General features: G+C 41.6%; 18 protein-coding genes and 1 non-coding gene across 58 annotated transcripts; 10 read left to right on the plus strand and 9 right to left on the minus strand.

The window, feature by feature from the left end:
• The first annotated feature begins 101,496 nt into the window (after positions 1-101,496).
• On the plus strand, positions 101,497-599,573 carry LOC119647771 (probable serine/threonine-protein kinase DDB_G0272282). Of its 8 annotated transcripts, none has more exons than XM_038048970.1 (15): positions 101,521-102,943; positions 277,715-279,190; positions 535,887-536,046; positions 536,217-536,455; positions 536,599-536,762; positions 553,412-553,548; positions 553,618-553,755; positions 577,494-577,589; positions 578,833-578,982; positions 590,051-590,127; positions 590,195-590,506; positions 590,587-590,681; positions 590,745-590,833; positions 591,013-591,326; positions 599,075-599,573. In XM_038048970.1, the coding sequence occupies exons 1-15, from the start codon at positions 102,870-102,872 to the stop codon at positions 599,211-599,213; spliced, it is 3,660 nt and encodes a 1,219-aa protein (XP_037904898.1). In that variant the 5' UTR covers positions 101,521-102,869; the 3' UTR covers positions 599,214-599,573. The 8 variants fall into 8 exon arrangements, with proteins under 8 accessions (XP_037904932.1, XP_037904898.1, XP_037904885.1 ...); XM_038048957.1 differs by having other exon boundaries at positions 101,522-102,943; positions 535,887-536,058; XM_038048964.1 differs by having other exon boundaries at positions 101,522-102,943; positions 553,412-553,554.
• Positions 599,574-608,370: 8,797 nt separating this feature from the next.
• On the plus strand, positions 608,371-636,513 carry LOC119660896 (inactivation-no-after-potential D protein). The gene is made up of 11 exons (XM_038069833.1): positions 608,371-608,570; positions 626,857-627,008; positions 627,064-627,445; positions 627,507-627,795; positions 634,928-634,994; positions 635,058-635,213; positions 635,272-635,343; positions 635,469-635,741; positions 635,813-635,974; positions 636,032-636,163; positions 636,233-636,513. The coding sequence occupies exons 1-11, from the start codon at positions 608,549-608,551 to the stop codon at positions 636,407-636,409; spliced, it is 1,884 nt and encodes a 627-aa protein (XP_037925761.1). The 5' UTR covers positions 608,371-608,548; the 3' UTR covers positions 636,410-636,513.
• An 18,742-nt stretch (positions 636,514-655,255) lies between these two features.
• On the plus strand, positions 655,256-682,082 carry LOC119661080 (fork head domain-containing protein FD3). Its single transcript, XM_038070272.1, has 2 exons — positions 655,256-656,020; positions 680,452-682,082. Exons 1-2 carry the CDS (start codon positions 655,797-655,799, stop codon positions 681,626-681,628), a joined length of 1,401 nt encoding a protein of 466 aa, XP_037926200.1. The 5' UTR covers positions 655,256-655,796; the 3' UTR covers positions 681,629-682,082.
• A 69,034-nt stretch (positions 682,083-751,116) lies between these two features.
• Positions 751,117-791,826, minus strand: LOC119646345 (protein artichoke). Of its 2 annotated transcripts, none has more exons than XM_038046779.1 (16): positions 791,521-791,826; positions 769,307-769,462; positions 769,086-769,246; positions 768,836-769,005; positions 768,627-768,779; positions 768,352-768,554; positions 759,918-760,019; positions 759,710-759,854; positions 759,394-759,648; positions 758,731-759,342; positions 758,582-758,676; positions 758,306-758,495; positions 758,044-758,239; positions 752,021-752,287; positions 751,722-751,959; positions 751,117-751,643 (listed from the first exon to the last, which is right to left on the minus strand). In XM_038046779.1, the coding sequence occupies exons 2-16, from the start codon at positions 769,408-769,410 to the stop codon at positions 751,205-751,207; spliced, it is 3,330 nt and encodes a 1,109-aa protein (XP_037902707.1). In that variant the 5' UTR covers positions 769,411-769,462; positions 791,521-791,826; the 3' UTR covers positions 751,117-751,204. The 2 variants fall into 2 exon arrangements, with proteins under 2 accessions (XP_037902707.1, XP_037902708.1); XM_038046780.1 differs by lacking the exon at positions 791,521-791,826 and adding an exon at positions 776,182-776,617.
• Positions 791,827-811,131: 19,305 nt separating this feature from the next.
• On the plus strand, positions 811,132-827,119 carry LOC119650808 (DNA-directed RNA polymerase III subunit RPC2). Its single transcript, XM_038053949.1, has 14 exons — positions 811,132-811,280; positions 811,344-811,964; positions 812,024-812,211; positions 817,563-817,695; positions 817,753-818,004; positions 818,059-818,677; positions 818,735-819,003; positions 819,080-819,224; positions 819,281-819,462; positions 819,533-819,622; positions 819,685-819,847; positions 819,913-820,208; positions 826,589-826,752; positions 826,811-827,119. The coding sequence occupies exons 1-14, from the start codon at positions 811,212-811,214 to the stop codon at positions 827,022-827,024; spliced, it is 3,405 nt and encodes a 1,134-aa protein (XP_037909877.1). The 5' UTR covers positions 811,132-811,211; the 3' UTR covers positions 827,025-827,119.
• On the minus strand, positions 827,100-853,095 carry LOC119650820 (mediator of RNA polymerase II transcription subunit 16). Its single transcript, XM_038053958.1, has 14 exons — positions 852,889-853,095; positions 852,689-852,823; positions 840,096-840,383; positions 839,675-840,033; positions 839,445-839,614; positions 839,244-839,384; positions 834,516-834,696; positions 834,241-834,448; positions 834,044-834,177; positions 833,797-833,978; positions 833,530-833,725; positions 827,557-827,666; positions 827,269-827,498; positions 827,100-827,202 (listed from the first exon to the last, which is right to left on the minus strand). Exons 1-14 carry the CDS (start codon positions 852,951-852,953, stop codon positions 827,169-827,171), a joined length of 2,433 nt encoding a protein of 810 aa, XP_037909886.1. The 5' UTR covers positions 852,954-853,095; the 3' UTR covers positions 827,100-827,168.
• Positions 853,096-853,216: 121 nt separating this feature from the next.
• LOC119650828 (metaxin-2) lies at positions 853,217-859,151 on the plus strand. Its single transcript, XM_038053970.1, has 5 exons — positions 853,217-853,376; positions 853,444-853,550; positions 858,288-858,527; positions 858,583-858,759; positions 858,825-859,151. The coding sequence occupies exons 1-5, from the start codon at positions 853,331-853,333 to the stop codon at positions 859,050-859,052; spliced, it is 798 nt and encodes a 265-aa protein (XP_037909898.1). The 5' UTR covers positions 853,217-853,330; the 3' UTR covers positions 859,053-859,151.
• Positions 859,152-864,889: 5,738 nt separating this feature from the next.
• LOC119654262 (coatomer subunit alpha) lies at positions 864,890-877,438 on the minus strand. 2 transcript variants are annotated; one of them, XM_038059539.1, is made up of 9 exons: positions 877,253-877,438; positions 877,026-877,173; positions 872,440-872,707; positions 871,099-871,545; positions 870,527-871,038; positions 866,209-867,379; positions 865,741-866,147; positions 865,529-865,682; positions 864,890-865,469 (listed from the first exon to the last, which is right to left on the minus strand). In XM_038059539.1, the coding sequence occupies exons 1-9, from the start codon at positions 877,330-877,332 to the stop codon at positions 864,982-864,984; spliced, it is 3,675 nt and encodes a 1,224-aa protein (XP_037915467.1). In that variant the 5' UTR covers positions 877,333-877,438; the 3' UTR covers positions 864,890-864,981. The 2 variants fall into 2 exon arrangements, with proteins under 2 accessions (XP_037915467.1, XP_037915458.1); XM_038059530.1 differs by having other exon boundaries at positions 872,413-872,707.
• A 401-nt stretch (positions 877,439-877,839) lies between these two features.
• Positions 877,840-878,739, plus strand: LOC119657937 (60S ribosomal protein L23). Its single transcript, XM_038065130.1, has 4 exons — positions 877,840-877,945; positions 878,078-878,161; positions 878,233-878,360; positions 878,504-878,739. Exons 1-4 carry the CDS (start codon positions 877,933-877,935, stop codon positions 878,699-878,701), a joined length of 423 nt encoding a protein of 140 aa, XP_037921058.1. The 5' UTR covers positions 877,840-877,932; the 3' UTR covers positions 878,702-878,739.
• A 7,899-nt stretch (positions 878,740-886,638) lies between these two features.
• Positions 886,639-932,262, plus strand: LOC119650258 (protein daughterless). 6 transcript variants are annotated; one of them, XR_005249249.1, is made up of 13 exons: positions 886,639-886,783; positions 906,354-906,406; positions 906,469-906,732; positions 906,791-906,985; positions 910,610-910,864; positions 911,698-911,769; positions 911,860-912,091; positions 916,826-916,907; positions 917,016-917,120; positions 923,976-924,121; positions 924,185-924,303; positions 924,365-924,500; positions 930,979-932,262. XR_005249249.1 is itself a non-coding variant. In XM_038052880.1 (13 exons), exons 1-12 carry the CDS (start codon positions 886,702-886,704, stop codon positions 924,407-924,409), a joined length of 1,650 nt encoding a protein of 549 aa, XP_037908808.1. In that variant the 5' UTR covers positions 886,639-886,701; the 3' UTR covers positions 924,410-924,430; positions 930,979-932,262. The 6 variants fall into 6 exon arrangements, 5 of the variants coding, with proteins under 5 accessions (XP_037908808.1, XP_037908785.1, XP_037908795.1 ...); XM_038052880.1 differs by having other exon boundaries at positions 924,365-924,430; XM_038052857.1 differs by having other exon boundaries at positions 924,365-932,262.
• Positions 932,263-938,054: 5,792 nt separating this feature from the next.
• LOC119654431 (ankyrin repeat domain-containing protein 13C) lies at positions 938,055-959,391 on the minus strand. 3 transcript variants are annotated; one of them, XR_005249821.1, is made up of 11 exons: positions 959,051-959,391; positions 958,853-958,894; positions 958,692-958,796; positions 958,498-958,629; positions 958,280-958,434; positions 958,027-958,215; positions 951,382-951,549; positions 951,170-951,319; positions 944,981-945,228; positions 943,694-943,826; positions 938,055-938,877 (listed from the first exon to the last, which is right to left on the minus strand). XR_005249821.1 is itself a non-coding variant. In XM_038059839.1 (10 exons), exons 1-10 carry the CDS (start codon positions 959,172-959,174, stop codon positions 938,865-938,867), a joined length of 1,326 nt encoding a protein of 441 aa, XP_037915767.1. In that variant the 5' UTR covers positions 959,175-959,391; the 3' UTR covers positions 938,055-938,864. The 3 variants fall into 3 exon arrangements, 2 of the variants coding, with proteins under 2 accessions (XP_037915767.1, XP_037915760.1); XM_038059839.1 differs by lacking the exon at positions 943,694-943,826; XM_038059832.1 differs by lacking the exons at positions 938,055-938,877; positions 943,694-943,826 and adding an exon at positions 944,648-944,907.
• A 3,623-nt stretch (positions 959,392-963,014) lies between these two features.
• On the minus strand, positions 963,015-969,479 carry LOC119659288 (charged multivesicular body protein 2b-B). Its single transcript, XM_038067301.1, has 6 exons — positions 969,440-969,479; positions 969,289-969,380; positions 969,113-969,229; positions 964,265-964,445; positions 963,334-963,440; positions 963,015-963,262 (listed from the first exon to the last, which is right to left on the minus strand). The coding sequence occupies exons 1-6, from the start codon at positions 969,477-969,479 to the stop codon at positions 963,164-963,166; spliced, it is 636 nt and encodes a 211-aa protein (XP_037923229.1). The 3' UTR covers positions 963,015-963,163.
• A 383-nt stretch (positions 969,480-969,862) lies between these two features.
• LOC119646685 (phosphatidylinositol 4-phosphate 5-kinase type-1 alpha) lies at positions 969,863-1,036,969 on the plus strand. 18 transcript variants are annotated; one of them, XR_005248792.1, is made up of 19 exons: positions 969,863-970,185; positions 998,844-998,890; positions 999,247-999,411; positions 999,481-999,678; positions 999,735-999,877; positions 999,982-1,000,569; positions 1,000,621-1,000,725; positions 1,003,073-1,003,205; positions 1,003,273-1,003,360; positions 1,003,505-1,003,567; positions 1,003,926-1,004,006; positions 1,008,645-1,008,710; positions 1,008,962-1,009,192; positions 1,010,703-1,010,853; positions 1,010,981-1,011,016; positions 1,019,495-1,019,670; positions 1,019,744-1,019,838; positions 1,035,234-1,035,380; positions 1,036,789-1,036,969. XR_005248792.1 is itself a non-coding variant. In XM_038047995.1 (18 exons), the coding sequence occupies exons 1-18, from the start codon at positions 970,077-970,079 to the stop codon at positions 1,036,798-1,036,800; spliced, it is 2,487 nt and encodes an 828-aa protein (XP_037903923.1). In that variant the 5' UTR covers positions 969,863-970,076; the 3' UTR covers positions 1,036,801-1,036,969. The 18 variants fall into 18 exon arrangements, 17 of the variants coding, with proteins under 17 accessions (XP_037903923.1, XP_037903361.1, XP_037903515.1 ...); XM_038047995.1 differs by lacking the exon at positions 1,035,234-1,035,380; XM_038047433.1 differs by lacking the exons at positions 1,035,234-1,035,380; positions 1,036,789-1,036,969 and adding an exon at positions 1,020,942-1,021,951.
• A 2,955-nt stretch (positions 1,036,970-1,039,924) lies between these two features.
• LOC119657709 (protein phosphatase 1 regulatory subunit 42-like) lies at positions 1,039,925-1,045,705 on the minus strand. Its single transcript, XM_038064753.1, has 6 exons — positions 1,045,490-1,045,705; positions 1,045,131-1,045,433; positions 1,044,949-1,045,072; positions 1,040,452-1,040,562; positions 1,040,187-1,040,387; positions 1,039,925-1,040,127 (listed from the first exon to the last, which is right to left on the minus strand). The coding sequence occupies exons 1-6, from the start codon at positions 1,045,604-1,045,606 to the stop codon at positions 1,040,018-1,040,020; spliced, it is 966 nt and encodes a 321-aa protein (XP_037920681.1). The 5' UTR covers positions 1,045,607-1,045,705; the 3' UTR covers positions 1,039,925-1,040,017.
• A 127-nt stretch (positions 1,045,706-1,045,832) lies between these two features.
• LOC119657697 (BUD13 homolog) lies at positions 1,045,833-1,057,233 on the minus strand. 2 transcript variants are annotated; one of them, XM_038064743.1, is made up of 5 exons: positions 1,057,073-1,057,233; positions 1,056,389-1,056,936; positions 1,054,319-1,054,408; positions 1,054,179-1,054,262; positions 1,045,833-1,046,569 (listed from the first exon to the last, which is right to left on the minus strand). In XM_038064743.1, exons 1-5 carry the CDS (start codon positions 1,057,177-1,057,179, stop codon positions 1,045,875-1,045,877), a joined length of 1,524 nt encoding a protein of 507 aa, XP_037920671.1. In that variant the 5' UTR covers positions 1,057,180-1,057,233; the 3' UTR covers positions 1,045,833-1,045,874. The 2 variants fall into 2 exon arrangements, with proteins under 2 accessions (XP_037920671.1, XP_037920662.1); XM_038064734.1 differs by lacking the exons at positions 1,045,833-1,046,569; positions 1,054,179-1,054,262; positions 1,054,319-1,054,408 and adding an exon at positions 1,054,586-1,056,328.
• Positions 1,057,234-1,057,556: 323 nt separating this feature from the next.
• On the plus strand, positions 1,057,557-1,067,088 carry LOC119646709 (protein FAM98B). Its single transcript, XM_038047287.1, has 8 exons — positions 1,057,557-1,057,720; positions 1,064,937-1,065,069; positions 1,065,123-1,065,344; positions 1,065,412-1,065,708; positions 1,065,779-1,065,991; positions 1,066,047-1,066,181; positions 1,066,240-1,066,492; positions 1,066,626-1,067,088. Exons 1-8 carry the CDS (start codon positions 1,057,677-1,057,679, stop codon positions 1,066,811-1,066,813), a joined length of 1,485 nt encoding a protein of 494 aa, XP_037903215.1. The 5' UTR covers positions 1,057,557-1,057,676; the 3' UTR covers positions 1,066,814-1,067,088.
• Positions 1,067,089-1,073,455: 6,367 nt separating this feature from the next.
• Positions 1,073,456-1,090,456, minus strand: LOC119647246 (ATP-dependent zinc metalloprotease YME1L). 4 transcript variants are annotated; one of them, XM_038048120.1, is made up of 12 exons: positions 1,090,344-1,090,456; positions 1,090,249-1,090,288; positions 1,089,742-1,090,181; positions 1,089,590-1,089,684; positions 1,075,668-1,075,783; positions 1,075,517-1,075,612; positions 1,075,381-1,075,463; positions 1,075,013-1,075,326; positions 1,074,724-1,074,953; positions 1,074,507-1,074,667; positions 1,074,001-1,074,350; positions 1,073,456-1,073,933 (listed from the first exon to the last, which is right to left on the minus strand). In XM_038048120.1, the coding sequence occupies exons 2-12, from the start codon at positions 1,090,273-1,090,275 to the stop codon at positions 1,073,599-1,073,601; spliced, it is 2,247 nt and encodes a 748-aa protein (XP_037904048.1). In that variant the 5' UTR covers positions 1,090,276-1,090,288; positions 1,090,344-1,090,456; the 3' UTR covers positions 1,073,456-1,073,598. The 4 variants fall into 4 exon arrangements, with proteins under 4 accessions (XP_037904048.1, XP_037904051.1, XP_037904049.1 ...); XM_038048123.1 differs by having other exon boundaries at positions 1,075,381-1,075,451; positions 1,075,517-1,075,606; positions 1,090,249-1,090,451; XM_038048121.1 differs by having other exon boundaries at positions 1,075,517-1,075,606; positions 1,090,249-1,090,450.
• On the minus strand, positions 1,082,210-1,082,282 carry Trnam-cau. Its single transcript has one exon. It is a non-coding gene; the product is annotated as a tRNA-Met (tRNA).
• A 301-nt stretch (positions 1,090,457-1,090,757) lies between the features above and the next one.
• Positions 1,090,758-1,120,289, plus strand: LOC119647245 (WD repeat-containing protein 7). Of its 3 annotated transcripts, none has more exons than XM_038048117.1 (26): positions 1,090,758-1,091,112; positions 1,102,464-1,102,818; positions 1,102,871-1,103,002; positions 1,103,065-1,103,294; positions 1,103,356-1,103,446; positions 1,103,510-1,103,678; positions 1,103,738-1,103,980; positions 1,104,043-1,104,263; positions 1,104,319-1,104,538; positions 1,104,597-1,104,708; positions 1,104,764-1,104,924; positions 1,104,987-1,105,081; positions 1,109,191-1,109,257; positions 1,109,379-1,109,447; positions 1,117,163-1,117,258; positions 1,117,316-1,117,479; positions 1,117,535-1,117,842; positions 1,117,899-1,118,047; positions 1,118,100-1,118,359; positions 1,118,451-1,118,589; positions 1,118,641-1,118,694; positions 1,118,747-1,119,056; positions 1,119,115-1,119,301; positions 1,119,446-1,119,572; positions 1,119,632-1,119,802; positions 1,119,905-1,120,289. In XM_038048117.1, exons 1-26 carry the CDS (start codon positions 1,090,976-1,090,978, stop codon positions 1,120,075-1,120,077), a joined length of 4,440 nt encoding a protein of 1,479 aa, XP_037904045.1. In that variant the 5' UTR covers positions 1,090,758-1,090,975; the 3' UTR covers positions 1,120,078-1,120,289. The 3 variants fall into 3 exon arrangements, with proteins under 3 accessions (XP_037904045.1, XP_037904046.1, XP_037904047.1); XM_038048118.1 differs by having other exon boundaries at positions 1,090,976-1,091,112; positions 1,117,902-1,118,047; positions 1,119,905-1,120,077; XM_038048119.1 differs by lacking the exon at positions 1,109,379-1,109,447 and having other exon boundaries at positions 1,090,976-1,091,112; positions 1,117,902-1,118,047; positions 1,119,905-1,120,077.
• The last annotated feature ends 33,144 nt before the right edge of the window (positions 1,120,290-1,153,433 follow it).

Consider the following 1,153,433-nt stretch of genomic DNA (forward strand, 5'->3'; position numbering starts at 1 on the left):
TTTAGTCACAATTTCATGGTACCAAACCACGGGAACTAATAATGGATTACTCGTTTGAATCCTAGAATCTACCAGGCTGGATTAGATCTTAGTCGAAACTTTTCTCGAAAGGGTACTTTATACAAAGTAGTAAGTACACAGTGTGATAAGGGACATCATTTACTACTCAACCTCCATATACTACTGGGATAAAAAAAATAGTAAAACTTTTTAAATAAAACAAAAACGGTTTATTTATTCTTCCAAATTTTTTCGTCACCTTCAAAGTAATCCCCTCCGGATACAATGCACTTATGCCAATGTTTTTTCCAGACATCGAAACAGTTGTTAAAATCAATTTCCTGAGTCACCTTTAGGGTGATGCGGTTTGTTTCTCCTCAATCGAGTCAAAACGATGTCCACGATGTGGCAATTTCAGTTGAACAGCTTGAGGTCAGGCGGAGCTAAATCAGGCAAATAGGGGGGCTGCAGTACGATATGCGTTGAATTTTTGATAAAAAAGGCACGGAGAATCAATGTTGTGTGCGAAGGTGCATTGTCGTGGTGAAGACCAAACGAAATGAGACGTGCCTGAGGCCTAATTGGTCCTTCAAAATCGATTGAATTGAGCCAGTTGATACGTGATGTTAACAAGGTCCTTAATTGACAATGGACGATTTCTGATCACTAAATCCCTGATCTGGTTGACGTAGTTCTCATCGGTAGACGTGGAAGGACGACCAAGATGCTCCTCGTCTTCAACGTGTTCTTTGCTTTCTTTGAACAAACAACCAACCAAAACCGGTGGCTCTCGACAAAAAATTATCACCAAATGCCTTTGTCAACATTTCCAATGTTTGGGTAACCGAAAAACCATTTTCAAAACAAAATTTTATTCAACTTTTGGTTGAATTTTTTCGTTTATTGTTAAAGTCGAAAAAAGTTATTTGTTGCTGGTTGAACTCATCAACCATTGACGGTATGGTCTTAAAATTTGACATAAATGTCAGTTAAGGTACCAACTTAAGGCCCGGGAGATTTCAATGCAATTGCCTCACTACTTTTTGATCACAGTAGTATATTATGGACTTCAAACCGATCGATAAATTTAATAAAGTTTAAATGTATACCATTTTTTTAGAAAATAACTCCTCAAAGTGCAGGTTCCCAACAAAGGAGGCAATGATAAGGAAGTATATAGAGAGCATAGCAGAAGTTAAATATTGTTACTGTTCCTACTGGGACTGTTCGTTTTGTTACATTTACATTTGTACATCTATAATTAAATTCCAACGAAAAAAAATCGGTTAGCTACTTCTGCCAACATGCAGATTCACACAGTTATTGGCGGATAATGCACATCACCCTAATAATTTCATTTGTTTTTTCATTGCATAAGTTCAAAATTGCTGATTACGGAAGGAGGAAGGGGAATAATTCTGCTAGTACTGCTTTCTTGCTTTTAAGAACCGATGGTGCCAAGAAAATTGAATGGGTCCTTCAGAATAAAATCTACAAAATTCTAAAATAACTCCAAAGCTGCAGCTACCAAATCACACCGTCATGCTATAAAGAGGCGAATCAGTTTAGATTCTGATACCGAATGATCCCCGGAATGCACAATGTGGCATTCAAACCACTAATCTTGCATAACCACGTCACCCATAACATTTTTTTGCCTGCTACAACTGTTTCTTTTCAGGCTACCAATTTGGCAGACCCGTGCAGAAAGAGGGTTAACTGAACTTTTCTTACACCAAGGATTCATCGAGTGAATCTTACAATAGAATCGCATTAAGGTGCGCAGACAACAGGGAGACAAACGTCTGTGCATTTTTCAGACATAAGCCAGGTAAATCTCTGTCTCTATCAACGATTGTTTCAGACAAACATCGCCGATGGGGTCAGGCGAATGTCTATGTGTGCTTCAAGCAGACATACTAATGTCTGCGTTAGGCAAATTTCTGCTCCAGACAAAACCTTTTTCTGCCTTCTGTGTTTGCTATCTCACACATCAGGCAGACATCAGTCAGACAAATGTCTGAGCCTGCTTCCGACATCAGGCAGACATCCGTTTGATATCTGAACCACACCTAGACATTTGTCTGAAACAGAAACAGACTCAATGAAGCAGACGTTTGTCTGACGTAGGCACAGAAATTGGTCTGTCTGACGTCTGAGTCCCACTCAGCCGTTCGTCAGACTGATTTCTGTCTGATGTGTGGGACAGATACAGACATTTATCTGATGCAGCAAAATGTTTTGTCTGAAACAAACATTTGTCTGTCTGACATAAGTTAATAACAGTGTTTTCAATATGTATTCGTAGCAACTACACTAGGCAATATTCTGTCGTGTCGTCCGCAGTGGGCGTTAGCAAAACTGTGGTGTCGTTCCAGTTTGTGCACTACTTTACTATGGAAATTTCAATTAATATCACCGCCTTCAAAAATGTTATTTACAACCAATAAAGAGATTGTGTCTGTATCGTTTTTAAGGTTTCGTGTGAGACAATGTGTCAATCTGTCGATCACATGCACTTTTCATAGAAACGGCGGTAGCGATTAATACGAAATTTGGTGGGAGGGTTGGAACTGTAAAAGCGAATGTTTGCAATAAGAAACATCGTTATACGTAGAGTCTAAGGGGAGGGGGACCCCCACACATGCAAAAGGCAGGCGTACAATTTTCTTTTTCCCGAATATAGTCCTCTGCAGTATCAAATTAAATTTTTCGAGTAGTACTCTTTGAAGCCGTTGCTGGTTTGACATTGGTGGTGACGGGGGCTCGAAAGTGATCATTTTTTTCACGGACCCATCCTCAGAAACTACTCAACTGATAAATCTGAAAAAAATCATGAAGCTGCCTTTATATATGGTCCAGGGAGCCCCCCTTTAAACTCCACATAAATTCATGTCAGTCACTGTATGCGTGGGATTTCATAGTATCCTATGTCCACTACACTTTGTTCGGATCGGTTTAGCTGTTTTGGAGAAAAATGCAGGTAACAGACAGACAGACTGACTGTGAACCGATTTTAATAAGGTTTTGTTTTACACAAGATCTTAATATAGGTACCAAGAATTTCTCGATCTGCGATCTTTGTGAAAAGCAACAGAGAACATTATGGGGATATTTAAAGCTAGTAAAATTCACAATATCATCAAAGAAATGAAGAGATAAGGTGAAATTTCAAAACACATAAATGTTAACATCCTGCATGTAAGTATGCATAGCGAAGCCAGGTTAGAGCTCGTTTTCGATGAGGTAAGTAACGTTTTTAAACAGGTTAAAAATAACGAAATGACAATTCTAATGGGCAATTTTAATGGTACGCTTGAAGAAGATGCACAAACAATATGAAACCGCGATCTTGGGGTGAGGAATGAACAGGACGGCAGAACAGTACAGATTCGTGTTGGAAACAATCTAATCATAACAAAAACATTTTTAGATTACCGAAACTTTCCCCCTGGCTTGAAACGGGAACATAATACGACACTAAATTGACTTCATAGATAGATATAGAAACGCAATTAAATTGACAGCTGGCGCTAACGTTCCTTCAGACCAAGAAAACTGAACGCAAGACATTCAACTTTCATCCCATTGTTCGAAATTGTATGATGAGGAAACGTCATTGCGCATGTTCGACCGTCTACGGTAAATGTGTGAGAAAAAATGCGAGCACAGCTGTTTTTGGTTTCCCATATAGGATGTGGATGGATCACACACATGAACCATAAAGCCCACAGGTCAGTTAGCTACCTCGTCTCCACTCCACTGATACGCAATGACATTCCGTGTCCCTTGGACACTTCATTTCATCATCATCATCAATGGCCGGTCTTAATAAGGAACTTCACACATCCTGGTTTTGCCCCGGGGTTCCAATTTGATATTTCTAAAAGCTGTCTGGCGTCTTGGCCTACGTCATGGTTTGCCTCGTCTTTTCACTTCACTTCATTTGCTCCACCTGTACTCAATCTTCTTGCTTCAAACCAATGCAATGCAAGTTATTATCGAAACCAGAATCAGCCTTAAACACTTCAAAACATCAAAATGAATAGCTAAAACAGACCAGAAAAGCGGAACTAGACGCTTTACGTATGTGTCTCTTTATCTGAGGAATGATTAGTACATGACAGTTCCGTGTGTACATAGTTAAAACATCAATTGCCCTCTTCTTTTTAAAAAGCCATTTACACAAATAATTTGATCTGAAAAACACTGTATTGATAGCAGTCAACCTCGTTCGTATAACACTAGGAGTTCAATATTATTAACAAATGTGAAGAAGATAACCTACAACAGACACAAACAAACAGATACAAAAGCACTACAGATAAAAGGTTTTGTGTTCATCTTATGTGAGCAACTCTCTATGCACATTTTTCCATTCTTATGTAGCTAACAATATAAAATATTCCTTCACACACATTCCTTCCGTTTTGGTACTAAAATTTGAAACAACTGTAAAGCTTACAAAAATTTATTTATTTAATCAAAATAGGTGCCAGTCGATTCAAAACACTTCTCCCAGCGAGATTCAACAGCATGTATGCCAGTTTCGTAGAAGTCTAACTGTCGGGTGTTGATAAATTTGTCGAAGGCAATTTTGACAGCCTCTTCGTTCCTAAATTGTTTTTCCGCCAAAAAATGATACAAATGCTTAAAAAAGTGGTAATCGGTTGGCACAAGGTCCGGTGAATATGGTAGGCAAAGTTTCATACTGCAATTCGTTCAACTTTGAACAGTTGTTCTGGGACCATGAGGTCGTGCATTGTCGTGAAGGAGTATCACACCATCTCTGTTGACCAATGTTGGCCGTTAAATACTCAATTTTTGGAGCATTTCCTCAATTTGGGCACAGTATCTGTGTGCATTTACCGTTTCTCCAGGTGCCAAAAAAAGAATAGTGGATAACTTCAGCTGTAGACCACCTTGGCTCGGTTTCGGCATATGCTTCGGTGGCTCATCAGCATCTAGCTATTGTGCTGATCGGCGACGATTGTGATATAATATCCACTTTTCTTCACATGTCACTGTTCTGTGCAAAAAGGGATCGCTTTTGTTGCGGGAGAGTAAAGAACAGCAAATTTCCATTCGAAACGTCATGTTTTGCTCCATAAGGGCATGCGAAACCCATTTGTCGAGCTTTTCCACCTTTCCAAGTTGTTGTAAGTGCCCGGAAACTGTCGAATAGTGTACGCCCAGTTTCTTTGCAATGTCTCTCATAGACTGACGTATGTCGGATTCAACTAGCAAAAGCAGCTCGTCGTTGTCAATCGATGGTTTTGGATGTCCACGTGGCTCAATTTGAAGATTTACGGTGCCTGACCGGAATTTTTCGAACCACCGCTGTTTGGTTCATTCGCTTACCGTATTAGCTCCAAATACGCTGTTAATCTTCCTGGTCGCCTCCTTTGCTTTATAACCAAGTTTGAACTCATACAGAAAAAGTATACGTTTTTGGCTCTTTTTAATCTTTTCTTCTTTTTTATTCACTGTTATCATAACGATGGTCAAAACTGAAATGACTCGTTGATTAAATGTAGGAGTATCTATACTTTATTATCCGACACCAACAGCGCCAACTGGTGGTAGTTTGATACAGCAAAATCGCAACTAACTTCACTTGATTGCCAAATCGGCCATTTCATATGCAACAACCTAATATAATAATAGCCGGCTTTTCATGAAATTTGGCATGCGAACGTGCGATACTGTCCTCTATGTCGGAAAAATTTAGTACTCCTAGGATGAAGTCAATGGGGTTTTTTCAGTCAACTTCTAAAAGCTGATAATATACTATTAGTAAGTTTATTGGACAAGATATAGAAGTGGGACATATTTTGAGGCCTAGATTTCACATAACTATTTACACAAAACCTTAAAAAGGGCTGGAGAGAAGTAGATTTTTCATAAACAGGACTTTAATATTTCACGCAAATGTCAATTATTTTCGCTAATTGTGAGTCAAATCAGGACACTAATACTCAGGTGAGCGCAATGCTGATCACATTGCCTCTTATAGGGTATATCCTAGGAGTATCAAATTTTTCACCAGCATAGAGGACAAGTTTAATGGAAGTCCAGACATTCGGGCAAAAGTTATAGCAATTCAAACTTATCAATTTCGCGCGAATTTACTGCATCTGAAGCCATGCAAATAAGAATCTGACGTCATAATTGCTGAAAATAATTGACACTCGACGAGTGAAATGATAAAGTCCAATATATGAAGAAGTTACTTCTCTCCAGTTCTTTTATCCTTTGCTGCTATTAGGTGAGCCCGTTTTAAGGTTTTGTGTAAAACAAAACCTTATTAAAGTCAGTTTACTGTCTGTCTGTCTGTACGTTGGTCTGTCTGTCTGCCTGTCTGTTAAAGGCATTTTTCTCGGAAACGGGTATAGCGGTGGACATCAAGTTTAGCGAATTTAGTTCACAAATACACAGTTACATCATTCTACGTTGAAATTAATTTTTTTCATCATATATAGTCATGTGGGGTATCAAATGAAAGGTCCCAGTTAGTACTTTCGGAAGTTGGTCTTAGTTTTGACATCTGTTTAAAAGGTGGGGAGTGTGGGGGGTCGAAAGCGATCATTTCTTTGACGAAATATCAGAAAAAAATCAAGAGGCTGCCACTATATGTTGCCTAGGCTCCGAAATACCCTCCATACTGATATCTCTTCAAATAAAGTTAGAATCACGAAGCAGCAATGTAGGCTATAACATACATTATGATCCCACCAAGTTTCGTGGAAATCTTACTATTATTGACAGTGAGTTATAATCGGTCAAAATTGTCGCTTCTTTGCAAATTCAATACTGTGGATATTCTCACATAATATATGCATTTATTGGGACAAATGTCCACTCCAATGTTTTTATGAAAAATACACAAAACTTTTCATACCTGAAGCGTCCAGCTTCCGGTTTCTCGACTTGTTTATTTAAGGGACGTTTTTACTCGGAGCCATAATGATCACGACTTTCCTTACCTAATTTTACGGACCTTCTTGGACTGCGTTAAAGTTTTCATATGAAGCTACTCTTGTCTTTCAGAAGTAGCTGTTGATGCTAAAATTTGTGCTATTACCATTATTATTATTCTATTAAGGGAAAGTCGCACCGCGTCCTTAAAGAACTGTTGTGCCCCTTTTACTGGTTATAGTGTATCTATTGAGCATAGTATCTCAAGCAGGTCTATAACCGTCAAGAACTTTAGTATGTTCCCTACTTCCAGATCTTTCAGCTTTGCATCTGGTATTAAGTGTTCTCCCAGATGCCTCGACCTACTTTGCCCAAATGCCGGACACTATCTCAGGACGTGTATAGAGGTTTCGTCATATTTCTCACAAAACCTACAGGCAGTGTCCGTAGATATCCCTAGCTTCCCTAGGTTCAGCCGAAAATAACCAGTGAGATTTCCCATTATGATTCGGAGGTTCTTTTTGGTGAGGTTTAAGCAATCCTTTGTGCGCATGGGTTTGTATCCCCCAATAAGCACCCTGGACTGGCCCATCCCTGGTAAGCCCACCCTGTATAGTTCCCTCAACCGTTCCTCTTCATTTCTTAGAGTCATAGCCATGAAACCGTTTCCGATTCCACAGAGTTCGGTTTTTTTTGCTGCTATTACGATACTTATTAGTATTCGTCGGAATTTTGTCTGAAACCTACTCCCAGGGGATGAGGATGCCTTGAGGTCATTAGCATCAGTCTGAAGACGTTCTGAATTCAAGTATAAAAGTACAGAGTGGATAGAGGTTTTCGTCAGGAGTTAGAGAAGTCCTGCCATGGAACCAATCTTTGTCCTTATACGATAACCCAAGGTTGTATCCCACAGATTTGCTTTTATTTTAGGGTGGAGGAGGGTTGGTTGAGATTTTATGACAAAAAAAATTCAAAAGCAGTTGGTTTTTACTTTACAAATTTTTATTATCTCATTTTTGTCGTCTTTTATGGCAGGAAATATTGTTATTAATATCTGATTCCCAACCTACAGAGGAATCATTTTTCACGGGGGTAACTGACACATTGAGGTTAATAGCGCTTACTAGAAGTTGCCTCCAGATTGCCCAACCGATATACATACTGAATCGAATTAGTTGATTCCCGGCACTCCTGCATTTTCAATCAGGCTTCGAACCTTACTTAGCCACGTACTATATGTGCATGAAAAGGATTCATTCAAACCCAGTAGTGCTGGAGGGAAGACTATTTTTATTGAGACGCATTTAAAATCCCCATAAGTGGAAGAATGTATTCTTAGATATTCGCAATTGGCAGCCGTCCATACGAGCAGCCAGCTAGCTACCAATCAGTATCCACATCGACGCTAGTTGATACAAAGTATTTTCGATATCCTCAGCCATTTAGGCTATGCTAATTGAGGTGGTTGAATTCCACTGAATCAAATTACATATATTCATGTACATCCGAAAAATGGAAGTCATTGTTCCAAAAAATACAGGAAGTGTGTTAACTCGAGCCGCGCTCCGTTGAATAAGAAATTAACGTCAACGGATTGCATTTCCTTAGGAACTCTGTGAAACCGGTGAGAGGCTATCAACACCCCGCCCCGTCAGCCATTCACCCACACTCCTACGCGCCTCGTCAACACGCTCGAATGGGTGAAATTGAATGTTTCACTTGTGTAATTAAATTATTGTCATAATCCGTTTGAAGAATTTCATTGAAGCGAATTTATATTCAGGTGACATTGTCCCCGAGATAAATTTATAGAAATACCTAAATATCATAGGCGCATATAAAAATTGTTCAGCGTTGACTGGCTGGCCAAGATGGTTGCGTGGTCGGTGTTTGTGGCTGGCAGGCGCGGGTCTCGTACGTCGCACACATGCGCTCGGCGGATTGGGACTCATTACGCATGTGGACCACGTCCAGTCACTGTTGAGACTTCCGTTCTTTTGTTGTTTGTGTTTTTGGTTTGGTTGAAAATGCTGCGTTTGTTACTGCCATTGCTACTGCCAGTGTATTTCACGGTGGTTTTCTGGTGTATTGGGGCATAGACGGGTTGAGATTGAGAAAAATAGAATTGTTCAGCTATGCCAACAGCACTCGCGAAAATTATTTGTATCCAGCACAAAAAAGTACTCAGAAGATAATAAGTAACAACTCCTGAAATCCTGCCATCCAGGAAAAAGAAACTGTCTGCAGGTAGAGTCACCTGTCGGGAAGGGTGGTTCCTGGGTCCTCCTCGGGCCGGGGTTTTCTGGAGACTAAGAATAGAAAAACTTTAACAAAATTAGAAATTGCATTTCAATGTTAATAGAGGAAACCATTATAATAGCGCTTAAATACGAAGGGAAGAAAGAGCTGCCTTCAGTTTGGTAATGAATCAATTCAGTAAGATCCTCCAGGAAGGATTCATCATAATTAACTACTGTTAACCGAGTCGGAAATTCTGCTAAAATTGGGTCACAAGACAACAAATACGTGAGTATTGCAGAAGTCCTGTATCGCATTGCCAGTTGATTAAAAAGTTAGTGCTTCCTCATCAGTTGCTGGCTATTGTATTAGGTCGTTGCACATGAAATGGAATACATACAAATTAATATAATATTGATAAAAATCAAATGTATTAGGCGAATAAAGCATTAATGGCCTCAATATGTTGCTCCCAACGTGCCTTTATATCATTTTTATAAAAGTCTGAGGTTCCGGAAGCGATGAATTCTTCAGAAACAATTTTTAACAGCTGTTCCTTCAATGAATATTTTCTCAGCGACAAAGCGGTCGTCCCGTGTGTCCAAACCAAGATAATTGCGATTCATTGGGCCGTTCTTTTATACTTTAAAAAAGGCGTGAAAAAAACACCACTTGGCTTTAGCATGTGTCCTGGTGCTTGATCGGCGTCAAGCTATTGAGCAGATCGTCGGCGACTATCGTACAGGATCCAGTCTGAGATATATTCTCATGTGGCATTCTACGTTTCTATTCTACTCAACTTCAAAAGGAACTGAAACCTAGTTTTGGAATGATTCAGACGATAATTGCACTAGGTACGCGGTTTCAAGTAAGATTCTGAATGCAAGAAGAGTAATGTGTGATATGAATAAAAATCATGAGCGTTTTTAACTTCATAAATTGCTCGTTATACGAGATGAGATGCCTACCACAAATATCTTAATTCGGACCATGAACGAAGTTTTGAGTAACTGAAATCATTTTTATTCACGGCAAATTTTTTACTTTTCCGTTAAATGCAAGTATGGCTTTGATCATGAATTATAGACAGTATGCTGCGCTAGGTGGTCAAAGAGTAGCATAGGCCTCAGGGCGAAACGTGGATTGGTACCCACGATGGAGTATAAAACCTGGAAAACGCTAGTTGAACCAACACCAATAGCTCTACTACCAAACCCTATCTCCACCTCCACGTGGTGACCGCTGGGAGCTTTTTCTTAACCAAAAGCTGCAGCGAGTGAAGAATGAAGGCGAGTCTACCGCGCCTAAAAACGGGACAAACTGTACCAATTGGTCCTCCAGGTTATGCGTTGTGTAGGGCTGACAACCCTTGTTATGAAGCCACAACAGGAGTTTCGGAATGGACTGCTAATAAAACGACGAACCCGGCAACGACACGGAATAACGATTTGTGCATTTTCTTATGGAGCGTGCGCTCCCTTTACAGAGAAGGAGCTGCCAAGCAGCTAGCCGATACCGTGTCCCAATATAGGGCTGATGTAACAGCGTTGTAAGAGATGCGTTGAACAGGGACCGGTTTCCTGGAGAAGTGTTACTACACCATATATTATAGTGGCCATCCAGTGAACCATGTGCTCGGAGTAGGTTTCTTAGTCAACCAAAAAATGAAACCTGTTGTTTATCGGCTTTGAAAACATAAGCGAACGGCTGCCCATGTAGTTGAAAATCTCTTTTTCACTGGTGAGTACAAGCAATCTGATTTTTATATCATTATGGAGGAACTTGTATCTATTCCAAAAATTGGTATCTGCCCCTCATATTTAGTCCAAAAATTTATCACTGTCAACGGCTTGGGACGTCGTATGTTGGTATATCACAAATATATTCTCGTTTTAGCCCCCTGCAGAACGGGCGGGAGCGACGTGCAGTATTAATTCTATTTCGGGGAATTATCACCGCCTTAGTGGGATATTTTACACAAGTGTACCAAGGTCCTTATTCAAACTTCCTTTCTACACTTAACTTGTGTAGAAAGGAAGCTTAACTTCAGCGATTTCTCAGAAAATTAAGTAAAAGTCACCTCTATGTGAATTGTTGCCATGAGGACATCATATTACCGTCGTTTCTGATCGAAGATTGAAGTGTTCTCACAATTAGGTTTAATACGAGGCAGTACGGGTTGACTGTTCAGTCTACGTTCGTGTTGGATTGAAGACCTATCTAACACTACTATCTTGGTTAAAGGGGACGGCAATTTGTTCGAAAACTGTGTAGCCAGGAGAAGCTATTTCTGTGATATTAGCCACAACAAAGAATTCTAAAACATTTCTGGAATTTCGGGACGAATCGTAAATAAGTAAATTGTATGATAATTGTTCCCATTGCAGCTTCATAGCAAAAAACGAATACATCCTTTGGAAACGCAAGTCTGAACGCCTTCAATAATATTAGGTACAGAGCGATACAGTATAAAGTCTAATGAACACGGAGAATAGTTGCATAACCCCCCTGTTTGCTTCTTTGGAGAATTTGTAATTGTTCTTCCCCCATTTTTATTTCCAGTGAGATTGTGGTTTAGTTCGGCTGTACCGCATAGCTAGCTTTGAACAGTTTTCCACTTTTGAACTTTTCAGTTGAACAAACTGATGGTGCCGACAGATTGTTAGATAGGTTGGATGCCAGAAGTAAGTTAATTTCCTATAGCTGGACCCGTATTATTATCAGCCAGTCTAGGACCTGCTTTGCAAGAACGTGGTCGAAAATGAGAGTGGCAATGACATCATCTGCGAGTACTACAAAGCTCTCTATAGTACGCGACAAAACAGAGCTTCCGAAGACACGGTCAAAAATCCAGCAAGCTAAGGAAGGCGGCATTCATGCACACAGCTGCTATGCTGTACCAAGTCTTATGGGGGAGGAAGCCAGCTTCCGATGCAAGGTGTCATAAGATAAAAAGAATACCAGCACATTTTATTGTTGGAGAGTCCAGATGCGCTAGTGGTTGAAGCACTAAGCTGCCTCAACGGAAGTTGACACTTTTCGAAAATGAGTGAGGATGTTGTAATATATGATATATATAACCTTTTTTTGGTGATACATATATTGGCGAAGAACTTCCAACTGTAGGTTACTAATGACTACAACCATTTTAACCGATAATCGGAGGTGGAGATAAAAGCTGAACAGTTGAAGAAGGCGGTGATTGTGATGTGGACACATACATGGTTCCCATAACCCCTTTATACATACATACCTACGCATCTCTATAAGTCAGGGAAGAGAAACCACTGCTACCCACTCTTCGGCCATCCTGGAATAGCGGGTACCATTGCATGGCATAGTCTGCAATGGAGTCATCGTCCTTTCTCAAAGTGTTACGTTTCCACTGCTACTTTTTGTTACTATCTGGGGCTGACGTCGGCGAAGTTTTTCGTTCAATATTCTTTCAGTGTAGATAAAATTTCAGATTTTAGAAAAACAGCGAAAGCGAATTTAGCATTGTTAACGCGTCGGGGAACATCAAGTCTGGTGCCGCCTTTAGTAGAAACGATGTTCTCCAGATATACGGGTTTATCTGCTTTTTCAATGTTCTATCCGTTAATATAGATAGGAAGAATTACCAGTTAGACCGAGGACTCTGGTTTTGTTTGTGTTTATCTTCAGTTTGAATTTGCTTTCTTTCTTCTCCACATCGTGAGTATGAGAAAGATGTCATCGTTCATTGAAACACACAGCCAAAGCAGCAAGAAGGAAGGAGAAAGTATCGGCAACAGATAAAAACCCTGGAAAACTCTCTTTTGGAATTCAAGTTCCTCTTACCTCGATGCATGTGACATTTTGCCCCATTTTTTATTTTTACGATAAAATCTTTTAATTTATTCAGTATGCTTATTTTGTGTAGAAAATTTCAGATATATTTTCTGTAGACGCTCTCGAAAGCCTTCTTGAGATCGGTAAAAATCAGCTGGAGCGATAATCTAAATTCTGCACACCGTGAAATGTGTGGTCGATACAGGAGAATCTAGAGCGAGAACCAGCCGGTTCCTTCAGGATAATTTTAGCTACTATCTTTACCATGGCGTGAGGTCCGAAAATACCCCTCCAATATTCATACTCAAGGAGGGGCACTTCTTCGAAATCTGAAGGATCGCGGTGTTACTCCGTTGAGCTATTGATGGCAATAATGATTTTGCTTTTGTTTGGTTGAGCAATTGGTATCTGCATGTTACCGTGGCTTATTATATCATCTACAAGAGGTGCAGGATGTTATATAACTGAGAACCGTTCCTCCAGTTGCATATCAGCGTTAATGAGCAGTCTACCGTTAATGTTCCTCACAAGACTATGGAAAGTGCTACAACCCCTTGCAAGTTCCTACGGTGAAGAACTCATAGTTATTTGCGGCAGCATCGATTTCTCTGACTAATGCCGGTGTGGAATTCCTTTCATCACGAAGCACACGGCGCTGTACTTCTCATACTTGTCGCTCAAGCGGGTCGCGTTCTTCAACGTTTCTGTAGTCAGCCAGGTCTTGTAAAATATGACTGACAAGTTAATTCGCGTTGGAGATAAAGGCACGTTTGAAGGCGGCCCGCACCACATCAATATTTCCGATCGGGTTTTTCAAAGTTGGTGTCGTTTCCGCAGCAGGAAAGTTTTTCCATTGTTGGACAATAGTTAGATTGCGGAGATGCCTCGCTTGTCTCCTGCGGACAGATGCAGTAATGCCAAATTTACAACAATTTACAGAATAAATTACATTTATTATTTATTTATTTTAAATATTTCATAAATTATTAAATCATACACTTTATGGAGGAGAGTCATTCTTCTCCTTGCGCTCGTCTGTCTACAACTGACACAAAAAAACTATATTAACGCTGTCAAAAATTGTTTTCCGATATCATGGGCACCACGATTCACACTTTCACAAATGGGCTCAGCTTGTCGTGATCGGTTGCGCCATCTTCTTCTGTCAAAAGCAAGACCTGAATGCAGGCGGGCGCGAGGCTCTCAAATCTCGGCCGGCATTTTGGTCGCTAACCATCGACTTCGATGTTCAATCTTGGCAAGTGAATTCTCGTTAGCACCAATTACATGACCATACCATCGAATACGCCAGAATCACAAAGGGCGAGAGGGCGGACGACACTGCGGTAAATTTGACATTTGAGAAGTTCGTTGATATGACAATCACAATGAACACCAGTTGTGGAAAGCCCTTTTATCCAGGTTGAACTAATGTGGGAAGTAATTTCATAATACACTTCTCTGTTAGCTGATAGCATTAACCCCAGATATTTAAATCGCTCAGGTCTGGATAGGGCACTCCCACTAGCAGTGATAGTGCCTGTTTCATGGGGATTCTGTTTTATTCAGATTCAAACTGAGACCGCTTGAGGCGATCATTCCGTTTTTTAACACGCTCAAGCTCGGGACAGCTTTGCTATTAGATGTTAGGAAAACATCATCTACATAAGGAAGAGTATGGGGCGCTGGACGTTGGATGTTGCGTGTGACAGTGTCCATAACAAAAATAAAAACTATTGATGAACACCGATAGAGACACGAAACAATTTTGATATACCCGCAACAACTCGCTTTTTACTTTTGGGATCATAGTAGCAATTTAACCCAGAAACTCATACTTCTGGTACTAAATGTTGCCGTAGAGCATGCAAGATGAGTTTGTGTGGCACAAATCATCATTACAATCATAATGACACCTTGAGAAAGCCTCTCCTTTCTCCTTCTAGTCTATATCGGCAATCTCCGTTGGTGTGTAACACTGCACAATTATGATTTACTTAATTTAGACTGGCATCTCGAAGGCAAAGTCTTATCAGGAAGGTTATGAGAGTGCGTCTTATGGTAGACGTTAGCAACAATCCGACACCGAATTCGTACAAAATTACAGTGCCGCAAGAGACAAGTCCCACTTATCACTTGATCTTTGTTAAGACAAGGCAAAGGATGGTGTATAAGAGTTCTTAAAAAATATGCAAAGAGCTTAGGATGCTTCTATGTCGGGTCACATCAAAAACCAAATCGAAACCAATGTTCGAATATAAGTCTGAGTATAAATAATAATAAAGTCTCTGATATAAACGGGGATGGAATTTTTCAAATTTGTGGAAAAGACTGCCCAAAATAAAGTTTTGGGCTTGGTTGGCATCTGGAACAAAGCTTTATTTGAGTACATATCACTGTTTCCGGTTCAGTAGCTTCTGAGAATGAGTACGAGAAAGCAATGATCACTTTCCAGCCCCAGCAATCCCCTTTTGCATCAAATGTCAAAATACTAATCAACACTTTTGATACTCCATATGAAAAAAGTGAACACCCCCTTCCGTATGTATGGGACCACCTCTTGCACTGAACGTAGGATGATGCCACTTATTGGATGCGTCGATTCTTACTCCTGTATGCACACACGCCTTTGAAACACGATAGGAAGAGTATAATTTAGAATACAGTTTTGTCAATTGAAAAAAAGGGGGGGGGGGTTGCAATTTGGATTTCAAAACACGAAATTTACAGTCATGACGAGAAGAATACTTTTTAAGGAGCAGACTCTTAACCAGAAAAGTTACTGTCAAATACATTGCGCGGATTATCAATCAACTTAGTGGGCAGTGACAAATACTTTGGTGGCCATTTTACCTCTCATGAATATTTTTTAAACAGGGAAGAGGGAAGATTTGAATCCTCCTTTGATTGATAATGACTTGCTATGAATCGTTAAAGGTTGAAGTTGGAGGGAGACATAAAGCCTTTTAGCGCGATTCAGGACTGTGATTTATCTATGAAAAAGCCTTTTATAGTCATGCCTTGAGAGGGTGTTTTTTGACAAGTCGGTGAAGCTGCCCCATCGATAGAGCGGTGTAAGCCGATTTGAGTACCCTCCTGTGTTGCCCAGCACCTGTTTTGGGATATACCCTATTCTTGGACATATCCATTTACCCCTATTACTGACTCAAGTTACTTCGAATGTACCAATTTTGCGAATCGCTTCTACCACTATCAAGTGAAGTCCATTTCAAGCAGTAGTACAACTACTATTAAACGTTTAGAGTCCCAAAGATTCGATTAGTATCTCATTTCCGCCGGCGATCAAAAGTGTAATATTCCATGTTGAGTCCATGATTACCAATAATTTTATCGCGAGCTGTAACCAGAGAAAAGAAGATGTGACGAATATGTTGTCACCCACCGCGACCTGCGGCCATTTCAACAGTAAAATTATTTTCGTTTTGGACAGAGTGGAATAATCGCGCAAGCGAAGCGTCTAAACATGGCCACTTTGGAAATAATAAGTTCTATACAAAGTACAATACCCACCATATTCGGCGAAAGGGGAAATCGAAGATAACAACAAGTGATACTCGATTGGAATTTTGAAAATTCAATAATAGAAAATGCGGCAGAAAAGGCGTGATTCATTTTGAATCAGAACTGGTTATCCAAATGAAAGGAATTTTTGGGGTGGTTTCGTCAGCTTGGAGAAGGGGATATGCTCAGTTGATTATCCTTGACCCCCAATTGGAGGAAGGTTTTGATGTAAGATCGGCATTTTTGTTCGACACACCTTCATGTTATTCAGATTTGTCTATTTTAAGAAATTAGTTTTTGGTTTGCTTTGATTTTGGCTTTTTTGGATGGGGGATGAATTTTTATACTTGATCGAAACCATACTGTCTAAACTCGAACGGTCTGTTGTCAACGTCACTCACTTACTTTGTTTTCATTGGAAGTATCGACGGATTTAGCATTTCCCGGAATTCACTTATGGGTCTTCGTTCGGAACACTATGGCAGAAGTTCTTAGAAAACCTTGGGTATGGTAAAACGCTTTATCCTTTTTCGATGCGGTTGTATACGTTCTAACGAAGAATATTAATTAGCTCAGCTCATCTATAACGGACGTGTTCAATAGACTTCCTTTTCTTCGAAAATTTAGAAGGAACGAAGTATCCTCCCGCCTGGGAGGAACCCCAAATGGTGTATGTACCCTCTTCCATCGATGAACCAGTGATCCCAATTAATATTTTCCAGAATGTAACCTGGACAGTTATGAGGTTTTGAGATGATTCTCGATCTCGTTAACAAACCGTTCATTTCTATATGTTGTTTTCAATTTTTTCATTAACACCTAGTTGTCAATTGGCGGTTTGTTGTTGGTGTCGTTTCCAAGTTTTGGCTTGGTTACTTCCATAGTTCAAGTTGATATGTTCGTGGTGGTATGCGCCGGCAATGCCAGTAGTTGTGTAATGTATTTGTATCTTTGACGGTTTCGGTATCTTCAATTGCTATCGGTTTGCTATTACTTTACTAAGGGGATGTGCACGAGAAGTTTGGTATCTAGTAATGAATACTTTGTGGTTTTTTAATGGTCTTCGGAAAAAACACTGCATAGGGGCCATTAAAAGTAAAAGTTTTTTCTTGTTAGCGAAAAACCGAAGGTCAGGGAAAATGCATCAGAACCGCTAAGCCCAACAAAGTGGTTAGAAAATATAAGATGTATTTTATTTTCTTGCCGCAATTTTTATTGGCTGGAAAGAAAGACTGACACAAGAAATTGCCATTTCTCTTTGAAGGCTTAATATTCTTTCTACATCCTGTAAGTCATTATTAAATGTTTTGCCAAAGTCATATTGACATATCTTCACGCCAGTTCATTAGCACAGGAGGTTCCTTACTTTGTTCCTCATTAAACCGAATTCTACACAAACAATTCTTAATGCCTTTTTCATCTTGCTTCAAGCGATATTACCCAGAACAAGGAATGTAAGCAAAAACTCCGCGTGAATAGTGAAAAGGTCTCTAAAATTGCCTAAGTCTCTTAGTTTCTGTTTCCGGGACCGGGAGCAATTGGTTCGTGAAACCTTCTTTTTTGAGATACTTTTTAATTTCTCTTTAATGGGGATACAATTAAAACTTCAGAAAAGACTTCGCGAAGATTTTCTTCCTTTATTGTCCTGATCTCCAAGTCTTTATAGAGACCAACGTTACGGAAATACCAGGGAGCATCGGATGTATACCTCAGAATTTTAGATTGAAACCGCTGAAACAGATAAATGTTGGATGGTTTGGCAGATCTGCATAGTTGAATTCGATAAGTCCATACAGGTTGGCAGCAGAATCTGGAGTAGTAATTTTTCGAATACTTTCTATTTTGTGTCCGGATGGCTCAAGTATTTAGAACGTTGGGCTGCCGTAGCGGAAGGTCGCGGTTCAAATCTAATTGGTGGCAGCGGCATTTGTATTGTGATTTGACGTCGGATACCAGTCGACTCAGCTGTGAGTACCTGAATCAAATCAAGGTAATAATCTCGGGCGAGCGCAATGCTGACCACAATGCTCTAACACACTTCAAGGCCCTGATCCATTATGGATTGTTGTGCCAAAGATTATTATTATTATTATTCTATATTGTGGAGGAATACTTATCGGTCGGTACGATTTGATTTGAGGGGCATCCATTCCAGGTTTTGGAATCATTGTTATCCCGGCCCCATACGCTTGCCACTTGCCGCAAACTCAAAACCTCCACAAACGTTTGGCGGGCGAAACATCGTCATCCACACATTTACAAGTTCATTAATATTATCCACACATCCGATTCTCAAAATTGCATTAAAGATGCAGAACACAGTAATTTGACGGCTTTACTGGCGTTTGGAGATTGATTGGTTGAAATATTTCTTTCAAGTGGGCTGCGACTGCATTGGTTTTATCTTCATTACTTTCAGTCCAATCTTCAATTTGTGGTAGTTCTTAGTTAACCTATAAACCTTTTCAGCTGCTTTCCACAACGAATAGCCATTGGACTCAGAAGCAGACACCGGGAATTGTTGAATATCAGACTCCACATCCTCTGGTGTTCTGAGCTGGCGGCGATGAAAAAGGGGCAGCAATCCTGTTGCCCGGACTAAAACTAAGACGTTACTCCTTACTCTATATAATAATAATAATAATCGTTGGCTCAACAATCCATGTTGGATCAGAGCCTTGAAGTGTGTTAGAGCACTTCATTCAAGACCGTAACGGTACACTAGGAGGCAATGTGGTCAGCATTGCGCTCTCCCGAGATTATTACCCTGATTTGACTCAGGTACTCATTCACAGCTGAGTCGACTGGTATCCGACGTCAAAATCACGTTACAAATTCGCTGCCACCAGTGAGATTTGAACCGCGACCTTCCGTACGACAACCTTGCGCTCTAACCACTCAGCTATCCGGAGACTTACTCTGTATAAGTTCCATTTTAAGCTGTTTTGTGGTCTCATTGAGTTTGCTTCTTGTTTGAGGAGACTTATGTAGTTGCCGTGAAAAAATTTAAAATTGTCTGTGAATAAACTTCTTTGGATTCCAGTATAATTTTGTTGAAACGCTCAATCACTTGATCGATACCAGGTTTGCTCCTTCATAGAAACTTCAGCGAAATTATATTGTTGATTTCCTTTTTGAATGTTCGTTAATGTGGATTTGCTCGTAAAACCAGGTCGAAAATTGTTGTATTTGGCTTATTATGTACTATGATGATTACGGGATAGTGATCTGGCAATAGCTCTTAGAGTGTTTGCACCATTCTACATTTTTGTGGTATTCCTTTTAAAATTCCAAAGTCGATTAGTTTTGCAGTTTTGTTGATATCAGCCTGTCGGTAAGTGGGCTATCCTGCTCATATGTGGTTATGTTTGCTGCCTAAGGCCACCTAATACAGTTTTTTACCTTTAGGGGAGAATAAGCTTGAACCTCAGTGGGTATCATCATCGTCATCGGCCCAACAGAACCTGCCTTTATAAGGAACTCCAGACACCCCGGTTTTGCGCCGAGGGTCACCAATTCGATATCTCTAAAAGCTGTAGCTTGCCAGAGGTAAATGAAGCTTCTACAGCTGAACCAATATCAATACTAGACTGTCCAGAAATTGGCTGCTAGCAGTGCGGATATCTTTATGGTAGTAAGATATCGTAAAGAAGTGGCAATTTGCATCCGTGGAAGTAGCCACCGAAAACATGGTGAAAAATCCTGAGCGCGGATACACTCGAATTAAGATCATCATCATCAACAGCGCAACAATCCCCCTCCCTAAAAGCTGTCTGGCGTCATCACCCAGTTCCATTTCAGGCAGGGTCGGCCTTGTCTTCTTTTTCTACCGTAGATATTGCCTTATAGACTTTCCGGCCTGGGTCATCCTCATCCATACGGATTAAGTGACCCGCCCACCGTAACTTATTGAGCCGGATTTTATCCACAACCTGACGGTCATGGTATCGCTCATAGATTTCGTCGTTATGTAGGCGACGGAATCGTCCATCCTCATGTAGGGGGCCAAAAATTCTTCGGAGGATTCTTCTCTCGAACGCGGCCAAAAGTTCGTAATTCTTCTGGCTAAGAACCCAAGTCTCCGAGGAATAATTGAGGACTGGCAAGATCATTGCCTTGTATAGTAAGAACTTTGACCCTATGGTGAAACGTTTCGAGCGGAACAGTTTTCGTAAGCTGAAATATTCTCTGTTGGCTGACAACAACCGTGCACGGATTTCATCATCGTAGTTGTTATCGGTTGTGATTTTCGACCCTAGATAGGAGAAATTATCAACGGTCTCAAAGTTGTAGTCTCCTATCTTTATTCTTCCCGTTTGACCAGTGCCGTTTGATGTTGTTGGTTTATTGGTTTTCGGTGCTGACGTTGCCACCATATATTTTGTCTTGCCTTCATTGATGTGCAGCTCAAGATCTTGGGCCGCCTGCTTACTTCTTGATCTGGATGAAGACAGTTTGTACATCTCGGGTGGTTCTTCCCATGATGTCGATATCGTTAGCATAGGCCTGTAGTTGGGTAGACTTAAAGAGGATCGTACTTCCTGCATTTACATCAGCATCACGGATCACTTTTTCGAGGGCCAGGTTAAAGAGGACGCACGATAGGGCATCCCCTTGTCGTAGATCGTTGTTGATGTCGAATGGTCTTGAGAGTGATCCTGCTGCTTTTATCTGGCCTCGCACATTGGTCAGGGTCAGCCTAGTCAGTCTTATCAATTTCGTCGGGATACCGAATTCTCTCATGGCCATGTACAGTTTTACCCTGGCTACCATACGCGGCTTTAAATTCGATGAAAAGATGGTGCAACTGTTGTCCATATTCCAACAGTTTTTCCATCGCTTGCCGCAGACAGAAAATCTGATCTGTTGCTGATTTGCCTGGAGTGAAGCCTCTTTGGTATGGGTCAATGATGTGCTGGGCGTATGGGGCTATCCGGCCTAGCAAGATAGCGGAGAATATCTTATAGATGGTACTCAGCAACGTGATACCTCTATAATTGCTGCACTGTGTGATATCTCCCTTTTTATGTATGAGACAGATAATGCGTCTTTGCCAGTCGTCAGGCATTGATTCGCTGTCCGACACCTTGAGTACAAGTTGATGAACCACTTGGTGTAATTGGTCGCCTCCATATTTAACCAATTCGGCTGTAATTCCATCGGCTCCTGGCGACTTATGATTTTTAAGCCGATGAATTGCACGGACTGTTTCTTCTAAACTTGGTGGTGGCAATATTTGTCCATCGTCTTCAGTTGGCCGGACCTCCAACTCGCCGATGTTCTGGTTGTTCAGTAGCTCATCAAAGTACTCGGCTGGAACCAAGTATGTTTGCGGCCGTATCAATGCTTCATCTCCAGGTCCTCTTTTGACTGCGGTTATCGCGGCATCCATTTCCTTTTTATAGGTGTCGCGGGGAGCTGTGTTGTGGATGGCTTCAGTGTTAACTCTCGCCTGATTGTTAGAGGGGATTCTGGGTGGTGTTATTGTTATTCGAGCTCGGAGCACCATGCCAACGAGATAGAGATCCGAGTCTATATTGGTCTCCCTATATGTTCTGACATTCATCATGGCTGAGAGGCTGCGGCGTTCGATCAACACATGGTCAATTTGATTGAGAGCGGTCCCGTCTGGAGAGGCTCATGAATGTTTGTAGACCGCTTCCCGCGCAAAGCAGATACTTCCAACAACCATTTCGTGTGATACTGCCAATTGAATAATCCGCAGTCCGTTATCGTTTGTATTTTGGTGTAAGCTATGAGAGCCAACGTATCGTCTGAATATGGGCTCCGTCCCTACTTGGCTGTTAAAATCCCCAAGTACGATTTTGATATGATATCTGGGACAGGCTTCGAGGGTTCGTTCTACTGCCTCGTAGAAGGTATACTTCTCCGCCCCTGCAGTCTACCCTGTAGGGGCGTGAACGTTAATGAGGCTTATATTTCTAAACTTGCCTCGCAAGCGCGGAGTGCATAGCGGTTCGCTTATGTTTTCAAAGCCGATAACAGCAGGTTTCATTTTTCGGCTGACTAAGAAACCTACTCCGAGCACATGGTTTACTGGATGGCCACTATAATATATGGTGTAGCGGCTCTTCTCCTGGAAACCGAGCCCTGTCCAACGCACCTCCTGGAACGCTGTTACATCAGCCTTATATTGGGACAGGGTATCGGCTAGCTGCTCATCAGCTTCATCTCTGTTATTCCGTTGTAGTTGCCGAGTTCGTTGTTGTGTAATCCGTCCAGTCCGAGGCTCCTGTTGTGGCTTCGTAACAGGTTGTTTTTCGTGTAGGTTTGTCAGCCCTACCTAACCACCCACCTGGTGAACCAGTTGGTCCTTCTCTGTCTGCAGTTTTTCGTTAAGAAAGAGCTCCCAGCGGTCACCACGTGTAGGTGGAGATAGGGTTTCGTAGTAGAGCTGTAGGTGTTGGTTCAGCAGGCATTTCCCAGGTTTTATGCTTCATCGTGGGTGCCAATCCACGTTTCGCCCTGGGACCTATACTACCCTTTGACGACTTTTCGAGAATTACTGAAATTATGGATGATTTTTGTGGCCTTCCCGTGGAACATTAGAATATTACATATATTATGTGGATAAATGCGAGGATCTTTCTCTTCTCTTCATTCTAACTCGTCAAATAGCGCAAATTATGCAAGCCATAGTATGCTGAAGAAGAGTGGAGCCCCTAGGGGCTACACTTTTTGCTCCTGAAGGGAGAGTGGCTCTATTGCAGTTTTCTCTCGTTAGTTTGTGTTATTCGAGTTAGTGAAATAATCGGCTCCCCGCGCCATAATGCCTCTTAGTTTTAGAATCTTTTTCCACTTTCAGGTCGAACTATGTTATTTATATTATAGTGCTGGTTGCTGTTTGGGTTTTAAGGTCCACGCCGGTTCAAATCCCGATGTGTTGGGTTAAAAACGGTTGAATTTTTAATAATGACATGTGGTGGACTTGAAATTGTCCACCTTTCTGAATTGTCACTATGGCGTACAAGCGGATGTCGAAATACTGGAATCTACAGAAAATCATTGATCTTTTTTTATTCATCTTGAAAAATTTAATTTCTACAAATAGTTATTAAAAACAGAAATATAACTTCGAAACACGAAATTAAGCTAAAACAAAGTGTTAGACGTTAGACGTTAACTTCTTTCCATTTCCAGCTTGTAGTTATGGTCCTCAATGTGTTGCAGTATTCTGCAAGGGCCTTCTTATGAAGAGGTTTCTTTACCTCAGCTATGCTGCAGAAGTTTGAGTGGAAGTTGAGGAACCATTGCGGTAGGGTGTTGTAGGTCTTCTTTGGAGAATTTCATATTTGGGGGTGGGTCCTAGTGCACAAAGAATTCACCTGCAATTCGTAAGATTTTTTCATAAAAAAGTCCAGGGGTTGCCAAAGTTCTTCTTGATTGGTATTCATAGTCAAATTGTGCGATCCTTCTACCATGCTATTCGAAACGAGGTGATAGGATGTTGTCCGAATCTTCGTAGGGCTGACGGGATGGGCCAGCTGGAGAATAAGAGCCTCAATCGGTTGGCCTTTGCAGTTGTCAGATATATTGGTGTGCTGAAATGAGAAAAGTAGTTCCCACAGAAGGTACTGCCTATTGTAATTTTCTGTAATATGTCTACCTTCGGGCGGCGTGTGTCTGTCATTGTCACTAGATATTTGCATATATTTTCCTAGATTCTCAACAATGGCGATTTTTCATGGAGCGAATATATATGCCGACAAATCTTGCTTTCGAGGTAAGCGAAATCAATAAACTCCCCCCCGATCACTTTTATTGTGACTCGTTCGCTAGGTTGGATAAGGCTGTGGGCACGTCGATAGTTTCGACCATAGTATCACAGTGTCAGTATTATACAGTTATAGTGGTTGCAAGTTGGGCGGTCCGATTCTCTAGAAGTTGCAATAATGCAGTCCCCCAGAAAGCATTTGCTGCGCCATTGTCGGTTTCGGTCAATTAGACTATCTTTTAGGAAAACTGATCTATGCATTCCAACCGTTGCTGGCGAGAAGAGATTTTTTCGAATTGTTGTCTAATTACAAAAAGGAATGGACAGTATGGATAATAAAAGAACAGGCCTCGATCATGAATCAAAGTACCGTATAACCTCGAAGATTGCATAGCAATACATAGTTGCGGGTTTGCTGCATTGGAAACAACTTTTTCACGGAGAAAGTTTAGTGCCTTCCAAGTGCATCTGCTCCATTAAGGCTCTAATGGACCGAACCGTAAATTCCATCATGCACTGAAAGGTAGTTTTTAGCTTGATCAATTTTACAGGGAGATAGCTTCTGTGGGCATTCTGTTAGGGGTTTGTTTACCTTCAGATGGTATACGTTCACTAGGATTATGAATTATGATTTCCTGGGAGCGACGATCTCGGACAATTCTTATAATCAGGGATCTCGCTTTGATTGCGCATTGATGAGAATTTGATGAATGTGAATGATTGAGAACGAGAGAGAAATCTGATGCTGTTCTCTACGAGTTATTTTCCCGACAGGCCTCCGAGTAATTTGAAGTAATCCAAGAAAGCAGCTTCGAGGATGGGTTGTAGAACATCAATGGGGAAACCTATGGCTGCGCCTAAGGTCAAGTAAAGATAGTTTTTCCCCAAGGGTATGGATAGGGATGCTGCTGGCAGCATATTGTTGGTCCTCAGCAAGTGACAATAGTCTTTTCGCCAGGGCTCCAGCTGTGATTGAGACTTTGATATTACTGTGTTGATAAGGAGCCTCAAAACGGAAGATAAGATGTTTGTTGTCTTGTCAAAAATCTATCACCACCTCGACAAGCTTTTCCTATTTTCTGATTTGGATGTTTGAGATTCCTAAACCAGCCAGATGGCTAAGAGAAGGGTTTGCCAAATGTGTAGAGATGGTGTTAAATACCGCCGATCTTATGTGATGGAGGCTTAAAACCCTTCTGGCACGTTGACATTGACTTCGATGCCTTTGACGTCGGGATATTTTGAGTTTCCTGATGCATACTATGACTTCGGCATCTTATTCCCAAGATCGGGTCCCTGCTGTTTACAACCCTTCTGACTTGACTGCTATCTGTGATCCGGGCTGTATTTCGATGATACAGTCTTGCACAGGTGATGGCATCCTCGCAAAGACGACATATCGAATTTATTGTGGCAGCTGTTTAATAGAAATTGGTTTGAACTCAGAATCCAAAATGTGATTTCCTGCAGGGAGGAGAGGAGGAGAGGAGGAGATGAGATGAGCTAGCTTATGTTGGTAGAGTTCAAGAACTACATACTTTATAAGGTAGTCGACCTTGCCTTGGTCAATGGCTATGGCTGGGTTCCGTAAAGTGGAATATACTACTAGAAATGCCAAGTTCAAGGTATCTTTGTGGAAAGTAGGAAATTTTGAGGTACGGGCTGCTGGAATAGTAGTTACATTTTGAGCACTGTGGTGCTGTTTAAAGTCGTTAGTCGTTAGTTCAAAGTCGTTGGGCTAGACTGACTCATGTCTTGGGACGGATGCTTCAAATAGGGTTGCCTTTTGAGAGGCGGTACCACTATATAGTTTTGGCATTGGCTGCCTCCTGGAGTGACTTTGTTAGTGTTTTCAATATAAAGCGTGGGAATGGTTTAAGGTGAAGGACATTATAAGATTTAATGAGTGATGAAATTTTTCTCAAACGCTACGTTAACGGCGACCGAATTCATTCGATGCTTCATAAAGTAATCGCCCTTTGTAAGTACGCACATAGATGTTTAGTTGGCATTCCTTTGAGAAAGTTATTTAGTAATATTTCTTGATTGCGGGTTTTAGTCCTGTTTAGTCCTTCGAGTTGTAGTGATTTAATATTAGAAATTTAAAGTAAATTTTGTGCAGTATGGGGCAATCACCAGGGTTGTGTTAACTTTTGAATACCAGGGAATTTCGCGTCTCGGTTGCTCGAATTTTTATTAGGTAATATGGAGAGTTTTCTTCCAGATGCATTTTATAGTCCAACGATCTGACATTCAATGAATGTAATCATCAGTTTTCACAGAATATTAGCGTTCTTAATATGTTCTGCTTCTAAAGTGATCGTTCTTAACGACTTCGCCATTTAAAATGATCAGAATATTGGATCTAACTTTTGCAACTGGGGTTTTCCTGGTGCATTTTTTGTATCCGATTTGGTTTTTCTACAAACTCCTAATATTTTCAGAATTGCTTGTTATTGGTATGCGGCTCGGTGAAAACTCTAAAAGCATTTTCTTTAGAGAAATATTGCGCGTATAAGTATTTTTTTCTTGAACCTAATGATACCATGTTACTGAAAATGGTTATCGCTGTAGTACCCAGAATTGAATGAACGTTCATTGTACTTCCTTTGACTTTCTAAATATAAAAATATTGTTAATTTTATGGTCGCTGGTATCGTTCACTTCAACTCGCAGGCGGTTTGCTTGGCGTGAATGTTTCCTAAGCCTTTTCTTCAGACTCCGTGTATGGAAGAGTTATGGGCGACCACGGTTCCGTCATAGCACCCATCAGCACGTACGTACAATACCACATTTACTCAATGGTGGTGGTTTCTGAGGCATTTTTTATCTTCTTCATTTGAATATCTTAAACAAGTGATAAAAGTATTGAGAAATTTATCACGAACATTGTGAATACGCTCTAAAATGAGCAGTCGGTGGTTGATAGTTGTTGCCTATGAGGTTCTTCCATATCAAGTACAGTACAGACTTTATCAGGGTGTTGGTGTCACATGACGTTTACTTCGGTTCATTTTCGGACTGGGATACTTTAATGGTCACATTCGAAATAATGGGTCTCACCTGTTGGCATCAGGTATTGTGGTCAATTTCAATACCACCTTCAACATTAGTAGTTAACGAGCTGTCGAGAGGTTTAAACGTTTAGTGTTAAAGTTTTTTGTTTGCCAGTTGGTTTTAAGTTAATAGCAATTTATAATAAGTATTAATAACGCACGGATAATTGATTGAATCAACAGTAGATCCCTGTCGTCTCTGAACATTTGGCACTGTTGGTGTATTGGCAAGATGTCGGCATAGCTGATATTATTTTAACAGTGCGGCTATGCTACATCCAGTCAATTTTCCCAATAGATAAACATCTTTTCTTAAGGAGGCGGAATCCAGAAGAATTTAGTGAAAAAATTGTTAATTTACCTGTGACCAAGTGCTGGTGTATTCTATACTTATCCTTGCTAAAGTGGAGAGTTTTCATTACGTATAGCAGTTGATTTGGGCTCAATTGTAACGGCTTTGAATTTTTAAAAACACAATACTACACTTGCTAATCTAGAGGTTCATAAATACTTATTTCCTGTTTGCTTATACTCTACTTTCAATCCAACTTTCACAAGTTTGGAATTTTTTCGATTCTATACTAATTAGCAATGATGTTCCTTAAAATCCAAGTCACCGCAACATTTATGCCATTGATAATCTGTGATAATTGGCTGAATCATTACGCCGGTGATTGGTTGTTTAGTTAGCAACCTAAAAACTTCTGAAATGGAAAAACGTGGAATGGCTGAGTAACTATTTTCGAAAGTAATATGAAAAGGCAATAATAAAATACAATTGTTTATTCAGATAATGTGGAGTATTTGCTGGTACGCTCTACATATTTCCAAAAAGTATTAATATAAATTTCTTAAGAAAATCCACTCTGTTTTCATATTTGCTGCTAAAATTACATCATTTTAGGAATTTTCCGACATTCTGTTCAGAATTCGCAAGTGTATAACGAGATTTGCAAATGTTTACATTATGAGCCCTGAACCAGCATGAAATCTAAATTTTCACAGAAAGGTATTTCTAACAAGGACTTTCTTGGTATTAAAAAGATTCAGGCGAGGAACTTTCTTGTCTGATACCGGAATGGAGCATATTCCACGTGCAATGATCATTTGCGCGTTTCATTTTCGATCTTGTGAGCCGGGTTCAAATCCTGGTCTGGTCATGGGTGTTTTCTGTGTCTATCTCAATACTATAAGTTAATTGATTCTAGGTAAAATTAGAGAAACCTGTGGATGTCGTATAGTCCATGAAGGGATTTAACCTGTCGTTATTTGAGCAATATCATTTGCAACTAGTTCTTACCTATTAGACTTGAATTTATGGCTTTTAAAATTCGTCAATTCTCGCTCCGAACTAAACTAATTAGTGTCGCTATGCTCATAGTCATTTCTTATTGACTTTCATTTTAAAATACCGCCACTATTTAATTTTTGCTATTATTGGCAAAACTTTCCAAAATGTTAAAGAAAATGAAAGGCCCTTCTGTGAGCTGTCCATTAGTAGAAGCAATCACGATCTAGTATTTTATATGAACATTTTTGGTTGTTGGAGAGATTGGTTTTTCTCCTTTCCTTTCTCTGATTTACTTAAACCTAATGGAGATGGCCTTAAGTGCCTCTTCTTCATATATCGCTGGGCTAACCCTTCCAGTTGACACTATAGATGACTTTTCAGTTGCTCTTCAGTTCAAATTTTTGGATTTGCTTGAAGTAGTTCTTTTTGTTTGTTATTGGACCAACAATAGCGCATCAAACATTTTTATAAACTTTCTCCATGTATTAAATTATCTATTGCGCATTTGTTTACAATTTGATTTTCCTTCAGGACATTTCCCATTGACCCTTTTTTAAGATCTCTCCATCACCAGATTTCACTATTCTTATCGCATCTGACACGCGTTTGCCCGTGCTGCACCATGTGATTGGTGCATGACTTACAAAAATGGATTCCTGTTCATAGTGGTGCTTTGGTGATGTTTACACCCCACCACTTCTTGATCAATCTGTGAACTAGTGGGAGAAACGATCCAATAACCCCTCACAATTTGCTTCTCTTAGTATTAATTTAATATATTTCTTTTTGGTATTTTTCCAAATTTAGGGTCATTTGATGTGGAAAAATTGAGAATATGGTGGTAGACACCATTTCCATTTCTGAGAACTCTTCCTTGCACAAAAATTTGGTTTCGATGGTAGAAATTTTGAACATATTTTAATCTTAACATTTAATCATATTACGTAATAAATATTTTTTTTCATTGTATTTAATTCAGGGCTGTATTGAGAAAATCCGTGCTTGGGGTGAAAATTATGTGCAAAACGGTGCTCGGGGTAAAAATTATCTGCGTTTGGAGTGACAATTAGGCAGCCCCCCATTATCTCTAGTTTTTATTGAAATATCTGTTCCGGGTCTCCGAAAAATTACGCACCCAGGAAGAATCCTCCCCTTCCACCCACTGCCCCTCGCTTCAGGCATGATTTCTTTTTATACTCTGTTACCAGCGGTGGGCTCTGGAGGAATATTAATTTTGTATCGGCCAATGTTGATACATTTTCCATTTTTCTTTTCGTATTAACCATAAAGCTTGCCTTTGGTTTCCTTCGAAGAGTGAATTTTGAGAAAAGGTTGCTTTGTTCTTTTTTCTCCCGGCGCATTTTACACCCTTTCCTGGTTAGATATTGGGTTAACGACCGCGTTGGTTAGTTCCTTTTTTCATTAGTTATGCGCTAGGCGCAAAAGTTTTCCTTTTCACTTGTTTTCTAAATTGCCGTATTACCACCAATTTTTCACTGAATATCCTTCATACATATTTATATTTAAATCATCTTTTGTAAGTGATCAGTTTTCTTAAACTCTTAGCGTACCAAGTTACGGTCGTGAACATTGCTCATCAAAACGGAGTCTTATGAGGAACAAATGTTTTTCTTCCGAGAGTACGCTAATTGTTCGTATAATAAAACCTTTCCGATTTATTATCGGTTGATATCGGAGGAGACCGGGCAGTTGAATATGAAGTAGAGGGTCGCTTCCTTTTCTTCCTCACATTGGTTGGATATAGTTGCATCCAACACCTGATTTTTCTACCATTTGGCAGTTTAAGGAGCAGGATTTTCGTGTCTCTCTTAAGGGACAACAAAAATCACTCATCATAGCAGATCTTACAGGGGATGGCGGGGGGTCAAAAGCTGACTCTGCTTCCACTATTGTGGGTCTAGGCCCTTGTTGAACCAATCAATCAACTTTCACACTACCCGACATCCAAGTGCCCTGGCACCCACATCAGGAATGTTTTGTTCAGTTGATCAACTTTCAGCAGTAACTGGGGCAACTTCACACCAACTGGCTTGATATGTCGTCGTTGTTTAGTGCTGATAACATTATCTGACTTTCCTGGTGACTTTCGAATGGTGCCATCTCGCCAAGCGCCAAGGAATTTCCAGATGGACGCATAACCGTTTAATTGGCCGCCTTTCCACCCACCAATGATATCAAGCTTATATGTGTCGCTAGCTGCTTTCCGATGCACATTGAATGGGATAGATTTAGGATAGATTCATGTGCCGCGGTCGGCGTAGTACTCTTTGCTAGCGTAATACTTAGGCAACCTTGTCTTTGAATCTGCGCTGGCAGCTTTCTGTTGTTTGCAAGTTCAGTCTCCGTCTCCAGACGATGTAAGCATACATCAAAGTTGATTTCATTATGGATCTATGCATATAATGAATTCGTTGCGTTTAAAGTCCCCAGGTTTTACCTAGCTGGATTTCCGTCCCTGATAACATTCCTAATGAACATATCTAGTCCAATCTTCCTAGCGTTCTCAGGGAGTTCATTGTGGAGGCAGCACAAGTAGATTACTTGTTGCTCGCAAATTTGCCGATAGTTATTATGGTTACATCGGCTGCAAATGTTTGTGCGGAGTCGTAGCAAGTATTACCACGAGCCATAACAAAGGAGAAAGAACCTTTTCCTGTGGGCAGCCCCAAGACATCCGGCCTTAGTAGACTTCCGTCTGATGTATATAGAATATGTGGATATGTGGAAGGGTCTAAGCGATTAAAGGCGAATGCGCCTGAGGCGTGCTTTTGTTCGGACATCGCCTTCTCGATTTTCGTCGTGAGGTTAAGAAATGCTGTCTTCGTGGAAATGCCTCTCTGATAGGCATGTTGCCTACAGTTAACTGGCCAGCAGTTCAATCCCTAATAGATAGATCATCAACGGCGTAAAAACCGGTACCCACCACCAATCTGATATCTCAAAAAGCTGTCTGGCATTGTGGCCTACGTCATCGTTCCATCTCTGGTAGGGTCTGCCTCGTCTTCTGTTTCTACTTTCCGGGTTGGATCACCCTTTTTGCATAATGAGTAAGTGACCGGCCCGCCGCAACCTATTGAGCCAAATTTTATCCACAACTAGACGATGATGGTATCGCTCATAGATTTCGTCGTTATGTAGGCTACGGAATTGTCCACTTACATGTAGGGCGCCAAAAATTCTTCGGAGGATTCTTCTCTCGAATGCGGTCAAGAGTTTACAATTTTTATTGCTAAGAACCCGCCTCTCATGAGCACTGGACGGATCACTTTTTCCAGGGCCAGTTTAAAAAGTGTGCATGATATGGCATCTCCTTGTCTTAGACCGTTGTTGACGTCGAATGGTCTCGAGAGTGGTCCAGCTACTTTTATTTCACGGTGTTTTTCCATGAGTAACCGCACAGCGTGTATTACGTCAGTAGTTCTGCAATTCTTGGCAAAGCCATCTTGATTCACTATTATTTTAACGATTTCATGAATACAGTTTTTAAGAATGCGTTCAAAAATCTTCATGGTATAGGACAGCAACCGGATCGGATGGTAATTTGAACATTCTGCTGGACTACTTTTCTTTTTTTTGGAACTGTGGTACTTTCCTCCCGGTCAGATGGTGTTCCACCTTCCTCAATAACCCTATTGAGCCACCGTGTTGGGTCCCAGCGCTGACAGCTGGATTGCTCCAAATGTCGATAATGTTTATAGAAGTGTTGGATTAACAAATTCTTCAGTTGAAATCTGCTCAAAATATTCTCGCCATCTATCCATCGCAGCTCCTCCATTGGCAAGCAAAGTACCGTTCCTGTCATTAACGCAACAGAAGCGTTCGATATCCTGGGTCTATGTCGACTTTTGACAAGTCGATAAAGATCTCACTCGTCATCCTGAGTATCCAGTCTATCACAAAGATCCTTGTGGTGGACCGTTCGGGTAACATCGATCGCTTCCATTGCTTCCCGATTGACATTCACGTAAATTTTCCAATTGGCTAGCGTTTTATCGCACGGATCGAAACCCATCTATCATAAGTTTTTCGATTATGGTAGATGCGTTTCTTTTAAACATCGTCATTCCAAAGTCAGGTATCTCGGCTGAAGAACCGCATACATGGTTTGTTGGTCTTGAGGGTTGCAAAGGTCGCGTTGCGGATCATCTCTTTAACTTTGTTTCACGATTCTTCCACATTCGTAATGGTTAGTAACCGCGTAAGTGAGATCATTTCTTCTTTCTTCTTACGAAATCGCCACCATTTAATGCCCGGGGGCCAGTTTGTTCGCGACGTTGTTTTATCGGTGCACAGCAATCAACAACCGATGTTAAGGTACGATAGTCTCTTAGAGAACGGCTTTGCAATCAGTGATGGTGATAAAATGTCGGCGTCTTATGAGATTATAGTTTATTTTCGTTTAATTGTTCCCACTATAGATTGTAGGAAGATGCGACAATCGTTTGATAAACCATGCAATGACAAGTACAAGGTCGAAAATGTCCGTAAAATTGACTATACGCTCGCCACCGCCATTGCGTCCTTCAAACCCTTTCCGCCGATGATACTTGTTGCCGTCTTCCTTTTCACTCATATAACCATTAAAGTCGCCGGCAATCATGATATGGTCATCAGCAGGCATATTATAGGTCTTTGCAGCGAGAAGTTGCCAAAGAATGACCTGGCTATGGTGCGTACGCGGTGAAGAAGTGAATAGTGCGATCAGCTGATATATTGGTGCGTTTCATCAGCCGGTCATCAAATCGTTCGATTTCTTTTATGGTATAACAGAAACCTCAGGGATGGCAATGCCAACACCTTATTGAGTGTGTGGCTACCTAAGTTTATTGCGTTTACGTTCTACATCGGGTTTCTTGTAGAGGGTAGATGTCAATTCGAAGAGCTCTTGCAAGTGCCACGGTCTTTGCTGTGAGGGTACCAATATTTAGCGTGCAGGCACGTATTTCTTTTGCTCGGACTAATTTGCTTACGACCTGACGCCGTCCATGCGTCAAGAATCCTTGTCCATTTCTCGGTCGGTCGGCTTGCTTGCCTGTGGATTTAGCAGGTTTTAGCTGTGCACTGATATGATCATGCTAATTTGCTTCGGTGTGTTCGCTTGAAATTCCGTTGGAAATTGTTTTGTCATATGGGAGTTGACAGAGAGACAGATCCCAATTTAGAGGGTAGTGAGGTAGGTAGGTATTACATATAGTCGCAGTATCGTTATTTTTTCCGGTTTTTTGGTTTGCTTGATTCCTGAGATTAGACCGTCATTTATAGCTTCACGTCATTCCTCGCTCTCCTTCTTCTTTCAATTGAACTCGTATTGTTAAGAATTAATTGAGACTTGCCATTTGATACCCCATACGACTTTACTCGAGCAAAAATTTTACACACACCCTTAGATTTAACGTAACATGATGCCATTCACTGCATACATGGGGGTTCGCCTTTCCACCTTTTCACTGAATTTCGTTTCAGTTGATGTAATAGTTTCCAAATAAATCGCGAATGACAGACAGCCAGACAGAAAGATGGACAAATAGGAAGAGGGACGGACGACAGTAAGCCCAAGGTTCCATTTGATACAAGACCCCTCCTTTGGGGGTTAGCATGCATTTTTTTTCAAAAAAGGACTACCGACGGTTTTGTTCATGGCAAAGGTAATCCATCAGATGAGGCCTCACTTCTGCTTCGGGAGCAGGGTGACCAAAAATGGTGGTAGTGGAATAAAAGCTATGGCATCAGGAATCCTTAAAAAATATTCGCATCACCGAAATATACCTTATATTTATACGCTCCCGCGGCAAAATCATCAGCTCGTCACAAACTTATATCTAAAGATTACTTTGACAACAACCTAGCTTTCATGAAGTATCCCCTTAGACATTCTGTCGAGAGTGGATCCCTCGCTTTAGTGTCTCTGGAGTGATCATCACTGACCAGGGAATGCAATTTGAGTCCACCCTTTTTTCGGAAGTTAGGCAAACTTCTGGAATTGAAACTCCAGTGGACTACGGCATACCACCCGCAATCCAATGGGATGCTAGAACGTTGGCACCGGACGCTAGAAGCCGCCATTATGGCTCGCGACGGTCCGTCCTGGACTCAGGTCTTGCCTCTCGTCTTACTTGACCTCCGAACAACTCGCCGAAAGGAATTTGCTGTCAACCCGGCGGAGCTGGTATACGAGGAGAACCCAAGGCTTCCAAGTGATCCGGTCTTCGACAAGAGATCGGGTCTCACAGACTCGGGACTACTGTGCCTGCTGAAAGACAATCTCCACCGCCTCAAAACTGCACCTCCCTCCCGACACACATCCGTATTTGCCTGCGCTCCCACCCCTGCATGTGCACGCAAGTCCTGGTCAGGACGGATGCTGTCCGGAAGCCGTTGCAGCCTCCATACGAAGGCCCGAACCGTGTTCTCGAGTGGGGAGAGCATTTCTTCCAGCTCGAGATCGGGGGACATAAAAAGGCTGTCTCCAGGCTGAAGCCCGTTTGCGCCCCAAATCAACGTCGTGTTCGCCTCGCCGAATGATGGAGGACGCAGTTCCGAGTTCAGTCGCTGAAACCCCTAGGTTTCATCTGGGGCGGAGTGATGTGGCGCGAAATTAATTTTGAATGTTGTTAATTCGACTGACAGATGCCACCACTACTTGGCGGAGTAGGCGAGGTCTCGATTAGTACTTTTCGAAGCCGGCCCTAGTTTCAACATTTTTTCGGAAAGACGGCAAGTATGAGGGGTCGAAAGTCATGATGTCTTTAATGGACCCATTCTCAGCAACTATCTCACCGAAAATATATCCCAGGGTTATAAAAGCAAGACAGACTATAGTATGAAGCGAGTTTGATCATTATTTCATTGCCAAAGTTGCAGTAACTCAAAATTGTCTTTTCTGTGTAAACTTACTGCAGCTAAAATACTTCTTCTTTTTCTTCAGCCTTTGTACCCCCAAGGGGTCGGCGCGTCGTGATCGGTTTCGCTATTTTATTTTATTTGCATGTTCTGGTTGCAATCGTGAGGCTTTTAAATCCCCACCCAGTGAATTAAGCCACCGTTGTTCCGACCGGCCTTTTGGTCGCTTACCATCGACTTCGATATTCAGACCAACCTTAGCAAGTGAATCCTCGTTAGCGCGAATTATGTGACCATACCATCGCAGACGCCTGTCTCGCAGTTTTTCCAAGATCGGTACAACCCCACATCTGTCGCGAATATACTCATTTTAAACATCCACCTGTCGATACTTTCGGTCACACTGCTTTCAGGGCAGAGGTGAGGCAGCACCTGATGAGTTGTCTCTGCCCTAGACGAAACCATCAGTAAACTTTTTTTATGTGTTATTGTTATGTTTGCGTTTATCTATTATATAGAATTTAGAGTTGTGGGAGATTCAAAAGGCTTAGATGGTTTAAGCGAAAATATTGAAATGAAGCTAATACGATGAAGAGGAGTTAATTTAATTATGGATAAGGAAATTGAAAATGGGATGATGGAAATTATAAAAATGTTAGGTAGTATGAAAACGGAAATATTACCAACAATTAAATAGACTTTTCCAACAATTCGACACAAGTCAATAAAGAAACAAATTAGATTCGCAAGCCTCGAAACCGGTGGATAACTATACAAAGTCTGCAGAGCACTTCTCTTTTGCATATTATACTGTGTTGTTATACTCTGCTAAGCCTTCCAAAAGTAATTACGATTACGTAGTTTGATTGACATTGGTAATGTCGATCTTAGAAAGTGGCCAGTCTAGAATTTCCAGAAGAAGGAGAATAATCTTGTAGATCAGACAACAGAAACATGCCATAAAGCGTCAATGTAGATAACGCTTTATGGATGGCGCAAGAATAAGTTGTAGGATTTAACTGTCTGCCGCGGCTACTATTCGTTCATTTTGAGAAGACCTTTCGCGGTAATAGCAAGGAAAAATTCAGCAAATTATACCCAGGAGGAGTACTCTGGAGCAACTTCCAGCATGTGCCTTATGACAGTATAATATGATGCACTGAGGTTAATTTTTACAGGAATCTGAAGCCCGAGAAATGGTCTTCAAAGCTTTAAGGAGGTCATCCCGTGTGTCGGATCCGCGGAATCGATTTTTTTTTCTGTAGAATATATGGGTGAAGTTATTTTTTGATGTTCGGAGTCGTTGGGAAATTATAATGTTAAATACGTGATAAGTCACATGCTAGATTTATGTCGATCGCCGTAATAAAGCGCGTATCGGTCCGAATGACGTTCAAATGACTTCACTAAAAGGACAAGAATTGAAGCCAAGTCTGTACATGTGTTTCTTGCATAGCAGATTAATGATCAGATAAGATTTTATGGCTAAAAATCACATTCTACTTTTTAAATGCATTTTTCTCGAAACTGCATATTGAAAATCGGCTGCCATCATAGCTCAAAATCTATCAAACGTAATTCTTTCAAATTTTCAGGACTTATTCAGAACACATTTCTACGGTCTGCAAACTAGGATAATTGTGATTCATTCAGTAGTTTTTTTTTATTCAATAAAGAAGCCTTAAAAAAACACCAAAATTCACAAAAAAAGTTAAAATGCCGCCAAAAATTTAGCTTTCCATATTTTTGCGGACTATAGTTAAGTCTCCACGTTAAAATTCCGTTTACTTTTTTTCGTTAAAATTATAGCAGCCTCCTCCAGCGTGACAGCAGAAAAACACCTTTTCTGTATTTCAATAATGAACAATGCCATTGGGCTGGAAAAATTACTACGCATGCTCAAGATATTAGTAAATATATGGTGAAAGATTTGTATTTGTATCTTTATCCAGTTCTTAACAAAAAAATCTGAAAAAAGCGAAAAAACTGCCTTCACACAAGATGTCCCCCTTAAACTGCCTCGCATAAAATTTCTGATTACCGTCATTAATAAATTTTTCCTTACTAGCCAACCCCTTTCTATCGAAATGGGAGTATAGCTCCGCCGTCAGCTAAAAGCAGCAAATATCAATGAAGACGACGGTTACCTATAGCAGAGCCTTCAACTCTACTAATCACTAAGCTACTTGATTGGGTCTTGCTGCCTACTCTCCAGGTCGACTAAGAGGAAAATTTTAACTACCAACGGATATTGGATGTATTTCTGCAACCACTTTCTCAAATTAGATACGCGAACACGCTCTGGTGTAATTACTTTTCCCATAAATTTTATAAATAAATATTAATCAACTTCTCAACTTATTAGGTGTAAATATCAATTAGTATTAATTACCGTCAGCTCTTTGCGTTTTATTCTTACAGTCGTAAGCCTAATTTGTCCGCCCCTTCTATTTATTCTAGTATAAAAAAAAATCTAAATAAGATTTAGTTTAGTCAGTTAGTAGCGAAATATATAGTCATGTAATGGAACAACATACAAATATACCCTAAAATGTGAGCTATTCTTTTGCGTGCAAATCAATTTGTAAATTATCTATTGTGAACAGTGTTGGACTTCCTCCCCCCAATTGGTTCTGTTCTTAGTAGATGAATAGTAAAATTTTCTTCGCCAACACAAACTGTAAGAAACATAGGATACGAATCCATCAAAAATCCACCCGAGTTCACTTTTATCAACTGCGACAAATAGTTTAATTTCGCTCGCACCTATGTAAGCCCAACTTCAAAGTATGCCATCATACTGGTTATTTCGAAGAATCCTGTCTCTTTTTAGTAAAATCGACTGGAGGTGGAAATTTTAGCTTGCAGTCACCGACTAAAACCACCACCATTTTCTCCTTCTTCCCCCGCGGCTATTCCGCGGGGAAGGCAGCGCTTATAGCGACCAAGCCTTCTGTTCTTCGTGTCTCCTTGCGCGCTCAGCTTTTCCAAGTTCCGCCTAAATCCTTTTGATTGTGGAGTTCACCGTACACCAGTTTCTGCGAGCTTCTACTGATTTTCAGAGAGTCTTCCAGGCTCCTCTTCTCGAAATAAAATCGTGGACAGTAGAACATGAAATGGTTCGGGTTCGGCACGGGAATGACAAGGACCCCGTTGGACATCGCATTCCACAGAATAGAATCCAACACTGAGCCTTGTGGTACTCCTGCTATGACGGTGTACTGCTGTAAGCACCAAAGTATACTTTCCAATAAGTAACTTTAGAGGAGTTCGGTCAAGTAACTAGGGATACTCGTTTTAGCCAATGAGCTTTTCGTCCCCTCTCAGCTAGCTGATTTGAACGCGCTTTGGAGTCGAACGTTATCACGGCACAATATTTATTAGACGGCATCACATTTCGAGCCAGCTTCAAAACCACATCTGCGGTGACGATTGTTGAGCGGGTTTATCGAAGTCCAAATTGACGCTCTGATAGGCTATCCTTATATTCAATAATAGGGAGAAGTGTTTTATAGAGGACCCTTTTCAACATCCTTCCTGTGGGCAAGGCTTTTCTAAACACTAAGCATTTGTTGTTGGTTGCAACGTTCCGGCAGTCGACGCCCTGTTTCCCCTTATAAAGCCCTACTTTCAGGTTCAGCGTTGCACTCCACGAATGTAAGACCTTCTCCCTCCATTTTCTGCACCTGTTTGACTTATCACAATCCCCGGTACATTTCGCCGCTATGTGACCAAATTCAAAGCATCCAAAGCGGCGCTTGAGTGACACCTGTTCCCCGAGTCGACAAACAGCCCAACCTACTTTTACTTTATCAGCCGCTAGTAGTTTGAACGCTACTTCAGCTGTTAAGTTTATAGTTGCTGTTTCCGTGCCTCCATATGCCTTCTTCAGTGCTTTGATTGCGGAATCTTGCAAACTGTTTTTCTAGGGTCTTGCGAATATCCAATCCAATCTCCTGATTTTTTACTTGTACTTGTACCTCCTCCCCTAAGGTCTTCTCCACCTTGCCGAGGAGATTTTCATTGTTCATTGATTGCTGGAGACTGTAAACAGGATTCGTCCAATGTCGATTGATAAAAAGCAAGACATTTGGTGAAAAAGCAGATGACTTTTCGTCAACTTGGATTATTGACCTTATCAAGGGAAATAGGCAAATGGACAGCCTGCATACATGAGAAAGGAGTGTAAATTTTTTTTAACGAATATAGCACTTTTCAAATCTGGCCTCAGTTCTAATATTCAATGCAAAAGGGGGAGCGCAGGGGCGGGAAAGTGGCCATTTCTTTCACTTTCACGTTCTCAGAACCTACTCAATCAAAAAATCTGAAAAAATGACAATACCGCCACTATATGGTACCTAGGCTCGGAAATACCCCCCATACCAATATCTGTTTAAATAAAGTTAATAATAGCATATTACCACAAATTTTAGTAAATGACTGTAAAACTCACCTTAAGTTATAATTGGAAATCGTAATATGACTAATAAGGTTATAATATCATCATCATCAACGGCGCAAGAACCGGTATCCGGTCTAGGCCTGCCTTAATAAGGAACTCCAGACATTCCGGTTTTGCGCCGAGGTCCACCAATTCGATATCCTTAAAACCTGCCTGGCGTCCCGGCCTATGCCATCGCTCCATTTTAGGCAGGGCCTACCTCGTCTTCTTTTCCTACAATAGATATTGCCCTTATAGACTTTCCGGGCTGGATCATCCTCATCCATACGGATTAAGTAACCCGCCCACCGTAACCTATTCAGCCAGATTTTATCCACAACCTGATGGTCATGGTATTGGTCATGTGAATGCTCCTCGGAAAGCTTCTCGATGTATATCTCAGAGTCACCGAAGGACATACTGGATTGCTCTTATCAAAATACGACCCATCGTGGAGTCCAGACAGTATCGACTTTTTCATCTACATTTGGGTCTCATAGCCTATTTATTCCTCTTGAGAGAGCTTCTAAAAATTTGCTTATGTTGACAATCTATTATGCAGATGTTTATTTACACCAGAGGGTTGTGGCCTTGAAGTTTTTTCTAATTAGAAAACTGTGATCCGTATTTTGGATCTTATCTTTGTAGACACCAAGCCAATAATTGGATAATACTTGGATTTAAGTCCTAGTTCGTTACATTTGTTACAAAAAAAGCTCCCCTCTTACGTTTTGCATATCCCGATTATGCGTCCATACGTTCAGCCCATGAAACACCGAGCCACATGCGCTATTTTTTTTATCTTGCCAATAATGCACTCTTACTGTACTTTAATTTCCTGCCAATGATCTTCGTTTTCTCTGCGGATATGTTGACAATGGGTGGCTTCTGTTCTTTGGAGCTGACAAATGTGATCTTGAGATTGCTTTATTTACCTCATTTTTGTCGGCAGCTCTTAATTTGTTTTCATTTTCCTGATTAGGTCCATTCCATCTAGTGAAGTAACCCCATGTTGGCAGCTGGTTGATGACTTGATCAACAATTTTTCTCGGTGCAACACGCTGTTCAGATTAAACCACCCTTTTTCCTCGGTCTTTTTCCAACCTTCACTGCAATGAGATTGCTCCTTTTAGGGCTGGTACTATTAGCGGTGCTATTTCCCTCCCCCCAACCCCCTCGTTATTAGCTCCACTACCCCCTGTCCCCTTCACCACTGGGAGAGTGGATTTTGTTATCTTTTTAGAAGAAGGCCAAGTACTTCCTGCAAAGGTGTTTGTGATTGATAGAATCTTGTAGTTTTGTTGTGAGAACTGGTGAGCGCGGTATGATGCCGCACCAGGTACTTGGTATGAACTGACCCACTATATCTATATATTTTACCTTCTAGTAAGGATGTTTCCGCCCCATACAAAACTAATGGAGATTCGGATGGGCTCTCACGTGCTATCATCCTGAGGTGAATTGCATATCACCCTACGTGACAGTCGCCAGAAATGTTATTATATTACTTTCGCTTCTAATTGCGATAATAAGTTCCTCTTTGGGAAACCTCGAATTAAATCTGCGGACCTTCTAATTTCGGACAAGCACTGGTTTCGAAGGGTCGGAAATTGTAGAAGGTTTTGTGTCCGCGGATTTCTGTAACTTGCAAGGTACCTGGTTGGATTATGGCCTAATTTAGACTATGTTTGAATGGGACGGTGTACATACATTGGTAGACTTTTTATCAGATATTCTCAATCCGATCTAGAGCAGGGCATCGCCTGTTCTCAGAGCTGTTTATGGCTAGGAGCATCCACTTCAGTAATTCCAGAGATGTCATGTGTGGCATAGTGACCATGGTAGGCGGCTGACTCAGCATGACAGGCGGGAACAATCTGAAGTCCACCCCAATATTTATTTTTACTTCCGTTATAGAAAACTTCATTAGTTGGAAGCTCTACTCAGTTTTGTTAAGTAATCTGAATAGGCTCCCCTACTCCCCTGCTAATTTTGCATTCTGGACACGTGTGGAGCAGCTTCCGCCGTACCGTTCCAACCTGTAACGTATGACAGAAAGTTTCTGTTTGAGTAGATCCGAAATTTCAACCACAGGTGTTTCATTAGGTATAGCAGAGTTTGGGTTCTGTCCGTCTAAGTAATGTAATGTAATGAGTAAAAAGAAGCAGGCACTTACGGCCATCCCGGTTCAAGAGTAGAGACCATTTTGGATGCATTTTTGTACCAAATGCAAGTAACAAAGGTACATTTTATCAAATCTCCGATCATCTGCTAATGCGTCTAGTACGCGTTCATAAGTATGTGATGCCTCGGTGTGAATATACATTTTCTCAAAGAAAATTGTTTTTTGGTAAAGATATTAGCTAGCAGCACAGCTTGGAACCATATCCAATGCACAAGAAAATGCTAGTCCAATTCTATGTTTCTATTCAGCGTCTGAACCAATCGTCCAATCGTGTGCTCAGTATCTGAGATGTGTTGCTTGGGTGATTTCTGTTCTACATATTATTTGGATGATATTTATTTATTATTAGGCGGGCATGCACTGTCTCCGAAACGTAGGAATGGAAATGCAATATTAGAAGGAATTATTTAATTTGAAATAAGGCCCCGTTTAGAAGGTAAATTATATTACATTTATGGTGTATCAAATATAGATACGGATTGTAGCTTTCTGTAGCTTTGTTATAAAAACGTAATTCTATGTATTAGTTGTAGTTACATGAAAACTCCACGGAAGCTTTGCGATTCCTTCCACCATTTAAATTGTTGATTTTCTTCTGATGCATATATTGTATTACATTACTATAGTCGAAAAAACACAACTTTTGATACTACAAGAACTAATAATTGCAAAGTTTAGCGTCAATAGCTGATAAAAGGATGGGTAGTAATCGATGGAATTATTCATGTTTTGACGAAACCACTAGCTTTTCATTTGAATTGACTCAAATTTAGTTAAAATTTGGTACAAAAGAAAAGACATTCTTATGCCGGGTAAGCAAAAGAATGGCGACTTTCTCCTTTGTTAATTGAATTTGCAAAGAGATGGAAACCACTCAAGAAAAGGCGGACGAAACATGGTGGTTGTATTGTTAAAATCCTCATTGTTGTTTGGATCTCTTATGAGGTTTTGTGTAAAATGAATTCAATTAAAGTTGGTTTTAGTTGGATGTTCTGCTGTCTGGCTTTTACTCATAGCTGGATGCAGAAATCTCAGAAACATTTTTCCGATTTCCTCTCATATCGAGGCAAATTAGAGACCATTTTCCTTTGATTTAACAGTCTCCCCGATAACGTTTTCCGGGATTAAACAGTATCTTCATCCCACTATTTTCTGAGTTTAACTGCAGAGAGTAGAAGACGGCATGCTTTTGGTTTTCGGTTGTGTTACCTACTTTAGGCCGAGCACAGACTATTATAAAAGCGTATCGTAACGTAGGGTAGCGAAGCGTATTCTATTTTATCCTATGAAAGCTTAGCCACAGTTGAGAGGACGCCCGCACTCCACCTCTACTGTTCTGCACCAAGTGCCCTTGGGGCGATCAACTCGTCGGTTATTTTGGGAGAGTAGATTCCACTACATGGGGTAGCCAGCAATGCAATTGTCGCTATCCCTTAACGTATGACCTATACGCTGCCACTTCCGTCTGCCAATCACATCGCGTACGACTGACGTCAAGTTCTCCGTTTGTAAATGTATCAGGCCAGTGTACCCCTGATGATGTCACGCAGCCAGGTATTGACAGAGGCTTGGAGTTTTCGAGTGACAGGGGGGGCACTTTTCATATGCTGCTCCCATATAGAACAGAACAGAAAGAACACTCGCACAAAAGGTACAAGTTGATCTTGTTGTTAAGATAATTGCAGTTCCAGATTTTAGACAAGATGGCGAAAGCGGATCTAATTCAGTATGGTGTCGTCGTCAGCAGAAACCACGCTTCCTACATATATGTATATGATCGATTGTTACGCCAATATAATTTTCCTGCCCGTTTTTGAGGTTCTAAATTCCAATTTGAAATTAAAATTCTAAATTGCAAATTTGAATCTTAGGACTTCTATCACGGGAAATTTGTCCGTGTGGCGCTCTGCTCTGCTTTGCCGCGCTACATGGCTGAGGAATTGTTTTTTTTGGGAAGAAGAAAAAGGGAAAAAGAAGAAGAGGAGGAAGGTGGCAAGTGTGTCCTGCACGGTTTTTTTTGAGGTTGTGATTTTGAAAATTGTAAGGATGGGAGATAGTTGGTCGCTCAGGGAGAAAATTGACGAATAGTAAGCTCCGCCGGATCAAAATCACATAAATGTGAAAAATGGATCGCGATTGTGTCAGACATATTCTGTTTTCCTATCGAGTGCGAAACCAATTGTTGCCATTTCCATTCTTGGTCCCTGATTATTAGTAATAAGCTGTGCGTTACGAGCAAATAAATGTGTCTCGCGGGCGCTCTCCTCCCTTATCACGTTGGAAAGTGTTCGGCAATTTCCCATTATAAACTCAAGAAAAATCGAGAAATTCAACCCTCGAGAGATAAAAATTCGAAATTTTTATTCTACATGACAGCCTTTGTCATCGTTATGTTACCTACCTTTTTAGGTCATGGCGGGGGAGGCGTTGATGTGTGCCTCAAAAGCGTCTTGACCGTTTGTTGCGAATCGTAAGGATGCGGTACCTGTGCAAGATGAGGATGCTGCCATGTCCGCGGTGACAACATCGTCCATCGAAACCACCGCGACTCTGACGCTGTCGAGATTGAAGGCACAATGTCGACGATAAGGTCAGCCATATGAATGATGAAGTTCTCCAATCGATATATGAAAAGACTACATTATTGTAAGTGTATAATTTTGCACTAAATGTTGTGTACTTCTTAACAGAATAAATGCGCCATGGTGTGTATACTTAGAGACTAATTTAATCCAAACGAGATTACTATATTTAGCTTATAATGGAGCGATTTTTGATGTGTTAGCTACAAGATCAAATTCAGTTCATCCTGATGGGCATGGGTATAAGTTTACTACTATTAATTTTGTTGTGTAGTTTATTAGTATTTTCAGTGGTGTATAGTTTAGAATTTAAGATTAATTTCCGTGAGAGAATGGGACTATGTTCCTTTGTTTTTCCCTTGCCGCGAAAGAGCTGCTTGCGTTGATATCTATTGTTTAGATCAGTTGACTTGGACGAAGGATATTTGAGTTTTAAGTCTAGCATATTTTTTTTTCTATTGACAATAATTTGTATTTGTGAACAAAACAAGATTCGTAAATAAGGAATGTATATTACAAAAACAATGAAAGAAAGTACGTTTTCAGAGGAGAGAATATATTTGAATAAAAACGAAGAGAGCATTAAAAAAAATAACACAAAAATTATATAAGTAGGAAAGGAGGAGTGTCGTTCTATTATAAGGAAGCTATATCTAGGTACAAATAATATTATGGATTTAAATAGAAGAAGTCAAAGTATATGGACAAAAGAAAATTAAAGATTTGAACATATTTTGTTTGCGATAGACCTAAAAATTTGTTTGTTGAGGATGTTGAAAGCCCTGAGTCCACTTCCACTTGATGACGGACTGGACCATTTGGGAAGCAACTTACCACCTCTCTTGTGGTCCACGGATTCCTCTTTTTGGGTTAAACACCCTAGCTAAAAAAGAAGAAAATCTTGATTGACGGTTTCGTCCAGGGCAGAGGTAACTTATCAGACGCTGCCTCATCTCTGCCCTGGGAGCAGCATGACCGAAACTGGCGACAGGTCATATTTGCTCCGCCAATTTCGGTCACGCTGCTTCCAGGGCAGAGTCTGATGAATTGCCTCTGCCCTGGACTGTCAATCAAGATTTTTCTTCATCTAGTATTGTCTGCGGCAGAGGAATTGGGATGCTTTTGCCAAATGTCCTAACGAGGAAGAAATGTCACTGAAGCATTTTTTAAAGACGATTAATTTTCAGTCTAAGCAGAAAAGGGCAGCCGCTAGCTACAAGAAGCAACGATTTTAAACAAAAAAGAGGAATCACCCATGACCATAAAACCGCTTATCTGGACAATAAAAAATCCCGGCCGACCTTCGAAAGAAGTTAACGAGTCAAGTTTCCCAACAAGTAGGCGCAAAGTAGTACAGATATTAACGCAAACATTCTTCAGAGTTCATTTGCTCCCTTGCGGCCCATATCCAAAATTGGTGGTCAAAAGATTACTTGGCCGAACACAATAAGACCTTCTACAAAATATTGTCTGACGTACTGAAATCTTCTGGTGGTATGCTTTAAATAAAGCACACATTGGTGACTACGATGATCGACGCATGGGTGTTTGCAACAAACAGATTATCAACAATGAGGCGCTATATATGCGGGCGAATGTCAAAAGAATTCAATAAATGTCAAAAGAATTCAATAAATCTCTCACAGATCCTCAAATTTCTGCCCGTATTACATGAGCAACATCAACTTAAAAAGTGCAATATAATTTAGGAGACGTTGTCAAGTGGACGTCAAATTTAGAAATTTACAGAATAAACTTCAAAAATTTATATTGGGGTTGTACCCAACGTTTCCGACAAAACATGAAATTTTGAGGCATGGTGCCAGAATAATTAACCACGCTATATACTGGCAAACTATGGGAACAGGCGGCTGAGATCCGAAATAAAAACTTTCCTATTTACTGGCAAAATTTTGTCATAAAGTTTTCTTAGGAAAGGTGCAATATGGACATACTAAATAGATTTCTAATCAGTTCTGATTGCTTGCTAAGCAGAATAAGAAAGAAAGTCCAGAAAATAAGGAAATCTCTCTCCAAAGTGACCCTAAAATAAGGAAATCTCTCTCCAAAGTGACCTATTGCTACTGGAAATATTCGATGTAACTCAAAACAATAATGAAGATGGGGAAATAAAGAGAGAAAGCGAAGAAAGAAGAATTGGTCCACTGCGATCCAAAAAGTAAAATTTAAACTGTGCTGGTATTTCCGAGCCGCTTCTTCTCTCTGCCGGAGTTCATGAAGGAAGGAAGGAGTTTTTGACAACTGATCTGTCTGATCTGTCTGATCTCAAAGAAACATGTGCGATCGCGGACAGTGGTAGCGACCTGCCCGGAACTGAGCGATTTGAATATCCTGGACCAATGCTATCAGCTAATGGTAAACTGCGTTATGTTATTGCACATATCAGCGCAACTTGGATGCAGTGGTCATTCATAACTGGCGTTTGATTTACCAACGAATCTCTCAACTCCAAAATTTTTCGAAGTGCCGTTTGTCTTGCCGCCCTCTGTGGTAATTAATAAGAATATGTTGCCATGAATGCCGATGGCGGGAAAATTGCGAGAGGGACGCCCTGGACGGTATGCACATGTAATTCGCGCTGACGAGAACTCACTTGTCAAGATTGATCTGAACATCAAAGTCGACAGGAAACAATTAAAAGCTCGGCCGACACAACGGTGGCTTGATACGCTGGATGATGATTTGATAACCTCGCGTCTCTATTCAGCTCAAGCCTTTTACCGAGCAAAATGGCTGAGAACCCTACACGGAAAACAACCTGTTACGAAGCCACAACAGGGGACTCCGACTGGACGGATAATACAAAGACGAAACCGCAACGACAAAGGAATAACGATTTGCGCATGTTCCCATGGAACGTGCGCTCCCTGTATAGAGATGAAGCTGATAAGCAGCTAGCCGATACCCGGTCCTAATATAGGGCTGATATAATAGCGTTATAGGAGATGCATTGGACAGGGACCGGTTTCCTAGAGAAGAACCGCTACACCATATATTATAGTGGCCATCCAGTAAACCATGTGCTCGGAGTAGGTTTCTTAGTCAGCCAAAAAATTAAACCTACTGTTATCGGCTTTGAAAACATAAGCGAACGGCTAGGCACTCTGCGCTTGCGAGGCAAGTTTAGAAATATAAGCCCCATTAACGTTCACGCCCCTTTAGAGGAGACTGCAGGGTCGGAGAAGGATACCTTCTATGAGGCAGTAGAACGAACTCTCGAAGCCTGTCCCAGATATGTTATTAAAATCATACTTGGGGATTTTAACAGGCAAGTAGGGAAGGAGCCCGTATTCAGGCGATACGTTGGTTCCCATAGCTTACACGAAAATACAAATGATAACGGACTGCGGTTTATTCAATTGGCAGGGTAACACGAAATGGTTGTTGGAAGTACCTGGTTTGCGCGGAAAGCGGTCCACAAACATTCACGAGCCTCTCCAGACGGGACCACTTTCAACCAAATTGACGACGTGTTGATCGAGCCTCCACTTCTCAGCCTTGATGAATGTTAGAACATATAGGGAGGCCAATATAGACTCGGATACCTATCTCCTTGGCATGGTGCTCCGAGCTCGAATACCAATAACACCACCCAGAATCCCCTCTGACAATCAGGTGAAAGTTAACACTGAAGCCATCCACAACGCAACCCTCCACAACACCTATGGATGCCGCAATAACTGTAGTCAACAGAGATCCTGGAGATGAAGCATCAACAAATGATCTTCACAATCACCAGAAGAACGTTATCACAAATACTGCCACAAAGATACTTGGCCCCAGCCGCAAAAAGAGTCGGAAGCGCTGGTTTGACGATGAACGCAAGCTAGCAACGGAACGGAAGAATTCTGCATACCGGGTAATGTTGCATTCTCAAATGACGCGGGCATGCGCGGAGACTTAACACGAACTCCGGCGAGCGGAGAAGCGACTTCACAGACGGAAAGTTAAGCCTGGGAGAACCAATAGGTCTGTGAACTCGAAAAGTACAGGAAGCAATCGCACCAGGCGCGGAAATTTTACCAGCAAGTCAGCAGGATGAAGCCTTACACACTCCGATGCTCATCCTGCCGAGACAAAGAGGGAAATCTGATTTCCGACAGAATGGGCATATTGGAGCGATGGGTAGAGTAATTTGATGAGCTACTGAACAACCAGAACATTGGCAAGTTGGAAGTCCCGCCAAATGAAGAAGATGGAAAAATACTGCCACCAACAAGTATAGAAGAAACACTCCCTGCAATTCATCGGCTTAAAAACTATAACTCGCCAGGAGCCGATGGAACTACAGCCAAATTGGCTAAATCTAGATGCGACCAATTACACCACGTGGTTCATCAACTTGTGCTCAAGGTATGGGCCAGCAAATCAATGCCTGACGACTGGCAAAGACGCATTATCTGTCTCATACATAAAAAGGGAGATATCACACAGTGCAGGAATTATAGAGGTGTCACTTTGCTGAGTACCATCTATAAGATATTTTCTGCTGTCTTGCTAGGTCGGATAGCCCCATACGGCCAGAACATACCAAAGAAGCTTTACTCCAGACAAATCATCAATAGATCAGATTTTCTCCTTACGGCAAGCGATGGAAAACTATTGGAATATGGCCATCAGTTGCACCATTTCTTCATCGACTTTAAAGACGCCTATGATAGCATAGCCGGGGTAAAACTGAACACGCCCATGAGAGCGAATTCGGTATCCCGGCGAAATTGGTAAGACTGACTAGGTTCACCATGACCAATGTGCGAGGTCAGATAAAAGTAGCAGAATCACTCTCAAGACCATTAGACATCAACAACGGTCTACGGCGATATCCTATCATGCATCCTCTTCAACCTGGTCCTCGAGAAAGTGATCCATGATACTAAGGTACATGCAAGGGGTACGATCCTTTTTACGTCCACCAAACTACTGGTCTTTGCCTTCATCCAGATCGAGCAGGCGGCGCGAGATCTTGGACTGCATATCAATGAAAGTAACACAACGTATATGGTGGCAACGTCAGCACCAAAAGTCAACCAACTAACAACATCAAACCGCACTGGCCAAACGGGAAGAATATACATAGGAGACTTCAACTTTGAGACCGTTGACAATTTTTCCTATCTAGGGTCGAAAATCACAACCGATAACAGCTATGACGATGAAATCCTCGCACGGTTGTTGGTAGCCGACAGTGCGTATTTCAGCTTACAAAAACTGTTCCGCTCGAAACGTCTCAACATAGGCTCTTACTGTACAAGACAATGATTTTGCCAGTCCTCATGTATTCCTCGAGGACTTGGGTTTTTAGCGAGAAGAATTGCGAACTCTTGGCCGCGTTCGAAAGAAGAATCCTCCGAAGAATTTTTGGCCCCCTACATGAGGATGGACGATTCCGTAGCTTACATAACGACGAAATCTATGACCGATACCATGACCATCAGGTTGTGGATAAAATCCGGCTCAATAGGTTACGGTTGGCGGGTCACTTAATCCGTATGGATGAGGATGATCCAGCCCGGAGAGTCTATAAGGGCAATATCTATTGTAGAAAAAGAAGACGTGGCAGACCCTGCCTGAGATGGAGCGATGGCGTACGTCAGGACGCCAGACAGCTTTTAGGGATATCGAATTGGTGGACCTCGGCGCAAAACTGGAATGTCTGGAGTTCCTTATTAAGGCAGGCCTAGACCGGATACCGGTTGTTGCGCCGATGATGAAAATGGCACAACCGGCACAACAGTTGTGCAGTGCTGCAAGAGAAAGAAGAGTGTTTCTCAGGGCTTCTACTATTTTGTATCAGAAAGGTCCTAGCCGAAAAATCAGTCCATTTCCTTCGCTTGCCTAGTTTACAAAAGAGTCAAAACTTCATCGGAATGGCACATATTACAGCAAATACCATCCTTGCCGTGATGTTTTAGGCAACCTGACTCGATTTGGTTGACACAGGGCCCTAAAGCGAAAATTCGGGCCGAGGTGAAAATTGTAACTTGACATCCGCGATGGGAGCAGGAAACCTATCAATACTTTTCGCAATTTTCTAAAATTGCTAGCATCTCAGGGGTTGAAAGCTTTTTCATCATAACGTTCACATTGCAGCTGGTTTGTCCATGGATAGTTTTCTTCTTCTTCAAATCTCTGCTGATGCACAGCATTGAATTCATCGGTGCTAATTGGTCCGGGGTGGAATTTCCATCATCAATATGCTCATAGGAGCTAACTTCCAGGACATTATAACATACAATGTTCAATTTCGAGTAGGATATCTATCAACCGTTTATCGGAGCTTTTTCTTTCCTCTTCCTTCCAGGATTGCTTGGCTGGTGATTACAGTGGAGCGTATACTTCTGCAACTCCTTCGGCAATGGGGATGTAAATCCTCGACTGTAATGCTTCATGTAGGTAGGCTTCTGTCAATGTTTGGTTTTAATCTTCATAATCATGCTCTCGAGCGAAATAATTCACATTAATATCTCCTAAAAGCAGCTCGTAAACAGCGGAGCATGTAATCTTTTCGTGATTGTTCTAATTTATTCCAGGCCGAGATCCACCATTTACAGGAAAACACTCTCATTTCTTTGGCATAATACAATTATGAAAGTTATTCAGCAAATCATATGCTGATAGCTCCGGAGAAATTTATTTTTCGCCTCAGAATCCGAGTCGACGGGAGAAAGTGGCGGTTTAGTCATCCCCGAATAATTGGCCTCGCTTTAGTGGTTCAGAGCGAAAATCGATGAAGCCATTAGTGCAAACATCCTCACGAGCAGATTAGCACCAGCAACAGAAGCAGCGGCAGATTAATGATAATAAATTAGCCACGTGTACAAGGACAAAATGAAGGAATCATGAACGTAACGAGAGGAGATGCTTCCGCACAAGCACGGGAGTCCTCATACGTGGTTACGTACGGATACCTATGTTTGGGTCCGTGGATGGTGTGTGGGAAAAATTATTATCGCAGCGAAATAAAATATTTTATTGAACAATTCAGTGGTACGGAGTGGAATATTTATTGTCAATTGCGACTAATTTCTCTAAATTAAAAGACGATAAATTGCATTCACGTGATAGTAAAAGTAGGTTGGAGTTCATGCACGTACGTATGAGCATAATAAATTCCGGTGGTTGTAGTCAGATACGTACGTGGAACGGATGCGATGAGGGTGGATTGGATAGTTGGTTCCTATTTATTACACCTAATTAAGAATAATGTTACACAAGTTTCCGTACATGCATATGTGTGTATCATGTTGTCATCGAGTTTGGATTTAAGGGGAAATGGTAAATAAAAGAGGAAGAGTTAGTTGGATCCCTTTTAAGTAAATCTATGTTTCAATTTTAAGATGACCAGAGAAATGGGAACATAGATCAATGTTCTGTGAGGACAAAAAGGAGTTGTTAATTCAGCGTACTCCGTCCCATCTGGTCCCTCCGCCGGCCGAGTTTAATCTTCTTCGAAATAAGAAGAGCCCGAACATAATGCGCAACACGACTCCAGCTGCCAACGCTCTTCAGCATCTCTCTGACAATGTTGTTTGAGGAGAGCTCCCCCGTGTCTGCATAAAGCCGCTGACGAAAGCCGTCCCAACTTTCGCAAGAGAAAAAGGTGTGTTCAGCGTTGTCCGCCACGCCATTACAAAATAGACAAACAGGGGATCGCGCCTTCCCAATCCTGTGCAGATAGGACTGCAAACCTCGATGCCCGCTTAGAAGTTGGGTAAGGAAGTAATCAATCTCATCGTGCGTTTGGTTCAACCATGGATTTAAATTGTCGATGAGCCGCACAGTCCATCTGCCCCTCGGCTCATTTTGCCAAGAGAGTTGCCACTCGGGTGCATTGACGTTCTTCACGGGTAACCACCTCTCTTAAGTTTTCTCCCTTACAACGGTAGACGGCTTTACGTTCCTTGGCAAGGAAGGCAACGGAGATCACTCCCGCGATCACCATCACGGCCGGTTCTGAGACTGTGCGATAAGCAGACGCCACTCGCACAGCTCCCGTCTCTGCACTTGAGCAGGGCGCTTACGATGCACCTCCTTGTCAAGGGCATCAGCGCGCCATAGAGCAGAACTGACTGCGTTGCTCCTATAAGAAGACGTCTCCTAGTAGATATAGGGCCCCCAACATTCGCCATTAGCCGACTCAATGCCGAGAATCCAACTGCAGCCCTTTCCGCTGCTGCTTTGATTTGCTCGAAGAAGCTAATCTTCGAGTTGAGCATTGAGCCAAGGTATTTCACCGCTGGTTTTGACTCCATAGTCAATTCGCCGATCGATTTTGGACGCAGGGTCGGGATTCTCTTTCAGGTCCGCGAATCCTGCCGCGCCATATCACTCCGCCCCCAGATGAAACCGAGACGTTTCAGCGACTGAATCCTTAACCGTGTTCCCCCATCAGTCCCTGAAGCGAACGCGCCGTTGTTTAGGGGTGCACACGGGCTTCAGCCTGGACAGGGAGGCTGCCTTTTTGTGTCCACCGATCTCGAGTTGGAAGAAATGCTCTCCCCGCTCGAGAACGCGGTACGGACCTTCATAAGGAGGCTGCAGCGGCTTCCGGACGGCATCCGTCCTAACCAGGACGTGCGTACACGTGTCCAGTTCCTTGGGCGCACAGACAGGTGCGGACGAGTGTTGGGTGGGAGGAGTGGCCTTGATGCGTCGGAGATTGTCTCTCAGCAGACGCACCAACCCCGACTCTGTGAGACCCGATCTTTTGTCGAAGACTGGATCACTTCGATTTCGAATGCCGTGAATCCTGCCGCGCCACATTCTAATGTGCCTAGCATATCTGTCCATCTTACGGAATTGAAGACATTTCTGACATCAAGCGTTGTGAGGAGCACCATCTGTCGCGATCGGCGGCTGGGAACTGCATCCATGACCTCCATAACTGCATCTACTGTCAATCTCCCTGTTTCGAACCCGAACTGCCTTGGGGATAATTTCCCGGCAACGCGGATCGTTTCAGCGGGTCTACTCCTGATGAGCTTCTCGATCATTTTCCCGGCTATGTCAAGTATACACAGCGGTCAGTATGCAGGTGGGAGCTCCGAATTTCCTTTTCCCTTTCTGATCAGCACGAGTCTGGCTTACTTCCAGCGACAAGCAGTTGTCTGGCCGTTGGCGGAACATCAGTTTGTAAACTTTCGCCGGGCCTGGCGCCTCCTTGTCTTTCATAGTGAGAACCGCTTCTTCGAGCTCTCTGATTATGAAAAGGGGGCAATCGTCGACGTTTTTCGCGCTATTGACATCAACCCGTACGGGATGTCTGAGGATTAATGCTCGTACAATCCAGTGCATCTGGTCGGTATTTAGTATTCAGGGCTTCGGCAGAGCCCCGATTTTCCGGGTCACAAGCTTATAACCAAGTCACCACGGGTCCTCATTCATCTCGTTGACCAAGTTCTGCCAGCCGCGAGCTTTGCGTGTATTTGTCAAACCGCGGAGTCTCCTTTTTGCTGATCTATATCATGGCGCATGCGTGTAAACGTTGTGTCAAACGGCGAAGCTTATGACATTCTTTCCGTAGGTCGGCATTTTCTGCTGTCAACTAGTACATAGAAGGCTTACCACGATTTTACGACAGTGCCAGCTGCCTCCCCTCCCCCTGGCGCGTCCTCCAGCGCGGATCTGCCTGCTCCAAAAGCTTTGGCGAACTTCCGACATTCCACACGCAGGGAGAGCGTCGGTTTTGTGCACGCTGGCAAGTAGCCAGAATGCGATTTGCTGGTGATCACTTGCCGATAAGTCTTCAAGGATCGCCACCCGTTCACCGATGGTGCCAGAAATTCCGACGCAAAAGTGATATCAGGGATGCTTTCTTCATAGCCTGGGCGCCAAAACGTTGGCGTCATTTCCATCTGGAGCCTGAATGAGGTATACCCCATTTCCTGGGCCCTAGCATAAAAATGCCCCCTAAGAGGAGTTGACCGACTGTGCAAGAAACAGCGTCCTCCAGAATATCAAGCTGGCACCGAAAGTCCGGCATTGTCTGATTCGGCGTTAGGTAAACGCTTAAAAACCTTAAACACCGAATCCAGACGAACCGATTCCCTCGATCTTGGGCAAAAACACGAAGTCGGACGTCATCTTGAAACCAGATGGCAACAGTACCCGGACTATCCACATTCGTACCCTGCATGCTACCCATCCAATTTTGATTCTCCCGCTGCTAAGGAGTTTCCTCACATATTGTTCGGGGACTTTCACTACGCGAGTTTTTGGCCTCGATCATTTACAGAGATGACACCTTTCCGGGCATTGGTTACCAGGGGACATTCACGCTTTATCGCCTCCTCCATTTCGACCTTTTCTGTGAGGCGTAATAGTCAGAGACGGGTGCACCCTCGGAGACACAGCCCTACCCTAGTCCCCTGAGGCCTGACTTACGCTTAGTTGATGCCAGAATTCACGGGCGGAGTATGAGCGAATGTTACAAGAACTGATGTTAAACGTAAGTGTACGATCGCCAATTGCCATCGCAGGAGACATCAACGCATGGTCTATTGGCTGGGGGAAGCAAGGTTTCTAATAAAATGGGCTGATAGTACTGGAAGCCTTTTCTTCACTGGACAGTGTTTTTGTTAGGATAGGTTCAGTGATAGATATTGCCTTAGTTAGCAGTGCGTTAATGAGGGATATTACCTTGCTAGTTAGCGAACACACGTATAGCGACCATCAAGGTATACTCTTAAGTGTAATGGAGAGCAGGAGAGTGGGGTATCCGAGAGATATAAAATCATGCCAGTCGAAGCAGTGGAGTTGAAAGATGATTCACACGGAAATGTTCCCTGAGATATTTAAGGATGGAGACACACTCATAGGTACAGCAAAAGAAAAATCTAAGCCAATTTTCAGAAACGTGGTGGCAGTCTGTAATGCCTCCTATGCTAAGGCGCAGAAATAACGTTCACAGAAACCATCATTGAATGACGCAATAAAACGACGCGTCTGCAAGCAAGAAGAAATTGCCAACTCGTGAATTATGAGCAGGAAATTGTACAGAGAAAGGCTAGTTACAAAACTAGTCGGAAGCGGAACTGCGGAACTTCTTTAAAGAACTCTATGAAGAGTACGATATCAACACGTTGGGAAAAACCTGTAGAGCGGTAATGGATAAGTTGAAAGGAAGTAGAGCCCTGCAGATCAAGTGCTCAATTGTATTGCGAAAATTAGTGACTACTCCACTTTCACGGCAAAGCAAATTCACTATTGCGGTTGAAAGAGAGTATCCTCCAAAGCATACCAGACGTATAACAGAGAGAAAAACACCCGGGCTTGAGGACGGAATACTATTAGGTTGTTGCAAATGAAATGTCGGATATTTGAGTAAAATTTCAAAAAACTATAACTTTTATGAAAATTAATTTTATTAGTCAAAATAAGAACCAGCAGCTTCAATGCACTTCTCCCAACGAGATACAAGGGCATTTATTCCAGTTTCGTAAAAGTCTGGGTTTCTAGAGCTAAGAAATTCTTCAAAGGCACTTTTGACAGCTACTTCATTGCTGAATTGTTTCCCCGCCAAAAAGTGATCCAAATGCTTAAAAAAGTGATAGTCGGTTGGCGAGAGGTCGGGTGAATATGGTGGATGAGGAAGAGTCTCATATCGTAATTCATTTAATTTTTGGACCGTCATTCTGGAAACATGAGGTCGGGCGTTATCATGGAGCAGTATCACTCCGTCTCTGTTGACCAATCTAGGCCGCTGAACACGTAATTTTTCGTGCATTTCATCAAGTTGGGCACAATATTTCTCTGCATTAATTGTTTCACCACGCTCCAAAAACGAATAATGAATAATTCCAGATGCAGACCACCAAACAGTTACCATTACCTTCTTCGGGTGAAGGCTCGGTTTTGGCATGTGTTGTGGAGGCTGATCGGCATCTAACCATTGCGCTGATCTGCGACGGTTGTCGTACAATATCCACTTTTCATCGCATGTCACTATTCTGCGCAAAAAGGGATTGTTCCTGTTGCGGTTGAGTAGAGAACTGGATATTTCCATTCGCAGCGCCATGTTTTGCTCGTTGAGTTCATGCGGAACCCACTTATCAAGCTTCTTCACCTTTCCAAGCTGTTGTAAGTGCCGAGATACTGTAGAATAGTGTACGCCTATTTTCTCTGCAATGTCACGAATCGATGATCGGGGATCAGATTCCACTATCAAACGCAACTCGTCGTTGTCGATCGATAGTCCTGGGTGTCCACGAGGTTCACTTTGGAGGGTCATGTCGCCTGATCGGAATTTTTCGAACCACCGCTGTGTCGTTCGTTCGTTTGCTGCGTCAGCTCCAAATGCTCTGCAAATGTTTCTGGTTGCCTCCGCTGCGTTGTGACCAAGTTTAAATTCATATAGAAAAAGTAGACGTTTTTGACTCCCTTCCATGCTTTTTTCTTTGAGTTTTACTTGGAACTTCAATGACGATTGAAACTGAAATGACTCCTTGATCGAACGAACGACTATTTATACTCAATTATGCCATACCACCAGAGTCACCTTGCGGCAGTTTTAAACATTAAAATCATAACTAACTTCACTTCATTGAAAAATCCGACATTTCATTTGCAACAACCTAATAAATGTAGCTTTGAAGGCAGCGATAAAAGCTACACTAGAGTAGTTCATTTCCACTTTTAATACCTGGAAGAGAACATGTTTCTGACTAAGTGGAAAAAGAAGATGTTGGTGCTGCCATTTGTTGGTATCACATGGCTTTGAATTGGCGGAATACAAAACTGAAGCTGTACTGGTCAGCAGCCGCTGTAGGATAGCATGTGATAGAATCCAAGCCAAATACCCCGGTGTTATGTTGGATCATCGTTTGACCTTCAAGAAACACTTGAACTACGTAGGCGAGAAAGCAGGGAAAGTTGCTACTACGTTAACTGGTATGATGTAAAATATTGGAGGGCGTAAACCACCAAAGAAGATGTTGCTAGCCAGAGTGTATTCATCCATTTTCGCATGATACTGACATTCAAAGTCTTAAATTTGCCCAGAAGCGACAACTTTGACCTCTAGGTTAATAATAGTCCGATTTTCACGAAATTTGGTAGGATCGTGCTTTATGTTTTAGCCTATATTGCTGCTATTTTGTGATTCTAGGGCGAACTTAAGGAGGGGTTTCGAAGTCAATTACTAAAAATTATAGTAATATACTATTATTAACTTTTTTTGAACAGATATCAGTATAGAGGTTATTTCGAAGCCTAGGTGCCATATAATGGCAATCTCCTGATTTTTTTTTTAGATTTTTCGGTTGGGTAGTTTCTGTGGAAGAAATGATCACATTCAATCCTTCGCACTCCACATCTTTCCAACAAATGTCAAACATAGTATCGGCTTCGGAGAGTACTGTGTGACAGACATACAGACAAAGAGACGGCAAACCGATTTTAATAAGGTTTTGTTTTACATAAAATCTTAACAAGCAGATCGTTTTTCAATTAGGAACAGATTCGGTATATTTATTGCAATGTTGTGCAATGTTTCGGGAGCCAGTTACATTGTTCTTTAGTGCTTGTATATAACTGGCTCCCGAAATATGGATTGGGCTGGACATCAATGAGAGCAAGACAAAGTATATGGTGGCAACGTCAGCGCCAAAACCAAAAGAACGAACATCATCAAGTCGCACTGGTCAAAAGAAAACAATGAAGATAGGAGAAGGTAGGACAAGATATCTAGGGTCGAAAATGACAATAGATAACAGCTATGACGCTGAAATCCGCGCACGGTTGTTGGCAGCCAACAGAACCTATTTTAGCTTACAAAAACTATTTCGCCCGAAACGTCTCACCATAGGGCCAAAGCTCTTACTATTACAAGATTATGATTTTGCCAGTCCTCCTGTATTCCTCGGAAACTTGGGTTCTTAGCAAAAAAAACTGCGAACTTTTGACCGCGTTCGAGAGAAGAATCCTCCAAAGAATCTTTGGCCCCTACATGAGGATGGAGGATTCCGTAGCCTACATACCATGACCGTCTGATTGTGGATAAAATCCGGCTCAATAGGTTACGGTGGGCGGGTGACTTAATCCGTATGGATAAGGATTATCCAGCCCGCAAAGTCTATGAAGGCAATATCATCATCATCAACGGCGCAACAACCGGTATCCGGTCTAGCCTTGCCTTAATAAAGAACTCCAGACATCCCGGTTTTGCGTCGAGGTCCACCAATTCGATATCCCTGCCTCGTCTTCTTTTCCTACCATAGATATTGGTTTTATGCTCCATCGTGGGTACCAATCCACGTTTCCCCCTGGGTCCTATACTACCCTTTGACCGCAATATCTATGGTAGATAAAGAAGATGAGGCATATCCTGCCTGAGATGGAGCGATGGCGTAGGTCAGGACGTCAGACAAGTTTTAGGGATACCGGGGTGTCTGGAGGTCCTTATTAAGACAGGCGTAGACCGGATACCGGTTGTTGCCCGTTGATGATGATTTCACGTCAAAAAATTCTGCACCGCGGTCATTTCGTGAAAGGCTGGGTGTTTTGATTTTTTTCACACCAGTCACATCTGTCCGTCATCTGGCCGTCAGCAGAGGCGAATTCCCTACGCGATGCGCTCGTGGTTCATGCCTGCGCTGTGCCACCACATCACTGTGCCCTCAGCTGAAACCGTGCCAGTTTAGCGGGGCAAGCCGACCATGTGATCCCGCTAATGGGGTTACTGAGCTTCGCTCGTATTTTTTTGAAGCGTCTGCCGGCTCATCGAAAGGTTTTACCTAGACCAGGAGACCCACTTGGGAACGCCCCGAACGTTGAGCTTGAAAAAGTGCTCATCTCGCTCCAGAATTCTAAAGAGGCCCTCGTATGGTGGCTCCAGCGGTCACGTTTTGAGGTTCTTGGGAGTGTCGACCTCCGTTGTCGTGTGTGAGGACGGTGGAGTCGGTCGCAGTTTCGAAACCGCGTCTCTGAGCAGATGTACTATGCCGGAGTTGCTCTGATGTCCAGTACAGGGTCGGCGGGGAGGTGCACACTCTCCTCGTACACCATCTCCGCGGGGCTAGCCGTGAACTCCTTTCGGTGGGCTGTGCGCGCACCATGAAGACCGGCACCCCCAGGAAGCTCGAGTCGTGCTCAAAAGTCGATAGAACGTTCATTGATGTTACAATCCTTTGTTCTCACCATATTAAAGTATGATGTTGGTTTCGGGGATGACATCACTTCAAGGGAAGATTTTTTCAGTACATACGTCGAAACCGAACAGTGAGCTGATTAGGAGTCAGAGGAAGCATGGAAGAGCATAAGTATATGCAAGTATATGCAGGAAAAGAAATTCCTGGCAAAGATGCCCGGAGGTAAATTTAGAAGTACATACATATACAATAGCAATTGCATATTTTTTGAGACCTTCTTCTAGGTACTTGGTGATATGAGAAAATATTTGAGAACTCCCAGGTTTAGCACAGATTGTAAGGTTGTTTTTACTGTTTACTATGTACTTAGAAGGAACGATGAGGAGAAATAATTGTTTGAGGTTAGGATAGATATTTTTATCAGTTAAGTGGCACTGGAGTCTCCTGGACCCTTCACTCTGTGCGATGCATATTTTGGGGATTTTGTTTTTTATTTAGTGGTAAGGTTTGTTTTAGAAACTAGTTCATACCATTTGCTTTGATGGATTTTCTGGCATAGCTACCATTTTCAAGCCTTAGTGTCGCGTAAACTGTGCAAATATTGAAAAACGCATGCTAAAATCAGATTGACAGTTCTCTAATTTTTTTCTACACGTTCACCTATAAAAATTCGTCTAAAACAATTGACCATGGACTGACAGCCCACCCGAAGAATAAATTAACAATTACAAAGCATGGACATAAGGTGCTTCCCACAAACTTTCAACACGAGAAAATGTCAGATGCGCTACATATTTATCTAAAAAGGATACAATACATGTGCAGTTCGTCTTGTTTCGAAATGTTACAAATTACCATCTTCAGCAGAGGATCCCATTAATCAAAATTAAGATTGAAGAATGAAATTTTGACTCTTAATTTCCATCTGGAAAATCCTATTTAAAGCCATAATTTGCAACCTTTGCGTGCCATCTCCACAAAACAAAAACCTTCCATAATGAGTGACTAAAGGATTAACATACTCGTCTGACTTTTGTTCAATGAACTGGATAAAAGACAAAACGTGTGTACATTGCAAGAGGAGTGGGAGAGGGGCGGAAAATCTTCTATAATGTGTATAGTATAAATGTTACATATATACGTATCCACATATAGTATATGTACTTATACATCCACGCTTAATTTGTGTACTAAAAATATGAAAACGGCGCTCTTTCAAAGGCTAGTGGACAACGTTTTGGGATGGTCTATTCATGTGTGTGATATGTGAACCATATCCCGTCATCATCCCAGATTTTGTTAGGTTGGATATTTGGAAGCATTTGGGGTTTGGATAACTTCAAAGGTTCTTGGGGTTCGCCCGTTGGTCTTTGCTTTTTGGTGGGTTAGTTTAAGTTATCATAGTATATTCCAGGATATACTTTTCCAATAGAAGCTTCTGGCTTCATGGGGGTGATGAATTGGAAAGTATAGTAAAAGGTTTAGGAAATTTGACGCGAGCCAATGAACTTAGCATCGTTGGAAGATAAAGTGGAACTTTAAACTACAATTCCAGTTCTTGTTATGAAATATAAGAAACGAAAAAGTTTTGACCTAGTCCATTCAATGAACGTTGCAAATAGGCGCATATTTAAATATTGCTTATGTATGTGTCAATTTTGTTTGAAAATTTCAAAATTTCGAAGAGTGAATGAAAATATTCGGTGGATCTATGAAACCAGGAGTTACACAGTAAACGGCAAGGAATTAAAAACCAGGGCCAGAGAAAAATACTGGTATCAGTGGGATTGCCCCAGAAAGTGTATATCAAGCGATTTTATGGAAACATTGTGAACGTGAAGCTGAATAAAGAAAGTATAATAATAATATGGATCGAAGGGAAAGTTGTGCAATGGAATCCACCTTCAAACGATGCCTTCCCTGTCTCTGATGTTAGTGAAGTTCCGTCTTCATACCAAGATATCTTCCTACCGTTGTAACTTGAAGATGGAGTTGTAGTAGCCGCGCCCTTATTGGGCTTCAGCTACCTTTCTTCGAGCAGACCTCGAAAACCTAGCTGCCCTATAGTATTCGCCGGTTTCATAACATGTCAGTCAGTTGATTTTTGTTTTTCTGTCGCCCTTCCTTATCTCCTTTTTTAATTTTCTAAATCCCATTCGCAAATTAACGTAATTTGATAATCTATTTTAAAGCAATATTTTTGCTATTTACAATTTCCTTGCAAAGTGCATCCACATTAAAATCTTCCGAAACTCTAATGCTTATTCATCATCATCATTATCAACGGCACCACAACCGGTATCCGATCTAGGCCTGCCTTAATAAGGAACTCCAGACATTCCGGTTTTGCGCCGAGGTCCACCAATTCGATGTCCCTAAAAGCTGTCTGGCGTCCTGACCTATGCCATCGCTCTATCTCAGGCAGTGTCTACCGCGTCTTCTTTTCCTACCATAGATATTGCCCTTATAGACTTTCAGGGTTGGATCATCCTCATCCATACGGATTAAGTGACCCGTCCACCGTTACCTATTGAGCAGGATTTTATCCGCAACTGGACGGTCATGGTATCGCTCATAGATTTCGTCATTGTGTAGGTTGCGGAATCGTCCATCCTCATGTTGGGGGCCAAAAATTCTTCGGAGGATTCTTCTCTCGAACACGACCAAGAATTCGCCATTTTTCTTGCTAAGTTTCTGTGGAATACATGAGGACTGGCAAGATCATAGTCTTGTACCGTAAGAGCTTTTACCCTACGGTGAGACGTTTCGAGCGAAACTTCTTTTTAAGGTTTTGTGTGAAACAAAACCTTATTTGAATCGAGACGGTGTCTGTCTGTCCGTCTGTCCGTCTGTCTGTCTGTCTGTCTGTCTGTCTGTCTGTCTGTCTGTCTGTCTGTCTGTCTGTCACACCCGATTTATTCGGAAACGGCTGGACCGATTGTCACGAAAATTGGTGAGAGTATGTAATCTGGTGATCCCTTTACATGCAGTAAGTGGCGCCATCTTGTGTTAAGCTTAAGAGGGGGCTCCCCATACATGTGAATGGAGGGTGCAAATTTTTTTTTCACAGAATGTAGCCATGTGGGGTATCAAATGAAAGGTCTCAATTAGTACTTTTTGAAACTGGTGCAATATTTGATATTGGGTGAAACATGGAGGAGTGAGCGCTCAAAATATGACCCCCAAAAAGTGTAACAGGTCTCGTTCTCAGAACCTATCCAACCGAAAAATCTGAAAAAAATCACAGTGGTGCATCTCTACGAAATCTAGGCCTCAAAATATATCCGGTTCCGATATCTACACAAATAAAGTTAATAATAGTATATTTCCACATTTTAGAAATTTACCCGGCACCCCCCTTATGTTCATCCCAGAAGTACAAAATTTGGCATGCGTATAACGAAGAACATAATGCACAACTTGGTCAAGTTTGAAGAAAATTAAACTATTATTAACAAAGTTATAGGGGGTAAAACTTTACAATTTTTTGTGAATTTCGTGCACTCTACAACCTGCATGACGTCATCATCACATATCAATTCGTCAATACCACAACGAAATAAGTTCTTGTGAATTGGGTCCCAGAGAATTATTTTGTTTTAGTTTTTTTAGTTATTTGCCAGCCAGACATGTGTGCATGTAGGTATATAATATATGCGTAAAAGTAAATCGGAAATGTGGGTACGATCAGTTTATATACGTGCATATATGTGTACAGTATTTGGAAATAGGCAGTTTGTTTGTTTAGGGTGAGCGTAATATCTATGGCTGTAATATGTACGAGTTACTTGTAGTTTGGAAAAATATGAAGGATTATGTTGAATTTGTAGCTAAATACGGATAGAAAAATATGCGTTGAAATTTTTTACATAAGATGAACACAAAACCTTTATATCCGAAGCGCGAGCTTCCGGTATTCCGACTTGTTTGTAAGCTGAAATAGGCTTTGTTGGCTGACAACAACCATGCGCGGATTTCATCATCGTAGCTGTTATCGGTTGTGATTTTCGACACTACATAGGAGAAATTATCAACGGTCTGAAAGTTGTATTCTCCTATTTTTATTCTTCCTGTTTGACCAGTGCGGTTTGATGTTGTTGGTTGGTTCATCTTCGGTGCTGACGTTGCCACCATATATTTTGTCTTGCCTTCATTGATGTGCACCCCAAGATCTCGCGCCAATCGTCGCCTGCTCGATCTGGATGAAGCCAGTTTGTACACCAGCATAGGCCAGTAGTTGGGTGGACTTGAAGAGGATGGTACCTCTTGCATTTACATCAGCATCTCGAATCACTTTCTCCAGGGCCAGGTTAAAGAGGACGCATGATAGGGCATCCCCTTGTCGTAGACCGTTGTTGATGTCGAATGGTCTTGAGAGTGGTCCTGCTGCTTTTATCTGGCCTAGCACATTGGTCAGGATCAACCTAGTCAATCTTATTAGTTTCGTCTGGATACCGGATTCTCTCATGGACGTGTACAGTTTTCCCTGGCTATGCTATCATAGGCGGCTTTAAAGTCGATAAATAGATGGTGCAACTGTTGTCCATATTCCAACAGTTTTGCATCGCTTGCTGCACAGAGAAAATCTGATCTGATTTGCCTGGAGTGGAGCCTCTTTGGTATGGGCCAATAATGTTCTGGATGTATGGGGCTATCCGGCCTAGCAAGATAGAGGAGAATATCTTATAGATGGTACTCAGCAACATGATACTTCTATAATTGCTGCACTGTGTGATATTTCCCTTTTTATGCATGAGACAGATAATGTCTCTTTGCCAGTCATCAGCCATTGATTCGCTCTCTGACACCTTGAGTACAAGTTGATGAACCACTTGGTGTAACTGGTCGCCTCCATATTTAACCAATTCGGCTGTAATTCCATCGGCTCCTGGCGACTTATGGTTTTAAGCCGATGATTTGCACGGACTGTTTCTCCTAAACTTGGTGGTGGCAGTATTTGTCCGTCGTCTTCAGTTGGCGGGACCTCCAACTCGCCGACGTTCTGGTTGTTCAGTAGCTCATCAAAGTACTTAACCCATCGCTCCAGTATGCCCATTCTGGCGGAAATCAGATTTCCCTCTTTGTTTCAGCAGGATGAACATCGAGGTGTATAAGGCTTCATCCTGCTGACTTGTTGGTAAAACGTCCGCCTTTTGTGCCTGGTGCGGTCGCTCTGTGTACTTTTCTAGTTCACAGACCTGTTGGTTCTCCCAGGCTTCCTTTTTCCGTCTGTGAAGTCGCTTCTCCGCTCGACGGAGTTCGTGATAAGTCTCCGCCCGTGCCCGCGTTTTTTGAGAATGCAACATTGCTCGGTATGCGGCATTCTTCCGTTCCGTTGCTAGCTTACATTCATCGTCAAACCAGCCGTTCCGACTCCTTTTCCGCCAGGGCCAAGTATGTTTGTGGCGGTATCCATGATAACGTTTTTCAGGCGGTTGTGAAGATCATTTATTGATGCTTCATCTCCAGGTCCTCTGTTGACTGCGGTTATTGCGGCATCCATTTCCCTCTTATAGGTGTCGCGGAGAGCAGTGTTGTGGATGGCTTCAGTGTTAGCTTTCATCTGATTATCAGAGGGGATTCTAGGTGGTATTGTTATTCGAGCTTGGAGCACCATGCCAACGAGATAGTGATCCGAATCTATATGGGCCCCCGTATATGTTCTGACATTCACGAAGGCTGAGAGGTGGCGGCGTTCGATCAACACGTGGTCAATTTGGTTGAAAGTGGTCCCGTCTGGAGAGGCCCACGTATGTTTGCGGACCGCTTTCCGCGCAAACCAGATATTTCCAACCACCATTTCGATGACCCTCTAATTGAATAATCCGCAGTCCGTTATCATTTGTATTTTCGTGTAAGCTATGGGAGCCAACTTATCGCCTGAATACGGGCTCCTTCCATACTTGGCTGTTAAAATCCTCATGTATGTTTTATATCATATCTGGGACAGGTTTCGAGAGTTCGTTCTACTGCCTCGTAGAAGATATCCTTCTCCGACTCTGCAGTCTCCTCTGTAGGGACGTGAACGTTAATGAGGCTTATATTTCTAAACTTGCCTCGCAAGCGCAGAGTGCATAGCCGTTCGCTTATGTTTTCAAAGCCGATAACAGCAGGTTTCATTTTTCGGCTGACTAAGAAACCTACTCCGAGCACATGGTTTACAGGATGTTCACTATAATGTATGGTGTAGCGGCACATACTTGAAAGTAAGCCTTCTGATGTGGTTTCCCCTTTTAATTGGAGCTAGCTCGTGGCTTTCCATCTCGGTCAAGTTTAGACCTCATGTTTGGATCAGACGAAATGTATCTTTTGCACTTTAGATACTTGCTGTTTGCCTAGAAAACTTTTAATTTCTTCCATGCTTCTTTAGTTCATGCATTTCTCGATGAGGGAGGTGTTATATCGTTGATATAAATGTAAAATTTCGGACGCCAGAAGCAACATTTTTTGGTCATCAGTTTCTCATAGTCAGAAAGCAACACTATTTCTAGTAAGTACAAAATGCTTCTTCCGCCCGTTCAGAGGAAAAACTTTCACATCCAATACTTTACAATTGTATCGGCAATCTGTCAGATACATACGTTACCTTTGGAATTGTTGGTATTCCAAGCTGTCTGTCTATAGTTGTTCCCACCAAGTTTTTATTTGCAATTCATCCACATCTTTTATCTCTCGCCAGAGTTCTGCCCTTGATTAAGTTGTCTTAGAAACCAATTTATGTGCTGCATGGTCGATATAGATTTTCCTAAACTACGAGAATTTGTTGTAAGGAATGCAAAAAGTATAGTATGTGTTCGAATGCATACTCCATCGTGCTTTTTACAGTGCACTGTGCTTTCTTTGGTGTTGATGATACTAAACTTATACCTCTAAGGAAACCATCCTTTGACGAATCTTTTGATGAAAATGTTAGTTGAATTTCTGACTTTTAAGAGGACTTTTTCAAATAAAAACAAAGGCAATACTTTGAATTTTTCCAGATATTTTCATCGTGTATGGTTGGTTTGTCTTTGTATGACTGCTGGAGAATATATCGTTTTTTGCCATTTTCATTAAGTCAAATTTTCATTAAGGTTTTGTGCAAAATAAAACCTTATTAAAATTGATTCACTGTGTGTCTGCCTGTCTGTTTGTCTGTCACACGCACTTTTCTCCAAAACGGCTAAACCGATCCGAACGGAATTTGGTGCCACGCCACGCATACAGTGAGTGATATAAATTTAGGTGGAGTTTAAAGGGGGGTTCTCCATACATGCAAAGGTGCTTAGATGAAATCTAGGCCTCAAAATATGTTCCATTCCAATATCTGCTCAAATAAACATACTAATAGTATATAACGCTTGATGTCAGAAATGCCTTCAATTCCGTAAGATGGACAGATATGCTAGGCACACTAGAGAACTCCTTTCACGTGCCAAGCTATCTCTTACGGATATTGAGGGATTATCTGAAAGACCGCTCCCTGTTCTATGAGACGCTAGAGGGCCAGAGGAGGATGGAAATCACGTCGGGAGTAGCGCAGGGATCCATCCTAGGGTCGGACCTCTGGAACGCTTCCTACGATAGTCTGCTGAGACTCGATATGCCTGAATAGTCGCGCCTGGTCGGTTATGCAGACGACGTTGCGGCACTTGTTGCCGGACGCACTGTTGAACAGGCGCAAAGCAGACTTGGCATATTGATGCGATGGGTAAGCGGATGGATGACTGCTCACGGTTTCAACCTTGCGCTGGAAAAAACCGAAGTAGTCATTCTGACCAGAAGGAGAATCCCGACCTTGCGTCCCATATCGATCGGCGAGTTGACTATAGAGTCAAAACCAGCGATTAAATACCTTGGTTTAATGCTCGACTCGAAGGTGAGCTTCTTCAAGCAAATCAAAGCAGCCGCGGACAGGGCTGCAGCAGGAGTCGCGGCCTTGAGTCGGCTAATGGCGAATGTCGGCGGCCCTATATCAACTAGGAGACGTCTTCTCATGGGAGCAACGCAGTCCGTCCTTCTCTATGGTGCGGAGGTATGGGCTGATGCCCTTGACAAGGAAGTGAATCGTAAACGCCTCGCTCAAGTGCAGAGGCGGGGAGCTTTGCGAGTGGCGTCTGCTTATCGCACCGTCTCCGAACCGGCTGTGATGGTGATTGCGGGAGTGATCCCCGTTGCCCTCCTTGCCAAGGAGCGCAAAACTATCTATCGCTGTAAGAGCGAACACTTAAGAGAAGTGGTTGTCCGTGCAGAACGTCAACGCACCCTTAACGAGTGGCAACTTTCTTGGCAAAATGAGCCAAGGGGCAAGTGGACTGGGCGGCTCATCGACAAATTAGACCCGTGGTTGAACAGAAAGCACGGTGAGATTGATCACTTCCTTACCCAACTTCTAAGTGGGCATGGAGGTTTTCAGTCTTACCTGCACAGGGTTGGGAAGGCGCGATCTCCTGATTGTGTGCTCTGCAATAGAGTGGCGGATGACGCTGAACACACCTTTTTCTCTTGCGAGAGGTGGGACGGCCTCCGCCAGCATCTTTATGCAGACACAGGGGAGCTCTCTCCAGACAACATTGTCAGAGAGATGCTGAAGAGCGCTGGGAGCTGGAATCGTATTGCGCATTATGTTCGGGCTCTTCTTACTACGAAGAAGATTGAACTCGACCGGCAGAGGGATCGGACGGTAAGGGGTTCCCTGAGCTAACAACTCCCTTCCTCCCCTCCCCTCCCGTTTGTGAAAGGAATTCCCTGACTTGAAGGCTCCCAAAGCCGGGAGAGCGGGAGGGCTAGCCCGAAGTAATGTGTCAAACGGTTCCAGGCTAGTTCTTTGATGACAGGGAGGTGTTTAGTTGGTGGTCCGCCAGCGTGCTGTTGCGGGAGTCCAACACTCTGTGCGTAAACGCATTCACCTACCCTACTCCCAAAAAAAAAAAAATAGTATATTACCAACTCTTAGAAATTGACTGAAAAACCCACCGTAAGCTCATCCAAGGAATACCAAATTGTTCAACAGCATAGAGGACAACATTTTTCATATGCATGTTAAATTTCATGGAAATCTGGCCATTAACGCCAAAGATATAGTAGTACAAACTTATCAATTTTGTGCGGATTAACTGATGCAGTTAAGCCATGCAAATAAGATCATAATTAACAAGAATAATGAACATTCGAGTGAAATATTCAAATTCCATTCCTGGTTTTGTGTGAAACAAAACCTTTTTAAAATCGATTCAATGTCTATCTGTCCATCTGCTCGTCTGTCCGTCTGCTTGTCTGTCATTTTTTTTTGGGTGGGGGAAATCCATCATGGATAGGCATCCGGAATCTAGGACACGCATGCCAGAATCTTATCGACTAAGACCTCCCATATTTTCTACACACTTTCCCCGCGGGACCACCTTTCCGGTATTGCTTCGCGGAGCTGTTCACTTCTTAGCTGTTCACTCTAAACGAGCTGCTACTGCTTTGTGTGGCGTTAATTGCAGTAGCTCCCTTTCTATGTCTCCGCTGTACTTTTGCTGCTTTTAGCTGCTGGTCGATCCGTTTCACCATCAACCGTTTTACCATCAACCGTTTCACCACCAACTACTGCGTCCCGTGCTGTATTTGATTGTACTATGTACCTTATTAGATTTTCCACCGTTAAACGGGTATCTAGCTCTGCTCCAAGCTGTCTCCTTCAGCTTTTAAATCTTGGGCAGGTGAAGAAAACGTTTTTTGCATTTTCGCCTGCACCTTCGCACGTAGGACAATCGGACGATTCATCTAGACCGAACCTATAGCGGTAATTCCTGTATCCACCATGTCCGCATGCAGCCAATAACCGCATATGCTCACTTTGCTTGTTTAGGCTCGCTTCCTGATTTTCGTACAGGCGACTTGCCTCATCGGTTAGAATATCTACCATGTTCGCAGAGCGCTTAATCGATATGCAGCTTGAAGCTGTCTGCGATTTTTTCCGATTTTTATCGCCGGCGCCCACACTGGTGCAGCGTATATAACTCGGGATAAAAGTAAGTAAGTAAAATGTGTCCGGATAGCTCAGTGGTTAGAGTGCTAGGCTGTCATACGGAAGGTCGCGGTTCAAATCTCACTGGTGGCAGTGGAATTTGCATCGTGATTTGACGACGGACACCAGTCGACTCAGCTGTGAATGAGTACCTGAGTCAAATCAGGGTAATAATCTCGGGCGAGCGCAATGCTGACCACATTGCCTCCTAGTGTACCGTTACGGTCTTGAATGAAGTGCTCTAACACACTTCAAGGCCCTGATCCAATATGGATTGTTGCGCCAACGATTATTATTATTATAAAAGTAATCGTCGACTGTGCTTCGGGCCGCCTATATTTGGAAGCATCCTTGCCAGTGAGCGCTGAGCGCTTTCTGCCCAGTAAGCTTTAAGTAGGGTTTAAAGCTCAGTTTGGAGTCGAATATTACTTCCAGGTTTTTCAGCGATGACTGAGAGCTAACAACATGTGCCCCGAGCCAAATTTCAACAGTTTTCTGTTTCCGCCGCTTTGTAAAGAGCACCAACTCCGTTTTGTGTTCGACAAGCTTCAGTCCGTGGTCTTTAAGTCAAGACTTGATCGTCCGTGTAGTCTCGTCCGCATATATCTGTACTTCGTTGACGTGATTGGATGTTATGAACACTCCAACGTCATCTGCGAATCCGACGACAACGACTTGTTGAGCTACTGGAAGCTGTAAAACGCCATTATACATTAATGACCATAGCAGAGAGCCCAGAACAGACCCCAGCGGAACTTCTGCCGTTATTAAATACATCTTCGACTCTTCGTCCGTATTATAAATTAGCTTCCGCTGTCGGAAGTAATCGAAGATATTTTATATATATTTTGGCGTTTGGGCCGTGATGGGCGCTTCGATGATATGGTTTCATCTGGCAGAATTGCACGCGTTCTTGATGTCAAAAGTCACCAGTGCGCAGTATTTTCCTTCGTCGTAGGCTTTTCTGGCTATTTCGAAAACTAGTTTGGTAGCATCAACCGCTGACCGAGTCTTCCGAAAGCCAAACTGCCTATTCGATAAATAACCGCCACTAACAATTAATGGATATAGCCGGTTATAGGTTACCCGCTCGAGGACCTTACCTATTGTATTCAGAAGACAGATAGGTCTATAGGATGTTGGTTCACCTATCGGCTTACCTGTCTCCGGATCAACGCAAGCTTTTGTATTTTCCATTCTGCAGGGAAGGAACCTTTAAATACCCGTGCCTGGTGCCATTCTCCTTGCCAATTTCAGCACCTTATTGAGGATTCGATCAATGCCGGGGGCTGCGGCATCCCAGACCCTTTTCACGGCGTCTAAGACTACGTCTGTGGTTACTAGAGCGCATTGGTATCATTGGGAAGATTGTTTCCGGATGTTGGGGGAACGATGTCGAAACTATCTCCCACAATAATCTAGGGCACATAATAGGACTGAACCTTTTGAATCATTGATCTGAGTCTGTCTCATCACAGAGTCGCTTGAAGAAATAATTTTTACTTTTCCTGATGGCCCACTGCAATTTTTTTCGTGCCTGTTTATATTCTAGGTACCGCTAGTAGTTAGGGTTACGCTGCCGAGATTGTGCACGTCTTGGCATGGAAGGGTCATATGCCTGACATATCTGCTGGGACGGCCGCGATGCTTTTTCTAGTTCCAGTAAACTCGGTGTTCCACTGAAATACCTCGAGAAATGTATCCTGCATCAAGTGGAATATGGTAATGTGGGGTATCAAATGAAAGGGCGCGATTAGTACTTTTCGAAACTGATCTTATTTCTGATATTAGGTGAAACATAGGGGAGATAGGGCACAAAATCTGTGCTCCAACAAGTGAAACAGGTCTGGTTCTCTGAACCTACCCACCCGAAAAATCTGAAAAAATCACAGTGATGTAACTATAAGAAATCTAGGCCTCAAAATACAGCCGATTTCGATATCTGCACAAATAAATTTAATAATCGTATACAGTATATAATAGTAACATCGTATGTTTTGTAAATTTACCGGTAAACCCCCCTTAAATTCATCCCAGAAGAACCAAATTTGCCATTAGTGTAGACGTCTCTGGGCTTGCATCAGTACACTCCTCTTTATGTGCACTTTTGGATAACACCTTAGCAATATGCCCGTGAAAAATCTTTTGAGGGTGGCTAATACAATAGGTTGCGTTGAATGGGTTCAGCTATTCCTTGGTGAATTCATCCCAGAAGTAGAAAATCAGCATAGGCGATAATATAGGGCATAATTCTGGAAAGTTTGAAGGCAACCCAATTATTATTAACAAAGTTGTAGAGGGTCAAAGTCATTTCAGGTAAATTTAATGCAGCATAAGACGAATATGACATCAACATCATATAAAGTGAACTTATATGCACCGCGGAGTCCATAGGGACACTTCAGTTTCCCTTTTTTGGCTTTTTTAGTTATTTGCATATCAGTGTCAATTACTTGAGGGAGGCATGTGCATGTGTAATAAGTTTCCGGGTAGTAACTAATATAATAGACATTTGTGTACCTGGTTACTAGCAGTTTTTAATTTACATACGTCCTTTTGTGTGCGAAGTGAATTGGAAATGCGTGAAGATGCGTCAGTCCAATTTATCAATTCCTTGTAATATTTATTGATTTAGGATGAGTGCAGTATTTATGTCGTTAATATGTATATACATATGTGTACCTTGGAGTTTGGCAAAATATGAATTTTTTGTTGTGAATTCGGGAATGACGGTATGTTTTGTGTCCTTAGCTATGTACGAAGGGAAAATCGTGCCTAGAGAGTTTCTCATATAAGATGAACAGAACACCTTTATATCTGAAGCGTCCAGCCCAGCCCAGATCAGATTCTTTATTTAAAAGGCTTCCAAAAAATAGAGGGCAATGGAGTTTTTAACTATGTGCACACGGAACTGTCCCGCTTCTCGTTTCTCACATAGGCAAACACAAAACCTTTTATATTTGAAGCGTCAAGCTTCTGGTGTCCTGACTTGTTTTCCATTTAAGTTAGTGCCCACTTTCCTTTCGCCGACTATCTCTCCCGATAAAACAAAGTCAACATTTCGGTGGCTATTAAATGCACAGTCTGGAATGTTAAATGATGGCCCCCCATTCATTTGGTTACTATTATATTTTGAACCATTCCAACCATCTAACCCTAAACTAAGTTCCGCAGTACTATTCTTTGAATGAATCCTCGGAGCTATAAATTACAATATTGACACCTTACTCTTCAGTCAGGATTAAGAAATGTCGATATCGGCAGTGAGCAGTAAAAAGGTAAGAGGAAATATGGGAAGATTTCCAATTCTGGCATACACTGTTCATTTACGATATATTTTCATTCCTAGGTCCTAGGGTCAATTTGTGTAGGGTCTTTATTTAACCAGGATGACCCTACTGATTTGGTAAAAGCTTTAAGACTGATTCCATTTTTTGGTTTCCTTTTTAAGGTTTTGTGTAAAACAAAACTTTATTAAAGTCGATTCAATGTCTGTCTGTCACACGCATTTTTCTCCAAAACGGTTAAACCGATTTGAACGAAATTCGGTGGCCAGGTGGGAACTGTAAAATCCCACGCATACAGCGAGTTGTGGTGGAGTTTAAATTGGGGCTCCCCATACATGCAAAGGAGGGAGTCAAAAAAATTTTTGCTGATGTCATAATTAACGAGTGAAATATTAAAATTCATTCAATTCAAGAAGAATCTAACTCTCCTTAGCCTTTTTAAGGTTTTGTGTGAAACAAAACCTTATTAGAATCGAGACGGTGTCTGTCTGTCCGTCTGTCCGTCCGTCTGTCTGTCTGTCTGTCTGTCTGTCTGTCTGTCTGTCTGTCTGTCTGTCAGTCTGTCTGTCACACCCGATTTATTCGGAAACGGCTAGACCGATTGTCACGAAAATTGGTGAGAGTATGTAATCTGGTGATCCCTTTACATGCAGTAAGTGGCGCCATCTTGTGTTAAGTTTAAGGGGGGGCTCCCCGTACATGTGAATGGAGGGTGCAAATTTTTTTTTCACAGAATGTAGCCATGTAGGGTATCAAATGAAAGGACTCAATTAGTACTTTTCGAATCTGGTTCAATATTTGACATTGGGTGAAACATAGGGGAGTGTGGGTTCAAAATATGGCCCACAAAAAGTGTAACAGGTCTCGTTCTCAGAACCTATCCAACCGAAAAATCTGAAAAAAATCACAGTGGTGCATCTCTACGAAATCTAGGCCTCAAAATATATCCGGTTCCGATATCTGCACAAATAAAGTTAATAATAGTATATTTCCACATTTTAGAAATTTACCCGGCACCCCCCCTTATGTTCATCCCAGAAGTACAAAATTTGGCATGCATATTATGAAGAATATAATGCACAGTTTGGTCAAGTTTGAAGAAAATCCAACTATTATTAACAAAGTTATAGGGGGTGAAACTTTACAATTTTTTGTGAATTTCGTTCACTCTACAACCCGCATGACGTCATCATCACATATCAATTCGTCAATATCACAACGAAATGAGTTCTTACGAATTAGGTCGCAGACAATTATTTTGTTTTAGTTTTTTAGTTATTTGTCAACCAGACATGTGTGTATGTAGGTATATAATATATGCGTGCTAATGAACTTTGCGGGTAGTGCCTAATTCAGTTAGATATAAGACGTAAATCGGAAATATGGGTACGATAAATTTAGATACGTACATATATGTGTACAGTAGGTAACAGGCAGTTTGTTTAGGGTGAGCGTGATATCTATGGCTCTAATATGTACGTATGTCTCGTAGTTTGGAAAAATATGAAGGATTATGTTGGATTTGTAGCTATATATGGGCAGAAAAATGTGCGTCTCTTACATAAGGTGAACACAAAACCTTTATACCCGAAGCGCGAGCTTCCGGTATTCCGACTTGTTTTATATTTGATGTAGGTTACATTCTTGGCATTTGCTAATAATATTAAACTCAGAGTGTAAAGTGTATGAGTTTGACTATTATAAATACAGGGCTTTCCATCAATCATCATTTATTTAAATCGCTTCCTAAAAAATAGAGGGCAATGGAATTTTTAGCTATTTGGCACGGAGCTGTCGTGCACTCGTTGCTCGTCACATATTTTTCTTTTTCTTTAGCCTTTGTCTCGGCTTTTTGGTTGCTTACCATTGATTTCGAGGTTCAGACCAATATTGGTAAGTGAATTCTCGTTAGCGTGAATTACGTGACCACACCATCGAAACCGCCTCTCGCGCAGTTTTTTCACGATCCGTGCAAACCCATATCGATCGCGGATATTCTCATTTCAGACGTGATCAAAACGTGTCTCGCCACCAGTGCAATGCAAACATCTTCGTCCCCATTACCGCAAGATGCCGTTCATTGTATTTTATAGTCGGCCAACACTCAGAACTCAGACAGCGGCAGACGAAATTGCAGTAAATTTTAGATTTGAGACGTTCGCTGATACGTCGATCACTAAGAACACCAGTTGTGGAATACCACTTCGTTCAGGTTGCGTTAATGCGTGAAGCAATTTCATTACGTAGTTCGCCATTGGCTGATACCATTGATACGGGATATTTAAATCGCTCAGTTCTGGGCAGGTTGCTGCCATGGACTCGTTATGCTCCTCACGTAGAGAAACACAAAACCTTTTATACCTGAAGCGTCAAGCTTCCGGTTTCCTCACTTTTTTTCTGTTTTTCAAAAGTAGACATTTTTTTCAATTCCTAATTTTAGAACAATTTTGTACATAAAACCTAATACGGAATCTGATAATGTGTCTCTTGGCCTTAAAAATACGTTTATGAAACCCCTACCCTTTCCTTGTTCCATATTCTTTGATAAGCCTGATTGCTTTGCTATGATAAATATTGGTTTTCTATTTAGTAAATGGAATCCGGTTATCTGACTCTAAATTTAAATGTTTAATTCAGTGTTAATAAGCCCTTCGGGACGAAACTCCCATTAGCACTGCCAATTTCACCGTCCAGTGAGCAGATCGCGGCCACAGTCAGGTTCCCAATCCCATTATTTTATAACTACATAACTCACGCTCCATTACTTCTGAAACCCCTGGAGCCAATTGCAATTACATCACGCAAAAATGCCCATTGACCGAGGTTCACACCCGGGATATGAACTAAAGGGACTAATTGACGATTTAATTCTAATTGCTGCTATCTATCGCCATGGAAATTGACTGTGTCAAGCGACTCTTATCCTGGGCAAGGAACAACATTTGCGCAATTATTCGAAAGCAGTTGTACGTTATGACATGGCTGCAATGGATTGACATGAAAGCTTTTCGAATCAATCTCGCTTTGGGGAATGGCCTCTATGTCTAGGCTAAGCCCCGAGGGAAGCACCCCCAGGCAAACTCAGTATTGTTTATGGCATAACCTTGTCTTTGGTTATTGTTCAGAGCGTTTCCATGCACATTGTTCGTCGTGTCTTTGTGTTTGTACCAGTGTTATGCTTGAAAGTCCTAAGGGGATTATAGTGAGATAACGTGCGCAATTTGTGCAATTATCTGGAGAAGGATAATATGTCTAACCCACACATTGAAATTTAATTTGATGCTTGTTTAAGCGATATGTGATACCACAAATCGGCTTTCATTAACACTATTAATTTCACTACAAATTTAGAGACCTTTATTTTCACACAGATGACCTATAAATAGCTGGAGTGCTACTTTATGAATTTTTGCCATTCAGACAATAAAGAAAAAATCTGGGGTATGCTCATCTAATTGGCAAGGATCTTTTCATTTGCTGGTCATGTTTTTGGGGCATGAGAATCCTGGGGGAGCAGCGTACGTCGAGGGCTTGGTGGTCAGTGGGGAGCTTGGTATTTGGAATGGAGATTCTGAATACCTTGTGTAATTTGTTTCAAGTAAGATCCTTACTCATCGGAGGAGAAGCTGCTGGTATCCAAAAAGGAGGTAGTATCATTCAGGGGACCCAGAAAGAGGTGTAATGATAGGAGTGGAGATAGGAGATCAAGTCGATCATCCTGAGTGGCCGATAACGACCTAGAGGGCAGAGCTATCCCAAAAAGCTAAACAAATTGGCAAAATTGACCGTGAAGGTCCGCCCACAAAGATTGAAGCTCTATCAAAGTGCTCGGTCGACACGTTCTTGCACGCCTCTGTGCTAGCCAGGCTCGGGAATGTGGGGGGGGGGGGGGTCCCTTGAACGCTTTGATCCCTCACGCTTCATTACGTAAAACAACGTGCCTTGTCCGATGCGTGGGTCCGCACCGGATTTTAAAGTCGATTTTACAAGGAATTTCGCGACGGCATATCGATGGACAAACAGAACGCGAGCTAAATTGGAAAATAAAAAAAAAACCGGCTCGACCGCGCGCGTGGAGCCGTAAGTCTCCGGACCCGAGTGCCGCGATCAAGGAGGGGAAGATCCACGACGGATCACCGTCTCAATTGCCGTCTCTTCCGCCTCAGATCTTGTACGAGGCGCGGCCTCTGAGGTTCCCGCCCTTCCTCGACATCCTCCGGCCAGTTATTCGTTTACAGGATGTCCCTTTAATAGGAACTCTGCGGGAGTAAGGAGGAACTAAGGGGAGGAAGTCCTCAAACCACCATCACTCTATTCACACTTCATTGTTTATCCAATTCTATAACATTAATCATAACAAACAAAAATGAAAATAAAAATAAGCAATTGGTCAAATTCAAAGAAGAAAATAATAAAAAAATGAAAAATAAATAAAAATAAAAAGAAAATAAAGAAAAGAAAATCAAAACAATGACTCACTCAGGTCGTCACGCCGAGCTCGGTTGGCGGCTGGTGTACAAAGTCTAAAAAACCAAAATTTTATCAGGAATATGATTAAACTATTTACATGCATATATCAATAACACTTAGTGCAAGTTATGCAAGTAGCAGCTTTGGCCGTTGTGCATGCTCTGTGTCCTTTGACGTTACTAGTGATAATATACACGAAATATTGAATGCATAAAAATCTGATCGCTATTTATGTCACAGGACATCATCAATATCTAACGCCCTAATTTTTACTCTTGTGTAATGTGCTTGTGTAATTTTAGATTTATTCTAATTTATATTTCAAATATTTCCCGTTAGAGCACTAACGAAAGAGTAAAATCCACTTAAATATTAATTCTATTAGTTTTCTACTTCCACCTTAATGCAACTTCAAATTAAGCATAAACCTAGGTTTCTTTCACTCACTTTCTTATTTTCTGTTTATAATTTAATTAATTTTTAATATATTATATTTTTTTATCGAAACAAAGCACTCCACTTTTCGTGTTCAAAACTTCACTTCCTTTGTCGCTTCGTCTCCTACACTCCAAAAGAAAAGACTCCCTTCTTGCTCTTCCTCCGTTGCTCCTCCAATCTTTCCACTTCCTCTTTTTCTTTTCCCCAACTTCTCCCAGTCTTTCCTCTTCTTGCTCCTTCAACCTGTCCACCTAATTTCTTTCTTTTCTCCAACCTCTCCAAGTCTTTCCTCTTCTTGCTCCTTAAACCTGTCCACCTCCTCCAACGCCAAATCGAAAACTCTTCCACCCAGCAACATTCTCGCTGTACTTTGTTCGTGCACCGCTTCTATTCCCGCTACATAGCCTTTCTCACTCGGCAATGTTGCGGCAACATGCGCATGCGCCTGCAGATGCGGCAAATCATTCGCCTCCTGTCAAGATCAATTCGCTCGAATGCATTGAATAATGTGCAATCTGCGGCGAACATTAAGGCAATTGCACACTATTAAATGCATTGTTTAAGCAAATTAATTAAGAAAGAGCCGAATGAAATTCCGCTCCCGTCGCGCAGCCGCGGTCACTACAGAGGATCTCATGTTTGAGCTGAAAAATCCAGCGTGAGAAAAACTGACGGCTTTCGCAACCAATTTACAGACTCATGTGGGGTATGTCGCAGTTCGTTTCCAAAAACATAAGATCTATATATAGTGCAAGGATCTGAATGAGGTAACATCCAGTGAAGAGATCTGCGCTGCCTTGAAGTAACAATTCAAGGTGGAGTAATTCAACAAAGAACCTACCATGAGCCTAAGAAAAGTTTACGGCGGTACTCAAACGGCCACGATGCGACTGCCAGTGGAGTCAGCGTAGAAGTTGTTGACCGTGGGGAAGGTTTGGATTGGATGGGTTGTTTGCCGACTAAGGGAACAGATCTCTTTAAAGAGGTGCTTCAAATGCCTAATGTTTGGAGACTTTGCGAAGGCATGCACTAGCGGCATCGATCGTTCGAATCGATGTCAAAGGTGTGGGAAGAAAAGACATATTGCCAAGGAGTGCAGTAGAGACCCCGAGTGCATTTTTAGCGAAGGAAAAGAGGGACGGGATAACCGGCATGTTAACGGAAGTGGTAAATGCCCGAAATTTAGGAAGGCGTTAACTGCAGTGAAAAAGTGAGGTTAAAATAAATAAACCTCAATCTTTGCAGGGTGGCACAAGATTTGTTTGAGCAGATCGCTTACGAATCCGCGGTGGAAATTGCTGCCATTAGTGAACCGTACAGAAATCTTGACGGTGGTGTATGAGTCACAGATTCGACTGGTGGAGCGGCGGTCGTCAAGCCATACAATATTGCATGGGTCAGGTGGTTAGTGGCTTTGTGTGGGAAAGAATAAGCGGTATATTTGTATACAGCTGCTACGTCCCACCGAACCTTATACTGCCTGAGTTGGAAGACCTGTTAGACGATCCTGTTCATGACGCAAGGCGGCGAGGTCCAAAGGTGATAGTCGGTGACTTTAATGTGTGGGTCATAGAGTGGGGCAGCAAAGAGACCAACGCAGTCGGTGTTTATTAGAAGCATTCGCTCAGTTGGATGCAGCGCTGCCAACGACGGTGATGTAAACACTTATCGGAAGGGGGGATCTTTTTCGATTGTAGATCTGTTCGGAAGCGGACATAAATCCGTGGGGTAACGCCTATAAAATCGTGGAAGGACGAGTCAGAGGTCGATCATCTCCGCAGATCACGCGTCCCATGCTCTTGTTGAAAATAATTCAGGGGGTTATTTCCTCAACAAGAAGGGGGTACTGACACCTTTCAGCGTTCTCTGAATGTGACGCCGATTACACCAGTCACCATGGACGAGCTGCTGGAGATATGCAGTCGAATAGGCGACAGGAAAGCCCCGGGTCTGGACGGCATACCGAATAAGGCCCTCAAACTTGCCGGAAACTGTAGACCGGAAATGTTCGCGGAGCTGTTCGAATCGTGCATGTCTAGGGTATTTTCCCTGCACTATAGAAACGGTAGAAGCTGGTGCTGCTGCCTAAGGCTGGCAAATTTCCTGGGGAACCGTCCTCATATAGGCCCATATGCCTTTTAGACACTATGGGGAAAATGGTGGAGCGAATAATTTATAATAGATTACTCCCAGTCGTCGAGAGCCAAGGAGACCTTTCAGATAGGCCTTTCGTAAAGTCAGATGAACCATTGATGCCATCAAAATGGTTACTGGCGTGGTCGAAAATGCAATTCACGGAAGGGGTTGTACCAGCAAATATTGTGTGGTGGTGGCCCTGGATGTGAGAAATGCATTCAACTCGAAAGTCTTATACGAAAATCTCTTGCGACAATTGGTGTTCCCATTTACCTCGCCGCTATTATTGATAGCTACTTGCAAGAGCAAAAGCTCTGCTATAATGCCGATTATGGACCCAAGGAGAACATTGTCTCCGCGGGTGTCCCACAGAGCTCTATATTGGACCCACTTCTGTGGAACATCATGTATAATGATGTACTTAACTTTCCAATTTCGGAGGAGGTCGCGGTGGTGGGTTATGCCAACGATATACCACTGGCCGTGTTCGCAAAGCATCTCGAGGATGCTGAGTTGCACTCAAGGAAAGCAATCAGTGTTGTTAAGGCTTGGTTAGAGAGTGCTGGACTGGGACTCGCGGAGGAAAAGATGGAAGCGGTCCTCATTACTAAGCACCGCAAGAAAAATTAGGCTTGCATTAGAATCGGGAATCGTATAATCACTTCCAATCCAGCCATCAAATACTTGGGGGTGATGATAGACGGAAAACTCAATTTTAAGGAGCACATAGAGCATACTTGCGACGGGGACCGCCGCATACTTACAGGCTGCTCATAGCCAGGGTGGTGAGTTCTATCTTACTGTATGCAGTGTCAGTTTGGGGAAAAGCGCTGCCTGTTTTAGGCAATGCACATAAACTGGGTACGGCCTACAGAAGAACGGCCTTACGGGTGTATTCTGCCTTCAGGACCGCCTTAAATGATGCAGCGGTCGTCATCTCGGGAATGATGCCGATTGGCATCCTGGCAATAGAAATTATGAATATTTATAACATCAGGTCTATCTATCTCTTATCGCAGGTGAAAAAAACCGATAGGGAGAGATCCATAAGCAGATGGCTACAGCGATGGGACCAGTCGGGTCGTTGAACTTTCTGGTTGATCCCTTCCAACAGGGAGTGGCTGGAGAGAAAGCATGGGGAGATCAATTCTAATCTCACCTAGTTTCTCACCGGCCATAGAAGATACCGTCAATGCATGTATAGGTTTAAATTAGACACTTTATATGAGCGCACGTATTCTTCTAATGTCCTAGGTGGAAGAAAGGAGGAACCTAGGTGAAATGCTATCACCAGAAAATTTTGTCTCAGGCCAGACTATTTTGAAGATTTCCAAACAAACAGACGGACAGAGAGACAGACAGAGAGTAAACCGATTTTAATAAGGGTTGTTTTTTACATAAAACCTTAAAAGGAGAAGAGTGTATGTAGAAGGACTTGGACGCCAAGCAACCTCTGTAAAAAGTGAAGTTGCAATGGAAAGTGGGCAGGAGGCATTTACTGGTGACGCTGGCGGATGGTAACTTCCGAAGTGTGGATTAATGTTGATGCCAAGGCTACCGAGGTAGTCATCCAGTATCTTTTCGGTAGCAAGGAGGAACAGGGGGATATATTCCCTGCTTTGATTCCTCCTTTGTAGTCCGTGGGTTATACGTTATAGCATGCGAGAGTCATTTTTTCTTTCTCAGTTAATGCGTCGCTAAAGTTTGTGATGGCTGGGAAGACGTTGCCCCATATATCGAGATTCCTTGGAGACCGATTAGGTGCTGATCAAGAAAGAGGAACCTCAGGCGAACCAGCAACACATTCTACTCAGTATAAATGGAAAGTGCCTGGAGGTACTGCAAAGTGCGTTCGTAGCCCATATCATTAAAGGCTTCTAAATTAAATATTACAATTAATTTCATTGTTCAAGGGACACTTATCGGGACAGATCTAGACTTCGTATCCTCGCCTGAGAGAAATTGCAAGTTTCTCTGCGTCCCGACCTAAGATCCAGCGATCTAACCGAGCCAAACTTGAACAGGCTGCAGGGGAGAACGTGTATATCTGCTCGCTTACATGGCTTATGACTGATCAGCTCCACGAGAAGAATTACAATATTTGGCGTCCACCATCGCAGCAACATCGCGCAGAAGGTCAACTTGTTGAACGGTTACTACGCCAATGAAATGCATACGCTTCGGGGTAGACCGGTAATAACAAAATAGCTAGTACACCGATCTTTCGTTTCTACAGTTCAGGCGACTGTGATGGTTGCAAGGAGGTTTTTGATATCAACCTACTAACCGACAATAGTATTTTCAGGGTGGAGAACTGAGAGTGCTTGACCAGAGATCCTTCTCAGATCACAGGTGAATCAACTGGAAAAAGTTTGATCAAGAACAAAGTCTCTAGTCCACGAAATGGTAACATTACTATGACAGACGAACTGGAGACAAAGATCAAGGCTTTGGGAAGGGTATTCGGAACCGCTTTCAAAGTCTCGCGCTCAACAACCTTGGTTTAACAATAAAAATCTGTCTGAGCTGAGCAGGGAGGTCTTCAACTGCAATGACAAAATGTATTGGCGATGATCAGAAGGCCGTCGTTAGTGGCCGGAGAAGAGCAAGAGTGGAAAGCTTTCTCAAAACCCTTAAAAAGATGGCGAAATTGATGGTGAATGGATGAACTTTTCAAGTTCCGTCGAAGTAGTCCCCTTCACCTTGGACTACTGAGGATGGTCTTTTGACCACCACCAATCACATATGGCATTACAACATCTGCTACAGACACAAATACTGGAAGTCATACGATGACAGGCAGGAAAGAGAGAAGGAAGGCTTATAAATATTTGCTGGAGCTGTATTTCTTTCAAATATGTATCACACCCTTGAGCGGGCCGGCGTGATTTTCATACCGAATGCGGGCAGTTGCGACCATGAGCCTGGGATGGACTTTCGGGAAATTAGTCAGTGCGTCCTGGCTCTCCTTTTAGGAGACTGGCCAGTCCAGGCGTAGTCTACGTTCCGTAGGTCACTGCCAAGTGTGGAATCTATTTGCATTGCTTACCAGTCGCTAACTTCAGATGGCGAAGACTCGCCACTTGTGCTAGAGCAGCCAGCATGAGTACTGGTCTATAAAAGACCATGCCACCAAACTAAGCGTCCCATACAATTCATACTGCCGAAGTTGCAGAGAGGAGGGAGAAACTTTCTGGCAGCTCCTTTGTGATTGCCCAACTCTGTTAGAACCAGGCTGCGGCTTTATGTAAACAATTTTTTGAAGACCTTAAAGAGATCTCTAGTTGGAGGTTGGAGGAGCTGGTATCCCTCCTGGACATTTGGATATTTTAACCGCATATTTTGATTTTGGGGAGCAGGCAGATTTAGTGTTGTTAATCTGTCGAGGGCCAACAATTACAATAGTTTCGTGCCTTGTAAGGTAACTAGTCGACAGCAGAGGTAGATTCTGCGAAAAAAAGGCGATTTTTTGGGGAAAGAGGACAGGAGCATTGCTGTACCACTAGGTGTGGCGAAATACAATGAAGTCGCACATAAGAAAGCTTAGATGGTCAAATTAAGGAGAGAGATCCCATTGAAGCTACTCCCCTCATAGGAAGGAAAGAAGAAGTATGCGTAGGCGCTAAACTCGTTTCTGACCATTGCCAGCAAAGTATCTGACACTAATGATAGTATATCTGACACTAGATAGTATGGTACTGGCAAACAATTTTAGCACTAAGTTCAGGAATTGAACAACGAGCTTAACTAAACAGAGTATCAAACATTGTTGGATACTTAGCCCTGGAAGGAAGGTGGGAAATGTCATCCATATGTTTGGTGAACAGAACTCGGCCATCGATCTCGGACGTTGGAGTGTAAAATTTATGTGTGCTTTGAAAAAGGTGCCCATAGACGTGGAGGATTGGTGGGCCTAAGGATTGTGGTGATGGATAATAACCTAATGAGGATGGAGACACTACTAATCATATAATAACCGTTGACACAACAATCCATATTGCATCAGTGAAGTGTGTTAGGCAATGTGGTCAGCATTGCGCTCGTCCGAGGTTATTACCCTGATTTGACTCAGGTACTCATTCACAGCTGAGTCGACTGGTAATTGACATGTAAACACTGGTGCACTATCAATTTCAGAGAAATCAAGCATAAGGTGAAAGAATCTTGGCAGTAAATTGTGAGGAAAACTTGGTGACCCCAGTAGGGTCCGCACTGATCGAAGCATTATAATTATTATTCTGTGAGGGCGTGTTGCACTGCGTCCTTGAAGACCTATCGTGCCCCTTTTACTGATTGTAGTGTACTTATTAATTATAGTATGTCAAGTAAGTCTACAACCATCAGGAATTTTGATGATGACCCCGGCGCCCGCTTTCTTTTCTGTGAGCGATCCGTCAGTGTACCAAGTAATCAGTTGCTGCTTAAAGCGTTTTTCATAGCTTCGCTCTCCCAGTCTGATGTGGTACTCCAACGTGTTTCAAACTTCGTTGTCATGTTATCGCTTGGTATCAATAATTTGGTCTGTTATCTAGAAAGGACATCAATTTTCGTTCGATTTAAACAACTTCCCGCCTTACTGATTCTGCCGGCCATCCTGAATATCGCCCTACTTGCCTGCTTCTCTATGTGCAGAAGGAGAGAAGTTAGTCCCACCAAAGCATGCTTTTTTAACTGTTTTTCATCATACAGTATGCCAAATCTACCTACTTTCTAGTAGCAGAAAAAAGTAACAAAGTTACTGAACTGCAAATCGAGTGGAACATTTGCAGACTTCGAGCCCTGTTGGATGTGCACTATCTGGGATAACAAATAATAGAACTAGACCGAAGTGCAGTAGATGCAGGAGTTGCTAGACCATCCGTTGCGGATTTGAAACCATCTGGCACGGATAGCATCTATCCAAAGATCCTAAGGGAGGTCACAGAATACGACTCATAGGAAATATTTTGCTAGCATGTTCAGCTGAACTACATACTTACTTCCTGTCTAAAAGTTAGGGACGTTTACATACCAAGATCCGCAAAAGATGACTATTCAAATTCAGCTCATTATTTTCACTGAAATATTTGAAAAGGCTGGTTCACATTTGAAAGATGAAAGACCCTGCCCGTTAGTAACATATTTATCAGTTAGAAAATCCTATGAACCTGCTTTTTATTCCTTGGCCTCCAAGATTGACGACACATTTTTGGAGTAGTAGGATCCAAAGGAGGAGGGAGTTTGTAAACATTGAAGTTGAGCGCTAAGTGCTTTTCCAGAAACCGGTGGAGATTGTGGTGTCTATTTTAAGGGCATCTATGCTATGTTAATGCTGAAATTTCTGTGGGTTGGCAACCTGGCGCTACCAAGGAGGCACATCACAAAGGAAGCCTGCATCATTGTTCGAAGGAGAGAGCCATCGCAACCTGAAGCGATGGCATTGAACAGATCCTTGATCACCTTAAGGAGTGTAAACCTCGTTTGACCCTATTTCTACATACAACACGGTGGAGCCACTCAGGATACATGGTCACCGTTGTGTGAAAGGAAATGCAGTACTTTTTATGTTGGGAGGGAGTGCCTTGGGTAGTGAATTCACTTTTCCAAAGCGATAAGGTGAGAGGTTATCGGTATCAATGTGGCATCTCCTGATATGGCGGTTTTTGTCGGAGAGTGGATAGGCACACTGATTTTATAACAGGAATGGATTCTCTTTCTAGTAGTCCATTTCAGAATCGGCGGAAGACGATCCCTATCAGATGATCAGATGATGGCCCGAGTGTAACAGAAGCTTTCGAAGAGAAAGGCCCACTCGGTGTGACAAGAAGGGTGAAAAGCAATGGAACTGGGGCACTATGTCTTATTGGCTGCTCAGGTTGGAGGAAGTTTTTTTCCTCTGTTATACCCTATCTTGGCTCCAAGAAGAAATAAGAAGTTGCGAACACAAATTCAAAGCTCAAACATTACTGTATGTAGTGTTGAGTACTACGCCGGTGTGGTCCTCGAAACCACTCTAAATCTATCTCCTATTGCATTCGGAGATTAAATGGAACGCAGTTATCGACCTATATCGGATTGATAGCATTGGCGCTTGTAAATACATCCAATATCACGGTCATGAACCAATACAGAAATCTTTGGACTAATATCAGTGGGAAGGCGGATCTCGGAAAAACAATTATGGAACTGCCCGCGAAAATGACGATCATATCCCAGGCACCATTTTTTATCATGTCTACGATAAAAATAGCGGGTTTGAATCTGTTCCGACAGTCGGGCAGTGCTGTCAGCACTGGTAAAACCATATCAAGTCATTTGGTGTGGAGTTGCCACTTGTCGTTACTGCAACTTTGCGGACTGACAGAAATCAGGATACTCACATATCGCTGATAATGAGGGCGCTGACAAACTCACTTGATGAGGGTCTGGTTCGATAATTGTGGAATAGAGCCAACATTTGGCGTCAAACCATCCACTATAAAAGCGGCTTCTAGAGCGGTAGTTTTACTGTTCCTTAAGAAGGGGAATATGAAATCCTTAGTAGGGCTTTTAAGGGGGCACTGCTCTTTAAACTTTCACTTAGCAATAATTGCGGTGTGGTGGACTTGGCCAAAAGTAGCTAATGTGAGAGAGATGAATAGAGGCACAGCATTTCATCTACAGCAGCCCAGCCTGCTAAGATCTTAGACGAGGATACCTTGGTTTTCTTCAACGGTGAACCTGTCCCCTTCCTGCTTGCCATTATAACATTGTCTAATATTTTAAAGGTTGCAGGCTTTTAAAGGCTCATAAATTCCCATTTCCTCAAACTGTGCTTCGGAAAATGGAGTGTGAGTAAATTTTCGTTCCTCTTTGTCAATAAGTATTCAAGGATATATATATTTTTAGGTGAATATGAAGTTTCCCTCAACCTACTCTCCCCTCCAATGCTCATACAATCTCCTTTCTCCTTCAACTGAACTTGGAATTATCTTTCGCTGAGTACTCTGGATTTTTCAACAAGGATGTTTATTCATTTGGCCAGTTTTCTATGTTGAAGGGTGCATATCGGAGTATTTTCTAAAGTCAGCGGAGCAAATAAGAAACAAAAAGTTCATTTACAGAACTCTAGATGCTGCTCGAGAAGGTGAAGGTTTTTTTGCTTTCCTGTTGCCTGTTGTTTCAGGATTTCATTTTCCAATTTAGAAGCATTCATATTTGACAATGGGTGAGGGTTTTGCTAAGAAATATCCTTAAGTGGTTTTGTTTTTCAGTTCTCTCGAATAATATAGATCAGAAACAAAACTTAGAGCCTAGAAAAGTTGACTAATATCCTAAGAGATGTGAATTACATCCCACGCTCATTTTATGAGTGATCCATAGTCCTCGCTGTTGCAATTCCAGCCCACTCCTCTTGTGTAAAGTAGTCAATGCTGCGTTGAAATGAACTGTCTTCATGAAAGAATAATTTTTTTTCTCACGAACAATGCACATTTTTTCCAAGAATCCTTCATTGTATTTCAATGTCATTCACTTGCAGGAGAAGTTAGCAAGCTTTCTCTTCCTAAGTGCTTCTGGCTTTTCCATACAGTGCGGGACATGGCACATGACACACATATGCAGTTATGTGGTGCGACCTTTATAATTCAAGCAACACACGTACTCGTTTATGTATGCTCAACCCCCATATAGAATCGCAGCTCCACTTAATGTTCTCGAATGCAACTTGTGATCCTTTGTCTGCCATTGCCAATACACTTGAAGAGGACAATGAAAAAGGAAGTTTTTGTGGGTCAGGTAAAGTGAGAAACGCGACCAACTTTCTCTCTAGGCCAGCTCTGAAGAAGGAGCTGGAGGGGCCCTGGAAGGCACTAGTTTTCTCTTCGAATGGAAACTATTGAATATTTCAAGGACTGTGGTGGTGTTTCGATTGTACCTACATTTTCTAATCTCGACTGGTTCTTTTACATGATGTGGTGGCGAATGTAGCTGGAATGGAATTCCCTCCTGTGGCAATTTTTTGAGGATGAATGCTATGCCGAGTGGTTTAGTATTTCTTTAACTTGCATCAGCTACGCTCTAAACAATGGATGAAGACAATTGACCTTATTTTCAATACATTTTCTTTTTTCCGCCTGAAAAGAAACACTTAACGTGACAGAAACGTGCTACCTTCGCTATTTCGTTGCCTGTATTTCATGAGCATAGCATTCTGTGATTGCTGAGAAGTATGGGGAGTGTGGTGGAAAGAGCAGGATTCGCTTGCGGCATGACTCCATTTGTGGGTTCATATGATGATTGCTTAGTTTTTCCACTGTGAGGAATTTGGCAAAGCATCATTCTTCGAAATAAATGGGAAATCGACCGAAGTGATAGTTTGATTTCAGTCATTGCAAGGAGTGTTGAGTGGAATTTACTAGCAAATACGTATATACATATGCACAAGGCCCTAAACGATTATATTCAACAAGAGATATAATAACTTTCAGGCAACATGTCCAAAATTGGGAATTTCCTTTCGCATTTAAATTGGAGGTCCTCAGCCACAGATACAGAATGTGTTAATGTTGCCTTTTGATCAATCTAGTCGCAGTACGTCCACTAACTTTCATCGACTATATGTGACAGGGTGAGCTCAACAAGGACTCAAATGGTAGTACGAGTCTCTTGGGATTTTGCAGATTCGTAACTGCCATCCTATAAATATGGTTGTCATTTGGTGTTGTATAGCCTGTCAACCACACTTATGTGCCATCGTCTGCGGTTGCCTGAACTGCCATTCAGCTCCTCCTATAATTGCTCGAGATGCCCGCACTCCTCCTCTTCTGTTCTGCGTTAATTACCCTTGGGACGACCCACTCGCCGGTCATTTTGGGAAAGTGAATTACACAGCATGGCGTAGTCTGCAATGCAATTGCCACCCCTCGTTAGGTCACACATTAATGAGGGGTGGCAATTGCGTCCACTGTCACCTCCGACCAAGTTTTTCGTTCCAGATTTGTTACGCCAGCGTACTCCGATGATACGACACAGACGGGGGTTGACAAAGATTTTGAGCTTTTTGGTAACAGTGGAGTTCACCTTTCATGTGTCACTAACATATAGGAATACAGAACTGTGACGGAGCGAGCCACTTGCGTGTCAAATGCACGCAAGGGCGAATCGCTGGGGCTACCACATTGAAAAACATTTTCTGACAGAACAGTCTCAACTTGATTTTATGATGAGATATACGCATTTCCAGATTTTAGATAAGACAGTGAAAGCGGATCTAGCGCTGATGCTGGGTCACGCGACATCCAGTTCGGTACCACTGTCGACAGAAATCAAGCTTCCCAGATAACATACAACATACAACAACAACAAACATACAACGCCTACGATGTTCTGCACATTAATGCAGATAGGAAAAGTGCGATGATCCGTCCACTGGGAACCTTGGTTTTGTTGGAATTTTTTCCAATCTATCTCTGCTTGTCCCTATTTTCGAATATAGAGGCATTCAGTCAAGGTCTATGACCCGGTGAGGGAGTAAAAAGATGTCATCAGCGTAGTCCAGGTGTTGGAGGCAAGATGTTGTCGTTTATTAAATTCCTCCACATTCTCCCCTGATATTTTAACTCAGTGCAGCACGTGATGTTTCTGCGCCATCATATTGGCTATTAGTTTTTCCGGAATGCCACTCTGTGTAGAAAACTCCAGATGCACTTCCTGCTTACGCTGTTGAAAAATTTCCCCAAATCGATGAAGAGTGTATAAGGCGAGTATCTAGACTCCGTTCACTGTTCCAAAACGACCCGTAGGCTGTTGATGTGGTGAATGCAGGAGAATCTGGAGCGGAAACCAGCCTGCTCTCTGTCGATCATGTGATCGAGATAGTGTGAGATTCGCTTTTACATATTTTTCGGGTTGCGGAGTTTCATTTTAGTCGATTTGTACTTTATAATTCAGTCGCATGGTTCTTCCTTGGCGTTTGCACGGTGTGCTATACACTTCGTCCACAGGTCGATAATGCACGCTGTGCACCCAGAATATCGCGGCTCGGTGTCCGCCAGTCACAGAAGTTCCGCAAGCTGTCGTTTTTACTCCCATTGCTGAGCCTAACTCTGTCGGCTCTGCGTGTTTCAAGATCTTCGACGAAGCTACCAATGTTCACCTCAGCAACGTTTGACGCCCAGGGAGAGCACCTGGGTCAGTGTACACAGGGAGGAAACGTCGCTCACTTCAAACGCGTTTTTTGATGATTCTTTGCTGAGAAGTCTTCCGGAACTCACCTCTTCTCTACCGATGACTTCAGTAATTCCGACGCGTGGGTTACGAAAGAAATGCTTCCCTGAAAGCCGGAACGTTGGCGTGGATAAAGTGTTCAAAACTACGGGCCCCAAATTCAATGCTATCTCCACAATCCATTTGCCTCTGAAATTAGAATGAATAAGCTATATTCAAGTGCCTTGGCATTAACAGCTCCCCCAGCTAGGATCTGTCTCTTTAGGGCAGCAAACCTGGTGTTTGAATAGAAGCTGAAAAATGTCTATAAGGAACATATTGAAAAGATGAGTCTACCGATGGCCGTCAAAGTGATTAAATTACCTATTAATCAGGCCTTAAAGATGCGCTCTGACGAATTTTTTGTTAGTTCTTTTCTGAAGCATATGACATCTATACAGTTTGATTTCACCGCATGCTATATAAACATAAGAACAAACAGAAAGGTTAGTATAAACAACAATGAAACATATGCGATTCACTCCGGAATGACCAGGTATTGCATTGTCAAAAAAGTAAAATATAATGCTGATTACTACGGGCCGCGGAGTGGCTCCAATTTGGTCAAAACGATTTCGGTAATGGCGATATAAAGGTCAAACGAGCTCTCAGTAATTGCACCAGGATTCCTGCAGAGAACCAAACTTTCCTTTTCACTGCAAGGCTACCCTTTAGTAGCTGCTTGCTCGTATTTAGGGCGGATTCGCGGCAAGTTCTCTCTGCATGCTCATAGTCCAGTTAACCCTAATACTCTGCGGGGACTGGCTGTACCCGTGTCCCACATACGTATTACTAGACTAACCCAGATTTTTCCGCCCCTACAAGTCTCCTCGTGTTTTGTTCAGTAATTTCCATTACAGCGAGTTTTTGGTCTTGAAAGATACCAGAGATGATACCAATTTAGGGATTGGCTGAGTGGCTCAGGTGCTGACTTTTGATGGACTCTTCCACTTCGGTCTTTTTCTGCCAGATAGCTTCCAATTTTCGAATTGTTTTTTTTTTGTTGCTATTTGTACTGTTTTGACTCTAGGTAGACGTTGTGCGGACTTTCCCTTATTATCCTTCTTCACCTTTCGGGGACTACCTGCACCAAGCCATTTCTTGGTGCGTTTTTCTCCCTCCGTTTTTCCCATAGTTCGCTCTAAAACGGAGTATCTGCAATCCATTTGTTGTTTATGGTGCTTTGAGTTCGTTTTACGATCGCTTCCGGGAGGCTTCTGTTGCTATTGAAAAAAGGGAATGCGATCCAATAGCTCTTCTAGCTCACCAGCTCGTTTTTGTGACGGTTGACGGTTACATATGCTTTAAAACTGCATTTCCAAGTAAACCATTCTCTTCATCTTTGGGAAAGACCTTAAATCCTCCTATCTGCTCTGTTTCAGTGACTTCCTCTTTTGTTTCTGGGGCAGAAGCATAGCATGGTAATTGAGTTGCGGTATCCGCACTGGTAACCGTATCACTTCGGGAGGCTTCCTTTGTACTTGGCTCTGCGTACATCAGATTCCAGAATCTCTTTGGGTCTTCAACCGTTGATATGCTGCGGCGAGTACCGCATTTTCCAATTTTGATTTAATGCAGCTAGCTTTTTCTCTTTTTGATTGTCTCTTTTATTTAATGGAGGTTATTCTAGCGCATCGTGTACTAGGGAGCATGCTTCAATAGTCAGGTTAGGAGATATCTGTACTTCTTCGGGAACAAAGCCCCTATCTAAGCTCCATGAGATATGATCTGATAGATAAGTACTCGTTCGGGGCGGGAATGCTCACTACTGGTTCGGGGTTCGAAAGGAGCTGGCATCTGATACACACTACAATTACCACTTTCAAAGAAGCAGTCTCCGAGGACTGACGCCGGTCACTCGCAGTTCATTCTTTACCAAGAAACTCTCTCGAAGCTAGCATCACTCCAATTATGGGACTTAAGCCACTTGCTCGGGCATCTCGGCGATATCGCTCTCAGTATTAAGAGCGAGCTGTTGAGGATCGCAAATGACTCTTGAAGGTACAATGTTAAGTAGGAGGCGCCACGAACCTATTGATTGTCAGAAATCATAAAATATCCTGGAAGTCATGATTTTACATCGAGATAATATTTTCGATCATCCAAGTCGCAGGATATACACTCACTGTGTAATTCATGAATCCTTGGGTCATTGGGAATTTTTGAATTGAAGCTGGTCAAAAAAGTTTTCGGAATAATTGGTTGGTCTTGAGCAAATTATTGGCAAAACGGCGTCATTTAAGACTCTAAGCGTCATATTGAATGTCTTGGGAGGATTTGAGTTATTTATTGACAGTTTGCCTACCAGGTTACGGTCCCGCTTTTTGGTTAATAGTAATGAAGTATATAAGGGTAACCTGATGGAGATACAAAACTGTTTATTGTGAGTTGTGCATGTTCACGCGTATAGAGACTTTACAGTCGGTTGTGTTCGGAGGAGCGAGGGCTCAGCAGTGCCAAACAAGACAGTAGCGAAGTTTGAGCAGATAATGGAATTCTGGGGTTTCCCAGAAGGCCGTTCAATGAAAATCTTGCAAACACCGCTATCATTTTCCCACTAAGCAACGAAAATTCAAAAAGTCATGCTGCTTCTACCTTGGTATTGGAAGGTGGCACTGTTGATATTGTGAAACTTCGACAAAACTCAAGTGGGCAACTCAGAGCTGAAGAAGAGTGGGGCACAAGTACTCCTAAAGATAACCTTCACCTGCATGTCCCTGACAAAATGTTTTTCTCTTTCCGAAGTTTGAGTCAAGATGCTGGTACTCATTCTCCCCCTCATAGAGCAGTCCACTCGAAGGCCATTGACGGATAATGCATTCCACTGCATGACGTAGCCAGCTATGGAGCTGTTGCCCTCCCTTAATGGGTGACCTATCCACTGATACTTTCGCCTACGAAAAACTAAACATAAAATTTTGAAATTACACTAAAGTGGATAGTATGGATTTGAAATGCATATATAATATATTGCTTGCTAGGTATAAATAGAACAGCCATGCAACTAAATATTCTTACATAAGAAATCCACAAAGTCGATCGGTAAAATTCAAGGATGAAGTTTCATAGAAGTGATGCATAGGGTGGAGAATATTTGTTTGAGAAAATGCTGTAAGATGTCGGAATTAGACGGAACCACCGTGGTAATTCCCAAATGTTTCCGTTTTGTTACATCCTTACTTAGTCCTTCAACGTTTCTGTTGTTTTCGAAGTATGCATATTTTAGAGAAGTTGCCTTTTATTAAGTACTGTTTTCATAATTGATTCCCTAATTCAATCTATCATAATTGATTGGTATTTACAATTCATAATAATATTTAATTGTATATGCCTGCGTGCTAATTGTCACCTTTCTGCATGTCTGAAACACTTTCTTTTTTCTCAAGAACAAAATCGTTTTCCTTTTTTCTTATCATCCATTTCAATCATACAAACAAGGAGTGCAGACATCAAGAAAAGTTAATTCATCAAGGATTCGCAAAGGCGTTACTGGTTCAATGCAACCAGCCTAAAATTAGCCATTGAAAGTAAAAAGCTATTTTCACTGTGATAATAAAGCTCGACAAAACTGCCTTTCTCCAAAGGAATCCGTACTTTGGAATGCCTCAATACTCCCTTTGATCCTGTCTGAAACATTAGAGAAGAAGTGAAGGACTTTTGAAGAGCACTTCTATAAACCATTAACTCTATTCATAGTTACAGATGTCGTCGGTGCCGTTGTCAGATGTTTAGATAAAAGGCAAATTAATCAATTCTAGTGAATGAAAATGACTGTGACTCAATGAGATACGGGACACTCGAGTGTTTCCTTGATTTCAAGGAAGCACTGCTGCCGATTCCCTTACTCCTAGTATTGTGTTCGTTAGTCATATGGTTTGGCTTGAGCTTTCCTGAAATGGTATCAATGACTCGTTGCCGGTGCGTTCCAGACTACGCATATTCCACTTCTGTCGGATGTGACTTCGACAGTCAGTGAGGAAATCAATAAGATCTCCAGAGGAAAGCCTCCTAGGAATCCGAGTCGCTTTTCTAATAGATTCCGTAAATGACTCCCGTGGGCAATCATTTGATTGCTTCTGTGATGACGTAGTTTCTCAATGGCATAATGCATTGAGAAATTACATTCAATCTCTCCTACATCAATTGCGGTTTTCTCTCGAATACATACGCAAACATAAACGGTTGAAGAAATCCTAGCATTTTGTCCATAACATATATGAATGTTTATGTAGTGTACAGTGGATAACGTTGAGAGTGACCCGATTGATCCATTTTTTTGCGAGGACCACATCTCATTTACTGTAATCTGAATAAAAGTAAGATAATTAATTTGAATGAAAAACATCTTTAGGGACTGTTCGACAGATTTTGGCAAACCCTTCGATGGTCTCTGGAAGGAGGGGTTGATTTGCAAACCGATTAAGATGAATTGATCCTTGCCGACCGTCAGATTATGATAGATTTCTCTCACAACAAAACGTTCCACATATAAATCAGAGGTCTGTGCTCGGCAGATCTTCCGGCTAGACTGGAACCTCCAGGAACACACAACCCGTAATCAATAGGGTACTATCATATTTCCCACGTCAAACCCCCATTTTGCAGTTAAGCAACATGTACTTTTTTCAAAGGATAGCTTCATTGGGGACGGAGAGTCAAATACTTATCTCTTCAATAAACAACAATTTCTGAATTCTTGGAGCCGTCCATGTTCACACTTTAATCCCGAAGGTTTGCCTTACTTCGTACGGTGCGTCCTTGGTTCAAAGTTAAAATTAAAATCTCTTTATGGGTTGTGAGTCATGCTTACATTCCACTAGATAGATTAAGTTAATCTTCGAAAATTGCATTTGAAGGTTAATCTGAATTTTTCTTGTATGGTTGTGCAGATATGTTGTCGAGAATCTGATTGAGTTTTTACAGTTAATTACTAATCCTAGTTAATAGATAAGTGATTAATGTGTAGATTTTAAGTAGTTACAGTCACGACGGACTTCTTTGACTCTTATGAAGATCATCATGCTATACTTGACATCCAAGAGGATCACTGAATAATACTGTTTAATCTCTACTATGTTGCTGTTCGATTGTTCGATGTTGCTCTTGGAAGTCAACTTGATACTGGAGGATTATCTTGATTACGAATAGCAACGGTATATTTTTTGAAAAAAGGCATTTTTGCAGTATATAAAAATAACTAAACAAATTCCCTTATGTACGTACGATGGCTGCCGGACCCGCAATGTGTTTCAGCCCCCATAAAGACTTTTCAAGAACCCTGCACTATTCCTCCATTGCTCAGCTTCATATAGTTCTAGGGCGACCCACTAGTCGGACTACCTGGAATAGCGGGCCCAATTTTATGGAATAGTCTGCAGTAGAATTTTTGCCTTTTCACAATGTGCGGCTAATCCACTGACATTTCTACCTTTACATCAAGAAATCCACAGCATCTGTCTGGTATATCAGCGATGTTCTTCATTTGCTATTCTCTTCGGCCAGATGATATTAGTTGATGAAAGCTTGGAGCTTTCGAGTAACAGCGGTGGTCGTTTTCAATTTCTCGCTCCCAGAAGCTGCTGCGAGAGAAGCGTAGAGAGAACATTCGTGTGGAACAGCCTCACCTTGATGTTGCTTTGGAGATACTTGCATTTTTGACAAAACAATGAAGGCGGATTTAGCGCCATTAATGCGTCGAGTGCGAGTGATTAGTCAACGCTTTTGATATCTTGTCCATTAGTGCAAATACGAACCTATGAACCTTATTTGGCAAAGATCCATGATTCTGTGAGAGAGCAAGCAGGAGTCATTAGTGCAGTTGAGGCTTTGAGGATCATTTTTGAGATAACATCGCCCATGAAAGCCTCACACTTCCTCCAGGCAAGGCATCTTTCAATACCAACCCGATAACGAAAGGAAAAATGATCAATGACAAAGTGCCATTCCGGCGGGCTGATTGCTTTTTGGGCTTCTGAAATCCTTCTAAGATTTTACGTCAATGTGGAGGGTGGCGTCTTCATATGTCACTCTGATGAGCAGGTTACTTAATCTGCATGGGTGAGGATGATCCAGCTTGGAAAGTCTATAAGGAGATATCTATGGGACGTAAGGAAGGAGTGGCAGAGCCTGCCCGAGATGTAGTGATGGTGTAGGCCAGGACGCCAGACAACTTTCAGGGATATCAAATTGGTGAACCTCAGCGCAAAATCTGGATGTCTGGAGTTCCTTATTAAGGTAGGCCTACACCAGATAGCGGTTGTTGCGCCGTTAATGGTAATGATGATGGTTAGAACCCAAATTAAAAAAATATAGACGGAATACGGTTATATTTTTTCTATTCATTTTTCAATCTTCGTATTACCTGTAATTATTTCTTGTCAGTAAAATGATTTTGGAAACTAGACTATTAGGTTGAGTCGCAGGAGTTGATTTGCTTTTAGACGGGGCATCTGTGAAAATTTTGTTATTTTTTGTCATAACCTAGGATAGGATACTACAAAGTTTTGTGCAAGTCCCCCATAACAAAGTTATAAGAAATCAAAGTTGCCATTTTCGTGTTTACCGGAAAACATCATAGAACGCGTGAAATTAAATACATAACACTTTACAAATACATAATACTTTTCATACTTGAGACGCTCAGTTCCTTTTTCGACTTGTATATTTTTTCTGAATCGTCACAATCTCGGCAGATGCCGGATTTTACCTCATACTTGCATTAAGTGCCGAGCGTTTAGGTTCGGATGGTTCTACCTACTTAAAAGATAAATTTCCGCTGGCCGGCGGTAAGCTAACAAAGGAATCCTTCGAGAAATCCCCCCACATCGAGCCCAGAATGGCGTGTTTCTGCATGGTTTGAACAGGCTGTGTGAGTGTCCCAGGACATCAAGCGAAGCCGTGAGGGATCTAAGTACAATATTTGTAGCTGGAAATATTATTGGAACTACATCCAGCCGCTCGAGATGCTAACTTTCTTTGATTCTCCGTGCAGGTGGCTTACAGTTCTCCTTCTTCCCCACCTATATTGGTTCAATGTTGCAATGTTGTTCTCAACTAACAGCACATCACGCTTGTTGTGTTGTTTATTCCGATTAGTTTGTCGATCCCACTACTATCGAGTATTGCCTGCAGCTCACACCGGTAAACCGGACCTGTTCCCACGAACATGCAAGGTTTTGACTTTGCACATATGCTGGTTCGTGTGTTGTAATAGTGGCATAACAATGCAGTCAGAAATGAGATGGTGCAACTGTGGCGCGGCAGGATTCGCAGCATTTGAAATTTATTTCGAATGTTGCGAGTGCGAGCGAATAGATGGCGCGGATCTATCCACTTTGCGTAGCACGCCACGGGAGTGGAAGATCGGAGTAAAGTGTGCCATGAGTTTGAAAAAACGAATTAAAAAAATATTCCTGATGTCAATTGAAAAATTTTGTTAAGAGAGTTGAAAAATAGAATTAGAAAGTTTTGTTATAAATAAATAAAATGAAAAGTTAAAATGTAATAACCAAAATATAAATGTTGTTGAAACTATAAGTTAAATATACTAATTTTGAACAACTAAAAATAATAAAACTAATCAAGTTTTGTCAACTTAACAACCTCTCTAACACCGAACCACACATTCTGCACTGGTCGTTCTCCAACCACTATTTTATTATGAGCTTTTTATAAGCTCGGGTGGCGACCACGCCGTCCTGAATGGCACACATGAATCCCTCCGTCTTAGCAAAGAGCTCCCCAGCCCACAGCCATCAGTTCGACAAAAGCAAATCGACAAATTGCTGCCAAGGACAATTCACGTGTTTACCGTGCATTGCCTTTGATTTGCATTCATCGATCCGCGCTTGGTCCGACTTCACCCCACTCAGAAGATTAAAAGATAGATCCTTCAAGTTAAGGGGAGTCAGTTCACAGTCAATTTGGCAGTGATGTTGTGCCACCACATTAACCACGCCTCTACCTTTGATATCACGGGGCAGGTTCATTCGGTCCTCGGCAGAGTTTGGATGACGCATTTGAAATTTGGACATAGTAGTCCATAGCCGACAATGGACGTTTCCCAGATCAGTTTTTGCCCACGGTAATTCCGAATGCATACGCCCGTGAAAGGATAGTGAATACGTTCAATGCGCTTAACTAATTCTTCCTCGAGAGATACGAACCAGCTTTATTCGTCGAATTCGGATAGCAGAGCGTCCTTCAGATACACAACTCGAGCATGGGTTCCTTGCAGAATTCCTAGGTACTGATGGAAGTCAGTTTCGATCATACCTGGGATGTGGAGGTCACCAATGCTATGTCTGGTATGTGGCTCGTGCTGACCTTTGTGAATAGTTTGGATTCGACACTTGTCCACTCCAAATTCCATTCGCATATCACGGCTAAACATGTCTACTATACGCAACAAACTTCTAAGAAGGTCAGCGGTACCAGCATACAGCTTGGTGCATCAAGTGTATCAGCTCGTACTTAGTATGTAAGCCACATTTGATTGCAAAACCATGCCCCCCGCTACCCTCTAGCATCATTTAGTAGCCATCAAAGAGGGTTCAGTGCCATGCAAAACCAAAGGAGATTCAACGAATCCGCTGGAAAATGCTCCTTCGAATATGGATGGGCTCTGAGATGTTGGTAACCTCAGATGAATGCACTAGTAAGGTGGTATTTATTTGTTTCGGATCAATGTGGCACAAAGGTAGGACATTAAATATTTAGGTGTGCGGGACGTTGTCTAAAGCCTTGGCATTATCGACATTGTAACTAAAGAGATTTCTTTGGCCTTTGATTCCTTGTTATATAACTAGAAAGCCGATCATGAGATGCTCTTTGTAACTCCTTGATCCGACTCGGCAGCCTTACCTTTTGAAAAAATGTTATTGATCTCCAGATGCGCCTTAACCTTTCCACTAAATGGACGTTATGAGTTTGCAGAGGGTTGCTAAACAAGTAATCAGTTTTCTGTTTTCGGTGTGCTGCATCGTGTTTCTCTTAGGGATAAAGTAGGTAATCCCCCCGTGACGAAGGGTGAAAATTCTGCAGGCCGACTAATGACTTGGTGTGTACGAACCGACTATGTATACTGGTGAACTTTTCATACCAGAAGTTCTGTACTCGATCCAGATTTGGGTCCCTCCAGTTTTTCGAACCTCGTTTTTGGTCATATTCCTAAAATTCATACCAGGCATAGTGGTATGGCGGTTGCCTTCAGCGGTAATCCACTCAGCATGCTCGGCGGGTAACCCTCAATTTCTGTCCCCTTCCGTTACCGAAAACTGCACTGACACTACTGATCGGCACGCGTCTGGAAGAATTATCCAGAATCTCAACTGCACAGGGGATGGCATAGTTCCCATAAACCCTTTGCATTTTATTCTTCACCCGGCTGCTGGCATTGCGAGTGCTGGATTCAGTCAGTGAGTTCCGTCGACGTTGCTCATGAATTTTCCATGTTGGATTTCTTCGGTCACTCAAACCAACAACGCGAAAACTGATCATTTGGCCGTGCAATCTGGCAGTCGCAATTGCACCACAATATAGAAGTGATTTTAGTTGCCGCAGCGACACATCAGTATAAAGCCGAGGTGTAATCTCATCATTGATTTGAGGTTGAATTTTCGTAGTTTCTGGAGATGCATAGAGCTTGGGAAGACCTGGTTTATGCAAAGGATCCATTTCGGAGAATTCTATTCACGATTTTTGGAAATCGTTCCGAACCTCAGCGGAGATTTCAGCCGGACTATGAAGCAGACTAATGAAACTGTTAGCTACAGTGCGGGGTGGTATTATTGATACCACCGCGTCTGCCCTCATCGACTTTTGGGCACCAGTCTCCCCGTCTTTATTTCGCAGTAGGATTGGATGAAAAAGTGGTTCATATCCCCAGTCCATTTTATCCGCAGTCTACGCGAACTTGCTGAAGTGGTCGCCACACATTGTAGCGAAACAGCTGGAGCAGATGGTACCATACTCCTGATCATCGTAGCGCCTAGATATCGAACCGCCCCACAATTAGCGGTTTCGACGCGGTGCTGCCCATTACGGGAGCCTGGCCCAGTCGCCAAGTGAGACCACTCCTGCCGGTTATCCTCACCGGATCTCCTTCTCCTCATTGTTGGATTTGCATGTTATCCCTAACTGCTAGGTGTTGTGGTACCTCAGCAAGACTGTAAACGTACGTCACGTACCCCCTGGGATGCTGCGGTGGCGTATAGCCATTCATAATGTAGCTATCTATCCTCCTCCTTTCACAACCGGGCTTGAGACTAGCTATGGCGGAGTTGCATTTACATATTTTTAAATATTTTTTTTCACTTCCATGCTTATTTGGATAAAACAAACGCTTTATGTAATATCAGTGGAAATCTAGATACCCTTGTTTGCATCTTATTTATTGTAAAACATTTTTGTTTGTGCTATTTCGTGTTCATATTGCCTTGACTGTACATGGAACCTGTTTAACAAGAGAGTAATTTACACAAACAAGGCCGTTTATGTGAACTACATAACTTTTTGAAGCAAAACAAGATTCGTTGCTCATTTCTGTCAAAATAAGCAAAAAAGGACAACATTTTAGTTGAAAGGAATGCAATTCTGCTTGAATTCCCATTGCAGAGCAATTACCTATTCGAATACTTTTCGTCTGCTCCAAATGCTGTTTACGTTCGGCACTTCGTTGCAGAATCTCATCTGTTAATCCCTACACACATATGTGCTGTGCGAAGCAGCGCCCAACATGGTCGTCGGTACTTCGTTGCGCGCTAGATGACATTAGAGTATCTGAAAACTCGGTAATGCTCTCTCGTGCCTCCTAGTGGTGTCGGCTTGTCAAGTTCCACAAGGTCCTTGCTCAAAGGATACCATCGTGACCGTCAATGAAGATGAGGATATGCACATGGACTACCTCTACCTAAAGCACGAATACTTGCACAATGCCAGAGGAAGTCTGAAAGGGCGCTCAGTGTCAGGACACAAGTGCTCTCGTTGTGTCTTTGCATGTGCCTGTGCCTGTGCTCGCGCGAATCCTGCCTAAGGCGGCCTCTAAACTCTCAATGACTCTTGCGAGATATTGATTTTCTCAAATAGTCGATTCGCTCCCATGGAATATTTGGGAAGCACCAGCACGACTGTGCTCGTGCTCATGTCCTTTCGGACGTACACTGTACGTAGAACGACGTGGATAGGAGGAAGCTTTTAGCCGTGAGAGAATCGGCTGATATCGGAATAAATCGCAGGAATCGCTTTTTTGGGAGTCCCTTGTTGTATGACTTTTTAAAATGAGAGAGAGCCAAGAAGTGGTATTACACCGAAGTTCCAGGCTTGTCATTTAGAGCCACTTTAATTTTTGTTTGAAACCATTTTGCGTGTTGTTTAATATAAATACATTTTAAATATTCCGCTCTAACTTTCGAAACGGTTCCGTTAATTCCGTCAGAGGCGAATTTCCATTGAAATCAAGTGGCTTTACTCTCGTTTATCGGTTTTCCTTCCGTTCCTTCCTATTGCTCGCTCGTTTTCCTTGAGTCGGTCTGTGATAAAGTACGAAGTTTTCAATTACGAAGCAGAAAGGATACTCAGCCTAGCCGAAGAATTGAAGCTGAATTGTTGCGAGTTTTTGTTATTACCTAGTTGAACCAGTATTAGATAACGCTAACCACTAACCAGCCCATTAACAAACGTAAAACGCTACATATTCGTGAATTAGACGTAGTGCAAAAAGAGTTTCAATGCAACACTAAAGAGAAATTACATAACTGTTTTGTAACCTGTCCGAGTAAGAAAGTCGAGCCCATCGAAGCAAATCGCACGAAATCTAAAGGCGCCCGAGCTTTTAGATCGCAAAGAGAATAAACGAAATGGTATACTATTGTTAACTAAATAATTATTAATAACGCATATTCGTATATAACTGTTTCCGTATAAATGAGTGCATTGATAGTACCTAAATGTATCTGTTATACACCTGCAAAAGGCGAGCCCACGATATGCCACACTTAGCTATATACCCGAGTACATGTGTAGCCTGTTAATGTTGTTATTCACTGTAGTTGGATGAAACCTATAAGAATATTTATTAACGAGCCATCTGCAAAGTTGTTGACGTAGCCAAATTAGTGCAAATCCGAGGAAGGATCGTTCTCTGCAGCTGAAAATGTCCTCCTGAACACTGGAAACTAACCTCCTAGTTGTGCCTATAGTGTCCTGTACATACATATATAATATCGAAACAGATAAAGCTAATAAACAGCAAATAACGTAAGCGTTCGTAGCTGAACAGCAGAAAGAACTGAGTTCAGAGCTGCAAACTGTAGAATTAACGAGCATTAGTTGCCCCCAATGTGCGTGTGTGTTTATAACGATAATAACCATTTGAACCGTAGATAGTTCCTCTAGTGAGCACTCCATCTGCATCTGACATCCGCTTCAGAAAGCCACCCCCAACTGACCGACCCAAGTAGCCGTCATCCCCCAACCGGCCACTTGAACTCTTGTAGCTTGGACGCTTGATAATAGCCGAAACTATCTAGAATCTGTTGCCATTACTTAACTTTAGAGAGAAAGCGATCAGTGTCTAATTATGCCCGTTAAATATTTTCAGAGGAGAGTTAGCGGACCGGGTGCCTACGGGACCTCCTCCTGCAACAATTCGCTGTAAGTACCATTTGCATTTCCTATTACTCTAGATACTCGTATTTCTTCCTGAATTTTTTAGCTTGGCTCCACAAATCTACCTGTCTATGTGCAATGGAGTGCGATTACGTGCACTCGGAATGCTTTCTCTCCGCACCTCCACAGTTCCTGCTTGCTTGAATGCCGTTGCGTAATTCCGCCACCTGAATGAACGGGGTTGCCCGTTCGACTTTATCCTATTTTCCGCGGTGGGTCGCTGGCAGAAATGGTCTCGCTTCTTCTCGCATTCAGAAAAACACAAGTCAAACATTTTACACACCTGCCATTCTGTATTTGGGAGAAAGCTCCAAACGATTCGCCATCCGCTGCCGCCATGCCCTCGAGTACACTCAAGCGGCGAAATATCCGAACAAATCTACAATGGGATTGCTGAATGGGGCGCAGGGTTCGCGGTTGGTGGCTGGGTCGAAACTCTGCTCCTGGTGGAACTAATAAATATGTAAGTCATGCAAAACAAATTTAAGGGAGTTTTTCATAGTTTTGAGCGTTGCTTGCCGTACTTTCCACTTTAAAAGTTTTCCGTGCGATCAACTCTTGGGCGTAGGCTCCCTGGCTTTGCTTGTTTATAAATTTCTCCAACCTACATCGGTTGCAAAAGTCATAGGCAAGAAGTTTCCACATAAAATCCCAAATGCAAAATATTTATCTCTGGCCCTCCGTAGGTGAACGGAACCTATTCGCAGTGTTTGAGTGGGAAATATCCATATGGTGTGGTGGAATTCGATTTATGAACTGTGTGGGCACTTTTCCAAAAAGCTTGTCAAATAGATTTCCCGAGAACCGACCAAGTTGTCCAACTATCGTTGGGATTGATGTTTTGATTCGAAGGGAGCTACATGCATATGTTGTTTTTGATGATGATGCACTTACATATTAAATTACACATCTTTTCCCCCCAATCAACAAAATTTTTTATCAATATGCACCTAGGAATCTAGCCGGGTATATGTCCTGGCTTCTGTGCCCTTAATGTGACCCATTTCTATTCTTCTTGGCTTCAGCTTCTTTGGAATGAAATGTAAATGTGTCTTAATTTAATCTTTTCTGTAGTATCTAGTCGTGGTATTGAAATGGCTACTACCGACAAAAAGGGCTGTGACGTACCCACGAGGATAATAGTCAACCCCTTGCAGTAAATGCTGCCCAGTCGGTGCGCGGCAGACTTTCTAATCTTGTGCCTGAAAGATACAATTGCGCGCACCATTATTCTAAGTTAAGTAAAAGTAATTCTACGTGTCTGGGTTGATTTGTCCGTTCACAATAACGTTACTATATGCACCTTCATCTTGTAATGGTTAAAAGCGAATGCACATAGGATAGTAACTATGTATATACATACAGGGAGAGCATTCTCTGTAAGGTCCTTTTTTTAGGGAAGAAGAGTGAATGGGTTACGTAAAGTTTTTCGGGAGATGTTTTTCTATGGTGAAGGTGGACATTTAGAAAAGTAGGTAGGTAAGTATCAGTGGTCGCTCCGACGAGCCCAATTAGCGGTCTGGTGCACCATTTTGATTCCACACACTATTAAGACCGTGACTGCTGTTATGAGAGCAGGGAAGCAGAGTCCAGCCGGCTCAGCTAGCCCGTAGCATTCACCAAAGAAAGCAGCTCTCCTACCCTGCAACTAGAAACCTCTCTGAGGTCCCTAAAGAATGGTCTACCCAGTGTCTGTAGCCTGACTCTAGCTAGAGCTGGTCAATTTCTTCTCCGCAGCCTCGGTAATGTGAATAGTATAGTATGCCGAGCCTGGGGGCATGGTCTCATATGGAAGCCTTTGCACGCGTCTGGCACAGGAGCTGATGGGGCTATGTTATAAGCGGGCCGCCTCCTCCTTGACTTGGCAGAGCTGGTAAGCCTTCGCCATCTAAGGCCCGTGCCTGCTAAGTACTGCGAGTAGGTACTGCTCCTAACAGCCGCCAGCAAAACACCGACTGTTTTCACCAAAGGGCTGCCAAGAGCAGAGCCTGGCCTTGCCAATCCGTTCGCCCGCTCATGCCCCTCTATGTTCCTATGCCGGGAACCCAGAGGAGGGTGACCTTGGAGCCAGCCTGGAAAATGTCGTCGTTGAGTACAAGGACTTGCTGACCGCTTGGCTGTTGGTCGGATCTCGCTCCAACTATCGACAGACTTCCAATATCGCCAGTACTTCCGCTTGGAATACACTGGCAAAACCTGGGAGACCATACGACTTGGATATAGTGTGTATTCGAGAAAACCCCCGCGTCGACTCCACAGACCATCTTTGATCCATCGGTAAAGGATACTGAATCACTACCTTGCAACACGTCGCCCGTCTTCCGCTTTACCCTGGTTAGAAAGTCGACATCAATGTTTCTCGTGAAGTTCAGCTTGCGTGTGACATAGTCCGTGGGGAATGCTCATATTTTGTCTAGGATGTTACTGTGGCCATAGGACTTGCTGCCCAGCATCTGGTCTCACGTAGTCCGGCGCCACTACACGCTACAACGTATTTAATGTGGAGGTCTAGGGGAGGAGATGCAGGAGTACATGGAGAGCATCTGTTGGACAGGACTGCAGAGCCCCAATAGCACCTGCACACGCGGTTCTTTGAATCCTATTAAGCTTCATCCTATTGTATTTTTTGGTTAAAGCCTGCCAGCATACAATATAGCCGTACGTTAGGATTGGACGTACTACAGCGGTGTACATCCAGAGAACTATCTTCGCCGGGCGGTTTCTTCCCTAATTGAATTAGGCACTAGCACTGAGGAAGAAGGCACGTGGTCTCCGAAACAATTATATGCGGAAGAAAAATAAAAATACTTACTGTATAAGGAGCAATACCTAGTTCTTTTCGTAATTTAAGGATGTACTCTTATGTTCCTTGGACAGACTGTTGAGCCTCGCGGATTCACTGGTGCTTTCGATGTTCTGACAATAGTCAAACAAGACCGCTTCTTGACCTGTAGTAGACGTTACAGATTTCCCTGGTCAGCTTCCACCACGGTGGTAGTTGCTACTTGCTGTACCTAGTAGGGCACGAGACGTTAAAGGTGGTAAATGCCTTTTCCAGAGCCCTGATTTTTGACTCCAGTTCATCTGTTGTGCCAATTTTACTAATTTGTTCTTAATTACTTAATCGCCGGGGGTTCGTCAATCTTCGTCGGAGCATCGATCCTCATCTCCTCCAACAGCTCGTTAGCGGCGTCGATTGGATCTAGGTCGTCGTCCCGTTTTGCAAAGAGGAACATTTTTACCTTTGCGTTCGTCGACCTTTTCCAGTGCCTCCAGGCACTCTCCATTTATACGGGGTAGAAAAGGTTGGCTGTTTGTCCGGTTGGCTGTCGTCTTTGATAACAACCCAGTCGTCCTTGATAACAACCCAGTTCTCCATGGGGATCCTAGGGTTTTTAAAGCGCAGGGATTGGACGAGCTTTCCCTACAGAATTGGTCCTCCCAAGCTATAAGGGGAACTCATGCACCATTTCAGAGGAACCACGTATTTGCCTTCGGTGTCCAGGAGATGCTCAATGGCCATCTTCGACAGCCTGGCCTCAACACTGATCCACACCTCCGTAAGTGGCTCCTGGCCACGTCGCTGAAGGGTTTTGCATCTCGTGGCTAGTCGGCTGACTGTTGCTGCGTACTTTTCTTCAAATTTTGCTTAGCATCTGAGCAGCATCTCTCTCTCCGGATAGCTGAGTGGTTAGAGTACAAGGCTGTCGTACGGAACGTCGTGATTCAAATCTCGCTGGTGTCAGTGGCATTTGCATCGTGATTTGACGTCGGATACCAGTCGGCTCAGCTGTGAATGAGTACCTGAGTCAAATCAGAGTAATAATCTCGGGCGAGCGCAATTCTGACCACATTGCCTCCTACAGTGTACTGTAGTGTACCGTTACGGTCTTAAATGAAGTGCTCTAACACACTTCAAGGCCCTGATCCAATATGGATTATTGCGCCAACGATTATTATTATCATCTGAGCTCTTGCCCACTTTGTTCCGCTTGTGATCTTGCTCGACCTTGCCTTGAGATCGATTGCTTTGCAAAGCGATGGGCTTCACCTTCTGCTCATCTGCCAGGCGTTTGCTGTTGTATTCCTCAACAATCGCCTGGTATTTAGCGAAGTCTTTTTCATCCCGCTCGTCGACTGTACCGGCCTTCTTCTTCTTAGCAATCTTGTTGAGAATATGCATGGCTTTCTGGTACTGGCTCTTGAGCAGGACATCAGTAGGCCATGGCTTCTTAGTCAGTTTGCGGTGACCGACGTTATTGTCGGGTTTCACTTTTGAGCGATCCCTCGATGTCAAGGCTGTCGGGTTAAGGTACTATGTTTGGTACTCGCTACCCTCAGTTTGACAGCAGTGGATTCCAGGCTGGAAACCACCAGTCCGTCTGCCACCTCGCTCCGGGAAGTTGGTTTCAGCACAGCTTTCGGCGGCTGCTGTCTCCTCGCTGGATGCTAGCAGCTCCTCCTTCGATGAAGTGCTGAGCATTACCACCTCTTCTTCTATCCTTGGTTTTTCTATTTTTAAAATTAAGTCCATGTCTTGGTCCCACGAGTAGTCCTGGAAGAAGGTCTATCCTGGCTAGCCCGACCACCAGAGCAAGGATCTTATTTGAAACTCGGGTCCTATTGGCACCTTCTCCAGTGCAGGGAGCATGACCCTCGGGTTGTTACTTCGGTCCATCATCCCGCCAGATCTACTTGCCCCTAACACATGACCAGCAGCCAAGCAGATCCTGGTCAGTTGGATGCGCCTACTTCTAGCTCGGCCCTACACACTCTTGGCCCGTCCGAAGAAGGTTTCCAGCGGCCACCACGAGGAGGTCGTGTGAGGATTTTTCTTATTATGCATCTTTAACATGAAGCATAATCAGACCAGGCTCATTTAGAAAGACTACATTAGGTAGCAGTAAAACTACCCCCACTTTGCCCATGCTGTCTCGCTGGACTCCGCACTAATCTAAACCAGAGCTCAGGAAGTAATATTCTACATTAACTTCACGGATTCTCGTTTTGATCAGCATCTCAGGCCACAGTACGCCGATAACATGGCACAGCTGAAAGTTGATGAAATTATGGAGCTTCATAGTTCAAGTTCGATTCGGATGGATTCTTTGTATGTCAATGCAAGCAGGTAGAGTGCAATGACTCATTAGTCTAGAAAACTTGGTTAAGTTGATGTTTATTTTTAAAGTGGACCTATTTGCCTTTTTCTCTAAATCCAGGGCCATTCGACCAGGGTCCATGACCCGGGAAGTGAGCAAACAAATGTCGCCAGCCTAATAGAGGTGTTTGAGGAGGAGTGACAAGTCCAATGAATCCCTTCACATCCTCTAGTTAAGGCTATATCCCGCTTATAGTAGCTACTAGTTTATGCGAAATTCGATTCCTAAATAGGTTACTCTAAATGCCTTCTGTGGACTTTGCTGAAATCGTTTTAAAAATCGACAATAAACATGTGCAACGGGGATCTAAATTATAAGATATCTTCTTTTTCTTTAGCCTTTGTCCCTGCTCACAAGTCAACTCGGCTCATCGTGATCGGTTGCGCCACTTTACTCTGTCAAACGCTTGATCTGGGTGTAGTTGCGAGACTTCCAAATCTCCATCCAGCATATCAAGCCCTCGTTGTCTCGGCCAGCTTTTCACGATCGGTGCAATTCCATGTCGATTGCAGGCATGCTCATTTCGGATGTGAATAAGGCGCGTCACGCCCCTAGTCTAGTAACATCTCCGTCTTAGCGAGACGATAGTCAGCAGATTTTATAGTCAGCCAATACTCAGAACCATAGAGTCGATCACAACGAACTTCATGAGCTAATGCGTGAAGCAATTTTATAACGTACTTCACCTTTGGCTGTTGACATTGATCCGAAATATTTAAGTTGCTGAGTTCTAGGTAGATCACTGCCACTGACAGTGATAGTATCTATTTCGTCTTTACCTATGTAAAGCAGTGTATACGTCACTGACGTTGGATGTCCCGTGTGACAGTGTCCATAATAAGAAAAAAGAGGAGGGGTGAGAGGGCATTTCCTTTATGAACACCGACAGGCACACAAAGCGGTTTTGATATGATCGTGATAGAGCAATTTAACCCAGAATACAAGTTTTTCAGGTACTAGGTTTTATCGTAGAGCATACCAGATGAGGTCGTGTGGCACATGGTCAAATGCCCTTTTCAGATCATGAAATGGAACGTTAAAGAGAGCGATGCTTCTTATCGTATTTCTCCATGGGAAACCCACTAGCGTGTATTTCGCCAAATACAAATGACAAATCCGGCTTGAATCGCAGTTCTTTGTACTATGTTGCGTATAAGGTTGTCAAAAGTGCGTTTAAAAATCTTTATGGTATAGGAACTGGGTAACTGGGACGGACGGTAATTTGAACACTCTGTTGGACCACCATTATTTTTCCATATTTCCACTTTGGCAACATAGTGCTTCTTGCCAGTTGGATGGTGTTCTACCTTCCTCAATAACCCGATGGAAAAACTCGCTGAGTCTCGGCTCATCGGTAATGCTTGTGGAAGTGAAGGACGAGTAAACTCTTCAGTTGAAATCTGCTCCAAATATTCCCGTCGTCTATGCATCGCAGCTCGTCTGTAAGCAGAATATATAGAAGTGTTCGACATCCCGTCGTTTGTCGTACTCACTGATTATTTAAGCCAATAATATTTTATGACGTCTCCGCGGGTGGGACACTAGTTTAGACCAGTACTCAATGGTGAAGAATGGTGCATCCGTGATCCGTGTTTTCGGCTCTCTCCACAGTTATGCCGAACCTACTCTTCTCAGGTTCACGGATCACTTTCGATCCAATAGCGGAAGAGTAAGAAGGCAAAACTTACAAAGCAACTAAGTTCTATTCTCCAGAATTTCAAGAGGAAACCTATAATCGCTGGAGAAATGAATGGTTTGATAATAAATACCAAGAACCGCTTGACAAGAAAAACGAGGCATATTGACGAAATACAAAGGACGAAGAGAGAAAATTACGAAAATTTTTCGAGGAGCAGTTAATAAAATATTAAAGCAAAAGAAATGAGAAATTAAAGAAAATTGAGAACAATATTGCGAGCAACGAAGAACCTCAAGTGAGAGTATCAATCCAAAACCAGCTCCAAAATCGGGGTAATCATTGGGGCGAAAGCGAAGAACTTCTGAGGCAATAGAATACCATCGTAAAGTCAGCCATCAAATGTCAAAAAAGTAACAAGGGGATAGTATAGGCCATAAAGATTAGTACTTACCATAAAGTCTAGCAAACGCCTGCTAACCAACAGTTCCGCTGCCAAACCCTATCGCCACCTTCACATGGTGATCGCTGGTAGTTCTTTCCTGCATGCCTAAAGCGCCTAAAAATGGGACAAATTGTATCAACTGGTTCTTCAGGTTGGGGGTTGGGTAGGGCTGGCAACCGTACATGGAAAAAACTTGTTACGAACCCACAAATTGGGTGGATATGACAACGACGAACTTGGCAGCGAAAACCGGCTAACGATTTGCGTATCTTCTCATAGAACGTGCGCTCTCTGTACCGAAAATGTCCCAATATAAGGCTGGTGTAACAGCATTACAAGAGATGAGGTGAACAGAAACTGTTTCCTGGTGGCCATCCATGAGGTCGCAGAAAGTTTCGCGCATCTGCACAAGAGACTGTAGAGTCAGAGAAGTGCTGCACTCTTAAGGAATGCGGACACGCGTGTAGAGCTATTATGGACTTCACCAAATGGAGAAGTGATTTCATATACAGAAAAAGAAGCCTCGAAAAACTAGGAGGACTGTAAACTCGAAAAGTACAGGAAGTCGCTTCACTGGGGTCGGAAGTTTTACCAACAAGCTGTGCGGTTCATCAAGTGATGAATTGTGGAGCAGTGAATCAATGCCTGATGACTGGTACAAAGGCATTATCTGTCCAATAATTAAAAAGGCAAATAACAACCAGTACAACAGCTGTAAATGTATCGAGTTGCTGACTACCATCTAAAAAAAATTCTCAATGTATGAGACCAGATAAAAGCAGTTGGATCACTCTCGAGACCATTCAACATTAAACAGCGGTCTAAGGCAAGGGGATATCCTATCGCCATCTTTAAGCGATTCGCGATGCTGAGGTAAATACGGGAGACACCACCCTCTTCAAGTCCACTCAAATACTGGCCTACGCTGTTGATATTGACATTACAAAAACTATTTCGCTTAAAACGTCTTACCATAAGGTCAAAGCTTTTACTGTACAAGTCAATGATCTGAGCCAGTCCCCATGTATTCCTCGGAGACATGGGTTCTTAATAAGAAAAAAAAATGGCTGAGGATGATGATGTTCGAGGTCCTAGATTTAGGGTAACGAAGAAAGCAACTCTCGTCAACTTTCCAGGCAACCTTTCGGTAGTACTAATCATGAAGCCCACCGAAGAGGTTGAACTTTACACAAGAGAAACCACTTACACCGTTCAAATCAAACCAACACGGAGGTGGTCGTTATCACAAGAGAAACCCTATTATCGGTCGCAACGAGGTCGCCTGGAAATCGTTAATTGAGAACCCGGTGGTGATGATCCATATCAGGCTGAATTGATGCCTAAAACCGGGTACCCAAAATACAGTCACCGATTGATCACGGCCGGGGAAATACGATTTCTTTCCTAAAATAAAATTCCCGTCTGGAATGGAGAGTCGACTAGTGCCATGAACCTGAGAAGGGTGGGTTCAGCATATTCTCTAATTGTGGAGATTTTGTTGAAATCAAAACTTGATTAAAATGGGATCACTGTCTTTTTGTCTAGAATACTTTTTTCAGAAACGGTTTTACCTATTGACGTCAAATTTGGTAGAAAGGTGTCAACTGTGAACCTCCTTACAAACAGTGAATTATATTGCAACACGTTGAATTTATTTGCAAAATTTTCCTATACGAAATGAAGACATGTGGGGAATCAAATGAAAGGTCTCGATTAGTATCTTCCGAGGGAGATGTTAGTTCTGATATTGGTTGCGAAGGGGAAGAGTGCGGGAGTACGCAAAAGCTCAATTACTTCAAGGTACTGTTCTGAGAAACTACCCAACTGAAAAATCTGAAAAGAAATATAGTGGTTCGTATGGATGGTATCTGAAATGATACTAATAACTAACTAACTAAATTGGAGTAATCTAGGTTTTAATAGGGAGCAGGATACCGGAAAGTTTGGTGGAAATCTTACTGTTACTGATAGAGTTATAGTAGGTCAAAGTTGTCTCTTTCTTGTCAGGTATATTCAACGTATTTAATGAAACCAAATGTACCCAAATATTAATTAATCTTTCTTACCTGTAGTGCGGAGTTTTCCGGTTTCGATTTGTTTACTTCCTCAACCTCGAATTTTCGAGTTGGGTCGGTTTTTATTCTGCGGGTCTTTGGGATTCGCCACCTGCAAACGCTTTTTACCATATTGTAGTCGGAGTCACAATTAGCTCCTCGACATGTCTCATGGCAAGGATGCCATCTTTTGGCGAAGAGAATGTGGTCTATCTGGTTTCATTGGTTTCTGATAAGTGATAAGTGCAAATGCGTATCATTATTAAATGTTCCTTTTCAGTGCTAGCAGTACATTGACAAGTAATCAATGCCACTTTTGTTATTATAATACAAGCATTATTGATTTCATGTTGCCTCGTCGTTCTATCTTTATTCTCCAACTTGTGCTTATTTCTGCCCACAGGCTTCTCGATGCTATAAAATACTTGTATTATACGAGAGAAGGAGTCCACTTTGTGTAATTGTCGAAGGATGCCTAGAGAGTCCTTGCATTATAGTCAAATGAAGTTGATGATTTCAAAAGAATCATCCAAGTGTGTAATTAAGAAACAATTAAGATATTGATCAATCCTTTATTGAAAGGTACTTAATTTTTCGCTGAAGTTTCCCCAAGTCAGCAATTTACAATATAATATTGCGTATTCAATTGAAGGGCTAAACTTCTAGGAGGGGATGAAATGAAAATTTAAAAGTGGATGATTATTTTACGATTTGAACAGTACTGATAATTTCATTTCATTTCGACCAACATCTTTATTATGTGTCGGAATTTGGGCCTAGATTTTTAGAAGATTTTGTTCAGCTGTTATAATAAGCATACCCAGAAAAGGTCCTGTTTGACATGTTTATTCTATGATTACGGTCTACTTTGTTGATCATTTATGGAAAGACGCTAAATAGTGCCAAATCAGGAAGTAGTAAAAATTCCATTTCATTCGCTGTTCTTAAGCTTTCGTGAAAAAAAATGGATTCAGTCATATTTTCAAAATTCGATGAGAACGTGTGACCTATGAATCCCACTACATGCACTGAGTGGCATTGTTTTGTGTTAAATTTAAGGGGGTTTCCTAAAACACGTCGAAGGAGATGCAATTTTTTTACCAAATATGGTTGTGTGGGATATGAAACAAAAGGGTTCAATTAGCAAAATTTGTTTTTTAACTAGCCTATGTTCTATGTCAGCTAGAAAGTAAGGAATTTGGAAAATGTAGGAAACAAAAAGGGTGACAGACCTACTTCTCAGAACCTATCCAACCAGAAAAAATTTAAAATCAGAAAGACGCCTTGGCCTCAAAGTACATCCCACCCTAATATCTGCTCAAACAAAGTTAATAATGATATATTGTCATATTTTAGAAATTTATTAACAATAATAATGTCAAAGGAAGTCACACTTCTTCCTAGAAGAGGTATTACTGGTTAATAGTATACCTATTAAACACAGTATGTTTTTCAACCCTATAACCTGCTGGAACTTTCTTATGTTCTCTACTTCCAAGTTTATCAGCCTGGCATTCGGTGTTCGCCCAGGTGTCCCAAGTTATTTTACGCAAGTGCCGGATACTCTCTCAAAACATGTGTGAAAATTTCGTTAGTCTCCTCACCGAATTTGCAGACATGTCTGTAAATATCCGTGGTTTCTTCAGCTAATTTAGCTTGCAGTGAGTACGATATTTCTGCTGTCATCCTGAGGCTCTTCTTGGTGAGGTTTGACCAATCTTTCAAGCGGGTGGGTTCGCATCTCACCCCTGAATTGTTCTATTTCCGGTAAGTTCGTTCAGTGTTTTTCAGCGGCCTACGATTTGACAGAATAGCTTTGGTCGGGATAATGAAGTCCCAGCTGGTTCGCTCCTTTATTGTATTCTAACCTAATGTGGCCAGGAATCCAGAGCGCACAAACTGGATTGATCCAGCCGAGCCTAAACAGTCTGCTCATACCAGTTTAGAATTCACCTGTCTGGACCTGAGTGCCTTAACAGCTAATTGTCGTTGGTTAGAATAGCAATGCTAAACTCTTTTTAGATTCTTCCAAGGTTGAAGAGCCATATCTATCTTTGGCGGATATTCTCGCCTGGAATATAGAATTGTGTTTTTTCATTGGTTCGAAATACGTTTTGTTTGGACCAATAATCCCAGTGCTCATTCCCTTTGCTGTAAGAGATCCGTCAATGTATCAGGTAATCAGTCGCTGGTTTAACCCATAAGTCATTATCACGCTCTTCTAATTTGTCCTTCTACTGGAACGTCTTTCCAACTAGCAAAAGAAGCTTCGTTGCCAAGCTATCTCTAGGCATCAGAAGTTCGAGATATCGCCTAGAAAGAATATCAATCTTACTTTGATTTGGAATTGTCGTTGAAGAAAATCTAACCGAGGTACCTTCTCTGAGATCTGAGGAAGACAGATCGTCTGCTCGCCTCCTCCTCCTCCTCATCCGAGTTGCAGAAGTAATTGGTGATAATTTCTTGAGCTGGCTTGATATGCTGAGTTGATGACGGTGCCCGACTCTCGGAATAGATTTGGATGATGCAACATCGCAATTTTTCTCGCAAACATTCTTCTGCTGCCAATAAAATGGCATATATCCCCCTTGGAATATAGTCGCCATTTTTTCAAGAGGTCGGGCTAGTTTCATAATTAGATTTTTCGCGAATACCTCTGCGCCCGATTTACCTTCTGCAACCGACCCGTTGTGAATATTATGGGGTCTGTAATACATTTCTTCTCTTTCGGTGATTACGATGTAGTGTGTCATTTCAAAGATCGATAAGGATCACAGCCACTTGATTTTTGCCAAGGAAAGATGGACCCATGACCGATTGCCTGCTTTCCGCAGTCGATGTTACCAAGCCTATATGTTTTGTTAGCAGCTTTCCGTTTTACCTTTAATGAATGGCGGGTAGATTTAGGATAGTTTCGAGAGCCGCGGTCAGTGTAATACTCATTGCTTGAATCATATTTAGGCAATGTCTTGACCGATGCATGCATAAATCAAAATGGATTTTATTATGGATATTTACATCCAACGAAACCATTTAAGTGAGTATACAGTGCTTCCGCGTTAGCTTGGAGTCAAGACAAGATAAGATAATGCGGCGGGTAGCGTGTAGTTGCTCCACCTATTGTTCCTAGTAAATATAGCTAGCCCGGTCTTCTTAGCGTACACCGTGAGTTCGCTACGGAGGCACCAACTGTGGCTTACATACATAATTACATGTCAAACAATGTGTTTACGGTGATTATTACTGCTAGATCAATTACAAAATACTTGGAAAAGACTTTTGTGCCCTGTAAGAGCTATAGCAAGGTGTCCAAAGTTCAAGGAGCCATAAGGGAGGAAAGAAAACCCCTCCTTGTGAGTAGCCCCTAAGATATTCTGCTTCAATAGGTTTCCGTCTGACCATATCGAGGAACTTCCCCCAATCTAGCTTGTGAAGGATCTTCGATGTCTACGAATGCAGCTAGGACGTATTTTTTTTCCCTTTATTTCCCTGGATTTGCCTTTCTTTTGCCTACCGTGAAGAAGACAATTTAGGATGACGCCATCCGGGCCCACAGACTTGTATCTATGGAATGAGTTAAATGCTCATTTTGCTCGTTTCAGAGATACTATTTTGCATGTCGGAGTGTATGTTGTTTCTAGGTTGAGGGCTACATGAATCAGTCCGTTCCGAGCTGCAATTTTGTATACTTTCAGGAAAGCGCACTCCAAACAAATAGTTTGGCGCTTCTTCACCGCTTTCTGTATACCTCCCGATCTATAAACGTAAATAATCTAGCTACAGGGTACAATTTGACATTGATTCGTTTCTACTTTGAGGTCGCCTTAAGAGAGCTAGTTAGCTTGCTCGCAGAAACGTCTTTATGATCATCATTTAGCCGACCTAATGTTTTTTTAGCGCCTTCAAGGCCTCTTTGTACCAGTTCCAGCCAACGCTTGAATTAGATTTTAGAGCTTGTTTGTGGAGTACTTTTGTTATTCTCCTTTGTTTTGTCAAATCAGAGCTCCAGCAGATTTTTTAGCATTCTTTGGCATATTGAGTATTTTTGAATCATTGTTTTGTTTTGCTATTTCAGCAAAAAAATTGTTGTACCCTCTAGCGATTGTAGCTCAGTTCTCAGTTTCGTCGCCCAACCCGTCCTCCTCCGAAATGGAGATGCATTCATGGCCATTAAGGATTCAGTGGCCTTGTAATCCAACAGCGTGATATCGTGATCCACTCTCCGACAAAAGCGACCATGTCAGGGGATGACACCGTGATGTCAATAACCTACCTCCTGTCCTCGATGAAGGAAGTGGACTCTCTACCCAAGTTGAGGTTTTTCAGTTCCGTTTCTACTAGGTACTCTTGTGTTGATGTTGCCAATTTCCTAGCATATATGGGGGCGTTACACATCTCATTCACCTATTATCCCCACGCGCTTACTTTGGGCATATTGGGCTCTAATATAGGTTACTGGGAATTTCGTCCACGCTATTGGGAAAATAAGCAGGGCACCAAAGAATCTCCTTCATATTGACTTTTGGTGTTTCGTTTGGCCGTTTTAGTACCGCGATCACAAAAGTCGTTAGCTAAGGTAGTTTGGAATTTTTTTGAAACTACCATGCAGAAACGGAGTCTATCACTTCCATTGGCATGCAACAGGTCAGCATATCGAAAGTTTAGGCCCCTGATCATCCTACCAACAACCCATGGTTCTTATATGAGGTATATAAATGTTGTGAAGCTATTGATCCGATGACTAATAAGTGCAGTCGCCGCTTTACAATGCTGGAAATTTATTTGAGAAGTATGGTACTTAATTTTTGCTTTAGATGAGGATGTTGTGGGTTACTTGTCCCCTTCAATGGCCTTGGTAGCCGAAACTTGTAGCGTGACGGTCCCAGGCCTCTATTAGATCCTGTGGCCCATTTGTTCTAGAAGCTTCAAAATATCAAGATCATGAACGCTGATATTAAGGATAATTTCCGGCCTATTGGTTCACTTTCTTGCTTTGCTACCTAGCAGCATCCAGGTGGTGATTTTGAGGTTATTCTGGACACCAAGTTGAACTAGAACATCAGCACTATTACACCTCTCCGCTGTATTGTAACCCGATGGATTCTCATATAAGATCCATCCGCCGGCTTCGATAGCCTTTGCAGTGAACCAATACATAGCCGGCTGAGACGTTCTAAAGAGCTGAGATTGTCAAAGGCAGCTGCCGCTTCGTGTTGCTCTTAGGGCCATATGCCCCGGACGCTCCATTTCCTTCCACCTCGGCACAAGCCAAGTTTTCCTAGGAGGCGGTTGGCTTGCAGGTGGTTTGCCCGGAGGTTGTATTCTGCCTCAAGGCGGATACCTACCTGTGTGCCTTTGGCAGTAATTTCAGCAATTGGAGCTGTCAGAAGGAGCCTTTTGGGATCGTCTTTTAAGGAATGGGTCCTAACTAGGCTGGTCCCCAGTCGAATGAATCTAAGTCTAGACTCAAGCTCTCTATCGATCAGCTCAGGGTTAGATCGTCACGATGATAATTTTGGTTTTTAGTATTTCTTTTTAGGATTTTTTATAATTGATTGCCATGGCCTTTGTTTTACCATGGAAAAAAGTCGATCATGGTTGACTCACTTTTTGCCGAAACAAGATTAGTTGAAACTGGCAGCTATTTTGCAATACAGGCATTTTTCCAACTGAAATTTCTGGTATTGTACTATTTAATATTTCCATCAGACTTCTTCTTCCATTCATAAATCGATATTATCGGACTTTTGGCCACATCGAATGGTCCTCTCATCCATGAAGCTCGTCGTAATCAATTTCGAAATCCTCTGAAGGCTCGGATATTCTTTACCTGATGCGATATTGCTCGCAAGATTATTCAAATATTGCGATAGATACCATCGGGCGACAACATTTGTGATTCTGGTTTAGTTCGTTGAAATTCACACAATTGTTGATCAGCCTTACGAACATTAGTTGAGTGTACGTCGAGTCTTCTACCCTAGTTCTGGTCTACCTAGGACGCGTGAACCTTGATGATGTAGAATATCGGAGTCCAATCTCAGACGGGTTTTTACATACGTGAATTCGCTGACATAATTTTTTTATGTGATCTACAAAACTTTTTTTATGTGATCTACAAAACTGCAACAATATCGGCTCCCATGAGGTGGAATTGACGGTGTAAGCGGGCTGAAAAACTGGGCACCTTAAGACTTTAGTGCATTACACCTTATCATAGAATCTTCATGGGTATGCAGTGTTGTCAGAGGTGGAAAAATTATGGTATTGAAAAATGTGACAGAAAGGCACTAAATAGTACTTTTATATGAGCGGACTCAGGTTCAAAGTTTTCAAAGCAAATAGAGTCGTCACGGAACATTATACAATAATCATTCCCGTGAACGGAAGGAAGTCTACTTGGGATTATTGTCCTACTGGATGACAAAGTGCTATTTCATGCCTAAATTGTGGGACATAAACACAGTACATAAGAATTTACTTCCTTTTCATGTTCTAGTAAATAAATACCAATATATTCACTTTAGCCGCTTGGAGCTTCAATTTAACTGATTATCGCCAAAGTCTAAGACTTTTATAGCATGCTCTTTCAGAAAGGCAGGCAGTTTTCTCGGTTATTTTCGGTGATACAGGGTTTTCTTCTAGTCGGACGACTATGAAACTTCGCGTGTGCTCTGAAAGTGAACCTGTCCCCCGTGTCGAGGTGGCAGCTTCTGCAGTGGGTCGTCCAATTTAGTGCATTACTTTGTATCTTTTATAGTTGTGGACTCACCGAAACCGCTAGCTTTTTTGAGATTTTGCAGAAATGTTGACCTACTTCACAAAGTGACTACAGGCAGCGTAACGTTACCACTTCGATTTTTTTGTTATATTGTCAATCAGCAAAGCGTGATCTTGAAAAGTGTTAACTTCGTTTCAATTTCTGTTGAAATGTGAGAAGTACCGATTTAACTAAAAATGTACTGAAAAATGGAAAAGCGTTGTCTACGAAGGTACTAATGAACTGTAAGAGGTACTAAATTTAGTACCTTTCGTAGTAAATATTCAACCTTGTGGGTGAGTCATTGTTGTCTCTTTTAACTAATTGTAAGTTACTGAAGCTTCCAAAAAGCAACTGAAGGTCAACAAAGGAACTATGAGAATTTTAACTTCCGCTCGGCGCCTCGAATGATCAAGTTCTATATAGTCCTTACACTCATTTGCTGTAAGGATCTGTCACTTTTTTTTATCCCACATTTGTTCTTCAAAATCTCAAAATTTTATTAAGCCCAGTTTCCGGTTGCCGTTCAAATATTTTTGAACGAGCTAAAGTTCAAACGAAAGTTGAGTCACCCATGGCTATTCCTTTTAGAATCAGAAAAGATAGTGGAAAACCAGATTTAAACTCCCCACGCATTCTCAACTTAAATTCGGGGCATAACCTACTGCCCCAAAGTTCTTTTTTTGATAACTTTTCTCCTATGTTTATGTTTCTTTTCCCTTCCATTCTGGACTCAGTGCTGTGAGGACTAGACAAGGGACTAATTTTATATTCATGGGCATTTTATTAGACTTTGGTTTAATTGTCAACTAATTAGATAATGTCTCCGAAAAGCTCTAAGATTGTAGCCTATTTTTTTAGCCTTAAGCAAGGTTAGAGCTAATGTGTGACATAAACATGAATGTGTGATAGAGCATTATTATATAAAGGACAGATTCGTGTGTAACAAAAATAGAATCGTAACCTGTGCGAACCCTACAGATATCAAAGCTTCTTAATTAGCCACAAGCCGATTCTTGTGTATTTTGGGATTGAAATGTGCTGCACTCACTCCGCTGTTCGTGTAATCTCTTTCATATGTGTGCTTATCAAATAAAGCGAGCACCTGGAGCCTACTTTCACCGAAATAGACACTTCCCAAGGGGCCTGTGTTAAAGTTTTTATGGAACCTTTTCCTGATTAGTTGTTATCGTGGATATACTATATCCTTTCGACGACATAGTCAATAAACGGTGACCTTAGAAATCCGCAAGGTGGAAATCTGACAAGGAGTTCGTCCTTTAAATATAGAGAGCAATAAAATGGTGAATATCATCGAATGGGTACAAGAAGTGCAATTAAACCAAATGCAGACAAGGAAAGATAGAGGCGCAGGTAAGGCTGAACTTCACGTTGAATTAACTAGCATTTTTGCTACTTTGAAAAGATATGGAGAAAACCTGTGCTGAACTTTCTGGATCTTGCAATTCCAACAAATTTAGTGCTCAAGGCAGGGGTAGAGGTCCACTAGGTGCATATATATATATATGTAAAGTTGAATCCAACCCTTACAAAAAATTGGGTATGCAGCGTTCCAAAATTACTATCCGAAAAATTAAATTTCATTCTAGAATGAATTCAGGGCCAGAAATAAAGATGTGGGCTATAATCGAGACAGCTTTGTAATCTCACAAGGATAAGCAAAAACAATTGCGAGAAGGACACACCGAGAAGCCAGAGAGACTTGCACACAAATAATTCGTGTAAAAGTATTCAAAATTCATTAAATTTTCTTCACGAGCACTATTTCCTACCTTTTGCATTAATCATTCTCTTCTGCGTCGTTTTCTCTCCTACTCCATTCATCCCCTTGCTTACTTGCTCGCTTGTTGGTCCCGGTTGACATAGTGGAAGCCGGAAGCGCCCAAGGAACGAGGAGTTAGCGTCATCCAATGTTTTCCCTAACATGGGAGATTTCAGAAAGCTCAGATTTGACATTGGAAGTGTTGCATATAGGGGAAGGATTGGTACGTCGGATATTTTCCTTGCTTTTTGACACTTGCAAAATTGCATGCCTTTTCTTTATTAAATTCAAAAAGGGATGTCCGACTTTTTAATATTGCTTTCGTTAATATTTGCTCAAGCCGCGACGTGTTTTAACCACAAAAAGGACAAAAGGTAAAGGATTTTTTTCACTTATTCAAAGGAAGAGATTGTTAAGTCTTCTGAATCTGCTGACGCTAGTTATTTTGCACGTTTATTTTAAGTCATCTTTCCGAATTTGCCTTTTCTTTCGCGGCTTACAAATTTTCTACACTGTTTTTTCTTCAATCGATAAATTTTCATGTTTCTCCTTCCTCGCTCTCTTTTAAGTTTGAAATTTAATATTTTCTAACGATAAATTGTATCCGGCAGACCCCGAGTTAGATCCTTACGCTGAGTCGATCAATCGTATAACCCATAGGGTTTCGCGTTATTTTTAGTTCCTATTTCAGCTTTGCGCCTGGTATAAAGTATTCTTCTAGGTGTACTATTCTGCTTTGTACAAGTGCCAGATATTGTCTCAAAGTATGGAAGTTTCATCACTCTTCCCGGAAAATTTGCAGACAATGTCCGCAGGTAGTAGCTTGGTCCATAATAAGTCGTAAATATTTCCATTATGATCCCAAGGCTTTTCTTGGTGACGCTAAAATAATGATGTGAATGCTTTAGTTGATACAATTCTACATGAGCACCCGGGACTATTCCACTCCTGGTAAGTTCGTTCAGTACAGTTCTCTTAATCGTTCCTCTTCTTTTTAAGGTTTTGCGTACAACAATTTGGTGGAAAGGTGGGAACTGTGAATACCCACGCATACAGTGAGTTACATCGTTGTATTTTGAATTTAAAGGGGTCTCCATTCATGCAAAAGGGGGGGTATATAAGGTTTTTTTTACCAAGTATAACCATGTGAAATGAAAGGCTCCGATTAGTACTATTCACAGCTGGTTTTAGTTCTGACATTTAGTGTACACAGGGGAAGGGCGGGGCTGAAAACTGATCATTTCTTTGACGAACCCATTCTCAGCGCCTACCTACCCGAAAAATTTGAAAAAAAAACACAAACCTTCCACTATATGGTGTGTGGACTTCGAAATACCCTCCATACCGATATCTTTTTAAGGTTAATAATAGTATATTACCATTATATTATATAATTTTCAGTAATTGTCCGCAAAACCCCATTAAATTCATCCAACAAGTCTCGTTAGCGCGAATTCCGGAATCTTGACAGCCTCTGGCAACTTTCCTACAATCGGTACAACTCCATATCGGTCGCGGATATCCCCATTTCGGGCGTGATCAAATCGCGTCGCGCCACTAGTCCAGCGCAACAGTTTCGTTTCCATTACCGCAAGACGTCATTCATTGACTTTTATAGTCGGTCAACACTCAGAACCATAGAGAGCGACAAGACGGACGACATTACGGTAAATTTCAGATTTGAGACGCTCGTTGATACGTCGATCACAAAGAACACCAGTTGTGGAACGTCGCTTCATCCAGAACGCGGTAATCCGTGAACCAATTTCATAACACAGTTCTCCATTGGCTGATAGCATTCATCATCATCAACGGCGCAACAACCGGTATCCGGTCTAGGCCTGCCTTAATAAGGAACTCCAGACATCCTAGTTTCGCACCGACGTCCTAGCCTACGCCATTGCTCCATTCCAGGCAGGGTCTGCTTCGTCTTCTTCTTCAACCGTAGATATTACTCTTATAGACTTTCCGGGTGGGATCATCCTCATCCATACGAGATAGGTGACCCGCCCACCGTAACCTACTGAGCCGGATTTTATCCTCAACTTCACGGTTACGGTATCGATCATAGATTTCGTCGTTACCTAGGCTACGGAATCGTCCATACTCATGTAAGGGGCCAAAAATTCATCGGAGGATTCTTCTCTCGAACACGGCCAAGACTTCGCAATTCTTCTTGCTAAGAACCCAAGTCACCGAGCAATACATAAGGACTGGCATTGTCTTGTACGGTAAGAGCTTTGACCCTATGGTGAGACGTTTCGAGCGGAACAGGTTTTGCAAGCTGAAATAGACTTTGTTGGCTGCCAAAAACCGTGCGCGGATTTCATCATCGTAGTTGTTATCGGTTGTGATTTTCGACCTTAGATAGGAGAAAATGATACCATTGCCCCGAGATATTTAAATTGCTCAGCTCGGGGTAGGTCACTGCCGCTGATAAAGCAGTGTATAGTATAGGGTGCTGGAAGTTTGATGTCCCGTGTGACCGTGTTCATAACAAGAACAAAGAGGAGTGGTGAGAGGGTGTTTCCTTGATGAACACCAACAGAGATACGATGCGGTTTTGATACCACGCCAGCGTTTGAACTTTACTTTACAATAACGTACATCTCTGTCCTCAGTATACTGGTATGTATCCCCGTTAGTTTCAAGTACGCTTTCCAGGCACTAGTCACCCCTGCAATGTACTAGGGAATCAATTCTTGGTTTGATCAGTAGGTCAAACTTCAAATTTTCAAACTTCTTATCGAAATGAAACTTGATTATTGATGTTAACGAAATAATTTTAATCTCCATTCGATTTAGGTAGCTTTCGACCTCGCTCTGGACATTCTGAACTCCTTGCCTACATCTATATGGGATTCTGTTGGGCATGATCTCATATCCCTAGTGCTACCACATGACAGTTTTGGAAGTTTTGCAACTCCCTGTACCAAATTTGCTTCTGCCCGCCTAGATTAATTCCGCATAAGTAATTATTGGCCTTGCTATTGGGACATATATCCATTTACTGGGCGTCATTCCATTCTTCCTCTACTATGGATCTGCGAGTCAAACTTTTATAGTTTTCTCAGATATATATGCGTGTGCGTATTTCAGAGTAGCTTCACGTCTAGTGTAATTCCCAAATATTTGACCTTTGTTTATAGCTTAATTGATGTTCGGTCTCTGCACCACTTATTAGTACCTCTCAATGCCATTTCTGCCACATACAGAGTTCTCATACTTATACCTACAGATTAATGCAATATCTCCAGGGTAATCCTGCATATTAATCCATTAGTTCCTCATCCTTTTAAGAGTTCGGGATTTTATAGTATTCCACATTATTGGTGGTAGTACCCCACCCTGTCTATTCGTTTTATTTATGATAGTAGAATCGGACTTATTGTTACTTCTAATTGACCTGACATTGATACGGAAATCCAGGGTGTTCCCGAGTCCTTTTATGGATTAGGGCATTTCGTATCTCTGCATGCGATGTGTTAGCAAAAGAACTTTCAATATACGGGTTATTTCTTTAAAGTTTATTGCATTATACAATACACTCGTCAGTTGATACAGGACACTTTCGGTTGATTTTCTTGGCCGGTAAGAATGTCGACATCAATGTCGGCGGACGTTAGTTCCAATGTAGTTGTTCAAGATCTTTCTCACTGTTTTCAGAACGAAGAGATCTAGAATGGCATCTAAGCTTCTTTGGAGTACTGCTGAATAGCATTCACTGTCAATGATTCCAGTGGTTTAAAAGTACCCATTGCCCATCCTATTCTAGCTTCTGTATTTTTTGTTATTGTCTAGCTATCTTCTACCGTGGGATAGAATTCCAAGCAAGGGTTTCGAGAATAATGGTATACTCTGTCCACCATATTTTCCCTTTTTTAGACAAGGAGGTACAAGCTTTTGCGGTTTGTTAAATCCTTTCGCAGAATTTCGGAAACTTATTTTGGTTTACTTTCCATATTACGTTACTGAACATCGTCAGTTTGTTTTGGTACCTTGGCCAGTCACCGGTTTGTTTCGGCAGTTGAAGATTTCGGAGCTTTACCATTAGTCTGGTTGGTTTCTATTCCACCATATTACGTCATTTGATGGAGTGACCGGGCAGCAGGGTCTCAGTTGATTTCATTGTGGTCTTCCACCATTGACTTTAATGGATTTTGGGCAGTCTCAAGACATTCAATCAGAAACTCTGAAAGGTTTATATATTTTAACTTGAATTGAAAAATAATGAATTTAGGAAAGTCTTTAAAAGGTCATTCTGTCCTACATTTGAGCAAAGGGCTTGGTAAATATCCTTTTACTATCGATGCTTTACACAATGAATCTAATAATGAGATATTAAATTTACATACTTGGCCCCAATCGATACAAGGTGGGTCATGATTTCATCACAGGTAACATGTTAAAGTGGACTTTGGCAATGTAGCATTCCCGCGTGTCCTTAGCGGTATATTGCGTTTATTTACTTATTTATTGAACGCCGAAAAACACATTTCTAGTTAAATGTTATCCTTAGAAAGATGAGCAAGAAAGTGGCATAACTTACACTTGAAACTAAGGAAAGAGAGCCAAAGGAGCCGAGCCGTAGAGCATTGTAGGACCGGCATAGTCTACAGATAGCGCAGTAAAAGTAGATATCGAGCACTGCGGAGGGACTTCAAAAATGTCAGCATCACGTGTACTACAGAAAGCAATTCATATTCCTCCAGGCAATTACAGAGTTTGAAAAGTGTACACTTATCAAGATGTTTCAGATTGTAGCAGCTTTCTCTTCGAACTGGAAAAGCCGACCCCTAAGTGCCAGTAAGTTTGATACCCACCCTTTCTAAGATATATATACTACCCTTTATTAAAATTATTCCAATAGCAATCACAAATGGAATACTTCCTGAGCACCAATTCGGGGTCAAATTTAAGCACAGTTCAATCCAGCAGGTATATAGGCAGCAAGTTCAAAATAGCACTCGAGGACGAGAGGTAGATACATTTAAGGCCTTTGATAGGGTACGACATAAAGGATTCATGCACAAAATCGAGCCTTTCTTTTCACTTCTTCAGTACAAGGTAGAGGCTGCGTCCTAGGTCCTATACTCTACCTTTTATACACAGCAGATAGCCGAATAGTAGCTTAGCCTCCACTATGTATATATATATATAAATCCAATGGTTGCAAATTGAGTAATGAATTTGGAGCGGTACTGAATGTCTTGCTCATTGCACCAATAATACCCCGACATATATTTTATATTTAGGCTAGTTTACAATGAAAACTATTTTGTTTTATCCATTAAGCACTTCCGATGCATAAGTGGAAATCGTCCTAGTGAAAGCAATATCCGCGTTACTACACGAGGCCTAAGTCCCCTTTTCATTTCATTCACGACGCCTGCCTATTTCCAATTGAAATACGAAAATACGGTTAACTATAGGTATAGGCCCCGATATAGAAAAGCTAAGGGCCATATAAAAAAAGACGTTCAAATGGAACCAAGTAAAACCAGCAGGATTACCAATTTAAATTTCACGTGACCAAGAAAATGGCAATGCCGCTATCTTAAGCATGTAGCTTATTGCTAGATCGTCATGCTGGTACTCCTAGTGAATATAATTAGTGCATTCACACTCTGAATTATCTGTTGAATTACGTTTAAGCGGCCACATCCTGTGTCCGCAAACCTTGCGATAATTATTATGGCAAGATCGTTCCGCCAACATCATAGTAAGGTGTTTTTTAGCAGAAGCCATAGCAAAGGAGAGACAGCTCCTAAGACAACTTGTCTCAATAGAGTTCCGTACGACCAATGTGTGGATCTTTCTAGATTCCAGGATGGAACTTATTAACGCATTAAAAATTACTGTAAACAGGACATCTATGAAGTCATTTTCGAAGTTCCAGAATGCTCTTAAGGGGTATTCCTTTTCGGATGTCGCCTTATCATTTGTGTGTGGGTGTCTGAGGTGGGGGAGAGCAAAGCCTCAGAGTACTTAGACCCTATTGGTCGATTGTTCTCCATTCCCCCGTCTAACGGAAGATCCTGGTTTTATTTATGTATCGTAGGATTTCCGTTAGTGGGTGTGTGCTATCAGCACCAAAAAGCTGATGTCAGATGCGTCCATAGGCCGGACACTCAAATAGAAAATGTTCCGTGGATTCCGCTTCCTCATTACAGAATGGACACAAATCATCTTGGATGATTCCTATTCTGAGCATATGCTAGTGAATTATGATCTGCCAGAATGTCCAAATTACTTCGGCAAGTTTTTCTGCTTTTCGACACGATAAAGTTTGCAGTATGTTTGTTTGGTTCTGACAGAGAAAGTTTGATATGTTTAGCAGCATTAAGGTTTAGCCACCTGTCACACGACAATGAACCCAGAGTACTTCCGCCGTATTGAATCTAGAAACAGAGTTCAATCAATTTCTACATTCCCGAAGGTTTTTTGAAGTGATCAAAGGACTGCTCAACACCCTCAATGCAGCTTGGCTGACTATAGATTGGAATGCGCCTGCGCTTCAACCGCTCGTCAATTATCCAGGTCTCTATTACAAAATCAAAAGTCAATCAAATTAGTACATGCATTAAATTGGTAGTAATCACTACTAAATTAGGTCTATTCTTACTCTAGTGGCTCTTCCTTTAAGCTTCTCCAAACCGCCTAATAACATACAGGTTTTTCAGTTGGCATAGTATTGACTCGGTTAACATACTCCACAGAAGTGATTCTGTAGTCAGCGCAGACTTCAACGAAGTCACGGGTCCCTTCAATGTCGACAAGGTATTCGTCGCGTACATACCTTTCAAACTTGCGTTCTCTATCTTTGAAACCATAAATTGAAGAGCGGATTTACAGGACTTTCCGCACTGATTAGCATGTTGGTTTTCATTTAATGGATACTACCCTTTCAGGACATTTTAGCGACAATGACATTAAGCCGATCTGTCTGAAGTTCTTTGGGTTTATATAGTGATCTTTCCCGGCTTGGGTATGAAGACAACCTAAGCCTTCTGGCAAGAAGTAGGCACAGAGCCAAGAGCCAGATATGCTAGAAATATTTCTTTCAAGCTTCTCTCTCTCTCTTGCTCTAAGTGGACTATGTCCTCCTTTGTCATTACTGGATAGATCCCACGCATGCCAGGTGCTTTGATGTGGCCGAAAGACCATATAGAATCTCTCTCTTTTTCGTTGGCAACCAGCAGTCTTGCGGGGTTCCCATTCCTCTCCCAACACTTTCGTGTTTCTAAGAGATTTTATACCGACTTAAGTGTGGAGATCGGTTTTCTAAGAGAGTTCAACTGGACCGACCCATCCCTTTTAAGGACTCTGTATAGAATTGAAGGGAAACTTCAGCAGCAGCATTCCAATTCCACAAAATATGCTCGAATGGAGTGTCACTTCGAATGTTTTGCGAGCCTCATATATTCACGCAATGAACTCTTGAAGTTTTACCGCGATTGCCTCAGATAATAGGACAAGCCTCTTCAGAGTTTCCAGCTAATCTCTAAGGGTCTGTCTAGGGAGGTGTATTTTGTCACCAAAAAATTCATTAAACTTGCCCAAAACATTTTCCTAGCAGTTTACCTCCAGTAGTCAGATTGAAGCAGCTGAAGGTATGACATTAGACAGCTTCCCCTTCTAGGATTAGGTTTACTATTTCCCCAGCAAATATGAGTGTTTGCATCGCAACCAATTAAGAATACAATACCACTTGATTCTACATATATTATAAGATCGCATAGCGCTCGCATCAGCGGAGGACACAAAGAATTATGGCATAAGCAAGGCAGCTATGGCGGGTCCCCTCATGCCATTAATTCGGTATTGTAAAATGACCGCAACTACGCCCTGGGAACAAAATTGTCACGGCATTGTTGCCTCTAGCAGTTTTGTAATCAGTACGCAGACTCTTAGTTTCGAAGATCTCGATATGTGAACTCCTATTAAACTCTCGATTCGCATAATACCCTGCTCTGACTGTATTACCATGATTTCTAGCACGGCTTTTTAAAGCGCGTATAACGCAGAAATTTTCGGAATGCCCTTGGCGAAGTTTGATCTCTACTTTCACTCCCTGATTACGAGACTATGTCGGTTCTACAATGGAATGAGCTTGACAGTCCATTGTTCTTCCTTAGGTTTTTACTATATTTTCCTTCTGAGGGTATGGTTGTACCAGGACTATATAAGAGCAGTTTTGCAAACGTTTCTGCTGCTAGTGAAGAGTAGGAGGCTTTGGTATGCCGCAAGTTAATTTTACTAACTGCATCCAGTCTGAGGTTACCAGCTTATCCTTTCCTTGCACTGAAAGTTCCACTTCTTTGCGTTCCATTTCTTTAGATATTTCCATACTTCATGGTGCAGCAACGCCCATGACCTCATTTTGAAGAAGCTTCGCCTTCTTCCGCAGTACCTTGCTTCCCGGCGGTTGCGTAGTTGCAGAGTCTTCCCCGGTTGATTGTGTCCGGTTTGCATGGATCCGTCTCCGCATAGCAACATTAGACTAGTTGCATTCACGTCACTAGCTTTCACTTCTTCCGCTCTTCCTGGTAGTAGAGATAGAGAAGGTTCTGACAGGTAAGGTTTAGTTTGTAGTCCCTCGTCTGTGGGATCCAAGATTCCTTATGCCGAGCTTTCTGGAAGAATTAAGCAACAGTGCCACCTACAGCCTCATTGCAGCCGGGTTTCCAGTTAATCTCATCGTGGAAGTGACTGGACTCTGTACTTTTTAGCTAATCGCGCTGTAGGCTTGGTGCCCGCTTTCCACTTAGGTGGAGAGTTTGTCTTTCACAGATTTCTCCGTTGGAGAATATGACTCCAAAAACAATGTCTCGGCTCCGATTTGATTACTCCAAGTTCAAGTCTCTGACTCCATACCACCGTAGCTTCCACCTTCGTGTCTCCTGAACACTCTTATTGTAGTAGTGAAGTAATACAGGCTTCACCACCACGACAAATTGGTGTCCGAGAGGAGAACCGTATGTTGCTATATTTTAAAAATTTGGCTAAAAATTCCTCCCCATATTGTCATCTCAGGAATTCTTTCATAAAAAAATAGCTCACGATTTCAGCCAACGTTTATTTCGAGGGTATCACTCTTCTCTTTTTGAACCTGGGTGATATCCGCTTTCGGCTGCTTTCGTAAAAATACCGAATTTACGAAGTGGTTGCAACCCATTTTGCTGAATAACGAAACGCGTTACGGCTACTCGTCTTAAGTACAGATGAGATGATTCTCACCTGCAGCTCAGGTAGTCAAAGGTGGAAATTAAATCATCAACTTATTGCGCATTCTGAATTGTTGGTGAAATCTTGTTACCCCCAAACCCAACTTCATATATATTTTACATCCATCTGCATTCACCGTCATAAGGTAACTTATATCCTTCTAAAGACATGGACACTCTCTAACAGTGCACCAGATGATGCATTCCCTGTAACATACAAAAAAGTGTTTGCTTGTTTTTAATCCTTTCACCCACCTTCGCAGTACGATGTGGCTTCAAAACAGAGGAAAGGAAGCCTTGCACATCTCGGCGAAATGGGATTTTCACGTAATCTCACTGCAAACACTACGTAAGCTCAGTGGCCATTCGATATAGGGGCGAAAGGTCGAGGAAGGTGGCATTGGGACGGGGGAGCGTGACACGGAAGGGAATACAAGAGGCGAACACGAAGGAAGGGAGATCAAAGTCCTTCATGCCAGATCACCCACAATTTCACATCCCAAAGCTCGCTAACGGCATAGTAAAGCTCGACGAGATTTTCGTTGAAAAGGATTCCATTCGTCAGTCTAAGAATGGGTTGTTAGGACGTTGAGTGCGCTCCGAAAACCGTTTTTATTTCTAGTTTCTTCGAATTTAGTTTTTAGTGTTACGAACGACCAATATGAATGTCCTTCGGCTCGTACGAGTACCAATGAGCTTTAATTAATGTAACACACTGAGTTGATGCTGAAGAAGTCAGCGGAGCTGGTAAATCTAAATTCGTTTGTAAGTCAAGTGCGTTAAAACAAGCGGGAATCAATCATGCAATCAATCAAAGTGTGATGTGTGACCGACAATCAACGGTGCGCGATCGGGCGCGACTAACTCAGGATCGAGTGTCTATCCCTGCTTGGTCCCTGTAGGACGGTGATAAGGTAAATCCTTGAACATTTCTTAGTGCTGTTCCGGAAATAAGTGTTGGGTCGGGATTAGAAAGGTTGGGATTGAATGGGCGATAAAAACCTCTGCGTGGGTTGAATGCAAAATGCAGAAGAAAGGATCTGACTTTGAATTGTTTCTTACTAAATACCGGCAAAGATGCATTGGAGGACCCTTTTGTATTAATGCTTTGAAATCTCTTGGGAATTCCACACACGGATGACAATTGTGAAGCAAAATATACAGCGAGAAACTCAAACCATAATTTATTGCACATACATAGTAAACACTTCAGAGATATGAAGATGTCAGTAACGAAGTTATACACCTGAAAGCGAGTGCCATGTTCCTGGGTTAACCCCAGCATCGTTGGTGTATGCTGAGCTATGTATGACAGCACATACCGAAAGAGTAATCTGGGGCATTATGGCACCCTCCGTCAAGTTTACCATGGCACGTTGTAAGGATCCCGCTTTACCTACATTTACCGACAGATTTGAATAGTGTAAATGTATACATATTCATGATTCGGCATTCAGTCAGTCAGGTCGGCCGACTCGCTCCTCAGGCTCTATCCAATTCTCGCGCAAAATCGATCGAAAAAGCTTCTCGATTTGTTGTTACACAATAACATTCAAATGGGATTTCCTCTTCCAATTTCCAGCAGTCCTGCGAGGCGGTAAGATTGCCAGATGAATATTTGATTTGGGCTACAAGCAATTATAATCCGTTGGCATTTCGGGGGTTCAACTTTAGAGCCTTATGCAAATTTCAGCAAGACCAGGAAAATCGGAGGTGCTACAAATTCAGAATCGTTTGGAGTAAATTGGCCAGAAAGTCCCTGATACATATGAATGTATGCAGATTCCAGGTGATAGGGAGGAAATCATAGACTTCACCTGTACGTCTGTAGGGCTGCGTACACCGTAATGATAACAACGGGGTGAAAAATGTAGGTCAGAATAATGTCTTTGAGCCTCCATATTAGTGTTAGAAAATAAGAAATATGCGGAAGATTATTCAGCGATGGAAAGTAAACATACCGAGGTCTGATGTAGGGTGGATTCGGTTCGGAGGAGCTCTCAAGGAACGCTCCGACCAGGACGTTGATATATCCCCAGCATAATTTGAATAGTACGTTTTCAAACTGCGCGAAATATGTATAACGTTTAAATTTAATGGGCTAACGTGCATAGTGTAGAATGGCACTTGCCGTTCATATAACAAGTATTGATTTTCTCACAACGGATGTCGAAAATGTATGCATAGTGGTTTGCGGAAAATTGGGAGGAGGAAATACTGAGGGCTCCAGTTGAGAGATATTTCATGAATACAAGACTTCGCTTCACTTCCCATTGTACAGTGAATTATTCAGTTCGAGAAAAATTGGTAGTGGATTAAGCAGATATGACTTTTTAATACTTTTATGGGATCATATTTATTAGTATGAATTAGTATATATTTATTTGGAAGTGATTTCGCATTGGGCTCTCGTTGAATGGAAAGCTGGAGAGACCATTGTAGCATTGCTTTGGACTGAATGATTCCCCGAACTTTCCAGGATGCGGTGGTATACGAAGGAACCAGGGAATGTGATGTGATGTTCGTAATGGAGAGAGGGAATCTGAACTAAGGGTCGGGAAGGAGCATGAGCCCGGAAGTAATAACTTTCGAGATACTGAGTTTGAGGAATAACTGGCCTACGATTTCCTTCTCAATTGTAAAAATCGCAGCGACTTTCACATTTTCTTGTACAAACAAAAAAGTACTCTCTATGAGTTGGTCTACAATCCAGGTATATCTCTCTATTCATTTAGATACACTAACCTTCTCCTTCAGTTTCTTGGTTTTATTTTACGTTTTCCATGGTTCTTCGAAAGATCAACTTCCATGAATTTTCCCATATTTCTCGACTGCTTATTAAAGCATATATAACATAACCCTTAACTACCTACCACAAAGTTCGTAGGCTAACACACAGATGGCACTACTAGAATTAAATTCGACAGCATACGTTACAAATGTGGCGAGCAGCTGCAGCGATTTTCAAATTGGACGCAACACACGCCCTCTTTACATTGCATTTTTGGATCTGGAGAACGGTTTAACTGTGTGCCATACGAATTCATCTTGTATGATCTGCGGCTACACCGATCCGAAAAGTCAAGGGTGGCGACCATATCAAAACTGCTCTGTGTCGCTGTAGGTGTTCATCAAGGAAGTACCCTCTCACTTCTCCTCTTTGTTCTTGTTATAGCTATTGTCACACAGGATTTCCAACATCAAGTGCCCTATACACTGCTTTATGCATATGAAGATTTCCTAACGTCTTATAGTAAAACTGATCTGGAGCAACTTGTTTAAAAATGGAATGATCGCCCCTTCTAACACGATCTTAGAATGAATCTGAATAAAACAGAATTTTTTACGACCAATCCCCATGAAACAGGCATTATCACTGTCAGTCTCAGTTAGCGATGTAAATATTCAGCAACCCGAGTGAAGTGCCCTTCCACAACCGGTGTTCTTTGTGATGGAAGTCTCAACGAACGACTCAAATCTGAAATTTACCGCAGTGTCGTCCGCCCTCTCGCCCTCTATGGTTCTGAGTGTTGGCCGACTATAAAAGACAATGAACAGCGTCTTGCAGTATTGGAAGCAAAGATGGAACGTTACACTAGTGGCGTAACGTACCTTGATCGATATGGGGTTGCCCAGATCCTGGGAGAATTGGAGAATTGCAAAAGAGGCAACTTCCATAGTGTGGTCACGTAATTCGCACTAACGAGAATTCACTTGTCAAGATTGAACATCGAAATAGATGAGAAACGACCAAAAGGCCATCTGAAATAACGATGGCTTGATACGCTGAATGGTGATTTGGAAGCCTTGCGATTGCATTCAGATCAGGCTATTGACCGAGCAAAATGGCGAAATCACTCAGGACTAGCCAACCTCGCTTCTGAACGGGATAAAGGCGGAAGAGGCAGAAAAAGAAGAAAAACAAAAAAATAGCAGATACTGAAAATACTGATTTTTGCAGCCCCATGTACTCTATTTTTTAGTCTAAAAAAAAGTGAGAAAAATTTACTTAACTATCCTCTGAAATGTTAGATAGTACTCTATTATCATTATCATCAGCGTGTAAAAATTGCCCTCTTAAGTCCAAGGAAGCTGGCCAATTGCAGTTCTAACGTTGCCGACAGGTAACCAAGTGTGTTAGATTATTTCATCCGAGACCGCAACACTACACTAAATGATTACATTACCCTGAAGGCAATGTGGTCAGCATTGCGCTTGCCCGTGATTATTGCCCTGATTGGTATCATTCACAGATGAGCCGGCCGATATCTGACGTCAAGTCACGATATAAATCCCAATGCCACCAGTGAGATTTGAACCGTGACCTTCCGTAGAACAGCCTAGTGTTCTAATCACCAAGCTATCCGGTCGCGGAATGAAGCTGTGTAAATAAAAATAATCAATCTTATTATGATTTTGGTGCAGTCACGGAGATGAGTCCCGTATTCCATTTGTATCTTGACTCATTTTGCAAAGAAAGGTGTGACTCCCGGACACGTTGCGTGATGTTGAGTCTTCTCTTTTACTTGTTGATGATTTTACGTTTCTTAGCAAGAAGTGCAAAGGAAATCAACCTTGTTACAATGACACCATCACCTGAAGTGCCCTCCAGTGCGACTCTGCCTGTTCCAAGACCTTTAACGAATCTGCCTATGTTCACCCTTGAGACGTTGAATGCATAGGAAGAGCCCCGGGCTGGTATACGCCGCGAAATAGCGGCAATTACTTCAAACGCGATATGTTTATGGTCGCCTGCTGAGAAGTAGTTTAGACCTCGCCACTCGTACACCGACGATAACAGTGATTCCGGTGCGAAGGATATATCAGGGAATCTGATCGCGGAACGATGGCGTGAATCCGATGTTTGAAACTAAAAATACCGTTCTTGTCGCCATTTCGAGGACCCGTTTCCGTCTTGAGGGTGCATGAGGCACGCTTCAGTCAATTGCCCTAGCGTTGAAGTCTATCCCGACCAGGATCTGCCTTTCCTTGCCCAAGTGAATCAAGCTGTCCGAATCTGAAGCTTCCTTCAAAATTCCGGGAAAGTGTCATTCGCTATTAGGTAAAGGCCGAGGAACATTACTCAGAGATCTTCTCTGGGTTTCTTTCCGTGAAAACATGAGCACTGCAGGATACTAGGGTTGCTGTCCCGAACAGGCAGCCACATTACTTTTGCGAGACATCCTTTGTATTTGGCTATACGCACCTGGTGTCTCCTGCCTCCTTCCCTGGATCTAAACGCAGCTAACTCTTCCCCCTCAGTTTTATTGTTTTTGATAGTCCATGGAAATGGAAATAATGCATCGTGCGCAAAGAAGCGGGTTACAGGTATACCTTCATTTAAGTTCGCTGAGGACTAACCTATACTTACCTCATCTAAGAACTCGCAGATCAGCGTCCCGGGGGGGGGGGGGGGACCGCGGTTACATAATATCAGTTCAATGAAGACGACCCGACCAGGGCTCTGAATGGACGGGCTCCTGGTACACGCCACAACTACAACTTTGGCAGAGTTAGGGTCACATCGGTCCCTCGATGTGGGAAAGAACTGTCGATGGGACCGCGGACCCTAGGTGTATCGCCACATGTACCGGTTACTCACGGTTCGCTGTTCACCAAGAAATTTTTTCAAGACAGGTATAATGCCGGATAAGGTTCAGAACTATTTACTCGTATGGATCGGGCGCCATTCTCTCTATATCGTGAGCAGCCCGTTAAGTATCGCAGACAATCCTTGGGGTGCCAGAGCATAGATGACAGAAAAATTCTCAGGCGCTTACTAAAAGGCTAAATGGAAGGTAAAGAAAGACCTGGAAAACCCTGAAACAGATGGAAAAACTCAGTAGAGGAGACTCTCTTGCTCAACCAAAAAGATTGGAGACGTAAGTTTCGGGATGGTTAAGACCGATGTCGGACTGTACCATCATAGAATATTAAAGGGGATAACAAGTAGTTGAAGACCTCTCGATGTTCCGAGTCCGTGACCAGGGCAGGGGAGTATTACTATTTGAATACTGCTTCCTCTATGTTTCCTGTAAACTCCTGGTGCCATGTCTCCGCGGATTTGCTCTTCTGGGAGGCGTGGTGCAATGAAACAACCGCTTAACAATTCACGTATACGTATGAGCCGGTCTATAAGGCTTCAAATTCTTTTAATAAAAGTAAGCTAGAGTAATAAATAATAAATTGGCCTGAAGTTGTGATTTTGGTTGTTACCTGGGAAGTGAAGTTCACTTAGCACCTAGTTTCCTTATCACGTACCTCCCTCTCTGTAAAAATAGGTTCCTTCGTTATTGATAATCGACGGCGTAACAATCCAATTTGGATCAAAATAGTAACGAAGCAGAAGGCGGCTCTGTCCTCAATATTACGTTCGGCCAGGGTTATCATAATTTGACTGAGGTGTCATACCTGAATCAACTGGTAGCCAAGATTTAGTCACCATGTTAATCCTGTCACTAATGTGATTTGAACAGCGTTAAATTGTTTAGTTGGTAACTACACCCTTCAACTGGGATCCGGTTTAATTTTGACTGCATCTCGTGCGAGTTTACCTTTTCGAAGACGTCTCCTTGATAGCCATTAATTTGGAAATTGTGCAATTCGATTTGAGTTCCATGTTCATTACATTCATTGGTTATTCTTCAAGAGGAGTTGCTATACCAGGCGATGTTTCCATTCTGTTAATGACTTTTCGGTGGTCGCATCGGCGGCTCTGCTTGGAATCTCCTCCCCTCCCCGACTCCGGGACATCAGCGGGGTACTAAAAAATCGTCCTTATCTTCAAATCGCATCTTTATGATCGGCTTAATTATTGTGGTCTTTTCGTCTCCTCGGTTGTTGACTAAGGTAGGTTGATGGTTTTTGAAACCACCAATCAAGAACTTCTGTCTAATCCTTCTGTTGTCATACAATTATTAAAGATTCCTGGCGATTAAGTTTCTAATTCCTCTGATTTATGGGTAACGTAAATAAATGTTTGGCAGCAATTGATTCAATGACAGATAGGGGCAGTGGCCGCTTTGCAGTGCCGCGAATTAATTCGATATGGTTTTTAACGTATGTGTTATAAATGGGTATGGGGAGCTCATTTATTTAAAGACCTTATTCAGATCTGTGTCAAGGATACTGATAATCTGGAAAGCTCCAACCATGTCAGATCAATTTCTCAGTCTTCTCCTTAACGGTGTTGATATTTTCCTAGATTCCAAACTAGCTTAAAATGGATTGCGTCACTCGCGTCAGCATTTAACGGCGTAAACTTAAAAGTTTGATATTTGACGACTTGTGATAGTGCAGTCTTCACAAGTAAGAAACATGCGTCGGAAGGTGTTGCCGATTGGACCCCCAGGTAACCAATCTAGCAGGAGGGGCTTGCTTGTCCTCGCCTAGTGAGGTTTAGATTGTAACGTCATGAGCGGAATTAATTTTCAATTGTATCTGAGCGTAGGCTCCATCATTGAGCCGATTAGCTGCCTTAGTTTTGTTGCCCGCGACAATGTCTTCTTTTTCATCATCATCATCATCAACGGCGCAACAACCGGTATCCGGTCTAGGCCTGCCTTAATAAGGAACTCCAGACATCCCGGTTTTGCGCCGAGGTCCACCAATTCGATATCTCTAAAAGCTGTCTGGCGTCCTGGCCCACGCCATCGCTCCATCTTAGGCAGGGTCTGCCTCGTCTTCTTTTCCTACCATAGATATTGCCCTTATAGACTTTCCGGGTGGGATCATCTTCATCCATACGGATTAAGTGACCCGCCCACCGTAACCTATTGAGCCGGATTTTATCCACAACCGGACGGTCATGGTATCGCTCATAGATTTCGTCATTGTGTAGACTACGGAATCGTCCATCCTCATGTAGGGGGCCAAAAATTCTTCGGAGGTTTCTTCTCTCGAACGCGGCCAAGAGTTCGCAATTTTTCTTGCTAAGAACCCAAGTTTCCGAGGAATACATGAGGACTGGCAAGATCATAGTCTTGTACAGTAAGAGCTTTGACCCTATGGTGAGACGTTTCGAGCGGAACAGTCTTTGTAAGCTGAAGTAGGCTCTGTTGGCTGACAACAACCGTGCGCGGATTTCATCATCGTAGTTGTTATCGGTTGTGATTTTCGACCCTAGATAGGAGAAATTTTCAACGGTCTCAAAGTTGTATTCCCCTATCCTTATTCTTGTTCGTGCTTGTGTTTGACCAGTGCGGTTTGATGTTGTTGGTTGATTCGTCTTCGGTGCTGACGTTGCCACCATGTATTTTGTCTTGCCTTCATTGATGTGCAGCCCAAGATCTCGCGCCGCCTGCTCGATCTGGATGAAGGCAGTTTGAACGTCTCGGGTTGTTCTTCCCATGATGTCGATATCGTCAGCATAGGCCAGTAGTTGGGTGGACTTGAAGAGGATCGTACCTCTTGCATTCACCTCAGCATCACGGATCACCTTCTCGAGGGCCAGGTTAAAGAGGACGCATGATAGCGCATCCCCTTGTCGTAGACCGTTGTTGATGTCAAATGGTCTTGAGAGTGATCCTGCTGCTTTTATCTGGCCTCGCACATTGGTCAGGGTCAGCCTAGTCAGTCTTATTAATTTCGTCGGGATACCGAATTCCCTCATGGCCGTGTACAGTTTTACCCTGGCTATGCTATCATAGGCGGCTTTAAAGTCGATGAACAGATGGTGCAACTGTTGTCCATATTCCAACAGTTTTTCCATCGCCTGCCGCAGAGAGAAAATCTGATCTGTTGCTGATTTGCCTGGAGTGAAGCCTCTTTGGTATGGGCCAATGATGTTCTGGGCGTATGGGGCTATCCGGCCTAGCAAGATAGTGGAGAATATCTTATAGATGGTACTCAGCAACGTGATACCTCTATAATTGCTGCACTGTGTGATATCTCCCTTTTTATGTATGAGACAGATTATGCCTCGCTGCCAATCGTCAGGCATTGATTCGCTGTCCCATACCTTGAGCACAAGTTGATGAACCACTTGGTGTAACTGGTCGCCTCCATATTTAACCAATTCGGCTGTAATTCCATCGGCTCCTGGCGACTTATGATTTTTTAGCCGATGAATTGCACGGACTGTTTCTCCTAAACTTGGTGGTGGCAGTATTTGTCCGTCGTCTTCAGTTGGCGGGACCTCCAACTCGCCGATGTTCTGGTTGTTCAGTAGCTCATCAAAGTACTCAACCCATCGCTCTAATATGCCCGTTCTGTCGGAAATCAGATTTCGCTCTTTGTCTCGGCAGGATGAGCATCGAGGTGTGTAAGGCTTCATCCTGCTGACTTGTTGGTAAAACTTCCGCGCCTGGTGCGGTTGCTCCCTGTACTTTTCTAGTTCACAGACTTGTTGGTTCTCCCAGGCCTCCTTTTTCCGTCTGTGAAGTCGCTTCTCCGCTCGACGGAGTTCGTGATAAGTCTCTGCGCGTGCCCGCGTTCTTTGAGAATGCAACATTACTCGGTATGCGGCATTCTTACGTTCCGTTGCTAGCTTACATTCATCGTCAAACCAGCCGTTCCGACTCCTTTTGCGGCTGGGGCCAAGTATATTTGTGGCCGTATCCATGATAACGTTCTTCAGGTGGTTGTGAAGATCATTAGTTGATGCTTCATCTCCAGGTCCTCTATTTACTGCGGTTATTGCGGCATCCATTTCCCTCTTATAGGTGTCGCGGAGGGTTGTGTTGTGGATGGCTTCAGTGTTCACTCTCACCTGATTGTCAGAGGGGATTCTAGGTGGTATTGTTATTCGCGCTCGGAGCACCATGCCAACGAGATAGTGATCCGAGTCTATATTGGCCCCCCTATATGTTCTGACATTCATCAAGGCTGAGAGGTGGCGGCGTTCGATCAACACGTGGTCAATTTGGTTGAAAGTGGTCCCGTCTGGAGAGGCCCACGTATGTTTGTGGACCGCTTTCCGCGCAAACCAGGTACTTCCAACAACCATTTCGTGTGATCCTGCTAATTGAATAGTCCGCAGTCCGTTATCATTTGTTTTTTCGTGTAAGCTATGGGAGCCAACGTATCGCCTGAATACGGGCTCCTTCCCTACTTGGCTGTTAAAATCCCCAAGTATGATTTTGATATCATATCTGGGACAGGCTTCGAGGGTTCTTTCTACTGCCTCGTAGAAGGTATCCTTCTCCGACTCTGCAGTCTCCTCTGTAGGGGCGTGAACGTTTATGAGGCTTATATTTCTAAACTTGCCTCGCAAGCGCAGAGTGCATAGCCGTTCGCTTATACTTTCAAAGCCGATAACAGCAGGTTTCATTTTTTGGCTGACTAAGAAACCTACTCCGAGCACATGGTTTACTGGATGGCCGCTATAATATATGGTGTAGTGGCTCTTCTCCAGGAAACCGGTCCCTGTCCATCGCATCTCTTGCAACGCTGTTACATCAGCCCTATATTGGGACAGGGTATCGGCTAGCTGCTTATCAGCTTCATCTCTGTACAGGGAGCGCACGTTCCATGAGAAAATGCGCAAATCGTTGTTCCTTTGTCGTTGCCGGGTCCGTCGTTTTAATATCCATCCTATCCGAGGCTCCTGTTGTGGCTTCGTAACGGTTGTTTTCCGTGTAGGGTTGTCAGCCCTACCCAACCCCCAACCTGGAGGACCAGTTGGTACAATTTGTCCCGTTTTTAGGCGCGGGAGACTCGCCTTCATCCTTCTCCGTCTGCAGCTTTTCGTCAAGAAAGAGCTCCCAGCGGTCACCACGTGGAGGTGGAGATAGGGTTTGGTAGCAGAGCTGTTGGTGTTGGTTCAGCAGGCATTTCCCAGGTTTTATGCTCCATCGTGGGTACCAATCCACGTTTCGCCCCGGGACCTATACTACCCTTTGACCACCAGAGACAAAGACAAAATTACATAAAATGGGAGTAAGACTCGTCCTCAAACCATTCAGCCCTCGGTAAAATTGTTGCATTGACGATTGACAACTACTTTTCCTCCATTTGCCGCCTTCCCCTCTCCTTCCTCAAAGTTGGCACCTCAACTCCTTTTGCGTTCTTGTGCGGTGCAAATAAGAATCCGGAATAAGGATATGTTGAATATTTTGTTATTGAAGTGACAAAGGCTGCAGTATTATAAAGGAGTTCCCACATTATCGAGCATGGTTAACATGCGGGATTGCAAGCGTATCTCAACGAAACAGTTGACTAGGGTTACATTAATGGAGGATCTGTAGCGTCAAGTTTCATGGGATTTCTTCCGAGGAATCGTTATAGCTTGATTTTATAAGCCTAGCCCTGACTAGTGACCCTAATGACAATGGGTTATAATTTCTGGAAAAAAACTATTGAGAGCTTCACAGGAATATACAAAAAAAACTCTATTATCTTGAGATATAGACCCTTTTACAAAATGTCTTTTCTAATCTTTAATACGACATTGAATCTAATTATAAAGAAGTATCGTGCACTTCCTATCATTCACTTTGATAAGCATTACAATATTATCAAATGCCATTCAAATACTCTGGATAATTTGAGGTACTTGTTATCCCTCTTATTCCTCTCATCTTGCAATTTTCGCTGTCGTTTGTTCCTCTTCATCTGGTCCAGACCCTTCAAAGTACCCTTAATCCATCAAAGTTGACCATCCATGGCATTTCAGTGCTATGTCCTTCAGAGTAGGGTAGAACCGTATACATTCCAGATAATGGAGAATGTATAATACCATATATCTGTAGGTCAAGCCTGATGTGTGCCCCAACAATACGTGTCCCGACAATATGTGACGAGGATAGTACCAGTGATATTACTCCACGTATTGATTTTCTCGCTGTGTATCACGAAGCCGTCATAAAACGCTGCTGCCTGAGCGTAAATAATTTGCACCAAGCGAACCCCCTGGCTGTTGCTTGACCAGACCAGCTGTCATATCAGCAGCAATAGCATCATCATAAATTTTTCAAATTACACTTTGTCCATTATTTATTTTTGATGAGGCAGAAAAATGTGTTTAAACGAAGTGAACGTCGGTAATGTGGATGATATCAAGAGGTTGCTCCTTTTCATTAGAACGTACGCAATCTTTGATTGTCCTTTTTGTAGGTGATGGAGGCCGTGGATGTGGAAAGATATAATTATGCTGACGAGATAAGGATGTATAGCTGATAGTTTTGAAAATGTGGTGTCCAAACAGAAAGTGGTTGTGTTTGAATTTGTTCGAGGAAGCATTATGCAGTTTTAATGATCCAAAGGTGTCATATTATTTTGCTTCGTGTTTACTTGGATTGAAGGCTTTATTGTGTAGAAGGGGACTCTTAAGTGCGGAAGGACGAAGTATTCGTATTCGCTACAATCAAAACTATTATAAACATAAAGCATCCTTTTCTTGATTTCAGTTGCATGATTGTTGGAACTTAGATAGGTAAACAAGAATTAGAGGGATGCTAGTATGAGTCCTTAATGTTCAGATTTAAAGGTTTCCTTCACATCCAAGGCAATAAGCGCACCAGACTGAGATTAAGGCAAGCAAGCATAGAGCGTTCATCTAGTACAGAAAAATAAACCAGGCATGGACAAAGGTTGATAAGGGTTAGAGTGTAGGACCACTTCCCTTTCAAAGAAATGCGAGGGTTGGCAATTGTGTGGCTGAAAAATGCATATGCGGTACCCGCACGCATACCCCAATCAATCAGGTTGCTGCCAAAAGAAGCTCTAAAATTATTAGTAGTGGAAAAAGTGAAGAACGGTTCGTTGGTCTGCTGCCTTAGAGATGTTTCAGATGCCTGTAGTTTGGCCATATCGAAACAGTATACGACTGTAATAAGGATAGATTGATAAAATGCAGGAGAAATAGGAAAAGAAAGACATATACGGAAGGAATGTGGAGAAGGCCTGAAATGTAGCAAGAATAAACCATATCACGAACAGCATTAGTTGTGTTATTTTTTAAGAGGGACCTGATATTCGAAAATAAGTCTATGCAAGCCAACTTCAAACATTGTGGGATATCGCAACACGTGCTCCTACAACTAGATGCAGTTGCGGTAATAAGTAAATTTACCTAATTTTACAGAAGAATGTTCGAGTGAACCAGCACGGTGGCAAGCTGGACTTACGGTAATTAAGCAGGACGATTTTTGAGAATCAACGTCTATAATTAATTCCCAGAATTACGATGATAGAGTTCGAATATATGTTAAACAACTTAGTTGCCTAGAAGGGAGTTCGAATCTACAAAATCATAGGCGATGATGTCATTGCATCGGGCACAGAATGAGGAAGCAGAACGACGAGTGCGAGAGGTAACGGCCATAATGGTGGCTAGTGTTGAAAACCCGCTAACTTTCCGATAATTGAGGTTAGGTCTGGTCGTTGATATAAAATATGTGAGTGTCACGTTGGTGAGAAATATGGTTTGGCATTCCTTCTACGGTTCGGAAAAGAAGTGGAGAGCGGATGGTTCCCTGACAGAAAGAGGTCAAGGGGCTGTATTTAGACCATTGAAGTTTGGGGTGCATATTTTCCCCAAGCTTACATACGGCAAATAAAATAATATTTGATACTTCCGTGATTACTATTATTCGCACTTTCTTTATTTATACTAGGATTGTACATGTTCTCACTTTACTTTACGGTTATCTCGGTTTTTGTCAGCTCAGTTGTTACTTTACTGTTTTTATGTATTATAAGGATGTTGACAAATGTCTGCTTTGGACATTTATCACCTCAGCCTCATGTCAGTGCGTCAGCTGTTTCTGCGGCCATAGAATGCAGCGGTGGAGGCGAATTCATAATGGTGTCTAGGTTCGCGCCTCCGATGTGCCGCCACAGAAGCTTTCAGTGGAGACCCCCTTCGAAATGCTGGTAGTATTTGAAGGATGCCATGCTCGTTCAACAAGACATTGGCCATATATTAGCAGTTAACCATATAAGCACTCGAACCGAAAGATCAGTCAATTAAATTCTGCTAATTCATGGTGAGCCAAAACAGGAGCAGAAGCAGTGCCTAAGCACACCGAAAACTAAAGATAGGGTAAGTGCGTCAGACAACCATGCATACAAGGGGATGTCAACCACTAAGAGAGAGTATAGTATGACGAAAACTAAGAGAACAGGGGTCCCTTCGAACTTTTTACAAAGATTTCTTTGATGAAGGAAGAAAATAGCATTTCGTTTCAAATATCTTTCGACGCGATCATTATACCTGCATTTACAGAAGAGGAGCTAGTGATAATTTGCAGAAAAATATGCAATTACTGTATGAAAGACTTAGATGCCTTATTACTTAACTTTTTACTTAAACCGCCTAAATAAGCTGTTAGAATAATACAGGAATCATCTGATGGAAGCTGCGCGTTGAAGGAATATTGAAGTTCTATGGCATACTGCCACCGAAGTCCAATAACAGTTTGAAGAGGTTATTGTTACATCAGCTTAAATGCCTCCTAAACTTGCTAGGGAAAAACTTGGAGAGTCTTATCTATGTACAATATAATAGAATATTGCCCACCAAGTGCAGATTGATTGTTAGGGAACCAATACGAATTTTGTCGAGTTCGATATACAGTCAGTGTGGGGGCACGGTAATTGATGAGCAAAAAGGCCGATACCTGACAGGGAATGCAATGTGATGGTGACAACGGGCTTAAACAATGTCTTGAATTCAACAGAAAGGAGCATATCAAGGCTGCGCTCGATAAGATTAGAGGTCTTAGCTATTTGGTCAGTCTCGTAGAGAGCTCCCTTTCGAAGAAGATTCTGCGTTATACTACTGGCAACGGACATGAGGAGCCCTTTATCAAGGCAGGAGTCCAAAAGGGCTAAGTACTAGAGCAATAAAAGCAAGATCAAAATTCAGGTTGGAGACTCTAATATCAAATGACTCGATGCTATAACTGATACCAAGCTCAACTCCAAGATATATTACCGGATGCTTGTGAAAAGGTAAGAATTTCTAGCACACACCTGGCAAGGTTAAAAAGAAGGTATGGTTTCAGGCTACCCGCTATCGTTGGAGCTCGTTCCACTCTGCTGTGTTTCGGTGAAACCATTATAGTTATAAAAGGCTGCTGTCTCTTCTGAACCACATTCGAGGAGGCATGTACTATACGTTCTATTAAGTACGGTCTAAATCGATCTTCTCCCACTACAACTACACTATTTGCATTAGAGAATATAATCTACCAAAACTAAAGGCAAAACACCAAAGGACAGCAAGGACAGAGACTTAGAGAAGATATAAATAGCGGTGGAAGGAGTCACAAAATGGTCAGCTGCTTTCTCAGACTCATTCCGGTTGAAATCAAATCAATCAAACTCATTCCGGTTGAAATACGACACGAGGAGGTGCATTATGATCTAAACCAATTCATAATGGAATATAACGAATGTAAGAAGAATCATTTGCGTGGCTTTGCATCTGATGTTGCCTTGAGTTGCCACCAATGCGTCCATATACTTGAAACATGCACTTTTCTATTAGACAGACTTCTAAGAAAAAGAGAGATGACTCTAGTCTCTAGTCAGAGGAGAGTTACCTGTCGGTAAACTCGGCAAATAAGGAGTACGAAGATCTAACAACATGAAAGATTAGGGCCAAGGTAACACTTTATAGGATTTTTTTTGTTTAAGGATCGAGTATTCCTGAGTCCGCTTACTTCATAACAGTCATGAATTTGCCTCTCTCCTCACGAAAAAAACTATCCACAAATATTTATTTTACTTATCAGGACAAGAGTGGAACGAGGGATTTTATGAGTGGCTGCGCTCTCCTAAGTTTTCCCATCGCATCCATGGGGTGTACGAGAAAATAATGCTTTCTAAGAGTTTCCCCAGTAACTGAAGCTAACATGATTTTGTTTGACCGATTTCCATTTGACTAGCAAAAATGTCTTGTTTGAGGCAATTGGTGATAGTGGCCTTGTTCTGAATGCCACCGTGAAGCTATGTGGTACCCTAGTAGTACCTACTCTCCTGAGTTGCCGGAGACAATCAGCAGCCCAAAATCCCTCTGTAATGTTAATGGGCCAGCGCTTTCATGCGGACCAGGAGCTGGTTGCCAATCAACAAATATGTTGTTGAACTCTCATAATGCAGCTCGAAGAATGCGATGAAGGTGTAGACACGATTCGCTGAGATGATAGTAAACGGTTGTACCTGGCATCCTAAATGCGTGTCGTCATTGTCCGATTCGTCATATTTACACATATAGTCAGCTCTGAATCTGTTGCTATGTCTGTCAAATATAAAATGTATACGCGACACGAGTTGAGACAGGTCGATGTTGCGTGGGCTGATGCGCTAGATAGGCGAGATCGAGGGTCGACGCGTTGCCAATTGCTCTTAAACCAATCAAACCTTCAACCCGTAGGCTGTGCCGCCCTTACTTATTATATAGAAGAATAAACTCAACCCACGGGATCTCTGCTCGTGGCCCCGCACCACTGTCAGTCAGCGCGATGCGCCGGCGATTCTGACTCAAAAGAGCCAGAATATCCTAGTTGAAACGTAGGAGGATAACCTTGGTTGTTTCTCAAGAAATCTCCATGTACCATGTTTATGTGGCTTACAGACGACATGCAGTTACCTCAATTCGAAAAAATCAAACTCAAATTTCTAAAACGGAAATGAGAATGTATAATGAAAAATAAGAATTATCTTACACTCTGTGACGGGAACCAACTCCGTAAGTACAGGGTGCGGCAGAATAACTTCCTTTTTTAAAATGCGCGCCACTCAGTTAGTTGATGTCATAGCGGAGCGCTAGTGGTCTCGTTCAAGAGGGGATACTGTAAAGTTTTGTCCCGACACGGTTCAGTCGCTATCATGCGTTGGAGTAGTGAGGAGCGTGCCTTTGCCGTTGAGGTTTACTTTTCAAGCGGATGTTCGGTTATTGCAACACAGCGTGCATTTCGGAATCGCTTTAATTTAGCCCCGTTGGCTCCAGTCCCAGACCGCAAATCAATTGTTACATGGATCACTACATTCAGACAAACTGCAAGTGCGACAAAAGGAAGAACTGGAGTCCCTCGGCCAGTTAGATCACCTGAGAACATTGAAGCAGTGAGAGCGTCAATGTTGCGATCGCCACGGCGTTCTGCGCGCAAACACGAATCTGCCCTTGGACTATCCAATCCTTCTGTGAGAAGGATTCTTCGTGATGATCTTCATTTTCATCCCTATAAGATGGCGATAGTGCAGGAATTTTCAGAACGTGATTTCAATTCTCAGATGAACGCGTGTGAGCTTCTTCTTGATGTCGTTCCCGAGGGTGCTATTGTTTTTTTAGCGATGAAGCCCATTTTCATTTGTGTGGGTCGGTTAACAAACAAAACATGCGCTACTGGGCTAACAACAACCATTGAGAATTGCATCAAAAGCCTTTGCATTCACCCAAAGTCACAGTGTGGTGTGCAATTTTCTCAGCTGGAATTATTGGCCCCGGGTTTTTTGAGGAAAAGTAGGTTACAGTGACAGTGAATTCGGACTGGTATGTAAACATGCTACAGAATTTTTTTTCCCACGGCTAGAAAATTTGGATTTGGGGGACACTTGGTTCCAACAAGACGGTGCAGCAGCACACACTTCAAGAGCATCGATGGCTGTTTTGAGGCAACACTTTCCAGAGCGCCTTATCTCAATTAGAGGCTATTTGGAATGGTCGGCACGCTCTCCCGATCTGTCCCCTTGTGATTTTTTTCTCTGGGGTTTTTTGAAATCCCGTGTTTATGTGAACCGTCCAAGAAGCCTACAAGATTTGAAGACCAACATCCAAGAAGAAATTGCCAACATAACACCTGCTATGCTAACAAGAGTCATGACAAACACCAGAAATCGGTTTACGCAATATATGGAGAATGGGGGACGTCACCTAACAAATTTGATCTTCAAAACAATGTAAATAAAAACTTTAGACATGTACCTACATTATAAAAAATAAATAAATATTTTCCGATGCATACAATAGTTTTTATTGGGTTTTGAAAAAAGAAGTTATGCTGCCGCACTCTGTAGTTTCCATTTTTGGGTTTTCTTGATCTTTAGGATATCTTCGCCCTGGGAGGTTTCTCTGACAATTGAGTTTGGGTGGAGCTTCTCATGCTTGATTCGTTTTATAGTTAGCATCTATAGCACTGCATTGGCATTGGTGTGGACATTTTTGGCCCAAGATTCTCCCTTTTCATCCCCGGCTTCTCTTCGTTGCTCCTCTGATTTTGCATTTCCGGCTTACTTGCATTGCCCACTCCATGTTTTTAGTAACAGAATGCATCTGCAGTAGCGGAGTTCCCTAGAAAGTTTGAAATTCACTCTTATCCGCTCTGGGTTAGAATTCAGTTCGTCTAGGAGTTTTCGCAGGCGTCCTTAAATTTTAGCACCGTTGCTTCGATGTATTATAATAGATGCCGCCAAGCTTCGGGATAATGAGCTCAATGAGCATGTTGAATTTCATCTACTACAATGTCCAAGTAAACCACCTCTCTTGTGTTAAGGTAGAGGAATGTCGAAGGCTTGCCAGCTCATTCCCAAAACCCAACGGTACTGAGTTTTCGAGCCTATGCACTATAGAACTTAATCCCCTCCTCCATGTTGGGTTTTTTATGGATTTCTTTGTCATATCCAATATGGTCCCCATACTAAAAATAAACAAATTTTCACCATTGGGATGACTCGAAAATCAGCTCACACGTCCCGATCTGAATATTAAGAACAGCAACAAATTCTCCGAATACAATCGTGTGGCATATTAAATTGAAATTAGTTGCGAAATAGGGAGCAAGTGCAAAATTAAAGTGAAACGGAACTTATTTTCAGAAGCTACCCCATGCGATTTATAAAGTTAAGCGTAGCTGAAAGCGGCTACCACTTCGATGGGGAACCCGTGAGAACGTACTATTATTTTTATAGCTATAACACCGGGGCTGATAAAAGTTAAATTGAAATGGAATTTTTTTCGCGTTTGATATCGACTTGTTCATTACACATGCTGAATGTAGTGTTTGGCACCTCCGAATTTTCAGCATCCCAGTTTGAATCGCATCATCCACAAAATATGCGAATAATACCAACCTCGGTTGATACCCAAAATCAGAAAACCTCCTTTTGCATTGTAAATTCGCCAACATAATCAATGGCCATTACCGAAGCGAATATCAGGATGAAATTCGGATGCATTAAATGTTCAAGCCAACCTTCATATGTGAAATCATAAAAGTTGAATTCAAACTTGAACTCGTTTCACCTTCGGTACAATAAAGTATTCATTTCACCATTAATAAGGGAGCTTTTTACTTGGTTCCGCTTGGCATCAACGCAAATGAGAAATTTTGGAAAAAAAATCCCAGTGCTGATCCCTGAACCGAAAAGGACGAAGACTTGATAGTTACGGGGTCATGAAGAATGTGTGCATACCAAACTCCCAAACTACCGGGGCCAATGTTAGTAGGGAGCCAGCGGGGTTCAGCTCTTCCGCTTTCAAAAATTCCATTTCATTCGAGCAATTACCACGCATAGGAAGCGCATGTAGCTCAGGTTGATGAATAATAAAGCGGACAAGTTGAATTTTCCAAGCAAGCCTGCACGGAGCGTTAGAAGGTACCATCGGGAGTCTTGTTAATTGCCACATTCGCGGCTGACACAAGTTGAAAAGTCTTCACTCCGACATTGGCCCACTTTCGTGTCTGACACTCTCATTCCTTCCATTCGATATTAATAATGTAATTTTCCGTAATTGACAGCTAACCAGGGTGTTATAAAAATAATGTCCATGTTGAATACAAAGTGTTGCGATATGCTCCTTTTCCTTGCCACCTTTCCCGCTTCCTTTCGTTCCACGAAAATGTAATTTTCTTCTCGTGCTCAGGTCAAACGTGATGCGATATACATGAAGGTTGCTATTACGTAACGGGTGATGGCACCTTTCAAGGAACTGACAATCTTTTGTGCAATATATTATGTTATCTCGGGTATAGTTTACGTTATGGCTATCATATTTCACATTTTAAATGATTGCGTGCTATAGAGTGGCCTCTGTACGGGATTCGGTCGAATTCAGGCACGGAATTGAGAAGGTCACATATGATATATAATTGTTTGCGAACAAAATATTGCGGATGTTTTGTTGGTTTGAATAACACACTCATATCAAAGAAAAGGAATACCAGTTTCTGATTGGCAACAGTTGGTTATTCTCTTCTTCGTTTCGGCTTAAATACTTTAAATTTATTTAATCAAATTTCCTCCGAAAAAGGGCTTTGGTTGTCGTATAGGCAAGTTTACGGGTGATTTTTTATGGTAACATATTGAGTAAAATGTTATGTTCTTCTATATAATGATATGTTTTCCCTGTTGTCATACTTATTTATCATAGTCCCCGACATTTAAAGGTTTTATTCAACTTTCTTGTTCTAAGGTGTCTTAGGCCTTCCTGTAGCAAAAGATCTCACTGTGGAAGTATCTACATTTCTTATTTACCTAACCAGATTTATATTGCTATTTTCAAATCAATTGGTTATTTTGTCAGCCCAAGTTGTTCCCTTTAGGTTTAGCTTTTGGCATTCGCACCATTTAAGATGTTCCGTCACCGGATAATAAACACAATCTGAAATTATATGATTCCACTCTGCATGCAGGTCATTTCTGTTTTGTTTTTAAGGTTTTGTGTAAAACAAAACCTTATTAAAGCCGATTCACTGCCTGCCTGTCAGTCCGTCTGTCACACGCACTTTTCTCCAAAACGGCTAAACTGATCCGAACGAAATTTGGTGGACAGGTAGGAACTATGAAACTCCACACATACAACGAGTGACATAAATTTAGGTGGAGTTTAAAGGGGGGCTCCCCATACAGAAGGATTTAAAGAAAATTTCACCGGATATAGTGTAGGGTATCAAAAGAAAGGTTTCGATTAGTACTTTCGAAAACATTAGTTTTGGCGTGAATTGCAAAGTGCGCGAGTAAGAAGTAAAAATGTACGGACTTAAAGTGAGACAGGACTGATTTTCGGAAACTACCCAACCCGAAAAAATCAGGAAAGTGCGCTTAGATGAAATCTAGGCCTCAAAATATATTTCATTGCGAGATCTGCTCAAATAAACTTACAAATAATACATTACCAGCTTTTAAAAATTGATTGAAAACCCCTCCTTAAGTTCATCCTAGAAGTATCACACCGACATAGAGGACAGTCTCGTGCATACACATGCCAAGTTTCATGGAAATCCGACTATAAATGTCAAAGTTATAGCAGTTTAAACTTATCGAATTTACCGCATCCTAAGCCGTACAAATAAGATGCTGATGTCATAATTAACGAAAATAATTCGAATGAAATATTAAACTTCCACTCATGACGAATCTACTTCTCCCTGGCCCTTTTTTGTATCTGTTGTAGGTTAAATTCTTCGCATTTGCTAATAATATTAAACTCAGAGTGTGAAGCGTATGAGGTTGACTATTATCAATACATAGGTTTCCATCAAATGATTTATTTAAATTGCTTTCTAAAAAATTGAGGCCAATAGAATTTTTAACTATGTGACTATCGTTGTTTCGGCCGGTCTTTTGGTCGTTTACCATGCATTTCGATGTTCGGACCAGTCTTGGAAAGTAAATTCCCGTTAGCGCGAATTACGTCATCATACCATCGAAGACGCCTCACTAGCACGATCGGTTCAACCCCATGTCGATCGCGGGTATCCTCATTTCGGATGTGATCAAAACGTGTCACGCTATTAGTCCAACGCAATTTCTTCGTTTCCATTAGCGCAAGACGTCGTTCATTGCCTTTTATAGTCGGGAAGCACTCAGAATTATAGAGAGCGGCAGAACGGACGACATTGCGCTAAATTTTCAATTTAAGACATTCACTGATACGTTGATCACCAAGAACACAACTTGTGGAATGCCACTTCATCCAGGTTGCGTTAATGCGTGAAGCAATTTCATGTGGCTCCTATATTTTTGCATTGTTTTGAACAAAATATTTTACACAGATTATTTATTATCAGACAAATAAGACCCTCTATCAGAATTTTAATTTACTTCATTGTCAGCTGAAAAAAAAAATCCCAACATAGCTTATTATTAGTCCGCTAAAGTGGTCAAGACTTGTCTGACTGATTGTATTCTTTTTTTTAGGGATTAGGGAGTCCCAAGTCTGGACCAAATGGAGAGCAACTTGCTTCCATTCTTGATGGTCCACAGACTCTTATTTTTGGGTTTAACACCCACGGTTCTAAAATTAAAAGAGGGATGAAAACTCATCCGCTCATCTGCCGTGCGAGCAGCGTGACCCAGGCAGCTGCTCCCAGGGCAGAGGTGAGACAGCCTTTGATGAGTTGCCTCTGTCCAGGTAAGAAACCGTAGCTGTCTTCGTCCCTTTTTTAATGATTCACAAAAAATTACGCTGTAGATCTTTTCCCAGTTCTTTCCACTAAAACTCCTCCTTTTAACCGTCAATGTGGCTGACATTTAAGTACTCAATCACATGGAAGTATATATGTATCAAGCGCTGGGTGTTTGTTTAGCGGATGCATTTAGGCGTAAAATTGTCGTCCTCTTATGCCCCAGGATTTGATTTTGAGGGTAAGTGGAAAATGACTTTCAGTGAAAGTAAATGAATTGTTGGCTCAGTAGTAAATGCAATCCCACAGGAGAGAAGCTATTTGATTTCATCACTTCGGCTGGTCATGACAGGAAACATGCTCCCCTACGTGCGTGGGACCGAGAGGAAGTGAAGTGGTACATCTAATAATCTGTACTATGAATGTACTACTGTACTATACTACGAGTTGATTACAGACTGGCGGGTACTGCACGAAGTCCCATTGTCAGATCACTGATGCTTAGAATTCAATCGGACTATTGCGGGCGAACAGGAACACCTAGGAAAACGGATTGGGCAAAATTCAATAAATTTCTTGGCAATAAAGTGCACCTACCTAGGCGACTAAGGTATCCTTTCGCCCTAAATGATGAATTTGAAACTCTGAATTGCACGCTTTTAGAATAATATGAAGAGACCAGTCCTATTTGCCGAGGTCAAAGTGGTCAAACGGTTCCTTGGTGGAAATGAAGACCACAAAAACTCAAGGAATCAATCAGGCGACTTCTGAATCGTGCTTGTTAAAGCAACAAGAATGAAGCCTGGTTAAACTTCCGAAATACACAGTGTGCTTATAAGAGGAATGGAATGGGAGGAAAGACTTCAACCCGTGCATAGTCCTTAAAAAGGGTGATTCGGTCAAGTTGGACTCACCTAGAAAACCGGATAGCACTTTTACGAAATCTCTTTTAGAAGTACACCACCCGAAAGAACTGGTGGGAGAAGTGAAAGGGAGAGAGTTGGCAGTTCCTGCAACCCCTTCAACACGTAAGTGTTGCTAGGTGAATTGGAACAGTACAAAAGTTGTTGTCACTAATGAAAGGGTAAGAGCTACCATGTATGTCATCTCAATGCTGGATAGATTTGGATAAAGGAGGGTATAAATATAACACATAGAACGACTGCTAAGAGATATTTTTCTAGGACGTCTTGCCACGGCCTACCTCTTGGCAGAAGTTTAGATGCGTCATCATACCGAAGCCTGGGAAAGATGACTATTCAAATCCAAAGAACTTCAAACAGATCAACTTGATATAATTCTCGCTAAAAGGCTTGATTGAGTGTCATATTTGTTGAAAGGCGTTTGGGTCGCACCCACTAAACGAAAACCAACATAGTTACCAATGAAGAAAGTCCAAGGGTGGAGGATGCAACTCTGAAGGGTGAGTACACGATGGGAGTGTTCGTGAACATTGAAGAGGTGTGTGATTGTGCGCCTTTTCAAAAACTTTGTGATGCCCACAGAGTATATGATACTTAGATGTAGAGATTGCTGTGTGTTGAAGTGTGTGTTAATTGCTATTTAATAGTAGAAGCGGCAAAAACTGCCCCCAAGTAAGTGTGCTATCGCCACTTCTGCGGGATATGCTGATCGACTCTCTACTATGCGAACTGCAAAATTTGCTAATACACGCTCAAGTTTATGCTGATGCCATGGCTGTGCTCGCTATTGAGATCTCGGAATGTTCTGTAGAAATATACAACGTGAACTGTGTTTCCGGGTATTACTGGTACCATAGACATGACATCTGGCCCAGCTCTTAACACATATCTTAATTTGCAGCTCCTCGATATATAATATTTAACCAAGGTACTGCAATGAGATAAGTTCATAACCTAATTCGCTGAGATATATGGGGAAATAAAGGCTTTGTTGACTGTTAGCATAGTAGTATAGGAATTTAGCTCGCTACATATCCTTAGAAGTGATCTGCGACCTGTGACCATTGAGTCTTCACATCATTTCCTTGGTGAACTAATTTATCTTTTCAAAACAGAATTGGAAAAAAATTCTCTCCTAGTGATGCTCCGCTTTATGGGAAATTTTCTGCGTTTAGAACATGTATTTTGTTTTCGACAGGTTGACTCAGAGTCCTTCTTCCCGCACTGGTATTCCAACTATTAGTAAAATTTTCAGATATAGCATAATATTCATATCTTCTTCATAACATATTCATATCTTCTGCTTGTGCTACTAGTTCTGTGGATTTAGAACTCGCCATCGTAACGATGTGCTCAACTTCAGTTAACGATCATGAGGGTGGGGCTTGTCTTCTCCAATAAGACTAGTTCTGCCGGATTTTGGCTTAGAATTGCCCAATCTATGCGCTGGATCCATTTGGGTAGAGGAGAGCGTTTCGGAATGTACTAAACTATTGCTGTGAAGATGTTACAGAGGCAGTGATAGGAATATTTGCTCTTCCACCAATTCCGGATCACTAATTTTCGTGAAATACTAGAATCCTGTACACTATTTGGTAACGAACAGGTTTGCGTGCCTATACTGTGCCGAAGGCATTAAACAAAAATTCGGGCCCAGCGTGAAAATTATGCGGACGATCTATTGTCCCTTTACTGCCATGAAGTCATAGATTCGGGGTGAAAATTGGCATTCCCCCCCACTTCCCGAATTGAAAAACCAATATAATTATTATTCTATTCCGGATCCTAGCGAAAACTTTAGATTCGGGGGAATCATCTCCCTTTTTAGCTTTTCTTTAGGCCTATTTCTGCGAGGAAGCACTTTGAGCTTGCGAATTGTGATTGGTGAGCCTCTAATCTACCTGTATTCTTGAGATAGGAAATCTGAACTTCTTTCCGGACGAAATAAATAAGTAGCAGGCGATGAAATAACTGCTCCTCGAAAAGGAAGAACTGAAAATTGAATCGATTGTTAGGAGGTAGCCCCGTTGAGTGGAAGTGGAGTGGAGTGGCTCGTATTTTTGTCTGATTTTATGGTTCAATTTCAGGCGGGTAATAATTTTCCGCCCGAGCATTGATTTTCTTCCTACGACCTTGCCCACACATAAGTGCACCGTGGAATCTGTTTGGTGGGATAGGCTTTGAGATCTGCAAGATAAACATTAACATATAGAAGTGTGGTCCTTGTTAAAGGACCTATCAAATAATGGGCATTCTAACGGGATCGAGTGGCAGACAAGCACGTTCCACATTTCCGCAATCTGTTTCGGACCTGATCAGCAATCGCACAGAGAACTTTCAACAGAATAGTCAATGTCCATCAATATTCTGCAATCTGGGGTGACTAAAAATTGGTGCTAGCATTCTGGCGTGTGTAGTGCATCTAAAACATTGGGAACGTCAACGTTGACAAACTTGTCGAAGCTTTTCTTGAAACATAAATAGAAGGACTGTCGTTAAACGCCGTGGCTTCCAAGCAATTCTGCTCAATAATAAACGTGGAAAGCTGCTAGTCTGTCTAAAGGGGAGAGTTTACTCAGCGTTGGGACAGGAGACTTTAACAAAATTGATTGATTTTGAAATTGGGAAGTGGTCCGCGTAATTTGCAATCTGTCAATCTACGTAAGAATTGCCACAGGATTCGTCTAATATTATTAACGGTGAAGTTTCCAAGGGAAATAAAATTATTGAAGTAGCGGAACATGAGGGTATCCAATTATGACAAAGGAGAGCCGAATTATTAACCCAAAAACAAACAAAATTGTACTTCTCGTTTCAGTAATCGTGTGCAGAGTATTTATCCAGGAAGGAGAAGCTAACAGGAAATCCTAAAAAGGCTATCGATTCGTAGCCGACTGCCAGTTAACACCAGACCGCCGGCTTAATTTCCTTGCATTAAAATTTTGTTTCAAGCGGTCCTGGTGACTAATGATTAGTCACAATAATGTGGAGATTACCTGATATTTACGTTTGACACCCAAATCTTTTGGCTGGTTTTTGTCACTTTTTATTCTCTAGGCGGCTGCCAATTAGTACTTCCTCGGAAGCTTGATTTGTGGTTTGTTGCAGAGGGTCATTTTTTACAATTTAGTCTACTTCAGTCCCTTACATGTCATTATGAACACCGACAAAGCCATGATGCGATTTTAATATAATTGCTACACTTCGAACTTTACCCTTCGCATAGCGGTGGAGCAATGTAATCCAAGTGAGAATATCCTCCCTTTGAGCTCTTAGGGTAGCCTCACTTAAGAAGTAGTTCCTTGTGCCAATGGAACATTGATTTTATAGAGGTACATCTGACAGCAAATTTATTGAAATTCTGTGATTATCTATCAAGTTTTGTTGCAATTTTAATATTAAGTTCTTTCTCTTTGCTAAACACAGTGAATTGCAAAGACGGCGGAGTAAGTGCTTCATCAAGTTACTCAATCGGTGATGATGGTCCTTTTTCGATTAACTAATCCCTTTCCAGCAGTAAAGTGATTGGATCTCTGTGAAATATGTTTGGGGTGATGAGTGATCTGGCATCCAGACTGGTGCAATCAGTTGGATCGAACTGTTGTGGAGACTCATGTGGGCTAGGTGGCTCCCGATCAATCATGCGAGAGCCACAGAATGTTCTGCATAACGCTAAATCATCAACCTTGTAATGTGTAGAGCCACATAATCCAGGAACACAATTAAATGACATGCGATATCAATTATTGTTTATCGCTCATAAGCCTCAATGAAAATACGCGTAAAAATGAATTTCATTAAGACAAAATCCAGTCCTGTCATGTATTTGACGGGCTATGCAATCTACAGGAAAAACAACAACAAAAAAAGGTTAACGATTATAATTAAATAATTTTTAAAAAGTGTTTAAGGATTTGTGATAAAAATTTCAAAAGGAAATTAAAATTAAATTACTATTTGAAATACGGTTATGTATAATATGAAGTCGGTATGGGAAGGTGCAGGATAGAGACGAAATGAAACGATCTGGAAGCTGCGAAACCAAGGACGCTACAGTTCTCTGCAACCAATGAAACAATTTCAATTTTATCGATTTTCTTACGCAGCTACTCAAATACCCATTAACCTTGCAAAATGCTCAAAATATTTTACCTCTATTATTATTATTCACCTCCAATTTCTGTTTATTCAAATTTTCCAAATAAACTTTGACCCACACCAGATTGAATACATAATTAGGTTCGTCCTGGCTCCACACATATTTAAGACATCTGCGTTCCAAAGATTCGTATCCAACGGACCAAACGGAATTCAAATTAGGTTGGCGAAAACCAACAGATTGAGTAATAAAAAGTAACAATTTTTCCATAATACTGACAATATCCTTATTGGATTATTTTATTTCGAGGCATTCTTTGTCGTTTCACTTCATTCAATTCTTTCCAATAACTTGAATATTGAATTTTCGCCGTGGGTTCATGCAGAAAAAGGGACATAATAAGATTATGAAAATCCATTTAAGTGAAGAACGGTCAGCAGGGCTGACACTTTTATTATTCAACCCCCCTCGGGATTCGATTGGATTTTGTTGTATTTATTTAGCGGGCGAAGTGCTTAGCTTTAATATTCGATTGTTTAGAATGCTGGAATGTGGAATGGGAAATCAGTGTGTCTTTCAATTATGAGTTTTGGATGTATCTGATCAGTAGATGTCTGCGAGCGGATGTTCTGAGCAGCGTTGCTCCTTTCAAACTGAAAGGAAACTTGAAATCAATGGATTTTCGGATATTGTACTGCAATTTGATGGGGTAGTGGTTCAGAGTACGTGAGTGGAATGGAAAATTAGGACAATACAGAAGTAACGTGTGAATTACGTAACGGTTGGGCAGATTTAATTTATAATAAATTCGATGCCGAATAGAAAAAAAGCATAATGAAAATATACTTTGTATTTTTTTGACGTCAGTTCATTGTCAGTTTGAGGTTTGGCGAATTCGCAACATATTCACACCCACCCGTATGTCGATTTGTATTTTTTCACCCCCAAGTTGCACAATATTGTCCCCTTTACGTCAAGGTGGTGAAATATAATACATCATTTCCGCTCCTGTCTAATTTTCATATTTGGTCACACCTTCTAGATACCTTCTGTGGAAACTATTGAGGCTCGCAGCACTCCAGTGTGGTGCCTTCGGAGCAGCCTTTGTCTAAATAGATCCATTAAGCGCATACATCAAAACTTGATGATTTCTGCATTTGGAGTCCTTCACGACCGTTTGCATCCATATTCGTACACATCCAAAAACTGAGTCGAACATTAAACTTGGAACAAAAGAACGGAAATTACGAGGGCTGTCATCCCCCCATCAACATTGAAAAATGTCACAGCGCACAATGCTGCAGCTCCGCATCTAAAAATACGTACTAGGCGTGTAAAAAGATACAGATATGCAGCACAGACTGGTGACCTAGCGAAATATATATGCATATATATAAATATGTGGAGTAACAAGTTCAGCTCTTCAATTAAGTTGACCTGTAAATAATATTTCAACTTTAGTGTGCCAAGTGCCATAGACACATGTTGAATTTGTCACTTCATAAGTTGCTGATGGCAATGGCGATGTTTGCGACGATATCCATTCAGAACTCCATGATATGTTTATGTTTGAAATATCACAAGGCGTTGCATGTCATCCAATGATTAAATTCTCCAGCCAGTTCTTCAGGCCTCTGGGGATGAGAAGTTTAATATTTCAAAATTCACATTTTAATGAATTGTTTTTATCTAGTTCAAGTAGACGATGGTAGACGCTCTTCCAAGAATAAACTGGAAAAAACGGTTCGCTATGTCTTCAGATAAATTGCATTAATTGTTGGTTGTTATTGAGAATGTCTTGAAAATGATTTATTTTGAATTTTGATATAAACAAGGTTGAGAAAGGCAATTTATTACTAACTCTATTCTCTAGTTGTGACAACTGCATTTCCCTTATTATCTAATTGATCCAATTTTAACGGAATATTCAAATGAGATATTGTTTGAAATAATATGTAGGTGCTTGTGTATTTAAATTTGAATGATCAGCATCAAAATTACTGTCTGGATTCGAAGATTTTACAATTCGGGACATTTACATAAGACACAACGAGGAATGAATACAAATGCTGGGGGCAATCAAAGCTTATCTTTAGTTGACTATTGGTAACCACGGGGGGAGGGAAATTCATTCAGGTGGGGCTGGTTCTAAATGCTCGCTAGAACCTGCTTGCCCGCCCCGATGTTATCTAGAAGGTGCATATGGGCAGCTTCCTTAGTTCCTCACAAATGATTTTACAAAACATCACGTATCTTAGACCCGGCGCATCTAAGCTCGCATAGGAATCGGCCCTCAAACCCAGAAAAAATACCAACAGTTAGATCACGAAAACACGAACGAGTGTTCCTCCCACAACGATGTGTGGGAGGGTGCACGACTAACCCGGAAAAGGGCCTTTGGGCTGCCATCGTTTAAAAAATGTTTCCTCTGGCTCCCAGGAGAAGAGCGTAATGGTGCTGAAGTTTTGGAAAAACTTGCGATCAGAATAACCTCAACACCTCTACCTGGATACTGCTAGGTAGCAAAACAGGAGAGATAGGAAGGAAACTTTCCTTACTATCGGCTTTCCAGAAAGTTCTCAACAAAGGGGCTGCCGGCCTTACTACGGGTTAGGGACCATCACGTTACAAGTGTCGGCTCCTAAAACCATTGAAGGGGACGTGCAGCGATATCTTCATCTGAAGCGTAGATATGGTTTCGGCAACTGCACTTACCAGTGGTTGGATTAATAGCTGCAAGATATTCATATAGCTTATACTGGAACCATGGGTGAAGCAGTCAGGGGCCTAAACTTTCAACATGCTGACTTGTGGTATGCCATTAGAAGTGATAGTCTCCGTTCCAGTACAGTGGTTTCAAAAGACCTTTCGGGTAATTTGGTTAACGACCTATGTGAAGGCGACATTAGATACAGATATCGTTTGTGACATTACAACGGTCAAACTAACCATAAAAAGTGAACAGGGAGGTAAAGAGATTTTATAGTGTTCTGTATATTTCGACTATGACGCAGAGTAAGTTCCCAATGGAACATTCATCAGAGCTATCCAATATGCAAAAATTAACGGGGTAAAAGCAGGATGCTCACCACATATGCTGGGGAAGTTCCAACATCAATGCAAGAGGATCGAGACTATTAGAGTATCTAGTAGGAACCGATCTGCTGATCCACAATCTGGGTAATGAACCCACATTTTTCAAGGTGACAAGATAAGAGGTCATTGACATCACGATGGCATCTCCTGACATTGCGGCTCTGGTTCTTGAACCACAGGGGCATTGATTTCGTAATGGGCGTAGATCCACCTCTAGCCACTTCCTTCCGCAATCCGTGGAAGTGGTATAAAATAGAATTAATCGCTCGAGTCATTATCTCTGGGGGCGCATCAAATCCAATGCTAGAATTGAGAAGACAACTTTTTGCTTGAAGTTCATTTTCTAGGCAGCTTCCAAAATCTCATCTTGCGGCGGCAGCTGCATACATCCCTCACCCGAGAGACTGGAATCTGGCATGCAAAGTAGTATCGCTCGAGCGAGTAAAATGGGCATTTAACTAGTTCCATCGATACCAATCTGCTGATCCGGATCATTCATCATTCCTATGCCAGTAATATAGGGAATGGATGCCCTAGGTTTAAACATTCGGTATACATACCATGTTTGCCTAGCTCATGCTTATATTCCAACTAACTGGTGTGATGTGAGGGTAATATTTATTCTCAAATCAGGTAAACTCGCCCAACCCACCCCCAGTCTAATTTCCTTTCGACTAAAACTACTATAAAGACTATTAGATCGGTTGATAGGGGATACAAACATTCCTAAGTGGCCACTTCACCATAGGCAATATGCCTACCAGAAGGGCAAAAATTGAAAAGAATACGCTTTAGAAGCATACATGGACATCGAAGATGCCTTCAATCGAATCGCTGGTAATCAGTTGGATGCTTCATATGCAGGAGTGGAGAAAAGTTCACTTATTGGTGGGCCAGAAGTCTATTAAAGCAGGATGTCCTAGGGGCTGTCTGCATGGAGGGGTTCTCTTCCTTCTGTTATGGCTGCTGGTAACAGATACCTTGCAATGGCTCTTAGTGGACAAAAAAGTCTTCGCGCAAGAATTTGCCAACACTCTAGCGTAATGATTAAAGGAAAATTTGCAAACACAGTATGGACTCACGGTGGACGCTTAATAGACTGTACTAGTTATGTTCACTAGGAACGTTTGCATAATTCTGCACAGATCACATTAACACCTTTCGGATCATTGCAGATCAGTGTGCGAAATTTATATCACCGTTACATCTGTTTCTCACCGATTTGGAGAAAGCTTTCGATAGTGTGAACAGGGAGCGTTCCTGGAGTGTTCTACCCATTAGACCCATTCAGGAAAAACTAAAAGCTCTTATAAGAGGACGGATGTCACGCTACACCGAGGTAACATTTTTAAGGAATTTGAGATCTAAAGCGGAGTCAACCAAAATTGTGAAACTATGCTCTCCATTTCAATGGAAAGCCTGTACTTATCACCTGAGACGCAGCCAGCTTGAAAGTAGCGACTCCTTCGAGTTGTTTGATATGATTTCATTCCGCCATCTGATTCGCAGCATAAAAGCCAATCGATTAAGAACTCGGCAACGGTACGCACGTGGCACTACTGCAACTCGCCTAAGTTGATTAGGGACTCAATTATTTTGCTCTATCTAGCGGAATTGAAGGCATTTTTCACATCGAGTGTGATCACTGCACAGAATTACCCTCGTCAAGTGCGGCCTTAGCTGTAACTGCCTCAGTCGTGGAGCCCCCCTTTCGAAAGCCGAACTGATTCTCAGAGAGACTACCTTCCTATTCTGCAATTGGAAGTAATCTGTTATATATTATTCGCTTAGTTGAATAGTTTGTCCGTATCATTTAGAATCCATATCAATCTGGAGGATGAGGCTTCACCCAAAAGTTTCCTTTGCTTGGAGATTAGCATTGGTTTCTGCTTTTCCATTCCTTAGGAAATGCTCCTTCTTCAAAACATGTGGTAAATGCTCGGGCGAATATATGATATTTGATGCTACTTTGACTGCTGCTCTGACGCGTTGTCCCCAATTCTTTTCTTCCCGGCTTTTAGGATCTCCTCATAACTTATCAAGGGAACTCCGTTGATGTCTATCTCGTTTGTGGGAAGGTTAGCAGTACTTCCGTTTTGTGGAAAAAGATTCGTTATTATTTCATTAAGTAGGTTATGTGGAGAGCGTTTGCTTTTGGCTTTCGACATTATCTTCTTGTAGGTGCCACCCTAATGGCCAATGTATTCTTCCTTAGAAAGTTGTTTGAATTCTTTACTCTTTCTTTTAATGACAGCCACATGTAATTTCTTCCGAGCCTCTTACAGCTGCTCATATGCAGATCGATTTCTGTATCGCTGACTGCGTTTTCTGGCCTCGGGGTGGGCTTTTCGGCATTCTCTGATTTCAGAGTTCCACCAAAAGTTCAGAACGCGTTTCTGGCGTGGACGCGTCATGTGCTGGCCGTAACTTTTCCCCGATCTGTAAAGTTTTATCGTTTGCATTTCCTTCAAACGTTGTATTGTGGCGCAGCGGAGTTAAGAAGAGAAATAAATTTCTAATGTTGTTAATTCGATTGACAGTTGTCACCATCGGTCTTTTCCGCGGCGGAGTAGGCTGTGATTTTTGAAGAAATAATAATTGGATTTAGGAAATTAATATTAACAATTGAAATTCAATTAAGAAAAGAGATGATAAAAAAGTTGTGTAGTTTTTTGTTAACTTTATGGTAATAAAATTATTTAAACTATGAAATAAAAATAAAGTTTTTTAAGATTGACTTCACGTTGTGTGCTTGCTAGTATCGATGCGAGAAAATTAGTCTCGGCCGACACAAGGAGAAAATTGTGTTTTCTCAAATCGCGGAGGACTCAGACGAAGAATTGCGCGCAGCACAACGTTATTAAGTTCCTTAACCGTTCGTTTTGACGATATTGGAAGACATATCAAGATCAAAGTATTTTACTGCAATGCTTCTGTGAAGATCTTTTCGTCAAACTTATTGGCTGCCCACTTCTCTCCCGGAAGACACCAATTTATTTTTGTACGCTATAGTGTTTCAAAAACGATGGCCTGATGGTTACTGTGTGTATATTCTTCGCTGACGTACCACTGGTGATCATTAGGTAAAATATCGCCAATAAATGTGACATCTACCACTGACCCCATTTCTTAACACTCGAAATATGTTGATGTATCCAATACAAGACGTATGGAGGTACAAGATTCAGATCAGAAAGAGCTTCGAGTAGTATACGTCTTCTTGCGTTCATTTCTTGCCTGTCTCATTGTTCAGCTCATCCGTTGAAATCGGCAGCTATTATCTTGAAGTTATGGGCATTGGCAACCATTGGTGCTTCTCCACCATAGATTGCAACTCCTCCTTCGTAAGGTTTGATGCTGCATAGCAACTGTAGAAGGATATTCCATCAATTTTTGCTCTTGCCAAGCCATTCATGAGGATCTTCATGGTTTTTTCTATGGTTTGATTTCCGCATGTTCATATCGTCAACTTTCCGCTCTTATGCGCAACGCAAATTCCACACAAATTCATTGTACAGCTCGCGGATAATAGCAATGTCGACTTTGTTTACCAATACCTTCTGGGAGAGTAGGCTCACGCTTGGCAATGATTCAAGTTTAGCTGTAAGGACCTCATTTCCGCGATCGGCACTAGCCTTCCTAAACAGCCAATATGTGCTGCTATCTGGGATGTAGGCGCTGTCACATTTGCACATTGAAACATCTTTTCAGAGTTACCTCCTCTCACAGTTGGCAAACGATCCAACCAATCCGGATTTTGCTGGTATTGATTACTCTTGTCGCGCTTCAAGAGTTGCGCTTATTGACGCAGTTTGAGTGACGCCTTACGCGGTTGACACTTTTACCCAGCTCTGCCAACGGGGTGTCAGTTTTGACCTTGCGCAGAATGTCAGCGTCTGTCTGCCGGAAACGGCTATACTGATTGACACCAGTGAGTTACATCGTTCTACGAGGAATTTAAGGAGGGTCCCTATACATGCAAAAGGGGAGTGTAACTGTTTTTTCATCGAATATGGTCATGCGAGGTATTAAACGAATGATCTCGATTAGTGGAAGTCTCAGTTTTGATTTCTTAATTTATAAGGGACTGCAAAGTGGTCAGTTCTTTCATGGACCTATTCTCAGAACCTACCCAACCAAAAAATCTGAACAAATTTTCGAAGCTGCTATTATATGGTACCTAGGTTCCTAAATACCCTCCATACTGATATCTGTTCAAATAAAGTTAATAATTTTTATGAATTGAGTTCGAAACTCCCTTAAGTTCATCCTAGAATCATGAAATAGCAGCAATATTGCGTATCATATAGTGCATAATCCTACCGAGTTTCTTGGAAATCGCAATATTACTAACAAAGTTATAATAGGTCTGAGTTATCGCTTCAGTACAAATTCTAAAACTTTAAATGTCAATAGCATGTGGTGGTGGATAGGGATCGACAGATTTCAGTCGAAGGCAGAAGAGTATATGGGCTTGGAAAACCACACCATTTCCAAGGATGACATAAGATTTGTGAAACACATAAGAAGAATCGAGGAAGGATGTACGTCGGCGAGACAAGCAATCAACAGGAAGTGTTCATGGGGAATCCATTACTGACCGGTGAATGAGACGGTCACCGAAATGTTCATATTTACAAAGGATACAATTTTTTAGTGAAGTAAAAGAAAAAGGTTTCGATTTTTTAACTTTGATTTTATGTCACTTGGAATTAATCAACCTACCATAACCTAACATCAATCAAAAACACATATGTTAATGTGAGCGCATTTTTTTCGAAGGCATGAATTTGTTCGATTTATCGATTTTCATTCCCAGCGTGAATATTAGAAGAGTACATAAATACTTTAAGATTATTCTTTTTCTTCAGCCTTTGTCCCGTTCACAAGTGGGGTCGGCTCGTCGTGATCGGTTTCGCCATTTGGCTCTATCGAATGCCTGATCTGGGTGCAATCTCGAGGCTTTTAAATCCCCATCCAGCGTATCAAGCCACAGTTGCTTAGGCCTGCCTTTTGGTCGTTTACTATCGACTTCGATGTTCAGACCAATCTTGGCAAGTGAATTCTCGTTAGCACGAATTGCGTGACCATACCATCGAAGACACCTCTCTGGCAACTTTTCCACGATCGGTGCAACCCCATAACGATCGCGGATATCCTCATTTCGGATGTGATCAAAACGTGTGACGCCACTGATCCAACGTAACATCTTCGTCTCCATTACCGCAACACGCCGTTCATTGTCTTTTATAGTTGGCAACACTCAGAACTATAGAGAGCGACAGGACGGACAACATTGCGGTGAATTTTCAATTTAAGACGTTCGTTGGTACGTCGATCACAAAGAACACCAGTTGTGGAACGCCACTTCCTCCAGGTTGCGTTAATGCGTGAAGCAATTTCATAACGCAGTTCTCCATTGGCTGATAGCGTTGACCCGAGGTATTTAAATCGCTCAGTTCTGGGCAGATCACTGCCGCTGACAGTGATTGTGCCTGTTTCATGGCGATCGGTCGTCAAAAATTCAGTTTTGTTTAGATTCAATCTGAGATCGTGTTTCATGAGGCGATCATTTCATTTTTGGACAAGTTGCTCGAGATTATTTTTGCTATCAGATGTTAGGAAAACATCATCTACATAAAGCAGTGTGTAGGGCGCTGGACGTCGGATATCCCGTGTGATGGTGTCCATAACAAGAACGAATAGGAGTGGTGAGAAGACGCTTCCTTGATGAACACCGGTTTTGATACACCCGCCATACTTCGAACTTTACTTTTCGGATCGTGGTAGAGCAATTGAACCCATCGCACGAGTTCTTCTGGTACTAAGTGTTGCCGTAAAGCATACCAGATGAGTTCGCGTGGCACACGGTCAAACACTTTCTCTAGATCCAGAAATGTAATGTAAAGAGGGCGACGCTTCTCACGGTGTTTCTTCATGAGTAACCGTGCGTACTATTTTCGGAATATGAGTTTCCCTATTTTTATTCATTTGAATACTAGCTTCGCTAGGAGAACAATATATTGGTGGATTTTCTTTCATAAAGTATGTTATTAAGGATCGAATTTCTGACGATTGCTAACCTTGAACAGTCTCTCATTCTCTGCCTGGCACAATTTCAAAGGTATTTCACCCTGTATGTATAATCTTGACCCAAACCGCTTCCATCATTACATCTCTACTACACGTTCATGTTATTCTCAATCCTACTGTTATTTTAATTATCGTTATCAGCGGTTTTCATATACATTTGTGTGTATTAAACTTATTGGGTTGCGGTAGAAGAAATGTCGTATTTTGTCAATAGATGGCGACAGTTAAACGTATCTTGTGTTGTACTTATTGCATCGAGTCATACTATACGGCGATTGGAAGACGACAATCTGTGCTACTAGTACCTCTTTGACAGTGTTGTGATCGTACGTTTCAGTCTCAAGTTATAGCGTGTAAAAGATGGAGTCCACCAAGGAAGAAATTCGTCATATTTTACGTTTTTACTACCTGAGAGGTAAAAATAAAACGAAAAAATTTGTAAAGCTTATGGGCACGATACTGTAACGATTCGCATAGTACAGCGTTGGTTCGATCGATTTCGTTCTAGCGTAGTGGATGTCGGAAATACACCCCGTACTGGTAAGGCAATCGTTGAAATCATCCAAGTAGACCGGCATGTGAGCATTCGCTTGATTGGCCAGCAACTGAGTATATACTATAAAACCGTTTGGAACCATCTGTAAAGAGATTGGATTCCAAAAAAGCTGGAAGTTAAGGTGCCACACGAGTTGACTCAAAAAAGCTCTTGGACCGAATCAACACCTGCCACGCACTGCTGAAATAGCACGAATTCGACTCATTTTTTAAGAGGATGGTAACTGGTGAAGAAAAGTGGATCACGTACGACAACCTTAAGCGAAAAAATCGTGATCGAGGTCCGGTGACCCGGCCCAAATCATCGTAAAGCCCGGATTGACGGCCAGAAAGGTTTTGCTGTGTTTGGTGGGATTAGAAGGGAATCATTCACTATAAGCTGCTCAACTATGGCCAGACCCTCAACTTGGTCCTCTACTGTGAGCAACTCGTTTGAAGCAGACGATGATTGATCAGAAGCGGCCGGAATTGGTCAATAGGAATGGTGTTGTGTTCCATTAGGACAACGCTCGACGTCACTCAACTTTGATGACTCGTCAGAAGCTACGGGAGCTCGGATGGGATATCCTATCGCACTTACCGTATAGTCCAGACCTGGCACCAAGTGATTACCATCTCTTCCGGCCCATGCAAAACGCTCTTGGTGCTACTAGGTTGGCCTCAAAAGAGGCTTGCGAAAACTGCCTGTCTATGTTTGTGGCAAATAAGGAGGGGGGTTTTATAAGGGGGTGACAATGAAGTTGTCTTCTAAATGGCAATAAGTTCGCAAACAAAACAGCATATATTTGACTTAAATAGGATAATTCTAAGTATGTTAAATAAAGCGTCAAATTTTGATCACAAATACGACATTTCTTTTTCCCCAACCTAATATTTGCCGATTTTAGGGCGCCATTCCTTACAAATACAAAAAACTCTGTGAGCTTGTGTCATTCATATTCCCAAATTTTCAACTCTGAGTCTCAAAGATGTTAATTTGTTTCGGCATGAGTTTCCTTATCCAAAACGCCTGATCCCGCACTTCTAATTCTCCGTTAATTCGTCGAATTCTTTTACAATCTACTTTATCAATACCTTTATCTGTATTTCCATCGCCAGGTGGGGGGTATTTGGTACTACAGCCAATTCCAGGGCGACACTACGACCAACCCTAATTGCCCTTGCTCCATCCAATTGTCAGTTCACTACAATAGATAGCATGACAACAACAAAGAGGAATGTTTTAGAACTATTCGGCCGTACCTCCTCGTCTTCTTGTTTGCACCCTGAGTCCCATTTCCTCCTCACCTTTGGGATCCTTTACTAGGGCAATTGTCAGGATTGAAATATTGACGAAGCATAGGTTGTGTATTCGCAAAAAAAGCTTTCATGTTGGTAAAAATTTTAATTCATTACCAAACAAATTTCTACTTGACAGATTGTCATATACGCAGAATACAAATGACAGCGGCTCGCAATTATACTACATCTGCCAGGACATTGCAAAGCCATGTCGTTCCCATCGAATAATCCTCCACTTCGATTTCTTTTCAGCGGCAACATGGTATCAAAAGTCCATTGAAAAAATTAATTAGGTCAGATCAACAATTGCCACTGTTGAATATGTTTACAATAAGTAAATTTTAATTGATACTTCCACGAATGAAATCCCCATTAATTACAATCTGTCTATACTTCGCTACATTTTCAACATATACACCTACGCCATAAATTTCAGTTTAATTCATTGCAGTCCTGCAAGGAGCTGAGTAAATCGCAGAATCACAACCCCATACTTTTCGACCTGCTTCCTGCCTATGCACCTGACGTGGCATGGATTTCAAGGATACTTTTAAGCCCAGCGATCTGTGAATTCACGTACGCTGGCGAAAGGGAGCGTGCATGCAAATTGTGTATGGGTCGAGACGAGACGATGTCATCATGTAAAACGAATTGCAGCAATTAAGTTGAATAAATGTGTAACTCGGTAAGAGTTACGACCCGGTTAGTTTTTCACAACCGACAACCGTTTGTTGATATTGGGGAGCTTACAGGAAAATCTAGTGTTCGTCGAGCCTGGGTCAGAAAATGTGTCACAGAATGCAGGGAGGAATTCATGGAATTCCGGAGAATGTGTTGAAAACCTAGTTGTGTGGATTTTCTGCGGGTTCCTTCTGCGGCCTATTTAAGATTTTCACATAAGCGGATATTGAAAGGTTTTGAAAGGATCTTTCTAGCTTGTGAATGTAGCTTCCTTAATTCAAGGAGGTGGTTTCGAAATCCTAGAAACTTTACTTTCGACTTTCTTTGTACTATGAGTTAAAAGATTTCCCAGGTTCCTATATAAAATACCATTTCAGTTTAGCATTTTTCAGCTTACTTAAACTTAATTTGACTATATATGAATAGTTCGCATAATCATAATATTAGTCAAGGGGTTTTTCACTACGCCGAATTGTTGTCGAATTGTTGTGTCTCTTTGATGTTTATATATCATGTAACATATTTATCAGAACTACAGTACACCAGGCAGCCCTTTAACTGAGTTCGTCTAGTTCTAGATGCTTTAGCGTTTCACCTAATATTTAATTTCTGGCTTTGCTTGAGCGGCGGACATTATTTCAGCATACCGACCAAGACTTTACTATTTACTTTGCAGAATCTGTGGGTAATATCCTCAGAGATCTCCGGTTTCTCTAGGTGGTAGCTACTTTCAAAGAGTCTCCAATGCTCATTATGATCCTATGCCTCTTTTGGTACATATGTTATGTTACATATGTTCCATTCCCTCCCTCAGTTCCCTCAACTGTTCTTCTGAACGTGGGGACCTTAAAACTCTTTTCTTTCTCTGCTTGTGTGGCTTCATTGCACTCTGTCCCAATATGATTCCGAACCATGAATATCCAGATTTTATTGTACACGGAAAGGGTTTTCAACTTTTCAACACATTCCCGCACCAGCTTGAAGTTTAGTTGGCTCGATTTGAGTGCCTTGATGATCGCCTGACTGTAGGTCAGAATCGCAATATCCATTCCATTATAAATTGTTTCTTGGAGATTGAAGTAATTACAATTGTTTTTGGCATAGATTTCCTTCTCTTATAATCGGTACATAGTAGTTCCCCATTACTGAAAAGCATTTCTTCCTTAGGCTAAAAACTCCTTCGTTATATGTGACCCCACGGAATGCCAGGCAAACATATTTAACTGAATTCAGGATATCGTGTAAATGGTTCGCTTGATTAGGGAGAGAGAGAGAGATATCTGTCCAAAATATTGGAAGAAAGATGGGAACGATTGCTAACCTTATTATTATTATTTTGTTTGGAGAACTTGCACTACGACCTAGATCTATGTGCTCCTTTTACTGGTTTGGAAGTTACCTATTAAGTATAGCACGTCAAGCAAGCCTATAACCGAGGGGAATTTTAATATTTTCCCCACTTCCAAGTATTTCAACTTGTCATCTAATATTAAGCAGTCTCCCAGTTGCCTCAACCTATTTTGCATAAGTGCCGGACATTGCCCCAACACGCATGAATGCTCTGTTACACTCCGCATAAGCAGTACCCGTAAATACCCTAGCTTCCCCAGGTGATTGATGCCCTGAAACCTAGAGTTTCCAGACTTTATGGTGCGAATCGAGCGTGTTCAGTTTTTGTAGCTATTCGCATACCACTTTGGAGTTCACATGGTTGTACCTCGATCGCCGATTGGCTGTCAGCCAGAATAGCAACGTTCTGCCCTTATAGTTCTTTTGGAGGTAGAAGGATGCACATCTGTCTATGGCATATATTTCCGCCTGGAAAATGCTAGTGCGCTTATCCAAAGTAGGTTTTCCTTGTGCAAATCCCATCACCCACCCGAAATGAAAACTCGTTGTCATTTTATCTCTTGGCATCAGAAATTCGGAGTATCCCCTAGAAAGGATATCAATCTTGTTTCAATTTCGGCAGCTCCCCGTCTACCTGATACTCACAGGCATTCTGAAGAGTGCTCTTCTTGCCTGCATTTGTATGCGCAGATGGAGCTATTCTTGATTTCTATGGTATACCTGTTAGCGTACTATATCACCCTTAGAAGAGACCCTAGGATGATTTATGCGCCTTTCTGGAATAGTACTGAGAAGATCTCATCTACTCCGAGTGATTTTAGTGGTTTAAAGGTACCCACTGCTCCGCTTACTTTAGATTCCGAGTATACCTATTTCGTTACTTTCCAATTTTCGTTTCTCCCCTTCTGTCTGTTGTTGAAGAGTCAGGCAGGATGTTGTCGCCTTCCGCCCGGGGGGAAGAACGCCGGAAAATGAGGTCTGAGAAGAAGACGTACTCTGTCCTCCTCATTCACGGTAAATGTTTCATTTTACTTCTTCAGACAGACAGACAGAAGATGTTTCCTTATCTTTGGCTATAGTTTGTGGAGTCTGGATGCGGTTTTCTCGTTACCTTCACTGAATTCTCTCAAGTTCTTTCACTTTCCTTTCCTTTTTCCTGATCGCATTGCTATGTCTCGTCAAAGCTTTTTTGTACTTCGGCCAGTCTCCGGTTTATTTTGCCTGATTGGAGAGTTCTCGGAACTCGGTTCTCATTCCGCCCTTTATAGATGAGCCATGTTGTTGCTCAGGTGTGTTGCATAGAACTCCCAATCCGTTTTCCTGAGATTCCTGTTTATTAGCGCGTTCACGACAGTTACGTCTTCTTCAGAGATGCTAGAGGTAGGATCGGGGTTTGTCGTTTTTTTTCTCAGACGAAGACAAGTTTGTTTTATTTGTCTGAACATGTCAGGGTTTCAGCTCGATATATAGCGTGGGGGAAAAATTGCCGATTGTATTTATTTCTAATTAATCTTCGTCGGAGGGTCTTTGTGTGTTTGATATCGTAGCGGATATCATTGGAGAGAGAAATGAGGTTAGCGTAATTAAGGTGGCAGACTGGAACATTATTTCAGCCGCTGAGCATAAGTGGGACAGGCTCATACAAGGATGAGCGTTTGAAAGAAAACGGTGCAGTATATCTCAGTTTTGACTGGACCGCGTGTTGAACCAAAACTGATGCCTGTCGCTGGGGTCTTCACCGATTATTGGATTCCAGAAAGGAGCGGTGCCCGGATAACTGAGTGGTTAGAGCATAATCAGCAGAATTTGTATCGTGACTTGACGCTTGATACCAGTCGACTCAGCTGTGAATAAGTATCTGAGTCGAAATCAGGGTAATAATCTTGGGCGAGCGTAATGCATTATTGTCTCCTACAGGATACTGTAGTGTTCCGCTACGCTCTTAAATGAAGTGCTCTAACACACTTCAAGGCCCTGATTCAATTGTACTGTTGCGCTAACGATTATTATTATTATTACTAAGTTGATTTGGGACGTTGTGGTAAATGTTGGTAAGACGGGAACTTCTCGACGATAAGAATGCATGTACCAAGCCCGATGGAACGAGGATTGGATGGTCGACGATCAGTATGGAAAGGCTTGAAGGAAAAGTTGAGTTTGTACTTATAGCGCAACCTTGTTTCGTAGAAAAGCATTATGCGGGACTTGCGTTCCTCAAAGATTATTCATGCCTTCGAGCTCGGATGATAATAGAGTTGATATTAAATTCGATGATCTTAACCTCTATTGATGGAAGTCAAGATACCAACCATCACGTTGATAATTTGCAGCAACTCTTGCGATTCCGTAGCAAATTTGAGTAGAAGGGGGATGGGATACTCAGATGGGGTTCTCTATATTGGACTGGATGATGGTTTGAACGGGAGTGGGACGAGAGAGTGCTTTTAAGCATTTCTCCTCGCCACGACTTGTGGTTGTGGAAGCCGCAACTGACGCATTTTAGCGCTTGTTCCGGTGTTTTGGAGTATTCGTCCAACTTTTATCGCACGTCGGCAGTTTGTTCAACGTAAACAATGTTATGTTCAATCGCTTTAAAGTTTTTTAAAAATCAAATGTATCCTGTAAGTGGTCCAATTGGTGGATGCAAGGAAGAGTTTAACGTTATCGTTGTGCCTTCAATTATTCGCTTGCTTGAGCTGAGAAAGAGAATATAAGGTCCCATAGGACAAGTCTAGTTGTCTTTTGGGAGCAGAGAGGGTAAGTGAAGAATTAATTGTACTGTAGAGCCGCTGTCGGGAGGTTTAGTAATAACTTGGTGGAAATTACCTAACTTTGCACTAGTGGTAATTATCGAAAGGAGCACCAGAAATGTCCTGCTTGATTTCCTTGCAATTATTCAAAGGTTCAGCTTTAAATAGTGGTGGAATTCTTTGACTTACCTGCCTGCTTTTTGTTACTGGCGGTTGTGTTGCTGAGGATTGCATCACACCTCGATGCTTATTCTGCCAAGACAAAGAGGGAAATCTGATTTCCGACATAATGGGCATATTGGAGCGATGGGTTGAGTATTTTGATGAATTACTAAACAACCAGAACATCGACGCGTTGGAGGTCCCGCCGACTGAAGACGAGGGACAAATACTGCCACCACCAAGTGTAGAAGAAACAGTCCGTGCAATTCATCGGCTTAAAAATCATAAGTCGCCAGGAGCCGATGAAATTACAGCTGAAGAAAGTGGTTCATCAACTTGTGCCCAAGGTGTGGGACAGTGAATCAATGCCTGACGACTGGTAAAGAGGCATTATCTGTCTCATACATAAAAATGGAGATATCACACAGTGCAGCAATTATAGAGGTATCACGTTGCTCAGTACCATTTAGACGATATTCTCCGCTATCTTGCTAGGTCGGATAGCCCCATACACCCAGAACATCATTGACCCATACCAAAGAGGCTTCACTCCAGGCAAATCAGCAACAGATCAGATTTTCTCTGTGCGGCAATCGATGGAAAAACTGTTGGAATATGGACATCTGGCGCACCATTTATTCATCGACTTTAAAGCGATGACAGCATAGCCACGGTAAAACTATGCACGGCCATGAGAGAATTCGGTATCCCGACGAAATTGATAAGACTAACTAGGCTGACCCTGACCAATGTGCGAGGCCAGATAAAAGCAGCAGGATCACTCTCAAGACCATTCAACATCAACAACGGTCTACGACAAAGGGATGCCCTATCATGCGTCCTCTTTAAGCTAGCCCTGGAGAAAGTGACCCATGATGCAGAGGTAAATGCAAGGGGTATGTTCCTTTTTAAGGCCACCCAACTACTGCTCTATGCTGACGATATCGATATCATGGGAAAAACGACCCGATACGTACAAATTGTCTTCTTCCAGATCGAGCAGGTGGCACAAGATGTTGGGCTGGACATTAATGAAGGTAAGACAAAATATATGGTGGCAATGTCAGCACTGAAAACCAACCAACCAATAACATCAAACCGCACAAACGGGAAGAATAAAGATAATAGACTACAACTTTGAGACCGTTGATAATTTCTCCTATCTAGGGTCGAAAATCACAACCCATAACAGCTACGATGATGAAATCCGCGGACGGTTGTTTTCAGCCAATAGAGCCTATTTCAGCTTACAAAGACTGTTCCGCCCGAATCGTCTCACCATAGGGTCAAAGCTCTTACTGTACATGTTGATCATGATGATGTAAACGCGAGGAATTGGAGTTCTACTCAGATACTGGTGGAATTGCACGACGTTACTGCTTTTATTTTGGGCATAACTCTGCCCTGGTAGTTGACCAAAAACAACTTGGGTGGCCCTTTTGACCTCTTGCTACATCCATCTTTATCACAAGCTTTCAAAAGATCGAAGAATATATCTGTAGTTATAGTGGGCAATTGAATTCACTTCTCCAACTCAGAACCGCTAACATTTTGGATAGCCAACGCTGAAGGTCCAGAACATGATTGAACACCCGCAGCTTTGGCACATGTCATGGCTAACACCACCCTCTTGTATATAAAATTTTTTGATGGTAATAAAGCTGCAGTTTAAATTTAAGTTCCAGTTGTTGTTCCTGCTTGAAATAAATTAAAAGAGTATCTCTATCTTTTTTGAGTGTTCAGCCTTTGATTTTGAATCGATTGTACCAATAAATGTGCAATTGAGGTGACTCGGTGAAATGTCGGAAGGATAATAAAAAAAATACAAAAAAGAGAGATGTTCACTTTTAGAACTATTTATTGGTCACGAAGCAGATACACTGATCAACCTTCTATATCTAAAAATATGCAAATAACAGCCGTCTTGGCGAAAAAATACAATTTCGGATTTACTGTATCCAGTCGCCCCCTAATTATGCTTGTTTCCAACTTCCATATAATTTGTTTTTTTGCTCTTTGAGAATATCAACAACTTAGCACTCAAATACAGGCAACATGAATCAAGTTAAATAACCTAAATTTACAAATCAAAAAACCAGTTTTCATTTCCGAACAATTTAATGACATTTTATTTCTCAAAATTAAGTACGTATTTCACCTTAAAGACCTCGATCGAGTTGGAATACTAATTTGGCTCAAAAGACCATTATTGCAGATTATAAAGCCATTCAGTACCTTATTTCCCTTTTGTATTGTGTATTGTGGATATTGTGGCCAACATCTCAATTATGGAGTTATGAGACCAGAGGCAAAGGTACACTACCTTCGTCGCCAGAAATATGAAGAGCATGTAAGATGCGGTGATGCTGATATGTATGTTGTTGATTGGCTTCAATAAGATACTGATAGCAATCTCAATTCTGCACATACAATGTATGATTACATTTTTATTACTTTTTAAACCTTTGTTTCATGAAAGTCATCATTGAAATTGTTTGTGGAAAAATTGAGCATAATCATTATGTTGTGGACCTTGTTTCTTGGTTAACAAATATTTGTTGAGGAAGTTAATTAATAACAAATTGAAGTTAATAATAGAAATCAAAATTCGCTATTATGCCTAGCAACCGCTCTGTTGGGAAGATAACTTTATGGTGTTTTTGTTAATTAACCAATTGAATTCTGGCAATTAAATAATTAATACTTAATATGTGGCAGCTAATCAACTATATCAAACTAAAACATCTGCTTTTCCCTTTGCTTCTCTTTAATAGATTTATGCAATTGGCGGTCATGAACTTGAACTTGCCGCAAATTGCAGTGAGAAATTGTCGAATTGAATGCAATTCGTAGGTGTAATTGCCCGCCTGATGGCATTACTGCATTTTTGCAGTAATTATGGTTTTTTTTCTCGTAGAGGTTCACATTCAAGCTCCCATTGTTTAATGATATAATGAATTAGGAGGTCAGAACAATTTCTTGAAGTGGTATTTTCTTAATTATGCTTACCTACCCTAGTTCGGGAAAGTGGGAGACAAGAACACTATAATAAAAGTGCAAACAAAAAACGGCGAATAGTTCTCGTTAGTATGAATATCCTTCACTTCTATTAACTCTAAATCTGAGATTTTATTTTAATTCTAAGTTTGAGACTCTCGTCCGAAATTCCGGATAATAATATAACGGGTAAGTGGAAGGCTAAGCTAATTATTAGCAGCCCTACAAAAAATCAAATGAACATAAGAAAAGCCAATTGGAAACTTTAAATGTGTCGCATCAGGTATGACAATTTTTATGTGCTTCCTAAGCAAAAATATTTCACTGCACAACGGTTCCATTTATACCCTTGTAATATATATATGTTACATATATGCACCTAGTGTTTCAGGCTGTTCACTTTAATGTTATACATTTTATACATGGCGGGCATAGTAAGTTTACGCGACGCGTCAGCAAAAAGCTTAAATCCAAAATGTACAGCAGTAGTAGCCTTTTATAGTTTTAAGTGCTAGCTGATTATCAAAGACAATGAACGCCGCGTGGTGATAATGTAGGTAAAGATGTCGCGTTGGTTCATTAGCATGAAAAACTATGATCACATCCGAAACAAAGACATCGGCGATCAATATAACCTAGGCGTCGAGCGAAACAATGATGATTAGATGGTGATTTGAGATAACTATATAAGTTAATAGGAGCAATGTTTTATTCAAATTTTTAGCGTTATCCCCAATGTGCCCTAAGTTCCTGACAAATTCCCGTGTAGTGATAATTAAATTTGGAGATAACCGGAACAACCATCCGGACCACGCAGTCAGAGTTATCCCAAGTGTAGTGAAGTCGCCAAAAGAAATTCTGCAGGATTAAGAACAGCTCCACTGAAGTAACCAACCGATACGCCCTTGTACGCTTCTTGGTTTGTTTTGTACATTTGGTCTCATGTGCAAAACTGCTCGTCTTATGTAGAACCCTAAATAAAATATCGGCTTGAATGGATGCATGAGCCCGGAAAATTCATAAACCGAAATCACAATCGCGGAGGGAAAATGCACAATTTATAACCGACAGGAAATTTATTATGTTCCTTATTTCCAAGTATTTCAACCTGGCACCTGGTATTAAGTATTCTCCCAAGTACCTGAAGATACTTGAACAAATTCTGGTCACTGTTCCATGTGTGGAGCTTTCATCACTCTCCTCACAGAATCTATAGACAATGTCCATTTGCTTTCATTTTCAATGTCGTGGCCATGACCCCATTTCTGACACAGATACCCGTATAGTGGCGTCCCTGCTCTTTTCCTAGTCAGCTCGTCCGCTGCTTCACTGCCTTCTAACCCAATGTGATCTGGAACTCAGAGTATCCACACCTTAATGAAAGAACCGAGTGTCTTCTGTCTTTTGAGTTATTCTCATAACACAGGGGGTCATCCCGTGTGTCGGATCCGCGGAATCGAATTTTTTTTTGGCTTCAATTGTATCTAGATATTGCGTAGAATATATGAACAAAGAGATTTTTTGATATTCGGATTCATTTAGAAATTATAGTGTTAAACACGTGATAAGTCAAATGCTAGATTTATGTCGATCGCCGTAATAAAACGCATATTTAGCGGTCCGAATGACGTTCGAATGACTTCGCTGAAAGGAGAAGAATTGAAGCCAAGGCCGTACATGGATGGTTTATGGATTAGGTATAGCAGATTAATAGTCAGTTAAAGTTTTATGGCTAAAAATCGCATTCTACTTTTTAAGTGCGTTTTTCTCGAAACGGCATGTTGAAAATCGGCTGCCACGTAGCGCAAAATCTATCCAACGAAATTCTTTGAAATTTTCACGACTTATTCAGAACATATTTCTACCGTCCGCAAACTAGGATAATTGCGATTCATTCAGTAGTTTTTTTATTCATTAAATAAGCTAAAAAAGCACCAAAATTAAAAAAAAAAAGTTTAACACGGCACCAAAAATGTAGTTTTTAATATTTTTTAATAATCCTAGTTTCCGGACTGTAGTTGAGTCTGTACGTTAAAATGCCGTTTACTTTTTTTCTTTAAGATGATCGCAGCGCCTTCTAGCGTGGCAGCAGAAAAATACCTTTTTTTGGAGATGGGTGTATAAATTGCTCTGTATTTCAATAACGAACTATGTGATCGGGCTATAAAAATTGCTATGCACGCTCAAGATATTGATAAATCTATGGTAAAAAATTCGTATTTGTATCTTTCTCCAGTTCTTCGCAAAAAATTTCTAAAGAAAACCAAAAAAAACCGCCTTGGCACGGGATGACCCCCTTAATATCCGCTTGTTTGCCAGATAGAATAGCAAAATTCTGCCCCTACGCTTCCTTTCGAGATTGATTGAAGAGGGCACATCTGTTTATAATTGAAATATGCTGGTGTGTCTACCTAGTCGTTCAAAGTGTGATTTTCTTGAACCAAGGATCCCGGCTGTCGTACGGAAGGTCGCGGTTCAAATCTCACTGGTGGCAGTGGAATTTGTATCGTGATTTGAGGTCGGACACCAGTCGACTCAGCTGTGAATGAGTACCTGAGTCAAATCAGGGTAATAATCTCGGGCGAGCGCAATGCTGACCACAATGCCTCCTAGTGTACCGTTACGGTCTTGAATGAAGTGCTCTAACACACTTCAAGGCCCTGATCCAACATGGATTGTTGCGCCAACGATTATTATTATTAAGGATCCCGGCACCTGCTCCCTCTGCCGTAAGGGATTCGTCTGTATACCAGGTAATCAGTTGCTGTTTTAAGCCGTATGTCGATGTCACTCTCTCCCAGTTTCCCCAGTTGCCCCAACGTGTTCCAAACGTCAACATCGAAGTGAAACCTCGTTATTTCCGGACATTTGCCTGCATTATATATGTGCAGATAGAGGAGGATCAATCCCTGAAGGACCTCTAGGGATGTTGTTAGGCAAGTTTTCAGTGTCCCACTGATACATAAGCAGGCCAGTCTTTGAAGTGTGTTTAACTCCCTGCTGAGTTCCATCATTGAGTATACTTACTTGCTGAATATATGATACTGGATATGAACACCGGCAGCTAATGGTTTTGAAATTGTTTGTCTCGATATTGACTGTTAAAGGTGTTTTTAATTGATTTAATCTCATGACTAATGAATTCCTTAGCTTAGAAACTGTAAGAAACAGGCAGCGTACCCGCCATCTGACGTGCCTTGTGGATAACCTTGAACAATGTTCGTGCCAATAGAATTTGTGCCTGTCAGCACTTCAATTTGCCTATTCTCTAACATTCTGCCAGTTCAGGAGATAAGGGCCTTTATCACTTACTTGAGGATTAAGGCATCTCGTATCTCTGTGTGCAATGTGTTTTCGAGCGCTCCTTTGATGTCCAATGCTTAGTGTGCTATTGTGCTTGTTTCTACGTTACGTGGTACATTCGTCAGCTGTCGTATGGCAATTTCGGTGGGCTGTCCTGCCCAGTAAGCGTGCTGGCATGCATGTAGTGGATTACGCATCAAAACATTAGTTCCAATACGAATGATGTCAGGCAGATTGGTCTGGAAAATTTAGGGTGAAAAATATTTCTTTCACCCGCTTTCGGAATAAAGACCACTCCTGTCCGCCTCCATTTCCTTGGTATATCCCAAGGCTATGCTGCCCTTCACCACTCTTAGCAGAGGTTCTAAGATAATTTCAAGGCATCTCTGGAGTAACGCTGGGGAAAATGCCCTCTACTCCGGGTGATTTCTGTGGTTTAAAAGTTCCCATTGCCCATCTTACTCTAGCTTTCGAGCATATCTCTTTCGTTAGTTTCCAGTTTACCTTTTTCCTTCTTCTGTCCGTTCTTGGGGTGTCAGGTATAATGTTGCTGCCTTCCGCAGTGGGGTAGGACCCCTGCAAGTGAGTCCTGAGAAGTAAATTTGCTGTGTCCTCCACATTCTCGGTAAATGTTCCATTTTCCTTTCTTCAGACGGACAGAAGCGTCACGTCATTAGGATTCTTTTGTAACTCTGCCAGTTTCTGCTTTTTTTCCCGGTTGAAATGTTTTCACACCTCAATTCTCATTCTGGCTAGGTTCCTCTTTTACCTGCCCATCTTCTTTGACCGAAGAAGTGACTGTCTCAGACGAATAACTGGCCTCATAATAACAAATCTGATGTGACCTTCCACCACTCTTCTTAGCTCTATTTCACTCTCGATGTTACCGCCAACCTGCAGTCCCTCGTCTGTCTGTTCCCTCGGATGCCTTATTATTCTATCTACTTCCGAGTTGCTGTCAATGTCGAATCTGATTATTCTGTGGTCCGACATACTAGGCTCATCCAACTCTTGACCAAGTCGCTAATCAGAAAATTCCCTAGAGTTACGTTCAATTACTGCAGAGACAGCTTTTGCATGATGGAAGTTTACCTAGTCTGTTTTAGTACTGACCATTGCCTCCGTAAGTGCTTGTAGATTCTCCCCAAAATCGGAGTATTGTCCTTCTCCTGGCACTTACTTGCATTTCGCGGTCTGGCTTGAGCTCTAGATAGCCTAGGTGAAGATCTTTCAGTTTTTCCTCTTCTGTTGGCAACAGATCCATTTCCCTGCAGTTACGATGTTTAATTACCTCCAGGGATCGGTCCGCTATAGCGTGAGTTTGCCTTTGCCTTCCTCCTTGCTTCTTGAAACTATTTTGAATGATGAGGAGGCGTAGAAGCTTTCCCGCCTTAATCACTGGCTTTAGGAAGGTAGACCGTCACCAAGTGTTCTCCTGGAAAATCATTCCCAGCATGTATAGCAAATTCCTTCCGGTCCTTCCTTCCAGCAGTTTAGGGATTATAAGCCAGTCCGCCGTATTCTCAGCGGCGAAACATACCAGTAAAAGACCTGGTCGAAAGCGTATCAAAATAAATACGAGCTCCTTATTTCATCCTCCACACATCTTCATCACGATGAGGTCCTCAATTATTTCCTGCTAGTCAATATTTACTTCGGAAATACTTTAGGCAGTATGGTCACAGAGAGTTACGTAGAGTAGTAGCTATAGTCGACGAAAAAAGTTATACCTCTCTTTAGCATGTGCGGGGACTCGAACCGATGTTTTGTACGAAACAAAACCTTATTAGAATCGATTCGATGTATGTCTGTCCGTCCGTCTGTCACACGCGATTTATTCGGAAACGGCTGAACCGATTGCTATAAAATTTTATGAAAATGCGTAGTCTGCAAATTCCTTTACATTAAGCAAGTCGCGCCATTTTGCGTTGAGTCTAAGGAGGTAGTTATGCATGCTTTTGTGCACGAAGTAAATCGGAAATATCTGTACGATCAATTTATATACGTGCATGTGTAACTACATATAGTATTCGATTATATGCAATGTTTGTTTGTTTAGGGTGAGTAAGTTTAAGTTTTTATCCAAATGGGAATGGAAAAATGTGCGTAGAAAGTTTTTACCATAAGATGAATGCAAAGCCTTTATCCCTGAACGACAAGCTTCCCGTATTCGGACTTGTTTTCAAATTCTCGCTGAGGCTCTGTTTTAGCTTCACTTTTCAGTGAAAAATCATCCAAGTGGCGTGCTCATGACTCTTGTTCAAAATAATCGCAATCCCTTTTCCACAACAGGAAGAAAGTGGACAACAGCCAGCAGTTCCATCAGACGTCTTCTCAATCCTCGGGTTACCGAGGAGGAACTACGAGAAATCTATGGACAAATTGGGGAAAACAAAGCTCCGGGACTGGAGGGGTTCCGAACACAATCCTGAAGTTGAATGCTAAAGTTAGTCCTGCATGGCTAATAAGCACATTTGAATCGTGCATGGTAGAAGAGGTGTCCCCGCGAAAAGAGGTGGGAAGCCTCAAAAACCACCTAGTTTACTCCCTTCAAATTCCAATATTTGAGAGGATGATATACAACTGACTGCTTCCGTTAGCCTATATAGCGGGTGATGTATGGGCACGGCAGTATGGGTTTCGGAGAGCCTGGTCTACGGTCCATGCAACATTCGTGAACCTGGCTCGGAAGCATCAACCGCTAGTAAGTGCGTCGCAGTCGTGACGATGGATGTCAGGAACGCTTTTAATTCGGCCAACTGGGGTTAAATTAAAGGCATCGTCGCTAAACTGAATGTTCCTGATTACTTAGTTTGGATAATGAAGAGTTACACCTCGGAGAGGCTCCTTTGGTACGAGATGGACGACAGGCCGAAGGGCTACAAATGGTGAAATTGGACCAGGGGGATGACAAGACGGAGGTTGGCCTTATTACCTTTCGCAGGAAAATCCGGGTTGGTAATGATAAGGTCGTTTCAAAATCGATCATGAGATACCTGGGGGTAATGATCGATGTCAAGTTGAGCTTCAAGGGGCACCTGAACAATGTCGCGAAAAGGACGCAAAAGGTTACCTCATCTCCAGAGAGGATGATGCCTATTAGGAGGGTGTTCGAGAAGGATAAGTTCAGCATAGTAGACAATCGTGCTGATGGTGTGTAACGCATAGAGGACAGTATCCGGTGAAGAGGTCTGTGTCCTCGCGGGGATGATTTGCATAGATCTTCTAGCGAATGAGACACACTGTCTCTACGGGAAAAGGAGGACGATCAATCCAATCCAATTAACTACGTGCTTCCGAAAAAGCATTAGAAAGGAGCTGTTCAGGAGATGGCAGCAGCGGCGGGATAATTCCGAAAAAGGCCATTGGACCCATTCACTGTTATCGTCTATTGAAAGATAGATCGAGCCAAAAAACACGACAAATTGAATTACGACCTAACACAGCTCTTTAGGGGACGGTGGATACAGGAAGTAATTGCATGGCTTCGGATTGGATGAGTCCTCAAACTGTCCTGAATGCGCTGTTACACCCGAGGATGCCGAGCATATTATGTTCCATTACCCAAAATTCACGATTGAGAGAGGGAGGTTAAACGAGGCCCTCAACGCAGTTATTGGACACCATAATCTTGTGGTGGAGATGCTGAGGTCGTAGTGCGCTAAACGCAACAATATCGGCGATACCGGGAAAGCTGCAGTAACTGCATCGAGCCAGGAAAGCGCAACAAACGCGTGACTTAATTGTGCCGATGTAAACCGGAGATCTTCTCGCGGACTAATACTTCACGGTGTGAATTTCTTTGTATTTTAAAGCCTTACTTTAGGTAGGATTATTCCCGATTTCTTTGCGGTTAATATCTTCTTTGAAACGTGATTTCTGTCTCCTTTTGAAACCCATTTATATAGGGGAAATCGCTCATCTCTTCATAATTAAGTCATTGTTTAATCCCAGTGACCTTATTGACTTTACCTAGACTTTAACCTATAATATTTTGCATATCCTTTAGGGAACAATAAGGTGAAATCCAAATATAACTCACACGTAGATGAATGCACGAATTACATTCCGTACATGAAAAACTGAAAATCGGTTTAAAATTGGAGGGGGGTTTCAATAAAACATTATTTTCCACAGACTTCCGAACTTAGTTGTGTAAATTACCAGAGCCTTTATTTGTTTTCTAGTTCTTTAGTTTTGAAAGATACTCTCATCAAGCTTCATGCTCTCATGTTTCCACACATCCATATTGGTCAACCTTTACCTTTTTATTCAGATCTTCCAAGAGCTATGCATCGCAAATTAACAAAATACTTCAGATATTTAAAATCTTTCCAACTTTCAAAAATTGCATGAATCCTAGCGCTTACCATGCATTCTCCTGCGAAATAAATGATGAATGATGACGGATTATATTTTACTTTCGTTTTCCATTTGCTCTTTAAATCGAGGATGGCCAATACTGCAACTTACTTCCTTCAGGACTTCCTGCAGTTACCATTCAAAATTTCAAAAGTTCTGTAAGCAATGACATTAATTTTTTCAACCAAAGAAAACGAATTCAGTTTAAGATCAATTTCAGGTAGAGCCAGTCGAAGAATGTTTCGATGGGTCCTTTTTTCGAATAGCACTTCAAGGCAGTCAGGATAACATGAAAAGAAATCGATAACTCAATTTAGCTCAGTCGGACTCGAGCAGAACGGAAGGACGACTTGAAAGGTGAGGCCAATATACAGTTGCGGTATAGATTTAATTCATTTTTTTTCGTCCTTCATGATAACACCAACGACACAGAAGTCCATTCTGCGATACCGCAATCTATAACGAAAAATTTCGTTCACTTGAATTGCTTTTGTTCTATAAAAAGCACCAAATCGAATTCTTGTATTCATCATGTTTTCTGTGTCCTCTCCATTCTCTTTTTCCTCCACCTCAAACTTTTCACATACAACTTTATGTGCTGTTTAGTCCTAGTTGAATTCAGTCAGTGTAGTATCCTTGGATATATTATATTTTCACGCTTTTGGATGATGAATGTGATTTATGCACTTCAGAGAACGCTTGACTTCGGAAAATATTCAACTGCAGCGTGTCCACCTGCATACGAATTTCGTTAATTTATGTTTGCACAATAAATGGAATATTTTTCAGAGTTACCCTTAATTTGTTACCCTGTGAAGGCAGAATTGGGATATCCAATTTGCTGCTGGTGTACGGAACAGAATTTCAGATTCAAGTCCAGTTTATGTACCACACGTCCTACGTGCGCGAAGCATTTATCTATCATATTTTACAATAATGAATCCTTCGATTCGCTTTTTTGCTTCGAACGATACCGTACAATACCATAGTCGAATGCAGCTATCTGAAAAGCACTTGGGAGGTCCTTCGCGGTTTAAAAGTTTCGATGTTGGAAATGACTTTATTTTTTTTATTGGCTGGAGCATCCTTCAATCGATAGATGACTAAACTTTAGATTTTCGTGGAAATGGAATTGGAAACTATTGGTGGTGTGACCACGTTACCTTCGGTGAAATTTTGGATGATGCTTTTTACACGAAAAAAAAACGTTTGTCGAGGCCCTGGGTCAGGGTCAGGGTCGATGTCAATATGTAAGGCAAAATGAATTTCAAACTGTTTTTTTTTTTAAGTTTTAAATTAGGTCCTTTGGAGCAAGTTTTTCTTTTGTGAAATTTACTGGTACTTCACTATCTTGCTTCTTTTCGTCAGTAGCTTCCTGATACCCTATGATGTCACGGAAGGGAGCGAATTTCGCTAGAAATAATTTACAAGGAAGGACTATCAATTATAAAACCTAATTTCTTAGTTGCTTATATTCTTTTAACATTTAAATGTGCCAAGCAACTCAGAAATTGGAAATGTTGCAATCATACTTCTGGGAACATTGTGTTACCAATCATTAAGCAAGGAACAAACTATTCAAGATCAGCAATACACTATTTGAGATTGTGCAGACAAATTCCAGCTTTGCAATCAGAACTTCTTCAAGATTTAATTGTTTTCACGAATTACCAGTGTCAGCACAAATTCAAGCCTTTTGGATAAATTTAATTATTATTTATTTACGATCCCAATTCGCTGGGAAAGAAGGGAAATTTAAGTAATTCAGACAATCCTCGACTTTTTTTGGACCAGGTAAGTGTTTCTTCGGATTCGCCACTACATGTCGTTAAATTTCGGGGTGTGTCTACCGGGAATGGGGGATCGGTTCCTGGTGTCGCTCCCAGGTTGCATTCCCTTCGATGTAGTCGGCTATCACCTAAACAGGTTTGAGTAGATCAATAGGCACAGTGATGTTACTTCCGGCAGCTGCCACTTGGTCAATGGTCTGTTCTGCAGGCCACCACTAATGGGCCCTGGTAGCTTGCTGGAGTGGTTTCTTGGTCAATTTTTGTCGCCAGGTGCTTGAATATAAAAACTCGTGCACTATCGTGTCGTACGATTTGAAACCGCTGCTGTCTTAGCTCGCTGGGAAAGTTAGTTGCATATACTTGTTCGGTGTTGCATTGTGGAAATTTGCCTGGGGGTCTCATAATAGCTGATCATTCACCATGTCGTCAGCTCCTGTCAGGTTGCTGAGCTCTTAAAACAATCTTGCTTCAAACTGCCTGGCGGTAACGTTGCTCCGTATCGATAATACTTAAATGAACGTGCTCGAAAGGAACGATGGAGTTGCAAAGATCGTGACGCGTTTACACGACGAGTCCCCTTGGACCGCTGATATTTATAGAAGATAATCATGCATCCAGTTCCTGTTTGCGTGCAGTTTGTGTAAATATTCTGTTAAACTATTTATTTTTGTATTGTGTACGTGTAGCGTATGCTGCATGTTTTCACACATGGTCAATATTTTATCGAGGATGGTGCTCATGACGCCACTTGCATCTTGTTGGGGCTTCTTAGCTTCCCCCTGTCGGACTACTTCTGCAAACGGGATCCCCGAGACGATTGGTGCCGAAGGACGGTACCGTTCAATGCTGCTGACACCTTCGTCCTTTGGGCCGATCTTAACGCCTGCTGCCTTGTGATCTTAACATTGTGGTATGCAGGACATCCACGGTACGAAGCCAGATGCCCTCCTTCTCCGCAGTTTAGGCAGAAGGTTTTTCCCTTGCCCTCTGCTTCACTCAGCGAACATTCGGTTGTAGTATGGCCTTTGGCGCACTTTACACATCGCAAGGTCATTTGGCAGTTCAGTGCCGAGTGACCATAGCGGTGGCACTGCTCTATTTCGCCAGCAGGCGCTCAAAACGAATGGCTTGGTAATTAAGCGACCTGATGCCGATCAGATCGCTGCGCCGAATCTCCGGGTTTATCTGCACGAGGAAGTTCGGCAGGACTCGCTTTTCCAGAACGGATCTCCTCGTACTAAAACGTGACATTGAGAGGAACTTGATATCAGTTCCCGTCTCCCAGAGCATTTTGAACACCTCATCGGGCTCTTCCTCCGCATCCACGCCTTTCAGAAGGAAGGTTTGCACCTTCTCTTCCTTTAGAGTGTAGGTGAAGTAAGGAGCCTTCACTCACTCGAGGACTTCCCGTGCTTTCTTGTAATCTGCTATTTTGTTACATTTGACTTGGACTCTCTCGGCCCCCATCTTTTCGATAATAAAATTCGAGAGCCCCGCGCTCCCATTAAGTAGTGTGGCTAAATCTCTACCACCTAACTCATAAACGTCAATGGGGGGCATTCTTTCCCCCATTTCTTTATTTCGGGTGCTACTTGTAGCCCCCGTCGGACCATTTTTTAAATTTTCGATCCTACTTGTGTTGTTCTTTACATTAGTTAACATTTTTTCTTTAATTTTGTTTTTCTTTTTTAATTTTTTAGAAACATAGAGCAAAAACTTACCCAGTTTTCCCTTTTCACTACTACAAGCAGCCTGGTTAGCACCCTCTTTTGGGACATTTCCACCCCCGCCATTGTCGCTGTCTCTCGTACCGTCAGCTTGATTGATTTTCTATGCCCTCCATGCGGACAGATTCGCTGCCGAAAACTTGCTCCCCCAAGACAGCCCGGCTCCTCCATGTCTGCAGAAGTATTTGAAGAAAGCTTTAATTTTTTCCTGACTACCTTTGGAGACGGCACGCCCACCTCCCCAGCCATTAGCTGCTCCGTAAGCTTTGCATTTTTTTTTCATGATCGGTAATGACATTTGATTTTTAAGATTTTCTAGTGTGTTCGCCAGCTCGCCATTTCTTTTTTAAAGGTTGGCTATCCTTACTTTGGCTCTTTTGAGGTCTGGATCCTCCTCGTTACGGACTCCACGACCGATCCGAGTGCCCCTAGGCCTTATGGTGGGGCGCCGGTCTGGTCCGCCACCCGTTGGCGGCTCGCCGCTCATTTCGGTCAACAACACACAAGCCAAAAAAAACGAACGAAAAAGTAACTTAGATAACAAATCAAAAGTAAGCTAGTTTAAATTAGTTTTAAATTATATTTTATTAATTAAGTAATATAAATATCCTTTTACATTATTGATAAAAGTTAATTCAATTTAAATTTTAAATTCTTTTTATTAATAATATTAATTTGTGGACACGTCCGTTCTCTACAAATGTCAGCCTACTTCCGTTGTGACTATATGATTCTAAGCTCGTTGGCATACTATAGTATTCTTCACGTTCTGTCTGGATGAGTTGTTTTTGGAAACTCCGGTAGTCGTAGTGTACATCCTGAAAACTTTCTTTGATAGGTAAGGATAATTGTTGAATGTGGGAGACAACTGTGTTCTGGAAGAAGCCTTGATGTACTAGGAAATCAGGGGTTATCCGATCGTAGGCCGACGGTAAGTGTAAGGTTGGCGATTCCGCAATTGATATCCAGTTGGCTGCCGAAAGCTTCAAGCAATGGCGGTCTTAGGAGTTTATGGCATCAAAACGGCACAGCTCGAAGTGGGCATTGATACTTACCTACCATTACGGATCGTTAACGATACGTCTCCTTATTTAAGAGTGAACTTCCTTAAGCTTTAATAAATATTATGCTTTGCTTGTTCATAGAGGCCGATTACAACAATTATAATGAATCCTGTCATATATGATGCCCAAGTTGCATTGATATTCCATACACGTTCATGTAGTTCATTATTCTGAATCTCTGTGACATAACTGCATACATAACAACCGCACACATATTATAGAGTTCAATTCTCTTGTTGATTCGGCAGTGATGATTATGTGCTCCATTTATGGTACGCAACAATAAAGATCTAAATTTCCTCTGTTATAAGCCTACAAATTTCCATTTCCTTTTAGTAGTTTTTTAGGGCGTTCAATATCACGGCGCAGTTATGTGGATTTGGAGAAGCTGTCGCGAGTATTGAAATTGAAGATGCTAACAAAATCAAAAGTCTTTAGTTTCTCGTCTCTTCCTATATGCATTGATAGATCGGAAGTCGAAGGTAGACTTGTGCGAAACATCATGTTAGTAGGTAATGTAATATCACATCACGTCAATAATAAAAATGTAATGTACAAACTAATGTCATAAGGATCACCTCTCGCTACCCTATCCCGGTTACATTGTCTACATCACATATTACTGTACTCGGTAGCCGATATTACTACATATTATACTACCTGTCACTAGAGTAATATTCTCTGCATTTATCTCATTTGTAATATAAAATGTACGACAATGCCAAGTAAGCAATAAATGCAGAAATAAAAAAGCGAGAAATTTCTACAGGGAGTCATGATTCTTGCGGGCTAGCGGAAGTTCGAATCTGTCTAATATTCTGTATTAAGGACGGTGTGATGCATCGACAGTACTACAATATTACTTGGTGATGTTTGGTAATGTTTTGTGATGTGATATCATATGCCAAAACATTACAAAATATAACATATCACAAGAGTAACATCATTATCATTTCTCTGCCATACCCGTAAATATGATATGTTGAGTAGATTACAAAATTAACAATGTTGAGGATGGGCAACTGTTCCGTTCCGAGTTATTCCAAGTGGCGGAATCCATTATCCTAGGATTTCCAATGGCTTCTTTATCTTAGGACTATTTGGTCCGGAAAAATAGAGCAGGAGTGTAAAATTCTCACAAAGTCGGGGTGGGGGACAACGGTAACGCTGACTCTGTTCAACTTTCCACGTTTACTTATACACAATTAAGATCCAAAAAGCCTCCTCACATGTTGAGATTTCTGGAAAACAATTCGATATGTAATCGGCAGGCGATATCCGATGTAAGTGATAGAAAATAAAGTGAATAGTACGAGATGGTACAAAGGTTCTAGACTCACTTAAGAATTAGAATTGTCCGAGTTGAGCGCTAAGTCTCTGCGAATAAATTAGTTTTAATGAAACTGAATTGAAGTAGTTATAGTTGTTTGCCTCATTGTAAGAAATTTCCAAGTATAGCTCGTAACAAGTTCATTTTAATATAACTTGCGGAACTCTAAGATATATTGGTTATTATCGTCATTATCGCCTCATGTCCCCAGCAGCCAACCGTTCCTTGTTCTGTGCGAATTGATAAATCACAGAGACTAATCGGTTTAGGAATTGATATAAAATTAGAACAATTTAGAATTGTATCTCATGTTTCATATTATCCGCGAGCTAAAAATAAACTATCAAAAGTGAATGCAAGCAATTGTTTCGAATGGAATAGATTTACTTAGTGAGGAAAGCAAGATGGGGTGTTCATAGAGCATATTAGCTACGAAGTCATTAGAAGAGCAAGGGGAGCATTTGAAGCAAGGCAGAGTGAAAAGCGGAGTAATGGGCGTTGAATTAATGTCAGTAATCCTGACAGAAAGCTGCTTTCACTACGGCATTGGAAACTCGTGAGCAATGTGGAGCAGGACGATGCAGGGGGTGGTGAACTCTCGGAGCCATGAAGTCGAAATTTTTCAGACTGCTATTCGTGCTTGGGGCTCTATAACTAGCCGAGCACTCTGATTGCATTTGTACTGGACTTCCAAGTATAGCATTGTTAAGTAACTAGCGCAGGTTTCTGAATCTAAGGTTAACTTGAGTTCTTTGGTCTCAATATGTCTCCTCCAAGTAAATCTTCTGTTTAATGTATTTCTAGCTAGCTAACTAGCTTAACGAGAGGACATCTTCGCTTTTTTAAAACGAGGGTGATATGGCTGTACCTTATTTCGTTAGCTTTGATTTTCTATTGGACTAAACATGGCTCAACTTTTTTCATGTGATTCTTCATGCTAAATAGAAGTTCTTTTGTGGGAAAGTCTGCAGTATATTCTAAGTACAGTAAAGGGTCGAACGCCCAATCTAGCTATCTCCGCTTTTATATTAGTTCCTGGTGAAGTGGAGTTTTTCGTTTAATAACAAATTTGCTGGTGATGAGATGCCACACCAAGATTTTATGAGAATTTGAAACCAGCCTTTCTTTAACTTTGTATATGAAAATACTATACCTGATCATACCAAAAGTCTGCGCCACATGTACTTTCAATCCTCTAAATTAGGCTTATCTCGGAAGCCTCGGATGAAATGTTTGAGAGATTTGTGTCCGTTCCTGTAATCAAATTGTTGGAGACGAATAACTTCCCTTTTGTCTGTCTTGTTGCAGTTATAATAGTAGCAGTTTTTCTAATAGCACTGACGAAGGGTACAAGTGGTTCTCGAAACATAGGTCTTTACAAGATTAGTAAATATCACTAGCGAGTAGAAAAAAGCAGGTCTTAATTATTTCAAATACTTGCTAACGTAACGGTTATTCATTTCCAAATTCTTTGTTATCCTGCGTTCGACAATGATTGTTGCATCTTCCTTTTACAGATGCTGGATGAATGGAATGAATATCCCTTGTTGATTATTGTCAACTCCGCGGGGAAAACTGTTCAGAGAATTGAAAAAAATGTTTTATTAGGCCCCTAACAGCCGGGCAACCGTAAAAAAGGGCCGTGCATTGGTTTAGTGGGTTGCTACACAGGTCGTCGGCCACGTCTCGAAGGGGCGTCACAAGAACTGGCTGACTGAGGAATCGTAGAAGGCGAATCAATGAACAGAAGGGCTCTATTGATAGAGCGAGTGACAGCAAGCGTGATGCGGTCGAACTCTTAGATCGACTGAAATCCCGAGAAGTTCAGAGTAGTGTACGTCGTAACAAGAGAAAATTTCCTATTCCGCTGGTCAGGAAAGTGGAAGATGCCCCAGTACGCTATTATTTCATCATTCGCATCACGGAATAGTTTGCATGTGTTCTCAAATCTTTCGATGTGAAGGGCGTTAACTGTCGACTCCTCATCAATGATGACGAGCAGCTGAATAGGTGAGAAAAAGAATACTTCACTATGGTCCTTAATCGTATTACATCCGGTGAAGTCTGCCTTTTGTGGTTGAAATGACTATTAACCGTAACATGCGGATACAGACTGCTACTCCAAGTACAAGAGAAATTATCTGGTGGAGTAAAGTCTGGGCTGGACGGTCTCCCCGCAGAATTATTCATCGCTGCACCTGTGGTTATTGTAGATCTCCTACTTTCGCGCGTATGGAAATATTGGGAATCCGAAACTTTCCTAGAGCAGGGGATAGTCATTAAGGTTCCTCAAAAGGACTCATGTTTTGAGTGTGCTAATTGGAGGGGTATCTGGGTGCTCCCTGCGGTCGAGTGCATTAATGGGGGGTGCATTGAACGTGTCGATCAATTTTACATCTATGAAGCGTGCTTTCTGCCAACGGTGGCATCGAATTGGATGTTACCCGCATTAACAGCGCTAGACCCGCTTTTGCTTCCTTGTCTAAAATCTGAAAAATGCAGTTATCTCAACATCAAGAGAGTTCAGACTATTCGGCGTGAGTGTTTTTTCTGTGCGTCGGAGTACCACATAGATAGTGACCAAAAACCTTATCCTGTCTCACTTTAAGTATGTGCATTTTGTCTCTTTACTCGCACACTTTACAATTCATAAAACTAAAATCAGATTCGTAAAGTACCTATCGAGAGCTTTCATTGGACACCCCACGTGACTATATTCGATGAAAAAAAAATGTACATGTCCCCTTTACATATCTGGGGGAGCCCCGCTTTAAACTGCACGCAAATTTATGTCACTCATCGTATGCGTGGGATTTCATAGTTTGCATAAGTTCAACAAATTTCTTTCTTTGGAGAAAAGTGCGTATAACAGACAGACAGTGAACCGATTTTAATAAGACTTTGTTTTATACGGAACCTTAACCATAACAAGTTGTAAACCGGAAGTTCACACTTTAGGTATAAAATGTTTTGTTGATTTTTTGTAAGAATATTTGAGTCCATGATGGTCCCATTTATATAGCTCTTAGTCTTCTTCATTTTCTTCAGCCTTTATCCCGTTCATAAGCGGAGTCCCTATCCAGCGCATCAAGCCATCGTTGTTTCGGCCTTTTGGTAGCTTACCATCGACTTTGATGTTCAAACCAATCTTGGCAAGTGAATTCTCGATAGCGCGAATTACGTGACCATACCATCGAATACGCCTTTCTCGCAATTCTTCCACGATCGACGCAACTATATAGAGCGCGGATATACTCATTTCGGATGTGATGATTCGGTGTCACGCCACTAGCTCAACGCACCATCTTCAGAAATGCAATGTAAAGAGGGCGATGGTTCTCACACTGTTTTTCCATGAGTAATCGCGTAGCGTGTATTGGCTTCAGTCGTTCCGCAATTCTTGACAGCTCCGGCCTGATTCACGGTTATTTCAACGATTTCACGAATACGGTTGTCAAGAATGCGGTATGGGGAGGTAACCAGATCGGACTCTGCTAGACTACCTTTCTTATATATAGCCCTTAGTGTACACTATACATTCAACTCGGTACGACACTGCCATTTTATCTTTCAAAGAGTAGTGATCTGATGCGAAGAAACAACTTTCCCCTATTGTAACTTTGTAGGTGATAGTAGGACAACGGCGCAACAACCGGTACCCGGTCTAGGCCTGCCTTAATAAGGAACTCCAGACATCCCGGTTTTGCGCCGAGGTCCTCCAATTCGATATCCCTAAAAGCTGTCTGGCGTCCTGACCTACGCCATCGCCCCATCTTAGGTAGGGTCTGCCTCGTCTTCTTTTTCTACCATAGATATTGCCCTTATAGACTTTCCGGGTGGGATAATCCTCATCCGTACGAATTAAGTGACCCGCCCACCGTAACCTATTGAGCCGGATTTTATCCATAACCGGACGGTCATGATATCGCTTATAGATTTCGTCATTGTGTAGGCTACGGAATCGTCCATCCTCATGTAAGGGGCCAAAAAATTGTACAGTAAGAGCTTTGACCCTATGGTGAGACGTTTCGAGCGGAACAGTTTTTGTAAGCTGAAGTAGGCTCTGATAGCTGACAACAACCGTGCGCGGATTTCATCATCGTAGCTCTTATCGGTTATGATTTTCCACCCTAGATAGGAGAAATTATCAACGGTCTCAAAGTTGTATTCTCCTATCCTTATTCTTGATGTTTGACCGGTGCGGTGTGATGTTGTTGGTTGATTCGTCTTCGGTGCTGACGTTATCACCATATATTTTGTCTTGCCTTCATTGATGTGCAGCCCAAGATTTCGCAATCATCGCCGCCTGCTCGATCCGGATGAAGGCTGTTTGTACGTCTCGGGCCGTTCTCCCATGAGTTCCCATGATATCGTCAGCATAGGCCAGTAGTTGGGTGGACTTGAAGAGGATCGTACCCCTTGCATTTACCTCAGCATCATGGATCACTTTCTCGAGAGTCACGTTAAAGAGGACGCATGATAGGGCATCCCCTTGTGGTAGACCGTTGTTGATGTCGAATGGTCTTGAGAGTGATCCTGCTATTTTTATCTGGCCTCGCACATTGGTCAGAGTCAGTCTAGTCAATCTTATTAATTTCGTGGGGATACCGAATACCGCTGATTTGCCCGGAGTGAAGCCTCTTTGATATGGGCCAATGATGTTCTGGGCATGTGGGGCTATCCGGCCTAGCAAGATAGTGGAGAATATCTTATAGATGGTACTCAGCAAAGTGATACTTCTATAACTGCTGCACTGTGTGATTTCTCCCTTTTTATTAATGAGGCAGATAATGCCTCGTTGCCAATCGTCAGGCATTGATTCGCTATCCCATACCTTGAGCACAAGTTGATGAACCACTTGGTGTAACTGGTCGCCCCCACATTTAACCAATTCGGCTGTAATTCCATCGGCTCCTGGCGACTTATGATTTAGCCGATGAATTGCACCGACTGCTTCTCCTAAACTTGGTGGTGGCAGTATTTGTCCGTCGTCTTCAGTTGGCGGGACCTCCAACTCGTCGATGTTCTGGTTGTTCAGTAGCTCATCAAAGTACTCAACCCATCGCTCTAATATGCCCATTCTGTCGGAAATCAGATTTCCCTCTTTGTCTCGGCAGGATGAGCATCGAGGTGTATAAGGCTTCATCCTGCTAACTTGTTGGTAAAACTTCTGCCTTTGGTGCCTGTTGCGGTTGCTCCCCGTACTTTTCTAGTTCACAGACTTGGCGGTTCTCCCAGGCTTCCTTTTTCCGTCTGTGAAGTTGCTTCTCCGGTCGACGGAGTTCGTGATAAGTCTCTGCGCGTGCCCGCGTTCTTTGAGAATGCAACATTACTCGGTATGCGGGATTCTTCGGTTCCATTGCTAGCCTACATTCATCGTCAAATCAGCCGTTCCGACTTCTTTAGCGGCTGGGGCAAGTATATTTGTGGCCTTATCCATGATAACGTTCTTCAGGTGGTTGTGAAGATCATTTGTTGATGATTCATGTCCAGGTCCTCTGTTGACTGCGGTTATTGCGGCATCCATTTCCCTCTTATAGGTGTCGCGGAGGGTTGTGTTGTGGATGGCTTCAGTGTTCACTCTCACCTGATTGTCAGAGGGGATTCTAGGTGGTATTGTTATTCGAGCTCGGAGCACCATGCACACGAGATAGTGATCCGAGTCTATATTGGCTCCCCTATATGTTCTGACATTGATCAAGGCTGAGAGGTGGCGGCGTTCGATCAACACGTGGTCAATTTGGTTGAAAGTGGTCCCGTCTGGAGAGGCCCAAGTATGTTTGTGGACCGCTTTCCGCGCAAACTAGGTACGTCCAACAACCATTTCGTGTGACCCTGCTAATTGAATAATGCGCAGTCCGTTATCATTTGTTTTTTCGTGTAAGCTATGGGAGCTAACGTATCGCCTGAATACGGGCTGCGTCCCTACTTGGCTGTTAAAATCCCCAAGTATGATTTTAATATCATATCTGGGACAGGCTTCGAGGGTTCGTTCTACTGCCTCGTAGAAGGTATCCTTCTCAGACTCAGTCTCCTCTGTAGAGGCGTGAACGTTAATGAGGCTTATATTTCTAAACTTGCCTCGCAAGCGCAGAGTGCATAGTCGTTCGTTTATGTTTTCAAAACCGGTAACAGCAGGTTTCATTTTTTGGCTGACTAAGAAACCTACTCCGAGGACATGGTTTACTGGATGGCCACTATAATTTATGTTGCAGCGGCTCTTCTTCAGGAAACCGGTCCCTGTCCATCTCATCTCTTGCAACGCTGTTACATCAGCCCTATATTGGGACAGGGTATCGGCTAGCTGCCCAGCCGCATTCGGTCTGTACAGGGAGCGCACGTTCTATGAGAACATGCGCAAATCGTTATTCCGTTGTACTTGCCGGGTTCGTCGTTGTAAGATCCATCCTGTCGGAGGCTCCTTTCATTGCTTCGTAACATCGGTTTTCCGTGTAGGGTTGTCAGCCCTACCCAACCCCCAACCTGGAGGACCAGTTGGTACAATTTGTCCCGTTTTTAAGCGCGGGAGACTCCCGTCTGCAGCTTTTCGTTATGAATGAGCTCCCAGCGGCCACCAGATGGAGGTGGAGAATGGGGTTGGTAGTAGAGCTATTGGATATTATTACTTAACTTTATTTGAGCAGCTGTCGTAACGGTTCTTGTGGTCTACATACCTTGTGCATGGCCCAATATAATTGGGTTAGGGTGGTTTTTTCGGGTGGATGGTTTCTGAGAACGAGCCCATGAAATAATTATCCCCTTTCCTACCCCCACAATCCTCTCTCCTGCAACGAAAACTAGAACTAATAACTTTGTCGGAAAGTACAAATAGAGAGAGTCTTTCATTTGATACTGGGTATATTCGGTGAATAAAATTTTACAACCATTTTTTACGTGTATATGGACATGCAGTGATGTAATTCACCGTACGTATGGGGTTTGACAGTTCCACCCTTTCTGGAAAATTGCGTATCAATGAATAAAACCGTTTCCGAGAAGAGTGCATGTAACAGACAGATAGACAGTTGGACAAACAGATAGTGAACCGGTTTTCATAAATAAATCAATATAACTTTTTGCACAAGCGACGGATTGCAGAACTGTGTGGATGAGCCTGAACTTTCAAATGCATGTCGGTTTTAAGCAATCTGATAAGTGTTGTCTGATGTGTGGGCATCAACACTACATAGTGACAAAACTCCGCGGAGGCTTTTTATATGACCCAATATATATGTGTTCTCTAGGATTTTTGTGTTATTTTGTTTTCATAAAATCTGATACGTCCCTGCATCTCCTTCGATGGTAAACGGATTGAAGAGCTCATTAAAATCTATCTCACTCAATAGATGACCATCTTAAACAAAGCAGTACTGAGTACACTTATTTATCTAGCACCATGATCACTTTCTTCGGAGTACAAACTCTTCGTCACTTCCTTACTTTCCTTATCTTTCATTTTTTCCCGCTGCTTCTAATCATTGATTCATATTCTTGTACAGATGAGAGGTTTATGAAAACATAGAGGTAAAAGATAAATTGAGGAATTCACCTCGTATTGTATGCTTCAGACGAAAGTTTAAATTGAGTTTGTTTGGGTTAGTTCTCTTCAATGCCTAAAAGGAATATTTCCGTGCAATATAAATTCCTTCAAAGTAATCAAAGTTGATCATTTATAGCTGAATAACTTTATACTCCCATAAAGAAAATAAACATATTCAAGCCCAAAGACCGTAAAATATAGAATCTCCGCCGTCTGTCTTATATCAGCCACTCCAATCCGGTTAGGGATCACTTTGATTCCATGTGATATCAGACCGGCAAAAAGATCCAATGTTTTAAAAATTGTGTGGAGTATCTATGCCCATACACATAACTATCGTATGACAGTGCGCTAATCGAAAAAGAGCATCCACACTTGAAAAAAAAGTAATTTATATGCTTATCCACATTCATAGTCATCTAATCACAGTACCTACGAGTATATGCGAAAACAAGTTCTTTTTCGGATCAAGTGTTTCATTTTTGCTGACTTCTTATAACTTGAAACTCCTACCGAGAAGTGACTGAAATTTAACAGGCCTGGCTCCACGGCCATAAGTATATCATTATACAGTGGACTTTTTTTTAATGAAGCCGCATGACATTGAACATGAAATTTTGATAGATGGAGGAGACTTTTAGTCGGATCACTGAGATTCACGTCCATATTCGTTCCAGAGTGTAGAATCTTATAGAATATCCAAGTCGCGGTGCTCTGTGGACTTCAAAAAACCTCACATATACAAATCTGTAGATAGTTTTGTACTAGGACTACAATTCCTTTCGAGTACTTTATGTTACTTTAGTGCGGATGATTTTCTAATAATCCTCAAATTATTGAAATTTCGTGAATACTACCAACTGTGCTTCCAACTCAAGATATTGGTTTATTAGTGTTGTGCCTTAAATGTACAGTAAAATAGAGTAACTTGATTAAATAGCGTGGTAAGTGACCCAGTGTACAAGTCGCGTTAAATAGGCATTTTAAATACATAGAAAGGAACCATGGTGCCCATGATTACCATGCGTGAAGGACTTTTAGTACGTAAATCTCGTAGCACGGGGTAAGATCAATGTACCATTTAATTCCTCGTAGTTATGCACAGCAAAATGTCTTGGCCACTGCAAGACTAGTTGGATGACACGCACCACATCTAAACTACTGAAATCTATAAATCACAATATTGAATCAAAAGGTGAAACTAAACTAGTTGCTAGTGAGCTACGGCTTGATATTTGTATTCAGGTTGCATATCCTATTTAGGCGACATTGAAATCGGGTATTGGCAGCATCACTAGATACACGCTGCTACAAAGTTATTCGCTAATCTATGCGCTTTGTCGGAGCTAGAAATTATTGATAAAATATTAAAAAAGATTATTGAGTAGATTTCCTCGTTTCGATTTATATCACCAATATCTGTGCTCTATTTAGTTAACTTTTGTACGTACAGTAAGTTCGGATGTTCAAATAGTTCAGCGGTTTTACATAAAGTCAGTGCCATTTAAGTACTTTTTTCACCAGCGTCTCGTCGGAAGCAAAACTTCACTTATTCTATCTGCATATGTTTTCTTGGAAAAAAGATTTCTAAGATAGCAACGTGACCGGGATATAGGAAACATCCGTTTTCATGACTTCGTATGGGTCATAGTAAATAGCCGAGCGAGCTAGTGTCGATTAACCACCTCACCTTCCATTAACCGCGCATTCCAATCTTTCTCTGCTTTTCTTAGATGATGTCTCTAATAGTGCAAACAATAGAAATAATCATAACATATAACACGAAACTCCGTTGTAAGTGTCACTTCTGCGATCTTCAGCTACGTCCTCACAACACCGAATTGAATTGAGTCAGCCTGATATCCTCGAAGTGACCTGTAAGGACAATAATTGATGTATCCTCGGTATAATCCCTTATTGTGACCTGCCCGAATACCAGATAGCTTATTTCATATTATATGTAGGTATAGTCTCAGCCAGCAAAAATGTTGCATACGCTATATAATTGTCAACCAACATAGTTAATGAACTAATCATCGTCCATAATTTTTTACGTATGTTGCTTCATTATTGCCCATCCGCTTGTTAATTTTCAACAGTTTTTCCCTCGTCACTACGGATTTTAATGCTGCATGCAGGCAGAATTCTGCCATCTTGCTGAGGAAGTAAGGAAGTTGAGAAGGTGGAGGGAGACTGAATATCCCAACAAAAAAATATATTACATATTTAGGTTTATTGCACTATCCTCTAATACATGTATTTAGACGGTTGAGTGCCTAAAACCCTCGTTAACTTTTCTGAATCTAGAAAAGTCTTTCAAAAACAAATTTCTCGTTGAAAAAGACCCTTTCGTTGTGTTTATATAACTATAACTGTATAACTATGCTAACTCCTCGGATGACAAGTAAAACTCATCCAATCATTTTGTTAAAAACTTTCCGAATGCCAAAATGAACAGGCAAGATCTACGTCACATTACTATGATTACTTCGTGTGAAGTAGTTCCACTTTTTTCCATCGGCATCGTCGCAGGTTGCGCTCCCTCTCACTGCTCCTGGTATCGCTCCGCGACAGCCCTCCGCCCCCAGGAAAAACCTAGGGGTTTCGGCGAGAGAACTCGTGGCGAGGCGGCGGTCGATTGGCGGTCGACGCTCCCGCTTCCTCCCGATTTCCTCTACTTTCTGGAAGAAGGACTTCAGCCGGTCCAAGGAGATCCTTTAGGGTTGACCACTGACGTCCAACTTAAATGAGTGCTCCCCACGCTCGAGAACCTTATAGGGAACTTTCTTATGGCGGCTGCGGCGGCTTCCAGAGTGCATCAGTCCTCACCAGAAAGTGGGTACAAACTTCAAGTTCCCAGGGGTGTAGACTGCGAGTGACGAGATGGCGAATACGGCAATAGTCCCGTCTCTCCAAGACTCTTTCTATTGTCAAGGATCTGGTCGCCAGGGAGTCGAAAGTTCTCTCCGTACACCAGCTCAGCAGATGTCGAGATGTATAGTGTGGAAGCTCCTTGTCTACCTAGGGAGTACACCTACGTCCTTCCAACGAGTCTAATAACTTCGCACTTTTGGTATGTGATATACTCTTTGGCCCAAGAGTTAACGTCCTTGTTCATGGAGGGCCAGAAATACTTCCTGCGGACTAACCGATTCGTTGTCTGAATGCCAGGATGCATAAGATCGTGCACCGACCAAAATACTTCCTTATGAAAAACGGCCGGAATATGTGGCCTAGGTTTCTTTTCAGAGATCTCGCAGTAGATATAGGAATGTGAGCGCAAGATATGGAGCTCCTTGAACTTGTATCTGGAGTCTGATTGCAGGCTCTGAAAAACTGTGTTATCAAAACGTCAGCGACTAAGACATGGAGTCATGTTCTATGTCTATTGTAAACCGGCTGATGTAAGCTAAGTGCCGAAGTGGCGAGACCCGCTCTGTCGGGCTTTTCCCATAAGGCAAAAGTCAGAGGCTTATAGTCCGTGAAAATGGTAAACGGCCTGCCTACGAGGAAATAATTCACTATCATAGGCGCTGTAATTCTGTTAAGCGGGATTCAACTGTTTTGACAAAAAACCAACGGTTGCCAGCTTTGATTCACCCTTTGGTTTCAAAAGCTTATACCGTGACTGAAGCCCACAAAACCCTCGCGAATCTTTAGTCTTAGGACCAGACAAGAAGGCAGGAAGTTTACAATGCCCAAAAGCCTTCTTAGGAGTTTGGCCGTTTTTGGCAGCGGAAAGCTCGCGATCGCTTGAACCTTGTCTGTGTCGAGTTGAACGCCGTCAGGGGTGATGCAATGGGTTAGAAATTTCACCTGCTGCTTAAAAAATTTGCATTTATTGACTTTGAGAATTGGGCCATTTCCAAGGAGACGTTGAAAAACGCACTCGAGATGTGCCAAATGCTCAGATTCGGGGAAAAAAGCGACCAGAACGTCATCCAAGTAGACGGAACAAAAGTTTCGCAATACTGAGTGGATGAATCTCTGGAAGGTTTGCGCCGCATTGCACAGGCCTAAAGTCATTTGTGTAAACTCGAATAGTTCAAAAGGCATATAAATTGCTGTTTTTAGATTATCTACAGGGATTTTATGGTAGACCTTGACAAGACCCGAGGTGGAGAAAACACGACAGTTTGCGTAAAGCCTTAAATGAGTGGAATGGGGTAGCGGGCAGGAATTGTCTGGGAATTCAGGCGTCTATAATCTCCACAAGGTTGCGAGCAAAATCTCATTCAATTATTTTGCAAAGACTTTTTGAACGCGAAAATGAGCCGGCATGGCCTACTTCACACGACAATGATTATTCCGTGTGAATTAGTTCCACTCCTCCTAACTGGCCTCGTAGAATGTTGTACTCTCTCAGTGCCCCCGGTATCGCTCCGCCTTATTTATATGAATTGCCATGACTTCCCGCCCTCTTTTTCACCTTTCCTGCAGATAGCCGAACAAACTCCCCCAAACTCGGATAAAAAGCAGAGCTACTAAAGATGCATAAACTCGAATTTTCAGTGTTATGTCTAACTTGACTTGCAACTATTCAAGGTCACTTTCTTCTCAGCCTGGATATTACTAACATAATTCTAAAAGTTCAAAGTAACCCCTTTAGATAAAATTACCGCACCCTGAGGTATAAACTGTTGATGTCAACATTGAGATGAGATATATGCAAACAGCTCAAGTGTCCTAACATAAAAAATTCACAGACCTTTCATACTTTAAGTGCCGAGCTTCCCGCTTTCGACTAGTTTTCGTTTCGTGAGAGGCTTCTTCCAGTGTAGAATTTATTTTTTCCTCATAATAATGTACCAATAATAGGTTTTGTCGTTTACTATTAACTTCAATGTTCAGACCAAACTTGGCAAGCCAGTTCTCGTTAGCGCAAATTACATGATCATACGATCGAAGGTGCCTCTCTTGCAATTTTTCAATGATCGGTGCAAGCTCATATCGAATCGCGAATCCGGTTATCAAGGATGCAATGGTATGAGAAACCCAACGGATCATGCGGGAATTTGAACATTCTGTTTGACTACATTTCCTTTTCCAGTTTTCCATGTTGGAACTGAACTGAACACCAGACGCTGTTCTACCTTCCTCAATAAAATGATTGAGGAACTACAACATTTGGTCCTAGGTCTTCGCTCTCCAGAGCTCTGATGCGATGTTGTCAAGTTTTGTTACTTTCCCCGATTTTATTTGTTTTATTGCTTCCTCGGGACGGGACAGTTCTTGGACAGTGGAGGATGAACAAATTTTCCCAATACAGTCTACTTGAAACATCCTCGTTATCTATCCGTCGCAGCTACTTGGCCGGTAAGCAAACTACTATACTTGTTATTAACACTACAGAAGGGTTCGAAATCCTGTGTGCGTAGGTGTTGGCTTTTGGCAAGCTGATACAAATCCCTCTCGGCAGTCCGAGTGTTCAGGTTATCGAACAGATTTTTGTAATGGACCACTCGGGTGACAGCGATTGCGATTGGGCAGGTCACTGCCGCTGACCGCGATTGTGCCCGTTTCATGATGATCGGACGTCAAATAATCAGTTTTATTCAGATTCAATCTGAGACCGTGTTGCATGAGACGATCATTCCATTTTTGCTATGTGATGCTAGGAAAACATCATCTGCATAAAGCAGTGTATAGGGCGCTGAACGTTGGATGTCCCATGTGACGATGTCCGAATTTTACTTTTCAGATCGTGGTAGAGTAATTGAACCCAACGCACAAGTTCTTCTGGCACTAAGTGTTATCGTTGAGCACACCAGATGTGTTTGTGTGGCACACGGTTAAACGCTTTCTCCAGATCCAGCAATGCAATGTAAAGAGGGTGATGCTTCTCACGATGTTTCTCGATGAGTAACCGCGCCGCATATATTGCGTCAGTAGTTCCTCAGTTCTTGACAATTCCGGCTTGATTCACGGTTATTTCAATAATTTTGCGAATATGGTTGTCAAGAATGATATTTGAAAATTCTGCTAATCTACCTTTCTTCCATATTGGAACTATGGTACTTTCTTACCAGATGGTGTTCTACCTTTCTGAATACTCCGATTAAAGAATTCACTGACCCACAGTGTTGGGTCCCAGCTCTTCGCCTTCCATAGCTCAGATACTATGTCGCCAGGTCCTGTGGCTTTCCCTGATTTCATTCGTTTTATTGCCTCCTCGACTTCAGTTGCGCTGACAGGTGGAACTGGTGCAAATTTTGGCAATGATTGTAGAAGTGGAGGATGAGTAAATTCTTCCATTGAAATCTGCTCGAAATATTCTCGTCATCTATCCGTCGCGGCTCGACGGTTGGTAAGCAAAGTACCGTTCTTGTCATTCACGCAACAGAAGTGTTTGATATCAAGTCGTTCGTTTCGGCTTTTGGCAGGTCGATACAGATCTCTCCCGCCATCTCGAGTGTCCAGTTTATCGTAAAGACTTTTGTAATGGACTGCTCGGGTGACAACGATAGCTAGTTTTGGTGTTGAGCGGATGGGAGTATTAAAAAAATAAAACACAAAAGGAATCACTTTTAATTAGAACTTTATTGCACACAGAATCGAACTTAGAACTTATAATTCAACTTTCAACTTTATGAATACTTAAACGGGCAGCGTTACCGCGTCGGTGGCGAATACAGAACAACTGGGCGCGGGAAGCTACATGTACACCACATTTATGGAAACTGCAATTTTGCTGATTAAGTGATTTACCGGAAACAAATGAAAAAGATGCTGACGCAATGTCTGCACTTTGGAATGTTAATGTTGACCCTTTGTTTGGTCTAGGTATAGTTTTACATCTTGAAATATTTTCGCGTGTTTATTCATGTTGTTGGTATATGTAACTTCCCTCTCCTCTAGATTAGAATTCTCCTGAATTCGTTGACCTATTTTAATATTATAATTTTTTTCAGTTTTTATGTATACAATTATTCCAAAGGTCAAAAGTATGATAAATATGATGAAAATCGTGTTCAATCCATATGACACTGTTTTGTGGAATTCTAATTCTTGAATTTTTTCAATATTATTAAAATTATCTAATATTATTTCATCAAAAGTTATTTTGTTTGAAAAATTATAAGAACTTTCGTTTACAGGATAATAGAAACGTTGTTGGAATTTCTGTTTTCTATTTGAAAATTGATGATCTAGAATTTTAATTGAACAATTATTGAAATGAATGAGATTATTTTCTTTCAATGTTAGTTTTCGATTGTCACAGGTCTGATTAATAAGTATATCATTTGCATTTTTTATTACAATTGTTTCTTCATCGATCTCGATAATTTCAGTAAGTTCATTGGTTGTTAATTTACAATCTTGTTTGTAAATACAATGTTTACTCAGACTCAATTCGTTTAAAAATTTTGATTTTTCGTATTTGTATATTAGTTCATTGTATTTAAATATGATTTCTCTGGGTGAGTCTATTTCTTTCTTGAATTTATTTGGCAAAGGTAAAATTATTCTCAAATCAACTGTAATATATTCTGTAGGTACTTTAATAACAAAAATCAGTAAATTCTTTTCGAATTGTATAATTCCCAATTTTAAATTTTCGATTTTGGTTAAATCTACTTTGTAGGTTTGTATTTCTTCATCAGTTAGGATGTTAGGGTGCATAATACCATATTTTGCGGAGGCTATGTTATCTAGTATATGATCTATTTTGTTTTTTAGTAATTGAATTTTGAAAAACTGATCATAATATAAACTATTACTTGCAACATTTTTATTTAAACTATTTATTTCTCCCAAAAATATTTTTCTGTCTTTTTCAACAATCTTCTTAAGTTGTTTGAAAGTTTCATTAAAATGATTATTTATAGTTATCTGTTGATTTAGACTTGATATTACATTGTGGTTATTAGTGTCAATTGTCTTCAAATGGTTTTCTAAGTCCTGTCTGTCTTGGTCGTCCATTGTACCAAAAAGCCATTTTTGTGTACTACCTACTAAGTTTATTAAACCTCTCCTTTTTCGTTTTTCATTAGGGATCATAGTTTTGACTTTATTATTTAGATGGGATAACTCATTTTGAAGAAAGTTCCTATGCTCTTCATCTAAATGAGCTATATTTTTCGAAAAGTTGTTAATCAAATCTAGAATTTCTTGAGTATTGATAATATGAGCTATTAAGCTGGTTTTGCTAACAATATCAGCCTGATTTAATTTAATATCGGCGAACCCTGACTGTTCCGTTATCGGGTAAATGTCAAGCTGTCCTTTAACTGAAGTTGTTGCCAGTAGGAATGTTAACAAAATCATGATCATCTGTAGATTTTAAAAAAAATATTTTTTTTTTTTTGTAAGATATATATTTATATTAAATTGGATTGATTGGAAACGCGGATATATTATTAGAATATTAATTTGCCCTGGACTACTTCTAGTATCATTCTTTGACGGAGATAAGGCATTTGGCCTTGTGTAAATGTTGGTTGGCAATTTCGTGAAACATTTTCTGCAAAAATGCAACTAAATACTCCACAATCGCTTCCATTTTCTTGGAGTGGGGCATTTGAGATGTTTTCTTTAATGAATACCGAAGTGTCGAATAGTACTTGTCGTTTGTCAAGCGATTCTTCCCTCAAGTATTCCTCTAGTTTGTCTAAAATATTAGGATTTTCCTTTCTCATTGGATCATAATATTGAATTTTATTGTTTCTAAAATCAATAACTGCTATACACCAGTGGACTTCATTCACATGAACTGGGATCATTACAAGATCGTAGGAAAAAATATCTATTTTTCTGGTCCATCTGCGAACTGCATTATATCCTGAACGTAAGAGACATGGAATAAAGAATGTGTTCATTACGTGAACTTTCGGCAATACTCCTGTTCCGTTTTGTTCACTACGTTCTTTCAAAAGATTTAAGTAGAAATTTATAATTTGGTCATTCAACCATTCTTCTCCGATTAATGTTTTAATATCTCTTCTTGATATGCTGATGTTAAATTTTGATATTAGGATCTCACTAAGTGGTCCGTTATTAACTGCTTTATCAATAATTGATTCTTCTTCTTCCGTGAAAGGGATTTCGAGCTCTTTAGCTTGGTCTGTAAACTTTAGTTTACGTTTTATGTTCACTGGATGAACATTATGAAGTTTCACTTTTCGAAATTTGGGTAAATGTTTCTGCCTTGTAGCCTTATAATTCTTTACTAAACCTGTTGATCTGGTTTCAATGTAATCTTCCCTAGTTTGATTTCGCTTTTCAATCACTTTCTCTTTGGTAATTTGTAGATTTTTTCTGATTTTATCAAAATTTACTTTACGGTTTTGAACATCTATTGGCGTAGCTTTAATTGTTGAGTGAAATCGTTGGTTATAGTTGATGACGGCCTTTTGTATTATTCGCCTAGTCGAAATTTTAACTTTTTGATATATGAGAGTTCTAAACTTTTCTGCTAAGGTTCTATGTAAACTTTCTACATCTGCAATACCTGTATGGCTGTGAGCTTTAGTCAAATGTAAAGAAACGTTTTCTTCTTGTAAGAAATCTTTTATCTGGACACTGTTGAATTCGTTTCCAGCGACTATTTTTTTAGGTTTGCCAATTTTTGCGAAATGATCTTCTAACTGTTCAATGATAGTGACATGATTTCTGTCAGGTAAATAATAAGCAGCGGCAAATTTAGAGAATTTGTCTATGACGGTGAGAAACGAATGTTTCATTATTATATAGATATCAATATGAATGATTTGGTTTATGTCTGTTGCCGTTTCAGTTAAATAGAATTTAGGTTTAATGGGTTTGCGGTCGTATTTGACCTCTTGACAGACTTCACATTGGTTTATTACAATGTTTATTAATTCCAACAGTTTAGGGTAGTAAATTTTGTTTTTGATTGCTGCAAAAGTTTCTTGAATCCCTGAGTGCAGGCTTTCCCTTACATGATAGAGAGAGATTTGTTTAACAGCTTCGACTTCTGTTCGTAAATCTTGTGCTCGAAAAGAACATCTAATGAATTTGATTGTTTTATCGTTAGAAAACATTTCCCTTAGTTTTTCTTGAACAAAATTATATTTGTGATCTGAAATTTCTGAGTAGATGCCAGTTATGCCTTTTCTGATATATCGTTTGAGAATATCTTCTAACATTTCGAAGTCGTACTCAGCAATATATATTATTCTTTTCTTGTGTATTACCTCCATTTCTTTTACTTTGTTATTCGTTAAAATGATTTGCGTTTTGTATTTATTGACGATTTCTTCCTTGATCGGAATATGGTCCAACAATTCCTCTTCTGCCGAGTGAACTGTGCCCATTGTAGCGTCATTATCTTCTTCGATATTAAACAAAATTCCAAAATCAGAATACGAATTGGTTTTATCAGGTAATTCACTTGAATTCTCATTAGTTTCTTTCATAAGGTCGATTCTACTTAGAAAATCAGCAACCTTGTTTTCTTTTCCTTTTAAATATTCAATTTCAAATTGATATTCCCCAAGTTTTAAGAGCCAACGTTGATGACGTGGTGATAAATCTTTGCCTTTATATTTAGCATGTAAATATTTGATAGGTTGATGGTCGGTAAAAATTTTGAATTTGTTACCATAAAGATATGGTCTGAAGTAATTTACAGACCATATTATGGCTAGAAATTCTTTGTCGGTCGCTGAATAGTTTCGCTCATGCGAATTCAGCGTCCTTGATGCATAGCAAATAGGGTGTCCCTCTTGCGACAAGACGGCACCTATTGCGTAATTTGATGCATCGGTGGTTAAATGAAATTGTTTATTAAAGTTTGGAAAGCGTAAGATAGGATGGGAACTAATGAGTGTTTTTAATTTTTCAAACGCCTCTATATAATTCGGATCCTTAGGATTGACTTTGGTACCTTTTTTAAGAAATTTGGTAAGTGGTTGGGCCACTTTTGCGTAGTCCCGAATAAATTTCCTATAGTACCCCGTTAATCCGAGAAAACTTTTTAGTTGTTTCTCTGTCCTTGGTAATTCTACTTTTTGTATGACATCAACTTTGTCAGGGTTTGGCTTTAAGCCATCTTTTGTAATAACGTGTCCTAAAAAGGCGGTTTCTTTTTTCATAAAAGCGCATTTATCAATCTGCACTTTTAGTTTGTGACTTTCTAAGACTTTGAAAATATTGGTTATTGCTCTTAAGTGTTCCTGCAGAGAAGTGCTGAATATGAGGATATCATCCAAATAGACTACGCATGTTTTATTAATGTAGTCCCTGAGGATGTCGTTCATTAGCCTCTGGAAAGTTGCCGGAGCATTTTTCAGTCCAAAAGGCATCCTTATAAACTCATATAAACCGTGTGGAGTTACAAAAGCCGTTTTCTCTCGGTCTTGCTCCTTGATAAGGATTTGATGATAACCTTTGGCTAAATCGAGGGTGGAAAAATATTGTGCCCTTCCCAATTTGTCTAAGATAGAATCAATGTTTGGTAACGGAAACTTATCGTCTACGGTCACCTCATTGAGTTTTCTATAATCAATGACTATTCGAAATTTCTGTTGACCAGAATTGTCCTTCTTTTTAGGAACAACTATTAGAGGACTGGAATATCTAGAGAAACTTTTCTGGATTATGCCCTGTTCCTCCATTTCCTTTATCTGTCTTCTAACTTCTTCCTCGTGTTTCGGAGGGTATCTGTAGAGTTTCGAATTGATTTGCCTATCGGTTGTTGTTACTATTTCGTGTTTTATCTTCGGAGTGCTTGTTAAAATATCTCCTTCTTTGAAAAAAATATTTTCGAATTTCCTAATTATTTTGGTTATTCCATTATATTCTTCTTCATTAAGATGATTGAGGTGTAAGTGGTCTAAGTAATTTTTTTCAACTTTTTCGAGGGTACAGATTTGGTTAGCGGAATAGGGATTGTTTGCAAATTTTATCACTTGATTGTTAAGCCTAATTGTTTCCGCTTCTAGATCTATTAGAGCGTCTAGATTAGTGAGCAGATCTATACCTATGATGAATTCATAATTCCTTTTATTAAGTCTTTGAGCTTTCCAGCGGATCAAGGCTCCTTTTGGTAGCTTCAGTTCCTCTGGAGCTGATGTATGTACTTCATACTTTATGAAATCTTCACCTGTAATTGTGCTGAAACTTAAAGGTTTAATTGGAATTTTCTGAAAGGAAGTAAGATTTTCATTTATAATGCTAAATGACGACCCGGTATCTATTAGTGCTGTGTATTTGGTATTATTGATTGTAATAAGAATAGTTGGAAGATCGTCCGAGGCTAGTTTATAAAAAATTTGGACTTATCGTTATCGATATTAGTATTTTGACCAGTGTTAGTGGATTGAGTTCGGGTTACGAAATTTTGTTGATGTTCGTGCGAAACCTCATTATTATTGGTTTGGCTTTGAACATTGTCAACTTCCATTGGTTCTTCTCGTTGTCTCCTAGAATCTGAATTTTGTCTAGTTTGTCTCGAAAAATTTCTCCTTCTAGATTGTGTGGAATTATTATTTCGAAAATTATTATTCTGATTATTGGATTGGCCAGATTGGTTAGAATTTGTGTTAAATGTGTAAGAGTTTCGTCTCGTCCTATGATTATTATCAGAATGTCGTCTGTAGTGTTCTGTATTGTCTGTGTCATTTGTCTGTTGGTTTGGTGTATAATTTCGTTCATTTTTCTGATAACCACTCTGTTTCCTATTTGATTTTGAATTATATTTATTAACTTTGTCAAATTTTTTAAATTCTTTTCTAATACACAAATCTTCAAAGTTTCTACTTTGCATTATTTTAATAATTTCGTCTATATCGCTTTCGTGTAAAATTTTATCTAGAAGTACACCCTGTGTAATTTCTTTCACTTTGTTAGCTAATATAATTTCAAATGTGCTTAAATCTATATGATTTTCTCCTGAATAGTAGGTTAATAATTCGTCTCCTTTGATTTTTATTTTCTGAATTTCCAAAATAAGTTCTCCTACAGTGTTTGCTTTTATTGCGTGGATCCTTCGAAATATTTCTGCCGGTTCCATTTCTGGTCGGAATCGAAGTTTCAGTTTGTCCTTGATGAGGTCCCAATTGTCTGTCTCTCTAATGTTGATGATAGATTCTTTTGCTTCGCCGGTTATTTTCTCGAAGAAAATGGTCCTTATTGCGGTTCTACGAGTTTCAAAGTCAGAGATTCCATTTAGGTAATGCTCCATGGTATTGATGAATGCATTTATTTTGATTTCGCCGTTCCCCGAAAAATTGGACATATATTTCAATTCTTTCAGAACTTTTGTCCGTCCATTATAAATCTGTGTTTGATTTTGTGCATTCTGTTGTTGTCGTAACTGCTCAAAAGCTGCTGCTAACTGCTCTATCTGTTCATCTTTCTGTTGCAGTTGCTGCTGTAATACCGCGAGTTGTTGGTCCATATTTTCTGATTCTATTCGTCTTTCGTTATGGACACGCCTCCTTTGTAATTTCCTTCGTAGTTGCTCCACGTCTAGTAAGTTTTCAGCAAAAAATTTTATTTCTATTTAGCTTACCCCTTTTTTTTTTTTCTGCTGCTTTTAATTCGATTCGCTTTCGGCTTTTGTTCACTTTCAGCTTCTGTTCACTTTCAGCTTCTGTTCACTTTCAGCTTCTGTTCACTTTCACTTAAACGTTTATTGTTTGAGTCACTCACTTTTGTTTGTTTATTGATTTATTATAAATTTTTTTTTTAATATTTTGGGTTTCTGGCAGCCTCACCAGTCATTTGAAGAACTTAAGGCCTTACTTTCGTTCTCCCAAAATTTATAATTTGAGTTAAAAAAAGGATTTCGGTAATCCTTCGCGGCGTCCCGAATACGATTTATTAACTTTGGTTTAATTACCATTAACCTTCGCGATTAATAGTTTAGTTTTTTTTATCTTCATGTTTTTCCTTCGCGGCGTTGCATGAAGTTTACCGACTGCGCCAGTTTTGGTGTTGAGCGGATGGGAGTATTAAAAAAATAAAACACAAAAGGAATCACTTTTAATTAGAACTTTATTGCACACAGAATCGAACTTAGAACTTATAATTCAACTTTCAACTTTATGAATACTTAAACGGGCAGCGTTACCGCGTCGGTGGCGAATACAGAACAACTGGGCGCGGGAAGCTACATGTACACCACATTTATGGAAACTGCAATTTTGCTGATTAAGTGATTTACCGGAAACAAATGAAAAAGATGCTGACGCAATGTCTGCACTTTGGAATGTTAATGTTGACCCTTTGTTTGGTCTAGGTATAGTTTTACATCTTGAAATATTTTCGCGTGTTTATTCATGTTGTTGGTATATGTAACTAGCTTTCTTTTCTTCCTGGTTGGCATTCTTAGAAATTTGCCAATTGGCGAGCATTTTATCGTGGAAACACTTGTGATAGAGGCGTTTCTTTTCATGCACCTTCATTTCAACATCGTCATTCCATCGTCATATATTGACTGCTAAACAGAGCGTTGTACGTTGTGGAGACCACCTGTCCTCTTTATCTGTGAAGCAGACCACGGTTCCAGAACCTAGCTCTGTTTTTAAACCATCAGTGTAGAAGAGTTGCACACTGAGTAGTGCGTTTAGATCTGATTTGGGTATCATGTTTAGGATTTCAATAATGTCCGGACAAACAGTCTCTTGCTGGGAGGATAGCTGATAGTGAAAACTGTTGTGTCTCACCTTAACCCACCACCATTATGGATACGTAATCGAACATCGGCTTAATTATAGGTCTGAATCCCGGCCTGCCTAGCTCATAGGCTCTGAGAGCTCCAAGTTCACAGGAGCTTCGACGTATGTTACATTTTATTTAACAAAAACGTCGTGTGTGTGACGCACAACCAGTCTTTCCACAAATTTCGTTAAGCTTAGTGTAGGGCACCATCACAATTCCGGCTTTCAGACTGTGATTCAGTTTCATTACCATCAACCTTCATGCTTTGTAGGTGATATGTTTACAGCAGCAGCACGATATAAAGAAAAATGCAAAAATCCATGACGACTGAAATTTGGATTAACCATGTCGAGAGGCTGGCACTTTGGGATGTTGCAAATTTATTTGGCCAACCTTTATGTTTTTACGCATAAATGCAGTCCTATATTTGATGAAAATTCGTTACTGACCCAAGGGTCTGTTGAGCCCAGTGTGGGTCTCTCCAGGATTACCCGCTTGTCTCCACCTTCCGCCGAGGGTTCCGGCCCCTTGCGTTAAATATCTCTGGATAGTGTCACATCTGGTGGAATAGCAAAAACCGGCCTCGTCTTCTCTCGCAGTCCCTTCCGCTGCGGCCTTCCAAGGTGACCGGTGCCAAGTGCGCATGGATTATGAACATGTATATACATCAGAATAAAGCACGACAGGAATATAACAAGTAGAACCTCATCCTGCTTTTAAGTCCAGCTAACAAAAACACAGAATACAACTTTCACATATGTGAAAGCAAGATTTTGATATTTTTGATAACTTAGTCCCAGTATTTTTGTTACTGAAGACAAGAATATTTTTTCAGTTAATAATAATCAAAGGGATATAGTACATATGTTTTTACACATTTTCTAAATTTAATTGCCCTGAAGTAAATTAATTTGACCTATTAACGAACACATACTTTCCATTCATCAATCGAAGGACATAACTTTTCTAAAGCAAAATATTGGTCTGAATAATATATAATTGGCGTTTCGGGAAAACCACTATGTTTACTTCACCAGTATTAAATGCCAAAATTAAGGTACAACTATTTAGGTGGCACAAGGGAAACAGATTTTGTACCCATATCCAACCGTTCCAAAACCATGAAACATTTTGTCAGAATAGGATACCACAGTGTAAGCAACCTGGAGTCTCAAGAGTTTCATATAGTACATAACCTGGGAGCTTTAGGAGCGCAGCGGGCTTGTTAATATTCCATATCATTGTGCGATTTAACCCAAATTCATTTCCAAACGTATTCACACACTCACATACATATGTGGCAATGATAGAGGAATATGCAAAATATATTCACTCAACCTCAGGGGTAAAGTGCAAGGTACGACTGCGATTACTAAATTATTCTTCACATCTACCCACGGGTGGAGGGAAACAATTGTGTTTCCGACTATGATGTATCCACTGTTTTCCATATGACAGAACTCACTAATGAAAATGTATCCTGGAAACAGTTTATTACACCGAATCTCCGGAATTAAATTATCCAAATGTGAAGACATAAATTATTAATATCCAGAAATTGCTTTAGCGGAAGATGGGCACATCGCGAACTTATCCAACCTACCTTTACCTTGTCGAACTGTCTAGAGAACTACTCCCCTGAAGCACTCGCAAATTTAAAAGTTATTTCATCGAAATCAAATCAAGAAACCGAGGCCATGTTTGCACACATCTGTAGTGATATACTCGGTGAATGGTGACGAAGTGTTTTATATCAGTTTGATGTCGTTAAAAAGTTTCACGAGCAGCGAAAGGCCAAATTTTAGTTAGTCTAGTTTCCTCGTTAAAATTTCACTTTATCTCCTACGTCAGCGCACCTACGGAGGCGAATTTCTGATGATAGTGATTTGCTATTAATGTGAGAGTTGTGCATCGGAAAGTAAGGGTTGTGTTGATGCAAGTTGGTCGGAGTTTTAATATTTTTGAATAGAACATTGGAATGACAATTATTATCACTAATTTATGAGTCAATGTGGAAATCTTACAGAATTGCAGCAAATTCAACGTATAATGTTCTAATTAAGTCAGAGTTAATATAATATGAGGCCGTTCACTAACGATCTTAACTAGAAAGATATCCTGATTGGATCAAGTTTTTCAACCGCCCATCAACTAATAAACTGGCGACAAAAGCTAGAAATAGAGGCTACATAAGGATCATGGGCGCATATTGGTAGCGAATCTTCAAATTCCTGGAAGCGTGTATTCCTTCCAAAATTCAAAATTCGAAAAAGTTTATCATGTACTCATGCCGTACTGTTGCCAGTACCACGAGTACACCGAGCCGATGGATCCTTCATCGTATGTCGGCTGAATGAAGAAGAAAGCAACTTATTATAATTATGTTAAGGGAAGTTGCACCGTGTCCTTAAAGAACTATTGTGTCCTTTTTACTGGTTATTGTGTACCTATTAACTACGGTATGTCAAGCAACTTTATACCCGTTAGCAATTTTACTATATTCTCTACTTCCAGTCTTTCAATTTTGCATCTGGTATTAAGTATTCTCCCGGTTGCCCCGAACTACTTTACACAAGTGCCGGACACTGTTCCAGAACGGGTATAGAGGTTTCGATGCACTCCGCACAGAACCTGCAGGCAGTGTCCGCAGATATCCCGAGTTTCCCTAGGTGATAGTTTAGTGGGCAGTGACCAGTGAGAATTCCCAATATGATTAGGAGGTTCTTCTTGGTGAGGTTTAAACAGTCCTTTGTGCGTTTTGGTTGGTATCCCCCCCAGTCTTTGTAGTTTCTGTAATTCCCTCGTTTGTGTGCTGAGTTCAGTTCTTTCTGCCTAGATTACCGGTAACCATTGGGCTTACTGTTTCAGTGTATATGCAAAGTAGAATGTTCCGGATGCAACCCATTTTTTTGCGGCTATGGACCAGCAAGTCGTCAGAGCCCTCGTAGCTTTCCGACATGCGTCTTCCAGAGTAATTTTTGGTCTAGCGTAATTGCTAAATATTCAACCTCTGTTTCTCGTTTCATCTGCAAGTCATGCTACCTTATGGCTCTAAGGTGATCAAGCTTACGCTTCCTAGTGAATCTTACTACGGTGGTTTTGACTGAGTTGATATGCAGCACCGTTTTCCTGCATCAAGCAAGAGCATGTTGTATCTCTGTATGCGACGTGTTACCGAATGCTCCTTCGATATCCAAAAACGTACGCAGTGCTATTTCTTTTGTTTGTATGGCGTTGCTTAGTATATCTGACAGCTAATACAGAGCAATTTTGATTGACCGTCCCGCCCGGTGTTGGCACTGTAGGGGATTATGCATTAGAACGTTAGTTCTATGATAATATAGTTGTCTTTGACCTTCTCCACCGTTTTGAGTATGAACGATGTTAGACAAATTAGCCTGAAATATTTAAGGTGAAAAACGTCCTTTCTACCTGCGTTCTGAATAAAACCCACTTTTGCCCAGTTCAATGCCTTTGGTATATATCTCAAGGTTAAAATGACTTCTAGGCCTCTCTGGAATAGTGCTGGGAAGATGCCATTTACTTCGGGTGATTTCAGTGGTTTGAAAGTTCCCACTGCCCACCTTACCCTAGCTTCCGAGCATACTTCTTTCGCTAGTTTCCAGTTCTCCTTTTTCCCCTTTTGTTCGTTTTGAAGGTGTGCCCACAATGAGGGTTCCTTTTTTCTCTGTTATGGCTCCTAGTAATGGACACCCTGCTGTGGCTCCTGGAAGACAAAAAGTCTTTGTGCAAGCATTTGCGGACGATCTAGCCGTAATAATTACCGGCAAGTTTGCGGACACAGTTAGTGCCTCTCCAATAGACTAACGGTGAACGCTTTGATGTACGGATGCATCATCTGGTGGTCGAGATTGAGCTTTGGTGACAGCAGGAAGCTCCTAATGTACATTCAGAAGTTTGGTTGCCTAAGTATTACTGGGGCAATGAGTACTACGCCGACTACGGCACTTGAAGCTATCCTAAATCTACCCCGCATTCACTTGGAGATGAAACGGAAAGCAGCCAGCTACGCATATAGACTAGATACCAATGGAGCATGGAAAGGCGGCCAATCATAAGGTCATGCCTTTATTTGGAAATTCCTGGATAAACATCCGATAGTTCTGCTGCGGGCCGATCATATGGTTTCCAGATTCGTCTTTAAAAAGACATACACCTTCGTAATCGCTAAAAGAGAAGCATTGTCGACAAATGGCCATGAGCCTTTTCAGATCATAGACTTGATAATGTTCACCAACGGGTCAGCTATGGAGGACGGTTCGGGCGCGGGGGTGCCCTCGGGAAATCCGATTATGGAACTAGACCGACCTCTCTGAAAAAATGACTACCATATTCCAGGCGGAGATGTATGCAATTTCATTGGCAACAGAAGAATGTCTGCGGCAAAAATGTAGGGGTTGCATCATTCGAATCGGTTCCGACAGTTGGGTAGTATTATCAGCACCAAACAACAACGACATATAAAGCCAATTGGTGTGGAATTGTCATCAGGTGTTGCTGAAATTTGGCTGATTCAACGAAACATTCCTGATGTGGGCGCCGGGGCACTCAAACATCGCTGTTAATGAGAAGGCTGACAAACTGGCTCACCAAGGATCTGGATCCACAATGGTGCGGTAGAATTGGCTTTGGGAATCCGGCCATCCACTGTTAAGTCTATTCTTAAGGGTGAAATTGCAAGGATTCACGGAACCGAGTGGAGAAATTTTAACTATTGCCGGCAGGCGAAAATCTTTGTGAAAGAACCTGGGGTTGCCAGAGCGGCGTTTTTGTTGTCCCTTAAGAAGTGGGACATGAAAACCCTAATAGGGCTTTTAACGGGTCACTGCTCCTTAAACTACCATTTGGAAAAGATTGGAGTAGTGGCTTTGGCTATGTACAGCCAATGTGAGGATGAGGAGGAGACAGCTGCCCGGTCTCTTCAGATCTCAGACGAAGACATCTTGATAAAGTTTTCTTCAATATAGAATTTGCGCACTCTCTGCCTCTGGATAATGTTCTCAAATTTTCTAAAGCTTGTAAACCATTGAATAGGTGATTTACGGGGATAGTACAATGGGCGTAACAATGGCCTGAGTGCTCGGAGCTGCGGCTCCTCGCAGTAAACTAAATGAAACTAGAACTAAACTTACGGGGTGTCAGACGGAATGTTGTCGCCTTCTGCCGGGGTAGGTTCTCGGAAAATGAGTTCTGATAAGCAGGTTTCCTGTATCCTCCTCATTTTCGGAAAGTGCCCCATCTTCCTTCTTCAGACAAACAGAAGATATTGCTCCGTTTTAGGCATTGTGTAGTCTGGTCGCTTCTGTAGTTTGTTTGATCTCTTCAGAGAATTTCCTGAAGCTGTTTCGTTTTGCTTCTCTGATCGCGTTTGCTATTCGCAGTCAGTGCATTTTTGTATCTCGACCAGTTTCCGGTTTGCTTGGTCCGGTTGAAGAGTTTTCGAAGGTGAATCATGTTGTTACTCAGGTGCGGTCCATAGGATTCCCAATCACTTCTCCTGGGATTCCTTATAATTCTTTTTATTTCGGAGTTGTCCGGAGATCCCATCTAGGTGCCTCATTCGACACCCTCCAATTTCCGACCAGCCTGTTTATCAGAGTATTCTCTAGAGTTATGACTTATTCCTCTTGTCTGCCACGAATGTTGGAGTGTTTCCTATGTTACATATCTCTAGCTTATTGCTGAGAAAAAATCATGAAGGTGCTCACCTTTTCGATTGGTGCCGCTGTTTCCCCAGATTTATTGATGGGCATTGGCTCGCAGCCGAGTTGAAGTGGTCACGCCCTCCTCTCACAATAATTTACCATACCAGCGACTAGCCCCCGATGCCACGACTGCTTCGCGAGTGCTCCCCATAGATTCCAGTGAGACCTGGACAACCAGAGGCTGGACGCCCTTCTGCCTTTACTGGGTAGCAGGTCCACTTCCCTGATTGATCAAGTCCTTTCCGCCTCTATGGTCTCCGAGATTCCTTCGGCGACCTCGGTAAGTTTACCACCCGGTGTCTCGGCCTCGGTTTTTTCCTGTGCATGTGCACAGGTAGGTTGCCAAATCTATATTTGATATGGCAACTCCGAAGTTTGGTTGTTTCCATTGATCGGTCATCCACCTCGATCGAGTGGAGTCTACCCTTGCCTCACTTTTGGAGACTCTCCATAATTGCGTATCCTCATTCTGGGCGATTAGAAAGGCCATGAGATCTTACGTCTCTATCGCTGCGGCTTTAGGAAGAAACACTGTCACCGTGTGTGCTCCTGGTATATCATCCTCCGCACATGTCGACAGTTCTGCTCCTCAGCCTGGCAATTTAGGAACTATAGCCCTAAGTGACTCCACATCGTCCTTCTTCGAGCAGTCTACCAGTATTCACTAGTCGCAAGCGTCTCCCAGTGGCTTCGTAGTCCATCTCTTGTACATCGGCCTGACGACAAGGTCTTCGATTTTTTACATGAGTGAGTATTTGCTCGGGAAACGAACGAAAAAGGCAACTTATTTAGGTGTCAAAATAAAAAAGCCCTCTTCATTCTCTTCAGTCCAATTGCGATTTTTATTAAATTATTGCAATATTATATTTCTTATGGTTAGTTAGTTTTCCGCAGGCAGGATGTCAATATATACAATTTCTTCTCAAAGTGTTATAGAATAAGCAAAGTTTGGGTCGCATGGCTGTCTAAGCAGTTGGGCCAAGTTGTCCTACATCAATAGCACTACTGTCAGCTTACAGTGTTTAAACTGATTTTGACAATTACTTTGGTAGAACCAGAAGGACTTTGTCTTATCTTAAAGTGAGATTAGTGCACTCGTGTGTCTGAGAAATTGGGAAAACAATCAGACTGTTTGAATATTCGAGGCACGTCCAGAAACTGGATATGCTGGAACTCTCACAGTCGTACAGAGTGGTTTTTTGACAAGTTGCCAACACTGTTCGGTAGCTTAACTTCGAAGTTACGGCGTCAAAAATTGTTGAGCCAGGATTGTGCTTTGCGGAAAATGCCTAACCAATTTCGTGTCAAGAAAAAATTTACGCCTATATCCGCTACCTTGTTGTGACCTTAAAAGATTGAGAAAGGCGATTCAGAATAAAAAGAGAGGCATGCTGGCAAATGGCGTTTATGTGTTGCAAGACAATTCCAGACGTCATACGACCAACGTCACTAAGCAACTTGGAACATTTGGAATCACTCCCGCATACCATAAATTTGACGCCTTCAAATTACCGTCTGTTTACTTCCTTGAAGGTGCACATGCGTGGAAAAAGATTTTTGAAAAGCGAAGGCGAAGTGGGAAAGTGCGTAATGGTATCAAAAAATTGGTCCCCCGCTTCATCACCTGCATTTAAATTGACGACGACTACGTTGAAAAATAACTTACATATGCACAAATGTATCATACGTTTGGTTTTTTATGACTTATTTTTGAAATCTGCACGAATTGAGTACACTCACCATATTTTCCGGGCGTGCTTCGTAATATGTCTCGTGGTTTCTCCTCATCGTCATGGTTCTAGAACTATTCTAACATATCCATTTGATGTTTCTATCCGCGCTTGAAATCTATTGCATTCGATGTTTTTAGTTAAAAGTTGGAATTTTGACACAAGGTGTGGCACTCTTAACCTTTTTTTACTGCCTTTCCCTTGCAAATGTTGACTTCGGGGTATTTTCATATTTCCTACGCATTTGAAGTGGAATTGCCGTATTTGTCGCCCAATTTGACAGAATTTTATATAATTTCGTCCCATATATTAATCCGCTGACACAATTTGCTACTTTCGCAATTTGAAAGTAGAGTTTCTTTTAAAACCACAATTTGGCCTTTCCCACTTCTTGTAAAAGGTTTCCCCTTGCCATTTTAACTTTCCAATTTTTCCAATTGAAATTATTAGCTTAAAAGAATCCTTAGAAATTAGTTTTTTTCGAAATATTTACAAAATACTGGGAATTGAAGAAAGCTCATCGACACGACGCTTAAAAGGCACTGCGGCTAAGCAAATTTCCCGCTAAAAACCAGCTAATATCCGGCCTCCTGGCTCCTACCTTGAACAATGTCCTACCCGGGACTTCCTCCCTCTTAAAGTTGGATTTGCGTTTTTTTTGGGGGCATTTCCTTCTTGTTGGTTGATCTCCGCTCCCCTCTTCCTCGGTTCCGTTGACCTTGACTCCAGTGCTTGATTTCTCAACTTCTCTCTTTTTTGACAACCATGAACTGCATTTGGTGGAAGAAACTTACTTCTGTTATTCATTTTACCCAATAAGAATATTTATTTAAAAACGATCAATGGCTTCGAGCAACAATATCTTTTTCAGTCATCCAGATGTAACTGGATAGTGTGCAATACTAACAGAAAAGTTTGTCTTCAGAATTTTGAACTCTTTCCATTCCCATTCTATGGTATTTATTATTCAATCCAGTTTCCTGCATAATCAAAGCTTTGATGAATATTATTATTGCTTACCAAATTTTCCATAGTTATCGGTTAGATATACTCTCCTCACGTGTGATTAGGTCGAATAAAGTAACAAAAAATTAAATCTGGCAAAACACATCTATTTGGAGGATACATAAGTTAGCAAAAGTTTTACGACTGCCATAGAAATTTATTTTGGTGCATTAGTCCTTCCGCATGAAACCAATATTGTATTTTTTGCTGTTGGAAAACATCGCTAGCTGGGGATTATTTTAAGGTAAGTTTTGTGCAACTTTTATTTTTGTGGTGGTGGTCTAACAATATCTACAAATTTTAAGTAGGACTTCCTAGTTTAGCTTTAACTCCATTCACTTTGATATTCAATTTAATCAAAAGTCATATATTCCACTTTCTTCATAGCCAGTATCTTAATGTTTTGACTGTAACACTTTTCGCTCTCCAACCTAGACAAGCAAATGCACCCAGATTAAATTCTCTGAATTCCAAACTTGTTTTGTCTCTTCTATTTGACCTCGAATTAATCCGCTCTTTGCAGTAATGGAAGAAAGATTAATTTGATCTTTTTATACCAAGCAATAAACCTAGAGCCTGTCAAACCTACCAATTTATCTATGCTGTAATAAACTCACGCTATAACCAGTCCCCTCTGTGTAGCTGAAATCACTTAAGCATTAGCTTTAATGGATGATATTTGAAATGCAATATCATCTCCATCACTATCATATGACTAGAAGAAATGTGGTTCCCCAAAATGATCAAGATCGCATTGAATTCGACTTGTCAATGTTCCAACAAGGTGGCCCAATCACTGTCAAGTGCAATTTATTTACGCCTTTACACCGATCTGAGTTTGCTTATGAGTCTTAGAAATGTTCGCGGGGGGAAACCAATGGCTTTCAACTGAATTGTCGATATTAGGCCAATGATCTCAGATGAAAGTTGGAATAAACAAAATCATATGATTGTCATTGGATTGCGATAAACAAATAACAAATTAGTTTATAAAAACATTCTCTATGAAGTGTTATGGGGGCTTTCTAAGAAAAAACACAACAACCAGAAAATTAAATGAGGAAACCAATTCACTTTCATGCGACATTTACCACCAATCATTAACTTTTCTTGACAAAAGTTCATTCGAACTTTGGACACTCATTTAATTATTAATTCCGTCAGTTTTTGTTTACAGTTTAGATGAAGATATCTCTTACGTTGCATTATGAGAATGCTTTTCGGATAAACAATCAATACAAAGAAGTTGGATTTTCATTTGGAAAGTGTCATTTTCGTTTAGTCCTTAACTGAGTATGGTTATATTTGTCATTAGGGGATAAGAATTATGCCTGTAGCAAGTTCTGCCCACTTTAAAGATATCCAAATGAAATTTCGTAAATTGACCCCAATTCCTCAAGATTGTTAAAACTCCGAGTGCCGTTTTCGAGAGGGAAGATTCACGGCCGGTCTCATCCTCAATCGATGCTTTTGCTGGTTCAACCAAAAAAAAAAACAAAAATAAGAAAAAATAAAATATAATTTTTAAGGAGAAAATTAAGTAGCAAAATATATTCAAAGAAATAAAAAAGGAATGTGGCAAAAAAGTATTAAAAATCAAATAAAATAAATTCAAATAATAAGATATGTAATAAGCAAACATAAAGAAATCAAGAAATTAGTAAATATTAGAGTTCTGTGTCTTATTTTGTTATTTTGATGCACTGGCAAATTTGGGCAAGGCAGAAGTAAAATCTATTTAATTTCCGATAATGTCAAATCTATGGAGTAATTGGTTTCAGCTATTTTAAGACATAAAACGGTTCCTGAAAACTCAATGAAAATGCTTTCGAAACGAAATATTCGGGAAACACTAAATTGTAAATTGCTTGTTTTTCTGGAAATTAAAAGGTTGTTCTCTGTCCTATTCATGGTCCTAAATTGGACCAAATCATTACAACTCCACTCTCCTTCATAGTTACTCTACCCTTGTCTTTTGCCCCGATACATTTGCTATATGAATATTCAAGCCTATAATATACCATACCATATAATATACGAGTAAGTTCGCCTTGGCCAGATGGCTACTTTTTTAGATAAAACGGACCACTATGCCCTAGGGAAAGATTCCCCAACGAAATCGCTGTCTTCAGAGTCTCAAAAATATTTCCAAGAAAATATCAGTTTATTCGTGCGAATAATCAAGTGGCCACTCGCTATTATTTAAAGCATCAATCTCTTCAGCAGCGGCTCAGCTCTTCTTCTTTTAGTCGGCCTCTATGCAATAGGTTTCCCGCTATATCCTATCATTAGAAATTCATCATCATAATTTGCGCAACAACGGGTATTCGGTCTAGGCCTGCCTTAATAAGGAACTGCTGACATCTCGGTTTTGGGCCGAGGTCCAACAATTCGATTTCCTTAAAGCTGTCTGGTGTCCTGACCTACGTCATCGCTCCATCTCATTGCCCTTATAGACTTTCTGCGCTGTATCATCTGGATCCATATGGATTAGGTGACCAGTCTACCGCAACCTGTTAAGCCGGATCTTAACCCCAACTTGACGGTCACGGTATCCCTCGTAGATTTCGTCGTTATGGATGCTACGGAATCGTCTATCTTCATGTAGAGGGCCAAACATTCTTCAGAGAATTCTTCTCTCGAACGCAGTTTGCAGTTTTTTTTGCTAAGAACCCTCCGGGGAATACATATGGGCTGGCAAAATCACAGTCTTGTGTAGAGCTAGTTTTGACCCTATAGTTTCGAGCGGAACATTTTTTGTAACCTGAAATATGTTTTATTAGCTGCGAACAACCGGGCGCAGATTTCATCGTCGTAGCTGTTATTGGTTGTCATTTTCGACCCTAGATAGGGGAAATTATCAACGGTCTTAAAGTTGTAGCCTCCTATCTTTCTTCTTCCCGTTTGGCCACTGCGGTTTGATGTTGATGGTTAGACGGTTTTGGTACTGACGTTGACCCCATATATTTTGTCTTGCCTTCATTGATGTGTGACCCAAGATATCTCACAGCCTGCTCGATCAGGATGAAGGTAGACTGTACATCTCGGGGTATTCTTCAAATAATGTCAGTATTGTCAGCGTAGGCTACTAGTTGGGTGGATATGAAGAGGATGGAGCCTATCGCATTTATATCTGCATTGCGAATCACTTTTTGCAGGGCCAGGTTGAAAAAGACACATGAGAGGGCATCCCCTTGTCGTAGACCGTTATTGATGTTGAATGGTCTAGAGAGTAATCCTGCTCCTTTTATCTGGTCTCGGACATTGGTCAGGGTCATTCTAGATAGTCTTATCAATTTCGTCGGGATAGCAAATTCTCTTATGACCGTGTGCAGTTTTACCGTGGCTATGCTGTCCTAAGTGGCCTTAAAACCGATGAAAAGATGATGCAACTGATGTCCATATTCCAATAGTTTCTCCATTGCTTGCCGCAGAAAGAAAATCTGATCCGCTGCTGATTTGCTTGGAGTGAAGTCTCTCTGGTATGAGCCAATTATGTCCTGGGCGCGGAAAATATCTTATAGATGGTACTCAGCAACGTGATACCTCTATAATTGCAGCACTGTGTGATATCCCCCTTTTTATGTATGGGACAGATAATGGTTCGTTGCCAGTCGGCATGCATTGATTCGCTGTCCCATGCTTTCAGTATAAGTTGATGGACTACTTGGTATAGTTGGTTGCCTCCATATTTAACTAATTCGGCTTTAATTCCATTGGCTCCTGGCGACTTATGGCTTTTAAGTCGGTGGATCACACGGACTGTTTCTTCTATACTTGGTGGTGGCAGTATTTGTCCGTGATCTTCCGTTGGCGGGACCACGACTCGCACATATTTTGATTGTTGAGCAGTTCATCGAAATACTCAATCCATCGCTCCAACATGCCCATTCTGTCGGAAATCAGATCTCCTTTTTTGTCTCAGCAGGATGAGCATCGATGTGTATATGGCTTCATACTGCTGACTTGTTGGTAAAACCTTCGTACCTAGTGCGTTTCCTCCCTGCACTTTTCGAGTTCACAGCTCTGTTGGTTCTTCTAGGCTTCCTTTTTCCGACAGGGAAGTCGTTCCTCCGCTCGCCAGAGTTCATGCACGTTCTTGCGATATGTTTTTTGATGAGTTCGAAAATTATTTTAGCTATTATTTTTGCAACGGCAGGGAAAGCACAGATACCCCTCCAATTATCACACACAAAACGTTATTAATGCGTCGAACGGCAACAAGTTGGGTGCCTTCGTAAATATACAAATTGATGAACACCTTCAATGTTCGGTTTATTTATGCAAATAAAGAGAGTGTAATAACCAGTCAGATTGTGAACATTAAATTCCTTCGAGATTTGCCCTTCTTCGGAATCTAAAGGGTTATCCCCTTATTACACTCATTGAGAAAGACCTCAGATTCACCGCATCTACCAATGTTCAGTAGGTCATCAAGGCAGCCAGCTTTACCCCACTTGAGCATCTTGATAGCTCCTTCCACCTCTTAAGTGTAGATTGAAAACCTACCGCTAACGTTTTTCATAATCAAAAGGCTTGCGACCACCTACAGGTTCTTTCGTCATGTGCCATACGTTGGCGAAGTCGCTTTTGTGTGCGATAAGTTTTGCTTCCCTTACCATCGCAATGGTGGAATTCCTTTTGTCACGGCATGCAGTATGCTGCAGGCCTCGTACTTTTCCATGGGAACGGAGTTTCAGCAGCCTTCATCTCTTTACGTTCATCGATCTATCTCTACGTTTATGCACATTTTTACGCAGTGTTCACACAAATACACTTGACTGTGTTGAATAAGGTCTGTGTTGCTCGAGCAGCAAGGAACTTTTCCCCTTGCTGGAAAGTAGCTGTATCGTGTAGTAGTCCCTATTAAATGAGGATGGCGGACGCTTTGCTACCCTGTGATCAGACGTAGTAGCGACACGAAAGCAAAGGTAAACAACTATCGGATGTTATTCCCATTTGACAGCAAAGTTAGCACACGCAGAAGTTAATTCGGGGCCCGAAGGTCTTTGCTCGCTTGAACGTAACCGCAACCCCCATAGGAACACCAGTGTGTATATGTGTTTAGAGCACAAGGCTCTCGTACGGAAGGTCGTGGCTCAAATCTCACTGGTGGCAAAGGGATTTGTTACCGCGACTAGATGTCGGTTACTAGTCGACTAAGTTGTGACTGAGTACCCGAGTCAAATCCGGGAAATAATCTCGGTCGAGTGCAATGCTGACCACGTTGCCTCCTACAGGGCACTCTAATCTTGTAGTGTACCGTTACAGTCTTGAATGAAGTGCTCTAACACACTTCAAAGCCCTGATCCAATTGGATTGCTACACCTTCGATTATTATTATTATTAATATCGACCCCCGAGTGTAATATGTGATGTTGACTTTATTCACCCGTATGGTTAGGGTCATAAAACAATGTCACTTTTTAATATTGTATCACTTGTATCAGAAAGTGATGTGATATCCCATTACCTATTGAGGTAATATTTTCTGGATCTCTAATCTGCAGGACGAATAGATAAAATATAATGGAACCAATGACAGCGTGACCAATGCAAATAAACTGCTGTTGAACCCACGCTGAAGGTGTAAAAAAACTACAAAGCTTTTTGTCCCAAGAATATATATATGTATCTATATATTTGTGCTGGTTTTCGAAATACCAGCAATTAGAAATAGGACATCACAGCGACAACATTTGAATAAAACGGAATCAATCGAGGTCAATCGGAAAGTGTAACTCTCATTAAGAAAAATCACAACAGGACAACATTTACTTCAACCGTAATGAAAGGATCAACTTGAAAAAAGGACGAAAACATTAAATCGAGCAAGTAAAGAAAATCCACTTTTGTAGCTGGAAATGAACACTGTCATCAGGGCTGCAATTAAGCGTCAGACCGTTGACAATAAACTTTAAAACAAAAGGAAACAAATACAAAGACGCCCCCTGCAAGCATTGTGGTAGTATGGACAAATGGAAAAGGATGAGAAAACTGTACAGAGCGATTCAAAGAAAAGCAGCTGCATGAAAAATTGAAGGGCAAACAGTGTTTTAAATTCTAGTCAAACAAGAGATAAATTGTGATGCTTGTGAGCTATTAGGAAGAATGGAGCATGAAGGTCAAGACATAAAACCAGTGACCGAATCATCGGAGTGGAAATGTGACTTTTACTACCTCCTTTTTCAATTATACATGGCTCACGTTATCGAATAGAAGATAGAGAGCAAACGTGCGGAACAAATGTTCCGGTCTTTTCCCCAGTGCCATTGAATGTGTCCAAAATTGTTGAAAAATTCAATTTGGTATTCGTCTGTCGTTCATTAGGATACTCGCATAGACAAATATCCATTCACTCTGTTTATCATGAAGTCATATCATGTGAAACGACGTTTTCAGGATGTCCTTGTATCCAAGTTGTGACAATGTTCATTGAAAATAAAAGTTTGACATATTTCAATCCACTTTTATGCTACGAGAAAACTCTTTTCCTGAACAAACAGCGAAATTTGGCTTTGAAAATGTAGTTTGTTCTGGGAACAGTATAAGCTCAGAGTATTATGACAAAAAAAGGGTGAACTCAAGGGAGAGGTGTACCTAGTTTTTTAGTTGGCACGCGTAATCTGTAACAGTCCCATACACAGGTCACTTCATTATTTTTTGGATGGACGGTTCCCATCAATAGGGATAATAGGTACGGGGCATTGATGTAACAGCTGCAAACTAGATAAGCAGTCACTCAACAGTTGGAAACTTCTCCGAAAAGGAGGGTTCAATCTAAAAGAGAGACATAGCTTTACCTTATAGAGCCGAGTATGGTATTGCACATAGCCTAGTGTACTACCTTGTGGCAATTAAAGCACAAAAAAACCAACGAATGACACTTCGGATTGCAGCAAGGGTTTGAGATGTAAGGATTAAAGTAAAGAAAATCAAATGGTCGGGTCAACAGCAGTTGTGAAAATTAGTTTCAGACTGTAGAACTCGAGTCATCATCTGGGAATCCTCTTCTTTTTGGAGAGGATTGGATGCCGACGCAAAAACTAATGTCAAATCAACTCGACTATTGTATCGTCAAAGTGTCCTCGAGTTGGGTCAATGGGCCAAACTCACGAATATTATGAACGAGGGCATTATCCAAGATGACCGAGGAATGGTCGTCAGTGAAATACAAGGGCAGATTTTCAAGAAGCATAGATGCGGATGTTGGAGTATTACAAATTAAATCAAAGCTTGCTATCCATTTTTTTATAGCGACATCCTTATAAGAGGTAATCGCTGTTGACCATCGAGGAAAAGAAGTTACCAATGAATCACATAATGAATGGTAGTGTCATACATTGAGTTCTTTACAGTGGCCAGACATTGAGTTTTTAATTTTGTTTGTTGACGAATCGATAACTGACAAAGTCGTCCGAATATAGGTTACAATGTGGTACCCATAATAAATACAAGGTACGTTGGAAAATATTGGGAATTGAGTAAAAGTCTAAGCAACCCTGTCATCGGCGCTTTGTTTAAACAACATGACGAGTGAACCATACAGGGTATATTCCCGGGATAATATGACAGATGAGTACAAAATAAGAAATTGAATGGGAAATTCTAAACTATATATTGAAAATTGGAAGCTTGATTTTTCAAAACACCGCCCGATTCAATTATGACACACCGTGGAACTAGAGTAAGACACCTTGCGAGGCGGTTGTATATTATATTGACCTCAAAGCGGGAGGCCCAATGATGCACATTGATTTTAAGATAAATCAAGTTACTAGAAAAAGGAAGGAATATCGGGCGCTACAAGAATGAGGATAGGCTTATTGTATTATAATTGCCATCTGCATTGAGTTGTATGGCAAAGTCACTATTAAGCTGTTAGAACTAGACACGAAAGTGTATTGTCTTTAGAGTGCATGACGACAGAGGGCGGAGGGGAGGGCCAGAATATTTTACAGGGAAAATATTTCAGAGTGCATTATGCTACTGTTCGACAGGCTGGGTTCCTTACTTCTTCTGCTTAACAACCGGCGTATAATTTTCAGAAGGATGGTCTACCAAATATTGCTATTTTATGAATGGCACTCAATGGATGATATCTCATTTAGAAATTAAATATATTCAAACATCATGTGGTTTTATTGCATCACATCAACAACAAGAATTTGCTAACTTGGACGACAATCCTAGTGGCGATAAGCCAAAAGCCAGGGCCTAAGCAGGGTATAGCGGGCTTTCCTGCTAAACCATTCATATCAGAATCGTTGTTTACCGGTGAAAATGAGTTTGCATACATCCTCTAGTCCCTTAATCCCCTAGTTTGAATATAGGAATTTTGATGCTAATCTTTGAGTGCCCTAGTTATGGACACAAGCTAAACAAGTAGCTCCTGATTACTGCCGACTATGGCCATTGGTAAAGCACTTGAAATCATATGGTTACCAGTAATTCCGTATTGGGTTTGTGCCCCATTGCCATGCTATTGAGGGTGCTATCCCGAAAGTTCAAAATTTCCGATTCAGAGTAAAAGGAAGTTTTCTGTGAGCAACTCAATGGAGTCCGGAGGCTTCATATAGGTGACCTGAATGCCAAACCAGGCTTTGATAGCACTTTAACCGAACACAGCCTTGGGCATTGCAATGACAATGGTGAGAGGTTTTGAACTTCCTGCGGCTTCCAACGCCTTATTCGAGTACAAAGCCTGCAATAAGGTCAGTTAGGTTTACAACTGAACTGCACGATACATCAAATCAAATTGACCACATTGCAATCAATGGAGTTGTCTTCTAGATGTGCGAAACAAGAAAGGCGCTGACGTCAGCCTCTTGTGATGGCGAACTTGCCTTCGTTTACGTATCAAGTCCACATCATCTCACAAGAGGGAGCTTCAACCCCCGGAGGTCAAAATGCTTCGCTTTCGGGAACCAGCTGTTGCTCGGCAGCTAGACGAAAAATATTGATGTGTATGAGGTGATCATCAAAAGTGCTCTTCCTTCTTACTTGCTGAAGGGGAAGAATCTAGCTGGAGTCGGGACATGAAAGCGTGATGCGCTTGAGCTACTATACCGAGGCAGTGCAACGTTGCGTGTGCTGTGATAAATGGAATTTGAATCGTATAACATCTGGTAAAGTTCCACTTCTTATGGATGTAATGTATTGGATAGTAATATGTGTATGTGGACAAAAGAGAAATTATCTCGACTATTAATGCAATTTCCTCTCAGAACTGTTCATTGCAGTTCCTGCTATCTCTGCAGAACTGCTCATCTGTAAATTGTGGGAATACAAGACCATTCTTAGAGAAAGTAGTGAACTCGTGTTCAATGCAACAATTTGACAAAGATTTGCATACTCCCTGCCGTCAAAATTATTCTAATTAAAATTATACTGGAAAGCATTAAAGAAAAACATCTCAAAAGCTTGGTTGACGGTTTGGATCCTCCTGCATTGACCACATCCACGTCCTGGATACCGTTTTGGAATAGTGTTCAGAGTCCAGGTTTCCGCTTCACCTGCACTTCATCGATTATAAAAAGGCTTTCTACAGCGTGAATATGGAGTTTATCTGCACTGCTCTACGTGGGTCATTTCAAAGAAACTAATGGTTATTATCAGAGTGTATTTCGCTCTCTTACCGAGTTATGGATCTTGGCCAAATATCTCTAGATTTGAAGGAGGAGGCAAGCATCGTACTCTTCCTACATATCTGTATAAATGAGCCGAACATTGCAGGCTTTGATCAATTTGTTTATCTTGGCAGCGTTTTTCATACCAAACTTGATCTCACTCGACGCATTAACAGTGTTAGATCCACCACCATCCTCACTGTATTATCTAATATCTAGAAATGCAAATACTTAAACATATTAACACCAATATCAGTTTGAGGTTTTTCGGTCCCAATTTTCTCTCTTTGCTGTTATTTGGGAGTAGCAAATGGAAAATGACCACCACCATTAGTCAAAGGCTCGAATACATACTCAGAACAGTAGAGAAGTCCAAGTCTCCAAGAATGCTACTTTCCACACCTTTGGAAAGAGCACCTACCACCACAGAGCACCTAGCACCATACTACCTCCATATCTTATTCCTCGCCTGTTGTTTCAAAATCGTCCACAGGTTGACTGTGAACTTCGGCCACTTCATAGTGGAGGAGCAAGATGTCTTTGTGGAATAACTATCTACTGCTTCCAACTTTCTACTTTATCAGTGGCATTTGTCTCAATTTATATCTCATTTATACCGATTTTTCTAAAGCCTTTGATTTGGTCAACCACAATATTCATCTCATGCTCAACTTCCTTTCAACATCACCATGTGGCACGCTCCCTTCCATTTGAACCAACCCTGCAGAGTTCCTTCTAATTTTGACTTATCTTGTTCCTTCTCTCCTTCCTCTGGAGTTTTCCAACGTTTCATATAAGACTCGCTATTATTTCTCCTTTTTATTAACGACCTTCTTTCTTTTCACACCTGCCCGTGTTTACTTAACGCAGACGACCTTCAATTGTTTACCTTTGTAGCATTTCTATCGGACTGTGTCTGCTTACAATACAGTTTAAGTACACCGTGAACAAGATGTCAGCAAGTAACACTCGATGTGTTAATCGCTCAAATCCGCCCCAAAATCCCATTCCTTTTTTCTTGGTAAATAATATCGATCCTTTCTGAGCTCCTTTCAAGACCTGGGAACGAAGTGCCTGGTATTAACCAACGTTCTTCGATCGATTTTACTTCTTACCAGGTCTTTCAACTTACTCATTAGGGGTATCCTTGAGTTTTGGTCCGTAATTTGGTCTCCCTGCCAGAGTTATAACTTTTGAAGCTGTCCAATCTCTCTTACTTCCAAAAACTCTTCCTTAATATTTGCATTTTTTCAAGTTCAATAATTGCCTGATAGACACTCTGCCGCATCAGATATTATTTTCTGTACTACTTCCTGTAGCACACGTAGCGTGGACGATTTAGAAGCTCCCAGGGCGGAACTCGGTTGCCACTTTCACTGCTCAATTCCGAGATTATGCCAATCCGAAGTCCTACAGCTTGGTTCATTTGACTCTGTCTCCCTTCTTTGCTTAAAGCATAGAGCATGTTGACTTCCTCCTCCCTCTGAGGACCAAAAGTGGAGAACGGTGTGAGGAAGCAGTCGCCCGACTCTAAGTAAGCAGTAACTTCATTTTCTCTACGGATTTGCAAATATCTTTTCACCGAGGTTTGTGTTTAGCTATATTTTATGATTTCTTTTTCTTTCACTTTAATATCCGTAATAGTTGAAGACGGATACAATATTGAAATTACTCTTATTTCGCTTTTCAATTTCTTTCGAATATGTGTAAACAACTGTGATATCTTTGGATCCCATCGAACGACAGATGGGATTCTAAGTTACTTTTGATGTATAATATTTATTTCCGAGAACCGACATTCCAGATGTAAAAAACTGAACAAATACTAAAAAACGGAGGAGGGATATCAGAGTAACCTCTGATCAGAAATAGTTGACCTTTATTGTGTCGACCAAGTGCCCAGGGCCCTTCCCGCCACGTTTTTTTTTCAACAGCAGACGTAGCATTAAATGTGCGCGAGCCAATTTCCTATTTGAAACTTTTTTTTAATAAAGGTATTGCGTTTTTCTGCCCAACCTATCTTAAGGTCTTCTTTCAAAAAGATACGTACAAATTCACAAGACCGACCCTCCTATAAAATTGATAATCAAAATATAATTTGCATGAGGTAGTGCCGGCGCAGGAGTTTTCCACTTTGATTACTTAAAGGAAGGAAATGTCATTATCCGACAAAACCCCTGTATTGGTTTGCATCACTCCTCAGCTGAAAAGTGAGACTGGAGTAAACACAGAAGCTTTGTTGGTAGAAAGGGTTATCAACGCCCGTAAGTGCCACATCAAATAAAGATTCTATAAAGAGGGAAAAAGTAGCTGACTCCACACCAGATGTCGATTGTGAACGGAATGGAAACCGAACCTGGGATGGTCAGTTTCTCCTGAAGTCCTGGGATATATTGACATTAGTAGGCGAATTGAGTCATTCGTAAAGCCCGAGAACTGTGTGAGAAAACTGTCTATACCAAACGACCAGTGTTGAGTTTTACAGCTGGGATATACAATACAATCAGCCGATTGGAGTGAGGAGTAAAGAAGTTGATGATCTAGATTCCGCAACTATGCAGGAACCCGTCCAAGGTACTAAATAATCTAGGTATTTCTCGTTGTACCGGACATGCCAGCAATGAGGAAAGAATGGAGTTATTCATTCATACATATAGGAAGACAAAGCATCCAAATATCTCAGACTACTGAAGAATACATTATTTCGAAACTTGATTGGGAAAGCATGGTGCATTTGTAGAACTTCACAGAGATGTGCGTGACGATCAGGGCATATATTGGACCTCTACAGCGAGGATAAAGATGTAAAGGAAAAGGTATATATAACAGTAGTATATTCGCAAGCATTTGCCACCAGCGAAAACTTGTCATGTAAAATCCAGGATAGATTCTAATGATAGAGAAGTTAGTAAATCATAACCGTGCCTTCATCTTTGCAGGACGACCTTCCTTAAAAGACAGACACCACCTTTGAATGGGAATAAGTAGTATTTGGCCGCGGATAAAATGGGGAAAGTAATTCCAGTGGAGAAGTATTACGGGATATCAACGCCCAGTTTTGTTTTAGAAGAAGCAGTAGGAGTTTTGTATATGGGGAAACGGGTGCTAATGACTTTTCAACGGAAGCACCCCATTACCTTATTATAGTTGGCAGATCTCGAGATTAAACAAGTTCATGAAAAATCAACATTGTGGTATTCTACAACGCAATCTTTCGGAAAAAAGATTCTCCTCACTAAAGCAGGATATGATCTACTTCATAAGATTACGATAAATCTTTAAATTTAGTCACAAGTCCTTTTTCGCTGACCTCAAAGCTATGGGAATATAGAAGCAGGGGATATCCTTTCCTTGCGTCTTTTACTCTGTGGGTAAAAGCATTTTCATCTCCTTTCCGGGAATTCAATCATTATCAAAATTGTACGTCCTGTAATATACACAAAACTTAACGTATATTACGAATTGTCACGACCAAACGGGTATCATTTTCGTCATTTAGACGAGATAATATTTAATCCCCTACGGCTTATAACTATGAACCATTGAAGGCAAACATTTGGCAACAAACTGAATTCGCTTAGGTTTACATTTTCCAAGAATTTCAGATCTCTTCATAAATCTAACTCCGAACCTCACTGCCATTTGACACTCCACATTGAGCTTGCTCCTTCCTAATAGCATTAAAGTAGCTTCTCAATCTTTGACAATAAATCTCCTAAATTTTAACATTTGCACTAATCCCCTAAGATCAAAGGAGCAAATTATAATAAATCCCACAATAACAGCCAACTATCTGTTTCCAACAAATTAGGTGCCGGAAAATCATTCAATTCGCCAGGGACCATTTGCTTTTCTTCTTGCATTTCCAATGAATTTTCAAAGGTAATAAATCAGCTGAAAGTTTCTCCTGTTACGTCTCTGATTTTCACTCCTGGAAATTTTTATGTGATTTAGGATTTAGAGGAAAACCTGTATTTATGTTCAAATAGGATTAGTACATGCTCAGTTTCACGGTAGAAACGTCCCTCATGGCAAATACCCTTGGAAATGAGAAAAACATAAAAGAAAGTACAAAGAAAATCGATGGTACTCGTACTACACATGTTCGAGGGGATCAGAAATTCTGCTGAATATACTTGGTCAGAGAGTTGTATAACTAAAGCTTGACAATGTAAATTTAATATTTGAAAATCGAATGACAATTTTCCTGAATGAACTAAATTTTGTATAGGTGGAAGCTAGGATTCTTTAAATAGAATTTATGCACCTTATTTTTCATTGAGTTCGCTGATGATAGATTACTGGCCCGAGGCAGGCGGCATTAAAAGACTTTAATGCCGCCTGCCCGTCAGGTATGGATTTCAGAACCTTCGTGCTTCCTACGTAGATACTCCTAATACACAGACATGACATATATCTCCGCCTAAAAAGTAGTGAAATGTTGATTTAGGCGTTGTGGCAATTCGGGCCTTGGGTCGATTCTATATGCCAAAGCGCTAGTCCCACCTTCTGTTTTAAATCCACCTACATACCACAGAATGGAGAGATCTCAACTTTGGAATTGAAACAATGTTATACTGACTCAAAATCATTGATTCTGCTATGCCTGTATATCACAGGTAGCCATAAAATGTTGATCTTAAGACTGTACGTGGCAAGGCTCGCCTCTGATTTTACAATGAGGTCCAATGACGACAGTTGCAGCAGTGTTTGCAGGGTAGCGCTGTGTATGCTCGTATGGTGCTTTTGATGCAGAGGAAGCCGATTCTTTAGGGTAAAGACAGTTTCTTGACAATTTGCTTCTGCTTCACTTTTGACCACTTTACTATTACTCCACACGGATTCATGGATTTCACCATGATTATGTATGAATATTTAGTATACCACGTGTGGTCTTAGGTATACCCCTTTTTGTTTCCAAAAGTATCCGCTTGTATTTATCAATTACATACTCGAGATATTTATTCCACTTAGCTCTGTATCCAGTATCACTGCTAGACATTTTGCCTTTTTCGATATTTGGGAAAGAATGGTAGTTTGAGGTCATTATGCTTCCTCTTTTTGGTAAATGGCAGGAAACTGACTTCGTTCCTAAACTCAGGACAAGTTGTAGTAACCCTGAGATCGTATATAGGAATTTTTCCAATTTGACTATGTTGATGATAAAAGGCTACCCTTTATATTATACTCAGCCTCGTCCATATGATTAAAAGTTCATCCACTAAAAGGCCCCTCAGTGGAGGTCATTGCACTCCCCTTTGAGGACAACCCTTACATATGAATGCGTATCGCGTCTTTTCATGCAGTCGCATTTGAGCCAACCTGGTTCCCAGCCACGATTGCTGAAGTACACATCGTGCCTTAAGTACCATGCTTCCAGACAGGTGCCACCGTTGATCTAAAAGCGCCTGATATATTCATCGCGACTACCATGGCTGCCCGTCTGATGCTTGTTGTGGCCGCAGTCTTCGATGTTAGCTAATGTAGTCTAGTTGTACACAGATTGAAGCGGAAGAAAGCATAATACTAATTACTTTAGTCTGCTGATTTACGCAGGTTATACACAAGATTCTTTTGCTCAAACAGCTTTTCGTGTACTAATGTCTAATGTCTAGTTCATATAGAATGTACCATCTTGCTGTTCGGGGTTTTATTCCGGGCACTGCTAGAAGGACTACGGTTATCCTCAGGGTAGCTAGCGCTTTCTAATAGGTGTCCTAATCCGGCGAGTTTTACACCCGCATCTGGTTATTTGATAGGAGTTTTGGGGCCGTCGCCCGGGGAAGTGCTTGATTCCAATTGCCGTCTTTTCACTTGGCGCTGAGCTTCATTGCCAGCCATTTCAAACGCTTGTTTTTTGACTGATCTGATTAGAGATTTCGTCTCTTCCTGAGCTGCGCATGGGTTAATTAAACTGAAACTGTTGCTGTTGCTACGGTATATGACTAACTTGAGATTCCGCGACTTTCTTGTCGGCCCACTGCTTCACCTAGACGGTTCCATCTACTCTTTACTGGACATCTAATCAAGCATTGTAACAAATTGGTAGGAGGGAAATTCAACTTTAATTCAGTAATTGGGCCTTTTATCACACAATGTGTGTTTTGTCGACAAAGATAGGAAGCTTGCCATCGCAACACACTCTGTCATATACAGGACTCTCTCCAAGGATGCGCCTGGTATAGAGTCCTAGTTCAACCACAATTGTTTCTTTATCCATTTTTGGGTGAACAGGCACCCAATTCGTTTGCTTGTCTTTCAATTCAGAGAAGGTTGCCTAGTAATCGCTGTAGGTATAATGCTCGTTGATATTCCCAAAAACACCGCAAGTTAGTAAAAAGCCAACGAAAATGGGTTCTATAACTGAAAGAGCCCCCTTTCAAGTTTCTAAATCAATGTAATGTTTAGCTGCGCGAATGGTGGTGTGTGGAAAGGGGGGATTGCCCCGGGCCGAATGATTTTCACCTCAGACCCGTGTAATTTTCACCTAGGCCCGAATTTTCACACGGCAATACATGCCACACTTGAAGTATCTCTTCAGAAAAATAGCGAGACATCCAGTGTGGTATTTTCCTATGTCAAAGAGCTTGTGCGCTACCTTATGTCTTCCTGAAATCGATGAAACACGTCAGATGTGAAGTTGCTATCGCATTGCAGATTTCAACGTTAGAAGCAAGAAAATTCATGCTTTTGAGCAGTCATCATCGGACATTTTGGACTTCAACATGATATCCCTTTTTGGCACCTTTTTATTCTGTTAATATTTTGTCGCTGGTCTTTCAGATCAGGATCAACGTGCAGATTTCTTGGGATTTTTCATTACGTCATACTGCTTTTGATCGGGGTGACAATTGCCTCGGGGCGAGCCATCGTTTGCTTTTTCTTTCCCCTAGTTTCTTTAGGCATAACCTTAATCTAACCCTAATATTTTTTTCGTTTTGAAATGAATGCGTTTGCTTTGGACACTACTTTTCCACTTCCACGTTGAGCATTATTTTCCCACTCGAGATTTCAGTTCTTCCTTTAGACACGTCTTTTTATTTTTATGCACCTGCTAGCTACCAAGATGCCCTCGCGCTTTTCTCCAGTCCAGTTGGGTGTCATTTGTATTGATCGCATATCAATTGGGGGAGAATTTTAAGGCTTTCTTTCAGTTCTCCCATTTTTTCTCGCGATCTGTTTTCTGGCCCCCTGATTGCTCTTACCGTTCTCACCATACTCTTTGTTGCTTCGTGCTATTCTGCTTGGCTTCTATAAATTCAGACAGTTCAACAACTTTATTTTTATACAAATGAAGACCAAATCGCCCGTATCTTGTGACAGAGTTTTTTCAGAGGGATGCTCCGACCTACATCTTTCATCGCCCTAGACATTGCAGAATATTTTGCAAGCGATAAGCTTCAAGGACAGTTGCTAGGGACAGTTTTTGTCATAGATGGAATATGTGGTCTGTAAGCTCTTTCACATGCAACAATGGCATAATTTTGCGCTGGGCTTAAGGAGAGAACTTCCCATACATGCAAAGGGAGGATGTAAAATTGTTTTCATCAAATGTGGTCATGTTGGGTATCAAATTAAAGGTCCGGATTAGTACTTTCGGAAATTGATATAAGCTTTGACGTAGATTGTAAAGTCTGTGAGAAACGAATCACACACATAAAGTGAGACAGGACTCATTTTCCGAAACTACCTCACCCAAAAATTTGAATAAAATCACGGTGGTCCGCTTATATGAAATGTAACTCATCACCCCCATAGTTAAAGGGCGAAGAACAAAATCGGTCTAATAAACTATCGTCCAATAAGCTTTCTTCCCATAATGAGTAAACTATTCGAAAGAATTCTCGCCTCGAAACTGCAGCAACACTTAAAAATCAGCAAAGTTATCCCAAGTTTTCAGTTCGGCCACCCGCCAGCTTTTTAGAGTAGCTAGTGATATCCGGCAAGCTCTTCATGAAAAAAATCTGTAGAAATGGCACTCTCGACATCGAGAAAGCATTCGATTCAGCATGGCATGAGGGGCTCATATTCAACATGATTAGGTTTAAGTTCCCACCATATCTTATTTTATCTTATATTTTATCGAATCCTTCCTTGCGAATCGTACGTTCAACGTACAGGCAAATGGTAACATTTCCAGTCCATGAGAAATTCTAGCAGGTGTGCCACAAGGCTCTCTTTAAGTTCGATTTTGTTCAACATATTTTCAGCAGACATCCCAGAAACTTCATCACGCCAACTGGCAATTTTCGCTGATGATACCTGTATTTATTTATTTCATCGGGTCAGATGCGCAATCCATATAAGCAAATTTGGAAACACTTTTGGATAAACTTTATGAATATTTCTTTCGCTGGCCTATTAAGATCTATGCATCTAAAACCAGATCAAGGTTTTTCACTAGAAAAATCAAACAAATAAACTTGCAAGGAAAGAGCCTGAATTTCATTGACATGCTTAACCTTTGACACCTTTGACCTTTCATTCATGTAGAAAATATATTACCGAAAGTCTCAAAGTGTGGAAATTCATTATATCCATCATCAACGGCGCAACAACCGGTATTCGATCTAGGCCTGCCTTAATAACGAACTCCAGACATTCCGGTTTTGCGCCGAGGGCCACCAATTCGATATCCCTAAAAGCTATCTGTCGTCCTGAGATGCGCCATCGCTCCATCTCACGCAGGGTCTGCCTCGTCTTCTTTTTCTACCATAGATATTGCCCTTATAGACTTTGAGGGTGGGATCATCCTCATCCATACGGATTAAGTGACCCGCCCACCGTAACCTATTGAGCCGGATTTTATCCACAATTTGACGGTCATGGTATCGCTCATAGATTTCGTCGTTATGTAGGTTACGGAATCGTCCATCCTCATGTAGGAGGCCAAAAATTCATCGGAGGATTCTTCTCTAGAACGCGGTCAAGAGTTTGCAATTCTTCTTGCTTAGAACCCAAATCTCCGAGGAATACATGAGGACTGGCAAGATCATAGTCTTGTACAGTAAGAGCTTTGATCCTATGGTGAGACGTTTCGATCGGAACAGTCTTTGTAAGCTGAAATAGGCTCTGCTGGCTGACAACAACCATGCGCGGATTTCATCATCGTAGCTGTTATCGGCTGTGATTTTCGACCTTAGAAAGGAGAAATTATCAACGGTCTCAAAGTTGTAGTCTCCTATCTTCATTGTTTTCGTTTGACCGGTGCGATTCGATGTTGCTCTTCCTTTTGATTTTGGTGCTGACGTTGCCACCACGTACTTCGTCTTGGCTTCATTAATGTGAAGCCCAAGATCTCGCGCCAATCGCCGCCTGGTCAATCTGGATGAAGGTAGACTGTACATCTCGGGTTGTACACCCCATGATGTCAATATTGTCAGTTGTCAGTTGGGTGGACTTGAAGAGGATGCTGCCTCTCACATTCACATCGGCATCGCGAATCACTTTCTCCAGGGCCAGGTTGAAGGGGACGCATGACAGAGCATCCCCTTGTCTTAGACCGTTGTTGATGTTGAATTGTCTCGAGAGTGATCCTGCTTTTATCCGGCCTCGTATATTGGTTAGAGTCAGCGTAGTCAATCCTATCAATTTCGTCGGGATACCGAATTCTGTCATAGCCGTGTACAGTGCTAGCGTGGCTATGCTATCATAGGCGGCTTTAAAGTCGATGAATAGATGCACCATGTCAATATTCCAACAGTTTTTCCTTCGTTTGCCTCACAGAGAAAATCTGATCTGTTGCTGATTTGCCTGGAGTGAAGCTTCTTTGGTATGGGCCAATGATGTTCTGGCCATATGGGGCTATCCGGCCTAGCAAGATAGAGGAGAACATCTTATAGATGATACTCAGCCCTCTATAATTGCTACACTGCGTGATATCCCCCTTTTTTGTGTATAGGACAGATAAAGCCTCGTTGCCAGTTGTCTTCGGTTGGCGGTACCTCCAACTCGCCGATATTTTAGTTGTTGGACAGTTCATCAAAATAGTCAACGCATCACTCCAATATGCCCATTCTTTCGGAAATCAGATTTCCCTCTTTGTCTCGAGAGGATGAGCATCGAGGTGTGTAAGGTTTCATCCTGCTGACTTGTTCGTAAAACGTTCGCGCCTGATACGGTTGCTCCCTGTACTTTTCTAGTTCACAGACTTGTTAGTTCTCTCAGACTTCCTTTTTCCGTCTGTGAAGTCGCTTCTCCGCTCGTCGGAGTTCGTGGTAAATCTCTGCGTTAGCCCGCGTTCTTTGAGAATGCAACATTCCTCGGTATGCGGCATTCTTTTGTTCCGTTGGTAGCTTAAATTCATTGTGAAACCAGCCGTTTCGGCGTTTCTTGCGGCTGGGACCAAGTATTCTGTAATATATAATACTTTCTCTAAACAGGGATCCAAAGTTTCTAGATCCAAAGGTATAGTCGTTGATTGTTCCTCATGTTATTCATTGGTCCTCTATTTAATCCCAAATGGTTCCTGTGTGTGTATAGATAATAATAAGATTTGATAAAAGCACTACTATCAATAGTATTTTGGCAACCTTCCCTTCGCGATTGTGCAATATATGGGGTCAGATCCAATTGCTGTTCGGAGACACTTATTACCTTTTCATCCCCAATGCTGCCAAACCTATGTAAAGGGAAAAGCGATGCGGAACCACATTTTTCATTGCACAGGATCTACTGCCAAGAAAACTCGCGCTTCCAATTAGCATGCCGATCTAATTAGCTCTTCCCATGACTCTACATACAAAAGGCCTGCATCTTTGCAATGGAAACAATGTGACCAAAAACGACTAAAAACTCATTTTGAGAGTCAAAGTGCTATTAAAAGATCGGGAATTTCCAAAAAAAAATCCTCTTTTTATATTTTTATTTACAAATGCAACCAACAACGTGGCACACATTTATGCATTAAGTTCGAAGCCAATAATGACAAAAATAGCTGAGAGTCGTAAAATAATTAACTATCCGCGAACATGTGCTTCTGGATTCCGCATGCTCGCAAAACACCACCAAAGAACAAGTACCCAGCCCTCGATGCAGTTTGAAAACAATAATATTATCCGAAGCCAATTTCATGGGTAATTTCAGCAAACGAACCGCGTATCTGCGGATGTTGGTGTTTCAGAAAATGCTGCAGTGGAAAATAAAGGTTCAGAAGCCGTGGCCTGGTTGTGCCTTGTTTGGGAAACCACACTTCCGAAAAAAATCCAATCATCCTTCGCATATGTGTATGTATAAAAAGGACAAAGCAGTTTATTTAAGTAAATCCACGCGACATGGCTAATTCCTTTATTAAATTACTTTCCGCTTCAAAAGCCTTCCAAGTATGTATTGGAAGATGAATTTTCCACGGCAAACATTTACAATCTCTTTCCGTATTTAAGGAGCTCACGGTTATCGCAAAATTTAATACTCTTCGAAACAAATTATTACCCAAGGTTAACTTACCTGTTTGCACAGAAAACGGCATAAAACCTTTCACCTGGAGATAACGAAAGGACTTCTATTAAAAGTTTAGGAAGTGGGGGTGAAGTTTTCGTTAACTTCTAATTACTCGTGTAAATTTCAGGGGATAGATTCCGCATTTATAATGATTGCATGAAAAGTGTTCGTGTACACGGTCTCAAGGAGGTAAAAATTGAGTTTATTACGGTGGCAAGTTTTATATTGCATAATATAGCCTTATATACAGGCTTATGTGTAAGCCTGCAGACTCTAAAGAAATTATAACAAACAAGAAGGGATCATAGTAAAACATTCTGGCATTGCAAGGGAGAGATATTCTTATCATGATATGTGGGAATATGTTAGTGACCTAATTTTATCTTTAACCAACAATAAAATAAAGTCATTTGAAGATATGTACATATTTGGAGGAACTGTTGGAAAACTAGAATTTTCCTGAAAAGATAAAAACAACCTGGAAGAATATTATTACATTTAAAATATACATTCATATGTGCGTTATATGCTAAGCTTTTTCTGGATTTAAAATTAAACTATAATTTTAGTAATAGATTCCAATACATTTCATTACTTATTTTACCGTCGCTGTATATTCTAGAAATTTCAATTCTATCTGAATCTGTTCTTCTCCAGACTTTATGATAACTTCAAATCGCTTCACAGTATTACGAGGATCAGTCAAATATAAACAAGATTTTGGTTATTAAGCGTTTTTGAAGAGTTGAAAGACCCTGCATTTTTCCTACGAATTTCATCCGCGTCTCCGCATAGTATTTTTGAAGGACTCAAAATGATAGAAAATCCGAGCCCTGATTAGTGTCCTCAAACTTGCAACGTATTGACTGCACATGGCCGAGACCACCACTCCGATTTTTCCCATGTGGTAATTTAAGGAGCAGTGTCTCGTTAAAAGGGACAACAAAAATGCCGCTATAAGGGTCTCGGGTTCCTTCATATTTCTCCATTTGGCTGCGTGCATCCTTGTCATTTTCCCCTTCAGGGTAGACTTGACAGTAGATGGCCGGATTCCAAAAGCTTGTTCAGGTCCCATTGTGGATTCAGAACCTTGTCGAGCAAGTCTATCAGCTTCCTCATTACCAGCGATGTTTGAGTACCCTAGCACCCACGTCAAGAATGTTTCGTTCAGTCGGCCAAGTATCAGCAGCATCTGATGACAACTACACACCAACTGGCTTGGCATGCCGTTGTTGTTTACTGCTGATAATGCTGCCCGGCTGTCGGAATAAATTCGACTGATGCGACCCCGCCACTTTTGCCGCAAGCATTCGTCTACTGCCAACTAAATGGCACATATTTCCGCCTGGAATATGGTCGTAATTTTTCCCAGAGGTCGAGCCAGTTCCATAATCGGATTTCCAGAGAAAATTCCTGCTCAGGATCCGTTTTCCATGATTGACCCATCGATGAAGATTATTAAGTCTATAACCCCAAAAGATTCGTGGCCATTAATCGGCAATTCCTCTCTTTTAGTGGTTATGATAAAGTATGTCTTTTCGAAGACGAAGACGGGTATCAGAGCCACGTGGAGCCGCCTTTCAACGCGTTAAATAATATCAAGCCTATATTCGTCGTTAGCTGTTTTCCTTTTCACCTCCTGATGGATTGAGGGTAAATTTAGAACAGCTTCCAGTGACACGGTCGGTGTACAACTCATTGCTCTAGTAATACTTAGGCAACCGAGCGTCTGAATCTGCATTAGCAGCTTTTCACTGTTAGCAAAGTTCAGTCTCGGCCATCAGACGATACATGCATGCATCAAAATGGGTTTTATTATGAATGTGTACATCCAATGAATCCGTTTTGATGAAGTCGTCAGGTCTTACCTATCGCAGTCCTTTGCCACTAGAAGAATCTGCAGGATTTTTGGTATTGTTCCTTAATATGGTGCTTCCACGTTAACTTGGAGTCGAAATGTACTCCTAAGTACTTGACTGTTTGTACCAGTTGGATTTCCGTCCCTGCTAAGGTGGGTAACATGTAGCTGTCCCACCTGACATTTCTAGTGAACATAACTAGTCCAGTCTTCCTAGCGTTCACCGTGAGTCCATTATGGAGGCACCAACTGTTATATTAACTGTGGATTACATGCAGTGTTACATTCAGGCGGGCACATACGGCGGCCGCAAACTCGTCGATAATTATTACGGCTAGATCGTTCGCAAATGCTTATCCGAGCCCTTTATTCCTTCCAGGATCCAAAACAAGGTGTCCCTTACAAGGAGCCGGAGGAGGAGGAGGAGTGCGAACCCCTCTCTGTGGGCAACCCCTAAGACACCCTGCCTCAATAAACTTTTATTCAACTGATATGTGGATCTTTCTCCACTCTAGCATGTGGAGGATCCAACTGATTAACAGCGGATTGATTCCATACTGTTTTGCCGCGTAACAAATCGCCGCGAATGAGGCATAATTGAAGACGTCTTTGATGTCCATAAACGCGCCTAAGGCGTATTCTTTATTAAACATTGCCTTCTCAATTTTTGCCGTTAGCTAATGGAGTGCTGTTTATTGATGTGAGGGATATTGGATAGGTTTGAGTTTATAGAAGCGCTAAGGTAAATAACACAGTTCACTTTCGGTAGAAGTAGGGATTCATAAGGACAGGCTTCTAAAGTCGGAAAAGTTTTCCGGTGTCATCTTTATTCTTTTACTTTATTTCTTTCAAAATGATTATTTGACATTTTGCACAACTTTTACTGAGATTGTCGCCCTTATAGAAAGCGAAAGATTGGCTTGAAGAGATGCGAATGAAAGGAAACGGTATTGTTATACGGAGTCAAAAGTTTTCTTGTGCCAAGAAAGCAGGCTGCTCTATCTGTCTTGCGATTAATTCCGAGGAGAACGTTGATTTTCGGCAGGCTCATCTATCATTGACTGGATGGTCCCTTGGAAAATTTCAGTGGTGATTGAAAGAAAAAGTCTGTAGCCCGAAAAGGGCCGATTTTCGTTTTTCTTTAAGATTGGTGTAATCTGAACACATTTACAGCAGAAAGAGAAACGAGTGATCACCACACAATGATTAAATAATGTTGACGGAAAAGGACTGATAGATACATGACATTTTCTAAAGATTATGGAAGGGATTTCGTCAAGTTCGGTTGACATTTTGTTCTTGCTCTATTTGATGAACGTTTTGACAATTTTCGGTTTGGAAAGCGATTATAGAGGTGGTTAGTACAGAGTGTACTACGGGGAACAGCTATTTTCTAAACGATTTCCGCCATAGGGAGAGTTGTGGATGTCTTACAGAATATGGTATGCTTCAGCATTTTGACAAACCTGAATATCATCAGAAACTTTGTAATACTTTCGGGGTTGGAGCTTAGACTGTCTGGCTTTCAGGGATTGGATATTGGCTCAGACAAGAATGGTCTTTGCACTAGGAGGAAGGAATCACAATTCCCTCGAAACTACCGTTGCACTTGAGCAGGACTATTCTACCCATAAACAAAAACCATCTTGCTGTCTACACACAGACTAGCCAACGGCTTTCGTACGATAAAATTTGCACGCATGTTGGGTTTTTGAGTTAGTTGCCGTAGTGTGCTTGCCTTCGGTCACACTGTTGCGGGCAGAGGTGCAGCAGTGTCTGATGAGTTTGCCACTGGCCTGACGAACGAAATGCTGAAGAAACTTTTAAAAAAATTGAGTATTCGACCAAAAAGGAGTGGCCAGTGCATTAAGAGTAATAACTAAGTAGCTCCACAAAATTAGTAGAGTCTACCATCAAGAAGATGGAGGTTCCGGGGTTTTCTATCCTTAGGGAAAAGAAAAAGTTTTTTAAGGATTGGTTTACGAAACGACAGTTGGGAATTCTAAAATCCGATGATTTTGTGAGAGACGGTGTGTGAATAGCTTGGTCGGTGTTTACAATTTTATTTATCGTTTTTAGAAGAGCCGACAATACACACGAATGATGAAGGGCAATGACATCCCTGTCAGTGATGTCAGCAACTATTTTAAAGAATTGAACGGTGCTTTGATTTGGGATTACCTTGATGCTGGTAGTTACCAGGAAATGTTCCAGGTATGAAAAGCTATTTCTTGCATTGTTGTCTGGGCCGGCTAAATGCGAAATATTATGTGAAATGGGGTATGTGGTGAGCCGGCAATTTTGCGTGAAACAATTTTATAGCGCAATGCACCACTGGTTGATAGCAATTCTCCCAGATACTTAATTCGGTCAGTTATGGGCAGGTGGCTGCCACTGACTTTGATATTGCTTGTTTCATTAGCGTCGGTTGTCAAGAACTTGCTTGCTTTATTCAGATTCAGTCAGATGTCGTTTCGCTTAAGCAATTTTCTCACTCTTCAACAAGAAGTAAGTTTTGGGTCTGCATGTGAACTACACTGAAGATGCCGTATTGTCAGTAAAAGTAGCTGCGGTCGTTAGCTCACTAACAGGAAATTCCGCCGTATAGAAAAGAGACAGTATAGGATCAAGTACGGTCCCATGGGGAAATGCAAAGATGTTCCCGGAGCAACATAAAATCATAACAAGGATATTCCGTCCTGCGTTGACCTTTGTTATGAAGATATTATAATCTCCCCCTGCAGGTCTTTTTAGGGTTTTGTGTAAAACAAAACCTTATTAGAATCGATGTGTTTACCTGTCCGTCACTCTGACTAATTCTGAAACGGCTAAGGCCATTGACACGAAATTTGGTGAGAACATATGCTATGTGAATTTTACATACCTTTACATACAGCAAGTGGCACCAAGCTCGCGGTTCGAATCTCACTGGCGGCAGTAAGATTTGTATCGTGATTTAACGTCGGAACCAGTCGACTTACCTGTGGATGAGTGCCTGAGTGAAATCAGGGTAATAATTTCGGGCGGGCGCAATGCTGACCAGATTGCCTTATACAGTGTACCGTTACAGTCTTGAATGAAGTGCGCTAACCCTCTTCAAGGCCCTGATCCAATATAAATTATTGCGCCAACGATTATTAATATTATTAAGTGGCACCAATTTGTGTTGAGCTTGAAGGGGGCGGGGGGTTTCTCCATACATGTGAAAGGGGGGAGGGGTGTAAAATTTTCACAAAATATGGTCATGTTGGGTATCAGATGAAAGGCCTCGATTAGTACTTTCCGAAACTGCTCTGATTTTCGGCATTGAAAGAAACACAGGAGAGAGAGGGCTTAATATAAATAAAGTGCAGCAGCTGTCGTTCTTAGAACCTATTCAATAGGAAAATCTGAAAAAAAAAAATCACAATGGCGCAACTATGTAAAATTCCCATACCTGCTCAATTAAAATCAATAATAAATATACTAATATATTTCTAGAATTTATCCGTAAACCACCTTTAAGTTCATTCTAAAAGGAATTGTCATAACTAACAATGCAATACACAATTTTGGAAAATTTGAAAAAAAATGGAACTATTATTCACAAGTTTTAGAAGATTAAAATTTCGTATTTCTTGTGAATTTATTACAATCTAAGACGTCATGATCACATAAAGTAAACTCATATGAAATTCGGGGTTGGATATATAAAGGAATATATAAAGAAATAAGCTGCATAGGAAATTTACCACATAAGATGAACAAAAAACACGAAATGTCCAGTTCCGGTATTCCGACTATCTATGCATATGTGATTGCAGTTTGAAATAAAAAGTCCTGCTTTTTTCTTTCGGAATTCTTGACGTAGTCACTTTCCAAATTAACCCTAGAAAAATTTCGTTTTATTTATTGGCATAGGCTGACTATAGAAGAAATTGATATACGAGCTATAACACTTCTTTTGCTCCTTTGATATTTGATTATATTTTTCGTTCCTTGACATTGTGGTCTCCTTGCCGATCCGCTTTCTTTAAATCAAATGATGGAATATCATCAACATCGCCGGCGCAACAACTGGTATCCGGTCTAGGCCTGCCTTAATAAGGAACTCCAGACATCCCGGTTTTGCACCAAGGTCCACCAATTCGATATCCTTAATAGCTATCTGGCGTCCTGACCTACGCCATCGCTCCATCTTAGGCAGGGTCTGCCTCGTCTTCTTTTTCTACCATAGATATTGCCCTTACAGACTTTCCGGCCAGGATCATCCTCAACCACTTGGATTAAGTGACCCGCCCATCGTAACCTATTGAGCCGGATTTTATCCACAACCGGACGTCATGGTATCGCTCATAGATTTCGTCGTTATGTAGGCAACGGAATCGTCCATCCTCATGTAGGGGGCCAAAAATTCTTTGGGGGATTCTTCTCTCGAACGTGGCCAAGAGTTCGCAATTCTTTTTGCTAAGAACCCAAGTCTCCGAGGAATACATGAGGACTGGCAAGATCATAGTCTTGTACAGTAAGAGCTTTGACCCTATGGTGAGACGTTCCGAACGGAACGGTTTTCGTAAGCTGAAATAGGCTCTGTAGGCTGACAACAACCGTGCGCGGATTTCATCATCGTAGCTGTTATCGGTTGTGATTTTCGGCCCTAGATAAAAGAAATTATCAACGATCTCAAAGTTGCAGCCTCCTAGCTTTATAATTCCCATTTCATCAGTGCGATTTTATTTTGTTTGTTGGTTGGTTTTAGGTGCTGATGTTGCCACCATATATTTTATCTTGCCTTCATTGATGTGCAGCCCAAGATCTCGCGCCGACTGCTCGATTTGGGTGAAGGCAGTTTATACGCCTCGGGTCGTTCTTCCTATGATGTCAATATCGTCAGCATAGACCAGTAGTTGGATGGATTTAAAGAGGAGGTTTCCATTTACTTCAGCATCACGGATCACTTTCTCGAGGGCGGGGTTGTTGGGATATCAAATTCTCTTATGGCCATGTACAGTTTCACCCTGACTATGCTATCATAGGCGGCTTTAAAGTCGATGAATAGATGGTGTAACTGGTGTCCATATTCCAACAGTTTTTCCACCGTTTGCCGTACGAAGAAAATCTGATCTGTTGCTGATTTGCTTGGGAAGAAGTCTCTTTGGTATGGGCCAATGATATTCTGAATGTATGGGGCTATCCGGCCTAGCAAGATAGTGGAGAATATCTTATAGATGATACTAAGCAACGCGACACCTCTATAATTGCTGCACTGTGTGATATCTCCCTTTTTGTGTATGAGACAGATAATGCCTCGTTGCCAATCGTCAGGCATTGATTCGCTGTCCTGTACAAGTATCAACTTGGTGTTAAGGGTCGCCTCCATATTTAATCAATTCGGCTGTAATTCCATCGGCTTCTGGCGACTTATCATTTATAAGCCTATGAATTGCACGGACTCTTTCTCGTATACTTGGTGGTGGCAGTATTTGTCCGTCGTCTTCAGTAGGCGGGACCTCCAACTCGCCAATGTTTTGGTTGTTCCGTAGCTCATCAAAGCACTCAACCCATCGCTCCAATATGCCCATTCTGTAGGAAATCAGATTTGTCTCTTTGTCTCGGCAGGATGAGCATCGAGGTGTGCAAGGCTTCATCCTGCTGATATGTTGGTAGAACTTCCGCACCTGGTGTGGTTTTCAAGTTCACAGACTTGTTGGTTCTCCCAGGCTTCCTTTTCCGTCTGTGAAGTCGGTTTTCCTCCCGACGGAGTTTGTGAGAATGGAACATTACTCAGTATGCGTTCCATTACTAGCTTACATTCATCGTCAAACCAGCCGTTCCGAGATTTTTTGCGGCTGGGGCCAAGTATGTTTGTGGCCGTATCAATGATAACGTTCTTCAGGAAGTTGTAAAGATCATTTGTTGATGCTTCATATCCAGGACCTCTGTTGACTGACCAGTTCCCTATTATAGGTGTCGTGGAGGGCTGTGTTGTGAATGGCTTCAGTATTCACTGCCACCTTATTGTCAGAGGGGTTTGCAGGAGAGGAGGCTCGTCTGTGGTATACAAAGCATGAATCTCTCTTGTTCCAATATAAGGTTCTCATTGGAAATTTGAATTTGTTTTGAATTGAGGGATTGAGGTCTGACCAGGCCAGGTGGTTCTTTGGCGAATAAAATTCGTACTAATTTTGCATGAATGTAAGCGAGTAGCAAACACAGTCACTGAGCTTTCAGAGCAAAAACGAAGTAGAATCTGACCTGAACGAAACCGTTAGCTTAAAATTTTATTTACCACTCGATAGCTGGACGGAAGTAGCCTTTGGAGGGATTGGAGAGTTTCTATCCTTCCATTCCCCTGCTTTGGGGGTTTCGTCTTCGCATGCATGACTTGCTGGGAGGCTATTAGTTGGTCAAATGCTGACGAAATTAAAGATTGCCTTGAAAAATATTTAAAAAGCATTTGGTAATATATGCAAATACGTATTTCGAGGACCAACTGTCCTCTCATTCCTACCTCCTAATTCAAACCATGACGAAATTAGTTTTTAAATTAATGTCAATATGTGACAGGCGAAAGGTGGCTACCGGGGAATTCGTATCTTCATCTTTGAGAAAAACTGATAAATCATCCTCTTCATGTTGACTCTGGAGCAAAAGAAGTTCCGACTGAAGGTTTTTGAGCAATGAACTGAAAGAATATTTGCTGGTTCTCGATTCGAGGTAGTAGTATTGTTAAGCGCTTACTTGATAGCAAAAAATTTAAGATGAGATGAAGGCGCTAAAGTAAGTAAATTATACGATTTGTAACGAAACTTTTCTTTCGTTTCTTTCGTTGTTAGCGTTTTATTCTGGTTTTGATTTGGACTATAAAGCCCAATTCGGTAAAATTCGAACTGAGTAGGAAACAGGCAAACAAACGCGTGTCGACAGGTGCGTCTTAAAATTTCTTCCATGGATTGTAATTTTGATTACGTATTTAAAGAATTAGAGAAAACCTAATAGCATATAGTGAAGACTATCTGATGAATTCAGCTTTCAAATAAACCTAAATCATTTCTTGAGTTGCTTTGCAATATGAACGAATCATAGAATTTTTCCCATCAAATTGCTGATCTATCTCGATATAGTATGGAATCACAACCACGAAACATGTTAGTGGATTCCTTACCAACCTTAATTTGATGGAGTTGGTCTTCCCCGTCAAAATCAGCTTAGGATTAGTTTGTGCTGGTTGCTTGGTTCACAATCAGTTTTTAAAGTTACTGTCAATGACCCACATATCGATATCAATTTCTTTATTTGTAAAGTGAAATTCGGTTTACCATAAAGCATGGGCAAGGTCGTAATCCCTATGAAGTCATCAAATTTTAAATTGCTAACTCAATAGAAAATGTTTGAACCGAACTTGATTCACTTGAAACGTGTTAGTTTGAAGCATGAATGTCATCAAAACATTTGTCCGAATTTCATGTTTCGCCATTATGTGTATGTTTAGATAGTATATTGAACAGTGTCATAACAATCTAATGTAGATTTAGGCAATATCTCCAGTTGCAGAATTAATTCGAATAAACGAGAAATATCCGAACATGAAAATTGTCTAAAATCTGCTCATGGAACATACATAATTCAATCATGCTTATAAGCCTACTAAAGGCTACACTCTATATTTCCACCAAAAAACGTTAAATCCATCTACTATAATTTATTCTTAAATGTTTGCCGACTACTCATCGGAACTACAATAGATTACATCACAAAGCTCTTCAAGATGGCTACACCTATCTGAGGAGTGCCAAATCCATTATGCATGCAGTGACTTATTCATTATTGCTTGTAAATTTGTTTGTTTAGCAGCTGTAATCCTTGCTTTTCAAAGGAAATTAAGTCAACTGACCTGAGAATCGCGAATCTGAATTTGAAAGCAGTCCAGGATACATAGATCGCTCTTAAGGAAAGTGAAAAGGAAAATTGGGTCAAGATTAAACTAAATTTGTCTGTTTGTCTGGTTCATTCTTTCACTTACTTTTCTTCCTTTCCCTGTGGGAAGGAATTTAGTCCTTGTTCTGTGTAAAGAAGGATTACAAACGAAAAAGCAAATTTTATAATGTCTTTGCTAGAGAAATAACAAATTCGTTTTGGATTAAGACAAGTAATTGAGTCATGGTTGATAACGATCCGAGTAACGTTGGCGCCAGGGATTTCCAAAATGCTTACATCAGCCATCTGTTAGTGAAGCATTTTGAACATTCTAAATATAATCCCTGTAAGATAGTGCGTATTCGCGGTTTGATTTGGAGTTACATAAATGCTGAAAGAAGGCATGGAGTTTTTGCTTGCAGGTCTGGAGTGGCATAACTATGTCTTAAAATGGTCAGTGAGTAGGACCAACAATTTAAGTCGCCTGTTCTTTCTGGAGAAATACATTGAAGTCCTTCATATATTGGAAACAGCTGTATTCCACCTCAAGTTAAATTTCAATTCCAATCTATAGCAAAATTTAAGTACTTGCACGGAAATCCAGCATAACTGCACAATCTGATCACGAACTGAAAATTATTCCAATGATTTTCCTCTTCTAGCATGCATTTTGATCCATTAATGAAGTTTCCCCGCTTGCAGTACTTGTCCAGAAATCAAATTGGCATTCCTACCGACTACAACGTGAGAGATGGCATTTTCTACCCTAAAAATGACCTAAAACTGTAAGCAGCACGTGTTTAACAGGCAGAACTTGTGAAATGACACTGCTAAACTTTAGGCTTGTTCTCCAAGAAACTGAACGCTGAACAGAATTGTTGCTGTACACGAAATTATTTTCGCTTGCAATGTCAAAGCAATACATCCTGCTACTGCTCATAGTAGCAATAGCGCGGCAGAAATGTCACCAAATTTAAAATGTAAGGAAATTTGAAGAAACAATATGTTGAGCGAGTTTTTCACAATTACTTTTCTAAAAGTGGATTTTAGGAGTAGTTGATTCAGGTAGGAAATATTAGAAACTAGAACCTCGAGAGTAAATGCTGTGCTATTGGTAGAGAATACGGAGAAAAACAACACCAAAAAGCCTTATTGCTCTGTGAAAGCCGGAGAAGTGACCAGAACATTGATTGAGCGTCAGCCTCTCGACCGCGTTATCTTGTGTTAGAATCCCAACTCGTCATTGATGTTTTTGTCACCTTTGTTTTTTTCTGCTGCTGTAAACCTGTCACCTACCCTGTGTAAATGCAATGATATTGATATTGAAACACGGTCTCATTGAAAATCAAAATATCAAAAAATAATAATTTGAAGAGGAGATTGTGTAGATAACCTAAACTCTGTAGAGGAGTGACAGGAGCTATACAGTAAACCAAGTTGTCTTCTAGATGTGCGTAATAAGAGAAGCGCTCGCATCGACTTCGAAAGGGATCAACATCTGATGGTTGCTTCCATTTGCCTGCGTGGCAAACGCTGGGTTGGTGAGCTGCGACCCCCTAAGTTCCAAGTCGACCACTTGTATCACCCAGCTATCGCTCGACAGTGGGAGAGCTATCTTGCTGATCGGACGGCAGAAATACTGAGTATATAATTTGAGAATATCGATGAGCATTGGGCCGTCATCAAAAATACTTTTTTCTCGGGTGCTATCCTGGTCGTCGGCCACGTTCCGAAGGAATGTTATAAGAGCTAGCTGACTGCGGAATCGCGGAAGCGGAGAAACGAACGGAAGGGGTTACTGAGCGAAACTGAGCGAAATCCCGAGAAATTCAGCGTAGTGTACACCGTGACAGGAAAGAATTTGCTATTGTGTTGGTCAGGGAAGCGCAAGATGCCGCAGTTCGCAATAATTTCAGAACTGTATACTATATCACGAAAGAGCCTACATGTGGTCGCAAATCTTTTGATGGTCAATGAAGGAGGTCAACGGTTGACTTCTCCCCCAAGGCTGCCGACGAGGCTGTTGTCCCCAGGCACTTGACGCAGAATAGTAGAGGAGGAGTGCGAGCGGGGTTGGGGAAGTCGTTACATTTCAGGAAATCGTGAACCATTTCGCGTAGGTGTCGATGACGCACTATACCTTACCAGCGGATGAATGACAACCATATTATTATTAAGAAAACTGAAGAGTCCCAATCAATACGAATAGAAGGCAACGCTCTTGTTTAATAAGATCGAGACGGTATCCTGTGAAGATTATCAATAAATTGAACCAAGCTTTTTCAAAAATTTGAGGGGTATCAATAGCGGAGGGCTCAGTAGTTAGAGCACTAGCCTATCGTAACAAAATTTTGCGTTTCAAGTCTCACTGGCTGCAGACGGGTTTGTATTGTGACTGGATATCGGATGCAAGTCGAATCAGCTGGAATGCGTATCTGAATCATATCAGGATAATAATCATAATAACTACATTACCTCTTAAAGGGAATTGTATGTTAATCCTGTAGTTTATTGCTACGGTCTTAAAAGAAGTGCTCTAGCGCACTTCAAAACCATGCTTCAATTCGATTATCGCTCCAACAGTTATCATTATAAAAGTGACAATACTAAGCGATTTTTCTGTATAACAAAATCGTCCATCAGACATTCAGGAAGCGCTTGGTTGAAAAATACTTTGCGAAGTGTAATAAGGGCAAATTTTTTGACATTTGTAGTTGGATGGACCTCGGAACGAATATAGCATGGGGATATTATTACTCTGGATTTCTTTATTTGCGCAAAACCATGGTAATGCTTGTGTGCTTATGTGTATGGTTGCTTTTAGGAACCATGATATGCACAGTATATAAAGCCTCCCACAACAACTTTTTTCGAAAGAAACGCTAATCCGTTATAGGGTCACTCGGTCGTCGTCCATCCTGGAATAGTAGGTCGTTTAGCATATGTTGCAATAGAATTGTTGAGTAACGAGTATCTTTATAAAATTGCTATGATGTAAACCGCCACTTACCATAAGGTCAGTTGGATTTCATCTGACCGGCAACGTGCAGTCCTATCGAGCCTATCTTGACAAGTAGTAGATTTAGCAGTAGTCTTCTGGGTGTTTGGAACAAGAGATATACTAATATCAGTCTCGAATGAGGTCATCGCTTCATAATCGCTTGTTTTCGCTTGCATATTGCGTCCGCACCTTCTCACAGTGGTGCTGAGCCCCGACCCTTGAAGGTTCGGCTTCGCGACTCGGGTGTTGCTTCGTAGTGAACAAATTATCTTGCTGATCAGAGGGCAAACAGCTCATCAGAAAATATAGGTGAGTAATTGACTGCCATAGAAACCCTTTTCGGGACGCGGGAGTAACGTACTGAAGACATTTATTGCCGATGCTAGTCCGGGCGACCTTGGTGCATTTGAACAAAGCCCATTCGGAATAAGTATTTTCGGTTTCATTCCCCATTCAATGAAAAAATCTACCTTCGTCCCTGGTAAGGTTGGTAAGGTTTTAACTGTACAAGGTGACTCTCAAAGTAACCCGACAGAATCCCTCCTCTGGCAATATCTTTTAAAGAACCAAATGGAATCGTTTGGCGAAATGTTGTTTATTTCATTTAAAACTGAACTATCACCCTATTTTTGTTTAAGTATCGCATGGTCACGAGTCCGTCATTTAGTTGATGGTGGAGCATGGCAATTTTGATCAGCGACTCATTCTTTCTTTATAGTGTAAGGATCACTCTTTTTGGAAGAATACCGACAATAGAGTTGATTAGGGACATTTTTCAATGAAATAAGAAAATTGTCCACCCTACATGAACAACGGGAGATAATCCGGAAGACCAAGAGGCAAAGCAGGCCATCATGCAATTACAAAGTTTGAAAAGGGTACACATTGTTGCCGATAGATTGAGAGTGTGAAGCCGGGAAGAATAGTTCGCACGCGGGAACAGGTGAATTTGCGTGTGTAGGGAGACCACATTGCAGAGCAATACTCAAGGATGCCCCTTGGAAGAGTTTTGAAAGGTGGTAAGAAGGGCTGAATTGAGGTAAAGCCGAAAGAACAACGTAAGATAAAACCGAACATTTCGGAAGACATATGTTAAGCTTGGTATTCGAATCTTGCCCCAACCATCGACAGACTTCCAGTACCGCCAGTAATTCCCCTTGAAATACACAAGCGAACCTGAAAGACAATACGACTCGGATATACTGTGTGTCATCGAAAAAAACTCCGTACCGACTCCACAGACCATCTTTGATCCGTCGGTGAAGAATACTGTATCATAGCCTTGCAAAACGTTGTCAGTCTTCCACTCTGCCCAGATTGAAAAGTGCACAGCATAGTTTCTCGTAAAGTTCAGCTTGCATGTAGCATAGTCTGCAGGGGATGACCAGATTTCCGGAGGTACTTCGCCTAGGATGTTACTATGACCGTAAGACTTCGCTGTCCAGCATCCGGACTCACGTAGTCTGACGGCACTGCATGCTACAACGTATTTAATGTGGAGGTCTAAGGGGAGGAAATGCTGGAGTGCATGGAGAGCATCTGCCGGGCAGAAGAGCAGGGCCCGGTATTACCTGCACATGCGGTTCTTTGAGTCCTATTAAACGTCGTTTTATTCTGCTTTTTGTTCAAAGCGTACTACCATGTAATAGAGCCATGCGTTAGGATGGGACGTACCACAGCTGTGTACATTCCAAGAACCGTCCTTGGCCGAAGGTCCCGTTTCTTTTCAAAGGTTCCTTTGCAGGCATAGAAGGCTATACATACCTTATTAGCTTGCTATTTTATATTCACTCTAAAATTTAGCTTAGGTTCCAGAATTGCATCCAGATACTTTACATTGGAGGAAACCAATCTTTGTTCATTCAGCTGCGGTAGGCGGAATCCGAGTACCCTTATCTTGGTGGTGAATAGCATCAGTTCCATTTTAGTTGAGCTTATACCGAGTCCACGGCACAACATTTTTGTGCTGTTTCTGTAACACGACTGGAGCCTTCCGACTTTTTAAGAAAGATTGTCTTCTATGCTCTTGGGACAGAAACTTACTGAGCCTTACGGATTGGTTCATGCTTTCAATATTCCGACAACAGTCCAAACAAGGAACGGAATGTGTAACTATGAAAAGAAACTCTGCAGCAACAGCTTGATAGATAGGAAGAGAGCCATAAGATGATTTAGGAGGAGGAGAAGTTGAGCAGAGAAAGGCTTTTAAAAAAATAGAGTAAATAGCGTGTACTTTATGCCACGAATTAAGGCATTTAGCAACAAAGCTGGTAAAATCCTGAAGATTTGAAGCACTAGATCGATGTTTCACAAAACTCTGTTGCTCTTCCACTATGGCGTGACCGAAGTGCGCGGTCAACCAGTCACTGAGGTATCTCCTGAGTAGTTTGGAATAATTCGACAAGAGAGAAATAGGACAGTATTTCACAGCTAGAATAGAGTTTCCGCTTTTGGGGATGGGGTTAGTAAGAGTCTCTATCCAAAGATGATGAAAGTATCATCCTTCGAGAATGTTGTTGGAGGTTATAAGCACAAGCGCTCATAAGTTGCATCACCTACAACCTCCCTTTATTTTCAGAGAAAAAGTTTTTGTTAGAGAATTTCCCGTTTACTCTTTCTACTTTTATGTTTTTCGTCAATCTTCAAACTTCATAAATCAAATAATGAATTTAGTCTTTTCTTAACAGAAACCCATTTTAATTTTTTTTCAAAGATTCGCTTTACTTTTACTCTTCTATTAAATTTTTTCCATTTTTTCTGATCTTGCCACACTGATGGCAGAAAATAAAAGCTACCCTCTTTGGCAGTTTCAAAACGAAATTTCTTTTAAAATGTTTAACTCCTTTCTTTCCGAATTCCACCATCGAAATACTGCATTTTACAGTGAAATACTGTAAAAAAAATTAAGACAACTGACAGTGGACCCTATGCGAGACCGATTACTTTCGATGATTCCGCCTGCAATAGTGTAACCATACATTTAGTTGGCCCTAATGATAGCAATAACGTCAACGAATTTGAAATGTGGATTAGGGGGTAAGGTCAGTAATACATGGTACAAGACTAAATGAGGATGTAGAAACAATGAATTTTGGGTGAAGCGGATTGAAAATGCAATGCATGAAAAATAGTATGATGATTACAACTGGATATACTTGTTAGCCAATATCGGATCACACTAAAAGGATGGGAATGGGATAGGAATCTTCCGTTGACAGGAAAATAAGCGGACACCCGAGTAGCAGCCAAACGTCCCAACTCTTGGTCGTTCATATCAAAATCCATTCTTCTTCTCTCCATCTCCTCAGCTGTTCAACCTTCTTCAGCTGCTTCCTCAGATGTTGCAGTGGAGATCGCAATTATACAAGTTAGACCCACCCATCCAGGCATTTCCCTTAGCCAAGCTTGAGATGGAAATATTATCTATTCATTAATTATTAGATATTAGATATATTTGGAGAAAATAACCAAGTTGTACCTTGTTCTCTTTTTTAATCATCCAAACAAGACACTCTGCTTGGAAGTCCAGAGGGACAAATCAATCAAAAAGCCATTCCGTGAGGCTAAAATATATATGTTAGGTATACCCCCAAGATCCATGTGATATCATTCTCTGGCGCGCTGAACTGTAAAAAATTAACGTCTATATTTCGTAATGAGAATTTGTGTTGTGCGTATCCAAGAAAAGGGAAGAAAGTAAGGGTGTAGGTGTAATCTGAATGGACACCGTACATGCTTGAGGAAGAAAATTAATCATGCCTTACGGTGGACGTGTAGATTTTCCTAGTTTTCTTAGGAAAAAAAATGTCGAGATGATTTCTTCCCTTGCGAGCTAATGGACGGGTTCTCACAGAAGGCAATACAGTTATTGAACGAAATTATTACGAATTACCGAAAAGTGCTACTCCAAAATAATGTTAGGTTCCAGTATACATTCCATGCACATCCTCAATGCCATAACTGTGAAAACCACTATTAAATTGTTTGTCCTGTTTGAAACTTTTGGTATCCTAAACGGAATTTAGATGTCGAATTTGCACTTTTCTATCCCGCTACTCTAGGACTTCGTGCACATGTTTTGTTGGAGGTTGTTGAGCTTCTCTGGATTTAGTGTTTTGGCCGAATTGGATTGAAGTTATTTCCCCAATTTACATGTGTATACCAGATGGCGAACAGATATTATCCTTAAGCAATTTCCCCACGTACAGGATCGATCAAAACTTTCCAGAAAGAAATACAACTTGAACCAATTGTACAACTTTTTTTGAATAGTCCATGTCGGACCATAAAGCAATTCCAGTAAGCAAGTCTATGCTTACAAGATAGTTCCATTTTGGTAAGAGATGATTGTAATCCAAATTATCTGCAAATTTGAAAATTCAAATTTATTATTATTTGGGGAGAGCGCTACATTATATATGAATCAAAAAAGTTCAGGAATGGAAAGTCGTTTTAATCCAATATTTTGATGATTCCTCCCATTCCGTTTCTGTCAGATAAATTACATGGTTCCCAGCTCTTACAAACCAGCACCCGTATGCACCATCATCGGATTTCTTGATTAAAGGTTCCATTGTTCGCTACGTTACAGTACGCCAACGGAGCGCTCAATTTTTTTTAAAGAAGTTTCAATTAGAAGGAGCAGTCTACATTGATATATGTACAAATTTATCAACACTTCGAACCTAATACTCCCTCGTAGAATGTGTTGCAGAGTACAAGAGGAAGTTTTCCTGGAGAGCTTAGAATCGTTTCAATCTTAATCAGCAACCACTCCTCCCCAGAAGAGTTCAGATAAGTCTTTTCTGAGAAATATGTTATTTTCCACACTACTGGAATTTCAACGAGAGCTTTTCCACAAATTGCTTTCTTCTTATAACAATTTTCAAAAAACGAATCTATGGGAAAGTTCCTTTACAGTTATTTCAGTTATTTGATTTCGCATGGAATGTGGTTTTCATTTGTACGGAATAAATCCTTTCAAATGAAGTGAAGACAAGAAAGGAATTGTAATAAATTTCTTGGTTAAATACTATCGAGCTTAGAAGTATGAATTTTTAAAGTGCTGCATTCTTGTAGGGACGAAAACGAATTGCATAATTTAGTCGGAAGATTATATGACCTTTATGGAAGGCAGATCGTAAATGAAAATAGGCATATGAAAAAGGAATCTTTCATTGAGTACTTTTCTCACCTCAGTTGCTCTAGAATTTATTATGAATTGCTTGAGTGGTCAACACTTCCATGGAAGAAGAAGATGGAGGAAGATGGGGCTTTCATCTTCACATTTATTCTGTTCCATAAAATGAAACATTCAACAATGAGCATATTTGGTTCCTCCTCAATTACCGAGTGGTTTCAACGAAATTGCCGTGCCCATAGGAATGGAAGGAGAAAACAACCCTCGAATCTCCGAAACTTCAGAGTCAAATAGAATACAGACATGCCAATGATTTATAGTTGCCAGCTCTAAGGGTAAATTGAATATGATTTATTTGATCCTGTTGTTAAATTGTTGAGAGTTATTTTTTATTACGTTGAACATTTGGTATGTATCTTTAAGACAAACGTTCTATAGAATTGACATACATCTATAGCAGTCAATAATATTGTTGAAAAACACAACAACACTCATTTATCCAATTGGACATCAACCACAGCTCCACGAGTCCAACTCAGTAAGACTCCGTCCAAATAACATAGGAGCCCATCCTTTCTTACAAATCTATGGACTCCTGGACGAGATCTCCTAGTCGGACCCTGGAGTTGCAGGTCTAGAGGCACTTTCTAGCCAGCGAGGGGAACTGCGAGTCAGAACCGAGCTTAGAGATAATGCAACTCCTGTCGTTTGAGAGTATCGAATCAGTTTTCACTGAGTATAAAATCAGCTTGACCATCAAATCTTCTCCGCATATGAGTCTCTGAACCGAGAAAGAAAACTTTGTCGCGGGGCTTGTTGGAATTTACGAGAGCTTTATTTCTTTCAGGCTGGTATCGCAAACCTGAAGCAGTTCTATTGTATGGTGGACAGTAGTGAGTAAGAAATATTGTACAATAGAAGCAAATTTGATAGGATCCAAATGACCTCTTGCAGTCCAAAACTTCCTCCCCTTGCGCCTCCATATCAAACATGATATAGCGTGCAAAGCTGTTCAACTATGTGAGTCCTAGACGAAGTATCTCGAAAGCTATGGGTTTTCATACCGTCGGAAAGGAGTTCCCGAAATATTTTCAGCTAATCAGTCCCATTTCCGTTCGCCCTGAAGATGCTGGAGTGCGTCCTGAAAAAAGCCACTTAAGAGCAATTGTGGAAAGGTCTGAAAACCACAGAACGCCTGCCTTAAAGGCAAATCCGCAGAAACTACCCTTGACAAGATAATTAGCATGACTGAGTGATCGTTACACTACAAGAAACATACCTCACCAACCATCTTGGATATAGAGAGAGCATTCAATAACGTGAGAACCAAAACCACCAAGGAGACTCCGGTTAAAATAGGATAAAAGAAGTATCTTGCAATGGAGAGGAACATGCGAGGGTGGGTTGATGAATGAAATGCTATGGAGACTCGACTGGAACAATACATGCCTGTCATAAATTTAACCATAGTTGGACTCATACTATTTACTACCAAGGCAAGACTAACCGAATTCCACGTCCCTCGGCTAAGGAGACAAGGATTGGTAATCACTTCCAATGTAAAGTCTGTGGATCTGATTTTCAATCCTAAGTCGAACTGGAGACCAAACCTAGAACTGATAGTTAAGAAGGCTGGTGTAGCCTTCTTTGTCTGCAAGTGAACCTTCGCAAAAAAAAGAAAAAATGGCATCTCCAGCCAGGGATGATTTTCTGGATGTACACAGCTTTGGTTCGTCACATCCTAATGTACGGTGCTATTGTGTGATGGTTCGAAATATTGTACAATAAAACCAAACGTGGTAGGATTCAGAGAACCGCATACAGTCCTAAACTTCCTCTCCCTGGATCTCCATATTAAATACGATGTAGACTGAAATGCTCTCCGTTTATGTAAGTTTTGATTTTGGGCAGCAAAAATTACGCCAATAATAACATCCTAGACAAAGTACCTCAGAAACTCTGGATTTTCCCAACGAACTTCGCCAGATGCAAACTGCACTTCAAGAGCCAGGGCAGGGATGAAAGATTGATTCCGGAGTCGGTGCGGAATTATTCTTGGTTACAAATAATATAGCCGAATTGTACGGTCGTCCAGGATTCGGTAGTGGATTTCAAGTGGCGGTATTGACGACACTCAAGGCTTATCGTTTACTGAAGCATGATCCGATCGCTAAACGTGATGTAGTCATTCAGTCAAATAGCAATTCAGGCTTTGTATTTATTGGCGACATCCTTCCGGCTGATGGAACAGTGCTTCTTCAAGGTGATCTTTCCTGAGTTCGCAGTCATAGATATATAACATAGAGAAGAATAGGTGGACGGATGTATTGGCCAAGCTCCTTACAGTCACTAGGTGGGCGCAATTGGCATCCCGGTGGTGATTGTGAAGAGAAGAATCTACTCGCAGTACCACCAATGACTTGAGATGGCGAAGGCTCACCACTTGCACTAAGTCGAGGATGATTATTGAGAGCTTCTGCGCACATGATTACGGTGGTTTGCATGTAACACTGGCCTATAGGGGATGCGGCAGACTTGTCATACTTTACAGTTTGTATTGCTGAAACTGGGGAGATGGAAAAATCCCTGAGGCACTTCTTATGTAATTACACAGCTTTATCTACACTACGTACAATTTATTTTGGGTCTCAGCGAGATCTCTGGTTGTAGGCTAGGAAAGCTGTTATCATTTGTAAATGCTGGAGGCAGTTCCTGAAAATCTGAGCTGGGCTGTATTTGAGATTCTGTTGATCCTTCCGCAGTAGTCCGTATTAGGAGTTTACCTCATTAAAATGACGCATCACAGCGCTTGGAGCGACTACTAATAATATCCTATTTTCCTTCTAAAAATACCCAAGTACCCCCTTGCAGCCTCAAAGCACGTCTTGAGACAATTAGAAAATGTGTAAAATGCTCTTCCATTGCTCTTTCCACTCCAGTCAGCGTTAAGAGTTCGTTTCATTAAAACCTGGGTTCCTTGAAACGACCATTAATACCTATGTATTGTGTAATCTCAGCTGTCATTGTGTAATTTCAGTTTTATGGTTCCATTAGGGGTAGCTTCAAGACTATTCATCTCAATCAAGCCAGGTTTGACTGGAGAGTAATGTTATTCTGTGGACTTCCCGTTTCACGGTTAAATAATTTCAAAAAAATTGGCCCTTAAATAGAGTAGATCGGGATGGAGTGGGTAAATCCTTCGGAGTTGGCAACTGTGCTAAGGAAGTATGTGGCACAGAAAGGCCCAGAACCCCTCTTCTCCTCAGCCAACTCTTCTTGCAACCAAGCCTGCACTAAACCAGCATAGCTCTCATAAAAAGGGATGCCCGCAGCTAATTCTGAAAGGCTTTTCTTCACGAAGTGTTGAAAGTTGGAAGGAAAATTACCTGATGAGAAGTATAAACGGTATTCGTGGGTAATTTAAAGCGTTCATTGTGCCTGAGCTCAACAATCACATGGTATTGTATAAAGTCGCACCATCGACTGTTAGCTTCATGCCCTATCAAGTCGGTGCCTGTGAGAAAAAGAATATGAAGAAAAAAATGCTTACTTCTAATAAATGAAAACCTCAAAAATCAAACGAAGAAGTCAAAATCTTAATAGTTCCACCTACATTCTCAAACTAACTCGACTAGATAGAGATTTATCTTTCTACAGTTTTACAAAAAAGAGCGACAGTAAAACCGTCTACCCGATATTCAATGACTATGTCGATATCCCTAGACTACGATGGCTCAATGGTGAATTGTTTTACCATCATTACTTCCAGCCCCGCCAGCAATCTGAGAAAGAAGTGTTTAGACGGGTGCATCACTCCCTAAAACGTCATCAGCAACGGTGCAGAAGACACCCTATGGGGAGAGCTTCTGGCTACTCACAATTAGGAAATAATGTCTACACCTAAAGAAAAGATATTGCATGCATGCCAACTGATGGAGGTCTTTTGGCATGATTAGACTCATCAAATATGAATGCAAAAGCGATTTTGTTTGGAGCAGTTTCTTTGATTACTGGTCAAACCGAAAATCTTGGTTTACTTGCTGTTTACTTTCACTTGCCTCATTCTCCAAATCAAGGGCCATTTTGCCAAGGTCCATGGTCCGTTAAGAAAGCAAACTGATGTCATCGGTGAAACCCCCCGCATCGTCCCGGCAAGTCAGAATGACGAACTTCACCAACAATAAAAAGAAATAATATCAGTGACAAGTCTCAGGACAATCGGCACATTTTCGACCAGATGCAAATTCTGTCGTGATGCCGTATTCTGTTAAGGGAAAGTCGCACCGCATCCTTGAAGAACTATTGTGCCCGTGATGCCGTATACGGTTGTGAAATCTTCCGCTTCCCTGACCAGCGCAATAACAAGCTCCATTTTGTTACGGCGCACACCACATTGAACTTCCCTGGATCACATAAGCCCTCGGGTTCCATAATTTCAAGTGACTTAGGCATAAAATATCCAGGTTATATCACTGAAATCATCCCTCGTGCTAAAGAATAAAACTCTTTCGAAGACCCTCGATCAAGTCTTCCATACACGATCAGGCTAACTTACACGCCTGAACAATTCGCAATTGAACGGCGGCCAGATCCTGTGAAGGGTCCGGTTATTCTGTTCATGTGGCCGATGTTCGATTCAAAATCGATTCGATTATTAAGCCAGCCAGAAAAGAGATCTGACAAACTGCTCCGAACCGACGATCGGCGGACAGACTGTCTAGTTAAGGGGTAATGGGAGAATTGATTCCGCATCTTTATCGTTGGTAAAGGATTTATGTTCTAACACAAAAATATCTCAAATTTGCAACTCAACGCCTTCTGTGCATACTCTAGGTGTTCCCCAACGCTCAGTATGCCTATTTGTCTGCCGACTTCCATTTTTACAACAAACTTCTTTCTAGGATTTGTTTCCATTTTCTCGACTATCAAGGTTAGCCTGGCCAAATAAACAGAAAAACTTATGCCCGCCAACTCGCTTAAATTCGATTCTAGATGGCGAAGTTAAATGAATTTTTGACATCTAATGCCAACACGGGACATGAACCGCCAGAACTCATGGCGTATTTTACCAGATTTATCACAATGCTTAATGCATCCACCGTAGAGTGAGCGTGTCGAAACCCATACTGCCACTTCCACAAGTCATTGTTTGGCCGACAGATGCAAGAGATAGCTGATTATATATCTATTAAGAAACTATGGTGTAACTATGATACTAGCTGCGAAATGACGTTGCGGAACGATAGGGCTTTCTTAAGAATGAAGGTATTAATATGTAGTTAGATACTATGTTACGAAGGCGGTCCATTGTCATTGCAACTTCAAACAATCGAGGTTTAGTCCAATTATATTTGGAATTCCTCGATTACTTCTGAAGCCAGCATCCTATCGATCTCTTAATAGAAGAGCTCCCCGATAGTGAGAGAGGCTGAGAAGTGTCTCTGTTTAATCGGTTTATTTTTCTTGACATCGGCAAACTTATACGCCCTAAGTCCTCCGCCTCGAAAGGAGAAAAACTGCCAATAATAGCATCGAGCCAGGCTCGCTTAAGTTAACGATGGGATAAGGAAGAAATACATCGATTCCATCCGATCAAGAAATATTAATATTAGCCGACTTTCTACATACTGTCGAGTGGCTAGTCCCGTCGGCTGTCCTGAGATCGATGCATAATCCCTCCCGGTTGCACGATCGATATTTTTTTTTCTATTTTTTATATTTCAGTTTTAGCTCGTGTCTTGATCTGTCGGTAGGCTCGGTCCTATTTGTAAATTTTCAGTTTCCGGTGTGGACCTACGCATCAGCAAAGGCCATGTTTGTATAATGACACGTGAGAAATCGAAGTGTTCAAATGACAGCCCTCTCCCCAAACCAATTCGGGAGCCTGGTTTGCACGGAGGCAAGCACGTGTCAACGGAACACTTCGATGAAATTTTACGGCCCATTTCGCCACCTTTTTAGGCTTTTGGGATAGTTTTCCCCTTTACTGAGGATCTGGTCTTCTGACCATCGCTAATTCCATTTTGCCATTACATAATAATCCTTTGCATTAACGGTTTCGGGTCCATGGTATCGCTGGATTATACAGATCAATTGCGGTAGATGTCGGCATGGCGACAACGTTTTGGAAATGAATGTAAATCGCCTTGCTTCGCTGGAAGCCAATCAGATTATGAAATTCAGTTAGTGAATCATTAGGGGATATAAACGGGAAAAACTATTCCCAGTTCTGGAAGTTGCTAAGAAATATAGGCACTAACGCAAGTGGAGCTCCTTTTATAGAAAAAGTGCACTTAATTACTGGAACTTTAAATATTATGATGTCCACTTGGTTTGAAAATGCTAACCGCAATGCATAAATGATCTAAATCGCTGATCATTTAATGGAATAAATACATAATGCATATTTTACGCCATTTTAAATGTTTCGCTATCGTTTCCCCCAAAGTTTAATGGACTACACTTCCAGATCTTGTTGGATAAGAAAAGAAATTAAAAAAATTTCAGCAAATTCTTGTTCCAAGGAAATCAGCGCCTGAAGTACCTAAGGCAGTCGAAATGCTAACATGGGGTGTCCTAACATGCGGCTATATACATACATATGTTCTGGTAGAAAGTTTTGGTGTTCATTTTATCGTACCTTGAGGACAAATTTTCACCATCGAATCATTTTTTGTCCTGGATGGCTAAGGGTGTAGAATTTTTCTGTGAACGCAATTGATTATTCAGAAAGGGAGACCACTTCATCAACCTAACTCAAAACAGTTCCAAGTAAAAAGTCAGAATATTTTGCTGTAAACTTTCTCAAGGATTCGAAATATACCCGCAAAGGAATTAGATACTCTGGGAATACTTTACTTGCGTGACACCATTGCGTGTCAATTTCTGTAAAGAAGATAAATTTTTTCTTGGAAAATACTCCAAGATTAAGAAACGAATGGAGGAAAGTTTGCCTGAATTGCGGTAGATTGGGTTTAAAAATAGATGACAATATCATGAATTCTAAATCGAATAACATACGAATCTACCTAATTCACCTGAACTGGCAGCAATATACGAGTAAACATTCTACAGAAAATTTAATAACAATTCAGCTCGCAATCTATAAATTCTCAGTTAAAGTCGTCAGTCTCAGTCACCTGTTCACAAATAAAACATTAATACAAGTGGCTCTTCTACGAATGCATACCCTTATTAATTGCTTATCTAAGATATTTCTTAATATTCAGACTTCAATCATCTCAAACCACAAAACAATAGCTACAAGCTTTTGGGATTGATTTAAACAAAAAAGATTTCAAATTGTATTTATTAACGTTTACATTCAAAGTAAAGTGAAAACCGCGCATCCATTGGATAATTATCCATTATTTCTATTCAATTGAAAGATATTTGATTAAGCTTTTCGCTATTATGTGGGTTGCATTATTGGCTAGAACGTGGTCAGTTCAATATTAATCAAACACGATTTTTTGTAGGCAGTGGACTGCAGATCTTCAAACCATTTGTTTTCAGGGGGATACATTTAAGGCCACAAATTTAAAAAAAAAATTGAATTTTAGACAATAGGATTTAATATAGCGACTTTGATGAGGGTAGGCTTTTCATTAGCATTTATCGCTTCTCGAGAAGGAAAAGAATACTAACAAGGATTCAAGGTATTGTTATACGAATATCGAGACTCTCGCACTCGGACTGGTTATCGCCAAAAGACTGTCCTTTTACGCATATTCCAAAATCTTCGTAAAAATAGTATATAACTCATGGATTTCTATCACTGGGTTACGTGATGAAGTAACAAAACTCCGATAAATATTTAACTTTTCACAATTATTTATTCCCACTCAAATAACTTACATTTGTTTTGTGACTCAGTTTTCAAACTAGCTTGGTCCTTTTTATATCATGCCAAATATTCTACGCCACCACTCCATCAGAGGCAGGGTCTGCCAAACCTTCTTCTTCTTCAACTACCTTACACATTGCCCTTATAGGCTTTCCGGGCTGAATCATCCTCACCCATAAGGACGCAACCTGTTGAGCTGGATTTTATCCACACCAGGCGGTCGTGGTACCGCTCATAAATTTCGTCGTTTACGGAATCATCAAAGTTGTTCAGAGGACTGTTGTCTCGAACGAGGTGAACAGTTCGCAATTTTTATTGCTAAGGACCCAAGTCTCCGAGGAATACATGCGGACTGGCAATATCATTGCCTTGTACCCTAATTAGCTTTGGGTATCAGCTTCGTTAGGATCACGAATTCTCTCATGGCCATATACAGTTCTACCACGGTTTTGGTAGGCGGCCTTGAAATCGATGAAAAGATGGTGCTACTAATGGTCATATTCCAGCAGTTTTTGCATCGCTTGCCGCACAGAGAAAATCTGATCTGTTACTGATTTTCCTGCAGTGAAGCCTCTTTGGTATGGGCCAATGATGTTTTGAGCGTATGGGGTATCCGGCCTAGCAAGTTACCGCAGAATATCTTATAGATGATACTCAGCAAAATGGTACCTCTATAATTGCTGTACTATGTGACATCTCCATTTTTATGTGCGGGACATGTGTTCGTCATCTTCAGTTCGCGGGACCTCCAACTCGTTGCTATTCTGGTTGTTGAGCAGTTCACCAAAATACTCAACCCATCGCTCCAATATGCCCATTCTGTCAGAAATCAGATTTCCCTCTTTGTCTCGGTAGGATGAGCTTCGATGTGTGTAAGACTTGATCGTGCTGACTTGTTGGTAAAACTTCCGCGTTTGGTGCGTTTGCTCTCTGTACTTTTCGAGTTCACAGACTTGTTGGTTCTCCCGGGATCACTTTTTCTGTCTATGAAGTCGCTTTTCCACTCGACGAAGCTCGTGATAGAGCTTTGCACCCGCCCACGTTATTTAAGGGTGCCTCATTGCCCAGTATCGTTGCATTACTAGCTTACATTCATCGTCAAACCAGTCGTTTCGACTTTTCTTGCTGCTGGAGCCAAGTATATTTGTGGCCGCACTAATGATAACGTTCTTCAGGTGGTTTTGAAGTTCGTCAGTTGATGCTTCACCTTCGAGGTCCTTGTTAGCTGCGGTTATTGCGAGGTCCATTTCCCTTTTATAGTTGACTTCCATTTGTAGTTTGGAGCAAGCTAGTGGTCTATCCTATAGATGTTACGAAGGACTTTGTTATAGATAGCTTGAGTATTAATTCTCACTCGATTGTCAGAGGGCATTCGATGTGGTATTGTTATCCGAGCTCGGAGCACCATACCAACGAAATAGTGGTCTAAGTCTATGGGAGCCAACGTATCGGCTGAATACGGGCTCCGTCCCTACTTGACTGGTGAAATCCCAAAGTATAAGGTTTCGAAGGTACGTTCTACTGCCTCGTAGAAGGTATCCTTCTCCGACTCTGCAGTCTCATCTGTAGAGGCATGATCGTTAATGACGCTTGTATTTCAAAATTTGCCTCGCAAACGCATAGTACATAGCCGTTCACTTATGTTTTGAAAGCCGATAACGGCGAATTCCATTGTTCGGCTGATTAAGAAACCTACTCCGAGGAAATGGTTTACTGGAATGCCACAATAATATATGGTGTAGTGGCTGTTCTCCAGGAAACCGATTCCTGTCCAACGCATCTCCTTCAACGCTATTACATCAGTGCTATATTGGGACATGGTATTGGCTAGCTATTTGGCAGCTCTTTTTCTATACGTTCCATGAGAAAATGCGCATATCGCTATTCCGTTTTCGTTGCCGGGTTGGCCGTTGTAAAATCCATGCTGTCCGGGGCACCTTGCGTAGCTTCGTAACTTCGGTTTTCCGTGTAGGGTTGTCAGTCATACCCCCAACCTGGAGGACCAGTTGTTGCAATTCCTTGTACTACCCTTTAACTGGTAACGAATAATTGAGCGTTAAGTATTGTACTAGCGTAGTTTTGTAAGCAGTTCTACTTTACTGAATGGTTATTGATGAGTTTTCATAAATTCCTCTATCTCGAACACTTCCTCTGTATCCAGCTTTGGTGCCTTCGCTTGCTTCGATTCGTCATTGTTGTTTTTCATTAGTTTTCCTTTTCGCCTTGAGTGTCGACTTCCTCGGCATATTTTCAATATTGATCCAGACTCCACTTCTTTTCTGAATGGCCTTGAAGTTGGAAACAAATTTCATTAAAAATGGCTCGTTTTCAACCTATACACGTTGGTGCAAAAACCAAGTATTATGAATTTTTGGAGCCTGATTTAAACTGTCGTGCGATTATTTGCTAGGGTGATTTAGAAATGGTCACGAATACTCAAAGTTTCTGCCGGTCTATAGTCACATTATTGCACAAGAAAAGCATAGAACTGCGTTAATCAGGTATATTTTCGTAGGTACAGGTTCCATCCAATGTGTTTTTTTGAGTTCACAGTTGGAAATCAGCCGCTTAGTCAAGGAATCAATTCCTTTAAGGATTCGTTCTCAGAAACCATCGAACTGAAATTGCTGAAAAAAGTTATGGTTGTCCACGTGCATGATATTTACGCCTCAAAATACTCTCCATTACTATATCTGCTCAAATAAAGTTAATAATAGTGTATAATTATATTTTGAAAATTTACTATGAATGCTGAAAGTTCATCCCAGATCCCTTAAATTTCGTGGTAACATAGTCTTTAGTATGATGCACCATACTTAAAAGTTTAGTAGAAATAGTGCTATTATTATTAAAGTTATATTAGGTCAAATTGTCCACTCCCTCAGAGATAAAATCTGAGTATCACATCGCATTGAATATCGGGAAGATTCTGCGTATTTACACTGCGAGCTATGTACAAGTGGAACAACCATCATGTAGCCAAATATTCTTATATCCATGATCAGCAAAATCTTTTACACCTGAAGCGCTGAGTTTCCGGTTCCGCCTTCTTCCAATTAATTTCTTTGATCGCTACCAATCGTGTGAAGAAAGTTCGGAAGTAACTACTCCGTTTTTAAGGTTTTGTGTAAAGCAAAATGTTATTAAAATCGATTTACTATCTGTTTGTCTGTCTCTCCGTCTGTCTGCCTTTGTTTCTTTCTTTTTGTTGAGGAGATGGAAATCTTCAAAAGACACTGACCTGGGTACTTCGTAGCAAACATACTGCACGTTTTGCTAATAGCTTCCTCCGGGAACGGAACATTAAGTATATCGTTTCACATCAATGGGCCCAGTATGAACTCCTGTGGGACATCCGTAGAGACAATTACTCCTGGGTTCCGCCATCGGTGTCATACCAGACCTCCGTTCTTGCAAATAACCAATACCAAACTTCGCCAGGCATTTCCATATTAGGTTCCAATTGGACGAATCGAACGTTTCTCAAGTTCATATACATATTTGCTGTTACTGTCCTTTCAATGATTTGCATTTTCCGCCAAGCTAGCAACCAATTTGATAGCATCAATTTGATCTGGCTCTACGGAACCCATACTGTCGATCTGAAATGCTTGCTTGGCTCTCGAAACCGGTAGCAACTTATTGTATATAACTCGCTCCAGCATTTTCATCAAAGTGTTCAGAAAACATGTGGGTCTGTAGAAGGATGTTTCACCTGAAGGTTTTCCAGCCTTAGGTAGCCGTACTTCTACCGCTTCCGTGCCGCAGGAAAGATCTCTTCCGACATGCACGCTTCGAACAGTTCAGCGAACATTTCACGGCAAGCTTAAGGGCTTTATTTGGTGCTCCGTCCAGACCCGGGACTTTATTGTCGCCTATTCTACCGCAAATTTCAAGTAGAATTTTCAACAGCGAGTAAGGCAGGTGATTTGCGGTAATTAACGGCCTCTTAACCTTCACAATCACATCACAATTCTATAGGCACTATCCCACGGCTTTATGCCCGCCTCTGAGCAGAGCTCTTTAAAGCATTCCCCTTGCTCCGCTGAATGGTCAGCTTGAGGCCTTGGCGGGTTTTTTCATTGGCGTAGTCTTTTCGTCTCTGATGGACGTCTCTGATGGATCCTGCCTGCTGCCCTCTGAGATATTTGTCTGGTTTAGAGACAGACTGGTCGATGGCTGGCCAATTCATTACCCCACCAGCAGTTGGACCTCCTACCGAAGAATCTCCTGGAAAGCTCTTTCTACTTAACATGTTGAGTGAATCACCGCCGAAGCCACCCGCCATGCCAATTTGCCAGTTTGCATTTTGTGGATATTACCGAAGATGAGGTCCGACGAGCCGCAAACAGCTCGAACAACTGGATGGGTCAGGTCTGCATCAGTTCCGGAAATTCCATCCTTCTGCCCTGCAGGGATTGCTCACCTTATCCCTAAGAAGGACACGGTATAGGACCGCGCAGACACAAGGCTGAATACTTGCTTAGCAATCCTCTACAAATTCAGAACGTCCATTATTAGTGGAAGGACCAATAACATTCTTTCCAAAGGGTTATCGAGCTGGATTAAGGGCTTCCAAAGAGCAACTCATTATCGACTCGGCAGTTGCAGAACAAGCAACTAGAGGCCAAAGAAACCTCTTTAGTTGCTATATCAATTATGCCAAAGTTTTCTAGAGCGTCCCGCATTGATCCGAAACTAATAAAGTTTTTAGTGACAGACAAGGAAGCATGGCAAACCACCTTATCAGTGCGCTCATCTGAGGGAGTCAATACCTCTTAGCCCATCCATATACGGAGGGCCATTTTCCAGGGGGATTTATTGAGTCCCCTTTGGTTCCGCATGTCGCTGAACATCCTTTCATGGCTACTGAATGATGTTCGGGGGCATGGTTTTGCAATCGAATATAGTCTACGTGCTTAGTGCCAGCTGATATACTTGATGTACTTAGATGAAGTTGTGTGCTGGGACTGACGACCACCCTAGTAGTTTGTTACGGATGGAATTTGGATAAGACAAGTGTCGACTCCAAGTCATCCGCAAAGGTCGTCACGAGTCGCATGCCGGACATTGCATTGGTGACCTCCGCATGCAAGCTAAGACCGAGACAGACTTCTACAAGCGCCGAGGAATTCTGCAAGGAACGTATGCTCGAACTCTCGATCTGAAGGATGCTTAGCTGTCCGAGTTCCTGCGAGGTATAAAGCTGTTACTAAAATCACATATCTCGGGGAAGAATCAAATAAGTGCATTGAATGTATTCGCTATCCCTTCACAGGTTTATGTATTCGGAATATTGGTGATGAACCTGCCTCGTGATACCGGTACATCAGCGGTCTAGGCCTGCCTTAATAAGGAACTCCAGACATCCCGGTTTTGCGCCGAGGTCCACCAATTCAATATTCCTAAAAGCTGTCTGGCGTCCTGACCTACGCCATCGCTCCATCTTAGGCAGGATCTGCCTCGTCTTCTTTTTCTACCATAGATATTGCCCTTATAGACTTTCGGGCTGGATCATCCTCATCCATATGGATAAAGTGACCCGCCCACCGTAACCTATTGAGCCGGATTTTATCCACAACCGGACGGTCATAGTATCGCTCATAGATTTCGTCATTGTGTAGGCTACGGAACCGTCCATCCTCATGTAGGGGGCCCAAAATTCTTTGGAGGATTCTTCTCTCGAACGCAGCCAAGAGTTCGCAATTTTTCTTGCAAACAACCCAAGTCTCCGAGGAATACATGAGGACTGGCAAGCTCATAGTCTTGTACAGTAAGAGCTTTGACCCTATGGTGAGACGTTTCGAGCGGAACAGTCTTTTTAAGCTGAAATAGGCTCTGTTGGCTGACAACAACCGTGCGCGGATTTCATCATCGTAGCTGTTATCGGTTGTGATTTGCGACCCAAGATAGGAGAAATTATCAACGGTCTCAAAGTTCTATTCTCCTATCCTTATTCTTCTTCGTGTTTGTGTTTGACCAGTGCGGTTTGATGTTGTTAGTTGATTCTGCTGACGTTGTCCTTATATATTTTGTCTTGCCTTCATTGATGTGCAGCCCAAGATCTCGCGCCACCTGCTCGTTCTGGATGAAGCCAGTTTGTACGTCTCGGGTGGTTCTTCCCATCATGTCGATATCGTTAGCATAGGCCAGTAGTTGAGTGGACTTGAAGAGGATCGTACCTCTTGCATTTACCTCAGCATCACGGATCACTTTCTCGAGGGCCAGGTTAAAGAGGACGCATGATAGCGCATCCCCTTGTCGTAGACCGTTGTTGATGTCGACTCGTGTTGAGAGTGATCCTGCTGCTTTTATCTGGCCTCGCACATTGGTCAGGGTCAGCGTAGCCAGTCTTATTCATTTCGCCGGGATACCGAATTCTCTCATGGCCGTGTACAGTTTTACCCTGGCTATGCTATCATAGGTGGCTTTAAAGCCGATGAACAGATGGTGCAACTGTTGTCTATATTCCAACAGTTTTTCCATCGCTCGCCGCAGAGAGAAAATCTGATCTGTTGCTGATTTGCCTGGAGTGAAGCTTCTTTGGTATGGGCTAATGATGTTCTGGGCGTATGGGGCTATCCAGCCTAGTAAGATAGTGCAGAATATCTTATAGGTGGTACTCAGCAACGTGATACCCCTATAATTGCTGCACTGTGTGATATCTCCCTTTTTATGTATGAGACAGATAATGCCTAGTTGCCCATCGTCATGCATTGATTCGCGGTCCCATACCTTGAGCACAAGTTGATGAATCACTTGGTGTAACTGGTCGCCTCCATATTCAACAAACTCGGCTGTAATTCCATCGGTTCCTGGCGACTTATGATTTTTTAGCCGATGAATTGCACGGACTGTTTCTCCTAAACTTGGTGGTGGCAGTATTTGTCCGTCATCTTCAGTTGGCGGGACCTCCAATTCGCCGATGTTGTGTCTGTCAGAAATCAGATTTCCCTCTTTGTCTCGGCAGGGTGAGCATTGAGGTGTATAAGGCTTCATCCTGCTGACTTCTTCGTAAAACTTCCGCGCCTGGTGCGGTTGTTCCCCGTACTTTTCTAGTTCACACACTTATTGGTTCTCCCAGGCTTCCTTTTTTCGTCTGTGAAGTCGCTTCTCCGCTCGACGGAGTTCGCAATAAGTCTCTGCGCGTGCCCGCGTTCTTTGAGAATGCAACATTACTCGGTATGCGGCATTCTTCCGTTCCGTTCCTAGCTTACATTCATCGTCAAACCAGCCGTTTCGACTCCTTTTGCGGCTGGGGCCAAGTATGTTTGTGGCCGTATCCATGATAACGTTCTTTAGGTGATTGCGAAGATCATTTATTGATGCTTCATCTCCAGGTCCTCTGTTGACTGCAGTTATTGCGGCATCCATTTCCCTCTTGTCGGTGTCGCGGAGGGTTGTTTTGTGGATGGATTCAGTGTTCACTCTCACTTGATTGTCAGAGGGGATTCTAGGTGGTATTGTTATTCGAGCTCGGAGCACCATGCCAACGAGATAATGAGCCGAGTCTATATTGGCTCCCCTATATGTTCTGACATTGATCAAGGCTGAGAGGTGGCGGCGTTCGATCAACACGTGGTCAATTTGGTTGAAAGTGGTCCCGTCTGGAGAAGCCCACATATGTTTTTGGACGGCTTTCCGCGCAAACCAGGTACTTCCAACCACCATTTCGTGTGACCCTGCTAATTGAATAGTCCGCAGTCCGTTATCATTTGTTTTTTCGTGTAAGCTATGGGAGCCAACGTATCGCCTGAATACGGGCTCCTTCCCTACTTGGCTGTTAAAATCCCCAAGTATGATTTTGATATCATTTCTGGGACAGGCTTCGAGGGTTCGTTCTACTGCCTCGTAGAAGGTATCCTTCTCAGACTCTGCAGTCTCCTCTGTAGGGGCGTGAACGTTAATGAGGCTTATATTTCTAAACTTGCCTCGCAAGCGCAGAGTGCATAGTCGTTCGCTTATGTTTTCAAAGTCGATAACAGCAGGTTTCATTTTTTGGCTGACTAAGAAACCTACTCCGAGGACATGGTTTACTGGATGACCGCTATAATATATGGTGTAGCGGCTCTTCTCCAGGAAGCCGGTCACAAACAAAATCATGGGCCGATCACGGAAGCTCCGTTCGGTTTACCAATAAGAGCTGCAGGCAATACTTGATTGTTCTACTTGCAGATGTATTGGGACTGGGAAGTTCACTGCAAACCTGACCTGCTGTTGGTTGACAAGACGGGTCACTCCACACCTTGATGTTGCTATCCCCCATGATAGCAACATTGAACGGAAAGACGTGGAGAAGAAAGTGAACTTTGAGCCACTGGATCTGGAAATCAAAGAAATTTATTATCTCGAGCGGCTGGTTGTAGTTTCCATAATATTTTCAGCTGGAGGTAGTAAATCCCTCAGGGCTTCGCTTGATATCCTGAGACTCTGACACAGTCTGGTTCAAACCATGCAGAAATATACCATTCTGCATATGTGTTCGTTGTTGCGGGGGGTTCTCGATGAATTTTCTTCTTTGATTCTTTGATACGCAATCAATCTGTTGCTTTTGGATCCGGTGTCCACTAAATAAACTAGACTAAGTGACTCATAATAGAATTGTTGGAAATTCTATCCCAGGTCAAAAATCCTTTTCTATTCTATAGCAACAAAGTCCATTCAGGCAGAACGTGGGATAAATCTAGTGTTCCCCAATCTATGCCCAAATTTTCTAATTCAGTCCATCGCAACGAAGATAGGATAACCCTTTGGAAGCTCGCTAGAATCTGTTACTTTTTCCTTTTGAAAAGTAGCCCAAATGAAAGCATTTGGACCGAAATTATCAATTGTTCATAATACACTGCGTAAGATAAAGATTTTTATAAAATAAAAATGAAAATATGTTTCTCATTCCTTTTGTCCATGCAACTAATGCGAGGCAATCCACGCTCAATATGTTGAGCTAGTTTGGCTATCAATTCTAAGATTCATAATATTACGTTTCCTTTCTGTACTGCGATAGTATCAATAATCAAATTGCAATAATTACAAACGTAAACGTACCATAAATTTCTAAAACAAGGAGTGGATTACGGGGGCTTGCCCTACAATATTTGATCTCTTTAACGATATTTTTTTAATCCATTTAATTGCTGGACGCATAACAACAAAATTGCATCCACCCGGATGGGTCCGCATATAATATTCCAAGCAGATAAGACCAGCACAGTATATTCCAACCTCATCAATGCATATACTATATTCAGCGTTGAATCACTAGCACACCAAACATTGTACATATTCGGAATAATCAAGTCAAGACTCCAAGACTTGGGTTCTCCTAGTTCAAGTTTAAGCAATCTGCATAAACTTGAGTTGCGACAACCTTTGTAGATATGTACATATGTGTATGAATCTTCAAATTCAGTGTACGCTTTTCAAGGCTTCTTTCTTTCATTTTTATATAATACCACAAACTAAGATACAAATATCTTTCATTTCATACATGCCACATAGCCATCTGATCGTTCATCGAATCAGCCAAATCAAGCACACACCATTCACCCTTTTATCTAGAATTTTCTTATCCGGTTTTGAAGCCACTAACCCCATCAATAATTCATGGTTTCGGTGTAAAGTGTAGACATGTTGGAACCAGTACCACTGACCACACAGCATTCAATTCCTGTGAAGAAAATGAGTGGAAAAAATTGATAAAAACGTGAAAACTAGAATTATTTCAAACAACAGATGTATCATTAAGGAACCAGCTCTCACCATATAACAAGAATCCATCAGCATCCCTGGCTTATTGCTTCTTAATTCTATCAGTCATCTTCGATAGAAGTGTCCTAGCTTTACCAAAACAATCACGTTCTACGGAAATTAGATAATATTCTTAATAACTAGGTATCCAAACGATTATCAGTGGCACTAGGACAGAATATGTCCCTTTGCTGTAGCTTGGACTCATTATCTCGAAATTCCACACAATTCTTTCCGTCCAGTCGTACACTAGCTTCTGCCCTGGTGAAAGTACCCAGCATCCATTCCATTCGCTTCTGCATCTCTCCATGGAGAGCTCCCCTTAGACGAGGAATGCCGGGGCAATTGGTTGGAAGCTGACTGGAAGCTGGAGCAGCTTCACAGCTGAGGGGTCAAAGCTGGGCCGACCTGGTTGCATGTGGTTTCGAGTGTATGGAAGTCGGTCGGAATCTCGTTTGGCTGCGAATTCGCGACGTGTGTTGTGTAATGGTGCGGTTGCTCGGAGCTTTTGCTCCACGGCACGTTTGCTTTGAGACTTTTCCGTTGCTTCTGCTTTAGTTCTCCTCATCTGGATAGTATGTAGGGTAGTCCATGTATGAAAGTAAAGTAGAAAGCCCAATCTCATGCGCAACTCTCATTTCTTTCTTTTCAGCGGGGAAAATTCGAGCGGTGGCGGTGGCGGTGATCCTCAGCAACAGCAGCGACTAAGTCACCAATTACTTCGACAGTCTCTGATTAACCTCACGAGCGGTAACACAGTCCAAAGCGGTAGCGGCGGTTCAAGCGGTGGCGCTGGCGGAAGCGGTAGTGGCGCCAATTACAACCTCCTGAAATCGGCATCGTGCAGTTGTGAATCCTTCAAGCAAATCAAGACAAATAAAGTTTGTTTACGGAATGAGACCGACAACGACAGGAATAACTCGTCGAGTAGCGATAATAATATAAACGTTCCCGCGTCGTCCGACGTATGTAGCGTTTGTAACGATGACGTCATATCGTCGACCGGTACGCCGACGGGAAGTACGGGAACGACGGCAACCGCCGCTCATCACGCTCGGTACGGGAAGTCCTTATCCGCGCATTACAGTGGTGCGAACCAGCAGTTATACAGCAAGGCCAACAGCGCGATTTTGGATTACGCGGGAATCCTAAACGGAGCGGGTAACGGCGGCAGTAGTAGTTGTGGCGGTAGTGGAACCGTTAGTGCCGGTGCCGGTGATAGTTCAAGTAACAATTTCCAGAATTTGAACTACACTGACGCTCATATCTACTGCAATTCGCAGTACAAGAACATTGTCGCGCACAACCTCAGCAGCTCCGACCCAATAACGCGCTACAGCCACTTGGACGAGGCAGACCCCAATAGTTTGCTCCTCAAGAGCCACTACAGTGACTGCAATATCTACTCGAAACCGAGCCTCTACAGTAGTGGCGGAAAGTCCCAGCACGTGGTGCAAAAGACAAACAATATCTTCAAGAACATCGCCAAGAGCCCCTCGTTCCTCAACGCCAACAAAATCAAAGAACATTCGCGGAAGTTACGCAATTTCTCTCTGAAGGCGCGGAGTGGCGCGGACAAGAAGTACCCTAAAAGCCAGATAATCGTCAAATCCAACACGGTCTCCGATAACTCCCTGCAGCCCAGTGATAAGTACTTGAGTCTCTATTTGGACGAGAAGAGCGCCCACTCCAAGTCCTTGCTCGCGAACGGTAACGTGAAAACATATCCCGCCTGTCGGCCCCGTGTTAAGAGTGACTCGAAGGATGCACGCGGTAGTAGTAGGAGCAAGTACAGTAAAATCAACAATAGTTGTAACATAGGTCTCCTGAGCGATTCGATTCAGGGTCAGGTGAATCAGTCGACCGGGAGCGGACCCCTGAGTGGTCTCAAGAACAGTCTTACCGATATCCATCGACGCAAGACCGAGTTCAATCGCCAGCTCAGTGCACCGATTGACTCGACGGCGTCGCCGCGGCAACGCACCAACAGCAACAGCCCGACGAAGACTCCGCACCATCAGCATTGCTCGTCGGCCAAGCAATCCGCTTCGTCGTCCTGCTGCTTCTCTTACAACAACAGTTTGAACCGACCGAACAAGAAACAGAAGAGCCTCAGGCTGAATGGAAGGTAACGTAGCGAATCCTGATCATGCTAAATAGATAACTGTCGCAAAACTTGCACACGGTACTGTATCATGCAAATTTAGGAAGGACTTAATTACAGGTTTCTGCTTCATTTCAATTTCCGCTTTGCTCCCGGGACTGTGTAAGGCAGGTCATGATTAGAAGTTCGTGAAATGGATATCGTTTGTATCCTAGCTTCACATAGTTGGAGGTTTTAATCCCATGAGATGGCATGGGAAGAGTTCGTTACCGTGTGTGCTGTGAAAACCGCCGTTGAATGAATTCTTCGGGATTTTCTCATGTTTAGTAATTCCAACAAATTGAATTCAGTGCAATTAAAGGATAATGTGAAGACATTTACCCCAACCATTATAGCCCGCATGTCCCTCAATATTTATTGGTGCATTGCTAATAATATGTTAACAAGGATAGCCCTTGCATACCGAGCTATGTGTCCTGACAATATTGGATCCCTTAAAATATTCCTGGACATTTGGGACAGGGGTATTACAATTGATACGAGTAGATCCTTAAAAGATATTCAGTTCATTTCTCAGCTATTGATCAGGAAATCCTCCTCCTCTTGCTGTATGAAATGCAAGGATTGTAAGCAAGGATATTGGCATTCTGGTCAACCATATTATAAATGAGTTGTGCGGATTCAAATCTTTTGTGGTATGAAAAATGCATTAGAATGGAGGACATACTAGAAGTTCGGTTTCAATCTGAAATGCTTATGATAGTATCACAGTTCGAGTGGAGCACCTTCGCTCTATTCCTGGCAAGGTAGTATCATAAAAATTTAAAATAAAGTGAATCTCATGTAAGTCGGTATAAATGGGTGAATGCAATCCTCCTTACGTAGTCCATTAGCACCGCCAGCACGTATTGCTGCATTCTGTGGAAGCATTCGTACCATCGGAAAATGGAGCTGAATTAGTCACCTCAAGTTTCACGCTTACTCCAATTTCAGTCATTAAAAGATTTAAGTTAAGTGCAAGAATACACAATGGTGGCAAACAACCCTTCAATAGATGTGTTTGGTGTGATTTTGTTCCGCTTACCGCCACTTTTGCTCCTTTACTCATGAATCACAAGGGAGCGTTGAGGGCTTCCACGAACTTGCAGAAATCTAAAATCCTATTATAATAAAAGCAAGGAAGTATCTGCTCGTCTGTCGGCGTTCATGTTTTCTGTGTTACAGGCAAACTGGCTTTACTTTAGAGACGGTGACATTTCCTCATCAACTTATGTTTGGAGAATTATGTCGGGAAATGGGCAACAACCTTGCAACGCTAGTAGCAACAATCCTCAATTGATAGCACTGTTTCTTGCATCGTCTTGGTCGGATGTAAATCGTCGCACCTTTAACGGCTCGCATTGCATACCATCGATATAAGATACAAGCATCTGCAGCGCGAATATTTACACGCTTTTGGTCGATTTAAACGGATTATTATGTATTATATAATAGAACACGTGAAGAGTACAAATATGCTCAGAATTATCGTGTCATAGAAGGCAACTCAAACGGAAGAGGAAGTTCTATGACTCAAGGATTGTAAATAACATTTAGTAGTAACGGACGTGGTTTATTGCCCTATAAAAAATTATTTTTGATCCGATTTAAATTTCTTACTTTATTACATAAATGTCAATAGAAAATGACATGAGTTCATTCAGAAATTCCACACCTCGGATTTTTTCTAAATGGCGCCCAATGTGGGATAAATTCCCATAGGGCGGTTTAAGTCACGAGATTTGTGTGAATAACATGAGAGGAACTGAAGCGTTATAAATCTAACTGACCTTTTCAAATTGATTGGCAAAATTGTGAGCAAGCAGGTTGCAATGACAAGACCAAAAGACCATGAGTCGCTGTAGACGACCAAGAGGGGAGCTATCTCAGAAATATTAAAAAATGGCGAAATTGACGGTGCAGGTCCGCCCGTAAATATTGAAGCTCCATCGCAGTGCTCTTTCAACACGTACTTGCACGGCTTTGTACTAGCTAGACTAAGGAATATGGGGATCTTTTGAGTAATTCGATCCCTCATGTGTTATCATACTAAAACTCACGTGTGCTTTCCAGTGCGTGGGTCCGCATCGGATCCTGAAAGAAAAACAAAAAGAAATTCGTGCGAGCCTAGCGAGCTGAACCTGAAAATGCGCGCGGGTGAAGCTGTAAAAATTCGGGCCCGAGTGCGGCGATCGAAAAGGAAGATCCCTGACGGATCGCAACCTCGATGTTTTCCTTTCCATTCCAACCCTATCTAGGCATTCTCAGGCCATTATATTGAAGGACGCCCCTTTCAGAGTGAGATTTGCAGGTTACAAGAGGAAGAGGGTGGAGCAGAGGAAGTCCTCAAATCTAAAAGAGAATAAATCATCTTCATTGCTATAATATCATTAAATCCGCAGAAGAAAAACACATCAGCTCGATAAAGCGAAAAGAACAGAAATAAAAATTAAAAGAAGAAAAACTCAAAAGAAATAGGAAATAAATTAAATTAAAATAAAAGTATTATAAAAGAAGTATAAATAATTCAAGATGGCCGAATCCAGTAACAAGCTTCGAAAAAATGTTAGGGCGTCCACCTCAGACATTGCGGCAGGACGGCCCCTGGTTCTATCGAGAAGTGAGCAAGGGTAATTGACGCGTGGACGGCGTCAGGACGTAAGTAAGTTAGTCCGAACAAAACAAATACGTGTCTGCACGCTAAATGTTGGCATCCTAACTGGAAAGACCGAGGAATTCACAAAAGCCACACAAAAGCTAGGCCGACCTGATGCCAAGATGCCTTCTGGCAATTTGTCGGTGAAAAAACTTGTCACGTGCTTGCTGACGACTATATCATCATTGCCGGTGACCTTAATTACCATGGTGTCCGGATAGCTGAGTGGTTAGAGCGCAAGGCTGTCGTACGGAAGGTTGCACCATCTTTCCATCGACTTTAAGTCCGCCTATGCCAGCATAGCCAGGGTTAAACTTTACACGGCCATGAGAGAATTCGGTATCCCAAAGAAATTATTAAGACTGATTAGGCTGACCCTGACTAATGTGCAAGATCAGATAGCGGACCATTACAAAAATTTTAACGATAAACTGGAAACTCGGGATGACCGGAGAGATCTGTAACGACTTGCTAAAAGCCGTAAACTGCGTACACAGGATGTCGAACACTCCTGTTGCGTTAATGACATGAATGGTACTTTGCTTACCAACCGTCGAGCCGCGACGGATAGATGGGGAGAATACTTCGAGCAGATTTCAACTGAAGAATTTGCTCATCCTCCACTTCCATAATTATTGCCAACATTTGGACCAGTTCCACCTGTGAGCGCAACTGAAGTCGAGGAGGCAATAAAACGAATAAAATCGGGGAAAGTAACAGGATCTGACGACATCGCATCTGAGCTCTGGAAAGCGAAGAGTTGGAACTCAACCCTGTGGCTCAGTGAATTCTTTAATCGGGTTATTCCTGAAGAAAGAACACCATCTGACTGGCAAGAAAATACCACTGTTCCAATATGGAAAAAGAAAGGTAGACCAGCAGAATGTTCAAATTACCGTGCGATCCGATTACTTTCCCATACAATGAAGATTTTTGAACACATTCTTGACAACCGAATTCGCGAAATTGTTGAAATAACCGTGAATTAAGCCCGATTTGTCAAGAACTGCGGAACTACTGGCGCAATACACACTGCGCGGTTCCTCATGGATACACAACACCATAAGAAGCATCGCCCTTTTTACATTGCATTTCTGGATCTAGAGAAAGCGTTTGACCGTGTACCACAACAACTCATCTGGTATGTTTTACGGCAACACTTAATGCAAGAAGAACTCGCGTGCTGGGTTCAATTGGCCTACCACGATCTTCGAAGTATGGCGGGTGTATCGAAACCGCCTCGTGTCTCCATTGGTGTTCATCAAGGAAGCGCCCTCTCACCACTCCTCTTTTGTCTTTGTTATAGACACCGCCGCATGGGACATCCAACGTCCAGCGCCCTACACACTGCCTTATGCAGATGATGTTTTCGTAGCGTGTAATAGCAAAAATGATCTCGAGCAACTTGTCCAAAAATGGAATGATCGCCTCATGCAACACGGTCTCAGATTGAAGCTAAAGAAAACTGAATTTTTTACTACCGATCCCCGTGTAACAGGCACTGTCAGCGGCAGTGTTTTGCCCAGAACTGAGCGATTTAAATACTTCGGATCAACGCTATCAGCCAATGGAATACTGCGTTATGAAATTGCTTTTCGCATTAACGCATCCTCGATGAAGTGGCGTTCCACAAATGGTGTTCTTTGTGATCGACGTATGATGTTGCGTTGGACTAGTGGCGTGACACGGTTTGATCACATCCGAAATGAAGATATCCGCGATCGATATGGAGGGGCACCGATCATGGAAAAATTTCGAGAGAGGCGTCTTCGATGGTATGGTAACGCAATTCGCTCTAACGAAAATTCACTTACCAAGATTGGTCTGAACATTAAGGTCGATGTTAAACGACCAAAAGGCAGGCCTAAACAACAGTGGCTTGACACGCTGGGTGGCGATTTAAAAGCCTCGAGATTGTACCCAAATCAGGCATTCGATAGAGCCAAATGGCGAAACCGATCACGACGAGCCGACCCCGCTTGTGAACGGGACAAACGCTCAAGAAAAAGAGGAAGCTGTTATCGGTTGTGATTTTCTACCCTAAATAGGAGGAATTTTCAAAGGTCTCAAAGTTGTAGTCTTCTATCTTTATTCTTCCCGTTTGACGAGTGCGATTTGATGTTGTTGGTTGGTTGGGTTTTGGTGCTAACGTTACCACCATGCACTTTGTCTTGCCTTCTTTGATGTGCAGCTGCCCAATCTAGATGAAGGCAGTTTGTATGTCTCGAGACGTGATCAGCTTGGTTTAAAGGTTGCATTTCAATGATGGTTATTCTGTCAACCAAATTTCTTTGCGTTAATTCATGTGGCACTTAAACAAGGAACTTTTTTCAGTGGTCTGCTCTTCTTAGCATATTCGAAACTATCATGCGCTTAATGTTTGGTGTCTCCGCTATCTCTTGATAGTTTGCATACCGATTTCGTCGACCATTTGCATTATTTCATCGACTTTACCAGTAACTGGTCGACAAGATCTAGGTGCATCTTCGGTATCCAAATTTCCGGAACGGAATCAGGCAAACCACTTCTGGGTCCGGCGCCTTCGCTCACAGCATTCTCACCGCATGCTTCACAAATTTCTCGGCTTTTGTTGCGTTTTCACCTTTTATAACTTTTATTAGCAATGCATCGCAAAGTTGTTTGGATTAAAAATGTCGGCATTCAGATATATGAAATAGATGAATCAAATACTGGCTCAAGGCGATTTTAGAATTCGTCTTTTACTTAGTTGTCTTAATCTTCTAAAAAATGTAGTTTTCACTATAAATATACCAGTTCTTACCTAATATTTTCGTTTCCTAGACCTCCAAGCCATATATCTTGTACTTTGCGATCTGGTCAATAAGGGCTCTAAAAGCGGCTGTTCTGAAAGTTCGTTCCAGGTTTCAGATTCGTTGTTTTTTTTTCCGTAGCCGCAATCGTCGTTGTATTTCCTAGCTAACCTCAATTTCGGGTTGCATGACAATAGTATGCTGTTAATTGGTTATTAGCCTATTGTACAGCCCCCAACCTGGAGGGCCAGTTGGCTCATCTCTGTCAACGGGGCGAGCAGCCTGTGAAGGGGAGAGTAGGAGCTCTAAGTATTAAATGAGCGTGCGTTACCCAAACTTTGTTGAAAAAAACAGTGGTGAATCAGCAACCCTTTAGGGAAACATACCACCCTTCAACCCCCCTTCTATGTGCTATCATTATATTTTCATTACTCTTTTGGATTCTTGGTGATCGAAGCATGAATAATGATGTAAACTATTTATATAAAATCAGCTTATAGTGGTATTTGGCAATTGGGCACCATCTGTACCAATGTTTTTTATACCTTTTTAGTAACCCACTAACGTTTCAACAACCCAAAGGGAACATATACTGAAGACTAGGTCATCGCGGCATAAGCTCATGACAAATTTATGTGTGTTCAATTGGTTTAGCTTGTTTTTACTATGACTTTGAACTTTTGTTTTTAGATACATATAATTTCTGTAATAGTTATTCCATTACATGTTTCAATTAGAAAATTTTGAACCTTTGCGGTGACATAAAAAAAGTAGAGAAAATCTCTCATCATTCATGAACTTTGGTCACAAAAACCATTTTGTAGATTTTTGGGCTCTTGGTGAAGAATTGAAAGTGTAACAGTCGAATTGGCTAAAATCTCAGTAACATATGTTCTAATGCCATACACAAATTTGAGATGAGAAACTAAACAGAAATTCAAAAAGAAAATAATGAGGGGCTAGCCACATTGAGGTCTACCAAAGGGCCACAATTTACAGTGCAACCCCTACTGTGTCATGCCTCTCGAGAAGATCATCATGGGATTCATTTCATCTCTTCTTCTTTTGTTTTCAAAGGATGTCCTACTTTTTTGCTTTTAGTATCACAATCAATTTTTTTTTGTATTGGTTCACAATTTTTATTTTATGAAAATTTGAACGGACTACCATCCGTACATTGAGAATTCCGTGTTTGTGCTCAATAAACCTTAGTTACCAACTTCTGCCATTTTATTCTAGAATCGATTTGCTCCTCCTCCTTTAATTTTCTTGCTCCTGTTCGTTTCTGCTAGTTTCATTCCTCTCTCTTTCTATATTTGATGAAAAGTTAACTATCTTTCCGCCGTAACTCGGAGGGGTTGCACCTATTCACCTGAAATTCGGTAGAAAAGTTAGAATGCATACGGCGAATTCATTACACACTAAAAGAAGGGTGCATTTTCTTTCGCTGAATATAGCCATGTAGGTTATCAAATGACATGCCTTTCCGAAACGAGGTATTAGTTTTAATATTGCAGCAAAGGAAAGGACTGAGGGAACCGGAAACTACCAACCCGAAAAACCTGCTAAAAATTAGGGGCCTTGAAGTATGTTAGAGCAGTTCATTCAAGACCGTAACGGTACACTACAGAGTACTGTAGGAGGCAATTTGGTCATCATTACGCTCGCCCGAGGCTACTACTCTGATTTGACTCAGGTACTCATTCACAGCTGAGTCGACTGGTATCTGACGTCAAATCACGATACAAATCCCACTGCCGTCAGCGAGATTTGAACCGCGACCTTCCGTACGACAGCCTTGTGCTCTAACCACTCAGCTATCCGGACACTGAGTTAGTTAATAACAGTGTATTATTATGTTATTATTGAAGGTCATCTTAAAGTTCATTCCAGGTCCGTAATATCGGGTAATGTTGGTTTTATTATGAAGCATTATACTGGAAAAGCAGATCCAAGCTGCCTCTTTCGCGTCAAATTACTACCCCCTAAAAGATAAAATGTCATCGAATCGGATATTGGGTATATTCAACGTACGAACTATGAGTGTACAAAGAGCTATATATAAATGTAGCCATCGTGTACCCAAATATTCAGACACAAAACATAAAGCCTTTCACACCTGGGGCACTGCTTCTGGTTTTCATCTTGTTCTTCTCCAAATATTTAGTTTTCTCCACGGTATTCTTCATCACTCCTCCTTTCTTCATCACTTTCCCCGCAGGACTGCCATATGGCATTACGTCGCCGGGCTGGATTAGTATTTAACTGTTATTCATGATTATGACCCTCTTCCTTTCTTTCTTTTTGCCTTAGTATTCCGTGTATATTCTTCATTGCTTCTTCCACAGATGTTCTTCACGAACGCTTCGCTAATAAGTGAGTGCTGGCTCCCGGTTCCATTTCCATTCTGAATGATGCGCACCTTGAGCAATGGAAGCGTACATGCTCCGCATCCTCCGTTACGTATTCACATCTCCAGGAGTTCAATGATTCATCATAACAAAATCGATGGAGGTATCCTCGATCGTCGCCATATCCGCCTAAAAACTAAAGTCAACGCCTTCGTTTAATCCCGCTCTCCACGTTGGGTATCCATCTATATGTCTAGCGACTTTTCTTGCTTTCGTTGCATTATTTCTGCCACTCTACCAGTGATAGATTCCTTGCCGACTGCCATCGAACGGCATTTGGTTTACCATTTTCATAACTTGGTTTGTGATTACGTAGGACAGCAGTCGCCAAGATATCGGTAGGCATCATCCTAGCTATTATACATGTTTTGTCATTAGATGCCGTTCTGTGCTCTGCGAGGGACGGTCAAAAATTTTCCAACCATGACTTTATTTGCCAGAATGCTCTATTGGCGTATATTTCGACGTCGTCAATGTGGCGTGCTACAACTGTATTTCTGTATACTCCACAGGTTGTTCAATATTCTTTATGGCCCTTATCTGAGTTGAAACAAAGTCGCCTTTCTATCAGAAACTAAAATACGTGTAAAATAAATGCTCCGCCCAGCCGCCTCAATGATTTCTTTCCACCTTTGCGTTTTGTATGTTAACGGTTACCATCGCATATTTCCTTCCTTCTATGGCCAATTTATCCAGATTTCTCACCAACTTGACCGCGTCGATCGTTGATTTCACTTTCCGGAATTATATGTTCGCTATGCCATCTAATCCGGGAACCTTGTTAACTTGACTCATGTTCTTGGCGCTTCCAATATCTCTTCGTTGCTTATCTCTGGTACTTCTTCGGAATTGATTTGAACGCTAGATCCCCGTCATGGCTAATATTCTGAGGAAATAAGACGTTAATGCAGAACGCAATAACTGTCTTTGAGCTTTTGATATTTTGACCTATTTCTGCGTCGTTGACATTGCCTTCTTGCATTTAAGCATACTTTGCAATATTCATTGATTTTAACATTTTTCCAGAAATTTGTTCTTCACTTCAGCCATGATGGTGCATCTGTTCCAGAATCTGACAAATTTGTAGTTTGTAGCAATGCCCCCAAAAATATTTCTTCGTTGAGCTTTTTGTCCATCCTAAGACGGGAGTTTTGAGCTGCTTTGATCGAATGACACGCCCCATTTGGAAAATAATCACTTGACGGTTACTATGTGTATCATGCTCGCTAACTTGTTATGCCTATTATAGAAGCCATTTCTCCATTTCGAAATATGCTTCATCCTCTGGTGTTTGCCAAAACGACGTTCAGGCGCGAGAAAGCCACAAGAAAAGTGTAACAGGTCTCGGTCTCATCCAACTGATAAATCTGGAAAAATTCACAATGGTGCGTCTACACGAAACACGGCCCCAAAATACATCTCTTTCCGATATTTGCTTAAATAAAGTTAATAGTAGCAAAATACCATATTTTAGAAATGTATCCGAAAGCACCCTTTAAGTTCATCGTAGAAGTTTAAAATATAGCACTACAATACGCAATTTTTGGAAGGTTAAAACTATTGCTAACAAAGTTACAAGCGTGCACGACGCAGTTATATAAAGTGAACTCATATGAATGGTGCATTTAAATAAATAAAAATATATTTGTCAGAGAATATTTTGAATTTTTAGCTAGGAACGAATAAGAATTTTCTGAGACAAAATAAATGCAGAAACTTCATGCCCCAAAGACCAGCTTCCGATATTGGCATTAATAGTCCCCTGCCTCTAGTTTTGCATCTTTCCGAATGGCCTCTACGCATCCTAAAGCTTTGCTCTTTTCCCTCTGCCGTTGTAGGCTAATTTTATCCTACCATGGCATCAGCCCATATAGTAAAGTTCTCTGGTATCCGGCTGCTGCCATTTCAGGAGATTTCTGACAAGCCCCCATGACCAATGCTGAATGAATGAATAAATCATGCGGAAACTCCTTTCCTTAACGTGAACCCCATCCGTTCTCAGAGCTTTACGAAATCTCCTCCGCAATTTTATTTTAGTCCTCGTTGTAAGCAACGGATGTCACTCATAATTTTCAAAAGTAATTCTTGCCACAATATAATGTCATATATTGGTACCAATATTACCGCGTTCTTACCGACTACAAAAGCGTCACAATATCATTGTACCATGTTGGCTTGGGTAGACTTTAACACTTCCATATTTAGATTGATTAGTTTCAAAAGCATTAATTGAGGTTTTTCACTGAATATCTCCGCACAACGACGTTTGTGCAAAATGAATTTAAAATATATATTACAGAAATATATAGGAAATCCCCTTTAAACTGAATCAATGGCAAATGATGTCGCCCACTGCGTGCAGGGGTTTCACAGACCGCAAAGTTTAACCAAATTTCAAACCTTTTACTTCTGTGGTTTCAGAATAGATCACGTGTCAAGGTAGACTGATAGAAACAAAACACTTAACCTTGGAAAAACAGAAACACGTCCATGCAACCTTGCCTATCTAAACTTTCACCGAGCGACGAAATTTATTTTTCAGCATAATTCCAAGGAAATCTGAGAAAGTTTCCAAATATAGTATGCCTGCTTTTGCGACCAAAAATGAGTGAAAGTGTTTTTATTTCTAATTGGAACCATTTGATGTTAAGATGTAACGTTACAAAGTTTTTCCCAGTTTTTTTTTCCTGCAAGAAAAACTTTTGTGGGTTAAATTACCAAATTGGAGCATGAAACGAAAGGAAACAAGATTTTCAACTTGGTAAAATCGATTCATTCAAACTGGACCCTGAGAGTAAAAATGCTGTTTTCTATCAAGTCATCCTTTCAACTTTAGCAAGTTCCATATTATGATCAGATTTTTATCAAGAATGTGGGGAAGGAAGTACTGAAATAATTGAGGTTCAATTGATTCTATCTAAAATTTCTTGAAGTTTCCTGCTTATTAAAACATTCGTAGTCCACAAATATACATACAATTATTTTATATTCGCTGGAATACCTGATGAGACTACGGGAAAAACCACAAAGGTGGAATCGGACACAAAGATCCAGAATTGACATTCAGATTTTCTTTGAAATGTTGCTGATTTCGGGAATATTTACTGACATAGTACCTGCTATTTGTGTGCGAAACCAGTGACTCAAAAGCTACTCTGTTACCCAATCTCTGTATCTACCCTAGCTGAATTCCTTTTCATGTCACTTCCAATTCCAATGATTGCATCCCCCTACGGTTCCCTTGAAACGAAATTGCGCTCATTGACACATATTATTAATGTACTCCTATGAAACTGCATTTTTAGGGAATTCGGAAGTTTTTGATGCTTCTGTTTTGCAGTCAACAACACAATGAATATGTAGAAGGATAAAGTAGAAAATGGAGTGCATTTACGACTTCAACCAATGCAACATCATTCCTTTGTATTGTTTCAGATTCATGATTGACTGATGTGGGAATAACTCCACAGTTATAAATTTGTCAACTGTCGAATGACTACATCACAAACTTGCCGAATGCTGCACTAAGAGCAATAAAAATCGGCTTTATTACTTGGATTCAATAAAACTGAGAGATACATAGTCCATATGAGCACAAATAAAAATTGGGGTCGTAAAAGAGAATCCGAATAGCGAACAATACAAACAGCCAATGGGGTAGCAATTCAGCCTTTCACTTGGTTGCTAGTAACTATCCTGCTTCGGCTTGTATTGAATGTTTTTCTGGCTTTTTGGGTCATTTTTAGTTGATATCCGATCCTTACGTTGAAAATGGAAATTCAATGAACAATTCAACATTATAGTAGGATATATCCTATACCAGCCCATCTAAAAGTACATGTTTAATCCACTTTTAAAGCTTTCTGTGAGTTAAAACCGGTCTAGAATCGGGTTATTGTATGCGTAACTATCTATCCGTTATTTTTTAGAACGACATGAGTTGGACTTTGCAAATCACCACGCTTCAAGGCAAGATGTTTTTCGTAAATCCATTGACTTTACATTCGAATCTCGTTCAATCGTGTCATCTCTTCGAAAGAACGTTAATCGGAATCTTGTCGATTACCACATTCTTACTGTATATTCCTTTCTTCCTTCTTTTGTTATCTAAAAGCGCTTGCATCTCTAAGGACAATCTGTTGTTATCTGGCTGGATTGGCCTATGATAGCATAGCCAGGGTAAAACTGTACACGGCCATGAGAGAATTCGGTATCCCGACAAAACTAACAAGACTGATTAGGCTGACCCTGACCAATGCGCGAAGCCAGGTAAAAGCAGCAGGATCACTCCCAAGACCATTCGACATCAACAACGGTCTACGACAAGGGGATGCCCTATCATGCGTCCTCTTTAACCTGGCCCTTGAGAAAGTGATCCGTGATGCTGAGGTAAATACAAGAAGTACGATCCTCTTTAAGTCCACCCAACTACTGGACTATGCTGACGATATTCATATCATGGGAAGATCCACCCGAGACGTACAAACTGCCTTCATCCAGATCGAGCAGTGAACAGGCGGCGCGAGATCTTGGGCTGCACATCAATGAAGGCAAGACAAAATATATTGTGGCAACGTCAGCATCGAAGACGAAACAACCAACAACATCAAACCGCACTGTCAAACAGGAAGAATAAGAATAGGAGAATACAACTTTGAGACCGTTGACAATTTCTCCTATCTAGGGTCGAAAATCGCAACCGATAACAGCTACGATTATGAAATCCGCGCACGGTTGTTGTCAGCCAACAGAGCCTATTTCAGCTTACAAAGACTGTTCGGCTCGAAACGTCTCACCATAGGGTCAAAGCTCTTACTGTACAAGACTATGATCTTGCCAGTCCTCATGTATTACTCGGAAACATGGGTTCTTAGCAAAGAACAATTGCGAATTCTTGGCCGCGTTCGAGAGAAGAATCCTCCGAAGAATTTTTGGCCCCCTACATGAGGATGGACGATTCCGTAGCCTACACAATGATGAAATCTATGAGCGATACCATGACCGTCCGGTTTTGGATAAAATCCGGCTCAATGGGTTACGGTGGGTGGGTCACTTAATCCATATGGATGAGGATGATCGGAAAGTCTATAAGGGCAATATCTATGGTAGTAAAAGAAGACGAGGCAGACCCTGCCTAAGGTGGAGCGATGGCGTAGGTCAGGACGCCAGACAGCTTTTAGGGATATCAAATTGGTGGACCTCGGCGCAAAACCGGGATGTCTGAAGTTCCTTATTAAGGCAGGCCTAGACCGGGTACCGGTTGTTGTGCCGTTGATGATGATGAAAAACATGTCCTCTGTTTTTTAGTTATTCCTAGGAGGAACTTCTGTGTCTAAAAATTCCCTGACATTTACTCGCTTCCTCTACATATCCTTCTTGTGTTTTGCAAACACTGCACTAGCTATATTTTTCACATACAACATCATAATTGTCATCCGGATGGCTCAAGTGGTTAGCTCTCGTAGCGGAAGGTTGCGGTTCAAATCTCACTGGTGACAGAGGGATTTGTTATCGTGACTGGATGCCAGATACCAGTCGACTCAAAAATCTCGGGCGAGCGCAATGATGACCACATTGACCACATTGCCTTCTACAGGGCTCTGTAATCATATGCGTACCGTTATAGTCTTGAATGAAGTGCTCTAACACACTTCAAGGCCCTGATCCAAATATGGATTGCTGCACCAACGATTATTATTATTAATTGCCATCCCAAGGAAATAGAGCACTATCGCACATAATGCTTCCCAATAAAAGCCCTGCTGGAAAAATCGATCTATTTTACTTACTTCTCACTCTTCTCCCATTCTGTGATTCGTGCAACATCCTTGACACTGTCATTACCTCACATTCCCCTCTGGTGGGACTTACAACAAGATTAATTGCGATGGTTGACGATACTACTCCCACTTTGGTCTTTCAATCTGACCCACCTCCGTATAGCTATCACGATTAGTAAGCATTTTTGACGCCATGATGGTTTGTCCGTGGAATGAGCAACACAAGTTTTAGTCCAGTTTCACTGGTTATTGATATAGTCCCTTGTTATTCCCATCTGAATCTATTCCGCAGATATCGTTTTCCTTTTTCCATAGCCTGCAAAGCTGGCTCCGGTTTAAGTCACCACAGTCTTTGTGTAAAACTTAGTTTCAACTGTTTTTGCAATAGAAATTTCCAATTTCAAACCCCTATCCAGCGTATCAGGCCACCGCTGTTTCGGTCGGCCTTTTGGTCGTTTACCATCGACTTCTATATTCGGACCAGTCTTGACGAGTGAATTCTCATTAGCGCGAATTACGTGACGCCTCTCTCGCAATTTTTCCACTACCGGAGCTATGGAGCTGCATATCGATCGCGGATATCCTCATTTCGGATGTGATCAAAGCATGACATGCCACCAGTCCAACATAACATCTTCGTCTCCATTACCGCAAGACGCTGTTCATTGTTTTTTATAGTCGGCCAACACTCAGAAACATAGAGAGCGATAGCACGAACGGCATTGCAATGAATTTTAGATTTGAGACGTCGGTTGATACGTCGATCACAAAGAACACCAGTTAATGCGTGAAATAATTTCATAACGCAGTTCTCCATTGGCTGATAGCATTGACCCGAGATATTTAAATCCCTCCTTTCTGGACAGGTCACTACCAATGGCAGTGATTGTGCTTATTTCATTAGGATCAGTAGTCAGAAACTCAGTTTACACGACAAAGACACGAAACGATTTTGATACACCTGCCAATTTAGCCCAACGCTCGAGTTCTTCTGGTACTAAGTATTGCTGTAGAGTATACCAGATGAGTTCGTGTGGCACACACACCACAACAGCTTTTGGAATTGAGTACTTATCCCTTTTTCGTCCTACAACACTGACATTATAAAATCATTTGCCTTTAAGCTTCCGTACAGATCGCTTTTAATATTTACAAGGACTATCATATATTGGAGGGTGTAGAGAGTTCGATTATCCATAAGGTAATCCGCAGTCAATTTTCACTTAATCAATAAATCAATCAAACAATTGATTGTTGATCTCTGTGCTTTCTCTACTTCATGGATTGGTTGTCGACTAATGGTGAATGAAGCTGTTTATGCTTTCCGCTTACACTCTAGCTTGTCCACTTAAACATAGAAGCATCACATGACCTGGTTAGGAAGGACATTTCGTCCATATTCTCTGCTATATTACGAAGAATATTTGAAGTCTCCAAAACCACTTCCTATTCCAAACTTCCCTTGTTCCATTGCCTTTTCTTTGACTTAGGTATGTGATGGCTGAATACCTTGGCCAATCTGACTGAATGGTCTCCATGCAAAATGGTCGGTAAAAAATGGAAAATTGCCAACGCGGCCTATTTTTTCGCTTTAAATTCTTCTTTTAAAATTACCATTATCTTTTTCTTCGAAATACAGGCAATTATTAGAGACTTTGTAGGGTTCCATAGTAATGAACAATTTTATGCCGACAGTGTACCGCTAACTGCATCCATAAATCACCATCAGCAAAGTATATGAATATCTGAATTGAACTTTCCTGCTCTCCTGTATAGCAGACACTGGAGCCTTCTCTAACGTGTCCACATTTCTTTTGCAATAGTTCGAACAGCTTCGATTACTTTTGCTAATTGTAGCAAGAGCATTGTATCTCAAGCATCCATAAATGAAGAAGTAGATTATCCTTGTGTGTTCTTTTTATTCTGTTAGGCGTATACCCCAATCCCAAGTAGCCCCCAACACTTCCTGTAGGATAATTGGTGGTACACCAGCTGAGGACTAAAATCGACTAATCGAGACTGGAAAATTTCGGCCGTGCAAGTCCACGTTCATTTAAATGCAACTCTAAAAAGACACCAATCGAAAAATGCTGGCGTGTTTGCTTCCTATCCACTTTGGCAAGATGCAATGCATCCTGGTATTTGGTTCCTCACATGTCGTTCAAATCGACGTGCCATGAACCCAAATAAATTTATTAATTTCGTCAATTAATAAGAAGTCGAGGACTTCCATGCACGTATAGTCGATTATCTTATTATCCAAATTCCCTGACCGAAAGGAAGTGCGAATTGCATCCTCATCTATATTTTATCTATAATGTTTTTGAAGCCCAGCTTTTCGGGGTGAAAATAGTCAACATAAATATTGATTTCGTGCATACACATTTTTGTAAATAGCGCCCAACGTGGGGTCATAAATGGCTAACCTTTCCGAAAGTGAAACTTTGGAGATTAGCCTACTTCTGTTCCAAACTTCGGTTTTATATTGCTGGATAATGATTACATCAGCTTCTCTACGTATTTTGCGTCTAGTTTTCATGGAGGTCAGCCTCATGTTAAACAATTTTTTAGTTATACACCGTTTACCCTTTAAGGTAAGTATTCTTTCGTCGCATCCTCTTCCCTCTTTTTAAGATTTAATTACCGCATGCCATTTTTGTGTTTGGCTTCTGGTTTAAATATTTAGGTTGCTCTCTAGGAAACGAGTACTTGTGGCTATATGCTAAAACCAATTTCCCGTCCAAGAAGGAAAAGACGTTTCCATATATAAGCCTGGTAGAAGCCTCATTATCTGTTTTGGGATTCGTACGAATTGTATATCGGGAATTTGTTCCCTATGGTCAAATTGTTAAACAGTACTTTTGGAAGTTTAAAGACTTCTGCGAATTGTGCGAAGGAACACCCAGAACTTTTACAATCACGTGATCTGGGTCCTTAATCACAATAATGCCACACTTGACGTTACTAGTGAATCGTTATCTGGCTTCTCAGGGATGGTCTACCGTTCCTCTCCCTTTGTATTAGTCAGACAAAATCCCGTGCGAGTTTTTCCTGTTTCTGAGAGTGAAGAAAAATCTAAAATCTCTGGACAATATCTAAATTGAAGTGTCCGTACTTAAAACAAGAACGCAAAAATACTAATGAGCACTACTTCTACTTCTACTTCATTCACAGAATGTAGTCATGTGGGGTAGCAAATGAAATTGTTAATACTTTTCGAAACAGATTTTATTTCTGGTATTGGGTTAAACATAGGGGAATGAGGGCTCAAAATGTATGCCCCGAAAAGTGTAACAGGTCTTGTTCTCAGTAACTATCCAACCGAAAAATCTGAAAAAATTCACAATGGTGCGGCTATCTAGGCCAAAAAATACAACCCGTTCCGATATCTGCTCAAATAAAGTAAATAATAGCATATTTCCATATTTTAAAAATTTTCCGGAAAATCCGGGGCTCATGAACAGAATATGATCTACCTAGTGATGTGTCCGCCTTTCCAAAGTGGGCATATGTGGACAGCCCTTTAGATAGGGTATCATTCATTGGAACAGTGGGAAGTTTTGGTTCAAATTTGGAAAAATCCCGTCAACGATTGGTCTAATTAACACAAAGTTAAGCCTCCCTTTCGACATCGTTCAAACATCATTGCAGAAAATTTGGCAATGAGGAAGTCTGTCCCAAGCGTTTAAAGTAGTGAACAAAAAGCGATTTTCTTGAAAATTTCAGCTGACATTAGAAGAAATCCACATTTTCTCTTTAAAGTGGTTACTGACAGTAGTGTTTCCAATACGAACCGACAACGAAACGCAAAATTTCAGCTGTATTTTATTTAACAGATAATATTACAAGGAGCATAGAAAATTTACTGGAGAGTGTCTTAAACTCACCCGAGAGGTATACAATTTTCTTGCAGTGCTAGGCGTGATACCCCAACTCTTGTGCGAATCCTACACATAAGCAGTCAATATTGCAGTTTTTGTTGGCATTTACTTCTCTTTTAAGCATTCTAGTAGAGTGTTAACATCATATTATAATTACTATTCTGGTAAATTCAACGCCGATGAGAATATGGACAAGCACTCCAGAAACACTTGAAAGCATTCGCGAATTCAATACATGAAACGACATTTAAAAGAAAACGCGTTTTCATCCGATTAGCAAAGTTATACGTTTCTTGGAATGGTTAGCACTTAGTTGACTACTAGGTTTACTTATAGTTCCATTTTTTTAGTTTCTTAAACTTCATTTAACCGACACTGATTCTTGGAAATCTTTTCGAATACTTTTTATTGTTGTGGGGAGACCTTATTATTTTTATCTTGAATTTTGTTAGAAAAACCTACCTTAACTGCGACCATTAAAGATAAGCGTTATTGGAAGTGGTTGCACATAGCTGGGGCACGTATTGGGAACATGGCGTGTCACCTTCATAAAAAACAAAGTATTTTGCAAGGTTGAATAGATGATGTCCGATCATCAAGGTTAAGCGTTGTTAGAAGTGGCTAATACTTAGGCAGAGGACCATTCAGGTAAATTTTTATTTTAGTTGCTTATTTGCTCTGAATAAAAATTAAATGAAGGAAAAGAAGTTGATCATTTTCCAATACTGTTAATTTTCTCTATATTTGATCTTATAGCTTTGGCCCAAATTAAAGCTATTTTGAAAAAAATAAATTACAAATGGAGTAGCACACCTTCCTATGGAGTTCTTTCGTGAACCAAGCTTCCTTCCTAACTAAATTACATAAACCTTTATATCTGAAGCGCTTATTTCTAGATAGCATTTGTTTTCCGAATGAAACTATCGCGATGCATACGCGTCCAAAGGATTTCTTTAAAGTGACGTGTGGATGGATGACTTTGGATTACTTTTCTTTTTCACTCAGTAATCCTTCCTTGTGGTTCAAAATCCGAATCTATTATACATACATTTGAAACGGTAACATAAGTTTTCCTTCATTCAAATATGTTTGTTGTTGTTTTCATCTTTTTCTTTACTTCAGATCAGATAGGTTGGCAGAAAATATTATTTTCATTCTCACTAGTAAGGCCGCTGACTGTTGATATGATTATCTCTATGGAGTGTTCACCAAAAAATTTAAACTTTTCTATTTCCGATAAAAGACGGGAAGGTAGTTGAGTTCTTATTATACATTTTCAAAAGAAGTCAAGTTCTTTGAAACACAGTCCGCATCCAATCCATCCAATCCATCTAATCCATCTAATCTATTTTTCTTCTTTAACCTCTCCTAATGAGTTTGCTTAACTTAAATCCTTTTACGCATCGAACGGACAAAAATGTTTAATATCTACGAAAACCTACTTCAAATCCAAATAATAGTTGCTTTGTCATGAAATCATTTATTCTTTTCTCAACAGCGAATGGCCGCTCTGCGTCAAATAAATATCTAATAAAATGTGTTGCTTCATAACGAAACCATTCATCATGTTGTCTCTTGATTATCTGGCCCCATTGTGGATGAATCTTTTAAAACTGAAATATAGAAGATATCTAGGTGCACAGCAAATCGATTTATAATCTATGGGAGGAGAAGAGCCAGCTTGACCTTTTCCCGTCCTGAAGTTGAAGATGCAATCTATTGAGCTTGAGATTTATCTTGATATTGAAAAAAAAACTTGATCATTTTTGCTTTAGTTCTGACCCATACAAGTGCTGCCACTAATTATCTGCAATTCCGTATTTCACTTAAGATTTGCATGGAATATTATAGAATGGCTAATGAAGCACTTGACGCAACTATTCTAAATTAACTTTGAACACTTTAGATTTTTTCATGAGGTTTGATTTGTAGTATTTTAAACTGCATAGCAAATAAGGTTTTTTGTGTTTTTGTGTTTGGAGGAGTTACGAAACATCCTTATAGTCAAAGAGGGAATTTTCCACTGCCATTGATGAGTGTGGGCATTATATATTATATAACCCATAGAAATGGATTTTAGGCTCGGCTTAACTGACGCAAGTGAAATAGACAATCATGACCAACAACTCACTTTTTACCCCAACAAAAAATCTCCAGAACTGGTAACTATTAATTATAGATTAAGCCAGTTGGAAAGCAGTTATTTACCACACCTCGCTGCACGAAACTCTCCTCTATGGGCAGAACACCCGTTGTTCAAAACTTCAAAGATTAGCTGACAGTTTGGTCCAAGGCAGAGGCAACCCATCAGAAGTTGTCTCATCTCTCTCATAGGATCAGCATAACTGAAAACGATAGGGGATGACGTTTATATATGGTTCCCAATCCATCCAATCCATCTCATTTAAACCTCTTTAATGCCGTTTTGCCGAAATATGCTTGAGATCTACATAGGTCTTCCTGAGAAGCCTACACCCCTTCTCTACTATTTTGCGCTATCTGCTTTTATGTCGACAAACTGGCCGGCCCTTCTGGGATAGGTGATTCTACTGTGTAGCGTAGCCAGCAATGGAATTATTGCCCTTTCCAGATTTTAAACAAAGTAGCGGACTTGGATTCAGCACTGTTAGTGCGTAGAGTAAATCCAAGTTCTGTGCAGCCAACATCAGAAATAACACTACCAAAATAGGCAAATTGGTCGATGCGTCGGGTGTTCTACCTGCCAATACAGATAGTAAGAGTGTGATAACCAGTCAGACTGAAAACCATGGCTTTATCGGTATTTACATTTATTCCGACTCCTCTCACCCCTTGTCTAAATCCAAAGATATTTGGCCAAAATCCATAACTTAGTAAGATATTATCAGCGTTACTGAGTTGTTTGGGTATAAAATTCCATTGAAACCCAACACATCTTCTGGATAAGGCAGCATGAAGAACGCCTCTGATAGCAAAAGGGAATAGTATGGATGACAGAATGTTGAACTCCGCTTTTCACCTCGATGTACCATGTGACATTTTGCGCCGTCATAGGCTGCTCCTATAATAGCTGTCTGTTTCTCCGACATTGCCACCCGGCGAAGAGCGATTTTAAAAGCTTTGCCCAAATTGATGAATAGCAAGTGAAGCAGAAATATAAGCTCCGCATGCTGCTCAAAAATGGATCACGTTAATACTAAAGTGGTCAGTACAGGAGGATCAATCAGGTGGGACTTAAATTTCTTGCTAACATCGATCCGCTTCCAAAATTCGCCAGTCAGCCTGGTTTTATTACAACCGTTCATAACATGGCCGACAACCTGAGTAGAACATAAGAAAAGGATTTTTTAATGCTCATCAATATTTACAGGAGAACTATTCAAGGTATCTGACGTCCGATGAACAAGGTAATTCTATAATACCACCGTCGAGCGAAAGCTGGATCATGTAGGTGGTCAGTGTTAGACTTGGGGGCGAACTTCTCAAACCCTGCGAGATCTCTTTCGAGGCCTATATTGATGTCTCTCCAGTTTCCCACATCAGGAAGACAACTGCTAAGCTTAGTGCTGATCGCAATAGCACCGATCTGATAAGATGTAGGTTACTGGTCAGTTGACATAATTCACAGTCTGTATTCGAAAAGTGTGTAGGCAACGACGAGGCCCTTGAAGCTACAAAACCTCTCATCATTGTCATTATAATTTCAAAGACTTTGTTCCACATATAACGAGCAAGGTATTGTCAGCGTCCATTTTGGCATTCAAATCGACCATCATCGCGTTGAAGTTAGAGCTAGTCAAAATTTTAGGTAGACTCATACGCGAAAGCGAAAGGTCGTATCCGAAAAATCGTTTCGTCTCAGAGGTATGGTAGATGTTACTAAAATATAATAAAAATTCTAGATTTTCAGGTTACTATCTCACAAATCTCTATACCTTTAGTCGCCTTTCGAGACAGGTATTGCTTTGAGTGAATTCTAAGTCCGCGAGCTCACAAGCGAGTCACTACCTCAGCAAGCACCGGCTTCTCAAGTGTAATGATAAAAGTTATTAGCCCGAGTGGAATTTATTCTCCCTGAAATGGCCAGGTGTTGTACGGTCATTTAGACTATAGTGGCTTTTCTCTTCTTTTCTCTAAACGAGCTTGAAACTTGGCTTGTGTGCTTCAAAGTTTGAGGGATGCAGGATGCTGATACTTCAAAAACATTGAGAGTTTAAATGCGGGGAGACAGGTCGCAATAATATATATCGAAAATGATAGAGCTATTCAAAAATCTTTTATGTTTAGACCAAGGAAAGCCCAACTGTTAGGACATAAATGTACGACGATCCTTTCCGCTCATCCTACGCTAAAACCTATTCACCTAGCTCACGGACAAAGCGTCGCAACTTCACTAGCCCTACTAACAGCAACTTATCCAGGCTGTAATTAATCGCTTGCATATACCGCTATGCGGCAACAACAAAATTCCAGGTGGTGCGAATTGGACAGTTTCATAAACGCATACGCGTAAGTGTTCCAATTTTTCCTGTATCGAACCGCTAGCCAAAATGCATCCTCTGCAAAGCAATTTATTTGAAAAGCGCAAAAGATGAAAAATGTTCATTAGGCTAGAAGACAAGAGTAGACATAAAAGCAGAACGAGTATAGTGAAAAAGTTATCACAGTAAAACTCTCAAAAACTGATTATGGAGAATTGAAACTTAGTTAAGCTAAAGTAAAACAATGGCTCCGCAATTGGAACCTGAAAAGCATTAATGTTGCGAACATTGTGACATATATCGCGTTGATGTGTGGCAATTGTGAACGTGACACCAGAGGCGGTTGAATTCCCATCCCTCGAATGAGCCTCCGATATTCTCTAAATACTCGCATTTATGATTGGAATGAGGCAATAAGGGGTGTTCCTCCCGAAAATTTACAGGGCGAGTTTGTCGCTGAAAATCCTTTATGAAAACACCGGGAGGACAAAAAGAGTCAAATAGGTACGAATGACGCAATAATTCCAGCAGGATTGTTATCTTTTGTTAGCTTAGTGCAACAAACGGAGTCGTCCGACACCACAGTCTACCTTTAACTTAATTCATGTCATCAAATAAGGTGTCAAAAGCAATCTTCAAGACAATTATTTGAGAGGTATAGACTTAGTGCCTCGGGAACGTGTTCCGAATGCAACGTAGGCGAACCAGCAGAGTTTTTTAGATCACTCAACGAATCCCATCAGAGAGGGGCATTTCTTACAGAATAGGCCACATATAAGACAAACTTCAAAGTGGAAGCCGATGATGCGGTGCATGGATCAAAGATGGTATCTGGAGTCGATGCTGGCGTTTTCTAGTATAAATACCTACAACGTAGCCGAGTCGTACGGTCTCCCAGGATTCGCCAGTGTATTCCAAGTTAAAGTTCTGGCATCACCTTTTCGATGACCGGGACGTCATCCGAGTCCCAAGTATAATATAGCCAATCTGGTCGACAGACAAGCTTTGTACTCAGCGGTGACATTCTCCAAGCTGGTAAGGCAATGCACGAACGCGCTGAATACTCTGGCCGGCACGCACAAAGTCACCATCCTCTGGGGTTGTGGCCATAGGAACATACACTGGAACGAGCCGGCTAATGGATTGGCTAGGCGGGGCTCTGCCCCTGATTGTCATTTGATAGACACAGTCTGTCTTCTGCTGGTGACTGTCGCGAGCGGAATCTACTAGCACTACTTAGCAGTCGCGGACTTGAGGTGACGAGGGCTCACCATCTGCGCTAAGTCAAGAAAGATTTGACGCGTATAACAAGATCTGATCGCGAGAGTTCTTGTGTCAAACGCGTGCAAAAGTATACAAGACTACCGCGGTCCGCACGGAGCATTGGTCTATAAGGGACCATGCTACCGGACGCATTGCTGGAGCTGCGAACAAGAAGGAGAAATTCGCAGGCCTCTCATTTCCGATTGTCCAGCTGTAGCCAGACTACGGACACTAGGTAAATCGTTCGGACCTCAGGTAGGAAAGGGGATAGGAAAGCTCATCTCAGTAAATGCTACGGGCTCTGAAGATCTGAGCCAACTGGCGCTGCCTTCTTGATTTTATTATAGCAGTAAGGGTCTAATACTGACAACAAAACTGCACATGAAGCCGCTAATTGTGCTCCTTGTAGCGGCTACTGATACGTACTTACCATAACGATGCGTAAAAGTGAATCGGACGTGGACGTAATAGTAAGATAATTTCTTGTAGCTTTTCCGTTGAAGCCTGCTGTACCAGTGGCGAAGAGCAAGTTCCAAGAGACTATTGTGACATGGCTGTTCAATACTACTGGAAAATCTAGCATGGGCATATTCACAGATTTCACCAAGAGCTTGGTTATCGGATGTCACAGAAGAAACAAGGGGCACTCTTTTCCGTAATAAAATGTGGCACTTTGAGATATCGAAGCTATGGGCGAGCGATCGTCTCTTGATTTTTTCCTATAGGCTGTTGACCTTTGAACTTGCCCAAAGTTGCAGCTGTTCAACATCACATTCCGCCTGAATTTCGTTTCCTTTCCAGTCTTTGTGATAGCATTATTTTTTAATTCTTGTTTAATTTTAGGTCTTCATATTTTCCATTTGAAATAATATATATAAAATAGGTATTGGTTATTGATACAAAAATCTGTTTAGAATAAAATTTTGTTTAAGAAGAGGGATTCCGCCATTCACTTAATGGAGGACCGGACCAGTCTGAAAGCAGCATGCTTTCGCGGTTTTGGGTCCGCGGACCCCTCATCCTTAGGCAAGCACCCAAGATGCAAAATTAAAGCAAATACCACTTCGGTGGTGAGGCAACGTCTGATGAGCCTGGGAAGAAATCGCTGTTCAGAATATTCAAACTCAGAGATAATTTTGAGGACCTTAAAAACAAGCGATTCCATGTCATTCCTAGCCTTGTAGCTGATTCTTAGATTTAAAGAATATTAAAGCCTTGTTCATTTGCAATAACACTCGTACACGAGGGCCTCAACTATTTTCCCTTTGTTCCAAAATTAAGACAAAATACTTCTCCCGTACCCTTGTTCAACTACTGTAACCTAAATATCTTTCACGGCTATCGCTCATTTGATGGCGAACTAACGTGTGACCGCTTGCCCCAAGGACCAATTTGTTCTAGTATCTCTTGTTAGATTTTTGCTGATTCAAAGAGGAAATAATAAATCTGCTTCGTCCTTCTATTTGCCAGGAGTTCGAGTGCCTGTCATACTATTGGCAATTTCTTGCTCAACAACCCCTCAAAGTGCCCTATCAGTCACACCAAAATTATTACACCTTTCCGCAGGCTGCACAATTTACGCCTCGTCGTCAACTAAGAAGGAATCCTTTAGAAGTCAAAAGAAGAGGCCACTTTAAGTTTTTCTGAGTTCTTTTTGAGAGCAACTGCATCACCTGCATTACGTGTATGATTAGTGTTTCTTGTATGTACATATACCAAGCTGCATATCTAGAGATACATTCAGTAGGAAAACTCAAAATGTACTTCTGCTTTCCTCGTCACTTATTTCAATGTCAACGTCGGCATGTGTGATTAAGTTGACAAGTTTCATACGGGTCTCCTGTTTCTAGTTCTAGTCTTGGTTCTTGTCCTACTTGTATATGTGCTTTCTCGAAATTCAAGAGCAAACTATGCCTACCACAGGACGAGAGCTGCTCCAGCAACTCTCAACAAGGAAGTCGTTGAAATGAATGCCAAGCGAGAATTTCACGTGAATTTTCAGGGAAATGTTAATTGAAACATTTGAATTTATGGTTCACTAGAATGTGTGTTTTTATGTGTAACCATGTATTGGATTTAATGAGGACCTTTCTGGGTATCCGCAAATGTTGAATTTACAGGAATTGCAATGAATTATTTATATGAGTTGCGTCGCTGGAAGGATTTCGAAACTGTCGTAGGTGGAAGGTTTCTATTCATCCCTGATTTACAATTCATCCATTCCACGGGGAAGCTGGATGTTGAATAGAAAAGGTTTACCAATGTGTTAAGTAAAAGGTCCCTGTGGTGCTTTTATGAAACACAAATGTAAATGACAAAATTCTAAGAAAGAATTCTGTACCTTTTTAATTAGGGGCCAGAATAAACTCTCTCGACTTGTAACTCTAATGGAGTCTAACCCATGTAGATGTAGTCTTGCAAACAGCAGGCGGAAATTCTGTTGATTACATTGAGTACCCCTTAATCGTTGTTCAAACATCAATTCTGAAAAGGACCATCTTTATGTTTGTGTTCTAAATAGCAGTTTCCAGGATTTAAAATATTCTGGCCCCGATTTGGCACTTGACCAAGAATTTAAGGATTGAAATTAAATGCAAAAATATTTAGTGCATTGAAGCCACTTATTTTCCACCCTTTTGGAAATCATAATAAAAGTAGGTCAAGCGGGATTTCCAACCAAATTGAGATCAAATTTATTTGAAAAGAGCCGTTCCATCGTGCCAGAGTTCAAATTTGAACTAGCCTACATTATCCGGAAAATATAATATTTCAGAAATTTATTGTAATGCATGTGGTGTTGCATCATCAAATAAATTCCGCAACTAACTCTTTGTGGGTGCATTCTATGAAAGTTTACGCATTACCAAAAATTGAATTAAATTCCGATTCGTGCCTAAAACATACATTCAGATGTAATTTAATCCTCGCTTAGGCATTCTAAGGATAATACATCAAAAGTAGTGGAATGAAGAAAGAGTATAATGAATTAATTATAGTATATCGATCAATCGAATAACTGACAGAAATCTTAGTAGCTTCTCACTGGTGCATTAACCTACTTTGCACAAGTGTCGTATATTGTCATAGAAGATATATGAAGGCTTCACTCCTGTTTCCACAGAATCCACAGATGGTGCCGACAGCTGCCTCTAGCTTCTTTCTTCAGGTGGTAGTTTAGCTTGCAGTAACCCTTCTCTTCTTGGTGAGCTTTAAATAATCCTGCGAGCAGAATGCTCCATGGACTATTTCATTCCTGGTAAGTTCGTTCAATAAAGCTCAACCCCCCCCCCCTCCTTTCGTTCCGTTCTTTCAATGTAAGCGATGTTTTTGTTGCTTTTAAGGCTAGAAAGTCCGCTGCCCCATTGCTTTTTATATTAATATGGCCCGGGACACAACCCAGATACTATTATGTCAGCCAAATGTATTCAAATTAGCAAGGTGTTCCAATACCAGTTTATAGCAAATATTCTGCCCCCTACAGTTACTTTGGAGGCCACTGATATATCACTTATATTACCTGTAATTTACTGATATGCCTACCCATTGGTTCCGAAGACGTTTTCTTAGAGCTGATGACTCCTTCGCCTGCTCCTCCTCCCCCCACTCTCATTTGTCAAGTGTCCGTTATTCCACCAGGTATTCAGCTGGTGGTTTAAGCAGTAGGTCATTGCAATCATTGCGCAGCCAACCCTGCTTCACCATCCGAGTTTCAAAGTTTCTTATCGAAATGAAACCTACATGGCCTACTACCTCTTGATATCTATAATACGGGATACCACCTAGAATGAAAGTCAATTTTCTTTCGTTGACGGTTTCCGCCTCGGTAATTCCTCCCGACATTTTGAAGATTCCTCTCCTGGGCCGAGGCTCCATGTGAAAATGAAGAGTAGTCTATCGCAGAAGGACCTACAGGGTTCTCACCGCCCCAGTTATACACACACAACCCAGTCTTTAAAGTCTGTGTAACTCCTTCACTGACGTGTTTGGTTCGGTTTGCCAAGCCTTATTACTGAAATGCACTCTGACTTTTGCTTACTTATATACATACATATATGGTTGTCATTGATTACACATGGTAGATAGTGATGCGCACTTAAATACCATCGTTGATAGTTAGCTGAAATCTGTTTAAGCTCCCTTCAAGACTTTCGGGAAAGAATGCACTTCTTTTCAGAGTCCTGTTGTACCGTATGCCTCGTCTAAGGCTTAATTTCCTTTAAAATGGTATCTGGTCAAAGTATGCCAATGACACGACAGAGACTCCAAATTCATTAGTGTTTGAGAGAACAAGCAGATATCATCAGCGTAGTCAAGGTGTTTGAGGAATGGCATAATATTTCACTGAAACCCTCAGCGTCATCCGGTCAAAACAAAATGAAAGACGTTTCCAGTAGTGAATAGAAAAAAGTCAGTCCTGTCAAAATCTTCTCAAGATATGAATTTTCAGCGAGATTTTACTTTGATCTGGCACGTTATACATCATATCGAATTTGTATTAAAAAGGCTGTAACTTGGTCCAAAGCATTATGAAAAAGAACAAGTGAAGTAAATAATACTCTCAGAGTTTCTTTTCGAAACTATAAGATTCTTTAGAATACCCCTTTCTGGCACTCTTTGCAAATGTTGTCGAAAGCTCTTTCGAGACCGATGAAATATAATTTTAAACTCATCATAACGAATCATAATTATTCGCGGGATAGTTATGTAGTCTGCACAGGAAAAAGCTGACCGGAAAAGGACCTTTTGTTTGTGATGCTTTTCAAGGTGTTCTTCCATGATTATCTTGGTTATTATCTTCGCGAGAGTACTTCCCCCGTTATCACACTCGAAAACGGTCTCCTTCTTTCTGATGGTCAATAATTTTTTCGCTCTTCCAGGAAAGGTTTCTGATTTTGGAATTAGTAGAAATAAGAACTCTGCATAAACCGCAGAAGCTTCAAAATCCTGGTTTTCTCAACCGATAAGACTACGTTTTTGATTGAATCATCCAAAAACCAACGACCACCTACAAGTTATTTCAGGAGTCAGTATAATGCGCCGAAATCTTTATTTTTACAACAGAATATCATGATGAAGGGGGCAATTGGCTCCCGAAATAGAGTATATGTGGAAACACAATTACAGCGAATAGAAGGGAATGCTCTCCCTCAACTTGTTTATTTTGTTGACCTTTTATCTGGCCGGAAAGATGGCTCTTCCTCTATTGAATAATGATCTAATATTGAAAGTGACCCATGTGAACTGGATGGTTTGAAGCTATCTAAGCTCTACAAAGCAGTGCGCTCCCAATATTCAAAAATCGGTAAACGACTATCAAAATTGTTGTCCACATTCTGAAGAGACCTTCCAAATCTACTGCTAATCGCGATTCAACTAACCTGGCTGAAATTGAAATTTAACTGTCCTATTCTGATTTTCATAGATCTGTCCTTCTCTTCTCTTCTTTCCTCTTTTCTATTGTAGTGGATATCTGGAAAGCTGGCTCCCAGGTAACGGTATATTGAATTAACGCCTACTTTTGATAGGCTTTCAATAGGTGGATATAGCGCATCATCGTCTTGTTTATTTGGCCCAAGAGTATCCCTGGATCGGGCATTCTAGAAGCCACTGATGGTGTTACCTAGGAACTTGCCTTATTTCAGTTAAATTCCATCCCTTTACAAAATCTAAATCTATCCAAAGCCGTGGCATGGATAATATTTAGCTGGTTGGCTTCCAAATTCGTAGGTGTTAGCCTATAAATTTTTATCTGTTTTTATCAATTTTTACGCTAAATATGGAATAATTAGAATAATTATCAATCCATCATCTCACAGATACATAGATCACTATATCGATAGGACATGAAGATCCTAGTTGTTTAAAGTGAATACCAGCAGTGTACGCACAATCGCACGGTCCTCTTCGGAAACGTATTAACTTGAAAGTCACTATCAGAGCCGCCTCTCTCATTGCGTTGCTTAAGTTTATTTTCAGCGTGACGTTCACCTACACCCAGGTGTAGCATAGGACCTCATTTTCTGCGAAAATAACCCGCCATTCTCCCTCCCTCGTTGTTTGCGAACGCATTCAAAATGGCTATAAACTACCTGTTTTGGTAGCCCAGACACTCAATATGGTGTTGGCATTGCCATATTAAAAGGTTTTTGAGATGCCATGAAAGAAGTCGAACGATTTGATGACCAGCCGATAAAGCTCACCATTATGTCTGCTGATCACACTACTCACTTGTTCACCTCGTACGTACCACGGACAGGTCGAACTGATGCCGAGAGAGATGCCTTCTGGAAACTTCTGCATGAAAAGATCTGCAACGTAACCAGCGTGAGGAACGCACTGACCCGCCGCACATTAAATGATGTCTATTTCGTGAGACGAAATGATAATTTCCAATGTGGAAGAATCGTGGAAGCAGTTAAAGACACGATCCACAAAGCGGCCTTTCTAACCTCGGGGTCACCAAATCAGGTAAGCGGTACAATAACCGAGGTACTTGGCTTTGGAATGACGATGTTGAAATAAGGGTCCGTGAAAAGAAACACCGCAACCATAAGTTTCTCGACGATAAAACGATGGCCAATTGGCAAATTTATAAGAATGCCAACCGGAAAGCAAAGAAAGCGACCGCTGTGACCCGAGCGGACCATTACAAAAATCTTTAGGATAAACTGGACACTCAGGATGGTGAGAGGGATCTGTATCGACTTGCCAAAAGCCGAAACGAACGCACGCAGGATATCGACCACTTCTGTTGCGTTAGTGACAAGGTAGGACACTATCTGACTGGCAAGAAAGTACCACACTTACACCAAATGGAAAAGAAAGGTAGTCCAGCAGAATATTCAAACTACCGTCCAATCCGGTTACTTTCCTTTAACATGAAGATTTTTGAATGCATTCTTGACAACCGTATTCGCGAAATCGTTGAAGTAGCAGTGAATCAGGCCGGATTTGTCAAGAACTGCGGAACTATTGACGCAATACATACTGCGTGGTTACTCATGCAGAAACACCGTGAGAAGCACCGCCCTCTTTACATTGCATTTCTAGATCTAGAGAAAGCGTTTGATCGTATGCCACACGAACTCATCTGGTATGCTCTGCGACAACACCCAGTGCCAGAAGAACTTGTGGGTTAGGTTCAATTGCTCTACCGCGATCCGAAAAGTAAAGTTCGAGGTTTGGCGGGTGTATCAAAATCGTTTCGTGTCTCTTTTGGTGTTTATCGAGGAAGCGTCCTCTCATCACTCCTCTTTGTTCTTGTTATGGACACGTCCAGCGCCCTATACACTGCTTTATGCAGATGGTGTTTTCCTAGCGTCTAATAGTAAAAGAGATCTCGAGCAACTTGTCTAAAAATGGAACGATCGCCCCATGCAACACGGTCTCACTGAGTTTTTGATGACCGATCTCCATAAAAAAGACACAATCATTGTCAGCGGCAGTGACTTGCCCAGAACTGTGCTATTTAAATATCTCGGGTCAATGCTATCAACCAATGGAGAGCTGCGTTATGAAGTTGCTTCACGCATTAACGCAACCTGGATGAAGTGGCGTTCCACAGCTGGTGTTCTTTTGGATCGACGTATCAACGAACGTATTAAATCTAAAATTTACCGGGATGTCGTCCGTCCTGTCGCCCTCTATGTTTTTGAGTGTTGGCCGACTATAAAAGACAAAGAACGGCATCTCACGATAATGGAGACGAAGATGTTGCGGTGGACTAGCGGCGTGACACGTTTTGATTAGATCCGAAATGAGGATATCCGCAATCGATATGGGGTTGCACCGATCGTGGAAAAACTGTGAGGGAGGCATCTTCGATGATATGGTCGTATGGTAATTCGCGCTAACGAGAATTTACTTGCCAAAATTGGTGTGAACATCGGCATCGATAGTAAGCGACCAAAAGGGTGGCCAAAAGAACGGTGACTTGATACGCTGGATGGGGATTTAAAAACCTCCAGATCAGGCATTTAATAAAATAAAATGACGAAACCGATCACGGCAAGCCGACCCCGTTTGTGAACAGGGCAAAGACTGAAGAAAAGGAAGAAGAATTGGGAGCTTCAGTTTTTTTATCTACAATAAATACAATACGTAACTCTTGTTTTCTCGGAGGGTTCGCGAATCCCTCCACTGCCGCTGGTCCGCACAGAATTCCAATCTACGTCCCAGGAGAACAATTTGGGAATCGTTTGTGAGTTCTTTGGGTTGGATCATTCCAATCCGAGGCCTTGTATTAAATTATTCAGTCACCCTCTTTAATGAATTGATGGGGTTAGTGAAATTAGCTCAGCCATGGTCAGTATCCACTCATGCTTTCTCTGCCACTTTCGCTGATCTACGTTGAGAATAATGCTAGATATGTTTCCTAGAACCTTCCTTAACTTATGCTTGGAATCAGCATGCAGTATACAAAATAAGAGATAGTGACTTCATATTTCACGACCATATTAGACTCAAAAATGCCACCACATTCATTTCCTTTTCTTGCAATAAGGTATCCTTCTGATGTTTATCGATCATAAGGATTCCTTACAACATCTTAGATGATTTCTTCCAATGAAACTGTAGGTTTCTCAATGTTTGGAGTCTTCTTTGCCCGCTCCCCCATGCCGGTTATCATGGTTACCAATACATTTGGGTCGCCTATTTTTCATCGTTTTACATATTCGCTCTAAACTTATAGTTGGAATCACGTAATAAAACATTGATTGCTTTTCAGATAACAGCCATCGCAAAGTATCTTTTGATTTATTACTACATTATAACGGAAAACAAGGCCGGCTGGTTCAAAACGTAACAAATGTTAGGCTTTACCATTTCCTTAGAATAGCGGTTAAGGTTTCTTTGACACCTTTTTAGAGAAAGATTAAGATTTTAAATTAGTGTTCTTAGCTACAGCGATAGGTAAAAACTGGATTTATAATGTTTCGAAAGTATCTTTTTACGCAAAACTGGTTTAGCAAAACTCAGTTTCACTCTGGATCAGAAGAAAACAACTTCCATAAATTAGTTAGAGACAGACACAAAAAATAGATACCTCCTTAACTTTGAGGTATTTATCGGTTTCAGCGAGTCCTTCTCCTGAAAAATCTTTGCTCTCGGAGTTTCAGATAGAAATTCGAATTGGATTTGGAACTGGTGTGAAAAATATACCTATATATTGCTGGAAAAAACTGGTGGGACGTAAATCCATGTAGATGCGTATCATCAACCAAAATAGTTGAAATGAAATCCATAATTTGCAAATTACATATGTCATTACTGGGATGCTGCTTTGGTTTGTCCTTGTTTATAAATTTTTATTGAGTAATAATGAGGAACTAATCACGCTAACTAGTGAATAAACATTAGCAGGGAATAGGTAAATATTACAAACTGGAAAGTCGTGGTTATTACCAATAATCTCATCAAAACTAATCATTCTGGTCTTATTGCTTTGCCAGAGTTGTGATTAGCGGCTAAGCCATGTTTACCGAATAAATATTAAGAACGCGCTTGCCAATTAGAAATGTTGAAAATGAAACGAGAATGTTACCATCATGCTTAACACATTCACCGCCCCCCTCAATTCAGTTGCAACCCTCAGAGACTGATTTTTTTTAAATAATTGGTTTGTATTCATGGTCCAAATAATATCAGGTAATTTATTTTTAATCGACTCTGCAATTTCTGATAATTTGGTTGTACAAGTTTACAGTGAATCTATCAGTAATCAGGAAAGATTGGTTATCCAATCCTGCAACACAACCTTCTTTTCTATTAACCTCTGAAGAGGGATTGGTTATATTTGCATGCTGCTTCCCATAATAAAAACTAAGTTTTAGCTTCCTTTCTGAACTAAGCATGGGAGGACATAAATATCTTACAATAAATGAAATAATAAAGCTTATATACAAAAATTTAAGTTTCATCCACAAAACGAGCACTTATTTAAACAAGTCAGAGAATGAATTTAAGGGGGGCTTTCCAATAATTTAGAAAAATTTACGATAGAGTAAGATACCATTATTAACTTTATGTGTGTAGAGATCAGGATAAAAGATATTGTGAGGAGATTTGAAATAGAGGCACCTTCATGAATTTTTTCAGATTTATCAGTTGCGTAGGATCAGTTCTTAAGTAAGGCTCATTATGATTCTCTCCCTTTCTTGTTTTCTTCGTGGCTTTCCCTGCCTAAGCTATTAGTCAATAGCTTTCAGTTCTTCGACAACTTGGCTCCAAGCCTCTGTTAACTCCAACATGAACTTCACAATATTTTTCGGTGTTAAGCGTCTGTCAGCGACCGCGTCCAATCTAGTTCGAAACGCCGCGAACCTCAGGCAATCAACTACAACATGCTTCGCATTCTCGTCCACTTTACCACATCTTATAAATATACACATGTAGATAAACACGGTAATCTCCATATTCACTTTAGATCTGCTTTAGCGCGTAATTTAATTCCCCATAGCTTCTTTGGCTTCCATTTTCGAATATCCGGAATGATGGTGTTTGTTCAACGATCAGTTTGTGATTCGTCCCATCTCTTTTGACATTCTGCGATAGATTCTCACCGTGCCAGCTGCTGCCAAAATACGCTTTGTCGTAGAGACGCCGACCTTCATTCACCAAGTTGTCAATAGAGATTATCCATATTAGCACATATGTTGCTTCTCCTGATGTTGATCGACAAGCACTACATACCAGGAGTGCATTTAGCGATACGGCATTCCTAGTTGTCTGCAGTTTAATTTGTTTGCCACAACAGTTGCCAAAACTGGAGCTGCCTACAGTAGCATGCAACTAGCTTCCCTTAAAATAAGAAGACATCGACATTGTCTTAGCCCACCAATGTTCGGTAGTATCCTCGAGGTCGATATAGCGATAGAAGACGCTTTAGTTGCTGCGTTCCCAATGAATTTTTTTGAAGTTGAGCCTTTCATCAATCATTAGTCCCAAATATTTAACCGATAGAGTATTATTTGTTTGGCTTTGTCCTTTTCTCTGAATAGATCGGAATTTTTCAACCAAGAATTGATCTCTCATATCACCTCATTTGCGTAGACCTGGATCTCGTCAAGGCGTTTTGCAACTACTGTAATTACTATATTCTCCGCAAAGTCAGTGTCACGCTGTTAGGAAGACGTAGCATCAACAATCTATTTTACATAATTAACCCCAACAAGGTACCTAGGACAGAACCTTGCAGCACCTCGCAGGTTATCAATTTCAGTCCATCGTCGGAGTGGCAGCACAGTTTTCTCCCGAGAATAAATTCAACAACGTCTTCCTTTCCTACAATAGCAAGCAGCCTGTTGTCTATTACTGGGTCTATATGAGGAGTGGTCGTCCCATAGTTTACCTGGTTTGGGACTGAGTATCAGCTCTTGTAGCTTCCATTGTTCGGGGAATTCTTCTTTAAGCCACCCCGTAAAAACTTGGGTAAGCAAATTTGGTACTCTCCTGGGTGCCACTTTCAGGACGATATTCGGTATTCCATCCGGCCCTGGGGTCTCGTTTTCGCAAAATTTCCTTTCCGCATCTAGAAATTCCTCATTTACCAACGCAGGAATTTCGTCGGATTTGACCTTGTATGCTGCATGAAGATTCGTATAATTCACATCTTCTGGGAAGAGAGTGTCACTATATTTCGAAACGAGTTTCCGCATTTGCATTGACATTACCTACCTTTACACCCCAAACTAAGGATCACAATTAGCTTCAGTGCACATCTCCTTAAAATGCTTGGGTTTGCTTTTTGTGATAGCTGCTTGCAATTCTTTCCTCGCGTTTTGGTATTGTACGAATTTAGGGCAGTTTCTTCTGCGCTGGGAGCGTCTCCTAGCTTTGGGGCAGCACATTCCTTGATTGAATCCTAGTCTGTTTGTCTACCTATCGCAAACACGTCTTCCTAAGTCTCAATTTTTCATTCCTACCTTGTTAAGTAGAGTTTGCTGTCAAATCCTTGGTAGTATACCACAAGAACTAGTTGTTTGTTGTGTTTTACTTTGAGACTTAACCTTTCGTAGATGATTGCCTTCTAGAAGTGTCTGGATCTAGGGACCTTTGCTACTATAAGCTCAAAGTTATTGCTTGGACGGCTGAGATGAATCGTTGATGGAATACGGACTTAGTCGGCTATATGCGGTGCTCTTCTGTCATCAATGATTCATTTTTACTTTACACTCTGATTCCAAACGAAGAAGATTGAATTTTGGCGATCCCATTTGATTTGTTTTTGGTTATCTAATTCTCTGCGATGGGGAGGAACTCGATTGTTGTTTCTTCTTTAATAAGCACTGTGAGCAACAGCTATCTTGCAACCATGTGCCACACAATTTTTAAGGTTGGGATGGCATTTTGACGATGCGCGAGTTTTGCGGAAAGTTATACAAGGGGTTGAATATTAAGGGATAGAGGAGTCCTCAAGATTCATTTTTGAGTTGAATAATTACGCTTTCGATATTTGATTACTTCAATTAATTGACTAATCTGCTTATTGATATTAATTTTTGATTCATATAAATATTTTAAGGTTTTGGGTAAAACAAAACCTTATTAAAATCGGTTTACTGTCTGTGTGTCCGTTTCTCTCAATCGATATAGCTGTTTTCAAGAAAAATGCGAGTGACAGATAAACAGACAGATGGACGTCTGTTTATCTGTCACTCGCATTTTTCTTGGGAACAACTATAAGGATTGACACCAAATTTGGTGGTAAGGTGGGAACTGTGAAAGCTCACGCATATAGTGAATTACATCCTTCTACGTCGAATTTAAGGGGGTCCCCGTTCATGCAAAAGGGGGGTTACATTTTTTTTCGCCAAATATAGTCATGTGGGGTATCAAATAAAAGGTCCCCGTTAGTAATTTCCGAAGTCTTTCTTAGTTTTGACATTTATTGGAAAGGTGGGGAGTGCGGGCGAACGAAAGTGATCATTTCTTTAATGGAGCTATTCTCAGAAATTACCCAACTGAAAAATCTGAAAAAATCAAGAGGCTCTGTATACTGCCTATGCTCCGAATTACCTTCCATGTTCAAATAAAGTTAATAATAGTAGGCAACCATAACTTTTAGTAATTGGCTGCAAAGCGCACTTTAAATTCATCCTAGAACCAAGAATTGCGGCAACGTAGGCTATAATATAGAGCATTATTCTACCATGTTTGGGGAAAATCGCAGTATTACTAACAAAATTATGATAGGCAAAAGTTGTCGCTTCCGGACAGATTTAAGAATTTTAATGTCAATATGACGCGAAAGCGGATATACAAATATTAATGGAACACATGCACACTCAAATCGCTTAATAAACGAAATACATAAAACCTTTTATACCTGAAGGGTATAGTTTCCGGCTCCCAGACTTGTTTTGTTTTGATTTAATTTTCTTTCAATTAATTTAATAAATTCTTTTACTCTTGGATAGATTCACTTTTGTTATTCTTTGACGCTCTTACTTTTATCGCTTCTCCTTTTGCCATTATCGCGTTATTCTGATTTTCATTGCCTACCTTTTTTGTTCACCTTTTCAACTGCCGTCTTTAAGATTTTACCTTTCCTGGAATATAGATATCGTTCATCCCTTCTTTCTTGTTTTTTTTTTAGTCCTGGAAACTTGCAATTATGTCCCAACAAGATTACTTTCCACGTGACCAATATCGCCTTCCCTCAACGTCACCCCAAAGTCAATAGAGCTTCGCTGAGCTTGACCTTTGAGCGCACCGCACGGATTGACGGTGGCATGAATCCGTGAGCAGAAATTCCACGCAGGATGCGGGGCGGCGCACGACCATGCCGCTTCTCGATTTGAAGTACTGGTTCAAGAGAGATTTTCTGCGCTTCGCATTCAGCGCATCAGGCACCACAACATCAGCCTGCTTCAACTCGTGTCGCACATATAAGAGACAGACGTGATAATGGACGGAGTACAAACAATTTTTACAGGCAGGACTATAGACGTAATATTAATTTTTATGGACTTGACGACAGGTCCAGATCCAAGAACTTTGACGAGAGATCCGGACTCGGCTATAAAATTTAAATGATCTAAAGGGAATTGTGATAGTCGAACGACTATCCCAAGTGACCGAAGACGTCCTAAAGGGAAGAGCTATCCCAAAAATTTTAAAAAGTTGGCGCAATTGACTGTGAAGTTCCGCCCGGAAATACTGAAACACCATCGGAGCGCTCTGTCAACACGTGCCTTGACAGCTCTGTGCTAGCCAAACTCTAGAATGTGGAGGGGGGAGAGGGGATCCTTTGAGTACCTAGTTCTCTCCTCCTCGAAATGAAAATTTAAAAAATCTCCGGAGCCGAGTCCCACGATCGAGAAGTAAGATCCACATCCAGTTGTTTAATGAAGCGAGGCGGGGGGGGACCCTCCTTTCCTTGACATCCTCAGACCATTTTCTGGAGGACATCCTTAAACAGGAAGGGAGGAAACCTTAGAGGCCACACCTTAATAAACATCTGAGGCAGGAGAAGCAAGCATCGAAACTGTGATCTGTCATGAATCTTACCTCTCGATCGCGGCACTGGGGTCCGGAGATTCACAGCTCCGCGGTCAAACCGTCGTTTCTTTTTACTTTCATTTTCAGATTTTAACTTGCGTGAATACCCATGTTTGTGTGGTCATTTTCAGGATTCAGTGCGGACCAATGTACCGGGACAGACACGTGAATTTTGTAGAATGACGCGTCAGGGATCGAAGTGCTCAAAGGACGCACCCACATTCACGGAAGGACCTTCACGGTCAATTTCGCCAACTTCTTAAGTTTCTGGGATAGCGCTTCCTTCTAGGTCATCCTCGGCCACTGCATTGGAACTCTAACACACTTCAAAGCCCTGATCTATTATGGATTGTTGCACCAACGATTATTACTATTATTTCTCTTTTTAATTTATTTTCAATGAAGTTGAGCTTTATTTCCAGTATCAACATGCCCAATGTGATGCAAATGATAAGCCTAGAGCAGTAAGACAAGCACGAATATCTACTGCCACCTGGGATTCTTCCGGATTCCCCTTGATTTACTGAAATCCCCAAATCATACGCTGAGCTCGGATTGAGAGGAGATCTGTCCTGTCTCGACAATTATCATAGGATCTTTGTAAGTGATATACCAATACCAGTGTTTCTTTCGTTTAGGATAAGTGCTGTTGAAGTCGCTTAAGTAGCCTATGATGGCATTTTTTGGTTGACATCAACTGGAAAAAAATTCACAAAAATGAAAGGAAGTACTTTCGACTTAAAAGTGACAAAAACGTGAAATACTCACTCAGAAGAAGGTTTGGTATTGCGTCATAACCCACAATGAGACAGGTCTGTGCGCTAATCTGAAAAGCCACCAATGAGGACCCTTATAAGATCATTGTGCGAATAAACGAGGTAATTTACTAAATCCAATGGGAAGTACTCAGGTTATCTAAAATGAACTTGATTGCCTGGAACAATATTATGGGGATAACTTCAGCTTTGTTCGGAACGAACAAACTTCAGGCGGAACTCTCTAATAAATACCTTCACTTGTACATGACAAAATCGCTTTTGGCCCTTACATCAAGGTCAAACCAAACGGTGATCCCTATGAAAATGGAAAGTTATCTGCGAATTCTTTCGTCCAAGATTCAGTACGATATTGGTATTTTTGATGCATTTTACAATGTTTTTGGAACAATAACTGGATTATGTGGAAACTGCAATAAGTGAACAGAAAAGGATAGGGAGAACATAAATTCGTATAGCCTTGAGTCCCTCCTTGAAATTTTCCATAGACAAAGAATTTCCATCTTCCTTGGATCTCCTCCTCCTTTATATCTTTAATGAGGATAAAACTTTTCCTCACTCCTTCGACTTAAATTATTGAATATCTCTAATCATTGCTTCCTTCTACACCAGCACGAAATTGTAGACATTATTTTCTTGGCAAATTTTAATTTCTTCGCTCTATTGAAATTTCTCACGAGAATCAAAAATAAAAAGATGTCGAACTTGCGAAAAGAAAGGAGAGGAATGTTCTCAACTGAAAACTTCATCGTTTCCTTCCTATGTAAATATTCCAGCTTCAGTGGAGCAAATGATGGTTGACAAAAGGTACCGGTCGATATACTTTCCATAAAAAATGTTAAGAAAACATTGGAGAACATCATCATTGTTATCCTCGTCGTTCGAATGCGATACCATCTTGAGTAAAGGTAGCCCAAATTTAACTGAGGAATCATGCTCTATTGTGCCAGGACTGAAAGGGGACTGGGAGTATGGAATTGTGAAGTTAGTGAAGCAATTAAACATTTAAAGTTGAACAAAAAGTTTGCTGGTCCCAAGTTGTCAGGAACAAGCGATGAGCTTGAAAAACATGCACTAGACGAATGGATCCGTTAGTGTAATTAATTCCTCTTGAGTCCTTGTGATGGAAGTCACTGCAAATGTTTCAATTATCCACGGATGGGTTGGTTTGATTGATACGGTAGAGGAATTAATTCCAGCCGGGTGAAAGCAGCATCGCAGAATTAGTGGAATTAGTTTGCTCATGCAGCTGTCCCTGGTTTGGAGAATCTACTTTTCTAATGGAATAATTGTTTACAATCCAGCATTTGAAAGAGCTTTTCAGCAGCTAAATTTAGTAATCAGCTTGAATGTAGGCTTATACATGTTCACATGTGTAAATCCTACAAAAGCTGGGAAACAAAGTGGTTTATGCGAGCATTCACATTTTGCTTCCTCGTAATTTCTGGAATAAATAAATCATTGGTTGTGCGGCTGCTGTGTTTCTCCACCTATTGAGTTACTCAAATGGTATGGAAATGGCCGGCTGAGGTACAATAAGAGAAGCATTTCCGATGTAGACGCTGCCACTGGAAAATTTACCACCGCTATTAATTTTACAACTTAATTGAATTTGCTCGGATCCAGATTACGAAACGATATCGTAATTTTCCAACGACTAATGCAAATATTGTGCTTTCCGACGCTGAAAAGTGGTTCTGGCAATATTTCGCTTATCTACATGAAACACGAAGCGAAAAACACATACAACCAGTAGGAGGTAGGGCAATAGGTATGGCTGTATGAATTTTCTCAGCACATGTGCAGATGGAATGCTTCCCTTTTAAATTCATTCGTTAACACGAATTAACTTAAAACAAAAGTGAAGATTGATAAAAGTGAACTATCTGTAATTACCTGCCCGAAGGCTTCATCTACTGTTACTGAAATGACAGGAAGTCTCAGGAGCTCTCGTGAGGGCAAGGTGTGGAAAATTCAGATGATTTTTAGAGTTTTCTAGAAAATAAATCCGATAAACGTTGATTTTTCAACCCTACCCTGTAGGAGGTAAGAAAGATGTCGTCACCTCTTTGAAAATCATGACGATAATTGCCTTACCAGCGAACTTATTAATGTTATGAAAGTAACCCCTTATTGGCGTGGCTGGAGGTAGGCCTCCTCCTGCGCCCTGCATACCCTCCTTATCTCTTCGCTCTCCAGGAGGTCAATCAACTCTCAGCCCGCTCTGGCAATATATTGCCGATAGTTTCCTCTTATATACCTTAATACTAAAGCCCTTCGTGTAAGCTGTCAAGTGATCCTTGAAACTTACTAGACGATCCAGCGTAATACCGAGGTATTTTATGAACAACTTGGACTCTAACGCTAGTTTTTCTGTACGAAACTTTAGAACTTTTATCAATTTGCCACTGTTGACTAACACACCCCCAGCCTTATATTCCACTAATTCTAACCCATATGATACCGACTTTTCCCTCCCCACATAAAATCCTCAAGATATTTGTCTACCATCAAACTTGTCAATTTCATAAGCATAGCCGGCATTTGATGCACCATTCATTGGTCGGAATGACCTCAGAGCCAATTCTTTAGGTATTCTATCGGGCACTAAGTATCCAAATTCGTTTACGCCTTTTTTATGAGAGAGCTTTCCACAAAATTTTCCCTGGTGATTAGCCGAATATATGTGGGCACATCCAACCAGTTTAGGGAGCTTATATCATGCTGCCATTGTGCAGAGTTAAGAAACGTTCCTCACATCAAAGGTGGTGATAGCGTGGTATTTTTTAGTATCACCCCTATTCAGATTGACCGCTGTTATTCATGCGAAAACCGAACATGCCTGCTGCTTCCTTTAAAATTGAGAGCAACCCGTTACAAATAATGCGCTCCAGCAGCTTTCTACCACTATCCGGTAACAAATCACACAAAAATCACTCTTTGTTAGCAGTACCTGTATCTACTTTTTCTACTTGCGCAGGAAAAGGTCATTTTCCAAGCAGAATATCTCTTGTGGAAAGTGCAAATGAACCACTCCAGTTTTGCTTTTATTGCCAGCATTGAAGCCAGGTTTAGAATTCTGCTTAGACTGGGTGCTTTGTTAACCCGTAACTTTTCGGAGACAGGTTGTCCTTTGTAACGATTGCAATGGTACATTTACCTCGCTGTGAACAAAGTGTTGACTACCTATCATAATAAAACTGCACACTAGATCTTCAGGGCTTTACTTCCTTTCCCCTTATTCATCACCGCTCTGTGGCTTCTCCTCACGGGTTGATGTCAGCTTCTTCTTGCAGATTTTTGCTCAGCCGGGTCTATTGGCGTAGGGAATCGGGCCCTTGAGTCTAACATTAGCTTGTTACATGAGCTCATATTCTATATTTGTCGCGGTTGGTGGAACATAGTAGCTAAATTGGTTTACTGACTGTCAGTAGATGAAAATCTTCCCAAAAAACTGGCATGCCCAGGCTCACTAAAACCACCCGCTTCCCCTGGAGCGACCATAAGTTATTACATCTCGGGGTGGAATTAGCTTGGCCAGCACAGTTTACGCTGGGTTCCAATCTTTCTGGTTTGCTGAAAGTAGCCACATTACATTTTCGGATACCAGCACTTCACCTGGAGTTTCCTCTAAGTTTCCCCTCTCGTTCCTCTCGGACAGGAGAAAACACCTGCTCTGGATTCTTGGAGCTCCATGACATTTAAGACAATTACTTGATTGTCCAATTTAAACCAAATAAAGCTACCGACGATACTCTCCATGTGCCGTGAGAAACTGAATGAAATTATATTTAATTTCCTCCTGTGTGTCCACCGATTCTTTCCCGAATATTCCCACCACTCTTACGATCTGTTTACAGATCACTCCCTTTGGGCGTTCTTTGTCTGCATTAAGGATGAGATGGACTTCACATATACTATATATGCTCCTCAGACCATCTCTTAAGACGTCCATCGACATTATTCCCGACTTAGTGGAAGCTGCATCATCTGAGATGGTTCTAAAGGCGGAACACACCCTCAGAGCTGTTCTTCTGTACACTGCGCTCAGTTTATACGCATTGCATGATACCTGAACTATATTTTTCCGAATTGTGGGGCATAGAACAAGATAGAGCTTACCACCTTGGCGATAAGTAGCCTACAAGTAAATGAGTTTAATTTCACTTCCAGCGCTTAGTAACGATGACCGCTACCATTTTTAAGGCTTTATGTGAAACTCGGAAACGGCTGGACGGAGTGTCACGAAAATTGTTGAGAGTATGTAGTCTATGGTTCCCTCTACATATACCAAGTGGTGCGATTTTCTGTTAAGTTTAAGGAGGTTCCCCATGTATGTGAATGGAGGGTGCACAATTTTTTTCACAGGATGTGGCCATGTTGGGTATCAAATGAAAGGGCTCAATTAGTACTTCAAGCTGGTTCCATATCTCGGGTGAAACATAGGAGAGTGAGGGCTCAAAATATGACCTCCAAGAAGTGCAAAAGGTCTCGTCCTCCGAACGTATCCAACCGGAAAATCTGAAAAAAAAAAAACACAGTGGTGTATCTAAAAGAAATCTTAATCTCAAAATACATCCCGATACGATATCTGGACAAATAAAGTTAGTAATAGTACATTAGCATATTTTAAAAACTAAGCCGGCACAGTCATAGTTTGTAAAATAAGACATAACTTTGGAAAGTTTGAAGGAATCCAACTTTTATTAACACAGCTATAGAAGGGTGAAACTTGTTCATTTTGTGTGAATTTCGTGCATTCTTAAGCGTGTATGACGTCACCATACCATATCAATTTGTCAATACCACAGCAAAATGAGCTCACCTAAATGAGGGGGGGGGAGTCACAGATGAGCATTTCATTTTAGTTTTTTAATCATTTAAACATCAATATCAATCAAACGAAAATTTGGGGTAGTGCCTAATTCACATAGATATATTTACATAATACATTGGACAAGCGGTATTCAATATATGTACTTTAGATGTACATATGTATACTCTTATGCACGAACTTAATCGGAAATATATGTACGATGAATTTATATACGTACATATATAAGTATAGTATTCGGTAATAGGCAATGTTTGTTTGTTTAGGGTGAGAATAATATCTATTTCTATAATATGGACGTATGTATATCTTGCAGTTTGAAAAAAGTATGAAGGAATATTTTGGGTTATACGAATGGAAAAATGTGCGTAGAAAGCTTCTCACATAAGATGAACACAAAACCTTTATAATTTTTTTGTACTCCGACTTGTTTTCTCTGGAAAATGTTGAAGGCTTTAATAGCATTGAGTGCTTCGCATAAGTTAATTCAGCACCGTCGAGGCGCTCTGCAGCCACAACTAGTGTTATACCATCCACGTAACGCAGCACCATGGCCTCCGTCGGAATAGAAGGGTGCAGAAAAGTTGGGCCAGTATGCTGTCCTGTGAGGCGCTTGCAAATACGACGGATTCGTATTTGGTCTTTCAACCATACCAAAGCCTTCTTTCCGCTAAATAGATATCGAAAATCGCAGCGAGATAGTTGGGAACACAAATCGTCGCCAACGGCTTTAGTATAAGGCTCTAGACTGGAATGATGCTACTACTTTCCTTAGATTACATTTTCGCCCACGCCAGGGTCCAATTAGATGGCAGCAATAGTTGATCTGATTTTACGAAATCCATATTGTCGATGCTAAGAACCCAGTTCTCCGAGGAATACATAAGGACCGGCAAGATCATTATTTCGCACAGTAAAAGCTTTGACCCTATGGTAAAACATTTCGTGCGGAACAGTTTTTGTAAGCTGAAATAGGCTCTATTGGCAGCCAACAACCTTGCTCGGATTTCATCGTCATAGCTGCTATCGATTGTAATTTCCGACCCTAGAGGAAAAATTATCAAGGGCCCCAAAGTTGTAGTCAGCGCGATTTAATGTTTTTGGTGGGTTAGTTTTTGGTGCTGACGTTGCCGCCATATATTTCGCCTTACCTTGATTGATATGCAGCACAAGATCTCGGATGGTTGGAGATAGTTTTTACGAGTCATTCTTACCATGAGGTGGATATCGTCAGCATAGGCCAATAATAGTTGGGTGGACGTAAAGATGATGGTACCGCTTGTATTTACATCAGCATCACGGATCACTTTTCTAGAGCCAGGTTAAAGAGGATGCATGATAGGCCATCACCTTTTCTTGGGCCGTTGTTGATATTGAATGGTCTCGAGAGCGATGCTGCTGTTTTTACCTGGCCTCGCACATTCTTCAGGGTCAGCCTAGTCAGTCTTATCAATTTCGTTGGGGTACCGAATTCTCTTATGACCGTGTACAGTTTTACCCTCGCTATGCTATCATAGGCGGCCTTAAAATCGGTGAAAAAATGATGCAAGTGATGTCCATATTCCAACAGTGTTTCCATCACTTGCCGCAGAGAGAAACATCTGTTGCTGACTTGCCTGGAGTGAAGCATCTTTGGTATAGGTCGATGATGTTCTGGGCGTATGGGGCTATTCGACCTAGCAAGATAGCAGAGAACATGTTATAGATGGTACTCAGCAACGTGATACCTCTATAATTGCTGCACTCTGTGACATCTTCCTTTTTATGAATGAGATAGATAATGCCTCGTTGCCAGTCGCTTGGTATAATTGGTCATCCCATATTTAACCAATTCGGCTGTAATTCCATTGGCACCTGGCTTACCTGACTTATGATTTTTAAGCCGATGAATTGCGCGGACGATTTCTACTATACTGGCGGCAGTATTTGCCCGTCGTCTTCAATTGGCAGGATCTTCAACTCGCCGATGTCCTGGTTGTTGAGCAGTTCTTCAAAATACTCAACCCATCGCTCTAATATACCCATTCTGTCGCAAATCAGATTTCCCACTTTGTCTCGGCAGGATGAGCATCGAGGTGTATAAGGTTTCATCTGCTGACTTGTCCGTAAAACTTGCGCACCTGGGCAGTTGCTCCCTGTACTGTTCAAATTCACAGAATTGTTGGTTCTTCCAGGCTTCCTTTTTCCGTCTGTGAAGTCTCTTCTCCGCTCGACGGAGTTCGTGACTAGTCTCCCTATATGTTCCGACATTCATCAAGGCTGAGAGGTGGCGGCGTTCAATCAGAACGTGGTCAATTTGGTAGAAAGTGGTCCCGTCTGGACAGGCCCCCGTTTATTTGGGGACCGCTTACTGCGCAAACCAGGTATTTCCAGCAACCATTTCATGTGAGACTGCTAATTGAATAATCCGCAGTCCGTTATCATTGGTATCCTTATATATAAGCTATGGGAGTCGACCTATCGTCTGAATATGAGCCTTGTACCTACTTGGCTGTTAAAATCCTCAAGTATGATTTTGATAGCATACCTAGGAGTTGCTTGGAGGGTTCGTTCTACTGCCTCGTGGAAGGTATCCTTCTCTGAAGGTAGTCTTCTCTGTAGAGGCGTGAACGTTAATGAGACGTATATTTCTAAATTTGCCTTGCAAGTGTAGTACCGTTAAATTACCCGCTCTTGTATTTTCCCTATAGTGTCTATAGGAAATAGTGAGTCTATAGAAGGATGAGTCACTAGGAAGTTTACCCGCCTAAGATAGCAGTTACAGCTCCTTTCGCTTCCGAATATTTTTTCTCAGATATTCTTACTTCGAATAGCGCAAAGAAAATATCTGGAACGGGGCTTTACTGTCGTCTTTTAAACTCCAGATGGCTGGTGACTATCGGAATATCTGTCGCATTCAGAGGTTATTGGAAGCTGTCAGTGCCCCTCTCTTGATGAGCGAATAACCCCTGAATGATTTTCCGCTAGAGAGTAGAACCCGTGATCAGTGTTGTAGAACTCTCCAACAGGTTTACGTGTGCCTACAAACAGAGCTGCTTAAAGCGCTTCTTCGTGCTTCGTTGAGGACCAAGCTTGAGGTTTTTATATGTTTCAGGTGTGTTCTTTTTATCCCTTCTCAATCCTTCCTACCTCCCTATGAGCCTTTCATTTGGCTTGCTGGTAAACTGATCGAAGGCTGACTTTTTTACTATTCCACGAGTAGTTTGGTCCATTACTGGAGAGTGCGTCTCTCCTAGTCATGAACGCATCACATGCTTTGGTTATGCGTTGCGTTATATGCAAAGCTTTACTCGTGGTGGAACCTGGTCTAACCACTCCTCCATGAATGTTTGCTCATCCATTGCATTTGAAATTTTTGCTCATCCATTGCTTTTGCAAAATAACCTTATGTTTTTTTCGCTTTTGAACTTGCTGCGCTTTGTTTCTGCTTGAGCCGGAAAAAAACGTAAGTTTTCGTTTTAGAAACTTTATTCCTAGTTTTAACACTAAAGGTAAGTTCATGCGACTTCAGAGCAAAATCAGGCGGAAGGTTTGTCAAATTATGTATTATGAGAAAGCTGGGAACTTCCAATAATCTTTTTAGAAGGGATATAAATGGTAAAAACAAAAAATAACTAAAAACCCAGAATATGAAGCAAGCTCAAGAAGCACGCGTGCACATTCCCTACGCTTCCATAACATGCGAGAGTGCACATTCAAGTCCCAACAATCAATCTTGATTAAGCTTCCAAAATCAAAATCCACTCAAGTATAAACCTCGTGACTCTGGAAAAGTGAGCACAATGCAACCAGCGTTAGGATAAAATGTCATTTCATGCAGCATCAATTTATCCTGAACGCTTAGAGCAGCGTATAAGGGAGATATCGCTGGCTGCAATACCAAATGGCGTTATTGACTCTGCATCGGCAAAATAGTATCTCACATTTTCGTATTTACTCCCATTTGCACGAACAGGTGCATGTCCCTATGGAGAAGTGGCGAAAAGTTGCATCTGCCCTGGATATGGGAGTCAATCTGCAAAGCATGTTTGCAGTGTGCTACATATATTTTGGGCTGCATTGTAGCCATTGCAAACCGATTTGCATAATACTGCAATGCCTAGTTGACAGTTTCCAGCTCAGATTCTTAAAAAGAACGTTGTCTCGCATCATATTTTGTCCCTGTGGCCCAAAATTCACTGCATCTGCATAAGTTGCAGTTATGTTGCGATAGACAGTACGAGTATCTATGTAAGGTAGTTTGTTGTGCTCCATCTTATGAATTTGATACTAACAAACGCTTAGTGTGCTCGGATTCAACTTTGCATAGGGTATTCCAACGATCATCTCATGGTCAAGGATTTCTTGATTTATGCATTTGAAACTGAATGGATTTATTAGTTTCAACGTAAGCCATCGAAAGATACGACAAGATTTTTCAGAGCTGAAGCCAAAGATTGTAATAGTATTTACTTTCCCCTTGATGTTTACATCGCTGGATGGGATCATAGTCATAAATCGAAGAAAATCACTTCTAGAGATATTTGGGTAACGAATTCATTTAGGCGGTGTAGGAAATTCCTTCCAATATTTGAAACTATAAAAGTGGATATGCGGCCTTTCAAGTATGAAATTATTTTGTTCAAACTTCTGATCTGAGAAACAGGAAATCAACAAGATAAACAAATAGAGTATTTAGTAGTAGCATAGCAAGTAAAATTTGTTCCCTAGGGAATTTGGAAGTCTCTCCAATGCGGAGGCAAATTAACTTGCGAAGGAAATATCTTCAAGAGATGATAATGAGTGTTTGAATTACGTGTATATGAATCCAAAATATCTTCAAGTTTTATGCCAAATTCCACAATTAGAATTAAACCATATGCTACATACGCACAAATAGGCGGTTCACAGTACTTAAGATTTTTCATAGGTACGCATCTGAAAGCGTAAAAATGGTGGGATGGAATTGCCGACAAGAATCCCCTTTTTGACCTACTATACATAAAGGACGAGGCCTCCGGATAAGATTTTGTTTCAATTCATATGTTTTCGTTTGTTACAGTGTAGTGGTCCTTCTTTTAGAGGCTGATAATTCCTACAAAGTTTAATTGAGGAAATTGCATAATGACATTTTTTTGTAAAAATGGAGGCAAAATGGAGTTATCTGAGAAAAATGTGTCCTTTTGTGTTTTTTCTTGTGTTTGCCCATTATATGTAAAAAGCTTCTTATCTAAAATAACTTGGCAATATTTGACTTCTTCGGAGAGCTGAATTGTTGTTCCCCTCATTTCTAGAGAGCAAAATATCTTGTAAATAATACGATTGTGGTTTTATTTGGATTTATCGAAAGTCTCCCAGGCTTAGATAGTAGTCTTCAACCTTACAATTATACCAAGGTCAAAGCGAGTCTTGTCAAAAAAATTATTTTCTAGAAGTCGCTGATGGTGCTCTATATCCTTCCTTTTTGGGGGCGGGGGGGTCGAGTGGGTGAGTAATTCCTTTCACCGACGGAAAGAGAGAAAAGGAAGGGAACTGTCAGGTCAAAGAACCCCCTGCATCCGGTTCCTCCACCTATCTTCTTTACAACGGGAAGAGTCCGAACGTAATGAGCAACATGGCTCGACCTGTCAGCACTCTTCAGCATCTCCTCAACAATGTTGTCTGGCGAGAGATCCCCTGTGTTTAAATAGAGCTGCTGACAAATCCCATCCCACATTCCACAAGAGAAAATTGTGAGGGGCGTTGTCCACAACTCCATTGCAAAACACACATTCCGTATATCATGCCTTTCCTTCCTTTGGATAAGGAAATAGTCAGTCTCACCATCCTTCCGATTCAGCCACGCACTTAAGTTGCCGTTGAACCATCAGCCTCTTTCTCAGTTCTCGGTTCCATCGGCACGTACATTTTAGTCAATAGAACAAGGCTCTTTAACCATTCTAAAAGTATGCGAGTACTTATTTTACTTTTTTGACAGAAAGTTCATTGGATTGTGCTAAACCAAATTTCATAGGATTCTGTCTTTATATTACATTTTTTTTGCCTGTAATAGTCAAACAAAATTCGTAGTAACGGTGGTCTTACAATGTGACTTTGTCTACAAGCAAAAAGGAAGCAATTTTGATTTATTGTTGAATTGACCAACATTTTTGTTTTGTGCGCTACGGTTACTGTGACATCTGCTCTTGCTCGAACTTTACTGTCAAAGATTCGGTTGCGGTACAATATATTTCTGCATTTGGTGTTCACTCACAAAGGACCTCATCTCTGTATCGAAAACCGTGGCGATATTCATGTCGCTACGTTCCCTTTGTTACGCACTATCTTTCATTCATTGTATGATCTGAAGAACATCAGTTTCCTGATATGATTAAATTTCAATCTTTCCAGGAGGAAGTGAAACATCATATGGTGACTGTCCCTGACTAAATTCGTCGATAATGTTCCCCGTCTTCTTTTGAGAGTCGAGTACTCAATAACCAGCATGGCCTGCCCTGTCCAGCTCAGTGTTCACGAAGGTGAACTTGGCTTTAGCCTGGAGTGCAACAAAGCCTTTGCTTCTCACACGCACTACCAACAACCAAAAAGTCTTCTGCCTCCAGGTGATTTTCATCAAAGTTATAGCTTGTCCGCACTTTCCGTCGAAATTTCCGTTTCTTGCGTTCAATTTTCTGGACAGTGTCACACTAGAAGGGAAATTCGCATTTTTTCACAGTGCCTTCCTCTATCGCGATAAAAAAGCTTCCCTGGTTCCGTTTTACATACGGGCTTTAAGTCAGTAGCGTCCATATCTTCTTTATTAGTTGTGTGCCTAAGCCTATGACTTTTCGATTGTGACGTTATGTCTGATGGCCACCATTCTGATTCAAAGGTCAACTTGGTTTGCTCCCTTGTCTTCTCCGTTGAACAAATTATTTCTTCGATTTCGGGATTAATACCTTCTTCCGCTGTAGTTTCGAGATCGTCATTGTCTCGTCTATAAGCCGATTATTTTGTAGTATCGGAGTCCGTCGTTCTTTGAACTGTGCTTTATACTCCTTGCCTATTGTGTCATTTTGCAGGTTTTGTATCTGAAATTTGTGGAGTGCGCTGAATTGTCTGTCTATGATTTTATCCAGGTAATGTTCGTAGTCACTGTTTGCTAGCGCTAATTTCGCTATTTTCTTGGCTAAATATAATCTATTCGGTTGTATGCCCTGTGAATTGCAGCTTAAGAATACAATCAAAGCCTTCCCTGATTGTCGTAAGAGGCTACCGATACGTACGATGCCATGGATAGAACCTGCTTTCTCCAACATGAACGACAATTTCAGCGATATAAGCTGGATATTCTGGGCCTAAGCGAAGTAAGGTCGTGGGACTCTGGAGGGTGCTACTCTCCCTCTTGCCACCCTAATGGCAATGTGCTTTTGTACTCTACAAAGCTAAGTAGCTGCAGAGCGGAATCCTGTCTCGGGTTGTTTCTGACGGCTATCGCAGGGCGCGCTTTCTTGACCTGGGAGTCGGTTTCTGATAGGTTTTAACTGAAAGATTTCTGTCCAGGTTAAGGAGTATCACAATTTTACAACGGGGACTTCTAACATAGTAGAGAACGATGCTTTCTACGAGCAAATAAAAATGCGGTTCAGGGGAAGCTTCCTAAAAGTGGCATTTTGGTCGTGATTGGTAATCTATAATAAATACCAAGGTGGGATCTATCACCACTTTGCTCGGACATGTGATTGGGAAGCAATGGCAATGGAGGTTCGTGGATTTTTGCAACTTCAACCGCTTCGTCATTCGTAGCATATTGTTCGAGCACAGAACCTACCATAAGGTCAGTTGAGTTTTAACTAACCGACGCCGTAAGGAAATCAAATTGAACCACTTCGCGATCAGCAGTAGACTTAGGAGTTGTTTTTTGAATATGCGCTGACTTCGTCTTCGAACGGGATCACCAGCTGATGGTCGCTTACGTTCGCTTGCGGGTTTGGTTCGTTACTTCGCGGGAGCTGTATGTATATATGACCCACCTGTCGCTGGGGAGCTACTTTGCTCATTAAACGGCAGATATACTGAGTAATTCTCCTCCCGATAAGCATTCGGTCACTATCAAAAGTGCTACACACGGCTACGTTCCAAAAGGGTGTCATAAGCTCTGGCTTCCTGCGGAACCGTGCAAACGGATCGATGACCGGAAGTGGTTGAACACTCCACTGATCGTTGCGAGTGATGGCGGGCGCGAACGTTCAAACTGCTATACTGGGCAAAATCCCGAGAAGTTCAGCGGAGTGTGCGCCGTGACGAGAAAGAAGTTATTGCACTGGTCAAAGAAGCGGAAGATGCATCAGATCGCTATGATATCTGAACTGTATACCACATCATGAAAGTACATGCAGATGACCGCAAACCTTTCAATAGACCTGTGGAGATCATCAACGGTCGATTTCTCGTCCATGATGATGAAGAACTGGATCTTAACCGTATTACATCCAGTGAGGTTCCTTCTCTTGTGGATGAAATGGCTAGTCACCGTAACATGCGGATACGGACTGTTCTTCCAAACAGAAGAGAATTAATTTCCCCATCAGTGCACTCAAACGGAGTAAAGCCGCTGGGTTTGACGGTCTCCCCGTAGAGTTATTTACCGCTGCACCTGCAGTTACTGCAGATTTACCGCTTGCACTCGTAAAGAAATGTTGGGAATCCGAGACCTTTCCCAGAGAGAATAAGAGAAGAGATTCCACCAATTGGATATCCCCTATTTTGCATCCGACAATTGGAGGATATCTGCGCGCTCCCTGTCGTCGCAAAAATAATGGCTGAAATGATCCTGGAATGGATCACAGAACATTTCGAACGCTTGATCGACAGAGAACAGGTTGGTTTCCCCTCCGAATTCTCCTGCATTGACCGCACCAACACTGTACAGATCATTTTGAAACAGTGCGTGGAGTTTAATCTTCGCTGCGCCTGCTCTCCATCGATTTCGAGAAAGCCTTCAATAGCGCGAACAGGAAGTATATCTGGAGTGCTCTACACAGGAGGGCTATTCCGCAGAAGCTAATAACCATTATCAAAGCGACATATGCGCACAATGTCACGTGCTGCACCAAGGTTGCATCTTGCCACCGATATTATTTCTTCTTGTTATCGCTGAAATTCTTTATGCTGTCTTGTCCAGACGTTCAATGAACAAGGATATCTTTCCTCAAACACCCCGCTGATGACATATGTTTCCTCTCTCCTTCGCGTTATGGACTTTTGCCAAATGACTCTGGATTCAGAGAGTGAGGCAAGTAGAGTTGGATTGAAGATAAACGCCAACAAAACGAAGGTTCTCAGTCTGATGGGTGATCGCACTATTCCTATCTGCATTAATGGGCAGCGCATAGAAGTCGTCCATCAATTTGTATATCTCGGAAGCTTGGTTTGTACCTACGGTGGCAGCGAACTGGATCTATGAAACTTGGTTTGTGCCTATAGTGGCACCGAACTGGAGTTGCCCGACACGATCTAACAGCTCTAGATCCGCTTTCGCTACCTGGCCTAAAATCTGGGAATGCAGTTATTGCAACACCAAGATCGAGTTGAGATTCTTCTGTGCTCGTGTTCTGTTTGTTTTGCTATATTGGAATAGGGCGTGGAAAGTGAACTCCACAGTTACTCAAAAGCTTGAAGCCTTCGAGATCACCTGTCCGCGTCATATCATCGGAGTACGCTGGCCTGACACTATATCAAACGAAGAACTTGGTCGGCGCACGGGCCTGGTACTCGTATGGATTGTGATCGGAAGGCGACAGTGGATACCACAGCCACTTCCGTCTTCAATTGCATATTAAGGAAGGGTGACGATTGCATTGCTGGCTACGCCATGCAGTGGAATCCACTCTTCCAAGATGGTCGACGGGTAGAGAGGAGTGCGAGTGTCAATTTAGACATATTTCCCACTTCTGAAGAAATTCTGCTCCTAGGTTATAGATTAAATTACATTTGTCAATTCATGAAAAACTAATTGTGTCCTGAATTTAAAATTTAGGTTAATGCGTAGGTGTATTCAGGTTTACAATTGGTTGTTGCCCTCATTACTCTAAGGGAAAAACATATCGGAAGTGAAGCAAAATTCCATCAATAATCGAATGGCGACAATAAAATAAAATATACGCCACTGTCCTGCAACGGGGTTGTACGGGGTATCAAGGACTTTTATCTGGTAGTTATCAAAGAGGAAAATCCGAGCGAATCCGCTGTGTACATTTTTAACAATAAAATATTCAAAAGGCGGATGTCAAAAGAATTCAGGAGTGATCCAAAAATTCAGTTCCAGGCCTCTGGAAATTAATCATCTGCCTATAAACAATAAACTCATCTGTACATCCATCACCCCTAAATTTTGAATGAGGCTTTACACACGCCTCCGATGATATGCAACTTTGATTGATTTACGCCCGAATTCAATATACCCCCTGCGTTTGCACATGAACACGCTTTTTATCATTTTCAGCAGCATTCCGTGTACCGCCACGTGTGTGAACTTGATGAAAAATTTCAATATGTTTGCCAGCATCATAAATCTTTATCTCATAATTTCTACATCAGCGGATGTAAAAGGGCTGACGTCGCTCATAACCCGCAATCAGCCAATATAATTTGTCAAATTTTCTTATTCCGCGAATCTCAAAGACTTCAGTGCGCCACGTCAAACTTTCTGGTTGAAGTTTTTTCACCGCCGTCGGTTTACTCATGCATTTGTTTGAATTTTTCATAAACTCAAAGGGGAGCAACCTGTAATGGCAAAAGAAAACAAAATCCTGAAAGTCTCGTTAAAAGAAAAACTTGCCGCACCTTCATTTGCCCCCGGGATGAGTGATATGTTTTTTTCTTCCCGTACAAACGTGGAGCGTGAAAGCAAATTGATTGAGATCCGTAAAGGTGTATTAGAGAATTGAGGAGCAGATATGAAGCATGTGTACATCTGTGGAATGCAGGTGAAGACTATCAAGAATATATCTCAAAGGAGCGCTGATGTCTTAAGAACACTTGTTTCGCATTTGTCCGTGAAGTGATGATCTGAGACGTGAGGCAGCTTGTGATAATATTGTCTTTGTTAATTAATGACTTTTATATGCTTCAGTCTATTTCAGGGAACCAATGATGACGAACATCTAGCTTGAGCCAGGCTAGTGATTTGTAACTAACATTGAAACAAGTCAAGAAACCGGAAGCGTGGTGCTTCAGTTATGAGAAGTTCTGGGGATTTTTTTATATAAGAATTAGGGGCAGATGGTTTTATTTATACATAGCTTATCGTGTGATTCGTTGGATATATCCGATATTCAATTCGATGTGGTGCTAACATTTTATTTCTTAGAGAGAAAACTGATCTTGATCTACTTTAACTTTACTACTAATAGTAGGATCTCCACCAAACTTCCCAAAATAATGCTCCACACTAAAGCATAGGCTTACTGCATTTATTTTTATGGACCTAGGATGAACTTAAGCAGGGATCGCAGTAGATTTGCAAAATATGCTAATATATTGTTATTAACTTCAAATCTCACTGGTGGCAGTGGGATTTGCATTGGATAACAGTCGACTCAGCTGTGGATGAGTACCTGAGTCAAATCATGGTAATAATTTCAGAGGAGCACGGTGCTGACCACATTGCCTCCTATAGGGTATTATAATCCTGAAGAATCCTGAGAATGAAGTGCTCTAACACTCTTCAAGATCCTGATCCAATTGGATTGTTGCGTCAACGATTATTATTGACAATAATGTAATGAATGTATGAGGTTTTACACTTCCAACCTTTCCATCGAATTTGATGTGGCTATGTATAACCGTTTCGGAGAAAAGTGCCTGTGACAGACAGATAAACAGACATAGGCAGTGGAGCGATTTTAATAAGGTTTTGTTCTATACAAAAAGGAATAGGGAAAAGTAGCTCCTTCATATATAGGGCTTCGGTATTTTACTCATACGACAATTATTCTCGTTAAAAATGACGCCAGCATTTTATTTTCATGGCTTAAGATGCAGTGAATTTGAAATTCATAACTTTAATACTAATAGGCGAGTTTCGACCGAACTTTCCAGTATTATGTGCGGCACTATCCTCTTTGCTAGTACAATGTGGTACTCCTAGACTGAACTCTAAGGTGGTGGGGTTTCTACTATATTTCAAAAAGTTGGTAAAATGTTGGATTGGATTGGAAGAATATCTGCGCTGCATTGCATAGTTCGAAAGTAATCCGCGTGAAACTAGCAAGACCAAACGTTATATAAATTGCCATTTTCGAAAATATTTGACAGTTTGGTAGGTTATGAGCAAGCAGATAACGATCTGGAATGGTCTGAGCATTGAGTCCACGGTGGTCATCCCTACTGTCCATTCCGTTTAGGGTATTTTTGAAGAGGTGTGTGAACTATCTAACCCACAACATCTTTAAATATATGAGAGTATTAGTATTACCTGACCAAGAGAAATTTTTTTTGATGATTTCCAGGTGGCTTATCAGAAATCTACTCACAGATTAACGAATAACCTGTGGTGACACCAGAAGCCTGCGCCTATAATGGGACTGCTGATGTCTGCAACTATGAACTTCTATAAAAATTATTTTGAATTTAAACTAGGCGTTTATAGCCATGTTTGTTCATTGTCGCCGAGATTGTTGCGGCTAGTTTTAAGCTTTATGGAAATCGTTTGTGGTCTTTTTGGTATGAAATGAGCTGAGACATCACAATTGAAGTCAATAGAGTAATTGCATTTACCTTAATTATCGTAAATTGTTTGGTGACTTCATGAAGTCCACACCGTGATGTCCAAAAAGTGTATCGATGCCAGAACCATTTAGCTGAAAGACCTTCAATAAAAACCCTGCAAATCTCATTATGCTCTTGGTTGGAATACGCAACATCACCTTAATAGGTGATGTAATATCACATCCTTTTCGAGTCAAGTAATATACAACGTTATATCACAAACATTACTTTTGAAGCCGGATTTTATCCAAAACCTGACGATAGTCATATCAGTCATAGATTTGGACTAAGGAATTGTCCATCCTCCTGTAAGGGAGAGGGGGGAGGGGAATTTTTCTCTGGAACGCGGCTAAGACTTTGCAGTTTTTCTTTCTAAGAGCTCAAGTCTCCGAGCAATTTATGAAGAGAATCATTCTCTATACATTATGAACTTTGGCCCTATAGTGAGACGTTTCGAATGGAAAAGTTTTTGTAAGTTAATTAACCTCTGCAGGTTTCCGGAGTGATTTGATCGTCATAGCTGCTTTCGGTTGCAGTCTCTTATCCTGAAAAAGTAGAAGGAAATATGACTAACGGTTACGTCCAGGGCAGAGGCTACTTATCAGAAGTCGCCTCATCTCTGTCCTGGGAGTAGCGTCACTGAAAGGGGTAACAGATAGAAATCGCTCTTTTTGTATATAATCGCAAACACGACAAGGGTGCGAAGCCAGACTAAAGTTAATTTTTTTGTTTGGGATATGAGGAATCCTATATACGTACTTTAAAGTTATTTACCCCCTTCCTCAGTATTTTGGCTAGCTATCTGCGGATGTTTATTACTGAAAAATCTACGAGCACCAGAAATGATAGATATTTAAGAGCATTGCCCCTTTCACCCAAATTTCGGCCATCTCCGTGATCCTTCATTCGTCAAGAAGGTATTTGCGCATTTGGATTGGATTGTGGCGTGAATAAAATTGTCTACCTGGCTGACGTAGGAAACGCGGAGACCAATCGATGAATGTAAGGAGCTCCGATCTCGATTGATGACTGCGAATGAAGATGCTGCGAAACTGCCAAAAGTGCAACATGGCGTACATCATGGCAAAAATATCGGCCATTTCGTTGGTAAGGGAAGCGAGAAATACAAAAAGCTTTGCCACCCTGCACCTTATCATAACGGAGCTTGCGGATGAAAAGGTGTAAGGAGGAGTTCACCACGATTCTCAATCGTATAGCATCCCGAGAAATTTCAAGTCTTGTGGATGCATCCGTGCAGCCTTGCCGAATTGTTACTTTCACTCATCTGTATTTGTACTCAGTGAGCGCAAGAGGGGGATGATCCGTAAAATTATAAAGAAAGACACCAATTTTAAGGGTGAAAGTTTAAGGACTATTTATGTGCTCTCTGCCATTGCCAACATTATATGTTAAATTAGTTTAGGTAGAATCTCAAAGGAATTTGAAGTACAAAGCACAGTACCCAAGGCTTATTCTTATTTATTGGTGACATTCTTCATGCTGCTTTGGAAGGGGGGCGTGGATGGGCTGCGAATGGATCGCCTTAGAAGTACGAGGCGCAGCACCGTAGAGGAGAAGCGCAAGCTTTTTGATAAATAGTTGAAGCACATGATCAGGAACCGACAATAATGGCACCTGGTTATGGCTGACGTACTATGTGCACTCACTTGCCAAGATTGGTCTGAACATCCAAGTCGATGGTAAACGACCAAAAGGCCGGCCGAAACAACGGTGGCTTGATACACTGGATGGGGATTTAGAAGCTTCGAGATTGCACCTAGATCAGGCATTCGATAGAGCCAAATGGCGAAATCGATCACGACGAGCCGACCCCGCTTGTGAACTGGACAAAGGCTGAAGAAAAAGAAGAAGCATTCAATTACATACTGCCGTATAAAAAGAGGTGTCAGTGGTTATTACTGGTTTGAAAAGTAGGGTTTTGTACGGTTTGCAGGTTGGTGGAATATGGATGAAAAGTTTGAAGCAAAGTTAATTTCATCATTTGGAATGAATTTAGGGTGCGATAAAAGTTCTGACGCAGCATTTATTTATTGCTTTTATGCATTTTTGGTTGGAAACAAAGTTTGTGTTTTTTGTTCACCGTGAAATTCTATAGAATGCTATTTATCTGTCTACTCGTTTCCTTTCTAATTTCTATATTTTGAGCAAGTGGAATGAGTTGAAAAGCATAAGGAAAATGTGTAATTCAGCTGTACAAGGAAGGTTTCGAGGCATTAAACATCTCGAAAATGTTCAAAATACCGCACGCCAGTGCATGTAATATCTGAAAACCGTAAGACGACGCAGGGCAAGTTAAAAAAATTAAAAAATTCAGAATAGTCGATGGTATTTAAATGGCTTATTTTTAACTTTCGAGTTCTACTCAATTATGTAGTCGGTTGTTAAGTAATGTGACATTGATCCTTCTGAGCCTTGACTCTCTTCAGATAGTAATCTGTGTCAAATTTAGCAATCTGGACAAAAATGATGACCAGAATGATGATAGCAATTCATTTGTCAAGCTTCTTTAATTTGGTGTTGAATTGAGTGTGATAATGTGTTGATGTTCTATTCCGAAATTATGTACAGTAAATATCAAATTATACATATATGTACTTTTTGTGATTAATATTTGAACCTCTCAAGATCTAGTAGAGTGTTCTAAACTTTTGTTGCCGAAGTTGTCACTGTTTTCCGATCGATATCGATGTCTTAACTCCTGTCCTCGTATCAGAGGAAGGATTGCCGATTCTTCGTTGACATATGAGGATACTAGTTTCCATTCTTGATAGGCCTGCAATAACTGCATCGAATCTAACACTGCTCTTTGGTTTCAAAAATAGCAAAAAGTAGATGCGTTTAAGAGAAATAATTGTAAGAAGTTGTAACTTAAACGACTTAAAAAGTGACATAGTGCATTGTCTTGCATTTTCGAGAAATTCTAAAGTCCAAAATGTAACTCTTAGGCTAACAATGGATGATATGATATTTTTCTTGCAGTTTACATCACAATTTCACAGTAAAATTGGGTGCCAAGCACATTCTTTCTCTCAGATCCTTGCAAATTTTCGGGGTTCAACTATAGCAAGAGAAGCTATAGTTATCATCGTGACGCGTAGGAATCGTACTGCAGCATGCTAACCGCACTGCATTTTGCCTAGTACGAGAACACACCTTCTCACCTCTACATCCTATGAAAAGATTCATGATGACCAATTTTTCAGAACTTTTAGATGAAAAGTAACATAAAAATACTTTATCTGACCCATCGTGTCATTTTTCAATCTCTCTCGAATAGGTGTTGTATAGTTCCCTGAGGTCCTCACTTCGTCAGCATTAAGTGTGATGATACTAAAACTGAAGCGCAGTCTTATTGAAAATAAAATATGGGGGAAAATAACAACTCCAAACGAGAGAACGGGAAACAAAGAAACCCTAAGGGCCTCAATACATGTTTAGAATAGAAACATAAACATTGAGGTTTAGTAAGGTTAGTATCATTTGTTTAGCTTCTTATCAGGTGGTGCATCGGATATATATACATACAAACATATAGGTTGCCATAGATCCCTATGTGGAGCATGATGCATCTGCTGCCTTTTCAGTCGGCTTTATCGGTTTCTGGCTACATGCATCAGCTTCCTCTAGGTAGATATGGAGCCTTCATATGTGTAATTCACACAACATTTCACCTCTTATGAGATAGCATTTGCAAGGTTTTTGGCACTATTGATAATTCAATAATTTCAATAAAGGACCCCCGAATCCATTTTAGGCTCAGTTATCCCTGCAACTAGTATTACCTATTCTATCTCTCAAAAACGAGTATTTTTATCATAGGATTATTCTAGTAGTATCAACCAAGGGGGTGTGAACCATTTTAATTCATAATAAAAGCCATAAAATTCATCACTATCGCAATATTCACTACTATTCCACCTCACCAAAGGTCAAATGTCGAAAGGAGGTCAAACCGTGACCCACTATAATGTTTGAATTTTCAAATTTAATAAGAATCGAGTAACTCCCACGGCAGGAAATCAATTCATTTATTGTTATTTCCCTTACAGAATTAATCTTGTTATTATAGTCATAATGGCAATCCTAATGCACACAGGCCAATCTGCGCACGTAATGCTCAGCCCAGGGGTGGAAAGGGTAATACATTGAAAAGCGGTTTTGTTTGTCGATTAATTAACGTTTTGTTTGAATGGTTCTGTTTGTTCCTGTGGTTACTGAATACTCATTCAGCTTGTGAACTTCATAAAAACATACTGGGAGATTCTCACCTAATGAATCGAGCTGGCCTCAAGCAATATAAATTCTGTTCGGCCAAATATTTGCAATGTCAGATGAATCATGAATCCCATAACAAGCTCTACGTCTGTATATTCATTAGGAGGAAACATGTTACATAAATTTTTTGTTTTATAATCCTATCTACTTAGAAATATATCTATTGTAGCTACGCACATACATGCAGACGTTTATCAGCACAATACACCCAATATTTATAGCGCATAATAATTGATGAAGCAAAACGATTTTCCGACCTTTCCCAATGTTTTCCACATGTACAATTTGTTCGGTGGAAGCAAATATAGAATTGGCCTGATCTGTGGATGCGCTCATGGAATAATTCCCGGAGAAGAAAAGTTCTGAAGTTTGAGGAGAATTCGAATGGCTTTGATTTAGTCTAAACTGGATGCCACTAGACGCTGTCAGGAATGTATACGTACATCCGCCGGGTTCATAGCAGCATGTCTACGTCTTTCCATAAGATCCAACCCATGGGGAGTGAAGGTATTTTTAGAACGTTTCCTACGAACAGAGTACATAATTCACAAATCAATAAATTGGAGAATCACCTGCACTCGTACCTACCGAAGTGAAATTTGGTCCCCAAACGTACATAGGTGCTGGGATACACGTGTTGTGTGTAATTTAGATTGTGCAATACAAACTTTATCGACCTTGAAAGTAGAATTTTCGAAATCCAAATTGATTCCCGTAATCAGTTTTAGCGGCCACTCTCTCCCTTTCTCCGCTGAATTTGGAATTCAAGACATGCCAGGAAACTGTTCAAATAAACATATCTGAATGAGAAAACGTTTTTTATGCATGATTTACGTATATTTAATGGAACAATAGAAAAGTAGGTGGAATGGATCAATGCGAATACATTCAATTTTTGTTGATGTACACATGTACTACGTATGCAGTACGTACGTAGTTGGTCTCGTTTTAAACTATTATACGTGGTACCAGAAGATAAATTCTGTTATCTGGGCTAAACGATTTCCCTATTTCTCGGGGGTACCTTCAGCAGATCTTGAGAACTTGATATTTTTCCAAGTATATTTGCCCATTCATTCAGCTAGTATCTTGGAGAAAGTAGTAAAATGGCTGGCATATCAGATTTTCCTTTTCATCCATGGACAAGAATGTATGAAGAATTCTGAAAAGATGTGAAATCAAAGGTTCAACCCAAAATGGCTACTGTTTCAATTTATACAATGTAGTTTTGTGGAAATTCCTAATTTGATTTCCTAAAGGTCGAAATATCGGTCAATATCTGATTCTATTTTTTACAGTTTTGTTTCGACTATTAGAAGGTTTTGAAAGTTTAACCAGTGAGAGTGAAATTAAATTGCCAAAAACCTCACACAACATTCTGCACGTGAACAAAATTTAATCTTGCCGCATTATGGGAATTTAACTGCGCCAATCTTCAGATGTAAATAAATAGAAAATTTTTCCACGTTTAGTATTTCCGGAAACATTGTTTCCCCAAGGAGGAAATAAGTTGCTCCGCAAGAACTGTAGTTGCCGAAATTCAGTAAAAATGTTTACCCCAAAATGGAAAGATCTGCTCATTTACATCGAAGCGAAGCAACCCAGCGCAACTAGCAATAATACCGTGCCTAAAGATTTCAATATAAACTGTTGCTGGTTTCAACGCATGTTTTTAGAAAGTCAACCAAATCTACAACAAGTAGGAAATGTTTCAGACTTAACTGCTTTTTCCATCGTTATCATCATCAACGGGCTAACACTCTCACTTTTAGTTGTTGGGATGAGATTCACAGATACAGGGGAGCTTTCTCCGGAAGAAATTCGCTGAATTGACAGCGAGGTGTCCAGTTCGTAGTCCGGCGGCTTACTGTTGCAAGCACAGAGTGTACCAACGCTATCCAAAAGCGGCCTGAAAAGTCGGGTTCAGTCTAATCCTGCCTTGATAGGGAACTTCAAATATGGCGGTTTTGAGCTGAAATATATGGTTGCTTTTCACCCCTTGTGAGGTATAGCGCGTCAACTGCAAAACAGTCTCAAAATGACCTTGGTGTTGAGATTTTCAACAAGGCAGTGAAAGTGAATCAAGCGCTGTGAATATCTCGGGCAACATCCAGTTGGGTAATCTGCTGCCAGGTAAAACTACTTCTAGGTCCTAACTTCTTGACAGGCAGGTAACTAATTTCGTCGTTGGTTTTTCCTTGGTTTTAATAATAATAGTCAAAGTCGAATTCTCCTTTTCTATTTGCTTGCTGGGATCCATCGCAGCTCCATATACTGAAATTGTCAAACGATATCCTAATTTGCTCTTACCTGGGCAGGTACTTGTGACTTTCATACTATCTTCCGTGGGGTTAACTTTGATTCCAGCAAAATTGCAAGGTTCGCATCGTTGTAAGAGATCTTTATTAGATTTTCTGCACGCGTTTCTGTATTCCTCTGTACGAGTTGGAGATTTAGTGATTTCATTTGCTATTTTTGATTAATTTATCCCCAAGTAAAGAAGCAAATTTCTTCCGTTTTTCTCCTTCTATTATAGTTATCCCGGCTTAGTTGTGTTTGCTTATTTACTGAAATTAAAAACGTTCCTTCTAGCCTGCATTAGTTTTAAGGAATCATTATCAACGGCGCAACAACTGGTATTCGGTCTAGGCCTGCCTTAACAAGGAACTCCAGACATCCCGATTTTGCGCCGAGGTCCACCAATTCAATATCCCTAAAACCTGTCTAGTGTCCTGTCCTACGCCATCGCTTCATCTCAGGCAGAATCTGCCTCGTGTTTTTTTTACCATAGATACTGTCCTTATAAATTTTGCGGGCTGGATCATCCTCCTCCATACGGATTGAGTGACCCCATAACCTATTGAGCCGGATTTTATCCATAGACGGTGATGATATCGCTCATAAATTTCGTCGTTATAGAGGCTGTAGAATCGTGCAGCCTCATGTAGGTGGCCAAAAATTCTTCAAAAGTTTCTTCTCTCGAACGCGGCTGAGGGTAGGCAATTTTTCTTGCCAAGAATTCAGGTCTCCGAGGAATACATGAGGGTCGGCAAGATCATCGTCTTGTATATTTGAGCCTATGGCGAGACGTTTCGAGCGAAACAGTTTTTGTAAGTTGCTATGTTGGCAGCCAACAATCATGCGCGGATTTCATCACCGTGTTATCGGTTGTGATTTTCGACACTAGATAGGAGAAATTTTCAACGGTCTCAAAGTTGTAGTCTCCTATTTTTTTTGTTCTTGTTTGACCAATCCGATGATGTTGGTCTTTTGGTTTATGGCGCTGACGCCACGACGTACTTTGTCTTGCCTTCATTAATGTGTAGCCCGAGATTATGCGCCTGCTCAACCTAGATGAAGGTTGTTCTTCCCATAATGTCAATATCATCAGCATAGGTCAGTAGTTGGGTGGACTTGACGAGGATGGTGCCTCTTGTATTAACATCTGCATCGCGAATCCCTTCTCCAGGGCTAGGTTAAAGAGGAGGCATGATAAGGCATCCGCCTGTTTTAGAGCGTTGTTGGTGTTAAACTGTCTCGAGAGTGATCCTGCTGCTTTTGTCTGGCCTCACACATTTGTCAGGGTCAGTTCAGTTAGTGTTATCGATTTCCTTCGGATACCGAATTCTCTTATGGCCATGTAAGCGGCCTTAAAGTCGATGCAAAAATGGTGTAACTAATGACCATATTCCAACAGTTTTTCCTTCGCTTGCGTGGTACTTGGATGAACTTAAGCCAATTACTAAAAATTATAGTAATATACTATTATCGACTTTATTTTAACAGACATCTGTATGGAGGGTATTTCGCAGCCTAGGCGCCATATAGTAGCTGCTGCATATTTCGGTTGAGTAGTTTCTGATGATGCGTCCGTTGAAGAAATGATCACTTTCGATCCTCTGCACTCCCCGCCTTTCCAACAAATATTAAAATTAAGTCCGGCTTCGAAAAGTACTAACCGAGGCGTTTCATTCAACACACAACAACAATTAAACCGCCCCTTTGAATGTATGGGGACGATCCCCCCATAAGTTCGACGGAGAATTATGTAACTCACTGCATACGTGAACGTTCGCAGTTCCCATCTTCCCACCAAATTTGGTGTCAATCGCAACAACCGCCTGACAGACAGACAGTAAACCAATTTGTTGTTTTACATAAAACCTTAAAAAAGCTAACCATCATGTAAATATATAAATAGACATTGTTTCTTACCTATATTATTCAAATCAATCACAATCACTTCAAAATATCAGGCAGATAACTTAAAATTTCACAACGAACAAAACGTGTGCTTTGTTAGACCGTTAAATTTCAACTAGCTCCAGGCCGTGTATGTCAATATTTTCAGGAGTGTGAATAGTAAATTATTGTTACTAACATTGTCTTTCGCCTCTCCAGCTTTAGTTTACATTTCTATGGCCACTTTGAAAACTTGATTTTTGGCTGTCTAAATCCTTTAAAGCTCTCGGGCGAGCGCAATGCTGACCACATTGCCTCCCACAGTGTACTGTGGTGTACCGTTACGGTCTTGAATGAAGTGCTCTAACACACTTCAAGGCCTAGATCCAATATGGATTGTTGCGCCAACAATTATTATTATTATAAATCCTTTAAATCGACATATGCAACATATGTATCAGCATATACCACGCTTAATAGATACACAAATTGATCAACGCCTTCGATGCTCTTCATTATTAAACACATGCGATGACCTGTCAAACTGAGAACCTTGGTTTTGTTTGTGCTTAGCTTCTGTCCAACTCTACGTGCCGCTCTTCCAAATCTAGAGCCATTTGGCCAAAGTTCATAACCGGTTAAGAGAGCAAACTGATGTCATTAATACAGTCAAGGTGGTTGAGGAAAGATGGACTATCCATTGAATTCCTCCATATCCTCCGGACAAGGTGGCATGAAGAACATCACCGATAAGCAGAAGGAATAATATCTCGAAGATATAAACTTCGTGGACTGCTCCATAATGATCCACAGAGAGTTACCGTGGTCAATGCAGGAGGATCCAGAGCGTCGATCAAGTTTTCGAGGTGTTCCTTGATGCATTGCAGGTTTATTTTAGTTATTATTTTTGTGATGGCAGAAAACACGGAGGTACCCCTCCAATTGTCACACCCAAGACGGGTACCCTCCTTGGAAGGTGTCGAATTTACAGGATTTTTATATAAGTGGAAGAAGCATACCTGCAGAAATTGCAGGATCAGCGATACGTAACTCAGTGGAAGACCTTCAAGCCGAGATGAATTCTCTTCCAATTACAGGAGCCGCCCGTATACATGTTACGGTGACTAGTCATTCCATCCACAAGAATGAGTAGTCGACTGGTGATGTCCGGCACAGGACCATTTCAAGTTCTTTCGTGAACTATCTGCGGCAGCTTCTGTTTTCTCGGCCAGTGCGATAATCCTTCTCACACGACGTACACTACCTTCAACTTTTCGGGATTTCCTGCGGTTTCTGAGAGTGAGTGCGTCTCGCTCGCCACGCAGCGATTAATAAACCCTTCAATTCCTTACTTTCATCGATCCACTTCAACGATTTAGCAGTCACTAGATTTTCCGACGGCCCTTCGAGACGTGGCCTACGAACTGGGTAACGTTCGGATTAGAGGACTTTTGATAATTATCCAATGCTGCAGGTATCCTTGTTAATCCTATTATCAAGATTATTCTCCGACTGCTTAAGGACAGCGTGCAGTGTTATAGTGAAATGGCCGACACAACACGGAAGCGACCATTAGATGATGATATTAGCGCTTCTCTTGTTATGCACAGAAATCAACAATAATTTTGCTGCTGATCATAAGGCGGTCAATCCAATTGCTCGCACGTTGCTGGTCAGTTAAGACCGATCTTCTGGCCTGCATTCAGTCTCTCATAGAAAGCATACTTCTCCTCTCCTCCTCATTACTAATTATTGATTGCAAGGTATCCATTCTGGATTTTATTTCTTGTAGTATTTCCAGCGATGCTAGCTAGCCATTTTTAGTTTCAAGAATATTTTTTCGATATTACTCACGAATTTTCGAAAACCGAACATAAACAATTTTCTCATCATTTCCTTACTCTCATTCTGGCTTTCGAAATATCTGACCATAGAGTCTGGAGTACAATATTATCTGTGCCTTGCCTTCAAAATATCATTAAAATTTTCCAGAGGAATGAACGATCCTGGACTTGTCCATTTCAACAAACAGTTTCGTTAATGTGCTATATGTTGCAGGTAAAATATATTCTAGTAGAGTCAAGTACATAGTTAGCATTGCAAACATTTGATAAACTAATAACTCGCACGTTACCTTATCAGCGGATGCTGGTCTATTCAGACTCAATATTTTATGGCTTACTTTCCATAATTCTTTCGATACGCTTATAAAGATATTTCAGAAGCAATTTAGATAGTGCGAATGGTTAAAAGTTAGTTCTAGAAACAACAGCATATTTTGCATTTTCACTGTTCAACTAATCAATTGACGTATTTTTCCGTAGTGGTGTTACATTTTCCATTAATAATGATTGTTCTGTCAACATGTCCTTTCAACAAAAAACGCTTCGTCTTGTAAGTAGATATAGTATCTTTTTATATGTTAGTGGAAGTACTCGTATTTTGTGGTTCAATGCATTGTTCAGGTAGGTGGCCTTGTTCAGGTCAGTTTTTTTCCGCCACTAGAAGATTACGAATTCTTTTCTGAATATGCGTAATAAAATAGTCGCTGATACGAAGGTAACTATAGTATCCGCAAATTTCGAGGTATACGCACTACATTTGTGTCCTTATTGTCTCGGAAGGACTATTAGAAAAATTGCCAACTTTGCTTTCTTGCATGGAAAGCAAAACCTGTCGCATGCACGGCTAAATCGATTGACACGAAATTTGATAGAATGTATGGAAGTGTGAACCCCCACACACATTGCTCCACGTTAAGCTTAAAGGGAGTCCCCGTACAGGCAAAAAGGGGGTGCAATTTTTTCCCCCAAATATAACCATCTGAGGTATCAAATGAAAAGTCCCACTTAGTACTTTTCGTATCATCATTAGTTTTAGCCGCGTTATATAAAAAGGGGAGAAGCGGTGGGGTTAGAAAGGGTCCTATAATTATAAGCACCCATCCTCAGAAGCTACTCAGCTTCAAAATACTCGCCGCCACTATATCTGCTCAGATATAGTTAATAATGACATTTTTTATACTTTGCAAATTTACTACGAGACATACCGCCTCCTTTAGATTCATCCTATGCAGTAATGTAGGCTTTAGTATGATGCATTATTCTGCAAAGTGCTAACCATACCATTATTAACAAAGTTTTAGTAGGTCAAAGTTACTTCATTCGCGTCAAATTATTGCTCCCTATGCGACCAAATGTCAGTATCACATGGAATTGAATATCGGATATATTGAAAAGATATACACTATAAGCTATGTACAGATGGAACCATCGAGTACCCAAATATTCTTACATAGAAACTCCCCCGGACTTCCGGTTTTCAATTTGTTTACACTTAAACAAAACCATCGTTGATCGTTGCCTAATCATAAACAATATGGAAAATAAAGAGGAAGAGCTGTCTCTTTGTTAAGATAATCATTCGATCGCTAGCGGATTTGTTTTGAAGAAAGGACAATTAATAATGGGAAGGGACAGTCAGTGGTAATTTGGTCCTCGCCAAGAAATGATGTGAATCTTGGATGCATAGATTGCACGCGGCAAACAGTCCTGTGGTGTGTAGCATTTTTGATTGCAAAACAATGCCCTCTAGCATCCTCCAGTAGGGGGGGTTCAGTGCCGCCATATAAGACCAAAGGGGACTTAGTGAATCTCCTGGAAGACGCCTTTTTACATGCGAATGGAGGTCTTGGTTCCCCCAAACGAACACAATGACAAGGTGATATGTCACCCTGCCATGACTGTCGCCAAAAACTCTATTGGTTTGGGATCAATACGATGCAAAAGCCTTGCCGTCACTGATGAAGCGAGTAAACAAGTTTCCTTGATGTCTAGTTGTCTGCCCTGCAACCACAGAGTCGATGCTCCTTGCAGCTGCTTGATTCTACTCGGAAACTCCTTTCTTCATCGGATAGAATTGTCAAGATGTGCACTAATCCATTTATACAAAATTAACCTGTCTATACCGATGCGTGGGTCCGCACCTGATTTCAAAATAGACAAAAAAATGAAGGAATTCGCGACGGCCTAACCAGGAAAAAAAACCAGAACGCGTGCTAAAACTGAAAAATAAAAAAAACGGCTCGACCGCGCGCGTGGAGCTGTAAGTCTCCGGACCCGAGTCTTGCGATCGGGAGGGAAGATCCACGTCGGATCACAACCCCGATTATAGTTACTTCTGCTTCAGATATTTATTGTGGCGCGGCACCTGAGGTCCCCTCCATCCTTGACATCCTCAGGTCATTATTTCAGAGGATGTCCCTATAAAGGTTTTGTGGGATCAAGGACTCCAAAAAAACAAATGTATAGAAAGAAAAGAAAATCGAAAATAATAATATATACAAATGAAAAGAAAAAAATTTAAATGAAATCACAGAAAAGAAAAGCAAAAGAAAAATTAACACTTACACATAGGATCACTCCGAGCTTAGCGTAGTGTGTATATATGATGATGATGATTCTGTTAGCGGCTAAAAAACATATTTAAAACGTTACAATATGATTTTCAGAATTATGTAATTTACTACTTAATTTTCCTTTTCAATAAAAGAGACAGAGTTCGCGGTTGATTTTAGATCTTCTGCGGCAAATGGAACACACGAGTTCACAGGATTTGTAATAATCACGATTGAAGTCGAAATAGCGAACGATACCAGCATTGGTGTTGAATATAGCAACTTCTTCGGAGCCTTTAAAACCATCCGCAACTTCTTCTGCTCCAACGTATCCTTTTACTCTCTTTCCTTTGCATCCGTCGGAAAAGATCCGTTTCACAAGCTGCTCCTCGCGAAAATTTTTCGAATTTCCTTTTTTTAATTCAGAAAGAGGCGAATGAGATTTCGCTCTTGTCACGAAGCCGTTCAGGGTGAGACTTATCAATTTCGTCAGGATACCGAATTGTGTAAACACAAAACCTTATTAAAATCGGTTTACTGTCTGTCTGTCTGTCCATCTGTCTGTCTGTCTGTCCGTCACACGCATTTTTCTCGGAGACCGTTGTAGCGATTGGCACCAAATTTGGTAGAAAGTTGGGAACTGTGAACGCTCACGCATATAGTGAGTTACATCCTTTTACGACGAATTTAAGGAGGGTCCCCTTACATGCAAAAGGAGGGTGTAATTCTTTTTTCTTCAAATATAGTCATGTGGGGTATCAAATTAAAGGTCTCGGTTAGTACTTTTCGAAGCCGGTCTTAGTTTTGACATTTGTTGGAAAGGTGGGGAGTGTGGGGGGCTGAAAGTGGCCATTTTTTTAACGAATCCATTCTCAGAAACTACTCAACCGAAAAATTTGAAAAAAATCAGGGGGCTGCCACTATATGGTGCCTAGGCTTCGAAATACCCTCCATGCCGATACCTGTTCAAATAAAGTTAATAATAGTACATTACTGTAATTTTTAGTACTTGACAGGAAAACCCCCCTTAAGTTCACCCTACAACCACAAAATGCAACAATGCAGTCTACAGTATAGAGCATCATCTTGCCAAATTTGGTGAAAATCGCACTATTACTAACAAAGTAATGCTAGGTCAAACCTGTCGCTTCTCTGCAAATTCAAGTCTATGAATGTCAATATCACTTGAAAGTGGAAATGTTCACATAATATATGCATATTTTACGTGCTACATGCTAATGGGACAAATGCACATTGAAATCTCTTTATAAAAGAAATACACAAAACCTTTCATACCTGAAGTGTCTAGCTTCCGGTATCCCGACTTGTTTTGTATTTGACAATCGTCAGGCATTGATTTGCTGTCCCACACCTTCGCACGGAGAAATTCTTTCACCTCTTAGCCCGCACTCCTAGTGACTTCTAGTAGGCAATCACTTGCTCGACACGAGGCTTTAAGACACAGAAATGTCAAATTCTTCCTAGCACGCATAAAGGAAAGGAGCACGAAACTATGCAGGTGGTGGTGTGACAGGCGACGAGATACACTTACTCCATTAAGAAATACAGCGAGAAGTTCCTATGTGCTCTAAGTTATTGTTCTAGGATTAACGAGGAGGAGCCCCACGTTGGGAACCATTAGGCAAGGACTTCCCAATAATGAGAATTAATCTGTAGTGAATCACAGGATGTTCAAGAAATATTTTCTATTCGTCTTTCTCAATTTTACCCAATAATTTACGATTTTCCATGCTATATTAAGGGGCTGGAGGAGCAAGGTGGAGTAGTTTTTCGTGGAGACCTTCAAGTCTTTTAGTGCTGCTTCACTACATCTATCGGACGTTATCAGTTACTATTCTTAAGAAGTATAGTTTTTTAATACGTAAGGGCTGAAAGTTCGTTGGATGATGCAAACTGTAACTGTGGTGAAATTCGCGTGCGTATATCGCACGGTTAATTTGACCTTTGAAAAGACTAATTAGGTAATTTGTAAAAATATTACAAATGGGGAAACTTTCTTCTGTGCTATATAATCACTAGTAATATATCATCTGAAGCCGCATTTGAAGGTGGAACACCTGGAGTATTTTTTTCAAAAGGAAAACTCATTTTCATAATTTTTCTGTAATTTGCCTCTAAACGGACGTAATTCAAATGGGATAAGCCCAAAATAGGAAAGAAAATATATGGGCTTTCACTTCGAATTGTTTGGGAAATGATTGCACTTACAGTTCTATAAATTTTTATAGTGTACACATTAAATCTTCAGAGACCAGCACATTAAATCTTCAGATACCAGCAAAAGAGCACGCGAGTTTTTCCGATGATTTGAAAGTATAACATTTAACTCTTTTATCGTTTAATATTCAGAGCATTCCTTACGGCTTTATGTAACCAAGCCCATTAAAGTGCATAAGGTGCACTGCATATTTATCTTTTAATCCACGTACAGATGCTATAAATACTCGCGGACGTATGTGCACATTTTTTATCATGGAAGAACGCTTGATTGGAATAATATTTCCAATTTGTTGTGTGAAAGTATGCGTTTTTTACTTTCCATTGTTTTGTTCTGATGTAACGACAATGACGAAAATACTGCACTTTGGGCCTGAGTTATATAAATTATGCAGTGTTCGTTACACACATGCATGTGTATGCACATGTCCACATGTACTCGTATATTATTTAATTCACCCAGATTTGAATCGATTGAATTACACAGGGGCCCATTGGAAGAGGCTTTCGATTGAGCTTGATTGATTGAAATGTTTCTATTGAAATGTTTTCAATGATTTTACGTATTTAGTTGGACTTCACCAAGTACACGCAAGCTCCAGCAAAATGACAAATTCATACGAATGCTTCGCTGGATTTGTCTACTATTTCGGAATTCGTTTCGCCAAAATTAAAAAGCTTCAATGGCTCTATATTCGGCTACTGCTCAATTTGGATTTATGTGACAATGGAAAACTCGTAATGAAATTAATTCAATATCTGTTGGTCGTTTGGTTTTCAAGGCCATTTTGGTCTCTTCACTATATCGGCTACAAGTACGAACGCAATCGCTCTGTCTCCTCACAGGTGGTAGTTCAAGAAGCAGGGTAACGTTTGAAGCCCTATTGGCGTTTTTTACTTCCTTTCCTCAAACAGAAAGGCTCAGATGCCTTCTTAATAATTTTACATGCAGACCAGATTTCCAATTACCACATTCGGCTGTATGGTTCCTTTTATTTACTTACTCTTGAGAACAGGGTCCATAGTGGGTGGCATGGAATCGAGGGTGGGCTTCAGGCATACCATATGGACCTGCATACTTGATGAGCTAATCTGTCAGCGATGTGCAAGTGCCCTGCTACTCACATCAACCACATTTCTCTCAATGGACTGCAGCCTTTGATGGTAGTACAGTGGAAACTCTCTTAGCGGACACCCCCCTTAATAGGCGGACGCCCTTCTTGGACGGACAATTTTTCTCTGATTATGATTTTTATGGTTTTGTGTAAACAACAAACCTTATTAGAACCGAGTCGATGTCTGTCTGTCTGTATGTCTGTCTGTCGTTTTTTTGTTCTTTTTTTTTTTTGTTGAAGACGTGGACACTTTCCAAAGACACTACCCTGGACAGCTTGTAGGATTCTTACCCACTAAAACCGGCGATATCCTCCATGCTCCGTGAGAAACTGGGTAAGATTAGAATTAATCTCACTGTGCTGTCTCTGCAGCCACCCCTTAATGACAGAAATGAGCCTGTGTGTTCACCGACCCTTTCCCAATCGTTCCCAACGCTCTTGCCATCTATTTAGAGATCTCTCCCTTTCGGCGTCCTTCGTCTGCGATAGAAGAGAGATAGACTTCGCATTGTGTATAGTCGTCATCTCATCTGCCAAGATGTCAATAGGCATCATTCCATAGATGACGAACGCTGCATCCTCTGAGACGGTCCTGAATGTCGAGCACACCCTTAGGGCTGTTCTTCTGTGGACTGAGCTCAATTTGTTACCGTTAAATGCAACCTGTAATGCCTTTCCCCAAACTGGAGCTGCATAGAGCAGGATCGAACACACTACCCTAGCTATAAACAACCTGGAAGCATCCCGTGGCCCTCCCACGTTCGGCATCATCCTTGCCAGGACCACACTTGCAGTGAATGCTTTGTCATAAGCATACTGCACGTATTGCTTATATCTAAGCTCCCAAGTATCTGATGGCAGGCTTAAAGGCGATGATATGATTCCAAATTTGAATACGGGCAAACTTTCTTTTACGGCGCTTGGTGTTAAGGACCGCTTCCGTTTTTCCTCCGCAAGTGTCAGATCCGAACTGTCTAGCCAACCCTTAATAGCACTGATCGCTTCGCATAAATATAATCCAGTATCTTCGAGGTGTTTTACGACCACAACCAGCGCCATATAGTCGGCGTAACCCACAACTCTGGCTTCCTTCGGCAGGGGAATATTAAGTACATCGTTGTACATGATGTCCCACAGCAGTAGGCCCGATACGGAGCGCTGTGGGACACCCGCAAGGATTAAGTACTCCTGGGGTCCGTCATCAATGTCATACCAAAGCCTCTGTTCTTGTAAATAGCTATTGATAGTAGCTGCAAATAAGCAGGAATACCAATCATCGCCAGAGATTCTCGTATTAGGTTTACTGGCCATATTAAATGCATTTCTCCCATCCAGGGGCACTACCACACAATATTTGCTAGTACTGCCCTTTCCGTGGATTGCATCTTCGGCCAAGCCACCACTTTGATGATATACTGCCGATCTGATAGATCTCCCTAGCTCTCAACAACCGAGAGTAATTTATTATAGATTTCTCACTCCAGCATTTTGCCCATAGTGTCCAAAAGACAAACAGGTCTGTAGGAGGTTGTCTCTCCTGGAGGTTTGCCAGCCTTAGGTAGTAGAACTAACTTCCATGATGCAGGAAATATTCCCTCAGACATGCACGCTTCGAACAACATGTCCGGTTTGGATTTTGTGGAAAGCTTAAGGGCCCTATTCGGAGCTTTGTTATTTCCTATTCAAGCGCAGATCTCCAGGAGCTCGTCACTGGTATTGCCGTCACATACAAAGGTCGCTGAAAGCTGTCTTTGCCCTCTTCTTGTTGGAATAACCCCTGGGTAATTTTTAACAAGAGCGAAGGGCATGTGAGTTGCGAAGATGATCGACCTCTTCCCCACGGGTTTACGTCCGCTTCTGAGCAGTGCTCCTTGAAGCATTCCCTCTTGCTCCTTTGGATGGCTAACTTGAGGGGTTTGGCCAGCTTCTTTATAGACGCACTTGCCCTTGGTCGATCCTGCCTACCGCGCTCTGAGCAGCTCTTCTGGCTCGGCGATACGCTGATCAAAGGCTGACCAGTTCAGTATTCCCCCAGTAGTTTGGTCTTCTACTGGGGGATGAGTATCTCCTAGGCATGGACGCGATGCATTGGTCCACATAGACAACTCTTTCCGCAGAGGCGCTTGCTTTATTAATTTGGTGTAGCCACACCTATATTAAGGTCTGCTCATCCAGACCTTTAGCAGACCAGCCTGACATCTTTCTCGGTTTCGGGCATGATGGTCTTCTGCCCGGAGACTCCACCCAGAGCGCAAAGAAGATTGCCTGGTGATGGCTGTGGGTGTAGTCCTTGCTGACGCACCAGAATATACCACGTGCCAGTGCAGGGCTGACAAAAGTTAGTTCCACGAATGAGGCACACCGCCTTTCTGAATGGTGTTTACATAACCTTCATTGGCCAGAATTATATCCAACAGTGCAAAAGCATCTAATAGACTGCAGCACCTTGCATTTGTCTCTCTGCTACCACACTCATGGGCCCAAGCATTGAAGTCATCAACAATCACCCTTGGAGTATGACCCCTTAGGGATAGTAGATTTTATAATTTTTAAAAGGAAAACCCTCATTGCCGGACACGGACTTCTCAAAAGCGTACACGGCCCAGAAAATTGTGCATAGGAATTCAAACGTAAAAGTCCACAAACTAATTTGGGACTCTCCTGATAAGAAATATGTGTGCTAATTGTGCGCAACATTGTCTCATTCAATCGGAACAAGTTGAAGTGAAAAGCCTAAAAGTTAAAATAATTAATAATGTCAGAGAAGAAATGGTTTTCTTTAAAGGACAAAATAGGTATTCTCAATGCATATGCAGTGCGTGTGCTAGCTAAAAAGTAAAATTATAGGCAAATAATCTAAAACAGTTTCAATATTGATAAATTAATTTAGACGCAACATATCATTTCGATGTGTGTCTGATGTAGCCTGTACTGTTAATCCAGAAGGCGTTGAACAATTTAAAAAAAAACTTCCAGCACTTCTAATTGGTTATAGACCCCATGACATTTATAATGCCGACAAAACCGGTCTTTTCTTTATAGCATTACCCAACAAAACGCTTGCTCTCAAATCGGATAAGTGTCACGATGGAAAATTGTCCAAAGGTTAATAATTTTACTGTGCGCTAATTTACCAGGAGAAAAAGAAAAACAACTCGCGATTGGGAAAGCTGCACGTCCCAGATCATTTACCTTCATGGATATCAAGCGATTGCCAATAATTTGCAACGTTAATAATAAGGCGGAAATTTTGCTTTTTCTAGATAATGCAACTTCACATCCTCGCGATTTGCAATTATTATACAAAATATACAAATTTTTTTTCTTGCAAGTAACACAACGTCAGGTTATCAGCCCTTAGATCAGGGCGTTATTAAAAATTTCAAAGTCCACTATCGAAGCTGGCATGTTAAACACATCTTAGCAAGCATTGACATTTCATCATCGGAGAAACCAATCAACGTCTTGGAGGCTGCGCATTTCATAAAAGCAGGATTTGACCAAAATGATTCAGAATTACAAGAATTCAACTCTGAGGATGACTTGCCCTTACCAACGTTGGCTTCTTTTTATTAGTTGGTAGAAACACTGGGGGAGGGCTATTCTGACGCAACAGAATTCCTCGAAATCGATAAAGAATTAGCCATTGAGTCCTCATGAACACTCCCACACCTTGAGATCGACTCCTCTAGTAGTAAAATCTACTTAGATGAAGAGGATCCCGACACTGAACAGCCTGAGGAAGCATCAGAGGTGCAGTCAAATCAGGCTGCTTTGATTTCAACCTTAAAGTTTTTTTTTAAAAACGACTGTATTGCCTTCTGTGACCTCCCTCGAAGAATTGTATTATTCCTCCTTATGGGCGGTCACCCCTCTTGAACGGACAAAAACTGCTGGACTGTCCATGTCCGCCCATGAGAGTTTTCACTGTATCATGCCAATCGAATGATTTTGTGTATGTGAAGCAAACCCTTATCGAAATCGATTGAGTGTCTGCTATTTCATCTGTCGCATTTCGCAGACGCATTGAGACCTATTGTCGCCTACCTATGTTTCTACCGGGGGTTTATTAAATTAAGAGTTTTTATAAATTATCCAACTGAATAGCTGAAAATCCCCTAAATGGCATCTAGCCCTCAAAATACTTCCATCCCTAAATCTCCTCATATAAAACTGACAATTTTGGAAATTTATTAGAAACGCCCCTATTATTAACAAAGTTATAGTAGGTCGAAGTTGTCTGTTATCAACACCTAAACGCTTCAAAGTAAATGGGTGTTGGGTCCAGGTTAGGTTTCAGTACCCTCAAGAGCTTAATTCTCGTCGTTGCAGTAATGACCACCGAGTTAGTGTTGCTTTCTTGCAAAATTCAGTCCCGACCAACTAAAGGTATATAGATACATGAAAAGGATTTCATTATTGATGCTTGGAACAAGCGAATCCGTTATGATGAAAGTCACCACCTGGATGGAGTTCTTTTACATTAGCTCGAAATCGAGTTGTATCATTTTAGGCGAGTTCCTAGATTTCGGTGCAAATATCACAAGTTCCGCAAATTATTGGAATATAAGTAAACTCCTAACAAAAGTGGCATACTCATATCCTGGACCAAAACTTTCGTTCCTCTTGTTAAGGAGTGGATAGAGTGGTATCATCCCGACGTAAAAATGTTTATTCATGGAATAATCTAAGTCTCCATATACGTTAGCTCGCTCGAGGGACTCTATTTTGCATGCCAGAGAAGGATTTTTGGGCAATTTTTACTCCCTAGATGTAAACTTAGCAATCGATTTTAGGGTTAGCCGTGTGTCCTTCCGTGTATCGCTAAAAGAGCGTCTTGTCGTGGTTAGTCATAGAATTTTACGAGCTGAAAACCAATCCTGGTCCCTCCAGCCCCGATCTGGGATTATCTTAAGGCAAACATTCTTTTGGTCCTCTAAGCCTTCCTCCTCCTTTCTTCCTCCAGCAGATCGTCATATATTTTTAAAGCTGCAAAGAGAACCTTAAGCCAGTTTTCCTCCAACCTTATTATATCGGCAAGTATACTCTCAGGGGTCACACTCCTTCTGAACGCCTGTTTGCTCTCTTGATCGCGAATCTTGGTCAGTAAAACATCATATCATTTGGATCCTCCGGTATGCTTCCCCATCCAGCCTACCGAATCCGCGGATCATTGAGCCCAAAGTGGTTCAGATACTGACTGAAGTAAACACCGTGTCCCGTAAGGAACGGGATAATATGGTAGTTGGTTTCCTCGTGTTTCCGCTCGAGCCAAACCCTAGTCCTGCTATATGGCCATCGACTTTTTGAAGACTTGTTCTAACTAAGTTTTTGCCGCATTCCTTTATTCTGTGTTCGCCTCCATCCTGCCTTACACAGTAGACTCTTTCACCCTGCCAGAATGTCGACAGGGATTCTGCCCACCACCACCAAAACTGCCTCATCTAATGTAGAGGACCTTCAGGCCCTTTAAACCATCAGTAAGACTGATTCACCTCTTTCATTGCTGGGAATATGAAAGCGTCTCTACCTATATAGGCAATTCATATAACAGAATGGACCGCATCACTTCGGCTAGAAGAAATCTCCCATAGTGTTTCGAGCCGCCAACATTCCGCGATATAATTGCAGGTGCTGCAGTAGTAGTAGCTATTTTTTGCCACCCATACTGTAAGTGTAACTAAAACTCAGTTTGAGTTAATCGTCACCCTCAGGTATTGGATAGCTGGTTTAGAAGTGAACGTATATCCATCGACTTCCACCTCGACAGTGGTTTATGATTCGTTATTAAAATCATTTCCGTTCTTTTCATTGACAAGGGTGAGTTCACCATTTTCCTGCGAAGGTTTTATCGTCACCACTATTTCCTTCGCATAGAATTCCACATCATTCGAGTTTTTACTTTCCTGTAACTACTGTAGCCAAGTCACTGGCGAAACTGAAAATCGACGCCTCTTCTGGAACGGGAAGCACAAGTACTTCATTATAGAAGACATTACAAAACCCTATGGCACCCGTGCTGTGGCAATATACTCTTTGGAGTCCTCATCCGTCCCGTACCAAAGAATCCTCTCAAAAAAGGAATTATGGAACAAACTCGCCAAATTTCTAGAGACACCTGCGTCAGACAATTCAACTTTAATTCGGTTGCTGTCGGTGGAGTTAATTGTATCTTTGGCATGCAATGTCAACACGACAGGAAAGCTACTGGAGTTTAACGCGTCTTTTGCCACGTTCACCAACGTGCTTATTGCATCTATCATAAAGTGGGTCATTGTCACTTTTGGCCATGGGTAACATTCTGTTGTAAATAATTCTCTCATCTGCCCTCTTGTATCTAACCAACATGATGGCGATATGATGTTGGAGCTACAGGTGACTTCTAAAGTTTAGGAAACAACACCAACTTTTGCTTTCGCCACTCAGGGGGATTCAGGGAATATTCCTTTTTTGAAAAGCCTCGAAGGTGTTGGCGAAAAAGGATCGGGCCTAGTTTTCACTGCCAACCTTAAAGTTTTGTTAGGAATATCATCCAAACTTACTACCTTACAGCCTTACTATCGGCTATTACACATTTTTCGCAATTCTTTCGCGGCAACTGGAGTCACCGCACAGCTGTACCAACATTTGCTTTCTGCCATTTTGAGAGAGAGGGAACAGAATGGTAACAATGTCTTCAAGAAGAAACGGGTAGGTTGTTGTGATTGCGTTAATCCACTAAGTTAGCATCACATGCTTGCGTCACTGATTGGATGGTCTAAGCTACTTTTTCTATAGTCATACATACCATCCGGTGATATATGCCGAGCGCCATTGCCGTGATTTCGATTGACTTGATAATTATCGTCACACTCATATCGTTTTCTCCACCTCGGAGTTGTTGAACTCGCATAAACCCCTCGGCTCTGTTATTAGTAAAGCTATTACCTGTACAGAGGAGGTTGCCTGACGTTTTTTATCCCAGTCTGAAGGCAAGAAGGCTGAACATATACCGTTGTTTAAAGGTTCATATCATTTATTCTGTCAGAAGGAGCCTACTTTGGCTCTTTCGTTTAGGAATGGACTCCAGTATCATGAAGGGAATTGAATCGCCCTGGGAGGGGGGGGGGGGGATGTTTGGGAGTCTGAATCTAGACTTCAACTTTCTATCGTTGGGCTGAAAGTTGGCTCAGACTTTTTTTAATTAGATCGAAATTACAAGGAAAATATTCTTCCGGAGGAAAATTGGCGGATAATTTAGAAACATGAACACAAAGGGGCAGGATAAAGCAAAGGCAGGCTAGGACAGCTAATACTATGTTTCACTTTTATCCATGATGTTCTGTTCGAGAGAAGTTCTGGGGTTACTTTTGTATCCTTCCTCAACTACGTATGCCTTCGTCTATCGACCCCTACCGTCTGAACCCAGCAGACTACAACTTGCGTTATTTTCCTAGGAGAAATTGCTTTTTCTGGCCGTTCATTTGATTACGATGTGTTTATTTGCGATCTCTGGATGGTGTCACCGAGGGCGAAAGGGCTCCATTGTGAATGGAATGCTAGTCACATTGGCTAGCTTGCAGTCATAGTTTCGAAATGAAGTACATACCCAAAATTCAAATTAGATGGGGTCCCATCGATTAACATTATTTATAATGTTTGTATGACTGGACTATCTTTAAGTTGTTATACTTCATACAGAGATTTTGGAAGCGCCATATTCGCTCCAATCCTAAATCCTCTTCTAGCGTAATCAACAATTGAACATAGATGGTTCGTTTTTTGACATTCGCTTCCCTTAGTGTAACATTATCTTCTTTTACTTTCGACTTTCTTTTCTTTTCTATTCTATTCGTCCACCGGCTTTAATGGTCGCTATTTTTTTGTGCGATACCGTACCATAGTTTCGTTGCAATTTTATCATTTTGTTTTGAAAATTCGCAAACAGACTATGGTCAGCGATTTTGAAATGTGATGAATTGTTGCTTCCGTTGATTCGGTTACTGGTTTTAACAGCAAAGCGTTGAATACCACTTCCGTAAAGATTCCTGTCCCGATTTTCCGAATCAGGAATTCCTTGAACCGAACCCTGATCTAACATCGCCCTCGATTGTTTCGACCGAGCTTTCATAAACGGAATATCCTAATCTCTCCATTTCTATCGAAAACATCTTACAATGCTCGCCTGTGCTTTATCAAGTTTATTTCTTCCACATTAGTTCATTTTGAAGGAAATATCCTGCTGGCATGCCCATTGTGCAATTACCTCACTCCTCATATGGTCTATCTGAAATATTTTGACTTCAGCTCCTTTTATGCAACCACCAAAGCGGCGGCTCCTTTTCCCATAGGTCAAATTATATACAGCATTTCTTGCGCTACAGTTGAGTGTCTGCCTAGTTTGATTCCGTGCCATCCATGTTGCAATTGTGCTACTTGTTCCCATTCAAGACTTCCCTTTTCAATTGTTTCCTGTTGTATTTGAGGCAACAAATCTCCATCCGGACATCCAACTTTCTTAACTGGATGTTCCGAATCTGAACTTTTTCATAGATTTTGTTTTTTGCGACCCCTTAGAAGCGAATTCAAGGCGCCCTCTAAATTTTTCGATTCAGACCATCCTGTCGACGTGCGTTGTCTTCCACACGTTGCTGAATACCATTCTTGAGAGGAACCATTGTAATTTCTTGAAGCTGAGAAACTTTTCAAATATTTTTATGCTTTTCCTGTCGTCTTGTTGCTTTCTCGATGGTTTTTTTGCTCTGGCTTTCTTCCTGGATCGTGTGTTCTTTTTCTCTTGCCACTTCCTATATATTGACCATTATTGTCTAGAACATTTACTTGTTTAGTTAAAATTTAGCACATGGAGTCTAGGAGAGCTTTTAACAACGGGCACCAATTTGAAGTAGTGAGATAATCCGAGAACACAGATTACAAATAAAATCACGTTTAATGCCAACTATACACTGACTGGGATTCAAACAGTACTGCGACTTCCTTCTGCTAGTATGCGATGGGTTAATGTTTTAATGGGTTAATGGCTACTGGAAGAATAGCATTGTAAGAGAGAGGAGCTGACGGCCGAGGTAATAGTTTTTACATACGTTCTTCTTTGAATTGTACACCTAGGGGGGGGGGGGGGGGGTATTCTAACGTTTGTGTATCGATCTGATCTGACCTCAGATCATCGTTACCATTGGCGTAATAGCCGGTATTCGAAATTAGTCTACTACAATACGGACCTCCAGATGCCCATCTTTCAGGCTAAGATCATCTTGTCGGCTGTTGGCAATACATTCTTGGTGCTCTGTCATACGCTATCGCTCTACCGGCAGGGCCTACCTCGTCGTTTAACAGCGCTATTAGCTTTGTAGAATTTCTGGGTAGTGTCGTTCTCGTTTATCTGGATCAAGTGCCCCGCCCACCCCAGTCTCTTTAGCATCATTTTCTTCTACAGCCACAATGTCGCTCAAAAATTTCGTAACTGAAGAGGTGTCTGAATCATCGACCCCAACGGCCAAAGAGGAAGGATCTTCCTCTTGAACGCGGATGAGAGTCCGTAATTTCGTTTGGTTTTTGTCTCATATTTCCAGAGAGGTGTCTAAAAAGACCAATTTTTAGTACTGTGAAAACCTTGTTACTATGGAGACTTATTGTGAGGAAGGATTTTAATACACTAAAGTAATTTGCTTCGAACAGCTGTACGAGGATTTTTTTCGTCCATACTGTTATCGATTGTAAGTTTTGATCCTAGATAGGAGAATGATTCAATTTCTTTGAAATTGTATCTCCCTATTTGAAATTGACTACTAGGTATCGTCGCATTTTTCGATGCTGATGCCGGTTCCAGATGTTGTGCTTGCTTTCCCATACATGCGAAAGCTTTTATAAAGTCTTTTCACTCGCACAAATCTTTTCCAAGAAGGGAAAACATATTTCGAAAGAATTGATAGAGGGCAGGCTGGTTTCTGCTCACGATCCTTTGTGTTGAGAACATCTACACATTTCGGATTATTATTGAGGATGTCCTCAAAACATGTTGACTACGGTGATGTATCTGTCGACTCTCTCACCGCCTAGGCCACGGCCAAATGGTTCTGAATTTGAGAGTGAAGTGAGCATACTTGGACTGAAGTTAAACATAAACAAACCTAGGTTCTCGGTATCACTATTGCACTCCCTCGCGTTCCATCGAATGCTCCAAACAATTTATGTATGTAATTAGCGTTGTTTCTAGAGGCATCGAACTTAATGGAAATGCAACTATCTGACTACTAGGAAAAACTTCGTCTGGGTACCAACCAGATACCTGTGGACTTTTTGATGAGAAATCGGAAATGTCAATGGATAGTTCATATATGTACCAGGTTGCGCCAATGTTTCGATGCCCGGTACTTCCAAAGTTAATTCATTAAGTTTGTCACCTCAGTATAGATCTACTGCTATAATATCGGATCCAGGCAACTTGTGATTTTTCAATTTGTGGTCTATTGAAGCTCCAGGGTTGGTGATAGTTTTAATATCGCACCCAGCCGGTTGAAAGCTAAAGAATTCATGAAAGTATTCTATTCATCGCTGCAATACGCCCATTTGATCTGAGACTCGATTTCCCAATTTGCCCTGAAAGAAGGCATAACGTTGTTGTTTTTGCTTTATGTTTGTCTCCTGGAACCGGGCAGGCTAACAGTCCAAACAGGAGCTGATACCACTGACTTAGCCTATGCTGCCAGGAACACACTATCGTTTATGGTTAAAAATAGTCAAACACAAATTTATTAAGTTTGATTCTTTTTTTAATTAGTCGGCACATGGCCCGGAGATTATGTGTTCGTTAATTTTTCTAACCATGCAGAAGACGATTCACTAATTTTTCTTTGGAAGCTGTAAGCGTGTATGTTGAATAATGGGTAAAGCAGCAAGAAATATTAGAGAAAACAGGTCCTTTGACACATGATATCGCCAAAAAGTCATCCTCCTACTCTCTATAGGAGCGTTCCTGAATTGCCTCCAGACATCCAAGGAAAACCTTGCGTCCCATCCGGACCAATCACCGCACAGGCAGACCCACTACGCATGACCGCAGCATCAGACGCCAGGACCAGAAAACCCCTTGATCTGACGCCCTCCACACGCAGCCACACGTAGCCACCACCTGGGCTTTGCCTAAGGATCTTCTGGTCAGCCCTAAGCATTTTCTTAGGATACAAGCAGATATTGAGTTGAGCTTGTTTTCACAATATTTTTGCGGATTCATAATGGACATAGCGGTATACTCTATAATGGGCCTTACCACAGATCTATAGAGATTGATGGCCTTATGGAGTGTGGGACCCCAAGAAAAACCTGTTGAAAAATTAATTAAGCTCTCCTACCGTCCTTACCTAAAAAGGTGATGGATTTGACATGGACATGGATAAAATTATCAATTTTAATTTTTAAAATCGCTAATGTTGGTGCCTTAGTAAACTATGATAAACACATGATCGGTTGCTCCTTGCATTTATTAATTTTATAAATTAAACTATTTTTATAGGTTTTGGAAACTCCTTCTCTGAAGTCCTTTCCAGTTCTAATGTTTCCCCCCTGTACGAACTCCTGCGTTCTTTAAGAATGCTGCATAGCTCGGTCAGTCACTGTATGTCCTTACTTTTCCAGGTTAGATAGGTAGCGTATGTCCAGATGGCTCAACTGGTTAGAGCGCTAGGTTATCGTAGCGGACGGTTTCGCTTAAAATCTCACTGGCAGCGGAGGGATTTGTACCGTGATTGAATGTCGGATACCAGTTGACTCAGCTATGAATGACTACCTAAGCCAAATCAGGGTAATAATCTCCAACGAGCGCAATGTTGACCACATTGCCTCATACAGTGTACTGTAGTGTACCGTTACGGTCTTGAATGAAGTGCTCTAGCACACTTCAACGCCCTGATCCAATATGGATTGTTGCTTCAACGATTATTATTATAGGTGGCGACGTTCGATTAGCACATGTGAATTGATTGAAAGTGATCGCGTCTGAGGATTGCTTTTTAGTAGAATAAGTGAATACGTTGACAAATAGAGTTTTGGAGTCCTGCAACGGTATGTAATCAGACTACCAACTAAACGCCTCCCCATCATCAGAGAACTAGCCCGGTACCTTTTAACAAATTACTTCCGGCTAGCTTTCCTGCACCAACGGAAGGGGAGAGGAGGAAAGCAAATGTCAGTTCAAGGAACCCCTCACCATCTGGTGCCTCTTTAGCACGTTCCTTAGCAAGGAGGGCAAATGGGATCCATACCGCGATTACCATTACAGCCGATTCTGAGACAGTGTGATAGGAAGGCGCCACTCGTCAAGCTCCTCGTCTTTGTACTTCCACGAAGAAGCTCATCTTCGAGTCGAGCATTAAACCAAAGCATTTAACAGCTGGTATTCACTGTATAGTTTCTTTCTGGTCTGGATTTGTACAGCGCAAGGCTGAAGCTATGAGTGCCAAGTTTGCTTTGCACCTGCTGAACCTTCCATTTGGCAACAAGTGCCGCAACGTTGTCTGTATTTCCGACCGGACGCGGCTCTTCTGGCATGCTGAATCTTAACAGACTATCATAGGAAACGTTCCATCTACCACTGGTCCGCTAGCATCTCGTAGAACAAGGAGCCGTCTCTCATATGGTCCATCAATATGCGTAAGACATAGCACGGCACCTGGACTGAGTTTGAAAATGTGCCATATATCCCAGCATATCTGTCCATCTTACGGAGTTGAAGGTATTTCTGACATCAATCGTTACAGCAAGCACTATCCGTCGAGGCCGGCGGTTGTATGCCTCGCTCGATGAACTACATCCACGATCTCCATAACAGTATCCACAGTGGATCTCCCTGCTCTGAACCCGAACTGCTTTGGGGATAATTGCCGAACAGCAAGGATCGCCTCAGCGAGTTTACTCATGATGATGCAGACGACAGTTCAGGGTCTCATTTTCCGTTGCTGATTAGCTCGAGCTTCGCCACCTTCCAGCAACAAAAAAAAAATGTCTTCCTTCAGACAATCGTTGAACGCCCTGAACAGCAAGTCTGGCCGTTCACGGAACACCAGTTTGTAAACTTCTGCGCTGGATATGTGCCGGTAACTTTCGGATATTCCTCCGTGCAAAATAGGCAATTCCAACGACCATACATCGTGACGCTACTAATTTCAAAGTTCCCAATATGTTATCATTCGCCAGGATGCCGGCTCGTTTCTAATTTTGCCCCCCTAATTTTCCCAAGTGCAATTTTCGTGTCTTTCTTGAGACAGGTATTGACAGCTCGTACTGCTTTCTAAAAAGGGCATCTTTCTCATTAAGAATAGATTACTTGGGGGAGCCATGAAGGCTTTACTTTTATGAGTGTTAACACTGCCCAGAGTATTAGCTTCAAGCAGCAACAATAAACTTGAGATGCTGACAAAAAAAACTATTGCAAGCTCGTAACGTTTTGTAGGGCAGGGAGCCGATTAAGCTCGTGTTGAAATCATTTTTCTTCAAAGTGCCAGTCTCTCTTCACAGCATTTCCTGTAACGCATCATTAGAGAGCGGAGACGTATCGTTCGTTCACAAGGGTTGTTTGCCTAGATCGGTTTCTTTCACTTCCACACTTACTGTGAGTGGAGTTAGGAGACTTTCAAATCACAATCTATTGTAGCAAGCCATCCTCGTTCCAATCGGCCTTTGTGTCATTTGAGGTGTTCCATAGCAGTTTTCATCATGCACGTTAACACTTAATTATTCACTCCAACGGAAAAGGTTTAAAGTTAGTCTAGGCCACTATGGGAGCACATGATGATACTGGCCACAGGAACTACGGTGGTCAAATACTTATCTATTAACTAACCCTTTTCTTCAGCAAAATATTAGTTGATATGTACTCTGTTCTATCACGTTGTATTTCGGCATGCAAAGCCGAAATGGTTGACCGTCACTCACTGGTCTGGCACCCTAGCTGGCTACATCTTGGATGATTGTGTTGCCCTCGTTTTTGTACTTATTCCGCTATTGGACCATTGAAAATAAAATGGGTCTGGAAATAGCAATATGAAGTATGTGTTGTTTCATGCAGTTGGGAGTTGGTGAAGGCAACAGGCACTTGAAAGTTGGTATGATATAGTGAATCTTTGAATCTAGTCAATGCATAAGATTTGAAAGCATAACCTACATCTTGGGCTTTTGGCACCCGGAGCAAGATTCGAAAACTCAGCTGCCATTTCAACGGCTTACCAACATTCTCGATATACATTGGGCCATCTCCAGTATTGTTTATAAACTTCCTACTCCTTTCCCAAAGCATGTAGTACTCTTCATTAGAAACCAAAATTAAGTTAAAAGCGCTGAAAATTTTAACCGGTAACGTCGCTTCTTGAAATAGGTCCAAATTTCCGTAAAATCGTAATGCATTTCTGCACATCATAAAATGTGTAAAATAATCCACCAGGTTAGACATTAAGTGGAACAACTTCTGCGAAAACTGGCATTTCGAAAGCAACACGAAGCCATTCATTCACAATTCACGGGAAAGTCCGTTCAAAAGTGCCACGCCATTACAGGAAGATGTCGCGAAAAGTACGGGCAGACATTCTGCCTTGCGTCCTGGAGTATCCGTAACAAGGTGGTGCTAAGGGTCGACATAATGTCAAGTTGGGAGTCGCTGAGGAGTCTTAATTTCTCTTTGTATACCAGCTCCGCGGGACTTGCAGCAAATTTTCGCGATTGACTGTCCGGAAGCCAAAAATAATGAATGACAAGACTTGCAACCAAGAAGGGTCGTCTTGGGCCGTTATAGTGTATTTCAGCGTTATGCGGCATCTTTCAAGTATACCATTAAGCAACGTATGGTATTGCGGTTGTCCGGTGGCGTTTAAAGCGGAGGAGTTTATTAAACTCCGAGAAAAGGAGGGACCCAAACTACACAGTAGCCTGGAATCCAATCTCCACCGAGGACTTTGGCAAAAGGTTGTGCAAAAATATCTTCAGAAGTATCACCTCATGAACCTATGGATGATTATGAGGCGAGTGCATATGAATCTCGCAAAGAGCCAATTAAGTCGAGATGGAGTATAGAAGCGTTTGGTGGACCGAGGGAATACCTCTATCTGTTTCCCCAGATATTTTATAGATCTGCACTTTTGACATGCGATGCATTGTCTGATCCGAGAATAAATATCCAAAGCATTCGCAATTGAAGGCGATCGTCACGCAAATTGCTCGCTCGTCAACAGTACGATTTAGTACCTTTTTGTTGCATTTTTCGATACCATAATTTGTTTGCTTCTAAAAATACATATCTGCAATACATATCTGCTCCAGGAAAATTTTTTTCCACGAGATAGACTACCTTCTAGATAATGATGCCTATCCCAACCCAGGGCTCAATTACACCATACCTAAGAAACCCCGTTAAAGAGAACAAACCATGAAAGGTCCTGAACCGGCTTCCGGAATTGCCTAGAGAACGTCAAGTGAGTTGTTATAAACGTTGATGCTACTTTAGGTGCCGTCGAATCTAATCCGGAGATAATCGCCACTCGTTCGGTTTATTACATAGCTCTGCTCTCGTGAGTGACAATAGTCAACTAGGATGTTTATTATCTGCGCCTCCAGCCATTTTTAAGCTCACTTTCCATTACCTTTTTTTCACTTTCCATTACCTTCTTCCAACAATAGTTCGCGTTTGATAGTTCCCACAATGGATAGGATCGAGTTGGGTGACGAACCTCTAGCCAGCGTCGCAGACTGCTTTACCTCCTTTTCCTATACGGGATTGCCTGTTTAATAATTTCATCACTCTTACTCCCTTTCTGCCATGAACATATGGGATGTCCAAAGTATCTCATATAATTAACTTCATGCCGGCCTTAATGGTTTGTATAAGCTAGAAACTTTAAAGTGTGAATTTCTCAGTTGACTGCATTTTAAGACCCCATTTGCCAACTCATCGATGTATTTTTCGGATAGATTCATTTGTAGGCCCCCATATTCAAGTGTCTGCAAACTAGGTTATCGCTAAATGCGTTTCTTCTCTCCATTACAGCTTCCAAACTTCTAAACTCTCCGGGCAAAGGTCCATGGGACCATTCACATGAATTCATGATCACAAATTACTCCATGCTAATGGCACAGCCCTAAACGTACGAATGATACAATTAAATAACGGATGAAATCCATTTATTAAAGTCCAGTCACGAAAAAGATTGGAATTCAGACCAGATTCATTTTGTCAGTATCTAGTTATACAACTAATTTCATGGACGAGGCGGAGCGCACATACATTATCTTAATTACAAGTTTCTCTCTCTATGGCATGTTCACTTCCAAGAGCACTTCGTTCCCTGTTTGACTTGTTTGTTTGTTCTGATGTGTTCATCGTAACGAATTTTCACTTGAATTGTTGAGTATATGAAGCAATGGAGATGTTAGTTATGTCCTGGACAGCAGATTTGTATCTGCTGCCAAATGTTGTTTTCTCCTCGTTAGGGAAGTGAATGTGAAATGTTGGTTCCCAACTCTTGTCTGAATGTTGATGTTTATGATATCTGGATATGTTAAATTATTCGTTTTAAAAATCCGCAGCAATTATCTCTCTGGCTTGATCAAAAGATTTGAAAATTAGCGGAAAGACCTGCATATTTACGTTCAAATTTAGATGAATATATCTGTTTCCGTAGCTTTGTCGTGTTCGTCACGGAATTCAATTTGGCAACGAATTTTCAAGTTCGCACCGTATTCTGTATTCCCCATTGTGTGTAATAAATTACAGTTTAAAATAGCAAAAGCCGAACTGCAAATAAATATTTATTCCGCTAGAGCCTCTAATTGATTTATTTATGGGTCGCCCAGCGTTGGGGGCAGGAAGCTAAACTCCGAACGCAAAGGTTTAGACTCGTACCAATGCTACATGTTTTACCTCCACCCGAAGGGTTCACATAAACATTTGAAATCCTTGCATATATGAATGTGGGGAAAAAGTCCCGCACGAGGTATCCCTGCCTTTACCTTAAAAAAGCTCCTTCAATCAAATAGGCATGAATAACTTAGTCGGGTTCCCATTCAACGACCAACCCTGCACGAAACAATCCATTTGCGATAATCGCACTCCATCCCGCATGCGATGATGGTTATTAATTGATGTCGACAATGGGGCGAGGATAAGCTCACCCCTCGGAGGTCCTGTGAAAACGTGAAGTATTTTTTAATCGACTCCGGCAACGCAAACGAGATATATGTAAGCGAACAAGTAAACTGAAAAGCTCACAACTGCATATTATCACTAGTGGGTGGTGATGGGAGGAAAAGACCAAAATTTCCAACTCTTACTGTATAAATAGAATGTGATTTGTCGGCAAACCTTGGTCAATCCAGAGAACAAACAAGTTCAACCGAAATAGCTGGAAGAATGCATGCATACGTCAGGCGAGTACGGCACGATACCGCACATGTGAACTCGGGGTATTCTTTGGAGTAATTCTTTTTGCTTACATTATTAAAAGTACACCCACGAACAGGCCATGCATGTCTGTATGTAGAAAAGTACTAGGAGTAATTGTAAGTGCGGAACATCTCATCTGTGGCCTTATGTTGCCTTTAATTCGTCTGTTTTTGCCGCACAAAAAACACAATGGGCGGAGAATAATCAAAGCTTGGAGAGCTTTGCTTTTCGTGTATGCATAAAAGTCGATTTAAAATTTTTGATATTCTTCGAAGCCTTAACGAAGTTACGATTTTAATGGAAATTAAATTGGGTCAAAGTTGACGTGTTGTTTATTCTACATACTAGGTTTTGATAGCATCAGATGTACAGCTTTTGACTTGGATATTATTCTTTATTTCAAACATTTTTGTAACTGATCAAAAGTCATTTGATTGCGTGTTTTGAAACCGTATTTGAGGGTGAACTCTCTAAGCAAAAGATTTTGACGCCCCTACTAGTAATTTTCCTATCAGCAGTAGTAAATAACGATAAATATTAAGGTTAACAGTAGTCCTGAAATTTTAAAAGTTCATAGTGGCCACGTTTGAAACGGAATGTTTGACATTTGCTGCCAGTTGTTAAGGCTGACATTTCATGATAGCTAAATTCAAGTTGGCAAAACGTTTGGAAATTGTTCAAATATTTTATCAAAATTGGGGAGAATGTAAAAGCCTTCGTTATCTTCTTCGATCTGAGTTCACTATTGCCTATGCCATTACTGCATTACTTCAAACAAATACTGTAGGAAACGACGATGTGCACCTACCGTGAAATTTGTGAACATGAATCTTAGAGGGGATAACCATGTACCGAACTCTTGATTAAAATTTGATCCAAACTGAAAATTATATTTGGTTCTGACGATCCCCCCTTCTAAAGATAGGCGGTATTCTTTTCCTGTGTAAAATTTCTGGAGTTAGAGATGATCAAATGGCTAAAGGACAGAAGATACTCCCGCAGATAATGTTAAACAAGTCGGAATACCGGAAGCTCGCGCTTCGGGTATAAAGGTTTTGTGTTCATCTTATCTAAGAAATTTCAACTAACATTTTTCTATCCGTATACAGCTACAAAACTACGAGACATACGTACATATTACAGCCGCAGATGTTACGTTCACCCTAAACAAACAAACTGCCTATTTTCGAATACTGTACACATATAGGCACGTATATAAATTGATCGTACTCATATTTCGTACGCAAAAGCATACATATCTACATATATGTGTGTGTGTGTGAATGGTGGGGGAGAAGCTACAGCTTCTGAGCACTCAGGCCGTGTTGGCCCATTGTACTCGCCTCCCCCGTCTAACGGAATATTCCGGATTCGTTAACGTATCGCAGGATTTCCGTCAGTGGATGTGATGTGTCGCAATTGGAGGACACCGGCACCAAAGATCTGATGCCTGATGCGTCCATAGGCGGGGCATTCACATAGGAAATGCTCCGTGGATTCCGCTTCCTCATTACAGGAGGGACACGTATCATCTTCGGTAATTCCTATTCTGAACATATGCCCAGCTAGTGAATTATGGCCTGTCAGAATGCCCACAATACACCTGCAAGTCCTCCTGCTTTTCGACAGGATAAACTTTGCGATACGTATGTTGGGTTCTGCCAGGAAAAGTTTGGTGTGTCGAGCAGCATTTAAGCTCTGCCACCTGTCATTATGAGAAACTTGTTCCCAGTTTTTGAAAACAGAATTAGGCAATGCCACTGATACCCCAATTGCTGGCTCCGGTCCCGGCATAGGGGAGATTGACCCCTCTTTCGCTAAAGCGTCCGAGATTTCATTTCCCTCTACGCCACAGTGACCAGGTACCCAGAGTAGTTCCATCGTATTGAATCTAGACATAGAGTTCAAACGGTTTCTGCATTCCTGAACGATTTTCGAGGTGATCAAAGGACTGCTCAATGCCCTCAGTGCAGCTTGACATCATATATAGTACATATAGTAAATACGGCTGGTTTAATGTACAAATATATCTATCTGAATTAGACACTACCCGCAAACTTCATTAGCACGCATATACTATATACCTACATAGGCACATGTCTAATTAGAGTAATTGATATTCATATACAAATGACTAAAAAAAACTATAGACAGACGGACGGACAGACAGACGGACAGATAGACATCGAATCGATTCTAATAAGGTTTTGTTTCAAACAAAACCTTAAAAACATCATGGGGAAAAATTTTTTTAAACAAAGTTAATGGAACCGTACCGAAAATGTTTATTGTTAGCATGATGATGCAATTTGCACTACAATGGATTAATTGCGTATAAACATCGGTGACTCCGCAATTACAGGAAATTGCTGCAAAAATTAACCGCCAAGATTGTGTGATTTTAAAACATTGAACTGCATTTTATATGTGCACCATGCAATGAACGAAGAAAAGTAGGAGGTCCTCCAAGGCTATCCTTTTTAAGGTTTTGTTTGTAAAACAAAACCTTATTAAAATCGGTTTACTGTCTGTCTGTCTGTCCGTCTGTCTGTCTGTCTGTCTGTCTGTCTGTCTGTCTGTCCGTCACACGCATTTTTCTCGGAGACGGTTGTAGCGATTGGCACCAAATTTGGTAAAAAGGTGGAAACTGTGAACGCTCACGCATATAGTGAGTTACATCCTTTTACGACGAATTTAAGGGGGGGTCCCCATACATGCAAAGGGAGGGTGTAAATTTTTTTTTTCATCAAATATAGTCATGTGGGGTATCAAATTAAAGGTCTCGTTTAGTACTTTTCGATGCCAGTCTTAGTTTTGACATTTGTTGAAAAGGTGGGGGGTGCGGGTGGTTGAAAGTGGTCATTTTTTTAACGAACCCATTCTCAGAAACTACCAAATCGAAAAATCTGAAAAAAATCAAGGAGCTGTCACTATATGGTGCCTAGGCTCCGAAATACCCTTCATACCGATACCTGTTCAAATAAAGTAAATAATAGTACATTACTATAATTTTTAGTAATTGACAGGAAAACCCACCTTAAGTTCACCCTAGAATCACAAAATTTTGCAACAATATAGGCTACAGCATAGAGCATGATCTTGCCTAATTTGGTGAAAATCGCACTATTACCAACAAAATAATACTAGGTCAAAGCTGTCGCTTCTCTGCAAATTCGAGACTATGAATGTCAATATCACTTGAAAGTGGCTATTTTCACATAAAATATGCATATTTTACGTGCTACATGCTAATGGGACAAATGCACACCCAAATCTCTTTATAAAAGAAATACACAAAACCTTTCATACCTGAAGCGTCTAGCTTCCGGTTTCCCGACTTGTTTCATATTTACATCAATTTCAATTTCGTCGATTTTATTCACACTTTCACTATATTTGATATAAATGAAAAGTCGGAATACAGGAAGCCGGTGCTTTGAATATAAAGATGTGAGGAACTTTCTACGAGCATTTTTCCATTCGTATGTGACTAAAAACCCAAAATATTCCATCATATTTTTTTCAAGCTACAAGGTACACGCACATATTACAGCCGTAGATATTATACTCACCCTAAACGAACAAACATGGCCTATTACCAAATACTATATACTTATACATGCACGTATATAAAATAATTGTACACATATTTCCGACTTACTTCGTGCAAAAAAGCACACATATGTACATATACCGTACATATATTGAATACCGCTGGTTTAAGATACAAATATTTCTATCTAAATTAGGCACTACCCCAAAGCTTCATTAACATATACATATAAATACACACATATACCTGTCACCAGTAATTGATATTTATATATGAATGATTAAAAAAATTAAAATGAAGTGTTTCCCTGCGACCACCCCCCCATTTATATGAAGCCACTTTGACGTGGTATTGACGTTATGATGACGTCATACATGTTTTAGAATGCACGAAATTCACACAAAATGTAAAAGTCGCACCTTTTATAACTTTGCTAATAATAGTAGGATTTGCTTCAAACTTTCCAAAGTTATGTGTGTTATAAATTTAAAGGGTTTTCTGGCTAAATTTTTAAAATATGCTAATATGCTATTATTAACTCTATCTGTGTAGATTTCGGAACGGGAACGGGATATATTTTGTGGCTTACATTTCGTTTAGATACACGACTATGATTTTTTCAGATTTTTTGGCTGCATAGGTTTCGTTTTCAACCTATTACACTTTTTTAGGGGTTCATATTTTGAGCCTTTACTCCCCTACGATTCAATCGATATCAAATATGGAATCAGTTTCGAAAAGTACTAATTGAGCCCTTTTATTTGCAATTTTCTGCAAAGAATTGCACCTCCTTTTCGTATGTATGGGAGAGCTCCCCCTCCTCTCGACACAATAAGACTGTATGTAAAGGCCTTCACAGATCATACGTTCTCACTAACCATCCAGCCTCTTCCGAATAAATCGTATGTGACGAATAGACATTCCACCTACGACTCAAAGCTAGGCTTACTGGGCAAAAAGCAGCGACGATCAGTTTGACATTAGCAAGGATGGCTTCAAATGTAGGCGGCTCGAACACAGCGGACAATTACTTTTATCGTGAGTCATCAGCTCTGTTCTTTTATACGCGGCCCCAATATGGGCATTTACGATAAAAATAGTAGAAAATCCCAGATAGTTTCCAGCTGCATATCGGCTAAGTGCTTTCCGCACATGCTCCGTCTACCGGACAACATCTCATGAGGCAGCATGTGTAATTATTTCGATGATTCCAGTTGATGATTTAGCCGATGAAGCAAGCGAACTGAACTCGTTTCTGGTATATACCCAAAGATAAAAAACTCAGACGACTACGGTTTCGTTCAGGGCAGAGGCAGAGGATAATATTCGCTCCCTTGTATTCAAGCGAAAAACCGCCTAGTAGTTCTTGCCTAAAGCCGACCGAAGCTAAATTATTTATTGCTTAGAGATTTAGGAGTCGCGGGTCCATTTAATGGCGGACCGCGCTAATTGGAGAGAAATTTTCTCCTGTTTCTTAGATCCTTTTGGGTATGTACCCAAAGAGCAAAAAATTCAGAAGACGAAACCGTACAGAGCAGCGGTATCAGGAGTTGCCTCACAATGCCCCCAACAATTGAAAATATTTTAAGGAATCTTTATTATCGTCATTATTTCTAGTCGATTTTATGCCGATGAGAAGGATAAGGCAGAGATTAATGTGGCAGAGAGGTCGGTTACAACAGGGTACCAAAAAGCAAGAAAGCGAAAGTCCATAAAAAATACACCATCTGATGGAATGTATTGACGGGAATTGTCTACTAATGCTTCCTAATTAAACTCTCTTTCAGGCAAAGTTGGCATTGAGTTTTTTCCTCCTGCTCGAAATAAAAATAGGATCCTTCTGCTCAAAGGTTGTTGTAGGATATCCAGGGCGGAAACCAACTTTCTCGGTCAAACTTTTAATATGTTCTTCAATGCGCTGTAGTATTATTTAGCTTTGGCTTTGTGTGAATTAATGCCGCCATGTTTAGGCGACTTGATAAATTTGAGAATTGTTGCAGAGGGGAAATTGTCTACACAGAAAAGCCTTCAGCAGCAGGCTTCATCGGACCGTTGAAATACTCCCGACCGACATCTACTAGCACCATTCTCATAAGCAAAACCTTCTACGTCATTGGCCAGGGCGAACTCCTCCAATTAGCAAGAATTCTCATGCAAGAAAAATTCTGTGACCAACCAAAGATGGTTTCGTTCTGGGGTGTTTTCCCAAAACTGGTCCGATCCGCCAACAAGTGGACAGCGGAAACAAGACTCCCTCAGATTCCTAAACACACGGAAACAGGACTCCCTCTAATTCCTAATTCTACTGTTGATCGCGGTGTGCTCCATCTAACTAGAGGTTTGCAGCCAGCCAATCAAACTCCAACTAACCTTCGAGCAGCGCCAATGCGGAGATCCTGGGTGTTAAAAATCCGCAAGTTTTCACCTTGATAGGATGTTTCAGGGGGCTTTCTACGGTACAACAATACATATGGGAGAGGGAGCACTTTCCAAAATTGCATTATGCATAAGACCAAAATGGTTAAATGGTACTGCAGCACTTACCGTTTAACTTAGAGGAAGCTAGCTTTACAAGGGCCTTCGATGCCGTTTTCGCTGGTATCCTTTCATCATCAGTAGGTTTCGAAAGTTTTTGACTTGCGTTTTACGATAAGCATGCAGGAGTCTGCCCCAATGTATTGATCCCAGTAAATACCATTGAAAACACCCGCCATTTTGTCGCAACTGTTCTCTTATGTACTTGTGTGACAACTGCACTTCTGCACTTCAAAGGGCTCTGGAACCGCGTGGAGTAGTTCTTTGTCCTAAATTCTTTTTAATGACTCTCGCCTCCAATTACTTTATAAATGAAATTTACTGTTATAAAATATACTTTCGTTTTATTTATTTATCTAAATAAAGTTTCTTTTCTTCTTTGCAGGTGAGTAATGGTGACCGGTTTTGACTACTAAAGTTCCAATTCACTTTTCCTCCAATTTATGCCTTTTTTATCAGGTATTTAAAATACCATACTTTACAATTATTGCAGGCCTCATTTACTCAAAAACCTGATGATCATTTGTTTTTGTTTACATCAAATAGATATAAGTTTTGATTCTTTTATTCGCACAGAAGGAAGTAAACAGAACAAATTGGAGATTTCAAGCACTCAAGCCTTATAGACAAGGTGCGATGTACTATCCCCTAGTGCATCAAGGCTCTTTCTTCAGCCAAACTCCTACAGCGTGTGAACTCATCCCCGCAAAACCCCTTTCCAACATACCTTTGTTGCAGGTTTGATGAAACGATAAAGGGCAGGACTGTCTCCCTTTTTCCTAATTTTAGCTATAAATTTCTCCAGGTGATTGTTCAAAGTGCAATATTCTACTAGAAGTTCTACTGGGGTTTTCATTTTCTCCTTCCCGTTTTTGCAACTCCAGGTTCCTTCACGAAGATACCAACAGATTTCTCTACTGACCTATGTATCCTAAATCAAGGTAACTGTACGTGAAACTGATCCCACTATTGTGGAGCAATCCATTAACCTCTCGATTACTAACGATGCTCGTGAGCTTTGACAATCAAATAAGGACGTCCCTTTCACTCGGCCCTACAGCATCATCTAGTAGCAGTATAATTTCAACACTTGATAGGTGCAACCGTCTTATGCTCATAACGCCGTTTGGCTTGCGGAACAGATTCCTGTTTTCCGAAAATACCTCTGAGTCCAATCTTCCTACCATAACTGATCTGTAGTGAAAGTGTTTACTTTTTTTTTTCTTGGATTAGTATTTCAGTTCACGTCTAGAGTTATTAGAAGGTATCTTTTAGATACTATTTTCATTAAAATAATTCAAGCCTCCCTGGAATCAGAATCGGAAAGACTCTGGCATCCAAAAAATTAGGATGTGCTGCAATCGTCGTGGCTAATTATTGAACATCGGATTAGACCGAACGAATTTGCAGAATACAGAAGCGCAATGCATAAGATAATTTCGTTCTCCTTGATTGGTTTTGGAATCTTCGAATTCGGATTCTCATTTGTAGCAGAAAATCTGGACTTTTTGCTAAAATAAATCGTGCATATATGGAATCCATTTACTCACTGATGTGGTATACCGCATCAACTACACCTGCACGCCATCGTTCACGGTTACCCAAAATGCGGTTCAGCTTACCCCCGGACATCCCGAGCCCCTCGCACTCGTAAGTTTGGCTAGTCTTAGGAGGCTGTCTTGGCCTGCGGCGCTTTGTAAACCGGTATGTATCTTTGCAGTTGCGGTCTTGCACAGTTTCGTCTTCTCTAAACCTTTCGCCTTACATTGGTATGCAGTCAACATGGCGTAGGAACTGTTCTGATGCAAAAGACAGTGAAGCGAGATGAAGTTTCTATAGGGTACATTTGGAGCGATCTTACAAAAGCTCAGCGAAACTACACTACTAGTTAGCAGAAATAGCGGCGGCCGAGGTGCTACGAAGTGGCATTATTATGGTTTTATTAAGGGAAGTTGCACTGCGTCCTATTGTGTTTCTTTTTTTGGTTATAGTGTACCGATTAACTATAATTTGTCAAGCCTATAACTGTCAGGAATTTTACTATATTCTCTTCTTCTAAGTGTTTAAACTTGGCATCTAGTATTAAGTATTTTTTCAAGCGCCTGGATCTGCTTTATACAAATACCGGACATTGCCCCAGAACATGTATGGAGATTTCGTCATACTTCGCCCATTGCCCGCAGATAGTGTCCGTAAATATAGCTAGTCTCCCCAGTTTGTAGCTTAGTCGACAGAGAGTATGAGTACTCCCACCATAGAAGGACAACACGGTTCTTCTTGGTGAGGTTTAAACAGTCCTTTGTGTTCGTACCGTTCCACAAGCATCCTGGACTGCTGCATTCCTGGTAAGTTCGCCCAGTATAGTTCTCTCAGCCGGTCCTCCTCATTTTTCAATGTCATAATCACGAACCTGTTTCCGATTCCATACCTTCCTTACCTCATTGCCTTCCAACTCAACATTGCCTGGAACCCAGACTGGCGAACGAGCTGAGTGTGTCCAGTCTCTCAAGGCATTCTCATACCAGTTTTGAGTTCAGCCGGTTTGACCTAAGTGCCTTGATTGCCACTTGAAGAAGGCGCATCTGTATATGACGTATATTTCTGCTTGGAATACGGTAGGGTGCTTATCCATTCCTTGGACCAATGACAAAGACACCTGCTTCCTTTACTGTGAGGGATTTGTTAGTATAGCAGATAATCCGTTGCTGGTTCAAGCCGTATGCCGCAACCACGCTCTCCCAGTTTGTCCTGTTATTCCAACGTTTTTCAAACTCCTTATCGAAATGAAACCGCGTTGACATGTTATCCCTTGGTATCAGTAATTCGGGGTACCGCCTAGAAAGAATATCAATTTTCCTTCGGTTTAGGCAACTCCCCCCTTCACTGATAATCCCGGCCATTCTGAAGATCTTGCATCTGTATGCGCAGACGAGGAGGAATTAATCCCAAAACTCCAACTGCCGAACTCCGAGGATGCCGTTGGGCATGCTCTCATTGCCCTACTGATATATACGCAAGCAAGTCTTTGGAGTAGGTGTAACTCTCTGAGTGCAGTTATTAGGCTTTACTAATGGTAATGTATATCCAAAAGAGTATCTTCGGGAGTCCAACCACATTTTTTCTTGCTATAAAGCAATAAAGTCTTCGTACTATCCGACGAGTGTTTCCAACATGCGAAGTAATTTATGGCCTAGTGTAATTCCTAAATATTTGACCTCTGTTTCCCATTTCACCCCTATGCCTTGCAACGTTATGGCTCTCAGATGATCAAACTTACTCTTCCATTATGGAAGTTTTGGACGTATTGAGACGCAGCCTGCATTAGACACTAGTAACTCTTAGTTCAGCTTGAATTCTACCACATAGGGTATCTTCATACCCACACAACCTCATATCCATAGATTAAAACAATGTTGTCAGCGTAACCCTGAACTTGCATTCCGGTATTTGCTAGCTCTTTTAGGACTACATTACCATTCTCCATATAAAAGGTGCTCCGCCCTGTGGAGAACCTTCAGTGCTACTTATGACAATCGACTTTGCGCCTGTAGGTACTTCTATTTGTCTACTTTCTAACATTCCCCCATCCAGAAAGCCAGGGCGTTTCCCACTCCCTTGCGGATTAGGGCATCTTGTGTTTTGTATGCGATGTATTATCGAAAACTCCCTGGATGTTCAAAAATGAACAAAATAATATTTCTTTGTTTCTATCGCATCCTGCGCTACATCCGTCAGCTGATACAGGGAAGTTTCGGTTGACCATCCTGCCCGGTAAGCATATTGACACTGATGTAGGGGATTACCCATTTGAACCTTCTCCACCGTTTTGAGTACGGACGATGTAAGGTAAATTAGGCTGAAAAGAGGTAAAAAAGATCCTTTTTGTCCACTTTTCCGAATAAAGGCCACCTTTGCCCGCCTCCATGCCATTGGTAAATATCACAAGGTTATGTTTCCCTTTATCAGAAGGCTCTAAGGTGACTTCTGGGCCGTTCAGAAGTTGTGCCGGGAAGATGCTATCTACTCTCGGTGGTTTCAGAGGTTTAAAGGTTCCATTTCTCCTACTGCTACTTTCCATTTCTCCTTTCTTTCCCTTTAGTTCGTTCTTGGGGGATAGAACCCCGGGAAATGAGTTCTGAGTTCGGTAAATATCCTATTTTTCTTCTTCAGACAGGCAGAAGACATTGCCCTGTCTTTACAGAATTGCCTGAAACTGGTCCAGCGCCCAATTTGTAGTGAACAATGTTCTTGGTCAGCTGCATCGCATAGGAGTCCCAACCCGTTCTCTTGGGATTCCTTATTGTTCTTTTCATTACAGGGTTGCCCTCAATGTCGAATCTGATTATTCTGTGATCCGTTATAGAGGACGTATCCGACACCCTCCGATTCCTGGCCAGCCCGCGAGTTATATCTCGTACATCTTGTTTAGTGCTAGTCACGAATATTGGGGTGTTTCCTATGTTATATATTGTTAAGAATAAATTCAAGAAGATACTCACATCTTCGCTGCTTCACCAGACTTCGTGATCGGCGTTGGCATCGCAGCTGAGGAGAAGTAGAAACGCCCTTCTCTCACAGAACTCCACCACTCTAGCGATCGGCTCCGGTGGAATTTGAATGTCATCTCCTGGGAAGTAACCCGTTATCACGAGTTCTCCCCCGGTAACTGACCACGCTTTCTTTAAATTGCAGCTGAACCATTTGCTTTAGGTTTTGCGATTGCGATTTGCGATTTTGATTAACCTAGATGGTTACCTGGACATAATACAACTTTATAAGTCATACTCTCTGTTTTGGATTAATTTTGCTGGCTACCTTGGATTTGTTAGCGGGAGTCCTTCGACTTAATGCACTATTCCTTGTTAGTAGGAAAGTAGACGGCCGCTTTTGCGGCTGAAATTGTTACTGGAAATTGGAAGTCCGCCAATAGTTATAATGATCACCATCAATGTTATTCGTTGTTAATAAATCTATGACCCTACTCGATTCAATACTCTTGGCAGTTCGTGTATTCTGCCCGAGATTGAAAAAAAATGGTTGTAGAGTATAAATAATTCAATAAATATTTTTAGGAAGCGGCTCTTTTAAAGCAGGCCGGAAGCCTCACCCTTCAAAAAGTAGTGCGCATCGAGATATGATTTTTAATTGACTGTGGGGATTTGCAGGAAAATCTACTTTCTTAGTTTGGTAGGGCTACCTGTATAGTTGATATCTTCCAATAAAACAGAGAAACGCTCGTAAAGCTATGAAATCGGAGGAAAATATTAATAAACCATAGCCTTTTTGTCGGAGTGCAATTTCACAATTTTAACTTTGATCTATTTATCCATTTCAACTTTTCGGAATGCGCATCCTGATTTCACTCTGCATTAGACTACGTCAAACATATGTATGAAGAATTGCAGGAGTTCAGTATGTACTTCTTACTTACGTAACATTCTGGGCAAATACTCGAAAACTGCTGAAACTTCCTGACATATCCAACTAATAGTTCATCTTCATACATATTCCATCAGTTTTGCAAACGTGCAAAATATAGAGCGGAATCATGTAGCACTTTTTCAAGTTCCTTGAAAGAAGTCATCTTTGAATCCGGATTCACTGAATCATGCATCAGAATTGAGTATCCGCATCCACACAGGCCTAGGGTATCGTTGCTTTCATACTCGTGTACAAGACATAACACTTTTCCAACCGGATTTCTCAAAACTTCCCCGAGCGAAAGGAGTTCTTAGCGTTTAAGTACTTGCGTTTATGGATGTGCTCACTAACACCTGGCCTGATGCCAAATATTCAAAAGCCATTTGAATATATAAATATTATAAAAGGTGGAAATGAAATTGAAGATATGCAAAATTTATACGCAAGAGGTTGTGGTGGAAGTGTAGTGGCGTAGATGTTCACATGCATTCAGAAACCAGGAATCTGGAGGGATGTAACGTAAAGATACAAGTATGTGCGTAAATATATACAGTGCCTCAGGATAGAAGTCATCCAAACACAGGTATCACCCAACCTTCAAATTAAATTTGAATCCTCACATTACGCTCATAACCCACATTGTTGATCCGAATAGCCAGCCATTACCGGGATTTGAGCCCCGATTTTATTACGAACACTAGCACAAGCAGATAATAGAGAGTTACTACTATCAATAGTTAAATAGAAGCATCAACAAAAAGATACTATATAGATATTCTACATATATATCATTCTCATATGGGCGAATAAAAGACATATCAAGTGAATATTTACCTTTTCCAAATATTGTTTTGTTATTCATTAACATAAAATTAATTGGACAAATCTGACCTAATTTAAAGAATAAATTCAATTTTAAACGAAAATGCGTTATTTAGATACAAATGGCTTTCTGTTTATTTATTCCAGAGTTAATTTGGATTTTTCCAAATGTAAATCAGTTTTCTATAATATCTACGGCAGTCATCTCTACATGAAAATTTATAATAAATAGCATTCCCTAATATGCACAAAGTTTATTATTCAAATTTGATAGTGCATTGCGCTATCATTCGATGAAAATGTTAATAAATTTCTGTTGTTGCAGAAACATTGCTCTAAAATAAACAATTGATGCACAGCACCAACTGTAAAATCACTAAATGAATCGTAATTTATTATCTTTCGAATACACCTGGGCGTTCCATACCCGATGCATTGTGGTGTAAACAGGACTACATGCAAAGCACTTTTATCCGCTACTGCCGAACAGATAAAAGTATTTTAAGTGCCCATTTAAAATTGAAAACCGGCATAAAGTGAAATATCGACATATTCAGCTTACATAAAGCATAAATCCATCAACATCGTCATCATCTTTTCATTCCGTTTTTTCAATTGGCCACTCACATATCGGATTGTGATAAAGAAGCGAAAAGTATCTGCGTGAATAAAAGATTCATGTGAACACATGACTTTGAAATAGGAAATTTTATGAGCAGATCCGAATTTTTCATTAATTCATTCCAGAAACATGCTTCTCTTCAATTTCTGGATCCGTTCAAGGATAGTATTATGAAAAATTCCCTGCAAAAGGTTCGTTTATTTGAATTTGGCAAAGGAGAGGGGAGAAGGAGGGTGACAGAAAAAAACTATAAAAAGAATTTAATGGCCTCTGTGGGTACTCAATATTTTTAAGCCTGCTTATCCTGGGGAAATACCACATGTTTGTCTATATATTGTCTAAATCTACATGCATATGTATATGTATAGCTAATCCGGAAATTGCCTGAAAAGCCGGTAAATAATAGGGCCCTGAGGAACAAGGCCAAATAGTACGTCTAAATTTGAAAAGAATTTACTTTAATTAGCAGCCATCAGCATGAGGATTTCTCCTATTCATCTCGCTTAAGGGGTTAGGTCACTGTAGCGACCGAATAACTAAATGTATTTTGAGATTGTGATACGTGACCGAACCGATTTCACCTACAATTTTTAATTTACGGTGAATAAAGATTTTTTTTTATTATAGACACATAGCTTGCGTACATAGAAATTTTCCGATATGTACATTTTTGCAAAAACAGCTCGAAATTTCGAAAAAAATCGTCCGAAAAATATATTAATAATGACAGAATGTATCGCAAGAGTGCTTTATACTTTAGAACAAATCGGGAAACCGAAAGCTTGGTGCCACAGGTATGAAAGGTTTTGCTTGTTTCTTCTGTAAATATATTTGAGTGCAGAATTATCCCATTTGTATGTAGCCCGTTATGTATATGCATTCAACATGTGGGTAGTCTACTCACTTTAGTGAGTGGATAGTTTCGGGGAATCATCATCATTGTCATCAACGACGTAACAACTGGTACCCGGTCTAGGCCTGACTTAATAAGAAACTCCAGACATCCCAGTTTTGCGCCGAGGTCCACCAATTCGATATCGCTAAAAGCTGTCTGGTGTCCTGGCCTACGCCATCGCTCCATCTCAGGCAGGGTCTGCCTCGTCTTCTTTTTCTATCATAGATATTGCCGTTATAGACTTTCCACGCTGGATTAGGTGACCCACCCACGGTAACCTATTGAGCCGGATTTTATTCACAACCTGACGGTCATGGTATCGCTCATAGATTTTGTCGTTATGTAGGCTACGGAATCGTCCATCCTCATGTAGGGGCCAAACATTCTTCGTAGGATTTTTCTCTCGAACGCGGCCAAGAGTTCGTAATTTTTCTTGTTAAGAACCCAATTCTGCGAGGAATTCATGAGGACTGTCAAGATCATAGTCAGTAAGAACTTTGACTAAATAAAAATAAAACTAGGTAGCTTGCTCCTACTACAATATATTTTAATAGTTAGTAAATACGTATTTCGAAAGCTACTCATCCACTTGGTGTAATTGGTCGTGTGTAAGGTAGCTAAGCTACCTTAAGCTTAGCTTAAGTACTGAGGAAGAAAGTAAGTAGCTTTCGAAATACGTATTTACTAACTATTAAAATATATTGTAGTAGGAGCAAGCTACCTAGTTTTATTTTTATTTAGAAGAACTACAAGCATCGGAACGATAACTATTTTAAGAACTTTGACCTTATGGTAAGACGTTTCGAGCGAAACAGTTTTTGTAAGCTGAAATAGGTTCTGTTGGTTGCCAACAACCATGCGCGGATTTCATCCTCGCCTTCATTGATGTGCAGCCCAAGATCTCGCGCCGTCTGCTCGATCTGGATGAAGGAGGTTTGTACGTCTTGGGTCGTTCTTCCCATCATGCCAATGTTGTCAGCATAGGCCAGTAGTTGGATGCACTTAAAGAGGATCGTGCCCTCGCATTTACCTTAGCATCACGGATCGCTTTCTCCAGGGTCAGGTTAAACAGAATGCATGATAGGGCATTCTCTTCTCGTAGACCGTTGTTGATGTTGAATGGTTTTAGAGTGATCCTGCTACGTTTATCTGGCCTCCCACATTGGTCAGGGTCAGCCTAGTCAGTCTTATTAATTTCACCGGGATACCGAATTCTCTCATGGCCGTGTATAGTTTTACCCTGGCTATGCTATCATAGGCGGCTTTAAAGTCGATGAAGAGATGGTGCAACTGATGTCCATATGTCAACAGTTTTTGCATCGCTTGTCGCAGAGAGAAAATCCGAACTGTTGCTGGTTTGCCTGGAGTGAAGCCTCTTTGGTATTGGCCAATGATGTTCTGGGCGTATGGGGCTATCCGGCCTAGCAAGATAGAGGAGAATATCTTATAGATGGTACTCAGCCACGTGATACCTCTATAGTTGCTGCACTGTGTGATATAATGCCTCGTTGTCAATCGTTAGGCATTGATTCGCTGTCCCATAACTTGAGCAAAAGTTGATGAACCACTTGGTGTAATTGGTCGCCTCCATATTTAACCAATTCGACTGTAATTCCATCGGCTCCTGGCGACTTATGATTTTTAAGCCGATTGCACAGATTGTTTCTTCTATACTTGGTGGTGGCAGTATTTGTCCGTCGTTTTCAGTTGGCGGGACCTCCAACTCGCCGATGTTCTGGTTGTTCAGTAGTTCACGAAAGTGCTCAACCCATTCCTCCAATATGCCTATTCTGTCGGAAATCAGATTTCCCTCTTTCTTTCGGCAGGACGAACATCGAGGTGTGTAAGGCTTCATCCTGCTGACTTGTTGGTAAAACGCATAGTGCGGTTGCTCCCTGTACTTTTGGAGTTCACAGACCTGTTGGTTCTCCCAGGCTTCCCTTTTCCGTCTGTGAAGTTGCTTCTTCGCTCGACGGAGTTCGTGATAATTCTCTGCGTGTGGCCGCGTTCTTTGAGAATGCAACATTACTCGGTATGCGGCATTCTTCTGTTCCGTTGCTAGCTTACATTCATCGTCAAACCAGCCATTTCAACTCTTTTTTTGCGGCTGGGGTCAAGTATCTTTGTGACCGTATCAATGGTAACTTCTTCAGGTGGTTGTGAAGATCATTTGTTCATACATCATCTCCAGAATCTCTGTTGACTGCGGTTATTGGGATAGCCATTTCCTTCTTATGGGTGTTGCGGAGGGCTGTGTGCAAAATCACCACCATGTAATGCGCGATGGGCCAATTCTTCACGCTGTTTCATTGGTGGCTTGATTCAGAAACAACAATTACCGGGCGATCTTAAGGTGCAATGGTCCCATATAGAAGGGCGTCGCAGGCAGGGACGGCGATAAAACGTCGGCATGTTTATTGTTCCCACCATAAAATCTAGGAAGATGAGACAATCACTTGATGAAGAATGTATTCACAAGCACAAGGGCATGGGTGTCCGCAAAATCGACTATACACTCGCGCCTTTCATTGCGCGTTCCAAACCCTTTACCTCCAATGCACCTGTTGCCGTCTGCCTTTTCACCAACATCTCCATTAAGGTCGGCTGCAATGAGAATATAGCAGCAGCGCGTATCGAGAAGTTGCCAGAAGACATCTTTCTCGGCATCAGGACGACCTGTTTGAAGTGAATGAGGTTTCTTTCGGGCGCAGATATCAATTCGTCTTTTCCGGGGGCTCTTGGGAGCTGCTCCATCTGTCAAGTCAGGATAATAATATATAGCAGGTAGACTCGTATTTGATTTGCTTGCAAAAAATTTACTTACTCTCTGCCACCAGAACCCTTGCCCATTAATCGACAGGACCGGAGCACGTCCTGCCGCGTCGACTGAGGTGAACACCCCCCATTTTTCCGAGGCGTATGACTCAACACGTCAATTTTGTTTTTAACGACATTGGATGCATTCTTTGGTCAGCTTGTGGTGGGGAACTCACCAAGAGAACTCAGATAGGATTTACCATAGTGGAATTACTTCAACTATACTTTATTTATGTTTTTCCCTGATTTGCTGAGGATAGTACAAAGTACGTTGCCTCAAACTCTCCTGTTTTACCAGGGCTTGGGCCTTCTTAAATTTTCTTCCTGCTGGTAGCTTTTGAGTTTCTTCTAGTTCATTCCTTAACTCTGCTCTGGAAACTCCAGCTATGTCACCCTCTACTTCCCTCTATCCCGCGAAGTCATCAAATACACTACAAGATTTAGATATGCAGTTTACTCTAATTAGATGTCCTTTCGTTCATTCATGATAATCGTCACGTTGGCTTCCCGACCTCTTCTCGCAATATAATTTTAATAAATTTAAGTTTTCCGTTATATTCTCTTGTCCTTTCATTGGCCAAGAAGTCAATTGGCATAATTGCCGCGAATCCCGATTTCTCCTATTGTTTTTTTGGTAGGGCCGCTCTTGTTTCGGAAGTGTCCGCTCCATTCCATTTAGCTACAATTTTAGAACACTGATTGATTTGTGTAAGTGCAAGTCAACATCCTCGAAATGACCTGACTTGCTCCGGCACTTATAATAAACAGACAAACTAGATCATTGAGAGTACAAAGTTCTGTGAGACACCCGCGGAGCATTTTGTCACCTCGTTTGTCACACTGACGATGGTCGCCAGTGTTGTATCAGAGTATTCTCTCCTCAAAATAGCTGTGGACAACGACATTCAGGTAGCAGAGATTTCGTGATCGCATAATGCAGGGAAGGTCACCTCCAGCATGTATGCCTCGAATAACTCAGTAAATTAGTCCCATCAAGGCTTTGTCATGAGGTCAAGGGCCTTATTGTATGTTATTCCGGCCTGGGACTTTATTGCCATCTATTTTACGGTAAGTGAACAGCGCATCTGTGGTTACTGTGAATATTGCCATGGCATCCGAGGTTTCTGCAGGCAGTCATTACCGCTGCTTGGAAAATGGTGCTTTATTTGAAGGTGATACCTAAATTGATATGAAATTTTGGTGGGGATGTTTGTCCTTTGAGCCCTAATACATGAAGGAGCTTAGAAGGAGAGGAAGCTTGAATTCTTAAATATCATGATGTGGGTTGGGGATGGTGGGTCAAATAGTGCAGCCCTAACTAAACTCATTTCCATATTTACTCAGGGAAACGCGGAGCTTCCGGTTTCCAACTTTTTTTATACATTAATTGTGATGATTTTTCCTGGGTTCACAGATAATTCTTATTTAGTATATTTACAATTTTCCTACAACATAAAATAACCCACGAATATGTGGGACCCAAAAATTTCCCTGAACTCAGTTTCACTACTGAAAAAGCAGGTGACATTTTGACATAAACGAGGGATAAGTCTTAAGTAATTAAAATGAAAACAGTGAGCAAAACATGTCCCCAAAAGATTGCGTTGAAACCTTTGATATACATTTTACCAAATATAAAATTACAATTACTGTGTAAACAGACAAATGCATATTTATTTCGGAACAACATCTCAAAGCCAAAGCCTCTCTGTAAAACACAAATAAATGCTAGTAAGTGGTTGTACGGAGAGCGCTGCTTTTAGTTTTAATATATGCAACATATGGACTACGAGTATCTACATTCCATCCAAGTAATCAGCTTGAGTATGCAAATAGAACATTTCGGAATTTTTGAAACTTTTCCCTTTCATCTTCATGAACCCAAAAGGAGTTGACTCATAATGATAATTAGCAACTTCAGCTTCAACTCTGATAATTCCTGAAACAATAACATGTACCCTAACACTTCAGCTTCCTCAAATTAAAAAGTCTCAGAAGTAAATTCGAAATCGTCTTCGAAAACTTCAGGCATACAAATGCCTATACTTCGGTATCGCAAGCCTTTTCATTGGCAATAAACTGTTTCTCGATGAGCAAAAAGGAAATCATGTGTGGAATATTAATGTGGCCAAGGGTATTCCACACGGCTCACGTAGCGTTGATGCAATTTTGATTTGGATCGAACTTTCGATTATTTTGTTATCCACTATCAGAAACTCTTTAGGAATGAAATCACGTGTTTGTATTTCAAGGTGAGATTCAGACTTTTAAATTTCCTCTGCATGAGGTGAGACCGGAATTTTTCAAGTTTTCAGTAGAAAATTCGCTTCATCATTCAACTGTCATTGCCAAAGATATTTACTTAAATTTACTTCAATAAATGAGTTTGGTATATTTGTTTTGCAATCTTTTTTAAAGTTTTGTGTAAAACGGAAGCTTCGTCAAATCATGTTAATGGTTTTCTGTTTCTTTGTTTATTTGGCATACCTGAACACTCACCAGCGGCTAAAACTATTGTCAAAAAATTTAATAAAAGTGTGTAGTCTGTTAGGATTTTTACATGCACCCAGTGGTACACTTTTGGGTTGAGTTAAAGTGGGTTCCCTATGTATGCATAAAAGAACTCTTTTTCTCAGGATAAAGCCATGTTAACATTCAACTGACAGATCTAGGATAGTATCTTTCAGAACTGATCCAACCTTCAATATGAGCTACCAAATAGAGCAGTGAGGAGTCAAAAAGTATGCACCAAGGGAAGCAGGTCCTCATTACCTACTCAATCCAAACAAAATTATGCCTTAGAATATATCCCACCCCAGCATCTGTTCAAATAAAGATAAAGAATTTTTCAGCAAAATTTTTCTTTAATCTCGAAATAACTCAACATATAACTGAAATAATACAAAACTTGTCGTTTTTTTTTCGTTGGTGTTGATATTTATTTTCGCAAATCCCGATATTTCGAGAACCACTTGTTCCCTTCATCAGTGCTAACAAGTGAACACCAACGAAAAAGAAACAACAGTTTTGTATTATTTCAGTTAATTAATCGTTGGAAACACCGCATAATTACACTCAGAACCCAACATATGTCACCTACTGCATTAAGTGCAGGGGGTGTGAGCTTCAAAACGCGTTCAAACTCGGTCACCTCTGACAAAGACAAGTTTCAAGCTAGTTCCCGATAATATTTTTGACTTTCAATACGACGCTTCAGACATGAAAGGTTTTGTTTATTTCTTGTATAAGTAATGAGTGCAAAACTATTACATTTCAACATAGCCCGGAACGTATATTTAGCATGTCAGACTACTCAATTTGGTATTGTATTGATATCTACTATTTTGGGTTCCAGTAAATTTACAGGGAAAAGACAACTTTGAGCTACTGTAACTTTATCAGTAATAGTGCGACCTTGATGAACGTTGGAGATATTGTGGCAGTCCATCGGAGGCGCGAACCTGGGCGCCATTGTGGATTCGCCTCCGCCCCTGTATTAACGAGTGCAGTATCTTTTGCAGTATCAGTTGACCTGGCATCGGCAGGAGAACAAATATCAGGATTGACATTTTTGTACACAGAAAAAGGGTCACACTCACTGTAATCCCATCCGCCCCCAAAATGGCGCGGGTGCTCTCCGGGAGTCGTTGAGCCAGAGGGACTTCAGCAGCTCAGAGCCAACCTTATCCCCAACCAATTGCCTTATTTTATGAAGCAATTGGCTGGGGGCACGGTCGCCTAAAGACAACTTATTCAGGAAGTGATTGAGCTTCGTTTCCTCACTCGCTGAAAGGCTCTGCTCCTTCAGGTGGACGTACGAGCACTTCTCAAGCACATCAGAAACAATCTCTATGCTCTCCTCGTCGAGACCGATTAAGGCGTGGTTAAATCGGGTTGCGTCTATTGTAAGGCCCGCCAACATAAATTGCTCCTCCAATTGACGGAACCACTCAGTGGGATTGCACTGCCAAAATGGAGGACCCCCCAACAGTGACTGCCGCCAGTGGTAGTATCGCGCCCTGTGCGGATTTCTCCTCGCGAGACATTTTTCAAATTAGAGTGAGTTGGGGGGAAAGCTGAAATAAGCAAGGAAATTTTGCGTTGCTCCCATTTATTTATTTAATTTAACGGACAACAAACAGAGTAGACTCCAATTACGTATTGTCCTCAGGAGGAGGAGAAAGCAAGTAGGGAAGGGAAGGACCAAGCTATTATGCATTGGCAAAGCCTAGGAATCGGGGAATTAAAGTAGACTTCGAACTCTGCGAAGGGCACGTTGTTATAAGACGCAGGGCGACAGGTGTTGTCGATAGAGGCGGAGCAGTCCATCAGACCCGAGGAAAGTTTAAAAAATGTGCATAAATCCAGATTGGATCTACGCTGTTGTAGGAAGGGATGTTTCAGAAAGCGAAGGCGATAGAGGTAGTCCACACGAAGGAAGCTTTTCGTAAAAAAGGGGGAACGGGTGAATTTACGTAGCAAATTTTCAAGGGCAAAACAATCACAGTTACGGGAAGGTGACTAGATCACGGAGCAGTACTCGGGAGTATTCCTCACGTGGGAATTGAAGAGAGCTAAGGAGGGTTGGATGGAGTCGAAATCGGAGGAGCAGCATAGTGTAAAGCCTGACAATTTTGCAGCTCGATTGATGACTTCGAAGCAATGGGTGTCAAAGCGGAGCTTATTGTCGGAAGTGACTGTGAGGTTTTGAGTGGAATTTAAGTATGATAAGGAATGTCCGTTAAGAGAGCAGGAGAAAGAAGTTGGTGAGGATTTTAGCGAGTAGCAGATAGAATGACACTTTCTGACGTTTAGCGCTAAATCATTATTCGCGCACCAGCGAACCGTAGTGTCTAGGTTAGATTGAAGAGAAAGACAGTCCATAGGCGACAATATTGCAGAAAACAGCTTAACGTCGTTTGTATAGAGCAAATAGGGACCAGTAAGGAGGAGGAAGATCGTTAATAAAAAATAAAAATAACGAAGGTGCCAGAATAGATCGCCGGGGGACGCCAGAGGAGAGGGAGAAGGAGCGGGAAGTGCAGCCGTCAAAAGAGACGCGGCAGGATCGGTTGGAAAGGTAAGAGGCAAGCCATACAGCAAGTGGTATGGCAACGCTTAGAGACGAGAGTTTGGATAGAAGTATCTTGTGATTTACAGTGTCGAAGGCTTTGGCGAAATCGGCGTATGTGGTATGTACTCCTTGCCGTGAATTTAGCCATTTGGTGACAAAGTTGCAAAAGTCAAGCAGGTTGGAGGCAGTTGACCCATGCTTAACGAAGCCGTGATGCTCTTTTACATTGTGGCGGCTTAAGTGGGTGACAACCAGTCGCTGAGATATCTTTCCAGGATTTTGGAACAGAAGAACACCCCTTGTGCTCGGCATTCAGGACTGTTCCAGATGATGCAGCATCCGCAATCTCTGGAATGATGCCCATTGACATCTTGGCAGATGAGATCGTGAATATATACTCCCAAAAGGGAGTGATCTCTAAATATATGGCAAGAGCATTGGGAACGCTCGGGAAAGGGGCGGCGGACACACAGGCTCATCCCTGCCATCAAAGAGTGGTTGGAGAGACGACACGATGAGGTTAATTATAATCTTATCCAGTTTCTCCCGGGGCATGGAGGTTCAGACTTCAACTAGATAAGTCACCCGATTGTCCAAACTGCAATGGAGTCTCAGAGGACCCAGGGCACGTATTCTTCCACTGTCCGAAATTTGTGGAAGAAAGAATGAACCTCGAGGAGGCTCTAGGAGAGGTGCTCGTACGAGAAAAACTGATGCGAGGAATGCTATCATGTCAGGAAGGCTGGAATGCGATCAACTCCATGGTCGCATCTATCCAGAGCAAACTGCGAAAGGCAGAGAGGACTAGAAAAGCGCGGTTACGTACGCCGCGTAGAGACGAAAGGTGGGCAAGCTAAAGTGAGCTGGGGGTTCCACGGGGCTTTGGGGTGTTACTGAGTAAGAGTGCCACACGCTGGCGTGTCCAAGCCACTGTCTTTTGAAGATTTCCACCTCCTCAAAACACAAAAAAAAAAGACGAGAGGTTTAGCCTCTGGAAAACCATACGCCACCCTTGAAGAGAGAAAGCTCACTTTCAATGAGAGATAGTTCGGTCCCAGGGAAAACTATATTCCGCATTAGTCCATCCTGCAGTCCACTGCTTGGCCCAATCAATGACTAACAAACAACCGTTAAAAATCAACTACTGGCATCTTGCCTTGATTTTCAGCATGAGTGGCGAATAAAATAGATTATGTTAGTTAAGTTTGTTTAAACTTTTTAACATTTTTCCAACAATTAGAAGAATCATAACCGTTTCTACATGTTTTTTCATTAACTCACTTAGATGGCAATCAAACACGTACTTAGGTACCTTTAATGAGAATCAAGTTTTTAGACGATGCTACGAAATTATTTCATATAACTCCTGAGCTTCATTCTCTTCTTTGCTGACCTATCCATTTGAAAGTTGTGAGAAACAAGAGGCTCTCAGGCGAATGGGGGAAAATATTCGTTCAACTTTATGAAATGGATATTTATTCTAAGGACAGTAACTGCCTGTAAGCGAGCGTTGAACTTTTGCAGAAGGATATCTACTTTAAGTACATTAATTGCCTATGGGCAAGCGAGCTAATTCAAAAGATGAAGGTAGTAAGAAACTCTTGAGCCTATGAAGAAGCGTTATTGACAAGAAGCAGGCTAATGTCTGCTACTAAGGGATCTACTATTCCTTTATGAATCATAGGGAAGTGATGTGTAAAATATGTGGTATATGTCAGTTTCTGAGCTATGTATTTTTCTCGTAAGCAACATTGTCTAAACCTCTGGACTTCATAGCAATCGGTCCTCCCTTTGCAATTTCCAGCACTATTTTTTTTTCACCTATAAATTTTACTTAATTAGTTTTCACTTGTGAAAATGTGAAAAACTGTTCAAGTATAATATGTAATTGACGAACTAAGAACATGGGTAAAGAATATTAATAAAATGATATGCAGTAAGAAAATAAATGGAGCAAGGACATCTAGATGTGCTACCCTGGCGCTCAGATCAACTGAATGTGCATTCTATTAATTGCTAGGCCAAATAGCATGACTCTTAATGGCACTACATTTGCTCCCTTATGCGAATTTTCTTTTCTATGCAGTGGTCATTGCATTCTACTTAATCCGAGAGTCAATTCTGTTGAAGGGTATATTGTCTGAGAATATTTGAAGATTTTAACGAGGATAGTTATGTGTAGTTGCATAATGTTATCTACGAGAAATTATTATTCATCTACGGCCAAACAAATAGCGCGTAGTAACACTAGTTAGGTACGAATGCACTTCCGACTAATAGGATTCTTGATCCACCTATGTATATAAAAATATTCTAACTTCAGGTTATATTTAGGGCACCAACTAAAGCTTTTTGAAAAGTTGCACCTAAATTACAATCTATGTTTCTAGGCACATAGAACCGGCACAATAATTATGTATATGATTCCAATTCAAGGCAACTGAATTGTCGCTCATCCACAGAGCTTGTCTAGAATGAAGTAGTGGAATATGAAACTACAATAAAATATAAATCAGACTCCACTGTGGCGTCCATATTCATAAAGCCAGGGAGTGCATTATACCAATGTAAACATTGTCAACTTTTATCAGTGATACGCATCAGTTTATTTTATTACAACATGGTGCCAGCATTACTTTTCACTTTGATTGTGAACGATGGCATTGTGGTTGCGGCGAGAGCTACTTTGCAATATGCAACCTTATCATAAATTTTATTATTTGCGCGGTTATTGCAAAATTGATGTAAAGTTTGTATATATTTGTAATTGTAATCAATGAATGACCCTAGTGAGGTCTTTATTGAAAAAATGCAGTCGAGACTGTTAAGGAAAAAACAAACTCAACTTTGAATTCACCATTCTGACAAGTGGAGGTTTTTACGTTCAATTCCTGTAAGAGAGATACTATACTCCAATGGTCTCACATCCTCCCACATTTTAGTCATCCTTCCTATGATGTTTTCTTGAGTCCTGAGGCATGGTAAGTCCCGATGAATACCACATCAATTGTGAAAATTCGGTGTCCACAATGCGGAGCTTATTCCTCAGGCTTCGCTTTTGCCTTTTTTAGCGGCAAAAAATATCCTCCTGCTTCTCAAATGGGACAAATAACTTCAAACCCATATCCCTACTAACTAATTAAGTAAACTCTTTGAGAAAGCGTGGACAATTGGACAGGTCCATCTTTGCAATCTCAATAACATTATCGCAGATCATCAGTTCGGGTTCCGTTTCAAACATGGAACACAACACGCCTTAAGCTACCTTCACGACACAGTCATCTCAAGATTACACGTCAACAACAAATCGACTGGTGTGTGCGCGTTAGATTTAGAAAAAGCCTTTGATTCCGTGTGAGTAAACAGACTTTTACATAAATTAATTGACAACGAGTTCCCAGTCCCAGATCTTCGAAGATAGGCACTCCTTTTTCAGCGTGAGGAAGGAATCCTCCAACTTTTTGCCGGTAACATCGGATTATACACTTATCTTCGCATCGAGCCTTTTTTTGGGGTAGGGTAGGTGAATGCATTTACGCACAGTGTTGGACTCCCAACTAAATACCTCCCTATCGTCAGAGAACTAGCCTGGAACCGTTTGTCACATTACTTCGGGCTAGTCCCCGAACTCTCCCGCCTTGCGGCGCCTCCAAATCAGGAAATTCCTTTCACCAATGGGAGGGGAACTTAAACTGTCAGTTCAAGGAACCCTCTGCCATCTGGCTCCTCCACCGGTCGAGTTCTATCTTCTTAGCAACGAGAAGGGCCCGAAAGTAATGGGCAACAGTATCGAGCCTCCAACCCCAATAGTTGGGGAATTAAAAAGAAAATAAACGAGAAAAAAACGTAAATCTGCAATTTCAAGAGAAAATCAAGATGCCTAGGTTCTACAGGTGTCCACAGAAAAGCTAAACGCTTGAAAATAAGAGTCGGAAATAGTGTGTGAGTGAGCAGATCTTGCACGAGCAAACACCAGGGAGTTAAGCTTCATGAACTCCTAAACTTGAACACATCTTGATCTAACTATCAGTAAGATACGTGGTGCAGTTTGAAGCATCTACTCTCTTCTTCACAAGAACTAGGTCTTAGCATCAAAGCCAAACTGACTCTAATAAGACCCATTGTCTGTTATGGAGCAACTACTTGGATAACATGCTCAAACAATGCCATGGCAAAATGCGTGGCATTCGAACGCCGAATTCCAAAACAGTGCATCGGCCTACCTTACAACAGGCAGACCAAAACAGTCTGCAAAAATGCCGAAGTATGGTGACCCAAAATCAAACCGCTCCGATAAAAGGTTCTCTGTCTCCTGGAAAGGTTCTATGAAAGAAATTCGACAACTCTTAAAATTTCATTCTCGGCGAAACGATGTCGAATAGAAAACTTCCGTCAAACTGTCGTTGGCAAATAATATGCTTGAAACGTTAATTAAATGAAACGTACTTGGCTGATACCCCAAAGAAATGGCTTAAAAGCCAGCCATGGCATAAAGCTCCTGAAGATGTTACAAAGACTCCGAAGTTTCAATGTTTCAAAAAAACTTTGCATGTTTCGCTTTACCTGTCTCTATTTTAAATTATTTAAAGGTACATATGCGACCGAGCTCATCTGTTGCATATGTTATAAACCATGTCACTGTTTCTGTTAATTCTATCAATATTTCTGCAAAGATACGTTAATTGGACCTACCAACATGGCTCATTCTTGACAAAAACGTGTTCGAATGAACATTTCCGATGTTCTCTGAGATTAGTTGGGGCACGACAAATGAAAGTTTTGATGACGAATTACTTAAATTTAAAATAAAACACCATTATATCCTAGAAACAGAACAGTGTACTGCAAGGGTGGCATGTGCCTTAAAAAAGTCAATAGTCTTCGATCGTTCAAGCTCATTTGTTGCCAGAAGGCAACTATTTCCTGGGGCAGACAATGTCTCGGATTCGTGGATCATCATCCTTACTCACCGAATTACCACTTTCTTAGAATGAATAGTCGTCACCTTTGTAAATTACTATTTCTAAGAAAAAGACCACTGAAGGGATAGGAGCATTTCTGGGAGTAGTGTGTAGACTCAAGGAAACTAATGGAGTGAGAGGAAAAGAAATGTGAATAAAACAACAATGGAGTGAGACATTAAATTGATTCGGTGTTTTCATAGAAGCTGATAATTCGCTCCACTATGTACGACGTTATTTCGACAATAGCGTCTCGAATGTTGGCCTCGAACCTATTAACAACGGTTGGCTTGGTAGCGACCTAGCATTTTCGTTAACAACTTTGAGCATTGCATTGCTTTTTTTGGCACGTAGCGCAACTGTGTTTGCACCACAGCTGAGATATATCGGTGTTGTCCAGCTCTGACGACGGAAAGTCGACTAACATCGCTCTACATCGAGGACCTTTGACGGTGGTGTCTCCTATTCAGAACGTCCGATGGTGCCGCTATACCCTAAACTGCACCAAACTGCTAATCTTGATGGACGCATTGATGCTTGGTCGAACATTTATGAATTGAATTCGCTCCAGTAATGTCAATTTTGCTTGTTCAAATAGCTGCTGCATCAACCATGGTCATCTGATTTCAATTCTTGTGATAACAAGGGCTGGGTCTGCTTCGATACTGGTTACTACGATTAAAGTATTCGGTTCGTGGCTTAAGGTCCAAAAGAGAGGAATGATCACTCCAAACATATTTCCTTGATCTATTTCGCCAAGGCCAATAGATTTGGTAATCTGATGAATTACATTAAGGATCCTACTTGTATTGCTATCGGCATCATTACCCGATGAAGATTCTCTTCTTGGCCCAACTCTGTAATTATTATTCACACACCTCATAATCAACCCAACTCAATGTTCTCTCTGTGCAGCTGTATTGGAGCGACATATGATAAGTGATCACCACTGTTACAGCATATGGGCCAAATACCGGTACACATATTGGTTAGAAGGCAGAAACGACAGTGGATAGATCACACTTTATGAATGGGTGACAAATCCGTACTTAGCACGCTATGGTGTAGAATCCATTATCCTAAGCTGACTGACGATCCATAGAAACATGTGGCGCAAAACAGTAAAGGAGTGAGGAATGCAGGAGAGAACTGAAACATATTACGGCGTGCCGGGACCACGTAGGTGTAGTTGATGCACTATGTTCCATTTAATGGGTACCGGCAACCGTATATTGCTTTCCGGGACGGTAACCTAGCAATGATTACTTTCTTGTCAAATGCTCCCTTGAGAAACTTGCTCCATACTCTCGTATATTTTTTTGACAAGCATCTTAACAGTCTTGATAACATATCGAAGGATAAGAATTTTGTAGTCTGAACCTAACCGATATTTCTCAGTGGTTCTTGCATTGAAAATACATGATACTCTAACCTTCCCCCGCTAGTTTTCATGAAGTTTTTCGTCTGACTATATTTGCTTTATGCTCCAATTAAGTGCTTAATTAAGAGGCTCAGCTATTACTTTGACTTCGCGCAGAGCTTTTTACTTTTGAAAAAAACAAAAATACGGGGGGTTCTGTTTCTTCCTATAGTGATTTGTTTGGGAAGTAGAAGACAGACGGATCACCATCTGGGTTGACTAGGATGAACCGGGAGTCCAGGGCCGTTCCAAAAATATAAGGTAAACCGGCGAATTTAACCGCACAATTCCTCCAGTACCTAAGTGCAGTTCAATTGGAATGATCCGTGGACACGCGTTTCAACGCTTGTGCACAAGCTAAGTTCGGGGATGCGAAGGAGAATCCTTTTCAACAATTCACGTCATTTTTCACATGTGGGGGCCACACTATATATATATATATGGTTGCCTTTCACCCTTTGGTGGGGTAAAGCATGTCAACTACTTACCACAACCACGTTTCAGCTCCCCACACGACTTGCCGCGACGCTCGCACTCCTCTTCTCCTGTTCTGCACCAAATGACCCCGGGGCAACCCACTCGTCGGCCATCTTGGGAGAGTGGATCCCACTACACGCAGCTTTAAATTTTTCCAGATTTTAGACATGGCAGCAAAAGCGGATCTAGCCCGTTCTTTGCCACCGTCGACAGAAAATGCGCTTCCTATATATACAAACTGATCGACGCTTTCGTTGCTCTACCCATTAATGCAGATAGGGAGAGTGCATTGACTGTTCAGACTGAGACTGGTTTTGTTGCTGTTTATCTTCAGACCAACTCTTCTTGCCTCTCTTTTCAATTCCAGAGTCATTTGGCCAAGGTCCACGACCCGGTGAGAGAGCAAACAGTCCACTTCGTCGTAGTCAAGATATTTGAGGGAAGATATAACCGTCCAATGATGTTGTTGTTGATGTTGTTGATGTGGTGAGTGCAGGAGGATACGGAGCGGAATCAAGCCTGTTCTTTGTCGATCAAGCTTTCGAGACGTTCTTTGAAGCTTTCCAGGATTATTTTAGTTATGATCATTGTGACGGCTGGGACCACGCAGATACCCCTCTAATTGTAACACTCAAAACGGATACCCTTCTTTGGGATCTTAAAAGATTATCTCTGTTCTTCTACTCTCTGAGATAGGTCTGGGATTCACGAGATTTCCGTACAAGTGGAAGTAGCAGATCTGCAGTAATTGCATGTGTAGCGATAAGTAACTCTGCTGGGAGACCGTGAAGCCCAGAGACTTTACTCCGTTTGAGTGCATTGGTTGCCGAAATGATTTCCCTTCTGCTAGTAGGAACAGTTCATATCCACATGCAACAGTGACTAGCCGTTGCAACTACACGAGGGGGACACTGGTGAAGTGGTCTTTCCACCTTTTCAGTTGTTCATCATCATGGATGAGAAGTCGATCGTTGATGTCCTTCACACGATCATTGAAAGATTTGCGACCACATGCAAGCTCTTTTGTGATGCGGTATACATTTTTGAAATCATTGCGCTCTGTGTCATCTTAACCAGCGCAACAGCGAATTCTCTCTTGTCACGGCGTACACTATGCTAAACTTCTTGGGATTTTGCTCGGTATCTGAGTTCGAGCTGTGTGGTTAGAATGCAAGGCAGTGGGATTTGTATCGTGGTTTGATGTCGGATATCAGTCCACCCACTCCATTCACTGTAGTGACCGTTCCGGTCTTGAATGAAGTGCTCCAACACACTTCAAGACTCCAATCTAATAAGGATGGTTGGGCCAACGATTATTATTATTATTGGAGTTCGAGCGCGTCACGCCTGCCATCACACACAACAGCCAGAGAGCCTTCAACCCCTTCCGTTCAGCGACCCGCTTCCACAAGTCCGCAGTAGGTCAGATCTTATGACACTCGTTCGGGTTGCCCTCTAGACGAAAGGAAAGCTTTCGACTCCATATGGCAATACAGACGTGCGTACAACCACTCCAAAGGGTTTAAGTTCCACCCGTACCTCTGCATGTTAATTCTAAGCTTCCTAGATGAGCGGAGTCCAAATCCTGCATGTGACGAGTATAAGATACATCACAAGTAAATACAATTAGCCAAAAGAGAGGGGAAAAAAGATTGAAGTGGATGGTCAAAGATGTTCTTATGAAACCTCACTCTTGATATCTACAGAAACGCAGCTAGGGAGATAATTATTGGCAGAACCATAAAAACATTTCTTCGAAGAATTACTTACTGACAAAAGTACTCAATCTGGAATACCTGCAAAGAACAACATAGTTTGCATTCAGAGACGAAGACAGTTTACGGTTTCGTTCCAGGCAGAGGCAACTCATCAGATGCTACCCCACCTCCGCCTTGAGAGCAGCGTCACAGAGGCGGTCCGCTGAAAATAACATTTGCAAAACAACCTCTTTTATTCACCTATAAAACTATAAAGCTAAACTGAAACTAACTTGGGAACTACCATAACACTTAATTTAATCTAAGATATAAACTATGGTCTCAATCAACTTATTATTGGCAAAGAATATTCAAAAATTATGCAATTCGTTTTGGAGGAAAAGTCCAAAAAAAACGACTCGTTGACATTTTCATAAAATAGAAAGGAAAGAGGGTTTGGGTTTAGATGGGGTGCATGCGGGAAAGGTTCGGGAAAAGAAGTTAGGATGGGCGCTTAGGATGGGTGAGTTTTGAAAATTGTGATGGGGAGTAGATCAGGATCGTATAGAATGTTTTGGGATTGGAGAGATATGAGGATTTGAGGGAACAGATGAATTCTGCCTGCCTCCGAGTATTTGAGGATTCGGATTGCGTTAAGGTGTTAGCTTGTTTTGGGCAGGTCTACGGTGAACAGGGGAAATAGAATGGCGGAACTGGCTGATCCTTGTGGAATGCTAGCTAGTCGTGTGTAGGAAATTAGGAGGTGCTGTTGACTACCCTGCATGTTGTTTTGCACCCAGGCCCTCAGTGGGCTGATCCTATTCCTGAAAGACAATCACAAACATCCATGACGGTTGCCGGGAGTCGAACCCGGAGATAAGCCCGACATCGGGAAGCAAGCATCTCGATCAGTTTTAGTCACTTCCTTCGTTCTACAGTTACGCTGTATTCATCACCGTATCAATCGTCCTTCATTTTTTTGCTTATATCCAAGGAAACTTTCTGTGGAATTTGAAACAAAGTTTTTGAGACTTTGCCAATTTTCCTCAATGTTTTTCTAGTCAATTGCTCGCAAGGACACTATAAAGAAAGACAGGACAATGAAACAAACACCCTAATTGAAACCAGAAAACCAACAACATCAAGGCAATATACTACAACTTGTAACCACACTTAAAATGACATGTGAAAGAAAAGAAATGCACTCTGGATGTCCTTCTTAAAATAGAGTACTACGATGTATAATAAATCATTTCAATTGCTGTTCAAAAAATGTTGGCAATGGCATTTCTCGGTCTCGTTGAAATTGTGATGATGAATGTCCTCTATTTGAGTGGTTTGAAGCTAATAAATTCGGGGCAAACTTTATAAGGTTACGAGTGTACATAATTTTAATAGCAGAATCGATAAATCTAAACTATTTAAGAACCAACCCAAACTAAAAGTTTCTTAAGTAAAAGGATCACAACATTTTGCACTGATACGGCGTCTTATTCAGAGCTATTCTGATTCCATCCCCCTACTGTTTACCTTAATGGTGCTGACTTCTACACTGGATTTTCTCTATTTGGTCAATGAATGCAAGTACGAGGTTAACTCTACTAAAGTGTTCCGCTTCATACGTATTGTACATACCTTATAAGAGCTAATGAGGATACCACGGATCCAATCCATCCACCGTGCTTAACCCATTATCCATTTTGCTCAAAGTGAAATCTTTCAAAGCAACTTCAACACCGGCACGATTTGCATAATCTAAATCAAAACAATGTCAAAACAATGCACATGTTCAGGTGATGGATTGCATATAATTAATCTGGGAACATGCGGTTTGAAGCCACTTTGAATTTTCGGATCAGATTTGCCGAGCCTCGTGCCCTCAGTAACAGCACCTATCCGTTGATCCTTCATAAATTGAATCTGGAGGATAGTAGTTTTATCAACTTCCACGCTAACCGCTTCAAGTATGCAGTTTTGCATCACTTGAGAGCATGCATGGCTACGAGTGTGGAGCAGACATTTTTGCCTTTCGTGTATAGCCATATGGATGTACGTAGATGCATATTGGCTCAACATGCTCTTGACCCTGTGCTAACTTTTAACGTGCATAATATATTCAATTTACCAGCGAAAGATTGACTGACTCTGGAGGTTCATTTGAACATGCATCCACATGTGCAATGAGAGCGTGCAATCTAACATTAGCGAGCGAATGTCGAGGTTGAGATATCACTTTGATATTGATGACTGCATTGCGACTGTATCTACTTCCGATAACGCTGAGCAATGTCTCAATCGCGAGCGTGATCACTGAACCGATGCAAATTTGCAATTAACTTAATTAATTTAAACATGCCTATCCCCAGTTGTAGATAGGTGATCACAAGGATCGGGTTACTGATGAATAATCTAATTTCAACATCCGTTGTGTACTCGTATTTAACGTAGGGGACACTGGAGGCTATTATCCGCCGTTAACATAAATAAAGTAAAAAGATTATATTGGGTCAATGACTATAGGACGTGAGATACACTTCAAACGATGAATAGGGTGCTCGACTTTGATTTATGTTTTCGAATGTGAATGGAACGCAAAATATGGAAACATTTAGCTTTATTACTAATTTATTTTAAACAGAAATGATGTGGGTTTTCACTTGTTATCATAAACAAGCGGTTCATGCGAGTATGCACTATTAGAAAAGATACACAGTGTTATGTGCTGAGTGATTGAGCGGGATTAGCTAGCTGTAGTCAATGCCACGGCGGATAGTTTCCTTCAGCTCAATGGACGTGGATTATTATGTGGCGTATATTATCAGTTTTATTTTCAAAGAATTGAAATAGGGGTTTTCAGAAGGCTTTGTTCCCAGAGCTACTGATTAGATAAGGGGGTGTGTAGAGTTGCCTCATGTTGTTGGAACCAAGTGTGATAGAGTTGAAATCTGCATGCTATCATGCATGTATGAATTTTCACTGTTCATTGTCCCACCTCCGATTCTTTAAAAAAAAAATTTAGTTCAATAATTCCAATTGCCGACAACACAGAATAAATGCTAAGCTATGTGAAGGCCTTTGGGGATTCACCCTGCTAGAGTATGATGTCCCTTGAAGATTGTTTTATGGAGTTTTCATGTGAACTAAGATCTTGTACCATTTGGATAAAATTCTAATGCTCCAATATGCACTGCTGACTATTGCACTGTACAAAGTCGGGCATTAACTGAGGCAAGATGGTGAGCTTCTTGAAAGGAAGCGAAAATCTAGTGTCGGATGTCTACTAATATCCTCATAGTGAAATGGCTATGAACCTTTGCCTGCACAAACTATACATATTTATTGGCTGTAACCTTTCAGTAGGCACGGCAGAAAGAGATTCCGCTCCATGGCATAACTAGCATTGGGATTATCACTTTTTCTTGATGATCGGCCAGTCGTGATCAGTTATGCCATTTTGCTCTGTCAAACGCCTGATCTGGTTGCAGTCGTGAAGCTTTCAAATCACTACTCAGAATATCAGAAGCCACCGTTTCAGCCGGCATTTAACTCGATGTAACCTAAACGCCACTAATTCCGTTTCTCTGCAGTTACATATTCCCGATAAAGAGTCAGTGATGCGATATCCCCTCATCTCCCAAAGAATTACTTTCAGCAAACTGCTCGTTGTTTAAACCTCCCTACACCATTGAATCGAAAGAGCGCAAGCAGGATAGGTGGTTCGCATCTAAGAATTACTGTCGTATTGTTTTGAACACTTCCGTCCCCCCCTCTCTATCGCTCTCCATCTCTCTCTTTCCCTTTCCTTCGCTGTCACTCTCTGGTTATCCCTGCTTCTATAAAACGACTGATTTACGTTGTGGAATAATTGCGTTTCATAATTCTCATTCATTTAAGTTTCATGCCAGATATTAAGCGATATATTATTGGATTAGTTAGTTAGTTTAGTTTACGCGGGAAAGCCGCAGCTCCGAGCACTCATGCCATTGTTAGGCCTATTGTACTATCCCTGTAAATTGCCTATTCAATAGTTTCCGCCCCCTCCTACGGCGTTTGCAGGCTTTAGCAAATCTGAGAACATTCTCATGAGGCAGAGAGTGTACAGATTCTTCATTGAAGAAAACCTTACCAAGATGTCTTCTTCTGAGATCTGAGAAGGCTACCACCCCAAACTTACCCATATGGTAATTTAAGAAGCAGTGTCCCGTTAAAAGCCCTACTAGGGTTTTAATGTCCCATTTCTTAAGGCACAACAAAAATGCGGCTCTGGCGACCCCAGATTCTTTCACAAGGACTTTCGTCTGCCGGCAAGGGCTCAAATTTCTCCACACGGCTACGTGAATTCTTACAATTTCACCCCTCAGAGTAAAGTTGACAATGGATGGCCAGATTCCGAAAACTGGTTTTGGCCCCACCATAAGGATCCCTCGGTGAGCCAGTCTGTCAGTCTTCTCATTACCAGCAATTTTTGAGCGCCCCGACACCCACATCAAGAATGTTTCGTTCAGTCGGCCATCTGCGATCCGCCCTCCATGACTGACCCGTCGGTGAATATTATCAAGTCGGTAATCTGAAAAGACCCAGGACTCCATTTATTGACCATTCTTCTCTTTTAGTTATTATGGCAGTGTATGCCTTCTTACAGACGAATCTGGAAACCATTTGATCGGCCGATATCAGGGCTACCGGATGTTTGTCAAGGTATTTCCAAATAGATGCATGACCGTATTCAGTCTATATGCGTTGTTGACGGCTTTCCGTTTCACCTCCAAGTGAATGGGGGGTAGATTTAGGATAGCTTATAGTGCTGCAGTCGGCATAATATTCATTGCAGCAGTAATACTTAGCCAACCAAACCTCTGAGTCTGCGTTAGCAGCTTCCTGCTGTTAACAAAGTTCAGTCTCGGCCACCAAACGATACATGCATACATCAAAATGGGTTTTATTGTGTTTTATATAGTGAAAGTCCTCCGGTCTTCCCTATCGCATTCCTACAACACCAGAGCAATCTGCAGGATTTCTGATATTGTTCCTGGATATGGTGCTTCCACGTTAACTTGGAGTTGAAATGTACTGCTAAATACTTGACAGTTTGGTCAGGTGGATTTCCGCCCCTGGTAAGGTGATAAGTATATAGCCTCCTCACCATTGCGGGGGCACCAACTATGCATTTCATGCAGAGTTGCATTCAACCAGTCACATACTATGTCCGTAACTAGGTCTAGGTTAGGTAGTCTGCAAACGCTTGCGCGGAAACTTTTTTGTCCTCCAGAGGTCACAGCAGTCCATTTCCAAGGGCCATAACCGCGGAGAGAGAACCGCTCCCTGTGGGCAGCCCCTAAGATGTCCTACTTCAATAGACTTCTATCCGACCGATATGCGGATTTTTCTCTACTCTAGCATGTGATAGATCCAATTGATTAACAGCGGTTCGATTCCGTACTGTTTTCTTTTTCGGACATCGTCTTTTTAATTTTTGCTATTCATGGAGTACCGTTTCCATGGATTTGCCTTTCTAATAGGCGTGTTGCCTATGGTGAAGCGGTCCCTTAGGAATGTGTGTATCTCTTATGAACCGATCTACTAGTCTTTCTAGTCCGTTTAGTAGAAAGAGAGTTAGACTGATCGGTCGGAAGCTTTTTACGTCTGTGTAGGTGGGTTTTCCTGGTTGGGGATCGCCAGTTAATTGGAATATAAGCGTGTGCTAGCCATGGACGATATATATTCCGAATATGTAGACCCAGGGCATCCATTCCCTCTATTACTAGCGCAGGAATGATGCCAACGGGACCTGCAGACTTGTATCTAGTTAAATGCCCATTTTACTCGCTCCAGTGATACTACTTTGTATGCCAGATTCTAGTCTCTCGGTTAAGGCCTGAATGCAATTGTCGGCCCCGAGATTGGATTTTGGATGCTGCCTAGAAAGTGCACTTCAAGCAAATGGTTTGCCGTTTCTTCATCGCTTTCTGTGTACCTCCGGTTCTGTAAACGTAAACAACCCAGTTTCTGACTACGTTCTTTAACTAGAATCCGCTTCAGCGTTGAGGTTGACTCAAGAGAGTTAGTCTCTTCGCAAAAGCGTCTACATGATGATCGTTTAGCTGATCTCATGCTCTTCTTTAGAGCTTTGTGCGCCTCTGTATAGCGATTCCAGCTAGCGGCTGAATCACACTTCAGAGCACGATTGAGGAGCATCCTTGTCATTCTCCTTTGTTTTGCCAAATCCGAGTCCCACCGTGGTATTTTATCCTTCTTTGGCATCTTGAGTGGACAGTTTTCTTCGAAAGCTTCTCTCATGTTAGTTGTCATCATCTGGGTTGTCTTCTCAATTCCAGCAATGGATTTGATACGCTTCTCAAGGATTGTGACTCGGGCGCTCAATTCTATTTTATACATCACCCAATCTGTCTTCCGCGGATTCCAAAATGGATTGGGTAGAGGTGGATCCATGCCCATTACGAAATCAATGCGTCTGTGATCCGAGAGTGTGATATCGTTTGATACTCTCCACTCTCCGACCAGAGCCGCGATATCAGGCGATGCCACCGTGATGTCGATGACCTCTCACCTGACTACGTTGAAGAAAGTGTGTTCATTATCCAAATTAAGGATCTGCAAATCGGTTCCTCCTAGATACTCCAGTCATAGAGGAATTTCTCCTTCAAGTAACCCAGACAATGATCCAGTTCATGTTCTCAATAAACATAACTGAGATGAAAATATGTCATTGGTATAGTGTTTCCTGTTTACTCCTTGGTGGAGTATAGGGTATCCACACCATCAGATTGTGCGTCAGTTTCACTTCATCACACTTTACGCTGTGCACGTGATAAGCTCACAGCAGCGAGAGAAACACAAGTCGAACACAGACACCCAGAGCAGCGAGATCGGGAGGCTGACGCTCTACCCCCTAAACTATCGCGCCGTTAAATGGATATGCTATTAATTCTAGACTATTGACTTCGTACGCCACTTTCGTACTCCAAAAAGAACTGTAACATTCGTGTCTATTGTTTCCGCGATGCAAAACATCCAGACGGCAAAGCCGACGGTGGGACGTGAATATTGGGAATTAGAAAATTACACTCTGTTGGGATTTGTTAAGTGATCTGAAAAAAACTCCACTCGTTCCTCGAGTACATTGCATTCTAGGCACGCCTGGAGTGACTTTTGCCATACCGTCACAACCGATTTCATACTACAGAAAGTTTCTCATTTAGTGTTACTACAATTTCAACTGCGGATGATTCGCTGGGGATGGCATAGTTCTGGTAAATCCTCTGCACTTTATTCTTCACCCATGTGATGGCATTGCCAGAGCTGAGTTGAGCTAGCCTAGCAACTTCTCTGTAATGTTCTGCCATAATGAGGCAAGCCGGTGTTCCAGATGAATTTGGTAAATCTCTTCGGTCACTCAACCCAATAACGCGAAAGTGAATTTTCTGTCCGTGCAATCTGCAGCCGTAACTGCGCCACAACATGCAAGTGATTTTAATTGCAGCAGGGATTTATCACCACAGAGCTAGCACGCAATCTCATCATCGATTTGATATAACATTTTCGAAGTTGCTCAAAATGCTTTGCATTTGTACAGGTTCTTTGGACGATGAAGAAGAGTACTTCGGCGAGTCCTAAAGCTGATGATGATGGCCGGGATTATTTTCCTGCAAGATGCTATCCAAGCGAGATCCTTTACTTCCACTATTTTTTTCGCAGCTTCCAGGACCACCTCCTAGACAATGGCAAAGTTAACGGTACTCACATTTTACAGGAAAGAGTTCTTCGCTATTTTCCGTAGTAGTATCGGTAGAGCGCTTTTGTCTTCGATTTTCGAAATTACTGTTTTGTATGCACCTTGCAGGGTCCTGACTTAGCTTTCTTACACAGTAGCTTGAAACGTCCGCTTTTATTTTTTATGATAGCCAGACGCGGTTTTTTGCGTGGGTCTTTGTATTACTAATCCAGCTCATGGCATCCAGAACAGTCTATGTTTCGCTGACCACGTCTTCTGGCCTTGAGCAGGCCTTGTGAGATTTGGTATACGTTTTCACTGATTTGTAAAGCCTTGTCATTTTCGCTCCATTTCAGTGCTGGACTTTGCTGCAGATGCTGAGCCAATTGGCAATGATTCAGGTATATCTGCGAGAACTTCATTTGATTGGGTGTCTAAAACCCGAAGCATGTGCGGCCTCCTTTTCTTAAAAATATGTGGTACAACTCGGATCTGTCGTGTGCACTTACAGCTTTTTGTCATGTACCAAAATTACAACGCCTTCTTTGACCGTAGAATATGTGAGTTCTGCACTGATTGCTTTCCTGGCTGAGGCCAGAAAACTCCGGTAAACTTCCTCGTTTATAGGAATTTCGTACAAGTCCTTACATTCTATGACTCTGCGATTTCTACTCAGTTTTACTTCTGTAGTCCCCCCCCCCCCCCCCCGTACCGGCTTAATTTTCTTCTGTAGGTCACCTGACTGTCTGTAACACGCACTTTTCACATTGCCTACTGACACAAAATTTGGTCGATGCATTGGAACTTTGAACGTTGAAAGAAAGTAACATTCTAAGACATTGTTAAGCAAAGTTGGTAATAAAAGATGGCCAATAAAGAAGATACAGTAAACATCGACTTACACTTGTGTGAAAAAAAAAATATTGATGCCAGTTTAAAATCTAAACAAGAATTGAATAGATTGAATTCTTATCTATGAATCGCTTTACTCCCAAAACTCGAAATAAATTCGCGGGAAAGGATAATCCCAATGATGTAAGATTCCAAACTAAGGTATGACTACTTTCTCTTGGTGTAATATCTACTTATTACCATAGTTACTGTTAGTCACGGCACTATCTTCCAACGTCTCGTATCATATTACGTAATCATACTCGTTCGTAATTAAATGAGCGTTGAATGAGCCAGACTTGAATTTTATTGAGGTTCTTTGTGATTGTTGAATAATAAATTCTCCTTTCGGTTTTCGTAATTATATGCGGACCAATTGGAAGGATTTCACTGCGTATAAATCTTTATGAGGGTCTCTGCATTATTTTCGCAATTAGGACGCCATTGACGCAAGACTAAGATATCGGCTGTAAATATAATTACAATACCGGCTGACCACCAAGGAACGCTCTACCCTATAGTTGAATTTCTCTAATTTTATATCTGGATCTGTCGGTTTGAGTTCATTACGCGACACACTAACCATAAGATGATATCCACACGGCATACTTTTCTAGACTCGCTAGAAAATTGTTGTTAATTACTTGATTGGCCTTTTGCTACATTGAATATTTAACATTTGACTTTGAATGGAATTCTCTTGAGCATGCACAACCATTATGTGCTTAAGATTAGGTGTTTCCTTCTAGAAACTGGTTCATTATTGCATGGCTGCATTAGCATGTGTATTTAGCAGTGCACAGGTCCATAAAAGGAGCGGCAAGTCCATCTTCCGGATTTGTAGAAGCTTGCAGGGATCAGTCCACCGCCATCTTGTTTTTTCGTCGAATGCCGACAAGTAATTTGCATAACGATAATGGGTTTCATTGTGAGCATAGATGATTTGTTTGTGTTGAAATAATCAAGACACACAGTGTCAGTGCCTACTTGGTTTCGTGGCAAAGATTATGGGATTATGTATAAATGACCACGGTAGTAATGCACTTCTTATAGTTGCTTCTATTATTAGACAGAACGTGCTCTCATTCAGAATTGCTATAATTGGCCCGTCTTCATCTTTATAAATGGTAATTAAATTTGCCGTTTTTAATCAATATTTGCTTTAGAAATAAGTGAATTATTTGCACATGATTACGACATTTCATGGAAGGTGTGGAAAAGATACAATCGTCATGGGTAGGAGGTATACGTAAGTAGTTGCCATTTGTATGGCAAAGCAACTATTACTGTCGACGCTTTTAAGTCGTTATTTCTTCTTGCAATCAGAGTTACGTAACTGCTTTTTTATACGCATTTTCAGTCAGAACCACTTAAAGCAAGTCATGCCTTAAGGGTTAATATTATTTTCCAACTAAATATAAAGGTGGCGAGAAACGGTGACCTTTGAAGGCCGGCAAGTGCATAGTGTTAACATAGCTTAATGCATATATGGCTTATAATGGTACCAATACACAACGTGTTGTATCTTAAAATATTTAATAAATATCTACCTAAAAAATTTTGAATCCAATTTACATAAATTCAAGGAATTCATAAATTATTATTAAAACGTTTCTTTCTTTTTCAGGTAAGTGGTTCTATTTTTGATGTCGTTCAGATAGTGAGTATGTTGCTTATTTCTAGTTTTTTTCCCTACGACATTCCAGCCGGACAACTTCAATGCATAATTGTGGGTTCTTGACAGTAATATATCCTTTAACTTTAATGATTTGTCAAAGAAAATGTATTCTCATTATCTCATGTTCTGTACAATGTGCTACAGTTTTGCTGGAAAAGTGAATTCCATTGCAGAGCAGAGCAGAATTTTTATCTTTGCTTAAATTAAAGTTTAATCACTAGTTCGGAGCTCATCCACTGGTATCCAATCCATACGTCAACGTAGTCAGCATTTCGTTACTAGGCAATCTCCTCCTCTAAGTTCAGATTAATCACATAATCAGTTTCGAAGACAGAGCTATAAAACACTTCTAGAAAACTCATGTGAGCCCGAACCTTATATGATCTGTCAACTTCTTTAGTAGAGGTAGTCTTTGGTCGAATTTTACTTTCCAACTGTTCTATATGTCAGCCATCTCTAGACAAATAACTTTTTGATTCGGTGGCGCATATCTCAAACAAATATCCAGACCAGCCTTACATCCTCTGTCGGGCCTTTACACTTAGACGTCCATCACTTAGACGTCCATCATAATTAGACGTCCATCATAATCATCGATCTAGTTGCTCATGGCACCGCTCATTTCGTCGTTATGTATGCTACGGAATCGTCCATCCTCATGTAGGGGGCCACAAATTCTTCGGAGAATTCTTCTCCCGAACGCGACCAAGAGTTCGCAATTTTCTTTGCTAAGAAACCAAGTCTACGAGAAATACATGAAGACTGACAAGATCTTGTACAATAAGAGCTTCTACCCTATGGTCAGACGTTTCGAGTGGAACAGTTTTTATAAGCTAAAATAGGCTCTGTTGGCTGACAACAACCGTGTGCGGATTTCATCATCGTAGCTGTTATCGGTAGTGATTTTCGACCATAGGTAGGAGAAATTTTCAACAGTCTCAAAGTTGTAGTCTCCTATCTTTATTCTTCCTGTTTGACCAGTGCGGTTTAATGTTGTTGGTTGGTTGGTTTTTTGTGCTGACATTACCACCACATATTTTATCTTGCCTTCATTGATGTGCAGCCCAAAATATCGCCCAGATGGCCGCCTGCTCCATCTGGATGAAGGCAGTTTGTACATCTCGTGTCGTCCTTCCCATAATGTCAATACGGTCAGCATAGGCCAGTAGCTGGATGGACTTAAAGAGGATCGTACCCCTCGCATTTATTTACCTCAGCATCACGGATCACTTTCTCGAGGGCCAGGTTAAGGAGGACGCATGATAGGGCGTCCCCTTGTCGTAGACCGTTGTTGATGTCGAATGGTCTCGGGAGTGATCCTCTTGCTTTTATCTGGCCTCGCACATTGGTCAGGGTCAGCCTAGTCAGTCTTATCAATTTCGTCGGGATACCGAATTCTCTCATTACCATGTCAGTTTTCCCCTAGCTATGCTATCATAGGCGGCTTTAAAGTCGATGAATAAATAATGCAACTGATGCCCATATTCCAACAGTTTTTCCATCGCTTGCTGCAGAAAGAAAATCTGCTCTGTTGCTGATTTGCCTGGAGTGATGCCTCTTGGTATGGGCCAATGCTCTTCTGGGCGTATGGGGCTATTCCAGTAAGACAGAGGAGAATATCTTAAGGATGATACTCAACAACGTGATACCTCTATTATTGCTGGACTGTGTAATATCTCCCTTTTCGTGTATGGGACAGATAAAGCTTTGTTGCCAGTCGCTAGGCATTGATTCGTTATCTCACGCCTTTCAGCATGAGTTGGTGAACCACATCGTGTAATTGGTCCCCTCCATATTCAACTAGTTCGGCTGTAATTCCGACAGCACCTTATGATTTTTAAGCCGATTGCACAGATTGTTTCTTCTATACTTGGTGGTAACAGTATTTATCCGTCGTCTTAAGTTGGCGGGACCTCCAACTCGCCGATGTTCTGGTTATTGAGCAGCTCATGAAAATAATCAATATCGCCGTTTCGCCGTGAGACCCATACTACCCTTTTACGAGAATCTTTAGAACCTCATAAAGTTGAAATGCAAAGAATTACTAAAGGCAAAGCAGTTTTATCAGAAATTACAAACTCCTGTAAGACATAAATGCGGAAAGACATGAAACGTTACTGTTCAGGACTTAATGCAAATGTGCAGTGGGACCCTTACGCCAGTAAATTTGGGGAAATTTAACAGTTACACGTGGAGCTTAGCCGAGAATACTCTCTATTTGACCTTCTAAAGCGGAAATTTAGACGTCATAGGTTACTTTCAAGTATTCTAAATTATTGGAATTTACTCTTTGATACTCCCACGTTGGGCGCCATTTAGTATAAAGGCGAATCCAACACTGTCTTGTATATAAAAACTGACTATAAATGACTGTTTATATTTTCCCGCACCTAAGCGCAACGGTTCTCGAAATGACTATCCTCATATGGTTTTCAACGCGAAAACTACGTTCGTTTGAGCTCAAACACCTACAGTAGCTCTTCAGCTAGAGAGAGATTTTTACCCTTGCTCCACAAGACCACCCGTTTAAGTCTTATTTTGTTAAGTGGACTTGCTACCAGGTACTCTTGATGTAAGCTTTTTCTTGATTTAAACTTTTCGCTTCCCTCTTTCAATAAGTAATCCTGTCTTTTAATAATTGTTGATAGCTATAAATCAGTTTTCCTTTGGTTTGGACATCTAACCAGCTATTCTCGGACAACACCTTGGCCATCAGTACCACGTTGAACCTTCCTCACCCCGTCCCACGACCAGGGCCATGAAATAACACTTTTTCTAGGACCTATATTTAGAACGATTCAAAGAACCAACTAATCCAAAGCGGTAAAGGTACTGCCTATAACAGTCTCCATAGGTTGTGAACATCATCATCATCGACGGCGCAAAAACCGGTGTCCGGGCTAGGCCTGCCTTAATAAGGAACTCCAGACATCACGGTTTTGCGTCGAGGTCCACCATTGCGGTTTCTCTAAAAACTGTCTGGCGTCCTGACCTACGCCATCGCTCCATCTCAGGCAGGGTCTGCCTCTTCTTCTTTTTCTACCATAGATATTGCCCTTATAGACCTTCCGGACTGGATCATCCTCAACCATACGGATTAAGTGACCCGCCCACCGCCACCTATTGAGCCGGATTTTCTCCACAACTGTGAGCAGCTATGAATTTGTCTCTATCCAGAACTTGTCCTATTTGTTCTGTCAGTGATGGCATGAATCTGCCGATGCAATTATTCTGCATTTACTCCGATATAATAGATGCATTTCCCATGCAAGTAAGTCGGTTGTGATCGTACTTACTATAAGGAACACTTACCTGATATTATCTTAAAATCATTGTAAACTTTAACGATTATCTCAATTTATTTGTTGTGGTTTTACGAATCTCTTTCCATTCTTGAGACATATGCAGCAATATATTGAGCCGAGTTATATCCGCAACCAGACACTCCCGGATCACCTTTTCTATGGTCAGGTTAAAAAAGATATAATATGGCTTCCCCTTGTGTTAGTCCGTTATTGATATTGAATGATCTCGAGAATGGTTCTGCTGGTTTTAACTGCCTGGAGTTAAACCTCCTTAGTATGGGCGAATTATGTTCTCCGGGTATGGAGCCACCTGGCCTAGCAAGATTGCGGAGTCTTTTATTGATGGTACATAGCAACGTAATACATCTATAATTACTAGACTGTGCGATATCCACTTTTTATGTAAGGGACAGATAATGCCCCGTTGTCAGTGATTAGGCATTGATTCGCTGTCCTAACCCCTGGGCATCAGTTATGAACCGCTGGATGTAATTTGTCAGCCGCTGGTGACTTATGATTTCTAAGCCGGTGAATTGCACGGACTGTTTCTTCCATGGTTGGTGATAGCATTTGTCCATTTCCCCCTTGTAAGTATTACCGAGGACTTTGTTGTGGATGGCTTCAGTGTTCACTTTCACCTAATTGTCAGACGGGATTCGAAGTAGTGATGTTACTCGGGCTCCGAGCACCATGTGAACGAGATAGTAATCCGCCTGTATATTGGACCGGTTATTTATTTTGACATTTATCAAGGCTGAGAGGTAGCGGAATTCGATTAGCATCTTGTCAATTTGGCTACGACAGCGCAAGGCTGTCGTACAGAAGGTCGCGGTTCAAATCTCACTGGTGGCAGTGGAATTTGTATCGTGATTTGACGTCGGATACCAGTCGACTCAGCTGTGAATGAGTACCTGAATCAAATCAGGGTAATAATCTCGGGCGAGCGCAATGCTGACCACAGCGGATACAGTAGGTTTCATTTTGGTTTTCCATATAGGGTCGTCAGCCCTAACCGACCCCCAACTTGGAAGATTAGTTGGTACAATTTATCCAATTGTTAGACGTAGGATACGTTGAAAGGTCTGAGTTGAAAGTCTCTTGCACCCGGGTTCCCGGAAGGGATGCACTTCTAATTGCTTGTGGGTGACTGCAGTCTGTGTCAATTGCTGATTTCAGGTATTTTGCACATTCGCTATCTGTGTTAAATCGAGGGAGGTTTTTCTCCCCTTTTACAAAAGCCGGACTTTGGAGCTTATGAGCCAGACATGTGAGAAACTGCACAGGACCATAGCAATCTCCACGTGGCACTTGCCAATAGGCTAATATCGGCATATCGTATCATAAACATTGCCAATATGGCGACGATACGGAACGCGGACCATCATATATTCCTTTGTGACGGCCCAGCTCTAGTTAGAATCAGGCGACGGACACTAGTTGAACTGTTCCTGGTAACCCCAAGGAAATCTCTAACTGTAAGCTAAGAAGGCAGTAACCTTTAATGGACACTAATATATGGTTGGCCTTAGCGAGGGATAGGCTTTACTCCGCTTTCTTTATAACGACCATAGTCTTGGGAAGCGTGGCATCCACCGCTAAATGAAATCCGTGGTGCTAAGTGAAATCCGCTTCGCTGAGCAGCCGCTTTTACCTAGTTATCTACCGTAACTTTAGCTTTCAAATTGATCAGAATTTGGGTCACTCAATTATTAAAAAAAAATATGAATTACGAATTCTTTACACTTAAATTTTTCAGCCATCAAGGAGTAATAGGGAAGTAGTTGGTTCTTTGAACTACTTTTCTTCAATTTTCCAGTGTATTCTGCTTTCCGAAATGAAGAGAAATCTTTTGTTGAAAAGTTCTTTCCATATTGCTTTCTTTATTCGGTTCACTATCATTTAACTAACTAACTGTCCCGTTTTGGGTCATCTCATGTCTTTGAACGGAGAGTAAGGAAAGCTGTACCTTAGTAAGAATTGAATGATACTTTTTTCCAGTCCAGTTCCCGTTCTCGAGTGTCCTTTTTTACAGAAAACGGACAAATGCACAAAAAAAGTCTATTTGCTTTTTCTGGGTAATGGGGGCCTGAACGACTATGGAATATACATATGAATTGTACATACATGTATATCAGCAAGTTCTTACCCTAGTTGTGAGCATTTGTGTTTTCACTATTTTTTGGGGGCTGGTTACTTGCTCAAATTGTTGCTATTTGGACCCATACTTATAGGAACAGACATAATAATTTAATTCTAATAATGGAAAGAGAACATGGAAAACAAATTTCAAATATTTTGTCGCACAACAACGTATCCTAGCACTATCAGTTATCATCTGTCACCAATGCCTATGAATGAAACTGAAGATTCATCAGCCTATAAATCTCCCGATAATAAACTTTTTTCAAATCACAGGAAATTACATATTGTGAAAAATTTTCTATGCAGCCATACGAGAATCTCCTTTTGTTTGTCCCTCCCATGGTCCTTTTTCTCTTCCTAAAAATTAAATCTAGCAATTACGGCGAAATGGATTCAAATGAAAAAGATGCTAAAATGAGTTATATGGAAGGAAAAACCATTGAAATATTTCATAAAGGAACAAAGCAGTGTGCATTTTTCATTATGGCCACATACAAGATTCCTGCTACCATTTCCTGGTTTTTCTTAAACCTCTTGCATGACCAAAATATTTCCTCAACCCACCCAGCGATAGCCACATAGCAAGGGTATACGTGGACACATGGCAGAATGTATCTGGATGTATAATAGTTGTGTGTACAGATATGGTAAATATGAATCTAAACTATGAGTCAGAACGTGTATGAAACTTCTGAATTAAAAAAGTTTTTAAGCTCTAAAAAGGTTTTTGGTTAATCCTTGCCCACACTGTTGTGGTAATAGAAGCCGATTTTCGACTTAAGGTTGAATTTTAGATTCAGGACGCTTAAAAGTAAGACAGTGTACGTCATTGTATACATACGTACCAAACCACTTTACGGAACAGTTGCCATGGGTGGATTTTTCATGAACATTAATTTGAAATTCCAATAATGAAGCAAAACATGAAAGTGGAACCATCAAGAAGGACTACTACTTGCGGTTGAACTGTTTTATTGTGGGTGAAACTTCAATTACCATTTGGGTCAATGGGCACGTGGAAATAATATTTTCCTGACTGGGAGAACTCGCGAAATATTAAAGGGTCAACGTTTTGCAAATGAAAATGAACTGAAGAAAACAAACTTTTATTGAATCAATATATTACATGTTTGTCTATCTGTTTTTGGGAGCGGAAATCATTATAAGGAAAATAGCAGGAATATGACTGGCACGGATTTTTGTCCTGCTAAAGTAGTCCTTGTCTTGCGGCGAAAGTATCTCTTTAAACCTATGCAGATTTCGTTCAATTCTTTTGTCCGGGAATCTTCTAGGATGCTGTCGCTGCTGGACCGATTCCTTACATATATTTGAACAGCAAATTTTCTTTAGAAGCGTTTGTCAAATTAGGTGTGAACTGTTACTTTTAAGAAAGATGGTTTCTTCGGGATGACCAGAGGACCATCCGGGTTGACCAAGGTCAAGGTTAAGGTTCAGAGGGCAAACTATTCCAAAAACTTGAAGGAATGGTGAAATTGGCCGTGAAGCATCGCCCGAAACTAATGTGGATTCACTGAGATATCCTGTGGTCACGCGCTTGGGCTTGGCTTGGGAATGTGGAAGTCAACTTCAATCCTTCTTACATCCTGGAAAAGTTTTCACATATCCTTTAATCAGGAACTGAAATCCAAAAACGGGTATCGCTCGGAGTTGAAACACACCAGACACGAAGCCAAAGATGAAAGAACAAAAAACTCGTAATCGAAGTGCCGCGATTGAGAGGAAGGATCCACAATAGATCACATCCCCAGTTGATGGTTCGTCTCCTTAAGTTTTAGGGAAATGCGGCTTTTGAAGTCATCATCACTCCTAAGCATCCTAACACCATAATAATGGAGTGGAGTGCGAAAAATTTCAGCAGTTCACTTTATTTCCAACTCTAGTCCCTATAGATTGAGTTTCGACTTCAAAGCTAGACACAAGTGTAGGCGCAACATGCATTCAGCTGTCTTGCGGCAATATCTAAATATTATGCATAAATAAATAGCAATTGCTTGAGACGATCCGTTAGGCAAAACTTCAACTGCATTTGCACGGGCATGCATATGGCCGGGAGATATACTTTTTAAAGGCAAGAAAACCAATTAAAGAAATAGAGAGAGTACCAATGAACCCTCGGGATCTCAGCAAGCTACAAAGAAGGAAAGATCCTCTTCACCGGAAGAAACTGACCCGGTGAAAATAGCTGCGAAAGTAAATTTCCCGACTTGGACCTCAACGAAAATTAAATGTCAATGAAAGCAACACTCATCACGAAGAATGCGAAGTTAGAAGCATAAAGGGAGAACGGGGAAAGAGATGCCCCGAAGTGATAATTATTACGTAGAAAGGAGATCCGTCAGATATCCGTCGAAAGGTAAAAGCGGATCTAAGACTTATGAAAGCCAAGGAGAAATATCTGATACTGGAATTAAAAGGATCCTGCGAGAAGCCCCTTTATAGTTTCTGCGGCAAGCCAGAAAGTAGAAGATAGTTATCTAAGGCAAGACCTAGACGAGATCTCTCCGTTGGGTTGAACGGGTAATTCAATTTGACGATATAGAGTACTAGAGAAACACAGTCGCACCGAGGCAGCTATTATTAGATTGCCGGTGGAAGAAACAGTGCATTAAAGAGATATTTCAAATATCTTCGTTTTGACCATTTTGTAGCAGGATGTACCAGTCAAGATGATACGTTGAAAAGATGTAGAAAATGAAGGAAAGAATTGAAGAATTGCGCCGGGAAATTACCATGTATGTTGTTCAAGGAAAAAAGGCAACGCACAGCAGTACATTGCAGGTATCTGGCATTTAGGAAGGTGCTGATCTGCACTAGTAAACAACGGCGATATAAATCAATCTCAGCCACTGCCTGACAGCCCAGGACCTGTTTTCATAAACTATTACAAAGTCGGATGTAGACGTAGTGGTCGTTTGTGAACCATACCTAAATTACAGTAAGCGTCACGTCAGGATATGGACACACAGAGGACAGGCCATACAAAAAACAATACCATTCAGGGCGCCGGTTTTGTTAGGGAGAAAGTCATGAGGAGATCAAGGTATCTGTGAGCGGAAACACCAGATCTCCGAAGAAACCTCAAAAAAACTATTCGGAGAACAAACGAGATTGCTACAGAGAACCCGTGGAGCGCTGCCTACACGCCAGTAATGAACAAGACACTCGGTGCAACAATCATCCTGAAAGACGTGACTCTTGTTGAAAATAATTACAATCCTATTTCTGCAACAATAGCAAAGTGGATTTCGGAAAACAGTCTGACAGGATGTTCTCTCGGTCCTTGAAATTACTGAGAGGGAATTACGGGGGATCTTATTTTGTATTGAAGATAAGAGACCTCTGAGATTGAACAAAATTCCGAAGAAAGTTCTCAAGTTATCAATTACGCCAGCCTCGAGGACATTTTGCCGGCATGCTTTCCTCATATAGCTCTATGTCTCCTTTAGATAGCATTGGGAAAATTTTACAGAGAATGATATCCAACAGGTTGCCCCCTTTCAACGAGTTTACGTTTGTCCCTTTCTAGAGTCGGTAAGATACTAATGGTTGGTAACTATTGTGCGGTAATGACATTAGATGTCAAAAATGCCTCTAACTTGGCCAACAGGGATTGAGTTAAAGGTACTTTGACTAAACTAGGTCTCTGGCTATTTGCATCAGTTAATCGATATTTACCTTTTGGAGAAGCTTTGCTGGTATGAAAAACATCTAATAGTGGTTATAGTTGCGTACCCCTGGGATACGGAAATGTATGGGGATGAAACTAGTCATGTTAGCAAATCATGTTGGCGAACAAATGGTTGAACTGGAGTTGGCGGACGAAAAGGCGAAGGCGATCCTCATTACCAGTCATGGGAAAATAAATATTGCTAACATCTGGGTTGGTGATCACGAGATCGTCACAATATCGATCATTAAATACCTAAGGGTGAGGATCGCTGATTTCTGATTTCAAGTAAAGTGCTTTAATTTTCTTTCCTTTTTTCCACCGCATAGCATAACCAGCTATTTAATTGTCCCACTTTCATAATGTGTGACCTATTCACTTCCATGACTTTTGGAATTTGGAATAAGAAATTTAGAAATTTCAACTGATAACAACGTCTCTTGGTTATATTAGCATTGAGAAAACACAGTCTCAACTTAATTCTAGTTGATGGGTTGATAGGTTGAACAATAGTGCCCGACACTTTCTAAATCTTGACTAGCCTCGCTATCAAATGGAGAGTGCAGAAAGGATGAGGAGTGCGATGTTAAATTCTTGTTGGCTTATCGTTTACTACTTAGCGCTTCACTTGAAGTAATAATTTGAACGCTTAACTACTTTTCTGTTTCTCATTATTTAGGAGGTTAGAACCCTAACGTTGGTTGACCGGGATGGCCATCGTGTTGGCTTTCTACATCCTTATTCAGCTGAGAACCCGTCTAGACTCCAATCGCGCAAGTACTCTATCTGCAACCCTAGAAAGATTTCGACATTAGCTGAGATCCTGTGAACTACTCTGGCTATTCTGCTAGGCTTCAAGGTAATGGTAATTTCTTTTCGATTGTGGAAAGATCACCATGATGGGCGTTGCAAGCATGTCTGGTTGTGAAAATGTTAACTCGATCATTCAGATATACATCAAGATGTTACCATTGCCGTTTCTTTTTATTTTGAAGTTCAATTTGTAGTTGGTAACCTTTGCATCGGTAAGCAGTTTGAACTCCATTTTTCTGCGATGATAGATTTTTTTCAGCATAACTTTTTTACAACTGCACGTTGTCTAAGATTTTATCTCCCAGTTCAGTCCAAGAATGGGCCTAATATGGTTATGCCAGCAGTTTATGAGCTTACTTGTAAGACGGGACCTCCGGTTCTTCGGATTCGTCAGATTCGTCCCAGAAATAGGCATGTTTGCTTTCATTATCTACGTTTAAAGCGGTGGAGCCCGCACAAGCATTGCGTATATCGTCTTATGGCCCATTATTCGTGCGACTTTTGTAATGTTCCCCCAATGAAAATCAGGCATATTTTCAGTCCCACATAGTATGCGGTGCCGTTTTTCCCAAGCAGGTTGTTAGCTTGCTGATTCAGCTATGACCAAATGCCAAACTTTTGCCTCTTTGGGGAAGTTCCAGTTGCACTTGTTTCTATATCCGATAAAGCACGGCCGGGCTCATTAGCTGAAGTCATCCTTGAGTAAGGTTAAAAACATAGTGGAACAGCGAACATAGTGGTAATGATATCGTTGAACAAGCCAAAGCGGTGGGAATGCTTCACAGATAAGGGTATTTCATCGCTCTTACGAACGCCATTTTTTGCAGCATTGTCGACTGGCAGCCGCGTGTCGAGTACCTAGATTGACAGCGGCAATCGCAAGTCACTATTTCATCTAAAAGTTTACTGGTATCTTCTTCATCTTCTTTTTCTTCCATACTTGATGAAAGCCATGTGACTAGAAATTCTTGAAGTTTCAACGTGGCAATGCGATCAGTTGCTTCATCGAGAATCGAAGATGCTTCGAAATAAGTGAAATAAACATTTTTATCTTTCAAGGCCAAAAGTCACTGAAGACGTGAACTCATTGAAACATACTAACCAGAATGAAGAAGCGAAATTCGAAAGCACAGCATTGGCGAGCCACATTGAGCATGAATGACGTCTAAGTAATTTGACGTCAACACGGCAACTAACACTGATTACAGCCTTGTTGATCAAAGACCTATAACTATAAGTTCCTTATCTGAATTTAGCAGTGTTAGTACACAGATAGATATATGAATGTATGGTCGACTCCTCGAAAACCCTTTCAATGTTACTTCTCTTCCTCAGATCTTTTTTCAAATAAAGGCCACTAGTGAAAGCTGACTAATGTGCTTCAGACCTATAGACTTTTCTGCGTCATGATATCCCCTTCAGCCTAGCTATTGACGCAGATAGTCCTCCAAGAAAAAATCTCACAATGAATTGTTAATCTACTTGATTTGCTTCTTTGCATCAAGTGCAAACGAAAGATCACCCTAAACCATTTTCTTCCAATAGTGTCACGAGTATTATTAGACTTAAACGACAATCGTAAATTACCCTGGATTGCCGATAGACCGCATTGGAATCTTATTGAGTATAATCAGCGTTTTAACTCGATGCAATTGGCATCAGGATGCATTTCGCAGTAAGTCAATTGGCCATGCTACCCAGTATTGTGAGCACAACAATGGGTCCAGATTTTAACGACAATTGCATGCATGTATTCGTGAAATGAATTTGCTGGTGGGGTGGGTCTGGGAGACGCCATCAAATCAATGCTGGCACCCGTTCGGCCTAGAGAACTCATTAAATGAAATGCAAATTATTTTGTGTTCCACCAATGAACCGTAAAACGCAATAAGCCCGAACGACACTAGGCTACTATTTCGTTTCGATCGGAATGTGCAGAACGGGGAGGCCCTGCCGATTCAATGAAGCAATCAATAGAAGTTAATTAGAATTATGATTTGATACTACGTTACTTATCTTGCGCGAGTCATTTTGAAGTCTCCATTCTGCTGGCTTACCCATTTGTCGTCAATTAGTTAGCCGTTTCCTTGATATTGTACATGTGATCAACCGGCTGGGGCGATTTCGATAAAAATAACATTTATCGTATTTGGATGATGATTGTTATTGACCTCTGCGATTGTCTCCATTCGATGGTAAATAATATTGTTAGTTCAATGTAATGAGTGTGACATATTACAGGGTGGATTATAAAAATACTGAACCATGTTGAAATTGGAAGGGACAAAGTGCGAGAGTTGTCGTTAAAATATTGTCACTTCCCAATCCTTTGATTTGTTATTAATGGAGTTACTCAAGATCGACAAGCATCTATTCTACAAAATGGCCGATTTTATAGATCATTGTTTAATCCGGAGAGTGAACCGCATTCTGTTCCTTTGTTACTTATTGCAGGAAAATAGCACCCAATCTATCACCAAAAGTGCTACCGATGCTAAGTCGGTGACAGTGCAGTCGTGAATGACATTGTTCTATGCTAAGTTTAAGGCGGAGGAACTATAAATTCGGAAGGACGCCTAAGATTTTTTTTCACCAAATTTAGCCATTATTATAGCAAATGAAAGGTCTTGATTTGTACTCGAAGCAAATCTTAAATTAGAAATGGATTTATCGTGGAAATGCAAAATGCAGTAATATAGACTATAATATGCAGGACTGTACTGAAAAGTTTGATGGACATCGTATTATTATCGACAAACTTCCAACAAGCTTAAATTGCCTCTTTTACTATACATGAAAATACTGCATCCTAAAAGATGCACGTAGAATATTAGTATCAGGTTGAAGTGAATATTCTGGTACAAATAACAAAAACGGCGCCCAATGTGGGTTACTCGAATATACAACTTTGAAAATATCTATCCTGGCTTAATCTTATTTTTAGATTGTCAAGTAGAGATATCAGTTTTACTGACAGTTAGCTTCTACTCGCACTTGCGAATGGCTCTAGTTAATCAAATGGTAGCATAGGTTATAAGGCTGTATGCCTTCTGCAAGTAACATCAAAGGTTCTACTATCGAATACCATCTCCACCTTCTGAAAAACTGTACGACCGTTGAAAGCTTTCAGCAGAAGCTGCAGATGACAAAGGGTGGAAATAAGTTTACGGTGCCATAAATCAAAATTTATTAGCCAATCTCCAATGAACCTGCATGGGAGGAAAAGAACAATTTGATCGATTTTGTCATTGATGAAGAAGTTCAAGCTCTAGAAATTGTTGAGTTCTCGCCTCGTTTACCTCATGAAGAAAATATTTTCACTCGCTATGCCGCCTTTCATGCCCTGCAAAACAAAGTTTTCTGCTCGCTTTCTTATTCTGTACCAACCTTTTTGATGTATTTCTTGAAACTTTACTTTTCGCATGTGATTGTCTTCCAGAAATCTTTGGAAATATGGGAGGAGGACTAATTTTTAAGGGCTCATTTGGCGAATTTGGTTTCGTATTTTCCTATTTTTTCTTCGTACAGAAGATTAAACTGGTAAAGTTCCGATATTAATTGAACAAAATATGTAAATGTTGTTATGATATAACTGGGCACACCCGTATCTCGTCCTTTTTTGGGTATCCTGGCAAGATAATTGAGGGAGTAGAGCATCCCGTCGTAGTGAGATATACTAAATATTATTTTGGAAGAAGTAAAACGGTTGGCGGAAAATTCAAAATTAGCCTTCTAATCAGGGGTGCCGAGCTAAGGCTTACGACTCGGCATGGAGGCTTTTCGACTACGGGATTCCAGTTCAAGAAGAGAGGCATTATAATGCTGCGGTACTATGCACCAATGGAGATTTCCTTTATAGAAGAGAAGAAAGTTTACTTCCAATCCAAGGGAGCCTCCTAAACGTAATATTGGGATTTTAATGGATAATTTAAATTCCTAATTGAGATCTTGTTTCGCTTTGCAATGCTACGAACGAGCATTGTTTTGCGACAATCATAGAGCCTGCCAAAATACCAACTGAGCTGTAGCATATAATCGATTAAGCCAACCATATCACGATCAGCAGTAGAGTTTATAATTGTAGTCTGAATGTACTTGACTAGTCCTCCTTGGTATGAACCGATGATATTCTTGGCGTAAGGGCCTAGCCCAGGAAGATAGGAGAGAATATTTCATAGATGGCACTCAGCAACCAGTTGCGTCTATAATCCTCGCTTCCCGCAAGCAGGCAAGCAGATAATTATCTGAGTCTATATTGGCCACTCTAGATTCACATTCATCAAGGCCGAAATGTGGGGCGGTCACTACATTCGTAATTAATTTAGTTGAAAGTCAAATTGTCTGGAGAGACACACGTTTGTTTTAGGATCCCTTTCTGTGCAAACCAAATAGTTCCACCAATCCCTTTTTTATGGCACTGCTGATTGAATCTATTCTAATTGGCACATTTATTCGAGCTTTGTGTGCCTAGGTGTCGACGTATCGCTGCTCGCAGCATAATTTATATGTTTTACCCGATCCAGTCTTTCAAGTTTCCTCTAGCGCAGAGTACATACCAATTCTCTAATATCTCTGAATGGATAACAACAGGCGCGATTATCCTTAGTCTTTGCTTCTACGAAAATATGTATTATCAGTACACACATATTTGCTCACTCTTTAAGCTGGGGACTCAAAATACACGGAAAGTACTCCCAGCCTGCCGTAAAGGCGACTGATAAAATTTCGGAACCTGCAAATTTTAAAACTTATGCTACCGAATCTTCAACGGCGCTCGGATAGAGACTGATCTTGGAATATCAGAAACAATTCATGAATGGTTTTTTGAAAGTGCACACATTTTCTTACAACAGCAGCGAGAGCCCCCAGAATGCTCGCTTTCTCAATCTTGAGTAGAAATCCCTTCGGTATAGACTAACCCTGGATGTGAAGTAAGCTAGGAATTTCTCTCTCTTTCTTGTAACACTGTCCTTTAACTCTGTACTCTGTACTCTGTACTCTGAAAATATAAACGACAGCAGATGCCAATCTGGTACCTTAATATTACTGATGACTACTACAAGTTGCGCTCTCTCTCCCTAGGAGCCAGTGTCTGCCAAGGTCTTGACTGCTGGATTCCGGTTGAAGTTAAAGAGTACTACATTTGTCTGGTATTTCCCATCAACGGAAATTTCCGATCTAGAGCAGAAGGAGCACGCAGTTCAGGGAAGGATCCCTTTTGATCAAAAACCCGTCTGACTACGGAAATGGGAAGGCTGATTAGGTAGTGATGAGGGGGAGCACTATTAGTTCTCAAAATTCAGCGTAGTGTACACCGTGACAAACAGAATGGCAACAATGTGTTGGTAAGTGAAGGAAAAGCTGCTATGATACCACAAATTATAATAATCATTCGCGTGACTGGATCAGGGCCTTAATTATTACCCTGATTTGATACCCTCCTCGAAGCAGAAGCGGAATAGTCTTGGTTATCAACATGCGCAAACGGAGGAGAGCCTGATCTTCACCAATTTCAAGAAAACTTTTAATATCCTAGCCCAAATTTCTCAATCTGACTAGTTATCACACTCGGCCTATTTGCATTGATAAGAACACATCGTACAATTTGTATATCCGGGGAACGTCGGTTTTGCAAAAGTGACAATGCTAAATCCATTTTTACTGTTTTGTCCAAAATTTGGAGATGTAACTATTTTAACCCAGTTGAGACTATTCCGCTCCAATATTCTCTCTGTGCTACTATATGAGAGTAGCACATCGAATGTGATCGTACCTGTGGCCACTTGCAAGCTCCAAGCTTTCATCAACTTACATCTGCATAGTATCATCCAGTTATTTTGACCAGAGACAATTAGAAATGATGAATTTCATTGGCGTACGAGCCAGATGCTCCTGGACTTGTTGATGATAAGACGGAAGTGGCATTAGATAGGCCACACATTGAGTCAGGGCGCCAAGTCCATTGAGGGTCTATCATGCATCATACGCGCTACAATTACGCGTAGAACAGTCGAGGAGGATTGCAAGCTCCACGGAAAATCGTGGGGTTAACTAGATTGCCAGGAACCAATAGAATTAGCGCGTTGATATGGATGACCTACCATGCCTCACATAAGGGTTTATGGCAACCAAAGTTATAAAACTTTGACGTGGCTAAGGGGTTAGAATTTTAGGCTAACCTTTCTTTATACTTCGTTACCCACAATGAGATCTCCTCTCTTACTGTCGCAGTTTTATCGTCTGTGGATACTTTTAATTTTTCACGTACCAACCTACATTGGCGGTCATCCGTAGTATCCTGGGCTAAGCTTTCTATAGCTTCCATTAGTACTACACGGCGCGTAAGGTTGAAGGGGAACTGGATTTGGTACAGAAGTTGCTACACGACGTTTACAAGTTGGCAAAATCACGATGTATATTTTTAATTTTGAAAATGCGGGAAATATAAACTTTGTCTGGGAGTTTTCACATCGAGTGACGCCAGTTGTCGCTGAAGTTAGACGAAACTGCTCTTCAGATAGAGTAGTTAGCAGGTTCGCATAGTTTCTTCCAATTTCGACTGAATGTATGCATCTATATGCAATTCTCAACAATAAAAGTATTGTACGAGGTGGGAGGGAGAGATCGTACCGACATGTTTGTAGGTTACATCCATTGGGTATCAAAGTCGTGCCTTTGCCAACTGCATTCTAGAAAATTCTACATGGTTATTATGGAAAATGCCCTATACATATATATATGCCCTATATACTGGAATCCTAGAAAGTGTAATTGTCAACTGAAGGAAATGAAAGCCAACTACAATCCAGCTGATTTTAATCGATTTTATTTCATTTTTTTTTGCTTATAATCTTAATTGTCAATATCATCACTCATGCCTCATAAAGCTGAGGACATACCTCATACCTTTGAGATTCCCACCTTAAAATCATTCTTTTGTAGTAGTAAAATAACAGGGCGATGTTAAAATAACATCGCCCTGCATCTTCCTTGACAATTGTTAATATTACCACTTTCGAGTGACAGACCATTCAGTGCATTGAATGTCTTTGATCCCAAGCATAATCCGAAAATTAGTATCATCATCATCAACGGCGTAACAATCCGTATCCGGTCTAGGCCTGCCCTAATAAGGAACTCCAGACCCCAGGTCCACCAATTTGATATCCCTAAAAGCTGCTGTCCTGGCCTACGCCGTCGCTCTATCTCAGACAGGGTCCGCCTCGTCTTCTTTTCCTACCATAGATATTGCCCATACAGACTTTCCGGGTTAGATCATCCTCATCCATACGGGTTAAGTGACCCGCCCACCGTAACTTATTGAGCCGGATTTTATCCACAACTTGACCGTTATGGTATCTCTCATGACTTCGTCGTTATGTAGGCTACGGAATCGTCCATCCTCATGTAAAGGCCCAAGAATTCTTCGGAGAATTCTTCTCTCGAACGTGACTAAGAGTTCGCAATTCCTCTTGCTAAGAACCCAAGTCTCCGAGGAATACATTAGGACTGGCAAGGTCATAGTCTTGTACACTAAGAGCTTTGACCCATGGTGAGACGTTTCGAGCGGAATAGTTTTTGTAAGCTGAAATGAGCTCTGTTGGCTGCCAAGAACCGTACGCGGATTTCATCGTCGTAGCTGTTATCAGTTGTAATTTTCGACCCTAGATAGGAGAAATTATCAACGGTCTCCTATCTCTATCCTTCCCGTTTCACCAGTGCGGTTTGATGTTGTTGGTTGGTTGGTTTTCGGTGTTGACGTTGCCACCATATACTTTCTCTTGCCTTCAATGATGCGCAGCCCAAGATCTCGCTGCTTGTCCAATCTGGATGAAGGCAGTTTGCACGTCTCGGGTGGTTCTCCCCATGATGTCGATATCGTCAGCATAGGCCAGTAGTTGGGTGGACTTGAGAGGATCGTACCCCTCGCATTTACCTCAGCACCACGAATCACTTTCGCCAGGACCAGGTTAAAGAGGACGCATGATAGCGCATCCCCTTGTCATAGTCCGTTGTTCATGCCGAATGGTCTTCAGAGGGATTCTACTGCTTTTATCTGGACTCGTACATTGGTCAGGGACAGCCTAGTCAGCCTTATCAATTTCGTTGGGATACCGAGTTCTCTCATGGGCGTGTACAGTTTTACCCTGGCTATGCTATCATAGACGGCTTTAAAGTCGATGAACAGATGGTGCATCTAATGGCCATATTCCAACAGTTTTTCCATCGCTTGCCGCAGAGAGAAAATCTGATCTGTTGCTGATTTGCCTGGAGTGAAGCCTTTTTGGTATGGGCCAATGATGTTCTGAGCGTATGGGGCTATCCAGCCTAGCAAGATAGCGGAGAATATCTTATAGATGGTACTCAGCAACGTTATACCTCTATAATTGCTGCACTGTGTGATATTTCCCTTTTTAAGTATGAGACAGATAATACCTCGTTGCCAATCGTCAGGCATTGATTCGCTGTCCCACACCTTGAGCACAAGTTGGTGAACCATTTAGTGTAATTGGTCGTCTTCATATTTAACTATTAGGTTGTTGCAAATGAAATGGCCGTTTTGGTACTAAAATTTGAAACAACTGTAAAGCTTACAAAAATTTATTTAATTAATCAAAATAGGTGTCAGTCGGTTCAAAGCACTTCTCCTAGCGAGATCCAACAGCATGTGTGCGAGTTTCGTAGAACGCACTTCTGTCGGGTGTTGATAATTTCGTCGAAGTCAATTTTGACAGCTTCTTCGTTCCTAAATTGTTTTTCCGCCAAAAAATGATCCAAATGCTTTAAAAAGTGGTAGGCGGTTAGCGAAAGGTCCGGTGAATATGGTGGATGAGGCAGAGTCTCATACTTCAATTCGTTCAACTTATGAACCGTTGTTCTGAAAGATAAGGTTGTGCATTGTCATGAAAGAATATCGCACCGTCTCTGTTGACTAATCTCGGTCGTTGGATACTCAATTTTTGGTGCATTTCCACGAGTTGGGCACAGTGCTTGCGTGCATTTGTCGTTTCTCCAGATGCCAAAAAAGATTAGTAGACAACTCCAGCTGTAGACCACCAAACAGTCATCATTACCTTCTTCGGATGGAGGCTCCGTTTCGGCATATGCTTCGGCCTGTTATCAGCATCTAGCCATTGTGCTGATCCGCGGCGACTGTCGTATAATACCCACTTTTCATCACATTTTACTATTCTGTGCAAAAAAAAAACGCTTCTGTTGCGGGAGAATAAAGAACTGCAAATTCCCATTCGAAGCGCCATATTTTCTCCGTAAGGACATGCGGAACCTATTTGTCGAGCTTTTTCACCTTTCCAAGTTGTTGCAAGTGCCTTGAAGGTATCGAATTGTGTACGCCCAGTTTCTCTGCAATGTCTCCCACAGATTGTCGTGAGTCGGATTCGGCTAGCAAACGCAGCTCGTCGTTTTCAATCGATGGTCCTGGATGTCCGCATGGCTCACTTTGAAGGTTTACGTCGCCTGATCGAAATTTTTTAAACCACCGCCGTGTAGTTCGTTCGCTTACCGTATCAGCTCCAAATGCTTTGTTAATGTTCCTAGTCGCCTCCGCTGCTTTATGACCGAGTTGGAACTCATACAGGAAGAGTATACGTTCTTGGCTCTTTTCCATCCTTTTTTACTTTTTATTCACTGTTATCGTAACGATGGTCAAAATTGAAATGACCCCTTGATTAAATGTAGGAGTATTTACACTTTATTATCCGACACCAACAGCGCCAACTGGTGGTCGTTTGATACAGCAAAATCGCAACTAACTTTACTTGATTGCCAAATCGGCTATTTCATGTGCAGCAACCTAATAATTCCATCGGCTCCTGGCGACTTATGATTTTTAAGCCGACGAATTGCACGGATTGTTTCTCCTAAACTTGTTGTTGGTAGTATTTGTCCGTCGTCTTCACCTCCAACTCGCCGATGTTCTGGTTGCTCGACGGAGTTCGTGATAAGTCTCTGCGCGTGCCCGCGTCCTTTGAGAATGCAGCATTACTCGGTATGCGGCATCCTTCCGTTTACCGCTTCCATTCATCGTCAAACCAGCCGTTCCGACCCCTTTTGCGGCTGGGGCCAAGTATGTTTGTGGCCGTTTTTATGATAACGTTCTTCAGGTGATTGTGAAGATCTTTGGTTGATGTTTCATCTCCGGTTATTGCGGCATCCATTTCCCTCTTATAAGTGTTGCGGAGGGCTGTGTTGTGGATGGCTTCAGTGTTAACTCTCACCTGGTTCTCAGAAGGGGTTCTGGGTGGTGCTGCTATTCGAGCTCGGAGCACCATGCCAACGAGATAGTGATGTTCTGACATTCATCAAGGCTGAGAGGTGGTGGCGTTCAAGCAACACATGGTCAATTTGGTTGAAAGTGGTCCCGTCTGGAGAGACCCATGTATGTTTACGGACCGCTTTCCGCGCAAACCAGATACTTCCAACAACCTTTTCGTGTGACACTGCTAAATGAATGAAAATTAGTATGGTATGCCAAAAAATACTACTCCAAAAAAATCCTTGCCATATCCTAGTTGCCATTCGGTTCGACTACAATTAAATACAGTTCTGCAAAATTCCCGAAAATCCAGGTTAATTTTTTCTGGTGGCTGTTAATTAAGGAAGAAACACTCGAGGGAGCACCCCCATTGTCTCAATAACTCATGGCCATAGTTCCACTGTTCAGAATTTACTGTCCTTGGCCCTGGGCCATTGTACTGCGCTGAAAAGCCTCTTGCAATGTGATTCACTTCCCCAATAGAATTACGCTGCTCCAAATGCCACAAATTACTGAGTTTTTATTTTCACCCTATCCAACAATCATCTACGAACTCTTGATGCGAAAATTAGATAAATTGAATAGCGACTTGGCCCGTACTCTGGCTGGATGGGGAGGCTATTCTGCGGTGCCGTGCGGATGCTGTTGTGGTGTATCTGCAAAAAGATTTGTAGGTGTGATTTACTGCTGGAATAGTTGGGATGATGGGTGAAAGTGTGTCATCCGGCTGGTAACAGAGTTGAGGGCGTAAGTGGCCAGCAGGCTTCCTGACTGGGCTGTTGTTCGCTCTGAATGTAGTCCGGAGCTTCCAGACCTCCGTCGCTGTAATGACATAAGCGCTCAAGGACGGGCCCCATAATTTTCACTTTACGCGATGTTGAACCCCCGACTTGGGGACATCATGTTTCATGATTTACACCTGAAGCCGGGTGCAAAAATTACTTTGAACTAGTCAAGTTCTAGCCATGCCACTCAAATGTGCTTCGGGTTGATATGTTGGCGTGTTGTTGCCGCTGCTCTTGTTGTTCCTATTGTTCGTGAATGGCAGCAAAGTGGCACTTTGCCAGTTGCATGCATGTTTGCTGATGATGAATTAAATTCACTTAAATAGGCGTTCGTTTACGTACTCAGTCGTCATGAAAATGCTCTGGATGTAAATGCTCTAAATTAGAATGAAATCATCCCCAGTAAGTGGCTCGAGCCGCACTCCGAATCGCGGTGGAAATTAGTTGATTGAATTTCTACATTTTAGACACGCAACTGTCATGGAAATTATCAGTGTGGCGTCTCATAGTCATGTCATAATTTTTGGATGTTTTTCTCTTATTCCTACGGAAGTTAGTTAAACTGATAGATACCACTTAGTGGCGGCAAGATGAATTGACAGAATCACAAATTGTACGAATTTTTAGGCTCCATGAGCAATATATGAGTGATGGATGCGATTGAAATTCTGGTCAGAAATTTACATAAGTATTGACGGAATCATAATTTAATGGAATGACTTTTAGAGCTTTGCTGTGCCAGCATTCCATTAGTTCAATAATTAAGTTCTAATTTCGGGATTAATTAACGAGGAGGAAAATCGGAAGTTATAAACAACTCATACCCAAAGCATGGAGATTTTCAATGACTTTCAAAATGTTGCTCAATCTGGATAATTGGAAGCGGATTTATGGTCCTCTCTTTGACTAATTCTAGTCTTCCGACAAGATTTTGGATTGCTTGCTTGCTACAATGTTAATAATATTATTGCATTTATGATATGAAACCATCATAACCACTTTATTGCACGAATAGCCTGCAAGCTAGAGTGTCGACCTTGAAAGTGGGCTGGTCTAGTGCACAACCAAGTATTAGTGATTATCTGGTTCTCGGTATGCTTAATAACGCGAGCAAATACTCATACGTATAGTGACCACAAGAAAGGCAAAATTAGTTTGTGAAAATCATTATAGTAAAGAAAAGGGGGAGTGGAACCTCGTTGTGATAAGACAAATTAACAAAAATATAATTCAGTAATTCAGATCCAATCAAGCAGAGCCGAAATATTTTTTGTGTAAGTGCTACCCACTAACTCGAGACATAATCGTGATAGTCTATCGTGAACGCAAATACCACCAAATTTGACACGGATTGGGTCAAAAAGCCACATTTTTATAGTTTAGTTTTAATTTAGTTTACTTGGGGAGCCGCAGCGATGAGCATCCAAGCCACTGTTAGGCCCTTTGTACTAACCCCGTAAATCGTCTATTCAGTGGTTTCCCACCTACGGTGTTCGCAGGCTTTAGCGAATCTGAGAACATTCTCTAGACGCAGAGAGTGTGCAGATTCTTCATTGAAGAAAACCTTGCCAAGGTGTATTCGCCTGAGATCTGAGGAAGCCGGGCAGCTGCATAAAAAGTGCTGGGCCGTCTCCTCCTCCTCCTCTCACATAGCCGAAACCACCCCAATCTTTTCCATATGGTAGTTTAAGGAGCAGTATCCCGTTAAAAGCCCTACTAGGGTTTTCATATCCCACTTCTTATGGGACAACAAAAATGCCGCTCTAGTGGCTCAAGGCCCCTTCGCAAGGGTTTTCGCCTCTGGCAAGAGTCTAAACTTCTCCACTCGGTTGCGTGAATCCTTGCAATTTCACCCTTCAGAGTAGACTTGACAGTAGATGGTCGTATTCCAAGAGTTGGTTCTGGGCCCACCATTGTGGATCCAGACCCTCGGCGAGCCAATCTGTCAGCCTCCACATTACCAGCAATGTTATCAGGAATGTTTTATTCAGTTGGCCAAGTTTCAACAGCACCTGATGACAACTTCACACCAACTGGTTTGATATGTTGTTGCTATTTAGTGCTGATAACGCCGCCCAACTGCCGGAACAGATTCGAATGATACCACCCCTCCATTTTTGCCGCAGACATTCTCCTGCAGCCAATGAAATGGCATATATCTCCGCCTGGAATATGGTCGTCATTTTTCCGAGGGGTCGGGCCATTTCTATAATCGGATTCTCCGAGAACACCGCTGCGCCCGATCCACCCTCCATGACTGACCCGACGGTGAAGATTACTAAGTCTGTAATCTGAAAAGACTCATGGCCATTTGTCGACCATTCTTCTCTTTTGGTGATTGCGGAAGTGTATGTCGACATCAGGGCTACCGGATGTTTGTCAAGGAATCTCCAGATAGACGCATGACCGTATGATAGCCCGCCTTTCTACGCCCAAATGGTATCGAGCCTATATGCGTCATTGGCTGCTTTCCGTTCCACCTCCAAGTGAATGGGGGATAAATTTACGATTGCTTCAATTGCCCCAGTCGGCGGAGTACTTATTGCTCCAGTAGTGCTTAGGCAACCAAGTCTCTGAATCTGCGTTAGCAGCTTCGTGCTGTTAGCAAAGTTCAGTCTTGGCCACCAGACGATGCACGCATACATCAAAATGGGTTTTATTATGAATGTATAGAGTATATCCGTTTTATTGAAAGTCCTCGAGTCTTACCTATCGCATTCCTACAGCACCAGAGCAATCTGCAGGATTTCTGATATTGTTCCTGGATATGGTGCTTCCACGTTAACTTGGAGTCGAAATGTGACTGTTGGATTTTCGCCCCTGCTAAGGTGGGTAGCGTCTTCCTAGCGTTCACCGTGAATCCATTGTGGAGGCACCAGCTGTGGATTACATGCAGAGTTGCATTCAAGCGGTCACATACCGTGTCTGCAAACTTGCCGGTAATTATTACGGCTAGGTCGTCCGCAAATGCTTGCGCGAAGACTTTTTTGTCCTCCAGGAGCCACAGGAGGGTATTCATTACCAAGAATCATAACAGTGGAGAGAGAACCCCTCCCTGTAGGCAGCCCCTAAGACATCCTGCTTCAATGGACTTTTGGCCGACCGATATGTGGATTTTTCTCCACTCTAGCATGTGAAGGATCCAACTGATTAGCAGCGGTTCGATTCCATTCTGTTCTGGCGCATTGAAAATTCCGCAAATGGGGCATAATTGAAGGCACCTTCGATGTCCATAAATGCGCCTATAGCGTATTCTTTTTCGAACATCGCCTTTTCAATTTTTTCCGTAAGTTCATGGAGTGCTGTCTCCGTGGATTTGCCTTTCTGGTAGGCGTGTTTCCTATGGTGAAGTGGCCACTTAGGAATGTGTGTATCCCTTGTGCACCCATCCTATAGTCTTTCTAGTCCTTTTAGCAGAAAGGACGTTAGACTGATCGGTCGGAAATTTTTTTTCGTCTATGTAGGTGGGTTTCCCTGGTTTGGGAATGAATAACACCTTCACATCACACCATCTAATTGGAATATAAGCATGTGCTAGGCATGCACAATATATATTCCAAATATGTAGACCCAGGGCATCTCTTCCCTCTATTACTAGCGCAGGAATGATGACTCCGGACTTGCAGACTTGTATCTATGGAAAGAGTTTAATGCCCATTTTACTCGCCCCAGTGATACTACGCATGCCAGATTCCAGTCTCTCGGTTGAGGGCTGTATGCACCAGTTGGCTCCCAGATTGGATTTTGGATGCTGCCTGGGGAGTGAACTTCAAGCAAATTTATATATTGTAATACAAATCTTTCTTGATGTCTTATATAGGCTCCTTCGGAGGCAATAGAAGCATGAAAGCTGTTAATCCGATTTTGCATACACTTGTTATATGTTAGACGTTAGCCGAGATGGCCGCTAGTTCCTTTTGTGAATTTTTTTTCATAGCCTTAATCGACTCAAGGCACGTTCTCACAGAAGTAGGCTCCCCAAAACACTTCGATAACATTTGAAATAATTCTGTAGTCGTAATTCTAGTGGGAACAGAAAATATTAAGCAAATTCGTTAGCCATTTTTTTAAGGTTTTGTGTCTGTCCGTTCGTCTGTCTGTCTTTTTTTATGGATGGAGGTCGAAATCTTACAAAGACACTACCGCGCCAGGTTCCAGCGGTGTGTGCGGTTTTCACCCACTAAAATCATCCCCACTTTCTCCTTCTTCCTTCCCCGCGGAACCGCCGCAACGCATTACTTCACGGAGTGGACTGCGCTTTAAGCGACCCAACCGTTCGTTCTTCGCTTCCTTCCATTCGAAGTGATGATGTGACCACCAAGACGAATATTAACCATATTCTTCTTCTGATATCCGACAGAATGGGCATATTGGAGCAATGGGTTTAGTGTTTTGATGAACTGCTTAACAACCAAAATATCAGTGAGTTGGAGGTCTTGCCAATTGAAGACGAAGGACAAATGCTGCCACCATCAAGTATAGAAGAAACTATCCGTTCAATTCATCATCTTAAAAACCCTGAGTCGCCAGGAGCCGATGGAATTACAGATGAATTGGATAAAAATGGATTTACACCAAGCGATTCATCAACCTGTGTTTAAGGGGGTCATCCCGTGTGAAGGCCGTTTTTTTTGCCTCTTTTTGAAAAATTATTGTGAAGGACTGGATAAAGATAGAAACGTGATTTTTTCACCATATGTTTATTGATACCTCTAGTATATGTGATAAATTTTTCAGCTTGATTTCGCAGCTAACTTTCGGAATAGGTGTTCATTTATGCACCCATCTCCAAAAAAAGGTGTTTTTCTGCTGCCACGCTGGAGGGCGCTGTGTTCATCTGAGGGAAAAAAACTAAACGGCATTTTAATGTGGACAATATTCCACGGTCCGCAAACTAGTATAATTAGAAAATATTAAAAGGTAAATTTTTGGTGGGCTTTTAAACTTAATTTTTTGGATTTTGGTGTTTTTTTACGGCTTTTTTTATGAATAAAAAAAAACTACCCGTCCGATTGCAATTATCCTAGTTTGCGGACCGTAGAAATATGTACAAAAGAAACCGTGAAAATTTCAAAGAATTTGGTTGGATAGATTTTAAGCTATGGTGGCAGCCGATTTTCAAGATGCAGTTTCGAGAAAAACGCATTTGAAAATTTAAATGTGATTATCAATAGTAAAATTTTAGCTCACCATTAATCTGCTATACCTGGTCCATAGAGAGCACCTCCGTTTCTTCAAGAAAGTCTTGTAAGGCCGATTGTTGCTCTCTGGTGTCAATTGTGACTCTTTAAGCGAGGTCAGTCGATCGTCGTTCGGACCGCCAAATTCGCGCTTCATTACGGCGGTCGGCATAAACCTGACATATGTGACCAACTTGACATCCCATTGTAAGTAGGATTTTGAGAATGCCATTGAATCCTTCATTGAAAATAATTACAGCCAGAAAAGTGGCTATTTCTACGACCTTGGGCCCAGAATGAATGTGTTTGGGAGCGAAAGTTCAGATCAATGCATTTAACGACTCATTGTAATTCTGGGTCTCTGCTCCTAAACATCTGTTTAAGAGATCATCTCGTGACAAATCTTCGTAGATTGATTTGATGACTGTTTGAACTTCTTCAGTCAAAGGTGCCTTCTCGTGGTGAAAACTATCCAGTTCTCCTTTAGCTTCCGCTCCAACTGTCCTCGCCTGCTGGACAATTTTGATGCTGAGGATTTTCGTCCGTAGAACATTTATGGAAGAAAGTTTCCCAAATTTTTTGCTTCATTCCTTGTATCGAATTTGCGTGTCGATGAATAGCCAGCCCAGAAAATATAGTAAGGTCCTTATCAGTAAGTTTTCTAGCCCCTTTTCCACCAATGCCTTTGTGATTCTTCTTTGCATTTCTAAGCCGCGTCCCCATTCTTTTCTCGACATGTCCTACGCATTCCTTTTTTACTACTACGTATATTTTATTATTTGCAGAAATTTGCAGAACCACCGGAGAAAACTCCAGCAAAATCCAATATACAATATACAAAACTGGTCGCAATTGGAACATCCATGTTCATGCTTGCTAAAAGTTTCTTTGCTGATGTTGATGCGAAGTCCTTTTTCTTCTCTGATAACTATCGATTCCCATGAAATACTCGTTTTTTAGTGCGAGCATGACGTTGAACGTTACAGCGATCTCCCTTCGTACGATCCATTTAAAAAAAGCACCGAACACACAAACAGCACATACTTACAACAAAATATAACTGAGTATAGCTTGAAAGTCTTTCAGTGCTCATTCTAGACTGAATTATCCTTTTTATTCCAAACAGCAAATAAGTTTAGACAATTGATTGGTTTTCCATCTTTTTATATTTATACCTGTGTTTGAATTTATAAGGCCCAGGTAAAAAACTAACAGGTAAAAAAAGATTCGATGCTCTTTCTCATCGAGTACTCTAGCCGCGGCTGCAAACTCCTTACCTGTTTGGCACTGTAATTTCTGAAGGACTCGGAATATCGGAAAATCCCTTTGCCCACATATTCTCCACTATATATAGATACAATTCATGCAAAAAAAAAAAATCGATTTCTCCAACTCGACACACGGGATGACCCCCTTAAGGTGGCATTATCTGTCCCATACATAAAAAGGGGGATATCGCGCAGTGCAGCAATTAAAGGGGTATCACGTTGCTGAGTACCATCTACTAGGTGTACAAGCTTAAATCCGCTGTTTTTCTTTCAAGAAAAACACATTTTTTTTATAGGAACCAAAAAGAAAAATTAATTTAAAATACTGGCCCTTTCTATCTACACCATTTTTCTATTTCTCGGCTAATTTATGCGTACAATCCCGATAAAGTTGTTGATTTTTCGAGGCAAACCACTCATCAAGCCATCTTCGGACGTCTGCGTAAGAATCGAAGTGCTGCTCAGCGAGAGAGTGGCTCATCGATGAAAGCAAATGATAGGGGTAGGTGGGGAAGTATCTCCCAGTTGAGCGTTTTTAAGTTGTTTCAAACTTTTTTCGACATTTGCGACGCAGGAAAATCAGCTTTTCATGTCTTTGCTGGTATTCCGGTCGTTTTTCATTCAGAACCCGATAAAATTTTATAAGTTGTTGATGATAACAGTGGGCATCAACGGTTTCACCAGGTTTCAACAGTTCATAGCAGAGGATACCCCGCTGATCCCACCACACTCACAGCATCGTCCTCCGTCTAAAGCGATTGGGTCTTGCAAAAGATGGCGCTGGTTGGCCGGCATCAACATCAATCATCAATTTTCCGATCTTTTGAACCTTACCCATTGCACGTAGATGCATGGAAACGGCTTGTTGAGAAACACCTAATTTCTGGCGAGCATTTTCTGCATTTGAATATCGTCCTCGTTAAAAAGTGTCTCCAATTCGTGCTCCTTAATTTTCCTGGCCCGATTTTTACGCTCGTTGTCAGATTGAAATCGTCATCTTTGGACTGACGAAACCAGTCTCGGCACATGGTTTCCGAAAGAGCATTATCACCGTAGGCCTCCACAACAATTCGATGCGATTCAGCGACTGATTTCTCCAAATTGAAGCAAAAAATTAGAGCTCCCCGCAAATGCTCTATTCCGGGAACAAAACTGGCCATGGTTATTCCAGAGAAAAAATATATTTTTTGCATGAAATTGCTGATGATATGGAGTGACAATTGTTGACAAATGTCGTACTAAAAAAACAAAATATGGCGTGCTCATAGCAGCTTGATACGCTGACTGTGAAAAAAGAGCGGATTTAAGCTTGTAGACTTGGTGTATGATATTCTCCGCTATGTTGCCAGGTCAGATAGCACCATACGCCCAGATCATCATCGGCCCATACCAAAGAGGCTTCACTCCAGACAAATCACCAACAGATCGGATCTTTCCTCTGCAGCAAGCAATGGAGAAACTGCTGGAATATTCGACCTTAAGGCTGCCCATAACAGCACAGTCAGGGTAAAACTGTATCATTCAGTTCCTGAAGAAAGTGATTGGTGATGCAAATGTCAATACAAGAGGCACCATCCTCTTCAAGTCTACCCAACTACTGGCCTACGCTGACGATATTGCCATTATGGGAGGAATAACCCTATATGTACAGTCTACCTTCATCGAGATCGAGCAAGTGGTGCGAGGTCTCGGGCTGGACATTGATGAAGGCAAAACGAAGTACATGGTGACAATGTCAGCACCAAAAACCAAAGAACGAACAACATCAAATCGCACTGGTCAAACGAAAGCAATAAAGACAAGAGACTACAACTTTGGGACCGTTGAAAACTTCTCCTATCTAGAGTCGAAAATCACAACCGATAACAGCTATGAAATGAAATCCAATGAAATCCGCGCACGGTTGTTTGCTGCTAACAGAGCCTATTTCAGCTTGCAAAAACTGTTTCGCTCAAAACGTTTCACCATAGGGTCGAAGCTCTTACTGTACAAGACAATGATCTTGCCAGTGCTTATGTATTCCTCCTTGGGGTCTTAGCAAGAAAAATTGCGTACTGCGAAGAATTTTTGGACCCTTACATGAGGATGGACGATTCCGTAGCCTATATAACGACGAAATCGACAAGGCAGACCCCGCCTGAGATGGAGCGATGGCGTAGGTCAGGACACAAGACAGCTTTTAGGGATATCAAATTGGTGGACCTTGCCGCAAGTGGATGTCTGGAGTTTCTCACTGAGGTAGCCCTACACCGGTATCAGACAGCCCTACACCGGTATCCGGTGTAGGCTGGATGAAAATGATATGGATGGTTACTGGTTTCAACGGGATGGCGCAACATGTCATACTACTGGTAAAACAATGGGTTCATTGAAGGTAATGTTCCTTTGTCGATTGATTTCGAAACAAGGTCATTTTGACTGGCCATCATGCTCACCTGATGTGACTCCAGCATTAGCAAGTATTATTCCAACAAACCAGGGAATTGAGGGAGAAACGTTCAGAAAAGTGATCCAAAACGCCGAAAAAAGGGACGATTTTTGCGTGGCTGTAGGCGGTACATATTTGCCAGATATATTTTTCAAAAAATTTTCAAATTGTAAAGGTCCAGATTTAAATAAAATTAAAAAAAACAATTAAAAACAAAGTATCGCATTCAATCTAGTCAATTTTCGTATACTGTAAAATGAACGCCTTCCGAAATTGAAGTCTATATGATAATCAGAATATATGCATCTCAATTATTAAGCATCAACTCCCAACTGCAAAATGAGATGCTTAAGTGTGTAAAGAAGCAAATGTTGCGGTAATATCATAGAATAGAAGATGGTTTCCCCAGTTTTGAAATGCTGAATTAGCATATTGTCAGATTATCTTTCTTACAGAAACATATGTGCATTAAGAAATGTGTGCGGTAAATGAAAGCATAAGAACTCAGAATAGAACGAAACGTTGACCTTTCAACTTTCCCGCTTTTTCATTATCATTCAGATTATCAAATCATCTCAATATCTCGCAAACTCCCTCTCTTACCAATAAACACCATCCAAGGCCATTTGTTGCTAAATTGAATTCCCACGTTGAACAATATAAATTTCATGGAAATCAGTTCGAAAGGCATCCTCGGAATTATTTTTCCTCCTACACATTTCGGTCCCTCGTAAAGAACATACTTTCCCTCTCGCTCGCTACAACCCAAATTCAACAGAAATAAGGCCTCCAGTATCCAGTTAAACAGAATATACTGACATGTGTCAGCTTGCTTGCGAATCATTTACGTCGCACTACTAAAAGTCTTAAGTTCATTTCCAGCAAAAAATATTAGAAAAGCAACCCAAAGAGTAAATATGTCCTTCATTCGACGCTCGGGATTCCCCAGACGCCAAATAAACCTTGCTAAGCTCAACGAGTGATGGTATCGTCGAGAGAATCCAGGCAGACCTTGAATTGATATCCCCGGGGTAATCTAGCCAAATCCTTAAGTAATTTTTATTAAAGCCGGTTACATACGTGGAAAAATCTTTATTGCTTAAGACAGTTATGAGTGTTACGTAAAGGATCATAGATTTCGTATTAGTATCTTTCTCAGTCAAAGAAATTCAGGTCACCTTCCCAGAATGTTTGAGTAAGCCCTGAATCAGGAAGGGGCCCCGGCTTTGTTGGCTCCGAGGTATTCTTAGTTTACGAAATTGAAATGAATAGTAGAGAGCCCGTTATGTTTCCTCATATGAATTCCCAATGACTTTATACATTACCTTTTATGCTGGCTGAATGGGGAGGTACGTTGGATATTTTCCAGAAAATTTGAGATGGAACATTTCCGTGTAGCTCCATATGAATATCGGTAGATACGTACAGGCTCCGGTTCCACAGAATGCAAGAACTTTATTTAGAGAACGTGTGTGATTGCTCCGAGGAATGTGTGCTTTTCCATTTTCTAGTAAGTTGCTTTCCTTGTTCAGAAATTGCATCAATTGAGAGTCGGAGTTGACATGATTGCTTTAGACAAGTTACCTTACTCGAAAACGTGTAGAAAATACCTACAACGAACATTCCGATGTGGCAGGATTAAATCGAATACAAATCAATATCCTGAAGGAAGATTTTCCAAAACATGTAACAATCCAGCGGAAAAATGGCAGTTTAACGAGCGTAAGTGCATTGTTTGTTTCTTTAATTGGAGCCGCAGGGGAAAAACTGAACTTATTTGTCGATCCTGGAAAGTATGCAAATTTTCCAGTGCTCATATCCCTCAAGGGCACAATGATGTTGCGGATGATGAATTCACGAGTTATCTCCCGTGGAGCAACATTTAATAGCTGGGAGCGCTGCAGCACCAAAATTACTTAAAAGTATTATATATGCCGTTCCCAAGATACAATATATTCTACGAAAATTAATCCTAAATTTTTTATTCATTCACGTTCACTGCAGACGCAATTAAACTGGAAACTCTGTGAACTTATTACGTACATACATACCACCGCCATGAGTTTTTTTATATCTTGATTTATTAAGTTTTCCGTATGATTGATAAATTTTTCTAATTTTCACGCAGTATCATGAAAAATTTATAGGGGCGAATTTTTTCACTTCCACACACCTCCCCTGAATGTATATTCGAATTTCCTTCATGGCCAAAGTACATTTGAGTGATATTTTGATTTGTTGATAATAAAACTTTTACTACACTCTCCAGGCGATTGAACGTGCTGAGAAAATAGTTAAGGCCACCGCATGTGCGCCAATTTTAAATTTATTTGGCTTTTATTCTCCCGGTGTACGTTTATTTTCGAATTGGTTTTTATCTATGTGAAATAATTGCGGTACTTCCTAAACTCATCGTCATTGTAAATATGATCTACTAGTGGGTGTAAAATGTGCGCATAGCATTTCATTCATTCATTTTTTTCATAATTAACCTTTAGCCTTTTGGCACTTGTCTTTCTGCAACTCATCCTGTATATTTAAGATTGCGGAGGAAACCCTAACCCAGTTTTCCTTCTTCTTCAGCATCTTCAGAACTATATTCCCCGAGGTCAAGCTCTTGCCCAACCCTGGGTGCAGATTCCTCCTCTCCACTGCACACAATAGCACATGGCCGGAGTCCTCTGGTATGTCATCCTATCTAGGACAATTCGGTGAATTATCCAAACCAACACCGTATCCCGCGAGGAACTGCGTAACGTCGGAATTGATCTCCCCATGTTTACGCTCAAGCCAGACCCTAATATTGCGAATGAGTTTTTGTGATCACTATCTGCGCTCCCAGAGATTATTCGACTCTGATCTTCCTGGATCCTTGCATTCTGTGTGCCCGTGATACGTGTTGCATGGCACAGCAAATTCATTTCTTTAGTCAGAATGCCGACAAGGATCATGGCCGCCACCAACAGTACTGCCTCACCTAATTTTTTTTAAAAGTACTGCAAACCCCTCGAAGCCATCAGCCGATAAAACGCGTAAGGCAGAATGGATTACACCATTTCGACTAGAAGCACCCTCCGACAGTGTTTGGGCCCGCCAATATTCGACAACACTTTTGTCAGTACCGCGATAGCGCTGCCTGCCATCCGTCTCATACCTCCCAGTTCTCTTTGCGAAGTAATTTTCTATTAGACTCGATAAATACCTGGAAACATCTATGACAGCCATCGCCCATTTAATTCGGTTCCAGTTGGCCACGTTGAATGCTTTTTTGACATCCAATGCCAAAATGCTTTCTTCGCTGAGGGATATTCCTTCTTTTAGGCACGCCTCGAAACTATTAGCGAGAAGATGGGATCTAGACTTCATTGCATTGTTTCATAGCTCTGTTATGGATGCGATCCTCTGATTTCGCAGTGAGGAAACAAAGTGGCAGCAATCTATTTCAAGAAGTGCGGGTAGGTCAGCTGAGGTGATCTTCGCAGTCTTTTCTACCACCCTCTGAGCCACACTCCAATCTCTCTTTACTCCTCCGAGTAGCTTCTTTTAAGCGGCCATGCAGTTGTCTGTGCGTCTCCTCTCGACCGTCGTTACCGGATTTGCCCTAGGCTTCTTTCTCTCTTTACTCGAAAACATGCTTCTCGCAAACTTGCGGTTTCGTTCTTCCACCAACAGTTGGGTTCCCTACTGATTAGCTTGCCAGCTTCACCCATCGGGTGATTTGGGTGACTTTTTCTCCGATTATACCATTCAGGGATATGCAGCCTGACAACGGTTGAAGTTGATTCGTATCAACATTAACTGCTGCTGACTGCAATGTGCCGATAATTCACACCCTCCTTCTTTAGCACAGTAAGCAATTTGCTGGCTATTGACTACTGACTATTGTCTACCACCTGTTCTCTCCTTTATCCATGCATATAGTCGCAGTTTGCAATAAGACTATGCTCTAGTTTATTATCACACTTGATGTTGTGCAAGCAATATGCCTGCAAAAGCGAAATATTTCTGAGTGAATAGGTTTTTGTATCCTAATACAGATGATCTGACATAAGGAACCAGCCTGTTACCGTGCAAAGAGCGGTATTCTAATAGCGCAGTCTACTCCCCCGTCCTATTGTGGCGCATTTTTAACAGCATTTGCTGTTAACCAATTGCATCTTTACCCCACTGAGAGAGTAACTCCCCTGTAAGGTGAGGATCAAAAATTCTCTCAAAAGATAGAAATTTGTGTTTGCTATTCAAACTCCTGAAACAATTACCGCCATTCTCTAGCGAAGTGATAACAAAACTTTTAAGAAAAGGTAGAGTAGTCCTTTAAAGGGTTCCCTGCTCCCATGCTCAATAACCGCGCCCGACATTTTTTGGCCTGTATCCTAATGAACACTAAAATCCAAAATACAACTATTAACAAAAGTCAAAAGGAGCGTCTGAGTAAAGCTATAATAGTTGAAATAAAACAATTCGGAAACCATTTACATTTTGCTGTGCTACTGTTAATGACTAAACCATAAAACCAAGAAGAGGGAATAATAATAAAGGGCTCGACCGCGCGTGGTGTTAAACAACGCATCTAAACATCTCTTAGACGAGGGATTGCGTCCTTCCTTAATTCTCTTTAAGCCTCAGCTGACAAACCAGATCGGTGATGCCTAGAGTCCGCCGGGAAGACTTTCCATCGATATATAATCAGTAGCTCGTAGTGTATATGTAGGGGCATCATAATGCATGTTTCCAGTGTTTTGAATGGGTAGTTTCTGTAAATGGGTCTTTGATTGAGGTAGACTCTTTTTAACCTCTTCCGTACTCCACAACACCACACTAATAATAAAACCTTTAATAGCTCACATGGTTAGGGTCGGTTAAAAACATCTACCCCCCACACATAATAACTGCATCGTCTGCTTCTCATGATCGGACGGTAATTTGAACATTTTGCTTTACTACCTTTATTTTTCCATATTAGAACTACGGTATTTTCTTGCCAGTCAGATGGTGTTCCGCCTTCCTTAACAACCCGAATAAAGAATTCAATAAGTCACAGTGTTGGTTTCCAGCTCTTCTCTTTCCAGAGTTCGATATCGTCAGGTCCTATTGCTTTCCCCGATTTCATTCGTTTTATCGCTTCCTCGACTTCAGTTGCGCTGACAGTTGAAATTGTTGCAATGATTGTGGAGATGGAGGATGAACGAATTCTTCGCCATCTATCCGTCGCTACTCGACAGTCGGTGAGCAAAGTGAAGTGCTCACCCTTAACGCAGCTGAAGTGTTCGATATCCTGAGTGCGTTCGTGTCGGCGTTTGGTAACTCGATACAGATCTCTCTCGCCATCCCGGGTGTCCAGTTTATCGTAAAGATGTTTGTAGTGGACCACTCGGATGACAGCGATCGCTTTCTTTGGCATTTTTATAAATTTGTCAATTGGCGAGCGTTTTATTGTTGAGAAACTTGTGGTAGAGGCGGTTCTTTTCACGGAAAGCCAAGTATCTCGATTGAGGTACCACTTGCCTGGCTTGGTCACCCCGTGCATCTTGTCTTTAGTTTGGTACCACCATTCTTCCACATTCATAATGGTTGGCAATCGCGTAAGTGAGATCATTTCTTCTTTCTTCTCACAAAATCGCCACTCTCGACATCAGGTCTGTGGTGAAGAAGTGAATATGTGATCAGTCGATCGTCAAATGTTTGACTTGACATCACGGAAACCCTCTGAGATGACAATGCCAACACCGTATAGAGTGTGTGGGTTTCCAAAATTGTCAATGGGTTCACGTTATAAGCCGCAGTTTTTGGCACCAGACCACAGGGTTTCTTGCAGAGCGCAGATATCAATGCGCCTTTTCCGTAGGGCTCTTCCAAGTTCCTCGGTCTTCCCAGTTAGGGTGCCAATATTAAGCGTGCAGAAACGTATTTGTTTTGACTAACTTACGTACATCCTGACGCCGTAAATGCGTCAAGAACCTTTGCCTATTTTTTTACAGGACCGGGGCCGGTTCTGCTGCGTCGACTGAGGTGAACGCCCTAGCATCTTTAAGAGGCTTGTTACTCGAGCCGATCATGCCGTTTCTTGAATTGGATGCATTGGATGTATTTTCTTGCTCGGCCTCTCGGGGAAGCTGTCACCAAGAGAGATCAGGTAGGATTTCGCATAGGGGAATATCTCCAACTATACTTTATTTTTCTGTTTCCTAGATTTTTATCTTGTTTTACTGAAGATAGTACAAAGTATGTTGCCTCAAATGCTCCCTCTTTACTCAGCATGCTATGTTGCAACTCAATACGTACATACCTACCTGCAGACTGACTTCAGCCAGCTTGACTTGCCTTGCATGAGAGAGCGAGTGTAATAATTTGGATCGAATTTCCAAAGGATGCTAATTTAATTGTTGTGGGTTCTAGAAGGAATTCAGGAACCATTTGTCCGTCCTCCAACCTTCTTATTCGTTGGAAACGTGTGATAGACGCCATTACATTTTTTTTAACTTTTCATAAATGTTCGAGTTAGTCCCTTTAAGTTACATTTAAAAAAAAAAAACTTTTTTCCTTCTGTGATTTCCTCATCTTTCGTGCCCAGTTTTTTCCTCGTCTTACTCTGCTCTATATTTCGGTTTCATATTTCAACTACGGACTTGAAACAATAGGATTCATACATACATGCAAGGTCATCCGAGTCTCCATTCAAGCCGAAGCGATGCAAATATTATCTTAGAATATCGGAGTTGTGGAAGATCCCTCTTTCGTTGAACCCATGCACGGAGTGAACCTTTAACAATCCCTTTATGATAGCTTGGAAAACATACTTTTTCAGTGATGAAGTTAGCAATCTGCAGGGATCCGTCTCACAATAAGTTATTGTCAATTTACCGGACTATCCTTACCGATACTCATTGGGAACTGTGGGCCTAAATATCTCTTCAATGATATGCTTAATCCTTGCTGGAAAACTACTTCCACTCTTAAAGCCTAATAGTAATTAGGATAGCTACTCTGCGGGGTCTGTTCTTGACATTTTTCCGTTTCAAATCGTAGCTCTCCCCTCTTGTTGAAGAAAACCAGTGGTGAAGTCTAGAATGGCTGCTGATATATTACATATGTAATATGTATCGTGTTCAAATTATATTCTCTCCGCATATTTCAAGAGCTGTAAAATTTCTGAGAAAAAGCAAAAATATCGACCGAAACGTATGTTCAGAAGCAGGAATCGTTTAAATCCATTGCAATTTCCAACTGCATCATGGTCTCACTTATTTACTCGTACATACCATAATTCTGCAAATGATGACCCACTTTTAAACGATTCATCTCAAACTAACTGCAATTCAAAAATGTTAATATGACAGGATTTTCTTGAAAATGTCGGTTCTCGGGTATTTTGATACATCCATGTAGATGTGCTGCTGAGCCACTAGAGTGTCGAATACTATGTGTTCCGTTCGTGATTTCAGAAATGAGCAAATGAGAAAAGTTTTCTTCATTTTGCAACCAAACACACTTTGTGTCCTTTCCCGTAACGCACATTAATTCAAAATGAAATTCCCCCAACATGCCACCATTTAATAGGTCATTTCCCATGAAAAGGGCTTTTTCGCATCGTGGATAAGCCATTAGTTGACGTGTACGAAGGTTAGTTTCAGTTGTATGAAATGTTCTGAGTACGCATAAGGTAGATTTGGAATGTATCCGTAATGAACAATAGAGGAAAGTAACCCTTAGGTATATTCAACTGTGAGCAGTAGATATAAACTTGCCTGGAAGTGAATCTGGGAAAAGTACAAGCTGAAAAACTAGCGCTAATTTCGCAGAGTTTCAAGTGTAATTAGGGTTCAAAAGGGTAATCTTCTTCCCTTCGCTCACCACAAGCAATTGTTATGAAAATCCCTTTCGAATAAGACCTTCAAATGTCGGTTAGATTTCTGCTTCTAATTCAAATGAAAGTAGTTTTTAACCAAATTTGTGGATAAGCAATTTATCCTAAAGAACACATCAAATCCGTGCGCAATTTTATCCCAAACGACAGGGTATGGTAAGCGGATAAATGAAGGAGTATCCATTTGTAAGTATAGTTTCACCAATTACTCATAGTATGAACCAGTAATAGCAGGGATTTTCCAAAAACGTAGAATGAGACACCCAACGTATGTAGATTTGTATCGAATCATAGAACCGAGAACCGAAAATGTATCTAGGAGACAACTAGTCTAGCCTCCCCAAATTTCATTTCTGTGCAAATGAATGGTGATGAGATTGGGTACGGGTTCGCCTTCAAAAAGATCAGCCACACACATGTGGATATCGCATCCAACCATATGAGAACGAAGATACAAAATAGCATTATCGCCTAATCACTATTCCATTTCGTTCCGAGCCCAATTTATCGTCTCACAACATCCTGTTAATAGATTTCGGTCACATACTTAGGAGGAAACGAATATCCATTTCGTATATAATTTTAGTTCGCTATCATGAGCAAACAGGCGTAATTTAAAATGTAATCTTATCAGGAATAAACCACACCATAATACATTGATTAGAAGCTTCCCCCACTCGGTACATGTAGGAGTTTAGAACTAGCAAACTCGCCGGAAATCTCTCGTTGATCCTTTTCGGAATGTTATCTGCTGCTGTTGCATGAACGTACACTGGGAATGGTTTTACTACGAAATCTCTACTCAGCATTTGAATTCATTTCGTACGTTTATATTGCAGAGATACATAATAGATTCGATAATAAATACTCTTGTGTTCGAATAATGTGAGAATATTCGGCGCCTCCGGACACAAATTGCATCTGGGTCACCATCGATATCGTTTGTGTATTTTAACTATTACGGAGTAAATCATGAACTCATGGTTAGGATATTAAATACACATATGCATGTGTGTGTCACTTGCCATTACGGCTTATAAAATAAACTCTTTGAATTAGATTCAAAATAATCTGGCTTATAGTTTCTTTTCCAACTCAGGTTCCCAGTTACTCATTTTGGAGATGCAAATAGGGCCCCATTCACATAGGATCTCCTGTTACACTACAAAAAGGAAACTCCAAATCAAAATGGTGGGATACTTTAATTTAGTCAATGTAGTTTCAGATTAAAGATAGAATGAGCAGGATACCATTACCATAGGACCAGTTAATACAATAAACAATAAGAGTCCCCTACTCAATTGACATATATTGATATCCGCAATTTAGAACTTTTAAAAGTACAATCACTTGATATTCGCATAATATTGCAAAAGCATATTATCATTACCGAGCGCGATCAAAACATCACTAGGCATTACAACATCACCTAACATTATCGCATTATTTAACATCAGCGCATTATCTAGCATTACCTCATCAACTAACATCACCGCATTACAGTGCAGTGATGATGATATTACATCACTGTCCCGTAATGTCAAATTACAAAGCATCGTCGCTCTTCCTAGCACAAGTAGTGGCGGCAGTTGTTGCGTACTGATCTGATGCCCACGCCAAGGATCGCTGATGAATCTATTTTTGTTATAGTTGATTGTTTTCTGGGTCAATTTGGGTTAATTTTGGGTTGGCTTTACGCTGGCTTTGCACTTGCTTTGTGCTAACTGAAAAATTATTTATGGTGCAAGTGAATACGTGGATGCTGATTCGGTGCTTTCAATAAAATATATCCGTAATGGTATCGTTCTGCTGCTGATTAATGTGTGCATGTTGCTGGTGCTAGACCAAATGTAGAGTTAACACCCAAGATCAAAACAGTGTTTATCTTTTATGATATGTGGTGCTCAAAAACTCTGAAGGTCTTATCTATTGAATTTCAGATTTCTTTTCTAAGGTACAATCCTTGTTTATAGTGCATATTTATATTCTATCTGTAATTTGTATTAGTTCTGTCCATTTCTATTGGTATTTTGAAATACGCCAACCTTAACGATGTACAATTTTTACATATTAGATTGACAAAAAAAAATGTAAGGCGATGTCCGCATCAACTTGATGCTGGACCGGACCAAATGGCAACTTACTCCCTCTTTTTTTGGTCCACGGAACCCTCATTTAGGGCTTATCACTTAAACCTTAAAAAATGTAAGGCGATGACGTCTTTACGGTTTCTTACCAGGGCTGAGGAAAGTCGTCAGACGCTGCCTCACCTCTGCCCTGGGAGCAGCGTGACCGAAGCGGCTCGAAGATGATAAGTGCTTCTTTATATAATTCGGAGAACACAACATGACCACGAATTATATTGAGCGCAAATCCGCCAATTCTATTGACCAAAGCTTGGCCAGAGCGGAAGTTTAAGTGATAAGACCTAAATGAGGAGACCGTGGACCAAAAAGAGAGGGAGTAAATTGCTCCCCATTTGGTCCAGTCCAGCATCAAATTGATGCGGACTAAGGACCCCACAATTCTCAAAAAAAATATTTTATGTTGACAGTGTTAAGCTTGCTAAAGCATGAAGTTTATTAGTAAATTAAATTGTAACCTATTTACTTTTATAAAAAAAACGAATTATTTTCCCGCACATATACATTAAGTGCGTTTATATACCTGTCTCATATATAATATAAGCATACACTTGAATAAGCAAGTGGTTGTCTATCCTTTACTTGGCATCAACCAAAGGCTGACGCTAACGATATTCATAATTAGTGGCCATTCTATCTACACAATAGAGAGCAAAGTAATTGAAAGTGCATATTACTTTAGCGATAAATAGGTCATGTCCATGAAGAGGTAGGCAGGAATCATGTCCGTGAGCAAGCTAGGCAGATATGAGTGGCCACTGCAAGGAAGCCAATTAGAGTTATGGTGCACCCTTTTGATGCAACAAACTCCCAAGGTCATGACTTCCGCATGGAGAGCAAAGGGAACAGAATCTAGCCAGCGGGTATTTTCAGAGTCAGCCCGTAGCATTTACCCAGAATGGCAGCTCCGTACGTTACAACCAGAGATTTTTTTGAGGCCCTCAAGAATTGTTTTCCTAGTGTCCGCAGTCTAGTTCTAGCAAAACCAGGCAATCGCACAGGGAGCGTCTGAAAGTTTCGTCACTCCTTTTCGCAATTTCAGCAACGCGTCATAGAATAAGCCGAGTCTAGCAATCCCCTATAGGTACCGTATAAACCCCATGCAAACCACATCCTCGCGACCAAGTTTTGTTGTAGATGGGGCACATTCTCTTTGACTGAACGCAGGGGCAAAGCCCTGACTCTCTGAAATCAGCGAGTCTCAACTGTGAAAGTAGATTCCATCCTTCAAAGTTGCCAGTGGAACCAGATTGCGCCCGCGTGCTCATTCTCCTCTATGATCCTATAACCAGATACCTAAATGAAGGTGACTTTCACCCTGACGCCCAAACTGTTCAGCACGTCTCTTCACCGGCCCGTCAGTTTGGATGCCACTGGGAACAAAGCCTTAATCAGTCAGTCAGAATGACTGTGGTTTGCTCAAAGCTTAGATCATAACCCGACCATCGAAAAGCCTCTAATATCGTGCGGCTCGGCTACACTGCGTATTCGAGCCCCATTATTGACTTGTTTTTTCCTAAAATCAGTTGTAAAGACTGAATACTTCTCTCTCTACCAAGAATAAACCTGTGAATTCTATTTGTAATGAAAGAGGAACAAGTAAGAGAATCATGTAATAACAGAGGGAGAATATATGGGCAAATGTGTATCGTTGGAGAATTAACTTCGCTTCATATGTGTGGCAAGGCGCTGATGCAACCAACTGGAACACTCAACGCTACCAATCGGAACTACTGTCCACAACGATTCCTAACTAACACGCGGCACGTGCCGCATAACACTTATTTGCACAAATTGAACTGACTTTGTAGTCGGTTTTCTCCACATTAACGTGGTGGTCAAAATCCGAGACGCCCGAGAACCCGAATGCGACACCGAATTCGCATCTGCTATTACACATTGCGTTAAGTGTGTCAAGAGGGAGAGGAGTATCATCCAGAGTCCTACCGTCTTACTTCGCTCAGAGTATCCAGCTTATATCGTTGGAATTCTGGCTCGAGTTAAACAAAGGCCCTTGACACCGTTTCCATTTTTGAAACCAATCATAGTCCATTTTTGATAGACAAGTGTCTTCGGCATGAGGTCGGCCACCTTTTATCCCTTTTAGTCGCCTTTTTCAACAAAGAGAGAAGACTTTGAATGGGTATCACAAAATAATTTATAATCAGTCATAAGTCTTTGATGTTTCGGCTGAGGAAGCTAGCACTTGGCTTTCCATTCACAATGAAGGAGCATTCCCCAACGATTCTTAGTAGAATAATATCCGGTAAAAACCATTAATATTCCCTGGCAGACTGAAGTAGCACGTCTCGACAGTCTTCATATCAAATCATTAGCCAGTGATGATGACAATGGGGGTTGGGAGGGACTTCTGCGCTACCATCAAAATAGTAGACAAGGGGGCTTTCAAGGAGCAACTACCCGTGGTGCAGGGAAGTCTTCCTACAGCTTACATTTTAATTGTGACGAATGGTCTGAATACCAACATCGGAAAACAGCTTACTTGAGCATATGATAAGAAGGCATTGTCTTACTGACCGTAATTAAAACGGTTAAATGGGCTATCATCTGATGTTCGCTCATATTCGTTTGCGTGTTGCCCTGAAAGGAGCAGTCTAACTCCATCCCGCGCTCTTCCTAAATGCAACGCTCTGCCTCTCCGTGATCTGACTGCACATCAGCAGTTGAAGAATTTTCCTGTCGTGAAATCGAAAAAAATTTTGAACAGTCCGCTTTGTAACATTAATGAGAATTGCCATTAAAAGTGTCTTCATCTCTGGTGCGGGCGAAGTTATCGAACACATCCCGAAAGAACGTGACGATACCTGGTTAACTGCGGGAAAACGGTGGAGCTGGATCGATGAACTTAAGGAGTTAGGAGCTCTGTTAGTGGTGATGGGTGTGTGTGAATGCTCCTTTACTATGAAAAAGTACCCGAAGTGGAACCGAAGTGCCGAGAAGAAAAGAGAAGGTCAAACAACTTGCTTATGTTGTAGGAAGCGTTGTTTCTACCGATGGTGGTACTACACTTGAACTCGTCGTTTTATATATAAAAAAAAATCGCAATAATTTAACACCAAGTTAAGTTGAGCCTATTTCCTGTTGTTCTTATTTCCTCTGTCACATTGTGCATCGTTTGTCTAAAACCAAGTTATTAAAATCAATTTACTAACTGTTCGCTGATCAGTCCCTTCTTTTACGAAAGTGAAATGTGATAAGTTACCTAATAAAACCAAATCTTTTACCACTTCTGCCTCCCCCTCGAGAACTAAAGGAGAATATTACAGGATTGCTGGACGAACTCAACTCTAGCTCCAAGCTCTTCTTTGGCTTTGCGATTGCGTCCACAATCACTCTTTGCTAGCCTATTCAGCGTCAATCAACCTACATTAAATGCGCTCTACCATATTGGAATTACATTCCAGCTTTTCTAATATCCATCTAAATCTCTTCTCCAGACAGCTCTCTTCATCACAAAATATATACACCTCTTTCGGAACATCGCGACAGGTGGGACATTAAGTAAACTATCCAGTTTAAAATTATGATGGTCAGGCCTAACGAGAGAGGGGTGGAAAGGGGAAATTCCCCCCGGGCCCGGAGTTTTTTTTCGGGAGTCCGGAATCGAAATTACACTGAAAAAAATTTTCACAAGAGATCCTAATAATTTTCATTTCTGGTCCCGTTTTCCCGCATAATTTTCTCCCCGGGCCCATATTTTCTCTCTACGGCCCTGATAATGGTATTCGCAGTATCTTCCGCGTCCCGTGAGAAACTGGGTAAGATTTCAAGCCCGTTTTCTCATCGTTGCCACTATTGTGTATGTATATAGCTCTTCTTCGATTTCGGCGCCCTTCACATTCCCATTTAAAGAACTAAGCCTCGCCTTACGGAGGCGCATCATCTCACTGGCTTGAACGCCATTCGGGCTTTTTTTCCATAATCGCATATGCCAAACCGTCCGAAACAATCCTTATGGAAACCGTACTTTACAATATGTACACTGGGTTACTTGTACATCCTGCTATGCATACTGCAGATGCTATTTCTAACATGTATCGCTATCCTGAGAAACTTGATAGCCGATTTTGAAGTTATGATATTTTCCTTTCTTCAATGTGAGGAGAAGTTAATTTACGATGCCTTATGCGGCGCCATCATTTACTCCTTATACTATGGTTATCCAAGCATTTCAACCTCAAGGTTCTTCACAATTACAATTACTGCTAGGTATTAAAAACCATTAACACTCCCCGCAAGATTGAACTAGCCCGTCTCGACAGTCTTCATATCAAATCATTTTAATTCATGTTGTAATTTTGAGAAATTGGCCAGTGATCATGACAATGCGGGCGGGACAATCTTCTGCGCTACCATCACAAAGTAGTGGAGAAAAGCGCTTCCAATACGCTTTCTTGTCCCCAATGTTCGCCGTGAGCTGCCTCGATTTCTCCTCCTCACCGCCACCCAATCACTTTATCAATTGTTTACAGACTCATACCTTAGGTCGTGGACTTCGGTGACATATCGCGTCGACGGCAGTGCTGTGATTGCTGTTATGGGTCTGTTATGTTACACCCCGCAAACCTTACCTCCGCTCTTTTGAGCCAAGGGCCGTGGGGATCGAAGTTCTGAGAAACTTGGTAACCAGTTTACCGTGGTCGCAATAATACTCATGTCTGCAGGCGTGTTAAGTGATATCCGTATTCCTTTTGCCACTGCGTTTATGCTTTTCCTGAACCCGGGAATTCTCCTCTTGAATTCAGGGTCATCACCTTGAAAATTACCAGTTGAACGAATGGTTGGTAGCTGAAATAAAACCCTCTTTTGATCAACCTAATGTATTTATTTGAATGGGTCTGCCATATCAGACCAGCTTTTCCTTGTGGTGTTCAAAATGTGAGAGCTCTGAGCAGACTCTCTAGTGCCAGAAGAACCTGCCGAATTAAATTGCGCTAACATGTCCGAAAACGTAAGTTCGAAGTGTGGCAGGTATAAAGTGGAGGTTCCACAACTGGTATTCTATGTGATCGACGTATCAACGAACGTCTTAAATCTAAAATTTCCCTGACTGTCGTCCGTCCTGTCGTTCTCTATGGTTCTGAGTGTTAGCCGACTATAAATAACAATAAACGACATCTTGTGGTAATGGGGATGAAGACGTTGGGTTGGAACAGTGGGGTGACACGCCTTGATTGATCGATATGGGATTGCATCGACGGTGGGAAAATTGCGAGAGAGGCGTCCTCGATGGTATGGTAATGTAACTCACGCAAACGAGAAGTTACTTGCCAAAATTGACCTGAACAGCAAAGTCGATGGTGAACGACGAAAAGGTAGGGCGGAATATCGGTGACTTGATACGCTGGATGGTGATTCGAACACCTAGCGACTGCATCCAGATTGCGATGTACAATGGGATATTTCCCTTTCCTCGTGCCAAAGGAGGCCCAATTACCGGTTTCGTGAATAATCTAGCTGTGGTTGCCATCGCAAAACAACCTGAAGATGTTGTAGTGTGCACTAATGAAACCATTAGCGTCATAAAGTCGTGGCTGGAGATGGTTCCACTCGACCTTGCGAACCAACGGCAAAGGCAATTTTGACTGTCAGCCTCAGAAAAAGAAATACGATTACTATTCACTTTCAAGCCGATTATCAAATACCTGGAGGTGACGTGGACGACTGGACTAGTGGCGGGAGTGATTGGCTCCACACTATTACACGCAGCGTAAAGGAAGGTAAACACAACTTACCGTTTAGTGGCGCTCATAGTGTGCATCGCCTTCAGAACAATCTCAGGTGAGGCAGCGTATGTTGTTGCTGGAATGGTCCCAATGGACATTCTGCCAAATGAATACGAAACGGCAGGAGTCGCTAGAAGAGATCCATCAATAGTACGATGGACCGTATTGAGGAGCGGTTTCAACGACGACATCGCGGGATTAACCGCCACTTGACCCATTTCCGGCAAGGGACAGTGGTTACAGGAAGCATCTGCACCAATTCAGGCAGGATAATTTTCTCTTTTGCCCTGAGTGTCGTTTCCCAGGACCTAGAGCATGTCATATTCTACTATCCATAATCGTGCTTAGAGAGAAGGAAACTATAAGGCTATAGCTGAAGTCGGAGGTAATCTGGTGCGCAGTGACCTTCGTAATGAAAATAACTCAAGATGAACTTGGTGAAGCAGGGTTCGCAAGATTAACTACTCTTAGTATTCACTTGGCGAAATAAAAGTGTCATTAAGGTTGTAACGTCATTGGTGGGCTTTAAATTTTCCAGGCATGGCTGCACCGATACACCATAGTAATCGTTAGCAACAAAATATCCTTCAATATCCTTACAACAAAATCAACGGATCAATTTTAACGGTATCATCTTTTTACTGTACTAAGCTGGGGCTGTCTGGATACCGCGAAAGATTGTTTTAATGACATAAAAGATAATACTCGTACAGGCCGAATCGATTTGAAATTATTTATACATTTCATATCGCGAAATATTACTTTGAAGTGAAATATTTCATACCACTCGTAGATATTGTTTAGTTTTAAACCCAACGACGAATGCCTCCTTTTTGTCTTCTTTACAATACTGAAACTGTACATACAGCTGATCTTCTGATAGCAATAGCAAGATGGTAATCCCACCGATTAAAGAAAATAATAAAATTTAACAAATGCTCCCTATTTTTATAAATAACTGAGAGAATTTAAGGTATAGAGACTAGAAATGCTATGCTATAGGAAAAGATAGGATGAGGTCCAAATAAATATTCTTTCTAGACGCCATAAGAGCAGGGAGAAGGAAAGGCGGGAATCCTCCGTATACATTGCAACATGAATAATAACACTTAACTAACCCCTGGGAAATTCCAATAAAGGAGAAATGTTTACACTCGCAGAATCATTTTCATTCATATTGTATTATTCATTACAAGTTTCATTCAATAAATGATTGAGGATAAAGCTCATCCTCTTATATTTGATTAATGGATGCAAATTTGATAATGTCGGCTTCCGGAAAACCAGCCAAATTTTAAACTGAAAATTCGGGAAAGTATACCTCGAAACACAATGAAATCATCTCATTACAAATTCATGAGTGGTTTGTGCATGTATGCAGAAATATTCTGAAAATATTGCGATTCCCTCAGCTATACTGTAATTGTAGAAAGTGTGTACGTAATATCATAGGCTGGTAATTGTAAATGTCGTCTTCCTAGTTTACACCCCGTCCTGATGTATAATGTTTCCATCATATTAAAATTATAGGCTTCAGCATGCTTTACCATACAGGAATTTTCCGCAAAACAGCTAATTGCGTAAATTATAATAATTCATTTATGGGAATTTCCAAACGACACGTACTTTCACGTTTCCTCTTCGTGTCAAAGAGCTGAACAACGCTATTGCCGAATATCCAGGGGGCCAACGGCGGAAACCATGTGTACTATCCGAACCAGACTAATATTCATATTTAGCCCATCTGAACTTTGTTGACTACGCGAAAATGTCGGTATCCTCTCTCTCTGTATAAACGGGAAAAGCATTACATAACCAACTTGAATTGGAATATCGCTATTTGACTATAAATTTGCTGATAGTCCTTTTTTCCGTTCCAATGCAATAAAACTGGAGAAGCTACTTTCCAAACTCTTTACGCCAACTCGGAACTGTTCCGTTGCTTACTCGTATCATTGAATCTGCTTAAAGTATCTGTCTGTCTGCAGAAGTTTTACTTTTCTCATTATTCACAACTTTGTTCGTTTTGCGCTTCGACTGCAACTGACTCTAAAGTACTACGTATCCTTATTATCCTTGTATATTTAAGAAATTCCCCGCACTTGACTTGTTCCTCGCTAGTAGCTGAAGTAGCTACGATATGAAAACTAAAATGTCAAGTTCCCGGAAACTTTTACGCTATGCAAAGATTTCAATGGTTCAGACTCATAAAATGCGAGTCTTTATGAATGATGAGATACTGCATCCTTGTAGCGAAGCAGTGATACTTTCTTGCGTTCCGGCTACGCTGCCTATTCGTTTGGATGGTATCCCCGTAAATTTCAATGAATTTAGTTCGTTATGACACACGGAACTTCCACTAATTTTTCTTCTCTATCGTTTCAGGTATGTCTACAAACCCTGTGCTAGGGACGATCGGTAAGGATTCTCCTGCGTAGATGAAGGTTGCATCATATTCATTTGAACTCATAGAAGAGTGGCGTTTGCCAATATATGTAATATGAAACGAAGGAGAGACAAGACAGCTTCCGGATCGATTTGAGAGCGCTGACTTGTCTCGCCATGCACTTAATTCTGTAGTGGTTACTTATCCTTAAAAGGACCAATTTCAGGCATGTTGACTTTGGAAATGTATTTGGTTTTCAAGTAGACAAAGTACTAACATTTTCCAAAATTTCAATGGAGTACTTTTCCGTTTTTTTCTTGAAAAGAGGATCCTGATCCAGCGTATGAAAGGAGGTATTTTTATTTTATTTAAAGAATATAAACATTGGGCGAAACACGCTTGGTCTTGGTTTAGTATTGGTAAACGAAATTCTGACCGTTCAGATTTGTTTGCTCCTCTCTCTCTCATTTCATTAGCAAGTATCACATATCTTGCATTGTGTGAACAATAAGTAGCAGGACTGATTGTATAAAAGTTTCTATTGCTCCCAATTTTACAAAACATCAATAGTTTTCAAAATAGGACCCTTGTGTTTCGACGCATCGGGTAGAATGTGTTTGCCAGGTATCAAAAGGCTTTCGGAAGTCATTTGCCTGAATGCTACCAAAAGTCCTTGTTACAGTGGGTCCAACGTCTTCCATGGAGTCGAACTGTTGTCCCTTTATGACCTGCTTCCGCTGCTGCTCGCTGCATGGAAGGGGGGGGGGGGCAATGTGGCATTGCTCTACCGAAGTAACCGCTCCCGCACGAACATGGCGCTGTGACATGGCGCATTGTCCTGGTGGTGCTTCCAAGAACATGCGTTGACTAGTTTTCACTTTCACGAAGATAAAGAGACCCGAAATGGTTTTCCCCTTGGACTTACTCATCCGTCCATTTTTTCTTTTTTTGATGAGGAGAAATTAAATACCAATTTTTGTTTCCAGTAACCACGGATATTCTGCGAAATTCTAAATGCCTGTTGACATTTGCAGACAATTCCCTTTTTGTTCATCACATAAAATTTTTAAGATGAACTTCTGGTAGAATTTGCCCATTGCCGAATTTTCCACGATGGTAGTTTGATGCAATGTCGTAGGACAGGCTTAACCCGAAGTATCGATAAGATAAAGGACAATTAGAGTCCAGAAGTTGCTTCACTTCTGTCGCATTTTTGACAACATTTGATGTTGACAGACGACCGGCACGTTCGTCATCGTCGACGAGTTCCCTTTTTCTGAAACAATTTGCACCACTCAAAAACACTAGAGCGGCTCATAACACCTTCGTAAGGCTCCTTTATCGTATAGAAGGTTGCCTTGGCGGTTCTTCCAAGATGTAGCGTAGCTCGATATTTAGCTGTATGAAGACTGTGATTACACATCTGGACAGCTGTTCACAGGTACTATGCGATGGCATTCTGTTGTTGTCGGACTACCCAATATACAACGTTTAGGGTTAGAATAAAAAATAAAAGAGAGAAAAATACATCCGCCTTGTGCTCCCAAATTTGATGATAATAATTACCGTCAGATCACGCACGAAAGCTTAGGATCATCTCTTTTATCGTTAATAGAGGGCAAAGTTTCCATCATCAAGAGTCACAGAAAAAGATGCAGGGGACAACTCTTGAAGTACCTCGTGTTAGTCGACTTGCATTTGATCACAATATCTAACTTACTGCACCAAAGAATGTGAAAAATTAAGCTCATCATCAACTGGCCGATTCCATTTCTTCCTTCCACTTCATAAATTGCTACCAGCCAGACCAAGGTGAATGGATATCTACATCCATGAATGTATCTCTTTCTGAGCAACATGCATAAATTTTCCTTTCATGTCAACTTGCCCGCAATTAAGTGGCTCCTGGAGAACACAACGTTCCTCTTATGAACCGATCTACCAGTCTTTTCAGCCCTTTTAGCAGAAAGGTGGTTAGACTGTTCGGATTGAAGCGGCTTTCCCTGGTTGTAGAATAAACATCACCTTTAAATTTCATTCTTATGCCAAAATCTAACCTGTGGATAGTGGGCTGCCTACAACTATCGGCTTAAAGTTGTTATTCTGGGCGTTGCTTAGCAACGCATTCCCGATAGATGTTGCTGCTTCTTCATTGCTTTTGATGTTCGTCTCCTTCTTTTTCAACCTTTACCTCGTTTGGTAGAGGACTCGGCTCATTTAATTTGTATTTGCCACTTTTCTTGATTATAGACTTGATCCGAATAAAGCGGGGAGAGTTTCAAACCATCATCCAACAAGAAGATTTGTAGCATTCCTTGGAACGTGGATCCCAAAATACACCATTTTTGTCATACCACTTCATCCAGGTAACGCTGATGTGTGAAGAAATTTCATGACACATTTGAGAGCAATAATCTACGATATTTAAATCGCTCAATTTTGGATAAGTAGCTGTCACTGAAAACCATAGTGTATGTCTCATCATCTCCTTTAGTCAGATTAACCCGCAGACGGCACTGTCTTAGTAGATTACTTTGTTTTGGACAAGTTGCTCGGGACCTTCTTTGCAGTAGTGCATAGAATGCTGAACGCTGGGAGTTGTTCATAACAGTATCCAAAAGAAAAACAACGAGAAGTGGCGAGAGGGCGCTTCCTTCATAAATACACACGTAGATATGGGGGTGTTTTGTCATACTTGCCAAACTTCAAAATTTCTCTTGTTTCTCTTGTACTAGGTGTTCAGGGCATGCCAGATGAGTTAATATGGCACACGGTCAACAGTCTAGACAGTCGAGTTGAATCTGCTGTAGTAAAGGTTTTCCCCTTATAAGACCGATTGACGTCTCCGATATGACTATTCAGATTATAAAATACGATGGTGTCTTTCTCGGCATGATGTCGAATCGTTTTGTAGTAATGAATCGTTCGGCCAGCTGAGGAAATAGTCCGCTTCGTCGACCAGTTATTAAATCACTCGCTTCCTTCAGTGGTGTCACGGAAATTCTAAACTCTAATTATTATAATTATTGAGTGTATGGGTTACTAAAGCAGAGAAACCCCTTGGTACCACCCATCGAGTTTCTCGTAGAGCTTCGATATCGATCTGCCTCTTCAAAAAGGCTCTATATCTAACGTGCAAACACGGATTGGTGTGACTCAGACTAATTTGGTTACGTCGTACGCCCAGCTCATTCCTCATCCTTCTGCGGCTTCTTAATTGAGATTTCTTTTTGTAACGACATTCAATGCATTTTTTTTATCGGTCTGGTACGGGAGCTGTCACTAAGAGAAATGAAGTAGAATTTAGCTCAGTGATGTATCTCCAAATCACACCTTACTTATCTGTTTCCCTGATCTCACCATTTTTATGGTCTTGTGTAAAGCGAAAGCACTTTTAAAACAGTTCATTATCTCTCTGTACCTCTGTCTGTCTGTGTGTCACACGCACTTTTATCAGAAACCGCCAGCACGCATTGGAAAGGTTTTAACGGAGAACGTCCATCCATGCATTGAGTAAGATCATAAGATAAGATATAAGCTTGTGGAGTTTCAAATGCAAGTTCTTAATTTATACTCCCGGAATACAGTATTAGTTTTGACATTAAGTAAAACAAGGGAGTGCGGAGGCTGCAAACTACCGAAAAATCAGAAAAAAAATCACGAAGCTGCTCTTATACCGTATATAGGCTTCGAAATAAAGTTAACAATGGCAATTTGGCAATAACATTAGCATTATGCTACCAAACTTGGCGAAATGTTGAAGCAGTTTTAAATTGCCTAAATTAATTGTGAGTCAAAACACAGGATGTCAATGTTACATAAAGTGAGTAGCCTGACATGTTAAATACTTATACATATATTACGAGCTTCGTGCAGATGGAACAGTTCTGCAGTCAACTATTTTTAAACAAGAAATATACAGAACCTCTCATACCTGAAGCGCCGAGCTTCCGGTTTTCCACTTTTGATTGAGAATAGCACTAAATACATTGCGTCCATCCCTCCTCCTTCATTTGAGTTTAGTACCAGCAGGTAAAAAATTTTGATATAATTCTCTTAGCTTTCTCCCACTCCTTAACTAGGACCCAAATTTACTTCGGGATTATTTCAAGTGAGCTTCTTTCCTTGCAAAAATAGTTCGACTATGATTATTTAGTCAATCTTTTTTGAATTTTGCCGAACTTTTTAACATCGCTTCAAGCCTTCAGCTGACCTAGTTTCTATAGCTTGTTTCAAAATTTTCCTCGCCTGTTCCTCTTTGCTTTGCTAAATCTGAATTTTACTTTGGTCTGTCTACTTTTTTGTACTAAGTTATCCTTGGAATACTTTACGAGTTGGCACAATAATTTCCGGATAGCTGCGTGGTCAGAGCAGAAGGCTGTCGTATGAAAGGTCGCGGTTCGAATATCACTGGTGGCAGTGGGATTTGTATCGTGATTTAACGTCGGATACCAGTCGACTCAGCTGTGAATGAGTACCTGGGTCAAATCAGGGTAATAATCTCGGGCGAGCGCAATGCTAACCACATTGACTCCCACAGTGTACTGTAGTGCACCGTTACGGTCTTGAATGAGGTGCTCTAACACGGTTCAAGGCCCCAATCCAATATGGATTGTTGTGCCAACGATTATTTCCAGGTTGTCACAATCTCGGCAGATGGCGGATTGTACCTAATACTAGCAGCCAGTAGCCCATAGTTCACCTTCTTTTCCACGTATTTCCATTTGATATTGCTGTCATGGGGGATAGCAACATCAATAATATACGCGGAGCGATCCGTCTTGTCAACTAACAGTACGTCAGACTTGTTATGTACAGTATGGCGATCAGTCAGAACTTGCCAGTCCCAATGCATGCTGTAAGCAGAACTATCAAATACTGCTTGCCGCTCATATCTGTAAACCGGACATGTTCCGTGATCCCTCCATGCTTGTATGCAAGGCTTTGATGGATAACATTACATACAGCATTATGCCTGGTGATGTATTGCACCGGTGCCATAACAGTACAGCCAGAAATGAGATGGTCCAACGTCTCTAACGCCGAATCACGCATTATGCACTGGTCATTCTCCACCCGTTCTTTCATGATGAACTTTTTATAAACTCGGGTGGCGACCACACCGTCGTGAATGGCACACGTGAATCCCTCGGTCTCAGGATAAGCTCCCCAGCACACAGTCATCGGTTCGACAAATGCAAATCAACAAATGGCTGCCAAAGACAATTCACGTGTTTACCGTGCATTGCCTTCGACTTCCATTCATCGATTCGCTCTTGGTCCGACTTCACCCCACTCAGAGGATTGAAAGATCAATCCTTCAAGTTAAGTGGTGTCAGCCCACAGCCGTATACAAGCCTATATACACAGCCGTATACAAGGGACTCGCCTGCTCTTTGTTGTAAAAATAAGCGCGCATCGATGACGCGCATCGACTTGGCGATGATGTTGTGCCGTCCCGTCAACCACGCCCCTACCTCCGATGTCACGAGGCAGGTTCATCCGCTCCACGGCAGACTTTGGATGATGCATTCGGAATTTGGACATAGTTATCCGTATTCTCCGCTGGACGTTTTGCAAATCGGTCTTCGTCCACGGCAATATTCCGAATGCATAAGCCAGTGAAGGGGTAGCGAATTTCAATGCACTTATTTTATTCTTCCCCGAGAAATTCGATTTCAGCACCAGCTTTACACGTCGCACCAATTTGGACAGCAGACCATCCTTCAGATCAACAACTCGAGCATGATTTCCTTGCAGAGTTCCTAGGTAATTGTACATAGAAGTCTGTCTCGGTCATAGCTTCGATGTGGAGGTCACCAATGCTATGTCCGCATGCGGCTCGTGATGATCTTTGCGGATGGCTTAGATTCGACATTTGCCTAATCAAAACTCCACCCGAATATCATGGCTGAACATGTCGACTTTTCGCAACAGACTTCTAAGATGGTGGTCAGTACCAGCATACAACTTGATGTCATCTAAGATGCCCCTCTGTATACGGATGGGCTCTGAGGTGTTAGCACCCTCAGATGTACGCACTGATAAGGTGGCATGCCACCCATACATGACTGTCGCCAAACACTTTATTAGTTTCGTATCAATGCGATAAAGATGTAGGACATCGATTAGCCAAATATGTGACACGCTATCGAAAGCCTTGGCGTAAGCGATATAGCAACTAAAGAGGTTTCTTTGGCCTCTAGTTGCTTCTCCTACAACTACCGAGTCGATAGTGAGTTGCTATTTCTTACCCCTTGGCTCAACTCGGCAGCCGTTCTTTTCCTCGGGCAGAATGTTGTTGGTATCGAGGTGCGCAATGACGCCTCCACTAATAATTGACGTTATGAATTTGTAGAGGGCTGGTAAGCAAGTAATCGGTCTTGTATCTGCGCAGTCGTGCATCATGTCCTTCTTAGGGATAAGGTAGGTAATCCCCGCAGTGAGGAAGGGTGGAAATTCCTCCGGCCGACTCATGACCTGATTTATGCTGTGTGCCAACCGACTGTTTATACTGGTAAATTTCTTATACCTAAAAATTCTACACCCGATCCAGAGCTGAGCCCTTCCAGTTCTTCGAGCTGTTTATGGCTCGTCGAACTTCCTCTTCAGTACCATCCGCAGAATCAAGGCGAGGCGTATTGGCATGGCTGGACGCTCTGTTGAGATTCTTTGAGAGACCTGAAAGACCTCCGCTGGTTCCTCGAGTATGTTGCATTCTGGACACGACTGGAGTGACTTTCGTCACACCGTCGTAACCGACTACATATGACAGAAAGTTTCTGTTTCAGTGCGTCCAGAATTTCAACTACGGGTCTCACTGGGGATGCCATAGTTTCTGTAAACCATCTGCACTTTATTTCTCACCCGTCTGCTGCCACTGCCAGTCATCATCATCAACGGCACAACAACCGGTATCCGGTCTAGGCCTACCTTAATAAGAAATTCCAGACACCCCAGTTTTGCGCCGAGGTCCACTAACTCAATATCCCTAAAAGCTGTCTGGCGTCCTGACCTACGCCATCGCTTCATCTTAGGCATAGTCTGCCTCGTCTTCTTTTTTTACCATATATATTGCCCTTATAGACCTGCTCACCTTAACGGTCATGGTATCCCTCATAGATTTCGTCGTTATGTAGGCTATGGAATCGTCCATCCTCATATAAGGGGCATTGCCAATGCTGATCTGAATAGCAATGTCCTGCGTTAGTGAGTCCCGTCAACGATCCAGACGAATTTTCCATGGTGGATCTTTTCGGTCTGTCACGTGCGCGAATTATAGGAAACGCTCGACGAATGTCTGGTGCAACTAGGTAAGATATTGTACCCGTCCCCGCTGTTATTACCTGGTAGGAGGGGATGATGAAGAGGTTCATTTCTTCAGTCCACTTCATCCGCTGCCTACGCGAACCTGCAGAAGTGGCCGCCACAGATTGTGGCGAAACAACTGCAGCAGAGGGAGCATTGCTCCTGGTCGTCGTGATGCCTAGACGTCGAACCGCCCCAGGACAGTTTCGACGCCGTGCTGTCCATTACGGGAGCCCGACCCAGTCACCAAGTCAGACGACTCCCAAATTCCCTCAAATTTCTCCTTCTTCTCATTAGATGGATTTACATTCTATACCTGACTGCCAGGTGTGAGATAGCTTCCTCAGTGAGTAATCTGCAAGACTTCAAAGTTCCTGCAGTTTCCTTATGTTGCGGTGGTGTACAGCCATTCATACTGAAGCTATCCATCTGTCCTTTGACAAACTCAGCGACATTATTTATATTTATAAAAATATCCGATTGATAATATATCAGACACAAATCCAATTCACCCAATCGTCATGTTAAAATAATTCTCTTCCTTTCGATAGTATGGAAACAATTCCCCCGCAATAATATTGTCGTTTTATATAAGAGCTAAGTGACAATTGGATGCTATAGAGCGCAAAAAAGCAAAATAATTGAATTCTGGGTATACATGCCTCTTGTAGCATTGCCACGGAATAAACAATATCGCCAGTCACCCGAAACCATTTTCATTCCCATCGCAATAATTCAAAGGAGTAAAAACAGAGCCTTTCGCTATTTTGCCGAGCAACCCCCGAGCTACATGCCATACAGACCACGCTGAAAGGAAACTACACTAGAACTGGACTAGTACTGAACGGAATACTGATCCTTCATTGCGTGGTTTAGGTTTTTGTGTCATAAGAAAGATGTTCCATTACAATGATAGATGCTAGTTGAGAAAATGAATGAGGTCTTTAATGACCGTCGATTGAACCGGTTCCAAAAATAGATTCATAATGTGATCTATCTCTCATCGATAATAGATGAAAATCCCTTTGTTTCCTGCGCTGCAATAGGTTTACACTGGCAAGCAATCCCTTAAATTGTAAAACGATTGATGAACGTAGCCCGTCTGATTACGCAAGACGAATTACCTCCATAAATTAGGAAACAGATTAGTGCACACTAATGACTATCCATTCGGGAGGGTTTATTGTACATTTACTCAATTTGAAATGACTTTACTTTTATTAGGTCGTAACCGTCATAGTGATATAACCAATATACCAATAATCAGAATTGATGATGATGAGACTCAGTTACATTCAAATTTTTCTAATAATCACTCTGTCCCCTGCTGCAGGACTCCCAGACATCCCGAGAAATATGTCTTTATCGGATATGATCCATTCAACGTTTAGATTACGACCCGTCTCATGCTTTTCACAGGTAACTTCGAACTTTTCGGCAAAGTGTATGATAGACGAGGTAATCAGGTGAATAATGGAGACTGAAGCGGAGCTGATCCTGCCCGGGACAGACTCAGAGACGCAGAGGAAAACTTCGGTTTGACAACTTTTTCTCTCACAGACTATGCATCTGGAAGTTTGCACATTCGCGCTCAGATAGCAGATAGTCAAAGTTGACTGTGAAAAAGGAGCAGTATTTCCACTTTTCGACTGGAAATTATTCTTCTCCCACAGGACAAACGATTACAATGATGTACAATTGCTTTCCACCTCTCGTCACTCCCACACCCATGCATGGCGTTGGCTTTTTGGACTGGCGCCAACTTTTTGAAAGTATGTTGCATGCAAACTGCATCCGCTTGTGATAGAATTGTCGTCGTTGCCTACAGCATTGGAAACAAATACTTCTACACCCGAGAATTATCATAACAGTCAGCAGTTAGGGCATATATGCTGTGGAGAAAAAATCCCATCCAATGCACGCTGATAACAGTCAGACCCTTTTATTTGAAGTGGCGCATCCAAAGTTCCCAACAGTATGGAAGCTAATCGGGTGCTTGTAAGTAGGCAAATGCAGTGCTGCAATGTTTGGGAATTTCTGAAATATCTTCGTTAAGGAATGCAAAACATTGTCTTCGTCGTAATAAGCAAGCCAAGATATCAGAGCGTGAATGATTTCGCCAAGTGTTCGGGTCATGGAACGTTTCCAGCAATTAAAACTGAATCAGCTTCGGAAAGTATTCATTTGGAGCAGCTATAAAGCGATTTTGTCACTGTGAGAATTGCACGGTAGGATCCGAGTAATTAAATGTCGTGGCCCGGTTTCTAGTTTTCGGGAAGAAAGCTCTTTCGAGAGTGCCTCGACCAACTGGATATCATGAAAGTGAAGTGCCCAAGTGAATGCCCAACAACGCGTAAGTGCTGAATCACCTGTGCTCCTACCTCAATGTCATTGAATGCATCTCTGCCCTAAAGTGAAATGATTGGTGGAACCTTTAATACGTACAGTGAGTGAAGCCTTTACGATAGTGACTAACAAAGGGTCAGAAAATCAGTAGCACTTCAGGCTTAATTGTAAGTAATTAGTTTGAAGACGTGACTGCCTGTGAAATCCCGCAGCTAATTAAAACGTTATTATGCAAAGGCATCATAAAACACTGCTGCTCCCACAAACTGCTGAAGTACACAAGAACCGGAATAAATAGGAATTGGACATAAAAAATAAATGTTTAACGCTCTAATCTCGTACTAATGGGAAGGAAAGGTCATCCTTCCTCGTTGATGGGGGTAACAGATGCTGTCGCAAAGTGTAATTTCATTGACACTTTGGATGGGGTATAAATTTGTTAGGGGCAAGTTTATGGTGGTCCTGTTTCTACTTCATTACCTTATTTTGATAAAATTAAAATCTGCTCGAGGAAGTTGTACAGGAGGAGGCGACGGCCGTGTGGGTAAAAACTTGGAAGATCAAACTGCCTTCATTGTTAGTAAGGAGACACATGAGGCTTCTTATGGCCTAAAGTTTCCAATAAAACACGAACCTGCATTAAACAAGTCTACATCTACGTAACCTGCAACTAAGCTGAAATGTGCAGTTTATATAAAGTAAGCGTCTGTATTGATTGAGTTGTTTGAAGCTCATTATTGGAACAGTCCTAGAACCGGTTATTGCTGAATGATCAAGAGACATTGTAGTGGCTCGATTGTAAATAATAGGCATCAACTTGATACTTTTGATGTCGCCGTTCAGTGGTGTCGTGGACATTAGAGAAAAATAAATAGTACGATAAATATAAGTTGCATAAGAGTGAGGTTGTAAAAAAAGGTGTTCCTTTTTTACTTTTTTCAATTTCATTTTCCGAAAGTCAAAAGTATAATGAATCTTAAATATGGGGGGTTCTCAACATAATCATCCGAGTTGACTACAATCAACCATAAAGTCCCTTCGACACACGCTTGCATGCCCTTTTACTAGCTAAGCTCGTGAAAGTCGCCCTCCCTTTTGAGCTTCCCATCACTACAAACGAATGCATATTAGGGGACTTTGCGCATTAAGTTCAGACCGTGATGAATTTTTGATTCTGAAAAGGAAATCCCGGAGCAATCTATGTACGGACACTGAAGTTAAGAAATTCGAGCCGACTTGCTACCCTTTTCTAGAAAAATATACCCACGTGACCTTTCAACCCTTCTGAAAGATGAGACAGTTCTAGCAACCCAGGCGTTCCCATTAAAGATTTTAATGGATAGAGCTGACCCAGCAGAGGCCCCAGAAATAAAACTTCACAATGCCTTCAAACCCCGTCTATGAGAATTGTTTGTACGTTATACTAACAAAGTACCAGAGAGAAACTAGCAAAATATTGCTAATGCTCAATGAATCTGTTATAAGATCAGATGATCGAGAATTTAAAAGTTAGTTCTCTGACATTGTGAAGACACTCTTTTTTCCTTTTGGTGGGGCGGGGGAGGAAAGGAAGGGAACAGTCAATTTAAGGAAGCCCCCGTCATCCGGCTCCTCCACCGGCCGAGCTCTATCTTCTTAGCAATGAGAAGGACCCAAACATCATGGGCAGCACGGTGCCACCTGTCAGCACTCCTCAGCATCTCTTCGACAATGTTGTCTGAAGAGGGATCCCCTGTATTTAAATAGAGTTGCTGATGAAACCACCCCCACACCCCCCACCTTCCACAAGAGAAACAAATTAGGAAACCGGAAGCTGGACGCTTCCGGTATGAAAGGTTTTGTGTATTTCTTTTGTAAAGAGATTTGGGTATGCACTTGTCCCATTATTTTCACATTCATAGTCTTGCATTTGCACAGAAGCGACAGCTCTAACCTAGTATAACTTTGTTAGTAATAGTGTGATTTTCGCCAAATTCGGTAGGATCATGACCTATGCTATAGCCTACATGTCCGGCATCGTCTCATTCGGCGTAAGATAGACACTAAAAAACATTACCCCTGAACACCGAAACCAGACAAAGTCTTGGGTAAAAACCCTCAGGAGGGTACCGTCAGCCAGATGGTAGCGGTACCTGATATGTCAGAATGAAATAAAATTGGGTTGCACTCCGGTGCATATTGATTTGCAGGATGCGAATAGGACGCAGCTTTCCTTTGCATTGCATTCGCTTTATGGCCTACCTGGCCGCATTTATGGCATGTAACCCTTCTCTTAGTTCCCCTACAGTTTGCAGACGTGTGCCCATAATCCAGCTATACGTCTGGTCGTCGTGACGCCTAGACGTCGAACAGCCGCACGACTAGCGGCATCGACGCCATGCTGCCCATTACGGGAGCCTGACCCAGTCACCAAGTTAGACGACTCCTGTCGGTTATCCATACTGGACCTCAAATTTCTCTTTCTTCTCATTGGATGGATTTGCATTTTATACCTAACTGCCAGGTGTGGGGATAGCTTCCTCTGTGAGTAATCTGCAGACTGCAAAGTTCCTGCACTTTCCTCATCTACCCCCAGAGACGCTGCGGTGGCGTACAGCCATTCATACTAAAGCTATCCATCTGTCGTCCTTGGGGGCTTGTGACCGGCTTCGGCGGAGTTTTTCTTTTCATTTTTATTTGTTTTATCATTTTTCTTCGGATTATTCCTTCCATGCTCTTCCTGCTGAAACCGTTCTTTGCCGCAGTTTCAACAATGTGGCGTCTCCCGTTATTTAAGCGTTCCTCTAATAGTGGTGTGGTTAGAATACCATGGAGCATTTTTTCAGCATTTAATCCTCTCCTTTTGGTCCAATGATTTGGAACTTAAAAATACGCTCAAAGCCTAGTCATAAGAGGCGACTAAAAGGGATAGAAATTTGTGGGTTATCAGCTTGTAAATTTTGAAAATTTACTCCCCAAAGTATGGGCGGATTCCCGCTGAATAGAATTCGCAGTTATGTAGTATTCTGCAAATTATTTAAAAGAGCATTAAACATCTGCGAGCAACCTCGGTCACGCTGGTCCCAGGCCAGAGGTGAGGCAGCATCTGAAGATTTGTCTCTGCTCTGATAAGAAACTGTAAAGCCCTCTTCGCTTAATAATTCTTGTAGTCTGGGTGCTAAGCCCTAAACGAGGGGAACCTTGACCAAGAAAAAAGAGGGAGTAAATTGTTAGTTTATCCATCCTTAATCCTTCAACAAAATATTTGCTGCTACCGAAACGTCAACAATGCCTTGTATAGGGTCTGACTTTTAGCTATCTAAAACAGAATCAGATGGCGAATCCTGTGTCGGATTGTGTCATCGTGATGGGTGATCTGAATGCCAAGGGGAGATCTGACAACATCTTTCTTGGATATGTGATGGAGAAGCACAGTCTTGGCGAATGTAACGGCAATGGTGGGGGTTTCTGGATTTCTCCAACTTCTACCGCCTCGTCATTGATGGCACATTGTTCGAACACCGACCTTGCCATAAAGTCAGTTGGGTTTCAACTGACCGCCGTCGTACGAGCAATCAGATCGACCTCTTGGTCAGCAGTAGATTTAGGAGTTGTCTTCTGGATGTGCGTAACATGAGAGACGCTGACCTTGGCGACTGGAGATCAATTACTGCAATTACTGGAGATCTGTCGCTTCCACTCGTACGGAAATCTTGGGAATCTGAGACCTTTCCCACATTCCAAAAAAGTGCATATATCGCGGGGTTCTAAGTCCGCATCCACTTGATGTTGGACCGGACCAAATGGGGAGTGACTGTCTCCCTCTTTTTTCGGTCCACGGACCCCTTGTTTAGGGCTTCGCACCCAAACTTTCAAAGTGCTAGGCGATGACGGCTTTACGGTTTCTTACCAGGACAAATGCAAATCAACGCCGCCTCACCTCAGCCCTGAGAGCGGCGTGACCGAAGCGGCTCGCAGATGTTAAGTGCTCCTTTATATAATTCGCAGAACACAACATAAATTGCGGGGTCCTAAGTCCGCATTCACAAGATAATAGCTAAAAGATTATAGCTAAAATAATCTTGGAACGCATCAAAAAACATCTCGGAAGCTTGATCAACAGAGAGCAGGCTGGTTTCCGTTCCCCATCCTCCTGCATTGACGACATCAACAATCATTTTGAAACAGTCCACGGAATATAGGTCTTTACTTCACCCGCTCTTCGCCGACTTCGGCAAAGCTTTCGACAGCCTGAACAGGGAGTCTATCTGGAGTGCTCTACGCTGGAGGGGCATTCCGGTGAAACTGATACCTATTATCAGAGTAACATTTGATTGCGCAAAATGTCACGTGTTGCACCGAGGTAAAATCGCGGAGGATTTTAAGGTGCAAAGAGAAGTCTGTCAGGGTTGCATCCTTTCATCGATATTATTTCTTCTTATTATCGGCAACGTTCTTCATGCTGCCAAGTCTGGAGGACTTGGAGGAATTTAATGGACTATGATATATCTTTCTTTCCTCAAACACAAAGCTGATGGCATCTGTTTCTTCCCCCGCCAGGGGGGCCAAATGGCTCCAGATTTGGAAAGAGAAGCAAGTAGAGTTAGACTGCAGGGCCCAGTCTGACGGGTCATTGAGAGCTATTAATCCACTTTCACTGCCCTGTCTAAAATCTGGAAATGCAGTTATCTCAACACTAATATCAAGTTGAGACTGTTCTGAGCAAGTGTTCTTTCCCTGTTGCTAAATGGGAGTAGCACATGGAAGGTGAAGTCCACTGTTACTCAAAAGCTTCAAGCTCTCGTGAATACCTGTCTGCGTCGTATCATAGACACTATTTCAAACGAGGAACTTGGACGGTACACAGATTTGGCACTCGTATGCAATGCGATAGAAGGACGAAAATGGCTGTGGAGGACGGGCGTCAATTGCATGGCGGGGAATGTCATGCAGTGGAATCTACTCTACCGAGATGGCCAACGAGTGAAGGTGTCACTTTTTCTTATACATACATATGTGCTTATTATCAGGTTTGGAGAGGTAGTTGTTACTCTTAATTTGCTTTGAATTTAATTAGCGCCCGAACCGAGATGTGATTTGCTAATAGTGTTAATTGACCCTTAAAACTATAAATAAATCAATCAATCCCAATAGGAAGTTACCCTATCTTACCGCAGTACACTACTACAAAGTAGACACTGGTATGAGGAACGCCACTAGGTTTGACTGGCATGTTCTTGTGTGGATGAAAAGAGGGTGGTAGACATCCCTCCCCTACATTTCTGTGTTCTTCCTTTTAGCCTCCTTTCAGCTGGATCCAAAAAGTAGTCGGCATAGGGGTAATGGATTGCGTTAATTTTGAAGTCAAGGTTGGGGTGGATCATTAAGACCATCCAAAGAGAAAAATCTTCGACGAACATTTTTACAGAGAAGGGCCCAGAAGGATGACATGCATATTTGTGAGTTTACTTCCTCTATCAGAAATGTCTTATTCATAAATGAATTCAGGAGATGCGAACCATTATTACGTATTCAACACGCTATTATATACCAAAGTGATCTGAATCTTCCAGGAACTTCACTTTGCAGTGCTGACTACTTCAATCTTCTAATAAAGCTAATCTCAACCAATTTATTTTTTCTACGCTGGATCATTTTCTGGGAAAAACTTTATTGTTTGGGAACTTTTAATGTTGTTTTAGCATTTGACTCGTGACAATCCGGTGGAGTGTTCCTTCCAAATCCTCCTTAATTCGGTCTTATTTTTCCAAGCGAGAAGCGTATTCTTTCTAATTTTTTACTGCTGGTTTCCTGGTTCGCAACTCATTATTATTTCAATTTGGCGGTTTTGAACACTTGACAGCACATCCTAGAAATATGATTTCCGCAAACAGAAAATTCCCCACTGATTTGTAGTAGATCCAAGGAAACATTTCCGCAAATGGAAAGCGCAAAAAAATCCATATTCCAGGGTGAATTCTGGAGAATTTTTGAAAATGCTTCCAACATTTATTCTGGCTTTATTCTGTTTCGCCCATGCAAAATCGTTTTTTCCTATGCAAACAAAACAAATTACTTTAATGGTTTTATTTCCACTCGGTTTTTCGTAGCCGCATTTTTTATTCCTTCCATTTCAAACGAGTAGCCTTTTACCACATTATGGAAGCATTAAAGCAATGAGTTGGCACAATAAAATGGAAAGGTCTTAATGATTGTGTTCAAGGAACAATGACTTCAAAAGTTTCCAGCAACCGTGGTAGGCTCCATGAGAAAGAATGAGTTTGCATAGAAGAGACTTCGGCAAATCTCTGAAACGTGCAGCGTAATTACAAAGAAATTTATTCAGCTATTAACGTGAATTAAATTTAATAACTTGCATTAAGTGATGTGTAAAATTCAGCACTTATAAAATAATATATCGGCAGCCATGATTTACGGCGCCATTTAATTTCGACACTGTAATTGGGCTATAAATCGTTTGATGCTCCGTTAATCTCGTGGAGTGTAAAACCGCAACGAGGAAGAATTACAAGTTCCCAGGCATGTAAGTGCAGATATAAAAGCAATTAAGAAGTTTTCAGAGGCTTCCGGCGGAAACATTTACCTCCGATGCAGAGGTTTTCAATAGCATTAATTGAGGGAACAATGAAACGCCCAATTTAACTTCTCTTAAATTTCTTATCAAAAGCGATACTAAGGCGCTTAGAGCATATTCCTAACTTGAAGTATACAACCGTAGCCTACTTAAAATCGAATTTGATCCCATTCTAAAGTTGAAATCCTTGGTAATACCCCATAAGACACCCCCAAATACGCCTCGGCAGTCTGAGAAATTTTATATTTCTTATGTCGGCATTTTTCAAGTCCACCCTTATTGAATGAAATTCACCTGGGTTGAAACCACCAACACAATATAAAATCAATACTATGTGACTTCTCAGTCCTTAGCAAATCCTTATGTGATTACGTTACGATATCAGAATGGATTTGACGAAATTTATCCGCAGAAAGATATTTCCTGAAATCGATTTCCCTCAAGTAATTCCGGAGAGTTATTAAATAGTAATAAAATCAACTGCGTGCAAAATTCCCATATAGCATTTTCCACCCCGAAAATGTTACCTTAGGGGATGGGGACGATTTACTTGTTCGTTTTGTTAGTTCCTAATGGAGGTGTATTTTTGGCTGAGAACATGGTAGTTCAGGGTCATGATGGAATTCAAGTTCTATTTCAAAAGTAATCCAATCAATAATTATTGGAATTGAGGTCAGCCTTTGAGAAAATATGATTGTAATTGGCAAATTATGTTCGAATGAAAGATACTTCCGGAGGGATGATCTTTCTTCAGCAATTAAGGATACGATTTTTGATAGGATTATTATGGTTTCTGAATTTCTACCTTTAAGTGTGTTACATTAGAAGAGCATCTACAATTGGCATTGCAGAATTTCAAAATGACTGAAAGACGATAATGCTGATTCGTCAAACTTTGACTCCAGAAAACTGAGAAAAGAGTGGAAAAAAAGATTATTGAAAGATTTAGAAAAACTGATACCCAGAAAATTGCAATTTAAAATTGTTTAATTTGTTTTTTTTTGGTGCTTTGCCCCGTTTTCAAGTAGCTAGTTGATTAGTTTAAATTAGGTACCCCTTTCATCTTAACGTAACCCTGATCTGGATGGAGTTTAGCATATTAAGCCCTCGCTATCCCGTACAAATGTTCTGTGCCCTTTTTCTTTCATTTGGATGTTGAGGCCACTTTTAGCCATTGAGCTACCATCAGCAGAGATGCTATAGCTGTACTATCGAAGACACTGTATCGATCGCAAATTACCTAATTTCGGACGTAGTCGTAGCAATTGTGCTCGTAAGCTAGTACATTTTCTCCTTCTCCCTCTTCTTATGCTCGACTTCAGTCTAGGTCTGGCTTATTAAGGAACTCCCGGCTTTGCGCTGCGGTCCACTAATTCGATATCCCTGAAAGCTGTCTGACGTCCTGACCGTCTTACGTCTATGTCTTCTTTTTCTACTATTGTTATTATTGTGTAAGGGAAAGTCACACGGCGTCCTTGAAGAACTATTGTGCCCCTTTTACTGGTTATAGTGTACCTATTGATCATAGTATCTCAAGCAGGCCTTTAACCGTTAGGAACTTTAGTATGTTCCTTACTTCCAGATCTTTCAGCTTTGCAACTGGTATTAAGTGTTCCCCCAGATGTCTCGACCTACTTTGCACAAGTGCCGGACACTGTCCCAGGATATGTATAGAGGTTTCGTCCTCCTCCTCACAAAACCTGTAGGCAGTGTCCGTAGATATCCCTAGCTTCCATAGGTGATAGTTCAGCCGACAATGACCAGTGAGAATTTCCACGATGATTCGGAGGTTCTTTTTGGTGAGGTTTAAGCAATCCTTTGTGCGCATAGGTTCGTATCCCCCAATAAGCACCCCGGACTGCTCCATCCCTTGTAGGCCCGCCCAGTATAGTTCCCTCAACCGTTCCTCTTCATTTCTTAGATTCATAACCATGAAACCGTTTCCGATTCCACAGAAGGGTCCTGGCCCGTATAAAGGCGTCCCTGGTCCCCTCCTTGATTAGTTCGTCCGCTGCCTCGTTGCCTTCCAATCCAGCATAGCCGAGAGTATCCTGACCTCGTTGGACAAGCCGAGTGTATTCAGTCTCTCAAGGCATTCCCATACCAGTTTAGAGTTCACCTGGTTGGACCTAAGTGCCTTGATCGCTGCTTGGCTATCGGTGAGAATAGCTATGTTCTGCCCCCTGTAGTTCCTTTGCAGATTAAATGAGGCACATTTGTCTATGGCGTATATTTCCGCCTGGAATATGCCAGCGTACCTGCCCATTGGCTCAAAGTACATTTTCTTCAGCCCAATGACACCGGCACCCGCTCCCTCTGCTGTGAGGGATCCGTCAGTGTACCAAGTAATCGGTTGCTGGTTTAAGCCGTATGTCGCAGCCACGCTCTCCCTGTTTGCCTTGTTACTCCAACGTGTTTCAAACTTCTTATCGAAGTGAAACCTCGTTGTCATGTTATCCCTTGGTATCAGTAATTCGGGATACCGCCTAGAAAGAATATCAATCTTCCTTCGATTTAGGCAGCTCCCCGCCTCGCTCATACTACCGGCCATCCTGAATATTGATCTCCTTGCCTGCATCTGTATGTGTATTTCTACTATAGATATTGCCCTAAATCCGGATAGCTGAGTGGTTAGAGCACAAGGTTGTCGTACGGAAGGTCAAATCTCGCTGGTGGCAGTGAAATTTGTATCGTGACGTCGGATACTAGTCGACTCAACTGTGAATGAGTACCTGAGTCAAATCAGGGTAACAATCTCCGGCGAGTGCAATGCTGACCACATTGCCTCCTACAGTGTACTGTAGTGTACCGCTAAGGTCTTGAATGAAGTACTCTAACACACTTCAAGGCCCTGATCCAATTGGATTGTTGCGCCAACGATTGTTATTATTATATTGCCCTTAAAGATTTTCCAGGCTGGATCATCCTCACTCATAACGATTAAGTTACGCGCCTACAGTATCTGTTAAGCCAGATTTTATCCACAACCTGACGGTCGTGGTATCGCTCATAGATATCATCGTTAAGTATGCTACGGAATCGCCCACCCTCATGTAGGGGACCAAAAATTTTTCGGTGGGTTCTTCTCTAGAATGCGGCCAAGTGTTCGCAATTTTTCTTGACCAAGGCTGCCTAGGGCTCTGAGAAAAACATAAGGAATGGCAAAATCATTGTCTTGTATAGTAAGAGCTTTGACCTTATGGTGAGACGTTTCGAGCAGAACTGTTTTTGTAAGCTGAAATAGCTTCTGTTGGCAGCCAACAACCGTGCGCGGATTTCATCGTCATAGCTGTTATCGTTTTCAACGATCTCAAATTGTAGTCTCTTACCTTTACTGTTTTCGTGTGATCAGTGCGGTTCGATGCTGTTCTTGCTATGGTTTTTGACGCTGACGTTGCCAACATGTATACCAGATGCCAGAGAATATCTTATAGATGGTACTCCAGGATATCTGCTGACTGCAGTTATTGCACCATCCATTATAGGTGTTACGGAGGACTGTGTTGTGAATGGCTTCAGTATTCACTCTCACCTGATTGTCAAAGGGGATTGTAGGCGGTGTTGTAATTTGAGCCCGGAAAAACATGCCAGCAAAATAGTGATCCGAGTTTACATTGACTCCCCTATATATTCGGACATTCATCAAGGCTGAGAGGTGCCGGCGTTCAATCAACACGTGGCCAATATGGTTGAAAGTAGTCCCGTCTGGATGGGCCCATGTCTGTTCGTGCACTGCTTTCCACGCAAAGCAAGTACTTCTAACAAATTTTTCGTGTGGTACTGCTTACTGAATAATCATCATCATTTGTATCCATATCTAAGTTATGGAAGCCGGCATATCGACTGAACACGAGCTCCGTCCTTACTTGACTGTTAAAATCTCCAAGTATGATTTTGATAACATACTTGGGACAGGGTTGGGGGTCCGCTCAACTGCCTCGTAGAAGGTATCCTCCTCTGAGTCTGCAGGCTCCTCTGTAGGGGCATTAACGTTTATGAGGGTTATATTTCTAAATTTGATTCGCAAACGGTCTCATTTTTTTTCACTGACTGGGGAACGTACTCCGAGCACATGATTCCCTGGATGGCCACCATAGTGCAGTGGCTCTTCAATACTCTTCTTGCAATACTGTTACATCAGCCTTATATTGGGACAGAATATCGGCTAGTTGCTGAGCAGCATTCGATTTGTACAAAAAACGCACGTTTTTGTTGTCGGGTTCGTTGTTATAGACTCCATCCTAACCGAGGCTCCTTCCGTGGCTTCGTAACGTCGGTTTTCCATGTAGTATTGTCAGCTCTATCCCATCCCCACCCTTGAGGAACAGCTATTACAATTTTTCCCGTTTCGCAGGCATTTCCTAGGATTTGTGCTCCATCGTGAGTATCAATGCACGTTTCGCTCTGAGACCTACACTTCTCTTTGACCGGGTTTTCATGGCATTCAATTAGAATCAGGTCGAAAAACAGGTTGCAAAATTCGCTAGACTATCCATTTTCTCATATCGGAATGGGTGTACTGTTTTGGCAATGAAATGGTATTTATTTGGAGAATTCATCCAGCTGTGTTGCATTCGAGTTCCTCGCACTTCATGACTGCTGCTATATCATTAGGTCTTGCCGATTTGCCTAATTTCATTCGCTTGATTACCTCTTGGGCTCGTGCAATGCCGACAGTGATTGTGGAAGTCGCGGATAAGAAAATTCTTCCGTTTATTTCTCCTGGAAGTGCTCTCGTGATTTGATGGCAAAAGTGCTCGTTATGTTCGTCGGAATAGTGTTGCTTTGAAGTTTTAGAATTGAGAGATCCAGGGACAACTGATCGACGCTATTTCACTTCTGCCTTAGGAGCAGCTTGATCGAAACGGTTCGCAGGTGTTAAACGTCCCCTCTTAATAATTCGTAAAACACAATCTGCATTTGGATTATATCGAACATAAGTCCGCCATACCTAAACCAAAACTTGGCAAAACTTGGACGATACCGTTGGCCGATTGTGTTGCTTACTTTTCTCGTAGTTTGAATCATAAGCCTAAAAATAGTGGTGGTCCAATCCGATATCAAGTGTATGCGGACTTAGGATCCCTCAATCCTTAAAAAAGATGCTAACTCTGGCTCATCGTCTTTATTGGACTTTCTCCTATCCTGCTATGATTAAATTGCTGCCTTGTTACACAGATATCCTTTCGTGATGTAACATGGTCTAAGTATTTGAACTAGATTGCTATCTCTTGCTTTCGACGTTTCACTACTGCTTGCTCACCTGGCCACAAAATCTAGCCGCTGGTTTCTCGCTGGTTTTAGTTAGCTCCAATCTAAGATTTTCTTTTTACGTACGCATGATACGGCTCACACTACCGCCCACGCATGTTTATTCCCGATCCACTTTCACTTTCCGATGGATACCAGCGTAAAACATATCTCCTTTCTTTGAAATAATGACTATTTCCAGTCGGATCTTCTATTTACCCTTTCCCGCTTCTTGCTACCCACCTTACGAACTCTCTTCTACTTTTGCCAATATTAATGCCATAGTCATGGAATTACCAGCTTGCCCCGACATTTTTGGCCGGCTCAGCCACCTATTGGACACCATTCCTACTATGTTTCTCCCATGACTGTCATATGCCGCTTCCCAAATATAAGACAATCAAACCTCTGATATTTTGGGTGATATTCCGCATCTTCTTGATGAACTTACGTTATACGTTCTCCCAGTGAAAGAAACGATGTTCCAGTTTGCTGTCTTTTACATTCACCTTTCATAAGAGCACTATTAACTTCGATCCGGGAACTATCTATATTCCTTTCCGAGTTACACTATGAATCTCGGTGGTGACGAGCTACGAGCTCCTACGAAAAAGTCATTTCCACTTCACTATCCGTTAGATGCAAAAGTTGCCAAGCTTCCCACTGCTGAAGCACTGCGGTTACTAAAGTCCTACTATCACTGACAATATCAAAATTGTCTCTTTTGTGTGAATTTTTTTAACACCTGTTTCCGCCGTGCATTCGGCGTATTCTGACCTGCATAATCTTGAATGAAGATCTGTGTCGGAGTACAGGCCAGGTACTATATGTTGATTAGAAGGCGGGAGTAAAATCACCTTATTGTTGTCTATGGTATTCAATGTAATAATAATCTTGGGGTGGTTCATGGTGTAGAACAGTAGAATGGGAGTATAGATTTGACCGATACACTTGGAGATAACCGCCAGACCGTAGGGGACGCGTATGATCTATTGAGAGGGAAAGGGACAGCCACCTATAGTACCTGTATACATATAGCAGAAACCCAAGATGTCTCTCATCGCCCGACTGCACTGAGGGGCAACAAACCTTAGAACGGGTTAAAGGTAAAATCCAAAGGCTAGCATCACAGTGATGTTGCGTTTTTAAACAAAGTGTATGGGACCATGCGAAAATGTATTGCTACATCCCCGATTGTCGCAAATACCTTAAGTATTGACGGAATGGTTCTTATAAACTGTAGAGACAGGTAGGCGAAATAGGGCCCACTGGACCGGACTTCTGCCGGAAAACACTCTTCAAGCTATACCGTAAGTTTGACGGATCACAGTTTCTTTCATCTCCATGTTCAGTCCAACACTTAAACCAAGCATTTCCGACGCTTTAAGGAAATCTTTCGGATCTAGTCCCCTCAATGAAATGATAACTAGGAATCCTGGTATGTTCTGTGGTCGTCGCGAGTGTTTCATACTACCTGGCAAAAGGCCGTAGTTCCATATTTTTTGTTGCTATTTTTCGGCAGTGTTCCGGTCTAAAAGTACGATTATATCGATTATGAAGCACGTTTGTTCTTTCTTGAGAATCAGAACTTGAACAGCCATATTGTGATTAATATTATGTCCAGTAGTATACTCGATTCTACAGTAGTTTGACACGATTATTCTCGAAGGTTCTTCCGGAATACAGATGATAGTTCGCCACTAAGTCATAGTTCAACGCAAGGTTTTGATGGACAATCTTGCAGACGGAGTTATGTCGCCTAATGTACTCAGCATTGATGAGAATTCCGCAGACAAATATTATGTTTTCGATGGGCTTTACTTCACAATTGGAGTTGGCAATTAAGGAGCCACCTTTCATGGCTACCATTTATAGTTATTTGTGGCGAGCGAAGCATCCTGAATTCAAGTAAGGAAGGAATGTAAGGAAACTGTTAGTTAAAGATTGTAAGCACTTAGGAAGGGAGCAACTGGCTACCGAAATATCAATATCTGCAACTAAATACAATACAATACAATCGAAAAAGAATCTTTTCGTTTCATCGTTAGTCAACCATTCGTTGGAGACTTCGATGCTAATGTCAATTTTTATAGACTTATGTGAATCGATTCTTTTTCCTAAACGTCAACCTTCTGCTGAACTAAAGTTATATTCGACATGGGGTACCATTCTCTGTCTTTCAAGTTCAAGGAGACAATTTATTATCTGCCAAGAATTTGCACTTCAGACTACTTACTAATGCTGACCAGCATGCCGTGAGGGAAAAGGTTTCGCAGTGACTCCGCGACAAGGTATGATTTCGGTCCTTGACTATCGAGAATTTTGCCACCCACATACCCCAGTGGTCCGTCCTTTCCATCATTTTTAACTATCAGAAAAAGGTCAAGGATAGACTGACAAAATGAAACTGATTGAACAACAAAAATGATTGAACAATGCACATTAAAATATGTCATTGGCATTCATGATATGATGGCTGAGCATAATCTCCTTAGCCCTCTCAAAGTGTTAATTGATAAAATGACATATTATTAACGATAATGAATAACCAAATACACTAATGATCCCCCGATGGCAATTATATTGCATCAGGGTGATTCCCATGCGTCAAGCAAAATAACTACCGGGAAGGAAATGGTTTAACAACCCCCCAACGGCTAACTTAATTCTATAATTGAACTATCTCTATTTTCTCTATGGGTTTGCCTTCAGTTTGGCAAACCATTAAGTAGTTGACTTGAGAACAGGAAAGTGTGAAACCGTTTTACTTGAATTTAACTGCCTAGTAATCAGACGCACTCCTGAACTTAATAATTTTCCCAATTTCCTCTGATAACAGCATGTAACTTACTCTAAATTGATTACTTGCCTTGCTGATGCTCCCTGCGGAGACATTTTGATTAGATGATGGATCATCCTAGGAGCCTAGCCTTAAATTGAAGTGGTGTCTACTAAAATTATGAAAATAGTTTTGGGAAACTAGGGGGTATGTTTCCAAGTGATCTTATAAATCCATTTTAATATTTTCCTGATGTCAAATTAAATTGGATATGTTCTACGAGATGTTTGGAAGTTTTCTTTTCGTTTGGAATCACTTGCACATTGATATCTACATACGTATTTTGGTTCATATTTAAACAAATCGGGAAACCGGAAGCTGGGCACTTCAGGTATAAAAGGTTTCTGTGAATGGGTCCGTTAAAGAAATCAGCACTTTCCCGCCTTTGAATCTATGCCAGCAGCTTCCTGCTATAGTTCAGTCCCACCCACCAGATGATTCGTACTTACATCAAAATGTACATTATTTTCCAAGTTGTCAAAATCTCGTCAGATGCTGGATTTTACCTATTACTAGCACTAACTGCCAAGCATTTAGGCTCGGACGATCCTACCTACTTAAAAGGTAAAGGGCGCTAGTGATAGGTTAGTGAGAGAATCCGTTGAGAACTCCCCGCAACATCGAACACGAATATAGAATGGTGTATTTCTGCATAGCTTGAACCAGACTGTGCAAGAGTTCCAGGACATCAAGGGAAGGCGTGGGAGATTTAGGTACAAGGCCTGTAGCTGACAATATTGTGGGAACTACAACCACGAGACCCCAAACTTCTTATATTTACCGGGCCAATGGTTCATAGCTCACCTTTTTCTCCACGTATTTCAGTTCAATATTACTATTATCAGAATAGCAGCATCAATAATATACGTCTTGTCAACTAACAGCACATCAGGCTTGTTGTGCGATATGTGACAATCCGTTAGAGCTTATCGGTCCCAATACATACTGTAACTTGAACTATCAACTACTGCCTGCGGCTCATAACCATAAACCCGATATGTTCTCGTGATCAGCCCATGCTTCTATGCAAGGATCTGGTGAATCCTGCCTATTTTTTACCGGTGCCGCCGGTGCAAAACGAAATGAGATGATATCGCTGGACCACATATTCTGCACTGGTCTACACCCGCTCTTTCATTATGAGCTTTTTATAAGCTCCAGTGGCGACCACACCGTCCTGAATGGCACACATGAATCCCACCGTCTCAGCAAAGAGTTCCCCAGCACACATCCCATCTGTTCGTTTTTTTCCTGAGAGATCCGAGTCCAGGACCAGCTTTACACATCGCACGAATTCGGACAGCAGAGCATCTTTCAGATCACCAACTTGGCCATGAGTTCTTTGCAGAATTCCTAGGTGCTTATAGAAGTCTGTCTGGATCATAGCTTAGATGTGGAGGTCATCAATGCTATATCCAGCATGACCGTTGCGGATGGCTTGGATTCGACACTTGTCTAATCCAAATTCGCAACAGACTTCTGAATACATCATCCTCCTGGAAGATATCCATCCAAATGTAGATAGGTATTGATACCTTAAGATCATTGCAGTGATAAGGTGGCTTACCACTTTATTAGATGATGACATAATTTATACTGTGCGTCAAGCGACCATGTAGGTATACTGGTGAGCTTTTTGTACCAGAAGCTGTAAACCCAATCCAGACGCCTGCAGTTCTTCAGGCTGTTTATGGCTAGTCGAACATCTTCCTCAGTAACTCACGGTGTTGGGCGGGCAATCCCCAAAATCCATCCCAATATTCTTTTACTTCTGTTACCAAAAGTTGTACTATCTAGACGCTCTGTTGGGATTCCTTGACAGATTTGAACAAACTCCGTTGATTTCTCGCTTATATTGCATTCTGAACGTCAGGAGTGACTTTCGCCATACCGTCGCAATCGACTGCATAGAGTTTCTGCTTTAGTGTCTCCAGAACTACACCTACGGGTGTCTCATTGGGGACATAGTTCCAGTAAATCCTCTGCACTTTGTCCTTCACGTGTCTTCTGGGATTGTCAGAGCTGATTTTAGTCAGTGCTGCAATGTCCTGCTGCAATGAATGTGGTCGGTGTTCAACTCGGATTTTTCATGATGGATCTCTTCGATCATCTGACAGTGCAATCATACAGCATATGGGTACACTGCGGAGACGTAATTACAACATTGATATGAGATAGAATTCTCGGAGCTGCGACGGATGCATGCATGCAAAAGATCCATTTCCGAGAATTCTATACACGCTCTTTGGAATTCATCCGGAACTTCAGCAGAGACTTCAGCCGAACGGTGAAGGAGAGTACTTCGTCGAGTACTGAAACTGCTACCTACAGTCCGGCTTACTTCTGTCATCAACTCTTGGTCAAAACTTTCCGCAATGACCGCAAGTCGAACACGTTCCTTGATGATAGCACGCACTGGTCTGCTCATTTCCTCAGCCCCCTTCATCTGCTGCCCACGCGAATATGCTGAAGTTTTCGCCACAAATTGTGGTAAAACAGCTGCAGCAGGCTAAGTCATGCTCCTGGTCATCGTATCGCCTAAACATGGAACAGCGCCAGGATTAGCGATTTTGACGCCGTGCTGTCAATTACGGGAGCCCGGCTCAGTCACTAAGTCAGACGGTCCGTGCCGGACCTGAAATTTCTCCTTCCCCTTATATTTCGATTTGCATTTTATACCAAACTGCTAGGTTTGCTTCCTCAGTGAGTAATCTTCAAGACTGCAAGGTTCCTGTACTTTCCTCATCTACCCCCTGAGACGCTGCGGTGGCATATAGCCATTCAAACTGAAGTTATCTATCCCTCCTCCTTTCACAACCTTGCTTGGGACCAGCTACGGCGGAGTTTCAGTTATTATTATTTATATCTGTCGTGCTGAAAGTCCCAAGGTCTTAGCTATCGTAGTTCTACAGTTCTAAAGCAATATGCAGGATTTCTGATAGTGTGCCTGGGTATGATAATAATAATAATAATCGTTGCGCAACAATCCATATTGGATCAGGGCCTTGAAGTGTGTTAGAGCACTTCATTCAAGACCGTAACGGTACACTAGGAGGCAATGTGGTCAGCATTGCGCTGGGTATGATGCTTGCACATTAGTTTAGAGTCGAAATGTACTCCCAAATACTTGACTGTTTGTACCAGTTGGATTTCGATGCTTAATAAGAGGCTGGTGCTAAGCTGCTTCACCTAACGTTCCATGTGAAAGTAATTAGTCCCATTCTCCTAGTCCCCTTGAGTCCATCCCACACCCACCAGTTGGGGATTATTTACAGTATTGTATTCAAGCGGTCACATACTGTGTCCACCAACTTCCCGATAATTATTACAACTAGATGTGGCCTTTGCCTGGGCGCGGACTTTTTGGTCTTCCAGGGGCCATAGCAAGGTGACCAGGAGCCACAGCAAGCAAGAGAGAATCCCTCCCTGTGAGCAGCTTCTAATACATCATGCTTCAATAGACTTCCGACCAATATGTGGATGTTACTCCACTCCAGCGTGTGAAAAATCCAACTGATTCAGAGCGTTTGTCTTGCAGTGTCTCATATCGCCGCAAATGAAACATCATTGAAAGTACCTTTGATGTCCACGAATGCACCATTAATGCAAGGCGGATTACTTTTCGAATATGGCCTTCTCATTTTTTGCCATGGGCTCATTGTGTGCTGTCCCCGTGGGTTTGACTTTTTGTTGTTGCTTACAGTGGCCACTTAGGAATGTATGTATCCTTTGCCGATTTACCTTCTTTTGGCGTATTGAATAGAAACCCCTTTTCTAAAGCTCCGCTCAGACTAGTTGTAATTAGCTGGGTTATTTTATATATTCCGGCAATGTATTTGATGCGCCTCCCAGGGATCATAACTTGGGCTCCCCACATAAGTTTATACGACGACAAATCTGTCCTCCAAAGATTCCAAAATGGAAAGGTTTGGGTGAATTCATGCCCATGACGAAATCAATGTGACTCCAATTTGATAATGTAACATCGTTCGATATTCGCCACCATTCGACAAGGGCCGCCATGCCCGCGGATGCCAATGTGGCTGACCTCGCACTTGAGTACATTGAATAAAGTAGGTTCATTACCCAAGTTGAGGATTTGCAGTTCAGTCTTTACCAGATATTCTAATAATCTCGATCGTCCCGTATTTGATGGTAGAACTACTCCAATACCATATATATTAGGATTTACATGGCACCTTGCTATTACCCGCATGGCTGTAATCTGGGCATATTTCATAGCTCTAAAGAATTTTCCGTTGAGGACATGTGGTCATAGTGAAGATAAGTATAACACCAAAAGATCTTGTTATTTCCCTTTCGACTCTTTATGGTTAATTTGACCGTTATATAAGTCCCACCAAGATAGCCAGGAGGCCTTTTGAAGCCACCACGCAGGAACGCCGTCTACCACTTGCATTGGCATACAATGCCAGAAGTTTAAGGGTACGATTTTCCCACCAACAACTCATGATTTCTGTCTGACGTATATACCAACATGACCTCCAGCTATTGATCCGCCTACTGTTTTTGATATCTAGTTCAGGGACATCGATAGTAAGGAAAGTTCCTAGTCTATCCGATTTCTGCGCAAATGTAGTGGTTATCTGAACGTCAAGCTCTTTACAGCATCATTACCCTATTCATCCGGAAGCCAGAGAAAGAACTTTTTAAACGATGGTAGCTCAGAAGCCTTCTTCAGCGTTACTCGTCGTCGATGGAGCAGGAACACTGTCCGGAGCAATCGTTCGTCCTTTCGTCGACGAAATTTACCCAGCCACCAACCATCAACCCCTTAAACATGCTCAGAGGCGATTTATCAGAAGGCAGTTTTCTATGCGGCCTTTTGACCGGACGCGGTTTATCAGAAGACACTCTTTTGCCAGAAAGAAGTTTGTCAGGACACTGGAACTCTGGATCAAGGATGCTGACATTAGGGGACAGCTTCGGCTCGTCCGTTAATGGCTGGGTCCCAACTAAATATTTGGAGAATGTGAGTCTCGACTTAGGTTCCCCATCGATGAACTTAGATCGGGGGTCGGTCAGGATTGGATAATCTCCACCGAAATTTGATTTCGATTTTTTGTTTTACATTGTGGATTTTACCGATATTTCATTAATGCACAGTAACCTGAATGGGGTTAAGTTTCAATAAGATAATGGCTCTTGTCACAAATCGGTGACCGCGGTACGTCGGTTTAAAAACAACAACATTGTACTGCTATATTACCCCAACCCAGAAAAACTATAAATGCAAAAAAAGTTTTTATTAACTTATAAATATGGAATAAATACGAATGAAAAAATAATTCCGGAAGCGAGAATATTATTGCAAGCAGTCGATTCTAAATGATTTATTACAGTCCGTGTAATTGATATAAATTAAATACACATGGGTACTAACTAGTTTGTTATGAGATAACACCAGCCAGCAAAATTAGCTATTAATTATCATGAGAATGTGGGTAAATGTTGCTAATGCACTTTTCTCTGATTAACTTTGTTTTCGTATTTCAGAGCACTTGCACGAACATATGGACTTAATAGTGCATTCCTTGTTTAATATCTTTTGCAATTAAGATGATTTTATAGAAAATTAGCTCAAAATTGTTATTCAATTAAACGAAATTGACGTCAATAAGGATTGAAACCTAACTGATGCAGTTTTCCACTAATTTGCAATTAAATGAATAATTAATTTATTTATTTGGGTCATATGGCAATATTTATCTTGATAAATAAGCGTAATCGATGCAGTTGGCTGCGAATCTACACTGACTTCTTTCATATGTATATATAGGGGAATACCACATATTATGCAGGGGACTTCGCGAATTGTTTGCTGGTCTTTTGCAAACACTAATTGTTTCAATTTTAATAAGATAGAGTATACCACTATGATACACTGAATTTTTGAGAATTAAGAAAAGTCCCTTTTTTACCACCAGTCGACAAGGTCATTACTTATAATCGGGCCTATGCATAAAAATTTGCCACGGGGATCGATCCACTCGAAGAAATGCCGCTGAATTTTACCTTACACGTGGTACAAACAGTTAGACTCAAACGATCTTACCAGCTTTATAGAAATAGAGTGTCTTTGATGGTCGTTACCTGCGATAGAGTAATAGCAAGATCCCAGAGAGCTTCAATATCTGCAGCTGGCAATAATATGGCAATCCGCCTTATATATTCAGGCCCAAACTAAGCCGAGGCGAAATTATTTTTGTTTGAAGATTCATGGAATCTTGCGATTATAGATAAATTGCCACCTGCAGCCGCTTTCGGTCATGTTGCTGCCAGGACAGAGGTGAGGTAGTGTCTGAAAAGTTGCCTCTACCCTGGTGAAACTGTCAGTTACTTTTCTGAATTTTCTGAATTTCTGGGCATTTAGCTCCAAAAAAGGGGTGCGTGAACCACAAACGTGTTTTTTTCCTAATTGGTCCGGTCCAACATCCACTGGATGCGGACTTATGACTCCCTCAATCCTTAAACAAAAATATTGCGGGAACTACAGGCACTCTCTCGAAACTTCAAATTTCTCCGACTTTACGAGCCAATGGCTCATAATTCAATTGAATTCAATATTGCTATTATGGGGGATAGCAGCATCAACAAAATATATGTCTAGCCAACTCACAGAACGTCAGGCTTGGAAGATATCGATCAGTTTTAACTTGTCGGTCTTAATACATGTCATAAGCAGAAGTGTAGTATACTCTCTGCAGTTCATATCGACAAATTTGATATGTTTTAATTATTTAAATGCCCGCATGCAAGGCACTAATGAATCACTTCATATACTGCATTATGCCGGTCCGGGCACCATCACAGTACAACCAAAAATCAGATGGTCTTGAGTTCCTAACAGCGAACCACCCATGCTGCACTGGCTACTTCATAATGAGCTGAGTTCGTACGTCCCTCCCTCTGAGAAGAATTCCTCAGCATTCAGCCATATTTTCGAAAAACAGGAATTGGTAAACGGCTACCAGAGCTAGATATTTATCTTGCATTTCCCTCGAATCCTGCTAATGAGCCGCTTGTGGTCTGACTTCACCCACTCAAAGGATTGAAAGATCAAACCTTCAAGTTAAATGGAGTTAACCCACTCTATCTTTCAAACGGTCAGATGAAAGGAACTCTTTGTTGCATGTAAAAGTAAGCACGCAGCGGGCCACAACGTCAACCGCGCCCCTGCCTCCAATGTCGTGAAACGGGTTCATCCCCTGCACGGCAGAATTGGTGATGTATTCGGAATCTGGATATTGCAATCGGTATCCATCCCTGGACGTTTTCCAGTTTGATTTTCGTCCCCAATAATATTCTGAATACAAACCAGTGAAGGGATAGCGAACAAATTCAGCGAACTGAGAGATGCAATTTCAGCACCAGCTTCAGACGTCGCAACGATTCGGACAGCAAAGCATCCTTCCCTCGAGAATGGGTTCCTTGCAGAATTTCTATGTACCTGTAGTAGTACCTGTCGGTTGTAATTGTTCGCTACACCGGCCATTCAGTTTATGCTGTATAATTTGCTGGGCAACTTTAACAAGAGCGTTTCACCCCATCTATAAGCAAGTTATATTGACGCTTTTCGGCTCAAAAAATAGGTGTGCAAATAATGATTTGGATTTACCATTTTTTTTCTGGTCAGCAAATCATGGATCGTGGATATAATAATCGTTGGCACAACAATCCATATTGGATAAGGCCTTGAAGTGTGTTAGAACACTTCATTCATAATCGTAATGGTACACTACAGAACACTGTAGGAGGCAATGTGGTCAGAATTGCGCTCGCCCGAGATTATTACCCTGATTTGGCTAGGGTACTCATTCACAGCTGAGTCGATTGGTATCCGACGGCAAATCACGATGAAAATTCTGCTGCCACCATGGATATGGATCAAAATTATAATATAGGGTTTCCATAAGCCCCACGTGGGGCTTCAACTCCCTTATTCTTTCAATAGTGATTAACGTGCCCTCAAACTTCCTGTTCGTCACAGCGAAATCGTTAGTATAATAATAGAAGTAACCGCATTCTGTAAAGTTATTATTTACTAGTAACCGCAATTGAGTTGGGCTGATGAACCACGTTACGTAATTGTTTCACGCCACACCTGCATCGGATCAAAATTGATCAAAAGGTCGACCGAAACAGCAATGCTTTGGTATACTAGATGGTAATTAACGAGCGTCCTGACTCCTTCCGGACCAAGTTTTTCTACACAAAAGAAATTTTGATGACGGGTCATCAATTATTTGGAGAAAATTTAGCATCACAGAACAGATTCGGTGATCTGTTGCCATTCTCCCATATGACTAGCACTCAATATCCGGTTGGATTAATGGCTAGTGCATTGAGCTGTCGCAACGGAAGATTGCAGTTCAAATCTAACTGATGATAGAGGAATTTGTATCGTGACTAGATGGTGCATACCAATCGATTCAGCTGTGAATGAGTCCCTAATATATATATTAGGTATAATCCAGAGTAAGCCCAATACTAACCACATTGCGTAACGTAACTCACAATGACGGTGTTGAAATTGAACGCCACTGATTATTATTATACAGAAAACCAATGTATTTTGAAGTCTAGATTTCATATAGTTCGAATATCATTTCTTTTTAGATTTTTTAATTAGGTAGTTTCTGAGACTGAGCCTCCTTCGTACCAAACGTGAAAATAAGCCCTACTTCACAGGGTATAAACCAAAACCTTTGATTTGATTCACATCATAGCTACCTTGATTCTTCTTTGTTGTTCTATGGCGCTACAGCCAAATATCGGCCCTTGGCTTTCTTCTTCTCTAGTTTTCCCGGACGAGCGACTGTGTCTTGGAGAATTAGAATTTAGAAAATTGTGCAGGGTGTAACGTGCGTTACCCACTGAGCTCTGCCATCTACTTCATTCAGGTAGCTGTTTGCCTTTCACCTGGCCTTTGAGTGGACACCTGGGAATTCTCCTGTCGCCCATACGCTCCTTGCCCATTCGAGGTTCCAAATTGTAATATGCAAAGCGGCTCCTGGTTCGTCGAATAATAAATGCAACTCACTGTTGTATTTTATTTACTATCTGCCGTCCGCTGTCCTTGAAGATAGGACTCTCCTGAGGACTCCCCCTTTTCTGCTCTCCGCTCTGGTTCGACATGCACGTTTTACCATCTTAATATGCAGTCGGCAAAATGAAAGTTTCATATGTGGTGAACATAGTTTTCCTGTCTTCAGTGGTATTCTTTTGCTGCTTTGTGTTAAGGTTTTCTTCTCTTCGTTAATTTTTAGGCCAACTTTCTTCGCTAGTTCATCAAGCTTCACCCGGGGTCTCCTTCACGCTTATATCATTCACATAGTCCATTATTTGTGGTGAATCATGCAGTATAGTTTCATTTAAATCGACTGGCATCTTTAGTATTACATACTCTAGAGAAATGTTTAATAATATTAGAACCCATCGCCTTGCTTTAATGCGAAGTGTGCTTCGAAACATCTTTTAATTCGGTCTTGTAGCTTTACTTGAGCGATCACTGTTTATCATTCTGACGAATCTAATTACTATTGCCGAACTTCAAATTCAGATAACATTTCATGCAATATCCAGGGATCAACAGTGTCATATGCCCCTTGAAAATCAATGAAAATTTGATGTACATCAAAGTAATATTCCAAACTCCAGTACCTGATTTACTGAGAATGACATATCTACTCAATCGCTGACTTTCCACATTGGAATCCTTGTTGGTATTCTCCAAAAATGTGAGGAGGGTTCAAACCTTATTTTTGATCGCACTTTGTAATATGTAAACAACGATATCCCTCTAGAATTCTCGCAACAGAGTTGATCAATTTCCACGTGCATCTTCAGATTTCATCATTTATATGCTTATATTTTTTCTTCAATGTATGTGTCCAGTTTGATCTGTGGGCAGCTCCTGATATTCCTCATATGCTGCGTTTTGCCTTTCTTATTGGAGTCCTGGAGTCCTTCCCTTTTTTCTCTGTAGCCGTCTTGATTGCGTCTTTCATTCGGCTGTCATTCACGACCATGCTATCCAGTTTTCTCTCGTTTAGGCCTGCCTTAGTAAGAAACTGCAGGCATCCCGATTTTGCTCCGAAGTTAATTCGATATACCTAAAAGCTGTCTAGCGTCCTAACCTACGCCATCACTCCATCTGAGGCAGGGTCTGTCTCGTCTTCTTTTTCTACCATTGATATTACCTTTATAGACTTTCGGGCTGGATCATCCTCACCCAAACGGATTAGGTGACTCGCCAATCGCAACTTGTTGAGCCGGATTTGATCCACAAATAGACGGTCGTTGTATCGCGAAATAGGCTTTGTTGGTTGTCAATAACCGTTCGCGGTTTTCATTGTCATAGCTGTTATCGGTTGTGATTTTCAACCTCAGATAGGGGGAATTATCAACGCTCTAAAATTGTAGTGTCGTATCTTTATTATTTTTGTTTGATCACAGCGATTTGATATTGTTGGTTCTTTGGCGTTTGATGCTGACGTTGCCACCATATATTTTGTCTTGACTTCATTGATGTGCAGCCCAATATCTCGCGCCGCCTGCTCGATCTGGATGAAGGTAGATTATACATCTCGGGTCAATGAAGCTTATGAAGCTATCCGGCCTAGCAAGATAGCGGAGAATATCTTATAGATCTCACTCAGCAACGTGATGCCTCTATAGCTGCTGCAGTTGATGCCAGTCGTCATGCATCGATTCGCTCTCCCACACCTTGAGAATCAATTGACGAACGACTCGGTGCAATTGCCCGCCTCCATATTTGACCAATTTGGATGAAATTCCGTCGGCTCTTGGCGACTTACGGACTTATAGTTGGAAGTTGTACGAACTGTTTCTTCCATTTTTGGTGGTGGCAGCATCTGTTCATCGTCTTCAAATGGCAGGGCAAAGTACCAGTACGGAAATCAGATTTCTATCTTATCTTGGTTGGATAAGCATCGGAGTGTATAAGGCTTCTTCCTCCTGACTTGTTGGTAACGCTTTTCAACTCGACAGAGTTTGTAATAGGTTTATAAATTCGGAATGCTGGCGAGGTTCAATCAACCCATGGTCAATTTGGTTGAAAGTGTTCCCGCCTGGTGAGGGCGAATATATATTTATGACCGCTTTCTGCGCAAATCAGATACTGCCAACTACCATGTTGTGCGATGCTGCTAACTAAATAATCCGCAGTCCGTTATCATTGGTATCCTTATATAAGCTATGGGAGCAGAGGCATCTCCTGAATATGGGCTCTGTTCCTACTCGACTGTTAAAATCTGCAAGTGTGATTTTGATATCATACTTAGAACGGACTTCGAGGGTCCGCTCAACCGCCTCGTAGAAGCTATCGTTCTCCAACTCGGCAGTCTCCCCTGTACGGGTGTGAAAGTTAATGAGGATTATATTTCTAAATTTTCCTCGCAAACGCAGAGTGCATAGCCTTTATCTTATGTTTCCAAAGCCGAGAACTGCAGGTAGCATTTTTGGACTAACTATGCTGGACTTCCGAGCAAATAGTTTACTGGATGACCTTTTGTGTGGTGGCTCTTCCCCAGGAAACCGGTCCCTGTCCAGTGCATCTCTTGCAACGTTGTCAATCAGCTATATATTGGGACAGGGTAGTTGGCTAGTTGTTTGGCAGCTCCTTTTCTGTGCAGGGGGCGTACTTTCTATGAGAAATTGCGAAAATCGTTAGCCTGTCTTTGTTGCCGGTTTTGCCATTGTGAAATCCATTAATTCCGAGGCTCTCTTCATGGTTCCGTACCTTCTGTTTCCGGTGCCGGGTTGATAGTCTTACCCAGCCCCCAATTTGGAGCACCAGTTGTTACAAGCTGTCCCATTTTCAGACGCGGGAGAGTCGCCTTCATCCTTCTCCTCCGGCATTTTTTCCTTCAAGAAGAACTCCCCGCGATCACCACGTGGGTGTGGAGGTAGGGTGGAAATAGGGTCTGGTAGTTAAACTTTTCGTGTTGGTTCAGCAGGCGTTTCCAAGGGTTTATGCTTCATAGCAGGATTTGTTTTTCTATAGATAAATCGATGTCAATTCCTATTTAGCTCCGCCTCCGCTTTCGTTGGAACATATGAATCGATTAGCCAAACGTTAAAAAAAATAGTCTCCACTCGAAACGCATCAATACTTTCATTCATTAGTTCGAAGTCTGTGATGCTGTAGTCTTTTGGACAGCAAAATGTGTGGTGCGTTGCAGATATTTTGAAAATAATGTGCTTACACCTTACAGCCTAATCATTTCATTTTCTGAACCTTCAAGATATCTTTTCTAAGTCTAAGAACGCCTGTTACTCATAAACTAGTAATCTTTTTCCATAGCCTAAGCCGTCATTGTATTTCCCATCAAATCTGAGACTCAGTCTGGGCTTCCAGGGGAATATGACACTATGGAAAGCCATTCAGCCGGTTGCGCAACTAACAAACTGGAGAACCAGTTGGTTCATCCCTACTTTGCGAGGCAGAAAACTGTCCGTTGCTTTGTACTGCCCAATGGTTAAAGCTTTTGTGAAGTAGCTTATATGTACATCTAATGCTAAGCAAAATTAAATTCGTTTGGACTTGCTTGCGAATATAAATGCTACTGATTTTATAACCAACTTACGATGGTGATCGCACAAGGACGAGTTTTTTCTCTTAGTCGCGCTTAGAATTCAACTAATTTAAATGTTTTTGGTTGCTAGTAAAGTAAAGCAATATACGTGTATACAAATGTTAGCTGTTGATTTTCTTCAATATATGATTTTAGCAACTTAAAAAAGTGAAAATAAACTCAATTGGTCATCCATCTAAGTGTTCATCATTTTCAACAACGCTTAACTTTCATGGTAGGACCGAAAGTTACTAGGAGGAATTATTTCTGAATAAAGTGTGTATGACAGACAAAAATAATAACAACAATTTTCACCAAACATTTTGGTAACGCCTTCCTAGAATAGGGCTCAAACTATTTCTAATAGTTTTGAAATTTACGCCGTCTGGATGAATTGATGACCTGAATCTCAACTTACATATAGGCCTAACGTTTCTCATTCAAATAGGGCACAATTACTTTTTGGTTCTCATTCTTACTGCTCAATCCTCACTCAGCCTAGATGAACTTTTACAGAATTCATCCTCGTTCAGACGCGAAGCCTTGTCTGAAATATACTTTTAGTCAAATCAATTTTTCTGCATACATACACACACTGCGCTCCTTAAAATAGGACAACTTTCTGTGAAAACCAGGGTAAAGACTCCAACCGACTGACAGCCTTGAGAGCATTACATTGTTAACAATTGCATCGTTCCACCACTTCCACCACATTTAACAATTCTTACAAGGATCTTTTTGAGAAATTGTCCTTTTTTCCGAATGTCGCCGCCAGTTCGAGCTGAAATAACTTTAAAATTCTGCTGCACGACTGCATGTGCAGTGGATTAGAAAAATCATCCCTTGACTTAAAAGTGTTCCCTTATTCGGTAGTTGACCGGTTTCACAAAAGTTTCTCCATAGTTTTTTTTCCCACAATTTTAAGGCGAAATTATTTGATTTGACGACCTGTAAATGAGTGTTGTTTATAATTGCTTGAAGTGCCACATTGAATTATTGCAAACCTCAAAAACAACTACTTCGCTTGTTTAGATAATGGCGAAGTTCAACTCAGCTACAAGATTTATTCGTGCGTTTTTAGCGAGCAGGCAAATTGAAAAACTGTATTTCTGAATGAGAAAATTAGTAGTGTGTGTTTTGTAGTAGCATTGAACTTTTATGAGTTTTCCGCGAATCTGGAAGTGCAATAACCACAAATTAGATCAATCAGAGAATTAAAAATAACTTAATGTTCTTTGTATTTTCACCTGGAATGAATGCTTGTTAAGATAGCCCTAATATTTATTGCATCCAAATGGACCTAAATAGTCCACTAAAATCGAAACACCATAATAATAATTTAGACATCGAATTTCACCGCGAATCAATGCGTACTTTATTTAATGAGTCCTCGACTTATTTATTCCAAGGATATAGGACTCATTACGAATACTGATTTGATTGAGTTCAATATGAGTAAATTAAAATGTGTGCCCAAGAATCTTATTTCTTCTTGGGATTGACACGGGCTTCTCACCAAGCATTTGTTTTGAAATGTTTCTAATTTGCATTCCTTAAGGACTCACTTGTTATGCAACCATAATTTCTTCTTTTTGATGGTTTTATACAAAATGAAACGATACCAATTTCAGCTAACTGTTTATCTTATAATGACATAATAGGATTGGTCGATGGTGTAATGACTATCCTAAATGGTTGCAAATGAGTAAGGGGGAGATCAATCCCAAAAGCGAGGAAAAATCGGCGGAAGTTGACCGTAAAGGTCAGTCAGCAAATTACTGAACCTGGAAATGAAACAAAAATTAATAGCTCTACCGCGCGTGTCGAAATTGGAAGGGAGGGACGAAGTAAAGGGGGGGGGTAAAACCTGAAAAAAAGGAAAAATGCTGCATATTAGCAAATGCACTCTCTAGTCGGATTGTCACAGGCAATACGAATGAATGTTGCACATGTTACAAAATCGCGGACACTACAATCCCACTCAACATGCACCCAAGAATCTGACTCATTCGTTCACGTATTTTTTCATTACAAATTTTAGCGAAAGTGCTGCTTTTATAGCCATTGTGGCGATGTACATTAAGGTTAACATTGGTATTAAGGTACGATTGGGTAATTTTCCAACAAGATAAAACAGGCTTTGCTGTTTGTGGTTCGCTCTCTTTTTCTCTTAAAGGTTTCAATAGGTACAGTGAAGATCTACCATATGCTCCACAGATTCTGTTTCGCCTAAAAGGATTTAAGACGAAATATTTATTGCGCCCTCTGAATTGGTCTAAATAATACAATTAAAGTTTTTTTTGCTTGTCGTAAGAGCCAACTAAAAGGGCTAAAAATCTGTGGGTTAACAACTTGCAAATTTTGAAACTTTACTGCTACCGAAACGTCAACAACGCCTCGGATAACAACTCATCTCACGACTATAACCTTTGGCTAAAATTCCATCGCTAGGCATTCTTAACCTACGCGAATCCGGTGTCTGGGGACCGATTTGTAACAGACTTCTAACTGCAAGATTTCGGTCCAGGCGAGGGAGCATCACAACTGTACAATGTTATGTCCCAATGGAGACTTCCGAATACTGGTGAAGGATGTTCTCCACGAGCAACTACACGCAGTTCAAAGGAGGTTTCCTAAAAGTGACATCATCACCGTGACGCGTAATCTGCAGGCCAAGATGAGCTTTGACAACACTTTACTCGAACATGTAATGGGAAAACACGGTATTGGCGACCGTAACGATAATGTTGCGAGGTTTGTGGATTTATGCTACTTCCACTTCATTAGTGGCGCGTTATTCGCGCACACAGCCTGCCATCAGGTCAATTGGGTTTAAACTAACAGACACCGTTTGGCCAATCCCATTCACCACTCTGCAATCAGCAGTAGATTTAAGGGTTGTTTTCTAGATGTGCGTAACAAACGAGGCGCTGACATTGGCCTCGGAAGGGATCACCAGCTGATGGTCGCTTACGTTCGTTTGCGCGTTTCGTCCATTGCTCCTCGTAGAGTTGGAGAGTCTCGATTCTAAAAGTTCAACATTGACCTCTCGACAGTAGGAGAGCTCATGCTGATGCTCGATGGGAGAACTCATGCTGACAGGACGGCAGATACACTGAGTAACTCACCTGAGCAAATCGATAAGAACTTACCGTTGCATGTGGTGGCAGGTATGATGCACTCAGATTTCAATATCGAGCGTAGTGACGTTGCGATAAAAGTGAATTTGTTACTGTGCTTGTCCGAAACGGGGAAGATGTCGCATCACGAAAGGAAAGAACTTACATGTGGCTGAAAATCTTTCGGTGGCCCCGAGAAGGATGTTAACAGTGGACTTCTCATCCACGACAGATGAAGAGGTTCTTAACTATATCAGATCTTGTGGATAAAATGGGTAGTTACCGGAAAATGCTGACACGAGCTATTCCTCTAAGCAGAAGAAAAATTACTTCGGTCATCAGTGCACTCAAACGAAGGAATGCTGACGAGCTGAATGGTTTCACCGAAGAGTTATTTATTGTTGCAGCTGTAGTAATTGTACGGAAATCTTAAGGATCTGAAGCTTTTCCCAGAGACTGGACGGAAAGGATGATGGGTCAGATCCCGAAGAAGGGCACCCGTTTTGAGAGTCGCAATTGGAGGGGTATCTGTGTGTCGTCGCAAAAATAGTATCTAAAATAATCCTGGAACTTATCAAAATACATATCGAAAGCTTCAACGTTAGACAGCAGCATTAAACGCTCATATCTCCATTAATATTGGGCATTTCGAGAAACGGAGCTTAATTCGTGACCACTAGTAAAGAAAAGAGACAACAGACTACGGATTATTTTGGAAAAGTGAGTGGAGTTCAGATCTTCGCTTCACCTGTTCTTCATAGATTTTGAAAAAGCTTTCGATAACGTGAATAGGGAGTGTACCTGGGGTGCTCAACACAGGAGGGGCAATCCGGAGGAAATAATAGCTATTATGATAGCACCACATGATGGCGCAAAAATTCACGTGCTGCGTTGGGTTTTTCATTGTACCTGGTCCGAAGGACGTAGAGGAATTTAATGGATGACATCTTTCCTCAAGAACCTTAAATGCGCTGATGACATCTGTTTGTTCTCTCGCCGGGCAAATCTGTATAGGTTGAGAAAGACAGGTAAGTAGAATTGGATTAAAAATGAAGATAAAAAAGCGAGATTCTCAGTCCGATGGGTCATCGGATTCTCCCTATCTGCATTAATGGGTAGAGCGTTGAAAACGTCGATCAATTTGTTTATCTGGGAAACGTGGTTTTTGTCGACAGTGCTACCGAACTGACTGTTGCGTCGCGCATTAACAGCACTAGATCTGTTTTCGCTACCTTGTCTAAAATATGCTAATGCAGTTCTCGCAACACCCAAATTAAGTTAAGACTGTTGTGGGCTAGTGTTTTTTCGGTGTTGCAATATGGGAGCGTAGCATGAAAAATGACCCCACTGTGGCCCCTGTATCATTTTACTTCGCTTAAACCCGGAGGTTCGAGGACCAGAAAACAAGAAAGAAAACTTCTTTCTATAGGATCTGGCCCGCCATCAAGTGTTCAAGCTTTTGTTTTATCTGTTGTATAATTCAAACCTTTGTATCAATGGAAATTTTTACAGTTCCGCCATTACTCATGACAAAGTGATACTAAGAGCACTCTGACAATAAATGGTGAGTAATGGGTTCCCAGAGGGAGAATAAAAGAAATCAAGCTTTGGCTTATTAGGCAACGCTGGACCTTTCCTGGTCGGCATCTTTTGGACTGTAAAATATATAGCACTGTTTGTCCCGGAACTCCCAGGGCTGCTGTACTGAAGCAACATTGATTGGGGGTAGGGCAATCTGAATGCTACAGAATAATTTTCACTAGCCTCAGCTTTGCTTGCCCGTATAGTAGAGACATCTGTGCAGTAGCGTGAATTTTCGTTCCCCTAGTATCCGGTTTGAATCAAAGCCGTCGTCTAATGTCAAGGATCAAAACACTTTAATCTTAGCTTTCCTAACTCCAAGTCAGCCCTCTCCAATAATGAATAATACAAAACGCGAACTATTCTTTTGAGATGATTCCCTCTTTAACATAGGTATCACAGGGCTTTAAATGTCCTTGAAACATATTTCCTAGGAGACTCATCATCAGGGATTAGCTTAGGGTTGAGCTGTCTAAGGCATCACTGATCTTAATGACACATAAGTTGGAAAAATCGTAAGAGAATTGGTCCTCATGGACTATGATTTCTTCGCTAGAGACTAATTGGCAGCAGGCAAAATATAGGACCGATCTCCTCTGGTTTGATGTCCTAGCACGAAAGAACTCAATAACCATCCCAGGTAGCTCGGCCTCCACACTGTTTCAGACTTTTGATGACAGATTGTCGCTTGGAGAATTATGATGCATTAGAATTACCTTTAGGTTACGCTTGCCAAACTAACTAAAGAGTTTCGTCAAACATGCGCTATTAAATGGCCGGTGCTGACTGGTCTGACGAGCTTTGCATATTGCATAGCCTCACGAAGTTTCCCCTTTTTGCTAGTGTGGTCAACCTCCTCCTGATATAGGTTACACTAACAACCGCTTGGCACTTGGCTTCATCTTCTTCGTCACGCTTATCGAAAGTACAGGCTTCTCTATGCTTGGCAATTCTGCTCAGAATATGGGTGACTTTCTGATACATGCCCTTGACAACGACTTCAACTCAATTCGACTTTTCCGTGGTTTATGATCGCGATTTCTGCCGTCCTTTTCTGTGTTATTGTCACAAAAAACCTTGACATCAACAGTGTCAATGTGAGTTTGCTATTGCTGATATGACTACGCCCATTTTGATGGGACACTGCCTGTCAGCGAAAGTTGCTCCACTTTGACTTAGGATCATTTCAGCATATTTCTCAGTACATGGGCGACAATTCGTGAGCAGTTGCTTCAGTTCGCATATCCGACAATGCTACATGCTTCTAAAACATGAGCAGTACCACACTTGACAGTGGATCCTCATCAGTTAGATAAACCTAGTTCCGGCTCCTCAGGGTAACTAGTCACTAAACAAATAGTAACCAAATACGAGACTTAGATCCCAAAACTTCAAAGAAACCAACGAATCGAGGAAATATCGTACGGAAGAGGAAGTAAAGTCGAAAGGATTGGGCGAAACTCGTTTAAAAGTGAAAGTAATAACGACAGTTTCCTTTGATTATCGTAGTATCATTCGGCAACCATATTGTCTGATTTAGCACCGTGTGATTTCTGACTACTGACTTAGACCATGTACCTAATCCGAGCACAACACTTCCAAGATACAGAACAGGATCAACAAGAGTTTCCACACGACATTCGTTTCGAGCTCCAATTTAACTGACCCTTCTTCCAGAGCCTTTGTTGTTTTTCAAACTTTAGAACAGAAAAATCAAATCAAAACCTAATCAGCTACAAAGGTTATTCATAACTTTGTCGTCTCCACTCTGTTTCAAATACACAAATGACTTTTTTATGCAATTGTAATGCCTTTCTTAGTTGCGTGCTTGAGAAATTCAAAATCCCACTATTTGTTCACTCTAGAGTAATCCTCAAAGAAATGCGCTCCAAAGGACTGTTGAACAGTCTTTTCATTTTCACCTTCACAAAGTCCTTTCCCCTTTGTATGCCCGTTAGAATGGCATAAACGATGCACTCTGAGAACAACCGATCGGAATACGAAACGCAATGCAGACAAGTCAGACCCGACGTCTTCTTCGCTTGAGGAAAGCCTTCCATTGAAGTTGATGAATCTGAGTACCTTTTATCATGCCCTGAACGCTTTCCTGTTCATACATCACTTCGTCCTTACACAATACAAATTTAAGTGAGAAAATTGAATGTATCCTGGATATTATTTCAGTACTCCCTTTACCCCCGTGCACATTTCATATGCACATTTGGGTGAACTGGAGGACCAAGGCCATATGCTTTTAATTGAAAGAGCGGAGGTGCCCGTCATGGTTGTGAAATTTCAGTTTTCTAAAGAAACTTCTCAACCGGGGAGCGCCTTTTGTGTTCGCATAAAAACATTCACACAAAAATCTTGCATGCTTGCCTGGCTGTGTACCCTTTCAGTTGAGATAAAAGTGAAAAAGTTTTCCTTCCACACTTTTTGCCTGTTTTAATTAAAATTATCTATGGGCTCCCTGGAGATGAGTAGTACTAATTAGCATTTTACGGAAATTTAGTTATCTTTTTAATAGGAATTTGCTAGTTTGATTCTTTTTTTAATTTCCTACATTAGCTTGCTTTTCAGGAACTTTTAATGTGAATACTTACGAATCCATTTGTAAACAGATTTCTGCAAGATAATTTCAAGATGGGATTCAGTTTGAGCTAAGTTTTACATTGAATTATGCTAAGTAATTTGCAATGTCTCAGGATAGACTTATCTATATATGAACATCATCATGAATTTTTGTTCTTCGTTAAATCGAATTACTCACGAGAATAGCCTGATAGGCCTCTCCACATTTGTTTGTAGCTTATTTAGGAACCCAGTTATTTTAGCTGTTTAAATTGTCGAGGACTAATTCAAAGTGACAGTTGCTTATTGTTTATTATCTGGTAAAGCCGGTACTTCGTCCAGGCCAGGGGCTCTACTGTCGCCTATTCTGCCACAGATCTCCAGCTTGTCGTCTCTGGTGAATAGTGGTATTAGTGTCACATTCAGAGTCGCTGGAGACTTTCAGTGCCTCCCTCTTACTAGGAGAATGATGATTTTTAACTAAAGGATAGAGCATGTGATCTGAAGATGAACAGCACCTGAATCGCCCCATTACGATTCTATAGGCACTTCCCACGGGCTTACATCCGCGTCCAAACAGGGATCTCTAAAGCACTCCCTCTTGCGTCGTTGGATGGCGAACTTGAAGGTTTTGCGGACTTCCTTATAGACGTGCTCTTTTTTCCCCTGAGCGATTCTACCTACCGCCCTCTGAGCAGCTCTTCTAGTTTGGTGGCAAACTGATCGAAGGGTGGCTAGTTAAAAATTCCACCGGTAGTTTGTCATCAACTGGAGAAGGTGCCCAATCCAGGGTAGACGCGTGATATATTTGGGTGTCGCCTTGTGCTGCGTGGACAAATCACTCCGTAGAAGCGCCTGCTTTATCAGGTTGGTCTAACTTATATGAAGTTCCACTCATTCAAAGCTTTTGCTTTTTGCTTTTGTAAATACGCGCCAGTGCAGGGCTATCAAAGGCCAGGTTTACAACCAAGCCAGACCTCCTTTCTGAAAGGTGTTTGCATCACCTTCGTTGGCCACAACTAAATCCAACAACCGTCTGTTTGTCTGTCTGTCACACGCATTTTTCTCAGAAGCGATTATACAGATTAACGCCAAATTTGATGGGAAGATGGAAACTGTGAATTCCCACGCACACTGTGAGCTACACTAGAAGACTACGTGCGCTGAGTTCTCCGGGACTCCATCACAGTTTGAACAATCAGGTGAGGTATTCAATTTATATCTAAACAGGTATTTTCTGTATCCACCATAGCCGGTGAGAAACTTCGTGAGATTATAATTGATCTCCCCATGTTTTCTCTCCAGCCACTCAATGATTTTAATGATCAACCTGTGTGCCCAACGACCTTTGTTTGAGTGGTCCCATCGCCGTTGCCATCTAATTATAGATCTCTCCCATTCGGTTTTTTTCACTTCCGATAAAGGAGAGATAGACTTGATGTTGTATATGTTCGTCATCTCATCGGCTAAGATGTCAATCGGCATCATTCCTGAGATGACGAATGCCGTATTATCTGATCACACCCTTAGGGCTGTTCTCCTATAGACTGCAGTCAGTTTATGTGCGCTAGAGAATATATGCTGCTCTGTTCCCCAAACTGGGATCGCATACAGCTTGATGGAACTCACCACCCTGATTACAAGTAGCCTGCAAGTCTGTTGTGAACCTCCTACATTCGGCATCATTCTTGCCAGAGTCATTTTAGTTTGTGCTGCTTAAAACTGAACTTTGCATCTATCATCACTCCCAAGTATTTGATGGCTGACTTGGAAGTGATGATATGACCCCCAATTCTAATACGAGAGAAATTTCTCTTCCCGCGCTTTGTCATAAGGTCCGCTCTGGAACCGGACAATTAGGAACATCATTGCGCATGATGCCCAATATTCGTCTCATACCAGAGCTTCCGTTATCGCAAGCAACTGTCACCCATGGCAGCGAGATAGGTGGGAACACCAATCGCCACCAGGGACTTCTGGGTACGGCTCCAATTGGCCGAATTTGACTTCTTTTCACGTCCAGGTTTACTACCACGCAATATTTGCTGGTGCCACCCCTTCCGTGAATTTCACTTTCGGCCAGCCAGTAACCAATTTGATGGCATCAATGGTTGATCTGGCTTTACGGAACATTTTGAGAGGCCTCCTTGGATGTCAACGCCCGGGAGCAATCTAATGTAGCTTCTCCGCGCCTGCATTTTTCCCATGGTGTCTGGAAAACATATGGGACTATAAGAATATGACTCACCTGGAAGTTTGGCAGCCTTAGGTAACAGAACCAACTTCCCCCGCTTCCATTCTGTAGGGAATATTCCCACAGACATGCACGTATCAAATAACTCGCCGGACATGTTCCTTCAGGCTTTCAAGGCAAGCTTAAGTGCCCTATTTGTTATTCCGTGCAGGCCTGGAGCGTTGTTGTTACCTATTCTGCTGCAGATCTCCAAAAGCTCGTCTGTAGATTTTTTTAGATTTGTAGAATTGCCACCACATTCAGAGATCTCTGAATGGGGTGAGCGCCCTTCTCTTGCTGGAGCAATAACCGCTGGATGATTTTCAACAAGAAAATAGGACACGTGATCTGCTAAGAAACTGGCGTCTGAATCGTCCAATCAGAATTCCGTTGGCGCTTTTCCACGGGTTTACATTCACCTCAGAGCAGAACTCCTTAAAACATTCATTTTTGCTCCGTTGCTAGCTTGAAATTTCTGCGAGTTTCCTTGTATGCATGCTCTTTTTGTACCTGATCAATCCTACCTACCGCCCTCATCAGGCTCGGTGCCAGCTGATCGAGGGGCAGCCAGTTCACAATTCCACCAGTAGTTGGGTCTTCTACTAGGGAATGTACACCTCCTCGTCATGGACGCGTCACATGCCTTAAAGATGCATTGTGTGACATAGAGAGCTTTTTCTGTTGGACTATCTCCTTAATTGAGAAATAACTGCCTGGTGATCGTTGACGCGCCAAGTCATACAACGCGTCAGTGAAAGGCTAACAAATTCAGGTCTATGATTGAAATAAATCCTCCTTTCCGAAAGGTGCTTACATTAACTTCGTCGGCCAAAGGATATCTAGCTAGGCGAAAGCCTCTAATAGACTTCAGCCCTTTCCGTAATCTCTCTTCCCCATTCCAGGGCCCACATATTAAAATCACTTTCGGACTTCCATCTTAAACTAGTGGCTGGTCGAATCGGGTAAATCCTGAGCAACCCTGCGGTTTATTTGACTGATGCTCATTTTTTCAATTGAACCAACTCCTTCCTGAATTCCGAGAATTTACTACTTCCGGCAATATGCCGGTTATCTCGTCCTTTATCTTCTTCGCACAATAGGCTTTGGGGTTCCTATTGCATTCCTTGGCAATATGGTCTTTCTCCTCTGCATCGATCTGCCGATAACCCATAACCCATCCGATTCAAAGTTTTCCTGCCGCTAATAGTTTCTCTACTTCCTCCACTAATAGTGGCATTGTGGTCTTTTGAGTACTACCATAGACTTTCTTCAGACTCACAATGGATTCTTCACCCAGTTTCTCCAACTGAAATTGTTCTTTCAACACAGTCCAAATTTCTCCTCTGAATGATACTTCGTCGAGATCCTTGCACATGAGATGTATGTTTTTTAGGTTGTACTGTGACATTCTCCACAAGTGAGTTCTTAACTTGGTTACGAATGTCATCAGTTTTGCCCGTGCTGGATTTTTTCAGCTCAAGCATGAGGTCACTTTTCTCGGTCCCTCGGATTTTACTGGCATTTCCGCCTAAATCTTTTAGATTGGGGTCGCCTTTGACTTTTCAAGATCTCTTTTTTGCTTGAGAGAATAATTGCCTCTGGGCGAAGTCGCACTTTCGATTTCTTCTTCGCCTTTTTGTGAATGACCTTGGTCCATCCACCATTTTCGTTTCCCTTAGGTTTCGCTTCGGTTGCCGATGATCGCACTAAATGCTCAGGGTTTCTTTTATCCTTACTTTTACTTCCGTTCCTCGGGACTGCTAGGCGCCTGCTGGTTTCCCAAAGGATTACCATCTTTTTCAGGTCAGTTGCACTACGGTTGGGTGTCACTTGCATTTCCGCATGTACCACTCTTTGGACGGCCGGTTTGAGCTTTTGCTTGGGTGCCCTTTCCTCTTCCTGCGACCTGTTATAGAGAACCCTATTGGCTCTCATCTTCTTAATAGCTCTCAACTATTTTTGCTGCAAGCTACATAGAGGTTAGTTCTTCCATGGGCGGGCTCTGTTCTCTATGAATTCTGCTCGGATCATCCTTTTTAAATAGTTGGTCACACTTAATATTTAATGTGTTTTCCAACCTTTTTACCGTCTTTGGTATTGGTGGAGATCAGAGAATTGAAGAACTCCTCCTGAATGAATCAATCATTTGATCTTGGAGTTTTTTCCGTCCTTCTTGGACAGATGCGGTGGGTGTCGAAACCGCTTTCATGGTCCAGCGATTTCCTTTTAGTGTATTATTTTCACCTTCGTTATTGGTGTTCTTGGCAAGATGTGGCTTCGCTTGAATACCTCTTTCTCCAAATCTAAGCCACTTGTAGCATTTGATGCCACGGCAGCTCAGCTGTCCTCCACCGAGGCACTGCAGTCGAACCCGTGTGCTCACTCCCGAAAACCGCCGGTACTGGAATTCCGAGCCCCTCTACTGTAACTTTATTCCGTCTCATTTCTACCATGTTGGTTTCATTTTCTTGGTATCCTTACCATACCTATTTTGCTCCACGTACCAGAGATGAGCAAACACAAACCGATGTAAAGTCAGAAAAGAAAAGTACATGAACACAATTCGCTAACTGGGGTCGCACCTGATGGGAGATCTGGAAACTCCTCACAGGTCTATTCCTCTCTCTCTCACACCCTTTTTTGTTTGGAAACGGTTATAGCGATTGACACCAAATTCGGTGGAAAAGTGGGAACTGTGAACGCTTAAGAGGGGTCTCATATTTGCAAAAAGGGAAATATAGTCATGTGGGGTATCATATGAAAGGTCTCAGTTAGTACTTTCCGAAGCACTGCATTTGTTGGAAAAATTGGGAATGCGTGGTGTCGAAAGTGATCCTTTACGAACCCATTCCCAGAGACTAGACTAATATCTGTTCAAATAGAGTTAATAATAGTATGCTACCATAATGTTTAGCAATTGACTGCAAAACCTCCTTTAAGTTCATCCTGGAATCACGGAATTTAGCAGCAATGTAGGATATGACATAGAACATGATCCTACCAAATTTGGTAATACTAGCAAAGTTATAATTGGTCAAATTTGTCGGTTCTGTGCAAATTCAAGACTTTGAATGTCAGTAACACGCCAAAGTGGGTGTTCTCACATAATATATGCATATATTACGTACTAGGTACTAGTGGAACAAATGTCTACTCAAATGTTTTATAGAAGAAATACGCAAAGCCTTTCATACCTCAAGCGTCCAGTCCCGACTTGTTCAGGTTTGGAGACATCTCTTCCTTTTGGCCATTCGAGTTATTACTATTTGTGCTGCTATTCTACCACTTCCCCCATCAAGCGGTGAGTTTTGCTTTCTTTTTTTTTGGAAAGGTCCGTGTAGACACCGCTGTAACTTCACGCTTCTCGCAAAGAATGGAGTCTACGATTTTAGTTGCCAGAATCGGGGAGCGGGGTATACTGTCTCCTTCTAAAAATTTCCACAAAATTTCCGATTGGGTTAATTTTGTTTCGTTATTGTCATTATATTCATAGAATCCAACAACGTCTTCGCTAGACTGTGCAATCGCCTTAGACGATCCCCGTATTTCGCTGTATAACCATGGAGGTCACACATGAGTTAACACACATCTTTATGAAAGTCTGTGTTCAAAAGCCGGACAGTTGCTGGTCTAAAGAGAGGACCTTTAACTTTTCAACTAAGCCAATATCATAAAAGATCATTGTTGTTTCCAATAAGATTAGTAGTATCTTCAACCGTTACTGCGACAAAATATTCACAATCTACAAAGTCTTCCGTGTCCTTGAAAGCTTTCTATAAAATGCTATCCTAGGCCATGAAAGGTCATTTAACTGGATTAATGTTCGATGTATGGATGATTGAAGTACTAGCTAACCGCCCTCCTCCCAAACTAATACGATAATTTTCTTGCCACCAATAAAGTAATTAATTCTCATGGATATGGATGTGGTGTTAATGGTGTTCGTAGTTCGCCCGGCAGGGAAATATAATAAAATTATAAATAGCCTGGACTGTTCATATCTCGATAAAGGAACAAAGTTTATATGAGAAATCAGAAAGCCAAATCATTAAAAAAGGTAATCCAAGCATTAATGAAACACAGCAAAGGAGGTTGGGTATCCATGCTTTATGAAAAGTATACGACAATCTGCATAATTTTTTCAGCTGAGGATAGTATCTCAGCTAATGGATATCTGCACATTTCAGGTATTTCCTTTTTTATATCGCATCGTCACAGTTTGTCTAAGTAGCGCAAACTTTTAAAATTGATCTGGAAGCAATGAATGTAGAAGCAGATTTCGACCTCATGAGTTCACATGTACCTCTAATTACAATATATCCTATAATCTGCCACTAAAACCCCTCACTTCACACACATAACCCATTCAAGGAGCCAGGATGTAACGCTGCAGAACCTTTCCTTCCTACGGCTGTGCGTGTACTGATCGCTTTTAAATAATACTAATCATGTTTCCATTCCCTCGTTTCAATACTGTGTAGATATCCATAATTTAGATTATTCGTAAAGTGTTTGCGAAAAAGGACATCGGGCGACTAAATAAACTTCACGTCTCGCCCTTGGGGATAGTAGCCATCAAATATTCATAACGCACTATCTGATCAACATAAGACCCTAATAATTCTGAATTGTCATCGAGAGCCGCCATATGGCAGTGGAACCGGACCCAGGACATGGTGATATGCGGAACCATATAACTTTCCCTGACTAGACCATGTTACTAAATGGGTGAGCGATTTAAGTCAGAAATTGATATTTTATTCAGCGCTTCAAATATGATACCTTCCCAAATGGAAGAGTGTAGAATCTTCGTAACCCTCAACGTCTTGATGACGTAGAAATATGCTTCCTGATAATGGGGGTAGTAGTTTGCAGGACGGTATATTTTACGTGAGCAATGACTGCAGTTAGGCTAGTGTGGAGAAGTGACAAAACGCTATTCATATTCAGTGATTTGGAATTGACATTGAAGCCGAGTCACTACGAAATAAATGAAACGAAATTTGTTTGCCAATGACATGACATTTAGCAGGATATTAATAACCTCCTTTATCATCATTTAAATTTAGTGGGGTAAGTTTACTCACTGGTAACTAATAGTAGCTGATGAAGAATGGTAGAAGGCATGGTGAGCAGGATGTTTGCATTGTATGCGAGTCGTATTAGCCTATAAGAATTTGAATACGGTCCGAGTACGCTTTTCAGGTTTTGTGTGGAACAAGTGTCTACCACACCAAATTTATTACGAAAGGATTAAACCTACCACTGAACCAGCAAGATAGCCATCACCGCGATCTATTATCGTCCCAAGTTTAAGTTGACTGAAGAACACTCATTGGGAATCCACACGGATTACTCCAAAAGGAAGGTCAGCTGTAAGACACGCTTGCCCGAGACTGTAGTCTAGATATCGTTTCTTCAGAATAGCCCCAATTATTGGCCAACTAATCGACCAACAATTTCGAATTTAATTGACTTCAGTGTTGAAAGAAATGCGAAGCTTAAACTGATAACGAGCGAGCCGTGCTACCAACTATTTTCAGAGCACTTGCCCGTCATTATGAACCGTATTTGGTCATGGCAGGTAAATCATTCTGTCAAGCTCGCAAGGCGTTTCTCAAAACGCTGTTTACCGCAGTTGCAGATAAGTTTCCCAGAAATATCTGTTGTTACGCCAAATAGAAACAAACTGATTCCTCAGCACCAGTTTGGCTTTTGAGAGAAGCATGATGCAGGCGAACAGATTAACAGGATCTTTTCAGAGATAAAGAGTACACTGAATGGTAAAAAGTATTACTCAGCGATCTCCTTGGACGTGGCGTAAGACTTCAAGGAAGTGTGGTCGGAAGGTCTGATTTTAAAAATAAACAAATTGCTTCCAGTTGCTTTCAATTTCAGGGTGAAACACAAGAACATCACGTCTCGCGATTACAACATCCAAGTTGCAGTTCCCCAAGGCAGCGTCGTTAAACAGACACTACTATTATCTACGCTTCAGATCTGCCATCTGACACTAAGCTGATAGTATTAAAGTTTGCAGATGATACTGTAATTTTAACGAACGTGGAAGAAAGATATCGAGACAAAATCAATGGAATACAAAAAATATTTATTGATTTCTAAACGAAAATTCAAAACCCGATATCGAACGCTTGCTTTGCAAGGCCGTCACAATGACAATATGGGCTTATGAAGTTCAGTTCTTAGTATCAGCGAGTACATCCAATATTGAGTTTACCATTCCCCGACTTTCATACATTAAGCGCCCAAATTTAAAATTTCTAACTGGATATTGCCGACCATGGTGACATCATCTTCTTCTTTTTGTTTAGTCTTTGTCCCGTTCAGACACGGGATCGGCTCTTAGTGATCAGTTGCGCTATTTTGTCCTATCAAAGGCCTGATCTAAGTGCAGTCGTTAGACTTTCAAATCTCCATCCAGCGTATGAAGCCATTAATGTTCACCATATTATCGAAAACGCCTCTCTCGCAATTTTTCCACGATCGATGCAACCCCACATCGATCGCGGATGTCCTCATTTCGTATATGATCAAGGCCTTTCACGCCACTAATCCAACACAACACTTACGTTTTCATTACCGCAAGACGCCGTTCATTGCCATTTATAATCGACCAAAACTCAGAACTGTAGAGGGCGACTAAGCAGACGACATTGCGATAAATTTCAGATTTGAGAGGGCACAGAGCCACAGTTTAGTTTCAACTGATCGAGACCGTACGAGGAATCAAATTGACCACTTGGTGATTGGCAGTAGATTTATGAGTTGTTTTCTGAAGGTCCATAACAACAGCGCGTTAACATCAGTCTCGAAAGCCATCACCATCTGATAATCGCTTACGTTATCTTGCGTGTTACATCCACCACTTTTCATAAGGTAGGAGAGCTACGACCCCCTAAACTCACAATCCACCGCTTGTATGACCCAGTAACCCGTCTGAAAATATTGATGAGCATTACGCCACCATCAGAAATGCTGTTTTTCGGGGGCTATACAGTTATTCGGCTTCATTGCAAAGGACGTCATAAGATCTGGCTGACTGCGGAATCGTGGAATCGGATTGATGGACAGAAAGGGTTAAAGACTGTTCTGACCGCAGCGAATGATAGCGAGCGTGGCTCGAACTCCTATATCGAGCGAAATCCTGAGAAGTTCAGCGTAGTATACATCGTGACAAGGGAAAATATTCTATTGCGCTGGTCAGGCAAGCGGAAGATACGCAGCTCGCAATGATTTCAGAAATGTATACCGCATCACGAAAGAGCTTGCATGTGGTGGCAAATGTTTCGATTGTTCTGTGAAGGACGTCAACGGTCGAATTTTTATCGACTATGATGAACAACTGAAGAGGTGGAAATAACACTTCACCGTGATTTTTAACCGTGTCGCATCCGCTGAAATTGCTCACTCGTACGGAAACCTTGAAAATGCAAAATAGTTCTCAGAAAATGGAAGAAGGGGGTAATCGTCAAATCCAAAAGAAAGCAGCCCCCTTTTGATAGTGACAATGGGCGGAGTATCTGCGTACTCTATGCCGTCGCAAAGATAATAGCTAAAGTAATTCTGGAACACATCGAAGAATATCTCGCAAGATTGATCGACAGAGAGCAGATTGATTTCTGCTCCGGATCCTCCTGCAGCGAAAACATCAACCCACTACGGATCATTTTGGTAAAATGCGCAGAATTTAGATCTTCACCACAACTGCTTTTCATTGATTTTCAGCAACCTTTCGATAGTGTGAACAGGAAGTGTACGTGCTCTATGCAGGAGGAGCATTCCGGAACAACTAATAGCCAATATCAAAGTGCCATATCATCATCATCAAAGGCGCAAAAACCGGTATCCCGTCTAGGCCTCCAACTACAGACTGGGCCGGGTCCTCCAATTCGATATCCCTACACGCTGTCTGGCATCCTGGCCTACGCCATCGCTCCATCTCAGGCAGGGTCTACCTCGTTTTCATTTTATACCATAGATATTTCCCTTATGGACTTTTCGGGTGGGATCATCCTCATCCATGCGAATTAAGTGACCCGCCCACGGTAACTTATTGAGGTCATGATATCGCTCATAGATTTCGTCATTGTGTAGGCTACGGAATCGTCCATTCTCATGTAGGGGCTAAAAATTCTTCGGAAAATTCTTCTCTCGAACGCGGCCAAGAGTTCGCAATTTTTCTTGCTAAGAACCCAAGTCTCCGAGGACATGAGGACTGACAAGATCATTATCTTGTACAGTGAGAGCTTTCACCCTGTGGTGAGACTTTTCAAATATGTTGAAATATGCTCTGTTGGCTGCCAACAACCACACGCGGATTTCATCGTCATACCTGTTAGCGGTTGTGATTTTCGACCCTAGATAGGAGAAATTATCAACGGTCTCAAAGTTGTAGTCTCCTATCTTTATTCTTCCCGTTTGACCAGTGCGGTTTGATGTTGTTGTTTGGTCGGTTTTTGGTGCTGACTTGACTGTCTTACCTTCATTGATGTGCAGCCCAAGATCCGCATCGCCTGTTCTATTTGGATGAAAGCAGTTTGTACGTCTCGGGTTGTTCTTCGGATGATGTCGATGTAGTCAACATAGACCGGTAGTTGGTTGGACTTAAAGAGGATCTTACCTCTCCCATTTATCTCAGCATCACGGATCACTTTCTCCAGAGCCAGATTAAAGAGGATGGTAGGTCATACCTTTGTGTTAGGCCGTTGGTGATGTCGACTGGTCCTGAGAGTGATCCTGCTGCTTTTATCTGGCCTCGCACACTGGTCAGGTCAGGGTCAGCCTAGTCAGTCTTATTAATTTCGTCGGGCTTCCGAATTCTCTCAAATCCGTATATACTTTTACCCTGGCTATGCTATCATAGGGGCTTTAAAGTCGATGGAAAGATGAACTTATATCCATATTCCAACAGCTTTTCCGTCGCTTGCCACAGAGAGTTAATCTGATCTGTTGCTGATTTGCCTGGAGTGAAGCCTCTTTGGCGTGGGCCAATGAAGTTCTGGGCGCAGGGAGCTATCCGAACTGGCAAGATAGCGGAGAATATCTTATAGATGGTACTCAGCAACGTTTTTGTTTTTGTTTTTAAAATCATTTTTATTTTTAAGAAATAGGTAACAATAGTATATAGATTGGAAAAATTAACAATAAAAAAAAACAATCTTTTAAAATAACAAAAATAACTTAAATCTAATGGCCACTGTGGGCTCTCAAAATTTTTGAAACTCAGCAACGTGATACCTCTATAATTGGGTATGTATGGGACATATAATGCCTATTTTCCAGTCGTCAGGCATTGATTTGCTGTCCCACACCTTGAACACAAGTTGATGAACCACTTTGTGTAATTGGTCGTCTCCATATTTAAACTGGCTGTAATTCCAACGACTCCTGACTGAAGATTGCATGGGCTGTTTTTTCTATACTTGGTGGTGGCAGTATTTGTCCGTCGTCTTTAGTTGGCGAGACCTCCAACTCGCCAATGTTCTGGGTGGTCACTAGTTTGTCAAAGTACTCAACTCGTCGCTCCAATGTGCCCATTCTGTCTTTGTCTCGGCAGGATGAACATCGAGGTCTGTAAGGCTTCATCCTGCTAACTTGTTGATAATACTTGTGCGCCTGGTGCGGTTGCTCCCTGTACTTTTCGAATTCACAGACCTGTTGGTTCTCCCAGGGTACCTTTTTCCATCTGCGAAGTCGCTTCTTCGTTAGCCGGAGTTCCTAATAAGTCTCTGCGCGTGCCCACGTCCTTTGATAATGCAACATTACTCGATACGCAGCATTCCTCCGTCCCGTTGCTAGCTTACTTTCATCGTCAAACCAGCCGTTCCTACTTTTTTTGCGGTTGGGGTCAAGTATGTTTGTGGCCGTATCAGTGATAACGTTCTTCAGGTGATTGTGAAGATCATTTGTTGATGCTTCATCTCGAGGATCTGCGAATGCAGTAATCTCGACACCAATATTAAGTTGAGATTGTTCTATTTTTGATATTCTTTCTGTGTTTGCTATATGGGACGAGCACGTGGAAAGCGAACTTCACTGTTACTCAAGAGCTCCACGCCTTCCAACACACCACCAAGTCCTATCTGCGTCGTACCATGGTAGTACGCTGACCTGACATTATCTCAAATGAAACTTGACACTCACGCACTGTGATCGAAAGACGAAAGTGGCAGTCGGTAAAACGCTAAAAACAATGAAGGCTCACCGAATAAAAAAAGAATAGGAAATGGCGAAACCGGTTGTCATACTAGCTAGAATATCGTCGCTTCTTCCTTCAATCGACGAGCTACCATTAATTAAATATAAATAAGCTTAATCGCTGTTAAATGAACGTCATAAAATTATCAGGAAAATACAATCTCCCTTTTTTTTACAGTGATGATTTCCTTCGTAGCTTTTGTGAAAATGTTACATGATAGGTCAAGCATGCTCAGCCTTTGAAGCTGGTTCGAGGGTTCTGACGTGCCGTGACTCATCCTTTCCTAAAGAAATAAACTACTGGAATTCAATATTGGAGACACCGCCAAAGTCCTGATCAAGGTCAGCAAAGAGGAGATGAGTCAACGTCATCGTTTATCAAAATTCAAAAATCAAAGAAAAAAGCAAGGAGCCTAATAGTTTGGGTTGTCCATTAAATCCTCTGTTATATACTCGAAACTATTCGATTTTGCTTATGCTTGAAAGGATACTATTTTCAGTATATGCTTCAAAATAATATTGATAATACAAAAGCACGAACTACTTGTAAGAAAAGGCTGCAAATGAATTCATAAATCGCCTCCCTCCGACTCCCCTTCCCCCCTCGCTCTTGCTGTAAGCCTCAATAGCGATGAAATTTTTATTTCCTTTACTGACTGCGAAAAATTTAGATTTCCCGATATTGATGGAAAGTACTTCGCTCGTTGGTCTGAATGTGAAAGCTATTCTCCTTTTGAATTCTTTATTATGTGCCTCTAATTGACAACGTTCCAACCAACTAAATACGCCTCCATTCATCATGGTCTTACGTTTCATATCATTTATATCGACCTAACAAATACAGGAAAACGTCGTTGTCCTTTATAAAATACATTCGCCGACAAACAGTTTGCGAAGCTCATGTCAGTCAAGGAGCCAGGCAACATAGTATCATAATAATGGGCATAAAGCGGAACGTATGGGAAAATAGTCGGTTAGTCAACACGAGAAGGTTTCGGTGTTTAGAGGAGGCTTTAATGAAATCCTGTACGTAGCTTGCGGCGAAGAAGTGAACAGTACGGACGGGCCGGAGGTGTTCCTCTGATTTACGGAGTTGTTCAGTTTTTGTGCAATTTGAATATGTGTCGATCGAAAAGTAATGGGCTCTTGAGTGGATGCCTATAGTCTCGCCAGAATGACCTGTTCCGCTCGTCCTGCGTAATTTCGGAAGGAAACGCCTAATTTAATTGGATTAGCCGGGACCTTTCGTCAAAATACCAAAATGTCGCGCACTCCGTCGCGTGTAATAAGGAAAGGACACAAGTCCCCGGTGAATTTACGAAATGTGTGGGTTTGTTTTCGATTCCACTTGAACTTGTTATTGTTGAAGTTTTTCAAATGTTGTAATAGATAATGTCAACGTAGCCACAATTTACCTTGGCTGTCCCTCGTGCGTAATATAAGTATCCTGTTTTGAATTTATAGCACTTGCGGTGAAATATACATACATACGGTGTGGAAGTCCTGGGTAAAATGTGGAGTACGTTAGCACTTGCTAGTGAATTCTTAATCGGGATGACCTAAATAGTAGCAAAGTCATCGTGGGAATACCATGTTGTGAGTGTGTGCATAGAATACAAATGTTAATAAAATGACTACCTCCCTCGACTACCTGGCAATAAAAGTCACGGGAAACGCTATGCGTGGCGCATCTGTGTTATATTGATAACTTCAATGTAAATTATGCAAATTGCAATACCGGTGAATTCTATCTCCCATCCTAGAACAATCTAAATATTACCTTGTTATCTACGCAACAAATTTTCTGTAATGTTACCCAAGTGGAATCAAGAAATATCTATCTATCTATCTAGTGTCCGGTAGCTTATTCAAACGGTAAAAGTGGTCTTAATCATCGTAAAGCTACAAAGCCTGAAATACCAAGAACATTTTATTTCTGAAGTTATGAAAAAAGAGGTTAACTCTCTACTCCCACAGCCCTCCCCCAGCATTAGCCGCAACCACTTTCATCATCAGGAAATGGCTCATCGAGAAGAAACCAGTGTCTCCACAGATGCTTCTTCTTCAGTCTGGCTTCAGATTCTTCGCCGAGATATGACCTCTTATTATTTTATACCAGGTTGTTCAATAAGTTTTGCGGTTCGATAAGTAAAACACAATTTTATGGTTTGAAATACACTTTATTATTCAGTATAGTCTCCATGAACATCAATAAACTTGTTTCAACGTGATTCCCATTTATAAATTCCATCCCTGAAGTGAGAATCTGGAAAGTCTGAAAAATGCGCTTCCACAGCTATTATGATCTCATCATTTGATGAAAAACGCTTTCCACGCATGCATTATGCATTTTTTAGGTCTGGAAACAGATGCAAGTCGCTAGGGACCAAATCTGGTGAATACAGTGGATGCTCCACCAAGTCGAACTTGAATTCATGGATTTCAGCCATTGGTAAAACACTCTAGTGACACGGTGCACTGTCCTAATGGAAACGCATTTTTTTCTTCTGCAAACCTAGTCTTTTTTCCCGAATTGTTCCCTTCAGCTGCTCCAAAAAGTTACAATAATATTCAGAATTTATTGTATTAACAGTTTGCAAGTAATCCACAAACAAAATTGCTTTCGCATCTCAAAAAACTGATGCTAACACCTTGTTGGTCGATTTCTCGAAGAACCAAGTTCATTCTACGCTTTGCCTCTTGTTTTGATTCAGGATCACAGTGATAGACCCAAGTTTCAACCATTGTGATGAATCGACCCACAATATAAAATTTATCCTTTCGAAAACGATCTAAATGTTGCTGAAAAAGTCGCATTCGAATGTGTTTTTGTTCCATTGTTGGCGAATGCGGCACCCATTGTGCGCATTGCTTTCTGAAACCCAATATTTCGGTCAAAATGTTGCTTACAATGCTCAATGAGATCCCTAGGGATTGTACTAAATTTCTTTCAGTCGCTTGACTATTTTTCAATACGACATCCTGGATTTTTTCTACGATTTCTTGTGTTGCTACTGTTTTTGAACGTCCTTGACGTGGATCGTCTTCAAGGCTTTTGCGACCACGTTTAATTTCAGCAATCCAATTTTCTACTGTACTAAACGAAGGCGAAGACTCTTCGCCTACACTTTTAAAACCCGTTTATAAATTTCCTTTGCTTTTAAACCTCCTAAAAATAAAAATTCAATCACTTTTCCATTGTAAAAAAATTCTGGGGCCAGTAGATACTAAATGGCTTGTAAACAAAAAATGAATTGACAGATCGGAATGAAACTTCACATACGTTCATATAAAGTGTGTACCAACATAACAAAAAAAAATAGACTAGTAGCAATGCCCTCTCTTATCGAACCGCAAAGCTTATTGAACAACCTAGTTTTCTTAATTGAGAGCATTCTTCATTCATTCCTTTAATACGCCAGCTCGATATATCCTGATTATACAGAGTGATGCGTGGAACTTTACTTTTTTGAGAAAGGTGTGAACAATCTTAAAAATTTCAGAATCTCAGAGGTGGTACTTTTTTCGAGAAATGCAGTATTGGAACTTGGGACTTACATGGTTCTAAACATTATGAATAAAACCGTAGCTGCCGTAGTTAAGGTAACTACGGTTTTATTCATACTGTTTAGAACCATGTAAGTTCGAAGTTCCAGTACTGTATTTCTCGAAAAAAGTATCCCCTCTGAGATTCTGAAATTTTCACTTTTTTACATTCATAACAATTATGCTTCAATACTAGATAATCTTTTAAAAGCAATTTGTTCAGATTGCAACGATTCCTTACGAGACTGAATCAAACGAGTTGAACGACCCTCAAAGGACAAAATGAAGAATCCTGCACCAGTCCTTATCAACATTAAAGGTAACAAACTTAGAGCGGTAATCGCCGATCTAAACTGCTCCGCGGTCTGTATTGCCAAATGATTGGTCAACAAATGACCCCCAGAACCTGCTATCCCGGGGCAGTTAATTTGATCTCATGGCATACCCCACGTTTTTTCCTTTCCTCCTCTTAGGCTGATAATTTTAATGACCCGGATCGGTTTGGCTTAGTTAGTTTAGTTTGGGATGGGGAGCCGCAGCTCTACTCACTCTTCTTTTTTGATAGGTCCATTGTATTGCCCCTGAAGATCACCTATTCAACCGCTTCCCTTTTGCAGCATTTGTTGACTTTTGCGAAGCTAAGAACATCGTAGAGACTGTGAATACTCTTCGTTGAAGAAAATCTTACCGTGGTACCTTCCTATCTTTGTTTGGAATCTGAGTTGCATATGAAGAGTAGCAGCGCCTCCTCCTCTTCCTTATTCCTGCATTGGCTATATATAGACACCACAATTTTTCGGATATCGTAGTTTAAGGAACAGTGTCCCGTTAAAAATCTTACCAGTATCTTCATGTTTCACTTGTTAAACACGCTAAAAATGCCGTTGTAGAGATTTCAGGTTCTTTCACAAAGATTTTCACCTCCATTCAACTGTGTAAACCCTTGCAACTTCACTTTCAGAGTAGACTTAATAGTTGATAGCCCAATGTTAAATGTTCGCTGTAGCCCCTCCATTACGGAACCAAACCCTAGATGAGCTAGTCTGTTACCTTTGTCATTACCTGCGATTTTCAAATGCCCTGGCCCCCACTTCAGGAATGTTTCGGTCAGTGGACCAAGTTTGTACAGCAACTGATGGCAACTTCACATGGTATGATGTTGTTATTTAATGCTTGTAACGGTTCCCGATTGTCGGGACAAATCCCAATCTTAAAAGACTTATATATATCAACCATTCTTCGTTTTTGGTATAACCCGGATACCATATGATCAGCAGGCTTCAAAGTCACCTGATGTTTGCCTATGAATTTCCATCAAGCATGTATGCATCATTAGCCTGGATCAACAGTTTCTTCTGTGTTCAGAGTTCAACCTCGGCTACCAGGCGGCCCTTAAATACATCAAAATGGGCTATATTATGAATATGTTATTCCAATCAACCTTTTCTGGTAAAAGTCTCCTTAGTTATCACGGTCCTACAGCACGAAAGCAATTTGCAGGGTTTCTATGGATGCTTCTGCGCCGGTTGGAATCGAGATGCACCCCTCCTGCAAGATGTCCATTACCGGAAGCTAGAGACGAGAGAATAGAAGACAACTCTCTGTGAGCAGCCCCTAAGACACTCTGCCACAATAGACTTCTGTCTTACCAATATGTGTACCTCCCTTCACTGCAACAAGTAAAGGATCCAGCTGAATAACAATGGACACATTCTACGCTGTTTTGTCGCATCAGAAAGCGTTCCGAATGAGGCATAGTTGACGCATAGTCGGTATCCATAAATGCGTCTAAAACGTATTCCTTTTCAAAAATCATCTTCTCAACTTTTGTCGGGAGCTTATGGAGTGCTGTCTCTATGGATTTATTTTTCTAGTAATTATGTTGCGCAAATCATATTCCAAATATACAGATCCGGGGCATCCATTCTGTTTATTTCTACATTTGTATCTGTTGAATGGGTTAAATTCTCATTTTACTCTCTCAAACGACACCATTTTGCATGCTAATGTCTAGTCTCTCAGTTGGGTAAAGAGGACACTTCAAGTAGATGATTTGCTTCCCTTTATCACATTCTGTGTACCCCCGCTTTGTAAATGTAGATATCCCAGCCTCCGGTTACGTTCTTTGACAAAAATCGATGTCAACTTCGAAGTGACCTCAAGCGAGTCATTGTCTTCGCAAATCATCTCCATCATGATCAATTAGCTGACATTATCTTCTTTTTTAAGCTTCCTGAGCCTCTTTATGGCAATTGTAGTCAGACTTCAGAGCTTGGGGAGTACCCTAGTTGTTGTCCTTTGTTTTGCTAAATCCGAGTTTTACTATAGCATTTGATCCGTCTTTGAAGTACTGCGTGAACAGCTCTCCTTGAAAGTAGGCTCATGGGCTTCCCAGGAATCGTAACTCGGCTGCCAAGTACAAGTTTGTAAGTCGGCAAACCTCTCCTCCTTCCTTCAAAACAGAGCGGTTGAAGGTGATTCCATGCCCATTACGAGATGAATACGCCTGAAATCCAAACACGAAGAAGATGAGACCCAAGTTGAATGTCTGAAGTTCGGTGCCTACTAGATATTCTTCTAATATTGATCCTCTAGTATTGATGCTAGAATTTCTCCAAGAAATATGGTGGGCGTTAACATAGGACCCAAGATTACTCATTCATTCGTATATAACAGATGCACATGCTTGATGTGCCGAGCCCTCGGTTTGAAATTTTTTGTTTTGGGATTAAGAAGTCCTAAGTCCACATCGACTTCACGTCAGATCAGAGAGCAACTTACTCCCACTTTTTTTGGTCCATGGACTCCTCTTCTCGAATCATTCAAGTATTACGGTTTCGTACAAAGGCAGAGGCAACTCATCAGACGCTGCCTTACCTCTGCCGTGGGAGCAACGGAGCCAAAACGGATAGTAGCTCCGTCACGGTCACGGAGCAATACCCAAGGATATTTCAAACAGAGCGGTTAAGGAGTATTAAGAAGGGTTGTACAGAGCCAAAGTCAGAAGGGGTACGAAATAGGCAAATAGACGTTTGGTGACATCACGGCAGTATTTATCAATGGGGACATTGTACTCGAACGTTACACTGACATCTCGGATGGAGCTCACGTTTGATAAAGGGTATCATGGAAGACAGTAGGGAAACAGAAGGAGGATTTAAGAGGATTTAAGAAACTAGCATATTGGCTTGAGTTTACCACCAACTTATTTACCGACCACTAGTGAGCCAGAATATCTAAATTCGACTATCTAGGGAACAGCCAACGTTACAGAGGAAAATAGTTTAAAGTCATCGGCATAAAGCAAACAAAGTAGGGAACATACTAAAGTTCCTGACGGTTATAGGCTTGCTTGAGATACTATGATCAATAGGTACACTATAACCAGTAAAAGGGGCAGAATACTTCTTAAAGGACGCGGTGCGACTTTCCCTTAACAGAATAATAATAAATAAAGCAAATAGGCGCAAGTGAGGGGAGAGGAAAGATCATTAATTAGAAATAAAGATAGTAGTGGACGCAGAATGGTACATCAGAACGGAATATGCAATCATCAAAAGAAATGTTACAGGAGGAGTAAGAGAGATAGAAGGTGAATAATGTAATGATTGAGAGGGGAATGTTAAATGAGATGAGTTTGAAGAGAAGCGTTGGCTTGATTAAGCGTAGGTCCACTCCTCTAACCTGCTTGACTTTACCAACTTTGTCACCAAATGTCTATATTCACGGCAAGAAGTATAAACCACTTACACTGATTTCACTAAAGCCTTCGACACTGTAAGTCACAATATACTTCTATCCAAAGTCTCGTCTCTAAACGTTCTGACACCACTTGTTTTATGACTACCTTTCCAACCGATCCTGCCGCGTCTCTTTCGACGGCTGCACTTCTCGCTCCTTCTCTCCCTCCTCTGGCATTTGACAGGGATCTATTCTGGGCCCTTTGTTATTTTTTTTATTAACGACCTTCCCCCTCCCCCCTCCTTACTTGTCCCTGTTTGCTCTATGCAGACGACCTTAAATTGTTTTCTGCAATATTGTCGCCTATGGACTGTGTTTCCCTTCAATCTAACCTAAACATTCTGGTTCTTTGGTGTTCGACTAATGGTTTAGCGCTAAACGTCAGAAAGTATCACTTTATGTGCTACTCCCTAAAATCCTCACCCACTTATTTCTCCCACTCTCTTAACGGACACTCCTTATCCTGTTTAAATTCCACTCAAAACCGCGAAGTCATTTTCGACAATAAGCCCCGCTTTGACACCCATTGCCTCGAAGTCACCAATCGAGCAGCAAAATTGTCAGACTTTATACTTCGCTCCTCCTCTAATTTTAACTCCATCCAACCCTCCTTAGCTCTCTTCAATTCCCTCGTGAGGAATCCCCTCGAATACTGCCCCGTGATCTAATCCATGATCTGACCAGAGAACTTGAACCTTATGAATGTTAGTTATGAAGGAGCATGGGTAGGGGCGAAACGGGCTGGGAAAGCAGGGAATACGCTTGATCGCATGTTGAGCGAATGAGGTGATAAATCCCAGTTGCTAGTAAACATGGTTGAATTTAGACCTTCGAAACTAGACTTTGAAAAGCTGAAGTTAGTAGGCTTTTGCGCAACATGTGAGCATCAGTGGCGACGTATGGAGGAGTATCTGGAAAGTGATCTGGATGTGGGGAAAGTAGAAAGGACAGTGGCAGGTTTTTAGGAGCTCATGAAAAGGCATAAATAATGGAAAAGGAAGAAGAAGTTATTGGGAAAGTGAGGAGGAGTGAAAACTAGGCTAGCATTGAAAGATTAAAATCACAACAAATAGGGAACGGGAAGCAGGGAAAACTGCAGTGAGGATTTCTGAGACACTGAACGTTCCTCATAGTTTATTTCTTTAGTATGCTTGATGAAACCTCCCCGGTCACTAGCGAAATTGGGGGACGGCATGGAAGTCATAGCCTTTTGTCAACTGTTGCTCCTGCTATACTTAAGAATGTCGTCAAATAAGGTGAAATAGACCCGCCTGCATGACAAAAGTTATTTTACTGGTGGAGTGACTTGCAACAGAGATCCATTGATGCAAATAGAAGAGGAACACAGAATTATTGCAAGTTGCTGTGTTTTGGGGTGCCTATGATCGGTGCGACATTGGAGAGGAAACACGTAGTCAACTGGATGATCACTGGTGTTGCACGGTGCTACTTTCGTCGGTGAAGCATTGATGCTGGACGGAGCTTAGTTTGAAGTGACCTGACATCAGCATTTTATGTCTCCCCGGAAATGTGTCGAGCAGACAAGGCAAGAGGATCGTGTATGTCGGCTGACATGAAGATATTGCCTTTGCTGAAAACCTTATCCACTTAAACACCGCGTATTAAAACTTGGTTGAACTATCTTCTTGGTATCAAATTGGGCGCTAGTTTATATTCCACGGAAACATTAAAGGTACTTTCACTGAATTCTTCAGTTTTTTTCCAGTATCTGACAAATACTGAAATCTGATCAAGCAGCAATTTTCCTTTCGAAATCAACGCTGATATTGACTTGCAATTCCTGCGCCGACATCCTGAAGCCTTTCCGTTAGAATTGTCCACACCATTTTCTTATATTCAGAAAATTAAAAGCAATACAATTGAAATAATCCCATGGGATTGTTTCGATGGTGCGTTTATTTTAGATGAAATTTGTTAGATATTCAAAAAATTTAATGTCATCTGCATGCATACTTGCATAGTTCGCTAAATTTCATGTAAAATTTGTCTAATGATTTTCAATCTTTTTTCTGCTTGTATATTGCGATTTTTATTTTGATGGCACTTGGTTATATTGAAATTTAACAGGAGCACCTTTTCTTTGGTATCTTCTGAATGAATTTGGAAGTATCTCTAGTATCTTGCCTTTCCTGTATGGAGGATAACCGTTCCGACAGCTCCTTGTTTTTGGCTTGCATTGCATCTTAGCGGATGTAGTTTTTTTGATTCCTTTACTGCGGATTTAGCGGAGCTTTTGTTCTAATTAAAACCATTAATCATCTCTCAAGGTTCCTTTAGCTTATTTCCTTGGCAACGTAGTTCAGTTTTGAACTCTCTTTGGTAGTTTCTTCGTTCCTGCTTTTGCATTTGAGATCATCATCATCATCAACGGCGGAACAACCGGTATCCGATCTAGGCCTGCCTTAATAAGGAACTCCACACATCCCGGTTTTGCGCCAACGTCCACCAATTCGATATCCCTAAAAGCTGTCTGGCGTTCTGGCCTCCATCTTAGGCAGGGTCTGCCTCTTCTTCTTTTTCTACCATAGATATTTCCTTATAGACTTTCCGGGCTGGATCATCCTCATCCATACGGATTAAGTGACCCACCCACCGTAACCCATTGAGCCGGAATTTATCCACAACCTGGTGGCCATGGTATCGCTCATAGATTTCGTCGTTATGTAGGCTACGGAATCGTCCATCCTCATGTAGAGGGCAAAAAATTCTTCGGAGGATTCTTCTCTCGAACGCGCCCAAGAGTTCGCAAATCCTTCTTGCTAAGAACCCAAGTCTCCGAGGAATACATGGGGACTGGCAAAATCATTGTCTTGTACAGTAAGAGCTTTGACCCTATGGTGGGGCGTTTCGAGCGGAACAGTTTTTGTAAGCTGAAATAGGCTCTGTTGGCTGTCTGTCAACCGTGCGCGGATTTTATCATCGTAGCTGTTATGGGTTGTGATGTTCGACCCTAGATAGGAGAAGTTAAGGAAAACGGTCTCAAAGTTGTAGTCTCCTATCTTTATTCTTCCCGTTTGACCAGTGCGGTTTGATGTTGTTGTTTAGTTGGTTTTTGGTACTGACGTTGCCGCCATACATTTTGTCTTGCCTTCATTTATGTGCAGCCCAAGATCTTGCGCCGCCTGCTCGATCTGGATGAAGGCAGTTTGTACGTCTCGGGTGGTTCTTCCCATGATGTCGATATCGTCAGCATAGAGCCGTAGTTGGGTGGACTTAAAAAGGATCGTACCTCTTGCATTTACCTCAGCATCACGGATCACTTTCTCGAGGGCCAGGGTAAAGAGGACGCATAATCCCCTGCATTTGAGATCATCGCCCAATATTTAGCAACAGCCATAACGTATTGAGAATCGATACTGGTTCCTCGATGTAATCATGCATCGAACTGTCGAGGTTTATTAGAGAATCATTTCCCGTCTGGTGACTATGTGGGCTTATAAATGCTGCTATGCTGTGAGCCTAAACAGTCAGTCACTGCTCCACAATTTAATAGGCTAGCTCCATTTTCACAAATATTGGTATGAGGCCATGATGCACCGTAGAGATACGTGAAATATCACTTTAGCAGGTGGGCTAATATCACTGAAAAAAGTGATATTACAATGCAATGTTACATACTTCCACTGCGTGGTGCATTGAACAATGCATTACAATATGGTATTACTTGGTGATTTCAGTGATGTCTTGTGATGTAAAATCACATTGGCCCGGACATTTGTAGACTTTACTTGTCACACTTGTATTATGGGTGTAATGTTGTGATGTTAAGTGATGTTTGGTTATGTTTGGAACGGATTTAGTGATGATAATGCGACATCTCATTATTAAGGGCGGAAATCATACTAGAAGGCTTATTTCCACGTATTTTTCAACATTTTGTTTAGTAGGGAGAATTAATTCAACTCAATTAACATCATATTAGTCATATTTCGGACAACTTCTGAGAGTTTGAAAAATGCGCGCCAAAAATAATAAAGTTACGCGGCATTAGGCAACTGAAGACCATAACTAGAATTCTCCAACTGTGAGAGGTGTATCGACCGCAATTTTTATCTGATACCAAAAAGGGTTTGATGAAAGTGAAAATAATCAAAATGCAGGCACTTGAAAAAAATATTTGAATTTTCACCAATGAAAGAAATCGATTCTCTCGAACCTCCTAACGTGGCCTAGAAACAAGACAGAAGCCTTGTTTTCCTCTTTATCACGTCTAACCCTTACCCCTTACTATTTTCGCCATAAGCAATTAAGTGATACGTTTCAGATTATTTGAACACCCCAAAACTAATTTAATTTGATGATATTTATTTGGTATCTATAGAAACACTCCACATTAGTTGAATAGCTCGTGGAGGTTATGTCACATACATATATTTGATCGGATTGGATAGATTTGTTTATTCTTTTCACTAAATCCATTGATCAATTATTGTATTGTATTGGAAACTTCAATTAATCATATTTCACATGAGCTTTTCCATCCGGGGGTTGAATTGTTGCGTATGTTGAAATGGAAGAATACAATATTAGTCAAAGGAAATATACATTACAAAGGTTATCCAGTTGCTTAAATAAATTAACTTGGACTATGTATGTATGTAGTAGTATGTTCACAAATATATGTACTTATATATATGCATATTTCTGAAGGTGGAGTAATGAGCTTTGCTCTCTGGCCGCTATTGTTCTAAATACGATTACTGACTTTCTGGGAAATTTGGAATCAAGTTTTGCTGACACAATAGCTAATGCGAATAAATAATATATATTGATTATCTTTAGATTACAGATTTGTCCATGTGTAGATGATCTGATAAGGCGCATAGATACTGCATTGTACCCTTACTTTCTCCCTATTTTTCTGGAAAATAGGTTCTAATGTGTATCGAATTGCTATAGCTTTTCCTGTAGGTATTAAATGTAATAAAAGATCCTTAACATTAGTTAATGATGAAAAGTTTTAAGGATGGAAAGTAAAAAAGAGAAAACAATTTAAGATATTGTATACCCTATTTACCTTTCTTTAGTATGAAAAACCCCTAAAATGGGAAGGCCTCCTACAAAAAACAACATTGTGTATATTTTCTTTGCAAGAACGCACATATTGAAGAAATTGTGTCACACAGAATTACATACCATCCGTTGCGAAGTTTTATGACACTATAACTCAGGAGTTACGACACATTTCACACGTATGAAGAAATGTTATGATATTTTCCACGGATCCAACCTGCTCTCATTCGCGACGCGGTGGCTCAACGTGTTGGTGATAGCGGGGGTCGTTTCATCATTTATTACCCAGACAATTATAAATTGCAACGGCCAGGATGTTTCTTCGGACCCATAAGGTTATATCAAAGGGTAAAATTCCCAAGGTGATAATTGTTCCTACATATAAAATTTTGTTTATGGGTCCTGCAAGCGAATGGGTAAATTTGATGGTTTAGGCAAGACGATTTCAGGAGAAAGCTAAGAATTTATCCAAGAATTTTGGTTATATGATGAATATTTTTGTTTTCGGCTAAAAGTCCACCAACTGCCATTATTATCAAACTGAAATAAATTTCAATTTCTTGATTTTCCAACTATATTTATGCACATTCCACAAACCGGTTGTTTCCATCCATACAAAAGTAATACCAAGCATACGTTCCCTGCAAAGTACACATTATCGACTTTAATATTAGAGATTGTGGCAGATTAAGTATTCTAGAATTACCTTGTCATATGTTTGCTTCTAAGTGGAGTAAAAATAATCCATATATGTGCATGTTTTGTTTAATCTTGACCACTTTCCGTTTTTATTATTATGGGGCTTATACTTTGCCTCCTTAATGTTGCCATTAATTTCGCATAATGACAGATTTGTCCGTGCAAGAGCTGAGTTGGTTGAACATCAGCTTTGCCATCTTATGCCCCGGGTTTAATTTTTCCTCCCACCAAACTCAAAATACAACTGAACTGGAAGTAAATAGCCTCGCCAAAATATCTCCATTTAGCACTTCATTTATGTGGATGACCAGTCTGTATGATATGATGAGCTATTTTGATACCAGATTTCCAAACACTGTGGCAACTTCCCCTGTATTGTACAGAGGAAGTTAATTTCCTCTGACTGGCTGTTTTCTTAGATGCTATTTGTGAACTTTACAACTTCTATTGCCTTGCTTTTTCAGTGAAATCCACTTATGTCTCAGACAGACTAACAGCTAAAACACCCCCTGGAGCGTCTAGGACTCTGACCAGGCCTATTCGGTATAGCACCAAGACCCGGTGGATTTAGAAAGCCTCAGTTACCCTGTTATTTCTCCTATCCATCTTCCTATTTTTTGCTTTAAGAATGCCTCAAGGATAAGGTTCCACTCGGTTCCACGTGATGATGGTGCTCCTAACTTCTGCAGAAGAAAAAGGCAAGAATCGGGCAACCGTGATTTCCCGATGACAGTGGAATCCGTGCACGGTTGTTGGCTGCCAACAGAGCCTATTTCGGCTTACGAAAACTGTTTCGCTCGAAACGTCTACCATAGGGTCAAAGCTCTTTTTGTACAAGACTATGATCTTGCCAGTCCTTATGTATTCCTCGGAAACTTGGGTTTTTAGCAAAAAAACTCTTGGCCGCGTTCGAGAGAAGAATCCTCCGAAGAATTTTTGGCCCCCTACATGAAGATCAACGATTCCGTACCCTACATAACGACGAAATCTATGAGCGATACTATGACCGTTTGGCTGTGGATAAAATCCGGCTCAATAGATTACGGTGGGCGAGTCATTTAATCCCTATGAATGAGGATGATCCAGCCCGGAAAGTCTATAAGGACGATACATATGGTAGAAAAAGACGCCAGACAACTTTAAGTGATATTGAATTGGTGGACCCCGCAAAATCAGGATGTCTGGAGTTCCTTATTAGGGCAGACATAGACCGGAAACGGGTTGTTGCGCCGTTGATGATGATGATGTCCGCTGAGTAGCTGAGTTAGGTAATAATCAACCTCACCGTGCTTTCTATTGAATCATGACCGCACGTCATTTATGAGATGCGCGGTACATCTACCCCTCGATTCTGTTTCCCAAGGTTGCTGCCATGCGCAGACAGTAGGGGCTCTCTCTTCACAAGCGACAGCTTCCTTGTATCCCCCACCTTCTCTGAGGTATATAAGCCTGTGCTCGGCAGTATTGAGAGCGATCGGAATAACTCCCACTATCGTCATTACTGCTGGCTCCGAGATGGTACGAAAAGTGGACACAACTCGCAGAACCCTTCATATTTACACTTACACTAGTCGCACTACATTTCCTTACTGAAGGAGTCAGCCCATACTTCAGAACCGTAAAGCAGAACGGATTGAACCACGACCATCAGCAAACGACGCCTGCTGAATAAGGAATCTCAGACAATGGACATCACGCGGCAAATGGCAAACATTCTAGATTCAGCCTTGTCTGCGGTGGTACGAATCCACTCGAAGAAACTCATCTCCGCTTCAGCTAGACCATGATTTTACCAACCTGAATAGAGAGGATTGTGGGAATGCTCTCCACGGTCGGCAGAACAACTTTTCTTCCTGTTCAGCAATCCATCTGCTTACTCGCCGCATCGCTACTCTGCAATGAGCTGGCTCAACCGTGCGTGCGATAACCCGTTCTTCAACATCTTCCGCGTATTCGATCAGATGCGATTAATCATGAATCTCAAGTTGTAGAAGACCATCGTATAAGGCCATGCAAAGGTCCGGACCAAGGATAGATCGCTGATTCGCTCCGATGTTACCTTCATTCTGCGCTGTCCTTACCCGGTCTCGTAGTGGTAGGTAGATTGGAGTATGAAAAAGATTTTCCAGTGCCCCAAGCATGTGGTACCGCCTCGCAGAATTGAAGGCATTTTCTACGTCTAGGAGCAGCATTACTCGCTAACAGTGGGAACTGTGTGCCTCTGCCAGTTTTACCGCTTGGACCACCTTGTGGCGGTACATTGGAGTCACGACCCTGGGTACCATTATGGATTCGCCTCCACCGCTGCATCCAATATACGCGGAAAAGATCTGACAGCCTGACATAGACTGTAGGACAAATGTCAAGGAGGAACTTTTACCAAAAACAATCAAGACTGAAGTCCAGACTGCCGACCCGAAGAGGCCAGAGAACAGAGTGCATTATAACGAAATAAATTATTAAAGCTCAGTAAATGCCGTGATATTAACACAAAAGTATGATATAGCTATTAAAAGTTGAATTTGGAATACATGGTTATAATTTGCAATTCCTGTCTTTCAATTTGTGAGAGAAAACGGTTCCTCCAAAACCTCCTCAATCGCATTAATTATGGATCGTTTCGCTCTAAAACCATATTGTATTGGTGAATAGCCTCCCACAGCACGTATTGCATCAGTCAGTCTAACTCAATGAGCTTCTAAAGCAACTTCCCCGCTGTCTCCAGCATATTGAGCAGATGATGCGCTGACAGCGCCTCGGGATCACCTTTGCCTTTGCTTATCACCGCAAGTTTTGCACCCTTCCTGCGGGACCGAAGAACACCTCCTGCTAAACAAGGTTGAATGCTTCGAGTAGCAAGTTCTACTTGTATTTACCATACATATGAGTTTCAACACTTCGCTGGGAATACCATTCAGTGCTGGTGCTTTTTGTGTGGCAAAATCTGTATGTCTCGAGCATCTGGTTGAGGCATACCCCAACTGATGGCCCTAGCAGCACAAATAGAGTTCTTCCGTCCTCTAGCTCGAATAGATTGTTTCGGCGTGAGGCAAACGCTGAAAACGTCAGTTCCGCACAACGAATCCAAACCAAGCCATCTCCTAGAGCATGGGCAACAGTGCCGGATATATCGGCATACCAAGACGATAAGTTCCAATCTCGGTACTGTTCACTAAGAAGCAACAAGTCGACTCTTCCTTCTTGCACCGTCAGCTCGTAAGCAGTTCGAATACCATACATCTTTGCTTGCAGGATGTGGAGCATGGTGCTTGACTTTTCTCTTTCCGCAATTCTTCACTGAATATCTACCAACGCCCTTCCCCGGGAAAGTGAGCCACAGTTTGTCTCTGAAGACCGCGGTCTTTGCAAAGGACATATCTTTTTGCCGGCTCACAATTTCTACATTGTGCCCTGGTTTGGCACATTTGTAATACAAAGTGCTTCTGTCCTGCCCTTTGCAAACCCCTGTTATATGTCCGTATGCGCAGCATCTAAAACAGCGAGTTGGAACTCTGCTTCGCCTTATTCTGCAAATAATTCAGTCTATCTTTATTTTCCTGCATTGGCGAAGTTGGCTTGCTGTCTTTTCATAGACACTGACAATACCCAGTTTTTGACCTTTGGAGTTGACAGTAACTGCCACCTAAAGGTTGCTCACATATGGATAAGTCCTTTTTATCGCTTCCTCCACCTCTTCCGCATTAGTCAGACAATCCAGATCTCTTATTTCAAGGGTGCACATGAGTTCTAGGCTGGAAAATATTGTTTTCGTGCCTAGAATGCTCTGGACTCTCTCGCACAACGTACTTTTCTTATCGGTCTTCGACCCAAGCTTGAAAAGTTTATCACCGGTTCGAGTCCGCAGGAGAGATTGAACATCTACCCCAGCGCCTTTTGAATGGTTTGTGACCGTGGTTTTTCCTTTCTCTTTTTATTTGGCACTGATGTTACCATCCTAGCCGATTTCGACTTTGCTACAGTGGAGCCAGTACTGCTATTCAGCTTAGACTGTTGGTGCTGAGTTACCACTTAGCGGAATTCTTCTCGTTGTGTCCTCGGCGGCAGATTCACGCTGGTTTCGCTTCGCCTCCTTACATAAATTGTTTGTCCCCCCTCTGGTTGGCTGAGAGCACTGCGTTTTGGGCCACTAGGTGCCTCACTAGCAATGTGCTTTTTCCTCAGCTCCTCTTCGACTGTCTTCCAAGACTTTCGCTGGTGTGCAAAAAGGTCCAGCAGTTTTTCCGTCTCTGTGTTGGCACTTTTGACATCCATCGAGATATTTCATTAGACGATGGTAGCAGCCTTCATTTTTCATAGAACTACCACGCATTTTAGTTGCCAGAAGCGGTGAGCCTGGTATATTGTTCCTCCTTCAGAAATTTTTGGCTATAGTCGTCGTTCTTGTTGTTGCCATTGTTCTTGGTTTCACTTTAATTTGGGTCCCAGCTGCAAGCCTCTATGTAAGCTAGAAAATTCAGTCGCCTTAAATAATCCCCGACGTTGCGACAGGGAGGTCACGCGTGAGTTGATACAAATCCTTATGGGGTTTGTGTTCGGAGCCGAGATCAGGCACTCCGTCTCAACTGAGTATAGACTGCCAACTTAATTGTGTCATAGCTTTGAATGTACCCTGTAACCCTGTTATTATCGGGAGGCAATGGTAACATTAACCTGAAACCCGTTTCCACGAGATATCACTCCCGTATACTATGTAAGGTAACAGAATGCCACAGCTGTCAGCTAATGTGCAATCTATTCCGAATCGTTTGGCAAATCATAAATCGATATAATGCCGGGTCGTCGTCGTTTTTGCCACTCACGTTAGTTTACCATCAGGTGGAGTAGTCGTTATCTGGGGCTATCAACTAGGAAGTGTGAGCTGACTGAGTTCGAAAATAACAAAGATCGCAGGAAATTTTGCATGCCATTAATTGATGGATTGGATCTTTAGTTAACCCCAGAGAAAGGGCCAGGACCTGGTTTCGCATGGTATTCGTGATATCGGGTCATGTAACTGGCCAGCAATAAATTGTAAGATAGAATGCGATCTTTGTAAGAGGGGGGAAAACGGAAAAGGTAACAAAATGCAGTTGCGAATACAATTAACGAAAAAAAACTAGTTATCCTAATTAGTTCTGAATCCGCCATATAATACTTTGTGGGAGCTCCGAAATGTAAAGGAAGAGACTGGAAGACTGCTTCATGTAAAAAATCGCTTTGAATCACCTATCTATTAACGATATCTATACTACGTGCAGTAACCTATCCACGTATATATGTGAAAAGTTAACTATGTTCTTGGGGAAACAACTGCTCTCACCAAACAACTCCTTCCTTCTTTTTGTTGGAAGGGAGAATGGCCCGACATTTTTTGTCAAGCTCAAGCGAGCCAGCTATAACTTGGGTAGTGCCCGTTCAACTGGTCATCACAAGCGGCATGTTTTCCTTATGCTTTACACTTTTGCCTGCAGTAAATAAACATACTTTGACACAATCTGCTTTTTAAGGTTTTGGATAAAACAAAACCTTATTAAAATCGGTTTGCTGTCTATTTGTCTGTCTTTTTTCTCCCAGAGGTGAAAATCTTCCAAAGACACTGGAACACACGCTCCAGCGTATGCGATTTTTACCCATTAAAACCACCCCCTAACTGCTGCTCCCTTCCCGCAGAACCACCACAAAGTAGTTCGTCCCGGAGGGGACATGGCTCTAGCCTTTCCTTTCGTCCACCGATTTCTCGTTTCCTCTGCCCCTCTTAATCTGCACTGAATCGACCCTACCATGTCGATCACTGCATTCCAGCTCTCCTGGCATGCAAGCATTTTTCCAATTATATTTTCCGGTGTTCTTCCGAATGTCTCCTCTAGAGTCTGACTTTCCTGAGCGAATCTAGAACAATGGGAGAAAACATGCGCCGGGTCCTCCGGAATACCGTCGCAGCTGGGACAGATGGTTGACCTGTCCAGTTTAAACCTATAGAGGTATTTACAGTAACTACCATGTTTCGTGAGAAACTGTGTGAGATTATAGTTTATCTCACCATGCGTTCTCTGCGTCCACACCTTGATGGTGGGAATCAATCTGTGGGTCCATCGACCCTTTTTTGCCTGTTCCCACCGTTGCTGCCATCTGCTTAAGGATTCCTCCTTTTCGCCGTTTTTCATTTGCCATCTTATCGGCCAAAATGTCGATCGGCAGCATTTCGGCTACTGCCTAGGCCTCTTCGGTTGAGATGGTTCTATAAACACACCGCACTCTTAGGGCGATCTTTCTATACACAGCGCTCATCTTTTGAGCGATATGCAACGCAGTTGACCCAATTGGCGCAGCGTAACGCAGTATGGAACTCACCACTCTAGCTATAAGCAGTCTACGAGTGCATCGCGGGCCTTCAACATTTGTCATCATCCTTGCCTTGTTAGCATGACCCACATTGGACGCCTTGGTGCAAACATTTTGTAAGTACTGTTTGAAATTCAGCCTCGCATCTATCAACACTCCAAAGTATTATATTTAAATGCTGACTTTGAATTGATGATATGCTTCTCCATTCTGATGCGGGCAGTGGTTTCCTCACGCCGCTTCGTGATAAGCACCGCCTTTTTTTTATCCTACGCCAATGCAAGACCTGTATCTTTCAGCTACTTCTTTATAGCAGTGATTGCTACAATTCCACATCCACCAGATCTTTTGCAACAACAATCATCACTATGTCATCGGCGTAACCCACTATGGTTTGTTACCTCGCTAGCAACTCCGACATTGAGGACATAATTATACATGATGTTCCACAATAGCGGTCTCATCACAGAGCCCTGTGGGACACACAGGGAGACAATGTATTCTTTGGTCCCCTTGTCTGTGTCGTACCTTCTATCTGTTGAGTAGCTGTCGGCTAGCGCAGTTAACTAACTCGGTACACCAATTGCCGCCAGTGACCTCCTTATAAGGTTGACACTGGCAGAGTTGAACGCATTTTACACGTCAAGGGTAATCACAGCACAATATTTTCTAGTGCCACCCGTTCCGTGCATCGCATTTTCAGCTAAAACAGTGACCAGTTTGATGGCGTCGATCGTTGATTTGGCCGTACGGAAACTGCATCGTCGGTCTGATAAGCCTGCGAAACTTTCTACAGCGTGTTGTAGATTACTCTCCAACATTTTCCCCATAGTGTCCAATACACATATAGGCCTGTAGGAAGATGGCTCACCAGGAGGCTTACCAGGTTTAAGCAACAACACCAACCTTGGATTTTTCCATGTCTCAGGAAAGATCCCATCCGCGAAGTATGCTTCAAACAACTCTATGAAAATGTCTGGCCTCGACTTGACGGTCAGCTTATGGGCTTTGTTTGGTATGCCGTCAGGGCCGGGCGCTTTGTTGTCTCCCAGCCTACCGCAAATCTCGAGTACTTCTTCCTTCATTTCTGGGGGTATTACAATCACATCTAAAGATGCACGTAAACTGTAACCCCTTGTATCCTTCTAAGGGAACAAACCCTGAACGATTTTCAGTAGGAGATTGGGACATGTAATTTGTGGAGGCGCTTCCCCATGGGCAACATGGAGAGGACCGCATCTGCCGATGATAACTTAATTATATTGTCTACCCTACATTTAATTGGTGAAGTGTAATAAACGCTAACCCTAAGCTTGCAGAATATTTCTCTCTGGAAGCTGAAAAAGAGCAATGAGAACAGCTCCTTCTAAAGTAAATGGTCAACTTTCTCCATCATGGCAAATTTCAAGAGTTCCGCTGTCGTGGACTCCTTCAGTACATTTCCATATTACTAAAGTTCCAGATGGAGAAGTAGTTGACTCATAAATAACATAAACTATTTCACTGTAATTACAACCATTTAAGTTATCATTACATTCCACCGAAACTGCTGCTCTAAGTTCATTAGTAAAAAATATTTGCCCAGCAAAGTAGGTTCCCCAAATTTAAGTAAATACGAACATTTACACTATTCGCGCTTTGATTCATCATTCTGGCTAAGGCCCATAAAATATTCCAATTATTTTGCGAGTCGTCCGCCATGAAGTGAGACGAATTTTCACGCAGTGAAAAAATGACTGTTAAGCTCGGAATGCCATTAGCCTGATAAAACCCTTGCTTGCTTATAGCTCAGGTGCCTCCATGTTGAGCACGGAAAGATTAAAGTTTCAAGCAAAAGCACTTGAACAACTCCGTCTGATACTCTCCAAGAAAATGTTGACTTTTGTAGGTACAAAGAATACGACGAGAAGCGCAAAGTATCTTTCTCGTAGTATTACCACCGCGGGCTTAGTGCTGCGAAGAAGATGTTCCCCGTTCACAAAGAACGTTTTTATTCGTTTAGAGGTAACTACTCAGCTCAGGGAAACAGGAAGTGCAAATTGAAAGAACGTGTCTGAGTTGATGTCATTACAGTGTAGTTTTTCACAGGAGTGCTGTAAATAAATCAAGTCCTGCAACGTCCTGTATTCAGACAGGATAAAGTTTGAGCCATGCAGGAACTCGTCTTTTTGTGTATCTATTTGAACAATGCCCTCAAAAATAAGAGAGTGTTAGTGTCTTTCCATCTGCTTCCGTTTTCCATTTGATCATAAATAAATTCTAAATTTAATTTTCGTCCCCATGTTTGCTGAAAATTAAAATGTCCTTTTCATTTCTCCTTGCAGGTTATTGGGTACAGCAAGTTCAGAATCAGTTAGATGTTCATATTGTTCTAACTTCAACGAGAGTGATCTTCGGGTGTCCGTGGAAAATACATGCACTGATTCACTAGTGACAGCCATTGACGATGAAGCCTTACTAATATGCGATCCAGGAAACGAAATGGCAAGAACAAAGGTTTATTTTGATTTAACGAAACAATACCATCTTTTCTTTCTTTCCACACATTAATGCACCCACAAGATACAATTTGTGTTTCTTTCCTTTCGCATTCACAGCGCGCAACAGAAGATTTAAATATCTCCTCTTTCCTTTCTCCTTTTCCTTTATTTTAGGTGCATTTCGATGACGTATCACTCTACGGGACTCCAAAAGAGGAGCCAATGCCTTCCATACCGGTCGTAACCGAGAAAATTTCTGCCAATTTTCTAAAGAATCAATTGCAATCATGGTTCCAACCGACCGACAATCGGCTGGCCATGAAATTATTTGGCAGCCGAAAGGCCCTAGTTAAAGAACGTATTAGACAGAAAACATCTGGTCATTGGGTTATTCATCCATGTAGCTCATTTAGGTAAGTAATTCTACGACCATATGGGGTCAGGACACCACCAAAATGCAGTTTTTTCAATGACCATAGCTTCCACGGTGATCTTGATCCAAATTTGAAAAAGATATAATCAGTCAATCTAACTTCGGTTCTTTATCTCATTTTAGATTTTATTGGGATCTTTGCATGCTTCTTCTTCTAGTAGCGAACCTCATTATCCTGCCAGTAGCGATTTCGTTCTTCAACGATGATTTAAGCACAAGATGGATTGCCTTCAACTGCCTCAGTGATACTATTTTCTTAATAGACATTGTAGTCAATTTTAGAACAGGTAAGTGCAAACATGATACTTTTGTCAATATTAGTAAATAGTCAAGCTGGAGAAACCGTGTTCATTGCTATTAAATTTTCTAATTTATAAATAAATGTTTGCCTGTCACCCATTAGTGGGGTAAAACGCGTCAACCACATCTACGCGCCATCGCTCGCGGTTACCTGAAATGCGCTCCAGCTCCCCCGACGACTTCCCAAGACGCTCGCACTCCTCCTCTACTATTCTGCGCCAAGTGCACTTAGGGCGATCCACTCGTCGACCATCTTTGGAGAGTGGATTCCTCTGCATGGCATAGCTCGCAATGCAATTGTCGCCCCTCCTTAATGTGTGATCTATCTACTTCCACTTCCGCCGACCGATCACAGTCCGTATGGCTGTATGACTGGCCAGTGTACCGATCAAGTTCTTCGTTTAAGACCAAGACAGGCCAGCGTTCTCCGATGATACGGGGCAGACATCTATTGACGAACGAAAGCTTGGAACTTTTGGGTAACAGCGGAGTTCACTTTCCATGTGCTACTCCCATATAGCAACACAGGAAGAACACTCACACAAAAGAATCTCGACTTGATTTTAATGTTCGGAGAACTACATTTCCTGACAGGGCGGCGAAAGCGGATCTAGCGCTGTTAATGCGTCGGGCAACATCTAGTTCGGTGGCGCCATCAGCAGAAACCACGCTTCCTAGCTATACAAATTGATCGAAGCTTTTGATGCTCTGCCCATTAATGCAGATAGAGAGAGTGCGATGCCCCGTCAAACTGAGAACCATGATTTTGTTGCTGTTTATCTTCAGTCCGACTCTACTAGTTCCAAAACCAAAGAGACTTGACCAAGGTCCAAGACCCGGTGAGAGAGCAACCAGATGTCATTAGCGTAGTCGAGGTGTTTGAGGAAAGATGACATAGGCCATTGAGTTCCTCCAGGTCCTCCGGACAGGACAGCATAACGAACGTCACTGATAACGAAAACAGATAATATCGGTGACAGGATGCAACCCTGATGGGCTATGCTTTGGACTTCGAAATCCTCCAAAATTTTACCTCGGTGCAACAAGTGCGATTTTACGCCTGATAATAGCTATTAGCTTCTCCGGAATGCCCATTCTACGTAGAGCACTCTAGATACACTCCCTGTTCACGCTTTCGAAAGCTTTCTCGAAATTGATGAGCAGGTGCAGCGAAGCTCGAAATTCCGTCCACTGTTCCAAAATGATCCGTAGGGTGTTCGTATGGCCGATGCAGGAGGATCCGCAGTGGAAACCAACCTGCTCTCTGTCGATCAAGCTTGCGAGATGCTCTTTGATGCGTTCCAGGATTGTTTTATCTATTATCTTTCCGACGGCAGGGAGCACGCAGATATTCCTCTAATTGTTACATTCATAACGGATTATTTTTTTTTTCTGGAATCTTAACGATCATCCCCTTCTTCCACTCTTTGGGAAACATCCCGGATATCCAATATTTCCATACGAGTGGACACAGCAGATCTGCAGTAACTGCAGGTGCAACGATAGGTAATTCTGCGGGGAGATCATCAAGCCCAACAATTTTACTCTGTTTGAGTGCATTGACAGGCGCTTGGAGGAACAGTCAGCCATTTCATCCTGAAGAGGAGGAACCTAACCTGCTATTATACGGTTAAGGACTCTAGTGAATTGTCCTTTCCACCTCTTCAGTTGTTCATCATCGTGGATGAGAAGTCAACCGTTAACGTCCTTCACAGGACCATCGAAAGATTTACGCTCGCATGCAAGCTTTTTTATGATGAAATCATTGTGATCTGCAGCATTTTCCACTTCCCTGACCAGTGCAATAGCTAATTCTCTTTTGTCACGGCGTACACTACGTTGAACTTCTCGGGATTTCGCTGAATATCTGAGTTCAAGCGGGTCACGCTCACCATCACTCGCAGCGATCAGTAGAGTCTTTAAGCCCTTCCGCTCATCGATGCGTTTCCACGACTCCACAGTCAGCCAGATCTCATGACGCTCTTTCGGGACGTTGCCGACGACTTTTGGAGCACCTAAGAAAAGAATATTTTTGATGGCGACAATGCTCAGGAGTGTTACTCAGTATATCTACTGCTCCCCCAGCAATATAGCTCTCCCACTGTCGAGCGACGGTCGTAGAAGCGGTCGATTTTCAACTTAAGGCGTTACAGCTCCCCAACCGTGCCAGAAGTTTCGGATGCAACACGTAAGCAAACGTAAGTGACCATCAGATGGTGATCCAACCGATCTTATGGCAAGCTCTGTTGTTGAACAGTGTGCCACCAATAACGAGGCGGTGGAAATTGCAAAAATCTACCAACCTTACGGTCGCCACCACATGTCTCAGCAAGGTGTTGTCAGATCCCACCTTCGCATTCAAATCACCCTGCACGGTCACAATGTAACTTTTAGGAAGTTTCCCCCGAATTGCGTTTAATTACTCATAGAAAGCATCCTTCTCCACTACATCGGATGTTTCCGTTGGTGCCTAGCATTATGCAATTGTAATGCTCCATAATCTGGACTGAAATTTGGCAGTTAGAATTCTGTCAGAAACCGGCTCCCAGGTCAAGAGAGCAACCCCTGCGGTAACCGTGAAAATCAACCCGACACCGTATTCGCGACTACCATTTGGCTTCCCCGAGCAAAAAGCACATTGCCGCTCCACACTTCGACTTTGTTTCAAATGTAAACTGTCATCATGGCCATGGAATATAAAAGTAGATTAGGAATTACAAGTTGAATCTTATGATATGATAGGCTTTTCTAAGAAGGTATTACCTGTACAGCTCTCACGTCCTCGCCCTGCTATCTTCTAAAATCACCTTTTCAACTACCTGCTGTCTGTGCGTGCACCTTGCAAATCTAAGAAAGTCTCCAGTGGTGAAAACCATTTGGAAGTACAATATTTCCTTCTAGACAAGTAGGCAAGAAGAGGCCGGGCAACTACTTGCAGCGCCATCTCATTTTCTTGGTAATGGCTGCATATAACCCAGACGACCATCATGCTTTTCAATAAAAGGAGCAGTATCCTGCTAACATTGATACTGAGGTCTTCATGTCTACCTTTATCAGGGACAGTAAAATTCCGTTCCAGAGATGATCCTTCAGATTGTCGTCTGCTGGAAGAAGTTCACATTCCGCCATTAGGCTGTTTGAACCTTTACAACTTCACCCTTCAAAAACACTTGACAGTCGATTCTCTAACGCACCTTTCTGCCCTTGATGGCACCACTGTGGAGTCAGGCCTTAAGGCGCAATTTTTCGGTCACCTCATTGACAGCAGTTCGCGTACCATGGTAAGTTTCCGCGGAAAATAAAGGCAAGTACAAACCAACTGGCATGTTTTTGTTGTGTTGCTATTTAGCACCGATAATGTTGCCTGACTGGCCGAAAAGAGCTAATCAACATTGTTACCTTAATGTTACTACTGAAGGCCGCGACCCGAATTGACAAGCCATAGATTCTCCAAAGAGTCAATACACCAGCTAATTTCGCGATACCATTCTGAACGGGTTAACAGAGAGAAGATCTCCAGCAATATTTCGATAAATGGAAGATTCGAATGGAACTTGGTAGGGATTGAGGAGGGGTTTAGGTTTAGCAAATATATATGATGTCGAAATAAAATGTTTCAAAGCATCAGTTTCGTTTGTTCATAATAGTAACATATCCTTTGGGGACTTCGATCCCTCATGTGCCGTTTTCGCAAAAATTTACGTGCGTGTGTCCGAACCGGTTCCTGAAAATATCGACATGAACAACACGCGATCTAAATCTGGAACTGAAATATAAAAAAAAGACGACTCGACCGCGCGTGGAACCGTAAAACTTCAGACCTGAGTGCCGCGATCAAAAAGGAGGATCCACAACGGATCACATCCTCGACCGATGTTTCCCTTGCCTGAGATGTTTGTGTGGCGCGGCCCCTGAGGTTGTCGCCCTGCCTTGACATCGTCAGGCCATTATATTGGAGAATGTCCCTTTTGTAATAAGAGTTAAGGAGGGAAAGGGAAAAAGTGAGTCCTCAAATTGAAGCAAGAATTAGTTAATACACAAAATTATGTTCATGCGATAAATAACTAAATAAATAGTGATGCAATTTTAATCTCAAAATAATATAAAGTATAAGAACTCAGTATGGGTAAGTTATAAAAAAATATTTAAATGGAAAAATAAAATAACTGTTTTTAATACAAATGAATAAAATAAAAGGAACCATTCCTGATAAAAAAATGAGTGAATAGAAGAAAAAAAACACAAAAACTACCTCACCCAAAGCTCTGGTGAGTACATTTTTTTTCCAATAATTTTCTCCCAAGTAATATTAAAACCATAGAGTGAATAATCAAAAAAAAAAAAATTCACTTAAACCTGTTAATGCTCCAACCGGTTCAGTTCATCAGCTGTCCCTCTAATCAGCCGATCTCGGTTTCGCTAATCTCATTCCCGGTCCATGCCCTGAACTTAAAATTCCATGCCGGCTCAACGTCAACATCAACATACACTATTGTTATTTCCCCTCAGCCACGAATAATGCTGAGAGCATTTTTAAATTTTCAACAAAACAGTAAAGAAGGTCCTGTCACTGGTAGTACCTCCAACAACATGAAATTCGGTACGCCATCGACTAAAATTCTTCGCTTCTTCGTTTTACACGCCTAAAATATTCTCCCCATTAGGAGATATGCGATGACTAATCAGAATGAGAACTGCATTTACAACCAGTGATAGAGGGAAAGATAATAACATTCATTGAACCTACTTGCCATGTCCTAGGGCTCGAAGGACCTCATCGTAAACCTAAAAAAAAGTGTAGATCACACGATACAACTATTGTAATCATCAAATTGTGCTGGGATTCTAAAATTGTATCTCGGCGCATTTCTCGACAATTTGCGAAGTTCAATCTGGCTCCGATATATGGCTGGGATTCACCCTTAATGGCATATAGCGCCTACATTGATAATAATAATAATAATAATCGTTGGCGCAACAATCCATGTTGGATCAGGGCCTTGAAGTGTGTTAGAGCACTTCATTCAAGACCGTAACGGTACACTAGGAGGCAATGTGGTCAGCATTGCGTTCGCCCGAGATTATTACCCTGATTTGACTCAGGTACTCATTCACAGCTGAGTCGACTGGTGTCCAACGTCAAATCACGATACAAATTCTACTGCCACCAGTGAGATTTGAACCGCGACCATCCGTACGACAGCCTTGCGCTCTAACCACTCAGCTATCCGGACACATTGATGGTTCGTCGAAATGCGCTTCCACTCCCTTTAAGACTTCCCGAGACCCCCGCACTTTTCTTCCAGTGTTCGGCGCCATATATTCTAGGGAATACCGATTTGTCAGTCATCTTGGCAAAGTGGACTTCACTGCATGGCGTAACCCCTCTTTCCAAACTCAGAGTTATTTGACAACGATACCAGGCACCTGATATCATCATCGTAGTTGAGGTGTTTGAGGAAAAATATCATGATCCAATAGATCCTCCAACCCCACAGGACAAGACATCCTCAAGGACATCTTCAACAACAAGAACAACTAATATCGGTGACAAGATGCAACCCTCCCGGAATCCGCTTTGGAACTAAAATTCCTCTGAGATTTTACCTCGATCCAGTAGATGACATTTTGCACCATCGTGTACCGCTCTGATATTAGCTATTAATTTCTCCGGAGTGCCCCTCATGCATAGAGCACGCCAGGTACACTCTCTGTTCACGCTGGCACAGCACAAAAAAATCAAATCCTTATATTAAACGAATACAAATTTACTAAATAGGGTGCGCATATTCATAACCAAAGGGCGATGAAGCATCAACAAAAGATCTTCACAATCACCTGAAGAACGTTATCATAAATACAACCACAAACATACTTGGCCCCAGCGGCAAAAAAAGTCGTAACGGCTGGTTTGATGATGAATGCAAGCTAGTAACGGAGCGGAAAATGCTGCATACCGAGTAATGTTGCAGTCTCAAAGAACGCTGATACGCGCGGAAACTTATCACGAACTCCGGCGAGCGGAGAAGCGACTTCACAGACGGAAAAAGGAAGCCTAGGAGAACCAACAGGGGTGTGAACTCGAAAAGTACAGGAGCAACCTCACCAGGCACGCAATTTTTATCACCTTACACACCTCGATGTTCATCCTGCCGAGACAAAGATGGAAATGTGATTTCCGGCAGAATGGGCATATTGGAGCGATGGATTGAATACTTTGATGTACAACTGAACAACCAGGACAGGCGAGTTGCAGGTCCTGTCAGCTGAGGACGACGGACAAATGCTGCCACCACCAAGTATAGAAGAAACAGTCCGTGCAATTCATCGACTTAAAAATCATAAGTCGCAGGAGCCGATGGAATTACAGCCGAATTGGTTAAATATGGAGGCGACCAATTACACCAAGTGGTTCATCAACTTGTGCTCAAGGTGTGGCATAGCGAATCAATGCCTGAAGACTGGCAAAGAGGCACTATCTGTCTCATACATAAAAAGGGAGATATCACACAGTGAAGCAATTATAGAGGTATCACGTGACTGAGTACTATCTATAAGATATTCTCCGCTATCTTGTTAGGCCGGATAGCCCCATACGGTCAGAACATCATTGGCCCATACCAAAGAGGCTTCACTCCAGGAAAATCAGCAACAGATCAGATTTTCTTTCTGCGGCAAGGGATGGAAAAACTGTTGGAATATGGACATCAGTTGCACCATCTTTTCATCAACTTTAAAGCCGCCTATGATAGCATAGCCACGGTAAAACTGTACACGGCCATGAGAGAATTCGGTATCCCAACGAAATTGATAAGACTGACTAGGCTGACCCTGACCAATGTGCGAGGCTAGATGAAAGCAGAGGGATCATTCTCAAGACCATTTAACATCAACAACGGTCCACGGCAAGGGTATGCCTGCCCTATCATACATCCTCTTCAACCTGGTCCTGGAGAAAGTGATGCGCGATGCAGACGTAAATGCGAGAAGCACCATCCTCTTTAAGTCCACCCAACTAATGGCTCACGCTGGCGATATTGATATTAGGGGGGGAGCAACCCGAGACGTACAAATTGCCTGCATCCAGATCGAGCAGATAGCGTCAGCACCAAAAACCAACCCACCAACAACATCAACCCGCCCTGGTCCAACGGGAAGAATAAAGATAGGAGACTACAACTTTGAGACGCGCACACTTGTCGGCAGCCAACAGAGCCTATTTCAGCTTAGAAAAACTGTTTCGCTCGAAACGTGTCACCATAGGGTCAAAACTCTTACTGTAAAAGACTATGATATTGCCAGTCCTTATGTATTCCTCGGAGACTTGGGTAGCTTAGCAAAAAAAAAAACTGCGAACTCTTGGCCACGTTCGAGAGAAGAATCCTCTGAAGAATCTTTGGCCCCCTACATGAGGATGGACGATTCCGTAGCCTACATAACGACGAAATCTATGAGCGATACCATGACCGTCTGGGTGTGGATAACATCCGGCTCAACAGGTTGCGGTGGGTGGATCACTTAATCCGTATGGATGAGAATGATCCAGCCCGGAAACTCTATAAGGGCAATATCTATGGTAGAAAAAGAAGACGAGGCAGACCCTGCCTGAGATGGAGCAATGGCGTAGGTCAGGACCCCAGACAGCTTTTAGGGATATCGAATTGGTGGACGTCGGCGTAAAACCGGGGTGTCTGGAGTTCCTTATTTAGGCAGGCCTAGACCGGATACCGGTTGTTGTGCCATTGATGGTGATGATGCATGCTGCTAGAAAGTGGCCAAATTCAAAACGTTGGAAAAGTCTTCTTTTTTCTTTCAGAATAAGGGGATTTCTAGTCCGCCATCTATTTAATTAATAATTTAATGATTATTTCCCTTCATCTAGGGCTGAGGCAAGTCATCAGAGGCTGCCTCACCACGTCCCTGCGAGTAGCGTGAACGTCGTGGTTACAGGTTGCTATTTCTTCCCTTATATTAATTCAAAAACACGACATAGGTATGAATTATAATGAAGGCAACACCGCCTAAGCCGGCCGAGGCTAAGCTAAAATATTGTTTAAGAATCGAGGGATTCCGTAGTCCACCATCGGCTTAATGGCGACAGCATTAACAAAGGTGAGGCAGCGTCTGATGAGTTGCCTTTGTCCTGGATGAACACCGCAAATCATATTACTTTAGAGATTCCTAATCCTCAATTCAGCACATAACCCAGCCTATTCTTACTTTGCTTACAATAACCAATTGAAATGCTGTTTCTACCGGTAAACTAAGAATAATAGACTCTGTATCTCCATATACTTTTCTGATCCTCTTTATGGCATCTTGTCCTATATTGTTAAGATTGATTTGCTCCCTCAGAGCGGGTCAGATATCTTGACCACGAAATGCATTCGATAATCATTTCCTCCTTTTTGACTCTAACTTCAACTTATTCCCCAGGCATTTTCTCCGCTTTGCCGCAGCAGCTTTATAATTAAACTTTTCGTTGGATTCACTTAATTTCAACATCAGATCGATCTTCTTTCTATGTTCGCCTCATGCGACTCACACGATCACCCAAGTCCGTGAGTTCCGAATCCGCCTATACGTTTCGAAGGATATCTGAAACATCTCCCTTCTTTGAAATGATTATTTCCAAATGGATCTTCCGCCTAGTTCTTTTCATATTTTTGTTGCTAACCGTTATCTATTCTTCGAACTGCCAACTATTGGTTTCTAGCACTACCACTGCTTTTGCGATTATTTTCGCCGCTCCAACTTTCTCGGCGAATGGAATCTTTACTTCTACGCAGCTTGTTGGGATCCTGATGACTCTCACTGACCGTTCCCAAATCATGAGGAAAATCGGCGTCGAGATGGTTTTTGTATCCGGCTCCATAAATCTAGATATAAACATATTCAAAAGTAAATTAAAGTGAGTATTACTTACATAGATACAGGAAGAAATACTTCAATTGATTCAAATAGACAATTTATTTAAACCAGAGCACGTTAATACGTATCTTTAGTTTCTTCCAAGAATGATATGCTAAGCCTAATATCGCAACCCGTCCTATTAGTTGGTTCCATGCTGAAAACGAGGAAGCCAACGATATCCTTTCAGAGCTGTTGCCCTAGGGAACTGGAGGCTTGAAGGCCGCTGCAGACGAAAGTTTGGAGCCAATTAGTCTATTACATTTGCCCCACATTGGGCGCTATTCGCAATAACGAATATCCTAGAACTTCTCCTCTTTAATACATGGTTCACTACGTAACAAGGTCAAAAACATAAAAAACACAGAATTATGAACTTCTTCAACTCATTTTGAACACACGTTCTCCCATCATTTGGAACAGTAGCCTCACTGAATCCCGTTTCCTTCCTTTGGGAGCAAGAAAGATACTTCCCTGGCCAAATTACCGAAAATCTCATTCTTCTATAAATTTGTAACTACGGTCAATGAACCATGACGATTCGCATTTCCGTATCCACGACGTCGAACAAGGAGTGATTTATGTTCCATTCATTATACAAACGGAAGGGACCTCAGATCAAGCATGTAGTCCTGCGTCAGTCATGCCTAATTCATGTAAGGCAAATGATAGGCCTAACAACCGTAACAAAAGTTTCAAGGAAGAAAAAGATTCGCAATTTCGTTTCCGATCTGATTGGTATTTTTATGAATAATTCCTTCCCGGGGAATCCCTCATCTTGGCTGAAGGCGAACCTGGATCCATCTGACAAGAACTGTCATCAAAGAATACAAAACAATTGGGGAAAATTATTACTTTCTTTTTTTCTTTAATTTAAGGACGCACATAGAATCGAACGTTCACTTTAAAGCTGGTCAGGGATAGTTTCTAGTTTTCCTTTAATTAATAAATTTCCGAATTAATGTCCACTCTTGTGTGTGCTTCCGACACATTTCTTGCAAACACACATCACGCAACTCTTTATGCAAGTGGTCGTATTACTATTTTAAGGATACATTGGAGTCGTTTTCGAGACAGGAGTGTACTGTGTATGTGCGTTCCTGAGCACGGCATAATAATCCTTATTACTAAATTGCATGATGGGGAAAAAATAGAAGCCATTTCCAAGCCATTCTGGCCGGAGTGTAGCGAGGACCTTGATATTGTACTCACTGAATTTTTCAAGAGATTTTGTGATGGAATGAGCTCGTTATGAGTTCAGTGTATGACGATAAAATACCTGTATTTTACGGTGGTTAGAAGGTGAACTTGAACAGTACAATATGTGCACCCATTTAGGACATTTGTTTTTCATTGCATGTATTCCGATATAATGTTTCCTCCTGAAAGCTGCTGATTTGAAGCTGGCATGTGGCGGCCATTTCAGATTAGATCCTAAGCGCTGGATTTGGTATATTTTTTGTGCGCCAAGCAACTTGATGGTTAAATAATAATCGCAGCGTTGATCGTGAATATAAGATATGTCATATTTATGTATGTATTAACTTCAAAAATTAATCGTATCACATTCTGCTCTAAAGACCCTCTTGGTTGAGAGCGGCGTACTTCACGATATGCCCTCGTTTTTAATTTCGAAGGTGTATCACACTTCTTAAGAGGATCCCTAACTGCTCCGTTGTTTTGGATGTTACTGAATAATCTGAGGGTAGGAGTATAAGGAATAAAGGGCTCCTAAATAAACTTCAATATTGGCAAACACTTTTAACGGAATTCCCAGTATGGACAGAATAATTTCCTGATTTTCTCTCTTATATCGGTATTTCGCTGTGCTTCCTCTTACATAAAATCCAAAATTGGGCATCCCCCGCTAAACCTCTCTTCAATCCTTTCTCTCTCTCAGGCTTTAACAAAGGCAATTTCTGCATTGGTAAAACAGCTTTATATGCTATTAACTGGAACAGTATTTTCTTCTTCTCCTTCACTGTCTTAATTCCTATTTCAGGCCTTCATCATCAATGGCGCAACAACCGGTACCCAGCCTAGGCATGCCTTAATAAGGAACTGCAGACATCTCGGTATTGCGCCGAAGTCCACCAATTCGATATCCCTAAGAGCTGTCTGGCGTCCCGACCTACGCCATCGCTCCATCTCAGGCAGGGTCTGCCTCATCTTCTTTTGCTACCATAGATATTGCCCTTATAGACTGGACGGACTGGATCATCATCGTAACCTATTGAGCCGGATTTTATCCACAACCTGATAGTCATGGTATCGCTCATAGATTTCGTCGCTATGTAGGGGGCCAAAAATTCTTCGGTGAATTTTTTCTCGAACGCCCTCTAAGGAATACATGAGGACTGTCAAGATCATAGCCTTATACAGTAAGGGCTTTGATGCTATGGTGAGACGTTTCGAGCGGAGCAGTTTTGTAAGCTGAAATTGGCTCTGTTGGGTGCCAACAACTATGCGCAGATTTCATCATCGTCGTTTGACAAGTGCGGTTTGATGTTGTTGGTGGGTTGGTTTTTGGTGCAGACATTGCCACCATATACTTTGTCTTGCCTTCATTGATGTGCAGCCCAAGATCTCGCGCCGATTACCGCCTGCTCAATCTGGATGACGTCAGTTTGTAGGTCTTGGGTCGTTCTTCCCATGATGTCGATATTGTCAGCATAGGCTAGTAGTTGAGTGGACTTAAAGAGGATCGTACCTCTTGTATTTACCTCAGCATTACGGACCACTTTCTCGACGGGCAGGTTAAAGAGGACGCATGATAGGGCATCCCCTTGTCGTAGACCGTTGTTGATGTCGAATGGTCTTGAGAGTGATCCTACTGCTTTTCTCTGGCCTCACACATTGGTCAAGGTCAGCCTAGTCAGTCTTATCAATTTCAACGGGAATTCTCTCATGGCCGTGCACAATTTTACCCTGGCTATGCTATCATAGGCGGTTTTAAAATAGATGAATATATGGTGCAGCTGATGCCCATATTCCAACAGCTTTTCCATCGCTTGCTGCAGAGAGAAAATCTGATTTGTTGCTGATTTGCCTGGAGTAAAGCCTCTTTGGTACGGGCCAATAATGTTAGCTGTTAGTACGGGCCTAGCAAGATAGCGGAGAATATCTTATAGATGGTACTCAGCAACGTGATACCTCTATAATTGGTGCATTGCGTAATATCCCCCTTTTTATGTAGGAGACAGATAATGCCTCTTTGCCAGTCGTCAGGCATTGATTCATTTTCCGATATGCCCATTCTGTCGCAAATCAAATTTCCCTGTTTGTCTCGGCAGGATGAACATCCAGGTGTATAAGGCTTCATCCTGCTGACTTGTTGGTAAAACTTCCGCGCCTGCTGCGGTTGCTCCCTGTACTTTTCTAGTTCACAGACTTGTTGGTTTTCCCAGGCTTCCTTTTTCCGTCTGTGAAGTTACTTCTTCGCTCGCCGGAGTTCGTGATAAGTCTCCACGCGTGCCCGCGTCCTTTGAGAATGCAGCACTACTCGGTATGCTAGTTTACATTCATCGTCAAACATGTTTGTGGCCGTATTTATGATAACCTTCTTCAAGTGATTGTGAAGGCCTTGGCTTCGTTTAATATTCACCTGAATGAACTGTTTCATTCCTCCAATTTCTTACATCTAATAGCATTTCACCATCAGCATCAACAGCGTTTTCTCATTTTGGCCATTTTTCTTCCCTTTTGAGGATTCTCCTGCCTTCCATGTCTTGTAGATAACTACCCTAATGGAGTCTTTGTCCTTGCTGCTGCTAATAAGTCTACGTAGGACCTTCCTTTCATAGCCCTTCAATATTTTGAATGTTCCCTTAGTTAGGTCCACGATTCACTAACATTGCATAGAAAAGGTCTGATGATAATTTTGTAGATTTGCAGTGCCGTCTTCCTGTTTATACATTTTGACTTTTGACGAGCAGTCAAATCTATTCCCCAGACGAATTCTCGTCCTTGTTTTGTCAATTTTATTTACCTATTTTGATAATTTTTTCCTAGATATTCTACGCGTCTATGGAGATGTTTTATCTAGGAGGCATCTTTCAATTTATTTTTGTAAAAAACATTATTTTGTTTTCATTCATCCTAATTTCAACTTCCTTTGCTACAATATCAAACCATACCAGCGTGTCCTTTCCAGATGTTTTGCTCTGCAAGAAAATTCTTTGTAAGTCTAGCAGCATTTAGCCCACCACTTGTCCGTATGGACATCGTTATATAGGCTACGGAATCGTCCATCCCCATGTAGGGGACCAAAAATTCTTCGGAGGATTCTTCTCTTGAACGCGGCCAAGAGTTCGCAATTTTTCTTGCTAAGAACCCAGGTTCCCGAGGAATACATGGCAAGGTCATAGTCTTGTACAGTAAGAGCTTTGACCCTATGGTGAGACGTTTCAAGCGAAACAGTTGTAAGCTGAAATAGGCTCTGTTGGCAGCCAACAACCGTGCGCGGTTTTCATCCTCATAGCTGTTATCGGTTGTGATTTTCAACGGTCTCAAAGTTGCAGTCTTCAATGTTTATTGTTTCGGGCACCACTGCCATTTCGACTTCGTGTTCTTGCCGAAGGCCGGGGGAGCAGGTTTGTCTGGATCCGGTGTTTAGGGATAACGTTTTTTAGGGCTTACCTGACGCCGAACGAGATGACGCCGGACTTTCGGCGCCGGCTTGATGCTCTGGAAGACGCCGTTTTCAGCACGGAGGGTATCCTGGTAGGCAGTGATTTTAATGCCTCAATCAGACTCCAGAGGGAAACGGTGGACGACTGTCAAGTCCTAGAAGACTTTTCGGCAAGGGATCACCAGTACATCGCTTTCGAAGTGGTTGACGTTACCTGCTGACGAGCACCAACGCGACGCTCCCCCTGCCTAAGGAATGTCGCGAAGGTCAACATCGGGAAGTTCGTCGAACCTCTTGGAGCAGGCAGGGTCGCGCTGGCGGGCACTTCGAAAAGTGGTAGTCTCATAGCTGACACCGTCGTAATTTCAGTGATAAACCTGATAACGACGGCGTGTGAGGCTTCAATGCCCCGGAGTGGCCCAGGCGCGACAAGCCTTCTATGCACTGGTGGAAGGCAGAAATTGTCGATCTACGGAGGAAATGTCATAAGCTCCGCGTGTGGCACAACATTGGCACGCAAACGAGGAGGCATGTGCCATAAAGGTGCAGTATAGATCAGCAAAAAGGAGACTCCGCAGCGCTATAAATAAAAGCAAAGCTCGCCGGTTGGCAAAACCTTCTTAACGAGGTGAATGAGGGCCCGTGGCGACTTGGCTATAAGCTTGTCATCCGGAAAATCGGGGCTCTGCGGAAGCCCTACATACTAAGGACCGACCAAGCGGACCGCATTGTGCGGGCATTGGTCCCCAGACACCCAGTACGGGTTGATGTAAATAGCGCGGAAAGCGTCGAGGATTGCCCCCTTTTCACAATGAGAGAGCTCGAAGAAGCAGTTCTCAATATGAAAAACAGGAAGGCGCCAGGCCCTGATGGCATCCCGGTGGAAGTTTACAAACTTGTGTTCTGCCAATGGCCAGAACTGCTGCTTGAAGTATTCAACGCTTGCTTGAAAGAAGGCAGTTTTCCTTATCGCTGGAAAGTGGCCAGACTCGCGTAGATCCCTAAGGGTAAAGGAGGCCCGTCTGCATACCGACCGCTGTCTATGCTTGACACGACCGGAAATGTGCTCGAGAAGCTCATCAGGGGTAGACTGGCTGAAGCAATCCGCGCTGCCGGGGACTTATCCGCAATGCAGTTCGGGTTCAGAACGGGAAGATCTACAGTGGATGCTGTTATGGAGGTCGTAAATGCGGTTCATCGAACCGAGGCACACAGCCGCCGATCTCGACGGATAGTGCTCCTCATAACGCTTAATTTCAGAACTGCCTTCAATTCTGTAAGATGGACAGATATGCTAGGCACATTAGAAAACTCATTTCACTTGCCAACCTATCTCTTGCGGATATTGAGGGATTATCTGAAATACCGCTCTCTGCTCTATGAGACGCTAGAGGGCCAAAGGAGGATTGAAATCACGTCGTTATTAACACAGGGATCCATCCTAAGGCCGGACCTCTGGAATGCTTCTTATGATAGTCTGCTGAGACTCGATATTCCCGAAGAGTCGCGCCTGGTCGGTTATGCAGACGACGTTGCGGCCTTTGTTGCCGGACGCACTGTTGAACAGGCGCAAAGCAGGCTTGGTAGATTGATGCGACGGGTAATCGAATGGATGACTGCTCAATGATTCGAAGATGAGCTTCAATCAAAGCAGCAGCGGACAGGGCTGCAGCTGGAGTCGCGACCTTAAGTCGACTAATGGCGAATGTCGGGGACCCTATATCAACTAGGAGACGTCTCCTTATGGAAGCAATGCAGTCGGTTCTGCTCTATAGTGCGCAGGTATGGGCTGATGCCCTTGACAAGGAGGTGCATCGTAAACGCCTTGCTCAAGTGCAGAAGCGGGGAGCTTTGCGAGTGGCGTCTGCTTATCGCACCGTCTCCGAACCGGCTGTGATGGTGATCGCGGGAGTGATTCCTTTTGCCCTCCTTGCCAAGGAGCGCAAAGCTATCTACCGCCGTAAAGGCGAAAACTTAAAAGAGGTGGTTGCCCGTGAAGAACGTCCACGCACCCTTACTGAGTGGCAACTCTCTTGGCAAAATGAGCCAGGCAAATGGACTGTCGCCAAATTAGACCCGTAGTTGAACAGAACGCACGGTGAGATTGATTACTCCCTTACCCAAGTTCTAAGCGGGCATGGAGGTTTTCAGTCTTACCTGCACAGGATCGGGAAGGCGCGATCTCATGATTTTGTGTTCTGGAATGGAGTGGCGGACGACGCTGAACAGACATTTTTCTCTTGCGAGAGGTGGGATGGCTTTCGTCAGTAGCTTTATGCAGACATAGGGGAGCTCTCTCCAGACAATATTGTCAGAGAGATGCTGAAGAGCGCTGGCAGTGGGAATCGTATTGCGCATTATGTTCGGACTTTTCTTATTGCGAAGAAGATTGAACTCGACCGGCAGAGGGATCGGACGGTAAGGGGTTCCCTGAACTGACAACAACTCCCTTCCCCCTATTTACAGGGAGCACACGTTTCATGAGAAAATGTGCAAATCGTTATTCCGTTGTCGTTGCCGGGTTCGTCGTTGTGTTATCCGTCCAGTCCGAGCCTCCTGTTGTGGCTTCGTAACAAGTTGTTTTCCATGTAGGGTTGTCAGCCCTGCCAAACCTGCAACCTGGGGGACCAAGTGGTAAAATGTATCCCGTTTTTAGGCGTGGAAAACTCACCTTCATCCTTCTCCGTCTGCAGCTTTTCGTTAAGAAAGAGCTCCCAGCGGTCACCACGATTTTTAACCATAAAGTCTTAACTGGCCGTCGATCTGCTATAAACCTTAGGTTTCTTGAAGAAACACATGCAAAGTCTTGGCCTCTTGTGGCTTTAGCGAAATCATTCGGACCGATAAATACGCGCTTTATTACGGCGATCAACATAAACCTGGCATGTGACATTTTAATGCTGTAATTTCCGAACAACTCACCAATATCAAAGTATCACTTTGCCAGGGGATGGCCCCCTTAAAGTAGCGCTTGACTTTTCCGTTTGAAACAAGGATCGCTGAAAGATATACATACGGTTACTGCAGCTTTAGTTATAAATCACTTATTTACTTTGGTACACAATTCTCATGTATTCCTTTCCTTTGTAATTTCAGGTATAATGCAACAGGACAACGCAGAACAAGTGATATTGGATCCAAAATTAATAGCCAAACATTATCTGAAAACCTGGTTTTTTCTTGACTTGATATCATCCATACCATTGGATTACATATTCTTGATTTTCAATCAAGTAAGCGTAAGAGCATTCCTAACCGTACAAAAGAATACTTAACAATCTTGCGGCAAAAATATATTCTAGGATTTTTCGGATTCCTTTCAAATTCTCCATGCTGGCCGAGCCTTGCGTATATTACGCTTAGCTAAGTTACTTTCGTTGGTTAGATTACTTCGTCTCTCTAGGCTCGTGCGCTACGTCTCACAATGGGAAGAAGTCTATGTAAGTATCTTTCAACCAGCTTCCATTTGATCATCAGATTTCAAATTTTCAATTAAAGGACTATTCTTAAGCAGTTTTACATTAAGAAATATATCAACAACCAAGGCCATTTGATTAAAATTTACATTAGTTTGTTCTAGTAAAACGCAAAGGCTTTCATATTTCATTAGTTTCAGATAGAGTATATCTAAAAGGTTTGAGTTTCCTCTTTGGTTCGTTGGTTTTTCCGTTTTCCATTCTTCATTTGTTCGACATCGCGTACTTTATATACACATTAAAACCAGTGTGCATATAATCACGAAGACAGGAAAGTGAAAACGCGAATCTTTCACTGAAACTACTAAAGTTCGCTGACTCAATCGAAGATCTTTCAAATTTCTTCGGATATTCTTTTCACTCTATGAAAATAATGCAATTCTGATTTCGCTCTAACGATTCCTATCTCAATCACAACAGTCAGAATCTATTCTTATTTCCAACAAGAAAGTGTCCCTCTCAAATGTGTTGTATGAAAGTCAAGTTTTGAGCTTAAGTCCTGTAAATTATCATACTGTAATCTTCCATTTCTAAATATGCATTACTATCTACACTTTTCAATCAATTTACTCTGAATGTGACCCTTATCGCTTTTTCAACCGAAGTATGTGCTTGTTTCGCAAATTGGAAGCCACAATCTGATATTAGACAGTAAAAGATATTATCCTTTCGTTTCCTTTTCTTCTTTTCAATTTCAAATACTATTTTTAGAAATATACATGCGTACGTTTATATACTCGTTTACTTTATCGGTTTGGTTTGATTGTGCCAAATGTCTTTAAGGGTAGTGTGTCACGTCTACTAGAGTATTGGTGTGGAGTTGCGTATTATTTGAAAGCAAATTTATTAAAAAATGTTTACCGTGCTATTTTCATCCCCTTTTAAATCCCAACAAGAATATGTCTCGTGAACCTTTGAATATGTAGTTTCAATTATATTTATACTTATGTACGTACGTAGAAATAGACTAAAGTACTAAAAATACATAAAATATTTTGACATAACGCAAAAGACCATCTACTTAGATATTTTAAACTTTATAATCATCTGTTATATATAATAATTCCATGCTATGCTTTAACCTATACCATGAAAATGAAATAGTTAATTCAATAATTATGTGTGATAGGAAACGGTAGACCCTTTCCCAGCGTTAATTTCTCTAATTCTCCAATTTTGGAAATATACCACTAGATGAAAGCTTGCAGATTTCCAGTATGAGATATGAGCACGGGATTTAGAGATTTTTGAAAAAACAACGAATTTGAATTTTACGTACCATCAACTAAAACCAGACTACCCACCCATTAACTTCTCCAAAACCTTCGATGCTCTTACCGATGATCTGTCAAACTGAAAAATTTGGTTTTGTTACTTTTTCCCCCTTCAGTCTGGCCCTTCGCCAAATACTGAGCCCTTTGTCCAAAAGACGTCCACGTGACTCGGTGAGATTGGAAGTAAATTTCATTTAATCCCTACACGTCCTGTGACCAAGGCACCATAAAGGAGGTCACTAATAATAGGAAAAAAATATTAAAGGTGAAAAATTTTACCCCGAATTTCTTCAAACCTATGTAGTTTCAACCGAATTTACTAGTAACCACGCCTTCCTGACTTCTTCCGCTTTTCACAGTTTATCCTGGATTACTGCGATCTTGCAATTGATCGCATCCAAATCCTCCTAGAAAGCTACCATTCTCTGGACAACAATTTTCCAGTGATATCACTTCACATAAAGTTTCGTCTAATTTCCCCCTTTTTCCCAAGAACCTCGGGTATTGAAAGAATACATACGCTACGACCTCTGGGGCACCACCGCAGTTTAGACAATCAGGTAAGGTGTCCAATTTGAACACATACAGGTATTGACGATATCCTCCAAGGCCGATGAGGAACTGGGTGAGATAACAATTTATCTCCTCATGCTTTCCCTCCACCCACTCCCCGATGGAAGGGATCAACCTGACTGCACTCAGTTTATATATGATACATTGCCTAAAACAAGCTGCACCTACCACCAAACTGGAACTGCATACATCAAATAGAACTCACAACCCGGGCTATAAGCAATCTGCGCTTTAAAATTGAGTTTTGCGTCTATCATTACTCCTAAGTATTTGAAGGCCGGCTTGGAAGTCATGATATGATTCCCAATTGTAATATAGGTGTAATTTCTCTTGCGGCGCTTATTATGATAACCTCTTCCGTCTTTTCTTCTTTTCCAATCCGACACGCTACAACTAAGTGTTAACAGCGCAGATTGCTTCGCTTAAGTACAACCCAGCATCTTTGAGATGCTTTGCGATTATAACCAGTGCTATATCGTCAGCCTAACCCACTACTGTATCCTCTTCCGGAACCGAAAAGTTAAGTTCATCATAGTACTTGATGTTTCGTAGCGGACCTCTGTGGGTAACCCGCGGAGACACTGTACTCATTGGATCCATCATCGGTGCCATTCCGGAGCGTCCGTTCTCGCAAGTAACTATCGACAAGAGCAGCCAGATAGGTAGCCCTGTTGATGGAGAAACAACCCCTAAATTATTTTTAACAATGATTTGTGGAGATGAACTGTCTCTGATGCATCCCGTCATAATTTTACGATTTTATAGGCGCTATCTCACGGGTTTACGTCCGCCTCCGAACAGAACTCCTTAAATCATTCCCTGACCGGGACTACATCCAACTGCGGGAACGCTTCTAGTAAGCACGGCCCCCTTGCGTTAGTCTCCCTGCTGCTTGACTCAATAGTCCATACATTAAAGTCACTAGCTACCATCTTTCGACTCCGCCCTCTTGCGTCGAGAAGATCGTCTAACAGGTCTTCAATTTCAAACAGCGTGAGGCTCGGCGGGGCGTTACAGCTATATACGAATATACCGCTTATTTTTTTCTGACACATGGTATATTATATAACTTGACGGACACACGCCCATATCGTCGCCCCACCAGTCGAATCTGTAAACCATAAACCGCCGTCAAAGTTCCTATACGGTTCACTTATGATGGCAATCTCCGTTGCAGATTCGTAAGGGGTCTGCGCAAGAAGACCTTGCAATGATTGAGGCTTATTTGCATTAATCTCATTTTTTCATTGCAGTTATCGCCTTTCTAAAGTCCAGGCATTTACGCAAATTTTGCTTGGGCTTTATTATTAATGTATAACCTTAACGTTTTGTTGTAAAAATTTCGAAATTTTACCTACTGCAGAACTGCACACTAGAACAACCTACAGAATTTCTGATGTTGTCGATCACATACTCCAGAACTCGACTTTAGACTTTTTTCTGACGACAATATCGATTTTTTCCAACTCAAGCTGTGAAAAATGCATATACTGCCTGTAGCAAACATCATGTCCTGCCAAGAACTGGGTAATATCTTAGTCCCCCTCCCTGTAATTTCACTCAAGCCATACATTCATGTTGGAAAGGAGACTGTGCATCCAGCAACCCTTCGTAGACTCGTCCCTTTTGCGTTGCCAGGGATCGCATAATTCTGGCCTTGCTTTTTGTGTGCCCGTCTATACGGTTTATATAAACCAAGATAGTGGCTTCTTTCTAAACGATGCCACGATCTTATTTAATTCTAAAAGGGGCTACGATAAACCGATTTCACATGCTACTTTCTCCGAGAGTTTGCAAACATATGTTTCAGGTAAAGTAGAATGGATCACACCACTCCGATTAGAAGCCACCTCTGCCAACCAACATTAGGCAACATTTTTACAAATGCCACGATGGAACTGAATGCTTTTGAGATGCATTTTTAGGTATTCCATGGGATTCAGTTTGGCATCAATCATCACTACCAGATATTTGATAGCCAAACGACCGCATGTCCACTTCTTTCTAGCCGTATTTTACCACTCTTACTGTCTCCATCCCCTAGACTCCACATCCTCTATGTGCTTTGCTGTAATAACTGCAGCCAGGACCACAGAGAAAAAATCCGTGCTCGGGGTGAAAATTATGTGAAACACAAGGCCTAAAAGTGAAAATTATACGTATTTGGTGTGAAAGTTTGTCTGGCCCGTCTACTATCCTTTTTTCTACTGCGGGCCCGGAGTTTTTTCAGGCCTGACTACCGCCACAAAACCGGTGATCGTAACCTCTTCTGGAATGGGAAAAACAAGCACCCCATTTTACATGGCTTTCCATAGCATAAGTCACACCTGCACCGGGACCTGTGCATAGTAGCATTGCATTGCGGCACCCATCGATTGATTGGGGGACTTTTTCTCTTTCATGCCATCGCAGATATATGTTGAGTTTGAGCCCCTCAGAAATGTGTCCTGCTTAAAAGCGTTCACCGCGCCCCGGACAACCGACATTCTATGAGAGCCTTTTTTCGAGCTCAATTCGCCCTTAATTTCCATGTAGATTACCTAGGGGGGGGGGGGGAGCTTACGTATGTCAGGTCAACTGTAGACCGCAAGCTCCTTCCTCTGAAAAAGTATGAGGTTCCAAGAATCGGGTGTTCCACGTCTAGCTACTTGATTGCTTAGAGCAAAACATATGCTCCAACATTCGTTGTCCGACTAAGCCATTCAAGAGTCCATGCACTAAAATCCGCTGCTATAATTTTCGGATAATGACCTCTTGGGAGCACACGACATTTGCTCATACTCGGCAAGTGAAGCGCTGGGTGGAGCATAGCAAATATAACTATGTATTCATTTTAATTTCTTTCACTTCACTTCAAATCCATCTTCTGAATACTCCATTATATCCTGGAAAATGTGTTTTCCCATAGCGGTTTCGATCTAAGTGCCACCACCGTCATTCTAATATAGCTTACTAACTATGACGACATCAATGCCTTTCTCGTAGATAAATCCTGTACCCCCTAGCAGTGGTTCTCGTTTATTTGCATTAACCTTATCTGCAATTTTCCTTAAGGCTCTACTGTATTCCGGGCACCCGGTGCTACCTGCAAAGGGCTGATGGTCCACACCCTCCTGCACAGTGAACAATTTGAATCAGCTCTACAGTCCTTGCTGGTATGGCCTTCCGTTGTGCACCTCCTTCATAGCTTCGACCTGCTATTTAAACTGGTTCAAATGTGGAAGTCAAGTTATCTGCAGCACCGCTTCAGTCACATCTCCCCCCTAAGCCGACACATAACCCAGTCTATTCTAACTCTCCCTGCTGCCAACAGTTTGAGTGTTGTCTCCACTGGTAGGATGATGATTGCGGTCTGTGTCCCGTAGTTTTTTTCAAAGTTGCATTATTGAATTTAGCTCCTTTCTGGAACCTTCTAATGCGGCTAACATTATTACCAAGTTCGGGATCTCTCTTCACTCTCGTTAGAATATCAACGTATTACCCTTCAATATGTTTGGAGATGATGATAACCTCCCGTACTATTTTGATCCGACCTCTCCTGATTGATCGCTGCATCGTATATAGCACCTCTTCTAAACAAGTGGATAGAACCAGTTTTTTCCCCTCCAGTGAACTTGTAATATTAGATGACATAGTAGCCAACGTTCTCACTACTACTACACTACTTCGCTTGCCTACTCTCAAAAGCCGCCGGTCGTAATTTTATTTTGCCTGTGCTCCTCCATGTTTCGTTTTATTCCTGAGTATCCTTCCAATAGACAAGTTGTTATCCACTAGTTGGCATTTTTGCCTACTTAAACTTGGCCTGCACATGACCATGTCCATACACCCACATCTCCAGATACACACGAAAGGACGCGTGTGATTGGAGATTTGGCAATTGCCTTAGCAATTGAAGCTTCAGTCGTTGCCGGCCACGCCTAAGCCACAGCCATGAGAAGATCTTTCCACTTTAATTAACGCTTGACCCTAAAAGCATTAGAGGATCTTTTCCCTCCAATCTTGGCGGAACTCAAGGATTATGGTTTTCTCACAGCCGGTTTGCCCGAAGGTTAGCCTGAATTCGGGATCTGAAAGCAGTTTATCGTCAAAGGACAGATGTTTATCGGTGGGAACAACTTTGGTTTTAGCAGGTAGCATCAATTATTAACAATATTACCGAGAGAAGAGGTCTATTTTGGGCCTATCTTAATTGGATTGTTCCTAATTGAAAATGCGTAGAGACGTAGATTTCAAATCCTCCATCAAGGAATTGTGTGGTGGCCATCACTCAGAGTTGGATTGTCACGATCAAAGGAAGTCTGGCTTTTACTTTTTGATTTTTATTGGTTTTATTCACATTTTCATAGCATTCTTCGATGGGCTTATTTTTTTTTTATTTTTTGAGCCAAACTGGTGGAGATCTGAGATCCCGAATTCACTTGTCGTGGCCATTTCTTCACCTCTGTAACCAAGGTCCTTACATCCATGTTACCGTGATAAGTTGGCTGATTTAAACCCATTTTGGTCGTCTAGCAACTTGGCAGAGGGTACGCCAGGCAGTTTTTGGGCTTCAGTAGAAAAGTGTTCTTCAGTTTTGTAAAGTTTTGCGTAAAACAAAGCCTTATTAAAATCAGTTTGCTGTTTGTCTGTATGTCACACGCATTTTTCTCGGAAACGGTTATAGCGATCGATATCAAATTTTGTGGAAAACTGAGAACAAAGTGAACGCTCACACATTCGGTGAGTTATGCAGCACATGCAAAACGAGGGTGTAAATTTGTTTTTTGCCGAATATAGTCATGCTGGGTATCAAATGAAAGGGCTCGGTTAGTACTTTACGAATCTTGCAGCAAGGTGGACTACAACATAGATCATGATTCTATCATGGTGCAAATCGCACTACTACTAACAAATTTATGATAGGTCAAATTTGTTGCTTCTGTGCAAATTCAAAACTTTGAATGTCAGGATCATCCGAAAGTGGGTATTCTCACATAATATATACATATATTACGAGGTAGGTACAAATGGGACAAATGTCCACTCAAATATTTTTTTATAAAAAATATACACAAAACCTCAAGCTTCCAGCTTCCGGTTTACCGACTTGTTTCCACTAAAGAGGACACCATGTACGAGTGAAAAGTGATAGTTTCACTAAAGGCGCTTTAATAGACAATTTGTTAGCTTTGTTTAGAATTCCATCTAATACTGGACCCTTCTTAGCTTAAATTCGTATACGAATTCATTCATCCAGTTTCACCTTAGTAATTGAGGAAAGGAGAAAGAGGAAGGTCGCTGGATGGTCACTACAAGTGACACAAAGGAGCACTGACGTACTATATGTCGACAATTTTCCAACGTGGTACCCCATATGCAGAAATCGTCAGTAATTATTTCAGGGTTGTTACATATATCATGACACACCAAGCCGCCTTGTTTGGCGCAACAGTTGCTCTAGGGGCAGTGTAACAACTTTAGATTCAGAAGCCGATGATTTCCGCCTTTATAAAGCCGCGGTTCCACGACTTTTCGAAAAACTGATTTCTCACATGCAATACTACAGCGTTAACCACTACATCGCTTATTAAACTTGCTTCCCTACTTTGCCGAAAAGATTCGCCAATGACTGACACTTTTTAAATGTCTGCGAAAGCAAATGTTAAGACACTTTGCTGATTTCCGCATTTCTGGCAATAGCTTCTTGCCTTTTCCATAAAATACTCTGGAGCTCTCCGATACAATCCTTGATAAGGTATCCTTCTTCTCCGCAATTTCTGCACCTAATCGTTGATAGATATCTAAAGCATCCCTTTGCCTATCCAGCATGGCTTCACTAGTGCCGCTGTAATCAGTTTAAGCACCGATTTTGTCGTCAAGCGGATATAGTAGTGTTTTGTATATACTGGCATAATCATCCCTTTTTGACGTTTTTCTTCACATGACTAAGACCAAACTGCCCTTTGAATATATAGAGGATAACTTGCCGTGAGATAACCGCTTTTGGTCCTTTTGGTATGCCACAATTATCTGGAATGACTTAAAATTACTTATTGCCACGATTTACCACCTGCAATACTTCCACGTTCCTTAGCCCATCGATTTCAGTATGTGAGTTTCCTTTTACTTTTCAATTTGCCTTATTATCGTTGGTCACATTATTTGTAAAAAATTAGAAATCCTCTCCGTATGTTTAACTTAATATCTTTTATTCTCTGGTTATATACTCACCTTATATATCTAGTAAAACATATTAATATTTTCAGTTTACAGGAAGTTTTAACAACAACAAACAAAAGTAGAGTATTACAAATAGCACCGTCAAAGTGACATATTCAAGGGTTCACATGACATATTTTTTTAAAAATTAAATTGAAATCTACGAACAACAATAATACATTTTAAGAAAATGAAAAAGAATAAAAAAACATTTAGATATAGCACAAATGTGTGAATAGTAAAAAAGTTGGTTTCAACATAATATTAATGAAATTAAAAAAATACAATAATAAGTTTATAAATCCCAAAAGACATCTATGAATGCCGATTATCCATAAAGTTTTTTTTTTAATTACCAATTACTCTTGATAGTTTTGGAAGTATCTCATAAAGTTTTCCTTTTTAAATAATAAAAGGTAAAATGGTTTGGCATGAAATAACAGATACATCTTTTAGATAACAAGCGATCCATGGAAAAATGAAGAAGTCAAATTGGAGCCAACAATTTGCACCACTAGCGTAAGAAAATGAATAATCATTGACCATATGTTTTGTTGAGTCGGTTAACTAAATCTAACGTCCTTGATTGATATACTCAGTTTAAGTGTCATACACTCAACCAATGAACGCGCAAAATGATTTCCAAGTAGGGCTCAATACTGAGGTTTTGAGGTTCTCCAATTTTATATCTTAGTTCATGAGTCCCTTTATAGTTTTTTTTAGTTGTTACAAAAGAATAGAAGGACAGCAGACAAATGATCCTCCTTAGTAACAGAATAGTACTCCCAAACTCGCTATTGATTTAAGCTAACAATTTCAAAACCAAGAGTTTTAAAATTGGTTTAATCTTAAGAGTTGAGTAAATTTCCTCCTGAAGGGGTAAATGAAGCCACTCCCCTTCAAAACCATTTTGTATATCAATCAAGGATAGGCAGGCATGAGCCGGAAAAAGCAAATTTCCCTTGGCTAAGACATACTCCAATAACTAAGCTTCCAGCAGTTTAAGCCACTAACAAGAGGTGCTTCTCAATGTGTAGATTTTTCAAAAATGTCCGAACGAATGACTGCATTCCGTTAACAATAAAGATGCTCTTTGCTCCCCAACTATCTTCAGTCGCTCTGAGATATAGATATTTTGTGAAAATTTTGCGTCCAAATTAACCCAAATGCCAGCCAGTCTGCTTGAAGTAACTTTTTGGCAAGGCTGATTGGAAGGCTCTCGTTTTTCTAATGAAACCTCTGAAATTAATTTTCCAAAGGCTTCTAACCAGTTTTAAGTCACTTTAAATATTTTATGTTCTCCATCTTTCTTTTCTGTAATCTGAATTCTGGATGGAACATTGAATATGGAATTGAATTTTTTTAGATGATATATTGACGATTCATTAATCAATGTGAATTCTATCACACTAAGGTAAATAGCTACTTAAAGTGAATTACCTCAAAACCATATTAATAACATGTTACCAATTCGTATTGTTGAAAAAATATTATTTCGTTTGTTTTAATAACAATAATTACTGTTGAGACATTATTTGGTGCTGTCGATGTCAACGTACGTTGGAATAGTAATAGCAAGCGTACTCGTAATGTCGATGTTCCTGTTTGAATTGGTGTTTCAGTGTTCATGGGTGGTGAATGTTTAAATGGTGAGATTGATGGAATTTGTTGATAGTTCGTGTCAAGTATTGTTAACAGCAGGAATTTTTCGTTTTCATTATTTTGAAACGTTTAAGTGTCACTCGTAATAACGAATTTGATTTATTGTGGCGTCACTACTATTCATGTCTAATTATTTTAATCGCTGTTGGAACACATCCCTACAGACAAGATTCTGATTAAAATTTTCAGTACTTTTTGTTGGTTTTCCTTTAATATTCTAAGAGTGTTGCAGAGGTGACGGAATTAGGATTCGCATACAATATATCTGCGGACGTTAGGCTTAACTATGAACTTTCACTAGGTTAGAACCCGAATAATCTGAAGCCTCTTGGTCACATATGTATAGAATTCAAAATCTTGTTTCCAAATACTGGTATGGTGTTAAAGACGGCTTACGGTTTCGTACCAGGTCAGAGGCAACGCGTAAGATGTTACCCCACCTCTGTCCAACACCCTAAGCTGTCTGTGATGCCTTTTAATTTTTGATACTTGGGTTTCAAGCCCGAAAAAAAAGAGTCCGTAAACCAAAGAGGTGGGGGTTACTTGCTCTCCATTTGGTCCAGTCCGACATTAAGTGGTCTTAGGGATCTTCAATCCCTAGCCGAAAAATTTCCAACTGGTTATTTCATTTTGAACACTTCTGCCGAAAGTGAAAATACCATATCCTTATTGAACGGTTAGTCTAACAATGACGTCTTCAAAGCATTATTACATTTTCAATTTGTCTATAATGTATTGTTTCGGATAACATAAGTCACATAACTCGTTCTTAATGTGTTATCCATCCCTTACATCGCTAATTAGTTCGTTCATTGATTCATAATTTCAATCAGCCGCTTCTACAGGCAGCAACTAGTTGACCCTAAGGTATAGCCCGCGCTATCACTTCCGACTTCTAAGCAACCTATCAGCATATGTACATATATTTATGATCGTCTCCTCAGACAAGATTGGCTAAACACAACAAGAAGGACGTCACGTCACAAAACGGAGTATCAGTGGCAAGGTACACCCTTGTCGAACTTCATTAAGCTTGCCAGATTTTCGTTGATGCATTCCAGGACGATTTTAGCTATTATCTTAGCGACAGCAGTTAACATGGGAATATCCCTCCAATTGTTGCACCCAAAACGAGTGTCCTTCTTAAGATTAACGATTTCCACATTCTTGGAAAGATTTAAGATTTCTAGGATTTGCGAACAAAAGGAAGTAGTAACTCTGTAGAAACTGGGGCTGGAGGGAGTATTTCCAGTTTTATCAAGAGCGGAGCTTCTGACCCAAAACACGCCGCGGGGTCACTCATGAGAAACACCGTCAGAAGCAACACACGAGATCTAGAGAAGACTTTTGATCATGAGCCACACAAACTCACCTGGTGTATTCTGTGCTGACACGGGGTGCTAGGCGAACTAGTGTGCAGAGTTAAATTTTTTTTCTGCGATTCGAGAAAGAAGTGTGAGTATCAAAGTCGCTTTGTGTCTCTGACAGTGGTCATCAAGGAAACCCCCCTCATCACTCCTCTTTGTTCTTATTATGGAACGCAGCGTCAAATATCCAGCGCCCAAACACTACTCTATGCAGATGATGTTTTTCTAGTATCCCATAAGAAAGCTGTTCCCAAGCAACTGGATCGAAAGTTGAATGATCGCCTCATGCAACAGAACTGGACTCTTAATCTGGATCACACAGAATTTTTAACGACCGGCCCAAAGAAGCAAACAGGCTTATTGCCAGTGGCAGTGGTTTGCCAAGAACTGATTAAATGCCTCGGATCAATCCTATAAATCAATGGAAAACTGCACATATCGGCGCAACTTGGATTAAGTGGCGTTCCACAACTGACGTTTGTGAGATTGGCACATCAAAGAACGTGCAAATCTAAAATTTACCGGAGCATTGTCTGCCCTGTCATCCTCTATAGCTCTGAATGTTAACTAACTATAGAAGACAATGAACGGCGCCTCGCGGCAATGAAGAGAAAGTGATTACGTAGGACCAGTGACGTAAGACGCCATAAATACAATCGAAACTAGAATACCCGCAATGAATATGGGGTTACACGATCATGCAAAACTTACGGGAGTAGCGTTTTCGATATTATGCACTTGTAATTCGTTCTGATGAAAACTCACTTGCCAAGACTTCAACCCCATCATGACCCAGAGAAATAGCTTAACCGATATAAATGAGCCAACCCCGTCTCTGACCGGGACAAAGGCTGAAGATAAGAAAAAGCAGAACCGCATATTCACACTTTGCGCTGGCTTGCTGTAAATGGGAAAGCTACAATAAACGTCATTCACTGAACCATCGAAAAAATGATAACTACTTACAATTTCTTTCATAATACGATATACGGTATCTGAATTATTATCTTTTGCGGCAGCTTCCGCATCCCTGAAGAGTACATAGTGAATTTAACCATACCCTTCACTTGACAAATTACATTCTGTCACTTTATAAGGTCCTCTTAAACTTGTTTTGAATTTAAGCCGACAAAGAATTCAAGGTTGTTTTCTTCAAAATTTCTTCACCAATACCAAGGAAGTTAAAGTTACAAAAATCTATACAATTCTGACTGTATTTATTACGTCCACGAAGACCGTGCTCGAGCAAGGTCTTGTCAGGGTCATATTTGGGAACTGCATAAAACTACTCAGGAGAAGCATCCTTATCCTCAATATCAGAAATTTCCATCGGCAATGAAGCAATGCACTATTGTGATGCTCCTTAAACTGCAACAGAATCTCATTGTAAAAATTCTTCCTGAAAACTGGTACCGAGATCACGATAGCAGGCCTTGCGGGAGTTATCAACAAGCCGACTAGTCCCCTGATAAGCACTTGGCCTAGCAGAATGCAAAAGCACACTGCCACAAGAAAAGGACTGCTCAGAATCCCGCTATCTTACCTCTCTCAGGCTCACAATGCTTGGCAGATATCACTGAAATTCACACTCGATACTGTTATTGAAAAAAAAACGGTTAATCCGTCCTTATCAGAAGCGTGAATTGTATTATAGAATCTCTATTTATAATCGGTAAGTCTTCATTTAAGGAGGTTTTCCTGTTTTACGTTCAAAATATCTCCTACCCTGCCTTATAGCAAATACTATCAGCTCAAGCAAAAATTGCATCCCTTATGCAATTCAGATCGTAGTGACTCTTCCTTCTTTCTTTTTCAAGCAGACTTGACCACAGTATCTATGAGCAGATATCTGATAAATACCTTGCAATTAATCCATCACAATATGCCGACTCATGAAGCCCGAAATTGAAATTCTTCTGAGGACTCTACGTTTGACGCCATTGATTGCCATATCACGCTGTTATTACGCAGACAATCAAGTATTGAATATTTTTATCTTTGTTCTCTTCGTTCTTCTGGTGGCACATCGGATACCGAGCACTTCTGCTGCGTTAATGGCAGGAACGGAACTTTGCCTACCGACCATTGAGAGGCGACGGATAGATGGCGAAAATATTTCGAGCAGATTTCAACTGAAAAATTTATCCAATTCCACCTGTCAGTGCCACTGCTGTGTCCCAGTGAATCCTTTAATCAGGTTATTCAGGAAGGTAGCACACCATCTAACTGGCAAAATGGAACCACAGTTCCTATGTGGAAAAATAAAGGTAGTCCAGCAGAATGTCCAAAGTACCGTCCAATCCGATTACTTTCCCATACTATGAAAATTTTTGAACGTATTCTTGACAATCCTGCGGAACTACTGTTGCAATACACGCAGCGCGATTACTCATGGATAAACACCGTGAGAAGCACCACTGTCTTTACATTGCATTTCTGAATCTAGAGAAAGCGTTTGAGCGTGTGACAGATGAACTCGTTTGATATTCTCTACGACAGCATTTAGTGCCAAAAGAACTTGTGCGCTGGATTCAATTACTATACTACGATCCGAAAAGTAAAGTTCGAAGTATGGCTGGTGTATCAAAACCGCTTCATGTCTCTGTTGATATTCATCAAGAAAGCGCTCTCTCGCTATTCCTCTTTGCTCTTGTTATGGATAATGTCACACGGGACATCCAACGCGATCGATGTGAGATTAGGCGGACCTTGGGAAAACTGCGAGAGAGGCGCCATCGATGGTATAGTCACGTAATTAGCGCCAATGAACGTTCACTCGAAAAGACTGGTCTGAACATCGAAGTCGATGGGAAGCCGGTCGAAACAACAGTGGCTTGATACGCTGGATGGGGATTTAAAACCCTCCCGATTGCATCCAGATCACGACTAGCCGACCCCGCTTGTAAACGGGACAAAGATTGAAAAAAAAGAAAACAGTACGGGGTCGAAAGTTTGTAAGCATGATCTGCCTTTTGATTTCATCCATTTCGCTGCTGTCTCTCGTAATAGCTGCCCCTAAGTACATAAAACTATCGACTTCTTATAATTGTTCAATACAGTATTTAACAAGAATCCCCTCCTTTTTACCCCCTTCTCATCAGCCCTGGTAACAGAGTATAACAGAAAATCGTCCAGGTGGGACTAACGTTAAGCCAAATGTCACTCACTTGTTAACTTCAGAAAATAAAAATCGGCACTCAGCATCGATGCGGAAAGAAGATTGTGCAACCAACTTTTCCAAAAACCAAGAACTAAAAATCGAATAGGTTAGAGACAAATCTGTCGAGATTGGAAAGGGACGGGGAGTTTTCTCGTAATAGAAATTTCAAATAAAAAAAGGGTATAATATTTTGGCTCGCATAATTTTTACCACAGACCCCGCTAATTTTCACCCCGAACCAGATTTTTTTAAAAAATTTCAATCCGGGCTCGGATTTCTTCTCTGCAGCTTCTCTTGTAGCAAATTTTCAAGCACAAGTGTTGACGTCAGCATTGATCCTTTTTTAATATTTACTGACTCTGAAAGCTTTTCTTGAATTTACTATTTAATTAGCGTGAAAACTTTGAAAACTTAACTTTGAAAAATTTAACTTTAAAGGACGCATCTATGCAGTGGCATATAGTAACCATAAAATCCGCAACTATTAACATAAGTGAGTGTCCATGTTGACTATCATCACGCAATTTTGACCGTTAATATGCACCAATACCAAAGTGCAGCTCTACAGATGTACCCATTAACCCATTGATTGACCATTGTCAATCACGAGGACACAGATGCACAGAAATCCAAAAATTTGACGAATTTTGACAGCCAGACGACATGACTTCTACCAATGACATATAAAGAACAAATTACTTACATACATAGATGTTTGCAAATCCTTACGATCAACATTGGCCAAGGTTTTGGTTAGTTGTATACAAGAAGACTACATATATACTGGAGAAGTAAATCAAGTTTCATCAGTATTGGTTCATGTATTGGTACGCCGAGGTGTCGATGGCGCCTAAATATGTGTGTTTCCGCATGTGGCCCTGTGGCAAGCCATAAACAGCTGGGCTCGCCATCACTTGATCGTACACCAATACACTGCATCACATATACGAAACCAAGTCCAAACGTTATACGCGGAACTTGTTCGCCCACATACCGGAGATAGTCGAATATGCGCAATGGTTTTTTTCCACCACACAATCTCTACCAATGCATCGGGAGACGAATCTCCTGTATTTAACCTCCTTGGTTATATAGCTCTGCCCTCGTGGTTGACAGTAAACTATAGACTATAATCATTAAACTTTCTCAACATTTGTCAACAAGAAATATGATATCCTCGAAAACTATTAAGATTCATGCCGGGCCTCGAAGACGTTTGTCACTATGTCACTAATTCTTCCTCAGTTATTCTACATTTTGATTACGGTTCCTTGAAATCATTTAAAACGGATTCGTATAAATTTTCTACATTCTGCAAACAAAGTTTAGATTTTGTAGCCAACACAAAATGTAGCTCACTTCGCAGCAAATATAATTATAAATAAGATATTATTAAGAAAAAGCGCATTAAATATTCTAACCCTTAGTTGAAATCTCTTGAACTTCTTAGCTTTAGTCAGCATGATTGCTAACGTCTTTGGTAAAATCTGATTCTACTTCTAACAGTTTTTCTATAAATTATACATATTGCATGTGAGAACTTACGCTTTTAACACTTAAAAATATCAGATAAATTAAAAATCGAATTTTTATCTAATTTTAAAGTAGAATTTGAGTACTTGCAACATTGCACCTATTCGACCGCATGGTAAAAGTATGCAAGCAAAATTCTTTGATTTTTTCCAAAAGGTTAGGATATTTTTTAAAAGAGATTTATTTTGTAATATTTTTAAGCGATTATTATGAATAAGAAATCTGTAATGCTTACCCCTCATTTTCGTTGCTCAAATATTCAATTCAAAAATAGTTAAAATGGAATATAGGGAAATATCTGACATTCTTGCTATTGAGTGTTTTATACATAAATACTATGTTTCCAAGGTCATGATTGAAACTAAGCTAACATAAGCATGGTCACAGCTGGAATCAAAACACAGTGAAAGTTTACCCCCAAAAAGCTAAATGAGGTTTCAAGACGAATATCAGAGGGTGGCTCAATAAATAGGTTCACTTAATGCGAACAAGAAAACGTTGTTTTTTTAATTTTACGCTGATTGGTATCAACACAACACTCCTTAAGCAACTGGCGTAGCCTTGTCTAATTCCGGATATGGGGACCTTAGTTTCATCTTTGTTACGAAAATTCCAAAGTGGACATAGTGTAGCCACTGAATCTACAGGTTATCGCTGTTGGTCGTTAATCTTGTGCAACTCTCCTCAAATATTTCCAACGAACGCATGCTCCTTTAGCTGTCCTATTTTAGGGATAGGGATCTTCGGATAGAATGGGAGGAATGAGATGAATCAAATAATGTAAAAAAAACTTCTAGTTTTTTGCGTATGATCTCCTAATATGGGAGCCAGTTTTTTTAAAGCCTTGGAGATTTGTATTTAAATCCATCATAAAATTCAAATTCTTTTTTAAGTGGATCAAATATATCAAATATATACTCGAAAATATGAATGGAGATTAGGAATTAGCACAATGGGGATGAGATTCTGGTACTGTCTTCGAATTTTTTCACTAGCTCGACAATGCTCACAATCAAGAGTCGCCGTTCGTAAAGGAAATCAATATATCAATCAATCGTAAATTCCTACCGATCATCATCGTGGATAAGAAGTCGACCATTGACGTCCTTCACAAGACCATCGAAAGATCTGCGATAACATGCAAGCTGCTTCATGATGCAGTACACACTTCTGAAATCACTGCGTTCTGCGACATCTTCCACTTCCCTGACCAGCGCAATGGCAAATTCTCTCTTGTCACGGCGCACACTATGCTGAACTTCCTGGGATTTCGTTCAGAGTTCGAGCGCATCACACCCACCATCACCCACAGTGGTCAATAGAGCATTTAACGTCTTCCATTCATCAATCCTTTTTCACGATTCCGCACTCAGCCAGATCTTATGACGCCCCTTCTGGACGTGTCCGACGACCTATGTAGCACCCGAGAAAAGACCGTTTTTTATGACAACTTAAAACTCTATTCTCAGAAGGGTTAGACAGTCCGGTCAGGATCCTACTATCGAGCGATAGATGGATCATACAAGCGGTCGCAGCTTCCCAACTGTGCGCGAAATGGCGGACTTAACACACAAGCGAACGTAAGCGACCATCAGATGGTGATCCCTTTCCAGGCCGATGTCTGCACCTCCCTTGTTATGCTCATCCAAAGCCCACCTTCCTATTCACATCACCATGTTCCCTCTAGGAAACCTCCCCTGAATTGCGGGTAATTATCTGTAGAAAGCATCTTTCTACTTTCTGCTATCACTTGGCTTTCCATTGTACAAAAGCAAATCGCCCTCAGTGCAGCAGGAGGAAGAGGAGTGCTCAACCAGACTCCCATCTTATTTCGTTTAGGCCCAGAATGGCTTATATCGTTGAATTTCCCGCTCAAGCTAGAGAAAGCGAGCATTCTGGGCACCCTCACTGCGTTGTCGAGGAGTATGCGCACATTCTAGAAACCAATCATAGTCCGTTTTTGATAGCCAAAGTTTTCGGTGTGAAGTCTGCCCCTATCCAAGGTGTCTTTGACGTTTGCAGGTTGCAAACCCACAAATTTCTATCGCTTTTAGTTACCTCTTACGACAGCTATGGAAGACTTTAAGTGTATTTTCAAGCCCCAACCCATAGAGCATCAATAAAGGCAAGACCGCCTAGGTTTAGTGCCGCAGAAATGAGCGCCGACGAGACGTGGACGAAGGTACCCTTTATATGTGCCTCTTAATGCGAAATTTCCGCATTGAAGCTATCTTATAGGTCAATCGCCCATCAGGACCTCCTTTCGTCAGGTTTTAAGTACCAGAATCTGTTTTGTTGAGGGTATTTTCCTCTTGCTTCTTCTCGAGTTCCAGGAATTATCTTTTTTACGTTCTCTCCATTCTTCACGGGCCGCTCAGCCTCGCTCCCTTTTCGTGAAATCTAACCTAATTGGGACCGTTCCTGGACGGAAATTTTTTAGTTTGACCTATTTTCTTTACATTTCTATAAACATTTGCTTCCGTTTTCTGGGATTTCCTTTGTGAACTCGAGTTGACTACCAGATATTGTCCTTCCTTCAATGCTGCCTCCCTGTTGCATTGGTAATTTGAGGCAACTCTGAATTCGCTATCTGTTGTTGCGTTGAACTCAGTTCCCTCATGGCCTTTTCGCAGACAACTACCTTGATGTTACAGTGTGCTTCGACCCTCACTAGCACTATATCAATCCTCTGATATGCACTACTTCTTTCCTACTTTCTTCAGTCCAGAGGCTGCCACCATCAATAAGTAGCCTCCCATCTGTTTACACAACCCTACCTGGAAAGCGCCACGTTTTTTCACCTCGCCTGAAGCAATCCTGGTGCTGTAGTGACCTAGTAATCCGCCGAAGCAACGGCAATATCCTCTATGTACCCCCGGTACTCTACATTCTGTTATTCCTTCGGCCGTCCTCTGCTCTCTTTGAGTGCTTTCACGGATAGTTCCTTTTGCAAATTTTTTGATCTAACTGGTCTATCTCAGAAGTTTATCCTACTCTAAGGCGTGCTATCTCCACTAAGCCGCGATTCGCACATTCACACGAACAAGTGGCACTTGATAGGCAAAAGGTCGCCTGTTCGTCAGTCTAACCATCACAAAAGTCGATGAGGATGTTGGAACTAATAACCCAAATGTATGCAGCAAATGATGTCATATTAGGGGGTGGACATTTTTCCTCACCAAATATAGCTATGTGCGATATCGAACGAGCCGTGATTAGTACTTTATGAAACAATTATTAGTTCTGACGTTAATCGGCGAACAACAGAATAAGAAATTATAATTGGTAACATAAATCAAGAGCCTATACTCAGAAACTCAGAAAAGCTAAACAAAAATCATGACGGTGTGACATCCGACATCCCCTCCTCAAAATATTGCTCATCCGATATCTATCTCAAATCAAATTGAAAATAGTGTATCACTATAACTAGTAGAAACCCTCTGAAGCTGATCCTAGAAGTTCAAAATTTTCCAGTAATAGCAATAATAATGGTATTAAGAGAAATTGCACTGCGTCCTAAAAGAGCTAGTATGCTCCTTTAATGGTCATAGTGCACCTATTAACTATAGTCAAGGCCTTAGGGAAAAAAGGGAGGTCCTGGGTGAAGATTATGCGGAAAACGTGGATCTTTTTTTCTATTAAAATTTAAATTTCGGGCCCCGAGAGAAGCTTCGACCCGGGGAGGTCCCCCCTTTCTACCCGCATTTCGTTAGGCCTGACTGTGGTAGGTCGATTCAGCATACAAATGACAGGAATACTGAGGTGTTTCCTCCTTCTAAGTGTTACAGTCTAGTGTCCCATATTAAGTATACTACCAGGATTATGATTCTACTTACGCAAGTTACAGATATTGCCCCAGGATATATACAACCTGCAAATAATGTCTGCAGATACTCCTAGCTTACCCACAAGGTAATGTAGCCTACAGTCGATCGTCAATGTCTTTACTATGATCCTCGGGGTATTTTTAGTGTCATTTAAGCAATCCTGCGAGCGCTTCACTTCATATCCCCAATTTTACCACTTCTGGTAAGCTTACTCAGTATTGTGTCCTCAACCATGACTCTGCATTCCTTAGTGTCCTGGCCATTGATCTCTTCCCGATTCCTCAAAACGTTACTGCTCCTTTTCTGACTAGTTCATCCGGTACCTTATTGCCTTCTAACACAATATGACTTGGAGCCCATAAGATCTATACGAACCAATTTACTCATTACTGAATTAACACATTCCAATACCAGTTTAGAGTTTACGTGGTTCGACCTAAGTACTTTCAAAGCTATCTGGCTGTCGATTAGAAATACAATATTATGGCCCCTTAAATTACTTTGGAGATTAAAGTAGGGACACCTCTCTTTATCGAATATTTCCGCCTAGTGTACTTGCACATTGGTTCGAAGGACGTTGTTCTTGGACCAATGACTTTGTGAAGGACCCGTCAGTGTATCAGATAATCACTTGCTGATTTAAGCCATAGCTAACTGTGCCACTCTACCAATTTCCCCTGTTACTCCATTTTGTCCAAATTTTCATTGTCATGCTATCCTTTGACATGCTATCCTGCCGACATCACCTAAGAAAAATTCCAATTTCCATTTGGATTTATGCAACTTTTCGCCTGGCTGATATTCCCAGACATTCTGAAAAAAAAAATTGGCAGTAAAATAAGCCGATACATGGTTATTATGATTGATATTATTATTGGCAAGGTTGTTGTAGACCAAAGTTGTCTTTTCTGTGTAAATTTACTGCCGGACGGCACAGAATATCAATATCATACTAAAGTGAATAATTTGACATACTACATACGTGAACATTATAAGTTACGTACAAATGGAAGAGTGGGTACCTCGGCTGCCGATTTAGTGTAATTTTGGAAGTCGAGTTCCTCAATTTGAGCTTCTTGGAATTAAAGAACATCACGACTTTTCCCATGGTTCTGCTTAACCCGTGTAGAGAATTCCAGGGCGAACTCATTTTTGAGTCTATCTGCATTTAAATTCTCTAACTTAATTGTTTCGACCTTCATGATCTGACCGCTGTCATCAGTTGTGATGTGAATACCGAAACTGGCTTTTGATTATAATATAAAACCTCCTGATATCCAAATCCCCAGTTACGTAGAATAGCGGGCATTCCGCGATCGGAACTGTCACGCGTACTGTCAAACACTAGAACCTATAGTACACAACGTTAAGTTAGATTGATATCACTGGATTGCGTAACTCACTAATGGAAAAGTTCACTAATGGAAAACGTTTATAGACATTTAAATTACACTTCCTAACCCAAAGACAATTGTATTACTCATGTAATACAAACTGTGTCGTAGGTAGGTTGATAACAGTGGCCGCTCCGAGCGCTGTGATGTGAAGTTTTGATGCCCCAAGTTCCTAAGATCGTGACTGCTGTGGTAAGGGCAAACGGATCCAGAGTCAGCTCAGATTTTCCGAGCCAGCCCGTAGCATTCACGAAGGATACCAGCTTTCCCATAATGCAACTACAGATATTTTTGAGGTCGTCAAAGAGTTTACATAGAGTTTACCTAGTGCCAAACCTATATGAGCATTCTGCTGCGGGTAGACATCTGGGCAAAATATCGTGATAGACGTTCCCTGAGTTCACCCAGTGTTGAAATGATTATACGGTTTTTTTCCTTTTCCGCTAGTATTTTCAAGGTTTTGTGTAAAACACATAGGAACATAGGAGAGTGAGAGGTTAAAATGCATGCCTCGAAAAGTTTGACAAGTCTCGTTCTCAAAACGAATCCGGCGAAAAATCTAGGCCTCACAGTTCATCCAATTCCGATATCTGTTCAAATGAAGCTAATAGTAGTATATTATCATATATTAGAAATTTACCCGAAACGCCCTTAAGTTCATCCAAGAAGTGCAAGATCTAGGTATGGCTTATAAGTAATAATAATATATAGTCCACAATTTTGGAAAGTTTGACAAAAATCCAACCATTATTAACATAGTTATGGAAGTTCAAAACTGTGTCATCATATAAAGTGAACTCATATGAACGTCAGAGTTTGAGTTTGGAAAAACATATTGTATACGAAGGAATGTTTTGAACTGGAGGTATGCATGATTAGTAAAACGTGCATATGAAATTTCTTACACAATATGAACACAAAACCTTTATACCCGAGGCATCCAGCGTCCGGTATTCCGACTTGTTTCTTTTACGACGCATATACCGATATTTCGGGAATCACTTGTGCCGTTTAATCATTTCAACGAATTAATTCGCTAGAACCACCGCAACAACACATTTAGATCACGCAATGTGTTTTATTAGGAACCATGATCTTTGAGAATTCTTTTAGCAGGCACTGGAACGTGCCTTGTTTTCACGCGAATTGGAGATTGGGGATGCAATTGATAAGTCCCTGCCCTAACTGGTTCGCAAGTAATTTGAAATGGTCCTATGACTGATAACGATGTTTTACATAGATTCGAATTGAGGTATCGATGGCAGCATATAGTTAGTATATTGCATATAATGACGATTTTCTCGGACTTGGGGTGGGGGGTGGCGGTGTCGAAAAGAAACCTCAAACTGGAACTCCTGCCCAGCATGTTTCTCGCACTACTTGGGAGACGAATGACATTCCTTGTCCTGCTTAGGAGCTATCACTGCCTTGATATGGACAAGCTGTTCTAATTTTCCGCCTCAAATGTTTGAGACACTTTCACTGCTACATTTACTGTGATAGTAAAAAGCGGTTAGTGGAGTACTTTCATGCCAACTGTGAGAGGGTGTTCAAGAAGCACATAGGCGAGTACGATTATTATTTTCTCCTAGTATTTGACCCAAGTCACTTGCCAAGCCACCCTCTTGCTTCGCTTCAACACCACTTTGAACGGAAATAGGTGGGATCAGGAGTCCGCATTTATATTTGAGCGAATCTATGCAATTCTGAAGGTGATCTTAGGTTTTTAGTTTACATACAGATTATATTAGTTTGAAAATGTTCTTTAGAAACACAAAACTATTTTATTTTTCTTATCTTCTACGTTCTTTTCTCTCCTTTGTTCCTTCAAAATTTTCAACTTTCGTTACTTAAAGCGAAACAAGCATATAGCCTTCTACTCTATAAATATCGCCCCCTGTATATGAAATGTATCTAATGTACGAAAAGTGAAGCTTTCTTGAAGTGTATCTACTTTTGTCTCTAACATCACACACTTTTTGCAATCAAATCATTGTGACAATTTATTTATTCACTTGAAGCGTGTACACTTTGAAAAAATAACATCCAATTAGGTGTCATTTCTGTTATTATTTCATTGTTTTCGTGCACCGATGGATATTGTGAATAGATAAAAGCATTGTTTTGTTTTTAATTGGATATTGTTTAAATGTTTTCTAGTCTATATATATAACAACCTCTAAATCATAAGACTAACATCAGTAAATATCGTTGATTTGATTTGAGCCAATGTAGGACATTAACATACTCGTACAGGCTTTTAACTGACCAATAATCCCCAAACGCATCGGTGGTTCGTGTGATTTTCCGTTTAGTTTGTGTACCCCTTGCTTTTGGTATAACTTGGATTTGTATTTTATGTTTGACATATTGAAACCAAACATCGGTAGAAGTACCCAGACAAGCCACATCCAAACACATCTAGCTACTCCCAACCATACTAACTGGACACAGTATCCGTAGTCAAACATAACCCTAACGCATATTTGGTTTGTTACTACCCCCAACATGGAAAGCCACACATGTACTAGTAGAAATCTTAGGTGGTGGAGGACAAGGGTTTCCCAGTAAACACATGAATCACACTAGATACCTTACCAAACACTCTTATTGCAGTAACACACATGACTCGTATCATTTTACCTAGTGTTTAAAAAATCTTTGAAAGAGCAGTTTCAGCTCATACGAGCTTAAATGTATGGTTTTAGATTCTGCAGAATCTACAAAAAAAAAGTGCTGATCGAAGAGGAAGAATGCACAGAAAAGATAAAGAAGGCTTAACCAAAAGCAACCTCATATTGAAGGTAACACATATTCAAATTGCGATGAAAAATGCTTTTAAAAAAATCTAACTTTTGTTGAACCCTAGTTTTAATGATTTCGAAATTATCAAATGATCCTTTTCTTTTGTTTTGTGAAAATACGATCCAATCTGTCCTTATTATTTCATTTACGATTCCTGCTGTGCCGTTAATTGAAAGTGGAAAGCGCTTTTGACTTACTTTTCGGTTCCTGCATACGCCATTATTTTTGAGTTTCGTTTTTGGTTTTTTACCTAAAACTAAGGAATTGTGACGCTTTGATGTTATTTTAATGGCGCATAGCATTTTGATGATGCAAACTCGTTGTAGTGGTGCGAAAGTGTAAGACGAGCAACCCCTGTAAATACACCCCATGTTTGTACACCTTTTTCAAAAGCATTGGATTTTTATCTATCATTTGTGTTGCATTTTATCGCAAATAACTAGTTTTCACACCTTTTCTATATTATTCTTGCCATTTCACTTTAGCCTGAATAATTCTATAAGGAATCCGTACGGAGCCGCGAGGCTCGTTTCCATTATTTGTTTTGCTACTTCACAATCAATTAATTGACATGTAAATTACTGGAAATTCGTTAATTCGCTACGCTTCATTTGGTTTTTGACTATATCATCTGATTGTATTGTATCACTGGCAACGACTGCGTTTTCATGAAACCTTACTACTACTGATGCTTTTGTTCCTTATTATTATATATGATTATATATAGGTTCTGCAGAATCAACTTAAAATTGTTAATTTAGACGAATATTAGTGATATTTGAATAGAATGTTCGATTGTATTCAAACACTTTTCTTCCAGTGGGCCCCATACTTGAGTTTGTTGTTTTTGAATGACTATGTTCCTAGTTTTACTCGGTTAACCGTACTTTTCCGTTTTCGTTCCAATTTTCCAATTATTTTACCGAAAATTGAGCAAATTATTGTATTAATATTTTTATTATCCAGCTGAATTCCTTGTTAAGTGAAGGTTCATGCACCATTATGAAGCAAGCTAACTAGTCGTTTTAATATCAATCAATCATCAATCAAAAACTGAACCGAAAACCAAAATACTAAATTTCAAAAATATCGCGCTGGCGGATATTTATGATCGTCTTTTTACTAAATTTGTTGCTTAACGTTCGCTAAATGTAGCTCAAAATTTTTTCTCAATTAATTTTCTTTGTTTTCTGTCCTTCGTCCTATGATAAGATCGTCATTAATAAAGTATTCCCGTTACAGTTCCTGAATATGGCATCAGTGTTCATGAGAATCTTCAATTTGATTTGCATGATGCTGTTGATAGGTCATTGGAGTGGTTGCTTGCAGTTTCTTGTACCAATGTTACAAGGTTTTCCGTCAAATTCATGGGTGTCAATTAATGAGCTACAGGTAAGAATTGCATGTCTTAGAGTTTAAGGATAAATCATTGATCAAGTGACGTGCCTGTTCCGTTTCGATGGTGTAAATTATGGTAAGGTAGAGAAATATAAAAAAAAAAGAAAAAGATTAAAAGATCCCAACCGCTAAGAACCACTGGCTCAATTTTAGGCAGTAATTTAATCGCTTCAGATTCTCCAGCGTCGAGGGTATACTCTTCATGTGCTACCTCCCGGTAGTGATGCGAATAGCGTAGTTACTTCCACAATTGAGTAACGAATTCACCTAGTTGCTGATTCTGACATTGTTTGAATTATGACTGGAAACTGTCAAAAAGACCTTTGCAGGAAATAATGCAGTATTACGTTGACAATAGCACTATAATTCCTCTCGTGTTCTAGCCCCCAACCCAGCAACCTTTATCCCTCTATTTTTCCAACAAATACTTTTTAGGTACTCGATCTTGTCCACTCATTTTACGTGGCCTGCCTATTGTAGTTTCCGCAGTGTTATAATCGAGGAACCCTTCGGCTCATCGAAAAGTTCGTACAACTGAGGTACATCACCTCATTTGGCACTGTCTAGTGACAAACTGTGATTTACGATGGTCAAACGACCATCCTAAGTGGCCAAAGATGACCAAGATCGGAGAACTACATAAAATATGGAGAAATTGACCGTGAAGGTCCGCCCTCAAATGTTGTAGCTTTATCGTAGTGTTCCCTCGACACGGTAGCAACGGTCCTTTAAACATTTCGAACGCTCACTTGCCATTTTATAAAAAACACAGATCCTGAAAAATAAACGATCTGACGGATTCATACCTGTTAGCAACCTAAATGCCTTCTAAGTTAGTAAGCATGGCTCTATGGCGCTCACCTTTGACTGTAACCCAACGGCCCATAAAGCATACCATTCAATGTTTTTTTCTGAATGTAATGGGGTATGAACAATGTCTTGCCAATTTTGTTTATTGACATATCCATTTAACTTAAAGTGTGTTTTATCACTGAGCAAAATTGTAGACCAATAACAATGCTGCTGATTATGAGGGACATTAAATGTACTTAATGCCGATAAATTTCTGGAATTGAACTATGATTTTCAGAATAAACTTGAACAATTTGCAAACGCCGGACGTAATGAAACTATTCACAATGAATGACCAAACCATGCTAATCTTAAAGCAGTCGAGAACTATCAAATCCGTGGTAATATACAACAGTATTTCTAATTGCCAAAAAACCTCTCCGCCTCAGAAAGTACCCCGTACATCAGCCAAAGCCATGATAATTTGGCCTTGTTGTTATTATGAATAAGACTTGTCTTCCGGCACCCTGGAAAATTAACAGTGTGAGCGCACTGATTCGACCCACAATGGCTGTCTGGAAAACGATTATCAGGCTTTGGTTTATTGCACCAACGACAAAGATACTCTGAGCCGATGCTTTTAATTTTATTATCTATTATCTTATTGGTTATTTTTTGATTTCGCCAAATTTAATTGTTATAAATTCCGTTGTGCATTACTCTCTTCCTTCAGACATATGGAACAATTACTATACGACACTGGTATATGTGAAAGCTAAAAGGCATTTGAAGAATAATCAACTAAAAACAAAGAAATTGTATGTTCGAGGCATACGGTGAAGGAAAAAATAAGAAAAATAGAAGCGCTATACTTTAATTAACGCTCGACTATCTAATGAATTTTGCAAGGTCCTGCAAATGCTTCGAATCCATGAAAGCATCCGAAAAAACTGAGTTTACTGAGTGGCACGGCGACGTCTACCCGATGTCTTAACAGGTGCAATTACCTGATAAATACAGGAGCGGAACTCTCGGTTCTCTCCGCCTTCAGACGCAGCAAACTATTTCCCAACGGCTAAAATTAGAGGCAGCCAACTTCACGCCCATGGCAGTTTACGTGAATCTTGGCTTGCGTTAGACCATTTCGTGGCTAACATCAGTGTCCCCGTATTGGGCGCAGGCTTCATGTGGCACTATGGGCTGCTGGTAGATATGCAGCATAAGTCCCTGATAGACCCCACAACCTATCTTCGGTCGTCCGGGAAAATTTCAACCTACTCGAAGAACAACACTCGAATGTAGTCTCTCTCACATCAACAGTGCTGATTCCCCAATCTTCTCGAAGATGCGTCCTCTACCACCACAGGTGCTCACTAATGCGCGGAAAGGGTTTGAACAGTTACTTAAGCAGGGTATATGCAGACCTCCCAATAGCAGTTGGAACTCCACTCCATTTGCTCCCCAAGCCCAATAACGTATGGCGACCTTATGGAGAATATAGACGCCTGAATTTTGAAACGATTACTGACGGGTACTCCATTCCACTCATCCAAGACTTTGCGCATAATTTGGCAAACTATCGTGTTTTCTCAACCTTGGATCTCATCAAGACCTACCATCAAATCCCGATATCTCTGGAAGATATTCCAAAAACAGCAATTCACACACCTTTTAGACTCTTCGAGTTCACACGAATGAGTTTTGGGCTACGCAATGCAATGTGGCGCAAACCTTTCCGAAGTTCATCCACTCTTTACTACGAAACTTGGACTTCTGTTGCGTCTACTTGAATGACGCGAGTCCGAGCATTTGGCACGTCTCGAGGGCATTTTTTAACACTTCCTTGAAAATGCCCTAATTCTCAACGTCGAAAAACGCAAATTTCTCCAACAGCAGGTGAAATTTCTAGTGCATTTCATCAACCCTAACGAACAACATCCGAGCCGCAGTCGATTTTTCGACAATCGCTATGGCCCAGTCGGACGCCAAATATAAGTTCAAGGAATTACCCATCTTCGGCTCACTTTCCTCTATCTATTGCGAGATCTTCAAAATGGGACCTAGACCCCCACCGCTTTCCATAAGAAAGTGTTTCGGTCAGTACACGATTTTGCACACCACAGCATTCTGACATCGAACCGGCTAGTCTCCAGCAAATATTTCTGACCGCCCATGAACAATGACATGAATTCTTGAGCCATAGAATGCTCCGAATGCGACAGGTGTGAGACCATTAGGCATCCTAAGGGGGTAATTAGGTGTATTCCCTAAGTCAACAAAACGCTTCCACACTATAAACCATAACATTATAGGCCCATTGCGAGACTCGCCCGGCTACAAGCATTGCCTCACGATCATTGATCGGTTTACGCGGTGATGTGAGGCAATACCTGTGGGGGAGATTTCAGCAGCGGATAACCATATACCGTCCACAGTTCAATGAAAGGGAACATTGGCATCGGACGCTGAAGGCAGCGGTTATGGCGCGTGACGTCGTTCTGGTTGCAACTCGGGCCTTCACTCTACTTGGCCCCCGTACAACCGCCCGCGAAGCCCTGTTGATTTGGTATACGGAGAGAACTTACGATTACCTGGCGACCTGATCCTCGACATGAGAGTCGGACTTGGAGCGACCGGATTGTTACGCCTCCTACGGGAGACCATTCTGAAATTGCTGATTTGAGTTCACTGTACCACGAAACCATTGTGAGGGCCTTGTAAACCTTTCCTAAACCTTGTAAACTCAGTGATTTTTAGACCTATTTAAATTTGCATTCACCTTTGAGCAAGAGGCTCTGATTTCGGATAGGAAAGTGGTGACCATTGAAAATTTTGTTTTAAATGGTCTCCTAGTGTTAAGCAAGTTGAAGTTTGATGATGATATATCGGTTACTGACAGCAGCGAATTTGAAAATGTTAGGGACTACAAGTAAGTAGGTTCACCATTATTAAGAAATGTAAAATTCGAATTGCGAACATCAACTTCTGCTTTCTGGCTGACACGTCCACAGATGTCTGAGTCGTAGGCCGGCAACATTTCTCATTTGTTATTGTTTCGGGATGAGATACTCCGACTACAAGATCCGGGTTTGAATAAATAAAAGCTTGAATGCTATTGAGTAACTGTGGCGGTCACCGACATAGTGGCACAGAGAGAAGATTGACACAGAACTGAATCAACTTGTTGTTGATGTTGAGATAGGTGCATTTTCAAATTTAGAATAAAAAGGCAAAAGCATATTTAGCTCTGTTAATCACATCAAGTTCCGCCATTTCAGTCACACACATAGAATATCCTTTTAGTTTGAAAGAGCGGCATTCTGGGGGCTCTCGTTGCTGTTGTCGAAAAGTGTCCCCAAATCCCTATCTGAGCCATTGTTGAGATTCCCGTAGCAAGGAGGATTCGAAATTTGCAATTATTATCCCTTCAAACCCCCTTTTACAATCACACTGCCAATTATAGTGAATATTCTATGTAGAATGTTGTGAGTCAAAGATTCCAACCAACACCCAAAAGGCCCTTAATTGGTAATCTGCTTCCAATTCTTTAGACGACTTGTGCCTATTGAAACTTAGTCAACCTTATCTTATGCTGATGTTGGAAGGTTCAAACGTCCCTCTGAATCAACACACCTGTTGGATCCGCAACTACGCTAGAATTAATAATGGTCCACCTCATCAAGAGGACAAGCCAACTCACGGTATCACTACAAAGTATGATGTAAGACCTCATTCGAAATCAGCCGCTGATTTTTGAAACCCTTCTCGCAAAAAATGAGCTCTGTGACTATTTGCCACTGGAGTACAATTGGTATTACCCAACATAAGGTGACATTTCAAGTATTCGTCGGAAACGGTGGAATCGACGTACTTCTTGTATCGAAGACGCATCTCACCGAGAAACATAATTTTATAATACCCGACTATAAATCTTATGATGCTGAGCACCCCGATCGCAAGGGTCATGGAGGCTTTGAGATTTTTTTCAATACGGCAAACACATATACTGAGACTCGAGATTAATCTCACCTGAGGATAAAGCCAGAATTTGTCAATTTTGGCATAACGAAGAAAACAAGAAGGAATCAACTATCTGCAGAACCCCCCTTTGATTTAAACTCCAATAACTGACCGGTTCTCGTAACATTTTCAAATATCCACCTAATACCTACCGAATCTACCATGCTGGCTATCGACGAGACTGATTGAATATTTGAAGTGCATCTCTTCGAACACTGAATTGGAGACCATGTCATGACTAGCACCGCGGTATTGATTTATATTGACACGTACAAACGAATGTATCCTTCAAATCAAGCCTCGAACTCGATCAGGCTGCACAATTCCTCATCGAAGTATTAACATCAGTTGGTCTGCATTCCACACCGAAGTCCCGATATTCTGTCTGATATCCTCCAAATGTTCAAAAATAATCGACCAACTTTATGGAAAAAACGGTAGCTCAGGCGTGAATGGCAACATCTTAAATCGCCGGATTCCAAAATCAGTCTGGCGGGAGCATTTTAAAAAGACAAATGTAAGGATATTCAACAATTCCATGAAAATCCTTTATCAACTATGTATTTTACCCTTTGGAAAGCTATGAAGAAGCTCAACAATTGAGAGGCGTTTTTCGACTAAACTCCCAACTAAAGGCGGAAGAACTACTACTTTCTATTCTTTAAGATGCATCACAACCGATTCGTTTCAAAATTATCGAAATTGTAAGATTCTCGTGTCTTGACATTAACCCTAAAGAATTAAAATTATCCAAGGACTGCCAAAATATACCATCATCCAATTGGTACACATATTTGGTAGTCTCCTACGCCTTAATTACTTTTCCAAATGTTTCCTGTAGATCGGTAAGTCTGTCCCCCCACTAACAAAGCTATTCGAAAAGCTCTTACCATCCAAGCTACAACAACCATCAACACAAAAATCCCTCCTATATAATGACCCAAGCATGTCAAAACAGGTTGGAAACCTCAGAGGCCGCGCCTCACAAAACATCTGTGGCAAAGCAAACATCGGTCGAGGATCGTAATCGTGGACACATGATTTTTTGTGAAACGACATGATGGCAGCGTTCCAAGGACTCCCCCACATTCCCGAGCCTACCTAGCACAGACGGCGGATCTTCACGGTCAATTTCGCCAACTTTTTAGGTTTTTGGGATAGTTCTCCTCTCTTGGTAGCCTCCAACCACTCGGAATGGTCTTTTGGCCATCGCAATCTCATAAGTTATTACATATTGTCCCAAGGAAAAATCCAAATTCCCTTTTATTCGCTGTTCATCCTAGTTTTCTCTTCGTTTCAAGATAACTCCATATCTTCTACCAAACAGATGTATGGGGATCCGAGAATCAGAAGGCATTGCGAAAACTAGAATCAGTTTTCCCAACAACTCTGCAAATTTTCTATGTCCCCCACGTCCATTGTTTCCCCATAGATCTAATCGAATTAGTCTATGAGTTGCTCTCATTGCAGTGCTCTGAATAAACAAATCCAATGGCTCCAAATTGAGTAATGCATTTATAGATGCGCCGATTGTCGTGCTAATACCCAGACACATATTTCTTTACAGTGTGGCTAGTTTACAGGAAGAACTTTTTTGTTTTACCTTAACACACCACACTACGGATGCATAATCAAACATCGGCCTAATGATAGCAACATATATCCACATTACTACCTGAGGCCTGTCCCCATGACAAAGGTCCGCCTACACATCCTATAAGCTGTGAGAGCTCCTTTCATCTTGTTGCCTAGATATTTCTCTTCTTCAGAGAGTTGAACGGTTGTACCCCTTACCTCTGGGATGCAAAGAGTAGGCAATTTCCTCCTTTTTGTAAATGGTACGATTATGGTTTTACTTGGATTTACAGAACGTCCATGCCTGAGGCACCAACTGCCAATCGAATCAACGGCGCATTGTGTATTTATATATACTTTTCCAAAATCTCGACAAACCACTAGCACAGGCACGTCAACCGCATAAGATTGAGCGTGTATTGAGAGATTTTCAGTTCGTACAGTAGTGAGTTGGTCAACATACTCTACAGAACTGACGATAGCACACCACCTTGGGGGCAGCCTTTCGTCTTTTCCAGCAATCTCTGCGTTAGCATTGCATAGATCCACTTATGTAATTAAAGTTTCATCAACACCATGTTCTCTGTTAAACACCTCTTCAATGTCCACGGACACCCCCATCGCGTACCCGCTTTTCAGAGTTGCGGTCTCGCAACTTTGAAAAGCGGGTGCTTTGAATATCTTCGAAATGAAAGAGTGATGAACAAACGGACAGTTTTTTCTACACTAAAAAGCATGTTGATTTTCATTTAGTGGGGGCGACCTTAGCGCCTTCTCGTGAATGTCATGCTCAACTATTCCCTCCAGACATTTAAGCGAAAATGATGTCAAGCTGATTTGTCTGAAGTTCTTTGGATTTGAATAGTCATCTTTCCATCTTTCCCAGGCTTAGGCATGAAGACTAACTTAACCTTCTGCCAAGAGGTAAGCACATAGCCCAAAGTAAGACATGCTCGAAAAATATTTCTTAGAAGTTGCTCTAAGTTCTCTATACCCTTCTTTAATATCGCTGGATGGATGCCATCCATGCCAGGTGCTCTGAAGTGTTCAATGGATTATATAGCAGCCCTCTCCTTTTCATTGGTAACAACCTCTCTCGCAATATCCCAATTCCCCTAGCAACACATTCGCATTGAAAAATGTACAAAATCACCAATTCTCCCACTTCTAAAACCCGGCCCCCCGGGTGGTGTACTACTAAAGGAATCTGTATAGACTCCACTCTGGAGATCGTGAAAGTACCATCCCGGGTTCTAAGTCCAACTTGGCCTATTCATCCTTATTAATTGCTTCGCACAGCCTGAAAGTCCCCCTTTCACCTTCCACTTCCTCCCAGTATGCTCTAAAGGAATCTCGTTTCGAACGATCTACCAGCCTATTATATTCACACAGTTAGTTCCGAAAGTTTAACCAGTCTTCCTTCTTATTGTTAGAAGTCGTCTTTGCAGTTCTCGGTTCCACCATGAAACCCTTTCATCGCGTTGGCTTCAAGAATTAGAATAAGCCTCTTGAAAGCACTCTAAAGATGTGCGATTCACAATTGCCAATTGATCTTCTATCACCAAAGGAGTCCTTAGTCGCCTAGGGAGCACCACTTTTTCACCAAAAAGTTCATTAAACTTTGTGCAATCTATTTTCGTAGGGTTCCATCTTCGTATTACAGGCTGTTCGCCTGCGATAGTCAGACAAAATCGTAAGTAACGGTGATCTGAGAGTGAGACTTCATCTAGCACTCGCCAGTCTGTAACCAACCCTAAGAACTTTGAAGTGCGGATTGTTAGGTCACTTCTGTATTTCTTCTTGGCCAGGCGAACATAGGGATGCACCCTACTTCGCGGTCATCAGTTCAGCTAAAATAATAAAATCAAACAGTTATTTTCCACTAGGATTGCAATTGGTACTACCCAAAAACATCCTGAGCGATTGCATCGCAATCTATTGGGCCCATTTGCACACACTACCAGATCCCTTAGTCCTTGAGTAGGGAGAGGGTAGAAAGAATCGTTGCGTAAGTAACCAGGGACAACTATGACGTTTCTCTTCTTACCATTGACCTGGTATTCTAAGTTGACCGCGCCTCCAACAATCTGAACATGAGGAGGCAGATCCTCGGCCTCGATCTCTCATCAAGGGGGATAGTAGTCCTCTTTTCTGATCTGATTTTGATTTATCTGATTTTGTTAAAACGAACCCATGGCTCAGTAAGATATAAGAACAGTTATGCAACTTTGCCTGGCTGCCAGGAAATAGGAAGAGGCTTTGGCATGCCGTAGGTTAATTGGACTAACTTTTATGTTCGTAGACATAAGTGTAGTCTAATATAAAAACCGCCGCTAACTGGATAGTCTGTTACGTTCAGCGCCGCCGAGGTGACCAGGTTGTCTCACCTTCTGCCGAAAGTTCCGCTTGTTTTGCGTCCGATTTCTCTGGGTATCGCCATACTTGGTGGTAGCAGCACCTATTCATGGTGTCCGGGCTGCATGGATCTGTTTCCACATACCCGAATTAGACCAGTAGCGTCTACATCACCAACTTCCCTTTATTCCGTTTTTCCTGATGGAGGCGGAGGACAAGGTCCTGTCAGGCAAGCATGTAGTCACTTCAGCTGTGCGGCTGAAGTTTCCCTCCACCGAGCCTCCCACATCCGTTTTTTTTTAAAGAGTTAGATAACAGTGTCCCCGACCTGCCGGCCATACTCAGGTTCCCAGTTTCTTTCATTAAGGGAATTGCTGTTCTATCCTTTCTGGTTGACCGCGCCGTAGACACAGTATGCAGGTTTTCCACTGAAGTGGAGAGCCTGTTTACCATAGATTCCTCCGTGGGGAAGATGAATCCTTTCTCAAAGTTGCGGGGGGATTCGAAGTCTGTGACTTCTTACCACTTGAAAAGTTACAACCCTTTGCTTTTATATTCCTGTGTTTTTTTTGGACGTCCTTAATGTAGTAGTAAACATCCAAGATACTTGCTACAGATTCAAATAGTTTAATCAGGAACCTCTCGGACAAAAGTCAGTACCATCACTGGAAGAAGAAATTGTTTGCCTTCGTGGGAATACTGAATAAAAGTAAAAGAAATGACTGCTAGCACTTTACTGACAATCGGTGGTGAGCGATATATACTATTTCTTAGAGGTTAGATTTCTGAACTTTTTGTTATTTTCTATGTATTAGCAAAGGTTCAAAAATAAATAATGAGGTCTGAACAATCTGTCCCATCTTTTCCCTCTTGAAGCCCCTAAACTATTATATCGCGTGAAACAAAGAAGCTCCATCTTTTCTCACATCAGCCAAGAACGACAAGTGATGTTACTAAAATTTTCACTTGATATTGATGAAATCTACATTCACCCGAACTTCGACATTTTTTATAAACTTGATATAATTATTCCTGTCAAGGAAAATCTTGAAAGAACGCTACTTTTTCCTCTTATATGGTACAAAGTACGTATAATATCTAAGGCCCCTCGAGGGGAACGAGCGGACGTTGTCTATCATTCATTGCTTCCGGTGTATACAGAAGTGTCTACTGACTCGTACTACCCCCTGGTAACCTAGATATTTCGGGACTGTAAACCGGGGGCAGGAACCTTTTAACCCTTAATACAAAACCCTCGATGAATCGTGCTCTTAATTTCTTCTTTAACCTCAGTTGGTCTGAAGCCTTGCGGTTCGCACCCAACTTACCCTATCGAGGCCTAACTAACATTGCTAACTAATATTAGGGATTCCTTGGTTCTTCGACGATGGGGTGACTAAGTTTTTTAAGCATAACCTCTGAATCCAGGTTGGGTTATGGATGTTTATGATCGTCTTAAATATGATGATATAAGCGGATCTTCGCTACTAGTCTGATTTAAATTTTTTGACGGAATCAAGGAAATGCTAAAGTACTCGTATACGTTCCTATTGGATACTGCTCTCCAGTTATTGTTTAGATGTCGCAGTATCTTTAGACAGGGTTGACGTCAGGTCGCGTGATTGGTATGTATTCAAAAATTGGCACTCGCCTCAGATCTACAATATTTGTAAATAAATCTATGATCAAGCAACCGACCATTTCCACAATAGGTAAAATACGAGTAGTTCGTGTTGCGGAATCATATTACAGATTGTATATAGAAACAAAAAAAATAGAAAATTGCTGGGAATCTAAACTGAAATAGTGTAAAATAGTTCATTATTTAGAAAAGCACTTTGTTACTTGGAAGGACCATAATAGAACAAATTTTGAATAGTTTTGGAAACTTGTTTTAACGAAATCAAAACATCTCATAGAAAACTTCTCACGGTGTTCTATTATATAAAAATTAGATACTATAGCAGTTGAGATATTTCCTGTTACTTGGTAGTAAGTAGAGCAACTTTCTTTTGTAAAATATCTCTTCCGTACGAGAAAGAAGCATATAAAGTTCTAACTAGGCACATATGTGTTTCTGAGTAGAGGAAACTTAGTTAAATTCTTACCTAGCGGGGCTAAATTCCTGGATTGGTTCAGCGATGTTACTTTTCGGTATGCATACCCTGTTTGAATCCGTCTGGCAAAACCTTGACAGTAAGTTCAACGGGCAGGTAAACAAGTGTGTGAGAAATTGTAAAAGGCATGTCACACCCTTAAATTGACAATAATTCAAAATTGCATGTTGCTTCACCTCCAACATTGTTTTTATCGTTATTAGGAAGCATACTGGCTGGAACAGTACTCCTGGGCTCTGTTTAAAGCAATGTCTCACATGTTATGTATAGGATATGGAAGGTTTGAATTTTCTCCTTACATTATGATAGCCTGCATGAACTCTGACTAACCCGTACACTCCCCTTAGATTCCCACCGCAATCGTTAACTGATATGTGGCTAACGATGTTATCAATGATATCGGGAGCAACGTGCTATGCACTGTTCCTGGGTCATGCAACCAATTTAATTCAAAGCTTGGATTCTAGTCGAAGACAATATCGTGAAAAGGTGAAACAGGTCGAAGAGTACATGGCCTATAGGAAATTACCACGTGATATGCGGCAAAGAATAACGGAATACTTCGAGCATCGTTATCAAGGTAAATTCTTCGACGAGGAGCTGATTCTCGGCGAGTTAAGTGAGAAATTACGAGAAGACGTTATCAATTATAACTGCAGGTATGCAACCTAGAACTTCTACCACTTTTGCTGCTTACCAACGGACGACCAATAATTCTGACACATTTCCCTTTTTCCAGGTCCCTAGTTGCGTCAGTGCCTTTTTTTGCTAACGCAGACTCCAACTTCGTTTCGGATGTTGTTACTAAGCTTAAATATGAAGTGTTTCAGCCGGGTAAGTACATTAGTGCACGCCTTCTTGGTCCATAGTTCACTGACATCCTCCCCTCTCTTCCAGGTGATATTATAATCAAAGAGGGTACGATTGGAACAAAAATGTATTTTATTCAGGAAGGTGTTGTTGATATTGTTATGGCAAATGGAGAGGTACAGTATTTTCAGAAAAATGGCAGTGACTATCATGTCCTGTCCTTCCCACTCATCTAGATCCTTTCTGCACTGATTATTTCCATGTGTTCACACATACCGTATTATTTCTTTCCTGCATCCTGCAATACATCCCGAAAATACGAGTAATAATTGTTGTTTTGTTGTCATTCTTCCAGGTTGCAACCTCATTATCAGATGGTTCATACTTCGGTGAAATTTGCCTATTGACAAACGCACGAAGGGTAGCAAGCGTCCGAGCTGAAACATATTGTAATTTATTTTCGCTAAGTGTTGATCATTTCAATGCTGTCCTGGATCAATATCCGCTTATGCGTAAAACAATGGAAACAGTAGCTGCCGAACGTCTTAACAAAATTGGAAAGAATCCCAATATTATGGCACAAAAAGACGAGCAGTTAAGCAATCCAGAGTCAAATACCATCACGGCGGTAGTGAACGCATTAGCGGCGGAAGCTGATGATTGTAAAGAGTAAGTCCTTGATCTCGTTCTTTTCAAAATTAATTTCAGAAATGCTACTAAAGCGGATTTCGGAAGGAAGCATTTATTTAATTCCTTTCCCCTTGCGAAGAGTTTACATTAAATTCAAAGTACACCAAAGTCAACATTATATTAGATTATCTAAGGTTTCATGAAGTAGTATCAAAAGTAATTTTGTATTCGCTAAAACTTCTCTACTGAAATAAGTAAAAATCTGGGCTTTTAAATGCAGTTTTAATATTTATGTGAAACGCTAAAAGAGCCTCTTCTCTTCCTTTGGAAGCACTCACATATATTTTTGATGTTACCACTACGTCACTAAGTCGGTTTTTTTTTATTCTTCTGCCAGAACCTTAACGCTTTATTGGTCATTGTTAAAAACTCCCAAAATAAAAAATGTCAAATGGAAAATCTCGGAAAAGTTGTGGTCCAAAAAGATCTCGGGTGTGAACTACCTAAAAATTTTCGGTTGCGTGAGCTACGCAGATATCCCATAAAAGGAATTCGAACGCAAAAGAAAAGCTCATTATCGTCAGGTATTATGTAAATACCGAAAATCTTAGATCCCGGAGCGAAGAAAATTAAAAAAAAAGTCGAAGTGCAATTATGAGAATTGTAAATCAAGATTTTTCGAAAGCTCGAGGACGAAAGTCGTGTGCGATCCATCAACTGATTCTCAACGAGGCATTATCTGTCTTATACGTGAAACGGAAAATACCACAAACGTTGCTGATCATCTATAAGATATGCTTCGCCATCCTGCTAGGCCCGATGGCCCCATGTGCCCAGAACATCATTGGCCCATAACAAAGAAGCTTCACTGCAGGCGGTAAGCGATGGAAAAACTTTTGGAATGAGGCCATCAGCTCCATCATCTTTTAATCGACTTGAAAGCCACCTATAATAGCATAGCCAGGATAACACTGTACAAAACATGAAGAAAACGGTATCCTGACTAAATTGATAAGACTGACTAAGCTGACCCTAACCAATGAGCGGGGTCAGATAAAAACAGCAGAATCACTCTCGAGACCATTCAACTTCAACAACGGTCTAAAACAAGGGGATGTCCTGCCATGCATCCCCTGTGACCGGTCCTGGAAAAAAAATATTCTCAATGTAGATGTTAATGCAAGAAGCAGCATTCTTTTCAATTCCACCCAACTGTTGGCTTATGCTGACGATATTGAAGTTATGGAAGGAACAACTCAAGGATTTACAAAATGACTTCATCCAGATCGAGAAGGCGGCCCGAGATTTTGGGTTGCAAAAATTGCGAAATCTTGGCCGCGATCGAGAAAAGTATCCTCCGAAGAATTGTTGGTTCCCTACATGAGTATAAACTATTCCCTAGTGTATGTAACAACGAAGTTTATAAACGATCCCACGATCGTCTGGTTGTGGATAAAACCTGGCTGAATAGGTTAGTGCATATGGACGAGCATGATCCAGCCCGGAAAGTCTATAAGCGCAACATCCATGGTCGAAAAAGAAAACATGGCAGACCCTGCCTGAGATGGGGCCATGGCGTAGGCTAGAGCGCCAGGACGAATACCAGTTGTTGCACCGATGGTGATGATGATTAAAGCTGCGAAAAAAAGGGACGAACGTAGTAAACAATTTTAATAAAATTTCGTTTCACACAAAGTCTTAAGGAGTTTTCTTATGTAAGGGTTTTCAGAATTCGCTTTTTTGTTTTAATATACTTTAAAAGCAAAATATGCTGGGAATATACTGAAGAAATGCGTGTAAAACGAAAACTGTACCCGCGGTTTCCCGAAACTACATTTTTTCAACTAGAGAGAAGCAATTTTGTTGAGCCGATTAGGCTGAAATTTTTAAATATTATTCGACACATCTGTCTGGGTCAAAGCTCTTACTGTACAAGACTATGATCTTGCCAGTCCTCATGTATTCCTCGGAAACTTTCTTAGCAAAAAAAATTGCGAACTCTGGGCCGCGTTCGAGAGAAAAATCCTCCGAGGAATTTTGGGCCCCTTTCATGAGGATGGACGATTCCGTAGCCTACACAATGACGAAATCTATGAGCGATACCATGACCGTCCCGTTGTGGATAAAATCCGGCTCAATAGGTTACGGTTGGTGGGTCACTTAATCCGTATGGATGAGGATGATCCCACCCGGAAAGTCTATAAGGGCAATATCTATGGTAGAATAAGAAGACGAGGCAGACCCTGCCTAAGATGGAGCGATGGCGTAGGTCAGCACGCCAGACAGCTTTTAGGGATATCGAATTGCTGGACCTCGGCGCAAAACCGGGATGTCTGCAGTTCCTTATCAAGGCAGGCCTAGACCGGATACCGGTTGTTGCGCCGTTGATGATGATAATGATTCGACACATCTGTAGTTCTGGTTCGAACTACGTTAATAACTTCTTATTTATACTCCCGATTTTCAATGGAAAATGGACGCGATTTTTGAAAATTTATTTTTACAACTCCGCCACTTTAATGTTTAGTATGCTAAAATTGTAGTCGTAATTTGGACGATAAAGGCAAGTATATGGAAAAAGAATACGCTTAAACTTTTAGTTTCAGATTACTACAAATGGAGGCATGCTTTCCAAAAGGCAATCACCTTTTCTCAGAGGAGTCCACTTTGACCACATAAAACAAAACTCAAATAAAATTGTTAATTAATGAATTCTATAATTATTTAACAACTATCATATTTCAGGACGCCAATAATAACATATGAAAAGACTCAAAAGATTACATTTCTTTTTGTTCTTAAAAAATAAAAAAAAAACGAGTTGCGAAAGACATTGAATGAAACAGAAAATATAAATATAAATATCAAAAGTTGAAACGAATACCTTGTCTTATGTGACAATAGGACAGATCATGTCCAGTCAAAAATGAATGAAAAACTGATCCCCCTGAAACCCTTCATTAAAAGAGCATTAGATACGAAATGAAAACCTAAGACTCCTTATTTATTAAACTCAGCGACAAAAGTTCAACATCATAAAGCAAAGCTTGTCGCACTGACTACAGTAAAACATACTCGCGGCAATCATATGTATATGGTTACCCTTCGCCCCTTGGTGAGATATATCAACCACACCTATGCCCCATCGCTCGCGGTTACCTGAAATGCCCTTCAGCTCCTCCCATGACTTCCCGAAACGGTCGCACTGGTCCTTTACTGGTCTGCGCCAAGTGCCCTTGGGGCGACTCACTCATTAGCCATCTTGGGAGAGTGGATTCCACTGTATGGCGTAACCCACAATGCAATTGCAACCCCTCTTTAATGTGTACCTATTCACTGCCACGTCCGTCTTCCAATTACATCACAGACGAATGCTAAGCCTATGTGCCGACCAAGTTCTTTGTTTGAGATAGTGTCAGCCCAGCGTACTCCAACGATACGACGAAAGTTTAAAGCTTTTGGGTAACAGTAGAGTTCACTTTCCATGTTCTACTGCCACATAGCAACACAGAAAGGACCCTAACAGTCTCAACTTGATCTTAGTGTTGAGATAACTGCATTTGCAGATTTTGAACAGGGCAGCGAAAGCGGATCTAGCACTGTTAATATGTGGGACAACATCTAGTTCGGTGCTACCGTTAGCAGAAACCACGCTTCTTATATATAGAAACTGATCGACGTTCTGCCCATTAATGATGACAGGGAAAGTGCGGTGACCCGTCAGACTGAGAAACTTGATTTTGTTGGTGTTTGATTGATTTTGATTGATTGATTATGTTGGTGTTTATCTTCAGTCGAACAACAGTCTACTTGCCTCTCTGGACTCGGAATCCAGAGCCATTTGACGAAGGTCCATGATCCAGTTGAAGAACAAACAAATGTCATCAGCCTGGTCGAGGTGTTTGAGGAAAGATGTCATCGTCCATTGAATTCCTCCACGTCTTCCGTACAAGGAAGCATGAAGAACATCACCAATAATAAGTCCAAATAATCCAAGTGATAGGATGCAACCTTTGCGGATTCAGATTTCGGCCTCAAAATCCTCCGAGATTTTACCTCGGTGCAGGATCTGACATTTTTGCGCCATTACATCCCGCTCTGATAGTAGCTATTAGTTTCTCCGAAATGCTAATCCTACGTAGAGCACTCCAGATACACTCCACCTCCACTATCGGAAGCTTTGTCGAAATCGATGGAGAGGAGGTGCAACGAAGATTTGAACCTCGTGCACTATTCCAAAATGACCCGCACGGTGTTGATGTGGTCAAGGCAAGAGCATCCGGAGCAGAAGTTAATCTTCTCTCTGTCGATCAAACTTGGGAGATGTTGTTTAATGCGATCCTGGATTATTTTACTAGTATTATCTTGCCGACCATAGGAAACACGTAGACCCTTCCAATTGTCACACTCAAAGCGCGTCCCCTTCTTTGGCATCTTAACGGTCATCTCCTTCTTTCACTCTCCGGAATAGGTTTCGGATTTCCGTACGAGTGGAAGCAGTAGATCTACAGTAACTAGAAGTGCAGCGACAAATAACTCTGCGGGCAAACCGTCAGACCCAGCGGTTTTACTTCGTTTGAGTGCATTGATGGCCAAAATGATTTCTCTTCAACTTGGAGGAACAGTCTATCTCTGTTACGATGACTAGGCATTTCATCCAAAAGAGGCAAAACCTCACGGTATGTTATAGGGTAAGAAGCGTGGTAAAGTGGTCTTTTCACCTCTTCAGTTGTTCATTATCATGGATGAAAAGTCGAACACTGATGTCCTTCACAGGACCATTGGAAACTTTGCGACCACATGCAAACTCTTTCGTGATGCGGTATACAGCTCTGAAATCATTGCGATCTGCAGCATCTTCCGCATCCCTGACCAGTACAATAGCAAATTCTCTCTTGTCACGGCGAACACAACGCTGTGGAACAACTTCCCGGAATCGGAGTTCGAGCGCTTCGCGCCCTCCACTTGCAGCGGCCAGGAGATCCTTCAACCTCATCCGTTCATCAAACCGCTTCGACGATTCCGCAGTCAGCCATGATCTTATGACGTCCCTTCGGGTCTGGGCAGACAGCATGTGTCGCACCTGTGAAGAGATCATTTTTTATGGCAGCCCAATGCTCATCCATATTATCAGGAAGGTTACTCAGTGTATCTGCCTCTCGATCAGCAAGATAGTTCTCCCATTGTCTAGCGACAGCTAGCTATACCAGCGGTCGATGTTGAACTTGGGACAATCGCAGCTCCCTGACCCTTTACGAAGTGGCGAACCCAACACGCAAGCGAACTTAAGCGTCCATCAGATAATGATCCTTTTCGAGGTCGATGCCAGCGATCTTCTTGTTACACACACCCAGAAGACAAATCCTAAATCTGCTGCTGCTCGTGACGTGGTCAATCTAATTGCTGGTACGATGTCAACTGACCGAGACCCAACTGATCTTATGCAGGCTCTGTGTTTGAACAATGTGCCATCAATGACGGGACGTTGGAAGTTACAGAAATCCACGAACCTCCCATCATTACCGTTGTGGTCGCCAAGACCATGTTTCCCCATCACAAGATGTTGTCAGATCTGCCCTTGCCACGCAGATCACCCATCACGATCACAGTGTAACCTTTAAGAAGCTTACTATTGGATTTTAGAAAGCATCCTTCCCCACTATATCGGAAGTCTCCGTTGATGCGTAACATTATATAACTGTGATGCTACCAATTGACTTTACTGAGTACAAAAGAACATTGCCTCCAGATGGAGAGGAGTACTCTCCAAAGCCCCACCATCTTACCTAGCTTAAGACCAGACTGTCCAGCTTATATCGTTGAAAATCCCGCTCAATTGGGAGAAAGGGAGTATTCCGAAGACTGTCGCTACCGTCGTCGAGGAGCATGTACACATTCCAGAAACCAATCATAGTGCGTTTTCGATAGCCAAAGTCTTCGGGATGAGAACTAACTGACCACACACCGAGTCGTTTTTGACATTTCAGTAGCAGTAAAGTTTCAACATCTGAAGATTCCTAGCCACAAATCTCTATCCCTTTTGATCCCCTCTTATGACAAGCAGAGAAAACTCTGAGTATATTCTTAAGCCCCAACTCACAGAACATTAAGCTCTACATCAAATTATCTACTTGCACCCTTGTAACGAAGTATGACCTTAGCATGAATCCAATCAAGTTTTCCAACTTTGCAAGACTATGTGAGGACTCAAATAAAACAAATGAAGATAGAATCAAAAGCAATATAGCACCTTAGCGAAGTGAGTTTTCAAGCTAATGGCATTTTTTAGAGAAGAAAGCGGAAAATGAGCATGACCTTGCCAAAGATGATAAAGAGAAGAATGATTTTGAAGAAAAAGCTGTCTGAAACAGTTAAGATGAAGGATCTCGAAGACGTCAAATATTTATCAATATTTATTTATTGGACCTAGCGTAATAAAATTCAGAACATAAAAGTTGATTGCAGCCATCAATCGAGGATGTCTGGGGTACTTCTCAGTCTCTTGTTCATACCAAAAGAATTTTCTTTCTCAGAACATACCAATAATCGAAATTAGTGGCACTGTCCGTAACCATCAAGATCCCTGCTACATCAACAGAAACTTAAACTTGCTAGTTGAACCTAAATAAGTCGGGAAACCAGAAGCAGACCGCTTCAAGTAGTTTCTGCGAATGGCTACATTAAAGAAGCAGGCATAAGCTGTCCCAATACACTCGCAAGTCCGGTCCACTGAGTGTAGATACTGAAATATTTGTTTTGCTTATTATATATACCGTGCTACTGGGGAGTACCGTCTGCACACAATCGAGGAGGACGATCAGACCCGAGTCTGCAAAGGACTCATCTAAAATCACTCTTACCACTAAGTTTCACCAGAGGTTATCTAATACCATGGAAGCCGTGATACCGGGGTAAAGTTATTTGCAGTTGGCCCCTTTGATAATTGTGCCCATATCGCTGCATGTTTGCTGCGAGATACAACTCGAGCGCCGTACTCCCTAATGGTGGCAAGGTGTTAGATAGGCAACGCATCAACTGGTATAAACCAGTATCGCTGGGCGAGTCATAGCGGAGCCCTGATTGTATTCTCCAAATCAGTCTGTGTCCAAAGGAAACCATGGGATTATGCCTACATGGCAGGTACTGTTAAACCCCCAGAATTGAAAACAGTAGGTTGCCTAGAACAACCCACTTAAAGCGCAGTGAAGGCTTCATAAGAAATCCTGAGAAAGACGAAGAGAGTTACCAGAAATTAGCACGAATGACAAGCGATGACGGCTTTACGGTTTCTTCTCTAAAAAAAAATAGCACTAATGGTTGACAGTCCTGCGCTACCTCCATTTAGTTCGCAGTATCCATATAAAACTGTTTAGGCACTCAGAAATGGATCCACATTAGCAAAGCGGGGAGTTTAAAGTCAATATATATATACAAATCTACTGAAACAAAAATAGAAAGCCAACAATATTTCTGAATAAAACAAAGGCTTTGACTGCTATACATTTTTAGTTTTGATTTTGCAAGAGTGATATTTTAGTGGGAGAACCTCGATCGATCGTTTATCGATCCTAGTAATTATCACCTCTTCCTCCTTTAGCTGAATCACGGTGACATGTTTATGGCGTTATATTCATAGGTAGAAGGTTTCTACTATTCTACTATTCTATTGGGCTACACCACGATACCTTCAATTGTTAAATCAAAAAGTGTTCCACAGTATTTCTGACTTTTATTAATTTAATTATACAATTCATGAATAACTAATAAGTTGTATCTCTCTCTTGCAGCGATGATGATGATGTTAAGGATAACTCATTAGAAGGCTCACAAAACAGTATTGTTGATGCCAGCCAGACAATTCGAAAAGGACTTCCGCGGCCTAAAAGCGGCGAATTTCGAGCCCTATTCGAAGGAAGCACACCATGACTCAAGGAACATTGAATTTATATAAAATAGTTAGAGATGTAAAACTTCATTTATGGTGAACAACTTTCTTAACTGAAGATGTTTTCAGCTCCGCTAACTGTGATGACTATATAAAATATTTAAGAATCGAATTAATAGAACAGAATACAGAGATATAAAAAAAATTAACACAAAAAATACAAAAAATCATCTCATCTACACTACTACTATTAGCAATACTATGACGACGACGATTCTTGCAGATATTTAAATTTTCCTCATCGACATTAGAGAAACCTCATAAAAAGCATGTGGTGTTTTTATATACTTTTGTTGTTTCAGTTTTAAAGTTTATTTAAAATTATATTTGTTAAAAAAAAACCACATGAGTTGTTTTATTCAAGAAATTGAAAATGAAATACTGGAAACTAAAATTTGTGGAATTTTTGATGATCTCCACCCCATCTTGAACTTGAACTGAATGATTTTATTCACTGCATGGGATCAACGCTATCAGACAATGGAGAACTGCGTTATGGAATTGCTTCACGCATTAACGCAACCTGGATGAAGTGGCGTTCCACAACTGGGTGTTCTGTGTGATCGACGTATCAACGAACGTCCCAAACCTAAAATTTACCGCAATGTTGTCCGCCCTGTCGCCCTCTATGGTTCTGAGTGTTGGCCGCCTATAAACGACAATGACCGGCGTCTTGCGGTAATGGAGACGAAGATGTTGCGTTGGGCTAGTGGCGTGACACGTTTTGATCACATCCGAAATGAAGATATCCGCGATCGATAAAGGGTTCCACCGATCGTGGAAAAAATGCAAGAGAGGCGTCTTCGATGGTATGGTCACGCAGTTCGTGCTAACGAGAATTCACTTGCCAAGATTGGTCTGAACATCGAAGTCGATGGTAAACGACCAAAAGGCAGGCCGAAATAACGGTGGCTTGATACGCTGGATGGGGATTTAAAAGCCTCGAGGTTGCACCCAGATCAGGCATTCGATAGAGCCAAATGGCGAAAGCGATCACTACGAGCCGACCCCGCTTGTGAACGGGACAAAGGCTGAAGAAAAAGAAGATGGGTAAGGGTTCATAGTTACAATGTTTTCACCAGTTTTCAGGTCTAAAAGTTTTCGAGTAAGTGCATGTGATAGTTGAATGGATAGATAGGGGTAGACAGATAACCGATTTTAATTAATTATACTAAACGTGGGAAGATAGGGAAAAATTTTGCTAAAAAAAATACACAAATCATCTGGAAAACTATACTAATTCAAAGAATAATGTTTTACCTAATTTAATTTAAAAATTGTTGGAGAATAGTCTTCTCGTTCTCGTCAATAAAAAGTGGTGGTAGATCATGTGGACAATAACAGTCCTGTGAGCTCGTTCTACTGTCGTCATATGGCAGTAATGGTGGACGTGACCTGATTTTCAACGGCCTCTGAGAAGAGGTCTCGTGCAACTTTGTTGAATTCCAAAAATACTTTCAATTGAATCTATAAGGAGTAATTAAAGGGAGCAATCAGTGGACGAAAACTCGGAATTAATGCAACAAGTTAGGTATAACGAACCCCTACAAGAAGCAACAAAGAGCCTGTAAATGTAGCCAAGAGGTAAAGTGCTTGCCACGGGCATGTTCTATCGGAAGAGGTACTTAATTTTTAAAGGAGAAAGAGAATGCCGAACAAGAGCCCGATGTGAATACGAATTTTTGGGAGGAATTATTTAGAAGAGACATTATTGATAAAATAACTCTAACAGAGGCCGCGTAGTCATGTGGTGCATATACAATAAGCATTGGATCAATCGAAGACATGGACAGATCATATATCAAATAACGCAACTCACCAAAGGTAATAATTAGAGGAGATACACTACGCAAAAGGGAATACTATTGTTTTGAGTAGGTTTCTTAGTCAATCAAAAAATAAAACCTGCTGTTATCGGCTTTGAAAACATAAGAGAATGGCTATGTACTCTGCGCTTCCGAGGCAAATTTAGAAATATAAGCCTCATTAACGTTCACGCCCTTACAGAGCAGACTGCAGAGTCGGAAAAGCACACCTTCTACCGGACAGTTGAGTCGACCCTCGAAGCATGTCCCTGGTATGATATCAAAATCATACTTGGGGACTTTAACAGCCAAGTAAGGACGAAGTTTGTATTCAGGTGATATGTTGGCTCCCAAGTTAGAATAATAAATTATACAAACGATAACGGACTGCGGATTATTCAATTAGCAGTACCATAAGAAATGGTTGTTGGAAGTACCTGGTTTGCGCGGAAAGCAGTTCAAAAGCAAACGTGGGTCTCCACAGATAGAACACTTGCAACCAAATTGACCACGTGATGATTGAACGACGCCACTTCTCAGCCTTGATGAATGTCAGAACATATAGGGGGCAAATATCGACTCGGATAACTATCTCGTTGACATAGTGCTCCGAGCTCCAATAACAAAATCACCTAGAATCCCTTCTGACAATCAGGTGAGAATTAACACTAAAGACATCCACAGCATAGCTCTTCGTAACACCTATAAGGGGGAAATGGGTGCCGCAATAACCGCAGTCAGCAGAGGTCCTGGAGATGAAGCATCAACAAATGATCTTCACATTCACCTGAAAAACGTTATCATAAATACGGCCACAAACATTCTTGGCCCCAGCCGCAAAAAAAGTCGGATGTAAGCTGGCAGCGGAACGGAAGAATACTGCATACGAGTAATATTGGATTCTCAAGGAATGCGGGCACGCGTAGAGACTTATCACGAACTCCGGCGAGCGGAGAAGCCAACTTCATCATCAACGGCGCAACAACCGGTATCCGGTCTAGGCACAGACTTAACTTCACAGACTTAAAAGGAATCCTGGGAGAACCAACAAATCTGTGAACTCGAAAAGTACAGGGAGCAACCGCACCAAGCGCAGAAGTTTTACCGACAACTCAGTTGGATGAAGCCTTGCTCATCCTGCCGAGAAAAAGAGGGAAATCTGATTTCCGACAGAATGGGCATATTAGAGCGATGGGTTGTGTATGTTGATGAACTACTGAACAACCAGAACATCGGCGAGTTGGAAGTCCCGCCAACTGAAGGCGATGGACAAATACTGTCACCACCAAGTATAGAGGTATCACCATCTATAAGATATTCTCCACTATATTGCTAGGACAGATAGCCCCATACTTCATACTGCAGGCAAATCAGCAAGAATTCAGGTTTTCTCTTTGCGGCAAGCGATGGAAAAACCGCTGCAATATGGACATCCGTATATGTATTTCTTGGTGACATGGGTTCTTACAAGAAAAATTGGGAGCTCTTTTCCGCGTTCGATAGAATAATCCTCCGAAGAATTGTTTGCCTCCTGGACGAGGATGGACGGTTCTATAACCTACATAACGAGAAAATCTATGAGCAATACGATGACCTCTGGTTCTGGATAAAATCTGGCTCAATAAGTTACGAGTCACTCAATTCGTATAGATGAAGATGATCCTTCCCGGAAAGTCTATAAAGTCAATATCTATTGTAGAAAAAGAAGACGAGGCGGAACCTGCCTTAGATGGAGTGATGGCGTAGGCCAGGATGCCAGACAGCTTTTAGGGATATCGAATTGGTGGAATTCGGCACAAAATCGGGACGTAAAGAGTTCCTTATTAAAGCAGGCCTAGACCGGATAACAGCTGTTGTACCATTGATGATGATGAAAGCAATAGTCTTTAAAGAGATTGGGAGGAGATTGGGGTTCATAGGAGCTGGAACAATAAAATCTACTAGTGCCTTAGAAACAGAAATAACTTAATGATTCAGTGCCCTGGTATCAGTAATGCGGCTTTTTGCGATCCCAAGAACAAAGTTTAAAGTTTAGTAAATAAATCAAAATCGGTCCACATCTTCATCGGTGCTCACCAAGGAAGTAGTGCTTTATAACCATCCTCCTTTGAAAACGACGCATAAATGCACAGTTCAAATCTACACAGCTTCTTTCCACTATGAAAGATCTGGAAAAGCCCGTGCTTATATAAAAAATAGGAAGGCAGAGACACTTAAACTGATGTTCAGCCATCGGTGTACTACTCTCTTGCCGCTAGAAGATGGCGCGAGTCGCCCTGATCATCAATTCTAAGCTGTCTCTCTGTAAACCGACGAAAGCTCATTTGGAGTAGACTCGCCAAGCGAAATAAGTACTTACCACCAAGATAGTTCGGTTTTAGAGTAGAGAGATGCATAGTAAATATTGTTATGGAAGTTGTAGATACGGTTTGTTAAAGTGAGCAGTCGATCTCGACAAGTAGCGTTTCCCTTAACACTCGATGAAATGCATTTAATTCCGTAACATGGGTAGATATGCCAAGTCCACCAAGAGGTTCTGCCGAGTTATCCCTTGCAGGGATTATTTGGCCAAGATATCAGGAGTAGCACAGGAAACCATACTAAACCCGGATTTCTGGAATACTTCCTACAATAGTCTGCGGTAACTTCACAGGCCAGGCTAGTGGCATCTGGTTGGTGCAGATGATATTGCGGTACTTGTTACCCTTTAACTGATGCAAGGATCGATTACTACCTATGGTTTTAGTCTTATGGAGTATGAAACGAACAATTTTTTTTTTTTTGTAATTAGGAACAACCCTAGCGTTTTAATCGCAAATATCAACATTTTGGGAGCCAGTTTCTCCCTTCCTCAGAGCTTAAAATCTCAATCTCTAAAACCGAAATGTCGATATCTGCGACAACTAAGTAGTTCGACACCAGAAACTTTCTAAAGTAGTTATCTTGACTACAAGGAGATTACCGACACTTGGCGCGGCGTTTAAAGCCGAAGCCGAAGCGTTTCGACTCGAAGATGAACTTTTTCGAACAAACCAAAGCCTCGCCAAATCAATGTTGCAGCAGGGTGTTTCAACCTTAAGTGGGTGAAACCTTAGCTTTGGCAAGAGATGCCTTCTCATGAATTCAACGCTCTGCTTTACGGCGCGAAGGAGTGAACTAATACTCTTGCAAGGAGGTCTATCGTAAGTGCTGCGCAAATACAGAGATGCGAAACTTTACGGTTACCGTCTGCCTACCGTACTGCGCGGGAGAGATCCCTGCCACCCTCCTTACGGAGGAACGCAAGGCTACCTACAGGCACAAGAGAGAGGACGGGACGAATGGTAGCATATGCTGAATGAGTAGCAAATCTTTTGGGATAATGAATCCATCAAAAGCATTGTAAAATTGATTATTTCCTTACTAAGCTTGTAAACAGGTATGAAGATTTTCAATCTTAAGAATGGGAAAACGGACTGGACAGATAACATAAGAACGAAACCGGCAACGACAAAGGAATAATGATTTGCGCATTTTCTCATGAAACTTGTGCTCCCTGTATAGAGATGGAGCTGCTGAGCAGCTAGCCGATACCCTGTCCCAATATAGGGCTGATGTAACAGCGTTACATGAGATGCGTTGGACAAGGAAGAGTTTCCTGGAAAACAGTCACTACACCATATATTATAGTGGCCATCCAGTCAACCATATGCTCGGAGTAGGTTTCTTAGTCAGCCAAAAAATGCAACCTGCTATTATCGGATTTGAACATAAGCGAACGGCTATGCACTCTGCGTTTGTGGGGCAAATTTTGAAATATAAGCCTCATTAACGTTCACTCCCCTACAAAGGAGACTGCAGAGTCGGAGAAGGATACCTTCTACGAGACAGTAGAACCAACCCTCGAAGCCTGTCCCAGATATGATATCAAAATCATACTTAGGAATTATTTAGAAGAGACATTATTGATAAAATAACTCTAACAGAGGCCGCGTAGTCATGTGGTGCATATACAATAAGCATTGGATCAATCGAAGACATGGACAGATCATATATCAAATAACGCAACTCATCAAAGGTAATAATTAGAGGAGATACACTACGCAAAAGGGAATACTATTGTTTTGAGTAGGTTTCTTAGTCAGCCCAAAAATAAAACCTGCTGTTATCGGATTTGAAAACATAAGCGAACGGCTATGCACTCTGCGCTTGCGAGGCAAATTTAGAAATATAAACCCCATTAACGTTCACGCCCCTAAGAGGAGACTGCAGAGTCAGAGAAGAATACCTTCTACGAAGCAGTAGAACGAACCCTCGAAGCCTGTCCCAGATATTATATCAAAATCATACTTGGGGATTTTAACAGCCAAGTAGGGAAGGAGCCCGTATTGAGGCGATACGTTGACTCCTATAGATTACATCAAAATACAGATGATAGCGCACTGCGGATTATTCAATTAGCAGTTCACACGAAATGGTTGTTGAAAGTCCCTGTTTCGCGTGGAAAGCGGTCCGCAAACATACGTGGGCCTCTCCAGACGGGACCATTTTCAATCAAATTGACCACGTGTTGATCGAACGCCGCCACCTCTCAGCCTTAATGAATGTCAGAACATATAGGGGGGGCCAATATAGACTCGGATCACTATCTTGTTGGTATGGTGCTCCGAGCTCGAATAACAACACCACGCAGAATCCCCTTTGACAATCAGGTGAGAGTTAACATTGAACCCATCCACAACACTGCCCTCCGTAACACCTATAAGAGGGAAATGGATGCCGCAATTACTACAGCTAACAGAGGCCCTGAAGACGAAGCATCTACAAAAGATCTTCACAATCACCTGAAGGGCGTTATAATTGATGCGGCCACAAGTCGCAAGAAAAGTCGGAAGGGCTGGTATGACGATGAATGTAAGCTCGCGACGGAACGGAAGAATGCCGCATACCGAGTAATGCTCCATTCTCAAAAGACGCGGGGATGGGCAGAGACTTATCACGAACTCCGGCGAGCGGAAAAGCGACTTCACAGACGGAAAAAGGCAAGCCTGCAGAATTAACAGGTCTGCAAACTCGAAAAGTACAATGAGCAACCGACCCAGGCGCGCAAGTTTCACCAGCAAGTCAGCAGGATGAAGCCTTACACACCTCGATGTTCATTCTGCCGAGACAAAGGGAGAAATCTGATTTCCGACAGAATGGGCCCATTGGAGCGATGGGTTGAGTACTTTGATGAGCTACTGAAGAACAAGAACATCGGCGAGTTGAAGTTCCCGCCAACTGAAGACGATGGACAAATATTGCCACCACCAAGTATAGAAGAAACAGTCCGTGCAATTCATCAGCTTCAAAATCATAAGTCGCCTGGAGCCAATGGAATTACAGTCAAATTAGTTAAATATGGAGGCGACCGATTAAACCAAGTGGTGCATCAATTTGCGCTCAAAGTGTGGGACAGAGAATCAATGCGTGACGATTGGCAAAGAAGCATTATCTGTCTCATACATAAAAAGGGAGATATCACACAGTGCAGCAATTGCTGAGTACCATTTGTAAGATATTCTCCGCTATCTTGGTTGGTCGGATAGCCCCATACGCCCAGAACATCATTGGCCCATACCAAAGAAGCTTCACTCCAGGCAAATCAGCAACAGATCAGATTTTCTCTCCGCGGCAAGCGATGGAAAAACTGTTGGAATATGGACACCAGTTGCACCATCTATTCATCGACTTTAAAGCCGCCTATGATAGCATTGCCAGGGTAAAACTGTACACGGACATGAGAGAATTCGGTATCCCGACAAAATTGATAAGACTGACTAGGCTGACCCTGACCAATGTGCGAGGCCAGATAAAAGCAACAGGATCACTCTCAAGACCCGCCGTAATAAAGCGCGTATTTATCGGTTCGAATGACTTCGTTTGACTGCGTTTTTCTCGAAACTGCATATCGAAAATCTACTGGCACCATAACCCAAAATCTAATCTAAATTCTTTGAAATTTTCACGACTTATTCAGAACATATTTCTACAGTCCGCAAACTAGGATAATTGCAATTCATTCAGTATTTTTTTTTTTATTCATTAAAGAAGCCTTAAAAAAAACACCAAAATTCACAAAAAAAAGTTTAACACGGCGCCAAAAATTTAGCTTTTAATATTTTTTAATAATCCTCTTTTGCAGCCTGTAGTTAAGTCTACATGTTAAAATGCCGTTTACATTTTTCTTTAAGACGATCACAGCGCCATCTAGCGTGGCAGCGAAAAAACACCTTTTTTGGATATGGGTGTATAAATTGCCCTGTATTTCAAAAATGAACTATGCTATCGGGTTGGAAAAAATATTACGCATGTTCAAGATATTAATGAGTGTGTGGTGAAAAATTCGTATTTATATCTTTATCCAGTTTTTCAGAAAAAAATTCTAAAAAAACGAAAAAAAACGGCCTTCACACGGGATGACCCCCTTAAATGGATCTGGCGTTGACTGTTATAGAGATGAGGTGCAACGATAGCAAAATTTCCCATTATTGAGTCCCTGGATCGCCCTGCCATAACCATTTTTGTAACCTTATGAGCGTTTTTAAAATTTTTGTTTTTTAATTACCGAATATAAAGTATTTCGAAAATCCCTTGTTCGTCAATGGGAAAATCTTGCACTTAAGAGGGGAAAGCATGAACAGCAAAGTACAGCATGTACAATAAACCTTTTCAGCCAAAATTACAAATATCTTCCACTAATTTATATATTTTAAGATAATTATCAAAGGCAATGGGGGAGAATAGAGCTTTGCCGCCGTCATTACTTTACATGATCTTTCATCATTTCCTTGCATCAATTTTTCCTAAGCTCATGTAAGTTTACAGTGAAATTCATAACCATGAATTAAATAAAAAAATCCAATTTATGTTTAATTTAAACACTTCAAAGTCTTGTGCCTTACATAAAATACATAACTCACCTAAGAAATTGCAAGGAACATATTGGAAAAGTTAAGAAAAGACACGGAAGTCTAAAGCGTGCTAGTCTCTGTACTTAGTACCGACACACTAGTCTTAAGTCACGACTTTCCCAAGACTCTTTCGTGAAAATCTCGGCGGCATTCAATTTATTAAAAAGTATGCAACCACGTGGCCGCACGGAAATCACATTACCCAGCCATACTATTAAAAAGCCAATCTTACATGTGCAGTTCATTAAGTTTTGCAGAAATCGATATTTCATATATACTCTCAGACATTATAGTTAATGTGATTAGTTACGTACGCTATTTTCTTTTAGCTATTCGTCCGGTAAAAAAAAAGTTTTCACTTGTCCATTAGAGGCTTCCTTAGCACAATTTTTCACATGCAAATAGTTTATCGTTGTCTTCTAGGCTGTCCGCTTCGGGTGACTGTTAGTGTAGAAGATTTGCCCCAAATATAAGATACCAATTAATAAGAAGTGAAATAGTTTTATCGGAAGTCATCAATGTAAATTAAATACTTTAATGCTATCACCGTGAATTGGATAACAACTAAAAACCATCAACATGACGGTCATCCCGGCGGAAGGTACGCAAATGCATAAGAGAGATATGTAACGAATTTTTAGTGAAGTTTTGGGGATGTTAGTCTTATGCGATTCTATTTGTGTCTGGTTCGAACCACAAAACAGAGATACTGTCCAGATAGTACTAAATCCCATAGATCTCCTTAATCTATCTAACTCTCCCTGCCCACTTAAAAATTGTGTTTCTTCCCTTTAAAAAATTCCTGCAAATGTTCTTGATGATAATATGTGGTGTGCATCTGCATAATTGGAATTCCCAAACCTACAAGTGATTCAAACTCAAGGAGTGGTACCCCAAACTATTGACGAAATATCTATTATGATCAACAAGGAATTAGTTTTTAATGTCTAAATTAGTAAACAACATTCATGCAGGGTCTAGAAAAGATATAAGGCCACCTACTAGTGTGTGTATTCCGCAGAAGCCCGAGACTGAAAATCGATAAATTACATGTTGGATTTCGTTTCTTGTGGGACACGTCAATAACAAACAAGAAAACAACAAAATATTTACGAAAGCAAAACAAAATGAATACTGTAAGCTAATCTGCAGAAAGACATGAACATGTAAGACCTGTTGACCTGAAAATACTCAACCCTACATTTAACAGTTTTCTCTGGAGGTTTCCATTGGTAGACTCACCATTAACTATGGTATATGGGGAAGTGGTATCTCATATGGTACGATCAGAAACACCCTGATCTCACTTGTTGCAACGTTGAAGCCAGGTCATCGAAAGAAACAGGTACTGAAGAGTTCTTTATAGGCAGAATAATAAAATTGCAACAATGCCAATCTGAACTAGGGCCACCTCAGCAGTAAGGAGGTTCACTTTCCTCGTCCTAGTATATTAGCACACATACCGTATTCCAGTATCATAACACTTACATCCGCTATGCTATATTATCTCTAATTTTTGGAATAACAAGTCCAGCTATTGAAGAAGCATCCTAACGTCAATCATTCGTGCGTAATGAAGTTCAATCGAGCATAATAACAACTCACGCCTTATCCATTTACTGAGGCAGATTTTCCAATTCATTGCGTCTTCTTTTATTCTGAATGACATTGAATTTTTTTCATAGCAACTGGACGATGCTGTGGGGTACGCCTTAACATAACAATTGAATGGAAAACTTAAAAGACGTCAAATTATATGCTAACACAGAACAATATCCCCAATGTTGTCTGTTACATTGAAACAGCAACTCGGTTATTATTATTATTATTCTGATAAGGGAAAGTCGCACCGCATCCTTGAAGAACTATTGTGCCCCTTTTACTGGTTATAGTGTATTGTATCTGTATAGTGTATCTCAAGCAGGCATATAACCGTCAGAAACTTTAGTATGTTCCTTACTTCCAGATCCTTCAGCTTTGCATCTGGTATTAAGTGTTCTCCCAGATGCCTCGACCTACTTTGCACAAGTGCCGGACACTCTCCCAGGACATGTATAGAGGTTTCGTCATACTCCTCACAAAACCTGCGGGCAGTGTCCGTAGATATCCCTAGCTTCCCTAGGTGATAGTTCAGCCGACAATGACCAGTGAGAATTCCCACTATGATTCCCTTGCTTATCTGCCTGACGACAAGGTCCTCAATGGTTTCCGGCTCCTCACGAGTGAGTATTTGCTCGGGAAACATTTTTGGCAGTATGGCCAGTTGAATACCCTTGACTGCACTAGCATAGCTAATGACGAGCTTCCTAAGTTCTGCCTTCACTACTGACCAGCCCGAGTTTTCTCCCCCCTTGGGTTTAGGTGTGAATTTTTTGGGAGCATTCCCTTCATGCGGGCTGATCTCTGTTGCTCCCCGCTTTCTCGGCTCCAGTAGAGATAGTTCAGGTCTGTCCTGAGCCTTCTTAAGGGCTTCTTCTGGTTTCAGGCATTCCTTCAGATAGCGCAGGTACCATTTAACCCCGACGCCACTGAGACCTGTCTCCTTCCTGACGTCTGTTATATTTATCTCAGACGTGCTTTTGCTGGTCCCTGCTCTTTGGGCAGTGGCGTTCATTGGTTGTTGCCCACGCAGTATACCAATGTTAACCTTGGATCCACTGTTTGACTTCCCAACTTCTCCCTTCTTGAGTGTAATCACCTGGCTCTCAGTAATTCGGAGATGTGCCTGCTCCTGATTAACCAGTTTTTGTGCGGTACGGAACCCCGCTTTGTTGGTTTTCGTTTTCTTTTCTTTGTTGTTTGTACTCATTTAATTCCCACGAGTATAGGGGTTAGGAAGTCCGCCGTGCTATAGCCCCCCGTAGCACGGCATGGTCTAACTTACTCACTGAGGCGACGACCAGGTATCAGTGAGGCTCCGTTCGAATATAGTCAGTTACCCCCAACTGCAAACTATCCAATGGACATGGTTCCCATAACACCCTGGATTGGGGGAGGTATTTTTCGACTCCCCAGTCTAGATCCGTAGCGTTTTGTTAATAGCAGGGTCACCTCGTACAGGGTGTGGCTATCACCACTCACTAACGGTCTTGGTAGATGAGAGGCTTAGCCCCTGAAAAGCCACGCACCGCCCCAGCGGAGAGGCAGCTCATTCTCAGAGAGAGATAGGTTGGCCTCAGGGAGCTATTTTCCGCGTCAGTCTATCCTGCGTACTGCTTGACCCCATCAACTCGGTTAGAGAGACATATCTTGCAATTAGTTACGTGTTGATAGTCGAAATGCTATTATCTACCGAGATCTTGTTACAAAATGAACGAAGGGAATCTAAGGCATCTTCTTGAAAATATTTGTTTCCTTGGCCTGGATAGCACCTAAGTTATATTCTGTTGTAATCAACTTAGGTGTTAATTCCACCTGCAAGCTGATAATAGTTATCTGTATTCCTCCCCACACTTACTCATGTCCTCTATAACACTTTGCTGTAAACAAGTAAGACCGAACTACCCTTCAAATGCAGCGATTAAATCAGGCATCCTAAGGACTCATTTATCTTGATAGATATTATTCTACTGATTGACCATTAATTTGGTGACCCAGCAAAGATAACGTTACCTCTGTTCAGTTCCCCCTTTTGCTACAGCCTCCACTGAACACGTCACAGTTGATCCGGGGATTATCTACTTTTCTTTCAGTCTCCCGTGACGAATTTCGACAGGTATTCTCATGAACATGGAACCGTTCTTAAATAGATCTGATAGAACTTTTTGTAGCGTCAGTTGCCACAATTTTCTCCACTACTAAGGCACCATGGTAGTTGAATATCAGCATTATCAACGGCGCAACAACCAGTATCCGGTCTAGATCTGCCTTAATAAGGAACTTCAGACACCCCAGTTTTGCGCCGAGGTCCACCAAATCGATATCCCTAAAAGCTGTCTGCGCGTCCTGACCTACGCGATCCTTCCATTCCAGTCAGAGTCTGCCTCGTCTTCTTTCTCTACCATAGATATTGCCCTCATAGACTTTCCGGGCTGCATCATCTTTATCCATACCGATTAGGTGACCCGCCTAATGCAACCTGTTGAGCCGGATTTTATCCACAACCAGACGGTCGTGATATCGCTCATAGATTTTGTTTTTATGTAGGCTACGGAATCGTTCATCCTTCATATAGGGGGCCAAAAATTCATCGGAGGATTCTTCTCTCGAACGCGGCAATTCGTAATTTTTTTTTTGCAAAGAATCCAGGTGCTCGATCTGAATGAAGGCAGTGTGTACGTCTCGGGTCGTTCTTCCCATGATGTCGATATCGTCAGCATAGGCCAACCGACAGGCACTGACTCGCTGTCCCACACCTTGAGCACAAGTTGATAAACCACTTGGTGTAACTGGTCGCCTCCTCATTTAACTAATTCGGCTGTAATTCCATCGGCTTCTAGCGACTTCTGATTTTTAAGCTGACGAATTGCACGGACTGTTTCTTCAACACTTGGTGGTGGCAGTATTTGTCCGTCGTCTTCAGTTGGCGGTACCTCCATCTTGCCGATATTTTCCAGTAGTTCATCAAAGTGCTCAACCCATCGCTCCAATATGCCCATTCTGTCAGAAATCAGATTTCCCTCTTTGTCTCAGCAGGATGAACATCGAGGTATATAAGGCTTCATCCTGCTGACTTGTTGGTAAAACTTCCGCGCCTGGTGCGGTTGCTCCCTGTACTTTTCTAGTTCACAGACTTATTGGTTTTGCCAGGCTTCCTTTTTCCGTCTGTGAAGTCGCTTCTCCGCTCGCTGGAGTTCGTGATAAGTCTCCGCGCGTGCCCGCGTTCTTTGAGAATGGAGCATTACTCGGTATGCAGCATTCTTCCGTTCCCTCGCTAGTTTACATTCATCGTCAAACTAGCCGTTCCGACTCTTTTTGCGGCTGGGACCAAGTATGTTTGTGGCCGTATTTATGATAACGTTCTTCAGGTGATTGTGAAGATCGTTTTTTTATGCTTCGTCTCCAGGATCTCTGTTGATTGCGGTTATTTCGGCATCCATTTCCCTCTTATAGGTGTTACGGAGGGCTGTGTTATGGATGACTTCATTGTTAACTCTCACCTGATTGTCAAAGGTACTTCCAACAAACATTTCGTATGACCCTGCTAATTGAATAATCCGCAGTCCGTTATCATTTGTATTTTGATATAAGCTATGGGAGTCAACTTATCGCCTGCATACGGGCTCCTTCCCTACTTGGCTGTTAAGATCCCCAAAGTATGATTTTGATATCATATCTGGGACAGGCTTCGAGGGTTGGTTCTACTGTCTCGTAGAAGGTATCCTTCTCCGACTCTGCAGTCTCCTTTGTAGGGGAGTGAACGTTAATGAGGCTTATATTTCAAAATTTGCCCCACAAACGCAGAGTGCATAGCCGTTCGCTTATGTTCAAATCCGATAATAGCAGGTTGCATTTTTTGGCTGACTAAGAAACCTACTCCGAGCATATGGTTTACTGGATGGCCACTGTAATATATTGTCCAGCGACTCTTCTCTAGGAAACCGGTCCTTGTCCAATGCATCTCCCGTAATGCTGTTACATTAGCCCTATGTTGGGACAGGGTATTGACTAGCTGCTCAGCAGCTTCATCTCTGTATAGGGAGCGCACGTTCCATGAGAAAATGCGCAAATCGTTATTCCTTTGTCATTGCCAGGTTCGTCGTTGTATTATCCATCCAATCCGAGGTTCCCGTTGTGGCTTCGTAACAAGTTGTTTTCCGTGTAGGGCGCCCTACCGAATCCCCAACATGGAGGACCAGTTGATACAATTTGTCCCGTTTTTAGGCGCAGGAGACTGGCCTTCATCCTTCTCCGTCTGCAGCTTTTCATTAAGAAAGAGCTCCCAACGGTCACTACGTGGAGGTGGAGATAGGATTTGGTAGTAGAGCTGTTGGTGTTGGTTCAGCAGGCGTTTCCCAGGTTTTATGCCCCATCGTGGGTACCAATCCACGTTTCGCCCTGGGACCTATACTACCCTTTGAACATTAGCCCGGTATAATCTCAACTTGATGTTGGTGTTAGAGTAGTTACATTTTCATACTTTTTTGGCCAGTCAGGTGACATCAAACTCGGTACCACCGTCAGCAGAAACGGTGCTACCATGATAGATAAATCGATCGAAAAGTGTGATGACCTGTGAAATTGATAACCTTACCTTGATTGGTAATCTTCAGCCCAAGGCTGCTTGCCTCTATTTCCATATACCGAACTATTTGACCAATGTCCACCATTTAATGAGAGAGCAAACGACGTCATCAGCGTAATTGAGATGTTTGAGGAGATATGAGATGGCCCATTGAAGTCCTCCATATTCTCCGGAAAGGTAGGATGAAGAACGTCACTGCAACCCTGGCGGATTCTGCTTGGACCTTCAAATTCCTATGAAATTTCACATCAGTGGGGCAAGTGACATTTAGCGCATCGAAAGTAGTTTTGATATTAATTATTAGTGTCTCTGGGATGCCCCTCCTGGGTGGAGCATTTTACACTCTCTTTGTTTACGCTGTCGAAAGCCTCCTCGAAAAAAGTCAATGTTCAGCACGTGAAGTAGACATCTGAACTCTGGACACTTTTTCAAAACGATGAAGGGTGTTAATGCGGCCAGTGCAGGAGGAATCAGAGCGAAACTCAGCCTACACTCTGTTCTTTGATGCGTTCCAGGATGCGACAGCAGGGGAGTGCAAATATCACACCAACTATTGCACTCAAGGCGGATGACTTTTTTAGGAATCTTGGCGATGATTCTCTACATTCACAGACTAAGACAGATCTCAGATTCCCTGGATTTACGATAAGTTGAAGACAAGCTTTACTGAAACACCATGTAAACAGTTCTGCAGTGCCACCATCAAGCACAATGAACTTCCCCACTTCAGCGCATTGACGGCCGAGATGATTTCATTCATTGAGAGTATTTTGAGGCCAAGATACTATTAGGAGGCACACCGTTTTTTTAGATATTTGGGTTAGATAGTTTCTGAGAACGGCTCCTTCAAGTAACTGGTCCTTTTCAGACACCTGCTCTCCTCTCATTTGCAATAAATGTCAAAACTAATATCAATCTCGGAAAGTACTCATCGACACCTTTATTGACATCCCGCGCGACTATACTTGGTGGAAAAAAATGTGCACCCCCTTTTTGCATATATAAGGACCCCCTTAAACTCAACGGGGAACTATGTTACTCACTACATGCAATGGAACTCACAAGTCCCATCTTCCTAACAAATTGCATGTCAAACTGACGGACGGACAGACAGGCAGATAGTAAACGGATTTTAATATAAGGAAAAACGTATTTGTTGAGCTATCTTTTCTCAAGTGTGGTTCGTCTGTCGATCAGCTGGTGTCCAAAGGCAAAAGCGATGATGACAACATATCGATTTGGCTAATTTTTTCGTTGCTAATCCTTCGTCCAACTATCCATTTTAAATTCAGCAATTTTCGCCACCTGCAAACAATTTTACTTTCAGTATACTAATACTTTTCTGTCAACTTTTATCTGATCAGGTCAACCACTTCGCAATCGGTAGCAAATTTTGAAGTTGCCTTCTAAATGTGCATAGCGAAAGGGCGCTAACATCAGCGAGTGAGATGCGTCGGCGTCTACCAGGAAGGACGGGGAGCTTCGGTCCACTAAATTCAAAACGAGTTGTTTACGCAATCCGCCTGTCGTTCAATAAAAGAAAACCATTCTACCATTGGGCCGTCCTTAAGTGCCTTTAGCTCTAGTACAAGTCAAGCTGTGCGCCAGGTTCAAAAGGGTCCTTTAAATTAATCAAAACACAAGTCAGGAAACCGGAAACTCGGCGCTTCAGGTATGAAAGGTTTTGTTTGCTTCTTCCGTGAGTACATTTGAGCGCAGAACTATCCCATTTGTACGTAGCCCGTCATGTCGGAATACTCACTTTAGTTTGATATTGGTATTTAGTTGCAGTAAATTTACAGCGTAAAGTCAACTCTGAGCTACTGTAACTTTGTTAGTAATAGTATGATTTTGATCAAACTTGGGGATGATATGCTTCATATTATATTCTATACAACTACAAACTTTTGTAACTCTGGAGTAAACTTAAAATGGCTTTTACTCAATTTCCTCAAAAATATGGTAATATACTATTATTAACTTAATTTGAGCAGATATCGATATGGAGAGTATTTTGAGACCTGGACACCATATAGAGGCAGCTTCATGATTTTTTCAAATTTTTTGGTTGGGTAGTTTCCGAGAATGGATACCCTTAAAGAAATCATCACTTTCCACGCCTCCCACTCCCCGCCTTTCTAACAAATCTGAAAACTAAGAGCGGCTTCGAAAAGTACGAATCGAGACCTCTCATTTGATACCCAACATGACTATATTCAGTGCAAAAAATTGTACACTCCCCTTTTGTATGTATGGGGACCCCCACCCCCTAAATCTGAAGATGGAAGGATATGACTCATTGCATGTCTGGGCGTTCACAGTTCCCACCTTCCCACCAAATTTCGTGTAAATCGGTGTGGTCGTTTCTGAAAAAAGTACGTGTGACAGACAGACAGACAGATGGACAAATAGACAAACAGACAGACATTGAACTGATTTTAATAAGGTTTTGTTTTGCAAACAAAACGTTAAACAAAGGCTAAGGACATTAGATATCACACTGAATGAGGGATTACGGTGCCCGATTTCCGAAGGAAGGACATTTACCCTTGCACTGATCAGAGAGGCAGAAGCTAATGCAAAAAACAATTGATCTCAGCAGGGGTTTGCAACAGTAAATTTCGTTACACTCGTATGTCAGAGATAATTTCTTTTAATTCATCAGTTTAAGAGGAGGACTCCATTCATACCATAGGTTAGAAGCTTCGAATGATATTTTTTTCAGCACGACTGTGTTTGTTTCTCCGGCAAAGGAACCACTGGGATCTCGATCCTCCGATTTGCCTTGCATAAGATGTAAAATTCTGCTGAATTGGAACCGCCAAAACTCTTAGCGAAGGAATCGGAAACTACCCGGACTTTTTCCGTGATACTGTTTTCTTTTAATGACATAATGATGAGGTAAATGGAATATATTTCGTTTATCTCATCGTGACAGTTCCCTTCCTGTATGCTCCAGCTTGAGATATGGTTGCAAAAACAAATATAAGTCTATTAAAATTGATTTACTCTCTGTCTGCCTGTCACATTTATTATCTCCTATTGATACGAAGTTTGGTAGTAGGTGGGACCTGTGAATCCCCTCGTAAGATAACTCTATATTGAGTTAAAGGAAGGTTAAAACCCATCTCGAAATTGGTTCTAACGGCAGAGGTGAGACCTTGTTGCTGCAAAGTTTGACAGTTGCTTGTTCTTGCCATGGGAAAACTTATTAAAGTATGGAAGTGATATATCGAATTAGTAAGCTCCAAAAATAAACTGAATTCAAAGAAAATATTATCTGAATATACAACACGCTTGCCGTAGTCTGTGAAGAGAACATTTCAATAATTACGAGCAGGAAGGTGCACATGATGCTCCTAACTCCCAATTGACCTTTCAGTGCGCGCAGTCGAAAAAATGCTGCCCACCAGCATCGAATTCCCTACTAAAAAATAAGAGCATTCAAAAAACAGATATGCGGGCAAGTCCATTTTGAGTTCCGATTCACAAAAAAGTAGCACTTGCAGTAGGACTAAACCCAAAATTATGGGGGACAGGGAATTGTAACTTATTCAGTTCCTATTTGTTCTTATTTTGGGTTCTCTCTCTTGAAATTTTAAAAATAATTTTATTGAATGAATTTTGGAGGAAAAGAATTGTTAAGTAGAGGGTGACCCAAGTATGATCTGAAAAAAATCTAAGATTTACAGATTCACCTGCAAAAAATATCCACATTCCTTAAAATAAGGCCATCCAAAGCAGGGTATTAATCTTTAATTAATCACAAACTTAGGATACTTAAATAACCATCTAGTTATTTCGCAATTTAAGTACATATCTGGGCAGTTTGTCAAATGTAATTAGAGTCCAAGGCTTGTTGATTTACTTTGTAAGCACTGAGGAAGGCACCAACTGGCTCCCGAAATATCGATGCAAACAATCAAGTATACTGGCGTTGTTCCTAATAAGAATACAATCACTCAGGACAACCAAAAATTGCGACACCAAAATCCTCGGCATTTAGTCAGTATTTTCTATTACTAAAGTCCCATATTCATCATCATCATCATCATCGACGGTGCAACAACCGGTATCCGATCTAGGCCTGCCTTAATAAGCAACTCCAGACGTCCCGGTTTTGGGCCGAGATCGACCAATTCGATATCCCCAAAAGCTGTCTAGCGTCCTGGCCTATGCCATCGCTCCATTTTAGGCAGGGTCTCCCTCCTCTTCTTTTTCTACCATAGATATTGCCCTTATAGACTTTCCGGGCTGGATCATCCTCATCCATACGGATTAAGTGACCCGCCCACGGTAACCCATTGAGCCGGATTTTATCCACAACCCGACGGTCATGGTACCGCTGATAGATTTTGTCGTCCATCATCATGTAGGGGCCAAAAATTCATCGTAGGATTCTTCTGTCGAACGCGGCCAAGAGTTCGCAATTCTCGCGCTTGCTAAGAACCTAAGTCTCCGAAGAGTGCATGAAGTCTCGCAAGACCATAGTTTTGTACAGTAAGAGCTTTGACGACGTTTCGAGCGGAACAGTTTTTGTAAGCTGAAATAGGCTCTGTTGGCTGACAACAACCGTGCGCGGATTTCATCATCATAGCTGCAATCGGTTGCGATTTTCGACCTTAGATAGGAGAAATTATCAACAGTCTCAAAGTTGTATTCTCCTATCTTTATTCTTCCCGTGCGGTTTGATGTTGTTGACTGGTTGATTTTCGGTGCTGCCGTTTCCACCATATACTTTGTCCTGCCTTTGATTGATGTGCAGCCCAAAATCTCGCACCGATTACCGCCTGCTCGATCTAGATGAAGGCAATTTGTACGTCTCGGGTCGTTCTTCCCATAATGTCGATATCGTCAGCATAGGCCAGTAGTTGGGTGACCTTAAAGAGGATCGTACCTCTTGCATTTACCTTAGCATCACGGATCACTTACTCGAGGGCCAGGTTAAAGAGGATGCATGATAGGGCATCCCCTGGTCGTAGACCGTTGTTGAGGTCGAATGGTCTTAACAGTGATCCTACTGCTTTTATCTAGCCTCGCACATTGGTCAGGGTCAGCCTAGTCAGTCTTATCAAATTCGTGGGGATACTGAATTCTCTCATGGCGATGTAGAGTTTTACCCTGGCTTTGCTATCATAGGCGACTTTAAAGTCGATGAACAACTGGTGTCCATATTCCAACAGTTTTTCCATCGCTTTCCGCAGAGAGAAAATCTGATCTATTGCTGATTTGCCTGGAGTGAAGCCTCTTTGGTATGGGCCAATAATGTTCCGGGCGTATGGGGCTATCCGTCCTAGCAAGATAGCGGAGAATATGTTATATCTTAACGTGATACACATATTCATCGATGACGTACCGCGCCTCTCCCCTCCCCGATTGTCCATAACACGAGTAATAAAACACTTATAAACGACTAGACGAATAAGATTAATATTCATATGATTCATAATTTTTAGTCAACCATGGCGCTTCGCCAACCATTTTGCCTAATTTGAAAATTAGATAAATATCGATTTCAATGCATGAAGAAATTTGATACACTTGCAAGGGCATACCTATGGTTTCCATTTTGAGTAAACAAGCAAAACGGCAAATGTTTCTGCTTTTGTCTGGAATATTTTGAATTATTTGTTCAAAGGTATTTAATTGGATAGAATTACACCAAAGCATTTGAGCAAGTCACACTGGAGGAACACGAATGAGATTATGGTAGAATCAAAAAAAAAGTTTATAAACAGTGAAGGATGGAAGAAGTTATGTATCTTCGAAATCGTTGCTATGATTTCATTATGTAAGCATATAATACTCCATGAGTTGAAAGTTGGAATAGAATGCTGCAAATGACAATCTCCGGTCCGCGGAATACCCACTCTTTCACGATAGGATTGCGGAATTAGTTAAGCACGATCCCGCTAGCCTAGGTTCGCATCCTGTTTTCGCCATGGACATCACTGCTTGTCCGACTGCTTGAGGCTTATCACTTGCACAGGATTAATTAGGGTGATGACAAAACTGAAGCAGAATCTTTTTAGAAATGAAATGGAACAATAAGGATAGGGTATCCAGTTCTTCAAAAAAGTGAATGGGGAACATAAACATAAATATCTATCCTTTCGTACTGGCGATATTGGAGCCCTCAAGCGTAACATAGCCATTCTGACCGACAGCCAAGCGGTCATCAAGGTCTTGTACTCAGCGTCGACATCTCGCCAGCTGGTGGGGCAGTGCAGAGACGCGCTAATCCGTCTGGGCGGCACCCTCAAGGTCATTCTCCTCTAGTTTCCTGGGCGGATTGGCCAGGTAAGGCTCTGCTCTTGGCAGTCCTTCGGCGAATACAGTCGGTGTTCCGCTGGCGGCTGTCGGAGGCCGAGTCGACTCGCACTACCTAGCAGCCGCGGGCCTGAGATGACGAAAGCTTACAAGCTGTGCCAAGTCAAGGAGAATTTGGTCCGCTTATAACATAGCCCCCATAACGGGGCACTGGCCCATAGGGGACCATGCCGCTAGACTCGGCACACCCTAAACTCACATTGTTGAAGCTGCGGAGAAGGAAGGGAAACCCTCACGCCCTTTCTCTGCGATTGCCCAGCTTTGGCTAGAGTCAGGCTGCGGACACTGGGTAAACCATTCCTTGGGGACCTCAGAGAGATTTCTGGCTGCCGGGTGGGAGAGCTGCTTTCTTTCGTGAATGCTACGGACTGGCTCTGAAGATCCGAGCCGGCTGGACTCTGCCTCCTTGCTCCCATAACAACAGTCACGGTCTTAGGAGCTTGTGGCATTAAAACGGCGCACCAAAGCGCTAATTGGGCTCCTCGAAGCGGCCACTGATACCTACCTACTATCCTTTCGTAGTTCAATATCCAAAAGGCGTAGCTCATGCTTATCAGTCAATAAAAAGGTCTATAAAAGATATTGTTGGTGGTTATTAATTGAAAACTTTGAAACTTCGAATGTAATACTTTCCGAATTTTTTCTGCAATTCTATTAAGACTTCGAGATGCAAAGTTCAACGAAAGATAAAAAATACCCAAGTTACGTTTTATTTATTTTTAAGGTCAATTTAATGTCTATCTGTATGCCTGCCTGTCAATCTATCTGTCTATCATACCTAATTTACACGCAAACGAATCTATTGCTAATTCGTATACATGCAATGAGTGGCTTGATTTTTCGATGTAGCGCGACTCACCCTACAGGTGGAAGGGGCAGTAATAGTAGTTAGCACTTTTTAAGACTGGCTAAATTTCTCATATCAGCTCGGTAGCCAAGACCCAAAACGTGCTCACCATAGAGTGTAATAGGTCTCGTTCTCAGAAACTAACCAACTAAAAAATCTGAAAAAAATGATGTTTGCCCCAAATATATCCCATTCAAATATCTGCTCAAATAAAACTAATAAGGGCGGGTTACTAAGTTTTAAAAATTTATCAAGAAACCCCGAAAACTCATTAAAGAAATATAGATGGTAACATAAGTATAATAGTAGGGTATAATATTGGAAAGTTTTATGGAGATCCTATTATTACTGAAAAAGTGGTAGCAATCCAAAGTTTTCTATTTTATATGAATTTACCACAACCTAGAACAAAGTATATTCTCTAGTTGTGGAACGCCACTTCATCCAGGGCAATATCTGTGGTAGAAAAAGTAGACGAGGCAGAGCGTGTCTGAGATGGAACGATGGCGTGGGCCAGGACGCCAGGAATATCGAATTGGTGGACCTCGGCGCAAAACCCGGATGTATGGACTTCCTTACTAAGGTAGCTTTAGACCGGATACCGGTTTTTGCACCGTTGATGATAATGACTACCACTGACAGTAATAACGTCTGTTTCGTGAAGGTCAGTGGTAAAAAAATCAGACAATCATTTCATTTTTGGACGTTTTCCAAATCCAAAAATCATGTGCTTAAAGTAGTGTATAGGACGCTGGACGTTGGATGTCCTATGTGACAGTGTCCATAACAAGAACACCGACTTAGACACACCCGCCGTAGTTCGTACTTTTCGGATCGTGGAAGCGCAATTGAATCCAACGCACGAGTTCTTCTGGCACTAGGTGTAGTCGTAGAACATACCAGATGAGTTCGCGTCGCGCATGGTCAAACGCTTTCTCCAGATCCAGGAATGCAATGTCATGCATGTGTTTCTCCATGAGTAACCAGGCAACGTGGACTGCGTCAGTAGTTCCGCAGTTCTTGACAAACCCGGATTCATTCACAGTTATTTGAATAAATACGGTTGTCAAGAATGTGTTCAAAAATCTTCATGGTATGGGACAACAACCGGATCGGACGGTAATTTGAACATTCTGCTGGACCATATTGGAACTGTGGGACTTTCTTGTCAGTCAGATGGTCCTCTGCCTTCCTCAATAACCCTATAGAAGAAATCGCAGCATGTGAATCGTGCAAATGCATCACTTCTGAATTTCGCGATTAAACTATATAAGGGCCTCCAATAGGCTTACATCCACCTCTGTACGAAGTTTTTGAAGCAATCTCGCTTGGTTCGCTGTGTAAGCGCAACGTGGGGTTCTTCTGTGAACTTCTCTATGTGCGCAATATTTCAGCCCCCTTGTGTGTGTGTGTTTGAGGTGGGCGAGAGGCAAAGCCTCTGAGCACATTGTACTCGATTCCCCCGGAATATCCCGCATTCGTTTATGTATCGCAGGATTTCCGTTAGCGGATGTGATGCTATACGATGCAGTTGGAGCACATCAGCACCAAAACTCTGATGTCTGATGCGTCCGTATGGGAGACATTCACATAGAAAATATTCCGTGGATTCCGCTTCGTATCATCTTGGATAGTTCCTATTCTGAATATATGCCCAGCTAGTGAATTATAACCAGTCCGAATGCCCACAATACTTCTGCAGGTCCTCCTGCTTTTCGACAGGATAAACTTTGCAGTATGTTTGTTTCGTTCTGACAGGAAGAGTTTGGTCTGTCTAGCAGCATTAAGGTTTCGCCACCTGTCATTATGGGAAGCTTGTTCCCAGTTTTTCATAACAGCATCAGCCAATGTTACCGACACCCCAATTGCTGGTTCCGGTCCGGGCATGGGGAAAGTTGAAGCCTCTTTTGCTAACGCATCCGAGATTTCATTTCCCTCTACACCACAATGACCAGGTACCCAGAGTAAATCCAACATATTGAATCCGGCAACGATTTCGGTTTCTACATTCCTGAACGATTTCTGAAGTGATCAAAGTACTACTCAATACCCTCAATGCAGCATCACTATGGTTACAAAATGCGATGCGCCTGCCCTTCAACCGCTTTTCAATCATCCAGATTGCAGCCTTTAAGATCGCATACACTTCATCCTGAAAGACCGTTGTGTATTGTTCCAAAGGAAATGCCCACTTCTCGTTTTTATTCGAGAGATAGACTCCTGCTCCAGAACCATTTTCTGTCTTTGAGTCATTGGTGTAGAAGACGTCAGTATAGCCTGACACGCATTCTTCTGGTTCGTCCCAGTTCCCTCTCCGTTTCGTTTGCGAATTGGAAGATTCAGTTCTATCAATGCCTCTTCCAATGCTTTGTACCCCCCACGTCCATTGTTTTCCTATAGATCTAATTGAATTAGTCTATGAGCCGCTCTCCTTGCAGTGCTCTGACTCTAAGGGGTTGTACCCTTCACCTCTGGAAGGCAAAGCCCATTCAGTTTCCTCCTTTTTGTAAATAATACCATTGTGGTCTTATTTGGATTTACTGAAAGTCCATGCCTGAGACACCCACTGTCAATCAAATCAACGGCACGTTGTGTATCTCTACACATCATTCCGAGATCTCGACTAACAGCCAGTACAACCACGTCATCCGCATAAGCTTGAACGTATATGGGCAGATTTTGCAGTTCGCATGGTAGGGAGTTGATCAGCATACTCCACAGAAGTGGCGATAGCACACCTCCTTGAGGGCAACCTTTTGTCGCCTCCTTTGTTAAGTAGCGATCAACACCCACTTCAGCACACAACAATCTTTGCGTTAGCATAGCGTAGATTCACTTTATTGGAGTTTCGTCAGCACCATGCTCTTTGGCGGCATCACAGAGCTTTTGGGACGGCCCACAGGTAAAAGCCCCTTCAACGTCCACGAACACCCCCATCGCGTACTCACTCTTGAGAGTTGCATCCTCTATCTTTGAAGCCAAAGCATGAAGAGCAAACTCACAAGACTTTCCATGTTAGTTTTCATTTAGGGGGTGCCACTTTAGCGCCTTCTCACGACTGTGATGCTCAACCAGTCTCTCCAGACATTTCAGCGAAAATGATGTTAGGCTGATTTATCTGAAGTTCTTGTGATTAGAATAGTCATCTTTCCCAGGCTTTGGTATGAAGACTACCTTCACCTTCTGCCAATAGGAAGGCACGTAGCCCAGAGCAAGACATCCTCGAAAAATATTTCTTAGAAGTTTCTCTCCTTTAGCATCGCTGGGTAGATGCCATCCATACCAGGTGCTTTGAAGTGTTCAAAAGATGGCAAAGCAGCTCTCGCTTTTTCATTGGTAACAACCGCTCTCGCAGTGTCCCAATTCTCCTTGCAACACCTTCATATTGAAGGGTTTGGAGAAACCGCCAATTCCCTTCTTCCCACTTCTGAGACCTGTTCTCCCGGCTGGTGTACTTCCAAGAGATCTGTATGGATTCAACACTGGAGTTCATGAAAGTATCGTCCGGTTTTCTAAGAGAGTCCAACTTGGCCGACTCATCCTTATAAAGAACTCTATACAACCTGGAAGTCTCCCTTTCACCTTCCAGTTCCTCACAGTACGCTCTAAAAGAGTCTCGTTTCGAACGTTTTACGAGCCTCTTATATTCACCTTGTGAGTTCTGGAGTTTAACCAGTCTTCATCTTTATTTGTTTTGCAAGCACGATTTAGAAATCATCTGGTTGATTTCCTGAGTCTCTACAGTTCTCGGTTCCACCATGGGACGGTTTTACCACCCTAGTTAGCGCAACATTTTTTATGCATCGTCTCGCCATTAATGTATATTGCACCACCACGATATAATAAGTTATATGAAGCACTTCCTGAAAAAGTGTACCTGTACTATTCTAATTCAACCAAAATCAATACTTACTGGTGACGTCTTCCATATTTTTGAATGTAGTCGCTTATGTCTGCTTAAGTTTTAATATTATACAAACAACAAAACAAAAGTTAGGTCTACCATCGAACTGGACCATCCTTCCGGTAAGTGCCCTATTTACCTTCGTTAGCCAATATAATTTCAAAATGCACGAAAGCTCAAAAGACACCGCCTTCTTTCATAAACTATCTCTTCGGTGGCGTACCCATGATATTTATTTTCCTTTTTATTGCTCTTCATTTTCTGGAAGCTCATCAATGTATGGCTTAGAGGAACATAGCAACTATATATGTGCACGTCGTATATTTTTGCTAACAAGAAACGTGATGTACCTACTTTCATTCGTTTCGGGTTTCAGTCGCATTCCTTGGCTATATGGATTCTTCCACACATATGTGGCAGCTCATCAGACCCTCTGTCCTGGGAGCAGCGTGACTGAAGCGATTCGCAGGTTTTAACGGTCCATTTTATGCATTTTGAAAACACAATGTGAGTGGGTATAATAAACCCCTTGATGGGATCGGGCCAAATAAAGAGGAATTTGTTCAAACGTACATACATAAATATTCAAAAATAAGAAACCAAGACGGCTTACCTTATTGAAAGCAGCATGACCGAAGTTAACGTTAGTACCTACAAACCGCGAGCAAATGCCAACCTGTAGTCACTTCGGTCACGATGCTCCAAGGGCAGAAGTGACATAGCCTCTGCTCTGGGCGAACCAGCATGTCATCTATTTTTGAACCACAAAAAAGTTTCTTCCTAACTGGTCCGCTCCGCCATCAAGTGGATGGACGCTAGTAGATACACATCCGCGTTGAGCATCATCAGGTACTTGAGTCTAACATCCAAACAATAGGAAAATTTTTTCACTGAAAGGAAGCGTTAAAATATTTCCCATCCTAAGAGGTAGCGGAAGCTCTTTGCACTTGGAGTACGCGAAAGTAGTGGTCAAGCTAATCTATACTATTAGGTTGTTGCATATGAAATGGCGATTTGGCAATCAAGTAAAGTTAGTTGCGATTTTGCTGTATCAAACCACCACCAGTTGGCGCTGTTGGTGTCGGAAAATGAAGTATAAATACTTCTACATTTAATCAAGGAGTCATTTCAGTTTTGACCATCGTTGTGATAACAGTGAATAAAAAGGAAAAACGGATAGAAAAGAGCCAAGAACGTATACTTTTTCTGTATGAGTTCAAACTCGGTCATAAAGTAGCGGAGACGACCAGGAAGCGAATGAACCATACGGCCGTGGTTCGTAAAATTGTGATCAGGCGACGTAAACCTTCAAAGTGAGCCACGTGGATATCCTATTTTGAATAATTAAATAATTTTTTGTAAGTTTTACAGTCGTTTCAAATGTTAGTACCAAATCCGCTATTTCATGTGCAACAACCTAATACCATTAATCGATGGTTTTCAAATCTATCTAATCCGCTTGATCTAACGATTTTTTCAACTGACTGCGGGTGCTAGAACTGATTCCTAAAAGTGTATCTCATGAGGGCAGAATAACAAGCTTTGTGAATTGACGTGTGCTCTAAAGATCCTTCCTTTCCTTCTAGAACAACACTCAAGAATATTTCTGTATTGTATTTCAGGCGAAACAAAAGAAGTGGTCATAGAAAAAGGTCCCAAAGAGTCATTTGGAATCTGCATTGTTAGAGGTGAAGTCAAAGGTTCGAAACTTACTGGAATATTCATAAAAGACATTATATCCGGAACACCTGCCCACCGATGTGGAGATCTAAAAGTCAACAATATTAAATTTCGACATAACTTCCCCTTCTACATCTACTTTATTTTAGGTTGGCGACAGAATACTCTCAATCAATGACAACGACGTCCGACATGCTACAGAACAGGTTTTCATTTCATTTATCAAAGATGCCGGCCTCAAGATCAACCTCAAAATTGAAAGAATCGATCAACCAACTACCAAGACTTCAAACGATTCAGCCCCTACCGAAAATGGATTCGCATTCACAAATGGTGAAACCCCGACAAATAATTCATCAGCCGCCCCGGGAAGCGATGAGAGTGACGATGAGGATACTCGCGACATGACAGGAAGAACTATGTCAGCTGCAGGATACGAAATCGATCGAGCTTCAGCAGGAAATGTTAAATTCAGTAACGCGGAAAAAGCCGCAGATACGGAGCAAGAAGATGAGTTCGGTTACACAGCAAGTAACATTCATTTGTCAACTTCGGCAGGTACCTTGAGAATAATCCCCATTTTATATTGCAGAGAAAATAAGGAAGAGGTATGGAGCTCTTGGCAAAGTTATTAGAACGCATGCCATGCGCCCTCCAAACACAGACCTTGGCATAGCTCTGGCTGGCCACAAAGATCGGAAAAAAATGGCTTGCTTGATCGCAGGTGTGAACCCCAATGGTATCGCGAAAGGAGCTGATTTGAAACCAGGAGACGAGGTCCTTGAAGTTAATGGTTACGTACTGCAGGAACGGTGCCATCTGAACGCATCTGGAGTCTTCAAGAAGCTTACAACAGAAAAAATTGTTTTCATTGTTCTCAGGTAAATTGAATCAAATACTCATTACCTTAAAATGTCAAGTTCTTGATGGTTCTTCTATAAGGATATGCACCTAAAATCAATTGGCCTTTTATTTGGTGACATTGGATTGGATTTTTTTTTTGACAAATATTACCATAGAAAATGGACTTTCAAACTTACAAGGGTTTCCTTAAGAATCTCTATTAACGTTTCCGTTTTAACTTCACCTGAAGAAAATAGACAAAATAGACGCGCAACGGGCGCAACACAGGCAGGGGCTGTAGAGTCAGTGGGCACTTTGCGTACCACACTTTCACTCCACACAGCTGACTGCATGGAAGTGGAGATTCGATAAACAAAAAAGCAAGCAACATATCAGCCAGAGTCTGAATGTTTTAAGCGGCATAGGGAATTGTTTGAGGCAACTTCTCCGTTGGTACTAGATTCAAGTAATCTTCTCGTAAGTCCACCGGCAGTGGCGTCCTGATTGCTATAAAAGATACACTCCCCGCTGAACTCGTCTTCTCCTCCTCTGGGTTTTCTTTTGATTGTGTTGCTCTTCGTGTCTCCCCGCCCAACTTCCTCCCGTTCATTGTTTCTTGTGTATATGTCCTCTGTGCTAGCCATTCTCACCTGTATGAAGAATTGTTTGACAGTTTTTCTAAACTTCTTACCGTCAGATTCCTTTCCCTCCCTTTCTTCCTTTGTCGAGATTTCAACCTCCCCATGCTCAACTGGCCTAATCATGCTAGCCTTCCAATTCCTTCCAACAACCTCTCCCATTCTTCCCTCCCACTTTCTTCCTTTATGTACACTTGCTCTGCCCTGAATTTCAATACCACCAAAAACTCCTTGAGCCGCACTCTCGATATCTTCCTTTCCAACCTCCGCGAGCGCCACCTCTCTTTATTTCCTTGCACATCCCCGTATGCCAAAACCGGCGCTCACCACCCCGCGGTTGAATTTGAAGCGGAGCTCCCTCATTTGAAACCCAAAACTAAGCGTAAACCCACTAAGTTCAACTTCCGCAAAGCGAATTTTGACGGTCTGAACTCAGCTTTAGAGTCTTTCAACTGGGTACATATATTAAGCAATTCATCGTGTGATCAAGCTCTTAACACCTTCTACAATATCGTCTCTGATCTCCTCTCCTGTTATATCCCTTCTTCCCCTCCCTGCCTACGTTCGTACCCAACTTGGTTCACAACGGAACTTCATATTAACATTCGCTTGAAACAGACACTGCGTTTCGGGCTTCTAAGAATGACGCCGACCTTGCTCACTTTAAGGCTATACGCTCTCCTGTGAAGTCAATGGTCAGAAAAGGGCGTAAAAGGTACCCATTGAGCGTCGAAGCCGCCCTTGCCCGCAGTAACGTAAAACCCTTTTGATCTCACACTGGCAATTCTCGTAATCCAACTCAATCTTTCCCTTCTTCTATCAGCTTCGCTGATTCCACTGCCAACTCCCCACAACAATCCTTCTCTGAACCTACTTCTCTTCAGTGTTTTCTCCTTCAAGCCCCCCACCCTCTACACCTTTCATAACTACGGGCTTCTCCGAATCTCTAGCCATTCATCTCCTTACGCCTTCCTTGGTTGAGTTCCTCATTGGTAACCTTGACCCCAATGTCAGACCTGGCCCCGATGGGCTTCCTTATCTCTTCCTAATAATTTGCGACTGAGACTTCCAAGGCGTGTGAAGGCGTAATTGTTGAATTGTTGATGCTGCCAAGTATCGCTTATGTATGTGAGTTCCATTTGCCCATTAATCTGGGGTTTCAAAATACACTCAAAGTAAACTGATAGTTAAAGGCAACTCAAAGAAAGAGAAATTTGTGGACTAACAACTTGCAAATTTCGAGGCTTGCTTGTCACCGAAACAGCCAACCTCAACAGTGAGCACGTTTGGAATGCTCTACGGGAAAGGTTCATAATTATATGGAATAAATGCAAATAATAAGTGAGAATATGTATCGGCCCGTGCGGTTGACTAGGTTCCGTTATAGTTGACATATGTCCGGATAGCCGAGTGGTTAGAGCACAAGGCTATCATACGGAAGGTCGCGGTTCAAATCTCACTGGTGGCAGTGGAATTTGAATCGTGATTTGACGTCGGATACCAGTCGACTCAGCTGTGAATGAGTACCTGAGTCAAATCAGGGTAATAATCTCGGGCGAGCGCAATGCTGACCACATTGCCTCCTACAGTGTACTGGAGTGTACCGTTAAAGTCTTGAATGAAGTGCTATACCACACTTCAAGGCCCTGATCCAATTGGATTGTTGCGCCAACGATTATTATTATTATAGTTGATATATAATAGGTCTCCCTCCATCGCTTTTGTGAATTTAATCTATGCTGCGGGGTGATAAATGACTACCAACTACTTCCGATAGTGATTATAGACGTACAACTCAGGTATGTAGCCTTCGAAGTGTTGATACATTATAGGCAGAACCTCAGGAGGAATGTGGATCCACATTAGGCGAAACACCTGATGCCCGACTTCAGGAAATGGCGGTGAACAGGGTGTACTTTGAAAGATCCCAGTTCTTGGTCGTTTGGTGTCTCCAGCGGCAGCAGATGCAGATTTACCTTCCGACTTGTTTCCGCAGAGATTCATGGTACTGAACCATAACTGCTCGTACTACGATATCGACTCCAGGATTGATTGCGCAGATACTTGCCACTACATGGGGGGAGGGTTGTTTCAGCGGTCAGGGAAACATCAGTGTCAACTGGACAAGCCTCATATTCGGAGTTTGCTTGTCCCATTTAGTCCGGACCTGTAAGTGGTACAAACACTGCTAAGACAACCTCCACCAAAATGTTTGGTGAATGGCCTCCAGCTGTTGGTGTTGTTCATAAAAGCCTTATTTGGTGCGATGGGTCCTCAGGATAGCGTTGAACGTTCGTTGATCTAAGAAGTGCCAGGGGTGTGGGCTGCAGGATCCTCTAAGCTGCTGAAGAGCGGAACAAGGATATTTTAAGTGGCGTTTTACTGACTTTAGTAATGTGGTCACCAGCATGCATTTCCAAGTGACCCATCGTTGTTTGTTACAGTTGTTGATCTTGCCAGTATTGCTTCCTGCATTGCCAGGTCTATCTGTTCTTTCTTCTCCAGCAAAGTTGGTTGCTTGGCGGCTGTAGATAATAAATTGTTTAAATACTGTAAGAAATGCCTCGCCTGGTTTCCTACTCGAAGACTCGTCGCTCAGAAACCGCGAAAGGCCCTGCCACAATAAATGACGACTTAGTCATTCGGCGGAGGAAATGTGTCTTGAAGCGGTCCGCGGGATTCTCCTTTCACTTGATATGACCACAAACCCAGGATTGCTCATTGAGATGCGATATCTTAGCAGCCCGGTTTGCGATATAGCTTTATAGCTATGAATGTTCTTTCTTTATTCGTGCCAAAGCGATCATAGGTACATAATAGTCTCGTTTAGTTGTAACTACGACGAAACATGAGAGGAAGTAAGTTTTTTCCCAAGTAATCCGGTCCGCCATCAAGTGAATAAGGATCCAGGACTCCCAGCATCCTCAACAAAAAAAAATCACTTCGGCCTGGTTTTGGTCATCGGGGAATTCGAATGGCTTCCAAAGCCTGTAACTCCGGCTCGAAACATTTCCAACCTCTACCGAGGGAACTTCATCCCATCCAATATCTGCTAACTTTTCTGGATCAGTATTTTTACCGCAATCACCAACAGTGCCTGCTATTTTAAAGGGTCAAATATCTCGGCAATATTTGCTGGAATTTGTTAGCTTTCTTGATGGATCATACTTCATCGTTTTTAAGCAAAATTTGTCCTTCGTCAGATTGCACATCAGACAGTGATCGTAGAATCTTGAGCGATCTCGTTTAACCTCAGCTCCTTGGACAAAACAGGAATATCGCTTAAAAAACTGACTTGGAGGTTAAATCCTGGGGAGCTTAATATGTCCGACATGCGTTTGATAAGAACTCTCGTCTCTTATTTGATGCTTGCGCCACTTAGCAAATTGTCGACATAAAAGTCTGCCCTCAATTTCCCCCACACAAGTAGAAACCTTACTTTCTTAACTTCAACAAGCCGAAACAATGTTCTCATGGAGAGGAATGTAGCGAGGTGCAATTGCAGGATCGTCCTTGAAAAGTACGTTACAGCATATCTACCGTCTGACTTGCGAATATGGACTGTCTCGCGAATAAAGAAGAGGCAGAGGAACAGCCTCAAGGAGGGAGTTACATTTGTCGGCTTCACATGTCAGAAATTGGCTATTGTCACCGTCCCTCAAGAGAAAACAAGCCGTCTTCTTCATTGTGGGAGAAAATAAAAATCGGGTGGATCATTTTCAGGATAATGGCAGTTCCAGCTCGCTGCCTTAAGTGGGGGGGGGGGGGGGGGCAGAAGCATTTTGTGTTAGTAGTGCTACGAACCCAGACACAGAGCGAAAACTTGTGCGGCGAAAAAATGAATTGTCCTTTACAAGGATCGCAGTCTGCAGAACGAAGACGTGCCTCATTTTCCTGGTCCCGGCCAGTGTCAGATTTTCAAAGAAGAGTTGATTCACATCCTGAAGGAGGAGTTCTAGTTGATGAAGACTCTAATGCCAGAGCCCTCAAATTTCGAGGCACACGAACCTCGCAGATGGCTTTCAGATTATCTTAAATAGCACTCCAACATTACAACTCCCTGGTTTCGATGACACTATGCTTGACGTGACCTTTGCGGAGTCCTTAGTGTCATTGTTGCAACGCTAGAAGGTACTGGAATATTCTACGGCCAAAATCTGTCTCAGACTTCAGCGCATTGCACAGCGTACTAGAGACCAAGATAAAGTAACTCCTCAATCTGCAGAATATCAGAGACCGAAACCAACAGGCCAAAAGCACGCTGCTGTTACGAGCTAGTCATTAATAGGTACCCATGGGTCATAGGGTATGTTGATTTCCAAAAAAAAACTGGGTACTCATTGATCATCCCGTTCCATGGAAGCGTTAAAGATTGAGTAAATCATGAAGATACTACTCCTGTCCACCCAATTCGAACTGACTTTTTCGCCTTCAATAAAACGAGATAGTAGGACATGCCCAGGGTTTAGAAAACCCTTTCCAAGTTCCAAACTTCCTTTTGCGAATGTTGAGGGACTATTTAGAGTACTGCGCGGACTCTACGAGACCAGGGAGGGACAGTGTGGAATGAGTGTCATATCGGCGGCGACACATCGATCTATCCTTGGTCCGACCTTTGGAAACCCTCATATGATAGTCTGCTACAAACTGAGTTGCCTGATGAATCGCCTTTGCTGAAATACGTGAATGATGCTGCGAGACCGGTCGCTGAACGCACGGTTGAACAAACTCAACCCACTCTGGGTATAATGATTTGACGAGTCAGCATTAGTTCATAGAGAAAACCGGAATGGTTTTCCATAGCCCTTCTTATTCAGGTTAGTTAAATCATGGTCTTCTCAAAGCCGATGGAGAAATACATCAATATCATAATAGACATGAAGATCAGTTTGTTTGAGCTGAATCAGAATATTGCAATCAAGACTCGAGCTAGAATGTTTGCGATTTGTCGGCGGATGGCCGGTGTTGAAAATCCCTTATCCAGTAGACGGTGTTTGCTGATGAGTTCAGTTCAGTCCGTTTTTCTTTACGATTCTGAAGTGTGGCCTGCGGCCCTCAATAAGGAGATGCACTGTAAATACCTGCGCAAGTATAACAGCAAGAAACTTTGCAAGTTGATTCCGTATCATCTCAGAGCTAGAAGTAATGGTGGTAACAGCAGTTATTCCAATGCCTGCTCACGCTGCCGAGCGGAGACTTACATATCTTACAGGAGAGCGAAATAAAGAGGCCGTCGCTTGTGAAGAGAAGCACATGGCAGCGGTCCTGGGAATGAGAATCAAAAGCAAAATGAGCCGCGTATCGCAACATCTCACGGTCGCTCAACAGTATTTACTTTATAGGGACATGAGGGATAATTCCTGCAACGCCTTTTTCTTCTACAGAAGGTGGGTGCGTCATTAACATTGCCTATCGACGGAAGGGTGTCAAGTGCCACCGGACACCAAAATTGAGGGAGATGGATAGGAGGCTCACTGAACCATGGACTACTCGTTCCAACGCTGCATAGGCCTGGTCTGAGGTAATGTCTAAGGATTCCCATCCCCGTTAGCGTTCTTGATGCAGCAGGGTGCTGTTTTTGCATGTAGTATTTTTAGAGCAGAAGTCCGGCACTTTGTGTGCAAACAAATAACACCTTCTTACCTCAAAGGGACTCCTCTACTCGATCTCGTCCTCGTAAACAAATATCACCTCCTTACCCCTCCTTACCTTACCCCCTCCTGCTCGAGTTCATCCGCGTATGCAATGTGTTCAACTACCGAACTTAGCTCACAGTTCCTGCATCATCAGATTCCATATAAAAGGGGCTACAAAATATTTTTGTGGGCAGCCGCGCTCCACACACGTTCATTGATAACTTCCGAGGCAGAGCTTTCACCTGGCTAATTTCTGACAACCATAGTTTCGACAGCACAGAGGACCAATTTAGGTAATCAAATGCGCTTTTGAAATCTACAAATATTCCAAGGACGTATTTGCACAATAGGCAACAAACTTTTTCATATTCAGCAAGGCATTGTCAGAAGCGTTATTGCATTTCCGATACCAGATGGAATGAGTTATTGGATCATGATCCTCTCTAAGACATCACCAAAGGCCGCTAAAGCGACATGACCATCTCTGGTGACTTCAGGAGCACAATAACTCTAGCAACCCTCGCGTAGATAAAACTCGCATATACACCGGACATGGAATGGGTTGCCCACCAAACGATTTGGCACATCTCGCCAATTATCCTACCTCAGCCAAAGGACTTCTTACAACGGTGCTCCGCCATACTTCAAAGGAGGAATTTCTTTCTCTCCTTCAGTGCGATAGTAGGATACACTGAAAGCACGGATCTTGAAAACAACATAGGCTCTCTGTCCACCTTGATGCCGACAGGGTGTGACTTTGTCTCCCTTCCTATATCTGGTAGCCTTTCCCCAAGTCATTCCTATGCTCACCAACGAATTACTTTCAAGTTCATAGATTAATAAAGCACCAATAAATTAAGGTAAATAATTATTTAATGAAAAAATAACCATTTCAGACGAGAACCAAAAAACAACGTGCTCGCCGTCCCACCAGTCACACACTTTCCTCCTGAGATTGACGAAGTATTCCCATTCGATTTTATATTCAAGGACTTTTAAATCACTAATGTGGTGGATTTCTTGCAGACTGAAAACCTGTTCCAGACATACAAAAATTGCAAAGCAGTTCAAGTCCAAAAGGCCGGCAGCAGCCTCGGGATCATGATTATTGAAGGCAAGCACGCGGAAGTTGGTGCTGGAATTTTCATCTCGGATATACAAGCGGGTTCCAATGCTGAACTTGTATGGAAAAGTGAGACACTTGTTTTGGAGTTCATTTGTATCCTTCCAATCTTTTTAGGCTGGACTTCGGGTAGGAGATATGATTTTAGCAGTGAACAAGGACGTTGTTGTGGACAGCAAGTATGACGATGTATGTAGCATTCTAGGATCTAAGATTAGAGATAAGTTTTAATGGGCTCCATCATCAGATAGCGTGAAAAATTCGAGATCATAATATTGAAAAGTAGTTGAATGTACTTTTGTATGATCCCGTAGGTCGCGGCACTCCTCAAACGAGCCCAGGGAGTAGTTAACTTAGTAATCTGCTGTCTAAAGACTGAAGAAGAAATCAAGAAAGAGGAGGAGAAAAAGAAGCAGGAGGAGGAAGAGAAGAGAAAGAAAAGGGAGCGTGAGGAAGAGGAAAGGAAAAAACCGGTTGATCCTGCTACAGCAGTAATCGAGCCAAACAAGAAAACTCTGATTGAAATTAAGCCAGAGAAAAAACCTTTAGGATGTATGGTCGTTGGTGGCAAGAATAACTACGTTACAGTAAGTTACCCTTCTACAATCTATACCCTAAAAACCTTGTGAATAACGTCTCCTATCTTCTTCCTTTCCAGACAGGTTGTGTCATTACAAATATCTACGCCGATGGAGTTTTTGCGAATGACAAACGTCTGCAAGTGTTCGATCAAATCCTTGATCTTAATGGGGATCCGGTAAAGGCATCTGAAATGACCACCCTCAAAGTTTATCAACTCTTCCACTTACCCTACGAAAAAGTTAGTATGCTATGATATACTTTGAGCAAACTCTACAATTGGATATCTGAATTTTAGCTCACATTAACAGTTTGGCGTAACGACCCGCCAGAAATTGAAACTCTTTCCATAGATGTGAATAAAAAATCTGGCAAGGACCTTGGCTTGGCACTTGTGGAGAACCCTAAGGGGGTGATGATTTCAGAAATTGTAAGTACGCATATTTTCAAGCCAATAAGATTTTTTAATCTTTTTCCAAATTCATCAAACCATCAAAAGATATCCGCCGGCTGTGCAGACATTGAAGGGAAGATGCAACGCGGCGACATAATATCAAAAATAAACGGCGAAAGTTTGGAGAACACGCCCCTGGCAATTTCCAATGCTTTTTTCCGACAAGCAACTGGGAAGATCAATTTCGAAGTCATACGGCCGAAACCCACTGCTAGGAACTAATAAAGTCAACATGTAATCCGTTGAATTGATTTTTGGATAAGTTAAGAAAACGCCAAAATAAAAAAAGAAATATATTTTCAACCAGTGGATACTGGAAAAGCGCATAAACGACTTCATTATGCTCTCAAACGTTGAATGAAAATTTTCCCAATTGACGAATAAAAGACAAAAATAAATCTTACCAGTATTGGAACCTAAATTTTAATCAAATCAAATCAAAATGTAACTCCGCCTCTGATTAACTTGTAACAGTTGTAACGAATAAATTATTTTCATATTTGATTATTCGTTAATATGCAGGGACATCTAGATTGTCGAAACAAAAGGATGAAAGCTTCGGGTGCTTAGGATATTTTCTAGCTAATATCCGAACCTGAAACCCAAACTAAACGAAACTTAACGATAAAATTGTGGAACGAAAAGTTCATGGAAATGTTTATTAGAAAATTCGGTGAAAATGAATGAAAAGAGTCGGGAAAGTGGAATCAAATTGGAATTTATTATATTATGTAACCGAAATTTTTATCCATCCCCCTAAGCATAGCGTACTGCACCAACTACAACTAACTACCACCGTTCTTGTTTAAGGCAATGGGATGGTTGAAACATCAGCCATTTCTTGTAATCCTGCTTGATATGTCCCTGCCCCGCAGCTCAAGAGCGACCCTCCGATCGGTGTGTAACCAACACAGTTGTCGCCTTAAACTGCAGCCTGTCCACTACTGCTTTAACTTTGTAGTCGACAGGTCTTCCAAAAACTCTCGATATGATCAATTACAGTAGCCCCTCGAAAATTAGAATTCGCAGAAATGAGAAAAGCTTGAAAATTAGAGCAAACAATTTGTATAAGATTAGAATACGTGATTCTAATATCCGAGCTTAGAATTTCGGTTTCTGTTTATAAAGTATTTTCTTATATTTTATTTTCCATTCTCTCAATATTCTAGTTTTTTAGGTAGAGTAGGTGAATATGTTCACGCACTAAGTATTTTACTTCCGTAACGGTAAGTCGTCGAATACCAACTGACAATCTCTATTTAACACATTACTTTGGGTGCTAACCCAAGCTATTCAGGGAGCCTGCAAGTCAGGGAATTCCTGCCATCGAGGAGCGACAGGCAAAGAACGGAAATGTTAGTTCAAAAAACCCGCTGCCACCCGAACCCCATCAGTCAGCTTTATCTTTTTCGCAACAAGGACCTGAGCATAACGACCTGATAGATGGACCTCAGCACCTTTCTGGCAACAATGGTCCGTAGAGAGCATCCTTGTATCTGCAAAAGTTGCTGACAAATTCCCAACTTCCACAAGAAAAAAATGTGATCGGCGTTGTCCGCCACCCCATTGCAGCCCATATAGTCTGGAAATCGCACCTTCTCAATCTTGCGTACTGAAAACCTTCATGTCTGCTTGAAAGAAGAAGAAATAATCAATCTCGTTGTGCTTTCAGTTCAACAGCGTGCATAAGTTGCTGATACGCGCAATCTATCTGCCTCCTAAGTTTATAACCCTATATAAATGGGAAGACCGGCGCTTCCCGGGAGAGGGTTAAGGGGCAATTATATATAGCTCCGCCGTAGCCAGCCCCAAGCCCGGTTGTGAAAGGAGGAGGGATGGATAGCTTCAGTCTGAATGGCTGTATGCCACCGCAGCGTCTTAGGGGGTAGGAGACGGAAGACCAGAAACTTTGCAATCTTGCAGATTACTCACTGAGGAAGCCATCCCCACACTTGGCAGTTAAGAATAAACTGCAAATCCACTTAATGAGAAGAAGGAGAAACTTAAGGTCCGGTACGGATAATCGGCGGGAGTCGTCTGACTTGGTGACTAGGCCGGGCCCCGTAATGGACAGCACGGCGTCGAAACCGCTAGTCGTGGGGCGGTTCGACGTCTAGGCGTCACGACGACCAGGAGCATATCTCCGCCTGCTGCAGCTGTTTCGCCACAATCTGTGGCGACTACTTCAGCAGGTTCGCGTAGGCAGCGGATGAAGTGGACTGAAGAAATGAACCTTTTCATCACCCGCTCCTATTACGAACTAACGGCGAGGGCGGCTACAACATCTTGCCGCCCCTTGTTGTCCCAGGGATGCGTCGAGCGTTTCCCGCAATTCGCGCACGTGACTGAGCAGCGAGTCGCAGACCAGTACCACTTTATTACTCGCAGCGAAACAATCCCGGCCACCATCAGGGAGCATGTTCAACTTGAGGTCATCGGGGAAGCTGGTGACCGAGAGTCGATGGGAGCAGAGGCGGCGGCATCAACAACACCACGTCGCACTGCAGGCAACAGATTCAGTACTATCCGAAGCACTCTTCTCCACTGTCAGGTGAGATTTCCGCTAAGGGTCGCGACGAATTCCAAAGAGCGTGTATATAATTCTCGGATATGGATCCTTTGCATAGCCAGGTATTCCCAGGCTCTATGCTTCTCCAACAACTCCGGAAATTCTATCTCAAATCAATGATGAGATTGCATCTCAGCTTCTTCTTTTTCTTCAGCCTTTGTCCCGTTCACAAGCGGGGTCGGCTGGTCGTGATCGGCTTCGCCATTTGGCTCTATCGAATGCCTGATCTGGGTGCAATCTCGAGGCTTTCAAATCCCCATCCAGCGTATCAAGCCACCGTTGCTTAGGTCTGCCTTTTGGTCGTTTACCATCGACTTTGATGTTCAGACCAATCTTTGCAAGTGAATTCTCGTTTGCACGAATTGCGTGACCATACCATCGAAGACGCCTCTCACGCAACTTTTCCACGATCGGTGCAACCCCATAACGATCGCGGATATCCTCATTTCGGATGTGATCTAAACGTGTGACGCCACTAGTCCAACGTAGCATCTTCGTCTCCATTACCGCGAGACGCCGTTCATTGTCTTTTATGGTCGGCCAACACTCAGAACCATAGAGAGCGACTGGACGGACAACATTGCGGTAAATTTTAGATTTGAGACGTTCGTTGATACGTCGATCACAAAGGACACCAGTTGTGGAACGCCACTTCATCCAGGTTGCGTTAATGCGTGAAGCTATTTCATAACGCAGCTCTCCATTGGCTGATAGCGTTGACCCGAGGTATTTAAATCGCTCAGATCTGGGCAGATCACTGCCGCTGACAGTGATTGTGCCTGTTTCATGGGGATCGGTCGTCAAAAATTCAGTTTTGTTTAAATTCAATCTGAGACCGTGTTGCATGAGGCGATCATTCCATTTTTGAACAAGTTGCTCGAGATCATTTTTGCTATCAGATGCTAGGAAAACATCATCTGCATAAAGCAGTGTGTAGGGCGCTGGACGTTGGATATCCCGTGTGACGGTGTCCATAACAAGGACAAAGAGGAGTGGTGAGAGGGCACTTCCTTGATGAACTCCAACAGAGACACGAAGCGGTTTTGATACACCCGCCATACTTCGAACTTTACTTTTCGGATCGTGGTAGAGCAATTGAACCCAGCGCACGAGTTCTTCTGGCACGAAGTGTTGTCGTAAAGCATACCAGATGAGTTCGTGTGGCACACGGTCAAACGCTTTCTCAAGATCCAGAAAGGCAATGTAAAGAGGGCGATGCTTCTCACGGTGTTTCTCCATGAGTAACCGCGCAGTGTGTATTGCGTCAGTAGTTCCGCAGTTCTTGACAAATCCGGCTTGATTCACGGTTATTTCAACGATTTCGCGAATACGGTTATCAAGAATGCGTTCAAAAATCTTCATGGTATGGGAAAGTAACCGGATCGGACGGTAATTTGAACATTCTGCTGGGCTACCTTTCTTTTTCCATATTGGAACAGTGGTACTTTCTTGCCAGTCAGATGGTGTTCTTCCTTCCTGAATAACCCGGTTAAAGAATTCACTCAGCCACGGTGTTGGGTCCCAGCTCTTTGCTTTCCAGAGCTCAGATGCGATGTCGTCGGGTCCTGTTGCTTTCCCCGATTTCATTTGTTTTATTGCCTCCTCGACTTCAGTTGCGCTGACTGGTGGAACTGCTCCAAATGTCGGCAATGATTGCGGAAGTGGAGGATGAGCAAATTCTTCAGTTGAAATCTGCTCGAAGTATTCTCGCCATCTATCCGTCGCGGCTCCACGATCAGTAAGCAAAGTACCGTTCTTGTCATTAACACAACAGAAGTGTTCGATATCCTGTGTGCGTTCATCACGGCTTTTAGCAAGTCGGTACAGATCTCTCTCGCCATCCCGAGTGTCCAGTTTATCGTAAAGATTTTTGAAATGGTTCGCTCGGGTGACAGCGACCGCTTTCTTTGCTTCCCGGTTGGCATTCTTATAAATTTGCCAATTAGCAGGCGTTTTATCGTCGAGAAATTTGTGGTAGAGGCGTTTCTTTTCACGGACCTTCATTTCAACATCATCATTCCAAAGCCAAGTATCTCGGTTGATGTACCGCTTACCCGGCTTGGTGACCCCGAGGGTTGCAGAGGCCGCTTTGTGGATCGTGTCTTTCATTTGGTTCCATGATTCTTCCACATTCGTAATGGTTGGCAATCGTATGAGTGAGACCGTTTCTTCGTTCTTCTCACCAAATCGCCACCATTTAATGCGCGGCGGGCCAGTGCGTTCCTCACGCCGTTTTATCGGTGGCCTAATTCGCAAGACAGCAATCAACGGCCGATGTTGAGGTGCGATGGTCTCATAGGGAACGACTTTGCAATCAGTGACAGTGGTAAAATGTTGACGTCTTATGAGAATATAGTCGATTTGCGTTTTATTGTTCCCACTATAAAATGTGGGAAGATGAGACAATCGTTTGATGAACCATGTATTCATAAGTACAAGGTCATGGGTGTCCGCAAAATCGATTATACGCTCGCCACCTTCATTGCGCGCTCCGAACCCCTTTCCCCCATGGCACCTGTTACCGTCTGCCTTTTCACCCACATGACCATTAAGGTCGCCGGCAATGATTATGTAATCGTCAGCAGGCACGTGACAAGTCTTTTCATCGAGAAGTTGCCAGAAGGCATCTTTCTCGGCATCAGGGCGGCCTGTCTGTGGTGCATACGCGGTGAAGAAGTGAATAGTGCGATCAGCTGATATAATGGTGAGCTTCATCAGCCGATCATCAAATCGTTCGACTTCTTTAATGGCATCACGGAAACCCTCTGAGATGGCAATGCCAACACCATATTGAGTGTGTGGGTTACCAAAATAGAGAAGTTTGTAGCCATTTTTACCGCGTTCGCGTTCAATGTCGCAGCTTTTGGAACCAGACCATCGGGTTTCTTGCAGAGCGCAGATGTCAATGCACCTTTTCCGAAGGGCTCTTGCGAGTTCCTCGGTCTTTCCAGTTAGGGTACCAACATTTAGCGTGCAGACACGTATTTGTTTTGTTCGTTGTGTGCGGACTAACTTGCTTACGTCCTGACGCCGTCCATGCGTCAAGAACCCTTGCCCATTTCTTGACAGGACCGGGGCCCGTCCTGCCGCGTCGACTGAGGTGGACGCCCTAGCATTTCTCCGAGGCCTGTGACTTAATCCGATCATCATGTTTGTAACGACATTCTATGCATTTTCTTGGTCGACCTGTCGCGGGGCCTGTCACCAAGAGAGATCAGGTAGGATTTAGCATAGTAGAATAACTCCAACTATACTCTATTTATCTCTTTCCCTGATCTCAGCATTTTATTTTTGTTTTACTGAGGATAGTACAGAGTACGTTGCCTCAAACCCTCCTCCTTTACCTGGGCTTGGGACCAGCATACTATGTTAATAGCATGGCGGAGTTAGATTGCATCTCAGCTATGTGCTGATATGTCGCTGCTGCAACTACAATCACTTGTGTTTTGCAGTACAGTTGCAGCTGTCAGATTGCACGGTCAGAAGATTTGTTTTGTTAGTGGTTTGAGTGGCCAAAGAGATCCACCATGGAAAATTCGTCTGGAACGTCGCCGGGACTTACTAAGGGCAGGACATTGCTAGACTGATTCAGATCAGCTCTGGCAATGCCAGCAGACGGGTGAGAAATAAAGTGCGGAGGGTTTACCGGAACTATGCTATCCCCAGTGGAACACCCGTAGTTGAAATTCTGGACACACTAAAGCAGAAACTTTCTGGCGAAGAACTGGAGGGGTCCAGGTCTGGATCAGATGCAGGATTTATGGTATAAAAAATTTATCAGCGTACGCAGTCCGTTGGCACGCAGTATAAACCAGATCATGAGTCGGCCGGAGGAATTTCCACCCTTCCTCACTGCGGGGATTACCTACCTTATCCTCACAAAGGACACGGTGCAGGGCCCCGCAGATACAAGACTGATTACTTCTACCCTCTACAGATTCATAACGTCCATTATTAGTGGAAGGGTCAATGCGCACCTCGATTATCGTTTCTGTGCAGATTCCAGACTATGAATGTCAGTATCACGCGAAAGTGGATATTTTCTCATAATATATGCATATATTACCTGCCAGGTACTAAAAGCATGTCCGTTCAAATGATTTTATAAAAGAAATACACAAAACCTTTCATACCTGAAGCATCCAGCTTCCGGTTTCCCGACTTGTATATTATTATTTAATTATTCTTGTTTCTGATTTTGTTCATAAAATACAAATATAAAGAGGAACTAAATCTCGGTTTGACTTGAGGGCTTTCTCTTTCCTTATTCCTTTTTAACACCGCAAAATTTTCATTATTTAGGGTCATACTCCAATATGATGGCCTGGCGCTGAGAGGGGAGGCCCGAAATAGAGAAACTTTAAGAAATTAGACCAATTTTACAATTTGCAACGGTGAAGTTTTTAAGCCAGTTCAGGTTGGATTATAGATGGTCCTAAGTTATTTCTATCAGTGCAAAGCAAAATTTAACCTATAAAGGGTACATTTTTAAGATTTTGTATAAAACAAAACCTTCTTAAAATCGGTTTACTGTCTGTCTGTCTATCTGTCTTTTTTTTTCATCGTTGGAAGGTGGAAAGGTTCAAAACCTACTGCTGACTCCTGCCATGCAGATATGTGAGACTCCTACTCACTAAAATCACCTCCTTCTTCTTCCACTCTCCCCACGGGACTGCTATAAGCATTGCATCGCGGAGCTGGATCAGTTCTTAACTGCGGCGCATTATTGTTCGCTCCCTTTTTTGCTTTCTTCGCAGTTCTTCATGCCTCAGCTGTTGATGAATCATTTTCAGTTCAATTACCACTTGATTTCAACCCTCCGTTGATTCCAACATAAACTCCACTATATTTTCAGGTGTTAAGCGCCTGTCTGCGATCACCTCCAACCTAGTTCGGTGTATTGTAAACCTTGGGCTCTCAAATACAACATTTTCCGCATTCTCAGCCACGTTACCACATCTTGGACAGCATGGTGACTCGTCGTGTCTAAATCGATGTAGATAAGCCCAATAACCTCCATGTATACTTAGAAACTTAGTTACCCGTGGCTCCTTTCAATCCATCTTCGAATGTTTGGAATGATACGGTAGGTCCAACTTCCAGTTTGTGCCTAGTTCCATCTCTTTTGCCACTTTGCGATGGATTCTCGCCGTGCTAGTTGCCGTCGAAGTACAATAGATTCCCCGATTGCATTCATTTTGTCGTAGAGACGTCGACCTTCATCCGCCAAGTTGTCTATGGGGATTGTCCCTGCCAGTACATATGCTGCTTCTCCTGATGTTTTTCGATAAACACTTAGTCGATACGCCATTCCTAGTTTTCCGCAGTTTGATTTGTTTTCCAGAACATTTGCCCAAACTAGAGCTGCGTAGAGTAGCACGGAACTAGCTACCCTTGAAAGAAGACGACGTCGACTTTGTCTTGGTCCACCAATGTTCGGTAGTATCCTCGAGATCGTTACAGCGATGGAAGACGCTTTAGTTGCAGCGCACTCACTCACTCACTCACTAAACCCCGATTGGTAGAAGAGCTAATTTTTGATGCAGTAAGGAAATTCGCTGAAAGTAAGACCCTAGGACCAGATGAAATCCCGAATATCGCCCTGAAAGTGCCAGCCAGGACAGCACCAAGTATGTTTGCCAAAGTTTTTACGGCATTCCTTAGAGAAGGAGAATTCCCCGAGCAATGGAAGCTGCAAAAGTTGATACTTATTGCGAAGCCAGGTAAACCCCTCCTCATATCGACCGATATGTTGCGCTGTTGCGGAAAACTATGGAGGCCTATCCGACAAGCAATTCGGGTTTCGTAAGGGGAGACCAACGGTCGATGCAATCAATATGGTCACTGGACTGGCTCGCGCTGCAATACAAGATGACAAATGCTGCGCTTTGGTGGCACTCGATGTAAAAAATGCATTCAACACTGCAAAGTGGACGAAAATCGTAGAGGCTCTGCCTGTCTGTCTGTCTGTCTGTCCATCACACGCATTTTCTTGGAGACGGTTATAGCGATTGACACTAAATTTGGTAGAAAGGTGGAAACTGTCAACGCTCATACATACAGTGAATTACATCCTTTTACATTGGATTTAAGGGGGGGATGTACAATTTTTTTTCATCAAATATAGTCATGTGGGGTATCAAATTAAAGGTTTCTGTTAGTACTTTTCGAAGCTGGTCTTAGTTTTGACATTTGTTGGAAAGGCGGGGGTTGAAAATGATCATTTCTTTAAGGGGGGGCATTCTCAGAAACTACCAAACTGAAAAATCTGAAAAAAATCAAGGTAATCAAGGCTAGGCTCTGAAATATCTTCCAAACCGATATCTTTTCAAATAAAGTTAATAATAGTATATCACTTTAATTTTTTGGAATTTGGCTGGAAACCCCCCTTAAATTCATCCTAGCACCACGAAATTTTGCTGTGATGTAGGCTATAATGTGGAGTATGATCTTACCAATCGCACGATTACTAATAAAGTTATAATACGTCAAAGTTTTTGCTTCTTTGAAAATTGAAGAAGGCTCTGCAACCCTCGGCGTCACCAAGCCGGATAAACGGTACATCAACTGAGATACTTGGCTTTGGAATGATGATGTTGAAATGAAGGTCCGTGAAAAAAACGCTTCTACCACAAATTTCTCGACGATAAAACGCTGGTCAATTGACAAATTTATCAGCATGCCAACCGTGAAGCAAAGAATGCGGTCGCTATCACCCGAGCGAACCATTACAATAATCTTTACGATAAACTGGACACTTGAGATGACAAGAGAGATTTGTATCGACTTGCTAAAAGCCGTAATTAACGCACACAAGATATCGGACAATTCTGTTGCGTTAATGACAAGAGCGGTACTTTGCTTACCAACCGTCGAACTGCAACGGATACATAGCGAGAATACTTCGAGGAGATTTCAACTGAAGAATTTGCTCATCCTCCACTTCCACAATCATTGCCGACATTTGGAGCAGTTCTACCTGTCAGCGCAACTGGTGCTCAGAGGTGGCGGTGAGGAAGACGGCCAAACTAAAATCAAGTGGCCGAGGAGAACCTCCATAGTGGTGGCACCGGGAGACGCTGCACTCACTTTGGTTTGCCGGCCGTGATGCAGTAGGTGAATGCTCCATAGGCCTAATTAGGGCGATCAGACCCGAGTCTGCACGGGGGCTCATCTGAAGTGGCAAATTGGTCACGAAACCTTACCAGGGTATACTGGTACCATGGGAACCGGGATAGCCCCTGGACTCTCATGCTTCGAGTGAACTTCCGCTGTTTGCGGTTGGCCCCCCTAGTGGGAGTTTCATGGTGGTTGTGGTTGTGCTCAAGCAAGAAGAGACCTTCGGGCCTCGGTGTGGTGTTGCGTTTCAACACGGGTGCCGTACTCCTTAGTTCGGTAGACATTTAGGTATGTCTTGCATCCACCAGTATGAATGCTTAGCCATGCACTTGGTATAGACTGGTACCGTTGCTGCTTGTCTCAGTGGGGCTCTGAATGTGGTCACAAAATCAATCCGCGTCTGAAGAGGACCGTAAGATTAAGTCTCCACGACAGGTACCTACGTAAAGCACTCATGGGCTTAACTGTCAACGCAACTGAAGTCGAGGCGGCAATAAAACGAATGAAATTGGGGAAAGCCACAGGACCTGACGACACGCATCTGAGCTCTGGAAATCGAAGAACTGGGACCCAACACTGTGGCTCAGAGAATTCTTTAACCGGGTTTTTCAGGAAGGAAGAACACCATCTGACCGAAACGAATTTGTCAAGAACTGCGGAACTACTGACGCAATACACGTTGCGCGGTTACTCAAGGAGAAACACCGTGAGAAGCGAACTCATCTGGTATGCTTTACAACGACACTTAGTGCCAGAAGAACTTGTGCGCTAGGTTCAATTGCTCTAACACGATCCGAAAAGTAAAGTTCGAAGTATAGCGGGTGTATCAAAACCGCTTCGTGTCTCTGTTGGTGTTCATCAAGGAAGCGCCCTCTCACCACTCCTCTTTGTTCTTGTTATGAGCACTGTCACACGGGATATCCAACGTCCTACGCCCTACACACTGCTTTATGCAGATGATAGCAAAAATGATATCGAGCAACTTGTCCAAAAACGGAATGATCGCATCATGCAACACAGTCTCAAATTGAATCTAAACAAAACTGAATTTTTGACGACCGATCCCCATGAAACAGGCACAATCACTGTCAGCGGCAGTTATCTGCCCAGAACTGAGTAATTTGATTACCTCGGGTCAACGCTATCAGCCGTCTATTATGAAATTGCTTCATGCATTAACGCAACCTGGATGAAGTGGCGTTCCACAACTGGTGTTCTTTGTGATCGACGTATCGACAAACGTCTCAAATCTAAAGTTTATCGCAACGTCGTCCGTCCAGTCGCTCTCTATGGTTCTGAGTGTTGGCCGACTATAAAAGGCAATGAATGGCGTCTTGCGGTAATGGAGACGAAGATGCTACGTTGGACTTGTGGCGTCACACGTTTAGATCACATCCGAAATGAGGATATCCGCGATCGTTATGAGGTTGCACCGATCGTGGAAAAGTTGCGAGAGAGGCGTCTTCGATGATATGGTCACGCAATTCGTGCTAACGAGAATTCACTTGCCAATATTGGTCTGAACATCGAAGTTGATGGTAAACGACCAAAAGGCAGGCCTAAACAACGGTGGCTTGATACGCTGGATGGGGATTTGAAAGCCTCGAGATTGCACCTAGATCAAGCATTCTATAGAGCCAAATGGCAAAACCGATCACGACGAGCTGCCCCCACTGTTATCAACTTCAAATAGTTTTTGCAGCTATTTACTACTGCCTTGAAAAATTCAGATACAAATATAAATTAGGCCAACTAAAACTTTGCGAACTCGTACAAATTTTAAACAATGTGAATAGATTTCCTTCTTAGTTACAGATAGTATCCGGTTTGAACTGAGTCAGATGATTTATTTGGGAGAAAGTTCCTAATGTTGAAATAGCTACGCCCAATGTACCATCATTCCCTTCCAATGAGGCTAACAACAATGTCAAAAACCGGCAACTAACTTCCTTCATTTTTCAATAAATGTACGCTGAAACTGTGACGGATTCGTTCTAGAGGAAAACATCTTCCCAACACAAAACTTCTTGGCAAATCCTATAAATACCACGACATTTTCCCTTAAACTTTCACCCTACCAACTTCAACTCCTCCCCGTAAGGATCCCGTGATCCATCTAAACACAATTTATATTTCCACTGACTTTTCCCTGCACATCTTCTCGTTTCATTGTAGAAATGTAAATGTTTTCTAGGCTTTTCTCTTTTTCATAAAACAACTCGAGCATGATTCCACCATTTTCCATCTCCTGCTGTGTCCGTTCTTGTACCCGACATTACGGAATCCTAGTTTTGTGCTGAGTTTGTTGTTGGCGCTATGTGAAGGGATCACAATGATGGAAATAATTGAATATTGTCACAGAGTTTCCGTCGCAAGGGCGAATAAAAGATATCTGGTCGTATGTATGTATGGGGTAGGCATTGGAGGGAAAATGTTACTGGGAAAGCCAGGCGCATATCAAAAAGATAATTGAAATCCGCGCATTGATTTAGCACAACCGACACGGGGTGGGAAGGGTTTACGCTTCCCTTCTCGGCATTTCGCATCCTTTTTGGTTGAAATTGAGGTCGCAGGGAGGTAAGAGGTGGTTGCTATGTAAGTGAATTACACATGTTGATGTCTCTGTATATGTAGATGTCGTTTTTGGGGAAACTTTTTGTTGCGAAACTCTACAGCAAGAGTTACCGCCGCATGGCCTATTTGTAGTCTTTGTGGCTCTTGGAAACGAGTGAACGTATGACCACAAATCCAATTTAAGCTTCACATGTTATCGTAATCGGAAGACTAACCTCTACGATAGGCTAATCTCAATAAGGTGAAAGTTGAATATTCAACCTCAACCCGGAGGTGATGACAGATATGATGGGAGAAGAAGATCTCATTCTTCAACCCCGATGAAAACTCATGAAAGTCACCCCCTTATAAGCTCTTCATCGCCGTCCTCGAGCTTCTACAGCCCATTTCAGGCTTTGGCCTTCAAGATGTCCTTCCTCAATCCAATTTCGAAATCCAAGCAGTCATTCGCCGTCTTCGTCATCAGAATCTGCCCAGCGTTTCCCACCAATCTTCGAATACCCGTTTAGGTATCCCAAGTTTGATTATATTTGCAATTTAAGGGTCGTGAATATTCTCTCCTCTCCTCTCGCTTGTGTTAGGGCCCAGGTTTCACAACTTTTAAAATCATCAGGACCAAGTAGAAGGTTCATCGTTTTATTGTATCCACTTCATTTCGAATGTTCGCAAGTTGTACATCTAAGCATTCAAAGTTGTCTACATTTTCCAAGTTGTACTCGTCGATCGTTATATTTTGTCCGGTGCGTGTCTTTTGTGTAAACACAAAACCTTATTAAAATCGGTTTACTGTCTGTCTGTCCGTCCGTCACACGCATTTTTCTCGGAGACGGTTTTAGCGATTGGCACCAAATTTAGTAGAAAGGTGGAAACTGTGAACGCTTACGCATGTAGTGAGTTACATCCTTTTACATCGAATTTAAGGGGGAGTCCTCATACATGCAAAAGGGGCGTGTAAAATTTTTTTTTCATCAAATATAGTCATGTGAGGTATCAAATTAAAAGTCTCAGCTAGTACTTTTCGAAGCCGGTCTTAGTTTTGACATTTGCTGAAAATGTGGGGAGAGCGGGGGGTTGAAAGTGAGCATTTTTTTAACGAACCCATTCCCAGAAACTACTCAATTGAAAAGGAGTGCTTCCTCGTTCTTGTTCGACCATACATCGAACCAAGAAAGGTGCCTGGCGTTGAGGTCTATAATTATGAACCAGGACTTGCCCGCTCTCGGTTGAACGGCACAGTAGGATAGAATAAAACAGATGTCATGGGTATCAAAGGATTGACCGGGGCAGTAGACAGCAGCAACGAAGACCAAGGAAGGTTGGGTTTCTAAGGAAATAAGGATAACCTCAATAGATTTGAGGCTATTGGGTGGAGGGAACAATTGTTTGGCATAGCATTTGTCAGAAATAAGGATGGCCATTCTACCACAGGTGTCTCGGTCTTGAGAACTGGACTGAGGACGGTCAGTTATGAAAAGGTCGAAATTTGGGCAAATAGGCCTATGATTATAGTGCAGCCTGATTTCACACAGGAGCACTATGTGGGGATTATGCTCGCCAAGAAATAGATCGAGTTCGTGCCTACGGGCACGGCCGATGATTGAGTTAATGTTCAACTCAATGATCTTGACGTCCATTATTGGACGTTAGGGTACCGACCATTGCATTGAACATTTGCAGGAATTCTGGCGATTTCCTGGCGAACTCAAGGAAATCGGGGTTGGAGATGTTCAGAGGATTTGTTAGTTGGGATGTTGGATCAGATGGGTTTTTGCTCCGCACAGCATCTGCGAAGGACACAAATGACCCTGTGAAAGTGGGATTTGTGATTTTTCTGAGAGTAGGACTAGGACGCCACAACTCGGACGAACATCAGTCAGTTACGGTAGTTTACGGGGTGATCGTTGCCCCCGCAGTTAACGCATCTTGGTGCTTGCTCAAGTGCTTTGGAGCATTCGCCCGGACCATGAACCTAGTCACAGCGGTAAGAAAGATGACAGTTCGTTACTGCATGACCCACCCGTTGACAGTTTTTGGACTGCAACACTTGTTTGTTTGGGATAGTCTCGAAACGCACCAAGGTGTGGTGAATAACCTTGATGCTAAAGATCTGTTGCTACGAGAACGAGGAGTCAAAGGTGACCAGCCACAGATCGTCGACGCTCGTGGTCTTTGTCCAAGTTGTGACGAAAAGCTTGACACTGATCACACTGGAGGATCCTTGTGTCTTTAGTCCTTCGATAACCTCAGCAGTTGAGAAAGAAGCGTCAAGGGCTCTGAGGATGAGACTTGTAGTTTTTTCGGAGGGAAGGGTGTAGGTGAAGAACTTCTTCTTCTTCTCCACCAGGATTTTCTTAGCCATAGAGTAGTCCTCAGACGTCTTAGTAAAATTTTGATGAGAATATCAGGTAATTGTTAGGAAGAGCACGACAAATAATATGGTAACAATCAATTTTGAAATTATTGAGTAGCTCAACAACCACGGGTGGAGGAATCTTTGGACTTGCCTCCTTATTATTAGTGCTGGTGTTATAGTTGATGGAAGAACGATGAGGGGCTCTATTGTTGCTGGATTGTGACTTTGAAGTAGAGGGAACAGGTGTAGATTTGGTGATGGTGACTGGCTTTGGAGGTTGAACTTGGACTTCAGAAATAGCAGATACGCCTGCCATTTCAGGTTCCTCTTCTGGAACGGGGGTGGGGAGGCAGTTTGCCCGAAGGTACGTTTAATTGTTGCCTCCGAAGAGGCAATAGTCGCTTGAGGTCCCAGTATTAGCTACTCCTGGGACTTGTTCCTCTCCATGGCCTCAGTCAGCTTCTTTAAGAGACGTTTATTCTGTTACTTTAGAGAAACAGGTTCCCGGACCTCTTCAATGGAGATCGAGGCGAGGAATCGGACTCGCAGTCCGCCGACGCAACAGACTCCGACTTAGTTGTGCCCTCACGTTCCAAGAGGGCATCCTTATGGAGAGAGCTTGTGTTGTTTTTCCTTTGCTTGTTCCCCTGGCACCCCTACTCATCATGGACTAAATAAAATATATGCCGACTCTAATGCAGAGGTTAGCGAACTAATTGCAAAAAAATGTGGAGCTCGTAAATTATGACGAAAAAACTGGCAAAGAGAAAAACCCCAAACTTTCTGATCTATAAGCTAAAGGCCTTAATTAACATATGTAGTTCTTTAGCAGATATGTATCTAATCTTACAGCATAAAAAGACACAGGCTACTCACTGTGGAAAGCCGTGAAAGATCTAAAATGACCAAACCAACAAATTCCACTTATTAAACAGGAAAAAGTGCAACTACATGAACTGAGGGCAGAAATTAAAACAAATGCGCCTCCTAACAGAGCTCCTGACTATGAACTTATTACTGGGTGAATACCAAAACAATTGCCAGTAAAAGGCCTCGTCAAATTATTGCAAATAATTAATGCAGCTTTTGAAATACGCCCCTCGACAATGGAAAGTGACCGAAGTTACAATGGTCCCCAAACCAGAGAAGGAGTCATGTAAACTCCAATCCTATCGACCAATATCGCTACTCCCTACTACAGCCAAGCTATTTGAAAGGCTTCTCCTTAAAAGACTGAAATAAATTATTGTGGATCGAAATCTAATACCATCCCACCAATTCAGTTTCCGCGAAAAGAATTCCATAATCCAACAGATGAACAGGATCAAGAATCCGATCGAAAATGCATTGGAAAAAAAGCAGGTGTGCTTAACCATTTTTCTCGGTTTCGCCCAGGCGTTTGATAAGGTATGGCATGGAAGTTTGTTGGTGATCTCTCAGAAGAATTTTTCGATATCGTATGTATCAGCGGGCCTATTCAAAGTGAAATACGAAAGAACCTATTCTAAACTGAAAAAAAATTGCAGCTGGTGTACTGCAGGGCAATGTCTTGGGCCCAACACTGTTTCTCCTGTATACCGATGATATAACTTGCTATGAATAAGCCAAAATAGCAATATTTGCGAACGGCACTGCTATCCTTATCACTGGTAAAACTTCGGACGAAGCAAAAATAAAGTTTCAAGGAACTTCACAAACAATAAAGACAATCCAGCTAAGATTATCATTAACGCACAAGAGAGGCAAGTGAGGTCAAATATTTGGGTATGACACTCGTTGCTAAGCTCAGCTGGAAATGACACATCCTAAGAAAAAAGGACGAGCTAAATGCCACATACAAACAGATGTACTGGCTATTGGGGAGGGATTTCCAGCTGACCATCGACAGGTGCTCTGAGGTGGCGGGGAGGAAGACGGGGCGGCAACCCTGTCGGCTGAACCAAAACCAAGTGGCCGAGGAGAACCTCCACTTGGTGGCACCGGGAACCGCTGTATCGCATTGGCTTGCCGGCCGCAACGCAGTAGGCGAATGCTCAAGGCCTAGCTAGGGCGATCAGACCCGAGTCTGCACGGGGACTCATCTGAAGTGGCTTCGGTCACGAAAACCTTACCAGGGGTATACTGGTACCATGGGAACCGAGGTAGTCCCTGGACTCTTATACTTCAGGAGAATTCCTATCGTATCTGAGTACAGCTCGGTTGGTTGCGGTTGGGACCCTAGTGGGAGTTTCATGGGGGCTGTGGTTGTGCTCGAGCGAGAAAAGACCTTCGGGCCTCGACGTGGTGTTGTGTATCAACACGGATGCCGTACTCCATAGTTCGGTAGAGATTTAGGTAATTTTTGCATTCACCAGTATGAATGCTAACCCATGCACTTGGTATAGACTGGTACCGTTGCGCTTGTCTCAGCGGGGCTCTGATGGTCACAAAATCAATCCGTATCTGAAGAGGACCGTAGGATTAAGTCTCAAGGCAGGTACCTACGTAAAACACCGAGGACTTCACTGACCGTCGACAACAAGCTGCTATTTTACAAGCAGATCCTAAGACCCATATAGCCCCACGGCTTCCAGCAGTGGGGCTGTGCCAAAGAATCAAAACTGAAGGTCGTACAAGTGATCCAAAATAAAGTACTTAGAAGCATGGTAGACGCTCCCTGGTTGATTCGTAATGAGGATCTACATAGAGATCTGAAAGTACAGTTGGTTAGTGAAGCCACTAAAGACCAAGCAATTAAACATAGCCACCGACTAGGATCACATGAGAATAACGAAAATTAACAGATATCGTCAATATTATGAGACAACTGAAAAGAGTAAAGCCAAAAGACTTGCTAATATAAAGGATAGGCTACTAAGGAACGGCCTGTTCTTCAGCGAAACTAACCAAAGTGCTGGGGTGGACCACAGGGTCTTCTCCCAATAAAAACGAACGTAAATATGCAAAGAAAACTGCTGTAGGGGCAGTCTCAACCGTAGCTTGGCGAGAGATGGTTTCAGTGGACAGAAATCCCACACTCTCAGGAATTGTGAACCCTGAGGTTAGTCTTTTGAAAATTTAAAATCTTAAACAAGAGTAAAAGAGTTAAACACCTTACTGAGAAGAGACTTCCAAAAATGCTTCCAAGATTGGGGGACAACATTCATATTGATTAATAACCGAAGAATTTGAAGAAAAATTAAAGTCCACGTTTTCACAAAGCCGTTTGAATCCTAACTATAAAGTATTAATATTCCTGAACTTACCTAATTATTGACAGTTACCAAACCCCTTTTTTAAATTGCGGCATTTCAATTGCGAATTTTTTGTATGATTCGTAAAGGAACTACTCCACTTTCATTACTAGGTCTCATTTGCAGCTAATGTTTACATCACAACTCAAGGTAATAAGGATAATGAATAATGGGGATATGGAATTCACCAACCGAGAATAGAGTCGATAAACCAATATTTCCAGCAAACTATAGTGTTAGGTAGGCCTAAGGATAACTTCAGAAAACGTTTATTACATTGGAATTAGATTGGTCAATGCAACAATAAAAATCACCAGTTCAGCATAGGTCGTCTACTTTGCTACTGCATTTCCAAGCAATTTTCAGCATATTTATTGTATCTGTATAAATGCAATGTATTTCACTGCAAAAGAATAAAAACAACGGCAACTCCAGAAATTTAATGCAATCAATCGAAACGTCTAAAATAGGCACCCTTACCTTACCAATAAACTTGTGAGTCTGACCAACAACAACAGAAATCAGTTCGTCCGTCCGTACATACACAGCTCCATGCAACCCACAAGCATCCTGCTATTATCACATAAAAGTAGAAGAAGGAAATCGTATATTTTGCTGTATTCCTGCGAATTGTTGTATACATAAATGCCATCTATTATAAACTTTGGCAAACATTTGAAAACTCGGTATACCCCTCACACGAACAAAAAGCAAAACGTTGGTAGACGGAGATCCGTTTCAGGTTTAAGGGTTGGCAGTGAACATTTCCCTTCGACACCCTCACGTCAAAGGTTCATCTACAACAAATCACCTATAGAATCATCGCAACCTCCCTGCCAACGTGCCAAACAGCCCAAATCCATCCCACTAGACATCTCACCCTGTCGCCCTTTCACCAAGCACCCCTCAAAATTTATATTTGTTTATCTCGTCGTTCCGACTGAACCACCCTCTTCAATCTTCCGTCTCGCTCCGCCACCATGAAATAGAGCTGGAAAAACTGAGATCAGATGCACTCACATCTCCCCATCTCCACCCATCTTGCTGTTCGCCTCACAACCCTTAACATTTTCCGCCCTCAGCCCGGATGCTGTTAGGAACGCGCGGTTTCCGATAAATAAATGTTGTAGTTGTGTAGAAATACAATTTTCCTAGGTGAGAGATTTTCATTTCACAGAGTTTTATCGACAACAGGGCAGACATTTGGTGCGAGGGTTTTGTCCGGGCCAGACGCAAAAATCTAATCAGTACCGTAATCAGTAGTGGCATCTTAGAGTTTCCCATCTTTCTCTAACGCCTCCGGTGCCAGGGCTGAGTCAGTATCTCGAGCACTTCCATCTTATCTGCTTGTGCTCAGATTTACCGCGTATGAATAAATTTTGTTCTTATTAAAAGTGAGTTGTTTCCCAGTGGTTTTCACGAAAGCATCGATACCAACGAATCGAATCCGCCATGTTTTATAACGGACCCAGAAATAGCAAGTCCTAACGCTTGTATTTGGAAGTTAAACGTTACTCTCAGGTCGTTAGTGAGTTATAAATGGTTAAATTTCTTCTAACGATAACTAGGACATTCGCGATTAGCTAAATGAAGGCATAAGTTCAGTTCCTAAATATTTGTCTGACATAGTGTGCTAATAGTTAAGTGTTAAATGTTATCACTTTTAATTTACATATAACAAGATTCCTTGTGAATATTTAATAAGTTGATCGATTAAAACTAACAAAAAACTCGCCACGGGTTACAAAGGACTAAGGCGCAATGCACTCGTCCTCTTCATCAATGTCGCCATCACCTCTGGATTTACGACCCGCCCTTTCAGCATCACCGCCAGCCAATACGAACTCGTCAACGACGGAGGATAAATCACGTACGCCCCTGGTGAAACCTCCCTATTCGTATATCGCGCTCATTACAATGGCGATCCTGCAGTCACCTCAGAAGAAATTAACATTGAGCGGAATTTGTGAATTTATCATGAACAGGTGAGTGATTGGAAATGCATTTCGTCCTTATGAAAATCATGTTTAAGTTGGAATGGATAAAGAACTAAATTTCAGTGTTTTTTTATTGAGATAAGGACATAATATGATATGAAAATAATGACGCCTAGTTGATCACTAATTTCGTTAGGAATCAGTACAAGTTAGGTCGTAGTCCTTGCCCTCAAATGCCACAAAAGGCCTAGTGAACTTTCATATTGATATCATTCAGTGGCTTTCCAAAGCATAATAGCTCTCAGAATTCTAATTGAAATGCGAATTCATCCAGTGCACTCTTAAAACCTTAGAAGGATCCTTAATTAAGGAACACGTGGAATTCATATCTGGGAAAGTCTTCTAAATTACAAGAGCGGAATTATTTCCTTGAAAGTGTTGGCTGTGTAAGCAATGACACTCGTTCATCTCTGAGGTCCATTGTGGATTTACGAAAGGAAAGATTAAATTTTTCTAGACAAATCAGTAATTTTTCATCAAACCAGTAAGTTCGCCTTTTCATTAAAAATAATGGGAAGTATGCGGTAACCAGAGAGCATCAGCAAAAGAAAGATAAATCAAATTTTTTCAAAAGTGTCGCTTTGGATGCTCACCTCGATCCAATGTAGTGCATTCGATCTTGTTTAATCGACTTGATATGCAGAACAACTTGTAATCTCGCGAAAGTGACAGACATAAAATGGGATCGACACCCAGAAGTGAAAGAGAAGAAAAGAGACCAACTAAACTCTTGAACAATTTCGTTGGAGAAGCCAGATTGACCATAATACTCCCACCCACTCATAATGAAGGCTTTGTTTTACAGAAAGATACAGAAACTCTCATTGGCTCCTTCAAAAATTTCAACTGAAGAGATAATTCAAACAACTCACAATAAGAGATTAAAGCCTAATCAGTCATACTAAGCGTCATTAGAAACACATCTCCGTTCTTAGTTAATTTGACAAGAAACCAGGATATTTAAAGAAAATGGCTATGTTATCACTAGAAGGATCTATAAAGTTTGCGCCTCTCAGGGGCTTTCTCTCAAAAATTCCATTGAACTTGTAGAACGATTGATCAATTTGGAATCAAGGAGCATCCTGGTGAACCCGGACTTAATAGACTTTTTGAAAAATATCCCAAACTGACAAGTTTGAATATGAATAAAAGCATAACTGCCTCCTTTTTACAAAATTTTGCGTTATCGCAAAAAATCTGCAGTCTGCACCCCGAGGAAGTCAGAAATAACATCGACCATTTTCGCCTTGATGACGACTCTGTCCTACGAAAAGGCTTTAACTTCCCTCTGACGTGTTGATTTGTGGCTACTCCAACTATTTGCAATATTACAAAAGGCGCCCAACGTGGAATGGACAGATGGGAAAACTATTGAAAAATTGACGCCTTCGATATCGGACAACCATGCGGAGCGGCAACTGGTTATTTTCCAGAGTCCACTGAAGAAATTTAGTGGTTTAAGGGGTCGTATTTTTGGTCGGATGTAATTAAAATTCCATTAGAGTGAAACAAAACCAAACATCATAAAAACATAGTGAGCCCCGAGCGCCTTGTATAACCAGTGGTTTTACTGTTGGTTGCCACTGAAATATATAATATGAAGAGTTTCCGCATTCAGCTTAATTTTGGGGGTTGGAATACAAAATAAAACAAAATCTTATTAAAATTGGTGCATTGCCTGCTTATCTTCCTGTCTTTTTTTTTTTTGTTAAGAAGGTGCCTAGGCACGCTAGTGTGTGGGATTTTCTTTACTCGTTAAGACAACCCAAAACACCTCCTGTGGAACTCCCTTAAAATATCATATCACAACATAAGTTTCAGTCTAGCTTGGTCTCCCTTCTTCTAAATGCGGCACTTTTTCCTACCCTCTTCCGCCTTTGGCAATTTACGCGGGTTAGATTCAGTCATGGATTTGATCGCATTCCAATTGACGCTTTATCTGTTCGCCCTAAAAAAATCAAAGCCCTAGGTTCTCTGCAACTCCATCGCAGTTTGAACAATGGAATGAATTATTCAATCTAGATCTGTAGAGGCACTGTGGAAATCCTCCATACCCCGTGAAAAACTGGTTGAGATGACAATTAATAGCACGTCTCTCCCACCACCCCTTGATAGTGTCATTCAGCCTGTTTATCCGCCGATCCTTTTCTAAGCATTTAAAATGCCATAAATTTATAGATCTCTCTCTTTCAATTTTCTTCATCTGCATCAAAGAAGAGAAGGACTTCACGTTGTATGTATATGCTTGCCATCTCATCCAGCAAGAGGTTAGTCGGGGTCCTGAAGGCGGAACACTCCCCTAAGGCTGTCCTTCTGTAAACCCCACTCATTCTTTGGGCGTTATATGAGATCTATAGTGCTTTTCCCCAAAAGGATCAAGCTCAATAAGCTGGCAATAAGTAACCTAAAAATATATGGCCCCCCTATGTTCAGCTTCATCCCTACTAGATCTATACTCAACGAAGATACTTTGAATACCAATTCTAATGCGACCGTAATTCCCCTTACGGCGCTTGGGTATTCAGACTGCTTCCGTTTTTTCCCTGTAAGTCTCTGTCCAGAGCTTGACAGCATTGATTGCTTCTCAGTATCTTCTTAATGCTCCACTATTACAACCAGCGCTATATCTTCAACGCAACCCCCCACTTTGGTCTTTTCCGGAACACATTTTATATTATGTTCAACATCGGAACACCCGTGGAGACATCTTACTCCTAGAGCTTTTCATCTGTGGTATTTCCTACTAAATAGCTATGAACAAATGCAGGAAAATAGCTGGAAATACCAATGGTCCCCAATGTTTTCTGAATTAGGCTCCAACCAGACCAATCGAACGCATTTCTCACGACCAGGGTCACCATTACCCAATATTTGTTGGTAATACCCTTCCTATGAATCACGTTCTCGGACATGACAGTAACCAATCTGATGCGCCAATGGTTTATCTGGCTTTGCAGGACCCATACTATCAATCTAAAGGGCCTTCTTGACTCTCAGCCACTCAGAGCAACCTACTGTAGATTACCCGTTACAAAATTTTCCCAATTTTCCATGATATAGAAAATATTCCCTCAAGCATGCACAATTCGAAAAACTTAGCGAACAAGATTTGACCGGAAAATTAAAGGCCCTATTCAGTATGTTATTCAAGATTGAAGCTTTGTTGACGCCTGTTCCCTGGAAAATCTGCTTTCATATATTTATGAGATTCGTCACAACATAAATTTCAAATTACTTGAAAACCACAATTCAATACTTAATGATAATAATAATCGTTGACGCAACAATCCATATTAGATCAGTGCCTTGAAGTGTGTTAGAGCACTTCATTCAAGCAGTTCATGCATGAAGAAATTGCTGAAGTGCCTGTTGGCAAAACAAAACTCCCCCAAAAGTCACATAAATATAGTTGTATTTAGAGGAGACAACGCAGTTTAAACTCAAAATTAATACTCTTGCGTCGACAGGCGAGAGAGTTGTTTGTGACCCGAATACCTCTTACGTGCTGACTGTAACTCCTTTGAAACATTTAACAAAGTACCAACGGTCGGCTTTTAAGCCTGCCAATATTGTTGAGACGTGAATTATAGTATAGGGTATATCGAAATAATACCTTCCGGAAAGGATAATTGACTCCCGAACCCGAGGCAGCAACGATCTCTGCTTGCTTGCCCTATAACGCCGGAAACCAAAAAGTGAGTTGCAAAACTTATATCAATTGGCCGAGTCTAAAATTACACTAGTGTGAACATTCCCTCTAAATTCCAAAATTAAAGGACATCAAGTTAAAACCTGAGGAGCTCTTAATTAACTTGGACGAATAAAACCACAAACATCCCCGTGGAAAGGATGGTAGGAATCATTAAAACATTGATTTCGCCTGATAAAATGACCCAAGCAATATATTTCCTATGACTCTATAAAAATAAACTCATCTATTTGCCAGGAATAAGCTAACAATTCCGTGAACTGTGTTATGAAATTGCTTCACCCAATAGCGCAACCTGGACGAAGTAACGTTCCACAATTTGTGTTTTTTATGATCAACGTATCAATCTCATTGTTAGCCGACTACGAAAGGCAATGAACGGCATCTCGCAGTAATGGAGACGAAAATGTTAATTAGGACCAGCGGCGGAACCCGCCGTGATCACATCCGAAATGAGAATATTCGCGATCAATATGAGAGAGACATCTTCGATGGTGTGGTCTGAATATCGAAGTCGATAGGAAAAGACCAAAAAGTCGGCTGTGGAGGAAATTTAGGCCAACAAATCCTGCGCGGCAGTTATTTTTAATGTAAAAAAAACGCTTTTAATTTTGCAAACTAGTGTAAAATAACTGAAGCTTTAGCCAAATTTGGCACGCAAGAGGCTCTTACGATTCGGACTTTGACTTAAGACACACGGGCAACCTGCGAGGTGCCACAAAGATCGGTTCTCAGTCCTCTTTTATGAACAATAATGTACGATAGGCTTTTGAGGTTAAAGCTCCCCAAAATGGTGAACGTTATCGGTTTCGCAGATGATATCAGTATGACTAGCGAGGCACAAGATATCAAGGAGATAAAGATTTTCATAAACGAGGCAATTTTGGGGAATCAGATCCTGGCTAGATGGCGCTGGTCTGGCATTCGTAAAGCATAAAACGGAGGTTGTTCTAATCACCAACGAAGGAAACAAACGTTGATGAAGTCCAGGATTAACCAACAAACCATACCCTCGCAATCAGCGCTCAACATCGGGGAGTCATGACCAAAAGCTAAACTTCAAGTCACACCTTGAAAGTTTAGCAATAAAAGCATCCGCATTTTCAACATTATTAGCCAAAATGTTACCGGATATAGGCGGCGCAAGGCAAAGCCGTCGGCTCCTTATCTTCAAAGTCGTTAGGTCGCTTTTGCTTTATGCAGCTCTCGTCTGGGCCTCGACATTGGGCATGAAGCAAATAGGAAAAAGATTGCACACCCATACCGGTTAAAAGCACTGCGGACATGGTACTACATCTGACGAAACAGCATGCGTAATAGCAGAGATGGTCCCCACAAACATTTTGCCGAACGAGGGTCAATGCCTTTATGGGCCAAAATATGCAGTCGGCGAATCTTAGACCTACTGCTGACAATTGGCACGAACTGAAGCAATACTGGAGAGGCAGAAGAGATTAGACGATTTTCTTGAAGGACGTTGAATTCACAGAATTATTCCAAGTAGATTAAACGACGCCATGAAGAGGTTAGCTATGACCTAAGAAAGTTCCTAAATTGAGGCGAAGGGTATCGCGCATATCTTTACCGCTTTGGGCGTAACACCTTCCCATATTGCCTAGCATGTGATATGATTCATGAGGATGTGGAACACGTTGTTTTTAACTACCCGAGACTCGCCGCATACAGGAAATTGTCCTCAAGACGCAGTTGTCACCCGCGAACATCGTAGACCATACGCTAGCATTTGAAACATCTTGGAGAGCGAGTGAACGCGATCCAAACACGCTAAGAAAAGAGGAACTTTGGAGTAAGATGATAAGTACCAACATGAGCCGCAGTTCGTAACTGATCCTATCCCGTGGCGTAATACCGAAATTGCAGTTCCGCTGGGTATGCGAAGCAAAAGAAAGTGGTTTCAGTGAGTAAAAATCTCACATGGCAGGCGCCAACTGTAAGTTTTGGACCTTTCCACCTCCCACTGCCACAAAAAAATGGCAGACAGAATGACAGTTTAGCCCCCGCGTGGAGCCATAAAACTTGGGACCCGAGCGCCGAGATGGAGAAGGAAGATTCACCACGGATCACAACCTCAATCGCTGTTTCGTCTACCTTAGATGCTCAAGAGGCGCGGCCTTTGGGGTTTCCACCGAGCGCCCCAATCTTATCGTTAGACATTGCCAAATACCAAATTTACCATGAAAATGGAGAACATCCTTCATTTTGTGACGCCATGCTGGGAAAGCACGATGAAAAACTACTTTTTAACCACTACCGAAAACAGGGCCAATTAAACTGATATTTAAATGCCGCTTCTCACTATCACGTGAAAAAGAAGGAGGACATTTTCAGAACTCTTTGACATCGGGACGAGAAAGTGAACCAAAATAAACTGTCTAGTTTAGGAATGGCCAGAAATGGCAATCTGAAATGATTTTCGTCAACAAAGGACACATAAGCGCAGCTCCAAAATAAATTATGAATGCGAATGACCACCACATTGAGATTTAGAGCATAGACTTCAAGTTCTCCAAGTACTTCAAGTTTATAGTTACCTGTCTTTTCATTATGAAGCAAGTTTCCGTTTGCCCCATTTCTATGCTGACTTGTAAAGTTTTATGTCCTTTTTTTCAATAACTTACCACTTTATGTGACTGGCCATTCTCTCCTCTTCAATTGTTAATAATGACTTGAGACTTCTTTCGAGCCCTCTTGGTATGTTTGAGGTCTAAGTGAAAACACGGAGGCAGTTTGCTTACATTGTGCCTTTTTATCCTCAATTGTTCATCCTTATTTTGCCCTCTAATTTCAAATGAAGAAGCTTGCATTTTCTAGATTCTCTTTTCAATTGAATTATTTTATTTTATGCTCCACCGCGAACAGTAACTCGTCTGATCCTTCTTTGCTCATAACACACTTTATTCCTTTAAACAATTTGTATGTAACAACCTTTCGTTGCAAACCCAATCTCTTGATGTGAAGTGAATGCAATTTACTTAGGCATTATTTTAGATTGTAGCCATTTGATCTGCTATAAAAAAAATTGACTTCTCCGGGGTTTCGTTTATGGAGACTTAAAATTGATATATATATGATATATATGTATATTCCTTTCTTCCCCGGATATTGACCTACCAACTTACTTAGCTGAGTCTATAGGGTTTTCTCGACTCAATCAACTGCAAGCTAGCAACGGAACGGAAGAATGCCGCATACCGAGTAATATTGCATTCTCAAAGAACGCGGGCACGCGCAGAGACTTATCACGAACTCCGTCGAGCGGAGAAGCGACTTCACAGACGGAAAAAGGAAACCTGGGAGAACCAACGAGTCTATGAACTAGAAAAGTACAGGGAGCAACCGCACCAGGCACGGAAGTTGTACCAACAAGTCAGCAAGATGAAGCCTAATACACCTCGATGCTCATCCTGCCGAGACAAAGAGGGAAATCTGATTTCCGACAGAATGGGCATGTTAGAGCGATGGGTTGAGTACTTTGATGAGCTACTAACAACCAGAACATCGGCGAGTTGGAGGTCCCGCCAACTGAAGACGACGGACAAATACTGCCACCGCCAAGTTTAGGAGAAACAGTCCGTGCAATTCATCGGCTAAAAAATCATAAGTCGCCAGGAGCCGATGGAATTACAGCCGAATTGGTTAAATATGGAGGCGACCAGTTACACCAAGTGGTTCATCAACTTGTGCTCAAGGCATGGGACACCGAATCAATGCCTGACGATTGGCAACGAGGCATTATTTGTCTCATACATAACAAGGGAGATATCACACAGTGCAGCAATTATAGAGGTATCACGTTGCCAAGTACCATCTATAAGATATTCTCCACTATCTTGCTAGGCCGGATAGCCCCATACGCCCAGAACATCATTGGCCCATACCAAAGAGGCTTCACTCCAGGAAAATCAGCAACAGATCAGATTTTCTCTCTGCGGCAGGTGATGGAAAAACTGTTGGAATATGGACAACAGTTGCACCATCTGTTCATCGACTTTACAGCCGCCTATGATAGCATAGCCAGGGTAAAACTGTACACGGCCATGAGAGAATTTGGTATCCCGACGAAATTGATAAGACTGACTAGGCTGACCCTGACCAATGTGCAAGGCCAGATAAAAGCAGCAGGATCACTCTCAAGAACATTCGACATCAACAACGGTCTACGACAAGGGGATTCCCTATCATCCGTCCTCTTTAACCTGGCCCTCGAGAAAGTGATCCGTGATGCTGAGGTAAATACAAGAGGTACGATCCTCTTCAAGTCCACCCAACTACTGGCCTATGCTGACGATATCGACATCTTGGGAAGAACCCAGAGACCTACAAACTGCCTTCATCCAGATCGAGCAGGCAGCGCGAGATCTTGGGCTGCATATCAATGAAGGCAAGACAAAATATATGGTGGCAACGTCAGTACCGAAGACGAATCAACCAACAACATCAAACCGCACTGGTCAAACACGAAGAAGAATAAGGATAGGAGAATACAACTTTGAGACCGTTGACAATTTCTCCTATCTAGGGTCGAAAATCACAACCGATAACAGCTACGATGATGAAATACGCGCACAGTTGTTGTCAGCCAACAGAGCCTATTTCAGCTTACAAAAACTGTTCCGCTCGAAACGTCTCACCATAGGGTCAAAGCTCTTACTGTACAAGACAATGATCTTACCAGTACTCATGTATTCCTCGGAAACTTGGGTTCTTAGCAAGAAAAACTGCGAACTCTTCTCCGCGTTCGAGAGAAGAATCCTCAGAAGAATTTTTGGCCCCCTTCATGAGGATGGACGATTCCTTAACCTACACAGTGACGAAATCTATGAGCGATACCATGACCGTCCGGTTGTGGATAAAATCCGGCTCAATAGGTTACGGTGGGCGGGTCACTTAATCCGTATGGATGAGGATGATCCCACCCGGAAAGTCTATAAGGACAATATCTATGGTAGAAAAATAAGACGAGACAGACCCTGCCTAAGATGGAGCGATGGCGTGGGTCAGGACGCCAGACAGCTTTTAGGGATATCGAATTGGTGGACCTCGGCGCATAACCGGAATGTCTGGAGTTCCTTATTAAGGCAGGCCTAGACCGGATACCGCTTGTTGCGCCGTTGATGATGATGATCAACTGTTTGTTTCTGCATATTTTCCATCACACATACACAGTATAACAAGTAAAATATATTTCACGACATGAAACGCCCTTTACAATAGGTATACCCAAATTCCTGCGAGCTTCTTTCGGGTAGCTGCGCCCACTCCACATTATCGAAGAGACTTGCTCCACATAATACATTTGTGCGAAAATGGACAATGGTAGCTACATCGTCTGCGTTATGTAAGGCTCCATGCACTTTTGATAGCCTTCCTCGAACGGGATTTCACGCCCACACCTTGATACAACACGCAAGCATAGTACAACCATGGTCTTCAGCAATAAGTAAGCTCCTTCCAATGACGTTGTACGGTTCCGTATAGGCTCCGTAGTGAGGCAGAGGTTCGAACAGAATTAAACAAACTAAATCTGTCTGGCCTGGTACTATCACTGACACAAACTCTAGGTTCCCCTTCATGTCCGCGTCCTACTATTTGAACCACCCAATAAATTCAAGTTCAAATGTGCGCGATGTAACATACCAAAAACAAGGACGTGCAATGCGACGAACACGATGGCCTTCCTACCAACAACAACAGGTACCACTTATCACATTACCATATTGAAACAAGTCGGAATACCGGAAGCTCGCGCTTCGGGGATAAAGGTTTTGTGTTCATCTTATGTGAGAAACTTCAACGCACATTTTTCTGTCCGTATATAGCTACAAATCCGACATAATCCTTCATATTTTTCCAAACTACGAAACATACGTACATATTACAGCCATAGATATCACGCTCACCCTAAACAAACAAACTGCCTATTTCCGGATACTGCATATTTATATGCACGTATATAAATTGATCGTACCCATATTTCCGATTTACTTCTTATATCTATGATATTTGTATTAGGCACTACCCGCAAAGTTCATTAGCACGCATATATTATATACCTACATACACACATGTCTGGCTGACAAATAACTAAAAAACAAAATAATTCTCTGCGACCCAATTCATAAGAACTCATTTCGTTGTGGTATTGACCACAGTAGATATACTATAGGCAGTACCCTTACAAAAATGACCCCACTTGCAAATGGGCTTGCAGAAGCTTATCTGTACACATCAGAGACGCTAAACAAGGAAAAGGCATAATCTTCGTCAAATCGTATTGGTAAGAGAGAGATCGATGAGCTTTTGCTATTCTGGTACTACGGCGTGCTCACCCATATAGCAAAAAGTTGGTTCACGTATTTACTTATCCATAAGCAAAAACTTGCCAATCTCACCAATACATTGGCAAGTCCGGGCGGTATGTCAAACACAGCTGATCGGGTTTTCGGTACATCTCGCTCATGCTCAAGGGCAAAACAATTTGAAATCCCGTGTACTCGCACTGATTTCCCCCCTTGAGGGGCAAGGGGGAGTGAGGTAGCTGTCTAGTATCTAACTGTGGTATTGACGAATTGATCTGATGATGACGTCATGCAGGTTGTAGAGTGCACGAAATTCACAAAAAATTTTAAAGTTTCACCCCCTATAACTTTGTTAATAATAATTGGATTTTCTTCAAACTTGACCAAACTGTGCATTATGTTCTTCGTTACACGCATGCCAAATTTTGTACTTCTGGGATGAACATAAGGGGGGGTGCCGGGTAAATTTCTAAAATGTGGAAATATACTATTATTAACTTTATTTGTGCAGATATCGGAACCGGATATATTTTGAGGCCTAGATTTCATAGAGATGCACCACTGTGATTTTTTTCAGATTTTTCGGTTGGATAGGTTCTGAGAACGAGACCTGTTACACTTTTTGTGGGTCATATTTTGAACCCTCACTCCCCTACGTTTCATTTAATATTAAATATTGATTCAAAAAGTACTAATTGAGACCTTTCATTTGATACCCCACATGGCTACATTCTGTGAAAAAAAAATTTGCACCCTCCATTCACATGTATGGGGAGCCCCCCCTTAAACTTAACACAAGATGGCGCCACTTACTGCATGGAAAGGGATCACCAGATTACATACTCTCACCAATTTTCGTGACAATCGGTCTAGCCGTTTCCGAATAAATCGGGTGTGACAGACAGACAGACAGACAGACAGACGGACAGACAGACACCGTCTCGATTCTAATAAGGTTTTGTTTCACACAAAACCTTAAAAAGGGGGTAGTTCATGCCAGTCGTAATGATCAGTAAGTATGTATACACCGTATACTTATCGATCTCAGGACAACATGGCTAGTCCCTTCCATCCTATACGGGAAGTTGGTGTTCCACATTATTCCGTCAATCATAGAAAATTTGCGTCCGTGGGCTGATTTTGGGAGCGAATTCGGACTCACACGGAGCTAGTTGGTACCTTGAAAAGGTTAAAGACGTCAACCGACATCAGTTAATAACGCACTAGCAGGCAAGGCTCGAGGTTGTTATTGGCAGTTTCTCATCTTTCAAGGAATTACCCTTTGTGGTGGTCATGAAGGATGCTCCACGCAATTTTCAGTTGCCTTCCGTAGATTAGATTTAGTGCCAGCTTTTATAGTTCTAGGCCGGTCGCTCTACGAGTTCGTGACAATACCTAGTTAGTGCAATACACCCAAATTATGCAACAGCTATGGACGAGATTATCCCTTCACACTAGGGGTGTCAAGAGTTTGTCTCTTCTGATGACCTGACTCATCACAATGAACTTCGGTTTACATTTGCTACATTAAAAATACTGAAAAGCGAATTGTTTATAAAAGAGGATCGTGAATTGGGATTTATTATCGATAATGGGATGATTTCTACGAAAAAGTACGTGGTACATTCGAATTCCTGCTACCGAAAACGGCCACAAAATTGCTGTGATACTCTTCACTGAGAAAAAGTTGGAGCCCACTGTGCCGATGTTGTGATATACCTATAACTTCGCCTATTTCGTCCACATCAATTTGTGTCCTTCAAGACATATCCTCGACATGCGAAGCGATGCTTAACAAAAAATAGTGGTTTCACCATGTTCAACCTCATTTGGTCGATTGTAGCAGTGATGAATCTATGAGTTCTACAAAAATGCTTGAGCTGAGGCACTATCACGGTGGGTAAACCAATCGTCCTACTGCCACTTTCCATGTTTGGGGAGATGCAACTGGTTCTAGAAAACTGTGGAAAACAATCAAGCCGATGTTACTCAATAAGATTCATTGATGTGATGATGATAGTGTGATTTTTCTATTAGCAGGTTATGGTGGCCAAAATGGCCAACCCACATGAAAAGAGAATTCACCGGATTTAGCTCAATTTACAATCGTAAAAGGGTAAATCAGGGACTTGATAATCTCACTTATCCGAGGTTGGGCGTTGATTAAAGGAGTCGACCAAGGAAAGAGAGCTATCCCAACACCTAAAAATTTTAGCGAAATTCACCGTGGAGGTCCGCCCGCAAATACTGAAGTGTTCCGTCGGCACACACTCACTGGACTCTTTGCTTACCAGGCTCGCGAATGTGCCTTTTTACAAAACTTCTCGTGTCCGCAAACCGATGCGTGGGCTGCAACGGAACATGCGGAAGAAACCAAACGTCGGGATATGGTACGACTCTATCGGAAGTAAATACGTGAGGTAAATCTGGAAATAAAACAAAAAAAATATCGGTGGAGATGAAAGGGAAGATCTACGAGGGATCACTTGCTCAATCGATGCTGCCTCAGATAATCATGAGAAGTAGCCTTTGCGGTTCCAATTCTGCCTTGGCATACTCAGGTCGTAATCCTAATGTTACTAGGGAGGAGGGGGTAGGGGGTAGAATCCAATTAATTTCCGAAAGTATCAAATCAAATGTTTTGGCTACTTTAAAACATTGCAGGGTTCCCGAAACCCCAATGGAAATATTCAGGAAACACTGAATTCTAAATTAGTTGGGTTTTCTGGAAAATCGAAAGTCTAGTTTCTGCCCAAATCATAAGTTCAAATTTAACAAAAAAGTTAGGACTCTCTCCTCCTTTACGGATCCATTTTGCGGTCCTGCTCACTCATCATCATTTTGTTCCAATTATTCATTTTAGAATTTTGTTAACTGCTTATGTACAAGTCAAGCCGGATAGTCAATTTTTCAGTCTTTCCACAAAGTTGGCAATAGGCAAGTTCACGTGTTGTTACGTAGAAATGCACCAAAAGAAATTTTCGCCGCTACGAAGGGATCGCAACATTAGGCCACGCTCTCCGTATTATTATTGAATAACTCACATCAGTATAAACAAAAATCAGTTTACATTAACACAAGAGATTTTTGACATGTTTCTCACAAAATAGTTGCAACAAATTATAAATTTATCCGCACAAACAATCAAACGACCACTTACTTCCATTTCCCTCTTAACTTTCTTACACCGCTTCAGCAGTCCTTCATCAAACGAGCATCAAACTAATAGGAGGCCCACTATGTAGCATCATTCAAAATGTTAAGAAATGTAAAAACCGTAATTATGTAAATGAATTTGAGGATGTTATGGGAAGTTAAAAGGTGAGATAGTATTGTAAATAAAGGTGAAAGAAATTACGCTGCATATTAGTAAATGAATTTTCTCGTCCGCTTGGAAAAAAGGAAATTAAATGATGCGGATGCTGTCAAGCCGTGAACACTACACCTTGCAAGTGTTTCGTGGCATCATCTAAAATCATCTAGCCTCCTGTCTATCAAGTTTTTCAATGTGGGGAACTTACAACGGGAATTACCTTTATTTTTGTGCTGCTTTTGTAAAACTTTAGACTTTGGTAAAGCAGCATTTTGCCGGATGAGAAGAGAAAACAATCCCATATTACTGAGCTAAAGTCCTAGCCAATAGACTCCGGCCTTATTTTCGCTAATGGCGGAAATCACTTCAATGAAGCAATCTAACAAAACTCTCAAAGTCCGTTTTTGAAATAAAACTGTGTGTTTGAAATTGTCAGCATTTTAAATTTCAACCAAATTCAAACAGACTCAAAAACCCGCGCCATGTTGCATGACGTCACAACTCGAGCCAAGAAACTTCAGTAGCCCGGGAACTGACAATTACTAACTGTCAAAATTAATTTCCCACGTAAAATGCCAAAAAGGACCATGAAATATTGTTTCATGCCTTGCTCCACAAATAACTCCGCTGCTGACCGCATTGCCTTGGATGAAGGGCTCTAACACACTTCAAGACGCTGATACAATATGGATTATTCTTATTATTTCCGAGTTATCACAATCTCGGCAGATACCGGATTTTACCTAATACTAGCACTAAGTGCCAAGCATTTAGGCTCGGACGATCCTACTTAAAAACTAAAGGGGCACTGGTGGTGGTGGCCGGTGGTAGTTCATTGGGAGAATCCGTTGAGTACTCCCCGCAACATCGAACACGTATGCAGAAAGGTGTACTTCTGCATGGTTTGAACCAGACTGTGCGAAAGTCCCAGGACATCAAGGGAAGCCGTCAGGGATTTAGGTACAATACCTGTAGCTGACAATATTATGGGAACTACAACCACCCGCTCGAGATGCCAAATTTCTTTGATTTCCCAACCCAATGACTCATAGTTCACCTTCTACTCTACGTATTTCCGTTCAATGTTGCTATTATGGGGGATAGCAACATCACATCAACCGGGCATGTTCCCGTGATCAGCCCATGCTTGTATGCAAGGTTTTGATGGATAACCTTACGTACATCATTATGCCTGATGACGTATTACACCGGTGCCAACGTCTCTAACGCCGAACCACACATTCTGCACTGGTCGTTCTCCACCCGTTCTTTCATGATGAGCTTTTTATAAGCTCGGGTGGCGACCACGCCATCCTGAATGGCACACATAAACCCCTCCGTCTCAGCACACAGCCATCTGTTCGACAGATGCAAATCGACAAACGACTGCCAAAGACAATTCACGTGTTTACTGTGCATTGCCTTCGATTCCATTCATCGATCCGCTCTTGTTCCGACTTCACCCCACTCAGAGAGTTGAAAGATCGATCCTTCAAGTTAAGTGGAGTCAGTCCACAGTCTGCCTTACACCAGCCGCATGCAAGGGACTCGCCTGCTCTTTGCTGTAAAAATAAGCGCGCAGCGAGTCGACTTGGCGATGATGTTGTGCCGCCACGTTAATCACGCCCCTACCTTCGATGTCACGAGGCAGGTTCATCCGCTCCACGGCAGATGTGCATGTGATGCATTCGGAATTTGGACATAGTTGTCCGTATCCGCCGCTGGACGTTTTCCAGGTCGGTCTTCGTCCACGGCAATATTCCGAATACATAAGCCAGTGAGGGGATAGCGAATAACTAACATTATTATTATTATATTATAACTAACAAATTAACGTGCTAAATTGTTTTTTTAACGAATATGGTAATTTAGCAGGTGAAACTACTATTTACGCGTAAAAAAAATATATTAATTTTCTAACGCGGGGAGTCTATTTAAACCCAAACTACAGGTATCAATGTAGAATTCTCGCACAAACTGGAAGAAGTAAGCATCTTATTTATATAAGTACTAGATTAGATTACCAGAAGGAAAATCTAATGCGTACCTGACGTGGCTTACTCCGCTAAAACTCATTTGGAAAAGGAGGAGGAAGGGTTCCTATAACCTCAACGGTCGTGTATCGCACATATGCCTCGATTTCATGATCGTTGGCGCGACAATCATTGTTAAACCATTTCATGAAAGATCGTAGGCAATTGTAATTATTATGACTCAGATACTTATTCGCACCTGTGTCAACTGGTATTGGATATCCTGTAATGACACAAATTCCTCTGTCACCAGTGGAATTTTAACCGCGACCTTCCCCTGTGAAATATCCGAATATGCACCTTATACCTCACTGAGGTAATAGAAGAATCACTTCTTTGAGTAGGTGATCAAGAACAACGTATTCCACGCTTATTTTAAAATGCGACTAAAAGGGTTAAAATTTGTGGCGAAATTAACCTACTTAAGGCTTCGTTAATAAAATCTAGATTTTAGACTACTCCTTGAAAGACTTAAATGTTTCACCGTGGTTCCTCCATTTTGAATCTTTTCAGACCCTTTTTTGGCGAAGTTCCGCAGAAATATAAATTATTACGCAACAAAACTATAAACCAAGATCAAAACGTATCTCCAGTATTCATACTAAATTTTTTATTTTGTAATTTCACAATGATTTTTTGTCGCGCAAATAAAGATATTTTTTCTAATCTCTACCAAAATAGGAAACTAAATTCGTTTCAATGCAAATTATTATTATTTACTATCTTTTATAAACAAAGGTAGCATATTTGCTCAGTTAAATCTGACGTAATTATTAAAAATATTCACATAAATTATTTCGTATTCACATACCCATATACTGTTATGTTACAAACTCAAATCAAGCTTGATTAAATAAAAAACATCTTCCATATTTACTTTTGTATTGTGACGAGAAAAACTTCCATTTTAAGTTATCAAAGTTTACAGAAGATGCTTAACAATGAAAATATAAATATTTAGGTGGCATAATACAATATTTAAAAGTGATTATTTGGAGAAAGATTTGAAGATTTCGAAGATTTCTTTTTTTTTCCTTTAGACAACATTCACTAAAAAATTATGTTTCCACGTACACTTTGTTGCGAGATTCTTATCTTATTCTTAAGAATTGTCAATAATGGAAGCTTCTAAGTATAGTTACGATGTTTCAATTTTTATTAAGGATTGAAAAGAAAACCATAGTTTTCAACGGATTTCATAGTTACCGTAGGCAGTACGACGAGGCGCATACTATGGTTGAAGCCTACTAAAGTTGCTCTCAAGGCTACAGTAAAGATATTGACCCCCAACTCGAAACAAATGAATGATTCCAATTTTCAGAAAAGGTTTCAGTGAATTTGGAAAATATTTTCTACGTTGACAAAATAAGAAAAGGCACATAATTTCTACCACATAACTAATCTAATAAAACGATTAAGAACAACTCCATAAACATACTGGAAATGCAGCAACTTACATTGAAGCCGAGGAAAAATTCCAAATATACCCGCTGTTCAAAAAAGTGTTTCTGAGGAATACCTGGGATCCGTCTACTAGTTGTGATCGACATAACAACGAACGTCTCAAATCCAATATTTACCACTGTATCGTCCACCCTGCTACCTTCTATGGTTCTGAACCCCGGCCGACTATCAAAGTTAATATATGGCGCCTCGCATTCATGGAGACAAAGATGTTGCGTTGGACCAATGGTGTAATACACTATGATCACATCGAAAATGAAGACATCTGTGATGGATATGGGATTGCCTGCATTCTATGATTGACCTAAAAATCTTAATCGATGCGAGACTATCAGAAGAACGACCAAAATAACGATAACCTAACACACAAGATGGTAATTTCAACCTCTCCCGTCTCCGGTCAGATAAGCTGGATGGTTGAGGAAAATGGCGCAAACGATTAAGCCGAACGGACCTAAATGAAGAAAGTTTGCTTCAATCATCAAATAAATATAGAAGGAGACAACAGTGAGCCGGAAGGTGAAACTGAATTTACTACATCCTCCTTCACAGGTAACACCAGCATTGAAGGGGTAGTTACCCCTATCTACCGGGTTGTTAAAAAGTGGATAAAGCTATCACCCTTCCTCTTTTTTTCTTGATAAGTAATGACACTAATGGATTGCCCAAAAACTGACTGGCTAAACTGTTTTCCAAAATGGCCAAACTAGTTTCTATATAAAGTAAAAAAAGTAATTAGTACTGCTTGTGCTGATCGGGACAGTTTGCTGCACAATTCGGATACGGCAGCCAAGGTAAACGAACGCCAGTACTTTTGCTTCTTCTTCAAATTTTGCAAAAATATAAGCAGAATTCTGTGATATCAGGGAGTTTGCCATCGTCGAGTCTTTTATGTCCTTAACAGATCAATTTTTAACAGAAACAAATTTCTCGAATTTTCTTCTCCAGAAGGATAGACCTTATCAATCTATTCTGGAAAATCTGCAATTGAAATCAGAGGGGCTGGTATTAAATTTTACTTTGTGGCAACTACTGCTCAAGCTTTGAGCTAACAAGATGTCTACTCGGAAATAAAACTGGTGTTTTTAAAGCTTTGCCTGCTAATAGGAAACACATAAAAAATGGCACTTAATTTCAGATAAAGCCAAGTTTGGGATTATAGTACTGAAGTGGAAAGATAATTGAGATATCCACCTGCTGCCCACAAAAAAAGTGTACTTTCCACTTGTCTTACTGCTCATTTCTAGTTGCTCTCACTGACGCTTCCTACAGCCTAACATTTTCCTGATTATGTTTTCTACAGTAATCTAATTCCACTAAACCCTAACTGAATCAAACGCTAATAAAATTAACATTTTTAGGATTTACTTTTAGAAATTAATTAATTTTTCCAACTTTAATTTCCCCATTCCATTCTTACCATAGAAACATATTTATTTGTATTCTATTTCTCTTGCTTTTGTTGCTATGCTATTGCTGACATTATGGGCAATGCGATGGTCGGTCGAAATATTGGAGAAATGAATGATTGCAACAGTTTGTGGGTGGAATTTCATACAAGGTAATTAGGCGTAGTTCATCAGATTAAAAGTACATGGAAAAGAAACCGATTTGCCTAGCAGAAGTAGAGGCGAGAGATCTACTCAACTGCCGAGAAGAATATAATAGTTTGGAAAGGAATTAAAAGGTTGCTTTTAATTAAGGGAGACAGTATATTTGTTTTTCGTATACACCTATACTTCGGTAGCGAGATGCTGCTCTTAATGCATTGTAATTATAATGAACTAGAAAAACAATCCTTCGAAATAAAAAAAGAACACAGGAAGCTTGCGCTTGTCTTTGCTCCTGTCTATCTGTTCGTCTGTCTATCTGTCTCTCCTTCCTGAAGATACCCTCCATCTCGAAATTTAGTGAAATGAAGTTAATAATGCGAGGAGATTGTTGATAACATACAAAATTGTCTGTCCTTTTCCTCCCCCGTTTTCTGCCACATACTTCCAGATCCACCCAGTTATTAATCATTCTGAGATAGTGCATAGTATACTCCGTAATGGCATTGTGGCCCTTTCTCAATCTGTGTCCTACTCTTTACACTTTCGCTTTCTAATTAGTAAGACTATGGGTGTCTTTTCCGTATGCTCTTCATTTGATATCTAAAGCCGAAGGATCCTAAAACATAATACTGTACAGTATTTTTGAGGTAGCTGGATTTTCAGATTTTGCACAAAGCAGTAAAGGCGCATCTACCCCTGTAAATCCATCCAGCGACGGCAAATTCTATGCCGTTCAACGGCCTCAATATTTTGCCCATTAATGCAAATGAGAATGAAGAGAAGAGAAAATATCAGTAAAAAATCCAACCCAAATTTCTCCAAGATTTTATCTCCATGCAACATGACAATATTTCGCTTTGATAATAGCTAGAGAACATTCCAGATACATTCCCTATTCACTTCATCGAAAGCCTTCTTCAAATCGATGAAGTGCAGGTGGAACGGGCAGCTAAACTCCGCACACTCTTCCAAAATGATACAGTGAAATTCAGAACAATTATTTTTCCCGTCATCTTCGCGGCAGGGATTAAATATCCCTCTCCTAATCACACTCAACATTGTTGTTATTTATCGACTTCCTGGGAAAGATCTTAGATTCCAATGATTTAGGAATGAGTAGAAGTAGCGACTTCAAAGAATGGAAAGAAGTAGTTCCGCAGGAAAATCGTCAAGGTCGGCGGCTTTGCTGCATTTAAGTGCATTAATCCCCTCGCTCCCCCGCTCTCACTGCGATCAATACAGCTCTCACCTCCTTACATTCAATAATAGGCTTCCAAGTTTCCATGCCCCGCCAGGACCTCATGCCAGAGATAAAGGCACTTTTGAAGGCGGAACATTGTTCACCATTTTTTTGGGGAATTGGTCAGAATTTATGTCAAGTGCACAATAAAGAAGCTTCGCATTATTGGGTGACATATAGACCACAGGCATGACTCGTCTTGAGTGGAAATTCAAGACATTCTAGTTCTCTTCAACTTGAAACAACAGCAAGGTACAAGCGAAGATAATCGATTATTGGATGACGGTCGTCTTCAAAGCCGATATCAGCACCTCATTTGTTTGAAGACAACTGCTATATCAAAAACTGATGACGATGTGGCCGATCTAATAACATTTTTATTGAAAATAGTCGAAATGCAACTTAACTTGTTGGAATTCCTGTGTTCGAACAATATGCCCTCAATGATAAGGCGGTAAAAGTTACACATCTGCGGACATCAAGACCATGTATACACATCAGATGATCGAAGAAAGTACTTTCAGAGTATTCACGATACTTAATCGCAATATCACAGACAGCATTATTCTCCTCTATATCGGAAATCTCCGTTCGTGCATAGTACTACAAAATTGTGATGCTCCTTAACCTGGACCAGGATCTGGCAGACAATATCAGTCAGAAACCTGCTCTCCAGCCATGAGAACACAACATACTGTAGCTATTAGCAAGATTTCACCAGCGACAACAGATACTGTTCTGGGCACCTCTAGTAAACGAAAAAGAAAACAGTACGCTCATCAAGAAATCATCAAGAAAAGTATGCACATTCTAGAAAAAAATCAAAACTGTTTTTTGTAAAGTCAGTTATCATCTGTGGCGTATTTTACGTTTCAATGGCAAAGTAATTCCAAAGTTTGTAGGTTGCTAGCTCACAAATTACAACGGATGGGAAGGAAGCTTATTTCGTCAATTGATTTTGTCCACTGTCTGTCTGAATCTGCTTGAATGGTCCGTATTAATACAGGCAGGCAGCAGACAAGACCATGCTTCTGGTCATCGTAGCTCCTAGAAGTCAAACGGCCAATTTACAATTCATATTCATTATGAGAGCTCGACTCAGCCAGCAAATCAAGTCGTGACTGGACCATATATTTTTCCTTCTCTTCATTAAGCGGTGGTATTTTTGTACCTGTCTACCATGTTTCGTGGTAGTGTTTTTAAGAGGCAATCCGTAAGACAATGCCAAAGGAATTTCAAAATCCATTCTGTGAAAAGTCCTCCATCCTGGTACAAATATTAGATCCACAGGCCTAAGGCTCGTTAATGATGTGAAAGGGAAGGGAGAATCAAAGGACCTTACCACCTCACGTAATGTTTGGCAAAGAGCCAAAGAAACTTTTTAACGGGTACCTCATTGGAGCTGCACTTACGTACTGTCGACCTGACAATAGCCAACCAATAGCCATTGGTGCGCTAAGAAGTTAGCCTCTAGAATCGCAGGTGACCTATAATTAGCAACTCTTTGTATATTTGAGTTGGTATGCCCTGAGACCTCTTAGAGACGTATGTTGAATAGTTTGATGAAGTTTCTCAAATTGGTCGGTGAAAGAAGTCCAACCTCCTTTTTCAGTATATTCCAGATATTTGCCGCTATCTGCAACATGCCGCCCATCCATATTTTCTGTCCTTTTGCACGACATACATTATGAGTGCAGTCCTTGAGGAGATAACCCCTCGTATATACTGCTATAAAGTGACCAAATGCAAGGGTTTCTGGAGCATCTCTTTAAGTTGCCGACTGCTTGAAAGAATCTTCAGTAAACATTGATCAGACTGATGCCTCCGACTAGCAAATAATACCAATCCACGTTTTCCATAAGTATTCTGAAACCACTAAGCCCGGACTACTCTTTGAATGCTGCGAGGATATCTTCACGCATCTTCATCTAGGTGATTAGCTCCTGTCTTCGAACTTTTTCCGCAGTTTGTTCGTCTATTTTCGTTGTTTTCCGGCGGAAAATGTCCGCTGCCCCTTTCTGAAATTATGTAACGTGACTGAGACAATAACACACATTGTCCTTTCTGGATCGGTCTTCACCTTTCGTACGAACGTGCGCCATATCCCTTTTTTTCTAAGTAATTATTATTTCCGGACGGATATTTTTTCTTTTACCCTTTTAATTTTCTTGCTGGCCATGATCCAGTATTAATTTTTATTGCCGAATCCTTCCATTTTTACCAATATTAGAGCTACTGTGTTAGTTTTTCTTCTGCTAACATTCGAAAAGGTTATCTGCTTCGTCTTCATTTCTATATATATTCCCTCACCCCCCCCCCCCCCCTGACAATGCCTTAATGTAGAGCCATCTAAGGCCTTTTATCCCCGCACCTATTCGTTTTCTCCTTCGGCACATCTTTCACTGAATGTGTCAATCTAGAACCTTTCCATGTTTCTGTCAACTTCCCGTTGAATCTCGACCGACGAAAGCCCTGATAGGTGATGAAACTTTTCGTAAAAGAATCAGATATTGACTCAAGCTGCACTTCTCTACAGGTTTCTATAACTTTAGGTACTACTAAATTAGACACTACAATCAAGTTTTCCACTACTGAAGCATTACGATCGTTTAATATGGCACTATGGTGGTTGAATGGCCAGAAGCCCGCTGCTGAGTTCCTGCAACCGTATATTGGTTTCTAAAGATAGGTATCGTCCTCATAGCCATTTGTGTCTGCGAGAGATCATATGCATACCTGTACATGTTTTCGCGTTTTTTTTTCCTTATAGGCATGCATATACTTCAAACCACCCCGGAGCTCAGCGAATAAGGTATGCCTTTGACACCTATCGGTGGGTAACAGGGGCAATACACCAACCTTCGACTTCCTCAGCTACGAGAACTGTGGTTGTTGAAAGGAGATCCTTGATATTATCCTACTTACGACAAGCGTGGAGGACTGTAAATTGTCTGACCAAAGATCCTTTCTCGATCACGGCTGGATCCTTTTCATTCGTGCTGAGGTTTTCAATCTTCCAAGTTATCAAAAACAAACTAGCCGGGGCGCAAATTGCAACATCGACACGACAGAAGAACTAAGGTCGGGGCTCTGGTCATACCCTGCTAAATACAGTAAGAACACTGGAAGAGGTGTAATGGAGACCTCAGGAAGCTGACTAGGGACATTTTCAACAACTGCTATATGCACAAATACCCACACAAGAAGTGCCTAAAGAGATACAAGTCGGCCATCAAAACGGCCATGAAACAATCCTGACAGGACTACTGTTAAAACATTGGAAAAACGAACGAATCTATGAGAGTCTGTAAGATTCTGTCCAAGGAATAGGAACCGCTCTGGTCTGGAGATCTGAGCCGACTCGACTCTGCTTCCCTTGCTCATATCTCAGCAGTCATGGAGTTAGGAGTTTGTGGCATCAAAACGGTATCGCCCCTAATTGGGCTCCTCGGAGAAGCCATTGATATTACCTACCTACTCCTTATCCACAAATACGCAAGATACGAGAACTAGAGTTTAACTGACACTTTACAGAGGCAGGCAGGCATATTGGTGAATAATTCAGTGTATGACAACCTCGGGAGTAAAATTAATGGACGCCACATGGATGTCAAGCAATAGTTATTAAAAGTTGAAATTAATAAACAGTCAGAGCTGCTTGCATTTTGTAAATTTTTGAAAAAAATCTTCTTGAATCCATGTCAAAAAACCGAAATCCACTTCTTGATCGAGTCCTGTTAAGTTCCGCCTTCAGCTTTCTACGTTCTTTATATCGGAACGCCTGACCGCGTTTTTTGGCTTTTAGCAGCAGATAATTGTGATATATCCTGCTGTTCAGCCCTTAGGTTCAATGATGAACATATTTTCTCATGAAGATGGCGCAGTATTTAAGAATAGTTGAAGGGGACCTCATTTTCCACCACATTAGTTCTTCTTGACTAGCTTGACCTATCTGTCTTTCCACTTAGTTAACTAGTGCGATACTTAATATCTTCTTGTTTCAGCAAGCACAGTCATAACGCCCATCCCCGAACTGCAGGTACTTTGTCCCCTATGCATCCCAAAACGTTCACCCGTATCAGTGTCGGAGCTTACAGTTTGCATTATAGCCCGATTTACGTTACGGCATTATCCGCACTTCCATCCCCTTTTTGAGTGATGCTATTATTTCATTAATTGACCATCATCTAACAATGCTAGTTAACAACAATAATTATGAATTGCTTTAGTATCTATTGCAAATCCTGTTACGAGCGCATTTGCATGATCCTATTGTTTGTTTCACAATTTACTTAATGAGGGCAAATAATTTACACCACAGAGTAAATAGTTGAGGTTGCCTTGCACGAGGCTGCAACTCCGCTTAATTCCATCAGATTATTGTCACTTATCCATTTCAAATAACTCTCCACATGTAATCATGTTTATGAGACAACAAACTGAAGTCATTTTATTGCAAAAACATTTCTCATTTTCTATCTGCTGTTTACCCTGGTCCATAATTAGCTCCGGAGATATATCAACGTAACACAAAGATTCCATTCGCAACAGTTTACTCGCAGATAAACGCTGAAAATAAAACTCTATGCCTAGATTAACACATTGTCACGTAAATACTTAAAAATAAATTCATCTCAAGATAACTTCAAATAGTTGCTCTGATAAAATAATTTAAATAAAGCCCGAGTGAATGCAATATCTTGTTTGCGTAAGATTAAATCCGCTTTAAAAATATCCAAGAAGGAAGCCACTGAAACTGATTTCCCGCATGTCTTCTATCATTTCAGATTTCCGTACTACAAAGACAAATTCCCAGCCTGGCAGAACTCAATTCGGCACAACCTTAGCCTAAACGACTGCTTCATAAAGGTCCCCCGGGAGCCGGGCAATCCTGGCAAAGGAAACTTCTGGACATTGGATCCCCTGGCTGAGGATATGTTCGACAATGGAAGCTTCCTGAGAAGGAGGAAACGCTACAAGCGACCGCCCTTAACACAGAGTGTCCCCTTTCCTGCTGTCTTCGGGCCATTCTCACCGTTTTGGATACGCAAACCTGTTCCAGTCCTACCCATGCAATTCAACACACCGAATTTCGGTGGTTTTCGGGAGAATTTCGATGTGTTCAACGGCAGACCAGAACTGTTGGTTGGACGAAATCCAGTTATCGACCAAAAACTAGATTTCTTTGCGAATTCAGAAGTTCCCGGAGATTTGTACTCAAACCGCGAGAAGTTTGAGATATTCCGGAGAAACATGGACTTATTTCGCCGCAATTCAATTACATTCGACTCGTTCAACCATTGCGTAGACAAAAAGCCCAACTTGAGCATACCAGAAACAAACGACTTCCGGCCGTCAAACTTAGACTGTCTCCTCCACAAATCTAAAAGCTTCCATCCTGAAACAGAAGACAACATCAACCGACTTCTGCCAGAACATCGAGATATAATCAACCACAGTAGCCCGTCCAAATATAGTCTTCATCCTGACGATCAGGAGCTGTCTTGTGATAAAATTGATGTTGAGAGCGAGCACGAGGAGTTCAAGAGGTCCGAGTCCTTCGAGAGTATATATAATAAGCCGGAGAACTCAGGATCACAAAAATCGAGCATGCCCGAGAAATCACCTCTACCGTCGGACTTCTTCCACAACTATAACAATATGGAAGGAAGCATTTCTGATACGCCAACGGTTCAAAAGATAACAACAGACGCGTCGAGCGGCGACAGCAATTGCCTCCAGGACTTGGTTGGAAGAGTGACCAACTTGACTCCCGAGTTAACAGACGATGAGAAAATCACTTGCCATCTTGATGCCGCCGGCAAGGACAATTTGAAATGGAACAAAAGATTGTACGAGCCCACAGTGCTAGGATTCGACTTCGCGCATAAGAAGCGCAAAAATGGAAATGCCCGAGGATTTAGTATAGAGAACCTGATAGGACGCACGGTGGAGGAGGAATAACCCATGCTTTTGTCATTCCAAAGGAATCCCCTTTAGTAGGCACGTCTATTAAAACAAATTGTTATAGAAAAACTATAATATCTAATTTATTGTAGTCACTCCATTAGATTGTACAAACTAAAATTATGGTAGATATAAAAACGGTGCAGGTAGCTCAGGTAGCTCCTGTGACAATTCACCTACTAGTCCTCAATGTGAAGAGTATTGTTTTAGCGATTAGACCACGTGTAACATTTATGTGTGTAAGATAATGAAAAAAAAAATATTTAAATCCTTTATCGTTTAAATATGGCAAGTAGTGAGCATAGGGTGGGCCTGAACTTAACACGACATTTATATTGAAAACTTGTAAATAGAATAAAAATATGTTTTAGAGTATTTTGATGTAGAGCTGAAAACAGTTAGTTTGTAGAGATGAGGTCCTGTAAAAATTTTATACTTATATTTTATGTAATGTGATAAACTAAAAGACAAAAATACATGTAAAGATTTATTTCAGAAAGGATGGAATTTTATTAAGGGCAAAACGAAGGGAAGGGAAAGAGTATTTTGCGGATCCGAAAATTCAAGTGTGCTATGCGTAGAAGTCTAAAAAGTATAACCCTAATTCGATTCCCCCAACAATGTAGAAAAGTAAAAATGATTTATCAGCACTAGAGCCTAAAATAGACCAGAAAGGAGAGGCTTCATCAGAAATGAGTTTAGAAACAGGCCATGAAAGAAAAGATGTCGAGGTCTCAGTCGTCAACCACCGCACGGCGCAACTGATTTCGTCAGAAAAGATGGACAACATCTATAAAACGAGGGCGGAAAAGAGGGATAACTCAAAAAATTCGGAACAGTCTTAAAGAAAATGAAAGCTGCCACTATTGCACAGCCCGGAATTGGAAGAACGTTTGGACTACTGCAGAGCTGAAAAGGAAAAACAAAATCGGCAGCGCAGTCCCCTGCTGCGGCTCCAACCCTTTCTGGTTGGTTAGAAAAATATCAAGGGAAGTTACACTGTACCCCTAAGAACTATTGTGCCCTTTTGGTAATTATAGTTTACACATTAACTATATTATATACTATAGCCAACAGGGATTTGAAGATATTTCCTACGCCTAGGTCATTCTGGTATTAAGTATTCTGCCAGGGGCATTACGCTTTTTTACGCAAATGCCGGGCATGACCCCAGAAAGAGGAGGTTTCGGGACTCTCTCCACAGAATCCGCAGACAGAATGAATTGATATCCCTAACTTCCTGAGTTACTATTTCAGCTTCCAGTGACCCGTGAATACTCCCACTATGGCCCTGAGGTTCTTGCAGATGACACTCCTGCGAGGTTTTGGTACATATTTCCTTCTAAGCACCATAGACTGTTCCATTTCATTCCAATTCGCCTAGAATTTTCCCTTGATGTGGCTGACTGTAATTCCCAAAAGATACCGTTGTTAGTTCCAGCTTGATAATTTAGTGATTATTATGCCAAACCCCCTTGCAGTGTCCTCCGCCAAAATCTACCAGTATCGAATTTGGCCAAAAGCGTATGCCACTTAACACAACTTTGACATCCCACCCCCTAAACAACTGCCAGAAAATAAGGCTTTCGTTAATTTACTGCGCCTTACTAGTGAGTCCTTACTTCGAAAATGATCTAGATCGAATAGCCAACCTGATGCTCCTCAGCACCTAAGCGTAGCTAAAGGCGAGTCTCCTTTGCCCCAAACATACCCGAGGTTTCTTGCTTCTTCGATATTCTTTGCTACTCACCACTTCTTCGGTTCCAAGGCCATCCTAACCCTCCTTGAGAGCCTTTTCCTTCAGTTAGCGCAAATACCATTTAGCACCTGTGCCACTGCAGTGTACTCTCTTTCTGATCTCTTCTGACTTCTGATCATGAGCATGCCAATGGTATCTATACTGTCCGAATTCCCAGCTTCTCCCATTTTGGGTGTCATCACCTGGTAATCGGTATCGCGGACATATTGTTGTTTTGTGCGGTCCTAGGTGGTACTTATTAAATGTTTTGTTATTATTTTCTTTGTTAATTTTAGTCCTCATAGGTACCCCACGAGTATAGACATTACGAGGCCCACCGCACGATAGCCCCAGTAATATGGTAAAGTGAAATCTACTCACTGAAGTGAACCGGTATCAGTGAGGCTCTGTTCAAATACAGTCAGTTATCCTTGGTTGCAAACTATACAATGGGTACGATTTGAATGATATCTTTGAATGGGAGAGGTGTTTTCCTACTCCCAAAGCTAGATTCATGGCATTTTATTAAAAAAAGATTACCTCGTACAGGATGTGCCTATCACCACGCATTAATGGTCTTGGTAGACGGGAGGCTTGGCTTCTGGAGAGCACCAGTATAGGCAACCGATAAGAGAAAATTAGCGGAAAACAACGATATATGCTGCGGTACCGGAAATATCACGCGGGTGCTTATCTCAAACAAATGAAAATGCAACGAGTACAGAGTAAGTTGGAAATCGACCGTAAGGATGGCACCCTAGTAAGTCGTAGTAAGTCGACTGCGGCAGCAACAGCCAAAGGAGGCGGAGGCTCTTCTTATCAAACTAAGAGATGGTCGGGCAGACCGATCGAAGATTTTTTGCAGAAATTCTTCAAAAAGTCGAACAATAGCAACGGACCTGAACAAGTGTTATACCTAAAAAATGCATTTTATGAGGCAATACAGAACGCCTAGGTACAAAAGCAATTCTCGTCATCCTTGAGAGGGCGGTCAAACGTCATTGCCCAGATGTGCCTTCTTGATCCTCAGCGTACAATAGCAAGATAAGGGGCCACATTGTGGTGCCACTATACATTTCCCTCTGCTGCCATCTGGATCGGAGATACTGCCGGGAAAGGGACATCTAAGTTGCACTTTTAAGTATTGATCTTACCATACAAGCCTATCCTTACTTTTCGGAATAGACCCTTGGATATAATTCGAAATACGGAAAGAACAGCCGCAATTGAAGCAGACTCCAACTCCAGATCCTTTGAGTGAAGCATGATTCTACCAAACTTTCATGGCACATGGGTTTTAGAGACAGCAATCCAAGGGGAAATTTGGCCTAGTTGCGGGGGCACTATCCGAAACGTGATCCTTTCTATGAAAACTATAATGCCAGCGGTGCATGAGGAAGGCACTAGAAGATTAGTATATTTTTTTTATAATACCCTGACCTAGATTCGACAAGCCGACAGAAATCGGGGAGTGCCGTAATCGCTTTGAAAAGCCTAGCTTGATAGCGGAGAATATCTTAGAGATAGTACTCACCAACATGATACCTCTATAATTGCTGCACCAAACGATATCTCCCTTTTTATGTATGGGGTAGATAATGCCTCCTTGCCAGTCGCTAGGTATTGATCCGCTGTGCCACACCCTCAGAAGATATCCTCAGTAACCAACACGCCCGCTTGGAAACTGTGTCAAGTCATAGCTTGCATTACTATGCCTCCGTTTGGTCCATCATTCGACATTCAGTCCAGCGTCCTTCTTTGCTGTCGTCCCATCGTTTCTGCCATTCTACCAGGAATTCTTTGCTGAATGTCGTTGAGCGGCGTTAATTTCACAAGTTTTGTGAATTCGTAGGGCCTCAACCGGCAAGATATGATCCCAGCTATCATACATGCTGCGCTGTCGAATGTCGTTCGGTAATCACAGCATTTTTGAAAGACACTAAGTCGATAAGCCGCTGCTATATTTCTTCTATTGTTGATATTACCTAATGTGGTGGTACCGAAATAACTACTTTTGAAATGAGTTGTCGGCGGCTTTGTCTTTGTAGCATTCGGTAGCATGCTGTCACTTTTTCGTAGCTTTCTGTGATCAAGGAGACCCCTTTGTAGCTGCATATTATAGTTGAAGTTCAACTTTAATTTTCTTCGCCGCTTCCAGTGGTCTTTAGTCACATTTCTGGTACTTCATCAGGGTTGATTTGAACGCCCGGAAAGTCGTCGTTAATATTCTGGGGGAATAGGATGGTGATTATGCCGTTCAGCGATTTGGGACCTGTAATCGGTGTGTGGCTTTCCCTTGATGCCATAACTGTCTTGCATGCGCCACCCCAAAGGTCAGAAATAACTTCCCCTGCTTGAAATGCACGATTTTTCTTTTTGCGATAGCAGTTTGTTTTTTCTTGCAATCTTGTATTGTTCATATAGCTTCTCATATTCTGGCCAGTTTTTGTGACGTTGGCATCGCCTTCTCGCATTTGGGTATACTTTGCCATGTTCATTGATTTCAGCATTCCCCCAGAAATTTGATCTTCGCTTCAAGGATCCTATTCTCCGCGGCATGGAAGCGTCACACTACATTCGTTCCAGAATCTGTGCATCTATTGCATATTCGTGACCTTCATCAATATCTCCGAAAATCTTTCTTCATCGAGCTTTGGAAGTCCATCCTATGTGTGGAGTTCTGTGTTGCTTTGGTCTAATAGTGCACCCCATTTGAAAGACAATCACTTACTGGTCACTGTGCGTGCAATGCGCGCTAACAAACAATGCGTTGAAGGTTTTTGGCTAAATATCACTGACAAATGTTGCCTATTATAGAACCCATTTCTCCTCTTTAGAATGTGTTTGATAAAATTAAAGCGAAAAAACTTTAAGAAGTATGTGCGCTCTTGTGTTTGTTTCGCGGCTGCTCCGTTCTTCATTCCAAGGATTGGAATCACGTGCTATAATTTTCGGATGATCCGACTCTGCTTCTCCGACAAATCTTTCGATCAACGATTTGTACTCGTCTCGTGTGAGGCTTGGCGCAGCGCAGCAACTATACATATATATTTTTCTGTTAAGGGAAAGTCGCATCACGTCCTTAGAGAACTATTGACATACCCATATATATCCTCGCTATCTTAGCTCGAATAAATCCATTTCCCTCTATAGAACGATTTTTTTTTAAAGAATCTTCTTAGCGATATTTGCTCGTGGAGCCGACAGACAACCCAACTGGCTAGCGATTTACCTTCAGAGATTGGTAAGTTTATCGTTGCAATTTGAATATTTTCATAAGCTTTTTTTATCCTTATAATATTTGTCCCGCTGACAGATTGTAAACTCAGTTGCAACCGTAGAGCTTCACATAATTCAGCCTTTTTTGATGATCTCGTATAGATCCTTTCACTCGATCGTAACAAGGTTTCTACTTACTTTTACAGCGTTGCCTCAATTTTCTTGTGGAGATCATCCGTCTTTACATTTAAGTACCAGCAATGGTTCGCATTTTCGCGGAGAGAACACATAGATCTTTCAGAGAAGAATCCGCTTTTACTGGGATACTGCTATTAATAATGTGGGCGCCGGATCAGGCCCTCTTGTCAAGCTTTTTCTTGTTTTCAAACCTCATCCGAGTTAGCTCCTCCAATTTCTTGTCAGCTTTCGCTTCGACGACGACTAGTCTTTCATATGGTGGTGCCGTGATTTGATGCGCTTTGCCCTTCTTTCTCTTCGAAGCTTCTTTAGTGGATTTGCGACGTTCTGATGTAAGTTTATCGTTCTGAGGCCTTTTTGCCACCCCCTTGCTATTATTATTGAGGAAGAGAGTTGCTTTTGTTGTTTGGGTTACATGTAATAGGAGGGTGTAAAATTTTTTTCACCGTGTATAGTCGTGTGGGATATCAAATTAAAAACTTTGATTAGTACTGGTGTTAGTTTTTATATTGGTTGGAAAGAGCAGAGTTCGGGGCCCCAAAAGAGTGAGTTATTTCAAGGACCCATTCTCAGAAACTACCCAACCCAATTATCTGAAAAAATTGTGGTCTGTACACATGTATCTAAGCCTGAAAATTCTCTCCATACCGATACCGATAAATGTACAAATGCTCAGTCAAATGTGCTTATATAAGCAATACACAAAACCTTTCATAAGTGAAGCCTTTTGGTTCCGGTTTCCCAACTTGTTTTTCAAATATGACTGGTTTTCTCTTGTAAGGCAGAGGCAAAGTTGCTTATAGCTAGGGTGGTGACCTCAATCATGCTCTATGCGACCCCAGTTTGGAGCGAGGCGTTCCGGATGTCAGTTCAGTTAACACTAGCAAACTGAATGCAGTCTACAGGAGGACAGCCCTGAGGGTATGCTCTGCCTTCAGGACTATCTCAGATGATGCAGCATTCGTCATCTCTGGAATGATGCCGATTGACATCTTGGCAGATGAAATGGCGAATATATACTATGCGAAGCCAATCTCTCCCTTATTGCAGACGCAGAAGGCTGAGAGGGAGAAATCCATAATTAGATGGCAAGAGCGGTGGAAATGCACGGGAAAGGGTCGGTGGACTCACAGGCTTATTCCTGCCATCAAGGAGTGGTTGGAGAGACGACACGGTGAGATTAATTATAATCTCACCCAGTTTCTCACGGGACATGGAGGCTATCTCCAATACCTTCACAGGTTTAAATTGGAGACCTCACCCGACTGTCCAAATTATGATGGAGTCCCAGAGGACCCAGATCATGTATTCTCCCACTGTCCGAGATTTGGAGGAGGAATCTAGAGGAAGCTCTAGAAGAGGTGCTAGTATCAGAAAATCTGGGGCCGAAAATGCTAGCACATCAAGAGATTTGGGATGCGGTCAACTCCATGATCGCATCTATTCAAGATAAATTGCGAAAGGCAGAGGAAAGAAGAAAAGCGCGGTCACGTGCGCCGCGTATAGAAGAAATGGGATTAAGCTAGAGTGAGCTGACTCCGCCCCGTGATGTAATACCTTCTGGTGGTTCCGCGGGGCAGGGAGGGAGTCGGGGGTGGTTTTAGTGGGTAAAAATCCCACACACTGGTGTGTCCAGACCAGTGTCTTTTGAAGATTTCCACCTCCTCAAAAAAAAAAAAAAAACACAAACAGACAGACGGACAGACAGACACCGTCTCGATTCTAATAAGGTTTTGTTTCACACAAAACCTTAAAAAAGACGAACAGACAGTATACCAATTTTAATAAGGTTTTGTTTGTTTTGTTTTACACAAAACCTCAAAAATTTACATACAGCAACATTCGATATACACAATACACCCTTCGCACCCTCTATCTAAAACCTCGAAACGCCCACCAAAATGTTGAATGAATGTATAATAGGTCGATCATCTTTCAATCGCATCCGAAAGCAGAACCATTAAGAGATAACTCTCACCTGAGGCCTCAAAAACTTGATATGTATACATCCTGATAGTGATCACGTTTTTCAGGAAAGTTCATTATCTTTTTGAAATTCTAATTTTGTGAAACCAAAAATACAATTACATTTGGAAATGCTAACAATGTGGAAAAGATTCTCTTCTTCAGCGAAAACGAAAACATGAGTCATGGGACCTATAAATTACCTTGAAGGGTACCAGCTTGTTAGAGACACGAGTACTTAAGAGCGGACACCTACAAGTAGTTTTGAACTACCAAAAATCACTGTAAAACAAACAGCTTAGATAAAAGGGAACAATTTGTCAACCCGAGGTTTACTCACAATAAATAAAAACCTACACTAAAGCGAAACCATAAAGCATTTCTATTGTGGAGAGACCCTGATTTATAGATTAATGGGTAAAAAAATAATTTTCCACTGGTCTCCTGCGTCACAGCACCCAATTATTTAGATTATCTAAACTAAATACTACATTGTATTTGTCTACAGTGATTTTATGATTTATTTACAATTAACACGAAATTTAAGTCCCGGCAGCCTTACCCCGTATAAACATTCTATTGTGCTAAGAACTCTGGGACTTATCGCGATTAGTCAATGTAATAAAGAAAACGCCATAATTTATCCAAAAAGGAAGATAGTGGATATTTACCAAAAACACATTGTGATAAGGTTTTATACTGCACCTCATGTGTGCTCCCAAATAATGGTACAATACTCCGAAACGTGTTTTTATAGTAAATCTAACAGAGCGGACTCGTATATCACGAAGGTGGTGATGGGGTTTGTTTTGTGCTGAGTTGATTTGTTTTTAAATTATGACCTCGAGAAATAATATTTTTGTTCCAGATTTACAGCGTTCTAGACAAAATAATTAGTACGAGATGTGAGAACGTCTTACGGTAAGTATTTGTTCTTTGCAGTGATTTGCAATGCATTTTACAATTCTCACGCCGAGTTCAGCTGATTTACTTATTTAGGCGACTTAGAAATGGATTTAATTAAATTCAAAGTTAACATAGAATTATTGTGTCACATTTGACATGATAAGAGCCCAATGAAATATCTAACTGCAGACTCAGAGGCGGCAAATAGGAACAAACGAAAACTAGATTAAGTAGCTGAAAACTATGTATCTTATAAGTAATCTGAGGTGATAAATTTGATGTTAATGTCTCAACGCTATTTTCCAAAGAGCCCTATCAACATCACCTCTGAGGGTGTTCCGGATGAACGTGTAGCCATACGTAACTATCTGTCGAAGATGACCACCGCCCACATTTTGTTGAACTATTAGCTAACAGGCTATGAAGGATGTAATTCCCGGGGGCTGAAATATGATCAATAGTGATACTCTGTCTAGGCGTCCTTTTCTGGCTTGCAAAAATCGAGCCTGACTACGTCGCGTTACTGACATCTCTTGGTGAGAGGTCTTGCAAAAGACCGACCAAGAAAATACATACAATGTCGCTGAAAACAAAATGATCCGGTTGAAATATTCTAAACCTCAAAGAAATGCTAGGACATTCACCTCAGTCGACGCTGAGGGGGGAACAAACGCAATTCAACCATATTCTCATAAGGCTTTGTTTGAGGATTGAGGGACCCAAACTAGGTCGAAGTGAAATTACTTTGATGTTCGTCTGTCATTTTTTTCTCATAAAATGCTGCATATTGAATCTGAATAAAACAGAATTTCTGTCGTCCGATCGCCATGAAACCGGCACTATCACTGTCTGTGGCGGAGACCTACCCACAACTGAGCGATTTAAATATTTCGGATCAATGATATCAGCAAATTGAGAACTGCGTTATGAAATTTCTTCAAAGGTGGATGAAGTGGCATTCTTTGCAATCGGCGTATCAACAAACGTTTCAAATCTAAAATTTCCCGCAGTGTCATCCGCCTGTCCGCCTCTATGGTTCTAAATGTTGGCAACTATAAAATACAATGAAAGGCATCCCCCGGTAATGGAGACGAAAATGGACTAGTGACGTAACACGCCTTTATCACATTCAAAATGAGGATACTCGCGTTTTCGATGGTGTTGTCAAGCAATTTGCGCTAACGAGAATTCACTTACCAAGATTTGTCTGAACATTGAAGTCGATGGGAAACGACCAAAAAGCCGCCCGAAGTAACAATGGCCTGTATACGCTGAATGGAGATTTGAAAGTCTCTGGACTGCATTCAAATCAGACAAATGATAGAGAAAAATGACGTAACCTATCATTACAAGCCGGCTCCGATTCTCAAAGCCGGCCGTTTTGATGCCACACACTCCTAACATCATGGCTGCCGTGGTGCGAGCAGTGTCCAAACGGTTGACGCCTTCAGAGCTAGCCCGTAGCATTCTCAAGGGATAGCAGGTCTCCCATCTACTACGTCTAATACTTGCGTATGGAATATACTGGCGAATCATAGGATCACCCCTGCACCGACTCCCCAGACCATTTTTGATCCATCGGTTTCATAACCTTGCAACACATCGCCGGCCCTCCTCTGGTTGGTTGAACCTCTACTTCCGAAGACGCGCTCTTGGATCTACAACGCATAAGATATGAGGCTAGTTGTCTTTCGCAAACTCTTGGCCGTGCCTTACTTTTTTCTATTCACTAGCGATATTTATTATGGTTGCAAATACCGATATATCGGGAACTACTTGTTCGTTGTGTCCGGATAGCTGAGTGGTTGGAGCTCAAGGCTGTCATACAGAAGGTCGCGGTTTAAATCTCACTCGTGGCAGTGGAATTTGTATCGTGATTTGACGTCGAATGCCAGTTGACTCAGCTGTGAATGAGTATCTGAGTCAAATCCTATAATAATCTCGAGCAAGCTCAATTCTGACCACATTGCCTCCTATGGGGTACTGCAATCCTGTAGTTACGGTTACGATCTTGAATGAAGTACTTTAACACACTTCAAGGCCATGATCCAATTGGATTGTTCGCCAAGGATTATTATTATTACTTGTTACCTTCAACAGTGCTAACAAGAGGTTCCCGAAATGTCGATATTTGCAGCCATAATAAATATCACTAGCGAATAGAAAAAAGATTTCGTGCAGGAGCCTTCAGACTTTTTAAGCAAGGATGGGCACCTATGTTCCAATCTCGCAGATTCACTGATGCTTTCAATATTCTGACAATAGTCGAGGCAGGACCACCTCCTAAAACTTTTTTGGCCTACTTGTGCCTCTTCAGGCAGTCCTTGTTTGAGCTTCCTGAGGAAGTCAAAGAAAGTCTCACTCCTTTCGTTGATTTCCAAGCTGCTCCAAAACGAATGTCTTGCATTGGTGTCGCAGTCCATCAACAGGCTGACCTTCTTTGATCCGATGGTAGACGCCAAATGTTGTTGTTCTTCTGGAAGAGCCGATTAAGGAGATATACACGTTCTTTGCTCCCGCGTGATTACGATTAGGTCGTTGGAACTCAGGTCAGAACACAGAAGGGTCTTTCTGGCGGCAATACATGCTCAAGGTCTCCCCCAATAAGTGCCGCTTGTGCTATGGAATAAATTGTAATATTTGTGTTAGAGCCCTCTGATAGTTCGTCCTTCTCTGATTCTCCCTTCCTTATAACTACCGAATCATTCATGGAAATCCTGGTATTTTGAAAACGCAAGCGACCGGGCTACTGAGAATCCCATCGTATGGGGCAACCTTAACGCTAATATTAGCAAAGCGTAAACCGAAAAAGTTCCTGGAGAATTACTCCACTGAACGATTTCGCAATTCGTGCCTTGTCGGGCGGCTGTTGCTGTTTCCATGTTTTTATTATTTGGAGTCCGAGCCCTTGTAAACTTTACACCTCCTTTTTTGCTATTCGACCTCACCTTAAGAGCAATTACGCTTAAAGGGAATGCGCCACCGTCTGCTGGTCACAGAATATGTATTCCTTTTTGATACTGGCTCTTAAGCGGGATTCCAGTGCACCTCCGCTTCTTTGCTAGTTTCGAGTGGCGAACATTATTCTCATCCCTAGCTTGTGGGGGAACCCCTAATATAGACGGTTTTGGGTTTTAGGGAGTACCGTGGCTGGCCTAGTTCAACGACAGGGTCTTTCAAATTGGGAACCATTAATCCGTCTGCCGCCTCGCTCCCGGTTGTTGGTTTCAGCAGCTACGGCGCAACTGTGTTGCCTTCGACCGTTACTGTCTCCTGATTGCACGTCGGTAGTTCATCCTACAAGGATACGCCTTGCATCACCACCTTTTCTCCCTCTAATCTCCACTTTCAAGAAAAATGATCACCCTGGCTAGCCCGGCTTCCTTGGCAAGGATCTTACTTGAAACTGAAGGAGCCCCAAGATCCAGAGTCTACATGTCAAAGATACAACTGACCTTATTGCAAGCTCTTGCTCCCGACACCAGCTTCACATCTGTTACCATTTGGCTTTCCAGAGCACAAAATTTCATTGCCATTAGTGTGATAAAAGGGAGAGGAGTACTCTCCACAGTCCCACCATCTTACTTCGCTCAGGCCCAGAATGTCCAGACTATATCGTTGGAATTTCCGCTTGAGTTGAAGAAAGTGAGGAAACCAACTACAGTTCGTTTTCGATAACCAAAGGTCTTCGACATGAAGTCAATCCCTACCCGCGGAGTTGTCGACGTCTCGATAGCAGTAAATTTTCGAAATTTGCAGGGTGCTGCCCACATATTTTGATCCCTTTCAGCCGCTTCTTACGACACGCAGGGAAAACTGAGTGTATTCTTAAGCTAAACAGAAACAAAATTGACAAAGCATGGATGCATGCAGAAAGTTTGACAGTTTGATGCAGTTTACAACCTGGCGCCGTCATCGGACCTTATTTCTCAAAAGAGAGTGATTTCAAACGACTTTCAGTGACCATCGACAACATCGGTATATTCGAGATGTGGCTCTAACAAGACGGCATATGTTCCACACCAACCACGCAACGCTCGAAGTTGTAAAGGAAAAATTGGGCAGCTGGGTCATCTCGTGGCGAACGTTCTTTAATTGGTTGCCGCGATCATGTGACTTGACATCCCCGTGGCATCCACGTCAAGAATTTAGTCTCTTGCTAACAAGTCAACCACTTTCAATGAGTTCAGAGGTAACACTCGAGGCGCTATTGTCGTAATAAGGTCGTACATATTGGACCTAGTCATCAATTATTGGACAGCTCACTTAAAGCGCTGTCAGTGAAGCTGAGACGGCCATTTGAAAGATTAGGTATTCCATACATAATGACATAAATGCAGCTTCAATAAAAAGATAGAATCAATTTGATATCTGATATCTTATTGTGTTATTTCAATTTCATTTCCTACCGTTCTTACCTAGTCCTCCTGTAGTAACAGTTAGGGATTCCAGGTGAAATACTATAAGGTGAGGGCAGTTGTTGTTAACTTTCAGCTGAGATCATTGCCAATCTAGAAGGTGCAGATGGAAAGCAGGTTGTGTAACTTATCAACGAGTCCATATTATTGGTATCTTGAAGGATAAACGTTAAAAATGTTGAAAGATTTAAGACGCTGTGATATCACTTCACTCATCCTTAGACAATGAAACTGTACTCAGGCGACGGTAGGTAGAATACCACGTTATGTACCCGAACAAGTGATCTAGAGAGGAAGCACATCGAGAGTATAATGCAACAAATAAAACAAGGAATTACAAGTATAATATATGTTGATGAAAGCCTTACTTTCCTACGGAATCCGACTTTGGAACGCACATCCAATGTCGGCCGGCTAGAATCCGGCAGAAGTGATTTGAACGACATGCGGTGAACAACAGTGGCAGATAGCGAATTCGGCACAGTGGGATATATGATGAAATCCAAGGAGTCCGTTGCAAAACTCAATCGACAATACCAACAACTGTCATTACCTTTAAACTGCAAGAACCAATTACAGAAGCGAGAGAAGTGAAACGGATTTCCCAAGAGGCCAAGGACCAAAACTGGGCTGTTGTGCCACAGAAGGCATAAATCAAGATCGTTATTTTAGCATCGCAACTATGAGCACAAGAACGCTACCTAACAACTCGTGGCAGGTCGAACTTTTCGAACTATATTAAGAGAATAAATCAGCGATGAGAACGAATTCATAAAAGAAAAGAATAATAGATTAGAGGTTCCCTGCTTAGCACTATGTGGGGTGTCCTGAAACACAACCCTTATTACCTCTAACAAATGAAATTCAATTTCAATTTCTCATTTATCACGAAATTTATCCACAGTGTTAAAATTAAATTCCCAGTGTCAAACAGATTAAAGGCAGACGAAAATAAATAATTTGAAACAAGAAAACCTCCATTTATCCAAATACATAGAACACGTGACATCAAGGATCAAAACGTGTCCAACTATTTATCTTCGATCATACTGATACCTGCTTGAGCGCCTCTTCAAAAAATCATCTCCATGAAACCACGGGCGACAATATTTACTTTCGGGTTGTAATCTCACGCTTCGTCGATATCCTTATTGGGTGTCAAATTAAACAGTCGAACACGTGCCGCAACCCATGCCACTACTAATAATAAACACATTCTGCAACACATTACAAGAATTTTTCCGCTTTCCTGATGGACCATGGTTGCTGTGAGGATGGCTTACGTGTGAATAGGAAAAGTCCCGATGATGCTGTGGTGATAAGCGTTTTCCGTTGTTATGAGTTTGTTTGGAATTTTCTCATTACGAAGACAGGGAAAAATTGATTTGCTTCCATAACTCGCCTCTTGCTTACAAAATATTTTGTCATCATGTAGGAGAAAGGAATTCTTCGCTGCCGAGGGTATTGTGATTTCTGGCCTACACAGTTTGGATGTTGATCTGATGTTTAGTCATTAAAAATTGTGCCACGCGTAATACATAGAATAAGTATCTTCTTTGTAATCTCACACCTTCCACACCTGCGGTTATTCTTAATAGACCACATCCTTAACGTATGATAAATGAACTACCGAGGTTACTTGCAAAGATCGAGGCTAATTGGACGAAATTTTTTCAACCCGGTGTACGTTACGAAAATTCCCTTCCCCTTCTAATTTCAGATTTAAAATTGATCAAATAATATTTTCTCGAGGAGAAAAAAAACTTCCAATTCGCATTGAATCCGCACTTTCTCCACGGGAGATAGCTAAGCCAGCGAAAAACCAAAAACTCAGCATGCTGGGATGAATGCATTTAATTTGATGCTACCAAAACGATTTGCACAAGTGACTGCCCTCGCAGCAGTATCCATTGCATTTGATCCAGCATCGCCGCAAGACGACAATATTGCCAAAGATATACGTAGAAAAGGCGCCCAACGAAGACACATTGGTGAATTCTTCCAAGCACCAAATAATAGAACTTCCAATTGTTCTGATTCTGATATCCTCATCGTGACACATGGAATCCTCCGGAGCGTAAACACTTAAAACTGCTCACTCCCTGTAACGCTCCCATGAACAATAGAATCTCGTAATCTTTCCTTTCAAAAGTCAAAACTCCTGAACTACTGAAGCAAAATTCCTTCGACATCCTTGCGCTTACGCCATACATGAACTGCTTGCAGCGGATTTATAGAGCCAGAATCGCTAAGATGCATCCTTCTTCCCTTTCATTACGATCATGTACAAATAAGCAGTGAGGGTGCTTAGTATCATCGAACACCGTTTGAATATTTATTCGAAAATTGTTTGCGGGTATTTGTGCGCTTTTGTGCATTTTCCGCTTAATCCTTGAATGAAACCAACAAAGGTTTCCATATAGAAAACACCCTTCGGAGCGCTGTGTATTTGAGGTAGGGTAATATCATATTTTCCGCTCAGTTTATGCCTTTCAAGGGCTGTCATATCGAAGGAAAAGTGGATGTTTCGGTACCACAGCAACGGTAGAGGACGACCTGATTCGCTCTGTACACACTAAGGCAAATGCAGGAAAAATTGGCCCAACTTTGTAGAAGAAAATGAGGAAATTAAAAGAGCGGAACATTCAAAGCAAGAATTGACTTCATCCCCCCTCTAAAATTATGAAAAAAATTAATTTATAAAAATTTACGAAGCTCGCACTTTTTCACAAAAAAATATCAAATGCTTTACTTACAATATCTTTACTGACACATATCAGAAGCTACCATTCAAGGATATTTCACCCCATCTTCTCCTGCACAGAAACAATTGCTAGGACCCCTCTACATTCAGCCCTCATTATTATTCGCACTAGAACCCTTGGATTTGTGTCCTTTTATGAATTCGAATCGGGCCAAGTGTACAAATTTAATAGTGATACCCGATTATGACTACTAAAGTGATCAAATTAAGGACAACGGGGCGTTAAATTGTTTGGGGGTGGTTTTCCTATTGTCCGGAAAACATTTATTTGTCATGGTTTCATTAAAATGTTTATTTACATTTAATATTTGATATTTCATTGGGATTTTCACTATTTGGTGTTTATATTGATGCTCATGAAACCTTTAATGACTTCACATTTGCACCAAGACCTATTGGGAGAATTTATCAAGAGATAATGCCATAATCCTGGAAATTTATTGCAAGGACACACTTTATTGCTTCTCGTGGTTTATTAGTCGGCAATATGTTTGCATTTTGAACTGAAATGAGAGGGCGGATTGCAATTGAGGCAAATCTGTTTTCTATGCAAATGAACTTGCCAAAAGAAACTTAATCCTTTTTCTTCCGATGATTAATAGTTATTTATTCACGCTGGAAATTTCGAATTGAGTTTGACCAATAATTTATCATGTAGATGAACCAATTTCCTGTCGGAGGGTAGATGCCATAAACTTTTCCTATTGATCATCTGGAAATGAACCTTCATTTATAACTTGGTTTTAACTACTCAATCTCGGCCTTTGAAGTTGTGTAGCAAACCATGAACTTATAGTTGTACCTTAGTAGCACGACGTCCGTCTATTTTGTCGTTGATTAAGTCAAGTGTTTCATCAGCTAGCTTGAAGCAGTCCATCTAGAAGGTCATCTTTGATCATAGTTGTAAGACGTAACTGACGCCGCTTCAGAGGGATCAAGCAGTAGACTAGACTCTTGGACTGTAGGTAGGGTGATGCAGGATATAGTTCACAGGTAGCCGAGGGATTGATATGTTACTTTCCAAGAGCCAAGCCTCTCGTCTACCAATACCTTAGTCGTGTAGCCACATACTGTACGAGGTAAGCCTACCACTAACAAAACGGTACGAATCTACACCGAGGAGTCCGCCATTTCAGAATGTTGTGCCAACCGTACCCATTGGATAGTTTACAGCCAAGGGGTAACTAACTATATTCAGCGTCACAGATACCTGGTCACCTCAGTGAAAAAGTTTGACCTTATCATGCTACAGGAGGCAACAGCATGTACCTACTAACCCCCATACTCGTGGGAATCGAATCATCATCATCAACGGCGCAACAACCAGTATCCAGCCTAAGCCTGCCTTACTAAGGAACTCCAGACATCCCGGTTTTGCGCCGAGGTCCACCAATTCGATGTCACTAAAAGCTGTATGGCGTCCTGACCAACGTCATCATTCCATCTCAAGTAGGGTCTGCCTCGCCTTCTTTTTCTATCATACATATTGCCCTTATAGACTTTTCAGACTGGATCATCCTCATCTATGAGGATTAGGTGACCCGCCCAACGCAACCTATTGAACCGGATTTTATCTACAACTTGACGTTCATGGTATCGCTCATAGATTTCGTCGTTATGTAGGCTACGAGATTTTCCATCCTCATGTAGAAAGCCAAAAATTCTTCGGAAGATTCTTCTCTCGAACGCGGCCAAAAGTTGGCAATTTTTCTTGCTAAGAACCCCCCAGATCTTGCACAGTAAGAGCTTTGACCCTATTACAAACTATCGGTCTTCGGTCAATATAACTCATACCCACATCGGGTGGGGTGAGGTGATGAGACGTCATCTGATGAGTTCGAGTCCTGAGCAAAAAAATAGTATGAACCACTTCCACAATTTGCAGCGCCTCGTCATCGGCAGCACACTATTGCAGCATATGACCTAATATAAAATCAGTTGGGTTTCTACTGACCGGCAATGAACATCTAATCACTTCGACCATATCGTAATCACCAATAGATAAAGGATGTTATCTAAATAATCATAACAAAAGAGGTGCTGACATCAGCCTGAAAAAGGACCATAATTTTATCGACGCTTACCTTCACTAGCGTGTCGCTAGTGCATCTGATGCAGTCACTGTAGAGTTTCTATTTCCACTATTGAAAAATTCTCAGGATTCGAGATCCAAGGGGACGATCGGACCGATTCGAAAAAGGAGCCGCCGTCTTGAGTACAACAACTTAATGTCTTGTAGTGTAGATACGTTGAATATACCCGTTGAGCACTACATCTCTTTTGGAGTAGTAATTTGACGTGAAAGAGGCAACTTTGACCTAATTTTTTTTTTATTATTATAAATAGAAATCTTAAAAAGATGCTGCTGCGCCAGGTTGTGGCAGTTGTGGAATTCTCACCCACTATAGCAGATCCTCGCGGAACCACCGTAAAGTATTAGTATTAAAGTATTCGCTAGGAGGCCCTAGTTTACACCAGCATGACTAAGTCACGAATTCGTTGCGCTCGGTCGAGCTCCGGTAGCTTTTCGTGCATCACAGTTACTATTGCATTTATCACGCTCCAATTTGCTTCCGACCTCAGCATCTCCTCCACGAGATTATGGGGTCCGATAACTGCATTGAGCTCGTCATTTAACCTCCTTTTTTCAATCGCGAATCTCGGACAATGGAATATGACATGCCCCGGGACCCCGGCTGTAGCGCCGCACTCGGGACTGTCTGGGCACTCATCCAATGCGAAGCAAAGCAAGTAGTTCCTATAACCACCGTGTCCCGTAAAGTGGTAGTCGGCACGGTGGTTATTCTGTGTCTCATTCGCTAAGAGGTGCAAGGGAATTATCCTCATGATGACACACAGCCTCACCGAACACTGTCCTATATGCGTTGCACACCCTCAGTGCGAATGGCCGCTATATCGAACTCACCCTCTACTAGTTCACCGTGTTGCCCACTACGCCCGCATATAGCAGGATAGACTTCACCACCCTTGCGATAAGCAACCGACGACTAAATGTTGGCCATTATTAGACGTAGTCAGTTCAATTTGGCATCGATCGTTACCCCAGGTATCTAATGATCCATTTTGAAACGACATCGTAATTACCATCCCGGATTATGACAGTATGTAATTGATAATAAAGGTCGCGTCCGTCTTCTTGTCCGCCAGGTCCAGTTTCACCATTTGTAGTCATGCTTTAATGGCATGAATGGTTTCACCTCAAATAATAATCCATACAATCCCACGTCCTCGGGGTGTTTTGCAACTACTGCCACCACCTGGTCGTCAGTAAAATCAATCACCGTTGCCTCCTTTGGCTCGCGAAGGCCGAGCACTCCGTCAGTTATTCTGTTCCAAAGCCTTGGGGAGCACCTGCTATCACAACATGTTCCTTCGGTCTGACGTTGATTTCGTGCCAAAGAAGTCTTTCCGGAAAGTAGCTCTTCATTATCCGCACTAAGTAACTAGGGACATCTAGTTTAGCTAGGGGGTACTTAATCCCAGTTGAACGAGTCAAAGGTATTCCTCACATCCAGCGTCACCACCACGCAGCATTTACCAGCGGCCGATTTCTCCCGAGCGAAGTCCACCGCCATACCGCCGCCTCGATAGACCACCTGCTAGCTCCACGAACAGAAGCAGCCTGCTGTATGTCACCCTGTTTATTTTGGTTTCGGTAACAGAACCAACCTCTTTCCCCAGTGGAAAGGGAAACACTCCTTCCACCATGCACGACTCTGTGGGCCTGATTTTAGTGGCCAACTTTAGGGCTTTGTTCGCAATCCCGTCCAATCCTGGAGCCTTACTATATCCAATTCGTCTACAAATCTTTTGTAGTTCCTCCTCGGTTACCCCGGAGACTAAAAAAATGTCGTATTGAACTCTCGGCTGACGTCCACTTTCTTTCTGTTGTGGGAAAAGTATTGCGATTATTTTCAACAAGGGTCGCGGGCATATCACTTGTGGTGATTTTTGTCCACGAATCTTGTTCATTACAACCTTCTAAACAACGTCCCAGGGGTTCGTATTTCCCTCAAGACACAACTGCTTAATGGGAGTCCTGACCCAAAAATTAACAAATATTGACTTTTTTTCCTTAAAAATTTGTCCTTTTCTGCTGCAAATTTTGATAAAAATATTGTAAAGATCATAAAATTGGAACCGCTTCAAAAAATGTTTGGTCGACCCACTCCACCCAAAACAAAATAAAAAAAATATAGAAAGCAAAAGACTAAAAAACGAGAAAAAACTTTTTCCGGAAACATTTAAAAAATATTTTTCGTGATCATACTACGTAAAACAACCGTAAAGTCAAGGTAATGTGAAGGTTATACCGAGGGTGAATAGTAAATTCGATATAGAAAAAAAAATCGGTACATATTTCATCATTACAAAATAATTGGTTGATATTTTTAGTTCAAAATCGGTACAAACATTGCCCAAGTAATATTGAAACTAACAAAAGTTTCATTGATTAGTTCTCAATTCCGCTTATTTTCCCGTATAGCCTTCTTAAGACTACTTCATAGATCCCGGTATTTTTCTCCGACGGCTGATGTTTTGGCTTCTTGCCCTTTGACAAAGCCTCTTGAAAAACGAGATCTCTTAGTTCCACCAGTAGTTTCATTTCCTACTCTGGTGGAACTTCCGTCCCGGCATTGTAAAGTCGAAAGCGTCAGTTACCCGCTGAAATAGAAGGCTCAATTTTTCCAGAGCCATTCCCTTCGGATCATAGCCTCTTTCTGAAGGCGCCAAGGATATCTCCTCCTCCAGCTCTAGTAGACCACCCATCTATACTGGTTTTTCCACTTCTGTTGTTCATTCAACTGTCACCTCCTTCGTTTCCGATACCGAGAAAGATGGTCTGGTGCTCACTCAGGCTGTAGTGTTTGCTCACCTGAAAAGTCAACACTCTCACCAACAAGATACTGAAGTAAGTCAGATCGATGTTGGAGACTGATCCTCTGAATCGGAAGGAGGGTACGGATCCAACGTTGACTAGAACAGTGTCCAGCTCCACCAAGGTTTCAAGCAGGATTTGGCGCTGGTGTTTGTCATTTGATTAATTTGATACATATACATTCATTTAGCACAAAACATAATTCATCATCATTAACGGGCGCAACAACCAGTATTCGGTCTAAGACTGCCTTAATATGGACAGACACCCACGTACATAAGGACTGGCAAGATCATAATCTTGTATAGTAAGAGCTTTGACCCTATGGTGAGACGTTTCGAGCGGAACAGTTTTTGTAACCTGAAATAGGCTCTGTTGGCTGCCAACAACCGTGTGCGGATTTCATCGTCATAGCTGTTATGGTTGTGATTTTCGATCCTATATAGAAGAAATTTTCAACGGTGCCAAAGTTGTGGTCTCCTAATTTCAATGTGTACGTTTGACCAGTACGATTTGATGTTGTTCGTTCTTTGCTTTTTGGCGCTAACGTTGTCACCATGTACTTCGTCTTGCCTTCATTAATGTACAGCCCAAGATCTCGCGCCGCCTGTTACATCTAAATGAAGGTAGACTGTACATCTCGGGTTGTTCTTCCCATTATGTCAATATCGTCAGCATAGGCCAGTAGTTGGGTGGACTTGAAGAGGATTGTGCCTCTCGCATTTACGTCTGCATCGCGAACCACTTTCTCCAGTGCCAGGTTGAAGAGTACGCATGATAGAGCATCCCCTTGTCGTAGACCGTTGTTGATGTTGAATGGTCTAGAGAATGATCCTACAGCTTTCATCTGGCCTCGCACATTGGTCAGGGTCACCCTAGTCAGTCTTATCAATTTCGTCGGGATACCGAATTCTCTCATGGCCGTGTACAGTTTTACCCTGGCTACAGTACCATAGGTGGCTTTAAAGTCGATGAAAAAATGGTGCAACTGATTTCCATATTCCAACAGTTTTTCCATAGCTTGCCGCAGAAAGAAAATCTGATTTGTTGCTGATTTGCCTGGAGTGAGTATGGGCCAATGATGTTCTGGGCGAATGGGGCTTACTGACCTAGCAAGATAGCGGAGAATATCTTATAGATGGTACTCAGCAACATGATACCTCTATAATTGCTGCCCTGTCTGATATCTCCCTTTTGATGCATAATAAAAATAATAATCGTTGGTGCAACAATCCATATTGGATCAGAGCCTTGAAGTGTGTTAGAGCACTTCATTCATGACCGTAACGATACACTACAGGATTACAATACCCTGTAAGAGTCAATGTGGTCAGCATTGCGCTCGCCCGAGATTATTACCCTGATTTGACTCAAGTACTCATTCACATAAAAATGAATTTTGTTTTGGGATGAGCTTGTCCTTAGCCCACCATCTACTTGATGGCGGGCTTCACATATTTGAGAAGCAACTTACTTCTGCTATTCAGTGCGCGGACTACTCTTTCGTGGGCGAGCGCCCAGTACTTTTAAAAATTTTAAATATTGGCTACGGCAGCGTCTGATGAGATCGCCTCTGCCCTGCGATCGAAACCATATAGCCAATATTTAAAATTTTTAAAAGTACTCATTCACAGCTGAGTCGACTTTGTATCCGACGTCAAATCACGATACAAATCTCACTGCCACCAGTGAGATTTGAACCGCTACCTTCCGTAATATAGTCTTGCGCTCTAACGACTCAGCTATCCGAACACATTTTTTTTATGTATGAGACATACCTCGTTGCCAGTCGTCAGGCATTGACGCGCTGTCCCACACCTTGAGCACAAGTTGATGAACCACTTGGTATAATTGGTCGCCTCCATATTTAATCAATTCGGCTGTAATTCCATCGGCTTCTGCGACTTATGATTTTTAAGCCGATGAATTGCACGGACTGTTTCTTCTATGCTTGGTGGTGGCAGTATTTGTCCGTCGTCATCAGTTGGCGGGACCTGCATCTCGCCGATGATCCGGTTATTCAGTAATTCATCAAAGTACTCAACGCATTGATCCAATATGTTCATTCTGTCGGAAATCAGATTCCCCTCTTTGTCTCGTCAGGACGAACATCGAGGTGTGTATGGCTTCATCCTGCTAACTTGTTGGTAAAACTTCCTCACCTGATGCGGTTGCTCCCTGTACTTTTCGAGTTCACAGACCTGTGAGTTCTCCCAGGTTTCCTTTTCCCATCTGTGAAGTCGCTTCTCCGCTCGACGGAGTTCGTGATAGGTCTCTACGCGTGTACGCGTTCTTTGAGAATGCAACATTACCCGGTATGCAGCATTCTTCCGTTCCATTGCTAGCTTACATTCATCGTCGAACCAGCCGCTCCGACTTTTCTTGCGGCTGGGGCCAAGTATGTTTGTGGCCGTATCAATGATAACGCTCTTCAGATGGTTGTGAAGATCATTTGTAAATGCTTCACCTCCAGGACATCTGTTACCTGCGGTTATTGCGGTATCCATTTCACCCTTGTAGGTGTTGCGGAGGGTTGTGTTGTGAATGGCTTCAGTATTCACTGTCACCTGATTGTCAGAGGGGTTTGTAGGTGATGTTGTTATTCGAGCTCGGGGCGCTATGCCAACGGGATAGTGATCCGAATCTATATTTGCCCCCTTATATTTTCTGACAGTCATCAAGGCTGGGACGTGGCGGTGTTCAATCAACACTTGGTCAATTTGGTCCCATCTAGAGAGGCCCACGTATATTTGTGGACCGTTTTTCTCGCCAACCTGGTACTTCCAACAACCATTTCGGGCGATACTGCTAACTGAATAACCCGCAGTCCGTTATCATTGGTCTCCCTATGTAAACTATGGGAGCCAACATATCGCCTGAATACGGACTCCGCCCCTACTTGACTGTTAAAATCTCCAAGTATGATTTTGATATCATACTTGGGGCAGGCTTCGAGGGTCCGTTCAACTGCCTTGCAGAAGGTATCCTTCTCCGACTCTGCAGTCTCCTCTGTAGGCGCGTGAATTTAACTCGTTTTTAGGCGCGGGAGGCTCGCCTTCATCCTTCTTCGTCTGCAGCTTTTCGTTAAGAAAGAGCTCGCAGCGGTCACTACGTGGAGCTTGAGATAGGGTTTGGTAGTAGAGCTGTTGGTATTGATTCAGCAGGCGTTTGCCAGGTTTTATGCTGCATCGTGGGTACCAATCCCCGTTTCGCCCTGGGACCTATACTACCCTTTGACCTCGAAAGATAATTACACCTATCTTTTACGAGTACGGAGGATGAAACCGTAACCGACTTCGTCCCTTACTTTTTACCAATTTTAAATTGAGGTTATTCCGTTGTAAAGTGATTGCCAGTGTTACTCGAAAACTCCAAACGTTTATCATTTTATGCCTGCGACATGTCATCGAACTATTCTGATAGTCGATGATTGGCCCAAACAACAACTGCTGTCAATAGGCACAAGCGATCATAATATAAGGTAATATCCTTGCGCGTAATTTGAAGTAGAGGAAGGGAGAAGACCGTCTATTAGTTCTTCACGTCCAAATTTTGTTTTTCCTTTCGAATTAGGGGAATGGAATCCGTTGATACACCTCACATTTGTTAATGACATATTAGTTGAGAATCTCAGCAGTACACGAATGGTGAGCACTCACCATAATCGATCCAAAAATAGCTTTAAGATAAAAAAGTCCTGGCAAAATCTATACATAATGATTTAGATGCTTGGCGGTCGTCATAATATGAAACAAATTACAATGATAGCGATGATCCCATAAATTATTGCAGATACACCGTACAAAGAAGTACTTAAATCCGCCAAAAAAGAACAGATGGCAAATGAGCGAATATGTTACTCGCAAGGAGAGCATTAATAAACGATTAATACACGAAAATTGAATCAAAAGAGCTCCTCGAGTACGTGTTTTACATGCAACGCAAATATTTATGAGGCGCGCTATTCATCCCGAAGCCGAGCACCGGGTCCGACGACAGCGAAGAGCAGGCACATAACAATTCAGCTCCTATTCCCTTTCCGGGAGGGTGTTATAAAGAATGCGGTATTCGACAATTTAATAAAAGGATTAAGTGCCGTCACTTTCTAAATCCTTTGCATTTATTATAAACACTTCAACTTGTTGGCTACAAATAACGTCTATTGCGTTATTAACTCATCCCCCGAGGGTGCTAAGCTCTCAAGCTCTTTCCACAAGGACACAAGTATTAGACGACTATGTAGAGAGTTATGCAGATATCACCTCCATCATCCACGCCGCCACCCCCCCGGCATGAAAAATGAACACTACAGAGTGTCTGTGTATTCGACAATGTTGTTTGATTTCGAAGGAACAAGTGGAGTAATTTTGATTACTCAGAACAAGTGCCAGAATATACCAATGCTCGTCTACTCAACTTTATCCCCCGAATTCGTCCTGGTTACGGTCACAATGACAAAGAATTCTGAATTGAATTTTCAAGCCGAACAAATGTGTGAGTACATTTGAAATTTCATTTCAGCATCGTTCGATGCTTTATGGACGAGCGCAAGTGGTTTTCAGTACTTACGGACTCTTTTCGTCCTTCGCTTCCGTATTCCGTAAAAGGCTTCGTTGTTGGTATGAAGCCCAGGAATCCAGAATTCTGCCGATATACATAAAATGGCAAACAAAGCGTTTTATTCGATTGAAAAGCGAAATAGGGTACTGCCACTCTCGGCGTGTAGTGCATCCGTAAAACAGACTACGGAGCCTTTATTCAGAGGCTTTGTTTGTAATATCAAGCAGCCCGTAGAGTACATGATTTGTATACAAAATTAAGAGCTCTTGTAACTTTGATCGGCCCATAGCTATCGATTCGGAACGATATGAGTACTTGTTCTGGTATTCCAATTTTGCATAATTTGAAAATTTAATATTACCTTCTCAGTTTGCTAGGGTGTAACCAGTTCCATTTTCACAAATTATATCAACCAAAATCGAATTGTTTTCGTGAGCTGTAGAAACGGCCTCCATTTATGTGCTTTGCAGTAATCCATTATGCAAAAAAATTGAATTAAGTTTATTAATTTTATGGTAATTTGACGCTATCCTTAAAACTTTACTATCGGTGGTTCGCCCTGAACAATTCTCTAACCCCATTCGTTTAGAACCCCCGATTTTGAGTGAAACCATGATCGGGTCGACTTACAACGAAATAAGACAGTTAGATCTACGATAAGGAATGCTTCAATTTTTTCTACTCTTCAACTCAGGACAACTAATTAAGAGGCTAGGGTTCCTTCCCGTCAACTGTCGTGTTGTATACTATCCACAGACCTACTTCCCCAGGGCCAGCTTGGATTCCTTGATTTCATATCATTTCACGTGAGATAACACCGCCTGCGTAACATATACTGATCAAATCTGATTGATCTGATCCCTAAATCAAGCAACTTCGAGTATCAACTTGGCTCCTCAGGACTAAACCCAACTATTTGAAAATAAACCAGTCAACTTGGAGAGTAAATTCACCAGTTCTAGATCTACCGCGGCCTTATGAATAACGTACTTGTTAAATTCACAGCAAATCCATCCTCCACCTGAGTGTATAAGGAAATGGTTACCTTTCCACCTACAACTATTTGCGGAACAACTGCAACGTAAATACGAATACGTTAGCAGATGCCGCCAACCAGCTGAACTCAATTACCACAATTTTTTGGATAGGGTGGGTAAATGCGTTTACTAATAGAGTATTAGACTTCCACAACGGTACATCGTCAGACTACCAACTAATCTCCCCGTCATCAGAAAACTAGCATGGAACCATTTGTCACATTACGTCGAGCTAACCACCGAGCACTCCTTCCTTTCACCAACGGGAGAGGAAAGGAAGAAGGCAGTTGTAGCCCCTCCTCCGGTCGAGCTCAATCTTCTTCACAACGAAGAGAATCCGAACATAATGCACAACATGACTCCATCTACCAGCGCTCCTCAGTATCTCTCTGAAGACGTTGTGTGGAGAGAGCTTCCCTGTGTCTGCATAAAGTAGCTGACGAAACCCATCACACGGTCCACAAAATAAAAAAGTGTGATCGGCGTCGTCCACTAATCCATTGCAGAACACATAATCAAAAGATCATGCCTTGCCAATCGTGACTGAAAATCTCCATACCCGCTTAGAAATTGGATAGGCAGGCTCCACTCGCAAAGATCTGCTTCTCTGCACGTAGGCAAGTTGCTTCTTGCCAACGATATCAGTCGATACCTTCATGCCAGATAGCAGACTGGACTATGTTGCTAATATAATAGATAAAGGGCAAACATTCGCCATTATTCTACTCAAGGCCGAGATTCCTTCTGCAACCCAGTCCACTGCTGCTGTGATTTGCTCGAAGAAACTTATCTTCGAAACGAACATTAAACCAAGGTATTTAGCCTCTGGTTTCGTCTCTATAGTCAATTTGCCGACCGATATGGGATGCAGGATTGGCATTATCTTTCTGATCAAGATGATTACTTTAGTTTTTTCCAGTCCAAGGCAGAAGCCATGAGTAGCTACATCCAGACGGGTAAGCGGATGTAGCTACTCATATCTATATGCCAAGTCTGCTTTACGGCTGGCTAATAGTGCGCTCGGCAATAAGCGACATCATTTGCATAAGCGGTTCGCCACTAGGATGGATTCCTATGCTACCCCCACGTGATTCCTATCCTTCTCTGATGCTCTAGGGTCTCATAGATCATAATTCCTCAATATCCGGAAAAGATAGTTCGGCAGTTGGAATGAATTTTCTCATATGGCTATGCCATATATTCCGGATTCGATGGCATTTCTGACATCAAACAAGATGAGCGATATCCATCGAAATCGGCGAATATATGCCTCAGTTCGATGAACGGCATCCACGACCTCCATAATATCATCCACCGTAGACCTCCCTGCTCTAAACTCAAACAGCCTTGGAGATAACTCCCCAGCGGCACGGGTCGCTTCAACAAGTTTACTCTTGGTGAGATTTTCAACCACTTTCCTCTGCGTATCAAGTTTACAAAGCGTTATACAGGCGGCAGCTTTGCAGCGGGAGTCTAGCCACCTCCTACCCACAAGGAAATCGCCCTCCTTCTGGAAACCGTTGAACGCACCGAGCAGGAAGCCTAGATGTTGGTGGAACAACAATTTTTAATATGCTATTAATTGACGCTGGGGACCAAAGCCTTAAAATAGTTCCTGATGACTTCAACGCGTAGGCCATGAAAGGCTTGAGATGAATCGCCCCTTTAGGATGCTGCTTTATAGGCATATTGCAAGGAGGAAAATATTGGTCAAAAAGAAGGAAATATTTATCAAAAACCATCTCAAGTAGCCTGTCCGTGTCTCTTGTTGAAAATGAGAGCATTTTTTCGTCGTAAGGGGTGGATAAACTTTGGTCTTGGGACATTTGTGCAATACCTACATTTGGCGTGGAAGAATTGCGGAGAATCTACGAACGTATTGCGAAGATCAAGATTCAGGGATTAAACGAAATTCCAAAAGAAGCTCAAACTGCCTGTCAAGATCAGGCCTAATTTATTTATCAACCTTTTTCTGAGCGTTCCATAATGGATGAAGTCTCTCTGTCCCAGTAGGAAAAGCAAAAATTGATCTTACTAAAGAAACCCCAAAAGCCACCCGGCGTACGAAAATGGTATGCAATAATGGAATCAATTTTTTTTAGGAATATGAAGGAGTCCTTAATTTGCCATCTACTTGGTGGCGAAGCGGACAAAATGGAAAGAAACGGACCCCCCTGTTCTAGGCTAGAAACCCAAAATTAAAAAAAAAGAAGAAGTAAACAACTTGCAGCCTCGTCGAGAGCAAAGAGAACCCATCAGACGTTGCGTGACCTGAGTGACAACCGGGTGTTTGCCCCCCATATATAATTGATAATACGCCATGGGTATGAATTGTATTCATGTTAAAAACCGACCATAAGCCCAGCCTTAAGCCGGCCGAGGCTCATCGAAATTTTTTAAGAACATGAGGGAGTCTCGAGTTTACCATGGACGAAACCGCAAATTGTCTATTTTTTTGGATTTCTTCAATTTTAGGTTTCTCGCCCAGAACAGACGGGTTCATCGACCAGAAAACAGAAAACAGAAAACGATTACAGTAATATACTATTATTAACCATATCTGAACAGATATCGGTATGGAAAGTATTTCGAAGCCCAGGCACCATATAGTGGCAGCCCCCTGAATTTTTCAGATTTTTCGGTTGAGTAGTTTCTGAGAATGGGTCCGTTAAAGAAATGATCACTTTCGACGCCCCGTACTCGCCACCTTTCCAACAAATTTCAAAACTAAGACCGGCTTCGGAAAGTACTAATCGAGACCTTTCATCTGATACCACAAATAACTACATTTGGTGAAAAAAAAATTACACCTCCCTTTTGCATGTGCAAAATAAATTTCCATTGCGGACTGGAATTCAAACTCGGAGCACAGAGATTGAGAGGCTGACGCTCAACCGCTTCGACCATCGCCCCGTTAGTAACCAATTTAAGAGGTAAATAAATTAATCATTGCTTCTATCATGGATTCGATATATAAAAACTTAACATTTGATTACTAAATTGTGTGCTTCCTTACGCTTCCCTGGATTCTTGCTTATCCATCCAGGTTTGGTGTAAAACGAAACCTTATTAGAATCGATTCAATGTATGTCCCTCTGTCTAGTTTTTTTTGCACTGTTGTAAAGGTTCAAAACCTAATTACCATAGGTGATGTGAGACTTTTACTCACTAAACCCACCTCCTTCTTCTTGGCTTACTCCATGGACCTGCCAATACAGTATTACGTCGCGAGGCCAGGTCAGTTACGAACTGTCACTTCCACCGTTATTTGCTACTTACCTCCAAAGCGTATCCTTCCTCAGCAGGTCGTGGATCGCCTTCATTAATTTTTCCACCGCCTACCAAACTTTTCCAGAAGCTGGTATGTGGTCCACGATATTCTTGGGTGACAACCACGCCCCGAGGTGAATTTTTGCCTCCATTTTGTGCACGGTGAACCCTAGGCAGTTAAAAAAAGCAAGCTTCGCATCCTCCGGATTTCTCTCGCATGTCGGGCAATATGGGGACTTGTCATACCCGAAGAGATATAGGTATGCACGGTACCCTCCGTATCTGCTTAAAAATTGAGTTAGGCCATAGATAACTTCACTATGCCTTCGTTTGATCTATTTTGAGACTTATGAAATAATCCTGTGAGTCCAGCGTCCTTAAGATGAATCATTCTATCTTTTTTGACACTCCAAAATCGCTCCACTTTGTGCTAATTGCTGACGATAGATACATGCCGATGCTCAGACTGGAGCTAGATAAAGCAAGATAAAGCTGACAACTCTCGAGGTAAGGAACCGACGGCTTCGGTAACATTCTTGCCAGCAATGTAGCAACCCCGGAAGCTTTTAGGTCCTAGGTATATAAGCTTTGGTTGCGAACGTATGTGTGTTTGTCAATACTGATATTTATCGACGGTTACTTCCTTGGCGTGCAGCTTCCGGTATTCTGACTTGTTTTCTTCACGAACAGATGATGATACCATCAACTTGAAACGTGCATAATCAAATATCGGATAATAGAAGGAAAATTATTTAACGTACTTAATTGATGATGCATACAAGTATAATATCATTAATTTATACCTGCACGAGATGCAAGATTTATTGTGGGTATGTGTGTGTGTATGTGTGTGTGTATGTGTTTGAGGTGGGAGAGAGGCAAATCCTCTGAGCACTTAGACCTTAGTGGTCCATTGTACTCGATTCCCCCGTGCAACGGAATATCCCGGACTCGTTTATGTATCGCAGAATTTCCGTTAGTTTATGTGATGCTACCCGCTGCAGTTGGAGCACATCAGCAGCAAAAATCTGATATCTGATGCGTCCGTAGGCTGGGCACTCACATAGAAAATGTTCCGTGGATTCCGCTTCCTCATTACAGGATAGACACGTATCTCCTTGGATAATTCCTATTCTGAATATATGGCCAGTCAGAATGCCCATGACCCACCATGACCAGGTACCCAAAGTAAATCCACCGTATTGAATTTAGAAACTGAGTTCAATCGGTTTCTATATTCCTGAATGATTTTTGAAGTGATCACTACCGCTACAGATTGTCATGCGACTGCCCTTCAACCGCTAGTCAATCATCCACGTTGCCGACCTGTTCTCCCGGGTGGTGTACTTCCAAGAGAGTCTGTATAGACTCAACTCTGGAGTTCGTGAAAGTACCATCCGGTTTTCAAAGAGAGTCCAACTTGGCCAACTAATCCTTATTAAGGCTTCTGCACAACCTGGAAGTCTCCCTTCCACCTTCCAGTTCGTCACAGTATGCTCTAAATGAGTCTCGTTTCGAACGTTTTACGAGCTTCTTATATTCACGCTGTGAGTTCCGGAAGTTTAGCCAGTTTTCATCTTTATTGCTTTTGCAAGCATGATTTAGAAGTCGTCTGGTTGATTTCCTGAGTCTCTGCAGTTCTCGGTTCCACCATGGAACCGTTTTACTACGTTGGCCTCGGGAAATAGGACAAGCCTCTTTAAAGCACTCTAAAAGGGTGCAATTCCGAGTTTTTAATTGATCTTCTATCGCCAAAGGAGTCCTTAGTCGCCTAAGGAGCTCAACTTTGTCGCCAAGAAGTTCATTGAACTTCGTCCAATCCGTTTTCCTAGTATTCCGTCTTTGTATTACAGACTGTTCGCCTGCAATAGTAAAACTAAATTCTAAATAATCCTGATCTGAGAGAGATACTTCATCTAGCACTCGCCAGTGTGTAATCAACTCTAACAGCTTCTCTCCTCTTGGATTGCATTTGCTAGTGACAGATATGCTGAGCGTTCGCATCACAACCTATTAAAAACTCAAGGCCACTTGATTCTACATACACTACCACATCCCTTAGTTCTTGCATCGGCGGACGGGACAAAGAATCATAGGGTAAGTAAGCAGAGGCAAATATGACGTTTCTCCTCTTAAGTTGACCGCACAGAATTGTCTCAGCATGACTGCCTCTAACAATTTTGAGATCAGAACCCAAGTCCTCGGTCTCGGGGATCGTCCATCGAAGAAGATCCTAGTCCCCTTGACTAATCCAATACTACAGATTCTGTTAAAATGAACCTATGGTTCTTGAACCAGAAATATATATGGACAGTCCTGCAATTTTGCCAGCTTTGCCGACAGTAGATAGGAAGAAGCTTTGATATACTACAGGTTGATTTGACTAACTCTTACGTTTGTAGCCATAAGTGCAGTCTAATATGAAAACCGCCGCGAACTGGAAAGTCTTCTGCATTCAGTGTGGATCTCACCGAGGTTACCAGCTTTCTTGCGTCCGATTTGTTTGGATATCGCCACACTTGGTGGTGTAGCAACATTAATGTCCTCTTTACCAAGTAACTTCGCCTTCTTTTGCAGTGTCTTCCGTTGTCGTCAGCTAGAAGCCCTCCCAGGTTCACGGAATCCGGGCTGCAGGGATTTGTTTTCACATACCGCCGTTAGTCCAGTTTCGTCCACGTTACCAGCTTCGCTTTCTTCCGTTTTTCCTGGTACAGGCGGAGGAGAAGTTTCTGACAGGCAAGCCTAAAGCTAAATTTTCCTTCTGCCGAACCCTCCGCCCCCGTATTTTGGAAGAGTTAGACAACAGTGTCACCGGCATGCCGGCCGTAGTCAGATTTCCAATTCCTCTATACTGTTGCTGTACTATACTTTTTGGCTGACCGTGCCATGGACACCGGGTGTAGGTTTTCCACTGAAGTGGAGAGGCCTGTCTTCCACAGATTTCTCCGTAGGGGAACATGAATTAAGTGAGGCCTCCAAAATCCGTTCCTCGGCCACGACCTGATTTCTCGGAGTCGCGGGTGGATTCGAAGTCTGTGATTTCTTACCATTTGGAGAGTTACAATCCTTTATTTCCATCTTCATGTGTTTTTGGGCACCCTTAGTGTAGTAGTAAATTACCACAGGCTCCCACATAACACAGAATTTGTGAGACAGGTAGTATACTTGACAGCAGAGTGCAAGGCCTTTTTCAAGCTCCACATCCTAGTCATCACTGCGGTTATCCTTATACATTATAAAATCAAGAAAATAAGTTTGAAAATGTTGGTTCACTTTGTGCTTAAGATTCAAATTTATTGCATTGTTTATTGTATAGCCCACCCCAAGTCTCCGGTATAAGTCATCCTTTATACTGGCAAATTATTTCCTTTTCCCAACATAAGGATAAGAAATCGGTTGCTGTTCCCCCGTTAGGCAAAGTTTTTTAATGTATATATAATCTTTCAGAAGTCCTTTCATAATAAACCAAAGTACACAGAGAATCGTTCAGCACAATCGCCAATGAGTTTATTTCTCCCCTGAATGCAGGCATAATTATGAAACTCTCCCCCGTTTTATGTGTGCTCCCTACGCCACCAGCTCGGCCGAGTACAACAAAAGATCCTTCTGCTCAGAGCCACTTCAAGTTACCATCGTAAACAAAGTTTAGTCTCCTGAAATCATAAATAAGCCATGGGATAAGTTTGAGTGGCGCTTAAGCTCATTGCAAAGTATATTGCGGAAAGGTTGAAATCCTTCTGATCTCTGCATTGCGCTAAAACGCTAAGACGCTGAGCAAACAGAACTTTTTTTGTGCCGAATGAACTCAATGAAAGGAACTCGTGAAATGTTTTCCTTTTGTTCAGGAGCACAGACGCTACCATACAACTATTGTATATAGATTGCGAATACTTTTGTCCTTTTGTTGCGAAGAAAGTTCAATGATGGAGGATTCCAGGAAAATTATCAGCGTAGCAACGAAGGCGAAAATTACAAGCAACAAAAATAAGGTTACTGCCGAGTCAGTGAAAGGGAACAATCATCGTAAATGGAGTCCAATGACAATCAATTAGACTTTATTGCCACTTTTCGATTCGACTTCATCTCCAAATAAAGGCTCCTTGCCGTTGTCTACTACTTACGGCCTACTGATTCCCCAATGGACGGATAGCATGAGGTCAACAAATATTTTTTGCTAACTCAAGTGGTGATAAAATTAGAGAGTGGAAATGAGTTTTCTGCCTTCGCTGGTACGGTTGTAGCAATCAAGGTTGATTGAAAAAAGGAGAAATAGTTTTTGTTAATGGCCAAGGATATTTAATTAGTTCACGAGGAACTACTGTATCGAAAAACTTCAAGATTTAATTAAAAGCTAATATAATTCGTATTCTTAAGTTGCTCAGGAAACGCTAGGATATTTCGTAAATTATTCTTGGTAGAACTATTCCAAATATTGTGTTTGGTCTTATTTAACCGCGTGTGAAAATATGCCGCAGTTTCATCATTTTGGCAATCACAATGTGACTTACACAAAGTCATAAAAATTATTTAACTTTATTCCAAGGACCTCGCACTTAAGAACTCTCTCGCGGCAGGACGGGCCCCAATCTTGTCGAAAAATCGGCAAGGGTTCTTGAAAAATGAACGCGTCTACACGCCAAATATTGGCATACTCACTGGAAACACCCAGGAACACGCAAAAGAGCCTTTTGGAAAAGGCGTATTGATATTTGCGGTCTACAAGAAACTCGTTAGTTCGGTGCCAAAAGATGTGATATAGAACGCGAACATGGTGAAAATGGCTACAAACTTCTATATTTTGGTAGCCCACATACTCAATATGGTGTTGGGATTGCCATCTCTAAGGTTTTCCGTGGTGCCATTAAAGAAGTCAAACGACTTGATGACCGACTAATGGAAGTCACGATTCTACGCGCATTATTCACTTCTTCAGCGCGTACGCACCAATAATAGGTCAACCTGATGTCGACGTCGAAGGTGGAACGGAATGAAAAGTACCTTGCTAATCAAAGGCCCAGGAAAACAACAAAAGAAGAAGCCTACCGTCTTCAAACGTCGTTTTCAAGATGAATTCCAAAGGTAAAACGAGAGGTGTATAGTGTGCAATGGTTCGGACCCCAAACCCTACGAGGTACGAACTACAAAACCCTCTATCAACGTGGTCAGAAGTGTGTGGACCAGTGTTGACACTAGGCTGTCGGAGAGGCCCGTGGGTTCCATGTCATAACATGCGGGTACCAATTCTTTAGGTACTATCTCTGTTTGCGCGTCGCTGAAATCGCCTGCGAGAGCGTAGAGTCCAAGTCCATCCTATACAACGAGACTCCCAAGAAACTTCGCTCGCATCTGTTTGCCGAAGATCCGCGTGGATAAGGACAAACTCGTTCAATTCTTGCGTCATCAGAACCCCAGGATCAAATGGATTAGAGAAGGCCCACCCATTAAATGGCTACAAAGCAAATAGTATAATTTATTCTGGAGCACATTGATCGGGACAGACCTAGAGCATCTATCCGGTCATGAGTTCCAGCAACCTAACCATGATCAAATGAAGGCCACTCTGTTGATAAGTTGCGCAGTCAATAAAAGATATACACTTTGGGGCAGCACGGAAATCAACAAAATCTCTCCTTTCTTTTATTATTAACACAAGTGGAAATCGAATCCCAAGCTCGGAGAACCGTGACGGTTGGGAGGAGGTTCTTAATATCACCCTACCAACCGACAATGGAATTTTCAGGATGGAGACGCCCTTCTTCGCCAACGACGAGGACTGTGAGCCAGAACCTTACATGGAGAGTTTGCAGCGTCAGTCGTGCTAGATTACAAAATTGGTAATTATCCAGGATAAAATCGATTGGGCTATAAATAGCTTCCAACTAATCAATTCACCTTTATCATGCTGAAAGCCTGAGAGCACGTCCTGGACTTTCATGTAAGAATAATTATCCTTCTATATCCTTCTATATCCTTCTCTGGGTCTCAGTACGCGTCAAAGGTAGAGCGGTCACTACAGTGCAAGCATTATCCTTCAGCTGCCTTCTTGGATATAGAGGGAACATTCAACAGCGTTAGCACCAATGCTATCAAAGAAGCTTTAAACAGTATAGGGTCGGCGGGGTATCTTACCCGTTGGATAATATCTACGCTAAAACCTAGGATAATCCTGTCGGATTTCGGAGGTAACTGCTTGATCAGGATTGTGAACAAAGGTACATCCCTGGGTGGCGCCGTCTCATCGCTCTTCTTAGGAAGGTGTGCCCGTGGACCACAAGATACGCACTCGGTATAAATCTACCCAAAACAGAACTGATGCTATTCATCACCAAGGCAGGAGTAAATGAACAAAGATTGGTTCTTTCTTCCAATGTAAATTATCTAGATGTGATCCTGTATCCTAAGTTAAATTGGAGATTGATCATTGAACTGAAGGTTAAGAAGGTCTGTATAGCCGGGCCGAGGATGGGTCCCTGGATGTACACAGCCGTGGTTTATCTTATTCTAACGTACAGTTGTATTGTGTGGTGGGAGGCGCCGAGCAGGAATTAGGGGAGACCGGGGCTAGTTGGCATAAGGGGTAAGTTGGCATTTACCTTCTCAATTTTGCCACAGAGACGTCACAAAACTGTTGTTTTTTTTTTGTAGCCCATTGTGGTGCAGTATACACTACTACCTCAGTCTGATTGAGGACGGTCTTTTTTTTTTCTACCCTTAAGTAATCATGGTGCGAACTCGATCGAGCAATGTAGTCTCTTGAGACAGTAAAGACGGCCGTACAAGCTCACATTATTGAGGGCAAGAGTCTATCTCGCACATCAGCCGATTTTGGCATCCCTCTTCGTAGCTTGGGGAGACATTGCTAAAAAGAAACGGAATATGAGACTGCAAGGTATATCGGTGATGCTGCAATGTAGCCTCATCTTTATCTTGTGGATACGTCTTCTTTAACACACTAAAACCACCTCCTTCTCCTTCGCTTACCCCGCGGCACAGCCATTCCAAATTACGTTCTTCCTCAGCAGACTGTGGATCACCTTCATGTACCACCCTCCAAATTTTTTCAGAGGCTAATATGTAATCCATGATATTCTCGGGTGACGACCGCACCCTGGTGTCAATTTCCGCTTCGGCTCTGTATGCGTCAAACCTCCGGAAGTTAAAAACAAAATTTTCCACATCCTCCTGAATTGCATAATGGGCAATATGAGAGTTATCACAACCGAAGCGATAAAGATGTGCACGGTAACCTCCATGCCCTTTGATACATTTTGAGACATCTGGAATAATCCTATGAATCTACCGTCCTTTAGTTGAATCATTCAGTTTTTTTGCCACTATTAATTGCCAACGGGATTCGCCAATTGCGAGGCGTCGACCCTTGTTCTCCAAGATGTCAATGGACACCATGCCCGCTATCACACATGTTGCTTCGTCTGATTTTGAACAATAAGAGCACGACTTTCGCAACGCACTCAAGCAATATGGGACTGCGATTTTTCTTCTATTTGCTTTAATGAATATGCCCAGACTGGAGCTGTAAGTAAAAGTAAGATGGAGCGGACAACTCTCGAGATAAGGGTCGGCGGCTTCGCCTAAGCTCACATACATTCGGTAACATTGTTTCCAACAATGTAAGAACCCCGAATGGGGCTTAAATTTCAGTCTTTTATCAAGCATTACTATTAAGCATTTAAACGTTGATATGGTTGGTATGATGTGTTCAACAAATCTGATCTTTATCGTCGTTTGCTTCCTTTGCTTGGTGATCTAAACTGTTTCAGTTTGATGCTCTGCGAACGTCAGATCAGCGTCTTCTAGCCAATACCTTATTTCAAAAATTGCCTAGTTTGTGAGGACCTCGATCTCCTCAATATTTTGTGTCACGATAGTCACTCCGATGTCGTCTGCGAAGCCAATAATTGTCACTCCTTTGGGGAGTTCCAACTTTAAAATTCCGTTATAAATCATTATTCACAGGAAAGGAAGGAGGGCTGATCCTTGTGGAACTCCGAAAGTTGTCCTATGCATCTTATGTCCATCGTCCTCTCCCGGTGAAATTATATGACTGCGCATTAGGTATTTGGAAGCGCCCAATTTGACTAAACCCACAATCCGCCCGTTTGTCTATCTGTCTGTCTGTCTGTGACACCTGATACGAAATTTGGTAGAAAGATAGGACCTCTGAATCCCCTTTACATGCAGCGAGTAATATAGTTCCTTGTTGAATTTAAAGCCTCACCCAAACTTAACAAGTCTCGATACATCCAAAAGGAGGTTTGCACATTTTTTTTCACCGAATATATTCGTGTGGGGTATCATGTGAAAGGTCCCGACTGATACTTTCCGAAACCGATATTAATTTTGACATTGGTTGCAAAGAGAAAGACTTCGGGGGTCCAAAAAGGATCAGTTATTTCAACGACCTATTCTCAGAAACTACCCAACGCAAATATACAAAAAAAATACGGTTGCTTATGGTATCTATGCGTCAAAAAAAGCTAAAGTGTCTCAGATGTCCCCGATAACATTCAACACTTTTACTTATCGAAAAGGACACCGTCTGCTTTCTTCCATTGTCTCGATCATCCCCCAAATACTCGAACGCCTTCCCAATGTGTTCCAAAAATTTGGAAATTTTTTTGGTTAAAAACTCCTTTTCTCTTTCGTCTAAATTTTGTTGCGCCAATTCTGTGTCATCTATTGCAATAGTCAATGATTCTTCCTTCGAGAGTGGCACTTCAGGAGTATTAATTCCGTCAAATATATCCTTTTCACCGATTTCGTCAGAGGCTTTAATTTTCGCAATCTCAAGAATTTCTCTGTTCATCAAGGAAGCGCCCTCGCACCACTCCTCTTCGTTCCTGTTATGGACACCGTTACACGGGATATCCAACGTCCAGCGTCCTATGCACTGCTTTATTGAGATGATATTTCGAACAGCTTGTCCAAAAATGGAATGATCACCTGATGCAGTACGGTCTCAGATTGAATCTAAACAAAACTGAATTTTTGACGTCCGATCCCCATGAAACAGGCACAATCACTGTAAGCGGCAGTGATCTGCCCAGAACTGAGCGATTTAAATACCTCGAATCAACGCTATCTGCCAATGGAAAACCGCGATATCAAATTGCTTCACGCATTAATGCAACCTGGATGAATTGGCGTTCCACAACTGGTGTTCTTTGTGATCAATGTATCAACGAACGTCTCAAATCTAAAATTTATCGCAATGTCGTTGTCCAGTCGCCGTCTATGGTTCTGAGTGTTGACCGACTATAAATCACAGAGAACAGCCTCTTGCGGTAATAGAGACGAAGATGTTACGTTGGACTAGTGCCGTGACCCGGTTTGATCACATCCGAAATGAGGATATCCACGATCGTTATGAGGTTGCACCGATCGTGGAAAAATTACGAGAGAGGCATCTTCGATGGTATGGTCACGCAATTCGCGCTAATGAGAATTCACTTGCCAAGATTGGTCGATGGTAAACGACTAAAAGGCAGGCCGAAACAACAGTGGCTTGATACGCTGGATGGGCATTTGAAAGCCCGTAATTACATCCAGATCAGACCTTTGATAAAATAAAATGGCGGAACCGATCACGACGAACCAACCCCACTTGTGAACGGGTCAAAGGCTGAAGGATAAGAAGAAGATTTCTGAATTACTCTCGATTTCAATGCAGAAGGAGACTCAACCGCTTCTGGCCAGATTTTACGCCAGGCTTTGTTCATTTTGCCATTAGTTACCTCTTTTCAAGACGCTTCGATATTTTCAACAGCCTTGAGAATATCAAAATTTTTCCAGATTTCTTTAATTGATAATTGCCTATCTTTATCTAATGCTATTATATCGTTTAAACGTTCCACCAACTGCCTGAAAGTTCGACGCTTTAAAGGTAGCAATTACATCTTGGTCCACGCGTTGCAGCAGGGAAGTGGCATTTGGCGGTAGGAAGACCACTTTCACATTTTTAGCTTTGGTTGAGAGTTGCAGGATGTCCAGGAGCACTATAGACTAATAGCATTCTTTGACTCCTGGACAAAATTAATTTCTAAACCATTTAGTGAATAACGCTGAAGTCACCTAAGGCTTTTTATTATGTCTCCAAATAACTGGCAGTGTGGTTTTTGAAATATTTTTTAAGGCCCTGGGATTTTACGAATGTTATACCAGTAGAGGCTTCAGTTTGTAATTGCCAGCGGCATTTCCGCCAAAATAAGTGTGAGCCTGTCTTTGGAGATTTCGAAGCTTGGTGTTGTAGCTTCTTCCTTGGAAATAAATATAAGTGATGGTAAACGCTTCCAGTAAAGTCCTGTCTCATCGACATTAAAAACTTGTCTCGGGCTGTAACTGCCTTCATCAATAATACTGTCTGATAGCACATGCCTTCAATCCTAAGGAAACAGCAATTTACGAGGCTCTCTCTCCTTCGTCCAAACGTTTAATTATTTCCATTTTTGTTTTTAAATTAATAACTTGCCTCTGCCTCTTCTTTTTAGAGGAGCTGTATCTTTTATCCATACTGCTATGTGGGTTTTTGATCATTTTTCTGTTAGGACAACTTTGTGGCCTAAAATATGAAGGTCCATTTAAAAAGAAAGTTTCTTACCAAGTGTTGGTCGGTAATTTCCTGCTCGAAATCAATATCATATTAGGAGTCCTTTAGTCTTGAGTTCCACTACCAAGATTGAATTAAAACTATTGAGGCTTCTTTTATTTATGTGTCAGATAATTATGTACATAGTTCAATGGATTTCAATATTTGCAACGTCCAATCCTTTCAGGCTTTTTTTGAACAGACTGCTTACATGCAACAGATCCTTATCCAGCGTTATCTGAAAATGTTATCACCTAGCTCGCTCTCAATGCTTCATCATCATCAACGGCGCAGCAACCGGTAGCCAGTCTAGGCCTGATTTAATAAGGAACTCCAGACATCCCGGTTTTGAGCCGAGGTCCACCAATTCGATATCCCTAAAAGTTGCCTGGCGTCCTGACCTACGCCATCGCTCCATCCGCAATTTTTCTTGCTAAGAAACCAAGTTTCCGAGGAATACATGAGGACTGGCAAGATCATAGTCTTGTACAGTAAGAGCTTTGATCCTATGGTGAGACGTTTCGAGCGAAACAGTTTTTGTAAGATGAAATAGGGTCTGTTGGCTGCCAAGAACCGTGCGCAGATCTAATCGTCGTAGCTATTACCGGTTGTGATTTTCGACCCTAGATACGTACGTCTCGGGTCGTTCTTCCCATGATGTCGATATCGTCAGTATAGGCCAGTAGTTAGGTGAACTTAAAGAGGATCATACCCCTCGCATTTACCTCAGCATCACGGATCACTTTCTCCAGGGCCACGTTAAAGAGGATGAATGATAGGGCATCCCCTTGTCGTAGACCGTTGTTGACTTCGAACAATGTTGAGAGTGATCCTGCTGCTTTTATTTGGCATCGCACTTTGGTCAGGCCTAGTCAGTTTTATCAATTTCGTCGGGGTACCGAATTCTCTCATGGCCGTGTACAGCTTTACCCTGGCTATGCTATCATAGGCGGAGTTGAAGTCGATGAAAAAATGGTGCAATTGCTGTCCATGTTCCAACAGTTTTTCCATCGCTTGCCGAACAGAGAAAATCTAATCTGTTGCTGATTTACGTGGAGTGAAGCCTCTTTAGTATGGACCAATGATGTTCTGGGCGTATGGGGCTATCCGGTCTAGCAAGATAGAGGCTAGATATCTTATAGATGATACTTAGCAATGTGATGCCTCTATAATTTCAGCACTATGTAATATCTCCCTTTTTATGTATGGGACAAATAATGCCTCTTCGCCTGTCGTCGGGCATTGATTCGCTGTCCCACACCTTGAACACAAGTTGATAAACGACTTGGTTAAATTGGTTGCCTCCAAATTTAACTAATTCGACTGTAATTCCATCGGCTCCTGGCGAGTTCTGATTTTTAAGCCGATGAATTGCATGGACTGTTACTTCTACACTTGGTGGTGGCAGTATTTGTCCATCGTCTTCAGTTGGCGCGACCTCCAACTCGCCGATGTTCTGGTTGTTCAGTAGTTCATCAAAGTACTCAACCCATCACTCCAATATGCCCATTCTATCGAAAATCAGATTTCCCTCTTTGTCTCGGCATGATGAACATCGAGGTGTATAAGGCTTCATCCCGCTGACTTGTTGCTAAAACTTGCGCGCCTGTTGCGGTTGCTCCCTGTACTTTTCGAGTTCACAGACTTGCTGGTTTTCCCTGACTTCCTTTTTCCGTCTGTGAAGTCGCTTCTCCGCTCGCTGGAGTTCGTGATAAGTCTCCGCGCGTTCCCACGTCGTTTGAGAATATAACATTACTCGGTATGCAGCATTCTTCCGTTCCGTCTTTCATTCACCGTCAAACCAGCCGTTCCGACTCTTTTTGCGGCTGGGGCCAGGTATGTTTGTGGCCGAATTTATGACAACGTTCTTCAGGTGATTGTGAAGATCATTTGTTGATGCTTCATCTCCAGGATCTCTGCTGACTGCAGTTATTGCGGCATCTATTTCCCTCTTATAGGTGTTTCGGAGGGCTGTGTTGTGGATGGCTTCAGTGTTAACTCTCACCTGATTGTCAGAGGAGATTCTGGGCGGAGTTGTGATTCGAGTTCGGAGCATCATGCCAACGAGATAATGATCCGAGTCTACATTTAGGTTTAGTTCAATTGATAATAGCCTCACACGCTCTACCGGTAAGTATGGATGTTTGGATTTCTATCCAACTCCATACGTAGTACATAAGTACATGCTTAATCATCCATGTGTGCCCATTATTCATAATATTGTCACTACAAATGTATATGTATAGTAAAAACTCGAACCTTAATCTTGACTTAAACAATCAGAAAACGCTTCAACCCATTTCAAACCCTCATCATACGTGAGAACTCGCGAATGTTTTCCAACAAACTAACCCTGGTCGTACCGAACATGAAAAACAATTTTGAATTAATCTCTTGCATAAACCAAATCAAATCTGTTTAATTTGTTTCAATCCGATTTGATTTATTCAAGATCTCAAAGACAACGTCCAAGTTCCATGATATTAAGGATATTGTTTAAAAGTTCCATCTCATATGCCCGTAAACATGGACAAGAAGCGTTAGTCCTTGTCCTTATTTAGCCTGCAGTCAATTTTGGGAGCGTGCGAAACTCTTTCTACCATTTCAACTGTGTTGTCATCAGTGTTTGTCCTTAGCGGAGTTATAAGGATTACATGAACGCAAATATTGACTTGGAAAAGAAAATGAGTTCCATGAGTCGTCAAAAGGGCCAACTATTTACTCAAGCGCTTATCCAAATTGAGAATTGATGTTGTTACAGAACATGGAGAGACAGGATTATGTCAACATGAATGGAGGAAGCGTTCTTTCGAATATTCCAGGATATACGCGCTTCCTAGTTTTTGTGTGTTTGATTCAAGCCAAACATTTTCCAAATGAGGACGAACTTTTTGTTCAAAGGAAAGTTGAGTGCACACACCAATTTTCTATTTTTTTGCTTAACAACAAATATCATACACATTTTTCCAAAAAAAAAGATTCTCAAATAATAAAAGAATTATGCAATTTATCAGCCACATATCCACGTAATTCGTCTCCTTAATTATCATTAGCAAAACAAATACAATATCAAAATTTCCATAAATGATGCAAAGCAGTTGTTTCTTGAGGAATTTGAAAAGTCATCCTCAGTGGCAGAGAAGAGTTTATTTAGCGGTTTATTACCACGGCACCAAAAGCTAATAAATGTTTCTATTTTTGAAGCAGATAATTTAAATTTATGAGCGATCTGCATACTATTTTCATTTTATCCTAAATTGTACTGTAATCTCATTTTATATAGATACATATGTACGTATGATAGTCCATGACGCAAGTGGCAGACTAGGAGGCTTGCCTTCAAAATTTGGAGAGTTCAGTTGGGAAACTGTCATAGAGAAGGGTTAGACTTTCGAACGAGATTAAGGCTTCTAAAATAAAGAAAAATATAGCATTTATTTGGCACTCTATTTGAACAAATAGTGGAATTGCTTGGCATCATGAATCTCCTCAAAATTTTCGTCTGAATACTTTCACAAAACGTGCTAGCCTCATTAACATCCTATTTTTCAAACGATCTCAAAGCAAAGCAAACAAGAATTAAACCCACCCCTGCCCATTTCACAGCTTATTCTACTATTGTATTATAGTCTGCTACCAGCCCTTGGCCTACCGAGTCTAGATTAACTTCTTAAAACTAGTAAGTGGGAGATGTTATAGCCACAATCACTCACACCCTGTTCTGTATTAGGCACATCGTACTGTTCCGTGAAACGTCTGTTCAGACGGATTCACGAGCCTGTCTCCCAAAAGAAAGGCCTTAGTGATTTCCTCCCTGAAGAAAACCTCAACGAGGTAAACCGGTTTGAAGTCTACAGAAGCCAAGAAATTTAAGGCAGGTTCCTCCTTTCCCTTACATTGGCTATGTTACATATAGCCAAAACCGGCATACATACATATGGAAATTTGGGGTTCAGTGTCCTGTTAAAAACTTTATTGTTATTATTTTAATAAGGGAAGTTGCATTGCGTCCTAAAAGAACTATTATGCCCTTTTACTGGTTATAGAGGTACCTATTAACTATAATATGTCAAGCAATCCTATGACATAAGTACTTTAACTTGGTATCTGGTATTAAGTATTCTCCCAACCGATTTACATTTAAGGCGACCAATTCGATCGACGATTGGCAACTAATTAACTATTTTAAAAGACCGGTTGCTTAGCGAAAACGGTTTTTCCACCGTTGGATTTCCCTTCTCTAGGCGAGTTCGAATACGCCACGGAGAGCACCGGTGGTGACATCTGTCCGTCCCATTGAAAAAAAAATTTCGAATGTTGTTAACCCCGCTGCGCCACATCACTCCAGCCCCATATGAAACCTAGGGGTTTCAGCGACCGAACCCGGAACTGCGTTCCCCATCATTCGGCGAATCGAACACGACGCTGCTTTGGGGCGAAAACGGGCTTCAGCCTAGACAAGGAGATAACCTTTTTGTGTCCCCCGGTGTCAAGCTGGAATAAATGTTCTCCCCGCTCGAGAGCCTTGGGTTCTCCCCGGTATACCAACTCCACGGCAAGCTCGGCGGGTTGTTCGTAGGCCAAGTAGGGCGAGAGGCAAGACTTGAGTCCAGGACGGATCGTCGCGAGCCATAATGGCTGATTTCAGGATCCGGTGCCAACGCTCTAGCATCCCATTGGATTGCGGGTGGTATCCGCTGGCGTTTGAATCCCAGGAGTTTTCCTAACTCCGAAAAAAGGTGGACTCAAATTGCAATCCCTGGTCAGTGATAATCACTGCAGGGACACCAAAGCGAGGGATCCACTCTCGGCAGAGGACTTCAGCACAAGATTGCGCCGTAATGTCCTTCGGAGGTTTTGCCTCAGGCCACCGCGTATTGTAAGGCAATAGTTGAAACCGTGCGAGTCTCGGAAATTGCCTACGATATCGAGGTGTATTGTGTGGAATCGCTTGGTAGTGCGTGGGAATGACGCCACTTCTTTTTTTACATGCCTGATGACCTTACACTTCCGGCATGCGATGCCCTCTCTGGCCCAGGAATTGACGTCCTTATTCATGGAGGGCCAGAAGTATTTTTTCGGTGACTAGCCGATTTGTTGTTCTGATGCCTGGATGCGCTAAATCGTGAACTGCGTGGAACACTTCCTTGCGAAAGGTGGCCGGAATGTATGGCCGGGGTCCCTTTTCCGAGACTTCGCAGCAGAGAAAGAGTTTCGAGCGGAAGATGGGCAACTCCCGAAATTTAAATATGGGTTTGGATTTGAGGCTCTGAAGTACTGCGTCATCCTCCTGTGCCTTGGCGATAGCCAAGAAATTGAGTGAGGCGGGGATGTTAACCTCGGAGACACGAGACAAAGCGTCAGCAACTATGTTGTCCTTGCCGGACACGTGCTGGATGTCTGACGTAAACTGGCTTATAAAGCTCAGGTGTCGAAGCTGACGAGGGGACGCTTTGTCGGGCTTTTGTTTTAAGGCATACGTGAGAGGCTTATGGTTCGTGAACACTGTGACCCGCCTGCCTTCTAGGGAGAATCGGGAGTATTTAATGCTTAAGTACGCGGCGAGCAGTTCTCCATCGTAGGTGCTGACTTGATTCACAATTTGGTGGAGAGCAGCACCTACTGCGATGTCAGAAGCATCAATAAAAAGGGCTAGGGAGGCATCTTGTTGAGAAAATGGCAAGAGGGTAGCATCAGCCAGTTGTTGTTGTGCGTCTTTTTTTTTGGGGCCAGACAAGTACACGTTCAAAACGGACTGGTGTTGGGCGACCTTGGGCACAGAAATGATGATAGAAGTTTAGCATGCCCAAGAACCTCCGCAACTCCTTCACAGTTTTTGGACACGGGAAGCTGGTGATTGCTTGCACCTTGTCTGGGTCGGGCTGCATTCCGTCAGGGGAAATAAAGTGGCTGAGGAATCTTACCTCTATCTGGATCTGCATTTATCAACGTTTAGGGCTAAACCGGTCTCTAGCAGACGTTGAAAAATGCTCTCGAGATGGGCTAAATGCTCAGACTCTGACGAAGAAGCAACCAAACATCATCCAAATACACGAAATGAGATTTCGCAGGAAGGAGTGGATGAATCTTTGAAAGGTTTGCGCCATGAACTCGAAAAGTTCAGAGGGTGTGCGTATTACCGTCTTTGGAATGTCTACAGGGATTTGGTGATACGCCTTGGCTAAATCCAAGGTCGAAAAGATGCGGCAGTTTGCGAGATGATGCGCAAAGTCGTGGATGAATGGAATGGGATATCGGTCAGGAACAGTCTGTGCGTTTAGCCTTCTATAATCCCCACAGGGGCGCCATTCGCCGTTTGGCTTAGGCATATGGAGAGGGAGAGACCAACAGCTGCTAAAGGTCTGCAGATACCCAGTTGGATAAGTTGCTCGAATTCTTTCCATGCAATAGCCAGCTTCTGGGGTGGTAGAGGACGCATCTTTGAGAAGATAGGGGAACCAGTAGTGTTAATGTGGTTCTGCACATTGTGCTTCATTGATTTAAAGAGACTACATTCGATAGTAATCTGGCTGAACTTTTGGAGGAGTGCCCGAACACGAGAGTCAGTAATGTCCTCCAAAAGTACGGAAAGATTTTTGCTGGTTTGTGATGAAATTCTGCCTGACGAATTAAGATTGGTTGTGGGGTCTATAAGGGACCTGCTCTGCAAGTCCACTAGCAACCCATAGTGACATCCGCCAGGATGGATCTCCACGGGGACATCCTACGCAATCCAAGACTCACGTCCACTTGCCTAGGTGTTAATGCGCGAGTAATTTGCTGCCGAAAATTTTAAAGGTTGTGGAAATAGCCGGTGGTGCCGGGATACGGGAAGAATCAAAACCTCCACACCAGTATCAATAAGATAACTGCACCTTATCGGTCGCAATAGCCTGCGCCTCCAAAGAACCGGAGACGCACTCGAGGACCGCCTGGGTGCTCTCCGGAAGACGTCGCAGCCAGAGCGACTTAATCAAGTCGTCGTCGATCTTGCTCCCAACCAATTGCCTCATTTCGCGAAGCAATTGGTTGAGTGTTCGATCGCCCAACGTCAAACCTGCCAGCAAGTGATCCAGCTTAGCTGACTAACTTACCGACAGACGCTTGATTAGCTCCGTTTTTAGTAAATTGTAGGAGGCCGTTTTGACAATGTCTGCCACTAGGAGGATGGTCTCCTCATCCAGGTCTATAATGGCGTGGTCGAACTTGGTCGCGTCCGCTGTGATTCCGGGCATCTGGAATTGCGCCTCCAGATGGACGAACCACAGCTCAAGCGTCTTTGTTGTCCAGAGACATGACAATAGCTAAGTTAAAACGATGCAAGATGAGTCCAGGACGCGGCCGTACCGAATTTGAACAGACCCTAATTCCCTAACTTGACAAAGGCAGATAGCACCCCAAAATGCTCATGCGAAAGAAAAAAGCACACTTCAACAAAATGAGAGAAATCTGCAATCACCGATGCACTCCGGAGCGGACGCTTGAAGCGCAGACCAAAAATAATAAAAAAGAAAAAAAAAACACCACGAGAACGGAACTCCAACGGCAAATTTAAAAAATATCGTCGCCATCTCTTCCGGCGATTGTATAATTATTACTAAACTACAAAATTTCACAATGAAATTTTTTAAATTGTCGGGGTAACCAAAGAATGGACCAGTTTCCAATTGTACTACGAAAAACATCCAGGTAGCAAATACCAATCGAAATGCTTACAGGGCTGTAAGCACGACTCCGTCTTCCTCGCCTACCAATCAAGTTTCTCCCGTCAGCAGTCCTTTTTTTCACTTTATCCTTTTCGACCAACCAAGGCGGATAGATGGGCAGTACACACGCAAAAAGTTGATTAGCAATCACGTTGGGGTCGCTTTAACGAAAAGTTTCTATTCGTTCTATTTTTGTATAAAAAAAAGCAAAGATTGCACTCCATAGATAGAAATTTAGGAATATGGTTTATTATAATGAATAATTGATTTACATTTAAGGCGACCAACTCGGTCAACGGTTGGCAACTAACTAACTTTTTTAAAAGACCGGTTGCTTTGCGAAAACGGATTTTTCAACCGTTGGATTTCCCCTATCGTGGCAAGTTCCACCGGTGCTGGCATCTGTCTCTTGCATTAACAAAATAAATATCGAATGTTGCTAACCCTGCTGCGCCACACTGTCCCAGAATCTGTATGAAGGTTTCATTACATTCCGTACAGAACCCGGACGCAGTATCAGTAGATATCCCTAACTTCCTCAGATAATAGCTTAGTCGGGAGTGACCAATGAGTATTCCCACTATAATCCGGAGGCTCTTCTTGGTGAGTTTTCAGCATTCATTTGTGTGCTTGATTTCGTATCCCCCAAAAGCATCCTGGACTGCTCCATTCTTAGTAAGTTCGAATATAATAGTTCCCTTTGCCATTCCTCTTTCTCTTTCAATGCCATAACCATGAACCCTTTTCCGATTCCACCGAAGGGTTCTTTTCCGTACAGAGGCGTCCCTGCTTTCGGCCTGGCCAGTCCGTCTCCCACCTCATTGCCTTCTAACATAATATGGACTCGAACCAGAGTATCCTGACCTTATTGTGCGAACCGAATGTGTTCAATCTATCAAGTCCATGCCATACCAGTTTAGAGTTCACCTGATTGGACCTAAGTGGCTTGATGGCCGCTTAGCTGTCGGTTAGAATAACAATATAGTTCCTTAAGAAGTTGAAGGAGAAACATCTGCCTATGGCGTATATTTCCGCCTGGAATATGCTAGGGTGCTTACCCATTGGTTCAAAGTACGTTTTTCTTGGACCAACGACCCCGACACACACCAGGTAATCAGTTGCTGCTTTGAGTCGTATGTAACAGCCACCCTCTCCCAGTTTTGCTTGTTAATAGTAATAATCGTTGGCACAATAATCCATACCATTAGTCCCTTGAGGTTTGTTAGAGCACTTCAGTCAAAACCACAACGGTACCCTGTAGGAGGAGATTTTTATCCCAATTTGAATTAGGTACTCAGTCACAGCTAAGTCGACTGGTAGCCGACATCCAGTCACGATAACAAATCCCTTTACACCAGTGAGATTTGAACCGCGACCTTCCACTACGGCAGTCCAGCTTTCTAATAACCATCTGGATACACAGTTTACTCTGCTACTCCTACGTTTCTCAAAGTGTGGTTGAAATGAAACCTCGTTATCGTGTTATGCCTTGATATCAGTAATCCAGGTGTCGCCTAGGAAGAATATATTGTGATGTTCGCCCTCCTTACTAGCATTTCTAGCATTTGTGCGTGCAGATGGAAAGGAGTTAATCCCAGAAAGACCTCCAAGGATGCCATGTCGTCATTGCCCCACTGATACACGCAAGGTCCGTCTTTGGAATTTGTGTAACTCCTTAGGTGTTCTGGTGAGTTCAGTTCATTCTGCTCTGATTACCGCTTCATATGTATATATATTTTGCAGTGTATTTCCAAGGAAGTATCTTCACGTGCAATCCCATTTTTTCCACTTTGATGCCATGTAACCTAATGGCTCTCAGGTGATCGAACTTATGCTTCCTAGTAAATGTTACCCCATCTTCCTGCACCAGGCACTAGTCACTTTTAGTCCAGTTTGGATGCTATCAGGTAGGGTATCATCATATTTACCCCTACAGATGAAAACAATGTCGTCAGCATAATCCTGGACCTGTATTCCAGTATTTGTTAGGTCATCCAGGAGTTCATTTACTACCATACTCCACATAAGCGGTGATAGTACCCCACCCTGTGGTAGAACCCCGGGAAATGAGCTTTGTGAAACATATATACCCTGTATATATCCTAGGTAAATGTCCAATGTTACTTCTTTAGGCAGAGAGAAGGTATTGCCCTATCTTTGGCTACAGCTTTATAAAGCCACAAAAACGCACGCAGGTTACTTCTGTGGTTTGTTCGATTCTTTCACAGAATTTCATGAAGCTTTTTCGGTTTGCTTTTCTGATCACTTTGCTATACGCAGTCAGTGCATTTTTGTTCATCGGCCAGTCGCTTTGACCGGTTGAAGAATTTTGAACCTCTTTTCTCATTCTGGCTAGGTTCCTGTTCTACCAGGGTACATTACTTGATAACTTAACTGCCGGACAATTGGCTCCATATGCGTCAATGACGACTTTGTTGAGGTCTTCCACCACTGTTTTCAGTTCCAGTTCGCTCTTAATATCATCGCCCTTTTGTAGGTGAGCCATGTTGCTGCAGAGTTGGCCCAATCCATTCTCCTCGAATTCCTTATTATTCTTTACATTTCGGATTTGCACTCAATGTCGAATCTGATTACTCTATGATCCGACAAAGAAGGCTCATCCGACACCCTCCAATTCCTGACCAGCCTGTTCATCAGAATAGTCCCTAGAGTTATGTCTGGTTACGAATATTAGAGTGTTCCCTATGTAACTTATTACTAAGAATAAATTCAAGAAGGCACTCATCTCTTCTATTAGTGTCGCTCCTTCCTCAAACTTTGTGGTTGACGTTGACATCGCAGACGAAGAGAAGTGGTAGCGCCCTTCTCACGGAGAACTTCTCCAGTCTAGCGTCTCCTGGAAAGTAGCGCGATACTATGACTGCCTCTAGAGTCCTCCCTTCCGCTTCCAATCACAAGGTCTCCGGTCAGCAACTCTGAAGAACATGCATATTTATTTCAAATTATGTTTAATAATGATTACCTGCATGCTTCCCCCTTGCAAACAGCGAATCTCCCCCCGGTTCACCTAGGGCTCATAAGCCAAAGCAATTCCAATGCTTTCCTTGGAACTTGCAGATCCAGCTTTTGCATGGTGGCGGTTTAAATGGGCTATCTTTGTGCTGGCTATTGGCTTCGTTAGTATTTGGAACTCTTCCCCACTGTCGGAGTATTACCCTCCTCCTCCGACATGGTGCTTTCCTGCATGTTACTGTCCATCCTAAGCCCTAGAAGATACAGGTCTAAGCCGTCCAGTTTCTCCTCTTCACTGAGCAACAGGTATACTTCCTTTATTGATGCAGTCCTTTTAACCCTTATGGCCTCCGAGATTCCTTCGTGAACCTGGTAGGTTTTCACCCGATGTCTCCTCCGAAGTGTCTTTCCTTGATCATCTACCCCGATCGGCTGCTTCTAAAGACTCTCCATAATCGCGTACGGAGATCATTGTTCTGAGCAATTAGACACATGTCGAAAATTCTACTCCTTCCCAGCCTGACAATGTAGGGTCAATAATCCGGTATTCCGCATTGGCCTCCATTGCGCATTCTACTAGTATTTGACCTGGTCGAACGCGTATCCCAGTGAACCAAAGTTTCCCTCCCTCCATCCCTTGCACCTCTGCCTTCAATAGTTTCCTGCTCCTCACGAGTAATTGCTCCGAAAATGTCTCTGGCAGTATGGCCAGTCGAATGCCATTGGCAGCTCTAGCATAGGTTATGGCAGGCTTCCTGGGTGAAACCCCTGACCTACCCATCTCAATTTTTTGGGCAATGGTTTTTGGTGGTTACAGTCCTCTCAGTATGCCAATGCTGACCTTGGCTCCACTGCTTGATGCCACATCTTCTCCCTTTTTAGGTGGGATCACCTGGCTCTCAGTGTTTCAGAGATGTCCGTCTATTTGGCCTGAGGCGACCAGGTATCAATGAGACTCCGTTTGAATGCAGTCAGTTACCCCGACTGTAAACTATCCAATTGGCACGGTTTGCATCCCACCCTGCATTTAGGGGTGTGTTTTTCGACCCCCCAGTCTAGATCCGTAGCATTTTGACACCTCGTACAAGACGTGGCTTTCTTCATGTCTTGGCAGACGAGTGGCTTGGCTCCTAGAGAGCCACATATTACTTTTGAAGAGGGACATATCTCCCTCAGAGTGAGACAGGCGGGCTCCTAGAGCTACCTACCAGTCTAGCCTGCAATCCACTGCTTGACCCCGTTCGGAACCTCAACAGTACTTTCATTTCTTTGATTACAATAAAAATGCCATTCGCCATGGGTTAAAATTTTTTCATTTGGCTGTCATTTCACCTTACACAGCGGGCTTAACTGCGGCTTTAGAAGCTTTCCATTTCACCTCTAAATTAATGTATATTTAAGATAATTTCGAGTACCGCAGGCGTCGTAGTCCATCACTCCAAGAAGACTTAGGAAGCTGAATTCGTCTTAGCCACTTCCTGCTGCTGACAAAGTTCAACTTCGGCAACGAAATGAGACGTACTTACTTCAAAACCAGCTGTTGTGGTGAAATTACCCAGATTTTAATTATCGCACCCCCAATAAAATGGGTTATAATTGTCTTTCTAAAATTCACCGTTAGTCCGTTGCAAAGGCACATATTGTGTCCACAAGCTTGCCAATAGTTACTATGATAAGATCATTGCCCAGGAGCCACTGAGCCAGACGTCATAGTAAGGAAAAGTTGACCCCCTCCGCCTTTTTGGATAGTCGTTAAGGGGGTCATCCCGTGTGAAGGCCGTTTTTTTTTGCCTTTCTTTGAAAAATTATTTTGAAGGACTGGATAAAGATAGAAACGTGACTTTTTCACCATCTGTTTATTTATATCTGTAGTATATGTGATAAATTTTTCAGCTTGATATCGTAGCTAGTTTTTGGAATACGTGTCAATTTATGCACCCATCTCCAAAAAAAGGTATTTTTCTGCTGCCTCGCTGGAGGGCGCTGAGCACATCTGAGGAAAAAAAAACTAAACGGCATTTTAATGTGGACAATATTCCACGGTCCGCAAACTAGGATAATTAGAAAATATTAAAAGGTAAATTTTTGGTGGGCTTTTAAACTTAATTTTTTGGATTTTGGTGCTTTTTTACGGTTTCTTTATGAATAAAACAAAAACGACCAGTCCTATTGCAATTATCCTAGTTTGTGGACCGTAGAAGTATGTCTTAAAGAAGTCGTGAAAATTTCAAAGAATTTGGTTGGATAGATTTTGAGCTATTCAAGCTTTTCAAGATGCAGTTTCGAGAAAAACGCATTTGAAAATTTAAATGCGATTATCAACAGTCAAATTTTAACTCACCATTAATCTGCTATACCTGGTCCATAGAGAGCACCCTCCGTTTCTTCAAAAAAGTCTTGTAAGGCCGATTGTTGCTCTCTGGTTTCAATTCTGGCTCTTTTAGAGAGGTCAGTCGATAGTCGTTCGGACCGCTAAATTCGCGCTTCATTACGGCCGTCGGCATAAACCTGACATATGTGATCAACTTGACCTCCCATTGTCACTAGGATTTTGAGAATGCCATTGAATCCTTCATTGAAAATAATTACAGCCAGAAAAGTAGCTATTTCTACGACCTTGACCCCAGAATGAAGGTGTTTAAGAGCGAAAGTCCAGATCAATGCATTTAACCACTCATTGTTATTCCGGGTCTCTGCTGCTCAACATCTGTTCAACAGATCATCTCGTGACAAATCTTCGTAGATTGGTTTGATGACTGTTTGAACTCCTTCAGTCAAAGGTGCCTTCTCGTGGTGAAAACTATCCAGTTCTCCTTTAGCTTCCACTTTGCGCCACTTGGACCAACTGTCCCCGCCTGCTGGACAATTTTGATGCTGAAGATTTTCGTCTGTAGAACATTTATGGAAGAAAGTTGACCAAATTGTTTGTTCCATTCCTTCTATCGAATTTGCGTGTCGACGAATAGCTAGCCCAAAAAATGTAGTGAGGTCGTTAATAACCTTATCAGTAAGTTTTCCAGCCCCTTTTCCACCAATGCCTTTGTGATTCTTCTTTGCATTTCTAAGCCGCGTTCCCATTCTTTTCTCGACATGTCCTACGCATTCCTTTTTTACTACTACGTATATTTTATTATTTGCAGAACAACCGGAGAAAACTCCACCAAACTCCAATATACAATATACAAAACTTATCGCAATTGGAACATCCATGTTAAAAGTTTCTTTGCTGATGTTGATGCGAAGTCCTTTTTCTTCTCTGATAAGTATCGATTCCCATGAAATACTCGTTTTTTAGTGCGAGCATGACGTTGAACGTTAAAGCGATCTCCCTTCGTACGATCCATTCAAAAAACTCACTGAACGCACAAACAGCACAATACTTACAACAAAATAGTAGAGTGTAGCTTGACAGCCTTTCAGTGCTCACTCTAGACTGGGTTATTCTTTTTATTCCAAACAGCAAATAAGTTTAGACAGTTGATTGGTTTTCCATCCATAAGACTCAGGTAAAAAAAGATTCGATGCTCTTTCTCATCGAGTACTCTAGCCATGGCTACAAACTCTTTACCTGTTTAACCCTGTAATTTCTGAACCACTCGGAATATCGGAAACTCCCCTTGCCCATATATTCTCCACAATATATAGATACAATTCATGGAAAAAAAAATCGATTTCTCCAACCCGACACACGGGATGACCGCTTTAAGTCATCTTACCTCAATAGACTTCTTTCGGATTACAATTTGGATCTTTTTACACTCCAATATGCAAAGAATCTGACTGATTAGCAACGGATCGATTCCATGCGATCACTGCCGAATAACGACTAGCAAAGAGGCATTATCTGTCTCATACATAAAAAGGGAGATATCACACAGCGCAGCAATGATAATGGTATTACGTTGCTGAGTACCACCTATAAGATATTCTCCGCTATCTTGCTAGACCGGATAGAACATCATTGACAATTCCTAAAGAGGCTTCACTCCAGGCAAATCAGCAACAGAGCAGGTTTTCTCTCTACGGCAAGCGATGGAGAAACTGTTAGAATATGGACATCAGTTGCACAGTCTTTTAATCGACTTTAAAGACACCTATGATAGTATAGCCACGATAAAACTCTACGAGGTCATGAGAGAATTCGATATCCCAACAAAATTGATAAGACTGACTAGGCTGACCCTGACCAATGTGCGAGGCCAGATAAAATCAGCAGGATCACTCTCAAGACCATTCGACATCAACAACGGTCTACAACAAGGGGATGCTCCATCATGCGTCCTCTTTAACCGGACCCTGGAGAAAGTGATCCGTGATGCTGAGGTAAATAAATGCGAGGGGTACGATCCTCTTTAAATCCACCCAACTACTGGCTTATGCTGACGATATCGACATCATGAGAAGAACCACCCGAGACGTACAAACTGCCTTCAGATCTCTTCGAGATCTTGGGCTGCACATTAATGAAGGCAAGACAAAGTATATGGTGGCAACGTCGTCATCAAAAACCAACCAACAACATCAAACCGCACTGATCAAACGGGACAAATAAAGAGAGGAGACTACAACTTTGAAACCGTTGATAATTTCTTCTATCTAGGGTCGAAATTCACAAACGATAACAGCTACGACGTGAAATTCGCGCACGGTTGTTGGCAGCCAACAGAGCCTATTTCAGCTTACAAAAACTGTTCCACTCGAAACGTCTCACCATAGGGTCAAAGCTCTTACTGTACAAGTTAATGAGCTTGCCAGTCCCTATTTATTCCTCGGAGACTTGGGTTCTTAGCAAGAAAAGTTGTGAACTCTTGGCCGCGTTCGAGAGAAGAATCCTCGGAAGAATTTTTGGCCCCCCACATGAGGATGGACGATTCCGTAGTTTTCATAATGACGAAATCTAAAAAATAATAAAATCCGTCTCAATATGTTACGGTGGGTGGGTCAATTAATCCGTATGGATGAGGATGATCCAGCGCGGAAAGTCTATAAGGCATGGAAGAGATGGAACGATGGCGTAGGACAGGACGGCAGACAGCGTTTAGGTATATCGAATTGGTGGACCTCGGCGCAAAACCGGGATGCCTGGAGTTCCTTATTAAGGCAGGCCTAGACCGGATACTGGTTCTCACGCCGTTGATGATGATAAAGACCCTTCCAGATAACATGTCCGAATTACATTAAGATTTGCTTTAAACAATCACATATTGGGCCCGCAAACTTGACGATAATTATTAAGGCTAGAAGGTCCATAAGTGCTTGTGCGAAGACTTTTGTGCTTTCCAGGTACCACACCAAGGTGGCCATAACAGAGGAGAGAGAACCCATCCAATCCCCCACGCAAAAATGAAGAGGATGTGGTATTCGCATTTTGAAGCAGCATAAATTCCTTCTAGATGGACAACCTTCCTACAAAGCTGCAGAACCTGTTTTAGAGCGATTAAAATCACGAAGCAAAATGGTAGGAGCTGAAGGTCATGCCGGAGAATGCATCCAAAAATACTCAAAAGGCTGAGTAATCGCTAGCCAGTGTTGCATGGAATGAGGACTTCTTTATAGGTGTCAACATAAATATGGATAATTAAATGAAATCCCCCATTTTATTTATCATTTCGCAGTGCTTCTCTGACAGAATATATTTTTCCATAATAACCACTAATGAATATCATCTAGGAAAACTTCACAGCTAACATACAATGCTCTCATATTACAACATTTATTTTCAACGCTCACATAAAATCCGAATTTTCAACTCACAGACGTGAAGCCAAGCAAAGTGTAAAGCGTAAATTTTATTCACACAAGGACATCTTTTCTCTTTCAATCTTCGTATATTCCATCAAGCGGACCAAAGGAAGTTATGAAAGAAATTTAACGACATGAAAAACTACCACCTTCGGAAATGCTGTCACTATAAAGAAGGCTCGAAAGCCTCACAAACGCACACAAACGTGCTAAAATTAAAAATCACTTGGCCAGGATTCATAAACACTTTACGCTGTCGTCATACACATGGCTTCTTAATCAAACCTAACAGCCAACAACCCCAAACCTATCCGGCTGGCATCTGCTCCTGCACTATATCACTCCCACGACCTTCCCCCATTCCACCGCAACAATGCACCCCCAACACTTTCTGTTCTCTGTCATCCAGAAACTCAATAAACTCCATACACAGACACAAACGTACAAATATAATACAAAATGAAAATCATCAAAAGATGTCAGACCAAAGAATCGGAGCCATGTGGGGTACGTTGAGCACAGGCTGGGGCAGGACGTGTGAAGGGGGACCGCGATGGCGGCGGCGGTACGGAGTAGGAGTCAGAGCATCGCTTGAAAAACAAGGTCCCATCAAAACATGGTCGGATGGAAATTTCGAAACGAAGCAAAATAAGAAAACATTTATTTGATGGATTCCTCAAGTTTACATACAGAACCTTTGTATATAAAAATACCCTCAGTCAAGCGACGCGAAGCGATGTAATCCCCCTTCCTTTAGAATCCCCAAAGTATGTACAACGGCGTCAGGATACGTTTTGATAACAGGCAACACCCTGTTTATGCACCGAAACGGACAGATACCCTGGGAGGGTGTTACCCTCACCTCATTGCCTCCCTCCTTCGCCGACGGATTAACGTACCGCACGCTTTCCCGACTCAAATATTCCATCCGGAATTCGCTATCCTTTTCTTGGCTATTCCACTCGGGTCTCTTATTGGCCAATTTCTTCTTCATGGAGACACCTCCATAGCAACCGCTGCTTTTCTATTCCAATTACAACAAACACCCCGCCGTCTGCTCATCCGTTCACCCCATGTACCAACACATCTGGTCCTTTCTCCTGCACTGTCCTCATCCCGCTCCGTCCTTTTGTTCGCCAATTTTCCGAGTGCCATGAACAAGGAAACATTCAAAGTAATGTTGTTTGTCGGTGCTTTTTGTTCTAAAGCAGGCGAAGGCAAATAAATACGCTACACAGGACTCAACATAAAATATCCTCGCGCACACATACACATACTCGCATTACCCAATTCGGTTCCTATACAAACACCGAACCTGATTGCGTGCAAGAAAAAGGAGAAGGGGCGTACCTATATTAATTCGAGAGTCTTTCATGTTTATATTGCTTCACGGCTGAATTGCGCTTGGCTGTAATCAATTGCTGAAACGTCAATAAAGCAAATCAGGAAATGCTCCCCTCGGCACCCGCACATCCTTGCCCCTCTGACTCCTCTTCGTTGCCTCGTCTGAATCTCGACTCGATTCGAAAACGTGAGATTTTTGTTTGCCGCAATTTCACTAACATTCTATAACTGGTAGCTGTGTCCTTTTTATCCTTGACATCGCGCAGCCTGAATGACTCGCACACTATGTCAGGATCTTGGCGGGGTTGGAAGAGGTATGTGCGCGATGAAATTTGTTGTCTTTCCGTACCTTCGTGTTGATATGCTCGAGTTGGAGTTAATCTTCATCCTTGTTCATGTTCAATTGGATTCGATTTGAAATTGGAATTTGAATCGTTCTTTCGTAACTTCATTGAGTTTTCCGTCCTTTTATATGTAGTTACACAGATATGTATGTTATATGTATGTAGGTTCTGATATACGCATCCTTGGAAGGTCCTTGCTAGGCAGAGTTTGAAAACTTTTATTTATTGACAATAACTGTTTACGCAATCAAATTCAAATTTATCATCCGGCCAAGCGGAAGACATGTTGTGTATTATTTTGAACTTTATTCTCTCAAGGATCTAATATCGCCCACGCGTCCATTGATCCAAAAATATTGAAAAATATCCCAAACAAGCACTTGAATTTCCTTTCTAAAAGGGGAGTCGTTACCTTAGTTTGTTTATTATAGTTTAAAAATCGATTTATGTGGATTATTAGCGTTGGCCATACCTACAGATTCTTGGAAAGACATTCTTGAAAAAAGATGTAACTTCATTCTTTCTTTCCAATTTTCTAATTGCGTTTTGACAATTTGGGGAGTTATTTTCAAAACACGCGTTAAATATTGGCCGCCATTTCCTCCACGGTGGTCAAAGGATAGTGTAGGTCCCAGGGCGAAACGTGGATTGGTACCCACGATGGAGCATAAAACCTGGGAAACGCCTGCTGAATCCAACACCAACAGCTCTACTACCAAACCCTATCTCCACCTCCACGTGGTGATCGCTGGGAACTCTTTCCCAACGAAAAGCTGCAGGCGCAGAAGGATGAAGGCAAGTCCCTCGCGCCGAAAAACGGGACAAATTATACCAACTGGTCCTCCAGGGAGGCTGACAACCCTACACGGAAAACCGAAGTTACGAAGCCACAGCAGGAGCCTCGGACTGGACGGATAACACAACGACGAACCCGGTAACGACAAAGGAGGTACAGAGATGAAGCTGTCAAGCAGCTAACCGATACCCTGTTCCAATATAAGGCTGATATAATAGTGTTACAGGAGATGTGTTGGACATTGAAAGGTTTCCTAAAGAAGAATCACTACACCATATATAATAGTTGGCATCCAGTAAACCATGCGCTCGGATGAGATTTCTTAATCAGCCAAAAATGAAACCTGCTGTTATCGGCTTTGAAAACATAAGCGAACAACTATGCACTCTGCGCTTCCGAGACAAATTTAAAAATATAAGCCTCATTTACGCTCACGCCCCTACAGAGGCGACTGCAGAGTCGGAGAAGGATACCTTCTACGAGGCAGTGGAACGAACCCTCGAAGCCTGTCCCAGATATGATATCAATTATACTTGGGGATTTTGAGAGCCAAGTAGGGAAGGGGCCCATCTTCAAGCGATACGTTGGCTCCCATAGCTTGCATCAAAATGCAAATTGTAACGGAATGCGGATTATTCAATTAGTAGTGTCACACGAAATGGTTGCTGGAAGTACCTGGTTTGCGCGGAAAGCGGTCCACAAACATACCTGGCCTCTTCAGACGGAACCACTTTCAAGCAAATAGACCGCGTCTTCATCGAACGCCGACACCTTTTAGCCTTGATGAATGTCAGAACATATAGGGGGGCCAATATAGACTCGAATCACTATCTCGTTGGCATGGTGTTCCGAGCTCGAATAACAACACCACCCAGAATCCCCTCTGACAATCAGGTGCGAGTCAACACAGAAGCCATCCATAACACAACCCTCCGCAACACCTATAACAAGGAAATGGATGCTGCAATAACCGCAGTCAACATAGATCTTGGAGATGAAGCACCAATAAATGATCTTCACAATCACCTGAAGAACGTTATCATAAAGACGGCCTCAAATATACTTGGGCCCAGCCGCAAAAAGAGTCGGAACAACTGGTTTGACGATGAATGTAAGCTAGGAACGGAACGGAAGAATGCTGCATACCGAGTAATATTGCATTCTCAAAGGACGCAAGCTCGCGCGGAGTCTTATCACGAACTCCGTCTTATCACGTGAACAACCGGAACATCGGCGAATTGGAGGTCCAACTGAAAACTACGGGCAAATACTGCCACCACCAAGCATAAAAGAAACAGTCCGTGCAATTTATTATAATCATAAGTCGCCAGGAGCCGATTGAATTACAGGCGGATTGGTTAAATATGGAGGCCACCAATTACACCAAGTGGTTCATCAAGTTATGCTCAAGTTGTGAGACAGCGAATCAAAGCCTGACGACTAGCAACGACGTATTATCTGTCCCATACATAAAAAGGAAGATATCAGGCAGCGCAGCAATTATAGAGGTATCACGTTGCTGAGTACCATCTATAAGATATTCTCCGCCATCTTACTAGGTCAGATAGCCTCATACGCCCAGAACATCATTAGCCCATACCAAAGAGGAAGCCTTTTCATCGTCTCTAAAGCCCCCTATGACAACATAGCCAGAGTAAAATTGTACACGGCCATGAGAGAATTCGGTATCTGACCCTGACCAATGTGCGAGGCCAGATTAAAGCAGCTGGATTGCTCTCGAGATTATTCGACATCAACAAGGGTCTAAGACAAGGGAATGCCCAATCATGCGTCCTCTTTACTCTGGCCCTGGAAAAAGTGATCTGTGATGCTGAAGTAAGCGCGAGAGGTATGATCCTCTTTAAGTCCACCTACCTACTGGCCTATGCTGATGATATCGACATCATGGGAAGAACGACTCAAGACATACAAACTGCCTTCATTCAGATCGAGCAGGCGGCGCGAGATCTTGGGCTGCACAATAATAAAGGTGGGACAAATTATATGGTGGAAACGTCAGCACCAAAAACCAACCAACCAGCAACATCAAACCGCACTGGTCAAACGGGAAAAATAAAATAGGTTAGAACGCTAGTCTGTCGTAGCGGAAGGTCGCTGCTCAAATCCTACATGTGGCAGAGGGATTTATATCCTAACTGGATATCGGATAACAGTTGACCCAGGTGTTATTGAGTACCTGAGTTAACTTAGATTAATAATTACAGCGGAGTACAATACTGACCACATTACTTCCTAGTGTTTTGGTCTGAATGAAATACTCTAACTTTGATTGTCGCGCCAATGAATATGAAGGTCATGAAATGAAATACCCCCGGGGCATATGTGTGATTATTATTATTCTGTTAAGGGAAAGTCGCACCGCGTCCTTGAAAGACTATTGTGCCCCTTTTACTGGTTATAGTGTACCTATTGATCATAGTATCTCAAGCAGGTATGTAACCGTTAGGAACTTTAGTATGTTCCCTTCTTCCAGATGTTTCAGCTTTACATCTGGTATTAAGTGTTCTCCCAGATGTATCGACCTACTTTGCACAAGTGCCGGACACTGTCCCAGGACGTGTATACAGGTTTTGTCCTCCTCCTCACAAAACCTGCAGGCAGTGTCCGTAGATATCCCTAGCTTCCCTAGGTGATAGTTCAGCCGACAATGACCAGTGAGAATTCCCACTATGATTCGGAGGTTCTTTTTGGTGAGGTTTAAGCAATCCTTTGTGCGCATGGGTTCGTATCCCCCAATAAGCACCTTGCACTGCTCCATCCCTGGTAGGCCCGCCCAATATAGTTCCCTCAACCGTTTCTCTTCGTTTCTTAGATTCATAGCCATGAAACCGTTTCCGATTCCACAGAAGGGTTCTGGCCCGTATAAAGGCGTCGCTGCTCCCTTCTTGGCTAGTTCGTCCGCTGCCTCATTGCCTTCCAACCCAGCATGGCCTGGAACCCAAAGTATCCAGACCTTGTTAGACGAGCCGAGTGTATTCAGTCTCTTAAGGCATTCCCATACCAGTTTAGAGTTCACCTGGTTGGACCTAAGCGCCTTGATCGCTGCTTGGCTATCGGTGAGAATAGCTATGTTCTGCCCCCTGTAGTTCCTTTACAGATAAAAGGCGGCACATTTGTCTATGGGGTATATTTCCGCCTGGAATATGCTAGTGTACCTGCCCATTGGCTCAAAGTACATTTTCCTTGGACCAATGACACCGGCACCCGCTCCCTCTGCTGGGAGGGATCCGTCAGTGTACCAAGTAATCAGTTGCTGGTTTAAGCCGTATGTCGCAGCCACACACTCCCAGTTTGCCTTGTTACTTCAACGTGTTTCAAACTTCTTATCGAAGTGAAACCTCATTGTCATGTTATCCCTCGGTATCAGTAATTCGGGATACCGCCTAGAAAGAATATCAATATTCCTTCGGTTTAGGCAGCTCCTCGCCTCATTCATACTACCGGCCATCCTGAATATTGATCTCCTTGCCTGCATCTGTATGTGCAGATGGAGAGGGGTTAATCCCAGAAGGACCTCCAGGGATGCCGTTGGGCATGTCCTCATTGCCCCACTGATACACACGCAAGCCTTTGGGGCTTATGTAATTCCCTGGCTTGTGTGCTGAGTTCGGTTCTTTCTGCCCAGATTATCGCTCCGTAGGTAATCATTGGTCTTACTATTGCAGTATATATCCAAAGTAGTATCTTCGGGCTACAACCCCATTTTTTTCCTGCTATGGACCTGCAAGTCATCAGAGCCCTCGTGGCTTTTCAACAAGTGTTTCCGTCTTTCGTGTCTTTCAGAGTAATTTTTGGTCTAGCGTAATTCCCAAATATTGGACCTCTGTTTCTCGTTTCACCTCCATATCATGTAATGTTATAGCTCTCAGGTGATCCAGCTTACGCCTCCTAGTGAATGGTACTATGGTGGTTTTGGTTGGGTTGATCCGCAGTCCCACCTTCCTGCACCCGGCACTAGTAACCCTTAGGCCAGTTTGGATTCTATCACATAGGGTATCGTCATATTTGCCCCTACAGATTAAAACAATGTCGTCCGCGTAGCCCTGGACTTGTATTCCAGTATTTGTTAACACGTCCAGGAATTCATCCACTACCATACTCCACATCAGCGGCGATAGTACTCCACCCTGTGGACAGCCTTGAGTGGTGTTCATGATAATAGAATTTGTACCTGTTTGTACCTCTATTTGTCTGCTTTCTAACACTTTGCCCATCCAGAGTGTCAGGGTGTTTCCCACTCCTTTGCGGCTCAGGGCATCCTGTATCTCTGTGTGCGATGTGTTGTCGAATGCTCCTTCGATATCCAAAAACGCGCACAGTGCAATTTCTTTTGTTTCTATGGCGTCCCGTAGTACCTCTGTCAGCTGATACAGAGCAGTTTCAGTTGACCTTCCTGCCCGGTAAGCGTGTTGACAGTGATGTAGGGGATTACGCTTTAGAACGTTAGTTCTAATATAGTTGTCTATGACCTTCTCCACCGTTTTGAGTACGAACGATGTTAGGCAGATTGGTCTGAAAGATTTAGGGTGAAAAGGATCCTTTTTATCCGCTTTCGGAATAAAGACCACTTTTGCCCGTCTCCATGCCCTTGTTATGTTACCCAGTGCTATGGTCCCCCTTACCACCCTCAGAAGAGACTCTAAGATAATTCCTAGGCCTTTCTGGATAAGTGCTGGGAAAATGCCATTTACTATATGTGTGATGCACGATCACCAAATGGGTTTCAGCGGAGTTCTTCCAGTTTGCACAAGAATTCTACCATTGATGCCCAAAATTACGGGTATAAGTTATTTACGACTTTGGTTCGATAATAGGGGATTCTTTTCTATTCTCATGGTGATGGTGCTTTACCAAAGTAAAGCTTTAGGAAAGCAGGATGGAAATTGGAGTAATTTCCGGCATAATTTCTAGCGAGCATAGATGATTTTTAATTAAGTTGTTCTTTAAGGGGATACCACGAAACACTTGCAAGGTATAATGTTCGCAGCATCCGAATCATTTCGTTTGCTTTTTCCAAGCTGACAAGAAAATTCATTTACTTTAGCGCCTCCATTGCCCTCCTTCCAATATCTTGTCTCTCATTCGAACATCCACTTACTCCAAAATATTAGTTGCAATTTTATTTACAAAACTATCTCACCTTTTAACTCACAAGACTCGCAAAACCATTTAAAGGTTAGTATCGAAATTTCCTAATAATTTGAAAACGATCATTAACCTCTTTTGTTGTTGTTTTCACATAGACTTCATTATGTAGCATATCAGATTTGTTTCTGCTTAGCCAGAAACAAATTGTGTGTATGGTTTGCGAACAATGGGGCTTAGCAGGCGTCCTATTAGGTGGATACTGGCTCGAAGAAGAAGCTGGTAGAAGAAAGTTAAGCGGAAAGTGACAGCAAGTGGTTGTTTGATTGTTTCGTTCGAATAAATTCATATTTTCTTGGAATTTCTTTTGGTGGATTTCTACGTAACAAAGTGTGAACTTGCCTTTTGCAAAATTTGTATAAACAGTGAAAAACTGATTTTCGGTTTGACTTGTACATAAATAGGATAAGATAATTCTAAAACAACAACAACAAACAACAAAATTGTAATGAGCGATCAGTACCGCAAAATAGATACTTGAAGGAGGATGGAGTTGTGATTTTTTTTGGGCAGAGACTAGACTTTTGATTTTCAAGAAAACCCAACTGATGTATAATAGAATGCAGTGTTTCCCGAATATTTCTTGTAAAGCATTTCCATTGGAGTTTCGGAAAAGTAGCTAAGACTAACTCCAGAGATTTCACACGATTGAAAATTAAGTGGGTTCTACGTCTTTCCACTGCGAAGGTAAAGTGATTGATCAGTTTACTTTTCCTATGATTAGCTGAAAGGGTAACATCAAATAGAAATCACAAAACTACAAAAAGTATAGGATCAAATTTTATTATGGATGTAAACCAATCCTAGAGCTCTGGTAGAAGGGTGTAATTTTACTGCAAGTTTATTGTTTTCTTTATTTTTTAATCATGACTTCATTTTAATTTAATTTGTTGGATTTTGATTTTTTCCTTTTATTTTTTTTATTGATTTTACTAAATTTTTCATTTCATTTTGTTTTGAGACCCCATATTTGATTGCGTTCTTCTAATTTTATCTTCGTTTTTGATTGAATAACAATGATATTCATTCGATCTAAAACTTGTTGAGGACCCCTCTTCTCCTCCTTAGTACTAACCCATTAACAGAAGGGGTATCCTCCAAGATCATGGTCTGAGGATGCCAAGGCAGAGTGGGAACCGCAAAGGTCGCTTCTCACGGATGGATTCGTGCCATATCCAAATGTTTCTTTTGTTTCGCGTTTTCCGGTACGAAACCACGCAGCAGTTTAAGAACACGAGAAATTTTGTAAAATGACACGTAGGGACTTAAGAACCCCTAAATTTCCGAGCATGACAAGCAAAGAGGCGAGCAAGCGCGTATCAATCGAACACTTCAATGGAGCTTCAGTATTTGCGCGCGAACCTTCACGGTGAATTCTAGTACAAGGGCATCTCGCGACCGTTATAAATCCTAGGGCGAAAACGTGAACGGATACTCGTGACGGAACATGCTACCTGGGAAACCAAAGCTCTACTACCAAACCCTATCTCCAACTCCACACACTGATTGGTACCAGCTTGTTCTTATTGAAAAACTGCAAACGGAGAAGGTTGAAAGCAAGTTTCCCGCGACTAAAATTGGGACAAATTGTACCAACTGTTCCTCCAGATTGGGGGTTGAGTATGGATACCAACTATGCACGGAAAAGAATTGTTTTGAAATCACAAATGAAACCTGGAATTAGATGAATTACACAACGACAAACCCGGAAGTGAAAACGGACGCTTCCTGTTCAGTACAAGAACTGCCCAGCAGCTAGCGGATACCCTGTCCCAACATAAAGCTGATAAAATATATCATTATATTATAGCACCTCGAATCAAATAACAACACCACGTCGAATAGCATCTGATAATCACGTGGTAGTGAACACTGAAGCCTAACAGAGTAAAGCCTTTCGTAATACCTACAAGGCTCCAGTCGCAAAAAAAAGTCAAATCGACGGGCAAATACTGCCACCATCAACCGTGGAAGAAACAGAAATCATAAGCCGAATTGGTTAAATGTGGAAGCGACTAACTATATCTACCGCTTCATCAACTTACATTCAAATTCTGGGAAAGCGAATCAGTGCCTGAAGGTGAGCAACGAGGCATCGTCTGTCCCACACACAAAAAGGGAATATCACGCACTTCAGCAATTATAGAGGTATCATCTCGTTGAGTACCATCTATAGGATATACTCACACACATTTTACAAGGCCAGCTAGTTCCATACGCCTAGAACATTATCGGCAACAGATCAGATTTTCTCTGTGCGGCAAGTGATGGAGAAATTAGCTACCAATTGCATCACCTTTTCATCGACTTCACGACCGCCTATGATAGCATAGCCAGGATAAAACTGTACACGGCCATAAGAGAATTCGGTACCTCGACCAATATGCAAAGCAGACCCTGACGAATGTGGAAGGCCAGATAAAAGCAGCAGGGACGCTCTCGAAACCTTTCAACATCAACAACTGTCTCAAACAGGCAAATCCTCAATCATCCATCCTTTTTAAACTAACCCTGAAAAAGGTAATAGGTGATGTTGGTGTAAATACAAAAGGCACCCAAGGCGGCTCAAGCTGACGATGTCGACATCATAGGAAGAGCAACCCGAGAGAGTACAAACCGCCTTCATACACATCAACCTCCTGCTGAAAGCAATCAACACCTTATATACCCCATCACGCTCCCTCCTCTCCTAAGTCCTTGCGTTCTTACCAGGCTCTGTTCACCACTGAAGTCCACAAAAAACTTCGTCAAAAACACACTGCGAGGAAGAAGTTCCTGACCTCTAAAACCTATGCTGACTTAGTCTTGTTCAAAACTCTTTCTTTTGTCAAATCCTTAATAAACCACTCCTATCTACAACAGAGTAGAACCTATCTGGATTTATGCACATTTTTTAAACTTTCCTCGGATCTGATGGACTGCGCCGCCTCTAATGACATCATCTGCCGTCCTGCGACTTATAATAAATGCAATGCAGACATTTTCAAAGTACTCTTCGCGGAACTCGAACTCTACTTCCATTCCCCGATTGCTGAACTTTGTCGAAGTTACAACGAACAACAGCTTGGTCCTATGAACCTCTATTCTTTACATAGTTTGAAGCGTAGGTCAAGATTATTGTTTTCCCCTCCTCCTGATAGCATTAAGTAACTGGAGTTTACTCTGTTTATTATCAGTTAAATAAATAAATAAATAGAAAAGGCATATACTTCTAAGTGATAAGTAAACCTCGTTCACAGAAATGATGATCCCTGCTTTTTGCAGTTTGCCCCCTTCTCCTGCAGATACTGTCCTACACAAGCATAACACCCTTAGCGGGATTCATCAATATTTCGAAGTCACCGTTGTCTGGTACACAGTGTCCTCCAAGAGCCAGATATAGTAGCATAGATTTCATCACCTTGCCACATGCAGTCCCGTTCTTCGCCCGGCGGTGTTAGGCATCATCGTCGCTAAAGATGAACTAACCCTTATTGTAATTTTTCGCGTACAGTCCATGATCTCCTTGAAGCTCACCTTACCATGAATCATTACCCACAGGTATATAATGATTGATCTCATAACGGTCTCTTGATTGTCAACTCAAATTTTCATAGTATTGTTTTTCTGGGGTTAGCAATTAGACCGCCCTTCGGCTCACTGAGAGGCAACAAGTTCGCTTTTCTTTCTTGCACCATTTGTCCTATCTGGTGACCAGTAATTGCAAGCTTATCCATGTCCGCTTGTAGATCATGGCGTTCGGCTTTTCTTTGTCTGTAAATTTTCTTTGAATACCTGGCACCGCATAATCACATCTTCCTTCTGGAGACGCGGTCCTTGCAAAGAACACATCATCTTACCGACTCACAAGTCTTCGTTTTGTGCCTGGCAGATCCACGCTTATTTCCCCACGCCTCTTTTGGTCGACTAGTTATTCTCCCTTCGGAGTACTGAGAGCACCACGTTTTGTGCAACTGAAAGCTATGCTAGTGATATGTTTTTTCATAAGAGCATTTCAACTGTCACCCAGGAGTGTCGCCGGCCTGTAATAAGGTCCAGCAGTTCTTCCATCTCTATTATGCCATTTTTGATATCTATAGAGAGATGTATTGCTGGCCAATGCTAATAACCTTGGGTCTCCGTAAAGTAAATGTAAATGTTTTTCTACAAGTTGATAGCCAGATTGCCCTTCGTCTTGTCATTTGTACCAAAATGATGCTAGATGGCGTTTTAACTTGACGATTATAATTCTGTTATGGGGAAGTCGGACCGCGTCTTTAAAGAACTATTGATGATTACAAAAAAAAGCTTTTGTGTTTATTCATTTCCCCTAGGGAAATATCACAGGGTCCAGCGAAGCCTCGCCTGGGTCCAACGAGGGAAGGACTTCCTGGCGTACCCTGCTTTAATCTGTGGTCGTTCCAGCAACTGTTTTGCAGCTTGGCTTCGGATCGGTCGGATCCTTTACGCGAGGATCCTCGCCCTCAAACAACGGGCAAACACTTGAGCTAGGCACGATCCTGATCTCCTACCCGGGTTCGAATCACTCGACCTGACCATAAAATAAATCGATCGAAAACTCCAAGATTTGATTTCTCTTGACAGCGACGTCAAAGAGCCAGCTTTAATAACTTTTCCATGGACCAAGAACTGTAATCGAAACTGAAATATGTACATCGCTCCAGCTAGTAGAGTGAAATCAAGAACATGACCTTCGGCGAGCATATCTTTTCGCTAGGATACTCGGAAACCTTTGATGTCTTTACACCAATTTTTATATAAACTCCTTTGCTTTCTCTACGCGTATTTGAATTGCTCCATTTTAATATTATGAATGGAAACCTTAATCCGGATGTATAGCAAAATTAAAGGAAACTGAAATCCTTGCGTAAACCTGTTATGTCAAAAATGAGCTGCTTCACACACTCTTCCAAAACTATAGCGAAATTCATGCCCTCAATTCAGCCTTTCTCTCTTCTCAAAACGACACTTACCCATGCACCAGGCTTCAGCTGTTTATCTCAAACTGGTTTCTAATCAGAGAGTGGTCCAGGTAGATCACGCTAACTGCATGTGGAATATTCCGCTTTAACCAGAAACAAGCGTTAGGAACGCTTTTCGTAACGCACTACATTACTAAATCTTAGTGTAAACAACAACAAAAAGGGTTGATGATGTGTTCTAACTGTTCAAAATTTTCTATAGTAACCTTGAAATATTTAAATGAATTTTAGGGCCTTGTGCGAATTAAAAGGTGTGACGATTTTGTAAGTAAAATTGTAGAAATAAAATAATAGCTCCAAATTAAAATAAGTGAATGTCGGAATGGAAAATAGAGAATTAAAAAGAGGATAAAGGGGTGGGGGCGTTGAAGGCTCTTAACTATGTTGCATACAAGGAAATGAATCTCTCATCCACTCTCCATAGGGCAAAAAGGAAGCAAATGATGCGAATGCGGAGAAGCCACGGGCACTATAGCTGTAATGACTGCATCTTGGAGACTCTAATTAAGGTACTTCGTTTTCAACTTGTCTTAGGTTTTGGTTATTATGAAAGCTAGCTCATCACTTCTCAACAAGTGATGTGATATCACATCACCTACTAAGATGATATTTCGAACATCTCTACTTACCATGATTCCAATCCCATTACATCCAAAGCTGCACTTATCATATCCATTCATAGCCATGGTATAATATACTGTTCCTTACGGATCTTGAACTGTTAAAATTCTAAAAAAGGACAGCTAACAGCACAGATAGTACATACCGTATTCGAAAAACTCACAAATTTCAGTCAAAAACGAATGAAACTCCTCGTATTCTAGCATGTTCATAAACAAATCCCTTTTAAAGTATATTCTAATCATTCTTCTTAATATTAAATGTTTTATTTCAAACAAAAATCATCAAAAATAACATAGCAATATACAAAATATTAATTCAAGCAAATAGTGATCTATGCAAACTTAAAAATAATCCAAATGCAATCACAATCCCGGCCATTTGTTCCCTCGTTGAACCGCTGGCAAGGTACGAAGACTGATGCTTCACCGGAGCCATAATCGTGTAGACAGCATTATAATCTTCGTCATATTTACTAATCACACTATGGAAGTCCTCAGGAATCCGGATACATTGAGATTCAAACCATCGTCCAATCACTCCCACACTATTTTTTGCCAACACGCAAGCTTGCACGAAATCCGATTTCAATATGGCACTCTGAATATGAATACCCTCAATTTCCGCGCGGCGTGTTGTGTAGGATAAATGTTGATCAAAATAGATAGCATTTCTCTTGTCGCGGATATTAACATAAAAATCAGCCACATCTGATGTGGTTGTAACGTACCAACGTAGGGAGAGCTTTCCTTTATGACTGAAAGTTTGAAATCGAGATTTTAGGCAAAATACTTTCAGAGTCCAAAATATATCATAATTTTTTTTCCATACTTACTAAGTAATCTCTCTAAACCGCAAATCAGGCAAAATATCATAATCCTCTCCAACAGGTCCAGTTGCATTCACCCCTGTCACGCAGTGAAGTTGATCATCTGGAACCTGAGTCAATAATTGTCCCGAAATATGAACGGGAGTGAAGCATTCCAAATTAGCAAACTCAGGGGGTGGCAGCGTCAAAGTCTGCAAAAAGTGTTTGATTGGGCGTATTTCACACGTGCAGTCCAACGGATTTCCTGTAGATAAAATTTTGACTATAGATTAAAGCTTCGATGCAAAAGCAGGATACACAATTACCTTCAAACAGGACCTCTTTCCTTTCTTTCACTTTCTCTGTTAATTCCATAGGGAATTTTTCAATTTGATTACCACGAAGGTCAACCCTGGTGATATTCGCCGGCTTCACTAATTCTTTGTATGGTAGTTTCACGATTCTGTTATTTTGAAAATAAATTTCCGATATGTTTTCAGGTAAATGGAAAACGTCCTTTTCAATTGTTAAGTCTGTTAAGTCATTTCCGGATAAGTCCAATACTCGGAGCGCAGTAAGGTTGCCCAGGACGCCTAATAAAGATTAAAATATATGCACATATATGAGTACGTAAGGCTAATCTATAAATCTAAAAGAAATTCTAGAAGTATCTGTTCTCTCTCCTCAGGGAAATGGAATGCAAAATAATACTTGATTATCAAAGATATTTTGGTTGTTGTCTTTTAGGAAGCCCTCTACCCTCGTGTTCTAGATTTAATTTCCACCCAGGACCTCTCTTGATAAACCTTTAGAAAACGTCGTCCTTAAGTAGTGAAATTAGAGAGTAAAGAGTTTCCAATTATGCAGATAAGCCTAATAGTCGCGAGTGATCTCTCCACCTAGAGTTCCCAAATATAGGATCTACGTATAGGATGTAAAGCACCAAACTCAGATACAGGACGGTCGACCGGGAGGAAGAAATGCTAATATTTCCTTAATTCGGAGTTATTTCGAGGACCTCAAGTACAAACATTTTAACAAAACTCGATTAGTTATTCAATTTCAGGGTACCCGCATAATTTTCGGCTCAGTGTGTCTCACCTATCATCTTGGGTATAGGCAGTTGCCATAGTTTGAAAATGTTACTTCTGGTCACTTTTTCCAAAAACTCAATGTGTTCGACTCGAAATGGTCGTACCTTGCCTTGGGCCTTGCGGTACTGTTTCATCAACACAATGCGCTCTGGCGGCATTATTGAGCTTTTTTAAAGTCGCACAGTCAAACTCTTTCAATGTCCATGAACACCCCAATCGCGTACTCGTCTTTCAGAGTTGCATCCTCTATCTTTGAAACTAAAGCGTTAAGATGGCTGACAGACATTTCCACACTGGTAAGCGTGTTGCTTTTCATTTAGTGGGGGTGTCTTTACGGGCTTATCACGAATGTGATGCTAACCACTCTCCAGACATTTCAACGAAAATGATGTTAAGCTGATTTATTTGAAGTTCTTCGGATTTGAATCGTCATCTTCCCATCTTCGACCCTGGAGTTCGAGAAAGTTCCAATTTTCTAGGAAAGTCCAACTTCGCCGACTTATCCTTTTTAAGGACCCTTTCTCTTTCCAGTTCCATACAGTATGCTCTAAAGGATTCCCGTTTCGGGCGTTTTACCTATTCACGATGTGAGTTCCGGAAGTTTTAGCACGATTCAAAAATTGTTTGGTTGATTTCCTGAGTTTTTGCAGTTCTCATCCATCATGGAACCGCTTAACCGCTTAATAGGACAAAAGTGTGCGATTCAGAGTTTCCAATTGATCTTCTATCGTCAAAGGATTGTATTTACTTCCCCCAAAAAATATGCTGAACATTTATATCACAACTAACTAAGAGTTCTAGGCTATTTGATTCTGCATACACTACCGGATCTATGATGTTTCTCCTCTTACCGTGAACCTGGTATTGTAAATTGACGGCAACTAAGTCCTGAGAACAGAATTGTCTCAGCATGGTTGCCTCCAAAAATTTTAACATCTGGGCGCAGGCTCTCGCTCTCTAGGATCTCTCCTCGAAGAAGTTCCTAGTCCACCTTCACTGATCCTATACCGCAGATTTTGTTGTTTTTCACTGAAATGGAGAGCCTGTCTTACACAGATTCCTCTGTGAATCTGGTGAAGCCTCCAAAATCAGTGCCTCGGCACGATCTGATTTCTCAAAGTCGCGTGTGAATTCGAAGTCTGTAACTCCTTACTATTATATTTGGATAGTTGCAATCCATTGCTTCCATATTCATGTGTTTTGGACACCCTGGACACCGCTACTCTGGCGCAAGTTGAAGAGGAAAGACTTATTAAAAAATGCGCGGCAGTTGTGGAGCGCATGCGCTCTGCAACGATCCTCGAGAAAAACATCAGCAAAGGGGTGAAAAACGGACTAATGGAACTGGAGGAGCTCCTGGACAGGATTTCATATTATAGCCGGGCTGGGAGAGTAAGAGAAAATCCGTGGAAAGCAAAAACAACCGCGCCTCCCGACAAGAACAATACGAGTACCAAACGGATCGCCCATTGCAGAACGGACTGTAGAAAAAACTAAACAAGTAAGAAACATCTGAAGAAGACTTCACTCAGGTACTCTCGAGGGCTCAAAAGAAGAACGTGACAAGGAACAAGAGACAACAACACGTCACGCCATCAGAAAAACCTCTGCCTAAAATTAAGGCGAACACGAAAGACGGAGCATCAAGAGAAAAAGTGAGGACCGCCAGTTCTACTCATTAAGCTGACGGCAGGCAAAACTTTTGCGGAAGTCCCTAGAAGTGTCTTCCATTCGTAAAACGAAGGGTGGCGGAGTCCTAGTCGAACTAGGCCCGAGGGCAATGAATAAAGTTACGTTCTGTGAAGCAGTTAAGGGGCTTCTGGGAGAAAAAGCTCTAGTTTCCAGCCTAGAACCCACGTGTTCTCTGGAAATCCGAGACCCTGACTGCTTCACAGAAAGGGATGAGGTAGAAGAAGCCATCAAACGCGAATACCCGGATTGATATCATCTCTGCGAAATCTCGAGGCCAAAAATTCGCTAGGGTGGAAATTGCCGAACAATACGCGAGGAAGGTTCTAAACAGCGGGAAAATAAGAATTGGTTGGGTAGTGTGTAAGATACGAACCCGGACCGCCCCAATCAAATGTTACAGATGTTTGGATTATGGGCAAACATCTACAACCTGTAGGGAACCAGATAGAAGGATAACATGCTGGAAATGCGGTCAGGCAAACTATATAGCGTACACCTGCAATGAAAAGGAAAGTTGTGTCCTATGTAGGGACCGTGGCGCGACTGATGCGGAAACCAAAGCTGATTTAGTACTCATCAATGAGCAATACCAAAACAAGGACCCAGTTTCATGGCACCCTGATATATCAGGTACCGCTGCCATCTGGGATCGGGACGGTACCCTCCTTCTTACCCAAGGCTGAGGGGATGGCTTTGTTTGAATTCGGCGCTCAGAGATAACATTTTTTAGTGTCTATCTTATGCCAAATGAGACGATGCCGGACTTTCGTCGGAGGCTTGATGCTTTGAAGGACGTTATCTTAGGCACGGATCCTGGTTGGGAGCGACTTCAATGCCAGAACACTTGAATGGGGCATGCTTCACACAGACTCCAGAGGGAAACGAATTCTGGAAATGGCGGCGAGAACAGGACTGGTATTTCTAAACACCGGATCCACACGAACATTCCGGTGCCCGGACTGTGAGGGAAGCATTCCAGGCGTAACCTTCGCGTTCGGAATCACTGATGTAGCTGGTGGACGGATGGCAGGTTCTGGAAGACTTCTGGGCAAGTAACCATCAATACATTGCCTTCGAAATGGTGGACACAAACTCTCGGTGTGCGCCACCCCGGCGGTCTTTCAGCGCATGGAAAGTTTTGAAAGTGAACACCAGGAGGATTGTCGAAACTTTTGAAAGAGGTGGGGCTGCGCTGAACGCTACTCCTGGGGACAAACTTTCGATATATTGGTGGACGGTGGAAGTCGCAGAGTTCCGGAAGGTCTGTCACAGACTTCGCCGCTTAACACCACGTCTAAGCGACCGAAAGGAGGCATGTACCATATTGACGGTGTACACCAGCAAAACCGGAACTCCGCAGCGCAATAAATAAGAGCAAAGCTCGCTGCTGGCAGAATCTGGTCGACGAGGTGAATGGGGATCCGTGGGGACTTGGTTACAAACTGGTAACCAGAAAAATCGGGGTTCTGCGAAAACCCTGTTCACTTGAGGCCGAGCAGATGAACCGCATTGTAAGGGCACTATTCCCTGCGTACCCCGTATGGGATGATGACGTCGACGCGGAAAGCGCGGAGGACTGTCCACTTTTCTGAATAAAAGAGTTGGAACAAACAGTCCTCTTTATGAAAAGCAAGAAAGCGCCAGAACCCGATGGGAGGTATGCAAACTGGTATTCCAACACCGGCTAAACCTACTGCTCGCTACATTAAACGCTTGCCCCGCTCATTGGAAAGTGCTTGCGCTGATCAACAAAGGGAAAGTGACCCCGAGTTGCCGGCTTCATACCGCCCACTATGTATGCTTGACACTGGAAAAGGGCTCGAAAAGCTCAGCTCATATACGCTGCCGGAGATTTATCCCCCCGGCAGTTTTTAGAGCAGGGAGATCCACAGATGATGCTGTCATGTAATTCGTGGATGCCATTCGTCGAGCGCAGGCACATACCCGCCGAATTCGATGGGTGGTGCTTCTCGTAACGCTTGACATCAGAAACAAATTTAATTTCGTAAGATAGCAAGACATTGTAGGCACACTAGACAATACTTTCCACGTGCCGAACTATCTCTTACGGATATTGAGGGACTATCTGAGGAACCACTTCCTGCTCTATGGAACGCTAGAGGGTCAGAGGAGGATGGTGGTCACGTCGGGGATAGCACAGGGGTCCACCCCAGGGCCGGAGCTCTGGAACCTTTCCTACGATAGTCTACATAAACTCGACATGCTAGAAGAGTCGCGCCTGGTCGGTTATGCAGATGATGTCGCGGCGCTTGTTGCTGCACGCACTGTCGAACAGGCGCAAAGCAGACTCGACATGTAAGCGGATGGATGACTACTCATGGTTTCAACCTTGCACTGAAAAAAATCAAAGTAGTCATCCGTACTAAAAACAGAATTTCGACTCTGCGTCCCATATCGTTCGGGGAGTCAATAAAACCTAGCGGTAAAGTACCTCGGGCTAACGCTTGACTCAAGGATGAGCTTTTTTGAGCAAATCAAAGCAGCAGCGAACAAGGCTGCAGCTGGAGCTTCGGCGCTAAGTAAGCTAATGGTAAATATTGGGGGTCCTACGTCTAACAGGCGACGTCTCCTGATAAGTTCAACGCAGTATGTCTTTCTCTCAGGCGCAGAGATATGGGCTGACACTCTTGACAAGAAGGTATATCGTAAACGTTTCGCGCAAGTATAGAGACGGGGAGCTTTGCGGGTGGCGTCTACGTACGGCACTATCTCTGAACCTGCGTGAAGGTCATCGCGGGAATGATCCCCGTTGCACTTCTTGCCAAGGAGCGTCAAGCCATATACAAGCGTAAGGGAGGTGGTTACTCATGACGAACGGCAACGCACTCTAGGCGAGTAGCAGCTCTCGTGGCAAAACGAAACTAAAGGCAGATGGACTGCGCGACTCATCGGCAACTTAGGTGCGTGGCTAGATCGGAAGCATGGTAAGACTGACTATTTCCTTACCCAATTTTTAAGTGGGCATGGAGGTTTTCAGTCTTACCTGCACAAGAATGGAAAGACGCGATCTCCGGATTGTGTTTTGGAGTTGTGGACGACGCCCACCACACTTTTTTTTTTCTTGTGGAAGGTGGGATGAGGTTCGTCAGCAGTTATATTTAAACACAGGAGGATATGCTGAGGAGTGCTGACAGGTGGAGTCGTGTTGCCCATTACGTTCGAGCCCTTCTCGTTGCTAAGAAGATAGAGCTCGACCGGTGAAGGAACCGAATGGCAGGGGGTTCTTTGAACTGACAGTTCCCTTCCTCCTCTCCCCTATCGTTGGTGAAAGGAATTTCCTGATTTGAAAGCGCCGCAAGGCGGGAGAGTTCGAGGACTAGCCTGAAGTAATGTGACAAACGGCTCCAGGCTAACTCTCTGACGATGGGGAGTTGTTTAGTTGGTAGTCCGATGATATACCAAACCGGGAGTCCAACAATGTGTACGTAAATGCATTCACCTACCCTACCCCCAAAAAAAGGACAATGAGTAAGTCTTTTGCCGGAATCGTCGCTAGAATCGTTTACCCTCCACTAAAAAAATGGAACCGAAATGATAATTACCTCTTCTAATATCGTTAATGTAATTATGAGACACATTCAGTTTCTCAACCTTCTTCGTGCCGAACGTAAGATCATAAGTTAGAACAGGCATAGCGTTATAACTCAAATCAATTTCCTTCAACTTGAACGGGATATAGGGTGTAGATGGGAATGTCTTCCTAGTCACGAAACTAATCTTGTTGTGGCTGAGGCTCACCTAAAATTAGTGGAAATTGTTATTAACATTAGAGTCATTTATTTTTGCAGCCATTAATGAATTTACCATTTCCAAACTCAAACAATCATCCAGCACACCATGCGTCTTGTTATCTAACTTTTCGAGCAAATTGTGAGATAAATCCAACTTTTTCAAGGACACCATTCCAGTAAATGCTCCATTTGGTATTGTCTTCAAGGCATTTGCTGATAAGTTTAGTGTCAATAACTGCAGGAGACCATCAAAGGCTCGCACACTAGAAGTTGCAATAGGGGGAAAGTTTTAGGGTTTTTCTTTTCTTTAATATATTTTCCCAAAGGCAAAGGAAGAATAGATAATTACCTGATGTTATTAATATTGTTGTTATACAAGTTCACTTCAAATACACTAGGTAGGTTCCCAAAAGCAGACTTGGCTAATTTCGTTATATTATTGTTCTAGAAAAAAACCTTTATCGGTACCATGTCTGCAAATGTATCCTAGCTACTCACCTCTAAATAAATATACTGTAGCGTCGATATATCCGTAAGACTCTCCAACGGAACGTTCATAATCCCATTGGCGTTCAACTTTAAACTTTGCAGAACCAAAAGTCCCGAAAAACTTCCACCTCTCAAGTTATTCGCCAACCTATTCCCGCTCAAATCCAAGGAAAGAAGTGAATTCATTCGAGGCCAAGTTTTATCAGGAATCTCTTGCAACCAATTATTACTCAAATCGAGGCGAAGCAAGGATATCGGAATTTGGAAAAGTTTCTCCAGCATATTGTTCCGCAGAGTCATATATCGCAGGCTCGTAAGTTTCGCCATGGCTCCTCTGACAATCGATTTCAGTCGATTATTGCTCAAATCTAGCTCGAATAGGGTCGGCAGAGTACCAAATGTTGAGGACTTGATTTCCTCCAGCAAATTATGACTTAAATTCAGTTGGCGGAGGGAAAATAAGTTTTGGAAAATAGCATTCGCGATAGTTGTGAGATTGTTATGGGAAACGTCGATAGTGTGCAGCTCGTAGAGTTTTGGGAAGGTATTTTTGGGAATTGCTTCTATCATGTTATGGGAGACGTTGAGTATTTTTAGGCCAGTCATATTGTGCAGAGGAATCTGAAATTATTAAATTAAGTTGGACAATGGGATTAAGAGTTTCCTACTTACTTGGGACATATCAGTGAAATAGTTGAACGAAAACTGCAGCTCTGTGGCATAGGTCGTTGAGTCAAATACGTCCCTTTCCAATTTCCTAATCTCATTGTACGACAAATCCAACAATGTAATATTAGCACAATTTTCGAAGGCAAAGTTTGCAATTTTCTCTACTCGATTATGTGAAATATTAATTTTCGTTAAGAACAAGTCCTTGAATGCTTGCTTCTGAATTTCAGTAATATTATTTTGAGACACATCAATTATCTGAAAAAAAGTCATTTGGTTATTGATATCTTCTAGTGAACAAGAATTCACGCTCTCTCACCTCCACATAGTTCAATTGGAAAAACATCTGATAGTCAACTTTTTTCAGTAAATTTCTGGCAAGATCAATAGTTCCGATCCGTGTCACAGAACCAAAAGTCCCACGTCCAACATCCGTAATTTCATTATCATTTAAATATAGTCGCCTTGAAAGACAAATCTTTTGCATAAACAAATACTGTAAATGACAATTACCATCTGCAGCTCACCTTAAAAATCTCATTCCACGGAAGCTATTCGCATCTAATCTTTTAATTTTGTTATGTCCCATGTTCAATACTTTGAGGACCGAATTACGGGCAAAGGTTCCCCTGAAATGCAATAACAATAATAATGTCAACGGATGTCGCACAGCTTCCTAAAACCCTTAAGCCTATATCAGACAGGATTTTTTTATGTTTCCTACTTCCAAGTGAAACCTGATATCTGGAATTAAGTATTCTCCCAGGTGCCTAAACCTACTTTGAGCTAGCGCCGGACACTATCCCTGAATTTATGTGGATGTTTCATCACTTTGCCCACAGAATTTACAGACTCTGTCCGCTACTTCCTAGTTTCCCCAGGTAATAGTTTAGTCCAGTAACCAGTGAGAATTCCGCTATAATATTTCGACCGCTTGGGTTCGTATGAGCATACTGGACTGTTCCATTCCTGATGAGTTCACCCAGCCGTCCCTCTTCATTTTCATGAACCTATTTTCAACTCCACAGAATGGTTCTGGCGCCTATAGCCGCGTGTCTGTTCTTTTCCTGGCCAGCTCGTCCGCTGCCTCATTGCCTTCTAGCCTAAGAACCCAGAGTGCCCAGACCTTATTGAATGTGCCGAATGTGTCCACTTTGTTAAGACATTTCTATACCAGCCTGAAATTAAGTATCTTAATAGACACTTGATTGACGATTTAAATAGCATTGTTCAGTCCCCTGTAGTTCCTTTCGAGGCTGAAGGAAACACATCTGTTCATGGTATATTTCCGCCTGAAATAAGCTAGTGTGCTCACTCATTGGTTCAAAGAGCGTTTTCCTTGGACCAGTGACTCTGGTATCTGCTCCCTATGCCATAAGGAATCCCGTCAGTATACCAGATAATCAGTTTAAATAATTTGAAATGCGCCGTCCAGAAAGAATGTCAATTTTGCTTCATTTTAGGCAACTCCCCGCCTCACTGGTACTCCTAGACATTTTGAAGATAGGGAGGAGTCAGTCTCAGAAGGACCATTACGGATGTCGTTGGGAAAGTTCTCACTAATACGCACGCAAGCTAGCCTTTCAAGTTTGTATAATTTCCTGGTTGTTCCGCTGATTTCAGTTCTGCCTACCCAGATTACCGCCCCATATCGCCTTATTATTGCGACATTTTGGGAGTGCATCCCCATCCTCAACGGCATCAGAGCCGTTGTGGCTTTCCGACATATGTTTTCAACATGTTCCTTCCAGAGTAGTTCATTGTCAATTATGATTTCTAATTATTTGACCTCTTTTACTCGTTTCACCTCCATACTATGTAATCTAACGGTTCTTAGGTGATCAACCTTGCTTGGCCTCAACTGGATATATGCGCAGCCAGATTAATGATTCCCAGTCAGATTAAAACAATATCATCAACGTAACCATCCAGAAAGCCAGGGTGTTTCCCACTTCTTTGCGGATTAGATCATCTTGTATCCTGTGTGCGACATGTTATCGAAAGCTCCTTCAACGTCCAAAAACGCACACAGTGCAATTTCCTTTCTTTCTGTGACATCCCGTACTATATCCGTCATCTGATACCGTTGACCGTCCTACTCGGTAAGCGTGTCGGCATAGATGTAGAGGATTACACATTATAACGTTAGTTCTAATATAAAATAGTTGTCTATAACCTTCTCAACCGTTTTAAGTAGGAACGATATCGGGCAGATTGATCTGAAAGATTTAGGATGAAAAGGATCCTTCTTACTAGCTTTCGTAATAAAGATTACTCTTGCCCGTCTCAATACCCTTGGTATATATGCTGTTCCTTATCACTCTTACAAGAGATCCTAAGACGATTTCCAGGCCTCTTTGGAGTAATGCTGGGAAGACGTCATCTACTCCGAGGATTTCAGTGGTTTAAAAGTTCCCACTGTTCATCTTACTCTAGCTTCCGAGCATACCACTTTCGCTAGTTTCCAATTCACCTTTTTCTCCCTTCTGTCGGCTGTTGAGGTGCCAAACAGAATGTTATTGCCTTCTATCGTGGAGTAGGATCACGGCAAATGAGCTCTCAGAAACAGATGTACCCTAGTCTCCCTACTTTCGGTAAATGCCCACTTCTTTCTTCAGACAAACAGAGGATATTGACTTATCTTTAACTGTAATTTTACATAGTCTGAATGGTTCTGGCTCTGGTTTTTTCCTATCCCTTCACAGAATTCCCTGAAGCTGTTTCGTCTTGCTTCCTTGTTCACGTTGCTATACGTCGTCACTGTTTTTTTCTACCTCTGTCAGTCCCCGGTTTGTTTGCCCGATTGAAAAATTTCCGCACCTCTTTTCTAGATATATTTATGTTCCACCAGAGTACGCCTCTGATAACTTAACTGATACTCAAACAAGTTGGAAAACCGGGAGCTGGACGCTTCAAATAGGAAAGGTTTTATGTACTCTTCTATATATACTTCTCATATAAAAATATTTGAGTGAATATTTGTGGAGTTAGTACCTAGCAAGTAATGTATAGACATATATTATGTCAGAATATTCAGTTTAGCGTTATACTGAGATTCAAAGTCTTAAAATTTGTACTGAAGCGACAAGAACCAACCTATTCGATTGCAGATATCCCTGTGAATTATGTCTTAATAATACACTCAAAGTCTTCCCTACTTGTAAAAAGCGACTAAAAAGGTTAGAAATTTATGGGCCAGCAACCTACAAATTTTGAAACTACACTGCTACTGAAACGTCAACAACACCTCGGATAAGGACTAACCTTACACCGAAGGCCTTTGGCTATCGAAAACGGTCTTTAATTGGTTTCTGAAATGTGCGCACACACCTCGCCAACGCTAGCGAGGGTCCCCAGAATGCTTGCTTTCTCCAACTTGAGCGAAAATTTCATCGCTGGATATTCTGAACCTAAACAAAGTCAGATAGTAACAGACACGAATCCGATATCGGCTACCACAAACTACATTCTCTTGACCTGGGAGCAGGTTTCTGACAGTATTCTGACTTCAAGATTAAAGTTCAGGTTAAGGAGCATTACAATAGGGCAGTGCCATGCACCAACAGAGACTTCCGATATAGTGGAGAAGGATGTTTCTACGAGTAATTATACGCAGTTCAGGAGAGCCTGCTCATGATGGGGAATCTGAATGCCAAGGTGGGCTCTGGCAATACGTCGCTTAGACATAGAGAAGTAGGGTCTTGGCGACCGTAACGATAATGGTAAGAAGTTTGTCGATGTAAATGCCACCGCCTCGTCATTGGAGGCAGATTGTTCGAGCATAGAGTTTGCCATAAGATCAGTTGGATTTCAATTGATCGACACCGTACCAATCAGATGCACGATTTTGCAATCAGCAGTTGATTTAAGAGTTATCTCCTGGATATGCATAACAAGAGAGGTGTTGATATCAGCCTCGAAAGGGATCACCATCTAATGGCGGCTTTTTCACGCGTTGTGTCTGACACTTCCAGCAGGATTGGAGAACTGTAACGAACTCAACATCGACCGCTTGTATGATCTAGTGGGAAAGCTATTTTGCTGATCGGGTGGTAAATACCCTGAGTTCCCGCTTGGGAATATCGGTGATCATTGGGCCACCATCAAAAATGCTTTTTTCTCGGGTACTACACAGAGACATCACAAGATCTGGCTGACTACGCGAAAGTTATCAAGAAACTCAAACAGAGTAAAATCGCTGAGCTCGACGGTCTAACCGGCAAATTGTTTATCGCTTCAACTGCAGGTGCAGCAGGACTCCTACTTTTGCGTGCTTCTCGCCGTCACAGAGATAATAGCTACGATAATCCTGGAAAGCATCAAAGAATATCTTGAAAGCTTGGCCGACAGAGTGTAGACTGGTTTTCACTCCGGATCCTCTTACATTATCCACATTAACACCCTACGGTTTATAAATCATAAATCAATCATTAATATTCGCTTCACCTACGGTTCATCGATTTCGATAGCGTGAACAGGAAGTGTATCTGGAGCGCTCTACCCAGGAGGGACATTCCGGATAAACTAATATCTATTATAAGACCGAAATATGACATATCTGTCGCACCGAATTGGATGCCTGACACATTTATAGCGCAAAATCTGCTTTCGCTGCCTTGTTTAAAATCCGAAAAGGTAATCATCCCACACTAGGATCAAAATGAAACACTAGCACTATATTGGGGTAGCACATGGAAGGTGATCCCCTATCAATCAAAAGCTTCACGCTTTGTCAACACTTGTCTTCGTCGTATCGTCGGAGTACATTGACGTGATATTATCTCACACCAAGGACTTAGTCGGCACACAAGCCTGGCACCCGTATCCGATGTGATCGGACAGCGATAGTGGCAGATAGATCACATTAAGGAGAGGCGACAATTTCATTGTTAGCTACGCCGTGCAGTGGAATCCACTCTCCCAAGATCGCCAACAAATGGGTCGTCCCAAGGAAGCTTGACGTAGGACAGCAGAGAAGAAGTGTGGGTGTCTCAAAAAGTCAGGGGAGCTGAAGCGCATTTCGGGTAACTACGAGCGATGGCGCATAGATGTGGTTGACGTGCTGTACCCAACCAAGGGGTAAATGGCAACCATATCTACCATTTTAGATGTGATTAGAGCATCTTCTACCTCAGACCTAACACCATGTCCTTGCCTTCATCACCGCGAGACGCCATTCATTGTCTTTGTTGATCAGTCACGACACTGCCATAGGTTGTTTACAAAAAAACACTAGGTGGAAGGGTTAGTTTACCCAAATGACCTGCAAAGTATACTGCAGTTCAAATGCAGCAAATCGCTCACTATGTTACTTCCTATATCGACCTAAAAGCGGAAGAGGCAAGCTCAGCAGAAGGAAGCATACCATAGGAAAACTTACAAAATGTGAGGAAGAAAAGGACAGGTGCAAGCCTCAATTTCGACCACTGCCCCGGAAGTTTCTTCTACGGATGCTGCCCTAGTACACTGTTAGTTTTGGCGGTAGGCTCGAGTCGACCATCTAAAACACTCTGCTGAGTAGTGCAGATCATGTCGGATGTTGGATACCTAATAGGGGACATCCTTCGTAAGCTTGGTGATCAGAACACCGGCCACGAATCTGGTGGGTTTCAGCTTATTATTCAAACCGGAACAGTATGAAGCTACTCAAGGGCAGTATCCTTACGATGTTCCACTTTTCCTTGGAAAGGTAACGGTAGTGGACGGTAATTTTTATTTAGAGAGTGAAGAACATACAAAAAAATGCAAATTGCAGCATCTTCAGTCCGCTTCTCCATAATGGATCTTAATTTATTTATTTAATTAAAGACAATATACAGAAAGTGAATTCTTGGTTGCATATTGTCCTCAGAGGGAACCGCAAATAAATGGCTTAACTTACGTTTAAAGCTAAACAAGTCGGAAACCGGAAGCTAGGTTTTGTGTATTTCTTTTATAAAGAGATTTGAAAGTGCATTTACCCCATTGGCATGTAGCACGTAAAATATGCATATATTATGTGAAAATAGCCACTTTCAAGTGATATTGACATTCATACATAGTCTTGAATTTGCAGAGGAGCGACAGTTTTGACTTAGTATAACTTTGTTAGTAATAGTGCGATTTTCACCAAATTTGGCAGGATCATGCTCCATACTGTAGCCTACACTGCTGCAAAATTATGTGATTCTGGGGTGAACTTAAGGGGGGTTTTCCTGACAATTACTGAAAATTATAGTAATGTACTATTATTAACTTTATTTGAACAGCTATCGGTATGGAGGGTATTTCGGAGCCTAAGGACCATATAGTGGCAGCCCCCTGACTTTTTTCAGATTTTTCGGTTGTGTAGTTTCTGAGAATGGGTTCGTTAAAAAAATGACCGCTTTCAACCCCCCGCACTCCCCACCTTTTCAACAAAAGTCAAAACTAAGACCAGCTTCGAAAAGTACTGACCGAGACCTTTAATTTGATTTCCCACATGACTATATTTGATGAAAAAAAAATTTACACCCCCCTTTTGCATGTATGGGAACCCCCCCTTAAATTCGTCGGAAAATGATGTAACTCACTGTATGCGTGAGCGTTCACAGTTCCCACCCTTCTACCAAATTTAATGTCAATCGCTATAACCGCCTCCGAGAAAAATGCGTGTGACGGACAGACCGACAGACAGACGGACAGACAGACAGACAGTAAACCGATTTTAATAAGGTTTTGTGTTTACACAAAACCTTAAAAAAGAGACAAAGACAAAAGACCCAAGCTTTAGGGCGTTGTAGGACCGACATAGTCTTTGGATCGGGATGAAAAAGTAGATCTCAAGCTCCGCCAAGGGTACTTCAAAAATGCTACGAGAAGCGATGGGGAAAATAATATCGAAGTTGGCAAAACAGTCCAGCAGACAATTACACAGTTTGAAAAGGGGACACATATTAAGGAAGATGCGGCGTTGCTGCAGGGAAGGGAGATTCAAGATGCAGAACCGTTATGAAACTTTAAGATCTGCGCTGACCAGACATCGTGAACCAAACAAGGCGATAAATGAAAAACAGAAGAATGCTTAGCGTGAAGGGACGAGACCCTCTGTGAATGAGGACATGGGCAATATTGCTTGAGCGTTCAAACTCTTGGCTTTCCGGAACTGAACTGAAATGTCGTCCTATTCGTTTCTCAGATTTCATTTAACGATTCCATACCCCCTATAACGGTGAAATTTAGAATAAGACAGGACAGAGGCAAATCATCAGAGTTGCCTCAACTCTGCAACGAAGCTGAAAGTGGACGCAGATGTTAATCCCTCCCTTATATATATTCGTAAACACTAGTTATAAAATCGAAGAAAAATGAGCTGAAAGGTGGCCGCCGGTGGACGAAGGACGGCGGTCTCGACACTTACTTCACATGTCCAAGAGTAGGCACTACAAGAAGTACTCCAATGCCAGGAAATAGGGCCATTCAAAAGAAGATCAACACCATAATAAGGCCTCAACCAGTTCCGAAGTTGACAAAGGATAAAACGCAGACAAGCTCAAAAGAATAATTCAACCAAGACTTATATTGAAGAAACGCTCATTCGGAAGAACTAGCCTTAATGTAGCTTGGAGAAAAAATAGTTGAGTTGCTGCAGTTTATTAAAGACAAGCACAACCTGCACTAAGCAATAACAAGCATGATGAAAGCCATTATTGTCCTTATAACAAGTCGGAACAGGAAGAAAGAACTTCTAGGGGTTGCTCGCTAGAACTTACTACCCTAACAATATCACAGGTGGTCCAAGTATAACTTAACCCCGATATCATCTACTTACGGTTCAATAAAAAAAATCAAGAAAGATTAGGAAATTCTTTAAGAAATCAACAGCTGCCTAAAAAAAGGCAATACACGAAGATATTGAAAAAAGTAAGCTGATGATCTAAAGGACTCACCAGGATCCGAAAAACCGAGAAAAGAGGTTGAGGTGAACAAATTCAACGTGAACAAAGCCAATGGCTTTCGTAACCAAGTCAAAAACTCACATGGCGAAATTCTGCAGTGCCTGCCTAAAAGTGCGAGGTCTAGATGCAATGCAAGGATCTCGATAAGGTCACATCCGGAGATGAGATCTATTCTATCTCGAAAGAGCAATTCTAATTAGAGGAACCTAGAGGAGAACCCATTCTGAATTTAAGCCTATGATGGTGGCAATGCAGAAATTGTTGGCACTAAAAGAGTTGGAGTTGGATTCCCTGCCATCTAAAAGAACGAATTTCACTAAAAGCACGCTTCAAATATGTACCTCACGTTTGGGAACTTCACGAAAGTGTATCCCAATGGCTCTGATCGTTTCGATCAATCAGAATGTGTGGGGAAAAGGCATATCATCAAGTAATGTATTATATGATAATATGGAACCGAAATGCATATTATCCGAAGGTCAGGACGGCCAGGATGACAGACATATTGCCAAAGACGAAGCATGCCCGGAATTTAGAATATACGAAGGCATGAGTCAGTCGGCTAGAGACTCTAGGCGGGCGAGGTTGTGCAATTACTATGTCCTACTAAGTCTCACACTATCTGAATTTGAGGATACGCTTGGCTGGTTGGTCTGCGAAAGCATTGGTTTAAGGAGATGCGACAAGGGTAGAATGAAGGTATATCGATATCATACCATTAATAATATTGGTATCAGGGATGTTCCCCACCGTTTTTAAAGAAATTTTTGAGGGAACGCAAAAAAAACAAAATTGAGTTCTTCCAATCAAAGCATCATGGTGTTACCCTCGATACAAAGTCAAATTTGAAACTAAATAAACAACGGATACTAGGCAAAGAAGTTGTTATCCTCTGTAAACTCCACAGGGTAGCTCTAAAACTTAGCCTCCGCAAAAATTTACTCCTTCCTCCTTATAACGACTATGGTCTTATTGCAATTGTGCTGAGCGCTCACTTTGACCTATCTGTTAAACTACTTTTACAAATGAAATGTTTGAGATTTACCTTGATAATTCAGTGAGGGCGTTATGGGATACATTGCACCAACTTAGTTTCGTCAAATCAGCAATGTGCTGTGCCTCCAGTTTTGTAATGTTATTATGGCTAATGTCCAACACTTCCACATCTCGAAGATTTTTGAACTGGTTCCTTTTCAACGTAACCAAGGCGTTTCCATGCAAATCCAACGTTTTCAACTTCCGCAAAGCCTATAAAGAAAGTATCTTTGCCTAGCATCAATTCTGCAACCAAAAAGTTCACATTTCCTAATCGAGTCTTACCTGAAAACTTTCAACAGGCAAATCATCGAGTGGTCCATTTGTAAAGTGCAGCTTTTCAAGACGTTGCACCAGAAGACTGTCCGCCAAAATATCTTTTTCTATTTTCTGGATGCGATGACCATCAATATTTAATACTGTCAAATTACCTAAAATCTGAAAATTAGAAAGAAACTTTAGTCAAATCTTTTGCAAGCGTGGAAAAAGCTTACCTTAAAGGCCAGACCCGGAAATTCAAGAAGCTGCGAATTAACTATATGCAGCTCTTGCAGCGTTCTGTTGATCCCATGAAAGGTGTGTTCATCTATGGATTTTATCGGTGTTTCGTCTATGTAAAGAGTCCTTGCTTTGACTTTGAAAAAGAGTGTGCCATAAAGGCGCTCTGCAATGGGCATCAGAAGCAAGTTTCGATCAATGAAGGTAAAACTCGGTCATATCATAAATAAAATTTAAAAAACTAACCAATATGACTTTTGTAGATTGTCACATTCTCAACAGGAGCTCCCAGGCTAGCGATATTTTCCAAAGCAATAGACAAGCTTGCCAAATTAGTATTCTCGCAGCGCACGTACAGACCTTTATCGGATCCTTTCAAGCAGATGCATGGATATATTGTCTGAGATCTAGAAAAATCATACAAATAAATTGCAAAAGGAAAATCACTTTTAACTATTTTTGCTCACTTAACAGGACACCTGTATCTTGGCCCAGGCGGGATATAAATCCCCACGCAGAATTGTTGAATTAAAGCTATGACTAGTCCGATAGATATTGTGTTGAAAATCATGTTGAAAACTGTCTGGTGTTGTAATCATGTTTTACAAGAATATGAAATGAATCTGAAATAAAGTTTTTGAATTGAAAAACAAGGCATTACCGTAAAGATTGATGTATGTGCGCCAGTTGCTAAACTGGGTGTATTTTCTTTTTATCAAAACTTATCGTGGAAAGCTACTCCCATATGCTGAATTGAATTCACTTTGAAAAGAGGGTCACCTCCAAAGGAATTAAGAAGAACCTAAGCTTTAGAAACTTTTTCTATTCTAACCATTGAATCACAAAAAGAAGCTACAGATACAATGAACTAGGAATCTTAAGCATATATTTGGGAACTTAACTTGTTAATAAAAAATAAAAATAGCAAAGGTCCCAAAATAGATCCCTGTGGGATGCCAAAGGAGGGGGAGAAAGAGTGGGAAGTGCAGCCGTCAAAACAGACGCGGCAGGATCGGTTGGAAAGGTAAGAGGCAAGACATAAAACAAGTGGCATGGGAACGCTTAGAGCCAAGAGTTTGGATAGAAGCATCTTGTGATTGACAGTCTCGAAGGCTTCAGCGAAATCAGTGTAAATGGTATGTACTTCTTGCCGTGAATTTAGACACTTGGCGACAAAGTTGGTAAAGACAAGCAGGTTGGAGGCAGGGGACCTGCCCTTAACGAAGCCCTGTTGCTCTTTCACTATGTGGTGGCCAAAGTGGGTGGACAACCAGTCGCTGACATATCTTTCCAGGATTTTGGAACAGGAAGAGGGAAATGAGATGGTAATTTTCGACAAGCGTACGATCGCCACTTTTGTGAATGGGGATGTTGAGAGCCTCTTTCCACAAGCCGGGAAAATGATTCTTTTCGAGGCTTTTGTTGAAAATAAAAGAGAGGGGAAGAGAGATAGATTTACCAGTTTTGAGCAAAAAAAGGTTTGGAAGACCATCGTAGCCAGGTCCGACATTAGCATCAAGTTTGCCAATGAGGTACTCGACAAGGATAGGAGTAAGAAGGGGAATGGTAGGCGATGCGGGGCAGACTACATCCACTATCGGGTGGGGTTCAGAGGAAGAAGGGGGAACATAGACTGAGGAAAAGTAGCGAGAAAGTAAATCACAAGATAGTTGTGGGCAGTTAGCTGAGGAGCCAGAGAATTTAATGGGCGGAGGGGATAACTGGGCTGGACAGCGAGAGTTGCGAATGTGGGACCAGAAAGGTTTCAAGTTTCCGTGCTTTAGTGAGCCTTCCACGCTGTTCAAATATTAAGTATTAAGTATTTGAGCGTAAAGATTTGAAAAAAACTAAGTGAGCATAGTTTCTAGAAGACAGGAACTTCTTCCTCCCAATCTGTTTTGACATAGTTTTTTGTGAACTTCAGTGGTGAATCAGACGCAACTAACTCGAGAGCAGGATGATGGGCATCAAGGGGCCGTTCTGCAAGGCACAATTACGGAGTTGTTTAGAAGCTAGTCCTTTCGCCTAAAGCTGACAAGCCGCCTGGACCATCGTCGTACACACTAATAAGTCTTTTAAATATACACATATAGTGAAGGTCCTGGAGCAAGTAATCTACAACAGATTGGTCCTCATTATTGAGAGTCTGGTAGTTCCATCATACCGACAATTTGGTCTTTGTAAACCGAGATTCGTTAATCCCATCAGATTTGTTAGTAACTTGAGCGGAAATGCACCGCGCGGAAAGGGTAATGCCAGCAAGAATACATTCACCTGCCACCTAATTCAGAGGTCCCTACAACCGCTGCACAGCTATCTCCATCAATTAATGGATAGAGAGGACACGATTTTGATTCAGAATAGGCTCGACCGCATACAATTTTTACAACTTAGAAAGCGATTTATGAACAATATCATGAATATTTGCCCCGGCAACCTTCCCGACTAGAATTGCAATTTAGTTAAAACAGGGTTAATTTACGGGGCGTAAATCCTAAAATAAGCAGGAATTGATTGAACGAATACAGGATGACTGAGACGCCATTTTAGCGGAGAATCCAAAAAATTTTAACGAATGTTTAAGACGGCCAAATTTTGTACTCCATAAAAAAGGATGAAAGCAGTCTGTATCCTCCTACGGCCCATAACTTAGGCGGGACTTATGGAGGGTTTTCCCGTCAATTTAAAAATATGAGTAGATATCAGAATGGAATTCATTTTCAGACCTCGATTTTACATAGATGTGCAAGCGTAATTTTTTTCAGTGGACAGTTTTTGAGAAACACAGTTTCAGTTGACATTTTTCCACCCTTTTTATCATCATCATCAATGGTGCGACAAGTTGAATCGAACTTTGCCTCCAAAAATCTCAGTTCATTGGTTACTTGCTAAATTCTGACCTGCTATAGTCTAGTATCGTATTCTCCCCACTTTTTCATGTAGTTGTTTTCCTTGTAGTTGTTTGCCTGGAACTTTACCCTTCAAGGTGCACATGGAAATCCTTTGGTCATCTATACGTTCCACATCCTTTCCTTCATGCCCACTCAAATCCAATCCTGAGCTGATGGATCTTGAAGAAAGCGTCAGCCGAATCAGACACTCCCAAAAAGAAAATTTGATGCTGAAGCTGAAGAAGTCTCCAGGCAAAACGGCTGAAAATTTACTCGGCAAGGTGGAGAAGTTCCTAGGGAAAGAGGCACAAGTACGGGCAAAAAGCAGAAGATTGTGATACAATGTAAGGACATTGATGAAATCACGAACAAGAAGGATACGCACAAAGCAGTTCAGACCCTTTGTTTTGCAAGATTCCGCAATAAGAGGACTGAAGAAGGCATACGAAGACGCGCAAACGACAACTACGAGGTTACCAGCTGAAGCAGCGTGCAAACTGCAAGCGCCTGGGAAAGTACAACAAGGTTGGATCGTTTACCGACTCAGGCAGCAGATGTCCCTCAAGTGCTGCTTTACATGTCTTGAATTTGGCCACATAGCTACGAAATACACCGATGTCTGTGACAGCTAAAAAAAATGCAGAAAATATGGGCGAGTAGCTCATATGCTCAAAGAGTGTAAGACAGGATCTGAATGTGTGCGTCAACTATCGGCACGCTGCAGGTGGTAGTAGATGCCCACTGTTTAGGAGAACCTTAGATGCAGTAAAGAAATGAGGCTGACACAAATCAACCTCAACCACTACGAGGCAGCGTAAGACCTTCTCTCGCAGACCATCTATGAAAAGGGAATCGAAGCTGCCATTATCGCAACAATAAGATAGGTGCCTGAACTACAGATATAACTGGCAAAGCGGGAAAATGGACAAGTGGAAATCAAGCCGTTCAAGAAGTGATGGAGTTTCCAGAAGTTGGATCCGTCGAGACAAAAATAGCTGGCATTTACATATATAGTTGATATCCTCCACCAATAGCAGAATTCGAAGTAATGGAAGATATACTGATCTCGAATGCAAGAAGTCGAAACACCAAGATCAGAGCGGATGGTTTGAAGGCGTGGGCCGTATCCTGCTCGAGGCTTTCCCGGGACAGGGTTGGGCTCAATACTTGATCCGATATATGAGTACCACATTGGCGAGGAGAATGGCAAGATTTGTCAGTGAGCATTATACTCGTTGTGACCACCAGGCAATTTTTCTCCAGACCAAATGTGGGCCGTATTCTCGCGGAGCTGGCGACCAGGGCTGTTGCTTGAAAAAATTTGAAGAGGATGCATTCATGGAGATGCTATTGGGAGGCCACAATCCCAGTAGTGTGGCTTCAGAAAAGGTGGTCAAACTGTTGGTGGAATGAAGAAATCGCGGAGTTGTGGGCTGCATGTTTGCAACTAAAAGGATCTCCCAACGATCTAGAAGAACACTAAACTTCGACGAGAAACGGCAAGTTTAAGTAAACTTTCCAGGTAGACTTAAGCAGGCTATACGGATCAGCAAGCGAAATGCTTGAATGAACTTTACACAGAGGCAGACCAATGCCCCTGGGGAACAGCGTACGGAGTTGTTATCAAGCAGCTGAGAGGGCGAACACCACAAATGATCTGCCCGCATCTTCTGCTCGATATTGTGATGGCGCTCTTCCACCCGGAAAAAGAAGAGCACAAAAAACATAAGCAAGCATTGGAAGTCTACACCATACCTGCAGTAGTTGAGGGAAAACTTGCGCAAATTTGCCGGATAACGAAGCTCCGGGTCTGAATGCTGTTCCCAATAAAACTCTTAAGCTCGCTGTTGAGACCAAACCCGACTGGTTTATTAGCGTATTTGAGATTCATGGTAGAAGGAGTTTTCCCTGATCAGTGAAAGAGGCAAAAACTAGTTTTGCTCCGAAGCTGAATTAGCAACCAGGACATCCATCATCATACCGCCCTATTTGCCTTATCGACATGGTAGAAAAGATACTCGAAAGGGCCATCTACAATAGACTTCACCCTACAATTGAATATAAGGATAGACTATCGGAGCGACAATTTGGATTTCCACAAACCCACTCAATGATCGACGCGGTAGACGTTGTTTTGAAGTTGGCTCGAGTTGCGATCTCGTCTAATAAATGCTATGCCGTGGTGACGTTAGACGTCGAAAATTCGTTCAATTCCGCCAACTGGGAGTGGATAAAAACCTCACTCGCTAAAACAGCTATCGCCAGTTATTTGACGAAACGCCTCGAAAGTTTCCTCGCGGAGAGGACACTTTTGTACGATACAGATGAGGGATCCAAGCAGTACACCGTCACCGCAAGTGTACCACCGGGGTCATTGTTGGGTGCTCTCCTGTGGAACGTGATGTACAATGGAGTCCTTATGCTTCCCGTAACAAAGGAGACCACGATAATAGGTTTCTCAGATAATTAAGCCATCGTTGTCGTCGCGAAACACCCTGAAGACGTTGAAGTGTATGCTAACAAAACCATTCGCGCCATAAGAGAGTGGCTGGAGATGGTTCAGCTTGACCTTGCGTAACATAAGACGGAGGCGGTCTGGATTACCAACCGTAGGAGAAGGAATACGGTTAATACATCACTTCGAAGTTATCAAATACCTTAGGGTGGTGATTGACGCTAAAATCAATTTCAAGGGACACCTCGACTATGCCTATGAGAAAACTGTAAATACCAGCATATCATTAGCGCGGATGATGCCTAACATTGGAGGTCCAAGATACAGTCGCAAATTACTTGTGGCCGAAGTGGTTCGCTCTACACTATTTTATTCGACACCATGACACATGACTTACCACTTAGTCGCGCTAAGGATGTGCAGCGCCTTCAGAACAATATCAGACGAGGCAGTCTGTGTTATTGCGGGAATGATCCCGATGGTCATTCTGACAAGTAAGGCACCCTATTGTAGTGTAATAAATGCAACTTTTCCATCTCCATCCTTAACAAAAAAGACAGACAGGCTGACAAGCAGTAAATCGGTTTTAATAAAGTTTTGTTTTATACAAAACCTTAACAAGTCGGGGAACCGGAAGCTAGACGCTTAAGGTATGAAAAGTTTTGCTTGTTTGAATGTGAGTATATTTGTATGCAGATCTATCCCATTTATAGGTAGCCCGTAATGTATATGTATATATAGGATGCCAGACTACCCCCTACCTTAATGTGATATTGATACCTTGTATTTTGGAGTGCAGTAAATTTGCGTGGAGAAGACAACTTTGATCTAAGGTGACTTTATCAGTAATAGTACGATTTTTATCAAATCATGCTCCATACTATCTATATTATCGTCAATTTTTATAACTCTAGGGTAAGCATAAAGGCGGTTTCTCGTCAATTTCCCCATAAATTAAGCAATATACTATTATTAATATAGTAATTAGCTATTATTAACTTTATTTCAGTAAATATCAATATCCATCCCTATCGATACGCCTGGAATGATTTTTCGGTCGGGTAGTTTCTGAGAATGGGTCCGTTAAAGAAACTATCACTTTCGACGCCTCGCACCCTCCGCCTTTCTAACAAATGTAAAAACTAAGACTGGCTTCGGAAAGTACTAATCGAGACCTTACATTTAATATCCAACACGACTATATTCGTTGAAAAAAAAAATTGTATACTCCCTTTTACATGTATGGTGACACCCTTCAAACTCAACACAGAAAGATGTAACTTACTGCATGTGGGGGCGTTCATAGTGTTTTACAAACAAAACCTTAAAAAGTTGAAAAAACCTCCAAGTCACTAGTCGACAATAATCAAATCTTTAACTTAATTTTGTCCTCATTAATCAGTAACAGTTTTACTGTATATGGATACAAGTTGCCCACTGAAATGAGAAGTGAATAAGAGAATATTGTCAGACATAAGCTGAATTAAATTAATAGTACTTTTCTGGTTCATCGCAGATAATTATGTTATTATATCTATAAGTATGGTGTATGCTCTATACACTCAAAACTGTTGTTTAGTACGAGTTAAAGCATCGCTTTCGTATAGTAGATAATTGTTGATTTTCCAAGCTTATTCAAATTAGACCAAGTGAAAAAAGCTTGAAGTTCACATTCAAGTAATAATATACCCGGTCGCCACTTAATATGTATACCCGCCACATTTTAAGAGTATTCCAAATCATTTAATGTGAAATGCAAACGGACAATGACGGAAATTTGATGAAATAACACAAAACCGAACAATTCACTGCATACTACAATACAACTCGGGTATCGAACACCTTTGTATTTATGTATCTACTCACAATCGTTATTAAATCTGCAGATATTTACATAACAGTATCAACGCCAGCAGCTCAAACCTCAGTGAGCTATGTACGTTAAAAGATTTTTAAATCTAGTTTAGCAAATAAGTCGCAAAAAAAGAATATTTACCTTAGAGTGTCATTTACCTTTCCAGTTAGGCGTGCATAGGCAAGAAATCACACACAAAACTAACTTTTCGACACTATGTACACTAACTGACTCATTGCAACTCGACCAGAATAAGAAGTATCTAAATTCTGGTTATTTCGGCAACGTTGAGAAAAATTTACAAAAGACAACAAAAAGCTCGGGAAAACACTGCACTTCCAACTTAAAAACCACCAAAGTTGATTTTGGTCAGACGAAGAAATGACTGAGGCCTGGCCGTGAATGACCGAAGACTCATCTCGAATCCTACGCGTTTCAGCTCCCAATAAGGAAGTTCTACCGCTTCTTTACTACTCCTCACTGAAAGGTCTGCAGATTATTGGGAGTGATATTCATAAGTTATGGCCAGAGACAGTTTAGTTTTTTGTTCGTATGTACAACAACCTTTCTCCGTGGATGTTTTAACGCCTATGGCCAGTTTGCTAAGATTTCTAGCGTAGAAGGTAGCACTCATCCATTATAGTAAATATCAACGGTGCAATTTATATAACGCAGTTAGGAGCTGTTTTTAAAAATGACCGCATCAGTAGCCAAAAGAGGAGTTTGAATAAATTAGTTTGATCGAATATGAAAAAGTGGAAAGTAGGCAAGAAAATGTCAGCCGGCTACAGAACGCAACGGTTTCATAGATACATGTATCTATTGTAGTGTAATAAATGCGAAGTCACGATCTAGCTGAAGAGCCGAGCGGAATTACTCAATTTTTAGATGACATCAAATCTGCAAAATTTGGTTTTTAGTTTAGTTGAGTTTCTGAAAAAAATTAAGCAAGAAACGAATCTAATCAACTGAATATGTACTCGATACTCGATACTTCATCATAAAATTACATCTGATTTGGGAAAAAACTTAAGACAAGATCCTGTTAGTCATCCTATGACTAATCCTTTGTTTAAAACCACTCGAACATTTCTGAACTTCTTTTGCTGTTCACTTCTCATCAATTCGTCAATAAATCAACTCATATTGCTTAAAATAATAAAAAAGGAACAAAACCTCTTCACGATTTCCGAAAGAGATCCATGTCAAATTTTAGACCATATCGAGGAACCAGGTACCATTGGCAACGCATTTTTATCTAACACTCGCAGCTTCCTTAATTCTCACTATCATTTTCATATGATCAGATATCATCATTAAATCACTGCATCACCAGATCAATTAATTTTGTGAGATTTTTTCGTCTCCACATTAAAAAATTAATTTATAGGAAAAGGCATTAGCGATTCCGAAGGTGGAACGTACAGAAACCATCAGTAATTAGTTTTTATTCGAATATCATGCGGAAAATTGTTGAAGCAATCACTCTGCTTAGTACATACCATATGTGGATAACACACGTTTTTACGTACTGCGTGTGTCATTAGTGTATTTTTTATAATGGCCATTTTAGGTGTCCAGCCAAAAGAATTAGCCCACGAAAATGACTCAGGTGTGGTACATCTTGAATAAGTAAAGAAGTTTTAAAAGAGGAACTGAACAAAGACGAGAAGAGAAGAAAGACGAAGGTCGCAATATTGTATTTTTATACTTAACGTAACCTTTGACTCTTCCTATCGATTGTACATAATTCACACCTAACATGATTGATCATTTATTTTAAAAAATTAAACCTTTGAAACTGACTGGTAAAAGTTGGTTGTTTAGCGTCAAATGCCCTCAGAACTTGTTGGTCATGTTTAAAGAATTCATGGACTTGACAGTCTTTCAATATTTACAAAAACCTTTCTCAAAGTCATAGTGGTAGCAAGAAAAAAGGTTTTGAACAAGCAGAGGTAAGACATTAACACCAAAAAAACTGAAAAAGTCCTTAACTTTTAATAATCCACAATATTGCATAGAACAAATCAAACTAGCTTTCCAAAACAACAAAAAAGGAAGGGCAACATTCAATTAACTCCCTATACTGCGTTAGCCAGGAACCGGAAGTCGATAGTTTCAAGTGAAGAATGTTTCAGTTTCTTACGGAAAGTTTACATCAACCTCCTTTGAGTGTGGAAGTAATTAAATATACCACTAAATATAATAATGCATATTATTCTTTACCATATTTTTATATAGTCATATCTACTTTATTCACATTTACCTCTCGCTTTATTTTTTTTTTAAGGTGGGGCCGTTGAATGAACTGTCAATTCAAGGAACCAACTGTATTCCTGCTCCTCCACCGGGCGAGTTCTATCTTCTTTGTAACGGAGGGACCCGAACGTAATGGGCATTACGTCTCCACCTATCACCGCTCCTCAACATCTCCTCGACAGTGTTATCTGGAGAGAGATCCCCTGTGTTTAAATAGAGCTGCTGACGAATCCCATCTCACCTTCCACAAGAAAAAAAGGTGTGCTGGGCGTCGTCCACAACTCCATTGCAAGCACACACAATCCGGAGATCGTGCTATTCCGATCTTTTGCAGGTAAGACTGAAAACCGCCATGCCCACTTAAGAACTGAGTAAAGAAATAGTCAGTGTCACGATTCTTCCGATTCAGCCAGTTGTCCTAGCAAGAAGGGTAACGGGGATCACTGTCGCGAATACCATCAGGGCCGGTTCAGAAACAGTGGGGTACGCAGACGCCACCCACAAAACTCCCCGTCCCTGCACTTGCACGAGACGCTTCCGGTATACCTCCTTGCCAAAAGCGTCAGCCCATACCTCTGCGCCGTAGAACTGTGTTGAACTCATCAGAAGACGTCGCCTGCTAGACGTAGAACCCCCACCTTGTTCGCTGCTCCTTTGATTTACTCAAAAAGCTCATCTTTGAGTCAAGGTACTTTGCCGTTGGTTTTGACTCGATTATCGACTCGCCGAACTATATGGGAAGCAGGGTCGGCATTCTCTTTTTAGTCAGGATGTCTACTTCGGTTTTTTCCAGTGCGAGGTTAAAACCATGAGCAGGCACCCATCCGCTTACCCGCCATATTAACATAATAAGTCTGCTTTGCGTCTGTTCGAAAGTGCGTCCAGCAACAAGCGCGGCGTCATCATTTGCATAACCGACCAGGCGCGACTCTTCTAGCATATCGAGTTTAAGTAGACCATCACAGGAAGCGTTCCAGAGATCCTGCTCTAGGATGCGCTACCCCTGACGTGTCCTGCACCCTCCTCTGACCCTCTAGTGTTTCATAGAGGAGGGAGCGGTTCTTCAGATAATCCCTGCGTAAGAGATAGTTCGGCGGAAAGTATTCTCTAGTGTGCCGGGAATGTCTTTCCACCTTACGGAATTGAAGGCGTTTCTGACGTCATGCGTTGCGAGGAGCACCACCCGTCGAGCTCGGCGGCTATGTGCCTCTGCTCGACGAACGCCATCCACGACTTGCATAACAGCATCAACTGTGGATCTTCCTGCTCTTAAAACTTCCGTGGGGATAAGTCTCTCTAAGTAGGCGGTTTAAAGACCTTGGCCACAGTAGATCTACTATAGGCAGTACCCTTACAAAAATGACCCCACTTGCAAATGTGCTTGCAAAAGCTTATCTGTACACATCAGAGACGCTAAACAAGGAAAAGGCATAATCTTCGTCAAATCGTATTGGTAAGAGAGAGATCGGTGAGCTTTTGCTATTCTGGTACTACGGCATTCTCACCCATATAGCAAAAAGTTGTTTCACGTATTCACTTATACATAAACAAAAACTTGCCAATCTCACCAATACATTGGCAAGTCCGGGCGGTATGTCAAACACAGCTGATCGGGTTTTCGGTACATCTCACTCATTCTCAAGGGCAAAACAATTTGAAATCGTGTGTACTCGCACTGATTTCCCCCCTTGAGGGGCAAGGGGAGTGAGGTAGCTGTCTAGTATCTAACTGTGACCTTGGCCTTTCCCTTGGCTGATCAGCGCAAGCCTCACCACCTTCCAATGAGAAGGCAAGCGTTAAATGCGCCGAGCAGTAGAGAGCCTGTTCCAACTCTTTTATAGAGAGAAGTGTGCAGTCCTCGGCGGCCTCCGCGCCGACTATTTCGTTTGAAATAGTGTCAGGCCAGTGTACGTCGATGATACATCGCAGATAGGCGTTCGCGAATGCTTGGTGATAGTGGTGGTGAGTTTCCATGTACTCCTCCCATATAGCAACACAGAAAGAACACTATTATACAATAGTCCCAACTTGTTCCCGATGTTGAGATAATTGCATTTCCGGATTTAAGACAAAGCAGAGAAAGCCGATTTTGCACTTTTCATGCGTCGGGCGGCATCCAGAAACCACCCTTTCTAGATATACAAATTGATTAACGTTTTCGTTACTCTGCCAATGACTGCAGTTAGAGAGGATATAAGGACCCATCAGATTGGGAACCTTGGTTTTGTTGGTGTTTACCTTCAGGCCAACTATATTTACCTCTCTTTCCAAATACAGAGCCACTTGGCCATTGTCCATAACCGGGTGAGAGAGCAAACAGATGTCATCAGCGTAGTCGGACAGAACAGTACGGTGACTAGCCATTTTATCCACAAGGGAAACTTCACCGGATATGATACGGTTAAGAACCGTGGTGAAGTAAGTGTTCTTTCCACCTCTTCAGGTGTTCGTTGTCATGGTAAGGAGTCGAACGTTAAAGCCCTTTATACCATCGAAAAATTCACGACCACGTGCACTTCATTCAAGATGGTAACTGTACACTACTGTACAATGTAGGAGGCAATGTAGTCAGCATTACGCTCGCCCGATTTTATTACCCGGATTTGACTCAGGTACTCATTCATAACTGAGTCGGCTGGTATCCGACATCCAGCGCCCCGCTACCACCAGCAAGATTTAAACCGCGACCTTCCGCTACGACAGCCCAGCCCTCTAACCACTTGAGCCATCCGAACAATGAATATTTCAAATCTAAAATCTACCTCAGCATCATTCACCCTGTGACCCCCTATATGCTTTTGAGAGATAACCGGCCACTAGAGACAATGATCGCCACCTTATGGAAATGGAGACAAAGATGCTGCATTGCATTAGGCGCATGGTATGCTTTGGCAACATCCGAAATGAGGATACCCACGATCGATTGGGTTGAACTTATCGTAAAGAAATTACAAGCGATGCGTCTTCGAAACGGCCGAAATGCCGACCGAAACAGCGGATTAAACCATCGGACCTTAGTACCCAACAAAAATGCTAAAGAAAAAAAGATAATGTTACAGTATCTCTGTGAAATTGAGGCACCGACTGTCTATCAAATCAACGGCACGTTGTATATTCCTACACACTGTTCTCAGATCCCAATCAACAGCAAGCACAGCCACGTCATCAGCATAAGCTTGAGCGTGTATTAGCAAATTTTGCAGTTCGCATAGTAGTGAGTCAATCAGCATACTCCACAGAAGTGGCGAAACCAATCCTCCTTGGGGGCAGCCCTTCGTTGCTTCTGCAGTCAGATAGCGATCGACACCCACTTCAGCGCGCAGCAATCTTTGCGTTAGCATAGCATGGATCCACTTAATTAAAGTATCATCAGCACTATGCTCTCTGTCGGCATCACGAAGTTTTTGAAAAGGCCCGCAGTCAAAAGCCCCATGATTTCCGCACCTGCTAAGTTCGGTAGCGTATAGCTACCCGACCTGACGTTCCTAGCGAACATAATTAGTCCAGTCTTCCTAGCGTTCACCGTGAGTCTATAGCGGAGGCACCAGGTGTGGATTTTATGCAGAGTTGCATTCAAGCGGTCACATACTATGTCCACAAACTTGCCGGTAATTATTACGGCTAGGTCGTCGGCTAATGTTTGCGCGAAGACGGTTTTGTCCTCCAGGACCCACAGCAGGGTATCCATTACCAAGAGCCCTAACAGTGGAGAGAGAACCCCTCCCTGTGGCAGCCTCCGAGACATCCTGCTTCAATAGACTTCTGGCCGATCGATATGTGGATTTCTCTCCACTCTAGCATGTGAAGGATCCAACTGATTAGCAGCGGTTCGATTCCATGCTGTCTTGCCGCATCACAAATTGCCGCGAATGAGCCATAATTGAAGGGACCTTCGATGTCCATAAATGCGCCTATGGCATATTCTTTTTCGAACATCGCCTTTTCAAATTTTGCCGTAAGTTCATGGAGTGTTGTCTTCGTGGATTTACCTTTCTGGTAGGCGTGTTGCCTATGGTGAAGTGGCCACTTAGGAATGTGTGTATCCCTTATGAACCGATCTACTAGCCTTTCTAGTCCTTTTAGCAGAAAGAACGTTAGACTGATCGGTCGGAAGTTTTTGCGTCTGTGTAGGTGGGTTTCCCTGGTTTGGGAATGAATGACACCTTCACATCACGCCATTTAATTGGAATATGAGCGTGGGCTAGGCGTTCCCTGCGGAAAACTATCGCCTGACGCTTTTGAGGATTAAAGGTAACTTTTCAAACTCGCTTAAATATAGACGGCGAGCCTAACTACGCACAAAATCTTTCGGACCGTATAGACGATGAGATAATCGGTATAAGAGTATTAAAGGATCATGATTGATGAATTTTTTTTATTGGAACTGTCCTGGTCAATGTCAATTAGAGGGGCGTGTTGGTATACGTTCGTTACATACTCCCTGAATGGCTTCAAGCGTACTGACGAACTGTGCGTTCTACTATACGGTATCATTCAATAAGCCGAGGTTTTGAGGAAAATTGATTTTGAAAGGCTGCTTGTGAAAGATGGGGTATAAGCCTCAGAGTGTCGTTAGTTCAGGATTGTTGTTTTGGAAATTCAAAAGTATCGAGGAGATCGTCTGAGGACTTGCGGGATTAGGCAACCTTTTCATCCCAGACCTGTATTATTTTCACTTGGGGCCGGCTTTCCTCTCTAAGGCCGTGCCGACACATTTTTTTTCAATTTTTTCTTCAACCAGAAGATGGAACTTTCTCCCCCATATTTTTCCAGGATTTGATAATTATAAAATGATAAGTGGAGCCAATGAACCAATTAAATTAAGTAATAATAATGAGAAAGCAGGGGATAATCTAATTATAATTCTCACAGTAATATATTCAATTAGAGGAGATCAACATCCTTTCTTGGAATTTAATTTATCTTAATTACCGGGTAATTAACAAGACCATCAGCTATAAAAATGTAAACCCTCAAGTCATAGCATCATTCTAAAACCAGATAGCCACTGCACTATTAATTTCAGTATTGAAGAGAATATTCTAAGGAAACAAGATGGAATTCAGTCTCACAGGAAACAGCGTCCTCTTCTCGAATAATATTTCCCATAGAAATATGACGACCACCAAAGAAATGCTCCAAAACTTCTTTGAAGCAAAGAAACAACTGGAAAATTTAGTAGAATCAGCAATACCAGGATATTACGTTGTTCGTGATGACTTTTTGATGAAGAACTTGGCGATCCTCTCTGAAGGAGATGTTCGACAATTGGAAGCCCAGTTGGACAACGAAATTGACAAGCTGCAACAGGATCTGTTGGAGATGGAAACCGAAATTAGAAAACCGGAAGGTGTAGAACTTTCCGAGTGCACCGCTCCCTCATCGTCAGAATGGCTCCCTGTGTTTACATCAGAAGTATATCCTACCGTCAAGTTTATTCCCGTTCCATTTTTCTCGAAGGAGCATAACAGAATAATGTTTCATCTGATCAGTTCCGACGGTGAATGCTATGTCAGTAATGGTGGCAAGAACAATGGTTTCAAAACGGAAGCTCTTCCAACATTCCAGATCCCTCTAAATGGGTGCGGATTCGACTTGCAATTTGTACCTCTTGCATTCTTTTCTGAAGAGCATAAGAAGGTGATGTTTAAGTTAATCAGTACAGATGGGAACTATTACATTAGTGGCCATTGTATACAACAATTTTCGTTTTAGATACATTTATACCGTTATTTATATTAAGATAAATTAAAAATTTTTTGGAGCAAAATTACTTGTTTGTTAATTGTGGTATATTTTATATTAGTTTCCAGAGGGCGTGCAGAGCGATACGTCGGCGTAGAAGAAGGTATACGTCGCCCAGCTTCTCCTCTTCTGTGGGCAGCAAGTTCGCTTTCCCGCTCGGTCTTGCCATTTCAGCCTCTTTGGCTTCCGTGAATCGCGAACCTTTCTTGGTTTTTCTCTGTGCATCTGCACAATTATTTTACCGAATCTGTAGTTGATAAAGCATTTACAACATTTAGTTGGCTCGAGTCTAACCCTGATCGTGAGAAGTTCGCCTTTGTGCTCCTCCCTACCTCTAACAACTCCCCATAAACGCATGTGGAGATCCATGTTTTGTGATGGGTGAGTCAGTTCAATCGCTGTGGCTTTAAGAAGATAAGCCGTCACCATGTGTGCCCCTGGTATAGCATCGCCAGCACATGCCGATAGTTTCGGCTGCTCCCCGCTTTCTTGGCTTAGGTTTGCCCTGAGCTTTCTTAAGAACCTCTTCTGGTTTCAGTTCTTCCTTCAAATGGCGCAGATACCATTTAGCACCTGCGGCGCTGAAGCCTATCTCCGCCCTGACGCTTGATATGGTGACATTGGACGTACCCTTGCCCGCCCCTCATTGAAAGAAGTTTCCTTTTTTGGTTCAACATTTTTGTTAAATTATCGTTGCATTGTTGCTGACAGAGATATTGTAACTCTTTTGTGAACTTAGTTGGTTTGCCTTTAAATTTTCCATATTTGGTGTATTAAATTGTACTATTTGTATCGCTATGTGTTGATTATTTGATCTCGATCCGACGTACGTTATATCATGCCGCACTTTAGGAAAGTAATTTTATAAATTCCATTTCTCGCTGTTTTCTTCGATTCGATGTCCAAATGTCCTTATGTTTGTCTGTCATACCGGATTAACTCGAAAATGGCTAATCCAATTGTCACGAAATTTATTGAGAACGTGTGGTCTGCGAATTCCTTTACATACAACGGGTGGTATCATTTTGATCTGGAAACCTGAACTTTGATCATACACCCCTCGATGGTGGGATTGGTTAAGCGTCAACTTTTCGATTTCTTTGCTCCAAATCCCCAAACCGAACGAACGATCCACCATTGGATTCCCTTCTACATTATTACTGGAACCGAAGCGTATCTAACCGTCTATATTTGCGAATACAGTGGCCCAGTTATTATTCTGTTAAGGGAAAGTCCTTGAAGAACTATTATGCCCCTTTTCCTGGTTATAGTGTACCTATTGATCATAGTATCTCAAGCAGGCCTATAACCGTTAGGCACTTTAATATGTTCCCTACTTCTAGATCTTTCAGCCTTGCATCTATTAGTAAGTGTTTCCCAGATGCCTCGACCTACTTTGCACAAGTGCCGGACGCTGTCCCAGGACGTGTATAGAGGTTTCGTCCTCCTTCTCACAAAACCTGCAGGCAGTGTCCGTAGATATCCCTAGCTTCCCTAGGTGATAGTTCAGCCGACAATGACCAGTGAGAATTCCAACTATGAGTCAGAGGTTCTTTTTGGTGAGGTTTAAGCAATCCTTTGTACGCATGGGTTTGTATCCCCCAATAAGCACCCTGGACTGCTCCACCCCCGGTAGGCCCGCCCAGTATAGTTTCCTCAACGGTTCCTCTTCATTTCTTAGATTCATAGCCATGAAACCGTTTCCGATTCCACAGAAGGGTTCTGGCCCGTGTAAAGGCGTCCCTGCTCCCTTCTTGGCTAGTTCGTCCGCTGCGTCGTTGCCTTCCAACACCTAGCATGTCGTATCGACAAATCTTTTCCTATAACACAACAAGGAGCATTACCCCAGACCCAGCTTATTCAATGTAGCACAACCCAGTGGTTCAGAGAGCATCAGCTACCTTGCGATCATTTCTATCCATCTCCCTCTTTTTGGCCTTAAGAATGCCTTGGCTGTAATGTGCCACTCTGTTCCACGTGTGATCGCGAAGGCACTTGACACCCTTCCCCAGCAAGCGATGCCCATGGCGCTCCTAAGTTTTACAGAAGAAAAAAGTGTAGTAGACATCATACATCCATCCATCATCCGGGCGACAGCGATTCCACGATTGTGCGCAGGTAAAACTGAAAATACCCATGTCCCCACAATTCTTTCGATTGAACCACGCGGTTCATCCACTTTCCAATTCTCTTTCCCACGGTTGTCATGCACTAAGATTCCTTTTCCATTTCTGAGGCGTATAGACCTCCGCTCAGCAGCATGGAAAGCTTTCGCAATAGCTCCTACTCTCACCATTACTGCTGGCTCCGAGACGATTTGATAGGCGAATGCAACTCATAAAACCCATCGCCCTCGTACTTGCGATAGGTGTTTGCCGTGCCTCCTCTTACTACTTTCTTCGGAACGAAGAAGAAGGACTGGTATACTCGATACTACTGGATAAAACTATGGGTTCACCAATTTGAGTAGGGAGGACTGTAGGAAATCTGGGAAGAATCCATGCTCAGTAATTCATTTTCTGACACGCCACATCACCATTCTTAATGTACAGTGACCTTTTTGTCCATGTATATTCGACCATGTATATTCGAATCAGGCATTCTAAAGATCCTTATCGTTGACCATGGCGACTTTATACTTCAGCCAGCCTCACCGTTTGGACAACTTCTTCAATTGCATTTATTGTAGATCGCCTGGTCTAAGACACTATCCGGTCCTGTGCTTTTCCTTTACCCTGAAAAGTGGCTATTCCTCAGCTTTTCTCCTCTCATTAACACCGTCATCTCGGACGGGGTAGACAGAAAAAGGTGCCTCCACAATTCTTCCATCTTCACTGTTTCCATAGAACAGGATATTTGATAGCACTAATTTTTTTTTGGTAACCAAATTCTAACCCAGGCCCCATGGGTCCCGATTTAGATCCCTTTTCACTCTATTATATTCTGCGGATATAAGAATTACCCCATGTTGGCCTCTTGCATGCGAAGCAGTTTGCTAAAGTCTGGGACAATTCCTTCGTAGACTTGCAATTTCAACTATCCACCACAGGTGACTTTCCGTGACAGAGTCTCCTTTGATGCGTCGATGCGTCGGAAGCTGCGGTAATAAAGCACATTGTTGAGTTCACTAATGATGCAGTCGCAGTTTTTCTGTCCGCATCCGGGTCTTAAAGCTCATTTGCCCCTCTTGAAAGAACTTTGAAAATTTTCCAGCGTCGATTTTCTCGATGTTGCACCCGATAGGTATTTGCTGGACTTCACAACATTGAGAGGAGCCATTTGTCACTTTGAAGGAAATGTGCTGGTAATCACTCACCGTGAAATCTTCCAGTGCCCATCGCTGCTACGCTAATACAGTGGATAGATAGGTACGATAATTCGTATTTCAGGTTAATTCGTACAAATTCGCCGGTCCCCAGAGGAAATTTTCTTTATTTTTCGCTTCCGACAATTGGTAATTGCGGTATTTCGTACCAAATGGTCAGTCCCTCGACGATACGAATTATCGGGATTCTACGATACTAAGAACTCCGTAGCAAGTACCCTCGCAACCAGAGCGTCGGAATGCTACCGATATTTAGAACAATAAGTCTTGACCTGGTGACCATCTCCGAAAATTTGGTGCCCCGGGAATTCGGTTAAGGCATACCCCATTCGAGGCCTCTGACGTTAAAGTCTCATCCAACTGAACTCTAAATCCCGTGTTTTAAATCGTATCCTCCAAATCAACGAGCCTGTTTCGAAAAGCGGACATAGATTCGTCCAGTGTAAAGTGAATGCTGAAAAAGTCACTTCCGCACAACAAACCACAATCATCCCATATTGGCAAGTTTATCATATCTCTCACCCAGGTTTCAGCAATGCTTGACATATCGACACACCACGATCGTTAGCTTTTATCTTGACATTACTCGTTGAGGAGCAGTAAGTCAACTCTTCTTTCTTACACCATCTGCTACATCAGGTTGTGAGCAGTCCGATGGATGTTCGCTTGTAGGATGAGGATGATGATGTTTGACATCGCGTTTTGCAATTCTTTTTTGAAAATCTAGCACCGCCCGGAACAGGGAAGATGAACCACATCTACTTTTTGCAGACAATGGTCCTTGCAAAGAACATAGCGTTTTTCCAACACGTAAATCTTTGCTTTGTGCCCAGGTGCTGCCGATAAACTAAAACGTTTGGAAGCAGTTGCATATGCTGCTTCTGAGCGAAGGTTTTAAAATTAGGACTCGGAAGGAAAACAAATCTTGATATCATTTTGTATTATTCTGGGAGCTCGAATAACAACACCACTCAGAATCCCCTCTGACAATCAGGTGAGAGTTAACACTGAAGCCATCCACAACAAAGCCGTCCGCAACACCAATAAGAGGGAAATGGATGCCGCAATAACCGCAGTCAACGGAGGTCCTGGAGAAGCATCAACAAATGATCTTCACAATCACCTAAAGAACATTATCAATAATACGGCCACAAACATAATTGGCCCCAGCCACAAGAAAAGTCGGAACGGCTGGTTTGACAATGAATGTAAGCTAGCGACGGAGCGGAAGAATGCTACATACCGAGTAATGTCGCAGTCTCAAAGAAAGCGGGCACGCGCAGAAGCTTATCACGAACTCTGTCGAGCAGAGAAGTCACAGCCTGAGAGAACCAACAAGTCTGTGAACTGGAAATCAGGCGCGGAAATTTTACCAACAAGTCAGCAGGATGAAGCCTTATACACCTCGATGTTCATCCTGCCGAGACAAAGAGGGAAACCTGATTTCCGACAGAATGGGCATATTGGAGCGATGGGTTGAGTACATTGATGAACTACTGAACAACTAGCACATCGGCGAGTTGGAGGTCCCGTCAACTGAAGACGAAGGACAAATACTACCACCACCAAGTATAGGAGAAACAGTCCGTGCAATTCATCGGCTTAAAAATTATAAGTCGCCAGGACCCGATGGAATTACAGCCGAATTAGTTGAATATAGAGGCGACCAGTTACACCATCATGGTTCATCAACTTGTGCTCAAGGTATGGGACAACGAATCAATGCCTGACGACTGGCAAAGAGGCATTATCTGTCTCATACATAAAAACGGAGATATCACACAGTGCAGCAATTATAGAGGTATCACGTTGCCAAGTATCATCGATAAGATATTCTCCGCTATCTTGCTAGGCCGGATAGCCCCATACGCCCAGAACATCATTGGCCCATACCAAAGAGGCTTCACTCCAGACAAACCGGCAACAGATCAGATTTTCTCTCTGCGGCAAGCGATGGAAAACTGTTGGAATATGGACATCAGTTACACCATCTATTCATCGACTTCAAAGCCGCCTATGATAGCATAGCCAGGGTAAAACTGTACACGGCGATGAGAGAATTAATAAGACTGACTAGGCTGATCCTGACCAATGTGCGAGGCCAGATAAATGCAATAGGATCACTCTCAAGGCCATTCGACGTCAACAACGATCTACGGCAAGGAGATGCCCTATCATGCGTCCTCTTTAACCTGGCCCTCGAGAAAGTGATCCGTGATGCTGAGGTAAATGCAAGAGGTACGATCCTCTTTAAGTCCACCCAACTACTGGCCTATGCTGACGATATTGACATCATGGGAAGAACGACCCGAGACATATAAACTGCCTTCGTCCAGATCGAGCAGGCGGCTTGAGGTGCGAGATCTTGGGCTGCACATCAATGAAGACAAGACAAAGTATATGGTGGCAACGTCAGCACCAAAAACCAACCAACCAACAACATCAAACCGCACTGGTCAAACGGGAAGAATAAAGATAGGAGACTACAACTTTGAGACCGTCGATAATTTCTCCTATCTAGGGTCAAAAATCACAACCGATAACAGCTATGACGATGAAATCCGCGCATGGTTGTTGGCAGCCAACAGAGCCTACTTTAGGTTACAAAAACTGTATCGCTCAAAACGTCTTACCATAGGGCCAAATCTTTTACTGTACAAGACAATAATCTTGCCAGTTCTCATGTATTCCCCGGAGACTTAGGTTCTTAGCAAGAAGAATTGGGAACTCTTGGTCGCGTTCGAGAAAAGAACCCTCCGAAGAATTTTTGGCCCCCTACATGAGGATGGACGCTTCCGTAGCCTACATAGCAACGAATCTATGAGCGATACCATGACCGTCAGGTTGTGGATGAAATCCGGCTCAATAGGTTACGGTGGGCGGGTCACTTAATCCGTATGGATGAAGATGATTCAGCCCGGAAAGTCTATAAGGGCAATATCTATGGTAGAAAAAGACCCTGCCTGAGATGGAGCGATGGCGTAGGTCAGGACGCCAGACAGCTTTTAGGGATATCGAATTGGTGGACCTCGGCGCAAAACTCACATGTCTGGAATTCCTTATTAAGGCAGGCCTAGACCGGATACCGGTTGTTGCGCCGTTGATGATGATAGTTGCAAATGACCGAAAAAATAGCAAATGGAAAATTCAATGATATCATAACAGCCGGGAAACAGAAGTAACTGATTCATTTTATAACAGCAGCACATCATTACTCAATATAGAAATAAGCAGATGCTGCCGATAAACTAAAACGTTTGAAAGCAGCTGCATATGCTGCTTCTGGGCGAAGGCTTTAATATTAGGACTCGAAAGGAAAACAAATTTTGATATGATTTCGTATTATTCTGGGTATGTGCGTACCACAAATTACTAAAAAAGTATCTCATTCCGGATGCTCATAACAACAAAATAAAGCAATGTCAAAACAATCAAAAATACAAAGAAGTGACTTATCAAGAAACAATCATTCAAGAAAAACCAAAAATCAACCTTTTGACTCACATTTAACACAAAATTAATACAAACGCTACTAGAAAAACCAGTCAGAAAACTGGTACTGAAAAGATTTCCTACAAAGAAACAGGTCTGCATCATATTTCATTTCGATTTCAGATATTAATAATAAACTTAAGTAACAGTCATTCCCCTCTATCAGAAGCTTTAAATTCGTTGATGATGAATTCTCAACATTTCAGGGTTATAGGTACTTCTCAGCCAAACATAAAGATCGGTCAACGATGCATTACAGACCTCACCACACAATAAACATTCACCACGTAAACAAATACACTTTTTCCTCAGTTATTTGAGAATAGCGGTAAATTGAATAGAAGCGGCTTCCTAAATGTCACATAATCACACATGGTATCTTATATCATTGCCACCCACCACCCGCCAACAGGTAAAGCCATCAGAGCTTTATTAGTGACGTCATTACCATGAAAACTAAATACCGTAAATGCATCACAAAATCATTTCACTTTCAGTATTCATATCACATACCGGAGCACTCTCTGCACGCACACAAGTCAACCACCTAGCATAGAAACATGTCCCCCGTTACAGCAGGTTATTATATGAAATCCTCACTGATTGCAAGAAATCGGAGAAGGCGCAAAAACCAAGACTTCATGACTTTTCCAACTTACATTAACTTTCTATCTGCGCCGATATATCATTTTCCGTTTATGAAGTTACTCGCTCAAGTCTTTCGTTTTGCAAGAAGAAAAGTTGCAGCAAATCACAGCAGAAATATCACACTTTGTTCGATGCGCTTAAGAATTAAAAGACGAAGTATTTCCACGATTTATTACAGCGCAAATCACTCTAATTGTATCAAGTATTCCACGAGTTGGATTAAGAAATTCGAGCTTCTCACACCGCGAATGTTTCGAGAAAACTGACGAAGAAACAAGACTCAAAGTTGGTGAGTAAGAGGCGCTCCACTGCCGCATTTACCACTTTGCCGCCTCGTCGACAGCAATCGTATCTGATTGTTTGTCTGGGAGGTAAATTGAAAGCTGAAATATAAGAGAATGGCCTTGATAAATGTTCGTGGTACGAACATTGCGCGAGACTACTTGAATGCTTTTATTGCCGTTCTGACCATGCTCAGCTGGTCCACATCGACTTCATGGACCATATAATGCAGCCAATGCATTCTTACGTGCAGCATAGGAAACCGTTTGTGGTAGGTTGTTGACGAACAGCAGGTGGAAATCAGATCATTGTTAATTAGATTTCAATAGAAAGGGAGCGGTTTTCTTGCAGCGAAAACAATACCTGTTCGTACCCAGCTATTTGTATGGCTTCTAAGTTTGTTGTGATTAAATACAATTTTCTATTCAATCTAAGAAATTTACACCATAATTGAGCTTCCAATTTTATTGTTTTATATTATTCTGTAAAAATACAACTTGGTCTTCTTAGACTAATTTATGATGGTTTTTGGGAATATACCCAACACAATTAATCTAATTGTCGCAATTACCCGACCGCTCAAGGCTTCCATGAGTTCATTGCAAATTGATAAGACTTTGAAAAAAAAACGAATCATTTCCTTTAACTTAACCAATAACTAGTCAAAGCTGGTTAGGGAAGTAGAAGATGCTGCAGAACATAATGATTTCAGAAGTGTATGGCGCTTCACGAAAGAGCCTGCATGTAGTCGCAAATCTTTCGATGGTCCTGTAAAGGATGTTAACGGTTTACTCTTTCATCCATAATGGAGAGAATCTGAAAAGGTGGAAAGAATACTTCACCACGATTCTTAGCCATATCACATACGATGAAGTTCCGCCTCTTGTGGATAAAATGGCCAGTCGCCGTAACATACGGATACGGACTGTTCCTCCAAGCAGAAGAGAAATCATTTCGGCCATTAATATACTTAAACGGAGTAAAGTTGATGGTCTTCCCACAGAGTTATTCATCGGGGATCTTGGATCTTGGGGATCCGAGACCGTTCCCAGAGAGTGGAAAAAAGGAATGGTCGTTAAGATTTCCGAGAAGGGCACCCTTTTTAAGCGAGACAATTGTAGGGGTATCTGCCTGCTTCTTGTCATCGCAAAAATAATAACTAAAATAATCCTGGAACGCATCAAAGAACATGTTGAAAGTTTGATCGACAGCCATATGGGAGTGGTACATGAAAAGTGACCCTGTAATGACAAATAAAATTGATAAGAATCTAAAGACCATCCTCAGTGACCGAAGACGACCTAGAGGGGAAAGCTATCCCAATACCTAAAAAAGTCGAAATTTGGCGAATTTGACAGTGAAGGTCCGCCCGCAAGTATTGAAGCTCCATCGAAGTGTTCCACCGACACGCGCTTGCTTGCCTCTATGATAGTCAGGATAGGGGTGAAGGGGGCCCCTTGAGCACTTCGATCTCTCACGTGTTATTTAACAAAACTTCACGTGTTCTTTAGCTAATGCGTGGGGACGCATCGGATCTTAAAAAATTAAATCAACATGAGACTTGGCGTACACCTAACTATTAATCAACACGCGAGCTGCCATAAAACTCCGGAATATTGTGATCCAAAGGTAAAATTCATGACGGTTCGCGCGACCTTTGAAGTTCTTCCCCGGCCTTGGTATCCTCAGACTGTCAGATTGGAGGCTGTTCCTTGTTTTACTTTAAGGTTTACGAGTGTTAGAAGAGGAATAGAGATAGAGGAGGTCCACGGATCAATAGAAAATTATCTGAAATTTATCTTTTCTACTTTAAGATGCAGTTCAGTGTGAAATGAAATAATAAATTAAAGTAATAAAAGGAGTTAATAAATTAAACTAAAAGTGAAATAATAAAATAACCAAAGTACGATAAAATAAAAATAATGAAGTGAAAGTGATCTCCGCCGTAACCGGTCCCAATCCCGGTTGTGAAAGAGGAGGGATGGATAGCTTCAGTCTGAATGGCTGTACGCCACCGCAGCGTCTCAGGGGGTACGTGAGAAAAGTGCAGGAACTTTGCAGTCTTGCAGATTACTCACTGAGGAAACTATCCGCACACCTGACAGTTAGGTATAAAATGCGGATCCATCTATGAGAAGAAGAAGGAATTTAAGGTCCGCTACGGATAACCGGCGAGAGTCGCCTGACTTGGTGACTGGGTCGGGCTCCCGTAATGGACAGCATGGCGTCGAAACCGCTAGTCGTGGGGCGTTCGACGTCTAAGCGCCACGACGACCAGGAGGATTGCTTCGCCTGCTGCAGCTGTTTCGCCACAATCTGCGGCGACCACTTCGGCAGGTTCGCGTAGGCTACGGATAAAGTACAGTGAAGACATGAACCTCTTCATCATCCGCTCCTACTACGAAATAACGGCGGGGGTGGATACAACATCTTACCGCCCCTTGTTGCAACAGAGATTCGTCGAGCGTTTCCGCAATTCGCGCACGGAACTGTGCAGTGAGTCGCAAACCAGTACCGCTTGATTACACGCCGCGACACAATCCCGGTCACCATCAGAGAGCGTGTTCGACTTGAGGTCATCGTTGAAACTGGTGGCCGAGAGTCGATGAGGGCAGAGGTGGCGGCATCAACAACCTGAAGCCGCACTGCAGAGAACAGTTTCAGTGCAAGTCGAACTCTCTTCTTCACCGTCCAGCTAAAGCCTCCGCTGAGGTTCAGGACAAATCCCAAAGAGCGTGTATAGAATTCTCCAAAATGGATCCTTTGCATAGATCGGGAAACCCCAGGCTCTATGCACCTCCAGCAACTCCATGAATTGAATCTGAAATCAATGTTGAGATTGCATCTCGACTGCGTGCTGATATATCGCTGCTGCAACTACAATCACTTGTGAATCGTGGTGCAGTTACGGCTGTCAGTTTGCACAGTCAGAAGATTCGCTTTCGCGTTATTGGTTCCAACATGGAAAATTTGTCCGGAACGTCGCCGGGACTCCCTAAGGCAGGATATTTCTAGGCTGATCACCACTGACAATGCCAGCAGATAGTTGAGAAATCAAGTGCAGAGGGTTTACAGGGACTATGCCATCCCCAGTAATTGAAATCCTAGACACACTAAAGCAGAAACTGTCTGTCGTATGCAGTCCGTCGGTATATGATATAAATCAAGTCATTAGTCGGCCACCTTTCCTCACAGCGAGAATTGCCTACCTTGTCCCTAAAAAGGACACGGTGCAAGACCCCACAAACAGAAGTCGAACGATTACTTGTTTTCCAACCCTCTGTAAATTCATAAGGTCCATTATTAGTACGCACTTCGAAACCAACAACATTCTGCCCGAAGAGCAGAAGGACTGCCGAATCAGGCCAAGAGGTTGTAAAAAGCAGCTCATTGTCGACTCAGTAGTTGTAGCACAGGCAACTAAAGACCAAAGAAATCCCTTTAATTACTACATCGATTACGCTAAGGTTTTCGACAGCATCCCGCACACCTGGCGATGCTCTGCTGTCCAAAATGTTCGACGTATAAAGCTAGTACTGAAATCGCATCTCTCGGAAAAAAATAAAATAACCACATTATATACAGGGTGCGGCAGCATAACTTCCTTTTTTCAAAACTCAATAAAAACTATTGTATGCATCGAAAAATATTTATTTATTTTTTATAATGTAGGTACATGTCTAAAGTTTTTATTTACATTGTTTTGAAGATCAAATCTGTTAGGTGACGTCCCCCATTCTCCATACATTGCGTAAACCGATTTCTGGCGTTTGTCATGACTCTTGTTAGCATAGCAGGTGTTATGTTGGCAATTTCTTCTTGGATGTTGGTCTTCAAATCTTGTAGGGTTCTTGGACGGTTCGCATAAACACGGGATTTCAAAAAACCCCATAAAAAAAAATCACAAGGGGACAGATCGGGAGAGCGTACCGGCCATTCCAAATCGCCTCTAATTGAGATAAGGCGCTCTGGAAAGTGTTCCCTCAAAACAGCCATCGATGCTCTTGAAGTGTGTACTGCTGCACCGTCTTGTTGGAACCAAGTGTCCCCCAAATCCAAATTTTCTAGCCGTGGAAAAAAAATCTGTAGCATGTTTACATACCGGTCCGAATTCACTGTCACTGTAACCTCATTTTCCTCAAAAAACCAGGGACCAATAATTCCAGCTGAGGAAATTGCACATCACACTGTGACTTTGGGTGAATGCAAAGGCTTTTGATGCAATTCTCGAGGGTTGGTGTCAGCCCAGTAGCGCATGTTTTGTTTGTTAACTGACCGACACAAATGAAAATGGGCTTCATCACTAAAAAAAAACAATAGCACCCTCGGGAACGACATCAAGAAGAAGCTCACACGCGTTCATCCGAGAATTGAAGTCACGTTCTGAAAGTTCCTGCACTATCGCCATCTGATAGGGATGAAAATTAAGATCATCACGAAGAATTCTTCTCACAGAACGATCGGATAGTCTAAGGGCAGATGCGTGTTTGCGCGCAGAACGCCGTGGCGATCACAACATTGACGCTCTCACTGCTTCAATGTTCTCAGGTGATCTAACGGGCCGAGGGACTCCAGTTCTTCCTTTTGTCGCACTTGCAGTTTGTCTGAATGTAGTGTCCCATGTAACAATTGATTTGCACGCTGTGTTGCAATAACCGAACATCCACTTGAAAAGTAAACCTCAACGGCAAAGGCACGCTCCTCACTATTCCAACGAATGATGGCGACTGAACCGTGTCAGGACAAAGCTTTACAATATCCCCTCTTGAAGGAGACCACTAGCGCTCCGCTATGACATCAACTAACTGAGTGGCGCGCATTTTAAAAAAGGAAGTTATGCTGCCGCACTCTGTATATTCGCTATCCTTTTACTGGCGAATCCATTCGAAATATTACTGTGGACGAAAACCGATCTGGAAAAAGTCTGGCGGCAGATACGGATTAGTATGTTCAAATTCCGAATGCATTATCCAAAATCTGCCATGCAGTGGATGAACTTGCCTGATGACATCGGAGGTAGGGGCGTGGTTAACGTGGCGGCACAACAACAACGCTAAGTCGACTCGCTTATTTTCACAACAAAGAGCAAGCGATTCCCTTAGTGTTTGTAAAGTAGACTTTGGGCTGACTCCACTTAACGTGAAGGATCAATCTTTCAATCCTCTGAGTGGGGTGAAGTCCGACCAGGAGCGAATCAGTGAATGGAAGTCGAAAACAATGCACGACAAACACGCAAATTGCCTTTGGTAGCCATTTGTCGAACAGATGACTGTGTGCTGCCAAGCTCTTTGCTGAGATGGAGGAATTCATGAGTGCCATTCAGAACTCCGTGGTCGCCACCCAAGCCTATAAAGAGAACGAGTGGAAAACGACTAGTGCAAAATGTGTGGTTCCGCGTTAGAGACGTTGGACCATCTCATTTCTGGCTGCACTGTAATCGCGCCGCTGCAACACATGAACACGCGCAATGTTGTATAAGGTGATTCACCAAAACCTTGCATACAAACATAGGCTGATCACGGGAACAAGTTTGGTTTACCGATATGAGCCGCTGGCAGTACTTGACAGTTCTGCTTACAATATGTATTGAGACCGGTAAATTCTAACTTATCACACATAATGCACAGCAAGCCTGATGTGCTGTTAATAGCAATATTTAATAAAAATACGTGGAAAAGAAAGTAAAATATGAGCAACTGGCTCGGAAAATCAAAGGAATTTAGCATCTCAAACGGGTGGTTGTACTTTCTTTAACATTATCAGCTACAGGTATTGTACCTAAATCCCTCACGGCTTCCCTTGATGTCCTGGAACTCTCACACAGTCTGGTTCAAACCATGCAGAAATACATCATTTTGCATACGTGTTCGATGTTCCAGCGAGTTCTCGACAAATTCCTCATTCCGCCGACCCCGGCCTTGAACTTCAAATTGAAATATTTACATTTTTAGCGGCATGCACATTCGTCCCAGCTAAGCTCAACCGTTGTGCCTACATTAAATAATATGTAATAATAATAATAATCATTGGCGCAACAATCCATATTGGATCAGGCCCTGATCTGCCTGTTAGAGAATTTCATTCAAGACCGAAACAATATACTGTGGGAGCCAATGTGATCAGCATTGCGCTCGCCCGAGATTATTACCCTGATTTGACTCAGGTACTCAATCACAGCTGAGTCGACTGGTGTCCGACGTCAGATCACGATACAAATCCCACCTGGGCAAATTTATGTGCAAGTAGAAGGGTCAACAAATATTCTTCCTGGCCAATTTTTGCTTGCTCTATTAGAAAATTGTTAATAAATACTAATTGGCATTGTTCACATGAATCCACTCTCCCAAGATGGCGGCGAGGGGGTCGCCCCAAGAGCACTTGGTGCAGAACAGTAGAGGAGGAATGCGAGCATCTCGAGAGTTGCTGGAGGAAGCTGAGGCGCATTTCAGCGGAACGTGTAGGATGACGCGCAACATGAATACTATCCATTGGATGAGACACCCTTCCAATCTTATTCTAGTTAGAGCCTCCTTAATTGTTTGGATCCTAACGTTCTTAAATGCTCTCTCTACATTCAGGATGGCAGCTAAGATATATTGCTTGTAGCAAAACGACCACTCAACCGTGTTAATTACTCCGTGAAGAGCAATTTCTATGGATTCATCTTTAAAATATCGCTCCGATAAATCTCTACATGCCACCGCACACGCTTTCTTTTTGTCTCTGAAGCATGACTTGCGCTAGCATCAGATAATTTCATCCGCGGTGATTGCTGATTAATTTCGATAATCTCACACGATATTGGGGTTGCATAATTTGCAAGGGGGATTTGGACGCGCATTCTCCCCCCCTCCCCTCCAAAGGGGAAGTACAACCTGAATGGAAGCCCTCATTTCTTTTAAGAAGTGATGGGCTCCTATGTTCCCTGGCGAGAATCCTACTGAAACCGCAGACTCACTGATGCTTCATGACAGCCCGATGGCCAGCTTGTACCTCTTCAGGCAATCATTGTATGGCTGTCATTATTTGTGCCTGTAGTAGATGTTAAAGACCTCCTTGGTAGAGCTTCCTGAAATTGGGGAGATCTTCGTTCTACTACTGTGGTTTTTGGCTGTATTTTGCCGGACACGAGACTTTAATGCGATTTTGATTGCCTTCTCCAAACCCCCACCTTGGCCCAAGTTTGCCTATCGTTTTAATATTACCATTGCCAGCACCGAAGAATTTGATTTTTATAACCATACGAAATTTCCCCCAGTTGATCCTCCTGGGGTCTCTGAAAGAAGTCGTGATAGACCCTGCCTCGAATGGAGCAATAGTGTAGGTCACGATGCCTGACAACTTTTAAAGATATTGAATTTGTGGACCTCGGCTCAAAACCGGGAGTTCCTTACTCAAGCACGCCTAAACCGTATGCCGGTGGCTACGCCATTGATGATGATGAAGGTGATGTCAAACAACTGGAAATGGCAGGTTTGTGTCCTGCTACTGGTACATACTGACAGGTTTGTGTTAATAATAAGGTCAATTCGTTGATTTCCGAACTGCCCCAAAGCATGTGCTACGTATTGGCTTCACAGCCTATAAATAGGTCGGCCTTCCTCGCTGGGATTTGGGACATGTTGTAATTCTTCTGGTGGAGCTGATTGGTTGTGAGCTATGTAAGCCGTGGAGATATACACGTTCGCCACTGCGCGCTACTCCAATTTTACCACGGTTACGTTGCTGGAATTCAGGTCCTGACATAGAATGGCATGCAGGTTTTTTTTGGCGAGAATTCATGCTCTAGACCTGTCCGGATCAAAGCCTTTGGTGGTCTGCAATAAATTGTAGTATTTCCTTTGGAGTTTTTTAATGGTTCCACCTCCTCCGATCTAAAGCCCATATACCAATACGATGTCGATGTCTTCCTCTCGAAAGAAGAGCGGCAGATTAGCTGAGACACTCTTCGAACGCTTGAGAGTTTTGCACGCTACTCTCTAGTTTACGCAAATACCCTGCCTGCTTCACTTTCTTCGTAGAAACACAAAGCTCGTCTGAGGTTTAAACGTTACGGTAATGCCGAAGACAGGGCAAAATTTATAACTCTACGTTCGTCTGCGAAAATTCTGATCAAAAATGCACATACCCAATATTTAAATAGCATCGAAGGCTCTCTCGAGCGACGGGAATTGTAATGATACTGAAGGAGATAAGAGATCCAGTCGATCCCTTGAGTGGCCGATAACGACCTAGAGGGCAGAGCTATCCCAAAAAAAAACTAAACAATTTGGCAAAATTTGACCGTGAAGGTCCGCCCACGAAGATTGCAGCTCTATCAAAGCTCTCGGTCGACACGTTCTTGCACGCCTCTGTGCTAGCCAGGCTCGGGAATGTGGGGGGGTCCTTTGAGCGCTTTGATCCCTCACGCTTCATTACTAAAAATAACGTGTCTTTACCGGTGCGTGGGTCCGCACCGGATTTTAACATCGATCTCATGTAGGAATTCGCGACGGCCTATCGAATAAAACCAGAACGCGAGCTAAATTGGAAAATAAAAAAAAAAAAACGGCTCGACCGCGCGCGTGGAGCCGTTTGTCTCCGGACCCGAGTGCCGCGATCAAGTATTGGAAAATCTACGACGGATCACCTTCCCGATTGCCGTCCCTTACGCCTCAGATCTTCAACGAGGCGCGGCCGGTGAGGTTCCCACCCTTCCTCGACATCCTCCGGCCAGTTATTCTTTTAGAGGATGTCCCTTTGTGTAAGAATCCCGCGGGAGCAAGGAGGAACTAAGGGGAGGAAGTCCTCAAACTACCTTAGATTATTCAAACATTATTGTATTTTTTCACGCTTATGATCATAATACAAAGAAAGAAATTTTTTAAAACCAAAAAGAAATTAAAATAAAGCTAACTAAAAGGTAAATTTATGAAAAGGAAAATGAAAATAAAATAAGAGAGAAAAAAAAAAAAGAAACAATAAATAACCAAAGTTTAATAATTATCAACAAGAAGGGAAATAAACTAAAAATCATACAAAAAAAAGAAAAGAAAAGAAAATAAACAACCACTTACCCAAATGTCACTCCGAGCTCGGACCGATCCTTCGGGTACCTATTTCTTTGTTTGTCTTTGGAATTCAAATTATTTAAAAACTAACAAAAATATATATAGTCCTACGACACAAAACTAACGTTAGTTCACTCCTTCTTTAGATTTCGCTCCTCATGCTTTTATGAGGGATTGTTTATTCACAACGCGCAAATTTCGACACTAGACTTATTATTCATGTATTAACGATTAAGCGATTTGAATCTAATTTTGGAATCTTCGTTTAAACTACACTTTCGTTAGCACGATGTGGTGTTAGTTTTCTCGGGCGGATTCTTTCACTTTGCTCGCGAAAATCTTCACTTTATGATGAATCATCTTCTTCTTCATCCTCCGTCCTCACTCCTATCTTTCCCCCTTCCTCGGTTTCCTTTTCTCCTCAATACTTGCTGCACCTTCCTTCCTCAAATCATCAGCCTTCCTCTCAAGATCCAAAAAAAAACTTGCTCCTCCACCCAAAAGCTCCTCCAACCGCCGTCTTTCAGTTCTCAAAACCAACTCTTCGTTTTTTTCCTTCCCGCCAAAAACCTCTTCCCAGCAACATTCTCGCTGCCTTTGTTCGTGCACCGCTTCTATTCCCGCTACATAGCCTTTCTCACTCGCTAGGCAATGTTGCGGCAACATACGCATGCGCCTGCGGATGCGGCAAATCATTCCCCTCCTGTCAAGATCAATTCGCTTGAATACATTGAATAATGTGCAATCTGCGGCGAACTTTAAGGCAATTGCACACTATTAAATGCATTGTTTAAGCAAATTGATTAAGAAAGAGCCGAATGAAATTCCGCTCCCGTCGCGCAGCCGCGGTCACTACAGGGCAGCTGGGTTTTCGAGACCCGCTCGAGGAAAGAAAGCTGAAGACCAGTGAGGGCCTCACTGCTGATAGCGGCTGGGTGTTGGCGGTTACAAGGAAAGGTAGACCGAGATCCAAACCCACATTAGGTCTTGAGGTCCTTCGCGTGAGCGATGCCCAGGTTACGACCCTCCATGTCCTCCAGCTCGTATTGAACCGTGCCGACTCGACCGATGACCTTCGCCTTCACGAACTTCCGATCCAATTTGGCATTATATCGCTTTGCTGCACTGCTTAAGTTGAAGAGCCGCTTATACACGATATCTCCGACCTGAAATTCACGAGCTCGGGATCGTAAGTTGTAACCCCTTTCCTGTGTCTCTCTTGCCTGAAGGATTCGCCCTTGAACCTCTGCTCTCAGAATAGCAAGTTTATCCTGAGAACAGATCTCCAAGGTCGCATCAGGTAAGGCGTTCAGGCGTCGTAAGAGGGCGTAGGTACTCCCATGGGTGACCATGCTTTGCCCAAAAACGACGTGATAGGGTGATGTCCCTATCGAGACGTGTTTCGCTGAACGCAAGGCACAGTTGATGGATGACAACTTGTTATCCCAATCTCTTTGATCAGGACCGATATAAGCGCGTATAGCAGCCAACAGTGAGCGATTTACTCGCTCCGAGGCGTTTGCCTGCGGGGAGTATAAAGCGGTGTAAATGTGTTGAATGCCATACTGGTTCAGAAGATCGTTGAAAGCCACGGATTTGAACTGTACCCCATTATCAGAGGTGATCGACTCAGGGATTCCAAACACATGAAAGATTCTCTTCTCCAAGTATTCGGTCAGCACGTTTGCAGTAAACCGTTTAATCGGCTCCACAAATGAAAACTTTGAGAGAGAATCGAGAACGACTATTGCTCCGATATTTCCGGCGCGAGATCTGGGGTATGGGCCGATCAAATCGATATACAAACGTTGAAATACCCGATCGGAGATGAGCGCTTTTCCCATTAGAGGTTGGAGCGTTTGGTTGGGAGCTTTTGACGTCTTGCACGTTTCACAATTACGGATATAGTCCTTGACCTGTGAAACCATTTTAGGCCAATAAAACCACAACCGCAGTCTACCCAAGGTTTTACCAACCCCCCCATGTGCACTCAAAGGATGATCATGGGCACGGGTGATCACCTCCATCGTCAGCTCCTCCGGAATCCAAAGCTTCCAAGCCTGTTGTTCCTGCATCTCATCTCCTGAAGCATGATTGGTTCGTTTGTATACCAACCCATCGCATACCTGCAGATCAGGGAGTTTGTTGGAATTCTCCCTAATACGCTCTATTAACTGCAAATAGTTCGCAGACCGAAAATGTGGTGAATTAAAATCCACGTCTGCGTTGTTCCCACTTCTCTCCAAAGCATCCACCTCTGCTGGTGAATACATGCGAGATAGAGAATCCGGGACCAGATGTTGTGATCCCTTTCTGTGTTTAATGATGAACGAGAATCCTTGAAGCTTCAATGCCCATCTGGCCAGTCTGCCGTGAAGGTCGGACTGGTTCATCAGCCATTTGAGCGAAGCGTGGTCAGTTACCACTTCGAATGTTGTGCCTTCAACATACGCTCGGAATTTGCGCACTGCCTCCACCGCTGCCAGACATTCTTGCTCAGTGACAGTGTAGTTTCGCTGAGGCTGTGTAAGCTTCTTCGACATATACGCTATAGGAACTTCATGTCCCTCCTCTGTCTTCTGCATCAGCACCGCTCCTATGCCATGTTGACTTGCGTCACAATGTATGGCGAAAGGCTTGGAGAAGTCGGGGCTGTGCAGAACTGGAGCCGAGGAGAGACTCGTTTTCAGAGCGTCGAAGGCCGAGATAGCTTCCTCAGACCAGCAAAACTGACGCTTCTTCTGAAGCATGTCTGTCAACGGTGCAGTCAGCGAAGCGTAATTTGGCACAAATCGCTGATACCACCCACACATCCCAAGAAACCGCCGCAGTTGCCTGACGGTTTTCGGCCGCGGAAAATCTTTGATGGCGTGTACCTTGTCGGGATCGGTACAAATCGTCCCGTTACCGATGATGTGCCCCAAGTATCGAACTTCCTTCATGACAAACTTGCTCTTCCGGATGTTCAATGTCAAGCCAGCGCGTCTCATACAGAGAGCCACTTCGCTTAAGAGCAGCAGGTGCTGGTCGAAGGTCTCTGTAATAAGTAGCAAGTCATCTAAATATACAAAGACTTGATGACGTAAGTGAGCAGGGATGACCTTATCCATCAGTCGCTGCATGGTTTGAGGTGCATTGCAGAGCCCAAACGGCATGGTCACAAACTGATAGAGTGGCCGACCTGGGACGGTGAAGGCAGTCTTATCCTTGGACGCCTCATCCAGAGGAATTTGCCAGAACGCATCCTTCAGATCTAGACTCGTAATGAATCTAGCCTTCGGGAGACGACTGAAAATCCCCTCGATGAGAGGTAAAGGATAAGCGTCCTTCACTGTTACACTATTCACTTTACGTGCATCAAGGCAAAGTCGCACTTTACCAGGTTTCACCACAAGGGTAACTGGTGAAGACCAGGCGCTTTGCGATTCTTCGATGACTCCCAAAGCCAGCATCCTATCAATCTCTTCGTAGAGGAGCTTTTCGATGGCGGGAGAGACTGAGAAGTGTCTCTGTTTAATCGGTTTGTTACCGCCGACATCGATGACGTGTGTCGTGAGACTTGTACGTCCTAAGCCCTCCGACTCGAAAGACGGAAAACTGCCAATGACAGCCTCGAGCCTTGCTCGCTGGTGTGTCGTCAACTGGTGTTGATTGACGTTCTCAACATTTTCGATGGAACAAATGGAAGGTACAAATAAGTCCTGTGCGAGATCGAACTTGCGCACAAAATCAGCTCCAAGGTAAAGATTTTGCGTTAACGACGGGATAAGGAGGAACGACATCGATTCCGTCCGATCACGAAACGTGATGTCAGCTGACACTCTGCCTACTGTCGAGTGGCTAGTCCCGTCAGCTGTCCTGAGATCGATGCGTAATCTCTCCCACTTGTACCGACCGTCGTTAATAATTTTCCGGGCGAAATCCGACGCTAAGCAACTTACAGTGGCTCCGGTATCAATCAGTCCTGAAACACGCTCACCCAAGACTGTGACATCCGCATACGGGCGAATGTCGTTACTGGGCCGACTCGTGAGAATGGCAGAGTAGTAAAGACGACGGTTGCGCATTATTCGCATCCAATAGTGCCGTAAGCGAAGAGTTGAGCGCTTCGGTTTTTTCGTCGCCATCTCTGCTACTCCGAAGATCCGTTCTCTGGCCGCTTGATATTGTTGCAGTCTTACGTGCAACGGCCTCAGAACCGAAAGCATCGGTTTCCTTGAAACAATTGGTGGTGGGGTCAAATCCGGGTAGGTCATATCTAGTTTATCGGTACGCTTCAACACGGTAACTTTCGGAGTTACTGTGGAAGACGTTGTCGCAACGCCTGCGCAGTCACGTGCGCCCAATGCAGGAACGCCCTGATGACTGGGGCTGGGCTCTGGAACTCGACAATTTGGACATACGGGCTTACGAGTGTTCGGGCGCCCGCATCCGAAACAAAAGACTTTGGGATCCTCCCAACAGTCTTCAAACAAATGTCCAATCTGCCGACAATTCCAGCAGACCAAGTCCAAATATCGATCATGAATCTCAGACTGAGGATTTCCTGAGATGTCCTTTATGTCAACACCCTCTTCAGATTCAGCAGAATAGCTGTGTAATTGGTGAGAGAGCCTGCTTGAGAGACGCTCCTCTAAAATTTCGCTCTGCTGCACTAACTTACGCAGCTCGCGAACCGTACTAGCCGGAAAATAGAGAAGTTGCCTCTGAACGTCGGGTCTCAACCCACGGCGTAGCAACTCTACCAATTTCTCTTCCGTTAAAGAGTTTTCTAACCTATTGGCTAGCGAACGCACAGCTTTATAATAACTGTCGAAATCTTCGGATGGACCTTGCATGCGGTCTCGCATCAGTTCAAGGATATCCCAGTCATCTAGAGAATCCTTAAACTCATGGCGAAGAGCCTCACGAAAAGAGGTCCACTCGATTCGTCCGACAGACTGGTGGTAGTCCCAGTACCAATCTGCTGCTCTGCCTCTGAAAAGGGTGTGTACATAAGTACACAGCAGGCCAAAATCCCCCTGTAGGGTTGTGTTGGTCAAAGCCTCCACGCGGAACAAAAATTGGTTGATGGGCAAAGTTTTCGATGTGCCATCAAAAACCAAGTTCCAGGATGCCAAAATTGAATACACACGATCCGCTGACATGGTACTAAGCGGTCGTGACTGGCATCCATACGGCGAATCGTCATCGTCAGAGTTAGTAAAATTGTACATATAGTCGAGTCCGGATCTGTCGTCATGTCGTTGAAAGTTCTCGGATCCAGACCTATCGTCAAGTCCGTAAAAACCAATGTCACGTCTATGGTCATGTATGTAAAAATTGTCTTTATTATGTCCATAGTCACGTCTGTCTGCAAAATGCACTGCACGAGTTGAAGCAGGCTGATGTTGAGCTGCCTGATGCACTGAGTGCGTGTTCTGGTTCGATTCTCGAAGCGTAGCAAATTGCTCTCGAACCGATCCTTCAACTCGTGAAGCGTCCGTCGCCCTAGCATCCCGCGTGGAAGGATCAACCCAACCCACAGGATCTCTCCTCGCCGCCTCATGCCACCGTCAGTCGTCGCGGCGTTTTGGCAGGTCAAGCTCCGCTGAGCTCCACTGACCTGGAGGTAACGTGGAAGGGAAACGATAAAGGTCGCGAGACCCGTGATCTCGTTGATGGGACATGTTGGTTAATAAAATTTTAAAAAAAAAAATAAAATTGGAAACGACCAAAAGGAAGTCCAAGAAAAAGACTAAACGAAATTCCAAAGCGAAAAGAAGCAATAAATTGGAAAAAAAAAAGAAACGAAGTATATAGAAAAAAGAGTAAAATGATCAAATCAAGCAAAAAGAAGAAATGAAGAAAAAAAAAATAAGGCAAACTAAAGAAAATAAAAAAATTAACTATATAATAATCTAAATCGAACGATAAGAAAAGAAAAGAATGAAAAAAAAGAAAAATAATAATTACGAGGACTCCTCACTCTCAAAATTTTCAACTCCATATATTAACTCCCGCAAAACTCTCGGATGACCAAAATGCCATCCCAACCTCATAAATTTTTTCATCTGTGTGCAGAACTTCCACACACAGTGTTTTCCAAGAAGAGACAACAATCGAGTTGCTCCCCGTCGCAGAATATTAAATAAAAGAACAAGCAAAAAGGGAACGCGAGAATTCAATCTTCCTCGTCTGGAGTCAGAGAACAAAGTGAAGATGAATCATTGAGGACGGAATGGCACAGCATATAGCCGACTACCTCCGTATTCCATCAAGGATCCATCTCACCCGTCACTTCATCCCTACAAAGAAGAAAGAATATTTAATTTTCTTCAAATCTGAATCGAAGAGATAGCCGTTTCACATAAAGGTAGGGAAGGACACTCCTCAGAAGCTCGGACGGCAATACCTTTCAGCTTATAGCCGCAAAGGCCCGTAGATCCAGAGGCTTCTGGGAGGCAATCACCTACGAGACGTTAAGTCTCAAGACAAACACAACAAACGACTAGCTCTTATGGTATTCTACCAAGGATAGGGCAGGAAACTCTACGTTACAAGGTGGGAAAGGAAATTGAGGCTTAGGAACACTTGCTTCCGGGGAAAAAGGCGTGAAACCTAAAACTAGAAATCTGAAGACAAGTGTACGTGGAGCCTAGCCGGGAACAATATTGAGAATCTATTGATTCTCTATCCGACACCACCAAACGAAGTTGTGAGCCGGAATAGGCTATCTTCCACATGATTCAGGAAACCTATAAATAATTAATTAGGCTTGAATCCAGGATATGTCGGGCCCCACGTTGGGCGCCATTTGTAATGATACTGAAGGAGATAAGAGATCCAGTCGATCCCTTGAGTGGCCGATAACGACCTAGAGGGCAGAGCTATCCCAAAAAAAAACTAAACAATTTGGCAAAATTTGACCGTGAAGGTCCGCCCACGAAGATTGCAGCTCTATCAAAGCTCTCGGTCGACACGTTCTTGCACGCCTCTGTGCTAGCCAGGCTCGGGAATGTGGGGGGGTCCTTTGAGCGCTTTGATCCCTCACGCTTCATTACTAAAAATAACGTGTCTTTACCGGTGCGTGGGTCCGCACCGGATTTTAACATCGATCTCATGTAGGAATTCGCGACGGCCTATCGAATAAAACCAGAACGCGAGCTAAATTGGAAAATAAAAAAAAAAAAACGGCTCGACCGCGCGCGTGGAGCCGTTTGTCTCCGGACCCGAGTGCCGCGATCAAGTATTGGAAAATCTACGACGGATCACCTTCCCGATTGCCGTCCCTTACGCCTCAGATCTTCAACGAGGCGCGGCCGGTGAGGTTCCCACCCTTCCTCGACATCCTCCGGCCAGTTATTCTTTTAGAGGATGTCCCTTTGTGTAAGAATCCCGCGGGAGCAAGGAGGAACTAAGGGGAGGAAGTCCTCAAACTACCTTAGATTATTCAAACATTATTGTATTTTTTCACGCTTATGATCATAATACAAAGAAAGAAATTTTTTAAAACCAAAAAGAAATTAAAATAAAGCTAACTAAAAGGTAAATTTATGAAAAGGAAAATGAAAATAAAATAAGAGAGAAAAAAAAAAAAGAAACAATAAATAACCAAAGTTTAATAATTATCAACAAGAAGGGAAATAAACTAAAAATCATACAAAAAAAAGAAAAGAAAAGAAAATAAACAACCACTTACCCAAATGTCACTCCGAGCTCGGACCGATCCTTCGGGTACCTATTTCTTTGTTTGTCTTTGGAATTCAAATTATTTAAAAACTAACAAAAATATATATAGTCCTACGACACAAAACTAACGTTAGTTCACTCCTTCTTTAGATTTCGCTCCTCATGCTTTTATGAGGGATTGTTTATTCACAACGCGCAAATTTCGACACTAGACTTATTATTCATGTATTAACGATTAAGCGATTTGAATCTAATTTTGGAATCTTCGTTTAAACTACACTTTCGTTAGCACGATGTGGTGTTAGTTTTCTCGGGCGGATTCTTTCACTTTGCTCGCGAAAATCTTCACTTTATGATGAATCATCTTCTTCTTCATCCTCCGTCCTCACTCCTATCTTTCCCCCTTCCTCGGTTTCCTTTTCTCCTCAATACTTGCTGCACCTTCCTTCCTCAAATCATCAGCCTTCCTCTCAAGATCCAAAAAAAAACTTGCTCCTCCACCCAAAAGCTCCTCCAACCGCCGTCTTTCAGTTCTCAAAACCAACTCTTCGTTTTTTTCCTTCCCGCCAAAAACCTCTTCCCAGCAACATTCTCGCTGCCTTTGTTCGTGCACCGCTTCTATTCCCGCTACATAGCCTTTCTCACTCGCTAGGCAATGTTGCGGCAACATACGCATGCGCCTGCGGATGCGGCAAATCATTCCCCTCCTGTCAAGATCAATTCGCTTGAATACATTGAATAATGTGCAATCTGCGGCGAACTTTAAGGCAATTGCACACTATTAAATGCATTGTTTAAGCAAATTGATTAAGAAAGAGCCGAATGAAATTCCGCTCCCGTCGCGCAGCCGCGGTCACTACAGAATTCAAACTCTTCTAATCACATGTGGACATTTACGCTCCTCGCCCACTTCTCCCGCTCTTAACATCAAATTCTCATTCCTCTAGATCAGCTTGTGAACTTCTTCGGGATAATTTCTCCTCCTTTTTACTCCTAACCATTCATCTTACCTCTCGTCCGACGCATTTGATTCCTTCTCGGCCAGTATACCCTTCATTCCTATTCTGAGTCCCTCTATTGTTGAATTCCTTCCTAGAAACGTCGAAGTTAATGGCAGTTGCGGATGGCATTCCAAATTTCTTCCTAATAAAATATAAACCGATCATCTCCCGTCCCCTTACTATAATTTATAACAATAGCTTGTCCGAAGGTATGTTTGCGGACATGTGGAAGGAAGCTCGTATTATACCTTTACTCAAAAAAACCACCATCCTTCCCTGGTTCTCCAAAATGTTTGAAAGGTACGTAGAAGACTGCCTTTCGTCTCATTTCGATCACCTCATTGTGAAAGGGCAGCATGGGTTTCAACCTGGTTGCTCCACTGTGACTAATTTATTGGAATTCCACCACGTTGTTACGAAGACTTTAACTGCAAGAAACGATGTGCCTACAATATATACTGGCTTCTCTGAAGCTTGCGATTCCATTGACCTTCTCACCAGGGTCCATTTCTATTTTCATTTTTCGTGAGTGATCTTCCTTTCTTGTTTACCTGTCCCTTATATGCAGACGATTTGACGATTTATGATATCACTAAAAACTTCTCCCCCAACACCCGTTTCTTATCTTGATATCTTGATGGTCAGCCCTTAGCCGTGATTCCTTTTTACAAAGACCCAAATATAGCCCTTGACAGCAAACTTCAATTTAATTTTCATTATGTCGATGTACTCAGCCGCGCTTCCAAAATGTCCACTTTTATACTTTGTTCCTCTTATCAATTCATGGATATCCATTCCTCGCTCATCCTTTATAAATCCTTCGTCCGTAATATTTTTGAACATGATTATAGTGTGGTCCCCTTACAATAGTTGTGATTGCGATGCAATTGAATCTACACAAAGAAGATTTCCTCGATTAACCTTTAAAAAGAGCGTTCCCTACTCGACATATCCACAACGTCTGGCTTTCCTTAACCTGACACCTCTGCAATCCCGTAGATCCTTGACTGACGCATGTGTCTTTTTCAATCTTTGTAAAGGCTTGATGGACAGCCAGCAATATTCGCAACCATAATATTTTTGAAGCTCCTTTCGCGGAACTCTCGTGCGATTCCAACTCTCCCTTGCCTAGATTGTTACGTGATTATAACCGTTTGCAGCTTGGTCTTCTGGCTTCATCCCTAGCCGCTCACAAAAATAGAGTTGTTGACACTATGTTAACTTTTGTTTTTCTTGCACTTACATGCAATAAGTAATGAGAGTATTCTCAGTTTATTGTTGATCAAATAAATAAATAAATATTCTATAAATTTAATCACACTTGCAATGCCCTTCTTAACCCTCAAACACCGAGATAAATTCTAATAATTCAATTTTAATTGCCTCTCTCCATTTCTTTTTCAATTCAATCGAGTCAAACCAATATTTTCTGAACGTAAAATCAGTAAAATCAAATCAATCAATAAATTCACAGTTCAATTTAAATGTCTTCTTTTACCTTCTGTTAAATTAAAAATCTGAACATGGACAACATCGCACCGCCTTCCCCTTCGCAAAATTTAATCTTTGAACGTCTTCACTCGCATGTGTTCTTGACAACTGTCAAACGAAGTAACAACATTGCCATTCAGGTTATGTCTGGCGGTGGTTCAGGTGTTGATATTTATCGTCTCGCAACGAACAAAATTATTGGAGGTAATGTACGATAAATACAACATTTGGGGCAATGACCCTAAATGTTGGAAAACACCTATAAAGCCGCTCGAAGTAAGTAAACCACTTTCTAAAGCCAACGGAATGTCCTCAACCCGAACATATTTTCATCCACAGGAAAAATGGAAGCTCGTGCCGGCGTTTCTCCAAGTCAAGGGCCTGGTGAAGCAACACATCGACTCCTTCAATCATTTCATCAATGTCAACATCAAAAAAGTTGTCGAAGCGAACCAGTTAGTGCTAAGCGATGCAGATCCTTTATTCTACCTGAAATATCTCAGCGTGCAAGTTGGGAAACCTGACATCGACGAAGGATTTAACGTGACCAAACCAACGACTCCGCATGAATGTCGCCTTCGAGACATTACCTACTCAGCTCCTATAACAGTCGATATTGAATACACCCGCGGATCGCAGAGAATCATCCGGAATGGGCTGCTGATAGGGCGAATGCCCATCATGCTCAGGTCATCGAATTGCATCCTCACCGGGAAGTCGGAATTTGAGTTATCGCAAGTGAACGAGTGCCCGCATGACCCCGGCGGTTACTTTGTTGTACGCGGCCAGGAGAAGGTTATTTTGATCCAAGAACAACTGTCTTGGAATAAAATGATCACTGAAGAGTTCAATGGAACTGTTCAGTGCCAAGTTACCAGCTCTACGCACGAGAAGAAGTCGCGTACCGTGATTCTAAGCAAGCACGGGAAGTACTACTTGCGGCACAATTCCATGACGGATGTAAGTTAAAATTAAAGATTCTTTTGGAACAGTAAACTTAGAAAGTATTCTTCCCAAAGGACATTCCGATCGCGATAATCTTGAAAGCGCTGGGAGTGATTTCCGACCAGGAAATAATGCAACTCATTGGCACGGATCCGGACACGCAGAACAGATTCGCGCCTTCCCTACTAGAAAGTTTTCAACACAAGATTTATACTCAGCAACGGGCTCTGGATTACATGGGATCGAAGCTGGTGGTTAAACGGTAAGTTCCGATTTCTATTTTCTGTGAACCATGAAATGTTTGCAAGTGCGCCGTAAATTTAAGTGCTCTCCCTGCTTATATGACATACACAATATCAACTGGCAGGACTACTTATAACAGCGTTATTTAGAAACTACAAGAGAGGCGGATTGGGTGTGTGTGGGCAAGAGGAAAGCCTCGGAGCACTCAAATCCTAGTCGTCCCTTGAACTCGATTCCCTCGTCTAACGGAACACCCCAAATTTGTTTATGTATCGCGTGATTTCAACTAGTAGATGTGATGCTTCCAAATGCAGCTGGAGCGCTTCACCACCTGATGTCTGACGGGTCTCTAAGCGGAGCACTTACATAGAAAATCCTATATGGATTCCGCTCCTTTGTTACAGGAATGATACCTACCTTCTTGTACAATTCCTGTTCTAAACATATGCCCAGCTAGTTGATCATGACCAATCAAAATGGCCACTAACTCCTGCTTTTCAACGGGATGAACTTTGCAGTACGTTTGTTAAGTTCTGACAGGAAAAGTTTGGTGTGTTTAGCAGCATTAAGACTGCCACCTGCCATTATGGTAAGCTTGTTTCCAGTTTTGGTAAGCAGAATTAGTCAATGCTACTGATAGCTCGACTTACTGGTAGCGGCCTTTATCGTCCTATACCAGTGTTCCAGCATCCCATTGAATTTCGGAGGGTACGCAGTCGTCCGATGCCGTTTAAATCCTAGGAATTTGCCTAACTCCAAAAACGGGGTAGATTCGAACTGCATTTCCTGGTCTGTAATGTCGGCTAGAGGTATTGGTTCAGGCCACCGCGTGAACCTATCGATGATTGTGAGGCATTATTTGAAGCCTTGCGAATCTCGCAAGGGGCCAATGATGTCAATGTGGATCGTGTGAAAGTGCTTGGTAGGGGGAGGGGATGTACCTACTTCTTTTTGTATGTGATTGGTGACTACGCTTCTAGCACACGATGCACTGTCTGACCCAGGAGTTAAGATCCTAATTCATTGTGCCAGAAATATTTGCTAGTGACCAGCCAATTCAGAGGTCTCGCAGAATATTTCGAAGGTTAAGCCGAAAAGTGGAAACTCCTGAAATTTGTATTTGGAGTTTCCTTTGAGGCTCTGAGGCACTGCGTCATCCTTCTGTGCCTCGGCGATTGCCGAAAATCTACCGGAGCAAGAATTTGACCTTTGAAATGCGTGACAAAGTATCTGCTACTACATTGTCCTTGCCGGACACGTGCTGGATGTCCGAAGTAAACTGGCTTATGAGGTTCAGGTGTTAGAATTGGCGAGGGGACGGTTTGTCGCGCTTTTGCTTAAAAAGTAAGAGGTTTGTGGTCCCTGAACCCTTTAAACGGCCTGCCTTCTAAGGAATATCGAAAGTATTGCCACGTACGCGGCTAATGTTGTGGCAGAACGAACAACTTCCATCTCGCACGCGCGCAAGTGCGAATCGTTTTGGCCACGACATCGAAAAACAAATTTATGACAACGAAAATTGTTTTTCGATGCTTCTTCCACAAGACATGTGTAACATTTGTACTCAGACTTTCAAATGGAAAACAAGCAAACAGTTCATGGTAATCATGCAAAGCCTAAAAAACTAAAACACTTTGCTAAATGTGATGACGAACTAGTACCTGTTGATATACCTGCACCACCAACCAAGGCATCACGACGATCTAATTCTAAACCAAAGGCAACAGCAGCGACAGTGAAAGCTTCCGGCGGAGCAAATAGAAAGTCGAAAACATCAACACCATCCAGCACACCAACTACACAACAATTAGTATCTCAGAATAATTTCGTCTTTCCAGTGACAGAATCATTTAAGCGACGTACATTGCATCGCAGCAGATAGCAATGAAAACAGAGACGCAATGAATCACGTCTTCCGATGGTCGTTAGCAGCAGATTTGCTGTTGTTGGACATGTGGGGAACATGCCCAGCAATAGCAAATCTGCGCACAATGACCGCAACCTCTTCATCAGGTTTAGCCGCATCTTCGAAAAGCGCATCATCAATAGCCACAAGCTTTCCATCATCAACAACAACATTTACACCTTCACTAGCAAGTCATAGCCGTCGCCTGAGAAGATAATCAATTTAATTTCTTGGGTTGTTCGTTTCTGTAAAACGATATCCTCGGTACCTTCTGCGGCCCTAGGGTTGCCGTCGTTTTGGTGTAGGCGCCCGGCAGCATGGTTCCTCCAACTCGAGGCCCAATTTACTTTAATTATGCGCTGGTCGGGCTGGACGAGGAGGCAGCCGGGCTTGTATCCGATGTCCTCGAGGACTGATCTTATACGCAATTAATAGAGCAGCTCGAAAAACGCATGTCAGTAAGTGAGACGGCTAAATTTAACTACTTACTGACAGAGCTAATGCTAGGCGATCGTGCGCCATCCAACTACAGCAGAGCTGAAGGTGACAAAGGCGACACCGAGCTTCTGTAACCTTTGTGGCTGCATAGACTTCCAGAGAACACAAATGCCATTTTGACGTGTGCGGATTCGGGATCTTTGGATCTCATGACTAAGTCCAAGTCGTTAAAACTCGGCAGTTAGCGAGGTTGTGCGCAAAGTCGTGTATGAGTGGTGTGGGGTAGCGGTCTGGAATACTGTGACCATTCAGACGTCTGTAATCACCATATAGTTCCCATTCGCCGTTGGGCTTTGTGTGTGTAGTGGAGAAGACCAACAGCTATTTGATGGTCTGCAAATATCCTGCTTTAAAAGTGTATCAAATTCTTTCTTAGCAACAGCATGCATCTGAGGTGGTAATGGACGCACTTTCGAGGGATAGGGGAGCCAGTAATGCGGATGTGATGTTGTACATCATGCTTAGCTGGCTGCGAGAGACTACTTGTGGTAGTTACTTTGCTGTATTTTTGAAAGAGCGCGAGGGCCAGCTACTTCTTCAAAAATAGTAGAAAAGCTGACAATTGAGCAGTGGCAAGTTCTGCTGAAGACCTAAACGTGGTTGTGGGGTGTATAAGAGACCTGTTCTACAGATCTTCCAGCAATCCATTGTGGCCTAGGAGGTCTGCGCCTAACATGGAACTGCTGATATCCGCAATATCAAAACGCCATGGAAACTTTCGTTGAAGTCCCAGACTTACGTCCACTTGCCTGTGGTCGTAAATGCGTATGGTTTAAGAGTTTGCCGCCGCTAGTTTAAATTGTCAATTCCGCGATACCGAGAGGACTGAGACGTCTGCGCATTTGTCGATTAGGTAATGAAGTTTGCTCAAAAGATCGTAGATGGTTAAGCGGCTAGAAACTGCGTTCTGGGTAGCCGCCACCGGAGCTCCCAACGAGTTTTGTTTTTTAGTACTGTTGACGTGCACGCGCTGCTTCTTTGCCTTGTCAACAAGGATGCGGTGGTATCAGCAAATTGCAAGGCTCGTTGAGGTCCCCGACCTGAAATACGTCTGCTGAAGCTCGGTAATTTGACCCGTAATCTCCCGCGACCCTTCACTGACCGTGGGACATACATGCACCTCGTAGATCTTGTGAGCGATGTTCGCAAATATCTCCAAAGACCCGGAGTCCGTTTAGGCGAAGATACGTGGGTGCTTTCTGGGAGTCGCTGCAACCGCAGCGACTTCAGAAGCTCCACCCCGACCTTGTCTTCCGCCCAGCTGTTCCATCTCACGCAGTAGTTGGCTCGGGAAGCGGTCCCAAAAGATGAGCTCCGTCAGCAGTGTGTGACAGTCGTTTGATGAGGGTGTCCTTTCACTTTGAGAATGAGCATTCTTCGAAAACGTCGGCGACAAGCCCAATCGACTCCTCGTCTAGACTGACGAGCGTGATTAAATCGCGTGGCGTCAACAGCAACTGCAATTGAAGGAACGAGTTCTCCGGGTTATGTCGCCGAAACGGTGGCACTAGCACCGCCCCTGTGGCCACGGGGTGTGCGGAAGTGCCGGAGGCGTCTGCAGCGTTATTGTCGTATAACATTGCGAACTTAACCTGAATTTACGGAAAGGATTTTGTCAGCGATAGGATTTTGTTGGTCAAAGGTGAAGCCACTAGCAGTCGTCATATACTTATACAGTCATCATATACAGAACAGGTACCCCTCAGCCCAGCCGCTCCTTCACTACACTGGACAGGAACTCCAGGTTCAGTTTGGCGTTATAATATTTATTAAAATGCTTTGCCGGAAGTTCCTCCGGAACACCCTGTCACCCACCTCGAAGGTAGATGGTCTTGCCCTCAAGTTGTGATGGCCAGCTGGTCTCTGCTGGGCCGATCGCAGTTTCTCTTAGATCTCCTGTTTTAGGAACTCCGTCCTCGCATCACTAGAGATGACCGAGGAAAGATCCTGAAGGAGGACCCTGCATGAGCGATCATATCCTTACCAAAAGTCGAAAAGTAAGGTATGTGTCCGGTGGCTGAATGTACAGATGATCTCAGTGCGCAGCAGATATCAGTGAGCCTTCGGTCCCAGTCGCGCTGATCAGGAGAGACGTAAACTCGGATGGCGGCTATCAGGGATCTTTTAACTCGTTCGGAGGCATTTGCCTGAGGAGAATACAGAGCGCTGAACACGTGATTAATGCCATTTAATGGATCTTGTACGAACGCACTGTGGTGTTTTTATTTCCTCCGACCATAATTTAAAAATGTTGTCCCGTTATTCAACGTATCCTAAACTAGAGTTTTACCGATCCCTACCTATATGTCGAGGACAGAACTGGACTGAGTTTAAGAAAGTATAAACCCAAAAGAAGCAATATTATTTCCGTAGAAACGAAACAGAATGTTGTCCGCAAAAAAAAAAGTAAATAGTCCGAGATTCCATTTAGCAATTATGTACTTCCAAAGAAATTAGAAAAGTCGGCCCCTGCTGTCCGTTATTGAAGAGTAAAAATACGTGACATAATGAATATTTCTGATGATTTTTGGTATCCGCGTCCGTTATTCCGAGGGCCCGCTAAATAGAGACACTGTTGTACACTTTATTTACCGCACATCCTCGATGTACGTCATTTTGTCCGCTATTCGGAGACGTCCATTAAATAGAGGTATGTTAAAGAACATACCTCTAGGCCTTCGCAGCAGATAGTGTCCGGTATTAACAGGCTTCCAGTAAATAGAGTGTCCGTTCGGCATCGATAGAATTGATAAAATCTTTGTTTGTGATTTTGGGCAGTTTACTTTCACCAATTTGTAAATGGTGATGCCAACGAGAGCAATCAAAGTGGTCCCTCATTTCTTTTCAGGGAATATGTCAACTCAACTTCGTATTGATCTTTATGTGACTGTCAAACCAACTATCCACCACCACAAATACCCTGCAACTACTTAGCAAAAAATTATACGAAGTTTTATATGTTTCAGATTCCAAACGTCCGGATCAAAATTCAAAACTCCAGGAGATGAAGCTCGTGATCTTCTCGCCACCACTATTTTGGCTCATGTGCCAGTGGAAAATTTCAACTTCCAGATCAAGTCCATTTACGTCGCTCTAATGGTCCGTCTTCACTTTTTATGTGTTTTGAATTACAAATAAATAGTGTCCTTCCAATAGGTACGGCGAGTTATGACAGCAGAAGTAAACAGCGCAGCTTTTGACGATAGAGATTATTACGGCAACAAACGTTTGGAATTGGCAGGTTCCTTACTATCTCTCATGTTTGAAGATTTATTCAAACGATTCAATTGGGAATTGAAAATGATTGCAGACAAAAACATTCCCAAAATTAAGGCAGCGCAGTTTGACGTTGTTAAACATATGCGACCTGCTCAAATTACAATAGGATTGGAATCGGCAATTTCTTCTGTAAGTACTTTTTTTACTTTTGAAGGCAGGCGTAATAATACGATCAAACTCTAGGGTAACTGGACTATCAAACGGTTTAAAATGGAGCGCGCTGGCGTAACACAAGTACTATCACGACTGAGTTATATCTCCGCTTTAGGAATGATGACAAGGGTCAATTCACAATTTGAAAAGACACGAAAAGTATCTGGTCCGCGTTCCCTTCAACCGAGTCAATGGGGAATGTTATGTCCCTCTGACACACCTGAAGGAGAGGCTTGCGGTCTTGTGAAAAATCTGGCGTTGATGACCCACATTACCACAGAAGTTGACGAAGCGCCAGTTATTCGACTGGCCTTTAACGCCGGCGTTGAAGATATTCGCCTTGTGGGCAGTGACGCAATGAATAACACAAGAGTATTCTTAGTTTTCATAAATGGTAATATTTTGGGGGTGACAATCGATCTACAGCGACTAGTGCAGGTGTTTAGGATGATGCGCCGAAAGGGTCTCCTGGGTCCGTTTGTATCTATACACACCTCTCATTTCCAACGTTGCGTTTATATTCATACGGACGGCGGTCGTTTGTGTCGGCCCTACATTATAGTCAAAAGGGGACGCCCAATGGTGGAGCAGATACACATTGATGAATTGAATAGTGGTTACCGCAAATTTGAAGATTTCCTTCATGACGGTAATTAACAACAACTATAAGGATCAGAACACTTCACGAGTAAATTATTTCTCGCAGGACTCGTGGAATATCTCGATGTTAACGAGGAGAATGACTCATTCATAGCTTGCAATGAAAGTGAAATAAACCCGGAGACAACAACGCATCTCGAAATAGAACCGTTCACATTGTTGGGGGTGTGTGCAGGTTTGGTTCCATATCCTCATCACAATCAAAGTCCGCGAAACACATACCAATGTGCTATGGGTAAACAAGCTATGGGTGTTATTGGATACAATCAGAAGAATCGTATTGACAGTTTGATGTATAATATCGTTTATCCACAGGTAAATATGATTACTATAAAACTTTTCCAAACCTCTTATTGCATAAATTGAAAATATTCGTCAAAATTGTCTACAGAGTCCGATGGTTCGATCAAAAACCATAGAATTGACCAATTTCGATAAACTCCCCGCTGGTCAAAATGCAACGGTCGCAGTGATGAGTTATTCCGGCTACGATATTGAGGATGCTCTTATCCTGAACAAGGCATCAATTGATCGAGGTTAAACATAGAATAAAACCAATTTTCAGTTTAAATAAAGCTTCATAATGTTCTAGGTTACGGGCGCTGCTTGGTTTACAAAAACTCAAAATGTACGGTGAAACGTTATGCAAACCAAACGTACGATCGGATCATGGGTCCTATGAAAGATTTGGTTACTAACAAAGTCATTTTCAAGCATGAAGCGTTAGATACAGATGGCATTGTATCTCCTGGTGAAATGGTTGTCAATAAGCAGGTAATTTGATTAGTTTTAAAAGTCGTATGCTTTGAAATTGTATATTTATGAAAAATAAACGATTCTGCAGACCCTAATCAACAAAGAAATGCCTGCGGTAACATCTATAAATCCTCTAGAGCAAAAAGAGTCCGGCAGCAATCCTGTTCAATATACGGCGGTTAGTTACGTTTATCATTCATCTGGTTTTGATTCGGCTAAATGTACATTCTCCTCATCCAGGTGCCAATCACATACAAAGGCCCGGAGCCAAGCTATATTGAAAAAGTCATGGTCTCTGCAAACGCTGACGAAGATTTTCTGATCAAGATTCTACTGCGTCAAACTAGAAGACCTGAAATCGGTGATAAATTTAGTTCAAGGCACGGACAAAAGGGTGTAACAGGTAATTTCAAAATTCAAGTCTGGGAAGACGGTGATTCCAACCAATATTTCATTTTTCTTAATCAGGTTTAATAGTAGAGCAAGAAGACTTGCCTTTCAATGACTATGGCATCTGCCCGGATATGGTCATGAATCCTCATGGTTTTCCGTCTCGTATGACAGTAGGGAAAACGCTCGAATTATTGGGTGGTAAAGCTGGACTTTTGGAAGGGAAATTCCATTATGGCACAGCATTCGGTGGCTCCAAATGCAAGGATATACAGGATGAGCTTTTTAAACATGGCTTCAACTATTTAGGAAAGGATGTGTTTTATTCTGGAATAACGGGAGAGCCTTTAGAAGCATACATTTATTCAGGACCTGTAAGTATTCAATCTACATTTGTTTTTATGTAATTCATAATAGCCTAGGCAAAATATATCAGTTCATTTGTTACTTCTTAGCTATCCAATCCTGTAATATTATGGTAAAACTTGTAGGCGTAATCTCCTCGGAGACATTTCTTTACATTCACCTGTTGTTCCCATGGCATATATCGTTACTGTTGTGGAAAAAATCAAATGCATATGTGAACTAAAATAAACTACATATTATAAAGCGTGAAAAGGAAAGGTCGAGGGACGGAACGGGACATTGAATTCTACTAAACTCGTATTGCTAATGGGAAAACAATGTCAAGCATATCCTGGTCATGTTTTGCATTCGAACTTCACCCAATGCAATGACCGAGTAAGATAAGCGTTAGCCTTCCATAACCTGAATTCGAATCCCGCTTATGAGGCTGTTTGAGGGCGTGGCTTTGTGTTCGTCAAGTTGCTGACTGAAACTCCGTCTCATTAAAAATCAGATGAAGGAAAATAGCAATAACAGGCTTTGTGGCTATGTGGAATATACTATAGAGTCATTCATGCATGATGTAGTTATATAACCTCATATTCTTTCAGCTCAAAAAAAAAGACCTGTGGCCCTGAATACCGTTTAATAACGCCCCAGTCCTAGCAATTAGTCCACTTGGGGTCTTTTCAGACTTTCACAGACATTTGAAAACGGTATCTGTGTCTAAGCTTGTAACACGTGTCCTGGCTGTTCGGACAGGCTCCGACACAATTGTGCTTGCAAGTGGCGTCGCAAAACGTATAATAATATACGTGGGTTATTTAAACTACAAAGAATCTAGCAACATAGGGCCCAGTGCCAAAAACCGAGTGACAGCTGGCATACATAGGCTGAAGGTCTGGCCAATTCTCGTTCCCAAGTACGATCTATGTGAGCCGCACCAGAGGACTTAGTTGTCTCTGTTAACTTTCCGCGAGAGACAACTAAAATCTACAACAATAACAACAACATAACCCTATAGGGGTTAGTCATTTATAAATGGCTCTATTCTAAAAAAAAGTTGACTGACAGTTTCATCAAGGGCAGAGGTGACTCATCAGACGCTACCTCACCTCTGCTCTGAGAGCAGCGACAAGGTGGTGATCGCTCCATTTATATATAATCGTAAACTCGCAACTGGCGGAATGACGACCCCCGACTATCCTAATTCTATAGATATTGGGGACGTATTCGCCTGGTGATTTCAGGTCAGATTTGATTTTGACTTCATTAACATGTTCAACAGTAGCATATCTCCGGTCTCAGAGGTGAAAATTATCTCAAGCCCAGTTTTGCTATTAACTTAAATAAACCCTGTACTTAAAGTTACTCCACTATTGTAAATCCTATCTGACGTGTCTTGGTGACAGCTCCCGCGACATGCCGACTAAAAATAATCTTGTTGAATTCAAAGCTCCAAAGGAATGCTAGGGCGTTCACTTCAGGCAACGCGGCAGGATGAACCCTGGTCCTGTCGAAGAAGACAAATACGCGCCTTCACTCAAAATATTAGTACCCTAAATCGAAAGACGGAAGCACTTACGAGAGCCCTTCGGAAAAGAGGCGTTGATATTTACACTCTACAAGAAAGCCAAAAGCTACGACATAGAACGCGAATACGCCTAAAAAGGGCTATAAACTTCTCTATTTTGGTAGTCCACACACTCAATATGGTGTTGGCATTGCCATCTCAGAGGGTTTCCGTGATGCCACTAAAGAAGTCGCACGATTTGATGATCGGCTGATGAAGCTCACCATTATAGCAGCTGATCGTACTATTCACTTCTTCACCGCGTACGCACCACAGACAGGTCGACCTGGTGCTGAGAAAGATGCCTTTTGGCAACTTCTTGATGCAAATACTTGACACGTGCCTACTGACGACTATATCCTCATTGCCAGCGAGCTTAACGGTCATATGAGTGAAAAAGCGGACGATAACAGGTACCATGGGGGAAACGGGTTTGGCGTGCGAAATGGTAATGGAGCCGGAAATACTGCACTGGACCAGTGGCGTAACATGCCAGATCACATCGGAAAAGAGGACATCCGCTGGCATGGCTTTACACCAATCATGGAAAAATAGCGAGAGGCGTGTCTTCGATTTGAATGGTCATGTAATTCGACCTGATGAGAATTCATTCAGATTGATCTGAATATCGAAAGGCCCTCCAAAACAACGCTAGTTTGCCTCTTGACTCCAAACAAATCAGGCATAGGACGGAGCCAAATGGTGCAACCGATCAAAACGAAGCGACCTCGCGACGGAGCAAAGGCTGAATGAGTAGAACCTAGGCGCGACGGTTCGATACTAGATAAACTTCAGCTTCTCGACCTCATATCCTGGGTTCGAATCCCGACCACGCCTTGTATGTCTGTATATGACTCTGTGCTCGTCGAAGTTTTCTATGGATATCATTTGCACATCATCATCAAGTGCGATAACATGAAGCCGACATATCAACAATAGGAAACAATAACAGACGATATGGGATTTCTTTTATAAGGGCATTTAACGGTAGGATTATGCCGCATTATACCTTTTGCGTTCAAAATAAAAAGGGCCCAAAACTACGACTATTTCAAAACAAAAGGCAGTGTAAATCTTCATTCTATCTGTACCTTTTAATTTCCAAATCACTTTTTCATCTACAATCTAATCTAATTCTTTGGATAGTGCGCGCGCATTCTCCTGGTCGTTGCAAATCAGGTTTAGTTTCATGTATTATTATCAGCAGTGGCACATCTCCGCTCTCAGAGGTGATGATTGTACCCAGCCGGACCTTTGTCTCCATTCTTTGTCTTCTATTCACCTTTATCGACTCGTTTTCATTTCGCACTTATAGGGCATGCCCATTGCCCTGTCTATAATTTCGTTTATCTGCCTATCTCTTATATATTTGCTTTCCTACGTAAGTGCGGGGTTAGTTTTCTGCTGATATCTGTTTTATCCGCTTGAGCCATTACAAAAAAATCAAAAACTTATTTGGGCTTAAATTTAAATCTTTGTCCAGGAAACGATTGGTTTATCAAGTCCTAGTGAGTGACTTGTATTCTATCATACAAGGGCAACTGAGTTAATCAATCAGTGCGGAGGAAGAAGATAGTTTTGTCTCCTTAATCTCCGAAAACAAATGTTGGGATCATTCTTATTTATCGGTGCACCCACTTTAATGCTTTAACGTCGCTAATTAATCAATTGACCCACTCTCACAAACTGCGCAACTGAAAAATTTTAAAAATCCTCCCACATGATAAAGATCCTCCATACCGATATCTAATTAATAAAATTAGTGATAGTATGTTCTTGGAAATAGAGTTTAAACTCCCTTAAATACATCCTAAAATTGTGAAAGTTGCACTAACAATAAACCATCATATAGAGCATTATACTGGAAAGTTTGATGAAAATTCTATTATTCCAACAAAGTTATAATTGTTTTGCTAAAGTTATTCTACTCCACACATAGAATAGCAATAAAACCCTAAAGTGAATATTGTAATATCAAAATTCATAAACATCGCAGGCTACTTACAAATGGCACATACTCTTGCATAAGAAAAATACACGAAACTACAAAAGCGCCGAGCCGTCGATTGCCGACTTGTTTTTCTTTCAGAGAAATATTTAATGCGCCAATGTTTGTGGATATTGCTCAAAAACTTAAAAAGTAATGGACCCAGTGACCGTGACGCCTTTCGCCCTATTCGTCTTTTATATTCGTTTTGAAGGCTTCCAACCTCGTGTTTTTCGGCATAAGAATAATGGCATAGTGCTGGCCAATCTATGGCAAATGTTATGTTCTTTGTAAGGGGCAAGAATCGTTCGCTCCAAATTGCTTAACTTCGATGGATACTATGAGAAGTCCTGCCACAAAAAGTATCTAGATCTCCCAACCGTTTCTCTTGACATTTGCGCTAAGTTTTCGTCAAACATCACCTACCGCTGGAACAATGCTGCGATAGTACGCTCTCTACTGCAATACAGTTATTGCACCAACACACTATGGTGTTATTTACGGCAGTTGATATAGTCTCTTCCACTCTGCAGCCTGTGGTTGTCCCCTTCGCAGCAAAACTTCTCACCAGTCTGCCTTACTCTACTCCCCGCTCTTTAAGGGGTTCATCCCATGTGTTGGATCCGCGGAATTGAATTTTTTTGGCATCAATTGTATCTAGATATAGTATAGAATATATGGGTAAAGTGATTTTTTGATATTCGGGGTCGTTCGGAAATTATAATCTTAAACACGTGATAAGTCACATGCTAGATTTATGTCGATCGCCACTATAAAGCTCGTAATTACCGGCCCGAATGACGATTCATTCAGTAGTTTTTTTTTTTATTCATTGAAGAAGCCGTAAAAAAATGCCAAAATGCAAAAAAAAAGTTTAACACGGCACCAAAAATATAGTTTTTAATATTTTTGAATAATCCTAGTTTGTAGAGACTTCTCTATGTTAAAATGCCGTTTACTTTCTTCTCTAAGATGGTCGTAGCGCCCCTCTAGCGTGGCATCAGAAAAACACCTTTTTTTGGAGATGGGTGTATAAATTACTCTGTATTTCAATAACTATGTTATCGGGCTAGAAAAATTACTTTGCACGCTCGAGATATTAACAAACCTATGGTGACCATTTCGTATTTGTATCTTTCTCCAGTTGTTCACAAAAAATTTCTAAAAAAAAAAGTCAAAAAAACGGCCTTCACACGGGATGACCCCCTTAATGGGTGTGCCTAAGGACTCGGATTTATAGGTAAACTCTTTTATCATGTGGGTAAATACAGGTTACTTTGGGATGCCATGTAGCCAGTTTGTGCTATGCAAAAGGCTATGCGTGCCAGGTTAAACTTGTGAGTGGTTGTGATTAACGCCCAAACAGATAAACACATCAGAGTGAAATTATGCGGTGTTTCCAACGATTAATTGATTGAAATAATAAAAACTTGTTGTTTCTTTTTCGTTGGTGTAGGTATTTATTCTTGCAAATGCCGAAATACCGTTTGCACTGATGAAGGGAACAAGTGGTTCCCGAAATATCGGTATTTGCAAGAATAAATACCCACACCAACGAAAAAGAAACAACAAGTTTTTATTATTTCAAAGATAAACACAGATTGTTACGCTTCCGAACAGAGTTACCGTATAGATAGACATCATTTCCAACAGTAATATTGGCGGGATCTACGTCCTCTCATAAATTGTCTTCTCAATAAACTCTATTTCTGTGGATGGCTCATCTTCCTCCCAAGATGACAATCCGACGTCTCATGCCAATAGACTCCCCGCATTAGAAAATGACTATATGTTTTTTTACGCCGAAGTAGTAGTTTCATCTACCAAATTACCATATTTATTGCCAATTCGGAACGCTTTTTTCTCTCTCTCAATTTGAACCTGACTCCAGAGAAACTGGATTCCGTGCCGATCCACTTCTTCCGAAAATCTCGGTAGAGCCAAAAGCTTTCTGCGGGCATTTATAGAGTTATTTGTGAAGCGAGGCACGAAACAATATTTCATCGTCCTCCTTAGCATTTCCCGCGGGAAATTAATATTACCACTTTATATTTTTATGAGTAACTGCCAGTTGCAGGGCTACAGAAGTTTCTTGACTCGAATTGTGACGTCACACAAAATGGCGTGGGCTTTTCTGATAATTTCAAATACACATTTTTTTTTTTCAAAAACGGCCTTTATGAGTTTTGTTAGTTTGAAAAAGTGATTTCCGTCATTAGTGAAAATAAGGCGAGGAGTCTATTGTTGAGCATAGAATCAATAAATAGGGCCTGATCTCATTCTCCTATTTCCATTGCACGTAAAGTCGACTATGAAACTGGGATTATTGTCTTATTGATCAACCCAGTCTCAATTGTTTTTAGGATGCAGCTTTTCAACAGAATTCAACCACCAGATCTACTTAACATTAACCTGCCAAAACATTTTCTTAAGACGCATCCACAAACATTCAAATTCACAGTATGTTTTACGTTGCATTTGAGAAATTTCTCATCTTTTTCTAACTACATAGATTTCCCAGCCATAATTGAGGGAGTTGCATCAATTCTATGAAAATATGTGGTAACATTATCCACGAAATGAAGGAGCGGAACGAGAATCGTCGTTAATTTGTGAACAGAGTCATCAAAGTGGGGTGAAAATTGCGGCTTTCTCCCCGACTATTAGATTCCATTATAATGGAATCGTTAGCTTGAGATCACAGCAATAATAGTGTCATTGTTCATGGAAAAAATTGTTATTCCCCAAATAATGTAGTAATTAGAAAATTACAGATCCATTTTTCGCATTTTCTGGATAAGGAATATTTCCCTTAAATAAATCGAAAATAATGTTTAACTTTCTTTCAGGTCTATTATCAAAAACTGAAACACATGGTTCAGGACAAAATGCATGCCCGAGCACGTGGTCCAAAAGCAGTTTTAACCAGGCAGCCTACGCAGGGTCGTAGTCGAGAAGGTGGCTTACGGTTAGGCGAAATGGAACGTGATTGCCTAATATCTTACGGAGCAAGGTAAATTCCACGAAAGCTATCCCGTTTTAAACATGATATCTAATGGGTATATTTTCAGTATGCTTATTATGGAGCGGTTAATGATTTCATCAGACGCCTTCGATGTAGATGTATGCAACACCTGCGGTCGTCTTGCTTACTCCTCGTGGTGCCACAATTGCAAGTCATCGGCAAATGTATCGAAAATCTCTATGCCATATGCATGCAAGTTACTCTTCCAAGAACTCACAAGTATGAATGTTGTCCCGAGACTAAAACTTCAAAACTACTAAACTCCACAGATTACGAATAGCATTTCAATTTTCATTGTTCGAAATGAAAGTAAATTGTGTTGGAAATACGTTTTTATTATTTATTATCCTATAAAATAATTGCCCTTAAAAATAAAAGAGACTTAAAACAAAAAGAGAAACTTGTTAATTTTTCTGAAGCACCCAGAAACCGCCACATCTGAAATGCAAGAAAAGCCGATATTAATACCACCAGATTAAATTGAACAGTAAAATGAATACTAACCGACAATTATTTGCCCAGCGCTGTTCCCATGCTCGCATAGCTGCCGTTTTCGCCTCGACTCCTTCGCTGGTGTACGTTCCACAACGTAAACACTTTCTTGCGATCGCCGGCTTTTTACCTAATAATAAATTCCTTACACTATCGACCATGCCATCGTTCGTGATGCCACCTTCAATCGGCGAATTGTCCCGCCAGAATTTTAAGCATTCCGGTTCGACGTGGAAGGATAACTAAGAAAGGTTCTCTTTAAAGATGCTGTTAAATGCAGTTTTCAAGAAAACAACTTACGCAAATTGGTAAAGTATTCATATGCAATAAAGGCGAAGTCACTGTTGTAAACGATGTAATATTCTGGAGCTGCGGTATAAGAACCTGGCTTGGCAGTAAGCAGCATTCGTCTGGAAGTTGAAAAAACGTTATATAATAATTTCAAGTTTGATAAATTTATACGAAGCCACGAAGAAAGTAAATATGTTGTTAAAAGTACCAGCTAACTTTGTTCAATTCAGTCCTTATTTGTCCCTGTTCTTTTAACAAGGATTTTTATAAAAAAAATCCGGAGAAATGTAAGGAACAACTATTTGGAATCAGTATTTATAGGAGATAAAGCTCGATAAGCGAAATTCCACCCAATAGTGGAGAAGTTTTATAAGCTTATTTTCACAGGCAATTATAATCTTGCCCTCAAAAAAAAATGTTTCTACCTTAGTTTGTGGTACATCCTACTGCAGTCGAGTACCTATTCTTCCTCTACCTTAAAAGTTATTTATTTCTGATTTGTATCGCCTGACTACGTAAAAAATTGTAATTCCAGAGCCGGAAGAATGAGGTTATTTTTATCGTGTCAGCCGCGCATACTGGATTTGGAGCAAAATAGTAAAGGAAGTGCATGAGGATTTCTCCTCTCCAGCAATGCGAATTGTAGGATACGCCGAGTCTGGCGACATAGTCCCCTATAGGCCAGTGCCCCGTGAAAACCTCCGTAATCTTGTATGCATTTGAACGCGTCTGACACACAAGCTCTCGCGATCGGGTTTTCTTTTAGGAGAGCCAAATTTTCCTTGACTTAGCACATTTGATGAACCTTCGCCATCTGGGATCCTTGTTAAGTAGGGCAAATAGATTCCTCCCATGACAGTCACCGGCGCGATACAAACTGTGCCCACCGATGGACTACCAAGAGTAGAGCACTGGTTGGCCAGTTCGTCAGACCACTTATTCCCCTCTATGTTTCTATGACCGGCAACCCAAAAGAGTGTGTTCTTAAGCGTTTCTGCACTGCCCCAGGAGCCTGGAGGATGTCGCCGCTGAGTACGAGGTCTTAATGGCCACTTGGCTGTCGGTCAGAATGGCTATGTTACACTTGGGGCTCGCATCATGTCCCAGCCATCGGCAGGCTTCCAGTATCGCAAGTATTTCCAGTTGAAATTCACTTCCGAATCCTGAGAGCGTCTAAACACGGACGCACTCTGTGTATCCACAGCAAAATTTCTCGTGAAGTTCGGGTTCCGTGTGACACAGTCGGAATCCCACTTCATGTGATGCTGCAGGAAGTGGGATTCCATTTAACTAAAATTAAGCGTTTTTCGGAATCCTAACGATCATGCCCTTCTTCCACACACTGGGAAACATCTCAGATTCCGAGGTTCTACGAATGACGTAGCAGTTCTATAAATTCTGCACGGAAAAATTGCCTAGAGAGACTTTCAAGGCCGGTGCCTTTACTCCGTTTGAGCTTATTGATGGCAAAGATAATTTCACTTCTGCTTCGATGACCTGTTCGCAATTCCCATGTGACGATGTCATGTCATATAATCAAGAAAAGGTGGAACTTTACCGATTGTTCTTTTGTGAAGCGTTATACGGTAGCAAAATCGTGGTTATTTGCAAGAGCTTCTGCTTCATTCACCAAGGCAATTGTCGAATTGATTTTGTCACGTAAATTACGCTGCACTTCTCAAGCTTCTGTACCGAAACGCAGCTCAAATGCATCGTGCTCACCCTCGCTTGCAGCTATAAGCGAAACTTTCCACTCATTGTGTTCGTTGGTCCACCTCTATGTTTCCCCACCCAACCCGGTTTCATAACGTCCTTTTAAGACGTGACCGACGACTTCAACCCCACCATTAATAAAGACTATTTTGATGGTGACAGTGTTCATCAATAGTCTTAGCGGGGAGGTTTGGAATGTGGCTTACGCACCGCCAATGATACAAAATTTACCTTAGAAGTCTATGGGCTTCCTATTAGAAATATTCAGACGAAAAAGTGTAGTGGAATATGCAGTAATGCCCCAATCCTATTGTCTCATTATCATCATCAACGGCACACCACTCGCCATAGTAAGTAACTTCAAACATCCCAGTTTTGCAGCGAGGTCCACCAATTCCATTTGCCTAACAGCTGTTTGGCATCTCGGTTTGCGACATTGCTCCATCTGAGGTAGGATCTGCCCCATTTGCTTGTTCTCCCATAGATATTGCCCCTATAGACTCCGAGCTGTATCATTCTCACACATACAGATTAGCTCACCGAAACCTATTCAGTCAGATTTTAACCACAACTAAACCGGCCGTAATATCTCTCATAAATTTTTTCGTTATATGGGCTACGAAATCGTATATCCTGTTGTTGGGGTCAAACATCCTTCGGAGCATTCTTCTCCCGAATAATAGTTGGAAATTTTTCTTGCTAAGAACCCAACTGAGGAATACATAAGAACTGGCAAGACCATTGTCTTATGCAGTAGGAGTTGGCGGCCTGATCTAACTTTGCTTCAAGTTGAGATTATGCGCCAAGTCCTCACACGACCTCTCCGCGATGACCACCGGGCCAAGAGTGTGCAAGACCGGGTTGAAAATCTGGCTGCTGGTGATGTTTTAGCAACAGCCCAGCCTAATACCTGGGAAATCAGCAGAAGGCGAAATCTACCGCCTCGAACTCATTATGAGGTTGAACCACAAAACAAAAGGAACAGAGTGTGCAAAAGCCTAGGCGCTAAGCAAAATCAGCAAAAAATAGAACAGCAATGGTCAGCCGACAAGACACGAACTACGAAACAGTTCAGCGACGTGGCCAGGAGTCACTTACGGGTGGCATTGACGGATGATAATCCCACCAAGTTGTCTGTGAGTTCTACTTTCTCGCTCATTTCGGGCAGTTCGGAAGTCAACGGAAGAGATGAGTCTCTCTTTGACTTTATTATTAATATAAACCCCCCTCTGCATAACAGGGATGGTACACCGGTTAGAAGTCCTTGTTATCACCCTACTAGCCGATAATGAGACTTTTAAGATGGAAAACTAGAGAGTGTCTGATCAGAGATCTTTTTTAGATCACAACTGGATACTTTTCAGTCTAAATCTCGCTGTAAGTATCCAGTCCTTTAAGAGACCCCCGAAGAATCGACTGGAGGAAATTTGTTGAAGTTCTCAAGAACAAACAAAGTTATAAAATTATCAAACAAACAGGAGTCGAAGATAGGAACTCTAGAAAGTCATTTGAAACCACCTTCAAAATCTCGTGCTCTGCAAAATACAGCAAGAAGACATTGCCAACATGGTGAAATGAAGATCTATCCAATTTTAGGAAGCTGACCAGAAAGGCCTTCAACATCTGCTACGAGCACAAATACTGACAGCCATACAAGGATTTCTTGAAGAGGTACAAGTCGGCCATCAGGACTGCCAGGAAGCGATCCTCACTGAACCATTTTCAGAATATTGGAAGCACCAACGAATCTGAAAACTCATTACGATTCTTGCTACGGAGCATAGGAGCCCATTCCTTCTTAAAAGATCGGAACAGAATCTTCTGTTGAGACCTTGGAGCTGCCAATCCATACACACTTCCCAGCCAGCGAAGAAGACGAATCGGTAATTAACGAGGACAAAATCAGCTAGGATATAAACAGTTTCTCTGCATTAGAATCTCTGAGACGCATTATTCAGTAATGTTCCAGCAACAGCAAGAAAAGGTTATACCGCAGCTTTAAAGGAGGTGCCTGGAGACGCCCGTGCGTGGTTTTCATACCGAAAACGAACAGGAACGTTCATAAGCCCGCGAGGCTTTCAGCCAAACAACTTCATCTCTTTCGTGCCGGAGACCCTAGAGCGCGTTTTGGACATCCACTTAAGGATGTTCATAGAGGGGACACCCTTTTCCAAGTCTCAGCATACCTACCTCAAAGGCAAATCGACGGAAACCGAACCGCTCTTTACGAGGTAATTAGCACGGTTGAGGTTCGCTAAACTAAAAGCAATATACCCTAGCTGCCTTCCTGAATATAGAGGGAGCATTCCATAACGTTGGTACAAAAGCACGGATGTTGGACTGTGAAGCTCTACAGCCATAGTAACATTCCAGACGAAGTACCTCGAACCACACAAGCCGAGGGTCACGAGGGATTTTCTTGTGCGTTTTCCAGGGTAAAGTGGACGACTGGGGACGTTTTACAAGGTTATATCATCGATTGCCACAGAAAGATCTATTGCTGATTTTGAAAGAAGTGAAGCCGCTTTGGTATGGGCCGACCACCTGCGACCACCTGGGTTAATGGAGCCATCTGGCCAAGCCAGATAGCGGAGAATATTGCTTAATGTAGTTGGTCGCCTTCATATTTAAAAAAATCAACTAACTCCTTGCGACTTATGATCCTTAAGCCGATGAATTGTACAGACTGTTTCATCCACGCTTGGTAGTGACAGCATGTGTCCGTCGTCTTTAGTTCGCAGGGCCTCCAACTCGCTAATATTCTGACTTTTGATCCATTCGTCAAAATAGCCAACCCTTCACTCTAATCCGAAATCAGATTTCCATCTTTGTCTCGATATGCTGACTGATGGTAAAACTTCCGGACCTAATGCAATTGCTCCCTATACTTTTCGACTTCACCGAACTGTTGGTATTCCCAAAATCTCGATGGAAATCATGGTAAGTCTCTGCACAAAGCTCTACGAGATTGCTTCCGATATTTCCCTTGCTTTAAGTTTAAGGGTTACGAAATGAAATTAAAGGTCAAACAAACTATTAACATAAAGTTAAGGGATGCTTACACGGATAGTTGGTAGCTTTTAGCTTACATAATATGGAAAATATTGTAATCAGTGCCACATTGCCCACAAACACGCAAAGTCGAAATTTAACATCAATTTAGCATTACTGTGACGATGAAAATGAACTGCACTAATGTCATCTTTTGGAATCTGTTAGTTATTTTACAAGATATCACTTCTTATAGCAAATTTATTTATGGCTCAAAAACATTAAAGAAACCAAATATTCGCCTCATATTGTAAAATCCAAATATAGTATTTCAAACTTTATTCAATTGCTATATGGAACTGCTATGAAAGTATTATTATGCTCATCATAAAATAAGTCAAGGGTCGTTTTTTTCTTCAAACTCCTTTTTTTCTCCAAACTCCTTGTTTTCTCCACACAACACATAACAGTATTTGTATGCAAAACTTCAGCTTGGATTAGTTTCTCTATTACGTTTTTATCCACAGATTGCACCCTTTCTACATCATAGACACATTCAGGCGAAGGTTCAGTAGCCAAAATGATTGAAGGATGCGGCGTCGGCTTCGGCTTCCACTTGACATTACGATGCTCGTCTCCAGTTGCAATCTCATCTATTTTCACCACTTTTGCTTTGTTTGCTTTGATGTTATTATCCGTTTGAGTTCCCATGTTATACATCTCAATTTCACAAGGATCTACCTCTTTTTGTTGAGAAGGATACAAATCTCCTTTGTATCTATGACTAATAGTGTACCGATAGAACAGATAGAGAATCGTAAAAGTAGCAAAAAGCAAGAAGCAGAGAATCCAAAACAGTACGTAAAGAGGAAGTTTTCCGACAATGAACGGCTTGATGTTATACCAAACAATTGGGCAAATTATAAGCCAATAGATGATGGATAAAAGGACGAAAATAACAGCAGCTGGCTTGCGATGGTGCCCCAGCAACGACATAATTAACACTGTTAGTTACATTACAAAAACTCAAGCAATCAGTGAAAATCATTTCCCCGAGTAATCAGTAAAGCTCATATCAGCAGGTTTGTGGTTTGCGATAAAGAAAAATTTGCTAATTAGTAGTTGCGTTTTTCTCAGAGCCGACCGCACTCAGTGTCATTATTGAAACCAAATAAACAGATTTCGATTTCGAATCATGAATGAGTAGCGTACAACTTTTGACTTGCATTGTTCTAATAAAGATATGTAGTCACCGTTTACTTAGGACATAACACTTACCCAGAAGTTCATCAGGTTCCGATGGATTCAATGCTAAACGACTCAGTAGTCTGAATAGCGTAGCCAAAATATCAAGATTCTCGCCAGATCGATGGAATACGGGTAAACAGTGAGCGTTGAGAAGTCCCCATATCCTTATCATTACCAAAAGTTCTCTTATACTATTCAGTGCCACAATATCTTTGCTAATATCGTACTGAAAGCAAATTATCAAAGGAGAAATCTTACATTGAGGAAACTTATTATAATAGAATTGAAAATACTTACGCCACTGTTTTTCGATTGACCGACATTTTGTGGTAATCTCGCTAAAATATTCAAAGCCAAATCCGCCACCCACTGTATTAGCTGCTGAAGGTTTTGCAGCGTCAACGGTTCCACGGTAAAATCTTTGGCGTCCAAATTAAGTAAGACTTTATCAACATCCGTTTGTAAATCTGATAAAACATCTATAATGGAATAATGCATTTAGAAATATTGAACGTTGTGTGCTTGATCAAGTACTCCAACTTACATGCTAAATTCTCCACGGGTCCTTTTTCATGACTTGGGAGATCAGAAGGCCGTAACAGACTTTTGAATGCAATCAAAATCGAATGTAGCATTAGGAGGTTTGTCAAATCGTTAGCTTGTCCTGGCGTTAAAAGCCTAAAAAAGTAAATCGTCAATATGACCAAATGAGAACATACCATGCATATTCCCTACACTCACCTATACAAATTTGTCTTCATCGTCAAAAAATTTACATAATAATATTGTTGCGTGTGGGATTGTTGCCTGGTAAAATTTTCGGTTAGTTTTTCGATGATTGCCTCTAGAAGGTTAGGACGGATAGAAACAAATACATCCACTGCATCGTATCCTGTCACAATACTATATTCAAGGAGAGACGTTATGTGGCTGACTACATTTTGGCTGCCTACAAGAAAAATATCAACACATGTACATGTTATTCGCTAATGCGAAATTCTTTTCGGTCGACTTACTATTTTGTTCTTGATACACTTGCGGCATTTTAAAGGCGTAAATCTGACCGATGCTATCAATTACAACAAGCATATGACCGAGGAATGTGATGTCGTGTGCGAGGTATTGAATCCCAAGCCGTGGCTGCTTGAATGTGTGTTCACTGTCAAAAATATTGAGTGACGGAGTTACGTTTAAAACCTGAAAAATAAATGAAAAAATTTGGTTTGATGATCAATTACACAAATAAACATATATCAACGTAGGAGAAAGATGAGATATTCTGAATGAAAAGAACATCCACCAAAAAGATAAACAAGTCGGGAAACCGGAAGCTTGACGCTTCAGGTATAAAAGGTTTTGTTTTTCCCTATGTGAGGAGCATAACGCAGTTTTCTATTGGCTGATAGCATTGACCCGAGATATTTAAATCGCTCAGTTGTGGGCAGGTTACTGCCACTGCCAGAACTGAGTGATTTAAATATCTCGAGTCAATGCTATCAGCCAATGGAGAACTGCGTAATGAAATTGCCTCACGTATTAACGCAGCCTGGATGAAGCGGCATTCCACAACTAGTGTTCTTTGTGATCGACGTATCAGCGCACGTCTCAAATCTAAAATTTACTGCAATGTCGTCCGTCTGCCACTCTCTATATTTCTGAGTGTTGGCCGACTATAAAAGACAATGAACGGCGTCTTGCGGTAATGGAGACGAAAATGTTGCATTGCACTCGTGGCGTGCCACGTTTTGATCACATCCGAAATGAGAACATCCGCGATTGATATGGGGTTACACCGATCGTGGGAAAACTGCGAGTGAGGCTTTTTCGATGGTGTGGTCACGTAATTCACGCTAACGAGAATTCACTTACCAATATTGGTCTGAACATCGGAGTCAATGATAAGCAATCAAAAAGCCGGCCGAAACATCGGTGGCTTGATACGCTGTTTGGGGTTCTACACAAAACCTTAAAAATGACCAAGAGACTCGCATCAGGTTCTTCCACTTTCATTCAGATTGCTGGGTGAAAGTGGAAGCACTTTCCCGGCGGTTTTAATTTCCTCTTACAAAGAAGGGTGACGTAGATTATCCCCGGTCGAATATCATCATCATCATCATCATCAACGGCGCAACAACCGGTACCCGGTCTAGGCCTGCCTTAATAAGGAACTCCAGACATCCCGGTTTTGCGCCGAGGTCCACCAATTCGATATCCCTAAATCATCATCATCATCAACGGCGCAACAACCGGTATCCGGTCTAGGCCTGCCTTAATAAGGAACTCCAGACATCCCGGTTTTGCGCCGAGGTCCACCAATTCGATATCCCTAAGTTAAATTTCGCGCAAAAGCTAGCTACTTTGTGCAATGAATAAAAAGGCACAGTTTCCTGCAAGTAAACGTTTTCATGTATACATATACATTCGCTGCAAACCTACGACCACGATATTTTATTTTCAATGTAATTTTTATTTAAGTAAACCATGCCAATATTTATCATGGAGCTTAGCGCATCAATAACACCAATAACTGTTCGTTGCCCGAATTGTGCTTCGGCTCTCTTAAGATCTTGCCGAAAAGCCTACACTCTACTTCTCTACAAGGCGACCCAATCGTCCGACACTCTGCAATAGTGGATTACTTTTCTTAAAGTGTCTTCTACCCATCATCATTTCGGTCTTCTAAACAGCACGTCTGGAACACCTGGTCCGTACGACGACGCAACTCTTTGTTGGAAATTGTGTCAGGTCAGAGTACACCGATTATATGGCGGTGACAGATGCTAACGAAAGCTTTCCATGTACTGCTCCTGTAAAACAGCACAAAGAGAGCATTGGCATAAAACAACCTCAAATTGATGATGAGGCATCTTCATTTCTAGATTTCAGACAAAATAGCGAAGGCGGATCTCGCGCTATAACTGCGTCAGATTACCTCAAGTTCGTACCACCATTATTAGAAGTAACATGATCGATGTTCTACTCATTAATGCAAATTGGAAGAGTATGACGACCAGGTACACTGAGGTCCTAAATTAATTTTCAGTCTGACTCGGTTTGTGGCCTTGTTCAAAACCAGAATCAAAGTCCAAGACTCGATGAGAGAATAAGCATATGCCATCATTTAGTCGACGTATTTGAGGAAGATAAATAAATAAATTACCATCCTCCAGAGAAAGCAGCATGAACGTCACCGATAGTGCCACCTTGTTGGACTTCGCTTTAAACTTCAACACACGTGTCATTTTACCCCGTCATATGCCACTCTGATAATAGCTATTAGTTTCTGCGGAACACCCCTCTTTCGTATTGCACTCCAGTTACACTCCCCGTTGATGTTCTCGAAAGCCTTCTCGAAATCTTTCTGAAATAACTTCTTTCAATCCTGAGAATGGGTCCGTTATAGAAATGATCACTTTCAACCCCCCACACTCCCCACCTTTCCAACAAATGTCAGTCCCACATGATTATATTTGGTGAAAAAAAATTTACACCCCTCCTTTTGCATGTATACCTCCCCTTAAATTCGACGTAAAAAGATGTAACTCGCTGTATGCTTGAGTGTTCAAAGTTTCCACCTTTCCACCATATTTGGTGTCAACCGCTACAACAATCTCCGAGAAAAATGCGTGTGATGGACAGACAGACAGAAGCTAGTGCTAATCCCGAAGCTAAATAAACCTTTGGGTGATCCTTCGTCTTATAGACCTATATGCCTGGTAAACGGCATCGGCAAACTTTTCGAACGGGCCATCTTCAATAGGCTTGTACCAATCACAGAAAAGGAGGGTGGTCTCTCAGACAGACAGTTCGGATTCCGAAAGGGAAGATCTACTGTCAATGCCATCAGCACGGTGACGGAAATTACAGAAAAAGCAATGGAGGCCAGTAAATCTTGCACGGTAGTTACTCTCGACGTGAAGAATGCCTTTAATACGGCAAAATGGGGTAGAATAATTGCGGCTTTAGCCAAATTGGGCGCTCCTAAATACTTGGTGCACATAGTCACGGAATTTCTCCGGGAGAGGGTATTGTGTTACGATTCGGACGATGGACCTAAGCCGTACAGAACAACAAGGGTTCAACAAGGATCAGTCCTCCGCCCTCTCCTGTGGATAATAATGCATAACGGAATTTTTAAATTGAAGCTACCCAAAGGAATGACAATCATTGGCTTCGCAGACGATATCGAAGTGACTATCGTGGCGCAAGATATTGATGAGATTGAGGTACTCACAAACGAGGCCATTTTTGAAATCAGGTCTTGGCTAGCGGAAGCTGGTCTGACACTCGCGGCGCATAAAACCGAGATAATTTTGATTACCAAACGAAGGAAGCAAACGTTGATAAAGATCAGGATTGGTGAACACATCATACAGTCGCAACCAACGCTTAAATACCTAGGAGTCATTGTTGACCAAAGACGGAAATTCAAGTCCCATTTTGAAAATTTAGCAACCAAATCTTCCGGAGCGATTGCATTGCTGGCAAGAATGTTACCAAATGTAGATGGTCCCAGGCAAAGTTTTCGGCTAATAATCTCGAGAGTTGTCAGCTCCATCTTGTTTTATGCAGCTCCAGTCTGGGCACCGTCTTTGAAGTTGGAAGCAAATAGTAGAAAAATCGCAGCGCCATACCGATTGAGTGCATTGCGAACGTCGTGCACTTACCATACAACCACAGACGACGCAGTTTGTGTGATAGCAGGCATGATTCCCATCGACATCTTGGCGAGCGAGGGTCGACACCATCTATTTTGGAATGGCAAAAAAGATGGGATGATTCACCTAAAGGACGATGGACACACAAGATTATTCCAGTTACTTCCTAAGCGGACACGGAGGATATCGTGCATACCTTTATCGCTTGGGGCGTGACGACTCCCCGTATTGCCCGACATGCGTGATGATTCCGAAGGATGCGGAAACACCCGAGAATATCGTGGGCCACATGCTAGTCTCTGAAACATCTTGGAGGACGGTCAAAAAATTAATGAAGGCGATCCACAATCTGCTGAGGAGGGAGGAGCTTCGGAGGAAAGTTATAAATAACGACAGGAGCCGCAGTTCATAACTGATTCTGCCCCGCGACGTAATACCGAAATGGCAGTCCCGCGGGTTTTAGTGAGTGAAGGTCTCACATAATCGTATGGCAGGAGCCAGCGGTAGATTTTGGACCAGAACAGTCAGGCCACGATTCTCTTCAACTGAATTGCTGAGCTTTGCCAGCAATTAATTTATGGTCATTCATCGAGCAAATAATTCAAGCAATTAAACGTTCAATCAATGAAGATCCAAAGATGGTTGACTTTGTCGTTAGGGCGTTAAAAAATGGGCAATTGTATAAGCAAAAAAGGAGAACGTGTTAGAACCAGCAAAACAAAAATATACGGTAGACTTCAAAGTTTTTTTTAGATGATTTACTAGCATTGTTTGCCGCAACGTAAGCATATTGTGACAGCCGTTTCAGGTGATTTTTCGATAAATACGTATAGCACATACCAGATTTCCCTGACTCAGTCAACCTTACATAATCGTTTTTACCACTGATTTGATTTTAGTGTTAGAGGGGTAAAACGATGAGGATCTTTCTTGAATTGTTCAACATGTCACTATCGGTCGATATTTGCTCATAACACAAAACTACCCCTTTTCTTCCCTTCGGATGCTTCATGTTATTTTTGTTTTTGTTTTTAGATTACATAAACTTAGAACTTTGAAAATATAGTTTAGATCAAAAACACTTACCCTTTTAAAATCCTTCAACAAAACTTGAATACTGTTGTCTGCCATCGTAAGAAAAATATATGTTTGTTCAAAAGTTACTTTTGATATGCATATGTCATTGATAGAAGAACTGTGTGTGAAGTGCATTTGATTTGACCAGCACTGTAAAAGGAATCTTGAAATTAACACTCCAATCTCACTAAAATTAACTTCTCAACTTACAACTGTCTTATAAACTTCAGTCTTATTAGTCTGCAACAGTTTATGGATCGGTGTGACCTTATCAACTAAGCTCCAAGCTTCCACGAAACATCCACTTGGACTTTTAGCCACGACAATCAATGAATCAGCATCCTCGGTTGCCGTCCAATAAAGATGAGTTATTTTCATTTCTGCAAGAAAAATTTCTACTTTAAAAAATTACACTACAAACATCTACTATCCAGTTTTACCAGGGATATCGCGACCGGCGCCATCATATAAATAGAAACTGGGCAATGACTGACTAGTCAATGTTAGTTTGTTCTCCTTGATCTTAACCACCACTCGAAATGCTTGCACGGTCATGGCAAGCTTGTTTCGACATTCACCATTAGCTACCGCTATTCGAAAGTTTCCATCGATGAAATTCGAACATTTTCCATAAGTAACAGCTGCTGTTGTTAGATAATTTCGTGTGGAGGCCAGACTTTCCGTTACAGGAATTAATTGAATGGGTCCATTGTAGCTTTTCTGTTGTTCCATAGGAATAAGGAAAGCACCCAACAAACCGGTTGCGGTGATTATCAGACATCCTTCTGCAGCTACACCTCTGCGGAATCAAAACAAATTTTTATCCAAAAGAAATTTATTTGTGAAATGTTTTGATAGTACCCGAATTGGCGGACACTTGGTGTGCTTTTCACTCTTTGGAATTTCTCCATATAGTAAATTACATCTCGCTTTTCTGGAGGGAATACAATTTTACGTCCATTGTGGAAAAATACGGCTTTGATTATCCTTTCGCCGGTGAACTGTACATAATACAATTGAATCCATTCGGAAAATAGAAAATTTTTCCGAATCCATATTTGTACATTTCCCTCCGAATCTCCAATAAGTAAACTATTTCCAGTAATGTCCCATTCAAGAACAGTAATACAATAGTCGCTAGACGTTACCCTGAAATAAAAATATATAATCTAATAATTATCGACGAGAAACTGCAAAATACAGTAAACAAAAATATAACAAAAAGAGTTTGTTGAGAGGGGAAGCCATATAAATCTAGCTTCTCGATGATGCAATCCTCACAATGAGAAGATACAGCATGTCTATGGTAAGACTTAAATATATATATATATATATACATACTGTCTGATCAGCGTCCGTGTTTCTTCCAATTTAGTTTTCGTCATAACTTGGTAGCTCTATCGACCCTTTTAACGCTGTGTTTGAGCCCGTATGTGATTCAGTGCATTGTCGTTAGTCGTTTTTACCAGTCTACCTCAAGAATGTTTTAGGACTTCTACCAAGAATAGTTTTGGGGAATGCAGAATTTACTTAACGTTTTGCGTCTCGAATAGAATTTCGTGGGTAAAATGATTGAAAAACATGTCAAGCAACGTCTTCACGTTAATAAAATGAAAAAAAAAATCGAGATTATGCAGTTTGAGAGAGTTAGTGTATGAACTGAACATCTTTCACGAGATAGGGTGGGGAGTAACAAAATAACAATTACCTATTTTTAAAGATACAAACATACGGTTTATCCTGTCGAAAACAGGAAGACTTGCAGAAGTATTCTGGGATTGAGAAGCCATAATTCACAAACTCAGTTCAGAATAGAAATTATTCATGATGATAAGTGTCAATCCTGCAATAAGAAAGCAGAATCCTTGGAATACTTTCTATATGAGTGCCCCGCCTATTAATTGCAGCGGGTAGCATCACATCCACTAACGAAAATCAACGCTCACCACATATACTGTAGAAGTTCCAACATCAATGCAAGAGGATCGAGGCTACTGGAGTATCTATTAGGAATCGATCTGCAAATCCTTAATTTGGGTAATGAACCCACTTTCTGCAACGAGGTCATCGACATCACGGTGGCATCCCCTGACATTGCGGTTCTGGTCGGAGTGTGGAGAGCATCAAACGATATCACAATCTCAGATCACAGACGCATTGATTTCGTAATAGGCATAGATCCACCTCCACCCACTCCATTTCGGAATCCGTGGAAGACAGATTGGGCGGCGTATAAAATAAAACTGAGCGCCCGAGTCACGATCCCTGGGAGGCGCATCAAATCTATTGCTGGAATTGAGAAGACAACCCCGATGATCACAATCAGCATGAGCGAAGCTTTCGAAGAAAACTGTCCACTTAAGACACCATGGTGGAACTCAGTTTTGGCAAAACAGAGGAGAACGACAAGAATGCTCCTCAATCGTGCTCTGAAGTATGTTTCAACCGCCAGCATCGAAAATTTCATAGCGGGGCCTACAGGTGCACACAGTCCTCAACCGAGAGACTGGAATCAAAGTAAGCATGCAAAATAGTATCACTGGAGCGAGTAAAATGAGCATTTAACACGTTCCAAAGATACAAGTCTGCAGGTCCGGATGGCATCATTCTTGCTAGTAATAGAGGGAATCAATGCCCTGGGTCTACATATTCGGAATATATATCGTGCATGCCTAGCACACGCTTAATTCCAATTAACTGGCGTATTGTGAGAGTGAGAGTGTCCGGATAGCTCAGTGGTTAGAGCACTAGGCTGTCATACGGAAGGTCGCGGTTCAAATCTCACTGGTGGCAGTGGGATTTGTATCGTGACTTGACGTCGGATACCAGTCGACTCAGCTGTGAATGAGTACCTGAGTCAAATCAGGGTAATAATCTCGGGCGAGCGCAATGCTGACCACATTGCCTCCTAGTGTACCGTTACGGTCTTGAATGAAGTGCTCTAACACACTTCAAGGCACTGATCCAATATGGATTGTTGCGCCAACGATTATTATTATTATTTCCGAGTTATCACAATCTCGGCAGATGCCGGATTTTACCTAATACTAGCACTAAGTGCCAAGCATTTAGGCTCGGACGATCCTGCCTACTTAAAAACTAAAAGGGGTACTGGTGGTGGTGGCCGGTGGTAGGTCAGTGGGAGAATCCGTCGAGTACTCCCCGCAACATCGAGCACGTATGCAGAATGGTGTACTTCTGCATGATTTGAACCAGACTGTGCGAAAGTCCCAGGACATCAAGGGAAGCCGTGAGGGATTTAGGTACAATACCTGTAGCTGACAATATTATGGGAACTACAACCACCCGCTCGAGACGCCAAATTTCTTTGATTTCCCGAGCCAATGGCTCATAGTTCACCTTCTTCTCCACGTATTTCCGCTCAATGTTGCTATTATGGGGGATAGCAACATCAATAATATACGCGGAGCGACCCGTCTTGTCAACTAACAGTACGTCAGGCTTGTTGTGTGCGGTATGGCGATCAGTCAGAACTTGCCGGTCCCAATACATGCTGTAAGCAGAACTATCAAGTACTGCTTGCGGCTCATATCGGTAAACCGGACATGTCCCCGTGATCAGCCCATGCTTATATGCAAGGTTTTGATGGATAACCTTACATACAGCATTATGCCTGGTGATGTATTGCACCGGTGCCATAACAGTACAGCCAGAAATGAGATGGTCCAACGTCTCTAACGCCGAACCACACATTCTGCACTGGTCGTTCTCCACCCGTTCTTTGATGATGAGCTTTTTATAAGCTCGGGTGGCGACCACGCCATCCTGAATGGCACACATAAACCCCTCCGTCTCAGCAAAGAGCTCCCCAGCACACAGCCATCTGTTCGACAGATGCAAATCGACAAATGGCTGCCAAAGACAATTCACGTGTTTACCGTGCATTGCCTTCGACTTCCATTCATCGATCCGCTCTTGGTCCGACTTCACCCCACTCAGAGGATTGAAGGATCGATCCTTCAAGTTAAGTGGAGTCAGTCCACAGTCTGCCTTACAGACAGCCGCATGCAAGGGACTCGCCTGCTCTTTGCTGTAAAAATAAGCGCGCAGCGAGTCGACTTGGCGATGATGTTGTGCCGCCACGTCAACCACGCCTCTACCTCCAATGTCACGAGGCAGGTTCATCCGCTCCACGGCCGACTTTGGGTGATGCATTCGGAATTTGGACATAGTTGTCCGTATCCGCCGCTGGACGTTTTCCAGATCGGTCTTCGTCCACGGCAATATTCCGAATGCATAAGCCAGTGAAGGGAGGGCGAATACATTCAACGAGCTTATTTTATTCTTCCCTGAGAGATGCGATTTCAGCACCAGCTTTACACGTCGCAGGAATTCGGACAGTAGAGCTTCTTTCAGATCACCAACTCGAGCATGGGTTCCTTGCAGAATTCCTAGGCACTTGTAGAAGTCTGTCTCGGTCATAGCTTCGATGTTGAGGTCACCAATGCTATGTCCGGCATGTGGCTCGTGATGACCTTTGCGGATGGCTTGGATTCGACATTTGTCTAATCCAAACTCCATCCGAATATCACGGCTGAACATGTCTATTATTCGCAACAGACTTCTAAGATGGTTGTCAGTACCAGCACACAGCTTGATATCATCTAAGTACATCAAGTGTGTCAGTTCGCACTTAGCACGTAGGTCATACTTTATTGCAAAACCATGCCCTCTAGCATCATTCAGTAGCCATGAAAGGGGGTTCAGTGCCATACAAAACCAAAGGGGACTCAATGAATCCCCCTGGAAGATGCCCCGCCGTATACGGATGGGCTCTGAGGTATTAGCACCCTCAGATGTACGGACTGATAAGGTGGTATGCCACCCTTCCATGACTGTCGCCAAAAACTTTATTAGTTTCGGATCAATGCGATACAGATGTAAGATGTCGATTAGCCAGGTATGCGGAACGCTATCAAAAGCCTTGGCATAATCGATATAGCAACTGAAGAGGTTTCTTTGGCCTCTAGTTGCTTGTCCTACAGCTACCGAGTCGATAATAAGTTGCTCTTTGCAACCCCTTGACCCAACTCGGCAGCCCTTCTGCTCCTCGGACAGAATGTTGTTGGTCTCGAGGTGCGCATTGATCCTTCCACTAATAATGGACATGATGAATTTGTAGAGGGTTGGTAAGCAAGTGATCGGTCTTGTGTCTGCGGGGTCCTGCACCGTGTCCTTCTTAGGGATAAGGTAGGTAATCCCCGCAGTGAGGAAAGGTGGAAATTCCTCCGGCCGACTCATGACCTCATTTATACTGCGTGCCAACCGACTGTGTACGCTGGTAAATTTCTTATACCAGAAATTCTGCACCCGATCCAGACCTGGGCCCCTCCAGTTCTTCGAGCTGTTTATGGCTCGTCGAACTTCCTCTTCGGTAACATCCGCGAAACTCATGCCAGGTGTATTGGCATGGCGGGTGCCTTCGGCGGTGATCCACTCAGCATGCTCAGCATGCTGGGCAGGTAACCCCCAAAGTCCACCCCAATACTCTTTCGCTTCCGTCACCGAGAACTGTATTGTCTGGGCGCTCTGTTGGGATTCGTTGAGAGATCTGAAAAAGCTCCGCTGGTTCCTCGCGTATGTTGCATTCTGGGCACGTCTGGAATAACTTTCGCCATACCGTCGTAACCGACTGCATATGACAGAAAGTTTCTGTTTTAGTGTGTCCAGAATTTCAACAACGGGTGTCTCACAGGGGATGGCATAGTTCCGGTAAACCCTCTGCACTTTATTTCTCACCCGTCGGCTGGCACTGCCAGTGCTGATCTGAATCAGTCTAGCAATGTCCTGCCTTAGTGAGTCCCGCCGACGTTCCAGACGAATTTTCCATGGTGGATCTCTTTTGTCACTCAAACCAATAACACGAAAGCGAATCTTCTGACCGTGCAATCTAATAGCCGCAACTGCACCACAATACACAAGTGATTGTAGTTGCAGCAGCGACATATCAGCACACAGTCGAGATGCAATCTCATCATTGATTTGAGATAGAATTCCCGGAGTTGCTGGAAATGCATAGAGCCTGGGAATACCCGGTCTATGCAAAGGATCCATATCCGAGAATTCTATACACGCTCTTTGGAATTCGTCCCGAACCTCAGCAGAAACCTCCGTTGGACGGTGAAGAAGAGTGCTTCGGCGAGTACTGAACCTGTTGCCTGCAGTGCGGCGTGGTGTTGTTGATGCCGCCGCCTCTGCCCCCATCGACTCTCGGTCACCAGTTTCCCCGATGACTTCAAGTCGAACACGTTCCCTGATGGTGGCCGGGATTGTGTCACTGCGAGTGATGAAGCGGTACTGGTCTGCGACTCGCTGCACAGTCACGTGCGCGAATTGCGGGAAACGCTCGACGAATCTCTGGTGCAACAAGGGGCGGTAAGATGTTGTACCCGCCCCCGCCGTTATTTTGTAGTAGGAGCGGATGATGAAGAGGTTCATTTCTTCAGTCCATTTCATCCGCTTCCTACGCGAACCTGCTGAAGTGGTCGCTACAGATTGTGGCGAAACAGCTGCAGCAGGCGAAGCTGTACTCCTGGTCGTCGTGGCGCCTAGACGTCGAACCGCCCCACGACTAGCGGTTTCGACGCCGTGCTGTCCATTACGAGAGCCCGACCCAGTCACCAAGTCAGACGACTCCCGCCGGTTATCCGTACCGGACCTTAAATTTCTCCTTCTTCTCATTTTTTGGTGGTGCATTTTATCCCTAGCTGCCAGGTGTGTAGATAGCTTCCTTAGTGAGTAATCTGCAAGACTGCAAAGTTCCTGCACTTTCCTCACCTACCCCCTGAGACGCTGCGGTGGCGTACAGCCATTCAGACTGAAGCTATCTATCCCTCCTCCTTTCACAACCGGGCTTGGGACCGGCTTTATTATTATTATTATTATTGTGAGAGTGATATTTATTCCCAAACGGGGGAAACCCACCTACACACACTCAAAAAGCTTCTGACCGATCAGTCTAACGTCCTTTCTACTAAAAGGACTACAAGAACTAGTAGATCGGTTCATAAGGGATACACACATTCCTAAGTGGTCACTTCACCATAGGCAACACGCCTATCAGAAAAGCAAATCCACAGAAACAGCACTCCATGAACTCACCGGCAAAAATTTAAAAGACGATGCCCGAAAAAAATACGCTTTAGGCGCATTCACGGGCATCGAAATTTTACCAATTATGCCTCATTCGCAACAATTTGTGATCTCAATATGTCATTATTCTTCCCATTCAGCCTTTCTCCCGTCGTTTCCCATCGATTTCGATGTTCAGGCCAATCTTGGCAGTTAGTTCTCGTCAGCACAAATTCCATGTTCATACGATCGAAGTCCCTTTTCTCGTAATTTTCGAACGATCGGTGGAACCCCAAATCGATTCTCATTTCGGGTGTGATCATGGCGTGTTACGCCCCTGATTCAAGGCAACATCTTCGTCTTCATTACCACGAAACTTATAGTGGAGGCGTTTCTTCGTCGCTCATCGTCATCCAAAAGCCAATTGTCTCGATTGACATACGCCGCTCTGTGGATCATGTTTTTAACTTCGATATTCGTAACAGTTTCTAATCGCTTAAGTGAGATCATTTTTCCTCTTTTTTAACGATATCGCCACCATTTAATGCCCAGCGGCCCAGTACGTTCCTGACGCTGTTTTATTAGTGGCTTGATTTGCAAGACAGCATTAGGCGGTCGATGCTCTCAAAGGGAACGGCTTTGCTGGCGTTAGGTCGACCAGACATATGAAGTGAAAAAATTAATCGTGCGATCGGCTGATACAATACTGATCTTCACCATCCGGTCCCAAGACATCCGACTTCTTCTTCTATCAACACGGGAACCCTCAGAGGTGACAACGCCAATATCATATCGGGTGTGTGAGCTACCAAAATTGAGAAGTCTATAGCCATCTTTACCATGTTGGTGTTTTATGTCGCAGCTATTGCCACCACATCATCGGGCTTCTTGTATAACGCAAAAAACAATGTGCCTTTTCCAAAGGTCTCTTGGGAGTTCCACCAAATTTACAGTGAGGGTAACAATATTTAGTGTGCAGGCACGTAGTTGTTTGGCTCGGGATAATTTACTTACGTTCTGACACCCTCCATGTGTCAACAACCCTTGCTCATTCCTTGACAAGACCGAAGTTCGTCCACTGCATGGACTGAGGTGAACGCCCTAGCATTTCTCCGAGGCTTGAGCGCATTGCTGACCACATTGCCTCCTGCAGGGCACTGTATTTAAGCTATCTATTGCTAGTTTTCCTCTGAAGGATGAACTCATGCCTACAGGCGAAAATCCTTGTTAATTAACTCGAGGAAGATAAAACAACATTTTTACCGACCCTTAAAAAAGCAATCATAAAAACCAAAGCAAAGCTTCTAAACGACAGTGCTCACTAAACTATCACCTACAGAATAACGGAGGAAGGGCTCGGATGTCTACAGCCGATGTGAGGAAAAGAACGAAATTATCATGAACTTTATACGCAATTATGCTGCTTTCTCAAACCTAAACCGAAGTTACCTCGGAAAGATGTAATAGACACTGTGTTCGAACAATGTACATCAAAATCAAGACGGACAAAACTGTAAATTCAAAACCAATTAATCGTAACTGTCCCGAAAAAATTGTTTTGTATGACATGTCCAAGAAATCCGTTATTAGAGCTCCTCTTATTTATTGATTTATTTAATAATAAACAGAGAAAGCTCCAATTACTTATTGCCCTCAGGAAGAGGAAAAAGCAATAATCTTTAAAGGACCAAGCTGTTGTGCGTTGTAACTTCGACAAAGTCTAGGAATCGGCGAATGGAAGTAGAGTTTGAACTCCGAGAAAGAGCACGTTGAAAATGTCTGCGTTGCGTGTTATAAGACGCAGGATGATGTCGTTAGAAGCGGAGCAGTCCATCAGACCCGAGGAAAGTTTAAAAAATGTACATAAAACCAAATAGGTTCGTAGCGGAAGCGGGAGGAATAGTCCGCACGAGGGAAGTTTTTCTTAAAGAAAAGAGCAAGGTGACCAGATCACGGAACAATAATCGAGGGTACTCGTTGCGAGGCAATTGAAAAGAGCTACGGAGGATTGGGTGAAGTCAAAATCAGAGGTGGAGCGAAGTACAAACCCCGACAATTTTGCTACGCAATTGGTGTTTTTTTTATAAGAGAGTAGGAGCGGATTTACTAAGCGAGTGGCACATACAGTGACACTTTCTGACGTTTAGGGCTAAACCATTAACAAAGCACCAACGAACTAGAGTGTCTAGGTTAGGTTGAAGGAAAACACAGTCCATAGCAAAACAGTTTAAGAGGACGTAATGGGTTCAATTTTTGTAAAAAAAATTTTTTTTATTATTAATTTTGGTTGAAAATATACTTGAAAATATGTGGTAAGAATATGAAAGCCATATTCGATTTTAAAAATGAGGAGCCTGCGTATATAGTGGGGCAGGTCAAAATCTCATTTTGACCCTCTTACTTCTTGTACCGTGGATTTCTTCAGAACGCCCGATTTATATGGGCACGTTACACATCTCGTTTTGTTAGCATGTTGTATAAATAAAAGAGAAGAATGTGGAAACTGGTTTTAACGGTTATGATTCAGTTTGTGTACTGAAAAGTCAGTACTGTGAATAATGTAATAAATTTTTAAACGCGTTTTGTGGGTTGATGTGGGTGATTAAATAAAACCTTTGACCATTCGCTTTGAAATGTTAATATGTTATTACACACATTCAAAACAATAGAATGAATCTCGGAGGCGGAGATAGGTGCTAAATAATTTGATTTACATCAAACCGAAAAATTTTAAAAATTGCCGCCATTTTGTTATTTTTTGGCGAAATTTTTTGATTGCAGCTCATTCTATAGACAATATCATGCTGATCAATACTCCATTTTCGTTTTTTTCAACGCCTCAGTGACCCGAAATCACCAACACCGTCACATTTTATTAAAAAAATTGTAGCAAGCAAAATCCAACCTGGAAAATTTCAGAAATATATCTATCTTTTTTCTCGAAATATAAACCGTTTGAAAAAAGATCAAAAAATCAAAATTTCAACCCTTCACGTCCCCTTAAGTTCGTTGAGATAGATCAAACAGAAGCATGTAAGGTAGGGGGAGGGAGGTCGTTGATAAAAAATAAAAATAATAAAAGACCCAGAACAAATCCCTGTGGGACACCAGAAGACGGGGAGAAGAGAGGGGATGTGCAGCCATCAAAAGCGGCGCGGCAGCATTGGTTGGAACAGTAAGAGGCAAGCCATAACACAAGTGGTATGGGAACGCTTAAGGGGGTCATCCCGTGTGAAGGCGGTTTTTTTTGCCTTTTTTTGAAAAATTATTTTGAAGGACTGGATAAAGATAGAAACGTGATTTTTTCACCATATGTTTATTGATATCTCTAGTATATGTGATAAATTTTTCAGCTTGATTTCGTTGCCAATTTTCGGAATAGGTGTTAATTTATGTACCCATCTCCAAAAAAAGGTGTTTTTCTGCTGCCACGCTGGAGGGCGCTGTGTTCATCTGAGGGAAAAAAACTAAACGGTATTTTAATGTGGACAATATTCCACGGTCCGCAAACTAGGATAATTAGAAAATATTAAAAGGTAAATTTTTGGTGGGCTTTTAAACTTAATTTTTTGGATTTTGGTGTTTTTTTACGGCTTTTTTTATGAATAAAAAAAACTACCCGTCCGATTGCAATTATCCTAGTTTGCGGACCGTAGAAATATGTACTAAAGAAGTCGTGAAAATTTCAAAGAATTTGGTTGGATAGATTTTGAGCTATGGTGGCAGCCGATTTTCAAGATGCAGTTTCGAGAAAAACGCATTTGAAAATTTAAATGTGATTACCAACAGTAAAATTTTAGCTCACCAATAATCTGCTATACCTGTTCCATAGAGAGCACCCTCCGTTTCTTCAAAAAAGTCTTGTAAGGCCGATTGTTGCTCTCTGGTGTCAATTGTCGCTCTTTTAGCGAGGTCAGTCGATCGTCGTTCGGACCGCCAAATTCGCGCTTCATTGCGGCAGTCGGCATAAACCTAACATATGTGACCAACTTGACATCCCATTGTCAGTAGGATTTTGAGAATGCCATTGAATCCTTCATTCAAATAATTACAGCCAGAAAAGTGGCTATTTCTACGACCTTGGCCCCAGAATGAAGGTGTTTAGGACCGAAAGTTCAGATCAATGCATTTAACGACCCATTGTTATTCTGGGTCTCTGCTCCTAAACATCTGTTCAAGAGATCATCTCGTGACAAATCTTCATAGATTGGTTTGATGACTGTTTGAACTTCTTCAGTCAAAGGTGCCTTCTCGTGGTGAAAACTATCCAGTTCTCCTTTAGCTTCCGCTTTGCGCCATTTGCACCAACTGTCCTCGCCTGCTGGACAATTTTGATGCTGAGGATTTTCATCTGTAGAACATTTATGGAAGAAAGTTTCCCAAATTTCTTGCTTCATTCCTTCTATCGAATTTGCGTGTCGACGAATAGCCAGCCCAGGAAATGTAGTGAGGTCCTTATCAGTAAGTTTCCCAGCCCCTTTTCCACCAATGCCTTTGTGATTCTTCTTTGCATTTCTAAGCCGCGCTCCCATTCTTTTCTCAACATGTCCTACGTATTCCTTTTTTACTACTACGTATATTTTATTATTTGCAGAAATGCCGGAGAAAACTCCAGCAAAATCGAATATACAATATACAAAACTTGTCGCAATTGGAACATCCATGTTCATGCTTGCTAAAAGTTTCTTTCCTGATGTTGATGCGAAGTCCTTTTTCTTCTCTGATAACTATCGATTCCCATGAAATATTCGTTTGTTAGTGCGAGCATGACGTTGAACGTTAAAGTGATCTCCTTTCGTACGATCCATTTAAAAAAATCACTGAACACACAAACAGCACAATACTTAAAACAAAATATAACTGATTATAACTTGAACATCTTTCAGTGCTCACTCTAGACTGGATTATCCTTTTTATTCCAAACAGCAAATAAGTTAAGTTAAGTTTTTCATCTTTTTATATTTATACCTGTGTTCGAATTTATAGGGCTCAGGTAAAAAACTAACAGGTAAAAAAAGATTCGAAGCTCTTTCTCATCGAGTACTCTAGCCGCGGCTGCAAACTCCTTACCTGTTTAACCCTGTAATTTCCGAAGGACTCGGAATATCGGAAAATCCCTTTGCCCACATATTCTCCACTATATATAGATACAATTCATGCAAAAAACAAAAAATCGATTTCTCCAACCCGACACACGGGATGACCCCCTTAAAGACGATCGTTTGGTCAGGAGTATCTTGTGATTTACAGTGTCGAGAGCTTTAGCGAAGTCAGTGATAATTTAGACCTTTAGCGACAATTTCTTTCAAAGATTTTGGAACAGCAATTCTCGACAAGGATACGATTGGCACTTTTGTAAATGGGGATGATGGACGCCTCTTACCACAGGCCAGAAAAACAGGCTTTTGTTGAAAATAAGAAATAGGAGAAGGAAGATGGACTGACCAAGCAAAAAGAGGTTGACACCCAGTTGTCCAATGAAGTACTCGACAGGGAGAAGGGTAAGGAGGGAAATGTTAGGTCACTTTTGCCGAAAATTCATGAATATTCACAAAAGTCTCTAATTCCAGGCGCTATTCCTCATTTAGAGAAGGAAATTGGTTTTCGGTTGGATAGACTTTTTCGAAAATAAGATTGGATTTGATGCGGTCAGCGCAATGCGATGCGAAAAGAAGCTACTCCTCCTCGCCACAAAGTTTTTTGAATATTCTTTCACGCAAAGGGGAAAACACATCTGTACATGTAAAATACATGCATTTTCTACGACCATTCTAAATAAAGTTGCAAGCGATGAAGTTTCATCACAAATATAATAGATAAAATAAGAAATATTTGCAGCACTTAGTCGACAAATAGAGTCCATTTTGATCTTCCTTCATCACAATGCCCATACTCCTTGCAACAGTAGAAAAATTATTGTACCCTACGTGGCTATATTGATTGAAAAATACGAGTTAATAGCAATATTTCAGGCATCTGAGTAACTTTATAAGAATTCATCGAGAAGGAACGAAAGACTCCCAAACGCTTATCGACTGGAGAAATGAGACGAGATTGATGTAAGTGACAACAAACCACTTATCTGCCCTGTGCAAAATAAACCAACGCATTTGTTTTTGTACAATCTGCATCACACAATATTATCGCCATGCAGGGTTATTGACCCCTACAGAAGTATGGAAAATAGTAAAGCTGATAAGTTGGACCACCTAAGATTGCAACTCACGAGCCTCCCATGCCAACAGCTTATGAAAAATTTCCTATTTTATCTTGCATATGTTTAGAAAAAAGTTAGCAGCTCAATAGAAAGAATTCTCCACCTAATTACTACCTACAGATCATAGAAAATAAAAACTACTTACAGAAAGGTATGCCAAGGAGTGTTGATATCGCAAACATAAACATGCGAGCCCCACGCACTGTTGGTCACTTCATGGAGTTCCACTCCAGTGGCAAAAGCAAGCACATTACATGAGGATATTTTACATATTGTCGGTCTGCAAATAAAATGAAAACAAGACAATTATTAACGTCTCTTTACATTCAACACAAAAGCACTTACATTGGATACGACGACAGAAAGTTTGGAGCACTTTGTTTCTTTTGTACAACATACAACATATCCATGTTGTCTGTATATTTTCATACAATCATAAAGGGCGCTCAGATCCGGAAAATACCGAAAAACGAAGCACTTCGCCAGACTGGGACCTGAAAAACTATAAACAACAAGACGCCGGTAAGTCACACATCCGTGGCCGCGAGCTTATCAAACTACACAAATGCCAAGTTGACATTTAAATGCTTGTGTTGTCAGTGATGGCAGTGCCACCCAACCCGTCGAGGTTCAATTCTCATGTAATAAACCACAAATGATTTGTCAATCGACACCGCTGTAAACAAATAAGTGATGTCAGTTTCCTAGTCAGCTGCTGCACGAAAATATACTTATTTTGGAAGGATTCCACCGGGGATAATATTTATTTTGGTTTGTTTCGAAAACAATGGATTCGGTGCTACTCAGACAATACGTCACAGAAGAGACAATAGGTAAATTAATAAATTGTGCATAGAATTACCATAAATTAACATAAATATTTCGTAATTTTATTTGCAGCAAGTGATCCTTGGACGGATGACGCTCTTCTGTATCAACCATATGAAGCTGAACAAATCCTTCTGGCAGAGAATGCTAGCTGCTTGTCTGTAAAAGCATATCTAAAGGTAATTTTTGCAATGGAAATTGTGCAACATGTAGTTGGGGATGTGGAAATATTAAAAGAGGTTACAGAAATGCCTGGGAATAATATGTAGTTTGGTCGTATCAAAGAGCTTCCCACTTTATACTGACTTGTAACTGCATAGTTCAATATAACCAACTAAGTGTGTAGAATCATATTTTCAACGCGCAATAGGGGGCTCACATTGCGTGGTAAACGGAAAAGAGCTCTGGAGGATTGAAACCCTCATAGCAATGAAAAAATCATCATCATCAACGGGGCAACAACCGGTATCCGGTCTAGGCCTGCCTTAATAAGGAACTCCAGACATCCCGGTTTTGCGCCGAGGACCAGCTGTCTGGCAGGGTCTGCCTAGTCTTCTTTTTCTACCATAGATATTGCCCTTATAGACTTTCCGGGTGGGATCATCCTCATCCATACGGATTAAGTGACCCGCCCACCGTAACCTATTGAGCCGAATTTTATCCACAACCTGACGGTCATGGTATCGCTCATAGATTTCATTGTTATGTGGGCTACGGAGTCGTTCATCCTCATGTAGGGGGCCAACAATTCTTCGGAGGATTCTTCTCTCGAACGTGGCTAAAAGTTCGCAATTCTTCTTGCTAAGGACCCAAGTTTCCGAGGAATACATGAGGACTGGCAAGATCATTGTCTTGCACAGTAAGAGATTTGACCCTATAGTGAGACGTTTCGAGCGGAACAGTTTTTGTAAGCTGAAATAGGCTCTTTTGGCGGCCAACAACCGTGCGCGGATCTCATCATCGTAGGTGTTATCGGTTGTGATTTTTGACCCTAGATAGGAGAAATTATCAACGGTCTCAAAGTTGTAGTCTCCTATCTTTACTTCCCGTTTGACCAGTGCGGTTTGATTTTGTTGGTTGGTCGGTTTTTGGTACTGACGTTGCCACCATATATTTTGTGTTGTGTTCATGATGGATGAAGGCAGTTTATACTCTCGGGTCGTTCTTCCCATGATGTCGATATCGTCAGCATAGACCAGTAGTTGGATAGACTTGAAGAGGATCGTACCTCTTGCATTTACCTCAGCATCACGGATCCCTTTCTCGAGGGCCAAGTTAAAGAGGGCGCATGATAGGGCATCCACTTGTCGTAGACCGTTGTTGATGTCGAATGGTCTTGAGAGTGATCCTGTTGCTTTTATCTGGCTTCGCACATTGGTCAGGGTCAGCCTAGTCACTCTTATCAATTTTGTCGGGATACCGAATTCTCTCATGGCCGTGTACAGTTTTACCCTGGCTATGCTATCATAGGCGGCTTTAAAGTCGATGAATAGATGGTGCAACTGGTGTCCATATTCCATCAGTTTTTCCATCGCTTGCCGCAGAGAGAAAATCTGACCTGTTACGCATTTGCCTGGACTGAAGCCTCTTTGGTATGGGCGCGTTCAATCAGCACGTGGTCCCGTCTGGAACCGCTTTCCGCGCTAACCAGGTACTTCAGGCTCCTTCCCTACTTGACTGTTAAAATCTCCAAGTATGATTTTGATATCATACTTGGGACAGGCTTCGAGGGTCCGCTCAACTGCCTCATAGAAGCTATCTTTCTCCGACTCTGCAGTCTCCTTTGTAGGGGCGTGAACGCTTATGAGGCTCATATTTCTAAATTTGCCTCGCAAATGCAGAGTGCATAGCCTTTCGCTTATATTTTCAAAGCCGATAACAGCGGGTTTCACTTTCTGGCCGATTAAGAAACCTACTCTGAGCACATAGTTTACTGGATAATACGCTATAATATATGATGTAGCGGCTCTTCTCCAGGAAACCGGTCCCTGACCATCGCGTCTCTTACAACGCTGTTACATCAGCCTTATATTGGGACAGGATATCGGCTAGCTGTTCAGCAGCATTCGGTCTGTACAGGGAGCGCACGTTCCACGAGAAAATGCGTAAATCGTTAATCCGTTGTTCCCGGGTTCGTCGTTATAAAATCCATCCTGTCCGAGGCTCCTTCCGTGGCTTCGTAACATCGGCAACCCGCAACCTGGAGGAGCAGTTGATACATTTTGTCCTGTTTTCAGCCGCGGGAGCCTCGCCTTCATCCTTCTCCGTCGGCAACTTTCATAAAGAAAGAACTCCCATCGATCACCACGTGGAGGTGGAGATAGGGTTTGGCAGTAGAGCTGTTGGTGTTGGTTCAGCAGGCGTTTCCTAGGTTTTATGCTCCATCGTGGGTACCAATCCACGTTTCGCCCTGGGACCTATACTACCCTTTGACCGCCACATGAAAAAATGCTGTTAATAAAAAATCTCAATCCTTGCTCGATCTCCATGTGTGATGAATGTCCCTTCGCCAACGTTACTCTTCCCAACTTGCAATTACAGTTTACAGTAGCAAATGGAGCATGAAGAGCACAATTCAAAGCGCAAAATTGAGACGTTAATTATCCTTTTAAAGGTTTACTCCCTCTGTGCTTGTTCGTTGTTTGCTTTTTGCGGCTCCTTTGTCGAGTGTTCAAGCATGGATCCGCCTCACTCGGTCTGAATCCTGATTTCACTAAAAAAAATCCAAAGCGCTTGTTCCAACATCTTGGGGTCTGTTTTAGTTCATAAAAGCTTCTTTTCAGTTTACACACCTCTTCCGTCCTATCATACACCCTTCTGGCCATTTCATATAGATGATTGCTTCCAATCTCCATGCAAAAGCGAAAAGGGGTTGTATATATAGAATTGCTTAAAATACATTTTCTCACTATAGCTGTCAATTTGGAACCGGGCTGAATGTTTCACTGAAATCAATTCTCGAAGTGCATTATGCTTGTCAACGCTTCCATCAGGATTTGTCTTTATAGCCAACGAGAGGTCATTGCTTTCTCCCAGGAGTCTATGCTTCTCTTTTAGGGCCTTCTTAACCGGTCAGGGTTCATGACAAAATCTTCATAGTAACCGGGCATTTTCCACGTCGATCGATCTCGAAGTAGTCTTTGTCCTGGTTGAACTTGAAGCTCCTTTTCTTTTTCTTCTTTTTCTTGTCGGTTCCTGTTTCATTTTCTTCTTCACTACTTCCTTTTTGTTCATCTTTCTGGCATTTCAGATCTCCTGAAATGACACATTCTTGACAAGATGCCTTTGCGACTTTCCTTTTTGTAAATTCAGGAACTTTCATCGCCATCATATCCCACGAGCTATTCTTAGATCACTTGCCCGTCCATCTTTTTTCATTTCTCCTTTAGAATATGTGTCCGGATGGCTCAAGTGGTTAGAGCGCTGGGCTGCCGTGGCGGAGGGTCGCGATTCAAATCTCACTGGCAGAGGGATTGTAATCGTGGCTGGATGTCGGATACCAGCCGACTCAGCTGTGAATGAGTACCTGAGTCAAATCAGGGTAATAATCTCGGGCGAGCGCAATACTGACCACATTGCCTCCTACAGGCTATTCTGTAGTGTACCGTTACGATCTTGAATGAAGTGCTCTAACACACTTCAAGGTCCTGATCCAATATGGATTGTTGCGCCAACGATTATTATTATTTAGAATATGAACCTAGTCAAACCAATTATGCGAAGGTGTTTGAGCCACGTTCCCATTCACAGTTCGTATGAACCGACTTCTACAGAGCTCAGCCAACATTGAATCTAGAAACTCCGCATTTTATTGGATTACTTGGAAATTCCCGCCATTTCACAAATTTTTCAATTTTCACGCTCATTACCATCATTTTGCTCAAGCGTGTATCGTGCTGTGAATGTTTACATGATTCCATTCCTGTAGAATCGCTTTTACCTACGCGTTATCGAACTCTCCACCGTGCTCTCCATGCTGCCTTGTCTGAAGGACGTGGAGGAGTTCAATGGACACTGCCATTTTTCCTCAACCACTTCGACTACCCTGATGATATATGTTTGTTCTCTCACCGCTTCATGGAGATTGCCAAATGGTTGTGGATAAGATAATATAGATAAAGAGAGATGTGGAGGAATTGAATGGACTATGATATTTTTCCTGAAATACCTCAACCACGCTGATGGCATCTGTTTGCTCTCTCATCGGGTCATAGACCTTGGCCAGATAAACACTAACAATACTGAGGATCGCAGTCTGGGGAATCATCGCGCATCGAAAGCGTTGATCAATTCGTATATCTAGGAACCGTATCATCGAAGAAGACTAGCCTGATACTATTACAAATGAAGGACTTTGTCATTTGTGCATCTGTAAGCGATATAATCAGAACGCAGAAGTGACGATAGATAGGTCAAACATTAAGGAGGGGCGACGATTGCATCGCTGGCTATATCATGTAATGGAACCCACTCTCCCAAAATGGCCGGCAAGTTGGTCGCCCCAAGAGCACTAGAACCAGAACGATAGAGGAGGAGTGCAAGCATTTCGGGAAGTGCTATGGGGGGAACTGAAGCACATTTCGGTGGCGCGTAGACGCGATTGACACACTATACCTCAGCATGGGCTCAATGGCAACCGTATTTTTAAATTAAATCCTAAAATGGACTCACAATGGTTTTCTGAGATATTCAAAAACAGATGAGTTTTTTCCAACAAACAAAATAGGCAATTTCTCCTCTTGTGTTATGAACGAGAAATATCCTCTTATCAATGCAATATAAGCAGTATAAATCGGACACACCGACCCAAATAGTAACAACTATAAATGTGGGCTGAGTAGAGAAAAAAACACCCAATTTTAGCGATAATTAATTTTATCTAATGTGGAAAAACCCAACCCTTATTTCACTTACAGATGTGCAATTTACCGTTTGGCGTAAAATCTGCAGCGAATGCGGAATTCATGTCGCCGGGCGGCAGAATGACAAAACTACCATTCGTAAAAGTTGGAGCCTTCGTAGTAGCCGAATTCGAACCGATCGTAAATTTAGTAGAAAGTAAGGGAGTAAGTCTGTCAAAATGGCTTGATGAAGACCAAAAATCGGATATGCGAGCGTATATTTCTCTTGTAGAGAAAATTTTCACCTGTGCCGAGGTAAATCAAGTTAAAATTCATTTTTCCGTTTCCTCAACCACTTTTGGATTTCTAGATTTACATAAGCTTCGCTGATGACGAAGTACTAAGGCAAGTAACATATCCCCGAAATGGTTGCGTTTATCCGTGGCCTTTGAATGTGTTCGAGAATATTAAGAAAAGGCGAAATATGCTGCGCCAGCTTAATGTATATGGCTGGGGGAATATGACCCTGGACGATGTCGTACAAAAAGTAAGTGTCGATATTATATTTTTATATCTTTAATTTCGGCTCTAAATTTGGTGTTACTTCGATAGGTCGCAAAATGTTGTGAAACGCTTGTAGAGAAACTTGGTAACGAGGAGTACTTTTATGGAAACAGACCAACCGAACTTGATGCAGTTACATTTGGGCATTTATTCACAATTCTTACCACAAATCTTCCGAACAACGTACTTGCTGAAAAAGTCAGAGAATACAAATCATTAGTTCGCTTTTGCCAGAATATTGACAAAAAGTATTTTAATCCACAAAAAAGCACATAAAACTTTTTAATTTAATATTTCAATTTGTTTTGCAAGAGTTTGTAGATACCTGTATAGAATGACATTTAGATATCAATAGAGAATGTGAATAGCATTTCATATCGTTGTTTCACTTTTAACGATAAATATTTAGAAGCATTTTCGAAAATCCCATCTAACAATGAAAAAGTGTAATCTATAAAGCTCTGTGTGCTCTGCAGGCTACTTCTGAACGACTGTATTTCAATCAATGCAGCTAAGCACTTAATTCATTTCGCCCTTGGGTTTGAGAACTTTGTCAGGTGTAGATTTGTTATGGTAATACTCCTATGCTTTGTTTTGTCCGTTCCCCTTAGAGACTAGTTCATTCAGCCCATCATCTTCAATCGTGTACTTCATATCTCCAAAAAGATGTTTTGTAATTTTTGGGGACAATTACTTTGTTCGCATCTGAAGCTTATTCTCTTTTAATAGTAATGCGGTGCCCATTGACAATTGCTGAGAAAATAACTTTCAAAACGAACCACACTTCGATTACGCTTGTGCAAAAGACTTACAATGGCATTTGAAAGCCAATTGAATTTATAGTTGGTTTTGCACTCGCAAGAGTGTTGTTGAAATGAGGCGAAATTCAAACACTTCACCATTGCCATTACGATCAGCAAAGGAATTGTTAAATTTATCTAACATACTTATTTTAACTATTTAGTATAGCATTCATTGCATATCATATGCTATATTTATTGATTTATTTTCTAACGCATTTTACATAACTTTTTCCCATTCTGTTGACAAAATATGAGAACAAATATTTACAGACTGATATACGGGCATGCAATCGAATATTATTGTTTACTATAGGTCACGTGTTATTCGATCTTTTGTTGGTTAGTCGGGAGAAAGTCACGTGTCCTTATTTTAAATTGCTTTAGCTATTGAATCATTGTCCGGATAGCTGAGTGGTTAGAGCGCAAGGCTGTCGTACGGAAGGTCGCGGTTCAAATCTCGCTGGTGGCAGTGGAATTTGTATCGTGATTTGACGTCGGACACCAGTCGACTCAGCTGTGAATGAGTACCTGAGTCAAATCAGGGTAATAATCTCGGGCGAGCGCAATGCTGACCACATTGCCTCCTAGTGTACCGTTACGGTCTTGAATGAAGTGCTCTAACACACTTCAAGGCCCTGATCCAACATGGATTGTTGCGCCAACGATTATTATTATTTAGCTATTGAATCAGTTCGAATTGCATTGTTCGTACGATATTTTTATTTTTATAAATTTTATACCTAGGATAAGTTAGAGTAAGAGCAATCAGTGTGTTTTAATAAACGAGATGAAAAAAATCACTCAGTTTTCCTTTACTATCGGGAACCACCCAAATCCAACGCCTAAATGGTAAAATCTTTCAAAACCTATTGGAAGATTTTAACTCCTTCTAACTCCAAACAGGCTCAAACGATTATGGAATTAATTTCAACAGAAATATTTTCCCAGTCAAGTCTGGGGAATATAAGTTAAGATTCGCATATCTCATACGTTTTTGAAAACCAAATTACATTTGGGTAATGTGTAGTGACCGCGGCTGCGCGACAGGAGCGGAATCTCATTCGGCTCTTTCTTAATTAATTTGCTTAAACAATGCATTTAATAGTGTGCAATTGCCTTAAGGTTCGCCGCAGATTGCACATTATTGAATGCATTCGAGCGAATTGATCTTGACAAGAGGCGAATGATTTGCCGCATCCGCAGGCGCATGCACATGTTGCCGCAACATTGCCTAGCGAGTGAGAAAGGCTATGTAGCGGGAATAGAAGCGGTGCACGAACAGAGAACGCCGAGAGTGTTGCTTAGTGAGGGAAACGGTGCACGGCAAATTAACCGGGGAGTTGGTTTTTTGGCGTTGGGAAGGAAGGAAGTGCTGGAGCGGAGTAAAGGGAAGAGAAAAACAAAGGAAAAGGAGAAGTAAGAGTTTCTTTTGATTTGGGAGTTGGATTTTTGGTGGAGTGATGAGTGAGCTGTACGGAGAAATAAAGGGAGAGGAGTAAAAGTCTTCGAGAAGAAGGAAAAACGTCATTAATCCGAAGGTGAAGGAATGGCAATTGATTCGCCATAAAGGTGCAAAGGCAACTGGATAACTTTTCCCTCTAAAACAAAAATTAAATAAGTAATAAGACATAACGGACTTAAGGAAGAAATCGGTGAAGCGTTTCGCTAATAGTGTGATGTGACGAACAATATAAATGCATTTATCTAAGAAATCTTTGAAAAAGTTGTACATATAATCAGATCTAAAAAGTGGGGCAGAAAAAGCTTTAACTAATGCTAATTTTAGCCAAAAAGAACTATTTAAAGACATTTTTTTTTGCATTTGAGAAGGGAAAGAACCTAAATTGTTTTTTTTTTAGAACTTGTTACACCAGCCGCCAACCGAGCTCGGAGTGACGACCTGGGTGAGTCCTTGTTTTTATTTTCTTTTTATTTCCTTTTTATTTTTATTTATTTTTCTTTCTTTTTTTATTGTTATTATTTATTTTCTCTTTGAATTTTACCATTTGTTTATTTTTATATTTATTTGTTATGATAAATGTCATGAACTCTGATAAATAATGAAGATTGAATAGAGTGATAGTGGTTTGAGGACTTCCTCCCTTCCTAATCCTCTTTTCTTCACCCGGTCAGTTTAGCCAATTTGTCTAGATTTTTGGGATAGCTCTGCCCTCTAGGTCGTTATCGGCCACTCAGGATGATCGACTTGATCTCCTATTTCCACTTATATCATTATAAATGACATATTGTGTCAATGATATTTTTCCTTTTCTGGGAGATATTGAGAAGTTCATGAATATTGATATATTCCTCGAATATTTAGATTCCGCATTCGATAATGGAATCGGTTTAACCTCCCAGCTCCCTACCTTCATACCTCGTTACACGATTCATTTCTTCGTTGATAGAAAAAGAACCAAAAGATCGAGCAATCAAAGCTTCAACATTTGCATCGGTTTCAGATTGCTCCACTGTCCGCTCTGTGGTAGATAAATTCTTGTCTGCAAAGTCTCATTGTACATTTGCACATCGACCTGATATCCTACAGATTCAGAAAAGTGGGTGGTTACAAAACGAAAACCACCAGGTGAAGGCGATAAGTGAATGCCCTAAAACTTCATGATGCAGAATAATTGAAGTGGAGTCTAAACTAAGTTCCCAGTAAGAGTTGAAGCACTTAGTCAAGAACCGGAACAATAGCCCACAACATTTTTTGGTGAAATTAAAAGCCTCACCCGCCTGCGTAATTCGTGAAACGGGGGACACTTTTGTGGAAGTACACTTGAGTTCAGAAGAACATAAATGGTCACCTTTTGCTACCTTTTTTTTATCATCATCAACGGCGGAACAACCGCTATCCGGTCTAGACCTGTCTTAATAAGGAACTCCAGACATCCCGGTTTTGCGCCGAGGTCCACCAATTCGATATCCCTAAAAGCTGTCTGGCGTCCTGACCTACGTTATCGCTCCATCTTTTTCTACCATAGAATTGCCCTTATAGACTTTCCGGGCTGGATCATCCCCATCCATACGTTTTAAGTCACCCGCCCAACGTATTGAGCCGGATTTTATCTACAACCGGATTTCGTCGTTATGTAGGCTGCGGAATCATCGATCCTCATGTAGGGGGGCCAAAAATTCTTCGGAAGATTCTTCTCTCGAACGCGGCCAAGAGTTCGCAATTTTTCTTGCTAAGGACCCAAGTTTCCGAGGAATACATGAGGACTGGCAAGATCATTGTCTTGTACAGTAAGAGCTTTGACCCAATGGTGACACGTTTCGAGAAGAGAAGAGTTCGGAAGAGTTTTTGTAAGCTGAAAGAGGCTCTGTTGGCTACCAACAACCGTGCGCGGATTTCATCATCGTAGCTGTTATCGATGATATTCGACCCTAGATAGGAGAAATTATCATGTTGGTTGGTTGGTTTTTGGTGCTGACGTTGCCACCATATACTTTGTCTTGCCTTCATTGATGTGCAGCCGATTGCCGCCTGCTCGATCTAGATGAAGGCAGTTTGTACGTCTCGGGTCGTTCTTACCATGATGTCGATACTTAAGGAGGAACTGATCGCTTGCCGTAGAGAGAAAATCTGATCTGTTGCTGATTTGCCTGGAGTGAAGCCTCTTTGATGTGGGCCAATTATGTTGTGGGCGTATGGGGCAATCCGGCCTAGCAAGCTAGGGGAGAATATCTTATAGATGGTACTCAGCAACATGATATCTCTATAATTGCTACATTGTGTGATAATTTCCCTTTTTATGTATGAGACAGATAATGCCTTTTTGCCAGTCGTCAGGCATTGATTCGCTGTCCCCTTGACCACAAGTTAATGAACCACTTGGTGTAACTGGTCGCCTCCATATTTAACTAATTCGGCTGTAGTTCGATCGGCTCCTGGCGACTTATGATTTTTAAACCGATGAATTGCACGGACTGTTTCTCCTATACTTGGTGGTATTTGTCCGTCGTCTTCAGTTGGCGGGACCTCGAAATCGCCGATGTTCTGGTTGTTCAGTAGCTCATCAAAGTACTCAACCCATCGCTCCAATATGCCCTGTCGGAAATCATATTTCCCTCTTTGTCTCGGCAGGATTAGCATCGTGGTGTATAAGGCTTCATCTTGCTGACTTGTTGGTAAAACTTGCGCGACTGGTGCGGTTGCTCCCTGTACGTTTCTAGTTCACAGACTTGTTGGTTCTCCCAGGCTTCCTTTTTCCGTCTGTGAAGTCGCTTCTCCGATCGACGGAGTTCATGATAAGTCTCTGCGCGTGCCCGCGTTCTTTGAGAATGCAACATTACTGGCTTTGCAGCATTCTTCCGTTCCGTTCCGCTTACATTCATCGTCAAACCAGCCGTTCCAACTTTTCTTGCGGCTGGGGCCAAGTATCTTTGTGGCTTTATCAATGATAACGTTCTTCAGGTGGTTGTGAAGATCATCATCAAATCAGCTTATATTCGCATTTAAAAGAGGCCAGCTTATCCATCCGGGATAGTCAATTATTTACGGAACGTTATGCGACGGAGAACCATAGCGTCCTTAAACCCCCAGGTTTTTTCGTCATGCGATATGTGGATCCGAAATCATATTTACAGCATACATTGTTTCCCTGAAAGAATTTCGATTTCCTATACCGTATAACATTCAGTATTTCATAGATTTACTTCAATCAATTTTGTGAGGGCGACACACATTCACTCCCGTTCCCCTAAATATAATCCCGCAATTACCGAGCTTTTGATCATCATCATCATCAACGGTGCAACATCCGGTGATATCCGATGTAGGCCTGCCTTAATAAGGAACAAACATCCAGGTTTTGCGTCTGGTGGTCTGGCCTGCGCCATCGTTCCATCTCAGGGACGGTCTGCCTCGTCTTCTTTTTCTACCATAGATATTGCCCTTATAGACTTTTCGGGCTGAATCATCCTCATCCATACGGATTGAGTGATCACAAGCTGACGGTTATCGGAGGATTCTCCTCTCGAATGCGGCCAAGAGTTCGCGGATTTCATCGTCGTAGCTGTTTTCGGTTGTGATTTTTGTAGTTTTGATACGACCTTTTAGTGGTAGCCAAAAGCTTGATTGCCACCACAGATAAAGACAAAGCTGTGAATTAGTCTTTATCAATTTTTGCAAGCGTTTCACAATGTTTTAGTCGTACGCTGGCAAAGTAATACTCTCATGTTTGGACTGTTGCCGAATCATTCAAACGGGCCGTACATCACTGACTCTATATTTTGATTTAGGCTAACCTCATCACCACCTGAAACGTCCACTGCTTCCCATAAAAAATAATAAAACAAAACAAATCCAATATAATACAGCATAACTTTATTTTAATTGTTTATATTATCCATACACATTAAAAAAGAAACGAATAGAAAGATTAAACAAGGTTTGTCTACCGGAATTGTGAAATCGAAATTCGCAACCCAAGAACATCTTTTCCAATTTCGCTTACTTCACAAACCGTGCACAATGCACCCTTATACTGAGGATCGAACGATGCGCCGCAGAACGCACAATTCTCCTCTGGTTTGCCACGGAATATTGGTTTATAGCTAATTCCACAAATATTAAACGGATTATATTCTTCATAATTCAGTTGATGTTCATCCACCGGATTGACTTCGCAAGCTTGTAGAATCTTTCGAACTTGCTGAGCAACATCAGGACGTGGACCCAACTCGAGAAGTCGTCGCGCAAACGAGGCTGCCGTTTTGTAGTTTTTCAGTTTAAAGAACATATTCAGAGCAGTCCTCAATGTAAGTATTTGATGGACAGGTTGCAATTTGCAATGTGTGAAGTAGGCAGCCATTTCACAAAGGCGTTTCTGCTCCTCCAGGGTGTTCTTTGGAAGACCTTTGCGTGTCGTTTCCATTTTAAGACCTTGTAACAGATGCGGCATTTTAATTGATTGAATTTTTTTTCTAGTGAAAAACCCTTACCTATAATATATTCCCTACAAATTTGTAACAGCTGTTTCGCTTCGGCAATATCTTGCTTCGATTCGACTATCAACAAGGGAATGCTTATGAGAATGGCTTGCAATTTTTCAATAGCTTCTGAAAACTTTCCTCCTGTGGTGAGTTGGTAGCAAACCTGTTAAAAAATTTCATTTTTAAGTATTTATTCGTACAAAGTAAGTTGAAAATTTTACCTGTAGCCTTTGAACCAAATCATTTAATTTGATTCCAACAGCAGGACGCGCATTCTTCGGATTAGTTTCTTTGTGGTTCCTCTGAGGATATCCATGTAGTGGGGGCAAGTTGGGAAGGGCGGTGAAAGATGTACGTGAGCCAGTGTATAATGTCATAAATAGTGCTTTGTATGGTTTGAAATTGACGACACCGATTTGCTCGTTGAGTAGTTTAAATGCTGTTTCAAATGATCCGGCCTTTATATGATCTGCAACCAGTGGAGAGAAATTCGCCCATTGTTGTGCAGGAGACACGCCTCTATTAGGCACAACATAATATCCATCGCCGCTAATATTCGTTGCTTTCATCTTTGAGACCAGCTCTTCGGGTAATTCCAGTTCGTCGACATCCCAACCTGGTCCATCATCTAACATAAGGTGCAAGGTAATAAGAATAATAAATAAGGATAGTTTCGAATCAACTCTTACTCTCTCCTCCTTCTGTATCCAGTGCATCCTTCATCTCATCGTCATCGTCCTCATTATCCATCAATAGGTCAGCATCTTCTCCCCATGCATTCTCTGAGACTTCAACGCCAGGATCCTTAACTTCCAGAGCTTTCGTGGCACTTGCGGCTCCTCTCGTGAGCATAGCGCCCTCGAAGAAACCTTTTGAAACTGTCAATAACGGCCAGTTGCTTTCTGCTTGTTGAATCGGTGGAGGTGGTTTCAGCAATTTTGCATTGGGATTGAGTTTCGGCAATTCTTTTCCGTCTTGTGTGATGGTCTCCTTCAACTGCGCAGCTTCTTCTTTGAAACCATGCGTGGCAGCCGTCAAGTATGCCAACGATAACTGACCACAATTCTTCAAAATACTGATTCTCTCCTGAATATCTCCAAGCAAAAGAGCGCCTTGATATTGTGCAGACACATCCTTACGAATTTCTGCAATTTTATTCATTTTCTTCAGTTTCTCAAGATTTCCTGTAATCAAGTAGAGGAAGGACAGTTTATCGAAATTCTTTGTGCGTTGGTAGGCCATTTCGACAACTTGATGATTGCCTTGAAGCAGAGCTGCTTGACCTAAACGGTCCCAGCAGGCTTTGTCATCCAATGCCTTTGCAGCTTCTAGAGCTATCTCAATATTCCCGCACTCCAAAGCCAACCCAAATCTGGTTTTTTCGTCCTTCACAAAGTGTAAGGCTACTTCTGGATAGCCCTTCTGCTGCAAATAGGCAATGATACTTTGTCCTACCAGCCTTGCATTGCGCACCATGTATAATACTTCTTCATACTTTCTATTGATCAAGGCTAATTTGAATTTATATTCGGTGGTGTCGATGTTTAATACGCGAACACGACATTCACGATCTAAGCAGAATACTTGATTGCCTTTGACACGAGTTAGGTAAATTGGAAGATCCAAAGTACGAATGATACCGTGGTCTCCATTTGTAATGGCATATTTTATGTGATTGCTTGTGGTGTAAATGAAAACTCCGGAATCATCCCATGCACCGGATTTAACTCGAGTGTTCTCTTGTATGGTGCATAAATATTTCAATCTTCTATCGCAGATAGTAACGGAGTGCTTGCAAAGTAGTGCAACCAATGACATATCACTAGACCATACAGCGTAGCGGCATTTAGCTAATTTTATCTGAAAAGAAATTGAAGTTACATTGCAATCTTCCTCTTAGAAACAATGCAGAGCTTTTAAAAATAAATTCAATCATTCCAGAATGGATATCATTGAGGATGTGTATGCAACCATTAAGGATGGTAATTGAAGGGTAATTAAGCAAGGTAGATAGGGGACATTTCTCATCGCTTTGGAGTATATAATCCGTAAGATGCTAGTGGAACCACTTAGATCCCGTACAAATCATCCCAAATAGTGACATATACTGATATACATGGCACAAGAGAGAGAACGAAGAAGCGAAGGAAGTTGGTGTACAAATAAACAAGACCAAAATAATAACATAACTCAAAAGAAATACGCCAATCATACAAACGACTAACGACAAGAGTTGGGTAGGATTGACAACCCTACACGGAAAACCGATGTTACGAAGCCACGGAAGGAGCCTCGGACAGGATGGATTTTACAATGACGAACCCGGCAACGACAACGGATTAACGATTTGCGCAGTTTCTGATGGAACGTGCGCTCCCTGTACAGACCGAATGCTGCTGAGCAGCTAGCCGATACCTTGTCCCAATATAAGGCTGATGTAACAGCGTTGCAAGAGATGCGATGGACAGGGACTGGTTTCCTGGAAAAGAGTCGCTACACCATATATTATAGCGGCCATCCGGTAAAACATGTGCTCGGAGTAGGTTTCTTAGTCAGCCAACAAATGTTATCGGCTTTGAAAATATAAGCGAAAGGCTATGCACTCTGCGTTTGCGAGGCAAGTTTAGAAATATAAACCTCATAAACGTTCACGCCTCCATAGAGGAGACTGCAGAGTCGGAGAAGGATTTCTTTTACGAGGCAGTTGAGCGGACTCTCGAAGCCTGTCCCAAGTATCATATCAAAATTATACTTGGAGATTTCAACAGTCAAGTAGGGACGGAGCCCGTATTCAGGCGATACGTCGACTCCGATAGCTTACATAGGGATACCATTGATAATGGACTGCGGATTATTCAGTTAACAGTATCGCACGAAGTTGGAAGTACTTGTTTTGCGCGGAAAGCGGTCCACAAACATATCTGGGCCTCTCCAGACGGGACCATTTGCAACCAAATTGACCACGTGCTGATTGAATGCCGTCATCTCTTAGCTTTGATGAATGTCAGAACATATAGGTGGCCAATATAGACTCGAAACACTATCTCGTTGGCGTAGTGCTCCGAACTCGAATTACGACATCACCTACAAACCCCTCTGACAACCAAATGAGAGCGAATATCGAAGCCATTCACAACACAGCCCTCCGCGACACCTATAAGGGCGAAATGGATGCCGCAATAACCGCACACTCAACAGAGATCCTCGAGATGAAGCATCAACAAATGATCTTCACAGCCACCTGAAGAACGTTATCATTGATACGGCCACAAAGATATTTGGCCCCAGCCGCAAGAAAAATCGGAACGGCTGGTTTGACGATGAATGTAAGCTAGCTACGAAACGGAAGGATGTCGAATACCGAGTAATGTAGCATTCTGAAAGAACGCAGGGACGCACAGACTTATCACGAACTCCGTCGAGCGGAGAAGCGACTGCACAGACGGAAAAAGGAAGCCTGGGAGAACCATCAAGTCTGTGAACTAGAGAAGTACAGGGAGCAACCGCACCATTCGCGGAAGTTTTACCAACAAGTCAGCAGGATGAAGCCTTATACACCTCGATGCTCATCCTGCCGAGACAAAGAGGGAAATCTGATTTCCGACAGAATGGACATATTGGAGAGATGGGTTGAGTATTTTGATGAACTGCTCAACAACTTTTGGTTGTCGGTGAGTTGGAGGTCCCGCCAACTGAAGACGACGGCCAAATGCTGCCACCACAAAGCATAGAAGAAACACTCCGTGCAATTCAACGGCTTAAAAGCCATAAGTCGCCAGGAGCCGATGGAATTACAGCCGAGTTGGTTAAATATGGAGGCGACCAATTACACCAAGTGGTTTATCAACTGATGCTCAAAGCATGGGACAGCGAATGAATGCCTGACGACTGGTAACGCGGCATTATCTGTCTCATATGACAGCATAGACAGGGTAAAACTGTACACGGCCATGGGAGAATTCGGTATCCCAACAAAATTGATAAGACTGACTAGGCTGATCCTGACCAATGTGCGAGGCCAGCTAAAAGCAGTAGGATCACTCTCGAGGTCATTCAACATCAACAACGGTCTAAGACAAGGGGATGCCCTATCATGCGTCCTCTTCAACCTGGCCCCGAAGAAAGTGGTTCACGATGCCGGTGTAAATGCGAGAGGCACCTTCCTTTTCAAGTCCACCCAACTACTGGCTTACACTGCCAATATCGACATTATGGGAAAAACAACCCGAAATGTACAGTTAACCTTCATCCAGATCGAGCTGGCGGCGCGAGATTTTGGGCTGCACATTAACGAAGGCAAGACGAAGTACATGGTGGCAACGTCAGCGCCAAAACCAAAAGAACGAATAACATCAAATCGCACTGGTCAAACGAAAACAATGAAGATAGGAAACTACAACTTTGAGATCGTTGAAAATTTCTCCTATCTAGGATCGAAAATCACAAGCGATAATAGTTATGACGATGAAATCCACGCACGGTTGTTGGCTGCCAACAGAGCCTATTTCAGCTTATAAAAACTGAGGATGATCCAGCCCGGAAAGTCTATAAGGGCAATATCTATGGTAGAAAAAAAAGACGAATCAGACCCTGCCTGAGATGGAGCGATGACGTAGGTCAGGACGCCAAACAGCTTTTAGGGATATCAAATTGGTGGACCTCGACGCAAAACCGGGAGGTCTGGAGTTCCTTATTAAGGCAGGCCTAGATGCCGGTTGTTGCGCCGTTGATGATGATGAAATATCTTTCGGCCCATTTGTGAAAGCAAAATATTCTTCACAGAAACCATTAAATCTCAACAGTAGCCTGTCATTTAAGAATTTCGCTTATTTTTAATTCTAGAGAACAATCAGCAATTATTTTTTTCTTTAACTGGTTTGTTATTTCCGCCGAGATCACATTTAAAATTAACATTTTTAAATTTTAAGTTTCGCCTAACATATTTGCTTCTCAGAAAATTACTGAAAGAAAATTATATTGCAAAGTTACAAGAAAATAAAAACTTACACTGCCAACTGCCACTAGTCGCTGAACTTCATAGAGCGTCACAAATTCTGGGTCACGAATCAACAACATTCCCGTACCAGCGTAGAAAATTTCCTCACAAAATGTAGGAATTTTTTTGGTTACTTCATTTTTGAAATTCTTTATGACCAATTGATTGTTCCTATCCAGAACAGCGAATCGATTTCGTGCAACCCAAATAGCAGATATACCCGAAGACCTTTTACTGTCACCGGATTCGGACTGACTTTCAGCGTCTTTTGGTATCGTGCACAAATCATACGTGCTGTTTTCCAAGTTGCTGGTTCTGGTGCACAAAAGCACTGCATTCAAGGCCGGGTTATAGGACATACTATGGACTGGAGATTTGCTCCCTGCGCGCAACTGCATTACAACGTTGTCTTTAGTTGTTGTGAAGTCCAATTTTCGCAAGAATTTGTCTTTGACATAGTAGAGAATATTTCCGTGGACAGCATATGCAGGACGTTCACGTTCCAGTTTGAAAACAACCATACCTGAAATCAAAATATCGAGTCATATCGACTCCTACCAAATCTAATTTTTATGTTTCCCACCTGCATCATGTCCAGCAGCGAAGAGATTCAAAGTAGGGTGAGCAGCCAAAATCCAGAATCGTTCGCTGTCACGTCTGAATGTGTAAAGGCATTGGCGTTTTGTCATATCCCAAACTCGAATACTCTTATCTTCGCTGTTCGAAAGAATTAAATCTTGTCGTGGATGGAATAGAACACACGAAACATTGTTGTAATGACCGCGACAGGTATCTACTTCCCAAGCTTTATATTCGTTCATGCGCCACAGTTTAATTTGACGATCATCAGCGCCAGAAACAATCAATGGCAGAGTTGGATGAAAACTGGCCCAATTCACACCGCGATCATGACCCTCCAGTACGTGTTTAACTACAGCGTCAGCCTGTCCAAACAAATCGGTTGCTCCTGGATTCTTCAAATGATCATCTAATCCTCCTGGTCCGGGAGCTACGTTCTTCTTTCGTAATCCTGTAGCATAGTGTAATTGCATTGTAATATTGAAAAAAAGAAACATATATGAATAATATACTGTGGAAAACCAAATCAGAACCCATGGGCAGACTTATTTAGTTTACATACTAAAATTACAAATGGTGAAAACTAGAAATTGTGGCACATGTCCATCATGCTTTTGGGGTTTTTGTAAGCCAATCCAGAGAGTTTAGCAAATAATGTCCACTTTTTAGCAGAATGTTCTAGCATTACGATAGTATTAGTATATTGATGTTCGAACAGCTAAAGAAATGTTGAAAATTTGTATATTTATTAAGATTTTGTTCCTCGCACTCGAATATGCATTATCATTAGCCTTTATATTTATTTTAAATGTGATAAATTACTAGACATACTTCGTCAGTAAAATAAATATTACTTTACGTTGTTTATTTACACCAGTCATTGAATTGAATCTTTTAGCCGCGCAAGCCTTGTGTAATTTACCATTACTTTAAGTAGGCGTGGGTTAATGAATTTTGATGGTAGATAAATCTTCAAGTTTATGTATGTTTATGCCAAAACTGTAGAGAATGAATATGCCAACATGTCAACTTTACACAAAGCCGCGCAACACTCAACAAAGCAAATATAAAGGCGTAACATTGGCAAACGAGTGATACAAAATGATTACAAACAAAGTCACCAAAATGAAGTGTTAAGTCAGTTGTCAATTACAATTACTTACAATAGCCAGATCCAAACTATATTTAATGGTTAAAATTTTGATATTTAAAAATATTTACAACTATATCGCAAGTAAAAGTATTTTTTGTTTGTTTTGGAATTGAAATGAAAACCCACATTGCCCACAATTTTTATTACGTTCCAATTTGGTCCTACCTTTCATTCCATCTCGGTTCGCTATACCTGAGATGTCCCATACTCGAACAGTTTGATCTAGCGAAGCTGAAACGATTTGATCCTCAGTTGGATGGAACATTGCACACATAACATAGTGATTGTGTCCAGTCAAGACTGAAATGCAAGTTCTTGATTGCCAATTCCAAATACGAATTGTCTGATCATCAGATGCACTCAAGATCCATGGATATTCGTGATGAAAGACGGTCGTTCGCACGTAATCAAGATGGGCCAGAAGAGTGAAGATACAACGTCTTTGTTTGTAATTCCATACCTAGTTAGAGAAAATTAAAAAAATATGTTTAATTCGGTGTTTTTTTACTTTAATGGTGTTTTATTTTATATAAATGTAATGCAGAGATTTTGGATGTGGAATTCTGTTGCCGCGCGTATGGCCGGTTTTAAGTTTACTACACAGGAAGGTTGGAAACTTACCTGCAAACCAGGTTTGGAAAATGGCAAATTAAGATTTGAGCGATAGAACTCCGCCATGTTATTTACATAGCTTGCTGGTCCCAAGCCCAGATGAAGGAGGAGGGTTTGATGCAACGTACTTTGTACTATTTTTAGTAAAACAAAAATAAAATGCTTAAATCAAGGAAAGAGATCAATAAATTATAGTTGGAGTTATTCCACACGTTGGAAACACCGCATAATTTCACTCTAATATGTCGAGGCAAGCGGGCAAGCGTTCTTGAGGCATGGCCGGCGTCATGACGTAAGTTAGTCCGAGCAAAACAAATATCCTAAATGTTGGCACTCTAACTGGAAAGGCCGAGGAACTCGCAAAATCCTTCGGAAAAGGCGCATTAATATCTGCGCTCTGCAATAAACCCGACGATCTGCTGCGACATTGAACGCAAACGCGATGGATATAACTTCTCTATTTTGGTAGCCCACACAAATTTCGTGACAATCGGTTCAGCCGTTTCCGAGTAAATCGGGTGTTGCAAACAGATAAGGTTTTGTTTCACACAAACGGACAGTTTCTTTTATTTTGGAGTACGACTGAGAAAGCATGGCGAGCAAGAACAAAAATAAGTCTAGCGAATAAGAGTTTTTACAGATTTTCAGATTTTTCGGTTGGATAGGTTCTGAGCCTGAGACCTGTTACACTTTTCGGGGCATACATTTTGAGCCCTCAGTCCCATATGTTTCACCTAATATCAGAAATAAAATGACTCGTACTCCTACGTCTGATAGCTCGGATGTATTCAAGCATTTAAATGTACACTACTTTGAATTAAGTGTTGCGAGTAAACTTTAATGTGTTAGGATAATTGGATTTGGGAGAAGTTAGCTCTTGTTCAGAAAGTGGCTCCCGAGAATAAGCAATAGTCGATTTAGTCTTGTTGTTAATTATTGTGAGTGGGATTTAATTTTCAAAAATATTGCACTTTGCATCTTTCTTACGTGAAAGAAAGGACATGAGAGAAGAATTTCATTATCGACATCTAGTTGGGTTCTTTGGCGGAGAAATCTGTGGAATGCATACTTCCCATTTATTGGAAAGCTTCTATTTAGTGTCTATGACGCAGTCAGCCAAAAAAGAAAGTACGGTATCTCTCACTTTAGGAGAAACTGGAAATCGACCCGTAAGCAGAAAAGCAAGTTTCGGCAGAAAGAAACTCCAGCAACTAAAAAGGTAGTAACTAGCTAAATTCAGCCTGTCAGAACCCCCTTCTTCACCCTTACCGGGGAGAGCATGATTTTTGACTTGAGAATACATTCAAATTCTTCGCTGCTTATCATAAAAGGCGATTAGAATGGATAGAAATTTGTGGGCGTGCAAAACCTGCAAATTTTGAAATTTTACTGCTACCAAAACGCCAGGAGTGACTCGACCCTTTGTTATCGAAAATGGATGATGATTGATGATGATTCGACAACGGTATCGAGGGTCCTCAGAACAGCCGCTTTCTCCCAGTCGAGCGGGAATTCGAACAATATAAGCTGGATATTCTGATCTTAATCGAAGTAATATGGTGGGACCCTTGAGAATACTTCTCTTCCTCCTCCGACATTAATGGCAATATTCTTCTGTATCTTCAAAACGAAGTGGTAGCAGATTAGAACCGGGTGTTTGGATTGTTTCTGACGCTACTGCAATACCTGGGGCTCGGTTTGTGACAGATTGTTGACTGCAAGATTCCGGCCCAGGGTCCATCAAAACTGTATAGTACTACGCACAAACGGAGACTTCCGATATAGTGGAAAAAATTGCTTTCTACACGGAACTATACGCAGTTCAGGAAAGGCTTTGTGATCATGACGGATGATCTGAATGCCAAGGTGGGCTTTGACAACACCTTGTTTGGACATGTGATGGGCTTGGATGGGTCTTGGCGAGCGTAAAGATAATGATAGAAGATTTGTGGATTTTTGAAACGTCCAACACCTTATTATTTTGAAATTTCCATGGAGAATAAACCTAATTACGCCTAATTACAAAAAAAAATCGACGAAATAGCAGGGAAGGAACGCAGTGCAGCAGACCGGAGATAGCCCACTGCAAAGCGAACTGGATAAAGAGCAGAAAAGGGAAGACGTGCCTGAAGGAGATTTTATCCAAGTAATTTCCAGGGTCGAAAAAAAGAGGGCAAGGAAGGACAAAATGAAATAACCGGCTACGACGCCACATACCAGATTGTCCAAAGACAAGGAGGCCACAAACCAAAAGTCAGAAACAGAAAAGACGAGGAAATGAAAATGGACTAGACCATCGGCTCTGCTCATTAAGCCGACAAGAGGCAAGAAATTTGTAGAAATCCGCTACAGGATGAAACCCGAGGACAACGGAGTAAGTGTCGTTCGAAGACGACTAGCAAGAGTACGTTCTGCAAAGCGGTCAAGTGATTACTGGGGGAGAAAGCTCTCGTTTCCAGTATAGAGACCATGTCCTCTCTAGAAATCCAAGATCTTGAGTACTTCACAGTAAAGGTCGAAATGGAGGAGGCCATAAAACGTGAATTTTCAGAATTAATCAATGCCCGGATAGGTATCACCTCTGTAAATGCAGAGAAGAATAGGGTGGGCAAGCCTTCTATGTACTGGTGGACGGCAAAAATTGCCGGCCTATGGAGAGAGTGTTATAAACTCTGCCGTTTGGCACAACCTGGTCAACGAGGTGAATGAGGACCCGTGAGGACTTGGCTATAAACTTGTTACCTGGAAAATCGAGGCTCTGCGGAAGCCCCACATACTAATTACCGACCAAATGGGCTGCATTGTACGGGCATTATTCCTCAGACATCCTGTTCGGGTTGATGTCAATAATGCGGAAAGCGTCGAAGATTGCGGATGGCGCCAGCTTTAATAGTATCCCGGCGGAAGCTTACAAAGTGGTGTTCCGCCAACGGGCAGACTTGCTACTGGGGGCGTTCAAAGCTTGCTTGAAGGGGGCATTTTTCCTTGTCCCTGGAAGGCAGCGGGACTCGCCTGATCAGCAAGCGAAAAGGCGATCTTGATGTTGGACCGGACCAAATGGACGAAATCGTTAGTCCCTATTTTTAAATGCTTGGGTGCCATGCCCCAAACGAGGGATCCGTGGACCAAAAAACGTGAGAGTAAGTTGCTCTCCATTTGGTCTGGTCCAACATCAAGTGGATGTGGATTTAGGATTTAGGATCACTATCCTAAACAATAATTTAACTTTAGCCTAGCTTAGGCTCAAACTATTGCCGGCTTCACTTGGATATAAGAGAGGTGAGGCAGCGTCTGATGAGTTGCCTCTGCCCTGAAGGAAACCGCTAGTCCCTATTTTTAAACACTCTGTCTGTTAGGTCTGTTACGAAAAGGGTTCAAAATGGAAAAGCAGGTATTATGCTAAGTTGTACGAAATCTATAATGATACAATTGTATCCATTCTAGTCAAACTTTGGAAGGTGTAGGTATGGAGCGCATGGACAACGCAGGAATTCCCAAACACAAGCTGAAGGGTGCAGCTCGAGACTTACGAACAAAAGCCACGAAAAAGTTACAATGACTCGATATATGACTACAGCAGGATTTCGCAATAGAAGGACGCGATTATCGAAACTTTAGGAAGCAATATATTCTGGAGGTCAAGGCTCAATTTGGGCCGTCACGCCATTCAAGATGATAAATGTCATTAATTTGAAGTCCTTAGTTTATAGAAAAACTGATAGGAAAGTCTGTCCGCCAAGACCGGGAACGTTTATTGAATAGGCGTTTGTCATATATCATGCCTTGGACGTTCCTTTCATGGCGGTTACAAACTTTGGAATTCAGGTCCTCGTAGAAGCAGATATTTCCCCTGTATCCGGCAGCCACCATATTCTTCGACAATTCATATCGGTCGTCTCTATTTGCAGTTAGTGTAGATACACTTTCTAGTGTCGTTCACAACATATCCGGAAGAAAAGGCGTAAAGTTGTAATTGTATAGCTCAACTTCCACAATAGATAACATCAAAGCAGTTCGATTCTTATCTCCTAAACGCGTACATAATGCCACCAAATGACATTAATTAATGAGGAAGCCGCAAGAATCGCAGAGAACCAACATAAAAGATTGTTTTCCACCCAAATTCAGCCGCCACACTTATATTGCACATCAGCCACCAGACTCACCTTAATTTTGAAGTCGTCACCACCGGACACGAAAAGTGGTTGTTGGCAATGAAAGCAAACACTTCGCACGGGTCCATCGTGTTCATCAAATTTCTCGAGCAGCGTGTGCATTCGATAGTCCCATAGTTGGATAACTCCACTGTGCAAACTACGAAAACAAGAATACACTTTATGAGAAAAAATCAATCCAACAAGCCGCCGCACTAGGGCAGGTTGGCGATCAGCACCTTGCCAGGATCCACGGTCTCTTCGGGTGAAATGAAAGACCCTTGACGCGGGCCGACTTTGTTTCGAAGTTAGTTAACATGTTGGTTTGCTCAATTGTCGAAAAATTATTGAAACTCCCACCGAATTCCTTCACAATAAATTAACTTCACCGACACCCGACACGTCACTTACAAATGACACTGTTTGCCGGCTACCAACTTTACGGTGCGAATCGGACTTGACATGAAACCGATTAGATTGTTGTTTTCCAATTGGTTAAATTTTAGTTGTTTGGAAATAATTCGAAAAATTGATTTATTCTCCTTTTTCAACAAAACAATGTTTATATTTCACAACTATTCTTCAAATTTTCTTCCACTGTTGTAGAATTAATTAGAAGTAGGTGAAAAAATTTAACAAAACACTCAAAAAAATTGTAATATTTTTCTCACAAAAACAAGGTGAAAATACCTTTCAATTATTATTTTATTAATATCTTTTAATTACGGATAATCCTAATGATAAATTTCGCTTCATATCGTACTAATCTTCAATTTTTGTTCAAGTCAAATCCTCTATACTTCATCCAGGTTCACTGGTAGTGTACACCCACCCTATCATCAGCAAATCCATTGAACTAGCGTCGAGTACTATATCTCTTTCTTTCCCACTTCCTTTTTGTCTGTGAAAAGTCAACAAAATGTCTAAGAGAGGTAATTTCGTTTTAAAATCACTAAAAATCTCGGTTATTGTGCGTTTTTTAGTGTCATCGTGTTAGCACAATTGCCGATGACGATCAATATATCAAGAAAACGAAGAAATATTTAAGATGTTTTGATTTTTAGGACGAGGAGGTACCGCCGGAGGTAAATTCCGCATCTCGCTTGGTCTCCCAGTCGGAGCTGTCATCAATTGCGCCGACAACACAGGTCAGTATTTTGCTCAGTAGTAGGAATAAAACAGTTTGCCGAATTGGAAATAACGAAATGTATGCTTGCAGGAGCCAAGAACTTGTACGTCATTGCCGTCCATGGAATCCGTGGTCGCCTCAACAGACTTCCCGCCGCAGGCGCCGGAGACATGTTTGTGGCCACAGTGAAGAAGGGCAAACCAGAACTTCGTAAGAAGGTAAGGCAAATCCTGCCTATGACTACGTTAAAACCCCCAAAAGTAGACAAGTTGGATTCACCAAAACAAAGGTGCTTTCCACCCAATGTTTACATTGGGGGGTCAGTGTTGGGACCTGGATCTAATGAGTGAACTCCTTTCAGGTAATGCCAGCCGTGGTGATTCGGCAGAGAAAACCGTTTAGGAGGCGTGACGGCGTTTTTATATATTTTGAGGACAATGCGGGGGTGATAGTGAACAACAAAGGAGAAATGAAAGGCTCTGCTATCACCGGCCCCGTCGCGAAGGAATGTGCTGACTTGTGGCCGCGTATTGCGTCCAATGCCAGTTCAATTGCTTGAAGTCTTATCTAATAATAAAACCATTCTATAAAAACGGATCTTGGTGTTTTACATGCTGGTGGTTTGTGGAAAGGAATAGGAGTTCTGCGACGTAACATGCCATTGCCTTGCCGTCTTTCAAGTTCCCAAGGTTTGTAATAGCCACGAAATGTGTGACGATGAACTTCAAATGGTCAGTAATATTGGTGAAAGTTACCGGCGTTTCCAAGGGGTAGATTTTGTTATTAATTCGTTGAGAAATGAGCTATTGAACTTAATTTTGGAGCGAAGGGGCTGCTGCCTAACCCAGGTAAGTATCAGTGCCCGCTCCGAGGAGCCCAGGACTGCAGTTATGAGAGCAAGAGGCAGAGTGCAGCCGGCTCACATCTTCAGAGCCAGCCCGTGACATTCACGCAGGAAAGCAGTTCTCCCACCCTGCAGCTAGAGATCTCTCTGGGGTCCTCAAAGTATGGTTTACTTAATGTCCGAAGCCTGATTCTGGCTAGAATTGGTCAATCGCAAAGGAAGTGCTTGAGTGCTTCTGCAGCTTCGATAAAACGAATTGTAGGGTATGCCGAGTCTGGCGGCATGGTTCCCTATAGGCCAGTGCCTCGTGCAGGCCGCCGTACTCTTGTATGATTTCCAAACTTTAGGTACAACAGCTCTTACGATCGAGTCTTGTGATAGGCAGACCACATCCTCTTTGACTTGGTATAGGTAGTGAGCCTTCGAGAAGCCAAAAGAGGGTGGCCTTGACCGTGCGGCCCAGACAATTCAGCGCATTTTTGTACTGCCCTACTAGCCTGGTGGATGTTGTCGCGGAGAACAAGCCTAATGGTCGTTTGGCTGTCGGCCATAATGTTACGCTAGGGGCTCGGATCATGTCCCAGCACCAAGAGGCTTCGAATATTGCTAATCTTTTCGCTTAGAATACACTAGCGAAACCTGGGACACCATACGGCTCGAATAAACTGTGTGTATTCCTGAAAACCCCCACCGATTCCACAGACCATGTTTAGCTCGTCGGTGAAGAATACTGTGTCATAGCTTTGCAACACGTAGTTAGTTTTCCACTCTGCCTTAGTTTGAAAGTCCAAATTTCTCGAGGTACTTCGTTTTGGATGTAACTATGGCCGTAGGGCCTCGCTCACATAGTCTGACAGTACTGCACGCTACAACGTATTTAATGTGGAAGTCTAGGGGAGGAGATGCAGGAGTACATTGAGAGCATCGGCCAGGTAGGACTACAGACCCCCGTAGCACATGCACACGCAGTTCTTTGAATCCTATTAAGCTATTAAGTTTCTTCTATTTTACTTTTTGCTCAAGCTTGCAAGCATACAATAGAGCCGTACGTTAGGAAGGGACGCGCCACAGCTGTGTACATTCAAAGAACCATCCTTTGCCGGAGACCCGATTTATTTGCAAAGGTTCACCTTCAGGCTATACAGGCCTTCTTAATCCGCAGTTTTATGTTCAATCTTCAATTTCGCTTCGGATCTTAGATTACACCCAGATATTTTACATTGGAGGAAGGAACCAATCTTTGTTCATTTAGCCGCGGTAGATGGAATTCGAGTACCCTCGTCGTGGTGGTGAATAGCATCAGTTCCGTTCTGGTTGTATTTATGCCGAATCTGCATCTTGTGGCCCACAGGCACACCACGCTCCTGTCATGATGTCATAATGAAGGGAAGCATTCCTGACACTAATACCACCAAATCGTCGGCATACGCAACCTTCTTCATTTCGATCCTGTGTAATATCTGTAAAATTTCGTCCAACACTATTCACCAGATCACCGGAGAGATAGCGCCACCCTGGGGTGTGCCTCTATTCACAGCTTTGGGCAAGTGGCTACCTCCCAGGTCCGACAGGTGGTTCTTAGCTTGGATATTATACAATGCGTAAGATACACCTCCAATCCAATACTGGTCGAGGCTTTCTGATGTTGTTGAATGCTGCCTCTATATCCAGGATAGCAGCTAGAGTATAATACTTATAGTGCACCCTCTTGGAGAGCGGTTTCTGCGGATTTGTCTTTGAAGTAAGTGTGCTGGGAAAGGCGTTCTCTCCATAATCGTTCTTAAGTGGATGTCCAGTACGCCTTCAACACGAAAGAGGCCAGGATGACTGTTCGAAAGTCCTTCGCGGACTCCGTTTTTTCTTGCCTCGTTAAACGATACTATATCATCTCTTGCGCTCACTACTTAATGTCTCCACTCAAATGCAGCAAATAATATTCTAGGAGTAACTAACGAAGGGAAGGGGATATACAGTCGAATTATTCTCCAACTCGAACTTTTTGGCCTTTCATTCAATTTCTTGAATATAATTCAACCGCTTAGTCGAAGCATATTTTGTAATTTTGGGGAAATATTTCATACTTTACAAATGACATTTTTTTTCTATATTCATGTATGTACGTAGGAGTTTTCAACGAATTTCAATTTTCACCTCGATTCCAATTTCTGTGGTTGATTTTCACCATGGGCCCGGATTTCGGGGTACGAAATTTTCGCATAAGGTATCCATTTAGAGTGGTTTTATCCAAATACCTACATACACGATCCTCATTTTAATTATTCGAGATTTAGGCATTTTGTCTTTTTCTATAAAAATACGCCCGATTGAGAAAATTACTAAAAAAGGCAACGAAAACAGACTATTGATTTGCCCATGGAAAGTGCGCTACCTGTACAGATCGACTGCAGCCCAGTAGCTAGCCAATACCCTATCCCGGATTTCTGAAGAAGAGCTATTACAGCATAGATTATAGTGGCCATCCAGTAAACCAAGTCCTCCGGAGTAGGTTTCTTAATCAGTCAAAAAATGAAACCTGCTGTTATCGGCTATAAAAACATAAGCGAAAAGCTATGCACTCTGCGCCTCATTAACGTTCAGGCCCCTACAGACGAGACTGCAGAGTGGGAGAAGCAAACCTGCTACGAGGCAGTAGCAGAAATCTCGAAGCCTGTCCTAAGTATGATATTAAAATTAGAGATTTTAACAGCCCGTATTCAGGCAATACGTTGGCTCCCATAGCTTACATAAGGATACCAATGATTACGGGCCGCGTATTATTTAGCTAGCAATGTCGCACGAAATGGTAATTGGAAGTACCTGGTTCGCGCGAAAAGCGGTCCACAAACAAACGTGGTCCTCTCCAGACAAGACCAATTTCATTAAAATTGACCACAAGTTAATTCAACACCGCCACCTTTCAGGTTTAATGAATGTCAGAACATATAGGGGGGCCAATATCCTACCACTATTTCGTTGACACCGTGCTCCGGGCTCGAATAACAACACCGCCTAGAATCCTGTCCGACAATCAAGTGTGAGTTAACACTGAACCAATCCACAACACAGTTCTCCGTAACACCTATAAGAGGGAAATGGATGTCGCAATAACCGCAGTCAACAAAAGTCTTGGAGATGAAGCATCGACAAATGATCTTCACAGCCACCTGAAAAAGTCGGAACGGCTGGTTTGACGATGAATGTAAACTAGCTACGGAACGAAAGAATGCTGCATACCAAATAATGCTGCATTCTCAAATAACGGCGGCACGCACGGAGACTCACACGAGCTTCGTCGAATGGAAAAGCGACTTCTCAGACGGAAAAAGGAAAACTAACAGGTCTGTGAAGTTGAAAAGTACAGGGAGCAGCCGCAAAAGCGCTTAAGTTGTACCAACAAGTCAGCAGGATGAAGCCTTATACACCTGAATGCACATCTTGCCAAGAAAAGAAGGGAAATCTGATTTCCGACAGAATGAGCATATTGGAGAGATGGGTTGAGTATTTTGTTGAACTGCTCAACAACCAGAATATCAGCGAGCTACCATCAAGTATAGAATAAACATTTATCAGCTTAAAAACCACAAGTCGCCAGGAGCCGATGGAATTACAACTGAACTGGGTCAATATGGAGGCGACTAATTACACGAAGCGGTTTACCAACTTGCTCAAGGTGTGGGATAGCGAATTAATGCCTGATGGCAGATGGGAGATATCACGCAGTGCAGCAATTATAGAGGCATGACGTTGCTGAGTACCATCTATAAAATATACTCCGTTATCTTTATCATCATCATCAACGACGCAACAACCGGTATCCTGTCTAGGCCTGCCTTATTAAGGATCTCAAGACACCCCGGTTTTGTGCCGAGGACCACCAATTCGATATCCCTAAAAGCTGTCTGGCGTCCTGACCTAGGCCATCGCTGCATCTCAGACAGGGTCTGCCTCGTCTTCTTTTTCTACTATAGATATTGCCCTTATAGACTTTAGGCTCTGTTGGCTGCCAACAACCGTGCGCGGATTTCATCGTCGTAGCTGTTATCGGTTGTGATTTTCGACCCTAGATAGGAGAAATTATTAACGGTCTCAAAGTTGTAGTCTCCTATCTTTATTCTTCTCGTGTGACTAGTGCGGTTTGATGTTGTTAGTTGGTTGGTTTTCGGTACTGACGTTGCCACCATATACTTTGTCTTGCCTTCATTGATGTGCAGCCCAGCATCTCGCGTCAATCAGTGCCTGCTTGATCTGGATGAAGGCAGTTTGTACGTCTCGGATCGTTCTTCCCATGATGTTGATATCGTCAGCATAGGCCAGTAGTTGGGTGGACTTAAAGAGGATCGTACCCCTTGCATTTACCTCAGCATCACGGATCACTTTCTCTAGGGCCAGGTTATAGAGGACGCATGATAGGGCGTCCCTTTGTGGTAGACCGTTGTTGGTGTCGAATGGTCTTGACAGTGATTCTGCTGCTTTTATCTGGCCTCGTACATTGGTCAGGGTCAACCTAGTCAGTCTTATCAATTTAGTCGGAATATCGAATTCTCTCATGGCTATGTACAGTTTTAACCTGACTATGCTATCATAGGCGGCCTTAAAGTCGATGAAAAACTCTTTGATCGAAAAATGTGCTAAAAAAGACGAAGCGGTGGAAGCAATATCAATCCATAAACCTCCCATCATTATCATTACGGTCGCCAAGACCATGCTTCTCCATCGCATGTCCGACTAAGGTGTTGGTAGAGCCCACCTTGGCACTCAGAGTACTCATCATGATCACAATGCCAAAGTACTCTGTAGAGTCCCGCAGTCTCACTTTGCTTAGGCCCAGAATTTTAGGTTTATATCGTTGAAATAATCCCCCCTCGAGACGGAGAAAGCGAGTATTCTGAGGACCCTTGATACCGTTGTCGAGGAGCGTGCGCACATTCCAGAAACCAATCATAATCCGTTTTCGATAGCCGAGGGTCGTAGTCATAAGGTCAATTGATATCCGAGGAGTAGTTGATGTTTTTGTAGCAATAAAGTTCCAAAATTTGCAAGTTGCTAGCATACAAATTTTTATCCGTTTTAGTCGTCTTTTACAACAAATAGGGAAGGGTTTTAGTGCATTCCTAAGCCCCAACCACATTCCAGCCCATACTTTACATGTATATTTGCATGCATCTCAATTCACCCCTTCGGTTTACTGCAAATACGCTCGTATGCATGTGCCTGAGCATAGTTCAAATGGAAACACTTGTTGGACTCTGTCATATATTTTTGTTTGACACAAAGGTTTGTCTGGAATAAACAGACACACACAATTATCTGTCTGATGCCTAAAACAGGTACAGATATTTGTCCGATTCAGCTAAACTGAAAATCGCTCCACTGACTGCATTTGTTATAATTATTCGCAACGTAGTTGTACGTTGCGAATAATGTAGTTACAATCATAATGTAAGTTGCAAGAACATTTTATCCAACACAGCCTCTCCGACCGGAGGAAGTGGTTTGCTAGGGTGTTCGCTTTTCTGGGAGGGGAGTTGCTTTGAGGTAGGATTTGTTGAGTTGTTTTGACCAGCCGAGGACAAGTTTTCTGATTTCCTCAGTGTGTCAGAGTTTAGCTCGATAAACGTTTATAGAGGTAATTGGTATATACGATTAAAATTTGTTTGGTGGGTTTACCATTATGTGCTGAACTCATGGGCCTTACTCTGTTCCCCGTGAACAAAAGCAGTAACGACACGTAACCGACGGTAATCGCCCATCAGATGATAGCCCTTTCAATGCTGACGACAGCACCTCTTTTGATATGCATATTCAGTTGCAGAAATCTACAAAACTTTTAACTTTTTAACAACTTTTAACTTTTTAACAACCGGCACCTAGGTCAGTAATAGTCTGACACAGGACTCGCGTGTATTGTTAAGCTTTTCAGAGTACAAAAGTATAGTACCGCCAGAGCGACAACTCTCCAGAGTTTCACCATGACTTTCATTAGACCCAGATATCCAGCCTTTAGCGCCGGAATTTTCGGTTAAAGTGTTTGTGGCCCTATCAATGGCAATGTTCTTCAGGTGATTGGAAGATCATTTGTCGATACTTCATCTCCAGGACGTCTATTAAGTGCGGTTATTGCGGCATCCATTTCCCCTTATAGGTATTGCTGATGGCTTCGTTGTGGATGACTCCAGTATTCACTCTCACTTGATTGTCAGAAGGGATTCTAGGCGGTGTTGTTATTCGAGCCCGGAAAACCATGCCAACGAATTAGTGATCGGAGTTTATATTGGACACCCTATATGCTCTGGCATTATTCAAGACTGTGCTAAACGGTTGTGGTGTTCAATCCACACGTGTTCAATTTGGTTGAAAGTGGTCCCATCTGTAGAGGCCACTTTCCGCGCAAAACAGGTACTTCCAACAACCATCTCGCGCGATACTGCAAACTGAATAATCCGCAGTCCGTTTATATTTGTGTTTTTATGTCAGCTATAGGAGCCCTATGGGAGCCTACGTATCGTCTGAATAGGCACTTCGTCCCTACTTCGCTGTTAAAATCTCCAAGTATGATTTTGATATCAAACTTGGGACAGGATTCGAGGGTTCAATCTAATGCCTTGTAGAAGGTATCCTTCTCCGACTCTGTAGTCTCCTCTGTAGAGACGTGAACGTTAGCTCCATCTTTGTACAGGGAGCGCACGATCCATGAGAAAATGCCCAAATCGTTCGTCTATTTTCGTTGCCGGGTTCATCGTTGTAAAATCTATCTAGTCAGAGGTTCCTTTCCTGTCTCCGTAGCTTCAGTTTTCCGTGTAGAGTAGACAACCCTGGGACCAATTGGTACAATTTGTCCCATTTTTAGGTGCGGGAGACTTGCCTTCATACTTCTCCGTCGGCAGTTTCCATTAAGAAAAAACTCCCAGCGATCACCACCTGGAGGTGGAGATAGCGTTTGGTAATAGTACCAGATTTTATGCTCCATTGTGGGTATCAATACACACTTTGCCCTGAGACCTATACTACCCTTTGCCCGACTGTATAATTTTTAATTATTTAATTACAAAAAAAATACAGTTACAACAAATACAAATGCCGTACACGGCACTGACGCCAAGTATTTAAAAATACGTTATTTGTGGACCCTGAGCCTGTAGCTGGTAATTGCTCGGTTCTACTCTCATAAAATCTAAAGCACTACGAACTTCTATTTGAAACTGCTGCAGCGTATCTTTGAATAGCTAACGATCTATCTAATAAAAAAAGTCGATTCTGAAAATCTTCTAATGTTGTTTCCCCCTGAATGGACAAAATATTGCAAGCGTTGATTAGTTTTTACATCTAAGTACCGCCCCCCATATATTTATAAAAGCATCCAAACGAAACATTGTTGGAGCTTGATTGAATTTTAGTTTATTTCTAGACCGACTGTTTAATGATTCTGTCATGAAAATTGTTACTGATTTTAAAAAATGTCAAATGAAGTAACGAATTTTTATTGTTCTTTCGTCCTTTTCATGTTCTGAATCGTAAATTTTTCAACCCTAACCCTCCCAAGTGGCAATTTCTTTATATTCAAATTCAGCAGCGCCATCTCTTAGAAACTCTATGCATATTCTGCTGTTTACATGTGTGCTATTACTGTATTGCGCGACGGTCGAACTCTCCACATTTTGTTTTCATGATGTCAAAATGTGGGGCGCTTTCGATGCCTGTCTGTAGTAAACTTCAAAATGGCGACCAGTGACGATGAGCCGATGCATCTTTACGAAGTTTTTCAAAATTGTTTCAATAAAATTGCAAATAAACAGCCTGGTAAGTTCACCAACCGTTTCCAGCAGTGCTAATTGATAGAAATTGTGTATTTTGGCGGCGGCGGTGGGTGTTTAAAGCAGTGAAATCCGCGATGAAAGAATGCAGTGTTTCGCGTGTGTTGTGTGTATTGGTTTCATCGTTCATCCATTTTTCCAAAGCGGAATCGTCGTCGACAGGTTCGCGAGCGACATAGTTGGTCTGCCGCAGGTCGGCCGGGACATTTCGTAGGCGAAAGCGATGTGGTAATGTAGCAGATAAGTGGGAAACGGGCCGGTCATCGGCACTGGGAAAAGGATATTTGGGGCTGGCTCACGGCAGCTCCCTGTTCCGTGGGGCAGCAGTGCATTTCCATGGACGGTGCTTTGAGTGTATTGAGTGTGGCGTTGTCAAAGCCCAAGAGCAGCGAAGTGCATGCATGAGTGAATCTCTACACAGAATTTCTCTTGCGCGTACACATAGTCGCGGTACGGCACGCACACATGGAGCGGGTGCTCTCATGAACAACTTTTTGTTCGTCCGTCCGATCCGATTGCGGGAAGGATCGTCGCGCGGTCGTCAAACTTGTTGTTTTTTGTTGTGCGACCCAGCATGCTCCTGATTGTGATTCTAATTGAGCTGGGATCCTAGCGCATTGTCCCCGTGGACTGGAAGACATGAATTACGGAGGCTCCTGGCTAATGGGGACTCTGGGTCTAATGAGTGCAGTGACGGTCGCAGGGGATGGCCGTCGGGCTCGCACGTCAGGTACTTGCTTCGTGCACTTTTCGACGGAAGGGGCTGGTGTTGCCAGGTGTTCCTCGTGAACACGGTCCGTCTACCTGTTTTTGTTTATGTCCTATATCGGACGACATCCGCTTATTGGCAGCCAGTCAAATAAGTAATGGGCCTGGTCCCCGATAAAAATCAGAGTCGCATGCCATTTCGTGGTGATTAACTCTTTATTGCCCCAACGCCGCGTTGCAATTCACTGGCGACCGGCATCTGTGGTCCGGGCCAAAACCCGTTTTCGCAGCTATTGTAACTGATCGGCGATTCGGGGCACAAGCTAGAAAATCCATCCCTTCAGGCGATACATATTTCGAAGCTTTGTTTTCTAAAATTCTAGATTTTGGATTTTTGCGAGCCAGTTTTTTGCATAATTCTCCCTTGAGTGATTTAGAAATTGCTTTCCGATTAGTTTTGTGCCGAGTGGTTTTACCTGAACCAGAAAATAACACAGAAGTGTGAGGCTTTTGACCTGTTGCTTATGGACAAGTTTGCATTGTCGGGCGGTGATATCTAACGGAGGTGCGAATGGCGAGCGCTAAAGGGTTCGCGACTAAGCTGGCACTACAAGAAAATTAATTCTTTACGGAGCTCATTGAAATTCAGATCCGAGATTAGTAATTAAGTGTTCAGAGATGCTCCTATCTCGCATTAGCTGCTATTATTGCTGCTTTTATCTCATTTATGGTTTTTTTATGATAAATATTTTCACTAAAGTGTAACATTTTTCATTTGCTCCCAACTGTAGTAATTAACTTCATTTGTATTCGTTCTTAAATTGCCCTTGGACATGGTTATAAGGAATTCATGAAGATTGCCTTCGGATAGGATGAAATTCCAACAAGTTCATCAACGCTGGTGGATGAACATTAGAATTTTATTTTCGTAGATTTGTGACGAAATGCCTTTTTACGTAATAATTCAAGCAGGTTTCTTGCCGTGGAATGACCAGCTACCCGTTCACCAGGTCCCTGACTCTCCTCTGGAGGTGTTCCTTCCAAGGCCAACGAAGCAGCTCGTCGTACACAAATTAGTGTCCAGATTTTGCATCATGATGTTTGTCGGAAGAGATAAAAGATCTGTCTGGAATAGGATGGTTTTGGGTCAATTCAGAACCAACCTCCATAAATTTTCTATCTAATTATCTATCTATAATTTTCATAAATTGTTGCTTCTTAGAACAGCTCACGATAATGTCTTAATTGTATATAAAAGTAGTCTAAAATATTCGTCATTGACGGTTTTTCTGTCCGAGGTATCTGCCAATACCATTTAAACTAAAGGGACACATTTTTGTCCCTGTGGGACTGTGTAACGCTACTTGTTTTAGGTGTATAACCTCTCGTAATCTGATCAACTCGTTCACAGGTATTTGGACGATGTGCTGATGAGTTGTGGCCACTTTGCATGTGCTACTCCCATACAAGAGAGAATATTGGCGCGGAACAACTTTAATTTGATGTTGACATATCTGCGGTATCTAAATTTCCAAATTTTAGGTAAAATATCGTAGGGGGAAGTAGCGTGTTTGATGCGTTAGGTGCATCAAACTCGGTGCCACCGTCGGCAGACACAACGCTACCAAAATACACAAATTGTTCGATGACCTTGATGTTCCATCCGTTATTGCAGATAGGAAGAGTGGGATGACCAGCCAGATTGAGAACCTTTGTTTTATTGGTACTAATCTTCAGTCCCACCTTGCTTGCCTCTCTTTCCAAATCCAGAGCCATTTGGCTAACATCCATGACTGCAATGAGAGCCGGTAGATGCCATCAGCATAGTTTAGGAGTTTGGGGAAACATCATGGTCAAGTGTCATGGTCTATTGAAGTTCTTCAATGGCTGCATGAAAGACGTCATCGACGACGGAAGGAATAGTATTGCAGACAGAGTACAGGCCTGGACTTGAAATAAAATTTAACTCTCTTATCTTCTACATTTTGCCGGTCATACATTGCTTTTCCGAACTTATCCGAAGGATCAGTCCAGGAGGATCGAGAATGGAAACTAGTCTACTCTCTGTCGATTAAGCTTTTGGGGTGTTTTTTATGCGTTCTAGGACAATCTTAGCTAATTTCTTTGCGATGATAGGGATCATAAAAATAGTCTACTCTCGATAATTTGAAACTCAACGGACCAGCGAAATAGTTCAAATTACTGAGAGTTCAAGATATAAAACATTCAAATAATCGAGAGGGAGGAAGGAAAAAAAATCAAATAAACGAGAGTTTTAATGAAAGTTCATTTCATTCTTTCTTTCTTTCTTCATAAGCGGGGTTGGCTCGTCGTGGTCGGTTTGGCCATTTGGCTCTATCGAATGCCTGATATGGGAGCAATCTCGAGGCTTTTAAATCCCCATCCGGCGTATCAAGCCACCTTTTTTTCGGCCTGCCTTTTGGTCGTTTACCATCGATTACGATGTTCAGACCAATATTGGCAAGTGAATTCTCGTTAGCACGAATTGCGTGATCATACCATCGAAGACGCCTCTCTCGCAACTTTTCCACGATCGATAATAATAATAATAATAATCGTTGGCGCAACAATCCATATTGGATCAGGGCCTTGAAGTGTGTTAGAGCACTTCATTCAAGACCGTAACGGTACACTACAGAGCACTGTAGGAGGCAATGTGGTCAGCATTGCGCTCGCCCGAGATTATTACCCTGATTTGACTCAGGTACTCATTCACAGCTGAGTCGACTGGCATCCGACGTCAAGTCACGATACAAATCCCACTGCCACCAGCGAGATTTGAACCGCGGCCTTCCGTATGATAACCCAGTGCTCTAACCACTGAGCTATCCGGACACTGCAACCCCATAACGATCGCGGATATCCTCATTTCGGATATGATCAAAACGTGTCACGCCACTAGTCCAACGTAACATCTTCGTCTCCATTACCGCAAGACGTCGTTCATTGTCTTTTATAGTTGGTCAGCACTCAGAACCAAAGAGTGCGACAGGGGGAACGACATCGCAGTAAATTTTAGATTTGATACGTTCGTTGATATGTCGATCACAAAGAACATCAGTTGCGTTAATGCGTGAAGCAATTTCATAACGTAGTTCTCCATTGGCTGATAGCGTTGATCCGAGATATTTTAATCGCTCAGTTTTGGGCAGACCACTGCTGTTGAGTGATTGTGCCTGTTTCATGGGGATCGGTCGTCAAAAATTCAGTTTTGTTTAGATTCAATGTGAGACCGTGTTGCATGAGGCGATCATTCCATTTTTGGACAAGTTGCTCGAGATCATTTTTGCTATCAGATGCTAGGAAAACATCATCAGCATAAAGCAGTGTGTAGGACGCTTGACGTTGGATATCCCGTGTGACGGTGTCCATCACAAAAACAAAGAGGAGTGGTGAGAGGGCGCTTCCTTGATGAACACCAACAGAGACACGAAACGGTTTTGATACACCCGCCACACTTCGAATTTTACTTTTCAGATTGTGGTAGAGCAATTGAATCCAGCGCACGAGTTCTTCTAGCACTAAGTGTTGTCGTAAAGCATACCAGATGAGTTCTTGTGGCACACGGTCAAACGCTTTCTCTAGATCCATATAGTAGGCATGCAAATACGAATATATATAAGTACATAGTGATTAATACTACAAAACGGAAAAATTATATATTGTTCATTTTGAAAAATAATCAGTTATTTGGGGGGACTTGACTTCCAAAAAGAAAGAAGATCACTTGTTTTCGTTCTGAACGCATAGGTGTGTAGGGTTAATGTGACTACAGTTGGAATATGTTCCTCTTCGTTATCTTCTTCGTCCTCATCTTGGCAGGTTGATCCCAACAATTCAGTTTGGCTTAGGGCACCGTAGACACCGATTTTTTCATCAACATGAACAAAATCCTCAGTTTAGAAGTCCCACCCTGAATCTGGCTGAATAAAATTCGTAATTTCTCGCAATTTTGATGACAGCTTTGCATTTTCTATCTGCATATCAAACCCGCACTCTCTGAAGCAGTTATAAACGGTAGTAAGGATGACATTTTTTCAGGCCTTATCAATCGTAACTATGGCAGTTAAAACTTCTTGCCTTTTTTAATACTATCCAAGACAAGTGGAACAATTTCTCTGCGATAGAGGGTTTTAAGATGTTGGATGATGCCCTGTACAACGGCTGATTTTGTATTATTTAATGATCGTGCGTTGTTGTGAACGCTGAAATTTGGCGTTTCTCCTTCTTCAGATCACTGTTAACCGAAGTCAGCCATTCACTGAATCATTCTGTTGCCATTCATGATTTTTTGTTCGAGTGATAAGTTGTAGGGAGCGATTTTATTCCCTTGAAACAGCGTAGTTTTGCAGATTCCCCTACTACAAGTTGTTTTAATCCGCATATTTTTTTAAACGCAATGGCTTGACGCTTTTTATAATTCAATCCCAAGTGAACCCAACATGAAACCACCTGCGGGCACGTTTTGTCCTCTACACTAAATCAAGCCCTCTTCAAGATAAGGAAATTCGCCATGACGTGTCCTTTTTCTCCTTGCCCTTAAGACACTTCCATAAACACGATCTTTATTTTTTAAAATCATTGATAAATTAGACGGTAGAATATCAAACTTGTGTCCGGATAGTTGAGTTGTTAGAGCACAAGGCTGTCGTACGGAAGGTCGCGGTTCAAATCTCAATGGTGGCAGTGGGCTTTGTATCGTGATTTGACGTCGGATACCAGTCGACTCAGCTGTGAATGAGTACCTGAATCAAATCAGGGTAATAATCTTGGGCGAGCGCAATGCTGACCACACTGCCTCCTACAGTGCGCTGTAGTGTACCGTTACGTTCTTGAATGAAGTGCTCTAACACACTTCAAGCTTTAGTACATGGATGGTCCAGATTATTTTACTTTTGTTTGAAGGATCAGAGCAGGTTTGATCGTTAATATCCCTGATCAGACTATCGAAAGACTTGCGACCATTGTGAAACAGTATACGGTAGCGATATATTATTATATATGAAACCCTGACCATCGCAAATAAATTCTCCTCGCGATTTAACGCTATACTGGAACGCAAGTGCACCGTGTTCGCCCCAGCGACAATAAGAGCCATCAGTGCTCTCGACAACTTGACTTGTGCCAGAGAAAAGAGCACTTTTGATGGCACTTTAGTCCGATGTCAGTCCTTGGTCTTCTGAAGTCTTCGTCTCCATTCTTCTCGATCGAACGACTGCGTCCCCTAATTTTCGAAATCGAGTAGCATATAACTTGCGTTGTCTACAAAGTCGTCCTATCTGTTTCGGTCATTTTCTTGTTGTCATTTACCTTCCACCTTGCCTTTGAGTAGGCGCTCGGGGAATTCTGAAGCTTGCGAATCTTACCTCTCGACACTACAGGCCAAATCAATATATTGTGCACTTTGTTGTCTGCATAGTTTCGTCAGATCAAATAGTATTTATGAGCTCATGAATCTTGGTTGTCACCTCCACATTTCTTGTATTTAACAGCTGTTCATCAATATCCCTTGGTGAGCTCTGCAAGACTATCTATTGTTCGATCAAAAAGTTAGTTCCCCTAAGGCGGAGCGGGTTATCGCTTTCCACCCCTGCTTGCATGTAGTGCTCCAAGTTCTGATAATGGCTGGAATCTTGCAGTCATGGTTTTTTTCGGAAACCAGCTCCAAGATCAAGCCCGCCTTGCGGTCAGTAGCAATCCGATGCCAGATTCGTGCATGCTACGATTTGGCAAAGCATTAATCCTATACTGAATTTACGCGTAGGCTTACCCGAGTACAAAATACAGTGTTGCAATAGAAAGAAGTATTTGCTCACTAGTCGCCCTCGCTTAAATCCAAAAGTACAGCCTGTATTGATTAAATTGTGGGTTAAGATGAAGCATATCCAATCATAAACCGTTGACAAAAATAAAAGGTCGTAGTCAAAAACTGAGTCCGATGCCGAAGCATGGTAGGCGCTTCCGAAACATAAGGAAATTCGACGATTGCAGGTTTGTTAATCCTTTATTCATAATAGTCGCATTTTATGACCATAGGGCACCACTCCCAACTTCCAGCTTAATACTATTAGTCCGAGCGACTTTCACTCCAACCCACCCCTTAGAGATGTCCAGGTGTTACACGAGTATTAACCCTAAAGAGACTCTTTTTCCAAACGGACTTGGGACCTTCTGTGTCGGAAACGGTAAAAATAAGGTTTAGTGCGGCAGACCTTTTTGGAACTTCAAATTGTGGCTGCTGAACCTTTGTAGTATAAACTGCAGTATTATCTTCCTGGAAAAGAAAGCTAATTCGAGATTCTCATGAACCATTTTCACATATTGGGAGTTATTTTCCACTTGTATCCTATATTTTTGTTTCTTTCTTTAGATTATGGAAATAATAACAGAAACCGTTGGGCTCGACACGATAGAATTTTTTTTTGCCCGTAAAAAATACAAGAAGCCCACTCTGGCTATTTTGTGTTCTTTTGTAAAAGATAAGTTTTTCTGCAATTTATTTAGCTTCCTCGAGCAAGAATGTTTCGAGCATTTCTTAGCTTAGAATCGTTTGCGCGATTTGTCGTGCGGTTAGTATACAGTTAGGGATCGTTAGATTATTTTGCCATTTCTTTCAAACCGCCCGTTTTTGTGCTATAATTTTTACCGGCACCATTGAAGCGAAGTTCAGTATTACCAAAAAATAAAAATTAACTTTTAACAAAATGAAAGTCCCTGTGTAGAGCGTGGGTCTTCGAAGTCTATTAGTGAATAGGGGTCTATCACTTTATTGTTGCCGTTCAGTTAGTGTACTCTCCTTGGTTGACCTTAGGCGAAGTCAATCCATCAAAATGGAGTAACGTGTTTAGAATAAACAAGACGACAGAAAACCACTTTTGTTGCATGTATTCGGTAGTCATGTTTCGATTAACAACATAATGAAAACTGCACTACATTCAAATTGCCTTTAAAATACATTAGACGATCAGTTTTCCATAATTTTGATGACTAATGAAATACTGACCATTTAAGGTCAGCCTTACAAAAATCTACAAATTTTTGGCAGTCTTAATAGCTCGTGCAGCACGTAGAATTTATTTGAGTTTAAATATGTTACAAGATATGTTCTGAATTTTTATATGACATCTATAGCTGCAACATTTAGTCACCAGAATCCGTAAGTCATCTGCCATGGGGTGCCCAAATGTATGACATATTGTAGGCAAAGGTTTTCGTTACAGCTTAACACATCATCTATAATTTAGAGTTTTGAATATAGGAAGCGGAAAATATATTGGGTCCCGTTGGTGTTCAGATACAGGGGTCCTAATAGTTCTTGACTCATTGTAAAGCTCATTATATTGTGCATATGGAACCTTGTATACTTGGCTCTTTTAAAAGTATTTGGTCCCTTTGGTTTCTCGGGGAACTGTCGACAAAGTTTTGAAAATCTTGGATCGGTTGTATTTCCTATTTATGGAAGACGGACCCACTTTGTCTCAAGTACCTTTGATATGTGGTAGTTTACTCCAATCATTTGAAATATTCAACATCCCCATCAATATTTATGTACTTCTCCTAACAGATTACTAGTTTGTTTATATGAATATTATAAAATAGTACTTCTTCTCAAGATATGCCTCCTGCAATGTGCTGAAGAGTCAGACCTCTTCTCCTCTCCTCTGAAATTCATCCAATTTGCTATTTTTCGAGATAGTCCCAAAAAACCAGACATTCAACGAAACAAAATACCGTCAACATGACTTCGCCTCTTGATGCTTGGGCTGCGACTTTTTACTTGATAGGTGAGCTGGCATCCTTTGCCTTATGGGTTTTGGATCATAATAGTGAACCCACGCTTCATTACAAGTTAATTTTTTATGAGGTAGTGCTCACTTTCTTCATAAAGCTCCTTGTGTAGTCTTCTTCGAGACCCATCGTGCACATATTTTGCGGTACTCAAGCTTGTTACCTTACCAATGCTAATTTGTACTTCTTCTGCAATCATTCCACCATGTCATTTATCTTGAGTTTTATTGAGTTAGTTGAAACTAAAACTCCTAGGCCAATCACTGTCTCGGCCACTTTTGAACTGTTCTGTGCACTTGATATAATTTTCACGGTCCATTCAATTTTTACCATACACTTTAGTCATTGTAGAGTATATTTTTTTTCTCATTCAGCAAGGAGGAAATTACTCACAGAACGTTGTTCAGACATTGAGAAATTTTCAAGTGGGTTCCCCCCAAAATCGTTCATGCCTGAAGCGGGGAGTTGTTGTACCTAAATCACTCGTACTGTTGCAAAAATTCTCCCCTGGAGCTTCCTGACAAAGAAGTTTACCAGTTTTTCAGAGGCCTAAATGAAGACATGTTTCATAGATGCCGGGTTTATCTTATTGTGTAATTATTTTAATTCTTTGAAAGGGAGATATGATAAAAACACTTTATTCTCAAGACAGACTATCCTTCCTAAGCCAGCGCCACAGGTAAGTTTCTACCAAAGCGCTTTGAAATCATACGACGAAGAATTGAGAATACGTTGGGCAAGCGGGACAAGTAGCTTTTACTTTCACCCCGTTTATCGCGGGCGGAACTGACTCGATGTTTAGTTCCATTTGTATAAATGGGTTATGCCACAACATGAAGTGGTGCGTGCAGCTTCATGGTGATGAATGAGTTGGGCGAGCTAATGTATTGGTTTTGGAATAAGTCTTCCCAAATCTGGCTGCTTCCTTGAAGTGGAGGATCTGTGGCATCCTTTCTCTGTTTTTAATGACTTATCCGTGGATAGAGAAGTGTTTTTTCTTCATCAACAATTTCACACCAGCAATGAAGACCAAATCCACCCCTACGTCCGTTTTATCGTTTGGATCATGATTTTAGTTTATTGACTCGCAGTGCTAATTCCTTCGTTGTGTGACAAGCGTCTAGAGTTTTTTTAGCCAACAAAGGAGCGCGGTATAATGTTCATGTTTATGAAGCGAAAAAATACAATTAAACAAGTCGGAATACCGGAAGCTCACGCTTCGGGTATGAAGGTTTTGTGTTCATCTTATGGAAGAAACTTCAACGCACATTTTTCTGTCCGTATATAGCTACAAATCCAACATAATCCTTCATATTTTTCCAAACTACGAGACATACGTACATATTACAGCCTAATATCTATGGATGCTCAGCCTAAACAAACAAACTGCCTATTTCCGAATACTGTACACATATATGCACGTATATAAATTGATCGTACCCATATTTCCGATTTACTTCTTATATCTATCGGAATTAGGCACTACCCGCAAAGTTCATTAGCACGCATATATTATATACCTACATACACACATGTCTGGCTGACAAATAACTAAAAAACTAAAACAAAATAATTCTCTGCGACCCAATTCATAAGAACTCATTTCGTTCTAGTATTGACGAATTGATATGTGATGATGACGTCATGCAGGTTGTAGAGTGCACGAAATTCACGAAAAATTGTAAAGTTTCACCCCCTATAACTTTGTTAATAATAGTTGGATTTTCTTCAAACTTTACCAAACTGTGAATTATACTCTTCATTATCCGCATGCCGAATTTTGTACTTCGGGGATGAACATGCCGGGTAAATTTCTAAAATGTGGAAATATACTATTATTAACTTTATTTGTGTAGATATCGGAACCGGATATATTTTGAGGCCTAGATTTCGTAGAGATGCACCACTGTGATTTTTTTCAGATTTTTCGGTTGGATAGGTTCTGAGAACGAGACCTGTTACACTTTTTGTGGGTCATATTTTGAACCCTCACTCCCCTATGTTTCATCTAATATCAAATATTGAACCAGATTCGAAAAGTACTAATTGAGACCTTTCATTTGATACCCTACATGGCTACATTCTGTGAAAAAAAAATTTGCACCCTCCATTCACATGTACGGGGAGCCCCCCCCTTAAACTTAACACAAGATGGCGCCACTTACTGCATGTAAAGGGATCACCAGATTACATACTCTCACCAATTTTCGTGACAATCGGTCCAGCCGTTTCCGAATAAATCGGGTGTGACAGACAGACAGACAGACAGACGGACAGACAGACACCGTCTCGATTCTAATAAGGTTTTGTTTCACACAAAACCTTAAAAACGATCGAGCTGTTCCTCTTTTTATAGTTTTTGAAACCTGATTTCCAAATTTGCACAAAAAAAAAAAATTAGTAGAACTTGATGCGATACGTTTTATTCAGATTGACATTGTCAGTCCCAGATTCTTGAATTTCCCAAAACCCTTCGAAATGCGATGATGTGGTATGTTATTTATATAACAATTTTGGATTGAGTGAATACCAGCCAGACAATAGATTTTTGTAAATTTACCACCCCTTAGGGCATCGAAGCGAATAAGCTTATATACGCTACAAGAGCTTTCTTATTAGCTCTAGACTATTGTCTGCCTAACTGCACGCATTAATTTGGAGACAACAATCAGAGCCGTACCGTAAATGGCACAGCGGCACATGTTTATACTGAGTGCAGGTTCAGCACTCATACCTGTGGTTGCGGGGCCTATCTAACACCTAACTAGTTGTATGGTGCAACACCACTCTTAAGCCCACAAGCCGGCGATGTGGGCACAACCACCATGAAACCACCGGACCGAGAGCAAAGGAATGTTCCTCACACGTACGCTCCCAGAGGACTATTCCGGTTTCCATGGTACCAGATAACCTGTAGTGAGGCTTCTTGGCAAGAGCCACTTCAGATGAGTCCCTCGTAGACTAGGGTCTGATCCCCCTACTAGGCCTCAGCGCATTGCCTACTGCCTCGACCACCAGCAAGTCGATGTGAATACAGCATTTTCCGATGCCACCACTTGGAGGTTCTCCTTTGGCTATTTGAAGTTGACTCATCAGACCAAGTCAGTCGCTGCCTCCTCGCCACCTCTGAATATCACAAGATTTTGAATGCTACCAAATAAGTAATCTTCTCTCCTGTCAATTGGCTTTTACCGGTATGGGTGTTTCAGTAATGACAAAATTTCATTAAGCTGTGCAAGATTTTTTGACTCTCTAGATAGATTTCGCTTGAAATAAAAGCTTAATCGGACAAACTAAACCAACGAACTTACTGTTTGCTTTTACCTTACCCTAGTTACTGTTACTGGAGGAAGAAATCAGATTTGCTTGCTGGCCTTCTACTGTATGGCTAAAAATTATTCCGGGCGGAGTATTACTAGGGAGCCTTAGCGAAAGAAGAAAAGAAAGCGTAAATTGGTAGAAGTACTTCCCTCGTGTCCGAAAATATTTGGAGGAATATTTATTCCCATCTTCATTATGAGATGCCAAAAGTAACTACACCACTTGGAAGCCCCAATTCATCTTTCAAATTCCAGTCACTGCTCTGGAGAATCCAAACAAATTTCATAAACTACATAGGGAACGTCCTAGAAACTAATGACAAACAATAAGGTTGCAGGTTGAAATTTTTTTTAATGAAAATTAGTGCAAGATAGAGAGAAACTTTTCTATTGTGATGATATTGTGATGGGTCTTTTGTTGTAAAGACCAATACTAGATAGAGAGATAAGAATTCAACCGCCTCTCTACCAATCATACATTCTACCATTATTCTTGCGGTTATTTAAAAGCAAATATATTGAAGCCTTCAATTTTTCCACTCATAGTGATATTTGTGTATTGGGTCTTTAAAAAAGTCTTTTCTCCTATTTCATATGAGTGACTCTAGGGACTGAATGATTCCATAGCCATAGGGCTCAGGAAATAATGTACTTTCTTTTGCTCGATGATGAAGAAAACTTCTTGAAGGAGAAATACAAGTTTCACGATTTTACCAGATGTGATGAAATTGAAAGTAGTGGACAATTGCCAAGTTAGGAATTGAGCATTAACGAGATCAGAAAGTACTTCCTTTTCCTAAAATATACTATGCCAATGGTATTTTCCGGCCCTTGACAGATGGAGTACTCAGTAGTCATCGCCTCGTTGGCTATTAGTTTGATCATTTAGGGAACTCTAATCACATTGCAAACTCGTGAAGATTGTTATGCGGCCATTCATATCTACCACAACTCCCCATTCGTAACAAATCCTGACTTCCCTTGGATATTTCTCGGTAAATTTCCGCTCATGCTCCCCAAATTGGTTACAATGTTCAACACCTTCATTTTAAACCGCTCATATATTACATATGTTCTTTATCTTAAAATTCAAATAGTGATTAATAAACAGTGCTTATTCATCGAATGATAACAATCACGCTGAAATCCATATAACATACAAAAATACTAATCAGAAAAAATATTGTCGTTGTCTGGTATTGAACGGCTGGAAGATTACACGTTGATTTTTATTTTGCATAACTTCGTTTCATAGATTAAGTCGAGCTGGATCATAACACCGAGGTACACATTCAATATCATACTATCGCTGGTAACCCATTTAAGTACACACCAAAACGTATATATGCAAAAGACAAAATAAACGAGCATTTTATTATGAGGGGGAGACCATATAATGTATAGTGGTACAGTGGTTTTTTTCTTCTGTACATGGTACTTCATGTAGTGTAAGATTGTAAGAGTTGTACGCATGAAACAGTTTCCTTTCTACAAAATTGAATTTCGTAAGAACAAGACCAAGTCGACAAAGAAGTAGAAGTGAAGTCTGTGTGCAGTATAAAGAGCACAGAAATGTTTTGAAGTTCTACATCGGCACATTGGAAAATAAAATCGTCACACACAGTGATGGTGACTATCGTCAACTAATAATAATTTTATGTACGGCGTATTTTTTTTTACTTATTCATTTCTATACGCTGAGCTCATTTCTAGCGGAACTGTTCCATCAGTAAATCTATAACTGCCATGATCTCACACTCTGCAAGATATAGATCAACTCTAGGTGCAGATTTATCGCTGCACCAACTCTATACAATTATCGCTAGTACAGTAGTAGATTATTTTTTTCTAAAGATTCTAGCGAACCCTTTTTCTGAAGTAGCCCCTCCTTTTTCAAGGTTGTTCTTAGCAATGAGTAGCAATTTCCCATCATATGGCCCAACATTATATTTTCCTTATTTCTCTAATCAAATTTGGGAAACTACTGTTACAAAGATATTCGAATTTCAGTAAACTCATTGAAAAATTATCTCTATCCTAAAAAGTAACATTCACTGGATTCATATGAATTACATGGACTGTCCCCCATGAATGGAAGTTATTTACTCGAAATGTTGATGTTTTTGTGGTGCTCGTTTTCTGCAGCTTCGTTCACGAGCGAAGGATCTAGTAGTCCAGGTGCATTTTGGATAAAAGTCGACTGACAACATTTTTTAAATCTCTTTGTTCTTCGCATTTACCTTTACCTCTTTACTTTGTTTTAGGGGCTAATATTATATTGAAATCAACAACAACGATGCTATAATGATTTCGAGCGTAGCCGGTTTTGTTATTATTAAGAGCTCATGTTTGTGCTGGGCGAAAGGTCTTCAACTCCTTGTGAAAAGTGTAATATCAGTCCTTAGCTACTATGTCTGCGGGCGGCCTTCTCTCTTGAATTCGGTCTCTGAATTCTCTACCATATGTCATTCTTGGATCTGGACATTCAACTGGTGTCAAATATTTCACACAGGTGGTCGTACTCAGGTTGAATACACCGTTTTCTTGTCTCGAGGTTTATTTATTTCTTTCTTATTGGCGATTTTTTTCTCTCGATATTTGATTTGCTTATTATCAGGTGTAAGTTATAGTTACTAGGAGTTATTTGATACTAATCAGTATTCAGGGGAATTTGATCAGTTTTGATAGCACTGGACAAGATACGCAATACTTGGATATTTGCATTCTCTTATATAATAATGAACAATATCAGCAGCAACCATGTCGGTTGAATTTGATTTCGACTGATAGAAAATATATGCCGGGTCAAAGGAAATCGTATCGGAAATATCATACTAATTTTTCTTTTGATAGTTTTATCTTCATTTCTCGTCATTCGCATAGTTCATATAAAAATAAAAGTTAAAAGATTTGATTATCAACACTTTTGGTGAAATCACATACTTTTCTGGACTGATTGAATTAGATTTACTGCCTTTACAATATTAACACATTAGACCACTTTTAAAGCACTTTGTTATTTCCAAATAGTTTAGCATACGCTTAGCTTTGTGTTATGTATGTACTGGAAAGTGTAATAATCTTTATCCATTGTCCGAGAGGGAAATGTTAGTTTAAGGACGCATACACACTTGCTTTTAACTGACTTCGCAGTTGACCGCCGCGGCTAAGCGCCAGACGCGGTTCAGTTCCGCGGCTAGCCGCAAAACGTGGTTAAAATGGCTGGCGATTGTCCAACCGCGTAACTAGGGCGGTTAGGTTGCCGAACAATGCACATTCGAAATAAAACTTACGCCATCATCATATATCATCGCCATATCAAAGATGCTTACTGTTAAAGAACAGGTTGTTTTACCTGTACTATATTGATTAGTGATATACACGGCATGTGGACCGCTATATCTGACGCGAAATATGAAATGAAATCAATTGGAATTTCATTTTGAGATTTTATTAATGTTCCTTGAATATTGATTAACAAGTTTAATTTTCCGGCTTCCTATGATATTTGTTTACTTTGCAAAAATTCAATATTTAAAAATTCTAAATGAACCAGTCTCATACAATCCTGGATTGCATTGATCTACAGGAATTGAATATCATGAAAAGTACAACAAATGCATTTGAAATGACATTGGGTAAATGTACACTTGCAAGAATATCGTTAGAATGGTTTTTTTAATTAAGGTTTTGTGTAAACACAAAACCATATTAAAATCGGTTTACCGTCTGTCTGTCTGTCTGTCCGTCACACGTATTTTTCTCGGAGACGGTTATAGCGATTGACACCAAATTTGGTAGAAAGGTGGGAACTGTGAACGCTCACACATACAGTGAGTTACATCCTTTTACGTTGAATTTAAGGGGGGGTTTCCATACATGCAAAAGGGTGGTGTAAATTTTTTTTTCATCAAATATAGTCATGTGGGGTATCAAATTAAAGGTCTCGAGTAGTACTTTTCAAAGCCGGTCTTAGTTTTGACATTTCTTGGAAACGTGGGGAGTGCGGGGGTTGAAAGTGATCATTTCTTTAAAGGGGCCATTCTCAGAAACTACCAAACCGAAAAATCTGAAAAAAATCAGGAAGCTGCCACTATATGGTGCCTTGGCTCCGAAATACCTTTCATACCGATATCTGTTCAAATAAAGTTAATAATAGTATATTACTATAATTTTTTGTAATTAGCTGGAAACCCCCCTTAAATTCATCTTAGCATCACGAAATTCTGCAGTGATGTAGGCTATAACGTAGAGCATGATCGTTCCAAGTTTGATGGAAATCGCACTATTACTAACAAATTTATAATACGTTGAAGTTGTTGCTTCTTTGGAAATTGAAGACTATCAATGTCAATATCACCCGAAAGTGGACATATGCAAATATTACGTGCTACGTACTAAGAAATACACAAAACCTTTCGTACCTGAAGGGTCCAGCTTCCGGTTTCCCGACTTGTTAAAACTTTATTATATGTATAATAAAAATTGAATTAGAATTTTGAATATATGTTGGTTTGTATAGCAGAAATACTTAACAAAAGTTTTTCTTTCCTTTGTTATCGTTCTTCAAACATGTGAACTATTCCTATATTATAATTCTTCCCATTGTTGCTGTTTCAAATCATTGTCTTTCTAGATATATGGTTGCTATTTACCGGCAATCACACCTACGCGCTATAGTTCGCTAAAATACGTTTCAGCTACCCCAAGACTTCCCTAGATGCCCTTACTACTACTTTACTGTTCTGCGCCAAGTGCTGTTGGTGCGAACTACTTGTTAGCAATCTTGAGATAGGGGTTGGGGTGGGGGCATGCAATCATGAGATATTAGTGTAGCTAGCAATGGAAATGTTGCCCCTCCTGGGTGTGTGACCAACCCTTTGCCATTTCCGCTTTCTGATTATATCATCTACGGGTAACTAGTATCAACGTGCCACGAACGCACGTTTCAGTCAAGTGTTAACAGGGCTTTGAGTTTTCAATTGACAGCAGTTGTCAGTTTCTATATACTACTTCCATATAGCAACACTAGCCCAGAGCAGTCTCAACTTGATCTTGGTGTTGAGATAACTGCATCTCCAGATTTTAGACAAAGTTGCGAAAGCATCGAGCGATATCCAGTTCGGTGCGACCATCGGCAGAAACCAGTTCCGTCATTCTGAGAATCTGGTGTTTATCTTCAGCCCAAGTTTACCTCCCTCTTTTTCCAAATGCAAAGCGATTTGGCCAAGTTCCAAAACTCGATAAGAGAGCAAACAGATGCCAGCAGGGTAGTCAAGCTGTTGAAGAAAAAATTTAATTGCCCTCCTTGACTTCCGGGAAAAGCAACATGAAGACCCTCACCGATAACAATAAAAAAATAACCCTGGCACACTCCACTTTGATCTCAAAATCCTCTGAGATTTTGCCTTGTTGCAGCACGTGACATTTCGCGCCACTATATCTCGCTCTGATAATTGCTGTTAGTTTCTCCGGAATGCCCCTCCTGTGTAGAGCGCGCCAGATATATCTTCTGTAAACGCTGTCGAAATCGAAGCGAAAATTTAAACTCCCCTCCATTGTTCCAAAGTGATCCGTAGGGCGCTTATGTGTTCATCGCAAAGGAAACCAGTCTATTCTCTGTTGATCATGCTCTCGAGATGTTCTTTGATGTGTTCCAGGATTATTTTAGCTATTATCTTTGCAACCGCAGTGAACACACAGGCATCCCTCCAATTGCCGTACTGAAAAGGGGTCCCCTTCTTTGCAATCTGAACGATCGTCTCCTTCCACTCTCTGGGAGAAGTCTCGAATTCCCAAAATTTTCATAGCAATGGAAGAATCAGATCTACAGTAACAGCGGGTGCAGCGATAAATAATTCTGCAGGGAGATCGTCAAACCCAGCGGCTTTACTCCGTATTCGCACGGTATCAGAGTTCGAGGACGGAACGTGGCCAATGACGTGTAGCACTCGAGAAAAGAACATTTTTGATGGCGGCCCAATGCTCAGCTATATTCTCAGGCGGGTTACTCCTGATTCGCAAAATAGCTACATATAGATGGATGTAGATCATATAACCGGTCGGTGTGGAACTGACGGACGCAACACGGAAGCGATTTTAAGCGATGGTGATCCCTTTCGAGGCCAATGTTAGCGCCTCTTTTGTTACGCATATCCGGCAACAGACGATACTTAAGTTTATTGTTGCTAGTGAAGTGCTCGATTTGGTTTCCCAAATGGAGTCAGTTAGTTGAAACCCAACTGATCTTATGCCAGGCTCTGCTCGAACAATGCGCTACTAATGAGGAGGCGATGGAAGCTGCAGAAATCCACAAGCTCCCCACTATTATCGCCAAGACCGTTCTTCTCCATTATAAGTCCGAGCAAGATGGTATCAGTACCCACCTTGGCATTCAGACCAGCTATCACAATCACAATGTCATTTTTAGGGAGCTTTTCCAGAACTGCATGTAATTGCTCGTAGAAAGCATCCTTGTCCACTATTCTGGAGTCTCCGTATGCATAGCACTATACAATTGTGATACTCTTGACCTTAGGCTGAAATCTTGCAGTCAGATATCTCAGAAATCGGCTCAGAGGGCGCCTTGCTATAGCCGTTAGAAACAACTGGACACCGGATTCGTGGCTACTATCACTCGGCTTTCTAGATTGCAAAGCATATTGGTTCAAGAGGTAGGACTGCTCTCCAGAATCCCACCAACTCAATTCGCTTAGGCCCAGAAGCGCAGTTCATATCGTTGAAATTTCCACTGGAATTCGAGAAAGCGATCGTTTTCTGAACCCTCGATACCGTTGTTGAGGAACGTGCACACATTCTAGAAAGCAGTGATAGTCCGTTTTGTATAGTGAAAGGTCTTCGGCATGAGGCCAGTATTATCTGAGGCATTGTTGATGTTTCGATAGCAGTAAAGTTTCGAAACTTGCATTTGTTAGCCCACAAATTTTCGCTTCACTGAAGATATGTATGGTTAGGCATTACCATGGTGAAACACGGCACCTTTCCCGTTAATAATTTCTGATTTTGTTTTTACAATTTCTTATTGGCAGTAGACTTTCGAGAAGGGAATATTTTTGCTGGAAGGGTCATTCTTAGTCTATTCGGAAAAAAGTTGCGAATCTGATAGGAGTTGCACATTGTTGAAATTCTGCACTGGGATATTTTTTGGGTTGTTGGACAAGATCATTTTGGCTTCTAGCGAAATATCTTTGAGTGGATTCGAGGAGAAGGATATTGCATCAGTAGAAGGCAGCAAAATAGGCGATTCGCAATAATAAAGTGCAACAACAGGTGATAATAAGCAATGAAGTGATAAAACTGTCAATGAGCCAGTGCAAGGCAACCAACCTGGTACAAAACGATAATAAAAAGGAAATAAACACTGGTGTGTACGTTGCAAGACAGGCACTTCTTCGGAAAATCAATGGAGTGTTGAAGAGGATGATGCATCTGGGATTTAATCGCAAGGATCAGGTCCTCATAAAAGGGTCAGTTCTAATTTGAGATGTTTTCAGAAGATTTAACATTATGGGTGCAATAGTAATTCTGAGATAATTAATTGGAAGAAGAAGAAGGCACTTTGGTGTACCTTTTGCTAAGAAATCGTCGAAAAAGGCATATCGATAATCCAATCTTTTCAAAGCCAGACACATTTTCTGTCAATTTATGTACAAAATTATTCTTATCTACATTTTTTAAAATGAATGTTAACATTTTCAGGCGCAGATAAAAATGGCTACCAATCACCGTATGTTGGTTTAGATAACGGAATGGTAATGGTTTTTGCTTGGCATTTTAAATAATTTATTTTAATTATTGTTCCCAAAAATTGCAGTACACCGGCGAGGAATTCCCCCATGACAGTTCCGGCGGAAGCGCTAGATATGCTTCCCCAAAGGCCGGAGGAACGTTATATCAACCAGAGCAATACTTCGATTCGACTGGTGGAAATTGGTATTCATCGCCAACCGGGTCATATCCTCCACAAACAACGTCGTATAATAACGCAGGCCATTCTAATCACCTAGGATCCTCTCATGGTCACGAATATACTATGTCGCCAGGAATGGTTCATATGGATAATCACCTAGCACCACAAGTAAATTATAAAATTCTTGCTTTAAGTTCATATATCATTGATACTTTTTTTTTAAAAGAATCAACCACAAACTTTACCGCCAATGAGTTCATTCCGTGGAAGTAACGTACAACCCGTCCCATCTGGTTTGCAAAGTCAAAATTCTCCTGCACTTTATAGTTCGACACTTGGCCATGCAACTCATTCACATCCACACACTCAGCATAGTCCGGCAGTGCAAAATGATACAATGGTTGGAAAAGCAATGCAAACCGTGAGTATTTAATTTTGTTTCATTTTGTATGCCCTTAGATAGAGGTATAATTTCTGTATGGTTTACAAGTTTGTTGTTGAAGTTTTGCTTTGTGATTATTGTTTTATTTGAAAATAATCCGCTCAAAGGAGAGAGAGTTGGTTAAATTTACTTTTCTTGAAAACGTTTGAAGTAGTGAATAATTGGGTATAATAAAAATTTGTAAATGTTTGCGGATAGAACCTTGTACAAATTATTGACTTGTTAGAACATAATTTAATACATGGTTCTCTCGAATTATGAATGAATATTATCATAAGGTTCAAAGCAAGTCCTGCCATCATGCTAATACGAAATGATGATTTTAAATGCATATATCGCATCTACAGAAGAGCCTACTGTAAAGTGTGGGATGTTCTAGACAAAAATAGAGGCCTGTACGAACGCAACTATATGTAGGATTCAACATTGTTGTCTTCTTTCATTAGTTTCGAATCCGACAATCAGATATCAAAAAATACCCCCGTTATGGTTTGACAGAACATCAAACCAGGATGGGTGCTTCGCATTCAAGCTTCCCCCGATTGTTAAAAGCCAGTGGTCTCCAGGAGAACGGGGTTGTAATACGCAGAATGTGTATGTTTTGCGCTCGCCAAGAAATAACTCCAACTCGGCCAATGATGGAGTTGAAGTTTAACTCGATTATCTTAACGTCCATTAATGAACGTGAAGGTAGCGAACATTGAGTTGAAAATGTGGAGGAATCTTTGTCATTTCCTGGCGAATTCAAGAAAGTCAATATTGGAGACGGTGGCAGGAAGTATGTTGCGGGAAGAAGTGTTCGGTGTAGTTCCTGTTTTCGCGCGCCTAGGACACAAACGGACGGACGAACACGAGGTTAGTGATAGGGCGGCCAGTGGATCGGGTAGTTTGGGTAGGAGTTGCTTCAAAAGCCTTCAGCTCATCAAAGATCTCCTGAGAGAAAATGTTTCTGGCCGTGGCGTAATTTTCGAGGGCTTGGTTAGAATCTGATAAGCGTTACCATTCTTTTTGATTAGGTATCTATTGGGGAGGGCACGTGTCATATTGGCTTTAATTGCCTTAAAGCTTCCAAGGCTTTGTACCACAACGGGTAGCGGTATCCTTCGACTAACCTCCTTGTTTGCCATGGATGCTGTTGAGTTGCTTGCAGCGGGATTAGTTAAGCTGCGCGTTGGTGTATTATATTTTTATTTTCTTTACTTTTAATCTTAAATATAAGTATTTTCCGTTAGATTTTTATTTTGATTCTTAATTTTCAGGGCATTACTATTGTTTCTTATCCTTGTTGTTTTAAAATTCTTCCCTTTTTTATTGTGTCTACTTTTCTTCTAATTCTTTAATTTTAATTCAATTTATTTCCGAGTCATAATCTTGCCATATGCCGGCTACCAAATATTAGGGATTGGAAGATGCTACCTACTAAAATTATAAAAGGGCCATTCGGAATTTTGACATAGTCTGTATCCAGATTGGTCTTCGTCCACTGCAATATTCCGAATGCGTACGCCAGTGAAGGGATAGCGAATATGTTCAGTGCACCTATTTCATTCTTCCCCGAGAGATGCGATTTCAGCACCAGCTTCCTTGCAGAATTCCTAGTTACTTGTAGTAGTCTGTCTCGGTCATAGTTTGGATGTGGAGGTTACCACACTAGGATGTCATCTAAGTACATCAAGGGTGGCAGCTCACACTCAGTATGTAGGCCATATTTGATTGCGAAACCATGCACTCTAGCATCATCCAATAGCGATGCCGTGCAAAACCAAAGGAGACTGTACGAATCCCCCTGGAAGATATACGGATGGTCTCTAAGGTATTGGCACTCGAGATGACCGCATTGATAAATTGGTATGTCACCCTTCCATAACTATTGCGAAGGACTTTATTAGTTTGGGATCAATACGATTCAGATATAGGGCATCGATTAACTAGGTATGCCGTACGCTGTCAAAAGCATTTTTTTTTTGGGAGTAGGGTAGGTGAATGCGTTTACGCACAGAGTGTTGGACTCACGCAACAACACGCTGGCGGACTACCAACTAAACACCTCCCTGTCGTCTGAGAACTAGCCTGGAACCGTTTGACACATTACTTCGGGCTAGCCCTCCCGCTCTCCCGGCTTTGGGAGCCTTCAAATCAGGAAATTCCTTTCACCAACGGGAGGGGAGGGGAGGAAGGGAGTTGTTGTTAGTTCAGGTAACCCCTTACCGTCCGATCCCTCCGTCGGTCGAGTTTAATCTTCTTCGTAGTAAGAAGAGCGCGAACATAATGCGCAATACGATTCCAGCTGCCAGCGCTCTTCAGCATTCTCTGACAACGTTGTCTGGGGAGAGCTCCCCTGCGTCTGCATAAAGCTGCTGGCGGAGGCCGTCCCACCTCTCGCAAGAGAAAAAGGTGTGTTCAGCGTCATCCGCCACTCCATTACAGAACACACAATCAGGAGATCGCGCCTTCCCAATCCTGTGCAGGTAAGACTGAAAACCTCCATGCCACTTAGAAGTTGGGTAAGGAAGTAATCAATCTCACCGTGCTTTCTGTTCAACCATGTGTACACTGGTAAATTTCTCATACCAGAAATTCTGCACCCGATCAAGACCAGTACCCCTCCAGTTCTTCAAGTTGTTTATGGCTCGACGAAATTCCTCATCGGTAACATCCGCAAAATGCACGCTAGGCATCACTACGCATGGCGGGTGCCGTTGACGGTGATCCACTCAGCATACTGGGCGGTAACTCCCAAAGCCCACGCCAGCATTCTTTCGCTTCCATTACTGTGCTGTCTAGACGCTCTGTTGCGATTCGTTGGATTAAGTTTCGCCATACCGTCGTAACCGACTGCATCTGATGGAAAGTTTCTGCTGTAGTGGGTCAAGAATTTCAACTAATGGTTTCTCATAGTTCCTGTAAACTCTCTGCACTTTATTTCTCACTCGTCTGCTGGCATTGCCAGTGCTAGTCTGAATCAGTCTAGCAATGTCCTGCCTTAGTGACTCCTGCCGACGTTCCAGAGAAATTTTCCATGGTGAATCTCTTTGGTCAGTCAAACCAATAACGCGAAAGCGAATCTTCTGACCGTGTAATCTTACAACCGTAACTGCACCACAATACACAAGTGATTGTAATTGCAGCAGCGACATATCAGCACACAATCGAGATGCAATTTCATCATTGTTTTGAGATAAAATTCCCCAGTGTCCCAATGTTGCTCTAATGAGTTGTCTTTGTCCCTGAATGAAACTGCCAATCGCATCTTTTCCAAATTTCGTAACTAGAGCAAGTTGAAAACCGGAAACCGGCATTTCTAATATGATAAGCCCCCTAAAAATCAATCTAAAATAATTCTATTGATTGTAGCGTAGGAGTATCATAGTTCATATCAAATTCCCTAGCGTCAGTCTCTGAATAAATTGAGAATAACAGACAATCGATTTTAATTAAGAAAAAGCGTTAGAAAGCAATGTTGAGCTTAAAAGGTTTAGTTTGTCGAAATTCTGCCGTCATGCCATTATAAATAAATCACTTGAAACTGTGATATCTTAGGGCAGGCTTAGTTAATTTCATGTTGAATATTCATTAATAGCATCCATTCAACTTTTTTTCCAGATGTATACAGCGGCAGATCAAAGTATTAGTAGTTTCAGCTCAAATCCTTCGACCCCTGTCAATTCCCCACCACCTCTAACAACACAGCCACAGCAGCAAGCATCGCACGGCTTGCTGCCGAATACAAACGGAAATAATGCATCATGGCAACAATTGACGCCTGTCATTAATGGATCTACAGTAGCTGCTACAAATAGCTTAACACTACCAAACGGTGGCTATCCGAATGACTTGGTGTCTCGAGGACTGCATATGGTAAGTACCAAGCTAAACATAATACATAATAAATGATAACTGTCTTAACGTGTAACAAGTAAGTTTAAGTTCCGTGCATTATAATATTGGCATCGATCAGAATTGTTATCATTTTATGCAAACAGTTAATAGATGTACGAGTTATGTCGTTGCAACGTTATCATTTCCGTGCACAGCTTGATGGTGTGAGTGGAACATGTTCTTAAATTTGTTTGAAATGCTTATATGCTTTTCATTAATAGCTAATATGTCTGAATTGTGTCAAGGTTTCGCATTCGATTTTTCACAATTACATCTGAATTTTTTCATGCTTTATAAACTGCGATGATCTCATATATTACGTTCATTATTTATTTGGCAACAGCTATAAAAAAAAGTCTTATATTTTGAAATAATTTACATCATATTTCAACATTTTTGTGTAGTCAAAAATTAAGAAAAATATATATGGTCCATAAAATGAAAGTTAAATCAAGTAGACATTTTGCGCGAAGGCTTCTCATATGCTGAGTATTTTGGAATCATTATTGGGTTTGGTGATCATTAAACACTTTTACGGACACTTTCAATTCAATATTTTGTATGTTACACTTCCAACGGGAACGTAGTAAATAACAAACATTCAGAATACGTTCCCCAATTATCTACTTCTGAATAAATGTTATCGGTTTTCAGTTGTATATATCCACTTATAAACTAGTCTAAAACTTCATTTTGTCATTTAATTATAAAATTTCTAAGATTCGGGCATTTTCTCATTTTTACTTCTAAATATTATTTAACAGTTTGTTACGTTTGTTTTATGCATGCGTTTTTGCTTTTTTGTGACACAGGCAAGTCAACCTGAATTGCAACCAATTAATGACGCAATAGGGTTCTTAACGGGACATATAGATAGTACAACGGTAAGCTCTAACTTTATTTTTTTTTTATTATGGAAAACAACGATATTCCACTTTATTGGCTGGAATTAATTGTGCTTTTCAATTTCTCAGACATTTCAAGGTACACGTATGGAAGAGCGTCTCGACGATGCATTAAATGTATTAAGGAACCATTGCGAACCGCAATTAGGACTACCGTTAGGAAATATTGAAGGACCCTCGACATTTGTACCTACTTCGCCCATAGGACCCTCAACTCTAGCGCAGGATACAATAACAAATGATGCATCGCCATCTATTAAAATGGAAAGAGCACCAGCTTCAGTAACAGCAATAAATTCAAGTAAGTTTTATTGTATTTATCATCATCTTAGAGTTTAGTAGAATTACCACTTTGAGGTTGTTCATGACTGATGATTTTTTGAGCATATGGCCCCAAACAGCTTAGAAGGGTAAAGGAGACAAATATTTGCTTACCTTACCATCGACAATAGGAAAGACCCATGTCATGCAATATGCTCTTGCCTTGCAGTTTTTTCGCTGCTAGGTCATACTTTGTTGAAAGCATTTCCTTATTTCTGAGCCTAGGGTGTTGGCTAACCAATTGGGTATGTTTCTGTATACTTCCTGTTCATTCTTTTGTAGAGTACAAGGCACCATGTTGAAAGTAATAATTTCTTTCACCGATGCATTCTCAGAAACTACGCAACCGAAAAATCTGGAAAAAATCAAGAGGCTGCCACTATATGATGCCTAGGGTCCGAAATACCCTCCATACCGATATCCGTTCAAATAAAGTTAATAATAGTAAATTACTATCATTTTTAGTAATTGACTGCAAACCCCCTTCAGTTCATCCTGGAATCACGAAATTCTGCAACAATATAGGCTATAACATAAGGCACGATCTTACCAAGTTTGGTGGAAATCACAATATTACTAACAAAGTTCTAATAGATCAAAGTGGTTGCTTCTGTTGACGGCCAGTAAACGGCGCCACCCATCGCGCGGACAGTTTTCTCATGTTAAAAACATCGTGAAAAATATACCCCACAGAGCTCAAAAAACACGCCACTTCCCACAACCCCACCACATTAAGAAAATAGCCTCCCTTTGATGAAATTTTGCATTTGAATGTATTTGAGACGGACTCTTCGTGTTGTACATTATTGGAAGCGGTTCATTTGTTCTTTTTCGATGGCGCGACAAATTAATAAGATGCGTAGTTGATTGCGTCTGTGTACTTTTATCGAATTCGTTATGGGGAGGATTGCATAAAATGCTTTATGAGCAGTAGTAATCTGCCTTTGGATTTCATGTTTTTCATCTTCATACTTCGAGAGTAGGGCTCCTAGGTAGACGAATTGACCCACCTGTTCGAAATTATACTCGCCCATTGCAATGTACTGCATACTAGTAGCCACCTTTCGAGTTTAATTCATGTATTTCGTTTTGAATTCATTGACCCTGAGCCCCACTTCACTTGCTGTTGACTAGAACTGCTCGAACATTTCCTTCGCACGAAGCTTTGATCGGGCAAGGATATCGACGTCGTCTGCGTAGACTACCAGTTGCGCAGATTTGACCAGTCGTTACATTACGTTCACTTATTATCAGCAGTTATTATCCTCTTCAAAAATCTGTTTTGATCTCGACAGCATATGGCACTTGATTATAAACACCGTCGAATGAACTTCTTTGAGTTCATAAAGATTCCAAATATAGAGCTGATTCGCGTATCCAAACTTCTTTAAGTACAAGTGCTGTTATTATTGTAGATTTTAGTTGTCCCGCGACGTCCTGGCAAGCTAACAGAGAGAGTTAAGTCCTCTGGTCCGGCCTACGAAGATCGTATGTGGGCACGAGAATTAGCGAGGCCTTCGGCCTGTGTGTGGCAGAACGTGTTACAAGCTTAGACACAGATTGTTTTCAAAGGTTTGGCGGTAGGTTATGTTGCATATTATAAATCACGAAGGAATTAAAGAGAGATCGTTAATCAACACTACCAAAACTACCGCAAGCAATAATTTGAACCATATTGCTCAAAAAAGGAGTCAGTAGTGTATTGCATTGATGTCCCACAATTGGGTCTGTCCGAAATGCTTACAGAACAGCAAACCGGTGTATCCACAGTGAGGGTTGCAACGCAACTATAAGTACAAGTGATTTTTTTTTTGACTAACCATTAATGTTTCTGCATTGTCTCACGTCGTGCGACTTGACCAATGGCATAATTTTGTCGTGGTCAATCTAGATCGACATCATCCCCACGATGCACGGACGCGTACAACAAGGGTATTACTCTGCAGTTCTGTTAATTATTAAATGTACATTGGCTAGATATTGTCGGTCGCCTGCGAGATCTCCTTCCTCTCAAACTTTGCAAATTATTTTGTAAATTCAAGTATGTAGATTCGCCGAGTCGCCTACCTTCAGTGATTTTATCGATACCATGCGTCCTTTTCTTCAATTTGATCGCTGAGGTTTTATTTTTCGAATTGTTTGCGGTTTGTTTTCCTGAGTTAGTTCACGGTACTAAATGTGTCTAGCAATACATTTTTTATCAAATCGGAGTCAAATTTTAAAATTGCACTCTTAATTTATTTACTTACGAAAGAGGAGGTAGAAAACGTTCTTTAAGACTTTATCTTCTGCTAGAACATGGCGTTGTGTAAGACAAACATTGTGGGACTTCAATTTGATGCGAAGCTGATAGACCGGACAGAGTAAGGTGCACTTTTCACTTCAAAATTACCTGAACGAAAATAATGGGAACGCCTCCAGGCAGTAATTTTCGAAATAATAGAGCATTCATCATAGATAAATTCAACATTTTTCATCCGATTGTACTACATTTTTGCCTTCATCGCAGTAAAGTTGAAAAATATACTGAATATTCATAGATTTTTCAATTCAATTAAATTAAAACAAGTCCGGAAACCGGAAGCTCGACGCTTCAGGTACGAAAGGTTTTCTGTATTTCTTAATACGTAGCACGTAATATATGCATATGTCCACTTTCGGGTGATATTGACATTGATAGTCTTCAATTTTCAAAGAAGCAACAACTTCGACGTATTATAAATTTGTTAGTAATAGTGCGATTTCCATCAAACTTGGTATGATCATGCTCTAGATTATAGCCTACATCACTGCAGAATTTCGTGCCGCTAGGATGAATTTAAGGGGGTCTCCAACCAATTACAAAAAATTATAGTAATATACTATTATTAACTTTCTTTGAACAGATATCGGTATGAAAGGTATTTCGGAGCCAAGGTATCATATGGTGGCAGCCTCCTGATTTTTTTTTCAGATTTTTCGGTTTAGTAGTTTCTGAGAATGGCTCCCTTAAAGAAATGATCACTTTCAACCCCTCGCACTCCCCATGTTTCCAAGAAATGTCAAAACTAAGACCGGTTTCGAAAAGTACTAATCGAGACCTTCAATTTGATACCCCACATGACTATATTTGATGACAAAAAATTTTACACCCCCCTTTTGCATGTATGGGGACCCCCCCGTTAAATTCGACGTAAAAGGATGTAACTCACTGTATGTGTGAGCGTTCACAGTTCCCACCTTTCTACCAAATTTGGTGTCAATCGCTATAACCGTCTCCGAGAAAAATGCGTGTGACGGACACACAGACAGACAGACGGTAACCCGATTTTAATAAGGTTTTGTGTTTACACAAAACCTTAAAAATACAGGGTGCGTACGGTATTTGATGACAACTTGATAGTAAAACTAATTATCTTTTAGTTTCAGCATGAATGAATGAAACTTGATGAATTTTTTAGACAACATTAACTCATTATCTATCGATAAACTCATTCAATAAAATTTTCATTAGCTCCTCGATCCGAGTCCGGAAACGATTGCATGCCCGAATCAAATGTTCCTTGTTCATATTGACCATAATGGTATTAATTGCAGTCTTCAGAGGAGAAGTTGTGTTATGAGGATGTTTGTTGGTTTCACGCTCAACTACGCCCCATACGTAACAATGCAAAGGATTAAGGTCTGGGGAGCTAGGCGGCCATAAGTTTGGTGTTATGTAGTCATGGAAATTTTCAGCCATCCAATCTTGTGTCGTCATCGCTTTGTATGAAGGAGCAGAGTCTTCTTGAAAGATGTATGGGCTGTCACCGCGAACACTATCAATCCAGGGTTTCACTACTGTCTCTAGAATCTCGATGTATGCAGCAGAATTCACTCGAAGTCCTTGAGTGAAGAGGTGAGGTGGCATGGCATGTCCTTTGGTGCTCATAACACCCAAAACCATAACAGTAGCTGGAAACCTCAGGAACATCTGCAGGATTGGAACAGAGCCATCTGTCATTTCTGCGGTTGGCCTTTTGGTCTTGGTCAAAATTTTTTTCATCAGAAAAAAACCATAACATCTCAGGCGCTTCAGGGTGTTTAATTTTGTTTAGATGCCCTTTTGATCGGATATCGCTGTTCCTTTGTTTGCTTCGACATAAACTGTCGTCTGCGCAAAACGTAGGATTTATACCAAAGATCTTCTTGGACAAGTCCACGGATAAGACGGCCAGAAACACTAAGCTACCCGGAATGACCCTTATTGATTTTGCAGGGTCCTCGTCAATGATCATTTACACTTTTTGAATAAATTTTGCAGATCGGACAGTGTCAGAACGTCGCACGTGTTTTTTACGTTTTGCAACAGATTCTGTATCGCCGCCTGATGCTTCCAATTCACGGCGAACCTTATGAACGAATGAACGGGCGCACTTAAGAAAATTCTAAACCGGTGGGATTTGCACATATAGCAGCGAGGATAACCGCATGTCTCTTCATTTCTTGGGTTAAGTTGTAATCCTCCATGTCTTGTCTGAAAAGAGCAAAAAGAAAAATAATGGTTTCGGAAAATTATAGCGACATATATGCATGTCCTCAAATACCGTACGCATCCTGTAGTTTCCAGATGCAAATATACCATTTTAAACTTAAGATACTTCAAATAAACAGAAAACGGCGCAAACATTTTTTATCGACCTGTTATGTATGTATGTACGTATTTTTATATCATTTTCTCTTTTTGTCCCATTAGAAAAAAGAAAAGAACCACCAGATGCGGACACAAAACCCAGTAGCTCAGTCGAAACAAAAGGTGCAAAGAGGGCCCGACGGTAGTAAGTATAATTGCTTATAATAAGATAATTTTATTAAATTTTTTAATTTGAAATATGTTTATACAAAATTTTATTATATCTCATTTCCCATTGTCATCGCTACATTAGTGGTAGTAGTAATACTACAAATGATAGTGGTGATGACACTATAGATCCCTCTAATAAAGCTATTAGAGAGAAAGAGCGGCGACAAGCAAATAATATTAGAGAGAGGTATGTAATGAGCACGATTTTAGTAAACATAATGACAGTAGAAATGTTGAAGTAAATTGTTATCAACAAATGAATTTATATAGTTTAGCAAACTTAATAATGAAACTCGTGCAATGTTGAACGTTTTACGAACATTTTTTACTAACATACATATTTTGATGCAGTTTTCTGGATGTTTTACTGAAATCTCTTTGGGATTTCAATGGTGAATTTTCAAAAGGAATTCAAATTTTGTTGACCCGCAATAAGTTGACCTTTCTCAAATATAATATAATCCAAAATAAAATCAATGAACTTTTCTAATTTTATTCCAAATATTTTCAATACATTTTTTCTTTAGATTCTTTGATCATATCTATAGTACAAAATTTGAAATGTAGAACATAAATTCTTTAGATACAATCCTCTAAGCACAGATGATAACATTTTTTAATAAGATTTTTCTGGTAAGGCTTATATGTAAAGGTTTTGTATTTCAATTCTGTCAATGGTAATACATATTTTCTCAGTTTGCTCGTAGATGAAACTTTCACCACCAAAACATTTTTTAAAGAAAAGGTCATTTGCCGTGGTCATATTGATAGTATCACTTAAGATAAGTTTGCTGGGCTATATTAAATTAAGTAAAGTAGCAAAGTACATGTGAACACAGTGGAAAGCAAAAATACAATCAATTGGTAAGCCGTGATAACTAACTGAAACCTTTCATCCAGAGTTTAGAACAATGCAAGTGCTCATTAAATACTTCTTCAGAATGCGATCTTCACGTCAGTTTTGTTTTATTTCGTACAGACATCTAAAATCGAATGAAATCTACATCCCTATCCTTTCGATATTGGTGCTTACTTAGTTTATACTTTTATTTTACGTTTAATTTTTTTCATTTCCTTTTTTATTTTTAACGTGAAAAATTATATTTATTTAATTAGTAAAAACTCACGCAGTTGTTCAAGTGCGGATGAAGAAGAGGAAGAGCCTGCATTAAAAGCTCAAAGAGAAAGAGAAAGGAGACAAGCTAATAATGCTCGAGAAAGGTATATTAACAGGAATTAATATATTCGCATTATCACTCCACTCTAGTTATTGTTGATTGTATTTTCATGGAAATCCATTTGTTTCATAAGAACTTTTCTCATTTGAAATCTCATTTGTTAGTAATAATTTTCATCATTCACTTAACATTTTTAATATTTCTAACTGCAAATGTCAGTGAAAATTTGAAAACGTTAGTGTATTGAGAGAAAAGGATTCCTTTTTTGCTTACAAGGTTATATATTTGTACAGCATTAGGGCTTACCATAAAATTTCAGTATGATGATTGTCTATACTATAATGTAGAGTACGAGGTTCTTTGCCGATTACTGAAAACTACAATCAGGACTTTCATTTAATCGCTATTTTTAAGAAAAGCAATTGGAAACCATATAAGTTCCAATAGTTTAGTGTACTTTGAGGTATCATGTATTAGTTGGTATAAATCGATTTGGTGACAGTATTTATATGGCAATTCTCCACTATTTTAAATGTCATTTCAATAAATTAATTCAATTGAAATACGCAACTATGCTAAGCGGGATCTTCAAACAAACAGTTGCGACAGTCATATCTTCGAGTGAACACCCAATCTTATATTTCTAGAAAGCTCCCAGGTTAACTCCGAACTACAGAAGTAGCAAGAGCTTGCGATAGCCGATTAACTGCTCAGTTTGGATATGATTAGATTCAATGATTGATTATACAACTAATAAAACTACAGAGATTTTATGATTATGACGGGAATAAGTTATTCAAAAAATATCCATATTTGTACATAAATGGAATCTTAAAAGCAAAGAAAATGACTTCACTGCTTTATTTTTCTAATGAACTTTATCTTTAGACACAATAGAATATATATTTTACGAATCTTGTTATGACATCTGATTCCGCCTATAAATTTCTGTGAAATTCATTGACCCTATTCGTTATATATCCCTTGTCCCTTGTCGATTAGTCATTTGGACTTAATTTTTAGTTGGGACAAAAGATTGTCTGTGGTATAAAGTAAATATTTATTAAAAGAAATGGCACATACATAACGGTAGAAATATTTATTTGATATACTAGTGCAACAACAAATTGACTAAATTCCTCTTTGTGGGAATTTACCATCGTATGTGTTCCACAGTCCTTCAAAAAGCGAAATTAAAAGTGGGCATTAACTGCAATCTCTCTCTGTGTTCAAAGTTATGAAAAATCGTACAGACCGTTTTGGGTAAAGTTGAGCAGAATCATATTCAATTATTATGTGATTGCGAATAAAATTTCGCTATTATATGTTTGTTATCGAGATCTCGCTCTCGTTACGATTATGATCCTAATCAGGTAATCAAAATTATGAATTCATACTCATCATAATTGCGGGATCCTTTAGTTATTAATGTAATTATAGTCAAATATTTAAGATTAAGATATACGATTTTGCCAAGTCTCCAGGGTCTACCAATTTTGGCTCATTAATAAATGTAATCTGACAACAAGCAGATCAATCTTTGTTTCAACAAGGAGACATGCGTCTATGCCTGTGCCCAGATAAAAGGGTTTACTTGTCTCAGACAAAAGGCTGTGTCCGTCTAAGGTACAAAAGAGATTGCATCATAAATTATGAGTGAATCAACATTTTTTTCATTGACAAATGGTTTTTTGGAAGCATGTATTGTAGGAAAAGAGTGCCCCAACGCACCGGAAAACAGTCTATGAAGGACCATGTATATAAATATTACCCGGCGAAAGGTTTTGATCTATCCTTCTTTTTCTTTAGCCTTTGTCCCGTTCAGCGGGGTCGGCTCTGATCTATTTGCTACATCAAAATCTTTGACAAGAAATTGATTGAGGTGTTAACCGAATCCCCTTTTTATTTGAAAGCCCCACCTATGCTATTATATATGCAAATCTTACGAAAGTCATCCGCGGGTAACACGGACTCGAGAAGTCCAGTTTTCAGTGATTCTACCGCATGAACCCGATAAGTTTGAGCAATGGTCTGATTAATCTTGACGTTGAGGGCTTCGAACGATTGCGACATATTGGCATAGACTTGCGACTTCAGAAAATTCATCACAAAAAAATTTCGCGAGCTAAAATGACACAATATTGGTGACCAATTCACATTACATCATACTATACCCTTCCCTTACGCCTTGGTTGAGGTCCTTATTGTCAAAGAGCAGCATGGTTTCGTGAAACATAGATCTACGGCTTCAAAACGTCTGGTCTTTACCAACTTTATTGCTAAATGCTTAAATTCATGACAGGAGATATATGCTATTTATACCGATTTCTCCAAAGCCTTTGATATCGTTGACCATAACATTCTGCTTCCTAAACTTTCATTACTAGACTTCCCTCCCTCAGTCATATCCAGGCTTTCCTCATATCTTTCATACCGTTCCTGCAAAGTTTCTTTTCATGGTTACTCATCTCGTTCCTTCTCTCCTTCCTCTGGTGTCCCCCAAGGCTCTATACTTAGCCCGCTACTCTTCCTGTTTCTTATCAATGACCCCGCCTCCATCCTCACCTGCCCGTATTTGCTTTACGCAGACGACCTGCTCCTGCCTCTGTTTCTTCTCCGTTGGACTGTGCTCTTTTACAATCCAACCTTGATTATTATAGTTCGTTGGTGTTCGGTCAACAAGCTAACACTGAATGTCAACAAATGCCACTGGATGTGCTATTCGCTTAAACATTCCCCCACAACCTTTTCCTGTTCTCTCAGTGGAACCCCTTTCACTACTGACCTCCTTCAAAGACCTGGGTGTAATATTCGACGACAAACTTCATTTCAATTCCCACTTCGCTGACATCAACAATAGAGCTTCCAAAATGCCTGCTTTTATCCTACATTCCTTTACTTTACCTCAATCCAGCCCTCCTTAACACTCTTCAATTCCCTTGTCAGAAACATCCTTGAATATTGCTGTGTAGTTGTTCAATGTAAATTCACCCGGACCCTCTTTTACAAAAAGAACCTTCCACGAGTTGATTATCCGTCACGACTCCTCACCCTCAATCCCTCCCTACAACAATGCCGTATTTTCCTTGATATGTGTACTCTTTTCACCCTCTGCAATTGTCTGATGGAGTGCTCCGCCAACTCGGATATTACTTTCCGTATCGCCTTGTCTCATAACACGTAATGCGGACAGTTTTGATGTACCCTTCGCGGAGCTCGAGATTTACTTCGACTCTCCGATCTCGAGGCTATGCCGGTCCTACAACGCCCTACAGCTGGGGTCCTTTAACTCTATTTCCTTCCCTAGTTTTAAGCGTAAAATAAGCCATTGACTTGCTCCTCCTTTTGAGGACAATATGTAATAAGAAATTTGTTTTCTATGTATTGTCCTCATTAAATAAATAAATAAATATACCCTCAAATCGTTCATGCAGAAAGCCCGTCGTGACGTTCACTGTGTAGGACATAGCGCCGTCTTACTAGAACCACATGTTATTGACATTCATATCACTTAATTTGAGCAAAATGAAATCACTATCTTCGTTCTCTAACGTTTGGGTTGATGATGGCCGAACTATTTGCGGATGCATTGCAACATGGCGAACTTGGTTTGAGATTGCGTCGTCTCATATACTTTGTTTTTACATAGCCATTCCTCCATACCTGCGCTATGTTGCTAACGATGATTTCCCGGTTAAAATTAGAGTCCTCTTCAAACAATTTTGATAATTAAGTTTTATTATTTAGACTTGCTTAGAAGATCAGTTTCTTTTGTTATCTAAAATGCATTTATTTCAAAACAAAGTGAATGAACAAATTATAGTATTGTCCCACGGACGCTGCAACTATTCCTTTTTTCTAGGGTCTCACAAAATAACCGGTGAGACTATCTGAATTTGAGGCGGATTTCCGAAAGGTGAACCGCTGAAGTGCCAAAATCACACTGCATTGTTCGGAACAATCATTAATCAGAGGAAGAAATGCTTGGCGAATATGACGGGTATAGTAAAACATCCCATATATTTCACAACTGTTGTGGTATGAGATCAACGATTGTCATGAGAATGAATTTATACTATGGTGCATTGCTCATAATGGAATCACTATTTTTCCACAGTCCATAATAAACAAAATTCTTTTGCTCCCATCAGATATAAAGCATGATCCCCGAACCATGCATCTGCTGCAACGATTAACCAGGTTTCTTCTTAGGGTTATCATAAAATATCTACTTCTCATCTCGACACAATTTAATACAAAACAACCTTTTCTGTCGCTTGTTTTTAAATCTTTCCCATATCTCGCAATAGTACGAAAACAGCTTATTCAATCACTTTAAATGATGCTTCAAGCTTCTCCTGCACGCCACTCTGAGTTTGTTCGAGTAATGCCCTTAAGTTTTTATATTCGAATTGTTCTGGTTTCCCGGATCGAAGCTTGCATCATCCCATTCCATCTCTGGAATGTCAAAACAATTCCCTACATACTATCTCAGTTGGAAAATGTCACTATAAACCTCGACAACCATTTACTAGACTTCAACAGTGTTTGGTTAACATAAAATACCATATTTTCGAAACAGTTATAGACTGTACAGGTTTTCGTTTAAAACTCAAAGCATGTGCCCAAAAATAAGTGTAAGGGGGTTCTCACAACGGTAGTAAATAGCTTTACATGCTGCCACCGCCGTCGATTCCTCATCCCCTTCAAAACGAGACCATTTCAAGGTTAATATGTGGAAAACTCTTAACCCAGGAGCATTTCTTGCTAAAAAATGTCAATTCAACCTCGCATCAAGTGCGAAGTCCGGCTCCCCAAAACAGCTGACAGAAAAACACGAGTTTAATCGATTGCAGACCTCCAAGAGTTTTTGAAGCGCTACAAATTCAAAGATGATGATTTTCTCCATTTCGTTGTAATTGGTGACGAAACTTGGGTTGCTCACAACAACACCCTGAAACCATGATAGTCTCAACAGCGGTGTCATAACTTCTCACCCTCCGCCAAAAAATTCCAAATCTCAATTTTAGCTTTGCGACTGGGGGGATTTTGAGATCATAACGGCATAGCTTTGAATGAATATCAGGGAGAATATTAACGCGGCAAGATATATCTAACAAGACTTTAAAAAAATTGAAAAGCGCGATTCAGGACATAAGGAGAGGCATGCTATCAAAGGGAGTCGGCCTTCTGCACGACAATACCAAATCTCACACCACCAATGTCACGATGCAACTTCTAAACTCCTTTGGAAGTTCTGAAACGTCTCCCTTCCTTCGGGAGGTTGAGCAATCTCAATCAACAAGTTGTTATCAACTCAACTGAAACTTTCTCATTTCGGGGGACTATTTCAACGAATGTCATTCTGCTATTTAATTGTTCCTAACGAGTTTCCTTTTACTCTGCCTCAAGCAGATTTTCTGCAGCGTTTGAAATTCATCTTTTGGTTTTTTAAACATAATATCACTAAATATTGGTAAAAGATTGATTTTAAACTATCAAACAAAAAAGTTGTTACGACGGACTTTATATAATTTGCACCTTTAGATATAATTACCTGTATGTAACGGATCTGATTGATACGAAATTGGTCATTAAATTTCAATTTTTAGTCGCTTAATCTAATACTTTTACTGAACTTTATGTTAGTTACTTTGCCATCATTAATACTGGCAAGAAATTAAGAAAGCAAAGAAGTAATCTTACAATATAAAACACGACCGAGCCTATTGGAATATGTGCTTATTTTGAAGAGGACGGCAGTAAATCGGTATCTATTCTCTGACATTTAGCAGTTATTTACTAATGATAACTCAGTCTATTACTTACAATCTAAAATGAAAACTTTGTTGCAAATTAAACAGAATACGAATCCGAGATATTAATGAGGCATTAAAAGAACTCGGAAGAATGTGTATGGCGCATCTAAAATCTGACAAGCCACAAACTAAACTGGGCATCTTGAATATGGCTGTTGAGGTCATCATGACATTAGAGCAACAAGTCAGAGGTAGGTTTATAATCGCTGGTCTTAGGATGATCCAATATCGAACCATATATTTGTCAATTACAGAACGAAACCTCAACCCAAAATCAGCCTGCCTGAAGAGGCGAGAGGAGGAGAAAGCTGAGGATGGTCCAAAAATTCCACAACATCATATGATGGCACAAGCACCATATGCAGCGATGCCGGTAAGTTAAAATATTTTCTAATAAAATCAAAATCTCGTTGTTATATGAATATTTTATCCAGGGCCCACCTACAAATTTACCTCACAACTCTGGACAACCACAATAGCAGTTTAATATTTTCCGGAAGGTACCATATGTAAATAACAGTTAAATTATAAGAAAGAGATATAAGGATGAAAGTATATCGGAACAGAGTAGTATGTATTTACACTTAATATTATGATACATAAAAAAAAAGTTACATAGAAATCGATGAGACATTTTTCAAAAGAAAGTATAAATTTTGAAAAATAAATACTATATACAATCCAATAAGTGACGGTCGTACAGATATTATGTTCGCACTCTATATTCAGTGAAAGTGAAAAAAAACGTAAGAAAATGTAGTTGCAGAAAAATCGAGGTTTGTTTAAGCGATGTTAATTCGTCCACACTATATGTACCGCTTCAGTATGAAAATAAGAGGATTCCTCATATCTTAAAATAGTTTTTTCGAAATTATGTTGTTTATGTCACAAGGAGAAGGAAACAAGTTGTTCCCGAAATATCGATATATGTATGTATTTGTATTTCTCCTGTTCGCTTTTTTTTGTGGAGTATAGGGAATCCACACAGTCTCAGATTTCAATAAGACTGTGCTTCAATTTCATTATCGTCACACTTAATGCTGTACAAGTGATAAGCCTACAGCTACTAGCGAAAAAAGGAAAATCGTCTAATTATTTGCATTCCTATAAGGACGATAATGATGGAGAGAATGTGTACCATACTAAATCAACCACTTGTCTATCACACAATGTCAAATGAAGCTAATATTATTTGTTATGCGTACTTCTTTTGAGCTGATTTGATATGAATTGTTATTCTCCTGCAATCACCGAATAATAAAGTTACTGTTGGCCTAATATCAGCTAAAGCATTCAATTAAGAGCACACAAATTGCATCATTAATGATTAATGATATAAAACCATAATCCGCAATTTATGTTGAATGCTCATGATGTCTGACTTGTGGATTTTTTCACCTTCTATTTTTTTTTAATTTGCTGTAAAAAAAAAATGGAAAAAGTTGGCTGCTCTGATGCGCGTTCTGCTTAGTATCCTGAACGTTCACAAAAGTATTCCGCTAAATGATGGCGATCATCGTCGGCACTGATAATTGTTATTTGCAACGTCATTCATATTCGTCATATTCGTTTGTGGGTCACCGTGATCGTTGCTATCAATGAATGGTTCTCGCTATGAATGAATAATAATGTCGAGTAGAAATTTAATGCTATCCAGTTCTGGGAGAGAGGAAATGATAGAAATAGCTGCAATTTTAAAGAACCTCAATTCAATATTTCTAGCTGTAATTGAATTCGCTATTTTTATTATGCCATAACGGTTACACGTCCACAATGGCATTAAACCCATTTAACTTGAACTGTCAATCAAAGCAGAATTATTTTTCTTGACGTCACATGAATCTAAGTTCTAGTAACTGGTTTTTTATCTATGCCTCTCTCTCCCATATGTTTGTGGATACAAATTGACTGCAACTATGAAGCTATTGGTACAATTTATGAATGCAAGTGAACGAAACGACATCGCAAGACGTCGCTCATGTCTTCAATTCACAATCAAAACAATTCGACGACGTGGCTTGGCTTTCCTCCTCCTCCTTGCTTTACACAGTTTCTTAAGCAGGCGATTGTTAAACGTGTCCAACTCCCGTTCCGTCCTCTTTAGATTGCATTTACGATGCGCATAACGTAATATGACAAAGCACAAAGGACATCGTAGAGTGACGTACACATTTCGCATATGGTAGATGCGATGTACATGAAATATCTCAAATATATGCAAGGCGCAAACTTCTAGGCAATGTGATGTTACGCTATGTAGCCAGGTTACGTGACTTTACTAACCAATTGCAACAAGATGACATGCTATGCATTGGAATCCAAAAGTGTCAAAATGGACCTGTTCCACACCGTAACTTTGCGGGTACTCGTCCCTTTGTAACAACGATTATAAATGATTTACGCTAACCAGCAAATTAGGTCGCCTTCTGCTATGCGCATCGTAAATGTTAGTCTGGGATCGTCTGTTGGACCGCGTAGAAATAATTTTGATAATGTAGTTATGAATTCCTTACACTCTTCCCTTGCAGAGCCTCAAATTAAAATGTACTCGAACAGTTATCATTGGTAAGCTTCGTTTGGGGTAGCTTCTTATAGTTATTGTAAAGCATCCACCTCCGAATTAATCGTCGTTAGGTCTGAGCAAAACGAAATTGCTTCTCCATATCAATATCATTCCAAATATAAATATCCTGGACGCTCTTCCATTCTGTTCAGAAATTCGTATCAAATAATATGATATGGATAGGACTTCAGATTCTAAAGTTCTAACAAGTTCAAGTCGATTTTTTTTGTAATAATTTCTCAAGTTAAACGGTAATGTCACCTATTAGAAGCAGGGCTACCGAAAAATAACCATTAGTGTTGGATAGTTCACCTGTCTCAGCAACGAAAATCAAACATGAACTTAATGGAAAACTTTTTTCTTACAACAAATTAGCGCATGTTCAAGTATTAAATTCGTCCCTGGGTTTTCTTCGTCAAAGATACAGATTATATGTTGTTAATTTTGAAAATGTATGCCCGCTCATTGAAGTGTTCTGTGGCATAAATTTTAGTTTTCATATTAGGTTGGGAGAAAGGAATCCAATCCAACAACTCACAAGTACAATTTGTATCGTAACTAAAAATCGAATACCAGCCTACTTAGCTGTGAGTGAGAACCTGAGTAATAATCACAGATGAACACAATCCTGACCACGTTACGTTTCTCAATGAAGTGCTTTAACAAGTTTCAATACCTAGATCCAATGGGATTATTGCGCCAATGATTATTATTATTTCTTCAATAAGGTTCCACCTATTCTTTTGACTTGAATAACTGCCTTTTTCCGACTCTTTGCAACTTAGAGGGCAACTTCTTTATGTCGCTCTCCCAAAAGCCTTGGTACTGTTGAGAAAAACTTCAGAGCCAGTTTTCTCAACCTTCAGTTAAAAACAGTTTCACACCACAAACAGCATCTGAAATGAACAAGAACTTGGCGCCTGATCCGAACGTTAAAGTGAAGTAAAGTTCAGCCTTAATTAACTTCAGAAGCGGGGTCTGTTGAACCATTTTGCTCTGTCAGAAGCCTAATCTGGATGAGTTGCAAATCACCATCCAGCGTCTCAAGCCGGCGTTCTGATCTTTTCCCATTCACTTCCATGTTCAGACCATTCTTAGCAGGTGAATTCTCTCTTAACGCGAATTCTGTGACCATTGGAGATGGCGTCTCTCGCATTTTTTCGATGACCGGTGCAACCCCATATCGTTCGCGAATTTCCTCATTTCGGACGTGATCATGGCGTGTTACGCCACTAGTCCAACGTAACACTTTCGTCTCCATTACCGCGAGACGCCGTTCATTGTCTTTTATAGTCGGCCATCATCATTGATCAGCAACTCATAAATAACGCTTTTAAGTCCCACGAAATAAAGTAAAATTTTTCTAGCCAACAATTTTAGTTTAATCACAGTTTGGTCACTTCGCGGGCCCACCACCACCATTATAAGTTCTGGGGCGATGGTACGAAAGTTCACATCATTGCGTGAATTGAATCCATATTTGTGCGACTGTCACAGTATTGATACCTAAACTATTCACAGGGGCACAATAGTTCTTCAAGGACGCGGTGCGACTTTCCCTTAACTATTCACACTTTCAGCCACCTGACTCCCCTTTTCGCCTTTATGGTAACAAAATTAAAGAACGTAGTCGGTTTTCTGTTTGTTACTTTCATCTTCGACACGCGATAACATAACTGAATCCATCAATAAAAACAATAATAAAAGAATTACGTTGTTTACGATTTTCCTTCTCCCACAGTTGAAAATACATCCCCCCAACCCGCAGTTGAAAATACATCACGCGATATATATCTCATGCGCCGTCTAGTGAAAAAATAATGGATTTTTCTCCAATCTAATGCAATATTCCTTCATTTCTGGTGTCGTTTGAACCTCTCCTCATAAGTTTTTCTTTGGACGAAGGAATGGTAAATCATCCTAATGATTTGCTTGCTTGTCTCAAACTCCAATTTTCCTCGGCATAAATTCCTGTTTTCTTTGCTGATAGCAAGTACTTTAGACAATGAAGAGGGAGCAAACGCACTTGAAAAAATTTTCGCTTCTGTCAAATGTCGGTTTTATTTTTCCATTCCTACTAGTATGCAACGGGTATAAAGGTCTTTGAATTCGATATTCCACATAAAGCGCTTCTGAGAGACACTTCATGTCAACACCGCCACCAGACTTCGCTAATGTATTTAGTAAAAAACGAGGAAGCATCAAACAAATGTAATTATTACAATTATTATTGTACCGCTCGGGATTTAACAGTGGGCAGAGCTACGAGCAGATGGCAGAATTTCAACACGTTGTTATTCTTCCTTTAAATTTCAACACAATGTCCAAATTGGATCCAACAATATTTTTTCAACGAAACCCAATAGAATTTGGATAATCCAAATGGTCAAGGAACTGTCGGTTTGGTACGAATTATAGGGATTGCCAATTAGAAATATAAAAAATAACTTCGGAAATCGGCAAATTTGTACGAAGCTAGAAATGTAAATAATCGGCATACAAAACTTTGAAACTCCACTGTATTTACACTCTTTCGTTAATTTGCCTATATACGTATGCTTGTTGCGGATATTCTTATCCTCGCCTAGTAACTTCTTACAGCATACAGTCGACAGCTTTATGTTCCCTGATTCTTCTTTAGTGTATGTCTCCTATTCTTTTCTTTGTGGAGTATAGACCATCCACACAGTCTATTTGTTGTCATTGTTGTTTCTCCCTCATGTTTATTGAGTGTAACACTGCGAATCAGTTTCATTGTCTTCACACCTAATGTTGTGCAAGTGATAAGCTCACAACAGCGAGACAAGAACATGAAGAACACAAACCGCCATGACGATTGCCATTTGAGCTCAGAACAGATTGCGAGTTTGGCGCTCTATCGTGTTGTTCTATAAGTGTGTTTGTTCCAAACAGATGAGATATCGACACTTTCCTGCACAAGAACACATGGAAAGTGTTATTCAAGAGATTGTATATAAATCAATGGCACAACGATACGACTTGCCGTGAAGCGTGTTAGAGCACTTCATTTCTAGACCGTACTGTTACAGTTTGTAGGCAATATAGCTAGCATTGTGATCATACTACCTTAAACTTATGATACAAATCCTTTGTATAATATTCATGCAAAATTTAACTAAATGTACAAATTGAGAAGAAAAAAAATCAAAACTGTGGAATTATTATATTGGTCACTTGTGCAGGAAAGTATAGATGTACTCTAAGTTCTAGTGCTCGCTTTTTATATGGTCCGCGGTTAATATCGGCTTTCTGAATAATCGCTTTATATCCGACAAAAAGCTATCTATCTGTTTAATGGCCATCATCAATTTTAATTTGCAAGTTACCAAGCATCTACCCGAGAGAGTGCTTTTTTCGCTTTAGAACATCAATTTATCATGTTTCCATGAGATAACCTGATGTTTCCTTTGCTGCTCTTCGAAGATAAAGCGATTATATAACTGCCTCCAAAGTTCAACTCTTTAACACAGTGACTGCGGGCGGGGATAAGTGCAACTCCTTTTTGTGGCGGCTTCGTATTAAACTTAAACTTTAATACGTTTCAATGAAAAAAACTTATAGATAGTTGCTTTGTAAGTCCTTATTACGTGAGGGAAAAAAGAAAAATGCTCATTGTGTAGGAATGCGCCGTAGCATATAAAACGTGATATGTAATTTTCTCTGCTGTCCCGTAAAAGTTTTCCCACTCCTTCTAACAATGTACCTTTCGCGACTTAAATCATTTATTGATTGATTTGAATTTATTTACTACCAATTCGAACGAAATAATTTTTCAGTAGCACTTGTTTCTCATGGAGGATCATGTGGGACCTCGGCGCAAAACCGAGATGTCTGGAGTTCCTTATTAAGGCAGGCCTAGACCGGATACCGGTTGTTGCGCCGTTGATAATGATAATGACTTGTTTCTGTGTATCGTAACCTACAAACTTGTGAGTCGACTTGCCTTTCCTTTTTCCTCTTTCCAAAGATGATCACAATCTATAACCGACACATAATTTCGAAAAAGCTAAATTATGAAATCCAATTATATGTTTCGATTTTAAATTTTTGTATGATTGTATGGAATGGTTTATAGTTGCGATAACTTTTGCTTTGCAACGCAATTCCCCCCCAATTTTAAAAAGCCAATATACAAAACCACATGAATTACTTCTCATTTTTTGTGATATTTCCGAAGAAATATGTATTTATTGCTTGAAAGACTACATTTGACTATCAGATAGAAATGATCCAGAAAATGTTATTGTACGTGTATACTTAAAATTTAGTACTTATTATGCCAGTGGATAATTTTAGAGTCAATAATAATTTTTATGATCGGAAAAAAATCGATGGAAAGCTTTAATTAACTGGTAAAGTTTGATTGATCGTAAATTTTGGTAATAACATTTTGATTGGATTATAGGATGTAAAACATATCATGCTCTTTACTAAAAATATTAAAATCAATTGCATTTTCACTAGCTCTTGTCAGACCGTATATCCGATTCGTTCAAATGTTGTTATAAAATGACGTATCACATCCGTCCCTGACTGTGACTACACAGTCAACAGATGAGTAAAAAATCTTCATAGTATGAACGAGATTGTTCTAACAATTTCCGTTAACCGATGTTATGACAACAATGAACGAACATTTTCAACAATTAGCCGCAACAATGCAGATCATGTAGCCTTTCAAGTGAAAAATATTAACTTCAAACGACGTACTTCCTTAATGTTTATTTTTGATTATTTCTAATGGACGACGTATTTCGTTGTAATGTGCTTAAAATTATATTGTTGGAGGATAAAAAGCTATAATTTTTCAAGTGATAAACATAAATTTTGCAAACAAAGTATAGTGAAAAATGAAAAAAATGTATAAAACAGTATTTTACACTTTATTTTGCGTTGACTTATTATTATTTTTTTAATTTAAACATAACTTTTATCTATCTATATTGACTATTAAAGAAAAAAAAAGAAAAACATTAAGAACGTCTGTATACATTTCTATTATGGTTTATATATTTTTATTTAGTATTTTTGCTACTTATCGTGTAAGAAGAAAAATTCAGAGACAATGAATTAGTTAAAACGTAAGATATATATAAACGCAGAAGAATAGTGAACATATTTACATATTTTTATGGCACATTTTGTTTGTAAGGGCAATTTAATTTTTGTATTAGTTGTACGTTAGTTTCGTATAATGTGTAAAGTAGAAAAGAAGAAATAAAACAACAACAGCGGAGACAATACTAATGGCCATTATTATTATTATGAGAAAACTGAAGGAGCGTCAGAATGTTTCTTTTTTAAATTTTTAAATTCCCAAACGCTCGCCAAAATTGCTTCTTTTTTTATAAAAAGAAATCAAACTAAAAATCAAAATACCAACCAGTCTCTCATATCGGTTATGAAGAACTAGATGGAAGTCTTAAATTATGGAAAACATTGAAATATCAAACCTTAAATGATATGAAATGAATAAAAAGAATTGCTAACATTAGAAATAAATTCTTTATTTAATAGTATTTACTTAGTTTGAAAATCCATAATTTAAGGAAATGACAATTTATAGATTTTAGTTTGTAAGCTAAAGCAAAAGGAATATTATAGTTCTAATTATAACGGAAGAAAAAAAGTTGCTGAAGACGCAAGAGTTCATGTAAAAATGAAAAAGGTATATTAAAAAAAAAATGAAACAGCATAAAAGGAAATTGTACTATACAGAAAAAATAAATGTGCCATTTTTTCATTAAATCTTGACAATTTCATTTTCACATTATACAGTCGCGGCCAATGCAATGTGGACAAGCTATAAAAGTGCAATAAAAGGGTTTTATGGAATCACGGGTACTTTATTTTGCAGGTAGTAAATTATTTAGCGTAAATAGATGCAACTTTGAAGGTTTTAGATCAGTAATGTGTTTGTAGTGTGACGCAACAGACAACAGTTAAAAACAAGTCGAGAAAACGGAAGCTGGACGTTACAGGTACGGAAGTTATGTGTATTTCTTAGTACGTAGCACATAATATATCCATATTTAATGTGAGAGTATCTACTTTCGGGTTATATTGACATTCACAGTCTTCAATTTTCAAAGAAGCAACCAATTTGACCTATTATAACTTTGTTAGTAATAGTGCGATTTCTCCCGAACTTGGTAAGATCGTGCTCTACATTATAGCCTACATCACTGTAGGATGAACTTAAGGGGGGTATCCAGCCAATTACAAAAAATATAGTAATATACTATTATTAACTTTATTTGAACAGATATCGGTATGGAAGGTATTTCGGAGCCCAGGCACCATATAGTGGCAGCCTCCTGATTCAGGTTTGGTAGTTTTTGAGAATGGCCTCCTTAAAGAAATGATCACTTTCAACCGTCCTCACTCCCCACCTTTCCAACAAATGTAAAAACCGGCTTTGAAAAGTAATAACCGAGACCTTTAATTTGATACCCCACATGACTATATTTGATGAAAAAAAATGTACAACCCCCTTTTGCATGTATGGGGAATTATTTACGCGAACTCGGTGTTTCCTGAATGTTATGGCCTGGCGACAGTCCGGATTTTAACCCAATAGAGAACCTTTGACGCATAATGAAAGTGCAGATAGCGAAAGAGGCGTCAGCCGATTAATTTAGAACAGTTAGACAGAATAATCCAAAAGGTATGATACGAAGGCATTCCAGCAGAAGTCTTGAAAAATTTAATCAGTTCAATGCCACGTCGAGTTATGGAAATGTCATTGTGGATTGTGTCCGGATAGCTGAGTGGTTAGAGCACAAGACTATCGTACGGAAGGATTTGTATCATGATTTGACGTCGGATACCAGTCGACTCAGCTGTGAATGAGTACCCGAGTCAAATCAGCGTAATAATCTCGGGCGAGCGCAATGCTGACCACATTGCCTCCTACAGTATACTGTAGTGTACCGTTACGGTCTTGAATGAAGTGCTCTAACACACTTCAAGGCCCTGATCCAATATGGATTGTTGCGCCAACGATTATTATTATTGCGGATTCTTAATACCTGATTCACAATAGAATCGCTATTTCAGTAACATGGTTAACGCTCGAAAGGTGATAACGCTACTTGTTAATCTTCGCCTAGTTCATGCGATATCTAGATATTTTTCAGTCATTAGGATTATAGTAACTTTTCTCTTCTCGTCGCTTTTCAGCCTGGTTTAAGCCCATCTCTAACGGTATATTTCGATCTGAAAAGCTGATAGTGGACCCTGCAAGGTTTTGAAAATAGGCTGCCTCGATGAAATATGGATTGAAAATGCGGGACAGGACCAGATATACCCAATTGTAGATTTCAAGTCATTTGAAGGCTTAAGATTTTCCTTCTTCAAAATTTGACTGGTGTTTTTATGATTGGAGGTAAAATTTTTAAAAAGAAGCTGCTGCCCCAGATTGGAGGAGTGTTTGCGATTCGCATCTACTGAAATCGCCTCTACTCTTCCATCCATTTTCCGGCCAGTCCCCCATGAAAAAATGCAACCACACATATTTTTATTTTTACGCAAATACGTATTTCAGGAGCTACTCATTGCCTTCTTTAGTACTTAGCGTAAAAATACAAATTTTTGTAGAGGGGAAAAGTTATCTTTTTTTTATTATTGAACACTACAAGCATGAAGTATTATTTCTCGGATGAGTTCTTGCTTACGAGACGCTTTTCGGGCTCATTTCAGTTCTTGGAGTTTTTTTTGGATTGTGGCTGTTGTGGCGTTTACTGGAATCAAATTCGACTCTTATCTCAGCATCTCCTCTACCAGATTGTGGGATCCAATGTCTGCTTTGGAGCGTCGTTCAACCTTCTTCTCTTCTCCATAGAATTCTGACAATGGAATGTCATTTGGGGGCAGTCGGGAGGTTCGTTCAATATGGGACAAACAAAACATTTCCTGTGCCTCCTTATCCCGTGAGAAACTATCTCAGAGGTTAATTCGATTCGCTCGGCCAAATCCGCCATGTTATTTACAGCCCAAGTAAAGAAGCAGGGTTTGAGGCAAAGTACTTTGTTCTATTCTTAGTAAGAAAAAAAAAATCGGCGCGGGGAGAAGAACAAGATTGGCGGCCCTTAAGGTTTTTATATAATACGTCACCTTTGTGAGAGTTTCGGCGTTGGCGAATTCGACGAGAGGATATTTTTGAGGTGATCCTTTTCATTAGCTATGTTGTGCGATATACGCTGCATGCCAAGAATCATATACACCCACCACACACCGTTGGAAATGATGATGCTGTGATTACAGGCAACTGTTTGCCGCTTATCAAATTACTACTAAACTGTAACATCAGCATTAATGAATTTTGCAACAAAATCAGGCTTTGGGCAAATGTTTGGAAGTTTCGAAAGGATTGCATGCACAAAGTGTTTATAAAAAAATACGAAGAAAGCGCGGTTGGAGGGGGAAACAAAGACGGGAGCAGTGCGCAGTGCGAATTAGTGCGTTTTCTCGAGTACTCGTGAAATCCTTCCACCAACTGTGAAGAAATTCGCGGTAAATATTGATTTGATTCTAGCTACTTGTCGCCAAATCCGCCAGTGCCACTTTCCTTTCCGTCGCGTTAACGAATAACTATATCTTGGAGTTGATAGCGCGCGCTGCTGTGGCCAGTTAATAGGTGTGTCGGCGGTTACATCATTTCAGAAATAAATATTCCGGGCACAGCCACCTTGAAAAAAAAACCAGTTGCCCGTGGTTCAGAAAGTTTGTGGGTCGACTTACGATTGTTGCGCTTTTTCTTGAATTCTACCAAGGCAGACGCGGTTTCCAGAGGTGATAAAAAAGGAAGTTGCTTAGCGACATAGCATCTCGTGAATATCATTGTTTCTTGGATGGCTTCTGAGAAACAAAGTGGGGGATTCGATCAAAAAGTGAGAGCTTGCGATTTGTGACCGTCGATTGGTGCTAATTCTGCTTTTCAAACAGTAAACACAAAGTTAATGAAAGCCATTCGTTTTTGTTTTTAATGGACTTATTCATATTTTATGCTTTCGGAGCTACTGATATTATAGTTTTGACTTCTGCCTTCATTCGCGATTGTTACAAATTTTGTGAACTATTATGCATAAAAACTTTTTCTTTTAGCCATTAACACTAAATGATTTCACCATCTACACACGACACCCCGAGCTCGGAGTGATTCTGGTGAAAGTCTTGTGATCGCGGCACTCGGTTCCGGAGACTTACGACTCCACGTGTGCGGCCGAGCCGTTTTTTTTTGTTTCGCCATTTTAGCTCGCGTTCTGGTTTTTATTCGTTAGGCCGTCGCGTTTCCTCCGTCTTTTTTTCTCCGGCGTGCAAGAACGTGTCGTCCGAGCACTTTGATGGAACTTCAATCTTTGCGGGCGGACCTTCTCGGTCAATTTCGCCAACTTTTTCAAATTTTTGTGATAGCTCTGCCTTCTAGGTCGTTTTCGGCCACTTAGGATGATCGTCTGATTCTTCTATTCATTTAAGTTCATTACAACGTATAGTATTTCTCTGTAAAATTCTTAAACTTATGATTTTGACTTTACGGAGTTAACTCCTTCCTGTCAACCAGCGTCCGTCAATATCCCCGTACCCTTGCGAGAGAACTCGCGGTCAGAGGGAAATCTCTATCCTTTCACAAGTTTGCTATCAACGCAAAACATAAATTTTCTATGTTTTATTCGCTTTATTTTTCATTTTGTATACATATATGTCATAACAACGAAAAAAATCAAAACAAAAGACAATAATGACTTATTCTTGTAGTGAATCATAACTCAACAGCTTCAATTTCTTTAAAAATTTATCTATAAAGGGGTTTATTTATTTTAGTGAAAATAGGGTTTCTTTTAAAAATTTGTTTAAGAGTTTTCTTTTTTCTCTTTTATTTTCAGGGTCATTACAATCTAAATTTCTTTCATTTTTGTACTTAATGTGTTTGTAAGATGAAATTAAATGAGAAAAAATGTTTTGTTTTGCTGTGTTTTGGTTATTATTATCATTAAAAAGTTGGTCGTTAAAGTTAAATGGAATGAACGAAAATCGGCATGCGTTGTGTATTCTTTGTAAAGCAAAATCAGTAGTGATACATAGCTGCAGTGTAAATAATGTAAGGTCTACAATGCTTCAAGTGTATATTTTTTAAGTTACATTGACCTATGTTAGACTAATATTTGTCACTAATACATTCTGCTGTTTTTCTATCATGACATTGAACACCACATCTAATCTAGATACCATTGCTATTTGCTAATGGTTATAAGTATCCAATGCATTAAAAGAACTTTGTGGTCATTTGATAATGAAGTAAATGTGTTAAGGACATAACAAAACAGGCTAGAAAGGATAAGGATGTATTAAGAAAGATATTTGTCGGTGATAATCCAAGAATTGTTATATAAAACTTGAGTGTAGACTTAAGAATAGTGTCAATTTCGTGCATATCGGATATTGGGGAAAATTACCGCCCACTAAAACTATTTCCTTTCAAATCAGAAAGGAGTATTTACTCATTCGCACAGTAACCTTAAACCTCTACTTAATAATTGACCATGTAAACAGCTTACAATTGAAGGACAATCTGTAGATGATTTCGATATTCTAGACCGATTTAGAGCAGAATGCAAAGTTAGGTTGAAAGATCTCTCAAAACTACTCGTACGATAGACATTTCAAAATTAAAATTGCTAAAGCATGAGCTTCTCCGGGTAATCGCCATTCGACCATTGGATTTCTGCTCATCGATCACGATCAAACAAATACCGAGGAAAATAAGAATAAGAATGAAATAAGATATTCGAAGTCTGCTGTTTTGTCTACCAATGAAATGTAGTCACATCGGAGGCGCAAGTCGCTAATTGATGATTACATCCAGCTTTGTAAATCATGAGTATCTGACGAGTTTAGGTGTTATAGATGTTGTTAAATCGTCAAATATAATCATTTTGTTTTCCAATACAGACCTTAGAAATTGTGGTTTAGCGTAGACCACTGAAAGCACAATTTGGTATTTCGCCTATCAACTGCAATGTAAAAATTGTTCCCTATCGTTCGAAATACACGACAACAATACGAACAGCTCGCAAACACGATTAGATTGTTCAAAACAGATTCCCATCTCGGGGAGAAGCGCGCTGAATTCCCATAAATTCTATCCATCAATAAAAACTTTTCCTATAAAATGAAGGCACTAGTATAAAGTATACCAGATGTAGATATCAAAAGTATCGCAATCACAAGTAGATAACTTCTACCTGTATATGTTGGGTAGTTAAAAAGGAACACAGAACGCCGCCGATTTTACTTAACTATCTTCACTTAATTCCAACCTACAACCGTTCATTACATGTTTTTCGTATAGAATTCAATACGCCTCACAACACTTCATATGTTCAAAGTCAAATCGAATCATATTGTGAATTCTGAAAGCATTAGTTGCTGTAATTTTACAAGGCTTGTGGTGCATATCTCTAAGACGATATTGTCAATATAGGGTGTGGGTGAAGACCTTACCTAAAACAAACTAAATAATTTATCATCAGACCACAAAGTAATTTATACCATAGACTTTTGTTAGATGTAATATTTTGCAGTGTATTTACAGTCTTAGTAGATAATTAAGTCACATTTTCACTTAGTCGATTAGATATAAGTTTTAACATAAATTTAAATGGAATAGCATTGACCTGCTTACAGTTCTGCTGAACATGATTACTTTTCACAAAAACAACAACTGCAACTATTCGCCACTATATTTCACTACATTATAGACAACAATAAATTACTACGCTTAGTTACGATTTTCATTTGCTATAGTTAATCCTCTGTGACATTGTTCTTGTAATTAAAAAATGTAAAAAATCTGTTATAATTACATTAGCAATTCCTGCCCCATTATCAAGTATTTATGCATCTTAAAAAATGGAAATGGTCTAAATTCACACCTCGTGGATTTCTATGAAATTAATAATCTTAACTATACCGACGGGACGAAGATCAACAAAATATATAAATACGAAAAAATATTTACAAAAAGCGTAAAATAAGATGAAGATCATACTAAGATGAGAAAGGCTTCCATTGTTTTAAAAACGATCTCCTCAAATGATGGTTATGGTTTGGTTCACTTTTATTATGTATGACTTTTTTTCAATTTACATGTGACAAGAAAATCCCAATGAACAGATTGTGTTATAATTAACTTCAATTAAATTGTTTAGCTCTCTTTGTTTGCTAATTTAGTTTTAAGGCTATTAAAGCGATTTCTCAAATGATAATACTTAACAAAAATGTATAATTTAAGCATATGGAAACATAAATTAGAAGCTCCGTGGAAATAAGCGTGATCTGCTTTTCTGTAATCAAGAACAGTTTCTGAAAATAGAAAATTGATTCTATTTAAGAAGAGGTAGAAAAAAAGATTCTAAATGAAAATGTATGATGTATATAATGGTGTTAGCCGCAAAGCTCAATTGGTTATTGCATTGTATTTGTTAACTGGGTGTGCGTTTTCAAAGTTTGCCCTAGAAAGTGGAGAACTTAAGACGATGAGACACAACTTCTCTGCTAACGTCATGGGGGCTTGGAATATTTCCCCCAAGGAGAGCGACGATCTGACTGGGAGATTTGCGAAGGCAGAACATCTTTTTTGAAGCAAGCATTGGAAAATGGCTCAAAATACGATGCGGATACGATTTTGGGGCTCGACGGAGACAATACAAACCTCAAGACCGAAGATGTCATGGATAACTTAGCCTATGTTCTCGTTGTCAGTTTCCGTGGTTGGTTATTTTGGAGACTCCACGATTGTATCTGATTCGCCATTGGTCGTCCTCTTCTTTAGCTCCTATTATTTTTCTTAGGACCCTCATCTCGAAGGTATTGACTAGTTTTTCTGAACTTTGTGTTTGGGTCTATGTTTCATATCCTTGGCATAGTACAGGTCTTATTGTTTTGTATACTCGGAGCTTTACCTTCCTGTGTATGCAGCAGGATCATCACCATGATCTTAAAGGAAGGTTTCCGGAATAGGATATATTTCAAGGCCTAGATTTCATATGAGCGCATCATCCTAAATTTTTTTTAGATTTTTGTTTTGGGTGGTTTCGATAGTGAATCCTATCTCACAATATCACATATTGACGCTTTACCCAACCATTTTGGAGTCTACTTCGCAACTAAAATTTGCTTGGGAAAGTACTAATTGAAACCTTTCATTTGATATCACATATAGGTACGTTAGGTGAAAAAATGTATATTCTCCTTTCCATGTGAGGGAAGCCATCCTTCAGGTAGATTTATCTCACTCACTGTATCCGTGGGATTTCATGGTTCTCATATGCCCACCTAATTTCGTTTGAATCGGTGTAACAGTTTTGGAAAAAATTGCGTGTGGCAGACAGTAAACTGATTTTAATTATGGATTATTCGTGTTACGAAAAACCTTAAGAAAAAACAACGAAGAGACTGTGTGGTTGTCCTATATTCCGCTAAGGAATGAATAGGAAGCACTAACAAGAAAAACGTGTTTGAAATATTGGAAAGAAAACATTTTCTAAAAAAATAAATAAAACCCCGGATATTGAAATACGCAGCCAATATCGCTGAAAACACTACAAAAACAACCGAAATTGGTATCTCGCAAACAAGTATGTCCCAGTCCGCTACAACGTAGGACAATTGTTCTCAAAATTAAAGGACCTAAACCTATCCTCAATCAGATCAATTTTGTCTACAAGAAGAAAAAAAAATACACACGAGCAGCGTGAGGTAGTGGATACCAGAACAACAAAGCATCCATTTGAAAAACAAAAATAAGAACAAGGCGGCATCAATGAAATCCACTGCGGTATACTGGACAATAGAAGTATGGTACGGGAATAGATAACATAATTACTTGCTTAATTGTCTCAGGAAAGTGGAATATAAACATGGGCTTCTGGACACATTTACGATTAATACGGCTAAACGTTGGCATATAAAATTTAAATAAAAGATAGTCTTTTACCACTTCAACGATATGGCAGTTAGCAGTTCATCGCCAAATATTGAACGGCCCGATATTTGTTCCAGAAAAGAAAAGGAAAAGAAGCACTGCATCAAAGAGGCTAATATTTAGATTATTTCCACAATGAGAGGGCAGCAGTTCCTTGAAATAAATTTGAGAAGAACATAGTAATTTGGAATATCAACTATTAAATTTACTGGGCAAGTATATATGTAACGTTCACTCAACCTATATACCACTTTGCAGGTGTAATTTCACTATTCACTGCTTTGTGGATCCAATTCTTGTTATTGTTTTTTTTCTCTATTTTTGTTTTCGGTGGGGGTGCACTTCAGCTCCATTATCACAGCATTCGATGGTGTGCAAGTGATAAGTTTTAACAATTGCAAAGACGAACACAAATATCCATGACGATCTGGACTGGAACCCAGGGCAAGGAGATTGAGGGATTGGCACTCTGCCCTATCAACTATCCCACGATCAAATATACATATTCAACTCAGTATATAGCGGACACACAAGCCTGGCTGGATTGAAAATCAGACTAGCAGGAATTTTGTGATCGACCACCGAATTTTCATTTGAGTGGAACGGTTACTTAACTGGAAAAGGCAAATATTTTATGAAATTCAATACAGGAGAATTCCGATAATTTACATTGCCAAGGGACTGGCGATTTGGTACGAAATATTGGCATTGCCAATTATCGGGAATGCAAAAGTAAGAAAATTAACTTTAGACCGGCAAAGTTGTACAAATTAGCCTGAAACACGAATAGTCGACTTACGAATTATTGAGATTCCACTGCACTCTATTAAATTATATGTTCTGCAATGACGAAAGAAAAAAGAGTATTGGGATGAACATACTGTAAAAGTACACTGCTAATAAGTCAGGCATAAACACAATCAGGCGTAGGGTTAAAGGAAGGGAATAAGTTGTTCCTGATATTATAAGTATTTGCGAGAAATACCTTTTTTAATAAGCGACAACTTTCTTCTTCAGTCACAGGTTTACCGGAGCCTTGACAAGAAGCGCGCTGTGTCGATATTTTCTAGCCGTGAAAAATCCTCTCTTCTCCCTGCCAGAAATCATTAAAGAACTGCTCGCGATATGGGCACAACCATCGTGAAAATTCCATAACCGCAAATAATCAAACCAAGAGCACATCCTCCAGCAATTCTCCTAGAACATTTACTCTCAGAGGGCCATCCCGATTCCCATGGTACCAGATAGCCTCCGGTGAGGTTTCGTGGCAAAAGCCACTTCAGATGAGTCCCATGCAGACTCGGGTCAGTGATGAAGGGAATGTCAACAAACAAAACGTGCAGTACTACGTTACAAAAAATTACGTATGCGACATGTTTACATTCCCCTCGCGTCACTGTGTGGTGGCCAAAGTAATCATCGGGCCCTACATTTTCGAAGATGAAGGTTTGAATGTCTACATCAACGGTAGCCGCTACCTAGACACCTTAAACGAGTTTTTTATCCCTTCGACGCAGACGAACATCTCTCTTAAAAATATAATTCCAAAAATACGAAGCGACTTCGTATATCACCATCGAAGTTTTAAGCCTGCTGAAATCCAATCGGTTAATTTCCAGAAACACGGAGTGTCTTTGGTCGCTTCCCAGTCTAGATCTTACCACGCATTTTTTTGTATCTGAAAAGCAGGGTGTATTTAAACAAACCCGTAGATATCGAGGTTCTGGAATATGCAGTCTCGCAAATTACTAAGAATTATAATTGTGCATTTCAAGAAAAAGGTAGTCGAATAATGCAAGGATCGATGTGGCATTCATCTTTTTGGTGTATTGTTAAAAAAATTAATTTCTCATAAAATGGCATAATTTTATCTTTCTTTTCGTTTTTGGATTTATTTTTCTATCTCAGTTTGTTTTTGAAAGTAGGGAGTCCGTTTTGGCCCACCCTATATTTAAGAGTCCTCCATATGACAATGTCTTGATTTACCATCAACAAATTTTATTCTGCTGTGCACATTCTGTGATGACTAAGATTGGAGTAATTTTCGATAAAAATAAAACTTTGTGTAGATACCAAACTTACCAGTTGCATGATCCATACTTTCCTTTATCAGTCTGCAGTGAGCGAAGAGCTCCATGGCTGACTTCAAAAAAGTGACGAAATATTCAGGTCCATTTATATAGATGACAAGAAAATCTTTACATTCAGATCTAAAATTTCTGTATAAGCTTTACAGATTTCAGAACGCTAGGCTAAGCATCTTGTGCATTTCAGACATCCCTACCTTTGCATCAACGTTGAAGAGAACATCGAATGTAAAGAGTGCAAATGAAGACATCTCATATCACACATGACTATATAAAGAGTAAAATACTGAACTCTGTTTTGAATATATGGGTCTTCTAGAAATATTAAGTTAAAGCATCATCCGATTAAAATTTTAGACTAACTGCCAAGAACCCTTTCTTCAGAAGGAGCAGCGTGTACTTTCAAGACGCAATTACGTCATTTAATAAGTTCAGCAGAATCGATAGTGATTTCTTATCTTTCTCCTATACAATTCATTTTCGCTTCATAAGAAGACTAGCTAGTTATTTCAAGTCCAATTATTACACACCTCGGAATAGCAGTATTCAACGTCACAAAAGAAACGAATATAATAATAGCCCAAAATATATTTTCGAAATGTCCACAGTACTATGAGAGGAGCTTTTCATTTCGATTGATTATGTTGATCCTTTTCTTATATTTTTCTCCTTTCACTTTGGAAGAAAAAAGATATTTTCAATTCAAAAACGATTTCATCATATTCAAATTCAAAGCATATGTCGATGTAACCTCTTCCCGACGTATATGTGTGGATGGGGGGAGAGGAATGCTGTCTTACTCTGAGTATTCAGACCTTTTTGGTCCTCGGTACTCAGTGTCACTAACCAATGGATAAATATCATAAATGATAGCTTGAGTGTAATCTGGGAAATCTAATCTTTCTCTCCAGAAGTCCATTAAGCAGGATTTTAGAGCTTTTCATGTAAAATTAGTGAATATGAAGTATTTTGTGTATATATATTGTGTGTGCAATATAGTTGGAGTGGAAAAATCATTGAACTGCGTTTAACACCAAATAGAAACTGAAACAAATTCAGTGTGCTCAAAAATATTCGCACGGCCGAATATAAACAATATAAAACTTACTGAATTTATCGTGGGGTAAAACTCCTTTAAATAGTAGAAGACTTGATGACTTAAAAACATAATCCAAACTTGCATCATTGTAGTTCCTGTGACTAGCTTGTCATGGTGTTTGATACGTCATAAGTCAGGAAATCTATAAAAGTAACATCAGAAACTCCAAATTTATACGCTTGTTTTATATATCATATTCAAATCGAGAAGGGGAAGTGGATACTACCATGCAAAAGGATAGAATTTTTCATGAAACGATGAACCATGTTTTGTATATACAGAGTAATGGCAACGAAGGGTACCATTTTGAAAGTCATGTGTTTTCCAATTATAATTTTAGAATTTTCGCTTTTGTTGAATGAAGCTGTTTAACAGTATAGACAAATCGCCATCGCGTTTGGATCCCTACAATATGTTTTTAAAGCCCCAAAAAGAGTATACAAACCGGGCTCAAGAAACTTTTACATTTTTACCTGTTTCAATAGTATAATCAAAGGAAGACTATTGCAGCGTCAGATATTGCTTCTAGTACTGTGGGGACTATGGGACAAAAAAAGTAAAGTTGGAAGAATGAATTTTGCAGCAGTAGAAGCTATATGCTTATATATTTACGTCAATATAAGTTACCTGGACGGCATAAGCCCAGAGCCAATCAATCCCTTCCTAAAAATTATCAACCGTTCTAAGGCATACTGGAGGGGTCCAAACCATTTCAAGCGATGCTACGTTTCTGAAGCCTTAACACTATTTAAGGGTGTATCTTACTCAATATTATGTTCGCAACGATATTGCTACAGTTACCAACATAGTCATGAAGTAGAGTTCATATTTACAAAAATACAAAGGAAATAATACCAAACTAACACACCCCAAAAACAAAACAATAGAAAGCAACATATTTATCATGCTTTTCACTCCTCTCTCAGCCGAGCCTCTAGGTCAGTATTAAAAAGAAAAGTCAAGTATGTTACTTTCATCTTTATTAAAACATGCGTTAAAATTTCTTCGTCTTATCTCAATTAGCGTTAAATATATAAATATAATATGATTTTCGTGTAGACTTTCTTAAAAACAATTTACGGACAGTTCATGAGTATTCTTTATAATAATAAATATATATAAATACTTTTATGTTCTCAAATAAAAACGCAAGTCAACTCGGCACCTTGATTTCAGGTAAATTGAGCATTGAAAAGAGCAGAAATGTGCTAACCGGGAAAATGCTGAGAAAATGTGGAAAAGCATGTAATAATAAAAACAGTGCTAAGTTTGTATTGTATCGGTAGACGTACATACCTTCTACTATCTTCTGTATATGTTGCAGGTATTTCGAACAGTTCCCGTCGTATATTATCACGAAACTCAAATTTTTGAAATGTTATTTTCGCTGATACTGTTCTCAGGATGGGTATATCAATTTTGACTGGAAAACCACTGGGCAATTTCATTGTCACAAATTCTCTTAATTTTGTAAAGTGTTTGAATGGCGCTATAACTTCTAGGACATTAAGCAACATGTCAACGCTTAGGGGGAAATCCTTGCTCTGTAACAAAGAAAAATATTATAAATTGTTGCTTCATCATTAGGGAAAGCACCCGTTTCTGATGGGGTTAGTTTATGGAAACCAAAATTGAGAAAAAGCAGCGTGTAAGTCGATGCTATGCATATATTAGAAAAAGAATGTACACAAGATTGACAAATATTTTACTATTTATGCTTCAAAATACAATTTATCTTACGCTTCACTCAAGCATTCATTCATATATGATAGACTGTTCACTCTTTTCCACTATTGTATTGTTTTACTATTAGGCCTACAAATAAGTTCTGTCGGTTTTCACAATAGATGGCGTAGCTTGTTTTTTATTCAATTGATCCACATTTCCAAACATTCATCGGAAAGCTACTGTCAATAGACACAAACGTCAGTATAAATTATTTAATTGAAGTGTAAACAACAATACTTTTTTCATCAACGAAAATGGGCAATTTTGTGCCAAATAATGTGTTTTTGCGGGGAGTTCTACTTCATTATTTCAATATGAAGAAAAAAGCAACCGAAAGTCATCGCATTTTGGTGGAAGTTTATGGTGAACATGCTCTATCTGAGCGAACGTGTCAGAGGTGGTTTGGACGGTTTAAAAGTGGCAATTTTGACTTGGAAGACGAAGAGCGCGCCAGACGGCCAACAATTTTTGAAGATGAAGAATTAGAGGCATTGCTCGACCAAGATCCATCGCAAGCGCAAGAAGAACTTGGAAAAACACTTGGAGTCACTCAGCAAGCCATTTCCCACCGTTTAAAAGCAATGGGAATGATTGGAAAGGTCGGAAATTGGGTTCCGTATGAACTGAAGCCAAGAGACATCGAACGCCGTTTTTTCACGTGCGAACGACAAGAAAGGAAGGGATTTCTGCATCGAATAGTTACTGGCGATGAAAAGTGGATCCCTTATGATAATCCCAAGCGTCGGGCAACGTGGGGATACCCCGGCCATGCCTCATCATCGACAGCCAAAACATATCTGGAAACGTTGAAATGGGAACTCCTACCCCACCCGCTGTACTCTCCAGACATTGCTCCTTCTGATTACTATTTGTTCCGGTCGATGCAGGGCCTGGCTGACTAGCACTTCTCCAATTACAACGAACTCAAAAAATGGCTCGATGAGTGAATAGCGGCCAAGCCCGCCAATTTTTGGCGCGATGGTATCTATGAATTGCCTGAAAGATGGAAGAAAGTTGTGGCTAGCGATGGGCAATACTTTGAACAATGAATGTATAACCAATTTTTCACAATAAAGCTTCAAATTTAAACAAAAAACCGACAGAACTTATATTATATAATCGGGAAAAACCAGCCCTCGACTGAATCAGATTTTGAAGCTGGATATGGCCGTTAACACAGTGTAAGGGACTAACTTTCAATCAAGACAGTCATGGTTTTGTCAATATTTCCGTTAAAACGCTAAGTCCGTTCACACTTGTAACGGCAATTCAATTGTATCTATATATATACGTACGCAGTGGGCAGCAATATCCAATTGAGATCCATTTAAGTATTATACGTACACAGGAAGTGTCACAATATACAAAACTTAGAAATATACAAAGAAATATTTTGTTATAAATTCTAAGACTTTTTGTTGGAGAAATTTTCCACAAAGGGCTCGTACACACCACTGGGCCAGCCGCCAGACGCGGTTTGACCCCGCGGCTAGCCGCATGACTAGCGATTTTCCTACCGTGTCAATAGACCGGCTGAGCTGCTGAACAGTGTAGGTTCGGTTAAAAAAAGAAATGGATGGCTCATCATCATATATAATCGCCATATCAAAAATTCGTACCAAGATGTTTTTTGTTCTACTTTATCATCCCTGCTTTTCCAAATATACATATCAATTAATTGTTCCCATTGCCGTTGTTTCAAATCACTGTCTATATATGCTGTCTCCGCACAATTCCAAATTGCGTTGTTGAATTTCCAAGACTATCAAGTACACGTGCACACTCACTGGCAGTTGGCCGCAGTCTGCAACCACCTTGTGCGTAAATTTTAGTTGGCGGCTAGCCGCAGGTCGGGCCGCTACTGTCCATTCGACGGCCGCTACTGTCCATTCGACGGCCGCAGTTGGAATTTTGTTGTGGTCTAGTACATACAAGTATGCGCGGTTATATATTAAAATCAAAAAGCGGCCTCAGTTCCATCTCCCGTGGCTGAATAAACGAATATAAAATATCCCGAATGTGAAGTTGAACTAAACACTAAACATAGACCTGTGGGTTAAAAAAACTGACAAAGTTCTCTACGCTTGCAAAAAGTACTTAATGAAGGTATGTGGGCTTCATCTGAAAATTGTTCCATTAATTTATTCAGCCGTAATTTATCCAATCTCCACTTATCGTTTTATCATGTGGTGATCTGTGCAAGAAAACACCACCATTACAATATGGAAGAAGAAAGGTAGTCCAGCAGAATGTTCAAATTACCAACCGATCCAGTTGCTGACCCATACAATGAAGATTTTTGAACGCATTCCTAACAACCGCATTCGCGAAATCGTTTAAAGTATCGTGAATCAAGTTTGGTTTGTCAAGAACTGCGGAACTACTGTCGCAATACACGCTGCGCGGTTACTAATGGAGAAATACCGTGAGAAGCATCGCCCTCTTTACATTGCATTTCTGGATCTGGAGAAAACGTTTGATTGTGTGTCACACGAACTCATCTAGTATGCTCTACGACAACACCCAGTACCACAGTGCCAAAAGAACTCGTGTGTTGGGTTAAATTACTTTGCCATGATTCGAAAAGTAAAGTGCGAAATGTGGCGGATGCATCAAAACCGCTTCGTGTCTCTGTCGGTGTTCATCAAAGAAGCGTCCTCTCACTATTCCTCTTTGTTCTTGTTATAGACAGTACCACACGGGTCATTCAACGTCTAGCGCCCTACACATTGCTACATACAGACGATGTTTCCTGATGTCCAATAGCAAAACTGATTTCGAGCACCCTCTCCAAAAATGCAATGATCGCCTCATGCAACACGATATCAGATTGAATCTTAATAAATTTGAATGAACCTCATGAAACTGGCACTATAACTGTCAGTGGCAGTGATCTGGCCAGAACTGAGCGATTTGAATGTTCCAGAGAAATACCATCAGCTACGGCAAATTGCGTTATGAAACTGTTCACGCATTAGCGCAACCTGGATGAAGTGGCGTTCCACAACTGGTGCTCTTTGTGATCGACATTAACGAACGTCTCGAATCTAAAATTTACCGCTATATCGTCCGCTGTGTCGCCCTCTACGATGAGTGTTGGCCGACTATAAAGACGATGACGGGTGCCTCACTGTAATGGAGAGGAAAATGTTGCGTTGGATTAGTGGTGTAAAACGCCTTGATTACATCCGAAATGAGGATATCCGCGGTCGATATGGGGTAAGGCCGACCGTGGAAAAATTGCGAGAGAGGCATCTTCGATGGTATAGTCACGTAATCAGCGCTAACGGGAGTTCACTTGCCAAGATTGGTCTGAACATCAAAGTCGATGGTAAGCGACCAAAAGGCCGGCCGAAACAACAGTGGCTTGATACGCTGACTGTATCCAGATCAGGCCTTTGAGAGAACAAAATGGTCCAACCGATCACGACCCTTATAAACGGGACAAAGACTAAATAAAAAAAGGATATCTGCGCTGAGCAAGGAATACAATACGACCAAATTGAACAGGATCTAATGAACCCCAGATATGGGCACTACTGGGACTATGCGATCTTGCCCTGCAGACGTCCTCAACATATTCCTATATATTTTTCCAATTAATCCGCTTACCAAATAGATTGTATCGTTCAGTGCTCTCATTGGCTGAGAATAAAGATACTGGAACTACCACCAAAAGAAATTTTCACTGGATTAGGCTGCAAGTAGATTCAGGAAATTTTTCACCATAAGATCCTCCACCAGAACGAAATGGAAAACTGGCGATATGATGCAAGATTAGACATCATAAGAAAATTAAATTAGGGGCGCTATTTACTACTAGTAGTAAATTTTTTATTATATTTTTATATACCGACATTTTGGGAGCAACATATTCCATTCCTCAGTGTGGTGCTTGTTCCTGAAATTTCGGTATATGCGGTAATACAAATTTTAATAGCAACGGAAACGACTTCTTTAATTTCTTTGCTTTCTCTGGAAATGCCGTAAACATAGTACATTAATGGTTAATGTTATGACATCGCACTTTCCTTTACGTTTGTGCCCTTTTCAGTTATCTACTTTTCTATCATTCATCATTCGTCCAAACAGGCCCGTCGAGAGAAGGAGCCCATCCCACATACCCGGAGTTTCCTCGACGGACGACTTTAAGAAAATTGATTGATTTTGAAATTTTTTAGGGGGTTCTCCATCATTTTTACGCCGGACTCGGATATTTCCCTAGGATCCAGCCTTTGATTAATAACATATCTTAATCTATTAAGTCATGAAGGTCCTGGAAATTACGTAACAGTGTAGGCATAACCCACGGATCTCTTCCGATACGGATTGATTTGATGATAACAATCAGAGCCGCACTGTGACTAGCACAGACGTAACGACATTTCCCGAATTGAGTCCATAAGAAATTTTGCCTAAGATATGAGCGTAACCAAAACCACCATGAAACTCCCGCAAGAGGGCTAACTGCAAATAATCGGACCAAGTGCACATCCTCCGGCATTATATGCTCTCAGAGGGCTTTCTAGGTACCCATGGTATAAATAACCTCCAGTGAGACTTCATTTCAAGAGTTACTTCAGAGGGAGATGCTCTTGCGGCCTCTCCGATCACGGGGACGACACTCCCCAACGACTTGACTGGAATCAGACAATTAGGCGACCACAATCAGAGGCCCGTCGTGATTAAAGCAGCGGTACTGATTTATACTAAGCACAGGCTCAACATTCATATCAGTAAATGTGAGACCTATTTAACACCTCTGCCGTAATTAAACGGCGTACCCTTTAATTTTGTAAAGCGCAACTCCATGTACTGTCATGAAACTCTCCAAAGGGGGCCAACCGCAAATAACCGAGTTGAGAGCATATGCTCCAGAAATTGTCCTGGAGCATATGCTCTCAAAATGTCATTCTAATTCCCATGGTGTCAAAGAACCTCTGATGAGTCTTTGTGAAAAGAGCCACTTTATGTGGACCCCTTGTAAATTCGTATCTGATTCCCTTCTTTGACCTGAGGACAGCATTCTCTAATGAATCTATTAGGGTAGATAAATTCTACAATATGTTTGAGTATCTAACGAATTCTATCCAAAGTAATACATTTCAATGCGACACTTGCCTTCAGCTTACAGTTATGCCGCACTCACAGCACAGGTAAGGTAACATCTGAAGAATTACGTCTGCCCTGGACGAAATCTCATTAAATATATGAATAGAATCCTGCTCCCTATCAACTGCTTCAACATCAAAAACAGTTTCTATGAATTTTTTCACAGATGCACCCCTTTTAAAAATGTTGATTTTAGTATATATTAAATATAATAATAAATTGGCGGTTTAATTCAGGACTGCCGAAACCTCTGTGACTACCTTGTGCTTTTCAAATAAAATTGAATAACATGAATATATGAGTTTGATATGCAAACAGGCCAACAGTCATCATTATTACACATTTTCGAAAAAAAAAAGTCACTAAAAACCACCAGAGAGAATGAATTGGAACTTTGAACCCCCTTGCTGCATAGTCTTTATGTTTAACTATTGGTTTTCGAGATAGCCCCAGTGACTAATGCGATAAATTCAAACAACTTTCCCATCGCAGCAAGGGAAATAACCCTAATAAAGGCATTAATTCACATTTGTAAACATGTAGTGCAGTATTTGACTAGTAATCTAATCTGATAATACCCATATATGTTAGATGCTAAAAAATCTTATCAGCCGCACATTCAATTTCAAATCAATTTTAAGTTACCATTGCCACTGTTGCTCGAAAACATTTTGTAGACTCTTTATAAACTAATTCACGTCCCAATTTTGGATATTCGGCAGGTTCAGATGAAATGTAATCTTCCCACGACGTTGAATTCTCAGGAGGCGGTAATAAGGAATTTCTCCTTAAAATCTAAACAAATGTTTGCACTTAGTGAACAACTGAATGAGTTTTAAAAGAAAATATACACTTACCTCTCCATTCTGGTCAATTCCAGTAGAATGTCCTTTTGTGAAGGATTCCATTAGGGCTTTGTTTTTCTGTAGGTCATCTCGGGATAAATGCTCTCGTCGCTTTCGGGACTCCAATACAAGTCCATTTATGCAGTATAAATCACAGTCATATTGACCTGCAACGATTTCCTTGAGGGAGAGAAAGAAAGAAAGGGAAATAATAAATTAACGTGCTTGCAATCGTTGTTTTACGTTTCATATTAATTAGAATTTTAACAATGATTTATTTATTATTGAATCATTGTAGAATGCAGATTTCCATATTTTAAAAACCTACGCGGTTGGAGGTATTTTTTTAAGTAGAGAAACAGGAGAGTTGGTTTAGCCAACTTTTAAGAAAAAGTCGGTTAGTCTAAAAGGAGCATGTACACCGGGAGCAAAAGTTATCAATTGACCAAATATGTGGTCCACAACATAAGAATTGACAGTGCTAACGGAATTGGTTAACAAAAATATCTACCAATTCAGTATCACTGAAAAGCATTCAACGACATTTTTCTCCATTTGTATAAAATTTCCTGCTCTGTAGTCACCTCTTCAAGTTTGGGAACAAAAACTAATCACTCGATGACATATCTGGATTTTCATACTTGTCGTCGTTCAGTTTATTGTTTTTTCAGATGTGTGCATTATCACGGTCGTAGAATACTTTTTTTTCTTTATGGGCGACCGTTTTTTCCTTATCTCATCATTCAATCGCGCCAATAATATAACGTAATATTGCCCTGCATCTATTTTACCGTCTTCAAGGTAATTTTTAAAAATGATTTCATGGGTATCCCAAAAAATACTAGCCAACATTTTTCTGGCTGTTTTTCTAGCCCTTCGAATGTTTTAGGCGACTCTCATCTTGTTTTAACCACTGCTCGATGTTTTTTGAAATCGTTCAGTACGATTGTATGTACTTCTCCTTTCACTCCTTTTGTGAAATATAAGGCATCCACACAGTCTCGGGTTTCAATAAGACTGTGTTTCAATTTCATTGTCACCACATAAACATCTAAGACGTCCGGGATTCCAAACCAGGGTAACAAAACGGAGAGATGGATTCCAAACCAGGGTAACAAAACGGAGAGCCTGATGCGCAAAAATCTCAAGCACTGCACCAGTCATTATTTATGCCATTTTTTGACAGCATCTTTCACCATAAAAAATCAACGTTAATTAACACACAAAACTCGCCACGCAAATAGTGTAACTTAACTTAATACAGCGAATTTTTGCTCCTGAAAGTACTAATCTACTTTCATTTTGATATGAGTTGTATTACCAGCAAAATCTTCCTTAAAATTGAATGGTTGATCCGCGACTAAATTTGGATCATTCCTCACGAAATATACCCCAAAGCTGTTTCAGCTTTTCTGGTTAAACATCGAATTTGTGACACTGTTTTTCTAGAATTTGTTGTGTCCTTCTTCAAGTCATGATAATAGTAGTTGAAACCATCGTTAAGGTCTGGTTTTTTTTCATTGGTAAAAATGACACAATCCCATTTTTTCCTCTAACGCAAGGTATACAGCAAATGTAATTCTCTCCATTTTATACTTTTCTGTCGGAGGCAGTTTTCTCTACAGTGAAATTGGAACGAAACCAATAGTGGTAAATCTGTATCGAAGACTAATAGCTCTTCCCTTAACCACCCCTCTGACTCAACTCTTTTGGCAGTTTCGAGAATCCTAAACAAAATTATAAATATACTCCGCATTGAAATTAAAAAAAAAATGTGTCTTCGGCGCACACATCAAGAAAACATATTGAATGTCGTTAAATAACAAAAACGTAAAATAAATAACAATTATTACCATGTCTCGGAAAAATGCTAGAGCATCCTCTTCAATCGACGCGGCATGACAGTTCCTGGTCCTGCCGAGAAATGAGGGTTATTGATGCAAACTAGGTCCGAGACACACAAAATACGGACTTATCCTTCCAAGCCAAGCTTGACGGTCCTCCTGCGGAATTGTTTATCCCAAGCCCAGGTAAAGGAGGAGGGTTTGAGGCAACGTACTTTGTACTATCCTCACTAAAACATAATTAAAATGCCGAGATCAGGGAAGAGATAAATAAAGTATAGTGGAAGTTATTCCACTGTGATAGATCCTTCCTGACCTCTCTTGGTGACGGGTCCCGCGACAGGCCGACCAAGAAAATGAAGGCATCGCATCTGAGCTCTGGGAAGCGAAGAGCTGGGACCCAAGACAGTGGCTCAGTGAATTTTTTAATCGGGTTATTTGGGATGGCGGAACACCATCTGACTGACAAGAAACTGCCAGTTTCAATATGGAAAAAGAAAGGTAGTTCAGCACAGAATGTTCAAATTACTGTCCGATCCGGTTACTATTGTAAAGTATGAAGATTTTTGAACGCATTCTTGACAACCGTATTTGCGAAATCGTTGAAATAACCGGGAATCTGTCAAGAACCGCGCGGTTAATAATGGACAAACACCGTGAAAAGCATCGCTCTCTTTACATTGTATTTCTGGATCTGAAGACAGCGGCTGTGTGCCACACGAACTCTTCTGGTATGCCTTACGACAACGCTTAGTGTCAAAAGAATTCGTGTGTTGGCTTCAATCGCTCTACCACAATCAAAAAAGTAAAGTTCGGGGTGTGGCAGGTGTATCAAAACCTTTCGTGTCTCTGTTGGTGTTAATCGAGGAAGCGCCCTCTCACCATTACTATTTCTTTTTATTATGGACACTGTCACACAGGACATCCAACGCTATACACTACTTTAGGCAGATTATGTTTTCCTAGCATCTAATAGCAAAAATGATCTGATGAACTTGTCCAAAAATTGGAATGATCGCCTCATCCAACACGGTCTCAGATTGAATCTAAATAAAACTGAATTTTGGACGACCCATCTCTATAAAATAGGCGCAATCACTGTCAGCGGCAGTGACCTGCTCAGAACTGAGCTATTTAAATATCCCGGGTCAATGCTATCAGCCAATGGAGAACTGCGTTATGAAATTTTTGTCCGTCGCTTTCTATGGTTCTGACTGTTAAGCAACTATAAAAGACAATGAACGGTGTCTTGCGGTGGGGACGAAGATGTTGCGTTGGACTAGTAGTGTGACACGAACCGAAATGAGGATATCCGCGATCGATAAGGAGTTGCACCGATCGTAGAAAAACTGCAAAAGAAGTAACTTACTGTACCGAGGTAAAATCTTAGAGGAATTTGAAGTTCAAAGCAGCGTCCAGCAAGGTTGCATGCTGTCGTCGATATTACTCCTTTTTTTTATCGATGACTTTCCTCATGCTGCCTTATCCGGGGAATGTGGAGGAATAAGCAAGGATAAACAACAACAAAAGCAAAGTTTTTTTTGATGGGTCATCACACTCTTCCTATCTGCATGTTCAATATTTATATGGTTGCAATTTATCTTGGTGGAATTTAGCGCGTCAGCCACAACACCACGGTTCGTTGAAATGTACTTCAACTCCTCCCACGACTTCAAGAAATGCCCGAACTTCCCCTCTACTGCTCTACGTCAGGTGCTTTTGGCGCAACCCATTCGCTGGAGATACTGGGAGAGTACTGCATGGCGAGAGTAGATTACAATGCAACTGTCGCCTCATCTTAATGTGTGACGCTCCCTCCGATCCTATCGGGTACGGATGACAGACTTATGCGCTGACCAAGTTCCCCGTTTGAAATAGTATCAGGCCAGGCTTGGAGCTTTCGAGTGACAGCGAAAGCGGACCTAGCGCTCTTAATGTATTGGAAAACATCCAGTTCGGTGCCACCGTCGGCAGAAACCTCGTTTCTTAAATATACAGATTGATAGACACTTTCAATATTCAGCCCATTAATCAGACTTAGAACATTGGTTTCGTTTGTACTTATTTTTAGTTCAACTCTACTTGCCTCTCTTTCCAAATCCGTAGCAATTTGGCCAAGGTCCACGACACGGTGAAAGGGCAAACAGGTATTTGAGAAAGGATGTCACAATGCATTGAATTCCTCCGCGTCCTCCGAACGAACGTCACCGATAACGAGGGAGTATTGCAAAACATATAATCACCTTTCTGAAGAAACTCCTCGATATTTGCGTTCTACGAGAACCTCGTTAGGGCGATGTCAAGAGCTGTAGCTATACAACGTGAATGCGGTAAAAATGGTTATAAACAGGCCAACCTGATGCTAAGGAAGACGCCTCCATATTGTCAATTTTGCGGACACCCACGACGTCGTACATGCCAATACATGATTTATTAAACCACTGATATATCTATCTATATTTTGCAATGTTAACATTAGGACGCATATCTACTATATTCTCATAAGACGAAGCCATTTTTTACTGCCACTGGCAAGAAAGCCGTTTCCTACGGGACCATTGCACCTCAACATCGGCCGTTGATTGCTCTCATGCAAATCGAGCCACCGCTCAATCAACGTGATGAGCATGCTTGCCAAACACGTATTAAATGGTGGCGATTTTGCGAGAAAAGAGAAAAAATCTCACTCACCCGGCTGCCAGCCATACGAGCGTTGAAGAGGCAGGGAATCGAACCAAAAATACTGGGGTAAGGGTCTGTCTGTCAAAAAAAGTATGGCCATTCGAACATGGAAAGAGAAAGCAGCCCAGCAGAATGTTCAACTTATTAGCCCATTCAGTTATTGTCCCGTACTATGAAAACGTTTGAGGGCATTATTGGCTGCTACATTCATCATATCGTTTAAATCACCGTTAACCCAGCTAAATTTGAAAGGAACTATAGAACTGCCGAAGCAATACATCCTGCATAGTTGTTCATCGAGAGACATCGTAAAAAGCATTGTCTTGCCTACATCGCGTTTCACCGCGTGCCACACACAGTTCATAAAGTTGGAAGTGTGACCTGGTAATTTACGCTGATGAGAACTCACTAGCTAAGATTGACCTCCACATCCAAGTCGATGCGAAACGAAAAAAGTGTTAATCAAAACAGTAGTGGTTTGATGCGCAAGATTGTACCTACATTTTCCTCCCGCACCAAAACTATGACCGAAAAAGGTTACGAATTGAATCTAGCCGAACCGACCACGTTAAGAGACAGGACTCAAAGAAGAAGATCGCATTTGATAACAGATCTCGGAATGTGGAAAGCATTGAGTTAAAAAACGAATCAACGTATTTTACTCATTTACTCATCATCCTACAATGAGGATACGAGATACCTTTCGTAAAAAGGCACTTACACTGCCTCTACTGCTTTTGCTTCTACTTTCACTCAAAATTCAATAACCCCAAATCCTTTTATGTGAACAGCGCATTAAGCACCTACCTATAGCAAATACGAGTACAAGGTGCCTCCCATAAGTTTTGACACTACAGTTAAAAAAAAATGGTACAGTGGCGCGATCTTTAGAATTTAGAGCAATGTGCCGTGATTTTGCTGTAAAGCTGAGTTCAACCGCACCAAAGCTTACGAACTGATACGAAAAGTGTATGGTGAATCAGCTGTAGCTGGTGCAACATTTCGTTGATATACTGCATTTGCCGACGGTAGAGAGAACATCGAAGACGAAGAGAAGAGTAGGTCACCAGTGAGCACGAAGATGGACGAAAACATCGGTTATGAAGCCGATCGTCGTCGTTCGTGGAGGTTGATAGAGGAGAAAACGAGGATACTAAAAAAAACATCATTCAATGCACATTGCGTGAAGATTTGAAGAAGAGAAAAGTGTGCGCACGTTTTGTGCTGCATGCGTTAATTGCCGAACAAAAGTAATAGCGCCTCGCTCACGCCGAAGATCTGTTCGAAATGATCGCAAATAAACAAATCCGATAATAACGGGTGAAAAGCCAGAGCGCAGAATGGTGTAGTCCAAACACGGCGCCTTAAAAAAATCCCGGTTTCAAAAGTCGAAAGTGAAGACAATACTCAGTCTTTGTTTCGAAAGTAAAGGGATCTTTCACCAAGAATTTGTTCCGAAGGATAAGACTGTCAGTGGAAAGTTTTACAAACAGAGACTACTTTGCCTTTCCAAAATTTTTTAACGGCCAAGTTAAGTGTTTCCAGTTTTTGAGGTTAAGAAAGCGATGGATAAGCTGCAAAGTCGCGTCAAGGGTGTATTCGTGTTAACGGAGATTATTGATAATAAAATTTACCATCGCAAATGTTTAAAAATTATTTCCGAAGCGCAGTCTCAAAACTTATAGGACGCACCTTGTATTAATAATAAACCATATATACCATATATCTAGTTCTCAATGGTTTCAATTGAATCCAAAGATCATAAAGACATATGCACCTATCTTTCTCAATGAAAGACTCAAAATTCTCAAATAAACAAAACACAAAAAACGATATTTTGACCGCAGTGATCTCTGTTACCATGGCCCAAATCTCAGCACATACATCAAACTAGAAATATTCATGATAATTTAATAGTGCAAGCCATGTAAGTATTACCAAAAAAATTCATACGCGTCATTTATGAATGGTTTCGCGTAGGCGGTTTTATTTTGCTACGACGCGCCCACGCAAAATTTAATTCATAAAATAACTATGTAATTCGGGAATGACGTCATTCCGCACATACAACACTACTACGGGCTCAAATACGCTCGGTGAATGTATTTTATCAAAATATAATTATCAATACCTTTTTGTCTTCCCGAAAAAACCAGCCGGACTGTGCTCTGCAGAAGTTTATACCCTTGGTCGACATTTGTGCAGCTAAAATATCGCTCGACATGAGTATGTCGACTTCGTCTTCGATCTCTGTGTCTGTCTCCTCATATCGAACTCGCTGATAACATTGATACTCATTATCTAGAACTGTTAACGATTCCTGCAATCAGAAGCAAATGAAAGCGTTTCGATAAAGTTCTGGAAGTGGCATGCCCGCTACTTACCTGTGGTGACTTATCGCCACGGAATATAAAAGATATATCACCTCGCTCCCAGCGCATATCGGAAAAGTCCACTAAGGTCGTATCTAATCTAATTGAACACCCTGACTTATGGATCTTGCAAACATCAGACGGAAGTATCCTTGATACAAGGGGAACTGAAAGAAAGTCGAAGGCTTGAAGGAGCCCAAAGCGATTTCATTGCAACATTGTCGACTTACCCCACGACTGGAAATCCCATTTCAGTTCCATATAGAAGTCGCCCATCTGCTGCAATGCCTTCACTAAGTTCGGCCGCCTGGTTTCCATTTGTTCCCGCGCCTGTTGTTTCAACTTCCGCAGAAGAGAGCAAACTTCAATGAAAGAATCGGTTGCGGGGAATACTGACTATATCAAGTTTCCTAATAATGCATACTTATTTGTCTATCTCCATAGCTGATAGCCTCTGCCAGGGGCGACCAGCCTTGCAGGTTTTTCACTTTCACAGGTGCTCCGTGTGCAAGCAGTAAATGTGTGCATTCTGAGGAGAAGCCATTGAATGAAAGCGAAATCTCTTTGTTTTCAAACTGAACTTACCCTTCCTCCCGAGCATAACAGCCAGATGAAGCGCCGTGTTCCCTAAAAAGCAAACGAAATTATCAGCAGGGGAACAACAGAGATAAGATTCGATTTGCTGCCTAATAAGTTCCCTTCTATTGATGTGAAGCTACACTTATGTCAAGTGCGGGAAACAGTGGATGGCAGGGTCGGATCCATTGGAAAATTCATACGTACCATGCTTGTCCTTTTTCGAGACATCTGCCGTTCTTAAAAGTTGCGAAAGTTTACGAATATCACCTTTAAAAACACATTCGTGGAGAGGAAAATCCTGGCTGTCACTTTCTTTGCCGTCAGCCATCTTTTAGGTTGGTAGCCCTCTCTTTTAGCACTAGCGACCCGCAGCACTCATACAAGCGGACAAGACAGATTACACAGATCTCGTTTCGGAGTTCGGAGTAGGTTTCTGAGCATTTTTGACGGCTGTCGGTTTAGCTGGTTTTCAGTGTGGGAGGCTGTACTAAATTCGGTTAGATATATCCAAATCTTGGGGATTCCCGCTGACTTGAATTTCGTTGGGTTGTACGATTTGTAACATTAGAACATAATTTTGGTAGCGCGTAGGCTAGGTTTTTTAATTTAGCCAAATTTGGAACGTACGTGTTAATTTTACAATGGCTGTATAAAATGCAAAGCACTCTTTGATTCTGAGATTTGTGCTAGAAAATTCGTTTTCAGATTCAGATGTCTCTAATGCAATGTTGGGTAACAGAAATCAAATTCAAGGGATCAATGGATCCTTGTTGATTCTATAAAAGTAATTCCTTTGTTTTCTATAGTTATTAGTAGAAAAACTATTAAAATATAAAGTCTCCGTTTTTACTATAGATTTAATTTGGTTTTTAAAAAGTGCAGGCACATGTTTCCAACGCAACATATATCCTCCATGAGTGCTGCCTCGCTTAACTCTATAGTCTTATATATTTTAACTCATTAAACCAACTTACCTAATAGCTAATATTTAATTATTACTTACTCACTATAATTGCAATTATAATACCTCCTTAGTTAGTTACCTAAATTATCTGAAACGAGCTAGAAACAGTTTCCCATGTCGGATCCATAGCCTGGCATTAGTCTGTTTAAAAATTTTCAGGCTTTCTGCGGCATCTATGTAGTTTGTTCACTTTATGTATTTTTTGTATAACGTCTCCCAATACCAGGAAATATTAGAACCGCTTTCTACACACACACATTCTGCGATTGCAAACTTGACATGCCGCAATGGGTTCTTCCCCGTAAACGTTTTTATTTAATCATCAACATAAACGGCGCAACAACCGGTATACAGTCTAGGCCTGCCTTAATAAGAAACTCCAGGCATCCCTGTTTTGCGCCGAGGTCCACCAATTCGATAACCCTAAAAGCTGCCTGGCGTCCTGACCTACGCCATCGCTCCATCTTAGAAAGGGTCTGCCTCGTCTTCTTTTTCTACCGTAGATACTACCCTTATAGACTTTCCGAGTTGGATCATCCTCATCCATACGAATTAAGTGACCCACCCACCGATGTCGTCAGAATACGCCAGTAGTTGGGTGGATTTAAAGAGGATCGTACTTCTTGCATTTATTTCAGCATCACGGATCACTTTTTCGAGGGCCAGGTTAAAGAGGACGCATGATAGGGCATCTCCTTGTTGGTCAGGGTCAGCCTAGTCAGTCTTATCAATTTCGTCGGAATACCGAATTCTCTCATGGTTGTGTACAGTTTTACCCTGGCTATGTTATCATAGGCGGCTTTAAAGTCGATGAAGAGATGGTGCAACTGATGTCCATATTCCAACAGTTTTTCCATTACTTGCCGGAGAAAGAAAATCTGATCTGTTGCGGATTTGCCTGTAGTGAAGCCTCTTTGGTATGGGCCAATGATGTTCTGGGTGTATGGGGCTATCCGGCCTAGCAAGATAGAGGAGAATATCTATAGATGGTACTCAGCAACGTGATACCTCTATAATTGCTGCACCGTGTGGTATCTCCCTTTTTGTGTATGAGACAAATAATGCCTCTTTTGCCAGTCTTCAGGCATTGATTCGCTGTCCCACACCTTGAGCACAAGTTGATGAACCACTTGGTGTAATTGGTTACCTCCATATTTATCCAATTGGGATGTAATTCCATTGGCTCCTGGCAACTTATGATTTTTACGCCGATGAATTGCACGGACTGTTTCTTCTATACTTGGTGGTTGCAGTATTTGTCCGTCGTCTTCAGTTGGCGGGACCTCCAACTCGCCGATGTTCTAGTTGTTCAGTAGTTCATGAAAGTACTCAACCCATCGCTCCAATATCCAATTGTCTCAGCAGGATGAGCATCGAGGCGTGTAAGGCTTCATCCTGCTGACTTGTTGGTAAAACTTCCGCCTGGTGCGGTTGCTTCCTGTAGTTTTCGAGTTCACATACGTGTTGGTTCTCCCAGGCTTCCTTTTTTCATCTCTGTAGTCGCTTCTCCGCTTGCTGGAGTTCGTGATAAGCCCCTGCGCGTGCCCGCGTTCTTTAAGAATGCAACATTACTCGGTATGCGGCATTCTTACGTTCCGTTGCTAGTTTACATTCATCGTCAAACCAGCCGTTCCGACTCTTTTCGCGGCTGGGGCCAAGTACGTTTGCGGTCGCATTTATGATAACGTTTTTCAGGTGATTGTGAAGATCATTTGTGTTCATTTTGTGTTCATCTCCAGGATCTCTGTTGACTGCGGTTATTGCGGCATCCATTTCCCTCTTATAAGTGTCACGGAGGACTGTGTTGTGGATGGCTTCAGTGTTAACTCTCACCTGATTTTCAGAGGATATTGTAGGTGGTGTTGTTATTCGAGCTCGGAGCACTATGACAACGAGATAGTGATCCGAGTCTATATTGGGTCCCCTATATGTTCTGACATTCATAAAGGCTAAGAGATGGCGGCTTTCGATCAACACGTGGTCATTTGGTTGAAAGTGGTCCCGTCTGGAGAGGCCCACGTATGTTTGTGGGCCGCTTTCCCTGCAAACTAGGTACATCCAACAACCATTTCGTGTGACACTGCTAATTGAATGATCCGCAGTCCGTTATCATTTGTATTTTCGTGTAAGCTATGGAAGCCAACGTATCGCCTGAATACGGGCTCCTTCCCTACTTGGCTGTTAAAATCCCCAAGTATGATTTTGATATCATATCTGGGACAGGCGTCGAGGGTTCGTTCTACTGCCTCGTAGAAGGTATCCTACTGTAGAAGCGTGAACGTTAACGAGGTTTATATTTCTAAATTTGCTTCGCAGCGCAGAGTGCATAACCGTTCGCTTATGTTTTCAAAGCCAATAAACAATTAACAGTAAGCAAATCCACTTTAATTTTCAAATTTTCGGTCTTTGGCTCAGAAAATCAACTAATCGTAAACCGCTCTTTGGGTGATCCAGATCAACGGAAGCAGCTTTAAAAAGTGCTCATTTGTTGCCTCCGGAAAACTGCTTCGATCAAACTAAGCTGGAAATCTCATATCCTATGAGATTACCAGCGATGATGATGATGAGCGGCTTCATGGCAAAATTCGATCAGCATTGCATCGCTGAGACAATATGAATACACAATTTTGTAAGAATTTATAATTTATATTTGGACTGGGGTCATTACACATTACAGGAAAATCATTGTAATTAATGGGAATGATTTTTGTTCCTCACCCCGTATCACGATATGGGGCAATTTAAGGGATGAAAAGATTTCTTCACCTCTATTTTACACGGTATTACATTCGATGAAATTCCATCCATACATATATAAGCTCGGTAACCTGTAAATACTGGCTATATCCCCTACTCAAAATGCAGTCAATTTTGCCCTCAATAATCTCAAATACAGTAGGTCTTTGGCGCAATAAGTCGAAGGCTATTTATGCACTCCCTGCATTGCAAATATAATATGGTGAAGTGCAAAAGACATTTCGTGAATTGTACAAAAATTCTTCAGAGGATTTATTTCTCGAACGTGGTTAAGAGTTGAAATTTTTCGTTGTGCACCTCTATTCCTAACTCCCAAGAAAACTTCGGAGCCAATTTCTCATCCCTTCCGTCAGGCATGCTTGTATGATTACTTTTTTGGATCAAGAAGCGGTCTATATATATTGTATATTCAACGCCAGTTCCCAGGTAAAGAGACTACATTTTTATATTGTATCAAATGTCTTTATTTACATAATTTCTTTTCTTCTTTAATAAACGATTGAAGGCTTATGCTCATTTCATTTTACTTGGACTAACCAGATTCATATAACAATGTTTAACAAAATAGTGTGCATAAAAATATAGAGGCTTATTGTCTAATTAGAACGCAATTTAGCTAGTTGGGCTTCAATATCCTTTTCAGCTGCTACTGTGTCACTCAACTTCGTGCTTCCAGCTGAAGGAGCTTCGGACATCTTGAAATAAATAGCAAACACATAAAGTTATTCCAATATTGTTCGTTTGATGCAGTTAAAATTTGAATTACCTTTCCTGAAACTTCAATACCAATTTCATCGAGAACTTTATCGATAATGCCGTTCGTCTCATCTTCATCACCCGATTCAGTTAGCATATCATCCAATGTGTCGTTGACTATAAGTAAAAATTAAGTTAGTTTTAATATGCTTCTCCGGCTTGAATCTGTGCGAATAACTATGTGCTATGAATAAAATGTTTAAAAAAGAATTTTGCTAAATAGGCGGGGATTACATGGTACGTATATGGCAAACGGGTGGTTGCCGAATGTTGTTCAACAATTCAAGTTTTTATCAATAAGAGGCCGTACTACCATGCAAGAAACGCCAACTTCCTTCTTTGCGACATTCTGTCTGAATAGAAAAATTATGTGACCCCAAACGTTTCAAAACACTGAGATAAAACGAAACATTAACCGTTTGGTTAGATCAAGAAAACTATTTATGAATTATTCCCTTCGAATTATAAAAACTAATGTCGTCACTTTTAGAGTTTTCAAGACCAAAACATCGTCATGTGGGTAAATTGATGTTTTGGGGGTCAATTTCATTGGATTTTGTTTTTGGATTGAGGAAGTGCCGAGTTCAGGTCCACTTGATAGTTCGGCTCAAATGTGGGAAAACTGATGAAAAAATTTTGATTGCTGTTTTGATTCAGGACAAACGCTATTGACCAGATGCGGTCTCATTTCCACCTTGGGAGCAGTTTGATTGAAAATAAAGACAATCTCTCGTGGGCCGCTTCTGGCCTGGATCAAAGAAGACTTTCGTTGATCTTCGATAAATTCCTGAATATGTTTTATCATATTTTCGATTATCATAATTTTCAATTGGTCAACATGTTGGTTGTCATTTACGTGTCTACGACCATCATTCAGACTAGTAAGTTAACTTAAAGAAATTACTACTTCATGAAGTTACTCTCTATACTTGAACACTTACTCATTTCGTCGGTCATTTCCATCTTCATGTTAGCCTGCTGGAAGTCCCGCATGTTCTTCGAAATACCTTCAGGATTCATTACCCTATTCATATCAGCCATTGTTTTTGTTGTGGACGCCATTGCATTTGATAATGCGATATTCGCACCCATTGCCTTGTTTTGAAAACCTATCGAGGTGATCTGTAAAAAAACACATTGTTCAGTTTGGTTTTATTGCTTATTAAGTTTGAAATATTTTACCCATATTTTACGGACGTAAATTAATAATAATAATAAAAAATAGGCGAGAGAACAAAGATAAATAAAAAGTTATCTTTATAGCGAGGAGTATAGTAAAGAAACGAATCAACAAAAAGGTGTACTCAAACGCCGTACTATATGCGTAGGATACATACTTTTATAATGGTAAAATTGATTTGTACAAAAATCATCATTTTTAAGAAATTAGATTTTTTTTCTTTTAGTGCAAAAGGTTAAAGCAATCTGCGGCATGTCCACAGATTTTAGATTTATATAATATTTGGCCCAGAAACTTGTTTTTTGGTTAAAAGTGATTTAATTAAAATGTTGTAGACGTATTTTTTGTCATAGAAGGAATAATATCACTGTCCCAGTGAGACATTGACGGAATTGAAAATGATTGTCCCACTCGGATCCTAGTAAAAAGTAGATTAGGTTGACTAAGAATATCCGTCGTCTTAAATCAATGACAATATTAGGCCATTTTTAATCAATTTTGTTCGATTTGACCGGCAGCGTTGCCTTCCTGTTTTCACTGGCTGGTGTGCAAATTATTATAGACTGAAAGCCCGCGGTCAAAGGGTAGTATAGGCCCCAGTGTGAAACGTGGATTGGCACCCACGATGGAGCAACCAACTTGGGAAACGTCTGCTGAACCAACACCAATAGCTCTACTACCAAACCCTATCTCCACCTCCACGTGGTGATCGCTGGGAGTTCTTAATGAAAAACACAATTTTTGCATTTGGAAAGCTATTATTTCTAGCTTACTCTCATTTTACAAACATTCGTTTTCTAGAGTGAGGTCCTAGTCCTACTCTTTATTCTATGATGTTGTTAAGTAGGAATTTTACTCAAATTTGTTGCCAGTTACCTGCCGAAGCCACTACGACTGAAACTCTATAGTACGCAATTGTTTCTATACTCGTGGGGACTTTCCACAGACAAACTTTCAACTTTTATACTATGACGTAGGTCTGTGGTCCGCGGGCTCTTACTCTATTAGTTCACAACTCAAAAAGGTGTAAGGTTCACACCTTATATTTCACTAGTAAAACCCAATGATATCTATGCAATCAAGGTTGAATTTTTCTCGTTGAGGAAACAATTTAAACGAGAAACCGTTGAGTTGCTGTATATGCCACAAGATAATAAAATTAACTGGTTGACATTGGATGGATTAAATGTCTCTGTTAGACTTTAACAAAGGTGCCCCATTTGCTCTGATCCTAGTCAAGATGCGATGAAGCCTTCAGCTCTGTAAAAACGGTAGAATTCGACACATAAGACGCAGCAACGCGAATACATCCCCTTGTCATTTACATCGCGGTAGATGGAATTTGGCTCCTGTCGTATTTCGATTTTTTTCTTATTTTTTTATCTTCGGGTAAGATTTTTTTGGAATATGAAATGTTTCCGAATTTGTCTCGTTTTACTCTTTTGAGACAAAAAAAAAATGCTTACAACATTTTGAATAGATCCGTTTCAATATGACCCCGCCAAAGAGTTTCAAGCTCGTTTTGGAAAGAAGGGAAGAATTATTATAGCCTGAGTGGTCGTGTAACATCTAGGAATATGGGAGGATGCCATGTACTATTAATAGTAGCCACTATTAATTCACAAACCCCCATTTGAGTCAGGAGTTAGGAACTCACATAAAGAATTCCCTCCTTATTGTGAAAGGCGACAAAAAGGAATAGACATTTGTTGACTGACAATATTCAAATTTCGATCTTTGTTTTTGCTATAGAAATGAAATTCACGACTAGAATAAAGACGAACTGTTAGTTGCCCATTGGTTTACATTCAAAATATTTCCTGCTTATCGTAAAAGTCGCTAAAAGGGATTTTATGATTTACCAAATGTCGAAATTTTTTTGGTAACGTATTAGGCAAAGACGTCGCTAAAATCTACACTGGAAATACTTGGTTTTTTTTGTAGTCTCCATATCTACTTCATATCCTCTATCAAAAAATTGTACTTCCGGAGTTTTTCTTGTTGTTTTTAACAATGTTCCGAACCAACGGTACGACTACATGGATTATGAAGCACACTAGTCTTTCTTTGAGAAGCAAAACCAGATGGGGCCTATTGTGATCAAATCGGTAGTCGGTAGAAATGACATGGTCTCACAGTAGTTTAATCCCACTGTTTTCCAAAAATCTTTGTTGAGTTTACTCATAAGAAAGATGGCATTTCTCCCTTAAGTCATAATTCAACGCCAGATTTCAGTGAAAAATCTTGCAGATGGCTTTATGATAGCCGGCGTACTCGGTACTACTCAGTATCCTGCACGCAGATTTTATGTGCCAAGTGGTCTTTTCTTCAAAGTTGCATAGCCTACAGCTAGAGTTAGTATATACTTGATGAAGTTATGATGAATGTATCCTTTGTAGTTATTTGCTGAGAGTGAAGCCTACTTCTGTCTCCTAAAGCAGCACACCATTAATCGACCATTTATTGGAGGCTCCAATGCCAGCAACAAATTTTTGATATACCGTCCCACCACCCCCACGACTTCCCGAGATGCTCGCACTCTTCCTCTACTGTTCTGCGCCATGTACCCTTGAAGCGACCCACTCGTCGGCTATCCTGGGAGAGTGGATTCCACTGCATGGCGTAACCTCCTTGATGTGTGACCTATCCACCGCTAATTCGTTCCTTGTTTGAGATAGTGTCAGGCCAGTGCACTCCAATGATACGATGCAGACATATATTGACGAAAGCTTGGAGCTTTTGGGTGGAATTCAATTTCCATGTGCTACTCCCATATGTATAGCAACTCAGAAAGAACGCTAACACAGAACAGCCTCAACTTGATCTTGGTGTTGAGATAACCGCATTTTCGGATTTTAGACAGGGCAGCCAAAGCGAATCTAGCACTGTTAATACGTCGGGCAACATCCAGTTTGGAGGCATCGTCGGTAGAATATACGCTTATGAGATATACACATTGATCGACGCCTTCGATTCCCTACCCATTAATGCAGATAGGGAGAGCGCAATAACCCGTCAGACTGGGAACCTTGGTTTTGTTGGTGTTTATCTTCAGTCTAAATCTACTTGCCTCTCTTTCCAAATCCAGAGCCATTTGGCCAAGGTCCTTGTTCCGGTGGGAGAGTAAATAGATGTGATCAGCGTAGTCAAGTTGTTGATGATTTCATCGTCCATTGAATTTCTCCACATTCAAGGCAGCGTTAAGAACGTCATCGATAACAAGCAGAAATAATATCGGTGACGAATGGAATCCTGCCGGACTCCGCTTTGGACCTCAAAATCTTCCGAGATTTTACTCCGTGCAGCACGTGACATTTTGCGCCATCATATGACGCTCTGATAATAGCTACTAGTTTCAGCAGAAACGCAGGAAGGATTGAACCTTCCAGATACACTCCCTGTTCACGCTATCGAAAGCTTTCTCGAAGTCGATGAAGAGCAAGAACAGCGAAGTTCTAAACTCCGCGCACTGTTCCAAAATGATCTGTAGGGTGTTGATGTGGTTAATGCAGAAGGATTCGGAGCGGAAACCAGTTTGCTTTCCGTCGATCAAGATTTTGAGATGGCGCCACCGGGAAAACCTGACGCTCGATATTTGGCCAAGTCTTTATACCTCCAGATTGTTGTGTTTGCTCAAGGACGCAGTGCAGAAACTGAAGCCGTCAACTATGCGAAAAAAACGTGGCAGATGTGTCCAGAGATCTCAGTGCCTCCCAGAGACTGCAAACTTGCGAGGGCACTTAGAAGTCCTCGAGCGAAGCGCACACCACTTCAGTCTGAAGATCGAAGGTACGCTCAAGAAGAGGAAGAGAGGGTTAAATTGCTCGACTACGATCGGAAAAGTAAAGTTCGAAGTGTGGTGGGTATATCAAAGCCGCTCATGTCTCCTTCGGTGTTTATCAAGGAATTGGAATTAAGTAGATGATGTTCCATAGCGTCTCCAAGCTGATCTCGAGGAACTGATTGCCTCGTGCAACACGGTCTGAATAAAACAGAATTTTTGACGGCCGATCCCAATGAAACAGGCACTGCAACCGTGAGTAGCAACGTCCTGCCGAGAACGATTCAAATATCTCGGATCAATACTATCAGCCAATGGTGAACTGCGTTATAAAATTGCTTCACGCATTAACGCAACTTGGATGTAGTGCCTTTCCATAACTGGCGTTCTTTGTGATCGACACATCAACCAACGTCTCAAATGCAAAATTTACCGCAGCGTCGTCCACCAAGTCGAGTCTAGTGTTAGCCCACTCTAAAAACAATGAACGCCGCCTCGCGGTAATGGAGACGAATATGTTGCGTTGGACTAGTATAAGACGCGATGATCACATCTGAAATGGGGATATCCGCGATCGATATGGGGTCGCATGTTGGAAAAATTGCGAGAAAGCCGCCTTCGATAATATGGTAACATAATTTGCGCTAACGAGAATTCACTTCGCAATATTGGTCTGAACATTAAAGTCGATGGGAAACAACCAAAGGTCCACCGAAACAACGATGGTTTGATACGCTGGGTGCACACCGACCAGAATATCACAAATCAATTCATCAATGTCATATACTTAAGAAATGTGATTCATGAGCACCAGAACCGAGTAATTACCTTGCTATTCGCTGCGTACGTTCGCGTTTTCTGCTTTCGTAGTTCAACCAATTGTTTGGCAAGAATTTTGCATGCATCCTTGTTACCAGCTGCCGCATTTTTCTTTATTTCCAATTCCTGGAGAAAGAACGGTTATTTTTAATCAAATTAAACGCAGTAAATTCCACGTTTTCTACCAATTTTCTCTCCTCTTCCTCCAATTTCCTACGCTCCCGCTCAATATCACGGCCCGCTTTCCGCAAGCTTCGATCATTTTCACGTTGTTGTTCTGCAATTTTAGTATGTTAGTAAATTCAAAGGAAATCTTCATGAATACGTTAAACCTACCTTTCACCGTAGGTTTTTTGCCGAAAAAATTGTTAAACATGACTAAGATTCAGAGGAATTAGACACACAAAGTTTATGACTGGTTTGCGATGGGCCCAGTGAGTCATATCAGCTGTTTGTGGCATATTTACGTTTTTCCTCTTCTTGACACGGGCTAGGAGGTTTCTCACTGGGGACGTCAATCAGTTGTTGGATGTATTTAACAGAAAATTTGAAGTAGATTCCAGACTTTTGATCTGTCTTCATAGTCATTCTTCTGGTTGCGCGAAATGTTCCAAAGTGTAGCCTTTAGAATAGCAGAAATATCCTTGGTTTTAAAGAACTTGACTAGTTTTCAATTTATTTAATACTAAACCGGGACACATATTCGCGTCCTATTCTAGTCAGGTTCCATTGCACTTGTGCCAATCGAACAAAGTTAAAGTGGGGGTGTCACTGTCATTGTCAAAGTGGAAAAATTTCCTAATGTCGATCTTCTGTTCGCCCACTCTATCGAATTTTGTGATAAAGTAGAGAATAGTGAATAGTTTGATATAGAATTAGAGAATCGTGAAAGTTGTAGGCATTCGAAGTGTACGACGATACATATGAAAAGTGTGACGGGCGAAAGGCATGTTTAATATAACTATAGAGAAAAATGGCTTCCGGTGATGGAATTGATTCAATTGAACTTGAATCAACAGTGTCAAACTCGAATAATAGAAATGCTGAAATATCAAGCGCCGCCCGCACATCCGACGACAATGGTAATTTCATATTGCTGCCTGATTTAATTTATAAGACTGAATCCCTGCGGTCTAGAGAGTGGATTGCCTGTGCCCCCTCGTTCCCTGTGGTGTCATTATGCATTGACAATATCTTCTGGTGAATATGTAACGTGAACTCCTTCCCATCGCTTTAGAAATGAGGCAACTTTCACAAGCCGAATTGGTACTCTTGTCATCGCATGCAAAGTTCGATTTATCGCACGCAAAGCATAGATTTTCTGAAGAAAAGCCACGACAAATTCGATTGGATTCGCCCAATTAAAGCGGCCAGGAAAGTTTCCTAGCACGCTCAATTTGTTTGTCTTATCCAATAACTTATCGTAGAACAGTTGCCCAGACCATCGCCAGCGCTGAATTGAAGCCAGCTATAAACAAATGCACGGCTCGAATGCTCCAGTGCCCGTGAAAACACAATGTCTGCGAGCCACTCATGGTGTCGCAACACATCGCTCGAAAATGACATCAACCTGAATTAATGTGAAAACATTTGAGACTCTTACACGGACTTTGAGTGCAGCCAATCTGCTCCAGCGGTTTCGCGATCTTGAGCACTCGCTCATTCTCGTGTGCAATTCCAATTAAAAGAGTTTTTGTGCGGCCAGAAATAGTCGGCGATGATGCAAAGCGATGATTCGAATTGTTGCTCTCGACTCAATTAAAAATTTAAATGCAGAGCGTTCTATTTTGATAACAGATTTATGCAAAGCTGTTGGACGTGGCTGATAAGAACTGTTGCTGGAAGCTATTTGCACCTGGCCTAGGGAGGTAATTCCAAAGTACAAGGCTCGGTGAAGTTTGGCTGGGTGGGCTCGCCCAAGTGAGTTCATTTGAGAATAATGCGTGAATCACGTCGGATTTATTTCATGAAAAGGAGGAGCAGCCACGATGCAAGTGCTAAAAAGCAATAATTATGCTGAGATAATTTACAAATTGCTAGACTGGAACTCATCCCGGTCTGACGTCGGCGCATGGTGGCACTGAATGGATTATGTCATCAAATGGCAATTACTCGCCTTATCAACTTGTAAACTTCTACTTCTGACTGTGTGCATAGCTGTTTCGAGGTAATTAGGCATATGAACCTTGTGAGTTGCTTATTTGCGGAAATTGGTGCTTGACTGGGTAGGAAAATCTGTTGTTACTTCGAGCAGCACCTTGACCCTAATAAAGTTAACTCAGAATTTGTAATGCTACCTGGGGAGAACATATGTATTTCTCAGAGTAATAAACTGGAGTACGCCTGGACATGAGGCCTTCATGGGGCCTTTAAAGCCAAATTAAAGGATAATTTAGATCATGCAGATTGCTTGGATGAAGTGCTTCTACAAATCACAAAAAAAATCCTTCGAAGACGAAAAGCTAGAGTGATTCGAATGCTAATCTGCAATAAGAGATCTATCTCGATCTGAAGTTGGTTGATCGACGGTCTCCATGTTCAAATGAAAACTATATTTGACTTTATGATGTTGTATATGACTAGAAAGTTTGACAGAATATCTAGCCGGGTAAAGAAATTTGGGCTTGAATAGTGGCTGAGATTGAACTCCATTGTGTACTTTACGATGGAATGTTTACAAACATAGTTTAATAGGTGGAGATAACTGGCATATCAAAATATCAAATGGCAGATTGCCACAATTAGCGAACCACATTCCCAGGTAAATATAAAGTGAAATTTACAATGTTGGGGAACCGGCAAGTGCTACTCCAATGGGCAAGGAACCGCTTAAGTTTGTCATTTAAAGGATTTTCTTTCGTCTGAATTATTGAGACTTCTGAACCTAGCGCTGCAATCGCACCTCTCAGCCAAGAACATAGTAAGTGCATTGAATGGATTCATTGACACTTCGCTGGTGTATGCATTCAGGAAGTTGCCACGAAGAAACACCGGTTTGGAAATCGTTCAGCCATGGATGTGGCTACTATGTTCAAATTCGAAATTATCATCATCAACGGCGCAACAACCGGTATCCGGTCTTGGCCTACTTTAATAAGGAACTCCAGACATCCCGGTTTTGCGCCGAGGTCCAATTCGATATCCCTAAAAGCTGTCTGCCGTCCTGACCTACGCCATCGTTCCATCTTAGGCAGGGTCTGCCTCGTCTTCTTTTTCTACCATAGATATTGCCCTTATAGACTTTCCGGGTGGGATCATCCTCATCCATACGGATTAAATGACCTGCTCACCGTTACCTATTGAGTCGGATTTTATTCACAACCTAACGGTCATGGTATTGCTCATAGATTTCGTCGTTATGTAAGCTACGGAATCGTCCGTCCTCATGTAGCGGGCCCAAAAATTCTTCGGAGGATTCTTCTCTCGAACGCTGCCAAGAGTTCGCAATTTTTCTTGCTAACACCCAAGTGTCCGAGGAATACATGAGGACTGGCAAGATCATTGTCTTGTACAGTAAGAGCTTTGACCCTACGGTGAGACGATTCGAGCGGAACAGTTTTTGTAAGCTGAAATAGACTCTGTTGGCTGCCAATAACCGTGCGCGCATTTCATCGTCGTAGGTATAATCGGTTGTGATTTTTCGACCCTAGATAGGAAAAATTATCAACAGTCTCAAAGCTGTAGTCTCCTCGCTTTATTTTTCCCGTTTGACCAGTGCGATGTTGTTGGTTGGTTGGTTTTCCGTGCTGACGTTGCCACCATATACTTTGTCTTGCATTCATTGATATGCAGCCCAAGATCTCGCGCCAATCGCCGCCTGCTCGATCTGGATGAAGGCAGTTTGTACGCCTCCGGTCGTTCTTCCCATGATACTGGAGTAGTTGGGTGGACTTAAAGAGGATCGTGCCATTCGCATTTACCTCAGCATCACGAATCACTTTCTCCAGGGCCAGGTTAAAGAAGGCACATGATAGGGTATCCCCGTGTCGTAGATCGTTTTTTTATGTCGAATGGGCTTGTAGCGCGGCAGGATTGGCAACATTCGAGATTTATTTCGAATGTTGCGAATGCGAGCGGTTAGATGACGCCACCGGCGCTCTCCACGCGTTTTAGAACTCCCTACAGGAGTGGAGAGCCAGCGGTGAAAAAGTGGCGTTGGTTGGAGGCAGAGGGATCGCATGGAGAACAACCGGTCTCTTCTGCTCCAGCCTTCACGGCAGACAGTCGCGTGTTTTTCTCGTTTCTTATCACACATTTGTTGCCAATCCTGCCGTGTCAAAGTCTTGAGAGTGATCCTGCTGCTTTTATTTGGCCTTGCACATTGGTCAGGGTCAGCCTAGTCAGTCTTATCAATTTCGTAGGAATACCCTAGCTATGCTATCACAGGCGGCTTTAAATAATAATAATAATCGTTGGCGCAACAATCCATATTGGATCAGGGCCTTGAAGTGTGTTAGAGCACTTCATTCAAGACCGTAACGGTACACTAGGAGGCAATGTGGTCAGCATTGCGCTCGCCCGAGATTATTACCCTGATTTGACTCAGGTACTCATTCACAGCTGAGTCGACTGGTATCCGACGTCAAATCACGATACAAATTCCACTGCCACCAGTGAGATTTGAACCGCGACCTTCCGTACGACAGCCTTGCACTCTAACCACTCAGCTATCCGGACACGGCTTTAAAGTCGATCAAAAACATCGCTTGCCCCAAAGATAAAGATGTTCTAGTTGTTCAGTAGTTCATCAAAGTACTCAACCCATCGCTCCAATATGCCCATTCTGTCGGAAATCAGATTTCCCTCTTTGTATCGGCAGGATGAGCATCGAGGTGTGTAAGGCTTCATCCTGCTGATTTGTTGGTAAAACTTAACAAAGTCGAAATACATCACCCTAAATACACAGTGGAGCGGGTGTTGCCACGTGACAACAGAGATAGGGATGCGATTGCCCCTGCGGAATCACATCATAGCGAAGGCGACCTTCTACGCGCTTATTTTTTCAACAAAACATCAGGCGAGTTCCTTGCACACCGCTGTTTTTAGCTTAACTTCAAAGGTCGATTTTTGATCCTCCGAGTGAAATGAAGTCAGAAGCGAATCGCGTGCAAGTTAAAGACAATGAAAAAAGACAAAAAGAAACCCTCTTTGATAGGACGGTGGAATTTATGTCTGCAATTCAGGAGGACTGATACAAATTTTATTATGATCGTATGAATCTTTAATACAAGCAAGCAATATTCGATAGTTACGCTTAGGATGTATTTGGCCCAGCAAATTTTAACTGAACGTCATATTCCACACAATAAGCATACCCTTCGATTAGTTTACAAAACTGGTCGCCCTGTATACATCATTGACGTTGCTTTTTGTTAAAATAGCGAATACCCAGAGAGAAGAAGGTAAACTAGAAGTCACTGTCTTAAGGGATTTTTTTGTTTCGGAGGGTTGGTTTTAATTTCCATAATATTGTTAGGTACAATTATTGTGCGTAAATTCCGCACGTCTTCACTGCATATTGTGAGACTGTTGAATCGTGATCCAAAGCATGCAAAAGAGCATCATTCTGCAAACGTATTTGATGTTGGGGGTTCTCGACGGGTCTCCAATAACAGGTTTTGTTTTACACAAAATCTTAAAAAATGATACAGCGCCCAAAAAAACTATTAAGTGCTCAACTAAGATCTCGCTGTTTTTTTGTATTTTTTGTTGTGAAAAAATAGTTACATATCATCATCTAAAGTATTGCCATCGCAAGCTTAAACTTTTTTCCCTTTTTCCGGGAGAGCTTGAATACCGTTCGTCTCTTGAGGCTTTCCACGAATCAAGGCATTTTTCGATGACTTCATATGAGTGGAATTGAACAGCCAGATTATGTGCCATCGAACGTAATGATTGGACGCCGCAAAATCTAGGGAATATAGCGTGTGGAGTAGGACTTCCCATTTGAGCGTCTCTATATAGGTTTTACCGGGTTTGGCAACATGGGGTCGGGCGTTCTCATGCAATAGGATCACTTTTTTGGGCTTCTGCTCAAATTGTGGCCGCTTTTCGCACAATGCTCGGCTCAGTCGCATCAATGAAGGGCGAAAACGTTCCCCAGCGATGGTTTCGTTCGGTTTCTACAGCACATAATGGATAACAAGGACCTTCCTGCTTTTGAATTGTTTTCAACGTTTGCAATCACTTAGATATGGCTTGGCAGGTAACTCCTAATACCAAAGCAAGCTGTTCCTGCCTTTGGCACGGATCCTTATCGAGTATTTATTCCAGTTTCGCGACTTCAAAGCGTTTTGGCCTTCCTTTACGTAGGCAGTCATCTACCTCGAAATCGTCGTCTTTGAAGCGATGGAACCAATCACGGCACGTTGTTTCACCTAGAGCGGCAACTTTTTGTAACTCTCGATGCCCTTCAGCCGCCATTTTTTTTTGAATAAAAAAAGAAAAATAAAATTTCCCGCAAACTCATCGTTTGCATAAAATCAGACACTTTCACAGGACTAAAAGTATATGACGCCACAGTGAAATCACTAACTAGTTGAAGCAATTTGTTTACTATATGTCTCAGCTTGGATCATGATGTTTTAGATACACCAAAATCGACCAGCACTTGTCGTTGGAACCATCTATTGACAAATAGCAGGAACTTAGTTGCGTACGTAATATTTCATACTTAGTGCTAGCAGTTATTAAAATCCTACTTCAGTTGAGACTGTAATAACTCGGAAATCATAAAAAATGGCGTCACATTGCGTCAGATCCCTCCAATTGGAAACCATAATGCTTTGTTTGAGGCAATGTTATTGACTTTGTACTTATTGATTGTTATTACCCCAAATTTAATCCTGATATGCATTAACAGTTGAGTCGACTGATATGCATTAACAGTTGAGTCGACTGATATCCGACATGCAGTCTACAATAGAAATCCCTCTGCCATCAGTGAAATCTTCCGTTTCAAAACATTAATGCTTAACGCCCAATTTGTTTCCCGCCAGGTTTTTGTGGTCCACGGAACCCTCATGGCGGACTTAGGAATCCCTCGCTTCGCAAACAAAATTCCTATTTCGATACCTGTTCAAATAAAGTTAAAAATAGCTTATTGGCATATTTTATAAATTTCATCCTAGTTGTAGTAGTATTGTCATCCTAGAAGTACAATATTTGGTACCATTATAAGTAATAATATAATACACAGTTTTGGAGAGGGAATATAACTATTATTAACAAGGTTATAGAAGGTTAAATATATTTAGCATTTGACGTGAATTGATCGTATGAACGGGGGAGTTGAATATATCAAGGAATATTTGCAATTGTTAGCTATGTACGAATGAATAGGTTATGGTATACCTATTAATAATAGTATACCGATCAGGCCTATATCCGACAGAAATTTTAGGATGTTTCCTAGTTCTAAGTGTTTTAGTCTTATGTCTGGTGTTCGACATTCTCTTAGATGTGTTTTCTTACTTTGGAAAAGTGTCGGGCACAATGTTCAGCACTCCCAGAATATGTATAGAGGCAACACTAATCTCAACACAATCTCCCCACAGAATCTCTAAACAATGTGCACGATATCCCCGGTTGGTAATCTAACCTGCAAGTGTTCCCATCATGATCTTAAGACTTTTCTTGTAAGGCTCAAATAATCCTGCGAGCCCTTTGTTTTATATTTTCCCTAAGCACCCTGGAATTTTTTATTCCTGGTAACTTCGTCCAGTATAGTTTCCTCAACTGTTTTTCTTTTTTTCTGAATGTCACGACCTTGAACTTCTTCTCAATCCCGCAGTAGGTTTCTGGTCTGAATACCGGCATTTCTGTTTCCTTCCCAGCCAGCTCATCCGTTGCCTAATTGCCTTCTATCCCAATATGGTTGAAACTCAGAGTAATGTACGAGACAAGCATATTTAATTTATCAAGGTATTGCCACATCAGTCTAAGTTTCTTCTGGTTAGGCCTCAGTACCTTGATCGGTACCTATCAAGATTGCAATGTTCTGGGCCTTAAAATTCCTTTGGAGGGTAAATTGGTCACACAAATCTGTATTGTATTTTTTCTTCCGAAACATACTGGCATGTTCACTTTCGATTCAAAGTACTCTTGGCGCCTGTTTCCTCTGCTGTGGGAACCCGTCAGTATACCGGATAATAATTTTGCTCCTTTAAGGGGTAAGGCCACAGTAGAAGCCTAACAGATAAGCTTATTTTGGGATTTTTTTTCAACGGGACAATGAAGAAAATTAGGATTCTGATAAAGGGGCTTAATTGTACATACGATAATTTGTATAAGTCACTTTTTTTTTAAACAATGCCGTCTTGGACGACGCTTTCTTTTTTGAAAGTCTCGCGACCGACCAATTTCACCTACAATTTTTAATTTACGTCTCCCAGGGCAGAGATGAGGCAGCGTCTAATGAGTTGCCTCTGCTCTGGACGAAAGCGTTAGTCCCTATTTTTGAATGCTTGAGTGCTATGCCCAAACGAGGGGTCCGTGGAACAAAAAACGTGAGAGTAAGTTGTTCTTTATTTGGTCCGGTCCAACATCAAGTGGATGTGAACTTAGGATCCTTCATTATCTCAAACAATAACCTTTAATGTTTCTACAATGTTTCAGCGCCAACATAGGTTTAACTTGATCACTGCCAGAATTTAGTCGTCACCAAGCTTGATGGGCTGTCTATACCAATTATTTATCAATTATCTAATAATCATAACTCATGGTAAACGTTGAAGCCGGCAAGCACAAGGCAATGTTTGCGGTATGTAAAGAATGAAAATGTCATCCACAATATTCCCGCATTGGATAGTTATCGGTTGTGCCTCCATGACGTAGTCTTAGATTTTTCTGCATTGTTTGGTAGATTGCCAGCCCGAGTCCTCCGTCATCGAGATCATTTGTGGCATAAATTTGTACAAATTTGGAAGGGGCTCTCCCCATAGCAAAAAGGCATTGTAGGTTCCGTCCTTTCACAAGCAGATTTTAGTTTTGACATCCGTTACAAAATAAGGGAGTAAGGGGTCCAAAAGTGCACACTTAAGGTAAGGCAGAACTCATTTTCAGAAATTATCTAACCGAAAAATCTGAAAAAATAAAAAAAAAATTCTGCAACATTCCGACATTTGCTGAAGTAAACTTGAAAATATTAGTTTATTTAATTTTTGAAATTGATTGGGAACTCCTCCTTCTTGGAGTACCGAATTGTTTAACATCATAGAGAATCCAACTGAGTGTATTCTTGTGGTGGTTCTAGCAAGTGTAGATAAATCGACATGTTTCTTTTTCAATAATATATATTTTGGTACGCATATACCGATATTTCTGGAACAACTTATTCCCTTCTTCATTGGTGTACTTGTCTTCATAATTGGTTTTTTACTACCATATACATGCAAGTTAAGTGCTTAATCGGAACTTGAACCGTTTATCTGTTGTGATTTTTTACTATCGCATTGCAGCTATTAAAATTTTAATCGTATCTAAAAATATTTGATATGGATGTGACGTACTGCGTAATGCAAGCGTAGTAAAATTGTGGAAAAACTCATCCATCATAAAGGCGATCGTGTTTCTGATATCCGTGAATTCGTCAGCAATCAATTTGATGTTTTGAATTAAGCCTCTTATATCTTTTACGGGGTTTAATTTTTTGTGACATTTATGTTGTGATATATTGGAAAATAAAATTGTTTTTAGTTTACACAACGATTTATCTATCCCAAATGCAGTATATTGTATTAATAATATGACGGCATTCTCGCTCTATACCCTTCTATTTTTTAATTGCGGTTAAAGCGGTATCAAACTCTGGTGTTCTATTTTGAGATATTTAATTTCAAATGAGTTACTGGGTTCTGAATTTCCATATTAAGGTCAATAAGCGCGTTAATCCCTGAAGGCAACCTTTTGCCCATGAGAAATGTTGATATACTACAAATGTTAGCCTATCGATCATACCGATTGGAAATAATCAAAACATTGTATTCTGATATCTGGCTGCTTGAAGACCTTGTTGACATATTCGATAACAATCAGGTAATACCAGCTTCTATTATCAGTCAATAGTCGGTAATTACTGTTATCTTGAATTGTCAAATCGGAGGTACATCTTAAATTATCTTAAATTCTTTAAGAAAGATACGAGGGGGTAACCAAACTAAAGTGGAGTAGCGTCTTTATCAGTGGAAATTGTAAAGTTGTTCTCTCGCGTGGCGCCAGGAAGGTAATCTTTTCATGTGCTTTTTATTTTTTCATCATTTCCTAAAATAAAAGGTTTTAGTGAAAAAAGCGACTGACGCTTCCTTACCTCATTCCCGTGAATAACGTGACCATAAATTACCACACTCAATCCTGAAACAACAAGCGGGGAAACCAGAAGCTGAACGCTTCAGGTATGAAAGGCTTTGTGGATTTCTTTTATAATAACATTTGAGTGGACATTTATCCCTTTAGTACCTAGCACGTAATATATGCATATATTATGTGAGAATTCAAAGTCTTGAATTTGCACAGAACCGACAACTTTGATCTATTATAACTTTGTAAGTAATAGGGCGATTTCCACCAAACTTGGTAGGATCATGCCCTATGTTATAGCCTATATTGCCATGGATAAACTTAAGGGAGTCAATTACTAAAAATTATAGTAATATACTATTATTAATTTTATTTGAATAGAACAGGTATTTCGGGGGCTAGACATAGTGGCATCTCTTGATTTTTTTTCAGATTTTTCAGTTGGGTAGTTTTTGAGAATGGGTCCGGCAAAGAAATGATTACTTTTAACCCTCCGCACTTTCCAACTCTCCAATAAATGGCTACTAACCAAGACCTTTTATTTCATACTCCAAATAAATATATTTGGTGAAAATAAATTACAAATTTTTCTCAAAATTTTAAAAATTTGTCTTTGCTAACTTAAACTCAAAACTAGGCGGTTTTCGTGCTCAAAATAATTCACACTCATGTCGTGTTTGTCAATATATATACAATGGAGCAAACAACACTTGGTAACCATTTTCGAATACTCTGCCCCCAAGGCAAAGGTGATGTAGTGTTTGATGAGTGGCATTTGCCAAGACGAAACGGTCAATTGAGGAGGCGTACGTGACAGAGACAGATGCTCTTTAATTGGTCCGGTCCATCATCAAGTGGTTGCGGTCATGATTCCGCAGCTACTTTTGACGGACGTTTCATTTCTTAAACGAGGTTTCAGGTAAACAGGCGCGTTCTGTTAAAAAATGCGATCTATTAATGAAGAATCTTTTCTGCAGTTAATTACGGCTTGCCCCCTACAAACATCTCTTAAAACAATTCATGAAATTGTGTTTAAATGTTGATATCATATAATTGATGAATTTTATAGTCAATTTGCCCAGAAAACTTTAGTAGTCGATTTTTAAATAAGTAAGGCCAGAGGCAATTTTTGTTTGTTTTTCTTTTGTTTTGAGTCAACTAAGTAAGTTCAGTAAGTCAGTTGTAAGTGGTTCGTGTTTTGAAACGACTTTGGGTAGGTCAGCTTGGGCCCGAAGCAAGCGGTTTCAGTTATTATAATTCAGATTAATAAAAGAAAGTAGCCAACACTTGACTCCATCATTTACGGTCATGCACTTTCGCGGTAGAGATGATTTGACTTCATTCTGAGCGAAACCATTGCCGAATTTTTCAAACAGCTTCTATGTCTAACCTTGGAAACATTCATTCGAAAAAAACTTGTGAACTAAACTATATCGGAAAATAATTTCAAAATGATAAAATTGTCGTTTGGGCATAGCGTGGTCCTAAGCCCACCATCTACTTAATGACAGGTCGCACTGATTTGCGGACGAACTTACTCCTTCGTTGTTGCACGGGCCATTCCATTTTTTAGACGAAAGTCCAATACTATCAAAAATGTTTTAAATTGGTTTCGATCGCAGGGCAGAGGCGATCCCATCAGACACTGCCGCGCATCTGCCTTGTAGAACACTGGGGCCGCGAATGTGATCGGAACCAATCAGCCAACAAAGAAACATTTTTGTTTTTAGAAAATAATCTGTTCTCATTAGCTGTCCCTCGTTTGCAAGAAACTGGATTGCCAGAATATGAAGCGAATCTGGAAATCGGAGTGACTTTAGGTATGCTTTGTATAAAACCCTAAAAATAATTTAAATAATAAAACTTGTTGTTTCTTTTTCGTTGGTGTGGGTATTTATTCTTGCAAATACCGATATTTCGGGAACCACTTGTTCCCTTCATCAGTGCAATATCGGTATTTGCAAGAATAAATACCCACACCAACGAAAAAGAAACAACAAGTTTTATTATTTCAATTAATTAATCGTTGGAAACACCGCATAATTTCACTCTGACTAAAAATAATGTTTATCCTTACAAAATGCAGAGATATTACGAATTAAAACAAACTGAATGTTATACTTCTCCTTGCAGCTTGTGGGTTCTTCACTGTTGCTTCGGTGTTTTCTATGAGGTCGTTTGACTTTCATCATGGCTTGGAGTCTAGGATTTTTGTCTTTGAATCTAGGGTTCTTCATTGGCGCTTCTGGCTGATTTTGGCACGATAACTCTTTGTTGTACTTAATTCACTATATACAGTTCGCCATTATTGGACCCAAGATTTTTCTGAAGACTCCGCGCTCGGAGGTGTTGGTGGAGCTCATAATCCAGATCTTACATCGGCCGAATTAAAGTTTTATATTTGTTTTGCTGCTGGAGTTATATACAAGCTAACACATTCCTATCTCTTTCCCAATAAACACTATCATCAAGTCAGCACTTACCTGTAATTCACACCATAAACCCAAGAAGCGCATTCCTCAACTCCCAATCGAAATACGTCTAGGGCATAAAATTTACCTAAGACAATTATTTGAGGTACGAACTATGTTAGTTGAATGCAGTGCAAAGTTGCATTCAAACCGTGAATAAAAAAAGTTCAATCCCGATATTCATTCGAGACTCCATGACTCACATTGCTCCTGCTTCCGACAATAGCATGCATGTATGTTCATATGATCTCATCTTGTTCGAAAAATTGATCTGACGTTAATCACGTTTTTGGCTTGCTAAAATGTCGCTTTATTCGAAATTGACATTTGTAGACATTTTGTTCATACCACATTTCACCTTATAAATGTTTTTACCCAAAACTAATTGTTTCGACGTGTATGACACAAGATTGCCCTGTAAATATACTTACCTACATACAAATATTGGTTGCATTTGCAAAGCAAATATATCGCTGCATCAACAAGTCAGCCAAGTCACCAATTGAATTGAGTCATATTTCGCTGAGTCGGATGTGAAGCGCTCAATGCGCCATTTCGACTGTGCTCATGTGCTGTTGAGGCGTTCGATGTCATCGACTCTTCTGGGGCGGTTCGGTGTAGAGGATCCTTCTGAGTCGACTCGCCTCTTTTGTGATGAGTCAATTCGCTTACCTCAATGGACTGACTAGCATAATTGAGTCGACTCACTCGGTAAGTTGTCCATTTCTAATAGGAATGGGTGTATTTTGAAGTGCTTCGATTAGGATGTAACTTCTTGCGGTTATGATAGGTGGCTGAATTGGTTGTTGGTAATCGGCTTTGGCGCTAATGAAGGTAAGGCAGCTACGGTAGCTTACTGGGTGGGGCATGGAACCGCAATTTACACAGGAAAGATTTTTTTTCCCTTGTTTTTCTGATTAGGCATTAGGTCCCTGGGGGTCATTGCATTTGATACGTCGGTATGGCATACTACAATTCAATGCAGCATGACCAAGCTTGCGGTAATTTTTACGCTACATAATATCCTTCGTGCTGACAGCTTTAAAAAGCACTACTCTGTCAAATACAACGTGTTTTTCAGAGAGTTTGGCACATCTGAAACCTGGTCGGAACGTAACAAGAAGGAACGCAGCCTTTGCTGATTGTGGCGTTAGTACCTTGTTTCGTAAATACGAAAAGTTGTTGATTCGAGTATCCTCAGACGATAGAGTATCCTTAGACGATAGTACTCTCTCCGTATGGAGACTTTTAGCATCATATACATTCTTCACCGAGCAGTGGCATGGATTTGACCAAACGTTGGACATATTCGGTTGACATTTTTTCCCATTATTCGAGAAAACGTTCCATCAAGTATTTTTTGTTCTCAGTAATATTGCACTCCGAGGATTTTGGAGAGGATTGGAGTAGCTTCGGTCAGTTGAACACCACCAAATGTGTGTTTTTCACCCTTAATGCTTCGGATCATTCTTTTGACATATTTTGAATGTTTCTTAAATAGGCAATTTCTTTGCGTTGGTGCGCAGTTTTTTTTCAGAATATCGATGTTTATATTCGCATCCATATTCCACGAAAGCCACATTTCCCACGACGTCTACACCGTAATAACCACGCTACCGTAGCACTTCCCTAGCTATGCATTTCAGGTATCGCACAGAATTTTGCTCGATTTTGTTCAGAACTATATTTTTGAAGATCATACGTTTTGGGGTTATGTGTTCTTTGTAGACGAATCTAAATTTAATGTATTCTCCTGCGATGGAAAAATGAAAGCATAGACAAATTCTAACGCAACGTAACTGAAAAATCTGAAAATCGCAGTAAAGTGGCTGTTACGGGGCGGACGGTGTGGGTAATGCGATATTCGTGGAGGGGAATATGGATGCGAATATGTACATCTTTATTTTTAAAAAAATCTGCATGCCAGCGCAGAGAAATTGAGTATTTATCAAACATTCAAGATATACCAAAACAGTGACTGAAACATAAAGTGTGAAAAACGTGCATGGGGTAGTATTCAATTGTCCGAAGCTACTCAAAACCTCTCCACAATCCTCGGAGTGCAATATTATTGAGAACCTGTGGGATTATGTAAACGGTAGGCTTCGCGAAGGTCCCATTTCGAACAAAAACACTGTCTGCATTTCAATTTTGCATAATAAACCAGTCGAAAAACCGGAACCACGCGCTTCAGGTATAAAGGTTTTGTGTTCATCTTATGTCAGAAACTTCTACGCACATTTTCCCATTCATATATAGCTACAAATGCAACATATTCTTTCATATTTTTCCAAACTACAAGATATACGTAGATATTACAGACATTTTCCTCACCATGTCTATTAGCGAATACTACACACTAAAAAACTAAAACAAAATGTTTCCTTGCGTTCCCCCCTTCATATAAGTTCACTTTGTTGTGGTATTGACGAATTGATGTGTGATGATGACGTCATACACGTTGTAGAATGCACGAAATCCACAAAAAATGGAAAAATTTTCACCCTCTATAACTTTGTTAATTATAGTGGAATTTTCTTCAAACTTGACCAAATTGGGCCTCATGTTATCCCTTACAACAATGCCACACAATTTTGTACTTTTAGGATGAACTTAAGGGGGTTGTCGAGTAAATTTGTAAAATATGGAAATATACCATTACTTTATTTGTGCAGATATCGGAATGGGATGTAGTTAGAGGCAGAGATTCGGTAGAGATGCACCACTGTGATTTTTTTCAGATTTTTCGGTTGGATTGGTTCTTAGAACGAGTCCTGCTTCCCTTTTTGCGGCACACATTTTGATCACTCCTATATATGTTTTACTCAATATCAGATACAAGATAATTTTCGAAAAGTATTAATCAAGAATTTGGAATTGGTATCGTGATTTGCCGTCGGATACCAGTCAACTCAGCTGTGAATGAGTATCTGAGTCAAATCAGGGTAATAATCTCGGGCGAGCGCAATGCTGACCACATTGCCTACTATAGGGTACTGTAATCCTGTAGTGTACCGTTACGGTCTTGAATAAAGTGCTCTAACACACTTCAAGGCCCTGATCCAATATGGATTGATTGTTGCACCAACGATTATTATTATTATTAATCGAGACATTTTCTATTTGATGAAATAAAAGTTTCTTTTTTTTTTCTCACTTACCAAGGGTTTTATTTTATTCTTTTTCGTTAATACTTTTTGCATTGTATCCAACAGACTGTACGTAACTTTTTTGTTGGAAAACAAAACATACCCCCTTTCTGAGCACTTATGTATTTCATACCACGGTGTTCGGATTTTACTTTTGCTCACTGTATATCAAATTTTTTGCTAATTATAAGTGGAAGAGTGAACTTTGCTGCTCATATTTTAAATTAAATGAGTACCATCCTTGCAGTGCCGTCATGCAGCATCCACCACACGGCTATTTAATACAGATATTAGTTAACAATATACAATCAGAACAGTTTTGTATTATTTATTGTGAGATTTCTCAAGTGATGTGTTTGAACTTTGAAAGTTGATTGCGGTTTGCATGAGCTGGCATTCCTATAGTTCTACGGCTATTACTGTCACTCAATCAGAAGAAATATATGACTCAATAAATCTGCCAAAATTGCAAAAATTTATTATCACAATTTATTTACATTCTAACGAAAATTGGAGTTGTGAATTTTTTTATTAACCCTAATCATAATGAGAACCTGAATTAATGACCGATTTGATATGTCTGATCGTTCAAAAAGATTGCATAGCAAAAGAGCGTATAGTACATAGTTTATTTTCGCTCATAAGAAGTTAGCCTTTCCTACCAAGGCGAAGGTAACTCACAACAGTGGGGAAAGGTGTTCATTCTTAACTAAATGCTGTCTTAATTGTTGCTTTTTCTGTTGCAAATGTTAATAAGCTTCAACGAAATGCTTTTAAATTTATTTATAGAAAGTTAGAAACGACTCATAAAGGCCTTTATATTTACTACTGTTAATTCTTCTTGAAAAAATTATTAAATGAAAATGAGAACTAATTTGATTATTCATAGAGGATGTCCAGTAACCTTCTAAATATTACGGCGAATTGTGAATACTTTGCTTGCGAACATTAAGATTGTTTTTTTAGAGAAAGAACACTCTTGGCCATTTTTTTTTATTGAATTGAGCATAAATTCGTATATAATTGTTAGCAACTCAAATTCTACATCAACCAACTCCCCAAATGATAATCTTAGGCCAGTATTCATTGGCTGGATTTTTCCATAAGAAATTTTAATGAATTTCAATTAGTCTTTATCACTCTGCGTTTTGTCGTAGTGAATTTATTATTTCGCTGACGATTGAAGATACTCGCTCAACGCAAATTGCGGCTACAGTTGTTCAAAAACATATTTCTTTGGGGCTCGCTAGCTTTGCAATTATCAGCTGTGCCGGAACTTCTATACAAATTATGTCAGAGATAATTATTTATCAATTAATAAAATACTTGTACAATGAGAATTGAAACATTGTTGAATGAAGAATTTTCGCAATTTTTTTGGGTTTTTGATAAGCGTATTAGCGTTGTCGATGCCATTGAACGTGAATGGATGTCATCGATTAATAATTTTCGGACGTAAATTTGTGATTTCGTAATTTTATGCGCATGCACGGCAGATAACGTTTTCTTTTTTTATTTGTTGGGCTTGCAGTTGAAAATTGACATCTAATTCGGGCAGACTACATATTAGTATTAGATAAATAATTTTGATTATTATTTTCCATGACATCAGTTTGTCATTTAGTCAGTTGAGCTGTTGAGCCCGGATAGTGAGTTTACGGAGAACGTTACTTGCCGGGATCCTACTGCCCATGAGCAGAGCCCTTTCCTCGGTAAAGATTTACGCAGAAATTACTAATATTTGAAAGCTAATTAAGCTAAAAAAGCCACCGAGTGGACTTTACCCAAAGCATCGCGAAAAATAGTTTGTGTTTGGATTGATAGTGAATACCCTTTTCTACTTCCGGTTTTATGATTTTCTTCCAAATAACAACCTTTAATATTAGCAAAGTGATTCTAAAATATATTTCTGTGCCCCATTAAACCGTGTGACAATGGTTTTACACGAAAAAGTTTTGTTTGCTAGTGATTACACAGTACAGTCATCGACAGCTTAAATCTACACAAATTAAATTTCGATCTGTTAGAAACATATATGTTGTGTCATATTGTTCTGTCTGGAGTGGTAGGCGCCAAATTAAGTATTATACTTTATAAATCAGAATGAATTCCTAGTATGCATTATGAAGCATTTCATCATTCAAGAGTAAAATGGAAATTTAAGTAAATTAACGGTAGGCATTCATGAACAAAAAATAAATCTCTATATACTTATGAGTCGACTGCATAACACCTCACATGACATGACTTTTTTAAAAACTGGCAGAAAATAATCTCATAGCAAATTATGGGGGCGTACTCCACACTTCTCTTGGCTGATTGTTGACCCATATATATTTTTGGCTTTGCTGTTTAAGTATTATTTGTGTGCCAACCCTATATGAAGTATGGGGTTTATATGAGATTATATTATCTTCAATATCAACGTTGTTTACGAGTTACAAATCGAGGGTCAGACCCCACAGTGTATCGTTTGAATGGGCGTCAACAATTGGGTTTCCAAGGACTATGCTAGAGAGAGTGTGTGAGCATCATATTTGGCTGTAATTGCACTAAATATCAGGTCTTTATTATAGCTGAAATGATACGAAATGTTCGCAGTCTTTACACATTTCTAAGTGAAATAAAGAAATATGTTGCTAAAGACTTGAATTCCAATTTTCGAATATATTCAAGTGGAACTATTCCAAATGTTGCTTAGAAAGTATTATTGATGATTTCATAAAAAAAATAACGCATATTGTCCTAATCATAAAGGTTATCTACAATGTTTATATGGCATAACAGCTTAGGTGGGGCAAAGCACGTCAGTCTTACTTATACATCATCGCAATTATACGTTTGTTGTACATATGCTAAAACTTCCGCTACAAATAATTTGTTTTGGCGAGGCTATCAAGGCGAAGCGAAGTTTTAAATTGCACCTTAATGATTCGTAGGATTTTAATATCAGTAGATCTAATATGAACACGAAAGATATTATATGGGCTTAAAATCCTACCTCAAATGTGTTTTTAAGTCTATTTTAATTTTCTCATAACGTTCCGCTTCAATTAGAGCCATTCAAAACTAAATTTCATAGGTTTCATGAGTGTAAGGCGTCATGGCACGATGTCGAGGCGCCCCGGCCATCCGGTTCGTTACTCCCAACATATTCTTAGCATACGTCATCGCTCCTCTGAAGGGCCTACTTCGTTGTCTCTTGGCATAGATTTTGTCCTTATAGACTTTCTGGGTAAGATTTTCCTTGTGTATTTGAATTAGCTGATCGTAGCCTATTATTTTATTCATATCGCTCAGAGATTCTGTCGTACTACAGCCGTCGGAATCGTTAATTCTTATGCAGAGAATCCTCCCCTCGATACCAACTCAGTGTTCAATTTTGTTTGTTTAGGATCCAAATTTCCGAAGAATACATGGCACATACTGAAGGGCATGGTCTTGTACATAAGCGCTTTCCTATTCGGAGACATTTTGAACGGAAGGATTTTATAGACTTGAGCAATTGACTGTCGAGAGCCGTGCGCTGATTGAAGAATGATTTAACATCTACGAAGTAATATCTTCCTATTTGTGATGTGGCCAGTACGTCTCCTCGTTATTCTCAATGTCGATGTTAGCACCATAAATGTAGTCATGTGTCCCTTAATGTGTAGTTCCAGATGTTATGCCGGTTTTTCAATCTGGACGAAAGCTCACATTAATGCACTTCGTAGGTCCGGTACCCCTAATGTTACCCATGAGTTTCGGTTTCCTTTTTCCAGGTTAGAGAGGACATCCTCCTTGTAGTCTGTTGGAAATGTTAAATTTTATTGACAGGACCGGCTGCTTTGATCTAGTCTCATACATTGGTTGTGATCAGCCTAGCCCGTGTTATCAATTTGCTTGAGGTGGGGTCTCAAAATCGTGAACATTTTTATCCTGTCTATGTCATCATAGCCGGTCTTGATGTCAATGAAAAAATGATAGAATTTCTAATCGTATTCCACAATTTTTTGTATCCACTGGCACAGAGAGAATATCTGATTGGTGGGGCCAGTTTTCCGGGGGTGAAGTCTCTTTAATATGGGTAAATCTTCTTAAGTCGAATAGCAGCGATAATCCTTTATGCGTGCCTGGGTTTTCTCGCGTTAGCTTTTAATCCTCATGAAATTAGTCATTTCGATCGCTTCTCTGACTAGTGCTAAAAGTTTTTATGGCCATATCAATGATGGAGCCCTTGTGGTGTTTCCAAATTTTGTTTATTGTTGCTTAAATTCAGGGCAATTTGTTTTATTTAATACTTATTTCGCAGCTATACGTCCTGCAAAAGGTAGCAAGTTGGGAAACCTGAAGCTAGACGCTTTGTGTTTCCTTATGTGAGGAACCTTGAGTGCATAACAGTTCCAATTTTTCCAGAGTAATATGTTAAAGTACTGTATCGATAACATTCAATTTTATACGCTTCACACAAGGATCCTAACACTTTTAACAAGTGTGAAGAAGTTTACCTAAAACAGATATCAAAAGGATTGGGGAAAAGTAGCTTTAGAAGTTCACTCGCATGTCACTTACTATCGCTATTTACGACGTCAGCATGTTATTTCTATGTGTTAAAATGCAGTAAATTCGCACGAAATTGATAAGTTTGAACTATTATAACTTTGTTACTAACAGGTGAGTATCATGCGTGATACTATCCTCTATGCTACCGCAAAATCTGATGTTCTCAGGATGGACTTAAGGGGGGTTTTCCGGTCAATTCCGGAGAGTTGGCAATGTACTGTCACTAATTTTAGTTCAGAGGATATCGGAATGGGATGATATTTTTGATATTTTCGGGTTGGATAGTTTCCCAAAATGAGCCTATCTCATTTAAGTTGGCACATTTTCACTCCTTGTTGTATATACATATATACATGCTGTATGTACATATCATAAAAGTAGGCGTCAGGAGCTAGGCTTATCTCCTCAAAAAAGGTATCCTTGCAAGGAAGCGGGACTACTTAGCAACAGGTTTAGTTTTTTTGCTAACTAAAACTAACAAGTTGGTTTGAAAGATTTTGCGTATTTCTTATATAAAAATATTTGAGTGAACATTTGTTACATTTTTACGTGTTATTTGTTTGGACCCCTGGATCCATGAAATCTAACGATGTCTTACCGCGGATGTCCACGATGTCCAATGATTACTGATGGACTGGGGACCCTTATGAACCAGGTTCTGTTGTTCCACGGTGAACTGATACTGATGGCTGATTCGTTTCCATTGCTCACTTGTTACCCCGACGTTTGAGTTAGCAGCATCTTTCAAGGTGTTTTCATTGGTGAGGCGCTGAACTTTTCGAACCTTTTACCGTTTGAGGTTAAGATATTTTTTTTGTATTCACCATATTGATCGGTTGCTGATACCGGTATCATTCACTGGTGATGTTCCTAATAGAGATCTTTGGATTTTGCTGAACTCGTTTCTGGATGCTCTTCTCTACCCCCAACACCGCGGACGTTATGTCCACAAACGTGCTAATGAACAATTTCATTTCGACGCTTTCTTTTACGAAACAGTTCCAAAATTGTACTACGTGTTTATTAGGTTACGTTGAGAAGCATTCATCGTAGGATATATCGAAATTTGTCGTATATCTTTCGTTCAGTCTGGACAAGATTTTTAAATTTTCGAAAACTAGGCGAGGTTTTCTCATATCCATCTATAAAACTTCCGACTATAGTATCGTCTACATTCTTAAATGCAAAGGGTATATGCGCTGTACCGAATAAGGGAGTAAGTCGTCCCCGAAATTCAAATATATTTACAGAACAAAACTTGAATATATTAAACTGAAATACAGTTCTATCCACAACCTCAGCTAGTTTACTCTGTTGACAGACTGACGATCGGATCGTAGTCGAATTGTTGCGGTCCTTCAAAAACGTCCGCAATTGGCCTAAATTTGGATACCATTCACTCTTATTTTAGATTACCTTGTAAACTTACGAGAGTGGTTTAAAATGTTCCTGGCCGGATAGGTATTTTACTTTTCAACGGGCATCCCAAGAAAACATACATTTAAAAACGCATTTAAAATGTTGATAACTTCTTTGTTGTCCCCATTTTTTTTACTTTCGTGTAATTTTTTGCAGTAAGGAAACAAATGATAGTTGCTGTGGAGAACAATTCGAACTTCAACTCCTTCATTTTATCCACTGCAACAATCAACGTATAGGCGGGAGCATTGTTATGGAGAATCCAGAGTCTCTTCTCCGCCAAGTCGTTTTTTTCCACTTTATCCTCCTAACGTTGGAGCAACTTTGCGTAATATTTGTCAGTAATAGGTTGAAGGTAATGGTCATTGATGCGTCCCAAACAACAGTCACCATAACCTTAGTCGTCGAAAAAATTGTTTAACCTCCTTTGGTATTGGTTCATCCGTCCAATCCATTGTTTTGCAGTTGTTTGGTTGCAGGAGTGTAGTGGTAAACCCAGCCTTCATCCCCAGTTATAAATCTATGCGGAAATTCGCCGAGATTTTGCTTGTATAGTGCCAAGTTCCTGATCGAACCAGTTTTCAATTTCTGACCGAGCGCTAATGCGGCACCATCTAGCATGTTCATGTGAAATATTGACAGTGTTCACTCCTTCTTTAATAAGTGCTAAAAAGAATTACAAGCAAAGCAATCGACAAGAGCTAGCCACGGATAAACAGAATACTAGTAAAAAATCAGACCTCCTAGCGCCATTTTCAAATCAAGCCGGAAACTTTTCACTCCATCCTCGTACGCATAGTATGTATGATTTATTCTGACTGTAAGGCATTTATTTTCTCCCGACTGTTGGTCCAATCATGGGCTAAATTTTTTTATCTGCTATGAATGCTCTGGGAGATGAAGAAAACAAGATTGATTTCGCTAATCGCTACTGACGTCGATTCATATGTGATAAAATTTCATAATCGAAAATTATATAATTCAGATGATTCGTAATTGATTGCATCCAAGTTTCACCTCACGTCATTTATGATTTCAAAGTGACTATGTCATATTACGGTATCATAATTGTGTTGTCATGAAAATATAACATGGAATGATCTTGAGGAGTCCCAACCAGATATCCCCAAAAAGGACCAAAAAGAATTACTTGACTTCTCAGGATAATAAATATTCTGCTGTACATACATCTATTTATTGATGTCATATACCCACCAAAAATCCACGCAAAGCTCCATTGCGTTTACTCCTTTCTTCAATTTTGACTTTCTTTGCATATTTGACTGCTTAGAAGATTAGGTCGAATACAGTTGATTGGCATTTCATCGAAAAGGAATCGTTCTTTAATTTTTTTGTATCAAATATTTTTGTAGCATAATTAAACGAGGCTTTTGAGCCTAAATTACATAGTGTCAGGTCTACAACCCTTGGTTTATTCACATTTGAGAGGAAAAGTATAGAATTGTTCTAATAAGTAACCTTCGTCTAGAGTGCTACTAAAATTATTATTCCATTCTGAGCTTTTCAGTTGGTTCAGTTCGGTCTATCCTGCTCTCACAAAAGTCTGTACAAACATCATCTAGCTTCTTAAAAAAGCAACCACTTCCAGTTGGGGATGATACGTTCCCATTCAATTCTTAAAAATTCTTCATTTTATAAATTGGTCTTCTTGGTGTTTCACCTGGATGTGAACAGCATGTAGGCCTATCTACTTCAATTACTATTGCTCTGTGATTTGATGTAGGATTTATTCAATACCCTTCATTCTTCAACCGATGCTTAAAGTGCCAGTAATATTATCTTTTCTTCCAAATTTTAATGAAACTTATAATCACCATACAATTCAATTATGTGTTATATATTTTCCTCATTAGCATGTTGCATTGTGTGCGTCTGATTCATCTTTGATAATTAATATATTTTTTGTGGCAACATTTTATTAATTTTCCTCTTGAACACTGATTCATTTCCATTGTTTCGAAACAATACGATATCGAAGTTGCTCCCCTGATAATAAAACTAATAAGTAGGTCTTAATTATTCCAAAGAAATTAATGATAGACTTCTCGGAACATTGCTCGATTGCGGTTTTAACTTGTGAATTATAGAACACTATCATTTTGTGTTATCTATGCAGTGAACTTCTAATTTGTTATTATTTCTTTTTAAGGTTTTGTGTAAAATAACGCCCTTTTCTCCAAAATGGCTAAACCGATCCGAATGAAATTTGGTGGACATATGCCAACTATGAAGTCCTACGCAAACAGTCAGTGACATAGATTTAGGTGCATTTTAAAGGGGAGCTCCTCATACATATAAAGGGGAGATGTAAACATTTTTTTCATCTAATACAGTCATATCAGACGAAAGGCCTCAATTAGTACTTTCCGAATCTGATATTAGTTCAGACGTGAATTGTAAAGTGCGCGAGTAAGAAGCCAAAATGTACACACAAATCAGGAAGCTGCGCTTAGATGTAATCTAGGCCTGAAAATATATCCCATTCCTTAATCTGCCAAACATAATAGTTAGTAAAGTTTTAGAAATTGACTGAAAAACCCCCTTCAGTTCATCCTATTGCACCAGTATAGAGAATAATATCTCGCATATGCATGCCAAATTCCATGGAAATCTGGCTATTAACGCCAAAGTTATAACAGTTCAAACTTTGTAATTTCGCGCGAATTTACTGCTTCTAAATTCATGGAAATAAGATGCTGACGTCATAATTAACGAGAATAATTGACATTCGAGTGAAATATCAAAATTCTATTCATGAGGAATCCACTTCTCCCTAGTCCTTTTTATCTGTTGTAGGTTGTCTTCTTCATGTTTGTTAATAATACTGGGCTTCTTGTGTGAAGCGTATGAGGTTGACTGTTATCCATATAGTGCTTTGCAAATCAAATTGTTTGAGTAAATGGCTTTTTAAAAAGTAGAGGGCAATTGAATTTTTAACTATGGACACAGGGAACTGTCATGAACTCATCATTCCTCACATAGGGAAGAACAAAACCTAGCAGCATCTAGCTCCGATTTCCCGACTTGTTTTCTTTGTAGCATATTTTTTTCTTTGCTATTCTACTATGCCTAGTCCTTGCCTGCCAAATAAATCTGCTTGTATTTTATGTGCCAACATATTAATTAGAGCTAAGCTGGTTTTTATAGGAAGCTGTTTGGTAAAATATGTAGTCTTGCCATAAATTCTTTTGTTTGTTGTTCTAATTTGTTGAAATATTTAATAAATATAATGAAACTTACATGATTTATTCTTTACTTACTTATTTATTTTTAATCCTACGATACTTCGATGAGGTTCAGAGTAGGTCTTCTTTTCTAAAATATTCCATAATTTGTAGTTTAAAGGATTAAGATCAGGACTACCTGAAGGCCAATCTTCAACCGCGATAAATTAGCTTCCAACTATGTGCTTGTGATGAGTCCTGTTGAAATGTCGAGTGTTTTTTCCGAAGAGAGTGTTATTTTATGGTTTAACCATTTTCTTTAAAACATGACTTTTGTACTAAAAAAATTGTTGCTCAAACTTCGATCCTTGGTCGCGAAAATGCAACTGGATGACCCCTTCGTACGGCACTCATATTTGGAAATTTTTTCTCTGGCTTTCCGAGAGCTGCGTGCATATACCCTCACATTTTGACGGTTAAATTGCTCTTCTACGGTCAAAATGTTTACTTCTGTAAAGAGAATTTTTCGATAACTACCGTTCGCGTGTCGCTGAAGTAACTGATTTACTTTCAGAGTTCTTAGTTGTCGCGGAGCCACAGTCACGCAGTACCCAGAATTTTTTCGATAAGCTTCAAGTTTAAGGATTTTTCGAATCATAATCTTCTGTTTGCAGAGGCAATATCTGCGAATTCTCGCGACGGCTGCTTTAATTGCTGCTTGCTCATGACACCGGGGAATAAATTTCTTCATTATTACGGCTTTAGAGTTGAAAAAAATAGCACATCATACAATTGAAGCTAGTCCTGGATTTATTTTCGCTGGTTGATATTGAAAACGACGACTGTTGACACCCATGTAATCCTGTTTCGAAATTCCCATTTTCATCTCTCGAGCTTCCGTAACACTTTACTGACCGGCCGTTCATCAGCAGATTCTTCGTGGCGCTCTGTTTTGCTTTAAACTGTCGTACGGGAGTATCTCATTGTTTTGTATGCTCGGACCAAATTGTCCGTTTTCAGGTTTATTTTCATGATGCTGGATATTGACATAACCGAAGTATGATGGATTTCTTTGTTGGTTTCTCATCGTCTGAATTACTATCTCCTAGAGGCTACAGTACACAAGCTCGATTCTGAATTTTATCGCTGCCATTACGTTCATCACCATTATCACTTCCTGAATAACTGTCAGGACAATCTGATAGATGAATATTTTAAATAAAACCCTCCAATCCTATTTTTTTCGTTAATTGCGAAGGATACATTTTTTAAGACCATATGAAAATGTGGGGGCTTACAAAGCAACTCAGCTAACGCAATTGAATAATAGACCTCAATACTAAATAATAAAATAACAAATTGTTTATCGCCATGGCAATCGATTAATAGGCTATCAGTGCGTAAGGGTCAGCGATAAAACGCGACGGCGACAACAGCTGATTAATAGGGTACCGGTCGAATTTTCTAAGTTTAAGGTCTCCAGAATATCTGATGAAAACGACAAGACATTATTTCGATAAATAAGCCAGTTAGACGACGGTTTTATTCATTGGCAAATTTTTCAAACGCAATCTTCTCAAAATCAAGTCTTTTTAATCGGTACCCGAAATTTCTCCAAAACCAATAAATCGATTGTCTTGAAGTGGTTTCTCTGGTTTTCTTTTTTCGAATGATTTTTGAAGAAACGCCAGTGGGTACCGTGCACCTGATTTTTTTACGGCTCTCCAAGAATTTTACAATGTCTTTGTATACTTTTGATATTTTTAAATTAGAAAATTATTAAATCCCAAATTTGAAATTTCAAATAGTTTTCCTTAAAAAAGTTCACAAAAATGACCTCTCTACGGCTCCTAGGTGTATATCTTCCCTTAATAATCAAAATTGCCACATTGAGCTACCACGACTTCGAGGGAAATCTGTCAGCGTTCACTGGACTGATAACGAGTGTCGGTGATTAATCACTGCGTCTCTGGCCGGATTTCTTTGAGCAAGATGCATGCATCATAACTGATTATCATTGATTTGCAAGTAACAAATATAAGAAATTTCCTCAGATCTCAAATTCGAAGAGCACGACTGTGCGATCGTCAAATATAGTACCAACAGGATTGGACAATCCCCAGACGTCATGAGTTTTCAAGGAGAGTTTTTTTAAACCACACACTTGGAAAGAACTATTGTAATATATGGGATGAAAATTCCGCCGACTAGGAGTGAAAAATATTTTTTCGGACTAAAAGTTTTGTGTAAAAAAAAAACTATTAAAATTGGTTTACTGTCTGTCTGTTTGTCACATTTTTCTCGAAGACGGTTACAGCGATTGACACCAAATTTGGTGCAAAAGTAGAAATTGTGAATGCTCACGTCTACAGTGAGTAACATCCTTCTACGTCGAATTTACGGGGAAATCCCCACAAAAGGGGGGTGTAAGTTTTTTTTCACCGAATATATCCATGTGGGGTATCAAATGAAAGGTCGCGGGTAGTACTTTCCGAAGCCGTTGTTTGTTTTGATATCGGGGGGTTGAAATTGATCATTTCTTTAACGGACCCATTCTCAGAAGCTACCCAACGTGTGTGCCGAAATATCTTATCTTATCAAATAAAGTTAATAATAGTGTATTACCATAATTTTTAGTAATTTTGGTAAATTCATCCTAACATCACGAAATAGCAATGTAGGCTACAATATATCGCATTATCCTACCAAATTTGGTGGAACTCGCACTATTACTAACAAAGTTACAATAGGTCAAAGTTGTCGCTTCCTTTCAAATTCAAGACTTTGAATGTTAACATCATCCGGAAATGGATATTATCACATAATATATGCATATATTACGTGCTAGGTACTAACGGGACAAATACACACTCAAATGTCTTTATAAAAGAAATACACAAAACCTTTCATACCTGAAGTTCCACCTTCCTGTTTCCCGACTTGTTTTATTTGCTTTTCAAAGTGGTTTCCTTCACGAGCAATATACTCTTTGTAGCGCTCCTCCACCGTTTCTACAACTTTCTAATATCAGATTTGTTGTGCGCTTTAAAGTAAGCCTCTATTTCCTGTTGGACCTCTTCATTCGAGTAAAATCTCCTGCTTTGTAGATCCGATCTGATCGTCCGATGCCATGTCTAAGGAGTTGGTGATTGGGAAAGGTTTTTGTACTTGTGGTCGTTCAATTTAGTCATTGAAAACAATGTTATTGTCCATGTTTTTCACATTAACGAAAGTGACGCCACGTAACCGAGTGTAACTTTGAAACCAGTCAACACTTGTCAAACTTTGGGTTGCCACTATTGAAATATCATGTGGATTTTTTTCGTGCGGCAACATTTATATACCAGTTCACTGATTTTTCCGGTGCTATTGGACCTGAAATTATTACAATATCGGAAAATCTGCTTCGCGATGTCATGACCAAATTCAGAGTAAGACTTCAGCAGTGTGGGTAGCTCGAGCCTTGACTTCCTTCAATATTTACCTACAACTGTGTTGGCAAAGTAACTGCGTCCTCCAATTTCCAACGTCTAATACTATTTTAACGTCAGAATTAACTGTTTTCTCATTTTTTTTCGGTATTTCGACCGTTGTACTTCCACCAATTTTCCCTTTCCACTCCCACTTACTGCTATAGTATAACCCAGTTCCAAAGATGATTTTTTGCGCAGCCTAAAGTTGGCGGCTTGACAAAACAACTGTATCCCTCTAAGATCATACTTTATCTGTGGACAAATCATCTTTATCGCCAAGAAGACCGGCAGACGCTGAATTAGATATGTTATGTCTATCCGAGAAAGGTTCCGATCCAACTCGAGAGCCCATTTTTCGATAAAAAATGCAATGAACATATGGTACACAAAACAATTTCATGACTACTTTCTATCATATGAAGGTTTAATGAAATATACTTATCCATCATAAAATGAATCTTTTGACTGATTTCATAGTTAGTTGGCAATTGGTCTTCGAATAAACGTTGGTGACTCTTGGACAGTACACTCATTTGTTGTAGTCGGACTGTAACTTACAGGTGGAAAAGTGAACACATTTGAATTAAAAAAAGATTCACGTTGAACATCGGCTTTTGGAGGTTGTTCATGTAAACATCACACAAGTTTAGTTCTCTAATTTCAAATGAAATATCTGCTTTCCTATGATTTCACTTTCGATGAGTCGGTAATCTGATTGCTTTTTTGGAAGCGACCGTATCTGGATAAGTACATGCACAAAACCATATGCAGAATAGATTGTAAAATTTTACGTAATGAAATTTGCAACTTGCTTCGTACGATACCTATAATCACTTGCGTAAATATTCAAATTCACTTTGCCGCTCATGAAGCCAGATAAAATATTTAGAATGGGAGATAAAATTCTTCTCCATCATCAGATAAGATTTGAGTTAAATGATAATGTACGACAGCAAATTTTGTTGTATGTGAGTGCTACCTTCAAAATCATATCGGTTTATACCTTGATTGTTTTCTAGATTGTTATCTTAATCGTTTTCTAGATTGGATGATGTTTTTCGATCAGAACGCAAGCTTTCTCATATTTTCAAACCTTTTGGGTGATTCGATATTGAATAATATTATTAATTTTTGTGGAGTGTATATTAAAACAACAAAACTCAATGGTAGTGAAGTGTAACTAAAATATGTATTCTCTTTAGATAGGGATCATGCATCTGGAGCAGACGGAAGATCAACAAATCAAGAGGTAAGCTCTCAAAGCAATTTGGTGTAAGTTATGTGAATCATTGCTACAAAGTCATACTTTTTCTGTTATTTTAATTATGATTTTCTATGATCATTTTTTTTTTCAAAAAAAGTTTAGAATTATAAATTTAAAAAGAAGACATATAACTCCTCATTTTTTTGAAGTATCGAAGGTCCAGTTCTTAAGGCTCAATTTTTTCCAAATTTTGGTTCGGAAATGAAAAATATTTACGCTAGAGAAAAATATTTACATTAGAGAAAAATGTTGAATGACAAGTAGTTACGTATTTTTTCTTTTTATTAGTGTGTACCATAAAGTTTCTAGAATTAATAAAGATTATGATTTGTGCTAAATAGGTATATGGAGAGCCAGGACTGCCTCGGACTGAAACGCATAGAGCGAAAACGGACAAAGAAAAGAAGATTGGACACAGGCGAGTCGGTGATGGCGGTCAGATAACGTACAAAAAAATTCAAACCAGTACAATTATGGGCTCTATACAATTAGGCATACAACATACGGTAACACGGATGAGTCTCTTCAATTTGACTATGAATTAATATCATAATCTTTCTATTTGTCAATGACAGGTCGGAAGTTTGGCCTCAAAACCGAAAAGAGATTTATTGATGATGGACTTTTGGGAAATTGAAACTATATCTTTCCCACCCGAAGGTTCTAGCTTAACTCCTGCGCATCATTTTAGTGAATTTAGGTTTAAGATATACGCACCCATAGCATTCCGTTATTTTAGACATTTATTTGGAATACAACCAGATGATTTTATGGTGAATGGAAAGCAAAGTGTAGCATAGTTGTTTGTCCTTAATATAAAATATTGCAGATGTCCATGTGCTCGGCTCCGCTGCGGGAACTATCTAATCCAGGAGCATCCGGATCAATATTTTATTTAACTGATGATGATGAGTTCATTATTAAAACGGTTCAACATAAGGAGGGAGAATTTTTGCAGAAATTGCTTCCAGGGTGAGTTTTCCTGTTGAATACGACCTGCTTTCTATATTTAATTCACTTAGCCCTTTGGTTTGGTTTGTTGTATAAATTTACTATTTTCTTCTAAATGTTTCTAGGTATTACATGAATCTGAGTCAAAACCCCCGAACATTACTTCCTAAATTCTTTGGCTTATATTGCTTTCAATGCAACAGTAAAAATATTCGATTAGTTGTCATGAACAATCTCTTACCATCCTACGTTAAAATGCATTTAAAATATGACTTAAAAGGCTCAACTTACAAAAGAAGAGCATCAAAACAGGAACGAAGCAAGCCTTCTCCTACGTATAAAGATTTAGATTTCATGGAGCATCATCCAAATGGAATATTCTTAGAAGCCGATACGTACAATGCTTTAATAAAAACAATTCAAAGAGATTGTACAGTCCTCGAATCATTTAAAATAATGGATTACTCATTACTAGTTGGTGTACATAACTTAGATTTAGCATTAAAAGAAAAACAAGAGGAGCGGAGACTGGCAAATGAAAGAGCTAGAAATCCAAGGCCAGAGGAATCGGATACGGAAGATGGTCCTCCACATCCTGATCCATTCATTGCTAATGAACGAGATCGGGAAGAGCGTGAACGTGAACATAGGGGAAGAGAGCGAGATGCCGCTGCTGCAGCGGCGGCTGCGTCAGCTGCCCTTAACAGGAGCAGGTAATATGATGAAAATATGTTTATAAAGAAAATCATATGGCTTCCATTTAGTGCATGTTACAGGTCTATAAATCGACAAAGACTTGTCGCGCATTCAACAGCGATGGAAAGCATACAAGCCGAAAGTGAACCAATAGATGAAGAGGAAGATGTGCCGTGAGTATAATATTTATAATTAAACAAATGATATAATGAGTTCCTGTTTCATTATTTGTGGAATTTGATTTTTGATTGAAATCGATGAGATATCAATTAATTTGGGAAAGGGAATTAATGTTTTTTCTTTTAATTTCTGATATTTTTTTAAATTTTGAGCTTGAAATTTAATTTCATGCTCTCGTTTTGTTAAGTTGAAGAGGAACAATTCTGGAATAAGGCGATTCGCTCAGAAACAATTCGACTTAATGTCGCGAATTCGGAGGTGGGAAGTTTCCATGTCAGTGTTTAGCCCAAAAAATGTTTCCAAATAATTAGAGATTTATGGACCACCACCACTTAACATCAAATAAGATTGAATTGGGTGATTCGGATCTATAGCAAATAGCATCACAGTGTAGTGTGATTCGCTAATCGAAATTTTCGATTATTATAATATATTATTCTGTTAAGGGAAAGTCACAGCGCGTCCTTAAATAACTATTCTGCCCAATTTACTAGTTATAGTGCACCTATTAATCATAGTATCTTAAGCAAGCCTATAACCGTCAGGAACTTTAGTATATTCCCTAATTCCAGATCTTTCAACTTTGCAGGCAGTGTCCGTAGATATCCCTAACTTTCCTAGGTGATAGTTTAGCCGACAGTGACTATGGGGTTCGTATCCCCCAATAAGCACCCTAGACTGCTCCATCTCTGGTAGGCCCGCCCAGTTTAGTTCTCTCAACCTTTCCTCTTCATTTCTTAGTGTCATAGCCATGGAACCGTTTCCGATTCCACAGAAAGTTTCTGGCCCGTGTAAAGGTGTCCCTGCTCCCTTCTTGGCTAATTCGTCCGCTGCTTCGTTGTCTCCCAACCCAGCATGGCCTGGAACCCAGAGTATCCAGACCTTGTTGGACGAGCCGAGTGTATTCAGTCTCTCAAGGCATTCCCATACCAGTTTAGAGTTCACCTGGTTGGACCTAAGCGCCTTGATCGCTGCTTCGCTATTGGTGCCATTTTGCCAACAATTTCATTATTCCACTCTTCTAGAAGTTGAGGTACGTTATCACGGCTGTTTGATCAGCGAAAGATTTCCCGTTGAGGGAGTTTTGCAGAAACCGGAGCAAATGGTAGTCAGATGGTGTGATTATTACGGTCTGTGATTATCATGATGGAATATGACATTTTTTCGATTGACTAGTTTTGGACATTCTGTTCTGTTCCTTCTCCGAATTCAAGATATCAATAATAGACGAGAAGAAAAAATATCTGTGACAAAGTGCAACTCTGTTGGACTCCATTTTGGTCTTCAAATTCTTCTGAAATTTTACCTTGATGCAACAAGTGACATATTGCCTATTCTGCATCATGTGTCGTTAATATTAGTTTGTCCGGAATACTTCTCCTGTAGAGCATTCCAGGTGCATTCCCGGTTGACTCTATTGAAAGAACAGATTTAAATTCCACACACTGCCCCACAATGATCTAGAGGATGTTATTGGGGTCGATTCAAAAGGATTCAGAACGGAAACAACCTGATCGTTGTCAACCTTTCGACTTCCATTCATTAGGAAAAATCTCATTCACGAATGAGTTGAAGTAGGAAGTCTGCAGAAACTGTAGGGATTGCCCGAAAAAGTTTCGCAAGAAGGTCGTTACCAGAATCGCACTGAAATGCTTTTTTTAGCTCTCAGCTGGTTATCATCGTGGATGAGAATTCTATCGCCAATTCACAGGACCATCGTAAGGCTTATGACAAAATACAAATTTTTTGTATGATGCGGTATACGGTAGTGCAAATGTGTATCTTCGACCAATGTAGTTAATGTATTGGCGTATCGGTATGTCCATGGTGCTTAGATGTTTTTTTTATGATTTGACAAGACATAAACAGCTCTGCAATGCCACATGCCCGCAACCACGTAGGCGCACATCAGTGCACTGCATCGCAAACGCTAACACCAGACCTTATGCGCGGAATTTTACTCCCGCAATTACCATCACGGCCCAAGGTCCAAAATGATTTTTCTACCTATAGAATTTCGAAGAATGTGCGGGAGTTGAATCTCCTGTATAAATTCTTCTTGGCCACAGCATACACTATGCTGCACTTCTTGTCCTTTTTTGTGGTAACATAGCTCCCAGTCACATCCGTCGATAGAGCTTTTAGCCATTTACGTTCATCGATTCACCTCCGCAATCAGCCAAATTTTGTGACGACCTTTTTGAGACGTTGGCAACTTCACCCACGGGTTGGTCGGGATTTTTTTCATCAAGAAGTTTTCCCGGATATCCGAATTATAGAAACAGTTCGTATTGAATTTGATTCTAAATTAGTGCTAATAAATGATGTATTTATTTCCAGCCCTGGGGGAATCCCTGCTCGTAGTGAAAAAGGAGAAAGACTTCTATTATTTATCGGTATAATAGATATTCTTCAATCGTATCGACTAAAGAAGAAACTTGAACATACATTCAAAAGCATCATTCACGATGGGGTAAGTTACTATTTTTCATTATTTATCAGGGACCTTGTATAGAAAGGAAATTTGATATGCGTTCTAGGATACAGTCTCGGTATGCCGACCATCCTTCTATGCGCAAAGATTTCAAAATTTCATGGCGAAAACCGTTTTCAAAAAGATTCCTTCACGTAAGTTTCATCTATTTTGCTTTTCATCCACACACGAGAATAATGAACATTGCCATATAGTACGATGCTTTAAATATATTAATAGTAAGCTAAGTAAATGTAATATGCTAATTTGTAAAAATTATTATATATTTGATTGCAAAGTGGATCTCCCCGAAATTAAGGGAAACCATAGAAAATTTCGTACCCTGGTCTCCAGCTACATAGGTAAAAAACTCCCCAAGTGCATTGAGTGTAGTGTTATTGTCAAAGCTTATGTAAATATAATGTTTTTTTCCTTATATATATAATTCAAAATAATTCTACGAATAAGTATTTTGAGTGTGCTTATGATTTATGTATATAATTTTTTTGATGAATTTTATTTTTATCGTCCCGAAAAGATGCAGCAGCTACCGCAGCTTCTCCAATTCTAATTTTTTAAAAAATCCTGCTTTGACATAAGCTTTACCTTTGTTTTGGTTCTTTCGATGAGAAGGAATGGTGAAATATTCAACTAATTATGATGATTATTTTTCCTAGTTCTGGTTCTAATTTTAGAATTGTTTTTCTTTCTATTTTATAGCACTGAAGCACTCTCCGTCGAAAAGAAAGAGTCTTTCACGTGTTGCTCAGAGATCAACAGAAGGAGATTCCGATAGCCATCGTGAGTAATGACATTCGGTTTATTATGTATTATATTATTCTTGTTCAATGGTGAAAGTGCGCTTAATGCAACAATGGAAAGTTGTTATTCTGTTCATACATATTGTGTTCAACATCAATACAATGTAGCAAATGTGGTTGAAAATGTAATGTTTGTACGTACGCATAACTGTCTTAGATTTTTGGACAAAAGCATATAGCGATATTATCATTTATCACATCATTGAGATGGCATTCATTTTCTTTACCAATAAATATGGAATATACCCCGTGGTGCTGGACGAAGTCGCCACTTGGGGTATTTTTTCTTGGCATAAGTTATACTTTGGAGTTGTTGGCGATATGATTTCCTGTATACTGAATTATATATATGTAAATTATATTAATTTACTTTTAATTAAATTGTTTGGGCGAGTGGGTGAGGTGGTTGATGATCCCATCAAAAAGACATAAAACCCAAACATCAACCAGCTCCAAAGAAAGGAATGATATATTTCTTTTCCTAGCTGAAGAGCTCTACTCTCGATTTTGAAAGCTAGTCTTACAGTACCCAGCGTTTCTGGTATTGGATTTATATTTTTAAAATACATTGCCTTGACTTGGATAAGTCCTATAGGTATAGATTACAGAACATTAACTTATAGTGGCAAAATTTTCATTTCCATGGGTTTAAATCGTATTTGGGCACAATTTTGTTGATTAATTCTTCTTCTTCTTCCTTAGCCTCGCTAATGAACGTCACAAGTAGCGAGGCCGCCTCGTCTAGATTAACTTCCCATTTTTCTAGGTCATAAGCTTGGCTAGGGTGGAGTCGACAGACTCTCAAATCATCAACTAGCGTATCAAATCATTGCTTGTCCGGTCAACGTTTTGGTTATATCACATCGACTTCGCTGTTCAGATCAATCTTTCATCACCATACTATAGAAGGCGCCTCTCCAGCTATCTTTCCATAATGGATGCAATCCATATCGGTCGTGGATGTCTTAATTTCGCACGGTTTCATTATCGCGAAGCGTCGTTCATTGTTTTTGCTAGTCGGACGATACTTGGACGTTAGATATTTCACGTGATAGGGCCGATGATAAGAACAAAGAGTAGTTCTGAGAAGGCGCTTCCTTGATGAGCACTTACAGAGACATGAAGGGCTTTTGATATTCCTGCTCAATTTCAAGCTTAACTTTTCGGTTTTGGTCATTTAATCCAGCGGCGGTGCTCCCGCAATGCTTGCCACACGGCTTTGTGTGGCATACAGTCAAACACCATCCCAAAATCCAGGAATACAATGTAGAGAAGGCGACACTTCTCACGGTGTTTAACCATAAGTAACTGTGCATCGGGTATTGCGTCAGTACTTCTTGACAAACTCTGGTTGGTTCCGATAATAAAATAAACAAAATACAATAAAGTGTCGTTCCCGTCATTAACGCAACTGATATGTTCTATTGTGTCGGCCTTTAACAAGTTGATATAGACCCCTTTCCGTCCCGAGTAGCGACAATAGCGATCGATTTATTTGCTCCCCGGTTTGCATTTTTGTAAATTTGCTGGTTGACCAGCTTATTATCCACAAGAAACTGATGATAGGGCGGTGCTTTCATCTCCATTTGTAAATCTGAATTTGAAAGTCAAGTATTTCGGTTGATGAAACACTTTCCAGGCTTAGTGACTCCGAGGGTTGCACTACTTAGCGAATTATATTTTGGTTGTGATTCCACTTTTCTTTTGTACATAATAGTCGGCAGTGAGCCAGTGCATTGAGGTGCAATGGTATCGTAGGGAACGGCTTTGTTGTCAGTGATGGTGAGGAAATTGTCAAATGAAAACATAGTCAATTTGTGTCTTAATGTTCCCAGTATAAAATGAAGATAGGACAACCGTTCAATAAGCTATGTATTTGCAAGTATAAGGACGTGAGTGTCGGCGAAATCGATAATACGCGCACGTGCTTCAGAGTCTTTATTCCTGTTGCATCGGTAACCGTCTGCCTTTTGCCTACATAACCATTAAAATCACTCGTAATGAGGATATAGTTATTAGGAAGCAGTTTAGCAGGCCTTTGTGCCGATTAGTTGCCAAAAGGTGTCTTTCTCGGCATCGGGTTTACTTGGCTTTATTTTCCATCGTGAACAACTGGTCAATAAGGAACTCTAAACATCCCGATTTTGTGCCTTAAAATTCGGTATCCTTAAAATTGTCTGGCATTCTGGCCTACGCTATCGCTCCATCTCAGGCAGGGAGCGCCATGCCTCCTTTGTCTGCTATAAATATTGCCCTTATAGACTTTCCGAGCTGAATCATACTTACCCATACATATTAGGTGACCCGATTATCGCAACCTTTTGAAGCAGTCGGGGCCTCGCTCATAGATTTCGTCGTTCATCCTCCTGAGGGTTCTTATATCGACCGCAGAGTTCGCAATTTTTCTTTTCTAAGAACCCAAAGTCTCCAAGGAATACGTGAAGATTGATAAGATGATTGTCTGGTACAGCAAGAGCTCTGACCCTGGAGGGAGTGCGGTAAAGAAATGCATGGTGCGTCAGCTGAGATAGGAGTGAACTTCATTAGTAGATCATCAAATCGCCCGACTTTTTTAATGGCGTCACGGAAATCGGCAGATGGCAATACCGTCACCATATTGAGTACGTGGGCTACCAAAGTAGAGAAATTTAACGCGATTTTTATCGCGCTCGCGTTCTATGTCACAGCAGCACCACACCATCGTGTTTTCTCAAAGCGCAGATATCAATACGCCTCTTCCGAAGGGTTGTAGTAAGCATGGTCTTGTACATAGCATTATATGGTTGCCATTCACCCCGGTCATTACGCCTACTCCCCCCTTTCCCCCCTACACTCTTTCTCTACTGTTCCGCGTCAAGTAATTCTAGGGCTACCCACTGGTCGGTCACTGTGGGAAAGTGGTTTTCAGTACATGGTGTAGCCAGCAATGCATTCGTCGCCTTTCTTTGAAGTGTGACCTATCCGCTGCCACTTCCGCCCTTAAATCAACACATCTACTAATAACTGGGCTATACGTCGATTTAGGACACCACTCGAGATTTTCTCAGATCAGAGTTCCCCGATGACATCGTGGAGACAGGTGTTAACAAATGCTTGGAGTTTTTGAGTAACAGTGGTCGTCAATTTCTATGTGCTGCTCTGCTATAACAGCATGGCGGGAACATTATCTCGGGACAATCTCAACCCATGTTAGTGTTGAGTTATCAGCATTTCCAATTTTAGATAAAGCGCCAAAGGCGAATTTTGCACTGCTAATGCGTCTGTGACATCAAGTTTGATGCCACGGTCGGCAAAAGCAACGCTGCCAAGATAGATGGATTGATTGACACTCTCGAAGATCTGCTTGTTGATGCAGATAGGAAGGGTCCGAAGACCCCTCAGACTGAGAATCTTGGTTTTGTTAGTGTTTACTTTCAGCCCAATTCTGCTTTCCTCTCTTTCTAAATCCAGAGTCCAAGGTCGATGACTCGGTGAGAGAGGACGCAGATATCACAGATATGTGATGGTCCATTGAAGTCCTCCATGTTCTCTGGACAAGGCAACATGGAGAACGTCACCGATAATAAGAAGAAATAGTATCGGCGACGGAATGTAACCTTGCCGGAACCAACTTTAAACCTAAAATTTCTCAGGAAATTCACCTTGATATAGTACATTGGATTTTTAACCATCATATATCGCTCTGATAGTAAGGAAGGAAACCGGTAATTGGAGGATGTCTCTAAAAAAGTGTGCGTGGCGGGTCAATGTTTCAAGTCAATAATCTAAAGCGAATCTCTTCAGCTGGTATGAATTAAAACAAGACTCTGCTGGTCAAAAGTCGTTAGGGGATATTTTACTACCACTCCTTGAGTTGGTTCTTTTTCAATTTTCAAACATGTTCATGCCACTTGTTCTAATAGAGGATATTGGTTAACTTTCTTGCCCCTAGGAAGAGTCTACCACCCGTTTTTATCATTCTTTTCACATTGAGTTCATATAGTCAAATTTCTGGCATCGTTTTTGTCAATGACGAATATCTGTTCATATTAGTTCCTATTGTGTCGTCCGTTTCGGGCTCCCTATATGTTTTGACTTTTGAGTTCAATCATTATATGCAATGAAAAGGGATTAGCTAGACCAAAATTACATATGTCCAGTAAGAATAAAAACACGCTCTGTTGAAATTCGAGCTGAGCTCATTATCGGCGCAATTATGAAAGTGTTTATGTGGGCCTGGATTAATTCTATGCATGAGTACTCTAATTCTACCCATCGAAGGCGTTATTTAATAATTAAGTACTTTAAATGAATGACACTGTGGGTCACTATTCCAGATTAATTAAAGCAACAAGAATTGAACAGCAAACACCATATTACTTTGTTTTTGTTCTCTCGATAGGTCTGTAAATGCGCTGTCACCATTGAACATTTGAAATGAATTGTTTTTTTTTAAATATTGCTTCCATTTTTGAAATGCTTTTGCTTGTATTTATCAGTCTGTACTGTGCCGTTTTATTATAAAAACTATTTTAGTATGCAATTTGATGGAATTTGTTCCCACAGATTATCGAAAAAAAATTATCATTTTTTTAACATTTAAAACGTGTAAAAATTTAAAATTTCTTACTATATGCAGCAGTGGCAGGCACTTCACATCACCACCATCATCATCACCATTTAAGTAATACGTCTCAAAAATCTGGTGAGTGCGTATCTAATATATGGAACTATTTTGAAATTGTATACGAGTAAGACTACGCTACTGCACCTAGACTAAAAAATAGAACAAAGAATCTCATACTCCTAAATAGAAGCTCTCCTTTGTTATTATACTCGTACTAACAAAATACCTATTTACATGCTGCCCTTAATCTGGACTCTCGTCATAAATATTTTGTAAAACTTTGATGAAACGAATTGCATGGTCAAATCTAAATTGTGTTTACTGAAAAGGTCCAACTCCAGCGATCGCGCAATCATCAGCAGTTCTAACAAACACAAATAAGCAGCCAATAACAACAACCGCTCCGTCGTCAAATGTACCACCTCTTAAACAAAAAACAAATATAACAAAATCAAAAGTACCGCCTCCGGTGCCACCTCGGGGATCGCCAAAGCCGAGAAAAGGACAGACATCAACATCTAATACTGGTGCAAGTTTAGCTAGCCGTGCCTCACCAACAGGTAGCAAACCACCTCCACTTGTAGCCAAATACAATAAGACTCACACATTGAAATTAGACGAGCATGTTCCCAAGTTTGGCGATCGTTTGTCACCTAGTAATGTTAGAGATTGGCTTGAATTAAACTTTGCGGATAGTTTTGTTGGGAAGAATGCTGACGAGAAAAAAACAGTACCGTCCCCAATCGCTCCACAAATAATTCAGCAAAAGGATATTGGCATTAGTCGAGTGTTCGCTCACAAAAATCAAGATCTTCAGAGACAGAGTAGCTTTCTATCACAGAGCGGACGTTCATCGATTGGGTCCATTATTCGTGGCTTTCCACCAATTACACGGGAAAATATCAAAGTTTCACGCAAAGAAAAGGAGAAACAAAAGAAACGAGATTATTTGCAATATGTGGACATGGTAATTAGAGAGAACGACGATGATGATGACAATATTTTGGCAACCTTGAGCTCAGTTGTAGAATTTAAAAATGAGATAGAAGCTAAGCCGAAAAGAAAAGTTCCAAAACTAGAAGATGTGCCTGTTAAGGCCACAAGAGAAATTAGAAGGAATCCGTCGTCGACAACAATATTGGAATCTAAATATGTAAAGCACAGGGCACCCTCCATCATTTTGGAGGATTCAGATTATTCCCAATCTGTAGTTAGCCTCAGCCATTCGCTTGATCTTGATATAAATGAGCGTTACATGAACAATACAAAATTCAAAAAGAGACCAATAAGATGCCTGGATGACACTCTTACGAATTTCAGTCGCGATGGCGAATTAGTTTAAAACGATTTCGCAAAATTTTGCATGAATACACCAGTTCTCATTTTAAGTTGAACTTACATTATATTTGGCCAATGTACACACAGGAAGCTCTCACCGTTAGATATTGATTGATCTGTTGTATTCCAATATTTTTTGACAAATCAAATATTATTTTTTGATTCAATCAGAATTAATGAGAAAAAATCATTTGTTGGAATAAATTTCGTCCTATCAAATTTTCATGCACGTAAATAAAAGAAACACTCAAATTGAATTGTACATTTCTGTACCAACTAACGCACTTTCGCTGTTCATATAGTGTTCGAAGCTTTATGTATGAGGCTTTGAAAATAAATGCATAATTTATATTGTAAATAACAATTAATATTCTATGACAGAGTAAAGAATCTTTTAATTTGATTTGTATAGTATTCAGCTTTATTCCAACCTACCAAACTATGACCCCTTTGTTTATTGATTTCATAAATATACATTGGCCAATTTTACTTAATTTATGGCTTTTAAGTTGTGTCCGAATGCACTCACATTGAAACTGCTTCCTGCTTCCACATGTTAACACACTTTATACAGTTTTCATTTAAAATTAATTTTTGTTTGATGTTTGATAGCTGGTAAAGACCAACTATAAATTAGTATTTTATTGCAATGAAGCGTGAACAATGACAGCTTCATTTAAGTTGTAAAAATATAATGCACATCAAATTGAGACATACCTCATGTATTGCTAGGCACTGCACCTTCATGTTGTTCCACACCTCCTCCCGCTTTCGATGATATATCCGAAGGAAGTTCGCAACGGCACAACGTCGACGGAGGAAGTGATCGCCGAGCACAACTAAATACAGCAATACGGTCCTCTTTTAAGGATGATGCTATCAGGTAATTATATCGTTATTTATGTTATATATTCAATTTTTTTTAAATTTCAAATATTTTATAATTGCACATTTATATTTTGTCTAAATAACGTTATTTATTGTTATTTTCTGTATTCATTATTTTATAGATACGACAGAGTCGAAAAGTCAACGTATTATGTTAGGTATATATTTTTCGTTTATTATTTCCCTCTCACCTTGGTTTTGGCCCATTTTCATCTGTTCAGGCTTTTTAGATGAGATTTAATATTTCGGAATAAGCAAAATACGTTTCAGAACAAGTAATATTCATAAAAATAAATTTTAGTTATTGCTCAGTCCCATCTTGTAATAATCGATGCCGTGATAGTCCAATTTGAATTTAGGCTTCGAAGCGTGTGAAGACTATTTTATTTGGAGATCATAAGAATGTGATTAGCATTGTCTTGAATTGACTTAAGCACTCATTCATAGCTGAGTTGACTAACATTCAACATTCAGCCTACAGTACAAATCCCTGCGTTGCGACAACTAAGCGCTCAAATCACTAAGCTATCCGGAAATAGTTCCATCTTACACTCTCAATCAAATTACGACACCCAGATTTCATAGCCAATTTCGAGTTGTTTTTTGAAGCTATTCCTACTTTTGATGAACTAAAGAAATTGCTTGAAATGTTAGCATTCAAAATCGCCATGAGGCTGAGTTCTTCAAACAAATTACCAAAATTATACAGAAAACGTAGTTTCTGAATTAATTTTGAAATACAACGTAATTGGTATTTCAAAATCTCATCGGCAGACATGTCGTGTTTGTAATTCAATAAAAGACGAGCATTCGAATACCTCTTGTGCTGCTCTCAGAGCAAAGGTGAAGCAGCATTTGACGAGTTGCCTTTGTCTTGGGCGAAATCGCAGTTCATTTTTCCTAGCCTCATATATTTCTCAAAAAAGGCCATATTGATCGATGAAATCCTATAGCTTATCGACCCAGATCACTAAGTAGGGGCACCAATATACTTAAGAATTCCAGGGAGAATGCTAAGGATTTTATTGCTGGAAATTATGGAGGAAAATAGCACTTGCAAATTAACCCAAGTGTAGATGTCGCGTCCGTATGTGCCTCCGAACCGCTTTGAAATGGGAATCAATTTGGTGTTTGGTGGTTTTTCGGCATTTTCAAATTTATCAATATAAATAGTAGAAGAGTTATAGGTTTCTGACAGCAGCGGCATTTGCAAATTTTTCTGACTGATAAGTGATAATAATAGCGTTTTCATATTTTGACAATAATCGTTTCTAAGTCTATTCATCACTGGTGCATAGTGTTCTATTCAACGAATAATATTTGGCAGTTCTTTCAATTTCCTCTTCCGTTTCATGTCAGCTTAGTTACTTTCATTTCTGGACGTTCGTTCTTTCTGAAGTTGTTTGCAATACTTTTACTGTCCCATCGGTTGAGATCACTAGAAAATTTCGCAGCTTTCTACCATTTCATTAATGTAGGTGTAACAAATTATTACCGGCCATGATTATGAACTGCATGCATGTCATACGATATATTTCCAAAGCATGAAATCATCGCTTCAATTTGTTTTTCCCAGGCTCATCTCAATCGATTATACCTACTCCTTAAATTTTTTTTTTACATAAGTTCTAGATGTTCGAGAAAGCTCCACAATATTTTCTTTTTCTAAATGTTTACATGCGATTGGCTTTTAGAAAGACTTCTTTAATTTTTTTGGATATGTCAGCAAGTTTCCACCCTTTTCTTTTATTCATTCGAACAATGAAATATACAGTGATTCTATGTGAAGTGTATACCATGGGAAAGGGCATTTTTTCCCGATTTTTCAGGTAGTAAACAAATTACTCGAAGATAACATTCCGGTTTTTCGACTCGATCCATTCATTTAGCCACTTTTTGATACTTTCGTAGGAAATGAACCGCTTCTGAATATTATGTGAGTGGCCTAGCGTCTACATGCAGCAAAATGAGTTTATCGTCTCTACTCCACTCAAACGTATTAGCCGTTTCGGATTGCCAAATGCAACAGTTATTAAATCGTCACGGACCTAAGTTGCTGATAAGTTACGCAATCAATCTACCTTTTGACTCGGTTTCCCAAGATAATTACCACTCTTTTAGTGTATGTTCTTATCGAGCAACCACCTCCCTTGTGCTTGTGGATGGTTTTGCATTGCTTAGCAAGGAGGGCAATGGTTTTCACTCCTATGATCACCATTATTACCAGTTCTAAGACAGTGCGATAGGTAGACGCTATCCGCAAACCTCCGAGTCTCTTTACTTCCGCAAAGCGCTAACCGTGCACCTCTTTGCCAAAAACACCATTCTATACCTCCGCACCGTAGAGGACTGTGTTGCACTCTTAAGGAGACGTCTCCTGCTAGAGGTGGGACTTTCAACGTATGTCATTAGCTGGTATAAGGCCGAAATTACAACGTTCTCCGCTGCTGTCCTGATTTGGCTATATAATCAACCCACCGATTGACACGGGACGCAGGGTCGGGAATCTTTTTTTAGTCAAGATAACTACTTCGGTTTTTTGAAGCGCAAGGCTGTAAGCGTCAATCATCCATCCGCTTAACCGTCGCATCAATATGTTAAATCTACTTTGCGTTTGTCTAACAATGTGTCTGGCAAAACGTGCTACATTATCATCTGCATAGCCGATCAGGCGCGATGCCTTCCGAGGCCTGGTCATATGATGGGTCTCTGTGTTACCCAGACGTAATCTCTATCCTCATTTTGCCCTCCGTGTCTCATAGGGTCGGGAGTAGTTTCAGATAATCCCTCAATATCCGCCTGTATCTTGAGGATATGTCCCCAACGGCACGTATCGCTTTGGCGAGTTTTTTTTTCATGACCTTTCAGAACATTTTTCGGCTGTGTCAAGCATACAGAGTTGTCAACACAAGCCTTGTCATCTTCCAGTGACAAGTAAAAATGCTCCCCTTCAGGTAAGCATTGAATGCGTCCAGCAGTAAATTCGGTCGATGATGCATCACCAATTTACATACCACTGCCGGGATACCGTCTCGTCCTTCCGCCTCCTTATTTCTTCATAGAGAGGACTGCCCCTTCCAGCTCTTTCATAGTGCAAATTGGGCAATCCTTGGCGCCTTCCATGCGAACGGAATCCGTAGGGAACAATATCTGCAAAATTCGGCCCATCTGGTCGGTTTCCACAGAGGCTTGATTTTTTAGGTTTATAACCGAGTGCTAACTGATCCGCCTCCATTTCCCTCTGCAGGTTAGAAATTTTCGCCGTCCACCAATACATAGAAGACTTGTCATAGTTGCCTATTCTCGGGGCATGGAAACCTCAAATCTCCCATTATTCACCTTTGCGACATTCCACGCCCTAGGAGAACGTTGAGAGGTAATGTCAACCTTTTAGAAAATGTATTGATGTAAGCTCGCCGAGAAGTCTGCCAGAATTCGCCATCCGCCGACGGCAGCGATGATTTCGATACGAAAGTTCCTACGCAGCTTGGGCGCTGGGACGTTGATGTGGATCCGATGTTTATAACTTCGATATCAGTTCTCATCGCCATTATCAGGCATTGGCTTCGCATGGAAGTTAAAATTACGACCTATAAAACTATTAAGTTTTTAAAGAGCACTTGGGATTCAGTTTCTCAGACGACTGTAATCGAATTGGGAGAGCCATTTGGATTACTGTGTTGATAGCACTGTCTTGAATACGGCCGAGGAAAGTAACTTTTAGGAGACAATATTCTACTTGCTCTTCTAAGGAGGTATAAAACTGTTCAAACTGCTGGATCAAAGAAGATTATGAGTTGTTCGAATGGCAAAACACATAATGTAAGGATTCCTGATTCTTGTAGGAAGTAAAGCGAGCTCGAGTCGAATGATGGAATTGTTGACCAGAAATTACATAAATTCATCGAAGAATTTACGACAAATAATCAGGGCAAAGACAATATTGAGCATGATGTGAGCCGAATGTGCCAGAAACAAAAAATTTCTTAATGGTCGGTTGGGCAATTTAGTAAGCATTCGGCACGCCAAGTATGGTAATTCACTAAATTTGAGACATCAACTTATGGGCCACTCGTTGGTTTTTCTATTAATTCCAGTAAGTGTAGATAGAAGCAAAATCATTAGCAGCTGTTTTGATTCGGTTCTGTTTTCGAAACGCTAACACAGGGCAGTTAAAGAATCAAATTGAGTTGAATCTGTGGATAATGTCATTCTCCCTTTGTGACAAATATGTAATCTCCGGCTTCCATAATGAAAAGATTTCTATGAACAGTGTAGAGACTGATAATACTTTGATCCACAAAATAGAGCATTTACTTTAAGTGTAGACCCGCATTATTATCATTTTTTATTCCGCCGCTGGTTTACGTTATGCTTATGGATAGTTTCTGCTTTTCGTCTGACTGACGACGCCTGTAGCAATTTCAGATCAAAGGCATACAAATCTGTTGTTCACTTTCATGTCGCTGACATTTTGTCAGAAAATAACTCCTGGGTGCTTTGCGTATCATTCTTTCCTGGTGGCGAGCGTTCCACATTATTCTCCAGCGTCAAAACCATGAAAATTTGGGAATTTGTAGATCGGAAAGACATGGCGTGAATTGCGAAATATCAATGGCAAATTTGTCATTATTCCATACCCAATATTGTCGTTTAATATAGCCACCAGAAAATAATAGGAAACAAATTTAAATTAAGCAATTTACGACCCCTCGGTTTGTCCGAAAAAAGAATCGAATCTCAAAAGGAGGGTCGTGTTTTTTAAAAAGAAACTTGTTTTCTGAGTTATAAACCAAAAGATAGGAATTGCTTTTAAGTTGCTTGAAATGAACAGTTAAGTTAATAACTCATAGATATTGTCCATTTCTTAAGTCGAATCAGAAAGATTGACTCTTTTATCGTGTCTTTGTTCGTACCGAAATGAAAGTATCATTGTTAACTTCTCTAGAAGTGTTAAAAGGTCGCCTTGTCACCTTTTTCATTGCAGGTAAGATAAATATCTTCCACAATGCTTTTTTAATGAAGCAAGGAGAAAAAGACCAACCTTGCATTTTGAATTATCACTTCCGCTGCCCTGAGGCACATTCTAATTCGGGAAAACCAATTACAGGTAGAACCGCTCTGACTCAAACCTATGACTTGTGAGTACCACTTTTAACACTTTTCTGCAGTTTGTGGCCATTATGCTGCTTTTTTCTAATGAATGTTTATGTCTGCATGGTTGCACACAAGCGCTGTAATTATTTGGAAAAAGACTATATTGCTTAACTGACAATGTGACCTTGCACTATTCGTTCTGCCATAATGACCATGGCATGATATTTATTAATTAAGTTTGTGGGACTGCATTCAAGCTTTACTTCTCGTCATGAGTTCATCGCCTCAGCCGCACCATTCATTCTATGTCTTACGCACATTGTTTTGTGTTTTCTTCAAACCCTGTGTAAATGGACGTGTACATTCAATCGTATGATGCTCTAATCGTATGGAAAATGTGCTATCAATCGTTATTAGGGAGTCCAGAAGGTCATAAAGATTCTTCAATTTTCCTTTTTAAAAATTTGCAGATATTCATCACTAGTCGTATTATTTTAAGCAAGACGATTCGTGTTGTTTTACGACGAATACAATCGGGATAAAACGAAGCTATTATACTCTACTAGCAACCCGAATTGAATTTTTCACATACTGTACTGGAAAAGGATCCACATATTTTCGGAAGAAAGTCGTTTGAGGAAAGGTGCCTTTTTGCCTCAGGAACCGTAAACAGGATTCTTTTTTTCCTCGCTATAACTTCTGAAAGGCTAACGCCAACGCTAGGAAAACTGGACTATTTACAATTGCATAAAGCATTAAGAGGAACTATTACGCATTGTCCAATTTTTTGGTGGTGATAAATTAACGCAAAAGCTCGAATATTCTGGATTGTATCTCGAAAGTAACCTAGTATTTAAACACCACTTCCAAGAAGAATCTTAGGAGTCCAGGTTGCTCTGATATTGTAGGACTGCAATAGGTACAATTTCTGGAATTCCACTAAAAGAGATTCAATGAATATCCATAGCCATAATAAAGCCGATTTTGATGTATGCATGGATTGTATAACAGTCGAAGCTAAACTTGGCTTATACTAAATAGCTGCAAGCATAAATCTAAATCCTTCTTTCCTTTCTCTGGTGTTCCTCAAGGCTCTATACTTGGCCCGCTGCTCTTTCTGTTTTTTATCAATGACCTCGTTTCCATCCTCACCTGCCCGAATTTGCTTTACGCAGACGACCTTAAATTGTTTGCCTCTGTTTCGTTTCCGTTGGATTGTGCTCTTTTACAGTCCAACCTTGATAATTTAGTCCGTTGGTGTTCGGTCAACAAGCTAATACTGAATGTCAACAAATGCCACTGGATTCGAAAAGAATGTCAACAAATGCCACTATTCGCTTAAACCCTCCCCAACATTCTTTTCCTATTCTCTCAGTGGACAACCCCTTTCCCTACTGACCTCATTCAAAGACCTGGGTGTAATATTCGAAGATAAACTTCGTTTTTATTCCCACTTCATTGATATCATCAATAGAGCTTCCAAAATGGCTGGTTTTATCCTATGTCCTTCCTCTGACTTTACCTCAATCCAGCCCCCGTTAACACTCTTCAATTCCCTTGTCAGAAACATTCTTGAATATTGTTGTGTAGTCTGGTTACTCTTGCGCATTCGGGACTGCCGCGCACTTCAAGTTGTACAACGCAAAATCACCCGGACCTTACAAAATGAACCTTCCACGGATTGATTATCCGTCACGACTCCGCACCCTCAATCTCCCGTCCCTACAGAAACGCCGTATCTTTCTTAATATGTGTACTCTTTTCAAACTCTGCAATTGTCTGATGGACTGCTCCGCCAACTCGGATATTACTTTCCGTATCACCTCGTCTTATAACACACGTAGTGCGGTCATTTTTTATGTATCCTTCGCGGGGCTCGAGATTTACTTCCACTCTCCGATCCGGAGGCTAAGCCGGTCCTACAACTCCCTACATCTGATAATTTTTTGACAAACATTTGATGGCTCTTATGTCTGCCGATCATATGGCTTCCAAATTTGTTTTTAGAAGGCATAATCTGTCATAATCACCAAAAAAATAAAGAATATTCGACAAATGGTCAAGAGTATTTTGGAATTAAAGACTTAATAATCTTCACCGACGGGTCGGTCATGAAGGAGGGGTTGGGGCCGAAATTCTGCGAAACTTGAAATTGCTAGAGCGTCATTTTGTCATCCCTTATGAAGTGGGACATGAAAATCTTAGTAAGGTTTTAATGGGAAATGGATGGTGGTCCTGGCGATATGTAGCTAATGTGAGTGAGAGTAAGAGAGCTCCGTATTTCATATGCTGTTGCCCGGCTCGGATTTCAGACGAAAATACCTCGGTATGATTTTCTTCAACGAAGGATTAGCGCACTTTCTGGCTTTGAAAGATATTTTTAGATTCATAAAAACCGGTGAACCCTGCAGGTGGGAGGCCCTGGAATAGGCGATTGTAGGGTATAGTATAATGGACCTAACAAAAGGCCTGACTGCTTGAAACTGCGGCACCCTCCGCTAAACTAAATTAACTAAGTACTCAATTTCCTAAACATTTATTTGTTTGTATTACACTTTTGCTGGCTAAAAAGTTGTGGACGTCAGATTTCTTTCTTTCTTTCTGACCGTTAGGGTTTTTTCTTTGTGTATCAAAGTGTCATGAGAATCGTTCTAAGGTTTTTTGTTTGGGTTCTTTCTGACAACTTGATGCCCACCATCAACCCAAAAGCTGGATCCCCTATGTCTAAATTAGCAACTTAATGGTTTTATAAGGGAGTCTTTGTATTCAAGCATGGAATTTTTATTTAAAAGTGAATATCTGCTTCTCATCTTTAGCCTTTTTGTTTATGTCTCGACGTACTTCGTTAAAGTCAATTGTTTGTCTAAATGCAGATATACTGCCTTGTTGTATTGAGATGTATTTGCGTATTTAAAATGGCATCGCCTGCAAACGTTTAGGTTTTCAACTTTGGGTCAATTTATAGATAAGGTAGAGTCGCGGTTCCAAAACGTTGCCTTAGAGAACTTCTATCTGAATGTCATAGTCACTTTTGGTACGTCCTGAGGACCGCTGAATAACATTATCTAGTCTAGTGTGTTCTTTATCTCAGAAATGATTTTGTGAACCTGTTTGATTGTCCCATAATTTTCGCGAAAGCTAAAGTGGTTTTATAAAATTAAATTGGTTTGGTTTAAAAAACTAGCAAGTTTCCAAAGAATTTCGAGAAGATACGCAGCAAACTTGGGGTTTAATGATTTCGGATCACAGATCTTTGGTGTGAGGCTGCTATATTATTCAAATTCAAAGCGAAGTTAGCAACAATGTTTCAAGCTTATCTGGTTTTTATTTGATTTATAGAATTAAACTGCCATCTTTCCATCATTTTCCGGAGGAATTTTAGAAAAAAAGTTGAATGAAATCTCATCTACAATAGATTCAGAGTAATGATTGCATAATCAAATTGCTAGCTCCTCATTCATTTAAATTGCAAACTAATTCACTCTACCAACCCCGGTAAAGCAACATGTTAATACAATTCTATTTTCCAATCAATACAGTATTTCAGAAATACGATTAGATACACACTTAGGAGTCGAATCATCTTCATCAAACAGCCAGTATGGATCAAGAGGAGCATTGGCATGGACTCCTCCAGCATCTGTAGAAGGGTCTACGCCTACATGGACTGAAGGCACCCCCAGTTTTACAGACTCAAGCTCCAGCGGAGAATTAGGTACACAAAAACAGTCTTGTTTTGCTACAACCATTTATTCAATCTGCTATTTCTTTTACATTTCTAATTGCAGCCATTTCCGAAAACTCATCACCATTGAATATTCCCAGTTCGGACAGACATAAACCCACAGTGGAGGATACTCTTAATTCACTCACATCAGAAATGGTAAGCACACTCAATGTCGATATGAAGCATAAATCAAAGAATAATGATAACCTTGATAGTGACATTGTTAGAAGTACTTAAATTCAATTATCAAAACTTAAAAAAAAAAGATCACGAGAAAGCACAGAACTTGATTACGGTTGGGTTTCTGTGTCAACTAAATTATTATTGTTTTAAATATCAAAGTTATTATTTATGTTTTAATTTCGTTTAGGGTTTAAGCAATAAGTGTTAGGAGAGAAACTAGAAAATTGTAAATACTTTAGATAAATTTTTATATCTTATAAATTATGCACTGGAAGATTCGAAATGGTGAATAATTGTGGACAGTTATATTGTCAAGATATTGTAGTATAAAGAAATATCATGTTAATGGTGCTTTTAGGAAAATCCATAGAATATAAGACAATTTACTGTTTTATTTACTCAGTATTTTTTCTCACTTCATTTTGTGTTTATATGTATTGGCATGTGTGTTACCAATTTTTTTGGTTACGGTCAAGAGTGTGATTTTCTTTTGCTCAACCCAAACATTTATCATTATTTTTCTTGATTGTAAGTTTTGTTGAAGTGCATATTCGAAGCATATATATACATTAGAATATATAGAATAAAATATTGTGACTAATTAACATTCACGTGTATTTGTTTTCTTTTTTAATATAATTTCACGCTGCGCTATCTTTTAATATATAATCGGATATGGGTTCGTATGCAATGGTGTAAAATTGACCTGACTCGTTAATAACAATTAAAAAAATTAGCAGAATCTACGTAGTCAAGTAGATTACGACTACGATTAATACATATATATAAAGACAATTTGTTCTTCTTCCAAACCTATAAATACTTGCGCGTGAATATATAAAATGCATATAATCATGTACATTATCCATTCGCTTTTTATCGCTAGGTGCAAGGTTTTATGATACGTGTAATATCTCATACATATTGAACTACCTACTTCAAATATTATCGTTTAATGTTTTAGTTCACGTTCGCCAAAGTGAAAAGGACAAAAGTAAACTCTTTCAAGTTGATCTGATTGAATTAAGCCAATTCCCCATACTCGTATACTATATAAATCTCATCTCTCTTTCTAGTTGTTGTTGTTAATAATGACAAAACACTCTCAGTTTGGGATATATTGTTGACTTATTTAAAAGAAAAGCAAATGATATTCAACTAGCGCATTAATAGAAAGCCACATACAATTACTTAACTAGTAATATGTAATAAACACATTAATAATTCATAAATCGAAAATTAAGTAAAATAAATGAATTTGCCAAAGTGTTCAAATTTAAAAGATTGCATAAACTGACATTTAAAAAAAAACTATATACATCCGAGGTGAACAGATTATTATCACTATACGAATAACTGAAATTGTATAAACAAGAAAAAAAACTGTACCATCGACGAGGTTGATTGAAAACATACATATTATTTGCTATTAAACATTTTTGAAAGCTGATAAACGATCATGTATTATGTGATGAGGGTGGACAGCTGATTAAGGAAATTTCCGTTTAGGGAATATTGAATATTGAAATAGTGAATGTTTTCATTACACTATAGTGTCTTAGGGAAACGAAGAGTCATATGAAATGATTTTGTCTATATTGATTTGTAATATTTCAATTCGTTCGAAGCACAACTTTCTACCTTCTGGGTCTCTGAAATCATTATGAAAATTAGGGTGTAATGTATCCTGAAATGCAAGATGTAGAGATGTTTCGGAACATCATTGCTCCCACATATAAACGAAAATCTGAAAGTAGCAAATGCTACACGAAACATTACTTTTAATTATTGTTTTAATAGTCATTGTTGTGATATTATTCTCTTTATGCTACCTTCCTTATGCGAATTGTGATCAAAAACTACGATGAATACTTTTTTGAAAACAAAGTAATAAGTTTATTATAGCAAGCAATGTCCCAACAGAGGTTCCATAGCCTGAAGGCTTCTTTAGGAAAGGCTCTATGGTAGCTCTCTCCCTTTATCATCATCAACGGCGCAACGGAACTCCAGTGCTGAGGTCCACCAATTCGATATCCTTACAAGTTGTCTGGCATCCTGCCCTACGCTATCGCTCCATCTGAGACAGTGTCTGCCTCATCTTCTTTTTTTACCATAGATATGGTATGCCCTTATATACTTTCCGGGCTGAATCATCCTCATCCTTACGGATTAGGTGGCCCGCCTACCGCAACCTATTGTGTCCAATTTTATCCACAACCAATCGGTTATGGTATCGCTCATAAATTTCGTAGTTATGTAGACTACGGAATTGTCCATCCATCTGTAGGGTGCCAAAAATCCTTCGGAGGATTCTTCTGTGGAACGATGATGGTGCCTCTCTCATTTACCTCATCATCACGGATCAGTTTCTCCAGAGCCAGGTTAAAAACGGTGCACGATAGGGCATCACTTTTTCTTAGACCGTTGGTGATATCGAATGGTCTTGAGAATTATCCTGCGGTTAGGGTCAGCCTAGTAGGGATACCGGAGATGGGGCAACTGATGGCTATATTCCAACAGTTTTTACATCGCTAGCCTCTGATCTGTTGCTGGTTTGCTTGGTGTGAAGCCTCTTTGGTACGGGCGTACGGGCTATCCGGCCCAGCAACATAGCGGAACATATTTTATAGATGGTACTCAATATATAATTGCTGCACTGCGTGATATATGCCTTTTTATGTATGGGGCAGATAATGTTTCTTGGCTAATCACCAAGCATTGATTCGACGTCCCACGCCTTGATCATAAGTTGATGTACCACTTGTTGTAATTGACCGCCTCCATATTTAATCGGTTCGGCTGTAATTCCTTCGGGTCCTGGTGACTTATGATTTTTAAGCCGATAAATTGCACGGACTGTTTCTTGTATGCTTGGTAGTGGCAGTAGTTATCCGTTGTCTTCAATTGGTGGGACCTCCAACTCTTCGATACTCTGGTTGTTGAGCAGTTCATCAAAATACTCAATCCATCACTCATCTCTCTCTCTCCATCACAGAAATCAGATTTCCCTCTTTTTTCTCGTCAAAATGAGTATCAAGGTGTATAAGGCTTCAACCTGCTGACTTGTTGGTCAAACTACCGCGCCTGGTGCGATTGCTCACAGACCTGTTGGTTTTCCGTCTGTGATGTCGCTTCTCCACTCGAGCCTCCTTACGTTCCTGCGTTCTTTGAGAATGCAACGTTACTCGATATGTAGCTTACATTCATTGTCAAATTAGGCGCTACGGCGTTTTTGCGACTGGCGCCAAGTATGTTTGTGGCCGTATCATTCCTGGATCTGCTGCAAGAAAGATCTGTAATTCCATGCGAACCGATATATGAATTTCCTTCTGTTCGCCAGTCAAAACCTTATTATATCTTTCGTCTCAGGAGTCCGTTCGAGATGTTAAATTTTTAGGCAGCCTCACGGACAGTCGATCCTCGGTTTGAATGAACCATTTCCAATCGATTCATTTCCGCTTTTCTATCCCTAATACTATGCATTGATTTTAATATTTCATGAGCTTCTTTGGGACTCTCGCTACTTGAAATAAAACATAATGTTGACAGTAATATTTACTGTGAACAGTATGTTTTATTGGCTTGACTCTTCTGTCTCTGGAGCTTGAGTAAGAATTTGTACCTTTTGGTGTTTGCCTATGATCTTGTAGGAGGATTGGAGATGTCGTTCGAGAACCTTTTGAGAGCAGCTTCTATTACATGCATAGAAAAATGACTCAATAATTTCGATACTATAATTTATCAACCTTCTTTTATAATGGGCACATTGATACCCCTCCGTCAATTATCAGGTATTTGCCGATATTTTATCAATAATTTGGTAGAGAGAGTTGCAAAGATACACCCTTAATGCTTTACCCACTCCCGGTGAATTAGGCTCGGGTTATAGCCTTCAAGAAAAGTGGTCAATAAATTTCGAAATCGTTACAACATTGTTAATTGATACTTTGATTCATATCCAACAAGACATTTTTGATCAAATTTATATTTCATAGAGTGTTGAAAACTCTACTGATCATTTTTCTAAAAGGATATCCGGGCCTTATTTAGGGGTAATTTTGGAACGTTCCCGGAATGGTTGTAGCCGTTGGCGTTACAGCTGACACCGAATCTCATAACTATGTCCATATTTGTTTTACTGGAGTCAGATGGCTGGCTATGTTTGCTTTGTTGTTTTTACAGAGGTTTGTTGTTCTCTGTATGTCTAGCTTTGTTTTCAATTGACGCACGATACTCTTCGAGGTACAAACCATTCAACAGTTTTCGTGGTTAATGCCCCAACAATTTTCCAGTTGTTGTTCTGATTTTCACCCTTATCCTTTGCCATATTTTTCGATGTCGTTATCTTCTTCCCATGGGATATTTTCGACAGCTTCTCTCATCTTTAATGCCGATGTGGTTGCGATGGAGTTATTATCTAATTTCGTCAAATTGGACTTTAGAGATCGCAATCTATTTGATCTAGTTGGTAGTTCTGGTTAAACGTACGACACTCCGGGGAGGCCCCTATTCTTTTGTGTATGTCGCAGTATTTGGAGCATGTTGAAATTAAAAGCAGGTCCCTATTCGCAAATCGTTGTGTCATTTTGTCCTTCTATGTCTTCGCTATTCTCGGCTGATACTGGATTTTACCTAATACTAGCACTAGATTGCAAGCCCAGATGATCTTATCTATTAAATAGGAATAGAGAGGTGGTGGTGACGGTGGCTGGTTTCATGTTGTTGGGAAGATCTATCGAGCACCCCCACGAGGTGAAGTATGTTGCAGAATGGTGTACTTCTCATAGTCTGGACCAGACTGTGCAAGAGTCCCAGGACATTTAGGGAAGCTGTGATAGATTTATGTACAATCCCTGTAGATGTCAATATTATGAGAAGAGAGTGGTACTCTTTCGAGATATCAAATTTCCTTGATTTCCCGGGCAAGTCGCTCATAAATTAGCTTCTTCACATGTATATTCGCCCTTCTATCCTTCTTCAAAATTAGCAGAACTTTAGGCTTGCTGTGAGGAATGTGGCGATCAGTTAAAACTTGCCGGTTTCTATACATACATTGAGCAGAAGTATTGAGCACTGATGCGGTCCATATTAGTAAACCATGCGAGGTATGCAAATTGTTAACGAATCATCTTACATACAGAATTATGCCTGTTCGGATATTACACCAGCGCCATCACAGTAGCGTTTTTAACGCCGAACCACACATTCTGCACTGGTCGTTCTCCGATCGCTCTTTCATTATAAGTTTTCTCTAACCACTGATCTTCGGTACAAAATTATTTGTTCGAAAAATTAGAAATTGATGAATGGCTGCCAGAGCCAATTCGCGTATTTACCGTGCGTTATCTTCGACTTTCACTAATCGATCTACTCCTGCTCCGACTTCTTTCCACTCCAAGGATTCCTTCAAGTTAAATTGAGTCAGCCTGCAATCTGCCTTACAAACAGTCACATGTAGGGGACTCGATTTTGGATATAGTAGTACGTATCGGCCGCTGGGCGTTTTCTAGTTGGATCTCTGGCAATATTCCGAATACATATGTCAGTGAAGGAGTAGCGAACACATTGAGTGTGTTTATTTTCTTCTTCCCCGAAAGATGCGACTTCAGCACCAGTTGCAGGAATTCTGACAGCAGAATCCCTAGGTACTTGTAGAAGTCTACCTCGGCTAAACTTGGATGTGGTTCGTGATTGGATTCGACATTTGTCTATACAAATTCCATCCGAATTTAATGCCTAAACGTTTGCCGTTTGAATAATTAAGGCTTTTTGGTATCATTCCATGGAAATGTGGTTCCTATTCAAAACTATAGACGACGCCTAAAAGGCATTTCATTGAACGAAATTATCACAAAAATCCATTGCGCATATTAAAAGCCAATGCCAAGGATAGCGTGATAGACAACGTTCATCATTTTTATTAAGGTTTTGTGTAAAACATCATCAAGATGATTTTATCGATGATTTGCTTCAAACAACTTCAACTTCAACAGTGCATCTCTATCGCTAGGACCATGAAACTTGGCATTACATAATCGATTACTTTGGCTAGTAAATGTGCAGCTCATAATTCCAATTTAAGAATGGAAAGGTTTCTTACGAGGCAAACCTTAGTTTTAGACCAGATGAGTAACGGAGTCCTAGATGGGGGGACGAGATATATACGGGGAAAAAGGCCTATTTATGAAGCAACGGTAAATGTATGCAAACTCTACTGGGTTGAGCAGACAAAAACAAACTAGCTGGGTATTTCAATTGCTTCTAGCCCTTCCATCTGATATTTTAGGGAGTATCAAGGTATTCACAATTCGCCAGCCAAAGGGATGTCCCAATCTATTTTTTTGACTAAATATGATATGTATTGTTTTAATGGTCATTACGCCAGGGACACCAGTTATCGATGACTCGGCCCCAAGTTGGCCCCAATGTTGGCTTCAAGTTCCTCAAGACTTTTGGGTTTGTTGGAATAAACTTGTAATTTAACATGGTCCAACAGAAAATAGTCCAGTGTCGTTAGATTATACGATCTTGGCGGCCAGTCGTGAGATCCATTTCTCGAAATTAATGACTCACTGTACTTCCCGCGCAATAGATCCATTACTTCATGCGCTGCCTGAAAATAAATATCGTCTGCGTCAATATCATCAAATTACGGAAAAAAATCGGTCAACATCGAACGACAGCGCAATCCATTCATAGTTATGGCACATCCTTTTTCATATTTGAAGAAGTATGGTCAGACAATGTACTGACAGTAATGCTATCGCCTAAACTGTTTCTCATCATGATGGTTGCTATAGTCAATAAAATGGTCTGTTTGAAGAAAGCAGAATCAAAGCCTACACTCTGATTTTGACATTGCATTAGCGGATAGAGACTACATACATATAACCGTATCCAGGGCCGTAGAGAAGAAAATTATCATTATCGTATAATTGTAATTTCCATTCCAGCTCTCTGATAAAAGTCCGGATCCCGAAGAAATCTCTTGCTTCCAACACCAGCAGCCCACCAGCTGGACGGTGAAGGAGAGTGCTTCGGCGAGTACTGAAACTGTTGCCTGCAGTGCGGCGTGGTGTTGTTGATGTCGCCGCCTCTGCCCCCATTGGCTCTCGGTCACCAGTTTCCTCGATGATGTCAAGTCGAACGCGCTCCCTGATAGTGACCGGGATTGTGCCGCTGCGAGTATTAAAGTGGTACTGGTCTGCAACTCGCTGCCCAGTCACGTGCGCGAGTTGCGGGAAACGCTCGACGATCTTTAGTGCAACAAGGAGCTGTAAGAGGTTGTACCCATCCCAGCCATTATTTCGTAGTAGGAGCGGATGATGAAGAGGTTCATTTCTTTAGTCCACTTCATCGGCTGCCTACGAGAATCTGCCGAAGTGGTCGCCACAGATTGTGGCGAAACAGCTGCAACATGCGGAGCAATGCTCCTGGTCATCGTAGCACCTAGATGTCGAACCGCCCCACGACTAATGGTTTCGACGCCGTGCTGTCCATTACGGGAACCCAACCTAGTCACCAAGTCAGACGACTCCCGCCGGTTATCCGTACCGGACCTCAAATTTCTTCTTCTTCTCATTTTTGGTGGTGCATTTTATCGCTAGCTGCCAGGTGTGGGGATAGCTTCCTCAGTGAGTAATCTGCAAGACTGCAAAGTTCCTGCACTTTCCTCACCTTCCTCTGAGACGCTGCGGTGGCGTACAGTCATTCAGACTGAAGTTACCCATCCCTCCTCCTTTCACAACTGGGCTTGGGACCTGCTACGGCGGAGTTTATTATTATTATTATGTAAAAAACCTTTCGCATAAAACAAAATTCTGAGGCTTTTGAGTTCAATAGGAAATAAAGGAAAGGGTTGGGATTTAGATGAAGTACAGTGGGTACCAAATAGAAGGGTCTGGAGGGGCAATGCCAGTCTCATGATCAAGAGTAGTTAGTAAAAAATGTATGGGAAGCCCATTGTATTTCGGAATTATCTTCTCCAGTAATTTCACACATTCAACAGTAATTTGATTCCGAAGTTTGAGTGTATTGGTGGCCACTCTTCTTTAATATCCCATAAACTGGGTCTATTTTCCATTTATTTCCATAAGAAAGTGCATCGAATGAATTAAAATATTCAAGCTTATATATCGAGGGAAATGTATTGGCCTAAATGTTTGAAGAGTTAAAACAAAATCAATAATGGTTTATTTCTGCTTAATTCGTTAGCATTATGACGCTCCCTTTGGCTTCTTATTACTATACTCACCCCAAAACAACTTCAAGTTCCAAAGTTCATTTACCAGAATCGCCTTGTTGAGTTTCTATCCCGCCTTCAGCAATACTAGCGATCTTTAAAATGAATATAGCTTTTGTTAAATACGTACTTAATCCATACTAAACGGATAGTGGTTCAATGGATATCCACAATGACTGCAATATTCATGTAAAACTTTTACACGGATTTGTTAGAACTTGAGCAAACATATACACATATACCAAACGCTGATCTTTTGAAAGTTTGCGCAACATCTCTTATATATACATACATATACATACGAATAACTGAATTGTGTATAATATCCTTAAACAATATTCTTAAAGTTCTCAAATTATCCCCTTTTCGAGTTTATTTTTAACGAAAAGTAAAGAAAAAGATGGAACAGGACTAAAATAAAAATCAAGTTAAATTATTTATTGAGAAAAGTTGTTTGAATTGTTGTTTCAGATAGAGATGAAAGCGAGTAATATCTGGATGTAATATAAGTGACTAATTACAAGTGCATTTCTAGGACATTGCGCTTGGGCATTGTGTTCTTGAAATGTTGACTTTTCGCAGTTTCATTTTTCCGTTGGAGATACTTTTATGTTCTTTGTCCTCTAATGTGTATGTCCGTAACTCATCTAATGTTTTTCGTAAAAATAAAACATTTGTTTGTTTGTTTTCCAGAAAGCACTGTTTATATCAGCTTTTTTAGCACAGGTAAATTGTCGAAATCCATAATCGGTCTAAGTTCTAACAGTAATCAGCTATTGATGGAGGGTGAAAATAGTTTGAGAATAGAAATTAGTTGCCGTTATATTACTTTATTTTGAAGACTGGAAGCGATATTTTAAAAGAAAAAGGGACCAAACTGACATTTTATGCCCTTAGAGTTAAAAATGAGTAACACTCTCGAAATGTTTTCCAAAACTTGAATAGAAAATTAAAACTAATTGAAATCTTTGTCTGGTTGCATAATGTTAAATGTAGGGACCTCGAGTCTCTTCAAACCCCCTTGATACAGCGAATTACTTTGAAACGACTTATTTTAGAAATAGGTACTGTCACCAACGTTTTGTTTAGTCTTTGTCTCCTTCCGTTGTAGACTTGGCCCAAGAGAGGTCGAGAGGTTTTTCAAATCATTCATCATCATCAACGGCGCAACAACCGGTATCCGGTCTAGGTCTGCCTTAATAAGGAACTCCAGACATCCCGGTTTTGCGCCGAGGTCCACCAATTCGATATCCCTAAAAGCTGTCTGGCGTCCTGACCTATGCCATCGCTCCATCTTAGGCAGGGTCTGCCTCATCTTCTTTTTCTACCATAGATATTGCCCTTATAGACTTTCCGGGTAGGATCATCCTCCTCCATACGGATTAAGTGACCCGCCCACCGTAACCTATTGAGCTGCATGCTGCATGAGAAGATAATTTTACATTTAGAAAATAAACTTTCTTGAAACATGCTAGGAAGATATCATTATGTTGTATGGGATGTTTATGACGAGGACGAAGAGGTGCGACTTGGGGCGATCTTGTTGTACCTACCACACCTCGAACTCTATTCGCTGTATTTTCTATATTTGAACAAATATCGGTATGTGGGGTATTTCAGAGCCTAGGCGTATAGTGGCAGCTTTGTGATTTTTCGGTTGGGTATTCTGAGAAAGGGTCCGTGGAAGAAATGACCACTTTACAGCCCCCGCCCTCCCCCTTGCGCAGTAGATGTCAGAACTGAAAATTATTAATTAAATTAATTAATACCCTTTTTGTATATATGGAGACCCGTCCGTAAATTCCACATAGAATGATCACTGCAGGCGTGGGCGTTCACAGTCCTCACCTTCCCACTAAATTTGATGTCGATCGGTATAACATTTTCTGGGCGAAATGCGTGCGACAGCCAGACAGTAAACCGATTTTAATAAGGTTTAATACCATACAAACATCAATCAACAGCGGACATTCATTATCATACGATAACATTACAAATCAATTACTTAAAGCTATGAATCTCCATCCCCATATTCACATGCAGTCCAAAGCAAATCCAAATCTAGCCAAAAAAAGGCGATCATAACTACAATAGATTGTCAGGCCTTCGGCACTCGGCAACTGCCGCTGCCACTTTTACTACGCAGAGCGATGATCCTTTATAATCTGATATCGCATTGCAAAAAATTACCTATCATCAAAATAATAATACCATTACTTTGGTAATTTGGTGATATTAGGTAATGCGATGATATTTCAATGTTAGCCCTTGGTGATGGTATGTGAATACCCTTCCCTAGTAGAAAGGGCGATGCTTTCTTCGTGAGCAAAATCGTCTGTAAGGGATTCATTGCAAAATCTTTGTGGTACGGGACAGAGGAATCAAACATTAATTTGAAGATCTCCTTGGCTTACCTTTTATTTCTTTTTTGAATGGCTTGCTTTCTGTTCGTCTCAATTACGATAGAAGAATTGAGTCAAAGTTTTGCATTCCAGTTTAGCTGCAATATCACCAGATTCTATTGCTTCTTATTTTGTCATGTACTTAATTACCTCTCAGCATATGCAGCACCCGTGGCCGGGGTGAAAATTGTGCGGACCTCCTGCCCCCTCTTATTACCTTTTCATTGAAATTCCTTTTCCGGGTTTGGGGAGAGTCCTCCTTTGTACTTTTCTCTGGTTACGCCTGTAGGCCCTTTAAATAGTTTGTATATATATATTAGTAGTGGCGGATAAAAAAATTCTTCGCTTGACATCTGCTCGAATTATTACCCCCCTCTGTCCTGGGCACGTTTCTGACGATTTTTCACTGGTCGATACAAATCTCTCCATTCCAACGGTCCAGGTCTTCATAGTGCATTGCTCTGGTAACAGCAATTGGTTTCATCGTTTCATGCTTCATATCCTCATAGATTTACGAATTGGCTTGGAGGACTTTCAATTCGACGTTTGCTTAATGTGAAAGGTCTGTAGATCCCTTTAGAGATCGTGTTCTTAGTTCAATTTTATGTTTCTTCGACGTTTGTGATGGTCATCAGTTGCGTTCTTACGCATGATGATCTTTTATTCCGACTCTTTTCTTGTGATGCCGGCCATTTGAATCGCGGTTTACGGTCAACGGCCAATGTTGAGACACAATGTTTTCATAGGGGGTTTTCGTTTTTTTTTTCGGGGTCCTCTTGTTACTTTCCGCTGTTAATTTGAAATTCGCACCCGTACCAATTGGAATAACAAGAACCCATGCTTTGTAATGTCTCTTTATAGATTTATTTCGCGGAGGGAGGAAGAGGTTCTCTTTTACATCTTATTACTCAAGAACTAGTAATCATTTTCATGTTCATCATCAGAGATGCTTTGACTCCTGAAGCTAATATTAGCACAAAACAAACAAACAACTGCAATGAAATGTCCGTCAAACTATCTATCATTAGTTTAATGTTTGAACAAACTGCTTTTACGAAAGGATTAGCCCTGCTCAATTAGGATCATTATATTGATTATAAATGAATTCGGAACACTGACTATTACGAATATCTAAAAGTTCATCAAAATTCTCTTCGGCTGTAACATGATTTTTAAAGAGTGGTTCTCTCCTATGGGAAACAAATTCAGTGTCGCCTGTGTCAGCAAAATCGACGATACACTAGATCCTTCTATTACAACCATCGAAGTCTTTTCCCTTTTATTGAGGTCCATTGTAATAATGATATATAGCCGTTGGGCTGTCACAAATTTTTGCACCGAGTAATTGTAGAAGGTACCTTTCTCTAAATCGGGCCATCCTATCTATGGAACGTAGGTGATAAATAAATGGACGATGAAGTCAATTGAAACAATCATCAAATCGCTCGATTTCTTCAAAGGCATTGTGGAGACTATCATATCGAATGCTTAAACAATCAAAGTAGAGTAGACTTTTGCTTGAGAATCGAGGGATTTCTAAGTCTGCTATGTGGCCTGGGCCGGGCAAGTTGGAAAGCAACATACTTCCATAGTTGTGGTCTACGGGCCCCTTATTCTTGCAACTTGGGTGCTTGCCCAAGAATGGGGGGTCCGTGGACCACAACCGCGGAAGTATGAGTGCGTTGCTTTCCAACTGGTCCGGTCTGCCATCAAGTAGATGGCGGACTTAGGAATGCCTCGATTTTCAAAGAAAACTCTAGTTTGGCTTCGGCCAGCTTAGGCCTGCATTTAACTGGGCGGTTTTTATCCTCATTATAATTCATACACATGTCGAGTTTTTGAATTTATATAAGGGAGCAAATGCCACATTGTAATCATTTCGATCACGCTGCTCCGAGGGCAGAGGTGAGTCAGCGTCTGATGAGTTGCCTCTGCCCTGGACGCAACCGCAAGTCATATACAAAGTAGAGTAGTTTGTGACTGTTCTTACCGAATCGATTCCGAAGGGCTTACGCATCTTAGCGGTACCTTTCTTGTATATATATGGTTGCTATTGAGCTATTAATGTGGCATAAGGCGTCAAGCACGCTTAAACGACATCCTTGTCGGTTTGATGAAATGTGTGTAGGTTTCATCCTGGACTTCCAGAGAAGCTTACACTTTTGCTCTACTGTTCTGCATCATGTATTTCTGGAGCAACACACTCGGAATAATGCATGGCATAATCAGCAATGGAGTTGTCACCCCGTCTTCTTGGCCTGGACCATTTTGCATTAAGAACCCTTTCTCACTTCTTGGTAGTACTCGGGTGCACGCCAATTTAGGTAGTTCGATTGTGTTCTTATCTAGTGAAACCACTCCACATCATCAAGCAGCACTTCCAAACTCTGTCGGGAATCAGTTTCTGCAACTCTTCTTTGGGTTCCGTCCGTAGTCAAATTTTTAACTTTTATCACTTTGGCTATTCACGTAATTCCAACTTGTGATAAAAAATGATAAGGATCCATTTTAACTGATTAGGCAGCAATTTAACTTTCCAGACACCAAAACTTGTATTTATCCCTAAACCCTTTCAGATGTTTTTAGTTTTTCCCTCAAAATTTTGACTGCAGATAAATATTGAATCCGTTCAGAAGTCAGCCCCCGAATTAAGATATAGTTTTACATTTATTTCTATTGATTTAAACAAAGTTTTAATTTATAATATCATGATCACCATTTTGGATGGATGGGTATATATTACGTGACTACGTTTTGTACTTCTGATAAGAACTTAAGGAGAAGGCTAGGGAGTGAGCAGATGTTGGTGTGGAGAATATTTAGAGGACTTTTTATAGGAGCATCATTAGATTTTTTTCTCCCGATTTTTTGATTGGGGAATTTCTGAGAATGATCGATCTAAATGCACACTTTTTAATCTCCCATTCCACTCCTTTACAAATGTACTAATCGAGACCCTTAATTTAATACCCTACATGCAGTATATTTGGGTAAAAATTAAACGCCCTTTGTATATTCATACCCCCAGCATCACGACCAAATTTTCTGCAATATAAAATCTATTTATTTAAACAGATATCGGTATGTAAGATATTTTGGAGTCTAGGCACCATATAGTGGCAGCCTCCTGATTTTTTTTCAGATTTTTCGGTTAGGTAGTTTCTGATAATGGCTCCGTTAAAGAAATGATCACTTTCAACTCCCCGCACCCCCTACCTTTTCAGCAAATGTCAAAACTAAGACCCGATTCGGAAAGTAATAACTGAGATTGTTCATTTGATACCCCACATGACTATATTTGATGAAAAAAATGTAAACTCTCCTTTTGCACTAGTCAGTGTCAAAAAGTAGAAAGGAAGATGACTAACAGTTTCATTTAGGGCAGAGAAAACTCATCAGACGCTGCCTCCGCTCTGCCCTGGGAGCAGCGTAACCGAAAGTGACAATAGATGGAAAATATCCAATATCCGAAACAAAAAATTTAGCTTTAACCTGGCTTAGGCTTAAAGTGCTGGCGGATTTAAGTTGGATATAATTTGCGCCCTTGTCGACTATGTTCTCCATACGAAATTATGCAAGGCCCAATCACCTCGATTATATGACACATAAAAATGTTGGTGAAGACCTGGAGTAGTGGCCACTATCCACTTATTCCTCACATATAGTAAGTTGGGTCCTCCGGACGAGAGAATATCACCGATAACAAGAAGAAATAATATCGGTAGAAGGATTTTACTTCAATGCGGCACGTGACAGTTTGCGCCTGGATATGCCCCTCTGATAATAGCTATTAGTTTTTCCAGAATGCCCCTTCTGTGTAGGGCTCGCTTTTTTCAAAATCGTTGAGGAGCAGGAGAAACGGAGATTTCAACTCCGCACCCTGTGCCAAAATGATCCGCCGAAAGTTGCTAAGGTCAGCATTTTGAGAAATCTCTGGCAGCAAGTAAAAAAAAAATTAGGGAATGACAAGGATTAGAAAAGTATTTAACCAAGCAAAGTGTTTGATCTAGGTGGGCACAGTGCTGAATCTCAAGTAGTAGTTAAACAGCAACATCTCAAGTAGTAGTTAAACAAACGATTCTTGATTAAGAAATCTGTTATCCCCTCACAAGTCGGCTCTCGACACTAACAAACCAATTTATCAGCCTCTCCATTACCAATGATTTATTAAATGATAATCAAAGCGAACCTTTTATAATAAGGTGGATTCAAGTTTTGGAAGCCATTTTTGAAGTGTACTCTTATTTTTAGCTCCTGTAGCGAATTGTCAACCGAGTATCCTATGGCATAGAATTCCTGGTTATTTCCCAATTATCTAATATTCCAGCCCGCAATCGATATATATTCTTTTAATGTAGAGCAACCATCACTGAACCTTTCTACTTAGAATTGGTTGGCCTTATGATGCGGAAGTAGATTTTCTCGACCTACTTTGTGTTGAATGCCGAAGCTGCCTCTTTTCAAATTCCTTCAAGAGAGCTTCGGATTGCTTTTTAATGTCTTAAATCGGAAGTGCTTATATAAGGGTCATTTTGACACTGCTTTTGGCTTTCAACACTCTTGATATTCCAAGAAAGCTTAAAGTGGTATTCCATGACTGTAACTACAAAAGGAATTTCTCAGTGTGTACATACCTTACAAATGTGTTTATGTTAACTTTCTCGTGAAATATACTCTACTATTTCTGGCTGGTATAAAAATCCCAATTTGTTATACTTTTATAGAAACGGAACAATCCGATTTGTAACATAATGTAATCGAAGTTCATGAAGAAGAACTCATTCAATATTAATCTACTGCTACTCAATTGAGGTAACAACTTTATACCCAATAGGTATCAATAATTTGCATTTAAGGAATTTCAATGAAAGGTATGTAAAAGGGGGCGGCAATAGGGTAATTTGCATCTAAGTTACATTGTTCTGTTGCGTTCGTTAAGTAGATCTGAATAATTGGTTACAAAATAACTTAGCATTCACTGCATGTTATCTTTTAAGCGCTATATAAATGTTTTAACAATTATCCAATTATTATCGAATATTAATAATTTACAGACTATGCATGCTGCTATAAATAGGCTAGGTTGCTTTGGGATGCTCTCTTTTTCTTACTTCAATTATAAATATGAAGATACTTTAGTGACAGTCATAAGAACTTCTGATCACATAAGTCACTCATGTTAGTTGATTTTACTATTGCTTGATGGATTATAGATATACAAAACTCAATAATGTTGTGAAGCTCTTTAGATATTTCACTTTAAAACTAAAATACAGTAGTTAGATAGGTAATTAACGTCATTGTATCCTGCTGAAAACCAAAGTAGCAAAAACTGGGAACAATTTGTTTATGAGTTATTTATTTCCATGCACGCCAGTATTTTCATCTTAAGTCTATCTACTCAACTGCAGTTATTATTATGTATAAAATGAATAAGAAATTATTTAATACTGGGTGAAGTGTTCAACTATTACTCTTGAAATAACTAAAGGACCCCTTAATATTCCTATTGATTGATAAGGTCAACTCCGGGTCGAGTTTACCCAAAACACCTCAATTATATACAGAAAACTCTACTGAACCCGATAATCGGGTTGGGTTCAAAATGGTCAAACTTCCCCCAATTTGACTAAAACTAATCAAATTTTCTTTCAGTTTAGATTTAGGACTATGATCCACGATTTTGAGTAAAGTAAGCCAGTATCTTTTCTAGGAACCTTATTCTTAACTGGGAATAATTTCGTTGGAGTTATTCTTCACATTAGAATCTCGTTTCTTATAAATGAGAAATCTCGTTAGTCGCTGAAAATAGTTACTACTTCAAAGCAATACTTAACAAAGCTCATATGGACTTCTTCCCTAATATCTGAACGAAATGTATTAAATTCGAGTTGTGTGTTGTCAACTTTGAACCTTATATCATTACTCTCTTAGATAGGTAGAGCTAACATAATATGCATATCTGTAGTGCAAATAAAATTTAGTGTAAATCTTATTTATAAAAAAAATATATTAGTTGAGAATAATTATAATTGAATTATGGTTTACGGTATATTCATATGCATAAATTCATCATTCAGTCCTGACCAAAGCAATCACGTAGATTTCAGATGGGTTAAAGGTGACATCTACATTTGCACATATGTCTTTATGTGTACGTTCATTTGGACTGAACCTTCATAGTTTCAATGTTATATAATTTATTCATTTAATAATCCATGAAGTATTTAAATGAGTTGCCAAAATATATAACTAATCTATCAACTTATACTTTTGCAGACGCGGCTTTGAGGGAAAATGGTAATGTTCCTGTGATGTAGTGGCAAAAATATTATTTACGATTGAAATAATAAATCAATAATAATTATTTATTACGAAAAGTTACCGACATTATTTATTTTGTAATAATGTAATGTAGCATTATTTCAACTTGATTAAGATATAAAAAAAAATATTTGAAGTGAAAAATTTACATGTTTTATTTTATTTATTAATCTTATATACATTATATGTTAATTGTTTCCTGTACAGATTAATTACGGGCCATGCGGTTCATGGGATGCCACAGAAACAAAAAAGAGATAGCAATGTTTGCGTTTTTGGATATCGAAGGAGCATTCGACAACACATCGCACACAGAGTCCAAAATACCCTGAGTCGCATGGGAGTGGGAAACACCCTGGATTTCTGGATGGACAAAATGCTAGAGAGTAGGCAAATAGAAGTACCGACAGGTACAAATTCTATTGTCATGAATACTGCTCAAGGTTGTCCACAAGGCGGGGTACTATCGCCGCTTATGTGGAGTATGGTAGTGGACGAAATAATGCTAATAAATACTAGAATACAGGTCCAGGATTACGCGGTCGACATTGTCTTAATCTGTAGGGGCAAATATGAGGATACCCTATGCGATAGAATCCAACCAGCAACTGATTACTTGGTACACTGACGAATCCCTCACAGTAGAGGGAGCGAGTGCCGGTGTCATTGGTCCAAGGAAAATGCTTAAGGCACTTAAGTCCAACCAGGTGAACTTTAAACTGGTATGGGAATGGCTTGAAGACTAAATACGCTCAGCTCGTCCAACAAGGTCTGGATACTCTGGGTTCCAGGCCACGTTGGCTTGGAAAGCAATGAGCAGGGACGCCTTTACATGGGCCAGAAACCTTCTGTGGAGTCGGAAACGGTTTCATGGCTATGACATTAAAAAATGAAGAGGAACGGTTGAGGGAACTATACTGAGCGGGCTTACCGGGAATGGAGCAGTCCAGGGTGCTTATTGGGGGATACGAACCCACGCGCACATAGGATTGCTTAAACCTCACCAAAAAGAACCTCCGAATCATAGTGGAAATTTTCAAATGGTCACTGTCGGTTAAACTATCACCTAGGGAAGCTAGGGATATCTACGGACACTGCCTGAAGGTTCTGTGCGGAGTGTGATGAAACCTCTATTCTGGGATAGTATCCGGCGCTTGTGCAAAGTAGGTCGAGACATCTGGGAGAACACTTAATACCACATGCAAAGTTGAAAGATCTGAAAGTAAGGAATATACTAAAATTCCGAACGATTATGGGTTTGCTTGAAATACTTTGATTAATAGGTACACTATATTCAGCAAAAGGGGCACAATAGTTCTTTAAGGACGCGGTGCGACTTTCCCTTAACAGAATAATAATAATGCTGTTCCTTCATACTGCTTTAAATAGTCAATAGGTACAGCAATTTGGTATTTACATTAGCAATGTAGATCGTAAAGATGAAAGCAGAAACCAATTCAAATCAATTTTCAACAACATAGAAAGTGACTAACGCGTTACGTATACTAAGGTGACTTTTTCCAAGAAGTAAATGAAGTGTAATAAGTTGCCAGTATTGAAAGTGGCCGCAGTCCTAATTAAGGTGCATTCCCACTAGCAACGATAAGATACGAACGATACGAAAATCCCACACTAGTAGCAACAGTTACACTAAGCTTACATAATGAAAACATGATTATACACTCATGGACAGATAAATAAAAACACCTATTACATAAAACATATCGTAATTGAACAGCAGGCGTTTTTTGAAATGAATACATTAGTTCTTCCTCAAGCAAAATAATTATTATTATTATTTAGTGCGTCATCCCCACCTACCATCGTTCGCAGTTATCTGAAATGCGCTTCAGTTCCTAAGACGCTCGTACTCCTCCGCTATGTTCCTTAAAGTGTGACCTATCCACTTCTGATCATAGTGCGTGTGAGTGGCAGACCTGTGCGTCGACCAAGTTCTCCGTTTGAAACCGTGTCAGGCCAGCACACTTCGATGACACGACGCAGCTAGGAATTGACGAAAGCTAGGAACTTTTGGGTAACAGTGGAGTTCAATTTTCATGTGCTGCTCCCATATAACAATATAGAAAGAACACTAACACAGAACATTCTCAACTTGATCTTAGTTTAGAGATAACTCCATTTCCAGATCTTAGACAGGGCAGGGAAAGCGTATCTTCTCCATTGGCTGATAGCATTGACCCGAGATATTTAAATCGCTCAGTTCTGGGCAGGTCACTACCGTTAACAGAACTGTGCGAGAACTGTGTTATGTTCCTCACATAGGGAAACCTTTTATACCTGAAGCGTGAAGCTTCCGGTTTCCGGACTTGTTTTGAAGATAATTCGCAAATATTATTTTGAACTAACTGAAGTGTTTTAAGCGTCATCTAGCGACAACTATTTGTATTGCAGTGCAGGGGTTTTTGCAGAATAATAAAGCGTTATATTCTATTATTGATGGTGTTATTAATTAAAAACACGAATTTTTGCGTTACGATACTTTTGTCGCAAGGGTGCGACTTGTGGCATCATGGTCCATTCTGCGTATGCAGATAAAAAGCAATATCGTTCCACGGGGTGACACAACATTGATAATATAATAGTAAAAAACTTTTCGATGAAATAAATAAAAAGAAAAATTCCATTAATTTTTTAAATCACCACTATTTGTGTTCCTATTTTATAAAACCTAATAACATGTCAATTTTGGCGAGTGGAGCTAAAAACGCTGACACCCTCAAAATAATAATTTTGGGCAAAAAGGCGCTGATTTTTGGTAGAAATACTTCTTGCTTAACGTTAAAATTTTATTAAATTTTATCCATTGGTTCCTTAAAAATGAATGAAATGGAATAGGGTTAGAGCTAAAACCATTTGCAGCGTGTATATGTGGATATAATGATGTGTCCACACTGTGTAACATTAATTGATTAGGAAACGATTAACGAGCATATCGCTTCAGGGCAACCTAATGCAGTACTATTCTATCAGGTTGAAAGTTCCTCCGGCAATCATACATGATAACGGTTACGACAAAACAGAAAAACGAAACAACAAATTATGAGTCGCAAAAATAAAACCAACTTCCGAGTAGACGTAAATCAATATATAATTTCATAGATAAATAGTACTTGCAATTTTGTGGAACTATACAAGCTTACACATACAGATGTATAGAAAACTATCAGTCCTTTTCTTTTACAATATGTCTTCCTTCTAAAGAATAGACTGACTTAGGTCTGAGTTTCCCCTCTTTCTTCACCGTTCGTCGCATAGGCTTCTGAGCAGAATTGACTGAAAAGAACATAAAATCGTTAAAAAAACAATAATGAACAAATAACCATTAAACTAACGTGAGTTCCAAGCTCGAAAAGTCATTTCGTCAGTTGTATTTTGCAACTGCAATGAGTGGGCAGATGGTTTCACACGGTTAACAGCTTTAGGTTTTTGTTTTGTGTCCGTGTCGCTCTTTGTCCTTCGTTTGTTTTTCACTTCCTCAAATCGTTTAATAAAGGTTCGATTGTAGGGTGTAATGAATTTTCCATTGAGAAATTCTGTACATAGAAAATGAAAATATTATAGTAAAGTAGAAAGATTGCTTCATTCAATTTTACTTACGCAAATTGTAGGAGCCTGCTGTGATTTTCTCCCTATAGTGAATATCTTTCTGTGCTGGACAGTCTTGAATATCAGCTTTCTCTAAAAAAATCATTCGACCTAAAACGTGCCCTACAGGAAAGTGAATTGTTATTTAATGTATAGCTATCGTTATATACACATAAACTAGCACAAAAATTTTTATAAGAGAAGGCAGTGTCAGAAGTGGAAACTACCCCTGTAGCTACTGCCTTTCATAGTCATTTAGTACGTTCCGAGTGGCTGTTAGCGAGGCAAACAAATCATACCTTCTACGAGCCCGCTATATTGAAAGATAATGTATTTTAAGTGTTCTCTTACGAAGCAAAAATCAAGGACTACTAATTGAAAGCTGCGTTCTGAAATTTCTTCGTGCATGAACACAACCTGGATGAAGTGGCGTTCCACAACTAGTGTTCTTTGTGATCGACGTATCAACGAACGTCTCAAATGTAAAGTTTACGCAATGTCGTCCGTCCTGTCACTCTCTATGGTTCTGAGTGTTGGGCGACTATAAAAGACAATGAACGGCGTCTTACGGTAATGGAGACGAAGATGTTGCGTTGGACTAGTGACGTGACAAGTTTTGATCACATCCGAGAGAGACGTCTTCGATGGTATGGTTACGTAATTCGCGCTAACGAGAATTCCCTTGCCAAGATTGATCTGAACATCGAAGTCGATGATAAGCGACCAAAAGGCTGGTCAAAACAACGATGGATGGATCCGCTGGATGGGGATTTAAAAGCAACACGATTGATTGTATCCAGATCAGGCATTTGATAAAACGAAATGGCGAAACCGATCACGACAAGCCGATTCCGCTTGTGAAGGGGATAAAGGCCACATACAAACTCTCACTTTGCATGTGGGTTCCCCGTATCTGAAATCTAAGGAGGAGTAATAATAATGATAATCGTTGGCGTAACAATCCATATTTGATCAGTGCCTTGATGTGTTTTAGAGCACTTTATTCAAGACCATAACGATACACTACAGTACACTGTAGGAGGCAATGTGGCCAGCATTGCGCTCACTCGGGATTATTACTCTCATTTGACTTAATTCACAGCTGAGTCGACTAGTATCCGACATCCAGTCATGATAACAAATCTCTGTCATTAGTGAGATTTGAACCGTGATCTTCCGCTATAACAGTTTAGCGCTTCAACCATTCGGAGTTTAAAGAGGAAACTCCACATAAAAACATGACACATATTGCCTGTGCGTCTCCTTATGTGCACCAAATTTGATTTTGACAGACAGACAGAATGTAAACCGTTTTTAATAAACTGGTGTCCTACAAAAAACCGTAAAACACGACAATGAGTTAGAAAAGGCTGCGTGGGTGCTTTATTCTTTACAAGAACAGGCACAACGCCGGCTGATTGGGTAAAATAGTAGGACTCGACTCCATTGAAAACCCCCTCGTATATCTGCTCAAGCCTCGTCGTTTAGAGTGGTACGGCAGGCGTAACTTCACTATGCGCAACCAAATTTTGTTACCAGCTTCCGCTCGTTACGACTATGAGCCGATCGCACAATACCTAATGTTATTGCTCAAAGCTCTAACCAATAACAACATCGCACTCTTTGATCATTATGAGGTGCCTAAAACTGGCCACCTTGGTATGTAAAAAGGTGCACAAGCCCGTTCGTCATGAAAACAAATCCATAAGCGCTCGAGAGTCTCTCCTGTATTTCCAATACAGCCAGCCAACTAAAAATTGCTTGTCCATCTGAATTGAATGGGAATTTCTTTTGAGTGCAACACTTATTCGATAAGAACATGTATGGCGAGATGTTGACAGTTAAGCCCTTGAGGGTTTTACGTGAGCACCTGTCTGGAAGACTTAATCCCACGGTTTTCTTAGGACACGGATTGATTTTGTGACCACAATCAGAGCCCCGCTGAGACAAGCAACAACAGCACAGGTCTATACCAAGTGCATGGCTTAGCATTTATACTAGTGGATGAAAGACCTACCTAAATCTCTACCGAACTAAGGAGTACGACACCCGTGTTGAAACGCAACACCACGCCGAGAACCGAAGGTCTCTTCTCGCTTGAGCATCACCACAACCCCCATGAAGCTTCCACTAGAGGGCCAACCGCCAACAACCGAGCTGTACTCACATACAACGGGAGTTCACCCGAAGTATGAGAGTCCAGGGGCTATCCCGGTTCCCATGGTACCAGTATACCTCTGGTAAGGTTTCGTGACCAAATTGCCACAAATGAGTTCCCGTGCAGACTCGGGTCTGATCGCCCTAATTAGGCCTTTGGAGCATTCGCCTACTGCATCACGGCCGGCAAGCCAAAGTGAGTACAGCGTCTCCCGGTGCTACCACTATGGAGGTTCTCCTCGGCCACTTGGTTTTGGTTTGTCCGACAGGGTTGCCACCCCGTCTTCCTCATCGCCACATCTGACCACCGGCGAGATTTTGACAGGAGCAGCGTAAGGTTTTATCTCGTTTTCTAATCGAGAGTGTTCAGTAAAAGAAGATCATCTCCAAGAGCCCCAAATTCAGAACAGCCAATCTGCGAATTCTACAACCTGGGGGACCTTCGGGACAACTGGACCTTTAGGTAATGTAACGCACTGAAGAAGGGGACAGGTTTCTGAAGAACAGAATAGCAATTTTCAACCCCATAATCGGAAGAAGACCCCCCCTCTTCAGACCCGATGAAAACGTGTGGTGACCAACCCCCCCCTTCCCCCTTAAAAAGTTATGGCCCCTCGAAACGCGACCTTCCGTATGATAGCCTAGGGCTCTAACCACTCAGCTATCCGGACATACGGTTTTTTATATTATTTAGTAAAATTTGAATTTTCAAACCAACCTACATACGAAGGTGAAGACCTTCCTCTCTAACCCTGTGAAAAAATTGAGGTGCCCATCCTCTGGAAGCCATTATCAAGTCAAAGCTAAACCCAAACCCTGCAGCGAATCCCCTCATTAAAAAGTCATGGCACTTCAAATGGAGGATATTTGGATATAATTAAAGTAAAGCTTGATCTATCAGTGCCTTTCTAACACCAGTGAAGATTTGTGGCGATCATCTCTCGTTGCATGGTTATTGCCCTCAAAAGGGGCTATTTTCATATCATTAATAAGCTTATTGGTAGGGCAATCATAGTCGCGGTGGGCAGGAGTGTTATAGAGGAGGGTGCTCCCGCGGATGCGGTACGAGATACAGGGGCAAATCGCGACGATGATTGCCCTACCAATAAGCTCATTATTGATACCAAAATAGCCCCTCTTCGTGGGTCGTAACTTTGTAAGAAATAGTGACCGCTATGGATCTTCCGCAACATGATTTCTTTACCTCCGCCATATCTTTTTAAAAGGGACTGACTGCCATGATTTCTCAACGGGACTTGACAGAAGGGACCTCCCGCTTTTTCTCTGATTTTTTACTCTTGCGGGGATGGGGTTACGATTTAAACCCCCCTGCGTTTTGACATGAATGTAGTCCCAATTCGAGGGTGACCAGTGGCCGGGATTAGAGAGGAGGGAGCTTACTCTTTCTTCAACATATCCTCCTCCTTACTGGGTAGGGCTAAACTTTCAAACGTTACTATGATGATATCAAAAGACCTCTACTTTAGGGGTCCATAACTTATGCAAGGGGTCACCGCTACGAGCTTTGATCGAATTTGAAGAGGAAGGACCTCTTGCTTAGCCCTCCAAACTTTCTACTCTTTCAGGGCATGGAGTTGAAAGTTTAACCTTTACCTAAGATATTTATAAACAATAAATGTTCTATTAACCAAAAATTGAGCGAGCATTTTTGTCTCAAACACTGAAGCATTGGCTAATGCAAAATTACTTCAGACTTCGAACTCCCGGTTATATCCGATTTATCAACCATCCATCCGGCTTACAGGGTAGTAAAAGTATACGTGAATTTAGTGATGTACTGAGCTTACGATTATTTGTCTGCGTGTGGATGCCCACTTTTCCTACTACCTGTGATTTATAGATAAAGGGATTATAGCGAAACGGGTTCAACTGATTTTTCGAGCTACAAACCTCTAAGAATTTCACTAATTCATTATTGATATTGCTGTAGAAGAAAATATAGGGCATCCACCATCATTCTACTAACACCCTGATTAAAACTAAGTAAAATAATTTAATATGGTCAAATATTAAACTCATAATTACACTGAAAGACATCACAAAAAACTGAAATGTCGAAGCGTCCATACTGGCGTATTGGCAGTAACGTTATTTCAAAATGACGTTACAAAACAACCTTTAGATTCCGAAGACATCGCAATATTTTCCCAAGGAGCCAAGCCAAGGTTCTTTGGTATATTTGCCAAAGTAATCATGTTTACGCGCTAAACGGAAACAAACATATAGCACAATGCCAAACACCCTGAGTTTTATGACTTCGAGAAAGCTTTCTTATCAGATTCGCTGAGTAATAATAACAAGAGGCTTTGTCTTTAAAAAAAACCAACTTACCTATTTCCTCCGCATCCTGAAACTGATTTCCATTTGCAATCAAATGTTTTAAACGCAATAAAATTGATATCGGTTCCAAAGTCATGAGTCCCAATTGGCTTATATTGAGCACCTCCAAATTCCTCTAAAATCAAGATTGCCCATTAAACACTTAAAAAACAGGAAGTTTACTAGCAATCTACCGCAATGGACTTCAGCGTAAAAAAATCGAAAGTAAAATTAGCATTCCCAATATCTTGCTTTTCGATATGTAACTCTTTCAAGCTCTGCAACCTTTCAATGTTCTCCAATCGCTTAATCATATTATATCCAAGATAAAGTTTTTGCAAATTTCGCAAACAGTTCAGATTTTCAATATTCTGAATTCGGTTCCATTGTAAGTACAAATGCGATAAATTTAAAAACTTTTCAAGGTTCACTATAGTATTGATGCGGTTGTTGTGAAGATATAGCACTTTGAGATTGTCGCATGAAACGGTAATATCCTGAAATAATAGAAATCTTTAGCTATAATTTTTTTCAAAGGGAATTCACTTCTTACTATCTTTTCCAAATTTTTGTCGTTCATATACAAATGCGTGACATCTTGGGCTTTTTGTTTGGATTTCGAACTGTTTGTAGTCCGGGAGGCATATTTTCTCAAGAAAGCTGTTGACATTTTCTCGCGTAAATAAGATTGTATCGATCAAATATGTCACCAAATTTAAAGGGCAGTCAATTGAAAATGCAAAGTGTATTCAATTCAGGTGAGTGGAAATAAATCTTTATTCGAGTTTCTGTGTTGGCAACGAAGTATCGATTTAATAAAGCCCAATAGCAGAACATCCTGCAGGTGGGTTTTTGTCAGCTACTTCTAATACATTCAAAATTAAATTGACAACAGATAAATACAAAGTCAAAAATGAAATTTATTATTTGTTTCAGTATTACATATCTTCTGTACTGTATCTGTAAGCTTCCTCTTGCACTGCCGTCTTCTGACTTTGTACGTTAATCCACTTTTTCTCGTATCCATTCGATCGATCCACACCGTCCCAACGGTAGCCTGGGCGAATGTTGAAGCGATTCTCGGGGAATGGGCCATTATACGTGGGCACTTTAGGAGCATTTGATTTTTTTGCATTTTTCTGTCGCATGTACTCCAGCATTGGATCGTCAGCATGTTCTTTTTCCCTCAACATTTTATCTAAATCATCATCATCTGCAAATCTTGCCAATGGTTTGTTGCTTTCATGTTGATCGTCGGCGACCTTGCTCCTATAGTCTTCTACTTGCTTAAGACCCTTACCCCACCTGCTGTATACTTCTTGTCGCTCCTTTTCGCGGCGTTGTTTTTCTTCGTCTTTCTCGCGTTCCTTTTCTAGATCCCGTACACGCCCGCTTCTCTTGTCTCGAACCACGACATCAGCATTCCGGCCAGATACATCGTTGGACATCTTCTTGAATAGATCGTCCTCGCGGCGTCGAAATTCTTCAGTTTCTTCTTTGAGCAACTTCGCATTTTGGAGTCCAGCACGTTTTCCATCCAGAGTCCGTTTCATTTTCGACGTCTCATCGTCTGAATTGTCGTCATGATGTTTCTGGCTTCTTGTGTTTTCCTTTGGACGACGTGGAGGACTATCTGCAATTGATAATTCGAGAAGGAATTGCATTAATACTAGAAAGAATTTATTTTCAAGAGGGGCTTAGATAAAAGACTATCCGAAAATACGAACAGTTTGGTATTTCCCTTATGAACAAACATTTAGTGGAACAATTTCTTAAGCGTTAAAAACTGGCCAAGTCCATCCCATAATAGAAATATCTACAAACGTTTTTAAAAAAAGTGCGAGAAGAAATTCGAAAGAATATTGAAAACGGTCAATCGCAAAACGAACTACTTGTTTCAGGCAATGGACCATGGTTTAAGTCTTTTGTGAACTCTTTCTTGGTGTGCCCGTCATAAGGATCAGTATGATCTTAATAACGAAGAAAGTGTAAGTAAAATGGAAGTCGAAAGATAACTTGAGATGTTTAAACAATTTGCACAGACGTTTTTTGTGAACTCCACTAAGTATATTGGCAATGGTGATTATTAGACGAGGATCCTTACGTCGGATCGACCTCAGCTGAAAAGAAGGAATACGTACTACGAATGTACAGGCATCTTACATCAGCGAAAAGACGTTCACTTAATTTTTGAGAGCTAAAAAATAATTTGTAGGAGTTGACAAAAGCGAGGCAGAAAGAAAAAGAAGAAATTTGCTTTTGAGTAGCAGTGGCGGTCATTTTGCATGTGCTGCTGTCATATAGTAGCACAGAGTGAACTTTTGCCCAGAACAACCTCAACTTGATGTTGGTGTTGAGGTATCTGCATTTTCATATTTTAGACAAAAGGGTACTAAGCCATACAAATTGATCGACGTCTTCCATGTTCTATTCGTTAGTGCAGATATTAGACTGGGAACCTTGGTTCGGTTGGTGTTTATGTTCAGTCCGAGTCTGCTTGCCTCGTTCTCCAAATGCAGAATCATATAACCAAGTGTTATGAGTCCATGAAAGTACAAGCAGATGCCATCACCGTGGTACCACTAGATAGCACAGAGGACATCGCCGATAGCAAGAAGGAATAATATTGGCTGCAAGATGAAACCCTGATGGAGTTAGTTTTGGACTTCTAATTCCTCTTAGATTTTACTCCAGCAGGACATGGTTAGCGCAGGAGTATTCAGGGTGGAAACCAGATTGCTCTTTGATGCATTCTGAGATAATTTTAGCTATTATCTTTGCGACCTTCCTAATTGCCGCTCTTGACGATTCTTACGATTTACAGACGAGTGCAAATAGCAAGGAACAATTCCAGGAGGAGATCGTCAAACCTAGTGGCTTTGCCCCGCTTAAATGCATTAATGGCGTACGGAAGATGATGACGGTAATCATGATTAGACATGATCGGAGAAACTACAGAAAGTTGTGTGACTGTTTTCCGCTAGCTGTTTTTAGTTTTGTCTTTTAATCCAACTCTTTACTTTACAACTGGCGATATTATCCAGAAATGGTGCGTGATGTGGAGAAAATAGATTGAATAATTTGATTCAGCAGCACCGGTGCAGAAAAAATTTATGATTATTGTTAAGATATATTCAGCTCAACCGCCGCGACGCGGCATGCCTACATTGCACTAGCGCAGCAGCCAACTACATATTTTGACATTTGCACAGGTGGATACAAGCCCAAACTGAAAAATCGTAGCAGTGAAATGACTTCATTACAAGTATACCTCGACTTATAACACTCGAAAAATTAGGGAGAATGCTTTGATCGGCGATCAATTACACCAAGTGGTTCATCAACTGATGCTCAAAGTATGGGACAGCGAATTAATGCCTGACGACTGACAACGAGGCACTATCTGTCTCATACATAAAGAGGGAGATATCACACAGTGCAGCAATTATAGAGGTATCACGTTGCCAAGTACCATCGATAAAATATTCTCCGCTATCTTGCTAGGCCGGATAGCCCCAAACTCAGAACATCATTGGCCCATACCAAAGAGGCTTCACTCCAGGCAAATCAGCAACAGATCAGATTTTGTCTCTGCGGCAAGCGATGGAAAAATTGTTGGAATTTGTCCATCAGTTGCACCATTTATTCATCGACTTTAAAGCCGCCTATGATAGCATAGACAAGGTAAAACTGTACACGGCCATAAGAGAATTCGACATCCCCACGAAATTGATAAGATTGACTAGGTTGACCCTGATCAATGTGCGACGCCAAATAAAAGCAGCAGGATCACTCTCAAGACCATTCGACATTAACAACGGTCTACGACAAGGGGATGCCCTATCACACGTCCTCTTTAACCTGGCCCTCGAGAAAATGATTCGCGAGGCTGAGGTAAATGCGAGGGGTACGATCCTCTTTAAATCGACCTGGCTATGCTACTGGCCTATACTGACGATATCGACATCATGGGAAGAAAGACTCGAGACGTACAAACTGTCTTCATCCAGATCGAGCAGGCGGCGTGAGGTCTTGGGCTGCACATTAATGAAGGCAAGACGAAGTACATGGTGGCAACGTCAGCGCCAAAACCAAAAGAATGAACAACATCGAATCGGACTGATCAAACGAAAACAATGAAGATAGCAGACTACAACTTTGAGACCGTTGAAAATTTCTCTTATCTAAGGTCGAAAATCACAACCGATAATAGATATGACGATGAAATCCGCGCACGGTTATTGGCAGCTAACAGAGCCTATTTTAGATTACAAAAACTGTTTCGCTCGGGACGTCTCACCATAGGGTCAAAGCTCTTACTGCACAAGATAATGATCTTCCTTATCTATGGAGACTTCTTAGCAAATAAAAAAACTGAAAACTCTTGGCCGCATTCAAGAGAAGAATCCTCCGAAGAGTTTTTGGCTCCCTACATAAGGATGGATGACTCCGTAGCCTACATAACGACGAAATCTATGAGCGATACCATGATCGGCAGGTTGTGGATAAAATCCGGCTCAATAGGTTACGGTGGGCGGGTCATTTAATCCATATGGACGAGGATGAACCAGCCCGGAAAGTCTATGGTAGAAAAAGAAGACGAGGCAGACCCTGCCTGAGACGGAACGATGGTGTAGGCCAAGACGCCAAGCAGCTTTTAGGGATATCGAATTGGTGGACCTCGGCACAAAACCAGGATGTCTGGAGTTCCTTATTAAGGCAGGCTTAGACCGGATACCGTTTGTTGCGCCGTTGATGATGATGATCATTCGATACATTACACCGTTCGTCCTAATACAAGTGCCCCCGCCAATTGTGGCTGTCGAGTGCCAATGCTGACTATGGAATCGTTCTCTTGGTTGGATTTGTCGTGGAAAAACGATTTCCAGTTTGCGCATGATTGATAAATTTGGCTCATCAACGTCCTCCAATTAAGAGCTTATCCGATGATAAGACGAAAATGTTTCGGTAAAAAGTGCAACCCTGCCGAACTCCAGTTTGGACTTCAAATTCCTCTGAGATTCTACATCAATGCAATACATGGCATTTTGTTGCCTTTTTTAATAGTTTCCCTTGAGTGGCCCCCCTGGGTAGAGCATTTCAGATACACTGTTCATGATATCGAAATCGATAAAGCGAAGATTGAATTCCAAAATAATCCAACGGGTGCTAATGTCGTCGATGTAGGAGGATCCAGAGCGAAAACCAACCTGTTCTCTGCCGATTAAACTTCCGAGGAGCTCCTTCTAATATCTTCACAATGACAAGCCGGAATATTAACGATCCACGGAAAGACCGTCAAGATCGGCGGTTTTACCCCGTTTGAGTGCGGTGATGTCAGTAATAATTTTGCTTCTATTTGGAGGAGTAGTCCACATCCGCATGGTACAGTGACTTGCGATATCACAGGAGGTGGAACTTTAACGGATATTATACGATTCAAGGATTAATGTCCCGCCCAGGAGCTCGAAAGGTTTATTTACCCTTTCCGTTTGCACCCTCTCGTAATGCGGCATGGTGGAATGCCTTTTGTCACGGGGCACGCTACTAGGTTACACTCCTCGAACACTTTTTGACGGCAAAAAAGTCTCCAATCTCGTCACCAAGAGCAGAGCTCTCAGCTAATAACATTCGTCAATCCGCCTCCATGGTAGGTAGGTAGGTAATTATTGGCCGCTCCGAGGAGCCCAATTAGCCCACAAACTCCTAAGACCGTGACTGCTGTTATGAGAGCAGGGAAGCAGAGTCCAGTCGGCTTAGACTTCAGAGACAGCCCTTAGCATTTACGGAGGAAAGCAGCTTCCCCACCCTGCAGCTAGAAATCCCACTGAGGTCCCCAAAGAATGGTTTACCCGTGCCCCGTGCATATCTTGAAAGCATTTGTACGCGTCTGGCACAGCAGCTCTCATTATCGGGCTATGTTATAAACGGGCCAAATTCTCCTTGACTTACCACAGGTGGTAAGCTTTCGCCATCTAAGGCTCGCTGCTGCTAAGTAGCGCGAGTAGATTCGCCAGCGAAACACCAACTGTATCCACCGAAGGGCTACCAAGAGCAGGGCCCTGCCCAGCCAATCCATCAGCCCGCTCATTCTTCTCTATGTTCCTATGTTCGGAAACCCAGAGGAGGGTGACCTTGAGCGTGCCACCCAAACTGTTCAGCGCACACTGCCCCACCAGCAGGATGTCGTCGCTGAGTGCAAGGCTTTGTTACGCTTGGGGCTCGGATCATGCTCCAGCCATCGACAGGCTTCCAGTATCGCCATTACTTCCACTTGGAATACACTGGCGAAACCTGGGAGACCATACGACTCGGATACACTGTGTGTATTCGAGAAATCTCCCGCACTGACTATACAGACCATCTTTGATCCATCGGTGAAGAATACTGTGTCATAACCTTCCAACATGCCGCCGGTCTTCCACTCTGTCCTGGTTGGAAAGTCCACAGCAAAGTTTCTCGTGAAGTTCAGGTTGTGTGTGGCATAGTCCGTGGGGACTGCCCAAATTTCCCGAGGTAATTCGTCTAGGATATTATATGATATGGCCGTAGGACTTCGCTGTCCAGCATCCGGATTCACATAGTCTGACGACACTGCACGCTACAACATATTTAAGATGGAGGTCTAGGGGGAGGAGATGCAAGAGTACTTTGAAAGCACTATCCGGGCAGGACTGCAGAGCCTCAATAGCATCTATACAGGCAGTTCTTTGAATCCTATTAAGCTTCGTTCTATTATACTTTTTGCTCAAAGCCTGCCACCATACAATAGAGCCGTACGTCAGGATTGCGATGGTTCTATTGCAGGCATAGAAGGCTATACGGGCCTCCGTAACTCTCAGTTCTATGTTCAATCTTCAATTTAGTTTTGGATCCAGGATAACACCCAGATACTTTACATTGCTCTTGCGAACTCAGAATGTGCGGCTTGTATCGCTTGAACATCTGATCGAGCTGGAGAAAACGAGCATTCTGGGAGCCTTCGTAGCTGTTCTCCAAAAGCGCGCGCACATTTTTCAATAGCCAAAAGTTGCAACCGTGAGGTCAGTCCCTATCCGTGGTGTTGTTGACGTTTCGATAGCTTTAAAACTTTGAAATTAAACGCCTGTTGCGACAGGCAAGGCTTTGAATGTATTTTTAAGGTCCAACTTATAGGGCACAACCAATAAGCGGAATTATTTACTTGCATTTACATATTACGATTTTCGAATAAAACGGATTTACGAATTTACGTGTTAAACTTTAGTTGTTCTGTGAATAAATTGATGAAAAACATTTGTGCGGAGCTTCTTTTGCGGCATCCAGTGAATTTATCGATGAGTTATTCTATTAGGTTCGTAGTCAAAGCGGCGGAGGAGGTCGATGTCGGTGGACGACAAAGACGCGGCAGGCCCATTGGACACTCACGTGAGCGCTCTCGCTGTGCGCGTCCATTTTGGCGACGGAATCCGAAGCTGTAGTTCGTCCATCTGGAGGCGCAATTCCAGATGACCGGGATCACGGCGGACGCGACAAAGTTTAATTACGTGATTGTGGGCCTGGATGAGGAGTCCATCCTCTTGGTGGCCGATATCGGTATTGAAAACAGAGTTGATCAAGCGCCTGTCGGTGAGTGAGTCAGCTAAGCTGCCACGACGACGATCTGTTGAAGTCATTCTGGCTGCGACGAGTTCCGGAGAGCACCCAGGCGGTCGTCGCGTGAGTCTCCGGTTCTTTGAAGGCGCTGGCAGCTGTGGCCGATAAGGTGCATGAGTTGCCCACACGTCACGTATTGCGGCCGCTCAGCAGCGTTCTGACGAAATTGGCGAGCTGAAGCGCGAGATGGCCGCGCTTGTGGCCAGAATCGCTGAAATGAGGGCCACGCTGGATTTTTAGCGTTCGGGCGCCAGGTCTCGAGCTCGCTCTCGGTCTTCTGCTCGAAAAAGGCGATCGGGTAGCAGGTCGTCAGGGACCGAACCATTTGTTGGTACCATCGCAGATTCGGCAAAAAAATCACCAGATGTAGAATCCTGTGTAAATTCGCGCTTACCTCAAAAAACTAGGTCCGCGCGGGGTTCTGGCGACGACCACCCAGGACGCATCGCCACGTCGCCTAACGATTTTTGATCCCCTTCGCAGGCGGAACTACCTCGTAGATCCGGGTGCGGAGGTATCGGTTCTTCCCGTACCCCGGCACCATCGGCTATTTCCGCAAACATTGAAACTGGCGGCGGCAAATTCCTCCCGAAACAACACCAAGTGGACGTGAGTCTTGGCTTGCGTAGGACGTTTTCGTAGCGATTCATCCTGGCGGATGTCAGCTTCCCCATACTAGGTGCAGACTTCTTGTGTCACTATGGGTTGCTGGTGGACTTGCAAAACAAGTCTCTTATGTATCCCACGACCAACCTTAATTCGTCGAGCCAAATGGTATCTCACCCAGACAACCATCTTTCCGTACTTTTAGAAGGCATTACCGACTCTCCGATATTGGGCACTTCTCCAAAAGTTCAGCCAGATTACTACCGAAACTCAAAACCAATGAAGCACAATGTGCAGCAACACATTAACACTACTGGTTCCCCGGTCTTCTCGAAGGTGCGTCCTCTATGACCCCAGAAACTGGCTATTGCGCGGAAAGAATTTGAACAACTTGTTCAACAGGGTATCTGCAGGCCCTCAAACAGCTGTTGGTCTTCCCCACCGCATATGGTCCCTAAGCCAAACGGCGAATGGCGCCCCTGTGGGAGTTACAGAAGGCTAAATGCACAGACGGCACCCTTTGGACTCTTCGATTTCACCCGGATGACTTTCGGATTGTGCAATGCGGCACAAACCTTTCAAAGGTTCATTCACCCATTCCTGCGAAACCTTGATTTGCGTCTCAAGCGGGTGGTTTCCATAATATTGTCAGCTACAGGTATTGTACCTAAATCCCTCACGGCTTCCCTTGATGTCCTGGAACTTTCGCACAGTCTGGTTCAAACCATGTAGAAGTACACCATTCTGCATACGTGCTTGATTTTGCGGGGAGTAATCGACGGATTCTCCCATTAACCTACCACTGGCTCCCCTTTAGTTTTTGAGTAGGTAGGATCGTCCGAGCCTAAATGCTTGCCACTTAGTGCTAGTATTAGGTAAAATCCGGCATCTGCCGAGATTGTGGCAACTCGGAATAATATTCTATTAAGTTCAATGCACCGAATGGAAGTATTTCCTCACGCACGCTCTGATTGGTAACTAATATGAATTTTTCAGCTTACCGGAATGTTTGTTTCGTCGTCGTACAGGCGACAGATCATCGTCACTGCTTCTGTTCTTCCTGCGCACTGGACTCAAATCCCTATCTGCAAAAAAACATCAATTAAGCGCTTCTCCGCCACCGTTTGTATTAGAAACTTACCTGATCGATTAGCCTTGCGTGCGGGCGACAAATCGTCATCACTATTTCTATTTCTTCGGCGAACAGGGCTAAGATCTCTTTCGGCGGAAACTGGAAAATGTTTGATATTTATAGAGTTAGCTGCCAACGAAACAATGTGGAAATGGACGAAATGTAAAGTAAGGGTGGCATATGCTTTCAACGTGACAATCATTCTCCCGTAATCTGGCCAAATCGGTGGTCCACACAAACATGGGTTGAATGGCGTTAATGAAGAAACTCTAGGCGTGTTTTTTGTATTCTTTACTTTTAATTAAAATGCATAATGATAATAAATTGCAATCTAATAAAATTATTTCTAATTCCATATTCTTAGAAAACTGTAAACAATCTCTTATTTTATGCTAGATGTATTTTTGTAAAAATGTAAGACGTTTCCGACGAATTAAGAGGAAATATGATTAACGTTCTTTTATTTCTCAAAATTCCGATTGTTTCTTTATTGAAAGGAAACAAAAAATGTAATGCTGGTGACCGTGAAGTCTCAATGATATGATTTTGTGCTAATTAAGATTAAAGAAAACCCTCCAGCGAACCCCAACAAACCATGCACAAAGTGCAATGCCTTTTCCAATAGAACCTGTTTGGCACATCCAAATTATCGTTGTCGTTTCCGACGACTTTTAAACTCAAAGCGGCAGTTTTACTGTATTAAATTCAAAGCGTAAACTCCCACTATTAGCGGTCCATGCATATATTCACTTCCCAAGTGAATGCAATATATCTGGTCCGTGGTTTCCCTCGGATACGCAATTAATGATATTTCGCCTCTGAATTCGCCGGAAAACGTCTCAGCGCGCCGAATACAGTTTCACGCTCCGGCTGGAAAATATAAAACAACTGAAAACCTTTGTTGAACATTACGGAACGAAATTGGGTAATAAATAATTCTCAAGATAAAGTTTGACAAGGTCCCGGATCATTCCAGCGGCTCGCGGGGCGTTTGGAACTTCGGCACGGATTGTCTCAGGTGGCGTTAGTACTTGAAATTGGAAACTTGACTGGCGGGGTGCCTTCTGGGCATGTAGGTTTTCTGTGGAGGGTAGCCAGTGCCCCCGAAGCGGTCCATTGCTCGGTCTCGACTGTCTGGTTGATATCTGATTGGCTTGTCTGCTCTGAGTGGTTGTGGATTCACGACTTGGATGCCCGATTTGATTGGACTTCTCGATCTGCGGTACGCTCGTGGGTCTTGTGAGATGTTTTCCTGTTTCTTGTCAAAGCCAGGGTAGTAGTTGCCCCTTGGAGGTGCGATCCGGTCCGGCGCAGGACGGTACGCTGGTTGTGCTGTTTCTGGACGACCTCCTTTCGTGCTGTTGATGGCGCTCGCGCGGGCCGTTGGCGGTATTGGCTCTTCAGGGTTCTTCTCGACTCGGAAGGGATTGAACGAACCTTTTCCGCCCATATCTGATTGAAATGAGTTACTGTTTCGGCCAAAATCTGGTTTGAAACCTCGACCGTCATTGGTCTTCTGTGGTCGCGCAGCACGGCTGCCTTCCCCTCGCTTGTCTGGCAATGGACTGAGCGAAGTGGGGCCAGGATTCGATCGGAATGGATTATTGGATCTACCAGGCGACTGCCTTCTTGTGTGGTCCTCGCGCGGTTGTGCTGTGGAATGGGTCGGAGAGAGATTGCCGCGGAATGGATTGAATTTGTTCGGATCTTGCCGGGAACCTCGTGCGTAATCGTCTTTGTGGTGACTTGGTTTCGAATGGTAATCGGCGGAGCGTCCATTCTCGGATGCATACTCGTTCCGTCTGCTGTCGTGTTGCGCTCTTCCTGCGGGCGGCGGCGAGTAGTGTGGCCGGGTATAACTTGCTGGGCGGTGGTTGTCATGTCCGTCTTTGTGGCTCGTTTCCGGTTGGCGGTAGTGGCCATAATTGTCTCCTTTGGGTGCTCGGACGTACTCATCTCGTCTGCGGGCGTAGGCATCCTCAGAGTACGTAGTGGTCTTTTCACTTTTATAGTAATTTGCTGCAAATTTTCGCGCTTAACGTAAAGAATATGCCTTCATGCTAGTGTATTCGGTCTTACCTTCGCGTTGCCTGGAGTCCCCGTCGCGTTGTCTTGAGTCCCTGTCTCGCGACCGGTAGTCCCCGTCGCGTGCTCTGTAGTCTCCTTCGCGCTGTCTGGAATCTCCGTCGCGTTGTCTTGAGTTCCTATCGCGTTGCCCTGAGTTTCTATCACGTTGTCTGGAGTTGTCGTCCCGCTGTCTGGAGTCTTCATCGCGCCTTCGCCTAATTGGCGAGTAATCGGCACTGGTGCGAGGTTTTCGCGACCCGTAGTCCGGTCGGCGGGGCGGGCTGTAGTCTCGTTTCACAGGACTTCTGCTGCGTTTTCGCTCTGCATATCTGTGACTAGGGCCCTGATAGCGGCCATCGTTATGTGAAGATCTATCGCCGGAATTTCCCAAGCTTTTCCATTTACTGTTGTTTCGGAAATCCTCGACCGCTTTCAGTTCTGGCGGGCGATCGTCCACGACCCCGACAATTTGTGGAGCATCTTCTCCGGTGAGTATGAAATCGTCGTCATCATAGCGTTTTGATCTTTTGAAATCGACGTCATCGTCCACTATTTTCACCCTGAAAGATAGTTTTTACTCACAAATATTGAACGTCCTTTGCAAAGTGCCATTAACCCAATCCGCTTGCCGCCATCATAGCAATTCGCATTGAGTCTCTGGGGTACCAGCAGAGATGATTGAAATCGGGTAAATACCTTTCTGGATATGAGCGGGAACGATCTCGCCGTTTCTTCTTTCGGTGCTTGGTTTGATCGTCGTCCAGATACTTTTTTAAGTATTTTTTCTGGTCTATATTCGCCATTTTTACTTGACAGGTAAACACAACTCGTATGAAATTCGGCGTACCTCGATAGTCTTGTTCTTTATGCCAGTGAAAGGAGCGAATGATGGTCTAGGAGGCTAGCGGGTGCGTGAACCAATCAACTGTTGACGACGTGTGTACAGCTTTTAAATGGATTAAAACTGCAAATTAAGACGAACAATGAAAAGCAGTTATTAAAATTGAAATATCCGGATTGATTTAAAAATTTAAGAAGCATGTTTTAGATGCCAGCAAAACTCCACATATTAGGGTTGCCTTGCCCATTACATAGGATCGAACCACCTGACGCGGTGGTGGAATACAACCGGCGACGGCGTATTCCCACCACATCGACAACTCCATCTACTGCTTGCCGCTGAGTTGACGTTTCCGCGCTAGCCGGTTGTCATTTGTCCCGAAAGTTCTTGAGGATTTTCTGCATTTTTCCTCAATATAGCCGTCTTTTCCAATATAGCCGATCGATAATACCATCAGCAATGAGAGGCGAGGCGGACATAGTTGAATCTCTGAAGGCGGTTGGGTAAGTACTGAGTGGATTAAACTTCCAATACGTGAGGAGGACGGGGATCAGCAATGTTGTGAAATGGCGAAGGACAGTTGAGGAACATTTACGTACCGTGTCCCAGTGTCCGCTTAAGTTTGGTTTTGAGGTGCATGGAAATGATGGAAAGATACCCTGAGTGGCAATATGGAAGGGGCTACAGATTCAATGGGTCGGAAGAAGTATAATCCGTTTCCGGTTTCACTACCCAATATTCTCCAACTCGAGTTTGCACTCTAATTTCTCCCACCTTTGGAACATATCTGACTTAAAACAACTTTTAATGAAGGCAAACGCCTCTTCTTTCCAGTATTTCAAAATCCCAAAGAATTCCTTTTCCAGCTGTTACATTAAGTAGGCGGATTGCAATCTGCAATGCGATGCTTTGCTATATGCTTCCATGGGGAGCCCAGTCCTCTTTGATTTTGCGTTTAGAAAGTGAAACTTTTCCTTCCTTTACTGTTCAGAAGGTTGTTTTGAAAAGGGAACAAATCTGAATCGTATATCTCGTTCGGCTCTCCTCCAGGAAAGGAATTCAGGCTCCAGAGTTCGACCCGAATATGACGAAATTGTTTGTCCTGATGGAAATTTTAAGGATCTACGAAATGTTGGAGAGCATTAGGCCAGAGAAACGAGTTGAAATGAATGTCCTGAACACACAAAAAAGCAAAATTGGTAAAGTTTTGAATTTTCAAAGCTATTCTGTGAGGAACAGGGGATGGGACGGATACATAGAAGTAAAAAAGGTTCCCTTTTCTGATTCCCTTCCCTTTCAAAGCAGCGTCATTTTCATGTCACAACGCTAGGATTTCGCCCTGTGAGTTGGGGCTAAAGAATACACTCAAATTCTTCCCTGCTTATTTTGAAAGGCGACTAAAATGGATAGAAATTCGTGCGCTACCAAGTTGCAAACTTCGAAACTCTCGGATAGGGCTGACCTTACGCCGAAAACATTGGGCTATCCAAAACGGACTGTGATTGCATGATTGGTTTTTGAAATGTGCTCACGCTCGTTGGCAAACTGTCGCCAGAAAGCACGTCCTCCAACTCCAGCGAAAATTTTAAAGATATAAGTTCGATATTTTGGGCTGGGTGTAAGCCAAGTGAGACGGCGGGACTCCGGAGAATACTCCTCTCACATTTTGCGGCGATGAGCCTTTGTATTCTGGAAATCCAAGTGGTAGCAGATGAGGATCTCGTATCATATTGTTTCTGAATACTTTTGGAAAGCGGGCTCTCTTTATCTGGGAACCGGTGTCTGATGAACTTCGGATTGCAAAATTCTGGTCCAGGTTAAGGAGCATCACACTTGCACAACGCTATGAACCTTGGGAAACTTCTAACATAGTGGAGAAGGATGGTTTCTACCAGCAATTACACGCAGTTCGGGGGAGACTTTGTAAAGTGATACTGTGATCGTGATGTGTAACGATGAGAGTCCAGCATTGCATCACCTTGGCACCAACAAGGTCACCAAGGTTTTCAACCAATCAAACTTCCCTAAGGTTTGCAGTCGTGAACATCGACTACGCGAAATAATATATGGAACCCGACGGCCCGTGCTAGAGCTAACTCGAATGCTTGCAGTTCGGCAGTTGGTGTTCATCAAGGAAGCGCCCTCTCAACACTCTTTGTTCTTGTTATGGACACCGCCACACGGGATATCCAACGTCCTGGGCCCTACACACTGCTTTATGCAGATGATGTTTTCCTAGCATCTGATAGCAAAAATGATCTCGAGCAACTTGTCCAAAAATGGAATGATCGCCTCATGCAACACCGTCTCAGATTGAATCTAAACAAAACTGAATTTTTGACGACCGATCCCCATGAAACAGGCACAATCACTGTCAGCGGCAGTGACCTGCCCAGAAGTGAGCGATTCAAATACCTCGGGTCAACGCTATCAACCAATGGAGAACTGCATTATGAAATTGCTTCATGCATTAACGCCACCTGGATGAAATGGCGTTCCACAACTGGTGTTCTTTGTGACCAACGTATAAACGAACGTCTCAAATCTATATTTACCGCAATGTCGTCCGGCATGTCGCTCTCTATGGTTCTGAGTGTTGGCCAACTATAAAAGACAATGAACGGCATCTTGCGGTAATGGAGACGAAGATGTTGCGTTGGACTAGTGGCGTGACACGGTTTGATAACATTTGAAATGAGGATATCCGCGATCGTTATGGGGTTGCATCGACCGTGAAAAAATTGCGAGAGAGGCGTCTACGATAGTATGGTCACGCACTTCGTGCTAACGAGAATTCACTTGGTCTGAACATCGAAGTCGATGGTAAATGACCAAAAGGCAGGCCTAAACAACGATGTCTTGATACGCTGGATGGAAATTTAAAATCCTTGAGATTGCATCCAGATCAGGCATCTATAGAGCCAAATGACGAAATCGATCACCACGAGCCGACCCACTTGTGAACGGGACAAAGGATTAAGAAAAGAAGATTTAATTCCAACTTAAGTTCGCATTTTTCTCAAAGATAATGTTTTTTTCTGTTCTTTTTCTTTTCTTAGAAAGCTTCTTGGTCCCTTGACCACTATTTTTAGGATTTCCAAATTTTACTTAAGTTAATTGTAGTACATATTTCAACGAATCTTGTACATCGTTCGTTTTTGTACAAAACTCTGCCAATTGCGGCTTCATTGAGTCGCTTCTCTGAATTCGCGATGGAAGCCCTGCGAATCATAAGTCCGCAAAGATTCCTACATTTGCTACGGCAACACTTACCGTGATAATGAGATATGATCCATTTCACACTGTTGGTGTCGGATAGGGCTTACCGTTTTCATGAGACGTAAAACTGTTAGTCAGTTTTCCTTACTTGTAACGAAATTCACAATTCTTTTAAGTAATTAATCATAGTTTTCAGTGTACGGATAGCTGAGTAGTTAGAGGGCGAGACTGTCATACGGAAGGTCGCGGTGCAAATCTCACTAGTGGCAGTCGAATTTGTATCGTGATTTGACATCGGATAGCAGTCGCCTCAGCTGTGAATGAGTATCTGAGTCAAATCAGGGTAATAATCTCGGACGAGCGCAATGCTGACCACGTTGCCTCCTACGATCTTGAATGAAGTGCTCCAACACATTTCAAGGCCCTGATCCAATATGGATTGTTGCGCCAACGATTATTATTAATCATAATTTCAGAGTACACAAAAAAAATTATCACTGTTTTGTCGCACATTCATTATATGCAATACCCCTCCAGGGGCAGCGTTGAAATTTACTCTACTTTAGGTCAGGTTCAAATTTAATTCTGGAAGGAAAGTTTTTGTCAATCATTAACGGTTTTGCACATCGTTAGATGAATTATAATAGCAATAAACGTGTTCCATTTTGAAATGTTCGATGGCGTAATCTCTGTGGGGTATACAATCTGCCCTATAACTCGATGTTTGAACTCTAGCACTATTGAACGATTTTGCACATCGTCAGGTGAATTAATATTACACTATTTAGACCAGATCACCCATGAATTCCATTCGTCTGGCCAAGCACCAAACACCTCGAGTCCAAGATTTTTCACTTGCCAATCTTATTCAGGTCGGCAATTGCGGTGAACTCGGAATTGCATCCATGGACTTCCTTCTATCCGGCGACCACCTGATATAAAGCCATCGAGTATTATTTACTTTATAAGCATCTCGACAAAAGGAAATTGGACTAATGTAAAACGACAAGGTACATGAAGGGGAAACCCATTTGAAGCTCCGCTTTTCTAATTACAATAAACCAAGAACCGTTCACCATTTCATCAGTTTGACCAGCGTCTTTTTCTGCTCGTACGACGACACTACTTATGGTTGGTTGCGTGTTGTGTTGGGAAGCTACTATCCCAGGCCGATGTTCGCTTGTGCATTCGTAGAGTGGTGGGTTAAGGTGAGCCAAGAAATGATCCACTGTAAACTAGCCGTACTGCAAGTTTATAGTGGAGTATTACCGATGCCATAGCCACGACATCTGCCGCAGTTCTAAATGCATCATTCAATTTGCAGCCCCTGGATATATTTATTCAAAGCACTGCACTCAGAACAACCGATAGACTTGATTCGCTTAGATCTATAGGGAACGGACGTGTGGAGCACAGAGCACTGGAAAAGATACTGGCAGAACTGAATTCAGTTCTTACGATGCTTACTGTTTCTGGGGGTCCCCGTACATCTGTTTGGTAGAAGATATGATGTAAACATGAAATGTAGAGGGAATTGGAAATTCCTAGAGGAATGCGTGGCGGAATACGCGGAGGTCTTCTACACCTATGGCTCAAAAATGAAACAGAGTTCTGGAGCCGGAGTTTACCTCTCGTATGAAAGCGAGAAGTAGGGTTGTCCTCTGAGACAGTATACAATAGTTTTTCAAACTGAATTATATGCGATCCGAAGGGCGGTATACTGGGTGATTGGCGAGCGAAAAAGAAGGCGATAGCTAGGCTATATCGAGGAATGCAGAACCTGTTTGAACTCTATTCCTAGATTCCATACGATAGAACTACCCTGGGTACCTGGTCGCTGTGGTGTACAAAGAATTGCAATCTCGGAAGCCTTCAATCTCCCCCATGCCAGGACCGAAACCGGTAACTGGAGTATCAGTAGCGTTGGCTAAAACTGTTTTCATAAACTTAAAATAAGGTGCCATAATGACAGATGGCAGAGCCTAAGCGCTGCCAAACACACTAAACTTTTCCTGCCAGAGTCTAACATGAGGGAAAACAGGGAGACTCGCAGAAGTATTGTAGGCATTCTGACACGCCATAATTCACTAGCTGGAAATATGTTTAGAATAGGAATTGTGCACGGCACATTTTTTATATGAAGGTCTCTCCTGTGGACGCACCAAACCTCAGATTATAGGTGCTAATATGTTTCAGTTGCAAAGGGTAGCATCACATCTACTAACGGAAATCCTGGCATACTTAAACGAATCTGGGATTCTAACGGTAATCTCGCGGTGTTTCTAGCTATTAAATTATTCGAGATAATTAGTCTTGTAGCACTGACGAAGAGAAGAACAAGTGATTTACGAAAAACCGGTATTTTCAAAGTTAATAAATGTTACGAATGTTGCGAAAAGAAAAGACAAGTCTAAATTATTTCATAGAATCTGGGATATTCTGTTAGACAGGAGAGTCAAGTACAATGGGCGACCACGGTCTGAGTGCTCAGAGGCTATAAAAAGCTTCTCCCATCACAAACACACACACCATTCTAGATGAAGTATCTCGTCAACTCTGAGCGTTTCCAACAGGCTACCTCGCACGCAAGCCGAAGAAATTTGCCGTGGATTTCTCAACCAGAACAGAGTGGAGAACAAGTGACGTGTTGCGAGGCTATGACAGTGTTTTTCACCGAATGGAGTCAGTGTGCAGCTGAGTCGTATGGTCTCTCAGTGCCAGTGTATTCCAGGCCAGAGAACCAAGCGTAACGTAGCCACTGTGAACGATAGCCAAGCGGGCACTAAGAGTATGTGCTCAGTGGCTCCACGCAAATGCATATAAGATTACGGCGGTATGCACGGGGCATTGGCCTATAGGGTCGCCAGACTCGGCATACCCTACAATTCGCATTGCCGAAGCTGAGGAATACTAGCTAAAGCCAGGCTGTTCCTGTGTTGAAATAGTTTGTATTTTCTTTCGTCCAATTGATTGCCATGTTGTCATTTTTCACCTGCTTGCACATTATGTCTGAAAGCCCAGATTCACAGCATTTGAAATGAAACGACAATAGTACAGTGATCCATGGAAACTTCGTAGTTGCTTGAGCTTCGTAACTGTTGGCGGAAAATCACGTAGCGCCTCTACTCGTGACGCTGGTAATGTAATTTCTCTCTTCTCCAACTCCATTTCCTGTGCACCTAAAATGCATTTCGCGATATCAGTCACGAGACCACGGCTGTTAAAAATGGTGTGCTGCTCATGCGGATTCTCTGATCAAACCAAAATCGAGTCTCCTTAAAATCTCGTCAATAAATCGTTGGAAAGACATTGGAAGAGGTTTCGTACACCAAACGTCACCACTAAAAACTCGTTCAAACCGTATGATGCCGTGATTACAGTTGTTTTGGGGATGTTACTTTTGGCAATCGGAGTTTGATGGGAAGCTCTTTATATATATATTTTGCTAAAGATTCGTTTACCAGCTAGCCCTGCGAGAACGTTCTCAATGTGTCCCATTGGACGACAATGGCCCATCTTAAACAGGTACTTGAAATCCGTCGCAGCAAATTACTCGGGAGCAAGTCGACGACTTCCTTCGGCGACTGATGTAGGCCGGAAGGTTTGCCTAGAACGGATCGCACGGTTCGTATACTTTGTCTGCCACTTCGGCCAACTCTGATAGGTCCGTAGTTTCCGACACGCTTAATCTCCCGAAAATTTTCGAGCAGATGCCCCAGTCAAAACGAACTTCAGGAACAGCTTCGACACTCCCGATTTCCTCTCAAAGGCCCTAAGACACATATGCAACTGGGACCACATGCCTTCTGTGATATCATAGAGTTTGGCAACATATTCTGGTTATGTCGATCGCGTTCTAGGCTTATAGATCATTAACACCATTCGGTTGTGCGGCATACTTGCACCATCAAAGTACGTGGACGTGCTGATGAGAAGGCGCTAATGATAGTGGATAGGTCACATAATAATAATAGTCTCCATTGCTGACTACGCCATGCCTTAATAGAGTATAGTCTTCCCGGGTAATCTTGAAAAAGTGAAACACTTGTTGCTTTGTAACTATTATTTCTTACCAATACCAATTTTAGAAGGTTTTTCTATGCTTTCGAGCCGTTTTCAAAGTTTATTCTATTCCATGGCGATTAAATTTTCATCTTGGGATTGGCCATCGGTCATCTAAGTTACTCGGAACAATATTTCATTGCCACTCAGGGAATCTTTCCAAAACAGTTAGTTTCGTGGCGTGGGTGAAGTGTGAGATACACAATGTCGATCTCTTGCTCGAGGTTTGAATCACGGCCACGGCGTATGTCTGTGATTGGCCGAATGCGGTGGTCTAATATGTCTGCTAAAAACTACTACTACGGTCTCCTTTTGTCTCTTCAAGATGCTGATTATACATTGCCCTAGACCATATATTCTTATGTACATGCCCCAGTTTATGTGAAAATTTGGTTCTATTCACTTCAAATTGGAATATTTCTTTTGCATTCCATTTAGATACGACGGGAAATATGTGGAAGAAAAAGCTTTGCAGGAAATCATGAACGCCGGGCCAAAGTCCGAAGCGTTTAGAGCACTTATAACTTGGATAGCGAATGAAGTCCATGTTGTTGGGAACACCGATGAAAAGGTATAATTTGCTGATCACCCCGTCGGTATGTCTATCAGTAATTTATTTAACAGATTGCCAAAGATACGGACTTCAATGAGTTCATGCTAGAAATGTCTGGCCTGCTAAAGGAACTGGGATGTCCTTATTCACAGTTCATTGCAGGTCCTCTAACAGGCCGCTTGCAAACAAGGGAGTCGCGTATTCTCCTTTTGGACTTTTTGATCACAGAACTCATGGCCATGAAAATGATTCTCAAATCGAAACCACAAGAAGATTCGTATGTCATCCCTGTGGTAAGTAAAGTTTTAAGATTTAACATTTAAAATCCTACAAACGGTAAGCATTTAATTAAAATTTCAGTTTGAAAGTTCGACGGCGCGTGCTCTAGTTAATATAACAAAAGAATTGAACTTGGGTAAACCTCCAGATAATATTCCTCTGAAAACTCTATTCGATAAAATTTCTGTTCGACTGGATGAAGCGATTAAGAAGACAAACCCCAAAAAACTATCGCAGCCGCTGTTCAAGCCGAACGTTCAGCTGACCGAAGATCAATGGAAAAAATTAAATGATTTGCATAAAGAACTAGATAAGGAATACAATTTGCGGCGGCAAATGTTGTTAACACGTTTGGATGTAACTGTTCAATCGTTTCAGGTATTATATCTCAACTTGGTTTGGGGTTGAGTTTTGAAAGCAATAAATCACATGTCTTTTGTTAATATAGTGGTCAGAAAAAATGAAAGGGAAAGAAGATAATATTGTGAAGAGATATCAAAAGAAAAAACAGGAATTAGACCAATTGACGCAGGGCGACTTGGGCACTGATATCCCTTCACTCCTTGCCGCTAGAGAGGATTTAGCAATCATAGAGAAAACCAGCAACGCAAACGTTAGGAAAAACACGGCATCGAAAATTCAGAAACATGTTATTGGAAGGGTATATTTTCAGACGATTCAATTTAGGAACAAATATAAATGACTTATTCTTCAAGGTACCGGATAGAGGAGGCAGAGCATATGAGCATGCTCCTCCACCACCTGAAATGCCATCTTGGCAGCAGAATCGTGCCAGTGGCCCGCAAGGAGGAGGTGGTGGTCGAGGCGGTGGCCGTGGAGGCGGACGAGGTGTACGTAAATTGCCATTTATTACATTTTCCCCATTATCATTGATATCGTACTTTATAGGGTGGTGGCGGTGGAAATTGGAATCAGCAACCTCAACAGCAAAGGGGTGGTCAAGGACAAAATTATAACCAACGTCAGCAATTCGATCAGAGACCACCGTTCAACCAGCAACAACAATATAACCAGCCTCAGCAATTCAATCAGCAACCGCAATATGATCACAGACAACAATATAATAATAACCAAGGAGGATACGGAGGTGGTGGTGGCGGCGGTGGAAATCGTGTCCAAGGCGGTTGGTCACAAAGAGGAGGTATTACAATTTCTTACAATCAAAAATGACCGTATGTTTTCAATATTCTAAAATATAATTTATTGAACATGATCGGTCATTAACACCTTCCTTCTGATCTGCTTTTCATATGCAATATTTTCATTTCTCACAGGCGGACAAGGCGATAGTTATGGGGGAAATCAATACAACAACAATCAGCAAGGCGGAAATTACGGTGGCCAATACGAAGGTCGACAAGGTGGCGGGGGTGGTGGCGGTAACAGGGGAAGATCGAATTACAACCGTGGCGGCGGTGGAGGTGGTGGGGGAGGTGGCGGTAACAGTGGATACTGGCGTTAAAATTCGACTCAATTCACATTGCCTGTATAATACTAACATAATTAAATGGAATACCAATCTTGTTGGTAAGCCCAACCTCTGCAGTAATTTAATTCAAGACTGTTATCAAAGGTCACTAGTTTCCGTCAGAAAACTCTTGCGTTTCTTTGAATTGAAGTAACTCAGTCTCCATTTAAATGGACTGCGGTACTCTCGAACATATGAACATAATTGTCATAAGCATAATTGTAACTATTTTTATTAATATTAATAAATTCCATGTGTGTATTGAACTATGCATTTGTAATTTTGCGATTCGCAACAGATTTTATCTTGGGTTGCATTATACCAATTACTTTAATTCAAAGACATGATTCTTTTTCTTTACCTTTTGTCCCGTTTAGGTACCGACCCCAGCTCGTCGTCGAATTCGGCACTTTCCTCGAGCAGACGGTTGGTTCGGATGGAGTCCTGAGGATCTTAAATCAGGCATATCAAACCATCGTTATTTCGGTTGGCCTTTTGGTCTTTTCCATTCATCTTAGCTATTGACTTCTTGTCAGCGCAAATGAGTGCAACCCTAATCGATGGCAGATGCCTCATTTTGAATGTGGTTGTAGCATGTGACGCCACTGATCCAATGCAACATTTTCCTCTCCATTAATATGGGGCACTTTTCATCATTTTTGATAGGCTCCTAGCACTCAGAATCATAGAGGACGACAGGTATACTACTGCGGTATACTACGTTGATCAAAAAGTTCCGGGAATTCATTAAAAAAATAAACAATGCCTGTTTATTGTTGAAAATCGATATTGTCCCCTTCAAAGTAGTTCCAATCGACTGCAACGCACTTATGTCAACGCTTGATTCAGGCCTCGAAACATTTTTAAAACTTAATATTAGGTATCTCCATTAGAGCCATATTCGATTTTTCCGTTATCTCCTCTCGGCTACTGAAATGCGTTCCTCTCGGTGGTTTTTTGATTCGATTGAAGAGGAAGAAATCGCATGGGGCCACAACAGGTGAATTCGGTAGTTGTTGGATGGTATTCGTGTTGTTTTTAGCCAAAACTCGCCAATAATGATGGCATTGTGCGATGGTGCATTATCGTGGTGCAAGATTCACGAGTTGTTCATTCACAAATGCTTGCGTTTTTTGACGGACTGATTTGCGCAAGCATCCAAATAGTATTCCTTGTTGACAGTCTGACCTTGTGGCAAGAATTAGCTATGCACCACACCGTGGAAATTGATGAAAACCTGAGCATCGCCTTCTTTGACTGGAAACGACGCGGTTTCTTCGGCCTCGGCTCATCCGCCGCGCGCCATTCACCCGCCTGGTGTATGGACGGCGTATCGTACTCATAAAGCACATCTGGTCTCCTGTAATGACGCGTTTGATGAATGTTGGGTCAGAATCAGCCATGAAAATCATGTCTTTGGCGATGTGCACACGGTCCTTCTTTTGCATGAAACTCTCGAAAATGGTGAACACGCTCAGAGACACATGTAAGCAGCTCGACGTAACTTTCACAGCTGATGATGAAATAACGCCAAACCTTGGTCGCAATATCAGTGGCAATTGAGCAACACACACACAAAAAGAAGAACAGCCGAGTGATAGGATCGCCACACGGCAATCATTCCGGGAACTTTTTGATCAAGGTAGTATTTCGCATCTGAAGTGCACAGTACATCAAATAAGTAGACCGGGCGTGCAAATGTATTGGAAAAGCTTAACCGTACACATCATAGGCACTAACCCACATGTAGATATTGCTAGATGTTGAGGGTCCATGATGTGTGCAGATAAGTTTTCCCAACACATTCGCAAGTCCGATTCGTTTAGTGTGCGTACTGCCTATTTGATATACTGTGCTGAAGTGTACGGTAATGCGTAGATGACAAAGAAGGCTAGGATGTCACTTCATCCAAGTTGTGCTGAAACATAAAGCAATGTCATAGCGCAGTCCACCGTTGGCTGATACGTTTGGCTTGAGATACTTAACTGTTCATTTCTCGACAGGTTTCTACCACTGATAGTAATAGTGCTTGGTTTAGTGAATTGCATGAAGCAGTGTGTACGGTATTGGATATCACACATGATAGTGTCCTCAACAAGAACAAAAATGAGTAACGAAGAGGCGCTTCTTTCATGAACACCCACAGAGATACGAAACGGTTTTTATATGTAAACTACATTTCCAATTTTACTCTGTGACAATGGACGAAACATGGCTCCATTATTGCACACCAGAATCAAAGCGATTGAGATTTGAGTAGACTGCACGTGGTGAACCGACTCCAAAGCGTGCAAAGACGCAACAGTCGGTTGGCAAGACGATGGCAGCAGTACTTTGGGATGCGCTTGGTATACTATTCACCGACTGAGAAGGGAACAACCATTAACAGCCGATATTAGCGTTATTGGAGCGTTTGAAGGATGAAATCGCGGAAAAACACCTCATTTTAAGAAAAAGAAAGTGCTGCTTCATCAAGACAATGCACCATGTCACAAATCAATGAAAACGATTGCAATATTGCATGAATTGAGCTTCGAATTGCTTCCGTATTCACCCTGTTCTCCAGATTTGACCTCCAGCGTCTTCTTCCTGTTTTCAGACCTTCCTGCTCGCTGGAAAGAAATTTAGCGCCGACGAAGAGGTAATCGCCGAAACCGAAGCCTATCTTGGTAAATGGTATCGAAATTGTATGATAATCGTTGTATCGCCCTCGAAGGCAATTATATTGAATAATAAAATCAAATTTTATCAAACAATTTTTTTTTATGTTAGCCTACGAGCTTGTCAGCCCCACTGATAGATGATGTTTGGTAATGTTGTAATGTTTGGGTTGCGCTCGGTAATGGTAATGTAATATCACACTTTGCGGTGATATCACTTTTGTAATATTACATACATTACCTACCCATCTTTACTCACGGGTGTCCTGAATAAGTTCTGTGGATTTTTCGACAGTGTTGCAAATGGTGTTATATATCATGAGTGAGGACGAAAAAAGGCTTATCTGGAGAAGTTGGTGATAAGGTGTCGGATTATGCAGTCTCAGGTTGGTTCTCTAAACGGTGAGTTCGCCGATAAATTAGAAGCCCAAGATTTGTTTATTAAGTATTTCTTTTGGAAAACTTGCCGGTTGAAGCCTCAATGTCCAAGAACTTTACAGGAAAGTCTACTGCTTAGAGCTGTTTTTTTTCAATTAATGCTTTGTTTGAAACCGGAGAGAAGTTCCCCACGATGTACTGATGGAACGGTGTACAAGGTGTTGTGTAAGAAAATGAACGTTCTTCGCTTGGAAACTTGAACCTAAATCTATGTGGCTGTCAGAGAGTTAAAACGACAGAGAGATTCATGGTAATTGACGAATATTGACCATATAGGTATATATGCAGTTGTGCGCAGTATTCCCTTGGGACATGCTTGTATGTCTCTATAATAGCCCGGTTTGGGAATGTGAGGAGGTCAATTGGACATTTCAGCTCTTCTTACGAGACTTCAAAAAAAAGTCGTGTGTCTTACTAACAAGCACAACAGGCAAAAGTATGAGTCATTAAAAATTCGGAAAAATTTAAATTTAGACAAAATAATAAGTGTTCAACCTCGTACGGAGCCTGAATTTTCCCCAAGAGGGGCATGGAAGCAAGATTGGAATTCCTAGACCACGTTTATTAGAATTGCAATGGAAAATTGTAAAAAAAAAGAAAATGGCATAGTGGTAGTAAATTTAATAAAAGGAATTTTTCTTCGACCGCAAATATTTGAAAGCGAAAAGAAAGATAAAAGCTCGAATAAATGAAATTTGCTAAGCCAATTCTCTTCCTATGTCTCAAGCACTGCGTTTATACCCTGGATCATTACACACCAGCCAAGTTATCGACACCAGTTTCAGGGAACTCGACTGAGGGAAAAGTCGTCAGGGTCGTATATTCTTAGCCAATAGATTTACCCTTCATGTCGGAGAGCCTCTGTAAATTTTGGTCCAACTTAGCCCTGGAATATTTGGTATATATATTGGTCTGCTCAACACCATAGTTACGAGACCGAGATGGTAATTGCAACATATGCGGTTGGAATTGATCATTGTCCTTAAACCAGTATTTTCGATTGTTTCATATTTATTTGTTCATTTGTCATGTTCATTGCAGTTTTATTCAACTTTCTATTTGCTTGAAAACGAGCGTATCCCTTTGAATTCGCATAATTTTATTGACAACATCTTTTAGTGGACACGAGGGTGGCAGTCTCGATCCTCTCTTCCACCAGGCCAAAAAAGTTGTTTCCGCAATAGCTAAAATTAGTGGCAGCAAATTCCACTCCAATTAACACCTATGCCTACAGGTGAGTGGACACAAGTCCTAGCTTGTGTAGGATTTTCTCGTGGCGCGTCATTTTAGCAGACATCAGCATCCACATATTAGGCGCAGACTTCCTGTATCACTATGGGCTGTTGGTGGTTAAGCAGCATAGATCTCTGGTAGACCCCACAACTTTTGTTAAGTCGGCAGAATAACAACATTTTTTTTTCATTTAGAGACGTTGCCGATTAACGTATTCGAACACTCCCTCAAAAAATACCCTAACATTGCTAAGGAATGCAGAATCTCCCAGCCTCATGATGTTCACCACCTCATCAACATTTCCCAATCTAGTGCATCATTTACCACCTCAGAAACTCACTATTGCACTTCGTCTGCCCACAAGCCTAATGGCAACCTTGTAGAGATTACAGACGTTTAGAAGTTCAGACTATTGCAGGTTGGTACTTCATTCCTCTCATCAAAGACTTTGCGGATCTCGCCAAGGCATACCATCAGATCTCTTTAGCTCCCGAAGATTTTTCAAAGATAAAAATTTGTACACATTTTGAACTCGTCAAGTTCACGCGTTCACGAGGTTCATCCACTCTCTACTGTGAAATTTGGAATTCTGGTTCATCTACTTCGATGATGTTCTGGTCGCCTCTTCCACCGAGTCATTAATATTTAGCATATCACGAACTTTGGTCCAGTTTTTAATGGGGAGAAATGCGAACTCCTCCATTTCTATGTCATTTCATTACCCTGACGGCATACAAGCCGGCCTAGACAAGGTACAAGCCATCACAAGCCCACTGCCTAAGACCTCAGAAGGTTCTTGGGCATGGTGAAGCACTACCGTCGTTTCCCAAAACTTGTCACTACTAGTCTCTCGTGAGCGCCTTACTGTCGGGGCCTAAAACCAAGGAATCGCGGGTGTGGTCTCCAGAATCCGTCAAGGCGTTTGTCACCAAGCAGCAGCTGGTAGACGCTATAATTTTCGGATTCCTGCAGGATGCTGAAGGCAAACCATTGAGTTTCTTCTTAAAGTAGTTGAATCTTTCTTAACAGAACTAAAATTCTTACGAGCGTGTACTATTAGCCGTGTATATTCTTCTTTTTCTTTAATCTTTGTCCCGTTCACAAGCGGGGTCGGCTCGTCTTGATCGGATTCGCGATTTGGTTCTATTAAATGCCCAATCTGGATGCAATCTCGAGGCTTTTAAATCTCCATTCAGCGTATCAAGCCACCGTTGTTCCCTGCCTTTTAGTCGTTTATCATCGACCACGGGTGTATCTAATACTTTAGGTTTTCCCTTGAAGGCAGGCCGTTCATCTTGTTCGCGGCCCGTAAGCCCCTCATCATGGGTATGATCCGAGCCCCAAGCGTGACACAGCCATTCTGACCGACAGCCAAGCAGCTATTAAGCACTTCTAATCAGTGGGGACATAGTTCGGGCTGGTGGAGCACTGCAGAAACGGGCTGATCAGTTTGGGCGGCGCGTTCAAGGTCAACCTCCTCTAGGTTCCCGCTCATAGGAACACCTAAGGGAATGGGAGCGCTGACGGACCGGCCAGTCTCTACTCTTAACATTCCTTCGGTGGGCACGGTCTGCCTCTCGCTGACGACTGTCAAGGGTGGAATCTATTCGAACTACTTAGTACCTGCGGACCCCAGATGGTGGTGAACCTTCACCACGCCAAGTCAAGAAGATTTGGCCCACCTATAACAAAACCCGAACGCGACAGCTCGTGTGCCAGACACGTAGAAACAGACACCTACCCTGTAAAAATAACAGTCGATTTTTTGGTGGCCGCTGAGGCTCAGAAGGATGACCTAGTAGTGCTGTGAATTTCCCGAAAGGGGACCTGGGCCATATATTACGATCGCTTTTCGTAAGTAAGTGTTTCGCTCGATGAACGATCTTGCACAGCCAGCTATTCGGAAAATGAACAAGCTAGTTGCTAACAGATATTTTTGGCCGTAAATGAACAAGAACGTTAATTCTTGAGACAAGAAGTGCATCGCATACCAGAAGCGGTTCTACCTCATAAATCTCGATATTGTAAGCCCTTTGCGACACTCGCACAATCATTGGTCCGTTTCCTCTCGGAGTTCGGAAAACTCCTCGGTGCAAATTGAAACCTTTTACTCTGTTGAGATACTACTGACTTAAAATGGAGTGAAAATTGTTTTTCAATCCTATTATAGCTAGAGCTAGTTGAAGTTTCCATAGTAACAGCGTTTACCTTTCGGATGAGCACTCAATTATCTCTGCAATATCGGATTATTCCCAGCCTCCGGCCTACGCGGTTTACCAATAAGAATGAAATGAAACGCCACAAATAAAGGCATATTTTAAATTTTATTTGACTTCAATTTATGTTTCCAGATACAGCAAAGGTGTTATGTAAAATGATGTTGACAATTGCGTTAAGCCATTTATTATAATATTTTTTTTAATAATTCTAATCACTAAAACTTATTTCCTATGTAACATACGATTCGCTGGATTTCTTCTCGCCCGACATTATTGCTTTGATATCTTCCGCGTCGAGTGTCTCGTACTTAAGTAGGGCTTCGGCAAGGGCTTTATGTTCTTTTGCGTGTGCCTTTAAAATAGATTTTGCTCGTTCATAACTATCATTAAGAATTTTCTTAATTTCCGCGTCTACAGCTTCAACAGTATTTGGACCCAAATTCTCGCTGGGCACTAGACCTTTGGCTCCTTCGATCGTTCGTAAGCCTACTTTTTCTGACATGCCCCAATCTTTCACCATATGTGACGCGATAGATGTGGCCTGTTTCAAATCACTGCTGGCCCCTATTTTGTAAGATTTAGTAAATTTCAGTTCAAATGTTTGTTTCGATTCTCGTTTTAAATCGTTTACCTGAAGTAATTTTGTCAGGGCCGAAAATCAGTTCTTCCGCTGCACGTCCTCCCATCATTGTATCCATCATCGCCAAAAGCTGTGCCTTTGTTACATGATACCTCTCCTTCTCGGGAATATACGCTGTGTGTCCGAGAGACGGTCCTCTTGGCATAATTGTCACCTTGTGCAATGGATGCGCCTCTTTCGTGAAGTAAGCAACAATAGCATGTCCGCCTTCGTGATAAGCGGTAATTTTGTTCGCTTCTTCGTCGGGAAGTCGAGATTTTCTTTCAGGTCCCATTAATACTTTGTCTCTTGCTGCTTCCAAGTGCTTCATTGTGACGTTGTCGGCCCCATCTATTGCGGCTCTGTGTAGATGATAATATTATTATGTTGAATTAATTGAAACTACCACCGTGAGGACCGATTTGGAAAGTTTCAAAGCAGTAAATTTTTTAGAAGTCTTGTAAAAATTGGCCAAATGAATATATAGAAATTCCGTAAAGACATCCAGTCCTACAAACCTGAGGGCAGCTTGATTAATCATGTTTTCCAAGTCAGCCCCTGTAAAACCGGTCGTCCCCCTCGCCAGCATGTCAATATCGATGTCTTCGTGTAAAACTTTCGCCAAATAGAGGTTCAATATTTCCTTTCGTCCACAGAAGTCTGGAGTTGGAACAACAACCTGCATGCGAATAAACAATGAATTCCGATAAACTTCACGGAGATTATCAAATATACCTCGACATCAAAGCGGCCAGGTCGCAATAACGCTTGATCTAAGTCATCTCGGCGATTTGTAGCACCTAAAACGATCACACCTTCATTCTGATGGAAGCCATCCATTTCAGATAACAACTGATTAATTGTTTGATTTGCATATGGATGTAAAACGGAATTCGTTCGCTTCGCTCCTACTGAATCGATTTCGTCTATGAATATGACACATGGGGCCTTCTCCTTTGCGGCTTCTACAAATCGGCAAGACATTTTTAAAACTGTTATTAAAAATATGTGGATAGTCACATACTGAATAAGTCTCGAACTCTCCTGGCACCTTGACCTACTAAAACTTCATCAAATTCTGGACCTGCTGCATGGAAGAATGGGACACCGGCTTCACCCGCCACTGCTCGTGCAAGTAAAGTCTTGCCTGTTCCTGGTGGTCCAACTAAAAGAACGCCTTTTGGTAGTTTTCCGCCCAAATTCGAGAACTTATCCGGATTTTTGAGGAATTCGACGACCTCTTTCAGTTCTTGTTTAGCTTCATCGCAGCCTTTCACGTCCTCAAATGTGACACTGATTTCCTCCGGATCGACCTCCACCTGATTGCCTAGCTGAATTCTAAGAGAAAACGTTATGTACGTTTATCTTTTAGATATAAAATGCTAAAAATACCTAAATACTGATCCGCTAGACGATGAGAAGAGACTCAGGAAAATACCCAAAAACACTACAATAACCAACAACTGGTGGAAAACCTGAATTAAGAAATTTGTTCAAAACTTCAAAGTGGTTACATATCTATATTTACTTTGAGATATTTCATTGCTTTTCCGGATTTTTGTGAATTTTCTGGATTTGATGCTGCTAGGTAGCCTTCGGCAAATGCTATTTTAATCCGCTGTTTCTGAAATGAGAGCGATTAGCTGATCGTCGTCAATAGTTGGATCCAATCCCCTTACATTTTCCTGATTTAAACTGTTGTCGTCCATTTGCTGCAGTATTCGATTCAAGGATTCGTTTTGTAAGCTGTTCGTCGCATGCAGTTGTGAATCCAATTTAGAGTCTCTTCCACCTACTAGAATTTAAAGACAAATATGTTATTGTTAAATTCTTTTGTGAGAGTGGTATTTCACTTTCTTATTGCAATACCTATAGTTGAGGTTGTTTGACAATGGCGTTAGAATGGAACACACTGAAAGAGGCTGTTCATACTATTCAGGGGTAGGTAGGTATCAGTGGTCGCTCCGAGAAGCCCAATTAGCGCTTTGGTGCGCCGTTTTGATGCCACAAACTCCTAAGACCGTGACTGTTGTTATGGGAGCAGGGAGGCAGAGTCCAGCCGGCTCGGATCTTCAGAGCCAGCCCGTAGCATTCACGAAAGAAAGCAGCTCTCCCACCTTGCAGCTAGAAATCTCTCTGGGGTCCTCAAAGAATGGTTTGCCCAGTGTCCGCAGCCTGACTCTAGCCAGAGCTGGGCAATCGCGGAGAAAGTGCATGAGGGTTTTCCTTCTTTCTCTAGCTTCGGCAATGCGAATTGTAGGGTATGCCGAGCCTAGCGGCATGGTCCCCTATGGGCCAGTGCCCCATGCAGACCGCCGTAATCTTGAATGCATTTGCACGCGTCTAGCACAGGAGCTCTCGTGATCAGGCTATGTTATAAGCGGGTCAAATTTTCCTTGACTTGGCACAGCTCGTCAGCCTTCGCCATCTTAGGCCCGTGGCTGCTAGGTAGTGCGAGTAGACTCGGCCCCCGACAGCCGCCAGCGGAACACCGACTGTATTCGCCGAAGGACTGCCAAGAGCAGAGCCTTGTCTGGCCAATCCGCCGGCCCGCTCATTCCTCTGTGTTCCTATGCCCGGGAACCCAGAGGAGAGTGACCTTGAGCATGCCGCCCAGACGGTTCAGCTCGTCTCTGCACTGCCCCATCAACCTGAAACATGTCGTCGCTTGCCTGTCAGTCAGAATGGCTATGTTGAGCTTGGGGCCCGAATCATGCTCCAGCCATCGACAGACTTCCAATATCGCCAGTACTTCCGCCTGGAATACGTTGTGTGTATTCGAGAAAACCCCCGCGCCGACTCCACAGGCCATCTTTGATCCGTTCGTAAAAAATACTGTGTCATAATCTTGCAACACGCCGCCGGTCTTTCACTTTGCACTGGTTGGAAGGCCCACAGCAAAGTTTCTCGTGAAGTTCAGCTTGCGTGTGGCATAGTCCGTGGGGGAAGCCCAGATTTCCAGAGATATTTCATCTAGGATGTTGCTGTGGCCGTAGGACTTCGCTGCCCAGTATCCGGACTCACGTGGTCTGACGGCACTACACGCTGCAACATATTTAATGTGGAGGTCTAGGGGGAGGAGGGGGCAGGACTGCAGAGTTGCAGTAGCACTTGCACACGCGGTTCTTTGAATCCTATTAAGCTTCATCCTATTGTATTTTTTCTTCAAAGCCTGCCACCATACAATAGAGCCGTACGTTAGGACCGGACGCACTACAGCGGTGTACATCCAGAGAACCATCCTCGGCCGGAGACCTCATTTCTTTGCAAAGGTTCTCTTGCATGCATAGAAGGCTATACAGGCCTTCTTTGCCCCCAGTTCTATGTTCAATCTCCAATTTAGCTTTGGATCCAGGATTACACCCAGATACTTTACATTAGAGGAAAGAACCAATCTTTGTTCATTCAGCCGTGGTAGATGGAATTCAGATATCCTTGCCTTGGTGGTGAATAACATCAGTTGCGTTTTGGTTGGGTTTGTGTTGAGTCCGCATCTTGCGGCCCACATGCACACATTTCGCAACGCTCCTTCCATGATGTCGCTCATAATGGACAGAAACATCCCTGATACTAATATCACCTAGTCGTCGGCATACAAAAAATTTTGTCCATTACTATTTATTAGAGCACTGGTGAGATGACACCACCCTGGGGTGCCTCTGTTCACAGCTCTGGTCAAGTGGTTGCCCCCCAGATCCGACTGGATTATCTTAGTACTTAGCATGGATATAATCCAACACGTGAGATACCCCTCCAATCCAATACTGGTCAAGGCTTCCTTGATGGCGTTGGTACTGACGTTGTTAAAAGCTCCCTCTATATCCAAGAAGGCAGCTAGGGTATACTGCTTGTACTGCAGCGATCGCTCAACCGTGCCACTTACCTTGTGGAGGGCGGTTTCAGTGGATTTTCCTTTGAGGTAGGCAAGCTGGGACTTAGAGAAAGGCGTTCTCTCCATAATCGTCCTTAAGTGATTGCCCAGGACGCGTTCTAGGGTATTCAGCACGAAAGAGGTCAGGCTGGTTGGTCGAAAGTCCTTCGCAGAGTCATGACCGCGCCTGCCCGCTTTCGGTATGAAAACCACTCGTGCGCGCCTCCAGGACTGCGATACGTATCTTAACGAGATGCAACTCCGGTAAATCTCAACAAGCCACGGCACAACCCTTTCCTGCTGCTTCTGTAGCATGACTGCCATTATGCCATCTGGGCCTGGAGATTTGTATGCGGAGAAGCTGTTTATAGTCCAGCCGATCCTATCCTCAGTAATTTCCGATTTGATAGTTTCGCACAATTGGGGTTGCTGGAAACCCTCCAAGCAAGGTTCTGATTCATAGTCCTCCTCGCTGGCGGAAAAGTGCGTTTGAACCAGCAACTCCAGGGTTTCGCTAGAACATTTCGTCCAGGAGCCTTTCGACTTTTTAAGAAAGGATGGGCTCTTATGTTCCTTGGACAGAATCTTACTGAGCTCGCCGATTCACTGCTGCTTTCGATGTTCTGACAATAGTCCAACCAAGACAGCTTCTTGGCGGTCCTGATGGCCGGCTTGTACTTCTTCAGGCAGTCCTTGTATGGCTGCCAGTATTTTTGCGTGTAGCAGATGTTGAAGATTTTTCTGGTCAGATTCCTGAGGCTAGAGAGATCTTCTTTCCACCACGGTGGCAGGGTCTTTTTGCTGTACTTAGTAGGGCACGAGACTTTAAAGGCGGTATCGAATGCCTTTTCCAGAGCCCCCACCTTTGAGCCCAGTTCGTCCTTCGTGCCAATCTTACCAATTTGCACACCGGAGAGTTTGTTCTTAATTACCTGACCAAACTTTCTCAAGTCGACCCTCCTGGGGTCTCTAAAGGGTTTGGAGACCTCTGCGGCGAGATCTAAACTGAAAAGTATCCAACTGTGTTCAGAGAGGGATCCCTGGTCAGACACTCTGAGTGATATCAAGGACCTCCTCCCAACCGTCACAATTCTCCGAGCAGGGGAAATGGAAGGTTGGTGTACTGCCCAGAAATTCGATATTTAATTTGGAATGAAAAATGGCTCTGTGATCGAGTGTCAACATATGAATGATTAATGAGTAGATGATACATGGCGGAGAGGTTTCAGAATAATAAAGTTCAAAAATTGTAACTAAGTGGAGTGTTTCGCTTAGGTTGTGTTTCGTCTTCTCTTCTACTCCAAAGATTGCCTGCTTGATATGGGTAGGCGAGGGGGTGATAGTTTCAATCGATCCCTTAGCGGCTTTCCACTTTGAACGATTTTTGTTCACTTCTTAGTGGAGTATTAACCTACCGCATGGTAAAGCCTCCTCCTATCTGTAGGCAGCGACACCCTACACCTTTCTGGAGCAAGAGCCGTGGGTTCGATTTAACACAATCTGTGGCATTGGATCAGTAAAGGGAGCTATGATCTTCTACGATGAAAGATCTATAACACCGAGAGTTTGTGTCCTGATGTCAAGACGGTTAGAGGCAATCATGCCGAGACAGTTCTGTTCCCAGGACTTAGTTACAATCATCATACAATATCAGATAAATGGCGAGAGGAAAAATATCATAGTTGTCTCCGCTCATTTACCCTATGATTCTTTGTATCCTCCACCGACGCAAGAGCTTAGGGATCTGGTGGCGTATGCAGAATCAAGTGGTCTCGAACTCTTAATAGATTGCGATGCAAACGCTCAACATATTTGTTGGGCAGTAGCAAATGCAATCCAAGAGGAGAGAAGCTATTTGATTTCATCACTTCAGCTGGTCTTATAACTGCAAACGTAGGGTGTGCCCGTTCGTGGGACCGAGAAGAAGCGAAGTAATTGACCTAATAATCTGTACCTTAAAACAGCACTGGCGAGTGCTAGACGAGGTATCACTGTCAGATCACTGATACCTAGAATTTAACCTGACTATTGCGTGCGAACAGTATGCAGTACAAAGACGGAACCCTAGGAAAACTGATTGGACATAGATCAATGAATTTCTTGGCAATAAAGATTAATTCCCTATGCGACTAAGGACTCCTTTGGCGCTGAAAGATGAATTGGAAACTTTGAACTGCACACTTAGAGTGCAATGGAGAGGCTTGTTCTATTTCCCGAGGCCAAAGCGGCAAAACGGTTCCTTGGTGGAACTGCAAAAACTCAGGGAATCAACCGGGCGAATCTGAACCGTGCTTGCAAAAGTAATAAGGAACTCACAGCATGAATATAAGAGGCTCGTTCGTCGAAACGAAACTCCTTTAGAGCGTATTGTGAGGAACCGGAAGACGAAAGAGAGATTTCAAGGCTGTGTAGAGTCCTTAAAAGTGATAATTCGGCCAAGTTGGACTCTCTTAGAAAACCCGACGGTAGTTTCACGAGCTCCAGACTGGATTCAGAACAGACCCTCCTGGAAGTACACCACCCGGGAGCACGGGTGAGAGAAGTGGCAGGAGGAGAGTTGACGGTTCTTGCATCCTCTTCAACGCGCAAGTGCTGCAAGGGGAATTGGAACACTGCGAAAGCGGTTGTTACCCATGAAAAGGTGAGGTTAGCCATGCAAAGATAGAGGATGCAACTTTGAATGGTGAGTACGCGATAGGGATGTTCGTGGACATTGAAGGGGCTTTTGACTGTGCGCCTTTTCAAAAACTTTGCCGCCAGAGTGCATGGTGTTGATGATGCTTTAAATAAGTGGATCCATGCTATGCTAACGTTGAGATTTCTGTGCGCTGAGGTGGGTGTCGATCGCTATCTGACTGCAGAAGCATCGAAAGGGTGCCCCCAAGGAAGTGTACTTTTGCCACTTCTGTGGAGTATGCTGATCGACTCACTATCGACGACTATGCGAACTGCAAAATTTGCCAATACACGCTCAAGATTATGGTGATGACGTGGCTGTGTTTGCTGTTGATCGGGATCTTGGAACGGTGTGTAGAAATATACAACGTGCCGTTGATTTTCTAGACAGTTGGTGTTTCAGACATGGCCTTTCAGTTAATCCAAATAAAAACAACAATGGTATATACGTCAGCTATACTACACTTAACGCAGCTAGTTCAGCAATTATTAAGCCAACTAACGGAGTTGCGAGCGGAGACACACGCAGTTATACAGCGGACTCACTCCGTGAATTCATCCAGACGGAAATCTCAACATTGTCGGTCCAGGTGGCGTATACAGCGTAGCTCCAAAAATCTTTGCCTCAAGGATATATGTTTGTATCACTGGAAGTTCAATTTCAAAGCCACAAATGTACGAAACCAAGAGTGGGTTCTGCCCATGTTTTTGATATATTGATATGTCGAAGGCGCTTGAATTATTTTCTTGTGTATGAAATTGAAGAAAAACGCACATGTGCGATGCTTTTCTTCCACCATACAAATTTAAGCAACATACCGGGAGACAAATTTCCTGCATATACTCTTCTTACTTCAGAGTTTAAAGAGGACCTGTGCATTAATGGAAGTACCTCCGTGTTTCAGAAAGGAACAAGGGTATTAAGGAAAACCAAACGATCAGGATAACTAGAGTGTGTTTAAGGACCAAGTAAACTCCTTTTGAACTGATTCAATTGCAGTTTCGATAAGGAGAATATTCAAGTATATCATTGATCGTTGAATTATGAACAATAACAGGCGAATAGATATCCGTAAATTGATAGGAGGGACGAAGAAAAGTCGGACCATTCTGAAAGTTCGACTGAGGAAGACAAGAACATGAAGATAAGGAAGATCACCTACGAAGCGAAAACGGACCAAGGATGAACCCCTAAGATACTCTGACATGGGAAAAAAATGAAGACGAGACACAACCATTGAAAGAGATTTGATTTTTATACCACATAGGTAAAACGTCGACGGTGAGGGAGGGGATATAGTTTTCGTGATGAATTCTAACAAGTTGGGAACAATCAAGCGCCTTCGTTGAAATTCATGTGAATTCTTTCACAATAATGTGACCGAAGCAGGCAAATATCTTTTTAACAAAACGATATTGGGCGGTAATTTAACGCGAATTTTCTTCCAAAGGGATTGTGAGAAGTTATTGCAAGGGAAGAAGGGATGCTCTGTTTACATTTTGTATGAGTATATCGGCCACTGAAGCCCAACCTTCATCAACATCAACATTGTCGAGAACAAATTTAACAGGGAAAGCGTTCAGAAAAGCAATTGAAAAGAGACGAAGAGGGAAGCCTGTGCGTAATGTTTATTTATAAAGCAAAAAATTTAAGGGAATTCAAAAATGTCTGAATGCCCCGGGTGAGGATCGAACTCACGACCTTAAGATTATGAGACTTACGCGCTACCTACTGCGCTACCGAGGCATCTGCTCGACGCCAAGCTGCGTTAATGAATATGCGGAGGGTTTTTGCTTAAGGCAAGGGTGGCAATGCCGGCAGTAATGTTGGAATTAAAGAGGAAAGCATTGCCCAGTAAATCCATGAATCTCTGCAAACGAATGTGGTAGCTGTTTGAAATATAAGACTGTGGTTAAAGTCACTGAAAACAATGGGACTTGACGATATCGCAACTGAGCTCTGGAAGCTGCAGAGCTGGAACCCAATACTTTTGTTCAGTGAGTTCTTCAATCGCGTTATTCAGGAAGTTAGTACATCATCTGACTGGAGTGAAAGCACAATCATTTTAATATGGAAAGAGTAGGCAATCCGTCAGAATGTTCAAATTATGTCCCGATTCGGTTGCGGTGTGTACTATGGGGACTTTTAACAGCTGTGTTGGTCAAATTATCGTGAAACAAACCGGATTTGTCAAGAACTATGAAACTACAGACAGGGAGGAATCTCTTGAGAAGCATCGCCTCCCCTACATTATATTCCTGTATCCAGAGAAAGCGTAACCAGAAGGAGGAACTAGGAGGAAGTAATAAGTAATATTATTTACTTTTAAAACTAAGAAGGCCGAGTTAGAGGGCTTAACGCAAATTGTATAATCTTGAAATCGGAGAGTGAAAACTGCCGAGTTCCCTGAAAGGAAATTCAAAAATGTCTGCCACGTGAGAAATTTAATATCCGAGAAGGCAGAGCAGCCCATTATTCAAAAGCAGAGTTTGAAAAGGCTACACATATAAAGAAAGATTCGGCCTTGTTGCAGGGAAGGAAGATTGGAAGTACGAAGAGGAGGATAGTCCACACGAAGAAAGTTTTTTGTAAAAAAGATGAATTGAGTGAATTTGCGTTGTATAGCTTCCTTGCGTCACAAAAATAATGAATGGCTTGCCGAAAGGGAGACTAAATTACAGACAAACATTCAAGAAAGTTTCTAGAATAGGAATTGAACAAGTTGGGAAAGCGAGAGCTAGACACTTCAGGTATGAAAGGTTTTGTGTATTTCTTTTATAAAAAGATTTGAGTGTGGATTTGTCCCATTAGTACGTAGCACGTAATATATGCATATATTATGTGAAATTATCCACTCGGAAGGTATTTCGGAGCCTAAGCACCATATAGTGGCAGATTTCTGATTTTTTCAGGTTTTTCGATTGGGTAGTTCCTGAGAATGGGTCTGCTAAAGAAATTATCACTTTGAACTCCCTGCACTCCCCACCTTTCAAACAAATGTAAAAACTAAGACCGGCTTCAAAAAGTACTAACCGAGACCTTTCATTTGATACTCCACATGACCATATTTGATGAAAAAAAAATGTACACCGCCCTTTTGCCTGTATGGTCGTTTTTTGAGTCGTCTAATCAACTACATAGGCATTTCCCACAGGTTACATCCGCCTCAGATCAGAGATCGTTAAAGCATTCGCTTTTGCTCCGCTGGATGGCTAGCTTGAGATTTTTGTGGGGTTCCTTGTACGCTTGTTTTTTTACACCTGATCGACCCTACCTAGCGCCCCCTCTGAGTGGATCGTCTGGCTCCGTGACAGGCTAATCGAAGACCGACTAGTTGACTATTCCACCAGTAGTTGGGTTTTACATTGAGGAATGTGCATTTTATAGGCATTGACGTCGTATGTCTTGGAGATGCATTATGTTATACGGAGAGAGTTTTCCGTGGGGTCCCCGGCCTTAATAGGTTAGTCTAGCCACACTTCCATGCTCATTTATGGACTTCAGGATAATATATCGAGCTGATAGGTAGACAGTTTAAATTAAATTTAGACACAGCTCCCGGAATCGATGGCATCCCAGCCGAGCTCTTAAAACAGGAACAGACATCACCAGTCTAATTAGCAAAACCTGGATAGCCGAACAAATACCTGACGAGTGGAGGAAAAATGTAATTTGCCTAGTGTACAAAAAGGGGGATCTTATTGCCGTGCACGTTTTACAAGGTGCTGGCGAATATAATCGAATGATGACCGAGAGAGTATACAGGCAACATTATCGGGGAACAGCAAGGTGGCTTCAAATCTGGACGATCGACAACGATTCAAAAATGCTGGCAATGTGACATCGATGCTCACCACTGTTAGGCATACGATAGTGTAAATCGTAATACTCTGTACATAATAATTGACGAGCTAAAACGCCTCCCGAAGGTAGTGAAAACCACAATGATTAACAACGGGGGCCAGGTAAAAATCCAAAATGAAATGACACAAAGCTTTCCTATAGTGCCAGGACTTAAGCAAGTGGATGGATTTCGCTCCCCACCCTGTTTAACTTGGTGCTCGCATATGTCATCAGGAAGGTGGCCTCAATTCATACCAGAGGTGGCGTAGGCGAACGACGTGGATATGCTTGCTCGATCGATGCTTCGTGCGAAGGAAGTGTTCGAGTCAGCAGCTAGTGAAATGGCGCTCAGAATCAATGAATCCAAAACGAAATACATGACTCAAACTAGAAAGGCGGCTGCTAGCATGCAGAACATTGCAATGGGCGAGCATTATTTCGAACAGGTGCAGCAATTCGTCTACCTAGTAGCCTTACTCTTGAAGGATGGAGGCGAAAAGCACGAATTCCGGCCGATTACTACTCATAAAGCATTTTACGCGGTCCTCCCCATAATGAGATCGAGAAAAATAGACAGATGCAAAGAACTACGCATCTACAAGATATTGATTCGTCTCGTGCTGCTGTATAGATGCGACACATGGACCTTGACGCAGATCGATATCTTCCGAGAGAAAAGTCCTCCGAAAGACTTTCGGAGCCATGCGATAAGCTGGCCACATCGAACGAATGTACGGGGGTAGGATTCTGAAACGAGTGTTGAAAGGCAGAGTCAATGGTAGGGGACCAAAAAGGTAGCCAAGGCAATGTTGGGAGTACTCAGTGGACACAAATTGTAGATCAATTCTAAGACGCGGTCTTTGGATCGAGATAATTGGAGGCGATGCATCCGGGAGGACAGGGCTCGATTTGAGATATAATGATTTGAAGAAGAGGTAGGCAGTTATCAGTGGCCGCTCCGAGAAGACCAATTGGCGCTACTCGGGTTGTTTGGATACCACAAACCCCTAAGATTGTGACTGCTTTGGTAAGAGTAAAGAGACAAGAGTTCAACCACCTTAGCTCTTTAGAGTCAGTCCGTAACATTCACGAAGGATACCAGCCCTCCCAACTTGCAATAATTGTTTACCTAGTGCCCGTACTCTGGGCCTAGCTAGAGCTGGGCAAACGTAAAGGAATTGCGTGAGGGTTTCTCCCTCCTTTTCGCAGCTTCAACAATGTGAATTGTAGGATATGCTGTGTCTGGTGGCATCGTCCATTATATGCCAGTACCCCGTGTAGACCACCACTATGCATGCGTCTGGCACAAGAGGTTTTGCGATCTTGTTTTGTTATAGCGGGCGAAATCCTACTTGACTTGGCGGAGGTGGTGTGCCCTGTCAGCGAATGTCAGTGGCTATTAACTAGTGCGAGTACATTCCGTTTCTAACAACAGGCTGTGCCCACCGATGGACTGCCAAAGACAGGGTCCTGCCTCGCCAGTTCGTCGGCCCGCTCATTCTCCCTATGTTATTATTACCGGGAATCCGTGTGTGTGAGCGTCCCGTTCAGGCGTCAGTGCACTGCCCCACCAGCCTGGAGGATGTCACAACTGAGTACAAAGCCTTAAAAACCGCTTGGCTGTCAGTCAAAATGGCTATGTTACACTTGGGAGCTCGGATCATGCCCCAGCCATCGACAAGCTTCCAGTATTGGCATTTTTTTTTTGAGTAGACTAGGTGAATGCGTTTACGTACAGAGTGTTGCACTCCCGCAAGAGTACGCTGTCGGACTACTAACTAAACACCTCCCTGTCATCAGAGAACTAGCCTGGAACCGTTTGACACATTACTTCGGGCTAGTCCTCCCGCTCTTCTGGCATTGGGAGCCTCCAAGTCAGGGAATTCCTTTCACCAACGAAAGGAGAGGAAAGGAGTTCTCATTTCAGGGAACCCCTTACCGTCAGATACCTCCGCCTGTCGAGTTCAATCTTCTTCGCAATAAGAAGAGCCCGAACATAATGCTTAATACGATTCCAGCTGGCAGCGCTCTTCAGCATCTCTCTGACAATGCTGTCTGGAGAGACCTCCCCTGTGTCTGCATAAAGCTGCTGACGAAAGCCGTCGCATCCCTCGCAAGAGAAAAAGGTGTGTTCAGCGTTGTCCGCCACTCCTTTGCAGAACACACAATCAGGAGACCGCGCCTTCCCAATCCTGTGCAGGTAAGATTGAAAACTTGCATGCCCGCTTAGAAGTCGGGTAAGGAAGTAATCAATCTCACAGTGCGTTCGGTTCACCCACGGGCATAAATTGCCGATGAGCCGCGCAGTCCATCTGCCCTTGGCTCATTTTGCCACTCGGTAAGGGTGCCTTGACGTTCTTCACTGTCCGCTGCTGCTTTGATTTGCTCGAAGAAGCTCATCTTCGAACAATAAGGCAAGGTGTTTAAATCCCTGGTTTTGACACTATAGTCAACTCGTCGATCGATCTGGGGCGCAGGGTCGGGATTCTCCTTCTGGTCAAGATGAATACTTCGGTTTTTTCTAGCGCCAAGCTGAAACCATGAGCAGCCATCCATTCGCTTATCCGTCGCATCACTATGCCAAGTCTGCTTTGCACCTCTTCAACATAACCGACCAGGTGCGACCCTTCGGGCATATTGAGTCTCAGCAGACTATAATAAAAAGCGTTCCAGAGATTCGGTCTTAAGATGGATCCCTGCGCTACTTCCGTTATTTCCATCCTCCTTTGGCCCTCTAGCATCTTATAGAGCAGGGAGCGATCTTTCAGATAATCCCTCAATATCCACAAGAGATAGATAACTTCACACGTGAAATGAGCTTTCTAATGTGCCTAGCATATCTGTCCATCTTACGGAATTGAAGGCATTTCTGGCACCAAGCGTTATGAGGAGTACACGTTGTGATCGGCGGCCGTGTGCCTCGGCTCGATAAACCGCATCTACGACATCCATAATAGCGTCCGCTGTGGATCTACTCGGTCTGAACCCGAACTGCCTTGCGGATAAGTCCCCGGCAGCGCGGATCGTTTCAGCGAGTCTATTCCTGACGAGCTTCTCGAGCACTTTCCCGACCGTGTCAAGCATATACAGCGGTCGGTATGCAGGCACTTTCCAGCGACAAGGAAAAATGCCCTCCTTCGAGCAAGCGTTGAACGCCTCAAGTAGCAATTCTGGCCGTTGGCGGAACACCAGTTTGTAAACTTCCGCCGGGATGCCATCAGGGCCTGGCGCCTTCTTGTTTTTCATAGTGGGAACCGCTTCTTCGAGCCCTCTCATTGTGAAAAGGGGGCAATCCTCGAAGCTTTCTGCGCTATTTACATCAACCCGTACAGGGTGTCTGGGGAACAATGCCCGCACAATGCGGTCCATCTGGTCAGTACTTAGTATGCAGTGCCTCTGCAGATCCTCGATTTTCCGAGTGATAAGCTTATAGCCAAGTTCCCACGGGTCATCTTTCACCTCGTTGACAAGGTTCTGCCAGCCGCGAGCTTTGCTTTTATTTATACGCTGCGGAGTCTCCTTTTTGCTGATCTATACTGTGGTTTTATGGCACATACCTCCTCGTTGGCGTGCAAACGTTGTGTCAAACGACGGAGATTATGACACTCCCTCCATAGGTCGACAATTTCGTTCATCAATATATCAGCCCTTCGGAGCATGGAAGCCTCACACGCCATCGTTATCAGGTTCATCATTGAATTTACGACGGTGAGCTGCGACATTACCACCCCCCTGCCTGCTCCAAGAGTCTCGACAAACTTCGCGATGTTCACCCTAGCGACATTCCACGGGCAGGGGGAGCGTTGCGTTGATGCTCGCCGGTAAGTAACTTCAACCACTTCGATCGATGGTGATCACTTGTCGAGAAGTCTTATGTAACTCGCCACCCGTCCACCGTTGATGCCGGAGATTCCGACGCAAAATTGATGCCAGCAATGCTTCCTTCACAGCCTGGGTGCCGAAACGTTGGCGTGGATCCGGTGTTTAAAACTACGAGCCCGGTTCGCGCCGGCATTTCCAGTATCCGTTTCCCTCCGGAGTCTGAGCAGAGCATCAAGCCGGCGCCGAAAGTCCGGCATCGTTAGCCCTAAACATCGGATCCAGAAAAACCCGTTCCCTCGGCTTTCAGCAAGAAGGTATTGCTCGCTAATCAGCACTAGATCAGCATTTACTTCCGCAGCGAACTGTGCTAGCAACTGGTGAGCAGTTGCACTTCGATGGATGTTAATTCGTAAAATGCGGATCATGCCGTTCGCACGCTAGCTCTTTCCAATTCTGCTCTGAAGAGTGGCCACCGTCCCGAGCCCGCAGTGTGTGCGACGCTCTTACCAGACGCGCCACGATCTCTGCAGAGAACGCAACTCTGGCTTTCATTGCAGGTCTTCGCTTGATGACCTCCTATCCGGTCCCTTGCAAGCTGTTGACTTGTGTCCATAGTTCAGACACTTGCAGTACTTGGTGGGGACTATACGCATTCGATCCCTGCATTCTACCCATCCAATTTTGTTTCCTCCACTGCTAAGGAGTTTCCTCGCATATTGCTCGGGGACTTCCATCACGGCGTATTGGCAGTACTTCCGCTTGGAATACACTGCCGAATCCTGCGAGACCCTACGATTGGGCTACACTGTGTGGACCCGAGAAAACCCTTGCACCGACTCCGCAGACCAGCTTTGATGCGTCTGGCCGTCGTTGGTCTTCTACTCTGCCCTGGCTGGAAAGTCCGCAATAAAGTTCTTCGTGCAGCTCGACTTGCGTGTGGCGTAGTTTGTTGGGACTGGGATGGGGGTTCCATCGAACTGAGGTTTACATCGGAATTTGCTATTCATCTTTACGGGCGCGTACACGTAGTGTTGAGGCTTTTTGACTGTCTGCTCGGCAAGGGCACTCTCATTTTGTTTCCCCTGCCAGCGCTTATTGATGCCTACACCTCGGTCTTTTCTAATAAGTAGAGAGAATAATCTTGCCATCGCCTTAGTCAGAACAGAGTCTGAAGTCCTAGGTTTGTTGGACTCGCCCACCTAACGCTATTCCACTTCTACATGCAATGTTTGCTCGTCGAATGCTTTACAGCAACAAGTACCGGTCGATCGTTGACAAATGCTTTCAAGGCTACAGTGAGAAACAACTTTTACCTGGCACCGTGCCACGATTTGTTTATGCGCTTACATAACTAAGCGCGCAAAATGGAAACTATCTCGAAAACTCACCGAACATATCCTTGATTCGGGCCGCCATTGAAGGATTCCTCTTAATTTCTGCGTCTCGTGACCGTTCCGTTTTGAACGTTCGAATCTGTTGTGAGCTGGGAAGGGAATACGCTGGTTAGTAGAGGACATGGGCTGATACGAATCTTACCTACCAAAACGCAGGATACGACACGTAGAACGAGCGCAGGGAGTTCGCCAAAAACGCCACATTCGGGCTGACATGTCGCGGGTCCGCTGGCGGGCTCGGTATAGGTTCAGCTTTGTTCTCGGCGAATGACTTGCCCGACACGTAGCTCGTGTAAAATGGTGTCTTTGGAATCGCTGCTGCCGCGCTCTTGGCCAACCGCCCTGTCACCAGGAAGTCCTTGCTCAAGGCATTGTGGCTGAACAAGGCGACGAGGCTATTCTCCGACAATACTTTGATGCTGTCCAGGATGCCATCTGTGTATTTGCCCGGGTTCTTGCAGAAATCGGAAGCGAACTGAAGCGTCTGCTGTTTTGTGTGCAAGTTGTGTTGGTGTTTCTGACCTTTCGCTTTTTTCAGGGCATAATTATTACGCTTTGGACTTAGGAAACTGAGGTGAAATATGAACTGCGGATGACGAAACACTCGCTGTTAGGGGGCTGGCGTTTATGCAATTGCACAAGGCGATACGTACCTGATTGTGGGCATTCGCGGAAAACATGACTTTCGCAGTACTAATAGAAATTTAGAGCTATTTTTTATCAAAACTATAAACGTCAAATATTGTACCGTCATAACCTAATTCGTAGAGATCTCTGATTGGGATTTTCTCATTCGGTGCGTATTCACTGCGAAGTGTCAGACGACCTATTGGATTTGATGGAGCTGAGGGCCACGCGCTCTGGTGATGGGACGTGCAGTTAACTGAGGCGTTCGGCGGTAGACCACAATCCAGAAAGACAGATTTTTAAATAAATGTTAATGATATCCAGGTTAAGGAATAATATCTTAATTTGATTAAAGTCGTGATATTTGCACAAATCTCTATTTTAAAAATTAATTACCAACAACGCAGTTTATTTTCCTACCCCGTTTGCCCTTGAATGGTAGCACTGTCCGTCTACGTCCCACAATCACCAATTGGATTTCAATTAAATGCTCTGCATATGCGCAGTGGGACAATCAGTGGAGACGTCAAAATCATATGATTTGTTTGGCAAATGAAGGTGACGGCGCGAGTGGAGGGAGTGCATCGAGATCGATACGGAAAAGTGTCGTCTGTGAAATTTTCTGGACGATATCGCGTTAATTCCCTTGGAAAGCTATTGTGTGTGAAGCATGAAAACTATCTAAACATTGAGTGCTCGAATTGTCGTTTGCAAACGCGTCGCGAATAAGCTCACGTACTGAACCAAGCCAACATGGTGACAACGAATCTGGTGGTTCCCGTGGTCCTTTGGGGCCCCACAGCCCCGACGCACTGTGTTTCGAGTGTTTTCCTATCAACGGATCAGAAAACCTTGGCAACAGGATGCTATGACGGCCAGATATGCCTGTGGTGAGTGCCTTAGCGGAGAAGGAGCGCAGAGTGGTAATCTCGTTCGCGGACAAATATGGCTCTTCCCTGAGATGGCTTAATTGATTTTTATCGGCGACGCTTAATTAATGAGACTGAATAATTGAATTGTGACAATGATATCCAAGCGATGCCAACTTTATGAACATGGGACGCAGTTGTGACCGTTCTGATTGCGTAATGTGTTTGGCGAATGTGTTTTCGATGCGTTGTTTATTGCTTTGTTTTGTTTATACAATTGGTTTCGCTCAGTGGTTACGCTGGTCACAGCCGGAGAATTTTGGAAAGATTCGGGTGGAGAGATAGAGTGGAGGAGGAACTCATCAAACATCTCCCTCGTACGCAACGAAAGTATCAGGGGTAGAGACTGTCAGCATTTGCTGTACAATTTCTAGCTGTGTGAGGGGGGTTGCTTCCTAAAAATGGTGTTAATGGTTACGATTAGAATTGCCATAATACTATTAGCTCCTACTGTTGCTTATGTTTTACGAAGACGTAATAAGGCTACGACCCACAAGGCTCATCCCTTTTGTCTTATTGACTCATAGTCCTACTTTCACTGACAATGCACCCGGTCGTTTGCCAACTTTTTTGTATAACTCTAGCGAATTTTTGTGTTAGTTCAGCTTTTATGACTCATTCTCTGATATGATCGCACTTATCTAAGGATGTCATAATAAAAGAAGAATCTGGGGTTGGCGAACTTCTATTTGAAATGCGCTGCTTGCTATATGTTGGGGGGAACCACTTGCTGAAGTGTTGGATTGTGCTCAAAAATTTCTGCAACTTCCACCGTTTCGTCGTTAGTTGCACATTGTTCGAGCACCGAGCTTGTCATAAAGTCATTTTGGTTTCAAATGACCGATCCCGAGCAATTGGATTGACCACTGTGCGGTCAGCAGTTGATTATAGACTTTCCGGGCTGTATCATCCTCATCCATACGGATTAAGTGACCCGCCCACCGTAACCTATTGAGCCAGATTTTATCCACAACCTGACGGTCATGGTACCGCCCATAGATTTCGTCGTTATGTAGGCTACGAAATCGTCCATCGTCATGTAGAGGGCAAAAGATTCTTCGGACGACTCTTCTCTCGAACGCGGCCAAGAGTCGCAATTTTTCTTGCTAAGAAACTAAGTTTCCGAGGAATACATGAGGACTGGCAAGATAATTGTCTTGTACAGTAAGAGCTTTGACCCTATGCTGAGACGTTTCGAGTGGAACAGTTTTTGTAAGCGGAAATAGGCTCTATTGGCTGCCAACAACCGTGCGCGTATTTCATTGTCGTATCGGTTGTCACCATATATTTTGTCTTGCCTTCATTGATGTGTAGCCCAAGATCTCGCGTCGTCTGGCCGATCTGGATGAAGGCAATTTGTGCGTCTCGGGTCGTTTTTCTCATGATGTCGATATAGTCATTACAGGCCAGTAGTTGGGTGGACTTAAAGAGGATCGTACCTCTTGCATTTACCTCAGAATCACGGATAACTTTCTCGAGGGCCAGGTTAAATAGGACGCTTAATACGGCATTCCCTTGTCGTAGACCGTTGTTGATGTCGAATGGTCTTGAGAGTGATCCTGCTGCTTTTATCTGGTCTCACACATTGGTCCGGAGCAGCTTAGTCAGTGTTATCAATTTCGTCGGAATACCGAATTCTCTCATGGCCGTGTACAGTTTCACCTTGGCTATGCTATCATAGGCGGCTTTAAAGTCGATGAAAAGATGGTGCAACTGATGTCCATATTCCAACAGTTTTTCCATCGCTTGCCGCAGAGAGAAAATCTAATCTGTTGCTGATTTGCCTGGAGTGAAGCCTTTTCGGTAGGGCCAAATGATGTTCTGGGCGTATAGGGCCATCCGACCTAGCATGATAGCGGAGAATATCTTATATAGATGGTACTTAGCAACGTGATACCTCTATAATTGCTGCACTGTGTGATACCTTCCTTTTTATGTATGGGACAGATAATGCCTCTTTGCCGGTCGTCAGGTATTGATTTGCTGTCCCACACCTTGAGCACAAGTTGATGAACCACTTGGTGTAATTGGTTTCCCCAATATTTAACCAATTCGGCTGTAATTCCATCGGCTCCTGGCGACTTATGATTTTTTAGCCGATGAATTGCACGGACTGTTTCTCCTATACTTGGTGGTGGCAGTATTTGTCCGTCGTCTTCAGTTGGCGGGACCTCCAACTCGCCGATGTTCTGGTTGTTCAGCAGTTCATAAAGTACTTAACCCATCGCTTCAATATGTCCATTCTGTCGTAAATCAGATTTCCCTTTTTGTCTCGGCGGGATGAGCATTGAGGTGTGTAAGGCATCCTGCTGACTTGTTGGTAAAACTTGCGTGCCTGGTGCGGTTGCTCCCTGTACTTTTCTAATTCACAGACTTGTTGGTTCTCCCAGGTTTCCTTTTTCCGTCTGTGAAGTCGCTTCTTCGCTCGGCGGAGTTTGCGATAAGTCTCCGCGTGTGCCCGCGTCCTTTGAGAATGCAGCATTACTCGGTATGCAGGATTCTTCCGTTCCGGTGCTAGCTTACATTCATCGTCAAACCAGCTGTTCCGATGCTTTTTGCAGCTAGGGCCAAGCACGTTTGTGGCTGTATTTATGGTAATGCTCTTCAGGTGATTGTGAAGATCATTTGTTGATGCTTCATCTCTGCTGACTACGGTTATTGCGGCATCCATTTCCCTCTTATAGGTGTTGCGGAGGTTTGTGTTGTGGATGGCTTCAGTGTTAACTCTGACCTGATTGTCAGAGGGGATTCTAGGTGGTATTGTTATTCGAGCTCGGAGCACCATGCCAACGAGATAGTGATCCGAGTCTATATTGTCAATTAGGTTGAAAGTGGTCCCATCTGGAGAGGCCCACGTTTGTTTGTAGACCGTTTTCCACGTAAACCAGGGACTTCCAGCAACCATTTCGTGTGACACTGCTAATTGAATGATCCGTAGTCCGTTATGATTGTATTTTGATGCAAGCTATGGGAGTAAACGTATCGCCTGAATACGGGCTCCATCCCTACTTAACTGTTAAAATCTCCAAGTACGATTTTAATATGATATCTGGGGCAGGCTTCGAGGGTTCGTTCTACTGCCTCGTAGAAGATATTCTTCTCCGACTCTGTAGTCTCCTCTGTAGGGGCGTGAACGTTATTGAGGCTTATATTTCTAAACTTACCTCGCAAGCGCAGAGTGCATAGCCGTTCGCTTATGTTTTCAAAGCAGGTTTCATTTTTTGGCTGTCTAAGAAGCCTACTCCGAGCATATGGTTTACTGGATGGCCACTATAATATATGGTGTAGCGACTCTTCTTCAGGAAACCGGTCCTTGTCCAACCCATCCCCCGTAACGGTGTTATATCAGCCTTATATTGGGAGAGGGTATAGGCTACCTGCTCAGCAGCTTCATCTCTGTACAGGGAGCGCACGTTCCATGAGAAAATGCGCAAATCGTTATTCCTTTGTCGTTGCCGAGTTCGTCGTTGTTCAATCCGTCCAGTCCGAGACTCCTGTTGTCGCTTCCGTGTAGGGTTGTCAGCCCTACCCAACCCCCAACCTGGAGGACCAGTTTGTACAATTTGTCCCGTTTTTAGGCGCGGGAGACTCGCTTTCATATTTCTCCGTCTGTAGCTTTCCGTTAAGATAGAGCTCTCAGCGGTCACCACCTGGAGGTGAAGATAGGGTTTGGTAGTAGAGCTGTTGGTGTTGGTTCAGCAGTCGTTTCCCAGGTTTTCTGCTTCATCGTGGATACCAATCCACGTTTCGCTCTGGGACCTATACTACCCTTTGACCGCCAGTCTAGTCCATGTCCATGAATAAGGACATGAATTTTTGCGATCTTGCGCGCCCTGACATTCTGACAATGAATCGGCCAGTCCATGTCCATGAATAAGGACGTGAACTCTTGGGCCAGAGAGTTCATCGCATGCCAAAAATGCAAAGTCACTAGCCATGCTAGGAAGGAAGTAGGTGTATTCCCTAGGTCAACAAAGTGCCTCCACACTTTACATCTCGACATTGTAGACCCTTTGCCAAACTAGCACGGCTACAAGTATTGCCTCACGATCATTGATTGGTTTACCTGGTAGCCTGAGGCAATCCCTAACATTACAGTCATGTGCTGCGGCCCTCTGTCGAGAGTCGATTCCGTGCTTTGATGTTCCCGTCGTAATCATCACAAACCAGGAAATGCAATTTGAATCTACTTTCTTCTCGGAGCTCGGAAAGCTCCTGGGATTCAAACGTCACCGGGCAACTGCATACCATCCGCAATCTAATGGGACGTTAGAACGTTGGCATCGGATGCTGAAGGCAGCCACTATGGCGTATGACGAGCCATCATTGTCGTCGGTCTTGCCTTTCGTTCTGTTTGGGCTCCATACAGCCGTCCGCGAAAAGTTTACTGCCAGCTTTCCTGAGCTGGTGTACCGGAAGAATTTTCGACTCGCTGGCGACCTAGTCTTTGACAAAAAAGACCAGATCGTTGCGCCTACTACGAGAGGCCGAGTCCAATTTAAACTCGCGCCCGCCATCTAATCACACGTAGTCGGCGGTCTACACCCCTGAAAACTTGAAGTTTTTATCAGCGTTCTGATCAGGACTGATGCACTCCAGAAGCTGCTAAAGCCATACGAGGACCCCTATCAGGTACTCGAGCGTGGGGAGTACTCGTTCAGTCTGGACGTCGATGGCAAGCCTAAGGGGATCATTACCCCTCAGCGACCTTTAACGGGTCGCTTACGGTATGGGGTGTGACGTCCTCGACGTTCCCGAGTAAGTAGCTCTGATCCCCTAGCTGGCAGTATACCTGAAGCGAAGGGGAAGAGCTGAGGTAAAGGAGGAGGGTTTGAGGCAACGTACTCTGTACTATCCTCAGTAAAACAAAAATAAAATGCTGAGATCAGGGAAAGAGATAAATAGAGTATAGTTGGAGTTATTCTACTTTGCTAAATCCTACCTGATCTCTCTTGGTGACAGGCCCCGCGACAGGTCGACCAAGAAAATGCATAGAATGTCGTTACAAACATGATGATCGGATTAAGTCACAGGCCTCGGAGAAATGCTAGGGCGTCCACCTCAGTCGACGCGGCAGGACGGGCCCCGGTCCTGTCGAGAAATGGGCAAGGGTTCTTGACGCATGGACGGCGTCAGGACGTAAGCAAGTTAGTCCGCACACAACGAACAAAACAAATACGTGTCTGCACGCTAAATGTTGGTACCCTAACTGGAAAGACCGAGGAACTCGCAAGAGCCCTTCGGAAAAGGTGCATTGACATCTGCGCTCTGCAAGAAACCCGATGGTCTGGTTCCAAAAGCTGCGACATTGAACGCGAACGCGGTAAAAATGGCTACAAACTTCTCTATTTTGGTAACCCACACACTCAATATGGTGTTGGCATTGCCATCTAAGAAGGTTTCCGTGATGCCATTAAAGAAGTCGAACGATTTGATGATCGGCTGATGAAGCTCACCATTATATCAGCTGATCGCACTATTCACTTCTTCACCGCGTATGCACCACAGACAGGCCGACCTGATGCCGAGAAAGATGCCTTCTGGCAACTTCTCGATGAAAAGACTTGTCACATGCCTGCTGACGATTACATAATCATTGCCGGCGACCTTAATGGTCATGTGGGTGAAAAGGCAGACGGTAACAGGTGCCATGGGGGAAAGGGGTTCGGAGCGCGCAACGAAGGTGGCGAGCGTATAATCGATTTTGCGGACACCCATGACCTTGTTCTTATGAATACATGGTTCATTAAACGATTGTCTCACCTTCCCACATTTTATAGTGGGAACAATAAAACGCAAATCGACTATATTCTCATAAGACGCCAACATTTTACCACTGTCACTGATTGTAAAGTCGTTCCCTATGAGACCATCGCACCTCAACATCGGCCGTTGATTGCTGTCCTGCGAATTGAGCCACCGATAAAACGGCGTGAGGAACGCACTGGCCCGCCGCGCATTAAATGGTATCGATTTGGTGAGAAGAACGAAGAAACGGTCTCACTCATACGATTGCCAACCATTACGAATGTGGAAGAATCATGGAACCAAATGAAAGACATGATCCACAAAGCGGCCTCTGCAACCCTCGGGGTCACCAAGCCGGGTAAGCGGTACATCAACCGAGATACTTGGCTTTGGAATGATGATGTTGAAATGAAGGTCCGTGAAAAGAAACGCCTCTACCACAAATTTCTCGACGATAAAACGCCTGCTAATTGGCAAATTTATAAGAATGCCAACCGGGAAGCAAAGAAAGCGGTCGCTGTCACCCGAGCGAACCATTTCAAAAATCTTTACGATAAACTGGACACTCGGGATGGCGAGAGAGATCTGTACCGACTTGCTAAAAGCCGTGATGAACGCACACAGGATATCGAACACTTCTGTTGTGTTAATGACAAGAACGGTACTTTGCTTACTGATCGTCGAGCCGCGACGGATAGATGGCGAGAATACTTCGAGCAGATTTCAACTGAAGAATTTGCTCATCCTCCACTTCCACAATCATTGCCGACATTTGGAGCAGTTCCACCAGTCAGCGCAACTGAAGTCGAGGAGGCAATAAAACAAATGAAATCGGGGAAAGCAACAGGACCTGACGACATCGCATCTGAGCTCTGGAAAGCAAAGAGCTGGGACCCAACACCGTGGCTGAGTGAATTCTTTAACCGGGTTATTCAGGAAGGAAGAACACCATCTGACTGGCAAGAAAGTACCACTGTTCCAATATGGAAAAAGAAAGGTAGTCCAGCAGAATGTTCAAATTACCGTCCGATCCGGTTACTTTCCCATACCATGAAGATTTTTGAACGCATTCTTGACAACCGTATTCGCGAAATCGTTGAAATAACCGTGAATCAAGCCGGATTTGTCAAGAACTGCGGAACTACTGACGCAATACACGCTGCGCGGTTACTCATGGAGAAACACCGTGAGAAGCATCGCCCTCTTTACATTGCCTTTCTGGATCTAGAGAAAGCGTTTGACCGTGTACCACACGAACTCATCTGGTATGCTTTACGACAACACTTCGTGCCAGAAGAACTCGTGTTCAATTGCTCTACCACGGTCCGAAAAGTAAAGTTCGAAGTATGGCGGGTGTATCAAAACCGCTTCGTGTCTCTGTTGGAGTTCATCAAGGAAGTGCCCTCTCACCACTCCTCTTTGTCCTTGTTATGGACACCGTCACACGGGATATCCAACGTCCAGCGCCCTACACACTGCTTTATGCAGATGATGTTTTCCTAGCATCTGATAGCAAAAATGATCTCGAGCAACTTGTTCAAAAATGGAATGATCGCCTCATGCAACACGGTCTCAGATTGAATTTAAACAAAACTGAATTTTTGACGACCGATCCCCATGAAACAGGCACAATCACTGTCAGCGGCAGTGATCTGCCCAGATCTGAGCGATTTAAATACCTCGGGTCAACGCTATCAGCCAATGGAGAGCTGCGTTATGAAATTGCTTCACGCATTAACGCAACCTGGATGAAGTGGCGTTCCGCAACTGGTGTCCTTTGTGATCGACGTATCAACGAACGTCTCAAATCTAAAATTTACCGCAATGTTGTCCGTCCAGTCGCTCTCTATGGTTCTGAGTGTTGGCCGACCATAAAAGACAATGTACGGCGTCTCGCGGTAATGGAGACGAAGATGCTACGTTGGACTAGTGGCGTCACACGTTTAGATCACATCCGAAACGAGGATATCCGCGATCGTTATGGAGTTGCACCGATCGTGGAAAAGTTGCGAGAGAGGCGTCTTCGATGGTATGGTCACGCAATTCGTGCAAACGAGAATTCACTTGCAAAGATTGGTCTGAACATCGAAGTCGATGGTAAACGACCAAAAGGCAGACCTAAGCAACGGTGGCTTGATACGCTGGATGGGGATTTGAAAGCCTCGAGATTGCACCCAGATCAGGCATTCGATAGAGCCAAATGGCGAAGCCGATAACGACGAGCCGACCCCGCTTGTGAACGGGACAAAGGCTGAAGAAAAAGAAGAAGACAAAAATGCGTCATTCACCGTAGTGATCAGCGAATGAGGCAGCGAGGGCTGATATAGCCGATGTGACACCGGGGCGCCCAAATAAAGGGGAAGCCCTATCCAGTGTCGTGACTGACCGTGCGTAGATCGCAACTCTAATACTTTGTAGTTGCCCTGTTCTGAAAGAAAGCTCAGTCAGAATCGCTAGTCTTGAGCAGATGGATTCGGACACACACCGAGTGGAAGTGCAGTCGACCGTCCTAGCTAGACCCGAAGAGGAAATTCCCATCAGGAAATGCGCAGTGAAAGTTATGCGGCCGGTCCTCCCGAGGAACGTTAGCAAAGGCGTCCAAAAATGGACTGATGGAACTGGAGGAACTGTTGGACCGCATCTTCTTCTAAAGACGAACGTGGAAAGCAGCGGAAGACGATTGGAGAGCAGAAACAGCTGCACTCCCCGCTGAGAACGCTGCTTGCGTCAAACGGACCGCAGATAGCCCACTGCAAAGCGAACTGGGGAAAAGCGGAAAGAGGACGACGTGCCTGAAGGAGACTTTATCGAAGTAGTTTTCAGGGCCCCAATAAAGAAGGAAAAAGGGAAACAACTCACTACGTCGCCAGAGGCACGTCTGTCCAAAGACAAGGAGGCTGCAAACCAAAAGCTAGGAGCAGAATTGACGAGGAAACGAAGAAGGACTAGACCGTTGGCTCTGCTCATTAAACCGACGGAAGGCCAGGTAATTGCGGAAGTCCTTAGTGAAATCCGAACGGAGGATGAAACCCGAACGGAGTAGAGGTGTCTTTCATATGGAAAACGAGGAGTGCCGGAGACGACTAGCAAGAGTACGTTCTGCGAAGTGGTCAAGGGGTTATTGGGGGAGAAGGCTCTTGTTTCCAGCCTAGAGCCCATGTGCTCTCTAGAAATCCGGGATCTTGACTGCCTCACAGAAAAGGTCGAAGTAGAGGAGGCAATAAAGCGTGAATGTCCAGAGGTAACCAATGCCCGGATAGGTATCGCCTCTGTAAATGTTCGAGGCTAAAAACTCGCCATGGTGGAAGTCCCCGAGCAATATGCGAGGAAACTCCTTAGCAGCGGGAGAATCAAAATTGGATGGGTAAAATGCAGGGTACGAATGCGGATAGTCCCCACCAAGTGCTACAGGTGTCTGGACTATGGACACACGTCAGCAGCTTGCAAGGGATGGGACAGGAGGACAGGATGCCGGAGATGCGGCCAAGTAGATCATCAAGCGAAGACCTGCAATGAAAGCAAGAGTTGCGTTCTCTGCTGGCATCTTGGCACGTCTGGTGAGAGCGTCGTACACACTGCGGGCTCGGGACGGTGTCTATTCCATTCCCGGAGGGGTCCCAGCCGCGGCAAGCCTTCTATGTACTGGTGGACGGTAGAAATTGCCGACTTACGGAGGGAGTGTCATAAGCTGCGTCGTTTGGCACATCGTTTGTTCGCCAACGAGGAGGCCTGCGCCATAAAGGCTCAGTATAGATCAGCAAAAAGGAGACTCCGCAGCGCTATAAATAAAAACAAAGCTCGCGGTTGGCAGAACTTTGTCAACGAGGTCAATGAGGACCCTTGGAGACTTAACTATAAGCTTGTCACTCGGAATCGGGGCTCTGCGGAGGACCTGAGTACCGATTAGATGGACCGCATTGTACGGGCATTGTTCCCCAGACATCTTGTATGGGTTGATGTCAATAGCGCGGAAAGCGTCGAGGATTACACCCTTTTCACAATGAGAGAGCTCGAAGAAGCGGTTATCACTACCACTATCACTGAAGCCGCCAGGTCCTGATAATATCCCGGCGAAAGTTTATAAACTGATGTTCCGCCAACGGCTAGAATTGCTGCTTGAGACGTTCAACTCTTGCTTGAAGGAGGGCATTTTTCCTTGTCGCTGGAAAGTGGCCAGACTCGCGCTGATCAGCAGGGGTAAAGGAGACCCGGAACTTCCGACTGCTGTGTATGCTTAACACGGCCGGGAAAGTGCTCGAGAAGTTCATCAGGAGTAGACTCGCTGGAGCGATCTGCGCTGCCGGAGACTTATCCCCAAGACAGTTCGGGTTCAGAACAGGGAGACCCACAGTGGATGCTATTATGGAGGTCGTAGATGCGGCGCATTGAGCCGAGGCACGCAGCCGCCGATCTCGAAGGATAGTTCTCCTCATAACGCTGGATGTTAGAAACACCTTCAATTCCGTAAGATGGACAGATATGCTAGGCACATTAGAAAACTCATCCCACGTGCCAAGCTATCTCTTGCGGATATTGAGAGATTATTTGAAAGACCGCTCCTTGCTCTATGAGACGCTAGAGGGCCAGAGGAGGCCGGAAATCACTTAGGGAGTAGCACAGGAATCCATCCTGGGGCCGGACCTCTGGACCGCTTCCTATGATAGTCTACTGAGACTCGATATGCCTGAGGAGTCGCGCCTGGTCGATTATGCAGACGACGTTGCGGCAGTTACTGTTAAATAGGCCCAAAGCAGACTTGGCATATTGATGTGACGGGTAAGCGGATTCAGCCTTGCGCTTGAAAAAACTGAAGTAGTCATCTTGACTAGAAGAAGAGTCCCGACCCTGCGACCAATATCGATCGGTGAGTTGACTATAGAGTCAAAACCAGCGTTTAAATACCTTGGTTTTATGCTCGACTCGAAGATGAGCTTCTTCGAGCAAATCAAAGCAACAGCGGACAGGGCTGCAGCTGGAGTTGCGGCCTTGAGTCGGCTAATGGCGAATATTGGGGGCCTTATATTTACTAGGAGACGTCTCTGGGAGCAACGCAGTTGGAGGTATGGGCTGATACCCTTGACAAGGAGGCCCTTGCGAGTGGCGTCTGTTTATTGGCCGTGGTGGTGATGGCGGGAGTAATCCCCGTTGCCCCCCTTGCCAAGGAGTGCTAAGCTATCTACCGCCGTAAGGGCGAGAAATTAAGAGAGGTGGTTGCCCGTGAAGAACGTCAACGCACCCTTACCGAGAGGCAAGTCTCTTGGCAAAATGAGCCAAGGGGCAGATGGACTACGCGGCTCATCGACAATTTAGACCCGTGGCTGAACCGAATGCACGGTGAGATTGATTACTTCCTTAGCCAACTTCTAAGCGGGCATGGACGTTTTCAGTCTTACCTGCACAGGATCGGGGAGGCGCGATCACCTGATTGTGTGTTTTGCAACTTTATTGTAGTTGAAGTTGTAGTTTGGAATTTAACTTCTCTGTTTCTGTTTTTGAATGCAAATAAGTTGAATACGGTCGAATTTGTTAGTGTCATTATCGAAATTCTCCTTTTGTCATTCCAGGCGAGTTAACCCCGAAACACTACATATGACACCACGTTGTTTACTTGTTGGACATACGGCACCAGTTCTATGTCTCTCAAGGGCATCAATTATTCAAGAAAACAATTTTCTAGTAAGTTCATCAGAGAATGGAGAAATGTGCACCTGGGATCTTGTTGATGGCAAATGCATGGAAAGCGTAAAACTACCACAAGTTCACACCAGTATCCAATCCTACCACATGGCGACATCCAATGATATCCGCCTATTTTGCAATGGATACTACGCCGAAATAATGGTGATGGATCCCTTTAGCTTACAAGTATTATTCTCATTGAGTTCGAAAGAAAAGCCTGACTGGATATCGGCGTTGCACGTGAGTTTTTGCTTCTTTCTTTGGTTCAAATATGTTGAAAATTGTATCATAGGTTTTAAGACCATCGAAAAGCAAACATGATGTTGTTTTGGCTATCACCACAACTGGAGCTGTGAAGGTTTGGACTTTGGTAGGAAACGAGAACAAAAGTTTAGAGCCGATTTATGAAACGGAATCCAAACAGGTGTGTATTGCACTAATCAGCTCTGCAAACCTGTATTCATCAAAACTAATTTTCCACCTCAGATTCGATGCTTGAATGCAATCACACTGAATTGCTGTTTGTATAACCAACGAACAGTACTTATAGTTTGCACAAAGTATTGGCAAATATACGACGCAGGAGATTTTACAGTATTGTGCAGCGTTATATCACCAGCTCGTGAAAGATGGTTAGGAGGTGATTTCCTTTCTAACGATAGAGTAATTTTGTGGTCAGATGAAGGGAAAGGATACTTATATAAACTTCCTGCAAAGTATGTTTTCGGGTGCAAATGTCTTTATTCAATTTGATGTAATTTATCCTGCATTTTCCAGCTGCATTCCTGACAATAAAGAGTTTCATTCACCTTCTGTAGTGAGGGACCTGCCGTATTTGTATTGTGTACTATCACAACCAGGAGAAAAGGTATTTAAGTTATACTCTCAAATGAGGAGTGAGTGTAAATTTGCATTCGAAAATCTATTACAGCCTTTGTCTTGTCCACCTGCCATGAAACTAGTGTCGACACAAATATCAGGAAAGAATGATTACCACCTGCTGCGAGGCGACTCTGAAGGTTTTGTTACCCTCTGGACAGTTCCTGACATTTCTACGACTGAAATAAAGAAATTGCAAACTCTTCAAAGCACTCCTCAAGGTGGCATGTTGCCCTATTTGTTTCCGATGGGGATTCTAACTCAAACATTTTAATTGTAGTTATGAAATCAACCTTATGTACCAGCTTAGTAGAGGCTTGGTCTATCATGAATCCACCGCCTGTTGGAATTTTGGATCAACTTACCCACATAAGCGACACACCCATCAAGTTGACGGCTAGCATATATTTACCGCAACAAAGTCGACTCGTGGTTGGACGAGAGGACGGAACGATTGTTATTGTCCCGGCGACGCAAACGGTTATGCTGCAACTGTTGCATGGGAATCATCAGCAATTTCCTGGTAGGAAACCGGATAATATTTGGATAGAATTTATACAACTTAATAAGCATTAAAATTTCTAGATTGGCCTCCACATCAGGTATTACCGGGTCACAGAGGAAGAGTCAACTGCCTGCTATGTCCATCTTTGGCACATCCGCGCTATGATAAGTCCCATTTGTTATCTGGCGGAGTAGATTTTGCAGTTTGCCTTTGGGATTTATACAGTGGCAACTTGTTACATAGATTCTGTGTGCATGCTGGCGAGATCACCCAACTGTTGGTCCCTCCTAGCAATTGTAGTGTAAGTTTCGAATTGTAGAATCAAAATGAATCCATTTTCATAATCTCTTTTATAGTTGCGAATTCAAAAGTGTATATGCTCGGTTGCATCTGATCACTCGGTCACTCTTCTTAGCTTACAAGAGCGTAAATGTGTAACACTTGCCAGTCGCCATCTATTTCCTGTTGTTAGTATCAAATGGCGGCCATTGGATGATTTCCTGGTTGTAGCATGTTCTGATGGTACTGTTTACGTTTGGCAAATGGAAACTGGACATTTGGATAGAGTTTTGCATGGTATTGAACATGACTATCATTCGATTCATTCTTAAAATAATATGTGACAATTGGACAGGTATGCTTGCTGAGGAAGTGTTATCTGCATGCGATGAACATGGTGGCGAAGAGGCTGGTTCAAGTTCAACATCAGAAATGGGCTTGGCAAATCCTGCCGTTCATTTCTTCCGGTAAGTTGACCAATTTTTATTCGATTTGAGTAGTACGATTGTGTTCTTTGTTCAGAGGGTTGAAGCACAGGAACCTGTCAGCCATTCGTCATGCCACTCAGCGTGGAATTCATCAATTGCAACAGTTGCATCATCACAATAACAGCGAGCATGGTTTCTTGATGAAAAATCGTAACAGCCCGTTGTTGATTCAAGGCTTGCGAACAAATCCGAAAGGTATTTTTATTATATTTGCTTGATTGGGGTGCATTTGATTGAGTCAAGCTATTCGATTACAGATGCTGAGAGTCACATTCTTTTCTTTGATATTGAGGGTCTTATTTTCGAGCTCCATAGCGAGGAGTATGCTGCAATGAGCCCGACGACTTTGGAGGTGAGTATTGAATACAAAATGTATCTTTCGGAGTTTCTAGTGGACAAGGCAATAAGAAAAATATAAACAGTATATTTTCTTGGCACTAGAAACATTGATGGCAGAATGTTTTTTCCTTCGAATTTGAAGATGACATGACATCTCAAGCACTTTCATGTTTTCGGCTCGAACAAATCTTGGCGGAGACAACTCATTAGGCTGCGTTAGTTACGTATTGCGAGCAGTGTGTTCAAAAATTGTAGGCAGATGTATTCGTTCATTCGAAATCATGGGATAGATTAGGTCCGAACGAGGGAGTTTACACTCATTATAATTTACACCCATAGCATAGGTAAAAGGGACCAATCAATATATGGCCACTTTTTCCTTTGTATACGATAAAATAGTGTAGCACAATTGTAGTGTGTTGAACCCTTGGAAACTAAGGCCATAACGACAGAGTTACCCGAAATGCGTACATTGGCGAACATTAATCGTCCCGTCAACCTGCAGTTCAACTGAAATCTCCCATCGACACGCACTTGCAGGCCTCTGTAGTTGCCGTGCTAGGTGATGTGGGGTGGCGCGATGGACATGTTGGCCTCGCGTAAAGAAAACTTTATCCATTGATGAGGGAAGCCGGCTTCAGCCTTTTTCCCGTTCACGAACGGGGTCGGCTCTCCGTGATCGGTTTCGCCATTTGGCTCTATCGAATGCCTGATCTGGGTGCAATCTCGAAGCTTTTAAATCCCCATCAAACGTATCAACCCACCGTTGTTGCGGTGTGCCTTTTGGTCGTTTTTCATCGACCTCGATGTTCAGACCAATCTTGACAAGTGAATTCTCGTTAGCACGAATTGCGTGACCATACCATCGAAGACGCCTCTCTCGCAACTTTTCCACGATCGATGCAACCGCATAACGATCGCGGATATCCTCATTTCGGATGTGATCAAAACGTGTCACGCCACTAGTCCAACGTAACATCTTCGTCTCCATTACCGCAAGCCGCCGTTCATTGTCTTTTATAGTTGGCCAACACTCAGAACCATAGAGAGCGACAGGACGGACGGCAGTGCGGTATAGTAACAATGGTACATAACAATGGTCGAAACGTGGATTCATCGCAGTCGAAAAGAGCGCCAGGTGAATGGAGACGAAAAGGCGAAAGCCGGCAAAAGCGTCCGAAGACAATAGCCAATAGGCAAGATCATGGCCTCTGTGTTTTGGCACATCCAAGGAATTTTGCTTTTGAACTTTCTTCCGGAGGGCCAGACGATCAACAGCGACTACTACATTGAATTATTGGATCGAATGGTTGACGCAATTAAGCAGAAAAGGCGTCACATGGCAAAGAAAAATCCCTCTCTCACTCCCACTCCAGCTCCAGAAAAAGACATTCGGCTCCGATGGTGAAGTTATAGCCGCAACTGAGGTGTATTTTCCGGCTAAAGATACAGTGTTTTAAAAGAAAGACATGGAAAGTTTAGAAAAACACAGAATGGTTGTGTCGCTGTGGAAAACAACTATCATGATGAATAAAGTAGAATTTTGCAAATTGGTTTTGGTTAGTCTCGGGGCTTAATGGAGACCGATGGTTCTTCTGTATTCGTCCCTTCTTTATGTTCATGCTCAGACACAAAATTTATCGGCCCCAGATGAAATTTTTCGAGGCATACATTGCATGAATGTCGCCGGTGCAGTCACCGTATGACATTACACACTTTAGACATAAAGAGAACTACTATCCATTCTCACACAATCGTGAAGACGTTACGATACCACAAGATCAGGCAGTGCAGAAACTAATAGTGTAATATATCGATGCGTCAAAGTAATTTCCTCAACTCGTAGGGGCAAGTCCTAGTTTTATGTCATGGCCGACAACTGATGCTTTCGGGAATTCAGTTGTTTATTGAATCTGCGAAAGATTTTAGAACTTTCTGATTATGGTAGTCACACTTAGCTAAGAATTCTTTCAAGGTGTGTTTATAACCTTATTTGGCTTCTTGTTGAATTTCTTTATTATCACTTTCTCTTTAACAAAGAAATATTGCTTTGTTGTTCTACTTTATTTTGAATGGAATTCTTTTTCTTCAGTTGCGGCATTTTACTCGGTCAAAGGATGGAGTTGCGAGGCTTTCAAATAACCATCCAACGTATCAAACCGTCGCTGTTTCGGTTGGCCCTTTGGTCGTTTTCCATCGACTTCGATGTTCAGACCAATCTTGGCAACAGAGTTCTCGTCAGCGTAAATTATATGTCCATACAATCAACGACGCCTTTCGCAATTTTCTTCATTTCGGATGTAATCATGGCGTGTTACGCCACTAGTCCAACGCACCATTTAGATCTCCATCATCGTGAGGCGCCGTCTATTGTCTGTTATACTGTAACACGCAGGACTATACCGGACGACTGGGCAGACAACATTGCGGTGAACTTGAGATGTTCGTTAATATGTCGATCGCAAAGAATGCCACTTGTTGAACGCAGTTCATCAAACTGTCCTGATGCGTGAATCAATTTCATAACGTAGTTTAACATTGGTTAATAGCATTGATACGAGATAATTAAATTGCTCAGTTCTCAGCAGGTTTTTACCAATCACAGTGATACCTCCTGTTTCATTCGGGTAGATAGTCAAAAAATCTATTTTATTTAGGTTCAATCTGAGACCGTGCTGCATGAGGCCATGATTCCACTTTGGAACAGTAAAATATGATCTGTATAGAGCAGGGTATAGGGCGGATGTTGAATGTTTTGTGTGGCATTTAGATTTGGAGATCACAATTATAGCTCCGCTGTGACTGGCACAGTGGTACCGCTTTATACTGAGTGCAGCAGCATTCACACCGGTGGATGCGAGACTTAACTGAAGCCTCTATTGCAACCAAGGGGTATGCCGTCGTAGTTCCACAGCGCAACTTTACGCTTGAGTCCACAAGGAGCTCTGGCCGTGATGTTGGCACAAGCACAGCCACTATGAAACTCCCACAAGGGGAAAACCGCAAATAACCGGACCGAGAACACATTTTCCAGGAATTCCCCGCCCTAATTAGTTCTCAGAGCATTCTACATCAACAGCCTACTACATCACGACCAACAAGTCAATGTGAATCAAACTACATACAATACACTTGAAGGTTCTCCTTGGCTCCACTGGATGTTGACTCAGTCGACAGGGTCTGAGCACAAGTCGTGCTGACAAGCGGAATTACCCCAAATGTTGGCAGTACTTGTAGAAGTGGAGGATGACTCAATTTATCCGTTGAAATTTGCTCGAAATATTCCCGCCATCTATCCGTCTCGTCGATCGGTAAATAGAGTATCGTTCTTGTCATTTACGCAACAGTGTCGTCTTCCTCACGCTGTTTTATCGGTGGCTTGATTCGCAAGAAAGCAACCAAGGGCCGATATTTAGGTTCGATGGTCTCATAGGGAACGGCTTTGCAACCAGTGACGGTAATGAAATGTCGGCACCTTTTGAGGATACGTCTATTTGCGTTTTACTGTTCCCACTATAAAAATTAGGAAGATGAAGCAACCCTTTCATAAACCATGAATTGGCATTTAAAAGTCGTGAATGTTCGTAAAAAGGTTCCTGTAAAGCGCAAATATCAATGCACTTTTTCCGCAGGACTCTTTCGGGTTCCTCTGTCTTTCCAGTGAGAGTATCAATATTTAGCGGGCGGGCAGGATCCTTGCTGTTTTCTCCACAAGACCGAGGCCCGTCCTGCGGTGTCGACTGAGGTGGATGCTCTAGCATTCCTCTGAGGCCTTGAATTCAACAGGATCATTTTTGTTTTTTAATGATTTTGAATGCATTTTCTGGTCGGATTGTCGCGGGAGTTTTCATCAAGAGTGGCCAGCTAGGATTTAGCATAGTGGAGTAATTACAACTAAATTTATTTTTCTCTACCCCTGATCTCAGCAGTTTATTTTTTTATGAATTTTGGGGAATCAACTATTCCTAAGGACTCTCCCAAAGTGTTCATTTCTTCTCAATTGTGCTGGGTTTTGTTGTAAATGTAGGTGATCCTATTGTCTGTATTGGTTAAGAACTAAATTTCGCTTTACAACACAGCACAGCGACTCCAATCAATTAATTGGGTGAATATGTTTTTCAGGCACAGGGATTGATTGTTCCACAAGCTGAGAATCCTTCCACTGCGGATGCCAGTAAAAAAATTTCAGGTAACGAAAAATTTCGACTTTTTCTCATTTCTATATACTTTGAGAATATATATATATGTAACCTTATATCCATTGCATTAACAAACTAACCACTGAATACATTATGCCAAAAATTTTGAAGATTTCTTTGGAAAAGTTAAGACGAAAGCTGGTGATATGGAGAAAATACTGAAGGATAAAGATAAACATGGTTTGTTCTATTGATCACCCATCATTTAGATGATTATTAATATTTTGGCATGTTTTCTTAATTACTCGTCCCCAGCGGATTTACTTTAATTGCTGCGTAGTTTTATATAATTTTGTTTTCAATATTTTTATCCATGGAGATAATATTTTGTTACTGACATGGCTTCTTCACAGCCTTCTTAGGTACTTTTTTTTTTAGTTTTACGACGAATAGAGATTTTGTTTTCCAATATCGCATAGCGTAGGCCTTTAGTTGAACAAATATTTATTAGCTGGTAATTGCACTAGCGTGATTCACTGTCACTGGACACTGTTTTGTTTGGCATAGGGCAAGTTTCTAAAAGTAATTCGAAGGTTCAGTGTTTATTTTTTGTCAGAACGATTTGTTCTTCGATGTGCTGATATCGATATGATGATTTCTAAAGTAGGGAGAAGCCTTCTCGTTTTTTAAGGTTTTTCGTCGTAAGAGGCTCCTAAAAGGGATAGAAATTTGTGTGCTAGCAACCTGCAAATTTTGAAACTTTTTGCTACCGAAACGTCAGCAATGCCTCGAGTAGGGACTGGCCTCACGGTAATGACTTTTGGCTACCGAAAACGGACTATGATTGGTTTCTGGGATGTGCGCACGCTCCCAAACAATGGTAGCGAGGGTCGTCAGAATGCTTGCTTTCCTCAACTTGAGCGCGAATTCCATCGATATAAACTGAAATTCTGGGCCTAATAATGGCAATGTGCTTCTGTACTGTGGAAAGCCAAGTGATAGCGGACGCGAATCCGGTGTTGGGTTGCGGTTTGCTTTTGATGACTACCGCAAGGCGCGCCCTCTTGATCTGGGATCCGATATTTGACAGACTTCTAACTAAGATTTGGGTCAAGGTTAAGGAGCATCAAAATTGTACAATGCTACGCACCAACGGAGACTTCCGATGTAGTAGAGGAGGATGCTTTTTTCGAACAATTAAACGCGGTTCAGGAGAAGCTTCCGTGGTCTGAATGCTAAGGTAGGATCTGACAACACCTTGTTCTGGCATGTGACGGGGAAGCACCCCCTTGGTGACCGTAACGGTAATGTTGAGGCGTTCGTGGTTTTCCGTAACTTCCACCGCCTCGTCATTGGAGGCACATTGTTCGAGTATAGACTCTGCCATAAGAACAACTGGCTTTCAATTGGCCGACACTGTACGTGCAATCAGATCGACCACTTCGCGATCAGCAGTAGATTTAGGAGTTGTTTTCCGGATGTGCATAACAAGAGAGGTGCTGGCATCGGTTTCGAAGGGATCACCATCTGATGGTTGTTTACATTCGCTTGCGTGTTGCGTCTGCAACGCAGCTGCGGCCCAATACTTAGTTGTCGCTCGACATCTTGCTGATCGAGCGGCAGATCTACTGAGAGCCCGCATGAAAATAACGATGGGCATTGGTCCGCCATCAAAAATACTCTTTTCTCGAGTGCTGCGCAGGTCGTCGACCACGTTCCGGATGTTGTTCATAATATCTGACTAACTGCGGAGTCGTGGAAGCGGATCGATGAATGGAAGGGGTTGAAGGCTCTACTGACGCATCACGAAAGAGCTTGCATGTGGTCGCAAATCTTTTGATGGTCCTGTGAAAGATGTCAACGGTCGACTACGGAAATTTTGAGAATCCGAAACCTTTCCCAGAGAGTGGAAGAAGGGGATGATCGTTAAGATTCCAAAAAAAAGCACACGTTTTAAGCGTCACAATTGGAGGGGTATCTGCGTGCTCACTTCCGTCGCAGAGATAATAGCTAAAATAATCCTGGACTGCATCAAAAAACATCTCGGAGCTTGATCAATAGAGAGCAGGCTGGTTTCCGCTCTGGATCCTCCTGCATTGACTACATCAACACCCTACGGATCATTTTGGAAGAGTGCGTGTATATAGATCGCTGCACCCGTTCTTCATCTATTTCGAGAAAACTTTAGACAGCATGAGTAGGGAGGAACTAATAACTGTTATCAGAGCGACATATGATGGCGTGTTGCAACGAGGTAAAATCCAAAAAAATATCAAACTACGCCCAATATGAATGATATTAATGACTGCTGCGTTATAGTTGCTCTCTGTCAGTTCGTTCTTATTCAATTAGTGCAATTAGAGTAATTGTAGGGGTCGAGTTACTTTCACGATTCGTCGTCTTTCAGTAGTGGAAAATTATTTCACTGCAAACATTAATTTGAAACATAGTTTTTTTCCCCTTCTTTGCTGAATGGTCTGCGCTAAGCTGCTATCTGGTTTTTTGTTGGTTTGCTCTTGCCGTCTTGATCAATTTCCTTTCTGTCGCGTTTGTTCTGCTGTTCTGCTCTTGTGAACCTACTTGTTATATATTTTATGTTTCCACTCATTGATTTTTCTGGGTCATTTCAGAACCAACTGGCTGGTGGCCGCAGTCGGGAAAAGCGATAGGTGACGCGAATTTCGGCAATCAATTACTATGCCTTCGTTAACAAGAATAATATTTAACTGCATGCAAGCTTCAAATAACAACTTCCCCTTGTTGCCAATATATTGCTTCTTCGTTTCATAGTGCTCTTGCGGTTGTTTTCATGCTTCTGCTCCTTGCATTTAGGACGAGGGGATCAGCATATACTCGAATTTTTTTTGCTTCTGCTTTATGAGTAGAGATATGGTTGCGAACTTTATATCATCGCGCGTCTCCACTCAAAATCTTTTTTTTAGTGGATCCACCACTCCCACCAAATTAGCAAGGGGAAGCAATAATCAGGATCTTGTCCTGCAGCAACATATTGTTGATGGCATCAACGGTGGCTAGCGGAGCAAGTTCATATATGAGGCTGCTTGCCTGAGAATTTATATAGAAAGAAAACCTTTGAAATTATGAACGAGCTCACGACTGAATTCATCATAAAGTTGGGAAAACTCAGCGTGCCCTGAAAAATTCGAAGTTAGATGATATTTTAACAGTGAAAGCTGATATCAACAAAAAATCAATATAATTGCGGGGTAAAACCAATTACGAATGTCCGGAGTGTATGTGTTTGCACAGAGGTTCTAGATGTCCTCAATGCCTCTGCGTATATCTTATCTAAATGTTGAGTGAGGAAGGCACAAGAAGCGATCAAAAGTCAAAGGTGACTATGATATCAAATATGTCCCAAAAATTAAACAAAATGTTTGGGAAATGATTAAGGTGCTGATTAACACGGACCAAGGAAGTTGTTTGAAGTTTATGAGAGATAATTTATACTTGCAGATTGAAGCACACGGACGAGAACTCCTCTATGTAGAAAGCATTGTTAAACCAGAATGGGATATAGGTGTAATATTATCATTGAAATTCAGAGCAAAATCGAGAAACTGGTTAGTAATTATCAAATAAATGGATAACAATCGAAGCGAGTTAATGCTAATAATGCCCAGCGAAGTCTTGATGGATCCGGTGAGGCGTGGGCTCCCTGGAGCACTCTCCTTTCATGGGCGGGTTGTCCAGCGACAGTTACAGGTTCAATCCCAGCTGCTATATCGCTAAAGCAGTGCACTGGCTGGTTAGTTGGTTCCTTCACGCGGAGAATTCTTGCCCATAATCAACGAATAAAAGCTTGAATCTGCCTGCAAAATAAATCGATCGAAAAGTTCGAGATTTGATTTCACATGACACATGTCGAAGTGCCAGCTCTAATAAATTCCTCAAAGAGCCACAACTGTCGAAACTGACCTTCACATGACGGAAATGGCAACGGCGTTCTAACGTATATCTTTCCACTCTCCAGGATCGAATCACGAACGTGGTGCTCGGCGAGCAGATCAATTCGAAAACTATTAGGTTGTTGCACATGAAATGGCCGATTTGGTACTAACATTTGAAATGACTGTAAAGCTTATAAAAATTTATTTAGTTAATCAAAATAGGTGCCAGTCGATTCAAAACCCTTCTCTCAGCGAGATAAAAGAGCATGTATGCCAGTTTCGTGGAAGTCAAATTTTCGGGTGTTGATAAACTCGTCGAAGGCAATTTCAATGGCCTCTTCATTCCAAAATTGTTTTTCCACGGAAAAATGATCCAAATGCTTAAAAAAGTGGTTGTCGGTTGGCAAAAGGGCCGGTGAATATGGTGGATGAGGCAGAGCCTCATACTGCAATTTGTTCAACTTTTAAACCGTTGTTCTAAATACAAAATGTCATGCATTGTCGTGAAGGATTATCACACCATTTCTGTTGACTAATCTCGGCCGTTGAATACTCAATTTTTGGTGCATTTCCTCGAGTTTGGCACAGTATTTCTGTGCATTTATCGTTTCTTCAGGTGCCTTTCCAAGTTGTTGCAAGTGCCGGGAAACTGTTGAATAGTGTACGCCCAGTTTCTCTGTAATGTCTCTCACAGACTGACGTGTGTATTCGACTAGAAAATGCAGCTTGTCGTTGTCAATCGATGGTCTTGGATATCCACGTGGCTCACTTTGAAGGTTTACGTCGCCTGAGTGGAATTGACCTCCGGGTAGTTCGGTCGCTTAGCGTATCACCTCCAAATGTGCTGTTAATTTTCCTGGTCGCCTCCGCTGCTTTACAACCGAGTTTGAACTCATACAGAAAAAGTATACATCCTTTTTTCCTTTTTATTCATTGTTATCACAATGATGCTGCTTGTAGGAGTTGTAGGAGTATTTATACTTCATTATTCGACAACAACAGTGCCAACTGGTGGTGGTTTGATACAGCGAAATCGCAACTAACTTCACTTGATTGCCAAATCGGCTATTTCATGTGCAACAACCTAATAGTTATGTTGTTGATTTCCGAACGTTCTGCTCGTTTTTCCAATCGCAGTGAAGAATCGGTGATATCACGCCACTGAAGACATTACGTCCACTCGTATATTTTGTAACCAAAACTTCTTATGCATCATCTTTGTCACAATTTCTTTCACTTTGAGGGGTACTTCACGAATTCTATCGGAAGAAAAGTATTTAGACCAGGAGATCTGGCGTCGCCGACACACAGAATTTCGAGCACTTAATCTAACCAACTCTGGCCAAAACGATATTTCTCCACGCACCAGCCTTCAGCTGTCGTCCTTAAATGGGTTTCCACCCAGATGGCGGTACAGCTAGATCATAGCACTCGGATGCCCGATATCGCTTTAGCCAGAAACAAGTGTTAGGAATCATCATCAACGGCGCAACAACCGGTATCCGATCTAGGGCTGCCTTAATAAGGAACTCCAGACATCCCGGTTTTGCGCCGAAGTCCACCAATTCGATATTCCTAAAAGCTGTCTGACTTACGCCATTGCTCCATCTCAGACAGGGTCTGTCTCGTCTTCTTTTGCTACCATAGATATTGCCCTTATAGACTTTCCGGGTGGGATCATCTTCATCCATACGGATTAAGTGACCCGCCCACCGTAACCTATTGAGCCGGATTTTATCCACAACCGGACGGTCATGGTATCGCTCATAGATTTCGTCATTGTGTAGGCTACGGAATCGTCCATCCTCATGTAGGGGGCCAAAAATTCTTCGGAGGACTCTTCTCTCGAACGCGGCCAAGAGTTCGCAATTCTTCTTGCTAAGAACCCAAGTCTCCGAGGAATACACGAGGACTGGCAAGATCATTGTCCTGTAACAAGTTGTAGTCTCCTATCTTTATTCTTTCCGTTTGACCAGTGTGGTTTGATGTTGTTGGTTGGTTGAAGTAGTTCATCAAAGTACTCAACCCATCGTTCCAATATGCTCATTCTGTCGGAAATCAGATTTCCCTCTTTGTGTCGGCAGGATGAGCACCGAGGTGTATAAGGCTTCATCCTACTGACCTGTTGGTAAAACTTGCGCGTCTGGTGTGATTGCTCCTTGTACTTTTCGAGTTCACAGACGAGTTCTTCCAGGCTTCCTTTTTCCACCTGTGAAGTCGCTTCTCCACTCGCCGGAGTTCGTGATAAGTCTTCGAGCGTGTCCGCGTCCTTTGAGAATGCAGCATTATTCGGTATGCAGCATTCTTCCGTTACGTTGCTAGCATACATTTATTGTCAAACCAGCCGTTCCGACTCTTTCTGCGGCTGGGGCCAAGTATGTTTGTGGCCGTATTTAGGTGATTGTGAAGATAATTGGTTGATGCTTCATCTCCAGGATCTCTGTTGACTGCGGTAATTGTGGCATCCATTTCCCTCTTATAGGTGTTGCAGAGGGCTGTGTTGTGGAAGGCTTTAGCGGTAACTCTCACCTGATTGTCAGAGGGGATTCTGGGTGGTGTTGTTATTCGAGCTCGGAGCACTATGCCAACGAGATAGTGATCCGAGTCTATATTGGCCCCCTATATGTTCTGACATTCATCAAGGCTGAGGGGTTGCGGCGTTCGATCAACACGTGGCCAATTTGTTTGAAAGTGGTCTCGTCTGGAGAGGCCCACGTAGGTTTATGGAGTGCTTTCCGCGCAAACCAGGTACTTCCAACAACCATTTCGTGTGAAACTTGTGTCACAGTGTTAGGAATGCATTTTGTAATATGTAATATGATTAAATCTATGTATAAACAACAACAAAAAATGTCAATGATCGTTTTCGAAATGTTAGCAAGTAGTTTTGTGGAAAGCTAAACTTTTTAAGGGAGCTAAGTAGAAGAATTACTGTTTGGCATTGTCGCCCAGTAGGTAGGCTCCCTTTGTCATCATGTCCCTACTTTTATTTTAAACCGTGCTTTTCAATTTTATTTTTTGGGGATCTCAAAATATCTTGCCGCTTTGATGGCTCGTGAGAGCCAGATATTCAATTAAAATTATGCCTTTATGATCGCGAGGCACGGATGACATGATTTTTTGGCTGAAATTGTAACTCAGATTTTTTTTCGCGGAGGGTGAAAAGGAATGACGCCCTGACGGGACTGTCTTTTAGTTTCAGTGGGGAAACCCAAGTTTCATCTGTCCTAATAACGGAGTAGAGAAAATCATCGCAATCGAGTTTTAGCGCTCCAAAAACTCTTTGCAAGACTGCACTTGGTTCACCTGTCTGTATTGTTCTGCCAACTGTTTTGGTATCTTTCTCGGAGATACTTTTCGATATCCGAGGATTTCTGTGAGTGGTTCGTGTAGCGAAGGTCTGGGAATTTGCGGAAGCATCGCCGAAAATGCATGCAAAGTCACTCTGCGATCATCACGAGTCGGATTTTCGATTTTTTCACAAGTTTGTCGGTCACATTTGAAAATCTTCCGCCCTCTGATCGTCATACATAGAAGTACAGTAGTTTTTAAACTCGCGACACTATTCGTACACACGTAAAAGTGCAGAGATGTAAATCACAATGTAGAGCATTATACTGGAAAATTTGGTGAAACATATATTAAAGTAAGTAGTCTACTATTACTACGAGCTTTCTGGAAATGGAACCATCAAGCATCCAAATATTCTTACATAAAAGATCTACAAAACCTTTCATATCGCCGAGCTTTGGACATGTATGTCTCTCTTGAATAGTATTTTGGTTTGTTTTAGTTTATTGAGGATATAATTTTCTCTTGCTTTCACCTGAAATTCATTGCATAAATTCTACTTAATTTTTTGAAGCATAAATTATAGTTTTGCAATGTTCCTTTCAACATTTTAGAATTTCACGTTGTACAAATTTGCACATGCATTAGCATATTTAGATTGTTGTAGCTTATCTTTTTCCGAAAAATGCCTTCGTCTTGATACGTGTAACACAAATAACCTTAGACAATTCCCAATGTTTGTATTTCTTAAAGGAATTCTCCAAAAAATGAAAGAGGGGGCAGAAAATATAGAGAAAAAAGTACAGGCAAGAGTTGAAAGTTTAAAGACAGTTGTCGATAGCAACAAAGGTAATCATAGGGAATGTTGCGAACAAACCAGTTAGCTTGTTGTTTTAACATTTCTAGATGCGGGTGACGCTACACCAACCAAGAAAACGCTTGTGTCGAAAATGGAGGCTACCCATGTTATGGAAGTGGCGCAGTTGCTTCTATCGCTTTTACATTCCTGGGGATTGGATCCTCATTTGGATAAAGTCTGCGAATCACAATTAGGTCTCCTGAAACCGATGGTAGGTGTTTAATTTAAGAGTCTTAAAGATGTAAAAGTAATTTAAAAAATTTTAGGTGCCGGTATCATTCGGTGTGCTATCGAAAGCTGGGTATATGTCCTTGCTACTACCTACTTGGCAAAATGACTTTGATGTCAGTACTTTGGATCCTGTATCCCCTGATCTTGGTTCCAAATCTACACTTCCACCGGAGCTAATACGCCAACAGAAGCTGACACAACTGTTCACCTGCAGATTGCATTGGGAATTGAGCACGACTCTGACATCGAATCACATGCTTGCTTTGGTCGCAATGTCGAATACACTTATGTCAATGCAATTTGCCTCTTTCATTCCGGAAGTGGAAAGAGCTAAACGCCACAGGTATTTTTGCAAAATAGTATTTGTTACATAGTTTTCTCTATGATGAATTATGTCAGCAGGCAGTCGAACAAGATTGGATCCGCTTGGACAAACGACGAAGAACATGAAGAAATAGTTTCACAGCAACAAGCACAAATAAAGCAAGGATGGAGTCTGCTATCCACACATCATTGTCTTCTGTTGCCTGATAAAATCGATGTTCTGGGTTTGTGTAGAAATGTCATAGTGGAACACAATTTTGAATTTGATTATTTCAGAATCGAACAGTTTCAAAAGACCACAAGTCGAGATGATGGCAAAGAGGTGGCAACATCATTGTATTGAAATCCGTGAGGCTGCCCAACAGATTCTCCTCGGAGAACTCACACGAATGGGTAAAAATGGACGTAAGCTGTTGGTCGAACATTGGTCGGAATACTTGCCATTGTATACACACACTGAGCCGATTGTTCAAACAAATACAGTTGGGCCCCAAGGTCCGAATTCTGGTTCGAGTAATACGTCTATCGATCATCAAGTGAGTAGTATGCCTCTGGAATCGGAGTTTAAGTGTTTAAGATAAAACTAAGTAGAATGAAATATTGATTATGATTGCAACATGATTTCAGGATGAAGAATGCGAAGAAGAGGAGGAGGAAATTATCCGTAAGCCATCCAGCCTAGCTGAACTCAAACGGAAACAATCTACTGCGGTTATTCTTCTTGGTGTAATTGGAGCTGAATTTGGCCAAGATATTTCATTAGAAAGTAAGCTCAATTGTTTCGTACAATGCGAGTCTACATGTATCTTTTTTTAAGGTCCAAACAGTCAGAAGACAGTTGATCAAAGACGCAAGAGCTCCGTTGTTGAAGGTACGAACCAAGCTTTATCATGATGTAGACTTGACTCCAATTAATTTTACAGGTTTTGGTATTGCGAACAATAATCTGGCACGATTAACATCCATGGCCTTGACACATCTCTTATTGGCACCACCTACACCAAAATTGCCGGCCTATACACCCCTGCGGCGTGCTGCTATCGATCTTATTGGTCGAGGCTTTAAAGTGTGGGAGCCATATTTGGATGTGAGTAAGGTGTTGTTGGGGCTGCTTGAAATCTGCTGTGATTCTGGCAAGTTTGTACCAAGTCTGAACTACAAATTACCTTTAACGCCACAAGCAGATGCTTGCCGTACAGCTCGTCATGCATTACGTCTGATTGCTACTGCTAGGTAAGTGGTTATAATATAATATATTACTCGTGAAAAATACAAATGAGTGCCTATTTAGACCTGCTGCATTCATTACGACAATGGCACGAGAAGTTGCACGATATAATACTTTACAGCAAAATGCACAGACCATTAGTGTTCCTCTTACTCAAGCAGTATTGTACAAAGCGAAGCGAGAAATCTTGCAAGTTGTTGAGATGTTGATAGATAAAATGCAAAGTGAGATGGCGAACTTGCTGGTAGAGGTGAGTACGTTTCAAGCGAACAATTGTCTTTTGAATAGGTTTCATCCAGGCTAGACTATTAAGTTCTTTGGATACGATTGATCCCCTCTGGGTTTTAGTTGAGTCTAGTAAATTGGTTTAAAACAATCCAAACATATATTCCAGGTAATGGATATAACGCTACACTGTATAGATTCGAGCGAGCTAAAGAACAAAGGCCTTGGTGAAATTTCTCCTGCCATTTGCAAATTCAATCAGATTTCGCACTGCTCGGCGACAAGGCGGATTGCAGGTAAGAGATATTGACCCATGATTTGAGCAGTGATTTTTTGAAAACGCATCAAATTTCAGTCGGTGCAAGTAACGGCCATCTAGCTATTTACGAGCTGCGGCAGAACAAATGCCAAATGATTCCAGCGCACACTCATCAGATAACCGCATTAGCATTCAGTCCTGATGGAAAGTACCTTGTCAGCTATGCATGTGGGGAGAACCGGTTATCTTTTTGGCAAACAAGTACAGGTGCGTAATCGGAGAATACTTGATATGGTGATCAAATCGCCATAGTTCCTTTGGATTTACTTTTAAGCTTCTATGCTTTTGTTAAATCTTTTATCCTATTAGGCATGTTCGGTCTTGGACAATCACAAACTCGTTGCATCAAAGGCTATTCGACGGCACCAATTCCTGATGTTGCACGGTTGAATCCAATGCGCTTGGCCAAATTAATTTGGATCAACAATAGGACAGTGACGCTGATGTTGGCTGATGGCTCTGAAACTAGATTCAACGTGTAAAAGGCGACCGAAGATTGAAATCTAATAAATGTTATAGATTCCTATATTGCATCGTTAAAAGATATATTCGTGTTTTAAATGTTGTAATATTGTGGCTGCTAATTTTTAGCATAGTCCCTTAAATTATACAAATCCTAAAAAATTATTGTTTTCATGAACTATACCAAATGTATACTGTTTTTGTCTTATTTAAATAAAAGTTATACCATCATAAAAAATGCAACTTCTTTATTCAGTTATTCCGTTCTCTCTACGAATTCGCCTTAATTACCATACTAGAAAATTTGTTTTGCTGTCCAGACGCTGTCTGACATTGATAAAAGTGTCATTCCAAGAAAATTGATTCCCCTTAGCCTGCCTGCGATTGCGTTGTCATCGTAGGGGGTTATTCGAGGCTATGTTCGGGGGAACCACGAGGTATTCCCAAGCTAAGCGATGATTTAAAAAACTCCGACGCAAGGTTGTAGTGACCGTGGCTTCGCGACGGGGGCGGAATCTCATTCGGCTCTTTCTTAATTAATTTGCTTAAATAATGCATTTCATAATGTGCAATTACCCTAATGTTCGCTGCAGATTGCACATTATTGAATGCAATCGGGCGAATTAATCTTAACAGAGGCGAATGATTTGCCGCATCCGCAGGCGCATGCGCATGTTGCCGTAACATGAACTGACAGAGTTCAAGGCAATGGAGCGGGAGGCGAAGCGGTGCTGGGTGGAGGTGAGGTCAGAGGCCGGGAGAGTTAGAACAGTGAATTGAACGGTTGTGAGTGATTTACTTTTCTCCAAAATAGATATATTTCAAGATTTCGATTGAATAATTATTGAAAAAAGAATCGAATTCGTGACGAGGAAGTGGTTTCGGGAAAAAAATAAAAGGAGATTTTGAAAGGACGTGAACGGCGCGAACCCTTTGTCGTCTCTGTTCCAGACAAGACAAACCTCCAGGACTACCTCGAAAACTAGCCGTGCTGTGGTTTAAATTAATATTGACGGTAGAAAATTATAACATTCGTGGAAATAAACTGTTATAACATAAAACAGCGGAAGATAGACGAAGAGGCGGCTGAACAGCGCGAACCCTTTGTCATCTCTGTTCCAGACAAGATAAACCTCCGGGACTGCCTCGAAAACTTGCCGTGTTGTTGTTTGAATTGGTATTGACGGTGGGAAGTTATGGAAATAAATCGTTGCAGCGGAAAGCAACGGAAGAAGGGCGAGAAGGCGGCTGCAATTGATGTGAGATTTTCAGGGAGGCTTGCCCGCGACAAACCATTCATCTAGCCGGATTCGGTAGTGTGTTTTCGCAGCCCGATCGGGAAAATCCTCGCGTACAGCAGTGAAGTCACCGAACCCAAAGAGATTTTCTTTTTTATTTTAGAAAAAAAAAGAGAAATATATAAACAATTGTAATTTTTAGGAATTCCTAATGTGCTTAATTTCGTTCCACCACAGAAGCAGCTACCACGCCGAGCTCGGAGTGTTTAATAGCAAAAGTAAGTCTAAAGTTTTTTTTCAAATTTCTTTTTTTTGTTGATTTTTAATTTGATTTAATTTTTGTTTTATTTTTTTTTCTGATTTTTGATTATTTTTTTTTTATATTGGAATTTTTTGAATAATTACATTATAAATTCTAACTAAGTCTTGAGTAATTTGAGGACTTCCTCCCTCTCTTTTCCTCCTTGTTCCCGCAGAACCTGTTAAGGGACATCCTCAAAAAGACAAACTGGCCTGAGGAGGCCTCTCCTCCTTGTTCCCGCAGAACCTGTTAAGGGACATCCTCAAAAAGACAAACTGGCCAAGGAGGCAAGGAAGGGTGGGAGCCTCAGGGGCCGCGCCTCATTCAAGATCTGAGACGGAAGAGGCAGTAATCGGGGCTGAGATCCGTCGTGGATCTTCCCCTCCTTGATCATGGCACTCGGGTCCGGAGACTTACGGCTCAGCGCGCGCGGTCAAGTCGTTTTTTTTATCTTTCAATTTTAGCTCGCGTTCTGGTCGTTATTCGTTAGGCCGTCGCGAATTCCCTTGTAATGTCTACTTTGGAATCCGGTGCGAACCCACGCATCGGAATAGACACGTTAATTTTGTAGTAATGAAGCGTGAGGGATAAAAGCGCTCAAAGGACCTCCCACATTCCCGAGCCTGGCTAGCACAGAGGCGTGCAAGAACGTGTCGACCGAGCACTTTGATTGAGCTTCAATCTTTGCGGGCGAACCTTCACGGTCAACTTCGCCAATTTTTTTTTTAGGTTTCTGGGATAGCTCTGCCCTCTAGGTCGTTCTCGGCTACTTAGGATGATCGCGCTGAACTGGGCATGTGGACCGTCAATTACCCCCCTGCTCGTGGGATCACATACGGATCATTCAACAACAAAAAACCAGGCAACACAACAACATGGAGAAATTGACATGAGGGCAAGATCAAGTCAACCTCCGAGCGTTGGGGGAAGGGAGCACCTGTGAATCTATGCTCATTTCAGGTAAATGCAACTACGTCCGGAATGGGAAGAGCAACCATATCCTTAATGAAGCTGTCTAGAGTACAAAGGGCAAAGAGGGCTATAAAATGAGCAAAGAAAGAGACGAACTCATTCAACCGCGTAAACTGCCTAATCCTTTGCTGAAGTCCAGAACTAAGAACAAAAAGCCGAATCGAACGCAAATCTAAGTCGAAATCAAAGACGTCGCCGGCTGACGGTCCCCAAATGACCGAGGGGTGAGAATGTCGTAGAAGTAAACCCCGGTGGATCAATAACACTCGGGGAAACCTACAGGGAATCGCTAGCCCTCTGAGGAGAGTTATAGTGCCTGGAAAGAAAAGCTGAATGCCAAGGAAGATATTGTGCAATTTGTGGAACGTGCGAGTAGTTGAACCAGAAACCTTGACTATCGGGTGGGGGAGCGAGATTCAATTACAAGCAATCGTCGATTCCGGAACATTTTTCTTCTGTAAATGCAATGTTCTCTAAAGATTTTAACTCCGCCGTAGCCAGTCCCAAGTTCAATTGTGAAAGGAGGAGAGAGAGATAGCTTCAGTCTGAATGGCTGTACACCACTGCAATGTCTCAGGAGGTACGTATAAAATGCAATTCCATCGAATGAAAAGAAGCAGAAATTTGAGGTCTGGTACGGATAATCGGCCGGAGTCGTGTGACTTGGTGACTAGATCGGGTTCCCGTAATAGACAGCACAACGTCAAAACTGCTAATCGTGGGGCGGTTTGACGTCTAAGCGCCACGATGACCAGTAGCGTGTCGGTCCAGTTCGAATACCTAGCCGAAACCCTCCACGTTTGCAGATTGGTAGTATACGAGTTGTATCTACAGGTTGAAAGTTTCAATTTTAGCTTTCTTGGATTGAATTATTATAGCCTATGCTTTGATGAGGTCGTCGTGGGTTTGGTCTGACTTTCACCTCAGAACCGTATAATATTCATCCAGGTCTCGTTTTTCTACATAATTTTCACCGCGGGCAGGGTTCTTTACGACCTTGATAGCTGGAGATCACGGTGGAGTGCTGTTTCCATCTCATAAGCTACTTAGCGTGGAGGAGGAGTTCACAGACTTATGACCAAATGGAAATTTTTCGCAATATCATATATAGTGCTGGAAGCATAGTTATTCGTTGCAGTCTCAGCTTTTCCGGTTTACGCAATATTTCTTGTTAAGTTTCTTTCGGTTCGGTAGTAGTGCATAGTAGGTAGCAGTAGCAATGAGGAAGATATCCAACAAATGAATACATTATTCCCCACTCTGATCAGCAGTAATAAAACCTACATTTCCACTAATGTGATTGCAATTTTACGTGCTGCACGTTCGGCAAAGTGAGTTTCAACAATAAAAATGCCACGACGAGTTGAAATACAACATGGGGCAGTTTTAACAAGCAAAAAGTTAATGCAATAGCATGCATAGCACCCGTATTTCACACGTCGCTCTTGTACAGATGAAAGTATCCCGGCTTGTCAGATACAAATGGCATAAATGCAATTGCATCGTCAACTTTTTGCTGAATGGAGCTGTTTTGTAAAAGACACTAACTTTTGCATTTTACTCTTTCTGGAATATCTTTTTCCGCAATGCATTTTCATGTAGTACCAAGAAATGTTGAGTTCGGTGGAGAGGAATAATTGCGCGTCGATCATAAACGCTCTTCTTTGTTTATGAGCGGATACTATGTATATTCTAACAAAAAAGATATTTTATTATAGCGGGAAACAACTTTGTTGCAGAATGTACGAATGTATTCTTTCCTATCGGGTGAGCACTAACCTACATCAGAGTTCACATTTTGATCATAGAATCAGAAGCCGGAGAATTTTTGGCTTTATAGCTAAGTCAGTCATGGTTGTTGGATAATATAACATAGTGTGCATTGCACATAGTGAGCAAATAAGGTACGTTAGATCAGATCCAAGCTATTTGGGACATCTTTCAGTTTTTTTTTACTTTTTTCAGTTTCTTTTCCCAATTCAAAGTTTCCCCCGAATCTTTTCATCTTTTAGATCACAATTTTTCTTAATTTTCTCGGAACTTGCTTCTGAAGAAATAGACGCTTTTCAGATATTTTTTTTGCGATACTTCTGCACTTCTAAGCCAGTAACCATTGAACTTCACTTCTCACATTCGTGCTATTTACAGAAATATTAACGAATCTGATTAGTCTTTGATCCGAAGTAGAGAGCTCTTTCGACACGCTTCAATTCTTGACCAGCCCGTTCATCAGAGTATTCCCTAGAGTCATGTCTAGTCTCTTTTGTCTAGTGGTGGTAACGAATGTTGGAGTGTTCTCTATGTTGCATATTTCCAACTTATTGCTAAGAATAAACCCAAAAAGATATTCACCTCTTCGATTAGTGTGGTTGATTTCCCAGACTTCCTGATGGGCATTGACTTCGCGGTCAAGCAGAGTGATAGCGTCATCTTATTGGAAACCTTCACCACTCTCGCGACTATCTCCGGTGGGATTCGAATGTCGTCTCCTAGGAAAGAGTCTGCGACTGTCTCCTGTGTTCTCCTTCTGGTTTCCAGTGAAATTTGGACAGCTACAAGCTCTCCAGTAAGGAACTCTAAAAGACATATATATTTTAAATTACTTTATCATGCAAGCTTTTCGTTTTTCGCAATTGGAGTATCAAATTACGTGCATACTTCCTCCTTGCAGACCACGAATCTGTTCCTTGCAACCATTATAGATGCAGCTCTTGCATGGTGAAGGTTTGTCTGTTGGTTTGAAGTTCCTCTCCCCTGTCGAAGTGTCATCTTTCTCCTCCCACTTTGAGCTCTAGAGGATCCATGCCTAGGTCGTCGAGTTTTATCTCCTTACTGGGCAGCAGGTTTACTTCCCTGTTTGCTCTTCCTCTTTCAGACTTTAGGGCCTCCTTGCTTCCTTCGGGGATCTCGGTTGGCTTACCACCCAATGTGTCCTCCAATGTATCTTTCCTCGGCTTCTCTGCTCATCTGCACAGGGATGTTGCCAAATGTATAGTTGATAAGACAGTTGTATCGTTCGATTGCTTCTAGGAAGTTTGTCTTTGCCTTCTACTTGCTTCTGAAGACTCTCCATAATCGCGTATAAGATTCTCCGTCTCTAGCTTTACGGCTTTTGGAAGATACACTGCCACCATGCGGGCCTCTGGTATATCAACCAGAAAATATGTCGACAATTCTGCTCCTTTCCTGCCTGACAATTTAGGGACCATGATTTTGAACCATTCCGTGATGTTCCCCATCGCACGCTCCACCAGTATATGACTTGGTTCCTGCTTTAACGCTCGAGTTACCTAGAATTTTTCCCCTTTTGGGCTCGGGTATGGGTTTTTGAGAGCATTCTCCTCTTGTGTGTTAATTCCACCCAAATATTCTACACTAGATTTGAATATAATTTAATCTCAAAGAGAATAAGCATTATATCATGTTCGCCCTTTCCCCGTACATTTTCTCCGATACGAACAGGTTTTTTTTGCATAGGCCTCCACCTGAAAAATAGTATCATTTTGATCTAGGGATTTTGACACGTCGTTCCTTGGGTGAACTCCATGAATTCCGTACCGCGCAGGTACCCACATGCTGTTCAATTGAAGCCTATATTCCCCGAGCCTTGTTTCGTCTTTTATTACGAGATCCAATAGTGGTAATTGTAGTAGCATCTCCATTGCAAGAGTGCATGTGCTCTTCATGACCCTTATTGTAGCTGCAGGTGGGTCTATGGGGCGAGACAGCTTACCTTTGCTTCACGTTTTACTACCATATCAGTGCTCCATGAGTAAACAGTCATACAGGCCTCACTATGACTTGGTTGGTGCAGGAATTTTTCTGATACGAATATGCTGGTATCATCAGCTTAGTGTTGGGCATGATGCCCTGATTCATTCAGTAAGTCCCCCTGTAACACTTACTGGATATGACTGGGCATATTCCCTTAATACATGATGACGATGATACTCGTTTCTAGGTCGTTTGTTGTGAATTCGATCTTTAATACAAACTGGTGGAGCGCCCTCTCACAGTGATTGATAAGTATGGTGGTTGCAATGCAGGGGGTGGATATCGGCATCATCGTCTTAGTGAGATCATTCTATTAAGCCTTCAAGCTGTCAGTATATATCCCCTGGAACAATGGCACCATACATTTTCAGTATGTTGATATTTAGCTGGATTTTTATCAAGATCCTTCTGGATGTGCATTGCCACTCTTAGTTTTCCGAACCTCTTTACTATACTGGGTAAGTGTTTTGTTAGCTTGCTCCCACCGCCTAGTCCCCTTTGTTCAATAGTCAGGACGGCATTTCTTTGTCAAGCTGCCACTATTCCAATGCGAGGCCCTGATTACCTGTGGTTTCAGTTACTTTCTTTGCACTCGCCATCTCAATTATAAGGCTTCACTTATAGCGGTCCAAGTTTGTGTTATGTGAGACTGCGATATATGGGACATTCTCTAGATTATCGTTTTTATCGATTTCCATGCGAATTTATCTGCAAATAAAGTCATTTAGTGGTAGTTTTCGAATTTTGGATATATGTATGTACATGTCCTAGGTTTGTCAGAGGACAGTTTGCGCTAGTCAGGGTTCTAGGATTGACATTATACTCAGAACTTCAACTATGATTAGCTACCTTTTCGTTGCTGCTTTACTATAAATGGTACTATTCACTCCTTGGAACGCCTTATAGTCGGCGATCTTGGGAGACTGGGCCTACTGAATGGAGTAGCCAGCAATGAAATTGTTGCCATTCCTTAATGTGTGACCTAATCACTGCCACTTCCGCCTTCCGATCACATTGCGCACGGGGGCAATACGTTGCAGACGGGTCCCACTTTACTTGTTTCTCTTTCCAAACGCAGAGCCATTTGGTCAAAGGTCATGAGCCGGTGAGGTGTTTTTGGAAAGATGTCTTGGTCCATTGAATTCATCCACGTCCTCCGCAGGTAGCCTGAAGAACGTCACCGATAACAGGAAGAAACAGCATCGGTAACAGGATGCAACCTTGGTGGATTGAGCTTCGAACTTCAAAATCATTCGAGATTTTAGTTCGGTGCACCACGTGACGTGTTGCGTCGTCATATGTCGCTCTGATTGTGGCTATTAGTTTCTCCGGAATGCCCCTCCTGCGCAGAGCACTCCAGATGCGCTTAGTGTTCACGCTTTCGAAAGCATTCTTGAAATCTATGAGGAGCAGATGAAGCGAAGATGTAGACTCCACGCACTGTTCCAAAATGATTCTTAGGTTGTTAATATGGTCAATGCAGGAAGATCCGGAGCGGAAAACAACCTGCTTACGGTTCTCTGTTGATCAAGCTTTCGAGATGTTTTTTGATTCTTTCCAGGATTATTGTAGATATTATCTTTGCTACGGGACGGGGCACGGAGATACTCCCTCAATCATCAACCTCAAAACGGGTGCCCAAAACGGGTGGAATCTTCATGTTCATCTCCTTTTTCCATTATCTGGGAGGGGTCTCGGATTCCTATGATTCTTGTACGAGTGAAAGTAGCAGATCTGCAGTAACTGCGATGCAGCGCTAAATGCGGGGAGATTGTCGTGCCTAGTGTCTTTACTCCGTTTGAGTGCATTGATGGGCGAGATGTTTCTCTCTTCTGTTTGGAGGAACAGTCCGTATTCACATGTGACGGTGACTAACCATTTTATCCATAAGCGGAGGAACTCCACCGGATGCGATATGGTTAAAAACCATTATGAAGTGTTCTTTCCACCTCTTCAGCTGCTCATCGTCGTGGATGAGGAGTCGACTGTTAACGTCCTTCAGAGGACCATCGAATGAGTTACGACGGCATGGAAGTTCTTTTGTGATGCGATATACACTTCTGTTATCATATGGAGTTCTTCTCCACTGTCGGAGTATCACATTCCTCCATGGCGCCTTCCTGTACGTCGCTATCCACCCTAAGCTCTTGAATATCTAGGTTTAGGTCGTCCAGCCGTTGCTCTTCACTGGGCACTTCCCCGATTTGCTGATTGATCTAGCCCTTTCCGCCTCTATGGCCTCCGATATTTCTTCGGATACTTCGGTAAGGTTTTCACTTAATGTCTCCTCTGAAGTGTCTTTCCTCGGCTTTGCCTTGTGCACCTGGGTAGGTACATTGCCATCATAAGGGATGAACCCTTACCCTCCACCTTGCTTTTGAAGACTCTCTATAATCGCGTATGGAGATTCTCATTCTGAGCGGTTAGGAGGCCGATGAGATCTTCCGTTTCCATTGCTGCGACTTTAGGAAGAAACACTGCGTGCTCGCAATTTAGGAACTATAGTCCTAAGCCGCTCCGCAGAATCCTCCGTCACGCATTCCACCGGTATCTGTCCTTTGCTCGGGAATCTTTTTGGCAGTATAGCGAGCCGAGTGCCCTTGACCGCACTAGCATAGTTAATAGCGGGCTTCCTGATTCTTGTCTTCACCCCTGACCTACCCGGATTTTCCCCCCTCTTGGGTTCAGGTTTGCTCTTCACTTTCTTGGCTCCGATAAAGATGGCTTAAGTCTGGCTGTCTTCTAGTTTCAGGCCTTTCGGCGAACGCAGGTACAATTTAGCACCAGTTGTTTCTTCTAACTCGAGATCGTACCTCTTAACTGCTGCAGAGCTACTAGATGGACCTAGCATTCATTGGTGTGCATGCTGAGACTGCATTCTGTATAAAGCAGTACTTCTGTGTAAGCAATGTCGGGACAGGTTTTAAGGTTAACCCCCTGGGCAATCATGGTTCTAGATGCTGCAACAGGCTGATGCAGGATTGTTCCAGGGAAGCTGGCCACTGGCCGTGGGAATAACTTCATAAACCAGGCTCGTATGCTTTTTGGATTGCTTTCTTTCCACTTCTTAACTTCATTATCTCGGAAGCCTGTTTGCTTTCAAACTGGTAGTATTGAGAGTATCCTTCTTTTTGAATAGAGGCCAAATCAACACGGAAGTTTGTTGTAAAGCATCATTGTGCAAAGCAAGCAAGGTCAATTTCAGATTTTAATATGGAAAGACCAAGGTCTGTCTAATTTCTATTGCGTGGGCTATAAATTAATTGAAAACGTCATTGTGGACCAGCAGCATCTTGAAAATGGAAGAGTGCTTAGAAATTGATTTTCTGCTTGTTTTGATCATCTTAAAAGCCATAACGCTTACGTCAAGCGCACCTTCATCCGATGTCTTTCAATTCTTACGACGCTTGTTAATTGAAAGTAAAATAGCAATTAATCCTTGAGAAAAGCACCGTGTGTTAGGTCAGCCAGTCTTCTTCTTCTTGTAATGACTACCCGCCATGCTGCTATGTATGTACATAGTTTGAGGGTGCAGGTCGGTCTTTCTAATGAAAGCGCATTAATTGGAAATAAAATTACTTACCGCTCTCTTGAGTAGTTAGTTATCCTTTAATCTTGGATTTTAATTACAGTGAGCAGTTTTTTCCGAGGAGGGTATAACCACCGTATCTGCAGGAGGAGGAGGTGGAGCAGAAATCAGTAAATGTTTTCATTTCCAGTTGCATAAATATTTCGTGGGTTTGATCTATTTTTTCTCTAGATACAAAAATGGAAATAGAAGGATTAGAAATTAATTGGTTATTGTCGTGCTTTAGATTTTTAATTGATTGAAGTAGAATTCAGAATAAGGACCGAATTAATGTCTTGTTCTCTTTGCTAAAACAGTTTTATTCTGCACAATCATTTTATTGTATTGAAACTCCCCTGGAGCAGAATGGAAAGTTTTAAAGCGTTGGTGGGATTAATCGGATTTTACATCAATGGAATGACAGATTTCTTATTAATCACAAAGAACTCTGTAAGCCGAACCAATTACCCGTGGATAAGTGGAACTAAGGGAGGTATCCTTTTGCTGAGATAGGATGGCCCTCAGGAAATTCAACGGTTGATTTTCCTTTAATGAGATTTTATGCTTGAGGATATCATATTACTTAATGGATTTGTTGCTGATTAGGAAAATTAATGAGGTGTGAATATCTAATAAAGTGTGGGAAAATGTTGATTTCTTGTTTTTAATCAGTTAATCCATCAGAATATTAGTGAGTGATTAATTTATGGTGTTTTACTAAAGAAGATACGTCGAGAGGCGGATAGATTGGGGCAAGCATGGCTTCAAGTATTGGGGCAAGCACAGCTTCAAGGCAGAAAATCCGCAGATTCATCTTTGAGGAATATCTTTGCGTGGTATCTTCGTCTAATGTTTGATGAAGCCAGGCAAGCGGATATGAAATGCAGAGTCGCCTCTTCGCTGCTCCCAGGGCAAAGGTGAGGCAGCGTCTGACGAGTTGCCTCTGCCCTGGACGAAACCGTTTGTCCTATAATTTTTAATGCTTGGGTGCCATGCCCCAAACGAGGGATCGTGGGAGTAAGTTGCTCTCCATTTGGTCCGGTCCAACAACAAGTGGTTGTGGACTTAGGATCCCTCACTTATCCTAAACAATCCTTTATCTTGCTTAAAGCCGTTAAAAAGTGGGTCTATAAGAATATAATCAACGGCTCTGCAGTAACAACGACCGGGGTTAGTCTTATACAGCATACCGAACCTAAAGTACAGTTTGACTCAGTGTAAATCCTACTTAAGTAGAGGAAACATTAATTTGTGATCTGAAATTGAAAAGATTTTTGGGATGATGTCATCAATATTTTTAACGAGTACCATCAAAGGATATGCCAGTCCAAGAGTATTTGTATTGACTGTAGGTCTGGAATGGCGCTTGTCAATCCTTAACCCAGGGAAAATCTAGCGACAGTCGATTGCAGTACGGTAAAGTGTCTAAAAGGCCAAGGAGAGCCCCTTGGTCCTGGGCGTGCACACAGTTCAAACTATTTGCGCAAAACATAACGACGACCAGCTACAAACTATGGACACCGCAGGTTGGACTCTATGTGAAGGAGCTGGAAGAGTCAAGGGTGGTGCTAGGAAACTTGAGAATTGAAATGGAGTTTTCAATATAGAGGATGATTAAGGATCGCCAATAGATGGCGGAGGTGCTAGAGCAAACGAAAGGGATGTGTAGAAAAACCTCAAAAATTGTATACCCAGGCCTTACTTAATGTAATTTTACAACATCAGAGCAGCCTGCGGAATTTCCGTTATTGTTCCTGGATATGTCAAGTTGGAATGTCTAAATATTTCATTGTTTGTATCAGTTGGATTCCTAGTGATCACCGTGAGTCCGTTGCGGAAGCCTTTTGTGTCAGTGTAGTTGGAATTTAAAGGTGTGACAAGTAGATCTAGGGGGTCCATTTCCTCTATTGCTAAGGCAAGAGTGATATCATCCTAGCCCGCAGTTAAATGCATATTTCAGGGCTACAAACAGTCATTTGATTGTTTGCTGTCGGTCCTAAGTTTTGATCTTGGATGCTGCCTAGGTGTGCACTTCAAGCAGATGTTTTCCCTTTTTTTTCACCGCCTTCTGTGTACTTTCAGCTTTGCAAACGTAGATTACCCAACTGCTGGCTACGCTCTTTGGCAAGGAACCGCTAAAGTTTCGAAGTCGCGTGGAACGAGTTAGTCTCCCCGCGAATTCGTCTCCGTGATGATCATTTAGGCTACTTATTGCTCTCTCTGAGTCTCCTTACATCAATTCCAGTCCATAGCTGAAGCAAACTTGAAAGCTAGCTTGAGAAGTTGTAATGATAAGAGTGGAGATAGGAGATCAGGTCGATCATCCTGAGTGGCCGATAACGACCTAATCTCCTATCTCCACTCTTATCATTACAAATGGCGCCCAACGTGGGGCCCGACATTTCCTGGATTCAGGCATAATTTATTATTTACAGGTTTCCTGAATCAAGTGGAAGATAGCCTATTCCGGCTCACAACTTCGTTTGGTGGTGTCGGATAGAGAATCAATAGATTCTCAATATTGTTCCCGGCTAGGCTTCACGTACACTTGTCTTCAGATTTCTAGTTTTAGGTTTCACGCCTTTTTCGCCGGAAGCAAGTGTTCCTAAGCCTCAATTTCCTTTCCCACCTTGTAACGTAGAGTTTCCTGCCCTATCCTTGGTAGAATACCATAAGAGCTAGTCGTTTGTTGTGTTCGTCTTGAGATACGTCTCGTAGGTGATTGCCTCCCAGAAGTCTCTGGATCTACGGGCCTTTGCGGCTATAAGCTGAAAGGTATTGCCGTCCGAGCTTCTGAGGAGTGTCTTTCCCTACCTTTATGTGAAATGGCTATCTCTTCGTTTCAGCATTTGAAAAAAATTAAATATTCTTTCTTCTTTGTAGGGATGAAGTGACGGGTGAGATGAGTCCTTGATGGAATACGGAGGTAGTCGGCTATATGCTGTGCCGTTCCGTCCTCAATGATTCATCTTCACTTTGTTCTTTGACTCCAGACGAGGAAGATTGAATTCTCGCGATACTTTTTTTTTTGCTTGTTCTTTTATTTAATATTCTGCGACGGGGAGCAACTCGATTGTTGTCTCTTCATGAAAAAACACTATGTGTGGAAGTTTTCTGCACACAGATGGAAAAAATTTATGAAGTTGGGATGGCAGTTTGGTCATCCGAGAGTTCTGCGGGAAAAGAACAGGAGGAGTGTTGCTGAGTGAGGAAAGCGGTGCACGAAAAAAGAACAGGAGGAGTGTTGCTGAGTGAGGAAAACGGGACACGGAAAATTAACCGGGGAGTTGGTTTCTTGGCGTTGTGAAGGAAGGAACTGCTGGAGCGGATTAGAAGGGAAGAGAAAAACATAAGAAAAAGGTGAAGAAAGAATTTCTTTTGATTTTGGGAGAGTGTTGCTGGGTCTTTGTTGTAGGGAGGAGGAAAGAAGGAGCTGTTGTTGTTTGGAATCGAGGAAGAGGAGCAGAATTCAATTTTGATAGAAGGAGAAATAAAGGAAGAGGAGAGAAAGTCTTGGAAAACAGAAGGGGATCATTAATCCGAAGGTGTGAAGAATTTCGCGAGCAAAAGAAAAGAATTCGACCAAGAAAACTAACACCATATCGTGCTAAATCCTAACGCAAGTGTATTTTAAACGAAGATTCCGAGAATAAGTTCAAATCGTTGACAACTCGTTCAATCGTTAACAAATGACAAATGCACAGTGATTTAAAGCAAAAAGGAGAAAAACAATTGAAAAGACAGATAATTGAAATATCAAATGAATGAAGTTAATATTTAGCTGCAGAAGTAAAGTGTCGGAATTCCCGCGCTGTGTATAAACCAAAACAAACACATAAAACGTGAAGTACGAAATTATAGAGAGAAAGTGAATTAACATTAGTTTTTTTCTAAGGACTATACATTTTTTTTATTATTAATATATTGAATTGTAAAAAGGAAATAAGTACCAGAAGCATCAATCCGAGCTCGGAGTGACATCTGGGTAAGTTGTTTGTTTATTTTCTTTTCTATTTTCTTTTTTTTAATGATTTTATTTTCATTTTTTTTCTATAAACTTTTGTTTATTTTTATTTTCACTTTCTTTTTAAATTTTACATTTTGGTTATTTTTTTTTATTTATTTTATTTTCATTTTTTTTTTAAATTTACATTGTGTTTATCTTTATTTTCATTTTCTTTTTTTTTTTGGTAATAATTTTTTTTTTATAATAATTATTCAATGCTTGAACAAGAACCATGTTGATTGAATAGGAGGACTTCCTCCCTTTCGTTCCTCCTTACTCCCGCGGAATTTCTATAAAGGGACATCCTCTAAATGAATAACCGGCCGGAGGATGTCGCGGAAGGGTGGGAACCTCAGAGGCCGCGCCTCATACAAGATCTGAGGCGGAAGAGACAGCAATTGAGACGGTGATCCGTCGTGGATCTTCCCCTCCTTGATCGCGGCACTCGGGTCCGGAGACTTACGGCTCCACGCGCGCCGTCGAGCCGGTTTTTTTTTTCTTTCCTCTTTTAATTTCCAACGTTAGCTCGCGTTCTGTTTGTCCATCGATAGGCCGTCGCGAAATTCATTGTAAAGTCGAATTTAAAATCCGGTGCGGACCCACGCATCGGAAAAGACACGTTGGTTTTTAGTAATGAAGCGTGAGGGATCAAAGCGCTCAAAGGATCCCCCCACATTCCCGAGCCTGGCTAGCACAGAGGCGTGCAAGAACGTGTCGACCGAGCACTTTGATAGAGCTTCAATCTTTGTGGGCGGACCTCCACGGTCCATTTAGCCAATTTATTTAGATTTTTGTGATAGCTCTGCCCTCTAGGTCGTTATCGGCCACTCAGGATGATCGACCTGACCTCCTATCCCCACTCCTATCATTACAAAGTATCCTTGTGCTTCTTGTCCGTTTTATCAAATCCCGCTTCCATCAAGGTGTTTTACCTATCGTTCATAGTCCTTGAAAATTTGTATCATACGAGTTTTGATCGCCTAGGCTATTTTATCAATTCTGGTAATGGATTTGATGCGGTTCCCACTAGATGCCATTTCGTTCAATCTGTTTTCGGCGAACCCTGAAATGGTGTGATTGGCGCTGGTTCGATGTTCACCATGAAATCAATGGGCGTGTGAATATGAAATCGTACTGGCCGATCAGAAGTGGTTCCACCGTGATATCGATGAATTCTCGCCCGGCTGTAATATCCAAGGAGGATCTAAAGTTCGGTCCTTATTAGATATAGTCTAGATCCCATCGGATTTTGGATAGAATTTACCTGGCAAATATGGAGGTGGTTTTGTCTGCAGGCAAATACTTATCCTGAGGTAAGAGTTTGACCGCAGCCTCCTTCTCACAGAAGTGGTCTAGCTCGGCTCATCCGTTAAAGACTGGGTTCCAATTGGGTTAATTTTCGAATAAACAAATGAAGAATCTAAGCCTGGAGTTATCGACTTGCGCTTCACATCAAGAATAACCCAAAGTAAACCAACTGCATATACATTACCAGAATTAGGTCAAAAGATACCGGAAGAGGTTCCTATTATATAAAATTATTTTGATGATTTTCTCATAATACTCAAACATATACATACTCATTCCGAGTTGTTTTTCCCTTATGTGTTCGCCCAGTTCTGAGATCTAGCATTTAATGCAATAGTGCCCACTGAAAGAAAAACAGAGACCATTAGAAGCGTTTGACATCACTAAATGGTGTGGCTCATTTGGCGAAATTCAGGAGAGGCTGCAATAAGAAAATAATAAGATCCTCATGAAGAAACTTATAGAGAGTTTTGAAATGAGAATCCATGCAGGACATGATTGGGGGCCTTCAAGCCACTGCTGCGGAGTAGCCCAAACAAAGAAATTGACACCAATTTCTCGTTAAAATTTATAAGTATACCGGCTAACACCGACCTCAAAATTACGTCGTTAACGTCGAAATAACAGGTAATGAAAACTGCATAGAAACAAGGGACCAAAAAGATGAGTCAGAGTTGTCAGCAATAGTTGTCGGAGCGTCTGCTTAAAAATTTAGGACGATAAAGGACATTACTGAGTGCGCAGTAATGCAGAAATACGTTGTAAGAACATCAAGAGATATCAGCGACCCAATCCTCACTAACAATGCGGGGGGTCTTAAAAGATCCAAAGGCATCACGATTGAAGCATTGGTAGGCATAGTTGCCTCTGCTTACTTACCCTATGATTCTTTGTGTCTTCCGTCGACGCAAGAACTAAGAGATCTGGTAGTGTATGCTGAATCAAGTGGGCTTATTAGGTTGTGGTGCGAACGCTCAGCATATTTTTTGGGAAGTAGGAAATGGAATCCTAGAGGAGAGAAGCTGTTTGATTTTATCACTTCAGTTGGTTTGATGACCACGAAAGTAGGGTATGCCCCTACGTCCGTGGGACCAAGAGGAAGTGAAGTTATTGACTTAATAATCTGCATTTCAAAAATGTTAGAGATGATTAAAGACTAGATGAAATCTCACTGTTAGATCGCCGTTACTTAGAATTTAGTCTGACTATTGCAGGCGAACAGTCTGTAATACAAAGTTGGAAATCTAGGAAAACGGGCTGGGCAAAGTTCAATGATCTTCTTGGCGACAAAGTGGAGCTTCCTAGTCGAATAAGGACTCCTTTGGCGATAGAAGATCAATTGGAAATTCTGAATCGAACACTTTTAGAGTGCTTTGAAGAGGTTTATCCTATTTCCCGAGCACAACGCGGTAAAACGGTTCTATGGTATAACCGACAACTGCAGAGACTCAGGAAATTAACCAGACGACTTCTACATGGTGCTGGAAAAAGTAATAAGAATGAAGACTGGGTAAACTTTCAGAACTCACAACGTGAAAATAAGAGGCTCGTAAAATGTTCAAAACGAAAGCATACTGTGAGGAACAGGAAGATGAAAGGGAGACACCCAGACTGTGCAGAGTCCTTAATAAGGATGAGTTGGCCAAGTTGGATTCCCTTAGAAAACCAGATGGTACTTTCACGAACTCCAGAGTTGAGTCTATACAGACTCTCTTGGAAGAATACCACCCGGGAGAACAGGTCTCTGAAGTGGGAGGAAGAGAATCGGCGGTTTCTACAAACCTTTCAACACGAAGGTGTTGCAAGGGGAATTGGATCACTACAAAGGGAATTAGGACAGGCGAAAACTACTATACTATCATTTGAACATTTCAAAGTACCTGGCATGGAAGGCATCTACCCAGCGATGCTAACGAAGGATCTAGAGCACATAGAGCAACTTCTAAGAAATATTTTTGGAGGATGTCTTGCTCTGGGTTACGTGCTTGGTAGAAGCCTGGCAAATCAGCTTAACATCATTTTCGCAGAAATGTCTGGAGAGACTGGTTGAGCGTCACATTCGCGAGAAGGCGCTAAGGTCGCACCCACTAAATGAAAACCAACATTCTTACCAACGTAGAAAGTTCTGTGAGTCTGCTCCTCACTCTTTGGTTTCAACGATGGATAACGCAACTCTGAAAAGCTTTTGATTATGCTTCTTTTCAAAAGTTCTGTGATGCCCCCAGAGTGGATGGTGTTGATGAAGCTTTAAATTAATGCTGAAGTGGGTGTTGATCGCTACCTAACAACGGAAGCGACGAAAGGCTGCCTCCAAAGTGGTGTATTGTCACCACTTCTGTGGAGTATACTGATCGACTCACTGCTATGCGAACTGCAAAATCTGCCAATACACGCCTAAGCTTATGGTGTTGGTGCCTTAGGCATGGACTCTCAATAAATCCAAATTAAACCGCAATCGTACTATTTACGATGCCAAGCACACTTTATTTCCACCTTCAAATTATCTGTTATCAGTTTACCTTTGTGGGCTTATGCTACAAGTTGCAGTTATACACCATTTGTTTCTTTCAAAACCATGACCTTACTTCTTCTTCTTAAAGGAAGATCGAGGCTGAGGATGGTTCTCTGGATATTCAATCCTAACGTACGACTCTATTATACGGTGGCAAGTTTTGAGCAAAAAGTACAATAGAACGAAGCTTAAAAGGATTCAAAGGGCTGCTTGTGCAGGTGCTGCTGGAGTTCTGCAGTTCTGCCCGGCAGATTCTCTCAATGTACTCCTGCATTTCCTGCCCCTAGACCTCCACATTAAATACGTTGTAGCGTGCAGTGCCATACGACTACTTGAGTCCGGATGCTGGATAGCGAAGCCCTACGGCCACAGTAAAATCCTAGGCGAAGTACGTCGGGAAATCTGGACATTCACGACGGACTATGCCACATGCACGCTGAACTTTACTAGAAACTTTGTTGGCGCCTTTCCAACAAGGGCAAAGTGGAAGATCGGCAGTGTGTTGTAAGGTTATGACACAGCATTCCTCACCGATGGATCGAAGATGGTCTGTGGAGTTGGTGCGGAGGTTTTCTCGAATGCACACAATGTATCCGAGTCGTATGGTCTCCTCGGCTTCGTCAGTGTATTCCAAGCGGAAGTACTGACGATACTGGAAGTCTGTCTATGGCTGGAGCATGATCCGAGCCCCAAGCGTAATATAGCCATTCTGACCGACAACCAAGCGGCCATTAACGTTTTGTACTCAGCGACAATATCCTCCAGGCTGGTGGGCCGGTGCGGAAATATGCTGAATAGTTTGGGCGTTACGCTCAAGGTCACCCTCCTCTGAGTTCCCGGGCATAGGGAGCCAAAGCAAAGCGGGGAATAAGCGGTTCTGACAGATTGACTTGGCGGGGCTCTGCTCTTGGCAGTCCTCCGGCGGATACAGTCGTTGCCTCGCTGATGACTATCAAGGGCGAAATCTACTCGCACTACTGAGCAGCTGCGGGCCTTAGATGGCGAAGGCTTACCGCCTGTACCAAGTGAAGGAGGATTTGGCCCGCTTACAACATAGCCCAATCATGAGAGCTCCTGTGCCAGACGCGTACAAATGTATACAAGATTACGGCGGCATGGGGCACTGGCCCATAGACCCATCATACCCTACAATTCGAATTGCCGAAGCTACGGAGAAGGGGGGAAACCCTCAGGTACTTCCTCTGCGATTGCCCAGCTCTAGCTAAAGTCAGGTTACGGACATTGGGTAAACCATTCCTTGGAGACCTCAGAGAGATTTCTAGTTGAGGAGTGGGGAAGCCGCTTTTTTTTATTAATGTTACGAGCTGGCTTTGAAGCTCTGTGTCGGTTGGATTCTGCCTCCCTGTTCTCATAATGACAATCATGGCCTTAGGAGTTTTTGGCATCAAAACCGCGCACCACAGCGCCCCTATACCTATATCTTAAATCCACAGTACTGTACAGTATTGTACAGTACACAGGCCTCATTGGTAGTTATGAGGTTCTCGAAACTAGGGCAATAATCCCAATATCATTTTAAAAATTAATTTTCCACATCTACATTCATGCAAAGCAAGTTAATTGCATTAACCCAGATAATGTAAAATTTCAGGGTTTGGAACATCTCTGTAATCATTTAATGCCCGTATCAATTCCAGCTGCCCCACTCATCACTCTTGACATGTCACTTCCACCAGGGAGGGGGTGACAGAATGCTATTTATTTAATTGATTTATACGAACCGACATTAATTGCATCGAACCCTGCCCAACAATGATGAGAACGCATTGTTGGGGTGGTTATCTTCTGCTATGGTAATGATATTGTAATTGTTTTCCATGGGAGCAGGTGCCGCAATTCATTGCATGGTTAACCAGGTGTTGTTGGGTAATAGGTTGCGCTCTAGGATGGATATAAATTCTGTCTCCTTAATAAAAGCTGGCAATGCATGCCTGGCACAATTTACCTGCACTAGAACGGTGTGGAGAAGACTTTACCCAGTTCAAATGTACAATTGGAATTACAAACGAAATACAGCCCCAGTGGCGAATATTACAAAGGCTTTGTGAAATGGCATAAGATGGAAATCATCTCTGAAACTTGGATCATTTGATTGTTCTTCCAGAAAGTTCAAATATGCAGTCGATACATTTCACTTTACACAATACGAAGGACCAACCGCTCGAGGACGTTGAATCTTAAATATTTTGGTTTCAATACACAAAATCAAACACTTTCAATATTGAGAATTCAAGATTCAGCTCCATTTTATATTTTTTTTTTGAGGAGATATTCAATAAAATACTTTCATCTAAAAGGACTTTTCGTGGGTACATGGATTTTGACATTTTTGCCACTTCAGCTATGAATCTGTATGAATTGTTGTGTATTACAAATGTGCTGTTTGCCACTGGACAGCAACATGTTTGGGAATCTTTTGCGTTCACTTGAAAAAGGGTCGTATTTTATATATACAATCCGCACACCTTCAGATCAAACCTAAAAGGGAAAAGTATTTCTCAAGTGATATCGCAACACTGATTGAACCTAAAATCGTCGAAAATATATATTGACTCTACTTAACCCAAAAGGACACGAACACACACAGATAGGTGTTTTAAGTCTCTTCATACAGATCTATAGCATTAAGCCACTAGATAGTTATCATCATCAACGGCGCAACAACCGGTGTACAGTCTAGGTCTGCCTTAGTAAGTATCTCCAGACACTCCACCAATTCGATATTCCTAAAAGCTGCCTGACGTCTTGACCTACGCCATCGCTCCATCTGAGGCAGGGTCTGCCTCGTCTTCTTTTTCTACCGTAGATATTGCGCTTATAGTCTTTCTGGGCTGGATCACCCTCATCGATACGGATTAGACGACCCGCCCATCGCAACCTGTTGAACCGGATTTTATCCACAACCTGACGGTCGTGGTAATGCTTATAGATTTCGTGGTTATGTAGGCTACGGAATCGTCCATCCTCATGTAGGGGCAAACAATTCTTCGGAGGATTCTTTTCTCGATTTTTCTCAATTTTTCTTACTAAAAACCCAAGTCTCCGAGGAATACATAAGCACTGGCAAGATCATAGTCTTGTGAGACGTTTCGAGCGAAACAGTTTTGTAAGCTGAAATAGGTTCCGTTGGCAGCCAACAACCGTGCGCGGATTTCATCGTCGTAGCTGTTTTCGGTTGTGATTTTCGATTCTAGATAGGAGGAAATTTCAATGGTCTCAAAGTTGTAGTCTCCTATCCTTATTGCTTTCCTTTGATCAGTGTGGTTCAATGTTATTCGTTCTTTGGTTTCTGGTGCTGACGTTGCCACCATGTACTTCGTTTTGCCTTCATGGTTGTTGGAAGTACCTGGTTTGTGCGGAAAGCGGTCCACAAACATACGTGGGCCTCTCCAGACGGGACCACTTTCAACCAAATTGACCACGTGTTAATCGAACGCCGCCACCTCTCAGCCTTGATGAATGTCAGAACATATAGGGGGGCCAATATAGACTCGGATCACTATCTAGTCTGTAGTCTCCTCTATAGGGACGCGAATGTTAATGAGGCTTATATTTCCAAATTTGCCTTGCAAACGTAGAGTGTATAGCCTTTCGCTTTTATTTTCAAAGCCGATAACAGCAGGTTTAATTTTTTGGCTGACTAAGAAACCTACTCTGAGCACATGGTTTACTGGATGGTCGCTATAATATATAGTGTAGCGGCTCTCCTCCAGGAAATCGGTCCAAGTCCCGCGCATTTCTTGCAGCGTTGTTGTATCAGGACAGGATATGGGCTAGCTGCTGAGAAAATGCGCAAATCGTTATTCCGTTGTCGTTGCTGGGTTCGTTGTCTTAAAGTCCATCCTGCCCGAGGCTCCCTCTGTGGCTTCGTAGCATTGGTTTTCCGTGTAGGGTTGTCAGTCCTACCTAACCCCCAACCTGGAGGACCAGTTGGTACAATTTGTTCTGTTTTTAGGCGCGGGAGACTCGGCTTCGTCCTTCTCCGTCTGTAGTTTTTCATTAAGAAAGAACTCCCAGCGATCACCACGTGGAGGTGGGGATGGCGTTTGGTAGTAGAGCTTTTGGTGTTGGTTCAGCAGGCGTTTTCCAGGTTTTATGCTCCATCGTGACACAATTCACATTTCGTCTTGGGACTTATACTATCCTTCGACAGTTACTAGATAGTGCAGCGAGAAAAGAGGTATAGTAATTTTTTCCAATAGGTATTCAGTGCTATTTCAGTCTTTGTCTCGTTCAGAAGCGAGGTCGGCTCGTCTTGATTGGTTGAGCTATTTCATGTGTTTGACTTCGTTCACTTGGGCCGCTTGCAGGCTTCTCCGGATCTAACGACCCATCTAAGGAGACTGTGCAAATTCCTTATTGGTGAGGACTATTTTCAAGTGTTTGATTGGTCGGGACAGGGGGATAAATGGTGATCAGGGTGTCACTTCAAGGGCCTCAGATTTCATCGGAAAGATTTTCGTCTGTAGTACAGCTAAATTTACTTCTTTCATGAAGTCTGGTCCAATCATTGCATAGCGAAACTAGTTGGTTCTGAGCTAATGTCATTCATTATCAATTACGTATGTAAAGTGCCTTGGCACTCCGTTGGCTAAGTTTAAACAGCACCTGGCGATAATCTTTTGCTATCTAGCCAGATATGATATTTCCATCTAGTGCTGCTTAACTATCAGAACCGATTCGAAAAATGTGTCTTTACCAGCTCTGATGCAGACATTCGTTGGCTGCAAAACTTTCAACTTTTTAGTTATCAGCGAATTGCTCGTGGGCGTGTACCTCTGTGGTAGACCTTCTACCTGTATTGAAGTTGCTATCTGGGAATATATATCATATACATTATGAACAGTCTACTAGTCTCTTCTCTTTTTTGAGGAGAAGAAAATTTAGGTTGACGGCCGGAAAATTTTTCGCCCGTAAAATTGAGGTTTTCAGGTTTGAAAATACATATCACTTTCACGTCTTGCCAGATAATTGGAATATACATAGAAATACATGTTTGTCTGTAATCGCCAATTCAGAATTGAAATTTACGGAGAGAATATCAAATTTACCCCGGTTCTGAGTGTTAGCCGACTATAAAAGATAATGAACGGCGTCTTGCGGAAATGCAGACAAAGATGTTGGGTTTGACTAATGGGTTTGATCACATTCGAAATGAGGATATCCGCGATCGATTGGGTTGCACTGATCTTGGAAAACTTACGAGAGAGGCGTCTTCGAGAGTATGGTCACGTAATTCGCGTCAACGAGAATTCAGTCGCTAAAATTGGTCTGAAAATGGTAAGCGACCAAAAGGCCGCCGAAACAACGGTGGCTTGGTACGGTGGATGGGGATTTGAAAGCCTCGCGATTGCATACAGATCAGGCATTTGATGGATTCAAATAGCGAAACAGATCACGACGTGCCGACCCCGCTTATGAACGGGACAAAGGCGGAAGAAAAAGAAGAAGATTTTTGTAGCGAAATGCAATATGAATATTTGTTAGAATAAGCGATTTACCATAGGTTATGCAAAAATTGTATATAAAGAGTAGGTTAATGTAACCGTATTAGTAGACCGTGCCGTCCCGAGACAGCGCTGATTCGATCGTGAGTTTTGGGATCAGTTAAGCGTAGGTCAGACCTCAGGAAATAGGGATAGGGGCTTTGACTCCGTGGGTACACCTTTCCTGATTATTGTGACTCGCTCCTTTGGACACGATGCGTTGGTACAATTTCCACGGAGAATAAAAATATTAAAATCGATAAAGTTGATGAAATAGGGAAAATAAATTGCACACTGCAGAATCCAATGCAAAACCCCGACGCGCACGTGCAAATAAGCAGGAAGGCACGCGGCTTACAAAGTGATACGATTGCCATGCAGGGATTTGAACAACCGCAATGTTTCTCTCCCGAAAAAAGGCCAGAAGAAGTCGCCGAAACTGAGCAGACGGATTTGGACAAAAGCCGAGTTGAAGTGCAGTGTATTGCCCTTACCAGAATTGAAGAGGAAAGGCGTATCGGAAAATGTGGGGCAGTTGGGAAGGTTTGTAATGTTCCTTTAGAAAAAAAGTCAGCAAAGGCATAAAAAACGGGCTGGTGGAACTGGCATAGGCAGACATGAACAGCAACAGGCGCAGGAAAAGCAGAAACAACCTCGCTTCCCGCTGAGAAGACCATAAGCGCTAAACGGACCGCAAATAGTATGTTGCAAAGCGAACGGAGGAAAAAACAGAACGAGGAAGACGCGTCTGAAAGCAACTTTATTCAAATAGTCTCCGGGGTTCAAAAAAGAAGACCAAAACAGATAAAAGGCAGCAACACCGTACGTCGTTAGATCTTCAACGAAAAAGACGAGGAAACGCCTCTCCTCATTCAACCGGCGGAAGGCAGAATTGCTTTCTCTGGATTCGGTGTTTAGGAAAAAGGTTTTCTAGCGTTTACCTAACACCGACGCTCTTTGTCGTGTACACAAGCCCGGAGTTATCTCTGCGCGTGGAATGTCCCGAGGGTGAGAGATTCGCCGAAACTCTTGGAACAGGCATAGCCGCGTTGGAAGGAACTTCGGGGGGGCCCGTACAGCTGAACCCCTGCAAACTCGGTTATAAACTGGCAATCCAGAAAATCGAGGTTATATGGAAACCCCGCTTACTTAATACCAGCCAGATGATTTGCACTACAAGGAGGATGGAGTTTGCACAATGACAAGGGCCAGAGGAGGATGGAGATGACCTCGGGAAGCTTTCAACAATAATCTGTTGTAGATGAAAATTTAGCTTGAAGTCTCTCTTCTCTACTAAGAGGCGACTTCTTATAAGTCCAATGTAGTGCATTCTGCTCTAAGGTGCGGAGATATGGGCTGATGCCTTTGGCAAGGGTGTGTACTGTAAGCGCCTTGCTCAACAGCAGAAACGGGGGTTGCAGGTTATTTCTGCTTATCGCACTGTCTCAGAATCGGATGTGATGGTGATCGCGGGAGTGATTCTAGTTGCCCTCCTTGTAAAGCCAACTACAAGCGCAAGGGAGAAGACTCAAAGAAGATAGTTGCTTCGGGAAAAACCGCAACGTACACTAAATGAGTGACAACTGACTTGGCTAAATGAGTCGATAAGCAGTTGAACTACCTGGCTCATTGGTAATTTAGATCTGTGATTGAATCCAGAGCGTGGTAAGATTGGTTATTTCCTTACCTAATTTATAACTGGACATGGAGGTTTTCAGCTTTGCTTCCACACCGTTGGGAAGGCACAATCCCCTGACTCCGTTTTTTGGAGTAGAGTGGTGAACGACACCAATAACACTTTTTCTTTTGTGTACGGTGTGGTAGAATTCGTCAGTAACTTTATGCAGACACTTCCCAGACAAGGTTGTCGGAGCGTTGCTGAGAAGCCCTGGCAGATGGAGCCGTGTAGCACATTACGTCCAATATCTCCTTGTTTCGTTCTTCCCTAGTTGGTAAAAGAAATTCCCAAAGTTATGCGTGAAACGATTCCACATTAATGCTCTGATGAGGAGAAGGTGCTTAGTTGGTAGCTTGACGGCGTACCATTGTGGAGGCCTAACACTTTGGGCGTGAGTGCAATTGGCTTCCGTTGTGGGATAGAATCCCAGAAAATGAGGTCTGAAAAGCAGATGTGCCCTGTTCTGCTCATTCTTGGTAAATGTTCTATCTTCCTACTTGAGACAGTGAGAAGATATTGTCTTGTCTTTGGCTGTAGCTTTATATTGCCTGGATGCTATTGCGGTTTTTTTTCTATCTTTTCGCAGAATTCCCTAAAACTGTTCCATTTTTCTTCCTTGATCGTTTTGCTATACGTCGTCAGTGCTCTTTTGTACTTCTGTTAGTCTCAGGTTTGTTTCACTCGATTCAAGAGTTTTCGCACCTCCTTACTCATTCTGGCTAGGTTTCTATCCTTCCAGGGTATACCCCTTGATGACTTAATTGTCTTGGTCAGACAGCTGGTCTCATATGCGTCAATCACTTTGTTGAGGCCTTCCACCACTGTGTCTAGCTCTATTTCGCTCCTGATGTCACCGCTCATCTGTAGATGAGCCATGTTGCCACTCAGTTGCCTTGTATAGGAGTCCCAGTTTGTTCTCCTGTGATTCTTTATTATCTTGCACATTATTGAATGCATTCGGGCGAATTAATCTTGACAGAGGGGAAAGATTTGCCGCATCCGTAGGCACACGCGCATGTTGGTGCAACATGAACTCAACAGAGTTCAAGGCGAAAGTAACTGGACTGACGGAGGACGAGAAGAAAAAGTTTTTTAGAATTGTGGCGAGAAAGAACACCTGGACTGGTGGGTGGAGAAGAAGAGGAGATCGTTTTTGGCTTTGAAGAAAGCGGAGGACTTGGCAGTAAGGAGCAGCCCCTGTCCGGACTCTGGAAGAAGATCTTTTCATGACATCGACAGAGACAGGAGGGTAAAAACGCGCCGATGGAGTTGTTGTCCCAGCGGGCGTGCCACGTAAACCTGGAAGGACTCGAAGTGATTAGTTCAACACCAATGTTGATATCGTTCGCGAAAAATCTTCTTTAACCAAAATCAGCAGCATCATGTCCACACGCCGAGCTCGGAGTGAGTCAAGTATAAGTTTAAATTTTTTTTTCTTTAAAGTTAATTTCTTTTGCTTCTATTTTTTTCATTTTCCTTTATATGTTTTTTTTATTTCATTTGGTAGTTAGTATATATTATTATTTTCAATTTTTCTTCTATTTTTTATATTTGGTTTTGTTTTGGTGTGAACAATATACAATGATTTTTTTTAAAAATAATTTTAATTGATTTGAGGGCTTCCTCCCTCTCTCTTTCTCTTTGATCCCGCAAAACCTTTATTATGGAAATTCTCGGAAATAATGGCTTGAGGATATCAAGGAAGGGAGGGAACCTGACGGGCCGCGCCTCAATCACGATCTGAGGCAGAAGAAACGATGATCGGAATTGTGATCCGTCGTGGATCCTCCCTTTTGAACTCTCTCTTGGTGCGCGACCGAGCCGTTTTTTTTAATTTTTCAATTTTAGCTCGCGTTCTGGTTTTTATTCGTTAGGCCGTCGCGAATTCATTCGTTTCTTGTCTTTTTGAAATCCAGTGCGGACCCACGCATCGAAAAAGAAACATTAATTTGGTAATAATGACACGTGAGGGATCAAAGCACTCAAAGGACCCCCCCACATTCCCCACATGCCTAGCACAGAGGCGTGCAAGAACGTGTCGACCGAGCACTTTGATGGAGCTTCGAGCTTTGTCGGCGGATCTTCACCTTCACGGTCAATTTCGCCAACTTTTTAGGTTTCTGGAATAGCTCTGCCCTCTAGATCGTTTTCGGCCACTTAGGATGATCGTCTGATCCTCCTATTTCCTTTAAGCTCATTACAACTTCCGAGTTATACTCAATGTCGAATTTGACTGTACTGTGATCCAACATAGAAGGCTCATCCGACGCACTCCAATTTTTTACCAAGCCGTTCATCAGAGTGTTCCCTAGAGTTAGCACCTCTTGCCCGGTGATCACGAAGGTTGGTTTGCTCTCTAGGTATCTTAAGTTTCTTTTGAGAATGATGCAAGCCCTTGGTTTCTCACAAGAGGAATCCCAAATTACCTGCATACTTCCTCTCTGTACGAATCTGACCCGGTACACCCAAGGCTCTTGAACCAGCAATATTTCAATGTTGTCCTTGAAACTTGCCTTTGCAATTACTGAAGATGCTGTTTTTGCATAGTGGAGGTTTACCTGGGCTATTTTAGTGCTGGCTCGGTTAGTGTTTGTCCAATGCCGTAGAATTGTCCTTCTTCTCCGACATGGCACATTCTTGTGCTTCACTGTCCGACTTGAGCCCTAAAAGGTTTAGATCAAGGTCGGTCAGCTTCTCCTGTTCTGTGGGCCATACGTTTACTTCCCTGCTGGCACAGATTTCAACAAATCTTTAGAGCTAACTTACGGTTTCCAGACTCTTTCAGCTTTTATGAATGGATAAATGGCAAATTCCCAATCGAAAACTTTCATGAAATACGCAATTTTACAATTTTACATTATTTCAGAGTACATGATTGCATTCATGTGCAGCTTATCCCTTTGTGAAGAGTAGAATCAAAATGTGGGCTGTCGTTACGTCAATAAACATTCAATCTTCCCTTTACTTTCAAAATCCAATTTTCCTATATCCCGAATTTCCCCCAAAATATCTTGCTGAAACGTAAAACCCCAAGAATTCGTAGTATGGCTTCCGTATCTTTCATAAACCTGTAACCACCAATCGACTTTTTTTGTGATTCTGCAGGTGGGAAAAGTGAACAGATAAGATTTATAAATATCATTTTATATAAAAATTTAAGTTGAGTGTTCATTCAGAAGGTTTCGGAAGAACAAGTTTGAAAATCTCTCGGAAGAGTGTTTCTTGGTTAAACTACTGAGTTATTTCGAAAATGTGAATATAGAACATTTTTATAATGCACTGAATGAAATCATCACCAGTTAATGCAAGAGCTCAAGATACTTGGGCCATCTTTAGTTTTTTGATAAATATATGTATGTTCATCGTTTAATTTGCTTCAGGTATTCATCCCTCAAATACAACGAGGAAGCCTCATTTCCATTCATTTATTTTCACGGAATGGCATTCATGAAAAACATCCTTTACAAAAATAATTACTCGAGCGTCAGAGTGAAATTTAAGCTTGAAATCCACAAGGATGCCAGCCACTTTTTCAAATTGTTTGTAGCGCCAATATCTAACAAAACCCCAACCACAATTGTCCCATTTTCCTTTCTCACGGAAAAAATAAATGAGCCCTCAGCCTCTTGCAACATTTCTGGAAGGTGCCAAATAAATTTTCACCTGCAAATAAATACTCTATTTCGAGAAGGGACCATAGTGATAAAGAATGTTTCCGGCTAGGCTTAGAAGTTAACAATGAATGTTTCCTGGGGCCGTCACCACCCGGGCCAAGTAATTTCTAGGCGGATAATATTTATGACTCGATTTCAGTGGGGTTTGTGGTAAGGAAGTGAGCCTTTATGTATTACCTCCTTCCGCATTTATCTGTCCCCTCTGTCCATGGCGTATTTCTTTCCGTTCGGATATATACAACCTAATAAATTGACGGTTATATTTGGGGAGTATTGAAGGTGTCAAGGTTGATATCATGAAAGCGTTTGCTGGGAGGGGGTTCAATAGTTTTTTTAGGCATTGAGAGCAGATGAGAGTAAGAAAACAGCCGTAAATCATTTGGGACTGATATGAGAAAGCAGCAGAGCCCAAGCCCTTGGAGGTTAGAAAGAATCCAAGGTCACCTGTTTATGCTCTTATGCTATGGCTTTCAGGGATTTATTGTTTGAAGCAGATTTAATTTGAGAGCAAAGAGAAGGAAACCACTGAAGCAAAAATTACAGTAGCAAATTCTGAAGCCATCTCTATGTCTTGAATCTTGAATGAGTTTATGAAGGATTCTTACTTTTATACAGTAAACGAATCTAATACTGATCCCCTTGAACCTTGTTCTTCTCTACGAATATCTACAGATTTCGTTACTTTTATCAGATCATTTAGATTTTATAAGCTATGGCAACGTATTCAACGTTGGCCTAAAAAATAATAATGGTATTTAAGAAGCCTCGCAGAAATACTAGTGGGTCTACCTTAGTCAATGCGGGCCCGATTCCTGTCGAGAAATGAACAGCAGCATAAGCAGATTAGTTCGAACCATATAAATCGGTTTCTGCTCGTTAAATATTGGTACTTTCACTGGTAAGACAGAAGAATTTCTTGACGCCATTAAATTTGTGGATTAGCTACTTTAAACATTACTGCTATCGAAACGTCAACAATGCTTCGGATAGGAACTCACCTCACGGCAACAACCTTTGGCTATCGATAACGGTAGTGTGGGTCCTCAGAATGTTCCCTTTCTCCAATTTGAGCGGGACTCCCAGCGATAAAAGCTGGACATACTGGGCTTAAGCGAAGTAGGACGGTGGGACTCTGGAGAGTACTTCTGCGCTTCTCAGGGATCGTGACTCGGGGGCTCAATTCTTTGGGAGTGAGAGGAGGTGGATCCATGCCCATTACGAAATCAATGCGCATGTGATCCGAGAGTGTGATATCCTTTGATATTTTCTCTCTCTCTTGCCATAATAATAGCAATGTACTTTTGTACTCTGGAAAGCCAAGTGGTAGCAGATGCGAATCGGGTGTCGGGTTGCTTCTGACTTCTACCGCAGGGCGTGCTCTCTTGACCTGGAAGTCGGTTTCAGACAGACTACAAGACTACAAGATTCTGGGCCAGGTTAAGGAGCATCACATTTATATAATGCTACGCACCAACGGAGACTTTCTATATAGTGGAGAAGGATGCTTTCTACAAGCAATTATTATTATCGCCCGACAGTGGGAGAGTTATCTTGCTGATCGAATGGCAGATGTACTGATTAACCCTCCTGAGAATATCGATGGCATCGTGTTGACATAGAATGCTCTTTTTCAAGTGTCATGATGATATACAACTGAAGAAGTGGAAAGAACACTTCACGGCGGTTCTTGATCGTATTACGTCAAGTGAAATCCTTCCTCTTGTGGATGAAATAACTAGTTACCGTAACATGCGGACACGGGTTGTTTCTCCAAGCAGAAGAAAAATCATTTCGGCTTTCCCACAGAGTGGAAGAAGAGGATGATCGTCAATATCCCGAAGAAAAGGACTTGTTTTGAGTCTGAGAATTGGAGGGGTATCTACGTGCTCCCCGACATCGCAAAGATAATAATTAAAATAATTCTGGAACACAACAAAGAACATCTGAAAAGCTTGATCAACAGGGAGGAGGCTAGTTTCCGCACGGCATTTCCCTGCATTGACAACATCAATACCTTAATGATCATTTTGGAACAGTGCCCCATACTTTACATTATGCTGCATCTGTTCTCCATCGAATTCGAGAAAGCTTTCGATAGGGTGAACAGGGTGTGTATCTGGAGTGCTTTTTGCAAGCGGAGCATTCCGGAGAAAATAATAGCAATTATCAGAGCGACCTATGATGGCGTAAAATGTCACGTGCTGCACCTAGGCAAAATCGCGGAGGATTTTGAGGCTCTAAGCGGAGTCCGCCAGGGTTGCATCCTGTCACGGATATCATTTCTCCTTGTTATCGGTGACGTTCTTCATGCTGCTTTGTCCGGAGAACGTGGAAGAGTTCAATGGACTATAAAATCTCAAACACATCGATTACGCTCATGACACCTGTTTGCTTTCTTACCGGGTCATGGATCTTGGCGAAATAACTCTGGATTTGGAAAGAGAGGCAAGTAGAATTGGACTGAAGATAAACACAAACAAAGCCAAGGTTCTCAGTCTGACGGGTCATCGCACTCTCCTTATCTGCATTAGTGAGCCCTGTCGAAAATCTGGAAATGCAGATATGTCAATACCAAGATCAAATTGAGATTGTTCTGTGCTGGTGTCATTTCTGTATTGCTAGATGGGAGTAGGATACAGAAAATGAACTCCACTGTTACCCAAGAGCTCCAAGTTATCGTCAATACCTCTCTGCGAGGTGTCATCGAAGTATGCTGGCTTGACATTTTCTCAAACGAACAATTTGGTTGACGCACAGGCCTGACACACGTACGCATTGTGATCGGAAGACGAAAGTGGCAGTGGATAGGTCACACTTTAATGAGGGGCGACAATTGCTTTGGGGGCTATGTCAAGCAGTAGAATCCACTCTTCCAAGGTGGCTAACCAAGTTGAACAGTAGAGGACGAGTGCGAGCTTCTCGGTAAATCGTGAATTGAAGTGCATTTCAGGTAACCGCAAACGATGGCGCGTAAGTGTGGTTGATGCGCTATACCCTTCCAAGGGGTGAATGGCAACCCTATATATTAATGAAGTTGAACAATTTTATGACCGGCTGATGAAGTCCACTATGTTCCCAGCTGGTCGCAAGATTCATTTCTTTCCCACTACGTACCAAAGAGATGTCGACCAGTCACCGAGAAAAACGCCTTTTGGCAGCTTACTCTATATGAAGTCCCGTAACATGCTTGCCGATGACTATATCGTCTAATAGTCGTGTACGTGAAACTGCAGATGTCAAACGGTGCCATGGCGGTAAAGAATTTGTCATACGCAATGTAGATGGCGACCATGTTATTGATTTTGGAGACACTCGTAACCTCGTACATGCCTCTATACTATGCTATATTTTGTAGTCGCAACACTAAGATACAAATCAAATATATTCTCATAAGATGCCGCCAGCTTCGAAACATCACTGACAGCGAAACTAGTCGCTACCGGACTATCGGAACTGTTGAAAAACATCGAGACCGCAAGGGGGCTTCGCGAATCAAATAGAAGAGAGAGGCTTGGGGACACCAGAGGAAGGAGAGAAGGAACGAGATGAAAAGAAAGGAGGAAAGCGAGGAGATGATTCAGAGAGGAAGTTGAGTAGAGAGAGTTTGGAGAGGAGAATATTATGGCCAACGGTATCAAAGGCTGTGGAGAAATCAGTATAAATAGCATATACCCCCTGTTGTAAATTAAAGTACTAAGCAACGAAGTTGGTAAAGATCAGAAGGTTTGAAGCAGTAGTTCTATGTTTTACGAAACCATGTTGCTCTTTGATAATGAGGTGACCGAAGTGTGTGGTCTGTCAGTCGCTGACGTATATCTCGAGCACTTTGGAACAAGATGAGAGAAGGGAGATAGGACGGTAGTTCACAGCAAAAGAGAAGGTTCTGCGCTCTTCAGGATAGGGATGATAAGGGCCTGTTTCCAGAGATGGGGAAAGTAGCATTCTTTTAGACTTTTGTTCTAGATTATATACAGGCGAAGGTAAATGTATTTTTTGCAGTTAAGAAGGAAGAGGTTAGGAAGCTCATCGGGATGAGGTCCGACATTGGTGTCAAGATTACCAATGAGGAACTGAACCAAGTAAGGCGTGCGGGTAGCAACGGCGAGAGATTCGGAGCAGTCTGCAGCTAGAAAAAACCTAGCGGGCGGATTAGTCAAGGGAGAAAATATGGAAGAGAAGTAAGAACAGAGAAGGTCGCAGGATTGTTGTGCGGAATTGGCAGTGACGTCAGCAAGACTGATGGAAGAAGGGAGGGGGGGGGGGGGGGATGGCAGGTAGAGAATGTGGGACGAGAACGGTTTTAAGTTACCGCGGGCAAAGGTGGCTTCGACGCTCCACGAGTACCTTTTTCACAGTGGAGCGCATAGCCTTTAAGTGAGCAAGGTTCGCGTCATTCTTAGACGCCCGAAATTTCTTCCGCAATGCATATTTCAGGCGTTGCGAATCAAGTTGGGTAAGAACGCAGACAACCAGGGAGAGAGACTGGCCATTATATTGTAAAAGGTGCTAAGGGTTTGATCACATGTTGAGTTGCATAATATGTGATCTCAGTTGATAGACGGTAAAGCTGAGTTGAGACCGTCAAAGTTGGGGATGGTAACCATCAATTTGGAAACATGGGAATGTGGGAATGGGAAAGGAAATAAAGTGAGGTGGGGCACACGGGGATGTGGATAGAGGGGGATCGAGAGTGTGGAACAAGGAGTTTTTGGTGATATTGAAATTCAGGACAGAGCAAGTGTTCTTAAAGTAAGAAAGTAAAAGAGAGGAATGGGAGATATTATTGGAAGGAATTGAAAGGCTATGACGATTAAGCCAGTGGATCATGAGGAGGTAAT

The sequence above is a fragment of the Hermetia illucens genome, chromosome 1, assembly GCF_905115235.1.
Source record: "Hermetia illucens chromosome 1, iHerIll2.2.curated.20191125, whole genome shotgun sequence".
In the NCBI taxonomy this organism is placed as follows: domain Eukaryota; kingdom Metazoa; phylum Arthropoda; class Insecta; order Diptera; family Stratiomyidae; genus Hermetia; species Hermetia illucens.

Excerpts from the sequence above, each read along its gene's own strand:
- LOC119647771 (XM_038048949.1), top strand. The coding sequence starts at position 102,870 with ATGCCCGTTAAATATTTTCAGAGGAGAGTTAGCGGACCGGGTGCCTAC. Across the intron at positions 553,756-577,493 it reads CACAATGGGAAGAAGTCTAT|ATTCTGCAGAATCTACAAAA; the intron begins GTAAGTATCTTT and ends GTATGGTTTTAG. Across the intron at positions 590,682-590,744 it reads ATATGAAGTGTTTCAGCCGG|GTGATATTATAATCAAAGAG; the intron begins GTAAGTACATTA and ends CCTCTCTTCCAG.
- LOC119660896 (XM_038069833.1), top strand. The coding sequence starts at position 608,549 with ATGACGGTCATCCCGGCGGAAG. Across the intron at positions 608,571-626,856 it reads GACGGTCATCCCGGCGGAAG|GCGAAACAAAAGAAGTGGTC; the intron begins GTACGCAAATGC and ends ATTGTATTTCAG. Across the intron at positions 635,214-635,271 it reads CGGGTTCCAATGCTGAACTT|GCTGGACTTCGGGTAGGAGA; the intron begins GTATGGAAAAGT and ends CAATCTTTTTAG.
- LOC119661080 (XM_038070272.1), top strand. The coding sequence starts at position 655,797 with ATGCACTCGTCCTCTTCATCAATGTCGCCATCACCTCTGGATTTACGA. Across the intron at positions 656,021-680,451 it reads TGTGAATTTATCATGAACAG|ATTTCCGTACTACAAAGACA; the intron begins GTGAGTGATTGG and ends CTATCATTTCAG.
- LOC119646345 (XM_038046779.1), bottom strand. The coding sequence starts at position 769,410 with ATGATTTTCAACACAATATCTATCGGACTAGTCATAGCTTTAATTCAA. Across the intron at positions 759,649-759,709 it reads TCCAATTGAACTATGTGGAG|ATAATTGATGTGTCTCAAAA; the intron begins GTGAGAGAGCGT and ends ACTTTTTTTCAG. Across the intron at positions 759,343-759,393 it reads ATTTCACTGATATGTCCCAA|ATTCCTCTGCACAATATGAC; the intron begins GTAAGTAGGAAA and ends TAATAATTTCAG.
- LOC119650808 (XM_038053949.1), top strand. The coding sequence starts at position 811,212 with ATGTACGATAAATACAACATTTGGGGCAATGACCCTAAATGTTGGAAA. Across the intron at positions 812,212-817,562 it reads TCGAAGCTGGTGGTTAAACG|ATTCCAAACGTCCGGATCAA; the intron begins GTAAGTTCCGAT and ends TATATGTTTCAG. Across the intron at positions 818,005-818,058 it reads TGGAATCGGCAATTTCTTCT|GGTAACTGGACTATCAAACG; the intron begins GTAAGTACTTTT and ends ATCAAACTCTAG.
- LOC119650820 (XM_038053958.1), bottom strand. The coding sequence starts at position 852,953 with ATGGATATGTTGTATGTTGTACAAAAGAAACAAAGTGCTCCAAACTTT. Across the intron at positions 840,034-840,095 it reads CCAAGTGTCCGCCAATTCGG|AGGTGTAGCTGCAGAAGGAT; the intron begins GTACTATCAAAA and ends TTGATTCCGCAG. Across the intron at positions 834,697-839,243 it reads TGTTGAAGGATTTTAAAAGG|GTTTTAAACGTAACTCCGTC; the intron begins GTAAGTGTTTTT and ends TTTATTTTTCAG.
- LOC119650828 (XM_038053970.1), top strand. The coding sequence starts at position 853,331 with ATGGATTCGGTGCTACTCAGACAATACGTCACAGAAGAGACAATAG. Across the intron at positions 853,377-853,443 it reads CGTCACAGAAGAGACAATAG|CAAGTGATCCTTGGACGGAT; the intron begins GTAAATTAATAA and ends TTTTATTTGCAG. Across the intron at positions 858,528-858,582 it reads AAATTTTCACCTGTGCCGAG|ATTTACATAAGCTTCGCTGA; the intron begins GTAAATCAAGTT and ends TTGGATTTCTAG.
- LOC119654262 (XM_038059530.1), bottom strand. The coding sequence starts at position 877,332 with ATGTTAACTAACTTCGAAACAAAGTCGGCCCGCGTCAAGGGTCTTTCA. Across the intron at positions 867,380-870,526 it reads GACTAGTGGCAGTTGGCAGT|ATAAAATTAGCTAAATGCCG; the intron begins GTAAGTTTTTAT and ends ATTTCTTTTCAG. Across the intron at positions 865,470-865,528 it reads TTGTAGGGAATATATTATAG|GTCTTAAAATGGAAACGACA; the intron begins GTAAGGGTTTTT and ends ATCTGTTACAAG.
- LOC119657937 (XM_038065130.1), top strand. Across the intron at positions 878,162-878,232 it reads CAATTGCGCCGACAACACAG|GAGCCAAGAACTTGTACGTC; the intron begins GTCAGTATTTTG and ends GTATGCTTGCAG. Across the intron at positions 878,361-878,503 it reads AACCAGAACTTCGTAAGAAG|GTAATGCCAGCCGTGGTGAT; the intron begins GTAAGGCAAATC and ends AACTCCTTTCAG.
- LOC119650258 (XM_038052857.1), top strand. The coding sequence starts at position 886,702 with ATGGCGACCAGTGACGATGAGCCGATGCATCTTTACGAAGTTTTTCAA. Across the intron at positions 906,407-906,468 it reads TTGGTTTAGATAACGGAATG|TACACCGGCGAGGAATTCCC; the intron begins GTAATGGTTTTT and ends CAAAAATTGCAG. Across the intron at positions 911,770-911,859 it reads GACATATAGATAGTACAACG|ACATTTCAAGGTACACGTAT; the intron begins GTAAGCTCTAAC and ends TCAATTTCTCAG.
- LOC119654431 (XM_038059832.1), bottom strand. The coding sequence starts at position 959,174 with ATGGCTGACGGCAAAGAAAGTGACAGCCAGGATTTTCCTCTCCACGAA. Across the intron at positions 951,550-958,026 it reads TTTTTCGGGAAGACAAAAAG|GAAATCGTTGCAGGTCAATA; the intron begins GTATTGATAATT and ends CTCTCCCTCAAG. Across the intron at positions 944,908-944,980 it reads TATACAGAAGATAGTAGAAG|CATTTTCCCGGTTAGCACAT; the intron begins GTATGTACGTCT and ends ACATTTTCTCAG.
- LOC119659288 (XM_038067301.1), bottom strand. The coding sequence starts at position 969,479 with ATGTTTAACAATTTTTTCGGCAAAAAACCTACGGTGAAAG. Across the intron at positions 964,446-969,112 it reads CGTACGCAGCGAATAGCAAG|ATCACCTCGATAGGTTTTCA; the intron begins GTAATTACTCGG and ends GTTTTTTTACAG. Across the intron at positions 963,263-963,333 it reads GTATTGAAGTTTCAGGAAAG|ATGTCCGAAGCTCCTTCAGC; the intron begins GTAATTCAAATT and ends ATTTATTTCAAG.
- LOC119646685 (XM_038047283.1), top strand. The coding sequence starts at position 970,077 with ATGGCTTCCGGTGATGGAATTGATTCAATTGAACTTGAATCAACAGTG. Across the intron at positions 999,878-999,981 it reads TTGCAGAAATTGCTTCCAGG|GTATTACATGAATCTGAGTC; the intron begins GTGAGTTTTCCT and ends AAATGTTTCTAG. Across the intron at positions 1,003,568-1,003,925 it reads CCTGGTCTCCAGCTACATAG|CACTGAAGCACTCTCCGTCG; the intron begins GTAAAAAACTCC and ends TCTATTTTATAG.
- LOC119657709 (XM_038064753.1), bottom strand. The coding sequence starts at position 1,045,606 with ATGTCAACAGCTTTCTTGAGAAAATATGCCTCCCGGACTACAAACAGT. Across the intron at positions 1,045,434-1,045,489 it reads ACAAAAATTTGGAAAAGATA|GATATTACCGTTTCATGCGA; the intron begins GTAAGAAGTGAA and ends CTATTATTTCAG. Across the intron at positions 1,040,128-1,040,186 it reads TTTTCGAGCTTGGAACTCAC|TCAATTCTGCTCAGAAGCCT; the intron begins GTTAGTTTAATG and ends TGTTCTTTTCAG.
- LOC119657697 (XM_038064734.1), bottom strand. The coding sequence starts at position 1,057,179 with ATGGCGAATATAGACCAGAAAAAATACTTAAAAAAGTATCTGGACGAC. Across the intron at positions 1,056,937-1,057,072 it reads TCCCGCTCATATCCAGAAAG|GGTGAAAATAGTGGACGATG; the intron begins GTATTTACCCGA and ends ACTATCTTTCAG. Across the intron at positions 1,056,329-1,056,388 it reads GGACTCCAGGCAACGCGAAG|CAAATTACTATAAAAGTGAA; the intron begins GTAAGACCGAAT and ends GAAAATTTGCAG.
- LOC119646709 (XM_038047287.1), top strand. The coding sequence starts at position 1,057,677 with ATGAGAGGCGAGGCGGACATAGTTGAATCTCTGAAGGCGGTTGG. Across the intron at positions 1,065,070-1,065,122 it reads TTGGGAACACCGATGAAAAG|ATTGCCAAAGATACGGACTT; the intron begins GTATAATTTGCT and ends TTTATTTAACAG. Across the intron at positions 1,065,992-1,066,046 it reads AGAAACATGTTATTGGAAGG|GTACCGGATAGAGGAGGCAG; the intron begins GTATATTTTCAG and ends TTATTCTTCAAG.
- LOC119647246 (XM_038048120.1), bottom strand. The coding sequence starts at position 1,090,275 with ATGTTTTCCGCGAATGCCCACAATCAG. Across the intron at positions 1,090,182-1,090,248 it reads CCGCGAATGCCCACAATCAG|TTCATATTTCACCTCAGTTT; the intron begins GTACGTATCGCC and ends CGTCATCCGCAG. Across the intron at positions 1,075,327-1,075,380 it reads TCTAGCGGATCAGTATTTAG|AATTCAGCTAGGCAATCAGG; the intron begins GTATTTTTAGCA and ends GTTTTCTCTTAG.
- LOC119647245 (XM_038048117.1), top strand. The coding sequence starts at position 1,090,976 with ATGGTGACAACGAATCTGGTGGTTCCCGTGGTCCTTTGGGGCCCCACA. Across the intron at positions 1,105,082-1,109,190 it reads TGAGCCCGACGACTTTGGAG|GCACAGGGATTGATTGTTCC; the intron begins GTGAGTATTGAA and ends TATGTTTTTCAG. Across the intron at positions 1,117,480-1,117,534 it reads TAGGTCTCCTGAAACCGATG|GTGCCGGTATCATTCGGTGT; the intron begins GTAGGTGTTTAA and ends AAAAAATTTTAG.